We start from the raw sequence: 1,030,893 nt of genomic DNA, 5'->3' as shown, positions 1-1,030,893 counted from the left end.
ATAGTCATAGAATTGCGAAATTAAAATATAGATAAGAAAATATACCTCTCATTAAAATCTTATTTTTTGATTAATTTACTCCGGTGATATATACGCAGATTTTTTTTTTTTTTTTATAAAAAATATTATAGTAAGGCTGTTTTCAAGGCTGCAGACACCTTTATTTCTTAATCGGAAAAAAGTAGCAGAAAGTTTCATCATTGCGATACGAAACGGGATTTTACCATATATGTTAAGTGCCAGGTGGTGTCGCTGCCCGTTTTGTCTACAGAGAAACACGACAAATCGAGAAAATCCGAAGGGAGGCCTTACCCGATCCTGGTAAGTTTCTTTTCTAGCACTGGTTCCTGCAAAAGAACGTTGCGCAACGTTGTGAGGGAAGAGGATGCGAGAGGCAGCAGCCCTCCCTGGCCCGCACGCGGCTTGTGAAATTATTTCCTCCGCGAACCGAGAAACTTTTATCCAATATCCACGGCAGCATCTGGTATCAAACGGCTCTGTGCGCATGTCTCTATGGGGTTTCGGAAAATGTTCACTAGTACTAGGTGAAAGAGAGAGAGAGAGAGAGAGAGAGAGAGAGAGAGAGAGAGAAGGATCAAGAGAGAGCCAACGGTAAACTGCATAGCCCATTGGCTTCTAATTGAATCTTACGGCATCCACGCGGGTTCTGGCACTTTGGCACGCGGCGTAAAAGACCACTTCGCAGTTTGGGGCGAGTCTGTGAATTAACTTATCGACAATTATTGCAGGCACTTATGTCAACTGAAGTTTATTTACCAAAACATATCGAAAAAAAAAAAATAAATAAATAAGATTATTGAAGATTCGGGAGATTTGTGTAACAAATAGACATTGTACGAATAAAACATTTACATTCTTTAAACGCATATTTGATCTAATTTTTTCATATTTATTTAATATGTAATAAAACGTTAAATAAAAATTGTAAATTTTACATTTTTCTATCCGCAGGCAATTGTAAAGATGACAGGATATGAAAGTGCTATTAGATTTTTGCTCACGAAAGAAGTGCGACGTAGAAATCGTATTTTATTTGAAACGAGAGGAAAGTAATTATTTCTGGATTTGATATCTCTTGCGTCATCCGAAATATTGGAAACAAAAGTGAAGGTGATCTCCTTCCCGTTACCAGTGGAATATATATTTTCTGTCTGATAATAGATTTTTCCCTTTACATATAGCGATACATATATGCCCGAATATGCCGACCTAGTTCGGCTTGCGGAATTGCTGGTTCGCTCGCAGTGTAGGCAGTCGATTTATCGTTTGATTAAAAAAAAGTTAACCGAACTTTCTGATAGCTTTGATGCAACTGAATGGTCAATTTGTTTGATTTTCATTGTCGATACGTAGTAACTGCGCTATATTTATTGCTAAATATTGTAGTTTTGCATATTTAGCGATATTTAGTTATGATTACTTTTATGAACTTTCATTTGTAACAACTAAAAGGGCTATCATGCAGCTTCATAAACAAACCATTTTAGAAGGATTACAGAATTTCGGGAGAAATTTTATAGAATTTTTCTACGTCATCATAAAAAGTAAGAACTCATGTCAATCGGTCACTGTAGTACACGATGTAGTAATAATATTACAGCATAATATTACAGCATAATTTTACAGCACAATCGATTTGTCTTTTTACGACATCGAGAATTATCGTCAATTTTAACAATAATGCCATGCGAAAGTCCTTTACAATGTAGTTATATCGTGTATCGCGAAGAGTGATGCTATTTTAAATTTTTATTGTCATTTCGTACAAGCATGGAGGAATAATAGCAACATTACATTAAATTTCATGACTACTCTGTAGAAAATAGTGGGATCAAATGGAATGACGCTTTGTCGTACATCTTAATTGGCTTCTCCGTTCCTAACGAAGTAATAGGATTTAATTTATGTCGTAAGGAAACGGAGAGAACAATGCTTTAGATGCATAATGACATTCTGTTATAGTTGTACTTGTAGTTTCTTACTGCCAATAATAGACTTTTAGGAATAGAATGAAACCCAGAGAAAGATAGAGAAATAAGGGGGGAGGAAGAAAAAGAGAGAGAGAGAGAGAGAGAGAGAGAGAGAGAGAGAGAGAGAAGAACTTTCAAGTTAAAACATGATATAAAATTCAGTTAATCTCTTAGGTGGCATGCTTACAAATTTAATATACATTACATTAAGGCACACGCAACAGGACGGTGCTTTAAGCTCTTAAGTTTTTCTGCATACTAGCAGCCGCAATCTGCAGACGAAGGGATCTTTTTGCTGCGACGCCCTTAACAGCAAACGACAAAAAAGGTCTATTCGTATTGCGTAATAATATTGCACCCGCCTCACTTCTCGCCATTGGCCCTATCCCTTTTGTCCCTCGATGAAACTGCGGTAGCCCCAAGGCTACGAGCACACAATGAAGCTTTATTTCTTCTTCATATATATAAAGAGAAGCTGCGCGCGAGCTTTATTAGCTCGTCGTATATTTTGGTGCGTCGCCCTTCGTCAACTCACAATCAGTTTAGTGGTAAATCGGGAAAGGCGAGGGATCATTTTTTTTCTTCTTTTCTCATAAACAAAAATAACAACGTTGATTTTTATTTTACAATAATTGTTTGTATGCAAGATAGATAAAAAAAAAACAATATCATATTGTTACCAAAGTAAATATAGTCATTTCTGATAAATGCGTACTTATAAAATAAAATTTTCTTAGTTTCAAAAGAATAAATTATTAGAAATAATAGTTGCAACATTTGCTTATTATATAATAGAGAATTATATAATAGAGAATTTATATAATAGAGAATCATTAATTATAAGCACATATACCCTTTATTGGATAATAAAGGAAATATTTTCTTTTTGAGATTAATTAGTAATGATTCTATTGTCCTTTATAGATAACTAAGTTTTTTATTATTTTTTATATGGGTTAAGATGTTATTAATATCCCCATCGCATTTTTAAATAAATTATGTGATTTAAATGATATTTTAATTTAAATTCAAATTGTTATAATGTACTAATATTGTTTTAATTGTATTATTGTAGACATCTTTATTTAAAAGATCTATTCTATTATATGTAATTAATATTTGTCTTAGTATAACTGAAATTAGTTCATGGCCTGCTTATATATGATTCCAATACCCTCTGCGATTCACCCTATAGTCAAATCCTATCTATTTCACAAGCTTCTCATCTCGAATACACGTGGATAGGATTTGGGGTTGTCGTCCTATCACTTGGCCGAATCCTTCGAGCTAGTTACATAGAGAAACGGAATATATATATGCTGAATATGTCTCATGTGCGTGTGTATGTGTATCTGTATGCAATGCCTACCAATGCTGGAATTTGCCATCCGTTACTACATATCTATGTTGCTTCAATATGTGCAATGCATTGATTACATATCTGTCTCTAAGACGTACATTAAATAGGAAAACTCGTTAATTTAATCAGCAGATATAGAGAAGAGCTTCTTTGATAATTTGTTCTTTCACTTGTTGCATTCATTGAAATTGATTCGGAATCGCAAAGATTATTTCTAATGTATTTCCACTAGAGGAATCTGATTTACACACGCCGTGATACTTGTCGATTATTTCTCATATACTCGAGGATTCTTCGATAAAAAGCCGGATGAGTAAGGCAACGCAGAAACCGAGGATGCCGTTATAAGTTCCATCGTACGATAGAAGCCGTAAAGGTACAGAGAACGAGGAAACAAAGCTAGGAGAAAGGAGAAAGATGAAGACGAAGCGAAGGGCAGAGAAAGAGCCGAGATAAATGCGAAAGCGAGCTTGCCGTAAAACCGGTCGAGAAATAAAAAGATCATTCCTCGGCTCGTGGTCCAGATCGTTTCGCAATGGGGATTACCTACGGCACGTCATATAAAATGGCCGAAGTCATCCCTCACGCGTATTTCCAACGTATCATGAAATCGCTCCTTTCTCTCGAGGAACGAGAGAAAGATATGATTTTCTACGCCTATTTAACTTTCCAACGGCATTATCTCTAGTTTAAACGTTCTAACAAAGATATCATCGACGATGCTTCAATTTAATACACGACGAACGTTTACAAATTTACTCGATCGCATACACTTTATTAATTAATTGGGAGAAATGGATAATAATTGTCGACACTAATCACGAATACCTTCCATGGCTGTTATTCTCGTTAATTACGTAATTAGATTTTTATTGGAAAAAGGAAAGAGAGGTTGCCGGACGCATATGTATATTTTATTGAAATCGAAGCAATTTAGTAATCAATTGCGACAATGTAATCACTGGTATATTTACTAATAATGTTATGATAAAACAGTTATTAATACAATTGCTAATTAATATCTAGTAATAGTCGACAGTATTTTACATAGAGTCGAAAATATTAAAAAATCCACAGTTGTATTTCAATACTTCCTAATTAAGAAGTTAAGAAACAGAAATTAACAAATATTTTTTGATAAAATTTAAACACTTTTACATTTTATATGCGCAATGCGATTACAATTATTTCATTTATTTAATAAACATATAAAGAAGTTAAATTTGTATTTGTTAACATGTCGAAATATAATAATAATAATAATATGAAAATAAATTTCTGTATTTTAATGTATCTATGTATTAAAAGTCAAGTTTTCTTAAAGAATTTAGATCATTTATTAAAATTACAAACCACACATATATCATTATTTACATCTATATATTATCTTGTACTTAGTAATTCGTAGTTTACCTAATTCACACTAATTTGATAAACAAGCCTTCCTTGGATATCAAAAGCGGTAACACTATAAGGTAGGATACACTAGGACGTAAACGCGAACTATTGCTTTCCAGATTAGGCTTGGATGCACGTTCACCTCCTTAGTGTCAAACTACCTAATCTAATGCAGCGGCGGTTTCCTTGGAGGATTCATGAAACTGAAGTTCACCTTGCTGCTACGGTAATTATTGCCTGCGGCAATATAAAGCAAAGCACGTATTGTTACAGTTATAGACTGCGCCCGTGCATATTAGCCGTGACGTATCGCGGAAGTCGTGGTGATACGGTGCCTGCTAAGTTTGAAAGCATTTCGCTGTTTTGTGCAATTTAATGTCATTAATGTTCAGATGATATATGACTCATTCATGAATCAACAATCACCGAAGACACATACTCTCGAAACGTTTAAATCAATCGCATTCACATGTACCGAGACTGCATAACATCAATATCCGCGTAGAATGTATCCGTATAGAATCTACTCTTACTACTTTATATCACGACCAGATAATCTATGACTAACTTTCTAAATATTTATTTTTCTCAATTACAATTATTAATGTCAATAAATTATTTTTACATAGTTAATTGTATATATTTGATATTAATTATATTTTACAAATTGTTCCATTTTCTTTCCCGTTTCGATTTCAAACTTTTGCGTTCGATTCCATATCCATTCAATATCCATTAGAAGCATAAAATGGTAACTCGATATCCTCGGTTGCAATCTGTACGGTAAATACATCCTGCAATTTTTTTCTTAATCTTTGACGGACTATTTCGCTATCGTTATAAACCATAAAACGTTAGACGCAATGACATGTGACATTCTGTTCCATGGTGTGCTACGTTTAACAGACTGTAAACTACAATTTTATTCGAGTTTTTATAGTTGTGGCTGAAACACCATAAATAATTTTTTATTACTATTGTGTGTAACATATTGAGTGGTATTTCTTCGATTCGTCTGATTGTACTTGATATCTTTTTTTATAACAAAAAAGAATCCCATAATTGCTAATATATCATTATTTATAAGTCTTATGAAATGAAGATGACAATTCCAATTTGTAATTTTATAAAAGATAGATTTATTAAAGTTTTAATAATACAATTCCTATAGTTTGATAAATATTCAAATAATTGACAACAAGAAGGAGAAAATAATTTAAATAAGAAGAATCATTAAATAACAAATAATTAAGGAAATAATATAAAATTATTTTTGTTAATCTGTATAAATTATTATTGTTGAAAAAAATAAATTTTTCAAGTATCCTTACGTAACTACATTTTTTATCTAAATGTTACGTAATTCTAATTGCATTTAAAAGATGATATATGATAAACTACTACTATCTGTTTATCTTCTACTGAGTGATCAATATTGGTTTCGTACTTGTAATACTTCCTAATGCGCGTGTCAACGTTTACAAATGATGGTACGTTACTATTTGTGGCAAATTTATCGTGCAGTAATTTATAATTGTTTCGAGCAAAACGTCCGCATGCCGGAACGATTATAAATATCGCTTATGAATATGAATTATCCTCTTGAGTATAGTGCGTGGAAATTTAAAATTATAATAATAAATTTGCAATATTAGATTTAATGACATAGAAATTCATAGAAATATATAATTATATAGAAATTCCTAATGTGCAAAATATCTCTTTATACATGTATCTCTTTATTTTAAGTTAAAATTGCTATTTATATAACGTTTTAGTATAAATATACAGAAATAATCAATTTATTCTAAAGTATCCAAAACAGACTAAATACTTTTAATACTTTTAATAACAGATTGTTCAGCTAATTTAAAATCAATTTTTTTAACAAAAATGTGAAAAAAAATTATCATGTATTTAACTTTTCAATTTTTGCATGAAATTGAAATTCTGTTTAAATATCCCTATTTAAAATTAACTAAAAAGTATAAATTTGTTATCCACTTAATCCCCTAAAGCCATCAGTTCTTAAAAAGTTTTAAGTCGTTTGTAATTTGGAAATAATTACTTCGATATTTTTCTAAGAAAATGCTACTAAATTGGCCAAAAAAATTGTTATTAAAAAAATATCCAGTTTTTCTGGGAAATCTATATTTATTTATTACATCAAGAACTTTACGTAAAATCAATTATCTGAGCCTGAGTGCATCTCAATATATTGCAAATGTAAGACAAGTAATATAATTTTGCGGAATGTGATAAATGTGATAAATGTGATAAATGATATAATAAAAATATTATGTAGAAATATTATGTAGAATATTATGTAGAATAAAATCGCAATTTATAATTAGCATCCAAGAATGCTTCATTTTAAGGGCTATAGCGCTAATGCTTATCGTAAACATTTAATATTTTCCGCGAATACTGACGGTGGAACTAACGCGTTCTTCCATCGAGCGATACGATAAGCGTGGGGGTAAGTGGTGCTCTTCGTGGAAGCTTCGAAATTAATTCCAAGCAAGAACCCCTTCATCGTTGCTCGTCCTTATTCCACTTGCCCACAACCTTCCGCAAACTCACGGGGGCGGTCTGACAGATATAGCCCGGGGCTAAACTAACCTAGTCTAACCTAACCGAATGCAAAGCACCAAGGTCCTCTCACCACGTGCAAGGTGCAGCCTACTGTCTATCTGAAGCTGCCACGAACCATCAGGAACGAGATATCAGCCGGGGAACAATTCCAATCAATTTGAGGCGGATGTATTCGTCCGACCCCAACCCCTTCCCCTGCACTGGTTGCTCGTGAACCAGCCGATATGACGAGAGTACATCCAAGAGCTCCACAAGGTATACATACTGTATATATATATATATAATCGACCACGAATCGAGTTGCCATCGGAACAATCGGATTTGTTGTTGATCACGCGACCTCATGGAAGATCCCTCAAATAGTTAACTGTTTTGTTGACCGCAGAAGTATTAGTGATATAGCTATAGATATACATATGAACCGCGGTAAGTTGGGAAGCTGCCGAATTGGAAACTTTGGTAGGAAACTTTGAGGGCTTCTGTACTCGAAGACGACATTGATCCAGACGAGATTCTGATATTTCATATTTTTAATCTGAACTATTGATATCTAGATATAGTGCTAACTTACTGATATTTTGCACTTGCAATAATTATTTAAATTTTACTATTTTTTTCATTAATCAACAAGAAATAATGATATCTCTTTTGCGTTTCTTCTTTCATTTATTTAATTATTTAACGTAAATAAAGTTCTTCAATTAACTATTCTTGTATTATAGATACGAACATAAATTGTTAATTTGAGCTAATAAAACTTCCTCATTTACATTCTAATCGTAAACTGGAGTAACGATAAGAAAATAAAGTCCGTAGTGCCGCTATATCTGATGGGAAAGCTCTTGCTGAGTAATCAATGGCCAAGTATTATTTGAGTCATTTGTTCGCTTCAATGTCGACGAACGAGACGCCTGTCGGTGGCTAGTGTCATCGAGAGAGGATATTCGCGAGACAGACGATATGCGTATGCATGCTCGTAAATCACGATGTTTAACATCCATCTAGTTGGTGCCGTTAAAGTAGTCGCTATGTATAGCCGGGTGATAAAATATTTACGTCTTCCATCGCGGAGCCGCGGAGCTGTCGCGACGGGCTTCGAATTGGCTTCGAAATTGATGTTTGATCCATCGAGATCCGCGAAAAGTTAGTGCCGTTTGCGAGTTACCGCGAAGCTTCGTATCTTGATGTGTTCGCGCCAATCCATGCACACACATGTACACTGACGGAACGTTCGCGATAGTACGACGCTAGTGTTGAAGTTTTCATGTTCCAACGGCTTTTTCCGAGGACACGAAACCTTCGTGTATACGATCCGTATCGTACCACGATGTGGTACGATAGCCGCGTGCGGCGTACCGGTATCGGAAGACGGTCTTTAATTCAAGGAAGCACGTGCTCGGTGTGAAGCTTGGGACCATTACGTAGCTACGAGGCACATGGACGAGAAGAGGGTAAGAAGGGATTGTAGCGTAGCGTTTCGTATAGAGTAAAATTGTAGTGACCACAACGACAACGACGACGATGACGACGAGAAGGAACGTTGGGCAGCGAGTGTTTTCGGTGTCGATCCGATTGGACAACGGTATGACTTCGATTTTCGATACTCTAAAAGTATCTTCTTTGTGCGCCGCGACGAGATAGAAGCAGACTGTGAATTTACAAATATACGAGTAGTAGCGAGTAAGAAGAAAGGATTACGGGTCAACGGGGAACAGAAGTCTCAGGAGAGGTAACGGAGAGAATGTTAGGTATATAAGCCAAGAGAGAACTTAAATAATCAATCGCCTCCACGAAGGCTGTAGGTAAAAGCCTATAGCGCCGGCTCTTGGGCAAAGTGTTTGCGCACTCTTCGTTTCTGCCTTTCCTTCGCATCTTCTTCCTTCGAGATCGTCTTTCTTCTTGCTCTTTAATATAACTCCCTTTCTCTATCCCGGCCCAACACCTTCTCCCGGACGTTTTCTCACCGCGTTCACATTCTACTTCAGAAGAAGCTGGGCACACACAAAGAGACTTCGAAGTTGAGTTTTATGGCCGAAAAGGTCGACTTACTTGGTTTATGAGAGTGACCGTGCTAGTGTCTTTCGTAAATTCTACTCGATCGTCGTAGCCGACAAGATCCACGAAAGATGAAAAGCAATTTTTTAATGCTTTAACGATTTTATTACATTTTTTTCAAGATGCAAGTTTGATAATTTGGTTCTTGTTTATGCTTGCATCTAATTTTTCTTTTCATTAACTGTATAAAAATTTTTATGTATTAAAAAAAAGATTCGTTTTTTACATTAATAAATAGAATTCTTTCATTTTTGTGTTGCTATCGTAATTATTAATATTGTAACGTTGATATTATATCTTATTTTCTCAATACAAACGCATTTTTGTATATTTTTTATATAAACTTATATGTAAATTATTTTAATAAATCACAATTCTGTTGAATTTTGTGATAAAGCATAAAATTTGTACAAACATCCTTGTTTAAAGTACCAGCCAGATTTATATGAATTAAGAAATTTCATAAAAAAAGTTTAAGAATGGGTCTTCAAGATCTGGTTAATGTTCGACGAATACGACTGCTTTTACTCTCAATTAGGAATACCAGCAGTGGATGCTACGAGGCAGTAAGTGCAATTTGTGTTGTGCCAGTGTTGGACACGGTTTTAAAACGGTGATTAGAGATTTCAATTCGTGCTCTGCGTTCGCGCTATTCGTTAGGAGCGAAATTAACGCGCGACGTAATCGCGAGGAGGACGAGAGGCCCGTCCGGCGGGGGCAACGAAAGGGACAAAGACGCCGCGGGAGGATGGGTTAATTCTACATAGCGCGTGGGTTAATTTGGAAAACGTGCTTCCCGGATTGTTGCTATGGAAATGAGAGCGTTCGTCCTCACGTTCCCCTTATTCTCAAAGTACGACTTAATCTCGGAGAGGAAGAGAGAAAAGGAAGCAGGCCGCGGAGAGAAGAGGAAGATGACGGTCGCAGTAACCGTACAAAGCGTAATGCGACAGGGCAATAGCGAAGATCTGTGAGGAATGGAGGAAGTGAGAACGTAGGGAGAGGGATGGAAGGAGTGGAGGAGAGGAAAGCCGAATGGAAAAGCAAGGAATTTAGGAGAGGAAGCTATTCGCATCATCCGCACTAGATGATGCAGAAGAGGAAGACGAGAAATGAGAGAATAACGTCACGTACACAGCGCGCTAAGAGCACGTTTCTTCACCCGTTCCGGTTGCTCGAGTGTATTAATCCTACGTGAGAGAAAAAGGGGAAGGCCTCTTGTACTTTTCACGCTCAGGATTCGCAGCGCAAATCTAACGCAGACTTTTGATAATCTTCGACGCGGTGTTATTGCTGCCCCGGCAAAGAAAGTAATATTCCCGCTCGTAACGTCATGTACTCTTCAATTACGCTCGTGAAATTTTTATTAACGCGTTCCTGTCCACATTATGTAATGATGACTGCCGCTACTGATGCCATTTTCTCGCATTTTATGTTTACTTAAATTTCAATGTAATAATCGCGTATTCTGGATTATATTTTCTTTACTATAAAATATTAGAAGAGATATGGTATTGTTAAATATGTACATTATATACAACATTGGATTCTCTCTGAAACTATGTTTTCTATAATTACAGAACTTTTCTATAATTACAGTTACTTTTTAAAATCATGTCACGAAAAATATTATTCTTTTATTTAAATATTATTCTTTTATATTAGCAGAATTTTACAACGTACGATTAAATATTGTATATGAAAATATTAGGTAGACAGAAGATCAAATGACTATATTAACTTTTTAAAATAAATAATTGCCAATTATATTAATAAAGACATAATTAAATTTATACATAGTTAAATTTATTTAATCGATCTGCGAAAATAGTCTTATGTTGTCGTATCATTTTTACACTTGATTTATTTAATAATGTGCACTTCTTCCATTTAACTAATAATCAATAAATCAAATATTTCCTAAGTAAATATTTTGAAACTTTTACTTTTTTTGTACTGGGATTCTATGTTACGGTACACGAGAAAGTATTTTTCAATAACAGCATCGATAAGCGAAAACTAAGTCTCTTGGCGATTTATTGCGATTTATTTGCGTGAAAAAATATTCACATAAAAACTCTTGCAAAACTGATGCAGTCGAGATAACATTGTTTGTTCCACGTGCTGTATATACTGCATCAGTCGCTAAAAACTGTGATTCCTGATGTTTGCACGCGGATCGGACCGGATCTCACGATGGCCACGTTTATGCAAAGTCTTATTTACGCGCGTGTACAATATGTTGTCATCCCGTGCGTGAAATACCACGAAGACGAAGGGTGCGTTTTCTCGCATAACTCTTACCGCTTAGAGTGACAAATAGCCATGCGACGTCGTGCATGCTTGGACGACGATAAGAAGGGGCAAAATTTAAAGGCAAACTCACGGCACCATCTTAAAAATTCGTGTTGGCATTAAACACTAAAATGCATAGAAATGATGTTGTAAAATAAATTTATACGCGTAACTTTTAATGATCCTATTTTAACGGCTTACTCGTATAATTAAATCTCTCTAAGCATTGAAACATAATTCTAAACAAAATGAAAATGTACTATGAAAAGAAAAATGATTTCAACATTGCAGTGTATTGAACATCACTGATGTATGTGTGTGATTTTTTTTCACAAATTTCTCTAAATTATATAAAACCACATGAAACACAATGCATTTATGAATAAAAAAATCTCCCTCTATTTTTCGCGCTTTTCATTAATGTATTTGATGATATTCAAAAGTAAACTTTCGGAATCGAGAGTAACGTCAATGAAGCTTTTCTAAATCGTAGCGAACTTTATCGCCCAATATTATTGTCTTTTGAAATGTTACAACAAGACGGTAGAAAAAAACTTTTCAACCAGCAATAAAGTCAAACTCGTCGGATCGTAAATGCAGTAGAACCACAATGGCGTTTTAAGTTCGATCACGAGTTTATCGTGCACGCACACATGTATGTACTTTTGCACGTGGCGTGCGTGCGAGATGAATTTTGAGATTGCGTTTTGGCTATCTTCCCAACTATCTTCCCCTATCGTAATTGCGATTGGACAAGATAACCAAGATAAATGCTAATATGTGCACGATATAACGTTCTGATAATCATAAACGTTAATAAGTTGCGTTAAACAGCGGTGCATGTGTAGGATATTTAAGGAGTTAATTTCTTTTTTTCAGTGAATCGCTTTATGTAAATATTTCCGATTCATTTTTTGCCATCATTAATATTCTGCACGTTATTAGCATTTTTTTTTTCCTATATTAATTCCGAACATCGATATGGACATCACGCGACTGCGGATTGTGAAATGTATTATTCCACGCTGTCATATATAACGGTCGAATATTTAATCAAAATGTTAAAAAAAATAGACATATGATTGAATTCATCATTAATACAGCGAACCAGTGGCAAAGTTTGTACAGAGTTTGCAGCTCGACATTTGTAAACTGAACCGATGAGTTTATTAATAGGTAATCAGTTTCCTACATTTCAGAACAGAACACTCTATTAGCAGCCGCAGAGCTTAATGCAATCTCGACGTTTATATGCACTCTATGCTATTAGCGAAACTTATTTCGCGTTACGATGTATTGAATAATCCAGAAGATAAATTGTTTTCGCGTATCCGTATGTGTGAGTGCGCGTCTCCAATTCCGAGTGTAATTCTGCTTCTTGCGTTCAAATCACTTACGAGTTACGCACTTAACCGTGCGAGTAATCTGATTTGTTGTACTCCGGCTACAGCGAACTCTGCCAACAAGCACTCGTTACCCGATGCTGATGATCATAGATTACTGGCTGAGCACACTCGCGTCGATTTCAGTTTGCGCGCACGAGCCATCGAAAAGCACTTTATATATCGTCCCGTCCTTCTCTTCCGTACTACGTATCTGTACGGGCGCGAATACGTGTCTGTCGACTGAGTTTGGAATTTCAACGCTCTCGTAACCTACTCTACAAATACTACAGAGCGACCCGTTGGAGGAGAGATAAAGCGATTGTTACCCTGTGTACGCTAAATAATCGTGTTGCCTCGAACGCGCCGATCAAACATCCAATCGGCGTCAAAGGTGTCGCGCAAAAGTTAAATCCGATCCGTTTAGCGAATAAACAATCGTATCCCAATCGTAAAAAGCAGAATATGCGATTGGACGTGCGAAATCGTTTTATCCGGTCAGCGGTCATATTGATGCGAATTTATCGCGCGTTCTTCAGCGGAAACACACATGCGCGATATAATTTCCTTCGTCCACGCGAAAATATTGCCGCCCCGCGCCGTCGTTACGTGGCTGCCAGTGACTTCCGGCGTGACGATAAATAAATTATCGATCGCCGATCGCAAAATTATATGAGGTAATCATTAATGGGCTTGCAATAGCACGTTGCTCGCAATCACGTTCGAGTTTCATTGTTTACGGAGCACAATCGTCCCGCGACATTAATTAATGCGTCGACGGCATACACATACGATTAGCATTATTAATGCAGGATGGCTGTGCACGCAATAAACGATTGTCTAGGTCGTAATGCAGGATTCCCGATTTGCGCAATAACAAACTTTATCGTCGCGCGTTATAGCTGCGGTATATCGGGCGGGAGTCGCGACGCCAGCGAAAATTTAGGGATTTACATAGAGTATGCAAAAACTACCCGCGCTTCGCTCGAGCGGCGAAGTCAAAGCACAGTCAAAGAAGGTTAATTAATCGAGCCGCTTTTTGCATCGCCATACAGTTATATATTGCGGAAAATCCATTCGCGACACTGCGTTAGAGCGATTATTTACGGGGGACACGAGCCTGGCGCGAGTGAAATCTATTCCTGTAAATGACGATAAAAAGAATTTTACATGAGAGCATATTTCATGTTAATATCATATTATTATAATATTAGCGATAAGTATAAATATATAAACTATTAGCAATTTGGATGTCTCCAAAGTATTAAGAGAAATTTAATTATAAATTTTTTTAATTTATAGAACGTCAAATTTAATAAATTACGTTATATTACTGTGTCCCATATGAAGACGAAGAAATTGTGACCTACACACACACACACACACACACACATATATATATATATATATACATATATATATATATATATATATATATATAAAACATCTATTCTATTAATTATGCATTTATGCTTGAAGACTATGACTATCCGAAATAAATATGATAATTTAAAAATAATAAACTTTGTGACAATTTTTATATCTAATAACAATTTAAAATATCCAATATTTTTTTAATTGTTCAACTTTGTTTAAACACGTGTTTCTCTTAACATATTAAGATGATTTAGATTAGAAATGTATGAAGATATAGAGAGAGAGAGAGAGAGAGAGAGAGAGAGAGAGAGAGAGAGAGAGAGAGAGAGAGAGAGAGAGAATGTACACGCACGCACGCATCCGCAACCGCAACCACACCGCACACGCACCACACCCGCAACCGCAACTGCACCGCAATCGCAACCGCAACCGCATCGCAATTATATATATGTATATATATAGAGAGACACATGTACACCCATATCGATATCGGTAAAATTAACGTCCTTAATAAATCCCATCGATTAAGAGATCTCGAAAAAGAAAAGAAATTTCCGACAATTAATAGATCAACGAATATTAATAATATCTGCTGCATCTCACTCGCAACAGAACCGAAGATTCATGCTCTCTGACGGGAAAGCTGTCAATTTTCCTTTTTTTTTTACATCGAAGCTATTCCAATAATCTCATTAATTTCCATTACGGATATTGCAATACCTTTATGCTCGTGTCGCTGCAACTCTCCCCGTTCTCTCTGGCAGTCAACTCTTGTCGAATTAATCGTAAAAAAGGTATCTCTTCCGTATCTGTCCTCTGCCCTTCCCTCATCTCCTCCGACATTGTTCTTTCTCTTCTTCTATTACTATCTTCCTCGTTGCTGTCCTCTTTGTCTGCACTTTTTCACGGTCTCGTATCTCATCTCTCGCCGAATAAGCGAAGAGACATAATGTAGGTACAACAATGTTTTTTAATTCAATTAACGCGGCTCCGCTTCGTGTCATCCGCGAATCTGTTGCTCGCGTCATTGTACGTTGAACGATTATCGTGTCTCATAAAGAGATTAACGCCTGGAGTTTTTTTTTCTCGTTTTCTCCGATACACCGGCACCCTATCTCATACAAGGGGAAACATCAAATCGCAAAAGAAAGCGAACGTTGGGAAGATCACGATAAACCACGAGTTTATTCAAAATCTCAGTTTACAATTCACGGCTACAAAGCCATTTCTAATTATGAAAAGATATTTTATGTACATTTTATGAATGAAAAGATATTTTATGTCCTAATAATATATTTGATTGTAGAGTCTCTATAAATTTGTTTTATTATTATGCATTAAATCATTAACTTTAATGTATCAACTTCATTACCTTCTGTATTTGCAACGCGCTATTTGCAACGCGTGAATCATCATTGCCGTACGAAACAGTTAAATAAATTTTGACTTGATGCAATCGATTGGCATTACTAATTAGAGATGAATCGCAATAATTCATATGCCATTTAGCAACTCTTGATTCATATACATATGTAATATACGCGCCATATGATGCGATGGGGTTTAAAGCACGGCTAGTTGATAATTCTTCTGCGATATTCTCCGGCGTTTGTGGTGGCTCACTACCAGCAAAGAATGAAATTTTGTGCATCACTCTGGCCCACTTTATTACTCATTTACATGCACGAGAGCGAAGCTCGACGTGAGCGTTTGCGTGAGTGATCGTACGTGCACACATACACGTACTCACGGTGACACGGTGGTTACGTGCGGCAAAGGGGTCCCGGCAGAGGAGGGTCGGCTATCGGAGGTAACGGCAGTCATTTTTAACCCTTTATGCAGGAAGGGTCGAGATTAAAGGGCAGATTTGCCGCTCGATTTGCCGGGAGAGTCTCTATCGACTACAACGAGAACGAGAAGGACCACTTTCAGTTCATCGGCGAACAAATTTTGCGCTTCTCCCTCTTTACAATGAAACCAGAACCCAAAAAGGGAATACGATCGTTGCTTTGCTTGGAGTCAGAGTTAATGAGGACAGACAGCGCCATATTTAAAGTCTTAAATGTTTCTTTTAGAAAATTTGTTATAAACACAAGATGCAAAATATTCGCTGGCTTGATTATGAAATAAATAATCTATTCATAAAAAAGCCATGTAAGACTTTAATTATTGACGCTTTTTCACGATGTTGATTGATTTCTTTTGCTTTACTCATTTCATACTCAGTGAAGCATAACTGTCAAATATTAATATTAATATTTCTGTAAGGTTTTAGTGATGAGGTTATATAATATGTGATGTAAATATTTTATATAAATATATATAAAATATATAATGTAATATATAAACAATAAATAGCGCGCATGAAGCGTGCAGTTTGTAATGTTCTAGTACACATATAATAATAAATAAACAAATATGAATTGTGCCATTAAATAATTGCTATTAAATAATTATAAAATACATTAAAACATAATATAATATAAATATATGTTTGATATAAATATATGTTTGGAAAATAGAGTATTTATGTATGAGTATTTAAATCTGCAGCTTGATAATCTAGCAATATGATTGGATAGACAATGAGAAGGCTGTCAACGAGACAGATAAAAGTGGATAGAAGATTCTTAGCTTAAAGACCTTGACTCAAGAAAACGAGCTCTCCGCAATTCGATTGGCTCCGAGCGACATCGTGCATATTAAAACGGTGTTATTTGAATGTCAAAAGTACCTTAGGTGGTGATTTCGTTTCGGATGAATATACGAGTGATTCAAGAAGAGAATAAAGGACAGCGAATATTTTGAAATAACGCTTCAAAGATAAATGCAATTTCAGGGTAGATACAAGATTTATCAATTATCACAAATTAATTTAAAGGTTGTTACGTTTGTCTATATAATATCAATTTTTTCTAAGTTTTCATAATTTTACAAATACTATAAATTACAATTTTATTAAAAAATAAGACAAATATAGTAAATCTTAATTAAAAATACTTTTTGTTGAATTTTTACATTAAAATTTACCATATCGAAATTTTGTTGCATTAAATTATTTAAATTTGATTTAGATATATACATAAAATTCATGTTGTTTATTATTGTTGTTTTACAATCTGTTTAAATTTCAAAAATACCCAATAAGTAGGTCGAAAATGTCGCGAATGTTCTAGACATCTTCATATGATGAGGAATGTTCAATCTCGTACTACATGTCATTCCATGGTAGGGAATCAGCGAGCCACTTCGGAAATAGAAATCTCATCTATTGGAAACCAGCCGCGCACCGCAGGATACTATATCTCCCCACTCCAGGATTAATTAAGGCACTCTCCGCTGGTACCACAGGTACCACAGGCACTCCTGGTAGGCAAATCAATCGATCAGGTTTACCACCTTGCCACCTCATCCCAGAATCAATCAATTCACGCTCCGGAGCGGTTTTCTATTCTGAGCAATCCTTGATTAAAAATCATCTATTCGTCATTAATTGCGTTCTTCCCGGACATTGATGATGTTGTCTTTCCCAACGTGTAAATGAATCGATCGTAATCGACAGAAAGATTAAAATTTTTTAACAAACAATATGCCTAATATTAAAAAGATTTGTTTTTTAAATTGCATTCGAAATAATAGAAACTATTATATAAGATTCCTGTCATAACATTTCACTGGAAGCTTTTAGATTCTCTCTTGGTCGAATAAACTATGTACTGTGTACCTTAAAGTCGCTATTTGCGTTTGCATCTTGGAGCACGTCTCTTCACGCGTGCACATACGTAAACGTCGCACAATACGATGAAACATCGAGGAAGAGACAATCAGAGTTAAGGATGAGGAAGACAGAAGGCAACAACGTCACTAAAGCTTGACGGCGAAGCCACAAATTCCTTAGTCTCGGTACGGTTTAAGGCTTAAAGGTTTCCATGGTGAAAGGACGTCGAGTCACTGTTCTGAGATCGTGACCCATGATTATCATGCCAGGAGAACCATGGCTGCAGAAACGTTATTATGACACATCGCCGAGGCAAGCGGCGCTCTCCAGGTTTTTGCCTTTCGTCGGAGCAGAAATTGCAGAGGATTTAGTTTTTCGTACCCGCGCTAAATTTAGATTTATTACTGGTATACGTCCGCGAGCAAGCATGAACATAGTGTTTACGTCTGTTTACGATGTGCTTTATCCTTCTAGTTCTCTTTCTCTAACGAACTGCTTGGATTAAGCTGTCAAGCGCTTCTTACTTATCCCGCTCTAATTACAATGTTATGTTACTTATACTATCGATCTTTTTGTCGTAATATAAATAATGAGAATTTATTATAATCATGTATAATATTATGATTCTTATACGATATGGTTCTTATTTTTTACGTGTTAAAAACTGGAATATTAATTTATTATAAAGTTAAATTAATGAATTACTCAACGCAAAAATTACATTTATATTTAAATACAATTTTAGCCACTTTCTCTCGATGACAGTTATCTAATTACATTTTTAATGTTCTGAAAAGGAGCAATGTTCCCGATATTGCGTTCCGATTAATTCCGACTGTCCAAGTTACCCCATTTTTTCATCTCCTCTAACGAACTCAATATCAACTGATAGTTTCCGTTAACCCTCGTTCGACACACGCCTACGGAGAGCCAAAAAAAAAAGAACAAGAAAGGAACAGAGAAAAGATCGATAAATAATCCTTATCGCACGGACTTATGACTTACGAATGAATTACCCAGTCACCCTTCGGAGTTATCTGTCCCATATATCATCGGAGACATTCTTGGTTCGCCCGATAGATGCGGCTATGCGCAGTCCTGCAGCCGTTTCCCCATCATCCTCCGCTATTTATCAGGCAGGTTCCTTCGTCGCGACGCTTCGAGAAGTTCGTTAACTTTTTCCTTCGACGCGTCACGTGCCCACGGACGAGGGTGTGTGAGAAGGTATTAATAAAAACGTGTCGCGTCTCCATCCGCATCAATGTAACTCCCCCTCTCTCCTCCCCTTTGCACCCCGTCGGAGATGCCGGGAGCCGCTTTCCCCTACCCAACCCCTTCCCACCGTTCATCCCTTACCTGTACCTGTTCTTCAACCACTCGCCACTTTTTCCACGGAAGCGCGGTGCGATAGCAAAAAATTTCCGATACGCCGGCAGAGAGTACAAATTACTCGGACGCCGGTAATGAAATGTAAATAACTTATCGGCAATGCGAGCAATTTGTCACGTATATCTCCTAATTGCGTCGGGTTAGAGAGATACACGCGGCGCGCGGTAAACGTGTTATCGTAATTACGTTTCGATTAATTCGAGATGCATTTGCGTCTTCTTTCGGACGGATGTGACATGGAGAATTTTTATTTTAACACACGCTTAAGACAATTACGTTTGACAATTTAATACGGTGAAATATTTGCGATGAAAATAAAATTGTACTGCAAAATAAGAATCTTCCTTTCAAAACATTTTTGTATAAATTGTTTTCTTGTAAAAAATATGTGTTTTAATTTCCTGCCCATGTTTTATAACTTGTTTTGACTTATTATTCTAAAAAACAGTGCAAAGCTTGAAATATGATGCAGAAAATAGAATCGTATTTTGAAATGTTAAACTGATCGTTGCTAAATTGCTTAAAAGCAGGACATTTTTGGCACGTGAGCTCACTACTCAGCAAAATAAATGAAATGTAATGGATAGAATGTCGGTAATCATCTCCTCCAAACATGTTACGATGTAGCGCGCTTTAACAGTTCCGTAAGATAAATCATTTAGCTCCCATTTCGTTTGGTAAAATGCCGAGCGTCAAGGTAAAGAGAGCATTGTGTTTCAATAATTTGATAAAAGTTTGCGTCGACGCTTCACGATTGGCGACCAGACCGAGGAATGCTAACGTTAATTATAAATCCCGACGGTATAACGATAACGAGGAAAGAGAAACGAATAGACGTGGAATAGGCACATTGGAGGGAGTGCGAGAGAGGTAGCGAGAGGAAAAAAAAAAGGCGAAAGTCCGTGGGAATAGTTCCAAATGGGAGCCATTAATTTTACTCATCCGCCTCGCGGCAACTCGGCGCGTAATAACGAACGTGAAACGATATGAGAAAAGTTGAGATACCTGTCCGCCCATGCCAGCCTTTCCCGTCCGTGCCGTCCGACGTGCTGCGAATCCCATCCCTCGAGTGGTTAATGCAAAATCGCGTTTACGGAGTAAGGTTGGTTTTTTTTTTATCGCGGTCGTTGCACAACCGCGGCCGCGAATTTATGATATTCTAAGTGCTCCCCCGTTCTACCATGCCTTCCGTTTCGTCCGACGACAGCGGGCTTGCTGCCTTTATGCAGTTGCTTATGTTAATCATGGTATCTCACATTAATTTTTTGATGTCCCATCGAAAAGTGTAAAAGTACATTTATCTCGAAACTTTCGAATTCTGAATGTTTTAAAGGGAACTAATAATTTCTGTATACAAAAAGTTGTGACGATGTCGGGTCACGTGTCGATTATTACATCTTGCTTATTAAGATTTTAGTGGACAGCGCAATTAATGAAACGTCTCAACGAAGTCCGTAATCTACTCTCTCGAATGTAACGTATATCTTATTGAAGATCTTTAAGATCCAAAGTTGTATGAATGTTCGTAAGTCTCTTGTAAATGTGTAAGAGGCTTAGTAAGGGAGAGGAAGTCTCGTTCTGTGGTTCCTTTTAACAAGAGTAATGGAAACACTGCTATCAGAGTTCGTAATCGCTGGCGCACTAACATAAAAGAAAAAAGATTTACTAAGGATTTATAGCATGGTATCTAGAATCTCGTTCGGGTAACACATTAGACGAATTTCGTAGTCATGAGCGTGAGTGGTAGCCTTCGAGATGCTCATGTCACTTACTCGGCCAGTCAATTTGCGTAATGAAGCAGCGAGACCACACTCACCGAGGACCAATTACTGCGCGAAAAGGCCGCAGGGCTATACTTAGCCCTTACCCGAAACCACAGTGAACTAGCCAGCGTAGCGAGAAATCACGAGCGTAATTGCATCACTTGGAGACGCGAAAATCGAACGATGTTTCGTCAAGAGTGTCGTTATAACGGCGAACGTCGCTGTGGGTGCTACTGGACAAAGGTCGGGATATGAGATAGACCTTTTCTCGATTTGAAAAGAGGGACTTTCAAAGTCTCTCAGATGGAACATCAAGTACCTACCTAAACATGTTTGTATTTATTACAAATAATACAGGTATTAATCAGTCAAAAATTTAGTATATTTTATAGTTTAAATCTAAATATTTTATGTTTTATTATTTTAATTGCTGCTTGAATTTCATCGCATTGTGCGTTATAATTAAGGATTGTTGTGTATAATAGTAAAAGTTAAATAATTTTGTGAATTAATACCAGCTAATTATTTATATATAAACTTTTTATATAAATTTATATTTATATAAAAACTGCATTTCAAGAAATAATGTTGTTTACTGGCACTACCTGTTTGCTTGAATATCAATGTGGGAATGTTGGTCTTATACAATAGCGCGTCGTAACAATATATACCATGACCAGTCGCATTATTATCGTCTCGAATATTTAATGCATTGCTTTTAAATATGCTGCTTCTTTTATATTAATTTATATAATATATTAATTTTGATTTATTATTGTGCATTTTTGCTATAATAAAAATTCAATAATTGGGAGGAGAAACTAGAAACAATTATACTAAAACTAAATTTATTTTAAAAGATCTCGAAAAGAGTAAGAAAAAGAAAATTTTTGTTTTATCAATTGATTTTGCTTAAGTACCATTATCGTTTAAATTTATTCATTTATTTCTTAATTTTATTTTACGTTTTTCGATTTATTGTCGTGTTTTTTTGGCATATTTGATATTTGAATTTAAAAGCGGATTAAGATGTTGATGTGTTTATAAATTTTTATGAAGACAAATATAAAGTAAAAAAAAAAAAATAATTTTTAAATGTTCTGGCCATTTTACTTAAGTGATTATTAATTCATTATCGATTGTATGAAATTAATCAAGTTATTGTGATTGCGGTTTATTGTCTTTGAGAGTATAAATGTGCAGCGTTGCAATGTTAGCTCGTTTATGGTGAAATAGAAGCGATACGCAGCGATCTGAGGATGCAAGAGCATTTGCATATTGGAGGAGGGGAAGCTTTCGAATGCGAGTATTGTGCGTTTTATCAATGGATTCCGGGATATATTGTCCCCCTTGGATGAGTGACGTTGCATTGTGCAGCGTGCCAGCGGGGAAGTTGCTGATTGAAAATCGTATGCACGTAGCGCGCCTTGCCCACGGAGACCACGGCGAATGAACGCGGGAAATACCCTCCTATTGATTCTAACAAAATTGAGCTCCGTGAAAGCACACTTGGCGTTAAACCGTGCCGGCCGAGCAGCATTATGCAAACGGTTTGAGATAAGAGCGCGGAAAGTCGAGATAAACAGGAAAATTGGCACGTCCCTAATTAACTCAGAATTGAATGGGATTGCTCTCATCCCCTTCGTAGTTGATAGAGTTAACGGAATAGTGGGTCTTTGTGCGCGATGCCAGTGTAACGCTTCGAAAAACGATGCATTTTTCTGGGCGGGACATTTTCTGAAGCTTTAAGTCGCAAACACCCATTAACAACTATCCTTTGTTCGAGTCGAGTGCCCTTTGGCTACGACGAGAAGCGACGAGAAGTTGTCGACGACAGGCTGTTGCTTGCTATTGACAATATCGGATGAGTTATTTTAAACTTTGTCTCTTACAGTTAAAACACAAAATTAATTAGAAGTCCGTGAGTAACGTGGGCGGAATAAATTGCGTGTCACGAAAAATCCTTCAGAGTTCTTCGGCAAACTTGGTATGCGACAGAGATAATCAATTATTATATCTCGGTATCTCTCCAACTACTCGCGATAATCATTAATAATTTATATAACGGTTCTAACTTCCCTGCTTTTAAAACGAACGATCGCTTTCGTACATCTCAGGTCGAATCGTGAATTTCGCGGTGAAAATTCCGCGTTTCCTTTCTTTAACGTGGACCTGCATCTATTCTCTAATAATTTTTGGCTGATGACGCGGTTAATGAGAAGGCGAGATTAGAACCGTACTATCTTTATCGATCGCCGCATTGTCGTCGAGTGAATTTCGAATTCAGCTCAGAGATGCCAAACGGTTTCGTATTCACACCACGGCGTTTCGCGAGTATGAGAGGCAGAAGGACAGCCCGAGATGGAGAATGTTGAAAAAGAGTGGGATGGACGCGGTAAGAGGACAGATAGTTAGATGGAAATGTCGGAGCCTCTGACAAACACGATGTTTGCGACGCAAATACTTTCGCCATGTGGACTCTCTTTGAGTCGGCTGTTGTTAATGCACAACGATCGATGCCCAAAATTTCAATTCAAAATTGAGATATACTATTGGCATGGCTTCTATTTAATTTATATCGAAATACAAGCGAAATATCTCGTAATTTCTATATAACGTGCACTTTATGCATGTTTTGTCACTCATCCCAATATAATAAAAATTTAAAAGATTCAAGAAGATATTTGATATAAAATGTCCTATTCAATATTTTAAGTAAATTATGCAATTATGGTTCAATATATTTAATTTAAAAATTTCTGATGAAATTATTTGTATTTTTTGTCAGAATACATATTTTCACATGTTTAAAGTAAAGTTTTAATTTTTATTTATATATAAAATCTCATATTATTTAGCGTTAATTATTAACGTGGCTTTGGTACTAACGCTTTCAGGACGCGTAATCATGTGATTTTATTTAGTTTATATTCCATGACTAGTCCAAAAGAATTAATAACATTTACAATTACATAAATTTTAAAATAACTATTATTATCTTGAAAAACAAATAAAGTGAAATTGTTTAAAATTAATATTATATTTTAAAAGACTTCCACTTCTATATATGTATTAATTTATATATGTTAGTTAATTATAGTCTCGTTAAAATATTAAGTCCTTGAATAATATATTTTTCAAATTCAAGCAATTTCGCATACACATTTCATAGTTTCGAGATTCCCTGTCGCAATTTAGAAACAACTTTCGTCAATCCATCTTTCTCGTAATGTCGATATAGTAGGCCGAGCGATACGTACGAGATGGCTCAAAAAGAAAACTTGTAGGAGGCTATCGTACACGTGCGATGCAAATGGCCTGTAAAATAATATCATGCCGATTCTCGTATCGACTACGGTCCCTCATCTACGTTTTCTTCTCTTAGATGCTCGTGAAATAAAACGCGGCCGAGCCGCCACATAAACGCGCGAGAATGCCGAAACAGTCGAAAAGGGGTTGACGAGTGTTTCCCCAGTGAGCGAGAGTCGACGATGTCTGCTCAGCCCCGGCACCGCCGTTCCTACTTTCCATTCTTCCCTTGTTGTTCCATTCCCCGAAAGATCAGCGGCGGGCTTATTGCCTCATGAATATGTATAGGAGAGATCGGTCTCAGGGCTGTACCGCGCAGTGACGCCCGGTCGTTAGACGCGCCAACGGCGAGCTTGAGGTAGGCACGGAGGGGCTCGGGAGGGCTGAAATGACTGCGAACGAGACACCGAGAAATTAACGAGTCACTGGTCGGCTGAAATTATACATGGGGATAAACAGAGAAGGGATCTGGAAACAGGTGGAAGCGCCGGCAAAAGACCCGTGCATCAGAATGCAGATTGTGAAAACGGCCGGGGCGTTGAGTAAAACCAACTACGGGTCTGCGTGGTTCCTCTTTTATTCCTCTTTTTGTTTAACGGTGGAGTAATCAGCTAAAGAGGTATTTTGATGGTGACAGAAATACATGGGTACGAAGTCATTGAAGTATTTAGTATTAATCGCAGACACGCTTGGTTATACGAATCATTATAGTTCTGCGTCAGGTCCTAGTGCCTGGTGACGTTATTTTCATTTTTAAATTAAAAGGAAAAGTATTTCATTATTTTGATCATATGTTATTATACGATATTCATTACATTTTTGACATTTGCATGTATACTCTTTTTAACACTCTTTGCATGTATACTCTTTTTGTATATCTTATGAATTAAAGCATCAGATGCTTTTATACAAATATATATAATTTTTTATAACGTTTACTTTAGAACATGTGATGTAATTTTTTACTTTATTGAGAATAGAGAATATAAATATGATAAAATTTAAGGAAGTCGATGAAATTAATAATGAGTTTAATAATGGCGTAGCAAATTAAAGAAGACATTGAATTTTCAAATGAAACTTACAAATTACATTGAAGCATTATCGTTTTCTATATTTTTTTTACTTAGCTCTTCAATAGAGAGAAAAGCATTTCTTCTCTCGTAAAATACGTCCAGTATAGGATATACTCGATGTTGAAACGTCCATGGTGATCATTAAATGTCTGAAAGATGCTTTACAGGAAACTATTGAAATGAAATATTATTTATTGATAGTTTTAATAGACGGAAAAAATTTGATGACTTTAGCAATTACATTTCAAAATGTGTCGTTTTTGTTGTGTATAATTGAAACAAAAACATTAATTTTTTTTTTAAATAAGAATTTATGTTATATAAAGGATATTTTATAAAATTTGTTTAGTAATGTTAGTGAAATTTTTACTTTTATATTTTATAAATGTTTTATCTGTATATAAATATATATTTACATATATAAATATATCTATTTTTCAAATGTACATGTACAAATGTATATAGACAAGATTGATGAACAAAGATATGGAATTGACGTCATAAGAACGCGGAACCAGTTTATTTATTTCACGTTTATAGATTAGTTCGATAGCCTGAAAGAACGTCGATACCGTCCGTTATCGTTCGTTATTGCTTCGGAAACGAAGTTGAATACCTCCTCTCGCTCTATATTCTCAACTATTCTTCGATAGTTCCTTTAAACTTCCGAATAGGCTTCCAAATAACTTCCTCCAGACAACCTCCGTTAGAGATGAGCTCTTTGTAAAGTTGTCATAAGAATCTCCGTTCTCGTCAAGTGAAATCAGGGATACTCTCGAAAATCAAGAATCAATCGTCATTGCAGACATCTTTTTCACTGTCTGCACGTTTTAACTTATTGTATTTCTTTCGATGCTTCTTGCAAAATAATACACAGATTATTAAAGTTTGAAAAATATCTTGAATAAGTCTTCGGTTCAATTTATATAAATATATAAATTAAATCTTATAATAACAGCAGCAATTTTTAATAATATTACTCAGTAAACTGGAAATAGATTTATCTCAGCGAAAACATTAAAAATTGAATAATTTTATTAAAATAATTAAGAAAATTGATTTTAAAATGCAAAAATATGAAAAAAATATTTGTCTATTAGTCACGATATGAGATACAGCTTAGAATAAGTTTTCACATTACTCGTTTGTATTATGCACATTTTGTGGCTACAAGAAAAGGAAACACGCGATGTTGCGGCAATACAAAGTGATGCGTGTAATCACGGCGTCGTTGAGAAATGGCCGACTAGCGGGAACATCTGGCGCTTTGAAGCGGAAAACGGGCAAATCTTCCCTCATTTTTCTCATCTCTACTTGAGACGATGCGCTTTCTAGTTAGCGTTTTCTTGCCACGAACATCGTAGATTTTCGAGTTTATTTTCACACCGGATAAATATGAGAAATGGAGGAATAATTAAGCGTACAAAAGCGGACAAAAGAAATTCGTGACTTGCGCGATACAACTTTGCGACTTTCTTGAATTTCGTCTCCATTTGTGTCCATATTACGCAAATACTTTTCCGAGCAGGACCGGTAATGGAGAACTTCACGATGGACTCGCTCTTAAGTTCCTGAGTTTTTGTTGGGTAAAGTCGCCGCACTTCGTCTTATCGCCGCGGCAGCAACTACTCAAAGACTTAAAGTGGGTCAACGAGTCCGAATTTTCGAAATTTTCTTTCTCGCTCCTTTTCAACCTTATTTGTCACGCTAAGATTTTAAAAACCTTTAATCGAGCCGTTATAGTTTTCAAATTATCGAAAGCCGGATGCTCGTGTGAACCCGCGGGCGGCTGATTTCGCATTTTCCGCACGCGGAGCTACTTGGATGACTCGTTCGGAATTTTCAAAATGGTCTGGCAATCGGGTTGTTTGCATCTCGTTTGCACCTGGCGAATAAGAAAGTTTCGGAAATTCTCGGCGGGCGCCCGCTTCGCTTCAGATCTGAAGTTTTTTCGATAACTCGAAAATTATGGGTACCCAATGGTCGTTTCTCCACATCTGGCCGGCGGAAACGACGTGTAAAGCCAAACTTCTGTGGAATCGAAGATTCTGGATAGAAGTCGACCGGTTATATATTTTCACAGAAACTAGTGGAAACGTATAACGTATATGTATAAGAAACAAAAAAGTAAAAAAACAAAAATTTTGTTAGATTTATAAAATTATTGTGATTAAAAGTTTCTTTAATTGTTGAGAAAATAATTATTCATTAATCGTTTGTGAGAAAACTAGACGTGAACTTGTTTAAAAACGTTTTATTCTGTTAAAATTTATTTCGAAGCTTTTCTGCGCTAGTAACCAATTTTCAATTTGTCGAAATCCGTTTTCCTCCACGTTTAATACGTGCCATTCATGGTTACCTATATCATAAGAAAGGAAAGCTTAAAGCCTGCAGCAATACGGATTGGTATATATAATCACGACCCGTTGAAAAATAGCCAAGCGGCAGAAGCATATGGCGCTCCAGAATCGAAGAACACAGCTTTCCTCCACTTTTCTTTTTGATTTCCTCGTCAGCTGGCGCGGAGTATAATAATATTTTTGGTTCGAAGATCGTTACTTCTCTTAAGCCGTATGCTCGAACATTTCTGATATCTGAAGAAATACGCTCGCCCTTCATCGACTTTAAAGCACTCCGTGAAGTAAGTAAAATATTTACGAAAATCAGAATGCTTCTCAAATGTGCGCACATACAAATTATGTCTGGTACAAATTGTACTGAAAATATCTTTTTCTCTCTTTCTCTCGCGCACACTTGTTTCATTAACATAAAATTAATTATAAGATAAGCAAAATTTAGGTCCAAGAGAAATTTATCTGATTTCCAAATTGTTTAATTTTTTAATGTTATGTAATTCCGCATTTAACATATTACAAATTTTTACTAAAAAAATTTGAAAATAATCTTTTAATGAAAAATTTTATAAAAGGAAACATACAGTTTCTTTTTCGCGATATGTAAACATAGCATACTGTTTATCTCGCAAGAAACCGATCTTTTATATTATATCTTTTATGTGAGTTCAACGAGATCATATATCTGTACCTTATTACATAATTTGTCGCCTATGAAAAAAACATGAATCTATGGTAGTAAGTACAGAACGATGCGCGTAATCACGGCAACATTGAGAAATAGTCGAGTAGTAGTAGCATCTGGCAGACCGGACCGGGCCAGGAAGCAAGAGAGAAGCCTCTTCTGGTTTTCTTGTTGATTTCCTCGTCGTCCCGCGTGAACAAGAATAATGCTCTCGGCCCAGCACCGGACCCGATACCAGATGCCGGCTCACGAAGATCGATACACGCCGTTGTTATTGCGTCCGGAAACGAGTATCGTTTATCTGTTATCTGAAAAAGGAGCGAGGAGGAAGTGACGGCGACAGCAGCAGTAGCGATTCCTATTCCGAATCTCGAGATTCGAAATTACCAATGTAACCGAGATAGTAAAATTGTCAGCGTATATATATATATATATATATATATATATATATATATATATATAGAGAGAGAGAGAGAGAGAGAGAGAGAGAAAGAAAGAGGAGGAAATAAATTTATCACTTCAATAAAACAAAGTAATACAATTGTGGAAATACAATCGTCCAACCTTCATCTAAATATTCTTGTTTGTAATAAAAATCATATATAGTTCAGTATTAAAATAAGATTATTTCTATTGTGTCTCGTTCATGCCATATTAAGTATATTAAAAGCAATTGCAACATTTTTTGTAAAAATCTGTCTTTTCCTTTTAATAGATTCGCGAAAAATTAATTAATTGAACCAATCCAGTAATATTTGCTTTTGCTTATTACATAATTAATATATTATACACACACAAAGATATATTTAAACTCTAATTTTGTTTTCAGATTGTTTCTATTCTATATTTGAAATATAGATGGCAGACATCTTTCATTAATGTTTTAAAGCACAAATTTTTTGACGGTAAGATATTTGTATTGTATATTTTGACAATAAGATCCTTCTCTTACGGGATAGGTCTCTAGAAGTCGTCTAACGGAATCTCCGGGATTTCGAAATATCCTGATATTCTGCCCGATGTCTCCACGGAAGAGATTGGTTCAGAGGCGGTACGCAGAAGCCAATGTGATTGTACGTGGATACGAAGGGGATTGCGGCAGGTCACGTCGCGCTTCACTTAAAACAAGTAAAGGCCATGGCAAAACCATAGGACGGAACCAGTAGGTAAACGGATAAACCTAAGCCGAAGGATCTCTGTCCTCCTTCATGATGTGTCTGGCCTATACGTGCTCAACGTTCAGGACATGTCTCCAACGAAAAATGGTTCCCGTGTTTCACGGAATATTCTCTGTTAGAGTTGTAATACGAGTTGTAATACGAGTACACAAAAATTCTTAACATAATAATTCGTTAGCCATGGATTATAAATTAAAAAAATTAATAACAGGTTCGTGTCTTTTTAAAAATAAATCTTATCTTAAAAATATATTTTCTCTTTTTTTTAATAACAGCAAATTAATACATATTAATTATATATATATATATATATATATATATATATATATATATATATACATAATTAATATATTTGTGAATTGCAATTGAAAATTTTGAATTTTTAGTAAGATAAATAAATTAGTAAAATACAAAATAAAAATTTGTATGTATAAAATATGCGAATATGTGTTTATATTAATATTCACCTATTTCAAATTATTATGTATGCCTCTACTCACTTATGTAATCATGTGTAATCTTTGAGTTTAGTTATCCCCCTCTTCTCGAAAGAGTGATTCAGCTCAACTCAGTTAAATTGCTCCGATTATCTTTTTACGTTTTATATGTGCAGTCCACTTGAAATCATCGATAAGGCCGGTTTGGCCTGATGCGTTTGACTCAGATGCGCTTGTTTTAATATTCGTGATTATTTTTACAGTGTATCTCTCATGATAAACTAGTTACTGACGGTTGCGAATAAAGAGATACGGGTAAGTAGTGCGTTAGTATTATAGTGTTGTTAATCGAAATGTCATTTCCACAAATTCACGACTGAATTTAACGTCACTGCGATTGTAAATGCTCATGATTACACTTTTTACAAGCTTGAAATTATTTTCGGCTCGGTAGTTATTAGTGGCATGTCAACCACGAGCTACGTCGTACTTGCAGACAGGCAATTATGGATCGTTGGCTTGGTAAAACCGCAGTCGTTACCGGTGCTGCATCCGGCATCGGCGAAGCAATTACACGTGCTCTTCTGCAAAACGGAGTGAACGTGGCTGCTCTGGATGTCCAGAAAGAAAGATTAGCGAAACTCGATGCGGACTGCAAGCGAGAAGGTTTCCCGGGCACGTTACATACTATATGCTGCGATGTAAGTCTCGAGGATGAGATTGATGCAGCATTCTCACATATAGAGACAATAAGTGGTGTGGATATTATGGTCAACAATACTGGCATTTGCGAATATTCACGAGTAATAGGTATGTCAGATATGACATAAATATATATTTGTACAAATTATTAAACAATAATATAGATTTAGCTTTTAGATTTAAGTAATTAATGCATAAATGAGATTCTTTTTTTAATTAATTATGGAAATAAGTGTTATCACATTTTATCTCATCATTATGCCATTAACTAAATTAGCATTAATTAATTTGCAATTCTGAATTAATCATATATTTACAAAAATAGTATAGAACGTGTTGCAATTTTTATTTAAAAAAAGTCCAATAATGTATGATATCTGAAAAACATTGTTAACGCATTTAGTCTTGAGATATCTGGAGAATTTTTGAAAGATATTTAAATATCTCATTTAAAAATCGAGTTTTAATCGCAGAACGCTATTAAGATTGTTCAAAAAACACAACGATCTCTTATGTGAAGGATGTTATCTCGCTGAAAAAAGGGGACCTTTACTTTTATATTCTGTGTACGACTCGCGAATGGCGAATAAAAGCTTTCACTGATACTACTACAAAAGACTTCGATTTTCTTCGTCGTGCATTTAAAAAAAGTTTCATAAATTACACTTGCAGAGAGTGACAGGAAGACATTTGAAAGACTGTTAAATATTAATGTCCTCGCAGTCGCCGTATGTATTAATAAAGCGGTGCGTTCGATGCGTAATCGAAACGTTGAAGGACATGTTTTCAATATCAACAGGTATTGTTATTTATGATTTGTACGTTAATTGAATATAAGCATCACAAATCTTTGAAATAACATTTTGAATATTTTTTCGGTTCTTTTAAGAGATTGAGAGAAAATATTTCTAAAAAATTTATAATGACATGATATTTATTATCTATTAATATTTTTATATAGTGTTTTAGGCCACTATTTACCGACGAATTTGACTTCGGAATATGGTTTGTCTGACTTTAATTTATATCTTACTACTAAACATGGAACTGTCGCTTTGACTCATACAGTACGACGAGAACTAGCAACAGTTAAAGCTCCTATTCGAATTACCGTAAGCTGCAATAATTTTTAAAGTTTTTACTTTTGTAATTATGATTATTATGATTATTATGTCAATGTATTTAAATGATATTATTTATTTAACTTACAAGACTTACATTAATTGTTATATATGATATTCAAATTGATATATTGATGACATCCATTTAGCAATAAGAGAATAAGAGCCGTAGATAATAGTAAACATGTTTTTACTAGATAATGAATGTTTAGTGATAATGGAATATTCATATCATATATGCAATTAAATGTGAATACTGATTATTATTAATTATGCACATGGATATGATGTCAGACGTTGTAAAATTCCTAATATTATTTTCACGAGACGTATTATTAAGCATATTCTTTTTTCGGATAATTATTAAGATCTTTATTTATTAAATATTTCCAGAGCATTAGTCCTGGTCTCGTAAAAACGAGTATATGTGAGCATTCGGAGGCACTCAATAATTTTTTTGATAAAGTACCAGCTCTTCGACCGAAAGATGTAGCAGATGCACTCATTTATGCTCTTGGGACGCGACCAGAAGTTCAGGTTCAAACGATCGTTAACATAATTTCTTCCTAATAAACTTCCTAATACAGGAAAATTTTAAGTGTATTTAATTGCAGATTACGGAGCTTACCATCCAGCATACTGGGGAATTTCCGTAAGAATATTTTCAATAAAATGTTCTTGATACCTTTGCAACTCTACAAAAAACTCTCGTAAAGATTATGCTTTCATATTGCGTTGCATTCTTTTTTTCTATAAATGTAAAAGATATAAATTTTTTATATCTAAGTTGTTTTCTTTTTTTTTAATATAATATTGTCTATGTTTTACTGATAGTTTTTATGATGAGAATTATTTTTAATGTAATGTTCATATTTGTAACTAAATAACTAGAAGCTAAAAATAATAAATGCAATAAAATCTGAAATTTTATATATGTCTATTCTTAATGCATAAAGCAATATAGTAGTAAATAATAATATCCACAAAGATATGTATATTTTGTAAGAATGTGTACTTGATATATGTGACCAATATACTTTCAAGAGACAAATGCCAGCTATCTCGGATATCGCCGCGTTTATCTCTCGCACTTGCATTGTCGCTCTAAAAAGATATATCCGAAATTCAGATTTGTGACAAATTCCGCTTATCGCGACGCAACGTTATCAGCAATATGTTCACGTGTAATCGTTGTATTCAAATTTCGACGAAGTGGTTGCTACATGCACCCAACGGTTACATCTTGCTTGGCGCATGACAAATACAGAGGTGTCATTTGACATTTATACGTGAACGCTCGAAATACGCATTTCCTATATATAAACGTGCGTTTCCTATGTCTATGTTGCGCGTCCATGTGCTTCTAAACGTGAACTTCCGACAATAGCGGCTCACACTGTACCGAGCTCGACTGTCAACTAGGGAGGCATTCGAGTGCGAGCGATAGTTAAGGTGTCAAACAAGTTCCGTCGTGCTTCAAGCAGTTCGAGGGAATCGCATCGCGTTATCAGGAAAATCGATTTTCCCGGCATGCATCGGATGTCGGGTCCTGTCAAAATCTAAGTGTACGTCTCATATTCCAGCTCTGATTAGATCTCGTTTCTCGCATCTCATTATAGTGAGATACTGCATTCGATTCATCATGCATTTCGAAGACTACTATGATTCAATTTAATTAGGATTTTTTCCATAAATTTAAATAATTAAATTCAAATAGTAAAATGTAATATTATATATTTTTAGAATATGATAGGACAGGGTAGAGTTTTTTGCAGAGTATATTACATTTAGTATTGTTGTATATATAAAGATATTTTTTTCATAGTTTTATAATATTGTTCCACATTATTCCTTCTAAATCACTTGGCAGAAAATAAATAGCAGACAGCTTAAGTTATGATAGTCGCGCGCTATTACTTTACTTGCTACGGTACAATTAATAACGCAAAACCATGCAGAGAATCCGTCGCTTTTATTCCTCACTTTTAGGTGCTCTTAACTATTACATTAAGGAAAGACGGGGGTGTATAAGAAGCAAGAGATGTAAAGCGCGGAAGAGCGGCGGGGTGATGATCGATAAAGATGTACTCGGCGCTTCATAGGATGGTCTGTATGGACGGGGGCCGGCATTTAGGAATTTATATTAAAATATGTAAATCTATCGGCGCGGGCATATTTGAAAACAGATAAATTATGCTGGCCGTGTATTGCGTTCCCGCGGTAAAATATCGACAGCGCGTTGGTACGGGGAGGGATTGAGGCTAACGGGCGGAAGCGGAGTTCCTCGCATAACGGCACGTTCTGTCGACCAGTAGAAATGCGATTTATGACGATCATTGTGTAACGATCATAAATTATCTCTTTATTTACGTGGGACGGTAGCAGCGCCCGCGCCATTGTTTTTCCGTGCCTTCCGTGTGAGTACGTGCGTGTGCGTGTGCGATGTGTGCGCGCGCGCGCGCGCGCGTGTGTATGTGTGTGTGGTATGTGGGTGCATGTGTCTTTCTCAAATAATAACACCTGATGCTTCCAAATTCTGTCATTTCGTTCAGCCCGTTTGCATTTCACAAAGATGAGCTTATCTCATGAGCTAGTATTATCAAGCACTTGTCCGCGCAATGCAATGAGAAATTAAATATCTTAAGTTAAGCCGATTTGATTTAAAATAATAATCAAAAATTTTAAATGTTCTGCAGCGGTAAACAATCTGATAAGCTTGTAAATTGGAGTTAATAGTAATTTGATTCGTATACATTCATAACATTGTATATTGGTTGCTATATTTCCTTCAAAATTGAGACTAATCTTACAAATATCTGAATTTACCAGAGAGCATCAGATGTTGAGGAACAAACATCCCGATTTAACTTCCTTAAATGCATTCGTAACTGTTTCTGACAGGGAACAACTCACCTTCTCTTCCCTACTGACTCGTATGCTAACAGTAGTTTGACCGTGTTTCTCCAGTTTTCGCATTTGAATTAGTCTTAGAATACATTTAAAGTGCATCTTTGATAAATCTGAACACAACTGATGAATATATTTGATTCTTTCGTACTCTTGTAATTTTTTACCTTTTTATTTGCTGATTTGAGAAAAAATTTTTATAAAAAAAAGTATTTAAGTATAAATATATAAATATATAAGTAGCTAATTATACACATATATAGTTTTAAACAATGCACTTTATGTTCTTTTTTAAGCGCAGCAGAAGGAATATAGAAAAAGACAGAAGTAATTTTGTTGCAGATATTATAAAAGCAATAACTTTGATTTTTGCATATTTGCATATTTAAACGAAATAAATATACCTGCCTCGCTTGGAACGCAAAAATTTGGTCTCACGTTTGACGTATTGGGATTGAGAATTAAAAAGGTGATTTTGACGCGTCCAAAGTTTCGACTTATGTCATTAAAGCGAATATGTGAAGCGGAGGGCGAAACATGGCAGCTGAATACAACGACGACGAGAAGTCAACCGGGTCGCTAAGGGTTTGCGAGACGGGTTCGGGGTGGTTGGATAGGTTCGTTAGCAGAACACTGGCAATGCAAACATGCCCGCTTAAACCGGCTGCGTACGTGCACCGATGCGGTGTCAGATTTGAAGTGGTTCGCGGTGACGGCGTGCACGTGACGCGTTGGAACGAAACGCGAACTGCGCGCCTTCGCCGACGACGGAGAGGACGACCGTTCGATATTGGCCTATGCCGTGGTACCGCACGTTGGACTGAATATCGAACGAGCTCGTCTGTTGACTTATTAAAAGCCGACTGAAATTGGAACGAAGGCGGAAAATTCGATTTTCGAGATTTCGGCCAATTTCCGCGTTCATCGGGTGCGGTGGTGACCTCAATTATTCCGCCGCGAATGAAAGCCATTTTCCCAGAGCAACTATATTGCGCGGTTTCGAGCGCATCGGAACATATCCCTGATGGACGTAGTCAACGTGAAATGTTTGCGATGCCAGTTCTATAAGATTTTTAAGATTATCGTACCGCAGAAAATAAAGCGCCACACAGTTATATAACAGCAAACTAAATGTTCTATTTTTTCTTGACAAAAAAATTGAACATATATTACCTATGATAATATTTTATAATAATAATAATAAAATTAATAATCTAAAAAAAGTTCATAATTTTCTAACGAGCTTAATGAGTTATTACCCTTTGATTTGATTATTGCGAAACTTAAGCGAGAACTATTTTATTTATTTTTTCAATCAAATAAAATAAAATACCAAGATGACTTTAATATTTTCTCGATTATAGTTCATATTTGATAAGCTTGGTTTTCAAGCAACAACATATCTGAATATATCGAAAGATAAAATTAAGGACGCCGTGCCCATGCCTTCTCCTCCTAATCATCTTTTTCTGCCAAGGACATTTTCTTTTATGTACAAGCTAATGTAATACAATATGGCAGCATACATGCAGCAGCTAAAACGACCCAGCTGCAGCTAGAGCGTGTATTCTTGTTCGGCGACCGATTTAGTATATACAGTGCAGTCTAAACCGTGCACGTTATCTCGCGTTCCGACATCCCCCAGAGTCTACGCTTCTTCCTTACCGCCTGCCATCGTTACCGTTGTCCTACTCGTCCTCGTTTAATCCGTAGTTGCGAATCTGCGAAGCGGAGAAGTTGCAGAATAGTTTCCTCTCTCGCTTGGCGAGTATGAATTTAATCACGCCCGTGCGATACACGCGCAATTCGACGGGTTTTGCGCGCGTGTCGTCATCGATACCGAGGTAAGAATCCGGCAGGACGATTGGTATAATGCGGAATAACAAGTCGACGAGGGATAAGAGGGAGGGTTGCAACTCAGCTTTGATTTTCCGCCCTTGTATTGCGAGCGGCATATTATGCACGGTGGTCTTGTCGAGGCACGCGGGAATCTTTCGCCTCCATTATAAATCCACTCGTTCCATCCGTCCGCATCTCGGCGACATTCATGAGGGAAAAAGATGCGCATAATGTTATCAACGCATTCCCGACATGGTCGTGCATAGTTTAATCCACTGCGACGCTGATCCCCGCGGTACAGGATGAATTCTGTCCCCTCAGCGTGGCGGTTGCGAATAATATTGGACGAGGCTAAAACGAGAACTCTGAAGGATCATTTGAATAATGTAGATAAGTTTACTTCGCTTGGAAAATACAGAAACAAGAAAGATCGCAATTTCTCTCGACGAGAGAAAACATGCGCACACCATGGTTTTAGTCTGTTAAGGAAATACTGTCTATTGCAGAAACGCAATCTGGTGAAATATTAAATCGAGAGGATTTGCTTTGCGAAATGCATTGTTTTAAATTAAAATATCAAATATAAAACGAATATTTGTACTGTATTCAAAATATTTTATATTTCTACCGACTTGAGAAAACAATGTAAAATTTTTACATAAGATTACAGTTGTTACAATACTATTTAAAGAGTTCAAAGTAAATATGCGATAGCAGTGAAGGTAAAATTTCAAATGAATAATGTCATCTATTCATAAAACGGAAAAAGATCATTAATAACGACGATGAATTACGCCAATTATCCTACATTTATTTATCTCGAAACAGAACTTCTCTGCTTAAGCGGAGCGGCCGCGCTTTTGAAATCAATGAATAAACCGGCGACGTTAAACATTAGAGAGCGTCAAATCTATCGAGCGCAACGCATTTGCAACGTGCATTGTGGAAATTGGTATTATCCATTTCATTCGGAAATAACGTGGGCAGAAGAGAGAAATTCTATTATTGGCTTGCAAGCATCAGAGGTTTATGTACTCCGCTTTATGCGATAACGAAGATTATACGAATTAATGTGACTTTGCAAACGAATACACGACTGAAATAATTCATCCACGCGAATGCGTATGATTTAAATCTGGTAATAATCCCTAAAGATCATCCGAAAATTTTCTATCATGTAAATAAACGGGCGCGGTTTTCGAAATTATGAAAATATTAACAATTGCGTACGCGACTCGTCTGCTTAATAATAGTTTGGGATTAATGAAGGGATGGCTCGCTGATCATCGCGACATCGATGGTTACATGAATTGACAGAATTTACCAGCGTTATAAATAAATGGAAATTGATAAGTGTTGATAAATGGAAATTGGCAATACTCATACGGTTAGTTAAAAAATACATTTTCTTATATTTTATTTTTAATGTTTTTTATATTTTTTTTATTATATTCTTTATCTACGTAATGTATATATAATTTTGCAAATATATTTCCAGTGATTTAAATCATTGTAAGTTGATTAGAGAATCTGGTTTGTGTGTCTGGTTGTGTGTTTATTCTTTTTTTACCACGCGCTAAAAAGCATTTATATAAAAATTGATATACAAAATAAAATAAAAAGCTTACAATATTGTGCAGAGGAATGAATAAAATCACTAATTAAATTTTAAATCATAATGCTTGTATTATGATTGTATAATTCAATTTAACATCTATTTTTTTCAATTTTAGAACACACTTTAGTTTGTGTTTTTTTTTTCTAAGAAACTGATTCTTCTAAAAAATATTATATTCTATTATTTCTATTATCTTCAATTCTATTATCTAATTTAATTATATATCATTCATCTTATTATTATGCAGATTAATGAATTATTATTCATTATATGTTCGAAAACGAGAAGACTAGATTAGACTAGACTAGACTAGACAGTAATTATTACGGTATTGCCGTAAGAAGAGCTACGATTATTTGGCTTGGTTAGAATCTATGTATTTCGCTGTGTACGTAAGAAGCATAACTCTGAAATTTCCACCCGCAATTGAATAAGGAACAAAGAGAACCCTCGTAATTTCACGTGTGATACCTCGTTTAGAACTTCATCAATGTGTATAAACGAAAAGGTTATTACTGTCAGGCTATCGTTATTGCCTCAAATGAACTCCCGCTTACTTCATATTCAGCCGTTCGCGTAGGTGGACGACAAGAAGATGACACCGTTAACGACACTGCACGAGCATCTTCTCCATAGGGTGCGCTTAACTCCGGCACTCTCTGTCGTCAGAATCGTTGTTACGACGACGAGTATTCGTACGGCGTAACGACGCCAGTCGTGATTTAAACGATATATCAAGCCGCCGGTTCCGCTGCGCGTGTGTTGAGGCATTATCGTCGTCATTATAGCTATTATCGCGGTACGATAGTATCCATCCCGCTCCTTCCCACGTTTTCACGTGCTCATTCGCCATCAGGCCCGGTCGCGAAAATCAAATCATACCGCTCTTTATTACGAGCTCTTTATTATTACCAAATCTCTCCATGGTATTTGAAGAAATTCATACGACCTATTGTGGATCTCGCTCTTTTCTGATCGGTTTTTTTTATATTCCTGCCGCCAATTGTCGCTTTTCTAATTATTAAATGATAGAGATTTATTTTTCTGATAAAAAAAATTGAGGGAACATTTTATTTTATTAAATAATAATATAATAATAATTTATAATAATGTTAATTTATATCAAATGAATAATTCGTTCATGTAAGTTCAATGTAACAAAAACTTACTCGTTTTTTTGTTTCGTATATTTAGAAATCGTTAATCATGTCTGAAAGATATTTTTCACGTACGAACGATCCATGTGTGCATATTGCAGCATCGTTATTTTTCAGGTCCTCGTCCTTTTCTCTCACCGGCCGCGTTCCCTTATGCAAAGGACATCTTCGTGAGCCTTGTTCTGAGAAAAGATTCCAGGGTCCCCGGAGGTTGAATGGGGTTGACGTATTGAAAAGGGGCGATGCTCTTTCTCGTAGACCAAAGGAACAAACGCTCGATCTCTGTCGACTTAACGAGACAACGAGCGTCGCGTTGTCTTTTGCGAGCGATATAAACGCATTCTCCGATTTTGCCTTTGACTTGGCTTTTCTCGACATCTGCGAGGAACTTTTCCCTCAGGCGAAGCAGCGCGGGTGATTAATCTGTCATTCCGTTCGAATTTCCATAAATTTCAAAAAGTATATTTTTCTATTTGAGATATGCATTGTTTATTTATAATTTATTACTATTTTATTTTCTTACTTTTTATTATACATATTTATATTCTTACTTCAATCTTTTTCATAGAATGTTATTTATAATTTAAAAATAAAATAAATCTGAAATCGTGTTATATTTAATATTTGCGAAAAACTAGATAAGTTATTTTAAATAATATGCGATATTATTCAACGATATTATATCAAATTATCGATAATAGAGAACACACATGGCATCTCTCATAAAATAGCTATTATATATATGATAAGAATTAAATATAAATTAAATTCTTGAGAAAATGTTTTAGCAAATATTTATTTATTTTTTGATATTTATTAATTTTTTAAGACTTTTAATATAACCGAGCTGTTACAAAACGTTTATTTGACTGATTTAAAAGCAAACATCGACATTCGACTTCGAATTTCATCGATTATTTTCGCGACGGGACAAATATGTATAATGTCGGTTTAGTGCAGGCTCATGTCCGGCCGTCGTCACGATTCGCCGACGGCCGCTTAGACGCGGAGTGCGCGACCGGAAGTTTCGGTACCGAATACCACGTGAAGACGAGGACGACGATGACGAGGAGGAGGCTGAGGCTTGCCGAGGCTTTCGCGACTTGCCTGCTGACTCTGCCGCGCGTCTTATCCGTACGGCAATCCAAACTTTGCTAAGTCAATAGCGGCGACCCTCCACGGATGAGAGGCTTCTGCGTCATGCTCTTCGATTAGTTTCGTTCCAAAGTCTCGGTACTACCGGCTGCAGGAACTTACGAGTCGTCACGACCGAGTGGTTTGTCTTTCTTCGACTTCAACGATGGCTTCTCTCTTCCTTTACTTCGCTCTTTTATACTTCACCACATCGGCGCGCCCGTTCACGAAAGAAATAAAAAGGTCTTGCGTCCGTCTCGGTGGTTAAAAAACGTCGTAATGGTGGAAAGTACTCCGTTGCAACGTATCGACATTGTTATTGGATTTTGTAACGGATCGCGACATTTCATCTTCAGTCTTTGGAACTTGCATATACATACATATATATATGTAGTTTATAGAGACCACTCTCGCGATCACTGTGCAGCCTTTTAATGACGTATTCTGGAAATCAATTAGACTCATTACATCGTGTAATACGAAAAATATTCAGATATATAATATATACGACTATATATTAAAATGTATACATATATCAAATCATATGTATATATATATATCAAAATAGATATAAGTATGATATAAAATTGAAAATAGAACTTTATTCTGAAATCTGAAGCAAATCATAAATTGTAATAGATTTAATATAATATTATATTAAAGAGAGTATATTATAATAATCCAGTGGTATTGACAAATTAATTACTAACTATATAAAATTTTAGTTGTCACATACATGATTTAACTCTTTTTTTAATAAAAGTTCATAATTGTGCAAAATTAATTGTTTTACTAACAATGCACGAGTTTATGAAGCGAAGCGCAAAATGTGCAATAATTCATTCATTGAAATTAACTTGGAATATTTGTCATGGATTTATTTTGTAATGTATTATACGTTTTGTAGCGGCTTTGGATGCTCGTTTTCGCAGAATCGTATACATCATGTCTTTTGTACTTTTCACAGACTCCAATATATAATTTATCTATCGGTCTTTCAGATTACAAATATCGCGAAATAATGTGTGATTAAGTAATTTAAATAACAGAAGCAGTGATACATCGAGCGAGTGATACAATCACTCGTTTAAACACAAGGAATAGAATATTCGGCGTTATCAAGGCCAACTCTCTCTTATTTGATGTTTTGTTTATGTTATCAGAGAAAGAGGAAGAGAGGGGGAATGACTCTCGCTGCGTAAATAAGATCGCTGTGTTATCATTCACGCGATAGCAGCCGAGCGAGCAAGTCGCGGTGCGTGCCTTTCCATATAGCGTCACACTACTTTAAAAACGCGAAGTAACAAGGGAATGAACACATATTCTATTTTTGCCTACTAATATGTTTAACTGATATCTACAATTAACGATATATATATATATATATATATATATATATATAGAGTGATATATATATATATATAGTAGATATATATATATATAGTAAACATATTAAGACGACAAATATTTTTCGCTCGAGATAAATAATTTATACAATTTAATTATTGAAAATACAATCTGTATGTAGCAGAAAAGAGGGATTATTACTTTATCGCGATATTTACGATCAATAATCACTCCTTTAACGATATTTGCATTTGGTTGTCTCGTATCGCGCTTGTTGAGTTGAGTTTTTTGATGATCGTAAATGTAATTTGAGCATCGTTTTCGGAAAGCGCAGAATAATAAGCGAACCAACGGATCGAATGATTCAAGTATCGGAAAGCCACGATATTGACCGTTTATTAATAATACATTTATTTTGCGGGATTCATGCGTTCCAAATGTATTGCGTGTGCAATACTGAATTTCGATTGTACATTTTTGAACGGTCTATCGCGTTTTAATTAGCCATTAACTCGGCTTCATTAATTGTATCGTATCGTGCAGTATCAGTGTAAAATCATCACCATTTACCATTTCTGAATTTTTTGGTTATTTATTAACAAATCGCAAGCGGAAAACGTATTAGCTTTAAGTTCATTCGTGTCGTGGCGTTGATTTACTTTGATTAATTAATAAATACAATTAGTAAATATAATTGCGTAATTATTTTGCGTTTTAATATTTGTCAATTTCGGTATTATAGTTATAGTTTCGGTATTTATATATCGATAATTTGTTAAAATTATTCCTTATTATAGTGAAAAATTAAATTGCATTAATCTGCATGTATGTCGAGCAAACAATTTTCTTCGTGCGATCTTTTCCTCGGTCTTCCGACATAGTAATCAAATAAATTTCACGTGCGGTTATCTTCGGAAGTGCAAAGTAAAGTGCTGCGATTGTAGTATCCTGATAATTAGTGCCCGCGCGATTGTAATTAATTGTGTTTCCGCAGTGAGTAGAGACTGTTAGTATGAGTGGGACCAAGAAATCTGAGAGAGGGAAGAGGCCTGTGTGTGGGAAGCATGAAGTGAACCAACGGATCAACTATAAGGTAAGTTTATTACTTGTTTAAATAGTTTATTATTTTTAACTTTATAAATTATTTGTTATTTGTAAATTGACGGAATTAACTTGTTTGAAAATTGTACAAGTATTAAATATTTTTGTTTAAAGATATAAACGGAAATTTAGTATAATAATAATAATAATATAATATAACAATGTAATACAATAATATTTATTGTTAACGAGATTATTGATATAAACATGGTCCAGCTTTTATTTTTCATTTATTCATGTATAACGGGCTAAGGCATATACGTATCATCAGCAATCAAAAACGTGATCGTACAATAATCGTCTTTTAGACGATTCAGTACCATCTCTCGAAGGTTTTAACGGAAGAAAGTTTGTTCTCTTCGGCTGTTCGGTACATGCTCGATGATTAAAGACGTGACGTGACTGAAGCAACGAAATGCATGAAAGAACAAAAGAGAATACGTGGTCTGTATAGAAGAAGACGTAAGTTTCTTAAGCGCGGAATGCCGAATGTCTTTCGGGGATTTCTTGCGCGTGGGAGATAAAGAAGGAAAGTCTCGATGCAACGAAGTTAGTCGTGTAAGAGGTTTGTAGACCGAACTCCTTTACACCGTTGATTGCAGTCCGCGTCACAAAGACCCGCGACGAGAGATAAATGCTGTTGACTGTCTCTTTACAAGTCCCTACTCATTAACGGCGACGATAAGTTTAACGACCCCGCCTCGGTGTTTCTTCAGTCGAGTTTTCAAGAGCTGCACACGCAATTTCAAATGCCGTCCGGAGCTTTTACAACAGGGTTGTTGCAAAGGAGTCTTGTAAAAGAAGTTCCGTGCAACGAGACGTTTTATAATTGCTTGTGTTAGATATTCAGGTCAATCTCCCGAGATACTTATTTATTTCACGTAGTTTCATGTAGATGTTATCCATAAAAGTATTAAGAAATGATATTTCACCTCTAACGAATTTGTAGAAATATATTATTATATTTTGATAATAATGACGATGCAAAAGCGATAAATTATCAATATTACAGAGAGTGCCATTATAATTTGTTATATTGTATTTCTATTAAATTATTAGTTTTCCATTAATTTTTTATTACGAGCGGATAAGCGCAATGCAATCCCAATTATTCCTTCGTGATACTGATGGCTTTAAAGCTTCGTCATTTATTCTTGATGGCTGTATTGTCAATGTATTTGTCAATAACACTCTCGTTAGTAGTCGTTAGATCGTTTGTACCAAAAGAAAATTGGACTTTAATCCATTAGCGGATTAAATCGTTTTCATTGCGACTTTGTTATCTATTCGTGTCAGTTTTAATTGCATATAATTAAGCCGTGTTTTATCCCCTTTTGATCGCCGAACGTGTTATGCGCATGTAATGACGCTCAATCTCATTACGATGTCAAAAGTGGCGAGTATTTTTACACGTTCATTGTACGTTCGCTAAACGGTGGTCAGTCTGTACTCAACGGCAATTGGAAAATGCTCGATGATTTAACCAGTAATTCGTTAACGCTTCAAAAAAGCGCTATGATATCTGTTATTTTATCGTACCGTGAGAAACAGTTGTTCTACAGTTCATATGTGTGATCAATAACCTTTCGTTGGGATATAATTTATAAATTGATAAATTTATAAAATTGAAATATATTAATTTTTCGTAGATCATATTTTGTTTAAAGTAAATTTGAGTACCAACTGTCTTATAAAAAATTTAATAATTATAAATAATGTATATGCTGTTAAAAGCCATTATTTATATTTATTACATAAATATAAATTGTACGCGATTTCCAAAAAGAATACAACTTTGGTACGACAAATTAAATCAAATGGACTTATTCTATTTGTCTTGAGGATTTGCTGTGCGTCTCATCGAAATCGAGAGATTCTTTGAATTATACAAAAGGGAAAAGCAAAGCGATGAAGCGCTCATCTCTTTTGTTATACACCTTTGCTGTATTCGGATACAACAATAAGAAAACTTTTGCGAACGGGGTGGCGCGCATACGACGGGGGAACAAAAGCTATGCATAGATTTACATCGCGGACGCTGCGCTTCGATTCACCCCGTGGCAAGGAGCTTTATGGTCGTCCCGGTACTCCCGGAGGCTCAACCGCACCGATTTGTCGGAACTGTACGTCGGGAAACCGTTGAATCTTCAGGGACAAGCGAATTATTATTCGGGAATATCGATCATTGCGATAGTCATGTTACCTGCCTTAATCAATCTTTGAAAAGTAAAAGACTGTCATCAAATGTAAAAAGAAATGGCAGAAAAGATAATACAAATAAATTATTTATTATAAGCGTTATAATATATTCAGTACAATTTAAAATAAACAAAATTTTAATGAAATAATTTAACGTATAATAATATATATTTATATTTATATTTTTATTGTATATTATTTTTGAAATTTTTAACGTTTCTATGATATTACACAAAATTAATATTGAAAAGATTATATGAAATTAGTTTTATTATATACAATTGTTTTGATATAAAAAAATTAATCATTGTATTTGAAAATCTATTAATTTTTTATGTAGTCAGAAATTATTTAAGGAGATTTATTTTAAAAAATTTTATTACGGATGACTATATGGTATTGTGATACGCCAATGTATCATTGTGTATCGTATATTTCGTGATCAATGGCGAAACTGCAAAAGTTTTACGTGACACAGTTTCGTAGGGATTTGTTGGCAATCTGTGGCATTCAGTCACGCAGGCTTACTGTTTTCTGTTGTTTCGGATCATCGTGCCGATTTTTTCCGATTTCACGCCGTGACAGGTGTATTTTTTGATCCTTCGTACAAAACCACATCGCCTCGCTTCGTTCTATGCAACATGACTTCGTTAAAACGAAACGCCGTCCGATTGTGTCAAACCGAATTTTCGCTCGCTAGAACACCGTTAAATTTTTTGTGAAGCACTTTGATCCCCACCAATCGTATATAGACCATTTGTTTTTTAAAGATTACGAGCAGATTTGATAACGTTTCTATTGATCCTCTAATCATGGTTATTGTTATTTGCCGCCTCAGAGTATAAGTGACGTTAAATTTGTTTGTGTTAATGCTTTGTATATGTGTGTAGAAACAGGCACACGCATTACGATTTACGGTTACGGTTTACGTAAGTCTGAATGCGATTTTTGATTGTGTTTTTCGGTATCGTTTGATATAGAATGTATAATGATATATTTATGATGGAGAGAAAAAATTCTTATTCGGTGTTTCGGTATTGAACAATATTAACGTTTCATGACGATATGTCAAAAATTACTCCTTGAATAGATATCTTTTGTATTTATTTTTATCTCAGCGCGAGAACTGTTTGCAAAACGTATTGTAAAGAGAAGAAGCCATTCGCAAGTCGATGGCGAAAAGACGAGTACGGGAAATAATTTATTCCAAACGAGAGCAAGAGAGTTTCCGGTTTGGTTGTGGACGGTGTCGTGTACAATCTTAAATGAAAATGATTTCCCTGGAGAGGAAAAGCTGGGAAGGGCGGCGCGACGAAGGGACAGATCAGAGAAGGAAGAACGTCTTAGGTTAACCCCGAGGTCCCGAAAGAACTGCTTCCACTTTATCGTTCATCTCTCTTCGAAAATACGAGAGGAATATAAACTCTTACAAATTAATGCTATTCTACTTGCGGTTATCCGCGAAACGAACTCGTACCCTTCCATTTCTTGATAGAAGAATTTGATGGACCTTTACTTCGAGTCTCATTTTGAAGAAATTGCTTTTATATCTTCTTCGTGAATTTATAAGACGTTTCGAGACAATCCGACCAAAGCTAAGGCGGTACCATTTTATTATCATAGCATTTTAATAATTATTTTCTATAACACATATTAATTTCTTATTTAAATGAAATATATTTTAAGAATTACTTTGTAAAATATCTACACAAGTTAAAATATATGTATTATTCTACTTTAACTTTAATAATAAGATATTAATGCTAGAAAAATAATTAGAGCCCAAAATATATTATGATTACAATATATATATTATTTTGCAATATATATATATTATTTTAAAGTGTTCCATGAAGTGATGCGTAGATTATTAAAACTTTTGTTCGATGTTTGTCTGTGGCTAAGCTTGAGATAGGAAATATTTTTCGACGATATACCAAAAATTCAAGCTGATTCGTCTCTGCCACCAAAGGAAGGCAGAGTGGAAAATGGCGAGAGGAAGAAAGAGGGAGATCGCGGGGAGGGGATCGCGGGGTAGTTTGCAGAATAAGCGGGTGAGTGAACGGGAAAGGTGTCGGTGGGAGAGAAGGAAGAGAACGAACGGGGAGGATGGAGAAGCTGCCTCTCTCGGGGCCTATTTGTAAATCAGTTCCCGGTTGCTGGATCCTGATAAACGTCCTCGTTACGCGAAAACGTGCCGGGACGCGATTATTTAACATCGCGATGCTAGCAAGCAAGCGACGACCGGCCACCTTCCCCTCTCCCCGAAACATTTGTCTCTCGGTGCCCCTTCGCGCCTCGTCCACACCCGGAACACCGGAGGATGCACCGGATGCCGCGCCGTCCTCGTCGCTATATACGCGGTCCTATCTAAATTGCAAATATTCCCCCGCGAAATCACGATCGAGGGCGAAGACGGGCGAAGACGTTGCCACGATGGCGCAAAGTGTTTCGTTCGGGGAAGATGTGAAGTTTGATGGAGCGCGCTTGAATGAATATCAAATTAAGGTATCGTTAAATCGTTCGGCGAAATTGCTCGCTATCGAATTGCTTGTATCGACAGAGAAGCAGATGATAATAATAATAACAATGAAAGGTGGAGAAACGGCGGGGCCAGCAATGCGAATGCCAGATAATACGAACGTGCTTTAAATAAACGGTGAAATGGCAATGAGGAAATTGTCATATTAAACGTAAATTTGATGTCAATAATAAAAGTCAATCCGCGCATCGATTTAACATAAATTAATTAGACATTAGAAATATACTGTAATAATTATGAAATTTATATTTAATTAATCTACGATTTATATAATAATTATAAAAATTTTTTCTTTCATATGTTATGTAACATCTGACATATACATTTTATTATTTTATTTAAAAGAAATTAAAAGAAAATTTCTTTAGCAGTATTATTTTAAATCTAAAAATATTATAGTACAACAAAATATTAAATGTTAAGGCTGTTGGACTTTGCATACATCTTTATTCATTTTATCTTGATATTTTATTTGACATAACAGATATTGATTACTTTAACATAATTACTGAGCAGAAATTGCATTAATATTAAATATATGTCACATAAAAACTCTTGCTCTTCTTCAGGTAATCATATTCAAATTTCAACTTTTCTGCAGCATATTTAACCTACATTCTCCATACGCTGCAAGCGTTATTAGATATTCAAGGATCTTAACGTTTCTCTTACAAAAAAATCTCTCACTGACCTCAAAAGTTTTCAGAAATTCTAAAAGACAAAGCGACTCAATGTTAACGATGTGATATTGGAAATTATGGAACTTTGATTTTTGTGTATACGAATTTACATATTTGTGAAATATACAATTATTTTATTAAATATTTATTTAGTTAAAAAAACATCGTTTTTAGTATTGATTTTATAATTGACATATTAGAAATAAATGGCTAAATAAATTATTTATTAATTATATTAACAATGTGAATTATACACGATATTTGCGATTTAAAGAGATGAAAATGTTTATACATATATAAATATTTATATTAGAAAATAAATAATCGTAACAATATTAATTATTGAGCAAAATATCATACATATGTTTATCAAAATCTTATCGGACTACATCAGATCCCGAAAGAATTGGCGCGAGAAATATCGTTTCGCATTGATGCGGTTATAAAATTTAAGGTCCGTCTATACACTATCGAAAGTTATTCGCGTAAACATTGGCTCTCGTGTGTCGGCTGCAAACAGTTATATGATTTTGCGATCTCTCGCGTTCTCGAACATAAATTGCAACACGGTCATACTCGAAACTCTTAAACCTCGAACTCGCACCTATCCGCCGAAAATGCTCTTTGGTTTCCAATGTTTGTACGACTTTTATTCCTCTCCAAGCTCCCTGTACGTCGCATTTACAGATGCTTCGTCGAGAAAAGTTTATGCGTAAAGAATACTTTACGTGTAAAGTACAATGTTAGTCCGTAATGGCCACGAGATAGACTTTTCTCCACTCGAACTGCTACTGAGGGCCATAAAAAGTTCGCGGATCATCCGATTGTGTCGTGTCCGTCTTACGTTCGAGCAATTTCTCCGAATTTTTGACGATATCCATATTTGCCCGTCAGCTCGGCGCGACACTAAAAGTGCACCGTTTTAGGAAGAAGATCGATCGAGGGGAACACCAACATTGTCGCCGTCGCGGGCCTCGTAATGGAATGTTGTTGACGTGACATTGACGACGACGTTGAAGGATCGAGGGAGAAATTTTCCTCCTCTGGTCCAGCGACGTCGCTGTCGATCAAGCAATTAGCCTTCCTCCTCTCACATCCCTTCTACAAACTCATTTCGAATAGATCGTCGAATTCTCGTCAATATTGTGCAAGTAATATGGATATTCAGATGCTCTTAATATAAAAAACTACATATGCACTGTTACAGCATTTTGCTATATAAAATTGTATTACAGAACATTTTAAAATATCCTATAACATATTCTTCTACATCTATTTTTTTTTCTAATATTATACCGTAAAATTAATTATAAACAAAAATTGATTAATAAAATTCATGTTAATCTAATCTAATTTATTAAAGTTTGTTTCTACATTATTTAGATTGGATATTATGCAATTGCAAATCTATTTTATTTCATTTTATTCTTATGTAATTTAAATGTTTGACATAAATACATAAATAATTGCTAGTAAAATTATTGCTATGAACGATTGTTAGTTCATATAGAAATGTAAATTATATACTATGTATAACTGTATATTTATTTTATTGAAAAAATTATAAGTAACCCCAATTTATCATTGATAGATCTCTTAAAATTTGTTCATAATGTGATGACAGATGCATTAACGTAACCTCGTGTGACAATTTCACATTTATCAGATTTTTTAAAATTTAGCAAATGAATGATAGGATAACGACATTGAAGGATTTTGAAAATAAAGTAATTCAATTTTGTTCGGAAATATTGATTATTATATTGAGAAATTGTAAGAATCTTACAATTTTATCGATTCTTATTAGCTTTTTTGTTAAGAACTAATTGCTTCAGAACATTCTTTGAGAATTTTCTGTCAACCTCATGCGTAATTGTCAAGTGATAAATGAGAGAAGTTTTACTTTTTCTCGGATATTCAATATGATCGTTATACTCAACTATGATTAATATCTGCTCGATCTTTATGTCACGTCTATAGATAAATTCGAGTTTGCTCGTTGAAGATACAAAAATAGATATAACGAATATTAAACATTCACTGATTTAAAAAATTATCGAAGATCGTTGTCAGAATTGGTATATATAAAATTTGAATATATTGCAAGTTCTTGACGAATATATCAATATTATTGAAAGATGCTGACGCGTGCTTGTATTAGCTAAAAGCAAAAAGACAATATATGAAGCAAGCTCGTTGGTTGTTGATGTTTTCGTAAAAAGCGATGGAAATTGGTGTGTGTGTGTGTGTGTGTGTGTGTGTGTGTGTGTGTGTGTGTGTGTGTGTGTGTGTGTGTGTGTGTGTGTGTGTGTGTGTGTGTGTGTGTGTGTGTGTGTGTGTGTGTGTGTGTGTGTGTGTGTGTGTGTGTAAGTGTCAACTTTGAGGCAGTTTGTTCGTCGAATCAACAAAAAATTTTAACGCTTCACAGCATTGAATTCAATAGCGGAGATACAATACTTCATGTTTGAGTAAGCTTTAACAACTCGCGTTCCACCATTTCAGCAAATTTACGTATGGTATTTATAGCAAAAAATATTTAATATTATTTAGGAAAATATTTATCATCAAACTCCCTAATACATTTAATAACACGGATATTTTCATTACTTTATTATCAATTCCATTGCCGCAACCTGATTGCATTGATTCATTATTGATTCATTACGGTGAACATTCTTTCTCAGTCTTGGTCAGTAATTAAAAACACACGTATATTAATTTAGTATTTACTTTATTTTTACATTTAATAAAGAAGTAATTTTATCCTTGAATTTGGAGAATGAAGTGTTAATTGATTAAACACATTTACAAGACTTCAAGAAAGATTAATAAAATCTTCTATTCAAGAAAACGTTTGCGTCCTCGAGAATCGATATTCGGAGTAAGTCGGTCGTGCGAGATAAAATGGTTACTTTAGTAACTATGAAAGGGTGAAAAGGCGCGGAAGGCAGGCAAAGGAGATTCGGGGCACCATGAGCGTCGAGGTGCTCTATGGAATTATTCGGTTCATTTAATTCTCGGAACGCCGACTGAGTAATGCTCGCGTTGCAACGAGAACGAGTGACAACGTAAAGGTGGATGTGTGTATGTGTGTGTCTCCGGGTTCTCCTATAAGTAAATTTCTGCCGTATAGAGTAGGGGAAAGGGGGATGATCGAGAGTATTTCGGGTGCAGCAACTTCGGATAGCACTCGATACCATTTGAAGTACGTAGGTAAGCATTTATCTCAAAATATCCTATTTATCTTGGTGCGGAGGATGTGGTTTGTGTCCCTTATTTCGACAATTTAGTCACGTCTGACCAATCCAATGTTTCGACGAAAACCTGTAATTTCGATTTCTCCCCAAAGTTTTACCTTCGGTCAGCCTCTTCTTTTCTCCGCAATCTCTTCCTTTCCCCTTTTGATTCCTTTTGCCAGTCGGTGCGTTTACAGTTTTACTCACCGTTTTTCGCGCGCACTCTAGCTGTCCTTTGCGCGTTGTGTTCTGCATATAATGCACTGAATTTAAAAACTTGCGAAACATACAACGACAACGACGACGACGACGACGATGTGCATAGAACAACTTACGCCGGCAAATAAAAGTCGGCGACAAGATGGTAGGAGGATGGATGCATCGGTGGCTGCTACGTACAGGCAAATCGATTTAGCCCTTGACGAGCCCTGCTACTCTTTGCTCTTCCCCTCGACTTCAATCGCCCGCCCGCGTTTCTCTATGTACACTCGCGAAGATAAACGGGCCCGGAATTGCGCGATCTTCCGGTCGTGTTGGTCCGGGAAACTTCGAAAGGCGGATGATTTCGTTTGTATCGCAATCGAGGAATCGAGTTATGGAATTCGTATATTCTTCAGCCACGCTTGCCATGTAAATTGTTTAACGCGATTTGGTGCAGTCGGAAATATCGTTCGCACGCCTACGTTGATTGCTTAATATTTTTAAAATACAACTGTTTACACAAGAAGCATATATATTTTTTTCTCTTTCTTTCGCAAATAAGAATAGTAAATATTGATATGGAGTATTAAAAGATAGTTTTATAATATTACATGCACAATATACAAAAAATTAAAAACTTATACGTAGAAAATTACTAATCTAGTTTATATTACAATATTCTCGAATTTTGGACAAAAATTGCTTGTTGTCCAAGTAACACTGTTTACACTGTCACTTCCAATTGCGAGCCATGCGGCATAAATCAAACAATTTTTACTAGTTTTGAACGCAATTTCGCAATATTACAAAAGCATTCGATATAAAGCTTTGTGAAAAAAAAAATCAAATGCTGTGATCGGACTATTTGCGCGGATGACTTCGGAATTGTCACTGGCCTGTTATACTTGAGAGGGTCATCTGGATATCATCGATTACGCTGACACGTAACAGTTCAGCTCGCAGAGCGTCACATGTTATGCGCGTATCTATATCGTTCCGTACAGAAGAGTTCGACAATGGCCAAATCAATATTTTCGCGTTTGACGTGTTATACGCACCGTATGACGGCATCGTGCGTGTACGGATTTCAACAAAGTCATCCATTGTGTGAAAAGCAAGCTGGATAACTTCATCGCGATGGCACTCGCGCGTTCTACGTCGATCATATTTCATTACGTCAATTTCCCCTCGTTCCCTTCGTCTCGCCGATCGATTTTCAGCGTTATTGACCGTCTAGGTGCGTGTACCGAACATCTGCGAAAGTTATACCTCGCGGCATCGCGGAGTTTCGAGTAGTACGAGTCAATGTTTCAAACGTCTATCGCTCGCGATTGTTTGCAGCCATCTTACGATGCGGGACGACTTGCGCGAATACCTGATCAAGTTTGTTCACGAGAATGGACGCGCGAAAAAGATTAAAAGTGGACGAGTAAACATAATAAGTCTTTATCATGAAGTTTTTATTTTGTGTTTCAAAAATGTAATCGATCTTTGTTTCCACATGCAAATATTCGCGTATGGAACATTAATCTTTTGAAAAATATGCAGTTGAAACCTGTGATTTATAAAGTATTAGAGAACCTGTTTCAATTCTATTGAAATTTGAATGCTTTGCAAAATATATACTAAATTGTATGTGACTGTTTTTACGCTGCAACTTCCATTTATAAATTTATTTCATACTGCACGAAATAAAACGCTGCAAAACTCGTTGTTTGTATTCCTAACGTTCTATATGCGGTACGTAGATATATTTTAAATTTTGTATGTATGTACGTTAAATTTTTTATGTAGCTTCAGGTTAATTTTACATCGCGATAGGCAAAAATAATAATGCTATTTGTTGATATTTGAATCGTACTTTATTAAATCGGTGCATTCGCAAATATTATATACAATCCATGTATAATAATCCGCTTTAAGCTTCTCCTGCACTCTTTGCCATGACAGATTGAAAACAACTATAAACAATGGCAAACTAAGTACGGGGCGTTGGCGGCACTCGTTTCACGTCGATCATATATAACTACGTCGACCCTCGTCACTGTTGCAACAAATTCTGGTCTTGTTGACCGGTGGTCTGTCGGACCGAAGGATCGGCAGTGAATGTGCCCCGAGACACGTCAAGCCATTTGATATGGCTAATTGCTTATCATTTGCAAAATACCAGATGAGTCAAATATTTAAGTTTTTAGAATTTGATTCAAAAATGTAGATTTGCCTTAAATATGATGCTGTATTAATTAGCTTAAATATATAATAATTCTATAAACGATACGTAAACATCTCTTTTGTACAATAAATGGATAACGACAATTATGTTTTATAAAAGTTCGTAAGCTACAATAAAGCAAATATGATTTGAACGCTTATATGAAAGCCTTATATTGAAGCCACCCATATAAGCGTTCAAATCATATTTGCTTTATTGTAGCTTACGAACTTTTATAAAAAATAATTATAATGAATAAATAACTCCGCATCTAATTAATTAAAAGGATATATCTGTATACATACATATTATTACATATTTAATTAATATATTTGTAATATATTAATATCTTGTCTGAAAAGTGGACTTTATAAATTTGTTTTGACTTGTCTATTATCTGATAACGGTGATTTATTAATTTATTTTTCCTAAAATCTTATTATTATTGCACCGAGTTTTAACAGACTAATTATGGGTTTTTATAAAAAAAATTTATTTTGTAAAATATGCAACAAATAACAAGATGCATTTTAAGAAAGACTTTGTCCGTCTATCAAGTAGGAGATAAATTCTGATCAATACGGCAACGCCGCCAATCAACGATACTGTCGATCAATCATTGAGTTTGGGTAGTCATTAATTAAAAGCGGAATTCGCACGAATGAACCGGCAATGAACACTTGACCGGTCGAGCAGCCTCGCGGAACATCATCCCGATCGGTTTGAAGTGATTCTCTATTCCCCTCGAACCTTCCCCTTTCGTCTACGGACGGAGGGTCGTTCGAGGGCGGTTAGAAGGGTATCCGGAGGTAGGGGTTGAAATTCACGTAACATCACGGGGCACCCCCATGACGACCCCCTTTTGGGGTAGAGCGGTCCGAAAACGTGGCGTCCGTCAGTCCTGCAATTTCGATGGCGGCTCACGGCCCTGTAATTTGATCAATTAACGCCGGCCCTGCTGCACGGGGTAGCAATGGCTAGGCTGTGGAAGGGTGATTGCATTGGTTGGATGTGAAATACCTGGCCGTTGCGGAATGATGCGGTTTCTGCTAACTCGCGATTACGACCGGTGATCGCGATCTGACGATTGAACATCTTTGCCAAATGATTTTCTCGCGATCACCGAAAAATTGTTAAGAGATTTAAGCGGAGAATCTCATCGTGTATCTCGTTAGGCAGACACGAAGGTGACGGAGAATTGCGAAGGGACGTAAACGGGACGCGAAGTGGATGCGTCGAATCCGATTTGAGGGTTGCACGTTACGCGCGTAGTAATTACTTAAGCGCGTTGCAGTGTAGGAAATCGGCGCGCCATGTATACGCGGAAATTGCATTTCGCAGTACGTCACGCGAGAATTCTTTATGTCGAGATATGTCAGTTTTGGGAATGAGGCGAGCACAGTATTTGAAAGTGTACTCCGTATATACGTGATTGACTAATGGATCGACTGATTCATAAAATTTGAGTTTTGCGATTTAATCCATCCGTCGTCATATGACTGATAACAAAAGATCATAATATTTGCGCGTACATAATTTTTGTTTAATAAATTTTAACGATTAGTATCGATCATTAAAGTTCCATTTTTAATTAACGTTGATTTTTGCTAATGTCATAATATTGCTTTTATACGATTATGTATTTGTATCTCGATTAATTTATTAATAAAATTAAAACTCGTATACCTTCGTATTGTATCGTTTAATTAAAAAAAGAAATAACAACTTTGTTGATATGTTTAATTAAAAAGAAATTCATTGTTTTATAATAATTTTTTTTTATATTTTAATTGAATGGAGTTTGTATTTGACATTAAGTTTACAGATTTAAAATTGAAACTAATAAGATAATATTTACTTTGAAAATATAGTGTATTATATATTATATATTGGTGATTAATAAATAAAATACAGATCAATTAGAAATCTCATCCGCTTATTTGAAAGCAATTAGATTTGAGCTATGGGCGATAATCCAAGATTAGATTGAGCGTGATACAGGGTAATGCAAGTGATCTGTAACATTCTGTTTTGGTATTGTGCACAACGCGCATATTACTGTCCCGTCGTTAGCAGGACGTATATGACGTCATTAGGACGAAGTGCTGTTTACCAAGTAGTTAACACATAATTATAACGCGCAGGCGCACCGCAATGGTTTATTTATGGCGACGTCGCTTGTTACTCGTGTGTATAAACCCTACGTACGATTTCCGTTTGCATCAATTAGCGATTTGCGTAAATGGCTCTGCGCTTTGTAGATTCATAGTACGTGATTAAGAGAAGTACCATTTGCAAGGAACATCGAGAATACATCAAAGGAGTTAAAATACGAAATTATGTTACGATAGCAATAAATAAATGTCAAGCTTTTATTCGTTACGACTACACAAGAATGAAGGGGATTGTCTGCTCTTATCTATTCTCTTCTACTTATATTCCATCAATAGTTTATGTATGATATAAAATTTTAGATATTGATTATAGAATATTTTAAATTTGTTCTAATTAAGTGAAATGTTTTATTTCCATTGAGAAAATGGAGGATAAGTTAAAAATTAATGCATCTAAAATTATTGAGCACGCAAAAGACTGAACGTGTCACAAATGTTATCAAATATATTTTCTCGTTTGGGTTTTACTTCTCGTTATACAGAAATTTTTATTTTTCTTCCAGCTCATTTTCCTTTCCTCTTTTTTATTTTGTTTGTTCTTTTTGTGAAAACACACGGTGTAGGATCATAATTGCAATACCAGTCAATGCCAACGACGCATTTCGCGCCGTGTTTCAATGTCGAAAGAATAGGTCCGACCGCGTCGGTGTTGGATAGAACGCCGTTAAATTATCGTTTACGATATTAGCCGCCGCATTATCACTCGGCGTTTCTCGCGCTTGGTTGCACAGATCGAAAACCGATAACCGGTCTGGATATAGCGGCGAGGAGCTATTCAGCACCACGACGTCTACCGTCGCCAACGGATTAAAGGAACCATCCGCGCCCCTCCCCCCCCGTCCATCCCCTTCCAGCAGCTTACCGATCTCTTCTTGCGATTTTGCGCCATCTCTTGCTAAATGCATCCGATGTCGGTCCCCGCCACGGACACGTCTCAAGCGTCTCGATATTATAAAACCATTAACATCGCGCGGATAACGAGCTGCGGCAACGCTGAAGCGTCGAATATTACCGTTCTTGTCACGTCTGTTTACGCCCAGCCATACACGGATACTCCTGGAAATATTTATGTCGCGGACACCTGAAATTCGCTGCGAAGGGATCCGATCTTGTCGGATTATTCGCTGATATCGTATGCAGAGGCATAAGTTTTTGCCGCCGACGGTCGCTTCAATATTTTCAAGGATGTTGCATTAATTTCGTCGTCTTTATCTTGGGAAGCGGATATTTTTGTAGTGAGAATCGATTGATCGGAGTTACTTCTGCGCAGAAAATAGATTATCCTCCGAATATAGCTCGTCAGGAAGAGAGATCTATCGTTGAACGGAGTGTAAAATTATGAGAAATCATAAACGCGAGGAATTGCGAGGGCATCGAAGACAGTCAGATCGCAGAAGTCAAATTAACAGAAAGTACGTCCGTACTAAGTTATCTCTCTGCGATATAAGTGGTTCCTTACTCATTTTTTATGTCATAAACGACGGCGCGAGGAGAAAGCACTACCTAAATTAAAAATACATGAGATCCTGTCTCGTGCTTGCCGGTGACTTTTCTACTCTGTGGGAGCGTCTTAATTACCAACCGATCTCGCAAGGACGACGAAGATGTCAGAAAGTCCCAGTGAAGAAGGAGAGACTCGATAAGTGCTGCCAGAAAAGGATAAATGGACGAAGGGATCGTCGGGGACGAAGGAGAGGGCTTTGAGTAGGGCTTTTCTGGGGAAAGAAAGAGAGAGAGAGAGAGAGAGAGAGAGAGAGAGAGAGAGAGAGAGAGAGAGAGAGCGCTTTTCCGGGGGAAACTGGCAGTACACTCCAGAAGAGGAATACAGCCGGCAGTCTGCTGCGGCTGCCATCAACAAGGGAGCGGAGGTGTTAATTAACTACTCGTCCCGTCGCCGTCAGGGACATTCGAGAGAAGGACTCGACTTAAGTTGGCCACTCCGCAGTCATTTTGCCGCTCGTTGAAATGCTCGTAAGATAGCATGTTGATGATACACCAACGAGAAAGAGAGAGGCGCGAGAGGAGCAGAACGAAGTTTTTAAGGCTGAGCAGCGGAGCGTAACTTCCGCCGCCGGCCCTTCCCACGTTTTCCCTCCGCGGAAGTGCTCCCTCGAGCGCGATATAGCGTACGTCGGCTCGGTAAAACGCGATGCGGCTTTTCCCGTGAGTTGTCGGCGAGTTCAAGCGTGCTGCGTTAAATTAGAGTGCGAACTACTTGCTCGGCTCATTTCATCATCTTTCGTGTTGCACCTGACTGTCTGAGGAAAGATGCAATTGCGCAAAAGGAAAAGATATCTTCATATATTTTTTTTTTTCAGAAATAAGAGCATGCTATAACGTTTTGTTTTTTAGTTATATTTTAGTTTATATTTTAGAAGGACCATTTCTATTAACCTCTAATATATTATAAATATATCCCCAATTATTATTTAATTTGTTCACGTGGCTGATTTGAAAAGTGAAGATTAAATTATTCATTTATTTAGTTATAATTAGTTATCTTTTACTTTTTTTATGACAACACGCATAAATAGAGAATAATATTAATACATGTCATTTAAATTATGAGATTGAGTTGATTACGTAATCACAAGGGACGAAGTGTAGAGCCGGAATGGAGAAGGTCCGTTGAAACAATCAGGAGAGGATTGAGAGATAATCGTAGATTACCGTAGAACTACTGAACCGGCACAACGAATTGCGTCCCCCGTATTTCATCTCTCCTGGTTTAATCGATCGTACACCTACGAGCTCACCGAATAATTCCTGTCGCAAGCAGAATAGGTAAACCTGGAATTTATTACGCGTCCGTTGCACCCTACTCGCGAGAATCTCGGGAATCGGTCGTTCTCGAAATCGACACGATTACCCAACGATCGAATAACAAAACGAGAACTTTTAACTAGTGCATAGGTGAATTAAAAAGAATTCTTCACACGTATTGAAAAAGGAACACGATTTTCACTTTATGCCTGTGACGTTTTAACATGAAATATTCGTTTTTCTCTTCATAATTATAAATTTTACTCTTTTTTACATGCATCTCTTTTTTTTAAATTTTTCGTTTATAATACATTTTTTTTTAAATACATTTTTAAATATTATTAATCACACTTACATAATATTAAAACAAAAAGTATGATGGTAAACATAATAATAAAATCACAAAATATCATGCGAGCATGACATAATTAAAATTTACATCGAGCATAAATTTATTAATTAACGGCGACCGAAACGTTGATAGATGTGTGTGCATGTGGAGTTACGTATTAATTTATATTCCGAAGAGGTGCGTTTCAAAGGGTTGCGTTCCCGGGAAAGCTCGGCGCAAATTAATTATGTAATTGTAGAGAAATTATTTAATGAGTTAGCTGCACATAGCACACGATAAGTCAGTAGATTCTGATTTCATGGAACTCACGTAACAATCAATAATCCGCCGTGCACGAAAATTCACTAAGGATCGAGACTATTGCTTGGCACGTAATCGACGGTATTTGCACCAGAACTCATAGTTTCGTCTCCTTTTGCTAACGAACCGCTATGGCAGCAGGCTCGACTGCAATCCTGACAGTGAAACGGATTTCCGTGTAGCACCTTAATACAATGTAGCAATCCTTTTGTTTCTCTTACTGATTAGTGATCTGACGACGATTGTGCTTCGAATACGTCATTAAAGCAAGATCTGAATTTGAAATTACATGTAGTAAATTTCATATGATGAAATTTTTATCTGTCATCAGAAATCTTGTCAATGTTATTTGATTAATACGCAATTTTCATATTGCATTAAACATGTAAAAACTTTAGGAACATCATGTATTCCTAAAATGACATAAATAATATTTTAATTAATTTACATTGATGTTCTATACATTTTTGAATTTTGAGGACTTAAGCTTAAGATGCAATAAAAGATTAATTTAAGACTAATTTAAGATATTAATTTCCGCAACATTTTTTTTTTAATTTCGAATATAAAATATAAAATAAATATAAGATAACAATTGCACACAATTGCATAATCGCATAATCCGTTTTGTTATAAAGCTGTTATATATGTCGTGCAATACTATAAATTTTTTGAAACATGAGAAGTGTTCTTCTCCGTTATGCTAACGTTCTCTCGGTAAGACAAGGCAAGGCAAAGTAAGGCAATAAGAGAAGGCTAGGAGGCGGGGTGTCGTTAACGATCCAATACAAAGCCGTAACTAGAGTGGATGTCACCCTAGCTGGCGTAGTGCACCCTTCGGCCCTTTCGTGAAAGGGACGAGAGAAGATCAGTAGGGAGATGAAACCGAGAGAGAGGAAGAGAAAGAGAGAGAGAGAGAGAGAGAGAGAGAGAGAGAGAGAGAGAGAGAAAGAGAGGGAGAGGGAGAGGGAGAGGGAGGTACACACAACATACATGCGTATAAACACACGCACACTTACACACGCAGATTCGCCACCTACAATTCCGCTTGCGGGCACTGTAATTTGCTGTATGCATGCATCCAGAGATGGATAGACACGGCCGGGCAGCCGAGCAGGTCCGGGAGATCTATGGATTTATGCAAATGCAGGCAGTTAGAGTCCCGAGCAGCCTCCGCCGTTGAATAATGCGTTGATAAGATAGGAGACTAGCGCTCATATGCCGCTACCTACCCTACCATCCGCCATTGATTTGTCACCCTTCTGCTCCGAGATCCACCTTCGCAATCTCTCCCCGACTGCTCCTGGAACGTCCTTACCTTTCGCGAAGAAGCTCTCATGGGTCTGTCCGTGCGAATAGTACGAATGAGTTATTAGTAATTCTGCACGAAGAATAATCTTCATTTGTGCATACTGGTTTTCTTGAATCTTTGATTGCGATATTATCAACTAATAAATTTTCCAAAAATGAAAATTTTTTTTTATTTTAATGAAAAATTATTTTTCTGTCATTATTTTTATTATAGGGCCGAAAGATTTTGACAGTGACATGATTGAATAGAACAGTTATCGGAAATGGGAAATGTCGATTCAATTTTGATATTATTACTAAAAGCTTCAATTTACTATAAGCTGCAAAATTCATAAAATATATCTTCATTGCTGGAGAGAAATTAAATCAATAATTGCGTTGGTGAAAATTTGCTTTCAACTTATTATTAAGGTTTAATCTCTTTTTTATGATCTTTAATATTTTTTCTTTTATCACTTTTAAATATCTTTTTTTCTCTTCTTTTCTTTGCACATTTTCTTTCCGATTTCTTTTAGAATCTTATTAACAGTTGCCGTATTCGACGTTTATAAAAGTTTTCGATCTGATTAATTTAGTATACCAATGTTTGAATCTTTATAACAAATTTATTCATGTTTATGTTTGTTTATTTTGAGAGAGAAAGAGAGAGAGAGAGAGAGGGGGAGAGAAAGAGAGAGAGAGAGAGAGAGAGAGAGAGAGAGAGAGAGATGTAGATAAAAAATAATTATTAATGTATTTATTATAAAACAATTGCAAATATAAACATTTAACTAAATCTAGTTATAGACAGTTTTAAATGTTTAACTCTTTAATATTTATTAAATATAATTTCAACAAGTTACTAGATAAGATTTTTTATTTTGACTTTAATCTCAGTATTTTTCAGTTGTTTACGCGTGTTACAAAAAATTAAAAGAGAATCATATTTTGCAGTTTGCCCAACATATAATATTATATTTCGATCATAAATTGGATTTTTGGAAAATAGAAACCGAATAAGTCGAAAAACATAATAACAATGATAAATGGAAAAAAAAAACATTGTACTCAACTTTCTTTATATGCTTACTATCAAGTTAGCTTGTGATAGATATAAAATAAAAATTTTTAAATTATACAAATTGTTATCCTGAGTATTTATTTCTAAAAATTCTCGTAAAAAATTAACATGTAGAATATTTTTTACTATTACTTCATGATTGTTTATCACAATTATTGCAAACAACTAATTTATTATTTAAGCGTGATCAAGATTATCCTTGCAGAATTCATAGAATTTTTTTCTCGCGGAAGACTCCGGCTAATTGTAAATCACTTTTAATGACTGTCTTGTAATTTCGTGGACGGCGCGGATGGTGCATCGTGTACATCGTACTTCTATTACAGAATTCACTACTGCCGTAAGTTGAATCAAGATTCCCGAGCTAAGCATGCGCATCACCCTTAATGAATGCAATTCGTTGGAAAACGTAAAGTTGCATCCGCGTTAGCATACGTAGAATAAGTATACACATCTATATAGAACTTTCAATCAATTATTTAAAATACAATAATTTTGTACGAACATGTAAGCGTGTGTTTAGTTCTATTTGAATCATTTATTAGTCTACTAAAATATCCGAATTGAGACTTGACGGCTTAATATTTGTGCAAACAGATTGCCTGTGATTGCAAAGTCGGTGCACGCGATGTACGTTCACATATGCACATTGCTATTGTATGTGTGCACCGAAGGTCTAGTGTTTCAATGCGAACGTTCGTTGGGTGGGTAAAAGGGTTTAAGCTAAGTGGCAAATAAAGGGTAGAGACGACGTTCGAGTGGTGTCTCGTTTTTCTTGGTACCCTCCCGACTCGTCAAGGTGAAGAGGTCCCTCTATAGGTTTTCGGAAATGGAGGGTCGTTGCAAAAAGGATACTTCGCACGGTGGAAACGTTTTTACGGGGGAAAGATGACGGGGTAGAAACGGGTTGTGTATGTATATGTATATGTATATGTATACGTATTACGGAAGAAATAAAACGAGACCTTTACCCCCTCGACTAACTTAGAGTATACCGGAAATTTGGACTCCCGTTCGATTTCCGTGATTTTTACGAAGTATTGGCCTATCTGACTATTCGTGTAACTTGCTTATTACTAATGCTTATATTGCACTGTACTTCTCGTATACGATCATATTCTGAATTGTTGGATTTCGAGGATTAATCATTGTTTCAATGTGAAACGTTTGCGCAAAGAGATAAATTTGCATCTTAATTCAAAGGGAAAACTCTTTATTTCTCTCTACAATTCCGTTTTTTTGTATTTACATTCGTTATTTTAATAATCATAATTATTAAAATGTAACTTTATTATAAATTACTTTTTTATGTAATACATTTTTACAAGTTTGAAACAGTCAAGAAGTTAAAAGTAGAGACTTTATTATTTATCAAAATAAAGATGCAAAAGACAGTTTGAAAGTTATGTTAAATAAGAGAAATCATAAAAAATATATAAAAAAATAAGATTTACTTAAAAAATATTGCTTTGTAAAAAAATGTTCAATTTTTCTTTGTGAAGTGCATAAATAAAATAATTAAATATATTCATCAAATGCTAAACAAATATTAAACAGATAATTACCATTTATTTTTCTTGTAATTATTAACATGTTGTTAATTTATTTTCTCAGTAATCTGTTAAAAACATATTAACAATTAAAATTATATAATAAATCCTAATTTACTACTAATTTTATAAAATCTAACATTCACGAACATTTACTTATTTTTTACAAAACAAACCGGTTTAAATATATTTTGTGTTTGCGTAATTGTTTTACATAATAATTTTCGGCAGTGCATAAACATCGTCGACGTTTAATTTACTTCCATTGATATTACATCCGAGTCCAATTTCGAGCCGTTTCTATCTTGACTAGTTTCTGCATTCCGTGAAACGGACCAACTTAATCCTCCGTTAGGCTGCCCTCGAACTCTCCTTGTCTCGAATCGGAAGTTACTCGCGGTCGGCGCTTTAACTTTCGAGTGGTGCATCCGCAGCGGTGTGCGCCGCTGCTTGCAGGCGATCGGGAAATGCAGGTCGGATAATTCGGCGCGATTGGCCCTCGTAAAGCCGGGTTTGTGAGCTCGGATCCAATTAACGGCGGTGGTTTGTTGCCGGGTGTACAGTTGATTGAACTGGCGAGTCGGCCGAGGACATCCGCTCTTCCTCCGCGTTCTCCGTGCTCTCTTTACGATATATATTTTACGTGTGCCGGTGGCAAACGTCGACTGCCGGTACGTACTTAACCGGTAAGGGCCGTAAAGTACTCGAAAACTAGGAGAGCACACGGCCACGAGTTCTCTCGTGATTCTCTTTCTCTCTTCTTCTACACGTCTTCCTTCCGTTTCTTTCGGCCCTATCCTTCTTCAGGCTAAACTCAATCCACCTTCGGCGGGACGTTAATTCTGTCTCGTTGTCGGCAGGGTGGTTTCGATTCCGCGATGTTGCTGATTGCGTACTTTCCACGCCGATCTTGCTATAGCTCGTGATGGGTGGTTCTCCTTCTTTTTTTTTTTTCGACGTAATCCTGATAGAAATGATTGGATAAAATTGGTACAATTTAGTTGTTATGGCAGGATTTTTCATCGCAACATATAACATTTATAAAAAAATATTTTTGTTTAAAACGTATAAACATTTCAAACTTTTAAAACAACATAGTGGAGACGTTACGTATTAAACAAACAAATTGTTGATTAAGATATAATTAAAAATTAAAAATTTTTTTAGAAACTGATGGTTTATAAAAAATTATAATATATTTAAGAAAAAGTAATACAATTTTTTAATTAACTTTGTACAATATCTTTGTACAATATATTTTTTTATTATAGATACGCAAAGTTATTAAGAATTATTAAATTATTAAATGTTGTCGGACAAGTAACGATTAAAATTAAACACAATCGCGAGAGTTAACTTTAACATTTACTGGAAAAAAGAAATCAAGAGTCTTAGTTTTATCGGGCTGTTCGGAGCTTTGAAAGTTGCGACGAATATAGACAAGGTGGAGGAATAGCAAATAGCACGGACATGACAACGATATTGAAAATATCTGGCTGAATTGGAAATCGATACGCGGACGAGGGACAGGCGGACGGATGGAAGTGATAGCACTTTTACGTTCCAAGGTTTAAATCATATATTTCGTCAAAAGTGTCGGTCGATTCGCAGCAATGGAAACACGCGAGGTAGAACTATCGGAAACGAGCTATTTTCTTTACCATCTTTCGTTTAATAACCAACTGCTCCATAATGCATGAGACAAAAATGTTGAAGTTTCTCTAGTTGTCCGGAGGTCATTTCTCGTTTATGGTTAGCGTGTGTAGGTGAATATCAGTGATATTTGTTCGTTTGTGTGACCTCATCTTTGATTTGCTTTATTCTATTCGATATTACGTTCAAACGCAGCAATTTACATGGAAACATTTAGACCGATTTATCGAGTTAAGTACGATGCGATTTTCAACAAAGAAGCTTTAAACTTACAATCGAAAATGTAAAAGAAACTGAACGTGAAATTTTACTACTTACTTGGATTAAAATAACATGACCGAATAAAATAACATTCTACGACTAAACGATGAATAGAGATTTCAGCTTATTTAAACACTATCACGGCAAATGATTAGTCAATTCTTTTTCTGTCTCTTAGAAAATTTATAAATGGATTTATTTAAAAATAATTTTATTTAATGATTTTTCTTTCTTTTTTTTTTTTATTTGGATGTCTATTTCTTAAGACTTAATTTGATTCTGTATCTTTCGAGAGTGAATGTAAACAATACCTGAGAAATTGTTCGTTTTAACGTAGAACGTTCAAATTTGTACTGCTCTTTCTTTCTTTTTCTTTTTCGTCGGCATTGCCCGTAGTCTCACAACGTTTGTATCTTATTCTTATTCGTGCTCTTAAAACAGTGCCTTTTTAGATCTTAATGAAGATGTCATTTATTTTCTTTTCTTTATCTTTTCTTTATATTCTTTTCTGTTTTTAGCACCAAACGATAAGTTAAGTCATCGTGTCTCGTTAGAAATATTCTGCCTCTATTTTTTTCTTCTACATCTTTTAAAGTAACGTTTGGCGTTTGCTTTCTTTGATTTTACAGTCTTCGCTGGTCACAAGTTGTTAACTAGTGTTGGCGACTAATCGTGATGTATCTAATTACATTGGTCAGCAATCGGATAAGCGCCTTACGATAATGCGCTTATGGCGTGAGATTTCGACACGTCCTATGGCGCGACCACCATTATAGAAATTATAATGCCACGTTTGCCAAACAGGTGGTCACGTATGAAAGCGACCGCAACCATTGGAAGTGCAATGGCATACCAGTGAAAATCTCGTTGCGTGGATTAGAATTGAGGACAGTAACTTTCCTTTCAGGTGATTGCGCTTAGTAATTGTGAAATTCTTTGACGTTCTCATCTAATTCTATTTTGCAATAATCGAGGTATAATATTACCTGTTGATATTTGCATGGAATGTGTATATGTAAGATAGAAAGTATTTTGATGTAAATTCTTCAATTTTCTTATTATAATATCTATTTACGTATGCTGTTACGTGAAATAATGAAAAAAATATATAATAACTGTTTAATAAGTCTTACGTAATATAATTAAAATGATGGCTAACTTTCAATATTATTATTTATACAATATTATTTATACAAATTGTGAATTGTTGTGTGAATATTTTAATATTATATTTACGTTCTTAAAATTTTTGATAAAAATTTTTTGGAAAAAAATAATAACTACTATTGAATTCTATTATAACGTATTTGTATTATATTAAATTAAATAAATTAGGATTTTCCGAATAAACTTAAAAGTAGAAAAATAAGCTTTAAAAAAATAAGATTAAAATTTAAAATTATGATAAGATTAAAATTTTATTTTTTTTATAATAATTCGTAGAAAAGAAATAAATAAAATTTCATTTCAATTTCATTTCATTTATTATAAAATTAATACACACATACATTGAATGTAAATTATTATACTAGTTCATATCGCAGCATTCCTTTAACATACTTACGAAGCATCAAGTGCAAGTATGTACATAAAACGCTTTATAGCGGTCTGTTGAAACACAGACTGCACATATCTATAATTTGTGTTCTGTACGCATATAGATTACGAGAAGAATCGCTTTGCTCGTGCTCCATTACCAAACTGTTTTAATTGTATGTCCTCGTAACTATACATATTCTTCATGTCTCTGTCTCGGATGTTGGAGTACAGATTGCATGCAACGAGAGTTGTATGCAATCGCAGTTCGAAACAGAATCAAGATACTCATGAACCGGTTAGAATTACTGTTTCAAAGTACATCCCATCTAACAAAAGGCAGCGTTCAGACACAATGATTGTCTAGTAATTCGATTATATCAAGGAAAATATATTATCTTGGAATATAACACATCTAGAATGTAATGAAAATGTAATTACACTTGTATAATATAATTACTATAATGTTTGTGTAAAAATAATTTATTTTATGTTTATATGAAAAATGTTATTTTTAACTTGAAGATTTAATAAATCTATAAAAAAAGATATATTATACAGGCATATGAATGTAGTTATCTGTGATATCAGAAAACAAATACGCGCTAGATGCATAATTTTATCGCAAAGTCTAAGATAAATTAGTTTACAATAAAATAGCAATTTATTGATTGTCAATCATTTATGATTTTCTGTTTACGATTAGATTAAATTTTTGATAGAGAAATAATCTCACAATCAGCGAAGAAAATTTCAACAGTTGTAGAATATCATAAAATATTGCCTTTTGTCGAATATGATCAGTGTTCCTCAGTTTTTTAAATTTTCATTGCTAAAATAAAAATCCAATGCAATATATATCAACGAAACAAACATAATAGTTGGCGATTTGTATAATTTGCGTTATAACAATGTACCGCAGGATTCAGGTAACGCGAATATCAAAAGGCTAAATGAATGAGTTATGAGCCTGTATTACAATGCTCGCACTTAATTGGCGCGCAGATAATATGGCGGTTGAACGGTTCACCAGATGAATTATGGTTCCGAGTACTCTCTCGTACAATCGCGCATATGTAAATGCATCCGAACTCATCGTTGTTCGCAGGGGGGGAAGAGGCGAACGATTGTTATCGGGGAAGCGCGCGTATATTTTGTCGCTCTCTCGCACGCAATTTTTTGCATGTGCACGTATTTTTTCCCCCCTCTGTAGCGAATTACAATGAATGAAACATAATTTCGTAAAGTGTGTTTATCTCAAATCGAGAGATGGATATTCCATACACTTATCTCCAAACTTATATATTTGCTTGCGGCTTAACTACTCATAGGGAAGTTGGATGGGAGCATTTAGCTCCATTTCGTCATGATACTCGTGATTCGTCGTGCCACTTCTGCCTATAAAGCGCAACTCGCGAGAAACACTCTCGCCGATGGCATTGGAACTTTCCGACTGTGCGCTTCATTTACTCTACGTAGCTTATATTCTCATATTTGTAATGAATTTCGTGTGTAACTTGATTGTATGCTGTCCCTTTATGACGCGTTGCTGCCTGCGAATTGTATCGCAGATAGAAGTTTCAACTATATCCTGTACGCATATATATTGCGCGAGTAATAGTTTCTTCTCTGGAAAGAGAAAGAGAGAGAGAGAGAGAGAGAGAGAGAGATTGTGAAATATATACAATCAAATATTCAAACTCCAATTAGTGTAATTTAATGTTCATGAATAAGCCATCGGTCAAAATTACTTTTCGTTCTAATTATTATCGGTAGCATCAATATTTATCCGTATAATAATATTGTTTATTATAGAATAAATATTTATTTTAGTTACAATCTTTGGCATTTATGTTTGTTTATTGCAAATTTATTTATCTCGATTATATTTAGATTCGTTATCGCGATAACTTTTAGCTTCTTATTTTTACAGGATTTATATCAGCTTACTGGTTATCAGGGACCAATTGTTTTGTTATAGCCTGGACGTGTTTCTTTTGATGAAACTTTTCAGAAAATCGCAAAGCTATTTGTAGCGTAAACTTTAATATGCCGTTGCCAACGATTCCGCACTCGTGATTCCGGCAACTTTATCGATCATAAATTACATACAGTGAGTGCACACACGCTCACCTATGCGTATAAATGCGCGTGTATATTCGTTGCGCACTGGCGCACTGTGTGACAGAGTATACAACCTGCATGAGTTTCTTTCGTACGTTTATCTACGTACGTACTGCCGCGGTCCATTGCATACATGCAAATGCGTACGTGTAAGCCACGGTAAAGTGCATCGAGTTTTAAAGCAAGCGCATTGTCGACTTGTCGCTGCACGTGAAACATTTTTCTACGTTTTCTCCCTTGCTGCTTTCTTATCCGGCAGCTTCGTACTTTCTTTTTTCTTTTGTCTACTGTGATACGCCATACCATGTACGAGACGAGTGCAACGGCGAACGTTCATTTCTCCATGAAGAAGTATACGTGAGACGAATAAGTACTGATTCATATTCATTTGTCACATTCGTTCGATTTTATGTTCTTTACATTTGCATCGGTGGCTTATGCCAATTTTTCAATATTCGATCACCTTTTCGCGACGCTTGTATCGCACATGTAAATTGGCATACTGATGAAGTTATGCAAAGTGTTATACGTACGAGATTTAGGATCGTGCCGATTCGGAACAGTTTGTTAAGAGATGTCTAATTGAAACGTATGCAAATTGCTGAGGGCGCCGCGAGTCTAGCACTTCGTATAAGTACTTTCCTCCATTTGACCTCTCGAGCTTCTCGCTTTTACCGCAGACGGGAAGTTTTAACTAGATTTTTAATGCCTACACTTTCCGACTATTGTATCCATAATCTGTGAAATAATCGTCGAGTGCATAATTTAGTGAAATAATCGTTTTTGAAAAAGTGAGAAGTTTTTGATAAAAGAAAGCGGAACTTTGAATTCAAGAAAAAAACAAAGAACAAAATTTAAATATCTTAACTCATGAAAATTTTAATAATTTTTTTTTTTTCAAAAATAGGAATTAAATTAAGTATGCGAATTATTTGCTGAATGTACAATTCTAATACATAATAATTATTAAATCTAAAGAAGAACTATTTTTAATATACAGAACATACACAGAATATTTAGAAGAATTGTCAATTTTTTATGTAGAATATGTTTATTTTTATACTTTTAAATCTGATAGAATTTTACAAATTGAATATTTGCGTAATTTAGTAATTTGTCATTATTTTAATTAATTTAAAGATATTTTATTTAATAGATTATATAAATAATATTTTCAATTTATTCGACGTAGAATATGGATACAGGTTTCAGTTATCGAAAATATGACAAATTGATTTTGAATATCCGTCTTGATATCTATCTCTATATCTCGTGTACCTTCGAGGATTGACCTCTCCAAAATCGTATTCGAGAGAAAAGAATCTTGCGGAGAAGAAACACGCCCTGTCACATAGCCGATAGAAATGCGTTTCTTCGTCGGCCTCGTTCGATGCACGTCTTCTCGGATAAGCGCAAACCGCGAAGATTCACGACGGTTCCTCCGTACTCGGCCGTCCTCGATTTTAAGCCGTCCCTCCGCGTTATCGTTATCACTCTCAATTTGGAACGCCGCGTTGTACTACGGTTGCCGTCGTCGCCTGTTCCTTCTCACCATGAAATACGCTCTCCATTTTTTCCCTCGTGGTACGAGAGGCGAACCAAACAACACCAGGTATCGATCGGAAGCAGCTTCTTCAACTTCCGGTTGTCACGACGATGTGCTCTCGGTTAGGCAAGAGGAATGACAAGAGAGAAAAACGCGGCGGAAGGAAGACGGGGGGGTTGAAGCGAGAGTTGAAGGACTAAGGGAGCGTAAATGTGGCTGGGCATGAAGAAAAGAAACGATCGCGGCGACTTGGACGAGCGGGCACGTTTTGCCAAACCCAACCCAAACCTGATCTCTGCCGCCCTCCGACGACCGCATCCACCAACTTCTCACGTCCGTTCAACCCCTTTCAGCACTCGCGGCGACCACGCCACTTCCATTTCGAGGGGCCGCGCAAACGTGTTCTCGCCACGTCGTTACAGCGGTATATAAGTTTTGAAGTTTATATCGGTTTATGTTGGATTAAGGCTTTCCTGGTGCTGTGACGTGGTGGTCACTTTCGTTCGCCATTGTGTCGAGCGCCCGAACATATAATTTTCTGACGTGGTCCGTTCTGCCCGTTGCCGTAACTTCCAAGCGCCAGCGTTTGTAGTAAAACATGCATGTCGAATTAATTATTTTAACGCGAGCGAGTTTCAATAAATCCAACGAAATTATCCTACCAATATAAATTTTAGTAAAACGTTCGCAACGAAAAAAAAATACTGACTTTTCATTTGTATAATGGAATAGTATATATTCCATATAATGAATGCAAACGATTTAACATGTTGACCGAAATATTCTGCACTGTTTTCGAAAATATTTACACAGTTTCTCCAACATGCTACAAATTTCTTTATGTTTAAACTATATAATGACTAAAATACATTTTGAATAATTACTCGTTAGCTTTTTATTTCAAACTTGGTATTTAGCTTTTTTTATTTTTTTTAACGAATTATAAAATAATTAATTTACATTAAATAAACTATGGAAATGAGAAAATGCTTTGTAAAAGTGTTTGTTTTATAAAGAGATAATGTTGCAATTGATGTTAATAACAAAACATGTATTATTTTAAATAAAGTACTCGCTAAACAACGACTGATTTGTTTTGCAAGAATTATTGATTTACAGCAAATTTTTCAAAAATCCCAAAAATTGGGACTTTTTATGCAATAAAATTATTTTATGATGCATTTTTATGACAACAATATTCATTTCGAGAAATATTCTTGATATTTCAAATATTTCAAATAGAAGACAATTTCTCTCCTGTACTTACAAAATTGCTCGATATCTAATCACACGGAAAGAAAATTGGAACAAACATTGACTTGATCGTGACCTCTTGATTAAATTCGGTGTCAGATTCAACCAAATAAGACCTTTGGGATCCAAACTGACCTGTCACGTAATCTTTCTCTTCTTTGGTCATATAATCTCTTCTATGTCTACCCACGCTTTTTCATTTCCTTTATTTTTTTGAGGGGATTTCAAGGATAACGCGTTTCCTGGAATAATTGACTTATTTAATTATCAGTAGTATTGTTTATTTATTATCAAATTTTAATTTTATGAGATTAAGTATTTACCATACTTAATTTTATGTCTTATCTAAATCTGAGAGTAATAGAAATGGAAGGGAATAGTCCTTTAAATTCTGATTTTAAAATTATGTGATAATTATTTATTTTATTTTAATGTTTAATTCTAAAATAATTATTAATTGTAATATTAACAAACATTACATAAGTGAAGAATGGAATTTATATAGTAACTACACTATATATATAAAAAATACTGTACATCATAATTCGATCACGTAGATCCTTGCAAGGGCATTTTAACGCACTACATATTTTTCTCGCAAAAATAATTCGTGCTAAACGAAAACATCACTCCGTCCGACTTCTGTTCTGACTTTTTCCCTTTTTTCTCCCTCAGGGTTAGAATGACGCACGACACTCTTTGATTTCTCGTCCGACACGTTTCACGTCTTTTCCCATACTTTCTCCGTCCTGTTCTCCCTTCCGCTACCTCGCTCAGCGATAACCAGCGTCGCCTTTCACATAATGACGAGCGAGTAAAACAATCATTAATCTGATCTGCCTCTCTCTTTCACGTTTGTCCCTTTCGTTCGCTTTGCAGGCGCGTAGAGACGAACATTAATTATCGGAAAAAGGTACGGCAAAAACGTTAAGCTCACGTGAGCCCACATCTCGCCGCAACAAGCTCGGAAGTCCGGAGTGGAGTCGGGAAAAACCTACTTTTCCAACAGTCATTTGAAATCCTCTATATGTATACGCTCAGATATCGGCCCGATCGATCGTAACGATAATCTCGAGCTATGTAATGCGCGTACATGGGTAGCCCAGAGTAAATGCACACGCGAGCATGCAATCATTCCGTCCGGATAGGCGTTCTATTAATTTTAATTCGCGAACGAAATCCGCGTGGATATACGCGGCGCCGTCGTTACATTGGAATTCTCCGGGCCGCCCGTTGCGAGAAAATATTTAATTCGTTTTACGTTCACAACGGGATGCGGAGTGCAACGTATACAAGCGATATCGAATTCCAGCAACGCGGCGGCTCCATAGAAAGATCTATTTTTACACGCGAGGCGCGAGCGGAACCGCGCTCTCCTCGCATTCCCAACCATTCCCACCCCCCTTTCCCGCCCACTTCTGTGCTAACACGAAGATGCATCGTGATCGGCGCTCGTTTTTTAGAGATATCTTAGACTCGATAACGGAAAACCTTGTTACACTCTCAACGTTCGACCGTATATCTAGTCCCCATCTTCCTGCTCCACAACTCAGACGTGTCACCGAGGAAGCTAACGACAATTCTCGTATTCTTCGCCCGTTCGACAATACGTCCTTCGCATTTATTCAAGTTTTTCTGATCGATTTTCATCGGGATTGCACAAAAGCTGCCTCGTAAATTCCTCGTCGACGAGCGAAAAGCGCGATGAGTTCTCGACAAGCCTCATTCTGCAATTTGCGTCATCATATAACTTAATTACGCCGCACATAATTTCGTAAAAATGAATAGTTCGTAAAATTTAACTCCGCATTACCGTATTAAATGGCATGCTTTTATGAGAAATTTTATACGTTACATAAATGAATTATTAAATAATTTTGCTTACAAATTTATGCAGTTGTCATTAAAATTAAATATTTTATACATACATTTGTTTAAAATGTTTGCGTGTTGTTAAATTTATATAAATTTCTCTTGTACATTTTACGCGTAATAAATTTTTCTTATATTGAAACAGAAGAGCGTAACTCGCAACAAATTATACATCGGTTTATAGAACTTATTTTTGTTTTTATCTAATTGTTGTGGAATATCATCCAACGTAACAAATAATTATTTCTACGATTAATTATCGTTAGATTTAATTTCTTCTCTTTTGCTCTTTTTTTTTTCTATCAAATAAAAGGATGCAATAATTCCTCTATGATATATATTTGTTCAACATAATTTTAATTAGTGAAACATTTGATGTACTACAGATCGTACAGATAAATCCAGTAATGTTACGAATCGTGTAACTCAATATATTCGCGAATTTTGCCGGTTACACTTATTGGCGCGAATATCGTCGAGCGCGTTGGACGCGCCGTCGATCGCAGACTCTCATCTCGAAGCGGCGCGGCGCCGAAAGTGCTTGAGTTGAACGGCGTTCAACTTTTAAATTATTACTCAGTTACCGGGATTTTATTGCGCCAATAATAAAAGTGGCCCACCCGCCGGCCTTTCCACCTTCCTTTCTCGCGCCCCGGTTCTCCCACCCCCAATGTATGTGACGTTTCGTTATAGCTGCGAAATATGGTCGTTACTTATACTGCGAGGGCTTCGCCCACATTGACTGATGTCTTTAATGCGTTGGGACACGTACGAGGTTACCGTGCAACATGGGGTTTTGTTACACCGCGATCTTGTATTATAAAGGGCCGTTAACGTCTCAACCTTCGCGTTCCCCTTTCTTCTTTCCCTTTCTCATCACTACGTTATTTTACACGATGTAACATCGCCGTGAATAGGCGTTATGGGTCCTTTTATGTGAAACACTGAGGAAAATGAAGGAACTGTGACGCGTGGAAAGGCTATTCTTATCGTTCCGTTGGTTCATGGGTGCCAATGACTCATTTTATAGCAACTTCTTACATAACGACTGCAGCGATTGGTGACAAAAATGCCGCTTCCGCGACATGTAACTTATGATTAGCATGCATAAAATATTATTAAAAACTGCTAAGTTTTTTATGGGTTGTTTATAGTTTTTTGTTGTAAAAAGTTTCTTTCTCTCTCTCTCTCTCTCTCTCTCTCTCTCTCTCTCTCTCTCTCTTTCTCATTTTATACTATATCTCGTCAAGTATATAATTAATCTAACAGCAAGACGAAACAAATAAAGATGATAATACAGAACAAAAAAATTAAAAGTTTGTTCTTACATATTCCTTACATATTCCTGATATATTTATTTTATTTATTAATATTTTGATTTATTATTTTAATTAGTATAATGATAAATTTGCACTTTGTGCTTGTAAATGTACCTTAAATGTGCCATTTTAATATATTGTAAATTTATTGGTTATTAAATATTAAGCTTTTTAATTATTTCTGTATTTACGAGTTCGAAATATTAAAAATTACATGAAAATTTATGTAAAACTATAAATTTGTAAAAGCATCTTTGTACACAATATGCTTAATCAAACAATATAATACTTGTGGACAAGTTTCATTTGTCCATAAGTGAGGCTCCCACTATCATAGGACTTATAGCGCAAACATATCTTAGATTAGCATTCGAGATTATGGACGAAAAACGTGAATGAAAGCGATACAATATTGTGACAACGATACTGTCCATTTTTTATTTTATATTTAAACTACTACATATATATATAAATTATATGTGTGTGTGTGTGTGTGTGTGTGTGTGTGTGTGTGTGTGTGTGTGTGTGTGTGTGTGTGTGTCTATATATATATATATATATATATATATATATAGCAAATAATATATATATATAGCAAATTTCGAATACATATTAATCTCGAATACATATTTATATAATGATTATTACAAACAAATTAATTTGAATAATAGCAATAATAATTAATATCTCGATGAAGAAGCTCTAATTATTAATACAAGAATAGCTATTATAGTTACTAACGAACATCCTACCCACAGTATTCTCGAAAATACGATACACTTGGTCAAATCTGAAACAAATGAACAAATTTTTATTGTAATATTATTATTTTATTAAAATAATCAAAATTAATTTTATATAAATTATAAATTTCTAATTGCAATAATATTTATAAAATGTATTAATGGACTGTAATGATATTTTATGTACATTAAATACAATTGTTATAAATAGTAGCATTTTCTTCTAACTTTAGTAAACTTTTTTGTTAAAACATATATTATCTTTAATAATGTCTAGTATCTACAATATTTATTTTAACATACTTTTATCTTCTGCAGCTTCGACTATTAATGTTCCGCCATAATGTGCGTTTAATTGATTTTGTTGATTTTGTTCCAACTCATAGTCCGGGTAAGGAGTTTGAACAGGTATATTCGAATAAGGTGTGTACGAATGCGGCGCTGAATGATGTGATGGAGAAAAGTTCATGTGTGGATATCTTTGGTCGAATGTCGAGTTGTTTCCCCATGCAGATATTCCTGTTGCCTCCGTGTACGAAGGTGGTGCGATAGTGCTTATAGCAGGAATATGATCTGATCTATTTTGCATGATTACTATATTATTGCACTCGACGCTGTAATAATTATCTAAAAGAAAAAGGAAGATTGAATGAGGTGTGTCATACATTTAATGCAATAAAAATTTACTTCATGCGCAATATATATGCGATATATTTTAATAAGTTCGATATTTTTACATCTTGTATACAAGGATATATTATTGAATTTACGTCATATTATTATCTCTATAGATTCGCGACAGACAACTCTCTTCTAGCTAATATTTTTATCTCTTCCTGTTTATCATTGGCCGGAAGCAATTCTTATGTTGAGTCAAATGTGATCTGCGTGATATAAAAATAATATCACTAATATGAAAATGAATTTTCCGTACTTTATCTGACGTGACTGAATAACTGATATAAAAGTTATCGATATTGAGTTATATTATAGGCATATATAGATATATGCTTTTAATTGATAATTTTCTTTGTTTTCTAAGATATGTATCAAGAGTTGTATATATGTATCAAGAGTAATATATTCACTGTACAATAATCTACATATAAATTTCTTTTGTCAAGATAAAAGATTTTTAATAAAAAAAGTTTGTAAGTTAGAATATAAGTAATTTTTAGATATGTTAGATTAAAATTTTTTAAAATTTAATGAAAAATAATTACTAAGAACAAAAATATTAATTATCTTAGAATTTTCTTTAGTAATAGCATTCAATACGGGGTATTTGATGTATTTAGTTGACTTTATGTATCTTTTAATTATTTCTCTTATTTTATTTGGTTAATTTATTTACTTCAGCTTTTATCTTTTTCTTATCTTAATATTTATTTTTATATATCATACAAGATAATTGTCCAGTTCTGACATATGTGTTCTATGCTGTGATAAATAGTGAATGAGTAATTGTATAAATAAAAAAATGTTATGATTTTACCTGGAATATTATTGACTTCCTTGTAATAACAATGACGTCAATGATGTTTTCTAACATGCAAATTGCAGCCTGCAGCCAGACATATGCATCATATATTATCTATAAAATTGAGGTAATTACAAAAACGTTTTAACTGTTCAATTATAATCTTTCAACTGATATTTAACGTTTGAATAAAAGTCAAGTGCTTGGTTTCGGTGCCATAGCGAAGTGATTACATATCGTGGTTTAAAGATAACGTATCGAGAAATCATTATCAGGCAAAATTTTACTTTTTTTTTGGATTAAATATTATTGAACAAAGCTTGTATTTATTGTCTATAAAAGATTTGTAAATATTATTCTAATATCAATTTTAAACATATACAATTTATTATAACATATTACAATACTTGTAATTTACTGTAAATATTTCAATGCTTGATTAAGCATATATATATATATATATATATATATATATATGTGTGTGTGTGTGTGCGTGCGTGCGTGTGTGCGTGCGTGCGTGTGTGCGTGCGTGCGTGTGTGCGTGTGTGTGTGTGCGTGCGTGTGTGTGTGTGTGTGTGTGTGTGTGTGTGTGTGTGTGTGTGTGTGTGTGTGTGTGTGTGTGTGTGCACGCGCTAAAAATGATTATTCATAAAAATGTTATATTTATAATAAAACTTAGATATAAAATTTGTAAATATTGAATTTTTTTAATCCGATACATTATGAATATCAGAATATGAAAAGAAATTAAATTTAAATTGATATTAAGCAAATTGTATCACAGTTTCTTAAAATCTAGTTTTGAAATAGAGAAATACTCACTCTGAATTGTTTATAAAAAAAAAAAAAACACAATTTTATTAGATCATCTTTGATCACGATTACTACATACGGCCTCTTAAACGTGACTAGGAGGAAAAGAGAGATCGACATTAACGTTATCAATTTGTGGTATTGAAACTCCCACTCTTTAAAAAAAAGATAAAGAAGCGGGAAGTTTAAACGCAGAATGATAAGATGTAAATAACATTTTAAAAGTATTTTAAGAAAAATATGAAGAAATTATTTATTCATGAAATAAATAATAGTGTATGCATTTCCTTGAAAAAAAAATTTTCTTAGAATTTTTTGTTGGTATATTGCATTTTTTATATTTATTAATACGCATTTGCAATTATTAATAAAGTTATTTGTTTATCGTAGTAATATAAAGATAAAGTCTTTTATCCAAGCAAAACAAATCTTACATTCTGTTCTGTGTAGCGTGACTTGCCTTGTCGTTTCTGTAGAGGAAATATATTTTCATCAAATCGCTATCTGATCTAGTCATACTCTCGCGTGAAGCATCGCAATGTCAATATCAGAGGAAAAAAAGTCTCGCGAGTGATGTGTGTCGTGTTCGTATTTTATCGAGTGTCGACTTTCGGCTCCAAAGCTCTCGTACGCGATAGATGCTGCGACGCTGCGCGAGAGAACGGTGTTTATGGATTAGTCCGGAGAGCCAAGTGATCCCAGTGATTCTCAATCGATGCGGCAATAAAGCGAATGTATTCCGCTGCCAAAAAGTTTGCGCGTACAGGGTGCATGTGGCCTGAGAGGATCAGAAAAGGCTGGGTAAAGGAAAGAGAGCAGGTTGCGAGAGGGGAAAAATGGGTCGGCGCCAGGATTTAATCAATGGTTTTGGCGCCAACCGGGCGTATCTGTAAAAAAAATGCATGAGCCGTTTGTGTAATCACGGAAATTCGGATTGTTATTCGTTTCATAGTAGCGCCTTCATCGAATGTATCCTCTGTCCCACTCTCCACTTCTTGTCGGTGCACGAGGCCTGGTGCATTTCGTCTCCTGTCCGTCGTTCTGGATGTTCACCTAAGTCGTTTTATCGTGCACCTCTTTTCCACTTTTTCTTTCTTTCGAATGACGTTGCGGCACCACCATTCCGCAAGTCACCCTGGCGCCGAATGTGACACTCGTCGTTCACTCGTCAATGTTCAGAAGCACGACGAAAAAAAGTTACGTGTTGGTATCGTGTCATCGACCGAATCAAACTTCCATCGGTATGTACGAAGGAGGCATATATACGTCCAATTGTTTCTGGTGACGGACGAATTGATGCCAAGTATAAGAATTTTATTTTTTTTTAAATATTTTTTATTTATACATTAAATTTATCATTACGATTGATAACTATTTATATTCAGAAAGAAGATTTTTAAATAAAAATACTTTAATCAAGAGTATGTTTAAAGATACTTAATACTTGATACTTAATATTTATGAATTTATATGCATTAATACTTGAAAATTTTAGAAAAAATATTTTTGCTATAATAGATAAATCGAAATATGAGTATTCAGTTACATAATATAATTTCTCTTTTGATAGATAAATTAATATAAATTAATAATTAGATAAATGATAAATATAATTAATTATATTGATTAAAATTATTGAGAAACGTATGAAAAAACAAGTAATTTTAGTATGAAACATATGAAAAAGCAAGAAATATTATTTGAGTTGCAATTCTTTTGACGTTAAAGTCCTGCATTGTAGTTTATCACATTCAGCACACATATATATATATATATATATATATTGTACATTCTCAGAATAAAATTAGCCGTAGTAATTGAATACGAAGAACTGCTTAGTTGATTTATGGACTCAAAAATTTTAACTATCTATTTATGAGTCTTTTTCATCGAATAAATATGCGTATAATATGTATAATCAATAATCAGAACAAAATCTAGAACAGAAATCTCTTTCAAATATTTAATTGCACAAAAGACAAAGATAATATAGTATAAAAATGACATTTTCTAGAAAACATGTGATAAGACAGAAATGCAAATATATATAAAAATTTTATACTTAAGATATTAGATTGCAAAATATAAAATGCAAGGGAAATATTATATAAATTCTAGATAAGAATCATGTCGGGATATTAGATTTATGTAAAAGAACAGTTAATGCACTACAGACATAAATAACTTTTAAAAATTTGTATATTTTATACGATATTTTATATGTAACAGATAATTACTAATATTGAGATAAATGAATATTGATGAAGAAATAATTAATTTAGAGATAAATTAAAAATTATATAAATGACATAAAATAAATAAATTCTATTTTATTAATGTAAATTCATTAATATTAAGTGCAGAAAATTATTCGTTCGATATAAGACATTATAATATTAATGATTTTTCCTTTCGCATTAATATTATTAACTGCTTATGAAAGTCAAAGATATTCAAATATTTTCTATCTTTTTTGCAGTCACATTCTTATGTTCGTACTATATATAAAATTCCTTTGCACCAATTATACATTTTCAAATAATGCTAATTATATAACATCTCAAATAATGATATGATTTTACTTAATTTTATTATTTTGTGTGTGTGTGTGTGTGTGTGTGTGTGTGTGTGTGTGTGTGTGTGTGTTAGAGTTAATGTAAAATGATGGAATGCATTGATGGTAATGATTTACGTGATATGGAAAATGTCACGTGTAACTCCACTAACACGGTAATATACGATCTTAAAACGTCAGGGAGGTCGTGCTTTCAGAGACTTCGGCGACTAACGTGTAGCGCCGGAAAATGTACTCAGACAGGCTGTCGAACGCTAAGGCACTGAATTCACGCCACATAATTTCCGGGTGTGACGGTGGTTTCTGTCAGCAAGGAAGCAAAATGGCAATGTGACATCCGCGGGTAATTCGCTACAGTTGTACCGTTATGTATGAATGTAATATTGAACGTATAATCAATGAATATACTAATTTTTCTCAAAAGTAGAAAGAAGTTAGAACGGATGATAATTCATGATAACACGATTATTACTATTGATATAATCAGCTTCAAGTAGAATAAAGTGCTTCAAGTAGATTAAAAGTGAGTCATAGAGAAGTATAATTAAAATTCAATTTAAAGGTTAAGCATACAGTGACGCACATTAATTAACGCGTAATGTATATTCATTTTTGTCGATGATTTTTCTCTTATGTAGTTACTTTTCATATCCACAATGATTTTGTGTAAATTTATAAATTAATAGATAATGTATTTATTTTTCAAAGAAATATATTTTATATGTATATTTTTTTTTTTAAAGAAATATTTTTCAACTCCAAGTATAAATACTATTTATGAAATTACATTCTGGTTAAAATTTGTTTTAAAAAATTAATTAGAAAATCAATATTAATTAAATTGGTGCACTAATTTGCTTCATAAATATAGATGTATCTTTCCGTAATATTATGTCTTATGATATTAGTCATCTTTGTCTAGATATTTATCTCTGCTATTTACGTCACGTCATTAAATGGATAATTACGGTTTCATTGTAAGCGTGATTTGTTATATATAAAATTCCTGTGGAAAATTCCAGTTTGAAAGCAGTTCATATCGATTAATTATTTTTGTTGTTTAATTTCCATATATCTGTCAATAAAATAGTTCACGCGTCTTAAAATATTTCAAGAATAATTAAGATGTCAGGATGGTTTCAATAAATTATATTTACAAATTTATAATACTGTTTCGAGTATTTTTTGTCACGATAATAATGAGATTACATTTTACCAATCGTAGTTATTTATTTAACTTTCGTGATTTGTTATTTAAATTATAATTCCAAAACACGTCTTCCCATTCGTGTACTATGAAGCACATGCAAATCAGGATGTTCACAGATGCGCAAATTCCACTAAGCTCTTCCGCATTTACTGCCTCACACGATGTTTGCAAGCGGAAAGCCGTCAAGTCTTCCAACTCGGCGATTTCTATTCGCTATTACGCCATTGAGTTGGCTGATTCATAAAAAAACTCAAATACCATTAAGATTGGAATCGAAAATAAGCTTGAATAAATGACATAGCCAAATCATTTAACAGAAATGCATTTAATATTAATAATTAACTTTGTTTAATTTGAAAATTCTTTCATTGCTTTGAAATTATAAAATGCGATAGATTCATATTTTCATATAGATTCATATTTATATTTACAATTATAAGTTTTGCATATACCGGATATACAGTTATTTGTTTTAATTGTAATATATTTTAAATATTCTTTTCATGAGAGTTTAATTTAAGCTGGCGTGAATATGAGGTTCTACAGAATTGATTAGAAGCTAAATGATAATTTAGCTAATCGAAAGAAGCTAAATTTTTACTGTTATTAAATGGCATTATTGATTTAATTAAAATGATATATTAATTGCATATATTAAGATCGATTTATATATTTGTTTTTTTTCAATTCAACGTCATGTGCAAAAAATAACCACTGCAACTGGTGAAAGGTGTTACGCACAACACTTGCTGTCACTTCATGTGCAAATAAAACATATGCAGTTTCTTATGTGTGTCTCATCAAGGTCTCACAAATACCGCACGCGCACGCGTGAGTATCTTTTCACGACACGTATTTCTTTAGAGGTTTTACAGAATGATAAAAAGACTGATGCAATGGTCGCGAAATCTGCTAATGAATGCCAATAGGTTAACTTATGTTAATGAACGGTTATTAAAAACAAAACTTTCTCTTCTTCCTTCTCTCTTCCTCAGAAAAATTTTATCATTAATGTCGAGACTATTTTAATCTAAAAAAATTATATATATTATATAAAAATTGTTGTTTTATGCAAAAATAGTAATTAAAAATTTATGAACAGTTTATATATATATATATATATCCATTTGAATTTTTCAGAATTGCGATGGATTTTGCTAAGGTTAATTTATGGAATTGTAAAACTTTATACATGTATTTAATTTAATATTTGCTATCCTTGTTCCTTGAAACAATAAAAAAGAATAAATATTTTATATGTGATGAATATGTCTACTTATTGTCTAAAATGTGATAAAATATGAATAAAATATTAACAAAGAAGCTATTTCAGATACACACGTTTGACAAAAGAAATATAATATTGTTATATATATCTTTTATATAAATTGTAATTAACTATAATTAGTACTATAATTCCAGTAATCTGATTAAAATTTCACACGATTAATTATGATGTTTTTGTTTTCAAAAATTGACAATTAGTATAATTACATTCTTATATTAAAACTAATAAAGATAGATGATAAAAAAACATTTGTTTTTTTTTATTATTATTTGTTATAAGTCTAATGGCTGATATATCGGAAATTATATTATTGAGACGATAAAGCTGTCAAACGATGTTTCTTTATTCTTGCGTATTTAACTTCCTTCTCTTTTTACGACCTTCTCGCGTGCGCTGTGTACTCATGTCGCGTTTCTTTCTACATGTCGGCCTCGTATACTATTTTCAGTCCCAATATTTTTCGGATAAAATGCGCGTGCCGGTGGCGTCGGCGTTTCCTGACGTTATCCAGGAACAAATGGACTTTTAAATTGCAGCGGCAGGTCCCACCTGTAGTCGCAATGGCCACCGATAACGAATGCAGCGGTGCGCCTGTGCCGGCCCGCGACAAATTCGTGCCATTATATCTTCGTGTTTACTTCGACGCGCACACCGCGCGTGCCTCGCGCTTTGTTCTCGCAGTAATTACGACACCACGACGCTTAATTCACGTCAGAAGTTACCAGCGGAGCAACGAGCACGTACCCGCGAAATAATCGCCGCAATCGATCCTCTGATATCCGCGAATTTCTGAGATAATCAGCGAATAACTTTGTATACACGACTTTGGAAGATAAATTGAAAGAATTCTTCTTTATTACTTTATTATAATTGCCACTAGTACTCTTCACGTCTTATGTTATTTATTTTATGAATCATCAAAATATTAAAAAGAATAAACATATATTTAAATATTAAATAATTTTTTTATATAAGCGTAACTTTTTTTAGTACAGTACAGTAGTTTTTTTTAGTACGTATTCTACAGATCGAAAAATTAGATAAAATTGTTTGGAAAGAATAAAATAGAATAGTATAAATTAGTAATAAATAAATATTTTTTACTCTTTTATTACAAGATAACAGCAATAATTTTATTATATTTTTGACAAAAGAAATATAATATTGTTATATCTGAAATCATATAACTAGATAGGTTTTAAATTTATTTCTTCATTTCCTTATATTTAAAAAAGAATTTAAAAATCTTCAAAAAACATTTACAAATAATCTGATAAAAATATAATACTGTGAAATTTATGACTAAAAAACAATTTTTTATATACCTTTTTTATATACCTGCGTATATATTTAGAAATCAACATTATCAGTTGCTACGTTGATATGTCTATCGTTTAAATTTTATTAATTGTTCGGTCGGACTTGTTGTGAAGACACTCTTTTGTCAATTAGAAAACTTTAGACTCACACAAACGACGCGCAACGACCGACAATGGAGTTCCGAAGAAGTTTCGTCGCCTCGAAAGCGCCGCGACAAATTCGTCCCGCGGCCGCGTTTTCGTATTTACTTCGCGCACCACTTTGTCCTCGCGTAATTACGTTCCGCGGAAGCTTAACGCCCGACAATTACTCGGCGGTCGTCGTTAATTTCCCTTGAAATAAAAGGCGACGACCACTACGAGGGTGATGCCGCTGTGAAGCGCAATACCGAGTGGCAGCCGAGCGACGATACCAATCTTACGATTTCTACAGTGCACAAAGACCATCTCTTCTCGTTGGGCTGCCGTAGGTAACGGCTCTCTGGAACAAGGGGGTTTGTCTACGTGGTGGTCCATCGACTCAACTCCCATGGCTGATTATTTTCTGGGCATCCAAGTCGTGTCGAAGTTAGCGAGCGTCGCGGAATTACCCGCTTTTATCGCAGGACAGTTCATCCACTCTTAAGCCAAATCTAATCTACTCGTACAGCCCGGAACATCGAACTTGTGTACTTGGCCCGCAACTTCGCAAAATTGCTACAAAGTGTGAGAGCGCAAGCTTCCGTTCTCGCCCTTTGTGGTTAAACAGTCGTTCGTTCGTTTGTTTTGTGACAGTCGTTAGCATTCGCTTGTACCAGCAAAGTTGTTAGCCAAAGAATGGAAATCGATAAGGGAGTCTAATACAAAGCTGCAATTGCAATCTGCTTATAAGCTGCAACGTTTTTCAAAAAACTATTTGTTTTATTATTTTATCCAGTGTATTGGACGTGGTCATTAAATAACAAAATATTACTTTTTGATTTTTAATGAATTTGTTTCAAACTTATGATAAAAAAATTCAGAATTAATGGAAATAAGCTATTTATATATATATATATATTTAAATTAAAAAAGCAATTTATGATAATATATGTATATTTTTAATCTTAGCTCATAACTCGTTCCTTCAGATGCAACGTCATCTCTTCCGCTAGTTGTTTCCCAAATATAGCATCCATCGTGCGAGCATGCGGGCATGGCGTGCATTCACGACTTTAACAGGCATCTTCTGCACGCTTACAGAATACACAGCGGATACATGAGTAGTTATACATACGGCGCGTAGGAAAAGAAAAGAAGACACGAATGTGCTGTGAGAGCAGTTTCACGCAGGCGAAGCAGTCGTAGTTCGCGCATTCCGGTAGTAACCCACCTTTATGACCAACATTCGTGGAAAATGCGTTTTCCTCTTTCCCCGTTACGCCATATCATTTACGCAGTTGTAGTAAAGGCGAGAGAGATCGTCTTAAAAGACACCCCCTAGGAGATTAAAGGCTCCTTTTATAATTATAACTTTAATGATATTTCATATGAATTATGTTGGCGATATAGACCTGTATTTAATAAAAAGCTAGGTTCTAGGTTTTTCGATGGTATTACTTTAGTATTAACTTTCGAGCTTTCTCACTTAAAAAGAAAAATGTTATTATAGCTGTTATTAAATTAAAATTTCTTTATTATAACATTGTGTTTTATTTTCGACGGAATTATTTATAAAGCTGCTATGTTATATTATATTTACCAAAAATATAATGAATCGTGTTTTTCCAATTAGTTAATTTAATTTAATTAATAATAATGTCACGTTCAATTATCCGTGAAGAATCGAGCCGGGCATTTACTGTTGCGGCTCGCATAATCGTGTTGCGAAAAAGTGTGACGTCTCATTCCGTAGTCGGTTTACGATTGTCGGTCGTCTCCGGAAATAAAACATACGAGAATGACACCTGACTTGAGGAAATCGTCGTCGCTCGGCTGAGTCTTTCCGAATTCGCGAGAAATCACGACGGAGTTATTCTGACGACCGTAAAAGGACCGGCCAGGGAACGAGCGTCGTTCCGGAGGGATCGTCTCGTCGGTGGAAGACATGCGAGACACGTAATCGCGAATATAACGCGTATCCGTGTGAAGTGTACGTCATCCGCACTGTGTGAGTCGCATGAAAAGCAGGATTCGCGAAATAAGTTTTTATGAATACCACCGCTCTCACGTCACCGCGAGATCGAGTTTTACAAGTGCCATACCGAAAATTAAAATTACCGGACTGTTGTTCCGGTTTCGCCAAAGTTAATCGTAAATATGTCGTCCTTTGTAATTATAACTAGTCACGTGCGAAAGATACGATATTAATACGCGATATGAAGTCGCATCTCGCGCGTTTTATTATATAAATTTTTATATCATATAAATTTGATGGAATATTTCTCTAAAGAATGTATAATAAAAATACGCGAATACATTATGCAAATGATGCTTTTAATACAGACGCGCGTTATTATATTAGAAATAACTTTTAAAAAACTTTTAAAAAAATTATTTTAACATTGTTCTAAGAAATAGTTCGTTTTTAGAAAAATATGAAAATGTTTTTATCATACTTTCATTGATAATGATTATTGAATTATTTACGTCATTTCTAATTATCAGTAATTTTTTTCAATCTAATTACTTAATAATAGGTCTTTTAAACTTTTTGCAATCGTGTATTGCCATGATTTATTATAAGCCGTAATAAATAATAATATACATATCATTAATATTTATAAGAACAAAATTTTGCAAACGATTCATTTTTTATTCTCTTTTTAATGTATATGCGCGATACGTACAAAGTACAATTGCTTTCAAAGTACGATTGTACTTCAATAACTTGATCGATATATATAATTTTCTGCACGAAAGACTCTATAACGATACACAGTTCACAACATCGTTCATTTGAGCATATATAAGTCTATTCTAGGATAATTGGAGCTCTCATTTCGAGGCCATCCGTTAAACTCGACCTTAACCCGTTTCTTATATGATTATGCTAATTCAGCAGAGATCATATTCAACGTTGTTTACAATTCATTAATAATTGCCTCATCTCATTTCACAATATATAAAGTTTCATGGTTGTGAGTCGGATTTCGTATATTCGCTGAACAAGCTAAAATATTTATTATAAAAAAACAATAATAACAACATTCATGAAAGCCAAGTCAATTGCAATTTACATGAATTTTCCATGTGGAATTGATAACACGCGATTGAATCTGTTTTATCCAGTTTTGAACTTGTGCTTAATTATAATAACTTGTCCGAGCTGTTTGAAAAGCAGAATTTTTCTATTTTAACAACGTGCGTTTTTTCTCGTGTGATCAGATCTCGCAATCTTTTCACACAGAAACCAGTGTACCTGATAACTTTGGATGATTACGGTCATTGAGAATTTTCCACGATCTTGCGGGATCGCTACGACTGGTCACGTGTCCACCCCCTCATCTTGTTCAGCGAGTATCGCTCGCCGATTGGCCGCGTTAGTGATCGTAGTTTTGCCGAGCCGTGCGCGCCGTCCGTTCAGTTGTGTTTAAGCGTTATCCTCGCGACGCATCTCTTATCACCGCTCCGCAATCATGGCTACGCGTGCGTGCATGCCTGCGTGCGAACGTGCATGAGTGGATACCTGCACGCGTACTTGCGATATCTACGCGTCAAGTGGATCATCGTGATCGCCAATCGAATCACGAGTATCACAGACACGCGCGACATTCTTATCGCTCAGTCGTTGTTCGAGACGTTACATAGCATGGAAAAATGTCGAGAAACGCTGGAAAAGGTATGCGCGTTACGATAAATTCGTCGTGGAATTTTTACGAATTTTCGTTCCGTTGAAAGAGTTTGATACTGGCGCCACTTGCCCCGAGATGAGTTCCCGCCGGTTCCGCGATTTGTCGCGTCGCGTAAATTTTGTTCCCGTTTGTTGCCGTAATTTCCGTTTCTTATTGATTTTTGCTGAATTTAGTAACAAGTATTATATCTAGGATATTACGCGATACGATTTTCTCGTAACATATAGGATAATCAAATAATTTGCCAATGATTGCACAAGAGTGAAATGCACAATATAGTGGGTCTCGAAGTCTCGTAACTAAGTCATAGACAGTAATCAGTTTTGTTTCCACTTTTTCTTGTTAGTCGACGTACGATTTCCTTATTCGAGACGAGTTTGGCTAACTTGTAAATTTATTACATAAATACAATATTCAATATGTGTGTAATTGTGATACGGAATTTGAAAAGAAGAAAGAGCATAGAAAAAACAAAGTATTATTATTCGTCAGTTTTTAGGATTTATAAAATGCGTCCGAATGGAATTTATTACCGATCAAGTTATTGATTGCATTTTTAACAGATCTTATTTATAAAATCATTGAACGTTTTTACTATGAAGTTTTTTCTTTAAAGTTTAAGTCACTCATGAATGTCGTTAAATAAAATGAGTGAAATAGTGAGTGTTATATATTATATTTACATATTAATTGCAATTTCTTATTTTTAAAAAATAATTTCTGATAAAAAACAATTTTTTTTAATTTTCAAATGTGTGAATATTTTATTAAAATTATTTTTAACTATTTTAAATTTCTCTTCTCTTTAAATTTTTTTAAAATTATTTGTAAATTATCTCTTTTGTAAAAACTGTTATATAATTTTTCATTAGAGAATAGACGTGTAAAGATGATCTTATATAAACATTACATACACAAATATAAAGAGATTTACTTATAAAAAATAGCAACATTATTTAACTATAAATAGATTAGGCTATACGGAGTGGAAAGTGTCCAATGCCTCAGGTGAAACTCTTCTTTAAAATAAATGCATGTGCATAACGTAACGAAAGACGCGGAAATTCGATTCACGTTTCCACTTACAAATATACGATGATAGAAAGTGTTTCTTCAGCTATTGCGCTTTAACAGTGTGATGATAATCGACTGTGAGTTCTCAAGGACTTAGCGATGGAATAAATGTTATATGCATAAATGGATAATCAGTCAGTCAACACTACTACTATTTAAATGTCTGATAAGCATGACTTGAGAATACGTTCATGCGTATTTATTAGCCATTATAAAAAATTGCTTTAAATTTTTCTTTAAACGAGTCATCTTATTAGCATTACAATGACAAGCACGTGTAACGCTCATAAACTTTGTAAGATAACTGTCAAAAAGCTTTTTCTTGTGTCTTGCTTTGATTGATATAATAACAAAAAAATGTAATATATCAATTTTCTTAAACTTACATATTTAAGGACGTTTACACATTTTTTCAGTCTTCAGATGCAATGTTTGAATTTGGATTTTAAAAAAGTCGACGATATGACCCTTGCATATGTCAAATTGGTTAATTGTCCTTCATGGATGAAAGTAATCTCAAGGTTTGCTAATTGTGTATGCAATGTATGTACCCATACAGCGGATATACACAATTATACTCATATTGAATACTGTATTTACGTAATAAATTTACAAGTTAGCTATATCCGTCTGAAATAAGGAAATCGTGCGTCGACTAACAAGAAAAATTGGAAACAAAAAAAAATGGAAACGTAAAACTTATAATTGTCGACATATTGTTTGTATAATTTCGTGGAAAACATGTTTAAAATTTATCATGTGAAACGTGCATTAATGATATGAAATATTTTTGAATTTCACAATTCAAAATTCAAAGTTGATGCATTATTATGCTAATCGTGTATATCGTAAATTAAAGTTAATCTTGAAATTTACATGTAGCGTGCACATGGTTATCTTTAAACAACCTATGCTTTATATTTTGTCACGTGAGATTTACAACGGATAGCGTCGATAATATATAAAAAGTTTTAAAACGGTTCTCCAATCTAAGAAAATATACTATCAGATATTTTGTATCCTGTAACATTCGCGTTAGCTGATTAGTATGAATCAATCAAGATTTTTAGACGAATGGTAAAAGTAAACCTTGAAAATTGTAATTTAATTATTAACTTTAATTATTAACTTTTTAACTTTTTAATATTTAACTTTTTAATTATTAACTTTTATTGACATAATCATTTACATGTTTTTGCTTGCATACACAAACAAGATTTTAAGATTGGATTTCTCTACAATATTTTATAGGATATTTAATCATAACGTTAACTTTTTGTCAATAAAACAAATACATAATAAATTTTTGATCTAACATAACAGTAATTTATTAAATTATTATTTATAAACATGAAAGAATTAATTAAAATATAAATAAAATTGATAATATCATTAATTGAGCCAAAAGACATAAATATTTTGTTACATTTTATTTATAAGCAATATAGAAGCTATTAATTTGATATAAATAATATAGATTAGAATAATATTATAATTAATTAATTTGAAATTTTTTAGTTAATTCAAAAAGCCTTGTAAATTAACTCAACTATATTTATCTGATTTTTACATAATAATAAATAATAATTAAGAATTTAAAATAAACTTTCAGTGTTTTTATCATTGCAATATATTTTACAAAAACGTAGTTTGAATATATTTAGTTTTGTTTTAATAAGAATCTATATCGGTCAAGGATAATCGAAGAAGGAAAGTATCAGAGAAATGTACATTTTGACTTCGGTTACAGATTTCTCGGCAAGCCCGGAGATCGAGCAGCTGTTACCTGCTGACATACACCATGACATGCCAAACACATGTGTGAGATTACAATCAAATGGACTATTGTCCGTGAACGAGTCGCACCTTCAAAGTAGCGTTTCATCATTAAGACAGTCGCCTCAGGACAAATCCGTGGAATTAAATAGTAACGCACATATCGACGAGACTTCAAGCGGTCCGACGTCTGTGATAATCTCCTCTTCAATTATTGCAAACGGCAATGAGACTAATGACGATCCACCGCCTTACACCGTAATTCCGCCACCTTACAGCACATTTGCGTCATCAGATCACGGTTGGCCGTACGGACTTTTTTCATTCGGCAATCCGTATTCCACCGACGATACGACTTGTAGGATGGAAATACCATTGACACCTTTCCAAGCCTACTTAACACCGGCCACGGGTTTTCATCCCGAAGGGATTAACAATCAATACTTGTCGTATCAGATGCCTTTAATGCCTCACCGATTCTTCAAGTTTGGTAGTCATATGAATTCTTTGACAAGAGAAACGGTGGACAATGAAATCGCGGAGAAAGTCGACGATAGAAAATCACGAAGTGAGCATCAATGATTGAAATTTGTGATTTTTGTGTTCTGCATTTTTTATCGTAGAAATTGTAAAAATATTACTAGTTACATTTGAATCTTTCTATCGCATTTCTATAGAATTATGTAAAAATCGTTACGAAGCATAGAGGCATTTTGTTATCGCATTCAATTATTGGTATTTTATTTCATTTTATTTCTTTATTTATTCTTTTTAATTCTGACAGCTAATGAAGAAACATCGATTGACTTGGTAAACAAGTGATTGTGGCAACATTTCATTACATCATGAATAACAAACATAGTTAAGATCAGTCAACAAATTCTTATAATATCTATTATTATGCTAAAAATAATTATGAAATACAAAAAGTCTAAGATAAATAATTCTTCACAGGATACGGCGCTATCCTTGTGGCAGCGGCGGTCATCATCTTTCTCATGGCTTTGTCCTTGATGGTTCGTTTCGTCATGGAGAGGAGTTGGTGGCGAAGATAATTCATTAGTGGAAATAACAGTTATTTCAAAAATGTTCACTGATAAATTTGTATTTATGAGAGATTATTAATTAACGAAATGGTTAAACTGTATTAACATGACATAGTGACATGACATATACGGGATAGATATCGTATTAGTCATCTCGAAGAAATTTTTTGTCTCTTTTTTTTATTTTTTTATTAATCTTAAATTCATCATGAAATTAAGCAAAAAGATATATTTATTATGTCATTGATTAATAGTTTCTATGTTTCTATGTTAGTAGATATATGTTTATAGAGATATTTAAAATTCTTCTTTTTAAGATAATTTAATGACTGAAGTTCAATTACATGTAGATGATTTCATTAATTTATGTAACAACCTTTCTTGTCTACATATCGAGAAAATATGACAGTGTGTGTTTTTGTAAATATTTATGCATCGCATAATTGGTTACAAATATCTCTATATTGGTATTAGAGAAAGCACGTAGCAAAAGTTATCATAAATGTTACATTAGAATACAAAATAATGTAAAAATATTTACTCTTTTTTTTATAATGCGAAATACAATGCAATTTATTATAGATAGAATAGAATATGTGAATACATAATAATTCAATTCAAATGTTTTGTCATGAATATATATTGTGATCATTTCATGTTTAATTTAAATGATTAGACACTATAGTATGACACTAATAATTATGCACAATTTCTATATTAAAATATGAGTATGAATAGTACGTCTAGAATAACGATACCTACTAAGTAATGGTTGTTTTCGAGTTTTATAATATCAAATATCAAGTTGAATTAATAATATCAAGTATTTTTATGTGTTTATTGTGATTTGTATTATATTATTAAATATGTCGTATTCTTATTGAATATGTTTATTAATTTATTAATTTATTTATATAATTTATAAATCTCCAACTAATTGAAATAACATTAGCGACGTTACGAAGTTCATAATTATTTGTCAAGCCTGTTATCCACTTAACGTAGAAACTTTGACGCTTATTGGCCCGATGGGACGCCGATGACGAAGTAGTAGAAGACCAGGAAGGAGTAGACAACATCGTGATAGAAGGCAAGGTAACTGAACAATAAAGTTAAGAAAGGGATGGGTAAATGGAAGCGCTCATCGTATACTGATTAAAAATACAGACTTATATCTCTTGAGAATAGGTGATCAGAAAAGTCTGAATATCCTGGAGATGTGAAAGTTTGTAGCTGAAAGCTAAATTCTCAGGGTGAAAATGGGTAAAGCTACTAAGATCATAAGTAGACTTATAGCTAAGTTTTAAATAATAGGCGTTTTTGAGATACTCAGATATCTCGGTATATTTTTGCCATTTAAAAAATAAGATATGTAGAGAGAGAGAGAGAGAGAGAGAGAGAGAGAGTTGTTTTTGTACAAAAGTGTTGGACATATGTTTTGCTAAAACTTTTATTAATTTGAACATTTGCAATTCAAATTGTGGTTCTTCTCCTGGCCAGTATTTAAATATGCAAGGGACTCCACACTAATCTCTGTGTACGTTAAGATGAAAAATTACACGTGCATACAATTTTTATAACGCTTTGAGGTAAGGGTTCCTTGTTGAAAATATATGATAATAAAAGAGCCTCATAAAACAAAAGGGCTAGGTCGATTTTCCTCGGCCAGTGGTTTGTGCAAAGGCCGAAGAGGATCAAAGATGATAGAAGCTTAATGCAGGAAGAGAAGCCTCAAGAACGAAAAGGAACGCGGGCTATAAAGCCGGACCAGTTAGCGACCAAAGCAGCGAGGAAAACGAAAGGTCGGAGGGTTGAAAAATACAAAAATTTTCTCTCTTGAAAGGGTAAAAGGTATGGCGGTGGATTTGTGCTAGGAAAACGACGCCAGGACACTCGAGGCTAGGAGGCCCGCGAACAAGGGTAAGGTGTTTGTCAACAGTTGCCGGTAGTTAATTACTTTACATGAAAGGAACTTTCAGCCGTTTCGCCACTCGAGCCAACCTCGGTCCCCGCGTGCCATCAACCCCTCCGGCTCCTTTTCTTCGCATCTTCATGGACCTGAGTGCCACCCCTTCCTATTCCTTGCCCCGCGTCCCTCCTTTTCCTGTCACCTGTAAGAGTTTACGAGTATCTAATCCGGCAGAGGGGCCGTACTTACTCTGTAAACGAGGTTCCTCATCACTCTCGTAGCGACCTCGATAAAGCAAGGAAGATCTCCATCCAGAAATGTATAACGCTTCGTTTGATCTCGATTGGTATCGATTAGAAATAATTAAGATAGCAACCAACGCGCCTTAAGTTTTTAATTTGATTAAAAGACTTTTTAAGAGTGTATTCATTGAGGCATTTTTACTTGTTAAAACTTGTTTCAATTGATATCTGACATAGTCTATATTTATTGATAAAATATTTTTTATTAATATTATCAATTAATATTATCAATATTATCAATTTTATCAATATTAAAACCTATATATTCTATACTTTCTTATCTTTATTGAATATTAAGAAATATGTATGTATGTACGGTATCTCTACTTTTGTTTATAAATGCTCAATTTAAAATTAAATTTTTATTTATAAACTTAGATTAAAAATTGTCGCGTTTAATTAAAAAAATTAGAGCATATGTAATAAATAAATATATTTCATTCGAGTACTGTGTTTATCTATGTTTTCTTTAATAGCTAGAGTTGTCTCGCAAAAATCTTAACGAAAAGCACGATATGAAAAAATAATGCACATTTCTTTTTTGGGGACAAGTCGAAATATCTTTGATCCGAAAGAAAATGAAGGGACCACATAAAAGATAAAAGGACGAAAGAAGCAGATCCTTGTATAAGCATTACCGTGATTGCGCGCGCGAAGCAGCTCGTATGTCTCATAAACTATTACTATGCTTCCTTCGGCAACCATCTACCGCGTATCATCCTTAAGATTTTACCCTCTTGGATTCATATGAACTAGTAAGAGGGTAAAATTCACACATACGCTTGCGCTTGCATGTATAATATGTATGTATTGGTTAATTGAATCGTAAATGATAGATTTTAGATATCTTATAAAAATCTTCTCTTTTTTAAATTATTGTCATCTCAATATTAAATTATTGAAATCGTGAATCGTGCGAAACGCCTTGTTGCGTGCGCAGTAATTGAAATATAATTTATAATAAATTCTTCATTTCTATGGTAATCAGATCGTATATTCAGCAAGTTCGAGAATGCATATCGATGTATAACGCATTTGTACGCTTCGAATGAAGCATTTTTGCGATTTCTTATTCGCGTTCTCGCGCAACGACACGACAGAAATAGTAGCGCGGTGTGGAAGCGCGATACATCATTCATATACGGCCCGAATCTCATATTGGTTTCTGATCCTCCGGCTATGACGGCTTTTGAAGGGTCACTTCCCTCTCGCGCTTCATCCCCCGTGCCTTTAGCCGCTACCGCTTCTGTTTATTGTTACGTCGCATTTATGCATGAACCCTCGCGATTCTATTGTCATGTACACATGACGAACTACGTTGGGCGGAAGGGAACGCTTCGTGCTTTCTGAGCGGAAGTCGGCGTGAATGGAGGTGGGATTATTGGGCCAAAGCGGAAATCGATGGCACGGCTCTCTCTTGTCGGAAATGCGCCGTTCTTCCGTCTCTTGAAAGCCAAATTACCGTTTTTCTCTTGCTTTTAATTACACGCCCAAGCGTTTCAACGGATGTTTAATCCGTCCATTCTTACTTGTCATTCATGCTTTTAGTATTACAAGGCTAGTCTTTTATAATAAATTCTTATATGAAGAAAATAATCAAATACAAAAATAATACATATAAAAAATGATATCACTATTTACATAAACTATTTTTATTTATCATATTATAATAATTCCTTATTAGAATTAATGGTAGAGGAATTTATTATAAAATTTATTTAATTTATTATTAAAATTTTAGTACGAAGTTTATTTTATTAAGATTTAATATGGGATAAACGATTAGATATTATATCTAACCAATTAAATCACGGATCAGCAATTCTTGATTGACCGGAATAATTGAGGAAGTGGCATTGACCAAATATCTATATTACATCTCAAGGCCGTAATCTCCTATGGAGGACGAACCAAAAGGGTGCAAGGTCGGAAACACGAGTGTTCGTGGATATGGTTAAACGGGGGAGGAAGCTCTTCGACGTGGTCGTTTCCGGCCGAAATCTGATGCGTCTTGACTCGAATCCCGACGTTATCGCGACAATTGAATGGGTCGAGCCCTCCTTGCTTTGGCGTTCTCGCTGCATGACTACGATAAGCCTCAGAAACAGCCCTTAATGGTTTCCCTCGCGATTGCCGGTATCTATATCCTCGATTCAAACCTGTCGTGTCCTTGCCGCACCTCTTCCCGTTTTGCCGTTGATGCTACACTTTTGCAGAAACACGCATCTAGTAGCTCGACGAGGAACCATCGATGGTCCCCTCTGCAATGCGATTTCAGATCGTGGCGTGTTACGAGCATGTTTTTAGATGGTACGATAGCAATCGAGACACTATAGATGTGTCTTATTGCTCCTGATGAAATCTCATAAGTTTTATGAGTCTCTATGAATCTTTTTTTAATTTCATGGAGTCTATTATGGAGATCTATTAATTAATTATCCATTTAGAAATAATTTTTAAAGTTGTCTTATATCAAATTAAATCAATTTGTTCCGTTGAGATAAAATATTACAATATATATCAATTTTTGCAAAGATTGATTAGTTTCTTCTCTTTATGACATAAGTAATATAGAGAAACTTAATTGTCTTCAAAATTACTGCTTTAAAATATATCTCTTTTTAAATGTATAATATTTATCTTTATTCTTTGCCGTTTAGTCATATTTTCATTAAAAAGTCACGTTTACCGGATATAACTTTACTCAAACACGTTATATACGCGCCGTCCCATATTGCACGTGATCTGCACAATCGGATTAGAATTCGGTGCAGGAGACCTCGATCGGCAAACTAAACTGAGTTAAGCTCAGTATTAGAAGCCAAGCCTCGTTTATTAATTCAAACCGAAGTTAACCGCCTATGTTTCTCTCCTCGCGAACTCGAGGAAAACCGCTGGTGTGCAACGTTACACCAGGAAGGCTACTACATGGTTACACTGAAGTTAATCCTTGCAAACATGATGCTACCATCAATATCGATAATGTATACACGGTATACTCTCCGAAGATCTTAAGTTATTATCGCGACTTTGAGACCATCAGTAGGAATATCGGGAAAAGGAAAACAAGAAATTAATAAAGGTTCAATATAAAATTGTTTCAATTAAAAGACTGTATGTAATTATTAATTCTAATTTTTGTTTTTTTCGAGACATACTTAAAAAATTTATAATTCTCTGACTTTTTAAATATATATTTGATAATTTTTTAAAACACTATGCGAAGCATTGATGCTTTCCTCCCTCTCCCTCTCTCTCAGATTCAATACTTTTTAAAATAAATATGATAATTTCTGATTATGTAAATCTAATGGATTAGTTAATATTTTATCGGCAATTTGATATAAAAGTATACTCTCGAATTAAATAAATAATTTAAAAGAATATTTCAATGCAATGCTAAAGAAAAACATTTTTCTCGGGTTAAAAAGAATCTCCGTAGTAGTGTTATTCCAGATATACGATGTGTCGAGCAAACTTTGATACGTGCGTGATTCGCACAGAATTCGTGTCCATTCGACTATGTTTTCATCGCACGACATTTCTCTCCGTGGCATATGCCAGCGATGCTAGTGAAAGAGTTTCCATTCGATCGCACACTTTCTAAACAAGATTCCACGAGATCATACGTCCAGGGAATACCGGGTCACAGTCCGGAATCAACCTCGTTACCGGAACTTCCTCGTTCAACAGACGATGCACGGCGTCCAGTGGATGCAGGATGAAGGATTCGCAAGAGTGCAGCCTTAACTCCGGCGGCAGATCGAGGAGAAAAGGGAGCGGGGCCAAGCCTGCAGGGGGTTAGTTTTCACAGAGATAGTCCAAGGCGGAATGTGCACTAGGCGTAGCCCTTGCCGGCGGAAAGGGAGTTTGCATAGCGGAAGTGCCCTCGAATCGATTCATCGAAAACATCTAACTCTCTTGGGTGCCTCCTCGACATCCCTCGCGAGAGGATTTGTAGGGGCCCGAGAACTGTCTCCGCGAGATCGCGATGAAGGCGCCGGGGATAGAATGGGGTCGCGCAGAATGCCAGACGCATCGCCAATAGAAAATACTGTGCGATCATCCTCTCTCCCTTTCCCGACCGCTTCCCTCCCCCGTAGGCCGCACCTACAAACACTCTCTACGAATAAGATGCAGAGGAGAAAGAAATAACAGAAATGAAATTGCTCTCCATGCACCCGCAACCGTCCGTCTCACTCCGCGATCTCGCTCGCCGGGTTGGGGGAGGGAGACGAGTATTGAATATTCAAAACTTTCTTTGCGGAAGAAACTTTCGTATCCTCCACGGCAGTGTGTGCCGGCAGGCAGAAGGGTCTGGCTCGGTTTCTTCCACGATTTGTGGCTTGCCGCGGTAGTTTGGCGAAGCGATTTTCCTGCTGAGGATTCTCCGATTTTTCAAAGCATTCGCAATCTACGGCGAGATAACACAACCAACACTTGCGGAAGCGACATTATCCGCTTGAAAATAGGATATTAAAATTTTCATTGCGCTTTTTCCTAGAAATGTTTTATGTAATGTTTAAGCACAATACTTGTTACTATTGTTGTTACTTTTAATTAATATCACAGATATATTATCATGTTATTTATATTTTTCACAAATTATTATTCTACTTTATTGAGTTTTATTTCTTACATAGAAAATTCGATAAATACCTACGTTGTATTTTCTCGAAGGTGGTTGTCTGAAATCGTAAAAGCTTTTGTGCATCAACGTCGAACTTTGATCAATTAAACGACGTCGCCCGAAGTGACATTCAAGAGATTCTCTGTAATTAGAGCAACGTTAATTTCCAATCATAACTTTGTGCGCGTCTTTCATCGAAACTTTGCGTCACCATCGCCCAAGGAGAGCCGATGATATTTTTATAATACTTCGCAAATTATTTCCCGAGACCATTTACCCGCGCTGGGCCGTTATTAGTTAATGGAAAAGGTGGAACGCGAAAAAAGGAGAACTCCGCTGTGCTGAAATGTGATTAAGTCTTTTTCACGCGGCACAAGAGAGATAATTCTCCCTCTCCGGTTCTTTTGGCCCTTTCTCATTTCACTCCGGTCGCAATATTGACCTCTTCCATCTGCTCCAGGCGTAAGACTGATCTAATTATTCCGTGGCCGAGATCGCGTTAGGATATTGAAAGGAAATATAGCGCAAGAGTGAGCATTAAAGCACGATGATGGCTGACCAAAAGATTAATGACAAGCTACCAAATAACTGCAAGAATAGGGAAGGAAATACAGGATCAAATGAAATTAATTCGAGAAATTTTTCGCAAAGCACGTATTTATCGTTCTGATTTAACTTGTTCTATTCAAATAAAATTGTACACACAATTTTACATATATTCCATTAATTTTAAAAATTTATGCAAAATGTATATTTCACAGTACAGTTGAACTTATTTTCTTTATCAGTCAACAAATACATCCTCTGACGAATTTTTTTAATTTATAAACTTTTCAATGATGCAAGAAAAATTTAAATAAAAGTTCATGTAAAAACTTTATGTATTATTTGGAAAAATAGAAATATATTCTCTCGTGCGTTAAGTTCATCGCAAGACAACATTGCGACACATATCCGATATACACATCCCTCGATTGATTCGTCTTGCGAATTCGTGGCGAAATCGATTAGCAAATAGTCGACGAGCATCGAATGTCGGTAAGCATATATGCAGGGGAGTCCCGGTGATAATGTAATTTCAGTGCTGTAATAGCGCCGCGGAATATATTCGGCGCCGTATGTATACATCAGGAACGTCAAATGCGTCGTCCTTACATAGACAGCTGCTCGCAATACTGTGGCGTGCGCCATAATCAAATTGCACGCGTCTCGTAATAACGTGATGCAAATATCGCACAGACGGTTTCCGATTACGAATTTAAATATCGTCGACGCATAATACGTGTCTCTTTGCGTGTACGTAAATTATGGCGATGGAAATTATTTCGCAGGCCGAACGCAGTTTCGCGCGCGTCTTCTTGCGCACTTCCGCGCGATTACGTCAAACGTGTTAAATTTTCTTTTCCGAGAACGTCCGTGGGCACACTGTTACAGCGTGCTGTAAATTTACCACAATCGCGTTACACGTGATTCCAGGCGCTCGGCTGTAGTCATGCGTGACATCAAACGATTTTCGAGTATCGGGCAAGCGTTATTAGCCGCGGTTTCAGCGCCGGACGCCCGTTGGAGTGAATTGTGCGGGCTAGCGCGATGTCGCTCGCTCATTTCGTACCTTCGTTTCAGCCGGGGTATTAATGCCGGGAAAATGTACCTTGCGTCAAGCGGAAAACTGACCCGAGGCGTTGCGTAATTGCGCGTATACCAACTTTGCCGTTGCAAAGTCCTCTCTTCGATGCGCTCGCGATCCGCAAATTGCTTAATCAAATGTGTTCTAATCGCGTCGAAAGGCGCATGAGAGATGTCGCAATGCTAGGGATGTCGGGACAGCTTTGTACGATAAACGTTTTTATTATGTCCCCCACGAAATGCGGAAACGTCAAAGTATAACGCGATGACTGACTGCCCTTCGTAGTGCTTCCTCGTGAGAGAAAATGAATTTGCATTGAGCATTTAATGTATCTGATATTGCATCAAAATGCAATAAATAATAGTAAGCTGATTTTCAAATATAGGAATTCTTTGCTTTGTTCATAAAATATTTTTACGTAAGCACACGCAATAATAGCAAATTGTAACAATTCTACTTTTTTAATTATGATGTTTAAATATAATTCCTTAAAGATAACTTTTTTAATTTAATAGTTTAAATTCTCTTTAGAGCCATAAAGATATCGAAAATAATGCGATGTAAAATTATCGTCGTGTTTTTCTTATTAATTCAGGAACATGAACATGATGAACACACTTATCTCGCTCCAGATACTCGCGTTACGTGGCGCTCGCATTCCCCGGCAGAAACGTCGAGATTATTTAAACTTCGCCAGCATGCGGTGGTTATGCATATAAGCAGTCGACTCGCAAATTGAGTAGGTCGTGACTTTCGACGGCAAAATACGCTTGTCCGGATGAGCGTGCATCCTGGGCTACGCGAGCCAACCCGGTCCCGTCTCTCGCTTCTCGTGATGCCTCCATCCATCCGTCGTTCCTTTGCATCGGCAAGCTTCTTCTCAGGTTCTCACGAGGCAGCTGGGCGCGAAATACGATAAACTCTTTCGCGAATCCCCACGAGTGACGGCGTCGAAAAATATTTACTCCCCGAACGCGCCCGTCAGGCATCCCACACCTCCTACCGTAAGCCTTTGCCGTACCCCAACTGCGCCAACCCCTTTCGGTTGCCTTGCCCGGCTCTCTCCCGAAAAGGTTCCTATCCTTCCGCTTTCCTCTTCGGTTCGGCAAGAACTTGTTTATTCGCGGGCCAAAGGTATTTACATAAATCAGCCATGCAATCTCTTTTTATATTTCGCGAAAGTATGGCGCGACTATACACGACTGTATGTACGTAAATATTCGTGTATGCAGCTCCTCACTGCTTTTTTCTTCATACGCCCTGCTAGATACGAGGCTCTCCGCCTCGAGTGTCCTAAAATGTGCCGATGCGCTCGTGTGTGCGGATTTTGTCGTCATTCTTGGCAAATAAGCGAGTCACTGTGAAATTTCTTTGCTTTTTTATAACGATGAGAACTCGCCGCTTCGAGGGTGAATACAAAACATGGCTTGGTGTTTATCCCTACTTGAGTTTTATATATATATATATATATATATATATATATATATATATATACACGATACGCTTTTTCTAAAACTTCCCTCGCGTAATGATAAAATGATGATAAAACGACGCTGAAATGAATTCATTACACCGAAGAAAGAATGATTTTACTGAAAAATTTAAAATTTGACCGGATGCAAATAATTTTGTCAGACCATCAAAATAATTATATAATACACTTGAGAATAATAATAATATAGTGAAAACTTTTAGTATTTTAGCAATTACCTTGAGCGTTTTATATAATCATTTTGATGGTCTAACAAAATTATTTTCAGATCTGTTTCTGATTAAATTTTTATACGTTTTAGCAAAACCGTTGTCTTTTTTATAATTATCATTTGATACATTTATGGCAACGTTGTGTCGAGTAATTCATCGTTAATATTTTTGATATTATACACTTCCGTGTTAATATCTCATAAAGTTGCGGAAGGAACGAGATGCTTACGGTTAATGAAATTGAGTTCGAGTGTGATAAGGTAAATCCAGCTTTGATGTTGCTTCAGCTGGCCGCAGCATGTTACTGAATGAAGATCGGACTTGATGTTGGAAATATTAATTAATCGACGAAAGACAAACGTAGACGCGACTGTCATCCGATTATTTTCAATCTGGTTGGCCGATGGAAGAAGAGTAGGTCGCTGAGGTATAAAAGAGAATGATAGTAGTGCTGCATAGCAATTAATTAAATGAAATTCACAAGGTATATAAAAACACAAATTGTTTTTTTTGCGAATCTTTTTCGGCGCTTTAGGAAATCGAGCATATGCCTTAATTACTTGAAACTTTTTACATTAATTATTCATTTAATCTAAATTTTCTTTACTCAAATATTTATGTTGATGAATTCAGAATTATATAACGAGATATAACGAAATAATATAACAAATATAATCAGATAATATGCGTACAAAATTATATATAAAAAAAATTTAACTTTATCATTATAACTTTGTTATTTTCCTATTATATGTATATAATAAATATTTGGACAAACATAAAGAGCACAAAAAAATTAAAAACGTATTAATGACATTTATCATATTTTGTTCTTTAAAAAATATTAAATTTATGTCTATTTTCGTTTATCAAATAGAAAGAAAAAGACAAATAACGTTCTTTCTAAATTAATTTTATGACGGAAATTTTATGTCAAGTAGTTTTTAAGTAAAGATAAAAGACGAAAATCTGACTGATTGATGACTAAGATGTGCTTTTATAATAAAGTTTTAACATTTTCTGCAGTATAGGAACTCTTATTTTATTTTCACAACGGACTTATTTGTGCGCGCGCTTCGCTGCTTATATTTTTTATATTTTTTATATTTTCTGTCCGAAGTCAGCATTGCTTTAAAGTGTCTCTTTGTATCTATACTCTTTTTTACTCTTTATACTAGACATAAAAAGGCGATTTAAGAGAAAAGAAGAGATAAATTTTGAGATGACACACATACACAAATGCTATTTGTTTGGAGAGCTTCTGTTAAAAGAGTTAAAGTTGTCCGAATATGTTTAATTATCAGTAATATTGAGATCTTATCATAAATTGCTTGTATCTATTATATATCTCATTATCTTAATTCCTTTAATACTATCTGATAACAAATCTGAATAATAAATGAATTGCGAATATAATCTTATAGACAAACAATCTTCTTTCTCCAAACAGCAGTTTCAATAGAAGTCAATGGATAAGGCAAAATCGAACACTTACAGAGATAACATTGAGCCAAACTAAATTTGGGAGGATCTTCGATTCATGGTCCAGATCTTTGGTAAATGCAGGATTCCGAAATCGTCTTAGATGCTTGATAAGCAGCTAGTTATTATCCGGAATGCGGTTTTCACGTCCAGTATCCAAATCGTTTCAACTACGAACCGATCGCGCAAAGCCGGATTATCCGCCGTCTGGGTGGATCGTATTGAGGATGGGGTACTATGTTGACGTTTGGATAAAATTTATATAAACCGTGACGAGTCTCTGACTAGTTCCAAAAATAATCATTGAAGCTTGATTTAATTTTTAAATTACATCCTAGAATTAATAGCAGTAAAAGATACAGCATTCAACATCCTGAATTATATACATACACATATTTGCAATTAAGCTACTTTGTAGAGTATTTTAATATTTAATTACAAAAATAGGTGTTGATAATAGATTCCATTATTTTCTAAAAAATTATTTCTGAATCTTTTTTAAAGAATCTCTTTTAAGATTCTTCACATTTTAGAAACAATTTCTATAGCTGTCAATCATTCGTAAATTGATTAGAAAAACGATTACTGTGTAGAAGAAGATTAACGAATTTCGAATCTGGGAAAATCTGGTGAATAATCAGACAAAATTATATTTAATCGCCTTTCCAACTCAAATGAAGTTAAATTCTCAAGCAAATCGCAGATGCGTCCCTTCTACTTCCATGTCTTTAGCCGCGTTGTCTTCTTCAACGAGAATCTGTCCGATGAGAAGACGGAGAAACGAAACTGAATAATCGCGTTACAGCTTCGGCACGAGTTCAGAACGATCTGGATGTTCGTAAGATTTAATGAGGCGACGTACATCAGCTAGAATGACTGCTATATTTCATTTTTATAACATAATTTTAATATTATGAACAGAAATAATAAAAATAATATAATGTTTTATTTTTCTATAACAAATTATTAAATCAATATCTACGTATGAATGTTTATATTAAAATTTGTATTATATTCGGAAAAGGAGAAATAAAATTAATAATAATAAACTTTTATTAAATTTAATAATTACCCATTATAAATTAATAATAAATAATCTAATCGCTGATAAGAGAAAAGAAAACAATTCTAACATTTTTCTATCTTGATAAAAGCACTGCGATAAAACTTATAATTTGTAAAAGTCTGAATCTATCGTCGAGGTTTTTAAATTTGTTCGTCTTTATAAAGAGTCTTCTTTTATTGTTGCTTCCGTCCTAGCTGCTCATCCTACCTCAATTTCTAACCCTTCGTTCAAGACTCTCATCTGTCTCCGTTTTCACGGTTGCATTGTGGCAAAATGAAGACGCCGATTCGAGCGAGCCGACGCCACGCGAATGCCGCAGATTACCATGAAAAATGGCCGACCAAAATTGCCTCGTGTCTTCTTAATGCTTCTCACGCTAATTACCTCGGTGTGGGATCCTGCTCTTTCATTGTTCTCGCCGTTTTTACGTCGGCAGGGGTTCAGGAAGAACCCACGGTTCTTTTTATGATTTAATTTCGAGCGATACACCATTTCTCGCCAGAGAGAAATTTCTCGGCTGCCATGTATTGTTTCGCCCCTGTGCAATAAAGAAAAGCTGGAATATAAGAATCCGACAACAAGGGAGAAGTAGATTCTTAAGTGAAATTATATAGTATAACGCGAAGTTGAGTTAATCTCTCGTCCGTTATTCATCGTACGCGCGCCCTAGCAGAACATAAATTAAATATTCAACGTTTCTTATCTCTCCTTAAATACAATCATCAGTTTTGACTCTTACGCATTTGAAAGAAAAGAGCATGATATTAAAACCGTAAAAGACATAAAAGGATTGCATAAAGAACTTACGTTTCCAATAGCTATAATTTTCTTTTTTACATTTATATATATATATATATATATATATAATTTGTATCGTTTTTATTTCATTTTGTTGTCTTTATTACAAAATTTCAGAATTTTTCAATTCACTGGATTATCGTGAAATATTACGTCACTCCCGTCATGTTTCGGTACAATGATTACGCCACGGACGTTTGGTTCTTGAAACTCTCCGAGCAGCAGGATCCATTCCGCTTTCGCATGCACGCACAGCGGGTCTGTATTATTGCGGCTTATCCGGTATTACGCTTATGTGACGCCAGTAACATCGCAGCCTTAAGCGCGCATGATGTATCGAACACGGAATTACCCCATGAATTCGCCCCCATCTCCCTGTCCCATGGAAATTTTGTATACAATGCTCAAAAGCCTTCACCTACCACCTACATATTCTTGTCAGTGACTTCGAGTCGCAATCGAGAGATAGATAATATTCTTTTAATTTTTCATTTTATTATTTATTTGTCGTAATAATATTTTCTTAGATATTTTTGTAATACACTTTGATTGCAATTTATATCTTGTATCGTTTACAACATCGTTTACGTGACTTGCATTAAAATATAAATGTTCTTGTTGTAAAAAGATTGAGAAACTAAAGACAAAAATTTAATTATAATATCTTAATATAAAAATTGTAAAAAATTAATGTAATATAATAAAATATGAAAAATTTTATATAATATTAATTTAAGCATCAATATAAAATAACGTGTCATTTTTCTTTTCATACATATTATTTCATATAATGGCATTTGTTTTCCTATCTGACTTTTATTTCTCAGAGTTTCCTTCTTTAGAGAATTCTTTATTAAATCGTACTAATCACCTATAAGCCGGAGAAGCTTGAAAATGGTGTGAATGCGATATTCCATGGATCATTTTCATTGCTGCATTCCAGTACTTGTTCCAAGAGGCACGCATGAAATTCATTTATTCACTCATAATTGTTGGGATGGGTCACTCAGAGAAATGGTCGAATCGATGAGTTTATTAGAATCACCATCGCCATACGAAAGACGATCGAGGAGGGTCATTGAAATATTGAAGATGCTTTCTATCATCCTTTCTTATAGTCTATTCGAAATATTACATTCAATATATCTAAAAAGCTTAAAAAAGATTTAATTGATTTAACGATACTGCAATATTAAAATTATGTCATTAATATAGAGAGAGAAATTAAGATTTGGAACATTATATTGATATCACACGCTATTTATTTTGCTTTTTCATACTGTTATGTGAAATTTATTTATAACTTTTAATTTATTTAAACCAATGCGATAAATCGTATTTGTTCATTAATGTTAATAATGTTTAAAAAGAAGATACAAAAATAAAATATAAAATTTTATTAAAATCTTTACGAATAAATAATATATAATATGTGCAATAAATGTGAGAGAATTAATATATTTTTTATCATTTGATAAGTTATTTAATACATTAAAAGAGCTGAGGCTTCCTGATGTCCCTTAAAATATCTCTTTCATCTCATGCATAAATTAAATTCAGCATTATATCTTCTGTCGGTATATATAATATTTTATATATAGCTATAATATTTTTTTCTATTTTCTATAACATTGTTCATTATGTTTTTGCAAGATCCGTGATACAGTGACGAAGTTTTTAATTGGTAATTTTGTTTATCGAGCGTTACACATTTCGAGAATTCGGCGCATGTGACGATTATTAATCAGCAAAAACGAAGCTCTACTTTATGTCGTTATCGACAACAATCGTTGTCTGCATCTCCATGGTTAATGATATAATCTCGTTATATAACAACGTGATACGCCTGCGAATTCGACCGGACTGGCGCAGACAGCAGCTCTGCTGATTGCGAACGTACTTCTCGCATTCTAACAGCACTCGTACTTTCTGCGACGTTTGCTCAGTACTTTATTCTCTCTTTTTTTCTTATGTTTCTACTCTTTCTTGTTTTTTTTCTTATGTTTCTACTCTTTCTTGTTTCCTGTCTTGCACAACCTTGCGCTCATCAGTCGACATACATGTTGGATAGTTGAGTCTGCTTTCTCAACAGCTTTCTTCCTCTCACATTTAGTTGCATAAAAGAATAAGCTAATAATTTGATTTAAAAAATCAAAATTACATATTTTTTATAACACTGATTTTAATCAAGTTATCTAACTTAAAATCATTTTCATAAGCGGATTTATTAACAAATAGTTTGACAAACTTGATAACAATTTGTAAATAAAATATTTAGTCTCTTTTGCTTATTATATAATATTTATATATAATAAACGTAATATTAAATTTAATTCTAAAATTTTTATGCAATTTAAGCATAAAGAAAAGCTATTAATATTATTTCACTTAAAGAATTTCTTTTAATTTTTTATCATTTTCTATCTAATTAGTAAACTAATACATTAAACATCAAAATGAAATATCAAACGTGATTCAAATTTAAAAAAAAAAGAACGTGTATGTAATCTTACGACGAAACTAAAACTTTAAGCTTTGTTCTCGTCAGGTCGTATAATCGCTGATTTTATGAAGGAAGTAGAATACAGTACTTTTTTAAGACTTTGAGGAAGTGTTTTCTATTGTTTAAGTGCGCATCTTTTGTAAGTTTAACGACTCTCACAGTTGTCTTATTTCTCGGATGTGCATCCGCGTGGTTACTGTAAAAGAAGTTACTGTAAAAAATTGATCATCCGTTATCGAACTTTTACGATCCTTTAATTGCGATTTCGTGACGCGGGTTCGCAACAGTAGTTTATCATCGATCGCGTTATTAATCGCTACAACGTAACGTCGTAATCTAGGAAAGACCGGAAACAATTGTTTCGCGGTTGAACGTGTACGCGCAACAAGTCGCGTCCGATAAGTCACAGCTAGAACGGGGGTGTCTATGTCGTTCCCGGTAATAAACATATCTGTATCGAGATGGTGGTTGTATGTGTGAACGGCTACAACCACATCCGCTTGGAGCATGCAGTATAGAATTTCCAATATTGGATACACTCACGCCGTATGAAGGCAGATGATAGCTATCACGACATCTTCGCTGTGCGATCAATGATGCATCATAATTGGCATCTTTTATCTTTCAAAAGTCATGAATTGTATTTACATCCATTTATGTAGCTCATTATAATTCAATTTTAACAGAAAGAAAATTAACTGTCTTTTTCGTTTTATTGATTTCCTATTTTTTTTCTCACGTATCTTTAAAACAAAAATTTTCTCTCTCTCTCTCTCTCTCTCTCTCTCTCTCTCTCTCTCTCTCTCTCTCTCTCTCTCTTTCTCTCTCTTTCGTATCATAATTAGATATTTAATAAACATATAATGTTATTATTGATTTTGCAATTTATCTAAACATTACAATGCCTACAACTTTCTTAAAAAAAATTTCATAGTAGAAACTCGAAAATATTATCTGTTTACTTATTGAAAACTTTCAAACTTTTTTAAAATTAATTATTATTTATATGCATATGCGATTTTATTTTATGGATATATTATTCTATATAATTTTTATCATATCATTTTGTTTTCTTAAAGACATTGTTCTGGAGAATAAACGCCTCTTATTTTTTATATTAGTTTTTAAAATAGTTGAAAGCAATCGTAATAAGAAATATACATATTCTTACTTAAAGTTGTATCTTACAAGAATTTGCACTTTCCAAACAAAAGCTATTCTTTGTAACTGCTTGACGAGGGGTAGATAATGAGAATAGCAGGTGAGACAAGACCTTGTTGGATCACGAAAAGAGGCGGACGAAATATGAAGGCTCGGATATGAGCAAAAAGAATTTCAAGTGAGAAAAATGATACTTTTCTTGCTGGAAAATAAAATGAGTCATTCAATGAAGTGATCGTAGTGCCGGCGTAACGAGTTCGGGGTAAAAGGAGGAGTAGAGCTCGCGATTCTGAGTCTTCTTCTCCTGTTGTCTCTCATGCAACTGCCGTTCACTTCACGGCGTATCTTTTTCTCTCTCCCTCCGACGAATAGATGGGATAAATTGCGCTCTTGACTTTTAAATCCGCTAGGCGGATCTGTCTAACTATACTTACTTTTAAATGTCCTTCCTGACTGGGATTTCAACAGCGTCGACAACGATTGCCGACGACGTCGTACTGACGATGCGGGTAATGATGCGACGCCTCATGGATTAAACTGTTCGAGGCTTACGAGCCGGTGATTATATGACGCCTACGCGATCATTGGATGGGCAATTACGTCTCCGTAAACGATCGCCGTTGCCTGTAAACTGTCGATTTGCCGTGGTCATATGATGCGAAATGTTCTCTCGTATGGAAGATCAGGGATCAAAACAGAGATTAGACTTGATGGAGGCGAGATAATTACTTATATTCTGAAATAAAATGATAAAGTAATAATAAGGAATAAAATTTCTGCCGAAAGGATAAACAGATTTCTTCAAAACATCTTTTGAAAAATACTTGTACATCGTATATGATCATATTCTATAATGATTATAATTTATGTTTTTCTATTATATAATATCTCGAAAAAAAAGGATAATTGAAGGAACGAAATCTATAACAAATTAAATAATTGTAGAGCAATAGAGAAAAAACACGAAGTATATTGCATTACACAAGATTAATTAATTAAAGCAAGACTTATATATTTTAACTAATTAATTATTAATTATAATTATTTGAGAATTAATGAGGAACTATGTTGCACGCTAAGACGCTTATGTTACAAACTATATGCTAAACAAGAGGAAATTGATGCGCCACGAGATTTCATCCAACCGACCGATTATCAATTTGCGACGTTATCGTGACGTGACGGATGCTTAAAGAACGTCATTATCCTGCACGATTGGTCCACGAGCAAGCTAGGATTTAATAATGTTGAGAGGCGAGCTAGACGTTGTGCACACATCGGGATTGCTATACACAGCTTTCGGCCATCTTCAATATCTGAGCAGCTCAGAAGCAGTATTGTCTAGAGCGGCAAGGACGCAATCCTCTTCTTTACTTTATGACTGTCTCGAGCGATCGACAAGCATTATGCAACAGATAATGGCTTTTGTTAGCGGCTATGCTGTCAATATAATTGGAAAGAAAGTATATTTCGTAGACAGACACGTTCTATCATTCGCGTGGAACTTGAAAAAAATTTTACTTTTGACACACTTTCTTACGATATACTTTTAATCTATCGATATCAAGATTTTCTAAAATTTTTAGATTTTCTTATTTTAATTAAGAAGACAATTTTTCAGACGCTCTAAGTTAATATACTTTAAAATATTTGACAGAATACTTTGAAAAAACATAGGAAGAATACATAGGAAAACAATATCGTTCTCCAGTGCTTAATTTTCGTGAAGTATAATGAGTTTTCGGCTTTGCTGCACTATTACTAATTTAGGCGAATAGCATAACGGAAATTTGACGAAGAAAAATGAGGAAACGCGGCGGATGGACGAAGGAATGCCTCATGTCCTTGTCGTCCAAGGCATCTACGAAGCAAGAGTCGGCCGAGCGGGCGAGTACGAGTCCTATTCCAATTCCAACAAGTTAATTGGAATTGTTTGCTGCAGACACTGCGAGCCGCTTGCCCTCGCGCCCTTCTGAATCCTATACCTCTAGCAGCGCTTTCCTTTGTCCTGCCCCCCCCGTCTCTAGCTGCTACTATCGTAGCTTCAGCATGAAACTCACACCGACGGAGCATCGTCGCGTTCATACAGTTTCTGACATCCTGAGAGGAATTAATTTCTATCACGATCTAGTACTCGGTAAAAGTCTCCCCTTAAAATACTTGCCGTCGTTCTTTCGAGCTAACCGAACAATCTTACTATCAGAAGAACATGCAATATCTTTACTGTTTTTGCGATTAAAACCCGATTTAATTAATTATAGTAACGTGAGAAGTTAAAGAATGTTGAAATTATTACTATGAAATTTTTATAAAAGACATGAGTATAAAAATAGTACAAGTGATATTCATATTCATTTTATATATTTATTGTAAATTTATTTCGATAATCACTGAGAATTAATACCGTTAATCTAAATAGATTAGTAATTAGAAAATATTAATTATATGTAATATTTTTTATAATCAAGAAATCGCACAAATAAATAAATAAATAAATAAATAAATCATTTTCTAATAATGAAAGAATGTTTATTAAAAATCATGATTATAGTAGATTTAATTCTTCTTTTTTTTTAAAAAAAAGACATCGTATTGATTTGCTAAAATTTTGTGATAAATTATTAGTTTATATTAAGTAAATAATGTGAATCGTTCAGTAATCATAATTTTATATATGCAAAAGAAGATAGCAATAAATTTTACATATTTTCGTTTTTATACTTTCTATTTTAAAATTTTGTTTGCTATATTTTTAAATATAAAATTAGAATAAAAAACAATACTAAAGAAACAATCGCTTTCCTTAAATGTTATAAAATATAACGTTAATAAAATGCGTATTTTGTTGTTTATTAATAAAAACAAGGATTTTTTAAAAAATCGCAATTGAACATCTCATCTCACAATAAATAGTAATATTAATTTCAATTTTGTTGCAAAAAATACAGGTAATATCTCATACCATTTATACATAATTACCATTTATACATAATTTATACATTAGTTATAGGATAATATATATAATGGAGTTGAATGGAACATTCGTAGTTCTATTTACATAAATTCCGACAACAACCGTACTCATTTTCACTCATATCTCAGCAACGGTGTGTGTGTGTGTGTGTGTGTGTGTGTGTGTGTGTGTGTGTGTGTGTGTGTGTGTGTGTGTATGCGTGCATGCGTGCATGCGTGCGTGCGTGCGTGCGTGCGTGCGTGCGTGTGTGTGTATGTGTGTGTGTGGAGGGGGGGTGTGTATTATATCTCATAAACATCTATGATTATCTTGTAATGGCTTCAACATTTTTATCTAGAAATGAGATAAAAATTTTATGCCATTGAAAAAAAAATCACAAAAATAATATTTCTGATAATATTGTTTACATAAATATATTGCTTTCTATAAATAAATTTCAACTGTTTTTAATCTTTAATGCAATTATATTGCTGTTATGTAAAAGCTGTTATGTAAAAGTTAGATAATATTAGTTTCATGTTTTGATTTGATTATATTAAAAAGCGCAAGAACTAAATTAACAATAAAAATTATTTGCCATCTGCTTTTTTAAAAAGTTAAAACATTATTCATGTATAAACGTTTCTATACAAGTAATTTTGTGAAGTAATTTTGATTTAGAAAATCTATTTGTAAATATACATACATACATATAAGATATATAAATTTTTTGTCTTATTAAATAAATTAATAATTAACATGTACGATTTGTATAGATAATATAACATATCACATATACATATATATTAATTAAAAAATTATTAAAGACAAATATGATTAAAGATGTTAAGTTAACAAAATATAAAAAATTCTTGTTTCGTTATTTATTTCATTATTTAGAAGTATATATGGAAGGGAAAGAAATAAAAATACATTATTATAATTTATTTATAAAATAACTTATTATTAATTAAGAAAAAAATAATTATTTAATTAATAATTTTTTACTGTTACATCAGCATAATCTGTTTATGTCTAATAAAATTGCAAGTTAATAACATATTGAAAAAAATTACAAATATCGATTTTAGTATTTAGATTTAAGGCCAATCATTCTTACGCTAATAGCTCCAAGTTCTTCAAGATATAATCCTTTTGCTTTGCTTTTTGTGATGAATTCCTTGTAGGTTGTATGAGCAATTAGATCATTGAGAATTTTTATCATTTCTTTAGACGTGATCTTTGTGATAAAAGTAACAAAAGTTCTGGAAATTTTCATCTTCTCTTTATAAAGATCATCAATCTTGTCCAATGGTAATACATTATAAAGATCTTTGATCATTTCAATCATTCCATCACCAACTTTTTGAGTCTTAATATAAAGTCTAAGATCTATTTTAGGTGGCACATATCCTTCCATGCCGATGGCATGATGCCAATACTGGATATATTCAATAATAGGAATTCCAATCTTTTCCAAATATATTACTAATGCTTGATGTTCCTTAAGAGCTTCGAAGGAACGCAGCATTTTATGAAATTCGTCTGTGAACATAAATAACAGAGCATTCTGTACTTTTTCGTCTTCATTTATATACTTGATTACTATATCGAGATATTTCTCCACTGGAATAAGTAAGGCAAAATCTAGAAACTCTTCCATTAACGTTTTAGATGGAAGGCTTGGTATATTGATTCCAAATAAAAGATACATTACATCTGATGCAAATTTCAAATTCACGAATCTGGCGTCGAGACGCTTTAGGATATATTCAACAGATTTAACTTTGCAAATTTTGTTAATGAGCTGTTGGAAATTGTCGGACTTAAGCTGGTTGATGAACTTAGCGAAAGCTGTAGAGGTTTTTAGTTTATCCACATATACGCTGAGGAAGGCTTCGTAATCGATGTGTTTGTTGATGTCTTTGAAGAATCCAGCGAGTCCACCGGTCCTTTTGTTTGCAGGAGAATCATAAGAGCTAGATACTTGTTCCTTGATATTATGGATTCTATTTATCAAAATCTTTGGGGGATAAATATGAATGCCTTCCTTTTGTAAATAGTTCAAAAGTTTGATCAATTCGGGAATGGCTTGTACATCCACCAGTAGATCTTTGATTATATTTGGATTATCTTGCAGATCTTGGAAAAGTTCTAATAGCTCATCATCGTGCATTATATAATCCACAACGACATCGATAATTTTTTCTACAGGAACTAAATCTAGAAGATCTTGAAAATCCTCATGAAGAGGACCTTCGCCGAAGTCCGGAAACTGATGAGCTTGTCCCAAGCCAATAATGGCCAAAACGGCAAACAGTCCTAATAGGAACTTCATCTGTAAATTAAAATTGCATGTATTACAATATGCTCCTTAACATATATTAATGTGATGTAATCCAAAGAATATTATATTTGAGAAATGTATCAGTGTTTTTATTATAATTTATTTATATGTATAAAGGATTTACAATTGTATATTAGTATAAGATAAATAATGAAAATAATAGTTATTATTACGTTAAGATTGCTTAATGTTATATAAAAGATTATTTTATATATAGATAAGTAAAGTAAGAAAATTTCGATTCCGAGAAATTTTTTAAATAAAATATTTCTAAATAAAATTTTATAGTAAAAATATATAATATGAAAAAATATACACGTTTCTTCTTTTTCTTGTTTTAAATTAACTTTATTTAAAGTAGATTATTAATTTAAATGTTACAATATGTAAAAAAATATGTAAAAAGATATACAAGAGAAACATTAAACTAAAATTGAAAATATAAAAATATATAATTGTATGTTAATTATTTATATTAAAAAAAAAAGAATTTATGTACTTAAAAAATTTTAACAACAAAAAAATACTGATTTTATATTAAATTATAAATAATTAGCAAATATGTAAAATAAAAGAAGTAATAATTTTATAATACATTTTTTTAAAGATTTCAATAATATAAGCAAAAAAACTTTACTTACCGTGGCAAGTGTGGATACGTATTGATAATTGTGAATAACAATCGAATATTTATATACTAAATTAATCTGTAACAAGGATTAAAAAATTAGATAAGAGCCTGCGATTTCAGATTGAGATATTGATACATGCGAAAATCTAAGAATAATTTGATAAGCTTTTTACCCGTAATAAATATAAACTTATATAATCTATTTTATACCTTATTCTATATAAGAATATAACAGAATTCTTTATTTCTTATTACATATTATAATAAACATTTAAACAATTTATATTTGCCTTTATTTAATTTATTAAATTTAATAGTATATGATTTGCATATTTTTATATAAATAATTGATTTTGTTTAAAAGATAATTTAGTTATAACAGTTGTATTTATATCGTTTTATAATTTTTTCTTCATTATTCATAATTATCTATCTTTTATGATATTGCAATTTTTAATGAGTTGTGTTATCTCTTTAATTTGTATATTATCTTATTATATGATAGTTGACAAATTGTTATAAATTGAATTCGCTAATCTGTATTTAAATCACAGATTATGTCTTTTTTCTTTATAAAAGAGACATAATTTGTGGTTTAGATATAGATACGTTTATTTATTACAATATATTTTTCATTTTACTTATATATTTTTTATTTTCATCATATAATTTATTAAGAGGTATTCATAATCAAATCTTCTTTCCGGAACTGTTGATATTAATCAAGCTGTGATTCACATCAATTTATCGGAACATATACTTCAAACAATTCTATTAAAAGCCATTATTATTGATAAGAACTTTTTTATTTTTTGCTAAATAAGAATTGTTCAAAGTAATATATAAAAACAATTTATTTCTTGGAATTTTATTAATTTGTAAATTTATATATAGTAACATGGCAATCATTAAAAATAACGAGAACAAAGTATAATCCTATCAAAAATATTAGTTTGACTTATAATAAAAATATTAAAAACATAGCATACCTTGTTTATAATACTACAATTCTTTGTGTTAATAAAAGATATAGAATTCTATATTGGAAAAAATATTTAATATTACATATATAAAAACATTAATTGTAGAAAACATTAATTACTAAAATAATAAAATAGAGAAGTTTTGATAACGGATATTGACCTTATTTTTTTAAATAACAACGGTGTTTTTTTTTAAATAAAATTTATAATTTAGCAAAATCAAATAAAAAAATAATATTAAACTAAGTAATAAATTTTTTCATAAAAGTAGACGTATGTAAAGGTACATTAAAAAAATAAAATACATTCAATTTATACATGTGGAAATTATTAATAAAATTGCTTTAATATTTTCTGTAAATAAAACTTAATGAAATATCTTGTTTTTTTTAAATAGAAGACATGTAGGAAAATAAACAATATGATATTTCATTAGGCTTGTTCATTATTTATCAAGAAATCTACATTTTTCCAACATCAAATCTTATCTGGCTCTCTATTAACTGATTTGTCTAACAAGATAAACTTTGGATATATAAATCTATCACAATTTCATAAATCATCATTATTGTGCTCATCCACAACTGTCACGGTGAGTAAAAGAAGCCATTTTTTTTAAACAAATAAGATCCGTATATGTATATATCCGTATATGTATATATATATATATATATATATATATATATATATATATATATATACATAAAAAGTGCGTTAAATAAAATTGTAATTTCTAAAAAAAAGGAAAAAAAGTAAGCAATTTATATATATATATATATATATATAATTAAAAAATTTTACATAATAACTGTTACTTTTTGTCACATTCAATTTGCATTAATATCGTTATGAATATTTTGTATTAAATAATTATAATTAAGATTAATATAAAATCATTATCATTAATTGTTTAAAGAATAATTTTTTATTACATTTTACTTATATACATTTTACTTATATATATATATTACTTATATATATAAAACATATATATTTTGTAATTATTATTAATAAATTTGTACACATAATATTAATTTCTTATATGCAAATATATTATATTTATAGATGAAGTTTATGTCAGTGCTGTTTGCCATTGTGGCCATTATTGGTTTGGGACAAACTCGCCAGCTCCCAAATTTCGGCAGTGGTTCTGTTTACGATGAACAGACGTTGCTAGAAGACGAACTAATAGATTTTATGAAATTTATACCGGTAGAGAAATGGACTGAAGTGATGACGAAATACATAAACGAAGATGTAAAAGTACAAAGCGCTCTGCTATATTTGTTTGATGTTGAATTCCATGATTTGCTGCGTTCCATCGAAGCTCTTAAGGAATATGACGCTCTAGTAAAGTATCTGCAGAATACAGGGTTGGATGTTATCAATTATATTAAAATATTTCACAAAACAATTGGTATGGAAGATTATGTACCACCTCCTAAAGTAGAAAACATTTTTGAATCTCAAATTGGAATACAAAAGGTCGGTGATGGAATGGCAGGAATGATCAAAGATCTTTATGATCTGTTACCTATTGATAAAATTGATGCTCTTTACAAACAAAAGTTGGAAAATTCCAAGGTGTTTGCCGACTTTATTGCAGCGCTAAAGTCTCCAAAACTACAAGAAATAGTAACTAATTTGTATGGAAATCAAACTTTCAAGGATTTCGTCATGAAATGCAGAGAAAAAGGATTGGAATTCCAGGAATTGACAAAACTTGTGGCTAGAATATTTGGTATTCAATTCCCATACTAAAATTGACATGTGACATTTTAAACATATACTCTTAATATTTTTTTTTCTTTTATATTATTACATACATGCTGACCTATAATAACAAGAAAAATGGAATTTTTATGTTAAATAAATATTTCTTTCAAAAATTATAAATTATAATTTCATTGTCTTATAATGAGCAGTTATTTTATTTTGTGTAATTTGAATATCAAAGTAAAGGGCTAGATTTGTATTAAATATTAATATAAATAAATATTATTTGCATTTCAATCAATCTTATTAATTTATAGACTCTCCATAATTCTATTTCTAATCTAAGACAATTAGTTTTTTTAACTTTTTGAGGACGAGGGGTTGCTGAAAAAATAAATTATGAGAAAAGTAGTGTTTAAAGATAATTTTTCGCCGAATCCGAATTTGACTTTAGCATTCCGTAAGATGGCGGATTCAATATCCATCCAATCGTAAAAGTGGTCGAAAATACAAATATCATTCAATATCCATGAAACTTATATTATAGAAATATTCGATGCTCTTTTTAATTCTGAAGACAAAAATTTTAAATTCAAGATGGCGGATCCAATATATCCAACGTTGAAGAGGTTAAAAATTCAAATATTGCTTGAAACCATATTGAAATTCATATTGCAGAGGTTTTGATGCTTTTTTTGCACCTCAATACCACAAAAACTTTTGTTACTGACAGTTTGGAATAAAGAATATTCACATCTTATTGACATAGTATGCAATAAAAAATATCCACAATATATTTACAGTAAAACTGGAAATTCTTGAGTCATGCTTCTTGCTTCATCAACGCAACATTAATCAAACTTCAAATTTTTTAATTTAAATTCGAAAAGAGCACCATCAAAACTCTTATAATATAAATTTCATAGATTTTGAACAATATTTGCATTTTTTTGACCATTTGGACGACGGCCATATTAGATCCGCCATCTTAAATTTTGAATTTTTGACTTTATCAAAAAGAACATCATCAAAAATTCTTGTATACCAAGAATAAATAGAGCCATAAAAATAAAGTATATGTATGAGTTATACAATAGTTTATGAAATAAGAACGCAGAGCATGTATATGTATATATGTTTCGTTAAAAAGTTAATTATTTTGTTTTGCATATATTTTTATTAAAATTAATGTTACAATTTACTGATACAGCATATGAAAGCGTTTATATTTTTTGTACGTAAATCGATTATGTGCAATAATTATGTAATGTTTAAAGATATTTATTTCAATTCTTTTAAACACATTGTAGTAATATTTAATTAAAAAATTTAAATATAAAATAAATTGTTTGATAAAAAGAGAGAAAATAAATATATTTTAGTAGAATATGTTTCAACACGGGAAATAAATTCCTGTAATGACAAATGAAATATAATATTAAAATACTTTTTTATATATTCTTAAAATTAATAAAGTAAAAGCATAAATAATTAAATTTTAAAATTTCATCATATAACTTCAAATACTTGTAATATATGATATAAGATATCAATTCAATTAAATTTAAAGTAATATTTAAATATTCATTTTAATATAATATAGAAAAAGATTATTGGTAATAAGAGAAAAGTACAGCATCATATGCATAAGAACAAAGTTTCTTATTTATTATTTTGCACAAGTGAAGTATACAATAATGGCCAAATAATTCATAATATCTTTCGAAATTTTTAAATTCTATTGATATATTTAACAACAGAGAAATATCCTTTTTACCGCATCGACTTAGCTACTTTTGTTTGATAACGATGACATCTATTTAATATTCATAAATAGTATAAGAAGGAAAATCGAAGCCAAGGATAGTCTTCAGTATTTCTCTGACAAGATTAAGATCAATCTTTGCAGTAGTCTCTGCGTGTTTCAAGAGCTCCTGGAATTTGGGCTGGGCATGAACCTTTTCGACGAGGGTCTTGAAATTCTGGGATCTCAGTTGTGTCATGAAATTTTTGAACACTTCGGAACTTTGCATCTTTTGATTGTAGAGATTATCAAGTTGATTCTTGTATGGGCGTATGGCAGCTTTGAGATCATCAACGCATCCGCGGAGTCCACCAGTGATTTGTTTATTAACATCAAAAGTGGCTTGAGCGAGTCCAAGCCAATTGTGTACTATTTCTTGTAACTTATGAACATCAATACCAGCTTTATACATATATTCCGTCAATTCTATGAATTCAGGCATTTCTTCAACATTTTTCACCAACTGTTTGACGTCGTCGGCCTTAAAGTATTGGATCATAGCCTTAAATTCCGAATCCTGGGCCGCGTATTGGTCGATGATTGAAGCTATTTCTTGCTGAGGTAGAATGTTCAAGAAATCCTGAAGCTCCTTTGCAAGCTCACCATGGCCAATATTGGGGATTGTCCATGCGCTGGACATGGCCACGAAGGCCAGTAGTGCCAATGCAAATTTCATCTGCAACAACAAATTTTACTTTTAGATTCTTTTTTTACAACTAAGGAGAAACGTTTTATATATAATAAAATATAATTATATTTTATTAAAGAAAATTTAAAAGATTAAATAATACATGAAATTAATTTTAATATCTTTGATTTAGTATATTAATAAAAGTATTAATAAATATTAATAAAAATAAACTTTTAACATTATTTTATAGCATAATATTTTATAGCATAATACTTTTGAAAAATATTGATTAGTCATTCTTAACGTAATATTATATAAATCCTTATAAAAATTGCAGATATTTAATTTTATTCTATATTAGTAACTACACAAACATCATACTAGATTAATATATTTAAAATGTGAATAATTTATTACATATTTATTAATTAATCATATAAAAGTTATTTTAAAAATTCGTTTTATCTTTGATGATATCTGGATAAATAAATTTATTAATTATATGAAATAAAAAATCTTTTGCAAAAAAGTAAGAAAGTTTTATGTGCTACTATTAAAAAATTAAAAAATTAAAGATGAATTTTTTATTATATTTAATGCTTGATTATATATAATTTATATATAATTTTTAATTAAAATTTGAGAATCCTTTACAATTTTTTAAAAGGTTTAATTATTAATAATATTGTTTTTACTCACCTTAGAAGTATTGCTATTGTAATACTTTCACTTGTGATCCAGGAAAGTGTGCTTTGTGATTTCTGCCGCTGGTTTATATACGAATTTTACTCTTGTTCGTTTGATTCAATGATAAGATTATGCAGATAATATGAATACGCGATATGAAAAATTAAGATATTTTAAATTTACATCCTTTCAACTATAGAAAAAATATAAATTATGCATCTTTAGTATTTACGTAGTTAAGAATCGGTTATAATTACATGTGCAAGAATGTTGCAAAATAATTATTATATAAACAATAATAAAAATATTCAGTGATCTGGCACAATGTAACAGGAAATTGTAATTGATGTTCTGTTTTTAATCATTGGCACATTTAATCATTGGCAAATTATAGTTTAATATATTACATACTTTAATGTAATTATAATTTTATTAATTTGCAAAATATATTCTGTATTTCACATCTTTTAATTTTATATAATAAAATATGAGAAAAAATTAATATTTTAAAAAAACATAGGTAATAAGAATCAAATATTAATTTTAGACATATAAGATGCTTACTACGTACTACGTTATTATATTGTATAATGTTTAATAACAGGATAATTTATTTAGATTATGACAAATACAAATTATATAAGGAATACATATATAATTATATAAAATTATTTTTTGCTATTTGTTAGAAAAAGTTATTTAGAGAAAAAAATGTATTATGTCAACATCTTTTTATTAATAGAACAAAACATAAAATTTGAAATATTATATTTTACGTTTCTTTGTGACATTAAATTCAAACATCTTCAAATTCAACAATCTTTATTATATTAAAATATTATATTATAGAGATTATATTATATTATTCTTTATTATATATTAAGATTATCAAAAGAAATATAAATTAAATCAACTGTAATCTTACTTTTAAAATTCAATTGATAAGAGGTAAGTTATCGAAAATAATTGACATTTTCGTTGTTTATTATCCATTGCATATTATATAGTAAATCTTTTTTATCGCGTAAATGCATGATAAAAGTTTCCAATGCGTCATATCGTCATTAAAATAGAAATCCCCTATAATTAATATAAAATAAGTCTCTGATGAAATATCAAATTACATTTTATGAAATAATTTTTTCAAAAAATATTTCATAAAACATTATTTAATTTTATAGTGATGCCAAAATTAAAATACGTTTTCTGAAAAATATTTGTCAGATCCTTAAAACAAATTGTAAAAAAGATAAAAAGGACGTTTTATATAAAAAGTTACATAGAATCTGAAATATTTGGGAAATTGCTTTTAATTTGTTTAATTTTGTTTATATACACAAATAAGATTTATTCTTTAATGTCTAAATTTATTGAGAGTTGATTCAAATAATTCTGAATCATATTTATATATAATCCCAAAACGTTTTTTAATGTATTAAAATATAACTTTTCTTTTTCATAACAATCATTTTAAGAGATTGATTGACTCTGTCAATGATTTGTTCAATGCTGCAAAAGCTTGAGCATTATTGTTGCGTTTTTTGTATGTTCAAAATTGTTCAAGTTATAAGAGAAAACAAATTATGCGCCGTGTGCTACGAATGACTTTGGACGCTTGCACCTATTGATTATAGAAAAATGATATTAGCGCAGATGTGGCACTAACATAAAAAAAGATTAAAAAGTGCTACAATTAATATTCGACTTTTTATATTAGAAGTAAAAAGAATATCTTTATTTGTGAATTAGTTACGTTTAGACAAAGTCAAAACAGTAGAGACAACTTTAAAATGAAAAGGAAGAAGGTAGGGACCAATGGTGCTTATATAATTAAAATTGTTACAATTTAATAAGCCTCGGAACTCACTATTGACGCGTCGTAATGAGAAGGCGTGAGAAGAATAAGTGAGATAGAATGAAATAAAGGAGACAGAGTCTAGAGGAAGAATAAGGGGAAATCGGACGCTTAAACGACTGTCTTTGAGGGTTGCGGACAAAGAGGCCGTGCAGAGGTGAAAAAAGGAAAGGAAAGTGACAAAGGGGAAGAAACGCAAAAGCGTAGAGAAGAAATCGTCTTCGCGATCTCTTAACTTTTCCACTCAATATGAGGAGTTCGAACTATATCTCTTTTTTTGCAATATAGCTTATTTTATAATGTAGTTTTACAAAAGATTTAACACAATAGATAAATTCTTTCTGTTTTCTTTTTTTTTCTATTTCTTTCCTTCCTCATATATAAAGCAATACATAAGGCATACATAAAGCAAGTTTGTGTTAGTGATAAAATGGCAATAAACGAGAATGATATTTATTTAAAATAATTTTTTTACTAATACTTGAAATAATCTAATATAAAAACTTTATGAATATATTTTTATTTTTTTTTTATAGTCGAAGTATAATATAATCGTTGGTTTAAAAACAAATTATGTAAAACATTTTAATGGAATAATTTATAAGAGAATATATAAATTCTTTTTCTATTTTTCTATTTCTATTTTTATTCAATTCTAATATTTTTATATTAAAAATATTTAAATTTTTGTCGATGTTCTTTTAATTGCAAAAAATTAATAATAATTAATTACTTTATAATGTTTTATAATAAATCAGTTTTGCTCCGTAAAGATAACTTAATTAATTAAATAAATTTAATTTTCCTTAATTTCTGTTCTTTTTTTTAAAAACGGAATTTAGAAATCTTTTGTATCGCTATGTTTAATTGGCAATGGCGGTAACATCGGCTTCATAATTGTACTTTGGAGGATCTCCGTTTCCTTCGAAGTTCCACCTGCACAACGGCGAATCATATCAAATTATTTTCTCCTGCTGGCCAGAAAACTTTTGCCCGATATTATGGCGGCATGTGGCGGTAACAGCCTGCTGTGCCGGTTCTATCGTTACCGACGTAACGGCCTCGAGGATTTTCACAGTAAAACAAGAAGAACCAACTAAGAAAATGTGTTCGGAATTGCATTAAGGCAGCTTTTGCCGTCAGGCAGAATAATCCCTGCGAGTAATCCCTGCTTCGATCGTTGTTTTACCGGTACGCAATAATAGATGCGAAACGCGTGTATAAAGATGTATTTAGAATCTTGATGCAGAATTGCAAGATGGTACAAAAATGTTATATTAATTATAGTAGTTTATAGTATCGGCTATCTTCACCTTCACTTAATTAAGCATTCACGAATATCCATAATATTTGAAGTAAAAAGAAATTTTGCATAAAGTTTCACATATTATGTAATTTCTCAATAATTAATATTCATTTTTAAAATTTTGTTAATATTTATTATAAAAAATTTAATTGATATAATTCAACTGCATTAATTTTACTTAAGAATAATTTAATTAATTATGTACATATTGCGATATAATCTTTTATTAATAATTAAAGCTATACTTATCGCTGATGATAAAAATCATTGTTCCTAGGCACAAACCAACCATCTGTGCCATGTGCAATCACTGAGCATAAAAACAAATATGACAGGTGATAGTATCTCAAGTGTTGATTTGATTGATAAACATTATACATTATTTTTATGATTGAGTTACTATTGAGTTTTATTAATATTTTATTTGATTATATAATTATTTATATATAAATGCAATATTCATTTCTATAATATAAAAAATAATTTTTAAGACAACATTATTTATTCTTTGCAGTTATTATCATTTTTATATTTATTATTTCTATTTCTATTAATGCGGATTTCATTTATTTAAAATTATAATTAATAAAATTATATTTAATAGTTATATTTTTATCATATAAGTAACAAAATTAGCAACAATATTATCTTAAAAGCCAATGTTCAATACTTATTAATTATATTTATCAAATATTATCTCTTTGTAGTCAATCAGAGATTTATATCTTTGTGAATCATTAATTGATAACTTAAGACACTTAAGAAAACAGGGGCAAATTTCAATATTTCAAGATATCAGTTTTTCCTATATGCATCAATATGAAATCAGATAAAGCAAAGTCCAGTGAGTATCGTTCGTGTTCGTGTGTTCATTATCAAAGACATATCTTTTGGGTTTTCCATCGCAAAGAGCTTCTTTGATGTTGAGGCGCGAGCGATCGATTCCCAAAACGAATAGGAATGAGTGCCAATAAAGGCGTGGGGCGAGGGTGTCAAGCGAAAAAATTTGTGTTTTACGACACGTTATTCGACGGCGATGCCGGGTATTGGTGACCGACTAAACTCGGCCAATCGGAAGTCTCTCGTGTTTGATGACAGAAAAAAGCTCGGGTGGACCGAGCGCAGGGAGCAAAGCGTTCTTTTACTCCCTTTAGTGTTACGTTCGTGTTACGTTGCTTGCCTTTCAGGAAGGCTCGTGGACAAAGAAAGACTCCAGGACGATTCTATGGTGCCGGAGAAGCGGAGAGGTTGCCCGCTCTAGAAAGTGGCAGAAAAGGTGGCCGTAACAAATCCTCCGCAAGTAATCGAGGTCGTGCCTCGGCAAGGTTTTACTCTCGAACACTTAACTCTATTGCGATTGGATTCTCTGGCTGCTTGTAGCGTGAACTTCACTGCGTCCCGCCCGTTTCGTTTTCTCGCTACTCTGCCGCTTTCACCCCGTAGCCGCGCTCGCCGTCTCCTTTGTCTCTTTCTGTACCGCTCCTCGACCACCTATACCGCGGAACACCTCGGTGGTTTCTTACACGTGGAAACCTTATTACAGGCGACACGATAAAATACCCCTGAGACGAAGGAGACCGTTGCTCGAGTGCCGGCACCACTATGAACTCTGACAGGGCGCAATGGGTAGAGACGATACAACGAGGATTGTACCCCGAGTGGTAATGGGAACTTTTAAAGATTGCACGTGAGGAAGATATATTCGGGAATGCGGGAGAAAAAAGGAATTTGTGGGAAAGTATTGTATAAGGCAGTGAGATATTGCCACCAACTATCAGTATTTTTTGGAATATTTTTCGAATATATGACAATTTTAATATTAACATGTTTGTAAGATAAGGAGATGATATATTATCATAGAGATCATAATAAAATATAAATAACTTCATTTAAAATTTAAGATTTTTTAAATTTTATTTGTAACAATCATATAAAATTAAATTGTAAAAATCTTTAAACTGCTATAATATTATAAATGAAACAATTAGAACTTTTGATTATACAATATTTCAAATAGATATAGTTATTTTAAAATAAATATAATGGAAAATATTTATCTAGTTGTTAAATCTTTAGAAAATAACAATTATATTGATAATGATTTTATTACGGAAACGTAATAGAATATAACTTATTTCATTTACAAAATAGTATGGTAACGGAATTCTTAGTGGTCAGTTTAAGTGACTTTAGCACTGTAAAGACACAGAGTTCAAGGAGAAGAGCGATAAAGAATCGTAGGGGTTAGCAACCCCGGTGGACGCGCACGAATTCGCTTGTATTTCAATGTCGGAACATCCGGCCGGGACGACGAGTGATGTGGTCTGCTACCCTCGTATATCCGGCCGTCGCCAAACACTGTGTGCGTTCGCCCTACCGTATGTTTGCGCGGGTTCAACTTTCCTCAGCGCCACGGGCCTGACTGTCACGAGGTGACCGCCTAACGCACGACCCTTCAACCCCTGACGCGCAAACCGCGTCATTGCGGGTTACATAGTAATACACCTGCATGTGCACGAAAAATGCTGTGCGAGCGAGGAGAAAGCGAGGAGGAAACGTAAAGCCGCTAGGTAAAGTTTGTTGACAACGTCTTTGCCGTGTGGCTTTATGAGCTAGCCCTTTTACAAATAGATTTAAAGCTTCAGAATGGGAACACACATGACGGAAATAGATTACCCGGAGAACTGTATCATTGCACGTCCGTCATAAAAATTAAATGTGAAAATTAGATAATTTTATCAAATATGGCATTTACATAAATACTACATTAATTTTTTAAACAAAAAATGAATAAAATTGTATTTTAAATTTCAAGAAATGATAAATTTAGCTCTTTAAATTTAATATTTCGAAATCGGTTATTAAATTACGAGATCAAAATTATTTATTTTTTGTAATTAGATAAGAAAGTAACAATATGATATAAACTAGAACGCACCAACATTAATATTTAATTATTTACTTTGTTTTCATTATTATTTCGTCATATCAAACATAAAATATATAATAAAGTATATATATATATATATATATATACGTTAGTTATATATGTATACTTGAGCTAATATTATAATACTGTACATGACAGCGCTAAATCTCATGAAATATTATTTCAGGAAATTCAGTTTAATAACAACTTTGAGTGACAATTAATAATACGTGTTATTATTGAAAATTGTAACAGTGTACATGATTATGCAGGTAAATTGTTCAATCATTCGTTTACATTAATTGGATACTCGACATGTTAGAATATCTGTTAACATCTCTCCAAACAAATGTATTGCTAAAATTATATATTTTACATTTTTAAATAATTATATATGTATTTGGTTTATATTTTTACGTAAGTTATCTAACAGAACATCGTGGCGAATTTTTGTTCAATAGAATAGTGACATGAATTATATAATATAATTCGAGAGATTTTACATTACGTAGATTTTACATAATTACTTTGCTTTAAACCAGAACTTTACATTCTTTTACTTTATACATTCTTTTTGCTATTTTACATATTCTTTTTATTACACAAAACTTTTACATTACATCTATAAATTTAATGGAAATAAAAATTATATATTTTCTCTATTTCTCTTAATAAGAAAAGATGATTCAATTATATAGTATTATATATGGTAGTTTATTTTGGAAAAACAAGATCGCGTTTAGCAGGTAAAGACTAATTCTTTATACACAATCCGTTTGTGTCTAACTATTGTGCATAAGATGCAAGTAGAACATTAGGAAAGGTGATAATATCATAATATCCGGTGTTAAGGCTAGATTATCGATGTGCCTTTGCGTCATCTATGTGTAACTACGTGGAGCCTCGATAACGAGCAAACTTTTGGCTCCGGCTACTCGAGCAAAGTAATTATGCTCGTATTCCTCGTCGAGTTACATTAATTAACGTCGACTGCAGTGCGAGACTGTGACTCGCAAAGTAGAAGCATCCTTGAGAAGAACTTTGTAAAGTTACCATGTAACATGCATGTTTATACTTATCAATAAGATAGAACACACGTACTCATGATAACATTGATAGTAAATTGTTTGTAATAATAAGTTGTTATCAGTTATAATTATTATTTATAATAACAATTAATTTGTAATATCTTATATATAAAAAGTTTTATTAAATTAATTTTACTTTATTATATGATTTTCCAATTCTAAAGTAATATATGTTTGCGGAAGATAAAGGACTAGAAAAATTACCGCATGTGCACACATTAGATATTATATATATATTGACATATATGCCCGAGGAAAGAAGCCAAGGAAAAAAAATAGATAGATAGAGAAAATGAGATATCAATTTAATATACCATAATATAAATAAATAATATAATTAAAAATGTTGCTTTTATGTTTAAATACAGCCACAAAATAATTAGAAAAATTAAGTTTTTTCTTTATTCTATTTTATAAAAATCTTTTATAATTTTTGAATAAATAAAATTTTAATAAATAAATAAATTAGAAATATATATATATATATATATATATTTAAAATGTCTCTCTCTCTTTCAATTTTTATTTAATTATTATTTGCTACATTTTATCTGAATGATAACTCTGATAACTCCTGTTATTTTATCATGCTATATATATTTTTTTTTATTAAAACTTGCTGATTAATAAATATATATTACTGATATTATAATTTTGATATGTAATAAATACATAATAAATTTCAAAGATAATTTATTTCAAAGCGCTTGTTTTGTTACATAACATATACACATATATACATTTCCGAATCACAGTGATAAATATAATAAAGATATACAATCTATACAATCTTAAATTTTAAATACCTATAAATAAATAGGTACGAGTAACACGCTTGATATCAAAATAAAAATTGATATTGATATTGAAAATCTTGTGAGTCTATCTTTACAGTTTAATGCGATTCAGTTTACTATATATTTACTAATCTAAATGCCACTTCTTCGCAAAACGATCAACGTCCCTTAGGTCATCTATGAACTCACATTTCATCTGGATACATCCTGCTTTACAGGAGCAATTTTCTCGAGAGCAAACAAGCCGACCTTCTTGCATGCATTAAACTTTGAACGGTCGCGCAAGAAGGCAATATAGCTACAAGCTACTCTCTTTGCGTATAAGACTCTAGGTTCTCCGACGACTTTTGCGACGAAATAAATTTCAATCGATCCGCAAGTGCCGAATATCATATTATTTTTCGAAGTTTATGTACTCTTACGAATAAAGTTCTCTATACTTTTCGTAAAAAAAATTATTCATTTTCAATTTTTAAAAATGGTAACATAATGCGATTAATAAATTCATATCTTCAGATAAGACTATAAAAGATATCAGGCATTACTATTTATAATCTTTCGAAGTTTGAAGCTTTTAATACCTTAGCGCAATTTAAATTAAAATTTTATTAAAGTAAAATCTATATTAAATTAAATAGTAATAGGATTAAATAATATTTTATCATTTTATTGCGCTTTCAAAGCTTGAATCTTGTTTAAATCGTGAGAAACTTTTTATTTTTAATGGAGATTTTGTATCTTAAAACGTGAATGGCTAATTAACCGTTTCCTTAATGATAGATACTAAAAAATTACTTAAACATATTATGAATCTCATTACTGTTCACATATTCACGAACTTCTAGGCAGCTTAATCCCGTTAGCTCTGGTTCTGAAATTACCGGGGCGAGACCGTAATTCTTGTTCGGTCCAGTGGCGTATACCTTTAACGCCGACCCCACGAGGGTCAGATCGGCATTGTTTCCGCTGGCGCAGTTTATCTGCATGGAACCACATGTTATTGTTGTGTACTTTGCCCCACAGGCGCACACCGCTCGCCCGTATCTCGTGATATAATAACCGGCAACGGCAATGCTTTAATCCGAGGACTGGCGTGGGGTACAAAAGGTGTGAGCTACGGAAGTAAGCTGATTAGGAAGCCACCCTCGTCTTCTCGCCTCTTGAACCAACCCTTCCTCTCTTTCTTCATTCTTGTCCTGATCCTATCCTGTTCTTTCTCTCTCTCTCTCTCTCTCTCTCTCTCTCTCTCTCTCTCTCTCTCTCTCTCTCTCTCTCTCTCTCTCTCTCTCTCTCTCTCTCTCTCTCTCTCTCTCTCTCTCTCTCTCACCCCCTCTCTACTTCTTCCCCTCCCTTTCCCCTCTCTGTCTCTCTGTCTCCATCGTTTCTCTCTTTGTCTCCGTTCTTGCTCCTTCGCTTCTTCCCTTCTCTTGCAACAACTGAACTACGCATACAAACGGACACCAGCTTCGTCTCATCCCAATTCTCCTACCTTAGAGTTTCCCAGCGTTCACGCGAGAAGCTAGGGTGGTTGGCGACAACAATATATCATAGTATTATACCTGTCGGTTATGCTCGGGGTAGAGGGCGGGAATAAAGTAATTTATAAAGACGGTCTCGGAAACCACTTTCATGCTATCTAGCGTCGTCGTCGACGCCCGATGCTTTTCTGCGGATTCATCGCCAGGTACTGAGCACGCCGCCTGCATCGCTAACGAGGTACACGCGACGTGGAAAGATTACGTTAGTCTTTCAATGGAGTCGCGGTGAGATCCTTCTAATACGCATCAATTAAGCGCGAGTAATAGAACCTTCGGCGTTCCGACAGTTGCGGCGCATAATATAATGTAAGGCAATTTTTTTCAAGCTTTAGAAGATAAAGTTACATTAATCTACAAAATGATCCCTCTACTTTTCTTTGTCACGGTTTTTTTAAAGAATTTGGAATGCTTTTTTTAATAAAAACTTTATTAACGAAATATATTTTTATTAGCAATCGTTACTTATCAATAACAAAATAATTTAATTACTTCAAACTTTAATAACTTTAATAACTTAAAATTTCTTAAAATCTTCTATAAACAAAAGAAAACATAACAATAAGTAAATTAATTTTGTATAAAATATATTTTACTTTGTCCTATTCTTACAAAATTCTACACAGCACATATGTTTCGTTTGTGAATTTCCTTTGTATTAAAAAATGTGAAAGTGTATTATTAATGTTCTTATTTTCTGTAAAAAGCATAATTTTAAAAATACAACACAACAAAGAGATATATAACGAGCGGAGGCGAATATTCTGCTGTTTTGCGCATACGAAGAAAAAATGTCATTTCTCGTAAATAAACTATGCAGAGGTAAATGTACACGCATTTTAAAATCCTACATACTGGCTGGACGTACAACACTGGCTTGAAACAATATACGACGCGGAAACATGCACGAACGCAAATATTTGCTTTCCATTTCATACGTTTTACTCCCTGAATATGCTATTGTTATTTTAAATTCTTTAAAGACAAGTTCTTTTCACTCGTTACATGTTGCGACGATTAAACATAATTTCAGTAGTTTACAATTATATGCTGCACTTTTACAAGCTCCGTTAGAAAATACACGTCGTTCACAGTATTATTTAAAAATATTAAATCGCTCTTTAAGTTCGTTTCGATAAAAGAGAAACAGTAAGATGTCGAAAACTGTTTTCAAGATTAATTAAAGTTAACAAGCCTTCTGTTTCGCTAATCAAAGGCAGAGTTTCACCGAGAAGCGATGGTGGCCTTTACGAGCTCTTTTAGAACTTAATGCTTGAATACAAAATTTATCAAACTCGAAACTTCGAGGTCTGAATTCGCATGCAAACGCGTCGCGAATGCATCCGACGCTTCTTATTACAAACTAGGAAGACAATCCACTTAATCGTTGCATACAAACTGAATAATCCACTTGATCTACTGAATACAAACTGCAAATGCTTGCCGAAATAAACTTATTTCGCGAACACGAAAGGAAACTAGTACGTGCTTGCCTGCCATAATGTGACAAATCTTCTCTAGTCTTTACTTCTTACCTTCCAATTTAATTTTATTTATTCCCACCCTGAGCATGACTTTTGACTGGTCAAGTATTTACGATTCCCGATGGAGAGCAACGGCCTGTTTCGTACTTTTCGTACTTTTCGTACTTCTCGCGAAAATCAACGGAAATCCTCGAAGGAGGAAGCTTTTTCCGAACAATGATGGCTACATTTGTGAAGTAAAAAAAAAGTGTTCAAATGTATCAGACTAAGACAAAATTTCATTTTTGTGATAAGCAGAGAGAGTATTTAGAATCTTAGTGAATTTATACATAGAAATTCTACATATATTTGTTATTATATATTCATAAATATTATACAAATATAATACAACGAAAAGAAAGAGAAAAAATATTTGAAATATTTTAATATTTTAAAAACGTAACATTTATTATTTATTTATTAGTTGCTCGAGAATCATTAGTATTCGTTTTGCATTTGATTGAATTTATCGATAAAAAAATGTCTAGAGAAGCTTTAAATGTTTTTGAAACCTGTTAACAAATTACAAAGTTCTTTGCTAATAAAGTTTTATGGAGCCTGGAAATGTCCTGTACGTCCGTTATTAAGAATAGTTATCATTTTGCACGTAGAAGAGTGCACACGCGTCCAGGAAGACAATAAGATTTTAATCTCTCGTTTTACGTGCAAAGATCACGGAAGAGGAGTAATGGTAGGAGAATTAATCTCAGGAAAGAAATTTACGCGGCGTGCGCGAGTTGCTTTTTAAATTCGCCACGACGGCGGTCGCAGTAACTCCACGCTAGCACGTGATAAGGATAACGACGATTATAATCTCGTCGGCATCTTCGAATATAAATACGTATGTATGTATGTATGTGCCTTACGGAAGAGTCCGTTTGAGGAAGCGTTTCGCGCTGATTTCTGAACCGTTTGAGATAACAGTTTCTCGATACCTCGAAATCAGCGCGTGTCTCGCGACCAAAATGCGATTTCGATGTGCAAATGTGAGTGACGTAACGATGGCACATCGAATAAGTATGGTAATGTCGCAAACAAGTTTGCGAAGTGCGTCGCGATGCTGCCGCTCCGGCTCGTTTAGAGAAACTTAGCGAAATAATTATGTCGTTTCGTGTGCGTCAGCTTCCCGCCGTCGCGCGTGGCTGCATCGCGAATTTGCCGCCGCGTACAATATGATAATCCCACGAAATGCAGTTGGAAGTTGTCGAGAATTGGCGGTAGCACGCTCCGCCAAATTAAAATCATTGAGACTGACAATCACGCGGAATCCATTTCGCGCGTTGTAAATTGTAATGAGTTTATAACGGTGTACCTGATTCGATAATGGCAAATTGACGATTTCCAATCGCGAATCTATTTACACACATATTAGCTTCTTTGCTTATTTAGAATTTAGTCATTTCTGTATACGCATCCGTAAATTCTCGAGTACGTACTGCAAAGCACTGGCACGTAAACAGCTTTCAAAATTTTCTAGGGAAAACTCAATAAATGTCTGAATTCATGAAACTCTATGCCAAAACATAAAACTTTTTTACAAAAGATGTGTAAACAAAACTTTTTCTTCGAATTGAAATATCTCGTAGTATCGTTTATTTTAATAGATTCCAGACATTCGACGATTTCAACTACTGCTTACTTTTTTCTTAAAATGTACTTGAAGATAATCTTATCAATTTAATTATTTCAAATTTAATTATGTCAACTAAAGTAAGAAATTAATAAAAAAATTAAGACAATATCCAAAGTCAAGATAATGTCTCGAAAAGACAAAATAATGAAATAACCAAAATAAAGGAAAATAACGAAAATTTTCTGTTATGTAATAATATTGCTTTTCTAAGTAATCTTATATAAAAGTTAGGAAGAGCATTGACAAAAATATGATACAAGTAATGTTAACTATTTTTTTATCTCTTAGATGTACGTTCTACAAACAGATCGTTCCAAAGTACACGCTACAGTAAAAATTTGATAAGAAAATTCTGCGAATCTCTAGAAAAAATATTAGATACACGATGCAATAAAATTTCCTAGTAATAAAATTACACGTTAAATTAGCAATATCGTCATCTTGATATATATTATCAAATATCTAACATTTCATAAAATCACTTCTCTCCGAACAAATAAGATTTCTTTTCTTCAAACTTCTAAAGTGAAGTAAATAACGTCATGTTGCGAAAGCTTCTTGCTTTTAATACGTATTTCTCTCAGCAAAACTTGGATTCCTCTTTTCTAAAGCAGCGTATTATTTTTTTCCCTTTTCCTCACTCTTTCGCGGTATTTTCCATTCGATTTCGTTTCATGGAAATACAATAACAGCGAGAATGGCGATAAATCTGTAAATAGTTTGGCGTAGTTTACTGGGCGCGGGACTCTCATGGTGAATTCCGGTTCTCCTCCTAAATCCACTCGCGGTGTCTCATCGATCGGGTGACTGGAGAAATTTATCGTTTCGCTCATTTTCTCTATTCTTCGTATTTCTCATTCCCTTTCGGCCCTTTCGGTCCTTTTCCATCTTTTTTTGTACGGAAATATAATAACGCTCGGTATCTTACAACGAGATTTTATCGTTGGTAAAGCCGGTTGTAAACGGACGTATTAACCATTTATACCGGCAACATCGAGTGTCGGAAAGAAGTGTCATGCCATAAATGTCAGATCTAAACCTACTTTCAGTTTAGAGTAGCGATATCGCTTATTTTCCATGGGCGAAACTTTTACGGGTGTACGGTATCGATGGTCGCTGAAGATACCGGGCGTTTGGCTCTCACAAACGTAATTCATCAAACTATGCGTTGTCTCTACGTTGCTTTATCATACGCTCATACTCGACATCTGCGACATTTGGTCGTGTACTGAAGACTGACAGAATTATACATCATATTATCTAGTTCCTGTTGTGTGTCACGGTAGAAACGTCTGTCTGTGACATATCGCAAGATTTAGATAGCTAATGTTTCCGTTGCAATTGTTTTGATTGTCTCTTTACACGTGTATTTAAAATTTAAATGAGAAATTTCTTTTAATAACACAAAATACATTGCATTTCTCATCCTGAAGAACATAATAATTTCTTTCCTCAACTTTCTTTAATTCGCGATATAGTAAGGATGATCGGAAGACTATTATTATATATTACAAATGAAGAAAATTTTATTTTCATTTCAGAAGCTTTAAGTAAAACGATTGCAGACATATGAGGAATATCCAAAAGAATAAAGGAGACCAAAATGGATATTGATTAAAAATCATGTACGCGCGTAATGTGCCGAATACACGAGTGGGTTTTGACATTCAACATTAATACTAGTCAGAGCGTGACACCAGAACGATATAACATGACTAACAAATCGCGAACTAGTTAATCGGTTTAGTCGGCAACGTTTTCATTGCGCGGATTTGCATCAAGTCAGACTCGATAACAGAAACGGACTCGTGTACGTAGACGAATCTGTAAATACCGTCGTGTTATGCAAATCGAGGTAGCTGCACGTGCACTGGACTTCTACGTACATACGAAATACACATATGCATACATTTATACGTTCACACACGCATCCGCATGATGTAGCGGCAGACGTTATAAGCCGAGACTGAAATAAGCATGTAAAGTAGATGCTGCGAACAGGTGACACGTTCGCTTCGCTCCGGTGACATGCTCGAATGTTCCGAGTGGATGGTGGGACACGCGATACGCGGAAATGTAATGTGCTCGTTGATGGACTAAAATATGATCTATCATGCTCTAGCATGTTCTTTTTTCCACCCCTTTTCATCCTTCACCCTCCGCTCGTCGTCATTCTCGTGGTCAGTAAAACGAAGTTAACAGCATTACCAAGTGGATTACGTGGCAATTCGCAACAAAAGATTCCAAGCAATAATATATCCCTTGAAAAAGACATCTAGTGTAAGTGGAAAATTTTTATTTTGCATTTCTAAGTTATATATTTTACAATTTTGAATATTTGCACATACAAACAACGAAAAATAGAAAAATAAACTGAAGTATAAATCGAGTAACTTTGAGGTATATGCATTAATAAAGTTGCTCATCGACTGTAATATTTTCTTATTCTTCTGGAGCATTGCGGCAAGAGAAAGTAAACGGAACGTGACCGAGGTCTTTTCAAGTAATTGGCTTCCGTAACCATTCGCGAGACACGTAATTTGAAAGAAATATTCCTTCAACGATCTCAAGTTTTCTTTCGGTTCTTAAAGGGGTTTTCCATCTTTCTCTCCCCTCTCTTTCACCTCTCTAGCCTCATATCTCTCTCTCTCTCTCTCTCTCTCTCTCTCTCTCTCTCTCTCTCTCTCTCTCTCTCTCTCTCTCTCTCTCTCTCTCTCTCTCTCTGCTTTTAGCTTTGGGTGTTGTGGCTGAGTGGAGATTATCTTTCCCTTGATTGTCATTTCTCTATTTTTCCGTTGCATCATCGAATGCGAATATTTAAAGCAAATGCTCAAAGGGAATGATATTAATATTAAATGTTGATTAATCATTTCATAATTTGCGTAAGGAATTATTTAAAGGGTCAATTTTATCTCATTAAAGCAATTTAAGAGATTCATACCAAAAGTCGAAAGCCATTCAAAGGATTCCGCAAAAAATGCTAGGAAGTTAGGATTTTTTATATCTCAGTTTTATATAACCAAACTTTTGAACTTCTGAAATTATTCAATTATAACGTAAAAATTTGCAGATGTTTTTTTATCTCAAGTCAACCTTTCTTCTTGCTTGAAATTAATATGAAAAGAAATAAATCGTCTCGAATAATCGTTCTCTCTGTGAAATATGAAGATTTTCTTATAATATTCTGAAATTCCGCTTCTTCGGAATTTATTTGAAAAAAATACAAATATTTATTACGTAATTTTATGAAGCATTTTTATATTTAACATTTAGATGTAAAGCAGGGAAATTAAATCATCTTTTTCCCTTTATTTCATACATTTTAATACAGAGGTGATGATAACTACGTACTTTGTAATGAAAAAAAATATATTTCCACATCTTTGGTATCTTTTAAATAAACTCTTTTATAAATTTTACGGAATACCAATGTACAACGATATATAAGATATAAGCGATACGAAGACGAAGTGACAGATAATTTAAAGTGATATTGAAATAGAGATACGCGTGTAAAGTTAAATGTTCGAAATATGCGAACATTCGCCGGTATGGAACACTTGATGGAAACGAATTGTAAACGGGCCGTATCTAAACCCTGTTGTCGGGATTTGCAATTTTGTGTTGTGTTCCCTCACGCGGAAATGCGCCGTAATGAGACGCTGAAGAATTTATCACGAGAAACCGTGAAAAGAGCGTCGGTGCATGAAATGCTCTTTTCATTTTGCGCTACGTACTCACCGGAATTGCCACTCTGTTTTTCAATGAAACCTGTCCCGCGCGCGCCGTGTTTGCCTCCTCCTCCTCCTGACGTATACACTCGCCACGTATACACTCGCAGCGCTTCCTTGCAACTCCGCGGTGTGTAATGGACTAAGTAACCCCGTGAAGAAAGCAACTCGGAAGAAATCTAGGCTGTTTGTACGCATTATTGTTACTCCTCGACTTTGTCTCCGACGTTTCCCATCGTTTTATATCTCGAGACGATTGCGACAAGCATAATAGAAATTTCAGTTCGTCTACCATTTGTTTAATTACAGCATTATAAAATTAATATAACTAGATAACATGCGCTAAATGAGATACTTTTCTTCTGCAGAGATATCGTTCGCGCGCGCGCGCGCGCGCACGCGCGCCGTGTAGTCGAAGTGAAGAGAGTAATTGTATCGCAAAGCTTTGCCGAGAATATTGCGAGTTCCGACGCTTGTTACATATTAACCTTTTTGCGATGCGATTTCCCGTTTTTCAAGGCAGCGAAGCAATAAACGGGACTCGACTGAGCATAATTAATATACCGTTCGTTGGCCAAGGGTCAGGAAGGGAACTTTCGAAAGCAATGAAGGTAACTGGAAGGGGCGACTCTCTCGGTTGCATTATTAATCGGCGTGTCTCAACAAGAACGAGGCACCGGGAAATGAGTGGTGAGATGCGCCTGGGATTAAAGAGTTGCTAATATCGCGCTAATTGCTCGCTGAACAAGCAGCAAGCGCGAGTACCGTCGGCAAAGAAGCCTGTCGACGGTGTAGTAGTGAGAGATAAGAAATTCATAGAACTCGTATCAAAGGCGCTACAAGATTTCGTGCTTGGAGTCGAATATGCCGTATCAAATACTCGATCGTCGAGGAAAGTTCGTCAACACGACAGAAATGCAATCAAAAGAAGCAGAATGAGAAATGTTTCGCAAGTTAGAATGAACATCTGGACGATTTATATACTTTTCGAATTGTACGTCTTGCAAACTAAACAGATTGCATCTGATAGATGTATCAATTATCATAAAGCAGAATTAGCTTATATATTGCTTCTTAATCATTGCTAAATTGGAAATTTTGTTTAGTATTCATGAATTTTATTGATAATTAACTGATAGAAACTTTTATTGACAACATTTTTTAAATTAAAATTATAAAATATTATTAACAAATTTTTCTATATATCGTATCTTTTATGTAGTATCTTTTATTAAGAAAGATAAAAATATATTGAGCAATTTGACAAATAATAAATGTTAAATTATATAATAATACTTTTATTAAATTATTACAATTATTTAATATTTATTTTGTAAATGTACAATAATAATATTTTATATTTTATTTTATATTTCTTAAGAATTATTGATATGTTTAAGACGATATTATTCGTTGATATTTTTCTTCTATTTGGACATCTTATGATTGGACAATAAATGTCGACAATTTGATGGCTTCTTGACAGTTAGATCAACGATCAAATATTACCGGGATTTCGCTGAAGAGACAGCGTGAACTCCGATAAAGCCGGCTTACTAAAGTTTTTCACAACGGGGAGAAAATGTCGTCTACCCGACCGTATCGATTTCCATTCGACGCTCGTTTTGCAAAAAGCACGAATTCGCTACAGCGTATTTTTATTTGTTTTATGATGCTGAGGCTCGTAAACAGAGAACCATTATGCGACGAATTTTTCGCGAATGCATTTTTATCACAAGCGAAATTGAAAATTACACAAAATGAACAAAACAGAATATAATCTAACATTAATTTTGCAATACGATTCTACGACTGATTATCTACATTTCCAAATAAAGGAATATATTTATCATATTAATGATAGAATATTAAAATATATGCTATTTTATTATTGTTTTGTATTACTTGTTATTTGTATTTACTAATAAAAATTTGAAAAAATTATGTCTTATTTTACTAATAAAGTATGATAAATTTTTATAATCAAGTTTCAACTTTTTTTAATATAATTTATCAAAAGTATTGACTACATCATTAAATTGAATCAAATCTTCGTTGATTCTTATATATCTTCAAATAATGGGAAAAACAAAGAATTAATTAAATTTAAATTAAAATCAAATGATAACTTTTCCATCAAATTCATTGCTTTCATCGCAAATTATATTAAAATTCTCGTATAACTATATCAAACTGAGTTCCTTAAATTTAACAAGAAATTTTGTTTTACGTGGAATTTTCGTCGATATCTCAGACGAATCCTCGGAATCACTTCTTCCATGTCAATAAAATTTCACGATAAACGATTAGGAGGCAGTACTGTCGATCATTGCATCGAGGACTTATCTCGTTTGTTAGACGTAAATGGAATTTTAATATCATGTCTTCCTGGAGGGGCGTAAGGAAAGATTCGATTGTATCCGGGGGCAAAATAAAAAGCGAGTCTTGTTTGGTCTTGTCCTTCGCCCCGGCGCGTCCCCGGTCTCTCTTTAACGAACTTTCTTACGTCCTCTCTATTTGCGCGCTTTTATTTAATTTCTCAACGCTCGTCCAATCGCAGTGCTGCAGCCGCGTAGGAATTGAAACCAGTATGGCGGCGAGGAGAGGAAGTGCCCGAGCTCTCTCGATCTGACGGTAATTCAATTCCGTCGAACGTCGAGCAAAATACATTGTCTTCGGACGGTTACCTCGTCGACTATGGAAGTATTATATCTCGGGCCGGAGAGCTTACCTTGTTTCCGTATCTGTCTCTTCCCTCGCACCGTAATTCTCATCGGCTCCATCAACGGCTCCATGTATTTCTCGCTCGTAGACACCGACTTCTGTAATAAGAGGAACCACGATCCTTTCGAATCGCGTGTTGCACCGAATGGGAATTGCGTATACGAAATGCGATTTGTATAAGACGATCATAAAAAGCTGTATTTATTCCTCAAGAACAAGATAATTTTATTTAAAGTCTCTCAAAATATTATATTATTATTTATTATTTTTTTTTAAATTCGGAAAGAGAAATAACTATATAAATTATTAATAGTCGATAAGTTTCAAAACAGATTTGCAGTTTTTTCGTTTGCGGATTCTGGATTTTGCATTTGTGATTTCAATATTTCGCAATATTCCGTAAAGCTTGCTACAGAGAGTAAGCTTTAGATCTTTATACCTGCGGTGTGATTTATTCCGATTTGAGAATGATTCAGAATATATACGACAGACATGACACAAATATGAATAAATATAGGTGGTCCCGAGGATTTTCTTGATTCTTCTCCGTTTGGAGCGGATTACGCAAATATGATTTCGTAATAGAAATCGTCAGAAGAGGGAAGAAAGAAGTATCATAAGATACACTATATTTTGTATTCGATGAGAATACAATTCACACATCTACAAGAGCCGAGAATCACATAGCGATTGCATCAAATCAAATCTTTATCGTCACATACGATTAATCGTAAATTGTAATAAGGCGCATACGGAAACAGCTCAAAAACGCTGATTCGAAATTCAAATTAGTCGAAAATTAAAAATCCTCTTTCCCAAATCTTTACAATATAACGACCACAAATTACAAACTAATCTGTATATTTATATACTTTTTTTATTTATTAACGAAGAAAAAAATCTTAAATTTTCAAGAGTAATAATCTCTAAAAAAAAATCACAATATAATATATCGTACATATCAGTTCTTTAAATTTAAAACTTTACAAATATTATTGTAAGCGTCAGGAAATGTTATTAAAAATAAATGTTATACAGACTTATTACTCCCTTTCCTCCCCCGAGAGAATATGATGCAGAATGCAGGAAAAAACGCTGTTTCACCAAACTTTTAAAAGAATCACGAGAAGAAAATTTTTACTGGCGATTCTCTTGAGATATCGGCGCCTTGCGCAACAATCCCGCGTTTCCCTGATGGCATGCGGAATTCGGCGAAGAGGGGAGCCAAGGGGTTACTCCGGCCATTTGTCATCGTCAGCGTCGTGGTGCCCTGACACCCGACAGAGAACACTGCTAAACCAATTAAAACTATGTCGTCCTCGAGGAGTGGCAGATCTCTCGTCGAAGTACGAGAGTGGGAAAGACGAAGCGAATACTGGAGAGAGAAAGGCAGATGAGGGAGAACGAGAGAATGGCAGAAAGTTCAACTCACGAAACGAGGGTTGAGGAAAGAGGAAACGGAAGTATAAACCAGTTCGCTCATGAGCGTCGCGCATGAGAGTGGCACCCTTCGAACGTCCGACATCAGTCTCTAAATTATGCTCGACCCGATAATTTATATCACCGAAGATTGGGACGCCTCGTTGCATTACGTACATTTCGCGCAGTACCGCGTCCGCGAATATACGCGACTGGGATGTTTTCATTACGAATTAACGCAGTGAGAGAACTCAGTTTGACTGGCCGAACGATCAATTGACACACACGGTGCTTCCGTTAATTTCCGCCGCGTTTCAAATTCGCACCCCCATGAAAATGATGTCTATCATACCGAGCTTCTGCGCGCCCGGGATTTTTTTGACATTCGTCCCGCCAGCCCGTTCGTCCGTTCTTCCCCCGTGCAGCGCGACAGTCGCAAAAAGTAAATTCCAGAAATGTTTCGTCGTTCTAGCGGGAAAATAAATATTCGACTTTTTCGTTAAGTGCACTCTCGCAAAACGCGCGACCGAAACTTTTTCCGTGCCGTCCGTGTCTGCCGTTTGTTACCGCTAACTGCGCGGAACCGGCGCAAACACGCAAATGTTCCTTCCCCTCTCCCCCCCGTTTCCACCCCTCGCTCTCCGCCGCGCATATGCACTTTCTCTCCCTTTTCTCTTTCGTTCGTTACCATCGGTTGGACCTCGTTTCCGCCTCCGACTGCCGATGTAAACAACTGAAGTTCCGGCGTTTTTCGCGCGCGCCGTCCGCATAAACCACGCGGAACGCCACATAATTCGCCGAAGCTTCGGGTGTGCCCCTACCACCCGCGGGCTGGAAGCACGTTGCACGTTGCCGCGGGATCCACGTGTAAACGCCCGAAGTTCCCGGCATTGTTACGTGTACGAGTATAAACTCGAAGATTCACCGCATAATTCGCCGTGCGCCGTGTATGCGTGCCTTCCTTAGGCATGCATTTTCTCTACCGGCAACCCTTCACGGGCTGTCCCCCCCCTCTCTCTCTCTCTCTCTCTCTCTCTCTCTCTTTCTATCCCTCTTCATCCTTGTCTTTCCTTCACCCTTGGTTTCCTCGCGACGCCGGTTCGTCATCGCCACCTGCACTTGACGCTTAGTATCTAACGTTACCGTCGCACTCGCGGAAATACCGAAACTCGTAATTTTGTATTCTGTGTGTACGCGTCTATCTCGTGCATGCATTTCGAGTATCTTCTGTTTGTAACCACTAGTTGCATTCTGTGTAAGAGAGACCACGATGTAAACTATCAAAGTTCCAGGCTTCTTCCTGCACATTCGATAGAAACGTGCACTTAGGAATTCTTAATTCTTTGTACTTGTTAAGCCAATTTCTGAAAATTGGTAAAGTTAAATGAGATTACTGCGCTGTTAAAATGTTGATATAATAATTAATTTTTTCAGCTGTAAAAACGTAGCTTACAAATTATAACAATCAATTCTATTTTACACATTTAGACAATTTTGAATATAAAAAAATTGCAATAAATGTATAAATTGTATAAAATAGTATCAAAGAAATTCTTGATATTAAAGAATATCTGTGATTCGTAAGTCAATATGCTCCATTTTAGATTTACGTTTGAATTTACTGAAATTGAATTCAGTATCCCCTTCCGTTTTACATGATTTGCATAGAAGGAAAGCAAGGGTGAAATAATTATCTTGTATTTAACCCTTTGTCTACCGTTCATATTAGATTCGCACCTGTTTTCGAAAATAAGTTTACATAATTGAATGAAAGATTACACCATTTTCCACCATTTTACATGTCTGCCATCGAAGCGGAAAATATTATAAAATTACAGAAATCCACTTTATTATTATTCAAATAATTCAGAAACAAATATATTTTGATAGTGAATAAATAATATTAACGGTCCCTTCGTAATTATATTTATTATTGATGCGCTAATAAATAAACAAGTATTTTAGCAAATATTACAAATACATCGTTTCAATATATGATTTATTCACATTCAATAATATGAAACGTTCGCGAAATTCGTGAGTGCAGCCATATGATCGCTAATGTACCGTTAAGTAGATTTACAAACGTGCGCTATGTCATCATAGAAAGCATGCGGAGAATGCTTTACAGTGTCCCTAGCGTGCACGAGGTTGCAGAGTAAATTTAGATTTATTTACTGGCCACATAGAATCATCGTCCGAAATCTCGAAATACCCCGACTAAACGATGGCAGTCCGTAGGGTGGTCTGTAGTCTCGTATAAATTCAAATAGTCGCGGTGTAATATGATTTAGGTGCTCCTGTTCGTCGGAGTAGAGTTTCTCTGTTTCTCATATTTTCCATCATTATTATATAGGATCGCATAGTACACATTGTATATTAGCATGCCTGTAGTGCAAAGTTAATAATAATTAATTTAAAACGCACAAATATATAACCATATCTAACCTATGGATAAAATTTTAGCGATTAAAAGGATATCAAAATATATACATAATATAAAAATACTTGTCTATTTTATTATTAATATAACTCGATATGCAAATAGCAAATGTAAAACATATAATCATTGATAAATATAAAAATTTTGAGATATCATGTACGATTGATATCGTAGCATAGCAGTAAAATGATAAAAAAATAATATTTAATTTTGGACTATATATAATTTAAATCTTAATAAAATTATAGAGATGTAGTATGAGAATGTGCTTGTGTAAATGTTGATAGCAATACAGCAGTAAACGCCTTTAAGATAAGATTCAAGGCAACATGTGGCAGCCACAGGCTGTGTCTGTGCTTTTATCTATTGAACGGGCACCGATCAACCCTCGTTGTTGTGGTTTTAAATCTTAAGTCCCCGAGGGCAGTCACCACGCCTGAGTGACATCTGATGTCCGAATTCCACAGCAACCGCTTTCCCGCTGAAGTTTCGTCTGCGAAGCGATACAAACTCTCGTGAAGCGCTCGATACGACATTCGACACGCATGTAAAATCAAAGACAGCATATGTGCAATAGCGCTGACTCGATTTCGCAATTACGCCGACTTGTGTAACATTTGCGTATGACAGCTTTTACGGCGGTATAATTTCCAGAAGTTCTATTTCCGGGTCGTGAGTTTATTTATGTATCTGCTATTTCGTCGCACTTTGTTTGCCGACGGTGGTGCGCTCTTGCTTAATATTCATTTCTAATTTTGCAATTCTGGTTACTTATGTATCACCGTCTCGCAAGCAATTCCGCCGGGATGTAATAAATACGCCATCTCTGTCGACGGCTCCTCATCTCTCTGTCTCTCGCTCATACTCGAGCTTTTTTTTTCTTGTTTCTCTCTCCGCTGGCTTTCGCCACCAGTTGCGCTCTTGCGTACGGGAACTTACTGTAAACGAATAAAATTCCTAAAAGCGCAGGTTTATTTTGCATATTTATTAGATTGTAAATTAATTGGCAGGATCAATAATTAATGAACGAGATATTTAAATCACGACTTTTACATCTCATTATAAAACTCATTAATTATATAGCACAATATCCAAAATTTTCTTTTTAATAATCTTACTGTGTAAAATGAAAGCTAATTTATTATTTGATTCAAATAATATTATTTTAAAATATTCTTTCTTTTAACTTACGGTTTAAAGAAAGATTTTACAAATTAAATAATTATAATATAAGATGAAAACTCTGAAAATATGATAAAAATTATCAGATTGGCATCAAAGTAAAATAGATATTTGATATGATTATAAATTTTTATTGTCAAAATCAAAAAGAATGGAATCTATTATTTTACACATACTCCGTCGATCGATAGAGGTCATCGTTAATAAGAGCATAGTGAGGAAATTGCGTGCGCGACTCGAGGAGACAGCGATCTTTCGCGTATTTTCTAACTTCTTCGTCCGCTTTTTCCGTCGCATGGTTTCCGTTCGAGAGCAATGCGAGCGTCGCTACGCTATGGCGCCGAATGAAAGCAGGAGGCACGCGTCGTGTGGTGGTAGAAATTCAATTTCCCGTCTATGCCGGACGTCGATGCTTTTGGGAAAACAACTGTCAGCCAATGCGGTGGTGAACGAAACGAAAGGTCTGAGGCTATTTACCGGACTGTTTCACGGCGGCTTCGCCTGTGGAAAATGCCGATTGCATGAAAGACCGGCGTTTTGTGAAGCTGCCCTTCCATTTCTAAGAAAACCCTAGACATTCCTCTGAAAAAACGACGAACGCGCGTCGGACGTTATCGTAAAGACGTGTTATATACGACGATCGAAGAAACTAGACTAGAGGACAAATGTACATTAATGAACAAATGTGAACACAAATTGAAAAGCGCACGTATCAAGAGAAAAGAACTAATTTGGTACTTGTAATACATCAACTGTCGAATATATATCCGCAAATGTCGCTTTAAAAATAATAAATAATGAGAAAAGAAGAAAAATGATTTATAATAACTCAAATTATAATAACTCTTACAATTAATTAATTATTTTATTACGGTTAATTAATTATACAGTAATTTTTAATACAATTAATTATACATAAGAAGATACGTTGAAAGTATCGATTAAAAGATAAGCAATTATTGAAGAATAATCTTCTTTTTTTTTTACGAATATGAATTATGGTCATATAAGCCTTTCCGTTTCTGCGGATGATCGATCGGTTGTTCGAATCTTGCCAGATAAAATGACACGGACGAACGGGTGTCGTGCACGATCGGTGGGAGGGGAGGGGCGGGGGTTGATGGGAATTGTGGCATGCCGTTTATTCGGTGGCGAACGAGGCGAATCGAAGTGAGGGATAACGTCGACGCGTTTACGCGCTTCCGTGTTTCCGCCGCAATATCCTGGAGCCCAGTGGATCCCGATAATCCGTGAGTGCGAAATGGCCGATTTGCACGTTTCGTGCTGATTGAGCGGGTGTGTACTTTAACAGTATTACACGCGCGATTCGCGAGCACGACTAGTAATAAATTTGATCCTACTTCGGGGACATCGGCGTCGCCAGACGGAGGAGATTTTGCATCGTAGACGCCTGCAATTGTTGTACGCGACGTAATGAAAGGTAAACACGTGTACCTTTCGGCGATGACAAGTTGCTAGGACTCGCGAAGTCCACGGAGTCGTGTGTTTCTAGCGTAATCGCGTGTCACCCAGTAGTCATAAATCCGAATTAGTCCGTCCTTGGAAATTGCTCGAGATAGTTAAGCCTTGAAAGATATCGATAACTACAAACTTTTATGGCAATCTGTTTGAAAGACTAGAAGACCTTCCTCACGCGTCTGGTGTACGCTAGTTACAACCGTCGAAGCTGTAACTCATAAGCACTAACTTCGGTAAGTGTCAGATATAAATTACTACTTAGTTAGTAGTGATTTAGATGCTCAAGCAGAAGTTGCATATTGCGTACGTGCGGCAATGAACATTGCTCACGTACCAAATACGTTCTGGTACACAAAGTTTAATTTTCACACGTTTTGTTATTATTAAAATTATTCAAACTTGGATATTTTTTTTTAAAACTAGAAAAACAATTATATTTATATGCAACATTAAAAAGTCAATTATTACAAATATATTTTCTGTTTTATAGCAAAATATTACAAATAATTATTAAAAACGATATTAAGTTGACTCTATTTCTTCACAATTCAATTATACTCTTAATATTTTATTATATTTTATTACAAAGATACGTACGTATTATTATACGTACGGTAAGTCACTCTATGTAATGTGAGATCTAGAACATATCTCAGTCAATAGTTATACTAAATATAATTAATAATAAATACAAATGTTTCAATATGCGATAGCTATTCAGATTGCATCAAGATTCTACTCTTAAAATCCCAACGCGATATGATGGAGGATAATAATACAGGATTTATTACGCTCTGGTAGAAAACCGACAGCACGGTAAAGCGGGGCTGGGAATATGTGAATGTGCCACATTTCGACTTACGATTTATCATGATTTATTATCTATACAGTGCACGGCACATTCGAAGCGGACGTAAAATGCACGATTTTTCTTCCATGTTCGTGCAGAGCGATATAGCATCACGGGACAGCTTCGTTCGACACGATGCCAGCGACAGTTCGCAAACGAAACGGAATGATGCGGATTTCGCGCTTATCGGCTTCCTATATCGGCGTTGCTAGACTGGATGAGAAAAATCACGTGCTATGTATGTATAGAAACTGTGGAAAATTAATTACCGAATTAAGACCAAGTGAGTCTCCGAGTGCACCGAGCGATTGCGTTAATGGAATTCGTAACTTTCGCGTGTCAGAGTGCCGATGAGACTCCACGTGGCATATTAACTAACGATGATTTCCATACACTCATGAAATATATTAAAATCAATAATGCGTTTGATAGTCTGATCGCTCCATTACTTATGAATACCAATATTCACTAAAATGCAATAATGTTTTAATCATCGCAAATAGAAGGAATTTGAATTCTTTTGAAATTAATTACAATTATTATAAATTTTATATTACAGAAATACTACAGACATTTCACATATTTCGCGTATTACGAAATATTAGGTCATAATAATTAAATAAAATATAGTCAATATTTAATTATATAATACAACAGATTAAAATTACTGATAATTCTGAGAGTAATTTTAAAGGCTATTAATTATTTTCATTTTACGAGAGAGGTAATAATAATTTGGCTAAATATCCGTTTCGCAAATCAACAATTTTGGCAGTATCATTTACTTTTAAGACTAATAAAATCCTTATGTAATCTAAGATAAGCGGAATATTCGTTATATATACGTTATACATATGCATATAGATAAATTTGCACTATCTCGAGATTTTATGATTGCAGGCATCTCAAGGTCGATTACAATCTTTCCAAGTTTCAGCACGTAACCGAATACAACTCCCATTTGCATCTACATGTATTCATATTAGAGCCATCATCTCAAAGGACCTTGGAATCCACAAATCTATATCTCTAAAACAATTTTTCGAATTTGCATAAGTAATATCTATATATAAATAACATATCTATATCTATAATAATATGTTTTGCATATATAATTAATAATCGATATGTTTTTATGGATATTTTTTAATCGCTATTAAGTTTCGATATGCATTTTTTGTTAATTATTTAAATGAAAAATATTTATATACTATCTTCATGTAATTTTATAAAGTTGACATTATGATAAGATAATATTTGATGATGACATGAGGCAGTCTTCTTCTTTAAATAATCTTGACTCGAGGAGGCTTGCATTGACGACAGGAAACCACCGTCTTGTGGACAGTAATCCAGGCTTTGCAAGTCAAATCGCGAAAATGGATTTTCGGCAAGGATCAGGAACCAAGCAGAGTCGTCCAAGACCGGCGGCATTCACTACTTGCAAATTCCAAGATGCCGCGAAGTTAAACTACTTAAATGTTTAGTTTCGCAAAGTGGAATTGGTTTGGTTGGTAAAGTGCGATTTCGAAGGATTACAGAAATTTTCTAACAGTCAGCTGCAATACGAAGCACAGATTTTCAAATATCTACATTTTAATGGATGGAATAAATACATATCTTAATGCCTTAACTTTTGAGCGTGATTTAGAATGATAATTGAACTATTATATATCATTTCGTAAACTAGATTTTATTTGATAAGCAATCGTTATGTGATTCCGCTCTTCATCTCGTTATGGAGCTTGCAAGTGAAAATTATCCACTTAGTACAATATCTTGTCAAATTCTTTATCTTCTAATTAATGTAGTCGCAGGATATAATTACAGACGAGCGTCTGAGCTCATAACGTTGATGGTAGTTTATTAACTCTTTGTTAAAACCTCAATGGCGAAAGGAGTAATTTATATTCCGGGGTGAAGATAATTAATCGTAAGTGCGGCGTCGACAAAAAAGACTCCTTACTCTGACGTGCTTTGTTACGCGAACTTCTTAACCGGTGCCGGTAAGAAAAATTTGCAAAACTTAAGTCGATCGCTAAATAAGCAAGATTGTTGGCAAGATCTTGGCTCCTCCCTTAGTTTTCTCGTGGTTTTCCTTAATTAAGAATTCTGCTCATTACCATTGCGGCAAACCTCCTCGTCCTCTTTCCTCCGTAAGTGAACGAGATGGGGATAGCAAGAAAAAAGAAAAATTTTCATTCTCCAGATTATAGCCTTTTTTTCCAGCGACTCAGAGCCGGATGAAAACTTGTATCCACGTAGACGATGACGCACATGACGCTAACAGCCTTCTTTCCTTCATCTCGACGCGCTCCAACGCAACGGATTACCGTCACGTCAGAAGAAAGAAAATAAATAGTGGAAGAGTAATCACGTTGAAAAAATTAAGATAGATAAATGGAGATACAGAATGTAAGACTGGCGGATAAACAAAGGAATAACAATGTTATTTTCACTTCCTCTTTCCTTTAGTTTAATAGAATAAAGTTTGCGATAGTAAGTAGTTTTTATTGAAGAATTATAGGTCTACAAAACATTTTCAGCGTTAAAAATATAATTTAAACAATTTGATTTTTTATGCTTGTAATATCAATTTCTTAACAAAGTTAGTCTTTATTGTTAGATTGGAATAATATGATAATTAGAGAATAAAGACAAAAGCATACCTCTTAAAATAAAATTTTGTCAACAATAATTAGTCACAGTTTTTGAGACTTTGTCGACGTTACCTTAAGCTAAATTAAAACTATAATTCTGCTGCAATAAAAATATGAGCATATGGGCGAACATATCTTCTCACAAAACAGAGAAATAAAAATATACAAATGGGTGAAAATATCACTAAAAAGCGTATTTCTTCAAGATATGAAAGATCCTGGAAAGTACCGGAAAAGCATTCGCTTTCTTCTTTGCGCCTTTTCCTTTTTCTATACTTTCTCTCCTTTCAACGCAAGAGAAGTGATAATCAATACATGCGTCTACTCTTCCAGTACCTTTCCACTACCCTCTTCACCACTGTCTTCGCGCGCCATCGTCTTTGTCTTAAAGCACCTCTGAACCGACCACTGAACCATGCGTTTGAATTTGTATGTTATCAGTTATATCAATTATATCTTTAAAATCACTCTTTATCGAGCTGACACGTGTAAATTTCATAAAATTTGCACGTGTCAAAAAAATTGTCTTTAAGTTTCTACTTAAATAAAGCAGATAAAAAAAACCCGAATTGAATTTGTATATCATGAGAATTCGACTGATTGTGTGTTACGTCATTTGTGGACGAATTATTTTCTGTAGCATGATTACTTAGTAGATGATTTTTTATTTTCCAAATTCACTCACATGCACTTTCACGCTTTCCTCATCAAAGCAGAAAAATTTATGTATGAATGAATTTTTAGAACTTAATAATGAAGAACTTATATCGTTTACATTTACTGACTCGAATTGTAATTGATTGTAATTGATAATCTCGTGGTGTAACTGAAAATGCACCACGTCATCGCGGAGTTATTAATAATAAACTACTAAATTTATTATCGTCCAATATTGATACGCTTTGCAGGAATTTAATCGCGGAAGGGATCCGCGCAGTTTGGGAAAAAATTTTATCGATATTCGCTTCATAAGGAAGTCGCACCGCCCGTAATAATACCCGATGATAAACAGTGCCGCCTTGTACCCTGTAGCTGATAAAATTTTAATTACAGCACGTGCATGTATTCGGTAGATTATGAACCTTAATGCGATTAAAAGTTGCCCGGAATAAACGGAAAGCGGTATAATAATTATCTCTGTTAAGATGCGGTTATACAACGCTGATAATTATTATTAAGTAGCTGAAGTTATATTGCCGTCGATAAATCAATTTCAAGTTATGATGCGTCGAGACGTTGCATTATTTAGGCACATTAGTTTCGCATCTAATTAACTTGACGGAGCTTTAAGTAATATCGCATCCTTAAAGTCCGCGAGTGCGAATTTCTCTTCCGCCATCTTAAAACGGCTGTCTTTTTATCACGTTTCCTACAGTTTTTAAGTTGCGTCATTAGCGGAAGAGCTTTTATAGAATTTGATTAAATAGTAGACGTAATTGCTAAAAATCAGGGATATTTTTACTAATATAGATGCTCTTTGAAGACTAATGGGAACGATAACTTTTAAAAGTAAAGTTAACTTCACCAAAAAATTGATATGATGTATACACAAGAATATATACATATACTCTTTTTTACGTTCGCGTATCACGTTATAACTTTGATTAGAGAAATTATACACAATTTCATTTGTTTATTGCGAAAATACTCGTTTTCTTACATTGATATTCCTCCTCTCTTAACAATAAACAGAAGCAGATCTTTTGCAAGAGAAATAATGCTTCCAGCCTACAGAGCAAGAAATTCCACAATTTGAAGAACAGAAACGTATTTACTTTTCATAAATTATTATTGCTCTTTTTGAAAATGTAATAAAAACAAAATTAAAAATGAATATTTATAACTTTAATATTAATGCACAAGACAATAATATTTATATAATTATCTTATACAGCTAATATATTATAATCTTTTTTTTATTGGTAAAGATAAATAATAAATAACATTTTATAAAGCTATAAATTAAAAAAAATTAAATAAAAAATAAGAAAGACATGAGAGAAGCGCTTGATAATGTTCTAATGCGTAAAATGTTTGATGTAGTGTGTCATATTACAAAAAGTTGATTACTTGAAAAGAATTTGGTTAATCGGTATAAAATCACGTTTTTAAATTGAATAAAATAATTAAATATTAAATAAAATAATTAAAATTTTTTATTAAATAAGTCACATTTCTATCACTTCTTTATACCATCTAATTGAATATTAAATATGAATTCATTCTATTTATTTAACTCACGATTTATTTAGAATTTTTTGAACATGGGAGTAGATGTAGCAAAGTTCTGTCCATTTTCCTGTCCGTTGTAGACCACGTAAACTTTCGAAGCAGCACGCGGAAAACGTTCCTCTTCGTACCGGCTCAGCCACGCAGAAGAGTTATAATTTACGAGGGGCGAATCTGCCGGGGACGTACACAAATGCAAGACGGATGACACTGATGTTCAGGGGCATTAACTTCTGCCTACGCACGAAAAGGGGCGAAGGACACGCGCACGGCGATAACGCCCACGAATAACAAATTAGATATCGTCGTGGGTTAAGGAGGCCGGAAATCTTTCGCTAACGACTTCAGACCCTCCCGCGGATTTGCATTTACATCAGTGTAGTCGCTCATAAATATAATAATGTCGGAAGACTAGTGCATGTGTATGATGACGTTTCTCTTTTAAGAATACATTTGTATTATTTATCATTTAGAAAGTACTATTGCATAATAATAAAAAAGAAATAAAAATTAATGGAAGGTATTTAAATGACTATGTATCATTAGAATACTGGATTATGATTCTGATATTAGAAAATACATTATACGATGAGTAACGATAATATATATCAATTAAATCATATATCGTGTGTGTGTGTGTGTGTGTGTGTGTGTGTGTGTGTGTGTGTATGTGTGTGTGTGTGTATCTTTAAATCTTTTTATTCTAGCTTAAAAAATGTATCTTTAAATTTTTTTAAGAAGAAGAAACACGAATAAGAAGAAAGAGAGAATTAAATAATGAAAACTTTCTGTGTTATTGATAAATATTACATTCGTGCGTTTACATTGAAAGATTATAGGAACGGCTCATCCATCATGAGCGAATAACGTAGGAACGGAAGATCACATTAAGACGACACGAAGCTAATTCCGGGCGAGGAAGACGAAAATTTTGCCGGCAGAACGCGCCGGTACGATTACACCTTCGCAAGATCATCGTTCACGACGACACGCTCTTAGCCGTAGTGGGTAGTTAGGCTCGTATTACATTTACGCGACGTGCCGCATTAATTTATTATCCCGTAGTCGCGTTAGCCGTGGCTATGCCGGTGCTCCCGTTACAGGCACTAAGGTAATTATAACTCAACTCCCGACACGCGAAACTATGCAAAGCCAATCTAAGCCCTGTACCGATCCACGTCCTGCATCGTCCCTTCTCCGCTTCTCCTGTTCGTCCTATACCCCAGTGTCATCCCTCAGTCTTTCCGTAAGCTTCCCTTCCGTTGTAAACCGACGTCTTAGATAACGAAGATCGGTGTCGTGTGATGGATCGGCGCCACCTTTCCATTAAATTGTGTCTTGCTCCGACCGGGCGTGCAGACGAAGAATAGCTCGTGTTCCATCGAGTCGCGACATGACGCGCGGTATTTTTCGTAGGTCTACGCTTTCATTACACTGAGATTTAGATGCAGGAGTGATGGATATCACCTTGTGAAATCGTCGGATACAGATCAATGTACAACGGAACTTTACCTCTTAATGAAAAAATACGAAAAGAATCGATTATAGCAATAAAGTCTTCTATAACTTCCAGATAATAAGAAATCTAAAATTTTTGATACAGCAAACCTGAGATATTGTATATTTATTTATTTGAAACTTGAAATTCTTTATTCGTATCTTATTACTATCGATGCAATGATATAAATAAATATATATGATATAAATAATAAGTTAATGATACAATATATTTTAAATACAATATATTTTAAACTTAAAGTAATGAAAGTTTAATTTATTCTGTCATCAAGATGTATCTTATAAGAAATTAAAAAAAACTAATCTTTTTAACATAGTCATATATTTATTCAAATAACGATAAATTAGACTAAATCACGCGGGAGTAGCATATGAACAAATCGTTAACAAGTGTTGATCCTCGCGGACACGAAGAAGAATCGCGTGTGCGATTTTCTGCGAGAAAGAAGAGAACGGAGAGAGCCACAAATCGCCTCGACACCGGCGTTAACGCTCCGGGATGCGCGCTCCAGCAAGCAACGATGGTAACGACCCTCTTAAAGCGGCGCGAAAGTTCGTTTGTCTGATACTTCCGATACATTAAGCCGCGGATTTGTGACTCCGGCGCGGAATTCGGATTAGCAAAATTGCATTTTACGGCTCGCGGGCGCATTCCGGGGTACATAAATTTACCACGAGAGCACCATGACTGCGCGCGTCCTCGCGCCCGCCGATCGATTTCTCGCCGCACATCGCGCAAGGATCACATGCCTCGCTACCGTTGCCGTTTCGACGGTCCACCAACGCGGATGCATAAGTATCCCGATCGAATTTCTATCAGGTTGGGAACATTCACAACGGGGAACTCACATTGATGCCATGTAATGCGCCTACGGAGCGTTTCAAGTTAACGTTTTCTTGTCCGCGATGAAAAATTTCGGGTGCAAGTTTATGGAAGTAATAAATCTTTGAATCTAGGCGACGAAGTGGAGGACTCAAAGTAAAGCAGATACTAAGTTCGCGGTTTACTTGGAAATGCACTCGGTTCACGATATAATACGCTTTGAAATAATGATTAAAGAGGAGACGACGAAAGTTACACATATAAAATCGAGTTACAAAGTGCATTCATTATATTCAAATAGTTGTTGCAAAGGATAGATATGCGATACGCAGAAAGAAAGCTTGTTTCCCATTCACAAATTATTTATTAACATTACAAGAATACTTAATTTATTTATTTAACATTCCAAAATTACTTTAAAATTTAGATGTTACTACATTTGATATTACATTTGAAAAATCGAATTATTAAAAATAAAATTATTGTTTCTTTGTTTCTCTCTATTGAGATTTTGATAATTATTTAAGTCAAATATTTTTTAACTATGTTGCGGCATGAGACATAGATGTTTCAACATTGAACTAAACAACATGAAATCGATATTAACTCACTTATAAAATATCACTCAAAATTGTAAAATCGAATGTCGTCGAACTCGTGGAGCTGAACATGTGGAGCTGTTTGATGTTGCAAATGCAATGCAATAAAAGCACCGAGAAGCAAGGCTTGATGAAACTTAATTCCGTCTCTCATATATCCGATGATTTTATATTTGCGTGGACGTTGGCATGTTTTATTCAAGGACGATGATGTTACGTGCCATCTTCTGAGTCTTCGTCTTCCCTTCGCCAGTCGGGCGGTAATGCGGATTGCCCTTTCATTCGAAGCTAAAATTTATAGAGAGCCCCGCGGCGCGTTCCCTTAAGAGAAATTTTAAAAATTCAAAAATTCCTTCTCGCGCGCGCGGCCGTATTAAATTACACGCGGCCTCGCGCGCGCATTGTCGCTACCGCTATCTGGTCCATATCGTAGCGAGCGTCAGCAAGAAGTTGAATTATGATGCGTTAAATATGACGGAAATTAATTAGCTTACGATTTATATTCTTGTACATAAAAACGCTGAGTGACTCTAAATCATAAACGATTTATAAGTTCCTTGAACGGTTTCTATATTCCGCTGGACTGCGTTTGATATGCTCAAGGCACTTGACGCGTGGTAAAAACACAGTCTGAAAAGTGATAGCAATAACCACTTGGTGGATACGAAGGAAGTATTAACTCTTCGTTCACCGATTACTTCTTTCACGAGATTAATACGAGTCTCTTTAACTTAAGGAAATACCCATCCTACCTGTCTTTCTCGTAAATGCGAACAAATTAGAGCTACGGATAATTTCGACTCGTGTCACGTGTGCGCTCGTCTGCTTGGGAATTATTAATTAACTGTCCGTTAAGGAGGAAATTGCGCGTGAGGTAAGCTCAAAGACGCAGACTTATGAGCTCGATCTGTCTGCCGATAAATTTTACGTCCATGTGCGCGTCCATATCTCATTCGGTCCCATACGACGATGTAATATCGACAAGCGCGTGTTGTATATCGAGACAGGATTTTCCGTGTCGGGGACATTATCGACGTAAGGTGCGATATAACAGCGCCACGATATGGTCGTCGTACGTTTTGTCCTGCTCGCGTAAACGGCGAGTGTTCAGCGTACCGTGGGAGTACTTCGTTGGATTTTTTATATGGTCCGACCGCCGAGCCCTGCATTATAGAGACTCTGCGGGCACCTCTCTGGGAATTATATTAAAGGAAAGACAGAGAGATGCTACCCCGAGGGAAGCTTCACAGCGAGGCGAGACTTCCTGAAATGTGAACACGAAGTCTTCTGGTGCTCCCATCGTGGATCCGTCGAACTTGCTCGCGAAAATTACGCTTGTGCATATGCTAAGGAAGATATTAGTCTTCCTACGTGCTACGTTTCTCTCCGACGTCGTTATAATGATAATAGCATGCTTATGTTACTCAACTCATTCTTGTTTTAATATTAAATGATATGCAACTTCCTCTCATCTGCTGGATTTTCTCTTTATTTATAAATTCTTCGAATTTAAAGTTAAAGTTCTCCTTTCTATTTATTTTCTCATATTCTCTAGAACAAAATTAAATAGCAAGGGAAACGCAAAAAAAAGAGATTGTAATTGTAAGAAATGTTTCAAACAATCAGAAAGATATAGAATAAAACCTGCGAAAAGATAAAAAATGTATGCAATTTAAGTTTATCTTTTATTTTCTTTTAATTAATTTAAAGAGTATTTATTCTCTTATTTTTATATTCAGATAAAATTCTAAACAATTTTCAAAAATACATTTTAAAAATAATTTAATAAATAAGAGAGATTTATTTTTTACTAATCTTTAAATCAATTTTAACAAAATTTTAATTTAAAGATTGTTTACGATGTTTAAAATTTAAAGTTGAAAAAAGGTATTGAAAAATATAGAAGGTTCTACATTTCTGTTAAGTACAAATAAATGTCAATTTGTTTAAGGAATCCGTAGATACACGAAAGTGCAGAGGATTCGGAACATTCTTTATTGAAGGAAAAAGAATGAGAGGGCGATTCACCGCTTTACGAATGTCCGATTTCGCATCCCGAAACAGATGGCGACAATATTTTCCGGGGCGACGAAGTGCCAGGAGCGCGCGAGGGGCTGCATATACGTAACAGTATACAGTATGTGTACACACATCCGGAGACTCTACCAAGCAAAGGGGAAGGGGGAGAGACGGAAAAGAGGTAGATCACGTAGCACGTAGCACGTACACGAGCAGTATGGGAGAGAATAAGAGAGAGAAAGACAGAAACGCGTTGGAGCGGGGGTGCAAGCGGGGCGAATTGACGCTGCGAGGATATTCGAGGAGGTGTGAAGGGATAATCGGGGAAACGCGGTTTTTGAGATGGTGGGAGAAGGGACTAAGGGTAGCGAGGCAGGGTCACGTACCATGGAAGTAACTTGGCCGGCAAAGCCTTCGGGGCTATCAAACTTTCGGCTTGATACATCGAGCTCTAGCCACTTCGCCTACCTACCCCGCGTTACGTTCGCCCCTCTGACCGATCCTCTACCTTCTACCTATCCTTCCATCTCGTTTCCGCTCTTTTTTTCCAGATAGAAACTGATCAGACTCCATTGTAATTCGTAGGCAGCTTGGTACAGACTCTATTTGCAGTGGGCGTTAATATGGCAGATGGATGTAGCCGAAGGGCCAAGGCCGATCTGAACTATCTTCTCGCATCTCATCCCTCCAAATGATCCAAGGAATGTACGAACGAAGAGTTCCGTATCGTTTTATTGGCGGGCATTTATTGGACATCGACGAAAGAACACGAATCGTTGCGTCGAGATAACACATCGATGGAACGTGGACGTGCCTGTCGGCAGAGATGAAAGGTTCATCTGGGAGATTGATCGACGTGGATTTTGATACTTTGAGAAAATTTCGCGCAGGAAACGATGAAACGCAGCGCTGTGTGACGTGTGATGTTTGATGATTGTGAATATACAGAATGTAATCAAATCAAATAACATTAGTTCGCGATCGAAAATTCAATTCTTTATAAAAGATTTTAAATTTATATTTAGAAATAAGTCCTTAAAAAAATTTTTTAGCCGAAAAATTTTGTGTATCGTAAGTTATGATTCACGTTTATAAATTATTTAAATGTCATACATAATGTCTTATATGTACAATCAAGTCTACTAGGTAATTCCAATTGTGAATTTAAATATAAATTCTAATATAATATTACATGTTTGCACAGTAATTGAAGAACATTATGATTTAAAACGCCTAAAAACCTCATTACATAAAACTCACTCGTAGGACATATAGATGGTCGGTAGGCGCGGCTGATGTCTGACCGTCGCTCCGTATTTAATGTTTAGATTATTCATATATACAGAAAAAATACCTATTCCTAAATTTGTTAAAAAGTGATTGCTAAAATAATATCTAATTATGTAAAAAGTGAAATTTTTTACTCTAATACAAATGTATATATATATATATATATATATATATATATATATATATAGAATAATAAAAAATAATTAGTATAGTGTATTAAAAAAAGTCCTATATTAAGGTTAATAGTATTGTAAAAAATAGAAATTTGGAAATCTTTTTATATAATAAGATATATTTTTCACATTTTTAGATGAAGTGATTATTCAAGATGATTTGCTAAATCATCCTGAATTTTTGTTTTTTCGCATTTATAACATTACTCTGTCAAGTCTGTCATTTCCATCATATTTCAGAGATGAAGAAATTTAAAGAGAAGAGAAAAAATAATTAGTTTGCTTATGGATTATTTGTACAATGAAGATACGTACAACGAAAGAAATAATATATCTTTCAAGAAATCCGCGAAGTACAAAAGGAAAGACGAGATCAGTTGTTAGGAATAAGTGGACGCGACATTCAAGATAAAATATGAGCTTCGCAGTCAGCAATGAAGGTAGAGCTGTGAGGGTAGACTATTAGATTATGGGTGGTCGAACAACAAGATTGCGGACAAAGGGGAAGAGGTCCATTAGTTTCGCCAACCATATCTTGCGTCATGTAACTGAGTTAACAATTTGACGCTTCCGTTTATTGCAGTCAACCGCCTCACCAGAAGATATTGAACAGGAAAATTAGCATTGCAGAAATTTATAATGACAATTTAATAAATTATACAAAAACTCTTTTCATTACAAAAAAAAAGAAAATATTTATCTTTTTAAAAAAATTTTTTCTTAAAAAATATAAATATCAGTAAACATATTATCATTTATATTTTGTCTAATCTTAGTTATTTATTGCATTGTACATTAATGTAATTTTTATTAATTTATAATGACATATTAAAATATATAGTTTCATGATATCTTTTTCAATTATTATTTATAGCAATATAATATTGCTATACTAATGGTGCTATATGTATATATACGCGCATGTATGTTGGACATAGCCAAAGTATATAAATTTCACTGTTTATCAAGATAAAATTATCAAGATAAAATAGTATTTTCTTCATATTGCAGTTCACAAAACTTAGCATGAAATAACTTACAATAAATAATAAAGTTATCTTTGGCTAGATAAGTTATTTTATGCTAGATTTTGTGAACTGGAATATAAAGAAAATTCTGTTTTATAAAGTCATGCTTGAAATTATATTTGTATTTGTATTGCAAGATACCTACTATGCACGATTCGATTTTCATTCGCAAACAATTGATGTACGACACAAAATAAAGGATAACGACCCGGCTTGCGGCATCGCTGCGTGCTACCCGCTTCAGTTGGTTGTTTATCTTTCGGTTGTACATCAAGGTAGTATCGTTAGCTGTTTATGGAAGCGCAAAACGCGAACATTCGCAGCATTCTCTTTATGTTACAAAGCGAAAGTATTAACGGAAGCATATTCCACGTGTATGAGTATGCTTGGCGCGTTTTAAAGGGACGACGAAAAACCGATTGTATTCTGGTTTTCTGTATTTCTGGTTTTTGTCCATGTCAAATATCCTCGAGCGAATTCCCTCCTGATTTCGAACGCGCCGGCAACGTGAAGTCGCAGGCCGATTTCGCTTCAACGTAGGTGCGCGAGCGAGAAAAGAAAATATCAGATATCAAATAACTGCATACTAGATGCGCTCATGCCCGACAGAATTAAATTCCGGCGAGACACTTGAGAGCGCGTCGGCTTCCCAAGGAGGGTATCGCACGTAGGGATAAGGTCTGCGATTTTACCCCAGCGCAACGAATCGGGCAGCTGTTTCTTCGGCCGTCTGCGAGTTTGTGGCATCCGATACTCATCCCTCCCGTGATCTTTGGGATCCCAGCTTCCCTATCCATTCGCTTTGCGATCAATTCGACTATTAAAAAAAATGGAAAGGCCATTCCGAGGAATTCTTCGCGATCATAATTGCTTGTGAAAACTATGGAAATCAAAAGCTGGAATAATTTAATATTAGTAATAACATGCAACGATATTAATATAAATAAAAGAGTTTAAAATATTTTATTTTATACTATTTTATACTATAATCGATAATTACATTTTTAGAAATTTTAAAACAATAGTGTATCTAGATATTATTATTTCCTATTGATTCATCATTCAATTATATTATTTTACTATTATCAAAATTGCCGTATATTAATTATATAAATATAAAATGATAAATGTTTTAACATAGCAAAGCTTCGCAAAGTTGTGTCGCAAGCAACGATTGATTTCGCAGTTCCTTCAATCTAGTGATCAACGGATACCATTGTGTGACCCTTTTAGGTTCTTCCTCCACTATTCCCTATATCCTGTACGGGCGGCAGTTCTTTAGTTTCAGGGTATCCGGATCGGCTGAAGTGCTTCGGATTAAGCGGATCCGGCTCACAACGCGAAAGGTACTCTTTTCTCCCTTCTTCTCAGGAAGGAAGACGTTTAAGGGTTTTACCTCTTTGCCAGGCACTCGCAATAATTTTCTTACAGTCCGCTAGCCCGTCCGGTTCCTACGTTCTTGGAGGGGATATACTCCGAAAATTTTCCAGCAATTCCACTGACTACCGTTAGATACGCTCACAATTCCACCAAAACAGAGATAAATGTATCGTTGCACGCCCGCACATAGAATAGCTGCTTCCAATTTTAGTTATTTCTTTGCTCGTCCGTCGTTTAATTTGCTTTTCTTTCTTTTTCAAGTGTTTCACGCTTTATTAATTCTATTAGGTAACTTCAATTACGATTGACATATTTAAAGCAACAACAAAATAAATTGAATACTGAAATTCCGATGAATTATGTAACGCTTTTACTTAGTTCATAATAATAAATTATATTTAATTAAAAACGTATGCATTAAACTACTATTGTTTGCGTAAGTCAAATTTAATGCATTAATAATCTGACGCTTTATATGTTACTTTATTAGGTGAACAATGAGCCTTTGGAGTTCAACGTTACCTGAATGAAAACATATGAAACATCGATCATATGAAACAATGTGGTGCCGGCATGTATGTTAACCGCGTTAATACCGCGCAAACAAGTTGTTTCTCCACGTATACGCTGTTTGCGGAACAAAAGGGACTCCGCGATTCATGCAGAATATTCTGAACGGTATACAAGACCATATTATAGTACGGCGTGTACATCCGGATAGAATTGGCTCGCAACGCCAAGAACGTAGCTGGTGTACTTCGCCGTAGCGTGGAATGCATCGCTTCCGCAGCGAGTGCAGTTCGCTGTTTCGTTACAGTTCGCTTGCAACACCAGGTGAAGTATTCATCCTCCTCCGTGAGTTGCGTCACGTATCTTCCGCGTGGAAAGGGACCGTCGACCCTAATCCTCGAGAAGAAACGAAGCGAAAAAGGGGTTGGACTACGTATCCTCGGAAGAGCGGAGCGACAATGCTTCAGTGTTTTTATAATGCCTATCCCCGGCTCGAGAACGCTTCTCAAAATAAATGCCTTCCTTTTCAGATCCGCCCTCGGATAGCTTGTAACAAACAATGCCTGAGAGATTAATTGCAAATGTTGAGAGGCTCTTTACAGTTTGCGTGAAGTAGAACGATCCAATAGATTGGTTTTTTGTCGGGAGCTTTAGAAATAAGCATGCAGAGAACATGTTTCGTGTAACGTAATAATTAATTATAAACCAAATTCAAATCTAGAAAATACACAAATTATAATAACACTTCCATTTTCTGTGATACAAATATTCCTTTGAAAGAGAAAAGATATCTAATTAGTGATTGCTTCGATCACACAGGCTTCTTTTCAATTCTAGCAAATAATCAAATTTTGTTTTTATTATTAAATAATTTTAATTTTAAATTATAAAGATGTTGTATGATTGTAGCATCAATATCTTCCGTAAATCGAGTTATTTAGAGTATTTTCATTATTATTTACGCGATATCTAAATTAAATTCAAAAATGTTTAATGCATTAATATAGTTATGTTGTTCCTTGACCTGAATCGCGATGAAAAGATTAATATTAACATAACAAGTACAATAGATATATTAATGATTGCATTACAATGTGAAAGCATGCTTTCGTATCTTCCTGATGTTATAGCTCCATGCTGAAAGGACGGCGAGCTTCTGGCATGTCACCTCGAAACAAATAGCCTCTTTGATCGTGAAATTCGATATACCCCTCGTTGCTCCTGGATCGTACCGATGGACGAGGGCCAACGGAAACAAACGGGGGTGCAAAGAAAAAAAAAATAGGAATAAGGAAGTGTAAAGATAGTAAAACGTCGTTTATGGGCCGATTGGATGAAAAGCGCAGTGAATGCCCCCTTTATATTTCGCTCGGGATAGCCTCGTATCTGGACGTACGGTAAGATCCTACAGGGAAAGGGCACATTATAATTTCCCATAAAACGCTTTACGATGACAAAATGCCGTGAACGTCTTCCTGCAACGGCTATTGGAAGGAGTTATAGTTTTAGGGACGATCTCTCGCAGTAGAATCAGCCAACTCATACCACGCATATGTAACGCGCGCAATAGTCATCCTTTTCCCTTGTTCGCTGTGACATCGCGAGAATTATTTCACTTTATAAAAAGCTATTTTTACTGTTAGAAACAACTATCCAGTAAATCTGCTAGAATATATAAATTAATTTCATTAAATAATCGTTTATCAATTAAGATTTTACAATAAAATTTTTGCAATTTGCAATAAATGAAATTAGGTAACAGCAAATTCCTTTACAGTTATTCAATTTTGTAGAGTGCTCTTCGCCTCAAAGAAGCTTCGTGAAATTATTACAATGTTGAATACTTACCTGCGTTTTTTCTCAAAGCGCGTACACGGACCGACTCTTCGACAGAAAGCGCGCTCGCAATTCATTTGAGATGCCGGCGATTTCGAGGGAACTTGGACGCTGCTGATGACGAAGGTACGAAGGGAAAGAAGTAGACGAGACGAATGGTCGTTCTTTGTTTTTTTTTCTTTTTTTCATTTTTTTCAACAGGAACGTACGTTTATTTTGCACTGAGCAGAAATACAAGCTATTCATGAAAGATGAGGTTACAGCGGCCGCAAGCCCCCCCCCCCTCCGCTCCTTTCCTCTCCACCCTCGCCCTTCCAATCCTTTTGCGCGCATTCACAGAGTCTCTTTCGCTTGCCATCGCATCGTAACGCCTTCCACCTCGAATCTCACCCTCTCTCAATCCCCTACGTCCAACATCGCAAATCACCATCCCCTGATCCCGCACTTCTTCCCTCACCATCGTCCGAATGTAGAGCAAGATAATAATTATACATGTACATATAATTACATTTGTGCATTATCATAATTTAATATACATAGATGATATATATATTATATCTTAGAAAATAAATATATATATATATATATATTTATATATATATTTCAATATCGCGTTTACTCCTTCGTGTAATTCTCCTTAAAAAATAACGATATTTAGAGTACGCTACGGTGTAATATAAGAGCCACCAAGAGAGGAAAGAAAAGAATGAAGAGGAATAAAGTGCTGCGAGGCGGGCCCGAGCTGCTCATTTTCTTCTCTCTCATGCACGCGCTTTGTGTTATGCAGCCTCTCCCTTTCTCGCGCATACTTTCCCGCCTTTTAATTCATCCAATTTCTCATTCATTCGCGCTATTTCACTCGTACATTCTCTTCCTCGCGCACGTTTCTTCTCTCCTTCGTCAACGTTTCTTTCATCCTCTCTTTCACCTAACACACTCATTCGCGAACTGGCTCTCTTAATTTCTTTACCTTCTCTCGGATACAGCCAGTTTCGTGCGATTTCGAGGCGGGCAGACGTCTTCACTGACACTTTTCGCGCGTCGCGTTTTACAAGGCAAACGGATCAAAAGGTGGCGATATCTTTGAGTCAAAGGGCAGATAATGTATAATGGCATAAATGTTAATTAGCATACATTAATTAGCAGACCGTGTACACCATTATGATAGTCATGGATGGCCAATAAGAGGGAGAGAGATGACTCCCCTAACTGAGGTGACAGTACAGAAAGATAACAAAGGACTTTGTTGAAATTTAGCGATTTTATTTCCATGTTTCCTGCTCTGCAACATCCTCCTTGACGTTCAGTGCAAAACATCAAGTATTTCACGTTGGTAAATATCGCGAATATCTCATGCACGCATATATTTTCTGCGTTTTACTCACGCTTTAAGTTAAAAACAGATTAATCGCTCTATCAAGAATACGTTATTAGCGGATGGACCGGCCCTGGCGCTAATTCATGCCTAATAAATAGGAAAGCTTGGGCTCGACTCGGACAACTTCGTCCGTCTGTCGAATCGATTCTCACCTAAAGCAACCTGGGACGAGGCTGCACATCGCGTCGCGAATTAAACGGCTCGACCATTCGAATAGCGTAAAATTGAGTAATTCACAGTTTGCACGCTGAATCGAGCGCAATTCAACAACATTCATTTGGCGATCGCGTATGTCTCGGGTATGCCCTTTTATGCGCGGACGATGCGAGACATAAGCGCTCGTAAGAAGGACTCTTGAAAGCAAGCTCACTCAAGCACAAAAAATGAGAAATTTGTTTATTAATGAATTATTTACAAAGCGCGGCCGGCCCGGTCGCTCCGATAGCCGAAGAAGAAGCGTGCGCTTTTCGACAACGCAAAAATCTCTAGGCGGACAACAATTATAAATCGATGACGAAACGCGGCGCGTTCGCGCGAGCGAGGGATACCTCGGGTAACGTTCGCTGATCAATTTCTGAAATACTCGTGCGATCACTTCGGGGAGGAATTGTCGAGAATGCGCCGGGAATCTCGAGGCGCAAGTCTGCGCACGCGCGTAATAAAGGACGGTCTCTTTGAAAATAATAAAAATAAAATTTCCATCCCCGTCGCGCCGCGACTGGACGCTCGAGATCGTCCCTAGGCGTCGTATCTCATCGAGAAATCCTCATTAAATTCATAAAAGTGTTTGTTAAGGACGCAAGGATCAGTACTGATCGATATCGCTCACTCCGCGACGCGCTTCATCGACCGTTCGTGCACACATCGAATTAAAGATTCAATCGCAAAACAGAGAGAACGCTCCATCGACGACGTGGAATCGTTCCCGTGCTACGCTTAATCGTATAAAATATAATTAGTTAACCAATCAATCATAATATGTATATATAACACTACAAATGATCTACATGCTAAACATTTAAACTTAGACGGTACTCGCTGCTTTTGTACAATCGACAATAGAAAAAGAAAGAACAATACAGCGCTCATATAATAATAATTATATAATAATAATAACATTAATAATAATATTAACTATAGCGTCGTTAATATAAAGATAAAGATGTAATAAAGATTTTGTGTAGTAAATAATTTATATAAAAGTTCTGGCTAACACTAAGAAATCGCACAGAGTTTGAATCTCATTCACATTTCTAGCACATGTGGCATACACACACACACACACACACACACACACACACACACACACACACACACACACACACCACACACATCACACACACACGCGCGCGCGCGCGCGCGCACACACACACACACGCAAGCAGTTACACACAATTGGTTGTTCTTTTTCGTTTTGTACATCTTTTACATACACACTCCCATTCGTACATACGTACACACTCGCACAATTCGCATTCGCATCCTTTCTCGTCGCGTATAATTCTCACGCAAGACAGTTCAGCAAACCTCTTCGCTAGCGCTTGCTAATCTCTTTTTCGCGTCGCTTCCCTGTTCTCCATCGATAAATGCGAAAGCAACGTAACGAACCAAAGAAGAGGAAAGGAAAAAAAGAGGAAAGGAAGGCGATGTACGCAGGACGAGCTTGTTCGTATCCGAGAGACTTTCAACTTTGAACGCAGTGTATCTTTCAGCGGAGCAAGCGGAGCGGATAAGAATCGATAAAAGTCACCAATTTAACAACACACAATGCCGAGATTGAAGAAAAGCGAGAAATTCAAAAACGAGTAAAAATGCAAAGCAATTTAGCGCCGGCAAACGATTCGATTTTTACTCACGCTAGCATTCCTGCAATACGTGCCCGTCGGCGTGGAATTGTCGCAAAGCGACTCGTCCTGCAGGCAGGAAAGAAATAAAAAAGTCAAGTCACTATGCATCGCGAAACTACTCGCCTTTCGGGCTCAAGTGGCACTACTCTCGCAGTGCGCAAATGGCTGTTACATCCTGCGCGATATCTTCCCCTTTTTGCATTTCTTATACGTGACCGGGAATCGATCGGTCACCCTATGAAAAATTCGTTGGAGCAGTTATGCGTTCGCGTCTCCGTACGTCTTTTGCCCGTGAAAATTTTGATTGAACCGTCTCCATAAATAGCGGTTAAAGTTATTCGGGAATTTGGAAGTTACTAAGTCTCGGTTCCTATTCTCTCCCCAGAAAGAAACGCAGAATTAGTTAATTCCCACTCAATCCCAGAATCGGCTGGACTGTAATTACCTTTAACGAATATTTATGGCTGCAGCCCGTAGAAAATTCGGAAATTCGGACGAGCCACGCTCGCGCTGATTCCCTTTTAAGCTCGTGTCCGTACTCATGCCACCGTAGCACTTCTGTTTTTTTTACACTCATGCCGATTACTCATACCCTTTCCCGTCCGAATTGGCGAACCATTTCTTTTTTTCTTCGAAACCGGCAAGTAGGCCTGCGCATAGCGCAATTAGGCATGATTCAGGCGAGAGCAACGTTTTTTCCATGGAAAATTTATCGTTTCCGTCGCTTTCCTCACTCTTCCATCATGAGGAGTTCGTTCGCTTGTTCTACGTCGGAACATTCGATGGAATGCCCTACGCATTCGTCTTTCTTCTCTCTCTCTTTCTTTTCTCATCTCATCTCCTTTTTTCTAACTACCAGTTATAATCCTAACGGAATATTCTCTAATATATCATGTACATTTACATATATGTGTGTGTGTGTGTGTGTGTGTGTGTGTGTGTGTGTGTGTGTGTGTGTGTGTGTGTATTTATATATAATAGCCAATACAAATATCACATGTGATCACCTACTGCGCCCGTTACACGAGCTCGCTACACCTTGTACAAAACGTCGAGTCTTCGGAGTAAACCAGTGCGTCTCGACTTTCGGGGAGACTTTCGCGGTAAGTGGTTAGTCTCAACTTTCGATGAAGATGTCTTTCTCTCATGTCCTTTCTTTCCTTCCTTTCTTTTTTTTTTGATTTTAAATCTTTTTTTGTAAATCTGTTCTGTGTTTTGTCATCGAAGACAGTCAGGTTCCTAGAATCGTATACATTTCGTGATTTTGTTTTCGTTTTTCTCGGCGGTGTCGCGTGTGATTATCGATTTTCTCCGTCGCTGATACATCCAACACTCGCTTCGTAATACGAGGATCTTAAGTTACTAAATTTAAAAAACATATACAATCACATCTCGCGATGGATAGACACGATTCAAGTTTTCCCGCACGAGTTTTACCGAGGTGTGCACATGCTTTCACAGGTATTATGCATATCTTCGCGTTGCAAATCAATACGTACGGACGACTCGTGGCGCGAAACGCGACGCCGTGAATGCGGGATACGAGATATTTTCCGAGAAGGGAGTGTGGAAAGCGGCTGGAAAATTCCCGCATCGAGTTTCGATGGACAGCCCCAGGAAATGCAGTGCGGGACCGTGCTTGTTTTCAGTAAGATGATCGATAAGCTGCCAACCTTTTTCGAAATTGATGATGATCAGAGATCCACATAGAGCGAAGAATGCAACATCATGTAAAACGCGATCATTTGTTGAATATATATAAAATTTTAACAGCTTATTAGCGTAATTATTCATAATTCTTCTTTCGTTGTCATATTTATTTTATATTGATTGAGACGAATATGATAGAAAAAAAAAAAGAAAATACTGGAGCGTAATGTATTCAAGTCATTGTCCATCTTGACGAAAATATCGGAAACGTAACGATTAAAGTCGAGATTAAAGTGATAATCAAGAAGAGGTAAAAAAAGAAGATAAAAAAGAAGTAAGACGTAAAAGAAAAGGAAGAAGAAAAAATGACGCCCAGAGAAAGAAGCGACAGCTACGCAAGCGCGTTGTTTATTATAATTATATAGCCCAGCGGCAAAAAAGCTGCGATTATATTAACTATCGCTTCACAACTTGCACTCGTTCTCTCTCTCGCACTCCCTTTCTCTATTTCTCGCTTTCATCTCTTTTTTTTTTGTTCGTCTTATCTCCTAGTATAAAATACTTCCTTAAAGATTTTCTCACGTCTCACCACGTTCAGAATCACACATAATAAATCACATTGTCATAATATGTTAACACGCATAGTTATATAAATAGAAATGTATACGCAACGAGGTACAGAATTTGGGAAAAATGATTTTCGCTGACTTCTCCATTTGCCCCGCACTTTTCTCTTTCTCCCTCTTCCTTTTTTTCTCTTTCTCTCTATCATCTAGCACTCCCTCAAGAATCATCACATACTTTCCCGCTCACACTGTCTCTCATTACATGTGTTACGCGCGCACGCACTCGTCTTACGTACATACACGAAGAAACGTCAATAACTCTCGACAGTAAATTCGGGCTAAACATAGAAATGCCGTTGCATGCCTGTATAAAATCCCTAAAAATACTATCCCCTAGCATGGATTATGTTGTTGGATGACATTAGTGACTGTGCGGTGATTGTTTATTGGCTCGTCCCTTCCTTTTCTTCTGTTTTCCTCTTCGATGCTCGACACCCCGTCGCGAGAAAAGTTTCACCTCCGACAGAATGAGCTTGTCCGTTAACAGCCGCCAATTATTTTGACTGATTTTTCTCACCGCGCTTTTATTATGTCGCGTAAACATTAGGAATTCGATTCGAAATCGAGGAGACTCGATTCGCAACGAATCGGAGGAGATCGCTTGAGCGAGGCTCGAGAATTGAGCATTGATCAAAATTATTTCTGTCCTTTTAGGCCCCCGAGATAATCGTCTGCCTATAGATACACGTGCCTAGTAGTTAGCTGTGGTCTGTGAAAAGTATATTTCTTTCAGAGAAATGCGTTTAAATGCTTCTTTCACTTTTCCCGTCTGAATTATTTTTCAACTTTCTTCATCAGCTTATCTTCAATTTCTTATTGAAATTTAAACGCACGGATGTATGATTCGGCTGTCCGCGGACTCTTTTTAATTTCGGACTCGTATAGTCATACGCCTGGATATTCTTGCGACGCTTGACGGCTACAGATGTAGGTACGTACCGTAATTTAGAAAATGTCTCAGAATTGTAAATCGCACCTGTTATCAAGTATTTCAACGAGTGCGTTGTGTTTGTGTATTTTGTATGTATGTGTATCTGTCGGCATGTATAAGTAGATGTGTATGTATAAGTGCATCATGTACATGAAATAGAGACATGGAGAAGGACGGACGCCTCTTAATACTGCGCCCTTGATTTTGTTTGTTTATTTAACTCGTTGCACGTTTTTTACAAGTCTTTAAATATGCCAAAGGTCACTTTTTAAAAATATAAGTTATATCGTTTTGTTTTTTTTCTCATTACTCTTTCGTTCCCGCACATCTTGTCTTTCTTTCTTTCATTCCCTTTCTCTCTCATCTTTTTTTATGCACTTTCATTCGCACATTGTCACTTGTGCTTCTTTATTCATTTCGCATCGTTATTCTATTTTTCTCTTTTTTTAACATTTTTTTATTCAAACTTTTTCTGTGTTTTACTTTCACCCTCTCTTTCATTTTCTTTTTTCCCTGTATCACTGTTCTTTTTAAGTCTTTCGTCATAAAATCCTTGTATCATTAATAGTATTCATTTTCTTCATTATCTCTATTTAATTCTGTTCTAAGAAGAGGAAATTCCCTAAAAATAATATTAGTTCTATCAGTTCGGTTATCAGTGTAGCATTTTGAATGTGCATTTGACAATACATGACATCCGCAATGCATGTACGAACAAGAAAAAAATCAATAGTTTGAACTGGTCTCTTTCACCAATTTCGATATAAAATTGTTATAAAAAATATAATTCTTTAATAAAAGTAAAAATGTTTTTTGCGCAGAAAAGCTGCGACAATATTTATAAAAGAGAAAATAACAAAGCGTTAAAAAAGGAAAAAACTTCCAAATAATAAATTAATTCATAAAATTATCGCAGACGTCCTGAATTGTGGCAAATTGTTAATTAATACTTCTTCCTTGACTCTCCTTAATAGTAACATCAAGTTCCTTCCACTCGTATCAGAGATAAATACTTCAAAATTTACATGGTTACATCTAGCGTTCCGCTCGTCACCCAGTGCCCTGTTGCCGCGAGTATTTGTTATTTTTATTGTTAACATGATTATTAAAAAGAGGCTCTTTTTACATTCCCTTTAAACTCGCGTCCCGTTTACAATTTACCGCTTGTGCCGAAATCCTCGGGGAAAGGGGAGGAGAGTTTATTATACAAATTTCGCGACACTCGACCGATGTCATCCGTTCGTTTCGTCAATTTATCTTTAATCTATTTCTTTTTACGTAAAGATAATCTAATACAAGTCGCGCCGCACTTTTTACGTTTGCCCTTCCTGTCATCCTCTCTTCCTTTCTCTCTCATTTTCTCTCTTTTACATGCATACATTACACACACATACTTTCTTGCATTCTTTCCTTTAAAATCGTGTAATTTACAGTTACTATACAACATGACTGAAAATATCTTAGACCACGATAATACAATTGTAATCGTACTGTTTTTTAATTTTTTATTACCACTTAATTTTATGTATGCTTTTATTTTTTTATTCCTCGGTATTCATCTCGTTTTTCTTGTACACGAGTTTCATAAAACATTTATGTTCACGTATCGTACCTTGTACAACGATACTGCTTCTCCTAAGATTCTTTAGAGTTTTCTTAGATACTTACATTTCTATCTATGTATAATCTCTCTACCTACATATATATATTTATATTTATATATAATACTCTATCTGTCTCTCAAGCACTCTGTGGCGCACACGCTCTATTCCCATTCGATTTATAATATTCATCTGTCTATCTAAATGCCTATCTAACGATTTAGCTATCCATCTATCTATCTAAACGTCTATCTACTTTTTTATTCAAAGTATCCGAGCTTTTCTTTTGCCGTTACTTAATTGCTCGCGCAAATGCACGCATTCCGGTCTCGTTCGCTTAGCGATATATATATCTACAGAGTTCGTTGGTCACCTCGATTGGAAATGCCGGAAACGCTCGTCGTGACGACAAAGACCTTTTGCTTAGAAAAATCTTCCCGTTTGCGATGTCGGCTCGTCATCCCTTCTCCAACACTAAGTCTAAATACGAACCTAGTGTAAAGACACACGAGACTGAAGAGCAAATTATGCATGCATGGACTCTGGCTCTAAACAAAGACCATTACATTTTCTGTTACTTTCGTTCTAGCGGTCGGTATGGAATTTAACGAGAGGTCGTCGAGGTCAGAGACGAGACTTCGCATTCTTCGCGCGGCCATTTCTTTTCCCTTGTACTACGCGTACTTTTAATTACATCTCGCCCGTCAGAAAAAAGATCGGGGTTGGGGGGGGATGTCGCGAACACGACACGACCACAGTATCCGAATATGGCTATCAAAAAGACGTCTGGCTTCGTAGCCGTTATATCTTAAAATTGTAAATGCTACATATATATATATATATATATATATATAAATATATATATATATATTTATTTATTTATTTATTTATTTATAATTAATCGTGAACATGGTAACAAATAATAAAACATTGAAAAAATTGCACAATATACAAACTTAGTGTTCTGCTCGTCTCCTTCCTTGGATTCTTCACCTTTCAGGTTTGGAATACCCGTGGAAAAAATTACACACACGTACACACATACATACACGTACATACATACTCGTAGATACGTAACACGCGCGCATCGACGATCCACGCAGCATAGCACAGCCGCACTCGCATGCACATGCAATCGTACGAACCGTGCCGACACTCGTCAGTCGGTAGGTACGTTATCTTTAGATTCTACGTGCGTATCAATTAATTTATTTGGCCACTGAACATTTAAAATTTAGTTATTTCTTTATTTCTCAGCTCCTTGGCTATTTCATTTCTTACGGTCAGGTAAGATTAGTCTTCTTGAAGTTTTCTCCTTCTCTCATTTTTTATGAGTACGCGCTAACAACGACCTCGATTCATTTCGTACGGATTTCTTTTTTTCTTCTTTTCGAGAGATATCGTCGCTCGGATACTCGATTATTCTGTCGCGCGCGATTTCTTAAATCTCGGGATCGTTTAGAGATCGATGATGAGCGAGACGAGCAATCTCCCGCTGATAATCGCATGTTTTTAGATCAACGCGTTCGCAAAATACAAAACAATAAAATCGATCGTCTGCCGTGGATCATGCACGAGGCAGGGAATCATTCGCGAAATATTCGGCTGCGTGAAAAGTGTACGAAAGTCTTATGCGGATTATACAGCCCGTGATATATTTCCTTATCTACATTGTTTCAATGAGTATGACGAGAATATTAAAAAATATATATATATCATTTATATTCTGCTGAGTGTTTCGTGATGATCGTCTCGCCGAACGATCCCCTTACTCGCGCATGTTTTGAATAATGCTACGGAAAAGATAACGAGAGAAAAAGCCCTTTATGTTCTCCATAAGCATGCAAAGTTCGAGTAGATTTCCTTCTTTCCTGTAAAAATAAAAAAGCGCAGCGTCAACAATGACGATCGAGCGATTATGATTATCTGAAAGCTGGAGTGCGTCGGCATTAGTAAAAATCAGCTGTAAGTAGCAAAGCGAAACAGTCATATCTCGCATTCGTAAGCTTCTTTGCGAGCGGATTGTACGGTAACATGGCGGCGAGTCGTATTGTGTAATTCGCACTGTAAATTCAGGATTAGCACCTAGCGCAGCGAATCTTCGTTGCTGTCGAAATCACGTATTCAATTATGCATCCACCTCGACTCTCCGTTAAGAGCGCGATTTTGATACGTCGAGAGAGATCGCGAGCGATATCGTGAGTGCCACGCGCGTGATTTTAGCCGCAAAAATGTCTTCGCGGAGCTCCCGAAAGGAAAATTAAGAGAAAGGAAATAACGTTTGGCACCGACAGTCTGCATTATTGTCCTCACGAAATCTACGTCTTTTTTTTTTTTCTAGTTTTCAGTGCACGCGCGACGGCGCTCGCGATACTCGACGCATCTCGACGCGGTAAATGCAATGACCGTTGACTCGATCGATTTTGAAAAAGATAAACGGTTTGTTCTGTGCTACATACATATATAATAGGAGCGTATTTTTTTTATTTAATATTACAATTTTCTTCTTTTTTTTTTTATCATAAATGAGCATCCATCCGCTCGCCACTGAGGATCGGCGAAAACTTTAGGCTTTCTTCAGTCAGCTTCTCGTGTATCGAAGACCTCCGGTTGCTGAAGTCGCAGTTTGAAATCTTCGACGGTGATCTTAGAATGTAACGAATTGGCAGTGATTGACGTTTCTCGTGCAAGACTTCCCAGGCGACTTTTTGTTCGACAACTTCTCTGGAGGTCCCTCCCTGTATTACATCGGTTTCTGTCTCTTTTCCGGATCATTGCTGACCATCGACGTTTTCGTTTCCTCAAATTCGCGCGAGTTTGCGGGATCGAAGATTTGTTTCGTGCGATCCTTTTGGCTCTTACAGACAAGTGTCGTTGATCACTTACTTTTTTCCCCCCCTGATCTTATATGTCAGTGCACTTCGACGAAATGCATGTCGATGAAAATTTACGTTGCGCACGTGACTCTTTGGACATTGATGAAGTGCTATAGCACGTCATCTGATTGCTCGTCAAGCTTTTCTCCGAAGCGCCTTCGTGGATCGTTTCAGACACGAACTCGATCTTCGATTGTCTCCAAATGGCATCTCGCTGATCGTCGATCTTTCGAACAAGTGACCTTCGAAAATGAGTTTTTGTCAATGACGGAGTCTGACGAATCTCGAACACCTAATACCACCACAGCTACTTTCGTAGATCTCTGATGTTTGTTCATCAAGTTTAAGCGTTCGGTGATCGATCGCCTTCCATTTGCAGCATGCTACTAGAATGACCCCGGATAATTCTAGATCGTGTAAATCCGTCGCGCGGACGTCGAGGATCTTCGCGATCTTTACGAGGAAGAGGTCCCGACGGTCTCGACCGCGGAGCGTGACGCGCGGCCGGGATCGTTCGCGGAGACGATTGATTACACATGTCTCTTCATGTGGAGAGCTAGATGGTCGCTGCGGGAGAAGCATCGGTCGCAATGCCGGCACTTGAACGGCTTCGCGCCGGTGTGCTTGCGGTAATGACGCGTCAATTCGTCCGAACGCGCGAATCGCCATTCGCAGCCCTCCCAACTGCACTTGTACGGCTTCTCCCCTGAAACAAAAGAAAGAAAAGCCACGTTAGCAAATCCGAGAGGACGCTTAACCATCCTCCGGATGGTCGTAGAACTAAACCACGCTTTCAAGCCACTATAAAATTCTAATAATTGTAAGACGTGTTTTGACGTTTATGGATAAGATAAAAAAACACATGCACTTTTCAAAATTTTGTATAAATAATATAAAATTCAATAATAATTTTATAACGTCTTTAATAGAGTATGTAACTACAGACAGAAGAAAAAGTCAAATTTAAAATTATTTTATAGAGGATCTTTTATCAATATCTTTAAATTAATTACCAATTTATTAAGGAGAAGATATTTTGTTTTTGGCCCACTATATTATAAATTAAAATTGAAAATACTTCTGTTGTGCACTTTTATAGTTAAAATTTTTTTAAGATATAAACGAACATAATATTGATAAAATAGAATACATCTACAAATATCCTTTTGCTGAGTTTTTAATTTACATATTTATTATAAATCGTAAATCACAAAGAATAGATAATAAACAGATTTTCCATTTATAATATTGTGAATTTCAAGAGATTGGCATGTATCGTTCTAAATCGCGGAACGGTACTAAAAACAAATCACATTTGTCTAGTTTCGGCAAGCGGCCATTGTCAATCGGCAGTTTGCGCAGAACATAACGCTGAATAATGCCCGTTTGTATAGAGATAAGCGGAACCACAGAGTATCAGTCTCCTACTTGAGAAAGCTCGTTCGTTCAACGTTATGATCCAGACACCGGAGGGGTTTCCATGATCGTAAGATCGGACAGTAAACGTAATGCGATAGGCATAAGCTTAGAGCAAATGCGACTCAATAGATTTCCGCGAGATGGTACGAGGATTGGATGTTATTATCCTCCTAAACAGGTTATCAAAGACAATGAGTAGTATGTAATCATCGTTAACTGCGACGGAACGCCGGCGACGGCGATTCGTATCCGACTGTCGGGCACAATAAGCGACGACACGATACAAATCCCCATCGTAAATCCGAGGTAATCTCCTAGGATTCGTGCCGCAATTGAATCTGATTTAAAAATCCGTATAACCCCGAAAAATCCGCACGATGTCGTTCGTCCAAGCGTCCAAAGTTGATTCGCAACGTAGAAGAGAAACATCACAGAAAAACACGTGCGTCACTGCATGCTGAAGCGGGGGGGCCGACGTTATCGCTCGTGAAATGGAAGGAGAAACCGTGCGTTATTAAGCTCGTAAATAATCTATTCGGTAATATAGAAGACGGCTGACGTTGATGAGGTCACGGCAGAGAAGAGACAATACGAGGTCACCACCTGTGGCGCGATGTTAGCGAGATTAACAAGCTGAGGGAATTCACAGTACGGAAAGAGAAGCGGGTCGTGGTGGTGGGGGAATAGGGGGTTGAGTCAGAGGTTGGAGGAGCGACTGCGAACCCCATACCAGCTGGTAAATCGCGACCTGTCAGAGAAGGGATAACTGGCGCCATACCGTTCTCGTCAACGTATCGCGACTCATTGATCTCGCAACAACAAACAATTTTCACTCTTTTATATATACTCTAGCATAGATCATATACCGCGCACTATTCTCTTTCGTTTGATTCCTCATGTGTACTGAGTTATGAGATTTTTGGTTCGCTGCTGAATTTTTTCGCAGATCAAAAAATATACATACATGTACCTTAACTTTGCTATTTATTTCAAAGACAATATTCGAGAGAACGTTTAAATAATAAAATACTTAAATAATAAGCGGAATAGTGGATTACCTCTGTTCAATAAATCTCACAGAACAGCTAATGAAAAATTATAGCTCGCGTAAAAAGGCTACAAGCGAGGGCTTTGTCTTTCTGATTTAAACTTTCAGAGTGTCCGTGCAGACATGTCTCTTGTCGCGATCTAGATACGTCCGTTGTAAAGTACTTTGAGCTCGCACTGAAATACGATCTTCTATTATTTTTGTCAAGGCACGAAATTTGTCGGGCATATCCGACTGCATCTAGGAACTGATGCGCAAGTATATTTCACAACACCGCCGTCGAGATAAAAGTAATACAAATGTGTGTATAAAACCCCGAAGAGAAACGTTTAACACGTCGCCTGCCCTCCTGTGGTTCTCATAAATCCGAAAAAGAGGCAGAATCCTCGACTTCACAAAGTGCTATTTTTAGATTGCCGTGTCTGTTTGCAAGTTTGCGTAAAAGGCAGAATTATAATTTAAATGTAGCGTTTCCTCATCCGCGGGTAAACATGGGTACGACTGAAAAAGTAGATGTAACAGATTTAATTGTGATTTCAGTCAATTTTGAAGAGATTTTCTCGATCAGTATTTAAAAAAAGATAAATATATTAAACTTTATCCGAAAAATTACAATCATATCAACTAACATATATATTTGTACGTTATTTAACATTTTTTAAATTGTTAATTATGCAATATTGCATTTTAAAGAACTGTAAGATGTGAATATTATAAATACATATTTATACTTTTTCATTTATAAAGTTTTTTCTGTGCATTAAATATAAAATAGACTTATTTCAGTTTTACAAATATACGTAATTATAAGTTTCATTTTTCTACCGGAATGGCGACAGACACTAAAAAAATATATATAAAAGAGACTCAAATTCTCAAGAGTCTACGTCTACCCTCCACTATAGTCACAATGACTAGTGCAACTGACGTTTTCCCGAACGATGTTTCCTACGAGAGAAGAGAGGGGAACGAAGGGAAAAAAATTTACACCGCGTTTCGGTCTCTTCCAAAGTTGTTCCGGGGGGTACTCGCGAAAACCCCTCTTTTCTGAGTCTCTCATCCCCCCCCCCTCCCTCGATAGGAGGTGACGACGACAAATTCAGCCGAGTCGTGGCGACGCATAACCAAATCCGTCTGTCCTCCTCTCGCTCTTCCCTCCCTCTCCGCTTTCCGTTACTCCATCACCTGCACCCACCCTCGACTGGCTGTTTCCGGCGTCTCCGCCAACGACACCCGACATTTTAGGAGGCCGCGACTCTGCAGAAAATACGGCACACGTACTTGACGTACCTCACACCGTTCATCCGTCTCACCCTTTTGCCCCTCGCGTTTCGAGAAAACCAACCCTCGGATACCATCCGCTCCCCTTGCTGCCTCGCTGTCCTTCGCAACCAGCTAGAGAAATGGCGACACGAATGTGCCTGGGCCCCTTCGCGAGGGCGGAAATTGCGGACTCGCGTCGGAAGGAAATTCCGGGGACGATAAGGATAAACCGCGACGGAGTGGAAGGTGCCCGCGGCGCATGTATTACAAGTGGTCTGGCTGGCAGAGAGAAAAATTGTTGTTGACTCCACGGACTATTGGATTGCCGTGGCGACGAGAGAATACTCGTTTCTCAACGATAAAGTTTCACAAGGTATCGGACGTACCTTGATCGCAATTATCGATCTACATTGAATTCACGCCAATATATACAGAATATTTCTCGTTATTGTATATATTTAAATAAATAAATAAATAAAACCTGACATTTTGTTATTCACGATCTATTAACGTTACGGATTAAAAACTTAACGGAGTAACGTCCATTAAATTGTATACGTGTATACGCGATATCTTACAGCCGTATGAGAATTATTATCGCAACTCTCACTGCACGATAACGAGAAGTTGATCGAGAAGCCATTGAGAATCGAGAGAGAGAGCGAACAAATGCGGGCTACGTAGCGTTACCTCCGCGAGCACGAGCTCGCGGAGGTAACGCAATTTTTGCAAAAAATCTCGTGCGCGGCGCTACGCGCGCGCGTAATGTTCGATTTCACAGGTGAATTAAATTTTGCGTAGCCATGACGACCATGGCGTAACGCTTTACACGACCGCAGGCGTTTATCGCGAACGCGTGCCCCGTCCGGTCCGTTCGACGCGCATGGTCATATCACGGCGCGGGTTGGAATACACGCGAAACGACATGTACGTGCAACGGGCATTGCGCATTTTATCGCCGCATAATGGCCTCCCGGCGGTTCGTTACCACCTACGTAATAAAGCCATATTAAACAAGATGGCTTAACGCGTTAAACCCTCTCGTTCTACCCTTCTCGTCCCCTTCGCGCGCGCCGACAACGAATGTTGCTAAACGACGCAGTATGGAAAACCGCTCGCATCCTCGCCCACATCGCTTTAGACATTTTTAAGCATACATCAGGACGCAGTTAACTCTTCTCTTCCATCCCTCGTTACGGCGATAGTCGAGGAGATAAATTTGCGGGAATTCTTTTCTACGATGAAAAACAAAAAAATCCCGTATCTCGTTTACGCGCATGAACGTATCGATTCATGCGCGTAAACGTTCAATGCTTAATTTTATAAACGTTACTAATAAACGTTACTAACAAAACTCACACGTCTGATCCAGGAAATGGTTGGAACAAAGGCATATTAAACATTCTTCGAAAATAATTTATAAAATGGCAAATGACTTTCGAATAATTGCGTGCGAAAGAAGTGACAAATTAATTTGAAATTTAAACGCGAAGAGATATGAAGATTATCGCAAAACAATTTCGATATTGTTACAGCAGCCATTCTACCATAGTCGGCTTTCGTCGATGTACGTTCTCATGCAGCGTTAAACGTTAAGTCATTAATTTACGCTAGCATATAATAGATTTAGACGCGTTGGTGATTTCAGCCGTTTGCATGCTGCGTCATACATGAACGCCGCGAAACTAATGCGATTAGTTTATACTTCGCGCGAAACGCATAACATATTAGACATTGTTTGCCATGAATATCGCGTAAAATCATTAGCAGGTTCGATCAACGAAATATATCAGAAATTCACTGAAACGAGGTGTAATGCAATTATGAGCCCTTGAAGAGGTCGTTTTACCCCGTTTTGATAAGTGGATCCTGCATACGATATAAGCGAAATTATTATTGCGTGGAGAACAATGCACGCTCCAGTAATCCACGTTTTATTATCGCATAATGACCTGCCTGTTGTCGACGGTGCCTCGCCGTCGTTTCTGCGTAATAGAGCGATATTAAACAAGCCAACTTAACCCCGTTAAAACATCCCCGACGCATTCTTTTTTAATCCTCCGCACTTCTTCATCCGCCAGAGGGGCAATATAAATGACAATGCGTCGGTGCACCCTTGATCTTTAATAACTTTTTACAGCGACTTTTTATTCACGACCTTGACAATTAATTCAATGATCATCCTCAAAATATCAAAGATGTAATATGTCTCTCCATTTTTCATTTCATCACAAGAACGTAGTCGACGATTGTATTTTATTCATATAAAACACTTTAATATAAATCAAGGTACCAATGCAAATTTTATTTTATTAATTGTGATAAATTCACATTATGGTATATCAATCTGATTAAATCAAATTTTAACATTCCAGAATTTTATTTAAATTACTTTAATATCGCTTTTTATCATTAAGAATTAAAAAAAGTTCTTTCCACCGAAAGTAATCTTCATGCGTCTAAGAATTTTACAAACGCGACACTTAAATTGTTCCGCTGAGCACGTTAACCTCCTGCTCCTTGTCCCAATAAACATTATCTCGTAGAGAAAGAACCGTCAAGAAACACGCAAAAATATCGGCTTTTACCTTTGCATGTAAAACGAGTTGGAATACCGAATCGTCCTAAGGCTAAAAACGCGGCACGCTCGCGTGCTCGTGAATAACGAAGTTAGCGTCGTCGCGCCTTATACGGTATGCCGGAGCGTCCTTTCCGGCGGAAGGGCGATTTTTCTACGTCCTCCCTCTGCCAAGGACGACGACGTTACACCGGCGGGGATCCGGGCGGCGGGTCGGTATTGCGTCGATATGTTAGTCCGTCCTGGCAACGTGTGCTCGTCGTCTTTGCATTTTATTAAGTCCGCCGCCGGCAAGGATGTATAGGGTACCTTCCGTCATGTCGCCGAGGGATAGGACAACCGGAATTTATGGGCGAGGATTCCGCCCCTGAGTCCGCCTTTTACATCCGAGGACATTTTGCGCGAAAACGTTTCGGCGAATAGCGCGCGTCTAATACCGGAGGCCATCGCGAGCGCCCACGGTGACGGATCGCTCGAGGGACGGCTCGAGATTTTTCCTCGTGGTTTCTGGAAAACTCACCAAGTCGCGGCAAACGCTTACTTTTCCCCCGCGATACTTATCGCTGGTGACTTCACCGAGAGATGCATGCGAAACGTTTCGTTACTCGCAAGCGCGAACTTCGACGATCGATGGCTGCCGATCAAGCTACTTCCCACTTAAGTCCCACTTATGTCGTATTGAAAATTTTTTTACCCAAAGTAGCAACGTAGCAACGGAGTTGTAAAATTTGTGAAATGTTGTGAAATAACTTGGTTGCTGAATAATTCAGGAATATATAAACTCAATGATTGTGGAAAGTTGATTCTTTACGACATTGGCTCTTCATCGAACTAAAAACGAACTAAAAAGTTGCAATTACATGATACAGACTACAATTTCTTCTCAGAATTTAGTGGTAAATATGTACGTTTGTTCTGTAAATCTTAATATATTTCTTGCCAGGAGATGTCAATGTACTTTTATCGATTTTACAAACAAGCAACGACTTTGAGCGAATAAATTCTCCATTTTCTGTTCTCGAATTCTAGTTTTAGGGAGAAATACGTTGAAAACTTATCTTTTTAGAAAGAGACGATCGTCACCGCGAGCAAGAAAGGAAGAGGAACGCTTTCTTCGGAGAAATATCGTACGCTATAAAAGAGGAAATGCAAGGTATCTCTTTTACAAAAAGATTTTGCTTCATGCCCCCTGGGAAGAGAGATACGATTTTCTGGCACCGCCAGCATAGTACTCGTACTTTACATTAGTCGCTTTTATGCACCTCGCGTTTCGCGTGCAATCTGAAAAATTCCTCATAGTGACGCGTATCAAATTACGAGACGTATTGCTGCCGTTTCTTTTTCGCATACCGAATTTCGGCGGAGCGCGGTGTTTTCCTTTTTTTTTCCTCTCTTTTGCGAGACAAGACAAGGATAGAAACCAACCCCCCCTGTTGTCGGAATGAAAAACAGTGGGAGTAAGAAAGAGAGGGTTTTCCTTTTAAGAAATATTGTGCGCTATAAAGGAGAAGATACGCTTGTACTTTATTCACAAAAAGATTTTCATTGCCCCCGCCGGCGAAGGAGATGAGATTTTCTGATAGCACGGTGTTGCCGTGCATATTCAAAGGCGTTTCTCGTGCGAATCTTTCGATATCTAATGGCGCGCGTTCGATGCATTTGTGAAACTTCGATCGGATGTAATCGCGATAGTATCTGGCAAACAAAACAAATTCGGTCTCTAATGTCTAATTTTTTGTAAAAATATCATTTCATGAGGTGAAGACGTTCTATTTTAAACGTAAGAAATGCGCGATTAATTTTACCGATAAAAGAAAGAGAGAGATAGATAGATAAATCTATTATTAACATTCTAGTGCAAGTCCTCTGAGAATATGCGAAAGAAAAGTAAATTAGTAAATACAGAGAACAAAAAAAAAAATAAATTACAAAGAGAAAAAAGGAGAAAAAGAGATGCAGTAAACTTCTCTAGGGTACCAAATTCTGGTTTACATCTAAAAATACTTGGCAGAGGGAAATTTCTTGTTGTGAAAGCGTTTAATATATCAGAGACCATCCTGCAGGACCGCGCGCGTGATAGATCGTTCGAGGGACGACCGGCTAGACATTCCCGATGTAAGAAAGGGTCCGCGGAAACAGCGGAAAACCCCTTACCGAGGAGTGGCATTTTATTTTTTTCGACATACCACTGCGGGAAGGATGGTTCGGGATTCCTTCCGAGGTTCACATGGGGTTCACATGAGGAAATCGCGATATCGTTTCATTCTCAGTTTGGAACAGGCGGATTTTGCGAATGGCGTTCTCTCTTCTTGCCGGTGCGAGATAGCACGCTGTAGAAATGATAAATGAGAGATTTCTTTTGGATGTATCGCATCGTGAAAATGGGTGTACGATCGTACGCGAAACAAAACACAGTAAAGTGAAAAGAGAATAAAAACTCGTGCACTCGTCTATCGATCATGTGTTTTTTAGTGAATTTATTATTTTCTGTTATTTTAAATATACATTTTGAATATATAATCCAGATAATCATATAATTTACGCAATTTATATCGTTCGTTTATATTTTTTGTTTTGCTTCTTCTAAATTCATTCAATGCGAAAGTTTGTAAGTTTTATTGTCAATATCGCGTTTAAAGTCGCAGATGTAACGAGAAATAAAAGCTATCGAAAGTGTCGAGAGATGCATACTTTACATAAAAATTGCGAAGAGACTCTCTTTAGATTCTCTCTTTTCGAGCTTTGCATCTCTCTGACGCATGTATAAAAGATTTTCATCGCGTGTCGCGAAACTGCCGGATGCGATTCGCATTTCGCGTGTTGTGAAGTGCGGTTACGCTGTCAACCGAAGCGAGAACTTTGACGACGTTTCCAATTGTTTGCGGTACACAACCCCCGTCGTGGCAGACGGATCTAACTTTGGCGCGATCATGTGTTTCGAACAGTGCCCGAGGTGCGAATCGATGTATGTGTGTGTGTATATATATATATATATATATATATATATATATATATATATATATATCCGCGCGAAGCACACAGTCGCTCCGGGGCGAACGCGTTACAATACACGCCACGCAAACTTTTGCGTAAATAGTACGTAAGTAATCGGAGAAATAATTTGCGCAATGCACCGATGCGAGCACATCGGAATGCTACTAGAATCTAATTGAACGCTCTCTCTCTCCGCATTGTTGATATCGTTAAAAGCAACCTGCCAATTTCGTTGAAATATTCCGTAATTCGAAACGTAACTTGAAAGCACTATGCGCAGATACTACGCGTGTTTGCAATAAAACAATTCCTATTGGTATTCTTTTATTGATATAACATACGCGATCCAGATCCGCCAGCAAGTTTCTCCTATGAACAAATCTCTAGAAATAAATTCTGTGAAAAACGATTCGATTCTATCGATCTCGCGCATCGAAGCTTCCCACCAGCGAATGGCGAAGCCTTTTATCGCGACTGACGCTCGAATTACACGCAATAATCGATTAGCTTCCGGTACACCCATAATGTTCGCTCGGGATAAAACGCGTTCCGATATAAAATAAATGACTTCCCTAGCGTAATTAACTGAAAATTAATTATGTTGACCTGAATTTAACTGCAGCTAACTCTCTTGGGAATGCGATCGCGATCTGGTTGCGACTTTCCAACTGTGGAAATCGATAGCAGTTGTGTATCGCAGAGAAGCAGACGCCATGGCACGCTGGCAACATCTAAGATTTAACATCGACAAGATATAGGAGGGATAGGGGTAAGATAGGGGAGGATCGCTCACAACCACAGACGCCTGCGGTCTCTCGCAGGGGAGCGCCGGGGTGATGCAGCTGAGACTTTGAGCTTGCGGTTTAAACGTAAGAGGAGACGTGTTCAATCGCGCAGATGCACTTGGCTCGCGGGAGGATGACGACAACGACGGCAACGAAGAAGAAGGCGGACGGTGTGTCGCCGAGTTCAGTTTCTCGAGCCATTATTTACGAATCGCATTACCGCGATGCACCGCGACCAGAACTTTTAGTAATGGAGTACGGCCCGACGACGTGCCGCTTTACCAATCCCGCGAGCAACGCTCGTCTCTTCGAATCAATGTACCGACAAATTTCGGATCACCGTCGCGACGCAGTTGTTCTTGCATGTACGGGGGCACGATGTCTGCGGCGAAAAATAACAGGCTCGTTTATATGCGCGATATCGCCGACACGTAGATCACGCGCCGAGGGTATCGTCCAATGCACGTATCGTACATACATATAAGTACGTCGAAAAAAGAAGTGTGTACATCGATATATTAATAATCATCCCGACAATACCACAAACTATTTCTATCTTTACTAAAAATTTGCAATTTTATATAAATCTATATTAAAAAAAATTTCTTTTCATTGCCTTTATAAAATTGCCATATTTGTGTGATTAGTATAAATATAATATTAAATATAAAATGAGAAGAGTCACAACAGCGATATCATTGATGACTGTAGCAATATATTAAAGTAATATATTATTTGTGCAAGTGCTGGAAATTTAAGCAAGTCGTAGCACGGTTTTGCAAATTTATTTCTTGCTTCATTGTAATGTTTTAACCGGACGATTGCGCCGCTCGTTTCTTTCGCGCTTCGGACCATTCGCCAGGCATAAATCACGGATATCCGTTTGCGCGGAAATGCGCTGGATTTATGGTTAATTCGATTATACCACCCTCCCGACGCTAGATACCTTCGGGTCCTATTGTTCGCAGATACACCGGCGCGTCTAAGGAGAAATGTAGAAGTAATGTATATAAGCAGACTGTTTTCGACAGCGCGGATTCATCGTCGCGAGTTACGTTGATAAATAAGTTCTCGGAGCCGCGCCGCCGCTCGTTCCATTCTTCGTTTGATTTAAGATCGCGGAAAGCTGTGCGTTTCTAAAGCGCTCTCATGTTAAATTATTATACTTTGGCTGACCTACTTCGATCTCCGTATGTAATCTCGACTGGCTCTCTCTCTCTCTCTCTCTCTCTAACCTGCCTTCCGCATCCCTCGATCCGTTAAAGCAAAATTTTCAATCGCGTATAAATGTATATGCGTAGAATGTATTATCATCCTCGAGTCATTTATATTCCCATTCTCGTCTTTCCGTTCTCCGCAATCGAAAATATATATTATAGAGAAAAATAAATCTTTGATAATGCGATAAGGAAAGGTGCAGCCTCTGCATGACATTAAAAATGAATTTCATTAAGTTACATAGTTTCATTTCATTAATCGCAAAAGTTTTTAATAATTAAAAACTATTTATAGACTTATCAAGCGTTTGTACATTGCTAACTAAGGGTTTTCATTTGCAACAAACATTTTTCTATTTTCGTAAACCGAGAAACGCTAATGTTTCATTTTCTGTGCGGAATCATGCAATTGTCGAGTCAAAGAAAGGATAAAATCGTTCTTTCTCACATATGCTATCCACTTTCCGAAACGAAGTGAAGGACTGTTAAGTGTCTCGGACGAAGCGATCGGACTTTCGCATCGTCGAAGGATCAAAGTCGTGTCCGCGTCGCGCGACGCGAGAACAATGACGATCGGAATGGAATTCCAGAACGGAAAGTCCCTGTAATTGGAAATCTCTCTCTTCCTATCCTTCCGTCTCTCTTTTCTCTCGCCGTTATATAGAGTCGATGTGAAGCTGCGGGACGGCGATCGATAGTTCCTTGACACCCGTGGGAAAATCGGATACGAGAGCCCTGTGACGCTTTCACAGCGAGAAAGGACCCGCTCGGACAAGAATCTAATACGCGAGAAGGATAAGCACGATGAAAAAGAAGAATTAGTCCGGTTTTATTCTCGTGAAGATATTACGAAGACAGAACAAAGAGTTTATCCGCAGATTTTTCTTCCGGTATTATCATTCCCATAACCAAGGAGGTTCTCTTCTCTCAGGTTTTCCCTTTACGATTTATAATTAACGTAATTACGTGAGGCTTTCTTCTCATTGCGCATTACACAAATTCCACGTAAATCTGCCTGCGCTGTGAGTGACGGTGAAAAATCGCGACCGTTCCGGAAGCATTCACGAAACGTTGCGCTTCGCTCACATTAGCCTCTTTGCAGAAGGCCCAAATCCGTTAAACGTTTTAATTAACTCGCGGGTTTGAGCGATGTGATTTAAACGGTCGGTGAGAAACCGCATTTCGCATCACTGCGTAACACAGACAAAAAAATGTAAAATTATCACGAGGTGCTGAATTAGCGAGATTCAAGATATTTCAACGGTCTCGCAGCTGAGAGCATTCGTTTCAAAGGAGCTTGGCATGCAAAAATTAAGACTCGATAAACGTTTAATAGTTATGTACGATCAATTCGTTAAAAAAAAAAATAAGATAAATCAATTCGATCGGATCACATCACATACGATTTGAACTAAGCTAGTCTTTGAGAATAATGTGACTCAATAGACAAGCATATCGTCGTCGTCAAATGTATAATCATGCTAAGCAAAGGAACTAAGATCTCTAGCGATTCTTCGACGGCATATCTACATATCGAAAGGCCTTCCAAAGGGAAACTTCACCGATAGAATTCGTAACGAACCTTCACGTTGTCGTCTCGCGATCGAAGACTCGCTTCGTTTCGTGTCTCGCTACCGCGAAGTCCTGTCCGCAGGGTAATTAGATTCCGTCGAGTGAGATCAAAGTCTACCGCCATTTCCATCCCCGCGAAAAGCTTCGCTTCCTGAAGTTTCTCGGCGTGGTCGTTTTTCTTCTGGCGGCGAACTCTCGGAGAGCGTGTCGCCGAACTTTTTCGACGACGAGATCGCGACGGAATCTCATGCAGCGGATATAATCAATAAGAACGGAAGTACTCGTGCAATTGTTTCTACTGTAGTATTCCAAGAGGAATCATGAAACCTTTATAAGCACCTTCAATTTTATTCAAAATTCAATATACTTTAAAAAAAATTAACTCAACGATTATATACAACTTTTATACAAAAAAAATCTTTGCTGAAATGTTTTTTAATACGAAAAATATATATGCGTTGGAAATTATGCTCCTAAAAATCTAACAAAAATTAATTATTAATAATAGAGAATATGTTAATGATTATGATTTATTTTTTCTGTATCAATATAATTATGTCCTATCCTGTTTTTTTATAAAGACTACATTTCGGTCATTTAAATAAACAAATGTAAAGAAGACAAGATATAACTTCAAAAATGTTTTCTTCTTAAGAAAATTAATGCGCGATGGAGGAACGTTTCAATTCCGAAGCAGAGTTCGAGACATTGTGAAGTACGGATTAAGAAAAGGAAAGAAGACAGACGAACCAATATCCGAGGGCACAGAACGCTTTTACACCTTTTTCATCATAAATGTCTCGAGATAAACGTTCTACGGCGACTCGTCGTACATGTCGCGGCCGTCCGTCGTCTGGTGCAGCCGTTCCGCCGACAGGGGGATCCTTGTGTCAGGAATTCATAACAGAGTCATAATTGCGGGACGGGTCCCGCAGTATGCATAATCCCGTAGTTAACAGTTCTGCTTAACGATCCGCGAGAAGCAATCCTGACGTACCTGCCATGCCATAGGATGAAGGCGTCCCGGCCGACCCGTCTCTTATTACCGCCCTTGCATTCCATCTCGCTTTCTCTTTCTCTCTCTTTCTCGTCATCTTCGTAGCACAGGGACCGTGTCTAAGCTATACATACATAGAAAAGCGAGGGCACGTACTACAGAGTACCGCGTACGTACGACTGGCAAAACCGTAAAGTTTGAGTGGGACGTAACAAAAACCTATAAAGGATAAAGAGTAGGGGGTGCAAGATGAGGATGGTCGTATCTTCGCACTGAAAGAACGAAAGAAAGACGAAAAAGGAAGAGAGTTCGTTAATTACAATTCCTCTGCTTGCCACCGCTCACCGCAAGCGACCGCGAAGAGGATCGTAGAGAGGAAAACACGAGGACCCGTGGCAATATCGCGTTCGGACAACGGGCACCATCGTGGATCATGGAAATACCGAGGCAAATATTGTCACTCTTTACGATAGAAACAAAACTTCCCTTGTCTCATCAAAACACAAGTTTTAACCGATTGACGAAGAACGATTTCCTTTGTTATGTTAATTAATGAATCAATCAATTATTATCACATATAAGATCTGTTTTTTATCATTGCATTGAATTGCACTAAAATTTTTTTTCGCTTCCGCTTTACTTCACACATATGTCTATTTTTTTTAGTACACTGAAAATGCAATAATCAATTATAAAGAAGTCCTATAATATGCATAGTTTTGAATGCGATATGATTGATATAGTGCGATATGATTGATTAAATGTGTTTTTAACAAAACTATTTAAATATTATTATTTTTATAGATATTTCTGCGTGTTTGAATGATTATAAATTATAATAGACCTACAACAATTTTATTGATGTAATTTTTATGACAGAGATAGAATAAAAAACCAGATAAAAAGATAAAAATTAATAGAAACACAGAATAACAAAATTGATATACTTAAATAAAACATGTTAAACGAATTCAATTTACACGACGTACATTACGTGCCCCTTTCACTTTTGGAAGAGTTTATCTGTATAAACAGCAGAAAAATGCATTCGGAGGACAATGGCCAATTAGAGAAACGATGTTGGATGGATGTTTTGATTCTATCGGAGATAAATGCGTTAGAGTATGCGCGAATGAGTGAGCGCTACATTTGTCTGCTTTGTTTCGTCAGCGAGATGCCATCTCGCGAACGCGTCGACACGAATAACGAAGCACCCTTAATTTGACTCCGTAATTAATTATACACCGTTGTTTCCGTAGCGGGAGCATCGGGCAACGGTTTGAAAAATTTGTTATAACTCGTGTCGACGTGCTCGTGAACGTTACTCACGTTACGCACGTATTCATTGCGTGCGAGCGTAACTTGTCATAATCATAGTTCAGAGTTTCGCTACTCCTACAATTATTTCGATTCGCACGTGGCGTGTCGCGACTGTCTATCGAATTATCTCGCACCAGTGGCTGATCTGAACCGACTAATTTATCGACAGCCACGATACACACCGACCCGGGGTGAATTATTACGTATACACAGTTGCATCAACTCACTCACCCGTGTGCGTCCTTTGATGGGCCTTGAGATGCGAGCTCTTGGTATACACCTTCTTGCATCCGGGGAATTGGCATTTGTGTATCCTGCGTTTCGTGTCAGGCGGACTGTGCTCGTTGCTCCTCGCGTGATGCCTGTTGGCCACGGTGGTCGTGGCCGCGGTCGCACCCGCGTGCGCGTGTTGCGTGCCGGCTACCGCAGGAAAGCCGTTCGCCGTGACGGAGATCAGTCTGCAAAAACGCGATTTGTTTCCTCTCATTGGCTCTGTTTTAGCCTCGTTGTAATTAGTCCGTTGCGCGCTGCCGAAGCGCGACATCCGTGAAACGGTCCCGTGCGTGTTCACGGTTCGCCAGCCTCGATGAATTTACTGCGCGCGAAGTAGCAAGTAGCGTGATCGGTAGAATGTTAAGTAATCGGCGCACGTCTCGCGCTTCAAAAGAAATGCGAGCGAATCGAGAAGAGCGCAATTCCGCCGACGGGTTAATGATGGATCGCGAGAGCGAATTGTTTTAAGTTTCTTATCCAGCGTAGCGAGAATGTTCCGAAGCTACTTCCCGACAATGTCGACTTTTTTAACGAGCCTCCGCCTCTTTTTTTTTTTGTAAATTCCGTAGAAAATTGCCGGGAACGAATTGGATGGAATAAGATCGACCCGGAAAGTACGAGCACTTTATGTTGAGGAACGTCAGTTACAGTTAATCAAGATAATTTCCGAGCAAGACGTAACTATACAGCACACCCGTCTTTCATAGGGCAAGTATTGCATTAGCCGCTTGCCTCTTTCAATTCTAAAGGCAATTAAGTTTTCATTAAGTAAAAATAGCAACAATGAGATAAAAGAGTCAAAGAAGAAGCCGTTGATCCGGAAGTAAACGTTTCTTTTGCGATCTTCATCACGTAACGTGAGAGGAAAGATGTACCATCGTTCGAGAAGGCAAGTACATGAATTTTACGACATTTACCTTGCGACACCTTGCGCGTTCCCGGTAGTAACCCTGACGATAGCACTCCTTCCGCCTGTGCCATGAAGGTTGAGATTGTGCACGTCGAGCATCGAACTCCCACTCGACGAGTGACTGGAGTTGGAATGACCTTGACCCGACCCGGGACTCGACGGTGGCGTCAGGATTTGACCTTCGCTTTCGCACCCGCTATCCTCCTCCTCCTCGATCTCCTGTAGCGGGTAAAATTATGCGCGTTATGCAACAAAATTACGATTACTAACGTAATGGAATTAATGCATAATCCATGAATCCTAGGGATCGTATCGGCTTGAACGGGTTATGACAGACAAATAAACCAGCAAGAATGAAAAGATTGAATCGCGATCTTACAAACTCGTTACGTCCAGTCTCGTTGTGCCAGCAATATCATGCGCCGTATTAAATCACAAATTATATTCGCCCGAGGTAGTGACTTTACTCAGATCAGATTCGAAAAATGATTGCAAAAATATTTATCTTCACAAAAAATATATATTTATAATAAATAAGCCAAACACTATTATATTTGCAATTTTCGAACCTTTAGGCTCGGAATTAAAGTTTAAAATTTAAAAAATTCAATTTTAGAGAATATTTTCAGAAAATAAAAACCGATAAAAATTTTCCAACAAAAGTTTTGTAAAAATTTACGGAAAATATTTCATTAAATTATTATTTTAAAATATGAATGAAAAAACATATTTTTAATCTTATAATAAATTAAATTATAACTTTTTTCATCAAGTTTAAATTTCTACAGTTAATTGTTAATTCTAAATAAACGTCATTAATCGAAATCGCAAAGTATACATAAAATACCTCATGCTCCTCATCCTCTTCAAGATCCTCGCTTGGTTCTTTTTTAAGAATGAGTGCTGTGCAAGAAAGGGAGGGTGAACTGTCCCAGGACAATGCTGAACACGCCGAACTCGTTGAGGACATCGATAAGGAGTCGAGGTGACGATCAAGAAGATCCCTATCACGGCCATTGTCATTATGATCGCCAGGACTGAATTTGATGTCGTCCAGACAGAGGGGATCCCTTTCGTCTGACGTCGTCACCTGATTAATAAAAAAAAAACGCGTTTCAATTTTTTAAAATAAAATTAATCTTTTCTCTCAAAAGATCGAAAGAAGAGATAATAAAGTTATCGATATTATATTGAATATACGAAGGTATATAAGGAATAATAAATAAAAATAAAGATTGCTTATATAAAATATATATAAAAGTTTGAAGTATCGTATTTGACATAACTCGATAATAGGAAAATTAATGGAGGGGGTTTGTAAGTATCCTCTGATTACGCACCTCCATTTTGATTGGGGCGTCGAATTGTGCACTCGTTCCAGTGGACGTCGTCCACGAGATCGATGGTGCCCTGAAGAGGTTCCAGGGCGCTGTGTCCAGTTCTGTAGGGAGTTTTTTGTACGATTGTAGCTTCGGCTCGTCCTTCAGGTACCTCTCCATCTCGTAGCATGTCTGAAAGAGGAAACAAGAGAGCTTGTTAGGAGTCTGAAGCGACTTAAATATCTCGGCGAGCCACTCACGCTGAAATGATGGCAATGGATGGTACTGTGGCTTAAATTTAATGACCATAAAAGAGAAGGAAAAGGGAGAAAACTGATTATGATCAAATGATATATATTATTTTAACAGCAATTGGTCTTTCACAATTTTATGTAAAAAAGAATATTTGATGCAAGAAAATTTTTTGCAAAGAAAATATATATCTAACTAACAATAAATTGTTAGACTAACACAATTTAATTTAAACGTAATGTTTGTTGAATTAAATATAATTTAATCTAATTTTACAATTGAAGTTGGTAAATTATATTAAATTATATTAATCAAAAGAAAATTCAGAGAATGCGAAAATATTTCCATTAGACAAATTATAAATTGCATGTATGCATAATGCATAATGTAAAGTCGAAATATTTTCTTGTCGTAGTAATCGTAATCGTATTTAATCTGCTGATAACATAAGAGACATCTGCGGCGATCGCAAGTCCGCAAATGCTACAGAAATTATCTTTAGGAGTCAAGCATCCCATATGGGAAAGTACATTGCCGTCAACGCAACTACTCGCGAGTTTGCAAAGTTGATGCTCTCCCGTAGGCTGTGCCAGTTTTGGTACAGTTCCTTGGAGAGAGTACAAAGTTATGCTACTCACTGCGAGGAATTATGCACCAACTATACACAAATGAGATTATAGCACCCCATTCTGGCTAAGTCTCCTTCAGGTCCTTCGTCGTGTCGACTTCTCTTTAAACGAACGCTTCGCAGCACGGCGAATAATCATGAAATAATAACTGCACCAAGTTTCGATCTTAATATGTGTCATGCATATAAGCTTTATCCCCTTTCTTAGTTACTTTCACCTATTTAAATAATTACAATCTTAATGTTATTCTGCATTTCTGCATTTCATTATATTTGCATAGACGATATTTATATTTTCAATTCATATAATTGATAATTTCTTTTTTTCGTTGTATTATCATTATATCGTTATATCGACAATAGTTATCGCATCGAAATAATTTCTTTTAGTAAGTTTCAGTACTTATTAGCAATGGTAATTACTGAAAGCAGCACTACATCTTGCGAAAGTAAATTATGCCAGTATTGAACAGCCATATTATTCTTCTTTTCGTTTGAAAACTAAAAATAATAGCTGACGCAAGCATTCTTTGTGCACTTCGGTATCTTCCTTCGGGCATTGTCTGCCAATTTATTATTCGCTCTAACGGTTACCATCGGGAGCGACGGTTTTGTCTGACGTTATTACAAATGAAGCTATTCGCCTTCTATAAAGCTACTTTAAGAACATTTGTTACATACCGACGTTGGTAGCGGCATGATATGATCCATCGAAAAATATGTTCTTAACATCATGGCGACCACATGTCTTAATAAACAGCCCTTGTGCAGCAGATAATTAATTTACGACGTCCACGCGTGCCTTTTAAAAATAAAATTTAAAGAGGAAAGTTCCTACGATCTATCTTGTGTCAAGCCTTTAATAAAACTGTGCAGAATCTAAGTGAATTAGGAAATGTTTTGCACTAAATAAATCGACTTTTAAAACCGCAGCTGCAAAACTAAAAGGGGAAGTGCGCAGGGCTCTCTTGATTATCTTTAATATCATAATTTACGATAAGTACGGTAAGTCTAGAATCAAACAACGAGCACGAAGTCAAGTCTATTTTCCTGCCTGACAAAGATTCTTCGGAAACTGCAAAAAATGGCTTTGCGCCGAAGTTCGAGGGCTGTGTCTAATGCCGCCGGTCCCTTCTGCGAGAAAAATAATCGCCGCCAGGCTCCTTCATTATTCACGATTAAAGTTCGTCCGGGGGCACCGTGGGTACGACTAACGGCGTTAATATAACTTGGAAAGGAATTTTATCACTCGCTTAGGGACCGTTTCTCCTTCCCCAGGGCTTGCTCCGGCATCAACTGAACTTTACTAATCCTGACCTCCGAGGCACAGCTCTATATATAGACACGACCGATCTATTCCGACTTAATCTGTCAGAAAATCTTGGAGGAAAACAACGTTAATCGTCGTTGCAAATGGAACAATATTAATGCATTCGAAGTCACGTGAATATTGATCGATTCTATTTTATTTTATTTTAGAGATGTAAGTATGTCTAATATCTAAATAATGAAATGTTCTAGTTATACATCTTTTTTAATATAAAGCAGAGGTTAATAAAATAAATAAAAGAATAGAAAGAGAGAGAGAAAGAGAAAGAGAGAGAGAGAGAGAGAGAGAGAACAAAATTTACATTTAGGTCTATGAAATCTTGTGATTGGAAATGTATATCTTTAAACAGTATTTTCTCTCAGTTATTGAATTACATAAAGAAAGGAAATATTTGAGTCCAACAGAACAGTCAAATGTCGAAAATAGATCATGCTTGTATAACGAAAACTCTCTAGTTCTAGTTTATTCAATTTCAATGCAAATGAAGATCAATGTTTGATTATCATAATGAGCTTTCATTTGAAAATAAAGGCATTTATGAACTCAGGTGAACTCTGTTATGAACTCTTAAACTCTTTGGCGAATGCAAAATTTCGGCGTTTGTGTTACAGTGTAATGTACATTAATATTGATTCTGTGCGGCGTCGTAACTCACCGCAAAACAGGAAGCAAGTGCATTTACGAGGCTACGTACGACTCATGTTTGGAGAAACGGAATTCGACCTTTCGCAGTTTCTAGATTATTCCGAGAAAGTGCACGGTTTCGTAGAAGATATTTTGATTTTCTTTGTTTCCATAACGGTAAACCGGTCTCTCGTTGGCGCTTAGTAGTGCGTTGCGCGAAGGAATTGCCGAGAAAAATAACCGGGAGCTTTCCGGTTAAATGCACACTCGTAGCTTTATGACTTCGCGGAGACGAGCCGAAGCGCGTCCTTTCGCCATTGGCTCCGTTAAATCCAAAACTGCGTAATAAATTAGAAGCTCCACGGCGGGGCCCGCCCGAGTTCATGGTGGTTCATCACAATAGCCACACTAACGTTTCCCGTCGGAGTGCCCCATAAGCATCCAAATTGCGGAATTCTCTATTATGCTTTTCGCGATGAGCCCACAGGCCATTCGTTCGCGGATTTATGCGGCCCTTCGCCACCCTCTTCGTCATACCGAGAAATTTCACCGACAAAATTATACAACATGTGAACTTGGGTCATCTCACATACACACGACTGTCCCCAAATGTGCGATCATAGATCGCTCTATTACCTCCAATTTCGTTGGGAGTTTTCCATTACGTGTAACTTAATTAATCGACGTCATAAGAGCCATGACGTACGTGTGGCGTGTGATTGATAAACAAGTTCAGATGATCCTGAAGTTATGTCACCAATTTCTACGGGCGACACCAGATGATATTCTTCTCGTGGGATCTGAGCAAACACTTGGTGAGTGCGAATTTTTTTTACGATGTTTACTTTCTTTTAGCTGACGAAGGGATCGTACTGCGAGGGCAGAGACAGTGGCAATAAAAAAATTCCACGGATCGATAGGCCGAATGCTCGATGAAAAAGGATGAGGAAAAGAGACCATCTCGCTATTATGTTTTTATAGGTAAACCTGTAAGCCATTTTCAGCGGATTTATGAGGTTCTAGTAATTCTGCTGCATCATATCAGCGAAAATTATTATTTCATCATTAAAGCACAATTATTCAGATATTATTCGGAGGCATAATATTTTAAGCTCAGTCAGACGTACAATGGAATTTACAGCTATTTGTGTTATAATACTTACATTAAGTTTATTACATATATGTATCAAATATTATATTATACAGGTTTACAATACTCAAATTCTTTTCATTGAAAATTGTTAACAGAAGTATATATTAAAACTACTTATATTATTAACTTTTAGATTTAAATGTGTTAGCTATTATATTGTAAAATTTAATCCCAATAGATTATTTACATAATTATTCGCATAATTATAATTATTCACATAAATGCTCAATAATAACAATACAAATTTATATATAAAAATCGTACAAAACTCTCGTAGCTGGCTAGAAATATAATTTGATTTTCTGGCGATCCAGCTGCAATTACGTTTTATTCCGTTTATCGCGTAATGTTGTGATATCAAAGAACATTTGCGGATTTTTATTTCCCATGGAACCACCGGGACTTTCTACATCCGACCAACGAGGTCATATCTAAGAGGGAAAACGTCTTCGTCGAGCTCAACCGGCACAGAAACAGTTCGGAGATAATGGTCACTCCCTACGACCGATAAGACCTTCTTAATGATAACAGCGTCATTTCGGAGTTTGTGTAGGATAGAGCTCGATTCGTTGGTGGGCTATCACATCGGACAAACAATAAGAAAAAAAAAAGAGAGTAAAGAAAATCGACCGGATCGTGGAGCGGAGGACGAAATCTAAACGGACAAAGAGGACATCGAGAGCCCCATCTTGGATTCTCAAAATCTCTTATCGCAACCCGCTCGTAGATCCCTGAAAGCCGGACTCCTCTCTAGAGGTTACCCATCTTCTCGTTTTTTCCCCTTTCTCTTTCTCTCTTTCTCCCTCGACTATAGTTTACGTAAACTCAAATCTCACGTTACTCAACCTCGCGGAGACGCTTCGACAGTAACGAGGCCGGAATCCGCTGGATCTGGCGGTAACAATAAAATAAAGTATTTCCAAGGAGTCGTGCCTCTTTGAGGCGGCAGGCTCGAACATCGAGAATGCAGCTGGCAAAAGATTCAGTGGTGGTGGGAAATGCTAAGAAAGAGGAAGCGAGCAGTGAGAAGAGAGCGCGAACCACCCCCTCCCGAGAAGAGAGATAATCTTCGCCCGTGTCGGTGGAATTTCGCGCAGTGGATTCACCTTTTCTTTCCTCTCGCGCATTTTTCAGCCTTCACCTCCTGGCGCACCGTCCTGACGGATGTGAAGTTCCGCAGTAATTCCATGGGACTGTCATTAACAGAGCTCTCCGCGACTCGCTCGAGAGCGAATGAATGATAACCGGAGCTCACATTCGCGCACGATTCCGCGCGCGCACATTCGCGAACAAGCGACCGTCGATGCATTTCAGCCCTCCCGCTAGGAGGACCACCACGGTGGCGGTCTGCCAGGTCGTTAAAGAGATCCCCGCGACTTTAAGGGCGCCGTAAACCCGCGAATTTATCTCGTCCTTTCCTCCTACTTTTCCGCTCCCCACGCGTTTCTCTCTTTTCGTCTGATCCCACACTCACCCTCGTCCCCAAAGCGACGAAATTTGGAAAGCCCGCGCGCGGACGAGGTCGTCTCCTCCATCCTTGTCTCATTCTTCCTTTTAATCACGCTCCCCTCCGGTTCCTCTCATTCTTTTCAAGTGGCAGTAGAAAGAAGGGAGCGGCGATCAGGTGCTTTCCATGGATATCGGGGCTCTCCAGCCGCGGACTGATTAAATGGAGTGTACCGTATCTTAATCTCGTACCGTATGCGCGCTTTCGTTCTACATCGGAGATACGAAACCTCGGGAGCGACGGCGCGTCGGGGCCAGCGCAAGGATTTACGATTCTGGCCCTTCAGGCGTTTGAATCGTTATCTCGATTTTGCGAACTCGAGGGAAATATCGAATGGTAGGACACCGTGCCAGCTTTTACGTCGTGAATTGTTTCCTTGTTCCACCAGTACTCCTATTCGAGATACTAAACGTATATTGTTTCAAGTAACAGTTTCATTTGCTAGATATCTTGTTAAGAAAATTTAGGAAAACTCTCGGTAATATAATATTTTATTGCGTACACTTTTCCAAAAGAAACAAATTGTGCTCGTAAAATTGAATCATTATGAAATGTCGACGCGGAAATGATTTACTGACTATAAAATAAAAAAAAGTTAATTCTGTAATTGTATTATTGATTGTATTTAAAAAAACTATACACATTAATTTTTGTATTATTCAAATTAGTATTCAATATTAACTTAAGAAATTATTTTTTACGTGATAAACTGGAAATTTTTGTATTATTCAAATTAGTATTCAATATTAACTTAAGAAATTATTTTTTACGTGATAAACTGGAAATTTTTTTCATCAAATTTTATTAATCTTTTATAAATATCCGCACATTATTAATATTATAAACCTCAAATCTTAAAAATATACATGCTTCTTAAATATTGCTGGCGGAATCTTCTTCGAGAGTGATATCGATCGATGCGCGGCATCTAGTCCGGATCTATCGAGGAAATCCCGGTGAGGCGACATTCAAGGGAATGGCATCTAGAACGCGAGATCGTGGAGGGATACCATCCAGTCTGATCGTGTTTCGAGGCTTATGGTTTTCCTCCACCATGTCGGTCGTCCACTCGAAAACTCAACGGAACGTTATAGCAAAAACGATATCCCGGGGTCAGGGTTAACAACGCTAACAAGCCATGGCTGAGTGACTTACGACTAATTCAGCATCCGTCCCCTTTCTCTCTTCCTCTTCTTTATGTCTCATGATGATGATTCTCGGACATATGCCTAAGAAGAGAAAGAAACGGAGACTGGTACAAAGAGCGAGCGGTTCTCTTGTCCAACCAATAGAATGCAATGAGGGCTAGCTAGGCTCGTTAGGATGCAATCGTACAAACGGCGAGACGATGCAATTGTTTGTTATTGTTATGACGTCACCTCGTTAAGAGCGCCTTCGTGCTTCTAAGCTTGTTAAACCAGTAATTTGTTACCGCCACGATTCGCGGTAAGGAAATGAAGGAAAAGGAGCGGAAATACGCATATCAACCAGCAAACAATTTCCGGGTGTGCACAATCGCAGGCGAAACACCGCAAGCGATGCTTTTTAAAGCAGGAGGAATTCATGTGGTCTTATGCAAACTCAGTGTTGAAGTCAGCATTATTCAGTGCAGTTATGGAGATTATAGAGATTTAAAATCGTTCTTTCATTCGTGTACATATTTAAGATGTTTCAGTTAGCAGGTTTACTATAAATGTGTTAAAATATATAAAATTCATGCCTAACGAGGGAAGGCAAGACATCTATAGCAAGTGGAAAAATTGAAAATATAAAAATTCAAAATAAAAATCGAGAATTGCGAAACGCAAAATGAAATATAATTGGCCCGCGATGTGCGACAATGGTAAATCAGTTTGCGTAGGGAGTGCTCGTCTCGGTAAATTTATCTACGGTACGCGTTTCATCGCAATATCGGGTGTAATAGCAACTAAGCAAACAGCTGATTTTTATTAGCCCTCACAGTTCCTTTGTGAGAGGATAGGGGCTTATCGTCGAGGAGAAATCCTCTTGCGCTGTCTGCGCTCATCTCCTCATTGGCCCACCTCTCTCGTTCCTCAGCAGCGGCCTTCAAAGGCAGCCCCTGACGAAGATTCGGAACATGAGAGGGATCAGTGCCAAGGATCATAGGGTTCAAATTCCTGGAAGAACCGCAAACTAACTGGCGTACAGTCGATACCAGAAAGGTATTCGGCCTCGAGCCAGCGCAGGAACCATACGTCGCTCCGTAGAAACACACGCACGGACAGGCACATACTCAAACGCATCGATCGGGACGCATGTTGCGTAACCATTCTGGTCCCATACTACCACCGGGATGATTCTCCCGAAGACGTCGTTACCGCCGTAGGTCGCAATCTTCTCCGCTTTCGAGCAAATCGAGCAAAAACTCGCCCTCGACGTCGACGCCGATCGTTCCTCGGGATCGTTCACATTCCTCGAGATTCTTTCGCGGTAGCCCTTCTTCCTCCCTTCCGTCCCCCATGTGATGCCCGTCGGATCATTTTCCGCGCTTTTTTCCCCATCACGTGCTCCGACGTTTTCCCGTTTCTATCTAATCGTCATGATTTTCCTGTTTTCTCCATGAATACAAGCATTTAATGTTAATATCACATGGATACTGCTGTAATAATAATAATAATAAATTGCCAGAAAAAAATTGCACGTTAAAAATTAGATATATTTAATACTTAGTCTCTTCGTGTGCGCGAATCTCGTATAGGAAGACATAATCACTCACAAAATAAAATAGACTAAAATCCAGAATTATTTAAGGAAGTACAATTTCCTGTGGTAATATCATTATTTTCATCACTTGCTTTTAATAAAAAATGTAAATCGTAATTAATAAAGTATATAAGTTTGATATATATAACTTCGTTAAAAGAAGTGCAATTAAATATATATATATATATAAAATACAAAATAATATATCTTTGTAGAATAATAGCTATTGAAAGCTGAGTTATTTACGAAGAAGCGTTGCATTGGATTTTCTCGCATAAATCTCAACGATTTTAATTCGTCGAACGTTATTGACTGAAACGTCAAAGCCGGTAGATGCCAGTGATACGACGTAATGACAGGTGACATTGATGAGCGACCGAATGGCCGCTCGAAATTTACACGAAGCAATTATTCGTGAGAGAAATAAAATCTTCAATTGAGAAAAAAAGACGGAACTAAATAAACGGATATGTCGATAACACGTGTATTCTCAACGTTTCCTTCTGCTGGATTTAATCGTCGATGGACAAAGTTATCACGATACAAATCTTTGTGCTGATTTTCTATCAAGTCGGAGAGACAGTTAATTGATCACGCACTGGTACTATGTAATAGACGTTTCAGCGACCCATAAAGACCCATAAATCCTTGTTCGTTGTAATATAAACAAGCGTCTAATAAAAGTAAACAGATAGGAGGCCATCCAGATATCACTTGATCTTCAACGTGTGCCAATCACTATTTACACATGCTTGCGCAAGTGACATTCCTATCTACGATCCATAGCGAATTTTTGCGAAGGAATTTGTCCAGATGACGTAACTATAACATTTCAAATAAATGAAGTATATGAAATTTTTATATAATCCTATTGTATATTTAATATATTTTGCAAATAATTCTATAAAGTTCTGTTCGCGTATAAATAACGTTATGTAATAATAAAATATATAATATTTTGGTAAAAAATTGAAGATGTTTGAAAATATTTACTTTATTATCCATTTCCAGTTGAATATGTTTTGGAAAACAACCTATTATGTGACAAACGCGTTAGCGAACAACGAAGAAAAAGTGGTATAGCGGATGTTAGAGCGGGATGAAACGCATCGACCGGCTTTGCCCGCCGTGAAATATGTATCCGCCGTGTCCGCTCGGCGGAGTGGTGGAGTAGTTCGAGCCTTCTATTCGCGATAAATGGCGAGGATGAGTGGACGGAGATGTCAATACGTCATTCCATGCATCTACCGCATCACCGAGGCTGATGAGAACGTGCCAGCGAAGAGACACAAGCGGAATAGAGAAGAAATGCAGGCAATGGTGAAAGAAAGCTATATATAACAAAAAATAGGAGATTTAACGAGAAATTTAACAGAAAGTGGAAAGAATGAAATTTTTATATAAATCGCGATGTGTGATGGAAACATAGATAAACAAAAATAACTGTTTAAATTGCACAAATAAAACAGTTATCAAACTTTAATGAGAAATGTATAGATACAAAATGTATAGATTCAAAAACAACTGCCAATAATAGTACGATATAAAAAATTCTCACGTTAAACCTTTTTTAAATAATCCATAATTTACTTGCTAAATCAATAAAATTCTCAACATTAAGAATGCACATAATTTGCAAATTCAATTAAACGATGTATAAAAAAAAGCAATTGTGTCTAAAGGTATGCTTACTACTTAGCAAATTTATCAAGAGCAAAAATAGAAAATAGAAATAAAATCCTGCTTGAAAGCCTGTTTGTCAGCTTACAAAACAAGACATGACTCATAACTCAGCAGTTCCTCCACTTCTTCTTTCTTTCGATAATTCCGCATTCCCCATCTCAAAGTCGTCTCAGTGGAGATTACTATTGAGCGCACGATTTCTTCGCTGCCCTCCCCTGCTCTTTCCTCTCCGATGCTCTCTATTTCGACTGATTAGCTGCTGCCTCCTAGTCGGCAGTCACAGTATTCGCGTGCGGTTCTGCCTACCTCGGTCTTCGTAAATCTAGGTAATGAGGCGTGACGAAATGCAGAATGCTACCTGACGAACTGTAATGCTGGGGACTGACGATTGGTTCTGATCTCGTCTTGTTCATGGTAAATTCATTCGCTTAACTCGCCGTCGCATTTATCATTCACGATTCATTCAGTAAAATATCTAACTTCCCGTGTCCTCATCTTTATAATCAGTTAACTAAGCGATTCGAGAAATTTGACAGCCACAAATTAAAGTTCCAACAATCTATTACAAGTAATATTTTCCAGTGTTTTAAATGTTTCCCTTTAATAATACTTTTTGAGATTAATACTTTTTGAGGTTTTTAGTTAATTATGGTATTTAGGTAATTATCGTTTTTAAATAAATAAAATCGTTTTTCAAATTTATTCAGCTATGCATCTAAAGATTAAAATTTAAGATAATTTAAAAATTTCAAAATTGATACATATGTTACAGTTTCAATATGTTAGCATTCAATCGTACGACTATCGATTTTCGAAGTTCACTATTTCTCCATAAACTACGTCTACCACATTTACTTCTTAATAGCACATCCATTCTCTCGAAGTTCCCGAAAAACTTCAGCCGTTTAATTTTTTATGTCTTTTTACGCTTTTTTTTTTATCTTGCAGCCTTCAAGAGAAACATTCATTAGAAACAATAACGTGTCCGACGCAGAATGTGCGCGTCGCCGTGAAATTTAATTCCCCGTCTCTCACAAAGTCGACGTATTCCGCGTCTTCGTTTCTCAAGAAACGAAGAATATTAATCCGTCGTAAAACCCGCCGCGAGAAAGAGAGAGTTAACCGTCTCGACGGTTCCTTGTAAAAATCGTTATTCCGCGTCGTTGAGTCACGAGGATCCCGAGGAGGCCTGCGTCTCGGCGGCGCGCAGACATTATTAAATTACATTTAGAAGCGGCGTGGAGAAAAGGCAAGGAATGAGGTGGCGAAGGAAGACGATGGGGACAAGTGACGGAGAGAACGAAGCGCGACGATGGACGGCACGCGGCAGGGAAAGAGAGGAGGAGGGGAGGGGGGAGAGGGTGCGCGATCGCGGGATTGTATATATTAATTTGGCGCCGACAATACATATTCAAGTTGGAATTCATACGCTGTCAGAGGCAGCGCGCTTGGTCGAGTGAATAGACAGACATTATGGATGTCGTACGGAAACGAGAGAGCACCAGGAGGCGGAGGGGATGCGCGCGCGCGCGGCGTTACGGACCCACGGGTTTCACGTACGCTTCGCGCCCCCGTACGACCGCAGGGGAGCCGAGTGCGCGACACCGGCAGGTGAAGGGGAACCGGGAGAATACATGAAGCGGCGAGGGGACCCCTGATAGAGTAAACGGCAAGGGAGGAAGCGAGAGTTCGCATATTGCACGTTCCACGGCGACGTGACATCCTATTCGGGAACACGGGTTGCATGTAACGAGCGATTCTGAAACTTCTCTTCCGTCGTCCATCGGAGGAGAGCACCGTTCGATCACGGGAGATTCTATACGAGCTATCATACCTACACGGGCACCCGCCGTATGTCCATCATACGAGATTCAAACTCTGAGAACTCGTCGAACGGTCGTGTCGAAGATCGCCAATGGCGAGGGAGGGTAGCGTCCACGAGCGGTATGAGAAAACATTTTCGTAAGGCATGCCTTTCGAAAGATTTCTAAGCAAAGGATAGCGAAGCTTTCTTTCATTTACATATAATAAAGTGATTTAAGAAGCTCACAATTCAAGTTAGAAATCAAATAATCGAGCGCAACAAAGTGTTAGAATTCATCTATATATGCATGATGACGCATACAGGACGAGACGATAAGTGGATTCTAATTTATTTCAATTACGCTGCTAATGCGGGTCACCATTTTGTAATTCAATGTTGTTCTACTTTCGATGCGTTCGCGATCGACTGTAATGCAAATCTCATTACCGCTATGGAAGAAGGATAACGTTACGGGACCGTGCAGGCAGACGGTCATTAGCAATTGCCATAACGCAGCACGGCACGGCAGGGAAAGCTATATGGTGGTCGGACTTCTACACGAAGATATGAACGCGATATCTGATGTCGACGTGGGTGGCGAAAAGCCGTTTTCTTCTTCATAAAAGTTCAAAAGAGGATCGGCGCTTTTTGCTGCTGCCGACAAATATTTTGTTAAGATTTATCATTTATAAAAATATATATGAATTAATGACAATCTTTTTACAATAAATTCCAAAAACAGAGTATATCTTGATAAAAAAAGACATCAATAATATTCTCTTGTTATTGATGTTTTTTCATTATTTTATAATTATTTTTTAACATGCAAAACGTTATCTGTGTTTGAGATAAAAATAGCATTAAGGTTTGATGAGGCTCGCAGTGAACCAGAATATATAAAATTACATCATATTCTGCGTTATTAACGCAAGCATATTCTTCAATAATGATCGTTAAGTCCAGTTAATGATTCATTATAGAATACCGTTATAGACTCGCGTGTATGACTATGTTAAATGTCGATAAACTGTCATCCGCGTACAAGGAAAATTGCTTCATTCAAGCGGTAGGTTATTATCATAAAGTGGGTAATACAGACTAAGCGAGTTCAGATGCTAATATACGCTTTTGATCTATGATTACCATTTGTTCGTTACGAAATATCGGGGGGCAGGCATACTGGCGCCGTATTACGCAAACTTTACATTCATTTATCCCGCTCATAAATTTTATTTCGCCTCTCATATATCCTTGTCGCTCTTGCAAATTTTATCAACGGTCGCCAGTCGATGTTCGGAAAGGACAAATCGAATCGCGCGAATGACGGATTCATCCGCTGATCGGGATGAATTCGGTCTGAGCAAGGAAAACGGGGCTAAGCGGACTCGGCCGAGTGGAAGGAAAGAAGCCGCGCGATGGGCCCGTAGCCAACATATATAGGGCAAAGCCGTGGATGTACGAGCGCGTAAATCACCGATGCGGAGACCGGGGATGAAACTTCGGGTCCGCTTGTGTAGCAGGCGGGCGACGAAGCCGGAGGCCATAACTTTAAGCCGCTCGACTTGCTCGACAACGACGACGACGATGGCGGCGACGACGACAACGACGACGACGACGACAACGACGACGACGACGACGACGACGACGACGACGACGACGACGACGATGACAACGACGACGACGACGACGACGATGACGACGACGATGACGACGACGACGACGACGATGACGACGACGATAGCGACGGAGAGAACGCCGAGAACGGCGATGGCGAAGCAGCCACGCATCGAGTCGCGCATGGCCGTCTTTCCGGGATTCCAGTGTTCCATTTACGAGAAGGAGCGTGCGCGATACGAGCCCGTAATCTCATCTGTGCCAGAAGCGATTGTTTTATACGAGCCAGAACTGGGGAATACGTTACGACTCGCCTAAACTGAATAGGGAACCAGGAGGAAGAGAAAATGTTTTTCCCCGACGACATTGGGCAAGAAGGAAAATTGCCGCGGTCGCGCAATTTGTCGCGAGCGCATTGTCACAGTTCTACGTTATACCTGTGCATGAATGCAATATATATGTAATTTCTCGGTGTAATAAATTTATTTGCACATCCCTCGCATACTACTACGCGGTCGGAATGAAATATGACCGGGAAAGCTCTCCGTGAAAGTTATTTAAACAAAATCATAAAAGTATATCCTGTAAAAAAATTTGGGAAATTTATCACGAAAAATTAAATAATCGCTGCCAAGCATTATACATTATATGTTATAAATATTTCTTTTCTATTCCTTATGTTTAAAACACAACTTTAATATTATTTGTTTCAGTAAACATTTTTGGTATCATTCGCTTTTCTCAAGGCGTTTTAAAATATAATTTCGTTAATCGTAAGAAGCATTACGTAATAAAGGATTAAAATCTCCGCTTGGAATCTTAAAGAGGTGTATTGCGGTATGCGTGATTCACTTTCTGCGTGCGCGCCGTTTATGGGACGCGCACGCGTGAAAGTATGTCTCACCAGATGCCATCGTCCAGCAGATTATTTCACGACACTAACGTAATCGTGAACTTTCATTCTCGAGGCAATCTTTTATTATAGCGCGACGTGGTGCATAAACGTGCTTTTGTACAAGGCACCGCAGTTTGCAAAGACGTCTGGGTATATATATATATATATATGCTTATTATCGCCATTATTCTTATAGGTGATGGACTGCACCAAATATAACTTTATAAAATTTGTTGAAAGATATATTTAAAATTTTTCATGAAATATTTATAATATTATATTTTTGCGGAATGAAATTAAGGATTAAGTATTTTTTGTATCACCAATTTGGGTGAAAAAAATTTAACTTGGATAATTATGAGATATATTTCAACATAAAAATTAAATTCTCCAAATTCTTACTCACGTATCATTTAATGTTAAGTTTAAAATATAAATAAGTGCAAAACGTATATAAATTGATGTTTTATATATAAAACTTAAATATTACATTAATAATTTTTAAATTCTGTACATTTTCGATTTTTTAATACAAGTAATAAATATGTCATAATATTATTTTATTGTTTGTTAAGTTTATTTGACTCGATTAAAATTTATCAATATTCCTTCGATCTCGTAAATCGAGAGAAGTTATGCAATTAATCGGGAGCTTATTCGAAAGTGTGGGATCAAAGTAACCTTGGCCGGCCCTTCGAAAGGAAATCGATCTTTCGCAAAAGCGTTTCGAGAACACGTTTTCACTGTGTGGACGTCGCGACTATATGTCAGTGTGCAATGAAAACCGGAGAGGCAAGTACTAAAAGCAGCGCAATTAACGAGAGCGCATTTTAACGAATCGCCATGGCGCGCCGTACATACTTCACGCTGAAATTCAGCGGGATAATTTTAATTAAAGCATGGTCCGAGTTTTGCTCTGCAATTTACGGAAAAGTAGAATGCAATCAGATATGGCGCGAAATGATGAAATCATAGATCTTCATCTGATCTTTTATAAAATAAATAATACAGAATGCAATTTATATTTAAATAGAAATAGTAGAAATTCAATAATAAAGTAATTAATAATATAGTAAATACAGTTAAACTTTAGATTAATAATTCAATTTGATATCGTGCAAAATACAAAAAGATATTAATATCACATTAATGAAGTCCACAGAATATTACTCATATTACAATGACCTGCAATCAACATTTCATACGATGCTTTTAAATTGTGAAAGTATGAGAAATGCGAATTATCTCATTTATACATTGAAATATTTTTTTCAAAATTTCGTAGAATATAGAGTTTAATAGAGTAGTATTATATTCTATATAAAAGAACCATTAATAGTGTCATATGTAATTATGATTTAATCTGTAATTCTCATGTCTGACCTGCTATTAATTCCGAATGTCAAATATAAAAAAGTAACAATATTATATAAATTATATTTCTTAATAAATTTGCGTAAAACTGTTTTTGTATCTTAATTTCACTTAAAATATAATGCGACTGTTATACATTTTTGACAAATGTTAAAAATAATAAGAAAAAAGAGAATTTGCGATCCAAATGCAAAAATATTAATTATTTTATTATGTATCTATGACTGACTATAAATGATAAAGTATTTTATATCGATATCAAATTTTTTACGGAAATTGACGATATCGGACGGCTGATTAATAATATATAATCAAACAACCTAATCACAGTAATCTATTATGGGAGCTTTAATCGACAGCTTTCCTCTTCTCGGTTTTTCAGTTAGCTCGTCTATAGTTTTTACCTTCGGTAGTAGCGAAAAAATTTCAATCTTATCCCGGGCCAAATGTCTCCGATAAATTTTTTTTACAGTGCCTATACTCGACGCTTTCGAGGGTCCTCCGAGCGGGGCTCATCCTGGGCGGATCTGGTGTCCCTTAGACTCTGGTCTGAACTGGTTCGGAGAGCGCGGCAACAAGGGTAACGGAGACGAGGCACGATGAGAAAGAGCAAGGACTAAGAGGAGGCGGAAGAGGAAAGAGGGAGGGCTGACTTTGTTGTTCACAGGTAGGTTTACACGGCCAATCTCACTTTGATGTCCTTTCCCCCCTGATTCCCCGGGTCTCTTTCGACCTTCCGAACAACAACGCAACCCCCTTGACGAGGGGTACGTAACTGTGCACGATATGTGTCATGTATGATACGCACACGCTCGTACATCCTGTTCTATTCTCCAGTTTCGAATTTTAGAACACGTACCGTAGTTGATAAACTGCCTAATGATATTATTTGTATGGCGATAACACAAAGACAATACGACAGTTCTCTAAAAAATTTTAAAAATAATATATAAAAAAAGCTTATTTTTTTTAATTTTACATACTTTCTCTTTATTTATATAATATAACATTTCATAATTGTTTTGTATTTTAATTATTTACGAATAACAATTCATAATCATGATAAAAGACGTTTTATCGATGATTAATCATCAAAAAAAAGTGTCAATTACGACAAGCTAGTTAATTAATAACGTTTATTTTCTATAAAAAAAAATATATTGTATTTCATAAAGCAAAATATATATACGTTAGCGTGCTGTTAACATGCTAATTATTACATTTTTTCCTACTTGGCAGAAAAATAAATCGCCAACAATGAAATTCTCAATTAACTGACTGACTCCGTGCTGAAATCTGCCGTGTCGTCCAGTTCAGCACGCCCGTTATTTCGAATTTTAACATTTTCTGCTGTCTCGCGCATCGTGTACAACCAAATCGGTCGTCTCGATCGCAATCGCGAGCGCGGTCCATAAATTCAGTCGGCAGTTGGTCTGAAGCTGCTTGTGGCACGCAATCGAGGGGAACGCTCAAGAATTCAAGACGCTGAAGATGAAGGTAATTTCTCCCGACGGCTCTTTAGTTTGCATGCCTCGAACTGAACACCTGCGACCTCGTATCGGCCAATCTTGCCCGATGTCCCGATGTCGATATAAAGCCGACGATCACTTGCAGCTTGTCCATCGCTCGAGAACTTCTCTCTTCGGAGCAGGCGGTGTCTTTTTTTTTTCGCAAATGTCATATCATCACAAGTGATAATGAATCAAAATACTTGAAAGTCGCGAAAACAATTCTTTTTTTTATTATGCAATTCTCTATTGCTTTACAGATGCGTAAGAAAATTTTGAAAAACAATTAAATTAATTAAACATATTATTATTCTCAATTTTTTAGTCTTTTAAAGAAAATTCATTCGTAACATTTTCTATTTTTGTTAATTAACTGTATAATATTAAAATGTAAATTTAGAAAAATCTAAAAATATAGCAGAAAATTGAAACTTTTCTAAAAATGTATTCCGTAAATTTCACTCCTCTCGACTGCGAGCTCACGCATGCTCGTAACATTAACATCGCGAGGCATTAAAGATTTTAAGTTTGCGTCTATCACATCGTATATCAACTATCGCCGATATCGGCTGAGAGGCTACACATCTCCGCGAGACATTTAACTGAAGTTTTACGCGATCTGATGGGCGACGTGTTACAAAAGAGCGGCCATTCGCTAGCTCATCGCGTTTATGCGTTGCGATATATCGGCACGGCAATAAACTGCGTGCGCGTGACCGGAAAGCCGCAACGCCAAGTCGTAATCTTGCGAACGGTAAGTTGCGAAACGGGCAAATCGCGCGTTTCCCCGCGCACGGATCTCGCCCGCGCTTATTTATTCGCAATTCCGCGTTAATTCGGGAATTTATGCAGCCGGCGATATCAACACCGCACGCACAGTCCTGACTCTCCCAGGATATATACCTGAAGTTTATACCGACCGGTTTTCACCGCTCCCTTTTCAGTTTGTCGCTGATATATGCGCACGCCTTCGTCTTCAATAGAAAGAAACTCGATCCTCATCGTAAAGAGAGAGTTTGTATTATGTAACTGCGCGCAACGCAGATAACGAAGAAAGTATAGAAATTAAAAAAGGTGCAAAGTGTAAAGTCGGTATCTATTTGTGTTAGGGGACAATTTAATTTAACGAAAAGCATCTATACATGTTATTAATCTCAATTGGCTGAATTATTCATGTTACATGTACCGAAGAAGTTACATTAAATATATAAAAAATAAATTAATTTAAAATATCAGTCTTGAATATAAGACTCAGCCATTCTTATAAGATTCACTGTTTCCGCTCGGCGGATTACATTGGTATAGTTGATGTAGTTTGAATAGAAGGATTGAGTTAAATGCGCTATACGACGTAATTTCTTAGTGGCTAGGACTAAAACCTGACCGGAGCTAAAAACGGAGAGTCATTCTTCACGTATATATATATATATATATATATATATATATATATATATATATATGGTACATGCACACATATCCTGGGTACCGTGCAGTCTCCTCTTCACTTGTTGCGCTTTACGCGAACACAAGGAAGTCATTTCATTCGCCGCGACGTTTCGCGAGCGCGAATTAATTGTCGACGTTAAATTGTACCGTTCTTAATCCGCCCCAATCGCGAAAGTCCGAGACGTTTCATTACTCGTCGGCCCATAAAACATTATTCTAATTTTCCATGTCAAAGATTAGATAGCGTAGCTTCAGCGCTCGTTGACGCTAACTATTTCTCCGAGCGATATCTATCTGGAACACCGAGATTATAATACTCATAATTAGAAACGTGCTGATTTACTAACACACATTTAAGTAACATTCTCATACACACACACACACACACACACACACACATATATATATATATATATATATATATATATGATATACGATCGCACATTCTGTTATTACTGACTATTAAGTCGCTTTATAAACATAAAATATATTTGGCAATATATTTTAATAATATAAAATCGTTATTATCAAATCAAAAGAGATCTCAATTTTATCTAGAGTATTTTGTACTTCAGATTTAATTTATGAAATTTATTATTAAATTAAAATTAAAATAAGAAACTGACGTATGAACTATTTTTGCCGCAATACGATGTTCTAGATCTGCGGAAAAGCACAAGTCTATTCGTGATTAAGCGTCCGCTTATAGATTTCATCAAATTCTCGCTACGGATAAAAGGATCGTACGGCTAACGATTCCCATTCCGAGACACGATCTCATTACTTTCATTATCGCGCGACCCGCGTAAGGTTCGCCGCGATACGTCCATATACGTAATGCGCTCGCCGTGCGTCGTGAGCGAGAATCTCTACGGTCCATAAAGATTTTTACGGCGACGTCCTGCTAGCGATACGAGGCGGTCTCTCTTTCTTTCTCTCTCTCTCTCTCTCTTGGTTTCCTAGCCGGCCCTGACCGCAACTCCTCGTTTCGCGCGATAATACCAGCCGAAGATCGTCGACACTCATAAAATTACGATGAACACCGCGCAACGTTAAGAGAACGCGGAACGAGAAGATGATAACATCATCCGATATCTACCTCATTTATGCCGCAATTATGCAGCTCGATCGATTAACGGTACGCAAAATTATTGCGAGATCTGACAGAGCGATCGAGAAAAATCTGACGTACTTGGATATAAACGGATATGTCTTTGATTTGTTCGGCCTTTGCGATCATAATGCATATCGAAAACGCAATTATAGCAGAAATCAGATTATTATCATGGACGGATTAAGATATTTATTAAGAAATCTTCATAATGAAATGAAAGATGAAAAATGGATTTGAAGTAATAAAAGTTTATGCGATTGCTCAAGCGGAAATGAACTGGGGCATCAAAAAAGCTAAACATATTTAATATATATAAAAATTTTAAACAAAACTATTGAAAATCTTCTATGTGACTATGTGACCTTTATTGCGGAAACTTGACAAATAATTATAACGAAAATTTTAAAAATAATTTTATATAATATTTTATATAAATGTTAATCCTTGTTGCTATATCATAATTAATTAAGCGGAAAGCTTCGTAGAATGCTTGCTTTGATACACGAAGAGCAACAGTGTTAGTGTAAGTTACGCACGTCGGAAAAAGAAGGAATTCCCAGTATAGGAAATTTCGCGCCATGAACGACGGGGAAGTAATGAATTATACTGAAAGTTGTCTAATAAGTGTGCCCATTCGCGTGTATAATCGTGCAATTAGTTTGATTGCCCGGAGGCAAAGTTTTTTAATAATAGTCGCTTGCAAAGTTCCGTAAGGCAAATACGTTATGGAAACACGCCGCCGGGCCCGTGCGAGTTAGTTACGCAAGGAAATCTCCTCGCGCTATAAAGATTTTTACGGGTGCATCTTACGTGTCTCGCTCGGTACTCTGATGCTCGTTTGCCTACCAACCCTGACCGCAACGTACGCGGTAATACGATCAAACATCGCGAAAGATCGTAAACCTCGATGAACGTCGTAGAATGTAATATTGGGGCGGAAGAGGAAGACGACACGGGACAAATAATGCTGGGAATACACGATCGGTATCGTATGATGAGATAATTTATACGTTATCATTCGGTTTCATTAAGGAAACATAAGATGGTCACATAAATGATTTAATAAAAACGAATTTTCGCTAATGCGACTAATAACCGTAATCAAATTGAGAAATTAATTTTGGTATGATCAATGTTTCAATATGAATGCTCGCTAAATTAATTCAAACTTAACAAACTTGTGTTTCTAATAAATTTATCATTAAAAATGTATTGCAGTAATACTTCTTGCTAACCATTTCTAACCATTTCTAACTTCATTAAAAAGATTACGATATCAAACATTGATTTATGTTACTTAAATAATTATTCATACAATATTTATATATGTGACACACACACATATATATATATATATATATATATATATATATATATATATATAAAATATGGTATTACTTAGGAGTAATTTATTGATGTTTAAATTTGCAAATAAGTCATATGCAAAACTTAACAATGCCTTGATACAGCAGTTCTCCGTTTCTCCTGCGCAAAACTTTATTTCACTGGTCGTTAAGCCTCTCAGAACAATCCCTTGGTTTATAACTTTGTAATCATTCTATACCGAGAGGAGCAAAACAGTTCGCGTTACACCTGCTAGCGCTATAAGCCGGCGCGAGTGGAGTTGCGGCACGTGGAGTAACAATGCGGGATGCGGAAACTTTCGCGCGTAATCGTCGAATTTGCACATAAATCGGCGGAGGACGTCACGCTCGCGCTCGCTACGCGATTTATCCCGCCTACAGGCAATTATTCACGCGCTTACACGAGGCGACGCGATGCAAGCTTTCCGGACAGAAATTAATTTCGCGATAAAAATCTGCGCAACTCGTAAAAATTTTTACGGATTATTCCCGCGGCGGCCTCGAGCCGCAAACAGCGTATCTCTCGCGACAGCACGACCGCAAATTGCGGGTGATCGTAAAACTCAACGTATATCATTGGTGTTTAAACAGGGAGAAAAAACTTTAGAAAGGGGAAGACAAATCAATGAGAGGAAGAAAGAAAAGGAGAGGCAGAAAGGACGACTGTCAATGTTCAAAGACATTTATATCCAATTACTCAATTTAATTTACCATTAAACACCTCGGGCTTAATGAGTGGCAATGAGCATATAATGATGAAGAATGCTTCTCATACGATCAAAGATCAGCTCGCTTTTATAGCGAAACTTTGAATTTGGAACCACTAGCCATATAGCGCATTTATTTCTCATCCGCAAATAATTTATAGGATACTTTGATAAAGGATGCATAGAATCAAAAGGCTTTATTGTCTTTTGACAAATTTAAAACCAATTCTATTTGTATACACAAACTTAAATTGAGTATTGATAATAAGAATTTAAACTACATTATCAAAACCTTGAAAATATAAAATATAAAAAATGATATTCAATTAAATTTTGTATATAAAAAGAAAAAAAAATTGTTTTTAATAATACATTTAATTGGAGGTGCAATTAATAACTCTTTTAAATAATGTTAAAAAGACAACATGAGAAAGCTGTTTTATTACGTTTCATATCATACATTAAATATAATAATAGAGAGATATTAAGTTATTTCTCTCTCCGCATATAGAATTTATGTGCATACTAAAATAATGGTAACCTATTTTTTTCAGTGAGAATAATAAATAATGATATCATATCGGAATTATTATTATGTTATTAAAACAACATGTATCGAAGCGGAATGAAAATAAATAAAAATAAGAATAAACGTCTCATATTACGCATCATTGCGATAATTGACGTAATGCGATACAGGAGTGCTATTAATACGTTTCATATTAAACATCGGGTTGTGTCGTTAAAAATGCAAACATCACGGACTCGTTAACGCATAAAAAAGAAAAAGTGCATTCGTGTCGTTGCTCGCGATGTGATCGCTTTCGTGTTCCCTTTCGCCACGAGCAGTTCTGAAATTTTTACGCCGCGCGCGCGTAAATCCCGATGAATTTAATACTCGTCTTAACGTCCGCGAGCGGTATGCAGATTTACGACGGCAATTTATTACACATTTTAAAGCCGATGACGCGGAAAACGCGAGGAGGGAGGGAGGAAGGAGAGGGCGCGTCGAAGGCAGGCGGCGACTTCGCTCTTTCACCGCGAGCGAAATCGCGAGAGATCGGAGCGGATTATCGCGTTAGACCCCGCTATCCCGATCTACACCCGACGATATTCGATCGATTCCCGGAGAAATCGCATCTCCGATGATTGGTGTACGAAGAAGGCAAAGGAAAAGAACCATGACATAAAGCGGAAAGAAGAATTCACCGTCGTTCGAAAGTGAATGAACGAGAGAACGATATCGCGGTGAATCGACGATTCGAAATCCCGTAACCGGGCGATGAGGTAACTCCGGAGACGGTGTGAGGGGGAGGGAATAGGACGAAGTCGCGTATTAAAATCGGCATAAAACGTTATTATCCGACGGCGTAATTCCGCGGTACCCGATGGTAAGCTCCGACGAGAACCGCGGACTCGCAGTCGCCGGCATGGAAACTCCAAGTGAGAGGGTGAATTCCGTGCCGAAGTTCGAGATAATGCACTCCCCCATCCCCCTTTTCTCTCTTCCTCTCGACTGGCCTCGGCGATTTGCCCGCGCTTGCCTTCGTCGTCGTGTTCTCTACCACCTAGGACCCAGAGCGAAGAATTCAATATCAAATTCTTTTAAAAAGAACCTGTGCACACCAGGGAAGATATGGAGGACGCCGCGAGGAGAGCAAGAAGATATTGCTGCATTCCTACGGTACATAATGAGCTGTGAAATTTCGAGAAGGTCACCGTCAACGGTCCGCTATCGGCCGCAGGAATTATTATTCCTTGGATCCCAACGTTGGTGCTAGAAAGAGTTCAAACTTAGAAAGGAAAAAAAAAAAGAAATGACTAAAGAAACCTTCCTTTCTGCGTGCAATTGAAAATGGATGCAGTTTATTGCGCCTCGATGAAAAATCTTCATGTATCTCTTGTTTATAATTTATAGATCTTTCATTTTTCACGAGCTGAAGCCGGAAATATCTAGTGACGGCGAGAAATATTGGATTTTTATGTCGTTCGTAACGATGCCGTACAACGTCTTATGTTCGATATGTATAGAAAGACAATGAAAGATGGCACTTAACATCGTCCTTCAAAGAAAACAGATGAATCCCCGATTCCCGATGTGTGCAAATAGTCGAATAGCCGAGAGCGAACGGCATTTATGGATACAACATAAACAATTCGAAGTATCGGGACGACGAGATTGCGTTATAAAATCCCACGTCAATCTCGAGAAATAAAAATATGCGAATGTGAACAACGCGCGATGATTACGGCTACCAAGAGAGATTCAAAAATGTCGGCCAAAATAACAATGCCGCTCCGCGGCATTCATTTGCGAAACGGCCTTGAACTTTCGCTACCTCTTTTCCTTTCCGGCGAAATTAATCGAAGCCGCAGAACTCGATCATAAATCATACGCGTTTTAACTCTACCCACCCCGGCCGTATGATCTAACACCTGGCACGTAAAGAGCTCCCCCAGCTGGCGAGGTCGTAAACCGTCTTCCGGAACACAAACCGCTACCACCGGGATAGGCACTATCTTCCAGTGCTTACTGGAACGCCGTAAACTATTTCGCCGGTGAACGTCTTTAAGACTTTGTACGGCTTCCTCTCCCCATAATCCGGCGCGAAAAGATACGGCATCGGATCTTGATCACGGTTTAAAACTTCTCTTGCGTGATTAAGAGGAAACGAAGTTCCCTCCAATGGAAATGTTTATGCGCGAGAGATAAGTGATAATTATCACTCATTAATCTTAGAAAGCTGAAAAATACTAACGCTTTAGAAGTTCACTTCGCTCCTTCCTTTACTCTCTTTCTTTTTTTTTATGCGCACGTAAATAAAAACGACAAATGTTTTGAATTTTCATACTTAACGTTAATGAATTCCTCGTAAATTATCATCAACGACCGATTTACATGCATAGATATCAGACGCGACTCTAGAATATCCAATTTATTCTTGCTACGAACGTTGTCGTTCGTCCCATTCACATCCGAAGTCGACTGTCGGATGTACAGGAGGATGTACAGATAAGTTTCTTTCGTAAATATGCACGTAGATACCAGCGGCATGCATTATGCATACCGTACCGGTCGCCGTTGATTGCGATTCGTACCGAAGCTACCGATTTTACTTCCGCACAAAAAATTAGTATATTTTTAACGCATCACTAAGCAAACCCATCGCAGTTAGCTTGCACGCCTCGTTCCGTCCAAGAAATGAAAGTTTCGTTCCGCATTCCTGAGTTTCAATTTTTTTTTCACTTACTGCTAGACTTTTCGCGATATATTGCGATTATCGTCCAAAAGAGAATTTCAAGATTTTGCCATTACCTGCAACAAAAAAAGAATTCTTGGTTAATGCAAAATATTCGACAATAGATAATATGAAATAAAATGAATAGTTGACACTAAAAAATAAAATTATTCTTTGTAATATTATTAAAAGCATTACGTATTATAAAAAAAAACTTTTTTTTATATAAATTAAATTATTCTTTTAAGATAAAATATTTAAAGAGTAAAATAATTTTTATCAAAATTGATTTTTTATTTCTAATATTAACAGATTCTTTTGATGTCAAGCCTTCAAAACTCTTGGGAAACATGAAGTCTTAATATTAAAATGATCGAAGGGACTTAATATTTTAACTAGATTTAAAAATATAGGGAGAGACAAAAAAATACCAGACGCGAAAAATGATTGCATCAACGTCACTTAGTGTTAACTAATTTGATATTCTTTTTTTGCCCGTACGCAAGATAGTGTCATAAGCTGAAAAGAGATGGCAAATCGCTATTCCGAGTTAATTAAACCATACTGTTAGTGCAACTCAATCTCGGCATTAATATATATAATAGCTAACGGAAACGCGCTGCATTTCACGTGATCGCCCAATCTGCTCGAGCTCCATCACCATTGTTTAAACGCGAGCTTAATTCTAGCGAAACGACGGCTACGCGTACGGCGGGCATCTTTCATTATTTCAAGCAGATCAGGTAACCGCTTCAATGCAATCGACTATAATTCTTGCGCAATTATTTGCTCTATCTATTAACATCGCATATATATGCGCTAGTACCCACAGATAGTCAGCATACAAATCATGTAATTCATTTTCCATTTTTTATTCAAAATTAAATCAGCGATCTTGAATGTGAGACATGAATTGAAGATAGAGAAATTTTTGTTTCGTAATTATCGATTTCAAATGCATTTAATATGTGAATTTATACAAATTCAATTATGATTGTTCGTTGCAGTCAGTATTTCATTGTATTTATCTCTTTAGCTCTTTTTACATTCGCGTTTCTTTCAAGTTGCACTTTTGTTATGTCCGGAAACATCTCTCTCTCTCTCTCTCTCTCTCTCTCTCTCTCTCTCTCTCTCTCTCTCTCTCTCTTCCTCTCCTTCTCTCTCACACTTTTATCTCGACGTTTATACAATCTTTACGCGAGTTCCACCTATCTCTCTCTTCTATCTTTTCTATCTTTCTCTCCGCATGCCCTTCTCTCTCCATCCCTTTCGGTTTCTCACTTCGGCTTTTACGTTTATTTCATTCTGCGCTTCCTCTCTCGGCAATTCCGTAGCCACCCTTGCCGTCGACATCAACAAACATCTTGATTATACCGTGAAAGCCGCCTCGACTACGAGTCCTGACTAGAAGCAGGAAGACTCGCCCATCGGAGCCACCGAGAGGTTCCGTTCTTTCCCTACCCCACCGCGTTTCTCTTAACTTCGCCCTCGAGCTTTACTCTCTTTCCCGCTCCAGAGAGCCGCCTTTCCTTTTCGCTCGCTTCTGTCTCCCTCACCTTTGTAACGATGGAGAGCATACGAACACTGGAAGCCGCCCTGGCAGTCTGGTAGTATTTGCATGCGAAATTAATGCCTTTCTATTTCAGTCCGAATTAAATGCAAGTTTGCATAAAGAAACGGCGATTTATTCGTTTATTCTTTGAAAGGGGGGGAGGGCGGCGACCGAGGCGAGAAGGGGACGAACCGCCACCGCGGCCCTCTATCCATCCGAATCGAGTCCTCCAAACCCCGTCGCAATCAGAACGTATAGCACAGTCGTTCTTCTTGCCTTTCTTGCCTCCGACCGCGCACATCCCCTTCTCCTCCTTCGTCCTCCCGCTTTCTTTTCGAAGAGGAAAACGGCGAGAAAGGGAGAAAGTAAAGAGACTTGAGGGCGCGGACATACAGCACCTGCCCGCGTTTATATCATTTTATTCCAGGCATCTTCCACCAACGGACCGGCGACGATCAAACGACGACTTTGTAAATGACGTTAGATCTCCTTTTCGTCACGCTTCGACTAACTTCTTGTGCCGAGATGACCTTTATCATTCAAATAAGAGGTACAATCTCAATGTAAAAATAATGTAAGTGATTGTGGAAAGAAGGTGAAAAAAATCAATAGAGAAAGAAAGTAACAATTTTAATTGGCAAATAACAAGCATTCTGACAAAATTGTTAGTTTTATATAAAACAAAAATAATCTATATATAAAATCAAATTAGAAAATTATTACAAATCACGAAGATTTAATATGTAAAATTGACAGAAACGTCACAATAATATATATATATATATATATATATATATATATTTTATATCCTCTACAAAATAGGATTAGCTTTTAAACAGCTTTTTTTTTAGCTTTTTTTTAATTACAAGATTAACTGTTTTTCTCTTTCAAATTCTTTCATTTATGAAATGATGTTATGATCAAGACATTATTTTTTATTGAATTATGTGTATCGTGTATATGTAAAAATCGTGTTAAAATATCGTGTTAAAATGTCGCAGCTGTATGTTTTATAAGTTTAATAAAAATTAAAATAGTATCAACAGTAGGAAAAAAGGGAGCAATTTTGATGATGGATGGTAGCCATTGAGCGATGCATACGATCAGATAACGACCTGCACCTAAACGCAACTACTGGTAATGTATTACAAAGTTTCGTTACTTTTGTTTCATTTTCTATCATTAATGCACACCCACACTAACATGAAAATACCCATTTAGGATAATGGTGTGCGAAAGGACAAATTTTCTCCCTTGAATCGTTACGAAAAAGAACAACAACTTCGTAACAAAGTTTAGAATAACAATGCAAATTCTTATAATTGAAAAAAGATTTCGTGGTGATCTGTTCAATTTGATATCCGATGTAGAAAAATTCACAAAATCCATCAAAACAATTTAATATATAATTATATTGTTTGCAAAACACAAAACGATATAATTTTTAATATATAAACGTCTAATAATTAATGTATGTAATGTAAAAAACATCTTTATATGATGCGACAAACTCTTTATATCTTTTCATTAAAGTAACTTGACATTTAATTTTTGGAAAGTATTTCCATCATCAAGTACAATGATAAGCAACTTATTCGTTTTGTTAAATAAGCCAATAATATTTGATAATGCCACAAATTTTGGCCACGTGTCACGATTTTATCTGTGTATTCTCGATAATCGATAATATCGACAGACGAGAGAGTAGTTGAAGAGAAACGAGCGGAGGATACGAATTGCCTTATAAATCGTGCTATCCAACGCTTAGAAAGGTGAATATTTCGCAGAGCAAACACCGATAAGGGACTACCCTCGTCCCTTAAATTCGTCGAAAACACTTTCCGATGGGTGAGGAGAGAGAGTATACAATTACTTTGCTACATGGAGAGTTCGCTTTTCTTAGGGATCAACCATTCGCTATTCTCGACGTGACCTATCTCTGCCCGTAATATCGTTACGGTTACTCATCATCCTTAATGCACGCTTGGCACACACTGCCGTACGCGAGGTAACTATTCAGAGAAAGGATAGTCAAAGAACGCGTTCCTCAGCAGTTAATCGCCCCCGCGAATTACATTTCATAGGTTCAAAAGAATTTTATGGCTATTCTTGCCGAGAGGGTGCCGCGGGGAACGATAACGGCGAAACTTGGAGAGGATTCTTTAAGCTAACTGCATCTTATATACTTCATACAAAGGTAGCGCGTTAAGCAATTTATTTACATTAACTTCTGGATACCCGGAAATTTTATGGAAAATGTAGTCTTAAATTAATGTTCAAATTAATGTTTATCGCTTCTAAGTTTTACGACTTGACACATCGATTTTAAATAAATTAAGATAAAAGCTGAGAGAAATTTATTCTCCCAGAATTTCTTATCCGCAAAATCAACCATCACTCCTTTTACTTTTTATTTTTTGTATTTCCTTATCATATAAAAATAATACTAATTATTTTCAATTAACAATTATCCATTATTCTTTTTTTCGTCTCTTCTTATAATATCAATCTCCAATAAAAATTAAAATAATTCAAAATCGATTTCTTTTTACATTTTGTAAAATATTCCAAAATTTCTCACGATTTTACTATTTTACTATTTTACGATATAAATATCGTTCGTTGCTTGGATAATTTTTAGCAAATCTTCAGATCGATTGATAAACTGTATATATCATCGAATACAACGCGTTGAATTGTAAAAATACAAGACAAACATGTCCTCGGCGCGTCCAGCGGCGCTCGTAACACGCGGTCGTTATCGTCGCAGTTGCGCATATGATCTGCACGGCGTAACGACGGATTTTTATTGCCGTACGTGCATCACTATTATATAATAACGTGTCATCGCTCACAGAAATTGTCGCTGCAATGGGCATGTAAGTCAGGCTGCAACAAAGATTGAAGTGACTCCTGATATGGCCTTTTTTTTCAATCAATTTCTAATTAATTTACTACGATATTAATTACAAACTACACTCGCTGTTATTAAAAGCGTTCTGATTGGAATATTATGTTGTATATCACTTAAAAGGTAGTTTATATATTAATAAAAACCTGAAGAATGTGCATGTTACTTATAAGATTTCAGTTACACACGCACACATTAAAAAATATATTTAAAAGTGATGAATCGGGATTGTTTCAAAGCTATGATGATTATCATCAATTCGTAACAACAAAGCTGGTCGTGATCCTCAATTAAATCCAGAGATTATTATATGTATCGTGTGCTCTCTTTCCCGTCTCTTCGATCGTAAGGCACTCGTACATATCGGCTTATCTCGCTGCATCGAACTTATGCACGCACATGCACGTGCGTTGCTGCAACGTTAGCATAGAAACGCTTTGCGTGTGCCGCGTGATCGGCGCGCGTGGAAAACACAAAGTGAGGGGGTCTCGGCTTCCACGTATTCGCATTTGTAAGTTGAACAGCCGAGGACGCTAGAGAAAGATCTCTCTCACATGCAGGTGCATCGCGAACGCTATCCACGCATAGAAGCGCGACGGATCTATTTATGGAACTTACGGCCGGACTACTCTGGACTTAGTCTAGAAGTTGCGGTTTATTTAGCCAAGTTTATTTACAGACTAATCGTTCCTTGGAATTTTATCACCGCGACTTGTTCTTGAGCCAACTCTGCGGAAACGGGCTTTAAACATTTATGACGCAGGTGCACCTGATGAAGAGCGTATAGAAGCGAGGGTGGTATATACAGTCCCGCAACTCTTGTTTAGTTTGGAAATTCGACTATAATGCCGTGGCATAACGCTCGGGGCGGCAGCCACGAATAAGAATTTGTGGTTTCGACGTCGCTGGATGCTTCGCATCTCGAAGACAAGACGGGTTCCATCGCGAAAAACAACAAAATTTTCTTCTGTTAAGTTAAGAAAGCAACTTTGGCATTCGGTTAAATATTGGTTCGCGCACAAATCGATAACGGCCGTATTTGCCGACTTAATAGCGTTGACTTGCGATGGCGTACTGTCTCAGCGGAGTCATAGCCGGTCAGTATCTTATACCTCATTTGGCCGTGATATCCGCGTCGCCAGGATGTGTGCAGGTATGCATGACGCACAGACGTACACATCTGGCAAACCGATATATACCGCGTATGCAAACCATACCCTGTATCGATACCCATATTCTGTGTCAACCACATGTACGCCACCACACGCACAGCTGCAAATGCATATCTGGGAGCGATGATCCAATAGCGTTCGCTATTCATGAGAGCCTTATTAGCGGTAACGGACGTGCGTGTACGCATTAAGACATATTTGGCGAGTCATTAGCAACGTCTGCGCGAGATCCACGAATGGTATTGACACACGTGCCATATCAGATTCGATATCCCTCGATGGCGAAAGAATCGAAGTTTAATATTGTGTCCATATTGTGACGCTCACGCGAAATGTTACTTGAATATGTATCATGAGAAAAGCAGTCTTTATGGAAAAATGCTTTTTGACAGCAATATAAATTTAGTATAACATTAATTAATATAAATATATACATTTAAGCAATGTAAATATATAAATTTATATACAAGATCATTATATATATATATATATATATATATATATATATATATTTTTTTTTTATAGTGATTATATACATTCAATTCAAAACTTGATTGATCTACTTAATATAACAAAATCAATGGCACTTCTTTAAATAATCGGATAGAAAGATAAATATATAGTATAAATATATAGTATAGTAGATAAATGTATAGTAGTATTTTTGACGTCAAGTTTAATTTTGCATCGCACGTTTCATATAATTCAATTATTCAATCACGTATAGGAAACAAAAGATCCGTGTCGTACGTACCGTGGCGACCGTCCCGACATGTAGATACGTGTTCGCGTGCGTGTTTCTTCAAAAGGCAGATACAGAGATTTGTCGCCGTACGTAACGGACAACATGAACGTGCCATAAGTAGTCGGGCGTTGCTCCGGTGTGCATAGAATACAGTGTATCGATGCACGTATGTATGCACGTAGCGATGGCACGGCGTGCTCTCTCTCTCTCTCTCTCTCTCTCTCTCTCTCTCTCTCTCTCTCTCTGCGTGTGGCTGGAGACCGCTATCATGGTGGCCCATAAAGTTCGAATGGAATTGGAATACAGTGCCGAGCAATGTCACTCGTGTTACCGTGGCCCATTGCCGTGGTGCATGTACAGCTTCATTAAAGTGCCCTAACGCCGGGTCGGGCTCGCGTTTCGAGGCGATATAATGCTGCAACGCCTACGCGACGCGGAAATGCGATTTTGCACCGGCAGGAAATGCCGGCAGGACGGGTCGTGATTCATCGAGTTCTGTTACTTGTCCTCTGGCAATCTGGTGGATTCATCGTAAATAACTTTAACGAAGCCGATGAAATGGCAGTGACATGAAAATCAGGAGAATCGTGCCCCCTAACACGCGTGTTTATTGTTGCAAGAAATGTTACAAGAGAAAATGATAGAAAAGTTTGCGAAAACTTCTGAGATTTATATCACTTTTGAAACAAGGGCATTTTTGTACAAATTGAATATTTTCAGTTAGAAACATTAAAACAATATTTTGAGTAAGTAATATTGAGTTTCAACAAACCTCATATGTGTCTTATATGTCTGGATGTTATTTCGCAATTTATGTGTATTTAAAAATAAATATAATATATTTAACATTTATGCTCGATCACATCATATTGCACCAAATCTAATTTTCTGAGATTATAAGACAACGCAATATACCCAGCATATTTTATTCGTATCGACAAACAAACGAGCTGTACATTGGATGTTTTTTCCAATGTTTATTGTCTGTAATATACTCAGCGTCCTATCGCGCGCGTTGTCGTTGCCTTAATGCGCGGTGCTTTATCGCGAGTCGTTAAATAATCACTGGAATGTTGCGAGACGATTGGATCGTTATGCACTCGCATACCTATCGCAGGGAGAAGCATGTCGGCTACAATGCGCTGGCGAGCGTTGCAATTTGCAACGTGGCAGCGAATCGAGGGCTCGTCCTAAGAAGACGAATGCTCGCAATGCAGCCGGGTCATGGTAATCCTGATGCTACGATTGACCCACATTGATCATCTGCCGCATCCTTGGACGGGTCGGGGATAAACAGGCTCCGGAATTCCACCGCGACGCACATTAACAGTAGCGGCGTTCAGGAGTGTTCCGTCCAGAAGAGCGACACGTCGATATCGCGACGATTTATGATCCGGAATCGCGAAATGCGCTCGCTGAATGGGCATGTCGAATGTGTCGGGACGCGACGATCGAGACTCGACGCCGATTCAACGTTTTCGCATCGCGGTTTCATTTTACGTTCACGTGGCGTCACGTAGGAACGTGCGATATCTGTTCAGTAACTTTCCCGCGCGCGCATTACAATACTTTCGTGGTAACAACAAACGCGACAATCTCATTAATCTTCCTATTAGCAGTAAAAATATTACAATAGATCGCATTTTTAACGTGGAATACAACATTTTTATTATTATTCACATTAAAAATATTATCTGCGTGAAAATAATATATTACATGACAATCAAATTATTTAGTCCTTTATTCATCTTTCTCAAATTAAGATACGACCGTACAAACTATTTTAAAGTGTAATGTCATATTACAATAACGATAAACAAATTGCATTGCATTTAACAAACGTTGTTCTTACAAATGTGTCGTATTTTTAAATGTGACGTTAGAATGGTGTTCTCACGTCTCGTTTTCACATGCCATTTTCTATTTTTTCTCATTGTCGAATCATTACACGTAATGTTCACTTAATTTCAATCTAGAACGGACTTTAATTAAGAACAGTTACAGTGACAGTTATACGGAATTACAATCGGAGGAATGCAAGTAAAAAAAAAAAAGACTCGCACGTTTGTACCGGAATATGTAGGCGATCCAATGCCATGAGTTCTCACGAGTGGATCAGGGCTGTATACGAAGCATCACAATGAACTGATCAATGAAATAGGAACGTGCTGCTTGATATGCATGAGCCAAGTACTCGTTTACGCGATCTTGCGCGTTAACGATCGTACCAGGGAACTAGTGCCAAGATAGTGCGATCATCAATGAATATAAAAGTATTGTAACGCGCGAATAAGCGCAATGCCTGCTATATATAGCGTACATATATAGACTAAGAAACTATAGTCTTATATGCCTAGAACTAAATAATTTCGCTACATATAATAACGAATGAATTATTGATTGATGATACAATTCAAGACTAGTAGTAAATGTTGTCAAACTTGTCAAATCTCTAAAGAAACAGCATGTCAAATAAAATGTACTTTATATAAAAAAATTGATTTGAAATGCGATACGATGAGATTGAAGGCAAACCGCGAGCATTCTGTTCCACTTTTAAAGAGGTGTAAAAAAGTTTGGATAAAAATAACGCAACGATAACCACACAAGATTGAAAAAGTGGATGTCTGGTTGATCGTATGTGCGATTTAAAGCGACAACAAATCTCATTAGGAACTCGCCATAGAAATAGTCGGAGACCGTGGATCGCAAATCTGCTTTATCGCTTCACGGGCGGCAGATTAATCCTCGAGGGGTGGCATCGAATATATCCAGCTCCGCGAAGGGCTTGAATAAAAAGGATTTATTTTTGCCCGCCTGTATTCGAGCAGCGGCCGCGTTTCTCTTCCTGTACAACGATGTGCGCGCGCGCGTGCGCGTGTGCAGAACCAAATCCTTCTCCTCCTTCATATCCTTCTCTTTCACGAGCCACCCCTTCGCGCACATTTTTTTTTTTTTTTCATTCTCTACGCCTCCCCCGTCGTTCGAGAATGCGCGTTTCCGTTTCGAAACAAATCCGACCAATTCGGGCGAAACCGCTCCGCGTTCGAAGAAAGAACTCGTTATCGAATCAGTTATTGTAGTACGGGGATTCTTCTACTATCTACCTTTCCTCCAATACTCGCACGTATACGTACATTGATACATTGTATACCATTCGTGAAATTCGTTTGGCAATGTATACCATCTCGACCCGCATCGCCCTTCGATCGGGGGAACGAAATCCAAGTTTCGATCGAAAGCTCTTATCTGACCACGCGTGTCTTTCTCTTCTTCCCTATCGCTTCCGTTTTCGCGAACCTTCCAGCTCTCTGTGAGTAAATGATCATGTCCGAAATCCGACCCGATGTAATATTCTTCATGTGCAGGAGGGCGAAAATAGAGATTTTGAGTTATCTCGCTGGAATACGAATTACGCGCATTCGTAAAAATAATGTTATTTTTCTTAGATACAAATTGCAATTGTAATCATTTTCATCCTTTTATTCGTGACATTTTATTCTAAGTTAAATATGTCAATAAATAATGTACTGATAATATCTTTAATATGTATAAATATCAGGACATGAATAATGTTATTATTTCCCTTGTTACTTGTTACTTGTTAGATCACATCAATATTCCTTTATAGGTTTCACTATCTAGTGTACAAACTGGTAGAACAATGGTGCAGCTTTATGTCATCGGTGAACGATCGTTTAATCGGCTCCTCCGAACTGCGATTTCTGATCGAGACTGACACGACAATCAGACCCAACGTTAATTTAACGCCACGCATTTGGGAAATCCGTTTTTGTGAATCCCACACTTGAATTAATTACTAGATCGGAAAACATGGGGAGAGTTAGTAGGTGCGGGGTGGAACAGAAGTGGAGGGCTAATGAAATCGCTATCAGAAGGCGTAGGTAGGACGATATCCTTACGAATAATGCGCAATAGCATTATATATATCAGATATGTCGCGTGTCTTTCTTGTTCCCCTATGCATTCGGCTGACTGGGATTTAACTTCGAAGTTTGATAATAGTGTCCTATCATAATAAATTGCCACATCTATTTCATATGAGATTTTCACATTAGCAGGAACGTTTATCAAGTTATTTTGACGTGATTATAATTAACGATGATTAATCGTTACGGTTTTCACCTTGCCTCTTGCCTTTTGTCGCGAGATATTATTTACGGGCTCATTTCCTGTCGTTAAGGGCATAGATGATAGTAAATCTCCAAGGTTTGCGCATAGTAGTCAAAGGATTATAATTGCTTATAATATAGTTTGCTAGAAGAATCATAATACTGTTGCACAAGACTCATTTCTAAAATGTATAAAAAGAGTCCAAACCGTCTATCATTAAATTATCGTTCATTTATTTACTATTTTATACATTATTATAAAATAATTCGTAGTTAAAAAAAGTGAAAAAAAATGTTAGAAAAAGTTAAATCGAGATATAATTGCTAATACAATGTGTGCCTTATAAGACGGTGTTATATAAAAATTTCTCGGTCTTGAAAATTAAGATAACAATACACACATACATATATATATATATATATATATATATATATATATATATATACACACATACATATGTTGTGTTTTATGGTAAAATCATAAAAAATTGGTACGTTTGACTGTAATGCAAGCAATACGACTACATATTAATGCATCGCGATAACAATTTAGGGTGCATTTTGAATCAGTCCGGTCATATCGTGAGGGCGAGTCGGCGCGGAGCGTGTAGCCGTAATTACAGACGGCGTGAAGAAAGTGCGTTATCTACCGACGAGCCAAAGTATGTAAAGCGTGCACGCGCAGCTGGCGCGTGCAGATTAGGTCAGGTTGATAAAACGAGTCCATTGTCTCACGATCGCGGAAAAGATACGGATACGTCAGCGTCGAAAGGGACCCACCGTGCGCCGATCGAGTCTGCGTGTCCACACACGCCGGTTATTATCGTCCTTGCGATTAATGGTAATTACGCTGTCTTCGAAATGGCGCGATTCTAAAACCACGCGTAGAAATAATTTTGCAATGTCTCGTCAGGTGTTGTTTGCCATTATCTCGGTGCGATGCAATTTGTGGAAGAGGTAAATGTTTGCGAAAGTTGATACGCGTGATAATTGTGTTGCGAGTCAAATCTATATGAGGCGCTTACAATAGTAGATATTAGAGAAAAAAAGTTAGCAATTTTATTCTAAATTAAGCAGTTTTACCGATGTTAGATTAAAAAAGATTCGGATTTCAGATAAGTATCTTTCACTACTTTAATCGACATGTCGAGTCTCTAATCAATTTTACGTGAATAATTGTATTTTTAATAATGAAACCTCAATAGTTAAAATTAAAGGATAATTATTAAAGTATCCACATCTCAAAATATAATCCATCCATAATCGATTTTATATACTCGTAAAACGAGATTCAGATAACAATTATAAATATTAAGTAAATATATTATGATTATCTTCAACGATCAATCAATTTAGTAAATGTAATTGTGTTACGTTCGTAGAGAAGTTTTTATGTCAGAAAATTATGTGCCAATCGGGCCATTAACATTAACAATATACATTTGCGAGCAGAGTATACAGGATCAATCTATTATATGCCTTTGCTACAGAGATCGATGTGCATGATATGCTTGGCGGCTTTTAACGAACTGTCGTTAGACCTTATCGCATAATCTGAAGTGTCGGTCTGCAATCTCCTTTTATCGCGATGAAAATTCATTTAAATGACAGTCGTGATTACTCTGCAAATTCACACGCTATTGTAGAATCACTAACATGAATCAGTGCTCATCGATCTTGAACCTGATTTAGATACAACGTTGTTTCTAAATATACCTTCTTTTAACAATGTTTGATGATTCATTTAACAATGAGTAGGCAAGATACGATAAATGCAACATAAATTGCAACAAATCACATCGGGATATTATCGTTTAAACGCTCTCGGAATTTAGTGGTACAAAATGTACTATTAATAGATATAACATAAATGTACTATTTATAAATATAACAGCTACTTTAATACCAGCTAAAAATAATTGAATTTTCATTTCGACACGTTTTGCAGACGTGATATTTATACAAACTACGGTTTTATTGCTTGAGAAATTACAAGACTGTTGCGCCGTCGTTCAATAAATCGCGACGATAAAATTGTGAATGTCTATAGAGCATTTCGCGAAATCCTTCGAAGAATCCTTCGAAGAAAAGGATTTCTTTCAACGAAGATATTCAAGAAATTGGTGACATCATTTTATTGGAGCATCGTTGAAATACGATAGCGTAATAAATATCTTCATGATTACTATTGTTCATCGCAATGCGGCACGTTCGGTATTCTTTCAAGTAAAGGAAAATTCTCGTAGAGTATCGCAAACTCGATTTAAAAAAGAAAAATACGTATTGTTTGACGATAAATTTCGTTGTATTTAAAATAATAATTATCTGCTCAAGTTGTATAGTGCACAATTTTATTTCAATTTTTCTAATAAAATATCTTAAAAATTATAAATAATAGAAAATAAAAGAGTGAAAAAAAATTTATCTTCACTTAAAATTTAATTTCTTCTTTTGTTATACAGAATGCTGAATATGGTGTATCGAGATGTTTTACATTGTTGTTCTATTGACAGCTTCTAACAAACTCGCTTTCCTTTATAAATTTGCGAGCAAACAAAAACCTCATTATGGAAGGGTGCAACGTAAACGAGTCGTCCTTTTCAAGCCTCGTCTGGTTAAGCCTTTGGCTAACCATTCCGCGAATCCTTCCCACATATCTGTAGCCCTTAACCATTCTCCGCCTGTCCCTTCGTTGAATTCGAAGGCAGGAAAAACGCGCCGGACGGAATTTCCCGACGCGATTCGACGTCCCTTTTATCGAGGCGATAGAGTCAATCGGTCTCATTCAACGGATTCCCCTTTCTTGCCCGAGGGTGCAGGACGTGGAAGAAGGTGGGAGTACGGCCAGAAAAAGACCGGGAAGGGGGGTATAGAAGGACGGGGCGCAAGGCTCGATGTCAGCGGATACCGAATTCACCCCTTTGCGCCCTCGTTCTTGCACTCCCCCCTAGCAGATCGTGCCTCCGGCCAATCTGAAATCACATTAAGTCCGTCTCGATGCGTCCAGTCAAAACTCCAATTTAAAAGTTCCTGCCAGACTCTTTTCTCTCTCTGTCCCTCTTTCTCTCTCGCTCTCTCTTTTTCTCTCTTTTTACTCACCACCGCCGCCTTTCTCGCTCCCGCTCTCACTTCAGACAGCCGGAATTAGAAATACCGAAAATAGTTCTTCATCGACCGCCGACTAATTCCGCCGTGCCGCGCGTGTACGCACGTACAAGAGACCCGTGTGCGTGCGTTCTACCCTTTCTTTCATACGCGTGCCTATGTATGTGTATGTGTGTGCATGCGCGCATTGTAATCGCGCGAGCGAGAGAGCGAGCAAGCTTTTGCACAGCTGGATTGAGGGGCAGATCGAGGAACTCTGCGATTGACCGTTACGTCGCGGCCGCATTATTGGCGCATTCCGCTCTATGACAGGTTGCTTCGGGGCGAGAGCTTCGAGAGGATGAAAGCGACAGGCGTTCCCGCCCGCCTGGAAGCTCACCGGAACTTTTTCGACCAATTAATGAGATCGCCGCGCGGAACGTGGGTGGCGTTTGGACCACGCCGTATTTTCTCCTCCGGGCGAGATTATAGCAAATTCCGTGACTTAACCCGCGGAATTGCCAGTCGATATTTCTACTCAACAGGGAAATGGTCGGAGAGAGGCGGACGCGCGACAATTGGCCGCGCGCTTAACTGATAAAACTCGCGTACACTTCGCTCGCAAAAGTTATTTCTAGCTCCGATGATCTCTCCGACCAGATATCTCGCGGGGATGTAAAATTAAATCTTGTTTCAGGGAGAGACGCGCGGATCGATATTCGATTAGTCCTGGATCGGATAAGACTTTATAATTGGTTCGCGCACTCAACAGATGAAATTCACCTTCGTCCCCCAAAAGGCTTGGGTCGCAATTACCACGTTAAATTTTTATGCGTGATGTTACCACGCATACGTGTCTCTGCTTGTTTAATTTTATAAGTTTCACATAGTCCTTTTTAATAAGAAAAAAATTTATGGAGTAATTAAACTTTCTCAAATGAGAATAGCTAAACCTAATTAATAAATAATTACTGTAAATAAAATTGTGATGCAAATTAATATAACAAAAATAAAATAAAAATATATACTTTTGGAAATAGAATATGTTACATTAGAAAGTATTAGTAGTATTACTCCTCGCAATATTCGAATCGTTTACTACGCGAAAAACAGGGAACACATCAGCGAATACATCAGCGCATTCTAGCGCACATTAGTTCTTGCGTGAGTTTAACTGCCGCCTACAAGAAAGTAAAGGATCATTTCCCGACTCTCGGGAGGGTCCGGCAAGAAATGCGAGCATCTTGTATGCGAGAATAAGGAATAGCCGCTCAAAATAGACGCGACGAGAAGCGCGACAATAAATCAGAAAAGCATCGTCCGCGCCGCGAGCAGCACAAATGCCCGGTTAATCTCACGATGACGAGAACACGGTTTCTCAAGATATCGATGCGGAATATAAAATATGCAGAAGTTTTCCTCTAGTCAACGAAAAAAGTGGCGGGACAAGAAAAGTACGCAGTCAAGTCGAAGGATGTTGAAGAGTTCGGCGGGGCTCGGCCTCGAGGATATCGCCGGTAGAACGTGTCGTGGAAGAACAAAAAGAGAGAGAGACAGAAACAGAATGAGCAAGGAGAGAGAGAGAGAGAGAGAGAGAGAGAGAGAGAGAGAGAGAGAGAGAGAGAGAGAGAGAGACAGAGAGAAAGAGAGGAGGACCAGAAGTCCGTTGTTTTCTCGGCAAACAAAAATCCCACATCGAAATGAGTTTAAAATCGCCGCGTAATCCGTGGCCGACCCTTCTCTCTCCTCGTCGTCGGCAAGCCGTCTTAAACTTTTCCGGGATGCTCGAGGCGGGCAAAGCCGGATCGGCCGATGATATATATATATACGTCGTGTCGCGGAAATGTCGTTAGGAGTACTTTTCTATCGAGAAGAGGAAGGACCCCATTAAATTGGTAAATGGAATAAAAGACGTCAGAACTTTTCGCGACGACGAGACGCGGAGTGCCAATGTATTTGTTGTCACGATGATTATTCGCGTCGTTTGGAATTTCCAGGATCCAGCTGATTCTGTCAATACAAGTTTATCATGATGATTATAATTAGCTCCCGGAAATTTGCATAAAATTGAGATTGGGGACGCATTTCTCATTCTATATAAAGATGCTGAAGAGACATTCGTAGAATTGTATTCGCGTCGTGTCGATTTGTTTCAAAACTTCATTTTCGGCGATGGAATAACCAGATCGCCTCGGACAATTCTGCGTGGAATACGAGAACAATTTTAATCGCGAGGATCCGCGAAGAGAGTCTACGAATTCCGTAAACGTCCGGCAACAATTATTTTTTACAAAAATAAACTCGACGGACACGTAGCGTTTCAGAATTTTAATTGTAGAATGAGAGATGGAAGTTCTTGCAAGTCGTTTCCCGGAACTACAAAGTACGGGTATCGAGATTGTGCGGTAGCGATCAACCGTTGCCACGCCAGAGATCAATGATCTCGTGGAACGAATGAGGCGTGGTGGATAGATAATGAAGACGAAGGTGCAAAGGTCCATCACAACCAGAGGGGTATTAAATTATCAGATGTATTAGACGTAGATCGAGAAAGGATTGCTCTTTCGCTTCTATCCGCGGGGATTATGCAGCCTCCGGTAATCAGATTGTTCTCTATCGACCAGCATGCTACCAAAGGAATTTTCGAAGCGTAACGGAATGCGATTGTGTGGACGCAAATGACAAACCTCGGTCGATACCTTTTAGTGAATGATAATTGCTGAGATAGTAAAAATCGTGATCTAAATGCACTGAACGTTTAAATGCATAAATTCTCGCATATATTATGAGGTGTATAAAATTAATCTGGATACCAAGTTTGTTATTTGATATAGCACATATGTAAAAAAATTAAAAAAATACAAAGCAATTTCAAACACATTTTGAACTCATTTCTTTGTTTTGTTTTTTTTATCTATATCTATTTTTATCTATAAAAAATAAGTACAATAAATACAGTAAAGTATTAGATATAAAAAAATTTCGACCATGGAGATAAGAAATTATATATAAAATTGAATATTTGAATATGAATTCCGTGACTTCTCACGTTATTGGATATCAAGAGGAACGATACTATATTCTTATCTATTTCGTGGACGCTCACGACGTTGGCACGCGATCAACGTGTTTTTACGAAAAGCGCAGATATTTTCTACTCCAACGTTTTGGCTCCGGACTAACTCCTTCTCAGGGAATAAAATACTGGCGCCGAGATGTCTACATGTTGGAAAGTTTTATGTCCATATTAAAAATAGTTTTATGCCGTTTACGACACACATTCGATGGCGATACAAATCATATAATCGCGCCCGTCTTTTTTATAGCAAAAAACTTATTTTTTAAATGATAGTACGTTTATATTAAAAAATGTATTGATTAAATGTTTTGCTCAAAAAATGAAAAAATATAAAGCTACAAATTTTATTTCATAACATTATTATCGCATTATATGAATACAATATTCTTTATGTATCTTTTATGGATGCAGAATGCATTACGTATAATAACGAATAAATTTCAACTTAATATTTGAGTAAAAATGAAATTTTTTATGAGAAAATAAAATTGTCAAATTATTTTAAATATTCTTAAATCTTCACTATATCGAATTTAAATATTTACGTTTTTTTAAGTTAAAATCAACAAGCAATTATGATACGATCTAGATAAATATTGCGTCGTGAAATGGAAAAATTGTAAATCACACGACCACGTTCTTCACACGAGACAGATGTATTTGCGCAGATGTATACCAATGATTTGTCGAGCTCTCGCGCAAAAACAACTGGCACTTCAGCTGTGTCTACCACTGCGACGCCGCATCCCTTACTTATCTTCGCAGCATCTGTCCGTTGTAATTTGTCATTTCCCAGCTGCGTTCTAGGACGAACGAGCGAATTTACCGCAAGGTATCGTTCGCGTAGGTGCATGTTTGCATTCTCACTGTCTCATAGACAATTTATTATGTAAATCCGCTTGTATTACCAAATTTCTACGTAACATACACTTTTTAATCATTTGCGCTCTACGTTCTTCGTGATAGCAACGTATTTATCTTACCGTTAGTATTTTATCAATGCAACCGGTCTTTTAGTTTTCTTTGACATTTTCCACGTTAATTCTAAAAAATAAGAGCAATTTAGTGATTAACCGTTAAAGAGAAGTTATCTATTCTTAGATCATACGTATTACCCAACGTAAAATTAAAAGCATACGATTTTAATTGAAATCACTGGACCGAAGAAGATTAAGAAGCATTTTTGAAGCTCTTTGTGCAGCGCCGCGTGTAACATGTCCGTGATGGAAGGACGGCCATTCCACCCTGTATAGACGCAGGTTATTATTATCCACAAGAAATCCTCCCGACAGAAACGCTCGCTGGGTCAACCTATTAATCCCGGAGCAGCGACCGCGACGATTCGGCGGAACGCTGCTGGACCATTACGTCCAACCTCCTTCCCCTCCTCTTTCTTCTTCTCCTCTTCTGGTTGCATTACGCCTGTCCATCGTAAATGAGGTATAGCCACCGCGCAAGGATATTTCCCGGATCAAACGATTGACCTTGAAATAACGCAACAAGGCTACGGCGCCGTTTGCGGAATCGAACGAGGCGCACGGTCAGCGGAACCTCACGGAAGAGGAGGAAAAACCTGCGGCGCCGATCCGAGAACCTGTAGGCAGAGCCGCGGCGAGACGTTGAAGAGGGTCGAAGTCGTAGCCATATCTCCGAGGGAGATCGATCGTGGCCCCCAGGAATCTTAATGGAGCCCAGGATTATCGGCCTTGCAGACATGAAGGGAGAGGGGGGAAAGAGAGAGAGAGAGAGAGAGAGAGAGAGAGAGAGAGAGAGAGAGAGAGAGAGAGAGAAGAGAGGAGAGAGAGGTTTCGCTCCTACGGGCAAACAAACGTAATTGCACGCGAATCTGCTCTCACCCTCCGGCGCGCACGGCTTATACGGTGATCGTCTTGCCGTACCTCTCGTCTCGTCTTGCCTCGCCTCACTGAAAGCCATTACGGTGACTATGATTTAATCAACGCGACGGCGTAAAATTATTATCGGTAGCACAGGTGGCCAACGGTACCGTCAGGGTACCGGGCGCGAGGTTAGCGAAGCATGCGGTTCTTTGCTGTCGAGCCATAAGAAATGCGGAGAGACGTTTGGATGGTTGTTATATTAATCTTATCTAAAAAGAATAATATAAACGATTTTTTTTCGAAAAATATAATATAACACGTATTATATAAATTAAATTTAACTTTAATGCAACGTAAGTTATCTATTAAAATCTATCGTTATCGTTAAGAGCTTGAAAAATTGTTATATCCTTTTTGTATTATATACAAAAAGAAAAATGCGATATCTAAGAATACTTATCGTAAGTGCAGTTTGTCATATCTGTTACGCACTTAAAAGACACTGACGGTCTCGGTTGATGGCACGATACGTTATTTTGACCTCGCATTTATGATGCTTCCAAGTAACGTAGTCAGTGTCTGTCGCGAGAATTGTGGGCGCAAATGCAGCGGGAAGATTAATCACGCGATAACGCTTTAACGACTCCCGTATGACAGAACTGCCAACCCCTATTCTTCTTCCCTTCTGTCATATCCTTGACGTCAGCGATCACCGATAGGTGCTGCGGCACTTAAAACATCAACGATTTTGCGCCTTACGCAAATGTGATTTACGATATAACGTGTCTCCTGCTTATTTATACTTTATTTATATTTTATTTATACTAACTCGAGGTAAATAATTATTTTACGCAATTAAAAATATAAATATACGCACAAAAATTGTGTGCATTATTTTTTATCGGAATATATAAAAAAAATAATGTGTTTCTCTGATAGTTGTATAATGTTAACTTTACGTTTAATATTTATGGATATTTCTATTTTTTATAACAAAAACAGTACTCATGAGGTATTGCAAATGTATAATGGATGTATAATTATTTACGGAATCGTCAGTTTTCGTATAATGTGAGATTTTCATGAAATCGGGCGGTTTCAACGCGCGCGTGCAAACATAACCCGACGTGTTTGCCTTCGGGATTAAAGCAGAAAGCCTGTGCAACGCGGGGACAAGAAACGCAGCTGCATCCTAAGGGCCGTTAATGATATTCGCAGGTGACACATCTAATTCAGTGACTGTGCAGGCCGGAAGCTGGATGTGATGCCGGCGCGGCGCGTTGTCATCGTGCACAATGAGGATAAACGAGAACAAACGGTGAGCGAGGTGAGAGGGCATGTTTGCATTTTCATGTCGTTGCCAGCGGCAGGAAATACGCGAAATTACAACGCGCACTGGCTTGATAGTATAGCCCGCGCATTTACTTCCGCGAGCGCATGCTCAATGAGGACAGTTTTTAAAGCAAATTAGTTAATTACGATGGTAATGCATGGAAAGTACTTTTCGTTCTTGTTTCGCAAGCGCGGCGCAAACCAACGCGGATAATTAATTAAATCTGTGACGTTTACATCAAAGCGCAGAGAAACGATAAGCTACCGCGGATTCGTTTACGTTAATCAGCGAAGACAAAGGTAAACAGCAATTTGAGTATCGATAAACATGACGTAAAATAAATATTCAAAATCAAGGCGATATCAGATCGATATCGTCGCCATAAATATCGTAATTATAATTATAGAAAGTTATTATAATTATAGAAAATCATGGTTGACATTGCGTACAATTTCGGATTTCTGAAAGGTGATATTAATCTAACTTTGGTAAAAGCAATCGTGACACTCGAGTCTTTTACTTGGATTTACAAGGGAAGAATTGCAAACGGGGAAACGTGCTTCTGCAGAGAGAAAGCACAAGGTCGCGATGAATACAAAGTAGCTGGACCGTTTCGCGCGACCTACTTGTGATTCTCCGTAATCCGTAGACAGGCTATCTGATATCTTGTTTCTCGTCTCTTCTATATTGGGACATTCTGGCTCAAGAAGAACGGTCAAGATCGAGCTGGACAAGCATTTTACAGCTTTTATCGATCGCGAGGCTTTTGGCAACCTCGTTGATCCGGCAACAGATTCCATTTCTCCCATTTTTCCTCTCGTCAACCGGTACCGTTGACTTTTGTTTTCGGCGACGTTATGTGAAGTTCGAAAATAGCGAATTCCAAAACTTGACGCATTTCTAGGAAAGCCATCCCAGCATTCGAGTTGGAAAATGTACAGATGGACAAACGTGAAACTAAGATTAAACATCGATATATCCCGAGATACCCCTAGGGATACGAGAGGAGAAGTTTTCCTACGTGAAGATTGTCCGTGGATGATTGCGAAGTCGCGATCGAGGAACAGACATGGATCTCCTCCGTCGTCTTATTCCACGGAGAATATTTCTACGCGGGCCGTCGTCATCGTCGTCGTCGTCGTCGCATTCTGAATTTTCAGAAGGACGAGGGTGAACGAATAGTGCCTCGCAAAAGCGTCCAACGTGACACGGGTAAAATATCCACGCTCGACGAGTTTCCAAGCTTTTTCAATCCTTCTCTTTTGCCTGCCTGCCGAGAGAAGTGAAAAAGGATAAGAAGCATGAAAAGCATTACGGTGACTCGTGGGCACGTTGAATGCCCGCCGCGACGTGCGTACATTCTACGCGCGGGCTTATTTTAATTCGCCCGTTAGAGAAACGCGAGAAGGGAATCGGACACGGTGATGCGCGTGCATTCGCGCGTAGCGCATTCGTCCTGCTATGCGAGTTCTGCTCTAATGCCGCGAGACTCGTTCTCGATTGTGCTGGATGCCGCGAGTCGCCCTCGCACATATGTCTACGTCAACGTTGGTCTTTCGGTTTGTAGGACCGGATACCACATCCTTGCGTGAGGCTGATGATAAATGAGACACGAGAAGAAAAACGAAATATATATATATATATACATAATAGTAGTTATCATAATATTATAAGATTTTCTATTGTTAACTATCGCTATTGAAAAAACGAAACGATATATTACATATGATTTTATGTATCAAGAAGAAATAAAATACATCTGTCGTGATTTATTTAGGATCAACTGTGATTGTCATAGTTTTACGTTTGTGTCACTTCGATCATGAATCAAGATCACGCATCGTACATTTTCAAGTATTCTGTTCGCATGATAGATATCGTCGGAAAGTTGGCGGTTACCGCTGTGGCGAGGGATCGTTTTCTTGTGGTTTTCGGTTTATGATAAGCGATAAGCGAAGCCCAAAGCGAAATATTAACGCGGAACTTTCGCGGGGGGAACTCTACACGCAGGTGACGGTGCGTCGACATTACGATTATAACGGCGTGGCGACCATAATGTTTTATGACGACGATCGTTATCGCAGAGAATGTTACACTGTGTTGGAAATGACGTAAAAATGAAACTGTTAACAATGTAGATAGGCGCTGTGATCACAACACTTTTTCTTTATTATTACGAATATCGCTCATAGAAACTTTGGAAACGCGATTATGTCTCGACTAATGTCATAATTGCTATTATAAAATTTCACAGTAATATTTTCTGATTAGATTTTCAAATTTTACATTTTCAAATTTTACATCTGATGTATATGATTAACAATATATTATAACATATTTTATGAAAATGCATTTTTGGGAAATATTAGGCATGTACATATGTATTTATAACATTTTTTCAATTATAATCTAAAATAAATATTTCGCGCAGAATTTGAAACGTTCACGGATAATAAATCGTTTGTGGATATAATGTGAGATGTTTAATTCTGAATGTCATAAAAAATTCATTAAATATAACATAAAAATTAAGATAAACTTTCTGTTGCATATTTTTCTACTTTTTTTCATCTGTTTCATAGTTCTCATCTTTTGTCTTTGTCTCGCCGTATAACTATAAATAACTTTCTTCTACCATTCTTTCCCGTAGTCTTTCACGTCAGTAATATGCTTGTGGCTAATGTAAATTTAAAAGTCAACCTTCCGTCTCGTCTTCGCGATAGAAATCTATCGCGTGGTTAGTCCTTCACTTTCATTAAGGATGATTAAACTTTTGCTAGCGTCCTTCGGTAAAAATAGAACGCTCATTTAATGTGCCTGAGAATTTGCTAAAAGAGAACAGCATAAAGACCATATAAAAAATAAGCGACGTCAACTTCCGCTCGTCTTTTATCATTGTTCTCCTGAAACTGTTTCGCAGATTTGTCGAAAAAAAATTTTTCTCGCGAATGAGTTACAAGTCTCTCTCTTACGATCGTTCTTGACTACGTAAAGGGGCACATGCTTTTCATATGCAAAACTTTACAACCTCGCCGTAATATTCGATCGTTTTCTCCTACTTCTCTTCTTATAGCTTCTACTACTTTCACAAGCAATTCACTTCCATGATAGTTGAACAAAAAAAAAAAATAATAATAAGAAAAACTTTTTCCGTAACGATAACTCGTAAAAATAAAATTCATTAACTATAATTAACTAATAATTTTCTTAATCTATATAAAGTGTATATTATTAATTCACATATTATCACGTTTAATTAGAATATTATTCGAAATTTCCTGTGTAAAGCAGATGATTATCGCGCGTTTAAAACGTAATGAAAATACTTTTTATGTCGGTACGTTCCTCCTTTTCTTGTTGGTTCTTTTCATGAAGAAATAACGAGTGCCCTATGAAAAGGTTAAAGGGAAGCTTCGTACAGAGCCGTGTGTACGCACCTACCGCGATAGTAACTGGCGATCAAAGGCTTGAAAGCAGCCGCGTGTTTTCTCGAATTAGGCCGTGAATGCTCGACAACCTACTTTGATTAGGAAGTAACTGAAGAAAGAGCAGCTTGTTGAATCCGTCTACCATCCTCTCAGACATTTCACTCGACACGAACGATTCATTATAGTCTATGTTGTATGAATAAACAAATGCAAATATTTTTCTTTAAACTCTGTGTGTGTGTGTGTGTGTGTGTGTGTGTGTGTGTGTGTGTGTGTGTGTGTGTGTGTGTGTGTGCGTGCGCGCGTGTGCGTAATACAGTTAATCTATATACTTTCTATAAGGCACTTGATTTTATAAAGTTTGATATTTTAATAAGAAAGATCAATATGTTATATATTTATATCATGCTGTTGTATCATAATTATTATAATTAAAAATATTTGTAAAAAAAAACCATGTAAAAGAATTATTTTTAAAAAAACAAGAATAGATATGGAAACGATACAATAAATACTAAGCAATGTTGTTCTCTTTTCGTTTTTCTTCAACTATTGATAGTAGATAGAAGCATAGAAATAGACATTGATATATCCTTAAACGAGGATTCCACGAGAGAAAGAAAGAGAAAGAGGGGGGGGAGAGAGAGAGTAAGAAAAAAAGAAATAAAGGAGAAACGACGATGTTGATGAGGCCCACATTCCTCGAAAAGCCTGTAATCTGTCGCCATGGCGACCGGGCAAAGTCGCGCTCTGCGTCTTTCCTCCTGAATTATTTACGGACATCGTCTCCGGGCGGACGGTGTCACGACTCGAGGGAAAATTCCGGTTGACCCGAATCAGAATCGAAGACAACAAAAGTCGCTCTTCGCTGCCCTTCCATGATAATAAAATTGAGAGAAAAAACTGGGAAAATAATTATTAACATTTACTTTCCATTTACCGAACAGTTTACTTGATTTAAATAAACAAGATCAATAAATAGATAAACATCTTGCTTTCACTAGTAATTAATTTTGTTTAATAGAAACAAAAATATTTAAATCTAGAATTCCGAAAAAAATTTCTAATAAAATTATAATTGCATACCTATATGTACTGATTATGATAACACATATCTCACTTTTTTATCTGTAGCTAATATTAATGTTCTTCTTACAAATATTGAATTAAAGATTAAGGAATAGAAGTTTCAACGATAATCAATGATAATTATTGTCATAACAAATATGCTATTTAAATGGAGTTATGACACAAAGTCTCAAAAAAAAAATCGACCCAAAAAGTCTAGTTACCGAATTGCATTACTGCCCTAGTATCTTATTAAGATTTTCTTCGCGTTGCATATAGTTAAATAATCTTCTTTGAAAGGCAGAGCTTTCCATCATCACAGTATAAGCTGCGAACAGTCGATTCAGCTTTAGGGAGGCAGACGAGATCGTCCCAAACAAAATTTACTGTTGTGCCGTTGGATGTCGCCTTCGAGGCTGACACGGAGGATCGCATTATACCAAGTGACGTTCGCTCTATCGGAAGCAGCTCTGGCTGTATTATTGTAATTGATTCCTCCTGGTAGTCGTACGAAGAAGGTTGCTGGAGCCGCTGGGCGACAGGCAAGAGGGGAATAAGTCGATTATCGAGCCTCAGTTGATAAGGCACAGGAGCACGCTCGGCGCTCGGGCAGATTTACGTCGTCCTCGATAAACCTTCAAGATTAAGAGTGCCGAGCTTCGTTCTTTCTCCTACCTTCCTCCTTCTTCGTCGTGCTCGTCTTCCGTTATTCCCCTCGTCTTCCATACTTTCTCTTTCGTTTTTCGCTTTTTTCTTTCTCCACTGCTGATCCGTTCTCGGCGAGAGCTTTATTTCGAAGTCCACGAAGCGCGTTTCCTCGTGATGAAACCGTATATACGATAGATACGCATCAGCCGGCATTACGAAAACATTACGGGATGATCGACTTCGTATCCTTCGTTTCCTGTTATCCCGTGCGTCCGAAAGCCCGTAAGTCCGAAAAAATAGCGCTCGGTCATCCTGTCGATGCGCGAATTCCATGGACCGAACAGTCCGATGCCGAGCAATGGTGACAGATTCGCAATTGCGTCTTGTATAAAGGAGAAATCGATAGTTGAAGATTTGAAGATTATATATAAGTTATATATATAAGTTATATATAGAAGATTATATATAAAAAAGCCAATACTATATATATATTATAATAGAAATATACTATAGTATATTTATATATATAATTAAATATTAGGTACATATTACTTAATTTTAGAATCATAAAAAATATTTCCCAATACATGTTGAATTAATAAATTTATTAATTTTTCCCAGTTTTGAAGAAACAAATTTTTGTACGTCATATATTATACATTCATATACACATTCGTATGGTTATTAGAATTTACGAGCTTACAGTATATTCAAGAAATTTGATCTATAGAAAGTACAATAGATATATAAAAAATACAGTAAAAAGTAAAATAAAAAAATATATGTAATAAATCAATTTAAGGAGAAGATAAACGATGGATTAATTCCCGCAAAATTGAAAAATATGATAACGATGGAGGTGACGGTCGGTGTGTATCGGTCAGTCGACGCGTTTTGAAAAATAACACCGAAACGTTGCAATTTAATATCCACTTGAAAAACGACGCGCCCGAAGTTCCGCAGTAAACGAAAATGTTTTCAATATTTTCAGTGGCGATAAAAGCGATTGACAGAAATCAAGTACCCTTCAATATCCAGCGCCATATGATCGTGGAAAGTATTGCGCGGGATATAAAGGCCTGCAATTAGAGAAATTGCAGGGTACGCGTATGTGTGAGTTCATCGCGCTGTAATCCAAATAATGGTGTACCGATGCGATGCGTTTTTCAAGTATTTCGACATTCGTTTGCGACTCGGCATTTAAAAAATATATTTTTGAAGTTGTTCGATCGCTACTTCGACAAATGCAAACGTTTCAAGAAACGTCTGCGTAAAAAGTGAAAAACCTTTCAAACAATAAATGATATTTGTGTTTATTTTACAATTTATTAATTTAACATTATATCGCATGAGGTTAGGTCATCGTAAGCTTATAATTTATAACATAAATCTAGTAATATCCTATTGCATATGCGTAAAGACGTAACATTTTATGTAATATCATGCAAACAACAAGTCAAATATTTGTTCGTGATTCTCGATTCTTGAAAATATGTATTTTTATAATTATATGGCAATTAAAGCGATAGTTCTATAACGAGGCTTTGCAGACGGAAATCGAGGGAGGTGGTTTTGATCGATCGATATCAGACAACGACTCCCTAATTTCTTCGGTCGTTGGTCGTACGCTCGCGGTTAGGTCGTTGTTCTCGGTGTCTGGCTAATGAAGTCTCCTGGCTTTCACGCTGACTATCAGCATAGTGTCTCTCGGGGATGTTTGAGGTAATGTCTCTCGGATGGTATCTTTAAATAGAAACGTTCTTTCCCCCACTCCTCTCTCTCTCTCTCTCTCTCTCTCTCTCTCTCTCTCTCTCTCTCTCTTCGCGAATATACGGCGTCTGATGCAAAAAGCTACTCATAAAGAGGCACGAGGAAATTACTCGCTAACAAAAGTACAGTGATGGTCTCACAATTTTCTTTCGTCATGTGTAAATTATTGCAGGTTATTTCTCGAATAAATTTGAGTCTGAGATAAAAAGTTAAATTAATTTACGTATATGTTTTGCAATTAGAGTGCCGAGACGAACGAATTTTTTAATTTTTAAATAAAAATGTATCATTTAAAACAATACGTAATATTTTAACATTCGCATGTCTAATATTTGTAACGATTTTATCTATATTTGTTTCAACATTTAAATATGATTCGGAAAAACATCTGTAAAAAATATATACTTGATTTTAAAATAAATTTTCATCAATAACGCTCGATTGTTTAATCTCATTTGGTCACAATTTCCAGACGTTTCAATTTATAAAAAGACGACGAAGTTATAACGCAATTATATGACGCGACGCTCATTCAAAGATAATTCGTTATCGAGTTTCACACATCGATAAAGATGACACCGTTGAATTCTCGACGCATCACAGAGAGAAAGAGAGAGAAAGAGAGAGAGAGAGAGAGAGAGAGAGAGAGAGAGAGAGAGAGAGAGAGAGAGAGAGAAGTCGCTGTCGCGATGAATTTCAAGCGCATGGCGTCGCCTAAAAAAAGCTCTCTCGCCAGCACGTGTCCATCGGGAATGCACGTCGGCCGAGGTCGAGGTCGCCGAAGACGAGGATAGCCTTCTGCGCCGCGCCGCGGCGTTTCTGGTGCCTGTCGGTAACGAACGACGTCGTAACGACGTCGTTATGGAGATATATATACAAACGTCTTGGCCCCAGCTCGAGTTCGGCTTCTCCTCCGGCACGGGAGAACGCGGTTATATCGCATCGTCATGGGGGTGTAACGGGGGTTGCGGCTTCATAAGTCGACTCCTTGCATACCTAGCTCTCCACCTATTCTCCTTCGTCCGGACTCATCCAACGCTCGTGGGCGCGGTCGTCGTAGGTTGCCCTACACCGTGAACCGACCCTAAAGAGTCGCTCCATTAACGCGATTTATGATCGCCTGGAGTCCGAAATAAAATATCCTTTCGCTATACGGCGCACCCTCCTGCGTTAACTTCGTCATAGGTGCGAGGCCAACGTCGCGGGTCAACTCAACTCTCGCCCGAAAGAGTTAAAAAAATATGTTCACTTTTCATTATTACTTTTTCCAGGTCTTCTTGCTGCTAACATTTAATTATACGAACTTTAATTATGCAAAAAGCTTGGTGTGAAGATTCATTCGCGATTAGTTCTTCAAAGTACTATGAACTCAAGGATTTCGGATATATTTGCACAATGTTGAAACTTTAATTTGCATAATCTTGAAAATTTCGAGGAGAAATTAAACATTCAAGTTCCCAACGTCATCTGAATAGAGAGTAATTTTGACACTGCTATGCGAAACGATTACAGATGAAAGTAAGAACAGAGAAAAATGTCAAAAGGGAGGAAACGTGTACCGTTCGCAAAGTGCATTTGTTCTGAAATATGGTTCCCCAAGAATTCAACAAATAACTTGCCTTCCGCTATTTTGTTAATAATCGCTTTAGTCTCCCAGTAGTTTCTGCTGATAACAGACTTGCTCAAACTAGGGGAGGACCTTCAAACGGTGAGTCATAGCTTTACGCAGGTAACCATGGGGATTCTTTCTTGGAAAGGCAGTACGTACAGGAACCTTTTTGTTTTTTACCGGACTAAAGAGTTCACAGCTAGGTTCATCTTTCACGTAATGCACATATACTATTTACATTGACACTTGTTATGCGATTCTTAAGAAATGATAGGAAATTTTAAACTAAAGCTAAACAAATTTTGCGTCGTATCTTCAGATTGTTATTTAAAGTCTAAAGTTATTTAAAGTTGAAGTATTTTAAAATAAGTGATATAAAAAAATATCGAAATATTAAAAAATAGTAACAAGAATAGTAACCAGAATCCTCACAGGGAGTGTTAAATATTTTTTTATGCTCTTTCGTGATGATATTTAATTATAATTTTCATTGAGCTAGCGACATAAATAATTCTGATATCAGCACAACTGCTTTACAACTGTCGTTATTTCACACAATACGCATACCTCCAAAGACACGCTCTTTCTGCGAAGTGGCAGGTCACCGTCCGTGAAATTGAAATTCGGCTATTCATGTAAGATGTGTGATGGTAAGGTACGTCTTCCCTCTATCAGCGAATTCACCAGAACGTGACAGGGAGTTTCAGATGGCCATGCCATTCGCACAAAAGCGGAGAGAGTGATTCACCCCTCGGTACTATCCAAGCCCTTTTCGCGTTGCAGTCCCGCGATCCAAACCGCCAAACGCAATTCCATGGACCGCGTCGTCGGTCCGCGACGGGACCTTCCAACGAGTCGTTCGACAATGCCTTTAATCAACAATAATTCTGCACACATCGCGCAGGGGTTCGCGGATCAGGAGACAGCCGAGAGTGAGTTTCCTACTAGCAGACGCGGTCACCAACGATCGAGAGAGTTCCGCGTTACGTTTTCTCTCTGCTCCCCGTGGACCTGCAATCCGGGACCCTCCGTCGTTGAAAACCGTCCACTGGAAAATTAACACTGTCGGGATTTGGATACGTCGCTCTCGATACACTCGTGACGCTCGTTCTTTCGCGCCGTAATAGCTCCCGAGTATGCCATAACTGCTGGATGAATTAATCTCTTATTTTTTCTTGCAGTGATCTGATTATTTCCTGATAGGTTTTGATTAATTTCGCTGTAGACTGCAGACACGCTCAATCGAGCCTGTGTATATAGTACGAAAATAGTCGCATCGCGAACTGCAGCGATTACAAGAATAAATCGTTGATTTCAGTTTGATGCGAAAGATATGTGATCGATAAAATAGTTTGCCGGCTCTTTATAACATTATCAAACCAAGTGTAGACAATTAATGCATTAATAAGAATGAAATATATTAATTATTGAACCGTAGAGGATCTAACTGATAAAGCAATATTTGTTAAAAAATTTACAATCCAATATATCACAAAGAGGAAATTGCTATTATTTTTCATCTTCCATCGTATAATGCATTTTTAAAGCACCACAAAATTTCTCATGTATGGAACAGTTTGCCTCGAGCCATTCCGAAATCATGATGAATTATTTTTGTCATTTCAAGAATCGATTGGAAGAAATTTCATGAATTACTACCATAGGTCAACGATAAATTCCCAGCTGTGGACCCACTCATCTCGTTCCTGTTTACTTCTGGTCCTCGTATCTTCCCCTAGTGGGACTGCATTGTTTATTCAGCCTCCGGAAGAGACTGACGAATGCCGAATGGTATACAATGAATTACAACGAAAGACGATAAATGTAATGTACGTGTTATTGCTTGCTGAAAAGCAGAAACAGTGCTTTCCAGAAAAAGCAGTATTTTCACCACAATATTTCTAAGCTATTTTCGTTCTTTTTCTTTTCAGTTCGATTTGTGTTTAACACACTATAGATTTTTTTCTCGATAGCAAAGTATTGACTTTCAAAGTACTCAGAGTGTAAGAACATTAACTTTTCATCCTATAATAATCGTTAATAACACACGAGAAATTATTACAAGGATCAAAACGCCAACACAATATTATTTTTGTAATTTATAGTTTTATTAAACAAACAAAATAGACATTCTTAATTATTTCTTAATATAAATAATTATCATAGATTGTTAATTATTTTATATCGCTTGTTTTGAAAAAATTATTTTTAGGGATTATAAAGATTTTTCATAATAATTAATTTTTTATTTTATTAAATTACATAATATGTCGTCCAATACTTGTCGATTAGCAACATCCGTTTTTGAGATGATACATTCATACATCTATACACACAATTTATTTCACTCATATATTTTATTCACACGGATATAAATTCAGCAGGGAAGCTTGCGAAAGATATAAAATAGTGGTTTCCGCGTAAAAGTGCGCAGAAGTATTCGACAGCATTAATCAGAAAGAACAACAACTACTTTGAGACACGATATGTTTCGTGAAATCCAAAGACAACATGTAAACTCCCGCAAAGGCGAATTCGATGAATCAACTGAACTAATTAGTCGTGCTAAATAATTTCGCGCGCTTCGATAAGATGCACGGCAAGCCAGGAAACTCGTGTGCAAACTCATTGCGCAACGCGGGCGCGATAAGGCGAGAAAATCACGAAGCCACGTGGCCATTACGAGCTATAATTATGACGTTTCCTGCAGTCTAAATGCACCTCGACGCTGCGTTTGTATAACAAACTAATGAATACGTAAACGCTTACAGAATCTTTCAGAAGCACATTTGGCGAAACTTGCACACAATAGAGCTATAGTCACAATAAAATTGGCAAGAATTCTGAATAATGGAAGTTGATGTTGAAAGCCGGATAATGAGTGCATTCTATAGAAATCCAGTGAAGCAATATCAAGTAGATTTCAATGTAATGCTTTATTCTTTAAGATTTTACATTTACGTTATACGAATTTCACGTTAAAAAGTAACGAAATTGCATGCAAATATAGTTGCTTTTTCGTCGTTGGCTTTATTGCGAGGGAATTCGCTCGGAAGAAAGTTTTAAGCACACACGAAGTATTGCGGAGTAGTCACGGAGTCAATGAGAGAAATGTAGCGAAGAGAGAGTCGCGATGTCTTGCGGAGAGATTCGCTAGGTGAATCAGAATTTCGAAGGCTTCGCGTGAAAACGAGATTTCACGGGACTACGACGTTTCGAAATTAGTTCGCCCGGAAAGTCAACATAAGGTACCTCGTTCGCGGTGGTTCGTTACGGAATCTAATCGGGAACGAATCCGACCGTCACGTGGCTCTGATCACAAACCACAAATGTACCACCTGGTAATAGTAGTCTGTATTGCATTAACATTTATTTGTAATTTTTAATTATAAAAAAATATTACAATATGTTCCTCACATAAAATCATTTTATAAAATCATTCATTTTCTGCTAATATTTTTAATTATATAATTAAGATTTTAACAATTATCAACAATTAATAATAAATGCTCGCGTTAAAATAAAGAAAGAGACATTAATGTTTAACATGATTTTCAACTCAAATTCATGATGAAAATTCTCTGCAAGATTATAATTTCAAAATATCGGTATTTTGCTTCAAAGTTCATACTTCAAATTATTCGCAGATTTCTATTTCCACTTGATATTACGAATTATCATTAACGTCAAATTAAATCAATCAATATTTCAAATTAAAATGAACGAAGATAGACTAATGATAGTAGCATTACGATAGTAAGAATATAGAATATAGATTAATGATAGTAGTAGCATTACGCTAATAAAAATATATTTATAGAAATAACACCTATTATTTAATCTTAGCCATGTTTAACTAGAACTCCTCTTTGGATTTCACTCTTCCGACCGGAAGTACTTTACGTTCGTTCTAGTTGTGCTTATGATCACAAACAAAACGGCGGTTGGTACACCTCGTCTGACAGGTCAACGAAGATTGCGCGAGTGCAGAGACGAGAGCGAGGAGAAGGTGGCAGTGTATACACTGAGGGGTCAGAGGGCAGGGGGACCAGACGTCGTACACAAGGGAAATAACATGCTTCGTCAACAACGGTGCTGTAACTAATGGATATTCCGACGGCGCGCGGTAGAGAAACTGATGATCCACCCCCCGCGAGCGAATAAGCAAGCCGCCGATCCCGAAGCGGTCTGACGCGCGCTACATCAACGACGTTGTGCTCGGTGAATTTCGCGAGGAATGAACGGGAAAGAGAGGGAAAGGAGGGGAGAGGGAGGGAGGGAGAGAGAGAGAGAGAGAGAGAGAGAGAGAGAGAGAGAGAGACAGCCGATAGATATGATGTATATAGCGAAATTGCGTCGAAATATGCGCACAACGGCGCAACTAATGGAATATACCGTTGGCCGAGAAAGGCACATGAATATCCACTAGTAAATATCGGGGGTTGATATCGAGGCGTGAATTTGATTCGATTTTATTAGACCCTTCGCAAAAACTCGGGCGTGCGTGAAATACGTTAAAACTATCAACGCGATGAACGCGAACGCGTGGCGAGAATGATTTGACGGGACGCGCAGAATTTGCAGCTGAATTCGGTGAGAGAATTATAATAAAGCGATTTTCATCGAAGCACGCTAATTTTAATATAAACGATTTTATGGATTATCTATTATTCGTATCGGCCTGTTCGTGTTCTAGAATGCGGTGACGATGTGCGATGAAACTCTAACGCTTTCAAGATAGTAATATATAAAATTTCTTGCTCTTCCATTGATTGCAATATTCCATCAATATTTAATTGTCAAGTAAATATTGTTAAAATAATCAGTAAAGTGTTAGTATTCTATCAATTATATTATAGTTATATTATATTATAAGTTATATTGTATATTTCTTAAAATACTTTTCATTAAATTACTTCTTTAATTATAAATACAGTTATTGAAGCTATCTGTTATTGAAATTTTCGTCACTCTTGTCTAACTAAACGTGCACATTTTTCACTTTAAAATTTTTCACACCTGTAAACGAAGATTCAGGAAAAGTCTTCTTCTAAACTTGGTCTGAAGTTTTATTTGTTCTGTTCATGAATGCAAAAATTTTCGACACATTGGGGCGATCGCGTCTGTTCGCGTTGTCAAGATTCACGGAAGTGGATGACGAAGTAAAGTGAGCGAAAAACTTTCGAAGTGTTTGCTCGTACTAACAATCGGTTGAAGCCGACTGAGAAAAAGTCCATTTTTGCGATCTGAATACATTCATCTCTTCAATCTAACCTAACGCTCAAAGTTGGCTTGTAATGAGCCGACTATTATTTAACTTTCTCCGAAGAAAAACACGTATCTGATGGAGCACAAGTCCCTCGATTATCCTTGGTAAAAATGCTGTTCTTGCGCTTGAAAAAGCATTAATAATTCGCTAGATGAATGATATATGCTGCTTAATCGCCATCCAATTAATGCGATTCTACTGAAGGGAAAAAAGTTTACGATGAGATCTTTATCAGTTGAAGTGTAGCGGCTTTATCAGTTGAAGTAGAAAAGTATAGTGTGTACGTGTGTGTTTGTGTGTGTGTGTGTGTGTATATGTGCATTACAGAAGTTATAAAGGATTGAGTAAAATGTAAAGTTCTTGGCAAGTTCGAAGTAATCACTATTATCGTACTATCATACTTCATAGAAATCACAGAAATCCAACGTCCCAAGTTACTATTACAATCGAATAGCTGAAGGTCTCATGATTGTTAGGCCGTTAAAATTCAATCTTCACCAATCGCTTTAGGTCTCTTTACGTGAGGCAATTGCGACAGTAATATTTCTCCGTAAGAATACGGCGATAAGACGCGCGGATTTCGTGGGGCGATCGATCACCTGAATTACGAGAGCAAGGATGGCCGGTCTACTCGGCGCCAGATCTCCTGCGATCGGCAGGTAGATAATGCTGAGTACACACGCGATTCCATCGATTCTACATTCGCACAATGGCGGGGGCCAGCGACCGCGGTAGTGACGGGGGAAAAAGGGACGAGCCATTCACGTTTGCTGATGAGAACAAGCAGCCTCGTAAGGGCTGAAAGGTAAAAGTCTGCGGTCTCGCTCACAATGGGCTGCACTCCGAAATGAACGATTCTCAGCGATTCTTTTAATTCCCGAATAATGGCTTCGCGACGCAAACACCAGCACCACGCATATTACTATTTTCTAATAACTATCATATTAAAGTTTTTAAATAGAGCACTAATAATGCAAAAGATAAAATAATTCATTTGAAGGTTCATAATGAATAAAAAAATGAGAATAAAAATTCATCAGACTAAATATCATAAAGGCATAAATTATTCGTCTTAAAAATAATATAAATTTCAGCAAAAATCCATACCATATGAATTTATAATCGAATCTCTGAAATTTCTAACGCTTTAGAATTTTTGGCTTATAAAAGCTTTCAAGGAAAGTATTACATTTATGGAAATGCAATTATTAAAATTCTAGATACGTTGTCAGTGTTAATATAATAATGCAATACTATACGTTTAGATTGTTAAAAGAATATTCTTTTAAAATATAAATGTAAGAAACATTTGTATCTGTCTGAAGATCTATCTATCTTCAATGTCGTTCCTATGAAGGATCGCCTCGCCTTCACTGGACAGAGAAATTTTACGAAAAGATATACGGGTTTCCTATCGGACAAAAATGAATGGAACGGGATGCAATTTATAACAATGTAAGCATACACGTGACGATCGATTCTATAGTAGTAGCCTCCGATACATTTCAAAAGTATGAAGACATAAAACAAAAGGTGCAGCAGCTCCTCGCGAGCGGGTGTGCAACATAACAATATCGATACATTTACAAAAACAATTTATTGGACGCAGTTTTGTGAAAAGCTATTTTTTCCTATCGGCCTATATTGTGCAGATGCAATTTTCTTTTATACTGAATGATCACTGTTAGGTCTATATACAATCATGAAAAAAAGAAAAGAGAAAAAAGAGAAATATATATAATTGTGTTAGATAAAATTATTTAAAAATAATTTGTTTTCTTTATTAAATATTGAATAATAATAATAATCCCATAGGTTATATTATTTATCCAATTATTTTTATGCCAAAAGAATAATTAATCGTGATCACTTGACTTACACAAGCATGCTAACAAGTAATGTAACATAATCATAGAAGGGATAAACTGTCAAGCAAACTAAAATAAAAAATGATATTTTAGACAGTTGTGTCTTCCTATTTTATTGTTAGTAAAGAAGAGGCAAACAATTAATAGAACAGTCCAGTATAAATATATTGTGCTTATGTAAATATAGATTGCTGATGAGAAGCTTTATAAAAATAGCTGTATTCTTTTTATTTTACATTTTTCGCTTACGCTGCAGACAAGATATGAGCGGTCTATTTCTATAATCAGAACAATAAACAAGATAAGCGACTAAATACGATATATAAAATATATTTCTTTTCCACACTGATGTCACGAAAACTTATTTTGAGATTTGTAGCATAGTGAAGAATTAAATCATTATTCACACATAATGACGCACCGTAACGATGCATTATGTTCTCATAGCCAAACTAATATGGCCTACTATAATGTGATGTAGCTCTTTCATATTGCATAATATGTATTCCATAAGCGAACTTCGGTAAAGCTTAATGAGAGTCGCGACAGCTTCGTATAAACACGTTCCTCGTAAAACTTTTGCTCCGATGCAAACGCGTTGCTCAGAGCGATAAATCTTGAAAAATGTCGCCGATTTGTCCGACGGGTTAAGCGCGATCGTTCCCTGAAACGAGTTCGAGTCGTGACAGCGACTTAACGGCCACGCCGTGGCGGAAACGCGGCGATCGATCGTCCGCAGACTTATGACTTTCCATTTCTTACGCCCGATGCGATTGGAGAACCGAGCCCGAATGTTTATCGGCCGGTGGTGACGTTGAAGAATTGAAAGAAAGGGTGCGACGAGGGTGTATATGTGAGAGGAGTGAGCGCCCGAAGGGGCCGTCTCGTGAAACTCGATGGAAAGATCCCTTTCATCGCCGCGTTAGCTTTTTAATCCCGCATCCGTACATTCTGAGATAACGCCAGGAAAAGATGCGAACGCGAGACCCGGAATTATGCGTTATAAATCTTGGTCTGTGAATTATCTGTGGGTGTTCCTCGAAGACACTGGAGTAGCTGATGCATCGGATAAATGTGAAAAAAGATCGAGTATTTTAATTATCTCAGTTATATCAGTTATCTCAGTTATTAAATATCTGCAAAACGTTTTAAAATAAAGATTTTTTTATATTCCTCCTTAAATGATATATTTATACTATGTTTACATAAATCGCTTTGATATAATTCTTCGCTAGCAAAATTATTACAGAATTTCAGAAATAATCTCATTATGTAAAGGAAATAAATTGGGCATAGTAATAAGAAAAATTAATTCTATAGAATAGTTACTTAAACTCGAAGAGCCTAGCATAGTCTAGCATTATTAACTGAAACAGACGTGCTAGAGCAACTTCCTGATAGGATTTTGAAGCTTGGCTGGCGAAACAAGGAGATGGTTCTACACCTAGTTTCCGCATAAGGAGCAATCCATAAAATGTAGTGTAGGAGTGGTGGATGACATCATACTTGGATACACCAACATGTTAACTAGAAGGATTTAGCTATGTTCACGAAGGAAATTGTGTACCCAATCTTGCGCATTAATGGAATCAAAATTTTATACCTACATCGATCTAGTTAAATTTCCCAATATATAATCTTGAATTAATAATTAAATCAATTACTTGCAAATAAATATAATTTCATTATTAGTTATAATTTTTAAAATAAATCGTCCAATAAAAAGTATTAAAATGATTACAAAAACAATTTCTTCCTACAGATGCAGATGCATGAATAGTTTTTATCGATTATCATAATATTAGCTTAATTAATTAGAATCTTTAATTATTTAATTAATCTTTATGTAGTCTTTAGTAAATAATTTTCCGCATAGTTATGTAATATAAAATGATATATTTCACATCAAAGGATCAATATTAATTATGAATGTATTAAATTATTATTAGAATAACTTTTTCTAATTCATGTAAATCTAAATTATATATATACATATTATTATTCTAATAATAATTTAATACATTTATAATTAATATTGATCCTTTTATATATATATATATATATATATATGTGTGTGTGTGTGTGTGTGTGTGTGTAAAAGCTTTGCTATCTTATTAATATCGATATCAAGAAATATCAGAGAAAAAAATTTGGGTGCCGAAGAAAATTAGGGTTCATTAATCAGCTCTATTATAAATTTTATTAAGACGTGAGATCCCTCGTCGTAGGATATTCTTAGATACATTCTAAACTAGAGATTACAACATGGCTTCACGTGGATTTTATTAAATCTAATATAGAACCCATTAGCTCGTGAGATCATTTCATAGTTTTTTATCTCAATATATAAATGGGAATATAATTTGGAACAGAATTGTAAATATAATTATAATTATCTGCTAAAAAATGTTTTATCATGCAATTTATATTTTAAATAAAATTTTGATGCGCGTTTTGATTGATGCAAAAATACCAAACTAAATATCAAACTTCAACGACAAGATCCCCATGATCTCTATATCTCATATTAATGATCCTCAAATGTATTCACGTGAATTTTGATTATGATAATTCATCATTCTAAGCAAAGATTAGGCACGGCGGTGATTTCACGCATAATTTACAACTAATAACTCAAATACATCCCGAATTATGTAGTACGCCGGAAGCCCTTTGCCTTCAAAGTTTAAGCTAAAGCGGAAGATACGGATTCAGTGGGGTCCGTTGAACCTGTAATCCTTAGCCCTCTGTTCCTAAGACGATAGTGATTTCAGGTCTCCTGACCTGGAAATTCGCCGTCTCCCATCACGTGGGGAGACTTCCGAAACGGCGCCATCGGCGCGACCTTCTGGATCACCGAGATATCGAGCGGCGCAAGATCGGGAAACGAAAGGTAGAAGGAATTCGCGTGGCACTTGGTACTTCGTCTTCTATTCCGTCATGAAGAAAAGCGGAGTCGTCCGGGAACAAAAGCCAAGGGAACAAGGCCGGAAGATGTACTTTTGGCTAGTTCGATCGTTCATTGCCAGAGAGAAAGAGACAGAAACGTTCGACACGTCCCGTGAGTTTGCACGGAATCGCCTTCAAAGGCTCCTTCGGGCGCGCGCGCGTTCGGCCAAATTATCAGATCGGCGTGAAGTCGCTTGGAACTTTGCATCGATCGATAAGAAAACGTCGTAAGCGATTGCGTCTTTTGATTCAAGAAGGTTACAATGTTCCATACATTATTTCAAAATCATTATAAGTGTCAAAAAGAGAAGTGAGTATTAGTTTCAATTATAAAAGAAAATAAATAAAATTATTGAGTGTATTGAGTTTGTTATTCAATGACGTCTATATTTAGCGAACTGCTGATGTTAATAGAGTTTTGTCAATAAAAAAAATAATCTATGCAAATCAGTATGTGTTAAACGTAATTTAACATTATCGCGCTGCTTTTTGATCTTATAAATGAAAACTTGATCGTATAAATTTCTGTAATTTTGCTATATTTGTCATTTTTCCAGAATATTGTTGACTCGGTTTTTCTAAGAACGACATCACCAATTGAAAATATATGCGGAAAATGCTTTATAATGCAAAATAACATCGTGTTCTATGATCTATAATGCAGATGGTGTAGCTCTTCTGATGGAGAGAGAGAGAGAGAGAGAGGGAGAGAGAGAGAGAGAGAGAGAGAGAGAGAGAGAGAGAGAGAGAGACAGAGTGAGAGAAATTGAGCGAGAGAGAGATTTCGAAGCATATCGTGGCTATGTTTAACCCGATGTCAATTTCCAGACGTGGCACTGGATGTAGCTACCGCTTGAATGTAGCCAGATGTACATAATGGCAGCATTTCTGCGGAAATGGTGCAGTGCATAGCTCGTGAGCGGCGCGTCTAGACAAGCATTAGGGCTCCTGTTGCTGGCCAAAGATGGTTATGCGAAAGACTTATTGCGCGCCGAAGAAGGAACCTTGTTGCGATACAATTTTAATTAGAATGTCATTAGCAGATAGTGGCCAGTTACTGTGCCATTAGCTTATACAAAAAATACATTTATCAGCATGCTCATTTATGTAAAACATTTCAAAACACCGCAATTACATTTTCAATATGTACAACGAATAAAAAATATATAGAGAAAACAAAAAAAAATTTTTTTTTAATATTAATATAAATAGGAAGAAAAACATTGCAAAACAGAAGAAAAGTAAATAAGAAAAAGCAAAAAAAAAAAAAAATAAAGAAAAGAATATATTCTTTCGAACTTTCAACGAGTAGGATACTGCGATTTCTAATGTGTTGCGGTAAAGTGTCTCGGATTTGAAAGTTGAGAAAAATCAACCGTGCGGCAAAATCTGCGGCGTGTGTGACGATAAGCCGACGACGCGAAATTCCGGCGGATCCGCGAAAATGGGAATCTGGACCGTGTCAATTACCCGCGCGCTTATAAAATATTTGCTCGTCCGCGGAATCTCGACGCGCGGACACGGCGGACACCAATCAAGCCGGTTGGACGCCGGCGTCCATCCGTCAGCGGTGGATAATCCAGAGGCCGCAGAGCTCCATCGTTTCCCGACCCTTTCCCATGTCGCCGCCATGAAAAATGCATCGCGGGGCGAGTGCATACGACGCGCACCAACCGTGGTTGGCCCACCAACCGTGTCGGAAATATGCGACCCGACGCGTGTACGCAAACAGCTGATTGAAATTACATTCGGGCGGGTCCGGGCTGCCCGTTACACCTGCACTTCCCCCGTTTCCTTTTCGCTGACGAGGATGAAATCATACGAGTTTCGCAGAAAGGTGAAAATGGTGAAGGCGTTGAAGGCGTCTCCTAGGAAATAACCTGGCAGAGAAGGGATGCTTTGAGCGAGGGGAAAAGTGCAGTTTTGCGTGTACACGAAGCTTCGCGGCGAAATTGCACATGTAATGACAATCTTTCTATAATATGTACTCTTGTCCCAACAAGAAGAGCAAGCGAGCATTGTGAATTTTCTGGAACGCGAAATGATTTATTTCAAGTGTGCATGAGCGCACGATACTTGTTTCCTGATTAACAATAGTAATCAATTCAAGTCAATTGTCTGATACAAATATCTGATGTTTTAATATATAAATAAAAACTTGCGTTTTTCTTTCTTTTTTTCTTCGCATAGATTAATAAGCGTTTTTGAACGTGAATCATTTCGCTCCTATGATTAAAAAAATCAATACTTCCCTCATAAATCTGAAAATCTCTTTAACTAAGAGCTCGTTGTTGATCTTGATATTTCAACTTACCTTTGCGAGTCGCGGTCAACCAATCCCGCCAGGTAATATCACGACTGATAGACCGGCTATCGCATTACCGTAAATATCGGCGGGATTCACGCGCTCTCACTGTGGCTCGCGGCAAATTGTAACGTAGGACGAGAGTTCGCGGTTGTCTGGAACTTACGAGTGTCGGGGATTACGATGCGGTTCTAAGAGTATGTCGCCAGACTGTAGAAGCGAGAGAGGAAGAGAAAGAGAGAGAGAAACTGCACCCGAGGTTGCCAAGAGGAGAGAAAAAGGAGGAGAATCCACACGGTGGATGGAGAAGACGGAGGTTGCTCGAGTGTACGGGCGCGAAGGCCGTGCGCTGCGGTATTATTTACGGGGCAACTTGCAAAGTGAGAAAAATTACGCCGGCTAGCGCCGGTTTCGCGGAGACAACGCTGGTTTATGCCGTGGACCAGGGCGGCCGTACACCGTGCGGTTCCGCGGGCCAGAGGACGGACGATGTTTATGAGTTTTTCAGCCGGGTTACGTACTTCGCTCGTTCTCCACGACGAATAATCTCGACCGCGTGAAAAGACTATCTTCTTTATCGTTCTCAGTCAGAGATTTCAAGAGTATAAACAGGATGTTCACTCACCGTGAAAATGTACAATTTTACTTTATTACTTTAGCTTAAAATCTAGTCAACGAAATAATTTTCAAATTTATAATCGCTAATTAATAAATTGTGAAAATTTTTTGTCGTTTCAAATTTTGTTGTTTCAAAAAGTTTTTTGTTGTTTGCAAATTTTCAAATTTAATATCGCAAGATTTTTTACAAAAATATTTTTATAGCAGCATAAATCTGTATCATATTTAACTCTAAATTACAAACATTTATAAAGCAAAAGAGATAAATATAATTTTAAATAAAAAAATTTCGACAATTAAAACGGTAAATAAGTGAAATGCAATATTATTCAGTTTTTCACTTAAATTCTTGATTTTCATACATCTTTTAGTCTGTAATCATATAATAAATAAGATTATAAAATATTTCACAAAGCGAATATTGTTTTCTTCTGTAAAGTTCAGTCGAATAAACATCGAAGTTATATTTCTGTACATCGATTATTAATATCACGTATAACCGGTGGTAACGCCGACTACGTGAACGCAAAAAGGTTTTGTCCCCGTGAAAATGGCTGGAGACGGAAGCAGCTCGACGCCACTCGGTGATGCGGAATTGTTTAAACTCGTTACATCCGTTATTACTGTCATTAGCGCTGCTCGGCGTTCACGGTGTCGGTTGTACGCGCGAACAAAGTCGTACACTGCTGTCATATAATTATACGAGTTTAACGAGGAAGAGAAAAGGTGAAAGCCATTTGCGAGATGCAAACGCCCTTGCCTTTGAAAAGCCTCACGAAAATCGTGGCAATATCGAATTTTTCTTGAGAAAACGATCGCGTGTGATAGCGTGTGTATAAATATGATAATTCGCTTTCAATTGCGATAAGGCGTTAACATCAAATCTCTGTAAAAAGCAAGAAGAGTTCGAAACAAATGCACGTGATACGAGTGATCGAATAATTTTTGTATTACTTTCGCACCGCGCGAACGTCGTGTGATATATCGCCATCGCATCCGCGAGTTTTATACATGCATATTTATACGATAAATACAAACGAAGTCGCGAGCCAGCCGAATTATTGGAAATATTCCGCGAATATTTTCCTGGAAAAAAATAAACGGCGATGGCTGTGGCCCTCCGTCCCGGCCGATTCTGCTGGATTTCAGCCCCCGCGTGCGCTTTAATTAATCGTAGCCGGCGGAACAACCGAAGGGAACGAGAGCAGACGAGGAGGAAAGAGAGAGGAGAGGAAAAAAAGCTATACTTCCGCCCGGTTATTTGGAGCGGCGAACCGGATCGATGTATCCGGTAATTCGAGCTGGATCTCATTGCTCGTGCCAAAATTCTCGAACGCCGACTCGAGAGCGTAGTAAAACGCGAGCAGCGGCGGCGGTAGTACGATTAAAGCGTCGTTAGCATCGATTAGCTTTGTAAAGCTTCCACGCCGAGTAAGCCCCGTCGTGCTTTTTCATGGCGTAAACCCGACGAGTGTTTTTCCCGGCGCGCAGTCTCCTGAAAGGGATCCCTTAGCGTGTTTCCCCGGTTAGGCCGTGTCGCGCATACGTGCATACAACACTGCGACTGCAAGATAAACAAATTGAAAATCGATTCCCCGGGTCATTCGGTATTATTGCAGTTGCACCGCGGCATTCCGGTGATTTTATATGAAATTCGAGCGTCCTCGTTCAGGATTTCGACGAGATCGGCCAGGTATTTTGCAGTCCGCATCCCCTTTCCCGCGTATGAGCGGCAGCAAGATATAATATTGAAATTGATGCTATCGCAATTAGCGAAATAAATAGCAACCGATAAATTGGAAATTATCGTGAATGCATCGGATATAGCAACATGCTTCAGACTCGCCATGCTTCCTTATCCAAGGCAATTTCTGTTACTAAACACGCATGCCAAATAACACGCATCTGTAAACGAAGAAGAGAACGATAATTCGTCCGATGCGTTCATGACGTGTCATGCTGTGATCTTTAACATAATTAAGATCTGCGCGCGAGATTGTGGCTTTTAGCTAAATGGCCCGATGGAGAGGAAAACGATGTAGCAAGTATTATCTACATTTATACGAGTCAAGAGACCCGTATTTATACCCGTCTGTTCTAAGGTACCGAGAAGTGCTATTTTCTCACTTTACGATCCTTCCAACGAAGGGTGGTACCAAAGTCAAACGAAAGAGATTAACAAGTTTTCTATAATGGCACAAATAAATTGGATCTAATATTTTTCCTAGACGCGCTTTCTCGTGATATTTCAAGCACAATAACTTAGGAATTGGCATGAACGTAGTTACGTAGTTTACAAAGTGCATTCTACCTACTGATAAATTTAAACAATTTCCCTTTAATAAAGCGAGAAAGGAAAAAAAAGTGAATCTAATGCATGCATCAAAAGAGTATATCAAAAATAATAACGATAAACATGAAAGAAAAACTCTTTTAAAGGATATTTTTAATTCTCTCGGGGTATTTATCGCGAGAGCACAAACACGCGGACGTTCCGCCGTAGTAACGCTATGTAGGGCGTTCAATGCCCGGCAGAGGAGGTTTGCGATCTAACGGGGTCAGTTCTTCGTTTTTAATCTGAATAATCCCGGCGCCCTAAGAGCGAAGGGCGATCGGCATGAACGGAGCATCATCGCGCGCAGGACACCCTGGTGGTCTATTTTCCGACGCTATGGGCGGCATCAAAGGGCCACGCAACTAACTCTCGCACGAACGTGTGCGTTCATCCGCGCGCGCGGCATGCAGGCGTGCATCCGTGGCGGTTTAACGAGGCACGAAGTTTCTCGCCATTACGTCGAGATAAGGAGTTTTTGCTCGCCTCTTTTGCCGGGGTGACAGGGTTAACGAGAGTCAGGGAAACAAATTGCAGGACCGCCAAAAAGTAGCAACAAACCCCCGCGAACTTTGGCTTTCGCGCACTGAGAGTGGAAATTACACCGTCGCGCTTCTCCTTTTAGCCCCGGCGCTTTTGTGCAGGACCAGATTTCTACCGGGAATCTCGTAAGATCGATCGATACTTTAGCTACAGGCGGTGCCGCCATTGCTCTTGCGACGTTTTTTGCGAAAAAATTCTGTAGGTGCAATGATTTATGAACCCGCCGCGTCACGGTGGTACGAAAAGCTCCTGGTATCAAAAAGAGCGAACGACGTTGGTTTTTCTTTTTTTCCTCTATTTTTATAGCATGCCATTACGTGATATTTTCACACGTTTACACGTTATACGCTATATCAACGTGTCTCTATATCTCTCGAAGAGGTGAACACCTTTGAAACTATCAATACGGAATGTGATGAAAACCAAGACACGCAATGAAAAGAGTGCATGTTATAAAATAAATTATAACACGTAGATTATAACAAGCAGTAATTATACAGACACACGGCATCGATGTGACCCACAATCGTTAAATCACAGATCGTTATAGCGTGTTCGTTAATTATGAAGCTGGATTCCTACAAATTTCTCATCTTTCGTGTTCTCCCGTGATCCCGGAACAAGCAAGGAGCAGGTAGGTATTATTAGGCAGTCGTTCAATTAAAATGTTACGTGCCATTTTCGCCCATCCCATCGCGTGGAGACTAATAAAACACATCAAATTGAGTACCATTTTCGTGAGAATACATCGCATTCCTCAGCGGAAAGGACAAAGCATGCTATTAATTTTATCATTCACTAGCTGATTAACTTTACTAATAAAATAAATAAAAGGATTACGCATTACATTCCTAATAAAAATTATATTATCAATTTATCAATTTCGTAAAAGGAAATATTAAATTAACTAAAAGTAGTATAAGACATTTAGAAAAATCATAAAACAGAGATGTTGAAATTCTTTATTGAAATTTGCAATCATTTATAAAATTTAAAATAATTTCTTTTTTTTTTACTTCAATCAAAATTATAGAAATTAACTTTTAACATCATAAAGTTTTTTCGTTGAAAATGTAATACGTATATGAAATATACGACGAGAATATAACGATCAATTTCGTATTTCGTTGCACCAGACTTCACCTCAAAGTATTTACGCACGTTTCATTCCCAAACGTGAATCTGAGAATAGAAGTGCTCACATTAAAGTCCGTCACGCAATAATCCCTTAAAAAGGGTTTCGCGTCTACGTGTCTACGCAAAAAGTGCCCGACGGGAAAGCGATTTCGCGAGCAATGTTATATCGCATCGCATGGCATCGACACAAAGTACACGAGGAACGAGGAGCGCGTTTTCGCGTTAACGTAAAGAGGAACCGCTCCGGGGAACAACCGCTGCGAAGCGTATCGTGGCGGCGATGAATTTCTGTCCCTTTGAGAAGGATTGCACCCCCGAGAGAGAGAGAGAGAGAGAGAGAGAGAGAGAGAGAGCGCGCGCGCGCGCGCGCGCGCGCGCGCGCGCGCACACACACACACACACACACACACACACACACACACGAGTTGTGCAATCTCACTTGCGTGCTCACAATCATGTGCTCGCAACACGCACGCGACAGAAGTAGCGGCGGCTAGCTGCTGGTGGACGGTCGTCGCGGGACAGCTTCCCTCCCCGTGGAAAGGGGCGACTCGCGTGCTTAATTTCGGGGTGGAATCGCGTCCGAGATTGCACCAGCTCGCCGGCTGGCTAAACATGTTCCATTAAGTCGAGACGCAATTAGAAATAAAGGTGGCTGCCGAGATACCTGCTAGAATGTTCTGGCCGTCGCTGTGTGTCTCAGCGACGCTTCTCCCTTAGTCGTCACCGGTACAGAATCCGCAAACGTGTAACCACCCTACCTGAAATGCTCCAACCCGACGAACAACGTTGCGGGAAATAGCGCGGAGGGAAATATTCAGCTCGGTGCAAATCGTCCGCTCTTACCTGTAACATGCACAAGAGGGAATTCCATTAAGTTCCGCGTTACGTCCGTGCTTTACAAGCGGAAATTGAGGAGGACGGGAATCCAAATACAATAGGAATTCTTCCGCGCTTCTTGATCGTCGGAAATATGAGGCGGTAATAACGGGACGAGATAACGGGAATGTATAGACTGGTAGCTGCTTCAATACCTTCGACAACGAATGCCGGATACTTGGCGGCATAGAGAAATAATGAGATTTATTTTATCGCGAGATACGATCGTGCTATTTTATGATAATACGGCACAATGAACTAGTTGATTTAAAAAAACATTCCTGGAATATCGTACATTTATAAAGATAACTTAATATCCAGATGGATTTTATATATAATTTAAAATTTAATTTATATGTGCAACCTGTGCATATTTTCGTCATAAAAGTCATAATTTGCCAGTGTTTTTAATTTTAAGATAGATGGATTATTCAAACACAATAGATAATAAAATAACAATAGTGAACACAGTTTTAAGCTTCGTCTAATACTTTTATTCGATTTAAATATGTTTAAAAATATAATATTTAATATGTCTTCATATATTCACAATTTTATAAATCATCGCTGATACACAGATCGTAATCAATCTCTACGCTAACATGCACGAACGATCGTACGTTCTTCGAAAAAGTAACACTTGAATGCAAAACATGCTACTAATTAATGTTGACAGAGTGAAAAGGGACCGATGATCGCGCAATGTTAGCACTAGGTTGTTGCATCGTACGTCAGTTAATTGATGATCGAGACGCAAGTCCTCGTCCAACGTCGAAAGCAACAACACGTGAGATAATGATTATTTTGGTCAGCGATCCGTAACGATGTGTTAGCAGGAAGTTAAAGAAAGGAAGAGAGAACGGAAAACGGAGAATCTCATATCCGACAGAGTGTTCCACGGTGTTTGATAGGGGTGTCACATTTGCCTTCCAGCTCACGCACACAGGTTTACCATCCATGGAAGGATATATTCATGTTAATTTTCATTTCTGCCGTTACATTATATCCACGTTATGTTTTCCCGTATTATTTACACATTTTTACGATGGATTTTCCGTTCTAGTGAAAACGATTTTAATTCCGGAAATGCTAAGGTATTTTTTTCTCTCGCATATTAACGAGAAGAGACTCTGAAGCGCGAGTTAGAAACTTTTATATCATATATTGCATTTGCGCCAAGCATTTTTATCGTTCCTTTTTTTAAACAATGTTCCCGACAATGATTATATTTTTCACATTTTCAAATTGTGTTAAATGAAGGGGATATTTAATTATGGGCTTTTTCGCCCTCTCCGTTCTCATGATATTGTTAGGGTTAAGCGTAACTTCATTTCTAACTACATTATGGAACGTAGGGAAAAACGGGGTCAAAGCGCGCAGCTCGTGGTAAATAAAGGCCGGCAAACTTTTCCGATAAAGCGAGGGTTAAAAGCTCCCGCTGAACTTTTATCCTCGTGCATTTTCTGGATGACGCGCCGTGTCACTCTCGGGAGACAAATATTTTTGCATCGAGCATTTCCGTAATCAATGTGCAAAGCCGGCGCTGTGCAACTGTTTTAATTGGTATCGATTTCTCATGTTATAAATCCCTCGGTATATTGATGAGAGATGTAGGCGATCTTGATCATAATTTACATAACGACATTCTGAGTATGAAATAACCCTCTTTATATTCTATTATAACTCTTCAGAAGCATAATGGTATGCCATAATTATCATTGATATAATCATTATGACATCGTAAAAGACATGAATATATTAACTACAAAAATATATAACTAATATATTCGCATAGATTTATTTATATTATTATTTATATATATTTTGTAAAATCTATGTAAAAAAATATCATAATTTCATTATTTTATAACAAAGCTCAGGAGATCGACAGAAGGAAGAGGATTGCTCACACTCCTCCTATCAAGATCGTTTTCATAAGACAATACACGCATTGTATCAAACATAAATTACTTAAACTATTAAACATTATTAAACATAAATCACTTTGCATTGCTTTTCGAATATGAGTGGCTACCTACGATTTCCGTTCGACCGTACACCGGGAAACAAGGCATGTTATACGTGAGACCAGTCTGTTGTGGACGTTAGAAGGTTTATCTCTTCGCTGAGTAGACACAGCCAGACGAATACGTCTATGTTTCTCTAGTAGGGAATACGTCTATGTCTCTCGGGACATTCATATGCATATCCGTATGTGTACGCGTGTGAGTATCACGAGAGACCCATAATCGTCCTCCGAGCATTCTCCGGTTCATTCATGCGCCTCAAGTTGTAGTAGGCAAACTATTCCAGTAGACGAGACGCACTCAACGTCGATCATGTCAGGATACATAAAGAGAAGCATAGATGTTTCTATACGTGACAAGCATAAAATACAAATTCTAAATTATTGAATGGCTCATATACTTTTTATTATCTATCAATTACAGATTGTTTATACACTTGATTTTACAAAACCGTGAATCCGTCATCGCGATTTAGGACCCGATTAATTCGCGCTTGCCTGCTACGAGAGTGGACTGCAACTACTCAAAAGCGTCGTCGTAAATTGCATTTACCGTATTCATTACTACGATTAGGTTGCATCGACTAGTGATGCGAATGACCCTCCCCGTAGGACTAACGCCCTACGCTCGATGCTCCTAAATGAAGGGCGGACAAAATATGGCGTCACCGCACGACGGATTGTGCGACAGGCACACGCAGCACGAGATAGCAGAATTGGCAGGAAATTGCGAATTGCCGGCGAGAGGCAGGCAGGCAGCCGCGGCTCTCAGCAACCGCCGCGTTTGGGAGGCATGAAATAATCCGACCTGCAAATTGAAACCGGTCGCCGGCAGTTTGAGCGGCATCGGCCACCGATAACCGGTCGTGCGCCAGCTGACGACCGGTGAAAATCCACCTGGAAAAATAACTCGATGGTGCGAGCAGGGGAGACGGGAGTGGACGAGGAAAACCCGCTTTCCCAACACGGTAGCCAGGAATACAAATGGCTCTTTTTTTTTATTCGGCACAAAAATGCGCTTGCGTCGATGCAAAAAGTTTGCACGCGCAAACGCTCGCATGAAATCGCGCGCATCAAATCTCGATTTAAAATCTCATTTGACGATGATTTGCCTCTCTGATTATCTTTCATGTTTACGATAATGGCAGTATTGGCAAAAAATTGCAAGCAAATATTATTTATTTCGAAATCTTTTTTCGTCGCTGTTCTAATCGATAATTACCTAAATATAACAATAAGAGGGAACAAATCGTATCTGTTAGATGATGAGAATTTTCTATTAGAAATTTCCAAATTTCATAAATGTTACTGGTCTTTACAAAATATGATCGTAGGACATTCGCCTCAGGGAGAAATGTCAAATCGGAACAAAATAAAGAGAAACGCGATTCCCATCTCGCGCACGTGCATAAGTCTCGCGCGCGTGCGATTATTTACCTTTAATTAGAAGCTTCGACCTATTGCTCGACACGTTAGGCCGAGGGGCACTTACTTGCTATGCGAATACATATGTAACTTTGCCATATGCATCTGCAATCGTGATAAATTTCAGTATAGTGATATGAATCTTCACATTGAGCCCGTCTGTACTGTTTAAGCTTTGCGAATGTCAAACAGAACGAAATTCATCAAATTCAGCATCGTCATACAGATAATTCTCTTTCGATAGTTTCTTTGTTATAAATGTTTCTGAAATCTCCTTTTTGACAACATTTATATATAAAAATTATAATTCAGACTACTCAGAATAATTTTAATTTTAACAAGTATTTCGCTATTTAAAATATAAGTATATCTTTATATTTTCCATGAAATAATGAACGTTACCAAGCAATCATTTATTTTAATAGGAACTTTCACAATGATTTATAAAAATTGTTTTTAAATACTGGCATACTTCGATACACATTCTTTGCGAGAAGATATTTTCGAAGATTTCGTTTTTAAGATGCGCGCTTTAATTAATATAGAGGTGTCGTACTTCAGGCGTTTGCAGAGAGAGAGAGAGAGAGAGAGAGAGAGAGAGAGAGAGAGAGAGAGATTGCCGCATCGAGCCGTATCCGGAAGCGTGCCAGCTCTCAAGCGACGTTTAAGGAAACTTCCCAGTCCGGCGATTCCATTCGCAGCAAGATCGATATCGAGAAAGGTCGTTGGAGAGCCGTTTTACGGCTCGCTCGCTCGCTGCTTGGCGTTGAACGAGTACCAAAGATCCGCGAACGGTAAGGGCCTTTCGATGCCCGCAACAGAGTCCATATATACGCACATACATATATAAAAGCATCGAGAGAGTGCAAGCTGCAATGCAGTGCACAATGCACGAACCTATCACTTTAAGCTGCTGGAAAAATGTTTGATTTCGACGATCGATGTAGCACAAGTTTCGTTCTATTTTACGATCTTTTAAATCTGTGATAAATAAATGAATAATTGAAACTTTAAAAAAGCTTGTTTCATCTCTAATTTTCTTCCAATTATTATAGACGTAACTGATAAGATAATAGGCTTTTATATATACACACACACATATTATATTACATTTCACCAAAATATTCTAGTTTTCCATATTTCGTGCGGATATTTTAAAATACCATGTATACAGATTAAAGCTTACATGATATGTAAGAATTAAAAAATTTTAAATAAGAAATAAATATTTTTGATACATTAAAAAAAAAAAACAAAAACTTTTGTCCTAAATTCAAGTCTGATAGCATGATTGCTTATAAGAGAAACGAGGTTCTCCCTGCTCTCGTCGTCACATATAGATTAATTTCGATTTAGCGAAGCAAAAATGTGGAACCGATAAATCGAGCGGACGCGCCGGTGGTTTCTCGTGCTCTCACGGATATTAAACTAGAAAACAATTAGCAGAAAACATAAATCACTATCGTTTGTTGTCGTGAGCCGCACCGTTCTATCGTGGAGAAACCGCGAGCGCGTCAGTAGGCGAGAGCCGACATAAATCTTGACGTGCTCCCTTTTGAGAAATAAACCTCCCGTTCTTTTCTTCTCGCGTCGCGACAGCATGGCCGGCGAGGGCAACCCTGTTTCCGTGGCGGGTGGTAGATGAAAGTTTTCCTTTGTGCCCGTGGCATGTCACGTTGGTCATTTCGGAGCGCACGGGGTGGACGTGAAGGTGGACGGCGAGACGGGCGGTGGACGAAGGGTGAGCGATGAAGGAGGTGGCCGAAGGGTGGTTCTCCTGCACATATTCTGAATCCCGAAGGACTTCGTTGCGAACACACTTGTCAGGAGCTGAAGAAAATGAGAGACCACCGTCAAGGGTACGTGTCTGTCCATCTCTTCCTACGTTACTCGGTTGCTTCCTACCTTACGAGGTGAGGCTTTCTCACGCGCGAGAGAGGAAAGTTCAGTCCGAGAAACGTGTACGTCGCGGACAAAACGCGAAAAAAATTTATGAGTCTGATTCACCGCATGGACGATAACTCCGGTACGTCGCACGTAGGTACGTTTCAATGGAGCTGGATTTCCGTTAGATGTCACCGTCACAATTGCGAATTCCACGAAGGGTGTGATTCTTGTATTGTATTTCCCTTTTCATCTTCCAACGAGTTTTTATAATAATTTATAAATTTCCTAAAACAATTTTTTTATTGAATACTTATTAAGAAGACATAGATTATAAATAAAAGTTAAATTAAAAATACAAATAATATAAAAAGTTTCCAAAAAGTCAGACATTAAGTCGACATTTAATGTGACATAGTAATTAAATAGATTTTCATACGTAATCTAATTATACTATATTCTTTAAACATGTATATTATTTTTTATAAGAAAGAGAAGGGAAACTACATTTCTAGTGCTATACAAAGAATTCAAAATAAAATTAAAATAAAAAAATTAAATTTATTAATATATTTATTGTTTGCGTAGTTATTTCTAATATTGCTTTATTTGAGGGCTTTTGAAAACTCTATGAAGACGATAAACGAAAGAACGACGAAGTTGAAAAAAGAACGATCGAGCTATGCTGTGTTTAGCCAACTGGAATGGACCCTTTTATAAGTCTGTGTATCCTATCCGGAGTTTGCGTCTCTCAGCGAAGGAAAAAAAGGACGACCAAGGAAAAAACTGGAAAGAGACACTGCGAAGGGTAAAAGCTGGAGAGATAAGCCAACAGACGGATAAGCTGTGTAGCAAAGAATCTTCTCTTCTCTGATTAAACAAAACAACTGTTGGGCGCAGCTGGCTTCTACGGCCTCCGATTCGCAATGCAGTGTTGAATTACACAGTAATTATGCACAGTAAGAATCTTTCAAAGGTAGATCACGCAAGACATTCGAGCATAATTAACGAAAGATCTAAATATCAATCCATGTTAAGCAAATGGCATCGTTAAGTATATATCGCAGACAGTAATGGCAAACATGCTTACAAAATAATTAAAATAATTAAATAATTAAACAAAATAATTAATAAACCAATAATGACAGAACCAGTTTTTTATTCAGGTTCGCGAGACACATTAAAAATTAGATAACTTAAAAATAAATAGATTATTAAAAAAATAAACAAATAAAACATGAAAATAAGTACAAATTAATATCATTATACACGAGTAAACATTCATTTATATAGTAAGATAATGAACAATTCAAGAGTTACTCTTAAACAAAATTATATGCAAAAAGACGAATAATAAACAATTATGTGCGTGGGTTGTATGCATATGTGTTGAGATAATTGTGTATTCATAGTGTCCAAGTGTGCACGATAGCGATGCAACGAGAAAGTTGATAACAGATGTACGAGGTTTTAAGTGTTGCGTGATGCCGCGTGATTTTAATTAACGTTGTACCTTCGTAACAAGGTGCTTATTAACCATGCCATTACATTTGCGTCGTATTCGTGTCAACAATACAATTACAGCTCGTAATATACGCTCTAACTATATAATCATTCATAAATATAATCGGACACTCGCCAATAGTTTATAAAAATTTATAAAAAATATTTTTATAATCTATTAAACTTTTTTATAACCTATTAAACTCGCAACTTATTAAAACTTTTAAAATATATAATGCTTAATCATAGCAAACATAATAACAATTTCGATTTCCAATATATTATTTAAATGTGTATGTGATATTACTAAATGTGATATTACTACCCTCAGTATTTTGCTATGATTTTGCTATCATCAGTTTGTATTGCTTGATAAATAGGAAAAATTTGTTATAAAATTTACTTTTTTAACAAAAATGTGAAGACATTAATAATAGTTTTGTAAAGATTTTGTTAAATGCGTACGTGTAGAAAAGAATAATAATAATTTTAAAGTAATAATTTAATTACCATGATAAAGCTATTTTTAAAGTAATATAATAATCGCATAATGGAGTTCATACATTGCACGAGTATCTCGGATGACGATAGAGTTGTCATGTCATGTCCGCACTGTCAAACAGATTGATCGACACAATAGGCGGGATAACAGTTTTGTAATTTTTCTTCTCTTTTCCAACGGAAAAAATTGAACGGAATTGTGTTGGAATGCATTAATCCGTTTTGCAGTTATGTAGCACTGCCGCGGTTGTTATTTCACGGTGTTTCCCCGAGGCTCGCTGAGCGACGTTGTCGAACACGCAGGAAACATTTTATTGGAGAAACGTCGGGCGCGTTTAACGCGACGATCGTATTTTTAACAGTGCGAGCCGCAAATCTCGGCAGAGAAGTCTTCCTGAAATTGCCCACCAATTTCGCGAGACGAGATTTGTCGCTTGGCAAGACCATGTCGTGACTTCCCGGCAGGTATTTCTCTCTCGGAAAACTTGCAAACGAGTTTACAATGAGCTTATCGAAAGTCGCAATCAATCTTGTATCGCACCGTACACGCAAACAATACATACGGAGGATTTATCACAACTGTCAGATGCGAATTAACGATACCAAATACATTTATTCATTATTGTAACGATGTCAATCATCCACTCGCCCGTTGCTACACGAAAGAGTTGCTACAGGTGCGCAATTATTTTATTAGGAGAATATTTATACATGAACTTTTTGATCAACAGGTAGTTTAAATATAATAATGTTTATATAAATTCAATAAAATTCTAGCTCTTTGAAGAATTAAGATTTTTGCCATTTATTTTTGTTTTATTATTAATTCTTGCTGCGATAAAACATATAACGTATATGCAATTTTTATAATGACTTTGTGATATATTTGAAACATCTAAAAGGACCAAATATTTAATAATATTCTTCGTTAATAAAATATTATACATAATGAAGAGGACATTTCTATTGTACTATATTTTATTAATATGATCATGACTTCCCTTCTTGATAATCAAGATCTTTATGTTGCAATAATTTCTACAAATAACATCACAATATTTTTTTATCTCCTAATGAAATTTTCTATGTAAATTAGAGTCTTAAATTTCTAACAAATAATTCAAACATTTTTCGTTAATGAGATTCTACAGAGACGATATAAAATTACATTCTATACACGTACAGTATTTCGAAATAACAACCATGAATGTGCGACAATAACAATAGGATCCAGACGTATGTTGCAGTTCGACGATGTAATATCACAGAAACGCACTTACAGTAATCGCGACGCACGTGTCCTGCTGTTTTAACAGAGTGAACGCAGTGTGATCGGTCGGAGCTCGCCATGGGGGGGGGGGAGGGGCCGCTAGCCCGTTCCATCGTGGGGTTTGTGCCCCGACTATACGAGGTGCACCCCGCAAGATCGACGTGGGTTGCGCGGTACAGAGGAAAATCAAGAGGATCGAAGAAAAGACCAGACCAGGAAGAGTCTCGCAACGATATATATGAATCCGTGCGTATATGAAATATACGATAAGACCACCAAGAGCGAGTGGCTTTATTTGACCGATTCCCGGTTCAACGTTATGGTTATGCCGGATAATGTATCTGGACTTATGTCTCCCATGGATTTGCTTTCTCACTAAAGCGCCATTTTATAAAAATCGCCGCGCCATAAAAAGCAATTGCAATTTTATGGAAATTTTGCTTTAAGGAATGTAGATAATATAATTATTGATTACTTAATTTTATAAATTCTTTTTTTAAGTTTTAAATTCGATAAATTCACCGATAAAAGCTCTTTCGAATCCAATTTTTAGATTAACGACACTGTTAATAACAAGTGAAGCGAATGTGAGTCAAGATAGTCAATAATAGTAATTTATTTTCCTTGAAGCTTCTCCAACTTTCAATCAACTCTCTAGATGTTCTAGATTGTTTTATATTTTCCGATACACCGACCTTTCTGTAAATTTCCAAGCTATCTGACGACATTTTACATCGAAAGCGTCGTGATTTGCTATCAAATAAGTTAAATCAATTAACTCTGATGTCGTTTAAGTTTTCAATCAGTATTACTCCAATTTTTATCACAATTCAATTTACGTCGTAGCTTATCTCGCAGGTTATCGAACATACTCGAGAAATATTCTTGCGTCGTGAAAAATTACGACGATTGGAAAATACTCGAGGAAATATATTATCTACGAGATATAAAAGCCACATGTGCGCCGGAAGAGCGGAATAGGAATTGTCGCCGCTGCAATTTCTCAACGATTCAACGACTCGTCAACAGGGAATACGATCGACGCTACCATTAAAATGCAACAGCGTGTTCGAATCCGGTTGCGGACAGTGCGCCACGTCACCGGCGATAAAATGCTCGAAATTCCTGACTCATTAAACGAGCACGGCACGACAAACAAGCGGCACTCGATGCGCCGTTTCGGACTTGGATCCGAACCGGAACGCTTGTCGAAATCGGTTCGGATTGTTTGGCGATTGCAAACACCTCGCTAAAGTATGAACGATACCGGAACCATGAATTGTCGACGGTGACGGCATAGCAGCCGAGTTCCATCATCGATTCTGGAAGCGAGCCGCGGCGAGTACGATGGCGATGGCGATGGCGATGGCGATGGCGATGGCGATGGCAATGGCGATGGGGAGAGAGAAACGATCCGGATCGCCCGACAGATTGAACTGACGCAACCAACGAAGGCAAGGCGGAAGCTGGATGGAAATCCGCGAAAAACGCGCCTGCCGATCGGCGAGATTGAATTCGCGAACGTACGCAACCCGTACGTGCGCGCCACGAATACGTCGGATGAGATGAAAATTCAAGAGTTATATTCATTGCGTTCCTTCCTGATAACTGTTTCATTCTCCATCGCGAAAGCTAATTCGCAGAAATTCTAGTAGTTGTTACTAGAGATCGCGAATTTCGGATATTTTACGAGTGACATTCGCCCAAAAGAAATTTCATTTTTCGTAAGAGAAAAAGAATTTATAGAAATTTATCATAAAGAGTGTTTGACCGCGCCAGAAATAAAAAAGACAAACACGTCCGTTTGTAATATACGATGCTTCGATTCTTCTCAATATATCTCTATTCTACAGCACGAATAATATGAATGTTGAAATCTGACGTATAAATGTAAAATTTCAACGTCATCAGAATCTAAAATAGATTGGAATTTAAACAATTCCGGCAGTATAAAATTTTTACTTTGGTGTGGAATATCTATATTAAACGTCAAGCGTTATTTCTTCAATATTTTAAAATAATGTTAGAGAATTTTATATAAATAAATTTCCAACAAGTTTTATATGATTTTCAGTATCTTTCATTTTTATTTTAAAATTCATTTTCCATATGTATATGAAAGATACTAGTGTAATATTAGTCCACATACGTATTAATAAATTACATGTAATTAAATTATGATTCGTTCAATAATACGAGCAACATCGGACTTTTTTAACGCGAGATTTACAACGGTTAAAAGATCTGTTTATATATCTTTGCGAACACATCGCTCGGAATGAAAACTGTGGGATTATATACCGCCGCGCTCTTCTCTGATGACTATTTCATTCTCTTTCGCGGCGCGTCGCGCCCAAGTTTGCGAGCTCGGCGTTCCTTTGACCCGAAACTTCGAGAGAGGCAGGAATCCTCGAGACCGTGTTCTTCTCCGTGAAAATAGAGGATCCTTACCATACCGAAAGCGGCCGTTATTATTTAAGAGCCTGCTCTTCCCGCACAGCTCGGATTTGAATATTTCGTTAAGTCCTTCTTTCGACTCCTGCCAGCTTGCGCGCAATGAGGCTCCAAGTTGCTGAAACAGGCTCAGAGAATTGCGAGACAGAAGCGTGTAATATTTGTATATTACGCGTTTTCCTCTCATTCTCGATTTCTTGCAACGTTTTATCCGGTTTTGTTTTAATTTTTCTTCATTGTTTCAGTGATAGGACATGTATACTTTGGTAGCATTGAATTTCTTTTTTTATGGTTCCTTTTTTCTATCTGTATACGGTATTAGACATTCGGAGAGAAAAAAATTAACAAAATTAAAAATTTATATCTTAATACAGATAAACGGGATTATTTTGCTCCTGTAGATATAATTTTACGTTGCCGCAATAAAAGAGAAAAAATATTTTTGGACTCGTTTATCTAAAAGAGATTTAAAAATAAAGCAAAATATATTCTCCATATAAATAAATTATTATATTAACAATTTCAATATTAGTAAAATTAATTGGTTTCAGATAGATCACGAGAATATATTCCACCGACAATTCACGAGGGCATGAATGATACTTAATAGATAATATTATACAGGCACGTAATTAAACGTATAGACAATTAGTTGAACATTGTACCTGTAATTGCGACACGCTCCGAAGCAGAAAGATCGTTTTCGCGGCTGACTCGCTAAACCGTCCAATTTAGAAGCGATATCAGTTGCGGCCGTTCTTCGCCGTACGTACCTGCCATTAGGCGGGTAATAACGCCGGTTGGCCAGCACGGAAGCGAGCTATTGAGGCCGTCGTCGGCTTACTAGCTGACCGACTGGCTGGTCGGCCGGCCGCCTGCAGTCCGCTTGCAGTCCGCGATTACGCTTTAAGTGTACATTCGCTCCCTCGCTATATAGCCGTTCAACCACCTTCCCCGCCATCCGCAACCAGCATCACCACGTCGCTAAACGTCGGGACGTGGTGATCGTCGTGGCGTCAGGCACTGCCGTTGCATCCACTCTCCGTCCTCGATCGCAACAATCGCATCAGCGAACGTACGCGCGAATGCGGTTACGGCGTTTAGGCACGCCGGCGGAAACGCGACCGAAAAGAGAGGAAGATTGGTGAAAATTCCAACGAGAAAGAGAGAATGAATATAGAGAATGGTCAACGAGTGTTTCCGGCACGTATTTCGCTACGCTGGGAAAAGAGAAGGGGCGAGAGAGAGAGAGAGAGAGAGAGAGAGAGAGAGAGAGAGAGAAAGAGAGAGAGGTAACTCTCTATACACCCTCGTGCGGTCCTACCTCGACTCTTGTTGCCCTTTCAGCCACCATCCTCTTTCATTCACTGTCTCTTTTCTTCGTTCTCACCCGCGCCCGGCTGCGCAGTATAAATAGATGGGTTTGAACGAGACTGTGAAAGCTTGCGGTCTCGTTTCGAATAATTGGATTTGCCACGAACGGGACCGAGAGACGCCGGTAGTTCGCACGCGCGCAAGCACACGAAGTTTGTGTGTACGTATATCTCTGTCATTTTGCGTGCTTGCTTTGGTCGACATCTCTCTCTCTCTCTCTCTCTCTCTCTCTCTCTCTCTCTCTCTCTCTCTCTCTCTCTCTCTCTCTCTCTCTTCGTTTCTTTTTGCCTTTCATACTTTGCGTCACGCTCTTTTCCCTCAATCGGTAAAACGTGGCCGTGTCATGGACGAGCGAGTTATTCGCATTATTCGTGTGCGCTCGAATAATCGCGGAAAGAAAGGAATAATTACGATAAAGCGAAAGAAAGAGAGAATCGACGTGGGAATTAAAAAAGTGCGGTAAAACACGCTGTTGTATTTAGTTAGAAAAAGAATTGTTCCGGATTTACGTCGCGGCGAGTTAGTTAAGCCGTCAAATGTTAAACGAATTTCTGTCTGTTTTAATCGCGGTTCTCCCGATGGAAAAAGTGTAATAACTATACAACTTGTTTCTCCAGAAATCTCGGTTAAATAAATGAAAAACGATCATGGAGAAAACGGCACGTTTGCCTATATATATAATAATATTTCACGCGCTTCACGTAATCGATTGTTAATGTAGATTATCACTGCGCTTGCCTGCGCTTGCTCGATTATTGTACTTTCCGACTAATATTTCCATGGAAACGCGGCGAAAGCGGCGTCCCTGCGGTTATAAACTGTAACTACTGTGGATAATCGAAATCGTCACAGTGGACAAATTGTCCATGTTCGTTTGGATATCGGTTGTTTTAGCATTAAAGCCCCAGATTGTACCTAACAGCGTCCCCATGTTGGAAATGCCAACGAGCTTCTATTATCTATTCTATATAAACTCGGGAATTAATTCGCAGATCTCGTCAGATAATTCGTATGGTTGACGTACACGCGCGGCGAGAGAAAGCCAAGCGACTTTAACGAGTACTCACGGCATACCAGAGCAATTATACTTAGTGCCAGAATTGCGAGGTATTCGTGCGGCACGAAAATCCGTCTGAAATTGGAAGGTAAGGTTTCGATAGCCGACCCTTCGCGTTTATTTTCACGACTGGAACAATATCACACGCAATGAATTTATTTCTTATCTAAGTTAAGCAGGTTTGTTTTCTTTTTTTTTTTTTTGCGCTTTCGTATCTTCCTGCACCCGACGGAGCATTCTTTTTCATAGATTATTTGTACGAATTCTCCCCTTTCTTCCCTCTCTTTCTCTCTTTCCTTCTTTCCCTCTCCTGTAATTTCTCTTCTGTTCTCTTAACGATTTGGCGAACTCGGTGAGTCACAATGTTCGTTTGCATGCTCGCGTGTTGCGTATCCATCCTCGGGGACACGCGTTGTGTAGAAACATAGAAAGGAAAAAGGGCGTGCGTGTGCGTGCAGCTGACTAAGTTCACGAAGGCGTGAACGGTACCGTTATCGTTACGGAGAATCTTGGAGATTACTTCGCGCGGTGGTGCAAAAGTAGTGTCCCTAGGTGACGCACTCGTATTTTTCCCGAGCGCGAAAGTAGATAAATCAACAGACGGAATATAATCTCGAGACTCGATCACAGACGTAACAAAGTGCGAAAGTTGGAAAACGATTTGCTCGAGAACTCAATCGGAAATTCCGTAATGGAGGAAAAAGATTGTCTGAAATTGTTATTAAACTTTTCTGTCGCTAAAGTGGCTATATGAGGTTTATTTTCATTTTACTTCTTCATTTCTTGAGATAATCCAAGAAAGCCAGCTCATCAATCTATCCGTACTCTTATGATAATGAAAATGGGGTTTTCGATAAAAAGAACAATGTATTAATGTGACTTTTATATAAATTATAATATTATGCACATATATTTTAGTTAACTATAAATCTAATAAATATTTAAGATATTTAGATTTTAGCTATATTATTACATTATACAATATAATGATAGAATAAAATTTGCTTCTTTCAAACTTACTATAATATTTTATAATAATACACTCAAAAAAGCATTATTATTATTAGATTTCACCTATTTGTTGTATCTTCAGAATGAATATTGTGTATACGCGATATTGGATTCGATTAAGGACGAAAATGAGGGAGGCTATCAGTCGGCATCATTCGTTTGCATAATATTTATCGATGATTGCGACTGATAAGATTCGTTACTTTACGGCGCGAAGACGAAAAAGAACGCAAAAGGAAGAAGATGCAGCAGGAACACGAATCAAGATGAGCGATAAACGACGGGGAAGAGGGGTGAAAAAGTTTCGCGCAAGCTGAACACCCATTTATACGCTTGTCTGTATTTACACACACCACGCGTACAATTCCCGCAAATCACGGACGAGTGCTTTTATCGTCCGATGCGATACAGCGAGTGGAGAGAAGACACGTGCTCGCGACGCGAAACCCTACATATGTCACATAACGAAAACAAACGAGTGCGATGCGGGAGCATGCGACTAATTAAAAATCGCGGCTATCAGTTCGTGCGGGGGAATCGAAGCGAAAAGGAGGAAGGGTGCCAGTAGAACAGTTGATTTGATTACCCGATAATAATTAATTGCTCGTTACGTCGTGCGACATGGTACGATTAATCACCGTCGATGGACTTTCATTTTTCTCTGCCTACATACGTTTGTCCCTTTCCCTTTGTCCGTTTTCCCTATCTGTCATATGGTCCATCCTGTCTCTTTATTCTGTCTCCGCTTTCTTGATTTGCCTTCACTAACTTGCTTCCTCTTCTCGTATACATTTTTTTTCTTTCCTTTTTAGTCAGTTTGGTTAGCTAGCTGGCCCATGGTTGCACTCTATCATGCGAGGTTCATTAGGTTGGACGTGTTACGACCGCGTGGGTGACCATGTGCCATCAAATTGTGAACACGGTTTGCGTACTCTCCTATGCAAAGTACGTTTCAAGAGAGAAGAAAATCGAGAAAACAGAAGAAGAAATGAAAGAAGAAGTATGCAAAAGAGTGGAAAATAAAGGGCCAACGAGACATCAATAAAGTCGGATGAAATAAATAAATAAATTTTATGGACGGAAAACTAGACTGGGTAAAGTGTGCTTTTCCAGTTTGAACATTAATAATACAAATTGGATTACCGTTGATAACTTCTGAATCTAAAAATTCGTTCAATCTGATCAATTAACTTATAATAAATTCAGTAGATTCAACAATACGTCATTACTAAAATTTTATAAAGATATGTATTATGAATTCATGCAAAATTTGATAAATCAATATTTTAATAATGTTTTTAATTAAGATCCAAGTTATTTTTTGTCATAAAAATTTCAAATGGCTATTGCAAGTTTCTTTAAACCTCTCGTTGATAAAGATTTATTCACGAAAATTCGCGACATAGACGAAGGGAGACGACCGCAACGAGTGCACGAAATCAAAATGTTTGACGACGACGTTATTCCTATCAGAGAGGCGCGCATACGCATACAAGCGCGCGTGCTCACGTGCGTGTGCATTAGGTGATAGATCTACACGATCACGTCGGAGAATACGGAAGGGTGGAGATACGCACGGGGATCGAAATGCGAGGGATGAGTCGGCGGCCAATCATCGGCATATGCCACAGCATGGAGTTCATAAGTGACGTGCCAGCGCTGTCGATCCGAGATGGCATACTCGATATATCGGGTCCACGGGGTGGCAGTGAGGATCGCTTAATATGCAGAATAGAATTGGAGGATGTATATCGGTCTCGATATAGTTCCCGTTCTAGATTGCGAGACGCGCGCGAAGCATCTCAGACGATTAGATGTAATCTACGGAATGTTTTTTTTCATCAAAATATTTAAATCGCATCATCTATACATACATAAAGTTTAAATTTAACAACTCGATTTTTCAAAGTAAAATTAATTTTTCTCGTTGCTTAAAGTATTATTATGCTGTAACATTCATAAAAAAATGTTAATTAATATTTTATTTGAAATATTATTGATTGAAATAAAAAAAATATGTAATGTTTAATTTGTATTTTCGAAAATTCGATATATATATATATATATATATATATATATTTTAGTAGATCGTAATCATGGACTTTAAACTGCAATTATGTAGATGTTTTACAAGATGAGAATACTTTCATCTTGCAGTTTATGATGCAGGATAATTATATACGCTTCTATTGCGCGTTCGCGCGCGCATAATACAGAATAACAATATTAAGTTTCATTATTCAAATACAAAATTTTGATCTTTCTAGGTCAAGTGGCTTGATGCATTAAAAGTTGCACATAAAATTCTAAAATGAAAACCGGCGTGTTCTCGTAGTACCTCGTAGTCCGCATGAGAAATAAATATTTTTCGATTTGTCTCCTTTTGAGAGACAGCCATACAACTTATCTTTGCGCCTGTGTTTACCGTCGGGAGACCACGTCAGACCGCGAGAGCCAGAGGTAAAATGTTTTATATTTAGTCGGCGCCCTAGAGGCTGGGGGTGCCAAGGCTGCGCAATCGCACACGTACATGCACCCACACGCGAGGGAAAGAACAAGAAACAAAGAGATAGAGAGAGAACGGCTAGATGGAGACTAGCAGGCAGAAAACACCAGGAGGTACGGCCGACCACAGTGTTCTCGGAATACTAATGCTCACGCCGATCCCGTGGGTGCTGTTCCCGTGGCATATTGCCGATCGTGAGGAATCTACGAAGTGTGTAACCCCCTTTCCGCCGCAGGAGAAGGAACACCGTCATTTTGGATTCGCGAATGATAACGAGCTCGGCATTACAATTCACGTAACGTGTTCGCGAGGAAGATATTACGTTCCTTCGCGTACCATCGCCAGAGGTTGGTATGCGAAACGGGCCACGAAAAAATCACGTGGGTGTCTGAAGATCCCAAAGATGCCATAAAGGCGGCACCTAATATCGACAAAGTAAAGTCGGAACTCATTAGGAAGAAAATAAACGCCATTTGCGATGAGTTTATCGATCTGGTCGAACTAATTGTTTGCGGCAAATTAAGGGAGAGTAGAAATACAGAATATACAGAAAGAGGGAATATGCGTGCAACGGTATTAAACTGCCCGTGGATGAGAAAAGCGTAATTACTTAATAATTAACTTGTTGCGCAATTAATTATGCATTGCAATTTTCAGAGAAATTCGACTACGATAATTCGCCGCGTCTAGAAACGTTATCAATTATGCTCTGCATTTCGTCCGAGTAGATAAACGTAGTCATGCTGCATGCTACCTCCCTTCCGATAAGCGTTTTAAAGCTCCCACCAAAAGAAATCGGTGGAAGAAGGGCGATGCGCGCGTCACCGCACAGCATCACAGTTAAAAGCCTGTCACAAATCGAAATTGGGCAAAATGGAAAGATACGCAGTATTTTCTTCGGGTATGGGAGGATGAGTTCTACTCGGACGAAAGCATTCGCATATATAATTATGATCGAACTTCACTCTGGAGTTCGTTTGATCATACAATTATAATTGCCTGCTAATTTATTTCCGAGACGGTCATACGGCAATTATAAACTCGGCTTTCGAATCGAGTAAATCTTATAACGAATATATGTTGCAATAATCGAAATCGATGATGGTGCGATATCGATGGTACACATTTAATTCTTCCAGCTTATGCAAAGTGCAAATTTGCAGAACAAATGTCGTATCAATTATGTACGAGATGTAATTATACACAAACACATTTAAATGGCTTAACTTCGGAAGACATGCATTATACTGCGCTGTAAGTTAATACTGCTGGTTCGCGTGGTGGTTTCAGCACCACTTAGCCTATGTTGACAAAGGTCGCTTGTGTAAATTACTTACGTCTCACCGGATTCGCAAATGCATCAGTAACACATTTATGCTATGTAAAATCCGTGTAAAATGAATAAAGCCCCATATGCAAATAAACATCGTAAGACGCGTAAATCATTCTATGCATTCTCGATGAATCATAAGACTTTGACTCTTCTCAAAATTCGATTTTCATAGTCACAAAGCAAGAGTCTATCATTTCAATATATATTTCTGTAAACATAGAATAAAAATTTCTATTTTTGTAATTTATACATATTTATTATATAAAAGTATTGACTATCTTTTACAAAATGCACTATATGATATAAAATCATAAAACCTTATAATCTTTGAAACGAGTTAAAAGCCTTTTCGGGCAAAATAATCGACATAAAATGCGTATAATTTTATTTATTTCATAATTTAACCAAATAAGCATTTTTGCCGTTAATAAGGTCACGACACGCATTATTTTGAATAGAAACACTCGATCGTGATTACATTTACGATTTAACGCAGCGCGAAATTTTCCCATTTCTGCCGTTATACTACATTAAAATTTGTGTTCCCGTTCGAGGCTTATTAAGAGATTACTCTAAAGTATATTCGGTCATGAAAGTACGAGCAATGAGAGGCTTAGTTGGCAATACGGTTTTAATTATCGCTAAAACCGCAGTTATCGCCTCGTTGCTGGAATTATTCCACGGTGACTTAACATGTTCATTCGCTAATATTCGCTTTCAGTGATGTGGAATCGAGAATCTGACTTAATTTGCTGTGACTATGCTTTCTGTTTGGACATAGACATGTATTAATATTTTCAATTACAGTTTGTATATGTTGTCGTTTATAATACACAATATAATTTATATACAATATAAATAAAAAGGATAAAAGAAATAATTGTATATCAAAATATGATGTAATTTTTTAAATGAAATGAAGAAGTTGTTTGCTAAACTTCAATATAAAATTTATTTTCGTTCTTAGATTAAGTATTTTAAGTATTTTCTCATGAAATCGACTTAACTGGAAATCTTGGAACGTTTTACTGTAAAAGATCTCGGAAATTTATTTACATTGCTAAATTTTACAGCATCAGTCGCAACGTAAATATACGTTGAACGTCTGCCACGCACATGTTCAATGCGGTTCTATGATAGCATCTTCAAGAACCCGGAAGCTGTAAATGTAGTCTCAAGATGTATCTTCAGTTGCACTTCATAAACTGCGACGGCTTTATATATCTCGTAAAGATAAAATAAAATAAAACTTGTATTCAGAAATATTTATATATTTGTAATTCATGCTTTTTAATTGCAGAAGAAAATTAATAGTTATATATTAATACCACATAAATAGTTTTAAAAATATACAGGCTTTAAAGACAATAGTAATTGTAATAATTATATAGAAACTTAATCATAATTGCAAATTTTATATATCAAATATAATCGCATTCAAATGTATTGTTTTTCATTTCATTAAGCATTTCAATCAATGGGTCTGTTAAAAATGCAATGTAAAAGTTTAAAGGTTAAAAATTCAGTGTGAAGCATTTTATGAGTTCTTATAACTTTCTTTCTATCGAGAAAGTAATGTGTTCAGCAATGAACATATATCAGAGTTTCGTGGATAACGGTGCCTTCATCGGTGATTTCTCCACTAGTGTCCCAGTGCCGCCTGCAGATGAAATACCGGGGCGGGAGGAGCGGTACGGAAACGAGCAAGGCGATATCTTGATAAAATCAGTGAAGGGGGCGAGAAGAAGAATAAGGGTACTTCGTCTCTAGTGGAATAAGAGACCAAAGCAGGCGAGAAAGAATCAGAAACGCTGGACCAAAAGAGCTGGAGAATTGCCTAAGAGAGGATGGACGATAGAAGAGCAAGAGAGCTTACGAGGAACCCTGGCAGTTAGCCAAGTCGCTTGGGCCCGTGCCGGGTGAAAATTATTCGAGATATGAATTTACGGGCGGTGCAGGGTTGCAGGGCAAAAGAAGTACGATGGAAGAGAGGTGGAGTGGAAGGTACAGCGGATAGCGGTCGACTCTCCGGGTTGCCAGATAAGGCAAGAGTCGTGGTCGGACTTAATAAACTTAGAAACCCGAGCGGCGAGCTTGCCTAGCCCGTCCGAAATTCCACCCCCCGAGCCTGTCGTTAGGACCAGTCCTGCATTTCTGCACCCTCGCCTTATATAGCCTGCGGCCTGACAACCCTCTCACGACTCTCAAATTACTCTGGTGTCGTGTTTCGCAGGCCACAGTTTTTCCGACTCGCGAGACGGTCTCGATACTATTCTCTCTCTTTTTCCCCTTTTCCCCGAGTCGATCTTTCGCGGGAATCGACAAATGTGACATAACGAAAATCAGTGGTCGTTCGTAAAGATCGCGCGACCCGATGTCGACGTCTGAGTATGATCCTTTTACGGGGTTGAAAGAGAATCTCTCTCCGGAACGGGAAGAATTGCTACCGAAGCAATGCTACACAAGCTAATATTAATGTAGCTATATTTTCTCGAAATAAAGCCATTACGTAGAAATGTTTTAACAGTTTTATCCACGCGATCGAAACAAATGAGTAAAACAAAAAAATAATGGAAACTTCAAGATAAACGAGACTTGCGGAACAGTCGTAGATAAGACAGACCCGCTTAAAGCAAATTTTAGTTTTAAATCATCATAATGGAATCATCGTTTTTTTAAAGAAACTTTATTTTTTAAAGAAAGGATACAAGATGGAAAAAATACGCATAGAAAAATATATAATGAGAATAAGAAAATATATATTTTCAAAAATAAATAATTTTTATTATCCGGATTAACTTTTATACAAATGTGCTGGATTCTTGACTTGTTGAAATTTAATTAAAAATTATTTTGCAAAATGTTTATTTCTACTTTTATTATACACAACTTGAAATGATATATTAAAAATCATGTAGTTTAGAAAAAAGATAGTGTTGTCCAAAAAAATAGATTCTTCAAAAGAAATTAAATAATTCAGGAATGATGTATTATTCAGTAGTGATCGCTACATGATAAACTGCCCGACAATTTAAAAAATTGGACTTCGTCTTCCGTCTGCGAACTACCCACGGGCATTTATCCGAACGGGAACGCACGTCGCCTCCTAAAATCTTAATGAGGGCTTGTCTGCTGTCGAGTAGAACGTCAGCCGGAAGAGCCCGTATTCCCGGAAATTAAGGAAGTCCCCCAAACGTCGCGTATCACGAGTTAAGTAACTTCTTGAGCGTACCAAACCTGCACAGCGGCACTCATATAAACGCATGCCATAAACGGGAACGGACAGCAAACGGAGGTCCGGGTACTACTTACGTTTCTGAAAATTTAAACTCACATTTAAATTATATCTCCGTCGTCGTATTTGATCATAAGACTTGGTTCTACTTTAAATAAATTCTTAATATATGTCGTACCACTACAGCATATTTTTAGAAAATATCAAACGCTGTGGGATTAAAATAAAAAATTAAAAATCTACCGACAAATATAAGTTTTCGAAAGCACTCAGCGACATTGGACTATAAGATAAAGAAGAATAAACGTGACGAATGACATATGCATATTACAATTTCGTAATTAATTTCTATAAATAATGTTTGCTTTCATGCAGAGAGAGAGAGAGAGAGAGAGAGAGAGAGAAAGAGAGAGAGAGAGAGAGAGAGAGAGAGAGAGAGAGAGAGAGAGAGAGAGAGAGAAATTTGTTCTCCGGAAAGGAAATAATAATATTAAGATTAATTCTAAATATATTCATGTATTCATCATTATAGGACCGCACGACACAAAGAACTTGTCAACGAACTTGTCAACGAACAACGTCACCGTAGCATCGATGAAAGAAAGGACGGATTGAAATACCGGAGTTTGATTCAGACAGTTTGTACTTGGTTCCAGAGAGAGAAGCAGAACTTAGAAGAGACGAGTAATGAAGTATGCATGCCTCGTGCGATTGGAGCGGCGCGTTTGCATTCAAACAACGCATCGGAGTGTCGCGCGCACGACGCGCGCAACCAGGAGCTGATCAAAGTTTTCTCGATATGCCGAGATCCGAAATTAGTTATTTATACGGCGCGACGAAGAAACGAGGAATGTGACGAAAACAGGCTAGACTGCCTCCCGACTTTTGATGTAAAACAGGTCCCCCGAATGTTGAGTTCTGCTGAGGGGTAAATAGAAAACGAAGTACGGAGCGAGATACGGAATAGAAATTGTAAGTACGAAATAAACTGAATGAAGCTGCAATGCACCACAGACAGACAGTCAGTTAATTAATATATTTCTTAGTCTATCGCTATTATTTCTTTTTTAAATAAATGTAATATATATTAATATACATTTCTTAATTAGAGGAAAAAATTCCATTGATTGGAACAGTATAAATGTAATTTTTTCATAATTACAAAAATTGCAAAAATGATTCGTATTATCTCGGGATTGGAGAACGCTTGAAAAATTCCAATAGTTACAGTCTGAATAGGAACCACCGGTTCAGACTGCGTACGTTGTTATGAGAAAGAGGCCTATGAGGGATTCGCGATATTATTGCCACGTGCCGCTTTCACTCGCTCTAGCGGCAAAACGAGAGGGAAAACGGGAAATATCGCGGAATAGGCTACGAGGAGAATAAAGAGAGGGAGACGGAGAACGCGCGAGAATCGCGTGACATTGTTTCATGTTACTTTGTTATGCGGTCTCTGTTTGCCAATGTAAAGAAGAGTAGGTCCACCATGCTGGCAACCTACATCGGGCACAATAACGCCGTTCGGCTGACGCTCGTACGTGCAATTGGAAAACGGGCTGAACAATGGCCGATAAAAACATCTTTGCGCACAAGCGTCATCGCGAGGACATGCACCTGCGAGCCGGGAAAAGCGGAGGAGGAGAGAAAGGAGAATGAGTAGGAGGAGGAGGAGGAGGAGGAGGAGAAGGAGGAGGAGAAGGAGGAGGAGGGAGATGAAGTAGGAAGCGGTCGCGAAAGAAACACGATTTCCTGCCGCCATTACTTTTCGCACGCGGCGATGTTTCGAACATCGCAGATAAAACACGTATATTTTCACGGGAAAACATGCGCGTTTTAAAGTGTCAGCTGGGAATCGTAAATAGCCCGGAAGAAAACGTCGTTATATCCATTTATGCGTTGCACTGCGTAGCGTTACGTGATGTTGCATTACGTTGCGTTACGTTGCGTTGCGTTACCTTGCACGCGAGAAAGTTTCGGCCGCTCGTCGCGAATAAATATTTAGCTTTGACGGGGATGAGTGGCATTAAAAAATCAAGCGTGAATAACTCGGTTAAATGGAAGCGGTTCGCAAAAATATTACGCTCGGACATAAACTTGTTACGAATTACCTAGTAATGGAAGGATATGAATCAGAGAATGGTACTATGTTTCGCAAAAGTTAATTCTACGATATTTCGGCCAATATTGAAATATAACCTTTCTCGTTAAAAGCTCTATCAATAAAATGTTTAAATAAAAGGCAAAAAATTGCAATGTTTCTAATGCAATTAAAAAAATATAATCAAATACAAATCAAGATAAAAGCTCTTGTTGCTATCACAAATTAATAATTTTATATAGTACATATAAATAATCTCTAAATGTGTAAAAAATGATATTTTATATATCTTAATTTAAATTAATTAATTATTAAATGCAATAATGGAAAAACAGAAGTGATTACTTTCTAAAACATCCGTATCGATCGTAGAAAACAGGACATGTAAGCTTGCGCTTTCCGTGACAAGTGAATTCACGAGAAAGACCGACCAATTAGAGCAAAGATAGTATTAATTACCAATTAAAATTTGTAAGACAATAATTTTTGGAATAATTGCGACAGTTCAACTGTGCACAAAACATAAACAGGTCAATAAGCATCAAATGTATTTTGATTTGATCTAAAAATAACTAAAAATAAATTGATTAAATTCCAATTAATAATAAAATTTGACTAATATTTTTGTATTTTCTTTTAATACTCGTTACTTGTGTGGTTAGATATTTTATTTTATTTAATTCTTAAAGTTATTAGACAAAAAAAATTTGATATCCCATGAGAAGGAAAGTAAACGAAAAGTAAATGTGAGGAAGAGCTTAAATATGCCAAAAATAGTGTTCACAGAAAACTGTAATTGTGATATATTACAAATAATATTAAGTCGAATGCTAAATCGTTGATTAGGAAAAGATTAGAATCTAACAGTTTAGCTCGCTTTGAGATCAAAGTTGCATAAAATTTTAACAGGTAGACAGACAGTACGGGTACGTTTACTCGTTCCTTTCTTTCAAGAAGCACTCATCTGGATATCGAAAACAATTTCAATTTGAAAAGTTTAAATACCTTAAGAAGAGGAGGGAAGAGACAGTACTCTTGAGAAAAAGAGATCGTGAAGAGATGAAAGAGGAAAAGAAATAACCGCAGACGAAGAACGTAGAACTCGATTAAGAACGAAGATGGAGCAAGGGCGAGGAAAGGAGATGATGGAAAGCTCGTTGTTTTGAGCAAGTGGTCGGTATTTCGAATTTTCCTTTAATTTGAAGTATAAGGACCCTGTCTCTGCTGCCTCGTCGTGAAACTCACAACCCCTCTCAAAGCAACCTCTCTCTTTCAAAGCACCCGAGACTCTTGCGCTCTCGATTCATTCGACTGAACCTCCGACGCGATCACTCCCCTTGCCTCGCCGCTTATCGTCGACGTTGGTCGAATTTGCGAATTGGTCTTTCGGAGAGAAACAGTCTGCGTCGTAAACCTCCGGGGCTCTCTTGCGTCGCTCGAGATTGCCACCCCTCGCAGCTGTCTACACTCGCTGAGAATGCATTTTCGGGAAAAAGGGCGCGAGGCGCGGCATGTCGTAGAATATTGAAACGAGATATTTCTGAGAGAGAGAGACGACGCCGAGACGCCCACGTACGTATTTCCTTAAAGATGTCGTTCTGCACGCCGATGTGTTTCCCTACGAGGAATGACGTGTTTCTCCTCGCGCGATCAAATTTCTGATCCGTCCGCGATCGCGTTTACCATCGATAAGAAAGTACTAAAAGCGAGGCCACGACTGAAAAAGTATTATTGAAATTGCAATCGTAACGATCCACGCAATGCAAAATGTCACCGAAATTTGAAAAAATACGTCGATGTCAATCGGATTCAAAATATATAGAATCCATTTCAGAAAGTGCAGAGGTCAGAGAAATGAAATACCATTTTACACGGATCAAACGAAATGACAGTTTTACCTCGACACCATTTTTATCTGCAATATTTTCTATTTCGAATCAATGTTCCATTACTACATGTGATCGATACAAATCAAATTTTATTTGAAGAAAAATCTTGTTTCAAGAAATAACAATAATTATAAAAAAATCAACTTGATATCTATGTTTATAAAAAGAAATCTATTTATCTATCGTGCGAGTAATTCTCAATAATTTAATACAAGCATATTTACCGGAAAATCAATTTTAACAAATTTAAATATCAATAATATTATTTGTTGCAGACCACGATTATAATGATTAATGGTAATTGGTAACCAAACTGTGATAATCATAGCTTAATATTTCATTGGCTTGTATTAGTTAGCAAGTTAGTAAAAAAATTACTCCCGGGATAAGAATCATTCTCAATGAGCTTCGTGATACTTTTGCGGTACTCAATACCGAAGAAACCACGCCTGGAATCCCGTGGCGACAGCATCAGCAATTAAATGTAGCTACATTCTACACAAAGTTTAACATGGGCGACACGCCGCGCCGAGCGTCCTTGTGCTTGCGAGTCGCGATGCCAAAACTTCCGACAGAACTTTGGTTCGCCAGCGTCTCGCGAAAGTTAGACCACTGCATCTGACGAGAACTTATTGTCCGTAACCGCATCCGGTATCGCGACAGTGTCGGCAACGGCGACAACGACACCAAGTCGCGAGATGACGTATCATTGAAACTTCAATCGTATGCGAATTCACAAAAAAAAAAAAAAAAAAATCCGAAAAATATAAAAAAGATAAAAAATAGAAATCAGAATAGATTTTGAAAATAAAAGAAAAGTCTCAAATCTATCCAAGATTTAAATTGCTGACTAAGAAATCACTCAATTATTAGTAACTCACTTTTCATGTACTTTGAAATTCCTTACTCGTAATTTCTTGAATTTACACTTGTGAGTTTAAATTTTTCAAACTTAGAAGCTATTAGTGAAATATACGCGCACGAGACCGGAATACATAAAGCACAATTTCTGAAAATATACCAAGCATGCGAACGTTACACTTTTAATGAAGAACCAGGTGTTCAAGGATGCGTACGTGCACATTGTTTTATGTAACTTTTTATCATGTCACACACGCAAATCATTTCTTTATTGAGACTTTAGTATTATATAGTTTATCACAGAAATTTTATTTTTAAAAAGTATACTAAAGTGGTATAAAAAGATTATATAAAATTATAGCAATATTATTCTACATGTAGATAATTATGTTATTAAAGATCTAAGTACATTATTAAATCATGGATTCTGCTTATATTCCTCACTAAATCTGCTTTAACTAATAACTATGATTATAACTTTCTTTGACTTGGGTCATTTAATATTTAATTAACATTAATATCATATTTTAGAAACGCATTCTTCAAGAGGCAACAGAAGATATATAAAACGGATTGGAAGGAGATTGGAAAAGGTTTCGATAGCGGAAACTCAGTGAAATTGTCGCGCCATATTCCACGGATCACGTAGTCGCCGTCCGCGTTTAATTAACTTCTAGTAACTACGATTTCATTCTCGCCTTTTCCTCTGACCCCAGCTTCTCCGCTCGGTCCAGAGAAAATAATTGCTAGCCGTAATTACGGACTTTTCCTCCTCGCTTCCCATCGTTCTTGTCTCCGCTATCTATCCTCTCTCGCCATTCTTTCTCCCACGTCCCTTCTAATTCAGTCTGTTTAACGGGACTTTTCATCGCGATGTAACCGATTGTAATGAATTTCCGCCAAATGCATTTTTAAGTTCCTCCATTTTCCGGCACTTTTAAAACATTTCTGATAAACGAGAGGTATTCGTTGCGTTTTACATTTATACATCCGTTAAATCGCTCTCCAGCTATCCACATAAATTAATTTCTTATTCGAATATTACAGCATTTTTTCGCGTAAAATGCTTCAATTGCATATTTTCAAAAATATTAAATGTTAAATAGAAATTAATATATAATATGGCATAATATACAAGACTTTTACAAAATTAATTTCCATTTTTGAGTGTATACAGAATTAATCAAATTGCATCCTTCGTTTATATTTTATATTTTATCAATTTCTATGAAATGTTTCTATTCTATTTCCATTTTAAATCAAACATTCAAAATAAGTTATAATGTCTATCTACAACCAAGAATATAAATTTAATAACGTTATGTAATAACTATATTCCTCTTTTATTTCCATCAAGATTCTTGAATACAGATATGCGCTTCGTTATTCATTAAAAATGTCACGTTTCCGAGTGATCCGCTCGGATCAATGGCGCTACGATGGAAAAGATTTTCCATTATTCTGCGATTTGCGGTCTCAGTACCGTGTTACAAGTTGGATAATTTCTTTCGAAACGAAGAAAGTTAAATGAGTCTTTCACGGAACTTCTATGCGAGTCGAAAGTCAAGCGAACGACGACGACGAAAAGATTTTTCTGGGACACCGTGACACACCGACCTGTGGTCGATCGCGATTCGACGAGAGGATAATGAAATTTTTTTTCTCATCTGACTATCATCCCGCACGTTTTCGCTCTGTCTCCTCATCAGTGATTCCAGTATGCATTCCCATTTCATTTATCATTCTCTCATTTTTTCTCGACTGCTTTGTTTACACGAGCGCGTACTACATACGCGTGGAGTAACGAGAGTGAAAAGACAAAATACCGGAAGCGTGCGGGGGGGATAAAAGAGAGGAACATACATGAGGAGCTTGACAGAGCTCGTATCAAACCATAAAATAGAGATATACTTTAGCGCAATTTAAATTCACTTCGCCATAACCCGAAAAAAACAGCAGTGCGTGATAGTTACGAGCAGTGCGGAATTATTTTATAAGTTTAAAATTATGTATATGAATGTAAAGAAATATATTTTTTAAACTGAATAAATTAAAACACATTAATTGGGTAAAATTAATTAAACAAGAGTTTTGTAAACTCGATTCGATATATTTCTTTTATTATGGAAATTAAAAAATTCATAATACTATTACATTGAACTACATTGAACCTTCACATATTTGTGTCATATAATTTGTGTTATATTTATGTCGTCGATATAAAAAAGTTTCCGATAAAATCATCATTGTAAATTATTGTAATCTCTTAAAAATTTTTGTCACTTGATCTTAAAAATAACTTTATACAGTTCATGTATTTTGATATCTCTGACCACACTTTCACACGTTTCCGCCACACTGTTTCATATTTTGCAAGACTAAGTGAAGTTCAAATAGAAAAGTTGATTCGATTCACCACACTACGTAATAATATAACGATCAGTTATATGAACAGTATCAAACGGAGAACGAAAGGGAGAGGAGAAGCGATTCCCTCTGGCGTTTTTTTAACGCGGCGGTCACGTGTTTCCGCAATTAAACCGAGAACGGAGCCCTTCGACAATGGCCTACAAACACGATCATATGTGTACGTGTAGTCCGGTTGCATTCGCCAAAGTGCGTGTTTGCGAGTCGCATTGGAGAATGAGCGTGGTTAAGGGAATAATTAAACGTGAGATAATTCGGCTTTTGTCCCAGCGAAAAAGCTTATATAAAATGAGAAATCGAGGATAAAGAGTGAACACGATCGCAAAACGAGGAAGTATGTTCCTCGTTGTTCGATTAATTTTTCGATACATGTTTAACAATGCAGTCGTCTCGTCGTATTTTAATTAACTCGCTAAAGAAAATAGAGTTATAAATACTCATACTCATTCTTCTCAAAATATAATGGCAGCTTTTTGCTCGATTTTAAATGATTTCGATTGTACACCTTAATCATTTTCCGTCTCTTCTAACATAGACAAAAGATCCTTTCTGCAACTTGATCGATTTTTCACAAAAGAAAGTGTACACCGGTCCATACGATACGATTGGCAATTTTGCAGTCACCATCCCGGAGATCGCGATTTTAGTGGAATGGCCTTTAATTAACCCGGCTTTAGGGAGTGTAAGCCGGTTATCTCTCTCTCGATCTTGAAGGGTCTAAGTCCCCTGTACTTATTTACTAACCACTTCTCCCTTCGCATGGGGATGCAGGGCGTGATCATGTGCGTGCGTCCGTCTGATGTATTTTATCTCTATCAATGTGACGCATATATTCGTGAATCACGCGCCATGTAATCATATTTCAAAATCAGACATATTTATAAAACACTTTCCTAGACAAATATGTCTTGCAATAAGACACATGTATCCAAGTTAAAGTAACGTCATCTAATATTTCTTGCAAAATTCTTTCATACGGATTACGCGAAAAGAATATGCGACATTCGATTGCACACCGTCGTCTTAATTTTCTTGAAAGTGTACCGGGATTCATCCAATTAGCGACGCAAAGTAACCAGAATATAACGGTCGCGAGCATAATAGCATTACGACAAAATGTTAGCCATCCTGAGATGATAACCAGAACTCGTAGTTAGAGAAAAAAGAAATGACAAGGGTCGCGTTAAGATATCTGTGGAATATTCAATGTTTCTTACTACGATGATGGTACCTTGAGATCGTCCACTATACACATGCAAGAAGTTCCCGCTATGTATATGCAGAGAACATACAAGGAAAGAATACGCTGTCATATCGTTGAGAATAAGAAGAACGGAGAATAAGAAAGGCGGAACGACGGAAATGGAAGAAGAAGACGAAGAGCGGGAAAAAGAGACGGGGTCAGAGAGAAAGGCAGCGCGAGGGAGATCGAGTGGAGGAGTCAAGGGTGTTATTACTCCTGCGGGATGGGTGGCGGAGAAGCGAGTGAGAGTAGACGGATGGCGCCCAGGAGGGTGGTAAGGCTCGGCTACCAAATGGTACGAACATCGTCCAGATGCACTGTGCAGCTATGCTATCGTGCGCGCGGTGCCTCCCGCGAGTGCAACGGAGGGGTCCGTACCGTATCGTAATGCCGCCGTTGCCGCCCGGCTGCGCACCACTCTCGTTTCACCGAATTACCTCGTTCTGCTCGTTCGGCCTGGCGACCGGAAGTTGACCGCGCGAGCTGAGAATATCGATCGTGCTCGTGCTGGGTGAAGCGCTGGGTAACGAGACCCAGGCGAGGACGAGCGAAGAAGAGGAGAAGGAGGAAAGAATACAACCTCGTTGACATGATCGAACTCGTCGTACGGCGTAGGTACGGTCGAAAAAAGAGGGAATAGGTATATGCTTCGTTCGGTTCCAAAAATAGTGCCGAGTACCGAGTGAACGAATCCTCCGCGGATATGTTCGACGTCGTCGGCGCACTCACGACGTCCTCATCATCGTTGTCGTTCGGAAACGAGGGACGACGATGGTACGAGAAATCAGCAGGGCGCAAGAAACGCTGACTCCGAGCATCGTCCACCGAACGCGTGGACTACTACAAATCGAAGATAGGAGACAGAGAGAGAGAGAGAGAGAGAGAGAGAGAGAGAGAGAGAGAGAGAGAGAGAGAGAGAGAGAGAGAGAGAGAGAGAGACAGAGAGAGAGAGAGAGAGAGAGAGAGAGAGAGAGAGAGAGAGAGAGAGAGAGAGAGAGAGAGAGAGAGAGAGAGAGAGAGAGAGAGAGAGAGAGAGAGAGAGAGAGAGGGAATAAGTCGCAGGGACGAATGAACAAAGAAGAGAAGACGGGAATGGATAACACGCGCGAGTGTCTACATCATCATCGGTAGAGTTCGTTCGCAGAGAAGAAATTTCTCGACACTCCGAGCGCGAATGAGACGATTACTCAGGATGACCGAACAAAACGAGTATCGATCTGCGACGCTCGTTATGATTTTAAGATTACAAGCGTTTGGGACGCGTCCCAAACTGATGCTTGAACTAATCGAATCGTCGTGCCAAATAGAGAAAGCCAATTTATCTAAACCAGGAAAAAGTCTCTTCATCCAAAGCTCAGTTATAGCAGAAGAATAAACGTATGCAAATGATAATTCTATGCAAATGAGCCTCCATTAGATCCGGAAAACGAGGCGATCTCTCTAGACGGAGCAAAGCAATTAAGTGATCGTATGAAGGTAACTCGTCACATGATTCCGTTCGATGCAACACGACCAGGACGTAGATAACGCCTACGTCATGCTCGAGCTCTTCGCGATGCTTGGTTCTTTCAGAAACAGGAAATACGGTGAGTCAACCGTTGCTGCCTAACATCGTTCTCACGACAAACCAAAAGAACATGTTTTTTTAAATTCAACTACCACTCCAATGCTTTGAATACAAATCGCTGTATCGTAATGTAATCAATAAGTAAAATACACATCATTACGTTTTACAAGATACTCAACTTAAACAACAATAATCATAAAATATAATAAAACATAATATAGCCATTTGATAGATTATTCAATTATTTACATAGATTAATTTTTATTTGTCGATAATACTCATCTTGTTAGCGTGAGCGTTGAAAAAATGAGATTGATAATAAAATCGATAACGTATTATTCCATAAATAGTGCTTGGCCCGTATCTTATCAAAGAGAAGCTGCGGCCCACTTCGTAAGATACGAGAATTGCAAGACACGGATTTTAAGATGGGCTCGCGATGAGAATCCTTTGCGGATCTCGCGAAGCCGCGTAAAGCAGGGCTACGATGACGAAAGGGGAAAATGCGGGCTTTAAACGGCGTTGCCGTGGAAAATGAAGCTTCCTAGTGAGATTTCCTTCAGATCTTCGTCCTGTCGTATTGAGAAAGGAGACTCAAACAGTCGGACGGCAAGAGCAAGCAGAGGGATGTGATGGCAAAGCTACGAGAAAAGAGAGGTGCTCGGTACGTGAGAATGGGAATCAGGTCGACGATATTAGCCCGATTATACGCCCTCCGATCCACAATTTTCCGAATCACCAGCATCATGCGCGCCATTAGCTTTGCACTTTTTTGTCGCGTTGGTGAACGTTTTCCATCTCTGGGATAAGAATCCTTCATCCTTCTACCCTCACTTCTGCTCATCTTCGTTTCTTATGACCATGATGCATAATTATCCATTAATGTGTTTAAAAACAATCATATAATTTTTTGTGTATAAAGCTGTTGTAGATTGCAACATATTACTCGGTAAACATTTTGGTCAAAAGTCATGTAAAAGATATATAATATAGTAATATATTATTTTTATATTTATTATAATTTTTCTAAATATAATTTTTTTATATTTCTTTATGAAATTTTTAGCATCAAGTAAAAATTAAATAGAGTTAAAAATAGAATAAATTAAAATGAATAATATTAAATAATTTGCAATGAGCGCTCTGTATTAAACGTGTTTATACATTTCTACTTGTGTGCCTGTGCATTATCCTCTCTCATATTCCATGTGCATAATATATGTTTGCTATGATCAACTCGTGGAATACACCGCTCTTTCACCGTCGCGATTTTGCATTAGGATGTTTCGTGGTGCGTATCACAGCGGAGTCCCGCTCTCCGCGGAACGAGTAAGAGCCCTTTTTAATTTAATCGCTCGGCGAAGTTGTTACGCCGTGATTACGACGAGGCTGCGTTTGAAGCCCGCAAACGAAACAATCCTCCGATTTCATTGCGCAGTTCGCACGCTCCCCTCCGGACATATTTTAATTCTACGGAGTGCATTCAAGAGATTAAATTTCGCATGTTAGATCGGCGTACGTCGCGCGGGTTGGGCTTGGAAATTTCTAAACAGAACGGACGGCAAAGCGAACGCGGCACTCCGAGGCCTCTGAATTAATTTCGGGGATAAGCGTACGAATATGTATATATATATATATATATATATATATAAGCGAGTGATACGGAAAAAGACATTACTGTTGAGATTACCCCGGGGAGGGCGGGCGTCGTTGGAATTTTATGTCACGTCAGTGCGAGACCTCTCGTCAGCGAGTTTTGTTAGTACGTTCCTGCAATCGTCCGAAACCACAAAATGGATCCAATCGTACGAGTTGAGCGTAATTCTCCGAAATCTAACATACATTCATCTATCACATGCATTCGTAAAAATCAACCAAAAGATGCGATATATTATACATACAAATTTATTGTGTTATAAAGATATGTCAAAACAAAATTTATTATATATAATTAATTTAATATTTTAACTTATTTTCAATATGTTTTTTTTTTTTTTTTTAATTGAAATTGTGAAAAGAGTTATCCTCCCAAAGTTCATATAAAATATATCTACATGTATTGCAGCTATCCTTTTTGCTGATACAAACACATACATATAGCTAGAAGATACAACCTGGATATAATGATACTACGAGCTAGAAGATATAATGATACTCTCAACCTTTTTATAATCTTCATTTCTCATGTAAGGTCTCTAAATATATCGGAAATGCGATTTTTGTCAAATGTCATCTCAATCGATGTCTTGTCATAATACATAGAAGGAGATAAATCGTCTACATGTATTTGATCTCTTTCGAGACTTCAGTCCCCGCTTCGTCGCCATTTATCGATATCCGCAAATAGCTCTGATGCAACTAATGGCCCCAATATCGAGAAATAGTGAGGAATCGTTTTAGCGTAGCGGGGAGAGATATATTCAGCAACAACATCATTATCTTTTACTCAGCGTTTGATGATGGCGATGACCTTCGTCGAGGCTTATCGAGGCGGAATAGAAGATAGCGATTACTTTCCAATCATCGGCATATGCCGTCTTCACGCCGAATTAACTGTAGGTCCGATCGAAGACTTGATGACAATCGAGAGACGACTCGTCTAAACGAACAGGAAAACGTCCCATCGCGGATTATTTATACGACTTCCGCTTGGATTCCGATGATCGCCCAACGTCGAACGGGAATTGCTAATCGATAAAAAGGAATAGCACGTCCCCGTCGCGCGCGATTCGATTACCGTCCAATAACTTGCGCGACGGGTTTCCCGACTTTCCGTCGCAAAACGTCCAATATAATACTTGAACTTCATGAACGGAGAACAACTCGCGGCACTACTTAGACTTTCAGAACCGCGCACGTATTTACAGCATCTGATATTAACGTTATAATTTCGAAACTAATTACGATCAAGTGAAGAAACGCGAACGGACGGTTCTCTAGAAAATTAAACTACGTCGCGTCGCCTCACCTAATTAAGAAATCCGTCCACATCTTCGCCTTTCAAGATCGAGCGGCGCAGCCAAGGTACGATAAGGTGAGCGCCTAACGGTAGAAAGAGAAAAAGGCCGTAGAGGAAGGCCGAAACGGTAAGAACCGTAATTAAATCGGAGCGAAATCCCGCGGAATAATTAATTGGAGAGCTCCTAAAGTATACCGGGCGCGTCGGTGGACGCGTAACGTCGTTAGCCAAGGGCCTTTCGAGGGTCGTAAACCCCGCAGGCGGCCCTTTGGTGATCCAAGCATCCCCTTCTTCATTTTGAAGAGGGAACACGCTAAGAGCGAAATAGAACAAGAAAGGGTGCCAGTTTTGCTCTTCCAGTTCTCCGGAAAACAAAATTATTCCGAGCTTCTATCCGGAAACCGTTCAAATTGTTCACTCGATTCTATCACTCTGTTTTGCGTTCTTTGTTCAAAAATTTTATCATTCATTTCGTATACGTACTGTTTTCTCTATCGTTAAATAAAATACATGATGATCACAAGAGAGGAAAGTTACGTGAAAAACAATATTCTGCATTTATCTACAAATTTGATATATATCATATTATTTTCAGATTTTTAAAGTTTTTTTCGAGGACAATATATTACAGAATAAATTCAAAATTGGCAGAGCGGAATGTATCTCATTAATAATTTAATGATCTCGTTTGCAAATTCGTTAGATATAGCTTAACGTTTTATTTAAGCGCTTTAATTATGCGTAGGCACGTAACGATTGAATTCGATAAATGTATTTTCACATATGTAAAATAATTATAAGTTGGAGATATTTGATATTCAATTTAATTTAGCAATTTCGTAATGCGTGATATTTATAAAGAAAGAAATTCCATGCGTTTCGAGATATTATTATTATTATTATTATACCCGCCTCTTTCTCTTTGCAACAACTTTTCGTATCATTGAATTATAATAAAATACAAAATAATAATACGCCGGTGTCAATTCAAGGATAATTAATTAAAATTCCTTAAACGTCACTTCCACAGATATTTTCGCTTCCATCCACTTCAATTCCAATGTCCCTTCAATTAATGTCTATAATTAGCTGAGCGTCTGTCTGACCGCGAATCTCGGCTGCGAAACTGCAATCGAGTGCCCCGGACATATTAACCAAGCCGTGAAGCGACACGACGGGCCCAGACTGCGCCTCGAAACCGCGGGATTGTATTCCTCGGAGCATCCCTCGTCGAGAGGGCGACCGCGTCGTTGTCCGTACCCAACTGCTCTCAGGCAGAACGTCACACGCGTGTCGACGAGATTTGTGCGGCCGGCCGGAATGCGAAGCGTTTGCGGTCCGGACGTCGTTTCGCGGCCATGGCGCGAGCGCCCTACCGTCCTCGCGAAACGAGGTTCTTGGCACGGATCCAGCCGCCACTAATTAAGGGAAAGAAAAGGCAACCGGCGCTCGCGAAAAGTGATTCCTGCGAATGGTTAATGGCCAAAGAGTCAGCCCTTTCAACGACGCCTCGCGCTTCGTCGTTTAACTGTCTCGTTAAGGACTAACCGCGCGATCATTCTCGCCTTGCACAAGGGCTTCCCCTATTTTCTATTTTTCCCTTTGCTATTATATATTAATAAAATTATTAATGAATGTCGACTTTGGTAGTAATTAAATGTAATTAATTTACTAATTTGCAACTAAGGTAAATTTATATAAACGTAGCCTAGTAAACAAACAAGTTTATTACTACGTTACTCAAATGTATAATTTATGTATTCATGCGAGATATTTTGCCGAAATAATATTAATGTCTGCAGAAATATAGATTAAAATAGCTTGGCAATGATGATCGACTTATTATTTTTATGATCTTAAATTTTGAAAATGTGTTATCTGTGTACAGTAATTAAAATTCAGATTTATGTACTTATCGTTGAGGTTTCAAATATCTATCGTAAAATGCGGTGTCCAACTGGAACGTAATGTTACGTCGTAAATTCTTTTCGTTCTGGTTGGCAATCAGACGAACCACGCAAATCGCATTTCACGTGTTCGTCATTCGAGAAAGGGTGCGTACAGCAAAGGATAGCGTGTCGACCGATATTTATCCTGAACATAGATCGCAGTTTACGGAGTGATCGATAGTATGCGAAGAGAACAGACGGTCATCAGATCTTTACGTACGATGGAGCGAGACACTATTCAATTCTCTTGTCGATTCTCGCGGTATGCACGCATTCTCCGCACAGTGGACAAAGAGCTGAACATTATGTGAAAAATTGCAACTGTTTCAAAGACCACACGAGACTAAAACGAATTGGAGAAACACGAATGATAGCGGCGAAAGAGAAAACACACGTGGAGACGAGAGGCGCGTACGGCTGGACGAGCATCGCTATTTACGATCGTCGCATTGCGGACCAAGTTGCATTTAAAATCGACCCAGTTTTTCAAAGATTCGCTAATGCGAAACCGCTCCGGACTATGTGCGTCCCTCCTCCTCCTACTCCACCTCTTCCCTCCTCCCTCCTCTCGGCGCCTCGTAGAATCGCGGTTGTTTGCGCGTGCTTCGCAACGCTTCTAAGCTTCTCCGCTACTCTCGCTAAGAGATATATGTTGCGACAGGATGATATTTGCATTATTGGCTGATTTATGCGAACTACGCGCGTTACCGATCTCAGACATCTTTCAGGGTGCATATGAGTTACGACGATTTCTTATGACGTAGAGAGCCGTCGCGCGACGGATATTGATACATCAATGATCAGCATTGCAGATGTTTCCGACGACGCAATGCAGTGCCATGCATCCAAAATCGATCCGCTTTCATTTATCTCGTTACTGTGCATTCGATCTTAGTGCGTCTGCGAATCCGCGCGACGTCTTTCATCGATCGTCAATCATCTAATCCCACAAATTTACATACGCCCGATTACAATAATCGCCGTCTACGATTTGATCGACATTACTGTCGCGTCCTCTCGTTGGCGCGTATCCAATGAAAGCTTTCTTGTGGATCGGCGTGAAAAAGAAACACGTAAAAAAGACGCGGCATTTGCAGATTGAAGTCAACAGCTGGGACAAGTAACGCCACATGGATTTTTTTTAAATTCCGTCGAAAGAAGCGTCCGCGGCAATAATTTGTCTCGGAAGTGCGATTATCGCGGATGGAAAAAGCGCATAAAGAACATGCAGCTAAATGCGAGAGGACGCTTTTTACAGAATATGTTTGCGCAAATAACGTAAATACCTTCCTTCCCGCTTCAATGAGTATTGCTATGATTTACTTGATTGAAGAACATCATTTAAAAAGTAAGAATAGAAAATTTAAGTAAATAAAAAATGTTAATATAACAAGAGAAAGTACAGAAAAAAAATTCGTTAATCCTATTACGTTTAATAGTGTGATGTTTACTTGATACCTTTCAAAGAAAACTCAGATGTAAAAATCATTTATGCCGATAAATTCGCGAACACATAGAATATTGTTCAAACATTACATAAAAAAAAATCAAAATTCAATGCAAACCAAAAGTTTTCAAACGGGCAACATATTTTGCCGACGTGTGATGATAAAATGTAGACAAACTCGATAGAGCATACCAAATGTATTCAAAACCAATCCCGTGGAGTTTCTCATTGCTGGCCCGAACTTTGGCAAGATTTCGAGTCTACGTGAATATTGTCTGGGTGCATTACGTACGCGCCTCGCTTGCTCGCTTCAAGGTATATTGTCTATGCGAAAACATATTCAGAGTTATATACAGATACTCGTACGACCAACTATAACTTCAGCCATCTCCCATTTGCTACGGAAACCTATCGTCGATAACGTTCAGGTTCTCTTGATTACGAGGTACCTCGAGATTAAAAAGGAAACGAATCAATCACGGCAGCGAATATTTCAGCGCTGCATTCCAATTGACCTTTTCAATTATTTAACTTTTGTTGTGATTATATAGAGATGGATATGAATAATTTCTGGGACACGTATCCTCTAAATTAAGCGTATTCTCATTCGCCTAAATTTAATTTCCCACGTAAAATCTCTCTCATTTGAAACAGATGACCCAATTTCCTGCTCGCTGTACAATTCGCGACTCTTTCTCTTTGTCTTACGGTAACCAACGTCAATAATCATGTATGCATAAATATATTTACTCGCCAGATTTACACTTTCCCATTTTTCATCGTTGGAATATAATCGCTCGCATCAAATGTAGGCTGTCGTCGCGGAGAATCATTATGCGAACTTGTGTGAAGTTCAATCGCAAACGGACGTGCGTCGTGTACCGTTATAGGCCTTATATACGTGAGCTTCTATTTCGAGTAAGTGTGTTGTCGCCATAGTCCGTCGTCATCATTACCGGCGTCGCCCTTCACTGACGGTATACGCATTCACGATTACTCCGGTAGCGGTGGAGTAGACACTCTACTCATTCATGCCGGCAACGGATGCTTCATTGGCTCAGATTAGAACGTGAACAGAGCAGCGGACCGGTGGCAAAATCGCCACCGTGTTCATTTCCGCGAGCACATTCCCCCCCCCCTCACATTTCCTCCCTCCAATCGAATTACATAGCCGAACACGAAGAGTTAAATATACCGACACTTTTGTACCGACTCTTGTATTCATAGAATGGTGAACGTTTCATTAACGCTTGTATCATAAAATATCACGTATATTTTATTGCACGACATACAATTGTCATTATTATATAATAAGGAAGATTGTTTTGTTTATTATATTTAAATAAATTCACACTTATTTATGTATTAGAATAAATTATAAATCTATTAAATATGTATAAATCTATTAAATTGTTATATTTGTTATTAATTATCATTAATGTCCATTAATATCGCAACCTCTAAAGTAAAATCTAAACAATAAATTAAATATCTGAAAATGATTTATTGAAGAATAAACTATTGCAAATTTACATGGTAAATTTCGCTAAGATAAGATTCCTCTTTCTGTTGTAAAAATATAAGTATATAATAGTGGATTCAATCATTATTAATAGTAATACATTAATTAGATTGTAAAGACGAAGTTAAGATAATAAAAGATTTTGTAGAATATTTTATAAAATCTTACGTATACGTTGTCAAAGATGTATCAAAGATGTACCAAAATGTTTTTGGAAGTGTCACAGAAATCTCACCTGCAATAAAAAAAGCTAAAATTAATAAAAACATGATCAGCAAAATTTTAAATCAAAAAGTATAATTAAAGTTTAATCTGGATCCAAAAGCACAGATAAATCCAGATGAAGAAATCCAGATAAATCATTGCACATATAATTTATTTGCATATAAAGATTTATTTGCATAAAAAGAAAATATTAAAATTCAATCATAAAACATAATAAAAAAACATATGATAAGATATTTCACCAAAAAATAAAAAAATTCTACATATGAAGAAAGAAGATGAAATAAAAAAAGATCAAGAAAACACATTTATCTTAAATATCGAAACAATAAAGTAAATATCTATTGACACAGATGAAAAACAAATTTAAGATAATCAAATAAAGAAAACATAGAAAAAAGAGGAAGAGAGAAGAGAGAAGGGGGAGAGAGACAAGAGAGGTTACTGTGTCGCGAAGGGTATGTTCAAAGTTTTTCTCGTTTTTCTATCTCGAACTAGCGATGGAAGGCGATGGAGGAAGATTCAGCGCCAAGAATGGTCGGTCTGGATCCAAGATCTATGCTTTCTCCCTTTTTCCCCATTCCATCGTCGAACTGCAAGTCCTTTCAAGGTACTCTCTACCCTCCACTTATGCCTATGGCTGAAACTTCGGTAACAAAACTTTCTTACCAATCTCGACCCTCGAATTGTACCCGCAAGATTCACCTACAAGTACCATGGACCTTAATGTCTTTAGACAGAATCACATACACGCATGTAACGACTTGCACTGTACGAATCAATACACTCCTGGATTTTTTAAAATAAAGATTATGATATTTTTCTTTTTTTGAAATATCATAATCATCACCTTGCGTTATCAAGAAAATTGTAACAAAAAAATTATTTAACAATAATTTAAATAATTTAAAGTAATATAATAATAATATTATAAATTAAATAAATTTAAAGTTCTTTATAAAACAAAAAATATCATATAAAGAAATATCATATAAAGAAATAATCATAAAATAATCATAATTGTCTATATAAAGCTTTCCAATTTGTAATTAGAACGTAACAAGTACTATAAATATGCAAGTCATCTCACAAACAAATAAATTATAAGAATTTAAATATCTAAGGAAATGTCATATTTTGAAATATGTACGCGTGTTTCATCATGTATTCTAAATTAAATTATGTAGTAAGGAATTAAATTTCATTTCATATCGCTGTCAACCATTGTGAAAGCTACATAGCACAGTGCTCAATTCTCAAAATATCATATCGTGAAGCCAATCCGTCAAGTTGCCAGGAATGTGCCCGAAAACTCACTTAGGGCTGTAAAGCGAATGACTGATGAGGGGATATATAAGTGATGAAGTTATTTCATCCGGCGTGTAATTTATACACGCGCATCTGTTTTGAGTGCAATGTTTTATCATAATACGTGTTACCAATTGGCGGGCTCTTGTGCCAGAATGAATGTTCCTGGTATATTCCCGAAGCAAACTTAAAGGGAGAGTGTGCGTAAGTAAATCGCGAATTACATGTTCGCGATTTAATCGTACGAGATATAATCGTATCACGAGAGAATTATCAGCGTGCGATGTTGGATGACGATAACAATAATAATAAATTTCGTTCGTCATACTTGATAACAATTACGTGCCAGTGAATTCGTAGCCGATGCCGTTGAGGGTAATTTGGAGTGCGCGAACGCTTCGATTAACACATTGCTGTACGCTCGTGTAAACATAGTACGTATATCCATCCGTTACGGGCTACTATATTATACTGCAATAGCTCCATAAACCGTAAACAAGTACATAGTTTCTACGTGAGCAGTCGCCGTCATGCGAAATCGTAAATATGTCGTCCCACGTAAACCGGTAATACCTCGTTAATTCGTATGCCGCGTATATTTCATGGATATATTCGCAGAAATATTTCCATTTGAAAAGAAGTACCTGGGGATTAATTAATTAATGAGAATAAAATCAATCGGAATGATTTTTCCACGGTCAATAAATTACGATTGCTGTGTCTCAAAAAAAAATCTTTTTATTCGAACAAAATTCTCTGTTGGATAAAGTTGAAATGGAATAACTTGAAATAAAATAATTTGAAATAAATGGTTATAAGCTTATATTTACAAGAGAGTTTAACTACCGGTTATGCGCGAGCGTCCGGAAATAAAGTAGAGAAGCCGCTGAGCAAATAAAGATGTTGCCGTAGTCTTTCAGATCTTATCTCGTGGAATGATAACCACAAGCCAATCTCTGGATATACACAAGCGCCGAACAAAGGAACAGAAAGATGGCTCCAAGAAAAAAAATATATACAGGAGATAACGGATGGCCGCACGGAGAAGTGGTCCTTTTAGCCGCAGATGTGAAGATCGCAATCGCGGCTGGACTCGGAACAATGAAGAAGGGAAATCCAGAAGGAGAGAAATAGATGACGATAGATTCGAAGAATTCATGGATATTTTTTCGAAAGAGGATTTCGTCCGAAAAGCAGTTGGAAAAACAAAGGGGAAGCGACGCGATGGTACGCCGAAAGTAAAATCAAGGAGAAGAGGAGAGAATAGAACCCGAAGAAAATAGGAGGAGCAAGAAAGGGCACGTATATCGATTACCGAGTCCAATGTCTCGAGCCTCAAACAGAATGGAGAAAAGAAGAACGTTACCAAGAGTACCGACCGAATCTCATTCCTGTCGGGCAAATCCTTCTACCATCCAACCGAGCTTCCTCGAGCCTTCGTGGCGTCGTGGAATCCCTGATTTTCCGCCCGTTTCCGAAAAAGGGTGACGACGCCTTCGTCTGTGATTCAAGGATTTGCCGGAAGTCGAATATGGGCGGATGTCGCATCGCATTGGGATGACAGAATTGTCGAAACGATATAGATTCCTCCGCGGGACGCGACCAAATTTATTCAATAATTTAAATTTAATAAAAATCAGATATATAGCAGGATCATATATACTATTAAGATATTGTCTAGTGAATACGTTATCAATTTTCAACTTAATCATCGGAATTTTTATAATTTTGTATACTTCTAATTTAAAAACAATTTAAAAAACGATTGAATAAATCTTTATAACTATTCTGCTAGAATAACCTAATAAAAAATATTCCTTCTAAACAATATGCAATTTATTTATCTTAAATACATGATTTATCGAAGATACAAAATATTGCGAGATACAAAATATTATATGGCAATCATATCGTTAACAAACGTGAACTGGCCTTCGATTTTTTCTCGCTCCAATTCTTACACCCTCAAAATAGCGTGGTCCACTTTTTAGCAAGAAACGTTCGTTTTGCACGTCTTTTGGTTCTCTTTCTTTTTCTCTTATATCTTTTATCTCTTTTATTTCATAATATCTAATAGGTAATATGCCCTATATCCCTCTTTCCGTGTTCATTGCGAACAAACTTATTCATTTCCTTTTATTCGATAATGTAATACTATGATCGTTTAACATCTGTATCGTACCACCTCTAATATCAATCTGCTGAAGCATGTTAAACGGATTACCTAAGTATCACGATGAACAAACTGCTATTTTCAGATAGCAAGTGAATCAAGTCCAATCTATTTGAATCTCTAGATATAGAAGACTCTTAACTCGGCCATTCAACTTAACGCACAGTAAATAATATTTTGTTCTTTATCTGTAATAACATTTGTCTTTTATCTGTAATAACAGTAAGTAATATTTTGATCTTTTTCTAGTAATAACATTTACATCAGTAAGAATCTAGATATAGCTCGTGCAAACTTAAAAAATTTTCTATGATTTTACATTCTGTTTGCGTTAATTTTTCACATCAAATTATTTATCGTTCTTAAACTATTATAAATAGATTACAGAATTATATATTAATCGATCAAAACCGGTAAAATTCAAAGAAAATCAGCAAAAATGTTCAAATAATAGAGATATTTGAGCAAGCGCGCTTTCCTAATAATAAGTTATTCACAATAAAAAAACTCAATTATATATCAAACATCATATTAACTTTAAAAGCCAGACATTTAAGCAAGATTTATAAATACATAAATGTTATAATTTATATTATATTATTATTTATGTATTAATAATATTAATTCTTTGTTTATTTTCTTAATAACTTTTCTTTCATTTTGTGTTTTACCGTGATTATTATTGTATAACCAAGATTAGGATAGTCAATTAACAAAACCGATCTTACAAGGACAGAGAGTAATTTCAAGGAAAGAAGAAATAGCTGTGGTCAATAGGATTAAATGTTGGTCCTGTGTTAAAAAGCATCACTAATTTGTGAGGCTCTTATACCTTCGGCCTTTTTGCACGAGCCGGGCGCTAAAGCGATTATGGTCATGGTAATTCCACGAATTAATTCCTTCCTGACCCACAAGCAGCCCTTTCAATGTACGCTATACAATCTTCGTTATCTGAAGTCGTTAGACCGTCTTTGATTTTCCGGCAATTCGAGTATTGTATAGACGCTTCATTGGGTCATGCTAAATAATCTTATTTCGTCAACTAAGCGCCTTTGATCGGATTGCTATTTATTTGCGCAATAATTGCAACGTTGCATCACTTTCACTCGTAAGACATTACGTGTATTGTATGCGCAAAGTTGTATTTTATCAGCAGTGAATAATTCGTACATAGGCAGTCATCCGGGAATCCCATTGAGATTAAAAAGTTCCCCAGCTTATGCCACAGTTAACAATGTGTTAATTAATGATTAAAGTCACTCTAGTTGGACCAAGTTTTAATCACTTCCACGAAACTGTCATGCAAACTTTAAATGTCTTTAACTCAGCCCCGAGCTACTTCGCCGCAAGTAGTTCTCTTGCCTTACGAAAATAACTGAATCCACATGCAATACCACATAAATGTCAAAGATTTTAAATCTGCGTTGCTATTGAATTCACTCGCGAATGAGACGCAGATTATATATATTTATAAATAAACGTATCAGTATAAATAATCGTATCTGACCGAGAAAGTACATATACACCAATTTTTTTCGACCGTTGTAATCTGAACGTTATTTAGCATACCAAAACTATAAAACGCACTGATTGATAACACAATGCAAAATAAGGATTATGCAACGCAATATTTTCCCTTTATCTACAACAGTTCGGACATGTCGCCGACAACCGTTCCCGATGGAATTATTGCATAGCTGCGATTCACAATTCTCCCCCGATGCACACCAGGCGTATATGTTTATGCCGCCTTTAATGACACCGCCCACCCCTGGTGTGCTCACGGGCACTTAAGTACCTGGGTTAATGGAGTGGAATTAAGGCAAAGGAATAACTCATTCGTACGCATAACGTCGACAAGGGTGCGCAAGGGGCCCCCGACCGACCTTTAATAACTTTATTTCGACGCGGGGGCTTTTCCGCCCCTTCGGTCGCGCTCGATTCGGCCACGTGAAATCCCATGAACGCACCCCAAATTCCCGACGAACGGTTAAGTGGATCGATCTTAATTCATTCTCGTCGGCATACTCTTGTGCTTGCGGAGAAGAAAACTGTGTCCCCTTCCTTTCCCTTACTTTTTGGAATAATCAAACCTTTTTGGCAGCAAATAATAATTGCATATTGAGAAACGCAGTTACATGACGCTTTTATAATGGTACTTTAATCAAAACGTGATAATTCGAAGCACTCTAAAAATATATACATATATTCAGAAATTTGTTGGAATTTATATTATTTCAAGTAAAAATTATTTTATCCCGCATGCAAAATAACAATCTACATAATATTTGTATTTGATTGATAAACAACATCTATTTATTTTATTTAAAGGGCAATTTAAAAAGAATTTTTTTAGCTTCTGATGATATTCAATATTTCCCGATGATGTGAAATCAATCCATAAATTTTGTAAAAATATAAATAAATATACATGAAATAGTTAGATTTAATCATATTACTAATGCAGAAAAACATTTATGCAAACAATTAAAAAAATATCATATTTCATATCGATGTTTATCAGGCAAAGTGATATAATAAAAAAGTGTATCAATTATACACAGTTAAAGCTTCACTGAAATTTCATGATTATTTGAGATTGATTCAGAAATATATCACGAATAAAGCGGGACCAAAATATAAATCGCAGATATATTCAAATATTATTCGATTATCATTATTCGAGTGAAATGTGCTCGAATTTTATTGAATTCGTTGAAGCAGAAGTAGTCTTCAGTTATTAATTATATCGATGGAACCTGAAATTGTGTCGCCGAAGCAACTGTTGATTGGTAAATTTTTATTAATCTATAACCTTTACTTTGCATCCGTGTTTTACCATGCATCGACCATGCTGAACGAATTGTCCACTTACAATCCCGGCTTATTTACACGCGCATGCCAGATAGAAACTCGTGGAAGGGTAAGGTTCGCCTGGATTTCCAATTAAACTTTGGCAATTGTCGTGCTAATTATCCGCTCTCTGGACATTTTCCAGATTAAATAAACTTTGGAAGAGGGAGAGACATATAGATGAGCGTCATACTGTCATTCTAAATTTATTGTTACGATTGATATTAATTATTGAATAAAAGTCACGTCTGTAATAATTCATACGTTTCTTGAATGAAAAATAGTTTCAAATATTTATAACAAATATTTTTTTGTTATATAGTAAACGTTTGTTTTCTTCCTAAATAATAAAATTTCTTTCTAAATATTATAAAAAAATTTTCATATTTTGTAATAAAAAATATTAAGATCAAACATTGTTTCTTGTTACAAAAACATAATAATATAAAAATGTTACATTTTAATAAAATATTTTTTACGGGATTTACAAAAATATATATTGTTTCCTTTTGAATTCAATAACAAATTTAACGCTTCTTGCCGCTCAAAGAAAATTCCTCTAGCGTCGCAATATAGTAGATTTCTACAGAACAAAGTCGGTAAAATCCGAATCGCGACGTTGAATACGACGTGGGCTGAACAAGACCCTTCGAGAAAATCTCCCGTAGGACGAGTGTCAGGATCGCAAAGGCTACACCAACCTAGTTCTTTTTCGTGCTCCAACAGGTAGGTTAACCACAGTTGACAATACTCGACAATGCAGCGAGGAAATTCGCACTCTTTGCGTCGGAACTTCGTTCTTCTCCGACCTGCAACTGTTCTGGCACGTTTTTAGCTGTGGCGCTAAGCGCGTACCGCCTCATCCTCCATTCCATCAAGGATCTCTTTGTCTTCTTTGTATTCTCGCCTCCGAACAATTCTTTCAATTTCGCCGATGCGACCGTACTTTATCGCTTATCCGCCGCATTATCCAATTAGCTCGGTTTATCTATACCACTAAAATTTCGTTATTTCCGTTTTTCATTCCTATTTCTTTTTCATTTCCAGCTTTTATCACTATGGCGTTCTCGCTATTGCGAATGACTATCTCAAAGATATCTCCGTTGTCCCATTTTCTACGGAAAATTTATCTTCTTTTATTACATTATCAAATATTTCGATACTTATTAATACTCTACATTGCTAGATTTTGTGAATTATTTTTATATTATTTTTATATTATTTTTATATTATTTTCAATATATGTCTCTTGGTAACGCATAAGATTTTATCTTACAAATAGGATGAATAAATTTCATCCTACTGAAAGTTTTCCTCTCCTTTCGTTTTTCCTTTATTCTTATTGCCCTCGTTTCGATATAATGATTGATGTACATTATGATCCGTAATTGTAAAAGTGCTTCGACAAGAATCGAAAGTTTTGAAATAAATATAAAAGTAGTGTGACAGAGAGCCTTCTGTTAAAATACATTTCTATTCAACTTCTCTTTTGTACTTCATCTTACTGTTCGCGAGAGTTGGAAAGATCGCGAGTCTAGGTTTTATAGGTTTTAGTTTCTGCATTTTCTCAAGACGGCCGTTATTCACACACGTTAGACAGTTAAAGGAAATATTCATCGAGATAGATTCCGAGACTTTCCTCGACGTAATTCGATTACGCGAAAAGACAAGTTCTTAGAGGTATCAGAAATTACCTTATACCGGCATCGGAAAGTTGCACGCGTACTTTCCATCTACAACGCGAAGGGAAAAGAATACGCCGGGAAATGTTTAAGACATTTCTCAGGATAATGAGACGGCATAGAGAAAGTTTTTCAGCAAACATCAAGAATCTCTATGTAACAAAGCGAAAAGTTACACAAGAGGATTCAACCGGTATGCTACATAACGGAATTAATATTATTTCCCGAACTTTTATTATTCCAGTCGCGGTATCATAAAGAGCTTCTATATGCTGTGCAAAAAGAAAATTTATTGTCTCTCTTAATATCAAAATTGCTTATGATTTCTGAATTTCCAGCTTGAACACACATAATCTTATGTAACAATAAGAATATTACACATAATGTATTTCTAATTATGTATGCCTTTATAATTAAATTAAATGTTACTTTTGGAATATACTTGACATTTTATGTTTTTATTCTTTTATGATTAATGTGATGAATATAGAGCTTCTGAATAACTTACAATACAAATATAACATCATAGACATTAATAAAGGGCTATAAAAGTAGATTGTTGTGCGAGTATGTGCAGCAAGATGATAAAGATGCATGTAGGTCGTTTTATTTATAGCCTTCAGGCAATATCACAAATAACTTTACTTCGAAAGCACGTGGTACATAGAAACACAGCTCTATTGCTCGACTGTGTAAGAGAAGAGAGACAGTACTCTCTCGACGACTACCGCGTAGTCAAACAACTCCTCGCCAGGCTTTCTGTATGCCGAATATAAAGTAGCATTCCGCTCGTACTTACAGGGTGTTTCAAAATTTGCAGCATATCAGTGTATCTTGCTAGTTGAAAATCTCATGAGATATTTTCAAGATAAAAAAAAAAAAACAAATATGTGATACTCGATATCACTTTATTTTCATGATAATTTCTTTAAAATAATTTTCTTGCGAAATATAAATAAAAATATCTTATAAACTTTTATTATTTTATCAAAAGTATCAAGGATTTAAAAGATTATGAACACCCAATATATGCACGTGTGCTGTCTCGCTTACAGTTGCTTATAGATGTGCATCAGAATATTACCGCATCTATAAAATTTACGTAAACGTACATTTAGCTCGTGAACCAAAATTTGCGAAAATACAAGAAAAAGGAGCAGCTATGTTTGCTCGACTGCTTTCTCCATCCCCTACCGCATTTGGTATTTTAGCACCTCTTCTACTTATTCTCGCTGCTACAAACAACCACAGCACCGCGGCCCAGATGGCGAACGCGTATATTCTCGTTTCCTTTTGGAAAGATGAAAACTACTCGTGGAAAGCTATGGACAAAGACAAATAGAAAATCTTCTACGTGACGGCTATTCTTTGTGCTTCCCTGCATTTTTCTTCGCCTTACTTCTTTGATGTAAAAATTACATTCTTCTTGTCGTCTACGAAAATGGAGTTCAGAAAGCAGTGCTTGCCCGACAGCGTGAAATATTAGTAAATGTTCATGTCAAAGTGCTATTTCGAAGACACATTAAAGAAAATACATTAAGAGGAAAAGAAATCACGCGACAAATTAACCGGAAGCTATAAATCAACGTAGATAATATAAAAAGTAGTAGTATATATGATGATATGCAGGCACAGATAGTATATAATTATAAATTCATAAAACTGTTTAAATAATTATTCATCAAGAAACTATGTTGACTGCGAATATGTCGACTATTCTTAATATATGTTTATCGCGATTTCTCTCATGGCAATTAATATCTGTTGCGGCAAGAAATCGACGCGATAAAAGCAGTAAATGGTAGCGGACGAAATAAATGTAACAACCGACGGTACGCGAAGGACACGATATATTTCCCGACTCTCCCTGCTGTTGTGCTATTTATATCTCGTTAGTTGCTCCTCCAGATCGGTCCCGCTCGATATAGGGATCATTGCTGAGGCGGATGCGCGCGGTTCTTTCTCGCAAAAAAAAAAAGATCTACATGCAGCATCGCGACGAGAGGGAATGTGTGAGAGAGAGAGAGAGAGAGAGAGAGAGAGAGAGAGAGAGAGAGAGAGGGGGGGGAGAAGAGACGTGAACGTACGAGCGGAAAAGGGTTTTAATTCGGCCGAGCTATCCGGCCTTCTCGTCCGAAATTTCGCAATTACGGAACTCGTATTCCCTCTCTCCAACCCCTCCCTCGCTTACATCCTCTCCCTGCTCGTAAGAGCATCGGTATTCGTCGCTCGAATGGGTTTGCCGAAGGAATCAAAGACGAGGCAGGTACCGCATTACTGCGGTGTCCCAGGAAACGTCCTGCGCAGCAGAGGAATAGTAGGAAGGCATATCGCGAACGTTTCTGCGGCTAGGATGAGAACGGAGAAGATATATTTGATGTATACAGGAGAGAGAGAGAGAGAGAGAGAGAGAGGGGGGGAGGGGAGAAGTAGAAAGAGGGATCTCGGCAAACGTGGAGTTGGAGCATCGTTGGGATCCAGCTCTATACGAAGGCAGACAGCCTCTCACACAGAAAGCGGGACGGAGAGAGGCGGCCGGAGAACCGGTTTCATTCAACCGCCATTTAAAAATTCTGGAACCGCTGTTCTTGGAAAAATAATCAACGCGCGCGCGCACGCGGACGACCGACGCTGGGTTGCGTAACTCTTAGAAAGCGGCTCTCCATCCGCAGACAGACGGAGAGGAATGATCGGCGCTCGAGCGGCGGGCGAGCGAAGGGAGGACGGGAGGGTGGATAAGGAGACAGAGAGAGGGAGAGATCGGCGAGTACGCGCCGCGCGATACCGTAGATGGAACGTCGTAAGCCTGCCTCCGTCTGCAGGGAACAGGCATGAATTTCCTCTGCCTTTGAATGCGTGCGCGCGTATCTGCCTTCGCGACGGGCGTGCCGATGCCGGTTCCGGTTTCGCCTTTGATAAGCGATATCGATTCCCGATGGAAACGCATCTCCTCCACTACTATGGCTACGACTCCCCGGATGTAAGAGACGCTCCGTTTTCTTTTTTTTTTTTTTCTTATTTTCTCTTATTTTCTTTCTCTCGTCCCGAGATATGTACATTTGGATGTAACGAGATACCGTTCAGCGCGATCGTGTTGCGACATGAAAGTTCGTGATAATAGAAAATAGATATACCTTCGACGAGTGGCTTGTTAAGGAACGCCATAAGACTATTCGATTTCTTTGTTTAAATAGAGATATTATTTTCCATGTATTTGTTCACCAGATAGTGAAGTTTCCAAACGCTGTTAATTTTATGTAAAATATATGTGTATATATAAATATAAATAAATATATATAAGTAATATATATAAGTAAATAAATATATATAAGTAGTTAAAAAATAAAAGAAATGTTAAATTTACAAATTCAGAAAATAATAAATTAATTGTTAATTTCAATAAACAATTTTATTACTTTCATTTAGAATTGTGTAATGATAAAAAGAGAACTTGTGTACATTTATAAAATATATTGCTTTATAGCTGTATACATAATAAATGGCACACTATTAATTTTACATCAAGAAATACACTAATAATTAAATTTATATTCACGATAAAATTGAATTTCAATTCTTTAATTGTAAATAATTTCGTAATATTTAATTAAAAATTAATTTGCATGACACTAAAGACAGCAAATATATTAATACATCTTAATGCGTTTCTATTATATAAATTGCCATTACTTGGAATTTATTCGCAGAATAATCCTTGTGTTGGAGCTGAATCTTGTAGGATATAATATCCGTAATTCGAAAGACAAACATAATCATCGCATAATATAATAAAGTCGCCAAACGAGAAAAATTCTAACAAGTCACAATCGTTGCAGTCTCAGGTAAAAGTAAACGGTGACGAGCGCTGCGATATGTTCTCTTTGCTTCGAAAGGTCATCAGATATTTTTTTACACTGCGGTTCAATAATTCTCGATCCGTCGATGCATAAATAATGAATACCGATACGCCGGCGGGGGTGTAAATCAAATCGACGACAGACGTTTCATTTCGAGGTCGATTTGTCTCGCACCCGAGAACGGGTCGGCGAAACGCCACGAATTTCGGGCAATGCCGCCGGAAGCACGTGTTCGTGAAATATCGCGGCATGTTACTTTAAACGCCACGACATTTCGAAACGTGCAGCAAGTCGACAGTGAGAGAGAGAGAGAGAGAGAGAGAGAGAGAGAGAGAGAGAGAGAGAGAGAGAGAGAGAGAGAGCGGAGAAAGAAAGAGAGAAAGCACAACTGCTTTGCTGCGTTGCTGCGAAAGGTAAAAATCCATCATTTATATAGTAATAGTATTAATAAAAGTGATTTTATAATCAATGAAATGAATAGCTGTAGTCGAATATTCTGGTTAAAATAGAATTTGTTCATAAGTTAAGTCGATCGTTCTTCATCGTTTATCGTTCACATATCCATCATTTATATAGTAATAGTATTAATAAAAATGATTTTATAATCAATAAAATGAATAGCTGTAATCGAATATTCTAATTAAAATAGAATTTGTTCATAAGTTAAGTCGATCGTTAATTCTTCATCGTTTATCATTCACATATCATATATATCTGCTATAATAAATAAATTAATAAAAGACGATTAACTTAATATTAGAACGAATGTCTTATGTATGAAAATTTATTTTATATAAAAATAGTATTTCGTCGTAACATATTTATTTTACAGATATGTTTTGCTTTGTATTGATCTAATTAATTGAATGATAATCTATACATTTACGATTCCATTCAATTAAATATTAAATTGTTTTGAGTTTTAAATATTCTGACTGATTTGGATAGTTTAATACCAAAGCAGAATTGTATTTGTAATAATGCTGTCAAAATTCTGCAAATACTTTTCTAAAATATAAAACATGAATGTTTTTATAATTCTTTATCTTTATAGTATGTATTTATCTGTATAATATGTATCAATTCCTTGACTTCGCCACAATTAAATCATAACAAATATAAATTTGCTACTTTTTAATTCGCATTTCATCAGAAGTGCATGACTCGAGAGATTCAATATTTGTGTAAGGTCGAGCTTACAAAATAGCATTGGTCGAAAAGGCCATTCGTAACAAGCGAGTCAGACGATTACGCGGTTCGTTCGTTAATGATGTTAACGACCATCTTAAATGCCCCGCGGAAATGAGACTCGGAGAAATCCACCTACATAATATTCTCTACATGTCATACTGGTGTAAATTTGACGATGAACCTATAAATGGGAAGAATACAAGGCTGTAATATAGAATATAAAAATGAAAAAAATAATGGTAAATTTATTAAGATAATTTTAAAGTAAGTTTTTATAAGAAGAAAAGTTTCATTGTATTATTTAATTTATTTAATTATTAAAGGACTAACAAATATACAAGATTGTTAAAATGCGAGAAATGAGAACCACCAAATGTAAAGCCAACGAAAAATTATAAAAAATTAGCTATTATATATTATAAGTCTTTGACATTATGCTAATTCAACATTACAATCAATTTGAAATAAGCGAGCTTAGGAAAAATATTCATTCCTGTTATTTGCAATTGTTCGATAATTTACTTTTACATACGTTGGCTTCTTATATCTATTTTCCATTACGTTTTATCTTATTTCTGTAGTTCATTGTATATTATAATTTTAGTGCTAGATATAGTTCCGACTATAGGTAGAAATAAACTTATTAATAATTCCGTCAGAGACACGGCTAGTGTTATAAGGCAAAATAATATAGAAACTAACAACTGTTAAATATATTGTTAATAGTGATTGTGATATAAAAATGTACCGCACAAAACAAATAAGTTGAAGATTATTTTTTTATAAGAATATTTAATATTATTAAATATATTACATGACAAGAAAGGGACAGTAACAAGAGATCAAAGTATCAGGAGAGAATAAACGCAAACAAGAAAATGGTGAGAGAAAGAGAGAGAAAGAGAGAGAGAGAGAGAGAGAGAGAGAGAAACTAAGAGCGAGAAAGACAATCGACATCCCACGGGCTCGCGTTACCATCGACCCAACCATGGTTAAACCGACATGGCTATTTATAGGCCATGATTAGATACGTACAGTCTGATCGTCACAAGAGAATCCACGAGGGACTCATGTGTCTCCTTTCACGAAACTTTTGCGAGAGTCACCGAATAAGGATCCTACGATACAAGTTATTTCTCCCCTGTCTGACTTTATTACTTCGAAATAAACTCTTTTACTTTGCTAATACTGAATTTACTATTTCCTTTCAGTTATTGTAGGCTCCCTCGTGAATTTGGATTTGCTTCTTAGCGAAGCTTTCATTAGATACTATCTTCTCATGTGTTTTTAATTATCTTAACATGCAGGTCTTAATATTCAGTAGCGCCATACGTGCGTTGAAATAAGATATACAGTTCATATACAGTGCATCAATAGACATTCTGGAGAGAAGGGAGGTTCTTATAAACTCACTACCAAGAAGATAATACAAAACGAAGGCTGCACTATGCCACGATAAGGCGATAAATGCTTATTTATTACATACCACGGCATATGTTACCGCGTAATTACAGCCCGTCCACAAGTTCTCAGAGATAAGACCGTTAGTCTGTTATTTTCTTCTCGCACGCCCCGTGCCGGTTAATCTAACCCTCTGATGTACTATTCAATTTTCATCGCTTATGAAAATTATGCGAAGCGTCGTCCTTTGAACAACTTTCGTTATTACTCACTATTGTATAGAACGTATTCTAACACATAAAATGAAAGCTTTTAAATAAAAACTATTAGCTCTAAAATTTTATCAAAATAGCTACAAAATGACCATCTCAATCTATTTTCGCGATCAATGTAAAACGAAGAGTTTAAATAAACATAAATCAAGATATTTTACGAGCATAAGTGCATATTTGTTAGTTATTAGCATTATTTGTTTTTATATAGAATCTTATAGCACAATTAGATATTTATTTTGCGATAATATAATTTAAAAATTTTATGAGGAATTCGATAAAATTGCGTGGGAATAATATGTCTCTTATAAGAATGAAAGATTTAAACGGCGATAACAATCAACCTAGTCCGAATGTCGTACGATATATGGTCATTGTCCATTCATTATTCGGAGATGTAGGAAGTACTCGCGAGCATACTCACTTCTGAATAGATATAAGAGAAATGCAGATGAAACGGCGCCAATAGGAAGAATTGCGCGTGAAAAGAGAAACGTCACGATAGTAGCAATCATCGAGGAAAGATGAGGGGAAAGGGAAAGATGAGGGTGTTGTATATATAACGGGAATTTTTTACGACAGAACGATTTAATTGTCCATGGATTCTCGCGGCCGTATTCTACACTCACTTAAAGCTGTAGAGTTCTCCCGTGCCAAGGCACAATTTGCGTTTTCTCTCTCTCTCTCTCTCTCTCTCTCTCTCTCCCCCCCCCCCCTCGCTCTCTCTTTCCTCGTCCTGTACAGCGCGACGAAATGCGAAATCGTTTCATTATCAGGCATGGTCGGGCTTTCGCTTTTGTGGCCATCCGACTGCTGAGAGAGAACATGGTGGAATTCATGAGGGTGAGATAGACAGATAGGCGCTTTATGTTCCAGACAGAAAGCCGTAAGAACGATACGATCGAAATAAAATGGAATTCGAATTGGAGAAAGTTAAGTCAATAACTAACAATTATGTAAAAGATAAAAATGTAAGATTTACAGATTATATTGTATTTTATATTTTAATTACTAATCATGTAAATACCTGCAGCAAAAAAAGAGTATGATAGAAAGATAAATATTATAATACATACGTGAAGAGTACAGAAAACGTTAAGCAACAAGGACGTGGGAGATAGGAAGAAAAATGCAATAGATTCATAAGTCGAGATGAATCTATTATATGACGGAATGATAATGTAACTTTGCTCGCTACCGGGATGAACAATTATCGTTTAGTAATTGATAGATATGAGCGCAGAATGCAACTCTTTTACGACGCGTGCGACAGCACAGATCGAGCCAATAGGGCTGTAAGTATCGGCGAACAAATTACGCGGAACATCCGTTTTATTAGTGGCGGACATCGGGGGCGAAAATAATTGGACGCAGCTGTATAAGAAGTCAATTACCGATTTTGTGACGTTTTAATTTCCGTTAGCAAGAAATATACGATCAAACAGAAAATAGAAAATTTTTCGAATAATCGAACAATTCTCAAAATGAATTCTCGCATAATTATATCTTCTTAAATATATGTAAAAATTATGCATAGATTTAATTTTGTATAATAATATAAATTTCAATATCAAATTTCTCTCTCTCTCTCTTCCTCCCTGCTTTGTCACGCTTGTAAATATATATGTAAATAATTAAAATCAATGAGTATCATTGTAAATGTTCAAAATGAAATTTGAGACATGCAAATCTAAATGATCTTCAAATCTGAAATTTAAAATAGAAGCCAGAATAAAACATAATAACACTCATAATTCGATTTTACTAAAAAAAAAAGATAAATGGCCATTCTTAATTTCGAGTATTCTAACGTGTACGTTTACGCATTAATTTATGTGCGTGAAGTTGCAGTTAGAAATTATGATGCTCAGAATCAAATAGCATGCACGTCCTGGAATAGATAAAGCACGCTGGATTGCCTAATTAATCGCTCGCAGAGCGCGAGTTTTCAGTTCGCACAGCGACCAAGAGCGAGAAAAAAATATTTATGAGTACGTTTCAGAGGTTTATGGGAATAAGTTTTATCCCTCACGCGGAGGCCTAATGGAGCCGTATCGTCGCTCGGGCTTAGGCCCGTCTGCATACTGCATGCTGCGCGTTTTTAGCGCGGGTAATAACTGTCCGAGTTCACGTACTTTAGGACGAACCTCGAGGCACTAAGAACGCTAAAAGGCACGGTATATATGAATATGTATATATGCGAGCGTACCGACACTTTCTTCGTTCCTTCGCGAAGCGTTTAGGGATGCGTAAAACGCATGCCGTTGGCAGTAAATGTTTTATTGCGATATCTAGGTGCACCATCTAGTCGTACAAACGAAGAGGAAAATCGATATGCGGAAAATGCGAGAGGAATATAATATCAAATAAATTTGAGATAATATTTAGAAGAATGATGAAATGTTGAGAGACATTACGAGAGAGAAAATACGGTAAATTACTTTAAAAATATGTAGTTTTCAAAATGTAAGGAAATAATGACAACAAATTGCAGTTAGGATTCTTAATGATAATAAAATATTTCTGTGCAAAAAAATGATAACCATTTCATACGTATACACAACTGCCGGACAGAGTAATGTTTTCTTGAAAATGTTAATAAAATAAAAATTTTATCATCTTATTTCTTGGAAGAAAAATCTATTTTCGCAATTTCATTCGATGGCGGTGGTGGTGGTGGTGGTGGTGATGGTGGTGATGGTGGTGGTGGTATGTGGATGGAACGCGCGCGCTGAAGGCGCGGGATGAATTCGGATTCTTCTCAAATGCCCTCGATGCGACGGAGGAACGATGGCAAGGGAGGCGAAAGGGGGAGGAGAGACGGAGGGAGAATAGAATCACGTATCCGATTTCGAAGCGGTGGCCCGCGGTGCACTCTTAAAACCGGCCGGTGCAGTCCGCGACGCGGTATGCAGCAGCCGGAATTCGCGGGGTCGTAACCGCGACCTATCGGCGAATATTGGATGCCGTTGCATGCCGCTGCTCACCTCGGCATACCAGTCGGGCATACGAAGGAATGCGTGCCCTACTGCGCAATGGAAAGCTTCCCCGCGGTTCCAAGGTTAGATGTCGAGGAGTACATACGTACACGTCCGTACATCTACGGTCACGGTGAATGGGCAGGGAATGGGCTACGTTCTCCGCATTCTGTTTATGCTCGAAAATCGATATGCGCTCGATCAAAACACTGATATGTAAATGAATCGGGCCCGCGGCCGTGCCGGGACGGGGAGCGTTTTATCCCAGAGAAATGCGCGACATCGATCCAATTCGATAACAAGAGCGTCGTAAATGTGTAACCACGAGTAGCGTTCCATGAGAATGATTGCAACGTGTACCTTGTTACGTGGTTTCCAAATTATTATCGCGCGAGATTATCGTCATTATCATCGTTATCGCATGGTATTTTACATGTAAAATAATAATGATAATTCAAGAATGATCTTTCGGCTCGATTATACTTTCAGAACGTTTAAAAAATATTTTTTTAACAAAATTTATTTCTCACTTCGTAGATATTGATTTTTCGGTAAATAACATCTCGAGATGTTCACTTTCTGAGAAACTTTCTTGTGCAGTACGAAAATATTAAAATTTATCGCACATATATTATATTAACGTGAATCAATTTTTAAATGTATGCAAAAATACGGTCGCTTTCACGAGGATCAATAACTCTCGGACAAACAATCTTCTCCTCACACTTTCTACCCTCATCTGCATTTGAGAACGGCGAGTCGCGGAAATGTTAATTACGTAGGTTGATTACGCTTTTCAGCGAGAAACCTGAGACCAACCTTTCAGAACAGCGAACTGGCCGCTACGTGTTGCACCATTGAGAATTCTATTGTGCAACATAGTTGTAATCCACGAAAGCATACATTTAACAAGTCAATATATAGAAAATGTATACAAAGAATTCGTTTCGAGGAATTGCCGAAATTTGACTTCTTCAGTATTTGACTTCTTCATTTTTATTTTTTTTTTTTTTTATTAAATTATAAGCAATAATCGTAATGCTTAGATATCATTTATAACTTCACACAATTCCTTGCTAACATGCTCTTGGCGTATGATTCACGATTCGCAATTAGAACGCGTATCCTTTGTACATAAATCAAAATTCAAATATCAAATGCCCTATTTCGTTGCTTCTATTGCTGTTTGCATCTAAAATCATAAGATTGATCATAAGATTAGTAATTTCGAATAATTTCTCTAATTAATCTACGTATTTCTATTTACCTGGTCTGTTTAATTAATTAGAATAATTCTCATTCGCGCGTACATTTTGTTATAAAGAAATTTACGTGTTTCCGCAAAGTTGTATCGCTTTATTTCATTTTAAAATTACCTCGATTGTTTGAAAAATTATGGAATCATAATCAGGAACTATTTAACTATTTAATTATTTAATTTGCATAAAACAAAATATTTGCATTAAAACAAAATATTATTTTTACAATTAAGACAAGATCTCTCTTTCTCGTCGTTTTTCTTCCTACATCACGGTTTGTTAATCTTATCTATCTTATCAATTTGCTCGTGTCGTTTTTATCCGTAGGTCCCGTAGGTGAACCGCGCTAATTTGTTACCGGCGTGATAAATCGCATTAGTGCATTTCGGATCTTTCTGCCCTAGATACTCGCCTGCGGGATTACCTTGGACCGCAGTGCGCGAACTTTCGCCGGGTACGGGAAGTACCCATTGAAATGCGCAGGAATCCATCGAAGTGGAAGTCACTTTCGGGACTGCCGAAATAACAGCCCGGTGGACAACGTGCTGAGAATCCTCCGCTTGGCGGAACGACGTCCGGACGGGCGAGATGTGAATTCGTAATTGACGTAGAAGCGATTTCACTCGATATTCGAGGTCCGGGCCGCCGAGGTGCGGTGCTCGTAAAATAAACGCTCGGTATGACTTCCCGCTGCCAGCGGTAATTGCGCCCGTATCTGCGTGTGTTTACGAGCTCCGTAACTTAATCCCGCGAGCAGAAAGTACGTGTAGGAAGCAACAGAAAAGGGAGGGAACGAAGGTGTAGGAAGAGGAGATCTCGTGCGCAACACATCGTGCGGACCTCTGCAGGCGTTCCTTTCTTTCGCTTCGGTTACGCGATCGCGTCGCGTGCAAGGATAATAATCGTGACGCGAATTAAATAAAGCGCGTTGAACCGAAAAAGCCAGGTCGCGATATCGCGCAGAGTCTTCCGTAGGATTCGATGCTTGGTTCTGTTTCGTACAACTTGTTTATTCGCGGCCAGGAATGTATGTAAATCGCGCAGCCGGCTATCTGCCGCACGCGAAGAAATACACGGCACTCATACCTCGCGCCACAAAGTTGCTCTTAACGAGCGCGCAAAATCTCTCTTTTTCGCTTCGCGAGATCTTGACGGTATCACACGAGATGAGAGGTAATTAATGCCGCCACCAGTTGCGGCGTCGATGGAATGACGTTTTGCGCGCACGTTGCGTCGCGGCGAATATCAGACACGTAGCCCTATGAAAAGAGGTACATACGTCGTCGCGCGATGAATATGTATGAGCGTCAAAATGATAAAATCGTACGTATTTCAGCGCACCCGTCGTCTCTCTCTCTCTCTCTCTCTCTCTCTCTCTCTCTCTCTCTCTCTCTCTCTCTCTCTCTCTCTCTCTCTCTCTCCTTTTTCCCCGATGTATGTCCACACAGGTCGCGAAAGAGGATGCGGCAGTAAAGCGCACGTTCGGCGTCGAAACGAACGAGCCATTAGCGTCGATATGCGGTGTTTAAAAATCGCAACCGTCCGGAGACGTCAGCCCGAGATATTCAAGTTTTTTTCCCGTCCTTTTTCTCTGTTTTGTGACGCGATACCGCGGACAAAGGTACCCGCGGAAAAAGCGGTAATTACATCCCTACGCGGAATAATGCTATTGGATTTCTCGTCACCCGGTATACTTCGACAATACAACGTTTTAACGAACGGACGAAAATGCTGCATCGATACGCGCGACTGGATTTACGCTGCATAAAACGTTCGGACGGAAAAGTAGGAGCGAGACTTTATGCTCGATAGCAATTCGAGTCGTTTACTCGTGCGAAATTACGCGCATCGAGACTACGCTGTATTATCTGTAGTCGCAATTACCGTGAGAGTAATTATGCCGTTGCGGGAATATGCACGAGGTATCACATTACTTTTATATTTTCTCATCTAATTCTGAGATTAGTCCTTGTTAGTGCCATAAAAATGATTGGCTATTTCAAAATAATTCGAGTCCGAAATTTGCATTCAAAATCTGCAAAAAAAAAAAAAAAAAAACAAAAAACAAAATATCAGATCGTGAAATAAATGTAGAAAATAATGCCGCTTGTGTAATGTTGCAATTGTTTCAACGAAAGATTTAAACTTGAAAACACGGACAAATTTTCTCACCCATTTTCAAAAATCAACTATTTTGTTCGTACAGTACAGCATAAAATCTATAAATGTAAGAAGATGTATTTAGGAAGTACTTTAAAATAATAATTAGTATTTATCTTTTCATTATCAAACATAGTCATTAAAATGGAAATATTTCTAATAATGCATATAATGTGTGATAATTTAAATTATTAAATAATTTTACCTAATATAACCAAACACAATGGTACTGACCTACGAGCGCAACTGTTGCACGACATCGCGCAACCCATATGATTCAGAATTATAGTTCTACAGATTTTGTTGTTTCCTCCTCTTTTTCTCCTGTTTTTTTTTGTTTTTTCTTCGTTTTAAAATTTCGAGATCACAATTTCCCTCAGTTTTGGGTTCATCAGAAAAAAACTGTCAGTCTTATGTCTTGTTTGCGGAAGATGAAAATGAATGAGCAAGAAAAGAAAATGAAAATGAATGGATAGAAATCGAGCTTGTCATAAGAAAATGCGTTAAAGTTTCTCTTTCATCACTCTTCTGTGAGTCGTTTTTCTTTTTCCACTCCCTTTTTCACACCTCGCTATCTTCCCTTAAGTTAATATATATGTCGTCTTTCTTTATAATATTATACTCGTGAACGATCATTTATGTATATTTTTTTTATATTCAAATATTTTACTTTTATTACATTCAAAGTAAAATTCATTGTGGCATTTTAACAAATTGGTAGTTTACCCGACCTGGAATGTGCTATTCGTTTCTCTTTTATTCTATATTTACTTCCATATTTACTTCTTATTATTGATTCTACTTCCTTCGCTTCTAGCAGTCGGCTATTGTCGGAATTTGCAAAAAGTTGCTTATTAAAAAAAATTAAAAAAGGAAAAATAATTACGAGAGTCTACAAATCCATCCTTGATCACTAGTCAAAGCTCAGGTGACCTAGGGATTTCGCGACCCACCCTACTCCATTGATCCATTTTCACGATGCGTCTCGACACGATTTCGTGTTCACGGTGCGTAACGAAAGCCTACAAAGGAAACAAGAAGCAACAAGGTGGAGGAAGAAGGAAAAATATAGAATTGCGAGAAGGGACGAGGTGCACTGCTGTAGGATCGATACAGCACAACATGGAAGTTCCTTAGTTGCGCAGTATTCGTAGTATAGAGGCTTTCGAAAAATTAATTAATTTTTCGCATAAATTGATTATAAATACTTTTTTTTAAATTACTGCATCGATAAAATCCAATTATTAAATATTTATATTATTTTATTATGCATTTATACATATTTTCTAGAACCTAAATCTTTATTAACTTGTTAATTTAGTAGACTAGTATAAAAAAGTCTTTCAAAAAGACTATATAAATAATAAAATGTTACGTGTTTTATATTTCAGTATGATTAACGTAATTAATTTGCGACAAATGTCACGAAACTTGCCGAACCAAGCTGAATATCGATGACAATGTACACGTGTTTATCGCATCACCCGTTACATCTGCGCATCTGTCAACGTGGACTTGACGGGTTCTGCTGACGAGAACACAGTATAATTTAACAAAGCTCTCTAGACGACACAGCTGCTGCCGCTGTTGTCTCATTGACGCCGCGCTGCTCTCACCGTTCTATGAATAGATCGCGGTCGAAGTATCTTCGTTATAACTCCTCATCAGAGGCTTCATTAAGGCACCCGACGTACACTCGAGTGCGTGCATACGCGTGCGTGCACGTGCGCCGAAGATTCTCGTCGAAGAAGAAAACGGCATTCCACTTCGTTTGGATACGAGACTGTTTGCGCAATACTTGACACAATAATGCATTATGCCGATAAACGCGTATACGTCAAGATGAATTTAGGCCGCTCGCTTTTGTTTATCATCTCAAATTTAGAATATAAAAACGAAGATAAAATAGGTTACACAGATACATAATGTAGTCATCATTGTATTCAAAAGTAAAAAAACGATGAATCATTTTGCTAATTCAGTAAAGAAACATATATAAGAATTACATAGAATATTTTCTTTATAATAATAGAAAATAATGATTTATAAGCAAAAAATATATTCTTACATTTAAAAAAAAAAAATCATAACTATGTGTTTTGAATAAATCTCTTGGGTTAAATTTCAATGTTATATTCATATAAAATATTAATATTATAAAAAATTAATCAATATATTTATTCGTTTCAAAATCCATCTAATAAATTTGAGTAAAACGATCCAAGATTTAAGATAAATCTTTAAGAACTATCAATAAGTTAACATAAATTTGTCTTAAAATATTTTCGACGTAAAATAACAATTCGCGACGCTTTGAAATTTACAATTTCAACGCCTCTGGCATTCTTCAAAAAAGTATTCAGAAAGTTTCAAAAGATTATACAATTTTTCCGATTTTGCCCAAAGGCTACTTTGCAGAGAGATTGCTTATGAAATAACGTTCGTGAGTCTCGCACAAATATGCATGCTTTCCCCAAATATAATGTCATCGCTTTATTTGTATTGCATTAAATGAAAATGCCGAGCATATCGTTTTTATCTTTGTCTAAACATGTCGTTACGAAAACTGTGACGGATACAACTCACGTGTAGAATTATTCACCGACGAATTATTGTCGAGATTCTGTCATAACTGAGATGTCTGGATGCTTACAGAAATTTATGGCCACAAGGCTGTCCTTCAACAAACATGACAGAAAGTCAAAAACGATCTTCTATTACTTGAATAATGTATAAATCTCTCGGAAAATTTAAAACAGCTTTAAATGTATATTTTTATTTTTTGAGAAAAGAATTTAAGAAAATTTAAAAGTACAATCTACCATTCATTACTATTTCATAGTAAAAAAAATACTAATTTAAGAAATAAATCGCTGTTCTGAAATTATTCGGTCGATCATATTCGAACATTTCGGCTATTATAAATACATTATAAATGTAATTCAAATAACTTTTCCATAAAAGCTGTTCCCGTTTTTAAGTTAACCAGTTTTGTTCGTCATACAGCTACGCGTATAGAATACAAAAGTGTTAAATTAAAATTCGTGACCTGACACGTTAAGCGTGAACGCGCGATAACGTATCGCACGCTATCTCTGCGAGCGAATATATTAAAATACGTGCAAAACGAATTTCTCATTAACGTCGCAATTTTCGCTCAAATATCCGATGTACGATACTCTACTATACGACGTATATCCTATACTCGAATTTTCCGGCTTTTTGGAAACGTTCGTCCCGAGTCCCTTAAAGCTAGACGGAAGAGCGTGATGTGCTGTTTGTAAGCGCGATATTTTTGCTGAAACAGCACTCACGTCTCGTCCGTTCTTCGAAATAAAAAATTCAATTTTAAACGTAGCACGGTACACACGGGGGATTGTTTACCTCGTAACACAGGGCTACCCAGCCGGCGAATCTCGTTACAGTACGTCAACGTGTGGCGCGTTGCGAAATCATGATTTCCCAGGCTTTCCGGGTGCATCAACTCGACGGTTCCATTGTTGCATTATCTTCGGGCGCTGACCACGTCGAGATTAAAGTTTTAAAGTTCCATAGAGAAGCCCGAGAAGGAGTCTAGAAAACTGACGGCAACGCGACGCGCATATGTCCGCTTACACTTGTGATACTCAAAGGCGTCGACATTAAGGGACATAAATATAGGACGATAAATTTCTTATGATTTCCCTTTTATTACAATCACTAAATTTATATAGAGTTTGCAATTATTATTTAGATCGTTTTTTTCCATTCGAGAAAAATTTAACTCATTTATGTAAACTTTAATAATTTATTGGCATTAATTAGATGAGAGTTTCTCAATTTTGATTAGAATTGAGAATATTATAAAAAAATAAGATAATTGTATATTAAAAGTAATCAAATGCTATATCATATTTAATTTGGGCATATTTGCTTTGCACATGCTTGATAAATGTGATAGAATGCAACTTAACGATCCAATCTTCATAAATGTATGTGTAAAATAACAATATTTGGAATATTTTTATAAATATCCTTAACACATTTTTTATTAGTGTTAATTGGAGAAATTTAGATCTAATTTCTCTTCATTTATCATATAGATTTATTGACTGCAAGAACAGTCTATTAACAGTTTGTAGAATAAAGATTTTTATATTTGAAATCGATCACAGCACATTCTTAATGGAAAATGAACTATTTCAAAGAAACTGGAATATTTGCTTTTCCAAATTGCGCAACGAGAATTAGTGGATTAATAAATTTCCTTAAAACTTCACTGGTACGTCGATCGAAAATGGGAAAACGATTCTACGCCACTGGCTTAAGTTCTCGTTACATACCGCTCGCGGAGTTCATGAAAGTTCCATCGGAATGAAAGTCGAGGTCGGCTTTTCGCCGGTGCGGCATGCCGCGCCGCATTTCCGCTCTGCTCTTCTACAGCTCTTGTCATCGTCATGCTCACCGTACGTCTACCGCCATCCCCGGATTCGCGAACGCGCGCCGCAAATATGAAAACATCGCGCGGCTCACCAAAGGTTTCTGAAGGACTATGAATTGTATATGAAAATAATTGCCGCTTTGCATTCCGAGACCGATATTACATGATATTAAAAAAATTTTTCTGTGTCTGAATTATAAAATAACGCTTATTTCTTAATTTTTTTTTTAAACAATTAGCGTGATAATTATTTCATAATGCGCGTTTTAATTATGTTTCACAAACATGAATTTGTTTTTATTTCATAATATCAAATGTTAATAACATTTCCTGAAATATATTTCCATTATTTTCGATTCTGATATATTCGAAATTTATTTTCGAATATGTATTGTTTTAATTGTTTCAGAATGCCATGCAATATTTGTCTTGTTATTGTTATTAAACAACGATAATAATTTATAAAATAAATTTAAACATTCAGATGATTCACAAATACGATGTTAATCCGGTTCGAAGTCCTTAAAAAATCCGGGTACGAAGTCCTTCAAAAACAAAATGTGGATAATTTACACTGATTAAATTACGTTTGTCGAGCAATGCTTTCTTCTTGCTTATCAAACGAAAAATGTGCATGAGAATTGAAATCAAATATCATGCCAAAATATCTGATAACTGACTATCTTCGTCTTGACTTTGTGGTTTCACTTCTTGACACGTCAGCTCTGACATCAGCCAGAAGACAATAAATGTCATTCATAAAAAATGATAAATTAATATTTTTTCTAGAAGCTGCATTAAATAATAGGTTCCATGTTTTATAAATCATAACTTTTTTATAGCAATTGTTATTGAATATTATATAATGAAAGAGATCTCCAAAAAACTATACATACTAAGTTCAATAAAAAACATTGTTAATTTAAAAATAGAAAGTTATAACTATCTTACATATCATCAACATATTGTTTATATTAATTTATATTTTAATGTTATCATAACATGTATACATAAAATACAAATTTTTTTATTTTGTCACTTGTTTTACTGTTCTTACTTAATGTTTTTTTATATATTATCTTAAAATATATATAAAATATTTTTATATTTTTATTTCAATTTTATAATAAATATTTTTTTATTTCAATCACCTTTTATTCAAAAAAATTACGTGTATAAAAAAATTGTCAAATGCTATTATTTTAAAATTATGATAAAAAAATATCTATTCATTTCACCATACTAAAATTTAGTGTTTGTAATGATTTTATATTTTTTATAATTTACTAGTTAAAGATCTCATAAGATTTCTTTAATAATTTAGAAATTATGTTGTCACGTGTACATAATGTTATTATAAATATACAGTGCTTCTGAAATGTTTGAGAAAATAAAAATCTCATTGACAGAATTGTATATAAAACGTTTGGGTATCTGTTGTCTGTCCTTTCTGCTTCATGAGAGTGCGATACGCTACAAAGACCATGCACGAGTTCGACGACTAATTACGTCTAATATGGAAGGACGGTTCGCTAACGAAGATTCGTTCAGGATTCGCGAGTGATTCGCGTCCTGGATTTAATCAGACCGCTCCATCCATGCGAAGTCGATTGTGACCTCGTGTAAATGTCTTCGTAAATTACTTAACTGCTTCATCAAGGTGGATCGCAGAACCTCTTCAAATCATGAAGTACCATATATTATTAATTTGCGGTTACACAAATTTATTCGTTAATAATTAGACGATTATGTAAACTTTAAAATTACAACAAATATCTATAATTAAATTTATTGTTCAAATGTCTAATTATAATTATTAGCGATAATTTTAACATTACACAATTGTTTAATTATTGACATCAATCAACATTATTGTAATTGTTAAGTTTCAATTAAATCCAATTATGTTTCTAACTATACTTAGTGACGCATATATGTATTAATTAAGCCACAATTTCAATATAATTTACAAAATTTATCATACGAAGAAAGATCTTCAAAAAAATACTGGACAAAAATAATTACATTAAAAGACAAACAAGTAGTACAGTTGATTTATCATTTTTGTGATAGGTATCTTTATAACTTTCTTATTGTAGCTAATTCGATTAGATAGAGCCAAACTTTTTACCGTCTTCCATTATAGCATAATTCCAACTACTTATAATCGTATTGTACTTATATTGTATCATTTATGAACATAAACGTACTTTCCACGATTTGTCACAATTCATTTACGGTGGAACGAGGAGCATCGAAAGCGTAAACTCCGTCGTATGTCGGATTAACCGAAAAGCAAATTCGAGGAGACTAGGCGATTGAGGAAAGTCACGAAATTGAGTTGTCTGTGAGAATTCTCGTGAAATTTCGTGGTAAGCATCTCGAGAAAGGTAGAGATTCAGAAATGCCGAATGACCTTCGTGTTGAATCGCGAGAATGCGAATCTTGCTGTATGTGATGAAATCCAGTTTTGATTAAATCCAATTGTGGATTATATACTTATATATAAATATAGATACTGATGGACATACGGAATTCAGATACTGTCTCTTCGTACAAATAATATAATTCAATTTTCGTTGTTAAATATCTTACGTCTTAAATTATATATATTCAATTCATTCAATATATTCTAATTATATATATTCAAATTTTTTTAAACTTCTGCAGTTATCTCATACTACAGAAAAATATTATTTCGATGTTTCAATATGTTCCATTATCTTAATAAAATGTTTGGATCAATATATCAAACATTATTGGCAATTTAACTAGTCTTTAGTCTTAAATATTCTAAAATTGACTTTTAATATTTCGAAATATAATACATATATAATAATACATATATAATACATATATAATACATGTATATCATTTGATTAATTTATAAACAAAACTATTTAGGATTATATTATAAAGAAATAATTAAAGTATCAAAGATAAAAATAGTAAAAGAGAGCAACTTTTTGTTCCATAATAAAATTACAAGGAATTTTAAGCTTTTTAATTGTAAGCAAGCATATATATGTAAACAATAATGTATTAGTTTTATAATTACCAACGTTAAAGAAAAAGTATGATTACACGTGCGATTCATAGACAAGAGATTAATTCAAATGCAGTTCGCCAAGCTTTTGACGAAACATTTTATAATAGAGAAATTATTGAATCTAAAATAAAAGTTGCAAACATCTTCAAAATTTTATTTCCAATGATGCATTGTTGTTTTCCGACGACGATATAGTGTCGCACGAATTATTGTATAACGACGGAAAGAAAATAGTGCACGTAATAAACGCGACTTTATCGCGTCACATATACGCATCCTTCAACTTCCGCAGCTCCGTCATTTCAGCTCGTGAGAAAATCAGCGCGGCCTCGAACAATCAGCACAATATCTCGGCCTTATTCGTCAATTACCGGTTAACTGGCGAATCGGTCGTTCTTTGTCTCGCTCGGACGCGATTGCATGACTGTTGTTGCAACAACTGCGTTTTGCTGCCGGCGAATAAAGCTATCCATAGGCAAAGAAATCGGTCGTTAAACGAGATTCCGTTCGGCGAACCGGCTTCGCGAGCGGCAATTTTACAAAGAAAACCCATCGACCGACGCAAGCATGATACGTTACGTGTGCGTGGGTACGTGCGTGTGTGCATATCCGATATCGCATCGGTTTCGCCAATGATCGATACCAATATCGAAACTCTACCTCTATCGTTCGCTGTTCAATTTTTCATCGGCGATACTTGTCGATGCTAATGGATGGATAATCCATCCGCTCTTTTTTTCATTCGCGCCATTTCATCACGCACGTTTAATCGTCACTCGATAGCTACATCGCCGAATAAGAATAATATCGCGGCGTAATTACATGAAATTCGCCGGACATGAGAGTTGGCTCCGAAAATAACGTATGGCGCGCGAACAGAAAGGCAATAACATGAAAAAGGATATTATCATTTATTGATCATAATGGCTCGCATACTGCAACGTACATCTAAATGTGAGTCGTTTTACGTCACATAATGTACAACAATGTACAGCAATTGTACAATGAACTTTAATCATAATTCTTTATCATATACATATCCCTTTTTAATAGCGATGATAATCGCTTTGAAAATTAGCGCATTCTAAAATCGCTTTTCAAAGTAGAATTTTTTAAAAACCTTCTATTTTCTATGTCATTTATAATAATCGTAAATTTTGGTTAACATATTAGTACAACTTAATCATTAAAAATATTATCACATTTATTAAAAATATTAAGAAATTAATTGGAATTTAATTGCAATTATTTATAATATTAAAAAAAAAACAATAAGTTTTTCATATCAATAATAATATCAATAATAATATCTTTCTCTCATGTCCAAAGAAGATTCGCCTTAATAAACAGGAAATGTATGCGTTCATGAAAGTGAAATTTTACTATATGCACAAAGGCTCCAGATCACTGTTTTATACCCTAGAATCTGCATAGAATCCATTTTAGCTCTTCAACATATATGAACTACGCAGCTTCTTGATATTTCATACGACTTTCATACGACTCGTAATGTACGATGTAATATGTAACGTGAAAAGACAGTAATTTCATCCTAGGCTAAGCACTCGCGTACAGATGCGCGCGTGATTATGCGCTCGTTAGGCACCTGTTATTATTATTGTTATCATTACTATTACTCCACATCCCCTGCACTCTGCATTCCCGCGGTTGGATGTACCACACCTAGGAGAAATGGTCCCTACCGCGAAATTGCTTTCTGCCGTTTGATCATAATCCAATCGTTCCGCCACGGTCCAAACCGTCTAATGGGTCGCGGAAGCCCAGGCCTCTCGACTGTAAAATTTATGAACGCCCTGCATCTCGGCGCGCGTTAGATGCCGCGTTAGGAATGCCCGTCGAGGTCTGCGAGTGTTAAATTAATGCACCTTGAGCCCGTTAAATAATACGAAGTATGGCAGTAAGGAAAGAAGCACAAGAACCAAACGCTATTATACCTACAACGAATTTACCGATGCCTCTGCTCGGAACGGTCGAGCATAAATAGCTTCCTTGCACAAAGGTGACGTATTTTTTTTTTTCAATTATTTATGTGACACAAAAAATTACTTATAGATTTGAGAAACGCCGAGGAGTAGAATAAGTCATGAAATTCAACTACCCATTGTCAGAAATAATTAAAATAATTGCATAAAGCTTGAAATTTACATTAAAATAAATACAATAAAATAAATAAGAGATAAAGATTTATTTAATTGAGTACATTTATTTATATTTCAATGTTATGTAAGTAATTATTAAATGTCTTATTCATAAATATGAAAAAAACAAAACAATAAAAAATTATTAAAAGATGATTAAACAGTTTATCACTATTTGATGTAATTAGGACAATTAAAATCTTTAATATGAATATCAAATGATAAAGACTTATCTAATTGCCAATTTATCGATATTTCAATATTATATAAGTAATCAATATGTATCATATGTATCATACTGATGAAAAATATAATTTTGAAAAATTATATATAATTAGTTTCTTTTTATTAATCATTAATTTTCTACGTGCTTTTCAATCAAAATTAAAATTTTAGTTCCTAGATTCTTAAGTTTTCGCAAAACGAAAAGAACTCATTAAATTGAAAAATCCATAAAAAGTTCAATAATGCTTTGCTTTTTAGCATGCCAAATATTTCTAAAGTAATTCCATAATTATTGCGAGAATGAAACTGAGGGAAGAAGTGTTTTCGCTTCTTGAAACTTATGGCAGTTATCATCCCGTTTGACTATCTCACGTGCGGAACTCGTTATCTACGCGCAGGAGATCTCTCGCTCACGCGGCTTTTGATCCTAAAATAGCCCAAGAAGTTGGTACCAAGGTCTACGCGCAAAAATACCGGTTACATAACGGCCGTAAAATTCTGCGCGGATTAGAGACGCTTGAGTTAGCGATACGCTCTCGCTTCACTCGTCGTCGCGGCTGATTCAAATAACGAACACCGAATATAGCATCGAATCGAGCAAATTGGCAGTCGATGATCATCGATTAAACCAGTCTAAAAAGAGCTTATGGGAAAAATTTTTTCAAACATGAAAAGCAATAAAATAAATAAATATTTACAAAAGAAGAATAAAATTACGAAATGAAATAAATATCTTTCTGAAACATCGAAAGATATAACTTCGCAGACATAAAAAAAATCTTGAATATATGTAAATATCTATAATTTGTGATTATGCATATCGTTGGGATGCATAATTTAAAACAGAGAACACAAATGAACGATTATTATTCCAATGGAAATAAAAAAAAATTTTGAAAAAATAAAAGTTTCCAAGAAATTCAGTAATATAATTTATGACAGGAGTCCTTCGATATGAATACTGAAGTTCCAAAAGTCATCATTGATTGAGTATTATATTCTCTGAATAGTATTATGAGATAACCCGCTCTTATGTGCATACCATATCTGCTACATATATCTGCTCGTGTGTGTGTGTGTGTAGTAGTAGTAATAATATCACGATCGCGAAAGCCAGAATGAATATCGGACGCACGACAAGATTCCGCTAGACAGGTCTTAATATATGGCACGTCGCGTTTACGGCTGTTGAGGATTCTGCTTTACCAAACGAGAACCCGATTGCCTCGAAACACGATAACGGCCTATGAAAAGAAATAGCAGAAGAAAATAGGAGAGAAACTGGAATCTCCTATTTTCTGTGAAATAGAAAAAAAGGTTCTCATTTTTCATATGAGAACAATGAATGCCATCAATTGATTATAAAATTCGACACTAACAGCCAAATAATAAAAATTAATTAATTGTACGAGTGGCATAAGTAACATCAATTTACCAATTAATTATTTAATTACAATTTTTTACATTTGTACAAATAAAAAAATTATGATAAATATTTAAAGAGAACTATATGTCCAAACACTAGACATGCTTAATGATGAACATTGTTCAGTTTAATGATTTATATTCTAAGTAAATAAAAATTTTGACTCACCAGACGGTCGCATTTGCCTGTTTAGTTTCTAAGTTCTGCACAAAATGTAACGCATTCATTATAAACAAAGACTTAGAGAATCAGAGAGCCACGTTTAGCGCTAAATGTATGATGAGAATTTGCTTTTGTCTTAGGCGCGAGATGCGATAATGCACGCCGAGAACCCTCCATTCGGAAACTTTCCCCGTTGTTTAATGCGTCGCGCAGAAATACGCGAATGTCGCAACTTCTTATTGTAAAGTATTTTCCACTTTGTCATCGAGAGTCCATTTTCATCGTCTGGCGTATGGGAAGTTATAATTAATGTGGAATAGATAGAATTCTCGCTTCCGAGGATAATTTCTTTACGTATTATGCATAACGACAATTAACGATTAATTATTCCAATGTTACACAAGATGATAAAAAAACTTATTTACAAAATTCATCGTAAAAAAAGTTCTCCGAGATGGATACCAACCAAATTGATCAAAATCATTTTGACAGATTTTTGCAATAGTCACAAATATTGACTAAGAATAGTTTGTGGCCAAAAAAATTAACAATTCGTCACAATGATCCGTGGGATATACAAAATCGCGGGAATTTAATATCCTTCTCTCGAAAGTTGGCGTCGATATAAAGCTATTTTCTAGCACACGTGAGTGAAACATTTTTATTCGCCTCCGTGCATGTGCGTCGGATATCACAGATGGGAATCGCGTAGTCATATCGGCCATTTTCTCGTTTCTCCATGCCCAAACGGGAAAAGGCAAGGATATGGTATGCGAGAAGTCGCGATGATGTAATACGAGTTCCATGCATAACCACATAAATCTATTTCCTGTCCTCGCTCTGCTACGCTCGTCCCATCGTTCTTCCTCTTTTCGACTCTACACACCGACGAGTAAATACGTCGGTTAGACTGTCATGCTACCTAACTCGGCCCGAGGTGACGCCGAAGAATTTGCATTTTTATTGGAACCTTACATCCTGCGGGAAAGACGCAGAGATATTGCTCGTTGCTCGTGACATGCTCTATCAAAATCCACTCCGGCGCCGCGTGTACGTCGTCGCACCTGGCCGTAAAAATGGCAACGATTTGCGCGAGACTGCCTTCATTGGTATTAACTCGACTCCTAAAGCTTTTTGATACCGGATCAGAAAGACGAAAGTAATTTTATTCCGTTTTTAACATTGTTTGCAAAATTTATACGTACGATAAAAATGGTTATTGTCCGAAGCAATATTGAGTATTTTCCGTAATAAAAACACAAAGGAAAAAGGAAGATTAATTTAAAAAACTAAATTAATCGTTGATAAGGACGAAACCATTAATTCGCCTTTCATAAAAAAATTCATTTTTCAAATTTCGTATAAATGCAAAATAGCAATATCGGTCACAAATTAAACCGCGAGATTCTACCCCTCACCACCTGTCCCGGCCATAAAACTTCGCAATTAATGTTCTCGCGCGGTGCATCGATTTACCGTTTACAGTGCTATTCGACGGTACACATCGTTTGATTTACAGCGTTACGAATTTCCGCTGTGAACAGTACACGTGAAGGCGCTGATATATGTACACGCTATAGATTCACTTGTTAGACGCTGGACTTCACAGACGTCGGATTTGCGGTTGCTCTTGAGCGGTTCTCCATGATAATGACTTGTGCACGCATATAGGCTGCATTAATCTAATTAATGATATTGCCCTCGGCGCGACAATTAATCTTTATGAGATTGCATTAAATTTAAAATTAACTGGATTATTAAAATAAACTGGATATAAAGTACAATAAAAAATACAGAAAAATTAAGAATAAAAAATCAGATTGTTAATTTTGTTAATGCAATTTTTGTGACTATCAAAAGTTAAAGTGAGTCATGAGTTAGAATATAATTGCGAATAAAATTAAAAGATGTAATGTATATTATTCTCATGCATAAAAAATTAAAACTATAAGCGCGATAAAACTGAAATATTTTAATTTAAAAATTTTAATTTATTGTATGCATAAATATACGAATGAAAAATCTATTACTTGAATTTGATTAGATCTTAAATATTTCAAAGTTTCCATCCATCTCAAAGACGTAATATTACATAATAATTACGCACAAATAATGGCAAAAACAAATTTAGCTTGTGCACACTTATTCGACATACGTATATATCATTACAACTATATTAGTATTATCAACTAAATAAAAAATGATTCATAAAAATAATCGAAAAAAATAGTTAGCAGCGCGCGATAAGCACTATCGACACAGATTTGATTTAAATGCGATTCAATAACTTTCGTATATCGAATGAAGATATAGAGTCTCTACGTTGCTGCGTTCTAAAGTGCATCGTACGCATTAATATGCGCCAACATACGGCTGGTGCGCGCACAGCAGGGCCACGAAAATTTTCCACCGGCGAGCGTAACTCCCCCAGTCAAAATTGTACGTGTTTGTTGCTGCTCCATGGCCAAACTGGCAACAGTTGACCAACTTTCCTGGCCATTTTGCGCCAGGACAAGAGCTCGCCGCGTCAGCAGCAGAAACGCGCCGACTTTTCGAGCGTGGAAAACATTCGCGGGCTAATTCGCGGACGCGGTGCGTTCAGCAGTCCTGAAAATTATTCATGCTCCGGACTCGGCAAACACGATGTAAAACGGTTCTAGACGATAAGTTATTAACGCTGTCGCGATTCCAACGTGACGTGGAACGTAACGACCAACAGATATGAGACGTTTATTGTGAAAGCGACACAAGTGAAGTTTAGAAGAACTTGTTAAAATATATACACTATATATATATATATATACACTATATATATATATACACTATATATATATATACTGTAGCACACTAATTTGTACGCATCATGCCTACTCTTAGTGCTTTTTTTTAATACATCATCATGTATCATTTGCAGAGCAAACGAGCTCGAGTATACATATACGTATACTCGTTGAAATCTCGCGAATATCTAAAACGAAAATCTTCAGCGACTTATAATTAATAGCGATCTAAATTAATAATGATCTATCGAAATTACGAAAGAATATGACGTCGCAGTCCGTTAAGGTACGATCGAAGTGTCATTAAGCGTTCAATTAAAAGAGAGATAATTGCCGGCGAGATGCACTGGCAAAGAATTCCCAAGTCGAGGAAAGGAGATTCTCCCGAAATGGACTTTCTCTCCTCGCGTTCCATCGGATACCTATGTTGATCTCCTTTCAATGTGGTGCGCTTAATTGAATTTCGCTTGTCCAATCAGACATTCAAATTTGAAACCGCTCTTTTCTCCCCTCCCCTTCCTCCTCTCTCTTTCTCTCTCTTTCTCGCTCGATCGGAGCATCGGCCGGTACGCTACGGTCAGTAACTCTTTCCATCCCGTGACGGTTTGATTTTAATTGAATGCCGGCAGTCGCACAAAATATCGCTCGACGGGACGACGACACCGCGACGGCTATCGATTTTCCCCCGATTAATTCCTAAAAGTGGCACCTGCCTCCGCGTATGGCAACGGCGACGACGACGGCGACGGCGGCGTTTGTCGCCTTTTCCGCGATGAGGAGAAAATAGTTTAAGGCCACTATTGCTCATTCATTTCCAAATCAAAGGGACCAAGTTAAATGAGAATCGAATGTGTTCCCCCGGGAAAGTTTCAGACGAGTTAGCCACGCTTCGCTAAAAGGGCGTTTAATTGAAAGCCCGCGGAAGCCGTCGTGACGTCAAAAAGAAGTAATTCGCGCGCGTAACTTTCTCGGAAACTTCGCGAACTCGATGAAAAATTTTCTCGATTGAAAGCGATCGGTTGAAAACGATCGGACGCGGGCTATCGCGTTATAGCAGAAACCAAACGATACGAGATATCTGAAAAGATAAAAGAGTCGCATCTGCGCGAATTATAAAGTAATAACATCGCGAAAATCCGCGTAAGACACGTCGTAATGAAAGCGGGCTTTCAGAACGCGAAATTCGAGGGAAGTGAAACTTCGTAAAGCTTTCCCCATAATCCGTCGATCTCGCTTGACGCGAACCATGGGAATCTTCCGATGAGGCTAATTTCCCCGAGGAAATTCCCGGGGATTGGGAAAATCAGTGGCTCAATCGATTCGGCGCACTTCACTGGAGAGAAATTATTCATCCTCGATAAAGAGAGTAGTCACCTAGCCCGGCGTAGACGGCACCTGTGGAATGAGAATCCAGTAGATTCCACCTCGCGCGTTCGCTTCGCGAGGCAAAAGATCAGTCTATCCTTTAGGCGCAGCTCGTAAATCTTGGTTATATAACAGTGCGAGAAGTATACCCTGTTTCTTACAGAATTGCACCCGACATGGATAACGGATTATTGTATCCTGTTGAAAACTAAATGTCGAGATTCCTACACATATAGATATATTATAAAGTATTTTTAAAAAGATCATATTGAAATTAACATACAAAAGCTGACAACTTTATAAAACATACGAATAATATATCATAATATCAAATTGATTATATCTTTCAATAATTTAAGAAAACGAAGTATTACAAACATTGCAGTATAAAAGTTAAATAATTATAGAAATAATTTAATTTAATTTCTTTTTTAACCATTTTATCTCACATTATTATATAGATCCTGTTCCAATTTCTTCTTGATAGAAAAGAAATAAAAATTAGATATAATTTTATCAGTAAAAGTAAAAATAAAATTTAATTTTCTACAATATTTGTTACATTACGTATAATCTATAAAAATGTAAAATTCAATCATGTTTAATTTAATTTTACGATTTAATATTAACCTGACACAATTACGAAATGTCTTGGGAATATTTAAATGATAGATTCTAATGGGTTAATATACGCAGTCCGGCGATCTCATTTATGCAAAGTAGGATTCGCGGTCAGCTAGCAACGGGATAAGCGCACTCGTAAACCGCAACTTGTTTGCTCGACTACTTAGCAAAGAAAATTAAAAGGTGTTTTCGCGAGCAACCGAGCCGGAAATAAGAGCACTTTGGTCTTTGTCGAGCGCCTGATCCATATTTTGAGGAGGACCTTAAACTCGCTTTGTCTCCCACCTTTCCTCTTTTCCTTCCATCCCACGTAATAAAAAAAAGAAAAAATATCGTTGTTCCCGCACCGAAAAAGCAATTTTTCTCTTCGCCTTTGTTGAGACGCTCGTTAAACGAGAGGCTTACGTTTCCTCCGTGGAAGCCAACGGTGCGCTCGGCAAATTGTGATTTGCTTGTTCGTGGTGAAATCGATCGCGCGTTGGATTTGCAACAACAAAGCGATTCCGGCGACGGTCAGATCCTGCCGGCGTTTCGCGACCTTTTATCTGTAATTACGTTCATTAGCGCATTCCTCAACGGATAACGAGCTAGAGTAAACGCGACAAACCGTGGAAACACGGTCAGCATTAATTATCTACGGTTTACTCCGGACCGATAAGTTGCATCCTCATGCAATCAGTCAATCTTGATGACTGTATCGTTAAGCTAATCAGTTTATTGTCCGTTAGCTCCTTTTCAATTTATCTAAGTATTATCTTGTTATGCAAGATGAAAGAAAAATCTTCTTGACTGCAATCAGTTTCACATATCCTATTCCTATAAATCTAATCTTCTTTTTGTATGCATAAAAGTTACGTATTGTAGTTTTTTGTTACTATGCATCTCAGAAATTGCTATCAATAAATGTTCCATAAATCCATAAATCTCTAGATTTAAAGGCCTGGTTATAATAATAAAAAGACAGTGGAACCTCTGGTAATGGTAATGTCGCTGATTCCGATTTAAATTTTTATTGTGCCTTTCCCTTTCAATTGGCCTCTTATCGATTTCTCTACCTCTCTCAACTTGCTCGATCGATACCCTCATCGTGGCTTCTTTCTCTTTCTCCAAGTTCGCGCGACTGTAGCGTAGGCACAGTTGAGATTTATACAGACAATCTGGTTATAAGAGCAAATTTGCATGATAAAGTATCTTTCGCGGCGGGAAGTGGATCGGCCAACGAAATGCGGCCAACGAAACGTTAAAATCTCGTTCGAGGACTCTATTTACTATTTCTGCCGCAACGCGAGTCAATATTCTTGCGGTATGTAATTCCCACTCGTCCGATCGTGTTGAAATCATAAGCGTCAAGAAATAGTTTCATTTCAGTTTTAAAATTGTTGCGAAAAAGGATACGTTACACCGATCACTGAACAAATATTTATTTATCAAGATTAAAGAGACATAAAAGTGATATTTATATGATTATTAAAAATTCGTCTCCTATTTTTGGATATATATTCGTGTATATTATGCATCAAGTTAATATAAAAATAATATTTTACAAACCATATTAAATAAAATCTCATAAATGTCGCATAATTCCGTACTTTTTTTGTCCATGTACAAATCTTTATACGAACGAATGGCCGTGCGCGTGTCTTTTTAGGATATGATCGAGATTTAAATTGTAAGATTTAAATCCAAAGAACTGCAATATGTGTATCTTGAGAATGCAACAGGCTCTGAAAGTCTATAAGTGCATTTGCACGCCGATAAACTTCGACTCTTGTTTTCCTCACGAGTTGTGCTTACGCCACGTTCGAACGCAAAAACGCATACGACAGACTGAAAAAGTGATTTGCGATATCGTTTAATAAGAACAAACGATCTTACCTCGTTTACCTACTCAAGCAGATGATCGCCTAGTCTGAACATTTCATATATGTATATATATAAAGACGCATCTGACAAAGTAAATGTTGTTTCTTAATTTTCCTTTGTCCTCAATCAGTATTAAATAAAAAAAATTTTATTTTATAAAAATTTTACCTCGACAATCGCTCAATCCAATTATTATTAGCAAGTTTTCTTTCGTTTCTCATTTAATGAAGCATTTAAGTAAAGATCAATATGTCTCGACATGTTCATAAAAAATAATTAAATATTTCTTTAATTTGCCATCTATATATGCTTACCCAATCTCATGTCGTTGATATACGTATGTGCTATAATGTCTGTCGCTGAATCACGTCGTTGCGTAAAATTATTTGGTTTAAGAACGACATGCTTTACGAGGACTCGCTTTTCCCACTTTACCGTGAAACATCATTATCCTTTAAACTCACGTCTTTATATTACATTTCGTTGCGCCCGATTTCTGTTCCCGATTGAGTAACAGATCATTAACTTTCTCCGTCGTTTTTTTAGCAGTATTTGTAAGAGCTTCATCCGATCTTCTTTCGACACAGACACAATTTCGATAATCTTTATTTTACAGTACTATTATATGTGATAAATATTTACAAGAACTCTCCAGCCTTTCTTTTTTAATTTTAATATTGTTTCGTAGTATATTCATATAATTTAACAGTTATTGATTAAAAAAAATAAACTTTAGAATTCTATAAAAAAAAATTATAATTTATTATTAAAACGAAATTAATCAGAGACTGTTAGATAACTCGTTTATAGCGTACACAAACGTGTTCACACGAGAAGCATCGATTTTTATTTCGTCTCGCCGTCGAGATCTTCTGCTGAAGATCACCGTCAAACACTTGTCCGATATTTAAGAGCCCGTATACTCTCGGAATACTGTCTTAAGATCGGATAATATTAAAAATGGTACTACCAACGTAGCTTTGAAAACTGCGCAATGACAAAGGATTTTAATGCTCAATGTCGACACGACGTGAATGTCCGACGCGGTGTTACATGATTTCCCTGTATAATACGTAATAGTTACACTTTTGTCTCACAGAGTGTCGTAAACGTGTCATAAACGCGGTAATATTATTGTATCGGATTTCGATTAATGAGTTTTATTAGCGTACGTTTATTAGACGTTTCTCGCCAATCGCGCACTGCGAAAGAATGAATCATTCGTAGACGTTTTATGTTACTACTATATCATATTATCCCGAATTACATCCTGTATATCTGTTGCGACATAAGTTCTACGTAACAATAATAGTGCGATCGATAAAGCATAAAACACCCTTGATTCGATGAACCTGGCTCACCGCCACGGGCGTAATCCCTGATTATTCGCAATAAAACAATACAAAAGCCATATTGCTACGATTATAGCAGCAATTAACAGTTATTAACATAAACGCCCCGTTTGTAATGTATTCGAGGCTGCCGTTTGAAAACGGCGAATTTAATGAGAAGTCAATATTCGAATCGCATCATATAGCGACATTGAGTAACCCGAAATTTAATTTCGCTAATAGCAAGGGGTGTACAAGTTATTACAGAATGTATACAGAACGTCTCCATCAAACATTTTCCTCTTTGATAGCAAGTACCAAAGTACAATAAATTTTGTTTAAAAAATTGCCTCTGTTAATACTGTTAAAGAAAAGAAAATGATGAGAGTTTACACCAGGAAAAAAAGAAATATGCTTGGTTGGAGTTTAGTGGGTCTCCAACGTTCATATGTCGGATTTAAAAATTTCTTACGAGGCTTCTGTGAGTTTACTGTGTTTGTGGAGACACTAAGACTGCCCCCGACATAAAATCGACCGATATTTTCCAGAAGGAGAACTCTCGTGCGGGTTATCGCTAGCGAGAATAGAGCTTACGGAATAAGACCTTACAACGTCGCTTTGTTGCTGGCCTCTTGAGTACTCTACGAACGAAACAATACCAGTAGTGTATTCGATGCGAAAGTTCCACACGATTCCTGCTTCTGTTCGGCGTCCCGACCCTTCACTGAACCCTCTCTTTCACTCAAGCGACTTCGCTAATGAAGAACAGAAACTCGTGGAACTCTCGCGACGGGCACGCGCGTGTGAGCCGGACAAACGCAAACGTGTGTCGTGTATGAGAAATGAATGAAGTCATTCTAACGACGAGCGTGTCAGACGAAGGCAGTATCGAAAATAAAAGGAGAGTCCTGCGAGCTCGCCGTACTTCGAAGAACCGACGAGGAAACTCGAACGTGTTAGGCGGGCATGTTACGGCGATTGAAACTGTGGGTTATATCAGGAAAATAACACACGGTAAAAGCATGACTCTAATTCCGAAATAATAATGTAGCTCACAGCTCGCATAGCTGCCGCGATTCGACGATAAACCCGTCGAAATGAACAAATGCTCGATGATGCGAAGGGAATACCCGATGGGAGTGCTTAGCGTTACGAATAGTGCGTTAAATTTGCAAGCGCCGCACGACCACCATCGTCTGCAAAAGCGCATGCATATTGTATAAACGCGCGATGGTTTGATGCCTTTTGTAACTCGGTGCGGAATCGCGCGTGCGAGGGGGCCGATTATTAATCGCGCAGCGGTGAAACATTTTCGCGCGCGCGTGCGCAGTCGCCAGAACAATCGCGGCTTGTTAACGCAACCAACATAGTGATAATGAAGTATTATAATGACACTCTATGCACATCAACGCTAACAAAAAGCCTATCCCCCTGAAAGCATCCTCGCATTTGCGATGCACCAATGATTTCCGTACGTACCTGTAATGTACCCGTGTGTTGAAACAAGTATGACAACTTAATTATATCGTATGTAGCAATTAATATTTTCTAAATAATGGTCCATCATGGCATAGACAAAGGAAGATAATTTGCTTAACTAAAGTTAGCGTTAAGTGACCTTAAAGTACCCTAGCCCTTAAATGAGCAAATATGGGTGGATAACAAGTTATAAGTACCTATAGACTATCATATATATATGTTACGATGTACTATAACTAAATTATGCACTTTAGAAACCTGTTCTAAATTAATCGAGTAAATATGATATCACACCCTCTCATACTTAAATTTAATATTAATAAATTAAAAGTCAAAAATAATTTTTTAATTTTGTATATATACATTTTCGTTTCTTCAAAATGTTTCCTTTAAATAAATCATTTCCTTAAACACGGCGTTTCAGACCTGTCATTCCTTCTCGCATAAATAAGCATGACGTATCATTTGATTTTCTGCGTTTTCATCCAAAGTTCGCCGTCTACATAACAATCTTATGAGGACTGTTCTGGTAATTGACGGTCGTTCGACGGTATGAGGCAGTAACGAAGATGGGTGCATCGCGATGACGATAACGACGTCGGACAGAATGATCATGACGGCGATAACGATGACACGGGAATACGATGATCGTGAAGCATCATAATTATAAGGCGGGCTGTTAGAGAGATTTTGCAACGGGGAAAGAAGTAGCCGCGTGATTACGAACCGTAGGTACGGCGAATGATAAGGGAAATCGGGCGAATCGTATCATGGATCGCTTAAAAGCTCGTTTATGGAGAATTAATGGTAATGTCCGGGGAAAGTAGGCGACCGTATCTGATACCGGCATTTTTCGTTTAATCGCGCCGGCCTGACCTCATCGCGAGATTGCTACTCTCCACGATATGAGAGCTTAGCATACGGCAATCCTTCACCCTCTAAATGCTCGAAGATCGCTTCCCGATTCGTTATTGCACAAAAAAGTATCTCGGTCCTCTGACGTTTATATCGTCGTTTGTTAAAGGGAATGCTATAGACCCATGCATTTATATATAAATATTACATAAATTTCCCTTTAAAAACCTGGTGTATAAAATCTAATTACTAATAATAGATATAAATAGACTATAAAAGATTAAAATAAAATTATATACAACTATTATAATAATTACATATAATTATATTATTATTAATTATGTTATAATTGTAATAATTATAAAACGTTTTTTCTATTAAATAAATTAGTTGAAATATAAATACGTACGAGTTTTCTATATTCAAGATACAAAAATGTATCGTAAGTATAATTGATGTATTATTTATAGGCACATTTGTACTTATTTTTGTAAATATAATAAATTCACTTATATTAAAATTAATAATTTATTAAACATAATCACAGGCATCGATGCACTAGTTATGTTATGCTGAAAAAAGGTTTAAAAATCAGTTAACTACGAATATATTTAAAACAACACCATTCAACACGATCGATGTGTTTCTTATTCGAATTTCGTTAATAATCCAATTCAATTTCTTCACTACACTTCAATACAAGAAGACATAACACGATTAACAAATCGAGTTAATAGCTAATGCAAATACGATGGAATATCTGAGAATTGAGACTCAACATTGTATGAGCAATCCATTTTAACCGAATAAATCCGGCGAAACACACATGTGCAAGAAACAACTGGATATGTTATGGCTTTTCGTTGCTTAAATCTCCCGACTCGCATTCAAACTTTTATAAACAATGGACCGATTCTTATATATCGGAAGTTCACGTGTGTTTTAAAGCGCAACGAGAAACAAAATGCGCTTGAAGTATCGCAAAAGTAAGATCGCAAATGAGGAACGTCTTGTGCTATAACGTGCCGAGTCGATGATCACCGTACGAATGATTAGTACATTGACCTCGTAAACACGTTGAGCCGTTACACGACAAAAACAAGTGTCAAGGCCATACGCCAGCTTTATTGCTGTTCCTAGAATATTATGTTGTATTATACGTGGAACATTCACGTAAACTAATTTCAAAGAAAATGTAATTTGTATTCTTATTCACATGCTTTGTTTCAGCTTTATGACATTTAACGTAAAATACCATTAACTTCAATTCATTCAGATTCTGAAAGAATTTTGAAAAATCCCAATGTTAAATTCTTAAAATTTAATTTTTAACATTTATAATTCAATCAATACGTAATCCCTTTCTTTTTAATTTATTACACGCAAAATTACGTGATACTTTGTTGATCTCTCAAGATGTAAAAGAATTTAAGTGAGTTATAATAATATATTAATTCAGGTAAATACTTTTCCAATTAAACCGAGGATAATTATAATTCGTAAATAAACGATAAATTTAATACTGCTGACATATCCATGTCTGAAAAAGATTAATTTCAAACAATGGATTGCCACGTTAATCAATATACAAGAAAATAATTCGTTATTATTCAAAGTATGAAAACATTGTAATAAAGAGCAGTTTTTTTATAATCTCTAGTTTCAATGCTTTGAAAATCTATTTTTAAATACAAAGTCAAATTTTTCACATAAATATTTTCACATAATTATTTTCTTTTCAAATTACTTCTGAATCGTACGCAATTTTTCTCAATTCACTACTCCATTAATACAAGTTTTAAAAATAATTAATGTGTACATATACACGATCGTTTCTTAATAATGGATTTTTTAACAGTCATGAGCAAATCATCTGAATTTTTCAATTAATCATTCGCAATCGCTTCAATTTCCATTTTTTCACTCGAAATTACATATGACATAACGATTATTAAATTAACTTTCAAGGCTCACTTATTAAATTATCTCCAAACTAATTTCATCTAAATTTCTTTTTTAACATAAATACGATTATAAGCACCAATTATTATTAACAGGAGATTATAATATAATAGTGATTGATATCATTAATTACATCAATGTGACAATACCGTAATATTATAAACGTAGTATGTAGTATATAGAGTCATTGTTTGGTATTAATTTTATACGAATGAAATAGGGAGATAAACTATTATATTTAATTGTTAAAGAGATTACCGAATTAGAAATTAATTCGGGATAGAATTTCTGCATTAATCTCTCAACACGTACGATGGCTTTTTCGCGTGACGTCTACATACAGCATACAAACGGAGATGTGTTCGAGAGAAAGTTACGGACGCCGAAAAAACCATACAACGAGGATCGACGGTCCCGTTGTGCACGCCGCATAATGACTCGATTGTAAATCCATGCCCGCGTGTTGCATCATTCATGCCCGAGGGCGAGAGAACGCCATATTTGGCCCTGTCTCATCCGAACCTTTCTCCGCAGGGAGGGCTATTTGTTCATTAATCTTATAACGCAACTTCCCCTCTTCTCCTCTGGGTTGCGAGCGCATGAATTACCAATGCCGGCTATAGCGAGCGCTGCAAGTCCCTTATCCCGTGCACGTATGGTGCTAGATGAGTGGAGAAGAGTAAAAACAACGTTCATTTTTTTTACAAAAACCTGCCACTACGTAAAATGATGAAAAATCACGAAAAACATCAACATAGAAATAGTTATTTAAAGTGCCCTAAAACATCACGTATTATTGTATAATAATAGATATACATGTATTCTCTCACAAATATTATTTCTTCTTTGCAATTTTAAATATATTGCTAATTAAAGTCTACGACAGATTTTCTTTTAAAATTGAAATAGAACCCTTATTTGTAGTTGATAAATGAACAAATTTCTGTTGCGTTATATTTTCAAAATTAATATCTGATATTTTTTCGTAAATAAATTTATTTACGATTTAAATATATTAAATAAATTATATAAAAATTGTTTAAAAATACTAATTAGGTGTTTTTACAAAAAAAACTCTTATGTAAAATAATATTCGTAACTTTAGAATATCACATAAATTATGGAGAGCAACATAAATCCTGTTAATTAACAATATAGATAAGTAAAAATTATTGTTTGATATTTTCTGTTTACGAAGACAACGATAATCAATTAGAAAGTACTTTAAATAATGTAAAGTAAATATATACGTAATTCAGTAGCATGCGAGATTTGATTGTTTGATTAAAGCAAACTCGCTGTAAAAAACTGTTTAAATAAAAAAGTCTGTATTTTTAATACATAAATATTTAAAAATATCATCTCATTTTCATAACATATATAATTTAGCTTTCGATTTCTAAAGCAATAAATCCAAACGCAAATTTAGGACAAATACACGAAGGTAAAAAAAGACCGTCCTACGAAAGTAGGACGTGTGGTAACTCTACGTATTACATAATCGATATATTTTGATGGCGCAATGAATCATGTGAAAGATTACTCAACAAAATACGATATATATGAGCGTTCGTCGAAGATTAGGTATAATGACCAGATAATAGTTTCCCCATCTTCCTATTTGTAAAGTAAAGAAATTCGAAATAATCCATTGAATTTGAAAAAGAAATAATTTTCTAAAAAAATAGTTTGCAAAGCACAAAATATGAATAACATTAGTTAATTTGCAAAATAAAAGTAGATTATTTCATAACGGTATATAAACAAGTCGATAAAATGATTTTAAAGCAATGCATAATTTATTTAATTCTCACTTTTGAGTTCCAATTCTCTCAGCAAAAATTCTCTCAGCATACCCAATTAAATATAAAACTAATTTTAAATAAAAAATTGTAATATCTCTAAAAAATTTGACGTTTTGGATTATCATAAATATTATAAACATAAAAATAAAAATTATGCAAAAAAACATCAATTTGCAGTATACTCTAATTAATTTTAGAGATTACTCATACAATTGCTCTTGCAATTTCAATAAATGCAATGTCAGTTTTTATTAGAGCAATTGTTATATTTCTAACAATTCACGCAATATTTTCGTGTCACATAAATTTTGCTAAATAAGCAGTTTTATTTCACAACATTTATATTTTGAAGATTTATATTCTTTGTACACATACAAGTTATATGTACACGATTATAATGCCACAATTCGTTAGATTTTAGTTTCCAAAACAAATATTAATAATGAATGGCATGATTCAATAAGCATTCAATATGTTTTTTTACGTGAATAAATATTGTAAAAGAATTTTACATTGCCGATTGTCTGTTTAAAAACTATCATTCGACTCTAAACACTGTTGTCACACTTTGTGTATTGTCCCAGATATATGACGAGACGTCGCACACAGTGCGCTAAGAAGGCAATACAAATATTTAATTAGTCATGCCTGTACACACGCGGTAATTTACATATATAATTACAAAATATAATTACGATCTACTGAAGTCAATTAACTTGAAGTCAATTAACATTACACGGTATAAATCGATAAACTATTTCAAACAAACAACAAGTGGCAAGTGTAGCAAACTGACACGTCTTAGATTACGACACAAGTTGAGTACAAGCAGTATATGGAAAGCAAATAAAATATTTTATTATTAAAAATCTAAAAACACACTCGATACACGCAAGGGAATACCACACAAATACAATATGCGAACCACCGGTGCATGACGCAATTTTTCTTAACAAAAATGGAGTACCTTGCTTGTTTCAGAGAGCGGTTTAGGTTTATCGAAATATCGCAATCTTGTCTAAATACCGGACTGTGAAAAGCAATCTAATGTACCATCGATATATATATATGAGATAACATCAATTTAATGTGCTGCTTGCGCGCATTACAAAGTTTTTCAAAGTCCAGGTCGGAATTATCGTGATATCTCCTTTCACCTACCGTTAATTCTCGACATATCAGCCACGTGCGACAGTCGAAATTTATCTCGTGGAAACAGGAGCGGCGCTTTAAAAAGAGGTAGTCTGTACGCGTACAGACGCACGTGTGCGCCGGCTGCGGAGCGACTCCTCTCGTGCGGGCCGCGCGGCACAATTCGCCGACGAGACTTTCTTCGCCACAATGAGAAGTGTACCAGGGAGGAGGACAAGGACCCTCGACAATGGCGTAACGCGAAACGGTACGCGTCGGGCTGCTAAGTGCATTATACCTCGGCGCAGGCTGCACCGAGCGAGCGGAGCCGTGCACAACAACGGGGCAAAAGCGAGGGGTGGCACTGGCGCTCTATAGACCTCGCGTTCGTCTTTTTCCACCTTTTTTTTTTTCCTTTCCTCCTCTCGCGCTCCTTTCATCGCGCCACGCCGGTACACACAAGTGGAGTCAACGACTGCCGCGCGAGAGGCCCATTCATGAAATTTATCGGGGTAATCGTTTGGTTACGCTGCAACAAGAGCAGGCTGTGACAGTGACCGCGTATACGCGATACGTTATTGTACACCGCGTGTCACGCATAGCCCTCGAGTACGATGATTCTCTCCTGAAGAGACACTTTACAGCAATTCGTTGCTTAATTATTCTTTCAAAAAAAATACCTTCGATGTAAATGAGTCTCTTAATACGTAAAGTTTTATTATATTGCCGACTAATAGATTAACGTCATGATTAACGATGATTAATGTTCACGATTACTGAACTTCACGGTTTAATTACACAATATCGGGACGAGGTTTAAAATACAAATAATAATTTGGAAATTTGATAGCAAATAGTACCGATTAGAGAGATATATATTAGTATAATTTCACTAAATTCAATTCTCACTGTTAAATACATAAAAATATATTCTATACGATTTATCGCTTTTTTACTGTAAAAATTAAATGTTAAAATTTTATTTTTACATTTGTTACTACATGTTATATATCAAATAAAAAATGATACAATAATTTCATATTTTGAATTGAAGATTTACTTAAGTGTCATTATTTATTGAGAAACTTACAAATTTACTCTTTTCGACATCTATGTTTTATAATTACATTCAAATATCTTTCATATCTTGAATATATTTCATAATTTAAAGTAATGGTAATGATATGCAAACCGAAATCAGTGAATTTAATACGTTAAATTGATGAAAACCATATTGAATCTAACTCGATATATATCACGCACAGTTTCGCGCGAATGGTTCGATCAATCGTGCACATCGTCAAGCCAACTTCCGAAATCCAAAATGGTTCGGCCGGAATATAAAAAGGGAACAGCTAGCGACGAATACACACGCCCGAAAACAAAACGGCCACTGACAATCCGTCATGCCGCAACAATGATCCCGCGCGTGACAATCCCCGCATCCGGCAGCGGTCAAATTCGACGAAAAGCCAGGAGAGAACAAGGGAGAGGAAGATAGAGAGAGGAGAACCGGATTATCCCACGGACGATCTACTGGATTTCGCAAACACCGAGGGCCTTATCCGTTATCCGTGGCTGCTCGTCGATCACGCTCGGCGAACCGGTAAACCGCGCGAAACCGCCGAGCGACGCAGTTTCTCGGTACGGAATTATTTCGAGCACAAATAACAAAAAAATTGAAAGGCTGAAAAATCCATTAATATCTTTAAAAAAAATCGATCAATTTCCAAATTATAAATAACCAAATCTATATAATAATTCCAGATACCAATTCACTGCGATATCACAAAGTAATGAAGTTATATACTTGCATATAATCATTTAAATTAAACTTTATAATCCATGCTCATCGATTATAGGATCACAGGATCTAAATCAATAAATTACATGTAGATGTGTGACTTTATGTTTAACGCTAAATATGGTTTTGATTAATTTTTAATTCTACACAACGTTGCGTGCACAAATTACATGCAAAGCGAATAAAACTGATGATCAAGCTGGGATGCGACAAAATTCCAAATATGACAAAATGTAAAAATAATAAAAATATAAATGCATATAGTTCGATATCTCTGACAAAAGAGATCCATCCGATTATTGGATACCTTCTACAAGATTGACGCATCAAGGATTCATACGGAAATTCGAATCGATCCATCGCGATCGAGGTAGCGCGGATTGCGTCAGGGATGCGAATAAGCGACCGCCGTCGATTGCGTTCTCATGCGAAAAGCATACGCGTCGCGCACGCAGGTACGTACGCGGCGCGCGGCATGCGTTGCATTTGCAAAGGCCGCGTTGTGCCGCGGCGACAGTCGAGGGTTGGTGCGTCGACAACGCGCGCGCGATACCCGGCATTGTAGAGAGAGTTCAATGCGCTTCGGTGACTATGACGGAAGTGGAGAAGCGAGAGGCTAGGGGTTCGGGAATAGGGGAAACGCGCGAACAGTGGGAGGGAGAAATAGCGACCGGCGAATGCAACGATGCACCGCGTATGAATATGCACGATAAACGGGACAGAGTGTCGCTTCGAAAGAGGCTGAAACAATTCCGTGCCGCCGAAACTGCGTTCCTTTGTACGATACGGGAATCGTCAAAGGGACAGGAGAGATTGATAAAAAAAAAAAAGGAATAAAAAAATGGGAAAGGATGCGGCGCATAGTGATCGAGAGATCGTCCGTTAGTCGGTCGGCATAATCGATATCCATTTATGCAGATGCGACCGTTTCCGGCTGTCCGACAAATGTGCGCGCTTCAACATAGCGCGACCTAAATAATCGCGCACACATATCGATATTCTATTCTTCGCCCATTCTCGCCCGTGCAGTCTGTAATTACATACGTATTTTCTCAATGGCAGACTAAAAATTACTGACCGCCTTATCGTCCGGGTTATCGCCGTTTACACGCTCGTCGCGCGGCTGTCCGGTACGATTCTTTGTGTCGTGTTGCAAGTCGGTCGAGTCCCGCATGACTTAACGCGGCTATAAAGTTATACGATCGTATTCGTATTGTTATCGCATCGACTCTTAAATACCAATCCGATTGGCATAAGCAACTACAAGGATTCAACTTTCTCCGCTCGCACGATGGACCTTGGATGCCATACGAGCAAAGATTGGTCATTTCGCAACAGATAATCCCACATATTTATGTAGTTTAAAAAAAATAATCTATCATTTTGACAGTAAAATATTTTGAATTTTGTATCTTTATAATGTTAAATTCAATTATATCATAGGATGCGCTCGATTTCTAGTATCATATTGTAATTACGCGCATCTAACTTACTTCTTATATGTTTTGTATCTCACTTTGGATATAATTTATCTCTCTCTCTCTCTCTCTTTCTCTCTCTCTCTCTCTATATATATATATATATATGTATATATTTGTTTTATTTTTTTCATGTTTACCACGAGGACATCTTAGGACAACGGCGGACATACGAGTCTTGATTGAAAGTTCTCCATTCTCTGAATGCGCGGCCTTCGTCACCCGATACCGCGGCTGCATTTCCCGTCCCTTATTTCCGTCTACCAACGCCATACTTTGCACCACCCACCCGCTATCTACCGCTCCACCGGAGCTCCGATATTACTTCGGCGTTGCATCTGCAGGGAGCATGCACACGCGGAGGCGTCAGAGTTGCGTTATATACGATTACGCGCGAGAGCCTGACAAGCCCAGGCATGGAGGACAGAAAGTCGATACTACGAGAGAAGGATACGCGTCTCGGCGGCCCGTCCTCTCGTGGATCGACCGATATATCGATGCTCTCGCACCCGTCGCGCTGGGGAGCGTCGACCTAAGCTCGCTGATCGCGTTGCTGCCTCGGGGGAGTTAATGGGCCGACCGCGATCAGTGGTACGCGAGCGAGATTAATTATCGGAGGAAAAAACGAGAGAGAGAGAGAGAGAGAGAGAGAGAGAGAGAGAGAGAAGAAGAAGAAGAAGAAGAAGAAGAAGAAGAAGAAGAAGAAGAAGGAAAGAAAGGAGGGAGGAAAAAGTGTTTTGGAGTTTCGATGGTTCATAGAATTTTAGCTGTTATATATAGTAGGTCCTTCGATAATATTATATAGACAAGAGACGCAATACGTATTACATACTTGAAAATATTTTGTGTATATTTTCAAGAAAAATGTATTTTTTTTATTTGTTACATCATATAATTCAAAATGTCTCATGGATTTTAGAATTATGTCAATTTTAATATTTCTCTAAGAAAATAATTTATCTTTTTTTTTATTAAGATTTACGTAATGTTCCTGATTTATTTTACGTTGGTTCAATCGATAAAAAGAGAATTATGAATCAGATAATTTGTACTTCTAATTGATGTAGTATGACAATAATTATATAAACTATTATATTACAAACGCAAAGCGTTCTTATGTTAGAATTTTTATTTCGAAGCGGAAGTGCGAGTTAATGCATGATCTGACTTAATTATGAATAATATTTGCAGTGGAATACTGATTAATAACTCAATAGTGTTTTAAAATGCGGTGCATATATCTACATGCGCAAGTAGATTTATGCTAATCAAAATATTCCAAGCATTTATAAATTCACTTTCGCTATTACTATGATAATCGTGGTAATAATAGCGATGATAGCTACTGATGATTTCTTGTAATAATTTTATACAAAGTACTGTTGCGAAAACGCATGATGTATCAGCCAATTAATGAATAACCATTATCAAAAAAAAAAAAAAGATTAAAAAAGCCGAAGCGATTTCCTTCAATATTACCTCCATTTATTTATCACACATATTTTTATCACTGAAAATATTTACTCAGTATTTTTTTCCTGATATTCTCAGTGAGTCATTGAATATCGGAGCATGATAAATATCGTTTCTATCCTCTCCTGTTCTACTCTATTTATACAGATTGCTATTATACGCATGCCAGACAAATCTGAAAGAAAAAAATAAAATAAAGGAATATCCGAATCACAGGCATTTGATACCTATCATCGCCATAGTCGTATCAATACCGCATAGCGATATGATGTTGCGTATTTCGCGTGCGACGTAACGCCCAAACAAACGACGTATGAAAGATAGCTCACAATCGTCGCAGCTACGATAGTGTTTTCAATGCGACACCCGTGTCATCGATCAACCATGTCGACTCGATTGTAACCGAATCGTTATCGAAACACGACGGTCCTATTAGTGATCACCATCTTGCGGCATTAAATAACCGCTATTAACATTCCATTTGCATGCGTGGCGGGCGTGAGTAATGACAGATGGCAGCCTCATTAATATCATTGAAGAATGGCGAGTCATTTGAGCGGAGTATCGGGGTCTGAAGGATCCTCGGGGAAAAAAAATCAATGGCTCCACGGCCGTTCTATTTTTCTTGCGTATGCACGGCCGTCTGTAATCAATTCAGCCTTTAGCGGAATTGGCGACGGAAATAGCAACACCGAACCCAGACTGGAGAGCCGATCAATGAACGCTTTCTCCTCGCCTCGGCTGCTTATTGCCGAGCTATTTTTGCGAGAAGAGCATAACGACCGCGAGCATGCACGTCATTGAGTACAATTGGCCACATTGTCGTGGCGAGGCACGCGGGTCACACGCTGATGCATAACCGTGTCATCGATTAATCCGTGTCTCGACGAATCTTCAGAAATTCACGGGCGCACACGCAGAAATGTTCACTTCGATGACAGATCAATAAAAGGTACATCTTAATTAAACGTTAAATCGATTAAAATTTAAATTTATCAACATTTTACACTTGAATATTTTGTATATAATTGCAAATTCCACTTCTGGATCTGAAATGACAAACATGATAAAAATTCTCGATCAATTTTTTGTACTATTTAATAAATTAATAGAAACCGATAAAAAAAAATGCTGCACACGTGTGCAAGATTACATAATTGCGTCTAACGGATGACTGTGTAACAGAAAACATGCAGAGATCGCGATATTGCAAACAAAACCTCGATGAAAGAGAATAAAACGGGAAATATTAAAGTTGTTGAAAAAAAATGCATATTAAATTCAAACGATATTTCTTCCTCTTTTAAATAACAAAATGTATACAAATCGATTAATAATATCGAAAAATTTTAAGTTATGAAAAGAGCACTTTAAATGCTCCACGTCTGCAATTTCATAAAACTGAAAGTTTGAATACAATATCAAGTCGAGCACGTGGAAATCAATGTAATCGTTTAAATTTACAGTATGCTCTTTTTTTCCGCTTTTTGTTTCTTTTTTGTTTCATTTTTTGTTCTATTACGATAATATATCGATTTTCCAGCATAACGGAAATTCCTATATTTTGTCCGATAACGTAGCCGCTTGGCTGTGATTATGCAAGTTCACGGCAGGGTCTTACGGTAAAACATGCTTCACGTCGTTTTGCGTTCCCCGGATCGCGTGCATCAAATTAAATTCGTGGCGTGTAAGAAGCAGAACATTGGAGCGTCGTAACGCCGCGCGTTGCAAAGCAGAGCGTCGGGATACCACCGCAGGACTTTACGATTTCTCTGTATTACGAACTCGATTCGTTCCTTCGTGCCAGTATCACGCAAAGTCCTGAACTCTCGGCGAGCGCAATATAATCGGGAATAGCACAACGGCGATTCGTTTGCATCTCAAACGCGTCGAACAAGGCCGCTTCTCTCGTGGAACGGGTATCGATCCGGGTACGACGATCGAGCGCGTGCGATTGCAAATCGGGCCCCGAACTTATTCCCCGTAAGAACGGACACGGGAATATCGTGCAAAATCGAAATGGAATAATTCGACAGCGGGGGGAGGAGGCGAACGGCGCCGCCGCGATAAACGAAATTTATCGCGACCAGGTAACCCGCAGCGCGGCTTTACTATCTCGTTGGAAATGGATAATTTAGCCAGCCGATAGCGTCGAGGTAACGAGATTACGGCGCTGAGATCATGTCGGATCGAGGAACGCGCTCGCTTGCTGGAAACCGGCACCGGACTGCTTGCTGATGTTGGGTAGAGTGTAACGTGCGTGACGGGCGTGCGCGGGGAAATAAAAGACGCTAACAGCAAGCTGGCTTTTTGGTAACGGCAAATAACTGTGTTTACGAAGCTCCCTGAAATAGTGTTGTTGTGTGTACGTATTGCGTGACAGCCACAAACTGCAACCGTATAGCCAGATATCGGACGAACACAAGCGACCAGTGGAGTGCGAGGGGAGATTGGGAGGGAAGGGGGGCTAAAAGTCGGAAATTTCGCATACGAACGCTCCCGCGAAAATGTTCGATACGCGTGAAACACGCTTCGGGGAATAACGATTTACCCGGACCGAATTTCGTATATTATATAGCCACGAGGACTGACCCGTCGCATTTTCCGTGCTAATTAAAGTAGCACGTAATTGAAAAATTTCAGATAACGCACATGCCGGGTTAAACGTTCGGCCGTAATTCCATCGGTTTTACGTCAAACGCTGTACGAGATTAAATCGAATTATTTGCGGCGCATTGTTTTATTCGGGCGAAATGAAATGATAAATCGATCGTAAGACATCACTACGGAGCATTTGATAAATATAAATTAAATTATCGCTCAGGGGCGATATAATAATATTTACCGTAAACAGATTTTAATGCGTATGATATCCGGGTCATAAATTATTCCCATAGTGAGAATAATTTAAATCGATCCGACAGAATGGGAGATAAAATCACCAATAGGAGATTTGGACGATTTCAAAACCAAGTTGGAACTACATGGGAGATAACAAAAATAGACATATGCCATCTGCTGTAGTACTCGTCTACATATCTAGACCGACTGCGGAAACGCATCCACCATCTGTTTTTGCAAATGTTCCATCCACTCTGTCGTCAAATAAATATTTCTATCAGTCTACGAAGTCCTATCACGAAGCGGCCATCATTAACGCGAAATAACAAACAATGTATATCTAAATAAATCGCGTTCATGGACTCGGTTGCATTCCGTACGAATCGAATTCTTAGACAAAAATCCAGCTCTAGTATCTTTGATGTTTTTCACTATCTTGTTTTATTTATTCAGCCTTACTTTGCTGTTTTCTTATTTACGACTGTCCGGTTCGTGATGTCTGCCTTCACCTCTGTGGTAACCTTTGACCTCCCATTTAAGAGAAGCCCCGCGTTCTATGTAAAATATTCACATAGAGAGACTTTTGCACCTAGACACAGGTGTCCTAAAAAGTACATTCGTCGCAAGCGAGAAAGCGAAAAGAAAACTGGGTCACGGTGTGAAAACGGCAAATTAACCTTTCGCCATCATCAAGTCGACCTCGATGGACACATGATGCCGTGTGCCGCGGCTCTAAATTTAAGAACTGGACCGCGCGATTAATCTTCAGCAGCTAACAATAAGAACAAGAATGTCTCTGTCGAGAAAATAATATCGCTGCTGAGGCGAGACGACATGACATTTCAAGAATGGCGCGTCATCACCTGGAGGAATTATTTCCATACACGATGGAGACAATTTCTTTTCTTAACCCAGTTATATTTCTCTCAGCCTCGAATAAATGTATATTTCAATACAGATATAATTTATTTATGTCGATGCTGATATGCGATCGATGTTAACTTATAAATATCATGCAGCAAACATCACTTTAAATCTCTCTCTCTATTTTTTGTTCTTAAGTTTATATTAAGTCTATACAATGCTTAAATATAATTGTTTGATTTCAAAAAAATTCAAATTGTAATCATGTAAAAATGTTTTTAAAATTTTTTAGATAGAATAGATCCATCCTACGCTAATAATGAAAAAAGTGCACGTGTTTAAAAAATAAAGACAATAATATTAAATACAATTATATTATAAGGATTCATAAAATGATTATTCTACAAACTAACTAAAAAAAAAAGGATAGATCTTGCGAAAGATATTTAATATTTATTTTAATTTTATGTAAACTTTATGAAAAATACAAAATTATTTATCAGGGCATCAATCATTCCTCGCGCAATTATTGCATAAGAAGAATATATTATAATTTTCCATTGAAACTTATGATCATACTATACTAGCATATTAATTATAACAATGTGTTTTGCTGAGAGCCGGTATTATTGCACCAGGATACTTCAACAGTGAGCTGCTGACTGCGTTGTTGAAAACGCTGTAAACGTTGAAGCTTATGCTTGGGGCTACCGCGCGGTAAACAAAGCTGCACGTTGTAATTGGAATTACAACGATCGCCGGTCGGGGGTCGTTTTAATATGATTCGACATTCGATCGTCCGTAATTATTCCGCGTGCTGTGTAATTTGTATCACGTGCAGGTACTTGCAATAAAACATACTACTCAAACCAATTTTTAATAAAACAATACTCGTGTTGGTGAAAGAAACAATACATACAGCTTCTTTATAATAATCTTCAATTCGCTTTCTCATTTCTTTCCTTATAACATTCTCCAATCAGCTTCAAAAAATTGAGAGATAACATTTTTCTATTTTCACGCAAAAAGAATCTACGTAAAATATGTGTTTCCTATCTAAAATATCTATTTATCCGACTAACAGAGTGAAATAAAGTCGGCACACGCTCGCATCTTGAACGAAGAGAAAATATAGTAAGGAAACGTACATCCATATTTTTCTACTAGTCAGACGACTTACGACAACCGTCACGGTTTTCCTGCGCTCTACCGTTCGTCGGAATAAAATTTCTCGTCGCGCACTCGCGTTCTTCATCGCGGGATGTTTTCAGTCTAACTCGGTCGCTCTCTCACGAGACGGCGGACAATTTACTGCCGTTATGCGACCCCTCGCGTAATATCGCAGCGGTGGTAAAAACCTGGCGCTTTTCCGCAACGCGGAAGCGTACTGCGACAAAGCTCATCGAAGGTAAGAAACTTCAGCGGGACTTTGACTTCCTGACTGTTTCTCTCCTCGGACCGCCATCGAGATGGTTCCGCCAAATCGAAAGCGACGGTTGCAGCAGTAGCATTCCGGGATTCTAAAGGGTAAGTGGAAGGGTAGATGAAGTTTGCGCGCGCTTCTCGAGTACTCTCGCTATCGCGTACTTGTCGATATAGCAACGCGAGGCAAAATTTCAAGGCGCGTTAAGGAGGGCGTTAAGATATTAAATCCGAGAGCTATGTCGAGCTTCGGGTTTCCAACTAATTATGGAGTTGAGTACAACCTTAAACCCCAACCCTTCTTTCCTCTCCATCCCCTCCCCATGTCGTGCCAAGCCCGTTGCTTCAACGTGGACCCACCGCCAACCATCCTCCCGCAGCCCCCTTCCTGACCCGCAATTGATTTAAGACTTCACCGGCAGCTGTGCGGATGCGAAATTGGACGGGAAATTTGCCTCGCCTACCTTAGCTGCACTCGTGCAGCCCGTTTCTATCGGCGATGGTACCAAGTGGAAGCGAACATGGGAATCCATCATAGGGATGTTCGGACATTCTTGCGACACATAATAGGAACGTGTCTCTTTGCAATATCTCTACAATGACTCACCTGAAACAAAAAAAAATTAAAATTGTAGATATTAATAAAAAGATTTCAAATATATTATTCTGATTAATTTATTAATTGATAAAAATATACAATTAATCAAATATAATTAATTTAAGAAGAAAATAAGATTCTTAAAATTCTAAGGTTACTTTTTAATATTTAAAAAAATATTTAAAAGCAATTTGTCTGATAACATTAAAATGGAAAATGTGTGGAATGTTCACTTGAGCAACACCGTATTTATAAGATCAATTTAAACTATTTTATTTTAAAGTTGATGAAATATCAAGGATCGAGGAAATGATATATTTTAGCAAGTATTCCAGTCAAGAAAATAATATAGGCTTAATTATGTAGTCGACGTGGAGGCGTCCTTACGGTATGAATAATGTCTCGCATGTGAACAGCGCATATGCGTTAAACATAACCGCGAGTTTATCTTTCGTTGCAGTAGCAACGTCGATCGCGAGGACTAATTTATAGTAATATCGCGGGCGTAATGAGAGCGCGACAAGACAGGCGAGCTGCAGCTGCCTAGTGTCGGTCTACGGCGATTTATAAGGTATTACGACCTCTAACGACCGGTTTGGGTAAATGACCCGAATTCTTTAGTAAATCTCCAACGAAACGGACTTCGAGAGTGGAGCCCCTTGGGTTAACTTCCGCTCGGAAGTCGCCCCAATTATCCTGCCCGTTCTAATGATCTAAACGATTGCGCAACCACGACGGAACGTTCCACGTTAGCGTAGGTCAGCAAGGGCAGACGATTCTCTCCTCTCGACCATCCATCGACAAGTTCGCGTTGTTTGCTCCGGAAAAAGAGAAGAAACGGAAAACGGGCAATCGTAATTTCTAGAAAGCTTTTCCAGATAATGGAATTCTCAGGACCTAATAAAGCTTTCCACTCACTCCCTCCTCGATTCTCCCCTGTGTTTTACCGCCACTTGATATTCAGTTTCCTTCGCTAACGTCTTTTAAAAATACAGGTTTGTGAAATCGAATGGCAGACGTCATCCTTGATGTGCATCTTATAATTTTCAATGTTCATATATCATTTTTTAAATAATATATGAACATTGACCAACGAAGGTACATTTCAAATAATGATTAATTAAATCAAAGAGCACATTACATAACATTGATGTGTTTTCTTGATATCTTATCGTATTACATAATTTAAAAATGCCTGCTGTGGCGATAAAATGGAATGACATACTCTAATCTATTTTTTATCATAATATCTTTATTAATTAAGATAATAAGTTATTAAATTGTTCTTTCTATTGAGATATTTTTAAATATTACAAAATATGACAAATACGCTCACAAGTATTTAATTTAAATATAATGATAAATATAACATAAATACGATATACTCTAAATAATTTAAAAAATTTTTATATTTTAGAAAAATAGAAAGATAATTGTATATGATTACAAAGTTTATCCAGAATGTAATTTCTAGATCGGCATAAGCGGGATAGTGAATGTATAGCGTGCACAGGCTATAAATATTAATCCTATAATTGGCCTACAAAGTGATTTATGCAGCTCATAAAAGTACCAAGATGCTATTTATATACATAGTATGCGTGTCTCGCAGCATTCGCGTACGTGGACCACCCCTATTGAAGCGCTTCCTCGAAAAATCGTTTTTCTGGAAACGTAAAATCACGCATGTAGAAATACGGAGAAATCAAAAAGAATTAGATAATTGTGTACAGAAAGAAGATAGAAATTTATTGTATCATAATAACAAAAAGTGCAATAAGAAAAAATGCATTTAACAAAGATTTTAGAGAGAAAGACCCAATACAATTTGATGTTGTATAAAGGTATGATGATTTAAAAATTGTTAGTATTCTTTTGTTATTGTTAACTTTAACACACACACACACACACACACACACACACACACCACGCGCGCGCGCGCGCACACACACACACACACACACACACATCTGGAATATAAACCAAATAAATTTAAACTTAATACGGAAGAGCAAAACAAAGTATGCCAGTTTATTGCCACTGCCACGGCCATTACATACTGCGCCAGCATACGCTTTTAAGCCAAGTATGCCGGATTGTGACGGAATGCACTAAAATCCGCCAAATTACGACACAGTACGCCAAAGTAACTGTAGCACACCAATGGCAGCCGAAGTAAACGAGATTAAGGCTGCCGAAGTACGTTAGAGCACTTTATTAGAGTAGGTCAAACTACTCCGAATTGACCTCAACTTTGATTCCTAGAGCTTATTTAGTACTCTTTGATATTCCAAACACTAGTCGTCTGATTATTAAATAAAAAAAAAAATTCGGATGCTGGCAATCCTACTGGTACTTGATGACAGTTTTTATCCAAAACTATTTTTATAATAAAACTTGCTACTTGTATTAAAAGGTTTTAGCTAAAAAGAAAAAATACGTCGATATTAAGCGTGGTAAACGATCGATATTTTGTAAAACTTTCGCCCAGTGGGATCGTGATGTGGAAAGCGTCGATCGACAGGAAAGCTTATACAAATATTTAGATCGACGATCGACGGTCTTCGTCTATAAAAGGTGGCGCGCCATAACGTACTACCGCGTGGCTTCGAAGCCATTTGTAAAATGTCCCTCGCCGATTCCGCAATTTTAAGAGACGTATCGGTCTCGTTTACCGTGCGCGCTGTATTTTACGACTGCTCCCACTTCGGCGCAAAGTGCTCCACGCCGCAACCGATATATTTCATGCAGATGTTGCCCGAAAGTAATCGAGGTAACTCGATACAGACTCCACCCTTAAACGAAGGAACTTTTCGAGACCTTCGGCGGCGTAGTAACGATCTTTCTTAGAAATCGTTTCGTATCCCTCCATCGTAACACGGGCAAAACGTCGATCGTTTGCACCGATCCGTTCGGCCGTTAGGGTTTGTCGAGGAATACCAATGATCCAAGAAAATTACAAGGGAGAGCGAAACAAGGGACCCTAGCTTAACTGTATATCCGAGTTTTATGTATTTCTGGATGATATATCGAGCATCGACGAGAGCGAAAAATTGCTCGTTTCAGGAGAATTTTATAACAGAACACAAAATTCATAATAACGATTGTCACGCAACTCCCGTTTCAGGAATGCTAAAAATTTTTTAATTTTTAAATGATCTGCTTTCTTCTCAAATCGTCAAAAATCTATTTTCTATTTAAAATTGACACACAAAGGAAATAAATAGATCATAATCACTGATTGCCTTAAAATTTAGACTAGCAATTTGACTGCAAATATCATGTCAATTAGAAATAATAATTTTTCTATAACATGATTTGCATGTGCTGATCAGAATGTCATTGTAGTAATCGATATATAAAATTGGAATTTTGTCGTTCAATCATCCTGAAAATAGAAATTCTTTTCTGAAGAATTTTAACGTTTTCAACGTGTCTCAAAATAAAAATCGAAAAAATTGACATGAATAAATTGTTATAACGAGTGCCATATTTGAATGTTTTTTTACATCACTTGTGATTATTTTATAAGTTTTATATAAAGCGTGTTTTCGGTAAGCAGCATGTCGTTTTAATGATAAATTATTTTATGAGCACTTACAACAATCTAAAGTGACACTGTGCTTGATCTACATATCAAAGATAAAACAGAGGTAAAAATTTATTGCGGCGCATATTAAATTTTTTAATAAATCGCGCTGATGATGGGGAGCATAATACTAAATTTATCATTATTTTCACAATTTAATATCTCAGAAGTTGGTTCCTGTTCCGTCACTTACTCCACCAATTCTAATTCAGAGTTCTGTTCGCGTGCGCATAAATACCGACCTTTGCGTGCGCTCTTTCACGTTTTTTTTTGTGTTGTGCACGAATCACGTGTACGCGTGCACGCGTTCGTGTTTACTGCAATGAAATCAATACAAGTTCTTTCGACGAGTTGCTTCGAGACGGCACCCCAAGAAGTACGGTGTTCTCTGTGAAAAGGCAGTTTACATATCACCATAGAAATAATTCCTATTTGTGAACTATGTATTTATGTATGCCATTATGGCAATCGTCTGTAGATGCAAATGTGCACATGCGAGTTTCTATTAGTCACCAATTATAGAAAATTTATAGCTTAATTTAATAACCTGCTTTAAATATACATCCTAACTTTTTTAAATATATTTTTCATTAAATTCATTTAATTCATTTATTTCATTCATTTTTAAATTAATTTATCAAAAAATCTATTTTTAGACAAAGTAATTTTTCTGTTTTAATTTTTAAGCTAATATTATAAAAAAATTTACAATATAATTAATAAAGCAATTCTTTTAATGTATGTTAATATTATATACGTATACCTTGTAAAGATATATATGTTGGAAAAACTTTACCGCAACAAGTAAATTTTGATTTATCATTATTGATCATCCCTTTTTCTGTTTTTCTGTCTCACAGATAAATCTTCTTTATTTAATCTCAAGTTAATGAAAAAGAAAGATTATCACAAATTTTATGGTAAAAGACAATGATAATGGATTGCATAACTTTCCGTTTTACATCACAATGTTAGTCATCGATCTGAAACAATGCAGAAGAATTCGTGTGACTCTTGACTTAATTACCTTGCGTTCTTTTGCGAGGCAATCGTAATGTCGCATCGTGATTTACCGACATCGTTCTTACATTCAGGTTGCAAAAATTATAGGCTGATAGGAGTTGTACGAATACGCTCACGACGCGACATAAATCAATGATACGACACAAGAAATATTAATGACTTGGAATACAAAGTCCTCTTCATAGATATTGGATAATCTACACTCTTGTTTTCTTTTACGAAACATCACCGCGCCTCGTCAATGAATCATCTCATTTGCGTGGAATTAATGCGAATCTCAATCTCGAAATCGTCTGAATGGGTCTCGAAAGTTAGTAAACGTTAAGTAAACGTTCGATCGTTATTTCGCTCATAAACATACACACTTTCGAGAAACGCTCCGAGCATGAATGACGCGCGTGGAATTTACATAGAGGCCGATCCCTCGAGCGCATGCTTAAATCTGAAACTATTTCCAAGCAGAGTAAATGTAAATGTAAATTGCTTAGAAAATCAATATTTATTAAGCTCACGCTTATAAACATCCAGTGTTAAAAAATAACTATGCGAGGTATCCATAAAATAAGTACCGACAAGTATGCGAAATTATAATGAGAGTTGTTTCAATGTCTATGTTCATGCATATTGCAAATAAAGCAAAATAGATAAAGACACGCAGTGTAACAATGACATCAGCATGTTATTGCAATGTAATAAAATATTAAAAAAACGACATGTATTCGATACACATTCTTGCGTTACAATTACGAAAATAGACACTCTATCGAGATAATTTTCTCTCTTAAATATAATCTTACTGCGTACATAATTATACATTGATGATCGTTCTTTCCACTAAACACAGTGAGCGGTCGCAGTGTAAGAATAGAAAAAGACTCATATGCGCACTCATTGCAACACATTCGCAACGCATTGCGCTCGATTAAATTATCTCCTCGAAATGACTCGTGTCAGAAACGAGGCGATTACACGAACGCGTATAATTAGCCCTATCGACGAAGGAAGCGCATTCCTGCGAGATGACACACTTATCGCGAGCGGGGAAAACATAAACGCCTGCGGTTTTGTTCTGCGTGCGTGCTGCGCCACGCGCAAACATCTGTCGACGTGGCACACAATGAGAAGAGCCTTCGAAAGCGCGAGCGCGACGTGAAAACGTGGAAGACTGCTTTTATGCGAAGTTTTACATAACCCAAGCGCCATTCAATGCGCCAGTTAGATGTTTACATCGGACGATGCGTAACGACGAGGCATATGGCACGCGCACGCCTACGCGCGCTCATCTCTCTAATCGAAGCGTGCAAATACGGATGAGCAACGACGGCGTCGATTAACATGATGCGTCGTTTTCCCATGCTGCAATTCCATTAATCACGTCGCGGAATTTTCCCACCCGTATTTGCTAAGAGTCACACTTGCGTCTCTTAATGCGACTTGCATTACTGCAATTATTTCGTCAACCGTCTACTATAATACTCTCCAATTTAATGAGTGGGTGATGAATGAAATCTCTTCTCGGATTCTTATCGTTACTGCAAAGTCTTTGTGATTTGTTGACATTAAAAATTTTAGAAATCACTCGTTTTTTGTTAATTTATTATTAATTCTTTATAAAATATATAGATAGATACCATTTTTATACAAAATTGATAATTTTACAAAAACATTTTTTACAAAACGTAGAAATTTATCCTCTCTATCTGTTCTCTATCTATTGTTTATACTGTACTGTTTAATTTATTTCATATAGATTAATTTAAATTAAACAATGATTATGCTGTAAATTTAATCATGGTATGAGCGCATCCTCGAAGAGCGCGAGTTCGTTTTTCGCGCCTCAAGAAACTAATAATAAACTCCGAAAATATCTAACGTTTAATATTCCCTAAAATTCTTGTTTCTCCCGAACAAGAATTATGTCTCTTCTTGTTTTAGACAGTTTGTTTTCTCGAAAAATTTGGATGAAATGTTCGCAAATTGTCGAGATATTCGGGCCATGCTCCGAGATGCATTCGGGACGTACCACGAACAAGATCGGTTCCACGGCGGATAACAACGACGACAGCGTGCAACGCGAAGCCTGATCTCGAGGCCTGATTCGCGATTCTTACGCGCGCCGCACAAAACCACCTTTCCCATTACACTTACGTAACCGCGCATACACGACGCCGCCAATGCCAGCCGGGTATTTACACGGTACGCCGCGTACAGACTCGATGCATTCCGTCGTTGTTCACACACCCACGCACGTATGTGCAACGCGCCGTATCCTCCCTCTCCTTTGCCCCCGCTTCCCCATACTTTCCGCACATACACTCGACCCGTCCGTGGGACACGAAAGAGAGCGTCTCGCTTCGCTCCGCTCGCGCGCTATACGGGATGTTACAATGAGGGTGACGTCACTTCCGGAATATCCGGCGCAGACCGTGAGGAGGAAGCTAGGTCGGTAGGTTGGTAGGTAGCCAGATGGATCAACCGCACGAGTTAGCACGCCTCTCATATACAGAGTGCTCCATAACTACCGAATGTCTTGTCAGTCGTTCTGGTTCATATATAGCATCAAATTTTTTTTTTTTTTATAAGGACTCTTCAAGCTATAAATTTAACGTAAATCTTTAATATTCAACATCTCGGTAATAAAATCTTTAATTTTTATTAGAAACATCAATGTCCAGACTAAAATTAAAGAAAAATAAGACTCGTACCTTCCAATCTTAATTGCTGAAAATAGTTAATTTAATCTTCGAAATTGAATAATTTTTCGTATTAATAAATTAAAATTTCGCTATTAAAACATTTCTAAATATTTTATCAATACCAGTTTGTCAATTGGTATTTGTGATAACAAGGACATTCGGCGGGTTTAATATATTCTGCAATGTGTGTGAAGGATTATTGCATGATAATCATTTCGGTGCTCAATGTTGTTGTTAACGGTACATTACGGTATACTTTATTACGTAACGTTCCTACTGAATGTTTACGATTCCGCAAGGTTCTATTTGAGGTTGAGTAAGATGCATGTAAATTCGTCCGTGAGCATAGCGAAAGTACGATGTCCAACATACCGTAAGCAAGGTTACAGGAAGTGTATCGTGGGAAATATCTCGCAATTATTAATACAGTAACCGGACAGTTTCACGGCATTTCCGTGAGATAGATGGTTCTTATCTTTCTATTTTCAACATAGGAATAATATGCCTAAGATTTCGCATAAGAAATGCGACAAGTAGCAAAGTAAATTATAAAAAATACCTTTTTATCCTTGTTAAGATTTATACAGACGTATATGTAATTAACTAACTGTTTATGTAATTAATTAACTGCACAATATATCAAATCCTTTTTAAAAACTTGCGTCATTAAAGGTAAAGAAATTGTTCAGTTTTTCATGTAGAAAACGCGTTTAATTCACTATCAGTTACGTCCGAAAGGATGCGCAAATGGTCTCACTGTCCCTCGCTCACCGGAAATTTTGAAACGATGTTACTTTCCGCGCTTTCGTGGACGTAATGCAAATACGAATCTTGTCGACACTGTGCCCATTTCCGTGGATTAGGAAGAGACCGGCGTACGTGGCAAAGGATTCGAGGGAGAATCGAAAGAGGAATATCCGTCCGCTTAACCAAACGGCACTTCGTGCGGTGGAGGAACGGATCGAAACTCCTGGCGCTAGGATTAAAGTAAGCATCGATCGCAACGGAGGGAATTACCCGCTTCTAGGAGGAATTACGGAATCAAATGGAAGCGGTAGGAACAAGCCGAGGAATGATATCCATATAATTTTATCGTAATCGGAAGGAAATGTCGGAATATTTGAAAATTTCACATTAAATGTTGCCCTTCATTTATCCGTTCATTGAATCTAAATCTTTTATTGAAATCACGTAATATATATTTGTAATATTGTTATTTATGTCAAATAATATCAAGATTGAAAAATTTCGATATAAAATATAACGTTAAAGCCATACACAATATAACATTAAAGATAATTTTCCAGTTTATTATTCGGTTTCTCATCTATTTAGATTAATAATTAAGTCAGCATATATTAAACATTCATCAATTTTGATGAAACTTGACTCGATAAAAAAATATTGGGTATTTATAACCACAAAGTTATATCGATAATCTTTCGTAGTGCAAATAATCCAAAAAAGCTCCGGCAAAAAAGTTTTAACGATCTTACGACTGGGCAAAATTTCTGGCGGAATATGAGAAATCGCCAAAACTTTCCCGTCCAATCCAAATTGCTTGGCGTATTATAAATGATGAGAGCATTTTCGGGATTCTGCGAGATTTTGAAGGGTAAAGTCTGCGTATTCATCATTTGAATCGGTATCTATCCAAATAGATACGAAGTAATTTTTTCCGACGTTGCGGAAGCCTACAAAAAGAGACAACGCTCAATTTCTGAAAGTTGAGAAATATTCACGAGCAGCCTAAAATTTGCAAGATAATGAATTTTCGAGCTCGGATATCGCTGTGTCAGGCACTACGACTGTTCGAAATCTATTTTAGCACAGATCTACTTTCGTGAGAAACCAAAACAAAATGTAAAATTCTACGTTTCGCCACATAGTTCTTTCCCGGCGATCCAGAACAGAAGAAATTTTTCTCAAGTTTTCATGAAAATAACGCGCCGGTAAATCGATTTGTTGCTCGAGGTGGAATGTCAAAAGACTTTTACCGGTTCGCATTGCCTCAATTCATAGATTGATACTTGGATGTGCTTTCAATCTTACTTCTGATCCTATCCCTTCTTATTTCATTTATATTCTTCTTGATGTCAGAAGAGCAAAGATAATGATAATAAAAACGCCAGGATCGCATGCGCGATATACCTTCCGACAGCAATAAATTCAAATAACGCGCATATTTCATTCTATGTCGTCCATCAAGTGCCATCATAAAGATACGATCGCGATTACTATTCTTTCTACTGATAGCATCGTTCAGAGAAAAACTTATACTGAATTTCAACCCTTTGCATTCTCCACCCTGTTTCCCTTGCACGCAAGCTTCGAAGTTCAGTCCTTTTCTAACCTTCATTACGGAGCGTAAAGCAAAACATTAAAAATCATGACAATGCAAAGTTCTTTCTTCTTAACAAAGAAGTAATGATTTACGAGTGACTATTAAAATTTCATGATACATTACTGCATCGTGAAGCCAAGCTACTAATGATTAAAGCTCTTAATCTCCTGCATCGACGACCTCCCGGTTAAATCCCGAGTTAATAGTTTGTTACCCCTCTCAAACCTATAATCATATCGTAATATAATCAAAGAAAAAAATTTTAATTTATCTGGATTAGCCTTATTTCCCGCATTACAATGCAATCGGCCTTTAATTCATATAGGGCGTCGCTGGAACCGGTTGCCAGGAGACACCGTGCATCGCGTGATAGCAAAAGTGCAAAGCAACAATATCTCTCAGAAGGGGGGGATATATTCAAATCTAGCCCGATTTTCACGGCTTAAGGTCTGTTAATAACAACGTGGGATATCGTGCGATACTTGCACGCATACCGTAAGAAACGGTCGTCTCCGCGTAATGCGGGCTTCCTTCTCCTTGATTGTGAATAGAAGTACAGCCCGCGGGTCCCCGAGCTAATCATCTTAACGGCAACGGCGGTTAGTAAATAGCCAGGGATATTGACCGTCCTGAACGTACACGGAGCGGTCCGGTAAGCACATCGTAAAGCAGTTAACGAGGATCGCCGGAGGCTGACCGTCGATCCGTCGCTAATTATCAATGCGTCCCACGTCACGTTTGCGACGCGCGGATGGCACGAGATGATCCAGCGAGTTCTTATTGACGCCGGTAACTTCCGGTTAATAACATGTGCCTTCCAGACTCCACACGATGATTACCAACGTTGCACGAGATAAACTTGAGCCTAGAATAATATGATATTTATAATGAAATTATAAAATAATAAACTGTTAATATGGAATTTCTTTAATGACAAAATAAATTAATATCCTATTCTATAACTTTTGTAATTAAATATATTATGAAATAGCTATGATATACTCCAGACTGTTTCTATATATAATTTATAGATAACAATTAATTATTTTAACATCCTATATGCTTGAGATATTATAAATTTTAATTAATAAAATCAATTTCAAAGAAATTTCTAAAATTTCTAAAATCAATTTCTAAAATCAATTTCAAAGAAATTTCCAAAGCATAAGAATATATGTTTTATAAAATTGTCATGAAACTGGTATAGCTATTTATTATATTTAATATATAAATAATATATAATATATAAAGTTGATATAGTAACTTGCCAAATGATGTTTTCGTGCATTTTATCGAGCATTTAACATGAGCGCACATTACGCAATTGCACTTTAGTAAGAAAGACGACATCAGACACGCGTCATACGTGTACCATGCACGTAAAAAAGGATCAGTAGTCACGTTCGGTATTATTCATTCCAGCGCGTGCATGATTGATTCGTCGCGATAATCCGCGGATGGACACGTATGCGGAAGTGATATTAATTATTCGTCCTAAGCGGCAGAGCGACGGTGTTAGCGGCAGCCGTTAGAAGAATCCCTCGACCATTTGTCACTCCGCTATCGATTTCAATTTATCTTAATTGCTCGCGCGATTAGCTCTCGCGTCCGAAACACACAGGCGACTTACAAAACGGGCCCCGAAATACAATTGACGCTGCCAATGCGCTGCGCGATGGCGGTTACGTAAACACTTACTCGTCGTACGCTCGTCCATTAATGAGCTAATTGCAAATGCATGGAATTAGGGTAGGTCGATCTCAAGCTATATCATCCCCCTCTCTTCGACGCGGCTGATGCGTATCGATGCCAGTCCCCCCTCAGTTCGAGGATAAAAGGGGTTCGCTTTTCGTTTTTGCATCCTCTTCGCTCGCGCTCCCGCCGTCCCTTTCCGTCCGCCCCTTGTCGCGATGCCGTTCGCCGAGAGAGTCGGTTTTCCCTTTTATGGCGCATAACCGTGGCCATTTTGTGAGCCGGCTAGTGAGTAATTCAATTTATAATTGAGCGAAAACCACCGGCGCGTTGGTGCCATTGCGTCTAGCCAGCAGTCTGTCGGTGCGACTCCGTACGGGTCATTAGTACGTCAGCGTATCGACCGTCGTTTCCACGCTCTGCCAACGTGGTCCCACCGCGATCCCTCTCGTCGCCACGCTTCCGCTCTCGTCGAGCAGTCATTAGGAAATACTTCTAGAGTCCATCCGCTTATCCTGATCTCCCTTTCAAGTCTGTTATAGCCCACTCTCGCTTTTATCGCAAAGGCGCTTCGCTTGAGCGGTATCGAGCTGGCAAAATTGGCAGATCGACGATCGCCAATTAAATAAATCTGAGAAGAAACTATAAAGGTACATCTTGGTACATAGAGAAAATTCGAATAAGAAGATAGCTAACAGTATGTATAGTTAACAAATCAACCTAAGTATGAAAGAATTATTTTAAAAAAAGAAGATGTAACATTCATTTAACTGGTGCATCGCGCTAACGTATTACTTCTGCAATATATACAAAATTAATCTTTATATATGGAATCCTTTCCAGGATTTTCTATAAATCTGTTGTATCGATATCGACGCATTTATCTTGTTCCCTTTTCCCGTGTTGTTCGCGTGCTGAATACCATAAAATATGCGTACGCACGCGAACGCGCGTAATCCATACTTCCAAGTATTCGCAAAGTCCCCAAGTAGTTTTAGCGGAACGCTCATTTCACTTCTGCAAACGTAATCTACAAAGGCAAATGAAGAAAATGTAAGTTAGGAAACATAGCAAAAATTTTATACGGAATAAACGTACATGTTACAGAGAAGAACTTTCTAACAATGAGGAAAATTTAATAACTCATTGGAACAACACGCGCAATCTGTTGGTATGCAGTAATTAATTTTATGACGTAAATATTTATTCATTTAATAAATTTGATAAAAATAGTTTTCATTTAAATCGATTAATGAATATATATTTTATAGTATAATCAAGTTAAAATCAGACGTTATAAATGAGTAAAAATAAATGCGGTGGTTGAATATATATTCGGCAAAGAAAAAAATAACAATATTGAAGAAACAAAATGTCAAAAAATAATGTCGAAGAACGATATCGAAAAAAAGAACTGATGTCCTCGGGCTGTGAGTTGCAACACGCATGAAAAGACAAATCTCTAACCACAACTATTACTTCCTTCACGTCTCAGCCGTCGTACCTATCACCTCACTTCTCATCCCGCAGGCGGGCAATAAATCAAAGCCGAGCATTACCGTGACCGTATTGTCCGCGCAATAGAATTTAAACCAAGAGCTTTCTCTCTCTCTCTCTCTCCTTTCTTTGCTAAGGACAAACTTGGTGCACTCCGTTCCATTGGAAAGGGGATCTCTATCCCGCTCCATCATATTTCCATTCGTAGATCGCAACCCTTCGCCCTTCCAACCGCGCGGAGGAGTTCCTATCCTCCATCGTCCGCCTTTCTCCCGCCGTGGCGTTTCTATGGAAACGGCGCGAGAACCAAAAGCTCCGGTATATCAGGAGAAACGAAGTTGCTCGTAGATGAGGATGGGAGCAAGCGAGAGGGAGACAGACAGAAGGGCGAAAGGATAAACGAGGAGAACGCGGGAATCCAAGGGCGAATGGTGGATACGTAGATCAGAAAGAGAAGCGACAACGCAACTGCGAATGAAAGCGAGTGGGAGAGCGAGCGAGACGCCACGAGGAAGAACGGCGCCGAGAACGATGGTACCGTTGGAGGCCTCGGCGAGGGAAACTTTGTAGACGCGACATTTCCTGCCGGCGAACGGTGCAGCCTCACGGGCCATCGAACCGAGAGAGAGAGAGAGCGAGCCGTCCGTTGGACAGAAACGTTCTCCAAAGTTACCGGAAGCGGTAGTGACCACGCGCTACGACGTACGTGCTCGACGGAGGCTGCTAAGTAATGTAAACATCGTGTAAATCCATTACGGATGAGCTAGGATATTTCAATCCGAGCGAGTGCATTTTAGGTACACCAGTCGCGTCTCGAGAACATCGAATTTTCAGCAACTTCAGAAAACGAAACAATTTTTCAAGTGTAATATTAAATATGAATTATCTGCATCAAAATGTGCAATCTACAAACTAGGATTACCTTATGAAACAAATTTTATGTCAAAAATATCAATATATTGTTTGATGTCTGTGCACGTGTAATAAATAGAAAAATAAAGATATAACTTATATTTCTCTTTAATTATATTATTTCAGTAGTAGACAGTATAACCAACAGTAGGATAAGTATAAGCAACAGATAATCAATAAACATGAAATATCAAAAAACATGAATAAGCAACAAAGATAGTAAATATTTTTCAATATTTAAATGTCAAATATTTGATATTTTTTTTTTAAAACAGCTATCAACTCTAAACGTTTCTAAAATATTGATATTTCTCTTGCATGCTGCTCTAATCCAGATATCTCTTCATGTTAGCAATCAGGAACATGTGTGCATGCGCGTGTGTACATGTATGTACCGCGGATTTGACGGTATTTGCTTGCGTAGAATCGGATGGATTTACGGTAATAAACTCTCGAGGCATAGAGGACACGATTTAAAGCACATATCCGAGATGTCGGGCGACACGGGCCATTTTGTTGACATTACCGTTCTCGTATGATCCGACTAGTCAATATCCATGTATCAGGATATCAAGATTTAATAGCTCTCTCGATTGTAATCGACTAGTGATGACAACGATGACCATGGTCAGGATATTACGTTACCGTAATGAGAATGCATATTTATAAATCTGTTATATAACTTGCATCTGCGATAAATACATTACATATTATGTAATGGATATTTAATGGATTCATCAAATATGTGTGGTGTCATAGTTAATGACATGCATGCTTCCATTTTTTTATAACGTACTAACATACTAAGGTGTGTATGTGTGTGTGTGTGTGTGTGTGTGTGTGTGTGTGCGCGCGCGTGCGCGCGCGCGCGCGTGTGTGTATATATATCATACTAAATCAATTTAAATCCACCCAAAACTCATTATAAACGCTGATCTACGGTTTATTACCATACGATGTGTACTCATAAATGCATATTATGAAACGTTATTGTACTTCGTAGAAGAGACTTGTGCTCTTCGCGGGAATTTCCAGAGAACGTCAGATACATCATGCAATTTAAATTAAATTACAAATTTGAGTTAATTCATTACATCCTAGTTACGTTAAATTTATTACTTCCTACGTGTAAGATTCTGGACTTGTTATGCATATTCACATATCTGTATCGTGAGAGCAAAGCATTTAACGAAAATATTTCGCAAATTGTCGGACGTATCTGCAAATATCATTAAGCAAGAGAGCATCGAGATTATTGAAATGGAATGTATTTTAAACCAATCATTTATGTCACACCTCATTTATCTTGTCTGACACGGTGCGATTCGCGCTTCTCAAGTTATTTCGATGAAAAAAAAAAGTGCGATGCAGTTCAGTTAGACGCATGCGGAAACGACGACTCGCTCGGCAAAGTTATTCTCGATATTCATCGCACCTTTAACTTTATACGGGCAACTTTATACGAGCAAAACTGCAATATCGTCAGCTATCGGCTTCCGATCTATCGGCTCCCGATAAATTGTTTCGTGGCCGACAGTACGCTGTGGCGAATCCGTCCGTCTCATCGACGACAAATTCGTGCATTTTCCCGGTATCGACCCTAAATCATCGAAATCGGCGAGCATCAAAGATCATTTCGCTCGTAAATCATCCAAATCTCATCGCGCACGCAAGAAACCCTCGCCCACGATAAGCCAAAGATGTGTTGCGTATCGATGCTATGCGTATGATAGATATCGAGATTAATGTCTATTTGATCAACGTAATCGACTTTATCGATCTCGAGTTTGTACATGTACATTTAAGGAATGGCATAGCTTTATCAATTCCCAATGGTGGCTTTGCTGATAAAGAAACGACGCGATAAAGTAATTTAAACACTGAGCTATGTGAACGCGTCGAACGCGAGTATCGCGTTAATTTCGTGTTATTGCATAACTCGTTTAATCTCATGTCTAAATCCTGCGGCGGAAGACTTTGTCGTCTCGTACAAAAGAGATTTAAATGCGAAATTAGTCACGAGAAGTCACGAGAAGTGGTATTAAGCATTATAATCGTGCATAATTCATTATCGTCGTTCATCAATACACACACAGAATTCTGTTATTAAAAAAAACTACGTGTAACGCGATGAAGATTCTATTTCTTTTTATTTCGACTATACGTTTCATTTGCAACAGGAAATGAACGACATGTTGCCTGTTGCGTCGCCATTTAATTCCCGACGTTGACGTATCATTGCCACATTATATCCCAATAATTATACGCCGCTAATGAGAAAATATAGACGCGCCACGATATGCCAGACGAGACCCATAAAAATGAATCTTTCATCGTAATTCATGATTCATAGCGAATCAACCGAATCATGAGAATACCAAAATGACGCCCCCACCAAACGTAAATTGCGCGCTGTCATCGAATGACTTTACCTGTTTGTACAGTAGGGGACTTAATCAAATTATATCAAAGATCCATAATCCAGTTTTATGATCGATGACAGTGACATCACTGCGCAAATTTGTGCGCTTCATAAATGTCAATATAAATTTTTTAGAAAGATATATTTAGAGACGCATCCAAATAATTTTGGCTAGAGGCGTAAATTAAAATTTCTCCTTCTTACTTAATTTAAAAAACTATTAAGCCAACAAATTCATTATCTGTATCGTTAATTAAATTCGTTTCCTTCTGATAAATATTATTACTTTGAATATTTAACATTATGAGCGTATAATAGCCTCAATTTTATCTTTTTAATTATGCAACAGTACCGCAAATCCAACTTTGTATGTTTATCGATTATAAAATTAATATTTGATATTAATAATAAATTGTTTCATCAAAGTTTGTCATATGATATTTACCATATTCATTTGCCACTGTCGTACTTAGCAAATAAATGTGTCGTCGGGTTTCACGTTTTGTTTCATGGTTGACAAAGCATGTCAAAATTTCTACTAAACTTTCTAGCATATTTTAACAACTTTCGCACCCAGAGACTGTCTCAGTTGAGTCGTATATTTTGTGTGTGAACATTTGTATTGATATCTTGTTGTACCATGTACAAATGACAATGCATACTGCAATTCAAGTTTGACATTCAATAATTACATCTCAATGAGTAAAGAATTAACCTAACTCCATAAGCTTCTTTTCTAAATATGCACGTAGCATTGAAAATATTACGAGAACTGCTCTTCTACGCGCTTTCGAAAACCTAAATGATTGTAATACATCCTCTTGCGCTCTTCTGTCGGCGCTTTTCGCGCTGTCATTCGAGCGGCCACCCTTTTTACCTTCGCCGAACGATTCCGTGACGCCATCAGACCCTAATGCGATCCTGTCTATCCCCTATCAGTGCTCTCGCTCGCGTTTCACCACGCCACTCCGTAACGGCTATCCTGTGCGAAATCTGAACGATCGGCCAATTTGTTGAAAATAAATTTCCGACTGTCCACCGAGACTCCCCGATCACGAACCTTCGATTACGGAACCATCCCTCACGAGGTCCGAGAATTGCCTGAACACGGGAAGAAGAATAATCGTTTTTCAAGATATTGCTCAGGTTCGAATCTGAAGTAACGAAAATTTATGTGATATAATTTTCTACAAGTAAAAACGACATTTTACATTACTCTTAACGGAAATGAAATTATACCGCCAAAAAAATATCAAATTATCGCGCGTTCCTTAAATTTCAAGTTCGAAATTCGATAATTAACGTCACTGCTGGCCCATTTGCAGGAGTTTAGACATCACGTTAGCCGCGTGGTACGCGAGCGTCAAGACTAAAGATCGTGAAATTAATACGCAAACACCTGTAACGATATAGACCTCGGCCACCGATATAGATGTGTACTGCATTCTCCGCTTTATAGGGCCCGAACATAATTACACGTGCCAGCATAAGTTACGCTTAAGTGCGTAATATAATCCGCCAGCATTAACGGTACAATGTTATTACGCATGTTAAATTTGATCGCCCGTTAGAAGTTTCATGTAATCTGGACATGTCCTTAGTAATGTCAAATAGAGATAATATATTTCATGAATATATTAAATAAATTTGCCATAAATCCCGTTCTCACGACAAAGTTTCTTATGGAACATCTATTTATTGTCGCTATACATGTTTATACATAGTTTTATTAAATTATTAAATAATTAACGGATCACATCTGCAATTATTACAGTTACATCATTAAACTTTCTGAAAATGCGCAGGTCTCGTGCAATAATTATACCAGAATAAATACTGCCCGTATTACATGGAAAATCAGTTTACAATGAGCTCTCAATGGTTGTCGCGTGGGTAGATGCTGCGCTCGTGAATAATAAATAAATATATCGATCGCGCGCGTATGTCCCTTCGTCGAGAAAGGTTAACATCCGCCATTAACCTCGCTGGCTGGTTGCTTCCCAAAGTATCGCACAATTGATCACGCAATATACTGTATAATTTAATTAGGCAATAAAAATCGGATGGACACCATAAAAGACAATAAGTTATAATGACATAAGCAATGCACACACACACACACACACACACACACACACACACACACACACACACACACACACACACACACACACACACACACACACACACACACACACACACACACACACACACACACACACACACACACACACACACACACACACACACACACACACACATATGTATGTATGTTGACTTCATGTTTTATTTAAAAATTTATTATAAATTATTTCAGCCGTAAAAATTATTAAATTCCAAGCTTTTTCATAAAAAGTTGACAATTACTGCTTTTGATAATTTTCAATTAATATATATATAACGCAAATAGTTGTAATAGAAAAATAAAAGAAGCAAGATAGTATATTGAATCAAAAAATAAATATGCTGCAAAAATGTTATTAATATAGCGTCATATAAAAGCGCAGAAACAGTGTACTGTATACTTACAGCAAAGCGATTATCCGAGAACTAAATCCAGTTCACCCACATTAAAAAAGCATGCTCCAAATCATGCAGATCATATACCAAGCATATTATAAACCAAATAATAAATTAAAGCTTAATCATGAAGAAAAATCGGAAAAGATGTAGAATTTTTCGTATAAAAGAGAAACCTAAAAATCACGTCCTTTTCGTATAAAAGAAACGCCACTTTTTTATCTTGCTCTATTTTTTGTGTTATATAAAAAGCGCGAAAACTCGACAAGCCACACGAATCACACGCAGGAAGTGACCGTGCAGAAATTATCGGCGAACGTCGGTCGACCGACCGAAGTGGACAGCCGAAAAGCGGAAATTGGAGCAGAAAGTCGGTGGCCGTTTCTCGCGGCTTGTGTTTTCCATGGACCGGAATCAAACGAAATCCCCAACCAGTGGCGGTAGGATGCGCGGTGGGATGCGCGAGGATGGACCCTCCATGATTTATGTCCGCGGGGGTGCTGATACAATGGGAGAATAATGAAGTTGGGCTACCGTCGCTGTCGCTCTCTCCGACTGGTCCCGACGGCTTAGGTTGGCAAATTAGACAGAGAATATGGGGCGAGAGACTGTCCAACTGCCTGCGAGAGGGTTCGGAAGAACCGGGGGGACAGGGAGGGGGATTTGTTAGAGGGCTGGGAACGTTCACCGAAGGCTCGCAGAAACAAGGGGCTTCCGCGTTGCGATTACACCAAAGGGATCCATATTGTGAATGTCCGAGTGACTGACTGGATTGCCCTTCCCTCGTGCCCTCATCTACATTGCTTTTCTCACTCTGTTTTCTCTTGAAAATGGAGGACTACCGCGCGCGTCTCTCGCTCGTCCAATGGTGCGCCGACAGATATTCCTCGCCTGTGAAATCTGTGGAAGCCGTTGGTGAATATAAGCGTTAAAACATAATGGATAATGACGACAGCCGAGAAATATTACACTGAACACATGTTGAATATGAAGTATAAATGTTACAATTTTTCAAGATATAAAATTCATGGATATCGGCTTGACTTTCTAAACAATTTCATACGAAAAAAGAAAAGCAAAAAATTATATAATACTGCTCAAAGCCAGTCGATAAAACTAATAATTTAACCAGTCGGAAGATGTGTGAGTGTATAAAGGAATTCAAAATTTCTCAGAAATTCGACAAGTTTTCCAGGTACATCGATAATTGATATGCTACATCAATACATTATGAGATTTAAGCTCACCGAAAAGTTTCGCTAAAGTAGAGAAATGTAATTATGTATTACATCTATTGTGATCTCAAACGAAAATACTTTCAAAGATTTATTTTCAAAAGACATATTCTTGAACGTTTGAAAAACAATTACAATTAAATACAAAAAGCTTTAACGATTATTTTTGTACGTGATCAAATATGCATCGTAAAACACGAAATAGAAATTAAGCATAAGTAAGACCACAAAAAAATGATTAAAAGAATCGTAATTATATTATTTGTTACATTAATTATTTATTTATATTATTTATGTTTACATGATATTTCCGATATCCGCCTTTCGATTTTTCGCCCTTACTGCCGATCGAGATTGACTCTCGCTACTTCCTTTCTTTATGCTCGGCTAACAATGACGCACCTGTCAAACACAGTCGTGGCGCACCTGCCAGAACGGCGCCGAACCCTCCCGAGAGCGCGTGCCCGCGGCCGTTTAATCTCAGCGGTAGAATGCCGGCGTATTGGCGGTGGGTATATATCGATGTTGCGGCGCGATTCGCAAAGACGACCTCGCATTAATCGCGTCGTTTAACGTCGAACGGCAATTAAACCTTGCACATCGTGGCAACGCGCGTTTATTACGCCTTTCGCGGTAATTAGGAGCCACGAGCGTAACGGAAGCGCGCCATTACACCATCAATGCGATGAGAGCATAAACACTTATGAATTAATGATGAGATAATTGTATAATACGAACACGGGCGCGTTTTGCGGCGCGGGCGTTTAAAATTTCATTTCATTATAAATCATATTCGCCCGGAGTTTCTTGCAAAAATTCGTGCCGCATAATGAACTTCCTTTCTCTTTTTATCCAGCATCTTTGCAGATGCGACGACAATCCCGATCGTGGGCAAAGGTGTTACAGAGGTGTACAAAGAACTATTCGACGGACGGATAAGGTTGTCAAAGGAAAGAGAGAAGTACGTAACGTCAAGGTAGAAATTTACGGGGCAAATTCGACAAAAAAAAACCGTAAGATGAGATTAAAAAAAAAAAAGACAAAAGAGACGCCTTTAACGAACGGAGTGAAAACGCCCGGTGTCGTTGTATCGCGGCATGTTTGACATTGTTTATCGGAGGATAAGGACTTCTACAGTCGCTTATTTCGTCGTGAGGGTAAATTTTCTCGAAACAATGAAGACGGCGTGGGTAAAAGCCCTTGTAAAGTTGTTCCGTTGAAGCTGCCGATCAATCGTTAGATTGGAGCTTGTTCGTTTAGGCATTCAATAGAGTTGTGATGAGCGCGATGAAAATTTGACGAATATAACGATATTGACATCCACATCCGGTCGATCGACATGTATACATTTAATATAAATAAAATAACTGACACATTATAAGAAAAAATATACATTTAAATAAAATATAAAAAAACTTTTTCTTTTTCATGTCTATAAATTCTTTCATCAATTTCTTCTTTAGTTCTAACTTCATTAAATGATTTCCAATTTCATTTTAAGTTATTTTAATCTCAAAATAAATGTGATAAATTCATATTCCGTTCGAATATTTTACATTGTTAAATATATGTTAAAATATTAATCCTTATAAATGTTATACATAATTCTATATAGTAAAAATATTAAATGTATAATTTAAAGTACAGAATTGTAAAATGTACAAATCGTAGATTATTCAATTTGCTAATATTTCGTAAACAATATGAACATTTTTCACATGTCTTACCTCTCTCATGTATCTTACGAATATCCATGCATATATAAATATCATTAATACATTTTTTTACATATTTCACTAAACTCAAGCATGTAAATATCACTAATACATCGCTTATACAATTCTAATTTGTGTTCAGTTTCACATAAAATTTTAATAGAGAACAAAAATATAATTAAATTTATTTATAAGCACTATTTTGCACTATAAGCATTATTATGTGGAACACACGTTAACATTTAAAATTTACTTTTGAAGTAAACTTTTTTTATTACAACTTTTTTGACGTGCATTAATAGGCGATCTTGGTATCCATAGCTAGAAAAATCGAGGAAAGCAAGATCGTCGTTGTATCGTACGAAGCGATGTGTGACACAATGCAGCGGAACTCCGACCCCGAGGACATATCGATCATCACGATTGAAATAGAAAACTTTCCCCATCCGCGATTCCGCGAAACGTGTATACCTCATCAAGTATACATTTGGAAACTTCTCTGAAATCGTACAGCTGAAACCGCAGCTCCGTTTCAGATTTCGAATCTTTACCTCTGATTTCGCTCCGATTCGTGAACAACAGAGAGAGTGCGACAGAGCATAGAGCCTTTTTAGGCTTCGTCTTGTGAAAATTACGATTTTACGAATGTTTTCATTTCTCATTCTGCACTCGTGGCACTTGAACCTCATCCGATTAAGAGACTTTATGATCCGATTGCATCTCGAGGAGGAAGAGAATCAATTCGGACTCCGACGGATGAATTTTCCCTTATCTTGCACGCCAACGAACGTACTTCGTTGTAAAATCTAACCTTCTTCAACGAGAGTTAGAGCAGATATGGAGAGATAAAATGACCGTGACCTTGCAACTATGATAGAACGAGCACGCGGAAGCCGGAAGCTGTCGCGTGAACTATCTCATTTGCGATACGAAAATATCGATCCGTACGTTTCTCCCGACGACGGGATTCGCTTTATTCCGTGCTCCGTTCGATTACCGGCCTTTATGGATCCGAGGCTCGATGGTATCGCGAGGCTTTATGGGCAACCATGTAGTGGCAGCACGCAGCGCGACCGCCGCATCAAGCGGTGCACAGCCGACCACCCGGCGTTCCGTATTTTTTCGAATAAAACGGAAAATGTTTTTCCTCTCTTCTCTCTCTTTCTTCCTCTCTCTCTCTCTCTCTCTCTCTCTCTCTCTCTCTCTCTCTCTCTCTCTGCGCTCAACGAAGCAGACGTTGTATCGTGTACCTTTCGCGGCGCACGGATGAGCGTACGTATTAAAGATAAATATTCTTGGCTGCCGGCAGTACCAGGCGTGGCGTTCACCCAGTGGGAAGCAATTTAATAGAATACACGATCGAGGAAGTTCGACACGGAACGCGGCGAGCTGCTTTCGATAAGCCGGATAGAAACGCAAAGAATCTTTTAGTATGGACGAAGTACAGTTTTGCGAATTGCGGACTTAGAGTCGCCGTAAGAACGTTGCATCGATAAAACGCTTAACGTTTACATGCTAGAGAAAATTTTCTTGACTCTAAATAATTATTATGATTAATTAATTATATCATTAATTTTTACATATTTATAATAACGATATTGTAATGGATAAAAAGATGCTGCAGAGAACAAAGTAGTTTCATTATATTTTCAAAGCTTCTAAATATACAAACCACTGTTTTGTATTCTAAATTTAAAAATATAACTATACACACACGAAATTACTTTTGCGATGAATTATGAAAAAGTGTAAAATCTTATGAAAATTGCTTTCCATGTAACTTAAATATTAAAAATACAATATTCAAAACTATTTTTTCAAATAAGCTGATTTAGGTAACAGCTAATAAAATCTAATCTAATCACATCAAAAAAGAAATGTTTTCAAATTTATAATAGCGGGATCAGTTATCTCGTGAGCGACAATTTAAGTGTTAATCCACGTGCAAAAATCGTCCTGGTCGCGAATGAATCTACGAATCTCGTAATCATGCTGCGAACCCATTACGGGACCCATTAGAGATCCTCGAGGCTCTCTACCATCGAATCGTAGAAAAGTTTCGCGGTAACTCAGGTAATTAACGAGGCCGTAGAACTCGTTCATTCCCACAACCGATATCAGGCCAAGACGATGGTTGCAGATTCGCATCTAAATCGATTTCACCCTTTAACTGGCTCCGATGGTCATCGAGTTAATTAACTTAAGGTTGTTGTGACGTTTTTAAAATTACATGCTGAAATTGCACATGCATGATAATTGCGGTTTTCACTAAATACCTTCACTAGATATCTCCAATGTAATATTAAGAATTCCCGTTAATAGCGCACTAAGAATTACAACTTCCGCCCATGAAGACTTTCGATCCGTCGTTATCTTATATAGAATTGAATGGATAACTTCCCTCGATTTCTCTAAAACTCTTGTGTTTCTTTTCTATAATCGACATGTATATTTCAGAAATGATCATTATATTTTAATTTAATTTAAATCTATGAGTAATTTAAAATTAGACAAATTAGATAAATTTAAAGTAAATAGAAGAATAAACATCCGGTATTGCTGTAACTTCGACTTGGAAAATTCTGAAGCTATAATTAAATCCTCTTCAAAACCGAGAAGCAAGAAATAAATAAATATACTATAGCTATAATTGATAAATAATTGATAAAATGTTAATATATTAATATTTCTGTTAAAAATTAATTTTAAGTTAATCAAAAAATTTGAAATTAAGAGAAGATACGAAGAATACATCCCGTATATTAATACAACTTGGGAGTAATGGTGGTGAATTAAAAACAGAGGGAACGAAGAAAAGTGTGCTTCAGTGTAAAACAAGTTCGATTAGCTAGTAAACATTCGCATAACGAGTACGAACTTTATTACCTTATTAATATTACATGAAACCATCATACCCTCGGAGCGCGCGGCCGAGTGCTGCCGATTTATTGCAACTGCTACGTACACCGCCGGCATAATCAATAATTCAGTTCTCAAATAAACGTCTAGGCGAATTAGCTGCTATCGTTTCGCTTCTCTCGTACCGCAAGCCGACCGGTAAATCATTGCGGATTGCACGGAAGTAAAAAGGCTCCGATGTGTATCCATTTAATTCGGTCTACTCTTACTCATCGCATTCGAGGAACTCTTCCCAATGAGCGAATTCGATTAAATTGTCTCTCGAAATAAAGTCTCGATTCACCTCGAGCCACGTCTTTTAACGATTCATCGGGATTAAGTATTGATCCTTCTTAATCGGTCTCGTTTCGCAAAAACGCATAGAATATGCGTTCAATAAGATGGGAATTAATGCGACGATATTTCATGTTTCGTTAGAAAAGTAAGATGACATTTTTGCTGTGAGCAATACATTCGCCGGAGAAAGAATAAAACTAACTCCGACAAGATTACCTTTTGATATTTTACGACGAATATTGCGAATTATTGCCGCGCACTCGTCGTTACAACGAAGTGGAACCATATCAAAGACCGATTTTTCACTGAGGTTTTCGTACCGCATCGTGCAAACCCGCGAGAGTTCATTTTTCTTCGGCGATTTATCGATACTGTTACACCAACGAGCTTCTTCACCTTCTTCTGACCGACCTTCTCCTGTCCATCCTGCGATAGCCGACTCCATAATACGAGACGTTAGCTCATAATCTCCCGATAAATCGTCCTGAGGTATTGTGAATCGTGATCAAGTGTCATCTGATATCCGCACGAAAAGACGAAAATATAATATTGTAAAACGTGTACACATTTGCAAGCAAACCATATACTAAAATATTTTACAGTGACTTCCGTTTTGTCGACATCTGCACTCATTTGTATCTGTCCTTCATGTGCGCGCGCGCATTTGAATCTCTTCCTTTTCTGACATTATTCTAAAGATCAATAAATAATAAATACAATAAAAGATATTATAAATATATAAATTATTATAATATATTCAATATCGCGTTGCTGTATCGACAAAAATTTAATTATAAAAACTTACGTATCATATTGATATGAGATTAATCTTTCGTCCCTCGATAGTACCGTTGGTTCTAGCACGAGGTTCTGTGATAGCCACGAAAAACGTCCACAAGTAGAACCATTCGACAAATACACGTACGATCGCCGGATATTTGATCCTCCGTGACGGAGGGCAGCGTTTTCGTCGCGGTTTGCCGGACCACTTAAGTTCCTGCCAGACAGCGTTTACCGAGTTTTACTGCAGTACGAACGGCAGAGTGGCAGAGAAAACCAACTAAAAGTTCCGAGAGCCGTAGAATCGCGACACCGTAATCCCGCGGATAATGCGCGATAAGTCGCCACTGGAATAGTGTGGGACGGTTGATCGCATCTCAAAAGTCTCACCTTAGATCAGTTAGTGTACAAGTTCATGAGAGGAAACAACTTTTTCCTTTACTTTCTATGCGAGTAAAAGGAAAACGGTATCATTATGACAATCGCGTTGTCATAATGTCGTACTGTCATTTTAATCTTACATCTCCAAGAGTTTCGTTTGCCACGCTTCTCATAAATGGATCAAGTTGTGTAAAATTTACACAATACGCAGTTAAACCTCGAATTACAGTTTACGGTGTCATGTAATTTTAATTCTACTTATGACGCTGAAAAAATTTTATTAATCGATGCCAAAACAAATGTTAAAACGATTATTGAAGAAGACGAACAATTATTTAATTATATAATTCGTAGAAAAATAAAAAATTATTGATTTGATAAAAATAATTAAAATTAATAATTCTCTGTGCAAGTGTGAAAATTGCAAACGCATTCGTAGTTACCAATTAATATTGTATTATGATTTACGCCAAAATTGGGTCGATGAAGTGATGGGGTCGACTAATCACGATTATGCGATGACCGGAAAATTATGATCCTGAGCGGCCAACATCATCAGAGATTAAAAATACGTTAAACATTAAAACAAAGTAAGCTTTTCATCGAATGGGATCATTAAACTGTCCAGAAAAAGAGAAAAAAGATAAGATGAAAGCGAATGATAGAAACGGAAGTAACTAATCAGATTATTAATAGTTTAAGAGATACATCGAACGTGCTTCAACCTAACACCAATGGTAGCAATTAATTAATAGCATACGATCTTGAATATAATATTATCAGACTGCTATGCGCGTTATAATGTTTTATCAAATCCTGCTTAAACTTGCAGATCCGAATATAATAAATGATTCGTATTTAAGAACGTGATGCTCAATATCGACATAATAATTTAACCAACTTGTTAGAGTGGAAGAAAAGAAGAGAGGTGTTTCGTAATTTGTATCCCACAATGTCCTACATAGATATGAATTTCAATAAGTTTTCATTGCAAAATTTTAATAAATATTAATTATAAAAATAAAGAGATATTAATATCTTTATAATTACATCCTTTTTAAGTTTGTAATACTCTCTCCATCCTTCTCTCTTTCTCTCTTTTATTATGAATACAAGTTTTTGTTCAATTGCCTATATATTCAAATTAATATTGTTTTTATATTACCTTATTCTGTCGTATAAAATAATATTTTCAAATTTTTATTAGCCAAATTATAAACACATTTAAGCAAAATTATTATATCTATTATTTATATTATTAAAGATTTTATATTGTTTTCGCATTTAAATTTATGTTTTCATTGTTTTCTTTCCTGTATAGATACCATTAATTATTCTCTGCAGCTATGAGTAAATGATCACTTGGATTGATCAATTTACAAATAAAATTAACAAAATAATATTGATTACGATAATGCCTAAATTTGGTTAATGATTAAATTGATAAATAATCTTAAATTTTTCCATTTTCATACAAATAGCATCTACAGCTAAATAAATATCCAATTTACAATAAAATAATAAAAATAATAAAAAAATAAAATTGCTAATAAAATTAACCACAAATTCCATTAAATTCTTTTTCTTTGTAAATCTATTATAAACACAAATAAACAATATATCTCACGCCTATTCAAAAAAACAGTATAATTATAATGCTTTATGTGACAAATACAAAAATAATTTCAGTCATTCAGTGGTAGATATACACACAAAAGTGTACCTACCATCGCACGACGAAGAAGTTAACGGAGGGGATGTTCCGAGCCTTTATGAGATTTTCTCCGGTACTTGAAAATTCTCGAGATGACTCTCGACACATTTCCCGACACGGGCGGACGCTGGGCGTCGGGTCGACTATTAACGTCAGTTCCGGATCCCTTCCCTGCAGCTCGTGCTGGTGGCAAACCCCGAAAGGAAAACCTGCTTACGGTCAATAATAAATCAGGCAGGAGCTTTGTTCCGCCTAGCGCACTTTCGGAATATCCGACGGAATGATACGAGCGCCCGATGCGAAGGTACGGGGTATGCATCGATCGAGGATACCCGATCAATAATAAATCAGTGAGGTCCGCGAGACTGCCTTTCGGGCGTCCGGCTTTCTGACGCGGAAAGCGGAGAACAAACTGCTATTCTTCCTACGTTCGACAACGATGACGAATTTCAGATCCTCTCGTGCCAAAATACATATGTAACAGTCAACGAAATAAATTCGCATTTACTAGATGTAAATTATTATACAAAAACCTGACAAATACTTTAAAATACTTTAAAAATAATATAACTGGTAATTTTATTATTTAATTACTTCTCTTCGCCATCAAACATGCATAACTGCATACAACTGTGTGTAAGCGTAATAAAGCGAAATAGAGAAAAACGACTAACTTTCTATTTATATTTTATAGAAAGAATATATACTTAGTAAAAGTATAACATAGAATATAGGCTAGAAGTGTGAAATAGATTAATTTGTCTACAATGTCTGAACAATCATCTATCATCTAATTTGCCTCTGACTATCTTATGTAGATATCTCAGCATGACATTGACGCGCGAGTATTTAGTATCAGAGAAAAAGCTCACCGATCCGTTTGATTTCTCTTCATTGCACTTGCGTGTTGAGTTATCGATCGTTCAAGGCATCGATTATCGGCCAACTGCTGCTCGTTTACTTCACCTTTCTTTTCACTCGTCATTTTTAGCTTGTCAGCCCGATCGACACGCGCTCGCGAGACATTTTATGTATAGTTAATATATAACCACAGGCTAAAAACGAGTTTTTCTTAGTCAAATATATAGTTAATGTGTGTGTGTGTGTGTGTGTGTGTGTGTGTGTGTGTGTGTGTGTGTGTATCCTCACAGATATATTAATATCGTATATTAATGTATATTAATACGTTTCGTAAATATAACTAGATTAGTCGTAGAAATGTCAAATATACGGCATGTTTTATTGTAAAAAAAAATTGAATTTCATTCTTTCAGACTTTCATTATATAATCACTTCTTTGCTTATAATTATAATAAAGAATGTGCGATTCCGTTGATTGCAATTCAGTCAAACGTTTACATTCCGACTCTTTTATCATTATTGGAATAATACTAACGCACATGTATAATCTCATATTGCTCTTAACCGATAATGGTTTGAGAATCTCTATTCCTGTCGGTTTTGTATTCCATGTAATGCGCCTTTCGTAACAGGAGCGATAGTAACGGGCGCTCAAAAGCTAAACGCGAAAAAAATCGGATTAGCGGATGCGCGAAACAGCGTACCGTTAATAATGCCCGATTGTTTGCAGCACTTAGCAGAGAATTCGTGCTTTATTTATCGAGATCTTTTCGTAATCCCGTCAGTGGTACTCAAATATTCATGCACCGCGAGGTCACGAAATAGTCTCTCGATTCCGTGTTCTGGTCAATATAATGGTAATTCCGGGCAAACGAATATCGATTCAATTCCGATACCTGGCACGGATCAGCTAACAAATCATGTGCGCTTTCGTTAAGGCCAGGAAGGTCAATATTTATTGTCAATACTCCCATATTGACAATATTATTAGTCGTTTGAAGATAAATATTGAAAGATTGCAAAAGAAATGACGAGAGAAACGATTTCATTGAAACTTTCATATCGACAATATCTTAACGATTAAGAGCAAATCTCGTGTTCAGTGTAAACGTAAAATGTATTTGACTATTGTAAGTACAATATTGATCTTCACTCGTCTGTGATTCCAATTTATTATCGATCGTCCAATTCGCGTGTCAGTTTCATCTGAGAGATGCTGTTTTTCTGCTAAGACGCTACCGATAAGGCTGATTAACGTGACGTAGAAAAATTTCCGCAATTTTCACGTTTCCTTCGTTATCCGTTCCGATAACATTCAGGCTTCGAAGTTCCTCGCGCCTTCTCCGGAGGGCAAACGGATGCCGATCGATCAACCGTCGAGCGTGCTGTCAATTAGCTTGAGCTTACCTGCAACGAAAAGAAAAAAAAATGAAATTAGATATAATTACTAGTGCCAAGCGTCATGAGTTTAATAGCATCGCCGTGCAGCATTCTAAGCGTTATCGCTGTCGATCCGATTTATCGCTTCGCCGCCGATTGGTCGGCGTGACGTCGCTATTCAGTAGCGTGACACAATCGCTCTCTCGCAAACGTATCCGAAATTCGCGCGTATCGTCGCGCTGAAATTGAATAACTCGCAATTAAACGGTCGCCGGCTGAACGGAACGCGCAGCTTTGTTGCAATTAATACTATTAATTAAAATCACCGCGCGATTCGCGCGGGTCGTCGCAAGAGCGTGGCGTGAAGAGCGCGAGAGGCTTCTTCTGAATATGAAATAATTCCCATTAACGAGCACTCTTATGGGACAGACAATGCGCGCAGGCATGCGAACGATGACCATTAAGCCGCGCTTTTTTAATAAGTGCACCTTCCGTGTGAATTCCTTGCAACCAGTATCGAATTAATGGCCGCCAGCCACTTTACGGGCGTCGAGTGCAATTCGCTTTGCCGCGCCGAAGTGTGCTTTGCCAGGCTACACGAATGCCATGGAACAACTTACTCTGAATTTATTGGGGGTCGCGGCTACACTCGAGCGATGCGTACCCGCAGAGGAAAGCAAGCGAGAAAATCCCGGCGTCCCGCATTTGAGCAATTGTAATTGACGATCTTTCGTTTTCAATCGCGAATTATCGATACGCGAGTTAGTCTCGCGAGAAATGCAAATGAACGGTTGGCCTTGAAATTTCTCTTTTATTGCTCAAAGAAGTTCACCGGATGTTCGGATCGCGTGAAAATATTTTGCAATTTCAATCTTCATTTTTTTTCTTTCGACTCGTCGCAACATACGTATGCCAACCTCGGTGTACCAACCTCGATAACTCGAGCCTCGCAAACTGATATCAGTGTACTATTACCTGATTGCAGCAAGAGGTTTGTAGATAAGCAAACCGATAAGATCGCAAACGAGTTACGTCGCAAAGATGATGAAGAAATCCGTGGCTCGATGATGCCGGTAAATATACGGCGTCGCAAAGTTTTGTCGACAAGCTTTTGAAGCTTCTTGAAGATCATAAAAAGAACATTTCTCTACCAGTATATTTATCATCGCATTTAAAAGTTGTCTCGAAAGCGACCAAGTTTGTCAACAAGGATTTGCAATAATCTGTTCTAAAGCAGTTTCCCTTAAAATAAATCTAAAACTAGAATGTAATTTCGCACTTAAAAATATCAAGATTAATAATATTGTTCTTGCGTAACAATGATACTAAAAATAATAACTAACTAGGCAAATACAATAAACTAAATGAAAATGTTTCTCAGAACTTATATGAAGTCTCTATTATTAATATTATCGTATATATATATATATATATATATATATAGAATTTCGCAAACAATTCAAATATTAAATTATACGAGTAATTACATGTATAACATGTGTTGCATAAGCGAATGTGCATGAATTTATGGTAAAAGAGGCGTTGCGCGACGAGATTTTACCTGTGGAAGTTCTGCGACACGCTGTACAATCGTGTACGTCGTACATACGCTTATCTGCCGTCGCGCCTCAATTCGAGATACAAGAGGGTAAAGTTTGTCCGTCGTACACACGGTTATCTTTCTCCCCGTGCCGCCTGATTTCGTAATCGACATAACGATTCGCCGTGGGAGGAGAAGCGACTACGCTCACGTACATCGGAACGCGGCGCTGCGCGCAGAAGAACCGCGATCCTGCCCGGTTTTCATCGACGGTCTTATCTCGCGAAACTTTCACGATGAGGCGCCGATTGCGCGAGATTTATTTACGTTCGCGTCACGTCGCACGTTCGCCCGGCGCGCGGAAGCTCGGCTTATCGGATGAAGCGCGCGCCCAAATTGCAATTAAAACTTTCCGTTTCGCGTACGGAAGAGGAGGCATGGGTCTGCGCGAAAAAGCAGACGGATTATTCGTGGATATTCGGATGAATTGAGGAAAAGTAGGTGACAAGAGATCGCATTAGTCCTTTTAACTCGTATTATTTGCTGTCACTTAAACCACGGATATTACAGAACGTTTTACCTTGAATCTTGAAAATGAAGCTATAATACGAATAGTATAAATATTGAAAGAAAAAAATAAAAATCTTTGGGAAAGTCAAACCATTTGATCGTAAATCGTGAATAGTTTTAAACTTTATTTCAGTGAATGAAAGCTATAAATAAATAATAAAATCTTGCCCTTTGTACCGAAATTAAAATCTAATTAATTAAATCTAATTAATTAATTAAATCTAATTAAAATCTTTGTATGTTTAATCTAATATGTAAGGCACTCATCAAAGATAATAAAAATAAGTAACTAATAAGTAAATAATCAAGTAAATAATCAAATAGTACGATAAATATATATGTGCAAAGAAAAAAGCTTTTTCTATCTACGCGTTCTATCTATGCGAAATATTCGCGATTTAAGAGGACAGTCGACTCTTCTTGGAAAAGTTACATTACTGGAACGCGATAGCACGTTAACCATCTTTACTTCGAAAGTGATCGATATACCGAGTACGTTTCGCAATGAAGATAATGAATACGTGCCACGTACGCCAATCGATCTTGGCGGTCGATGTGACACATTCACGTCTTTAAAGGCTCGTTCGTCGATACATGACTGGAAAAAGAGAACGTACGAGTGATTCACGAACCGATATATAACCGCGGAGGATAATCCAAAAATAAAACAGACCTCGCAAAGCTACTAATACTAAGTTCTCGACCATCTTCTGATGGTGTTGCTATTTAGTAAACGATGCGTTGTAAATAAGCATTTTTTCTTCCGTACGTTTACCACGAAATTGATTGGCTTTTTCGCGGAAGCCTTCTTATGAGGTAAATTCATAGAAACTATGAGTATATTTCGCCGATAGAAATTTCGAAATCGCGGAGATCGGACTGAAGCAGCAAGGCGGCATGAAAATGGACGATAAGGAGGTCTTAACTTTTCATTTTCCGCTTTTAGACCGTTTCCAATTTTAACTGTGTCGAAGAGTCGTTTCAAGCTGCCCTCTCCACCGTCACATGGGCGTGTTCCCCCTTTTGCTCACTATCCTTGAGAAATAACCATCCCTATTTCACGATCGCGGACGACATTCAGTGCTCCGTAACCGATAAATACGACATCCAATTCCTCGCCATTTTTCGCACGTCCGGAAAGTCCCTTCAAGAATAGCGACCGTCATCGCGGTATAAAAACGGTGCTTCCGTTAAAAGACCCTGTGTCGTGACATTCGCACAAGATTTAAACTCTGGGGATTAATCCGGAGATTGAGCGACGAAGATGAGAAACGGCGAAAAAAGAAAGTGAGAGAGGCCTAGGTATGATGAACTACCGAGGCATGGAAAAGAGCGAGAAACGACGGCAAAAGAGATATAGTGGAATAAAAATCGATTCGCTTTCGCACACGAGAAGAAAAAATAATTAATAAATTTTAACACAAAGTATTAGTACAAAATTCTTTTAATCCGTGTCTAATAATTATATATAATATATAGATAATAATGTATTCAGATTAAGAAGCTAAATCTAAAAGTGGTTACATCGTACAAGATTTTTAAATATATAAATTCGTGTATACATGTCATGTTATAAAACATTAAATATACATTACTTAAATATCGCAAAGTGCAGCGAAGAATCTACGAGACAGCGGTATTTCTCGAAATTTTCGCGCGTCATTTTCGCAAATTGTCGCGCGTTTATCGCGCATTAATAGCACTTTGCCGCTCGGCGAGTCGTCAAAGTTCGCGAGCATTGAAAATTCGCGCTGTTACTTCGCGAGAATAACGGCAAGAGAAGGAGAGTCCTGCGACGCACTCAAGAGACATTTTCCAGCCGCACCGGAGTTCCAGACCTAAACGTTTTGGATTACCGTAAAACGGTAAGACGCAGGCGAGATGCGTAGAGCAACAAAGAGAGCATGAGGAAGAAGTCGAGAAGTCGAGCTTCCTCTCGCGCGTCTCAATTCGTCGTGGACGACGCGCGCGGAAGAGCAGAAATGAAGAAGAACAACAAGCGAAGCGATACACGGCTAGGGGAAAGATCAGAGAGAGAATCGCAGGGGGATGGGTGAAATGAGACGGGAGTAAAAACCGGTTTCTCTGTAAATGGAACGCGGGGTATAGCCGATATAAAAGCGAACGAAAAGTATCTTGTAGCCGCAGGATCGCGCCGTTGGAACTTTATACCGGTGAATGAAAGAGGTGCAAGGGACACACAGATAATTATTTATTCGTCTCGAAACAATTCTACCACCCTCCCCTTCTCGCTCTTTTCGCGAGCAAAGGGAACGCGGAAGATGATACGAAAATTAAATCGAGAAAAACGAACAAACAAAAATATATGGCTGACTATGAAGTAGCGGTCGTCAGGTTCCGTATTTTAAATGTCGTGTTTAACGCAGCCTGCGCTCTATCGAGCTGTAAAACGATGCGAGTGAAAATAATGAAGGAGATGAACTTGACGTCTACAGTAACAAGACTAAACGACATTATTATATGAGAATTAATTTGGTGTATCTGTTTATAATATGTAACACTTTTCTTAAAAATAAATGAAATTAAAATGATTCGTTTGTAATTTCTTTTCCCTTTCATTTTCAAGATATATTGGCTTACATTTTTTCGCACTAAATTACCAAACTTATTATTACATTAAATAGCGAAAGCACAAATATTGTTGAAAATATTTAAAATGATTTTTCGTGCAAATGTTAAGAAGCGAAGAGGGAGAGCAGTGGCGACAGGAGACCGTTCTCGTATAATGTTGTTAATGGCATCGCAGGCGCGACATCAAAAGGACCACCTCTTTCCGTCGATGCGTGCAGCAGTGCGGTGACGGCGATGCAACCACATGGCTCTTTCGCGATATTACGGGACGGCCGCGCGATTAATTATGGGTCGACCGGCGGGCCCCTACAAGCGACGTCGTTTCTAATCGAATGAATCGCAGCCGTGCATAATGCAGTCGCATGAATGTTCCTTGAAATTTACTCCGAAAGAAGAGATCGATGGATCACACAGCTACTAATATATCGCTAGCATCAGCTCGTCATCTAGCGCATCTCTTAGACTTACAGAGCTTATCAGCAATTTAATCGATCACCGTCCATCCGCTTACTTCAACGAATGAGAAAAATACTTATCAACGCTAGAAGTGGCTCGTAATGTACGAGTGTAAAAGCAATATATATATATAGACATATTTTTTCACACGAGGGCGAAGAGATCCTTTCGCGAAGTTTCACTTCAGCAACGACTCGCGATCAGATAGTCGATATCAAAGGGTCTCGTGCCTTTCCCGCATTATTGCACAAAGTGCAAGCGTACAACGAGGACGGTGAAGTGGCGTATAGTCGGAGACGCGACATCGAGCGTACCAGCAACCGGTGTGTCCTTATTTCCAAGACTCTCACATAGCGCTACCGCTGTGCTCTATTGGCTCAGTGCCTTCCGCGTGACGAGGGTCGTCGACACATGGAAGCTACTGCGAACGAATGTCGGTCATACACTCGCGCTCAAACGTACTTGAAGATCCACGCTCGGTATCAATAAAATGTATCAATAAAAAAAAAATAATTGATACGACGCTCTTGATCCCAATAGAAGTAGAAGTACGATTGATGAGTGAATTGCAGCACCACTTTGATGTAACGTTCCAAACATCAATCACAAATTGCACGCTTGAATGAGAAGCTTTCGTTATAAAAAAAAAAAAAAAAAAAAAACCGATAGAATCGTCTATTGTGCGCTCTCAAAATTCTTCTGACAATCGTAATTGCGACAACACCTCGGTTCTTGTAGTTTATACGCGACTCGACAGCGCATTTTTCGCATGAGAATTAATCCATCATGCGAATTATCATCGATATCGTACAGGTTCCTTACGACAACATTATTCCGTGATGCAACTACGTCGATCATGGAAAGCTTTTTCTAGAGCTAACAACGCGCGCACACATACACACCGAGCTATGGAATGGATTATAAATAAGCACGATCGTAAGGTAATTGAGCTCACAAGGGTCTTTTCCCTGCAGTAGCTTTCACGGTTTATTTTTGTAATTCCTCCTCGTGATTGTGAGAATATTGCTACCCTTGATAAATCCAAGTAAGTGGCACGTGTAACCTTCTGCTCCATAATTCCGCCAACCGCGATCTCGATAATGAAGAAATTGCGAGTTCCGCGCTTGAAGTCACGTGGCCGGCATGGTCGATATCAAAGGGCCTCGACGGCTTTCTTGCATTACTGCGCAAAGTGCAGGCGCATGGTAGTGCTTTCAGAACGTATTACAACACCACCTTGTTGCGCGATTAATTACGCGCTCGAAGGGAGCTGCAGCGAGGAAGCGGGGAAACGAGAAGGGAAAGCAAGATAGGTGAAGAGGCAAAAGGGCTCGAAAGTGGGTGAGTGAGAATTTCCACCGGTATCGGGAGGATATATACGGGAACGTGAATATGTAGGTGGATATCTGCTTTCGCCATATAGAGAGAAAGAAAACGAGTGGCAATACCTGTGCTATGATCAACTCGTTTCGCCATCGTTCTTATCGCTGCGTGAGTTCGTTTTATGTCTAATATTTGACGTTGTTATTTCAGTAAATCAAAATAAGTGTCATAATCATTCTTTTATAATAATGCAAGGAAAAGAAATTCCAATTAGAAATTAACCGTAAACTATAATTACGTGTAACAATTTTCCTATCATTTAAAGATTAGAGTAAAAAATCGATTTAATTGAATAATCTTGATTTTTATGATGTATTAGATTAAGTTCTATTTAATGAAACGGTAAACAATAATATATATTTTTATGTATATATATCAATGAAATATACGGAAATTATTACTAATTTTGAGATGTAATTTATATATAGTATTATATACTGTGTACTAATTTATTGCACGCAAGAACGATATGCATCATCTGTGAATCTTATAGAGAATCGTTATTTTAATTACAATACAGTGTATATAAAAAGCTTTTTACGACATCAAGTACTTCCTCTACTGCTGATTTTAACTCACGGGATGTAATTCAATGTTTATTCATTAAGGTTATATTCGGTAGTTTTTAGATGAAAGATAGAAATTAAAATACTATTGAAATTAAAATACTATTAAAATATTATACGTGCGTGATGCATCGCTGCAGCACTAAAGTGATGGTAACGCTTCGATAGCAATGGAACGATAGATCGAAATTAACGAAACAATCGCACCATAACAATCGCGAGAAAAGTATGCGGATGCAGACTGAAATAACAATGACATTCCAACGATCGCTTATAAACACGCGTAACGATAAACATTACACAGCTGTTCGTCAGTCGGTTCCTCCCGTCGCGGCGTTTCGTCCCTAGCTTGTATGCCATTTATATACCGTGTAAAGATTCTAGAAATTTAATTAATTCCGCAAACTTGCTTGGCATACCGTCAAGCTAATCTATTTCACAAAAATAAATACGACCTTTTTCCCCGATACGGAACTCGCTCTTAAATGTCAACTCCATCACTTTTTGCGAAACTAATAAAAAATATGTTACCTCAAAGATAAGTTGAATGTAAAAAGAAATGATAAAAATTTGTAAGTAAGAAAAATAACTTAAATACATTAATTACGAAAGTAATTCAAATATGATTGAACAAAATGATCATCTAATATATTACACTGCATAAAATGAAAATAAAGAAAATTATTCAGTTATGTTATAGAACCTTTTAAATCCCCTTTTTCCCTTTCGCAAACTTATAGTTTGCTTTGTATTCCACTTTCTTAGCGTTTAAAACACATCGCGAGATTACAGAGAATAAATCTGAACGTTACTCACCCTCGAGCGATCAATTTCAATATCACGCACGAACGTGATTTGCCGTCCACGCAATTCCGCGATAGGCAATTCAAAAGCGGGGGTAGGTATTATCTTCCTCAAAGATGATGCGGAAGTATCTCTCGTGTCTTTGGCACGTGTGTGCATAAAAATAACAGTCATCTCTAATAAAGCGTCGTACGTGCGAGCCGCACGGTTGGCGATAACGCTAATTAAATACGAGTCGCAGTGACACCGGACGAGCAGGTCCGCCTAACGAGGCCAGTAATTACGCGACGGCTTCATCTCGTCTCGAAGCCTCCGCAAAAACCACACTAGCACCGCCATCCTGGCACATTACTCTCGGAATAACTGCTGGGTCAAGAGATTCGCGAGCCAGTCGCCGCGATGCTAAGCGCATTCATACGTCGATTTTGACGAATCAGAAAATAGTGGCAATTAAATTAAATAGCCGTCAGAATATTATATATTAATTCCATGATATTTAGGCATCAAGTAATGTCGGCTTTCATCATTAATGGATAATATACAATTAAATTATTAATAAAGATAATAATTAGATAATAACGCAAGATATTTCGATTTGCATATAATTATAAATGTTAGAAAAGATAAAAAATGTAAATCACAATTCAATGTTAATTTTTTATGTCACGATAACCGCAAATTAAATACATGAAATTGATAATTGAATGCTGTCATAATGGAACACCTCACACATAATGTTTAGGTTATATATTTCATACGTGTATTAGGTCGTATATTATTAGCGCACATTAATATGTAACGTGATACTAAATAATACGAATTAATCGATATAATATTTGCGTAATTCGCTTTGTCATGTTTTATGTATATATTAATACTGTTTACGTCCACAGGAAAATGACTCGATCAACAACAATTAAAATTGTTTTTATGGCTTAAACAGGAGATTTAAAAATATATGCAAATTTGAAAATATATAGAAATTATATTAAAAGCAACATTTTAAATTATTTGATGTATTATTTAATATTAAAGACTACACATATATTTTCTATATTCTTTATAACTTAACACTAATTAATAAAACTGGAAAAAATGTATACCTTTTGCTTCATGGTATTCATTTGTTTCCGTGATAACATAAACTTAGCAAGACTTCAGTGTAAGTCGAACAGGAAATCCGTTAGGAAGTGAAAGGATTGGAAAGCAAACTGAAAATTTCACTAAAATGAAAATTGCCTCAATCGCATTTTAATTGATTAATGATATTTATAGACTTTAACGATAAGTGTTTAGTAGCAAACTAAACAGTATGTTTCAAAAGAAGATGTAAGTAATTGCACGTATTTATCGACAGTTATGCGGTTAATCCATTAGAAACACCGTGCAATGTACTGATAACGAATCGGTTCTTTTGCCGTGAATCTTTCCTTACAATTCTGATAATCCCAGCACGTCGAAACGACGCTGTTCGAATTCCCCCTCTCAATCAGCGAAACCGAAAATCCAACGCGCATATGGCAAATTCAGGAAAGCGTGTGGTCGATGCCATTAGCAGACCATACATTTTCATATGCAACCAGAATTACAGTTGGGATCAGATGGCGGAAACTCGATCAGTGTTAATTCGAAGTGGCTACTCTTCTGCCACGTTTCTGTGAAAGAAAACAGGTTTGAGCGACATGATGAAATTTTCGGAAAATAACTTTCACGAAGGAAAGCTCAGAGTTCCCTGAAAAAATTTCTCTAGAAATACAGACATAAATTATGTATATAATTTAACATTGAGCAATGACATAATTTATAGTTACAATGTCGTCTCGATGAACTCCTATGACTCCGACTTTTCCGATTTCATGAATGCCAATCGTCGGGAGACGTTCATTTTCCGGGGCGTAACGTCGGCTAAAAGCATCAATGCCTCGAAGAGTATTAGAGAGGTGTCTAGTTTCATTTAAGGCAGAAATCTGGTCGGGGGGGGGGGTCACATGGCGATAATTCGGTCGGTAATAGTCGCACGGCCCGTACAAGTAGTCAACAGCCGAGGTTACCGTTCCGTTAACGGACCAACAGTGGACGAGGGGGTGAGTGAGAGCGGGGGTGGCTTAGACGTGGGGGCGAGAGAGAAGGAGACGAGTTGGCGGGGCAATACCGTGTGCGAGGGCTCCGGCGCGACGTTGTTGGGGGCGATTCGCCGCCGGGGGAAATGAAAATAAATGATAGCGCCGTCCGTAATTAATTTAACGCGCGAGAACGGACTGCTCGAGCGAGCTGCTTTATACGCCCGTCGCGTATAAACACACGTACGCACACGTGCGTACGTATGTGTGTGCGTGTGTGCGCGCGCGAATGCGACGCGTCCAGGTTACGCGATTCTTCCGTATATGTGTGCACGCTGGTAATTTTATCGAGCCTTACAAGGCGTCCAAGAAGAAGAAGAAATAAATGTGCGAGATAAATAATGAAACATAAACGACGAAATGCTTATTAATTATAGAAATTGCAGGAAATCGTGTAAGGAATTTATTGTTTGCTAGATCACTTTTCAACAACTGTTCCTAATTTCATGATTTTCCACGTAAATATGCAATATGCATATATCATAATTTTGCAAAACAACACATTTTATATTTAATTGAATTGAAACATTTTCTTTGTACGTAAAATATCAGCATATATATTATATATATATATATATATATATATATATATAACACACACACACACACACACACACACACACACACACACACACACACACACACACACACACACACACACAGGTGTCTAATAATTTATGTAATTATAGAAGCACAGAAATAGACGCATGTTCAAAGGACATTCAGGTGGTAGAGTTAAAGAAGAAATGTAAATGTAAAACACCTCGAAAAGGTTCAGATTGTGATGCAACACGTGCTAGCATATACTTTTGATGCTCATTAAGGTAGAAACTAAAAGCGACTATGTACACTTCGCAAGACGATATACAACGGTTCTTCCGCAAAATGTCATCTGCATATCAAGAGTACTCGAGACGCTTACAGTCATCCTCGAGAGAGGATCATCAAAGAGAGAGAGAGAGAGAGAGAGAGAGAGAGAAAAAAGAAAAATTCTTGTCTCGTATTACAAACGCGCTTCGCGTATTCGAGTATTGCACAGTTTGAGGCGCACATATGAAAAACGATTGAAATATCGAAGCGTCGCTCATCGCTCGGAAAACCACGATAATCTTGTTTTGTTCAAGACACTGAATGCGCATATTCTCAGCTGATCAGCGATAAGACGCGTTGACTGCTGATTTTTCCACGCGAAGAAAAACGAAGCCAAGAGAATCTTAAGGGGAAAGAAGTAGGAAGCTGCAACCCGCGTGTGCAGTCGATTGCAAATTTATTGTGGCACGCTTGAATAAACGATGTATATATAAAAACAGTGTTGTGACAAACATGTAAAAAAATAAATGTGAATGAATACATTATAAGTAACAGATAAAATCGATTTTTTTTTCAACAGCAATCGATATCAACAGCATCGATATAGTATTAATATTGATAAAAATGCGATAGCAGATAAATGAAATTGAATAAACTGAAAGAATTTAAAATTAAAACATCAATGTTAGTGTATAATATGATAATAGGTGCATAAATGTTTTTTCTGGCAAAACAATGTAAAATGTGCAGAACCGATGAACCACTTGTTAATTTAAAACCAATTTTCTCTATAGTGATGATCCACTTTACTTTGTATAAATATGTACCGATAGATACGTATATATACTTTGTAACAATATCACATTGTAAACACAATTACGAGATAAAATTAAATGCAGCAATATAAAAAGATTAAATCTAGCAATATGAATACGCTGTGAATCTGAACGAATCACTATGGCATTTAAACTTTTCATGATTATTAGACATAAAAATAATTTTGTATATTTATTTGGATACATTCACTTTTAAATACAACCGTACTGGATACACCTTGCATCTACGCTACAGACGTCATGTTACGCATGTCGGTATATACTTGTACAAGACAGGTATTACTGCCATCGTGCACTTTATCGTGATGTTATTGGACCCCGTAATGGCGTCCGCCGTGTTTCCTCGACAAACAAGCTTAGACGAGACGCAAGTCGCGCATGTACGGCGCGTATTGCGCGTGTGTATTTGCATAGAAACGGAACGAGGAAGGGCCTTTATATCCTGTTGGATGTTAGCTCAGGGCGCGAAAGACGCGACGAAGATGGTTGCGAGCTAATCAAACAGAATTCGCGGACCGTTTCCCTTGGGAAACGGTCGCTTCTTCTACGAGCAGCTTGTTGTTTTAACGAGTGCGCTGATATCCTTTTGCTATCGTTAACGAAAGACTAAAACAAATGACAATATGAAGAAAAATAGAAAAATTGAATAAAGTATCAATTTATATTAAATGATGTACCTCTCATAAAATGTTTCGAAATCCTATAGTACTGAAATATATAATAATTAAATTAGATATTTCTATCTAATTAAAATCAATTTATTATTCGCTAGGATTTTTTAATATCCATAGTTGAATAATTGTATAATCTATCCATATTTGGTTTTTCGTTTAATTTACATTTTCTAATACTTTTTAATTGGAAAAATATACATTCAAAGTGTGGGATAATTATAATTGACTATATTATTATGTCTTTCTTAAACATTTAACGTTTAAATTTACCATCTATGTAATTGCATCTTAGCAAATTTTTTTAGATTGTTAGATTAATTTGTTCTGACGTCTGTGGACATCGATGATAGAGAGATAGACGAGAGGGTAAACTTTGTCAGTCCGACAAGCGGGATATTTACTTGGGAAATGAGATGACGAAAAGCGAGCAGCAAACATTCCGTATTACGCGCGTGTATTTGCATGGAAACGGGTCGACGAAGGGTCTTTATGCCGATGCGTGCTCCCTTGATCGTGAAAAACTCACAAGAGAAAGTCGAGGTAGTAAGGAGGTACGCGCGCTCTGGAATCAAGCTAGAGAGTCTCTCGACCCGTTGCTGACTCGATCTTTCAGACTCAATATTCGTTTTTTTTTTTTTCTCTATCCCACGGCAACCATTGTGCTGAGATTCCAGAATAGCAAGAAAAGTTTCGTATATCCGTGTCGTTATCGAGCCGGCTTTCTTCCTGCAGCACACAGCGATGAAGGACATTAAGGTATCGGGATCGATAAAAATTTCATCTGAGCGAATACAATTTTCTGTAAAGATAATGGAATAAACTTCCAGATCTTCACAAAATATTTACGAAATCTTGAAAAATATTTCATAGAATTGTCTGAGTTAGAAATTAAACATTAAAATTTTCATTTTTAATCAAAGTTTTATAGTGTATGATAATAAAAGAATTAAATTTATCATTTGTTTAAAATTAGACTGAAAAGTTAATTAAATATATTAAAAATGCATATGCAAAATATAAATATAATATAATATAATATAATAAAAATATAATATAATAAATATAATAAAAAGTTAATTAAAATAATCCTTTTGTATTTAATAATTTTGTATTTAATAATTGTTATCAAAATTAATTTGTCGAGCTTTTTTTAGATATTAAAATGTTTCAAATTGCTCATAATTTAAAATTTATACGTAATATTTAATACTTAAAAAAAAATCAATTATACAAATTATATTAACTCTTATAAATTAATTAATACAAGTATTATTTCAATAAAGTTAGAATTATCATAATTGTGTCTCTAAATTCTATTTAAAAATTGTTAACAAAAATACATTGCGATAATAAAATAATTAAAGTGCGTTCCTGTCAAAGATATTGAGAGAAAGCAGCTGCGATGCCTGTAACCATTTGCAGCTAATGAACGGCAATGGACTGGACCATGGACAGTCTCCTCGACTAATTCGATTTTGAAAATTGCTGCCAGACCAACTCCGGTATGCAAGACCCGCGGATTTCGTCGTTTCGCCATTCATGTCAGGCTACTCTTTCAAATCCTAATTTCTTGCGGAGTTTCGCGTGTCGATTCGAAGGCACCCTTTCGCAAATGCTCGGACCGCCTCGGATTCCCACGAAACTGTCCGCCGAGGCCAAAAGCAGACCCTTTGAAGACCCTGTAATTACCGTCCGACTTCCTGGCGAATCCTGGCGCAGAGAAGGGGACGCAATATAGATAAAGAACGTAGGGACGGGGGCGGCGACCGTAAGGGAGAGAGACTGAGAGAGCGAGAGACAGAAACTTAATGATTGCTACGTTTTGCGCGTGCATCGGTGCCGTGCGTGAGCTCCGAGAATGAATCGTGCAATTGCCGCGGCCACAAAATTGCCGCCCCTTTCTTTCCCTTTACCAACGAAGGGGAAACGCAACCCCCGTGGATCGCCCACGGGCACGAGGTATTCCCCGAGTAACTTCTGAGGATCCATATCACTAAGTATAGTGTGCGCTAAAAGTAACTTTCCTTATAGTGAGCTTGCTCCGCTAATTCTGCCGTTTTATTTGCAACTATGCGAAACTAACAATAATGGCCAAAATACATTTTATGTAAACAATAAATATTATATATTTGTGTACATTCGTACGGCGATGAATTTTGAAACGCGATGACGATTATAAAGAAATACTTCTTTCCCATTTTAATTATGTATACAATTAAAGTATTTTTATAGTTTTCCATTATATCAATTTCAAAATCACGCTGTTTCTGCGAAACTTTATTCAATTTCCTTCAATTGATTAGTATCATTATATTTCTTTGTAAGACGAAAAAGACGAATTGAAAAACGCAAGGGTCAAAACTCTTATTGTCTCGCAATGTATGAGACTTACTATCGCAACATTGACAGACCATTGCCATCGAAGTCTCTCTCTTTATCCGCCCGTCAATGTCAGCCTCGTCTCTCGCCTCGTGTATACGCTGTGCAAATGTATCATCGGACTTAACTGCGTGACACTGAGCGAAAGCGCGGGCAAATCATGATTACCGATCGGAAACGAACACCGATGGAACGCAGACAAGAAGCACCAGCGAGCACCGTGATTAATAGCGTCGCGTCAGATCGAAGTTTTCGTGATCGAAGTATGTTCGAGTGTAAGTAATGAGAGCGATTTCTCGTGAAAACAAAGTTATCCGATGGAAGCAGTGGTAAAATAATCCTCCCGAAGCGATCCTCCTATATTCGCCATTACACACAAGATCCTTAATTAACTTGAAGGGTAATTAAATAAAAAGGGTAACTCGTGCATTTACGAAGAATGTAATTGCTCAGTTCTTCTGGTAGTAACGAGCTTCTGTCCCGCGGTGCGTCGCGGAAGCGCGAGAGGAGAGAACAAGCGGTAATAACTCGCATGTAAAATAATTCGATGGCGCAACTCGCGAACAACGACTCCAGAACAAAGATCTTCACGCGGCACTGCGATGCCGGCAGCGGATACCCGTCGCATCGAGAGATTTATTCGTTTCACGCGAGCGTTCAATACAACGCGGCGGAATGAGAAATTTTTGCGTCCGCGTCGCAAACGCGGCGAACGCGGAAGCGCGTTCCGGCGTCACGCAAATCCCTGCACAGCCTCGATGCTGAATTTCCAGGGGGCTCACAGCCGGATCAACGCCAGTCGGATGGAATCTTCGATAAGGCAATTTTTTGGTTCGTCCACTCGGCGGCGGTGGCGGCGGCGAAGGGTGTCTGGAGTTCCGATTACACGATCGCCCGGGCTATTGTCGATCGGAAAATTAATAATCCTCTATCGTGGAAAGCCGGCCAATCGGAAACCGAGGAATTTTCGCGCCTGAACAGTGTGGTTAAAGGTATCTCTCCTATGTCGTGCAGATGTATCACACCCTGCTCTTTAATCCTTTCGTTATGGCGTAAGCGAGCACGGGGTTCGCAAACGCGACACGAGAGAGTTATGACTTTTGCGAGAATCGAAATCCTTATTCGCTATATGTAACGAGAGAGAACAAAACATCTTTCGCGATAATACTTAATAAATTTTTTCCCACAAGATATCAGAATTTCAAAAGAAGAATTTTTGTGCTTATACGTTTCTTCTTGCATTTTCATAAATATCCATCGTGATTACGAAATTGATATAGACTTCTGCAGTTATTTGCGTCTCACGTGCTTATGACTCGATTAAACGTATCTACTCACGGTGTATTTCAAGGCATATCTAATTTGTTTATCTGCAGAAAATGACTCAGTGAGCAATTCATTACATACTTTATAGACTGCTAATTCCATCGTACAGTCCTACGCATTTCCATATATCACTTTTACGACGCCAACATTTTGCACTTCTTTTAATCTATACGCGATATTCATTAAAAAATTAATTAATCTACACAGCGAATGCATTTAGTTCCCCCGTTGATTATTTCAAACGACAAAACGATTTTGTCACAAAATTATAAGTAAAAATAAACACAATTAATTTTTGAGGACTCTCTTTATAAGATATTTTAAGATATTATTCAAGCTGAAACATTTTTAGTAAATTTTTGTTTATTAACAGAGTGATAAACTGATTTTTTGACTTATTTCAATTATTTCAGGCGTAAACAAATTAAACATTTAAAATATAATAAATAACATCATCTGTCACTGTATTATTTAGTACACGAACGCTTGAAGAATGGTATGAAACTTAAAAATACACATCCCTGAGGCGGTAATCTCGGCTCAAATAGCATCCTTTCATCTCGGGGTGAATGAGGAAATTAAAAATTTGAGTATATTTCGCATCTCTCACGTGACTGATCGCGACGGCGCTCAGGCCCTCGCAAAATTCCTGTCCTGTACACACATAAGAGCCTGTACATGTACGCGCGCGCGCACACACACATACGCGAGCACACACATACCCGCGTATATACCTATGTACGTGCGTACACACACGTGCAGAAGGGTTCCTAAGAGAATAGAGTTAGCGAGAATGCAGTTGGCGGCCCTGTGCCACGGGCAAGCCGGAGGAACGAGCCGAGCAGCCCGCGATCAATAACACGTGTGTACGCAACGACACACACCCCCGCACGCACTTTTACATTCACGCCGCCGGCATCCCCCACGCTCCGATCCTACGCTTCCCTCCATTCCCTAAACCCGAACGATCCACAGGACCACCACCGCTAACGGCACCGACTACCACCAACGTGGCTGCTCCATCCCCTCTTCTCGGTGTGCTGCCACCAGACGCGAAGGCCACCCCTGTGCATTACACTTTACAGAGACATATACACGCATACGCACACGTGCCAGGAGCGAGCGCTCGCTCGCACACTTGCACGCACGCACACAGGCGCGCCGCGCAGTCCGCGACGAACATACAAACGCGGAAACGCGTCCGCAGGGAATGGGAACGTGTAATTGTGTAAATGGCACAATGGCCGACGGTCCCTCGTTAGAGAGCCCCGCCGTGGAAACAAGATTCTGATTAACGCCCGAATTTTATCATTCAGCAGCCGCACTGTTTACCCGCTGTGCCGCCGTCGTCCCCTTGCCCGCGCGGAAAATCGCCGCGACCGCGGCGGCTTCTCTTTCTCTCTACTCTGATCATTTATTCTTTTGTTTTTTTAAGTAGCTTCGTTTCTCGTCGGTTAGTCATCGATACCTGTTTTTTAGAGTAATGTAAAAAAAACCTTACGTTGTTGAAATGTTCAAGAGTATTCAATATGAGTTGTTCTTTGAAGTACATAGATTCTGTTAACAATCTAATTAAGTTGTAATATAAATTTTTATCTAATCAAATTACAATTAAAATTAATTAAAGATAAAAGCCTATTATCTATTTACAATTTCAAGTTTAATTTAAAATCTTTTAATTTTTGGTGTTAAATAACAACAGAAAAGAGTTGATAAAAATTCTTATCCTTTTCACTCTGATTTCTAAACTTCATACTATAATAATTTCCGATATATCTGTATGCCGTTTTTGTTCTCTTCACGCTACGTCCAACAATTTATGGGCGTCGGTTATTTTCCTGTCGATCCTTCGTAGTGCGTACCACGAAGTGGTCGTGTATATAATCTCGCAGTATCAGAGTATCATCCTTGCGGTTTCCGCACCTTGCTCGATGTAATTCCGACATTGTAATCACGGTCATGAACATTTTCTGTCGCAACACGTACGACGTATCAAAGACAACAATTTTTTAAGTATTTATTATTTATAGTTAAATCTGGTAAGATTCGGATTTCATCATCAATCATTCATCAATCATTATACAAATTTGTAAAAGCATATCAAAAAGCACATCAAATAAAGTATTCAGAGTAAGTTTTGCATCATGAGAGAGACATAGACAATTCAATAATTACATTTTAAAGATCTATGAAGATATATTTGTAATTTAAGTATAATAACGTTAATTGCAAAAAACGGTTACATTGCAAAACCTGATGACCATTGTCGAATACTCTACAATATTACAAACGCGACGAGATGATTATTAAAGATTATTAAAGCTCATGTAATTAAATGGAATTAAATTAGAACAAAAGATATCAAATGCAATATTCTTTGTTTCAAGTGATATAATATCGAATTTCCAATAAATAAAAATTCTATAAAAGCTATAAAAAATAATAAAACTGCTTTATTAAAAAAATAATTGATTAATATTCGCACATTACAAGATATATCAAATTTAATTTGTTAAACAAGTTATTATAACTAATAAACATCGTGATAAAACAATATTTTTATAATTCTCATTCTCTTCGATTCCGTAAATAAAATAAAAGTAAAACGCGCAAAATATTCGATCGATAAATAGCGAATGCATTTATGATCGTTAATCATGGATGCTCATTAATTGCGCGCGGTGATAGTAACTAATTGTTCACGGGAAGTGATCGCGTTTAGCATTTTCTGCTACTTAGATTGATTATCTTGTATACACATACCCATCCCAAGTAATCTTTAAATATTCCCGCAGTGCATGTTCGTTGTCTCGCAGAAAAGCAAATTCAAACATATTGAGTTATCTCGTTCCAGTGCCGAAATTAAAAATTGTTTGCGCAAACGCGCCGCGAATAAAAATCAGCGGTTGCGCGCGCGTGGCCGCATACGCTCCGCATCTGCAAAGGAAACGGAAAAAAGAGCGGAAACGTGGTTACGTGGCAGGGAATCCTTTTACGGCGGGAACGGCGCGGGAATACTTCTCGGAGAAAATCCATTGGTTAGATGAGTCTCTCGCGAGCAAACAAGCGCGAGAGGAACTTTCGATGCAATTTTCGCGCGGGTATTCGCGCGCGATACGTGAACGAAGGTGGAGGAGGCAGAGGAGGATGAGGAGAACGAGGAGGAAGCGAAGAAAAAATTGTTCGACACGGAATCGGAAACGTTTCGCCAACGTACAATCGACAAGGGGGTAGATTCGCGTTTACTCGATTTGAGGCAATCCAATTTCGCTAATGAAACGTACCCGGTGACGCAGTTAGCTTCCATCCAGCGCGCACACGCGCGCACGTACGCACGTATGCACGCAAACTACCTGTAATATCGTACTCCGTTGAGCGGAGGTAATCAAGCTGTAATTGATAAACATGTAATTCCAACATAGGCTACCGAGTAGGGAAATTACATTCATTGGTTGTAAACTGCCCATGATTTAAAACGCAACGACGCGCGCCGTGACTGTTTCGCTCCAGCCGAGCCCACAAACAATAGCGCGTCGATAAGCACTCAAGTGCCAAAATGTTTATCAGAAATTATCAGCTAAAATGAGTTATATCACGAAGATATTATGAGCCATCTTTTTACATAATTTCACGTACAAAATTGTCTTACTTTATCCAGCATCAAATTTCTTTTAGTCGGTAATTTGCATCAAAAAGTTGCCATTAATAATTCTGCACGTAATAAAATGCGAGATAATCTAATTTTACAAGATGTTAACAAAATAATTATACACTCGATTATTTTTTTCGTGCGACGACTATTCATCGCAGTCAAAAATATTGCGACCGGAACGTTACAATTATAATTTTCAGAATAATAAATGCGTCGCGCACGCTGAATATACGATAACGGTTGAGAGATGCCAACGGACGACAGGATGCACGAGAGGGTACGCTTGACGCGATAATAAATATCGTGAAATATCATGGATGAGCGCCAGTATACACGTAGTAGCAGCCAAATACTCTCGAGGCCCGAATATAGGGCAAAACGGAAGTGCAGTCGTAAACTACACACATAGTGCCTACAGAGAACTGGTTGTATCGTTGACATGATGGACTCGAAGAGAGTGCATCGAACTTGACATCGACGTGCCAAGCCAATAATTAATTATTGTACTTAAAGTACTGTAGTTTAAAAAAGAATATTTTTTTTATACGTATAATTTTTGGAAATAATCTTCAGAAATATAATCTTAAGAAACATTGGATTGTTAATTAAAATTTTAAAACGTACTTTAAAAATAAATAATAAATCTTTTATAAATTACAATAATCGATTGTTCATCAAAATAAATAAAATTCTGATAATATTTTTCAGTCATTAAGGATATTGTATTTTATTCAAAGAGATTAACTAAGAAATCAAAATATAAAATTATTTAAAATAAGCCTCAAATTCCAAATAAAAAATAGCAATGTATTTTCCACAAAATATGCGGCTAAAAGATCTATTAATATTAAGATATTTTGTAGTATATTTTAGTGCGCGTACTGTCAATCTCTCTATTTCCAAATCCCACTGCCTGTTTCCTCAGTAGCGTGATAAATGTTTGAGTTCCTCGGATCGTCAGTAACGCTTGTCGTGCATTTCCTCGCTTGATATCCAGAAAATAATCTTCCGCCACGCAGAGGATGGCCGTCGTTTGTAGCGTTATTTCGTGCGATACCTCGGTGGCGTTTATACTCGCGGCTCGTATCAGGCTCGTATCGTAAGGGGAAAGTGAGACTCGGGGGTTGCTCGGGTAGAGTACCCCGATAAGTTAGCATTGCTCAATTATTGAGCCGGCGGCGCGGCGTGCGGAAAGTGCCCGCGGAGAGAGAGAGGGCCGGGCACCGCCTGCGTCCGAAGTATAAAATATTTAGACGGCAGCAAAAAGTGCGCGCCGGTAGTTTACGAGCGTGCACACTCGAGGAGAGCCGTGCACGGCGGGCTAGCGAAACGTAGTTGGGAAATGGGGAGAGGAAGGAGAATGAGAGAGTAAAATAGGAGACGGCGCCCGCGTTCCAGCTGCTCACTTCCTTAACGTTTCATTTTCCGGCGGCGAGTAATCGCCTTATGCGAAATTACGACGGCTACAAGCCGCGACCCGCGACTAAACGAAGGCGTTAAAATCGGTACGTACGAATTTCTCTACGGAGGAAAATTCATGACGTGCACCGCATTACTCGGTTCATCTTAATGCAACACGGTCACACTCCATACTTATTTACTTATTTTTAAACGAAAAAAGGATAGCTCGTTTTCCTTTTTATTTTCTTTTTTTTTTGGGAAGAAAAAGATATAAAACATAGAACATTTGTGTAGATAAGAAAAAAATACTCAAAATAGTCGCACTTCGTTTAAATATAGATTGCGTAAATATAAATTTTTCAGAAGATCTCGAAACTGAATAGTATTGAGTGTAAAAGAATATGGAATATTCCAATACTATTCATTTCTTCATTTATTCAACTATTCATTTTCCAATTTCCAATTTCTAAATCAGTATCTTATAAACAGGAACATACATGGAACAAAAGTTGTAATGAATACGAAATCCGCTGACTATGAGCTATTTACATGAAGTCACACGTGTCATCCGGAAGATCTGAATGACGTTTAAAGTTCGTTGTACGTATGATATTTTTCGCAATTTTAAAATTAAAATTTTAAAAATTTAAAAATTATAAATAGAAGCGTTCTCAATGAATGCTTTTTCAATCACGGTGCCCTCATAACATAAATTATCATTTTAAAAATAATTATGTTGGATGATATCTTATATTTAAGCTAAGTAGATTCACCTGAGATAATCTCGGAACTATTCCCGTATCTAATTTCGTGGAGAATCACGGCGTGAACCATTTATCATCTCCGCGTTTACGCTTAAAGCGGGGTAGATATTCGGCGCGGCAAAGGGAACCGCATAAACACAGTGCGACAACGTGCGCATAAATCAAGGGTTGCGTAGAAGACGATATTTCTTAGAGTACGGACGGGTGCAATTTTCGCTGTTTGCAGTCTACTTACTATAAATTCGCAGTCCGGGAGCGTAGGATCGCGTTCAAACGATCCTCCACGAAATCGCCGGTGAACACGCAAGTAATCATCGCTATATACCTTGTGGCGGACTACGCAATGTAACCACCGTAATAAGGTAAACCGTAATAAGATACACCGCATAATACGCGATTAACGCACAATGAGCGATTTTCCAATTTAATTGAAATTTCTCGTCTTTTTACTTTTTCTTATCTTTAATCTGTATTAGAAAGAAATCAAACCCGCAAATATTTCTTTTTTTTACTGCTTCTTAATATAAAAAAAAAATTTAATATAAAAAAAAATTTTGAGGTAAATGAAATGAAATTTCTCTTATCGAAAGAAGTATCCTCTTAAATTATTTAATTATAGTTAAAATATAGCAAATTCCAAATTTTGTGCTGCTAAATTGAGCAAATTGCATACTACATATTAATGAAAACTCCTGACTGGAACGCGCGATAGTAAATGGCGATTGCGAAGATAGGACCAGAACTCTCTCCCGAACTCCGTGGCAAGCGATGTATTCAGGAGCATCGGGTGCAGATATTATGCTAATATAATACCCGGTGTCGCGCGGGAGCAGCCCTCTTCTCACCCCGGCGTACTGGTTTTCTGAGAAGATCGGCGGGCGGGAGGTGCGGAGGAAGGACGAAGTAATGCGCACGTGCACGTGCATACACGTTACACATGTGTGTTACGGAATTCGCGCACCTGCTCCCCACCAAGTTTTCGGTCTCGCCCTTCGGGACGTAATTTGTGAGGTTTACGGGCACGGAGGGGTCGAAGGACACGCCGTAAAAGGGATTTCAGTGGGGCCGAAGTACGAAGGCACCGCGGACCAACGGAATCCTGCGGCGCGTCTTCACCGAGGGATTTTCGTCTCGATCCTGATTCCCGATCCTTTGAACCGAATGGATTGGCTGACGACCCGTCGAATCGATAGTCCTTCAGAGCCTGAAGATCCTCCTCGCTCGGTCGCTACATTCGTATAGCCTCGTATACTCTTGATACTCCACTGATTCCCTATGGAAGTCGGAAAAGTCAAAGATCCTCTCGAGAACACGATGGACGAACGAAATGCCAGTGCAAGTGCTTGCGGCGCGTGCCGATAAAAATTTCTAATTAGCCACAAATTATTCGTCTCATTTATAGAATCATCCGGTATTATTTAAGTGTCAACCTTCCACGATCTATTAATTTCTATTTATAATTATATCAATTCAAGAATTCATACAGAAAAGGCAACTAATGTAACGTGTGTGTCAAAAATTTTTAATATTATTTACAATTTCTGCTTTCTTTCTATAAGTCTCAAAATTTCCATAACATTTTGCCCATAACGATATTTCCATAATAAAATTTATAAATCCATAATAAATTTATAAATAATTTTTTAATATGTCACAATTATAATATATTTAGTATTTAGTATGAAATATTTTACCCATCAGGATCTTTTCCTACATAGCATTTTCTACATGATTATTCTTATTTGAAAATCTTTTAATTTTTATGTCTATCTGTGATTTATAATAGTTTGAATTGTCGTTAGTAGCGAAAATAAACCTGTGGCCATCTGCGAAGCATTATTTTATCATCTGTTGACTTTGCTATCATTTTCGTATTGAGTTGCAATTTCCACCTGAAAATTACTATTAAGTGTTGACATGCAACATTGATTATCATCTTAATGGGAATCTGTTATACCGAAAGAATATACAGCTGCGGTTATCTCTTCCAAGGACTGGAGCAAATACTCGGAAACGTCAATCGTTTCTTGTAAAAGCAACATCGACTGTCGCTTTTGAAGATAGATCGTAGTAACTATTTTGTTATCTAGCGATAACATGTGATATTGTTATACCTTAACTATCATTTCTATCTATACCTTTTTCAAATATACATCTAAATATACATAAATATACATACATGCAAATATACATTTATGTATATTATGTATTTTAAAATTTCATGTTTTTTCAATAAAAATTTGTTAAACAATATTTTATCAAATTTTTATCCAGAAAGATATTTAAAAAAGTCTACTTTTTGGTAAAGAAATAATTATTCTTTCCTTGTAAAATGGAAAAATATAAAATAGCCTATTATTTACTAGCACATTAATTTTCTATTTCTTATATTTTAAAATAACGTAACAATATTTTTAATGATTTATATGACAAAACGCAACTTTATATCAGTAATAACCAAGCAGGAAGCTTGGAAGGTCGATAAGGCCGAAAATACGGGCGTTCGGATGGTCGGATGAATGAGCTGGCAAGCAAGTGAGTTGCTATTCGAGGGGGAGAATGGATCTGATTACTCGACTCCTGTTATCCGTTTGAGGCGGTTACCACCCCTCTCATATCCCTTCTTCAGTTAGGAACACATACCTTCGATAAAGAGAGGGGCGACATCGAAGACGAAACCTTCGCGAAATCATATTATCAGTTGGTTTCCCATTTCTATGCTTGTACTGTATTTCCCAATTATTTATAAACAAAGTACTTCAAATTCTTTCGCCGTGACCCTTTGGGATTAGGATGATCTTCCAGGAATAAGCCAATCAAGAAATTAGTCATTCAACAAAACTCATATACTTATATTATTGTTCAAACAATAATGTATCGATAAAGACATCAATCGACTAAGACATCAATAAATATTGTGTCAAGTGCAACTAAAAATTATATCATTTAAAAAATGAAACTTAACTTACTCTTAATGATAAAAAAAAGAAAAAAATTTTATTTCATTATTCTTAAATTTTTATAAATACTTTACTTTGAAAATTTAATAATTTTATGTTAACTTATTTTATGTTAAAAGAAGTCTTAAATAAAATTAAAATTAATTAAAAAAATTTATATAAATGCAAAATAGTCAGACATTGCATTTTTGATACAAGATATTTTTATTTAACATTAATTCATAACATCGCAATAAAATCGTAACATTAAAAATATAATCAAAATTTTAACAATTAAATCAGTATTAATGATCGCAGCAAACCCTCAAAAGCATTATAGCAACACGTGGAATCAATAGCAATCGATTTACACCAAATCAACAATGCACTAGAGATTCATGCAATGACGCTGCACGCAGTTTCCTGCGTGCATCCATGATTGTTTCGTCAAAAGCTATTACGTCAAAAGCATTTCAGAAATCTATTGCATAACTCGCACTAATGGTGAGATACGAAGGCATACTGCGACGATAAGAACAACGGTCCGATGTTTTTGCCACTATTCACGAGGCTCTTTATCGGGACTCGGTGCATGGGCTGCAAGACGGTTACGTGTCCGGAATCTTGGAAGAACACGAGGGAAGAGCTTGTAAGCATCGGTTCTCTCTCCACCCTTTCCTTGCCTGTCTTCTCCTATATTTCACCTAACGTGCGCTGAAAATTTACTACGTGCGCTCCGAGATTATTCCGTGTTCCGGAAATACGCATTTAACGCATGGTGAGAGAAAGAGAAAGAAAGAAAACCGAGTGCAGAATTCTTATGATTATGATACGCTAAAAGCAACAGACTTGTTACAGCATGAGTAATACAACACTACATTTTAAAGTTTAAAAGACGAATATTCTCCTCAAAAGTATTACTAAAAATCAAGGGGAATTTACTGGGAGTCAATCCGAAAAAAATCCCAAAATTTACATAAAGCTTGTAAAATTCATCTAAACTAGTTAAAAACTTAAAAAAACCTTAAATAAAGCTTGCTTGAGTTTGTTTTTTATAATTAAGTTATTTTAAGTTATTTTTGACTAAGCAATCATATACATTATATTTTTCAATTGAAGAGTGTTCATAAAATCAACAAGTAGAAATATATGAAATTAATTAAAGCATACAACATGTAATTATAATAACATATAATTCTCATTTTTATTATTAATTTGTACAGTTTAAAAAAATGTGTGAGCTTATAGATCGTAAAGCTTATAGAACGTAAATGCAACATACAAAATATGTTCGTACAAATTACCAGGCAAAAATAAAAAAAAGTATAAGATACGCGCGCTCTCGAGTCAAACATGTTTTTCCACGATCGTCGACATTATCGTACTGGCTCATCAACCATAATAAGAAACATCTATGGTATCATTCCGCAAGTGAGTTGCATAAAAATACTAACTGTCCTACGTGAAAATCAGCGGAGCGACAGTACTTTTGCGTTCACAAGAGACAAAACCGGCTCAAGTGTAAAAGCTCTTATCCCGATTTTTAAAGCACAGTTTCGGATTTCTTTTACCCCTTTTTTTTAACGAGTCACCTAGCATCGTAAAAAGACGCGTTTGTTACACGCGTGTGTTCAATAAGTATGCGAAAAATCTGCGAAATCGTCGAATTTCAAACTCGACTCAACGACGACTTGTCGAATAAGCTTTCTTACAGCACATATAGTCTCGTGAGTACGTATAAGCACATGTACGTATAAGCACTAAAGATTGTTTCAGACTTCCTGAGAAACTCCGTCATGTAACGCTATCGACGTGACTTTACTAGTATAATAAGATGACAGAAGATGATAGATCGAAGCTGATAAAACAAGGAAATTATTATAATAGTAGAAGAATTCATAAATGTCTACGCGTTCTTAATTTTCGCAATTTTATAATTATTTATTGTAACGTGTAAATAATGCAAGTAAACTTATTAATTATAGCAGAATATAAGCGTTTACGAAATTCAAAATATAGACAATGATTAAAATGTTCAAAGATAATTTCGCGAATCGAGTACTAATCACTTCTCACTCATTTTTTTCTCAGTGGTGTACGTACTACTTCACTTCTCACCCATTTTTCTCTCATAAGTTGTGTGCGTAAAATTACACACAAGTACGAGCTGAGTGTGAGGGCCTGTCACGTATGTCACGTGCGTGCACGGAATGCTCTTACGATGCACGCTCGCGCGCAAATATCCACGAGGGGGTTGTATAGTGCGGGTCGGACCCACACGCGTGCTGAAACTTAATGCTGAAGTATACATCGAGTACCTCCACGCGTGACAGTACGATAATAATATTCCACGTGCTTATCTTTTGTGTGTCGAACCACGAATTTTTAATAAAACTCTCCGCTCTATATGAATCTGTACAAAATAATAAAGAGAATATTCTTTACGAACATTACACGTATTGCGAAGCGCAAAATCATAAAGGACTAAACCATTTATATTAATACTTTAATACTTTTTATTTTACTACTTTAATGCTTTAATGCTTTATTTTAGTTATAAAAAAATACTAATTCTTTATTCAGTGCATCGTTTATTAAATTTATTGCAATAAAGCGTACGTAGTATCAGAAAATCAAAACGTAGAATAAAGTCGAAATCGACAAAATAGTTCAAATAAATATTGATTTTAAAAATCAATTTTTAAAACCCAATGTAATATTCACCCTCTTTTGATTCATAAAATAATTGACTTTAATGTACGGCTTTTAATGCTGATTCTGAATGAATCATTTCAAATATAAGAGGAAAGAACGAAATGTAAACAATATATACGCAGAAATAATTATTCATGTTAAAACGATGAAACAAATACTACTGTTATCCGTTATTTTCGCTTACTATGATTAATCGTACAGCGATGAATCATCCAATGTGCGTATATGATATTTCATTCTAAATGATTCGTACATTATAACGATAGATAAACGATTCAGTATAACTAAAATTCTCTAATGGACAAAACGATGCGTCTTTCATTTTAGACTTCCCAAAAAGCCATGAATATCTGTCGGATTGCGTTAGATTGCACAATGCAGTTTCCTCTTGAGAACGTATCTAACGAAAACTTGTTTATCCAACTTGCGGTGTATGTTTCATCCAGGATTAGTCACCGGGAGTGAATCATATAAATTCGCATCAAATAACGGCGCGTATCACAATTTTCGACATCGCTGTTTCGCCGATATGACACGGCCAAAAGAATTCATCCGGCCGCGTGGGAATAATGTAACTTGGATGTAACGCGAGCGAAGTATGAGGTTTCGCCGAGCAGGCGTTTATCATAATTCCCGTGCGGAATCGCCGCCAGGATATCTGCGTTGTCCAAGCTAAATGTGTAAAGCAGCCGAAACACACGTGAGTGCGCAAAAAACGTAATTTCCCCGTGAAATGATATCAGAAGAGCTGGACGCGCGCGGCTCATGTAAATGCATCGCGAATCCTTTTTTTCAACTCCAGATAGAGCTGTTAAGCTCGACCGTCGTTCCGTCGGTCGAGCGATGAGAACGCTCCTTCCTCTTTACAGAGGAGGGCGTATCAAATATCGCCCCTTCGCGCGGAGTACACGCGTTTTATCGCGACGATATAAACGCGGATAATAATCACGCGACTCGTTCCGCGGGCTCAATTGAAAAGTGGTTTATTATTGCCGGTGCTTCTACAGTTCGCTTAAAATTCAACGACTCCTATGCGACACCCATCCTTCCGACGCGACGTCGCGTCGGCATTGCCGACACGATTACACGCGCCCTTCGACGCTTTTTTTTTCTTCTTTTTTTTCTTTTTTTATCGCACAATATTAAATTCGTGATAAGCCGGCGTTACGTCAACGCCGTAGTTACGCATGGTAATTCGCGGATGATCCGGCAATCACGACCCCGTTGAATAAATGTGTCTGATCGGTCCGCGTGCGAGCGTTCGTGTATGCCATCGACACGGTCATTAACGTCTCTATATTGATAACGAAATCGCTGTAAACGCCGGCGCGCTGCCGGCGCAAAGGGAATGCTGAAACATCGACGGTCACGAGCGTAAATGAAGTTATCGGACTACCGTCGACGCGAGCACGATAAACGGTCGTCAGGAAAAAAAAAAATACATAAATAAACGACAGCAGGGGAGCCGACGCGCGCGGACGTGCGGCGTCGATTTTAATTCCCGTGGCCATCCCGTTTTTTTCGCGTGCCGCGTAACGCAGCGCGCTGTCGGCGGGATTGGACCGGTATTTGTGATATTCGCGAGAATTGCAGCCGCGGTCATCGCGCATTCATAAAACAAAATTTAAGAGCGAATCGTGCCCTCCGTGCCAAGCGCATTAATATCCATTTCAACCGGATACGAATGTGTCGGAGGAACCTATTAGAAGTTAGCCCCCCACTTTTAGAAATAACTTATTTTGAGAGTTGTGCTGAATTGTGCTAGGTTTGTGCTACATTGTGCCCGAATTTTAAAACCGTAATGTGAAAAATGTCATAAAAAATGAAAAAAACGACATTTTAGGCTAGCCCCCCACTTTGCGATTTTTTTAATTTTCTCGATTGTGCTAGGTTGTGCTAGGTTGTGCTAACATTGTGCCAAAATATTATCTTTAAAAAATAATAACAATAGAAGTTATGATAAAAAATAGATTTGGGAAAAAAAATATATAAATGACATTTATTCTTATATCAGTCATCTAAAGAGTATGCAAATGCATATCTAATATATATTCGCTTAGCACAAATCGGCACAATCGTCGGTTTCGTCAGCAGAACGATATGAAGGGCACTTTACTCTTGAGCGCGACCCTTCGCGCGCGCATTTTTTGTTAAAAATTCGGATTTGTAGTTATTGGATGTTCATAATACTGCATATCTGAGTTGTGCTAGCCTAGCACAAGTTGGCACGACTGTCGGTTTCGTCAGCATAACGATATAAAGGGCACTTTACTCTTGAACGCGGCCCTTCGCGCACGCATTTTTTGTTAAAAATTCGGATTTGTAATTATTGGATGTTCATAATACTACATATCTGAGTTGTGCTAGCCTAGCACAAGTTGGCACAACCGTCGGTTTCGTCAGCACAATGATATAAAGGGCACTTTACTCTTGAGCGGGGCCCTTCGCGCACACATTTTTTGTTAAAAATTCGGATTTGTAGTTATTGGATGTTCATAATATTGCATATCTGAGTTGTGCTAGCCTAGCACAAGTTGGCACAATCATAACTTTCGTCAGCACAACGATATAAAGGGCACTTTACTCTTGAACGCGGTCCTTCGCGCACGCATTTTTTGTTAAAAACTCGGATTTGTAATTATTGGATTCATAATACTACATATCTGAGTTGTGCTAGCCTAGCACAAGTTGGCACAACCGTCGATTTCGTCAGCACAACGATATGAAGGGTACTTTACTCTTGATCGCGGCCCTTCGCGCATTTTTTGTTAAAAACTCGAGTTTGTAATTATTGGATATTCATAATACTGCATATCTGAGTTGTGCTAGCCTAGCACAAGTTGGCACAACCGTCGATTTCGTCAGCACAACGATATGAAGGGTACTTTACTCTTGATCACGGCCCTTCGCGCACGCATTTTTTGTTAAAAACTCGGGTTTGTAATTATTGGATATTCATAATACTGCATATCTGACTTGTGCTAGGCTAGCACAACTCAGATATGCAGTATTATGAACATCCAATAACTACAAACCCGAGTTTTTAACAAAAAATGCGTGCGCGAAGGGCCGCGCTCAAGAGTAAAGTGCCCTTTATATCGTTGTGCTGACGAAAGTTATGGTTGTGCCAACTTGTGCTAGCCTAGCACAACTCAGATATGCAGTATTATGGACATCCAATAACTAAAAATCCGAATTTTTAACAAAAAATGCGTGCGCGAAGGGCCCCGCTCAAGAGTAAAGTGCCCTTTATATCATTGTGCTGACGAAACCGACGGTTGTGCCAACTTATGCTAGGCTAGCACAACTCAGATATGCAGTATTATGAACATCCAATAACTACAAATCCGAATTTTTAACAAAAAATGCATGCGCGAAGGGCCGCGCTCAAGAGTAAAGTGCCCTTTATATAGTTGTGCTGACGAAAGTTATGGTTGTGCCAACTTGTGCTAGCCTAGCACAACTCAGATATGCAGTATTATGGACATCCAATAACTACAAATCCGAATTTTTAACAAAAAATGCATGCGCGAAGGGCCGCGCTCAAGAGTAAAGTGCCCTTTATATAGTTGTGCTGACGAAAGTTATGGTTGTGCCAACTTGTGCTAGCCTAGCACAACTCAGATATGCAGTATTATGGACATCCAATAACTAAAAATCCGAATTTTTAACAAAAAATGCGTGCGCGAAGGGCCACGTTCAAGAGTAAAGTGCCCTTTATATCGTTGTGCTGACGAAACCGACGGTTGTGCCAACTTGTGCTAAGCGAATATATATTAGATATGCATTTGCATACTCTTTAGATGACTGATATAAGAATAAATGTCATTTATATATTTTTTTTCCCAAATCTATTTTTTATCATAACTTCTATTGTTATTATTTTTTAAAGATAATATTTTGGCACAATGTTAGCACAACCTAGCACAACCTAGCACAATCGAGAAAATTAAAAAAATCGCAAAGTGGGGGGCTAGCCTAAAATGTCGTTTTTTTTCATTTTTTATGACATTTTTCACATTACGGTTTTAAAATTCGGGCACAATGTAGCACAAACCTAGCACAATTCAGCACAACTCTCAAAATAAGTTATTTCTAAAAGTGGGGGGCTAACTTCTAATAGGTGTCGGAGGATCGGTTGCATGTGCACAAAGATACGCGAACACGCATCCAGATGCGTTCACGCACGTCGCTGGGATGATGGGGGCAGGACAAATGCAACGGCCGTGCATCGATAAAAGTGACGCCCTTCCATACAAAATCAAAATTTATGCCACTGCCACTGCACGAGCCGCCAATACTGTATAATATTTTGTAATAACCGCGACAAACACTCTTTTCACATTGTTCGCGTTTGCAGATGTTCGTGGCCGCGGACCCATTTAACCTCCGTTTAGCGGCGAGATTTAGTATTTAACACCAAGATTATGTAAAATAAGCGCTACGCTGCGAGCCCGAAATCACATTCGATTTCGGAAAAATTTAAAAGCATCATTCGCCGATCGTTTTGTAAATGTTTCAACACAGAGAATATAGATATTGCAGCGCACATTCGAACTGCGCAAAGAGAAATTAAATTATACTTTAAATTTTTATGTTAAAACTAAAAATTTTTTAGTGTATTTTTTACATTCGAATATGTCACTGCTCTGTACGACGGGTGCAACATATTCGAAAAGTGTAATTATTTTTCAAGAGTGCTTTATAAAAGTTTACACTCGTATTACAATTGCACGAAACGTTCTATCCTTTAATATAACGAACTAATCCATCTTCCTTGTTACTTAAGTGTGAGCGCGTGCGCGTGCGTTGTGTGGACATGGGTATTATTTTTATGGTGAGGGGATAACGAGAAGAGATTTTTCATGACGGCCAACCATCCGGTCGCGAAAATGATTGGCTTAATGAGCGCTGTGGGAGAAATGCTTCTAAGAGGACGAGAAAAAGCGACGAATGAATAACGACCGAGACGCCTGTGAAAACAGAACCGCGCGACGTTTTCTTCCTACCGCGCCGTCGCTAATGGACGGTTTCGGATTTAGTCATATCCGTATTACCGCGAGGGACATTAATCTGTATCACCATACGCGTGCAAACGTCTGAACTTTTGTGCTCAGCTCAAATCTTTCAAGCAGAAAAGCGCGCATTAGGAGACAGACGAGAACGTACTTTAGAAGTTACTTTTTGAGAAGCTAAAAGTGAAATGTTATTATCCTTCTAAGTTATGTTAAAATGTTATAAACAGAAAGCATTTTGCATGTATAAAAATCAATATCGTGTAATCGATACAAAAAAATAATTAACATAAAGCTGATTACCCAGTAATCCTTATTTATTTAATAGCATATCAATATTGCGTAAAAAGTGTAATTTTAGTGTTTAAATAATAATTATTCGGTTCACCATAATTGGTACTTGATCTTGCTTAAGATTAAAGCACGACCGCCGGTGAGAAGGATTGTTTCAATCTACCGATATTGCGATCTCAAGCATCACGCGAGTATTTCCAACAGAAGAAGCAATTGCACAAAGAAGTCGCGGATTCTCTCGCAGACGCGAGGAGAAAGAAAAGAGTGCAAGACGGATAGATAGAGACAGGAGCGTCTAGAAAGACAGTCAGAACCGGCGGAACGTAAGAAGATTCCGGAGTTGAAAGAGCAGACTCCTGTAGCTCTCCCTCGAAAGGTGAGGCTGCACAAGCCCTCATCCTCTCCTCTCCTCCCCTGCGCGCACCACCTCTTTCTCTCTCCGCTTTCGACGATCTATAGCCGGCTTAACTCTGGCATGCTCGTATTTTACGGGGCACAGCACATATACATATACAAAAAAACACACACACAAACCATATATATATGTATATGTATATATACGTGGTCGCACGTTGCAGGACCATTCCCCTTCTCTGTACCCATGGAAGCGTGTCTTGGCGCTCTAGGGTTCCTTTTCTCCCTCACAGGTTTGCGTCGTGCCTCGAGCCTGCGTTCTCTCTGAAACCCTGGCGCCCATCCCCCCAATCCCGTATAAGCTAAAAACGACTTGGTCGCTTAAGGTTTCGCTTAATCTTCCCTTATCCCTCAGCGTGGCAGGTACCCGTAGGATCGTGGGAGATCTGCCCCGCCTTCGTTCTTTTTTTTCGTTGTCAAGGACGGGTGGAGGAGGCGATGATCGTGTCGCCTCAATGACACATCTAGAACGATCCCTCTTTTGACTGGCCGGCGGGTCTCGGAATGTACGGAATTAATATTAATGAAGGGAAACTTAAAAAGAAAATGAAAATGGATCGAGACAGAATCATATTCATTGTGAATGTACATACGATGACCGGTAACCGAAATCTTAATCATAAAATATATTTGTCAAGATTGCATCGCACTTGAGAGAGATTTATTTAAAACAATTTGTAATACTATCTGAAATAAATAAACAAATTACCTAAGCAGTTGTTAAAAAATATTAGATCATTCGAAATATTAGATCAATTAGATAAATAAAAAAAAATAACAAATAAAATAGTTAAATTAAATTAGAAAACGTGGATGGACAGTGTTTATCTGTGCATGATAGAATTACGTGCTATATATGTATTTCGTTTTCTTCAGCAATTTCATTATCGCCTGTAAGATCCAAAGTCAGTCGATCACTCGCACGATGTCTTACGGATCTGCTCTGACGCTCGTACGAATAAATCTAAAACCCGAGGCTTGGGTGACACGACGCACGTCGTGTTCCGCTCTTTTATTCGGAAAAAGATAAAAGTCGGTCCCCGATCAGTCATTGCGACAGCACTCCCGCAATGACACGAGACAAATCGAAAAGAAGAGAAAACGATTCGTTTCTTGCTGCTCCGAGTTTACATGGAAATAGTGAGAAGCTATATCATGTTATCAAACTCTTTATCTATGTTTTTTAACTAAAAATTAAATAACATAAATAACAGAGGCTATTAAATAAATAAAATCATCTTGTAATAATAAAATCACCAGTCATCAATAACATTATTAAAAATAGCGAATATTCATTTAATAAAATATTGTAAAGTTACTGATTATATTATTAAGATATTATTGCGGTTCGGCAAATAAATGAATAAGTTTAAAAATACAAATCAAGTTTAAAATAAATTTTATATCGATAGAATGAAATGACAATGCCGATTGAGCAACTTCCGTTTAATTCAGTTAAGGTCGTTCCGCATAAATTATGACATGACAGTTAAAGGTATTAACTAGCACCAACTTCCCGGACGGTCATTCGTTCCAGTGGTAACCAACCCTCTAGTTATTCGACATTGGTTATCCGACATGGATTAACATGGTCTAATTAGCATGTCTACGACAACCAGAATTCCCAGGCACAGATCATTGATTGCTATTTCGGAAGGACATCGAGGAGAGAAATCGAAATCGATTGTATCAATTATAATTGAGATCTAGAATTACTTATTATGAAATTTTAATAGAACTCGAATACTCTTTTAGAATTTGAAATTCAAAATATGTGTAATTTCTGTATGCATCTGTATATCTTTCAATTTTCCTTGTTTCAATCAAACTCAAATTGCTCTGTAATATCTTTAAATTCATGAATAAATAACGAAATATTAATTTTTGAAAGCGTAAAAAAATAATCTAACCGATAAACGATACATAAATCTACACAATCACATACACAGCCGAGGCAAAAAAAATATAGATCCACTGCTGTTCGAGACATCGGTTGCTTCTCTCTTTCTTTTTCTCTCCTCACCGACACGTTTCCCGATGGCGGACCAACTCTTTCTTTTTCCCGCCTTTTCTCCCTTTATCCCTCAATTCCTTTCAGCAGTTTCCTTCGGATTCTGTTATGAACGCGTGCACAGAAACGGCGCCCGATATCCGCGTCGCGGAACCGTTGCGGGACTTTTTGATGCGGACTTTTGCCCCTTTCAGGATAACCGAAGCTATACCGGACGAAGGAACGCAGGAAGAACGGGGGCAGTAAGGGTGGACACTGTAGTTCTTCGTGCGACAAGCAAGGGGGGAGGGGACCATTGTATCGAGGGCATCGACCGTGAATCCGGTACCAGTATCTGTACACGCCGCTCTTCCTGCTCAACGCAAAAACATGGTCCATATCTTTGAAATTTCACGTGGATATCGCACATTACTTTATAACAAATCTGTCTTTAAATAAAAATAAAAATCCTATATCTTATTGAAAGTTAAAAACGGATAAATTGTGACAATATTTTCAATTCATAACAATTTATATTTATATTTATATAGAAAAATGTATAGACTGTTTTAAATAAAAAATTAGAAAGAATTTAACAATACTATTTTCAGCATTTGCTCTGTAAAATTTTGGCAACATTTGCGAGGTTTCCTTCAAATGTCATTTTAATCACATTATTTTTATTATGTGTACAAACGCGACAGTCGCGACGCCCATTGCGGCGGAGATGTGTACAAAATCAATTCGATTGTTCCGCCAGTCGAGTTCTTGCGCGTGGCAGGCGCCCCGGCAAAGTTTCGAGCCGAATCCTTCCTTTTTCCAGAAGCCACAAAGGCTTTTCTTGCATTATTTTCGTCGGGGGATTGCATCCTCCGCCGGTGGATCAGCCAAAGCGAGAATAAAAGGAGGAAAGCGCGGTCGGAGGGACGCGAAAAACGACGGAGGCAGCCGCGATGCAGAAGAACGGAACCACGCCAGCATGGTCAGCCGAAGGCAAAACAAGAGCCACGAGCTTTATTGACTGGAACCGATGAAAAACGAGGAGAGAGATCGACCATCGCCACCATTCCGCCACGCCGAGTCGAACCGAACCGAACTGAGCCGCGCGCTGGTCCACTCCGAAACTCGAGCTCCGAGGGAGACCGATGAGACCGGGGGGATAAAAGTTCTCCCGCGTCTCGCATCGATGCGATAGGTAAATACGCGGGGATAGATACGTGACGTTACCCATGCGAGTACATATGTGCCACGGCGTATACCCGCGGGCGCGTCGGAAGGGTGCATCGCCCTCGTGCAACTGCGAAAGTTTTGCCGCCCCCACCTCGCGCATCCTCGCGCGCGCACGATTCATCCGCTCGCAATTTTCACCTTAGCGATCGCGTCCGACGCAGTCCCTTGCAATCTCCACCGAATTATCAAACTCTGTACTGTGCGAAACGATTCGCATTCACTAATCCGTATCTGTAATCGACAAATCGTTCACGCTCAGTTACGGTATAATAAAACCAAACACACAGCTCCTCTTTCTTAAAATTTATGATAATTATTAATATCTATGTTTTACCTTTTCAAATATAATTTAATTTCTTTTATAAAATATCGAAAAAGATTGTTGATTTTATTAAAATTAGTGCTACGGGGAAATGCACGCAGACAATGTTGCGCATTTTCTTTTTAAAGTACGACTTTTTGAGTCATATTTTTGTACGCGAATAGATCCAGAGCTTTGAAACGCGTGATCCTTGGCCCACGGCAATTTGTTTACTCATGCCGTGCTCGTTACAATGCAGTTTTACGAAAACAGAAATGTGCTTTCGAAGAAAAAAATGATTCGGTAACCCAAGCCGCCTTTTCCCATTTTTGTGTCGACCGCACGCGAGAAAGCATTTCCAGATCCCCGAATATTTCTCTGCTCGCGCGGCTTGTACGGGCCAATGCACTCGCGTATTGCATTTCTAGCAGACAGCTACGGCTGTGGTACACAACCGGTACGTACGTACGTACGTACGTACATACATATATACGTATATGGAAGTTACGTGTCGAATCAACTACGATCAGAGAACAGCTGACGCGATGTCCCACGGACCAATCAGTTTTATCCGTCGTGGAACCGGCCCCCGTTCGCCGTGCAATTTCGAAGATTGCGCCGCGGCACACGATGACGACCGGCAGTGACATCGCCGGGGCCATCGACTTCCGGTTCCGTCTGGAAACCGCAGCGTCAAAGATTAACGATGTATCGTGACTCGTGTCACGGTCGGTGAGCAACGAATCGCGGAGAGTCCCCGACATGGTCCCCGGGGAACATGGCGAGCGAGACCGAAAAAAATGGAAAACCGTAGGAGGAGGAAGAGCAATCGTCCACGACGTTCCTCGGGGCGAAACGTTGGTCCTCTCTTGTGTATATAAATATACACATACACATACACAGACATTTACAAACGACTGCACACCAACGACACCGGTCGTAGCGCAAGTCGGAAGTTGCTTTGAGCCTTGACAAAAGTTTCCGCTTCGTTTAAGAGTAAACTTGGATCGATTCAATTTGATATTGTTGCCTTATGCCGGGCCCGGCATTACGCATTTAAATGTGTGCGAAACGTACACATACGCGACTTGCAGTTTGTGTATCGCGCGCAAGAGCCCTATCCAGATCGCGGATAAAAGTTTAAAGCTGTGACTCTCAGTAGTAAACCTCGGCAACTTTAGCGACGCGAATGGAGAAGGCTTTTCGCGCGTTCTCTTTTCCTTTGCCAAAAGAAGGGGCGACGAAGCGTACGAGAAGAAATGAAGGGGTCGGGGGAGGAGAGAGAGAGAGAGAGAAAAAGAGAGAGAGAGAGAGAGAGAGAGAGAGAGAGAAAGAGGGCGGACACGGCGAGAGTCGTTTAAAGTCGTAATTGCGCCAATTTCAACTCGCTCCTCTCTCTCTCTCTCTCTCTCTCTCTCTCTCTCTCTCTCTCTCTCGCTCGCTCGCTTTTCATCTCTTCAACGCCACTTCTAGTAATGAGAATGAAACAAACGTCAGCGTCTCGAACCGGTAATATCGCTTGCCAGAGCAAAACAAAAGATCTCGTGGCTGATGTCGAGCTCGAAACGAAGTCTTTATCAATCAATGATTGATAATTGAATTCGTAAGAAGAAACAAGTCGTTAATTTTAAATGGAAAGAAGCGAGAAATAAACGTCACATTAATTGTATGTGCTTTCATAAATTATATAAAGCAAATTATAATAATATTGTCATTAATGGAAGACAATAGAATTTAAACAGATTAAATTAGAAATACAATATTGATATAAATTTTCAAATGTTTAAATGTCGTTACACTCCTTTAATTATAAAAAATATTGTGGCAAATACATTCGTATCGAAAACAAATCTTTCTACAAAACTTACATTACAAAAGATAAAGAATAAATAGTACATTTTCCATGTCATATATACAAAATATGTACTAAATCACATATACAAAAATTAATTTATGAAATACAGTATTAGGACAGATGTGTTTATATAAAACATAAAAAGACTTTATTATTTTTACAACTTTTAGATTATTATTAACTTTGAAAAAGTTAAGACTTTCAAAAATTCTATATTGCCTTGAGTATATGCATACATGATCTCTTATCCGATTTACTCATCAAACCGACTTTATTTCCAGCCTCACAAAAATACGCACTCAAAACGGATGCGAGAAATAAGGGCGAAATTCGAGAGGGACTTTACGCGCATCCAGAGTCGTGGAGATGCTTTGAGAGCGAAATGTTTTCGTTTTGAGATCCTTTAGCGTTCTTCCAGAGCTTTCCCGCGGGAAGCCCCTCTTCTTTTCACGCGAGTGCAGCGACACAGTGGTGGCCGGGTTTTTAACCCATTCTTTCATGCATTTGCAGCTTTTTCACGACGCCTTTGATGTGACTAAGCGAAGTTGCGCGCAGGTTTTCTCGCATATAGGTATGTGTACACGTAGACATAACATACTCTCGTATATACTCCCACATATAGCGAGTTTATAGGTAGAAACTTAACTACGTTCTCCACTTTTTCCGCCTTTCTGGGATCTCCTTCTCTTCTCTTTGTTTATACAGTACCTCTTGGATGGTTGGATAACGTTCAGGGGCAACCTCTTCAACCCCGAACCACCCCCACCATTTCCTTCCATTTCCCTTCATCCGCCGCCGCCACTACTGTGCTGCTAATCACTCTCGTATTGTCGGTTTTGCTTTCTCCTTTTGCCACTGCTATGAGAGAGAGTTGCCGTGAAAGAGTGAAAAAGAAGAAGAAGCGGTCGACGGTGAAATGAATTGATCGATAACGGGAACAGAAAATGAAACACTCGAGGGATTCAATCGTTCAGTATTCTCCGTATGTAAATTAAAAATAAAACTAGTGCGATTCTTAGGTGTGAGTGTCTAACATAACAAATAAATATAAGACAACTTTAATTAATTAAAAGCAGTGACAAATAAGACAGCGCACAGTTATTACTAACAAAAAGTTAATAGCTTTCATACAATTATTAAAAAACACTGAGAATATTCATGATAATTATAAACTTATCAGAAAATAAAGATTATAATGTTTATTAATTATAACATCGTCTCATTTATTAAAGTGCTGTGCATCGTTTAATATTAAAATTTTATTCTTAAGTTTCTAAATATAAAACAGTCATATTAAGTAAGAAAAACTGAATAAAAATTACAAAAGAGCATAAAAGTAAAATAAGTGAAACGAGAAATTTTTAACAAAGGTGTGGGAATGTAATACTGTTTCGTATACTGAGGAAATAGCATTCACACGCACAATGAGTGTATTTACAATTTTGAAATGATGTATTGTTATGTATAGCTGGCCATGTATGTACATAACATGCGACATAGAAACGAAACTAAATTGAAATACGAAAAAGAGACAGAAAAAGTAAATGGATGACGAAAAGAAAATGACACTTGACGCAGAAGAGAAGAAGCAATTCCACTCTCAGTTTCTTTTTTTCCAGTTTTCCCGTCCCGTCGCCCCCATCTCCCGACCTCGTCCTCTTTCCCTTTTATTTTTTCGTGTGACACTCGCCGCCTATGCACCATTGCGATCCGACACGAGCGGAAATGGGGACGAGGAACGCGTCCTGTCCGTGGCCTCCACGGAGTCGTGACGATTGTAATTTACATAAGCTTTCTTTTCGTCCCGATAACGACGTCGTTACAAAGTAGTAAAGAGGTAAAAAGATAGTTATCGATAGTTATCGAAATGATCGAATTCTTTGCGCTTCGAACTAGGTTGTCATGATATATTTTCCGGTAGAAGAAAAACGAAGAGTTATCTTATATTCTTTATCACTATCTTGATCTTCACAATATATCGATTAAGATAAAAGAAAAATAGAAAAGGTATTAACAGTAAGGATGATATAACGCTGATTAATTGTAACAAGGACTAGAAAAAGAGAAAAAATGAAATAGTTTTGTAATTGTAAATAAACTTGCTAGCATATTTTTTGATAAAAACTGATAAGAAAAATATCATCTTATTTCTAATCCAAAAGAAATAAATCATGATTCTAAAGCCTTCGTACATAATATTACGTTTAGTTTAAATAGAAATTACATTTTATATATAAATATTCGCACAAATGTGTCGCGTAGCAAATGTTTAATTTCTTTAAAACGAATTTCTCGATAATGATATCATCCTATCATTATAGTTCGAACGTATCGCGACGATAATGCAATTATCACCGTACGACAAGCTATCTCTCGCCCGGCTTCTTGGGAATGGAAGTTCTCAGTCGCGTAATTGGTACGTGACTGGCTGTTCTCCGCTACTCGCGTATCTATATTTGTGCTGTAGCTCTTTAATGAAACGATATTATCTTTACGACTCGCTCTCTTGATAATAGGGTTAGAGGAACCGGGACTATGCGAGCAATGCGGCGCGTAATTGAGGGCCGCGCGGCCTCGTCTCTTCCGCGAGTGAAAATTTTTGCGCTCCCGCACAGTTACGCGAAATGACTCTCACGATCTTTCCGGCCTTGAGTACGAGACATAGACATATCCTCCTCGAGTCGATGTTGTCGGTCTAGCCGACGTGGAAAACTTCGTAATAACCAGAGCCTTTCGAATATCCTATCTTACGAATGCTTCCTAGTGAAAATTTTTGTAAACGATTTGTAAACGGCGACAGTTCTGTTTGTTGTAACTGCAATTGATCTAAAGTTACGAAAAAAAGTCATCGTCGACAAGTTAAAGTTTGAAACTTTTTGAAAAATATTCAACGTTCGTATATAATGCGGAAATTTATTTATATAATACAGATACACCAGCATAGTACATTTCTATTTAATCTAAAAATTGTACATAATAATAATTTTCATAAATTTATATATATTTTTATATTTTTCATTTTTTATCATGTATATTCTTATTATTGTTTATATTTATTATATTTTTTATTGCCGCGTTAAATAAAATTACACAATAAACTTATCAATATATAACTAATTATCTAAGTAATCCAATCAATGTATACGTATTTGTGTATCTTTTCTCGGCGTAAGCCGTATAATTTTTCTTATCAGTGATAAAGATTTAATTAATCGCAGAATCTACTGATATTTACCCCATCAAAAATACATTCCTCATACATTCCTGTCTAAACAATCTTAAATATTTCCTTTTTTCAAACTATATTTTGATATACGTGCAGGCACGTGCGATTATATGCGTATAATCAGTGTACAAATTATTGTTGTACAAATATGTCTGGAACGATCGTGTACTATCAGTATCCCTGTAGTCTAGACTTAAAGCGGATGTGTCTGCGTTTGGCACAAATGTGATAAGCGTATCTACTGTAGCATTGTTCGAAAGTGAACATCTTTGACATGTTCCGTCACGATCATTTCATATCTCAGAGTTGATTTTTAAACGCTTAAATAATTGTTAATAATAATATAATTGTCTTCTATTTATTCATTCAAGTATTTTTATATATTATTTTTATATTTTTTTCTGACAAAATACTTTGTCGTATTGTTTTCTCTACGAAAAACCTAGCATTAATAAAAATTGATTTGATTGAAAAATCAAAAATATTCAAAAATTTTTCTCAATATTTAAGTATTGTAACAATATTTATATATTATTTTTAATGCAGCTGCTAATTAGTTAATGTACAAATTATTATTCCAACATAAACAGCATATCTCTGAGAGATGAGCCACAGCATAACTAGCTGCACTTGTTCTCTCCTTTTTCTTCTTCTCCGGTTTGTAAACACGAGAAAGAATCTTCTTTCTCTATAAACAGAGTAAAGTCTCGGACGCCAAGCGTTTACATGGATCACACAAGGTATCTTCTTGCGTAAATACGAATTGCATCAGAACTGTCGCGTTCTTCTATCAATGTATTGAAAATCCTGCCATATATATATTTCGTATTTGCCGCGACAAATTGTTAGATGAAATAAAGGAAAAGAGAACGACGGAGTGTAAAGCACAATTTGGTCGATAAGTAACATTTGTGCGTGTTAAGTTATAGATATATGGCGGAAGTTCTCCGTGACTCACTCATTCGCTGAACCAACCCCTCGGACAAGCTGGTCCCAGTAAATGACCAGTCATCACCCCGGTTTTACCTGGAACTAATTCGGTAACAGGTCCGTGCCTGGAATATCCAACGTCGAGTTACGAGCGGATTAGTTTAAATCGCGAGGGTCCGAATGTGCGGCTCGTATTCGAGCCTAACACGTCGCCACCGGGGCTTTTAATTATAAGCGATACTCGGACGTCGGATTAGGTGGTATTTACTTTGGACGCTTGAAAACAGAGACGTTGTAATAATTTTGGAAATGTAACACAGTTACATGCAGCATACGAAGGTATAACAATCAATGTCGTTTCCGTAGATATTAACGTATGAAAAATCTCTCTTCACAAAATTTTCATGGTATTTGCAATATAAAAAACATTTTCACGAACTTTGTTCGAGAATTTCCGTTCAGACACGTTCGTTATTATATCTTGGTCATTTATATCTGTCTATTCTCGAGTCCAAGAATTATCGGCTAACGCAAGGGAAAGCGGATAAAAGACAAGAAGTAATCTCGTATAAACTCTAAGGTAATCGAAAACGTCGATTCTAGAAACGGGAGTGCACTCAGCCCTACGATAAGAGCAAAGAAACTGAAATAATCTAATCGGCCGGTATCTATCATGATTACTGTTCTCTCCTCGAAGCACCGTCTTTCTCACAACTCGCTTTTCGTTCTCCTTCATACGAACAAAATTAAATGTGTAAACGTTCCGATTATTGATTATTGATATCCATGAATTAAAATTCCAAGCAAATATTTTTCTTCTTTCTTATCGAACGTCACTTGATAATCAATTTTATTTATCTATATGCGATAAGTGATAAATATTGATAAAGCACCGATTCATAAACCCTATACGTTTACATAATATTGAATTTCTACGAAGCGATTAAAAATAGTTATAAATCATAAAAATAAAAAAAAGTACGTCTCCCATATTATTAAAAAATTGTCCTAATTCAATTAAATATCTTTCATTATCTTTTGCAAAGCGCAAGGGGGATATTTGAATTAAGCCAACAATCCCGATCGATACAGCTAATCATTCCATGACTAGGATACGGAATCGTCCTAGGATATCGTGTTGACTAGATATATCCCTGGAGAATAGCGGCGCGGATGCAATTCTCTTCACCATCGTGGCGTATATAGCGAGTCTTGAATTTCCGTCGTAATGCACCTACGGGCCGTACTTCCATGCTAAGCTGGTATAGCTTGGTGAAACAGCCACTTTCGTCGTGCTTTTCCGCGGCTCGCTGATGGCAGCGTGGGCACGTATAAACGGCGAGGGGGACTCGGCGCAGGTGGAGGGGAATGGGGGTGGACCACCATAATTCAGAACGAGTGCTAAAGGGAGCCTCGTACGTACCACTGTGAAACTCTCGCGTATACCTCGCTTCGCTATTACGAGCGGTACAGGCGAGCGAGTAAGCTCGCGCGGAGCAAAGAGGTTCGGAAGAGCAGGCACTCTACTCATAAAAATACCGACATGCGGCAAAGAGACCAGCGACCGAGGCTGGCGAAAATAACACTTCAAGAGATCTTACTTACGGACGATGTAGAGCGAGGAAAATTCGCTAAGAGAACGACCGCGGTATTAATAGCGGACAGGAAAAAAGAGTCGACTGTCGTAGCAGGATCTTTCCTTTCAACGAGAAAAAAGGACTGAAGTCAATCTTAAGTCGGAGCCAACTTATTTCTGTTCCCTTACAGAACTTACTCTGTATTAATTCTAAACATCGTTGTGACATATGAGTTATATTTAATCATTAGTATTATCAGTATTTAATCATTATGACGAAGTTTTATTAAGTTAATGTTGAAAGGTTACTTTTTTTTTAATATCTTGTCAATAACAAAACTAATACAAGACTTTTTAAGGTTTTCTAATTTTCTCATGAACTATAGTGACAAGAAATTTTCGCGAATTAATAGCTGAATTAAATCAGAAAAAGGAAACAAAATATGCTGCTATTCGTGCAAGTAGTCGTCAGAGCAAAGACTCAGCAAGTCGAGAATTCTTATTTCCCGCGAGAGAAAGCTAAGTTGTCGCTCTTGTCAAAGGGAGTCACGTACGCTACATTCAAGAAGAAAACTGTCATATCTTTCATAGACAGTACCCGATACATTTAGCTTGCGCACGCCCCGACCTCCGAAAAAGCAAAAGAGGAAAACTGCAAGATGGAGAGTAGAGACGCGATGAAGAGACGTAGTGGTGAAAGCTCTCTGTGCGATGATGCTTTTTATATAGCTTACTCCCTCTTTTTCTGTCTTTTACGTTTCTCGCACGATGCCACTTTTAATTCTCCCTGTATATCGCCAAAGCTGACGCCATAAGCGGCGCGCCACGCAGCTACCTCACGAATAATTCGTTTTGTTCCCTCGGAAGGTTAATATCGACGCCATCGCGTCACCTCCGTAGCCTCTCTGGCATTCTCTCTCTCTCTCTCTCTCTCTCTCTCTCTCTCTCTCTCTCTCTCTCTCTCTCTCCTCCCCCTCAACTCCATCAGCTCCTCGACAAGACCACTGCACTCGCTTGTTCGTGTTCCCCGGAGACGCGCCGCTCGAGGGAAAGGGCTGTTTGTCAGCCTTCCTTCATCGATTCGACCGTCGAGCAGTGTGTAAGCGAACTTACGGAGACAGAGAGAAGACGAGATACTCTGAATAAAAGAGAGAGAGAGATACAGGACCTCCTATTATCGACGCCGTCGCGGGCGTCCCACTAACACAAAATAAAATTAGCGCTCGTAACGTTTTATGCACCCCACCGTCTACGCAAGCGGCGCGAGCGAGAAAAGGACGCAGGCAGGAAGAAGAGGGTGGTTCACCCTTAGATCCCTACCACGTAGCTCACGGCCGCGTCCCTACGGCTACCGCTCTTTTCGTCTCCAGCCCCTCGCGAGTCTGTCTCACTCTTACACGCAAACTCCATTAGGGGGTCCTGGCACTCGCGAGGAATACCGTATTATGACACCGGAGGGCTTAAGGAAGAAACGAAGAACGCGCGGATAGAAGGACAGCGCGAAAGACGAAGGAAGCAAAGGTGTGCGCTACAAACGAGAAAAAAAGATAATAAAGAATAGGGATAAACGGCAGAGAGAGAGAGAGAGAGAGAGAGAGAGAGAGAGAGAGAGAGAGAGAGAGGGGGGGGATATGATGTTCTGCCTGGAAACGGAGGTTTTCTCTTCTGTGACAGCCTCACTTAAGCGAGGAATTATAAATATATCCTTTTTTGCAGATCGGATATGCAAGATACAAGTGCATTACGCGCACAGAAAGATATCGCATTAGATATTTAAAACATCCTCCTTCTATTCCCAGAGAGTATCACATTTTGCAACAATTTTCCTTTTTGCTCGCGGTCATTTTTTGTTATTTAACAATTTTACCGTCATGTAATAGTTTCATGTTTATATTTTACAAGCGACGTACTTCTTGCAGATTATCTTGGATGGACATATTATGTTAAATTAATTTTGTAAGCATTTTCTGATAATGTGTACATTTCAAAGAAAGTTATAAAGCTATTTGTTCCAATGATAAACTAAAAGTCTCATCGAGATAATGAATATCTCGTCGAGACATCATCTATATCTTTATGAATCTTCGTAAAAGTCATAATCGTGGTGTGTTGTACCACTGCGAGATGCTGATAATGTATATTATCGCACAATGAGCGATAATATATTTATTAATGTGAAATATTATGGAAGATATTGCTCGGAGCGATTCTATTTTATTCACAATATCTTTTCATCGCATTCGTAGAACTGTAAAAGACGAAACACATGCGAGAGTATTTTAAGCTTGCGTTATATTCCGAATCCCCCTCCCATCGCGCAGGAATATATCCTTCTGTCGTTTCGCGAAACCCCTGATGGTGTCGTAACTTTTCAATATTTTTCGCTTTTTTCTTTTATCCGTCTGAATATACCGACCAAACATGCGCGACCTCGGTGCCACCGGCGTCTGGAAACGCTTAGATAAAAGCCAACTCTTTCATCCGGTTATGAACTTTTATAGTGACTTTTATCAGCGTGTCCATCATCAAACGCATCATATCGCGGTCGAAGACAGATATTCAATATTATACAATAATGTCTTCTTATCAAACAAGATTTGCTTCTTTTAAAATTAAATCATCACTTAAATTAGATTCCTAATCAAATTAGATTAGGAATCTAATTTGATCTTATTTCATGCTATCTAAAACTATTAAAAGGAAATAACGTTAATGCGTTCGAAAGAAGTATTTCTTTATACAAAGATTATAAAGTCACAATACTGACGGAAGTGGATTGAAAATAGCAATTCTAATCCCCACGTCGGCACCTTCCTCGATCTGAGGACGGCGGAAGCGGTCGAGATGAGTGATGCCTGGCACCACAATTTCGTTTCGTATCTTCCGCTTGGTGCGCCGTCGTTCGCGTGGTTCGTGACTAGAACCGACAAGGAAAGGAAAATTTCATGAATTGAAGCACGACGAGTGCGCCGCCTCCGTCGAGCGCACCGCACCGCGACGGGGAAGAAGAGGAAAATCGATAACGCGCGTCTCAGCCTCTCCTCGAGAATTTCTTGCGATCGCTCGTCGAACTCTCACCTCCGACCGCCATCCCCGTCTACCCAGCATCGACGGCTCTCAACTTATCCCCCGCACTGCCTTCAGACTCGATCCATAACGGTTTTTGCCTGAAGCCTCCGTCGAGGCAAAATAGTTGGAAAGCCTCGGGTCATCCATCAAAGTAACGCGATTCTCGTCGACCTCGCTCGTAAGATTCGCCGACCTCCGCTTAGCCCTCGCGAACTCGAACGATGAAGGTCTCAGCCTAACTCTCGACACAATACAATCCCACGACGATAACACACACTGCCACATAACGACGTAATCATTGAAGACGTAATATTACAAGGATAAGTGAATAGTCAATTCGATGATCATTTCGTCTCGCTCTCCTCTCATTTTAATTTAGTGCACTTCCGTGCCTGTGTTACACATCGTCGATAGTTTGCAACGTCGAGGGCTCGCCCGCCCTTTCCTCTAATGGATCGAGAGGTGCGGATATATCTAGTCGGCGGGATATCCGAACGCATCGAGATCGGCTCGTGCACCGAAAATAGAACGAAAATGGGAAATATCTACCCTTGCCCGCGCGTTAGAGACGAACTACTCCGCCAAACGTTATCCCAACCTCGCAGGCGTAACTAACGCTTTCCGTTACCCACCCGATAACTGGTTCACCGTCGATTTACGAGGTTTTAGCCGTTCTTAGAAAAGCGATGGGAAAACAAGTTTGCGAGAGAAGGAAGAATCGTAGGAGTGAATGAGAGAGAAGAGAAACGTTTATCTCTTACGCTCCATCGTTTTCCGCTCGTTGCTTTCCTGGGCAGCGAAAAATCTCGGGCAACACGCGAATCTCGCAAAGAGAGATAGAGCCGCGAATTGCATCATTGCTCTTTAGCGCTTTTTAACGATCGATCCTTCCCGGACGGAAATGAGACCCTTGTCTCGTTTAGTTCTCTCCGACCGTGCTATTTCACGTATCGCCGAAGAACACGGGGGTCATGCGCAAAAATCGGCGCTCATTCTCGCGTAATTAAATGATAAGGATCAAAGGGAAGAGTTATCGGTTTAAACTTTCGACTTTCGTAGAAGCTTCTACGTGATCCAAGAACAACGCGACAATACGACGGAATAACAATGAGAAAAGGGAGAAAACTTGTCGTTCGTCGAATACTTATTAGAGCAAACGTTGTTATCGGAGTTACTTGACGCGGTATACCTTGGTCGGAGAATGACATTGCATCTACCGTGTGTGGTAGACGTCTATTTGTACAAGTCTCACGCAACGATTGGTAACGATCGACAACTGCGTCGATACGTTACGGTACTTTCCAGTTACGGCACACTTTCCTCTGCGCTTGACGTGCAGACATCCCTTAATAACTAGCTCCAAATAAATCACATTTATAATAATAATCCAAGATAAATTTTTTTTGTGCGATTAAAGTAAAATAGCAAAATATAGAAAAAGTATCAGTATTAAAAAGTCATATTGAAAACCAATGTATTCACCATTTAAATAAAAATCATCATCGTTGTTTATATAAAATGAAAAGTTATTATTATATCGTCAGTCAATAGATATAATAATCAACATGTGTCGTTATATATAAAATAACAGAAAGTAAAAAATATATTTCATTATTATTAATGTACTTGCTAATCAAACGAACAGGTTGTATAGTTCATTGATGTGAAATGGTAGATTCCGCGAAGAAAAGATTATATTTTCTTCCTTTTTGCGCATAAGAAAGTAGGACAAATGTAGCAAACCGAGCAGGTGCGCTCAGGAACCATGACATGAATGGAAAAATTGACTTCCTTTCCTGCGTACGAGACGCTTTGTCTTGATTATTCCAGTAACCCCTTTTCGCATTTGCCATTTTATAACGAAACAGGAAGCGTAAACCGAATTTTCGAGCGCGTTGAGCTAAGTTTCGCGGCAGCGAGAGATAACGAGTTTGGATTCCCACGCTCGCACTTCCCGATATTTGACTTTCCAATTAACGCGCCTGGTCAAGTCACTCGATTCGAAATAACAAGTAAGGGAAGACTCCACGACGCGTGCGAATGCACGCACACTGGCAGGGAATGGCGAGTACGCGCGGGGCGATTTATTACTCAATTTGTCCGTAGAGCGTCGTTCTTTCCAGCGCCAATATGGCCTGGGAAGTGATCGCTGTAATTATTTTTCAAGGACTCGGTACGGGAGAAAGCACGAAGGTCCGTTGCGAGAACCGCAACGGCGGTGATAATGAAACCAACGCGGGACGCCTCGTCGTCGGTGCCGTTAAATATCAGAGAACGAGAGAATTCTCGCGTGGAGTGAATTGCATGCTCAAACCTGTGCGGTGAGCAGAGGGGAGCTAATACATCGTGAGTACCTTCTCCTTATTCGTCGAGAATTGATTGCGCGCTGTAACGTCGCCGAGAAACTATGCGACGTGTTGTTTTTAGTGTCTATACGTTAATTGAATTTCTCTCAGGTAAAAGGAAAGACGGCGAAATCAATAAATTTATTTATCTCATTACAGACTGATTATCACTTATTAAATTTTTATAAATTTTTGAAATATATATAAATAGATTATATTGGTTATCTATGTGTTTTATCTATGTGTTTATTTCAAATTACATTTACATCATGTCTATTCGATAATAAAACATGGAATAAATGACTTATTTATTTTTAAATATTATAGAAAAAGACAGCAATAGCATAGATATAAGCACTTGTAATGTAATCAAATGCCAGTGCACTTTTATAAAGTCCCATTAATATATAATCCCATTAAGACATTACTGAATTTAACATCTGAGAATAATCATTTCGGGATATGAATGACTATGAATCGTCCATCATTGTATGAATTGTCCATTATTTACATTTAAAATCGATTGTAAAATATTAACAGATCAATAAATCAACTTTTCAATGAAAAAATAGAGAAAATCCAATATTATTTCACAGAATGTACTTTCAAATAAAGTATTAATACAAATAAAAAATATGTATAAAAAATAATAATCCTAATTACAGAATAATTGGTCAATCGCATATTTTTATTTTTGTTTCATGTTCATGTATTTTCTAAAATTTTGCTAAAATAGTTGCTTTTATGGCAATACGTAATAAATAACGGATAAAGAAAATGTCTTATTATCCAAAAGTATTGATTTCACACATCTGGCGATGATCAGAATATTGTACGAAGTGATGATGGAAAAGTAGAAGATATTTTAGCTGATATTTACAGACTCCGATGTACACCAACGACATGTGGTACATAGCATCGCGGTTAACCTGCATCGAAGATAGGCCTTAACGACCTGCATTTGCCTACGTAATGGCGGTTACGTCTCACTGATAATTTCCGATAAGTGCTCGACCGCGTTAACTAGAGCAATCACCAGAAGCCTCCTTGTTGTGGTACCTATCATCAGTATCGTGATAACAACGATATCTATATAACGATCTAATATGATATTTAACAATAAATAAGCAAATATTATAAATTATGATATAAAATTAAAACTAATAATAAATCCTTGCAGTTGACTGTCACATTCACTAATTCTAATTTTAATTTATTACACGTTTTCCTTTTCTTTATATAATAATTGCAAGATATAAATGAAAAAAAAATACATTTTAGTTACTAATGATTAATGACAAAATCTTGCTTTTGGTACTTAAAATTTAGATTAAAATTCTAATGTGATCCTTAAAAGATACTGAAATTAATTAGTATATTTTATACTGAAATTAATATATTTTGTATTACCTATTTTTTGATCTAAATTTACCATAAAAGCCATAAGTCGGACACTCGACAGTATTAACGCAATTGTTCCTTTTCAGGTGATCTCTCTTACCTGAAACAAAAAAATAGAATTGGTTATCTTCGAGATAGATGGTAAATTGTAATTATTATTTCCTCATAGCAATACAATTTTCAAGAAAAGTTTAACAATAACTAATATATTACTTTATAAAAGTTCCGTAAAAAGAGAAGTAATAAAACATTAATTACACAAAAGAATTGGATCGGCGATCGAGTAATGAAACACAAAAATGAAACATAATGTTTCGATGGAACGATGTAAAAAGTCGATGCCCTGCGGGTTAATCGATTTCACGGCCGATCGGAAAAGCAACGACGGAAGCGGTGGGTGCGCGCGCGCGCGCGCGCAGGTTTATAAATAATCGTGATGCCACCCCGTGTGCGTTTGCCGTGGCATAACGGACGGCCGCGCGTGTTCGCAGCGTTAATAACGGTAAGTAACGTGGAGCGTGGCAAGAAAGACAGGGACGAATACGCCGCGGAACTCGTGACTGATGGCGGTTCCCGCGATCCACTTTGTCAGCCGCACCGCCATTGCGAAATCGCTCGCTCCATTCTAAAGCAACAAAGTACGAAGCGCAACAAAGTGCGAAGCAACAACAAAGTATACACGTGCGACATATTACTCGCCGCGGCGTTCTCTTTCATCCGGAAGAATACAGAGATCTCAACGCAGCTCGATTTGTCAAACTCGCCCCGGTGGTCTGCGACGAACGTTCGAAATCTCGACGAAGCCGAAATGCAGATCTAGCCAATTACTGCCGGCGACACGGCCATAAATCGCATCTGGCTTTTAAGTAGACGTGGTGCAACTTAGTTTCCGAGTCTTCGTCGAGTTTTACATTTTATACCTATTACTACGATCCGCTTTGTTAACTCGTCCTATTTAAAATTTCTATTTGCATCAATAAGATCAGGTTTGGTAATCCGAATTTTTGTAAATTCTGATATCATCTATAGTAAAGCCACATGATTTGTTCAAACTCAAGCTTACACGTATTTTCTACATATTTTCTCTCTCAGATTCTGAGAGAATCTAAGTTTAGATATATATATATATATATATATATATATATATATATATATATAACGACTCGACGGATTAAATTCATAAAAAAAATTTTAAATGCGGCTTCAAGCAATTTTGCAGTGCTGGCGCAACAACAGAACACTCTAATTTTCAAATGGAAACTGTATAATTTTGTCCCCGAAATTCGTAAACTCGCAGTCACGTTTTCCGTTTTCTTGTCGGCAAGCATAATAAAGTTATTACGTTCTCCGTCTAATTAATCGCCGTAAAACCGTGCAATTACGTTTTTATATGCTTTTCACACGGGCTATTCAAGGGCATTACAAAGCATAGGCTGTCAGAGCAAATCCAGCCGAGGTGTTTAAATCTTTTTTCGGAGTAACGGAGAAAATAATTTTTCAACGTTTCAATTAAGCGAAAGGAGTCGTTGACTGACGGCGCTTAATTGAAATAAAATCGACAAGCGGCCAGAGTCGAAATTAAATTTTTGTCTCAAACAAAGATTGACGGCACTATGAATAAACGGCATTCGCGAGCGAAGTGCGTGTAAGCGGAGCTGTTTAATTGCCGAAATATCATTGTGCATCCCTCGCGAGGGAGAGTCACGGCGACACGATAGGAACGGAAAGTTAGGGGAAGGGTACAGTTGCAAAGTCGGGGAAAACTTTGTCGGGGCGATCCGGTTCGCTCCTCCGCCAGTAATTGTCCCGATCCATTTCCGGCAGTGGCGGAGGCGAATGCATCCGGGCCCGCGCTCGCACGTTCTACGGCAGCAGCATCGATTATTTCCAATTATAATAACAAATGCAAATCAGAAATAACGACTCGGGAGCCCGGCAATAAAGTTTCCCCAGACGCCCGTTCGTGCCACTCGCATTCGCGGCGTACAAGAGCAATTGGGATCCGCATTCTTCCCGTTTCCCTATTCCGGAAACGATCGTATCGATGAATCGACCATTACAATTACGGCAAACAAATTAAATCGAGCGCAAACAAATGCGAGATTCTTCACAATTTTTATAATATTTCCCGCATCACGTTCAATAAGAATGTACACGTCAATTTCGTTATGTGTAAAAACTAATCGTGCAATACAACAACAACACGATCATAGTAATCGGTAATACACAACGCGTCAATCACGGAGGGATCAATTAAGCAGCTCCAACTATGCCCGTGCCATCGACAATCTGCCCACACACGAATAATTAATCAGGTTTCGATCGTATCAGACGCGCAATCACTGCGCCGGCGGTCATAACCAGCGCGTTGCGATCCGTGCGACGTGAGTTTTATAATTAACGAAAGCAAGATTTTATTATGCAAAATGGGATCGTCCCAATTTTCGGAGTTTTACGGCCGGTGACGATTGATCGGGCTACCCGGTAATTACGCTTAATTACGAGACTCCGCCGACCGGCGGTCGCTCTGAAAATAATCTTCCCTAAAAAGTAATTGCCTTGCTCATGGAATTTTTACAACAACATTTTATTATGCGAAATGCAAATGCATCGGAGACTATCTGCTCGTTATCCTCGCAACGGAGAAGCCACAGATGTTCCATGAATGTGCGATCTGCACGAATTAATACAGAATAATGAACAATGAACTTTGAATAATACAATAAATAAGAGCATCACATAGATAAGAATTATCCGTAAAATACAAAATAACTGAATCAAAATTATATAAAATTAAATATGTCATCTAATTAGACTTGTCAAAGTTGCACATATAAAAATATTTACAAAAAATATTTACTATAACAAGATGTATGCGGTAACTAATAAAAAAAAATAAATAAATAATGCAAATAAAAAAATGTTAAATACAATAAAGTAAAATAAGAAGTTATCTTAATAAAGATTAAAAGACATAAAGGAAGACATACTTGTTATCATTTGCTTTGATTGATTCAGCTCGCTTCTGGGTAATATTCAAAGATAGAGCGACACTGGGGAAAATTATGTGGCGCGGGGACGGACGACGAGCGGTACGACGATTACTGCGAGTAATCGCGATAATCGTCACGGGACCTGCAGCCGGAGTCACGACATCGGTCGAGCCCGCCGATAGCCGAACCGAGCAGAACTGAATATTCATTAGCGATGATAATGCCACGATTCTCTCTCCTCCCCTCTACTCTGTTTCCCGCTGCAGCTCTCAGTCCAGCAACCCTTACCCTTTTCCCTCCCTCCTCACTCTCTCTTTCTCTCCTCTCTTTCTGTTCATCTCGTACCTTCCGCTTTCGCCCCATCTCCGCTGCTGCTGTTTCGCTGCAACGCGAATGCACATGTCCGTGTGCGCGTCCTATCCCGTTCCCTTCCAACAAAACAGTGCACCGGCTTTGAATACGGGACTGATTATTATTCAGAAAGTATAGCGCGCTCCGGCCGACGCGACGGTGGGCGGGGAAGGAATACCGGGCGAATCTAACTCGATTACGTCCTCGCATAATTCGGGATTGAAACACCCCCTGTCGCCTCGGGGGAAGTGCCTTGTGCAGCGCGCGGCGTCGGTTCTCGAAAGATTGTCCTCTACGTCGCGTTCCACTTACGCGCCGAGAAATCGCGATAAGTCGCTCTGCCACGATGAGAAGTTAAGTGATCGTGAACTGAAAACGTCTCGAGCAGCGTTATTTCAACGTTATACTATCGACTCAAAAGCAGATTCCGATAATTCCATCGAGCTCATTTTTGCGCTCAGGTTTCCCGAAATTGTTTTCATCGGAGAGATTTGAAATTTGAAATCGTGATATATATCAATTAATTTAAATTTTGCATGACGCGGCCGTGCAAAAATATAAACCCCATGTTTATTCGCGATAATAGAAACGTGAGAATTGACACTGATTTCATAAAATCAAAAACTGAACTCGATGAAATTATAGTGGTTTCAATTTGTATAAAACATTGACAAACAAAAAAGTAGAAAAAAGCAACAATAAAGAAATACAAAACATTTTTAGTCTAATATTTGATACATGTGAATCAATTTTAACTTTTTTTTACAAATTTGTTAATTTATATTTGTAAAATTTTTGGATCTATCATATTTATATAAAAAATTCAAAAATAATTCGTGTTATTAATACAGTAAGCTATTTCTGATGTAATGGAATAAAGAAACGAAAATTCTTGTGGACTACATATAGTACATTGACTATTATTTATTGATTAAATCAGAACAGTGATGCTTGAACGGGCTAAAACAAATATTCAAGTACTTAGTATCAATATACCGGATAAAGAAGAACAAGACTAAAAGAAATATAAGTCAAAATCAATGCGACTGGTTCAACGAAAATCACTATTCTAACCATCTACTTCTGACCGCCGCAAGATTGCCGGAAATGACTGTAGCAATCGACGATGAATCACAACTGTACTGAATCACGAGTGATAATTGCGATGAGAAAATATGAGAGAATGTACACAAGTACTGATAAAAAAATTATTCTTTGAAAGAAGTAAGTGGTTATTCACCGCATAAAAAGTCATTAACCTTATAGCATGTATAACTTTTAATAAATAATTAACGCCAGAAAAATAGTTTTTTTCATCTGTTGTTGATAAGATGACATAAAATCATATATAATAATAAAATTATTAAAAATATAAATAATCATACATTTTCTCTTCTTTTCAACTAAACAACGACGAAAAGAAGATGAAATAATTACATGACAATAAAATTGATTTTGCGATTGCTCAGTATTTCGCGATTTAAGCCAATGTGTGGCATAAATGTATGAACACGTATATTCAGCAAAGCGCAACATAAAATTCGTAGTCACATCGAAATAAAAAAAATGAGAAAATCGAAATCCTTTTTTTACTTTCCTCTGAAAATGACGCGATGACAAAAGTGGAAACAAATTCCAGCACAAATTCCATAGGCATAAGACACACGGAAATTTATGTATATCGTTGACAAAAAAACGAAAAACACGCGTGCGACAAGAGGGTTGAATGCGTGAGTGCGAAGGGAAACACGCGCGTGCACGTGCACGCAGTCGATTCAAGTAAAACACGCTACAAAGTAAAACACGACGAAACGGTTCAGAAATATGTTCGACCTAAAAACGTATACGTAACTGGTACTTTTCAGAAGTGTCCTCCGTGCGGAAAAACGTAAGCTCCAGAAAAAGCAGTTCCGCAATATAGCGACGCAAACGCGCCCATAAATCGCTCGTGTTCTCGCCGTGAAATTATCCGGATTTTTGGAGCTTCACGGTGACAAGGAAATTCCAAGATTTCCTCGCAACTTCGCTCGAGGTGCCTCACCTAACCATTTCCATTTTCATTCCCTTACAGTCAGTAAACCGATGAGAAAAGACAAGGATGGCTCTCTCGCTTTCTCGTATATGTCCTTTCTACGTGTAAACGCTCCGGCAAAAATTAAGCGAATTCTCGACGCGCCAATGAGATCTCCCGTGAAAAGAAACAGCGTGCGTGCGCGTGAATTTAGACCGGCTAAGTTTCATTTAACCGGTCGCGGCCTCTGCAAATTGACTCTTCCGCCAGCCGACACGAGAATAAGTAAAGTTGTCTAAAGTACAAGGCGAGAGATCTCAACAAGATACGATAAAAATTTGTTTAAGAATTTTTAATGAAATACCATAGCAAGCCGTTCGACGGCTGGAGCGCGTGAGTTATCTTGAATTTAATAATCGCATTGCTGTTCGTATCTTAGCAGTAAGAATGATATAAGCGCAACAAATATCTGGAGAACTCTCTAAACAATTTAAATTTCACGATGTAATCAACTGTGCAAAGATGCAACTGAATCTAAAATTTATATTTGTTGAAAGTTTGATTGCACAGATATGTAGTAATGGTGTATAAGAAATCCTAGTTTTCCCAGTTATTATCGTGTGTGTGTGTGTGTGTGTGTGTGTGTGTGTGTGTGTGTGTGTGTGTGTGTGTGGTGTGTGTGTGTGTGTGTGTGTGTGTATACTATTTGTAGTAATACATAATTTATATTTTTAATTACATACTTTATGAATAATTAGACAATCCCAGTAAAAAAGAATAATATAGTTGCCGTATTTAAAAGAAACAGCGCTATTGTTGATCAATCCATTAATTATCATTATATGAGCTAATGATAGATCGTTTATCCAGATTGTTGTGAAAAAATTCAACGCCGCGGGATATAGGCGCCGGCAAAACAAGCGATTACGTCAACCACGTGATAGCTATTATAGTAATTGGAACTTCATGTAAGATAACATCGATTGAAACAATAATAGATAGTACGTTTACTGACAAATCTCAATGCACGAATTAATCATCGAATAAAAATTTCTATTAACCTGGAACTTCTACCAATGCAAATCAAATTCGCACTCATCAAAAAATTTAGTGTTATTGCTAATGTTTATATGCTAATTAATTGTTAATTAACTCTATTTTCGATCCTTTCATTTCTATTTGTAAATTTAATTATACTCTGTATAATATTATTGAGTAAAAATGTTGAATTTCTGATATATTTATGCGTTGTGATGAGAGCAATAAATTAGCAACAAATTTTGACGTATTTGTTTCTTTAATATGATACGCCGATATATATATATATATATATATATATATATATATATATATATTTTTATCATGGCAAGCTGACCTTCCAATTTTGAACGCGACTTTCTACTAAACGGCTGAAGCAACAAAATTCAAACTAGAGCAACAAATTATCACATAAATAGCACTAATTTTTTTGATGGGTGCGAATTCGATTTGCGGTGTGCGTTCCAACTTAATAGCTGTCAAACAAAAACATGGCGAACAGATAATTAGAACAGATAATAGACGCTATGATAACAAAAACTATCTTAAGATATATAAGTCTTAAGATATACTTTATTTTTCACTTATACTGAACAAGTTCGAGAAAGTCTAAATAAAATGCGGAGAGAATAAAATGGTACGTCGGCAATATTTGCAATATCGTCCCTTGAGCCAGGCACGCGTATCCCTCTTTTCCATTTGCATAAAATTGCAGTTACATCTCGGCAGACACGTTTTCCTTTCGCGCCACGCAATACGAATGTCCCGCAAAATTTCTGATAGTAAAGTAGTTCGATCTCCTTTCGCGCTGCGTCAGCAAAGAGAAGAATGGAAACGAATAACGAGACACCTTTCGATTCTATTGTACGAGCACATCTCACGAAATATTACACGTGTGAACGGACAAAAATATCGCATTTATATTAAAGAGAAACCTTTCTAAGCGAGACGCTACATTTTGAAACGATTATTATAAGTGCTTTCCGAATTGTATCAATAATGTTCTTTAGTATTCAAAAAATAATCATTGCTAAATTATTAATAAATATATTTTAATGTTTTTTTTTGTTATATATATTTTATATTTTTATTTTGATCTATCTAAAGTTAAAAATTTGTTTAAAAACATACATCTTAAAAAAATTGAATCCAAAAGTGTTTTGTTTATATTAGTATATTGGTTATATTAGTTAATTTTACATATACTAACAGTCACCTACAACATCTAGCTTGGCTCATACAGTTTTTTGTATACTCAGACTTAATATCTTCCGAGCCTTATGATCTTTCAATTTATTTTAAATCCAAAAGCTTACTCGACACCTCATTCTAATTTTAATCAGAATCTATTCGAAATTTGAGCAAGGAACATGTGATCCTTTTCACTTACGTCATCGATGATTTCACCGGCAAGCAACACAAGAAAATATGTTACGCCGCGGAGTGACATTTAAACGTTACGTTACAACGAACAACTATTGAGTAACTGACTATTTTATACGAGACACGTGTTCAAGAAAAACCTGTTCCCGCATTCTCCGCTATTGTCCGACAATATCACGGCAAATGAAGCACGAATCCTAACTTTATTTTCAGACGAGACAAAAGCGGACTCTGCGCCCCTTTTCTTCTATGCTGTTGTGTTTCGTGAAATTAAAATGCCTCAATTACGCTACTCTCGCCGTTTACGCTCTGAGTACAATGATGCGGGATGGTACTTCACACAAAATAACAATTGCATAAAAGTACCCTCTAATTTCTTCCACTCTTCGCGTAAATATGGCAGACTAGCTTCAAGATTTCTATTTTTCTACTCAGCGGAAAACGCAACCGCTGTACAAAATATTGCGTAAGACATACTGATTTAAAACGTTATGTCAAATTAAACTGTTATATGCTACATTACATGAACTCGCTAATTTAATATAATAGTTAATAGTTTTATAAAATATGTAAACATTTAACTTTACTTATTATATATGTCAGACTTATCGTACAAAAATCTTTTCATAGATTTTTCAAATTTTTACCTCTGTCATCTAATAAGTAATCAATTTTGGCATTAATAGCATTCAGAATCTTAATTAATCCCAAAAATAAATGTACAGAAAGTTATCGTTATATATAAAATAAATAGATTAACAATATCGTTTTGCTGATTTATTAGTGTATCTACTTTATTCACGGCAGGCTAGTATCGTTTGGCAAATCGTTTTGTTCAGTAGAACATAACATTTCAGACTACACGATTACGTTACCGAAAGCTCGACGTAGATCAGGCGGGGAAGAGTAAGAAGACGAGATGGCAGCAGCACACGGACGTAAATCGTCGCCACGATCGAAGCAGTGTAGCGGATAGTATGGACTTCATGCAAATCTTATCGCCGGTACGAGACCAACGTGGAAGAGTAGGGTAGGCGAAGATGGCAAGAAGATTGGCTCGAATCCCTGGGAGAGCGCGGTGTCGTTCCTTATCTGCAGCCACGAGCGCATAAATGCATCCTAACGGACGCGTCCGAGAGTCGAGCGCGTCCACGAAAGCCTGTCACACATCGCATCGGCACGCGAACGCACCTACCTACCCTACATGGTGCACAAGTACGGACACTCGACAATGTCCGACACACACACACACACACACACAGCACGCGCGTACACACATAATAGACAAGAGCGCTGGGTGTACGAACGACGAGACGAGGAAAACGGAGGACGACGCCCGCTACATTGTTTCATGAACATAATTTGCACTATCGCGCCGTGCAGCCCGTAAATTCTGGCGTGAATCGCGGTACTCATTCCCCCCCCGTCCCCCTCTTTTTCCCGCTCCCTCTTGGCGGCGATGGCATTTGAATATTTTTAATATGCAGCGCACGAGGTCGGCTAACTAACCTCATATACTATCACATTGCATCCCCCTTTTCGGTCTCCCTTTATTCATCTACGCAGTCTCTTTCCCTCCTCTTCTCTCCTCCTACTTCCCGCTTCTTCCTCCCGTCCTTTGCGCGAGCACGCGCGTGCTCACGTTCCCTCCAGTTCACTGCACCGTTGGTCAGGTTGGCTCCTCGCGGACCAGAATTCTGGTTACCTCACCGGCAGCCTTCCACGCGCCTCCTCCTTACGACACGTCGGGCCGACCGGAAGCGGTGTAGAATCACAAATGCAACACCGTGAATCGCGCGCGCTTGCATCACGCAATGCACCGACCGCGACCAACGAATTCTCTGTGTCACTCCCATCCTTTCTGGCTTCCTTGTTCCGGACCGGTCACCGGAATTTTCCTAGCGGTGCGGTACGGGAGAATTACCGCAGCGTTGCACCGGCGCCGCAACGGTATGTTGGGACCGCACGAAAGAAGAGAAGACAGGACGCAAGGATGCGTGACTATCACGACAAACGGTCTGCAGAATCAGACCCTCGTTGGCTAAATAACGTTCACTTTGAACAAGCACTTTGATAAGTCGATTCTAAGCGCACATTGATCCAAGCATAGCATAAATTATCAAAATTCAAACGATTTAATAATTTCATTACTTTGTATCATTTTTCGATTGGCATAGATAAAAAAATTTGAAAAGATTTGTTAAATATTCCATACCTTGCGCGAAAATGTCACCAAAATATATGTTAATATACTAATATAGTATTTTACGAGTATACGCTCATGTATTATTTGTATGCAATTATACGAGGGTCTAATATCACGCCGAGAGAAACGAAAATTTGTATGAATGTGTAGAAAAAAAATAGAGTATTATTTTGAGTTATGTAATAAACGCGATATGATTACTGCATCATGAGATAAGCCGTTGTCGGATCTCATTTCAAAATATGAAAGTTGAAATAACGAGCGTATACTCGTCTCATTTGATGATATAATTAAAAAATAAAATCACGCATACTATCTTGCTGTGTTTCATTACATCTCTCTCCTGCATCGCACGAGTTATAAATACTTCTTGTGCGTGCAATAATATTTTTGTTCTTTTAAGTTATCATAGAGAAATAAATATTATATATATAATATATACTCTACTGAGTTAACCAACGTGTTCGTTACATTTCCCACTGTCTTACTGAAGTTTTCATAATAGTATTGCATGTTACGTTATTACTGCAACAAAAGACAAATCCGATACAGCGAGTAATGTTTCTCATCTAAAATCTTCAAGTCGTTTCAGAAAAAAATACGAAGATTAGAAACAGGACTTGCAATATTTATTTAGATTCCACTAATTCTTGCAAAAATATATGAAAATACTCGTGTATATTTCGTTAGAAGTAACTGTATTCCAAAAATATGATGATATGCGATATACATATAATACAAATTTTGTACAAGAGAAAGAAAGCAAAAAAATACTTTTAGTTCAACAATAGCAGACACAAACTAAAAATTAATTTTTTACAAGCAGATTTAGTTTTATTTAAAATGTAAGCTTTCAGATCTTATTTCTATTACAAAGTCACATTGCTATTTACTTTCCAAAAAAAAAATTATCAGATCCTAAAAAACTATCCGCATAAATATATTGTAAGCAGGATGAGGAAGAAGATACGAGCAATTAGCAAATCGATCAGTCGATAAAGGGAACAAGCAAGAAGGATATATTATCGCAAAAATAGTCTGTTGTCGATAAGAACGGCTGGACAGAAAATGCACAGTTGTCGTAACAAAACCAAGAGAGAAGGAAAGAGAAGGGGGAAAGGGGTAGGGGAAAAAGGGGTGGAAGGCAAGAGAGAATTCATTAAGGTATGAATAATGCGTCTGCGATGCCAAGGCTGCTGCCGAGAGCACCACCATGCATACCATGGCCTGCCCAAGGCATGGGCGGAGGAGCATGGCTAAAATTAAAGCGAATTCGCTTCCCTCCGCAACGTGGCTTCTGAGCGAAAACGTTCCACGGTACTCACGGACGCCACGTGCTCGTCTTCGAAAAGAAAGGAGGAAGATAGTAAAAAAGATCACACAGATGACGGAGAAGTGAAAAGGATTTCTCCTAGTAAAAATGTTCAAGAAAGAAATTCGAAGTTATTCCCCTAGTTATTCGCATTATAGGTTTTTTCATATGGAAAATCAATTTTCTATCGGATATCACGTCTTGAGAAATTCTCAATATTATGTTATTATCAAGAACGACTTTAAATAAATTATCATGATAATAAACATTACGGAGCAAATTTATATGCGCAGAAGTAAAATTCTCATCTTACAATTCTCGAAGGAAAGGTATGATAAAAAGGTAAATAAGGGTGAGTGTTACCCAAATCCGATTGTATTTCTTTCGATCATCGTTCAACAATCCAATTTGTGCGATACGTTCATCATCCCCTGCCAATATGTTCAATCGCATCGTCTGAACGCAAGATTTCATAAGTGCATACGCAATAAATTCAAACGGCGAGATGATATCTTATTGCGTCCCAGCCAATCCGAGGTGCACCGAAGACAGGTTCTAGCTTTGCAAATTGCGAAAAATTCCCGACGGCGCAATTGCATGGTCAGCGAAATGCGATACTTAGTGAACGACGTATTTCCGTCAGGCTTTATTCGTCGTCATAAAAATCGCTACAAAACCAATCAAAAGCTACCGAATGGAATATGTCGAGACTGCGACACAATATATGGACATAACATTATGGCTCTCTGTATGTCTCTCTTTAAAAAACATACGTGCGATTTAATTCGCACTAAACAAAGCGAATAATGTGCGCATCAGACGAATTTTATGACCACCGTGCCGCAAACACGGATGCGTCCCACGGTTGGATTTTTTTTATCGACAACGCACGCCTTTTCGGTGAAAAGTAATTTCCGGCGACTGCTTTTAAGGATTACGATGATAAAGATTAAATAATAAAGAATGTTATCAAATGTGCGATAATGTTTTATAGGAGGTAAACCTTTGCAGAATTTTTAGAAAGCCGAAATATATTTATAACAGTTAAATTTATCATTAAAATTAAAATATTTATAATAATTGCTATTATTAATAATGTAGTTCTTAATATGTATTAATTGTTGTAGTATTGTGCAAGAAATAAATATGTTTTTATTATTATTGAAAAATATTAAAAGTGTATAGTGATTTACCATTCAATTTTTGCATATTTGTATGTAAAATAGAAATCAGTTGTGATAAATCTTGAAAAGCGTTAAGAAATATGGATTCGTTTTAGTAAATATCAATATGCATCAGTTCATATTTCAGGACGTCATATCGATACCGCCGTGAAATGTCTACCGAAATATTTATTTATAACACAACGCTCTTCCAACTTGTCAAATATTGGAAGATACTTCTTCTCCACAGTCAAGACCAAGTGACAGTCGAAACTCCACCGTATAAGATCGATCTCGCCCGCCAAGCCGTACTTTCTCGCGCCAAGCAGACAAAATTTTATTCCTCGTCGGTTACGTAAAATCGCCGAAGAGAGATGTATTTTGCTAGAAGGATGCTTCGATAGACCCGTCGATAAATCGATGTAAAAAAAAGGCTCTGCGTCACGCATGTGCACGCGCTCGCACGAGAATCGCGCACGGCTCGCGAACGGCAGCAGCTCGAAATACCTAAACTCAGATCCGCGTCGTGCCGACAACGACTGTCTATAATGCCGGCTCGTGTATAGGTGGCATGTAGCAGGCATGCACAAGGGTTTTCGAGTATCCGCCGTGGATGTGTGCCAGATGTCTGCCAAAGCCGCAACTCGGGATATGTTGTACGTCGCGGTAGCCAAGAAGACCCAACAACTCTCCCGAAGAAGCCGATGACTGAGCGACAGTTGGTATTAACCACGCGCGACGAGCGAGATATATAGCTATCGAGGAGCCCGAGCGTGACGGTGTATTGGTATGTTGTACGGCCCGGAGGAGGAAAAAGTTTCGTAAATCTTCGATGATATTCTGGAAAACGCTGCGGCTGTGAAAAGATATGCGTCACCGTAGGCATTAAAGAAAAGATAAAGGGGATCGTGATGTCACCAGCTACGTGACACGAGAAGTAGAAATTCTTGAGACAACGCGACGCGTCTCGACGTCGCCGAAGAAACTTACGAAATTTTGAAGCGTTCGTATTCGCAAACATAAAGCTGGAAATGAGACTATATATTGGTGCCTAAATTCAAAATGATGGTTGTTGCCCTTTCTACTGGCGGAGATCTTATTAATCATCATTGATCCTCCTTGAAAAAAGAAGGTATTAATTAGCGCATAAATTTTTTCAGAGAAATAGAAAGATGGATAATAATCAATTTCAATAAATAAATAGTGTAAATTTTCAACATTAGAAAGTTGTAAAATATAATATAAAAATAAATGATATTCAAAATACATAAATAAAAATCAATGATTTTATAAACTCTCTTTTTTCTATATATTGTTACTTCTAAAAATTGTTAAACATGTAAAAATATCAAACGTTTCTGGAAACAAAATATTTTCAGCATATATATTCTTTAAAATATCGTTAAAAAACGAAATGATGATGTAATGTAATAACTATTTTCATTGTAAGCTCGTTGTTACATTCAAAATTATATTTATAAAATAAAATTTGATAAAAAAAAAGGTCAGTATATTAATATAATATTAATATATTAATATTAAATATAAATCAATTGTGTATTTATTTTTTAATTGACATTATTTTACGGCGATAAAATGATTTCATTCTATAGAATCAATTAGAATCTTAAATTTTCAACTAGCAAGAAGCTATTAACCCATTTATGTGAACGTATGCGTATCCTCGTTGTGACGCTTATGCTTCCTACCGGCATTAATTAGCTAATTGACCAAGTCACGCGGCTAATTAGGCATCGGGCGAGTACACCTACGAAAATAATAAAAGGTGCAGCCTTGCATAGAAGGCGTCGGCGATAAAAACATTGAAGGAAAACGTTCGAGGAAAACATTGAAAAAAATGAGGCGGCGAAGATGAGAGAGAAGAAGTGGAAAGATAGGAAGAAGAAAGAGGAAAAAAAGAGATGAGGCGCGAATTGCGCATTGTCCACAAGGGAAGAAACGGTTGTGTTAAAAAGAAGAAAACGGAAAGAGAGGCTGAATAAAGATGCGGCAAAGTCCAAGACGGTGGGCGATGCCAGCACGAGGAGAAAGAGAGGATCCCGCTTTCCAGAAGCAGTCGACGGACTTTACTCGAGATATTAATTTCTCGTTAAAACTCGCCCGCCAGGACTCGCCGAGAGAGGAGACCAAGACTGCCTCGCTTCAAAACGGCACGGAAGAAGAGTCGGAACGGTGGGGACTGTCGGGGAAGAAGCATGTCGGCAGAACGACGGACGACGGGAGGAGACGGAGTGAAAAAGAAGGCGGTAGCAACGAGGTGGTGGTGGTAGTGGCGACGATAACGACGACGACGGCGGAAGAAAAGTGCCGTGGAGAAATTCGTTGCGCGTCTCCATGGCAAGGTACCAGCGGCGAAGGCTCTTCGCCATAGTGACGCGAGCGACGATCTCCTTTCTCGCGTCGGGGAAGTAATTACGGCAGGCGAAGCGACAGTCACCTGAGAGCACTTTATCACCGGCCATCGTAATCTGGTGCGCCGGCCGGACAGTTCGGGGTCCCGCGTCACAACGATGGACAATTTGCAGCACGAAACAACCAGCGCAATGCGCTAGTTTAATGATTATCTGTACTTTTGTCAACACCTTGCAAACTCGCTGATCATTACCAATATCGCCAAATCGTTTTCAGATATTGCTGATTGAAAACGTTTTTTTTTTTTTTTCAAATCGTTGTCATTTATAATGTAGATCACGCAAAGCCTTGGGATCTCTTCAGCTTTTTAATGTATGGATAAATTTGCAAATTATTTTTGCAAAGACTATGAAAGCACATTCTATAATAGATGTGATCGCGACATATTTATAGTACTCTTTTTTAAAAAATTAGTTTAAAATAATTTCTTCCTCTTTGAAAAATCAGTTGAATGAAATTTATGTTTCTTAGAAATATGTATATTATTCTGCGGTCTATTTATTTCTTATAGGCATATCAGCATTGGCAGTCAATTCGAAAATAGGTTGCTGCTACAATCGCCTGTAACATTAATACTCGCGTGATTAGCAATGTCACGAAAGGACGTAAGGAATAATGACCGCAAGCGCTACCATAATCGCCACAGGATGTCACGGCGTATTTCAATTCGCCGCGTTCACGATGTCATTAAGGTCGAGTTGCATTCGTTCGCTGCAGGTTCGCCACGTTAAAACGGGATTCGTCGCGCTACGACTTCGTTACCATGACAAACGCAGCGCAATAACAATAACCGCTATCGCGGTACTTTCCGTGGCTGAAACGGCTGATTTTACTATCGCTCGTCGTCGTCGCGGCGGGCATTTTTACCACGCGCAGAACCCGCTCAGACACCGATACAACGGTCGTAATTTATCACTGATCAACGTGGTAGTCGTTGGACCATCGTGAAGGATAACCAGTTGATCTCATTTTTGTATTCTCACAAAAAAAAAATACAATTGCGAAATTTTATTCTTTGCCAATTTGTGTTCAACAATTCCTGATAAATAAAAGAATATACTTTTAATTAATATTATATCTTTTTGCTTTGTAGTTAAAGAAATCATTTTCAGATGTTTTCATTGTAGTAAACTCTGAAATTTGTTGAGATTATATTGATTCTAAAAGTCTCGTGTAAATAACTATATTGTATATTTGCTGTGACTAATCCTCCTATACCAATGATAAATTGTTAGATATTATTGTATGTCTCTTTCCGTCACAATTTTTATAAAATTTTTATTACTCTTTCCGCATGCAAAGTGCAACGCTAACTCCTTTCAAACGTACGAATTATTCAAAAATAAGCGAGCATGCCAACGTGAATTACGATAATACCATATGACCCATATTATTTTTCTTCGATGACAAATTTTCTGTGAAAGAAAAAAAGAAGGGTCAGATGAACAAGCACGAGATTATGAAAAGCATGGAGAAAGAGGAGAACATTGAGACACAAGAAGAAAACGGGATGAGCGAAGCGCCGGAGCGTATACGCCAGCCGGGCGGAAGTACGGAAAACGACGACCGGCCTCTTTTTCCTCCATCCGGTTTGAATTACTATCATCCCGCCGAGCATTGTCTATTGTGGCGGAGAATTATTTTATTATCGCTCGGTCGGCCGGACTCAAATGTTCTCGGAGGGGGTTAGTGAGAAGAAGGAGACAAGGACCGGAGGGAGGGAAACGGGTACGGAAAACGGGTACGCGAAGAACGACCATGCAGCGGTCTACGACTCCACAATTTATTATCTTGAAAAAAAAAGCCAGACTTATCTTGAAAAACCAACGATAATTTATCAAAAAAAATCGATATCACTATACATTCTTTAACAATTCGGTTGAGATAATTTTCGATAAATTTCAAGGTCAAGGCAGCATAAGATAAATACGCACGTTTAGATAACTGGTTTATTCAAAAATTTATCATTCTTGCATTTCATGCCGCATAAATAAAAGAAATAAAAAGAATATTTTCTTTGCTACAAATACAAAATATATTTTATTTTGAGCATGAAATTTCAGAAAATAATTCTTTATGTCTCATTGAAATCTTATATGCCAAGCGTTGTGTTTCTCGTAATTGTATACTTCGTTGAAATCTTATGTCAAACATTCGTTGAAATCTTATGTTTTAAAACCACCAGAAACTACGATAATTTACCGAAGAAAAAAGACGGACATTTACCTTCGAAGATAAATGGCCGGTATTTTTCGAATCATACGAAAAACGCGTCGGCGGAGAGAGCCAGCCGGAGAAAAATATCGGGCTCCGTGCCGCGTGTTTAATTACGCCCAGCGATTTTATGATTCCTGGGACGATTTGTAAGGACATTTCCGCGTAGCTTCGCGCGAGAGGCGGTAGATTATTAGCGAGGTGCTGCAAAAGCACGCCAACACCAGTTATGGTCTCGCATTTTTACGGTATCCACGAGGGAAGCGTGTGCGAGGAAAGGTATCTGACACTGCCTTCTACTGAATGTTTTTTGTGATTTACAGTTGTGTAAAGTTACCGCTGCGTATCAACTTTGCCCAGCGGTGCCCGTAGTAATAAAGCTGATAGTGCTGTCAGAGCTGCCAAGATATTCCTGCTAGCAAATTCGCTGCTCTGCTACTAACTTCTTCCTGAATTTATTAAATCACTCGTAAATGATAATTGTTAACAATACGAATGATTTTTGGGAAAGATAATGTTATCCGATTTATTATTACTATCTACATTGTTATCTATCCAATAACTGTGTCACGGTTATTAATTACAGAAGCAATAGTTCTATCAAAGCTAGCAACATGTTGCCTGCTAGCAATTAGATCGCTATCTCGACAAATACACTGTGTTCTGACTTCCTCTCTATATATTATATATGATACAATAAACAGATATCTCTCTCTCTCTCTCTCTCTCTCTCTCTCTCTCTCTCTCTCTCTCGCGGTTACATGATTCCATACATTTCAGTAATTCGTTCCGTAAGTGTAAGCGCGTCGATGTCACATCGATATCGCGACATGAGAATCCCGAAGTGCACCGGAAGCCAGTACGTCATGCGCTCATCCGGCGCGAATGCCAGCCGACCGATAATAGCTTTAACGAGCATTAAGAGCGCAATGCTTCGATATTAATTAATGTTGACGCATACGTGCGTCCGCATAAAAATATCCACCGCGCTATCGCCACTTGTTAAATCGATGGAACCGAAAATATCTGCACGCCAGTCTGGTGTGCATTTCCCGTGCGTGCGTCGTATCCGACGCCGCCTCGCGTGCACGCACGCACGCACGCAAGCTCGCATGCATACACGCATGCATGCACGCACGCACGTACGCACGTTTGCATACGGCGTGGCGTGCACGATCACGGGTGTGCAGAACACGCGGCAGAAGTGCAGAAACGTAACGAGCTCGGCGCACCGTAACGAAAACATTGTGCCGCGTCTACTACCGTATCGATATCACGCGTGTATCGTATTTCCCGGGGGACGATGATCCATGCACGTATGCACGTGTGCATGGACGCACGCGCGTACTCGCATGCGTATTGGCCTACGCTAAATTAAACCCCCCCGTAGCTTCCTATCGCGTTACAACTGTTGTGTCTTTGCCCGCTGCATTTTGGGCAGGCAACGTAGCAAGTCTGTGTGAATGAGTTCGACTGTCTAATCCTATTGGAGAAACAACGTCGGCCGTTATTTTTATTTTTTTATTTAACAAACAGTGGTATGATACAAAAAGGATGAGGAAACTCTTCCCAGAATAGTATTCTTCCCTCTCTCTTTCTTTCTATCTATTCTCTCATTCTCTCTCTTTCTGTTTCTCATTTTATTTCGTTGCACGCACACAAAATCCGTTTATGATTATATATATATATATATTATATATATATATATATATATATATATATATATATATATATATATAATATACAAGTCGTAAACCGAGTGTCGCTATTTATGCATAGAACAACTTCGATAGTAACGTGAAAATATTAATCTGATTGCACACGAGAGACATGATCTGTACTCCCTATGTCTTCTCTTCTGAATGACGCGCGATATACGTTGAGTATTGTGATAGAGGAGGCTTTATTACTCCAATTAAATCTCGATGATAGATTTTATGATAAGAGTCAAAGATGAAGACATTATAAAATATATATATATATATATATATATATATATATATATATATATAGCAATCCATTTAAAACAAGTTAAAAAATCGAAGCTCATAAATCAGCTAAATAATTGCATTCTCTATCTGCATAATAAAAAACCTATTGTTTTGTTAAAAGACGAAAAAGATTCTATTTCTGTAGACCTTTCTGATTGACTCAAGTTACTTTCAGTAAAGTTTCAAGTTTCCTAGAACTTTCGAAGAACTGTCGTTCTATATCAATCACCAAGAAACAGGACGGTAAATTGCAGCCAATATAAGGAGTGAATTGTGTTGTACTTCCGAGAAGTTAAGCCATGAATAAAATTTAATCTCGTTTAACGTAAGAGGAAGGCAGCTCGTGCAAGAGAGATATTTGCCAAATGTTATTTTAGATGTCAGTGGGTCAAATCAATCAGAGCTCAAGTGGCTCTATCATTCACGTTATGTGATATACCCCCGCAAGCAATCATTACGGTATCCACAAACGTTCACATTCGCGGGAGTATCCGCGGGAGAGCCAGTCGCGTACCGGCAAGCGATCAATATCTGTTTTCCAACTTCTCGTCTCGATTCTAGCCACTCCATCCGTACGCGTCGCCGCCGGTATTGCTGCCATGTAGGCGACCACGTATGCAGTTCCCCCCTGACAGACGAAGCTTCCGATGACGAGAAGTGTCCCACGACTCCAATTCAATTCGAATAATTAGTAAACGGTAGATAGTGACGTGGATAAAATAAAGATGCCAAGTGCCGCTCGTATAATTTAATATACGCGAATTGATTGCTTTAGTATTTATTACAACGCCTGAAACAAATGTGTAATCTTACAAATACAAATTTTATCGCTAACTAAATACTTATAACATAAATGATAAAACATTTTTCTTCGAAAACAATAGAGCGGTAGTTAACATTGAATTCATATTTAATATTAAGTCGCACCTAAAGTTTTATAGAACATGAAGTGATGCGTAAAAGAAAGCAAGAATTACGGAGAGAAGTTACAAAGATATCTAAGATAAAATGTTGGTTGGAAAAGTAAAAATCTATTTATTTATTTCTTAGTTCATTACGACGAAAAGCCTAATTATTTGATAAAATAGAATATGTTAGAATGCACTCGATGTGCAACAGCAAAATGAATATGTAAATATTAACAGACAACATATGAATGTAAGTGATTGAATGAGCGCATGAGTGAGAAAAGAGGGGAGAGAGGAAGAGGAGGGAGAGAGGGGGAGAGAGGGGGAGAGAGAGAGAGAGAGAGAGAGAGAGAGAGAGAGAGAAGTGAAACATAGTGATTACATTGCATAGATAACAGCAAATTGCACTTGGGAATACTTAAATGCACGTTTTCAATGATCAAGCAGGCGTTGAAACTAGCATCCCGGTAAAGGGAAAACCGATTACTCATTGAAATTTCACCTAATTCGATCTGTACTAATGAAATATTAATAGAATCGACGTGTTTAATCTGTTCCCTAGATAAACTGGGCGGCAGAAGACTGGACAAAGGGAAAATGGACAAGAGAGATTATAAACTGTCCAACGAGTATTTACGACACAATTAAGAGACGCAATCACATCTAATTAATTATTAATACATGTTACACTACTACAACCACCTTCATTCCTCCTAATCCTATATTCTTAACAACCCACATACAAGATTAACAAATTTTATCATTGATATTATAAAAAAAAATGTATGTTTCCGTATATTATGTTAAAATTCAGATATAAGTAATACTAATAGACAAGTGATACTAATGAGCTGATTTTCCGCGATAGTAAATGTTGCGATGGACAGTCAATATGAGGAAGTAAAACGCGACCTTGAAAAGATTTTGCATCGTCATCATCATGTCGTTGTCATCATCGTCGTCATCGTCATCATCGTTGTAATTATCCTTGTTTTTTAAAAGAATGCCAATCTCATTTCTTTGATGCATTGTTTATCGGCAAGATTTATCGCACTACACCTCGTAATAACACGGCATACTGATTTATTTAGATTTCATTCATGAAATTAAACGCGTCGGCCTCGTACATGCATCGTCGTACGATCAACGAACACGTACATACACCATCGGCATCGTCACTTTAAACGTCTCCTGATACCATACGAGAGAAACACCAATCGCGCGTTCTCGCCGTTCGATAACTTTCAAACGCGAGACAGCTTTCCAATCTAGCTCATTAACATCAATGATGCTCCGTTGCGACACAAGTGCAGCACTCGGGATATCCCAGTGATTTCATCAATTCAATATTGATGTTGGGTGTTAATATCTGAGAAAGCAATATTAAACAGGTGCCTTGACAATTATTTGCATTGACTTCCATCAAATTTTATGAAGAAAGCTTTTTCCACGATTATTATTAATAATACTTGTAAGACTAATGTTTTTTTTTTTTCAAGTAAGACTTTTTTTATTAAAAACTACTTATTTTAAAGATGGAAAACAAGCTTATGATATTTTACAACAGCTTATAATATTTTTTACAGCTTATGATATTTAACAAACAAATCATTATTAAAATATTCCATTATTTTATACATGCTTTTATGAAAGAATTGAGCAATATTTATTTGATTCAAGTTATATTCTTTGAGGCAATAAAATAATAAAAGTAATTGAAAACAGAATAAAACTATCTTCGAAATGGTGGGTATCATAAGATAAAAAATATAATCTCGTGATGTTCAAGTGTTACACACAACAATCATATCTATTTTGTAATGACTACTAAAGATTTCAAAACAATGACAATTAAAAAATACTTTTCTATTCTTTGTTATTTTCAAAATACGCAAAAATGTAATAAGAAAGAAAATATTCCACAATGTTTAAAAAAAAAGAATCAAAACATCCTACTGCAATGCATCTTACTATGCTTTTTCTTCCAAGATACTGATCATCTAAAAAAGCATCCTGACAGTTGCATTGCTTCCAGATGTTCTCACAAAATTCCATATTGCTAATGCAACGCCTTTCAATATTCACTCGCCTGCGACAAAAGCTTATTAAGCATATATCAGCAAAGATTTATAAAGATTTTTAATCATTTATTAAGCAACGAGTACATTTCAACTCATGTAACTCAACGCATGTAACTCAAATGAATCAAATATATGCTGATATGAATATATTTGGAATTTAAAAATTAAAAAGAATTATAATTGAGACATTCGTATAGTACGTTTTATAATATCGATTGGAATCGAGTATTTAATTAATATAATGCGAGATATAAATCTAACCTCGTGTAACCTCGATTGAAAATCATCGCAAAAAAATTTGCATAAGGCCTTCGGTTAGCGGTAGGAACAAAATATGTGAACCATGATGTTGCTTGCCATGTTGTTGTCGAAACGTAAGAAATTTTTTTCGCGGATGACGTGTATTTTAAGTGCATGTTTATCGCGTCCCGAAATTAATTGTCCCGCATATAATCACACGTATCGTTCACGTCTTGTTGATGATTAATACACGCGTCTAAGTCGCGCGGAATGCCCTTGCCACGTACGTTGTAACGGCGATTAACGGCGCGACGAGCAGCCTTAATGTATTTACAGAGCTGAAACCCATTAACGCGCGTCTGCCAGTTAACGGCATGGTTGGTGTTGATGCTGCCTCAACTAGGAACGACCTCATGTTTTACTTCCGTTGGTGAGAACAATCATTGTTGTTACTAGTAGTAAACAAAGTTGATCCAAATTGTCTTTTGCTTAAATCGGAGGAAAAAATTCCACATTAATTCATATCAATTTATACCAATTATTGATGAATCTTGTACACAAAAAGCCTAAGATCAAAATGATCAAATTATTTTAATGATGTTCTTTCTTATTTTCAAAGTTTCAAAAATAATTTATCTCTTAATCAAATAACAAATTCTTTAAAGATTTTTCTTTTTGGTCTCTTTTTAATAATTAGCACAGTATTATATATTATTTGTATTGTACTGTAGTAAATATTGTATTCTTTGTTCAAAAAGAATTTTATTTGACAATATAAAGCTCTTTATTTCTAACGTCTTTTCAGCACATATTTACGTATAATATACAACATTCTATTATTAAAAATTTTAGTCGTTTGTTCAATATTCCATAAAGATTATTTTGCAAGATTGATTCATTGGTAATAAATCAAATGAGTTATTAATCATAAAACACATTTAATAGCTTATCAGTGACTCATGAAAATTATCGTAATTATATCACAGTTCATATATATTTTGAAATACTTACACATCTTGATTGATTCGCAATGTGTTCAAATGGCATGTATATTACTATCGATCATTAAGTAATATTGAAACTCGTTTTTTCAAACTTAATAATTTAACGAATAAACGAGAGTGACTCACAGTCTAAGAATTACAGAGAATGGCCACAAATGTTTTTTAATTATGCTTCTAGCAAGTAAATTTTGGTGTCTTTGATACACGTAGAAATGAAAATACAAGTTACAAATAAGTAAGAACGTGGAGATTTTAATCCGCATATCTTTCAAGTACACTGGGCGAGCTTTTCCTTTGAGAAGTCCGCCGTGAGGATTACGACTTCATTCAAGATATATCGTCGTATACGAAACTAAAATTAACGGTCAAATCCAGACCCGAGGAGTCGCATTAAATTAAGAGCCGGTTTTCGGCGTCGCAAGATCAGCTCGGTGAAGAACACAGGTGCGCGTCGTCGGTGGGATCAAAATTAAAATGACCAGGCTGATCTGACATTTGCCAGGGGAGCCAGATATCCGATTAATGATGAAACAGCTCGCTAATACGTTGACTATTATCGAGGAGCAATTCCGCGGGCCTGCAATTCGGAACTCCGTATTCGAATCCGCAAAACAGTAATGCCAAATAATTGCGATTACGTTATCGAATTATAGTACTGGCATACATGGCTCGTTATTTCGCATAGTTTGTAGCCCGCGCGTGAGTTTCGGCGGCAGACCGATAAGTAAATCGGAGTGTGCGGTCGCGATTGCATTTCACCTGAATTTCGCTCTCGTACTCGGATTTTACAACGATGATATTTGGAAACGTGACTTAGAGGCGCCGCTCTAAACTTAGATGGCGTTTCTGCACTCTAAGCGCTAAGAATAACTTGAGCGTGTCGTCGTAAAAACAAACAGCGAGCGTCTGATAAACTTTGAGAATTCTGTGACATTTGTACATAAAATTTTGCAGTTGACTTTGTACCTATATTGCAATTGTACGCATCTTACGAGTTGCGCGAATCAATTTTTTTTTCCCGATTATTGTTCTGTCAAAATATTTGTATCGAGGATCGTTTCGTCTCATTTTCGACGAAAGTTGCGACCGACACGATACATTCATAAACTCGTCTTCTTTAGATGACGACCGAGCGCACAGTTGACCCTTATATAGTAACAAATATTTAAGGACAAAGTAAACATGTGTCTCTGCAGTTGCAGCATTACATTTCATCCCAGAGGTCTGCGAGCGAGTCGAGGTTTCGTAGCAATAACCCTCTGGAAAACGACATAAGCCACTTTTCCTTAAGTTAACAAGGGGGATGGATTGGCAAATAAGAAATTACAAAGCTGCGCTCAAATTGCGTGGGTCGAGCTTTCACGTGCTGTATAATAGAACGTCATAGAAATTGTTCAAATACTAGTCTAAAGTGTCTAACAAAGTTAGCTGTTACACATAACATAGTGTAGTAACATTTCCCACAAAAAGATATGTTAAACATATATGACACATAAATATATAAAATTTGTCATAAATTTTTGCATATAGTATAAAAATTTATTTTTAATATTCAATATATTTTTATAAATTCAATTATAAGATTTTTTTGAAATAATAAATATGTATGACCAATAATACTTTATCAATCACATCCGAAAACAACTAATAGAAACATATATATTTGAATAAACATGATTGGTTACGTTTACAACGAAATTGAAACGAATAAAATATCACACGTGAAATCACAGATTATGCAACCGTATGATTTGTGCAAGTCGCGAAAACAAAGATTTATTTAAACGATGGACACTACATTACAAATGTATGTGAAATCGGAACATATACGCTATACTGACGAGCACGCGAGGCGTTAATAAACTTTGTCGTATTTCAACACGTAATTTACAACAGACGGCTAACCAACTGACAACGCCATCCTAACAACGGCTGTCTCGTACTGGAAAACCTAAATCCCCTTTTTGTTTATTGCGAATATCCTTAATATTCTTTTATATGGCGAACAAAGCGCAGGATGCAAAATTCACGACACGGAGAATGCAAAAAATGCAAAGTGCGATGTACCCGCGCGCCGAGCGCCGAAAAGGCATGCAAATGTATTCGACGACGATATGGAGATTTGGAAGGAAAAGTCCTGAGTCGATTTTTTTATATATGCGCGAAATTGATCTCGCAATTAATGAAATTCGCCTGTATATATCTGGATCTTGCTTGTCACTACATCTGTACGATATATATGACACATGAACAATAAATACATGTCAGATAAACTGCGGTTAAGTCGTTCAAAAGCGTTCACAAGATATATTTAGCCGCGATTTGTTAGTGAAATACAATTACAATTCATTGGCGGAGATGAAGTTAGTGAGAAAGGTTACGAGTCAACAATAATGTAACCCAATTCGTAGTCTCGTAGTTTTCTCACTCGTTGCTATTCAATGCAAAGTACGCAAGTGCAGAACAATACAACGATCGGGCTCAGTGAAGCGATAATCGTAACCGCTATCCGCGGCTTTCAAGGCGGAAGAGAGGGTAATGTCTTTCTGTACTTTTCATCGCCAGCGGATTACACGTGATTCAGGTGGCATATAGTTACGACACTACTCTGATAAATAGTTTTTGCAACTTTTATTATACGGACAATTATCTTAAAACGACGGAGAATAACACATGAGAAACTCGTGGACTCGTGGAAATAATTAAATTAGAATAATATATCTCGTTTACAAATCAAAGGTAATCATCTTAGAAAATTATCGTGCAATTAAAACAATAAATCAAAAACTGAGTATGATTGTGTAAATCATCTGCAATATATATCTCAGTGAGTAGTCATTTAAATATTTTGTCAAAATTATAATCGAAATTATAATAAAGATTCCGTGAAACAGCGATATTGTGCAAAGATAAAAATTAGATAATTTCTTAATAAAACAATATAATAGGTGTATATATATATATATATATATATATATATCTACAAAATACACATTTCCGTACCACACGATCGATATAATTCACACTCGATCATTTATCAGCAGCCGCGTAGCGTAGCGAGGCATACGTCACGTTCGCACGCAACTCGGCAAACAACCGATATTACGCGCCATGCAGGCGTTCGTCGATAAATTTTAACAAGATTATATATCCTTATATATCGCCCAAGTATTCAAGCAAATGTGAATGTGTGTGCGAAAGGACTGCAAAATTTGTCGAACCGATCGAGTCCTACGGCGGACCGAACGATGGACAAACGGCCGCGGAGAGAAGAACCAATTTGTTTTTATCGGTCCTTTGTTTCTCTTTTCGGTTTTGCGCCGTTTTCTCCCCGCTCATCCTTCCGTTCTCGGCGTTTCGTTTACCGCGAAGCCGCTTCGCGCAAAGCTCGTTAATTCGAGCGTGACTATCCACCGGGCGAATCTTCCGTCGCCGATTGTACCACCGAAATGGTCAACTATTAACGAAGAGCGACCGTCTGTTTGCACTCGAGTTCTTCATCATTGAATGCCGTCTCTGTTTAAATTTCACCGACGACAAAATTGACTACCGTCCATCCGTTGCGCCTCCCAAGTATATTTAAGATAGAGAGTACAAATGGATAATATTCAATAGTTAATTCTGAATTGAATAGATATATTATTCAATAATAGTTCAATGAAGTCATATTTCGACTAAATGTTATTTAATACGACTTTTCAATTTTAATATGATTTATTTTAATATGATTCCATATACAGACAAGTTTAAATAAGTTGAGAGAAATTCAACTGTTCATTATTGATATCTGTCAATGATATCGCTGCCTGTGCATCGTAAGATTTATAATTTCTTATCAAAATGTTTTTATAAGATATTGCAATCTTTTTTAGTTAGGCATGTTTTCTTATGGTTATTATATATTTATTGCTATATGAATATTTTCATATAGCAATATAACAATATAATGTGAATTTACGAAATAGCTTCGACATGAATCCATGTGCGCGCAATCCAAAAATATTAAAAGACGTCTCAAATCGCGTAATGGCGATAGCGTGCGTGCAAGATAATTATCTTAATTGGAAATAGAAGGTACGGATTCTCGAGGCAACAGTCTACGTCTTTTCAGAGCACGTAATCTCTACCGCGGCTTTGGCGTACCGAGCGACCGGTTTGATCACCTGCGTCGTCTTTTTCTATCAACTTTCCCGATGTTTCTTTCATCTTTTTTTCCTGCCTCTCGCTCACTCTAATCTGCCTTTCTGTCCGCGAGAACGCGTACTTGTCCCGTGTACGCGATCGCCTTCCTGCATTTCCGGTTCTAACACCTTACCGGTCGACCTCCGCGACCCGGATCGCAAGATTAAACGTACACGCATACCTCCCTTTCTTCTCCCGGCAGAAGATCATCTTCCTATCCAACGAAATTATCGTTCGACAGATCTACTTTACACTTTAATTGGTCGTGTACGATAATAAATTCCTGCAATAGAGATTATCCGCGCGGTATAAACGCCACGATAAACTTTCCGATAATGATAAATATTTCGCGATTCAACCGAGAAAAGATGCGTCCGGTTACGCGCGTGCGGATTCGAAATTATCTCTTCTCATCGCCCTCCCGCTCGTAATGGCGGTAGGGTTAATAGATCCATCTCGCGGATGACCCAGCTATGATGAACGAGGGAACGTGTCGTACGTACAGCTCCCCAGACGAGCCGCGCGAACAAGCGACGACGATCTTGTTCTGGAACACGCGCGAAACATAAAACGCGAATGCCTCGGCAGTGAGCGCACTGGCAGAAACTCAGAAATAACCGCCGTCGCCACGTTCCAACCGGACTCCGCTGTCGACATTCGCGCATCGCGCGTCGTTGCGAAAAGGGGAAAGGGAGCAATGCACGAGCGTGATCAGCCACTACTCGTATTCGACACGGCAACATTCCTCATACATTCTCGTATGTACCGATAAAAGGAATATCGTTTCTCTGAATATTATACCTCCTGTCATTCAAACTCTCGTATATCACGCAAACAGAAATAAAATTGCATTAGCAGAAATAAAAACGTATTCATAGTAAATTTCCTTTAAATATAAAAAGTTAAGAGATAAAATGTTGTTCAAATTAAATTTGATCAGGTATATTGATGTCGATTAATTAATAAGCAACTTTTATAATTCTTTGAAGTAAAATAAGAATGCAATATCTGAAAGATATTTTACGGGATTTCAACAGCGCTATGTTTCGAGTTTGTAAGCATCGTTTGTAATACGAAAATATGTCAAAATGTTTTAAAGCTATTGAGTTTTCGTATTATTTGTTTCAGATCGACGACACGGTATTTACGAAGTACATCCGCTTCGTGATGGAATCGACATAGCGGTATCGACGAGTCAGTGACAACGAACGCTAGGTGTCAAGTCTGCAGATTCCACAAGTGCCACCGACGGAGAAGACACAATCCGAAAAGGAGGATTGTGCCATCGAAGGTTAACAATGCCACGTCCCGCAGCCACGATGGGCCACAATGTGGCATTCTTTCGCACCACTCACATTGCGGCCCATTGTACAGACGGACTATTGTTTCTCGCGTCATCGCATGCACTCGCCGCGCAAACGCGGGAGCGACATAAGATATGAAAAGGCACGTGAGGCACGAGAAGCCGAATACAAACAGGACCGTACGCGTACCAGTTTGAAACAAAAAGAGTTACGTCAGGCCCATTCACCAAAAACATCTTTGACAGCATTCACGTATTCGGAAGAAAAGACTGCATACAATGAAATCGAGAAATTGTATAAGAAAATACAGTCAGTAGGAAAAGTACGAACTCTCGTATAGAATCATAAAAAGTGGCAATATAGTTATATAATTACACGGGTACAAGGTAGAAAATCTCAAATGTTAAAGGCAATCAAAAAAGATTTATGAAACGCAGTTCCACGTATTATAATATACTGATCGTGTCTTAAGTTTTTAGAGATAACATTCTTATAATGATAAGAAGAAGTCGTTTAAATTGCGCAAAGTTATACAGCCGAGAAATAAATTCTTTCTTCGAGGGGTTTGAGCCGTTTCAATTTAATGTAAGGAGGTACGATCATCCCATCTTACATTAAAGATAAATCTAATAGAGAAGAGAGGAGAAAAAGGGCGGAAGAGTGAAAAAACTTCGAAACTTGATCGAGTCGCTTACTCGCTCGCTCGTCAGACGCTGTTTAAAAGCAGCCGCAGTCTTTTGCATTCTTCTCAAACGGTCGAAGCACCGACATTTCCCGCACTGAGCCGACTTCCTCAAGTACACCTTCTCGAGAATGCGTCAGAACGTGCCGTGTCTTAAAGATCAACTCTGTCAGCGAACCGTACAATATATTACGTTGAATTATTTTACCACCAAAGTTAAACATGGTTACATTTCCTATTAATTTACTCTTCCAAAAGTACCAAATGAGAGTTCCGCTATTGCAACTTGAATATAAATCAATTATATATATATTTTTTATATATATTTTCGTGAAAAATATTACTTGATAATCTAATGACAAACGCGAAAACAAATCCGACATGTTATTTTAATTTTTCAGAACACAAACAAAACTACACTTCGCTGGGAAAGCGTGGTATCGAAAATATTGGAAAAAATATTCAAATGTTTTATATCTTCTCGAATTAAATAAAACTGCACCGAATTCACTAATTCGTAGCGTTTTCGCACGAGTTTCATATTTGTAAAATCAGTAAGCACCAATGTCACGTGTTTGTATTTTGAATCTGTATTCATATTTTAAATCGGATAAAACTGACTTTGCCCCTCCGATGAACACTGGCCGCACCGAAATGATTAATCGATCTATTTATTTTTATTTCTCTGTAAACACAACAAAATCGCATACGATCCATTAAAGTACACAATATAATTACTAAATTTCGCGAGAAGATTTAAAGACAAGTAATTAGAACGTAAAATTATATCGAAATCATTAACTAATATATACGAGGGAAAATATTGTCATCACTGCACGACAAAATTGTGAAACATTCGTGTATCGATACGAAGTATAAAATGTCACGTGGACAAGGTGTGTTGTAATGCGATGCGTGAAGTGGAAATGTTAACTCGTTAGGTATGAGAGAGAAAGAGAGACGGGGGGAGGGAGAGAGAGAGAGAGAGAGAGAGAGAGAGAGAGAGAATAATAGAGGGAAATGAAAAAGCATACACAGAGACAGACGAACATGGAGAAAAAAAGAAGAAAAAAATATCACCAATGCCACAAGCGTCAGAGGCATATAATTCAGGCGCGTCGATGTTTGTACCGGTTTCTGTCTAGGATCATTGAGGCTTTTACGCGCATTTTACACATAGTCGTAAAATGCGGAGGTTGTACGACTAGGTCGTTATGAAGGCGATTATATCGTGCGCGCGCATCCCAGTAAACAGGCTCGCGCTAAATGTATTTATTTGGTAACGAAGGTGAAGCACTCGCGTTTAACCGACGTGCAGACACGTTTTTGGCTCGGTAAATCGCAAATCGTGGAAAACAATCAGCGCGACTTGCCGAGTGGCGCCGGAATCCAATCTGGGATATTGCAAATAGAGCCTCGAAAAGAAGGAAATTTTAATTCACGGCATATCTGTCTATGACAGAGTCGTATCGAGTACCGAGCACGAACGCTATATAAATATTGAATTTCGATGTATATCGACAACCTGCTTGGACGTGATCCTCGCAATACTGTCATCTGTACAAATGCTTCAATATAAGATTATAACATCACAGATTTCAAAGTCATACATATTTTCTAAGTAATAATTAATTTTCGCTCCACTAAAAGCTTTAGCTTTATTTTACAATTAAATTGTAAATTAATCAAATTATTTTACTTAAGAATACTCTTAATAAATTTTAATAAAATCAGAATTCTATCTTCTTAAAGATTTAGAAATTTTCATTTTAATAAAATATGAAAGATATGTAGGGATAAATGGCGAATTATTTTCTAATCAAAATTTCGTAAGAAATTTTGGTATTTTTGACTTTTATAATTTAAAGGAATAAAAAATTGAAAAGTTGTAAAAACCTAGACAATTATTACGAATAAATGTTCTCGTCGCACGCGAGGAATCCGCGATATCAGCGGCGACGAGGGAAACGCGCGTTGGCGTATCTTCCGCGGCTACAGAATTGTCTCTCAGGCTGAGTAATAACTTCCGCGATGTTAAATTCGATACCAACTGCATTGCTACATGTCCTTCGTATTTAAAACAATCGCATGCAATTACGGATCTTTTTACAATGACAAATCGATATCGAGAAAAAAATTTGCCACGAGAGACTGTCTCGTATCGCGACAAAGTATAGACCGATAAACTCAATCAAGAATTTATACGTTAGATTTAAATGACATTTATGGTGGTTTTACCGATAAAATAAACGCATACATATATATATATATATATATATATATATACAGACCAGCCAAAAATATTTCACCATTACACATCTGTCTATACATAGACGTAACCGTTAAAAACAAAACTAAGAGAAATGATGACCAATATTTAAACTTTTCATACAATACAACACGAAATTGTGAAGTCGAGAAATTGTGTGTCGGTGAATTTTCAGCGAAAAAAAAATCACTAAAAATCCCATCGGTCGATACAAAAAAAAAACGTAGCATACAGAATCTATATGGAAAATGTATAGAAAATAATATAAAAAATTGGAAAAGGAAGAGCACGTAGCATATAAAATTTTATTGAAAGTTATTGAAAGTTATTTCATCCTTAATTTTTAACTATACCCATAAATATAACAAATTCTAAAATACCGTGTACGATACTTGCAGAGCGAGAGACCTTTTAAAAAAGAAATAACAAAGCGAGTGCGTGTGTAGGTAGCAGCGTGAATACACGCGTCGGACCGCTTTGTCGCGTGTAGAGATATAACTGATGTCGAAACAGTGACGGACGAGATCGCGTAAAGTTTAAAATACAAAAAAAAACTCGGGACGAAGCACCTGTCAAATCGCATTATCGGACACAGTCGACACGTGCGTTGGCGCCATATGCCTCGCATGATCGCGCGGTTACGCGAAATATCGTCCCACTGATGCACGACGTCGCATATTGTTTATTCTTCCTTTCCCACCTATTAGAAGTTAGCCCCACTTTTAGAAATAACTTATTTTGAGAGTTGTGCTAAATTGTGTTAGATTTATGCTACATTGTGCTCGAATTTTAAAACCGTAATGTGAAAAATGTCATAAAAAATGAAAAAAAAACGACATTTTAAAAAATGAAAAAAAACGACATTTTTAGGCTAGCCCCTCACTTTTTTTAATTTTCTCGATTGTGCTAGGTTGTGCTAGGTTGTGCTAACATTGTGCCAAAACATTATCTTTAAAAAATAATAACAATAAAAGTTATGATAAAAAATAGATTTGGGAAAAAAATATATAAATGACATTTATTCTTATATCAGTCTAAAGAGCATACAAATGCATATCTAACATATAGTCGCTTGCACCGTCGATTTCGTCAGCACAACGATATGAAGGGCACTTTACTCTTGAACGCGGCCCTTCGCGCAAGCATTTTATGTTAAAAATTCGGGTTTTTTCATTTTTTATGACATTTTTTACATTACGGTTTTAAAATTCGAGCACAATGTAGCACAAATCTAGCACAAGTCAGCACAACTCTCAAAATAAGTTATTTCTAAAAGTGAAGGGCTAACTTCTAATAGGTCCCTTTTTTTCGTTTTTTACGCGCTTCTCCATCCGCGACCGGCGATGATAAGCGGCACTCGGTCAAACGATCGAGTAATTAATGACAAATGCCTCTCGCGCGCCAGCGGTTTTCCGTTGGAAAAGCTTCGAGACATTCAATTAGGCAATTCGCCAATCGCAAACCGAGCGGGAGCGAGTCGAACGTACGAGTGCCAAGCGATCGATCAAAATTTTCTTGCGATAAACGTCCCTTTACTTGTTCGTTAATCGGGAGAGCTCGCGACTCGCTGCAGTATGCAAATTGTATGAGGGCCACACGCAAGAACGGTCTATCTATCAATATTTTACTCTATCTTGCATTTCCATCGCGTATATATGTACACACTATAGACAAAAATTAATCATTCAAGTGTGTATGTAGCGTTTGTTATTTTAGTAATATTTGAAATCTATTAATCCAAATCTCCGTGAATTTATACAAAAATTTTTAAAAATAGAATGATGTCATTTCTGTATATCGCATGAAAATGATCGTTTAATTAAAAAAATGATAAAATTGTTTTCAAATCAATTATTTTTATCAATCGTTTTAATGACAATTTTATAGTCACGATAAGTGTTAAGTTAAAAACACATTGATTCTTCGATTTTAATTATACGATTAATTAATTCATCTTCATTAATATCACGAAGAAGATTGGAGGTTGATATAATTGACCAAAGAATTGGCGGACGAAAGAAATTTGATGCCGGCAAGTCACCCCAGCACCGTTTAAACGGTACAAATCGATGCCGCTCGAGGGCAACGTTACCAAATAAAGGGTTAAACGGATCACGACGTCGGTCGTATTTTCTCGTGGCGGCGGAACCTGAAAAAGCGTTCGCGATATACTGTTACCACACCGGCGCGGCTCGGTAGAAAGAGAAAAAAAAGGCACTCTACTGCCTCAGATATTGAATGGGGAACGAATGCCGTCTCTCTTACACTGGCCGGTCGCTCCGGAGTAAGGTCATTGCACACTTGTAAACAAACAGGACGCGCGGAGTGGCGTCTATAGTGAATACTCAGGCGTCACTGAACGTACACACACACACACACACACACACATCTAATGCGGCCTTGGCTTCTCGAACGAGCGATTTTGACGCTTGCCTTTTAAATTCCAGGAATACATCATGCGCGTGCTTCACGATCGATCATCCGACGAACTCCGCGAATTCCCGACGAGATGTTACGTACGATCACGTCGAACTTTACGGCAAATTCCACGGCCCTAATTTCAAGTACTCTCTGCTCCAATGAGAATATCAGAGGCATCAGCGCCGCCGATGTTAAAAGCGAACGTAAAGAATTCTTGGCTTGAAAAATAGAAAGAAATAACAAAGCTTTGTTCCTCGAGTAAGCTCAAACTCGATCAGATCAGATTTCAGTTTTGAAAGTTAATTATAAATCATCATCAAAAAGTGATAATCAATCGTGACTCGATATTTGATATTTTCGATTAAAGTTCATTTCGAAAAGAGTCTGTCGATTAATGACTGACATGTATAACAGGTTTATGACACGTGTCTCAAACACTTGAATTTTTCAAATATCGAAATGTGGACAAATTTACACTTAAATTAAGAAGAATAGACACATGTGTTTTTTAAGCGACAGTATTTTCAATAATACATTTCTAAAAACGGTGAATGATAACGTGCGATAAGATAATTCTAAATTATTATTCGCATTGACTGTAATTACATAGATAGAAACACTATCAGTTCTCATTTAATATCCGATTTCGAATTGGATATACTAATGACATATATAGTAAATCAGCAGGTGAATATGTCATAAATCTATAATACAACGTACACAATCGGATCTTTAAACTCGATTGATATACATTTAAAGCGCTTCTCAGTTCATAATACATTCCCTTTAACGATTACGTTGGTTTGAAAGATTAAACAGCACGATTTTAAAATCCGACATGCTTTGAGCATTTGTGAGAGTTAATGTTTTAAGAAATAACGCAATTTCAACGTTGAGAGCTTAAACGTGCAGATCACTTAATTTCTTATGCAAATAAAAAATAATTACACGATCCAATTATAATCTAGATAACTGTTTCCTCAAAAATTTGAAAAGGCCGAGAACAACCGCGACGTGTACGCGATCGATGTAACATTTATATTTATATGTTATGTAACACGAGCTATTTTATTATAACACTCCGACACGCTTGACATATGATTCATCGTTAAAGTCTTTGCAGTAAAGTCTTTGCAGCTCGAAGATCACTTTTGTGTGTTCTCATTCGCAAGTTTTGATAAATGTCACGTTCGATAAAGAATGCAAAGAATCGCGGATCATACTCGCGGATCGTACTCATTATCCACCGTTTCCATTGCGACGTAGCGAATCTTACGAGCTGAACGCGTACGACAATTTCTGTTTTTCGTGTACTCCGAAACGAGCGAACATTTGATACCAGCCGCGACAGGAAGGTCAAAGGTCACTAACCACGATCGTATCCCGTAAACGGAGCTAAACGGCGCCGCAGCGACCGACTTGCTCCAAACGCGGTCGGTAGTGACTGAATGAATGAACGGGGGAACACAGCGAACATATACCTGCGAACCCTCCTGTCTTTGTCCCTTAAAGAGGGTAATAAATAGAAACATTCGCCAAACTGTCAAACAACGAATGCCGGGTAGGGATGTCGGTATTCTGTGCCGCGCGGGTTAGTGACTTTTGCCGGCACGTGGCATCGTATTGTTGCGCGACACCCTAATTCGATGCACACTAGATTATCCTGTCATATCAACTTTCATTACACGTGTGAAAAAAGTTAGCCATAAATCAAGTCATAAATCATTTATTTGATATTTCTGAGAAAAAAATTAATCGAAAAGTTAGAATATGACATTTAAACGTCAATTAGAAGCGCTGCGATAATAATGAAAAAAAATATGTAGACGCTGTATTTAACGTCTATAAAATTACACATGGAGCATGCGTGCGTCTATACGAATGTCTATATTTACATGTTTTAATAGCCAAAGATTTTGACGAAAATCGAGAGAAACGGTACTAACGATTTCGCGGAATAATCGATCGATTCACGAAACCGAACGAGAAGAACGAATTGACCCTTACCTGTTGCCAATGATCCTCGAGCGATGGCTGGGCTGAGAAGTATCCGGTGTCGTGTATGTCCTGCAGCTCTCGAAATATATTGCCGCTCGGCAGGAGCGTATCCATGGCTACGCGCGGCTGCGAAGTCCTTCGCGGCGGCCCTTCGCGCTCCTTCGGCGTCCTTCTCCTACAGGTACCACACGGGGAGGGGCGACACGCGGCGGCGGCGACGGCAGCGGCGGCGGCGGCGGCGAGCGCGTAAAGCAAGCGAATTAACTGACCGAACCGGACGAACGAACTGATCAACGATACGCTAACCGACACGAGCACCGGCGCGTCACTCGTACGTCCGTACACTCGGCCCGCAACACGGCAAAATACGAACTCGATTCACTATTCAACGTGCCTAGGACGCACGCACGCACGCACGCAAACGTAGTAGCGGAGAGCGGCGAGCGCACGTGCGTATCATCGGGGAAGAGGCAGATCTCTCCCCCCTCCTCCTTCACTGCCTCCTCCTCTTTTCCGTAGGCGCGAGAGACACTAGCGATCAACGAGACCCGACGAGACACGGTCGTCGCGAGAACGTCAGAACGGAGCCGCGTGATTCTCCGCGCCGATAACAACCGATCCGGTATTCACGAAATGCGCGTACACAACGCGTCGAGAGAGGATTTATATATTTTCCTCTCCCTCCTTCTCTCCCTCTCTATCTCTCTGTACCTTTCGTGCAACGACCGAAAAACTGTGCCGCCGCGCCGCTGTTATTGTTGTTGTTGTTATTGCTGTTGCCGCGGTGGAACGCGCGAAAAAAAAATTCACTGCGAATACGGCGTCACTCGTGCGGCTCGACGCTCTGTCTGTTGGCGTCGCGTGCACGTCTCACTTGCGACAGTATTCATCACACGCGAGGAAGGAACGCGAAAGGGGGAAGACACACGCGGAGCAAACGTCAAAATGCCGGCTGGAATCGTCCGTGTATTTGACTGCGTTCTCCCGGCTTCTCCCTCTCTTTCGAACCTCGATTATTCGGTATCCACTTTAGACATCCATATCTCACTGTGTCTAATTATCGACGAAACTCGCGCATTCACTATTAACCGCAACACACACGCGGCCGTCTCTTTCCTTCTTTCTCCTTTCTTTCTCTCTCTCTCTCTCTCTCTCTCTCTCTCTCTCTCTTTCTCTCTCTTTTTCTCTTTTTTCTTTCGTCTGCTGTTCCGCGTACCGGTTATCGTACTCGTCGCGCGTACCGGCTTTTACCTCTCTCGCGCGCGCGTCGAGATCGACGCCGGTTTACGCCTCGTCGTCTTCTCACCGCACGTACGAGATCGCGATACCCCGCACGCACGATTTTGCCCTCGGACTGCGCGTCACGGGGGCGGAAGGAATCGCGGGGTGTGACACCTTGAACGAGATACCCGGCACTCCGTAATAGAGGGACCCGGCGAATATCCCCGACCGCTAAATACGCACAGACTCTTCCGCGCGAGTGTCGAAGAGTAACTGACGTTCTTCACCGTAACTGCGCGCGGGGAGGCCCGAACGTAACCGAACATAACCGAGCGCGCGCGATTCGCCGGCGACGCGTACCACTGTAAGCGGCCGCGCGACGCCGTGGCAGCACTGATCGGTGACGTCGCGACGCCGCGATCCTGCGGCACGTTGCGCGGAAATGAGGAACCGATACCGGCGCGAGTGAAAAAAAAAAAAACACAAATCTCTTTGGACACATCGCAATCTTTGTTGTGCGTCGACGGTCGTACGAGTCTCGTGCGCATTTGTCGGCTTCGATGACGTCAGCGAAGAAAGGAAAATGAATTTAACGTATGTATGAAAAAATGGCATATTAACATTATTTCAAAACATTGTCCCTCTCTTGACTCGATATAGAACGAATATGCGATTTATTAATGTTTATTTCAGATCATCGATTAGATCTCGAAATACGCATTTCCGAAAATAACTGAACGCTTACGGATAATTTAGTTTCATTATAAATGAAATAATCAGTGTCACGTAAATTTTCGAAGACTCTTCTTTTACGTATATTCGTACATGTACGTGAAAATATATATTAATTTCCAATATATTTTGAAATAATTTAATTTTTCATTCGGAAGGAGTAGAGATATATTTTTGTAGAGATATACTTTTCTACGCTGATAATATAATTCTGGAAATTTTATCGCGAAATTTTTTCGACTCGTCAAGTAATTTAAAAGTACTCACGTAATTAAAAAAATTCACAAAATAAATTTTATACTCTCCTTTCTTTATGATGCACTTTCCTCAGCAATGAAAAAATCTTTTATTGTAATACTTTCAAATCGAACTATATAACTGTTATCTTCACAAGCCAATATTATGTTCCATTCGAATTACGCATATAGGCAATGCGCTTCGGATTCCCATTCAAGCGACAATGCAATAAAGATCTATAACTTATGCGTTTGTCTTACTTTCACAACGTGGCCAAGATCGACCATTCAGGTTTCTAGTTGCAATTTCGCGCGCGACAGGTTTGCAATCGTTTCCTATTATACGCTTGAAATAAACGCGACTAGAAATTTCGCGAAGTTTGAATCAAAAATAGTATCAGAAAAGAGCAATATTTTGCATTTGAAAGATGTAATTCTATTTTTGAGTTGCATATTTTTATATTTATTATCCTTTTTAAAATCAATTCGATTAAATTATCACAAACGTGTGATTGAATTTGTTTTTATTACGTAACATTAAATGCGTTATTAAATTGATAGCGAAAACTCTCAATATAACTTCAAATTGAATTTTATAGAAAACAAATGAGGATAAACGAGAATATATTATTTATTTTATATAGCTGTATATATTTATATTTGCAACTCTTTTTTACTACAATACATAAAGATATCATTATTTTGATATAACATTTTGAAAAAGAAACTTGAAATTAATAGTAGAATAAATTAACTAAAAGACAAATTTAAATAAAACCAAATAAAAAGAACAATAAACAATGAGAGTCACGCGCTATCAACGAATCATTTGTTGAATGTATTTTATTAAAGAAGTATGTGATTTTTTTTTAACTTTGCGCATTATTAACAGCGCGTGACTCTTACTTTTTGTCCTTTTTTTATTTGATTTTATTTAAACTTGAGATTATCTTTTGCGGACAAAGTATCGAATTTTGTGAGCTTGTCGTCTAGGGCCGAAAATCGAAAGTTTACGTTTGCATAACGTTAAGATTTAACCGAGAGAAACGCGCTGCTCGTTCAGCGAATCGGCTACGAGAAATGCACAAACACGAAGCATACGAACGCAAATTATTTGCAAATGAATAATCGCTCGTGAGTCAACCGAAGGAACCGAGGAAGAGAAAAAGAGAGAGAGAGAGAGAGAGAGAGAGAGAGAGAGAGAAAGAGAGAGAGAGAGAGATGGACGCCTTGTGTCGTCGTAAATGATTCATGGATTCTGCGTGTTCGTTAGAGCCTTTCTGTAGACGCTCGTACAGCGTGCGGGAATGCCAGATTAGATACGTAAGCAGCGTTTATGGCGAATAGAATTAGAAGAGTGCTTATCGGACCTCGTTTTCTGTTCGAGCTATCGTCGTCGAGCTATCGCCGCATTGGAGACTGGACCGCGTGATTCGAAAAGTATTTTTTAATCGGTTATTGTGCACTAGAATTGCTCTGTTTGCGCGCCCGATGTTTCTCTCGCGCTGTACAAAGCCCTCGTTGTAAGCGCCGTTATATCGAGATGCAGTTGGAAGGGTTTCGGTCGTATTGAACAAAGACTTGGAATCGATAGTCTGATATTCTCGAAAATTGCATTTTTTTTCTGGGGCTTTAGACGATAATCTCGGACGCTAATCAATCAATGAAAGATACAAACGTCATCATTGCGTGTTATATTTTTATCATTTTCGTTTTATCATTTCTGTTTTATCATTTTCGTAATTAGTTATTTATTATTAGGACGCGGAGTTCTTTATCTTTACATATGTAGTCAAATAAGGTCTGAGGAGACAAAGTTTCTTCTCGGAACATTTACTTCGAAATTATTTCGCGTCCGCGAGTACTGCAGATATTATCTGCTTTACGAAATTGCGAACAGAACCTATAGCACTGCGTCGGAACCTGACCTCGCACAACCTCTCAACTTCGGCTTCGTTTTCCGGATATATTCCACCGCTCAGTAGGTTAAGATGCCCGGCACCATAAACATGACGCTCGCAGTTGGATCCAAGCCCAACCCAAAAGCTTTCTTGTTGCGGGATACGGTAGCATGTCGATTTTCGCCACCGAACGAGTCGACAGGATGTTTGTTAGATATAAAACGATCCTCTCTTTCTCTCTCTCTCTCTCTCTCTCTCTCTCTCTCTCTCTCTCTCTCTCTCTCTCTCTCTCTCTCTCTCTCTCTCTCTTCTTCGTGCGCGCGCTGCGCATGTCTCGATAAAATGACCGAGCGGGCATCCGGGGCCATTAACATATTAATTCAATTATTATTCAGTTTAGAACGCTATATTACGCTGATCGATGTTTGTAAACCGTATTGCATTTCTAGCATGAAACGCTGCGAGCATACGCAAATAATTTAGCAGGATGGAACGACGAATTTCATCCCTCCACTGATCCGAATTTTAGTCGGAAATAAAGCGATATAATAATATTCGATACATAATGTTACTGTAGAAAAATTATTTTTCTCTTTAATATAATTTAATTTTACTACAAACGTTATATAAATACATTTACAAAATCAACATAATATATTCCTTATAGCTAATATTGTTCTAATTTCAAACAATCAACGCCATTATTACAACTTAATCAAATAAATATTGTTTCATAAATTTTAATTAAAAATATGAAAATGATATGATCAAATTGAGAAGTTGTTTTTTTTTTTATCCAGTTTTATACAGTTCTTATAAAAATGTGCAAAAATTACAAAATATTATTAAAAAATTTCAAAAATATTGTTTCATAAATTGTACAATTATAAGATATGAAAATGATATTTATGAAATTATTAGGAACTTGCTTTTTCTTTTTATCGCATGGTTCTTATGAAAATCCGCAAAAATTACAAAATATTTCATTGAAATTTCTTAACTTGTGTGGCCTGTATGTTTTCCTGTGAGTTTCCTTGTACCTCATTATCTGTACACCGCAAACCAAGGTTAATAACAGCCACGTCGCCGATATTTGGTGCACGTTTCCTTCATGCACCGTGCCGGCAGTTTCGACGATCCGTGTCTTGCAGAGCGCAAGAAACGCGCTAAGAATGACGTAATCCCGGTTGCATAATGCCACGGCAAATGTTCGCAGCGTGCGCGCGTAGTACCAACTATTCGTGTCAACTATTATTCTTCGAACGACCCTCGGTGCAGCGTCGTTGGTTGCGCTGCACATTCGCGCATCCTTGGAACTGGAATTTATGGGACGAGGTCGCGCCTAGGTGCCTGTCTAGCGTTTAGAATTTCGTTCGTCGTTGCGTCTACAATTTTGCGAAACGGTAGGCGACATTTAGCGGAGAGCGGAGCGTATTGAAGGCGCTCTTTCGTCGTTGCCGGAAGTGACGGCAATTATTATTATTAACGGCTTTCAACGAGAAGATCCTTAATCTCGTAATCCTATCGTGTGCGCTCGATGACTCCGATAAGTCGCGCTGAAAATTTACGCTACGAATTCCGACAAACGCGAAGCGACAATCGACAACGACGACGTACCGTAAGCTCTCGAGAAATTCGACGATTTCTGAAACTTCCCGCTATCGGAAAACTCGACTGTTTTCGATAATCCGCGATTACGAAGAAAATATCGAAAATATATTATCGAATTGGGAGTTACATATTCGATCACTCCCAGTCATGTCGTTTCTATAGAAACACTACGTCGCATTTACTCACACCAAAATATAAACGAGATTGCATTTACGTCAGATAATATGAGATTACGTTCACGCTTCGATGCTTGAAATACGCCTCAGTTAATGTTGTCGATCCTAACATTTTAATAGCGTTCGCAAAATCATGCATTATTGCATGAAGGAGACCGAAGAATGTTCTTGGGAACTTCATATTATATCTTTCCGCACGTGAAACGTGACGGAAAATGCCAACACGCATAAAGAAGATATTACAAGAGCGATTTCGTTCACGAATTTGGATGCTATAACTTTGACAAAGCCGCCGATTTAAGGAACCCTCTTCTTCGATATGAGGACGGAACGATCGGACGGAACGAGCTTGAAAGCTTTTGCGCTGAACATGCGTGTAAATATTCTCACAGCAGGGATCATGGCAAAATTAAGGAAGGCTACGATACACATTCTTCAAGATGATGCATGAGACGGATTATAACCGATAAATCCTAACATGACAATTTCTATGCGTTGCTGACAGAAAATTTTTCGCTGTACCAGCAGTTCATATCGATCTTCTATATGATTATTACTTTATTTTAATTGTCTTTAATTTTATTGCTGCTAATCTTACACAAAGTTAACTTTATAAAATAATGATTAAATTTTACGCTGTTTTATATATATTATTTCATAAGTGAATATTTTTAATAAAAATTTAATTATTATCTATTAAATTTTATTATTAATATGTACTGAAATAATTTGTGATTATATTACAAAACATTATAAATAATTTATTATATAATGTTTTATATATTTTAATAAAATAAATAAATATTTAATTAAATTTTATGAAACGTCAAAAACAACATTGAATAAGTTGAAGCGAATTTTTACTCTCAATAATTATCACATATATAAAATTCAATGATTAACTGCGTTTTTATGTCTCTCTGCAAAGGTGTATTTCCCAAGATTTTTTCCAATGCTCCATTAAAGCTCGAAGAAGCGAATTGTGAAACGCAAAACTGCGCTATCTGCTGTAGTGTACTACTGTCTTCAATTGTATTGCATAGTCAGACAAGCTTATCTTAACAATTAAAAAAGTAAAGGTAAAGGATCAGACTAAAAATAGATTGAACGAATGATTAATTAAGAAAAAAATCTGAAGGGAACTATTTATACGAGATAAATTAAAATATGTGCTACTTATCGAAAGAATTCTAAAAATTTATTCAGAAAAGATACAAAATGTGAATTTTTGTATATATATTTATTTATATATAAAACAGTTAGTTATATTTCCTTTAAATTTTTTATTGATATTAAAAAAGCTTTCACATTGTGTTATGAAATTTTTCTTATTATATTTTGATTATTTCCATTATTATTTTTATTTCAATATATATTATTATTTAATAAATATTTAGCATCATTATACTTTAAGGTATAAATAAATTTAATAATTATTTTTATAAGTATTAAAAAGAGACTTGCAAATAAAATGATCCGTCAAAAATATTAATAATTATAAAAATTTTATATATTTAACGTAATTATAATTATGTAATTCTCGTGTTATATTTGAAAAAATCTATAAGTTAATATTATAAAATCATAAAATATCTATAATAAATAAAGATATTTAACTATTTTATTCATCTTAATAAGTGTTGAATGTAAAACATGCTTCATGTATTAATGAACTTTCTTCAATTCTATCTTGATTATAACTTAATCTTTTTCGTCTTCGATATAAATCTGTTCTCTTCTGATAAAAATTACATTTTGATAAAAAGTTTATTTCTGCAAAAGACCTATGATATATATAATTATGCAATAATCAAATTTAAATTAAAATAAATTAAAACTGATGCAAATTATTGATGTAATATTTGTGACAGGATATGTTTTCTCATTTGTTTTCCTCAGATCATTATTTTATTAATTTTCATAGAAAGAATGCCTATCTAAAACTATATTTTTATACTTATATATTTATAATATTAATACTTAGAAATAATGATTTACGATAAAGCAAGTATTCATGCGATTTGCCATATTCCAGTTTGGTTAAAAAAAACAGACTATGGAAATGATATACGACGTTATACTTAAAGAAACATAAACCTATCTTTTCTATTCGCGTTAATACTGAAATATTGGAGTTGAGGTAATATATTAACGATATTTCTGAACTCGAATCTTATCCCTCTTATTCGAGTCGTGGCACGCGTTATATATATATATATATATATATATATATATATATATATATATATATACCACCGAACCTTCGTCACGCGAAACGTGCCCAGTTTCTCGACCAACAACATGCCCACGCCTACTCTACGATCCTTCATCTTTGTAAGCGAGGGTTAAGTTTAAGGGTAAAGCAAACAACCCTTGAAAGAAGTCGCCTAAGGTTTGATCGATTCACGATCCTTATAATACTGGCCATTTGCTTTCTGAAAAAATACAACTAGGTTCGTGCGGCAATGTAAACAAAAATAAAAGAGAAGTTGGTAGTAAATATCATGAAATGATGTAACAATAAAAAAAACATTTACGAAATGCGATTTATTTTAGAAGTAATTTTGGAAATTTCGATTTTTACACGAGGTATTTTAATTTCTGTTTATTTCTTTTTAGACGAGGTATTTTAATTTCTGTTTGTTTTTCAGAAATAAACTTGCGGCATTTTTAAAAATCATATCGCACAGTTTGAATATAAAATTGATATTGAAAGATAAATATTAAACATTCTCCATGTTGGGTCTGTCATCGCCAAAGTTCTCATGTCGTTCGCTGTTTCGTGATCATTGCCACACAGATTAGCAAAGGTAAAAGATGATAATTCATAATAGGAATCAGTCAAAGAAAGAAAAACGCGCGCGATCGATAACATCGATTTTATTATCCTCGTTCGTTCTGTTTACATATCCAATTTCGAAGAGTTGAAACTTCTTCTGAATCCTTTTTTCCAACGTCACTTTCGTTTACTGGCGGATGAAATATTCGGATGTTTTATCAGTTATTTCCGCGCTCTCTGGTATTTCGGCGTTTTGCCTCGCTGACCCAGTCCGACGTTTTTGCTTCGCGAGCGCCGAAACCATTCTTATGTTCTCCCTCGCTATTTCCCGTCATGCCCCGATATAGTGTATTCGCCGCAATACAGTCACCCCGGGGATAAGCAAATCCTGTCGCTCCCTTACGACCATATACTACGATACGCGCCACTGCCACGAAAGTGAATTAACTTTATATTAGGCTATGGCGGAAGATCGTCGTTACTTTAACCCCAACACGAGCGGTTAGAACTCGTGCCAAACTTTTTTTCGTTCACGAGAAGAAGTGGAAGGGTACGGAAATTTCTCGGCGGTATAAGATATCTCAGGAGATATCGTGCAATGGGAGGAAACGGGGGTCGGATCCTTTATCTCGACTCGCCGCAAAGACGACCGGTGAGTGGAGACTGAAAGGCTGGGATGTAGGAAGAGAAAAAGGAGCGCGCGCCCGGCACGAAATTTCACTTAGGCTCTTGTCGGGGGTGAATTGCGAGGATGAGTCGCTGTGAGTATTTCGAGGTCGACATCGCGTCGACATACGTACCACGCCGCGTGTTTTCCTCGTGTGTATCTCAATGCCACGAGCGGCACAGAGCCACGGAGCGAGAACGGCGAGAATGGCGAAAAACAAGCCGGCAAGAAAGCGCGCTTTAATGGACGAAACGAGTTTCCAGCCACATGGAGCGCTATTGCTTCCGCTTTATTTTCCGCCCCTTTCGTCAACACCCCTCAGCCACGTCGTTCGCTCGTCGGTTTACGCTGGAACAACACTGATCACGTCGACCTATCACTTCGAGCCACATCCAACCATCGGGCTTCTGAAGTTTATGCGCTTGTAACACCATCGATGCAATCGGGACAGAGACAGGTCGGAGGAAAAACAGAAGAAACAAGAGAGTAACTTCATTTGGTTGCGAAATGGGTATTCTGCGAACGGTAATCGAACCGCGTCGAGAGTGCAACGGGCCACCGGCTAATAGTATTCCGCAGAAATCGAGAGAGAAACCGCACGGCTGCCGATCGAAAACATATTGGACGGGAGATCCATATGCACCCGCGTGAATATTGATAACGCTGATATCGACTGTAATATATTATTCGGCGAGGGTGCGCGATAATATTTTACACGCGGCGACTTCATATTTTATGCAAAAGGCTGTAAAACACAAGCGACCGCGAATAGTTTTTGATGATTCTCCTGCGGGCTGTGTTTTATAGGAGGCTACTCGCGCGTTAGGATTTTCCGCGCACCTCAGACATTCTTTTAAAACGAGGAACCGCCACTTCTTACGGAACATTAAACCGAGAATCCGCCCGCAATGAGGGTTGCGGTCGTCACGCAACGAAATGTATTTCCACGTTGTACAGTAGATTTTTGCATAAGGAACTTTTGCAGAAATTTTCAGTCTGTTTCCGCATACTGTTCGCGGTAAACGCTGCAGGGCCATACTTTCCACTTTGTCTTTGTGCGGGCGGCTTGACTCGTTAATATTCTCTTATTAAAACTCTTATTAAAATGTTGAGCGAGATTTTCGGCATAATTCTTACTACTGCTTTGTTTATTATTGATAAATATGGACCTCGTTAACTAACCACGTTTTAAACATGAAAGGTATATTTATATTTTAGAATGTATTGTAATCGATTGGCACATAGTTAGGATCGAACAACGAGCATATTTGTATGATATTCAGATTGCATGACTGTTCAATTATCAACGCATAGCGAAAGAAAGATCAGCTTAATGATCAAGTAGTTCCACGATGAATCATCCTCTCTATTTGAAGAAGTAGAGAAGATCCAACAACTAAAATCAAAACTAAGAGATTGCGATTTTCTTACGCGACATTTAATTTTAAGTATATTTATGAAATTGCAACAATAATTAAAAATTATTATATTTAGACGTTTTTATTCTATATGTCAGTTGTTTATCTATTCTTCAGATGAATAATATATTCGAAAATAAAAACTAACCGGAACAATTAATTTAATATTTAATTGTAATAATAATGTTTAGCTTACACATGCTATTATTAAATTTGAGCTATAGATTTTATCGGCTGGATCGTGTATAATTAATGGAGAATTATTGACATACATATAATAATCCATATATGTAATTCTCCGTCTTGAGGAATTAATTAGACAGTTAATTGGCTAATTACAGTAGATCTAATTATAGTAACTAACTAATATTCCCTTTCTTGAACATGCTTATAATTATATTGGAAAGAAAGGAACATAAGTCAGGTCAGTGAATGAATGTTAAAAGTTACTCTATTTAAAATATTTTTCTCAAAACATAACAAATAGTTAACCTAATAATATCAAAAATTTATAATGGCGGCACAAAATTTTGCAAACATTTAAAAACATAAAAAAATGTATGTTTCTACAATTTCTTCTGTAATTAAGGATAAACTAGTTGTAACTCGTCAAGCATAGTTTCGCAAGTGTAGTACAAAGTACAGCAACACGCTGGGCAAAATGAACGGACGGAAAGGGGGATAAAAAAATGGCGAACTAGATAAAGAGAATTTTTCTTCGTGCTCCGGAAGGAGTACACCGCTAACAGAGTTCGAAAGAGTTAAACTTTATCGCTACCGGAGAGGAAGTGAGGGAATGAAAGACGGAGGGGACGAGGGTGCCCTGAGGACGAGGATTCCTCCTGACTCTCGGAGCCAACTCTCTTTGTTCCAATTATCGCGGCTCTATCCCGGCCAAGCGAGCTTACCCACCGACGCGATTTGACCTTTTCCGCTTCCGGTTAACCGCACGCTATAGCTGGTTATTCTTCTCTCCAGCGACACAATTTCCACTGGTACTCAGGTGCCCTTGCTTCCATCCGTGGTTTCATAAAACGTTAACGTACATTTGCAGTGTGTGAAAGCTACAATTCCCGACAAATTACCTTTTATATCATGCCGCTGCATTTCTTTGTTCGTTAAACTTGCAATGATTGTAATAAATATCTCTTCATTAATTCATAATTATAAACATGAGTGATACATAATGAGATACACGTGAATGTAAGATATAAAATATGTGAATGTAACAAACTTTTTGAAGATATGAAAAATGCAAGTAATCGCATTTTTATAGTTTCTCTTTTATATATTATATTTACATTAATTTGTTATATAATAAAACTTTTAACGAAATGAACATTTTAGCTTTACTTAAAAATTTAAATAGTCGTGCAAACTGACTTATACAATAAACGAATGATTTTAACGATTCTTTTTTTCACAAGGCTTTAATAGATGAATTGCGTCTACACTTGCTCTGTTATTAGCGAATTTATAATTATATGTTATTGTGATGGTATGTATATTCTTCGGTGCGATATATTCATCATCAATGCAGAGAATTGTTTAAGCGATGCGAAATTCGTTGCCTATATTCGTGGATCGATTTGCTCGTCGGGCCTTCAAAAACACTTTTTATTGGATGGTTTCGGGTAAGCATTCCGCAGGACGGAAAAGAAATCGGTGGTTTGAACCGCCAGGGAATAGACAGCCGGTGGATTCGTTGGGGCGACGATGGGCGGACGGGAGGGCGACGAACGAAAGGCTCGACGTAGTCGCGTTGAGCCAGATGGATCGACGATCGTTTGTCGTTCTTAACGCCGTGGGAGGGCTCAACGGCAGCGTTGATATTCACCGACTGATGCTGGAAAAATTACCCGATTAGTTAGCTTCCATCCCACCGTGCCTTTGTTCCTCTTCTCGAAGGTGCAGCGACCGCCGTGCTCCAGTCGCTTTCTCGTTCATCCCTCGTTCGACCGCTTTTCGACCCTTCGCGCGAGCTCCCGGAGGCGCCCAGAACAAACTCGGGGCCGCGTAATTTGCCCTCATTAATTAGGATTTTCGCGGCAAGAGAAATTAGCCGAAAGCGGCTAAAACCACGGCGGCGGAGCGGTGATTTGTTTCGCAACCTTCGCCATTGTCGTTCGCGAACGAGTCGAACTTGCGCAAGTTAAATTTCCTCGTCATTCGAATAAAGTTACAATTTAACGCGAGAAAGGAAAAAAATTGTTTTCTTTCGTTATTACGCGCGTCATTTTTATCTCAGGACAGAGTTTCCTCGACATTTTTCTTTGATATTTTCCCGATGATTGGTAAGAAGACACTTGCGATTTGTAATCCAAACATTCTCGCGACGACATGTAATTGCACCGCGAAGTCAGCCCGGCATAACCAGATGTTCGAGACTGCGGTTAGATATCCGCGATGCATTGTTATCGAAGCAATGACAGAGAGTGACGGCCGACAATGTATGAGCAGCGAACACCCGCAAGCGCGTCTCATAGTAGCGCTCGTTCTTGATAATGTAACAGACAGTTCTCGGAAGCCGGTTGGATATAGAGGACGGTAAGTGTGGCTTAGCAGCTCTTAATAATTCGGGTGTACCGGAGTGCCTTGCAGTAGGCCTTTCCAACATACGCTTACATATATCTATGCATATAGACACAACTACATGCGTATCTACTCATTTATAACGGTCGCGCGAGTTTCGCATCGGTGGCGGACGCGCGAGGTCGGAAGTAGGATGGCAGTCGCTCGAAAAGGCACGTAAATTCGCACGATGGCTGCCGCGCCACTACAAGACTTTTATCGCGTAGAAACATTTACCGCGCGGCGCTTGGCATTTGCATGCAAACGCGATCGTGTCCCATCTTTCCGCCTCCCGCATTTTCCCCGCAACGCGGAGGTCATCGTCGTCCTCGATGCCTGTCTTTCTTCCTTGATGCTGTTCTTAAGGTTTTAGCTACTCGGCTACCTCGTCTTCTCGCTTTTATCTTGTAGTTTTCATCCGCGTGCACAATCTTACTTCTTTTCTCTGATGCTGATATCGCATGCGTTAAAAAAAAAAGGTGTGCGATAAAAATCTATTGTTAAATTCTTAGATTTTTAGAAAAACCAATTGAGAAAATGTGTTTTCTTCATTTATATTACGCAATTTATATAATTTTGTAAATGATTAAATATTAAATAACTCGATTCTCTTACGTCTCTGACATATTCAGAATTACGTGTTATGCATTTAGCAATATTTACAAAATTTTAATACATTAAATAAAATTAATATAAATAAAATTAATATAAAATTAATATAAATATAAAGCAAACAAATAATATGAGATGATTTTAAAACTATGCATTTACATAAAAAAGGTTTTTTAAAGAATAATAAAAAAGTTATATATATTGTTGCAGTATTTTATGTTTTTAAATGGAATCATGAATGGCAAGGACTTTTGTCGATTTGTGACAAGAAAATAAATTAATTTTTTTCGTTCCTTATGTTTCTGATTGTATATTTCATCATTTCAAACTTATTTCATACCTTAAATACATATAAAAAATAATATATATTCTGGGAAATAGAAAATATATTAAAATTAACTTCCTGAGATATTTCATTTATAAAAACAACGCCATAACTATGTAGTCTATATGACTAGTTCAATTCAATTTGAAAAATTTTATATTACGTCAAGAAGAAGCGCAGATCTTTTTCACAATATATAATTCAATATTGAAAAGGGTTAGAGCAAAGCGATGAGAGTATACACGCATCAGCTCTCGCCCCGAACTCTTTTTAATGAAATATTGATCCGGGATGATTGCGCGCTCTGTTCTCGTGCCGTAAGTACCCGCGGAATGCCCATGCGTCACCTCCGCCGGCGATGAGGGAGAGCGCTAAGAATAATGGAAGCATGCGCCATTACTATTGCGGAAACGAGGACTCCTCGATCCGCTGAATCTCTAAGAATGAAGTTATAGATAGCTTTTATTTATTCGCAACTCGCGCGAGCATCCACAATAAAAGCATTCACAATTTTTCTTCCGTCAACTCGGATGAACGAGTAGCACTGTGAATAGAGAAAAAAATAAATCTAGCAAACAAAAAATACGTAATTGACACGAGGAAGAGAGTTCGAGACATGATTCCCAGATCGAGTGTGAAAACAGAGAACCGTATAGAATTTTAAAATATTCTCTTCCATAAACTTACTGATTTACATAAATTACATAAATTACATAAATTACATAAATAAATTCGTATTTTTGTTATAATATAGACGAAAATATACTTGCATATTTGTATACTACAACGTATAGTATACAATTTATTATCGAATCGAACAAAGAAAGTATTCTTAAATATTAAGAAATAAACTTTATATGACGATGCTTCTAAAACATTCACACATAACACATTCCTTCTCTCTTTTTTTTATTGTTTACTGTTCATAAGCGTTTCTTGTTGTACACTAAGTATGAGTAAACATAAGTGTGATCTTTTTAACTTATATCAGTATTTCATATAACTAGATAAACTATAACTATAATCATAATTTTTTTATCTTATTACTTTGTGTAAATACATTATATATGTGCATAGAGATTTATATTCATACGCAATTAAATTGCATCGTTCATATCATACCGCGTTTATCGTCAATCACTTTTTATTCGTATACGCGTAGCTGTTATGAGATCTAATCCGCGAGTACTTAATAAATATTTTTCTTTCTTTTTTTTACTTTACACATTCGCGTGTCTTTGGTCTGTTTGGGTATGCATAGCACCGCGGTCATTTGTAACGCTGAGCCCTTCTGGCGTAACATCTAAGCGGTGTTCTCACAGTGGCGAATCTACTCCGTATCTCTCTTTCTCTCCCGTTCGTGCCATAACCGTCGCTGCCAGCCCCTTTTCTTTCGCGATAGAACTGACGTCATACGAGAAAGCGACGTATCATCCGCCGGCAGTCATCCGCCGACTCGCAAAACCCTTCTGACACGACGTGACTCGCGACATTAACCGGAGACAACCGGACGGCAACGAGGAAGAAACTAAGGAAGGAAGCAAGGAGGAGAAAGAAAACCAAACGGACTACAGGGGGTGGGATGGAAGACGGGAAAGGGGAGGAAACCCGAGTTTGGATCCGGACTCCTTCGTCCCCTTGATCCACGACGGAGGAAGAAGCCGACCTCCGCTTGCTCATCCACCGCGTTTCGCTCCTCCGTCCTGCACATCCGGCAATCTCGTTGCATCAGGGGAGAACGTGTTCCGCGAAGATAATGAAGCTAGTGAGGGCGGAACTATACCTGACTTATCCGGCGGATAACTAGATAAATAGTTACTTCGCGTATGGCGCCGTGAAATTTATGACTTTGGTACTCGATTTTGCTCAATCGATAAGTGGTTTAAGTGCTTATCTAACACGTTTTTTTATTTGTATTATAAATAATATACAATAGGAAGAAAATAAAAATTTCATTTATTTACTGTTAAAAGCTGTTTCGCTAACCCTAGCAATAATACATATAATATATATAAAAATTACTTTGAGAACCTAATATCTCTAGAAAGAGAAGCTCTCTCAAATATTATTCCTCTTTAAGAGTTTGTCGAGTTTTAAAATGATTATAGAATTTTATCTGAATTTTCGTGTTACATGGCATTCATATTCTAATCAAATAACATTATCTTCGTATTGGTAAGATTCGTAGAGTCCTCTAGAGTGTATTTTGAGAACAAACTATCGCGCAGGTGCGGAAAGCTACCAAAGATCGAAAGTCACAGCGAGTCTTGGCGAACCATTACTATAATCCTGTTGGACCTCTGGCGCCAGGGATTTGACTTCAGGATAAGATAATGATGGGAAGAGCTAAACAGGTTTATAGAAACTAAACTGAGTATGAATAAATATATATATTTTTATAAAATACAGAACGTATTTTTCACATTCTGTATTTTGAATTTTGAATTTAGAAAATATCATTTATTATACATAAGTATAATTAGAAAATAACATAATTAGATATCAAAATTTCAAATAGTTTATTTTTTTGCATTATATTATACACTAATCCCTTTGCATTTTACAAAATTATTACATAATTATATATATATATATATATATATAGAGAGAGAGAGAGAGAGAGAGAGAGAGAGAGAGAAAGAGAGAGAGATACATAGCAATTAGTTCAGAGAGAAAAATTCATCGGAAAGATATTACAGCAAAAAATAAAAATACATAATCAACTACTCTCTTTAGAAAATAATCAGAATATATTTATTTTTCTACTTCCTGTTGATCTATGATATGGAGAGAAGTGCCTCACGAGAGAAGGCATTCACAAAGCCGAATCGATATCATGCGAAGGATTGCTCTGTAATAGTCGGGCCCTTTTGATAGTCCTTTTTCTAGCAATGTGTCACATCGGCTGGAATGACTACATGTGTTTCAAGAAAAGACATGATTGGCCCTATCGAGAAGCCTAAAAAGAGAAGAGGCATCGAACATCGCTCGAGTTTGTGCAAGAATCATTCAGAAAAAATAAATTCACGATTGTATATCAATTCATCGTGGCTTTTATCCAACGAGTGCAAGAAATTGCAACTTTCTGCGAGCTATCGTTTCGCAAATCACACTACAATTCCTAACTTCGCTATTACAGAGAAGAACGGTTTTATTTCAGTGAAAAAGCATTCATCCAAATTCTGTGCGCCGTCATAAAAGCTTCCATACCCTCTTTCCTGAAATATTTTTCTTGATAATGCGCCAAGACATATCTCTTTTACTCTTCGTAAAGTTTGAGAAATATATCTAAGTACGCGGTATTACATTACGGCACGCGGCGCTAGTTGACGATCGGACGATGTATCTCATAATTGCTAAACTGGTCATTCTCTAATTCGATAACGTCGCGAAGCAAGACAAAGATGAGACTTGTCGATCCTTAGCACGATTGTTACAGTCAGAGGATACTCCTGAATACAAAATTATTATAGCTGCTCGAAGCTATCGTATAGGGTACGTTTTCGGGGGCGATATCGATTTTCCGTTATAACAATGGAGAACCGCGTTCTCCGAGGCATTCAATTGATCCTGGTAGCACACATTTGTAGTTAGGAAAGCGCGCCGAGGGTCTCCACTTCGAGAAGCTGTCACTTGCCGCGGTCGATATCTCGCTCCTACACTCCGGTACCTCTCCTCCTGCCACCATGTTTGAGATTCCCGCTCGCTCTTATGAGCTCCTGAAAAATGTTCCGCCGTTTCGTGTAAATCCATTTCATCCGTCCATTCATCTAACCCGCTGTGCTCCTCGTGCACGTATAAGCTCATAGAACCAACGGGAATCGATGAACCGTGCGCGTGTTCATTCCTCCGGCTCCCTGAGTACTCAATTAATCCCGTTCCAGCACACGTACACCGACCGTGTCACAAACACGCGACTCTCTACTTTCGAGAGGCCGTTGTCGCCTCTGCGACTCCGTCTCGTCTTTAAGAACGCTGACTCACGTATTATTACGAAAACTGCTCGTTAATTTCTTACCAATAGGGTCGACGTGATTCAAATTAAGAACGCGTTATCCGTGCTTTACAACGAGAAACGTGCGCGTTCGTTTGAGTACACGTAGGGTACTTAGACACTTGATCGATACTTGCTAAACTATCGACTCACTCTCGCAGTTTTCAGCATCGATAAAGGCTAAAGAAAAGTGCAGATAATGGAAAGATATCCTTTATGAATTTTCACGATCATACGTTACGAAAATGACGTTAGCAGATGATTAATAATTGAAAATTACCATGTTACTATTATACTACGGACCTTCGATATGTGAAAGTTCTCGTTAAATATTAAGATTCACTTAGCGTGGATTTTAAAATATATTATCCGATTGCGAGCGAAGTAGAAACGTAAGCCGTTCTACTTGCGGAGAATTGAATATAAAATTCAAGTAATTGCGCGTACGCCAAGAGTATACACGGAGAAAATTATGCTCGATCTCTATTCATATCGACCTCTGTAAAATCCGTTGCTCTTCCATTCCTCTCTTCTTATTTTTCTGCAGCATGCACCGATAATCAAGCGCATTTCGCTCGGAAAGAGAACGCTCGTAACTCCGTCGAAGTTTGTCGAGACAACGTTGAAAGTGTGCCAAGTGTTGTAAGCGAATCATCTCAACGCTTATCCCCGCGAGCTTTTAAAAGTGTACTTCGCCGCACTCCTCGAGCCCACATCGAGCGCTTCCGCTGCTCTGTGTAAGCTCATAAAGCCCGCCGAAGATCGATGAAGGACGAATCCCACGTCCGAAAGGTCTCGACATGAGTGAAGTCTGCCGCGAGCAAGAATCTAACTCGCGTTGAAATCTGCTCGGGGATTTACATCCGAGGCATGAAACGTTTTTCAGCCCCGACGTCACCGGAACGTCGGGGAAACGCGAACTGACGGATGGCGGAGGCTCTTTATCTCGACGGAGGATGCGGTCTTTATCGGGTCGGGAAAGTACGTTAGCCGCTGGTATCCTGGTGAGATTAGAATGTCGGAATCGGTAAGTTGGGCTAGACGGCCGTTTGGTCGGCGCAGATAAAGCGAAACGCGGCCGCACAAAGGCGCGCGTCGAGTCGATTCGGTGAGAGAGCTCGGATTGCCAAGTTCGCGAAATTCGTTTGACTTTAAACCGATAATAGCGGAACGGCCGGGCATACTCTCGGACATTGTTGGTCAGATTGCAGGTCGAGTGTCGTTGTTAAACCAAATTGTGACGCTTTCTATCCGGCCCAGCACTAAAGATAATGAAATTTGTTTCCAACTAACCTTTACACCGCATATTTTAGAAACTTAACATCATAGGCAAATTACCTCGGAGCAAGATGAATTTTCATCTATGAATTACATCTCAGAATCTTACGTGACATGTTTGTTAAAACAAATAATGTAGTAAAGAAAGAAAAATATGATTCTTGATTTTATTATTTTTATTATTTTATTATTTTTTATTATTTTATTATTACTTGATTTTATTACTTTTTTATATGTGAATTTCATTGACGCGAATAAAAAACAAACGTAAAATCTAAAATCTAAAATGCAATTATGATTTTTTTTTTATTAATAATATTAAAATGAATAAAATATAAATTATATTTGTCTTTTGGATATATATATCTTCGTAAAAATATCTCTTTGATTGCATTTCACTGTTTATAAATCGGTATTTATGTGACTTTTGATTTCGCGCTTTCACAAGCTTTTAGATTTTGCGACCGTCTCCGCTGCGGAATCTCGTGAATTAAACACAAAGTTGATAAACCCGAAAGAATGTTTGGATTTTCTGGGTAGACGCTGTTACAGGAGCGGCGGAGGGAAGTCATGAAGGAAGGGGGCGGCAAAGCATTCCTTGAGTGCGCCTCCCTCGAGGATGCCGCTCCGCACTTATATGTAGTTGCTGGATATACAATATACCTATATACGAATACACACACACACACACACACACACACACACACACACACACACACACACACACACACACACACATGTATACACTCACACACACACACATACACGATCTCGCAAATTCTTCCTCGCAAACACGCGAGTGCGCAAATGCACGTTTATTCGCCACGTATATCAGATATACGTGCACGAGTGGCTCGAAACTGTTCTTACCTTGATCTCAAAACATTTCGAAGCAATTAAAAGGTGCAGTCAGATATTTAGCTAAGGATATATTGTAAATCAGAAGAGGGTTTTTTACCAGACAGTATATCAAATCATGTTAGCTTCTTAAAGAATGAAAAAAATCTAGTATTAGAAATTTATCGTAATAATGAAATAATTTTAGAAATAATTCTTTAATATTAATTTATTAAACTGAAGATATATTTTTATCATTCGATTAATTGTGTACTATTTCAACCGAAACAAATCTCTGCGTGTAAGATTTCTGACTCTGTGTAAAAGTGTTGTCGTAGAAAATTATGTTGGTACTCTTGCGAGATTAATCTGCTGATAATAAACTTGAGGAACAAAAAGAGATCTTCCGACGATATAATTGCGTCATTCTCAAAGTTGAGAATCTTCGCACTCGACAAAAACTAGCGAAATGGGAATTAGGAGGCCGGAGGGACGAGAGAGGACAGGTACGATAGCGCTTGTAAGAAGCTGTAACTGCGTGGCGGCAAAGTGACGGTGGATAGATGAAATGCCAGTCCGCCTTACGGTAGTGACGCGAACCACGCTGCCGCAAAATGGATGTCGTACAGGTGACAGCTGAAAAAAGTATGATATATTAGCGACCATTAGGTAAGGAGGACCGCGGTTGCGCAACCCGGCCATAGAACGCGGCTAATGGCGCTCGGCGTTAGTGCTGCTTCTTTTGGGAGGTCCCAAAGTGCCTACTAAGAATGATTCGAGGAGTAACTCACGAGAATTCGCAGGACTCGCAAAGAGCTGGATAGCATAATCGCGATTCAAAAAGAAATACCGAGACGAACGTCTCTTATGAGAGATCTACAAGCCTTATATAGGCAATCCTTTTCCCATTTGACATGTGATGATTTATTATATTATAATACTGCGTACCTCGCATTGTTCAAAAAATTCTTGATATTTATTTTATATACAAATAGGAATAAAAAAAGATGAAATTTTCTCTGCGAATTTTCTAAAATGTATAATTACTTTTTTATTATTTAATATTTGATCTTATTGATTTTTATTCATGCATATAAACATAATATTAAAAATCTAAATTAGAGCGAAAAGAATGTAACTAAATAATAACATATATTTAAAAAATTTGCATTGTAAAAGCTTTTACTTATAGTGACAGATATTTTATACTGCAAAAAGTATTGGATGTCGAATATAGTGATACTGAAAAAAATTTGCAGAATATAAAAATAACGTATCAGATATATCAAAATATTAATTACTTATTAATTACTAAAATTTTTTAAGCAGCTGATAAAGATGTTCTTGCTAAATCTAGCCTGAAGATAAAAATCTATGTTTATGTTTTCTGCTGAGATCTCGAACGAAGAAAGGTGTACAATGTATCCGAGCGAGCGATTTTATCGCTCCGCTTCAATTTTCCCGGAAAATAGAATTAACGTCAGTCAAAGGACGAATATGCTCTCGTAATTTTGATTCACGCGAAGCCCGTTATCTTTTACATTGCAGCTTTTGGTGCTGGCACAGCTGACACTTTGATCGTAATTATAATTTTACGGACTAGCCATGGAAAAGTGAGATATTAATATTAAAACATCCTGATAATAACGGAAAAAATTTACAATAACGAAAGAAAGAATTCCTACATTATTTTCGTAGCGTAGATAAACATCTGCTCTTAATAAATTCATCCGCATATGTTATACGTCTCTAAAAAATTTTTTTTTATATTTAATCCATATGATATATATTTTTCGTCTAATAAAAATAGTAAAAATAAAAAAAAACGAGGTTATTTATTTACATGAAATTCAGAATTTTTAAATATCGAGAATTTTAGTTAATTATGCGCTGCGACTTGCTGTGTGAATTTTTTATCTACACAAAATCTACATAAAAGTTCACATTTCATTAAACTTTTGTCGGCTTTATTTTTAGATACTCGAATGACTCCAAGAGATGATGAGAATTATGTGCCAAATCATACACCGAACGTGCGCCCAAGCAGCCATTACCATTCGTAGTTCGTGTGTCACGGTATAACGAATCATCGGACTCTGAAGCCTGCCAATGACGGAATGAATTATGCAGTCGACAGATTATGGTGAGTGGAGGATGTATGGTGACGCGCGACTGGCACCGACTTACTTATTGGTCGTAGAGCGTATCGAGCTGGTATGCATGTAAAATTAAGCGTTGCTCGTTGCCACGTACAACAGTGTAGATACGCTCGTGCTTGCATATATGTATTCACAATTTTGCTCAGAAACCAGTATCTTCTCTAATGAAACATTTAATGACAAAGTTTTAAATTATTTTACATCCGACTTGCTTGTTGCATAAATTAAACGCAGCATGAACAGCCATTTCTTAGTTTAGAAAAACCTGCCCGAGTAATGTTTCCTTTTTATAATTCACATTTTGATCGCTTTATTGCATTTTAATCAATATCAATAATTGAAAATCTAATTGTATGTGCTTTTTCCTCTTTTCGTTTTCTCTGTTACCTCAAACAAACAAGTTCCCGTTATTTATAAATTATCTCTCAAAGCTTGAAGATTTTTGTGCTATTATCACGATGCATTTTCACATAACAATCTCGCACTTTCGAGTAGTCGCGAGCTGAGCGCGGATCGCGTAAATCGCCAACACTAAATTTCTAAGGTCGTTCTTGGACGATAGTCTAGCTCCTGCTGTCGTCGTTCTTCTTTTTCGAGGCTTGAAACGTCTGCGGCACGACTTCCAAGTACCGTTGTCGGGATAGTAGTATCGTCTCTATTGTCTACAAAGACGAGGGAACGCGCTTACTATCTCTCGGACCGCCGTTAATGCGCGTAAGGGTGGCAATCCGATGCCATCTTGCCCCGTAAACACTCGCGCGTAAATTTAGGCTGAGTGCACGCCTCTCTTTCCGTATACCAAAATGAGATTCAGTTAGGTCGGGTGGCGGTCTCACCATACGATACGACAGTGACTCTCAGCAGTCTTTAAACAGCTAAGACACATCCCTTTTTTTACCTGAATAATCTTGTAGGACCGTTGTTACGTCCTGGCCACGATTACGCTAATTCTAACAAAAGATTCTATCTTTGCTACACAATGATAATTACGGGGACCGAGAATGGTAGCCATGAGACTCGGAGTTCTAATTTTATAAATCAGAGTTACGCCTTAAAATTGCCGGTATCTTTCGGTACAATTTTGTTGAAGAGAAATAATTTTTTCTCAGACGTAGCGGTACCGTCATTTGTAACAGTTTTTGTCGAGCTTGTCATTAAATTTGTTTTATAAAAAAATAAAAAACTGTTGTCTAATTGACATTGACTGTGTGCAATAACTATTCTGATAAAAAGCAAAGATTTCCTATCTTGTAAGAATGTAGAGTCTCATGAAAAAAAGCTATAATTTCGTGCATTAGAGAAATAGAAATGTACGGAAAAACATTCGTCCGACAGGACTGTCTCCGACGTTTATCTTTTCAATCGTTGGTAGAGAGGAAATGGAAGCAAAAAATTGGACATGTGGATTTCTGTTGATGAGAAGTCAGGCAATTATGATGAAATATTTTTCAAAATTTCGCTTTTAATTTTCGATTGCCATTTCTCGGGAATTTACTTTTCAGTTTGCAGTTCTTGTCGCCTTCACTTCCGTTTACGCGCGTATGCACCTGCAAGATGAGCGTGAGTTAGGCGCACGATACTTATAACCAAAGCACGCATGCTCCCCCTTCTCAAAGATTCCATCGTATCTTCCGCTTCTTTATGTTACGGTCAATTTTGTATTCTCTCGACGTTATCCACTCTTTTTCTCACTCCTTCCTATTCGCGATCGCTACCTCGTTCTTCTTCACACCGCTCTCTGGTCAAGCCGCTTACTTTTCCTTTCTTCGCGAGCCGGAAGGAAGGAGGGACGCAGAGGCGAAATGTCACGACGGCATGGCCGTTCGAAATATTTTACGGTTTTGTGCTCCGGCGTTTGAGAGTTCTCTCCCTTCGAATCTCTTTTCCGCGCAGAACAGATAACAAAAAATATACACGCGAAACTCATTTGATACTTATCTTCACCCTCTACTTCATCATCGAACGCTTTTCGCTTCCGTAACATCAGCGTCACGCGATCGTTCAGAACCCGTTGATTTCACCAGGCGGAATTGGAATAGGGGTAAAGGTTGCGATTGATACAATCTCTGGCATCCTTTTACCAAAGATGAAGATTTGTTGGGTTATATTGTGTTGCTCATAAATCCATAAAGAGATATCTAAGAATATAAAGCTTTCGCATTACTGACAGATTTTTGCTTGCGCTAGTGCGATAAGATACTTCCGAGTTTCCAAGAGCAGCCATCGTTATTTTAGTTAACAAGATACGCGCGAAAAGAGAGTAACGAATTTCTATGTCTACCGCTTTCTCGGATTGGATTTATTTTACTTGACTGATATCGCGCCGTTGCGTTGTACGTGCGAGTTTGTTGTATGCTACCTTTCCTCGAGAAGAGTTTCTTCAAAATCTTCTTTTACACTTTCTCTTCACGGATGAGATAACAGTGATGGACTACTGGCGCGGCGACGCGTGATCGTGATAAATTAGTATACACATTTTTACCATGCCCGAATTGAAATTTATTGCACGATGGTTGCAGATTTATAAGTATCCGATATTGCGTCATAGTATCACTTGGATCGCCAAAAAGTAAATACGTGTGTATATATATATATATATATATATATATATATATATATATATATATATGTTAAGTATATCTATCTAGAACATGTATGTTCTACATACAGTGAGAAATTATAACGATAAACGTACACTGCTCGTGAAATCAGATGCATAAACGCAAAATACAAACATAGTTGCATACCGTGTGTAATGGTGGAACTAAGTGAAGTCAAACCGTGTGTAGGATGCAATGACCTGAATTAAAGCAATTAAGAGCGAATTATGGTTGAGAGTTTAAAAATACAAATGCCTGTACGTACGCTTATTGTGTAACATTTTTAAATTTGCAGCATACTCATGCGAGATAAAATTGGCCTAGAGGGATAGAGAAACTGACGTAATTGTTTCTGAGTTATCAGATGTGCGATGCCAATTATTAATATGTAGATTGTTATTTCTAATTACAAATTATTTTTTCACTCTGCTACAGTAACGTAACAAATTATATATTATTTAAAATTAAATGTTAAATATTCATATTGTTTTTCTTTTGGTTTATATAGATATTTTCAAATAAATTTGATCTTAATCATATAAAATATATAAAATAAAAAAATTTAAATAAAATATAGTGATCAAATTAAATATTGAAAAATAAAATTCAAATTGCAAAAATCGACAAATTTATTGTATTGTGATTTTCATTTTTAATATTTAGCTTATAGGAAAGCCTTTTAATTCTTCTTATTAATGAACAATTATAACAGATATAATTATTGAAATTTAATTACCGTGCCAAAATGGCTTCTATAACTGAACGACTATAACACTACGCGATTGTCCGAGAAAACACACAACGAGAAGATTAAAGCGGCGTTCTAAAGAGGTCAGTCGTGAATTATGAATAAATCTTTCGTGGCATTCGAATTGCAGCATCACACACAATCGCGCGCCAGGTATGCGCGTCATTGTCTTTTTGGAAATATCTCGGTTGGCGAATGCGACGGGGTCGTTCGCTCGATTCCGCTTTGTCGTGCTAATTCCTTTGCCATGTTCCTGCATAAGCGAGAGTGTGTGTACGGGGGGAGATTTGGATACTTGCTAACGAGGTCAGTCCCGCGACTCGTGCATTATTACAACGCACCTGCGCGTCGTGTGACATACCTGATACATACCGGACCTTGAGGACGAGTGAGAACAAGTATGAATCTTCCTCGTCCAAAAAAAAAAACAGGACCGCGGGACTGCGTGTTCCGAGCGAGATCAGAAAGCAGCTGTTAACCTACATTTTCAAGTACCGTCATGCCAAACTACCGATTTATTGCTGGCTTTTATATAAATGGATGACCGGGGTGACATGTCAATAATATCGACGATAACAAGCCTTGACTGGTGCAATTCTCGTAACGTGCATTTCCGAAATTCAACTCTCAATGTCGAGCGATGCAAAACCAACGTTTCTCTTCTTGACCTAATAATATAAAGAACTTTAAATAAGCAAAATCCATGAAATTAAAGATATATAATTTCATTCTGTTAATATAAATACTGACTTGATTTTATTATCATATTTATTTCATCACACACAGATTATTAAACATTACATTGAAAAATTAGATCTCTTAAATATTTGCTTTTTTCATATTTTTATCTAATTTACTATATTTATTGTAACTTTTACTTTTTAACGTAACTTTTTACAATTAATAATATAATCACAGCACGAGATCTATATATTACGCGACGCAATCGTGCTTCTAATACGATTAAGCTCAAAGCCGCAAGGTCATTGAACTCTGAAATAATAGTCGCAGTAAACATCGAAGTTTCATTGGTGATCAAACTTATCGCGACCAACCGTTAAACTCTATAGACAATGCCGCCGTTCAATCTGTTTGTCTTGAATCACCTCGGACAACAAGTGTCCGAGGATTAGGAGGTCAGCTTTGCGCGAAGAGACTTTTGTCTCTTAAAAATACACGCTCGCCGAGGTCCTGCCGGTACTCCTGCCATTCCTTTATGGCAGACATAACGTTATCACGGCCGGACATACCGCGGGGGCTTAATTAGCGGTTAAAAAGTCAATTAGCTTTGACCGTATTTGTTAACCTTCCGCGGGTGCCGCGTGACACGCATACCGACGGTGTGTGCACGCTTTACGAGCGAAGGAGTGGAACGAAACATGGAGCGAGTACGGCAGGGCAAATGTCGCACGTGATGCTCTTATCCCTTTCTCAGCCCTTCTCTGCCCAAGGCCTTAAATACATCTTCCCTTCTCGCTCTTTCGGTCTCATTTTCTTGTCTCTCCGCACCCAGATCAGATGCACCCACACTCGGAGCGGTCAGAGTGGAAGGTCTGGTAAAAAAGCACATGTCCAATTAAACGCTGAATCACCCATACCTCTTTCATTCTTCCATTCCTCACCTCTTCCTCCTCGCCATGCGCCATTCGGCCGTTGCGCACTTCTCCCTTTATCCACCGTTCCCGACAATGAGTGCAATTGCTTCGGTTTCAAAAAGGTTAACGCACCGGGTTAAACGCCGGGGAATTCGGTGTCACTTTCGACCGCCGCGCCACGAAATTGTGGGACCCTTCGTCATCGTGCTACAGCAAGCATTAAAGGTTCGTTAAGGGCGGAGTAAGAGACCGTCGCAATCACACCCGCAGACCCCTATGAGAGACTGATTCTCGACAATTCTCTTCATTCTCTTCGTGTTCTATTCTTGTCCCATTGGGCACACAGTCAACTTATCTCAACCTGTTTGGAGTGACTTTTATTCCGAGCTTTGCAACTCCAATTCATGTAATTACGTTCATGTTTCTGTTTTCCTATTATTTCTTTATGATGAACCGCGATGTACCGGTCATTGTTACGGCTTGCTTAAAGAATTATTAATCCTTCTTCTGCAACAATTTTTAGAGAGAATATTATGATTTTTGCATACTTGGAAAGTTATATTTACAGCTTGAAAGTGACGTTTCAATTCATGTTTAATATTTGAAACGGAAATGACATTTCTAAATGGAAATGTCTTTATCCAGTCTAATAGGTCTATAGTTCTCGCATGAGAAAGAAAATAAACACTACGTTGGATATTATTTTCGTTCCCCTTGTCTATTAATTCAACTCTAGTATTCTCTCGAATGAGCGCACTGTCCGAACATAGCATCGTCGACTCGTGCTGCGAACATGCCACGTGTACGTGCACACACACCATCACACTTCGCCAGATTCGCAATAACAAAAACTTCCTAAGTCGTTGGAATGTAATCATCGAGCACCGAGGTAATGTGCTCAATGAGCTACGGTCGCAGTTACGATAGTGTAGCATATCCGAGATGACTCATGCCAGAATCACAATCTCTGTTTTGCCGCGACGCGGAAATTGCTCGCGATCGCGTGGAATTCGCATTCATCAAACTGCGATTTCTACAAGCAACGAGTAGCGCGCGCGCGTTGTATGTATATAGCTACAATTACCAGAAATAGATTGGTTGCGTTCCTTAGCCCCGATAGATCGAATGCTTCGAAAGTAATTAGATTTGCGTCCTGCGGAGCGAATTTATCGCGTATCGGCTGTTTCTTTGCAGCAGCATTGCTGATTACTCTGTAAAACTTTACAGACGTTTGAAAAACAGAATTGTAATTTCACTTTATTCCTGTCGAGAAAGTATTGCGTCTTAGTACTTATAATAATAACATTATTAATTTAAAGTTTTAACAACATTTATCTATGTGGTAATAGGTAAAAAAGATAGTTTGCGTGCACGAAATATATTTATAAAATAGCAAAGAACGTTTCTAAGAGCAATGAATAGTATTTTACTATGAAAATTAACTAGGAAATTCTACAAACTATAATAAGAAAATGCTGCTGAAAAAAAAAACAAATAACAAATAATACTTTCAATCGCGCTATATATTTTTGAAACAGTCATGAATATGTAATGTTATTTAAATTTATTGAATTTTAATTGGCATACTTATGCAAATGATTTTTTTTGTGTATTTAAATAACAAATATATAATGTTATCTTTTATGTAATTATACAAACTAACTTGCGCAAATTCTCGTATCTAAATAACGTATATAAATAATTGCAACGTTAGTTACATTTTATCTAATAAACTAAGTTATATGAATTCTCAAAGCTTTGCTTCCTTTATCATATTTCTACGTTACTCATAATGTTAATGCATAAATCTGCACGGCATATCAAAAAATCGAATCAGCCATGCTCACGGATAACCGTGGCAAATCTGACATATCCTCTTTAAGCACGGTCTCGATCTTTAAAGCGATTAAGTCCGATCCGCGCCGAGCTCGCTCTTGAGCGGTCGTTGCAACGGCTGCAGATTGCACAAGAGACCTCCACGGTGCATCTCTCCGGCGATACACACGACGTATCGGGCGGGAGAGCCGAATGAATTGCAGTTTGCACGGCGAAATGCGGCAAGGTCATTGCTCCGGCATTAGAGACGAGACCAAACGAATGATCTCCGGAACGAGCTGGATGAAAGCACGGTCCCTTGATCGGAGGAAATGGCATCGTGCGTACTCGCATTCCTAACACGATTGCACGCGCCGTCCCGGGGAGCGATAAACCTCGTCATTCGCCGACATTCAATGAAGCTCGCTCCCTATTGTCGTCATACCATTGTCAATACGCGAAATCGAAGCGTGCGCGAAGCAAACAGCTGTTAACGGCGCACGTGCGAAAATTGAAAATGATATAATAAAACGTAGCGCGCGATTAAAAGATACGCGCTATTCATATTTTGTACTTTGTCAGACCAGCGCCATATTGCGTTTCCCGTTATTCATAGTTGCTAAAATTTCTTAGATTTTTATAGCAAAATATCATAATTTCATAAATGTTACAGATATGATGTCTTCAATTTTTAATAAAACGATTATATACTTTTAACTAATATGATTATTTATAATTAATAATCAATTTGTAAAACTTTAATTTAAAATAAAGCGCTGCTGATATTATTATGAATTGTCGCTTTATCGTGTAATCCAAATGTTATCCAAATTCGTATAAAAAATATTTTTAAAAAATTCTATGCTACAGCCAAAACAATAGCATAATAATATCAAATATTGCAAAAAGCAAATTTATGTTGTAACTGTACATCGCAGGACTGTATGCGCAGAAGTGTATTTAGGTTTAGTTATTGCTATTACATGTTATTTGCAAGTTGCAAACTTGCGTACAATGTTGTTATTTTAATTACGTGATATGTTGTTTAAATTTTATTGAAATCGATTTTGTGGTTTGTTCGGAATTTAGAATTCACATCCGCATATGCATTATTTCATGTATATGATATTCCAGTCGCGTTTACGGTACAATCCGTATTCAAGTTTTAATGAATTCTGTTAAATATATCTAATACATATATTAAATATTTTCACAAACGATAATAACTTTTTAACACAATAATTAAATGGATATTAATTCTTGGAACTGAAAATGAAAAGAAGCGTGATAATAATGCTTATAAGAAGGAAATATAAAAATAAATTGAACTCGGTTTTTCATTGAAACGAAAGACGACAAAATTATTAATCAACAGATAAGTCGAGAGATAAGGTCTGTGGACAACACAAATAGGGTTGGCAGGTTACGAGTTTTCACGTAATTTCGCTGAAAGCATTAATTTAGATTAAAAGATCGTCTTCTCCGCGGGAAGACGAGATTCCTTCAGGAAACGGTGAGTCCCGCACGATTGAAGCTAATGGCTCGTACACGGCACGTGCCAGCGCGAGAACGAAGGAATTAAACGCCTCATTTCTTGACGGCGCCCGCTCGTGTTTTTCCTTACATCCTTACATCGTTATAAGCGATGACGGAATTAGTGAGGGCTATATTTCGTCCGGCATTTCTCGGATGCATTAACGAAGACAGCAAATAACATTTTATTACTTATGTCGCATTGAAGTTGCTGACAAATGCAATTAACAATTTTTCAAGGATAAGACGTTGTAAGTAATATATTGATTTGTATCTTCATAGTTTTGTCTGAATATTTTCAAAGAAAGTTGAAAAGAACTAAAGAGGACTAAAAATAAGATTCATCGTTGATCAGTCTTCATTACGACGAAACGAGGAGGAAAGTTCTCACGCCAGCGCGAGAAGTCTCATTAGATTCTACGGCTGAAGTTTCGTAGAAGTTTACTTTCGAAATATCGGTAAACGATGAACGCAGCATCACAACGAGTAAACGATAGAGAGAGACAGAGACAAAGGCAGGGAGAGAGCGGCGAGAAGTTCTTGTTGCAATCGAACGTACGCAGGAGAAATCGTGAGTAGTCGAAATTACTGCGTCATAATGCACTCACGGCTCTTTGCTCTCCATGGTCATAAATCTTCTATCTAATCTGTGCTAATCGTGATTTGGAGGATTACTCAACGTTGATGATTTAATTTTTAAGATGTCTTCTTCACGTAATTGATCTATCACGTTTTCCACGTCAAAATAATATAATAAAAATGAAATTATCTAAAATGGCGAATAAATTGAACGAAAGATAAATTATTTTAAATTACACACCTTATATATTATATTAATACACATTGTAAAAATATAATTTATTTATTGATAACTGAATTTATTTATTTTCTTGATTTAAAAATTTTGTCAAAAATATTTATTACAAAAAGCGACAAGCTTTTAGTTTTCCTATTGGCTGTACTTTATATTTCACTTTAAAGAGAAAAATCATCTGTTATATATTACTTTTTAAATGTGCCTAATATATTGCAAAAAAATAATTGTCTAAATTTATTATATGAAAAAACAAACAAAAACAAACAAAATGTTTTAAAGTAATTTTCTTATGGAAACGTACGTGTTACATTTAACATAACTATGATGACGAAAATATGCGCCTTTCTATTTTTCACGTGAGTTCTTTTATTTGATCACGTGAAATTCTCGAGCGAAATGGAATAACTCAGGACAAAAGTGTCGAATCAAATCGAACGATTTGCTAAAAGTGTTCACGTTCAACGTGAGCTATGGAATAGCAAAGGGAGAGGAACTACTTCGACATCGTCGAGAAAAGCTTATGCAAGAGCGCAACGCGAATCGTAAGAACGGAAGCGAGATGCGAGAGGATGAAGAGGCGGAGGGCAAAGGGGAAGATGGAGAGGCAATAAGTGTAGGACTCCGCAGATGCGGTTTCCGATAGTCATCGGTACATCGTATAAATCTACTTAACAATGGACAGAGTGCACTCTGCGCGAACGGGACCGCGGAGCAAATGTGCGAGCGAGAGAGCGCCAATAAAAATCAACATGCTGCCATTCATGCTCCGAGGAGACCCATTCGCCACACTTTGCCCGGGTATACGGTGAATATACGCTATACATACACATAGATATACTCGGCGTTCAGACATGACAGAATAGATCGTGACGTGGTCTCCTCCGTGGTGGTTCAATCACTTTGAAGTGGCCCGTAAAGACAAGGCGATGCCGACGAGACGACACCGACTCCGTTCTTGCCACCTGCTGGAGGATTACCGCCTGTGTCACTACATATCGTCTCGATATTAGCGATTGTCGTGCTATCGATATGTAAGATGCTACTTTGGACTATATGATATCTGTGCGTCAGATTCACATACGCGCTAAGCGCAAGCCTTTGTGTCACGCGATCACGAAAGCTCGCGTAGTAATAGAAACGGGAGTCTGTCGAGATATGAAGAACCTCATCGACCGGGGTCGTCTGCCGAGCATCAGTAATATCGGAGTGCGATCGACGATAAAGGCTCGACAGCGTTCTCGAGTAGATGCTCAAATTGCTAAGTCGCCACGTCGCGATGGGAACAACGGAAGGAATCGACAGCTTTTCGCGCGTCGAGGAACACCTTGCATGTTAAATGAAAAAAAAAAAAAAAAAGACGTTCTCCAATCGAGCGTGAAGCGAAGCGATTGTTGGCTGGGCTTCTTCGTCTTCTCCCGTAACATCGGATCCGGATGGCTGTGTGCGGCAATGTACACAAGCACGAGAACCTGACACGGCAGCTTGACGGAAATGCGCCACTATTAAAGCGCATCTCTTGCGCGTTTTCCGCTCTGCACTGCGCCGTTCGTTGATATGCAGACGATGACACGCTTTCCGGTTCCGACAGATTCCGCACTCCCGTCTCGTATATCGCCGCGCGAAGAGAGCCGGCTGGAGCTCCCACCCTCGCAAATCCTCCAGAGACCGCTTCGAGACGCACCAGCCTGCACTCTCGTCCATTTTTCATCGCGGCCGGAATATACGAGCGATCGTTATCGCCTCCGTAAGGAGGAGAGAAGAGTACTTCCAACGGTTTTATTAATGGACGCGTTTCGGCCCTCTCGCTGCCACGACTGACCCGCCGAAAAAATATTGTGCACACACGAATCTTATCGATGATATTTGTGTGTGTGTGTGTGTATGTGTGTGTGTGTGTGTGTGTGTGTGTGTGTGTGTGTAACGGTGTAGAAAAATACACGAATAATTACAGCCGCGCGAATCAGCGAAGAACGAAGCACACGCAGCACATTCGCGAATCAAATCCAATCGTAACTGTTTACATCTGTATAAACCGTTTAAATTTTGCATGAAAATCGTGGCTGGTTGGATACGACAGCAATATAGATTTAAAAATCACCTCGAGTGTATGCGATGTCCATGTTAACGGCGTTAATTAAGCATTGGTGCGGATAGGTGCTTCATACATGGCACATTGAGTGCACTTGAATTGTCGGGCTCTTGCGATTTTTCATAAAGTCAATTCCATGCTGGTTTTAATTCGAAAGAGAGAGAGAGAGAGAGAGAGAGAGAGAGAGAGAGAGAGAGAGAGAGAGGGAGGGAGAGAGAGAGAGAGAGAGAGAGAGAGAGAGAGAGAGAGAGAGAGAGAGAGAGAGAGAGAGGAAAAAAGAGAAAGATTGAAAAAAGGCTTTTTAAATTTAAAAAATTCTTAAAAAAGAGATTAAGAAATGGGATTTCCAAAAATTAAAATTTTATCATATATTTAATAATGAATAGCAAAATCTTTTGCGCGCGTTTAATTATGAAATGTATTAAATTTCTTTTAGAATAAGATAAGAAATCTTTTTAGTGAAGTTTTTAGTGAATTTAGTAAAGGTTGTATTTAAGAGTTTATACAACATCTATTTATGTACAAGTAAAACCTTTACGATAAAAAATGAAAATGTATATTTTCATCACTCGAAAATATAAATTTTAAGCATTTTATAAAAAGAACTTAGACATAAAGTATGCAATTTTAAATTAGAATTAATTAGAAGAAAATTTATAAAAAATTAATCGTTACGTTATGTATATTGTATTTATGACAAGGATTCGAGTCAAAAATCGCAAATGTCAAGCTACATACTATTTTGACAAGAACAAGGAAGGATTGTTTTTCACGTATCTTTTTATTTATATTTTCTCGTATTTCTTCTCGAGCCCTTTAGCCGCCTCACTGGGTGAAACTTCCCTAATCCGCGACTCTCAAGATAGCGATGAAGGAGAGACCCGGGGAATCTCGGGACGTTTCCGCATCCCGATGAAAAACACGAGATTCCGTTGCGTACTTACATGCCACGTCTCGTCGAGTGTTTTCGGTGGAGGACCGCCACACACCGAGCTGCAGGGCTGTGAAAAGTTTCCTCGTCGCGCTGGGAACACGATCAGGCGATACATCGCTGGTACGTGCCGTGTATATCGAAACGGTCGTCGGTTAACGTCGAGTCTCGTGCATACGCGAACTGAAACACATACATGCGTACACGTATTAACACATACAACAGAGACGTACTGCTCGCACGTGCGCGCACGGTTTTGTACTGCACTCGCGGTCTGCATCTACGTAAAAGAGCTCTATACTAGAAATATCTACTTTGAATACTATCCAAGTATACGGATACTGAAAATGAAGTATCAATAAGTTATTTTTTTGCATCGATAGAATAATCTATTTTTGATATTGGTTATATATCGATATTCGAAAAGTAATGGTATGTGATTTGGAACGCGGAATAAGGAACGTGCCTAAACTTTTCATCAAACAAAAATTTTCAAATATTTTCTATGTAAATTATTAGATATATTTCATTTTTGTACTTTATGTTTTTGTATTTTTAGTTACTTTTCATTATGGGTGCGCACAACCGTGCACCATCGTGAAAGACTGTGTCTTCCATCTTTTCTTCGTCGTTTCCCATGTGGCTGCGTCTTTACTGGAAACAATAGAACATCTTTGTCGGAGTAGTCGCGTGGAAAATTCGGGCGTTGCGTTAAGAGGCCACCTACGCGCGGGATTTTTTTTCACTGCGACGTTTCTCCTCGACTTTTAAACGGGACGACACAATGGCGCGAACGCGCTGTCTCGTTTCTCCGTCTTGCTACCCGATTCCCTCGGTCCCTCTGTCTCTCTGTCCTCCTTTCACTTCTCCGCGTACCTACCGCGTTCCGCAGATCACATTAGCGTCAGACACATAACGTGTTTTCCTGTTTTGCAATTGCCGACGCTACACAACGCTTTGCAACAAATATACCAACTCGTACATATAACTTCGCGGCTTCTCTATCGCTCACGATTTTGGCTGTATTGACCGAACGCAACGTTCTTCTTGCGCGCATGGGCATCGCTCGATCTCGATCGCCCTTTCAATCCCCTTTATGCTTTGGTGACCCCGGCAAATTCGGAACGTCACGTGCTAAATTGTATCTGCTTGCGCAATCGAGATATCGCATCGCCATCGCGTCGCTTGACTCCGTGATTATTCCATGCGTGAAAGTCACGGTGTCGCATGTTAGTCACATAACAACATTGAATATGAAACGAGCACAATAAACCCAACGGGGACAAGAGGAGTCTTTTTTTTTTATTTACAATCTGTGTGATTCACGAAAGCAACTTCAAGAGTTGAAACATGCATACGTACGGTTAGTCAGTTGAAGGTCTTGGGACAAGCAATCTTAGGCCAAGTGTTGCAATCAGTATAATTTTGATGAGCTCATGTGACATACACGTGTGTCTTATGTTTATTCAAATGCGAATGAAAATATAGCCAATTAGTGTGTCAAGTAGATTTTCCGTGTTTAAAATCCTGAACTTTATCGAAATAATATATTATCACTTTCAAACTAACAAAATCTTTTGAATATCCAGAGTAATAAAAAGCAAGCATATTTTACAAACATATTTATTTATGTTTACGGCTTATTTATTTATCAGTTGTTTAACATAAGAATTACGTATAGCGTTATTAAAATTATTTTTAACTTAAAGTGGCTGATATTTTTTTTTAATTATTTCTCTATTTACACTGAATTAAATAAAAATTCAAATAAATATAAACTATAATTGAAATAAAATATATGTAAAATATATGTAATTAATCTACGAAATCATGCTTCTTAAGATTTATATTTATACATATCCGTTTTTAATTTGCATTCAAGAAATATATTCGCGTACAATTACAAAAGCGTAGTAAAATCCCATCATTATTGTGCGCACGAATAGCCGGATATCGATGAAAGGTAATGATCTCTAATTAGCTAAATTCGAAGATAATAAGCAAGACATGCACGTTAATCGGTGCTCGTTGTAATTTCCGATATTTTCAACGTGCAAGCGTTCGCCTACGCTTTAGCTGTAACGGAATAATCACGAGACTGACTAGCGTGTTTCGAAATTCACATCTGTGACCTTTACCAAAGCCTACTTCGTGTATGTCGGAATTTTTTTATACAGATTCACTTTTATCCACTTCCTATACATCTCTCTATGTTGAGAGAAATATTCAGCTCATGCCGTGTATCTTTAAACATGGAATTTCGCACGAGATTATTCATTCATGCTAGAAATATTTTATATAATAACTATTCTGTACTGTCTAAATTACATATTCACAACCTATGCATGTAAAGCATATTATGAAGCGTTATTAAAAAAAAAAATCAGAAATCAAGTTTATTTTGACTAGTTTAATTGAAAATATTTTTGAATTTTTGAAAATATGATACTGTTAAAAACATTCCTTGTTTTGATTGTTTCAGTTTTAGAATTTTTTTCAATACTATACATAACAGTGTTAGACAGTAATATTATATACAGAGATATATATATATACAGAGAAGATTACATGGCTTGTAATAATTTTGATGACTTATAATAAAATTATTATTATTTTTGTTAAGAAATTGTTATTTATATGTATAATGTCTCTAATAACAGTAAAGTACTGTAATTATTTTAACCTTCTGCATAATTGTGTTTTTGCTTTACTATATTAATTTTTATATGTCTTTAAATTGAGATACAAATATTTTTCATTTTAATCAAATCAAATTAATAGTTTGGAAACGTCAACATTAGTTTTCAAATAAACAGCTAATATTCGTTCCTGTGTCGTAGATAGAAGAGCAAATGTCTAATATTTGGACAAACATTTCTTTTTTTACTTTAAAGTCGCAGTAATATATCAATATTAATTTGAAATATTACTTTTATAATCTGATATAAATTAAATAATTAAATCTTAAACCTTATTTAATTTTCGTATATTGCATATAATTAAAATGCTATAGATATTACAGAAGGTTAAAGACATCTTTAAAGTTGCGTATGATAAAAAATTTCTACGTAGTATCGTTTCGACTCGCAAAATATCACCAGAGCGTTCATAAATTACGTATGAAAAGTGCTGCAATTACGCGTGCACCTTTTGCGGCCAGCACCCATGTTGTTATACGTTATCTCTCTTAATTTCTCAAGATGTCTGACAAACGATTGTATATTAATACTCTTGAAGGAGACCTTGTCGGTCTCCATTCACCGAGTACTGGATTCGATTCGCACGGCTGTGTGGCACCACCGGAAACTTCTTTTTCTCATGCAAACGACCAATTAGCTGTACGTGCCTTCGCGATTGAGTCACGATTGCTCGCCAGGACTCGTGGCGATGGCGACGACAGCGACGAAGACGACAACGAAGATACAGCGACGACGATGACAACGACGACGACGACGACGACGACGATGACTACTCGTCGAGAGAGCGTAGTACTTCGCCGCATACATAACGTATGCGTTCTATGTGCTGAACGATGCAATTGCGCAATCGGCGGTGTCGAGCGGCGCACGTAGCATCCGGTGAGTAATCTTAGACAGTACGCACAGTCACGCGGCGCAACCGCAATGGGCTCTTGATGGGGGAACGGGAATACAGAGAAAAGGATTACAATATTTTCCTCTCGCAACAAGCCGGCCGCCCGGTTCATGTAATCCGATTCGCATTTCTTCGTTGTATATCGAATTTGTCTCTTTGAACGCACAAAAGAATGACGCGCGATTTTCCACGTCTCGCACCATTTCTCAATTCTTTGTTCCAGAGTCCTTTGACCCTTTGCGTCTTGCTGGACCGTCGGACGGTGTCCGTGTGACGCGTTCCCAAGCGGTAGGTTCGGTGCACCAGGGACGACATTGGGAATGGAATACATCATCATTATCAGCATCTATATACCGGCAATTTGCTGGGTAAATTATTATTTCGGCGTGAATGCTAATGCCGTATTGATGGAGGGAGGCATCACGTTGTATCGCGTGAGATTCTTGTAGAGCGCAAAAATTTGTGCAGCGCGAGGTCGCGACGCACGCACGTGTAGCCGCTGATAATTTGTGGTTCGCCTGCAGGAACGCAGCGGCAGTCTTACTATGGCCTCTCTTGGGTTCTTTCGAAGACGATACCGCGTGTACTAACGCGTTTCTCGCGCAGCTCATTACTTGCCCTCGTTCGTTGGTTTGGTAACGGAAAAAAGTGCGCTGTTAAAGAGAACAAGAGAACGCCATCGTAAAGCAATCCCACGAACGAGCATAGCATTGATATTTTCACTGCGCGATGAACAGTGAAACGAGAATTCCCACATGTTTGGATTTAATTTAAAGACATTTTTAAAGGGGGGGGGGAGGGGGGAACTTCGCTCTTCTCGAGTTTCCTCGTGCTGGTTCAGCGCAACGACGGACGTGAAAAGAAACTGCTTTATGCATCGCGCGAATACGTATGCAATAGTTCCGAGTGACCGGTTACGCTGGTGGTCACGTACTTCGATTATAGGAAATCACGACGGGTATAATATTCACCTGGACTACGGTTACGTTTATGAACGTGAGTTAACCGCTTCGTATTTTTACAGCGAGAAACGATATCATCCCGTTATGAGCGCGATTTAATGTATTTCAAGCGCATTACTTACTTGCGTGTTAATATCTCGCCGTAGGCTGCACGTGCATTACATCGAGATGAATTACAACTCGTAATTGCCGCATAGATATATACACGCGCACACCTGCGGTAGGATAGCTTATAATTGCAAGTGTTACAGGCGAATGAAATCCTTGATAAAGAAAATTCCTTTCCCGAAGATACGTTCCTCGATGTTTTCTACGGAATATTTTCTCCGTGACAAACCTGTTCCCCTGTACACCGGTTATTAAAATTTAAATCTTCTTAGCCGGCTATCACAATCAGCAACGCTGATTGCATACTCTTAAATGAGTCACATTATAACAGCGCAGGTGAAATATGTATATAATACATACGTATAGGTGTGTTGCTCACGGTGTTTGAACTGAAAGACAATTGCAGCGACGTAACATTGAAATTCCTAATACGCATAGCTGACTCGCGTACACGGCATGCCTAGCGTCGGCAAATAGCAACAAAAGTATTGAATAAAACGAGATTGCACGCGGGCATACTGACGCGAATATTTTAAGCGTTCGTGACACGGCATGCCGATATATCCGAATCGAGAATGTAAATCTGTAAATGTTTAGGCACATTTTTTAAACACTTTCCTATCGATTATGCATGTGTATATCGCATGCACATAGTCTATCTATTAATTCGACAAATTATAGAATAAGATTATCGTAATATTATCAAGCGCGCGTGAATATTGTTAATGCCTTCCGCGCAAATCTCTACTCGCGGAACATCATTCATTGGCGCACACGTAATGGCCACTCGGGAGAATCGCGTGGAGAGATAACAACACGAGTATGGGTATTTCTGCGTGGAAGAAACTTTTAGTGGTGCGAGCTTAATCTCAGTTTGTACGTGTCAACCGTTGCACGATAAGACACGAAAGCTTATGATAGGCGGCCATACAATTGTTTAGAGATTGGTACGTGCGCACGAGATGCAGCTGCATGCAGCATGCACGCGAGACTACACATGTCACGAGTTATATGCAAACTGACACACTTTTTTTCTCAACCAACAGTCGGCACTACCGTGTTTACGAACCTTGCCGAAGTAAAGATTACAGATATTCCTCGCGTGTTTGTCGAAAGAAACTTATGCGTTTAATGGGTTAAATGCGTCGAGGAGATATGTTCAATGCGCTCATTTTTATCTAAACCTATCCGTTGATTCATGTTCATAGGTATTTATTTATCATAATTTTAAGATATTTACACATTTATATTTACATACTTCTATTTATATTGAATTATATTTATATTGAAAGATTTTTTTTATAGTTGTATTATGCTTAGTTTTAATTTTTGTTCGAGGGAAAAGTAAATGCAATTTTAATGCATCAGCAAAAGGATCTCTTTATTTAATAACTTCCTTGTGCAATTGCGACGCAACACGCATCTTAGAAGGAGCGATATGCAAAAGGTAAAAATGGAAAAAGAGATTGAAGCTGTTACGAAGCGATTGTGTATATGCACACAATCGCCGTAACGATAACGACGCTCTCATGGCGATATGCAGGCGGTTATCATCAAGACCACCGGTGTAAAGAACAGAAAATGTTTTCTTACTGTGCGAGTGATGTTGTGTGTGCAATTACGATCGTGCGTTTTTTCGTTGGGTCGAAAACGATTCTCGCTTATGTAATCGCCGATGAAAAAATGTCGGGGTCGTGCTTCGCGCGAATTATCGCGTGTGCGATCCAGGGACAGACATTGATTATACTGTTATTGAGGAATGCAGAATCGTGGGATATACGCGCAGCCTACGATAAGATTTTGAACGGTCGAAAGATTATATGGGTCAATTACCCAAATGGAAATTATCGCTTTAATTGCTAACATATTTATTTGCGAGTTATTGAGAAATTGGGGATTTTTTTATACGAAAACGTGTGAATATAAAAGTAATGATCTTCGAAAACTACTCAGATCTTACTTTCGCGCGTGCGCACGTGCACGAGATGATAATTTCGTAATTGTGTTGAAAAATCGACACACGTGGTTACCCATGCTTTATTTTAAATATAATAATGTTATTTTGAGCTGTGAGATATTCGTTATGTAACAAACACGTGCTGTATATGCCGTAGTAAAGCTGATTCATACTTCATTGGTACGCATTTTCTGAATGACCTACTGGTAGTGTGCGTTAAAAATAACCTGGCGTGTATCTTGTATCGTGCGACGTAGAGGCGAGTGATGACGAATTTTACTAGCTTTTTTCTTTTTCGGATTATACAGTGATGTCACCGATTGTGCGTTTTACTTGTCGTTTTATCATAATTTTAAATAGTCTTCTAAAAGACACCTCTTCTAAGTTGCGCAATTTCAGCAATCCATATAATTGCGTGAATCTTTGACACGATATATGCTCAATGTAAACACTGATAGTATAATCAAATGTTACTAGAAGTTTTCGAAAGATTTCAATTATGTAGCGTGATACAGGATATATAATTTTCGGTAATCTCGTTTTATTGGCGGTGTTTTATATAATTTTTCTTGATGATACCTCACACGTTCTCATATTCTCAGAAATAATACGGATGAATGGATATTAGTTCCGATGAAATGAGTGTCTTTATGTAATGCCCCGAGTAATTCTGTTCATAAAAATACTCTCGCAATGGCCATTACTGCGATGATTCATATCTTGTACAATATCGTATGATCGACATTGATATTTCCTGTATGAGTAAGATGAGTCGCAACTCAATCTGTTCATCATTTCAAAGGAGATTAGTGAAATGTTGACATTTTTATCAACAATTAAATGTCACGTTTATGATACGTGATTGCTGCATGATTCAACAATTCTATTGCGTACAGTATGATTCTATGCACATAATTGCATATTCCAAAATGATTCCCATTTTGGAGTTATAAATGTTATAATTGGAATTAGCATGGTAAATGAATAGCATTTAATTGTTTACACAGATGCATATTAACTACTAGCTATGTAATCAACAAAGCTTTGAAATCATCATTCTGAGGCGTAATTGCTAAAATTACATATTCATCATCATAATGATTTAACATCGCATAAGAATGAACTGTTCGGTAAATTATTATTTTTTTTATTATTCTTGTGAATTTTTGTGAATTTATATAAAGTATATTTGCATCGCATTACATTGCGCTATGTTGAAAAAAGTAAAGATTTATTTTATATATTTTAATACTGTCATGCAGAATATAAAGGTTTTATAATCACGCAATCACGTGAAGCGAATTAAATTATTTCATGACAGGCTAGCTATGATTTTTAAACAAAACATGTCCGGTGACTACATAAAAAAAAACTTAATCGCCTTTTCTCACGTTCTCGTTTTGATCAAGGATAGATCTACTTAGCGGAAACAAGCGTGCGATGGACATCGAGCATTCTTACGCGATAGACCGTAAAGATACGTAAAACTAGTTTATAAGTTATATAACGATCTGCACGATTGCAACTATTTAAACCGGAACATATTCGAATGAATAAGAAAAGTTTGTATAGATAGAACAAGACCGAGAACAGCTTTGCCAGTGGGTAACTTTCATATACGTAAGAGTTCTCTTCGTCATCCTCAACAGCAATATCCGCATTGAAAATGTCAATTTTGCAAATTGTCTCGTGTCGTGCCTGACATACATAAACGTTCGTACACTCGGCATCAAATACGTTTCCATCTGATCTCTCATTGGATTTGTCGCGCGTCGATGCGTCCCTTGCTGCGCTCCGCTTATTATACCGTTCTTCTCAGGTGGAGTCTCTTTTATGGTCTTCAGAAAGGTATCGATAATCGGCCGGCGGAACAAAATTAAGATGAAGCAACGACTCGGAAACGTGACTTCGGCGCGTTTCGACAGCGTCGAACGCTCATCGGCTACGTGTCGAATGATAGTGATGCCGACGCCGCCGCGACCGTCGTCGCCGCCGTCGTCGCCATCATCGTGGGGAAATAAATTCGCGGGACGGACATCGTCGTCTTCCTCCATCATCAATTCCATTCCGTGAGCGCGTCCGACGCTCGCAGTTTCCAATCAGGCAAACGCATGTCGTTCATCCGTCGCGCGCATCCGCGTTTATCGCCGGGGCAACTCGGCCACATCGAGGGAAAACCAATTTGCAAATAGGTCCGTTAGGATGTGCGTAGGGTTAACTGGCGTCGGATCGAATTCGCGTCCATCGTGACACGTGGAATCCTATCGCGCAATATAACGGATCTGGATGAGAATCCACCCGTCGTTTACGTCGAAGTCCTAATTAGCCGTCCGTACGTCGCATCCTTTTCGGGCCCGCTATTGCGATGACGCATGAGTTATCGATCTGCGAGTTGCGATTCTTCACCGAAATGTTGAAGGATTAAAAAACAATATCAATAACCTTTAAGAATCAGTATAATTTCAAGTTAGTTTTAATTTTCTTCACATAACACTTATATGACACATAATTACATATATAAAACTATTTGTTATTATATGAAAAGAATATATATCTGATATATTACATATTTGTTTTAATGAATTTCAACAATTTTTGTCTAAAAGGATATTTTTAAAAAATTAAATATTAAGTGCGCATTAAATTTTTTTATATTTATAAAATATTTCGAAGAAGAAACATTATAATTTTTTTAATGCAAAGAGATGAATCAAATGGAATTACATTACCACTAGAAACGTACAAATAAGTGTGTTATTATCATTCATGATAACATTGTGGGAAGATTAGATAACAACGACGCCACATCCTTCAATGATTTACCAACAATAACATTTTGATCCATTAAATGATTGTTTTGAAAATTATTTGTAATTGCTAATTGCGCGAATACACAATTGTAACATTAGATAAGCAAATATACCTTCATTTACGTGATCGTTAATAATGCAATAGAAAATAGTGGCTCTTATAATTTTTTAAGAGCCATTTTTGGTACGCAAAATTTATTTAGTTGACTCAACATCTCAATAATATCACATATTCTATATATATTTTTACATACATATTTTTTACACAATTTAAATGCCGATAGCAAACTCTTTTAACCATATCGTTGTCGATAAGCATTAAAGCCGAAAACGATAAAACCTTGAAGAAGTATTTGCAATGCGCGTGCAAAAAAGATGTGTCAGAATATTAATGAGTTTGCAAAAGACATATATCTGTCAGAAAGAAATCAATACGTTTTTTTCCATCGGTACGGTTTTATTCGTAGATACCGATGGTTTCTCTCACCATCTTCTGCTTTTCGTCTCTCCCTGTCGTTAACCGACACCTCTTAATTGCACGACTCGACATACTTTTTTACGAATTACGCAACACGCACGATGCCACAGGCGCAACTTGCATTTACGTAACTGTAATTTTATTCATGCCTTTTGACCCGGGTATGAATATAGAAAGAAATTCGTAAATCGACATAACCGCGGCAGCTATGTGCTATGTGAAGAATTCTCTTAAGATGGAATCACACTTCCGTAGATATAGACGAACGGATGAACGAACGAATGAACGAACGAACGAACGAACGAACGAACGAACGAAGGAATGAATGAACGAACGAAGAGAATTCGGTTAGTATGTACCGAAGAGTGAATGAGCAAATGGATTCAATTTGGTGCACACATTAGCCGAATTTCCTTCGTTCGGCCGTTTGTTCGTCCGAATAGTATGGGGATCTGCCTTCGCGTTTCGATCGTTTGGATGGTTTTTATTACTTTCGAGCGATATCGCTTTTCGTTTTCGGTTCCCTTATCCGCACGAACAAAATCACTCGAATCATATTTCCACACAAATGCGGAAGCGCGGTTTCCTCCTCTGGTCAAAATGATATCGCGATGCGTGTTGACATCTGCATCCGTCCTTACATTCCGCGTTTACATATATAGTATGACGTAAACATCCATCAGAACTAAATATGAATCGGATAGCCTTTCTCTCTTTTTGTATCTGATATCTTTCAACATTATATGCTAGATTAAAAAATTATTTAAATATTATAAATATAATATAAATCTATTGTGATTAATGTGTCTTTAGTGACTACATTTTACAATATACTATACAGATATCTATATTTGTAACTTTTATCAACATTTATTTAATTTTAGATCACATTAATATTTCATTCAATTTCACTTTTATACTATTGTTTACACCTTTGCACTTTTGTATATTTAAACAATATTAATTCTAACATTTATTACTCTTACCTTTCTTTTCCGCTTTTCTTGTTGTTTAAATTTTTGTACTTTTGGACTTAAATATTTCATATGAAAAATAATCTCTTCTGTTCTATACTATCTTCTCAATAATGCACTGAAACATCGCGAATATATCGAGTTGCAAACAACAAATGGATCAATGTTTTTATACATACATTTCTTGTGCACGTATAATCTTATGCACAAAAGAAAAAGATAGCGGATTGATCGATTCATGCAGCGACGTTCATACGTTCAACTCGGTTTGCTCCGGTTTCCAGAATGACATAACCGTTGCGAATCAATTACGGTAGGAGCTCGGTGAAATCGCTCCTGGCGTAATACGGTTCAAATCGACTGTGGACATTCGCTGTTCTGACATGAAGGCGCCAAAAGCCGATCGCATAATGCGTATACAAGCGAAACGATCCAACGCACACAGGCACATTGCGCATATACGCACTATGCACCCGCGTGATATCCTTGAGCTAAGCGGGCTCGAGCATAGTCGAGCAAATATTTACCAGCATATTTTCGGAGATCGTTAATATTGGCTCTTGCATGCCCTTCCGTATCGATCTCGCGCGAATTATGTAACCTAAAGGCCATATTACTCGATGGGATTATCGGCAGTCAGAACGAGCCGACTTTATCTCTGAAATTGGATTGAAAAGGAATAAAATGATTGACCGAATCAAATATTACATTAGATCGCACGAGACCTACCAGTGGAATGTATGATTTAGATGCGCAAATGTTTACCGCAATAATACGTTTTACATTTTCGCACATTATCTATGAATGTGTAATTTACAATCGACAACATTTCCTTAATTGCCGACGTGGTAATGACGCGACGTAATTAGATCTATAATAACATAGATCTAATATTGAAGATAGTAAATATTTAGAGAGGAGAGGCACGTGTATGTAGTAGAACGGTAGAAGTTCAGCGCGCGATAACGATCGAGAGCGCGAGAAACGCATTTTTAGACGGGATTGCAGATCCCGTCTGAATATTTAAGTGGAGTTAATTAAATACGTTGAAATTGCTTCATTAAACGGGAGTAATCTACGATATAATAATCCGTTCCTCTTAAGGGGTAGGAGAGCGCGAAACTTTCTGTCACTGCCAAGTCGCTCGTCGGGATTCATCTTGAGAATATCTCCCCGACGTCGGTCCTCTCAGAATTTAATAACGTTCCCTCGGAAAGTTCTTTAATCGCGCACGCGCGGCATTGAAACGTCACGATTAGCAATTACGAAGAGATTTTTTTTTTCCTCTGTCACATTCCCGGCTCCCATGTACTCATTTTTAGCTCCATCTGAGTAAATTCGTTTCGTTGCGCGAATCCTTTGTTTCAAGTCTTCTTTTCGCCGCTGCTATTCAGAATGATACCGTAATGAAAGTTCATTTCCTCCCCTTTACGTTTGCTGCTTCGAGGTTCGCTATTCGTAATTTAGCGTATCAGAAAATATAAATACACCAGCGTTAGAGCATTTAAATGCAATTTCTGCACAAGAATGAAAAAGTTAGGAATCCGTGTTTGCACCTGCAAAGAGCTATTCTCGTCGAGCTACGGATGCACATGCACGGGTCCGACCATCCAGTTAAGCCGCGGAGTGTTTTTAATTAGGAGCACTATGCTAATTGTCCGGAGAACATTAACGGGACCATGCAGACGGTTAACGTGCTACTACGCGCTCGTATCGATCCCGCTACAGTCTTGTAACCGACGCGAAAATGAGAAAGAGCGGGACGTGCAGGGTAGGAAAAGGGATGGAACAAGAAGAGGAAACGAGAAACTCTGCGTGGCTGACGCAGGAAAACGAACCCGAGCTTGACGTTGCTTTATCACCGTTAAACCAACATTTATTATTACATGCATTCGAAAGTTCAGACGGAAATATGCATACGGAAATATGAAAATAAGCCGTAAAAACAATGTGAAAGACATCGACGCAAACAATTTTGAACAACGTAACAATTTTTTTTAATTTTTTTTATTAGCGGTACGTAAATATTTGTTCTAATTTAAAACGAACTGGTCGTGATTATAATTAATCACGTGAATTCGGAAATCTCTTTTTGAGTTGAAAGAATTTTTCTGGACCTTATCATTTTGTTTGGACAATACTTTTTAGAGTCTTTTGTTGTGGTCGGCCGATGATAATTTATTAATGAGTAATTGCGTTAGTGCGAGTGTGCTGTTAGGAAAGCATGCTTGATATATGCGGCTGATTGCAAATTTATGTAAATGTAATTAAACAAATGTCGCAATCACGGGGTATAAAGGTCGACATAAAGCGTCGGCATAAATTACGCGGTGGAGGCGCAAAAGTAAAGAAAAAGATGAATTAATGCGGTATGTTAAGTTTGCGCCGTGCCGAACAACGAGTACGTGAGTGTGTATATGTACAAATGTATGTGGTACACTTCACGGGGCAGTAACTAACTCGTGACATTTATTTCAGTGGCTGTACAGTAACTTTATCCGTCTTTTTACCATTTTCATTCCGCCCCGCTCTTTTCGTATTCCCCAGGAGCGAGCTTTCATTTTTCGTAGCGCGCGTGGCGCGGCATAAATATTGACAAAAATATGTTCTGTCTCCCCCGAGCATATTTAATTGCGTGACAAACACTCGCCGGTGGTCACTTTCTTTGCAGAACATTTGCGCTGTTGACTCGTCCGGTATATGAAAATATTAAGCTTTAATATAATTGCTGCAAACGCGGCATACACACGGCTTCTTCTCTCAACGTAATCTGTCCTCGCTATTTAATTTGGAGGATTAAATACTTGTGACAATATAATAAAGGTAAATTTTATACACAAGTAGTATGTAAACTCGAAAAAATTTTCAAGATATTAATATTTCATATTAATATTTCATAATATTATATTGCGTACATAATATGAAATATACACATTTCAGATTCACTGCTATATATAGGAATTAAAAATATTTGAAATTACATGAAAGAATGAAAAGAAAAGAACTTGGAAATATATCATAAACATCACTGTTATATTCAAAATCTGCATGTTAAATTTTTATTTTATAATCTATTATTAAATTTCTTACAAAATATCATTTTATTTATCAGTATGAGTTTATATTATATTTCTAATATGTATATTAGATTTAATCACAGAATTTGTTGCAGTGCTAACTAATAAAAAGTAATCAGAACGTGTTATGAATTCGGCAGTAAAATCATGCGAATTGCAGAGAAATAAGGTTTGAACTATTCTCATCATAGTTTACCTCGACAATTAATGGACATAATTATTTTTGAAAATTAGTGTTATATAAATTGATATAAAAAGGATGCTATATTTCTACCTGCTCGTTATTTTTGCCAAGTTCGTTAGTAATCGCTCGCATTCTCTCTCATTCGTCTGATTCGCGTTTCGAAAGCCTGCATACCCTGCATTCCGACATTTTTTTATAATTACGGATACGCGGGTTTCATAACTCGATTAATACCATTCGTTAAGGATCGCGTCGTGCGGAAAGCGGCGGAAACTGCGTAATGCGGGTAATCGAGTCGGCCCGATGAACGACGGCCACCGAAGTAACTCGTACTCATCGACGTTCACTAATGACACTCAATCAGCGCGCATAAGTATGCGTCGTCACGAAGCGCGCCTTGATTATTTCCCGCCGATTTGCACGCACCTACCTACGGATATAGTTGGATATAGGTAGATATATACGTATCCTGCACTTTGTTGCGGAGACAGTGCACGCGCGTGTTAATTAATTGCGAACGAGTGCACGCGCGAGGACGAGGACGCGCGTTCGCCAAGTTGTCGCGTGCAGCGGCGGCACATTGTGCCAGTGGATCTGGTTTCCCCGTAATGAGATGAATCATGGGAACTACGCGTACTCTCGCATGCGTATTTCTACGTAGGTACTACACGTAGGTACGTAGGAAATGTACGTACGTAACTTCGTAATACCCGAAACTGGACAGAATCGCGCGAGTTGGCGGCGGCGGCAGCTTCTGGTGCGGTGCGAATTGTTTCCACGGAACGATTCGACGCGGAAACTCTCCTTTCGCTCTGTAACTTCGTCTCGTTAATTAACGTAATCCGAATCGCTCAAGGCAAGCAGCCGCGCTTTAGCTATTTCACGATACGTGAAGATTGGTATCGTGCTACGACGACGCGAAGAACATGGTACTCCGAGTCTACAGCCTTTAATTACACGACATGACGGTACGTCAACGCGCATTTGTCAAATGACGTGAAATGATACAAAGTAAAAGTTGATATTGATTGATATTTTATTATATCCTTTTGATTAATTGCTAATTAATCGTACTGCAATCGTTGATTATTGCATTTGTCAAAATCAAGATTTATCTTCTTTTGATCTGTTTTGGGTTATGTACATAGCGATATTAAATGACTCAAGACAAAGATAAAGATCCTCTTTACTTATAAGCAGCACTTTATTTTGCTTCGCAAATAGACAGCATTCCTACGTGATCGATTGTGCATAACTATAGAATCGCATTCTAATCATGTAATCGCACCGTCTATCGCAACCTATCATTTGCATAGTAGTCATGCTTGATTCCTGCGCATTTCGTCAGTACAAATAGTCAATTACATTTCCCTCTGTGATCTCAGATTGACAGTCACATCGAGCAAAAATAAAAGATGATGTCGTTGCCTTCTACGACGGTACGAAGAAAACTGCCGTGGTTTCTGGATACGACCGAGTTTCGATCATTCGTCGGAACACTCGCCATGATCGCGAGCTCGAAAGTTTATAAATCTCGATTATTTTCACGGATAGAAACGCGGTTCAACCTTGCTGGCGCGGAGGAAAGGAGAGAAGTAATGCTACTCTATTGCCAGCATTAAAGTTATAAATCCGATGTCCCGTGCAGACGACAGGGCGATCCTGGCGAGATAATCCCGTAATCAGGCGATGCGAATGAACTTAAGAGTGTTTCTAAGCAGGCTACTAACAACAGTCACCGATGAAGCTCAAGAAATAATATAATATAAATCTTACGAATAGCTTGCACGTTCTATGTAAAACTTTCTTGATTTATTTGATATTTTTAGAACAAAGTAAAACATATTTCATCATAATACGTTTAAAGTAAAATGTTTAATCTCTTAAATGTTTAATCTCTACCTAGAAAAAAAACATTTAATCTTGTTATTACTTTATTTATAATTTATTCCTGACTTTATTTCATTTTATCAATAAACAAACTGGAAATATAAGTTTTGAAGTAATTATTTTTCATCAAAATGTGTTATTACTTTATTATATGAAATAAAATTAGTAATATGTTAAAGAGTTAAAAGTAAAAACGAGTATTTCGAGGGAATATCTTTCGAGCACGACGATATTTCCGCAGAGTCCTCAAAGGAACATCGAGGTCTTCTCGTTCAATCGAATTAAGTTAATTAAGGAAAGAGTAAGACGAGTGTAACGCGGTTAATACGAGGAGCCTCTTTGCTTTGCATTCATCTCCGGCAACCGTGAGCAAGTAACACGTTCCAAGTTAGGTAACACGTTCCTCCACTTTTCGAGCGTCTCGCTCATCGGTGCCGTTCTCTTTATCGCGGCGGTGCTTTTGCGAAGCGACTGCGCGCGCTTCGTTATATCGACGTAGAATGATAGCGGAATAATAACGTAAAGAACGAAATGCGGATTTCCGAGCGACGAAGTCTCACATAGCAGCCCCAGGGGGAAACGCCGAGACCGATAATTACTTTGATTCACGCAAATATGCGAACCGTGCACGATCGTCGTTGTCAGCTGACTGTAGCGACTGCCACGCGAATGGGCGCATCTGTACAGGCAATATTAATCGCATTCTTTTGTGGTTATAATGATTTTTTTCAATTGACGCAATTTCACATTACAAATTTAAAGCCGATGCTAACATTCTGTTACTAATCTCGTACTTGTTTCGATTTCGACTACCACAATCAGTTTGACGATGCAGCTGTATGATTTTAATTTTTAACTTTTTCCGTTTGGGTTTTTGTTAAAAAAGCATGATTGTATACGATGGGATTCTATATTTATGTATGTATAGCGAATTATTGCTGATAAACAAATTTTATTTAACTTTTACAAATTGTTAGATATTATTTCTTCTATGGTTTTATGGATATACATTTATTTTTTTATATTGATATCAAATTTTTAACAATCAGGTTCTTGTACATCGCACAGTTAGTTTCATTTTAAATTTAGAAATTGCAGAAATTATTTTTATATAAAATACACACTTGTACATAAGTACAAATATTGTTTCTAATAATATAAATATTGACAGTAAATTTTATTACGCAAATACATAAAAAAATAATATTTTAATCATTTCTTCTATTTTATGTATATTCTTTTTATATACCTTTATATATCTATCTACCTTTAGTCGAACATACATTATCAGATACATTATCTTGATATCTCAAGTTTTCAATACGTCAATGTAAGAACCCGTCTTTTCCATTGATCTTCTATGAATGCAGGGAGAGACGGCGAGGCAGACCGCTGTGGCACTTGTGATGCTTATTTCCCAGCCACTTTCGCGAACCGTCTCCCGAAGATTCAATCCAAATGCGCAGCACCGAGATTCTCCTTGGTTGCTCGTAAGGAATGCTCGCGTTTCTACGTCTGCGCGGGCTCGTTCCGGCATGTGCGACCGCAGCCTTCCGGCAGTCGAAGTAGCGCGGTACTCTGCATTTTTATGGGCGCATTACATTATCCGCGCTGCCCACGACGGTAGAACGAAGTAAGCACCGAAACTGTCCCCCGAAAGATACGTACGTGACGCGCGCGCATGTCGAGCTCAGCATCTTAGGAATCCACGAGGTTCGAAGGCGAATGGAAGGAGCGCCTCGAATCTCTCTCTTATTGGAAATTTCACCGATAACCGATGCTCCATTAAGGTACCACCGCGAAGAACGTGCTCGCTCGCGCGAGTATCTGCACTCTATGCATAAATTAATGCTACCCTCATGCTTCCTCACGTCTCGCGGATTCGGTCGTCGGATCGCAAGAACGCTGTTGAAGTAGCCGACGACGAGGGAGAAGTTCATTCGGGCGCATCGTTAACATGCCTCCTCCGTCTCGAACTGCTGACACGTTTCTTCAGACACGTTACGGCCGAGTGATTAAAGTTTCTTTGACCGAGGAGAGACGACGGTCCATCGTACGATAATCTCAGCGTATCTCTGGGAGCGTTCTCATTTATCGCGAGATGATTGCTGAAGCATGGGCTAATAAGGGAGCTGCGCGGTCTTTGCCGTCGCCAGACCCTTGATGAGCTTTAATTTACTCTCGTAGCTTACGGAATATAATAAATATCGCTTCCCTTCTGGAAGCAGTTAACTATGCCTGGATCACATACCGAGGGATAAATGCGCATTCTGCAAATGACAGCCATTATATTTTCGTTCTACGTGTCTAATGAGACTGATTCATTTGCAACTATGAGAGTACAAAGCAATTTATTTTACAATCAGGATTACGCTATCACAACTTAATCGGGATCACAATTCCTCGGATTTTAATTAAGGACAACAGTTGACTTTTTTCCACGTGATACATTTTGGGAAATTTTACTTTTGCACCTACATACGAGTTTATTCAACATTTTTATCCGTTGTTTTTGCATTGAATATTATTGTAATACGACAAACAACAATTTTTACATTTAATTGATAAATCTGTACAAATGGACGCATTATACTTTTCTGTATCACATGCGAGCGTGTGATAGGAAAGAATGGTCACAGAGACTCTTTGAATGGAACGTGATACTTATCGATCGGTCACGACACTTGTGAAATAACTGAGATAACATACGTTGTAATGTATACGCACCTCTGTCGAGTCCTTCGTTTATACCGTCGATTCATCTTTTAAAATACGCTGCCGGCTTGGAATTTTTGTCGTTCCTTGAGACAAGAAAAGTGCAGGCATTGAGATGTATATGAATTCATGAGCTTGTAATACGCCAGATATGCGTAGACGCCAAGATTTATTTATTGATCATTTTATTTATTAAAAAAAAAACCTCCAATCGTTAGCGTCCCATATTTCTTTGAAATAGGGGTGTAAAAAGTTAGTGGTCATGAATACTAGATGAGAAGTTTTTAAGTGGTGTAAGTACGCATTGACACGCCTTTATTGTAGCGTGGCAATAATTTCGTCGTGAAAGTGTAATTTACAGCGTTGTAATGTCCAACTAAATCTGAAATTCTTTGTAAGTCGCAAAATAGAAAAAAGAATAATGAAAAGAAATATGCGATGGAAGAAAACGAGATTCGTAAACCAGCCTCTCGCACACGCTTATAGCTTTTGATCATATTTCAAAACATGAGCCATCTCATTGAGGGTCACATAGGATTTCATGAATATCGTATTAGGCGTGACGTCCTATACGTCGTTTTACGTAAAGGCCGACACTTGATTCGAACGCGTGATATAGCAAGGCGTTACGTCAGCACAGCTTATTTTGGGGACCGGAGTTACATTTCCACAGAGAATACCGCGCTGAAAGTGGGATAGATCCAGTAAATATATTCGCGGTTTTGTGTCAGGGAAATCATGCCGTATTCACTTTATCTTGCCGCGGCATTCAGTCGATTTTCTTTACGTAGAGCAGCGGGGCGGTAACGACCGTGACTATCGAGCAACGCGCCACACCGTCGCGCCTAAAACCCGTTACAAAAGCCATGGACCGATTTCATTTTATCGCAACGTTGTCATCGGCGAATTACCGCGTAAACCGCCTGGACAGTGTTCGAGTGGATATTACGTTGGATCTGCAATAACTGTAAGCGTTTCAGGATTTATATCGCTTTGATCTCGGCCACCATATTGGACACAGTATGTACGCGCGATTTGCTAAGCCCCTTTCCGCGCTGAGTAACGCTGGACCAATCCGCTTTTGAAAATGTTGAGACGTTGCCCTTTCCGTTTTTATTTTAGTTTGATATTGAAAGTTAATAGTAAAGTTATAGTATCTATGATGTGTGTGTGTGTGTGTGTGTGTGTGTGTGTGTGTGTGTGTGTGCGTGTGTGTGCGTTTTTCGAATTTTTTATGTAACAGGCAATTAATATTCATTATCACTTTTGATGAATATATCTTTATCAATGTCTAATTTCTTCAATTAATTGGCTGTAAATCTTTTTACACAAATCAAAGAATATGAGAAACAATATGAATAATGTCTTTTACTTGTTTTATTGTGCATATAATAATTTAACCCAAAAAATCAATATTTTTTAATATTTTTATTTTTACAACTGTTTTATACTTTATAAAATTGTTTAACAGTTTTTTTTAACTGTTTTATATTGGTTTACTTTAATTTATTATATTTAGCTATTTCATTTTCAACCATTCATTATGTAAAACGCTTTTAGCTACTCGAGTCGAATCGATGCATTGAATAGTCTCTAATCATGCATGTTACGCGTATTTGTATCGGAAATCGTTCAATGATTGTTAACTCGATTCGAAAGCATCTACAGTTGCGATCGCATTCAGAAACGAGCATTGCAGACCGCAAAATTGGTAACCGATCTCATATTCCGGTTGAATCGCAGCCAGGAATTGAAGAGACATTCGAGACTACTGCTTTGGATCGTCCAGAGTTTTCCTCTGTATTTCTCCTCTTTCTCGCCTCTACCCGGAGATCCTCTCTATCCCTCCATGTTCACTTATGCTTCCTTTCACCAACGCATGCACCCCCATGTCATCCCTTTCGTCGCTTCCGTCCGCCTCCTTGCGGAACGATAAATTTTCTAGACTTAAATCCCGATTTTGTGCGCGATCACAACTATGATCACAACCACAATCACGATCACGATTACAGCCACGATCGCCTCCATTTCTGTTTCCATGTACGTGTATGTACGTACGTGGAAACAGTACGTGCACGCTGAGCGCGAAAGTACGGCTTGTAGCAGTTTCATGTGCCCTTGTTTACCGGTCTGACGACATATTTACGAGAGCTCGGGCCCCTCGATCCAATCTAGATATTCGGTTCGACTTTCCTCGTCACCCTCGACGTATACCCCCCCCTCCCCCACGCATCTATTTCGCGTCGCCTCCACGAGGCGAAACTTATCAGACACTTTCACCGCTTCCTCCTCTCATGTTCTTCCTTCCCTCTTCTTATTTCCTTATCTCTCGTGTCGGTTCATCCGCGTCCCGTACGCTGACGTCGCGTTGGAGTAAGCGAATTATTAAGAGCGCACGACACTCCGTGAAGCCATTCATTGTTTTCCACGTAGGTGGATTTATCGTCCTGGCGGGCGTCTCGTTTAAACCCCCTCCGTGCCGGCGGCGGACCAGTTTAGGGCGGATCTCTTGGCGTACGCGTCCGTGTACCCGTATTCTGAACGTAAGCACGATACACGTTCCCGAATTAACTCGGTTAAGCGATAATCGATCGGCTCTCCGGCTTGGCGTTTAAGGTAAGAAGGCTGAAATAACGAAGACGCAAAGCCACGTCGATCCTACCGTTCTGAACGCGAATATACTACTTACGTTCCGCAAACTTTTAATACTTTTATAGAAAAGAGATTATATCTACTCGGAGTTGCTAAATTGTAATGTTTTTGTAGAGTGACTTTTTGATTTTGTCAAAATAAATTGTACTATTTAATATAACCAGAATTCAAAACACTCTCTTTTTCTCTCTTTCTTATTTTTGTTTAAAGATACAATAAAAATATAATTATTTAAAATTGATAAGTTAACATTTACTAATTAAAATGATGAAAATCATAAAGCTTTATTGTTTCTATCAAAAATTCAATTCAATTTGAAATTTATGATTATGATGAGATTTCCTTATTAACATTAAAGAATTAAATTTGCTAATTGCATATCATATATTCGTAATAAAAATTAGTACATATCAATCTTAATATGGTTTCATACTTATTTTAACAAAAAAAAAGTTATAGCAATCAATAACGAAAAGAAAAGGAGAAAAAAAGATGAGAAAAGAAAGAGACTATAAGTTATCACTGAGAGTGGAAAAAAAAGTTAGGCAATTTCGGAACTTTATTATGACGTCATAAAAGAGGTTGAACCATAAGTAATTTTTTTTTATTCGTCGCGTGTACGATTTATATTGAAAGAAAAATGCTATATTGCCGTTATATTTTAATAATTAGTGTACGTGTATGCATGGTCATAATTAATTCTGCTTTAAAAAAGTAATTTCCTAAGTGCAGGTAAAGAGTCGCAGGAAAGAGAAAAAAAGAAATTTAAGAAATATCAAGTCAGCTTAGTTGCCACTTCTTGATAACGCATCATAACTTTTACATTATCTTTTATTCAATAAGCATGGCTTAACCATAATCTCTTTTTCATACGATCTTGGACATGGTGGAGAAGCTCAATATTTTGAAAGGCTCAGAGAAAATACACGTTTATTTTCTCTAACTCGGTTTAATGATGTGGAGAAGTCAGATTATTATACTATTATGCGTCGGATAATTTGTTGCGTGATATTTTTAGTATTTCTCTGTAATTATTGATAATTTTTAAAATGTAATTAACTTTAATTTCGGGGATACCATATCATCATGCGATTGTAACAATTAATATTATTTATTATATGTTATATTAATATCTTAAATAGTATTACTTGTTCCCATTTCCCATGCCGATTTTATCCTAAATTTTTGTAACTTATTCATATAATTAGACTTTATTTATATCAATTAAAATAATGTGACTAATTTTTTTATATCTTCAAGAAAAATTTTTTATGAAAGTATATATCAAAGTATATATCAAAAGTATATATCAAAAATAGACATATAATTATAATTGTATTTAGCTAAATTTATTAAAATTCAGAAGTGAGAAAATAGGACTTGTAAATAACTCGTTTTCATAGTCATATTTTATATCTTCTTTATTTTTTTAACTGCATTTAAAAATACTTTCCATTATTTTATCATTAATAAGTTTAAACTTTTAATCTAAACTTTTAATCTAAAATTTTGCTGAATAATGATGAAAATGTTCCTCAAACAAGAATTTCTTGATTCATATCGTATATCCTCACTCGTAAAGACACACGTACAGAAAAAAATAAAAACAATTTTAGTGTATGATTCAAGTCCAAAATATCAATTAAGACTATTTCGATCAAACCAGCCATTTAAAAAAATTCGATAATTTTAGATACTCGCAACTAGATGCTTCGTGTATAAATATACAGGCTGATTTTGCCGCTCGTGCATTGCTGGCGTGTATTACTTGGCAATAAGCCACTACCGTGTCTTTTGATGATCGTCGCCCTTCGTTCGTCACTCGGTTCACGACGCTGGTCACGAACATATTCGACCCTCTTCACATTATATGATAGCAAGGGAGTCAACGTGTCACGTGTCGAATTTACATATGATTCATATCGAATCTTCTAGCCGTTTTCAAAATTGTTATGCAGGACAGAATTTTAAGCTGTGCAGATTGTTGAAATTACATTTATCTTGCGTTCGTGTTTTTCCATCGCGCCTCACTTTCTGCCACAAAGCACCGTGTAATTGATCACCGGCATCGCAATCAACATTTTAATCAACCCTCTGTGTCTGTCATATTAATTTTTAATCGAATATATAATAATTAAAATATTGTTAGCAATCAACGTGCTGCGGAACGCAATAATATGAGCAATCCGGTAAGATTAATACATCGAAAGTTCGATATCTCGGGCGACAATACTAAAGCAAATAATTAGAAGACACATTACTCTCAATAAATAACAAGCAAAGATTTTCATCTATAATGTTATTATAGACCGAAAATTGAATTAATAAGTGTTAATGTTGGCGCAAGGGTGCAATCGGTCCTCAATTCCTACATAATTCATCGCTCTAATTATGACGCTCGGAACGACGAAGACCCGAAATTGACAGGACAATAGACAACGCCGGAGACGTTACGGAACTGCGATTCAACGATCAAGTCCACATCGCTGCTTCCCAAAATTTCTGGATCACAATGATAGCACCGACGGTCGGCATTGATCTGGGCACGATCTATTCCTGCGTTGGAATATTTCGTCACGGCAAGGTGGAAGTTATCGCTAATGATCAAGAGAATCGTACTATGCCGAGCTACGTCGCGTTCACAGAAGCCGAACGATTGATCGGCGACGCAGAATCAAGTAGACTGCCATTAATGCGATTTTTAGTGAGGCTATTCCTTGCACAGATCTGCGTTCGCTAGATTTGTCCTCAGCCTTTTATAAGTCGAATATATTATTTCGATAAAATTCATGCGATTAGGTCTCACGGTTTACAATTTTGCTGCGGGTAAAATTTTAACAATAGCGCCGAGATCAAGCGATTTGGCAAGGTTGCCGGTGAGCGCGTAGTTTACCCAATATATCCGTTGTTTTTGCTCCTGTTTCTGCTCGCAGCTGCGGTATTTCTCCATTGTTAGAACAAGGGAAGAAGGGAATCGCCGGAACTACCGGCGAAGTCAGTAATGCGCTCGTTTCGGTGCCGCCAAATCGACTCGCCGCTTCGAAATCTACTATCACTCGTATACGGACCTTGGATACGGCTAGCCCACCGTAACAGACTGTTTATGATGCTGATAATAGCCACAACCGCTTCCTTTTGGAGTGGTTGTCTTAGCTAGACTCACGTTCGCCTCCAATTAGGACTACATCTCGACACAATTTAGTCGACCAACGTTACGATAGAACTGTACGTTTAATCCTGAAAGCACAGCAGACAGGGATGAGAGAGATGAGACTATCTCTAGAATTTATAAATTATCACGTTACTCTCAGTGCCTTTTATTAATTTTTTCTTGGAGTTTATAAAGATTTATAAGTTAAAGTTTTATAAATGACAAATAAATTAATCAAATTTCTTCATTTAGCAAACTATTTCTAAAAAAATCGCGTAAATTCTTTATTATCATTCATTTTATATATAGAAAATTTTTTTGTATCATTGTATATATTAAAATTTACTTAAAATTAACAGCGATTTAAATACAACAAAAAAAAAACAAATTGCTTTATAGATGCGAAAAGATTAAATAGTACACTAAGAAAAAAATGCTGTTGAATCAACAGCATAGTCTAATTGGAAATAATTTTGTTAATTCAATGACATTATTAATGAAACATTACATGCTCTTGTTTTAATAATCAAGATCTTCGTTTCATTAATGTCATTGAATTAACAAAATTATTTCCAATTAGATTAATTTTTGAGATAATTCGAAGATTATCCATTAATACAATCTGATGTGAAGCATTGATCTTTTATTGTAATCAATGATGGCAAGCCTAAAATCCAGTTGCATAAAGTGAGCGCATTAATTAAGTATATAAATAACGGAAGAAAGCTCGTTCTGATATACCTGAATGAAAGAGGAAAGAAAATACCTGTGCTACGTGAAGAACTAGGTCGATCGTACTGACTAAGCACGTTTTCTTCTTTCATAAGTTTTATCCGGGTGAATGTTTTTCATTCTCGTACCGCTCCATTAATTACTCGTTGCGTATTATTACAAGGGCAAAGCGAAATCTTTCTTCCCTGAAGAGATCTCCTCGATGGTTTTGACTAAGATGGAGGAAACTACGAAAGCTTACTTGGACACGACCATCACGAACGCCCCGTGATCACGGTGCCGGCATACTTCAACGACTCTCAACGTCAGGCTACGAAGGACGCAGGCACCATCGCCGCTCTGAACATCTTGAGGATCATTAATGAGCCGACCGCAGCCGCCATCGCTTACGGACTCGACAAAAAGGGTCGCGGTGAAAGGAACGTTTTGATCTTCGATCTCGGCGGCGGTACTTTCGACGTATCGATACTGACTATCGACGATGGCATATTTGAAGTAAGACTGCGTATCTAGTCTAAAGATAGGAGAATAGTCTACATACTATGGATATATTTTTAAAGTTGATTTTAAACCTATCGAATAATTGTGTAAAGGATAGAATACTTAAAGCAAGCGATTACATGAACATTAGAATTCTTTAATATTTAATTTCAAATCTGAATTATAAATGTTTTTTGTTTAACAAGTACAAGTAATTTAAAAAGTTTGTTAACTTTGATGATGAAATCATCATTTATTTTATCTCAAAAATAATCCGAAAATTAAATATGATTTAAAAAATATTTTTTAAAAGACATTTTAACGCGAGATGTATGATAACGTTTACATCTTACGCATATTTATTAAAAATTAAGACAACAATTCGTAACATTTATGCGAAAATGATTTTAATAATTATCTGGTCACATTTCGCGTAAGAATTTGTGAGAAAATACAAGAAAGATCTGATGAAGAATAAATGAGCTGTCCGTCGGTTGAGAATTGCTCGTGAACGTGCCAAAAGAATTCTGTCCTTCCCAAGTCAATTGCAAAATCGACACTTTGTTAGATGGTATTGACTTTAACGTTTCGATTACATGCGCTCGTTTCGAGGAACTAAATCAAGATCTCTTTAAAAATATTCTATCCCGTAGAGACATTTCATGACATGGATAAAGCGAAGATCCCTGCTATAGTTCTTGTCATGAACCAATGAGGATACCATGCATTCAAAAACTTCTGCTAGTTATAGCTAATCTCGTGTCATTATTTTACCAACCGAGGTATTTCAAAGATGAGGTAAAACCCTGCGGTTAAAACAATTCGTCATTTAATCAAGCAAATTAACATTAGTTGACTCAATTTCCTGTGATAAAAGCCAAGATCCAAGATAATGGTTTAAGTGTTTACATTTGGTGACAAAATACATTAAAATGCAATTCAATTTTCACGCGCCGTCATCCCCTTCTTCATTCCGACATGGAGAAAAGTTGTAGGGGTGGCACGTGTAGAGAAAACACGAGGGTCCCCAGGTATTCGTTACAGCATTAGTGAGCTAGATGATAAAATTAACAAACACTCCTGTTGTTATTCTCACTGTAACTGTCGAGAATCGACTGTCGAATATATTTTCTGTCGATATTATTCTCTAAGAATTAATGATAGAATTAATGATGAATTGATTAATGATCAATCAATGGTCTTAGGATTTGTTTAACGACAAGAAATTAAATAAATCCGGACGACGTTATTGCCTACAGCGGTCCAAGCTGCCATTTTACACGGCGACAAGTCCGAGACTGTGCAGGGTCTGCTGTTGCTCGACGTAACTCCTCTCTCTCACTTGGCATCGAGACAGCCGGCGGCGTAATGACTGTTCTCATCAGACGCAATACGACGATCTCGACAAAATAAACGCAGACGTTCACCACATATTCTGACAATCAGTTGAGCGTGCTGATACAAGTTTACGAGGGAGAAAGGATGACCAAAGACAACAACCTTTTAGGAAAGTTTGAGCTTTCCACCATCCCACCGGCACCACGAGGGACACCTCAGATTGAAGTAGATTTCGCGGAGTACAGACAAAATCAGATAAAACAGAGTTTCACAGAGGCAATTGAGATACCAGGAAATATAAGAAGCGTAGAAAGAGTTTGTTATGTACTAACTTGAGTTTTTTATAGGAAGGTAAACCATTATTCCTGATTTAGTTTTTAATCTAGAATTTTTATAATAAATATAATAATCTAATATTTAATAAATTAAAAGATAAGTGAAAACATCTACCAGATATATATTAGAAATATATACTATTAGAATTACGTAAAAATTATATTATATAAAATTATATATTATATAAAAAAGCAAATTCTTTGTAATATTTATTTATATATAAAGTTTTAGTATTGAATCAATTTATGTTTAAATAGAATTAATGGCTAATGTATGATAAAAAAGAGATAAATTATTAATGAAAATAGTTTTATATATAAATATATATATATATATTTTTATTGGCATCATTTTTTGTTATCCTCGAACTTGTCTTACTTTCTTCGCAAGACTCATTGCAGCATCTCCTTTACCGAGGTTGACCGCTTTAACGATCACCGATCAGTAATTAAAAGAGAGAGCCCCCAGGGCTCAAACGGCTAATAAATGTTTCCAACGATCGACGTTGGAGATAAGAAAACAATCCTACGAGGTAATAGGCCCCGGAATGGACTGTACCAAGATGCGAGTATTGCAATAAAAAAAAAGAAGGAAGAATCCTCGAGCGAGGACGTGTAGGTCTCAAAGGATAAGAACGAAAGCAGAGGGTGATTCTCATGTCCCGAGATTCCTTTTCTGCCCGTTGCCATCGGCGTACGAATCGGAAGAGACTCTATTGGAATTGTCAGACGTTCGGATAAGCATCCGGATGCTGGTCAGTGCACGGAACGAAATCGCAGAAGAGAACGAAAGAAATCGAAAGCAGACAATCGACCCAGTTGAAGGGAAAAGCGGGGAAGGAACGCAAAGAGGATGCTGCGATTTTTCCCACGAAATTTATTTTTGTCTTCAGGTTACAATTGACATCGACATCAACGATATCCTGAATGTTTTCGTGGTAGAGAAATCGACAAATAAAAAGAACAAAATAACAATCACCAATGACAAGGGACGCATCAGTAGAGAAGACATCGAGCGAATGGTGAACGAAGCGGAAAGATATCACGTCGAGGACAAGAAAACAAAGGGAAAAAGTTGCGGCTAAGAACAATCTCGAATCATTGCTTTAATATGAAGGGTATGATCGAAAAAGAGAAGGTCAAGGAGAAAATCGCAGATTGACCGACAGCATATCATTCAGAAATGTAACGAGATCAAATATATGAATATTAATATTTTAATGAAAAATTTCGAGATTCTGAGATCAAACATTCTGAGAAGGTACTCTTGCAGTTTATTTGGTTTCATATATTTACGATAATGGTATATCCGAATGAAGCACAGTGTTAATGTGTGTGTTAATGTGTGTGTGTGTGTGTGTGTGTGTGTGTGTGTGTGTGTGTGTGTGTGTGTGTGTGTGTGTGTGTGTGTGTGCGTGCGTGTGTGCGTGTGTGCGTGCGTGTGTGCGTGTGTGCGTGTGTGTGTGTGTGTGTGTGTTTTGAAACGATGCTGTCTTTTATTAGAAAATCATTTAAATCATGGGAAAAAACATTTTATCGAAACAATGTATATTAAAAAAAATTTCAGACTATAAATTCTAAATTTTATTTAATGCTAATGATCATTAAAATGATTTAAAAATATAGAAATGTATACTGAAAGAGTTATTCTATAAATAATGATTAGTATATGTGGAATTAGTATATGTTGGATTTAAAAAATATTATATATTATAAATACATGGAGAAAGATAGAAAAATATATAATAAATTTCTATAATTATTCAGAGAAAGAGAAAAAGGAAAATTGTAAATATTAGTTACGCAAAAAAAATTGTTGAATATTTTATACATCTTATAATTACATTATTTCTTGAAAAATTTGAAAATGTGTAAATTTTAAAAAATAATTGATATTTTTTTACAAGATTGATTTATTTTTTTCTATTTAAAGATGATAATATCTTATCGGGATAAAAGAGAAATCGAGAGACTTTTGAATATATTTTGAAAAACTTGATATTTTCCATTTGATGATATTTTTCTTGTTATCTATTATCACCAAAATGTTTCAGAGTTTCTACATTTTCTGTTATAGGTAAAAACGAAATATTGTATTCATATTTATAATTATTATTATTATTCTATTAATGTTTAATATATATTACATTGAAATTAATAATATTTAGTATATAATTCGGTATAATAATAATTAAGTTCATATATAGAAAAATTCTTTGTTCCAGTATTATACCAGAATCTTCAAAATGCAACAAGCAACTAGAATAAGGTTTGATTATCGAAGAAATAAAACTATATTTAGTTTGTAATTATTTATAAAGATCGCGGAAGAATCCAGACAATATTTATGCCTAAAAGACATCATAAAGACATCTTAAAAGAGACATTTTTAAGATTTTATTAAAAGATATCTAAAATATTGTCTTTTATATAATAAGACATTCTTTAGGAATTTGTATAACTATTTATTATATAGTAACTATTATATTATATAACTATTATAATTATTATCGACTGTAACATTTATCGAGAAGCGGCTATATTTATTGATTGAAATAAATGACACGACCAATTTCAATATAATGTAATCTATGAAAATATTAACAGTTAATTTTTAATACTTTAATACTTACGTTAATCCTTTAATATTTTGTATTATTATAATATTACAATAACGTTTAAGATGAAGCTATTCGGAAATGTATTGACATGAAGAACACGAGACAAAATTTGGAATTATCTAATAAATCGATATATCGTTGACATAATACTTAAGCAATTTTAATAACAATCTATCTGTTACAATCAGTTTTATTAGGAAAATATTAAATCATTGATGTACCGATCAGATAATTCCAGCTTTTACCTCTTCTGTCTAATGTGTTTCCGTATCATAAATGTTTATTCTATAATCTATCTAAAAATTGTCCAAAATAATATTCATCTTAAAGATGTCTTTAAAAAGATATCTTAATTTAAGACATAAGATATCATATAAAGCGTCTTAAAGATGCTATTCTGAAGTTTCCAAAAACATCTAAAAAATTTTAAGACGTCTTTTAGACGTCTTAATGAGGGTAAAATCATTCTGAGTAAAATCAATGTATGATTGAATGATAATATAATATAATCTTCAATTTTTTAAAATAAATTTATTTATTAAATTTATTTATTTATTAAATATTTTAATTATGGCTTTATTTATGGCTACAATTTAATATTCAAAAGAAATGATTTAATTTGTTGTACTAAGTAAAAATTTTGCTGCAAATTTTAACATGTAATATGCAAATAAAAAATGTATAATATAAAAAAAATATCATAAAATGAACTTTTGTGATATTAATTTAATAATTTTAGCTTATTGTTATTTACTCAAATAAAAGATTTATTAAAAGATTTATTAAAAAGAATATTATTTCACAACAAATTTTTCAAATAGGACAATTTCTTATAGAACTAATAATCTTTAATAACACAAGATAATTAGAATATAATAGGTTACTATAAAAAAATAGTCATTTTGTATTTGAATTTCAACATGTTATTTATTGTAAGCGAGCTTAAGAAATGTAATTATCGTAATGATTTCGTAGTACATTTGAATGGGATATATAATATTGTCAGACTAACAACAACCTAACGTTGTTGCTTACAGGTGACACGCAAATGTGTATGTGTAATTATTATGTTGTCTTCGCATCACGTAAAATTATATGTGGTAATATGTACACAGCGAGAATGTTAAATATTTATGTCTTCAGCTGTAATGATAGCTTACGAATTAATGGAACGTTTCTTCTCGTAAAAATAGATATCCAGAGCACCATGTTTCGATTAATTTGTTATGTACAACAGCTGCGCTTTATCCATAGCGAGGAAGTACAGATGACAGTCGCATTCGATATGTCGCCGTCGCGTGATGTTTTGCTGCTCGCAAACACATTATAACGGTGGCTGCTACTTTCAATTAACGGCAAGATTGCAGTACCCGCCGCAGCCGGTTCGCGAACGTCGAGAAACAAACGAGGAACAGAAACTGACTATTACGCCGCAAAATTTTATGCCCTGTACTCAGTCTTTCTCATGTATAATCATTATCATCGCGGCCGTCTGAGTCCCGGCTTGTGACACGCTATCTCCGGAGCCGCACTGTCTACGATTCAAAGCTAAATATCGTCTGAGATCAAACGCATTTGCCTTGCAAACTGGCATCGTGAAGAAGTTTACATTTATAACATACGAGTCTGAATAAAATCGAACGTCTTTTTATTTAGACGTGATCTTTCTGATAGAAATATAGTTCAAATGGATTCCATCTCGAGATCTATGGGTTCTCGGTAAGTGTTTCATTACCGAGCTCAAAGATTCTCGGAGGTCCGTCTTTCAATGTAATTTTGCTTGTAGTCTCTTCTCCGCTCTCGGTAAAATAGCGATGAGCGGGGAGGGAGTAGAAAGAATCGGTACAAGAAAAACACGTGATTGTGAAAAACGCGCAACAAACAGGGACATAAAACGGAATAGAGAAAAAACGAAATGAGAATTTGTCGAAGTGACCGTGGCATAAAATTTCTCGCTGGACCACCACGGAGGCTCGAATATGACACACAATCTTGCGGTACTTTCGAGAGTCCTTGGTGAATTCGTACAGAGTAAATAAAATCACAAGCGTCTTAGAAGTCCACGAGGACCTCCGGGGGTTAGAATAATACGTAAAAATAGTACTTGTTTTTATGTGTATATATGTATGTATGTATGTATGTATATATGTATGCATCTGTATGGATGTGTATCAATGTGTGAATATATATATATAATATATATATATGGACTTATAATCTATTTATTATTATATATACATAAAATGTCGCTTCGGTTGCCTGCATCGCTTAGTTATTTAGACGCCGTACAGTTGTTTAGACAGAACATGAACTCCTCTTATTCTTATATCACACGTCGTATATAAGAAGGCACCACGAGTAATCCTTAGATCAAGAATCTATCGATTTGCGTCGCGACCAACAAATTGGTATAACTAGGTAACATGCATTCTTAAATATTCAGCAATATCACTCTAAATCGTTTCTTTGATAAAGAGCCCTCTAAGCATGTAAGAAATCATTTTAGGATTTTCGAGCGTCCATTATTTACGCGCATATTAGCGAATGTCGCACCGGAGTTATACTGCACGGCGTTACTGACGCATTTTCTAAATACAGCTTGCGCATAAAAATATACACATACACATATATATCTATAGGATATAGATATATTTAGAAAATATATTAAAATTTTGATTTCAATAATTTTCAAGTACATTCCACGCAAAATAATTATTAGCGTTGATCGGACGCGAAAATAATACATATATATATGTATATGATTTACATATATATGTATCACTAGCCGTATTATTCCTTATGCAATGTATTACTCCTTATGCAACGTATCTTAATCAATCATTCTCATTTTTCTCTTACGCACAATCTGTTAGTCAGAACTTCATATTGTTCTTGGTATTTATATTTACAAATGTATTTTGTAACTGTTGTGATCATTCTTACGCAAAATTTTAATTTCTCTTAGAAAGAAAAGAAATCTGAAACAATAACTTTTACAATCTTTATTTGTATTGTACCATAGCGCCTCGTAATTTTTTCTTTAATATGTCACACAATGTATAAGTGATACATTATTTTCTTTTTGTGGATCACCGGGGAAACACGACAAAATCGATGCAAGCTTAACAAAGACTAGGCATTTAAGGCTTCGGGATCACACTTGGATCGTAAGGATATCAGGTTTAACCTGTTTTTATTTCATATGCAAGGAAAATTTTATGCATTTAACTTTCACATTACTTTAATATGTATTAAGTTACACAGCATTTTTGTAACGTTATATCAAACGTTATATTTTATTTGTCGTTACGGGATATGATTCTATAGATTTAATTTCAATGTGTTTCTTATTTAAATTTTCAAAAATGTTTAATTAACCACTGTTAATTCTTAAAGTAAACAACACAAATTATTTACAAAAATACAAATATTACAAAAATAATTTTTGTATTATTTTTTTAGACAATGATTGAAAGTTGACCCATTTAAAAGATGTACATATTTCTTTCCGTATCGTTTCTTTTTTGTGCGTCCCCGTAACTTTTCACCCTTATTAACTTATACTTTCGAATCAACTTGACTCATTATGCGGAACATCATTGTTCACGCTTGGAAATGCACAGCTATTTACGAATCAATTTCATAATAACTTAGCATGTAAGTCCTTCGTTACGACTAGTCAATTGCCTCTTTCAACGCAGCTAATTGCTCCTCGCCAAGCTTCACCTTGTCCTGTATCTCGCGACCGTCCACTATCAGCTTCGCCTTCATGTTAATGAAATGCTGGTAGTCAGCAAATTCCTCTTCGTTCAGGTACTTAGCTAGGATCGCTGACATGTTTACGCTACGTTTATCAATATTATTCTTCAGAATCTTCGCTTCTTCTAATTGATCCATTAATTTGTCTCGTTTGCTCTCTAAAATTTTCTGCACACAATAATATAAGATTAAGAAGATAATATAAGATAAAAAAATATTTGTGCATGTGTGTAATTGCAAAAGATTTAACGCTTAAAAATTTACAAAATACTACCACTAAAGTTAAAATAGGTATTTGTAAAATATTCTTTTTTTTTTACAGAATAACCAACTATGTATTACACAATTTTTTATCATCAAATCATATATTGAACTGCTATACATCTTATTTCACTATAACTTTTAATTGAAGCCGGAAGAGCGTTTGCAAGTATGTAAGAAAATGAGAAATTTTATACTTACTCTCTCCGCGTGATCGGCCGGCATTCCATAAAGGGCGTTCTCAGCGCGAGCCAACCTGCCGCTAAGGCCGAGAAGAAGACTCGTAATCTTGCCGACTTCCTCTACGTGATTCCGATACTTGGATGCTTCCGGCGGACGAGCCACAACGGAAACGCGAGCGGCGACTCGCGCACCTAGAGCCTCGTTCACTTCACCCTCCTCTCTTACGGCGTCCTGCTCGGCCCTGAGAACCACCAATTTCCTGTCGAGGCGCATCATCAATTCCTCCTGAAAAATCATCCATACATCTGGAATATATGCATAAACTGATAGAGAAGATACTGTGAGAACGCCTATAGTTTTTATTATGAGTTTCGACAGTCCAAGGATATCTAATCGACGTGAATAAAAAATCGGAATGATTTACTATGTGAACAACTAGTTAAGTAACAGTCCAGCCTTAAAGATATATGATAAGTAGAAATTCCAAAGCACGGTAATTACATTTTACATAAGACTGGATTGTACTCGGAGGCAAGATGAAACGATACTTATTATCGTCTTATCTCCGTAATCATTATTATTCCACCGCCTATAAGCGCATACCGATCAAATTTAGTCGCAGGCAACCGTGGAGTTAATTATAGCACATCGTATAATGGTTTAATTACGCTCCGGTTTGTGGAGTACAGTCGTACCTTTTTTTGCCTAAGGTCAAGGCTGTTCGTTGGTACAATCGTCGGCGCATCCTCTTGATGTGTTAATCCCTCCGTCGTGACATCCCGGGAGTATCTCGTCAGGAACCTCGCCTTTCCCTCGGATGTCGTGAAATAAGCTGAAGTGGGGGACAGGGGGCTGGTAGAATCGGCCGACAGTGGCGTGACGGGAGCTGAGGGTATCGTTTCGTGCCTGAAAAGAATTTATTGCGATGATTACACCTCCGGTTGGTTAATGCGGACTAAACCGGATCGTCTTTCCTTCTCTCTCTCTCTCTCTCTCTCTCTCTCTCTCTTTCTCGCGGCGTTTATGCAGAGATATTCCTATAATTGTCATCGTTGCGAGAGGGCAAGAAATTGCGTCAATGAACGTGAGTCACGATTGAATTAATCTCCACGTTTTTGAGACAAGGCAGGAGAGACAGAATGATTTGTAAGCGGATGCAAAGGAATATTCTGCGGCGTAGAATTCACGGTTTATTTTCGTAATCTCAACGTCCGCGATGAGTAATGGAGTCATACGCGTGATACTAGATAAATGTTCAAGTTCATGGATAGGAAACGTTCAATAAAATAAAATGTTGATTCACCGTAGTCCATAATCCAGTTATGATTGTTATCAGTTAGACGACAGCATGCGCGATCTTGTATTTCTAGGCGAGTCTATAAAAGAGGTGAAAGTGATAAAGAAAGGAAAGCGAGCTGTATTGAATCGCGCGTTATTTAAGAAAAAGTCGTTCGATTGTGTGATTTGTTTATGTCCGAGACCAGTTAAAAATAAAATACCACAGCTAAGAAGCGGAAGCGGATTCCAACGTAATTATCCTTTCAATCCTTTGCATGTTTACGCCGTATCTCCATACGAAATTGTCGCGATTTTTACTGCTATTTAAAATTGCTTTCGAAAGTGCCAATTCTTCTTTCTTGTAAAATATGGTAGAAAGTACACGCATACGGCTAAAACTAATTTAACGTAACGTGTTACGTCCCTCTCTCGTGATTTTCGGTCAATGTGTAAGCAAAGATTTTATTGCGTTCCCTTGAACACAATTTGTTCGCACGTGAAATTTTAATTTACAAGTCGTTATGTGGCACACGAGAATTTTTCGATATCACCGCTTAAGACTGAATGAAATAAAATCTGAGATTGTATCTACTCTTCCGAAGGCCCCATTTCCATTTCCCGTTCGACTTGTTACAAGTACGCCGAGCACTCTTCTAAGACGACGCGTCACTTTCAGCCATATGTTGGAGACTGGCAAATAATATGATGCGTAGAGAACAAGCACTGAGTAGTTGGGCTTGACAATATCATTTATGGCGGATTACGTAACAGTCTCGATGCTTTGGCACTTTCTCTTCGAGCACGGAGGAAGTATTGTCCGTGAGCGCGCAAGAAAGACCGGATCGACGAAAAAGGGAAAAATCGCAACGTCAGAAAAAATAAATAACAATAGACAGTAATCGTGAAGTGCATTGCGATAATATGAACATATCGACAATAAATACTTGAATATATAAAAAGATGTTTTTGCGATATGATAATTCGTGCGTAAGACATATCTGGAATCAACAAAGAATAAAAAGCGGAAGCAAGAATGAAAGGGATAAGATTACACAAAGAAAAGAAAAGAACCATCTGCACTTGTATGTTTGTACAAGACATTCCCATCTGCTGCTGCTGTCGGTTTGTTAAACTCCGACGTTTATCATCGTTGAAAAACAACAATTAAAACCAGACAGCAATGAAAGTTCATTAACGACTGTCAGGAATTTTGCCGTCTACGCCCACGCGAACGTCATCGGATAATAAAGAATCCCTACATGCGTCTGGTTAAACGAGATATCTTTAGACGCGTGCCGTCTTCTTTTCGCACGAAATATTATGCGAAGAACAGATACATCTGGCGTTTCTTCTAAAAAGATCCGCAGATTTATTTTACTTGCAGTGGCGGCCCACACAGAGTGCGAATGCGGGATTAAAGAAACTCAAATGACAGTTGCAAAAATGAGCAAATGAAGCTTCTACTCTTGTTTATTAAGATTATATGGTGCCTCCTAGACGTCGACCAATTAAGTCGAGTAAAGAGAATCGCGAATTTGCACTTGTAATGAACGCCTTCGTATGCCATGGCATTCGAGTTGATTAATAGCACGTAATCCAATGCTCGCGAGCACGTGAAAACTATCAATTATCGCGTTTGGTCTATATTTACTCTGTCCTATCTGCCTCGTCCGTAACAACAATCTTGCTGACCCTTACGGACGCACGGCTGGATGAAGACAACGTGCGTGATATCGGAGCGGCGTGAGCTGCCTGATAAATACGCCTTAATTAAGTAAACCTCAACCGAAAAGAAAAGGAGCAGGAAGAAATGAGAATAAGAAAAACTCACTTTTTATCGTCCATGTCCGCATCTTCGCTGCAGGAGGCCGTTGACTCTTCCAGGGAGAGCCGTTGCCTTGTTCGTGGCTGCAAGGTCGCCTCCACCCTGAACAGACCGGAAACGTAGTCGGTGGGTTTCTTGTGCTCCGGCGCTGGAACTGATAAGAAGCAAAAAAAAAAAGGGACATCATCAGGCATTCTCGGTAGGCGCGTTTCCCTCCTCGCACACTTCGTTTCACGCTCCAGGGATCTCCGCGTCCTTACGGAAGCCATAATGTGACAGGGGATTGCATCGAATATCGCGGCGGCAGCGGCGGCGACGGCATATAATTGAATAAGGCAGTGTCGTGTCGTTGATTAAGTTAGAGCTTATTAAAACAGAGGGTTTATTGCCCTCGAATGCTTGACTCTACCGTGTCCCAGATGATAATTGCGCGCGCGCGAGTGTCAGAGTGAAGCTACATACACGTGTGCATAAAAAACCGCATGCGACAGTATAAGTGTAACGAGGACTAGGTATATCATATATATGTTAGCGAGATCTGCATTAGCGAATGCCATTCAAAAATTGAACATCGTATCTAACTGAATCAATTCCATTGGCGTGTATTAATGGCGACGTGGAGCAAATAATAAAATCGCCAGATGAACGACGCTCTTCAGAAGTCATTACTCATGCGATTGAGACAGAACGATAAAAGGTAACGATAAAGAATATACTCACCGAGTATGGGCACCAGTTTGTCGTTGGGATTGAGTTGACTGGCTAAATCCTTGCTGAGCTCCTCGCACTCGATCTCCTCCGGTAATTTCTTCCTAGATTCCGGAAGCGGCCGCTGAATCTTGCTGACGCAATCTTGCTCCGTATCTTCCAAGATGTCCGTTTGCGAGGCGGCATCGCTGGTAGCCGCGTTCACCCGGAGCACGATCTCGGTACGTTGTACTAACGTCAATCCTTCTATGCCCGGTTGAGGTGACACGCAAAGCGACGACCTCGGCGACAACTTGTCCTCCTCAACCGGCGAATTCCTCGGGGAGGAAGAAGAGGATGCTTTGGAAACGCTTGAGATCGAAGACGTGGATGATCTGCCGCCAGATCTGAATTTCGAAGACGCGGAAAGTCTTTCGACACGCGAATCCGTATCACTCGTTTGACTCAGCTGGCTCGGCGAGTTGGATCTGTTCCAGGAACATGTGTTATCCGTTTGAGTCGGACTGGAAACTTTTCTGTTAGAGGCGTATTCTATTCGGGCTTCGTTCCGCGTGAGAGAATCGAAAGAACTCTTGGGAGGCGATCTGGATAGCAAAGCTCGAGGCGAGACACGAACATCTATCGACTTTCCTGAGGAAGAAGTACTCGAACAACTTCCAGATCGTCTCGGAACAGCTCCTCGTGGACTTGCAGTCTCGATAATATTCGGTGATCTCGGTGGTGAACTTGTCGGTGGTGGTGGCCTATCGGAAAAGATAGTAGCTTCTATCGAGCTCTGCGTTTCGTGTTTTCTAGACCAGCCGTTGTCATAATTCGAGGCCACTGACGATGTTGTGGTACTGATAGAGTACGTGGATAATGTGTTATTTGACGTTGATACACCACTCATTTTTTTTTCATTACGGCGATTTAGTAATTCAATATTCTGCGAAGTCATCTCGATCGTGGCGCTTCTCTCGCGGAAAAAGTCATCGCTGGTGATTGGGAGCGGGCCATTAATTTCTCGTAGCTGCTTCTGAAAGGAATTGTTCAAATCTCATAAATTGCAAATTTTGCAAAAAAAAAAAATCAAAAATAACAACACAATAAGTAATACGTCACAATAAATACGATAAAATGATAGAAAATTTTAAACTTTAAAAAGACGTAATCGTATGAAGCACATAAATTGAAGAGATCGAATAATATTAAATTATTCGAATGACAATAACGAAATAAATGCCGGAGTGTCGAACATATCTTATGCAAGCTCGGCAAGAAACTGAATGTTAGAAAAGCATAAACTGAATTCGCGCGTCCTTGACACTGCTATATTTACAGGTGCAAAAATAGATAGACCATTGAGATGCGAAAAATATACACGTAAATATCATTATTAGAAGATAAATATCCGGAGATCTCACCTCTCTATTTTGAGATAGGGGCTCGCAGCTCGCTGCCAACTTCCGACGTTCCCGCTCTAGCTGCCTGTTCCTGTCATTAAGGACCTCCACGCTCTGCGGCGATAGTCTTTCTCTGCGTTGCTCGTAGTCGTGTCTTTTTTCCGGATGCCTCTTTTCTTGATAATGATGATGATGATGTTGATGTCGGTCCTCGGTGTCGTTGTTGTTGTTTTCATTAGTGCGAGATCTCGCGTCGCTGGCCTGAAGCTTTTTGCTGAGATCGTGCGAGAGTTTACTGACCACCTCTGCCGAATGTTGCTGCTGTTGAGAACACCTGTCCTCCAATCGATGATGAAGAGCGTCCACGCTGTGCGATTTGGAGAAATCAGAATGTTGTTGATGATGATTGTTGTGATGATGGTGATGTTGTTGTAATTGATGATTCGGTGTAACACGTAAAAGTACAGGATCGTCGTGATCCCTAGGAGGTGGCCAGTCGTCCATCCGTGAGGTTGGTGACATAGTTCTCTTGTAGCTGCCTTCGCTATCAGGAGCACCACGCTCTCGTCTGTAAGCCAAGTAGGAAGCTTTAGACTGGCTTCTGAAACAAAAAAAATATTTTCAAGTGATGCACAAGAGGAACCAATTCATGGTACTATCGATAATTAAAAAAAAAAAATAGAAATATCTTATCTGTTTTGATAAGATATTCGCACTAATAAAAAAGATGTCTTAAATTACACGTTTATCAAATTCTTAAATTTTTTAATATAGAAATATATCTAATGAATTATTTCATTTTTGAATAGTTTTTTTTATTATATTATAATATCAACAAATTTTATAATGATGTTTTTCTTATTTTATAATTAATTTTTATACATGCATCAAAAGTGGGAATGTTTCCAAACAAAATAAGCATGCGCATATATATCATGTGAATATTAGATGATGTCACATATATTTAAATCTCTAAAATGTTTAACATGATAAGTTGAATCAAGTAAAGTTCTTTATATTTTTAGAATAATTTTAAGTTGAATAAATAATTTTAGATAAAATATTAAAAGTATCTATTAAATAAGAAGTATTTTAAGAATGTGATTATATAAAACACAGTGTTCAAAATATAATTACACAGATAATACAGTAGATAAATTCTATGATTGTCACTTATCTAACATTTACCATTATAACATAATTAGCTTAATACAAATTTTTTTTTTACATATCTTACAATTCAATTTACATAAACGAAGATAAACGAATGAGAGACTTAGCAAACCATGTACAAAAAATTTCTGAGAGATATCTATTACAAAATTGCTCTATTGTCCATTTACATAGTTATAGCATGCATACATCTTCTCAATGATTAATTGCGGTAATGTTAATTAATCAAATCATAGATATGACTTTGCAACTCATAGAATTCAGCGGTAATGAAAACCGTTTAATCGAGACCGGATACGGCTACTATTGTATTACATGAATTTTAATTCCTCAACGTACCTTTACGGTTCTATTAGTTTCTCACGGATTCCTGTATCTTTCATAAGCAAACCAAGAATTCCTATCGGAATACCTTGAAATGTTGCAATGTTGCGTGAAAACATAACTATTCAACACAAACCACCAACAACGCATCCTCGCGTTAATTATACGATATAATCCTAATGATGTTCTTTATGTATATAAATATTTAAATATTTTATTATTTATATATTTTTATGTAAAATAAGAACTCGGTCTTAAATAATTTTCTTCAAAACGCAACAATGTAGCTATAAAATAATGTAATAGTAAAAATCTTCTCTCTCTGTCTCTCTCCCTCCCTCCCTCCCTCCCTCCCTCCCTCCCCCTCTCTCTCTCTCTCTCTCTCTCTCTCTCTCTCTTTTTTTCTAAATCTATTTTCCTGTTCTGTCTTGTGTAAGTAGAAATTACGAGCACGTAAACACGATCTATCCTATGAATGTTTCATTCCTGTTATAGAGGATAGAGATCATCGAAACGAATCTAACATTCACGACATTCACATCGCACCGGCGTTTATCATTTTTGAGCACATGATCGAAAGTCCCTTTGATTTAATCCAAAGCATACGCAGTTGTGTGGCACTGATTTTCCTTCTTTAATCGGATCACAACATTGAAATGCCGTCACTGTCGTTCTTACGTTCACATTGTACTCGATTTAAACCCGTCCATATTTATGACAACGTATGTAACACATAATGTCAGATCCTGTCCATGAACTTACGAAGTCACGTCACTAAAACGTCGAAATTATTATTCTTAACGGACAGCCCCAGATGTTCTCGATTTGTGGTTGCTATTGCGATCGAAAAGAAAACTAAATGGTGGAATAATCTCCTATAATGATCGCGTTGCGCGCGTGCATTAATCTTTTCTCGGTCAAGTAAATGGAAGGGCGATACTTTAAGATTTGCGACACGGAGGAACTCATTTCGACTCGGTCGCCCAATTTCAAAAGCGCCCTGCTTTCATCCTTGGAGATTGACGTGATGGGTTTTGGGCAAATTGCTTCTCGGCTTACATCGAACGAAAGTTTTTTTACCGTAACGAAACGGTTAGGAAAGAAAGGTCGAAAGTAAAATTCGTGTCCCGAAACCTAATCGGGGTGCCTATGCGGGCTCTACCGTAAAATCATATTCTGGCACATGTTCCTGACGCAAGAAAGAAATCGTTTCACATATACGATAAAACTTATCTGACATATGACATAGCAATTCTAAATCGTATAATTGATGAAATGACATATGTGTAATCTATCATCGCATTATCAATATATCCATATAATCGAACAGTATAACGAGAATGAACGACGTGAGTGAAATAAGATTTTATCAATCTTAACTGCGCATTGCAATTTTTATAACGTGCCATGTGAATACATTATATAATCAGATATATTTGTATATCGTAAGTGTAAGCAATTATGTAAAATAATAGTAATGATTATTATAATTTTTTTATTTTACGATCATTTGATGTCATAATTTACGACGATATGTGCAAATAAATACGAATACGCGCTGCTATTTTATGCACGCGATTTTTACAAAATTGATCGAATATGTATCTCATAAATGCCTGTTTCTACTGGCTCGTATATACCCTGTAATTTTAAGCCGCCGACGGTAATGAGATTCATTTTTAATACAAATAACGAATTTCTGCCCGATGAAGAGTAATGCGTAACGCACGCGAATATGAGGCCTTAAAAATTACATTCAATAACAATCATACGTAACCGCATATATCGAACAGCTTTCGTAATCCATGTTTCTCTTTTCTCGAGGCGGATTGAACACGGAGAGAGATAGTTATCGGTTAAAAATACAACGCGTGTAAACAATAAAAGGAAGAAAATAAATATCGTATGTATTGCAAATATTATACTTCACGATTTTCTTAATAATAAAAATGCACAAGTCTCTCCGCTACTCCCTTGGAAGTAGAAATCATCGCGTCCTTCACGTTTTTTATTTAGTGGCTGTATGATGTTAAGAGATGATTAGATAAATACGACGAGCGATCGCATCAGCAGCAAATTTTGCGCGCAGATAATAGCATTCGATCGGAGTACTATGACGCAAATGATTAAAATACGCTTACACGCCTACCGATGCTACTGCCGCGGGACAAGGCGTGAGTAATTTATTATACTGGGATGAGAGAATATCGGTTAACTGGTAGCCAATTTACGTACTAGTATATCACGATAATTGACGGCCGGTGTTGTATATTCGCCCTAGCACACCGCGCCGTCTCGTATCACGCACCAATGACTTTGTGTACCAGATAAATAGTCAAGTGCTTATCAATACAGTCACCGGTATTCCGAGAGGACTCGATAAGAAGCACCCTGCAAACGCTTTTAAAAACAATCTTGTATCCTCAAGTGCCGCATCGTCTGCTAAAAATAACGACGTATTTATGTGCCAAGATATTACCGAGATGCGATAAGAAAATTTTTTTCCTCAATCGTTTGCCGTGATTCACGAAGAAGTTTGACTATTCGCTCACTATTACTATTTACATGTACGTTTCACGGACGTCGCGGTTAAGCGAGATTCCGTAACGTCGTTCTTCGCTTAGTAATCTCTATAGAAGTTTTATATACGATATATTTATACTTCTCTCCATTTGCGGAAAATCAATTACACCGCGTGTTGATACTCCCGCGGAAATATGCGTCAATATTTTATGAAGTTCGATAGGAGTGTTTTCTGTCGACGATATTGATATGATTCACGCAAGCGCTCGGTACGTGCAGTACTATAACATTTATAGATACGTGCGACGACGTGCGTACACCGCCACCATAAATAAAATGCCATACACTTTGTTCGGTACCTTAATTATGCGAATGAGTCATTTTTTTAATTAAGTCCGAGAGACAAGATACGATCTCTCTTTTGGGCTCGCGTACATAAAGTTCCATAATATTTATAGATTTCCATGTACGCACACGAGACGTTCATGCATCATGATTGCGAGCAGAGCACCGTGTTCTCTCCTTTGTCCGACAACTTAATTATGCGACGACCAGTGTCGTAGCTTTCGTTCGTTCGATATTAAGGAACAAGGCACTGATTTCTCGATCTTGTGAGCAAGTAGCACGATCATCGTACTACATGTATCGCCTATAGATACGCGTCTTCCCTCAAAGAGATGGAATACCCGGCGAACATCGATATGTCGTCGCATGCTCGGTGTCTCGTACTCATTAGGGCAGATCTACGATCGGTAGACACCGATCGATTGGGAAAGGCGATCGGTCATTACGACACCCCGATAATTACCTCGAGGCCGAGTTCGATTACGTGCACGTATACCCGTGCCTGCCAGTGTACGTGCATACGAATTAACCTCAAGGGAGAAGGAAAAAGAAGGAAATGCTACAAGCTCATGGCAATCGTACGATTTACATATTCGGCCGTATTTATACGGCGGCGATAGTTTATTCGTTCGAGCGAATCGTCTTGTTCAGCGGAACGAAAACCAACCTACCGGCCGCAAGCGGTCGTTTGCCAGTTCGAGCTAATTTTATAGAACGCGCATTTATACGTCGAAAGATATTTATCGGCAATGGTAAATTATAAATTCAAGCATCTGTTCCGATCGTTCAACTTAAACATAGAAATTAGTAACGCACCAATCGGAGTTATCTGCGTAATTAAACAGATAAACTTCGATTCCAACAAATCTCTTTGCAGTTTAAAGGTTTGGCAAGGATAATGTCAATTGCGTATCTTAAATCATCGGGCGAAAGAAAGCCACGACCTATAAAAGCGAGGTGCTAGAAGTACGCGTGATATTTTCCTTTGTTGAATAATTCGCTTTCCATAACAGAAAATCGCAGTGTGAGGAATAGTACCATTAGACAGCGCGGTGTAATCGGTCTCACGTGGTCTATTGTTTTCACATGGAACGGCATTGCATACGACGCGGCAGATGTTATGCAAACACGTATCGATATCTGTTAGACTGAATCTCAGGCCTCCTCAGCACACCTACGCGTGCAGCCCGTATATCCGTACGAGTGCGTAGCATTAAGCTTGCGCGCTCCTCAATCTTATCCCAGGCTTCTGAAAGGCGTGAGACAGTGATCTGGGTGTACGGTAAAGAGCCGCGAGACACGAAAAGCTAATTAGTCGGCGTGGACGATATTGTTCCATGCGGATGTGTTCGACGCGGCGGTCGCAGACGCGAGAAGTGAAAGCCGTGTCGTTTGCCATTTACATTTATTTGCACCGTTTCGCGATGAAACATCTCTGCGAATCGGTAACATTGTTTCTTTTCCTTCACGTCCGTATTCTAAATGCGTAATCTTCTTTTTTTCTGAATTTCCGCGGCGGACGTGACGAAACGATGACTGTGGAAGACGCAACGTTGAACGATGTTCCTTCTGAGGACGAATGAAAAGATGACAACGACGTGATCACTTCTTGTCGTTGTCGGCTGTGGCAGAATCTATTATAAGTCCATTAAGCAACGTTTGCAGTAGTAACGGACGCGGCCTAACGTTGACGTCTGACAACGCGCGTCTTTGCCTACTGCAAGAAGCGCAATTTGTGTAAATGCGATGAGCGAAACCTCGTGTCATTCAGTATGTCCGAGTAACCTTGTCTCACTTGCGATTTCGAAAATCACTTTGTGATCTTTTGAATAGCATACAAAAGCGGCTGAAACATGTATACATTATCGTATGTATATGCACATTGTCGTATACATCGCAATGCAATTATAATTCTTTTTAAATCGAGATGCGCGGTTCAGACGTTCGGTAAAGAAACAGCCAGTTGCGTATGTTAAATAATCGTCGAACGATAAAAATAAAATGAAAGAGATGTTGGAAGAGATCCAACATATATTTTTCTTGGTTAGATTAAATTTATTTTTCGTCTCTGAAATTCTCACATAGTACCACTGAATGATGGAATACTTCTTCGGAATATAAAATCTGACCCCGACTTCATCAGATTATTTTAAGTATTCAGATCTTAGCCTTGCATAGCGAGATACGATTTTCAACCTCATCTTCGAGGAAACCACTTTGCGGCCAATGTACCTCCGCCTACCTACTCAACACCGAAGAATGAAGAGTCCTGTTATGACCAGTAGCTGGCCAACGGATTGCTATAAGCAGGAGGGTCAAGTATCTCACTATTTTCCCATGGCACTTAGCATGCAGTTACTGTAAATTAACGTGACATAGTTCACGAATTTTAATGCAGTCAAATCTTTCACGAAAACAAAGTTACGTGACTGCCTTTCTCAAATAAATCAATTCTTGGCATCTATACGCGAAATAAAATATTTCTAATATAGATAAAAATATAGATATGTTTGCAACGTTTTAAAATTAGGAATTTGAAATTAAATGGAAGAGCTACAAATATTTGCACATATAAAAACTTGTTTATATTCAGAAAAGATATTTTTCATTCATGTTGTAATTTCAAGACATAATGACATCTGCTCATGTATTTCCTGTTGATACAAGATTCTCATAACCTACTGCACGCGTACAGTCTAAATGACAGTCTCCCCCATCGCAAATGTCACTTACGAAATCAGAATGCGTAGTATGAGTAACGTGTGAGAGCGTAAACACCACTTTCATGAGTAGACAGGTGCCTGCCCTCGCGATGGATGAAATTCGGGTCGAGTACTCGATTCCTCAGCCATCCGCATTTCCTGCCAAGGGAAAACTGGCACTTCTCGGGCAGACAAAACTTTCCTCGTGGTCTAGCGAGGCAAAAAACGTGTTGTCGCGCGAGCTAACGATAATCTCAATGCAAATGAAAGCGTCGAAGAGAAGACGAAGTGTCGAAAGAGAGATGTGTTACGTTGCCTCTAGCAACGTCTTTAATCTAATTTTAATTACAAATGAACATGACTGTGTAATATCACTAAGAATGGTATATGTTCACAGACGTATGCATAACATGATTTATGAATGATTATATAAAATCATTAGGCAAACAGATATTACTTAAAATGGACGCTAAATGGACAGCGGAAATTCCGTTTCTGACATAATGAATAGTCAGAAATGACATACTTTAACAGGGTGTTTTATAAAAGAGCGGATGACGATCTATATCAAATGATTATAAGCAGGAACGGACTGTCAGAATGTTATAAGAAATGACACTCGAGTATTCCTCATCAATATTTGTTAACTGTCATACCTACAAGGATATGTCACATTTCCAATACATTACAAATGAAAGCCACACTTTGCCTTGGAAATTTATCTCATCGTTTTCAAGCTTTTACTTTAAAACGATATATCCAGAATATTTGCGATAGAAAAATATTTAAATAAAATATCTCAAAGACAAATTATCTCAAAAAATTATATTTTTATAAAAAGAATGTTAACAATTATTTTTATAGAAGCAGAGAATTTTTAAAAATTAAAAATAGAAATTCTCATCAGACTTAAAAAAATTCATTTTTACTTGGATAGGTGACGAATAATTATGAAGTGTAATTTTAGGTATGAAGATTTCACTACAAGATCTTTTTGATATCTGGGCCATACGATGATAATCGCGCGCGATGCGAAGCGAGTAATCGGACCGAGATAGCCGAGATATCTGCGACCGAAATAAAAGTCGAAAGCGAAACGTGGTGTTTCGCGCTGCGATAAATTTCCATTGCGATAAATTTCAGAGTTAACCGTCCGAATTTTTTATCATTATTTCATATAAATACATCGTCACTTTGACTTTTTCTATGAATAAATATATTTAGATTGGACAATAATGAGAATTGATTGTTCCGAAATTAAAATCATATTATATTATTGTTATTGAATAAAATAGATATAAATATATCTTATATAACAACGAAAATGCAACGAAAACATTATACAATAATAATAATCCGTTCGTTTACATAATAAATTATGACGCTGCAAGAATATGATGCATTTGTTATGTACTTCCTCGTTTCGTTTCATATACAATTCTTGTATGGTGAAAGTAATTTGTAGTGGTAGCATCTAAACGCTACGTAAGAGTAGGCAGCGCGAGATCAATCCGATTTCTATTAAGATCACACTATCTGCCACGTGTCATCGTTGATTGTCAATATTTGAAAAAGTCATTGTAATATTTTCCTTAAATGCGAGGTTTTAGCCGAACCATATGTCGATAAGCACATGACGATAAACACATTTTGCTCAACTTAAACCGCTTTTGTTCCTGCGGAAAATCGCACGATGATACAAAATGTCGGTGGCGTGGGAAGAGAGGGTCGCTTATCGGTTTATCATACCCGCATGGCAGCGCTAACGCAACGTTATCGCGCATACGTATGTTCACATGGATAATATATTCCTGATGTGCTCGACTATTCACCATCATCAAGCTCCGTTCACCTGCTTGCTGATTCATTAAAAATTTAATGAAAGCTGCTGATTTTGATTAATGTCTGCGCAAAATCAGGTTTCGACACTTTTTTCAAATGTTTTCTAGTTGTGGATCACCCCGACATTAAATGAGCTGCACAATTACGTAAAGAATTTAATTTTCTCTCTTTCTTTCAAGATCATCTTATGAAAAAATAAAATTTTCTACTTTTATTTATTAGACATGTTTATTTATTATAAACAATTTTTGAATATTGAATATATAAACAATTTTTAAATATTAATTATATAAAAAAAATTATCGAATTATTATTAGAAAAAGTACATAAATATTACTAAATGATAATTGTACAACATACATATACATATATATATATATATATATATATATATATATATATATATATATATATTAAGATTTTTATGTTATTAATAAGATAATAATAAAAATAATGTTTTGATATGTTTGTCATTACAAAATATCTTCAAAATTAATTAATTCGTTCTTCTAGCAAAAAAGTAATTAATTAGCCGTCATAATAAAAGCCGTCGTAATAAAAGCAGTCTGATTAACGAGACAGTGCATGTAACATAGACATAAAATGCGCAATTGCCTGAAATTATTGCCATTATAGAGTCAAATGCGGCGTGACAAACGGCATAGACAAATAAATTTGTTAGCCATTTTACATAATTTTACGTCCTTAGAAAATAACCCGTGACGTGCTTATGCGACGTGAAAAAAGATTTTACGAGCCAGGAATCTTCTTCTGTACAATATAGAAGTAGGAGCAACCTACTTTCACACTTGGCAACGGAGCTGCACTCGGAATGGCAATTTAAAAGCGCTCGACTACGAGTGTAGTGAAGCTCGACTCGGCTGCTCGTGCGTTACTTGAACTCCTTGTGCTAATCGCAGTAGGTTAATCTTACAACGAACGGAAAAAGCGTTTAAAATAACATGCGATTAGAATAATATGTGGTAAAATTACGAAAAAAGTGAACATTACGTTTACACTATAAAGAATTATAAAAGATAATTTTTAAGCTCATTATATCAAAATAAAAAAAAAATAAAGAGAAACAAATATGTAAAATAAATAGCGATGACAGAAAAGATTGCCGTATTATACGGAATATATATGTAAATTATATGCAATATATATGTAAATCATATTCATCTAAAAGTAGACGTTATCAGTGAATGTCTCTTATTTTGATGTACCTTTTGATGTATGCAGGTAAAATATTTCTGAAAGAAATTTTGCGATATCTTTTTTGACATATTTTGTTTCGTTGATGTGACTCTATGCGCATCAGTCGATAATTCTATGTAATTTATAATAAGCAATCAAACGTGACGATACCATCAAAGAAGATATTATGTGCGAAGAAGATATAATGATGACCCTCTCGAAATTAATAGCATAACTGTATATTCAAACTATGATTTGTATCCATGTATGAGTTGCTTACTCTCAAAGCCGGTAAACACAGGGATGACGCTCGATATTCTTGCTGAACAAGGTGCGAACGACCGTGAAGAGGTAGCTTGCGTTACGTTTGCGCTGTTTAAATAATGCCATTTGATGACTCATGCTCTTCGGTTTTCTCACCAACCGGTTCGTCAAACGTCAATAACGATCTTAAAAATTCGAAGTCGATTAATATGTAATCGATTTCTTAAAAGGTAAACGCATCGCCTTACAAATCGCACACGAAAGATTTTCTCACGGAAGTTCTCTTCTTTTAGGCGTCTTATTTTAATCGTGTCACAAATGACAATGTATTGTAAGCACGTGAATGACGTAAAGAATTATGATTGCATTTATCGTCATCGTGTCTTTGCGATTGTTGTCAACACAAATTGCAATTAAAAAATTTTACAACACAATGAGTCATCATGTGCCATGCCAAGGTCGCGAGTTGGAACTAAACATTTTATTTTCAGAATTAATTTAAAAAGATAACTCGAAATTGCTTGCACTTAAAAGCTCAGTTGGATATAAAAGATATGCATTCAGTCTGTTGCTGTATAATTTGTTTTAACTTAATGAAATTGGCTAGTCATAAATTAAATTACAGAAGATATATACACTATGAATTGTATGATGAAATTAACTTTGCAGTTATACCTCCATCAAGGAAAATGCTTGCAAGTATATACAGTCAACTTTTATATATATTATTCCCGTTAATTACTACATTCTCGGTCTTAGCTGATCGAAAGAAACCAAATCGATCTCTTGTATGAATTTTACGCCGTCGTAAAGTGATTTTTTTTTTAAGAAGGCGGAAATCGTTTAACGCTTTTTAAGTGTCAGCGGGGGAGTAACAAACTCGCCCGACACGTATTCACCTCGCGAATCGCCTGACGGAATCACCCACGCGTATCTGCCTCCGGAGGTGAAACAGCAGGAAAACCATTGCGGTGGAATAACCATCGAAATGAGACGTTGCTCGACATGCACATTGCGTCGGCACCTACCATCGCGCCATGCTTTACGCCATGCGCGGCAGAAGTGCGAGCGCATTCACGCGTCGCGTAAATGTGACAAGATTTTTTTCGACCGAGATCCTTAGCGCGACGTTTTCGATGCTTTCTATTTTTCGCACGTGAGTAATCGGGTCAACACACCCGGTGAATTCTCGGTTGCGATGATGACCCAGGCGCGACCTGTCTTGGTATGGCACTTTGCGCTTCACGCCGAAAGCCGAAGCGTCGGCAGAGGAAATCTAACGTTGCCTAGAAAAACGAAGCGTAGAGAATGCGTAGAAAGTATCTGTCACGGGGCAGGGCGTAGATATAAACCGCCAGGAGGGCTCCGGCAAGAAGTACTCTCATTTTCCACGCTCCGGTGAACGGCGACAAGGTCTCGCGATGGGGTCCAGTCGAGAGATGGAAATGGGCGCGCGCGCGGGAAGGAAAGGAGAGTACGGCCGAGGCGCCAGGACAAAGGATAAGGATAAGGACGCGAGTTAGCCGGGCCGAGGAATGTGATAATAGCGCAGGTAACTAATTGCCACACGACAACATACGGAGCCACGAGACACACGTTAGCGAGGCACTCAGCGAAACGGCGTTCGCCGGAAGAACACAGCCGCACGCTTCGTCTCGGCTATGGTTGCACGTCTGACTTTGGTATGTTTCTGAGAAAGCTGCATCTCCTTCCTTTGTTCACATTCCTCATCTTCTGATAATACTGATAAACTTGTCGCGATAAAATAGCTACTCTTTGAAATATTATAAACATCGCTATAATTTTAATTAAAGTATCAACTGAAAAATTAAAGTTTTCATTTTTAAAAACTTGATGTTATTTTAATAACAAAAAATTGCATTTGTCTTTGTTATTTCACTATGCTTTATAAATAATTGGTGAAAAAAATTGTATTAAATTGTATTAACATATTTATTGATTTTGCAAAATGACGTCTTCTTAAAATACTATCTTCGTTTAAAAATAATAATGTAATGTTAGAAATTTAAAAGCAAAGAAAAGAGATGTATTCAAAAGACTGCATTAGGAAAAGATAAAACAAACTAATAAAACAAGATTACAGATTGAGAAGAAAAGGACAAAAGCCTTGGTCAGCTTTATTGCAGGGAAATCGACATTTAAACGAAGATAGTCGGCAATTTAGTGGCCTCGCATACCAGACATTCCCGCGCTTAAAGCAGCACGTTCCAGTTTTAGTTTTCTCGCAATTCGTTCTATATCTCGCGACTTCTGCTTCCAATTCCATTCACATGACTTCGTGCATCATGATGCGCTGCATGTGCACGGCATATGGAATGTTATTTAAAGTAGAGTAGAAATCTTATAGGAAGTGAAATATTAATCGAGAAGGAAGAAGGTACACAGCTGCGGTAGCAGATGTTTAATCGTCGTCTGACGACAAGATCGGCTACCGAGTCAACATTGCGGCGAACTACGACAATTTATTCAGTAATTTCATTCTGAATGGACAATTGCGGTACACGTATCTCGCCAAAACAAAATTCCAACAGGTCTAGCGATCCTAAAAATCGGCGTGTTACGTAATTTACATATTAACAAATGCTGTAACAAATGCTGTAACCAATACTGTGCGTAACAACGATGCAAGATGAGCGTATTATAGCGCATAATCACGAGCTTACATGAGTGAAATAATGACGGGTTTTGGAGATATTATATTACCTTTTAATTAACCGCAAATTACATCCCTTTTTATCATCTTTGATATTATGTTAATATCGAAAACAGTTTTTATTATTTCAGTCACGGGAGAATCTTGTTGTGTTCGTCCGAGGTTTATACGCGAAGCGTAAACGTGTAGAACCGGAGCGCACAGCACGCGATATCACGACGGGTTTATATAATGATCTGTTAACGACGTCTGGAAAATTGAAGGAAAGAGGACTGTTACATTTCCCTCCTCCGGCGTCGCGTCACGAGATTGCGATGTCACTCCAAAGTAGGGAGTATGAAAACCACAGCGAGCCTTTCCTGCACGGAATACTGTGCCGCGCGCTAGTTTTCGAAATTAATGTTGAACTGGATGATGGGGACTAATTGTAAGTGATTCTGCCAATCGTGGGAATCCGCGCTGATTACATCGCAGACACGTCGTCCAAGCTGTTTAGAAGAGGTAACTGATTAACTCGTAGCCAACTCGTTACATTAATCATTTCCTCGGAACAAAATTCTTTCGACGAATCAACAAGCGGCGATCATCCGAAGAAAAGCAAAGAACTTTATATTCGTTTATAGACGTTCATCACAATTGCCTCGTTACGTGCTTCAGAATGATTCCGTTCAGCGTAGTAATTTGAGCTTGAAATTAAAGCGACCAACGTACACTAAACGTATACTAAACGACGATATGGTCATCAGTAACTGTCATCAAGCCGTTGAGAATTAGAGATTGCACGAGAGGAAAGAAGAGTTGGCGAAATATAACGTATAAAAGATACGATGATAACGCGACACGCTCAGTTAAAGACAGATGACGATGAATAGATGAAACAGAAAAGAGAAGTGGAAAGGAGGGAGAAAGGAACGACGGATAAAGTCCGTCACGGATAGAAAAGTAATGAAGCAAAATGTAAAAACGCTAAATGGTGGGAACTAAACAGTCATTTCGGAGCGTCGGAAGACAAAGGATAACGGAAAAGACGATTTGTAAGGTAGCTAATGGAGGCGGTGGAGCGAATATAAAGGAGTCGAAGAGAGTAGTGCCGGACTAGAAAGAGGAGAATCAGTCGCAGTTAACGGTTGTAATACGAAAGGGCACACTACCGGGGCTACCTTAAGAGATCGTTTTGCTTATTGCCTTAAGAGATGCTGCCTCACAACGCGGCGACATTACTCGAGGTGTACTCGGAAGCGATCGTTCGCGAAGCGGTATTAGATATCGATCGTGCGTGCACCGGTTGTTCGCGGAGCGAGTAACCGATCCGACCGCGGAATAAAATGCAAGATAGCTTCATTCAATACTCAGAAGATGGAAAATGAACCGCTGCAATAGTGATGCAATTCACGAGTTCCGGAGTTGTGCGTTCCGGATGCGTGCGTCACTTTAATATGAGAAGAGCGGGATCAATCGTTGAACGGACGGGCAATTTTTAGCGAATGGATCGCGAAACCGTTCAGTGAGAAGGATAACACAGAAGGCATCAGTCGAGTACACCTTATCGCGTTATTACCTTGACTCCAGATACGAGGCTAAAATATCAATTGATTATGACAGATAGACTCTTTACAACCGATAAAAAAAGTTAGCGGTCATATCGTTCGGTTCATATCGTCGAGGATGGCAACGAGAAGGAAATAAAAGAGCCAATAAGAATCTGTAAATATATAAGTGTAATCATTGTAAAACTGTCGTCGCGTTGACTTGACTTCGACTAATTCCATCTTGTCTAAGAACTCAATTTCGCCGGAGCAATTACCGCGTGGCAAATGATTCCTGTCCCCTTCCCTCCTTGTAACATTCCACTGTAATGACGAGGGTACAGAGAGAAGGTGGTGCAGAGAGAAGAACATTGGCATCGGTTCAGCACACACAAGAGAGATCAAATTCCCAGAAGACGATGGAGGAGCGTCTCCAAACAAAGAGGGTCTTGTTCTATCGCCTACGCATATGTTACATACACGCGAGGAAAATTTCATGGCGAGCACCTTTGACTTTCGATAAGGTTCATGGTAACGTGGTGCCTTCTTTGATAGTCCACACAAGTTATTAATTTTATACTGAAAAATACACATAGCAATACAGAAATCTATTAAATGAAATTTTTTATGTTCGTTTTGAAATATTTAGGTAATGAATAATTGCATTTGTTATTACTTTATTTTTTTATCGTATTATTTTAAATCTATTTAAAAAAATTAAAAATTTTAAATAAACTTAACCACTTTGAGAACATATCTTAATTTGTTAATATTACAATGATATTTAACTTTTCTTACATTAAGTTACTTAATGTAATATATTACACTTGAAAAAAAAGAGACTGAAAAGAGAATGATTTGTTGATGAGTTACATTTATACGTATTTCTTTATTTTTTTACGGAGAAAATTAGAGTAGCTTGTATTTTGTTGTATCCTTTGAGGAACATGCGATGTTCACGGAAAAAAATCGCCTCGCGTGAAATCGACCATTAAAAATAAAAATGCACGCCCGCGTTAATAGGAAGTGGCCCCCAAACCTAAATCCAGTAGCAGTTTTTTAAGGTCGGCCGCTCACGCGTATTCAACGAGATTAATAAGTCCCTATTAATTAATATCAAATACTCGACCAAAAATCTTAAAATAACGGGAACCCGCGGCCATAAACACGCGGCTACCCGTGTGTGCCGTTATGAAGGGCTAATGAATTTCATAAATGTCATTACAATTAATCACGGATCCTCGTGAGGCTCGTCGTTTGTCGGCGGTGATGCCTCCTCTCGTCGCAAGAAGGGATTTGACGCGGTGGGGCTTTTCCGGCAAGATCGCTCTTGAGCGCTGAATCGATTACCTTCTCTCCGGCCGGATCGTTCATCGCGTACGCGTCTGCTCGGCTATAAATCAAGCGAGTTGTAGGACTTCATTGGAACGGGGCCCCGGGCCGTAAATCGCGAGACGTCTCCATCGCTCTCGTCGCGGCCGCCGCGTGGTAATCGGCGCGAGCGCAATATCGCGCGGATCCGCCCGTCGTGGTTTTATTTCGCGCTTGCGGAGAGCTTGCGGAAGAACTGCCCACCCGGCGCGATTCTCCGCGCTGCGCCGCGCCGCGCCGTGTTCTTCCTTTCGTAGCGAAACGCGCCCACGCGTTCCGAGACGGATCGACGGACGAAACTCTTGAAATCGATATCGGCTCTGTCTATCCGATCGTCTGTTTCGCTTCGCGCACTGGACGTCCCGCGGTGGATCCAGATAACGCGATCAGCCAGTTTCGCAACTGTTCCCCCGCGTGTCGTCGATGAACCATTCTTGTTGTTGCCTTCACTCACGCGATTGATCGCCCCGATCCGAATCGGATCGCATATCGAAGATCGCGATCATATCCGTAAACCAGATTTCATGGGCTAATACATCGTTGATGAGCATATTGCCTGCGTTGTTGAGAACACGGGAAATCAAATTGACAAGCTGCCTGACTGGCATACAGAGAGGTGCTGTAACAGCGATCGGCGTTAGTGAACGTAAACGCGTTGAAATATTTATTGGCTGCGTTTTATGTGCACCCAGTGTAACTTACCTGGCTAGAATGTACGAAGTGGACGTTATCTTGGAAATAGTCGAATGTACTGGTCTGCATAAGTACTCGAATAATAAGGACATATGCGAAAGTTACGTCAAGGTTGTATGCGAATACGCTTTAACATTCTATGGGATGAAGTGGAATAATATTTCATACGAAATAATTCAGTGAGACTAATAGCACGTCAAATTACAGTCTTTAAATATTTATTAAATCAAATAACGCGCATAAAATCTGCAGAACTTACAAGTAAAGTTAAAGTTTGTACGGCAAAATTTGCATTTTGAAATTATGTTCTCAAGCGTAGGAGAATATAATATAATATAATATAATAGGAGATAATATAATATAATATACGAGACAAAGCATTTTCTCTTCAGTTGTTCTCTTCGGTAACGAAAATTGTCGGGTCAAAGGTGGACATGTGAGAACTTAGCTTTGACAGAGAAAACTGCATTGAAGGTCTCAAACATCGTTAACAATAATATTGTAAGAACAAGCATCTATCGGAGGCGTTATGTTAAAGCTGCATAATGAGCCGTCACTCATTTTCTGTGTAGATTATTGTACTGGCTCATTACCCTTCGTCCCCTTTCATTACCTCGGGACCAATCTGAAAGTGTTTGAGTATCTCGAATATATTTCACAGCTGAGAACTTGATGGCGCTACAACTAGATAAGATGCACAGACTTCCAGATCGATTTGCGTATCTGATGCCATTAACGAAGTGTGTCGTAACAGCGACCGGAAATCATTGCGGAGAAACGTCCAGGTGATTCTCCAGAAAGACTACGATCACCCGCTGTAGTCTAATTGTTATTAATTAGTACGATCGTTGCGGCGCCGTTCGTCTCGATTGAGTGAAATTACATCGATAAGCAACCTATTAACCTGCTACAAGATAAGCGCAATTAGAAACCATGAATCTTTAATTGAGCTTCTATAGCCTAGATACCTGTTTGAGCAACAAAATAAGCGATCATGATTAATATCATTGTTAATATTGCAATGCAAGTAGAGGAAACGGATCGAGCGACGCATTGGAATGTGAGAGATCTTAAATGGCCGTTTTACACGTTTCTTCGCGAAAGGAAAAACACTGGACCGCTGATGGAATCTGGACCGCGTGTGTCGCAATTTAAGCGAGTAAGGAATCGGGCTCTCGATGCAAACCTCGCCTTCATACATCATTGTACCGCGTGCGTGATAAGACGAAACGAGAGAGGCTGCATAAATTTCTCTTAATTGGCGGTCGTAATCCGATGAGCCGATTAAAAGGAACCGATGCGAATCCGCTTAATTCACGGGACGTAAACATGCAAACGCGGACGGTGACGCACATGCGGAAATACGCTATATTTTTGTAGTACGTAACGCGCGGGCCTTAAATTAACCGGTTAAACGTCCAGCTGCTCCGAAAATTAAGTAATGACCTGGCGCGGCACTAAAGATGCTTCGAGCCGCGCCGACGCCGAGTTGAAATGCTGACGTTGCATCGGCGAGCAGAGAATGCTGGTGCACGTCAGGATGTGCGTCCGCGAATCGTCGACTTGACTTGACAATGAATTCAAACGTGGCACGATAAGTAGCGAGGTGCCCTTGCGGCCCGGAGGGGAATCTGAGTTCTGACGTGTGCGAGAAAGGGAGAAGGATGAACGAGCATATTCGAAGCCTGGAAGGAGACACCAGACGGAGAGAAAGACACGATCGCTTCGTTTAGTTGTTCTTTCTGCTTCTTGTAGCCGTATCGAGCGAATAGTTCCCAAGCTTCGCTCGGTTACTTCTAAGATCAGCCAATCCGACTTCGATCGAAATGGTAGCCGATTTATATGAATAAATTCATAAAATATATGTTATCGCGACGGATTATTAATTAAGATGAAGAAAAAGGCGAAAACAAATCTAAAGATTAGTAGTGCACGCTACTGCGTTCGAATCGCATTAGTTCCAAGATTGAATTTAATGATTGATTTGAAATGTTAATTTCATAGTGGCATAGTTTTGAAATACTCTCAGATTAATATCAGATATCGATATTAAATATATATATATATATATATATATATATATATATATAAAATGCGCGTACAAAAATAGTAAAGTTATAAAAATAATAAAATGATGTAAAGACATTATTTATTTACATCATTTTACAGATATAATTCTGGCACGACTATAATAGAAACAAACTTGTTGAATTACATTACTTGTGTAATCGCTATATATATTATTCAATTATGATAATAACAGGAATTAATTTTACTTTCACTATATCTCAAGTATGAAAGTCGATAAGAATATTCGTGGATATTATTGCGACTGTGTATTGATATAATGTAATGATCTCTTGTTAAACAGATCTTTAAATTTGCGCGATTCCAGTTTTCAAGATCGTCTGTTCGATTGTGGTTCATTTTCCAATGAACCGGAACCCACTTCCTATGGAGACGCGCTTCATTCTACGTCTAAATTCAAAATTGCTTTGAGAAAATTTAATTTCGTTGAGCTACATCGCGACAATGTCTCATAAATCCGACTGTAGACCGATTCAATCGGTAACAAAGACGCGAATCGATTGTTCGCGCGTATATAAGGACAAATCGCGAGACATCGCAAATGGAGTGTAAAATTTTGGGTTGCCTGTGACGGAATGATTGGTCGCCGAGGGGGAGTTCGGTATTATTGATTAGCCATGACGTCGGAGCCACTGGAGTGCGTGAAACTCGAAGCGGATCCGCTGGTTCCGACATATCAACCGGTATAAAGTAGGAATATTGCAGTTAGATATTTCGTTATCAGTTGATTAAAATCTGATAAACCGATTGCTTCATCTGCATAGCAAGGATTTCTCTCTTTTTATGTACGAACAAGCTTAGATTATCTTAAAATTGATTAATGTATAAATCTCTCTCTTTCTCTTTCCCTCTCTCTTTTTGTTTTGTCATCATCATCAATCATAACATTAATGTTTACTAAAATATAAAATAAAATAAAATACTTGAAAATATAAGAAATCGAGAAAATTCCAGCGAGCGTCAAAAATATATTTTTGTAAATCTGTTTTGATTACAACATTATTATTCTATAACATATATAATCTTAATATTTGTAAACATATATTAAATTAATTCGAAAATATTTAACGTAAATCTAACTGTTTAAATTTCACAGTGATATTTACAATTGTCTCATTTTTGACAATTCGCCGTTTTAGATTACTGTGCTTCGCAAATATCATATGAAATCGCGCCTAATGATGCCGCTTTAAATTTAAATATCCGCCGTCGTACCTTCGTATCCGAAATTTATTGCTCCCGAAGACCATTGTGCTGATACTGTCCACTAGATTATAAACACTCAGATTCAACATCTGCCCGACGAGCGAGCTGCGATTTGTCGCCGTAGGAAGCTCAGGTCATTGTACACTGGTCCTGGCAACGCACCTCGTTCGCCCCCACACTGTCTGACACTGGGCGATCGATGCCGAAACCAGTCACGCATCTGTTGTCATTTCTCATTCGCATTTACAACGTCGACGATCACTGAATCGGGAATAATAAGCGAAAACGACGGAGAACGCGCGAGATGGCGAGGCACTTTTTCCACGTCGGACTTTCGATCGCGAGCTCTCTGACAGCTGTCAACGAACGCTGCGAGAGAACGCGAACGACACGGTACGTACACCGCGAGCGCTGTCAACCGAATGACTCGGAGCACTGCTCGTGTAGCGTTGGTGGAGGGGTATCAGTAGGGGGAAATCCTCCGAGAGTGGGAGCTCGAAGGAGAGAAAGAGAAAAGAGCATTTACTGCTTGTTCTAGGGCGAATCCCTCTAAGGGGGATGTACAAGTACACGACGATTAGAATTTGTTCAACAACAATTGGAAGAGCTGAAAACTGAAGGGCTGTATGTTTCGCGGGATCGATATGAATCTAAAAAAGTATTGAGTAAGAAGGAGAAACATGGCGTCTCATGGCTGGTGTACACGAGCGATACGAGCATCAAAAGCGACTCGTACAATTGGAATAACTGCAGGTCAACGGGTTGCATTATTGTCCGTGAGTTGAAGGCTGCTGTAGGCATGTAAAAATATCTCCTACGTATCTTTTCTGAATTAAATTAGTATCGTTGATAGTTTTATTAGTTATAACTACTATGTTACGTTTGATGGAATTGATAGCGAAAAACTTTCCGCGGTTTGACACCGATGTTTAGGACACCGCTGATAGATCTCGAACGCAATTCAGCCGCGTTGATGATGATTCCCGGAATAACTCGTTTTATTGTCTCGGTCGGATGTGGAGACGTGGCCACGTGGGATTGGCTTTTAAGCCATCGAACGTGCCATTTCAGCGATAATACGAGGCCAAAGATAAACCGCATACGTCGCGAAATCATCGTCCACCCACCGCGACGCACGCTCGATTTCGTTACTCTTGCCGATCCGCATACTTATGTCGCGCGAAAGAGAAAAATTAATATTCGCGACGGACGGTTCTTTAAGTTAATACACGTTCTTTGGTAGCGGCAACCGCGCTAGCTGGTGCCATGATTCCGCGGCAACTCGCAACATCTGCAGTCGTAACTCGCTCTTCTAGGAGGACAACGCTCGTAAGTTACGATCGCGGCGGGTGAGCCGCGTGAACGCTGTAATTTATATGTTACAACTGCCGAAGTTACGAAGCGAGACTTTATGGCCACGGAAACTCTTTCGGTGCGCTACGGAGATCGCGAAGACGCGGTAAAACGCGTCACTCCGCGCCGATCCGCCGCAGCTCTGTGATTATCGGCCGCGCGGCTCGAAGAAAGAATGCACGAAAGGAGAAAACGCACCGGCTTGTCAATATAAGCTGTAAATTAGCGCGCGAGACAACGACCTCGACAGGATATCCCGCGGGAAAACGCATTTCCCGTGTCGTTCGCGTAGGATTGCGCCGTTAATTCGATTCCCATCGATGTCGCGCGCCGCGAATAATCGATGTTCTCCGAGGCGTGTAGCCTCAACATGCGTAGAAGGCCAGGCACGTATCCGTGCCGTCGTCTCTTCTTCTCCTCGCTACGCTGGGTAAACGTTTATTAGAAGCGAAGGGCGGCCTCGGGTTCGCGGCTCGTTGAGAAGCAGCTCGACATTTTTAATAGTTTTCTCCGATCCGCGAGGAGCTCCGGTCCTCCTTTTTCGCATTCCCGTGTAATAACAGGTCTCTGATCTCGCTGGGGATCGACCGGACTCGGCTCGCTCGTTCGTCCCGAGACAGAAAACCGGCACAGCCGCCGGCGATTGTCGTAGGTAAGTGAGTTTGACGTACACCGACATCGTGCGCACCGCACCATATGCGTCTCCTCGATTCCAAATACCTCTCTACCCATACTTTCCTCGCACTCTCACTTCCACACACCAAATCTATACGCGTCTTTCCCTTTCCTGACTCTACGTCTTCATCCATTTTCGGTGATCCGTCACTTTGGGAGAGATTTTCAAATATCATTAGGAACAGGAGATTAAGATATTCGAGGAAGGAGAAAGAGGAAGGGAGATCATTATCGTGAGATTGATCGAAACGTGACTGTTTTAGGAAACATCTGGTCCGAGATCGTGCGCGATCGTTCATTTATACAATCGATCACTAAAAGATACAAAGTTTTTTCGTGGCGCATAAGACACACTTTTTGCATTCGCTCCTTGTATATTTTACATTGACAGCTGTCATAATGTCTTACTGTATGTATAATTCTTATGCCAAAATTTTTGCAAATTTCAAAATCCATCGAAAGAAGTTGCAATTTTTTTAGTGATCAATTGTATATACATGAAGTTCGATCATGCCGAATTTCTGACAAACAGTCAGAATTTATTGAGACGCTTATTCATTGATAATACTAATCAAAGTTTGCTGAGATATTTCCGATCTTTACAACCGTTCAGATAAATATGATTACATATAATGCAATAAATAATACTCTCAGAAATCAGTTTATTTCTGTGCGTTTGCCTCTGTTAAAAAGCATTCAAAATACATTTCCATTAGTAGTTAGAAATGACACATCATTTGCAGAACGAAAGCGATTACCGCGAGACATTACTGTCGTGTCGCGCGTCTATTCTTACTTCTCAGACTGATCCTTCGAGGAAGAAAATACGGAAGAGAAGTAATGTCCCAAGTTTAGACGGGCAACTTTCCAAAATCTTACTTGGAGATGGTCGGAAAACGACAGTTTTAGAATTCATCATAGAAGAAACATGATAACGACATTGATATTTATTTTTAATAATAAATAAAGGTTCTAAGATAATTATACCATCACAAAATTATTTTATTCTATATTTAAATCTTTGTGAAAATAAATAAATATTTACAGAAAAGATATGAATATATTTAAGAAAACGATAGTTATATTAATTATTTATTTTACTTTTTAATATTGATATTGTTATCGATATATCAAAATATATCGATAAATATGGTATGAAAAATAAATATTAAATCTTAAGCAAGCATTGTTCGTACAATATGCGATAGATATTTAATTAATTATTGATAATAAAAGGCAGAATATTTGCGCAACTTATAAAGACCGTTGTCTGGCATCGCCAGTTGAGCCCTGTTACATTTTATCAATGTGGTTATCAATGTACTTCCGCACCGTGAAAAATGAGACAATGTGCGTCATAGAAAGTGCATTTACACTTCGCGAACAGAATGACAGATTACTCAAACGAGGGCAAGACTCTTCATAGATAGTTTTCTTATCGTAATAAGGCCGAAGCAACGCTGCGGGAAAAGCCCGTGTCTCGAATTGACCATTAATAGATACCTGCGTCATGTTTTGCGGAAAAGATACGATTTTTTTAATACCTAGGGGCCAGGCGATTTGCTAAAGATATATGTAATATTTAAATTAAGTGAGCGGATTTATTGTGAAATATATACAAACGTGTTTATTACTTATTTCACATTTCATATTGATTTCATTTTAATTTCATTCCAATTCATTTCAATTTAATTTTAATAAACCGGATTAATTAACCAATACATTACAAATTATTGTTATTAAATATTATTATTATTTTTATTATTATTTGTAATAAATATTTCAAACAAAAATTTGTGTTATAACATTGTAAAAGTAATATTTTAAAATAAATATATGATATATGTGCTGTTTGTTAAAAATGCTTAGCCTACTCATCGTCAATACATTATGGCAAGATTATATATTTAAACATGTTTTAACAAGATTTATACTATTCTTTATTTCTAAGCATATTATAATTCATTTTATTACAAGGTTATTAAAATGACGTTAATGATGCCTGTGAAATAGCGAATAAAGAATTATAAAAATAACTCTGTACGCTCGCGTAATCTTGTGAAACTTTGCTTCAAAGAAAATCCATACATTCTGAACGTTTATTCAAAGAAGACTTTTACTCTTCACAAATAAAAAAAAAATAATGAGTTAATAAAAAAAAAAACTCCATGCTAGAAACAAAAATTTCAGAAAATGCTACTTAATAATAGTAATGTATATATTCTTTTAAAAAGACTAGCCGTAAAAAAGTATTTCTTGCACTCATCGATATATAATAGAATGTATTCTTCTTATATTAATATCTTCATCGAGAATAAGCATAGAGATGAATCGGCATGCCTATATTAGGATCCCTGAAATATAGCGATTATAGTCTCTCTTTTTTAGGTCAAGTCTTTACGATCACTGGTCCGATATAATGATCAAGTCTGCTACGGAACACGCACATACATTCGTTATATGTTCACACGAGCCCATGTCGATGCTGATGTCATTCGCTATTCCGGTGATCGGTGATGTTTCCGATATACAACGTACACGTGATCTGCACGTCGTCCGCTATTCCGGTCGCTGCTTGACCCTGGATCATTTCGCGAGGATGATTATTCATCTTATACCAAACGTTCGTAAACTAAAAATTTTCCTCTTTCGCCACGGTGAAACGCGTGGATATACAATCGTAAAAGAAAAAATAACGGAGCAACTGACGACCTTGATCTTCTCTACATAAATATTCCCTTTCGTTGCTCGATAATGTTCAATAAATTTGACGTTCCGCTAGCTTTCAGCGCGCAGCTTGTAATTTCAGTATTATCTCTACCTTGCACGATCGTTCAACAGTATCAATGAGATTGAGATCTACGATTTATGACTTTAGTTCGAAATTTTATTAGAGAATACGTAATTTTCTAAATTCTCTCTCACCCGCGCGCATACCGCTTCTTACGATTTTATTGCCATTTTTATTACCTTTAACAGTTATGTTCTTGTTTGGTCATAAAAGGGATTCGTGTTTAAGGTACTGCCTTATCGAGTCTTTTAAGCGGGTTCAATCCTGAATAGGTCGGTCGCTGACCGATTATTCTCCTTGTCTTGTGACAAGCCACTATAATTTCTCGACGATTCTTATCTCGAAATATTTACTCTGTATCTTCCAGAGCATTTTGAATAAATATCGAGGGTTGGAATGCTCAGAGTAAACCGAGCGCCGATATGTCATCTATTTATAACTTCACTGACGGTGATTACTGTATCTGCACGCGCCGCGTATGCCTAATGAAAAAAAAATCCGCTGCGGACTCGCTAGCTGCGGTTTGTTGCGTCTACATTGGGTCTTTCCGCAGGTGCGAGAGCAGTCGCCGCGGTTATTCCAGCAAATGTCAGCGACCTCGTCGGCGATCCAGGCGTCAACGGGCGATCGGTGTTTCGTTCTTGGTCAAGTTGCGTGTAGCCACTGACTCAACTCAAGGAAGTACAGGAAGTACGCAGCACGCTCGGCACGGTCGTTCACGTCGGGCGGTTCATCGTCGGATCGGCTGTGCCGTTCTTACGAGCGGTTCGGCCGTTCGGTTTGTGGTAGGAACCGCGAACACGCCGTGCCACGGAGGCTTTACGAGCACACGGGGCTCTCGTTGCAGATCATGACATTGCGCGGGGCCGCGTCAACCGCACGTGACGGCCCGCGATCGTCCGCATGTTAAAAGCACGTGCGAGTAGAACGCGTAGATCTTCCGTCCGGCATCCTGTGCCTGCTGCTGATGCTGCTGCTATTTCTGAGACCACCCGTCGTAATAATAAAATCGCCTGAGATTTGCCTCACATGTGGCTGACGTCTGACATTACACGTGCATCCGCTCCGCAATAGAAATTCCACCTGCAAAATCGCGATCGAAACGCGAGAATCAAGCGCGATGTGTCGACGCCGTAATTTAAAATTCCTCTAATATAAAAGCGAAAATAAAAAATAAAAAGTAAAATAAAAATTTTAACGAGGTTTCTAATAAAGCGATATTTTATTAGCTTTCTAAAAATTGAAGTCAGCGTTTTATATTTGTTCATCATTATTTTGGACACTTATTTCTATTTTATTTTTGAAATTAAATAAAGACAACTGCTTTTTTAATGTGTATATTTTATCTTATCTTATTTTTTATTGTCAACTAGCAATGGAGAAAAAAATATGAAACATTTTTACTTCCGAGACTTCCTTACTTCCTTTACTAAAACATGTCATTGCGCAATCTTGATTCGTTAATTTGTTGACTGTTGTGTGAATAAAGCTTTCCTAAAATTAAGGAAATGGTGAAATGCGCATATTATCAGATAATGATCAGGTTGTACTAATATCAATGAAAATGAATTAGAAAACTGACAGCATCCATCTTATCGATTCGTTTGGCACACTAATTGATCAGAGAAAGAGCCAATTTGAAATAAAATAACTTAAATAAAAAATTTTTAAGGTGAAAAAGTTGCGCATCAGTTACATGTACGTTTACCTTAGGTATAAATTAACTAAATTGTTTTCTAATCAAATTAATAATATTCGAGAATATATAAAAGAACATTTGAATAAATTTTGATGAATTTGACAAAATTCGAACTGTTCATTTTGGCATGCTGCGCTCTGACACATATCCTAACGGTATCACTTGATTGTTACCTAATGCCGGACAATTTAACACAAATTGGACTTTCTCACTCTTGAAATTTTTTACGTTGTGCAATTTTGTCTTATAATCGACTTATTCATAGAAAATTTCCGTTATTTCACTCCTTTGAAACGTCAGATTTTTAAATGGTTATATTGAAAATTATAATATATTTTTTATTAATATATATGATTTTTATATAAGATTTGTAAAAATTATTGTATTTCTATTACTAATATAAATATTTAAATAAATTGTTATGTATATTCGTACAGCATCATAATTTAAACTAATTCTCAAATATAAATTATTATATTATTTCGAGAAATGGAAAAGTAATTTTTATGTACAATTAAATTTTTCTTTTTCAGATCAAATTTTTTTTTATTCGTGTGCATATATAAATAAAATGTAATTTTTAACACAAAAGCTATCCGCGGACTTCCGAATAATTTGTGTTAATCATTTAATCGTAAGACAGGTTGTCGTTCTGAAGATACCGTTCTTCAGAGACGGTCCCGTGACTTCGTGTCCGGTGTCGTCCGGTCTCGAGTCGCTGGCTATTGTCTTCGTGACTGTTTCGTTTGTCGCTCGTCTCTGTCACGTTGTTGCACTTCCATTTCCTTGGTGCAACTATTTCCCCGGAGAATCGTAAGTCACAAGCAGGACGACGTGCTTGGTAGCTCACCGAAGTCGAGCGTAATAAGGTTCGTCCGAATGAATGCAATAATAGAGAAGTTCCAGAAATTAAATATATACTGTTATAATTATAATAATTATTACAATTTAATTTGCATGTTAATCGGTTAATTGCTTTATAGTTTCTTTCTTTGCATTTTCAATGTGAATTAAATAAAACTTTTAGGATACACGTAAAAATAGTTTTAAAATAAGACAAAAAAGAACTATTATGATCAAATTCCGTCGGTTAATTGTAATTTAATGGTTACAATCACTTAATAAAATTTTTTTACATATTACAAATTTTATTACATAAAATCTATCTGCCTAGCTTTAATATTATTGAATTATTAGATATGTTTTAATCAATCTATATTGAAAACATGTAACTGTTATATATAATTAATAACTTTTATCTAAATTGTGACAAGATGATTTGTATGTACTCTATTACATTTTTTTGTGACGTAAACATTTTTTATGAAAAATAATAAATTTATATTTGCATTAAAATGAAATGACAAAACTCTAAAGATAGGTATAAATACGCGATAACCATTATGTACACGTGACTTTTATATACGTTTACCGTGGCCATTCATTTCGAATATAGAAAAAAAGTTTATTTTGACTAGTAAGTTTGCGAAAACTCTATTTTGAGATACAGGAGTAAATGCTACATCTATGAGCTTATTATTTAATAGTCACAAAACTAGAAGATATCTCGGAAGATATTTAAAAGTCATAAGAATTTTTTGATAACTTTAGTATTGCATATAAGTTTATCCATAAACAATTCAAAAAAAGTAAACACTTTACAACAGTAAACGCTATTTGGAAGCTCTACGAAACCATATTTTCGAATCCTAATGATTTCATTAATGATTGCGTACTACTAGCATTATCACTATCACTACTACACGTGCTTGGAATTAGCTACGATTGCATATAATTAACCTAGTTTCTAAACTAGTCATCAAATAAGTCTCGCCGTACGAAGGAGGATGTCACAAAGCGTGAAAAGTTTTCGATCTTAATGCACTTGCGCTTTTTTATGTTAACACAGGATGGAAACATCATAATTACACCGTTTGTTTATGTTTAATGATATGTCATTACGTTTATGGTAATTAAGCTCTCAGTGGTAATAAACGGATAAACGCAAGAATGACGCAAGTACGATAACGCGATACTACGCATATTTAATCCACTCTAATTTCGTAATATTATAATCCAGTAATATTTTCAGCTGCGTTAGCGAAATACTGTAATGGCCGATCCGCATTTTATCGCTTTTACGTACCGAACTGGTGAAACGCAAAAGGATTTATCGCATCCCCATCGTAATTATTCCAATAAATGCACAAACTGTATCATTTTTTACTCTTTTATTTCCTCTTTACATCCGAGAAACGCTATATTATATAACGTCAAGAGTATATCTTTTACGACCACGCCTATAAAAATATCTATTGACTGCAGAGATAAGAGTAATCGATAAAAACCTACAACGCGTATCATTTCATCGATGCTTGTCCTAACATTCTTGAAATTTTTTCTTTTCACAACGATAGAACTGGATTCCCAATCCTTGAGATCAATAACAATTTGTTTTGAATTAAGTAAAAGATATATTTAAGTATGGCGACAGAGACTACATTAGCAACTCGGCTTGAGCCAACATGATACGTGATATGCTTTTCTTAACGAGTGCCAGTTTTACTCGGTATCATCAGACATAGGATAGCAGAAGATGTCAAGATGACAAGAACAACCGGTGTAAGCGATACTCGACGTCGTTGTGATTGTCAGGTGTCGACTACTCCGTTGTCAAGATTGCGGTGTTGCTCTGTGTATATAATTGCAAGAGTTGATACGATAAAAATGTGATTCACAGTACGGTGGGTTTATAAAACAATTAGCAATTCTAATCGAAATAATATCTGAAACCATTTCTCTACAAACAATAAAATTTTAGAAACAATATATTCTATGTTATTATTTATAACGAACAAAATAAATATTTTCTTATATAACATCGCCTTTATTTTCATCCGAATCATTGTCCTCTTTCACACGATTAACTTAACAGCGGTCAAAGAATCGTTGGAATGAAAAATACCGCTTGATTTACGACTTGCGATATATTAGCCGATTCGCAAATCAGCGTTTCTCCCTCGTTGCCATTATTTTACGCATAACTTTACGCGTATCGATCTGGCAAAAGAAAAATACCACGTCGCAAGGTACCATAATACTTGAAGAGGAATTCAGGAGCCAATTATTGCGCCACAGATACCGGTCGCATGCGACGAAAAGTGAAAACGACTCGACGATCCGTGTTTCGCGTAACGTGAATTAGCGATAACGCTGCGAGTCGCCACGTAACGCCCGGCCATCGGCTGGAGAACAGAGAGAAAGAAAGGACGTTCGCCTTTTTTCATAAATCTGAATCGCAATTAAAGGAGCGCGACAGCGTTTTTACATTGCGATCGACACATTCCTGTGACTTTTGCGGACAAAAGAAAAAGGCATTTATCGTCAATTTTGCACCAGACTAATGAATCGCCATCGCGACACGACGCTCTGCAACGCTATGCGATTTCGAAATGCTCGATTATGCAAAGTATACAAAATTTTGCGCAATTAACGAAAATGTCGCGCGAAATACATCGTTTTAATGTCGACAATAAATATGAGATCATTGTCAGGATTTATTATTTAGAATTTATCGTGTGGTATATTCGATGGCGCCGCACCTCGTCATCTCTACCGCCGGCGCTGTGGGGAACATGATCGAGCACCGACAAACAGGCCAACACGCCCGTGGTGGCACACGATAACCTTTTTTCTGACATTTCTACCTCATAGGTTGGTTTATTCGAAAGGTTAAACCGTTGCGCTCTCGAATATCTAGCGCGGTCGCGGGAAAGAGAAAGAAAGCACAGAAGAAAGAGAGAAACGTCTGCAACGGTTCTGGCACTCTTCATGCCGAGTAATCTCCTCTTCCTGTCGAAGGTCGGGCGCAAGTCAAATGCCCGTTCGCCGAACCGTGTCGTGGGTTCGAAGGAACGTCTTCGCCGGAGTGCGTATCGGGTAGTTGGTCGACCGCTCGTGCGTTGCAGGAGGCAGGTAGTCACCCAATCAGAGCGAGAAGGAAACAAAAGAAAGGTGAAAAGAGTTATCGCCCCGTGAGATCGAGCCTACATCCTGTATTCCGACTGGAAAACTGGCCAGAACTTTGGCCCGGCGTGCAATTATTATCAGTCGATTGTTCGGACTTCGTTCTCTCTTCACCTCCAGGTCTTCTGACCGGCGCTCGTGTTCCTCCGTTCTCGCGCGAATCGTTTCAGATTCTCGATCTCTCAGTCCCCCGTGTGCTTCGTGGCCCGAAAAATCATGGATCGATGAATAAAGAGGCGCCGGGTCACAGAAACGCGCTTCGCCACCATCATCATTCCTCGAAAGAAACGTCCTGTTCTGCTTTTCATACAATTACTTCGCGCCGCGCGAAATCGTCCTTGCCCGACTTCTCGCCTTTCAAGAATGCGTTCGAGAACCGTCGCGCCCATCGCAATTTAATAACGTATCCTCGCATGCATCAACGAGCGTGACTTTTCTACGCGTTCTCGCGAAAGCGAGATATATGGCTTTGCGACCTTACCTTGCACGTAGCACAGTTCCCTCGCGAGACGCCGGTCTCTCGCTGCGGATCAACTCTCGATGCCGATCCCGCGCGAACTAATGGTTATATAGTTATACAATGCGACGAATAAATCTTACATGTTCGCGTATGCCTCGATGTCGGGAGGTCTGGAGAGGATTGCTCGTAATGCGTCTCCATGTCATTTAAGAGCCACGCTGCACGTAATTTAGGGAAAGTCACACGCTCGTAAATCAGTCTGGGTACGGGTACCGTTAGATTTGCAATGCTAATCTTGTAGTAATGTATGCGATTCGCTTGAGCGAACGAACGAGAAAATAATTAACAACCCCGGGTAATCCGAGTTCGCCGAATTATCAGTGGTGGATACCGCAATCCTTGGGGGGTTTATGAGTTCGCGACATTAGCGGAGACCTTAACAAAAACGGTGTCTCTTTCGTTCGGTATCTCGTTAGTCCTCTTCCTTTGATTTCCATATCGATGATAGACAGCGTTTTACAACTCTACTTTATGGGTACGTGAATGCGGTTATTAAATTTTCTAATGACATAATTCACGTTGCGATGCTTACGGTTATAAGTGTTACATGTGTCTACATCGAGAGATTTTATATGGCTTGGATAATACGAAGCGCAAATGGATTGTAAACTAGCCGTATAGCCAGAAATTATAATAAATACCAGAAGTATAAATATAATTTGAATAAAATAAAATATTTTATGCATTAAATATACAGGGCGATTAATACGTCTGCATCGTTCTCTTTGATATCGTACTTCGATGTACCGTTCTACCAATTATTTTTGTTGTTCTCATTTGAAAGAAATGATAATTACGGAAAATTATATGGAAGCTATCTATGTCAAGGGAGCGAGGCAACAAGTCACAAATTATGTTGGCGGTACGAACGATTTCAGATTGTGCGTGGTTGTCGTTGATTGATATGCGTAAGAGACGCTCCACGGGTTTTCAAGATCAATTGCGCGGAGCTTCGGATTTCCGGACGATCTATCGATTCTCACAAATTGTACCGATCACGCAAAATAAGGCGTACTCACAGTTACTTCTAATTCATTAATCGATCGTGGGATAAGCGTGATGCATAGGCATATGGGTTATAATGATGATACTGTATCGGAGGCGGCTATTTACTATTCAATTACTTTGCAATTATGGGATCGCGTGTGCCCGTATCTCTAAATTACGCGATGCCATTTCAGCAACAAAAGCTTTAACCCACTCAAGACCTTTAATAATCGATAATCACAAAATGATCAGCATGGAAAAAAATCACGGACTCATGTCTCCAAAGATTAATAAATTTTGCCAAAAAAAAAAATAAATATGATGGTAATATTAATGACGATCGTTACTATTAATGACCTGGAGAAATTAAAATAAGAAGTTTGATTTATGCTCAACCACTGGTTAATTGATTGGTTAATTGACTATGACAGTAATCAATAACAGTCAGTCAATAAATGATAAATGTGACACGTAATTGAGGGCAAATGACGTTGAGTACATATGGAAATATCGTGATGTAATTAAACTTACCCTTGATGAGAGTGTGGAGGTGCGGGTCTCGGTGGAGGCGGCAAGGACTTTCTACCGGACGTATTCTGCCGCGGTGCTAAAGGCGGTGGAGGAGAACTAGGAGAATCCGTGCTGTATCTCTCCGTCAGACATTGCGGTTTTTGTTTAGGTACATCAACGTACTTCGGTGATAGCGCGTAGTAAGCGTGAGTGGTCCTTTGCGTCACGTCGCTAGAACGTTGATGGTGATTAGGAACGTATTTCGGGGGCTCGTGATACTTCTGCGGGCTTGATTCCGATGGGAATAGCTTCGAGCTGGCTTCGTATCCCGTTTTCACCGGGCTACCGATGGAGAAGCTGTGATTTCCGCTCTTCAGATATTTGGAAGGACTCTTCGCAATGTCCGTCACCGGCAGATAATTCGGTCTTGCGGATCGATTTGTAGCATTTTTATCTGTGTTTTTAGGCACTTGAGGTTGCGGTCTCTGACCTGAAGAAGATTCCAATCTCTGGCCGGAATCATTTCTCAACAAACCGGACGCGTCGACGCGCGTGCCGTCGACTCGCATCGATTCCTGTCGAATAATCCTCGGCTCCACCGGAACTTGCGGGGCGGGTCTCTGATTCCCGGAATCACTGTATCTTTGCGATATGAGATCAGGCAGTTGCGCCGGAGGTCTGATTGAAAAAGATCTCTCCTCGGATATTCTCCTCGTCGGCGCTATCCTTCCGTTCACCATAAGCTTCTGTGTAGAAGGATATCTCAAACTGGAACGTCCCGTGGCGACCATCCTGTGCGTCGCGAAACCGGCCGACACACCGTTCTCCAGCACCATTTCGGAATCCACATGTTTCAACGCTGTGGCGGATCTCACAAATTGGTGCTGTTCCTGTTCCTGGGCGTCTATTTTTGTTGAATTTGGCGAGGATTTGCCGGTCGACTTATCGTGATCTCTCTTACCGCTGTGTTTCGATCTTTTCATGGAATGCCTTTCCGACTTATGTCGTTCGCATGACCTTTCACGACTGATCTTTGCCGTTTCCTCCATCTGGTGGTGAACGTTGTTAGATTTACGTTGAGTCTCCGTGAAACAGTCGTCGCTGAGTTCAGGTGGGGGCGGTAATGGATCGTCGCAATCGTGGACCTCGCTCTCCGTGACCGTCGGTGGTGACGGCGGTGGCAAGTCAGGACTGGGCATGCGTTCGTTGTAAACGTTTCTCAGGTGTGGCTTTTTAGGTGGTCTCTCGGGTACCCAATCGTCTATCGATATGGCTGATCCAACGATCACGGGTCCCAATAAATCCGTGGAGAGACTACTACAACTATTGCTGTGCTGATGCTTAGGACTTGGTAAATCGCCGTTTCCTTGATTCTGACTTCTGTTAATATTTTCCCTCCATGTACCACTAGCATAATCTGATGCTGAACTAGCTCTTCGAGATGAAGATGGTCTCGGTCGTGGAGGAGGCTGCGGCGGTGGACTCTGAGGACTCTCAGGGCTCTGAGGGCTTTGAGAAGCTGGCACAGAACCTTGCGCTAGTTGAGGTTCCGATCGCCAAGATGCTTGATGATGTCTTTCGTAATAAGACAATAACGCTTTCTTTTGGATAGCTTTCAGAGTAGGGTCAGACACTCTATGACGTTTCTCGGGATCCAAATAAGTGTAACGCATTTGTTGCTGCTGTTGCTGTTTTTCCAATTCATTTATACGTTCAGCTACCGAAAGTTGTGGTTGCGACGGTGAACTTAAAGTCATTCTGGAAAAAGAAATGTTACATATAATATAGTTTATGATTAAATTTGATATAAAAATGTATAATAATTGTAGAAAAATGTATCAATTCTTACCTTGAAGATTGCGTGGATTCTTGCAGTTGTGTTGTACTGACAGGATAAAGTTTTCGTTTACTGCGTTCACGATCCAAATACAACACGCTTTCCGAATGATGCCGTTGAGGAGTCTGCACTCTCGCGCTGTGAGCGATCAGTTGCTTGCTGCATTGAATTCCATTACTTTGACTTACGTCGGACATCGACCCATGTATAGGATTCCAATTTTCAGTACTTTGCGGACTAGCCGCTCCAACTTGCTGACGCGTAGGACTTTGTGGCATAGGTTGAGTATATTTGTCGTTCTCAAGTCTACTTGAATTGTCCCACTGATTCGTTTGTTGTCTGTCATTTAGCGAATCCTCATCGATGTTGGATTCTTGCCATTTGCTTTCTCGAATCGCCGATGTTTGGCAAATGTCACTAATCGAGGCAGACGACGTACAATGGCTGATTACCGCTGGCAAACTAGGTCTACCTTGTCCTTGCTTGTTTCGATCATTCATCGAAGACTGCCATTTGTCAAGACTGTGCCTTCCTTTCGCCGGCGGGCCTATCCCACTTGTACTGACGTCGCTCATGGAACTCTGCCACTTCTCGTGACAACCGTTGTTAGATTTTAAAATTCCTCCGTTTACGCTACTAACATCCGACATGGATCCATGCCATCGATCTGATGTCCCTTGGCGAGGAGGCATACCGCTTGATACGCTGACGTCCGACATGGAGCCATGCCACTTTAAAGTCTCGCTACTAGAGGCGCTACCACTAGATGTAGTTACTACGCTGTCTCTGCCCTCTCGGGATGTATCTTCCCAAGACGCCGCGGGTCTTTGTGCTACCGCCTCGCTATCTCTTCTCAATCTGATAAGAGAAGCAATCTCTCATTACAAAGACATAGCATGGTATTGGATGTTAACAAGACAATACATGAAAGTATTCTCACCTATCGAGAAACGGCGTATTTGTCGTAGAATCTACGCTAGATACGTAACTGTGGTATCCCTCGGATTGCGCGTAGCTGGCTTGTTGAGAATGTTGCACCCTCGTATATTCTTCAAGACCCGCTTGCGTTAAGGTAGTTTCGCGATAGAGGTCCACCTAATGAATCACGAAACATGATAAAATCGAAATCACAATAAGAAAAAAAACAATATTCACACCTATGCGGTATATATTTTTTCACATTGCATAGGGGGAATTCTAGGAATATGTGTATATTTATATATGTATATTTATATATGTGGCTATATTTTCTTACCTGAGACACCTGAGGGTCCTGGTAGCCTCTTACATAAGCCTCCAAATCAACGTGATTCAGTGTCTGAGATTGCTGTTCCCGTTCCGGTGGCGATGGAACTACGTATTCCGCATCTCCCAAAGCTTTACCTTCGCGATCCACGCGCGGCCACAACCTCGGCTCTTCTTCAACGTTACTTCTGTTGCGTGACTCGTAAGTCTCGGCTGGGATCTTTTCGCAACGCTCCATTACCGTCTTCAACTGCAATATTCAATTTTTGCAGTGTAATAGAAAATCACAAACATACTTAGAAAGTGGCGCTTGTCAAATTTTTTAAATTTTTATTTCTAAGTTTTACTCACATCCATAACATCGGTAAACTTGAAGAACGACACGCGATTAATGAAATATATATATCTTATATAAATTCTTTAAGAGTCGATAAATATTTGCATACTCAACAACGATGCATTTATCTGCATCTGCGTTATGCGTATAATGATTAGCTTTCAACTAAGGTATTCTGTGACTCACGGTCTTATACGTAATTCGCTCTCGCATTTCCGCGATGAAAAAAAGAGTAAAAAGGTCTCGATCTTAAAATACATCAGCAGAGAACTAATTGCGTGCGTTCTAAAATAGAAATTGCGCCAGTCTAATAAAACTTCATGGCCAGCAAAAAAAGGGAACGTAGGCTAAGTTTAGCATCCTTCTCGGTTTTTTTTAACTCGTCGTCTTCTCCGCGCTTGAAACCGGAGGGCTGCTGGTACGTACCGGAATTTACGACTCGATGTGGGTCGGACCATCGAAATATCACGGCCTACTTCTGAGAAAGCCAGTAGCACGATGGCGATTATGTCACCGAGAGAAAGGAGGGTGCGGGTGTGGGAGATTAATTGCGTACTCTTGTTTTAGGGCGCAGCACGATATATACATCAAGGTCTTGCCCCGCGGTGATCCCGATTCTTAACATGGCACGCTCGCCCGGATAAGCCCCTTTAATTGCTAAACATTGTGGATAGTGTCGACGTGAAACTTTGTAATTCGTTTGAAAGCATGAGGAAAGTATCCCGATAAGCTCCGTTACCTCGTGACTTGTTTATTCCGCCGGGATACTTTGGTGTAAACGAGATTCGATTTTGCAACCGGCAAGACAATCGAGAACGACTGACACGGCGAATTCTAAGCTATAGGAGCAAAAATTTCTATAAAGAAATCGGCTTTGATGCAAATCGCGTGCATGACACGAAGGTAAAAATTTTATAAATGTAATTTGATCCATTAAAAGCTATAATAAGAACTTCTTACTTGTCATTATATTATATTACACGCGTTATCCAATCCTACTAATCGTCGTGATTATTCTTGCAAAACTTATTCTCTTGGCGCGCAGCGAAAGGGCATTAATGTTTAACAGTAAAACCTAAAGGTAATAGAAATTGAAATCGCGCGTGCTTGTGTGCGATATCTTTTACGTATCTAATTAATAGTAAATCACGACATTACGCCGCTATATAAACGCTCGGCCTACGTTCGGATTGTATAAGCCGTGCGGCGTAACGACCGTTTTGCGGGAAACGAAGAGGGCTTTATAAGTTACCTGCTGCGTGAACGCGGGATTGGGCCTCTTCGTGTGTGGTCTGGTGTACTGGGCCGGCTTCTCCTTCGGATAGTTGGTGTGATCGGTCCAGGACTTGGAGCGGTGAGAACCGCTGTGTCCCGAGCTGTGGATCTCCTCGTCGGAGTGTCGTTCGGGCGCGCTCGGCCACGAAGGATACTTCTCGTGTCCCGGGCCGTAACACACGCCCTTGAGGCTGGAGGCATCCCTAACTGGCGGCGTCGGTGGTGGCGAAGCTTCGTCTCTCTCATTAAGAGGGAGCGTGAAGCTGTTGAATCCGAGGTTCTCGCTGTATCTAATGGGACAGACGGGCATGGAAACGTCGCGGTTAAAGTGGCTTGTACACATTGCGCTCCGCGATAGAACGCGCGGGAAGAACAGAAATAGCACGCGTGACGCAACGTCCTCCCTACGTGGAAACAATTACGCGCGGACACGAAATCATCTGTGTTTATTAGCGCCTCGCCCAATGAATCACTCGTAATACGGCACCGCGGTGCTGCTTCTGCGCGCGGTGTCATTGAACCATTTTATTACCAGGATGCGTGCGGACTGCATAATTTATGATACTGTCAACGCTGTTAACTTGCGTGATAATCGGAATGTTTCCGGTGATGTTACCTTCCATGATTATTATTTTTGCAACAATTAAAAAGAAAACTCAGATACATATCTTTTCACTCAAATTCACGTTGACAAGTTTGCAACAGATATTATGTGACGAAAGTCTATTATCCTATGGATTATCTTGTGATTACAGTATTCGATTAAGAATCATTTTATATCGATAGTTTATTTTATCAGATTGCCGGATAATCCTCGCTCGCGGTAATTCGCATCGAAAAGAGCAGACGAGACAGAAAGGGAGAACGAAAGCAGAAAAAGACCAGAAAAAGAACGTTCGCGTGAGCAAACGTCGAGAAAAAAAAGTGCGCTTATAATCGCGAGCACGTACCCGCAGTCGTTCTTATAGCCCGGAGTATTCTTCTTGTGACCGTCGTTGTAACTGGCAATCGCGGTGGTCTTCTTGCCGCCGTTGCCACCCTCGTGATCGTTTTCCGTGCTGGATCTCCGTCCGTCGTTTCTGCGACGGTAATATTCGTTAGGAGCCACCGTTCGAGGTGGACTCTGCTTAAGGCCATAGCTTTCCTGAGAATACGACGTGGCACTCTTGAAATTGGTAGCCTCGCTCCCGTGGCTATGGCTCGCGTATTTGTAGGACCCCGGGGGACAGGAAGGTGGGCCTGGGGCCTCATCCTGAACGCGATATCCTGGCGGCGACGGTTGCAACTCCGTCATCGTGTAACCGACGTCCCCGCCATCCGGGATACACCTAAGTGAGCAGAAAATTAAAAGCATGAGCTTCGACGTTCCCCCGAGATAAAATCTCACGATTAGGCCGTCGCATAGAGTAGATTAAGCGATTGCGCGTAAATATAACAGAATCGGGCGCAGGGTTTTCACATATTTATGAGATAGCACGCGTTACATGCAAATTAAATCTTACGTGAATATTTTATCAATCGAACGATTTAATCACCCATATTTCCAATAAATCATAACGCCTCGTGCAATAACTTCTCTCTTTTGATTCTAAAATTTACCCGCGTACAACGTTGACGCACTTACATTTCGAAACAAGACCATAGAAAAAGCATGCCTATATTCTAGACAAAATGTAAATGTAATGTGATTAGCGTGCGGCGAATATATTTCTTTGCGGCTAATTGAGCTGATGGAAATTATACCGGTTTTAGCCCTTGCTTTAAACGCTGGGAACTCAATGTGAATTTTTCGACATCGTGTGATACATCGTCGTGGATGTTTGTTAGCAATGTAAACGATCACGATTAACATAGATGTATGAGCGGCCTCATACCAATCTTACTTTGTTCGCGGGGAAAATTACATTATCTAGTAGTGAATACGAGCTTGTAAAGCTGGATGCTGGATGTGTCGGTTACGAGATAAAATCCGAGGAAAACGTCTTACGACTGGTTATTTAACCTTTGGGCGAGTTTAAAGACACGTGTACGTGCAGTTAACTCTCGGGCGACAGAGGAGTAATGAGTCGCGTTAATAGAGGCACACTCAGCGGTGTGATTGATGAAACTGATAGATAACGCTATTTCCGAGTCAGGGGTCTCCGGAGCGCGTGAATGATGACAGCTTTTAACGAGGAACACGGATGCTAAAAAATAAAATAGAAATGATTGCATATCTCCAACGGAAGATATTGCCACGTACGTTCGTTTAACTTTTCACCGAGCAGGTTTTTATTTGTTTCACGATTAATTTAAATCGTCATGGATTAATCATAAATTACGCGCAGAGAGCACTTTGACTCATTTAAATTGTAAAACGGCTATGAATATCTCTCCCCGAGACGATCGCGACAACGTTTTACAAAAACAACAAATTTAACAGCGTACTTTTAAATTAACATTAAAAACATGGGTGGTCAGTATTAATTAGCAATAAACATAAAATTTTTATTTGATAAGCAACTAACGAAATTATCATTGATGAAATTTCATTTATCAACTCAAAATAAAAAAATTATTCAAAAATAAATCGATCAAGAACTTTTAGAACTTTTTGGGATCTAAAGACTATGATTTTGTGATATATTCTTTATAACGTAATTAATTCAATTTCAAGACAATGATCGACAACATTACTTATCACTGTCTGTAAAGTTGACTGTTATTGCATCTTATCATCGGAACATTTTTGCAAACGTTATTTTTACATAGTATTTTACGTCACGAGAAGCATGAGAAAAAAGATACGAGCGGCGAGCAAGAAAACGGTCTTGCGAAGCCATGAGCGCCGTTTCGCGAACGGTAAAATTTTATAATCTGACGGCGAAACGTCTTGGAATCGACTGCCCCTGAGGCAGCCAGCATTGCCGATTCTTACCCATGCGACCTACGAAGTTTCCGACTTGTGATGACTCCTAATTGCAAGAAACTTCAACGGCACGCAACGCGGAGCACGCACCGGACCCTAGGACGTCCGCGCATCGCCGGCACGTAGGTGATCGTAAAATACTTGAGCGATTTCGTAATAGGCGAAAGTACACCATGATCTATATACGAATAATATCGATATTTCTTTAAATACCCGGCACGTATTTGCTAATAAGCAGCCGGGAAGTACGGAATTACGATCGCTCCGAATACAATGGCGCGCAAGTAGCGGATTTATTACGTTGCACCGACTATACTCGCAAATCAGGCGCATAACAAACCTGACGGTTGTAATTCCCGTTCCTAATTCCGTAACTTGTACACGACCGAAATAGCTCGCAAAGTATCAGATCCGTTGTTGCAACGCGTACGTCATACAATAGGCTGATTAGAGAAATCGATTTTTCGCCAATCAATTGGACGTGAAGCTACTAGCAACCACGTATTTGGAACTCACAATCAGCTAGCGAGCGTTAAATTGGATTTGTTACGGTGGGCGTGTCAGCGCCGCGGTTTTGCATAACGAGAAACGAGACGGGACAGAGACGCATAAGACGAGAGAACCGCGATTTCTAAAGCACGCCCTGAGCGCAATCGGCACGTAATGACGTACGATAAATACGTACCACTATTCCGATATTTTCTCGAACCGGAGAGTTTCGCGTTAGCACGTTCCTCGAATTGTAGGCTAGTGTGCCACGCTCGATCTACTGGATTTCATTATGAATAAATCGCGATAGAGACTTCCGCAATAAGAAGCCGCGCGATTCAATTACCGCTCCGTCGGAGCAGTGGAGAGGGGGGAGGAGGGTGCTGTTTCTATAATAACCCTATGCACGTCCACGTCGGCTATCTCTCCTTTTTCTTGATGTCTCATACGAGTTATCGGTTGCTGTCGATGCGCGACTCCCCCATTATTCTTTTCGTGCACGCAACACCAGCGCAGCGTATAATTTCCGACATCGACTGCCAACGGGAATATACCGCGTGAGTGATCATTACCGCAAATTGCAATAATGTGGCGAAGGAACAACACGGCAGATTTCGGTGATTCCCCGCAAATGCTTGCGGACCGAATGGGAGAGGAAGGCAGGAACGTAGACAAAAATGACGGCGCGAATTTGCATGGGTCATCACGGACCGGAGGAGGTCCCGCGCGCCTTCAATCCCGAATTCTTCCCGATCCAAGCACACGCTCGGCGCTCCTTCACGTGCATTCATTGACTGACGCGCTTACACGTTATACGCGCCTGTTTTCCGCGATCGTGAGGTGCATTTGCACGCGCGTCGCGCGCTTCGTAGGAGCGAACGGAATGGAGGAGGAACAGAAGAGCAGACGATGGCGCAAGGCGCATGCCAAGACGCGCCGCGCTCTCACGTTATGCGCGTAGAAGTTGAATAGAGGCGGGCGCAATTCTCGCGCGTATTAAAGCGTTACGGACCGCGTGCTCCTAAATCACGCCTCTTAAATTGCAGACCGTCCGACGGTATCATCGCGGCGTCGCCGTGTTTCGCCGTGATAAATTTGCTGGAATTCATTTTCCCGCGCGAGCGCACCGCATCTCGGCGATAAAGACTGCCGTTTATGGGGGGAGGGGGGAGGGAAAGGAAGATTGTCACCTCGATGTTCCTACTAATTTCCCGCCGACATGCGAGAGAGCAAAAGTCTCACGCGCGACAATTACCGGCGAAGAGAGCGTGAAACGTGCTCTTTAAGATTAGCGATGCTCTACGTTCGCATAGTGGCGAAATGTATGTGATGTAATTTAATTTGCAACTACCTCGCGGTTTACAGGAGAAATAATTTTCTTCTATTGTACGTGGAATAACATATGTTAACTTATGGTCCAATTAATTAAGTAATGAAATAATTTTGTCCCAGATATTAGTAAATGCGAAACAGATCACTTCTTATCCTAAACGTGCTCGATTTTTGCACAACAAGGATCGTGCTCTATCAGCCAGTTATCATGTTACTGGTGAGTAGATACGTGTACGGTGTATCTTGTTACCTAACTCATAATACGTACTTTTATGCTCAGTAAAACCTAATGGCATATACTGTAACCCACAAAGAGTATTATTTGTTGTTTCCGGGTTGATGAATGTGCGCATATACGAAAATATGTTACGTTGCACTGAGCGACAATGTTCCGCTTTGTTGACGTTCGTTATTGTATGATTTGGATGAGAAAAAAAAACGCAAAGAGCCAAAAACAAACGAAGAAGGTAAGACAGAATAGATATACGAGTACAAGAGAATTCGCAACGTGGGGCGAAAGCGTCACGTAATTAATGCACGTCGAGTTCGTTGACTGGGTATCCGAATACGTAATTCCGGAGAACGATCTGCCGTACGAAGAAGGCTCTTAGAAATCGAGTTGGATTTTATCCAACGTGACTCACCGATGCAAATTCATCACGTGGTCGAAATGTATTCGTGATGACGCGTTACCATGCAATTTCGATGCGGATCATTAATTAATAAAAGGTGCGAAGATATCGCTTCTTATTTAAAATGTTGGAATGTATATACATTTTGTTTTTCTCAAAGCAATTTTTAAACTCTTACACTAATCAATATTATCAATATTGATTGGCGTTAATAATGAAGTGTTAATAAATATAGTCTTATTTTTCTATTAAGAAGTTTGAAAAATCTAGTTTATAAGACTTTAGGTACCATGTTCAAAGTGTAAAGAATTTTTATAAGAAATTGGCACACATACAACAACATTCGCATATGTACACAAAGGAAGAAATATCGCGAGATGTCAGTAACGGAAGCTGGCCGCCCAAGAGACAATGAAGGTCAGCGAAACCTGCATAGGTCGCGTTTCTAAAAGGTAAAAGAGAAAGAAATTGACGAAGAGTGCAGAAGAATCTCAATCGATTGTAGAATGTGGAAGAGACGTACGACGCTGCGCGTGGTTTATCATTCGTCTGGTTCACCGATTCGTCTGGTTTTCTCGAGGAGGCTCAAAGCGGTAAATTCAATACTGGCGATACTGGTGATTTGTGCACACGCAAACGAGTCGCAAACGCGAGGCCAACGAATGGAAGGTAGAAGGATATATAAAAGAAGGTAGACGAGAGAGCAAGGGGACAAAGTAGAGAAGGTAGAGATTGCGTGGAAGGTGTGAACCATGGTGGGATGACAAGCGACTCGCCGGCATCTCGTGGGTCGCTCATGGTTCGGAGTCGGCTCGATTCTTTTCTCAGCTCAGGTCAGAATTATGATCCAGCTCTTACGGAGCGCAGACGCCCGCGTTGGCGGTGTATTCGCATCTTTCACGTACGTACGCGTGGGCCCCTCGTCACACGTCGCGCCTCTCGCCACGCCGTGTCGTCTCGAACGGTAGCCGTCGCCAGTACCGGTATGTCGCGCTGAGAATACAAGTCATACGAGTCATCTCTCGGCGGTATTCTCTCGCGAAGCACGCCTTCAGAAGTGGTGCAGCCCCATTGGCGTAAAATGAAGCGCGGATGAGAAATCCGCTTCTCATCCCATGATTGCACGCGCGAGCGCTTTCCACGTCTTGGTTTCAGCACACAAGACCTCTTCTCTTCTCATATACTCTCCCCCCCCTTCCCTCGGTCTCATGATAGATGCTCCAATACTTTATGTGCTGCTTAATTACCGGTCTATGTCCATACAATTTATTTTTGCTAGCTTGGAAGTACGTCGAATATAGATACCTCTTGAGGAGCTGATTTGCAGCCGTGAGTAAGTGGAGGAAGTACGAAATTGATCGTCGCAGCCTCATTTAGCGCCGCGGTGTAAATCGTTATTCGTACAACGTTCGCGCGTGTCGTATATCTTCTATTCGATGCCGCGGCATCCAAGTACGGTGTGCTGCATCGCGTGTCATGTATCAGACTGCTCGCGCCAGCGAATACCTGGACGATGTCCTGGCTCGTGTTCTCGGGTAGATGAGTAGATAGTCGATTGGCCGTAGATGAGGCCACGGCGAAAGAATCCTCGCTACTAATTCACAATCTATATGGCAGCGGAGGACAGATCCAGCTGCGTGAGATATGGCTTATCCGCGCTCTGAGGAGTGCCACGGGACTCCTCAGGTAACGGCGGATTTACGAGAAAATTATCCTGCGAATCTTGATATATCACTTTTACGATATATCACTTTTATATGACTTTCACGCCAAACGTTACTAATCTCCCGATGTTGCCGCCGATACAGATATCAAATCAAAATCTATATTCGCTTAAACGTTCGCATGTACAAAAATATAACATTCTTTCACCTTCATGGATATCGATATTTATAACATCGACGACTGACATTGATGTATTAGGATTCGTACGCGAGATGATGTTAGACACTGCGATTGATATAGATGCTGATATTAATTGCGTGAACTTATTGACGCACATGATGGTGTACGATATAATCATGTACTTGATTATGCTGCTTTTTTTACGCCCCTTTATCTAATTATCTAAAAATCTAACGCAATGTTGCTACGGAATATTGTCAGTCATAACATTGCTAGCAAAACTAACATAATAATCGGAGAAACATTACTCATTCGAAGAGGAAGAAAACAAGGCGTTATGGCGGTAAGCTAGGCACGCGCTTCGACATGTCTATGCCAATCAATTTTCTCATCCGTCACATCGTCATTTTATGATAATGAGGCGAATCCAATTCCCTCTTTCGCTGCAATCATCTCGGCAGTCGATTTGAATTAGCATAACCGAATGCGTTAGCCTATCACACATTCATGGACAGGAGTTATAGTCAACGATAGTCGATCTACATGCAACGTTTGATGGGCCGAAAGTCTGTAAGGGAAACAGCTTTCGCTTGTTTTACGCGACGCGATACAGACGGGAGATAGAATTATTCCAAACGAGGTTATCAACCGTGTTGGAAAAACTTATGGAAAAGTCGTGAAATTCCGTGTTCCGGCCACAATAATGAGAGCCTGCGTCCGTGAGATTCTCTATTTACAACTTTCACAGTCTCTCTTTATTTTATTTTTGCTAGTAAATCTCCTGTTTATTTATACAAAAACATTACGATATTATTGTTTAGTATTAATATTAATTGGCATATCCATAATATTTAAAAGTTTCTCATTACAAGCATTGATGATCGGTAATTGCAAAATTGAATAACTCTTAGTTGAGACTTGTATGACGTAATCGCTAAAAATATCCTTTTCTCACCCGCGTGCAAAAGGCATTCACCCGAAAAGGGAGAAGGCGTAAAGCACGGAGTAGAAAGGCGAGGCAACGAGAAAAAGATAAATTGGTGAAATACGGCGGATCACGCACTCGTATCCGAGCGAAGGGGCTCGTAATTTCCGTCGCTTTAGCCCACGACGCGGCCGAGAGTTCATGTTCCTTTTTGAAAGTGCGGGCCATAACTCGACAGCACGATATGGACGTTACGCGTGAAACATTAAGCCTGTATTACGCCGCCTGATTAACGTGTACTTTCACGTAACGTTCCTTACAACTTCGATCGAAGTAATTAATATCAAACATTGATGGCGACGATCAATTAATTCCCTGCATGTAATTATGCAAACCCGTTAAAGTATGCGACCGTTAGGATATCAGAAGCTATCCTTATAGACAATATAAAATATCTTGCACCATGATCGTAAATATCGTTGAAGATCGTGACACCAGAGACGATTCTCGGAGTTCGACAGAATCCTCGATCTTATCAATCGATATCACGAATCTGTGTAAAACGCCGTGCCCGGATTCACCATGTGAAATGCGATCGGTGTCGATCGTGATTCAATCCCAGCGATTTTTATGCCCGTTTGAATTCCACCGCCAGTCGCGTCATTACTTCGGGGGAGATCAAAAGGTGTGCGCGATCGGTAAAGACGAAAAAGCAAAGGCCGAGTAAAAGAACGACGTGTCGTAATGCGCAATTTATTCTTACCGATTACGGTAGTAATTATCATGAGTAATCGACGAATAATACACAACGCCGACTCGGCGCAGGTGTGCTATCATGGCTCTTGACTCGCACTTCCATTTGTTGGACTAGAGATTATCTATATCTACATATTTCTCCGCTCTTTCTCTCCTCCGCCTCCCTCTTGAGAGATCCCGCAGATATTTCAGGGGACCGGCGGGATTGAACATCTCTCCTGCGCCCGAAAGAAGAAAAAGGAACACGGATGCGTTTGCTCGTTCGATCGATCGATACCGAGATAATCCATTGTATTTCTCTAATTCGTTTCTCGAATCACGCCACCGGTAATTGCGATCTCGTCGACTCGAATGGCGAGATCGTTGACCCTGCTCGTGTGGAATCAATAACTTCAGATGACTTGATTCGGTGTGATCGTAACCGTGGAACCGGGGTTTTCTCCGGCGCGCATCACGTAGGCTTTCGTCAGACGCAAATGGCGCAACTCCTATGCTAATGGAGCGGAATCGCACCGTAATTATATCAAACGAATGACGCGAAAGGGAGTACCGGAGAACATTAGATTCGATACGTCGAGTATCCGTAAATTTCATTACGACATAGAATAAGTTGCGGCACTTCTTCTGGCCTCCGTTACAGTTATACGGAGAGCAGCTCATAGAGATGACACTGATCTACGCCTTCCGCCCACTGTATGTTAAAAGCGGGGTGAAATACGCGCTCGTGCTCGTGCAAACGCGAAGCGCATTATCGTAAAGCAGAAAATAATGCTATTTAAATACTGGTGCATTACGCGGTCCCATGCACTTCTTTGCCTTATCGTTCACGTTCCATTCCACGTGAGTCACTTTCGCATTCGTCGTTCTTTATGCGGCTCCACGCATTAACCCTTTCGATGCGCAGGCGTTGCGTACTTATACTCATTGCATGAGAATTTCATGCGATAACATAAATACACGTAAATGATAATTTAACACTGGAATATAATATCTATATAAAGAAAGATAAAATAATAAATCAAATATCCACATAGTTCATGTAAATTCTATTATTTAGTCTATTATTTAGTTTGACGTATGTGTTAACATTTGTATAACATTATCCGAACTTTTATCCCGAATAATTCTTCCTTATTGAGACAATTAACGTTGTAAAGTACGGTACGTCTGAGGCATAACGTCTGAGGTACGTGGGACACATTTGCATCTTTTACATGGTTAAAGGATTAAGTAATCCCTGGCTATCTCCACGACTGCCGAGCGGCGACGCATCCGGAAGAGGACGGGCCGCATTGCGGCTCGGTCGAAAACGAGCGGCTTGGTCGCTTGCGGGATAGGTCGCTTGTGGAAATGTGGAAAGGCTCTCAAGCGGGAAGAATCTCGGCCCGTTCGTTCCTCCCACGGTTGCATCGCGCTCGCCTTATCTGCCCCCTGCGCGCTCGCGAGGCACGCCGGAAAGAATCGGCGCAACACGCTACGAGGGACTCGCGCGCCGTACTACGCAGTACGTAACGTTCGCGCGTTGCAAATGCGTAGTACCGCATGCGATTTCCTGGAGTAACGGCCCCAGAAGCCGAGACTCGCATTCGCACAATCACGCGCGCGAGTTCTTCCTGCTCTTGTACCGATAAACGCGAAAAGAATCGAACGATTATCGAGGCGGCGAATCGGTTCCGCGCGCGGCGGCGCGTAGGATTCTAGCGGGCAAAGGGAAATATTGAAACAAAGGCAATTGAACAGGAAAGTCTAAGCATGACTTGACAGTTTTGTTCAACTACCGTAAAAAGATTGCTAAGCCGTGACGATACTCTCATCATCATTTACCTTGTCGCATCAAGCTTAATCAAGCTAATTTCATCAATCTCAAATTAAGATTAACATTAAGCACTGTCTTAATTATTACGTTTTATCCTTCTCCCCTTTTTCTTCTATGATTTAGTAATAGTGTTTAATTTTATATTGCATGACATTGGGATATTTGGGACGAAAGGAAAGAAGAAATTAAATTTGCTTCTACTTATTTTGAGATTTCGAAAGCTGAAGCGATTTTATCCATCTGCACATATTCTCTTACCCAAAATAACGCGCGTAATATTACAGTAGGGATTTTTTGATAAATCGTGTGAAGAGACAGAACGCTTATTAACGAGCGGGCAAATCGATTTAGCTCTTCTTGAGGAGGTACGCGCGTAATACCTGTTCTTGGTCGTCAGTTATCTGCATCGGGCGGTAAATCGTGGCAGGAATAATATCATTATGCCGCGGGCATGCATCGGGCGTAAGCCGTGTTACGCCATTGGCAACGCTCCCGGCATATAATCGAGAAACGAGGGGAATTGATTAATTAACACGGAAAGAAGTCTTCCTGGGAGCACAGGCAAGCTCGACCTTGTCGGCATCCGCTTTCCGGCCAAGCGCTTAATAGCCATACCTAAAGTATCGCCACGAGAGTGTACTACTTGGCGACTTGGCCGCTGCGATGCATACGATAATCGAGAAGAGACATCAGCCGCTTTGTCGACGGACTTTGCGCTGGTGTCCGCGAGCCAATATTTCGGTCGGACTTATTAATCGATACGCAACGACGCAGCATGCGCTCGAGAAATCGATCGGCTCCGCTGCCGTGGGACTTCCGGGCCGACTGAAGAAAACGCAAAGTCACGCAACCATACGCGCGTGTCTAGAGTAAGGTCGCTATTACGCCGCGTCGCCCCGCTGTGCGTCGCGGCTTAAATTACGCCGCGTCCGGTACGAAGAGGAGACACACGCGGAGACGCGTGCGGGAGGGGGCGGCTATGCAGACGCGAGGTGAATTTATTAATTGGAAGGATGGCCTCGCCTCTCTCTGCCTTCGGGGATCATCACTTCCTTATCGAGAAGAAGAGAGCGAGAGAGGAAGAAAGAAGGGGTTATCGAGAATGACGTATCGACCGATCGGTATCGTCCCGCTGCGTAACTATGGTTGAGAGTTATCGAACCACTTGCGTGCTCCATCGCGTCAAGTCGAACGGCTTGGAGAAAAAGGCACGGAAGGGTACCTCCTACGGAGAGCGGGCGCGCTTCTACATGGCGAACGGGGGCAATCAAAGAAAGCCGATTCTCCTTGATGCGAGCGGAGTCGCCGCGAGTACGTTCTATCTGGAGGAGTGAATTACACGATGTGTCGACGATCGCGACGAATCATTTATAAACTATCTCGCGAGAGACGATTGGCGCGGGAGAGCTTTATTGCGCGGAATAATCTTTTATCGCAACGCATTGCTATCTCAGTGTTCGATGGAATCTTTTTTTACCTGATATTTAACGGGGTGTCACTTTCCAATGCAATTGCGTAAATAAGCAATGTGTAATGAGGTACAGAATTAATGACTCAACTTTGTCAACTATACTCACAAATGAGTGACGTTCACATAAGATATAATTATTTCATTTTTTTTCTTCTGTAAACATTAATTGTGCAAGAAATGTAAAATAATGTAAAATAAATATCTTTTCTAAATTCTTATATAGAATGAAATCATTAAATTTCAAATTTTGTATCGCTATCGAAGGTGATATAAGTTTTTAATTCTCTGAAGTTGTAAAGAGATGATCAGTCTTTCTATTGCTACTGTAGAGTCATTTGTACATTCCATTTTTCTCAAGAAATATGTTTCTTACTTAGTGCCAACATGAGTTCTATATTACAGTTTCAAGGACAGGGATGTTTTTCGCACGACCAATTTAGCGAGCATCTCACGAGTTCCGCGGTAATGAGCAACTCGTGGTGCCCATTCGGCGCAAACCTCTCGAGATCCCGAAGTTAGTTTGCTTGCCCGAGAGGATCAAGCAAACGAGTCGATGCAGCGTGGGGCCCAGGGGGCCACATAAGGCCCCGCGGATCGGAACCCGACGGGTAGTAGAAGGGATCTCGCACGACCGGAGAGAGAACCGGTCCTTTCTCGGCCCTCGTTCGACTTGACCGCCATTGGCGTAGACACTCCAAGTGTGGGTGCTAAATTAGAAACGTTCGCGAAAATTCCTGCATTGTCTCCTTTAACAAAAAGCTTCATGTAATATGAAGCAAAAAAAAGATTACACTAGATATATCGCACTAATAAACAAATGTAGTTAATATAAAGCTGATCTTCTTTCATCACTAAAATGCGGCTGGCTCAAATAAGGTGACAAAAGTTTTAGAACTGTTGGCTCGTACTATAGATTTTGCAAAAAAAGAAATTTTAATGTCATTCATGAGCTTGAAACTTATATGTATCGAGTATGTTAACTAAAAACTATATGGGAAGTATACGGGAAAAACTATGTGGGAAGTATACGGCAAAAACTATGTACGAAGTATATGGGAAAAACTATGTGGAAAGTATATGAGAAAAACTATGTGAGAAATATAAGGGAAAAATTATGCTGGATATATATGGAAAAAACTATGTGGGAAGAATACGGGAAAAATTATGTGGGAAGTATATGGGAAAAACTATGTGGGAAGTATATGGGAAAAACTATGTGGGAAGTATATGGGAAAAACTATGTGGGAAGTATATGGGAAAAATTATGTGGGAATTGTATGGGAAAAACTGTGTGGGAAGTGTATGGGAAAAACTATGTGGGAAGTATATGGGAAAAAAAATGTGGGAAGTGTATGGGAAAAATTATGTGGAAAGTATATGGGAAAAACTATATGGGAAATATATGGGCGTCACATTATAAAGTATCTCACTAAACTTTGCTCTCCTCGACGAGAAACAAAAAGGATAATATAAGACACGTGTCTGTCATTCAATATTCGTAGCATTGCGAGTCCACATTCGTACAGAGGTGAAGCGATCCATCTTTGCTTGATTGCAATCTGGAGCCGGGCGTACTCGGAATACGCCTAATGCATGCATAATCGCGCGCAACAAGTACAGGTTCGTATGCGGAATCGAGACACTTTTTCGCCGGTGGCCTTCCTTCCTGTCTCCTCCTTCCCCTTATCTTACCTCCATCCAGGTCGTTAACCTCGGGCTGTTTCGCGGAAATATACTCCTTATATGTGCGGCGAAAATAAGAAACTAAAGAGGCACACGGCCCTCGCCACTTACCCTGTAAATATCATTACATCTCCGTGCATAGCGAACGCGCAATCAATTACGACGCGCGACGCATTTCTTTCACTTTGGGCTATCAGCGTGAACCGTCCGCGTTCCAAGCGATTTGCGACCACGTCACAAAAATATGCGACGTGGAAAAAAGCTGTCGCGGACAAATGACAAGAGCGCGCGCACACAAATGACAATCCATCCCGTTGCATAGGTCTCTCGGGCGTCTGGCACAATGTGGCGAATAAATAAGGCGGTCGCATTTGCATCCGCGCGCGAAAACGGTGGAGCGTCGCGACCGTGTGCCGGTCTCGCGTGTTAACTCGAGTTATCGTGAGTCCGCGATCGAAGCCGGGAGAAGCCTAGGGTTCAAACGGGTGACCACGGTAATTGAACCCGCCTACACACGCCACAGAGAAGATCGCGTCCAAAGTGTTTCTTGAATAAGATGAACGTCCACGGACTTAAGTGCCGTTAGGCCGTCACCCCGTCGTCGTTGTCAACGGCTGTCAAGCTACGAACCGTTCTCGCGCGTATACACGCACACACGTGTGCACAGTATTACCTACGCACGTGAATATACGCGCGCGATCGGCAAGTGAATGCTCGCGCGAGAAGAAGAGTCGCTCGCTCCATGTACACCCACCTGCGCGTCGCGGAGGTGAATCGCGCTGCTCGCCCTGCTCGTATAAAATTCACACGAGGTGGGGGCCGGATACTGTTAACCGTTTACATCTGCTGTCAGCCGTTCTCGGGGAAGACACGGGAAAGGCGCGAGAATTTGCTCTCTTTTCGTGTTTTTAACACCTAGATTTCAGGTCACGCCTGAGCTAATCCTAGGTCAACGAATGTGTAATTCTTGGCGGAAAAAATTTTAGAACAGTAATACCGTACCATATATCTCATCAGCAATATTTTCCGATGTCTACGGATGACATCTCGACTGCTTATAGTAGGTCAGCGATAATCTTTATCAAGTATGTACGTTTTCCAGAGTTCTTAGCTCACGGTTGAATATCTTCGAGACACGATTGAATATCTTCGTAACCGACACGATGCTCGGCTGTATGTACGTGTCATACGTCTCGTGCTACATACTGTCTACAGTAAAAGAGATAAACCGCAGCGTTTTTCACGTCTACTTACAGTACACGCGGAAAAATTAAAATCTACGAAGGAAGTGCACGTTCCGAATTGCGAAGACGGTCGCGCTGCGCTGCGCTTTGTTGGACGCGCTTGAAGAAACGTCCGTGAGACGTAAGGATGGCAACCCTTTGTCCATTCGTGGATAAGAAAGGGGACAGCCTTTGTCTCCGCGTGTCGGTGCGAGGGACAAGAAGCTTACCCACGATACGCCGTGAAGCGTTAACGGGCTATTTAGCCGCGAGCAATTAATAACTCGAGAAAACGACAATAAATATCACTTACGCCTGTGACAAATTAACGTGCATCCCGAGTCGCTCGATCTCCCATGGTGTTCTGGCTTAAACGGCCAATTACTAATTACAGATATCCAGTGATCCGCGTAACGGTAATACGGGACTCGCGTTGCCCCGCTATACACGTTGTAATTTAATTAACGGCGATTAAATCGCTTAACGTGCTGATTTATACGGCCCGGTAGAATCACGCTCCGCGAAATGAGACGCGCCGCGCCGCGGCTCGTTCGTATCGCGACGACTTCTTCCTCGCACATCCACAAGCCACTTTCTCCGCGGGCGTAACGCACGGAGTAAGACATGCTCAAATCTTTACGAGCGAGCCGCTAATTAGCGTTATCCGCGCAAGCACGAAACGAGAAACGTGGATCGACTCGCGAAACGATCTCGCCATAGATGGCATCCCTCGGTGACAACGGCGACGACGAAAAAGCAACGCGAGATAAATGACGACAGTCACTATGGAGTTACCTCTCCGTATGGTGCACGGCACGATACGCACTCTGCACCGCCAATCAAGGTGTCAACGCTATCTAACCACCGCTTCGAAGAGCATCGCCCTCTGTATGTCCGTCTTCTCTCCTCTTTGTCTCTCTCTTTCTCGACAATCCAAGCAACCGTCATAAAGTGCGGCATACCGTGATTCGCGAACGACCACCGCGCGCCCTGAGGTTCGGACGTTAATTGAATAATTTGCATCCCACCTGTCTGCTTCCGGGAGGAACGCAGGTGTGACGACAGGAGGTCAGGGAGAGTCCCGCTCTTTATGCTCCAAGGAAAACTCTAATCTTTTGACCTGAAAGCGAAGAACACGAACAACGTTGAGCCTTGAAGAGACAAGGCGGATGTAAAATGACTGCGCGACTTCAGGGACGTAGGAGGAAAGACAAATTATACGTTTTACTATGCAAAATACTATGCGAAATTCCGCGAAATAAACGATCTTGATTGCTAGAACGGGGCAATAGTTACGTACGTATACGCGCGTCTTATCAGTCGCGAACGATCGCGAATTCCGATTCGCCCGCGTACTTGTCGTGCTTGCAGAAAAGTCATGGCCGTTCCTAGGAACGAAATAATCATAAATACGATTTCTAGAGAGTGTCAAAAATGAAATCCACGCGAGCTCGACGCGGGTCGCGCGCTCGTTGTTCAGGAATGTTACTTAGGTAGAAATAAGGCTCGCAAGTATCAAGACGGACCGGTTATTGCTCGGCATTCCTGATCGTTGACCAGATGTCATCGGCTGAAGCAGCCTTATGGAAAAAGGCAATCGGAGTACATCGACTTTAATAGGATTGTGTCGTTTTCAACCGCCAAATACCTCATTGGCGGACTATCTGCCTATCGGATCTTTTGAATATTTACGAGATCTGTCTTCAAACGAGTAACAGTACAAAGTTAAAATATGGAATACGTGATGAAATATGTAAATAAAAGTATTTTAAAAACAAAAATGATAAAAATAAGAAAAAAATAAAAAGATATGGTAAAAGAAGGAAAAATTCTTGAATAGATTATTATATTATAAATTTTATTAACGTTGCTTCAAAACGAAAGATTTAAAATGCAATAAAAATTTGTAATGCAAAAAGTATTTTAAATACTAAATCTGTAGAGATATATTCGCATTAAATTAAATATCTAAAACGTTTTATACTTAAAATTCGTGATTCATCAATTAGAGGTCAATTGGATTAAAAGGTAATCTGTGAGTCCAAAAAGTTGCTGGCTGGTCCAAAAGTGCAAGGCCAAAAATATGCTTGCTTTTGTGTGTGTGTGTGTGTGTGTGTGTGTGTGTGTGTGTATCTCTTTCTAGATTTAACTTTCGGACCTTATACGACCAGAATCATCAGAAGAAACAGTCCATCAAACCGTATGAGGCAGTGACACTTCTCTCGTCGTTTCAACAAGACAACACGTGCTGCTCCAGAATTTCAATTCGATCATTACTATTCTCAACATGTATCGTAAAAGTGACACTTTCAATTTAACTGCAATGGTAATATAATGTAATGATAATGCTGGATTAATAATGGATTCTACTTCTTTTCAATGTAGATAATAATCACAAACTGTATAATTAATTATTATTATCTCAAGATGTACTTATTTTACCATATTTATCGTTAAAATTATTTTTTATAAATATATTTAAAATGGTTAAGTAATAAATGTTAAATTATTATAAAGTAAATAAAGTGTAACAATTACATGCTCCAATCTCCAATTATCAACTACGTGGAATTGATCCAACAGGTCTTTCGCGAAGGAATGCGAGCGAATACTTCTACTTTCGTTCGACATCTAGTTCATCGATCGTAGTTGGACGCATAGACGATCGGCGGGCTTTATTAACCGTTACCCGTTTCGTTCATCACGAAAACGAAAAAGACTTGCGGAGAAATCACCGCGATCTCTCATCCCCAGGGATAAAACGCGCGTAAAAGAAAGGAATTTATCCATGAGTGATTCGGTTTCTGTCGCGGATATAAGAGAAACAAGCAGACCAACGGAATACCTGGACTGCGCACCTGCATGACATAGGCTTGGCATAATCGATGCGCGAGAAGCCAGGCCGGTTTAGTAGCCACCGGTATAATGCCGGTTCGATTAATCGAGCGTTTCCATCGTCCTTCCTGCGACAATGAACTTGTACTTTTACCGGATGCGATCGAGAGTGTGTTCGCGGTATATAATCGGTACGGCAAATTCACACGAATATGAGAACATCGCAAATAGGAAGGCGTGAGGGTGTGCAAAAAGTGCTGCTTGCGTAGTTTATTTGTTGCCAGAGCAAAAACTTGATCTCGACGAATCAAGATAATCGAAACTTAAACCATGCTCCATCATAATTTATTTCCAAAGGATCGTCCCGATCAGACGATCGATAAGCACGAAATAATTTGTAACGTATACAGGGGGGAGGGAGAGCATGAAAATTCGCAATTAGAAGATTACCACCGCGGAAGAGGTGGAGAAGAAGGTTTAGCAGGTCCTCGACGATGTTAAAATAACGATTAGCGTTGAAAAGAATGCTATCGAGCCGCGTCCGGGAGCTTTCCATTAAAATCGCCGCAAAGAGTCTCTCATCGTAATTTCACGTCGTTTCTTGCAGCTATCGTTGGATCTATCCGAGTGGTGTGTACGCCACTACTTCAAGATCCGCGGCGTAAAGGCGGGTTTTGCGCTCCTTTACGACGGTATGCGCCATACACTAATAACTCACGGTCGAACTATCAGATACGTATATATATTCGCGATGCTTTTCTCTCTTTGTTCCCCTTTCCCCCCTTTCCGTCTCCCTTTTCCTATCTTCCCGGGGAAGTTACCGGGCTCATTGTTGCTCGACGATTCGCTCGCGCGCGAGAATGAACGGGCGATTTATCGCGGCGATGGAAGCGAGCTTGCAGCCCGCAGGATCCTCTTTCGCGCGGCAGGACGCCGACCTAAAGGAGAAATGGGAAGAAAAGAGGGATGGGGATGCTTTAGCACGAAGATAAATACTTATTCCTGCGACTTTATCACCGACGGATATGTACGATCGATGCGTGGCCGTACGTTCGTGGTCGCGCAACGTGCACGACAGCGCGGACATAACTTGTGTTACATCGGCCGAGAGAGGAACAGGCCGTGCGAGAGGGCACCAGGGTGATCCAGCAGAAATATTTGGCAGAAGTTTGACCCGAGGCGAGATCCGTCCAATAAGCCCTCGTCGCACGATGAATTGGGGTTTGATTACGTGTAAAGTTACTTTAAACGAAGCGTACAGAATTTTAGCACGACCGGACACGAACAGCCGTTTAGGTTACTGACGAAGCGGGTCATTGGCACGATGCATGTGCCAGTTAATGCTCCGAGTGTTATTGCACTTTGTACTTCGAATGCATAAAGGAACTGCCAACATGCACTGTTAATTATAACGATTGATTTACCCTGACGAATGGGAAAGGAATGTAAAAAAATGACACTTACTAAAATTTGCGAATTTCCTTATCCTACTTACAATTCTATGATATATTATTATTGTAAAATATTTTTATTTTATAGTCTGCTTATTTCATCGTGTCTTTTAAGAGTTATCGCATCAATCGTCTGATCACCGATGAAACTTTATCAAATGTATCCATTCGCGTAGTGCATCGTTAATCATTTCATTAAAGATTCATTCACTCATCAGCTTATTTAAAGAGACCGTACCGTACTTTCTCTCTGATAGCATTTCGATATATATCATGTTGCAAAGTCTTTACAAGATTCATCAAAAGTTACGATCAACCACAAAGTTGCAAGACGTCGCATACTAATTATATTATACGCATAAATCTGATTAATATAACAGATATGAGTACAAGCACTTGGTTATTATCGTTATTGATATGCGAGTTTCTTTCATAAAAGAAAAAGTCACGGATCGTTCTCAGGACTTTCAACTGTTCGCTTCGATTATTATCAGAGATTTATAAGACGAGGATGTATGATTTATGTGGGTATCTACGTGCAGACGAGATAACTTGTAGAGTAGAAGAAAATAAAATTCATTGATGTTCTGTCAAAATACCATATAAAAATATAGTTATGTAATCGAGATATATCGTCGAAATAAAATATATGAAAAAATGTCAAATGAAGTTAACGAGAATTAATATAACAAAATAGATAAGGGTAAAATAGAAAAGAACTGAGCGTGCGTGATATTCTTTAGAACAAGCGGCTGACATTCCTTGAAACGACATCTGTTCTTGGCTGTGTTCCGCGTTCTCTTCGCAAGAGAACCGCGAGTCGTTTTATCTGCTCTTACTCGCCGGTAATTGCGATCGATACCATCTTGTCCTCGGCTTCGTCTTCGTTGTCGTCTTCGAAATTAAACGGCCAAGCATTTCTTTTGGATCGAGGACGAGGCAGACCAGTGTGGAGTGTAACTGTAAGGACGTCTGAAAAACTTGGTCCCGGTATGCACGCAGTTTGTGGCATGCAGCGGACAAGCCAAATAACTAAAGATTAACTGCACGCGCAATAAAAACATGCAGATATTATTTCAAGAAGCATTATTAGACATTAGTAGTAAAAATGTTTTGTTTTTTGTCAGCGTCAACAAATTTCTTTCACAATTAAAATAATACATCAATTTTTATGAATTTAATCGTGAAACGAAATAAATTAATTATCTTTTATTTTGTTTGATTTAATATACTTAGTTTTCAAAATATCTGCGATGAAATGAAATGCAAAAATAAATTATCATAATATAATTTGTTACGATAGAATTTTCTCTTCATTGTATTGTTTTCAAATGAAGTATTTAATATGTAATTTATAAAAACATAGTTGCAACACACAAAATGTTTTTACGTGATTATAAATATTCTTATATTTTTTTGTTCTTTTAATATCGTTCGATTCTTTGAGCACGGAAATGCATACTTCTATAACGCGATATAGTGTACTGAAATTCTTGGCATTTCTCTCGTCTGCCTTGGAGGCAGTCGTGCGACGAAACTTACAATCACGTAAGCGAACATGGGAACGAACTCGGATATAAACGTGCAGGTGTGGCCAAACACTCGCAACGAGCAATCATGTGCTATTAAATGAGTAGAAGAGGGAATACGAGAATACGGTGTTATACAAAGAAATCCCGCAGACTCATATATACTTCCGTAATTCATTCAGATTTCTACATTCACATAAAAGATTATCTTCGTCTCATTTCAAAATTGCATTGGCATATTTCGGTTAAAATTAAATTAAAATTTATCGATAGTAATCGTGCGTTTATTCGGAATATTATGGGGAATCAATTATAAAGTTTTTACATTTACGAAGGCATCCTGTCTCGGAAACACAACTTCGTGGCAAAATATTCGCAGTTAAGCGAATTAGATGGGCGTGAAAGCACGTTATGCAGAACGATCAGCGCGGAATATTAATAATTCTATCTGTCCCGTTAGTTGATCACTAATTAGTACGCTGTAAATAAACGCACGGGGAATGCGCCGCCTGTGACGGCCGATCACCGACAAAAATCGCATTCTTCCCATCGAAGTTAGGGGCTTGCCTTCGTCGACGGCGATTGGCATTGACCTTTACCATCACGCTTCGCGTTGCTTCCCCTGCGCGCGGGAAAGGAACGATGAATGAAATGATCCCGGCCATTAATCGCCGTGTCGTCGTTTCGCACGAAGGAACGCGCGCCTCAACGCCGAGTTATGCTGATTTCAATTAATTCCGAGACGTTCCGCGTTTTTCCCTTCTTCGTTGAAGGAATACAGCGTACGCGGGAAGAGCGTGGAGTTCGCGGAATCTTCCGCGCGGTAAACCTATCGTCTTTATGCAGCGAACGAAGAGGCTAGCGAATTAAAGTCCTTACACGACTGACGACAGCCTCGAGGCATCAAATCGAGGTTATTCTCGTATAGTAGCCTCAGGACAATTCGTGATAGAATGAGAGTAGATAGCGCTATATATAAAACACTTTATAATTAAAGACTTCTACGTAGGAATAATGATAATCGACGTAATAGCCCGAAGAAATATGATACTCAGATGTGTGCCACGGATTTCTTCGGGCTCTGCGCAACATATTAATGCGCCAAGCTGCGTTCCGCTTAATGAGCGATAATTACGCAAACAAGAGAATAAACGATTATGCTGATAAGAAGGTTGAGATTGAGTTAGCGCGGGCGCCGTGACTTATTAACATTCATCGAGCGAGCTCTTATAATTGTTACAGCGATCCAAGAAGTGTAATATATGCGAATAAGCGTGCGCTTTTTTCGATTCAGTACGTAATATCGGAAGATGAAAACTGTTAAACGAAAAAAACCGTTACTCCTCGAGTCATAAACTCGAGGCAGCGGCGATCTCTTTCAATTGGAATTATTGATATCATGTGAAATATTATTATGCTACGTCTCAGTACGTTTCTATGAAAAAAACATTCGGCATATCTCGTAAGAAATCATTTTCGAAATTAAATGGAGCGCGTTTGAAATCTTTGATATGTCTACTTTGCGGAATCGACATCATAATTCTTAACTCATCTCATAAGTGCAATTCCTTATTTAGATTCCAGCAATAGCCGCGCTTTGTCGACCGTATCATAGCTTCGTGAATCGTCACGCGACCGAGTGAGAATAATCTCGCATGACTAGAACAAATTATGATCACACTAACAAAGCTTTCCGCTAGTTCACAAAATGTCTCGTAAAAATATCAACTGAATTAAACAATCCGATAAAAAGTATGACTTAAAAATACAGATGCAAATTGTGTCATCAATATCAATACATTCATTTTTAAACATGTACGACAATGAACGAAAATAGCTTCCGAGATCTTAAAATATCCACCATTGTTTGCTCGGTCGAATAAAAACCAAATGGCTTTCGATTGTGGGCGCAATCCACCAATCACGTCAATGTATGTTACATAGCCTCATATTTATGTAGCTTCAATTTTATTATTTTGCTCGAGCTATGATACCTTGATTCTCTATTCAAGATTTCACGAACGTAGCGTGTATCGTAAACCGCGAATACTTCGCGAGAAGTATAACGAGAGAGTATAGCGAGAGATATTTATATTGCGAGCTCTTTGTCAAGGCGCTACGACAGAATCACGCGCGGCAATAACGGCCAGAATGACTCCCGGTTTTTCCTGTAAGTTCGCGATATCGCGAAGGACCTCGAATCCAATATCTCTGTCTCTCTCTCTCTCTCTCTCTCTTTCTCTTCCATGCAATTGAAGAATAGAAAAACATCGGCAATAAACTTCTCAGTAGTTGATACAGCCGAGATATCTTCTGTCGTTACAAGTACGCGCACGGTCTTTCTAAGTTGTGGACAACCTCGTAATTAAGATGGCAAGAAAATATACTGGCTGGTAAAATGTAGAAGAAGGAGGGTAAAGATAGAGGGAGGTGTCGTATGCGAAGAGTCGTACAAACAACAACGCGGCGATACTCTAGAGCGGCATGAAAATTTAGAAACCAACGCAATTCGGTGACCTTATAAAAAATCGTCAAAGAAACTCATTGAGATCTTAAAACGATTTTTTCAAAAGTGATGAAATAATAATGAAAAAATTAGGAATATATATTTATAATTATATAATTATAACTATATACATTTATTTATAATTATTTATTTATAATAATTATAGAATTATTAAGAAATGTGATACTATCAATTTATATTTCATTAATTATCTCTATCATAAAATTAAACATTATGGCATATTAAATTAGATTTTATGTGAGAACACTACAGTCCGCTCATTGAAGTCTTTCAGATTTCCTGGATACTTTAACACATGGAATGTACTATCTTCCCGGAACGCTTCGTGAAATCACAAGAGAGTTCAATGAGTGCAATGTATTATTTAATACATTATGTATGTTCGAAATCTATGTAATATGATGTTCAATTTTGTAATAAAATATATAACGATGTGATTGAGAAGTCATCGCTAATGACGATATGAGTTTATATAATGAAATCAAATATATTACGACATTTTATAAAAGATAGAAATAAGTTTTTAACGATATAATGCAATACCAAATATTAATATTACAATATTATAGACAATTTTTACAAAGAAATTTTTATTATTCTTAAAAAAAGATAGAAAAAAATCTGTATGAATAAAATGAGAATAAATTTAGAAAATTTAGAAAATTTAATAAATTTAATAAATTTAAAAAAGTTTTATTATTGATTAAAAATGTTATTACAAAAGTGGAAAAATAGCTAGTGTTATCAACTAAAAGAGAATGAAAATGAAATTCGCCACTTCGCCAGACGGACCACTCGCTTTCTTTCATTCCGCTTTCTTCTGCATGGCTTATGCTTTGTATGCGATTGAAGAATAGGAAGATGTTTACGTTTTGCCTTCGTCGTCAAAAGAGAAATGTGGATTATAGGGTCGCGCAGGCGGTAAATGAGCCTCAAGGCCGGTTTCATGAACGTATTCAAATGTTAAGTACATACCGCTCTTTCTTCCTTTGTGGCACAAAAGAAACTGCACGCGACGATGATGTTGAAATATTAAAACAAACCGGATCAGGCCTTGTCGGCGATTCATTATACTAGTTTATCTCACCTTAAGCTGTAACTTTAAGGGAAGAGCTTATGAGAATTAGCTACCTAGTGACACCAATTTTACGGTCAGTGTTTGTTTAGGTTAGATATTTGCGTTTGCGACATTGCGATAATCTGAGAATTTCAATCGAAGAAATGGACTATGCACCGTATGCTTGCATTAAATGGATAACAGATGACGATACCGTACGTCGTGCTAAATCCCACGCCAAAGAAACGAAGAGAAACTATAGCTAGAGAGCTAATCTCGCTCACTAATCTTGATTTTATAATCAAGTCTAGACTTAACGGAGCTTACTTCATCAATAGAAAAAATTCGTAGTAGACAAGTAATATTCCAAATTAGTAATATAATACATGTAGTAATATAATAGTAATATAATATATACATGTTCAATAATACGCAATATAAATATGTAAATATATTCAATTCCACATTATGTAAAATTGAATTAAAAACTTATGTAATATATAATTATAAATAATTAATCCCAAAAATATATAGATAAAATTGGTTATGGATATTTAGAAAATATTGTTCTATTTTAATACTTTTTAACTCACACATTTTAATTTATAATAATAATGCAGACATTTGATTTAAAAAAGACTCAATTTTGGTTATAAAAAGACATGCCACGATTATATATGTCGTATCATCTTGGACATTGAGTGATAAAACGATATTGTTTTCATATTCTTTTCACTTTTCCATTCATCGATATTGTCAAGAAACCACAAAGAGCGCGTGCAGTTAGCAAATTCTTCGGAACCCGCAAGTGACATTACCATTGGTCTCACACGCGGAAGCAGAGCATGTGGAACGTCACGGTTGTTTATCGATGTGAAGCACCAGGGCCTCGTACATGTGAGATCTCCTCTTTCCGGGACGTCAGCGAAACCGTAAAGAAGCCGGAAATGCGGGTTTCTTGCGCGGAACATGGACATGTACTTATACCCGTTGCGGCGACGATGGCGACGGCGGTGGTGGTAGCGGTGGTGGTGGCGATGATGGTGGCGGTGGCGATGGCGGTGGCGGTGGCGATGGTGGCACGGGGATCAGGGTCGCATCGACCACCTTCGAGATCGGCGATCAATCGAGCGCGATCGTAACGTTCGATCGATTAAGGCATGCCTCACGTGCTTGAATGCTCACTGCACGCGACGTTCATTGCTCTTCTGGCTCATTCGAAGCGACGTTCGAAGGCTGAACGTCTCGCCGAGTCCCGGAGAAAAGACACGAAGACATCCGGCACATTCCGATCTTTGAGTAGCTGTCCCGATCGCGACTTTTAATGTATCGGTATTACGCTACGACTGTAGTACAATTTTCGAAGAATGTTCGTATAAGAAATAGTTTAGTAGTAATATTGAGAGGCTGTGACAGAAGAAGAAGACCTGCTTATAAAATTTTTTTAAATTTTACTTAAATAATTTTAATAGCGATTATAAAGGGTTTATAATAATTGAAAAAATTTCTCTAAAGCTTGATATCTATTTTACAATTTATGTAGTTTTTCTCACAACTTTGTAATCCTTAATGTGCCACATAGTTAGGTTTTGTTATATAATATCTTTTCCTTTGTTTACTGTAAGATCAGTTAAAACAAATTGCTACATTATCGAAATTATTATTGCAACCGTATAATTATTTTCATTCGTCTAGTAATATTATCATGTTAGTAATCCATTCGGTGCGAGTAATTTGTTCTGTACTCATGTAAATTGTGGTATATTCTCAATTATTCTTACCATTTTGCTACCAAAACTTCGTATTCTAATGAAGATCATTGCGTGTAAATTGCGAAGAATCTACGAGTACATCTCTTAACGGGGTTTAGAATCTGTAGCTAGATGAGTTGTCTCGTAATTGCCATAAACAACCACGTCCAGACAGACGTTTTCCACGTTTCTGGAATGCTGAGTTGTGTAGCGCGGAAGATAAGTGAATAGTGGAGGCGAGTAAATTAGCTCTCTCATAATGGATTCTGTGTGTGTGTGTGTGTGTGTGTGTGTGTGTGTGTGTGTGTGTGTGTGTGTGTGTGTGTGTATTTGTGCGCCGGTTAATAATGTATTCGCGTCGCCTTGTGCTGTTCTAACGCTCCGCTTTTCATAGCATAGCCACCGGGAAGAAAACCTTTCCCGTTAATTAGTCCGCCGTTAATTTCACGGAGATTCCGCCCAGCCGATAGAGCGGGCGGATCGCTCTAACGAAGGAATGCCGCGCCGATTTCATAGAGCGGCACTTTGCTATGGCGTACGGCACTTCGAAACATTAAATTTTATAAGCTTCAGGAACTCTACATCTATCTTCGTGTTCTTCACAACTTTTATATCGAACACTATTCTGTTACACAATTGCAACATAATATCTACATAAATGTGTGAACATAACGAGAGTATAGAGGACATGAGATCATTGCTGACCGTATTTTCATAAAGAATAGAAAAGAAAGAATCTGAGATATCTTCAGTGTGTTTTCAACTCACCACATTGTGTTTATAAATTAATTATTATTTATTGTTATTTATATCTTAAATTTTATTATTTTAATTATATTCAATTTTTTATATCTACTGCATTACATTGTAATTATATATCATAAAAAATTTCAAATTTATAGATCTATAAATTTAGCGAATAATAAAAATAAATATGATGAATAATTAAAATAATGATTAATAAATAATTTGTTATCAATTTATAAAAACAATATTTTTAAATAGCGTTAATTTTCAATGTTACGACACATGCAACAATAGAACGTAACGATGATATTGCCACATATATGTGATAATATTTATGCAACGTTTATTTCGAAATAATATTGAGTTAACCGTGCATTAATTAGGCAGACAAAGGAAGACGTATGAATACTCTATCCTGGCAATACCACGAAGAGCATGTAACGGCTATGAAATCCTGGAAATCATTGCTACATTCTGTCACGGTAAAGTCCGCCACACAAAGAAACATTAGATGCATCCAAGAATGAGCGTGGCTCGCGTCGCTTTGCCTAAGCGTTCCCACGTGTTACTAGGTCACTATACTTTTTAAAAGCGAGTACCGTATATTCACCTCAACGGGTAATCTGAAATCTTCTTCGGTACCGCGGTATACGATAGAGTCGCCAACGTGTTAGCGCCTAGGCCTAGGCCCTCTTCCAAAGTGAGTTGGAAATTAGTAGCGTAACCGGTTGTACGCGGCGAAACGTAACCGGCGGAAAAAGAAAGACGAAAGAAAGAAATGCCGTGAAGTTCGAACGCACACTTCGACGAACGCGCTAATCGGCAACGGTGAGAGTAATACCCATTAGTAGTTCCCTACAATTCAAAGGCTACCGACAGCCTCTCGACGCTTTTATTCTCGCGAAAAAATTCACGCCTTTACACACCGTGCAATTATCTACTTACGGGCATTACACTTGCAACCGGCAACACTTGCATCTACTTGCCAGCTGTAATTACACGGCTGAAAGGCAATTCGCCGCTAAGAGGCGACGCGCAGCAACGTTTTACGGGTAATTAACATTCGTCTCTCAATCGGGGCAGATTGTCGGTCGTCGCTCGATGCGAGCTAAACGGGAGACCGGCCTCTCCTCGAGCAACGTCGGGTGGACGAAGTCGGTGGACGCGGCATCCCGCGGTGGTTTGCACTCGCGTGATTTCCAGGAAAGCCATCGCCGCGCTGTTATCGAGGCGAATTGGTGCTCGTAAATCCTGGCACTTACTATTACCGTTACCGCGCTCGAGGAAGGCGCAGAAACGCGGCCCCACAGTCTCTGCCCTTGAAGCGCAGAAATAATCGGCGGTGTAACCCGTGCGAACCTGGCGCCCGGGATGGCCTAGAAGAGTCGGAGTTTGAGTAATAATACTCGCGGAGGTGGGGAAGAAGAAAGAGGCGGCCGACCGACCCTATTATGGATTCGTTATACCGCGGGAGTTCACCGGGACTCTCGGCTACGAAGACATTCGGCGAGACGTTTCAGCAAGAAGGTGTGCTTCTTGTATCGGAGCTGACCTCATCACTGCCCCCGACCTGCGTCGCCATTGCGGCGCCTGACAGAAAACCTTGAGATATCGGCGAACAAAGGCCGGCATCACGACTGAGCGAATTAAACCCTTTCCTAATCAAAATATCTACCTTCCCAGGCCTAGATACCATTATTACCGTAATTTTTCTGGTGCGATTTTATTCACAAGCGGCTAAAAGCCTTTCGGGTGAATTTTTAAATAGAAATTAGATTTGTGTATTTCTTTCACGTATTTGATAATTTAATAAACCGATTGCAAGACTTTGTGATCTATATCATTGAGTTTTATAATAAATATTAAATTTACTGTTACAGGACTTTACAATATTGCTAAAGTTGATAATTTTTTCACGACGTCTATTGGCCTACTCGTGTCAATAATATCGATAATAGCAGAAATAACGTTATAGAGCAAAATGCCTTCTGCATCAAGAAAACTATTACTTCCATAGTTGACCTGAACAAACCTGATATAGCTGAAAAACAGACATTCGATCGATCGACAATTTGCGAGCCACCCGTTGCAACATACAAGAGAATCGATCCGTAGACATAATCGAGCAATCATTTTCAAGATGATTTACGAGATCGTGGCTGCGCCAGGTTGCGGTTGGTTTGCTCACCGAGCGTATACTATCATAGCTCGCTTAACCAAAGTTAAGCAAAGTGTCTTGCCGGTGTCTCTTATGTCTTACGTCACAACAAATAATTTACAAGATGTAATCGTCTTTTGTATTATATATAATTCAACTTTCGTATAAATATAATTCTCTCCTTTGAAACGTATTACTTTCAATTATTTTTATTTTTTAAAAAGTTGTTAAAGTGCTGAAAAACTATGTTACAATATTAATTTGTTTGTGATACTACAAAATTTTCAAAATTTAAATAAATTTACAAGCTAAAAAGAAAACGATTATAGTAAAATGATGAAGGAAATGTAGCTCACATCAAAACTATATCGCCGTTACGTAACGAATGATCTAAGACTGTTTTACGCAACTTATTGTTACTTTAAATGATGGAATATAATATTGGCTCTATACATAATGACTATCTAAATATACATATAGCATTATACAACGTATTTCTGATGTATTAAGATTGTATCTCCGTGATACGATTAAGGCTATTACGTATTACCGTTCTCTTTTTGGATCCAGACTACATTCTAAAGGCTACATTCGATTCCGGCTGGCAAAAATATTACTGTCATTATGCAGTCCACAGGATACATATCATAAAATATAACGGTGACGGCAGACTGCGATGTTGCATGTAATTTTAGCTCGCGCTGGGTTATAAATGGTGAGATTCAGTATTACGGCTATGTAAAATGCAAAGTATTTGAAACGTACTTTTACATAAATACATAAAAATATTTGACTTTCACGAAATATCTGCCGTGTAGCTTTGGTTTGCATCATATTGCGAAGCAGATAAATAATCCTGGCGTTGCCGACGCGAGAATCACTTAAATTTACATCATGACTTGCATTCATATTTGCTTTACGATTTATAAGTTCTTATTATACATCGTGTGTGTGTGTATATATTAATTTCAGAGGAGCACGCTACGATAGTGCCATCGATATCGCAATTTTAATTTTTGCAATCGCAATGATAGCAACGTCACAGCTATAAAATTACGATGTCGCGGCGGCTTTTCTAACGACGATGGAACGCGAACTTTACGAGGAAACGATTTGCCACCGCAGCGATGATGACCGCGACGACGGCTGGCGTTAAGGTACCCGGCAGTTGCATTCTACCTACTTGAACCCCGTGCGAAAGGTTCAAGGCGACGAGCATCGGAACCTGCTGAACGCACTAGCTATGCCGCTTACTCGTTTCACCGCGGGCGGACGATCCTTGAGCCGTGTGGAGTTCAACGCGTACCGATCGCAGGGAAGACGCGTGTGCTGCATAGGCGCGTCCCGGTGCTGGAGGTTAGATAACGGTGTAGCAGCCAGGTAGCAGACACGAAGACGACCTAACCCGCAGGGCCGAAGAGAGCGGGAGGATGACGACTGAACGGAGACGGAGAGAAGAGACGGAAGACTCGCGCGTTATTTCAGAAAGAGAGAGAGAGAGATGCGCCGACGTTGTGCGTCAAACGTGCGCGTATGGGATAGCCTGAGAACGAAGACGACACGAAAGAGCAGATAAGGAAGGCAGACCGCTTCGACCTTCTATATCTCATCTCTCTGCCTAGCCTAGATTTCGAATATTTTTTTCAGAATGGCTGAGGCCCAATGACGTCGGTCGTGACTGGTCTCGCTTGAACCCGAACTATCCGAGCTCTCGTATCTGCGTGTGATCGTCAATGCCTCGCGAGAGGCATTGCGAGGAGATGAAGAGGGAAGGATGAGAGGCAATCGCGTTCTCGAGGCACTTCTCCCTAACACTTCTCTCGCGAGAAACTCACCGTGATTTCTCGTTGTTGATATCTGGCGGAGAAATGCGGGACATCGATCTTCCTCCAGATTCCCTTGATCGCGAGAGAAGGAGAAAGAGAGAAAGCGAAAGCGGCAGTCGTCGGAAGTTTCTCGCCAGGGGAGAATTCCGGAGTGGCAGATGAAATCGAGACCCGCGTTAACCCGACGTGACGAAAAGTATCGAGGCGTGCGCTCTGTCGTAATCGAGCGTCGGACGGGGCAGGCGCCCAATTAAGTAGAGAAAGACGAACGGCGGCACGGCGGGAGATTTCCGCGGAGTCCACCGGATCTCGTGCAGCCACATAGCTCTCTAATGCTTTTCTAACGACCGTCCGTGTCGTTATGACGATCGGGACTGTGTGCCGGTTGATCTTCTCGTTCCTAGCGGGCCCGAGAGATAACTCGGCACAAATCCGATTCACGAAGTAACGGAGCTCATCTCCCGGCCGTCTCTCGCTGCACGACTTTGATGAAACTCGACGCCACGTAGTCGCTTCGACTTCGACTTCGGGATCGGGGCTCGCGCGTAAACTTCTTTATTTAATGAAACACGAAGTTCCACGTCATACATCGAGATATTCGAGCGGCGAGAATGTACGATGTAAGCTGAGAAGCCGGGTGCGGAGAGAAGGATCGAATCTTCGGAACCTTCAAATATGGATTCTTCGTGACTACGGACCACCTGGCAGCCAGAAGTTACATACATTCCACGAGATTCCTGCGTCTTGAAGCAGAAAGATTTCGCACAGCTGTCTTTGAGAAAAAGGCGTACACGAGGAGAAGCAGCTGTCGAACATGCGATTGCGTACGATTAATCTTTACTTGATAATTTCGTAATGAAACGAATGTTGTAATCCTGCATATCATCGATACTAATCTTTAAAATTTATCGCCAATATCCGCCGGTTTAAAGGTAACACCCGCACGTTGTAATACATAGGTTGCGATTCGGTATCCAGGATAATTCTCGCCTGGTACTTCGCGCAAGACATTACACGTGATAATTGTAAAGGCAATCCGAGGAACGTCCTCGTCACTCGCGGTATGATTTATTTCACGTTTACGCTTTAGCATCGGCGAGGCAACCGACATTTATCGGCCGTAATGGCGAATGCCGGTCGAGGAATGAAATCATCGCTCGAAATTGGACTAGTCCTTTGTTGCCCAACCGAAAAGGGCTGCATTCCCGTCGGTCGGCTTACCGGAACGTCATTGCCACATCGCGCTGCGCGGATCGGCAATAAATTATGAAGATTGATGTTTCGCAAATCAAAGCCGGTCTCTCTCGCGAAAGCAACGCTTCAGAAACGATCGCCGCGCCGTCGCGCCAAGAGAGGGAAAGAGAGTTAAATGGTGACAAACGTTTGGATGATCTCTTAAAGAAATCATCTCGCCACCTACAACGACTTCGTGGTTCTCTGAGGATTAGGATTTACATGTCATGCTCTCGAGATCGACCGGAGTAGAAACGGAGAATCCGTTTGCCTGCAGATCGGCTCGACTCGACTCCGCTCCTCGTGTGCGAGTTTTACGATGTCGTGTCGATTTGCAGATCTCTCGGCGTGGCTGACCCGTTTCTTCGTCAGTCGTACAGCGCGGCTAAGCGACTTTTAAAGTCTTCGGAAAGGCCGCTTCGCCTTTACGCTCGTATCAAGAGTTTATGGTTCACACGACCCCGACGTCGTCGATCTTAGAGGCCATCACGACAATTTGCATGGTTCTGATTTTGCTTGCCAGGCGTGTCGTTTCGGGACCGACAGGTACGCGTTTTCCTACCGTTCGTCAACAATCGACGAGAAGCCGAGTAATTGACTCGAGAGTAACGTCGGCTTGACGTTAACATCGCGAAAAACGGCACACCTCGAAGTCCGTCGCTGTTGTGATTGAAAACCGAGAAGTGGCTGCGAATATCTTCCAACGTAGCTCGAGCCAAGCCATCGAGATGGATGACATTAAGTACATTTGTGGTACATGTACCTTCCCCGTTGAGATATCACGTCAAGAGACGAACTCTGACATTCTGACATCACGAGAATTTTGTTTGAGAACGTGCGAGTAATGTAAGATTGTTTATTTATGATTAACAGATCAAGCAAGCGCTAATTGCTATAACATGTAGAGAAAAGGTTATTGGTTATTTAAAAAATTATTCACAATTAAATGTTAGTTTGATTGTCAGCTAAAAAACCAGAAGTGGTCGTCATTAACGCTTAATTTATGTGGAGATGTTTTTATAAATCTTAATTAAAGTCAGTTGAAATGATTTAACTATCATATTAACTGACACTGATTTGACTTTCTTTAGAAATAATATTTAAAAATGTTTGAAAATCGATTGAACTTTAATTAATTTATTTAATATCTACTGGAATGGAACAAATGTTATATTAGCAAGAAATTAAAAATCCCTTTCTCTATTTCCAATATTAATAATATTAATAATTAATTCTTGAATAATAGAATATATATTCAAGTTTTCCAAGCAAAATGTAGAAAGTAATACATACGTTAATGATACTATACGAATTGCAAGTAAGATTCTGCGACTGTGGCCGCAAAACAGACAAATTCATAAAAATAACGGGCACAAATATTAAGAATACCTGAAGGGAGAGAAAGGTAAAGATGAAATGGCATAAGGCGAGTCGATCATGAGGTCGATTATCATGGTAACGGCACTTCTTACGATAATTGACGGATCGTGCAACGTTTCGGCCGAGAGCAAAATTGCCAGGTATAACAGCCTGCGACTACAATATGCGTGCCTTATGCACAGATACGTCCATCATCTTAATTACGAAAGATACACATCTTAATTCGGATCAAGGACAGTCGCGTCACGGGCTCGCGCCCCGAGCAACTGATACGACAATTTATTGTTTATAGCTGGCCGAGATCGGCCGGGACTTGTCGCGGCCATGCGCGTGAACAATGAACACTTGGAAAGTCTACGACAACTTAACATATCCCATTGACCTACGTATAAATGTTAAATGTATCCGCGACGAGTCATTCGAATAATCGTTTAACTCTGACGTCTATCACCGTAATATCTATCCGAAATAAATTATTTATACGTCGTAACTCATGTGGACTGACAGAACCATAAGCGATCGCTCGCTGGTTGTAAGTAGCACCTGCGCTTAAATTATGCTTTGTGTGTATTCGTAGGAGTCGATCTACGCGAGTGGAGCTACCGGTGACGTAAGTAAGAATAAACGAGGCAATGACGCGACGCACGGTCATCCTCCGCGTACGATCTCGAGATCAAGCGCGTCTTATTTTTCCCACAAAAATCACCGGTTAACTGTAAAACGGCGGGTAGGTAAACGAACGTACGCGGACGCGAGCATGCTCGCGGGAGTGCGCCGATGCTCGAGGGCACCGCCGCAGCACACACCCACTCCTCTCGTCCGCTAATGGAATTACCTGTTCGAGTTTACAGAAACCCATAAGCGGGGTTTGTGTGTCCTAAGAACACAGGGCGTGCGAACGTATGTATAGGCGCGCGTGCAGGCGCGATGGCCGCGTGTGTGCGTACGCGCTCACGTTGGATGCAAGCCCGCGCCTGCATATGGGTTCACACGCGTGTAGCGTGCACGCGATGGAGCAGACGCAACTGGAAATTATCAGCGCCTTCGCCTTCCATTGCCCGAGGCGAGCGACGACCTCCACGCGATCCTCCCACCTTCCGTGCGCGCGAGCATTTTCCACTCGAACTTAGCCGCATTATATCGAGGCACCAATTCCATTTAGAGGAGTTACACGCGACCGATTTCATATCGCGCGTGTGATGTTACATCATCAGAACAAGACGTGTCGAATCGATGCTCGCGTGCCTGTACGATTAGAATATTGTTCTTTCATTGATAGCTACGCCAGAAAGGCGTTCAACCGCGGAAGATTGCGTAACTTTTCATAATAGCTAATTATCGTCGCATGTGGAGAAGGTATGTCTAGACGGGCTTACGTTCCTCCCGAAGTGTTGCGGCGTGTATATTATTAATGATGCCGCACGATACATCCGAGCGGCATTCCTACGCCGCTGCTGCGGGTATCCGTTCATAACGTCGCGATCGTCGCATAAAACGGAGAAAAAGTCCGCCGGCTCGTAATTACGCGGACAATTACGGCAGTTGGTGCTGCACCTTTTCGCTAATCGTCCTTTTAAATACAAATTTATCGAGTTTTATTTATCCGGTCTAGCAGTTTAGCGGCACATCCCGGAGAGGAAGTGGCCTCTCCGTGCGTTGCATGACTGCACAACTTCGAGCATTCGCGATTTCTCGCGAATTCCTCTCTTCCTAGGTAGTAATTCTCACATCTCCAATCCATTCAATCATGTCCAATCTATTCGACGCGATCTATTCGATCTACGCAGAATCGAATCACGTTGCACGACTTGTGTCCAAGATTGACGACTGCGCGTACTTTTTTAGCTTTCTTTTCGTTGCGCGCGCATCTAATCCCTCAGACCACAACGGATCAGTAAGTGGTAAAGATACATTTGCATCTATGCTACTTGTGCTTCGCACACGATCATTTGTCAGAACGTGCGGTTGACCGGAAATCGCCACGTTCACGCTGGACGGAGAGTTCGTTTCCACGGGCCGATGTCCTTCCACACCCACGTGATTCTCTCAAACATTCAGACTGCATCCGACGCGGAAGAGTCAAGACTAACGTCAAACAATGGCTGTCATTCGGTCTGTGTATGTATTTGCTTTCATCATTTAATGGCGGCTTCGACTGGGAGCAGAAAAGATGAGAATCTAGCAAGGGAGATGTAACACCGTGGGAGCCAACGGCATCGTTTCACGGTTTCTGCCCCGTGAAAGTGATCCGATATTATAACGAAAACACGCCACTAGACCGCCGTCGCTATTCGAGATCCGCTCGAGATCGTGAACTGATGGATCGCGGTCATTTGTTCGGCACGACCGCGTTGTCCCGCGTTTGTCGCTCGTTCGTTCAGAACGTTACGCAATCATGATTCACGTCAAAGGTCAATACTTAAGATATTTCATCTCGAGGCTCTAACAAAGGCGCGATCGAAATATCGCGGAGAAACTTGACGAGGAAAGGAAGAAACGCGCGATTCTTTAATGAGATACGATTAATATGATTTTAATGTGCTTATTAAGCACATTTTTGATACAAGATAGAATACAACACAGAATACAACACAGAATACAACACAGATACAAGAAAAAAGTATTTTACAAAATTCTTTCTTTTATATTTATTTATATTTATTTCTTTTATATTTTTTCGTTCCTTCCTTTATATTTTGGAAAATTTTTGTAAATCAAAATGAAACTATACTTTAATAGAAAATGTACTTTGCGTTATAAATATTAATAAAATTATTATTAATAATTTTTTATTTTTAATTATATATTTTAAAGATATGCATAACCAAACAATACAAACATCAAAATGTATTTAATCAAAAACATATTTATTATAAAATTTACCATATAACACCGTATAACACCATATAACACGGATCAATACTGAACATTCCACAAATAATTAAGTCTCTTCTTGAAATCAATGCGTTTGACAGACCGCATCTCGCCTGCAGCCTCGCCATTGAAGAAAGAAATAATCAATGATGCCGATCCATTGTCATTCAAGACGCTTCGTGTCTTTATCGTCTTTAAATCGCCAGAGCGGTTTCCACAATTTCTCGGCAATAATCCGATCTGTGCGTGTAGACTGTAGAATGCAAAGTTACATAGAGCACGGCCCTCGAGGTGATATTCGCGCCAATAGAGCAATGAATCATCCAGTAACGCAGCCTGTCTCGTTACTTTCCTCACTGATCAGTTCGTTGTTCGAGTATCAGTTCGTTCGTAAGATCAAAAGCGTTCAAAACTCGGTATTGGAAGAGTTCCCAGGAATAATACTCTTTATTCGAGGAAATTCGATCGAGAATTCTCGACTTGGCAACAGACATCCTCAGTGATCACTAGTGGTCAACCGGCATCCTCGGTGATCTAGCCGAGGGAGAATCGCATATTTCTATCGCGACATTCCTCGTTGCGGCTCGTTTCGACGCAGTCGACTTGACATCGTTCTTGACCGGGGGTTACGGCGGATGACGAAGATCTTATGTGAACAATGTTGCGAGAGCAGCTGCCCGGTCTGTCCAGTCGCGACCACACACGTACTCTCCCTTTCCACTGTGAAATCAAAGCCAGAGAACGTGCTCATTCCGGTGAGATTCCAGCGGGGCACTCTCGCGCGATCACGTAACCCCGCGATTGCTATCGATAGATTCCTCAGGAATCTCGCGGTCGTAACTTCGCGAGCGGCGAAGCCGCGGCGGACGGTGATGATACACGCGTGCGTAAGGAATTCGTTTCTCGATGTACGAATCTTAGGTTTCTAAGAATTAGAAGAGACGAGATTTGCGATTTGCTCGATATACCGGATGTGCGACGATGAACGATGAAATCGAAATAGTCTATCATGCGATGCGAATAGGCGCATTCTAAGTAGCGTACTCTCCTACGACGTACAATCATATATGCCAATAAGCACGGAATTATAAATTACAATAATAATCTGGGCTTAATTGTCGAAGGATCATTAATCTGTGAACGGCGTGACAGGTTGTTGCATACGGTTGTGTGAAGAAAATATGAATGCGTCTAAACTACGGATGATCGTGATGCTGAAATAAATTATTAGAGGTACACAGCGCGCGCTGGCTATTTCTATAGTACAAAGGCAAGCTTAATAATCTTGATGATCTAACGAGCAGCGGTAAATTTAAATGCCTAAATCAATTTTGCGTCTTTGAATAGATACACACGTGTATCTGTGATATATCGTAGATACGCGAAATCAGTTATCGCACGATTCTACCGTATTTCCCTTTCGTCGCGTGCGAAATTTCACGCCTCGTTTATCACGCATGGCGGCATAAGGAATACGACCGATTAATCTTAACGAGATTTTATGACAGCTAAACGTTCGCTTGCGAATGTCTAAAAGCCCGACTAACAAAGTGAATTTTGTTTCGCGTCTTATTGATATGTAGATCGTTTGTTGCACGCAGTTGTTTCGAATCCGGAACAAATGTCGCTCGTTGAAAACGAGTTGCTTCGGTCCGAATATTCCAGGATAAAATTCTCAAGCGGAGCAGAAAGGAGAGAAAGGGAGAAAAAAGCTGGAGGGCAAGACTCGCAGCCAAGGGCAGCCAAGTGGGTCCGCTAGACACGCCTCTCCGTTTCTCTCGGCTCTTTTCTCTCTTCTCCGACAATATCCGACGCGCTGACAAATAAAGCAGAAATTTCGAAGCGGAGGTAAAGCGGGCGTGTCCGTCGTTTTACCCGATTCGTAATCGATCGCGCGGGAACACCGCCGTAAACCAGGCCGCGGTGACGTAGGGCCCCGTGAAGGGCACCACGTAGGGCACGCGACTTGCACGAGTACGGACAGGCCCTTTCAAGGTCGACCGTTGTCCAGGATTATCCCGTGGAATTCTCGATCACGCGCCTGTTGCTACTTAAAGTGTGTCGGAGCAAAACATCTTCCAGCGACTCTTGCCGTGACTGCATCGAGGTCGACCGGATGGGAGAGCGAACGACTTCAGAAGAATTTACATCGGTCGGCTCGAAATTAGTCTCGTCTACCATTTTCAAATAGATATTATGTATCATCGATAATATATCTCTCGTCGGCAATAGATCGTCGAAACGGCCTACCTTCGAACTTCTTCAGATTGGCTCTTTAAAGGTACGCAGTATCAGAAGTAATAGAGAATATCTATTAGTTGTAATGTATAATTATGTCTCGAGTGTTTACGTCGAGACATGTAATTTTGTGATCCATCTAACGACGAAATCATTAAGGATCGCCCTCGATGTTCCCACTCTCGTATCTCTGATAAATTTGGATAAATGTTATTAAACGTACATGACTGTCTAACTATACGTTGAGCACATAAAATTCGCACGCTATTTTATTTAACGATCCATCCGGATATATCAGGATTTCAAGGTAATCATTAAATCGACGAGGCTCGTCAGGTCTAGAAGACGTCGTATGCGGCTTCGTATGGAAGCGTATGTACATAATATCGTCGCCGCAGAATGACACGTTGCATCGCTATGTTCCTGTCAAATGGCGACCGCAAGGAGATGTCGTAAATTCGACAATGTGAAAATCTTTCGTCCCAGGCGATTTTTTTCCAAGTTCCCGCGGCCGCAAGCGCAAGTGAAACATCGTGCATAACAGGCACGAGCTCGTTGCTTTTGACAAGCCGCATTCAGCCGCGATGTGCAACTCGATGAGTACTTTGTTATTAATCCCGCAGCCTCGCGGCGAGGCACGACTCTGCTTTCAAAACTCAAACTTATCCCATAATTAACGATCGGCGGTCGCCGTATTACTTTCGACTGCCCGTCAACCGTATCACGCTTAGCCTCTTTCACGGAGCTATCTGCATGGTTTCTCGGAGGGGGAGACACGTTGCCAGGGTTAACGAGATCTCCGGGGCCCTCCGACTCTCTCACCGCGATGATTCAGAATCCGCGATTGCTCAGTCGGAAGTCGCGAGCGTGTACAAAGCATAACAAGCAGCTATTGTACGTCCAGCGCACGGCGATGCATCAGGTGTAATACAGGAGTAAAACGTGTTTCTCGAGCGGACGAGAGGAGAACGAAAGATTGCAACGTTGTTGTCGTCAACCGTACTCTCGCATGCCGATTGTTAACAGTAACCTCACGTACGAAACCTCTGCACAGTATCCGCGTATTTCACTCGATACCCATTTTCTGGCTCGCTCTTTTCCTCGGTTGTCGCAATTTTATGACGTCAATCACGATTTCGCCACGATCGTACGAAAAGACGAGGCAATCCGTTGGATAAACATACTGTCATTTTGCAAATGTCCCACTGCAGGCCATAATAAAATCTGGACCCATAATAAATCTCTTCATTTTAAGAAAGTCATATTTGTGCAATTTTAATTGACGTACAACGAATTGTGAAAAGCAAGATCTTACTTCAAGATCCTTTTATTGCAGACTATTTCTTCAATTTCGAGGAAGTTAAATAAATAACGAGAAGATAACAGAGAGAAAGGAGGAGATCTATCATTATGTCGTTTGTCTAATCATCCTTTTGAAACAGCGTGCTTTGATGACAGCATTTAGAGACGCTAATCGATAGTTTGGGCAACTTACTGAATATTGTGTCGAAACAGCTATAAAAATGTTAATAAAAACAGGCAATAAAGAATTCGATGAAAAAATGATCAGATAAACCTGCTTTTGTGAAAAGCCATGATGAGCGATTTACCAGAATCATTGGAGAATCATCGAGTCGCTGGATAACAAAAAATAATAAATCAGACGAGTAAGAGCAGCGTGATGCGAGAGGTATCGTGACGAAATCTTTACACACGAAATAAAAAACGCCTGCTCTCGCAATCAGTTGTAAACGAACGATCATCATCTTTATTAACGAACAGCTCGCGATTTATGAAATAAATCATCGAGGAAGTGATTAATCCGCTTTTATCGAGACAATAGAGCCGTTCTAAATTCCTACCTACTAAATCCCAGCTGTTGACCAGGTCCCAGCTCATGTAGTTCATGTAGCTTGGCTTCTATTCGCCGCTGCTGCATCGGGCACGCGCGAGCAGGAGAGAGAATCTCGTTGCCTACACAAGTTGAAAACTGTTGCCGAGCCAGACACGTCACCAGACACAACGTCGCTTGTGAAATGTAACCTACATACTCTAGGAGCACGTTGCACCTAACGCGCCACAGCCGCATGAGCATATGCGATACCGAATCGATATATAATGCGCCAATACGGTCTACGGCAAGAAATCGATTTGCCAATCTTCGAACGCCGCATATTTCGAACAAATACGCAGCGTTATGAAGGTGCTGAAATTTTCATAACTATCAATTGAAACGTAACTATCGGGAAACATAGACCTCATTCCAGCAAAAATATGTGACATAAGTCGTCATCTAATTCTGAGTTATTTAGTTTTTTTTTTTTTTTCATTAAAATATTTTTCGATGTGTTTGTAATAATTATGATCGTCGACACGCTCTTCCATTGATTTTACATTACGTTGAAATAATTTCAGTGCCAAGCGCTTGCTCGTTATTATCTAGCAAGAAAAACGAAATATCGCGGAGGATAAAAAAATTTCCTCGAAGAAACTTGTTCTCGCTCTCAAAGCCACGATGGCGACCTTTCTATAGGCTCCCTGACATCGAGGATATTTACGCGCACGTACGAACCTTCGTTCCGCGGCACGCAACGAATAATTAAAGTCCAACGCGTATCTGTCGCGCGCCTTAATCACGCGGCGCCGCGCCGCGCATGATAGACGCGCCGTGCCGCGCCGCGCCGCGCGTTTCCGATACGTAAGTGCATACTTTCACTAGTCAATTCGCGGCACGTGTTCTCTTAATGCAACCGGCGCGTTTCTATCGGTCGCGATTATTACAAACACGGAGGTAATTCCAATCGCGGGCCCGAGCTCCGCGAAATCAGGGCCACGACGGGTGCACCGCGTGCCGCAATATGCCTCGGCCATTAATCCGTCCGTTTATCTTCCCGCGGTATTTATCCGCTCGTTTGATCCCGCGTCGCAGGTTCGATATATCCACGTGTGCTCGCGCTGTGCCACTTTCGCGGGTCGAGCGGGTATTACGAAATTTTCTATTATATCGCGGTTACCCGATCCTCACGTAATCGCGAGTGGCATCGTCGATTAAGCACTTACGTGCGGAAAACCTGCCTTCTGTATGGGTTCGAATGGGCATTTTGCAAGGCCGATTAGTGGCATGCTTCCGCGTATTCTAACGAGTTCCGATCCGAATCGATCCACGAATCACGACGATATAAAGTAAAGAGGAACACGAACGTGCGTTATCAACGTCCGCTCATCTCGCACACCGAGAGACCAGCGAATCAGAAATGTCGTTTGACTATCTGAACAGCCTCTTTTTACATAGTCACAAAGGTGGCTGGGAGAGAGAGGATTTGAAATAGTCTGTTAACTAGCGGTGGATTCCAAGCTTCGATCGGCCGCTGCAAACGGCGCGCTCGCACGCGATTCCTTTACATCCTCCTGCAGTGCGCGCTGCAAGAGCATGATAAACGAACATATCCGACGGCATCGAAGACGAATAATCGTTTTCGTTAAACGATCCAATATATAGATATGCGTTAAAACTTAACAACGGCGTGCGTTAATCTCAGACACGTGTAACGACAAGCGTGATTTAGAAAGTGAGGAGGAGCGACTTCTTGAAATTGAAATGTGAGAATAGTTACTTTTATAGATTAAATAATGTTGGACGTAGAAGGCAGTGCCGGTCTGAAGATTCCTTTACGTTTAAATGCACTGTTGCACCGCGCTTCCGCTTAGGGAGTTTTCCTCGAGAAAACTGATCGGTCGATAGGATACCATAGTATAGCAATTATGAATGCTATTAAGCGCGGATAAAAATTCCGAGCTAATTGATTCCGCCCATGAACGTAAACTTTGCCTACGATGCGTGCAATCGTCGGAATCTATCGTATTCACCGTGTATTAGCGCAATTCTTTGAAATGGAAATTTATAATTGCAGCCTCGGGCAAAAAGAAAGTACATTCGCAATGAGTTCAGGTAACATAATGCATTCACCTATGGAATATTTCAATTTTTAATGTGCCTTCTTAAGCTACGTTAAATATTACAAAGTTTGCTTTTAAATATTCTGAAAGGAAAAGTGCAAACAAGAAAATTGCACCGTATAAGTTACGCCACTCTGCCTCTCTTTATTTTATATTTTATAATCTAAAATCTATGAAGAAGTTTTATTTTATGTCAAAATCTATTTGAAACCCAAAATTTTTTTCTAACTCTCACAGTAATCACGTATCGATATACCATAATCTTTTAATACTTATTATGTAATATGTCATTCAAGATATATTGTATTGGTTTATATCTCTAGAAATACCAAAGTTATGATGGAGAATCATATTACGTCGTATATTATGTCAGTTTTTATCGTCATCCGATAATGTATTTATCCGAGCATTAAATTCCGATAATTCATTCATTAATCGCAGTATCCATAAGTGCAGCTCGCGAAAGAACGTGAAAAAAACGAATGAAAAGACCTGCGAAGATAAAGTTACGAGTCAGTCGTCGTGACATAAGCGTCAGCACGCAACGACGAGCAGAAATGACGTTTGCGTACACGCACGCTCATACATCGGTAGACTCGAGAAAGGGGAAAAACATAGCGCACACAAAGTCAGAAAGAAACGGAGAACAGGCTCGCGCAGAGCGAGATGAAGACACGCCTGCAGACGTGCGTACACGGACTGCCGCTCGCGTGTCTACTGGCTTCACGTGAGGAGGTGACAGTGAAAGTTCTGAATCACATTCCGATTCCGACAGAGTACTATTAATAGTCTTGTATACATGTGTACGTGTGCGGAGTATAGCAGACTGTAGGAAACTCGATAAGGCCTGATAGCTCGCGATGGATGACGCATGTTATTCCGAAAATAATTCCCAAAATAATTTGCGCTTCCGGTGCTTTCATCATTCTGCATAAATGCAGTTAATATATTGAAATGTTTTGTGTACACTATTGTATTTGCTATTACATTTTATAGATATTTGTTCAATAATTTTATTATCTATATTATAACATAGACTATATTCTATAGTTCTCCATTGTTATATTCCGTATGAAACAAAGCGTGTCTGTGATTCTAGTTATTATAAAATTTCTATTGATTATTAATTATTTAAAAACTGACAAGTGTGTTAGATACATGCATATTACAAGCGAATATTTTTCACAAGAAGGAATAACTCACGATACTTTGTGATATCCGCGCGCTTGTTTTCTCGCTATTACAAGTGCGTACCTGTAAAAGATAAAATTTAAATTGTTAATCACTTATATAATACCTCATAGATATTTTGAATCGTAAGTTTCATTAATTGAGAACACGGTTCCGAGTTAAATATATGCATATGTAAATGTATACGTAAATGAAAGTAATTTATCATATCCGTTACTAACACGTTCCATAATTTTAGTAGATAAATGCAACTTGTATTAGCAAAAGCTAAACGCTGCGAAAAACGATAGTCCGTTAACTATCTCGTATGGACACACAATCTCCCACATTACTGCGATTTCTTACGTGTGAAAGAAGTGTATAGACACAACGGTAAATGGCAAAAGCGCAACGACTTACATGTCCTCGGAAACGCGAAATCTGTCAGTTATATTCAAGAATTAAGTAGCGTTACGTCTTTTTCTTTGATGTTCGACCGGTTCTTTCATAAACGTGGACAATGAACTTCCCGTGAGCCAACAGGACTAAGTTGGATTTTGACGACTAACGTAGGATCAAGGAACGACCTTCGTTGTTACCTCATGCAACTCATAGAGAGAATGTCTATGAGATGAACTCGTTTTTCCTACGACATTCTTGACTACGGTGATTCCGGTCGTGAGAGTCTGATGGTTATCGAGAACGGTAAAGTTAAATGTACATAAGTGCCGTAACACTATACCTAATTAAATTTTAGTATGCTTTCAATTCAATTTATTTTACATTTATAGATTATATTTCTTATATCTCTTTTAAAAATTTAATTTTCTTTTTAAAAAAACGTGTTTTTACAGTTCTAACGTAGCAAATGTATTTTATAACATATCTTGCTATTATATCTTTCTCAATTTTCACATCATTTATTGTACCAGAAAAAGACCGTGACCATGAGACGCGTGTTTCTTTGACGCGCACGACAAGTTAACGCAATAAAATATCTTCTCTTTTGCTCCTCGGATTAACCACTGACAGAGATGAGTGCTGCTTCCCTTGATCGTGCATGATAAACGCAAAGCGGTTTGCGTGCGAGCAAACTACATGATGCGACTTAAATTACTGTCGACATTAAGCGACGACATCAGTAGAGACGATAAGACGGTTAACGACAAAGGTGCATCGCGAACAATGACGCGACGACGCCGCAGTAGATGCAGCGAACGCGCGACGCACCAGCGACAATGAGACTAGCTGCAAGGTCGCGCGAATCCGATGCGCCGTATGGACTGCATGACTAAACCCTTCTCAAGACGTTGCCGTGACCAATGATTCAGTAGAGAAGCATCCGAGCGAACCGGAAGTCGCACCCGGCCAAGTGTCAGACTCCCTTTTTGACCTCGTTTTACTATTGTGAGCTACGTGACTCAGAACGTTGGCGCTCAATCGGATCATGAACTTTGCAAATCGATCAGATCACAATGGAACGTCGATGAAAATTTTTAATTCAGCGCTCCGAGTGTTTTCTTTTTTTTTAATCTAGCCATGTGTGTAATAATCGTGTCTTGTATTTCTTGAAAGTTCATTTGCATCAGACTCGCGGGATAATCAAAGTAAAAGATAATAATAAAGGTAAAAAGATAATAGTTTTATAATAAAATAATAAGTTACGATTAATATAATGAGATAGTAGAATAAAATTTTATATATCGTTACGATGATAGCAAAAAACAATTACCATTATAGAAATGAAGACATTTCGACTGTCTGAATTCAAAGAAAATCAACTATTCGATGATCAGAAATCATTATTAATAGCGACTTATGACATCATAAGAAATATATAATTATTTATAATAATTATATATAATAATAGCAATTATATATAAAAATTATATATAATAGCAATTATTTAAAAAGGTCACTATTAATAACCTCTGAGAATTTCTATCTAGCATTTTTAATGAGTACACAAATTTTTCTTGAGTAATAGGCACTGTCAGTACATCAACTTTTTTAAAACGTGACAAACGAGGGGAAGCAATCAAACAGTTAAGGACAGCGCAGGGATCGGGGCTTATCTAATGATCAGGTTGTCAAACGGCGCTCTCCCGAAATAGTCCCAAAAACGCAACACTTGCACAATCTCCCTCATACGCGTCCTGACTCGAGTTTGACTCGAAAGCGAGTCGATTGCGTGGGTCGTCGAGTGAGTTCAGTGTCAGATCCGAGACGAGTACTCTCATCTGGCATGCATAAAATACTTTGGTGGCGCCAACGTGTCGGACAGCTCTTGGTTGGTACCTATAAGCCTGCACACACGCTCCCCGACCATCCTTTCGTCCCCCGTCTTTTCGTCTCCTTTCCTCCTTCATTCTCGATCGTGGCCTCTGCGGGGCCTAACTCTCTTTCTCTCTGCGACTTTCTCTCTCTTTCTAGCCGCTGCCGATCCGGAGGCAGGCAAACGAGCTGGCAGGTATGTGCATTTTTATGCGCTCATTTATGCCCACGCGTACACTAAAAATAATCCGGTATCGAAGCTGAAGGATAATAAACGCTGGCGATGTTGTAGGAACCCTTCTTCCTCAGCCGATCTCTTTCCATATCCCGATCTCCTTCGCGTGCAATCTTCTTTCCCCACAGATCTCATTATTTATATACAGCGTAAGTTTGACTGTTCTCAAAAGAGAATATTCATTTTTCCAGGCAGTAACCTAGAGAATAAATAATTAATGGTCGGAATGTGAGATTATAATGCAATTTTCCCGTCGGGCTTTCGCGATGTTGTAACGTGCGAGGGCGAAAAATGAAAGAGATCCTGGTTCTTTGATAAGGGGTTGCCTGCGTTAAGTTGCCAGCATGTACACTCGTAATTGAAGATTAGATATTAATTGCATCGCCTGCGGCGATTCCGCGGTTCCTCGTCCTTCGGATACAACGTGAGAACAATGTATTCTGAGAATAACGATGGAGAACACGATGATTATGCCCGAGTGTATCATGACTACATTGGACTTGTGTATATCTTCGAGTATAACGAGTCGATCGGAATATCGTTTAGCTCTTATCCGCCAGTCTAACGCGGTTTCGATGATCTGGCTATGACAAGCTCCTCATTGTACCGTGTGCCGCGTCGCACTTTGCACGCGCAATTGGCAGGACTTGCGTGCTCGCCGATAATCTGAGAACGAGTCAAGTTGCAATTGTGCGGTCGTACCGAGATCGTATCTAGTTCGTATTATAATTTTCGATGTCGTAAGGTAAAGTTCGATAAAGGTGCTCGCGATAATTCTCTCCTGCCGCAGACGGTTATCCATTCATGTTGCGCGTACACGCCAACATGCTCAGCAAAACGTTGACGAAGAAAGAGGAAGAAGGAGATTTTAATTGGCATTAATTATTCTTTGATTTAATTGACAGCGGTAAATAATTTCGTGCATAAAACGTTGCCTTTACCTTAGCTCGCATTCGTGGGCCGGGGAGGTACATACGCTCACGCCCGTACGCGCTAATGATCGTTGCACGATAGCGCGTGAGACATACGTACATAGACAGCCGTAAATAAATGGCGCATCGTGCCCTCCGACTCTCGTATCCATATATGCAGAGGGGTCTTGTCGATGCTTTCGCCCACGCAACGATCGTGCGCGCATCGCGGCGAATTCTTCATGGTGATCGCCTCGGCCACCCCAGCGGCCTTCGACGTGAGGACGATGGATTTTATTGGATGTGGAAAGAAAGGAGTTCAAGGGTCGTGGTATGCGGCCGCGTAAAAGGTACGTTATGTATTACGTAATGGCGGTGTGGAGCAAACGATGGAGCTCATCGTCGATCGATGATGAGCGAACTCGGGGGAAACTCGCTTGTGATTGTTCGACGCGGTTGTACGCGCGATTTATCTCATCGTGGATCATTCGAAATCCCATTGTAAATTCATCCACGGCAAGCTCATTCAGCCGATGTGTGAAGAGAGAATCGGGTGTCGCGCTGAATAGCCTGTCTGACGCGTGCGATGTTCCTACGCAAAGATACACGCGTGTGTGTCCACTTCTTCGAGTCAATCAGCATGCACTGGAGAACAACGCGTGTACACCCGACAGTCTGATCGCGGCGAGCACTTTGCACACACGCGCATTATTCGTCTTGTCGCGCATTGTCTTGAGAAGACGACGCAATTCATCGTAATCGCTCGCGACGTGACTGTTCGGTGGGACGTATGTCGATGAATGAACGCATTCCCACTCCGTGCGTCTCGCCGTGAAATTGCCGGAGATGTTGCTCTTCGCAACATTGTTTCGAGCCGGTTATCCATTGAATCAGAATTAAGAAAGCGCTAGAGAGAGTGCCTCGCATTAAGAGACGAATCGTCTCGTCTAGCGAGGAGGAGAGATGAGAATACGCGTCAACGACCAGGAAGAGGCGAGAGAAAGGAAAGAGGAAAAGGGAATGGGGGAAAAGAAACGAAGCCAAGAACAGGATACTCAAGCGAATAAATAAGAGACTCCTATCGGCGCGGGCGAGGGACGACATTCCAATCCTTGGATACCGAGCAGCACCTTCACCTCCTATTTTCCACATTCTCCTGCCCTCGCGTCTCCTCCTCTCCGTGAACTTAGTACCTCAAATTGCATTGGCAGTTTCGACGCCGTTCGCAGCATGCGAACTACGAAAATTAGTGCGCTCGCATACGCGAGCGAATTCATAAGAACGGAAATTCCACATCTCGTCTATTCCGCTAATAATTATAAAGGAACTAGAAATTCCTGGATAAGATCTGCGGGGAATTAGAGGATATCTTACGTGGACGGGAGCTCTCGCATTAGTCCACTCAATAAAGCGAGATGCCGATGATGCTTGATTTTACGCGTGGTCACGGTACGCGATGTTTAATACGTTACAATAAAACAGTAAACTAGTTTGTTTAACCGTTCGCAAAAATAACCCTGCTGCGTAAAGAACTAAGCGATATGCTTTCCACATAATTCGAAAGCAATGACGACGAGGAATGCCGTCAAGGTCCACGGATATGTAATCAACTCTCGCGTGTATAACGCAGTATAAAGAAAGGGGGGAGACGTAAACTTCCGAAGGAAGGAAAGATCGTCTCTTTCTAGCGCGTGGTAAGCTGTGGGAACTTTCCTTTTCTCTCTCTCTCTCTCTCTCTCTCTCTCTCTCTCTCTCTCTCTCTCGCACGCGCGCACATTCGTTTTCAACTAGTCGGATTATATCGCTAGAGAGATAACGAATATGACAAGCTTGCGTTCGGCCTCTGCAACAGTAACAACGCTCGTTGCGTATTAAGATACGGCAAGTCCGTTTAATTCCAGGCAAGTAACAAAAATATGCTTGGACTGTAAGTCCTCGTCGCACGACTCCCCGGAGTCACAGACGTGACGTTCTTTTTCCCTTTTAGGAAGGATTCTTGTAACCAAAGACTGGCGACATACGAGATTGCGTGCGCGTTTCGCGAAATTCTTAACAAGGAACCGAAAGAGGAAAGCCGAGATCGCTGCAAGAGTGGCGGTCGGACAACCAAAAGTGCTGCGTCGCCGTCAGCGATGAGATAACCAGCCGGCAGATTAGAGGTCCTCTTACCAAGGTGAATTTATCACCGAGATGCGCGTGCAAAAATGCGCTTTGTCGGCAGTCAGATGCGACAAAATGCCGCACTGCGCTGTATCGACTAAGATGTGGGCAGGTGCTTGCTAGATTCATGAAAATAAAAACGAGTTTTATTGAGCTTCGGTCGATGAGTAATCGAATCTGTGAGATGGTAGGCTAACTAATGGACAGTGAATTTGCAAATAGTTAAGATTTCTTTATGTTCATTGCTCACCAAATTTTATCATATTTACATAATCTATATGTTAAGAAATTAGCGCTTTTATATTTATTCATAAAAAAATAACGTAGGATATATTTCAATTTCAATATTAATTTTAATGCAAATATCTTGTTTTATTCTGTAAAAAAAACACGAAAACAGTTTTCATCAAGTGTAACTTGAGGTAAGATAATAAATGAAATGAAACGAAAGAAAATTTTACAGCAAATAACGAGATATTACAATCAAAGTAAAATGTCATATGAATAAAAGACATCATTTAGCACAGGAAACTTAGACTTAGCGTTTCTTAGTTTTCAACCTTGGAAACCGTTCCGCTTGTATTCGCGGCACTTACGTAATCGCCGAATAACGATCGAGAATACATTGTAAAAAATCTTCGCGCCAGCCATCGTCCTCGCTGAAATTCTTACCAGTATAAAAAAGAAAGAGAAAAACCATGGCACTTCGCAAAATGTCACTAACCTGGACACGGTCAATCGGTCATTGCTGTCAAAAACAAAATAAAAAAAGCGTTTCAGATATAATACACGAAAAATCCAGTCAAATAACAAAAATTCTTGCGTATTTCATAAAATTCAAGTCCGCGAAATAATCTGGCGGCTGATATGAAAAGTTGAAACAATAGGATGTCTAAGAACCATGTCAATATTTATATAGCAAGTATATATCACAACATAGATATTGTATGGAGTATGTTTATCTCCGATAAATTCCAGCACTCCACGAACCCATCTGCGCGCGCTGGCGGCGTTCTCTCCACGAGTCAGTGAGTAGGAATGTCTAGCGACTAGATATTTGAGCGGCGATGCCACACTGAACATCAGAAACCATGCTGGGAGCTGGTAAGTACCAGTTGTTCACTAACTATCGGATGTCGGTTTTGTCAAGTGAGCACGTCTGCCAAGTCTGATGTCATGTAGAGACACGAAGCCTTACACCTTGGTGTGAGCACCTTGATGTCGAAAGTATCGAGAGACACGTGGTTGTAAAAATATATGCATAGCGCTATGAAATGTTCTGACTATTTTATGATAATGAAATATAAATACGGATTTATTCAACCCTACTCGGCTGCAGTTGGTGGTCATGGAAGTTGCAACAATGTATCATTACGCGCACTAAATACATGCAAAGACTGAAATGCAAAAGAGTCGACGAAGAAAGTGTTAGATGATGCAGAGTTTTCTTATAACACTGAATAATGTTAAATAAACATATGTTTTGTTTATTTATTCTTCGCTTTTTCTGTTATTATTCATATAGGATTCTAATGTTAATATCAGCAGTTTCTTCGGATATTTGGCGTATTGTGCGAGCATTTTTTTCTATAATAACTAAAATATTATAATTTAATGCACATGCTTTTGTAATACATCTAGGAAATATTTGACTATCTTTATAATATATTTTTAACAAAAAAAAAAACAAATTAAATTTAATTCGCATACTCATTGTGTGGATTACTTCAATATTAAAATATTAAAGTAACTTTGATTTAAACTATGATCAGAGAAATGTTTTTTCGATTATTACGAGATTTGAATACATAAAATAGTTTTAGTAAACCTTATGGAATCGTACTTTAAGATATCCTACAAATCTGCATTGCAGCGAGCCGATTTCTCAATGGACGATCCACCGTGAAAGGCAAATAGAGAGCCGCACGAGAACATTTCGCTCGTCGATCGGGCCTGACCTAAAGAGTCATCGCGACATGACATTGTTACTTTGCAAAGGTTATCGACGCGAATTATCCGCGCGAGAGCGGGAGAGCGCGCGAAATCCTCGTCTGGAGTCTGTCAAGCCGGAACTCCGTGCTCGATAGTCGGGAGGCACGTTTCCGAGCGTGCACCCGTCTTTACGGCGCTCTGTCGCGCAAGTCGTTAACTGCCACGGCAGCCTGGGGGCCGCAATGCCCAGGAAACTGCCTCCACGAGATCTCTACCTCGTGACCTGTGTCATGGAGCGATATTTACGTTGCCGGTAAGTGCCAGCGAGCTGAGAATCGTCCCTCGTCACGCTCCGGATGTGTAAAGAGCAAAATGGAGCAAGCATCGACACGACAACGGCGTGTCTTACACGAGAGATGAATATGAACGATATGCACGTATTCCTGATATAGCTGTGAACCGATGCGCTGAAAACTTCCAGACAAATGCGCGTTTGTACTCAATTACGAATATACACACACACACACACGCGCGCGCGCGTACACATACATATATAAGCGCACGTGCGTTATATAAAATAAAATACTGAAGTACTAAGAAAAAAATTACAGAGATAACTTTACACGTACAGATGAACAGTTAGTATAAATTTTGCGATTCGTCTTCTGAGACAGTATCTTTTTTATAGCTTTTTAAAGTTGCAAATGATGCAAATAAAATTTGCCATTTCGTTTTATTATGTTTTATTTATGAATCTCGTGAGGCACGGAAAGTCATGTACATGACATACTTTTAAACGTCAGTAAGTTTAATAGTCACATGTAAGCCAATATATTTATAAATTTAAAACAGAATTTTTAACAATTATATGATAATATCTGTCAGAGAATTATTTTTATGAGTATGAATTGAAGCTAAAGCAATATGTTTGTTTCAAATAATTTTTTTTAATCATATATGTAGAATATATGTAGAAGAATATTACGTTTAGATATAATGTTAATCTTTTAATATGTTTATAAATACACTTATTGGACCAATTATTTTATCTTTGTTGGATTCTACGACGAGTATTATCGTAAAATTTTCTAAATCGCAGCCATAACGATCGAGAATTATAGTCGAAATCGAAAAAAAATTCTGATACCTGTTCGATTTGCATACGTTTATATTCATTCGCCGTTCCTCGTAAACGGGCGAAAATAACAACTGTGTTTGAAGTGACGGAATCGCATCGGCAGTCGTACTTTAAGGACACTTTGAATCGATTCGGGAACGATATCAATGCGCGATCGACATTTCTCGGCTGAAATTTATGAACGTGGGGCCGTTGACACCACCAACCCAAGCCAACCCCGGAGGTAACTTGTACCGCGAGAAATTCGCATAATTGCTAACGGATGCTAATGCGCTCCGCCGCACTACGCAGGAAGAAAAAACCAGATTCGCAAGTTTCGCGTGGCCGCGTCGACGTTCCGAGATTATTGGAGTGGACCCTGATGATATCCACGAAAAGTAGGTGGTATTCCGGACCGAATGACTTCTGGAAACCACTCGACTTTTTTGCCCGCCGCCAACTGTGAACGGATCGTCAACACGTATACCTCCGATTATTTATGATTCTATCTGATGGTCTGATGGAATTCTCAATCTGTGAAATCAGGTATCTACGAGATGACGAAATCATCCAAGTGATAGATATTAATCGTATCATATATATCGTTGTCGAAACGATTAGATATATCTCTTTAAATGACATCAGCGTGTGGTTACTCAAGTAAATAAATAATTTATTAAATAAGCAATATAATAAGACGATATGAGTCACACGATAGAAGCTGAATGAAAAAAAGAAATATTTATAAAGAATATTTCTGGGTCATTTTAATGCGTACTTCATCTTACAATATGACACAAATTTATGCGACTTATAACTCGAGGTTTATTTCTTACATTTAATAATAATGTGTAAAATTGCACGTAATTTATTGCTATTTGTCTATATATATAATTGCACGTAATTTATTGCTATTTGACTATATAATTTGCATAATAGAACATGTATTTTGCTCATGTAAAAGTTACTACTTACGGTGGTCACAATGACATAAACGAAGTTTATTATATTCCTAATCTTATTCCTAATCTAAGAATAGAGGCTATTAAAACCTGGAATAAAGATGTCAGATTATTGAGTATATTTCCCGTTTAAAATTTTATTATGTAATCACATACTATATAAAATTTTTTAATTACAAAGCCTCGACCATTCATGTAATCTATATATCGCAAGAATTTAAAAGAAAGAATATACAATATTGAAAGATAAATTTTCGGATTGAAATCTTTCATGATTTTGCGATTCATACATTTAGTTATATTAATATTAAAATCATACAGAAAGATATCGTATGATTTTCGTCCCCGCGACCCTGACCACGTGATAACAAATGTCAAACTTTCAATATCGTTGATACGTCGTGATGTATGTAATGAGTCATTACGTGACATCAAGTTGACCGTGATGACACTCAAAGAGTTTTATATCTCGACGAGATTCTGGATTTCTCTGGGGAATAAGCAATCCATATGGCTTATCCGCACATCTTGTCTACATATTAATACCTCTGTTAACATATGCACGTACATATTACATGACATATATATTTGCCGCACGTCGAGATGTAACTTCTTCGAACACAAAACTCAGGAGCACACGCTTGCGCATCGTGCACGAATAAAGTGTTTAAACGCATTTTACGGAGCAGAGAATATCGTATTTAACAACGACGTGTGCCTCGGTTTGCACATAGTTGCAGCGCAGAAAAGTCCGGCGGTTTAGTCGGCTATGTGTGGATAGAATATATTTATCCGCATCCGTGCAGACGTGGAATTACACGCGAACTCTTGCAATTCGTCGTAAATGTGCCAGCATTCCCCTCCTTTCTCGTTACACATCGAGATAAATTGCGACTGAGCACCTTCTTCTTAGAGAGATGTATCCTTTCGTCGAACATTCGTAGAAACGAGAACATTGGTCAGAATATATATAGCGTTATAGTGAGAAATTCTTTACGGAAATATGCGCGTGAATCACGGTTTCGCAACTATCGATCACATTTTGTGCCAATTTCCCTTAAAATTTATGAATTATACGATTTGCATTTCGGAAAAAAGGGATACATATTTTTTTTATTTTCGTTTCAAAAAATGTACGCTCTTCAATTACGATATTTTAACTATATCGTTCATTCAAAGGGTCTACAATCGATTGACAGGCATAAATCTTTCATAATGATGGACATAATTTTCATGATAATATTAAACACGACGGAAACAGAGTCTTGTTGGTAGAAGACAGCAACCTCGAGCGATACCTTTATATGCGCATAATACAGTGTGTGCGCATGCAATTTCGATGGACTAAATAATGCTTGGGTTGGGCATGATAAACGTACATCAACATTATTATCACTGTTGTTGCTGTATTTCGTAGCATGCTGCCATTAACGGGTTCTTTGAAAGCCCACCAAGGGACAAGTAAGGCCAGTCGACACGACAAGAGCCATCAAGACCGAAGTGAGAAAATCAAGAGAGAACCTACCGGTTAGGTATATTATTATAGCGTTTCCTCAGATCGTCATGGTCACCGAGTCGGTTGGTGGATCGGCCAATCAACCGTCGTAGTCGCGGTACAAAAGGAGTTTTCCGTTTCCGAGCTCAAAGTTGGGAACCATTCAATTGCCGTCGGAAAGAGACAAAATCAGCTGTAAAAATCGTATCCGGAGATACGGACTTTGTTAGCATGCGCTCTCTTCTGCAAGAAAACAAATCTTCTTTGGAAACCGAATGATCCGTAATAACTGTCTGTAGCCAGCTGCATTTCCTCGGCTTTACGATATTTTGAGAATGTTTACCTCCAACTTTTCCTCCATATGTATGTATGTGTTAGTTTTAGCATATTCCTTGTATAAAAATATTCGAATTAACATTTACCGATGCGTAACATGTGAGAATATATTGCAGATATATCTTCTAAAATCAATAATATTACGAAACCACAGTTGACGATAGATGAAACGTGACGCATAAAAAGGCGAAAGAATGCCAAATCGGGAAACATATTATTTTGCAATTAACGTTGCACTTTAGAACAGCTATCATCTTCATGAAGTATGAGGCGCATTGTGTCTTGCTTTCACTTCCGTTGCGATTTCTAATAAAATTACCTACTATAGTATTGTTACACGCCGAAAATCATTTGCTGTTCGTGTAGTCGCAAGTGATTGCGGTTACAAAAGCGAAGCGGAATTGAAAATTCGCTTCACTGCAGGATATTACTGACCATTCAATATCTAAGCCCTCAGGTGAAGGTATCGGTTGTGCCTACGTCTTCCGGTTACAAATTAATTCCAAAGCTCGCTCAGCGTCAAGGCCCTGAACTGTTATGACACCTGAAGGCGGCACAATGTCCATTAGGACACGTGGTGCGTAGGTGCTGCGCAATATTAATATCCTTTCACGAGATCTTTAGTAGTGCGTGCATGCGCATAAAGCTGCGCTTGTCCTGCGTAAGTCACGTTTTCAACCTGCTCCGAAACGCCAATTACAATGTGATTCACATCTCGTTACCCATCTCTTTTTCTCTCTTATATTCCGAGCGGGCTAATTAAATGAATAAGCGGACACTCGTGGAACCCAGCAATTACATGCTCCATACGAATTTATTACACGTAGGGGGTGAAAACGGGGCTCGCGCTCGTGTCGCTCGACTACGAGCGATCTTTAGTACACAAAATTCCCCGTAATTCGAAGTTCTCCGACCATATTTTCTTCACGCTGTACGCTTGAGAAGACCTTGTAATGAGCGGAATAAACCCCCACGTCGTCGCGCATAATGCCCGGATCGCAGAAAGCAGCGACGTGTTTCAAGGCAGTATTATTTGCAAATAGCAACGCGGGAAGCGAGACTTACTGCTGGCGCGGGGCCCTTTCCACGATTCTCTTCCTTTCTCTTTTTATATTATATACGCCTCCAGTCAAGATACGCAAGTGCCTCACGGTCTCCACGCGCGCCACGCACCGCGATAATATCGATATTCCGCTAATCGACATTAGCATTCCAAATGTCAATACCGATACGCCGAGTGCGTGCGCGGCGTATACGCACGCCGGTGGTGTCGGTGCCGTATCGAGGGTGAGTACGTATCGAGAGAAAGTTTACGAGCGTGTGGAGGCGTAGATATAATGCACGCGAATTGTGTCTATAGAACTATGACAGTGCTAAATGGTTTTAAGAACGTTAACAACATGTCGGCTCGATTTTGCCGTTCACCGATCGTACCTTTCCGCACAAAAGACAGTTCTGACAGTCTTAACTGTCTGCTTACAGTCGTATTACATCAATTACGTTGAAAATTATAAAAGTATATATCATGATGCGTATCAATAGCGTTGTGGTCAGATGAATACGATGTTGAATTAAATGATAAATCAAATAATTTTCATCATATTATAAAAAAAAAAAAAAACAAAACAAAACGCTACTTTCAAATTATATTATAAAAAATTGCATGTATAAATTTATAAATAAATTGCATAAATTATATGTATAAATTTATATATATATATATATATATATATATATATATATGTCATGCATTTTATTTAATCCGACAATGATACAGAACCAAGTTATTTCGTTTTTTTTTTTTTAAATAAGATGTGACTCAGAGACGATGATTCAGTTGACTTGAATAAAATAGTGTCTTTACATGAAAATGCAGAAGTACGCTTGTTGATAGGCGTCGAGATGATTCATACGTGCTTAGCGGACAATGACAAACTCGCTAAAGGATGCTAATTAAATTACAGCGCAATTGAACAAGCTCGTACATTGCACCGTCACGATAACACGAAGTATGTGAGCATCAAAACAAGTTTGTGCGAGATAACTGAACTCTACTACAGTGATTCTCGACACGTAACACAGAACAAATTCTAAATCCTTAGCTCTGCTTAATAAAAACACTCTGCACTAATTATACGACATTACATAACGTAAAATATATTGTTGTATTATATATGTTTTTATAAATTTTAATTATCTTTTTATTTAAATTTATAAATAAATAAAATAAATAAAATTTTTTCATGATAAAAGATAAATGTCTGATAAAGATCTTTTTTATAGTATTGATAATTATATTTTAAATACATTTTTTGTCGAGATATGTGCCCAAATTTCTGCGTTGAATCGTTTTAGATATTTTCAATCGCTCGGTAAACCTTCCGTAAAATTAAAAGTCGTGAAACGCTTTCGTTTCCTTAGAAATCGAGACCGCCGGAGTGTTCCATCGCGCTGGGAATACCGGTTACCAGTGAGTCTGCAAGTCTGCAAAAAGTTATCGAAGAACGCAAAGTGTACGCAAAGGCGCGATATGAAAAAAACGAAGTGTCGTATACTTCGAGACGATCTTTGACATTCTTGCTCGTCGTATTCCCGGCGTCGATATGATTTTCCCGTTTACGACGGCGTAAAATAAAACCACGCATCCGCGTCTCCGTTCGTCCGTCTGTCCGCGTCTCTCACGTCGCGCCGCACATATGCAATGGAATGCAGTTATATCGCGTCTCGGCCGACTCGAAAGCGCGACGATCGAGCGGCGCGACGTCGGATAAAGCGTTCCACGTCGGATATCGGCGAGAGACGTATATCCGCGGCGCATAACTCGAGCGCATAACCCGGGCCTCGCCGTGGTTTCGCATTCAGATATGAAAAAACGAGAGCGTGAGTAGGAACGTCGATGGAATCGTGTTAGATGCAACACCGTGAAATCAGCTCTCGATTATAGAAGCGCTCGGCTTAAGTCTCTCTCTCTCTCTCTGTCTTTCTCTCTCTCTACACTTAAAGCGTTTTTTATGGAACGCCTCGACCCGGTTACGTCAGGTAAGGACGAGCACACTTGACGGATGCTACCGCGTATATTATCCTGCGAGGAGGTACCGTTGTATTCCGCTGATATTAGCGGACTAGTACGATGTAGACACGTGGCGTTAACAATGTTGATGCTTTTTCTTAGACTAGCGAACGTATTAGCGGATTCATTAAGAAACCTGGATTCTCTAAACTTTCATCAGCACTATAAATTTCTACAAAAAACTTAAAGAATCGAAATGTTTATATATTAAAATGCGTTATAATAAATTTTATTTTGTTTTTAATTGCGCATAAGACTTGTGCATAAGACAAAATTCATGGCCAAAGCACAAAATTAATAGCGATTAAAAAAGAAAAAGTTAAATATCTATACATATATATATATATATATATATATATATATATATACATATATATATATATATACATATAATCTTGATTTTATTGATACCGATTTGCACGATGCAGAATCATTTCTCCTTTACGAGCGACATTGGTTTCATCCGGTTGTAACATTCGCCTTTTTACGATCTTACCAACATATTGTCCACGAAATGCGAAGGTAGTTAACGCGAACCGTAATAGTTTTCGAACGTCATAAACGTCGCGAATTATCGTAATCGTAAATCGCATTATGCGAGAGCACGTATGTCCAAGCGCGTATATTCCGACGGTAACAACCGGCCAACAATATTTGACATCGAGATCGAAATCACGTCGAGATCGGAACGCACGTCATCCCAGCCGCTTTCCGTACCGCGGCCGACATTTATTTATGCTACTCTCGATCCTAAGTCAACATTCGTCGAATACTCGCAGAGATGCAACAATACCATGCTTCATGCGGGCGTTAGACTGCAGCCGCGGCACGTAGAAATATTTCTCATGGGTGTTTCGTCACTTCTGCCGGGCGTGAATTGGAGAACGCGGCCGAAGCTCCGAGAGAGTGCTTTCTTTCGTGAGAATCACAACACGAACGAGATCCAGCGCGAGAAACGGGATCCCAAAAATTGAATCCGTTTATATAACGAATTCTAATAGATTATTGTGGCGGCGGCATTGTAATGATGCAGCTTAATGCCTTTACGGTACACTGTGACATAATGAGACCCGGTAATAAAGCAGCTGAATATAGTGCGTCGCTCCTCAAGTAATTTTCCCAGTCTATTGTACTGGCGTATCAAGCTCCGGTCGCGCGACGTTTAACCTGACATTCGAGAAACCGTTTGCGACGCAGTTTTGCGAAGCTTTGCGCAATTTCTCACTTGGGAAAACATTTGGGAAACTTTACCATTCGGGTATAGGTTTTATTAGTGCTATCACTCATGACGATAAGATCGGCAAACGCGAGTAACGTAGATAAATGCCATATCACACGATAATGCATCCACAATCACAAGTATGCAAACAAAAACTTGGCATTCTGCGAAATCGAATGCCTTTCTTGTCGGTCCCCGTAATTAACATCCGACATCAGGAACATCGCTAACGATTAAAACGGAGAGCAAAATGCGGAACATATCGGTCGTAAGTATCCGAATGAATCGATGCGAAAACAGCTGTTCAACTATTATCATTCCTCGTAGCTTCAATGAAAGCCTAGCTCTTAAAGAGTCTAACAACAGTATGGTCGAGCGCATCTGCTCCGTCAATTACTAATTAGGATAATAATGAGAAGATGAGAAGAATCGAATACAGAAATTGGTGTAGCGGTCTCTACGCATCATCGATCAATGATGAAACAATCGAGATCTTGTAATGAGAGAGAAATAAGGCAAAAGGATTACACGCTGAATAATCTAAGGAGTGATAGTTTCAAGATACACTGACGAGAAATTTATGGAAGGCTAAAACGCTAATATCTGACCGTTGCTTTGTTACGTTTGTCGAAGATGTATAGCTCTGCGTTCTCAATTAATTAGTACATCCAGAGTTATTGTGTTGATTAAAAGCGCGCTTGTCTTAACTGTCAAAATGACATGACTTTGCTATGAATAAATAGCGCTTTATCATCCCGTGAAACCGTTATCTCGAGAAGAGAATACGGAACTTCATTACGCAATGGGCAATAAGGCGGGATTAATTAATAGAAGGCTCTACGTTTACATTCTTTAGGAGATACGTGGTTAATCCGGTCTTCTGAGAGAACTACGAAAAAATTCAAATAGTCAAGAAAACAAAGGTAAAAGCAAGCGCGATATCGTCGATAAGAGATGATAGTAAATAATTATGTGGGAGCGCAATTTATGTCCGCTGACAGGATTGTTGAATTATCTTATCTCGAGATAACATACAACATTTTATCTATGTAGATTTATTTGAATCGAGACTATTGACGAAAAGGATATAATGCAGGTCGGATAATATAATGATTGGCAAGAGTCTGTAACTGCTAATGCATAGTCTTATTTCAGTCAAGGACTACTTGCCTTTTTTTAAGATCGCCGCAACCGATAGTTTAAATTTCTGCAATGACACCCGTCGGGTTTGCTGGATCGAGAAACGAAAGAAAGGAACTTGATTTTACGCTGAATACAGTGCACGTTATCAAACATTATCATTAATCTATCATATGGAAATTATATCAATAAGATAGCACAAATGGACGATGCTTGACGTATAAAAATAGTGCTGACTATAAAAAAACTCAACATCCGCTTCATCGTATTAAACATAATACAAACTATATACTATAATAAAGGTTGACTGGTTTTTGAGGTCATCTGTTTCTCAGCGAGAGTATTATGAGTAACATGATATTTAAAATCTCAACGTAAAATCTTACTAACCGGAATGTTTAACGCTTTGAATATATGTTTGTTTTTACTGAAAACAGTATTCCAATCTATGCATTCACGCGATTTATGTTGCAAAATTTTGTGCTTGTATCATATTATAATTAATCTAAAGAAATACCTTGAATTTAGAAAAATAGAATAATAAACTCGATCTTATAATTAAATCAACGTTTCTTTAGCAAACATTTTTATTGATCAAATTTTAAGGAAATAAATAATTTATCATAATGTAAGCCATATACTTTTGTGTTACACGATATTGTGTAATATTGTACAAGTATTTTCCTTTGCATTTCTTGAAAAATATGTCTTTATTATTGTTCAAGAATATTCAAATTACCCATAATGAGTTAGTCCACGTTTTCTTACATTTTCCTTAATCATCGTTGCCCCTTAAATAGATAGAATGTCAAATGTCATCCTGTACTGCACGAACTCTCGTTTGAAAACTGGAACTTATGTTGCAATCGGAAACGTTGCACGACAAGAGCGTGGCCGCTCGCGCCCGGAACGATAATTTTCCAGCGATCGTTCACGGTTTGCGAGTGTACCGACCATAATGACCGCTCTGTTCTCTGTGGCGTGTCATCGACATTTGCAGAATCGCTCATTGTCACAAATGACTTGAGTACTATGGCACGCATCGTGGTCGTTCGCGATGCGAAAGGCCACACGCGCGGGATCATAAAATCTCGTGTCGAGCGTTGCTTATTATTAGCGTATCGCAAATCGTGCAGTTTAAACTGGTCCTGCGCTGCGGACCGTCGATATGACAATCGTTCACTTTCACATGACAAATATGGTCCTGTTCGTATATTATGTAATATCCATTTCGATGAATAGTAATAAGAGCAAAGTAGTTCTTTACAATTCAGATTGATGAATGTGTGCTTTTTATCTTACGAGATATAAATTTCATATATCATAAAAACGTTATACTCTGTTTCAAATAATTGTAAATAGGTTTATGTGAGAATTAGAATCTTAAGAAATTCAAGAATTCTGCGGTAAAAAGAAAGTTGCAACCAGAACACTAGAATTAACACGAAAAATTGTTGGTATCAATTTCAATGAAAAATGCTTCAAGACAATGAAAAAATGCTTGCTTCCAGTGGTCTTTTATAGAAAATTATATGGATGGATCCAGCGAACGCGAAAGTTTCGTTCCACGCAACTCTCTCTCTCTCATCCCTGGTTATTGCTGTATGGTAAAATAGATTAGATATAGATTAGATATAGATTAATATAGATTAGAGCGGTACAGATCGCGTGTTCACATTCCGAAACAGATAAATGATCGGATTAGCGAGACATCAAATAGCTCGTCGGTCAAAAGGCGTTATTCAGTGCTATTCATCTATCTGGAATTACTCCAAGATGTGTTCTGGAATTACATTGTACAGCTTATATTACGTAACGAAAGAAAGCAGCGAAATTAAAAGATGTTCCTTTCATGTATATGGAATAAATACACCGTGCATCTCGAGCCTGTCCGATCATCATACAAAAGAATACCTTTACTCTTGAAATAGCAATTGCGATCTGGTAATAACGCCTTTCCAACATTTATCCCGATCGCTTATTACCGCCGCGAGATTTCTCCGGGAATGTACATACGTCCGCTTTTCACGATTTACAATGTTTAGAGGCGGTCGCGCGCGGCCGATATCCCGCGGCAATGCACTCTTCCATCGTTCTTTCCTCGGTGATCTCCCGCTTCTTGAACTCCATGCTTGTTCCCCGTTTAACCCCCCTTCGTGTTGATTCCCAAGATTACGGGCCAATCGTCGATTATGTCCGCTCTGGAAGCTCGCAATTTCAATGGCTATTGCCTGCCAACAGGAATATTAATGCGAAATGGATTACTCCCCGACTCTCGCTCCCCCATCCCCCGACGCTACCTATTATTTCTTCTCTCTATTCTTTCTCTTTCTTGATACGAAGGACATCCGGTTGTAATGTCCACCGCCATATAGCTATGGTATGCACAAAACAGTAGGCCGGTCAAATAGAGATGCGACAGGAAAAATATTCAAGATGCGTCGGGATAAATGGCCTAGACAGTCATTTGGTCGTAGTCGTTCGCTATTCTCGAATGCATAATGCCGACCAAATCGATTTAATGTGCTGCTTTTTGCTCTTACCCTTCGGAATAATACGAATGAATGATGTCGAATACCTAATTAATGTATCATCTAGGGTGGTCGAGAGATACTTGGCATACCAGATTTCCATATGTACTTTCTCAATTTAAAATTTTATAACAATTGTTGAGATATGTCGTCTCATTGTTAAGTCGAGTGAATATCGTGTGTATAAACCATTAGTAGAAACTCTGCTCTGTTCGCAATCACTAATAGTAATTTTTCAAAGTAATGACCTTCTCAGCTGGAACAGAGTCCATACAATCATCGGGATAGATAATGTAATTCCGCATAGACGACCTGGAAAGCGACCACTGATCTTCGCGAGGAAATTGGAACGTATTCCAGTCCAAGTGGATCTTCTGTTTAATAATCAAAGAGATGCAACTAGGAGCGCTAGAAGCCTACATAACACGAATGATTATAGCAGGTTCACATAATTCAAGGAGTCTTCCGCGGAACGTTCTTCAGCAATACGCGTGATCTCAAGGCAATAACGTTTCATCTATATTGGTTTCTCCTTTCCCTCTGTTCCTTCTTTATTTTTCCACTTTTCACACGACGGAACTTTAAACTTCATAAAAATATCTTATCGTATTAGAAACTGTCGATTACAAAACGGTGCGGTTGTTTAACAATCTTGTAAAAATAGAAATAGATCATCGAAAAGAAAATAAATATCATAGATTCTTTTAAAACTGACGTTTCACAAGAAATATTTAGACGGGAAATCCTTTTTTCTTTTGAAAGTTCTTTTTTCTTTGAACTATACTAGATTTAGCTAGGCTGGTTAAGCAGGTATAAAGTACATAAGAGATAAAACGCGCCGGGTATCGTAAATTTTAAATCTCCAATTTCCTCTATTTCAAAGTCTGAAAGTTATATCTATATTATGTTCATAAAATCACATTAAGTATTTGTATAAATTTATTAAGTATTATTTGTATAAATTTAAGAAAAATTTTATATTAAAAAATTGTAGAATTATTTAAATTATTAAAAGTGCATATATTAAAAGAAACAAATAAATACTAATTCTATTATAAAAAAAAATTATTATTCTGAAAAAAATGTTATTCTTTCTTGTCTATAATGTAATTATTAATAAATTTATAACGTAGTGGTAATAAATAGATAGGTATTTTTATTGACGTTTTTTAAAAATAAGTAATTAAAGTTCATATTAAATATGATGAGTCATGTCATTTCTTTTTTTATAAATCTGATATAAATCTAATCAATATTATTACATACTAGTTAACACATTATTTCATGCTCGATTTCAATCATTACGTAATAATAATGTCCATGGTCAAAGGGCACGAAGCAACTTTCACTGTAGCCCCTTCACGAAGGCTCAGGACCGCGATCGAAGCGTTTAATGATGGTATTTTAATAAGCGTTACGTTTGGAGGTCTCTTGTGGAGTTGGTGTTTAGTATGCGATGGAATGGCTGACCCAGCCATAATTATTACAAGTAGCTACATCAGTTTTCTGTACTTAAGATTCTACAGAGCAGAAATTCCTGGTTTTTCAAAGAAGTTATGCTTCATTCATAAGAGGATTGTGTTCACGAATACCTGAAAAAGATAGTCATGGCAAACTTTTGTTATATTCTCATAGCTACTGTAAAGATTTTTTATGCGTCACACTGACAAATATGTTTATCGAAGCCAAACTGGGTTGCCTGGCATGTCTGTTACCAGACGTACAAACACTTTCATTGATAATTGCGCAATCATTTCTATAATTATCAGCTGTCGCTTGAACATGATTAACTGATTAATAATATCGGAAACGACACTTTCATCCTAAAATTTTTTCCAAATAATTTACATTTTACAAGGTGCTTAATCGATATATTAATAAGTTAGCATTTGAAAAAAGCTTATTATTGATTTGTTTATTCTTTTTAAAATAATATAATATTTTTTTATTCTAAAATATAAATAAGAGGAATTTTATATTTTTAATATAATTTATTAACGGTATTTATAATACCGTATTTAATATTTGACAATTAATGCATATATTTCTTTCTTAATTGTATATTTACTACATGAATCACGTAATTTAACATTCGTAATCTGATCCCGTTATCAGCCGACTCAAAGATTAATTTAATTAATTTTTCTTCGCTCCAATTCACAATAGTGGGCTCATAAAGTTGTATGGATAACGAAATTATTGTATCTTAAATTTTAGAGTAGGTTAAAAATTATTAATATAAAATAATAAAAATCTGCTGTAATTGTAATATTTTATCAACAAGAATTATATTCTCATAATCTTAATGTGTTTTTCAACATTTTCAATCCAATCTTACTGTTAGTGATACAAAAGTTTTTTATTTAAAGTAAAGTCTTTTTTAGATAAAATAATTAATCTTTCTTTTTTTCCTAAAACGCATAAAAGAAACACGCATAAAACAAGAGACTATAGTTTAAAACTTATTTTAAGAGTTAAAGGTACATATATATCTAAAAAATTATCATATAATGGATACAACTCTATTCTGAGCGCACATTCTCTATCAGATCAGCTATCTATCCATGAAATTATTTACATTCACATAATTATATTCACATGTTCGTTAATTGTATTAACATTCGCACTTTAATTTTGTTACAGTATAGAACTATTCCTCTCTCGCTCCGATTCACGTGGCTGCGCGGCTCGTCGATATCACGCTTATCCATATCGTTCGCCGCGCCGAAGAAGCAACTTACGGACGCGTCACGAAAAGGTCAAGGCACCAGCCTTGGTATCGATCTGGTGTCAAGGCCACCGCCTCGCCGCAGCGCGCACGCGCGCACAAACAACACAGACGTATTTGTTATTAAAAAAAATCGACTTGGGAGAGACTTGGGAACCAACAACCTACTCGACGAAATGGTGATTGTATCTATGAGTGCGACTGCCTTCTTTGGCTCAAGCGTGCGATCATGAGTCCTTCTAGAAGAAAGTTACGACAAGACTTTGTGGACGAAACAATGGATCCTACCGGAAAATCGGTTCAACGCACTGGTCGGCGTCGACCGGTGTCGAGGAACACTCCTTGGGAATGTCGAGGTTTGCCATTAATGGCGATCCGCGTCCGATACACCTTATATATCTTACATACGAGAATGTGAGCGCTATACGGTGTTATTTTCCCGTACGAAATTGGTTTGAAATACTGTTATATCGATGATTTTTGAGTATGTCTCTAAAGGAGAACACACGAACCGGAAATCCGGTAGGGATCGCTATCTAGAATTTGGTTAGGTAAAGAAACGATTCACGATTCCATAAGATTTACATTGCCGTTTCTTTCATGTCAAAAGCGAGTATAAAAACTGGAACCTAAACGTACAGGAAATTTTAAGCCATTTTAGAGCATTGAAAGTGCATCGAATTTCGAGCACGGCATTGAACTCACCAACGCGTGCATAATAATATTAAATCACTTGCGGACGGTCGCGATAATATTTGTGCAAACAGCTCGAGTGTTTCTTTAAGACAAAATTAAATTAAATGTGTGTACAATGACCAACACCAATTAGAGATTTGTACACGAGGAATAGAGAGTAATTAGCTTAACGAATTGAAGCGTGAAACATGACACAGACGGAACCAAGTCGCGCGAAAATATTGTGTAACGATCGTTAAACACGTGGTACATGAGCTTATCTCGCTTGCGAGAAGAACATGAAGAGCCCATAGCAATGGGCAGGTGCGAGTGCGCTTTCGCACAGCGGGCTTCCTTCAAGCATTGCCTAGAAACTCCTATGACTAAAGACGGCTGAGTCTTCGTTGCCACCTGGCGCGAGACGCGCAGGTGTTGGCGAGAGACACGGAGAAGCATAGAAGCTGATATTGCTTGCTGGTCCCCACCTGTTGATGCACGAAGACGGCTGCAGCTCCGCTTCGTTCGATCGTCGTTGCTATGCCGCTACCGTCGCGGGGAAAGGCCGGTGTTCCAGGTCGATCGCGAAGTCCTTAAAATCCGAGGGAACGTTGCACACCCACTGTACATTAAACACCACGTCACACGTCGGAAATGCTCTCTTCCGAGATCACGCGTGAGAAAGGATCGCTTTTTTTTTTCGATGTTACGACTCTTGGACTCTTCTCTTTTCTCTCTCCACGCGGTGTTGGATTTTGGAGCAATGATTCACCACGCAATGCCGGCGATCGGCACGTAATCAGTCCACGTACGAACGTCCTGAACGTCTCCCGGCGACGTCGACGGAGGCACCGTCATTCTATCGGCGGATTCGTAATAAAAGACGCGGCCCGCGATCTACTCCGCGCGAGCGCCGTTGCACGACTGTTGCCGATGTTAGCCGACCGCGATGCCGAGCGGGATAACCGAGGCTGGCCGATGGTGAACGAAGATCTGCGAGCAGAACCGAGCGTCGCCGATTCGACTGGATGGAATGCGCGGCGGAAACCAGCCGGGATCAAATCGGGATCGGGCGCTCTCCGCCGGTGCTCCGCCGGTTCGAAGGCAATCCAAGGCAAACGACCGCGCTGCCCGCTCTTCGTTCCTCCGCCGCCGTAGAGGCCCCTAAGACTGCTATAATCTATGTCTATTATCCCTCTTCTCCGCTCGCTTCTTTCTTGGCTGCGTTATCCCGCCCGTACTTTGCGATACGCGGCGCACTAAATTTGCGCCGATTCGAATCGAAGCTTAATCGAGCATTGATCTTAGATTTCTTCCTTCGGTTTACGAATCAGCGATTAGGAATTCAATTAAATGAATGGAGACACGGTGTATTGAACTCTTGCGTCAGAATTTAATTACGGAGAATCTTTCCTCGACGTTAAGAATGATAAGTAGACGTGAATTAATTTGTATAAATCAAGATTTGTTATGCTGTTATAGACGTGGCGTAAGAGAGAATTTTTGCACTCGTAGAAGTTTACCAAAAAAAAAAAAAATAATAACATACAAACTTCGGCTTGTCGCAAAAGGAACTTCTTAATAGATAGGCGATATTTCTTCACGACATTATAAATTAGCATCAGTCATAAGGAAATTTACAAAAAGTGATAAAGCGATATCATGAATGATTCACGTGAGAATGATTCGTCCTAAATGATTCGTACTAAATATCAGGAAATATTTAATAGTCGAAGGATATCTGCAACTATTAAATAATGATCAATTAAATTATGTGTTGTATATTCACCAATACTAAAACCATATGATCACACACATCTTCTTCGATTAAAATCGTGAATAATAACGTCAAGCTATTTTTCAAAGTAAACATATAAATAATATATAAATAATATATAAATAAATATATAAATATATAAATAATATATAAATAATGTCTCAAAATTGGTATATGAAACTTATGATTAATGCGACGAAGTCGCAAGAACTTTTATGCTTTTTGGATCCTAAAAGAAACGAAATAATTATTTAGTAATATCTCGTCGTCGTGATTCACCGTGGTTCACCTAAACTGATTGCCGAGAAAATTGTTATTTAATTACGTGGACATATTCCCTAAATTTCTTAAGTTTATTCGTTTGGAAAACAAATTATATTACGCTTAACAATAATAAATTATCGTTTCGGGAGAAAATTATGGATGCTTATCTACCGCCACGCAGTGCCGAACAGCGCGTATCTCTTCATGAAAATTATTCCGCGTTTATACAACGCGCGCGACGCCCACGCAGGTATCGCCTCGTAAAGTCTTACTAAAATATCGTATTGGTTTACATATTATACGCTTACGTAGTACTTACATAATTTTACATTTATGCGTAACGCTGAAATGCATCGGGATAAGCGTTCGTATACTGCGCATACGCAGCGTGCTTGCGCAACGCGATCCACGGGAGCGTGATCACAATGGCATTATTTACAGTCGCGTATCGGGAATAATTTTTGCGGGGCATATAAAGTAGTAGTTAATGCGCGCCGCAACCTTTCTGGGCGGACGTAATATCGAAAATGAAAACGCTGAAAAGAAGGTAAGAAAAAAGAAAGAAAAGAGCAACGAGACGGGCAGGCGAAGCGTCCGGTGCGAACGTTCCGGCGCGAGAAGTCGCGACAATATCCCCGAGGAAATTCTCGGTCGTCGAGGCACTCAAGGCACCCGGTATCTTCTTGCTCTTGTTCGCGGCCAGTTCGAAAGAAACGAGATGTTGCCTCGTAAGTTAGATCGTACGGGCACGAATGCACATACCAGCATTGGTGTGCATCGCGAGCCGGATTGCGCGCACCAACAACGTCTTGCCAACCATCTGCCGGTTGTGGCCAAGGACGTCGAGTCCTTCGATGCTGTTGACCCGGAGAGGTGAGGTCGATTATCAGCACAATTAAAGCATTCCCGAATGTCTGATAACACTGCAATACTACTCGCAATAGGGAGCAAGTTTGAACGAAAATGTGTCGTCAAAACGTCATTGTCTCGCTGTCTCGTAAAAGAGATGGCTGTAATAGCTGCTCTTATATACTTATTAAGTATTGAAAGTATATATATATAAATATATATATATATATATATATATATATATATATATATACATATTCATATATACAACATATTCATATATACATTTGTGTATAAACACGTAGACATTTATGTGATCGACCTAAATGTGTTATTTTGTTGCACGTTCTCCCATACGCGGTGATCGCAGTCTCTTGAACGCCGATGTGTTCCAATTAGAGGCTCTGAGACGAAAGAGAACGACGAGGACGACATGGTTTCCTCGTTAATCACGATGATTACGCCATTTTCATGCCCGCAATCAGCCCCGAAAGAAACCGTTGTGTCGCGATAACTGGTTTAAGGAAGGGCAGATCTTCCCGACCTTCTTCGTAAGCGGTGCCAATGGAATTTTTTGAAAAATTAGTTCTGTACATTTGGTGAGATGGTAAAATCACTTTAGCTATGATGAAGACATCTGACTATATTTTAATAAATTTTCGTTCTATTCGTCAGAAGGAAAATCAAAAGTTAATCTCTCCAAAATAAGAAACTACGACTAAAATAATCACAATTCAGTCGCGTTTTTTTTTTTAATACTATCGAAACAAAGGAATTTTTCAAAAATACAGACAAGATAGGAAAGAGACTAGAGAACAAATGCGTCCGATATAGAGCATGTGTAGACCAAGAGCCACTGATTGCGAGAGACACGCAACAATCGCTGCAATTGACCGCGTAATAGAAACGCGTTATGCAGGCCGCGGCAGGAGCCGGTAGGATACCGGTCGACCTTGAGAATGAACACGATTCCTTAACGTGCGTTTTCCCTTTTACGGAAGGGTTCCGCGTTCGCGTAATTGCCGCATTACGCTCGATCTTTTACAAAATTCGTGGGCGATAGAGAAGGATGTCTCGTACCGGCCAGCAAGAATTACCTGTCGATTCTTGCGAAGTCTATAGAATGAATCGTGCTTTATAAAGATGGTTATTCGAATTACAACTTATTGCATAGTTTAATAAAATATTAATTAAGAAATTATTATATATGATTTTATATATGATAGATCATATCTTATGATAATCTTTAAATTTTTTATTATTTTAGATCTTGCACAGTTTAAATTGAAGACATCGATCACACATACACATAACATAAATGTCATTCGTTAGCAAGTTTCGAATTGTGTCATGCGAATGCATTGCATTATCGAGAAATCGGCATTAAGAATTTAATGTTCATTTAATCCAATCCGGGGGTAAAGCATTGTGAAATCGATCGACAGATCGACTTTGGGAAAGGGCGATGCCGCGTGAGAGACCGATCGCGGGAATCATTGGGCTTAGATACCTCTAATTTTTTATGGTAACCAGATGAGAAAGTCCATACTCGTAGTAGGGCCGTGTAACAACCAGAGTGTATGCTAAGCAAATGCAAATGCACCCGATCTGCATAATTCGCCGGGAGATTTCTCTTTGTTTTGCATGGTTTCGCCCTAGACCAGCCACTTGGTTTACGCGATATCAATCGAGGCGTCGTTGTTTGTTACCGGAATTGTTGAACTCTGACATATATATATTTTATTTAAAAGTAAATGAAATCAAGAAAAAAACAAGAGAATTTAAGGCAAAGTATTGCTACATATGCAAGTTAAAAGAAACGAAAATCTTGATAAGAATTCATATGTTCAACATTGCAAGAAAATTATAGAACAATAATGAAAAATCATGTAATAAGAAAAGCATTTATTAATAATTTAAAAAACACTCTTTAGCTATACAAAAAATACAAATTAAATAATTGCAATCAGTATAAAATAACAGCAATAAGCGCGCGCGCGCGCGTACACACACCATACACACACACACACACACACACACACACACACACACACACACACACACACACACACACACACACACACACACACAAATAAAAAATATTAAAATAAAATCACAATAAATCAAAAATAAAAAGGAAAAAAAAAAGAAAAAAAGGAGAATTATAGAATTTTAAAAATTTAAATTATAGGGAATAGAAAGAAGAATTAGAGGAAATTCACACAAAGAAAAGAAATAAATTCAAAAAGAGAATAAAGAATAGCGTTTTCTAAAAACGCAGGTAGAAACTCGTATGCCCGCAATACAAATTTTCTACCTGATAGTTAAAAAGGTTAAAGGATATGGCCGGAAAGTAAACTTGTTCCAACAAGATTTTTACTAGAAATCATCCAAAAAAATAAATTTCTTTAGAAACTTTTGTTCTTTTACTAACTCTGATGACATTGCAAACATGATGTACAAATAAAATATGCATAAAATCGCAGAGACTTAATGTTTTGCCGAGCAACTATGAAGCATTCGACAACGAGTATGAGCAACGCAATTGAACGACTATCGAGCAATCCATGGCCGAGCAACACCACGTTATCGACATAAATAATCATCAAATCAAAAATCATTTGAGAAACTGGTCGTGATTTATCGTACATATACCATGTGTATATGGTGGCCTCTGTACATAATTTTCCGGTGAATTGTAGGGTAGTTTAATTGACACGTCACCTCTTCTCGTAGTCTACACAGAACCATTCGTCTTACCTTCGATCCACGTGTTGGCCTTAAATCAATTCCGGGTACGGACAAATTACCAAAAGGAATTAATGGCTTCAACGCCGGCCCTAATTGGCCTCAAATCATGCGAGGGAGCCTCATCCGATCGTTGCCTCGCCCTTCCGACGCAAACAGCAGGAGATACCCTCGCTCGATTTTATCTTGTCGCTGAAGTCAATTCTACGCCTACATAAAATTAATGAACATCCTTTTTCGATCGATTATTCGTGATTCTAGGATCGCGCACGCCCGCATGCGAATGCACATATAATATGGATAACCTTTAGAATCTTTTAAATTACGCCGTACCTCGGTGGGTGGATGAATGAATGGAACTACCCACACGCTGACAATGAAACGCGTTTGCTAATCTAACGCTATTCCACTAACTCATCCGAGCCTGTAATAAGAATTACGAAACCTCAACTCGTTTATGCGATTAGACTTGCCTCGAAACCGGTGTGAGAAGTCATGGGATTCGAGGGAAATGAATAGATTGCCTTAATGTAATAATCATTAAGAATCGCTGGACACATCGATGAGCTCAATGAAAAAAAACTTGACATTGATTCGTTACCGACGTTTAAAAAGAAAGATCTCTGAAAGACTCAGGCTATTAATCAGTAGCACAATGATAATCGTTATTTGCTTGTTAGAAATATTTACTTTGTGTTTTGTTCATTTTAAGAGCAATTTAACGGAGAATTAGAAAAATAACTGTACTGTAATAGATGGAAATAAATAATAACAGAAAGGCAGAATTAAATGTAGAACGTGGAAAAATTCTATCTTTAAAAAGTCAAGGAAATCTTTTGTTAATGATAGATTTTACAATGGATCCAACGTCGCTATTCATCTTGGTAAATAAATACGCAGATAAAAAATTTCTACAAGATGTCATGTGGGATGATATTCGAGTGAATGAGATAATGTATATACAGCAAACATCTTTACAAATATCTATATTGTTAGATGCAAGATATTTAGATGAGAAATTCACAAAAAATAACAAATGTTTCTTCATCATTTCGAAACACAGAAAACGCGGAAAAAATTTAAAAAGTGCATCTATATTAAACTTTTAACGCATTAATTCTTAAAATAAAGTTATTTCGTACTCTTATTGTATTTTTTTAGTCTAATATTTAAAATAATTAAAAAAATCCTATGCAACTCGAGCAAGACTTTCGCGTATAATTAGTAAATAAAATAGAAGCACAAAGAATTTGTCGAGAGAATTAATGTTCGCACGCGTCAATTTATTCCGCCTTGCCCAGATTCATTCCATATTCATGAAAAGTTAAGTTAAGAGTAAGTTGAACTTTACATGCGTTCGTTCTAATGCAGTTAATCGAGTTAAGAACGCACTAATGTCATACATGTGACGCCAGACAAACTCAGTGAAAACCTGTACGAAGATTTGTTTTTTTTTTTTTATGATGAATTAATTTTAGGATGAATTAATATGTTTCTAACCAACACACTTCACAGTGAGAAAACGTCTGAGATGTATGAATAAATCGTCCAACAACCAATACGCAATGATCGTATGATCAATGTATTGATATAAAAACACCCGTAGGCGGATTGACACGATTGGATGAATTAATTTGATATCGAAATCGATCGTATCCTGCGCCATTTAATATAAATCATTTAACCGAGTCTGACAGTTACACGCGTGTGTTGCACGTGGAACTTATTTTCTCAATTACACTTTTTTGCTATCCCTTAATTTCCGTAAGCAAATCTGCCCTTTTAATTAGTATACCGTTGTATCCCGTAACGTTACAATTACAAAGCTCCATGAATAATGCAAAATCACCATCGCGAAATGACTTAAATCCAGCGAATTCGTCTTAAATCCAGATAACGTAATTATAATATAGAGTAAATAGCAACTTGCATCGTAAGAAATTTGCAATTGTTTGATCGATAACTCATGCAATCGCCCATATTCGCTGCTACGATATTAGGCTGTCACACAGAAGGCGATAATGTGAACGACTTATCGCATTCACGAATGCAACGCCGAATGCTCCAAGATGGCGTACGTAGGCGTGTTGTGATTTACGCCAGTGTGGTTTGTTTCTCATATAATGTGCCCGTGTGCGAAATCAATCATTTGGTGATTAATCCAATGGGATTCGCTAATTATCATGCGCTCGTCTTTGCTGGTTGTAAATCTTCATTCGAAGGAATACGAACGCACGGCTTAAAGGTAAAAAGATGTGAGATTTATTTACGGTTTGACTACAAGTCCCGTACATATTTTTGCAGAACATACTGTCAGTAAATAAATCCTCGTGGAGAGGAGACGTTAGAGGATTTCGTTTATTAGGCACGACCTGGTTTGTCCTGCGTCATCGTCGACATCGTCAATGCCTTGCTGCTCCTCTTCTTCCTCTCGTTCGCAGAGCCGTACCGGTGAATCTCGCGCTTGATTATCTCAATGTCGTTCCTCACGGCGTCCAGCAACTTCATCATCCTCTCCGTCTCACGCAGCACCGGTCTGGGTCGATGAACCGTGAATGACATTGACCGAAATCGCTACACACAAAATTAACAGATCTTACGGAGCCATCAGCAGCCCGCCTTCAAGTCTCTTCTCGTTGTGAGCCCGTCGTAAATCTCTCAGAATTAAATGGAGCTTATTGACGTCCTCTCGAACTCTGACTGTCCGCTCGCAATATTCGTTCAATTCGCGTTCTTCAAACTCGATATCCTCCATGAGGCATATCTCCTTCTCCTTATAGTGAGCGACTCCGTTAACCATTTCAGCGATTCTAATTTTGATTTGCCAACAAGCGGTTAATAAAGCCCTCGTTCAGATAGATGGTTCGACAGATACATCAATAATAATTCATTCGTTGCCTTAAGTCAAAGATCTTTCGTTTTAAAGCCGCGACACTGTAGATATCTCGCCAGATAGTTCAACATAAATCAGTAATGCGATACATGAAATATCCGCCAGCACAGAATTTAACGCGACTAGACGCAATCTTTATCGATAGTTTCAAAGTGCGAAGTGAGAAGAACATTCGAAAAAGAACACGTCTCTTAAATAACTATTTAATGGACCGCCGCGGAAACAATACCGTACTTGTTGCGCAATTTTTCTAATTCTCTGTCGCGTTCATCCAATTTATCCTTGTAATTCATACGAGCTATATGTAAAGTCTCGTAATCCATAGTGGTCATTCCTTCCCCGAGCGTTTCTAGATTTCGCAATTGAATCTGTATCTCCTTGAGACGGTGCTGCAGGACAATACACTCGTAACGAATGCGAACGAGATTCTCACGTCGTGACACCTGGCAATGAAGAAGCCCTCACGTGAGTCCCGCGACTAACGTGTACGCACGTCGGACGAGTTTAATTGGTACGTCGCATAATTGCTGTAATAGACAAGTGATGATTCACGGTCATTAAATTACACCTGCCGACGGGTTATCTCGTTGACAATCTTCTCCGTGATCTTTCGTCCGGTCTTCGCGTAAATGAGTCCCGTCGCCACTTCCCTCTCGCGATCCAGGAGTTCGTCAAACACTCGCGCGTTTTCATCGCGCGTCTTTTGCATTTGGTCTTCATAACTTTGCATGTCGGTTATTATCCGCGCCTTCCGCTCTGTTATCTCATCGAGCTGCTGTTTGTACGTATGCAATGTTTCTTTGTAGATCTGCTCCATTTGTTCAGATTCCTTCGTTGTGTCCATGAATATTACTTTCTCTTGCGTCTGCATGTATAAATGCCGTCATGAAAACTATTTCTCTTAAAGATAGCAGTGATCTCTATATTGCACTTTCGTATTATCTTAATTGTAACTAACTAAAATAATAAAAATGATAAAATTGATAATTGATTATAAAATAATATTAAATATATAATAATAAAATAATAAAATTAAATATATAATATATAAATGTATATGTACTATTTCTATTAATTCACACATTTAATATACAATTATATTACAAAAATAGTAGTAAATAATAATTGTATAAACTTCTAACCTTTCGCATATATTTTATAATCCACATTTCAAGAAGTCTGTTTTTCTGTCGTAATTCTGTTTGCTCAGCTAAAAGTTCTTTCAAATTTTTGAGCATAACCTCACGACTGGTAAAAATCTGCACTGGCAATTACATTAAATCTCAGTGCAATAATAATGATATTTAACTTATTGGATTCTTTTTAATATCGCAGTACGCATTATAAATAAGATCATCATAATTTCATGAAAACACGTCAGGATGCTTGGAGAAGCCTTTTATTATTACCAATTCAATCGATCACAACAGCGACGGAACACGTATACAATGCGGAAACACGTTTCTGCGGGGGCGCGTAATGAGAAGGGAGACTTAAGTCCTTAGAATATTACGAAGGTCGTGAGGCACAGTAATTCCACGGGCAGAATGACGCAGAATGACAAGTTTATGCGAACCTCGACTGGTATCTCAGCGAGCACATGATCGGGCCCCACCACATCTTGCTGCACTTCCTCTTCGGGTTTCTCTACCACTGAGATTGTCGCAGTATCATCAGACGGAGCAACTCTTTCTTCTTCTACTTCCTCATCTTCAAGGAGGTTCTGTTCTCCGTATCTTTCTTCCTCATATTCGTGTTCCTTCGGTTCCTCGTCCCAAATAAAAAGCTCATTCGTTTTGCCTCCCTCTCCTTCTGATTCCTCCTCTTTCTCCCTTTCTTCGTATCCTTCATCCTTCAGTACCAAATTTCCTTGATCGTTGTTCACCTTAGCATCCAGATATAACCTTTCTTCGTTCTCCTACAAGAAGCAATCGCGCGATTTTTGAATTCTCGAACATCCATCCATAAGTTACCGGAGGCGGTACCTCGTCGACGACGTCGTCCGCGTTGTTCTCCGTCATTTGCTCCATCATATCGAGACTTGGTTTAAATCGATAAATGTAAGCAGTCGCGCCCCGGGACGCGGAGGAGCGAATGCTACAGGGAAACGGGGCTGGATAACAGCTGCCAGACGATGAAAACAGTCGAACGAATTCACCGCGGTTGGATCGACGTCTTTGCGAGAAGGCCTCGAGCCGCATGCGGTCGACCTTGAAGATCGAAGATGATCTTTTCTCTCGGTGCATGCTGTCGCTGCCGCTGCCGCGTTGGTTTAACCGCGCTCACGCAGACACCGGGAGGAAAAGTTCCTCGCAGGACGTCGATTAAACTGCTGCGAGCTACCGGACACCGTTGGTGCGGATGCACTGTGCATCCTGCGGCGCGCAGGGTATGATTTCATCTTCGTGTGCTTTATTCTGCGCTGGCCACTCTCCCCGCTGATGTATGAAAAGTTTATTTATGGAGGACGTGCCTCGTTCGATCACGCGAGAACCGCATGACGGCAGTAACATAGTGAGTTGAAACTCGAGTATCTTTCGTTTGCCGGACGTTAAAGTGAGGGGAATTAACAACGACACGGTACGTATATAATTATTCGTCAGAAGTAGGAATGAAACGATGCGATGTAATTTGCTGTTACATTCTCTTTCATTTGCTGAAGAATTTTTATTTTTTAATTGACGTAAAATATGAATGTAATATTTTGTGTAAATGTAAATAATTTAATTTAAATTATTCTTATATATGCAAGTTCATGTCGAGTTTATATTTCGTGAAAAAATTAAGCTGAACCAGTTAAAAAATATTTTTAATTAAATATATATTTGGAAAAAAAATATAATACATGAAATAGTTTTTTTTTATTTAATATACAAAAGCATCTTGCAGAGCGCTTAAAAATATCTGTTATATATCTGTTTTTTATTTAATATTTCAACTCACCTATCATTAATATCTAAATATCGTTTTATTAATATTTTATTCGTCCACTGTTAACTTTATACGCAAGAAAGTTAGTAGCTTCCTATTCAAGCATGTCGCGTTTATTTTTAGGCATCATGTATGAACGCAAGAGGAATACAATATGTGCCAACAAAGGTGATGCTACAAAATGACGGAGACATATGTGCTGCCGATAGTACTTCACACTTTACGTCTGGTCCTACCGGGATTAGATGCCATAAAAACAAAGAAAGAAGTAAGGACAATGTGAGAGCCGGGAAAAGAAACGAAGAGAGGTACTTGAGGCAGCGTGGGCAGTCGCTAGCGTTGCATTCCTGTAGGATCAAGGATCTCTACTTGCTTCGTGTGTGCATTTACATATGCGGACACACGTGTGAGGAGCTTTGACTTGCTACATGGACGCATATTCACGCACATGCACCAGGGCCACTACAGACGTAAACGTGTCACTCATACATGTGCGGTGACATAAAGCTGTTCGCTTCTTGCACCACGGATGTCAGTATCACATACGTATTTTTTTTCGTCGCGCGAGAGTTCCATGCGCACAGGGAACAAAGGGCATAGCCTCACTGCACGTGAACATCGAAATAATGATTTTGCAAAAGTCAATGTGCAAAAAGAATAAATATCGCGCGACGTCTTTTTTTTTCTCTTCCTTCTTCCCTTTTTCCGAATAAATAACTTGGCATGCGTATAACTCGTCCCGCAGCGAAAATACAAGCATTTTGCATCAAACTTATATTTCTCGATCCAAAGAAAACGGAAAGAACGGATGTGATTTATTCCGTGGAGATACGCTGTAACGTAAAGCGTATCAGCATTTCTAGACTGTGCGGGGAAAGACATTCGTTCATCACGGTCGCGCCAAGTAAGGCATCGAGATAGTGTAAGAAAGCGGTTTATGCAGCGTGACGAGTGACAAACCGAAGATAGACGTGCCACGCGGAAGAGCCGATGGGACGCGTCGTTCGCGCGAACGTTCGAGGAATTCATCGCAAGGGCCGTGATATGTTTTTCCATTTGGTTTTACGTATGTACGTAGGCACCAGTATTATGTATATACTGGGCGTGTCCAGGCCGTTCGTTGGCCTTTCCTCGGATTTGATTTCCTTTCGAATCGCCGCGTATATTCCCGACTCGTCCGTGCAGGCTGCAGCGATGGAAACTGGACTGACTGGCTTTAACGGCGCGTCTCGAGCTCGTGTTCGTGATGGCCTTACGTGCGACCCACGTGAACGTATATAAGGCCCCTACGTCTGCGACCACTGTCGCGGGCTGCGTGCGTGAACGGTGCATAGTGGAAACGCACGTGTGTGAGTGCGCGAGCGCGTTCGTGAGAGGGAGAGAATCCCTCGAGAATGCAAGCGCGTCGAATCGTCGTGCGTCAAATAGAACGCGACGAGAAGCGCGGCAGCCTGCAGATACCATTGTGACCGGTTGCATAAACCCGCCATCTTGGTATCCTCAAGGACGCGCATCGAATCCTAAGGTCAACGCACTCGACACACTCACATCGGCCGCCCTTCGCCTCCTCCTCCACCTCGTCGTTGACTTCTTTTTCTGGACCTTCCCCCCTCCCTCCCCTCCCCTCCCTCTGCTTGCCACATACTTCTTTCTTTCTTCCTCGCTCCCATCGTTGCTCACTGGTATCGCGTTCCACTCGCTCTCGCTCGCGGGTGAGATGGAGAATCTCATCTGGCCACGAGCGGGATGTCACTGCCATTAATCCCGCCGATACGGCCCTGGCCAGAGTCGGTCGAGCCTCGGGCCGTCTTCCTCATTTTCTTCTTCTCCATCTCTCTCCCTCTCTCTTCTGCTTCTTCTCCATCTCTTGCTTCTTCTTCTTCTTCTTCTTTTTCTTCTTCTACTCTTTCGATCTTACGACCTCCGTTTCTCGTACAGAATGATAAACGCAGGATATTTCGCGGGCACCATCGACCACATCCCCGTATAAAGTACTGGGTCGTTAGAGACGGCATTTAATCTCGCGCAAAAAGCACAACTGTGAACTGGACTGATTAGAGACGCTTCGATGAGCAGTCTTTCAATCGGCCATACCCGTGTAATTTTCTGAGAGTGTCAAGATCCGATAAGAATCACAGATCGATGTCGGTAGCACGCAATAGCGTAATAAATGTAAACGTCTGTAAGCTATACTCGAGAATGCGGCCTGCCGACTACTGTTTCACGTTACGATTACTGTTTCACGTTTAATTACAAACGGAAGGCGCTCGGGAAATAACCGGGACTTTCCGCGAGACCGTATATATATATATATATATTAAAACATTAAAATACGCGAATGTTAGCTGAAACACGTTTCAGCATTAAATAGTTTCGCAAAGATACAAACGTGGAAGAATCGAGTCGGTGAACTCTTATCGATCTCTCACATAAGGTCGACTACAAGAATCAATCAAAGAAGGCAAAGGTGTTAAAGTCTTTGGTGTAATCGTACGGTGAAGCAAGAGACAGGTAAATCGCGGTGACCAGAGAGCCAACACAGAGCGAAAAGAAAAAGAAGAAGGATCGGGAGCCGAGGAAGAAGCAAAGGAAGCAAAGGGGGAAGAAGAGGAAGAAAAAGAAGAAAAAGAAGAAGGCAAGGTCTGACCCGGCCATCTTGATCCGCAGGGTTATTCTATTTATATCACGAACTTAGCTATATTTAGCTTACGGGGCCCTGCAGGACAGCGAGCGACGAAGAAGAGAATCTAAGGGCCTGGTGAAAAAGGGCGTGGAGAAGGACCGCAGGTTCGTGGTGACGCGAAGGAAGCAGAACGGAACAAGGGGACTCCGAACGGTTGCTCGACAACAGAAGGAGACAAGCCGAGGTGAGTCGCCAAATACGATTGATAATCCGCCTGACGAATACATTAGTACTCGCTACCTCGCCATGGCGATTTCCGCCATGCCTGGGCTCACACTCGTATATTTCGTATTCATATTTTAATTTCTGTGTTCTGTACATACGTATAATGTATCGACTAACATTTCAAGTTCAGATCACCGCAGCTTCAATCATTTGTTGAATAAACATGTAAGACTTTAATGCTGTTCAGAAATTCACGAAGAACGAAATCCTAGTTGTATTTTTTTCAGATACAATTTGTAACAGAGAAGATTATAAATTAATTAGCGATGAAGTAAAAATAGGATAAGGTCGATGATAAGAGGAAAGTGAAGAAACAATTCAAATCAATATTATTTTTCATCCATTTTTTATCTAACTAATTTTTTTCAATCTCGTAATTATACCATAAGAACGTTTAAATTGATATAAAATAAGATGATGATACGATATTCAATGGAATTGGAAAACGCTATTTATCAAGTTATGGTATATCTTCGCGAAACAGTTGAAATTATCTTTCTTGTAAGCTTAATAGCAGCCTTCTGAAATTGCTGCTTCGCTTTGTTCAAGTCTTCATTACGTTCCCCGGAGAACAATTGCGATATCTCAGAAGGTGTAAAATTCATGGCGCGAAAAGAGGGAGTCACGATAGACGCTTCACTGACTTCGGGGCGGCTGTATACCCGTGTCGGCCTATCGAGGTTATCGCGGTCTGCGCCGTAAATTCAGGCTTCAACAACCCCGATTATTCTCGCTCTTCCTCTTTCTTACACCTCTCCTTCTTCCTCTCCCCCGCCGTTTCTCCACCTTACTCTCGCTCTTCTGCTTCTGCGAAACCCGACGAACTCGCGTTGCTATTTCGCGTCCGCGAAAAGATCTCTGCACCAAGTATGTGTTATAAAGGACGCTATATACGAGAGACGAGCACGAAGCCAGTCATATATCCCAGTTACACACACTGGCCGCATACCAGACGTGAACACTTACAACTAACGTAAGGCCCAAACGTCCGTGCCACGGGTATGACCGAGCATTCGCGGTTGCTGTCGCGAACTGCCGTGCTAAATCATCCTAGTCGAAGAGTGTTCCACACCGAGGAAGTGCCATGTATATTTATGCGAAGGAAGAGGTCTCTTCCGCTAGACATTCTCAAAGAGATCGAACGTCAAAGAATAGAGAAACAAAAGTTGGAAAGCGTAGGAATTATGTATATAAAATGCGCTCTATTAGTTTTCACAATCAATTAGCGGCATTAAAGAGTAATGTTCTTATTGGAGAATCGTTGAATATTTTATTAAGATAAATGCCACTGCATTCTAATAAAAGTATACGTCTAGACGTTGATAAAATAGAAGGGGTACAGGAAGTTATAATTTGTTCACATCACGGATTTACTTCATTATTTGCGAAAGATGGGAAATAAATTGCCGCGCGAAGTGCTAAAGTGCTGAAGGGCATTACTTCTTTTTAATTTAGTGCATCCTTCGCGTATGTCGAGGCTCTCTCAATCCAGTACAAGCACAGTCGAGTGTACGTGGGTCACGCGTTGCAGTGATAAATCATCCTAGATAATGGGATACCACCATTCCATTTCCAACGTGCTGTCAGCGGATAAGAACCGATACGTACGCCAAGTATTTTCCGCCGAGAATTCGTAACTCTTACGCGTCCTGCGTCGATGTACTGAATCATTTTAGACAGGTTTACAATTTATTATTCGGAGAGAATGGACACACACACAAACGATACGGAGGAAAGGAAGGCGCGTCGTCGGCGCGTGTACGCTCAATAAAAAATACGATCCCGATTGAGGAAGACGAATAAACATGGATAGAACAACGGCTCTTCCCGTTTTCCAACCCGGATCGCCGGTTCTGCATTTATGGATTTCCCGTGTGCATTCTTTCCGCGCCTCACACAATAAGGACATATTTATGAATGCGCGTTGTCCGGATATCGCCTCGTTGTGTACGGCTATACTTGTAGATCATACGTTGCGACGCTAAATCATGTCCGAGCGCGAATAAGTTATCGAAGAAAAATGCAACGAAGCGCGCGTACGCGAGGCAAAGGGTACGAAGGGTCTTCCTCTGCGGGAATATCCACGGTGAAAATTGCGCAACGCCAAAGTCGCGCGTCCCACGCTGTCGTTTATACTGCAACATCGACGTTTGCGCGGTCCCAAGGGTAAAAAGATGTAATCGAGAGAGAGAGGGAGGAAGAGAGAGAGAGAGAGAGAGAGAGAGAGAGAGAGAGAGAGAGAGAGAGAGCATGTATCGTGCATTTTATAATTTCGCCGGATGAATCGGCATTAACCACCATCGCGTTGCTTATGCGCGCCGGTATTCGCGCGCAGAATGACTTCACGATAAATCAAGCGAACGTGAATCAAGAGACAAGTTAACAGCATCGCGAAACAAAGGCGCGGCCTTCCGTGATTTGGCATTTTCCTTTATTCCAAACAGAGACGTGCACGGCGTATATATCACGTTTCGCAGCAAATAATCGACGCTAATGGAGATAGCGCGATCTGATTTTCTATTATTACGGAAGTCGTCTACTCAGATACGTGATTCTCTCTCTCTCTCTCTATCTCTCTCTCTCTCTCTCTCTCTCTCTCTCTCTCTCTCTCTCTTTTTCTCTCAAAAAACCATAATAGGCCTCCTACATGCTTTCAACACAGCTTTATGCAACATATTCGTAGAAAATAATCTAACGTATGTAGTTAAGAGAGATTCTCGATGTAAATGGAATGGAAACGAAACTTATGACATACATCGTACCGCTTCCTCGTATATCTCATATTCAAATACGATTAACCTTTCGAATTATATTAGTAACACTATATGCATCTACCCCAATGCACCGAGTTATTCGCCACGTAATATATTATTATGGATGCTATATCATTACAGAAAGACTTTGTAAGAGTAATCTTTCAATTTAAGTTTTCCGTTTACCCATTAATATATGCGATATAGAATAAATTTAATATTCGCACAAAACTTATGTCCGTTGTTTGAACATATTTAGTATCTTGTGTTTTATTCTCAAAAATATCAAATATTAAGAAGAAAAATTTGAGAATTATTATATTAAAATAATTGTGAAAGAATACACATTGATAAATAACAAATGTTTCTTTTATATTAGCTTGTAAAATAATATCTAATTTTATTAATACAATAATGCTTTAATATTCTATATATTTTCAAACATTTGACTTTACAACAAATGGTTACAATAAATAAATAAACTCTTCAATCATTTCATATAATTGAAAATATTTAATGTTTTATATATGCAGCATTTTAGTGTTGTTTCTTTGTTGTTTCTTTCTTGAATGTGCATTTGCTACGCAAGGAAATGGTATCCTGTATCGATTTTCTACGAACTTCTGCCGACAACTAAAGAGCGCGCGAACAAAAACGGTTCGTCACCCAACTACACTTCGAAAAGCAGTGCGAGTCCTCGCGGCACGTTGAAACCGCTATTAAGGTGGTATCGTCGGAAAAAAACTGTATACCTGTGCCGTCAGTACACCTAACGTTGTTCTCTTTACCAGAACATTTACTGGCAAAGGAGTTACCAGAGTTGGGCAGAGGTATTTTGGTGCCTCAGGCAGAATGGTAATTCTGCGTTCCTCGGCTAACGAGTGATAAAAATATTGACTGAGGGAATTATCTTGACATTTCTTGCATATATATGATGGACAGTTTGTTATTTAAATAAACGAAAACAAATGTAAACGCGAAAGAAAATTACTTTTCGTTTATGATTACTTCTGCACAATTCATCATATCTATTATTAAACAAAATTCAATTAATAAATATCATGTACCGAAGAATCATCAATTTACTCAAGCATTCGATAATGCTTATTGCATGATTTCTCTACTAACGATTCTAAATTTAAATCTGCTAAGTAAACATGCGATCATATTCCACAAAACAATTCTTACCTTCTTCGACGATTGCGGCCTTGATCGTGCGTCTCGTGAAGAGAATACCGACGATGATCGCGATTTCGTTTCTTCAGACTTCTACCTTCGCTGCCGTAGATCGGCCCACCTCGCGTCAAAGTCCCAAGGTCGCTCGACATGGACTTCTCATGATGGTTCATGCTGTTCGATCGCGGCCGATCATAACCGTGAGACTTCGCGGAATTACTGTTGATAATCTTTCGGACGCCGTTATGCATGTAGCGACCATGTTCCCTGGGCAGACTGCAGTAGAGATTTTGCGACGTGTAAATCGTCTTGCCCAAAGATTTATTGTCCCGGCCGTTATCGCCAATATTTGCATTTCCTTTCGAGGAAAACGTAGAGTTAACGTCGTGACTTCCTTTCGAACCGCCACCCAGATGTTCTCGCAGCCACTTTCCTATGCCACCTCCGCCGCTTCCAGTATGACTGTCTTGAACCCCGTAGGAGTCACCAGACTTGTTTCTGTAATAGAAAAGACAAAACATTGCTTACGACTGTGCTATACGGGTTTAAATTACGTTTGATTACTTTCTTCAGGAAACACGCCCTTTCTTCCCACGTCTGTCTATAAAGTACGTAAGGAAAACTGCAGCCTGGTCGTCACGTGGCAGCAATGAAAGAAACCGCAGCGCGTGTACAATATTTCAATAGAGAGAAGAAGAAATGAAGCGATTGCGTTCACGGTCTTCGAGAGAAGCGCGGCATAATAGTCGCGCCATGACGGCCTCGGTTCAGCGGTTTCGATTTCAGTACTCAGACAAATCGATAAAGAAAGGCCATGCATGTAACGAGGCAAAAACTAAAAAAGGTACGTGACTAGAAGAAGGGCGAGAAGAGGAAGAGGAGGAACGAAGATGAACGAGCGAATGAATGGCACACGCCCGCGAGGGAATCAGGGCGAATGCTTTATTGTAATAAGGGCCATGTGGAACGAAACGGAGAGACGGTTAGTGGACAGGGGAAGGGCCGGCAGTAGTTAGGATGCAGTGACCTTGGCAAGGTTATCGATACTTCTGGCCATCGCCAGTAGAAGTCGCCACCGCGTGGCATCTCTTCGCTTCATACGTGTGACTCCAAGGGTTCTTCTTTATCGATAATCCTGTATTTCTTAGTAACTGGCACTTTCTCAATGTCAATTAATTCTTACTTCGCAAGCTCACCCATTCGTTATGAACTGCGATAGGTCGTTTATATCGACGCGTTAAATCAACAAACTTTAACTCATAATACTATCCCAGTGTGCATCACAATGGGCATTCAAACTACACATCGAATAAAGGATCAGAATTGTAATTTAAATCAATATCAAACGCGATTTAATCAGAGAACCGAAGAAGATACCTAAAGATTCGATATAAGCCTTATACTTTATGATTCGCCGAGAAGCACCTAATTAATTACAACGAAATTAATTAGTCGCGTAATGCTGATTATTTAATTTCACCGACAAGAAACAAGTTTTAAACTTCCTGATAAGGGGACAGTCTACCTCGTCAAAAGTCTAATCAATAACAAGATCTTAAACTTAATATTAAGGACTTAATGTTAAGATGGAGGGAAGGAAGCCGAGAGAGGAAGCCGAGTAGCAATCTCGATGCTGTTTCGTGATTCTGGGTATTATCCGGCGTGTTACGCCACTGTACGAAATTCCAGTTTTGCCGCCCCCTCCGGCCGTTCGGGTACCCGCTCACTCCCCTATGCTGTTATCTTTCGGGCTTTTTTCCGATGCTCGTTTTTGCCTACTGCCTCGTAAACCGCGCCCGAGCCCGAAAGCAAACGCATTATCACGGAGCAATCGTCTTCTTCTCGGCCAATCAACGACCTCTTTAGGGATCGCACTTTTGGTGGTAACCGGTTGCATTCCCCAATCAAATAAAAACACCTTGCATTTTCTCGCTTAAACAGGAAATAATGTTACAAGGAATATTATACAGCACATTTCAAAGTAAACTTACAAATTATCAATCAATATAAATGTTTACAAAAATTTATTTTATAAATATCATGAAACATTCTATTTTTTATGATAATAAGATAAAAGATGTATGAATTTTTGAATATATGTTTCAGTATATTTGTTATTTAACGATCAGTTTTAACAAAACAAGCAAGACAAAAAGTTAACAATCTAATATTAATTACTATTAATCATCATGACTATTAACTGAACCTACATTTATATAATAAATTTCAAATCATATTTTCTGCAAGTGTGATACTTTTATTTTAAATGCTATTAAATATTATTTTCTTCTCTTCTTTCTCCACTGTGTTCGCTTATCGTATTTAATTATAGCTTCATCTTCAAGATTTGCGGCACCGGCGTCATGCTCGTATCCTCTGAATCTAATGTACTAAGCAATGCATTTGTATGCATTTTGCTCGCTCCAGCAGTTCCAGTTCTCTTTTTGTCGCGTTTGTTCCATTAGCCTTGTGCCATTTTCTTCGATGACGCTGTCGGCTATGACGCAAACGTGAATCGCGGATGCAGCATGATTCGATAGAGACTATTGTTTCAAGACAATTGCGCAGCCATAACGAAACGTCTGCCGAATTATTTTTCAGTCTTACATTTTATAATTTCGTCTCTCAGTAGCAAATATAAAAGCATTACCTAATTAAACAGATGCAAAATAATAAAATGATGTCACTATGTCTATTTACTTTCTTTTAGTAAAGTGTGATAAAGTTATTTTAATGTAATTAAAATAATTATGTCTAAATTCGTTAGAAACGATTTAAAATAATCTGAGAAGCACAATTTTACAATAAAAAAATTTCTTCAAACTGCAAATAAATTAAATAAAGATACAAGATTTATTCATGAGCCATTAAATACGCGTTTATTTGAGAAAAATATTTCACAAAAAAAAATGACATTACACATTTCACAAAAAAAAAAGAAATTAAGAATGATGATACGTGTCAAGCAAAAACATGCTCGATTTCATGGAACATCCTGCCAACATTCACCCTACACCTTTTCGTGCTTGAATGACCTGAACTGAGGCTGATTCTCTTCCCTCTTACTCTTCGTCTCGCTTACCAGCTCTTCGGGTTTTGCGCGGCTTGTTTCGCGAGTTCTTCGTTTTCTTCTTATTTTTCCCGCCTGCCATGCTCGCCCTTTCCCTCCGTCTCGTTGCTGCTTCGTTTCTTTCTTTTCTGTACCTTTTTTCATCCACTGACTTTTCTTTTTTTCTCTTTCTTTGCCAAGAGATACAAACACTTACTTTTCCTCGATTGTATTTCTATTTTATCACTCTGTCTTTTCTTGCGAAGAGATTCGCGTTCTATTCTTGAACAGTCGATGACGTTTATGTCTCTTTTAAGATAGCGAATGAATAATTTATCGTATAGTAATTAGTATCCTATGTGCACACAGGACGTGTATTCTGCGCCATTAGTATTTTCTTGTGATTAGAATATGCACTTGTAAAATTTATAATGTAAGAGATACAGTGTCTATGTGTTTAATGTAATAATACGAAATATGTATTTACCTATATATTGAAATTAATTTTCTTAAAAATATTTTAATCGCATTGTAAAATATTGATATCTTAAATTATGTTTGTGTTATCTTTGAGATTTGCTGATGCATACAGTACATTAAATTTCTGGCTACACACGAGGGGGCTGCATAATAGAAAAACATCATATTTACTAAGATTATTCATTAAAATATCTATAAGCTGCTTCTATCTTAAGAGAAGCTATATATTGATTACTGCTAGATGATGCTGCAGTACTCGCAATGGGTATGTACGTTGCAGTACATGGGATTAACATTTAGATGAGCGGAATGCTTGCGCCGACTTACGTTGTGCTGCTGCTCCCTGAAGTACAAAGGATTAACATCCTTACAAGCGCCCGTACATGTTTTTATGCCGCATCCAACTGAATCATCCTTATGCTCATAAACGTCACCGGTTTCATCCAGCGCGAGCCTCTCGACGGAAGTCGGCTCCTCTTTTAGCGAGTTCCGAAACGCGTTGCCCGACTGGTTTCGGCGAAACGATAGCGAAAATCCCCGTCAATATTGATCGTCGTTCTTGTCTCGGAGTCAAAGGTCCTTCGAGGCAACGAGCCCCGGAGCAAACGCCGCGCGGCCGCTCTTCTTGCCGATCTTCGGCGCGAACGGTCGGACGAGCTCGAGCGCGAGCTCGTCATGAAAAAGTAAACGCGCCGCATCGCGCGAGGGTGCTCAAATACGAGCCGCTCAAGAATATGCGCTCGGAGCATAATACGCGTATTATATGCCGGCATACCTGTTCGACTAAATTCACCTATGGTCCGAGAATCGGCGTCGGCGTCTTTGTGCCTCCTGCCGTACGGTATCGGCGGAAGGGCAGGTACCTGCGGGAGATGCTTATGCCAGGACAACGATCCCGAGTGTGGAGAGCGAAACCCCTTTCCACGTACGGGATACTCCCAATCGTTTCGGGCAGTTATTGATCGTGATCGACGATCGCATATATACCTTCATGACTTGGCTTTCACGCGACGCGCACAACATCGCGCCGTCGTGGAATCGTGCGTGTGCATGGCGCCGTTCGTGCAGCTATTAAAGATGAGAGAGAGAGAGAGAGAGAGAGAGAGAGAGAGAGGGGGGGAGAAAGAGCGAGGAGAGGCACAGGGAGAATAGAAGATCCCTTATCTAAAGGTGGAGCTGTGGCCGTATCGGCGTTACTAATGTCATGCCTGTTGTGACAGCCACCGTACGGTGAAACGGCGATTTTAAACGCGCCGGAATGCCTGACGGTAATAAAGTACTCGCCCGATTCGTAATTACGACGGGACGGGTCACGAACTGTCGCTAACTGGGAACGATTCCAATGTCTCTCCGCTGATTATCTACGTAGCTCCGGTCGAGCCGTCTTGCGCAATAATCATAGTTTATTGTCGTATACAGGAGCGTTTATTCAGTGTCGCCGAATGGTATACTATAATGCCCCGGCGTCACGTTTCGATGGTCGCGCGTATGGTCACTTGTCGGGATTACCGAGAATCGTGGTTATTAACCCATTACCACCCGTTGCACCGAACACCGCGTGATTGCGGTAGATAATTTACTAACCAGGGAAACAGTAATGGAATTATGTACATTAATAGCTTTGTATCTTTACCCAGTGGAATCTTAGGCGCGACGGTCTGTTATTGCGTCTGACGATTAATCAAACCTGATTCTACGTATCTCTCCTTCACTCATCCCCTAGGATTTTTTATACTCGTAAACAGTGTATGTACTTGATTAGTACGTAATATATAAGATACATCAACGCAACGTGCAAGACACGAGGATATTTATAGATAAATAAAAATAAAAATTTTTTTAAAAAGATCTTTAAGTTTTTCTATATTTAAAATTGTAATTTGATGTTTAGAAGGTGTAAATTGTTAGTCATAAAATCTGTCATAAAAATAGAAGGCATATAAACAGAATACGATAGAAAAAATTACAGTAATATAGATATAGTTCTTAATATTCGAATATATTTTTATTTAAAAAAATATAAAGAATTTAAGAAAAACAATATTGAGACACAGAATATGTTTTATATAATTTATAATTATAAAAATTGTAAAATATATTCAATTGTAATTGTATTATATTATATAATTTTATGTGTAAAAAAATATACTCTTTAGAAGTTGATAAGAACATCCAAAGATGTTTCTATAACGAAAATATATCCTTGGAAACGACTAGTCATTCTATCATCGTAATAAAGCTATGTCTCAACCAGCAACATCTATTCCTTCATCATAGATCTTTCTCTGTAGGATAAAACGCGGGATTACGATGATTGCGTTCAGTTCGCTGCCATACCTACGTTTCTTACGCTCGTCAAGTCAAAGGTCACCGGGCTGATTCCATAGCGATCCGTTGTTCTCCAGTCCATGTCTGCCTTAGCCTAGACAGAAGAACGTACCGCGAGTGCGGTCGCAAAAAACACGTACGATCCGGATGGAAGACGGTTGTGCGACTCGACAAGATCGTCCTCGTCATCGACCGAGTCCTCTGTAATTTTTTTCGGGCAAAGGTCACGAGGCAAGGTTTTATTTAACGGTATCGATCATCCCCGTCCATGATGCTAATACCTCTCGCTACACGATCATTACTCCGACGGTCGAGACACTGATTGGCTCGTTACGTCACACGATCTCACACTAATGATCCCAACAAGGCATCGGATATCTCCAATCGACCGCGTCGTTTCGGTGGAATGTGAACGGGCTGTGCCAGCCGATCGACCGTGGATCATACGAGAAAACCGATCTGATTCTGGCCATGAATGGATATATTTGGCACGAAAAACAAGGCCGTGTCTGTGTCACGTAAAGCTACGGCGATGTCTTAAGGTTATTTATTTGGATTAGAAGGTAGATGATCAGCAGAGATATAATTTCGCCTCGAGTGGATCTAATATAAATCTTGAAATTGATTATAAGGCAGGTTTGCGCAGTGAGTAACTAGTGGCGTCGGTATATCGACCGTCTAGTCTTTCGCTTTGCGCGCTCGCGCAGGATTTGCGAGCATCCTAAGAACGTTAAATAAGTTGCTCCCATTTGTCGATCGTAATACACTTACGAAGGGTCGCTTATTTCCCTTCGGAAAAAATCAGGTGGCATGGGTCTACATTACGAGGGCAGTTCGCTTTGAGCGAAATGCCACATGCATCGCTCGCGAAGCGAACGAGCCGAGGAATCTCGCAGACCGGTTTGATAAAACGAAGAGTTTCAAGGAAGATAAACTCTTATTGCTTGTATAATTACAACAAAGTCCGGCATACGTTCTGCAATCAAGAGGAGTGACGATTTAAAGAGACTAATAATTATTTCTCGGCGACATCCCATTAGTCGTGATTAATCATCCATTTTTTTTGAATCATTAGTCATAAAGTCTAAAGATAACGTACTAAAGATTCCTGAATCTGATGGATGGAATGATGAATGGGCGCGGATCGTTAGAAGACATTTTCACGCTGGTGATAAAGTATATGAGGTATGTCTTTAAAATGCCGTAACATTCAAAATAATCTTCCAGTCTGTCGTTGCGGTTTTGTACCCGCAATATAAGCGCGCTCCGCGAATCTCATTTAAGGATCGAGCGAGGAGTCCGTCACGAGAATTTGCCGCGTGTCACTGTGCTACTATATTTTATAACAATGAGTAATAAACTTCGGTGATATACGGCTGTAGAGCGACCCTTTTTACTCGAGAAAGTCGGTTCACGAGGAGGATGATGTTCAAGGAGGCAGTGGTGGCGGCGGCGGCGGCGGCAACGAAACGAGAACGAAAGAGGCGGCAGTGCAAGAAGGAGGAGGGTTAATGCAGAAAGGGATACTTGCGCGCCTGCGAAGGTAAAAAAAATGACGGTTGTCCTGCAGCCATGGTAGTCTGCAAAAATGTTTCGCCGCGCAGGCAGCGGCAGCAGCGACGATCGCATTTGAATACCGCCTGTCCTTGGCAAGTATTGTCTGCCTTCCTTCTTCTTCTACTTCTTCTACCGTCTTCTTGGCTTCTTTTCTCCGCCCTCCGCACTCTTCCCTTCTCTTCACTCTCCTTTCTCTTACCTCATTATACATATTCACCGCGTAATATGTATTCCTATATAGCACACCGCGTCGGACTCACCACGTGCTCGCTAAATTGCAGGCTAAGACCTTCGTTTTGCACATTAGCGAGAAACGGTCGTCTAGCCGTGGCGTTTGGTGCCGAGAAATCCCGGGTCCTACCGAAATAAAAGAATGAAAGGAAGAAAGGACTAAACTATTTCGGTCGCATATATCACAAAACGAAAAATCAAACAATAGGATCGGAACAGAAAGAGTCCAGTTTCTCAGGAAATTAAACTAAATTTGCTAGTTTGGTCGCTCGTTTGCTTTGGATTCCTTCAGAGATTAAAGAGATCTATTATGATATGAGAAAAGATACTAAAATACATATATTCCTTTTTTCTGGATATAACCTTTTCAGTCTTATAAAATTATGTTGTCTATTATAAATAAAAAAAATAGTTAGAGACAAATCTTTCTAAACTGGCTAGAATCGGAGATAAATATCTTTGAAATTATTCTTACGCACGCGCTTATATTCTTCTTGATCCACAAATATAAGAAACAATATAAAGAAAATTTTTTTAATATTTAGACATAATAGTGACATTTTTTTAGAATAAATTTTGCATGGGAGAAATTTGTTGAACAAAACGCTTTATTTTCATACATCTTATATAAAGCAGGAGAATAATATCCATTTATAAGTTCATATTTCTCGCACGCTCTCGACCCTTCATCGTGATAGAGGTCAGTCGTGAGGTCTGCCATGAGACCGCATGATAATTTATGGACGCGCCCGCGAGGACAAAAGTCACAGCGAGAGAGCGTCACCACGAGATGGCAACGTGCAATTAGCGCAAATGTAAATAAGAGAACCACAATTTAACACGACCCGCGCGGATCATCGCTAGGGCGCTCTTGGTCTCTCTGGGGCTCCTCCTCCTCCTCCTTAACAACTTGGCGCTCGCGAACTTTATGCGGCATTGCGGCACGAGTTTTTACATAGCTCGGTTGTAGGAGGGGCACGCGAGAGATGGGGCAAGATGGGCGTGCATACATTTACTGTCAAACTATGAATCCGAGGGCCCCTCTTATCGCCGCGTCCTGTAATTACATAGTCGAGGTCGCACTAGTATAAAGCACGAACTTAACGCTTCCGATCTTTCGCGCGTGAGCGCCGCGCACATTTGAACGATACGACGGGCGTACAAAGCCGGCGAGATTATAGGTATGTGACGTTTCGAAAACCGGCTTGCGAGCCTTCCCAAGATTATGGCCCCCTTATGTGCCAGAGGTTGCGACAATCTCGCGCATAGGAAAGGGTTCATCCTCGCAAGGAGTGAACAAAGTTCGCTCGCGGCGGTATGAGATTACGCCGACAGGCAAAAATCACATATTAAATAAATTGTCGTAACAGTATCCGTAACTTTCTTACGTTTACGATTCGCGTAATTTTGCAATCAAATATCGCAAATATCGAATTGTCTCGGTAATTTTACGCGGGACGCATGAACTGTATTATTTACTGAATATCGGGAAAATTTAGTTCTTCTGTTTTTCTTGTAACACAAAAAGGTAATTCTACAAATCAATCGATAACATCAAGCGTGCGATATCGTCGGTATAGATTTTCAGATTTTACTTTGATAACAATAATTAAATTTCGCGACTCTTACATGTCTGAAACAGGCTCATTAAAACACACAAATTTCAAAAATCTCCCTTAGAAAATGTCAGTTCTCGCAGTATGATTATCTGTACTTCTCATAATACCTCCTAGTTGCCTTAAAGCACCGCCATCGTTTCATAAAAGCACCGCCATCGGAGTCGCCGCCAACGATAATGATAACGACATGCGGCATGGTAGAAACGTAATCGTAAATACAATGCTCGCGTACATGCTAGTGTAATGAATGAAACAACAACAAACGAGGTCATTCTATTTGGAAGCAGCAGCAACAAGAAAATTTATCTATGAGAGAAAGAGAGAACAAAAAAGAATAAATAATAACTTTTCCTATTTTTCTATAAAATAACAATTATTTGCTGTCGTTTCGAGGAATGGATATATTCCTTAGAAATATATGCAATGTCCACAGATGAGGCAAGTAGATATTTATAACACAATTTGAACCACTACGTTCACGTATGCCAAGGTACTCCTCTTAAGGAGACCTAGCAACACAATGCCGGACTACGATATGAACGTATGTGTCTTATGGCACTGTAGTTTACTGATACTGCATAAGTATATAAGTGCAGGCACATTCAGATATGTATATAAATATTTTTATATACACGACGTACGTACGAATATACTTATACACATATCTATATACACATGTACACACAATTGCGCGCGAATCCCCGCGTGCGCAACTTGCCATTGCTGATTGCTAGCCACGTTGCTTCGGGATAACCGTAGGCAACTCTACGTGGGCTCGTTATGGTTTCTCCGGCTCGATAATGTTCGATTGAAATGATCCCGCCGTAAACCGTGAAATACGTACCAATCATACTCGTCGGGCACATACGGTGGTATATACATCGCGAGGGGGACCTAGGAACGCGTGTACAAGCACGTCGACGGGGCCTTACGACGAGGAATTGAGACTTCAGGCGGTCTACGACGAGGTGGAGATATCTCCACAATGATCGCTCCACCGGGCATACAATTTGACGTTTAAGCCTCGCTTACTGGATATAACGCAGCCCTTCCGATTGAGCCTCGCGGAAAGATAAGCCCTTCGTACAGCTGCTATGGGGGAGTAGACTCTTCTCCTCTCGGAGAACGGAACATCTTCGTGACTCGGGTATACGATGCTTATCTTGCCCTTTCGCGATATGCGCGAGGGTAATGTTTAATAACGTACGTTTGCGTTTGTAGAAATGTGCTTCCTCTATAAGCGCAAATAGAGCTTGCTATTTTACCTTATCAGCAATTGCACAACAGCGGATAACAGAGTAAAATTTACTGTTAATCACTAAGTTGCCAATTGATTGCTGTAGTATATAAAAATTCGAAAGTAGCATCACCTGAACAATAGAAATCAATATTACCTAAGCTATGGAAATCAGTGACAAATGACTGGTATATTATTATAAGATATAAGCTCTATTAATTTTCATTATTTATATATATATATATATATATATATATATATATATTTAAATTGATTGAAAATGTTAAATTATTACAACATCGACATATTTTCAAATTTAATTAATTTTCCGAATGCACTTTAAATATTATAAAATGTTATAGAACATATATCTTATGTATAGAACATATTTAAAATTTTATTTTAGTTGTGAAAAGACACAGAAAAGATCTACAATATTGATATCAAATGTTCGTATGTTTCTCTTCTCTCTAATATGTATTTAGAGAATTTATGAATAGGTTTCAGATGTGAATTATTCAAGTGAAAAGAGAGAAACGTGTGTTATTTTCTATCCATCTCAACGGAGTAAGCAAATTGAAATCGCAAATAAAGGGACTTCGTGCCAAGTCAAGCTGCTCCCGTCTGAGAGGGACTAGTTCTCGTACCTTATAAAATATTCATCACGTACTCATTCGAGCTCGCTTCCAGGTCACTAGCGCTTACAGCTCAAGATGTGAATTACATCGCGTTTTGCGGCTCTCTCGCGGATTTAGACCTGGCAGTGGCAGGTTGATTAAGTATATGACAAGCGAAACGTAAGAGAACACACGCCCGACCACTATCTTGCCGGAATAACTCGGGCCTGGTCGTGATTTCGCATAGATGCGGCAAACACGATTCAGGAAGCGCTGGATTCGATGTCGGCAAAAACGTTCGAAGGCGCGACACGACTGTAAAGGTGAAATTGCATATACAATGCAGACGCGCAAAATGTTGCGCCTGAAAAGTCAATCTTCCATACGATTCTTCGCGTTGATTCTCTTGGAAACTGTCTTGCATCTTACGTGATAAAAAAAAATACGTGAAAGTGAAGCATCGGAATGTGATCGCGCGACTATGAGATTTCAGTGATTCGAAGTGCATCGTGAACGCGCATCTGCTTAAAAGTGACAGGAAGCGACGATGTTACGACAGTGGGAAAAATATTAAAGAGAACCATGACTAGGAAGTGAAACTCAATTGCGATCAAGTAAATACTACTTGGAATAATTCATATGTTTTGTTGGCGTATTTAAATAGCATTTATATGCTGCATATGCATTTTGAGATCTAAGATAAAAAGAACAGACAAAAAAAGGAAGAGAGAAGTAATCTTTAATTATGAAACGATTATCTGTTTAGACTGATTTAAATCGCCACTGTAATTCCCAAGGAACACGAGGAAAGATCGAATTGGAAACATAATGGCCTATGTTATCTATCTTCAAATGAGGAATTTCAGTATTAAAACTATATACACGCTCTTTCTCATCTTTTTCCCGAACAATTTTTTTTTTACTTCTTATAAGGCGTATTTGCAACGGTAAGACTTCAATAACAATATAATGGATTAATTAAGTCAATGTATTCCACTTCGACGTGTGGTGCGTGGAACACTTTGAGAATCATCGCCATAAGGGGCACGCGTCTCGCAAGTCCGCTTTGTATCGTGAATCATGTCATAATTGGCTATGATATAAGACGCTATGATTTAAACGCCACTGCTTTTCTTTGATAAATAACTCAGTAAAATGTATTTGTATCAGATATAGACATTGTTCATTCGGAGTTTGATTAGCTTTGCTAGCATGCACATCTTTGATATTAAACGAGCCATGAAAGGTATCTGTATGATGCCATATCAGTTGAAGCGAGTTCACCTGGGTTCAGCATCGATGGAACATAATCGAACACTGCTCCATTTCCCGCAAGATCGCGGCAATGAAGGGAAAGGAGGCGCGCGCGATGGTGGCAATAAGAAGAACTAGAGAAGTAAGAGAAAGAGATGCGAAGGTGGGATCCTTTTACACGAGTCGACTTGCACGAGTTGCACCGGGTGGTATGGGTGGAGCAAAGTTCACGGGGTCGGGTCAAATGGACAAGTCTAATGCAACGATTATCGTTTGTTGAGTTATTAGGCTTAGCTGAAAAGGGAGTCGGAGAATGAAGTAGAAAACGATTCGTCAAGACCTGTCGCGCTGTAAAACTGCGTGAACGATTACAGTGATACGCGATAAGCCGTTCCTCCTGTGATTAGGGGGAGGTCGAGCGCACCTAAGCGCGACGTGTCTCAAATCGCAAATCTCCGGCGGTTGAAGCTCTTTGTTAGCTAATCCCATATACAATTTCACTTTCGCATTCTGAGCGCTGCCACATGGAACACGGTATACGGTAGCATGTGATGGCTGGTTTTTGTAACGTCCGGTATCTCGCTGGAAGAAAGGATAAGGAGAAATGTACGCGACTTTATAGGCCATGTTGAACTTGATGTTGAACTTATGCCGCGGTCTACGTAAATTGAACATATCCGCGACTCGGACGGGACATCTCAAAGACGAGGTTTAGGTAGACGGGCGTTAGAAAGTTTCCGAGCATGTCTGCAATTTGTTCTCCGCGTAACACTCGAGTTCGAGCGCGTCCCATCTTATTTGCGTCAGACGATTTACCGACGGGCCTTATGTAAGTATAGGCAGTAACACCTGCAGGTTTGACTAAAAAAATACACCTACTGCGATCAATTATACCGTACGATCTATAATAGTCGACGTTTCCTTCTCACTTTACTTTCGAGTGTATTTTCGAACGGACATAGTTCAATCGAACGTGAAAAGTAACGTTTCTCTCGGTATCATTAAACATGATTTAAAGCAGTTCTGAAAAGCATTTATTAGCAGTTACGTTAAAAGAGAAATTAGAAAATGTTTCTTGCTCTTCAGAGTTTGAACTCTAACTTTTAGAGATTTTTTTTTTATATTGACTTTAACTAGATTTGTAAAAAAAAAAACGCACAGCATTTAAGTTGACGTATGTATGTGAAAGAGCCGAGCATTGAGCCGAGCATTGAGTAATCAGCCAGAATAGATTGAGGGAGGAGAAACACACGGAAGAATTAAAAAAAAATCCATGAAAGAAGATTATTCAGACAAGGGAATACGTTAAGCATACTTAAGATCCAACTCATTTACCTCCCACGCAGGTAGACGAGGATTAAATCTGACTTATTTCATCTCCGACTAATTTGAACGTTTTCAAGCAGCGAAGAAAATAAAAATCTCTTTATGTAATCCTCGTGAGGCTGACCAATCAATCCCACGCAATAAAATCGAGGACGTTGGGAACTGTCCTGTCGAGGAGTCCCGAGACTGTAACAACCGCGATATACCGCGGGATTCGCCACATCAGTCCAGGGATTGGTGTTACGTCAGCGACTTGCACGCTCGTTTGTGCAATTTATAACTCCCACTTGTGCTTTCCAAGAGTACGAGATCAAGACGAATCGCGCCTCATCCTCTCCTCCGCTTAACCTCCAGCCGTGGCGCCGCGGTTGACCGTGCTTAATAGTTTCTACTTTGCAAGAGAAAGAAGGAACGGAGAAGAGAAGGGTAGAGAAGAGAGGAGAAAGAGTTTCTGTCCTGAGGCTAGGCTATAAATCGCATCGCGGAGCTTATCAGAGTGGGATATTCGTCCGGAGTACCGAGCCCCTTCCCTCTCCCCTGGGAATAAAAGAAGAAGTACGGCGGAGACGAAAAAAGGAACAGGAGGAAGAAGAAGAAAACGATCGAGAATTCAGACCCGGAGTTTGCCGACCGGAGCGCTCACTGACCCCTGACGGCTCCAACCGAAGCGGACGTCACGAGAAACCTTTACCTTCGTTACCTTGGTAGTATTTAAGGATCTTCCTCAGCGCGCCGTATATATACAGCTATGCAGGTACTTAGATCTTTATCCGACATTGCCCGTCATGAGGGGATACTCCACTGAACCTGAAACCTCCTCGAGAGCCATTATCGGTTTGCGAGATATCTCCTCCGTGGCGAATCGCCTGTGAAATTGTACCTTGCGCCCTAAGTATGGCGTAATAGGAGACGAGCCGATATTAGAATATTCGATCCGCCGATGTGTCCTGTACGCATCATTGAAAATTCGATTGTCACGCGGTTGCTAATCGCCGGCGCGGCGCGGCGCGGCGCGGAGGTGCGATCAAATCCTTGAATTTCACGCTCGCTTATTCCCAATTCGACTGCGATTGTTAAATGCTATTTTGCGTAATAAATACGTGTAAGTAGATCCGAAGAAACCGAAGCGGCCGACCGCATTAAATCGATGTCTCGTAACGCTCGAGTGACATTCAAAGGTTCCGAATGCGGCCACGCCGTCGGCAACGCTGGTTTTAATCGAGATTTCAGTACAGAGAGCTCGTTTACTCGCCACTTCGGTCTCGTCACTTTCCTTTAAAGACCACCGAAACCGTAGTCGAGAGCGGGGTGGGGATCCTTTCGCGATACTATTTATTATATGGTGCTTTCCTCCTTGACGTTTCTCGTGATCCGATCGGTACTGATAACGGTACACTACGACAGAGCACACGCGTAAAAATATCCGCGCACATTATTTAAACGCGCGTCAACGGCGCACTCGCGGCGAACGCTATGCTGCATTTACCAGCGGGGCACTTTAGCATACGTGAACCAATTAATTTCTAGAACTGGCAGGAAGTTAATTACGTTATCGGTCATTACTAGACATTGTTACGAAACGCGTTCGAAACGAGGCACTCTCGCCTCGGGATAAGAGCCGTTTACAAACGGCCAGCCAATGGCGGACGGAGATGATAATTCTAATTGTACAATATAGCATGCAAGTCACGAACATTGTTGCACGATGCCTATTCGTGTTACATGAGCTTACGAAGCGTTTCCTCGATATTCTCGCTGATGGGAAAGACATAGCGACGAAATGCTGTTTGAGGTTTGATTTTTTTTTCTTATATCATATTCCTTGATACCATCAACCGTTCCATTGTGTGTATCTCATACAGTGATATAGAATATTTCGTTGCTAGAGAGAACTTTTAATAAGAGAAGTATCTCTCGATATGTAAAGTTTTGTGAGAATACACAAAAGAGACATTACGTCATGTTACAGACTCTTGCTGATTGTGTGTACAATAATGGCTGAATTATTGAAACTTTTTAAGAATTTTTTCTTTCCTCTTGAATTAGACAATAATAACATAGCTTATTTCAAAATCACGGAGTAGATCGTACATATGGTCAAGTTACGTATGGAAAATATTTTTAATTATACAAATTGCAAAATTATTTCTATTTTAAGAGAAATAAGATTTCACAAAATAAATCTAAATTACCTTTTATATAATAAAATAACAATTTTTTTCTAATTTTTTAATCTGATTTCGAGATAAAGTAAAGATTTCTTTTATGTTATTTATATAATATTTATTATAAATTTTGTACTTTAATTAATAATATACGTTTTATTAACATATTTTATAAAATGTTAATTACATTGCAAAAATCTTCTTTCTCTTTATGTAAACTATAAATAATATTAATCAAGAAAGAAAAATAAGGAAAAATGATATATATATGTATATATATATATATATATATATATCATAAATTTCCGCAATACGCGATGCATAAAAAAATGAAGACTATGGATAATTTAACTACAAAAGTATAGAAACTTGCAATAAAAGAATGCAACAATACTGCATACCGATGCTTTCTAGAGTACACTCACATATATAGAAATTACTTTGATTAGAGTATCAATAACATTTTTCGTAATATTAGATCATAAATCAGTGAACAAAATTGCTGGTTTACACGATGTAACATATAGTTGTATAATCATAGTGAAGCGATTTTTCTCATAACATTGTTATTGTTGTCTATAACTTGATATATAGTCAGGTCACGAAAATGGCTAGTCGTGCAGACTTATGTAGACTTCTCGTGAGGATTTATAACTTGATTACATAACAGCTCGCGATAGACAATATCACATCGTTTATGAATTTTTCGTGCCTTTCGAGATCTCGAAGATGGATAACGAGGTGCCAAGTTTCATAAGCACATCCTTGCTTATCGACTGCCTGTCATCATTGACACAATGTGTGTTGGTGTGTACATGCGAATACGTATACAAGATAGTACGAAGAGCTCGCGAGAAACCGTCTAAACGTCTTATCAACCTTCATCGGATAATATCGGTACCTGAACCTGAAACGTAATGTTTATGAGTAATGGTTCGAGATCGTGGCAGTGAGGTCGACTTCGGTGAACCGTGTACGGAATTTGAGATTTAGATATAAGAATCGAACTTGGCCCGAACAATCCGCATTGTCGCTACGCATTATAGATCTGCCTCATTTGGTCCAGTCCATTACTGTTCCATTTGATATCTGCTATTCAATTGTTATGTTATGCAAATCCTGTTTCTCGAATACAGTATTCTCAATCTAAATTCCACTTATATTTTTTTAAACAAATTCATAACTATGTTAACATTATTGTTATAAGAGTTTATAATGATACTGTTTTTGTATTATATGTAAAACATTTAGTACTTGCATTTTTATATACAAAAAATGATACATTATTTTTAAATAATACAACATAGATATTGTTTAATATTTTGCAAAGTACTAATCGCAATTAAATATAAAAAATATTCACGACGTATATAGAGAAAAATGCGGAGTCAACCTGCAATTAATGAATGTGCAAATAAATACGTCATTCTCTAATTAAACATTATGTTATAAACTCATACGTTAAATTATCAAGATTATTGTTCTGAGTGCAAACGTAACGGTTTACGCACCTCTTCATCCTTAATTAATGACATTGCAAGCGTTAATTAACTGTATGTGTATTATACGTTGCAGTTGCAAAATTGGTCGTGTGAACGGCTTTGATAAAAGTACAATAATATGACTGTCTTTTACAGCGCAAATACATTTATCTTGTATGATACAGGATATCATAACGATGCATGACATATTGCACAATGAATATCACGGATAAGAAAGGAAGAAGTCGTATCAACAATAAAATTTATCGATACGCATTCAAAAAATGTGAAAATGTTGCCCGTTTAAATCAGACAAGCGTGATGCTAGTGAAATCTGTCCACTCGCAGAACGAATAAAAATGTAAAATTCTTTCGCATACCCGTCGCTATCCTACGTGTTTCTGTACGCAGAATCTGCATCTCGCGCAGGCACGGAGCCCTGCAAATAACGTCAGCGGACTTTTTATCGAAAGAACAAATAATCTTAATAATCGCGCGCGAAGGTGAGTTCACCGATCGGGTTGGCGTTGTCGAAAGCCAGTCGGAAGATGTCGATAAAGTCAGACCTTATCGCGAATTCCAATACGCCCGATAAACGTTCGAGCGCAAAGAGCCTGATTGCAAGAGGAAACCTGCATCGAAAGGCACGTACGTGTAGGGATGAGAGGCGGTGGGCCGGAGTCGGGTCGGGGAGGGTGGAAGGGCTCAGCCAGCGAAGGTGATTCATTAGTCGTACAACACGGAAGTGTTTGGTCCATGCGGATTCTCGACATGTTCTCGTTCGTATGTGTACGCGCGCGCGCGCGCGTGCGTGCGTGTGTGTGTGTGTGTGTGTGTGTGTGTGTGTGTGTGTGTGTGTGTGTGTGTGTGTGTGTGTGTGTGTGTGTGTGTGTGTGTGTGTGCCGGGACCTCCGAGGCCAAAGCGGGCTCTTCGTGGGCCTCCGCGTCTTATTATGCGCGACGGGGGCCTCTCGAACGAGCCGGACATTTCGGCCCGCGATCCACCGTTCTCGGTTTTAAAAGACAAAATATATTGCGATAATTCTTTCCGTTCGATCGCGTAGAGTGGCCTGCCTTAAACGTGGCAGTGGTTACTCCTCTTTCCACCGACCGGAGTTATCCACCTCGCCGCGAGGAATATCCTGCAGGTGAAACGGATGTGAGGGGAGTCGTGTACGAGGAATAGAATGGTGGAGGCTTCTCTCAATACTGTTCCGCGACCCGTTACTCCCTGTAGCTAATCTAGAATTTATGTCGCCCGTAACTTACCGAGGCGCACTTTATTACGTCCGGAATACGAGAATTTCATCTGCCGCGTGACCCAGCGACGACATCGAATGGATAACTTGATATGCCTCGTGACGTGAATTCACGATCATGTTAGAATCCCATTCGGTTCCATTAGATTCCCGCGATATCGAGTTTTACTTTGCACTTGGCACTGAATAGCTCGTTAAACTGACGTAAATTTCGTGAAAGATTATAATATATTACAAACTCCTTTTGATAGCAGGTGTCGGGGAAAAAGAATCGTACAAAACCTACAAACATACACAGTGTATAGAAATGAAAAATTGCAATTAGCGATATTATGCGAGTTTCTTGTATTATTAGACACACTCATCCTCGTTGAAGTCAAACTAGACAGACAATATCATCATCATTTATAATTTTTGAAAACTTGTATTTAATAAAAAGTATCTACAACTATCACTCTTCTCGACACTAATATCATGAGGCCTTCAAATTGTAAATAATAATTACTTTGTCCGAGTGTAAGTCATCATCGTGTTGTTGCAGAATAGAGTGAATATGTCCGCCTATAAGACCACCGGTGTCTCAGATTCCGTCGGAGCGCCTATTACTATTCGCGCCGAGTCTTCTCACGCACCGCAAGGACCGCGAATTCTGCGAAGATTGCCTACGCTTCCTGGTTCATCTCGTCTCATTCTCTACTTGCCGATCAAACGGTATCCCGTATAATCCAGAGAATCCGCCGAGCTTCCGCTAGCAGATTACGCGATGACGCTGGGTGTAATAAGTCCCCAGGATTATCTCTGTGAGTGAAACATCTTCCAACCGAAGGCATTCACTAGATTTCAAGCGACCAGTCGTTCGGCGCGACTTATCGGATAATAATCGGTCGATTAGTCTTATCGCATGTGGAAATTCAATCCCGATTTGTAAATAATCTAATTGCTTATATCGTTAATTAAGCTCGAATAAGCTGTGTCGCGAGTGTAATATGCGATTATGTATGTATATAACGCGATTTTGTGTGTGTGTGTGTGTGTGTGTGTGTGTGTACATATATATATATATATATATATATATATATATATATATATATATATACGTATATATTATATATACGTATGTACAAATTGATATGCTTTGGCAGCGTTATCATTCCACCAACGTAAAGACGTTTGTAGCGCGTTATCTTTTATTATACTTTACGATACCATCGATCGTCAATCATTGCTGTCGAGAATGCTACGCCGCCAATTACGTTCGGAGGACGCTCCCGGTTAGAAGTTTCCTGCATGTCGATTAATTATAACGATACCCGACGTAGACGAGTGAAATATCGGCGGTATTAGCGCATTCGTATGCGACGTATGAAGTCGGATAAAGTCGCGGAGATTATATACGTGGACCTTCGCGCGCCAGCGAACTTGCTGGCAGCGTGACGAGTCGCAAGTCATTCAGCATTCCTGTTACGGCGGACTCGAAGCTGTGTGCTCGGTTCTCCGCGGTCCTTTTAGCCGGCAGCCAACGTTGGTCCCAAAAGGACCGAAACGCGAAGCCGGTCCCAGCCAGCCCGCTCGCACAAATAACGCTCACGTACGCCCCGAGAGCTCAACCACGGAGAGTAAACGCGATACGAAATACAGAGAGCACGTTCATTCGCGTCACGGGTGGGGCAATATCGCGATAGTTATTATTACAGCTTGGAACAATGCGCGTAGAAAAACGATGATATGAAATGTTTTCTGTTAAGCACGTACGGGAGAGAATAGAATAATAAAAATAAGCTTGACGAGCTTCTCTAACTGTTTAACGACTTAAGTATTCGAGTTCCGTTAAACATTGAATGAGACATATATCAGCATTGTCATAATAATTTAAAACTAATTAGTTTTTTATATTACAATACAGATAATTATTCTCTTTACAATCTTAATAATTTATTTATCATTTAAATATAAGTTTTAAGACATTTTTATTATTAATTAATCTTATTCTAATCCCTTACCGATGGCACTGTCGCTTGAGTTCTCGTCGAATGCTGCTACGCGTGCGAATGAAGCGCAACGCACCGCTGCCGAGGGAGCTTGCGCGCTTCTCCCCTTTCTCGACGGTTGACAACCACTGGTCCGGCTGCAGGCCGTTCTGCACACCGTCATCCATATCTGTCGCACCCTGGATCCGACCGCGTCGGAAGCCTACGCCGGGATTGTTCTGCCACGGTCTGCGATCCTCACGGTCTCTCGGAATTCGCTGCGCCGCATGTGGTATCGCGCGTACCACCGAGCGCGAAGAAGCATTCGCGTTAACACCACAACGTAGCTGGTCGTAGATCGCCGTAGTCACACGACGGTGTGTAGCAGCCTTTAACCTCTAACGGATCGGTCAAGCTTCCCGCGACGTCGCCGATCGTCTCTTCCGATTAAACGCTGGTCGCACCGAGAAAAATAAAACGCCGATCGTTGCCGCTCGATAATGTCCTCTTCCCGTTTTCACCGAGCGCTAATCGATTTATCGTCCCTTTCGAAAAAATGCCGTATCGGAGCGCGCTTTTCATCGACAATTATACGCATTTAATGATCCTTCTCACCGAAGAGCACGCAGTGCTACGTCTCGATCGAGACGCGGGGCCGCCGCTAGCCCTTTCAATGGCGTTCTATCGTCGGGAACGCCGCGTCCGACGGAAAAACGCTACGCGCACGCTCAAGGCATTATCGTAAATACGGAAAATGAGTATCCGTTAAACAACCGGTCTTTATATTGTTTATGAGTGCGATCAACGCCGCCGTCGATTACATAACGGCCGTACGCGCGCACGCACGCTCGAAGCTCCTCGCGAACGTGTGAGTCGAACTGGTCTTCGCTGGTCCCACCGGTTGGCTTCGGCCAAATGATGATCGGCCAAGGCTACCTTGCCTCCAACGCGTCTTCCGACACTTCTGACGTTGATGAACTTGATAAATCGAGATTAAGTTTTGATAATTTGAAATTCGATTTTGATTCGAGATTCAACTTCTTCAAACTATATTCACGTTACAGAAAAGTCTTTGCTTTTTTTGTTCAAAACATCTCCGAATTAAATTGTGAATTGGGTTCAAAAACTATAATTTTTATAGATTGTATTTTTAAATAATTATTTTTATCTCTTGTCTTCACTCAGTGATTATTGCATATATAGTAGCATGCAGTCACTACTTTCAATCACGATAAATTGTTTAACGCCGCCATTAACAAATAGATCATCGATGATGAGCGAATTTCTCTTAGCGTTCTTCACAATTTCCTGTCGCGTTTCGCAATGTTTTCAATAAACATGGGTCTTGAGGAGGATCTCACACGCGCTTTCCTGAAACCGGTGCCTCCAATCAATCGAGCAACCGGTCCATCACTTGTCGCTCAAGAGCGGGAACTCTGCGCCGATTCTTCATAGTCTTTGTAGTCGTCCCTCTCATGTGAAATTCATACGCGGCACTGTAATATACCGTCGATTACCACCGTATAATCAAACTGAGATCCCGCTCAAGGATGTTCGAAGTGACGCAACTGGCCGGCCGAAGTCGAGTACCGGCGTCGAAGCCGGCGCCGGTTTACCGTTCGCGTACGCGGTACCAGGAGCAAATGTGGCCTCCAGTAGTAGCGCTCTGAAGCGACACCTGTGAAGAGACGCTACCCTCTTCTTCTTCCTCTCGAGCCTTCGTTCGTGGGCGCCCCCCGAAGCCAAGTCGTTTTCTTCCTCCTCTTTTTCTTCCTCTTCTTCTTCTCTTCTTCCTCCTCCGTTTCGATCCCACTTCTCGTGATAACAATGAGGTTACGAGTACCCTGTCGATATAATGGCGGCAATAGAGGAACACACTGCGCGAATAATATCCGTAAAGGATCGAGTCGCGCGCTGTTAGAGCGCGACGTCGAAGGAGGACGGAAAATTAATAGCACGACTTGTCTTCCCGCAAGTCTTAATTCGCATCGTGTCCATTTGCCGCGAGTACATTCACGTCGCGCATAAGCGTGTTAATAATAACGACATAACAAACGCACTGACAATCAGCACCGCCATGTCTCGGCCGCACCGAAATGTACATTTCGTTAGTAATTGCATCTTACGTATTTGAGAGACGTCGTTAAGCCGAGAAGTATTATGAAAAAAAGCAAGAGGGAAAAAGAAACGTAATGGCTGTGAGTTCGTTCGAGACATCGAGTCACGGCCATGTAATAAAAGCACATAGGGTCCGCGCTGAGAGAAACTGCTCGGTATTCCCTCTCCTCCAGAGTTGCCAGGTTCTAGAAGTGTCAATGCGCCAATTCTGAATAGCTAAGGCGTCATTAAGCACAAATTTGAAAAAAACATTTTTAAAGCCCTGCGCACAATTTAAGAAATATTAGGAACAGGAATAAATATTAAACATTAGAAAAATTAAAGAATTAAGAATAGAGATTAAACGTAATGTATCTAAATAAGATATAAGATATATAAATATGTCATATTTTATTTGTATATCTTGTGCGTCACACCTGGCAACCTCTCCTCTCCGGCTCTTCTAACCGATCTCGGATTCGCGTCGCTTCGGGTTGGCTTTCTTCTTCTTCGGTCCTCTACCCGTCGCCGTAGAGTCGCCAGATACCACCGCGGTTTCCTATATTCTCTTTACGTACCCGAGCATCACGTTGGCTCAACAATAACAACAACGTAGGTAATGAGTCTCAACTACACCCCGATACATCCTAGACTATTTCGATTCGAAACTACAGTCTTCTGAGACTATCCGAAAGAGTATCTGAAAGGCATATCTCTTACAAAGGCATAAAGACAACATTCTATTATTTTTAATCTAGTTCGAATTTTGTATAACTTCGATAACATTAGGATTTTTAAACGCTATTTTTATTCATATATATTGAAGAAACTTGTTCGTAATTATTGAAAAATGATTCGCACTCCTTAGACAGCCACATAGAAAACCACAAGAACCATAGGAAACCGTAGCAAGTATAGTTCTTTATTAATTACCTCGATTATTCATCGATTTCGAAAAGATCGAGTTTATTTATTATTGTTATTTATTGTAATCAATCGTTCCGGAAGGAACGGGAGTGCGCAACATCGATCATTGTACGTTTTATCTGATTTTTGTGCTTTTGTGTTATGACATGGAAGACTTATGGCTGGTTTATATACAATTTGCATCACGATAATATCAACCGAGGGGCCGGAAACGATAATTCGTTGGGCGGATGAGCTACGCCGGCTCGTATCTCTTCGCTCTCGCGCTCGCCCGCGTTTTCCTTTTCGACGTGATCCAGCAAGATGCACCTGCGTAATTACTAGCCCTGTGGTAATAACATAATGGCAACAATGCGATGGCAGGGAAACAGTACCAAATCGCGAGTTATATCAGTAGATAAAACGTTTCCCTTATGTTACGACACTTTCATACAACGTAAAACACAGAATCTAAATGTCATTTAGAATTAATAGAGGCTTACACTTTCTGCGATTATTGCTGCCAGTAAATAATATAGATGGAGCAAACCGTAATCGTTTTTATCTGACGGAATAATTATCGATTTTTAGTAATTAATTTTGATCTGACAACTTCTGCAGCAGTTTATGATATTTTCATTTTCATCTGTGTTCGTTGCTATTATCTCAGCACGCGCACTGTTGCGCATTGAAAATGATTGAAATTGTCTGAACGCGGGAGTAATCTTAGAAAGATAATCATCTAGTCTGGTTAATCATCCGTAAAGCTGAAATTGCATTTCCGCATAGAACAGAATAAATTAGAACACAAAGAAAGTTAAGTTACTCTATGTATATTCTTAAGAATGTAAGTAGATTAAGAGAAATTTAAAGATACTCCTTTGTTAGCATTCCTTTTTTAAATTAATGTTTCGTGTTAACTATACAGCTATTCTTATTACAGTTACCTTTTTTAATAAATTTTTTAATAGATTATTTATAGATGGGCAATCAAAAGTTAAATTGCATTATTTATTGTGTTTGTAAAAATTTACTTTGATAAATTTATTTTCAAATATTAATCAATCTGCAGATAAAATAGTCAGATGTAAACGGATAATGCATATTAAAATTTCTGCAGATAAAATAATCAGATGTAAACGGATAATGCATATTAAAATTTCTTTACTTCTATTTCTGTTTCTTCTACATAGAAAAAAATAATTAAATCAAGATCTGTATTTTCATATATAAGCAAGAATATTATAATTTTCAATTTTATATTATAATTTTCAAAAGATTTTTAATCTTAGGTTGAGCAAAAATAATATTTTAATCAATACAAATTGAATCAAATCAAGAAATTATTAAGAAGATTATAATATTAAAATTATTAAGAAGATTATAATATTCTTGCCTATACATAAGAATATTTATCTTGATTTAAGATTAATTTTTTTTCTGTGTATGAATTCTCGGTGAATAAAGATGCTCTCTAAAAACGTGTGCCGTGTCCTCCATTGTACGTTCACCAATCTTGAAGCGCGCGAGTAGTAAAAAGTGGTGATCAAAGGGAGAGCGGACGCGTTTGATGGTGAAAACGGATGAGTAACGGCCGACAGCCCCCGAGACTGCAAGCACACTGCAAGTCGATCTCAGGGCCAGCGAGTGTGGCGAACTGCACACGGATGGATCCCCGCGTACGGGGAAAGGGTCATGGTCGCGAGCAAGGTCGTGCTCGCGATTGTGCGCACGATACTTAATGCGTAGTGCTCGTGAACGAGGATAATAGGGCCTACGAATTTCTCTGATGCTGCCTTACCGGGCCTCGCTTCGTTCTCTCCAAAGTGTACACTCCCGGGGATGCAATTACGCCACGAACTCCACCGACCGGCCGGTCAGTTGCCTATCGGACGCGAACAAATTGAAAGAAAACATCGTTATACGGTTATTTTCATCGGGCAGCGCGAGGCTACCCCGATACACACGGAGCGATATCGGATACCGCCGCGAAAAATCATCATCGTGATTGCATATGTATATAGAAGCGCCGATCGGAGCAGTATCCAGCTTCGGCTATATAAGGTTCGCCAGGTGAAATTACCTATTTGATGATAATATCAACTAAATAGCAATCAGGGCCTTAGCGGGATCCGATGTGGGATGGCCAGACTTAGTGGACCTCTTTTCGCACAAAGTAGCATCGCCGTAGAAAGAAACGATCATTTGTTAAACGGCATCGTACTGTACTATTAAGTAAGAGCGCGCTGTTATTACCGAACCCGGTATCTCAAAACTCCAACTTATCTCTCTTGGAATAACTATATACTAATAATATAATGGCGAAAGTAATAATGCATTGTGAGCGTAACAGTGTGTTACCTAGTCACATGTGGATCCATAATCTCGCAGCGCAATCAACATTAAATGTATAAAATTATAAATTTTTATGACAATATGTTTATAATTTATGTGTATAATTTTGTTTATATGAAGAAGACATATATTATATATATTACACCAAGTTTGCGAAATTCTGCTAATTACTTGAAAATTAATATAAAAAAATACTATTATCAACTGATATAAATATTTATTATCAATTGCTTAGAAAAGCGAAATTGCTTAAAATAATTCTATTTGAGTAAATACAAAATTCGTATCAAACATACATGAAATGTGTTTGAGAATACACAATTTTAATATCTTCAATATCGTCAAAGTTATAGAGCTCGTTTATAATATTACCAGTGCCTTTACAATATTTTGTTATCTATTCGCTTCAACGTCACACAATGATTATGTCGTCACTTCGCACGTCATTATTTCCGCGAGCATTATAACACCGTTTACTTTTTGTTACAAAACGACGCGAGGAGTTAAGGCCAAGTGCATCGCACGCTTTCTTAAAAGAAGACCCGGGTTAAAAAGGGTCGCGCGGTGCTTTTGTCCGAGAGTGAATCGTCCGTATACGAACGTGGCCAGCTCTAGCTCTGCTCCATTGAATCACCAGGCATAATTATGCGGAGTCGTGGAGAGCGCGTATCGATCACTTCGTGGTGCACGGTCTGACAATGGACGAGCTAGCGGCGGTTCATTAACCGTTCGATTAAAGCAGCATGTGCATCCGCTGTATCCATTTAGATATTCATCGGATGAGAACGGCTGTCATCGAGAATCACTCCCGGTGTACACACGACGGGGCACTTAAATCGATGATCATCGCCAACCCCGCTGAAATTTTTACGTTTGCATTACTCGCCACGAGAAAATATATATCAGTCAATAGCGAGCATCATGACGATGCAAGAGCTTCCTCCCACTGACACCTTGATCCCAGAACAGTTACGATTCATTACGTCCGTCCCTCTCACTCGTATCAAAAGATCGATTCGAGCGTATTCGAAAGTCTCGCGATGGCCTTCGTCTTTTTATTTTTTTTACTTCTTTTTTTTTTAATAAGAAGAGAGGCATTAAAGAGACACGTCATCCACGATTAGCCGCAATTGGCACGCGTAATGTCAGGTATAACGGACATTGTGACTACAGATATTATGAGTGCATCATCTCGCCGCGAGGAACGCAGGTGTGGAAACTCGTAACCCAATTATGATTTAGATATGTAAGTGTAAACCTGAAGAGAGAGGGAGGGGGGAAACGGGGAGGGCAGTATGATTGACTGACCAATTGGCCCTACAAATGCTTACTTTCCGACTGCCGGGAAGTTTAATCTACGCGGAACGCATTAGTCAAGTGATTGCGTGCGCTTAACTTTCCAAGCCGACTTCCACTGGACGAATCATCGGCGTGAAAGTGTCGATGAGCAGAAAAAGACAGATAGGACGAATGGAAGAGATGAGGGAGCTACCGCGTTTACGCTACTGGTATACCGTGACTGAACGCTCACGTTCGCCATCTCTCAAGTCACACATTCGCGAGAGAGGCCTTCTCTCCTATCGTTCATATTCGCAGCCTCGTCTCACGGCTTCCCTCGACACGAGGATACGCACTCGAGTAAGGAGTATGTAGGTCAGGAGGTCTAATTCGAGTGGATGTATAAGCGGATAATTTGTATCCTTTTTCGACATTGTGTCGTGGGTGTGACATAATTTTCTCCAATCCGTTGCATACGGTGCCTCCTCAAAGAAAAGCGATAGCCACGATCGCCTCTCTCTTTCTCTCTGCGATCCGAGAAATAAATCGCGGTGATATATAACGCGTATAAAACGCGCGAGGGATAAAACGAGAATATAGGGACGTGTAGTAAATTAGAGGTGCGTTTACCGCGTTAAGCGCCAGCAGATCGCTCCCGCGAGATCTCATTCGCAAACCTGTTTATTTTCACCATGTTTATCGATAAGGCCGACGGTATATGAGGTGTGGCGCCTCGGGAAAAAATCGCGAGTTTTCATATCTCGTCTCGTGCTGGCGTCTCTTCCCGTATAGTCCTTATTTTATTATCATATAATAAATTCCTTGATGAGGACAGCCAGGCAGTGCGAGATAACGCGTATACTTTACTATGCATCGACGAGTTCATTGAAACAAATTCAGACTTCATTACGTACGCAGGGACAAATTACACGACACGCGTAGCCATTTACCACTACTACTAGTCGTCTGTGATATATGATACTTTGAAGAAAACAGGAGTCGCTGATAATATATTGACAATTGACGTAGTCAGTCGTATTTCCGGCATTCGGTCAGATATGAAATGAAATTATTCAATAAGGCGATCCATTTCTTTTTGATTTAGATGCCTGAGCCTCTCCTCGATCTTTTCGTTATCGCAACGGTTTTATCGTGTGACTGCCATTCGCGTATTGCGTCAATCTCCGCATGTAATTAACAATTAATAGCGCATGACAAATTACTTTGCCATATTAATTGCAGCGAAAATCGTTATGTAGCTTATTAATTCCGCTATAAAATTTTAGCACGCTTTCGCTTTATTTGATAAAGATACGAGCGATTGTTTTTTTATACGAGTTTTCTTTTTACGACAATCCAAAAACTGATTGTTACATTTAGATATAATAATTATTACTATAACTTTTAATTTATGTAATTTATGTAATATTCAGTATTTATCTTTAGACGATTGAATTTACAATGAAATAGATAATAATAAATTAAATATTTGTTTCATAATTAGACACATGAATCGATGAAGATATAGATGTAATAATAGATGTAATAATTTTATCTTTATCTTAAATTAACATAGGTTTATATATGCAAGATTGGCAACCCTGAGATACTCAAACTACGTAAAGTTTTCTAGTCTTTTGACGACGTACGTAAGAAACCATGCATTAATAATTATAATAAACATGTACACACTAAAATATTAAAAATTAAGCTCAAACAAATTATAATGTTAATAAACATAAAATTCCTGTTATTTATTAATTCCTTTCCGTATATAAAATAATCAAAATTCTAAATTCTTGTCTAATCTTAATATAATAATGACTATTTTCGTATGAAAGAATGATGATTTCAAAATCTTTCGAGGCAGCTATAGCATCGTGTCAAATCGTCGTTGCTTAACACTGCGTTCATTCTAGCAGCTCTATAAAAATAATGAACACGTGAATGTATAGAATTATTCGAGCAACTTTCAATACATTGATAAATAAAACACTTGAGTAGTTTTTAATTTGGATCAACCATCTGCAACGCTATACAAAACACATCAAATGACACATGAGTGTTTAAGTGGAGGTAAATAACTTCGAAGAGCCATTAGATAGCACAACGAAAAGAGGCCTCTTCGCGCGTCATTCCAGGAGAATGTGATTTCGAAATAAATGTCCGTCAGCGCGGTCTTCGCCATTGATGCTGCAATAATCCGAGAATGACGACGTCGACGTCTGGTCGCACGTGCCTGCATTTGTGTGATCGACTCTTTCACTATTTAGATGATGTTTTCATTTTCTTTTATCGCTCTCTTCCGAGCGATTATACCCATATGATGGATGATGCGATAGCACGCACAACTGTTGGGCGTTATGCTAATTGGACATATAATCAATACTTTTGTTTATTCATATTTCTCAATTTGACTTCAATTTGCTGAATTATTCATGGGAAACATGATTGTTTATTTCAGTAGTGAAAAAAAACTAAGAAAAATGTTGTATGCAAAAGATTGGGTTGTACAAATAACAATAATTAAATAAAAAATATTTTTAAAATTTGAAAGAAAATTTTAGAAGAACTTTAGAAAAAATTATATTTTATTCAGAATTTTGTTTTCTAAATTTTTTTTATTACATATACCTAACTAACTATTTAAAATAAACAAAATTATTAGTTTAATTTTAGTCTATGTAAAGTGAAAGAGAGAGAAATAGTCGCGCCGACGAAACCAATTAATGATTAAGATGTCAAACTCAAGAATGTTATTTTAAAAGATGATATGCAAAATTGATTAAATTATGACCGATTATATCTGGAGAAAGTATAAATAAAATATAATTACGACGATAGCAGACTGTGCACGCAACATTATATTTAATGATCTTTGCAATCCAACAAGTCGAGAATGTTACGCAGAAGGTGTAGTGCAGTTGATTAGTTGTGTGTAAATGTGAACATTTTTATTTCATTAATTTTTTTTTTCGTGCAGAAGCAAATGATCAGATGATAACATCAGTCATTTATATCGACGATTATAATTTATAAGCAGAGACACGTGATATAATATGTGAACGTGCATTAAAAAGATGGATGCAAGTGTATGTTGCAACAGGTCTTTGCTTTGTTCGCATCTGCAAAAGCTGTCGTTTACGACGCGCGGTATTGGTATAGGTAATCGCAAAAGATTCCATGCGGTTTCTCCCTTTCATGTACATACGAGTACTTAGGTATGCATATGTGCGTTGGGCGTTGTATGTGTGCGTGTAACATAAGGTAAGGTTGGTTTAATAAACGTAATGCACAACGCGCCAGCAAACCGGCCGTTGCCGGTGCAACCACCCCCGACATTGCTTCGAGCTGAAATAGCGGGGGCGGCAGGGTGGGGGAGCAATGTACACGGTGTCTCGCGAAAGTTTCAATTATGGTTACATTATCATGACGTAACGTATACATTTGTAAATGTGCGTTAAATGATTCTCTCCTTTTCTCTCTTGATTCTCTAAAGTTTTAATGTATCTCAAAAACAAATATTAGTTTGATTTTATTATTGTATCGTCTTATTAATATATCGTGTGTTATCGATATTTTGCAAATCGTATATATTTTAGTATATATTTTACATGTTCGAAGAAAAATGCTCTACACAGAATAGGACTCCATAGACTCCATAGAGAACCGGCATCGGTTATTTAAGTTCCGCGGCAATAGCGACATAGCGGCATCTCGGATCTTCGAATGTTCCTAAAGTCATTTATCAGATTGCATCGGGCCTAATGTGGAAAATATAGATGTAACCGGTAAAAAGCTTAAAAGGATCTGTAAAACCTGTTTCTCTTACGGCGATACTAGGTGCCACGAAAGGATACATTCCACGCGAGGACACCCCGTAGAAGCACAGTCTCTTATTCCGGTATGCTTACACGTTCCCGATGGTCGTGGCAATTTCGTGTAAGCGAATTGGCAAAGCCATTAAACTAAAACGCTAGGCAAAAGGAGACAAAAAGAAATGTCATTCAAAATAATAATTTAAAAATTATTTTTATATTTTAAAGTTTATTGAAGATTCCATAAAGTAAGGAAGTAAGAAAGGAAGATTCCTTCCGTAAACTAATCTGTATCAATAATTCTATTATAAATATATTCTTTTAATAATGGCAAATTATAAATTAAAAGAAAGTTTTATATATTTTGCAAAGGCAAATATATAAAAAGGAAATATTAGATATTATGATATCAGTAAATATTTTTTTTATTAATATGCATTCAAGAATAAATAACAAAATAAATTATATGTAAAAAAACTTTTTTCGAAAAATAAAAAAAATAGAACAATAATATAACTAAAGAAATTTACTTATTCAATTTTAATTTATTTATTTAACAAAAATGATAAATTATTAAAACTATAAAATAAATAGATTATACATCTATATATACACATAGCATTGCAAATGCATGGTCTTGTCAAGATGTTAAATGTTCCGAAATGCGAATTCTGAGAGCTGAGAATTCCATAACAGAAATCCAATAATATCTTTACCGATTTTAACATCCCCGCATTGCCGCATCTTTGTACGATTTAACCTTGGGCGACCCAGTCCTTGGAAGGAACGACGAACCGTTCCGTAAGCTCACCGTGAGATACATTGCACCCTCCTGCATCCAATTCCATTCGTACGCCACGATGCGTGTCGATTGGCTGATTATACGCCGCTGCAGGATCGCTCGAAATCAGCATACGGATATTCCTACGCACGTGCTCACAATAAGGAGCCTTAATCGGTGCATCGCGCTAGGACAATTAATTCAGTAGACAAGCTGGCTGAAACATGAGAGAAAGATTGCACGCATAAATCGCGAAGAGATCGCTGCGCTGTCACTCCGTCGCGGTGGTTGCCTCTGAATGATAACATCCGCGATATCTTTTGCGTGCGTATCTGCAAGCAATGTTAAAATAAGAAAGGATCGATCTTTCCTTCGATACTTTCCGCGTGATCGCTTAGATTGCTTTTGGCAAACTTTACAAGAGAATACTTGATGCTTTTAAGTCGTCTAAGGAAAATCCGGAACTTCAGCTACTTTGTTGGATATTGTTGGAAATACGCATATAATACGTTTCTGTTTATTTTTTTCGTTATACGTAAAAAAACTTTGCTCGAAAAATGAAAAAAATAGAACAATAATATAATAATTAAAGAAATTTATTTGTTCAATTTTAAATATTTATCGTCATCATGGTCGTGATAAATATTCACATATCCGAATCGCATCATGATGACATATACTCAAAGTGATTAATTGAAGTTTCGGCTGGTTATTTGCATATTTCTTTTTCTTCTTGATCTACGTGTCACTCGGTATTCTTTTTAAAAATCAAATACAAAGCATCTCCCAACTCGACATGTGATTGGCGAGATAAGCTATTATCTTGATTATCTGATATATATGTATATGAATTAAAGAAAAAAAAATTAAAAAGAAATTATTAGGTGTCTAAGATGCTTGCCTGCTTGCCACTTATTATATTCTGTTCCTTATGCTGCAGTTCTTGAATGAATGAAATAACACCTTATTCTTATAACATGCGAAACGAGATGGGCTCTTCTTGTATGCCGGTCAAACGGCATACGAGTTACGAGAGATTCGCTCCCAACATCTTTGGCTCGTGTATTATTGTGCGTGAATGTTCGCTGTCAGAACCATGGCTGTATATTCTGCAGACGGAAATAGCGCGGGGGGATGTAGTTCAATCACTGATTTGTGATTTAAAAGTAGCATGACATAACGCGTCTCTCGCAACAATGTTGCGTGGCTCCGTGGTAAAATAAGATTTGCGCCGCACGTGGTCGCGACAACGGTCGCCGACTCGGATACGTCGTGCTCTATCAGGTTTCTCGAAGGACAGGATCGAACGTGGTGAATTGCGTTCTCGTAATGCATGCGGTGGAATTGAATGGGAAAACAGAATAACGAAAGGGAGTGGACGTGTCACTAATAAAGGAATGAGATGCGACGGTCTTCGTAACCCTCGAACGCGCCTCGTACAAAGATCGCGGGGGAAGAATATAATACTCAAATACGGGTGAACAATCGCTTTGTTGGCAGTGATTTATGGATCTTTATACGGGCTACGGCAACGACGACTGTCTAGTGTCACGACGTTTCGTATCTTAGTCATTCAACTTCCGGGATATCGTGAATCAAATGAGCACGTCGCGACAGTGAGATTATACAAGCGAACACACCGGAGCTATACAATTGTAGGTATTCCTCGCAAACTTTATTCAGTAAATGTACATAAAGAATGTATACAAGCAATCTATATATGTTGACATTGATAATTGTTATATTACTCGCGCTTCTATTGTTCTAAAAATATCATCTTATTATCATAATTATAGTATTTATAAAAATTTTATATCAGAAATTTTATATTTATATTGAAAAAAATTTGCTATATATATATATATATATATATATATATATAAATTACATATAATATACATATAATAATAATTTTTGTCGCATCATCTTTTATAAATTTATTTAACATATATTTAATTTTAAAAATAGTTTCAATATTAATTGTGTGATACATATAAAAAAAGTTGGTTCTTTTTCATAAAAATAATGTACAATATGTTTTACAAATAAAATTGACAATATGTAAAAAACGTAAATTATTTAATTTATAAAATAATTTGTCTTTGTAAAATCTTTTTACGAATTTAATTATCTTCTTCTTTTTTATTTTTATATAATTACGTTTGATTAAATAAGGCACTTATTAGAAAGTTACATTTGTTTACATTGTACGAAAATATATAAAATAATTTCGTGATAATATAGACAATTTTGAAGAATACAGTTTTTATCAATTAATATTTAAATAACATAGGTTAATATTTAAATAACATAAGTTAATTAAAAATATCAATTTTTTTCTTTTTTAATTAAAGACAGTTGACTAATCAATAAATAGTGAGAAATTTGATTAAATAACCGATTATAAAGCTGATTACAAGTTAAAAACCGGTTTAAAAATTTTCGATCAGCAAACTCGCTTTAGTCATAGACGACGGTGTCGTGCGAATGTACTTTTTGTCTTGTCACGTTTCGTACGAGTATATAGTCGAAATATAGGGCGGATTGGGCACCAGGATAGTTTATAGCCCATCATAATGCGGCTTAAACGTCCAAACGCGTTTATTGTTAGCTGTTACGATACGGATATTTATTCGAGCTACCTGCCCTCCAGACGGCGACCGATTACTTCCACCGTCATTTCGTCACACGAGAATAGTCCCCGGAATCTTAGCCCCGACCCTTTCACGTCTGCCTCAAAGACTATAAAACTTCAATGGCACCGCCGTCGATCAGTATATTCGCATTATATTCGCGTAGTGACCGCGCGGAAACAAATAAAAACAATGGTTCGCACACTGCCGATCGGGCAGTGCACGTGGGAGGTCGGAGCTGGGCTCAAAAATCGAATAGCCGGAAACCCCATGGTCTTGTTAGCCGTTGATCTAAGCGATCTAAGTGTGGGCGCTAGATCATAGGCCAGTCAATCCTTCAAAGCAAGTAAATATAGCGAAAGAGAGTATCCGTGATTGGGAGCAATAAGCGAGATCGATAGATCTCTATCGAAACACTTTTCGCCCCGTCCATTTTCTCATATCGTGATGTGCCATTTCTCCGATTTTTCGCGCCGGCGCATTCACGTATGGCACGCGAGACATTCCGGATATATCGCGATGGGCGCAGGAAATTAAAGCCGCATACATCGTGGGCGTCGATCGTGCCACGAGCGATCGCACGGCGATCTTCTGGATCACGCTTCAGTCCGACCTGGAATGGATCAACTCCGCTCTCCGGATAGATGGATACAGGGTGGGGTACGTGGAAGCGTGCGCTCGCAGTTTCTACTATTCCCACGCCCACCATCATCGGCCACGAGACCGCAGAATAGTCCCCTAACCGTAGTCGTCGCTAACCACTGACATTATGCCTGAAAAAGCCGGCCATGAGCCGATTCCATCGTCTTTACCGCGGCCTCGAGAATCGCCGGAATCACTCCGGTGGCACTAAAGTCCTTCGTTATACGGTGACCTCCGCCAATACGATGATCTTTGCGCCATCACCATCGAATTCGGAGAGCCGGCCTGTCTCGGTAACGAGTCGTTTCTGCGCGCAAGTCCCCGCGAAAGCGAGTCCCCGACATTGTAATTGAAACCGCGTACCGGTAATCTCGATAGGAAACGTCAGATTATCGGCCGCTTATGTCGAAGGGAAATGATTTATTCGACGACGAGCGCACGAGCTTACGTAAAACCCGCGATAGCTGTAGGGAGTATCCGCGTGAGAACCCGCCGGCTCCTAATTCCTGCCATCGAGATTAAGTCACGCGTGTGTCGTGGCGCGCGCGCTGTAAAACTTCCAGCTGTATCTCACCGGAGTACATAAATGTCTACGTCATAATGATAAGATTGTCTTCATTGCCTAATAGCGTGTCGTTGTTTTGTTTACTTTGACGCGCCATTGATGGAAAACTGTTATCGACATTAGTTGACATTGTACGTTTGCTTGCGAAAGAGAGCAACTTGCGAGTTTTAAACTCAGATTATTTTACTTTTTACATTACACCCCCTCAATTGTGAAGCTGATTCTTGATATTCGTAAAATTCTGAGCTTGCCGAAGCCATGGACTCACAGATGTGTGGACTCACAGATTCGCTATTGATAATCGTTAAGTTGCGGAACCAACGATCGTAACTGTCGTCCCACGCAGAGAAAACGCCTCGACACGAATTTGGCATATCGAAATCATCGCCTCGAAACTGGCGAATCTCTCGACGATTGTCTCATCGGAATATTCTTCACATCGACCTCGATTGGAATGTGATTAATGATTAGCTCACAATTTAAGAACTCTTCTCTTTGCACATTCTGTTTTTAGACAAAATTATTAATTATTTATGATTGTATTATTATTAATTGTTTTTATTATTAATTACTATTATTTTAACGGATATTAAAATGATGTATTATAGTTTATAAATAATATCGGAACAATTTAATCGTCATATTTCACAAAGCAAAAATATTTTTTATTAAATCGTAATTTAATTTATTTTAATTGTCAATTAAAATGCAGATTGTTTCTACGTTCCATGTATCCATCTCCGTCATTCCGCGTATGTACGGTACCTTGACTTCTTGCCATCGTAAGCATTATTGCTCCTAGCTAAATGTTCGATCTTTCGGTTGTGGGATTTCATTACGAGCATTCAATCGTTATGACACGGTATGACCGCGTCCGTTACGTTTGCACGCGATACCGATCCGTATCGATGCATCTCCGGCGCCGCACCTGTATACCGACGTTGTTATTACCTGCATCATTATCTTTATCAAAACAGTCAATCTTCATTAAAATCCTGCACAATGTTGCTCGAAGCACTGACAAGGGCCAACCGGATCTCGAATCCAGTCCGTCGACTATATCTCAGTGTGAAGCTGCTCTTGTGCTTCTCATGACAACAGACGCAATTCGACGTGTATTCGCATATGGCACATAGTGGCACATAGTCGCGTATGGTGACAGTTAGATCATTTAAGAGGCAATGGAAAGTGGACGTAGTACTCGCCTACGAGAGGAAGAATCAGAAAAGAATGGAGTACACGACAACGCCAGAGAAGTGGATCCATAAAGGCGGAGACTGCTCGCTATTGCTGAGTGCAAACGCATGCTGTTGCTGATAAGACGCCATCTCGCACTCATCACATAAGCAACTGCGGTCTGCCTGATAATCCGCAAAATACATAATGATTTATTATTACACCGTTCGACGACGGGAGGCATGTAGATACAACATCTACATCCGTGACTCTGAAAGTAAATTAGCGCGATAATGGCCATTGGTACTTGTTTTGTCATAGAAATAAATGAATCGCATATATCTATATGTGAAAGTAAGCATGTGACAGCCTTGGGAAAACGTAAACTCCATCGACGTTTATAATTCTCCATAAGCAATAAACAATTATTACTGCCTGAGAAGTAATGATATTCATTTAAAAAATGATTAGTAAATTTAATAATATTTGTTGAGAACAAATAATTGTTATATAAAAGAATATTATTTCAAGCATTATTTTGTGTAAGCGATACATAAAGATATATATATTTTCTAATAAAAATTCTTAAATCGAGTACATGTATAAAGGACGAGTTACTAAAAATTTTATACCGTAAATTCAATTAAGCTTAATGCTCTAAAAATTAAATGTCTATATAGATAACGTTAATGATACAATTTTCTATTTTAGTGAAATTTTTATAAATTTCCTTAAAGAATTATTTTTATCTTCTTTAACTGTCCCTAATGCTTCTTTAATTGCTAGATTTATTAATTATATGATTGCTTCAAATATTATTAACTTATATGCAAAATTGCTATTAAATAGACCACTTTCAAATAGACGCTTTCAAATAGAACATAAAAATGTTATAACAAATTATCTCAAGCAAATATTGTCGTTTAATCTAATTAAATAATTTTTTTTATTGGCCGTAAAATTTAATAAATTTTAATTTTAAGTAAATATATTTAATATATAGAAGACAAAGAGAGAAATCACTGCGACTTATTTAGAATAACAGAAAGATAATCAATCTCATTATTGATGTAAAATTGAAAATAATATATTTAATATTGAATATTAATATCAAATATTTATTTCAACATACGGAAAGAATCTATTGTCTCTTTTGAATTATTCAAATTATTTTAAATGTATCTATAAAATACATTCTATGTATCTATTTAAATTTAATAATAAATAAGAATTTACGAACAATGCAAACTTAACAAAGATACGAATAGTATTTAAGGAATATAGTATTTAAGGAATAAATAATGTGTTATGTATGATATTTCTTCCAAAGAGTATTACATTTATTCCAACATAGATTATAGATAATAAGAGACATAATATGAAACATAGCTAGTATAATTAATTATATGTGACTGGACACCGCAAAAAACTTAGAAACGTTGCTTATGTAGTTCAAATTGTTCATGTAATAATAATCAGACATTTACGATAGATAACAAAGAAAAGAAGAAAGAGAAAGTATATATTTATATGTACAAATACTTTAAATTAAATATCTACAGAATGGAATTTTTTTTCCTTACATTACGTCGTTGAATGTAGGGAGATAAACGCAAACAGTCATTGCAATTTAAAAATTGTTCTAACTGTTTAATTATAATTACTAAATAAGATATATTTAACAATGTTATAAATAAGTATTAATATTGGGTACGCAATATTTTTCCTATTCTTTTCTGTTCATCACAGACCGATATTTGCACAAATCAGCTATATAATACATAGTTACTATATAACTATTATATAACAAATTACAATTATATGCATGCATATTTTTTGCTTTAATAACGTCATATTTATGATGGAAATCTCTAAATGCACAAAATGGAAGCACAAAATACGATTCAAAATCATTTGATCCTTTATGTATCTATTCAATCAATTAAATCTCTTAAAGCCAATCTATTATTAGATCTTATCTATTATATATTACACATGATTTGCAACAAAAAAGATGAAATAAAATAAAATTGAAATATTATTTTCGATTATAACCAAAGACCAAATGTTATAGAAATACTTATATAAATGTATACTAATATATATTTAATGTTAAATATATAACAAAGATATGGTCTGCTGATTATAATTCTGATATTTTTGGTAGATGTGCCAATTCTTAACATTTTCATTTATATAAATAATTTCCTAAAATTAAAACTACACATTGGAAATATTAATGTTTTCATCATAAAATTGAAAAATAATGCCTATACGTATTGTACGATAAAATAATGATATTAAATAATCTATAATTGTATGTAATACATATAGCACTTTGTCGTCTACAAATTAGATTTATGCACACATTGAAATTGAGCATGTTCATTATAATTTGATAGAAATATTAACTTAATAGTTCTTAATTATGTACATAAGCTTGTCATTCGATGAGGCACCACGTTTTTATTCTTGATGCAATTGCACTGATACACTTGTAACAATAATAAGTAATAATTTACGTTATTATTACAAATACTTTGAGCTATGATGAATTTGCACATCAATAATCGAGATGCACAAATAAAAAGCGTTTTGTCTTAAACCATTTCTCACCGATCAAGTATGATAATAATGTTAAAATATTTTACAATTTCTTAAAAGAATATTTCTATACGAATTCCATTTTGCATTAATTAATCAGCTTAAAAAATATATGTGTGTGTGTGTGTGTGTGTGTGTGTGTGTGTGTGTGTGTGTGTGTGTGTGTGTGTGTGTGTGTGTGTGTGTGTGTGTGTGCGTGTGAAACATCACACACATACATGCAAACGGCACTGTTATCTTAGATATATTCAGTATGATGAACGAACAATAATTTTCATCAGTAGAATATATGGCAATAATATATGAGAAAGCTTTAATAAAATGATATGAGAAAGATGGTACGTTAAAAAATTAGCTATATACAAAAGCATATGGTATTACAATATTACTAAAAATTTGATTTCTTTCGGCAATATTAACGATATCCACGATTGTCGCAGTCAGTTATACAAATATTCTACAAAATATTAGATATCTATCAAAATGGTATCACAATATCATGACGTATGCAAACGAACGAATTCGTAACGAAATTATATTATATGGATAAGAATTATACATATTAACTAGCAACACTATGTGTATATATTTTAATATTAATTGACACTTTCTTACGATATTAAATTATTGCACGATGATACAAAAATATTTCCCATTAAATTGTAAGACCATTTTGCTTTAAAATATTATACTTATAATTTTTCTTTGTTGCGAGTGTAAAAAATCAATAATTGATTGATAATAAGCTAGTTGATTCTTTCCACATGATTATTTTATCAATTATTTTACATTCAAGAGAGAATTTAATCGAGAATTGAATAATATGTATTTGTATAATGTTATTAAATCCACTGGTATATTATATAAATAAATGTATTTATATAATATACATTTTAAATATACGTTTTTCTATAAAATTGATTGTCATGTAGAATCTTCAATGCATAAATTATTATTTACAATATAACGGTGAAACTTTCCAATTATTTTTCTTTGTTGATCGCTAAAGATTCTAAATGCGACCGATGCAATTTGTAGTAAATCATTTGTAACATCTTGTTACATCTTTCTGCCTTAAACAGAATATATCAAAATACGTAAAAATAAAAAAATATAAATAGCAAGACTATGAAAGATAGAAAAGAGCGTGAGAGCTATCCCCTGTGTTTGTCAAAAAAAAAATCACGCTTATTCCTAGAGACAATCAAGATGTTATGATTAATCTGGAATTCTAAAGAAGAATTCTAATCAAGAAATCGTAGAATTAAACAGAATATTTTATGCCTCATGCATATTATATAAATAAATATATAATATAAATAAAATAAATTTTATTTTATAAATGAAAACCTAAGACATTTTTAAGAGAGTTCAAATAATAATTTCGCCAATAAATAATTTAGATAATCAAGCAATGAATGGATTTGTCTTATGCAATGCATATATAAGACATCACAATTAGAAACGAAGATTAATCTGAAATGTCAACAAGACTATTGTTTAATTAACTGAATAAATAAAATCCATGTTGCCAATTTTCTTCATCAAACATAGACTTCACCTCTCTTGCTGCCAGTAACAGTCGTCGTGGCGGGTACATTTGTGGACGATGTCGAGGACGTCGTGCCCAAGCCGCTCGTAAGCGACGCGTTTGTGCACGAAACACTACTAATCTTCCTCGACGTATCCTGAACTCTCTGATTAGATCTGGAAGGATCTTGAGTGAAGCTACTGGTCCTCGGTCGAATGCCTTGATTGGATACAGAAGACAGCCTGTCTATAATAAAACCGTCCTGCCTGCTTGACACAGAAGCCATACGAATTTCTCTCGGTTGCAGTCCTGGAGATTGCGGCAATGACATGCTCCTGTCGTTCTGACCTGACTGTACCGATGGTACTGGCGGACCAGGCAATGAAGCCGATCGTCTACCCCGCGCGTCTATTGCCGCTGCGTTACTGGCTTGAATTCCAGGCACCGCGGCGGTAACTACGTAACCCAGTTTTTCGGGTCTCATCAGGATCGGCGAGCGATCATTGTAGCCATCAAAAATAGGCGAGCTGCCATTGCTACCCATCGGACTATTGTTGTTGTCTATCAACGGAGTTGAGCGATCCTCCTGCCCGGTGATACTTCCACTTCTGCTACTACCGCTTCCGCTACCTTCCTCTTCGCTGCTCGTAACTTCTGTCAACGTCGCCTGGACGCTGTGGCCCTGATTGTTGGCGTGTGGCGTCGTCGTGGTCGCCGTCGTCATCAGACCCAGTTGCGTCAGATGACCCATAGTGACCGGTGTCAGGGTCACCGGTGTCATTAGACCGGCGCTGGTCAACGTCGGCGAGAGCACAGCCTGTGCCAAGGCTGCCGCGCCGGATTTCCCTGAAGCGGGTGTACTTTCAGTTTCCTGTATCGGTGACAACACCACCACCGACAAATCGGTTGGATAGTGACCGTTCGCTGGTATCACGCCCACCACACCTGCGCCGATGTTCGCCGCATTGGTAGCGGATAGAGCCAGCCTCTGTTCACGGTCGATCACCTCCTTCGTCACATCCGGAGTCGGTATGCGCGGCCTGTTCTTCAATGATACCGGCACCGAGTTCAGCTTCGTCATAGTGCCTACAATTAGAAAAGAGAGTGTTAAGACGACACTAGTCTGGTTGACTGATTCCGGAATCTTCCCGAGGACGCACGTAGAAAATAGATAATGATGTTGAAAATAAAAAATAATGCCGATTAAATTAATAACTGTAATATTTCTCGTCTGGAGACTTCGCGGACGAGCGTGAAAATGAGTTTAAAACTATTGCTTTGGCGCCAGGTGAAAAGGCGAAAGAGTTACACGATGAGAATATAATTATACGGATATGATACTTTTGCGACACTATCTTTCTCCTTATGAGACGCGCCAAGGGAAGATAGTAAAAAATAAAAAAAAAATACAAGGACTTAGAGAGAGTTCTCAAGAGAATTTTCTCGCTGAACGCAAGAAATAACCGCGGAAATTGCAGAGGTCACGTAAGATCAAGTATTACGTAATCTTGCGCATACGTGGAAACAATAAAGGAAAAGCTTACGATTCTTCGAGACTTTCTTTCAAGACAAGTCATGACTCAGAGGAAAAAATCTTTAACTGGAAAAGCCCAGATATTCTTCGAAAGCATATTAATAAGACGAAGAACATTCCACATAAAAATAGAAATAGATAAAAAAATACAAATAAAAAATCTAGCTAAAAATTTCAAAGTTTTGTTTCAAAATACTTTTAAGAAAGAATTTAAGGAAAAATATTTCACGAAGTGCTTCATCTAGAAATTAATTTCATTAGAAACATTTAATGTGTTTTAAATACAAAATAAATAAAACTAATAAAACATAATTAATATAAGTTTATAAATGTCAGACAAATTGACACTAATATATTATCGTTAATATATAAGCTTCTACGTACCTTGACGACCCATACGTTGGCTACGGACACTTTTACGCCCAACGAGACGATCATAAAGAGACATTTTAAGATTGGGATTGTTTGTTTGCGGAAGACCGCCGGTCTCAGGACTACTATATACGCTATTATGACGGTTTCGTGAGAAGAAACCACCACCGCTGCTATACGTAGTCGAGGAACTGCGTACCGAACCTACTCGGGTGATTTGGCGTTGGAACCAGCCATTCTTCTTCCGTTCCACTAACGGAGTGTCCACACTCTCCTAATAAATATGAAAGATTTAGTCTTGAAAGTGTTGCAAAATAAAAACTAATAAAAGACAAAGTCATATAAATCGACAAAAAAAGATTGAATATTCTACATAATTATTTAGACCTTTTATTGATACATTTATATTTAAATGAAAGAGCATAAGCAAAAATTTATATAAAATTGTATTATTGCGTCTATGCAAGCAATTCACTTACATAATCGGCATACATATCATCCTGATGAGTTTTGCGATGCTGACCGTGACTGTGAATCTGTGTTCCCAGCATAACGTTTGCATAAAGAGCATCGCTATCTTTTACTTTGTAATGCTCCGCAGAACCTTTTGGTTCTTCTTTTCGATATTGCTCACTAGCAACTGTATATGGCAAGTCCTTGGGCACAACTTCGTCCCAGTATTGATCTTTCAAAAGTTCTGGATGTTCCTCGTGCATCTCATCAACGATCATGTAACCTGCCTATCATACGATAACGCGATGACGAGAAACAATGCATTAACATATGATTGAATAAAAGGTCCAAAGTACATAGTGAAAAATAAATTTTCCTACGTAAATATTTAAGTCTAATATTAATTTGTCTATATTATTGTATAAAAAAATTACAAATAATAATGATTTATAGATTGTTAAAGTCATTATTTTTTTATAATTATTTCTTTCTTATTGTTATGTACCTTGATATGTCTATCTATCAACCAGTTTAGCTCGATGTCATCGTCATCTTCACCGAAAGGATTAATCAGCACCTCTGCGACTTTCAGCCATCCGATGTAAAAACAAAACTGCAAGAATATACGGCTTTATTAAAAGTCTTGAACATTATGCAGGAAAACTCCTACGCAACATTCCACAGTCATAGTTTGAAGATAATATCGTTCATTTTAATCACCTGTAGCGTTGTGAAAAACGGAAAATACATATCCGGCTCCTCATATTTTCCGGTACCATTTGAATGTTCGACGAATTGTCTGCCAAGTAAGGCCGAAAAAAAGTAGGCGTACAGCGATAATGTTACCACCTGAAAATGTATTGAGAGCTTTATGTGACACAAGATTCTTATTACATCATCAAAGTAAAAAAAAATGTGGTGTAAATTTAGTAATAGTAAATTTTGAGGAAGAACGCGCTAATGACATTTGTCATAATAGGAAAGATTAGCATATGTTATAATTTATTTCGCTTAAATATCAATTACTTTGAACGTAAAGTTGAAACAGAAAATTATTCCCGGAAGTTTCGAATTTCGTTAGAGATTATCGCCTTGTCGCTTCTTTTTCTGTGTCATGTAAGTCCAAGCAAACAGGTTTAATGAATGAATATCAAGGTCGTCGCGAACGCCGCCTTTCTCATTGAAGGTTATCAAGAAACGGTAGTTTATGCAAAAGTGTAGTATGACTTGTGCATAAAAGGACGATAAATAGTCTTGCATGTGTACTTGAGAATTTTGGGACCGGTTGATCGAAAAGATTCTCGAATGTAACGCGAAATCATTCTCGAAGACGTGACGTATTGCAGCAAAATTACTGTTCAACTCTCTTGTCGACCTTGACCATGCAACATGTATCGACTTCGTGTTTTATGCACGATTCATTATCCGCGCTGCATCCGTTGGTTACCAGCTTTAAAATGTTCAATGGAATATTCCTTTTAATTAAATATTGCAATACAAATAGACACATATATGTTGTAGTATTTTATTTCAAACTGAATTGTTGAGCACAGGAGTCAGCGAGCGAATGAAATGCGCGTTCCGAAAGAGGCTCGTTATATAGGGACAATATTTCGGACAATAATTTGGGATTGATTGTGGATTAGCGGTATCGCGTCGCTGCAAGATCTAAAAGATGTTATTCTGCACCGAAAGCAGCCGCCGCTGCCTCTGATGGCACGCCGCTATTGAGCACAAAAATAACTCGCGGTAGAATCTGAGACACCGATTTTCCAAAGGATTCAAAGGATCCAAAGGATCTAATGTACGTTAATGTATGCTAATAATAATTACGTTTAAATGTGAGTATAAACATTGATAAGTATATTAAAATGACACGTGTTATAATTATATATTTTTTAAAAATCAGATTTTAATTAAATTAAATCAATCAAATACACATTTTAAGATATATCTTTTATAATACAATATATCCTTTTTACTCATTTTTATTTACTTATTTTCAAATATAAAAAAATATATACGGTATTAAGAAGTGAGAAATATTATATGTTATATATGGAAAATGGATATATGTATGTCAGAGGTCACAATTATACATTTATTTATTTTCATTATGATACATGGCATATCGTGATACGGCAATGTCTTAAAATCGTTTGTTACAAGAATGAGCAAAAACGTTTACAGTATAAACGCAATAACAGCGAGCATCCAAAACGGGTATTAATCTTTGACGGATGTATCATTACGCGGTGAATACTCTGCGGTCATTACGCGTAATCTTCTTGCGATTTCACGGAGTATGTCGAATCGCACTATCTTGAAAGAGATTTATATTATGATTTATACATAAGAGAAGACTATACGCATGACGTATCGCTGTTTTGCTAATTTCTCCCAAATTAATAACAACTGATGAATGATTTTATTTATTACTTTTATTTATCTCGCTACGTAATCAAGTATACTTTTAGACACAATTTAAATGTATTTAAATATTTAGAGCAGATAAGTAAGAATAATTATTCATAATGATTGAGAAAATAAACGTGAGATTGATGAAATAAAGACATTTAGAAATCCAAGAGTAATATGAAACATTCTATATATATTATACAGAGTAGTGCTTTTTGCTGCATTACGTTTGCCTAGACTTGCGAAATGATGCGGTCTTTAACTCCTTGAAAATAGCTTTTGTGCCAGATAATTAGGGAAATTAAGTAAAGTTTGAGCAATTACACAATGCATAAACGTTCGCTAATTGCAAATACAAAATATACCTTTCCAGGAATAAAGCTTTACTTCTCAACTTGATTATTTCTGATTTGTTCAAATGCATTGTCTTAAATTTTCCTAATGGATATGATAAAGGATTTAGAAAGTATGAAACTAATAAAGGTATAGATAATGAAAGAAAAGATTAATAATATTTATATAGATGTATTGATAATTGACATGTATTGTTATCCATAAATGGATAACATTAATTATGGAAAAATTATGTGTTAAAAAGTATATTTTCTACATGATTTTAATTGATTATCAAATTATGTTAATAGAATCCATACACACAATTAAAATAATAAAATATAATTTTAATATAATTATTGCTCAGTAATTCGTTATATGATAAATACTTTTAATAATTAAACTTCTATACTTATCTATTAAAAATTGCTTAAAAGAATGATGTGTTTCAAATAATGTTATAAAAATATTTGTGATTATTATTTAGCTGAAGATGACAATAAACTTTTTTGTTTATCTATGTTCAGTTTGATGTCACACATTGCAAGTAAAATGCATTGAATACAGTTGTCGTAGAATTACATAATAATGCGTCACGATCTTGGCGCTTAAAGCATGATAATGACACGACTACTGGAGAATGATGAAGACATTCACGTAACATATTCGACATCTGCCAATAACGGATGGCACTATCGATAATTGCTCTTTCCATGGCGCCAGTGTAAGAAAGAATAGATAGAAAAGATAATGTTATTTCTTGCATACGAAAAAAGTAAAATAAATAAAATAGATTACTGTATTTCATTATTTTCGAATAAATATATGCAACATTTATGAATTATTTATGATATATTCCTTCGAATTCATTTATTATTTCAACGCATTTTCGGAATTACTCGGATACGTGATACTTCATTAAATTTATCAACGTCTTACAAATTGAAATTATTATAAATATTTATTCATAGAAAGACTTATAAAAATAGAAACTTATAAAAATAGTGCGAATTTTCAAAAGATGTATAACTGATGTATGTATCTGATTATAACGTTTTTCAATTTCACAAAAAAATACTCACCTGAGTGTAGACTAGAGGAACACAAACAGTATCGTAACCAATTAATGCGCCAAGCTTTTTCCGGATGTCGCTGAGCTCGACGAGGAGAGTTTGCACTACTTGATCGCTAGTGATCAAGGCCTCTTTCCTTGCCCTATTGATGATATTCGTCGCCCAGACCAATGGCATCCAATATTTAGACATAGCTGCCTTTTTGTTCATCATCTCGAAAATTTTCTTCTCCGATTCCATCATCAAACCTAAGAAAATCGTCGAGATTAAGCGTGAGTTATTTCATTATTCGCCCGACTTAAGCGAAAAACATTTCCGGACGTCCTAGCTAACTGTATAATTACACGAACTTTCCCCGCGTGAGACGTTTGAAAAATTTCCTCAACGAGATACGGATGCTTGTGTATCGTAAATCGCGATCGATATCACAGGGCAGTAAGTCAGCCAGCCCGCGCCTCGTAATGCATCGCGATCCTGCGTTAATTAACAAATCCATCAGCACGGTTCGTTAATCGGCAGCAGATTATCAAACAATCAGCATTTTTCATCGACTTTCGCGTGCGCTCTCTACAGAATTAGCTATACGTTTATTTGAACTAACTTGTAGACTCGTAGATAAATGTATGAAACTGTATAAACTATTAATGCAAAACATGTCCGCATAAATTTCTTCGACATCAAAGTGAAATCGCCGATCAAAGAAAAATTCTGCTTTATTTTCTGATCGGCAAAACATCATGTACAAATGATATTCTAAAATTTTGAACTGAACATATGTACATCTTGCCATATTTAAATAAATAATCTTCCTTAGTGTTCAAAAATATATTTCACATTTCAGATATATATATTTTTATAAACTTTTGTATAAATCAATTTTATTTTATATTAACTATATATTTTAAATTAATTTCTTTAATTAATTTTCTAATTCTACATAATTTTAAGCGTTAAAAAATATAAATTATACATCTATTAAATATAAATGTATAAATGAATGTTGAATAAACTTTTGGCAACTAGTTGAAAAAAGTGTATCTTCATGAAAGAAGACATAGAAGATGTTCTTAATAGAAATCATTATTGAATGATTAACAAAGATGTGATTAAAAAAGATCTAATACTTATTCTCTGATAAAATAACAATTACGTAATTGCTTATTCCTAACGACACGAGTCGTAAATATTGAACGCGCGCGATAGCGTAATGAAGACGAGAAAGATCGTAAAAAAATATGAACGTTTGGTTAACCAATGAATCGCTTTCGATGCTAAGTCGATGATAAGTAAGAAGCTCATAACGTAACGACTTTCATGTGTAAATGTACATTTGAAAGAAAATCGAGAGATCGTGATGAAGTTACCTAAAGCGAGATTACACGACATTATATCTAGTTTCTTCCGTCCAAATCTTAACGAAGAATCTTTTACGAATTGCTAGTTGACATCTTCCTAGTGAAAGTCAGTGAAATAGATTATTTATATAAGGTTTGTAATTATTAGACATTAATAGTCAGATATATACGTGTGAACTTAAGTTAACTAAGATAATCTGTAAATGCAGCAATGGAATATTCTGCTTTTGTAATCTGCTACTTTTGCTAGTAAATTAATATTTTTATATTTCAAGAGATTTATACATTTTTTTTTATGTATACTGATCGTGAGGATTCGAAAATATACACATACATGTATGTGAAGATTCGAAAATATACATGCATATGTATATTTTCGAATCCCCACGTGTGTGTGGAATTTTAGATTTAATGTCAAAATTCTTATTTCCTCCATCGTTCTCATTGATGGAAGATCATTCATATAAAAGCATCATTCACACCAACACGTACAATTTATAAAGAAGAAGAATTTATTTTGCCAGAATAAGTGAATAATCCTTTATGTAAGTGCGCATAGAATGCTTAACAGATTAACGCACATGGTAAAGTTATTCTCAATAGTTTGCCATTGCTTTCCGAGAGGAGACGAACGTAAATATTTTTGGCTTTGTCAGGAATCGCATTCGGGATTCCTCTAGCATAGTAGACGCTGTCTAGAATACGTCTTAGAATATTAGTTTCATCATAGTAATCTAATTTAAGCATGTAATGACAAAATATTACATAATTTGATAATTAATAAATGAAATTTATAACATTTATTGTACTAATCTTTAAAAAAATTATCATATAAAATTATACGTAAAGGCAACATATATAACAAGAATCAAATGAGCGTTTTATAATTTTTATATAATTATAAAATTTTATTATATATTTTATATAATATAATTATAATATCATTATATTATAATTTTTATATAATTTAAGTATGTAAATTTTATATAATTTAATTCATTCAGTCTAATGGCACTACAGCCCAAGTCGAGCCTAGTCCTACCTCTTTCCCGCTTACGTATATCTGTAGTGTGCACGCAGATTATATACAGGGATATGGGGACCTACAATTTTATGCCGAATCCGAACGGATTTAATTGGGAGAGATTTTCGTGGCAAAGATATTCTTCGCAGTTTGCCGAAGAGGAGACGAGCATATGAAAAACATTCTTGGTTCTGCCGGGAATCGAATTCGGGACCTCTAGCATACTAAGGCCAGTGCGCTGCCTATTATGCCTCGCTCTCGATTTGATAATTAGTAAATGAAATTATTAAGTTACTCTCGGTGGTTTCCACATTGCCTTCTGAGAGGAGATGAACGTAAATATTTTTGGCTCTACCGGGAGTCAAACCCGGGATCTCTAATATAGAATAGATCAGTGTGCTACGCTCGCTCATAAAAGAGGAATAACTATTAAAGATTATCTTCTATCTCAAAATGCATATTACCTCATCAAAACATATACGAAAGAAAAGAACATTTATTAAAAAAAGGGTTATTCTAAAAAAATACGTATCTTTACTGAAAAAAAAAAAAAAAGAAATTATTCGAGCAATTCTCATATCTTTTTCGAGAAAAATGTACTTGCATGACTTGCGAAGAAAATTTAATGCGGAAACTGGCTTATCATTTTTCTGTAGAAGAAGGTGTTACTCCAGAAAACTGGAAGCAAGAGCAGCTTGCTTCAATAGATTAGTTACGCATTTTCGAAGAAAACATAAAGAAACCTTCGTCTTAACGAATTTTTGTATTTATTCCTAAAATTTACCTATGATATTTATTGAAGTACTATTTTCTACTAATATAAAACAATTACCATTTCTAAGAATTATTGAAACTATAAAATAACTTTTTGTTAATTAAAATTTAAAACTTATTCATAAAATATTATTTTAAAAAACATTTGCATTATTACAAAATTTATATTCAAAAATTCGGAATTGGAAGATATACCTACGCAAATTTTCCCATTATAACGAATGCAATAGATCTGTGATCGAACAAGTAAATTGAATTCTGTCTGAGAGCAATCGTAATCGAAACAAAAACTATCTTAAAAGTCACGGCAAGACCACAGAGTTAACTACTGGTTCAATACTCGATACTCGATCGAGTAACGGGAAGCCGTAATTTTTTTCTCGGAGGTATCTTTTTATTGTTAGAACAGAAAGGATTCGCGTTCGCAACGAATGTATATCCGTTACTAAGCTAGGACGATGTGCAAAAAAATGAGGCAGCCTTGCTGCCGACACAGCTATCGAAATAACTCGCGGCGTCGCTCTGACAAGTCGTTGATCGAAGAAACCGTCTGCCGAGATGAAAGACACTCCGGTGGAAATGTGTAGATTACTAATGACGGTACACGCTCTTTTATGCGGCAGACGTACGATAGTTGGATCAGGTACACACCTTAATGGCAAAAACTGACAGAGATAACTAGGCATTTAATTTAGCGTTTTACATGATTTATACGACTTAAACATACGGCATGAAAATCTTTTTTCTTTACAATAGATTTTACCCTTCCATTCATTTTTTCTGTAATATATGCTCTTATGCATAGCACATTTGTATGCATTCTTAACATGCATGTTCGAGCATTGTCTCTTTGATACACCGTTTTGCGGATTGCATGTTATCCCATTTTTTTTAACATGATGTATTCTTTAATACATCATTTTAAGAGCTACGATTCTCCTTATTACTTTCTTTTTTTATGCATGTAATCGAATACAAATGAATCTACAGAAATAATATTATTTTAATTTTTATATAAATAATAAATAATATAAATATTAACAAATAATTATCTCTGAATAAAATTAGAGTCTTATAACCGTAACGTCTAATATTAACGGATAAACGTAAAACGGAAATAATTAATTAAATGTTTCATTATTGTATTTGGATTTTTAATCGAAAAATATATCTTGTGCGTACGATATTCTTAACATGCTGGCAAACATGCTAGCAGAATGTTTGAAATCATTTCTGAGTGATCGATCGATTTGATATGCGATCAGTTCGCCCCATTCATTACGCGACCTCGATACCGTACAGATGCCGTATAGTCACACGGTATTGTGCACAAAGAGCTCGAGAATTTGCAGGCAGCTACAGAAAGTAATTCATCGAATGACTCATTCGGATACCGCGATTATATTATTGAAGATCAAATATATCGAAATGGATAATAGCAGGTTCTCGCACAACATGTTATATTAAGCAAGACTAAAAATACGTTGAAATAATGAAAATAAATTTAAAAATATTTGCTGCTCAATTAAAAAATATTTCACACTTAAATATTTGATTCCTCTTTGAATGTGTGCTTTCATGCTTTACACTTCATCAATTCCCATGTGAAAAATGCGTGGCGCCATGCACCTTAAAAATTTCGAAAGCGCTCGCAGCTATGAAGGTAATTTATATTCACTTTCACAGGTTTTAACGGGACGTACAAATTCGTGAGATGACGTCCGCTTAATTCACACGTCGGTATAAAATTTACCGGTCGAAGCGGAACGTCGTCTGTATTTGGCAACACAGTGCCACTACTACGACCATCTTTAGGAGAAGAGGCAAAGGATTACTTAATGCCGTTAGCATCTGCTAATAGAAACAAATCAACACTTATTAAGAAAACACCTGATTGCACGTAGTTCCTCGATCCTATAGTTGTTTACATTAAACTGTAGCTCGTAAATCATAATCATTGCATCGTGGAAAACGATAGAGTGTTCGTGTTCGATATAAAACTTGATGCGCGTGTAATGAGTTTGAATTCGCGATCATTAAATCTGGATTAGCAACCAGCTTTCTTTGCAGCATTTATTCAGCCGATATAAATAGATAGATGTGCTTGACGAACATAAAATTAAAGTATATACATATCCCGATGCATAAAAAGATATCAAGTACACACGAGATCTAAATATAAATAAACATCTATATAATTTCCTAAGACGTAAAAAGAATAAAAGTAAATTATAAATAGAAAGATATAAGAGTAAAATGCATATGGTAATAATTTTTACTTAAATATCAAAAAATTGAGGATGTTTAATAGATTATATATAATAAATAATATAATCTATAATCTATAATGATATATATTATCTATATGATATATATTATCCATTTTTCTTAAATGGTCCCCGAAGTATCCAATTTTCTTTATTTTAAAAATCAGTTTCTATCAACCTATAAATATAGCAATCGATAAGCGATGTTGACGCAAAAATTACAACATAAAATTATGCCTTATGCGGAAAGCAAGACAAATAATTTATTTTTCAAAGGCGATTATGTGGCGATACAGACGAGATTCCAGAAAATTGCACCCCAAGCGCAGTCAAGTTTTGCAAGTCTCACTAAATAAAACGACTACGGCGGTAAAGAAGTGGTTCCATCCGTTCTTAGCAGGATGTTTACCTCTCGGGACCATTGGCTACAGACATGGATGAGCAAGATGAGATACGAGCACAACGGGCCCGGGGAGAAGGATGCACGGTAGGGGTCAATAATCGCGGAGATCCTTGCTCGGCTGGCAAGGTCGCGATAGAAATAAAAAATAAACCGAGGTCTCTCGGTCCTATCCGTTCTTCGTACTTTTCGTACTCAGCGCGCCGTGACGACGCTGAAAAGCATCTCCTTCGGAGAAAACCAGTCTGCCGTCCGGTCCGTAACTCCTTAAGCATAGTCTACAATACAGGAGCCCGCGAATGCGGATGTATCGCGTAAAAGTGTCATGGGATCTCGACATTGGGACATTCGAGTTGATATAATCATATTCGTGGGTTGTATTAGACGTTCTTTCCCAAGATATTGCTAATAAAAGAATCTACGCGTCAGAACGAGAAGTCATTCCTGTTATATTATTAATATAAAAAGTCATCTCAGATGTATTCTTTAATATGTTTATTAAAGTTAATATATCTTATCCTATATTACTCTTAATGTGCTACTTGAAAAAGATAATTCTCTTGAATAACGGGAAAAGGAATTATGTGTCTTAAAAAAAATATTAAGAAAAATCAAGAATATATGACGAAAGCAATAAAGTCAAATAAATATAAATAAAGCAATAAATTAACAAAAATAAAATATTGGATGTTTTTTGTGAGTTTTAATTAAAATAAATTTAAAATAAATTTATCCAGGTTTTATTTTATATTAATGCTTCAACACAATTAAAATATTATACATATATTTACCATTAATAATTTACCATTAACGATAAATATATATTAAAAAATTAATTTATTTAGGCCTTTAACTTTTCGATCGATTCAATTCATTTATTGAATTACTATAACTTTTATTATAAGAAATATTGAAATAAAGTAAAAAGATTGAATAATTATTAAATTTTTGCCAAGATATATATTGTCTCTTGCGCATAATGATAAAATTCTTGCACAAGAATAACAGTACTTTCTGTTGCATCAAGAATAGTGTGCATGCATATGTGGAAGGTGTTATTTAAAGTCGCAGACTTGGCGCCAGTGAAAATGCACTGATTAGGAAATATTTTCGCGTAATTAGAGGCGAGTAAGAATGGCTTTGAAGCCATTCGGCGCGTGCGTTGCGACGAATGCGTGTTGGATGTCAATAGACCGCGTCTACTAAGGAGAAAATCGATCGTGTCTATGCTCGAGTCAAGACGCGCGTGCATTATACGTTCACGTGCATCGCTGATTCTCGCAAATCGCACAACACATGACGCGACCATTAACGATTTCACTATCATCTGAGCGACCAAGCGCTTCCGTCGCCAAGTGCAAATCGTCTATGCCCATAGATGAAATTGATGAGATTTTCCCCATGCATCGTAAAACTTGATCTGACATTGCTTACACTTTCTGAGATAGAATTGTGAGTTATGATGTGAATCATGTTAAGCAAAATAGTATCAATCAATGACAAACATATGTTTGGAATACTACATCATTTTACTTATAATTATCTCAATATAACATGAAAATTTATGTAGATTTTATAAAGCATTACAGCAAAGACATTAATTTCTCTTTCATCTTTTTAAGAAATTATACATTTTATTCTTCCAAATTAAAATTGTCTAAAATAATCTTTTTCTTTGAGTGTATTTAATGCAATAGTTATATTAAACAATGCAATAGTTATTTTAAACATATTATGTATATATACAAATAAATATTACAATAGTGAACAATAATTTTCAATTCAATATTTCGACATTATTTTTATAAAAAATTAAAGCTCTAAAATCTCCATAAATTTTAACGATTTCATAAAATTGTTTTCGTAACAGATTATTTAATAGAAAAATATAATTATTTCTAACAGATAATGCATGCAAATGTTTCAGTCTCACTTTCAGACTGGAAAGAGTCTATTCAAATCAGTTTAAATTCTATAGATCAGTGACCGAGGTGACTTGCATGCCTAATATTTTTTATACCGTGGAAAACGGAACTTTTGTGCAAAGCACGTTAATCAAATGTACCAATGCCTATGAATTAAGGATGCGAACGAACTGATTCGCATCCTTAATTGTTTAGGTAAATGCAATGACATTGCATGGAAATGTCTATCTAACTGTAAAACATATACAAAAATTAACACAAGAATTTACACAAGAATTAATTTTATATTCTGTAAAATATATATATTTAGCAAGAAATAAGCATTAATGAAATAATTATAAATTTATAATTATAAATCAAATTAAAAATAATTAAAAATGAAAAACACTTTGTTTAAGTGTTTAATTAAAAATTCAATTTAGATTCAATTTAATTAAAATTTCAATTTTATACTTGTTCGTTTTACATTGCTAATAAATTAAGAATGCATTGTAAAAAAGCCCAAATATTGTGGTTTACACGTCAAACGTGCACGCGTGTGTGTATATATACACAAACACACATACACGCGCACACATATCCAACAACCGTCAAACGATTAAGAAATCTTATATTCCGGGAGATCAGAGCGTTTCTCCTCGTTCTCTTGTTTCCTTGCTTTAAGCGATGGTCAAAGTCCGACCTTCCCCAAGGCCGATATCTATGTAACACTGAGTCCAGATAAAGTTCACGGATTTTACGTTCTTTTGAGGATAGTGACACGTTCACGTGACCCAGACGCGTTCTATAACTGTTTCTTGAGAGAACTCGAGAATGCCGGAGAGTTCCACGAATAAACCGCGAAGGAATCCGTTATCTACGTTAATTATAGGAGTTCGATTGTTTCCTTTCTGAAAGCCAAATCGCGATATCCGCCAGCGAGAAAATGCCAATTGTGACGTACGTATAATCGCGCATAAAGTCGGCCTTATCGCGAAATTAATTAATATCGTAGATTTCCTTCTTCTCGCCTTGATTACCGTGAAATTCCTCTAAAATTTACAGCTACCGGACAATCTTATCTATCTATCTACGACTCGATGGAGCGTGTGCTCTCGAAGCTGCTATATCCGGACGTAATTATTTTCTTGCGGATCGCGGCCCGCGCCGTCGATCGCCGATTGGCATAATCGCGGAGAAATTCTGCCTGGGACAATAATTCGTGCTAAATATAGGTAGCGCGTGCTGCGCGTACATTGGCGTACTATGAGCTTATAGGAGAATGGAAAAAGAGAAGGAAGAGGAAAAAAAGGGAAGAAACGGATTCTTGAGTTTCTTGCTCTGCTCTCGCCGATGAAGCCCCAACTTGAGGACGCCGATGATGATGATGATGATGATGATGATGATGATGATGATGATGATGATGATGATGATGATGATGATGTCGACTAGCGGTGTGATTTCTGAATTCTTCAGTGGAGCTGCTGAAGAAGGTGAAACGGCTGCGCACGTATCGCCAGCGTGATACTGAGGAGTCTAGCCGATTACCACCTGCAGCCGCGGCTAGATTATGATCCTCATTACGCTGACTATATTTAAGTCTACATCTAGTCTCGTGGTCTAACTGCAACGATCTTTACAGATTCCCAGATAACTTCCTCGCCCTCATCTCGTGTCTGACAGAGCAACAGGACGATCGCTCTGAACGAAGCTAATAGGTTGCTCGCCACGTGTAAATTGATAGACGGGCGTGTATCGTCAGAAAAAGAGATTATAATTCTATCTGCGAGCCATTAACCTGATAGCAAATGCATTTAGAGCACTCACCTATGCGTAGCGTGCCATTAATAAACCGATCAATCATGATCTTGAAACAGAAACAGATTCGCCTGCATTCGAAACTAAGTGATATCTATGACGGAGCCAGAGGGAAAAGCGTATCGCGTATTAACGGTGAAAATCAATGGATGATTGCAAGAAGGTCTGCGGAAAAGAGAGTAGCAAAGGCCGTAGGAAAGACGAAGGAACACCTCTCGAGGAAATCGCAAAGACGTGACCGATGATTATCTTATCGTGCGGCGCACGGCATTGGCGCATCGGATCGGCCGCAATCACGGCCGGGTTATTTCTGTATGCACCAGGAGGAAGGAGTTGGCATGCAAGAACGAGAACAGGACGAGAGGAGCATGAGGCAAAACCAGAAGAAGCCCGCAACGTCTCAGGGAATAGAAGCGAGATGCTGCTGCGGGCCTGCGACTGCAACGGCCACGCGGCTGCAAAACGAGGAGTTCTTCACCGTGAAGAAAGAAAAGGAAAAGGACGAGGAACTGGCGCCGGCGCTCCGCGTTTCTAAGCAGTCTCTCGGCATGCCCGTTGAAAATTACCCGGACGCACGTGAAAATTGCCTGCCGGCGCGCGAGAGGCAGTCGCGGCTGACAGCGTAGACGAGCGCGACGCCGTCGCGGCGTCCGACGATTTCCAGATCGTAATTCGCCGGGGGAATTGGGTACATGTGGATAATTTCGACTACTTTCAAGACTCGAGTTTCGAGATTTCTTCTTATCGCGCTATAATCTCGCGTTCGCGGTCGTGCCGCGATCACAGGCACGCGACTTTCTGCTCTTGCGAGGATCTTTGGCGCCGAGGTTCGCCTCATTATTCAGCGCACTTGCAAATCGCTCGTTTAAGATATTTTATAAATATTTCATTGAGGTTATCTCGAGTTCAAAAGTTTAAAATAAATAGAGAAATTTATTCTACTTAAAGTTATTTTGTTTTGATCAATATTAATCGTTTTGAAAGATATACGAGATAAAAATATAAATTCGCATTTCCTGTTTCTTACTGGGAATAAATTTCGCTTATGTGATTCCTTGGCAAATATATACTAATAGAAGTCATAGAGGCAAATTTATTCCATGTCTTTCGTAATACTTCATCGATGTCAATGACCACTCGTCGGAAACGCGCATGTATGAAATCGTTTTGAATAACGTCGGTTTCAATTCTACATTGGCATGTCTTCTCGAAAAAAAATATCTGTTGAGTGCGGTCAGTTCTATGAAACTGATTTCATGATTTCATCATGCCGGACATAATATTCGTACAACTCTAGGTATACATCTTAATTGAAAGCATAATAAGATAAAAACAAAAAGCGGTAATTAAAAGAAATTTTTCATATTGTATGTTTTTTCATATTGTATTGTTTCATATTATATGTACACGACATTATTTTTTAATCTTAAATGCGACATAAAGTTTCTCTTACTAAAAATATCTTGTTTACTTGGAATTTGACATGCATACGTAACTGCAGACATGATGTTCATATCTACGTCAGCACTTTTCTCTTACTCATAATTTTGTCATGTACAAACACATTATCGTGAAACTGAATTTTGAAGAGAAAATATGATATAATGATGATATTTTTTTTCAATGTACATCTGTTTCTAAATTATTCGTATTATGTATTAAACATTATATCTTAAAGAGTTTGATCTTATTTGAAAAGGTTATAATAATAAACTTATAATGATAAATAATTTGGATATATATGAACAATTTATTATGTCCAAATTATTTTTATTAACTCAAATTATTAGATCAATACACGTGATTGTGTTAAATAATTTATTTAAATAAATTCAGTATGAGTAAAGAATGTCTTCTCTTTGTGCTTTATCGATATTGTAAAATTACAATGTACAAACACGTTTCGCGTGTTTGCACGTCTTCCTCATTCTTTTCACAAAAGAAGCAACGATTGTCACATCGCTTGCACAATGTGAGAATTGTTATATTTCCTCCTTGCACATGTTATAAAAATTATATTGGCATTTTTATTTGTCATTTCTACATCATTTAACGATTATTTTTTATAAAAACTACTCTCCAATAAGATCAGAAGAAACTAGCAGCATTTTATTTAGAAAAATGCAATGTATTATTAATGAAATAGTCGTTACAGAGTATACTATCGTTGAATAGATTTTGTTTCCATGATAATAAGTAGATTCTATTTAGATCCTGTTTGTCTTTCTTTTGAGATCAAACTTCTTCGTTGCGCCAGTTCGTTTCTTTCGCGACGCTGCTCGAAGTCAATCATTTCAACGGAAGAGCAGGTTCTTACCGTAGATTCCACCACTTATTCCCCGATCTAGGGATGGATGGTATCTTCATGTTCATGGAACATTCGCGGACCCTTGGAAAAATGCAAGCTATTCCTGGCGTATCCGCTCTGACAGTCGGATAGTAAAAAGTTGAAGATGGATATGCAAGCTTCTTTATAGATGATAGAATTGCAGGAAGCAACAAAAATAATCTAACAATCCAGAAAATAAATCTTCCTTTCAGATAATAAAAATTGATAACATGAAAGAGCATCTTTTGAATAATGTATCTTCAATCTATATTATTTGTTTTACTTGCCATATTTATGTTTGATCAGATTATTTATCACAACGAATTTAATAACAAATTCCTGTTTATTTTTATAAAAATTTAATATTATATATTCGTCAAAGACGGATTGTTTATTTGAACAAAATATTGAGAAATAAATTCAAATTAAAAAGAAATATAGCTCGCGATGTCAAATTAGTCTCCATCAAAAATATCTCATACTTGTCTTATTAATTATATTCGTGTCTGCACTAAAAACATCAAACTTGAGAATTTGACATATACATAGCTAAAAATTATTACCTATGTAACGGATAATAGATGTACGTGTATTGTTCAACATTAAGCCGTTGAGTACCGTTTAATGCGCTAACTGCTGAAACACGCGACTTTGTTCCGCCGTCATGCATTATTTCGCGCGAGGTCTATAAGGCGTGACAGAAGCGTCATAGTCGTCGGGCGTTCAATGGTCACGATATCGCTTGCGATTGCCGACGCAATCGCATTCGAAGAACGACGAAAAAGACAGAACTACCGAGCTGTCCTTGCGCCGTCATGGCACACGCGGCGAAGCTACATTATATTATATGTTTATGGATGACGTGATGAACGGTTTTGTCCGTCGGTACATGTCGACTAATGAAACGGTGACATGTAATGCGATAAGAGAGCCGTGAGCTCCAGCACAAAGAGCGATCTCTGTTTAACGCAGGTAGGGCGTTATCTTCATTCGTTGCATTCGTCGGTTGCAAGAGTGGCTGGATATCCGGCGAGTTGACAAAAAAATTTGAACAACGGTACATATGTCGTTATTGCGATTATTGTCGGTATTGTTGATGATGTATGGTGATTATTACAATCTAGCAATCATAAGCAGGAAGAAACATCAACAGTACTTCTGATTATACTCACAGCAATACTGTATGGTATTATTAGAATAATCAAAAATAATATTATAAAATTATTTAATAATTTTAAAAACAATTTTTTTACATATAAATATTTATATAAACTGAAGATATGATGAATCATATGGAAAGTTTACATCAACAGAGTCGATTGACTTCGGGAGACTAATAAATTCTGTGGGAAAAAATATTAGATAAAAAAATTTGAAAGTAACATTGGAGTCGTGGGTATTATTAGAAATCATAAAAAGTAGCACTTGATCGCAACGATCCGTGGAAGTCAAGGCCAAGTATAATCTGTCCCTCATCGGAAGAGTAATATTTTATGATAATAACATATGTGCTTTCCAATTACGATTAGTATTAGTTTTGATGAGATATTTCGAAAATGTGTTATTATAATCCTATTTAGGAAGGACAAATGTTTTGTTAACATAAATTTCGTTAAGAATTGGAGAAATTATCGAAATGTATTATTTCAAATTAAATATATTAATTCAATTTGTGTTTTGCCTTCATACATTAAGTACGATGGTAAACTAATAAATATTTTCGAGAGCATTTTGCGAAATAAAATTCAATATTCGTGTGCTACGGTTACTGATATCACACTACGATTAGAAAGTGAGCGGTTTAAAATATCATCCGTATCGGATTTTGCAGGCTATCATTATTTAAATGTATATTTCGAAAATGTAACTTACTGACCTACATCCACCATATGTTGAAGAGTTGGAAAACGCCTCTTAACACGGAGCGAAATCCTTTGCAGTGTAATGACGTACGCGAGTACGGCATACCTCACAATGTTGCGTCTCATCAACCGCCCCCGTTCATCCTGAAACAAATGAACAAAGATTCATCGATTATACTTCATGATACATTTTTTATTAAACACGTTTACTGCATTTATTTTTTTTTTTTTTACTAACCGATCTCGTGTAATAAACGTTCACGCTAATAATCTTAGATCTGTTCGGTCTATCAAGTTTTAAAAATTTATCATTTTAATAAAAGAGCGAATTCGCAATGAATCGGTATTGGTAGCGAAAATGGCGCTGACTTTAAAATTCGTTTCAATAAATGCCAGACACGTTTTCATGTCTCGTACATACTTTCCCCTTGTTCTCTTGGCTCAACGATACGAGCTTCTCCCCGTTCACGTTGCAAGAAGCACTATTTTAAACTGTTCTAGTATTAATCGGAGGAAAACCGGGTGACGACCTGCCATTTTCCTTTCTTTCTTGGACATTGGCACGCACTTTTGTAACCGATCACGCGTTTTGCAATCCGCTGACGGTCGCAATCGCTCGAAAGAATATCAATTTAATCGGAAATGATCGACAATGTCGACAGTCACATGATTTTCTGTGTGCTCAAATTGTCACAACGTTGAAAAGAAATTAAGGATCAGTATTTAAGATTTTAATTTACACCGAAATATGGATTAATAAGTAAGAGTGATGAAAGTTATCCTATAGTTAGAAAATCTCTTCTTTATGACGACAAGACTCTGTGCCACACCGATGCCTTATACATTACACATTAATTAATTCGCGTCCAAGAAGGTTCCATGCATTCCTCACTCGCGAGGATAATGAGTTATAAACCTTCTCAAACACGTATAGCTTTAAGAGATTACAGCAAGTTTTATTGATTACGGTTATAAAGTCATGTTGGAAACTATTTTAGAGAAAAACCGCAATAATATTTCATTCTTAAAATGACTCCTTTCTCTTTCCGCATTTCTGGTCTTTCTGAATTGGATTGTCATTCAATATTCGGTAACCGTTATCTTTGCGATCGCTTTTTCGTCATCTTTCACTTGCACGTACGAAAAACGAGACAACTCTTTCCTCGGAATTCAGCAGTTTACTCGTCGCGCATGTAAAAATGCCCGGCTTGGCAGCTTGCAAACGACCCTCCTCGCGGGGAAAGGTAGCAGCCGAACACCGATCGTCTCGTCTTGCGGAGCTCTTGCATTCCAATTAGATTTCAATGAAAGGTGCAGCTCAGAAGCCCATGTTGACTACCGCAGTACCGCTCATTCACAAATCGGACACTTTGTATTACGCGATTACATGACCATGGGCGTATGTATATAACCGTGGGCTCGTTCCGTAGCTGAGGACCTTGTCCCCTACCTACGTGCAAAAATTCCATCAGAACTCGTCGTTCTTAGAGATCCGCTGCATCGTTTACGAGCAATACATGCACCTTGCGCTGTGCTTCGGATCGAAAATTTGCGAAAGAACGTATCAACCGGTCACAATAATTTTAAGTATCATCAAACACTCTTAGTCAATCTTTATCCCATAAAAACTGTTAATAGAAACTTAATTGTTTTTGATCTGTTCATTTTAAATTTATTTAAATTATGTTTAATACATCTTCCTATGTAGAAGTAAATATATTAAATTTTATTTATAACACAAATTTGTAATTCTGTAAGTAAATTTATCGATAATGTCGAGATAGCGTAAATATTAAGAGACCATGATGAATTCATGAATCATCAGCTGAAGAAATCCGTTATTGTATATAAATGCGATAGTACTTCTCGCATAAAAATGATGAAATGACAGTTAGAAGATAGACAAACGGAATGCAGCGAAATTTATGTGGTAAAATAAGTGCTTGTATCTTTCTCCAACATTGCAACGTAAATAATAATAAATATCAGAAAACTATGAAATTAATCCAGCGTTTTTTCATGTTCTGCGGCGTAATGCTAGGTGTAATGAGACACCTAGCTTCGATTTAAAGATCTATAACGATATTTTCAACAGAAATAACCGTACGCATGGCGAGACATCGTGCAATCAAACCACTTTTTCTCGAAACTTTCTCGAAAATTGTTGCATTTTGGACGCACGTTCCATACGATTTAATAGATAAAATTAGTACTGAGCTAAGTGAGTAAGACGAAGAGGATGGTTGCATAAGAAAATGATTAAATTGTTTAGTAGCGATCAATCGACTCTCGTTCTATTAATATAACGCTGGCGCCGGTAGCAATTGAGGATTGCAAATCGTCCGCACTTAGCACGAATTTAATGCCTGACCAATAGATATGTAATAATTATATCTATTTTATTAGAAATCCATTAAAATAATGGATTAATATGAAAGAAGAATATGGAATAAGTGAATATGAGGAGCGTTTGTGTGCATGACGTGGGCGCGTAGGTTCGTCCTTCTTTTTTGTCACGGTACGTTGCACTTTCACTCCGACACTGAGTCATTGACCAGAACTAGAAGCTTGCACCAAATCCATTCCGTTGTCCAAATTAAAGTTCTCCAACTCATAAAACTATTGTCATTAAATAATTTAAGAAAATAATTAAGAAACATTCTGTTAAAAAATGTATTATACATAAATGATCAAATTGTGGAATTACAATTGCTTAAAATATTAGAAGTATTGAAAATATAACATGTTTTTAACATATTATATAGATAATCATATCTAAATTGTACAAATAGTTACGTTTTGATTTAAGAGGAATAAATTATCGCTAAATAAATTTACTCACAATTAGACTAATTAAAAATATAAACGGAATAATATTTATGCCAAGGCAAATAATACATCATGCTTCGATTTTCGGTTATGCTACCTATGTAAGAAAATAAGAAAATAAATTTATCACCAACTGCCAATTATAGAACCATCGTTCTAAACATTTTTTTTGGGTGTGGCATGATTGGATTGGCACTTACTTAGGTTAACGACACCGAAACGTGTCACGGCGTATTCATTAGCGTAATGAGACCGAGTGTAACACGAGCGACTACCCAAAGCAAGGTTACATTTATTAACACTATCATCTTTTCTCCCAAGAAAAAGTTAAAAACTGCTGAAAGTTTTTCTTTTCTATCTTTAAAATATTTTCGTTTCATTTTTATAAATAAGAATAGTATTTTTAAGCCTTTTAAGAAAAGTGCTTTGTTACCACTGTAATTTTAATCATCGTTGGAACGGACAAAGGAAACCTCTTCTAGATGGGCAGCTTCTACTTACATTTCCAGGAATGGCGGCGCTGATGAAGAGGGCCAGATTATCCGGCCAGGGTAAAAGCTTGTACTGTTCCCACCACCTTTTGACAACAAGGCTTACGTAGAATCCCAGGACGAATGACATGGGTATAGATTCGCTGGAGTTGCCGAAGTAGTAGCGAATTTTTTCAAAAATTCTGCAAACAAGATAAGTATATTTTAATTATCTACGCAAATTTTTATTTGATATCTCGCTTTATATTAAAATAAAATTTTATACATCATTCTATCTTAATTTTTATATTATTATCGTAATTAACACGTATAAAAAAAGTAATAATATATGAATAAAAAATGTTTAATAAAGGAGTACAGAAGATTGATTTATTAATATTAACAATGTCTTTGATTGTTGTTAAAATCAAATTCTATTATAAATTAATGGTGTTTTCTATATGAATTGTATATAAGTAGGGCAAGGTTGAGGTGATACCGTCACTCGCGTGCGCCATGGGCTATCGGTCTTACATGCTAATCAGTATTGGTAAATGGGAATTTATTTTCACGACTTGACTGCAAGCGAAAGCACGAATCTTCTTTATCGAAAGCGTATGCGAGACGAATCTGCTTCCTTCCTCGCTCCACTCAACAATATCGGTTATGCCTCGCAACGAATTATTTTAAGAAAAGCGTAATCACCACGCATAAAAATAACCATCTTCACTTTTACGACTTCACACATCAATTCTGAGCGATTAACGCTGCGATTCCAAGATCTTTCAGTAAGTAGGTTTATGTTGGAATTTCCGCGAGTAACTGGCACCGCATTCGCACTCTTGAGGTAATATTGACTTACCGTTACCTGAACGTACAATATTATGGCCACAAGGAACTGATATTGATATCACACGTAATTCGAACAACGACACAGCAATATCGAATACTTTCTCGAAGAGACAAGACACGTTCACTGAAGCAATTCAATAATTTGGGAAAAAGATATTGTGTATGATATTCTCTATAACGACACGAAAAGAATTTTTCATTCTTCTAAAAAAAGATAAATTTAAATTTAAATTTGAGTGTTATAAGACTCTTGGAGTTTTAACGAAGAATAATTAATCTTACAAACCATGCGCAGTTTACTTGGCCCTATTCAGTAATGCTGAATCGTTTATTTCATTCTTTACTTCGGACCCTAAACCTGCTTTAAACCATCTCTACGATTCTAAATTTAGAACGGACGAATCAAAGCAATTTAAAGGAGAAATCTTTTTACATCCTTGCGCTTTCTTCTGGCACTTCTTTATCCCCCTTTTTTAGCTCCACATAAATAACAGGTTACGTTTTTATGCCCTTTTTTAATGCCGGACACGAATCCCAACGCTTCCCCAACACATTCCATGATGTACCGTGATGTAAACTCTTCTACAGGACGCGTCAAAAGAACTTTTAAAAATCGTTGTTATATTAATATGAATAATCAATAAATTCATATTAACATATTTTATCTAAATTTTAAGAGAACTGTCATTTCCCTGCATTTAAAGATACGTAGAAACAGATAATAATTTTTTGAATACAAATTTCTCACATAATAATCACTTTTATGAAAATATGGCGTCATTTAAAAGTAAGTTTATTAATATTTGAATATGTTCCATAATTATACTTGCAGTTACAGAGTCATTTGCATTCTCTATAGGGGGCCACTGATTGTTCTTGAGTGTGAATCATCCGTAGCGATTGTAGTGATTTCACGACAGAGACATAAAAATGCATTTTACATTGCCAAGGATAGAATGCCTCGATTAATTTCACACACAAAATCGTAAAATTGTTTGTAAAATTAGTATGTAACTTGTAATAATAAATGCTATAGAACTTGAGAAACATTGTTGATCTTAAACATTGTTTATCAACATTTAAAATTAAACAAAATTTCTTTATATTGTAAATTATTATTAATTAAAATATGAAATAGACCTTCGCATCTTTTAGTTCCTCAATTCTATGTTGAACATAACAATGAAAAGAAGAAAAGATATTAAGCCTGCGTCCTGCCTGATGAAAATGCAATGAATACTAATAAAAAAGGAATATTGTAAATTCTTTGACGTTAGCCAATGACCGTGATCAAACCATTGGAACCTTCGGATTTGCCAACGGGCCAAGGTTGATATTATACAGGTTTATCTACACCCATAAAATACAGTTATGACAGACGCACACTTAAGCACTAGCTAGCTGACCGTCGAATTCGGCATTATTTGTGATAAGAACACAACAAATTTATTGATAATCGGCAAAAAAATGAGATTAAATTCTGCTATTTCCTTTGTGCGATAAATAGACAAACGTTCTCTGCAAAAGTATGTAATTTGTACATACAATGAACATATTTCCTACCTCGCATCTCCTTAAGTTCAATCCGTTAAACCTAGTATTATGCTAATTGCGTCTCCTCCGAGGTGATTGTATACATATAGAATTAAAATTATGACTGGGAATAATCGCCACCAAATACGAGAAAAAATTTAATTCAAAAACGTGCACCGCATTTTTCGAATGCCAACATACGAGGATATATTTTATTCCAAAACATTTCTTTTCCATTTCTCTTTCTTTTTGTTCCTTTATAAAGAGTGGACTTTATCAGACTTGTACTTTAATTACGGGAGTACTCACAGCCGTTGGTGATCATTGAGCACATATCGATATGTAAAATTGATGAGGTAGTAGAAGAACAGGTACGCCAGTAGTTCTCGCCAGATTAACTTGTAAACGGAGCCACGCCATCTGTAAAAAAAAAATTAGAAAGTTTATACTAATTGCATAAATAAATATTAGAATTTCTACATCACCGCAAAAATTTATCTTTTAATTGGACCATAAAATCTTTAATTTTTTTAAAAATCAAATCACATAAAATATTTGTGACAATATAAGTTTCTTTCGAGAGTGAGATCACATATTAGGATTATTATTTCTAATTGGATGAAAAAACAGAAGAGATCTTTAATAAATCACCTTAACACTATTTGTCAATAATATAAAACTATATAGGCCTATTCTTTCTAATTGAACTTCTTATTTTCTCCGTTGGAGAAAAAAAGAAAAAATATTAGTAATGCAAATTCAGCTGGAAAAAACAAGTTTTATTTGATATATAACAACCTTATTACTTCTCTAATAATATGAACAAAAACACAGTTGAAACCAAAACACAGTTGAACCAAATGTACCGATATTCTCTCGATCGTGTTCTCCTAATGACTTTTTACGATTTTACTTTCTGGCGCGTTCGTTTCCCATGCATCTCTATCTACGTATCATTATCATTGACACATTTGTGAATCATCCGATTAATAGTCGATAGATAAATTTTCTAGAGTACAACTATATTTTTTACATTCGATTGTGTATAAATCCTTGATAAAGGATTGATATCAACAATTATGAGAAGGAAGAGAGAGAGAGAGAGAGAGAGAGAGAGAGAGAGAGAGAGAGAGAGAGAGAGAAAATTTCCCATATTGCGTAAATGTGAAAAAAGAGATATAAAGTAATATGCTTTATATCTCTTACGCTGTTTGAGAATTATAGATGCTTTGTACTCTAGTTCAGAAATTATTAGCAGTAAATACCCGTGACACGTGGTTATAAATTATAATAATGATAAGAAGAGCTTCTCCATTCTTGAACAGAAAAACAAGCAAAATCAATCTTCATTTCCGAGTACCATCCGGACTTCCTCATCGCGTGAATAAACTTCAAAGTATCAGCCATCATGTGTGCTCTTTTCTCTTTTTCAGTGTATACTTACTTTTACTTAAATGTTTCAGAAATATCATGCGCATCGGCACTTCCTAATGCACTCTAATGCTTTCAACGTTTTCGCACTATTGCACGCACGATTGCACGCGTGAAAAGTACTGTCATGATTTATTGATTAATTTCAAAGTATCATGGATATTAATAAAACGATGATGCATCGTCCCGCATCAGACAGACGCATAGGAAACAAGTTTTGTTGAAAGGGAAAGAAAGGGGATACAGATAGACAAATTATCTCATTATTTCACTTTCAACGAGCCATCAATACGATCGGTATGAACATACAATCGATAACAGCTAGATCATTCTGCAAAATCGTAAACGGCATATGCGCTTCGAAACTAACTAGAGAATTAGTTAAAAGTGTGTCACGGCTAAATCGATTTTACGAGTTTCGAAGATACGCCATTCGTATGTAATGTTTCCCGAACATGAATTCGCCATGAATATTTTATGATAAAATCTGATAATGGTCATTCGTTAATAGTGACGTAATGGAAAATGTTAAAAATGATGTTTATTCAATAATTTTATCTCTTGCATTTCCTTCCAAATGTCTCTTACCCATAAATTAAAAGTTCTTTTACAACATTCAAGAATAATTTAGTTACTGAAAGAAGGACCTCAAGTACGAAATCTTATAGGTGCAAATGAGGTCAGAATGAAAAGCAATTCACAAGTGTTGTAAAGTAGATATGTCAATCATTATTTGATAATAGAGCTATGAACTGTGTCATTTGTTTTCATTCATATGGAAGATGAATGACTTATTTATTGAGATTTATTGACGCCTTGACTCACAATAACATTTTATCTCTATACAATTTCATTATTTGCAATTTACTCTCTTTTATATATAAATACACTCTATGTCTTTTATGTATAAATACGCTGATGCGTATATCAAAATAAGTATAATATTTAAAAATATAATATTTATTTGAAATAAAAGCATTAATCAATAATCATAAAATATCACGCTTCTCCGAAGGGAGAAAGATATGAAACCGGACATCCGCCGTATTCAGAACAGCTTGAGCGTGTGCTCAGAAAACCGTAACGGTATCGAGTGATTATTGTGCACTATAAATTCACTCGCAACTGACAAGGATTAAGAGCGACGAGCGAAAATCTTGAGAGAGTAATTGAGGCGATGTGTAAAGTGAAATAATAAATTGCGTTAACCGTTTAGATCAAAAGAATTCCGCCGTTATGGTCTTAGTGATTGTATTCCAATCACTGGGATGGCGTAAACAAAATTATTTCCTTTTGATAGCGAATCTCATCAGTCAACCTGTAATTACGGGAAGCTGCGGCGCCGTTGTTAACCATATTTTTTTAACGCGCAATTCACACTAATCAACATTAGTGATCATCGCGCGATCACAAATTGCAATTTTGCAAAAATAACGATGAAATTGGCATACACATACTTACATGGGACACAATTGCGCGTCTTTAGTCACCGATTAAGCTATTTGCTTAGCGTATAGCAAATACTCGTTACTCTTGATGTTCATTGAACAACTTAAGCGAACTGTTACGTGGAAATAAACGCGAATACGTTTCTTATTAAATGCTAACAATAAACGTATTAAAATGCTTTCGTAGAATAAACTTATATAAAATGCATTTAAATTATCGATTAAGCTGCAAGTCATGATTATAAATGCTATTTTATTCTTATGGATCACCTTTTACGAACAATCGTTATCTTCTTACAATACTAAATTGTACTAGCAAGTACTAATATCTCAAGATTTTCTTTCCATAGTGTTACGCAATTAATAAAGGATATTCTTTTAGAGAGATACACGTTGCAAATTTAGTTAATAATTACTTCTAAGGATAATAATCTATCAATAAATTTAGAATTTTATTAGTCAAGCATTTAAATGTTTAAATAAACTCATTTACATTACAATTAAACTGTTAGGAATTTTCTTTAAAAATAAAATGCGTACAAAATATATTAAAATTAAGCTATTTAGTCTTATAAAAGGATATACAAAAAATATTAAATAAAAAAATATATTTATAAATGTATTTTTTTATATATAAGTTACATAAATTATTTTTACATAATAATAAAATGTTGAGAAAACTTATTATTACAAATTATGTTTTCAAATATTATTATAAAAAATTTTCAATAAAAATAAGACACTACTTTACTTTTTAACTTAATTTTGAGGAATTACGACATTTTTGAAACATCTTTTGAAATGTTATATATACAATATTAATATAAATATTTGTAACTGAGTTTGGATTTTGATTCTGCATTTCTTCAACGAGATTTATTAATTATACAACATCAACAGCATTACGCGAGATTCCACTTGCCATCAGGGAAAATAAAAAAATCGCTTTTAGGCTAAACGCTGAATGATGAGACACCTGTTGCGATATATTGAATAACAACGGAAGGGCATTTGATTATTTCGCTATTTGTATGTCACTGGGTCATGGTAGGAAGCAATGTCCCGTGCTTTTCATATACGTTATATATATATATATATATATATATATATATACGACGGCACGCCCGCAAATCTTTCCACGTGTTGCATACATGCGTGTACGCATATGTACATTCATGGATAACATAAGTCATTACATCGCGACTGTAATCGGGAAAAGCCTTTGTCGCTATCGTTAATCGAGCCACGAAACTTGTTCGCCGACCTTCGTCTGGTTTATAATTTCTTTCCAAAGGTGAAGACTAGCACGGCATTAAAGAATTGATAACAAATTTTCTATGCAAAATTTCACATACAAAGTCATTAAATTGTTAATTACCGGTATATATTTATTATAATCATAGATACATATATTTAAATATACTTTATTAGTGTTGTATACAATGTTGTTTTAATTTTTTACATTTTAATTATTTAAAAAAATAAATGTACATTTATTTCATGTATATTTATCAATCTTCAGTATATTTAACTATATCAAATATAATCAATTTTAAATACATTTTTACATATTTTATAACAATTTTCATTTTTTTAGATTTCATCTTCTATATTGTTATAATTACTAACTACTTTATTATCATGAAAAAGAGATCGAAACATTTTAATATTATTATGTATGAAAACTGATATATATTAAATTTATAATTTTATAATAGTATTTTACTAGATAAGAATATTATATTTTTATCTGATTTTGTTCAGTAATATATTGATTCATAATTGTGTAAATTAAATTATTCGTGGAATAATAAATTCAAATCGATATATTCTTAGATACATGCGATATACAAGATAATAATTTATCCATATTTTTTTATTTACATGAATCAAGTATAATTACATAAATACATATTGATCCCTCTTAAATATCTTAATCAGTTAGTTGATTTATAATATTACATGTAATGAAAGATAAACGTAATTACATGGTTGATATACTGATGCTGCATAGTAAATTGTAAACGATAATGCATCATTAATTGCATCATAATACACATAATACACTGTATGATAGATGTTAATAACAATCTAATACTTCAAAAATATTAAAAGCAAAAATCAATAAAAATATAATTTAATATTTCTAAGAAAGTGATATTTGACCAATCTGACAACAGATTGATGTATTCAAAGCCCAAACCCATTAAATTTAGGATCTACATCTAAAGTGTTAAATTTGATGAGCCATGCCAGACATTTGCATATAAAATATTCTATCCTTATTCAGTTTAGAACTTAGCGAATCATCTTCGTGACATGACATGACATTCTCACTTTTATTTCCTTAGTTAAAACTAGTCCCCAAGTCTGATTTCAGATAAAAACTATTCAACGTTACTCTATACAATTTTCTAGCTACTCACTGCATACAATCGTGAAGAATGTGATTTATTTTTAATAAAAAAATAATGATTATTTTGCCAGTATTGATAGAACATACACAACTAACATACTCTCGCAATAATTAGTAAAAGATGCATAGTGCGAACGAGGAAATCGCACTTATTAATCGAATATTTCTGAATGTATTTGATAAGACACATTTTTATTCCGCGCACTGGCGATCCTTTACTTCATCGCGTTGTAAAAGAGCATTGTAAAAGAAGTGCATACCAGAGCATTCTAGCGCGACGGATAACGCGGCTGGCCACTCGTAAAATATCGTGTTTCAGGAATAATAAATTAGCGCATTCTCGATAAGACATGGCACATTTTTTACGATCGATCAGCGTCTCTTCCCGATGGAGGCTCGAGGAAGATGTTGACGCGGGTCGTAAAGGTTGATGTGCGGAGTGAACGTCAATGACGGGCACACTCGCGGTCCCCAGAGTGAATGGGCGAGCGTTGTGCGATGGCCGCGCGTAGCCAGCCAGATGTCGAGCGTTTATGCAAGATCGTTATAACATAACGCGGCAATTTAACCCGGTGCAGAAGCGTTTCCTTTTTAGTCCTTTCTCCGCGTGTTTCATAGTTTCAGCGCGAAACCAAGCACGCGGATTTGCGTGGCCTGCTCGGGACCAATTTTAGATCGTCACAAGAGCGTCATCGAGCTACACCGAGATGAATACAATATGCATAGACATGTCAAGTGCTCTCCGAGTGCTCAAAGACGTACCGATGCTGAAAGGAGCATTTTGTAATCGTTAAGCGATAGCATCGCGGTAACGCATAAAGTCATCATAAAGACGTCTGTGAAACACTTTGATCTTTCAAACGTGTTTTAAATGCCTTTCAGACGTCTTTTCAGAGAAAATATTCCAATGATTAGAATTCTGTAAACTTTAGTTGTACAAGATGCAAAAATATTTATAGAATTATATTTTATAGAAATGTGGAAAAATCATTCAACAATGCAGAGAGAAGTTTTCTCGAACGTTTCGAACGTGAATAGGCTCCCACTGACCAATTAAAGAGTTATATAGGAAGTGACTGGTTCGCCATAATCGTTTTGGTATCACAAACGGAATGCTAAATATTACTGAAACGTGAGTCACGTGGCGCGACGTCTTACAAACTAGGCAACGATAATCTACGCCTGTACAATTCATTACGTAGGATTCGAGACTCTGCTGTTCTTGCCTGGATGCAACTCGCTTTACAAAGGTACCTTATGAGGAAGAAAATTCTTCAAAGGATATTACATCAATTGAAAATGAATGAATATGAATGAAGAATTATCGTACGTACGTTTTCCCGACGTTTCACTAATGTTCGCTATTGATATTTCCTAGTATGATACAATATTTGCACAAAATATCCATAGGAGGATGCAATAGAAGAATGCATTATTCATCTATTCGTAAGAAGAATTTAATATTCGTAATTAATGCCTAAATCTTTATTTAAAAATTGAAATATTTTAACATAAAATTTATATGTTGATAAAAATAATATAAAAAAGTTGTAGGAGAGTATAATTATTGGAGACATGTAATATCAAGTTTTTTGATTACGTTCCTAGTCTTCAATTGCGGTTACAAGTAATAGTAAGGCATTGTAGATTTGTATGAATGAAAACTATTACACAATGTGGTTTATAATCATAATTTACATCAGCGTATCTCGTATTTCAGTCTGCGGAAATATAGTGTCTTCATCTATCTTATCAATTAATTTAAAAAAATCTTCAAAGGCTCTTCTTCTTCTTTCATGACATGTAACATGATCGTTGCGGTTAGCATTTTATTCTGGCACAAAGTGATTACGTTATCTTCTATAAATAATTAATGAATTATTAAGAAAAAATGAAAGATGGAGATGACGAGTTTATTGAAAAGCTAGAAGAGGAGATCTTACAACGATCTGTACGGGTAAAAGCAAAATAGGGAACCTAAGTCGCTATGGATGGCGTAAAGTAACGGTCCACCGGTCAAGGCTCGCCAAGGCCTTTTATCGCTCTTGCAGGCCAGACAACCGCACAATGTTGCTCAATTTTGTTTCTTCAATTCCTATTATGCCTGTCCTTCTCCATTTCTCCACGCAGTTTAGATTTATAGTCACGCTCGACAACCGCACAGATCTTTTCGACGCTGAAGAAACGTTAAATGTACAAATTATCAAGACGAAAGCGGAAGCATAATCTAACATGGAAAACATTTTTTTTCTTACTCCCTTTCTTGTCTATTCTAAAATAATACATTGAAACTTCATATTAAATATTTTAGTGCAATAAACGCATGCTATTCTGAGGCATACTTTCTTTATGCTGCAAGATAAGTCGTGTTCGTTACGTGCATGCTTTGAAAGATGAGATGAGTTCGAGTACAAGGTTTTGGGTGGGCTGATATATGAGAACAATGAGACGGATCGGGTGAAAGCGATTGCAAAAAACACTTTCGAAAATTTCTCGTTATAATGCATGGGCGGTGGAGTCACGTATTGTGACATGAAGAATAAAATAATATCGCGTGCCAATAAACGTAAAATGCTAAGTGAGATTTTTATTTAATATTACATTTCGATTTTAATCTTCTCTGATATATACATATAATATTATCCTTCAGTAAGTATATTTGGTTTTCTTCATTATTTGAATGTAGAGATTTAAAGATTTCCTATTATGCTGTACTCGAAATAATAACATCAACAATCAATTATTTTTGTTATCTGGAAAACCAGACATTCGCTAATTGTATTAGATATCTCTGAATGAAGATTTTCTTCCATTAACATGCATGGTATCATCGGCATTGAGAGCTTGGTTAACGATGAGTAACAGTAATTAAGACATCTGCACAACAAGTATCCTTGCTGCAACTCGTAACGCGATGGATACGCTTGTTAACTTGGAAAGAATGATCATATTGATCATTTCTATTTTTTATTTTTTAGAAATTAAAGCATTTTCTTCATTTATGAACAAATGGAGAAAGGTAAAATACTATCTTAATGGAAAATACTAAATTTATTTTATATTGTAACAAAAATTATATAATTTATATCATAAAATGATGAGATTATATATATAATTAATAAAAATTTAATTATAAAAGTAATATAGTCATATTTGATAAAATTACGCAAATTTCATTTTTACAATCCGATATTAATATTTTATACTCTTATCTTTTTTGTGATTATAAGTAACATAAAGAAGTAAGCTATCCGAGAGAAATAAATCACATAATTTATTTTTTTTATATTTAAAGGGACAACAATCTTAATTAAACTTAACTCATTTTATCTTAGCACCAAATACTTACCATTAACTCATATTAGTTCTATAATTAAATAGTATACCCATAATATCCACATAATATTTTATACATTCAATTATTTTTTAAATTATTGACATTCTGTGCCCTACAGATCTGTGTTTATATGCAATCGACTGAACGAGGAAGACGTTAACGGAGACAGTCATCCGTAGACAGAATAACTGATGTGGCATGTCTGCTTACGTCGGCTCCATCCTAAGCTCCTAGTCGTGCTATCTTCAGCGTGCCGAACAGTTTCTGCATCCTTGTCTCTGTTCATCGAACTCGACTTATTTATTATCGACCAATTTAGTCAATCGGATCATATTTGGAAATCGACGTAACGACTGGTCAAGTCATTGCCAAGGTATATGTGCTTCCTAACAGTAGCTACCCGTGGTCATGGTCATTGAGCTCAGATGCATTCGGTACAGCTTCCGCGACTTGAATACGTAAGTATCAGAAGTAAAATAAAAGAAGCTCGTCGATAATGAAGTTTATAGTTTTATAGTGTTTCTCACTTAGAGTAAATTTGATTGAGAAAACATTCCTTGCTAAATTAAGAACAAATAATGTAATTTAAAGGTATGAAAATTGTTTCATTTTACTATAATATAAATGTAAGGATTTTATAGATAATACTTATATCGATACAAATAATATTTTCATATTTTCAATAATAAAATATTATTTGTATCGATATAAGTATCGAGTATAATGCAATTGTTAAAAGTGATAAGTAACATTTTTATTATCATATCTTTTGCAATAAGTTTTAAAAAGGTATTTAATTTTATGATTATTGAACACAAAAAGTATCAAGAGTTAGTTTATCGGAAGTTCTGCGATAAAGTCTCCAACTAGAAATCAAGATTGAAATTTCCGTAACGATGTTTTACATTATTTATGATATTTTTGCGATCTTTTATATATCGCCTTATGACTTGACATTGAAACATTGTTTCCGGATGAATTATGTTAGCCGTACTTGCATTAGAATCAAACTTACATTGATTTTACTTCTCGTTTTCTTTTCCTCCGTTTCGTATTGAGCAATGGTAGCATAGGTACGCTTCTGCAATTCCTTTACAAGAGCACGAAGCTTCGATGAAAAAGAAATGTAGAAAAATAAGACAATCCTCTCAGGATGAATAAGATTATCCGCATATGGCTTGCACCGAGAAGAAATGCGATAACTTATGCCTCGGCAATACATTCTCTTTTTCCTCTGTCTCTCGTATCGCGACTAAAACAATACAGCATAGACTTCGTACGAAACGCAACACGATAGAGATTTTTTTAACTGAAGTTATATATAAAATAAAGGCGAAAGCGCCGATCCACACATAAGATCGATATCTTATTTATGGTAAGTTTGTTTGATGCGGTAATCGGAATTAAATTCCAAAAAATAGAGTCACGTGCGACTGCAAAGAAAGGTCTTTTTCTTCACAGTTTGTCATCTCGCATCATTTCCGTAGTATATTACGCGTACATGTCAAAAAGATTCGCTAATTGACGTTACACGATTACATCAATATTGATTCACGATAAGCAAATAATTACCAATATTCGGCTAAGTTATCTGCGATCAACCGGTTGATTTGCAGATTTCATTTTAACTTGTTATCGTTATTATTGTGTTTATATCTTATTTTATAATTGTCAAATACTGTATGAGATGCTTTGTTTCTAATTGCTGTAAAATATTTCAACTTCTAACTTTCCAAAATTTCACAATATGTAAATTGTATTGTACGAAAAAAGCAACTTGTATTCTTTTCCGTAATAGGAGGAGAACCAGGAAGAGAATCACTGATCATTCACCCACGCGTATCGAGTTACATGGAACTGTGAAGGTATATAACAAGAATTCATAAATTGCGATAAGCATTTGATAGGGCAAAATGGAAATAAGTTCGAGAAGATAAAGCCAATATGAAAATACGAGATTTTTTTTTTACGTAGGTGTTGGATTCGCATTTTTTCGAGTATTGCCGTCGAATTTTTATATTCAAGTTCTGTTTAAAACATACAAATATAATTTTACAGAAATAAAGCTTATATAGAATTCTTAAATTTCTTTTTTATAGTTTTAAAAAATCAAAACTGTTAATATATTTATTAATTTTAGTTTTTTCAATTAATTTTTTAATTTACATAACAAAATTTTGCAATGCATTAAATTTATTAAATTCATAGTTGAATTGCTAAGTTACTTGATTTTTTCAACACAAAATTACAAAAAACAGTATGTCATCAGGCCCTATACAGTTAATCATAAAATGATACTTGAAATAAAAAGAGTCTTGCATTAAGTGTGACGTAAATTTCAATGGAAGTCAATAGAACAATGTACATTATTTTTGCGATTTTTCCAAGAACATGGTAATTAGTACGGACGAACGTTAGAAAAATAGCTGCTGATTTCGATCGCCGATTTTACTGCTTCCGTACTACTTCTAAGAACGATGACTCGCATCTTGCTATTACGAAGGGATAACATCAATTGAGTCATTCAATAATTTTCATGTTTGTGGGCACCAGATTATACAATAAATGAATGTGTTGGAAATTCATTGATTCACGAGAACTGCGACTTATGAGTCGCCTGCAGCAAATGATATATTTTCTTTTTAACCTTTTTAACACCGTTAGATGCAAGTATGCTATGTGCGCACAATCTTAAAATACATTAAATACATTAAATAGATCACATCATATATAATAACTTACATACTTCACACGTATTATATCATGTAGCATAAATTCTTAAGTATAAAAACGTAAACATTTGTAGCATTTAATTGCTGTATAGCATAGAATTTACGAGACCAATGCATCTAAGATCACTTGTATTCTACTTCCAAACTTATAATAAGAACACTTGAACAAAATGTAGTGGTCCGTTATTTAACACACTCAGACTTTTTGCTCCGCATATAATCCGTCGGGTGTACGCTGGAGCATGCTGCTCGCGCGGAAATTATAGCGACTGTTAATAGAATACTAGGCAAAGAAAAAAATAAGTGCATTTTTCGAAACGCAGTTGGAAGGTGCGCCGATTAATGGCACGAAAAGTCTTGACACGACTCGCGCACATTACGGAAGTACACGAAACGCCCGAGTGCTACGAGCGAGAGTCAGCTTCCTCCGCGTTTACATAATGCCAGTGGATGATTAACATCAATCGCTAACGAATTAATTACGCTGTGTGATAGTCAAGCACTCATCTCGGCGCTGAAAATTATACTCGAGCGTGTGGCAAGGCCGCGCCTCATCCGCAGCTGCGGAAACCGACAAACGTTCGACTATTTGGATTGCTAATGCGTCAATGCTGCGTAATGATTTTATACCGATAATTAACGAAAAATTATACGAGGTTATAAAAATACTTAGCTTATAATCGTGCGTAAATATCACAAGACTATGAAAAATTTGGTCGAAATCAAACAGTGAACGCATGAGTTAAAACTATTGTTATTAAAATATTATTAAAAAAAAATAATTAAAAAAAAATAATCATTATTTATAAATTTTCAAATCTAAATTTTCTCAAAATGAGTATTCGATTATATATTTACACAACGTTAAATAAATACATTTTAATATAAGAAATATTTCAACGTGACAAACAATTCTTCACAAATAGATGGAACGATCTTGAAGCTAATCACAAAGCAAGTATTTCTCATTGCCTAAAAATACATCTAGCCGGGAAGTAATGATCTTCGTTGCTAAAAGGTACATATTAGATGTAGTTAAAACCTATTTTCGTGACATCATTGATATATAAACATTTCATCTACCGACGGCTAAATGATAGATTAATTGGCAATTGAATCCAGAAACGATGCAGTAAGGTCTTTTTCTGACCACGGACCATGAAGATAATTAAATATCCTGGCACAACTGCGTTTGGAGAGCGTTATACATACCGATGAGTCTGATTGACAGTGACATAGTTACGAGCAGCCTTGTATTTTAAGTCGCAGCGAAAGAGAAGTGCGACAATGCGATTTTGCGTGGACAATAAACGCTGTTGCGTATTTCTTACATTGCGTTATCAACTCGTCAAACATTTGCCCCCATTTTTTATTCGATGGTCAAATACGCAACGCAGATTTAAAAAACATGAAATTTGATCGTGTGATCGAATATTGATTTTTGCGTAAAAACAAATTTTTGTTGTAATTTATAAATAGCGAATAAACACACTCTTATTTACTCGAGAATTAAAACAAGGGCGAATTTTCTTTGAGCAAGAGCGATACAAGTATAATTTCAAAATTTTTTTCAAATATTTTCCAAATACTTTACCAGAAATCAGCGAAATACTGAATCGTTTTTGTTCATCAATTTACCATTTATTATAATAATTATTGAATTATTGCCAGCAAGAAGAGTAAGATACATTCCAATTAAGAAATTTGTTAATGCAGACCGAAATGTAATTTAATTTTTAATTTCTATGCATTTTTTATCTATATGGCTTTTTAGATAATTCGAAAAATTTAATACAAGAAAAAAAATTCATGATAGAGATTTATTAAGGAAATTATTCACTTTTTTTAATCTTTCAAAAAATCCAGTAATATCGCAGTTATATTACAATTATAAATATAATTGAATATATTACAGTTATGATAATAATAGAATTCTTGCGAACGTTTATAGAGTGCTAAAAGTAGTTGTCGACTGATTTATGGTAGCACGACGTGTTACATAACACTTGAATTACAGTTTTAATAGCTGTTGCAGAATATCTCTGAAAATCTCTTAAAAATGATAGACATCTGCTGTGGATTGCGGTTAAATGCCAATGAGTAAATCAAACATAATTTTTCACGACCTCGTCTCGTCTCTACCGATCGAATTTCTCGCGGTTCTTTCCGAAAACCATGATGGCATACTGATTGACCGGGATTGTCAAAGGTCTCTCTCTCTCTCTCTCTCTCTCTCTCTCTCTCTCTCTCTCCCCCCCTTTCTTTCACCTTTTGGAAAGATACCATCAAGGCAACAAATTGTAATTGATTCCTCGCTCTAAGTAAGATAATACCAATGCGGGCAACAAGGACGCAAGACAACAAAACGTTGCATAACTAACGCCGGTCACGCTTCACGGCACGATGCTCCACGTTCGCCCTCTCTTCGCCAGATCTCCGAGACTCTTCCTCGAGAACTATTCTTCCATGGTTATCAGGTTGATGCGCTAAATCGAAGGATCAGAATGATATCGAAATTCGGAATATTTATAGAGCAAGAATTAGCATGCCTGAGAGGATATTATTATTTCTCAATGACAACTGGAAAAACATTGGAAAGTCATGTGCACACACACACACACACACACACACACACAAAACACACGAGTGGTTTCACATTTTAATTAGAAATTGAGTAAAATCGAATGCATGACACGTCAATCAGATGATTAAACAAAACGCCCGCTTCATCGTCGCCTCTTATGAGATAAGCATCCCTGTGGCATGCAGTTTAACTCACGTACGGATATTCGCCAGCCTAATCAAGGATTAATGGAAATTTTCGACGAGACTTTACGGAAGAAAGAACAAATTCCTCTGCCCTCGAGTGCAATCGGATGAAGGTACTTTGCAAAATGCGGAAACAATTTTCACCAATGGCAAATTTTGAAGTATACATATTGAACATACATTGAAATATCACAAAAATTTCAAATACTGAATAAAATGATTTAATTTATTGATTTCATAAGAATTAAATATTTCAAAAAAAAATATAAATTATTATGTAAATAAATGGTACATAATTTATATTTTATATAATTATTTTATATAAATCGTAGATCACGATTTTAAAAAGCAAAAACAATGATTATTGCCAAACAATGTTTAAAATATAGAAACTCATATTTTTCAATTTTTTATTATGTAGAAATTACTATTACGATGATAACAACAACTCTCTCACTATCCATACAGTAGCAAGCGACGTTTCAAATCCTTCCAAGTAGATAAAGACAAGCGCATTTCAATGCATCTAAACGAGTCTTGCCCTGCAGCGTTTTTTATTACGCATTTATCTAATAAATCATTTAAACATATATCAATTCCGAGACTTCTGTTTTATACATCTCTATTAAAAATATATACAAATAAATTTACATTATTTTTATTTTTAACGTGAATTATAAAATTCTTAAATGATAAATTAATTGTTCTATTATCTTATAATACAGTTGAGTAAATATTCCTGCAATACAATTGTTTTTTCTTCAAATTATAGTGATCAGACAAAAAGAAAAAAAAGTCTTTGCAATTAATAATCCGATAAATCCGCAAGAGCGCCGGGCAGAACCCGCGCGTGTCGAAGATGATGTCGATGGCAGAAACACTGGGTCAACCGGGGTTTTCAAACGATTCGACACGCAGAGTGATGTGTGGCATCGTGAAAAGCGTGCTTCGGTGCGCGAGAGGTCGACGAAAGACAAGTGAGGTGAGCGAAATGTGTGTCACGCGATCGAACTGCAACGCGCAGCGAAGTGCGAATCGCTGCCAATGCTCGCTCGTCCTCTTATTGTCATTCGACGTGGTGCAAAACGGCCGGCGACGAGTGCGAGAAGACGCCACGATAGAAAACGATAGAACTCGTTCATCGCGACGCACGAGCTCGAACGTGAGCAATCAGTGTGTTCGTCTCGACGCGAACAAACCGCAGAAAGCGCTTCGCGGTCTCGATAAGGCGAGCGCCGCGCGAGATAAACTTCGGCCTAGTTCTTCGTGGAATTAGAAGAGCGGCGTGTAAAAATGACGACGAGAAGACATACCAGTGCCAGCATGTCAAGAAAATAACTCAGAGATATGAACAAAGAAATGGAAGACTACTACTAAAAAAGTTTATAAAGAAATACTGAAAAACATAGGATACTATGTAAAGAGGAAAAGAACAATTATTAGAAAAATGGAACTGATGCAATCAAAAGAAATAACTTATAAAGTCTGAACATAACTAAATAAAATATACAAGTATATTTATACGTAGAATGAACATAATCGCTGTCGAGTTTAAAGAAAAATAATAAGATAATAAAAGTAACAACTTTACTATATAATATAGAATATAGGAATATGCGTTTTTATGTGTGAACTTAGATGAAATTATTTTAATATAAATAATTCAAAATGTTGTGAGCATAAGTGTAACTTCACATGATTAAAATATATGAGTCATGGTTCAGACTCCTGAAAAATTTCATTGATCGTTTTCACCAAGAATCATATATCAAAAAGATATAACCGGCCATTCCGATGTTCCTTTCACTAAGAATTTCTGTCTCTATAATCGTGTAGAACAGGATCCCAGCGATAATTATTCATACCAATTCAAATTAACTATCCATTTTCAAATAAGAAATTTTACAAAATATGGCTTATGCCTAATTTTATCATTAGTTATTAATTAAAACAAAATTAGTTATTTTCTCTTTTATTTACTTTTATTTTTATTTATTTATAAATAATTATAAAGCTAATATTCTTTTTATACAAAAAATTAATTTCCATTTTATTACCGAAAAAATGTTTCGATAAATTTCTTACTTAGTATAAAAAGTAACTCAAAATTATATACAATTAAATATATAATCAGAGAAAAATATTGACAGTTTTTCCTTATTTTGTAATTAATTTTTTTTGGACATAATAATAAAAAATATTATATGTTTTTTTTAGCTTCTTGCATGATTCATCTTTTTTCTTTCCCCTTCGATGTTGAAGAAAAAAAAAGAAAAAAATGAACAATACAAGAAGTTCAAAGAACAAGCTTATTATGTGTATAACTGTCTTAAAAATTTCTGAAAAAGCTCTATTTAATTTAAATTGTCAGAGTATCTAGGCTCTGATTCTAGAACATGCCCGCACGAATATGTCAATAACTTTAAATAATTATACATCTCTTTAATGATCATGTCAATAACCTCGTAATTCCGTGCACTTGCGTTTTCCTCGTTGCAGAACATTTTCGACACGTGTCTCATTTCGCGTCCTACATAAAGTACGTGACAATTCTTCATGATTGGCCTATCATTCAGTGACATGCCACGCGACACACGTTTTTTTTTTATTTCACAACGAGCTGTTTGTAATTCTGCAAACATCTGCACAAATTTTGTTCGCGCCTGTCGACCTTGCGCATCGTCTGCGTGCCCGTTTGAAGGCGATGTGTGTTGTACCGATCAAGTCGATTTATCGTGCCTTCTTGATAAATCTAGGAAGGCTAACGTTCGTACAAACGGCAGTTCCAGGGCGGCGTGAAACCGTTCTTGCTTTCACGCGTGCGATTCGCCGCCATGGTTCTTCCGTTCATGCGCTGCGAGTATTTCGCGCGCGTGATCGGGACAGCTGTAATAACGTGTATGCAGGCACTTGTTGCAACAAACGTCATGCCTGGGGCGATAACCGTGAAGCATGAAAATATTTATGCTCTCGTTTCACTTTTGTGCATTGTTAAAATGTACACGTCACGAAATATTCCTATGTTCCGCGTAGTCATTATCAAATCCTAAGCAGAACCATCAGCAAAGATATTTCTTTTGTTCTATAGCAAAAATCTCAAATATAACTAAAAAAGCTGCAGAAGCGTATTAAAACAGCAAGAAATAAATAGCAGAGGAGTTTTGAGATTAAAAAATGACGATAAAATTCGTGTCGATTTAATCTTCGGAAGAAATCGGGAAAATTGGCCCTTAGCCATGCACGATGTACGTGCACAAGCATCTCTTCATAGAGAACGCGGCTGAAATCGTTCTAATCGCATCATTAACCTCGTAACAGATTATTGCTCTACGTGTGAGAATTTACCAGCGCGATCGTTATCAACGCACTGGAAAAGCAGGTAAGAGGATTTTCTATTCCTGGATATCAGGTATGTATTTATAGCATGTTCCGGGGGCTCTCCCGGGTATTTATAGATCGGCGATCGTGCTGCTTCCTTTTGCCAGCAGCACCGGTAGGCGGATAAGAAAGCTGGTATGGGTCATCGCGGAAGACTGTAACGAGAAAAAGGAGTTAGGACGCTACGCGTTTCGCTTCATCTAAAGGAGCAAAACGCAATGAAATACTCCAGGATTGTTCACTCTGTATTAAAAATAGCATAGGTACGAATTATTTTCTCATTTAGATATGTAACCATCCACCGGATACGAATAAATCATCACTTCGTTCATAATGGAAGAAATGTGATAAATGCGAAGAAGTGATCGAAAAACCATCGAAATAAGGAACTATATGCGATTTTAAGACTCACAGAGAAACATGTAATAGCTAGACATTCCTTTCTCCGCTGATCATAATTTCTGTCAAGAGTCTTACAGATTACACGCATAGGCCGCTCTCGTTTGTACGCTACAGCGAAAGATTTTCTATTCCTGGACATTCTTGCGTATTTATAGACCAGCTGCTGTCGTCTTTCCTTTAAGTACTGCAATGTTGTGGTATAATGCACATAGGAAAGCGAGATCTTACGTGAAAGCCGTTAAGGCCGTTTCCACTGAGAGGTGCACGGAGAGAAACCGAGACTAGGGAGCATCCACTAATACCACAGTGTCTAAAGGTCGTAGAAATGTCAACAAACGGGCTTTGACAAGGCCGCGAATGGCAATAGGATAGTGCTATTGGATTTTTGTGAGTATTACAAAACCCACCAAGTCGCATTCGATCTTGAAACTTTATTATATCATTTAAATTGAGAAATTTTTTTAAGCATAGATATATTTATTAATTTTGTCTACAAGATACGTAGCATAGCTGAAAAAAATTGTCTTTCATCCATAAAATTCAAATAAATAATCATTTTTTGTTGACTTTTGTTAGTTATGATATGAAATTCTGTAGTAAATTTTCAAGAATATTTTTGTAATATCTGTATATTCGGTTTCTTCAGGAATAAAAACTTTATATAAATTTTATATAAAAAATTTTAATCTTACATTCAATATAAATAGAGAAATAATTTAATTCGCCAGCTCATTGATATACATTTCTTCGCCAGTCATTCATATCGTCGGCAGTAGTTAATGTCATGCGAATGACTTAGAACACAATTAACACATCTGTTTTATGGTTTCTTTGGCTATTATCCAGACAAACAAAAAAAGAATTATGTGCGTGCACAAAAGTGTGATATTTCTTAATTTAAAAACAATGCAATTTTTATTTTCACTTTTTTTCTATTTTCCTTCCATTTGTTATTTTTATAAGCGAGTCATAAGTTTTGTGTTTATTTTACGACTTGATTATGTTTGAAAAATGATTGTATATACATAATGAGCAATTATTGGCATATCAATATGATTGAACAAATACTATTTAATCAAGTGATTCTGCTTGTTACTCTTTCAGAAATTTTTGCTAAAAAATTTAGCAAATCAGTTTTTGCAATCAATTTTAGCAATCAGTTTTTGCACCTAAATATTTCGGATCATTTCCACCGAAATCATACGTCATCTCCCATTACTTTCATATCTGCATCAGCGTTCCAAAAAATTTCCAGGTTGCATAACATTTAATTTCATACGTAAACCTCGACACTGAATCGCGCAGACGCTCTTGACAAGCATTGATGTCACCGATTACACCGATTTACGAGAATGATTATATAATGACTTAATCACGAATAAAAAATTTTGAAGAAATAATTATATGCGATAATTAATAATGTTTATATTGCAGTTAGAATAAATAAAGAAATTTGATTTTAAGGTTAAATTCTATTTCAATACAATCAAATTTCTGAAATTTTGCTGGGATTAACATAAAGTATTCTGTCACTCTTAGCAAATAAAATACTTTTTTAAACGTTCAATATTATAAAGTAATAAAATGCCATAAAAAAATATTTCAAAATATTATATATTTGTAAAATGATAATATTTAAACTTATCTGATTAATAATTATGTTTAACAATTAAAAATAATATGTGTTGTCTTTTATATTAAAAAAAATTTTGTTACTAAAATCGAGATGACGGGAATCTAATGTCACTACTCGATTTTTCTCTCATCACACGTTCTTTTTAAATTAAATAAAAACACCTGTGGGAAAGATGTCACATAATTTATATTATGTTTCATTCATTCGAAAGATACGACCTCGATGACATCGCGATGTTTCTGTTCTCTGAACATATGATAGATTCATATGTGCGTAAGAGTGATTCGATTAAACATGTGTCCGACAACGTTGTCATGTCAATCCCTCTAGTATAAACATTACCATTGTTATCCATTGCGTGGCAGATAAGCCATACGCAGGCCCGCACGGCGTGTAGCAGTGCAATAATTTTCAGTGGCGATATATTCCGGACACAGTGGCCGTGCGCGCCGTTACGTTTTAAAATCGATGTATCGGCGACCTTATTTCCTTAAAACGCGCGAGCCAAGCATTGACCGAACGCCATTTCTGTGCTAGCAGGTTTTACGTGCTTCGCTACTATGATTCGAATCAGTCGCGTTTTCTGTGCGGCTAAAAAATTTGGGACGCTTCCGATCTCAGTTTTATTTAAATTGGCGCTGCTAATTCTTTGACAGATTCTAAAACACGATTAGGTGATTGGTGAATCAGCGAACATTCTTTTGGTAGCCGTTTATTAGTAGCCGAATGCTAGTGTACTTAACGGATGTCTTCCTATTTTCGTTATGATTATTTGCCTTGCTGCAGGATATTTGTTCTTTCTTCTTTCTATGAAACTAAGCTATAAATCGAGAGCGCGGCACATTGAGTCGAAAGTTAAACATTGCACAACGATCAGCCGGTCGTTATAGCGCAATGTCTTCGTCTTATATGGCATACCGATAATGTTCAGACGTCTAGAAGCGCGATCCAATTTTGTGGACCATTTTGTATCAAAAATACATGATGAAACTTTGGTCCTTCGATACATTTCAATGTATCCTTTGATAAATTCATATCACAAAACCGCTACATTTTGCAATAATCGCGTAATCGCGATGTCAATAATTAATCGCATGTTCAGTTTCAATTTAAAATACTATCACCATAATTTATGCAACTTGGCGAAAGTAAAAGTAGATCCTGCAATCTTTGGTAACGATTATAAGTGATAAAAAATTTAGGAAAGCAAATTACTTGTAAATAGAACATCAAGAAAATTCGAGCTAAATCAACTGCGAGTGAATTAGCACAAAAACGAAACAACAAACTTATTTGCTTTCGATAAACGATTAGTATCGAGAAGTTCGCGGAAAGCAATTCTTGCCAAGGCTCCATGCGGCTATTACCGGTCCCACCTGTCAGCTGCCAGCGAGTTGACAGCTCCGATGCCTGCGTCAAGCGTAGACCGCAAAAAAACTGCATACATTCATTCAACATATTGAAACGAGTTGGCGTTAAGTCGGTGGCAAGACTCACTTGATTAGAATCCTCCAGAAGCAGCCAAAGCTGGAGCCGTTCGGCACTTCGCTCGCGTACGATATGGTCATTTCCCGTCTGACTGCGCGCGCGCAATCTCCTTCCTGAGTCGCTACCCTCTTCTTCCTTCGCCGATGCTGTTTCTTCTTCTTCTGTAGATGATCTGGTCTCTCGCACCGTGTCGTTGGTGTTTCCGGTGGAGACGCTGCACACTCGCGCACATGCGGCGCGCGGGCCGCCGATACTCAGAGTCCGATCTTTGGCCGATATGACGGAAGTGATTCGAAGAAAATTGGCACCGAAAGCTACCTGGTCTGTCGCAGTGGATTTACCATCAGGAAGATCTATAATGCGCGAATGGTTGAAACCAGCTGACCAGGCGGATCGACTGTCTACTGACTGAGCTCCACTAAGGACGGCGGGACCAACGGAGAACGGGGCCCGGCTGTGCCTCCACCTCCACCTGAGAGCCAGGGATGTGAACATCACTTGTAGAACCCATCTTGCAGGTGAATTTGCTTACCAAGTGTTTCGAGTTGGACTAAATTTAAACCAGACGGAGAAAGAAGCAAGTAACGAAATGTATAAATGTCTTCTGTGTTTTTGCGAGATGTCATTTTGAAAACGTTTTTATGCAGATGATGTTTTATGCACGTTTGCAAGGATAATTCCAAAATTGCGAAGACTTTAAATTTGCATTAAACGCAAGAATGTTAGATACCAAATATAAAATAATTATTGGTATATAAAATAATTATTTCAATTGTCCAATTAAATTTTCTGTTAATCTTCTAAATATTTATTTTGCTATTTTTTTTATCTTAAAAATAGATACGTATGCATAATGTATGTCCAATGTAAACTTGATAATGATATAAACGTCGAACAAAAATAAAGAGATATTTAAAATATAATATAAATTAAAATATCAATTACAGGAAAATTAGAAAAAACGTCAGATATGTCAAATCAACAGATTTATTACCATGAATTTTATGATTGAGAAATAAGGATTAGAATAAAAATTTTGTGTCAGACAAACTATTGATTTAGAATTAACATGTGTCATGTATAATATTAATCATAACTTAGTTGGCAAGCAGTAAATGTTGAGTGGCGATTTCATTTCTATGCTTGTCATATTCATTGAATGACACGTCACTCCATCTAATTAGATGCTGGTTCAGATCAATCCTAGGTCACATCTGTTATTCGGAATCAACTAGGAATTTGTGTATCTCGTCGCAAGCACTTATGACATATGATTTACAGAGAATTCCTCTTTCAAAATCAATGACACTCCTGGCCTTTCAAGTGGATTTGCAGCGAGTAAAAGGGAAACGGTTCAAAGTGCCGCTCGCCTCCTCAATGATATTAATATTGCTAGGATTTTTCACATTTTATTACTCCTTGTTGAATTAATTTGTATCCTCCTTTCATCATTAACCGTATCATTATTATTAGCATATGTAATTAAGTGTATCCGACAGTAAATCAGAATGCGCAATCGATTACGATACTTTCTTCAAGAATAGATCGGACTGTCTTACGGCCCTGTATGATTTAAACCTGCGTTTAAACGCAGGTGGATGCAGGTATACTCGCGAGTATCGAACACTTCAAAACGCCATCTTGCGCACGGCTTTCGCATCCTTCTCTCACCTTGCCGTGGCCTAGCCTGCGGCGTATTCATGGCCTTCTGGTACCATCCACCGGTCACCTTTCGCTCGTTCACGTGTTAGGAGAATATGACATGCGTATTCTTACCCGATTTCTCGAAGTGCCAATGGATATGTGCAACAGGAAAACCCCGAAAAAACACCAACTGTTTACCGAAAGACTCTACTCGGAAGAGTTACAAGAGATTCGAGTTACGCAAACAAAACCCCCCATGAACTAAATATTTCCAGATGTTACAAAATAGATCATTGACGTCATTAACTTCTTGGGTCCGAGTTAGAACCTGAAAGATCGTTTGCGAGAGGATATCATCATTCCCCAAGATTATTCTGACGGTCCAAATTATCATGAAATTCGAGGGGACGTTATTCGGAGAATCTGCAGGTAACATCCGCTCTAATTTGCATAAATTAGCAATCGGAATAATCGCGATTGCCGTGTCTTTCTGTACGAGTCAGAAAAGGATTCGATTAAGTGATAAACGATTTTGCAGTAGCAATCGTAACAAGACGAAGCATTAGGACAAGCTACGTATAATTTATTACACTCGCACTTTTTACAAGAAATTAAAAACGTTTGCACGATCTCTTTTCATACACTGCTACTCAAGATTTAATACTGATGTCCTTCTGCACATTATATACGCTATTCGCCGAACTTTGGAACTGCTTTTTCTCGTATTCAGTCATGTGCATTCGTATTATCTGCGTGATACCATTTTCGCCAATCGCACAAGGTAAAGATAGGAACATTTCGTGACCTACATCATGATGACCCTAACAAAATAATATTGATTAATATAACATATTACAAACTTATATGCCAATTTAGGAGTAACTTTTTTTAATACTTATAAAGAATTACTTATATTTTATTTAAATATATTTTGTACGTTTCCAATTTTTCAAAGTACATAAAGATTTGTGAGATTAAATATCAACTATCAATATCAACTAAATGAAGTCATTATCGTGAATAAAATATTTTTGGAATAAAAGTCAAAAGCGTGTGTGTGATAACATATTTATTAATTTATACCTGCACTAAAGTTGAAACTGGTATAATCGTTTGTGTATTGCGTAATATTGCTATTATGATGTCGGCTACAGAAAGTCCAATGGCTGTATTCGAATATCCTTTTAAACACCGCACCATGGCACCTCTGAAAAAAAGATATTAAACTGTAATATATTAAAAAACTGTTACACAAAAATATTTTTTTGATAATGCTATTTAATTATAAGAACTATGTAAATGTTTATTAGATATCATATAGCATTATATAATATAAGTAAATATTATTTATGGTGTACAAATTTCTAAGACGCTTAAATCTTCATGGAAAAGAAATTGAACTTTTTATAAATATGCTATTAATTATATAATTAATTGATATTATTGATATATATGTATAAGAATTAACAATTTCTAAAATTATTAAACTTACAGTTTTATTACATCGTTTGATATTTCAATCCATCTTTCATCGTCTGTCTCCAGACCAATATTTGGAATAATATCGCGAAACTGCACTCCCGCAACATTTACTCCAGACCAGAGCGGAACTAGGAAACGTGAATGATAGATCGGTCTTAATGCATAATATCACCTTTCTCTCTGTGTCAAATGTCAAAGATCGATCGATTGAGCTCACCCATACTCTCTCCATGTTCACCAATAATATACGCTTGAACCGATCTCGGTGCTATTCCTAATCGATCAGCAATTAAATAGCGAAATCTTGCGCTATCCAGATGGGTTCCGCTGCCCAACACTTGATGAACCGGAAGATCACTTAATTTCCAAGTGGCCCAAGTCAAGATATCAACTATACAAAAATATCAGATTTGTATATATATATATATATATTACATTAAATTTTAATAAGATATATATTAGATTTTAATAAGGTATATATTCAACAAAAAATATCTTGATGTAGCATAAAATGTGTGTATATGTATATGCATATATATCTATGTGTGTGTGTGTGTGTGTGTGTGTGTGTGTGTGTGTGTGTGTGTGTGTATGTGTGTGTGTGATTTTGTGTGATTTTATAAAATTATATATATATGATTTTATACACAAAAATATGCTTTTTATATTTATAGATATATAATATCAAGATATTTTTTTTTATATCATTAGTATCTAGTTTATAATTCAGAATTTTTAAATATACATAATATGGCTTTTATATCATATATAATTAATAGCATTATTTATTAGATTAAGTAATATTGACCTGGATTACTAACGACAAGAAACACCGCATTTGGACTGTAGTTTACTAAAGGTGGTATTATGCTCTTTAATATTTCTATATTTCTTTGTACTAAGTCAAGTCGAGTTTCACCCTTTATTTGTCGTACACCCGCACAAATAGCTACAACTTTTGAATTGCTTGTCACGCAAAAGTCTACAAAAAAAAGTGTTTTTGCATTTTAAGTTTGAGGAAAAGAAATAATTGCTAATAAATGAAGAAACTAATTGATTTATACATATTCTTGTAAAATATAAAATTATAATTGCAGTCATCATTTAATATATGCGCAATTAATCCCATTTATATGAGCAAAATCTACAAAACATAACTAATACATATTCATCATACATATACAGTGAATCACTTACCTGTGTCGTACTCGATCTTTGGATCTCCTATAAATACGGAACTATGACTAAAGTCCATTCCTTCACCTTCCAATTTTTTAGGGAAAACATCTACCATTGCGATATGTGAAGTAACTCGCTAATATTTAATAAAGTAATAAAAAAAGCTGAACAAATACTAACTATGAAATTAAATATTTTTATTCTCTATTTAAAATATATATAAAATATACAAAAATATTATATACGTATAATAAACACATACATATTATATATATAATAAAAATAAAAACATTAAAATAACTTTATATTTATAATTTAATTTAAATTAAAACTAAATTTAAATTAAATTAAAATTAAAACTTTATATTTATATTTTATAATTTTATATTTATATTATATAAAACTAAAGTTTTATATTTACTTTTTTGACTCTACATAATATATAAACTTTTATTTTAATTTGAAACAAGAATTCAATAAATAATTATAATTTAAATTTAGAATTAAAATTACAAAAGAAAGGATTTATTGGAACTCATTACTTGGAAAAGAAGCGAATTAGCAAGAGCAACGCCGACCATACCAGCCCCGACAACAGTGACTTTATGACAACAATCTCTTACTGGCTCTGATGTTTTGCATAAGAGTTCTTCTCGTAAGCATGGTGAACTACAATTACAGTAATTTGTTTTTTTTCTTCAATATTCTAACAAAATGTAACATTATAATTTTTTATATTTCTAAACTACATTTAAAATCATTAATAATTTCGAAAAAAACTGATTATATCAATTTGTTCGAAAAAAGATTCTCTTAATAATAATTTTAGAAATATGAATTTTATACGAATAATTTTATCTCTAAAATTTTAACTAATTTATAAAATACTTCACACACATTGTAAACGTATAATATAAAAACTTAATCTTATAAATAATATTATAAAATATAAATATATAAATTAAATTTAAACTTTAAATATATAAATATATAAAGTATAATGAGTTTTGTTGCCACATGTAAATATTGAGAATTAAAATTATTTAAATTTGTCATTCTCTAACTAGTCGTGACTAAGGATATCTAAGAAACTTCAGTAAATAAATTAAATATTAAAGAAAAAAATAAAGTAAAGATTAGATATAATTAAAAAAATTAATTGTTATAATAAATGCAAATTAAATTAGTTTCTATCTATGATTCTTGATTTAAAAGATTGCTATGTACATATAAAACATCAATAAAAATATTCTTACACAAAATTAAGTGTTCTTTGTAAATTTGAACCAGGAGTCGTATCCTTTCCGAAAGTCTTTCCTTTAGTACTTCCAAAGACTTTTGACAAAATTGTCGGTGGTAAGGCATAAGTATATCGGTTTCTTATAAAGTCTCTCGTTAATGTCACACATGAAAAATTCCTTAGACATATCGGTAGCGACGAGTTTGACAGCAGAGATAATAAAATCATTGCTTTTATCACTCATTGATTTTATAAACGTCGCACGATCGTTTTCACCTACTCCCATCACATTGCATGGAACAGTTTTTTTTCTTGAAAAGAGAGAGTGTGCACTGATAATCGACCGACATAACATTCTTGGCATACCGCCATCATGTCGATTTGCCAATTGTTAAACACATCCATGGTTACTAAAACTTATTATAGTAGGCGTTCAAAAAATAATATATAGAGAAATATAAGATTCATTGACAATTTAAAAATAGTATTATATATAATAGTATTTAGTATTTGCATACATATTAAAAATGCGGTGTAATAGTTACAATTTAAATTAATTACATAATTTGTTAAAATTATATATTTGTACACATACATATACACATATACAAACTTTCACAATAGAATCATCCATTATCTTGTCATAGAATAAATAATACTATTATCTATTAAAGCACAAAAATTTTATACCACATAAAATTTTTATATAGTCATAAACATACCACTCACATAAATTTTCATCATTTTCTGCATGCATTGACAGTATACTTTATAAAAAGATGATTTGTAAAACCAGAGAGAGTGCTAGACGCAAGAGTGATAAAATGGACAATCGTATCTATATTATCCGTCTTTATCACTCTTGCGTCTCTTGCGGAAGAGAACTACAAAATCGTACACATTATCTATGCGAATAAGGTTATAGCTAAAACGTGGCCAGGACCACCCTCAGGCTTCTCTCTGATAATACATATTTTTTTCTGTATGTATATAATTTGATAATTGGGATATACTTCTCATATTAATTCTCGGAGGTTGTGGTCGGATCGCTCCTCGTGAACATTTACTCTCAGGAAATATATCCGAAATTTTCTTGTCTCTTTTCAAAATGAATTATCCATCTTGTGTCCGTCATCTCCGATTTTACCCATCTATGTGGAATTTGCTTTTTATTTTGTAACATTTCATAAGTCATAATTCGTAGACACTTTGTTGCGCAAGAGAAAAGTGTATCCCAATTACCAAATTATATACATATAAAAATGTGTATTATAAGACTTCTCTCTAGCAAAACTGAATTGACAAATAACAATTTATTAAATATTTAATAGTATAAATAGTTACAATATCATAGAATAAATATTGAAATGAATAATGCAAAATATATTTGTCGGAGACAAAAATAAAAATTATAGTAATAAAAAATATAATATTAGAGATACTTTACATTAGGTATGTATATATCGTACGTAAACATTTAAAGAATCATCCCAAATTTAGATATAGTACTGTATTCATATAATATATATAAACACATACAAATATATGTATACATGTAGATTATATATGAAATGACACTGATCGTGCACAAATGTCATAAAATAAAAAATAAAATAAGTAAAGACAATGTATGTCTAAAATTTGAGGCTATTTTGCACTTCATGCATCATTGCTGAAGATTTATGCAATAATGCAAGCTCATCATTTGTTAACTTTTGTTGAACAATGTGCGTAACGCCATCTTCACCCAGCGTGCAAGGTAAGGATAAAAACACTTCCTCGTTAATTCCATGATGTCCCTAAAAATTATTAAATGTTATTTTTACATAACTAAATATTTTGTTACATAGAAATAATTAGTATTAATATATTTAAATAAAAGATGTATATAATAACTATGACATATTAATATTTTTAGATGTATAATAAAATTTTATATATATAATTAATATAAAAATAATTTATTTTCTATTGCTAAAACTTTTGAAAATGAAAATAACTAAAAAATTATATTAAAAGATATATAAAAGTTAATAAGTTTAAAAAAAGAAACAAAAAATAAAATATTAATCAACAAACTTTTCATCAAAACTTTCCTTCAGCATAATATATAAAAATATAAATTACAATAAACATATAATTATTTTATCAAATTTTTATATAAGACTCTTAATTAATGTTGTAGCAATCTACGTTGTCGACTTACAGTAACCAGTGTAGATACAGCATGGACTTGATTAGAATTTCTTAATATAGCTGATGCAAGTTGTGACACACTGAGACCTATTGCCCATGAAGTATAACCCTTTAACTTGATCACTTCGTATGCGCTTTGTATAACTTGCTTATGCAATTCATTCCAATGTTCCTTGTCTTTGTCGGTGCCCACGTGCTCATTCAAATCACGCAAACGTACTCCGGCGACATTAACTCCAGACCATACAGGCACTAATAAATAAAAAATATTTCATATAATTGCAATACGCAAAAATATTTTTTATGTTTCATGTTTTACATATATATATTTGTTTTTCTATAATAATAACTATAAATTACTGTGGGCTAAAGAGCTATTATATATATATATATATTTCTTGAAATTTCTTTGACTTATCTGTCGAAAATATGATTATCCATTACATCTTCAATTTATTTAATTCATTAGTAAAATTTCCTATTATAAAAAAAGTTTACGTACCACTGGTATCACCATGTTCTCCGATGATCCATCCATGACAGGATGTAGGTGCTACATTAAGTTTTTGTGATAACAGGAAACGAAACCGAGCAGAATCCAGATTTGTACCGCTGCCAATAACTTTATTTTTCGGCAAGCCAGAAAGTTTCCATGCCACATATGTTAAAATATCCACCGGATTAGAAACGATGAGAAGAATCGTGTTTGGACTATATTTGACTAACTGAGGTATAATGCCTTTGAAAATATCGGTATTACGTTGAACCAGATCCAATCTAGTTTCGCCTTCGCGTTGACGAGCACCCGCTGTCACGATACAGAGACTTGAGTTTGCAGTCACAGAATAATCTGTGCTAGCATTCACTTTTGCATTTTTCATAAATGCACTGCCATGTTGTAAGTCTAACATTTCTCCTTTTAGTTTGTCTGCCATCACATCGATTAATACGACATCACTTGAAACATGCTGCAATATTAATAATAAATATAACTTTGCACAAGTACATAAATATAATATGATACATATGTTCAATTACGCAGAAATATATATGTATATTCTTATGTTATTTATTATTTATAAACAAAATAATTCCAGTAATAAAAATTAGCTAATATGTAATATCGTTTTAGATAAAAATAACCGATTAGTTAACTTACATTTGTCAAAATACTGAAAGCACAGGCCATTCCAACTTGACCGACACCAACTATTGTAATTTTATTTCTACCGATTGATACCGGTTCCGTTACGGTAGTTAAAAGTTGATTCTTTAATGTGGCCATTTTCTAAAAATAAAATAATGCATGGAATTGTTATCAATAAAATTATATTTATGTTATCTTTCAAGTTTTCATTTTTAGTTATAAATCAAAAAACTTAAATTAATATAATAGTAAACATCCTATAAAGCATTAAATATCCTATAAAGCATTAAAGATCATCAACTTTGGACCATCAACCTTGGAGATCAATTTTCGTGACTATCAAGTGAGATTCCACAAGTCAGAAGGTAATTGAAAGACAGACGGTTTGATTAGAACAAATTTTATATTTCCTGCTTTATATTTAATGTCCATTTAAAAATAATATCCATTTAAAAATCTGTCAATCAATATCTCATTTGAAAGCAAATAACATACGCGAAATAACATACGCATCGTCAAAACGAGTACACGAATCATATAATAAAGAGCACGTGATATTCCATTAAAAATGTATATTAAATGTTAAATTATTACATAGTTTAAAATATTTCAAATATAAAGTTCTATAAAGTTAGAAAACATTAAATAAAATGCTTAATTCCTAAGAAAATATAATATATTCAATAATATCGCAAAAAAATTACTGCATAAAACTTCAATATCTGGATAATTAAATTATAATACAATGTTAAATTTTGATTAATAAACTCTCATTAATAACTTCTGATAATTTCTTTATTATTATAAAAAATGCTTTAAAAATAAGTAAGTATATTTATGATGTTATATATTGCTCCAAAATTAAATTTTTTTCATAATTATCTCTCATAGATAATCAATATAAATAACAATAATTAAAAAATGCAATTTGATATAAGAGTCAATAGTAAATAATGATAATGCATATATCTAAAGAACACTAAAAATTAATAATTAGAAATTATAAAATTAATATCATATTAAGACATGCATGTTTATAAAGTTTGATCTTTCTATGCCTACTAATTAAAAAATTTGTTTCTAATAACAATTATATTTCCTTTAAGATCCTTAACGAGTTCGTGATTTTCGTTATATTAATATCAATTGTAATATACATTCGTATCTTTTTTAAAAAAAAATAGTAAACGTCGGCAAATGCCGTTTTGAATCTAGCGGTTATATGTATCTTGCAGTTTCTACTTGTTGCACCTGCAACGAATACAGCGAATAGAGTTTACAGTTCTCAGATGGCAGTATCAATATAATCAGCGCGAACACGTGACACTCTCCTTGAAATATACCGACGTTTTCCTTTAAATTAAATGCAAACGTGTAAATTATAAAAGTAAGAAAACACATGAAGAACACGGAATTTAATTATGCATTCGCAGAAATTCTGATCTGAGTTACACATTAATCATAGATCACCAATAATGCTTGGCGAGCAAGATATAATTATCGAACGACTACAAGAACACAATTATTCGATTAGTATAAGATTATTATTTCAACATACTTTGTATATTAGAAACAGTGATAAATTGCAATACACCGGTAACGGTACAGTACAACGTGCGCGTATTCCATTAATGTACGTTTTATCACAGATAACGAGTACCAACTGATAGCAAGTAGCTAATCAAGTTGAGGAAATACAGCAAGAAACTTTGATTATAACATTAAAAATATTTTTCTAAATATTAACAAATTAATTAACAATCTTAGATTATTAAATTTGACAAATTTATTAAATTCAATTTTTCATGATGTAATTTGAAATTTATTTCAGAGATCACATATAATAAAACTAACAAAATTATTTTTAAATATATTTTTATTTAAACATTATTACTTCTTTTATCAACACACGGTAATATATTAAATAAAAATGATTCCAACAATCTAATTGAAAAAAGTTTTCACTAACTTCAAATATTCTAACAAGTATTCTCCTATAGCACTATTCTTCACCACTGTCGAACACAGACTGAACGCGTGCAACTGGCACACTGCTATTCTACTGGACTAACAGTTCAGGGATGTGAAGTCGCCAAGGTGACCTTGTCCCCACTTTCTATAGCCTCTACGAGTAACGAGACAAAGACGAAATATGTGAAATTTTTATAATTATTTATATAATTATGTAACGTTCCAAAAATGTCAAAATTAAAAACTAATAAGTTTACGAAATTTTTTAAAAGAGTTTTTGGAAAGTTACGTGGAAATTCTGATTTAAATATCTTTTAAATACGAATGCTTCGAGGCACGTAGCGCTTTGCGATTTCGGAGAAAGAAACGTGATGTTGCGCACGCGTAAAATGACGCAACTCGCACGTGATGTTCACCATCGATCCAACTCGAAAAGATTTTCTTCTCGCAAAACTTCAGTCCGCCAATCATGAAGAGAACGAAAGTGGGGCAGAATTATTTCTGGGAGCGATACTCTAGTCGTAACTCTCATATTTTTACGAGAAATTTTTATGGCGATCACAACAAAGTTAAATTTATGATCCTTGAATATAAAAAACATTAACTTCTGTAATATTTTAACAAAGAATGGCTCTAACAAACAAAGCTTGATAAAAGCTATTAATTTTAATAATTAAAAAAAATATTTTACAATTACAATTTAATTTCTGAATTTTAATACTAATATATTGATATATATCATTTTTAGATAATATTAATTTTTATTGAATTTTAATAAATAAGACGTTTGCCATAAAAAACGATATTATTCTAAATATTTAATATTAGAAATTAAAATAATCGTATTTCATATATTTTATTCTATTTTTATTAAAATCAATTAAAAAATATTGTGAACACTGTTATGTCAAAAAGAAATTAAAATGTTACACAAAGTAATCATATTTTGTATATTTTAGTTATTTTTATGAAATCAAGTCAAAAAACACTGTGAACACTTTAAAAAAATAACGTAAATTTTATAAGAATTTGTACACAATGTTATCGATATCTACAGATGATTAACGAAGTGAGATTAATGACGAGTAATAACGACATTTGGAATGGATAAAATAAGATTACATTTTGAAGATGTAGATTATATTGCCGATAAATAATGACTGATACATTTGTCAGAATAAATGATAATTTCGTGAGTATTGCGAGTGAAGATGAGTCACCAGTTGCATGTGCTCTGATGCAACCTTTTTCGTATGGCAGCAATGCTGCACAGTGTTACGTGAGACTAATCATCGATTCTTTTCGAAATTCCATATTCAATATACCATATTCAAATGAGACATTCAAATATAGCGCGCTCTTTCATTCTCTCCTCTTGTACTCTATACATTTTTCCTTTTTCTCTATTCACGGATATATTCGTTCCCCTTGAAACGATTACAGCTATACTTAGCATACTAAGGCATTTGTTTATCCAATTTTATTACGTAAACATCAGTACAGCACCGTGTGACTTACTGCCAAATACAGAACGCGTTTAAATAAAATTGTATAAATAAGTTCTCATTATTTGACAAAATTATCGCAACCGATATAAAGAAAATAGTAAAAATTTATAGAAACATTGGAGAATCAAATTGTCAGTAGATCAATTGAAAATATTATATTATAATTTTATTTGACAACTAAAGCTTTTTAAATGTTAGACCTTAGAAATCACGTCTTAAATCAAGGTTAATATTTCACCTTCAATTCGCGTCCAGTTACTATATATAATGCAAAGGATAATGCAAAGGAAACATATTAATACAAAATACGAGTCAGGTACACAAAAACTTGACGAATTGCGTGTTTCATTCCTTTGCGACTGCTGAAGGTTAAAACAGCGAGTCGTACATTCGTGGCAGTGTCGTTGAGTGATATGACTGCGGCACCTATAAGATGGCACACATAATTACAAAGAGCCTGAGAGCCTGAGGAGTCGACGTCGCTAGATTAACATAACTGTATAAATGCATATAACAGAGGCAACCGACGGTGTACCGCGACCTTTTTTGCCTTACCTGGACATGTACCTTACGTTTATCACTTCGGCGAAGCAAATAACCTGCTCGTCGCTTCTCTGGGATCTTGTCTCTGCTAAAGAGAAAGAGGCAGTAACACTTCAGAACTTTAGATATTAGTTTTGAATGGCGTAAACGGCATTGTCGTCAATAATACAGCTCTTACATCATTTTAATGAACGTGCAGACATCTGCCGTTGCGAGTATGACGAATTTAACACCGATAGCATCTCGTAGTTGCTGTTTACGTGCGTCTAATCGTAAATCACGAATTGATGCAAAAAGTTATTTTGCAATAGTAATAATAATATACATTTTATTAATATTTTATTATTATTAATTATTTATTATTTTTTATTTATTATTTTAATAGTTTATTATTTTTAATTTAACTCTTTAAAAATTTTTTTATATAATTATTCCCACAAACTGAGCATATTTATGATAAAATATAAAAAATGGAAATTACTTATTGAGTATAATATATTTTGTTATAATTGTATGATTATTTATACATCTAATATACATGTATATTATCACACGCTGAAATCTTCATCGAAATGAAGTCATCGTTTCGTGAAAGTCGATGCCCGTATTTTTTAGCTATTATCATTTCCTGTTAGCGCAGCATCTTCACACGCACGCACGCACACACGCATCCTCTCGTTTCATGCCTCTTGATAATGCAATATTAATCTGCAACATCGAAGAGCATCGCGTCCTCCAAAATATGACCACTCAACTAACGAGCGCCATATATAAAACGGTGCGATCACACACGCATACATCCGTATAGTAATTATCCTTTAAAATATGCGGAATGAGACGCATTGCAACGTCTTGCTGCGATTTCCATAAACAATATGAACCAAAGTGCCCGCACAATTTGCCTCTCAGACGATGAAATCGTGCCGAGAGGAGGGGGTGTGAATCTTCAGAGAGTGAGGTGAATGAAGGCGAAAGGGTGGGAAGGACAAGCCTTATAATAGAGCAATTTAATAAATTGTCGAGCATGGCAATTAGGACGGTGTTAGGAATCAGCAACGAGATCTTGATATGGTAATTATAGCGGGATATGCATGGGGTATTCGTTAGCGATCGCCGCATGGTAATATACATGTACTGTGCATTCGGCTACATTTGTATGTCAGATCCACGAATATTTCGGTTCTTTTTCCGCGACGTAATTGTAAATTACAGCTCGTAAGAAAATGCGCTCGCCTTCGCGAGAAACCACTCGTGGACATGAATATACGTTAAGCTACGTTGAAAAGAATTCGTTAAATTGTCCGAATATCTCGCGCAAATCATTTCGCTTTTGGAGCAAATTAACAAATGCGCTTTATGTTATGACGATATCTGCAATCGTAATGAAAATGCGAGAAATCTGATATTTTTGGAAATAATATTGTCAACTTTTGTGGCACGAGTGTTATTTAACTTGCATCATGCGATTGAAAGCTTAGGATTCGAAAGTACTTTGTTTAAACTTTAGAGAATTATTTCAGTTGGAATAAACTTATTTTTCCTTAGTTTTTCTACACTAAAATAATGACCTAATATACAAATACAACTTTCGTCTCATAAAGTGAAATATTTTAACTTTAATACATTTCTACTTTGAATTATTTAACGATGTAACAATCTTTCTCTAATCTTGACGTAAATCTATCTTATCTTATGTACTTCTAAATGAAAATTCTGAATGCAAGCAATACAAATAAAAATTAATTTTTTTAGTAAGTTTTATAGTTACATATATGTTTATTTAATAAAATATACGGTATCAAATTAGTGCGTTCGGTGATACTCGAGAAAAATGAATAATAAATATGTAGTAATTTTCTATTATTAATAAATCATGTGTGATTAAAAATTCATATTCTTCTTTTATTCTTAATAAATTAATAATACAGAAAATTGCAATCGTTAACTACAGGCGACAATGACGATGATGACGATAATACATTTATAACATTTCTTAAAAACTTTGTACCCAAATTCAGACTTTGCGTCATAATATCTCCGTTCATAGAACATGTAGACGAAAACTAAAAATACTATTATTATATAATTTAAATTCATGCTGTCCATTCAACTTGTTCAGATCTTGATCCGTTACTATTGAAAATCCAATAATCTCGTTCGCAAGCTTGTCGGCTCGCGTAAAAACGCACGGGCCGATCTCGCATTCATGAGACGCTGGCGCGCACACTTAGCCACGATCATGTCTTTTGATATAATTTGGAGATTTTTTTTTATTAAACTACATATCTGTCAATGCACGAAGTTGCACTTGGTGGAGTATTTGTCCGCAATTGCAAACCGGACATCGCGGGTGGTCGTTTTCGATATCGGGAGTTAAAAGTGCACTTACGTGTGCGGTCGATGAGGAGGTAGGCCAGAGAGGAAAGGCCAGGAAGAGAAAGAAAGAAAGAAGAAAATAAGCGAGCGGTTGCAATAAGTGATTCATAACTATAAATAAACGGCGATGCGTCCTGAACGGCTTCGCTCGTCCGTAAATCTCGAATCGGAGCATAATCGCTAAAGCAATCTGGAATCTGCCGCGGATCAAGGCGTATCTTCCCTCGTATCCGGATCTTCCTGATGAGGCTCACCAATGCGTTATGGTTGATGGTAAGGTAGAATCTAATTCTTCTCATCGGATAACGCAGGTTGCTGTTATAAATCAGACTTTAATATTAATGCAGGCTTATTTCGTAATGGCGAAATTATCCTAATTGCTTCACAATATGTTATATGCTAAAATTATTACCTCTAATTTTGGTATATTCTTGATATTATAACTCGAAACTAAAACGAAACTTATTGAGAAAAATTTCTTTTTCTCGTAAGTTTATAATGCAGAAAATACTGTCATGATATGTGAAAACATATAATTTGCGCTGACGCTTGTTTTGTGGAAATAGAGCAATGTTACGATATTTATTTCCGCTTCATTAATTATAGTGCTGCATTGTAATATGCGTACAATTAAAAATTATTTATTATTGTCCAAGGCACACATTAAAAATGTTAGACTACAGTCTTTCATTGATTGTCAGATGAGCAAAATTGAGATGAGACAGAGTATCATTCCGTAATCGCTTGTTAGATTAAAAGATTGCAATCACATTCAAATCATATAAGTATGATCTATCGTAGCTTAGCTAAATTATATCTACGTGCGTGTGTCTTGAGTCGATTAATTTACATATCTTTTACGAACGATAAAAAATGCATTTGCGGAAATGCTATATAGGATTATTGATCACATTGCTTACAAAACTTAAGATATGATCAGATATAATCAAGCTTTATATAATTTTATTCCAAATAAAAACATTTGAAATATTTACTATGTCTTATTGCATCTTACAGGTAAATATATCGTTTCCTTGCTAAAAATTCTATTAAATAAAAGTTTAAGAAGATGCGCACTGATATAAGAATTGGTTTCGAACAATTTACTGGCAGTGGCGTGATTTCACGCCATTAATCTTTCTCCGACAATTAACCGACCGTAACGCAGCCGGAGGCTATTAATTGCAATCAAATCGTTATATCACACAGCGGGCTGATACGAATTTTAATCTCGTACGCATTCGGAAAAAGAATTTATCTCTAAATAACAAAACTATGATATAACTAATAATAAATATACACATATGTACGTTATTATTAAAAAATGTTATTACCATATATAAAATTCTGCTTTTAATGCAATTTTGCAATTGCTTTCTTTGAACTGAACTATGCATGTTAAACAGGTTTTTAAAAAGGTAGCTAAACAAATGTGTGCTCATTTATCAGACATGTCTTTGATCGTATGTTCTGTCTTTTTCCGGCAGATGCCAGGAACATTCAGTATTTTTCTCATTAAGACAAGTGAAATCAAGCGTTACAAACACGATCCTGTAGAAAATAATAATATATAAGAAATTTGGATATAAACAGAACATAACACGTAGATAATTTTTCTGTTCAATCAGAAAAAAATATCTAATCAAAATAATTTAATAGATCTTTTATTTAATTAAATAATTCAAATTTTTATGTACAAGAATTGTTCAAGTGTAATAATAAATCGTAACTAGAAAGAATGAAATAGAAGAATACAAAAAAACACACAGGCAACATTCAAAGAAAAGAGAGAGAGAGAGAGAGAGAGAGAGAGAGAGAGAGAGAGAAAGAAAGAGCAAAAATTTACAATGGCAAATCTGCGAAGAAGAAAGAGAGAACCCGAAGAAGGGTCGCGCCTGTTGATTAGCGGATATCTTAATTACTGATTGGCTGCGCGGACTAATTAAATCGTAACTCAATCAGAAGTCCGACCTGCCTCCTGCGCCATGGCGATTTTACGAGCGTGTATGCGCAATTTGGGTGCCCCCCACATACATAGGTCGCTGATGGCGTACAGATGACTTTAAAGCTTTGAATAACGCACTCAAACTACTCCCTACCCTATCCCTTTTACATATTCCCTTCACCGATCTTTCTCGCGCCGCAGTGTCTCTTTTTTACTCCACCTCCTCTCTTTGCACGCCTTTCTTTTTTCCATCGACAACTTCCTCGCTCCGAGACTGCTTCGACGGCATTATATCCGTATGGAATAAAAAGTATAAGTAATTAGTAGTACCTACCGCCGCGTCTCCTGCCCGTTGAGCAATGTTCTCCGGATCCTCCCACTTTTCATCCGTATAAAACCATTCGGGATATGAATTTTCAATAGCAGATCGCGCAGATGCGTTTTTGAACTGATATACGAGGATATACTCGTTTATTTACATATACGTGATGCGGGCCCGTGAATTTTGTAACGCAAGGCTCAAGATGCCCGTATACTTGTCTCGCGCTTAACAGTAAATTTAATAAAAATGAATTCTCATGTTATATTTGCATTTGAATTGGAATATCTTTATTAGAGAAATAAGTTTCGTTATCAGATGGCCGTGATCAATACTGGATATGCGGGTGAGGAATTTTAAATATGAACAACTCGTGTTTCATCTTTCCGTGATGCTCGAATAAGATAGCAATTAACTTGTAAGTGGTAGCTATAATTATGGTAGATTCCAAGAGTTACATTGGATCTGACGATACACCTGCGGTGTATTATATTTTATACTTATTTTATACTAAAAAAAATACGATTGAATATAACTTACAAATATCAAAATTTTTCTATAAATTACACTGGAAGTAATACAATGGATAAATTCTGTAAGAAAAATATGTTTTACATAAAATGCTTGAAACCTCCAATAATTTATCACCATTTTATACTTTATTTCCTCCGTTTATGCAATATAAGAAAGCTAAATAAATTTTGAGATCTATAACATACGCAACTAAAAAATAAAATTGTATAATTATACAATATAACAAGATGTCTCTTTGTGATCAAGAATATTTCTATATTATTATTTTTCTGCTAAATTTATTTTTTAAAATACTTTCTTCATAATCTTCATATTCATCTTCGTATTCATCTTCATAGTCATCTTTATATTCAAAAATTCTAAAAGTTTATAAATGTCATTAAATTATAAATGTAATAGAAGAATTATTTTGGATTTCATGACAAATTTCATGACAAATTATTGACGACAATGCGATGACTACCAAGTCGACAAAGTCATAAATATTGTGAATATTTTCATTTTTAAAACGAGGAAATTTTTTTCAGATCAGCAACAAAATTGATGAGTAACCTTCAGTAATAAAAATTATAGGAATCACTAACTAAACATTCAACGATTTTTTCAAAATTAATATACGCATTCTGCCAGATACTTTTTATGCATCAATCATTTATAATCATGTCTAAACGATTGCGTAAACCGATTAACCCAATTCAATATTTTTACTACCGATCAAGGCTAAAAAAGCGAATAATTGATCAATTCCTAAAACTATAGAAAGTTACATCACACAGCGGGTTTAATTTAAAGATATTATCAGTATAAGATATCAGTATAAGATATTATCAGACATATAACATCTAGAAACAATATTATGCGAAAGAACGATTGCTATTAAAATAAATATTTTATTCTTTTGTCTCATGCGCTTATCATTAACATTTAACTACATATATAAACTAAATTTAATCCATATATAATGTTAAACTAAATTTAATAAAGTATATTTTGTACGCACAAATAATATATGTACATATACGATGAAAGATATTTCAATTTTATCTTAATATTTTAAGTAAACTTTAATTAAATATTTGGACAAAGCTTATATAAAAAACTTACACTATAACTAAAAAATGTGAAAAGAAATTGTCAATAATTTATAAACAAATTTATTGTGAAACTAACAATGAGTGTGATTTACATATGATTAATATAATAATCAATCTATTAAATAAATTTTTTATCATAATATATGGTTTAGCATAAAACAAGATAATTTCACAGAAAAAATATTATATAAAATGAAAAAAAATAAAAGAAATGAAGGAACAAAAGAATCAATGGTAAAGTATAATAAACGCGAAAACAAATTTTTTATTAAAAATTGTAAATACAAATCTAGATCTTATGTATATCGGAGATATACTTTGTTTCTGATCTTAGCACAACAGTAACACTGGACAAACGAACGTTTTAACTAATGTAAAGAATAACAGATACAAAAAGCATGATATCAGCATACGTAAATTTTGTAATAAATTGGTAGGTATCGTTGACCACTAAAGCCGCGCGAAACCGCCTCTCTTTATATTTATAATAGCGATCGTTTCATCATCCCAATCGCCTTTAGCGAGCCGGTTGACTGCTCCATACATGGAGCAATTAATTACGAGTAGTCCGCATTAATCTTTGCAAATTGGAGCCAAAATCCTCGGAATACGCTCTGTAATTTATAGTATCCCAGTATCTGATAATATAATAAAACAAAAGCGTTTTATAAAACAAACATAAATTTCTCTTTTCAACTTTCTAATTTGGTTGGCTAAATAAAACAAAGATAAAGTCTTTTGTTATGAATTATTATGCTATCAACATATACTATATCAATGAAATTCTTTAGTTGATATATAAATTAGCAAGATTTGCAATAAAATTTGTAATTTCTTTTTATTTACATAACATGTAATCAGTAAAATAAATAAAAAATTGTGTGTGTGTGTGTGTGTGTGTGTGTGTGTGTGTGTGTGTGTGTGTGTGTGTGTGTGTGTGTGTGTGTGTGTGTGTGTGTGTGTGTGTGTCAATTTCTATTTTCTTCAAATATAAAACTAAAACATAATGACTCTTGCATTATTGAGAATATTTCATATTGTAAATTACAATCGAATATAATTATAAAATTGTAAGACAAATACTTTAATTATATTTCTTATTTATTCAATTTTGTCGAGAACCAATTTTTGGGCTTCATAAATTCTTCGACAAGATATCGTGAGTAATTCTTGCTCTTTAGGTGTGTACAACAAACGAATAAAGGACTGTACACCGTTTCTTCCTACTATACATGGTAATGACATAAAAATATCCTTTTCCAGTCCGTGTCGGCAGCCCTAAAATATATTTTTGGTCAAGAAAAGACAGTTGTTATATATGGAAATATATTTATAATTTAAGTTTACAAATAAAAACGTTAAGTATTTTGAAATATTAATCTATTTCTATTTAACTTTTATTGTACAGTAAAGAATTAATACTGCAATTATATATGATATGAGGTAAAATGTAATAAAAAAAGTATATAGTATAGTTTATAAGATTCGATAAATGGTATTGCTTAACAAAAGTTTAATAGTCCCACAATTAAACTTATCGCTAGACCTTCACGAACGTAGAGACAGTAAAACAGGCACAAGTATTGCGCACGATAGCATCAACAATTTCGCTCGCACAGATTCCGACTCCCCAGCTATGGTAACCTTTCTTGGTGATCAACTCGTTATCGCTATTAATGACCTTCGTATGTAAATCCCTCCAGGATTCTGGATCCGTTTTTGTGCCGATCTCTTTATTTATGTCTTTTAAAGGCATGCCCATTACCGCAACAGCTGACCAGATCGGCACTAACATATTAAGATAAAAATATAATATATTAAACAGATATGTTAAAATAATAAAGAAATAGATTACATAAAAAAGGAAGGAAGTGTTTATTATGATTTACAATATTTTAATGTTAAATTACCAGAAGTCGGTCCACTTTCACCGATAATTAATGCTTGAATCGCGCTTGCTGAAATTCCGAGTTTTTGAGCGATGAAGTACTGAAATCTGCAGCTATCTAGAAATGTTCCTAGTCCTAGAACACGATTCGGTGGAAATCCAGACAGTTTCATAGCAACGTACGATAGAATGTCAACTAAATAAGAAAATTGAAATAATAATTCAAGTATCGTAATATCGTTACACAAGTTATAATATATCTAAAGATAAGAAAATATTTTGATACAGACGTAATTGATACATTTATTCTCATCTGTCAAGTATATAAATTTTTTATTAGAAAAATTAAATGACATATGTGCCATTTCTGATGGCATAAAGACGTTAAATGTAGTAACAAGAAGCATACCTGGCTTCGAAAGAATGAGAAGAACGCTGTTCGGCGCGTACTTGGAAACGTTCGGGATGACGTCCTTGAAAATTTTCAGATTATGCTCTAGATAATCGGCCGGTTGCTGATCTTCACGAGACTGGCTTCCAACTGTGATCACGCATACCGCTGCGTCTCTGGCATAAGCGTAATCTATCGAAGCGTAATACACGCTGGATGATTTATCGTTTGGCGCAGACTTTTATTTGTTTCCACGTGCCTTTTGAGGAAAAAATTCTGAAGAAGATAGAAAACTCATTCTATCTACTCTCAAAAGCCGCGGAAAAAATTCAAGAACTTTCCGAGTTTCCACTTTATCCACGTTATTATCATTTATTATCAATTGCTACTTAATTTCTAGATATAACATCACTCGTACGTCGCTTATCGCGCCACGTTGAGTGAAATCACCACGCGATTTATCTCAATTTTATTAGCGTCTTAAGATGTCTCAATGCACAGACAATAATGCGTACGTACGTCACCTCTTGCGACCTTATCGCTAATCGCTAACCGCATGATTTACTTATCCAAACATTAAAGCACAGTTGTTCCGAGATAATTGCTCGTTACTCGCGGACAGTGTAATGACGGTAATGGCTATTTTTCCGCAGTCCCCACCCATCAGACTTCACCTTTGGTACCGACAATCTTGGGATTGCCGAGGTACGCCGCTGCATGGCTGATGTCTTCTGCTTCCGCCTTAGCGAGATCCTCGTTCACGTCTATAAGGACGAGCTCGGAGGCGAGGCGCTGCGAAAAATCAAAGAGGGATGAACGGTAGAGCAGGGCAGCAAGCAGAGAAGCTAAAGAGTAATTAACGGTAACCGGTCGCTGCCCGGCGGGCAGCGTTATTACGCGCTTCGAATCATTACGCAATGAGAGCATCAGGGACTTCCCTCCTCCTCCCCCCCGGGGAATCGCATTAAGATACAAGCGAGTGCGCGATTAATCGCGCCGTTTGCGAAGTCTCCTAATGCGAGGAATCGTTAAGATCCGATCAAGGAACAGCGTCGAGAAGCGCGCCATTTTCGGGAGGATCCGCTATATCTGTTTCGCCTCGTACGGTCACCGTTGACTGCCGTACCTGGTGACACAAACAACATCTTACGCGGAGCGATAACTCATTCATGAATAATTATGGGGGACCGGTACGGCTTCTTCTCGCTCGGCTCTTTTTTTTTTCTCGGGACTATCTTCCGTTCTACCTCTGGCAGCCGCCGCAAGATTTTCGGCCGTAGCATGTTGCGATCGTATTCCTCATGGAATGTCAAACGAGCATGAAGAATGCTTCTGTGACCCTCTGTCCACACGCGCTTCATTTTTCTTCCACAATTATGATTTTCTCGTGAACTTTTTAATTTCATTAACGTAACGCACACACATACAGAAGTAAAGGTAACATTATACCGTAGAGTGTGGCAAATGGCGCGGCAAACGAGCGCTATAAAGGACCGCTGGTAATCTATATTCGTTTTTGAACGATGGATCATTAAGCTTCGAAGGTTCGGTTCTGAAGACTAGTTCTAATTTGTGCAGACTAATTTGTAGTATAATGAGATATTCGGACAATCATGTAAATCACCTCGTAAAAGTTAATGGGCATTATTCTTCTAGGGCTATACCGCATACAAACGTTTTTGTGGTAACAGCAACTGATCGATGCCATATTAAATATCGAGACGCTCGCACTCGAAGAAACGGACATATTGTTCCCTGACAGATGGTGCTTTTATATTTCACGTTAAGACAAACGCCGAGTTAACTACAAGGCGGCTTCTTAATATGTTACGTTGCACTCCCGTGCTTCCGATCTATTATTGTACACCACTTAATTATCGTACTTCATCAAGCGTGACTTCCGAAAGGTATAAAATATCGCGAGCTGTTGAATTTCTGACTAAATCCATCACTTTCATTGTTTTCACAATAAGATTCGTTTAATTTGTGCTTATATTTTTATGTAAAAGAATTATCAAACATTACAACATTCGGCATAATTTTAAGTAATGTTTGTATAAGTGTATATTACAATATAATTATTTTAAAGTAATCAGATTTTTTTCATATTAATTTTGATTCTATATGAATCTTTGACAAATTAAGTCTCTCATATCTTATATCTCCTTTCTTCCTTTTCTATATAATTTTTTATACATATCATAAAACTTAATAATTTCTTTTAATCAAAATACATCTCTTTTTAAAAAAATATAAATATTTCTAAATTTTCTTTTGCAATATATTTTGTACAGAAGAAAATCATCAAGAATATTTCATGCAAAAAAAAAATAATAAAACATGCGTGCAACAATTTAGCGATCTTCTTATAAGAAGATATATCTTTCATATTAAATGCCGACGTCTAGATTAGATGTCGCAGGATATACAAGCGACGTATCTTTCTATATTTTTATCTGGAATAATTCGTGCAGCTTGATATCCAATATGGTAAATTGCAATGGAACGAAAACAGAGAGAGAGAGCAAGAAGAAAAGAGATGACTCGCACACATACTTGTAAAGAATTTACAATAATTTACAAAAAGAGTAAGTCAAGTAAGTCTACAAGGTGGACAGTTAACCGTGATGTCGTTGATGCAATCTGCCAAACTACAACAAGAAATACAACAGCAAGCTTAGTAATATCTTTCGCTTCTTGTTCTTCTTATCTTTCTTATCTATCTTTCTTCTTCTATCTTTTTCTACAACACCGAACAATCCAGTAATCAGATTTTTATAATCATGTTGAATAAGCGAAATTTCGAGTCCCGCAATTAGCATAAGTGATCAATATTGGTTAGAAATACACATTTCTAATTTTCACATTTCTAATTTAAAAACTGAGAAAGAGAAGATCATTTGTCAAGGAAGTCGACAACAAAGCACCTTTGAAGAAATCCATGGCATTAATTTGAAATAAAATGCGAGTAATTTTCCTTAAAAACTGTTATCGTGTGCAATAACGAGGTCCTTAATATTCTAATTATTCTGACTTCCTCGACAATATATAAATTTCATTATTATTTAGTCTTTCGATATACACCATAAGACCGTTTCAACGAGAAGTCTATTATCCGTCAGTTACGCCCTCCGCGTCGCATCACATGCACATACCATTGTTTGCCCTCGTAAATTTGCGGAAACCGAAACCTAGAATTAGTCGCCCACGTTTATTACTCTACCGGAATGTACTCGGCATATGGATATAACAGTGTTGTACACTTGCAACGTCGCAATCCACAATGTATTCCATCTAACTGTTAATTTTCCTCCTTGATGGGATGAATAATAGGCACAAAATTATACAAAACAATACAATGGCTTAAACAACACAATGGCAATATACGGTTTCATTTAGAATGTTACAAACAATTTGACATTTCTCGCATTTTCCATTATTACATTCAGAGCATCAGTTAAGACCGAGAAAAAAAAAAATACATTTGCATCTATATGCAACTGTCAAATTTCTAGAAAGTTTCTAAATGCATATTTCGTAGAAGCATGGATCGATTACTATTACATAATAATACTATTTGTATGCGCATTTCGCAGGGATCTCGGGTGAACGGTGTTATAAATTGCAGTCTTTCTTCGTGGTTACTAACATAAATCAATCGGTTAGAGTCGTCCTGCGGGGGCGCATTGGCCGACGTGTAAATGCTCGCGTTACGATCCGATAACGAGCGAAAGGTTCGGCCCACTTCTCTACATCTTCTGTCATCTTCTTCCTGCCATCTTCCTCCCGCTTTCACGTTCCTCTCTGCTCCCTCCTATAGCCGAATTCCCTCTTCTGGTCTTCCGTGGATCATTTGCATAATAGCCTTTTTGAGCCGGCACACTAACGAGCCTACATTCAGAACTCATCCTTCCTGTATACTTACATATGAACCTACACATGTCGGTCAGGACATTCTTTGGCCCCATCGTCCTTTGTTGGGTGCAACTCGAGGGTATCTCTCGAGATCTGCCAACGTGGGGCATTATATCTTTGATCCCTCACGAACAAATACGAATTACGTGCTTGAGTCACGTGGATATCGGCGCTATGTCTCATTTACATGAAACTATTATGGATGTATTTAGATTGACGTATCGACATTATCCTATTACCTCATGGAATAAGATACGGATCGATTACGCATACGTGCGTTGATCAATGTGATACGTTTCTCGCAATATATAAATGTATATTAATAAAATATAATATGACGTTGACTTATATGAATTTTTTTACAAAGTAATTTATGAAATTATTCCTAATATTATTTCCACAATTAACAAGAAATATAAAAAGTGTGTTTTTACATTAAAATTATTACTGAATATAAATTAATTTATAAATAAATTTATATTTGCATTTTAATATCGCAAAATTTTTTTTATCTATGTATATGCAAGTATATTAATAAATAATATTGTATAGTATTGTTATATCATACGTAGAAATAAAATAATTCAATCGCTATTAAAAATATTGCATTAAAAATTAACCTCAATATCAAAGTGATACGAAAGGTTAGAAATAAAAGAGAAATAGAAAATTTAAATAAAATAACTTAAAATAGAACTAACTTTAAATAGAATCGCTATGGCGACCGCAACACCTTTGGGCGTACTGCCGACAACGACGACCTTGACATGATGACTATCCACAAAATGTTCTGCCTGTTTGGTCAGTAAAACAGTAACTGTGGTGTCGGCGAGCTCATGTGATTTTTTTCTCGTTTCTGTCATATCCGATATACCAATGCTCCTCAGCTTTGAGATGTAACACTAAATAATTTAGACAAACCAAAAATCACTTGGCATTGTGACTATTTCTCTAATTGAAACTATTAAATTTGACTCTTTGTATTAAAATTTATACAAGACAGGATGCAGAAGATCTGAAGAAGCAGATAGTCGAAAAAGATATTTTTGACAGGAGGGCAATGAAGTTGACGACGGATGTGTAACGAGTAAATTTACTGTCGACTCGAAATCACTGAAATAAAATATGCAATGAGATGGTTATATTGGTTTTGTATTATCAAACGAAAGAGAACTCCCTTCGTCTTTCCTGTCCGATCTCGTACGCTCATAATGTACTATATGTACAAGATGTGAACCTCAAGTTATCTTGTAGCAGGAGATATACAATCCGATTAACACGTTCGATCACGAACGAAAAGATGCTATCAATAAATCCAATCGTGCCGTACAGAATCAATTATAGTCGGGAAAAATGCTCGTTATAAAAAGATAAATGCTTGGGGCAGATGTAGAGACGAATCGCCAATTCGCCAATTGGACGCATCGTTTTTGCTATAGTTTTCATTTTTCAGGGAATAGAAGATCGACAGCTGTTCGAATCGCACAGGTGGCATGCGCTACGTTCCTAAAGAGATACTGCCAATTTCTGTTTTACAAGATATTTGAGAAGGGGTCGAGAAGGATTCCTAGAAATTATTGTCTCTTATTTCTTTTTTATAAACCTCACTATCCGGTTCGTTATTTTTTTATTAAGACAAACACTTATTTGTTTATTAAGACAAACATTTCATTTAGATAATAAAATCAATTTTAGATTATTCCAAACAACTGGACTATCTAGATAAATTGTATACATTTGAAGCACGTATGTATATATGTGTAAATATATATATATATATATATATATATATATATATATACACATACATGTAATACAATGACTTCACTATATAACGAAGGCCAAAGCTAATGTAGAAAAAGGTTGTAGTTTAAATTATCCAATCTCCTTTAGCCGCAACTCTCAACCATGCGTTCGCTTCGCATGCAATGGAGAGTGCATTTTCATCCGCCCTTTCACCTTTCCGCTGTACATCGTTTGGTTGCGTAAATCAAAATTCGATCGAACAAAAAAGAAACGTAATCAGCTCCGTACGCGTGGAACATTGCGGCGCGAGTTGCATGTATCGTTCGTAAGCAATCTTAGGAGAACGCGGCTGGTTTAATTTTCCAGGAAGTCGAGTTTCACTCATATATCGTTTATTACGACGATCGAATGTACGCACGCGAAAACCGGTTGCCAGGTGCAGCATTTCGTCTTTATTGATGAAGATACATTCTAGGATGTCGTCTCCTTCCCGTCCCTCTCCTCTTCCACATTATTTCCGCGTCGCGTCCACATTATATCCGTTCGCGTTCGTTTGCAGATCCTCCACGTTTCTCGCTCTTCTCTTTTTCACGGTCAGTCGTCACTCTTCAACGTCGCTCGACTCGCGAAGAATGCCGCACTCACGCAGCACACCGCGGATGCTGTCGGCGCACCGTTGTATCGCCGTCTTTTCCCGGTCGTTTAGCTTCTGTCGTACCATGGCGCACACACCCTCTCGACCGAGAACACAAGGTACCGACATGTACACGTCTTTGTCGGTCCCGTGAGTGCAACTCTGCAAACAGAAATCCCTTGATCTTGTTTCGTCTGTAGTACCAATCGACATGCGAATAAGTACGTCTCAGAATATTTTTATCTAATGCGCGAAAATACATTTGCTTGTCAATAAAAGGTCAATAAAATTAATAAACCAATATAAAATATAAAAAATCATATTTTAACCATTTTTTGTTATCTTATATGCAAATTTCAACTTTTTTTATTTTATTTCTAATTAATTATATTGTAATCTATGAAATAATTGGTATCAGAAAAGTTAATATTGAATTTTTATGTAATTTGCATTTATTTTTTAAATTAAATCAACTTGTTTCTTTGTAAGTTTCGGAGTAACGTCAACGAAAAGCTATCAAAATCCAACTAAATTTACTCAATAATTTTACAAAAATTATTGAATGTTAATTTGATTATATTTCTCACGTGTATATACGTTGATACTGGTAATACGGCTTTAGTATTTCTAACAATGGCGTCGACGATCTCAGCGGTGCAGAAGCCGAGAGCCCAGCAGCTCGGCCCTTTTTCCCCTTTCCTTCGATTAAGCTCCGCGTCGCTGTAAAGACAATATGAACATTTTATTACTTTCCTAAATTCTCTCGTGAATGTCCCGTGATCTTAACTACTGACGTTTTATTTACAGCTTCGGAGATGTCACGCCACTTCTCGGGATCATCTGCCTCACCCATTTGCGGGTTTATATCGCGTATCTTCGTACCCGCTACGTGAACGCTCGACCATATGGGAACTGTGTAAAACAGCAGATGTTGGAAGGAAAGAATCACTATCAACAGTTAAATTATTTATAGTATAACAAAAGTAACGCATGATATTTTTTGTTTACAAATATTATTTGTAAAAATAACATCTCTATATATTTATAATATTTGTGAAAGTATATTTCAATTAATATTAGATTAAAAATTCAGAAAAATCTTATCGCTCAAAGTATGCATCGCATTGATAACAGAAGAAACTTCTAATTATTATATATTTATGTAAAATTAATTAGAAAGTTATCAATTACCAGACGTGTCGCCTTGCGCACCGATACTTATACAACTGATCGACGTACGAGCCAGCCCCAACTTCCGACTCAGTAAATCCTGAAATCTGCAGCTATCGAGTAGAGTCCCCGTGCCAAGTACTCTGTTTGAAGGAAACTTGGACAATTTCCAGGTGATGTACGACATTACGTCGATCGGTTGAGTTACAACTAATAACACCGCCTTGCAAGCCAGCTTTGCAATTGTAGGGATAATCTTCTTGAACACCTCGATATTGCGTTTCACAATTAACTCCTCGCCGGATTTCCTTTCGCAAGCCGCTATTATTATTACTGTTGAATCTTTTATCTTGTAGATATCTGAAACCGATTGTAGAGCTCAGATTATCGTAGAATAATGATTTTTAAATACAAATGTGTTTTAATGCTTTAAGAATTTTCCTGAGAGAGTTAAAGCATAAATCGCATCGGATCTTTGGAGAAGACACTTGGATATTCACGCAAAAGAAGTCGTAACGGGAAATAGCTCCGTTAAGAATCAGATATATCTTTCCGGAGAACCCTCTCTCCGGAGAACGTCTTCTTCAATCGCGCAATCATCAGCTCCTCGGAAGCGCGTGGAATACAAAACGACGAGAGCGGATAAGAAGTTTTCTCCCCTTTCGAGAAAGAATCATCATCGGAAGAGATGCGCCGATAACTACGGCGGGGAAGACAATCCGGCGTGGTCGGAAAAATAAAGAGTACAGATCCGAGGCAACACTTTCACAAAGCGCTTGTAGTAACACGCAGCGGTATATGCGACTATACGGAAGATACATTTACGACGGAGAGAGATGTTGTTACAGATAACTTGGCAAGCCCGTAAAAAAGTCGTCCCACTTGTTCCAGTAATTGCTACCTCGCACGAGACAAGATCAGAAAAGAATCATTTCGCTATCCTATATAGGCTACAAATACCAACGCAACGTCGAGAAAATTCGAACAAACCAAAATCATTCCTGAGATCACACGTGCGGCAACTCGATGAAACTATCCATGAGATCAAACTTGGTCGTGCCACACTTTTCACTTATTCTCTGTCCTTCTGGATTCCCACGAAGAATACAGCGCTTTTACAACCGGCCGTTCGTTGGACGGGGTAACCGTGCGCAGTACGCATGCTGAAAACAGAAACAGAAAACCGCGTCGTGGAGTTGATCACAGCCGAGATAAATAAGAGTGGACGAGATTTACAGTGTAGTCCATGGAAAGCTCAAGGGAAACGCTCGCCCAGTTCGCCGGCGTGTAAGCCCGGCGATGTAGATGAGAATCGAGATTAAAGGACAGGTCCGAGGGGATCCTGGCCCCGAAACTCGCCGCTAATCCGAAACCCACCTATGCGAGAATGCTGCGACCGTTGTTTCTGAACACGTTGACAGGGGTCCCTTGACGAGCAGCTTGACAGGTCGTCGTTTAAAATGGGTGTTGATCAGAGCCGATGATCGTGACCATAGACATAGTATACATAAACCGAGCGTGCTATATACCAAGCAATGGGCGAGATGTGCAAGTGAGAAAACACCTGATTTTTTTCTCTTTCTCTACTAAAAGAAAGTGGAGGAAACATTAAGTGGGGACTATGTCTATCATAAATTTTCTTCTATTAGAGAGAGAGAGAGAGAGAGAGAGAGAGAGAGAGAGAGAGAGAGAATCAGGTGTTGTTTCTTTTCACTCGCACATATCGCCCTTACCTGATATATAGCATGCTCGATCTATTTATATTATGTCTATGATCGTGACACACCAGTAACGCCCGGCAAGCTCATCAGTTTGGACATATCAATCTGAAATTTCTAGAATTCTGTCTAGAATGCTGTCACGAACGAAGCTGCCTCGCATCTAACGCGCGGATGACCCATATCATTATACGTTCACAATTCGTTGATTCCGTGATTGTGGATAAAGCATGACGACGGATCATCTAAAGTGTGAGTCATTATGACAATCCTAACACTGGCTTTATCTAACACGGATAATGCGACTGACAACATGTTCCTTTTAAGAAAGATGTACGATTAGAAAGCAATAAGGAAAGATATGATTGGATAAATTTATTTTGTAATTGTTTTCATTTATTGTGCAATGTATGTAATATCTAAATGTATATTTTTAACATTAAAAATACCTGACGTGCCAATTACCAGCGGGCATCCTAAAAAAATACCGGCGTGTTGAATATCCTCGGCTTCGGCAGAAGCCTTGTCCAAATTCTGATCGATCAGACATACCTCACTTGCTATGCGCTAAATATTATGCAAAATTAAGCTGCTAGTCATATGCTGTGAATTATAAATTATTTCTATGTATATATGCTAACTTTCATCAAAATTGCAATCGCGCAAGCCATTCCAACTTTTCTTGTACCAATAATCGAAATTTTAATACAATGCGGGTAGGCTTCGCATTCTCCCAGCTGTCTTGTTATTAAAGCATTCTTTGTGGTAGTTGTCGTGATCGGAATTTTATCGACCTATTAAATTAAAAACGTTGTCTTATACATTAACAAAGCCCATTTACCAGAAATTTATATTTTATACCGATAAAAATATTTTTTATGCCACACGATTACACGTTATTTCTCTCTCTCTTTCTCTAGATTTAAATCTTTCATTCAATAAATATAAAAGAACATTATCCCCGACTTACGTCGTCATATTTAGCATCATCTGGCACTTTGGCGTCGACTTTGTTGTTGCAATCCTTTAGAATATCATCCCTCTTAGATGTGTCTGATCGTTCGTCAGCCATGCTCCAGTCGTTGACTCACCGAGTATAAGCTGTATAAGCGGAACGTTTAATGAGAACACGACTCGTCCTGTGTACTTTAATAATTACGCGTGTACTTGCACCCTTTTCATTCGAGACATATTAACGCTTTACTTTTATCAGCCGCGGCGTTTTATCATTCTCATTACCTGAATCGCGTGGTACGCTTCCTTCTTCTACTTATTAACTCCAGACACTCGTCGCGGTGGTCGCTACTTCTCAGGAAGGGGCCTATAAACGAACGGCGTTTGAATCGACTACTTACTCTTACGTAGAGCCGGATCGACCTACGCAGAAACAAGGCATCAGTTTTTGAAGTTAATCAGGTATATCGCCGTTATGAGGGAGAGAGAACGTCCACGAAGAAGAGGTAACCGCACAGAAGAGAAACTCCGGCTGGTAGAATAACGGCGGAACTTATTCGCGCGCCTTGCTGTAAATTAGCCGCAGGTAGTCGTAGAAACGCAAGTGCCCCCCCCCTTTCCCCCCTGTGTCTCCCATCGCTCCGGCTGTTCCAGTGTTCCAAGCTCGCTCCCGCGGCCTGCGGCATACTCCCGCGGATATATCCACGCACGCGTTGCGTATGCGTGCACGCGCATAAAACATTCGGCTCCGCCGAGACCTATTAGTCGATCGTAGCAAATGAATATGATTTTAATGACTATTTCGAGTGAAATAATTAACCTCGTAGCCATATGTTAAATGATACGCGACCTTCTCCATCGGTTTTTGCACGAAGGATTTCTCCGTCCATTAAAATTCCGAGAATAGTTTATTCCGAGTTTTTTTCTGTGAAATAAAATATGACGAAAACAAATCCTCGATAGCTGATATTAATGATAAAGCTCCGTAGTAAATTTTCATGCCTAATACGTTATACATTCCCATGTAATTTCGTGCGTGAAAATAACAGAATAATTTTATTTATCTTTTCATCTTCAATTTGTAATGTTTAATAATTTTGTAACCATGCTTTGATGGAAATTTATGTAAAGAAAAAATTTAAATGTATCGTGGAAGTTCTGTCTAAGATTTTTAAAAAAGAAGTCGAATATATCATATATATTCAAATGAATGGACGGGAGATTATTAACGTCAACTTGTTATATTATCTTCAGGACAGGCCTAAAGACTCCAGGCAAACCGTAGCAAAAAAAAAAGAAGAAAAAAGAAAAACGTGCGATGCCATATATTCTTCCCAATGTACGCGTTGAAAGTAACTCCTTGCGTCTGCGATATAATGCTCGAGCGACAATCTGGACCATCTGAAAAGGGGCCGGTTAAAAAAGTAAAACTTTTCCATTTACTTTGGTGCTCGCAGATAAATCATGTCCGCTGCATTTAGGAGTAGCGAGCGAGGCGTTCCCGGTAGTTTGGGCATCGCGCGGTTTTAACACACATTCGAAGATGGATCTGCCTCCCGAGAGAGAGAGAGAGAGAGAGAGAGAGAGAGAGAGAGAGAGAGAGAGAGAGAGAGAGAGAGAGAGAGAGAGAGAGAGAAAGAGAGGTCTCGTTTTTCGCGCGTGGTCCATTCGGCCGCCCGATCCGCGCCCGCTCACGGACACATTCAATTTTAGTGTTAATAATCGCCGGGAAAAATGACGACTTTAAAGCGCAGCCATTCATCAAGGCCGATCGATATTGCGAATGCAACCTTAACGACGGAGAGATACCATCGACCGTCCCGCTACAGAGTTATTGAATCGCGTCAAATAATATACGAGCCAATAATGTATGAATAGTCCTGCAATTATGGCCCGCCGATCGTATCTAAGGGCGCGTTATAATTTAGTAATCGTTCATTCTCACCACGCCGGACGGAAAATCGGCGAATATCGATGGATATCGATCGATTACAATAGTGTCGGACTTTAACGGACTTCCGATATTTGAAGTTTAGGGAGTCGCTATAATTCGCACGACTCCGAGTCGATAAAGCATGGCCTCGTTCTTCGCGATTACTCGCCCTCATCCGATTCTTTCGCGGCAGTTATCTCGCTGCGATTGCCGCAGGTTTGTAATAGGATAATATGTTTTCTATCTTTTTAATAACCCCGTGACGCTTGTAACCATTCATAATGCCAGTTAAAATCGATATCTAGCAATTAAACGATTTCCTAATAACATCCACGCCGGATCGGGAAGACGATGGTGGGATCGGAGGTGAGGAAGTAATTTCGAATCTGACATTTATACTTAAGCGCAGTGAGTGGGAACGAGGCGCTCTGCTTCCAGATAATTAATTCTCCGTCTTAATTAATCATGCGAATTTTATCGAACGTCGAGGCAGCGAAACGCAACGGAAATCGATACGGCACCGTTGCAAGAATTTCCCGTCTACGACAAAATCTGCCGATTATTAACGCCGGTATATCTCGTGTAACTTAAATCGCTACTGCAATGCGGTGCCCAAATATACGGATGCGAAAGAAGCTCTCGCATGAGACCACGAATCGACCGCGATAAAGGCGTGATTCGACGATAACGATGTTTCGTGAGGTAAGATTTAGTCGAGTGGACGGTGCAAACGAGTTTACCGCGGAGATAATCCTCGAAGGTTGGTCGTAAGCAACCGATCTTCTGGTACCCAGACCCAGTCAACCGATACAGACACCGGCTTGCGCATGCCTTCGGTGCACAATGGTAGTATTGCAGCTGATACAAGTATGTTCGCCGTGCAACCGGAATTTTAATTGGCTATTTGTTTGTCCGCTACACTTCGCGGAGTTGCTATTGTCCGTCCTGCCGCAGGAGAATGACCATCACCTCGCCTCTCTCTTTTCTTGCCCCGTCCCTCCTTCCACATCCTTCCCATTGCTCGCGGTCGCTTCATCGCTCGGTATTAATCTACTTTTAAGAAAGGAAGCGTTCCGCACGCACACACATAAACATATATACGTACACACACAAATATATGTACACACTTTAACAAGTAGCTTCCTTAATGCGTTAGAATTGTTTGATTTAATCCCTGAAATTGAAAATTCTTTCTCAAATTCGATATTAAAAAAGAATTGGAGATTAATTAAATTTTCCAAATCAAGCGTATTATCTTTTTTAATTATATTTACGAAACAATATAGCAATTTAACAAATATTTTATAATACACATTATATTAATATACGTATTGTATAAATACAAATACAGCATATTTTATCATCATATATATATATATATATATATATATATATATATATATATATATACCTACTAAATCAGTTACACTATTAAATAAAAAACGTATTTAAATCTTATTATTTTTTACTGAAATATAATCCTTGCGTATAAATAAAAATTTACATCAAATATATAACTATCTGCATTAATTTTGAAATTTTTAGCTCATATAACAAATCTCATATTTATATTCATGCTATATAAGATATATATTTTAAAATTACTTGATTTTATATTTATGCCAACTATATTGATTATTTCGATTGTGTTACTTTCATTTTTAGCGCGCACACACAAGTTTAACTTGCAAATCTTTATCTTATATTATATGATTTATTCTAATAAATTAGGAAACTAGATTTGTCATTTGATTTAATTAATATAAAACCTATATAGTTTAATTATTTGAAAGCATACATTGTTTGAAACCAAGCAGGAAATATCGATGAGATTAGTTCGAAACATAGCACTTTTTACGTGTAATACTTTGTAATACTTATTTTAATTAAAATACTACTTCTATTTTAGGCCAAGCCTATTATTTGAGATTTCTTTTTCTAAAAGAATGAAAAATTGAACGAATGCGTGATCCAAATTGAAGAAAAATGCGTGCAAGAAAGAATGCCGTCGTGTCGATCTCGAAAGCAAAGGTCACGAATGCAAAATCGGCAGCCCGACAAATATTATATTGATTTTTTCCGTAAATCGATTGCGTTGATTAATCGCAACGTTATTTACAAGGGCTTCGAGATTCATTTTCACAACGATAATTATGTACCATTTGAATGAGCCGCGCAAGGGGGTTTTCCTTTTTGGAGGTGTGCGTGCACTCCAGCGTAATCTCAGCAATGATCACGTACGATATTAAAAATTTGCCAGCTCTCGGCTTTCAATCGAACACCGGAGATCTCGGAGCACGGTCGTAGGAGGTCGGGGCTTGCGTTACGTACCTGGCCACGTACGTACGACCCCCGTGGCTCGCTAAAATATCGCGTGGACGCCGGTTCATTTCGATATTCTTGGCCCTGGGGCCCCGATGAGGAGAACTCCTCTCGGGATCGGGGCGGCAGAGGAAGACCGGCAAGAGACCTCTCGTTTTATTACATCGCATCGGGAAGGGGCGAGGCCGACGCGCAATTGTTTATGCCTGTGTCCCGCCCTATCGAACGCATCGGACACATTCGAACATATCTACCACGTATACGCCGAGCGTGGCTGCATGATGGTGGTGGTGAACGGACGTGATGCGCGCGAACTGCGCGCGTACCCCGTACCCGTACCCTCTCGTTCACAACTTCGCCGCACTCTTCTCCGTGCTCCTCCTCTTTGTTTCTTCGTTCGGGCTAAGATTATTAATGGCCAGACCGAGGTCCGATATCCCGAAGTGTCAGCCTCGTGACAATGACGAAGCTCGCACCTCGAGAGAGTCCACCCTCCCTGTCTTCCTCCTTCTACCTTTCTCTTCGTCTCAGGACGAAGATACTGTATGTTATCGCGTGTGATTTCGATTGATGCCGTGGTTATTGCAATGGAAATGGCATAACCACGCGATTTGCAACACAAGATTGCACAATTGATTTTTCATGAATTATAGTTCTTGCCACTTTGTGATTCATCTTTCTATCTTAATGATAATGATAATTCTCTTGGATAGTAAATATTTTCAAAAAATCGAATTCGCATTAAAATGATTATCTCTTATAAAATAAAACTGTGTAAAGTTAAATGCAAGAAAATTATATACATAAAGATACACAGTATACACAAGCAAATATGAAGCAAAATATGCGTATTTTAAAATTAGAATTTTAACAAATACTAATGGCAGAGAATGCAGAAAAGGAACTGATGTAATGTTCAGCTGGCAGATGTTCCCAAATGATATCTATATGAGTCAGTAGTATTTAGAATGACATCAATGGTAGCAGGTGCTGCCTATCAGATCGTCGGACGGCCTGATTTAAAACGGATATATAGATCACGAGAACATAAAATTGCTTTATTTTCTTTTTAGATAGCGAACTTAATCTTGCATCAAGCCACATTCTTAGGACCTCCCAGGATACACATTCACAGATGAGAGCGAACACATCGTTGCAATCGCAGTTAAGTTTAACATATTATATTTAACGTATAATGTTGTTTAGTTAACGCAAAATGATAGAGAGAAAGCTTAAAAAGGCAAAATCATTTTTTTCATCAATTTAACTTTTACAAGAAAAAGACGTCAAACGTGCAGCCAATGTTCAGTAATAATTAATACCGAAATACGTCAGTGTATTACTTCCATACGAGTGGAAGCCCGAAAGAGAAGATGAGGAGAAAAGGTAAAAATGTAGTTGGAAGCGATGTCGAGAGACAAACGAGTCGGGCGGACGACAAAATGGCGCGGACGAAACCGAGAGGGGGCTCACTCGGGAAGCGATAAAATCGCACAAGTGGAGAATGCGCTGCGCTATCTCGGCATTCGCACCGCGCTGCGCAACGCGACTGCAATCTGTCTCCTTTTCTCTGGGCGGGAGATATCATTCGCTTTCTCTGCTGATCTCTGCCTGGGGCGAGTCCATTTCTCGAGGTTTCGTTTTCCATCTCCGTTGCGGTTGCTAAGGGCGAGATTTGAGAGAAAAGGAGAGAGAGGGAGAGAAAATTAATACTCGGCAAGTGTGCGCGCGGTCATAAAGCTTCCCCGCGACGCGGTAATTATGTGGGGCCGCGTGCATTATGCACCCTCGTCTGCACACCGTGCCACGTTTCGTTGTGGCGGAGCCGCCGTCTGCTTTACGAGCTCCTGCTTGTAATAACAAAGCACCGCTGTATGATGACACGTTAAAAGCCGCGTCCGCACCCTCGTAAGTCAAGGCCATACTGGCTCCGAACAAACCGCTCCTCTTTGCGCGCGGTAGTGTGGGCTTGGCTGACCCACTTCGATCTCGTATCGTGTCTTTCTGATCTGACGTTCCTAAGATGCTTCGACGCGTCGTCGAAGCGACTTCGAAAAAAAGATCGTATTGAGAGAGTAAAGATCGACAGTAATATCTCGTACACGTAACACGCACGATACGTATATCTGATTTAATTAAACTTTTAATATTTAGATAATAGCAAAATCAAATTTTGTATTAGAGTTTTATAAGAAATAATTAAAGTCTTGTAAATAGCTACATTATGCAGACATAAATCTATATCTCACTTCTATCAAGAAATATTTAATAATCATCTACAAAAGATTGTCTATAGTATGATGTATTGGATAAAAAATTTGAAATTAGGATTGGACATCGTAGCAACGGGTGTTAATATTCTCTGGTGATCTATCGCCTCGTTGTGGCGTGTCCGAAGAGTTTAAATCGTGATTAGGATATGGATGTGGTGAGGGTTGTAACGGTGTGTGACTTCCTGATCACTGTTAGCAGCCACATTACATCATAGTGGAAATGTTTCTTTGTGGACATAGACGAATTGCCTCGGCTCTCCGGTAACGAGGCAACGGCACGCCAACCATTTTGTAATGTTCGTATGTTAATGACTAAGTATGAATCTCGTTACCGGAGTGTGCCTGTGCTGATATAAACCATAATGCATCAGAGAACCGATACTTCACGGAGCGCATTTCGCCTAGGGATACTTCATGAAGACGTTAACGCGGCTGGAATTTCATGTATATACCCTTGTATAATAAACTTACATCACTGAAGTACTTTTAAAGTGAAGAATTTAAAATAGTTATTTTCACTATTGTAAGTTCATAGATGTTTTAGCACAAAGAAAAAAAAATAAAGTCTTCTGTTATGAATAAAATTATTAAAAATTACTAAAATAAAATGTACAGCATAAATGGCTTTACATATTTTATTCACAATTTTCTGATATTCTTCAGAAAATTGAAAGCGATATAATATCTTGTTACATAAGATTCCTTTTTTTCTCTATGAGCAAATAAAATATCTCGTTCGTCTTCGCTTCAGCTGGTCGCGTAGACAATTAGCTCATCCGTACGAGCAACTTTGCAGACATTTTTATTCCCGTCCATAAGAAGCGCAACGTTTCGTTTTGCAATTTGCTTACGTCGCGCTCAACTATTTCCTAAGCCACTTTGCATTTATATGAGCACACCCTGTTCTCTTTCAACGCGAATGCGTTTCGTATGACGAGACACACATGGAGGACCGCGCGCATATTTACTTGAGCAGACGGGAAGAGAGGAAGAAAGGGAAGGAGCAAACGGAAGAGGACACGGCGGAAGGAAAGAACGCGCCGGGTGTAATGCAACGACGAGTTGGGTGCAACGAGGTCGTAGAAAGTCCTAAGTCCGCGCTGCATCCGCAAGGGAAAAAGAAGGAGAAGAAGAGTGGATGGAAGAGTCGAGGAAACCGAGGTAGAAGAATGACGGTGCGCCGACAAGAAAGCGAGACCGCGAGAGAACCCGGAGTAGATGAATTATGTTAAACGCCTGTTTAAATACATGTACGCCTAGGGATACACACAGTGCGCGCGAGTCAAGAAGGCACCGCGCGCCATTCGTCTTCTCGATTTATATTAAATCGCCTCTCGAATGACCCGACAACGGCTCCGGCCAAACCGCGCCAGTTCAGTGTTCATTCTTTGTCTTCGGTTTCAGCGAGCGCAACAAATATTTAAGGCACAGATATTTAAGACTACTTTTTTCAATTTAAGAAATATCTTCTTATGCACGCAGCAATCTTTAAAACAGTTTTAATAATTCGCAATGATCATATAAGTAAAACCTAGATTTACTTATAGGGTACATTTAAAGGTACGTGACATTTAAAGAATTTTTTATTTATAAATTTGATGAAAAAAATTCTGTACTTCTATCTAATGATATATGTTTATTCATAAATGATATATTAAATATAATAGATATATTTGCAAGAATTAATTATAAAAATATAATTATACTCTACAACAATAATATTAAATACTTATAATAACAATAAAGCACACAAAAATTTATAAAAATGTTTGTGTATTTTATATCTGATATATATCTTGCTGAAATGTTCTCTTATGTGTGGGAGTCTACAAGCATTTTAAAGGTTACATTTCTAGTGGACAGCTTAGTCTTCAAGAAAATTGTAGAATGGTTATATATGGCCTTGGGCTGTTGTCGTGAACTATGAACCATTCTTGCAACTCTGATGAACGCTCTGACACGACCTTCGTTTCGTAGTTTAAGGTCACTATGCACAATGCGTGTATTCTAATGAAGTTCTTTGAAGTAACGTTAAGTATCATTACCGTCGCATGACAAAGACAAAATTAATATTGCGCGAAGCTGAATCTTGATTAAATAAAGCTGGTCGCAGGTCGATCCCTGAAGCTGAGCGCGTTTCTATTTACTCCAATTGGACGGTCGTCTATCATTTATCGATAGATCGTAATTCTTACCCGATACGGTATCCTCCTAGCATTCCAATGCATCTCTCGATGCACCTCCAAACGTACTTTATATCGAATCATTCGCTTAGAACTAGCTTGCTCAGGCAGCAGCTATAGCTGTATCGTACCTGGCCGATCGCCGTGGCTGATTTACTTTACGACTCGTGCTGAATAGCAACGGTATATAAGTTTCATTCTCATAAGTGATCACCGCCAGTACAGCGATATACAACCAAGTGTAAAACGCGCTTTCGCACTCTCTCCGGGCAACCCTCGCGGAAGAGGAAACCTGAAATGCGATCTTCGCAGAACGGGTTCGCCTGTATCCGTCACTTTCGTGTACAGGTGCATAGCTGTGATAATACATATTAATACCCGGCTCTTTCGTGCCGCAAATTGTTGCTTAGCACGGAAATCTTTAATCTAGTTTCATTATAAAAACACTGTACCCTTGACTCTCTTGAACCGGCAGAGAGTTTGCGTTAAGCAATAGTACTGACACCTTGTACCGTACGTATACGCACGAAACGCGAGAAGATTACCAAATCGGAATTTGCTTCTTGAAACACGCACAATAAATCAAGATTAAAATCGTGAGTTCGTCTTATATTTCGCGGTCAAATCCGAAGCGATATGTTAAACGTGATATCGGACCGCCATTACCTGTTCTATTAAGCGGGGTATCTCTCTCCCGGCTTTATCTAGATATATGTACGGACATACCTTCTAGGAGATACTAATCAACAGCACTCGGCGATGCCGATTCACGCAATCCGTCTCCGACAAATCAAACGCGGGTGCGGTGAGAGGAGCGAGTATCCACGTCGAACCGAAGCGAGAGGAGGATAATAAATAGACTTTGGTGTTCGCATGGTAAGATTCGTCAGGAGCGCGTATGTAATGGGGTGGCCCACTATCTTCCAGATATCGTTGGTCAGGCAAATAGACGATAAATATTAATTGGAATCGGCGAGATAAAACAAATGAAGCTCTTTGCCACTGGTACGAGTGCCGGTCACGCGCCTCGAAAGAGCGACGGAGAGCGCGAGAAGCGCGAACGCGCCGAGGATCGTGGGTCGAATCGCGAAGATGAGAACGGAGAGGGAAGACAGCGCGAAGAGATATACGCGGAGATCCAATGAAGAGAAAAGAAAGAAGGAGGAAGAGAAGAAAGGATGGGGACGGGAAGGAAAGAGAAGAAGCAAGGGAGACAGAAAAGTGGTCAGGCAGAACGGCGCGGCGACGGCTCTGGCTGGTGATTTATATAGAATCATATCTCCATCTGAATGTCTTCATTTTTAACGCACGGCCGCGCAATGGTCTCCCTCCGCTCTCGGCGACTTCGTTTCGGCTCCTCATCTTTTGCGTCCCCTCACCAACCTTTCATGTGCTTCTGTCTCGCTCCGTTTCGTCTCTTCTTCAAAATCGCTTCGTTCGCTCGCTCTTAAGGAACGTCCGTATGAACGAAATGTTCGCGAATGTACCTTTGAGCCTGACGCATCTCTTCGACGCTTCTCCGGTGGTCCGTATGATTTAATTTCTTCATGCGCGCCGCCCTTCTTCCCATTCTTTGACCCAAAAGATACGCGTTGGATTCCCAGGTCATGTTATATGTAGGTGCAACCACATTCGAGACGCTCAACACGGACGAGGAAACGCCTGCGAGGGCTGAATTTAACCACGATGATCTGGTAATTTTGTATGGAGCGCCGCGCCGACGACCGGTCGATACGCTTGCATCATTCGATTTCGTTCCATTCGCGCGGATTTCGTTCCATTCGCGCGTGCATAATCGAAGAAGCCCGGTTTTCGGCGCGCCGCTGCGTTCATAGTCTGTTGTAAAGAGAAGTCGAGCACTTCCCCAATTGTCACGATTGATCGAATTTGAAAATTGAAGAAGAGATGATATGTTAAAAATTATAGACTATGCAAAATATTAAAAGAAAAACAAAAAATACAAAGTAAGTGTAACATATTATATCCTAAAATATAATCTAGAAAAATAAATAACGACAAAAAATGAATTTGAAAATTATTGCGTGATGTAAAATGGTGATAAAATGCAAGAAAGTTTAATTCTCCTTTACATAGATATTTGTGAATTATATGTATAAGTAATATATACTTATATATAGGAAGCGATTTATAAAAATTGAAATTTTAATCTAACTCGTCAAATTAATTTAGACATGTATCTTCTCAATAATAAAAGAAAAATTCAAGAATCCAGAAAATCCAAAAAATCAATTGCGCGAAAACGTAATTATTCATAGATATCTGCGTGTATTAAGCATAAAGTAAGATTACGGAAGCGTGATTACAGAAAAACATATACAGGACATTTCCAGGGGAAATCGCGCTATTAGACGCACGATAACGCAATAGCGCGCACACAAAGAAGACGGAGAAGGGCGCACTTAGGAAGCGATTTGTACGCGCCTTGTAAGCGATGATCATTACGAATGGTAATCGTTACGAGAATTCATGACCGACTCGATAGCCGCGCCGGTATGAATAATCCAATGCCGCCTATACGCCACATTATTCCGCTACCAAACGTCAACTATCCTCTCGACTCGTTGTTAAAGGAGAAAAAGAAAAGTAGCCAGAGCTAAACAATCCATTAGACGGTCGCGAGGTGGTCCGCCTCCGAGTCTTCGAATACGACGATGATGAAGATGACGAAGTATCCGACGCCTTAAGGTGACACGGACTACCAGAGAGAAAGAGTTCACGACACCCGCGCGCCTTTTCATGCCCGTATTATATCCTTAAGGATGCTTGTAACGGTCTCTGAAACGTCGACGCGCCACGCAAGACTCCGTGACGACTTCTTTCATGCGATGACCGGCGATTCACCGAACGCCCATACGCTGACGATCCCTCACCTTGGATCCCCATTTCCGACACTCGCTCGCAATCGATACGCTACTCGACGATACTTTTCTGGATCGAGGAGAAAACGTTACACCCCGAGGCTGCCGACGATTGAACGGAGCAACGGTGCATCGATGCGTTAGAAATATCGAAAAAAATGCTGAATAATTCGATTGCGTGACGATTAATTCATACAGAATTTACATGGAGTCAACAAATTGTTTTATCACAATTATTACAATATAATCAAAATCGAACAAATAAACAAGGAGGTCAATCATTATCTTTGCATAGATGTATTATTGAAGAAATAAATAAAAATTGTATTAAATAATTCATTTTGTGATAAAAGTAATCTCATCTTTTTTATATATAAAGAATGAATAAATATTAAAAAATATGTATCTTCATCAAGTAAAAAAAATTATTATAACTTGATTACAAATATATTTATTTTGATAGAATATATTGTGTCAAATAGATTCACGTAAAATCACGTTCATATTAATCAAAAGCACGGAAGTATATTTTTCTACAATTTTATTAGTCGTTGAAGACTTCTACGAATTTTTATTGATGTCACACATCAAACGAACGATAAATTTGCCTAGTCAGAGTCACCAAGAATTCGCGATATATCATATCTTTAACTTCGACTGACAACGAGAGAATAAGAAGAAGCGTCGTTCAATATGGGCGCGCAAGTCGCGGCAGCGTTCAATAATCGATTCGCGTTTTTCATTGGGGCAAGAACAGGTGCAATTAAACTTTGCACCCGAGAAAGGCGAAGGGAATTTGCTCTCGACCCGCATGCGAAGGACTCCCGTTCCTCGTCTTCTCCGTTGCCCTCGCGTCGTCCTTCTCTAGCCCTTAACTCGCTCGCGTCGTCGCGATATCACGTGGCCGGCAATAATGCATCTCGGAACAGGCGACGGTAAGGTGCAGAACTCGGGACCGTTGACTGGACGAGCTGCAGTTTTGCTTTACGACGCGGTTGAGTGACATTTAATGCTGAACGGCGCCCTTTAGCACCCTTTACCGCCCATGAGTGCTTCGCTCCAGGTCGTACCAAGGAGACCATTGAGTAATCCTCCGTGAATTTCATCATAAGTCTTCGACGTATGCATTTCGATATTTCGTCGTTTCGCTCGTCGCGATTGTCTCGGAATCATAACTTCATGAACTGACGAAATCACACGGGAAAAGCGTGAAATGTTACTTTAAATGATTCGCTCGCTTTCTAATATCGAATTAGACTTTTATGACCGCAAAAGATACACGTTCTCGTTACATCGAAGCGTATTTTTATAATATATTTCATATTTTTTTTTTTTATATTAAAATATTAACAATATTAGAAGATGCGTTGTAAGATTATTTATGTAATGGAATTTTTTCAAGCGTAAATCACTGGTGATGCAATGAGCGCGAAATTCCGTATAGAAGTGCGCTAAATTACATTACATCCAACAGGTCGCGTCTGAGAAGGTTTTAACTCGGCGATAGAATGATTTCACCCGTGACATGAAATATAACCACGCCTCTACGTTATTGCGCGTACGATCATCGTGCGCGATTTCTCGCGCCTTAAGGCTCGCTATTACCGGGTGGTGGATTTTTGCGCGAAAGGGGCAGCAAATATCGGCGCGATATCTAAACGCGCAATGGAGCAGCCCCGCAGTGCGATTAATAAGCGGGAGATTGAACGTGGAGAAACAATAAACGATTTTGCGAGCAAAACGCTGTCTTTCTATGTGCCTGTCCACCGGAAGAGATACTACGTCCGTTTGACTGGACGTTTACGACGCTATGAACGCAGTGAACATCGACGGGAGTGGCTAACACGATCGGCTGACTGCGAGCTGCCACATACTTTCGCGGAAATAGTTTCGATTTGCGTTTTTATCATATATTTCGTTGGGATGAAACGGTTAATTGCCACGCCAGGAAAAATATTTTTTACATCTGACGCTTTCCCGTAAAGATTCCTGAACGCGTCCTCGACGCTGGAATTTTCCTAAAGACGATTAAGAATTATTTATTCGACAATTAAGAGCGCAAGACCGCGCTTGTGTGCTTTGCCGTACTTTGTGGAGAACGTATTAAAACTCTGCTTTAAAAGTCGTCAATTTAGAAAAGTTACCATCACGCTCCAGGAATATACGCAAGAACGCGTGCGCGAGTATCCATATAAACGTATACGGAAGCACTCTCTAGGTGTTAATTCCTTTCGTAATTTAAGATTAACAGAAACTTAATTGCAAAAAGGAGCAGTCTTAGACGCATTCCGAAGAATCGCTCGCAGCGTCAGATCGTGGGATTATCAAAAGCGATTTACGTAGGATTGTGGCGCGGTGATGTCTTGCCTGTTACAAGTTAAACGTCCATCTCGCGCACGGGAGGTTTGTCAGGAGGAGAGCCGACCGACTACAACGCGCTGCCACATCGGTCCGTCCACTTCCGGACAATTTATACCTAGTCAACTCGATTTCACGGTGCGCGCCGCGCGCAACCGCCGCAACTTTTTCCACTCTCCTTCTCTCTCTCGCGCGCGCACAGCCTAAGTGCACACCAATATACGCAAGAACTTGCACCGTGCGAGGTGCACAAGGCGAATGCGTCATGGGGGTCTCCTTCAGCCAATGAATATATTGACCTACGCGAGAGTCGATCTCCCTCCAACGGTCCTCCGGCTTTCTTTCGTCATTTAAATGGCCTCTCACGACGCGCTCATTCGCATTTTCGCACTCGCCTGAAGCGAATGCCATACCTGTTCTTCTTCCTCGATCTGCTTTAAAAGTGTAATTGACGAACGTGGTATTCTCTCACACGGTATTCTCTCTCAACGTTTCCGCGCCTTGGCCAGACCAAGAATGAACGGACAAATCCGCGCGATGTAGGCAGTCATCGATCGTCTCCGAAACTTTTAATCTTCCTCTCGTGACGTTGCACTTTGTACGTTTTATCGAAACCATGATCACGCGGCGTAAAATATTCGTAATCGACTTTAATCATGACGACGTCTATGGCGCTTTAACCGCGTGTTTTCGCGATACCACACGCTGAATTATCGGACGTTTATGGATGTATCCGTTATTCGATTTCATGCTAGCGACGGGTGGTAATCGCGAACGCAATGCTGAAATTTGTTGCCTCGCGTCGCTATCAGCCGTCCCATAACGTCTCCGTCATGGATAATATTTAAATGTTTTCCGATGCAAAGACATATATACATAGTTGCATCCGCGGCATGCTATCCACGCATCCAAAAAAAATGATTCTCTATCTTAACGAATTCTCACAGTGAGACAAAGTTTAAAATTTACAAAACATGTAAACGTAATAATATGCACAAATACAAGTAAAAATACACATTTTTTTATATTTTTCGAATCCTCACATCGAATCCTCCTTTTTTTAATTTTTATTTTTTATTAATTATATAAAAATATGTGACGAAAGGTAAAGGATTTTTTCGTGTATTATATTATTTTCTTTACATTATCTCTCGCCGCAGAGACTTAGACTTTCTTACGTTTAGCGCTCATTAAATCGAAACGTCTCTCGCCGGCTAAGCAAATCCACGTTTCAAGTGACAACAAAATCGTTCCAACGTAAAACATTTAAATATTATCCACGAACACGCGATTAAACGCCAGATGTAACGGCTTGTCCATGCAAACCAACGAACGGTATCGCTCTCGCAGCGATAGGCTAAAAGTTAAGTAATACAGTCGGAATGAGCCACTCGAATCGCGATTCCGCATCTTTCTCTGACTTTCCGATTATCGTCTATTTCCATTCCGCGGCACGTCCGCGTCAGCGTTTCTCGCGGCATATAAGCCTCACTCCGCGGACAACTCGTAAAGCAGACTTGTTTATTTTATTGAGGTCCTTTTGTCGAGCCGCCTCCTTGCATGGATCGCCGCCTTCGCCTAAGCTCCGTTTGCGTTCACGTTGAGTAACGACATTTTCGAAATATCGTTACGTCCTCGTCGTTTTTCTGGGGACGACAAAGCACCACCCGGCTCCGAAGCACGCCGGCGAACTCTTCGAGAACGGAACGGCGACAGCGGATCGCGAGGAACCTCCGTATAGGAGTAGAGCGTGCACCTGCAGTCTGACAAGGGAATCCGTGGAATTCCTCCATCGAACGACCGATGCGTGTACATCGAAACGATGGATGCAAAGCGAGACTCTTTTATGCGGCGTAACGACACCGCCGAGGATCGCCGTTTGCTCGATTCGTTTACAGCGCTGACATCCCGACATAAACGTTTAAAGCACACGTTTAAGTTGCGCTTCACAAATTAATCAAAACCATAAGAGCTTTTTATTGGAGGGAAAATAAAAAACTGAGTATGTATGTGACAGACAGATAAAAATATTTATGTTGACAAGAAAGGAATAATAATGATTTTTATATCATAAAAAGTTACCTTTCAATTCAATTATTCTTTGTATTTCAATAATTGTGAGTAGATATTTTAAATGATATATTCCACTATACAATTCATCTTATCTATTTATTAAATAAATACTTAAGATCTCTTTTCAAATAAATATTGTGATATTTCGATATAAAAATTCTCAAAACAATTTATGTATTGTTAAATAAAAATATCAATTTTTACTTTCAACTTGTGCATTATTAATTTAAATGTTGAAAATATGTCCATAAAAATTACAAATGCATTAATAACACATAGTTTCATTAGAAATTTAAAAATTCAAGCTATATATTTTTGAAATGGAATTAGTCGATATACAGTCGATAAAACATGATTTAAGTTTTGTTCGAAATGAAAGTTAAGAGAAATTTCTCGAGAGAATTAAGAAAGTAGCATTCTAATAGCAATAAAATAGATAAATTAAGAGCGGTTCTATCATGCTTGTTCATTCATCCTCTATGCAATAACGAGAAATCTGTAAGTCTAAATAACCGATGCTGGTGTGATTTTGTTTAATACAGATGATCGGATGTCGCTGTTCAAAGGGTCGACCACCTTGCAGAACAAGCAACCGTTCTGTATAGCTGTGAGAAAATAGTGTCTCCCAGGCGGACAAGTTGAATCTTTAAGATAAGATAAAATACAGATCCGGATAATCTAACATGGGCCTTCTCAGATTCCGATGGTTTAATTTCAATCGTGTGCCGTAATGGCTAGTTTATAGCTAAAGTAACACTCAAAGCTTATCAATGGGAAATAGTATCCTATAACCGTACGCTTGAGTAGATTGGTTAATCATTAATTAAGTAATATTAGAAACATTAAACTTTCGAGTTAAGAAATAATTTTAGTCAGGCTTTTACCAGAATTTACATTTAGGTAAAAATATATCTTCTTTTGATTCTTTGATATTTCTTTCTTTGGTATTATATTTTTTTTTTAAATACTGAAATACGTTCTATGTATTTAAAAAAGTAGTTTAATATAATCAAGTATAAAATTGCTGAACGCACAATGTGACTGTTCAAACTAAAATTACTTTTTTTAGCTGCTATGTATATAATATTCATAAATGAATAAAAAATACAAATATAAGTCATAAATTTTTATTAAAATAACTTGCAAAATAATGTACACTTATCATGCAATAATAGAAAATAGTATAATAATTTATCTTAAAAAATATTAAAATCTAAACAGAGATTCTAAATCACATTTCTTATAGAGATTGAGTGATTATGAATGTGATTATAAGAGAGTTTGTGGTAGTTAAGCCATTCACACATTGCAAACAAGATAACTACTGCTCTCCAGATTTATGAGATTACACGTAGGTGGTGTGTCATGAATATCACCGATAACATGCAATCATAGTGGCATGGCTCGCTATACCGTGGCCGTCCATAATAGCCCTAATATAAGGAATGAATAGACCTCATCGCTTGCGTAACCACATCGGGCCTTTTCTTCTTCGTACAGATATGCTCCCATAATTCGTTGCTTCACTATCGTCTCGAGTTTTGGTCTTCCTCTCATCATACATACTCAATCCTCGAATTGGTCGAGCCATCCAGCACTTCATCTCGATCTTCTCTTCTCCCTTGTTCTCCTTGCACCCCCCTCTCTCTCTCTCTCTCTCTCTCTCTCTCTCTCTCTCTCTCTCTCTCTCTCTCTCATATATTTCGTTTCCTTCGTACACTTTCCCGTCGCACTCTAGCAACATACATCCTGCGTCACTCGCCGCAGGGTAGAGAGCGAGAAAGAGAGAGCAACGGGGAACATATATATATAGTTAGGACGATTGTTCGATGCGGCTATGGATCGCGCCATTGTCGGGCTGTGCATTTTTGTTTCTCGTAATGAACTATTGATCGCGAACTGGCGATCCTTTCACGCCGCGGCGCGGTGGTTACCACGACGAGGGGGGGAGTTTGCAGCGAGAGTCCCGCCGATGGTTAAGGCCATCGACAACCTTCCGTGGGGCCCTTCAATGGCAGGAAGGGCAGAAAGAAAGTGTATAAGAGTGGGCGCGCATTCACGGATCATTACGCGACAGTGACGAATTATAACGACGTGGTCAGTAATGCGTCTCCGTGTACCAGCGGCCAGTCGTTTTTGCTGCCGAAGGGTAGCGGGGATCGATAGGAAATCGAGAGGAGAAAGAACAACAAGGGCAAGGACGACGGCAAGATGGCGAGAGTGAAAGATAGATGAAGAACGAGAAAGAGAGAGAGAGAGAGAGAGAGAGGGGAGGGAGAGAGGAGAATAAGAGAAGGCCACTACAGTAGTTCATCCTGTCTCGTAAACCTGTTCCTCTTTTCGCCGCCCGGGAACCATTCTTATTTACGACGGCTTCGCGTGCCGCCGAATTTTGGATTCACCCGCGGCGTCGCGAAGCGAAAAATCAGATGACCGCATTATTTACGATCGCGATTCCATCTGATCGACCTAATGTATATCCCTTATGCTCTCGTTTAAAGCACCCCTGGAAAGTTTCCGTATTACGAGTCGATCGCAGTAATTTGCTGCTGGAGAACACGATGAGGCGATAAATATCGGCGGCGGTGCGATACGAAGCACATTTTGTGCGATATAATGTTCAGAGTCGATCGAATCAATCGATATACACATGCATAGACATACAATGGAGAAGATAAGAGGATTGATAATGTAGGGCAGTATTATAATATCCTTGTAATTTAGAATACAATATACTATTATATTGTACGCAAGATCTGTTCGAGAAATTTGTTATTATTTTCAATCTCTACGAATTATATGGTTCATACAAATTGCGATATTTGCTGTACTTTTAGAGCTCGATTTGTCCTCTTCTTGTCCTCTTCCTAATTCCCGTGAACGCGTAATTTCCTAGTTTTATATCCGATTCTCTCTATTACTCTCTTCTAGTTCATCCTTCTTTCTCTTTTTTTTTTTCCCCCTTTTCGACATAAAATAACCGCGGCATTATGTGATCGATCGCACTCAGGGTCGTAGACGGTCATAAATTATCATTGCTTACCCGTTGTGTTCGGCTTTAAGGTTCCCACATCGTAATGAGACCTTCCACCCTTCAAGTAAGCCCCTTTGCCCATTCGCCCTCGTTCTCCCCACCATCTACTTCACTTTTTCTCTTAAGTCCGCGTTGCAAGTACGATGATTCCATCCTAGACTCAGACATCGGTTGTGCTGAAACGAGTAGTAATATATTACCCCCTGATCTGATCGTTCCTGTCATTTGCGCTAGACGGCTCTGGGATTAATTAGTTTGACCGATACTCCGAGATCTCGTTCGGAGCGACCATCGCTCGATACTTTCTTCTTCTTGCACGGTCCGCCCCGCTGTCATTCCCATCTCTCGTCTCTCTTTCTTCTTCTTCATTTTCTCTTCTGCTTCTGCTTCTGTGTTTCCTCCTTCTTCTTCTCCTCACTTTCTCGATCATCGTTTTTTCCACATACAACGAGCTGCTCCGATCTCATCCGAACATATCGAAACATGTCGGCATGGTGGAACGTGCGTGCCTGATCGTCGCATCGTTTAGATCCTCTTTCCGCCATTTCTGTGTGTCGATGACAAAGGGACAAGGAAATGTGTGAAACTCGATTCATTTGCAGTTGTAACAGCGTGATCGAAGGAAAATGTATATCAGAAAACTACGTCAAAAATGATACGCTGTCAATTGTTCGTGATACAGCAAAGTGCTGGAAGACCAACATCCTCTCGACAAACAGCAATGAATTTTCTGTGATTGTTAATGCATTATTTAAATAATATTTATATATATATATATATATATATTCAATAAGTCCTGTGAGATATTTTTATATACTTCATTTTTTATATTTCAAATTTCTGTTCGTTGATAGCTAACAATTTACTTCTTGCTTTCGCATTTGCCAACGTGTGGTGTCGACACTACACAATCCAATCGCGATGTCGGTTCTCACGCCATTGTTGAATAATCGCGATCGCGCCTGTCGCTCGTATCTTCGAGAGAGCCGCAATTGGTAGAGCTCTGGTATAACGACGGCCTACTCATCCCTTTCGGTTGCCAGGATTCGAGGGGGTCTCGGCGACAAACGCACCGGCTTAAGTTACCGGCTCCCGAGCCGTTAATTCGTCTCGATCGAGTGCCTAGATAAATCGACACGTCCTCTCCAGAACGCGCTCGAGCGTGGCGTTGGATGAGAGGACTGGCCTCTTCTTCTTGCGCTTCTTGGACATTCCACATCCTCTTCGCACCTATCCGCACGCCTGTCCGACGAGTTGGCGACCGGCGAATGAGGCGAGCCATACCGATGGCGGATAAGCCATCCGATATCCGACTAATGTCGAAGATAAATAACAATTATTTTATAATTAAGCGACCGAACGTAGGTAGTAAATACACGTCCGCCGTCGCCGGAATAGAAACACTCCTCGATGAAGGTACAGCTACCCGCAATCTGACACCACCTTATGCCGCTCATTCATAAGACACGAGGCCAACATCGATCAACCTCGCGTTGACCGAATCAGAAATGAGATGCGCATTGGTGGGATCAACTCGAATGAAACATCACCGATATTTCTGCACGTGATGAATCTAAATGTGCGAATGTCTAAATTGTATGGTAGAGTGAGACAGTGTCTCGGATACATAAATTTTACGTTTTGTCATATTTTCATCGGCCAGACGACTGAAAAAACTCTTTACGCAACGATATTTAATATAACGGCTATAACAATAAATAAGTTAATTTTTCTCAAATTTCAAAATCATACAGAGAATTCTATAAATTTATACAGTATCTCCACGATCACTCACGATTACACCTTACACGTTTTTAGGACCGTAATAAAAAACTAAAACTAAGAAAGTACACATTAATCGACTGCACATTAAGAGGCTACAATCATGGATTGAAATCCTCCGAGATACTCAAAGAACGTAATGAGACTCGGCAACTACCTCGTGTACTTTATAAACATATTTTCGGTATAAATATATTTACGTGATAAACTTAGCAAATAGATGCGGCCACGAATCGATTTGATATGACACACTCTTGGATTCCTCACCGCTTTCTCCTATAAGCCCTTCCCTCCCTCTCTCTCTCTCTCTCTCTCTCTCTCTCTCTCTCTCTCTCTCTCTCTCTCTTCCTTCGAGAACGTCCGCGATCCGCGTAAAATAAGACTCGGGAAGGTCGTAAAGCGGCTCTACCGCTGTAAGTTACGTCCGGTACATACGCATAAAGCCATTATGTACCTTATACCGTCCTGTAATATGCCATAAAATCCCGCGTTATATATCTAGACGCGATATCATCTGGGTTAGGAGCACCCGTAGAGATCAGTCAGTCTCCTTGTGCCTTCACCTCGGCGGTCAGCATCGCTGTACGGTAGTGGAATGACCTTTTTCTCGCACAGAGTACATCGTGAAACTACGTTCTTACCACTGCTGTCTCTTTTAACTCGATCAGACCGGCCATTATTTTCACCATACGCGGTAATACGCTCTCGTGGGGGACGAGTTTTTTTCAAATGGTCCGTCTAACTACGATTGCTGAGAGAATATTGTCGTTCTTCTCTCTCGTAGTTTAATATTAATGTCGAACCAACGGTACGCTGGCACATTTTTCGCATTTAATTACTAAAGAAATTTAAAAATTTATTAGAAACAATTTAAGAATTTATTTAGAAACAACTGAAGGAATATATGTGAAACATGTAAATCGTAAAATTCATAATAAGATTTGTTGACAATACCAATATTAATTTCTGTTTAATCTCATAAAAGCATAAAAAAAACAAGAAACCTTTTTGAAAATAAAATAAAAAATTTTCTAATTTAATATTCGTCATTTCTTTATATAGCCTATTTTATTATATATCATTTATGAAAATTTGACTGTGACGATATAAAGTGATTTATACAAATTTATATACTCGGAATAAATTAGACATGAAGAATGATCGTTGAAATCGACCGGATCCGAAGTAACGGACTATATTTTTTATTCATCAACGCATTCCTCTCGTGCATTTTATTACCTCTTGAACATTTGCGTGCACATATACAATACCGATGGTACTCCGAATGACATGGCATATGTATCAGCGTTTCTCTGCTACCATGAGGTATAGAGATAGTATAGAGATAGTAGAAAAGGTGTAACATTACAAAACTCCTGTGTGTCGTTGACTTTATGGGATACGAAAGCCACGTAGCGATTGACTACTGACACCTCTCTATGTCTTTTCTCCATCGCGGATTACGATGTACGATGCAATAATATGCCCTTCTTCCACCATTCAAAATCGTTGACACGAATTAAAATATTCAGTAAAAATCTAACATATTTTTCTGCCAACAAATTAAAAAAATAATGCAATAAAATTTATGTAAATTAAAATATCATGTGTTACTTGGAATCTATTATAAATAAATGAATTAAGAATAAAAAAATAATAATAAATCAACTAATATTTTCATATAACTTTATACGTATTACAATTTCCAGTTTTATCAATAACAATTAATTAGTCTTCACGATTACTTATAAAATTTTTAACGTATGGTTACCTTTTTGATAATCAACTTTGAGCGACGCGAATGTATCGTATAGATGCGTGTACGCTTGTGTGGAGAGAAGTGTACGATTACATACGACAACACGACTCGATGAGCCTCTCTCAGCACGTTCAGGGTATCACCACGACGTGCAAGTCGAAGCGTCGCGCCTTGGCTGTGTTTACACGCGCATTGCCGCGAATCGCGGACTTTGAATAGGGGTGGATGGTTGATCGCCAACGAGTCGGAGAATACATACATTCTGGTATACGTGTGTGTTCCTGGGAGACGTGCAGTAATCACTCGTCGGCGGCGTAGACCACCGTGACTCGCGATGTACACGGTATATTCTAGAGAAGCCTAGAGGCGATCCAAAACCTTATCAGAGAGAAGTATGTATGCTGTACGTAACTGTCCGGCTATGAGCGTATGGCGTATTAATTTATCGGATTAATGCAGTTCAAATCTATGATTCCTAAGATACGTTATTCCATTAGTAAAATTTATGATTACCGCGTATACACGTTATTACACGTCTAGCATCCTCTCGCATTATATTTCATATTTGGTTGCAGAGAATTGCATTCCTAGCATTTTTACCATTAATAAATTATGATATAATTCCATAAAAAACTGATTTTCTGTCTGTTTAGCGGTTATTTCAATTGAGGTTAATTATATTCGGAATGTAACATTTCCTCGAGCAAAAGTTCCCATCACGACCATTAAAAATGAATTCCTTTGTATATCTTTGTATGTCTTGTAGTGATTTTTTTTTTAAATGTCCAGTTTCACATGCAATTACTATGTTTGCAAGAGAGCACCGTTGCATCGTTTAATTTGTAATAATGTTGCCATACGTTAAACCCTCAAGCGCGCAGATGTATCGAAGATGTAAATCCGCGTATAAAGATCCGAGTAATTACGGATGACAGTTGTTCATTAACTACTCATTAACAGGCTGCGAAGTGCACGCACTTTGAAAATATGTAATTACTGCCTTTTCCACGGTTATTACGATCCCGTACGAACTTCTAAGGTGCGCAATGCTGCATGCAGTGATGTATGTTTTCAAAGATATTACTGTAGGTGCTAATGTACGACGGTGACCCGTTAGTACGACTTATAATAACTCGTTAGGGTAAGCTTTACACCGCACCGCTCGTGCACATTCAAAAGTGATGTGGCCACAAATAGAGTCGATAATTTTCTAATGTGATTCAGCATGCACGTTACTTCCCACAACAAAATACACCGTGAGTGTTAATAGCGGGATAACATCTTGCAATTTGTAGTTATATAGCTAATACCCAGGACTACGACAATAAAAGAAGCGACAAGAGAACTTTCCATTATGAGATTAGCATCGAACGTATCATTTTTTATCTTCACGATTATATTAGATCTTCATACGCCCATACACACATACGCTTTAATCCACCGATAGGATCAAACGACAATTATCAGATGTACACGTGAATACATATGAAAATTGCATTTAGAAGTGTGATATGAAAGGCAAAATTTTATATATATGTGCAGGTCTCTCACAATACTGCTGATGCGCGATACCGATCGTATGTAAGTAAATACATATAAATCCGATAGTAATAGTTCGGTCCGTACGTATGCACTAATGTTCCTATACTTAACAAGACCCGCGTGGCCGCGTCGCGACATCGACGTAGCGTTTTATTTTCCGCTACTCCTTCGCTCGCGCTGAGCGGTAACAATGCGCGTAACGTTCCATCCGTGCCGCCGGATTTACATTCGCGCCCCGGCAAATGGAGGGTTAGGGATAGATGCGGAATGGTTGATTGCCAACAACCGGAGAACGTATAGTTACACCGCGAATAGTACACGTTGCTGCGGCATGTAGCGATCGCTCATGGTGGCCGTGGGGACCACCGCGCGTATGACGAGCGCGCGCGCCCGCGGCCACGACCGTCCGGAATTTCTCCGCCGTCGATGCCGTCGCGACGTTTCGCGCGCGGACAAATTGCCCGATCTATCATGCGCCCGGGCTACAAGGCTAATCCAATTTGTATGCGGCGCGATAGCTCAGCGGGGCACCGTCCATTGACGTGACACTCGTATTACCAGAACGCGACGTCTCCGTTGACGAATGAAGAAGCGTGACTGAAAGAAGCGTATAGAATAGAATAGGGCGAGGTACGTTATGGAATTATCGTCTCTTCGATACATTATGACCTATATTCTATCTCTCTTTTCTCAAAAGTGCCTCTGGCAAAAATGGTTTAATCTTCTTGATTAGAAGAAGTCTTCTTGATTAAAAGAAGTTTTCTAAGAAAGCACTTTTAAAATTGATAAAAGAGGATTCAATATTTTGTTTAAAAAATGTAATATCATATATTATAAACAACAATGCGTAAAATGAATTTCTATATCCAAGCTTTTCTTGAAAGACACTTCACAAAAATAAGAAAAAAGAATTTAATGTATTTAGATATTATAAATGTGTGTAATTTTTTTTATTTTGAATGGAGTATCAGGCTTCATGGAATCATGTAAGTCATTATGCACGATGACAATACGTAAAAAAAATTTCGCGCTTGCTATTGTGAGAGCTATCGTCATATGTACCGTAAATAATCGAGTAATGCACGCAATATTCATTCTCCTTTCGATTTCTCTTCCTGTCAGACATATGTACGTTCGGATAATGTTACGATAAGTCTCAGCAGATATCCCAAGTCTAGCGGTAGCGTATCGGTAGAAGAATCGATTTACTTATGTTTACCTACCCGGCGCGCCGATACGTTCATTAGGAACTTTCAGTGAGTCAGAATCATTAATATTCATTTAAGGGTCCTTCCTAGGTCAACGATTTAACCGATGAAGGAATTCGACAATCTTCGAACCGTTATTCTGGAATAATCAAAGCCTTAGCTTTTAACGTTAAATCTATTCTTTATTAACTATCTAATGAGGCTAAACTTATAGTTGTAGATGACTATTCATTAAGATAATCGTAACGTAAATTTGTTAAGCAAATCGATAGTTTATCGTTAATTTATAAACGGATATTGGATACTTCAATCGTATGACAAAGAATTCAAAATTGTATATATATATATATACACACACACACACACACACACACACACACGTACACCCCCCCCACACACACACACATGTACGTATGTATAACTCGACGATGTAGTACAATGAAGCCACCGTGTGTTGTAGCCATCTCGAAACAGAGAAGCCATGTATGGTAAACGATGGTGTGGCAGCCAGGTACTTTGCCTCGGCAAACCCCCCATAGAGAAAGAGGATGGAGGAGCCGTGCACCAAAGACGCAGACAGAAGAGAAAAAGAGAAATGGAGGGAAAGAAACTTGCGGTGCTGCAACGTCCAAAGTAACAATCGAACCTGCCTGACGTAAAACACCTGAGTCATCCTCGGTTTAATAACTAATTATCAATTAATTAAGAAAGCCGACGCTCCGATTCCGGCGCAACACTTGGCCGCGCCGCAACGGCCCGCGGATTCCTTTTACAGAAAATTTGCATCTCATGAACATTATCGAGTCGTTATAAGGCGGGACGTACGCAACAATATATTACATCAGCGAACGGCCGCCCGTGTACCGTAATGAGTTTTTCGATGCATCCTACGCAATAAAGGAAGATGGATGATACGATCTTCGATCACGAGACCTTGACATAGGGACTTAATCGTTGCGCAAATGGAATTGTTAAATTGATTCTTCGAATGTGTTAAAGCGAAGATCGTAGATCTTGGCGCAGAACGAAGTGAAGCGGATATTACAAGACTCTTTACACAATCACATGCGATTGCTCCAGATTACAACATGATGTTCGTACGTATGGCATGGCCCATATTCGAGCTATACATTCATGGATCTGGTGTGTTATTTATATATGCTATATAGGATCGCATGTACATATCGCCAGATTAATGTTCATATTTCTTTCAAGCGCTCAAAGAGCGTCAAGAATCTATTATTGAATCTATTATTGAATCTATTAAGATTGTAATGTATATATGATAATTTATAAGCATATGTTACAAGTACGAACACGTCAAAAAACTTACAAAATTCTCAAATATAAAAAAAAGACTTCATACCTTTTTCCTAAAATATTTTTAATCATTAACAATAACTTTTAGCTTTAAAATTTTTATAATCATACACTTTTAATATTATGATATTATATATAAAGAAACTTTTTTAATGTCCATTATTGTTACATTCAATATTTCAAGGCAAAAATTAATTATGATAATTCGATGGAGACGTACATACTTAACGATAATGATAATGCTTTCTTCTTATATTAGATCGCAGATCGTGTACCTCATCATCTTTTTTAAGATGCCGCGAAAATAAATGGATTTACTTCAGCGGATTAAGCGGATGTAGCGCGCGCTAACAATGTTACAAGAAGAAAGCACCGCGGTGATCATTAACGATGTCGATAATTTCGCTCGCGGCGCAGAATCCATTCTGTCTCGAGCGGAGTACGTGACCAACACCAGAGCAACCATTTGTACAAAGCTGCGGAACGAGGGGCACGCCTTTAATGCATAGGGATACCCCCTCTAAAATCCGAGGCGCGATGTACCGCGCGCTGACTATAATATCGAATATATTGGATAATGATAAAGCCGCGAGCACCTATACTCGCCGCCCGGGTGATTGGTTATTAGTTTTGGCCGTACGATACGATCTTAATGGGAATACTTAGGTGGGAGGCTCCAAGACATTGAGGATGATCTATACTGCGGACCGTGTACGCGCATCAGGCCCGACTGGTAGATCGACCGAGCCCTATTCGTGGGACCTACCGTATGCCATAGGCTTCCCTCCGCAACCTCTCGGTCTTCCCCCCCCCCCCCCCCGCGCATACCTTTACCATTACCAATACATACTCACAAGTAATCCATACTCGCTCCGTGTATGCGTATGTATGTGCGTATGCGTGTGAACACATATCATCGTAAGATACTCCAACATACAAGCACTGTGGCAAACAGCACCCCGGCGACAACACAATGCAACTAACACGAGAGTTCCGATAAGATCGGAACCCAAACTGCTATGTCGAGAACGCCTGCTGGGACCCACGCCTTTTTTGCACGCAGCCATCTAACCCTCAATGTATATATGGATCTGCTTCTTCTTCCACCACTCATTGTTATTATTAGGATGAACAAGGGCCTTCCCTTTACCCTTTATCTCCGGAAGAGCGATTCGTGATACCGAGCTCTGGCCGGAGTCACTTCCTACCGGACAGCTGCTCTGCCCTCAATATTTCCTGATGCTTCCCCCGGGGATTCGGTAACCCCTTTTTCGCACGCCTCAAAGCACACGGTACAGTCCCGGCTATGAAAATTGGCCGAATGTAACGTCAAACAAAATCAAAAGTGTCGATATTGCATATTGCGAGATAATCTCAAGAGCATTCATCATATCTAATCGACTAAAGTAATGCGAGTATTCTTCAACTATCTCTTTTTACATTAATGTTTATGTGTGTTAAATTTTATACGTTAATAAATACTAACTGTGATAAAAATAATTATGTGTAATTTTATTATGACTATTATAATTTTTAATAAAAAATTATTTGAAAAAAATCAGTCATTTGATACTTTTTTTAAATCAATGTCAATTTTTATAATCGGAATGTGCATGAAAATTAGATTGCGTTACACACGACAGCAAACGCACCGAATCGCATTCCGTGAGCGCACTTCATATCGTTCTCCGTATCGTAGCTTCGGGATACATCGCTCTCCCATAAACGGTGGCCGACAAACCAGTTACTACTTTTGCTTCGCAGTGGTATATTAACGCGCACAAGTGACGTGGTCATATTTCCGACAATCAAACGGCGAACAAAATGCAATAAAATATCGATCTGCTCTGTGCAATACCTATCAAATTTAACGTCCGTGCACTCGAACGAATCTTATATAATCGTCTCTTTTCCAAAAATACAAATAAGAAATAAGTTTAGCTTTTGCTATCAAATTTATATCAAATTTATGTATAAATCTTATTCTTATACTCTTCATTCTCACTTTTATTTTTCTTAAGTTATTTTATTTTTTTTATTTTTATTATCTTTATTTTTCTTAAATGATATCTATAGCCGCCATTTTTTTCTCAGATATTTGTACAATCATCAATAACGAAAAGCCTGTGATATGAATAACATGTATGATATGTAAGTATATGAATGTTTACAATACATTGAGTTCGAGTACGTGAGTTTGCTCGAATGACTGTGCGAATCAGTCACCTTTGCGGGAAATCTTAACCATCTCTCGCGAACAGAATGAGGCGTCATTATACATTCACGCGACGCGTGCATGATGATGATATATCTGCGTGCGCGTGTGCGGGGGTTGGTATCGCCGCAACGTCGGGCTATGCAGATTGACGATTATCATATTTTTCACGGCTGACGTTTATAGTTCGTGAGCGCTTCAATGTATCATACGTTTGTGCGGATTATCTCCGCCGCCCCACGGGAATTTCTCCGCCGTCGGCTCGAAAATAAAGCACGAACACGATCCACGCGTACGAATGGCTCACCCACGAAGTGGCTTCGCTAAAGGCATTAAATGCGCGTTATGTCTCTCTCTTTACGATTCGCGGAAGCCTCCCCTTGAATCGTCAAATCATTCGGCCAAATGGCTTCATAACTATACGATAAAAGCGAGATATATGAAATCCTGCAAACTTTTGCAAAATAGTTTTTATTCCGTTGTAAAAAAAATGTGTTTACGCGAAGAGAATTAAAGATCTTTTGATCATTCGACGAATAAAGAGCTGCTTTAAAAAAGAATGTTAGATTTATACTGCAGATTTATATCGTGACAATTTGGGATTTGGTTGAATTTGAAACATAGGATCTCAACTCATCAAAAAGGTAGAGAAGCAGACAGGTATCGAACCCGCGGGTAGATTTGCAGAAATGAAACAGATGGGCGAGAAGAGGAAGACGACGAGAAACGAACGGAAGGGAAGAAGGTGATGAATCCTCACGATTAACACGTCACCGTAGAAGAGCGTATTTAATCAGTGTGCGGAGAAGACGCTGCGGGGCGTCCGCATTCGGACTGTCGGCTCTGTCGTTGCACCCCTTTTTAAAACCGGAACACCCCGTCATAAATAACAGGGCGTTCTGGAGGCTCCAAGTCACGGGGGGATGACCACGATGGTAATTGTGAGTTACGCCGGGCCCTGGGACCCGGTATAAGAACACAGACCCGCGAGACATGTTCCGAAATTAACGATGATAACGATGATCAAAGAAGTAGCCTCTGCTAAAAGAATTTCTTATCGCTACCTCAGAATTTTAAAACTCGCGTAAATTTTTCACCTTTTATATCACAATAATCACACATCATCGATCGTGAATATCTGAAACACGGCACGCGCAGGATGCAATTTTAAAAAAGAAATTATATGCCAGATATGAAGAAGCTGTTCCTTTATTTGAACTACTAATAAGATTACTGTAAAGCATCAAAAATATGAAAGTTTATATTTCGTACAAGATAAATGGCTAAAAACATAAAATAAATGACCAATAAATTATACACATATCTTTATTTGAATAGTAATTAACGCAATGTCTAATTTTCTTATATCATGAAAATTCAGTGAATATTATTGCCGCGGATCAGATCAAAAATGGGGAAACAACTACCTGGAACGAAAGGAAAGAAGCGCGAAAGGTGGAACGACGAGCGGCGAATCAATCCATGTAATGCGGCTCTTTCAAAAAAACACGCCGAAAGAAAGACAGAGAGCGTTATAGACCAGACTGGTGTTTGTGAAAAAAGTTCAGATGTCGGAGCGGCTGCTGAATCACGGAATAACACCATGAATGAGTTTCCAATCAGCGTGACGTTACACATTATGAGATAATAACTCTGTAACTTTCATCATCTTATTGAATTGTTTTTGTCTTGTATTATCTGTCCAACTACACTTTAAAATCCTTTTCTTCCCGAAAAACGTGTTATTTTACGTTTCTACATTTTTTGCAATCTAATTGTTTGTAGAACACAATAATATATGTAAATGCAGATTTAAAAATAATTTTATAACGATAATAAAACTTCCTGAAAAAAATTAAAATATAAAGCCACTATTATAAATACATTTTTTTCTTCGCCTCCTTTCAAATTGAGAATCGTTAAGGATGTCACACAATGTTTTACTGTATCACATAAACAGACATTTAAATTCAGGCGGCTATGTGAATATTATTACGTACCTTCATACACACGATACTAATTTGGAATTATTTAACGACGCAATATTTCGATGCGCAATTAAGAAGTTTTCCCATTAAGGGCGTCGCCAATCTCGGTGCTACATGCTTCAAACTCATTAATTAATCTCGCGGAATTTCCAATCGCGTAAGAAACGGGATCTACGGGCGAAGGGAGGGCCAGCTAACGGAACGGATATCTCGGTTCCAATCTCGCGCTGCTCCACCGCTACCGTTGGGAGGACGAGCCCTCTTCTTGCCAAATGAAAATGGCACCGACGTTATTAATTAATCGCGCGTCGCCCGCTCTCTTCTCATCTCCCAATCCTCCCGCGCCACGCCGCTTCGACCACCGCGCCGATCGACCGGACAATATCTCTTCGATTAAACGCGGTGGCCCTTCAGGACCACCGATCATCTCAGGTCCTGCATCTCTCCCCAGCTCTCACCGGGGCAAAAACCGGACGCTGCGCAACGCCGGGCCCATAAACAGCTTTTTAACCAATGCGTGCACTTGAATATTCAACGAGCGCGAACCATGCGGGCGAACGTGCATCGAAACTTCTCTCCTCGGACTCGCCATGAACGCGGCAATTAATATTGATTTTATTAAATTTGATTTTTTGCGTACCATCTCGCCAACTGTCACGTCGCGTCGCGCATAGTTCTAACCATGATTCACCGTGCCGGCATCCGGCATACATACCAGCATATACAATTTTTTTCAGTATACCAAATACGATTCATATTTGTTCTAATGAGATTTACACTATAATATTTCAAAAGAATAGCTCGGTATTAGCGATTAATTTAACGTTTAATTTCTTATATAAAATATTCTTTTAAAATTAAATGTATTTTTACTTTGAAATATTCTTATCAGTCTTAAATATTTAGAAGATTGATAATTGTGATTCGACTCGAACAAGACGTTATTAACCACACTTTTATTACGTGGTTGTTAAAGCGCCTACGTGGCTATGATAAAGAACACAACATAGTGTTTAGAGCGTTATAAATCAACCTCGTTAGTCTGACAGTAGGTGAGGCGCGGACTATCTTACAGAGTGACCTAATTATGTTAAAAAAGAGGAAAACTGGACAAGCAAGAATGATCAAAACGTCTAAATGGCGTAATAAATCCTCTGTGTCACGTTTATAAACATCGTCTACGTTTTGTAATGCAAATCTCTCTCTCTCTCTCTCTCTCTCTCTCTCTCTCTCTCTCTCTCTCTCTCTCATCTTTTCCTTTGTAGTTTCAAAATAAATATTAATTCGCATATTTTCAGCTTTTGCCCTTTTTTTATCTTACACTAGACAGTAAACATAATTAATTATGTTATTAATAAAAATCAAGAATTAAAAGTTGACAATTAAATAAGTTAAATAAGCAAGATAATGAACTTCTCTAAAATGTCATTTAGACCAGCAGTGAACAAATGTCTGAATGAATATATCCCGGTGCGAGACGCATTAAAGGCGCAGTAGAGTCATCTCATCGTCGTCGCCGGTCGCGCGACGCAATTTATTCCGCGTTTCAGCCCGATCTCCTTGACGCAAAGTGGAGGAGAAACCGGGAGGGGTTGGATTAGCGAGGGGAGAAGGTGGATCGGTGCCAGATGCCGTGCTCCCAGTGGGACGCCAGGCGCCCCGGGAGTGAAGACGTTCGAGTAATTGGCCCTCTACTTCGATTCCGACTGCTGCGGCCGCGGGGCACCCGATTCGGCGGCCTAACCGAACCAGTCCTCTCGTTACAGTGGAAGCGCCCGTCTTGGTGTCGGCGGGGAGCTACTGATTACAGACTCGCCTGCAGGAGCCCCTCTTCGCGTCCCGCCCCGCACGGATCGTCCGCGCCTTCTCTTCCATCGGGTTCCTCGCGGTCCAGCGACTCGCCATCACCTTGTACGCGGTACACGTGTTGCCTGCCGTGCATAATAAGGCCATCCTCCTGTCCGAGGACGCCCCCAGATCCGTCGCCGTCATCGCCGTCGAGGGCGATACATCGAACTTCTCGGAAGCTACCATACTGCCGACTATCCCGTCTCCGGACTTGACAAGTCGTTATTGTGAAACGACAGTGGAAGAAAGTGGTCGTAATATACGCGCGACGGCCAGAAGGTGGTCTTCGTATGATCGATGCGATTGCCTTGAAACGCGAGCAGAACGGATCGACAACGAGTACACAATACGGCATTTTCCGCTGTCGACATTTCCGTCTGGATTTTATTAGCTTCTTCCTGTATTATTATTATTGTGCCGCTAACAATAAGCGTGCGGGCGTGAGCAAGAAGCGTTTCCCCCTTTCTTTTCCTTTTTTATTCCCGGTACTTGACAATTGACTACCATGTAGAACACGCGAGACCTGATGATCATTATGCTAGGACGCGAAGCAGATAATAACGAAAAGACCGGAAGATTCGGATCTTATCGGCGGCGGCTTTTTTTGGTGAAAGGCACATTGGGGGAACACGTTAAAATACGAAAGTCCACGTCGCTGCAGTTCCACTGCCGTCGTTCTGCTTAGCACGCGACGCATGTCACGAACGAGATATCTCTGTTTCGTTCGCTACGACGTTCCTCTAATGTATATATTTTTTTTAAAAAAGAAATTCGCTCTGATGAAGAGATTCTGACGTTATCTCGAAGCGTACATACTTACACAACAAGAAACTAAATCAAGTGCAATCATTTCTGAGAAGACGAAGAGAAGCGTTAATGATTGGCGTTAGCATCATCAAGCGTGTTGTGTCACGCGCACTCTCATCTTACGTATATACGCTTACATACGTTTGCCTTTCGCGTGGTTCACGTCACGCGAATCGAATCGAACGTCGAGAGCCGAAGGATGCGTCGCGTAGGCGGATAGCACTAGACACCTTTGTGCCGCTCGTTAGCGTACAATGCAAGGAGATTAGGTGCGTAGGCGGAATGACATACTTAAATGTTTTTAGAATAAGCATTTAGTTAATTATCCAGTTACGTTTGTCCCCGTTTCACTGAACTGTAGACCTGCCTGTCTCGAGGGATGTATAGAGTCCGTGATTATTCAATAACACGCTGACTTGAACTTTGATCGCCGATGAGACGGCACGGAGGAAATTTCATCTGCGCGCGACGTTTGACGTATCCTCCCGAAATGATGACGCGTCAAACAATATTCGATTTGACTCTATCGTGCGTAGGAATATAAAATCTCATACAATAAAATGTTTCGTATGATTCTATTGTAACCTATCGTTTATTATATTCATTTAATACTATATTATACCTTGATACACGTACGTCTTTACAATCTTTCACTTGAATTTATTCAGCTTTATTTTTTTATATTTTCCCTATATTCATTCCAATGTTATAGCTTTTATTCGCTATTCATTATTGATAAAATTGACGGCAATACGCAAATGTCAGAAACAATAAGCAATAATAGAATCCTTGCATTACCACATCATCTATTGTTTTCGTAAGAATGAATCACATTACTTTCTTCCAATCGCATCAGAATATTATCATAAAATAGCAAATAGGAAAAACCTCTTTTCAATATTAAATATAGGAAGATTTACAATTATGTACTTCAATATTTTCCTCTCTCATAATAGCAAATAATTAACAAGTGTATCTTTGTTAAACATTTTCTCATGATATATATATATATATATATATATATATATATATATATATATATATATATTACTACAGAATATAGCTCGTTATTGCATTTACGCTTATTGTTTGACAAAGTCGTTGTCAAATCTTATCAATATTGCATTGCATTCCTGCAACGTACGAGTAATTTTATTTCTTTCACGCGCGCTTTTGATCGTTTTCCCAGGAATCAACGAACGACTTGATTTGGGCATGCTTCGTTTGGTCTTAGTGCAAAAAGAGCCTGCCCTTACCGAGATGCTAATTGCCCCGCATGATTAGCCGGGCAGCGTCGCATCACGGCCGCTCATCTCGTCGGCTGCCGAGGTCGATCATGCGAGAGGCGGCAGAAGAAGATAACGTAAATCACTCAACGAGTCTACGACCGTTTCGACGACGAGCTCGGGAGATAATTGGAGCAGCGACAAGTTGATCAGCGGAGCTGGCGCGGCTTCTTTCACGGCGCGGCGTGGAATGGAGCGGAATGGAGCGGACCCCCGACTTCCACTCGTCTACTCGACTATCCAGCGGGCCCCGGTGGAGCCCTTAGTCATCGAGGGCCGCGCATCGCAGGCATGCCTCATGCAGGACGCGACAAGAAGAGAGAGTGACGAAGTCCTGCAACCGTAAGGACGTCATTGCTTATTCAGGCGCAATGACCTGATTGTCAGCAGCGTTAATAATCGTGCGTCACTCGATTCTAGAGAATCTACGGTACGCATCACGCGCGTCCTCGATCTCGTTTGAATCCTTCCAGCGTCGGAAGAATGTCATATGTGCATGACTGAATTCTCCAAGCGCGCTACGAAGCAGGCCCGACCGAGCCTATTGAGTATGTGCAATAAATTGTAAGAATAGATTGCGCACGTCATGCGACAGGTATATCTATAGATTTTGTTTAAGATATTACTGTATTTTTAATCTTTGATTATAATTATTTTATCACGTCATCTTACATTCTTATTATATTAGAAGATATAAATCTAATGTAACATATAAAGACGAGGAATTCTTGTGAAATTTTTCTTCGATTGTTACAATAATAACTGACAGTACATCAAGAAAAATCTATCATTAGTATGCATTCATTAGTATTTTACGGCTTTTACGATACTTCACTGACGTTGGTCTTTAGCAAAAAGAAAATGTATAAGAATTATGCAAAATTAATCACGCCTAATGTGTCACATTACCAACTTGGGAACTCAAAAAGAGTGTCGTAAGAAGAGGCTTAAGCAAAGACAAGGTGGAAAGGATTCCTCTCGGTACATCGACGCTATGAAGGTAATGTTGATTGCGAGGAATCCTGTATCGACCTCCCTCTCCCCCCCCCTTTCTTCGGATTCTCCAGTCATGCGTTTCTTATTGTCACGCGACATCCCTATGACTCGAGTCCTTCCGCAAGAATGCGCACTCCGCTCTTTGTATGTTTACCGAGCGAATTTAATTAAATCTATCATCGTTCTATATACCCCAACCCCAATTTTACTTTCGTCCTGAATAAAATCCCGAATATACGTTCGCACGAATGTTCATTTTTATAAATAAATATGAATAAAAAATATTCTTGTGACTTCTACAATTATTTAAAATTATTGTGAGTGACTATTTTCGAAATCATCTCAATGGCTTTCTGTCCATTCGACGCCTCTAGTGATGAGCCAACAACGCATACCCTTGCCGTTCACCGTATGGTAGCTGGAGAACCGTGCGCTATCTTGATGCAGATAACTTTTTCTCCGTTCTCCGTTGTCTCACTCTTCTTCCTCTGTTACATCTTACGTGCACTCCCTGTTACTTCCCTTGTCTCCTGCTTTTTCGCGTATTTCTTCTTTTTTCTTCCTCCATAGAGCGGCGACCGTTTCGCACACAGCATTGTCGCCTGCACAATTTCGGCACGATGCACGCGCGTGTGCGCCTGTATTTTATTACTGTGAACCACCAACATTCTTTCTTTCCGTCTTTTTTTTCTTTCCTGTCGCAATCCACGGCTGACCACACTCGGCCGACACGTGCATGATTTTCGTCTTCCTTTAGCCGTGGCCGCTTCCTTCCATCCTTCCTTTATTTTTACAGTTCTGTTTCCATTTTATAACTAATATAATCCAAAGTATTATGATAAACAATTTAATAGTTTATAGTTAAAAGTAACAAATCTCTTTTAGCAATTTTTCGGGAAAGTTGAATAAATATATTCAATATTTGTAAGATATTCAGCTCTTAGATTTCATTACATATTGTGATCAAGAAAATATGTCTGCAATTTGCAAGTCATAAATTCTGAATTTTTTGGATTATACTAGTATGATAACGATATAATTTTAAAAATTATTGCCACAATCGTGAGAAAGTCACTTCTTTAATAGCCAGTAGTATTCGACGCATTCAGATCTCTCACGTAGATACTTTAAATCTTCTGTGATACATCCTAGTTAACGGTGCCGGCGCGAATCGCCGGAAAGCATCGGTGTTCAATGTAGATCACTATCGATCGTGACGGATAATGCGGTGATTGGCCGGAGGTGCGATATCGGAGATAATTTAAGAGACGAGAAGAATCACAGGCAAACTCGCGGAGATGCGCGGTGTGTCACGTCGAAGCAGCGCTTCGTTGTGAAACGCGGTGTTTCAAACAGGAAGAGGCGTGCGAGGTAACAGAACGAAGGGGCAGACAGAGCGTTTGACGGTTCTCGTTACTCGAACTGATTGCCGACTCTCGAGCAACGAGTCGAGATATCCACGGGGATTCGTATATCTCGAATTACGGATCTTACCGAAGACGGCTGTTGCTCTCGCCGGGAAAGCCCTCTCCGGTGGTATCCGTGGAGAAACGACGGAATAAACGTCTCTAAGAAGAGAAGAGGTGTATCTCGCAACTGTTGAGCGAACGGCCCGAGATGACAAGAAAAGGAGCGTAGCTCTCTTCCGCGCTTCGCGAGATGCAACGCGCGCTCGCACGAGCGTGAACACGAATCTCACAACGTATTATACTTGGACGTGAACGCGCGCGCGCACGCGCGCGGGCGTGTGCGCGTGCATGTATACGGTGGAGATACGGTGGTATGAAGCTAAGAGATTCGATGGACCAACATCTTTGGAGTTCCCCTTGATTCTTCAGCGCCTGGTGAGCCCTGTGAGCAACGGCAGGGCAGCCAGTCAAGATAGTCTTAACTCCTTTTTCTTCCTATTCTTTCTCTCTGCCTCTCTTATGCAAACCGGCTCCTCACCTTCGTGAAAACAAAACGACGAGAGAAGAGAGAGCAAAGAAGAACAGGGAGAAAGAAAGGAAGATAAGACAAGCCTCTGAGCCGCCAGGAAACAATCATCCTCTTTTCTCTTTCTTCTTCGTTGCCAGTTGTCCTCAACTTCTTCTTCTTCTTCTTCTTCTTCTTCTTCTTTTTCTTCTTCTGCATCTCCTCTTTCTTCTTGTTGTTTCTCCTCCTTTTTATTTCTATATATTCGCGATTCTATTCAACTTTGACGAAACTGTCAATATAGCGATGACGACAAATCAAAATCTCAAATCTATCTATGTAAAAAATTCAAGATATCCATTACGAGGAAATAAAAATATTCAATCTTGATAAAATGATTACAATATTTATACATTTTAATTATAAATAATCTAAATCAGTTTTGTTAATAAATAATAAAATGACCACATTCTCACTATTCATTTTATGCAAATAAACCCCGTGAATCATCACTTGTATCGCCTACTTTAAAATTAAGAATTAAAAATTTATCTTCAAAAAATCTGACAAACATATAATTGCGGTCAACTTTAATAATACAGGGATAACGAAGCTATTTTCCGTATCGGCATAGAATAAGCGGCCTATTGTGCATTGTATCGAGTCATTAGCCACGCGTGGTTTCAACATGATTATCCGCTTTCCGTCGTTTACATTTTTGAGTGTTCCGTTAAGCGAAGGAGAAAAAAAATCGACAGGCTAATCTACGGGCATCGCGTAATGACTCTCCGCGAGGCTGACAATTTAATTCCTCCAGTCTCGTGCTCGATATCCGGTACCGTGGGCCAAGGTAGTTTATTTAATTAGTCTCGTCGATTAACTTTTACAGATACGACACGCATACGTGCACGCGCGCACACTAACATGCGGCTCCTACCGTGTTGCCCGTAATATCGTCGCCAGCCACACGCTTAATCTCGACTGACAGTAATGATTAACGACGCGCGAGCAATTCTGTCCGGCTCACCTGCCTTCCACATTCGTAAGGTTAAGTGGAAAAGCCGCGGCAAGAATGTGGCATTCCGGCAGAGCCCGGAGAGACGCCGAAGATAAATAGACCTAAGACAATGGGGTCCCCGACGAGTGTTTCTCGAGTGCGGCGTAGGCCTGGGCGGAACAGCGAGTTCACGTGGCTTGAAATTTGCATTCGTCCCACCCATCCCCCTCCCCTCGTCCCGATCCGTTTATAAATCACTCGACGGGCTCTCACGGGGCCTCTCCGCTGTCCACGAACCGCGACGCTATGCTCCGAGAGGGCCAGATATTGTCACGGGTGCAAGATATATGTGCACTACCGTAGGTGCGCTATTATTCCGCGGCATTCTCCGATCCACTTCCGAGAGAAGAAACAACGTCGGATACTCCAATCCATAAGACGCAACTAATGTCTCCTCCAAATTTGCATTAACCGAAACCCCATTACGCGCGAACTGTGAACTATGAACGCTTCGTGTATTCCGACTTGACCGACTTTTATTGTTTTGCTCGACGTTGCAGTAATTTCTGTACACACGTAATTCCATAATGTCTAATATCTACGTAATCAGTGCAGAATTGTTCATTATTTTTTACAGCGCAATTTTTTTTATGTTTGAACGGGAATAGATATACGTCCATTCAGATGGATTTATTATTCAAGATTCCTACGGATATCTATTTGTTGCACGTGTTGACTTTCACTTTGGAGCCAACTTCCTCACCTTTTCACTGCGACATTCCACGACGACAGTTACATCAAGGAAAACCACATGAATTCTGATGTCACGTGCAATCGGCTTTCATCTCATATCGTTAAAAATATCGCTTAGAATCTTAAGTGTATTCCTATGCGGATGATCGCGTCGAACAAATATCGTTTATACGAAGCAACATCGGGGAAGCTTTACGGTTGTAATTTTGATACAGCAGTTATCGTTACATCATATAGCCTACGTCGTGAGCGCGTCGATATTACTCAGGAAATAGGCGAAATTAAACCGTTTACGATCGACCGCGCGCATTAATAAAAGCATCCTCTTTCGCGTCTCCCCTTCCTCCTTCCTCCCCCCCCCCTGATATCTTCCTTTCCTACTTCCTCATCTCGAGACGGCGTTTTAGAAATATTAAAGTGAGACACGCCTCGATGCGTTCGCATCATTAAGGTAAAATGTTAACGTGAAACCGCGTGCTTGCGGCGCGAGAGCGACCGCATTAAAACATCGGACGGATACTTCGCGCGGAAATGCAGCGAGAGAGATGCATGTAGAGAGATGCAGGAGACACACCAGCTCCATCGAACTGTTCTATAACTTTATAACTTTTTCACTTTTATCCGGCCCCTAATTAATAGCCCATAAATTACGAGCAACGAGACGTTAATGGCGAGAACGCGTGCGTGCCGCGACGTATGTATGCGCCGCGATGCGGTGTCTTTCCGCACAATCGTATGCAACTCGGCTGCAGCGAGCCCCGGCTTATCGCGCGTTCGTTTGTATTCTGCCCGTGGTAACAGGCGCGCGCGTGTTACAGGTGTTTAACGCTCGTAAACAATGCGTCTTTACCGATTTGGTCGCCGGCTATCATTAAAAAGCTCACGGGGGGACGCCATCCGATTTTTCAGCGATACGAGAGAGTCGCGCAGATGGTACTGATATCTAGCCGTACAATAGGTGATTATTTTCAGGGAGCGACGATGCATAGAGAAACGCTCGTTTGCGGTGTGTATCGCCGTTGCGATGGCGATATCGCCGTTGCATATATCGTTATATCGTTAGAAAGAATATTTCAGGGGGAAATACTTAGCACGTATTAAATATAAATTTTGTAAATATATCGTGAGACTAAATTGACTTTTAAGATCTCAGATATTAATTTTGATTTTTTTATCTTATTTTATATTTTCTTAAACGGCTGAAAGAACGATTGAAGAGGCAGAAATTAAAAAAATATTTAAAGTAGCAGAAATCTGTTTATTATTAATTAAATAAACGTCGTATATCTTCTGATACATATATACTTATCTCGCTAAAAATATCAACGTGTTTTTACAACTCGCAAATTACGATTTTAATTTAATTCCTGTGTAGTTACGTATGTATAACGGTTTCTGAGAACTTCTTATAATACATTAATGTCGCACGCGAAGCAATCGTCATGCAAATCTTCCGTAAACGGTTTGAAATTCAGCGTAATGGCCGATAACGTCGCAACCAAAAAATTCTGAAGTAATTTCGAAGATGGACGCGATCCAGATGGACGAAGAACGAATACAGGCTTACGTAAACATGTACGCGACCCGATGCGTACGTAGAGTACTCTCTTACAAAGAGAGAGGCTCATTGCCGAAGCATACAGTCTTGTCTTGTACAATTTGCTCGAACATGTCCGTCGTGGTCAGAGTGCTCGTTTGAACCGATCGCAGTGTTTCCTCTCTTCGCCAAGGAGATGAGAAGAGGATACACGATGCTGTTCCTCAGTCCCGTGGGATCGAGAGAGGAGCGACGAAATTCACGATGTGAATTCCCCGAGTCACTCTCCTTTCCTTTCCTCTTACTCTTGTCTCCTTCTCTCCCCTCCTCTCCCTTCCTTTCTCTCTCTCACCCCTTGTTCTCGTACCCTTTCATCGCTTTTTCGCTCTTCTTCGCGAGTTGCCACCTCTTTCTACCTTAAAGAATCGTTGTTGAACGTATATATATATATGTGTGTGTGTGTGTGTGTGTGTGTGTGTGTGTGTGTGTGTGTGTGTGTGTGTGTGTGTGTGTATGCATGCATGTATATGTATGCGCAACGGGCTTACCGCGATAAATCTATCCTTCCGCCACAGAGACCCGAGAACCCGATCGAGACAAGTCCACCAAGCGTAATCCGGTGTCGACGACGAGGATCAGTGCCAGGTCCCGTCGTCGAGCTTTTCGATACCACAGATTAAACCCCCGTTTCTTCCTTTAAACCCTTAAGGCACCCCGTACGTTCGCCACGCGCGTGTTCATATCTTTACATTTATATCCTTCTTTTATTCTCATGATAATGCATACAAAAGATATATGCAAAAATGTTTTGCGTAATTTGACGCCTATCTCTTACGTAAAATACGAAATGGCGTTTTTTCACTTCTACTCTCTTTTACACTCACAACCAGGAAGATATACAGAAAATAAAAGATTGATTTGATCATAAACGAATTAAACGCGAATGAGACTGCACTAGAAAAAAAAAGCCTCCTTTCTTGATTTTGACTATATTTCTTTTTTCTTAGGCGTCTTATCGACGCGTTTTCGTGTTACTATTCACTGTACTATGACGTGCGCGTGAAGACGGATGCCCACGGCAAGGTTCACGGGATTGATTACCGCAGTCAATAACACGAGTGTGTATATTGATGAGAGCGCGGAATGAGAGAACGTTAACAGGTCAATGAAATTATACTGTTACAAAGATTGATGCTGTTGTGATTGATGATTGATGATATGCTCGGCACAGAGGTGGCAGAAAGTGGTTTTCACCTGATCACTGACCACTCCGTCGAATTTGTTCGGCTATCGTTACAATTTGTATTTTATGTTACATAAATGCCAGCGTATTTTTGCGCACTCCATATCCCGCAGTTAACCTCACTAAGCGATATAAGATTTCACGTACAATCAAATTTCAGAATGTACAGAAATTTCAGCTTCGCTATATATGTGTACGAAAAATCTATCGAGAACTGCGGTAGCATCTCACGCCATAATTTAATAAACGCTTTAATTTATCCTTTAGATAGATACATTTATCTAAAATTTTTTTATTTCTTCGTATGAACAACAAAAAATTCGCATTATTTAATTATTTAGAAATATTTATTATCTTTATTTAGAAATATTAATTATCTTCTGTTACTCAAAATCTTTCATTTTTTTATATTAATATGTTATCAGAAATTAATGGGACTTACGTAGAGCTACGTGCTCGATAAAAAAATATAACATTACTAAGAAAATTGGAATCTTAATTATTGTTAAAACAGCTTTAATGTTCTTAATGAGTAATCTGAAAACAATCTTAAAATTAAAATTTTGTTTCTGTTTCTTCACTAAAGCTAAAGAGACATAAATCAATACATAGAAAAATTACTGACACGACTAGTAGACTGTTAACGGCTCGATAAATTGTTACCTTCGAAGTCTTGTGAAGATTGCATCGATCCCCCATTACAGACTCCCGTCGTTTTCCTAAAGATGTTCAACACTTATCTCGCTAAACATTTAATTACAGTATGCAAATTAACTCCGTAATTCATTGTGGTAAGATAAAATGGCTTAGGGACAGCAGAAATTCCATTATATAGAAGCCATTTAATAATTGAACGTAATTGAAAATCTTGAAATAAGAACGGACTCGATACTTTAAGAGGCGACAGAATCTTCGCGGTTGTAAAGCGATCTTATCTCATTCCAATTATGTCATCGATAGGCAAATTTCATTGAAAATTGCGTAATATTGTAATTGAATAATACGTGATATACACAAATTCTTTTCGTGAAAAATTTTCACGTTAATATTCGCGAATTAAAATAAAGCACAAAAAGAGAAAACCAATGTCCCGAGTTTCCGTCGGTATCACTCGCTTTGCTTACACGCCTGAAAAACGGCTCGCGCGATAATAATAAAAATAATTATGGTATCCGTCGATGCTGGTCGGCGCCCAAGTCGAAATCTGATAAGACCCCTAATAAATGCCGCGGACCGATCACCTTAACGGTGGAGACAAGCTGTTTCAAGGGCCAGATGATCCGAGAGACGACCGTGTTCTCGACGTATGCTGCTGCGGAATGCGTCGTCTTCGAGCCCTAATGATTCCCGAAGCCGGGCCCACCGGGGACCCTGATGATATCTAAGCCGGACAAACGTCGTCCGGACTTGCAGCCACTGTCTGGTCCTCGCTACCGTCTCTGGTAAGGTTGTACCTCCTCCGCGACGTATGCACCAGAGGCTGCATTGCATTCTTCGACAGTTAAGTATTGGTAATTTACTAATTGCCTTGCGATAGGATTGACATGATCGGGCTGTTCGGCATTGCAACGTTGTTATCGTGGAGATTAGAATAAAATAGAACGATAGTGTACACAACGAAACGAGATTGATAGTATTTTTGGGACACGAGGAATGTCGAGATAGATAATGGAAGCTCGTTGGCTTCACGGCGATTGCTTCATAACTCAACATCACAAAGTTGACTTATAAGTATAAATAAGTTAAGTTATAAGTTATCAGTTTACCCGCTCGAATAAAGATTTGATAAATGTTGTCGAATCCAAAGGTATTTGAAAATGTTTTAGATATTGTGTAGATCATTTTTGAGATAATTTTTGACATTTTTTACTAATACAGATTAAATCCCCCCTCTTCTTTGCTCAAAATTCATTAAAATTTACCAATAAAATATACTTTTTTATATCTTATAAGTATTTGATACTTTGCTTTCTATATTCAAATTAAATTCTAATAATTCTATCCTTCTTCTTCTTTAAATTTCTTATTTGAATTTGAATTTGAATTAGGCGTGAGTATTAATCGAATAAATTAAATAAAAATAATAATGGCGAACGGGGGAGCGATCGTGTGGCAACGAGAAATAGCATTTCCTCCGTTTTAACGCTTCAAGGAGGATAGTTGTTGGCATCTCGTCGTGAGTCCGACCTCAATCTTGTGTTCTTCCGTAACGTTGCGCACGCCACTTCCTTTTCACGAGCGCATGTGAATGCGCTCTAAGAGCAAGCGCGATTCGAGCTTGCCGGCTTTGTCGCGGACGATAGTCTCTGGTCGACGACATCGGCCGTTCTGCTTCTGTCGAGCGAGAAACGAATGTTCGAATCTGCTCGCCGCATGAATAGAGAAGTGATGTTTATTTTGAGTGCAGATTCCAGCCTTTTGTCTCAGCGGGAGCCGCAGTTGCTTTCAATCGATGCTCTCTCTCGCCTACCGACCAGTGGGTTTTTCACACATTCCCCCCTTCCTTTCTCTTTCTCTTATTGTTTCTTCAACCGCGAAGATTTAAACAATTAAACCAAAAGTGGATTTAGAAATAGATTTAACGTAAAATATAATGAAATTTGTAAAATAATAAAAGAATGAGAATAAAAAATAGATTATCGTATGAATAGAAAAGGAGAGAAAAAGGTTATTAATAACACAAAAAAAGGAATAAATGACAAAAGTAAAAACTGAACACCGTATCTAACGTTACGTCGAATTTTCGTCTCCTTCGACTTCCTTCCCTTAGAAGTCGAACAATTTTGACGCATGAACTTGACAGATTCTGAGCTCGATAAAGACATTAGATGCGCTTCTTGTTTTTGTATACAGCGGCTTTTGTATTTTTCTCAGTCGAAAAAGAACCATTGAGATGGGGGAGGCGAAAGAGTGGCGCGAAGGTGGAATAAAAATCTCAGGCATGACGACGATTTTGTCACGGTGCAGAGTTTCGAGTATGAGTTAAAAAGAAGATAACACAATATCAGCAAAGAGAGAGAACAGAGAAGGTACAATAAAATTTTTAACTTTTACATCATCAATCGATCAGTCATCAATCATTATCAACAAAATTTGATATATTATTATATGTTAGAACTTCTATTACTATCTAAACGATAGTGTGTGCAAAACGTATCAGGAGAAGTGCTTGTTTTCTAAACGCACGTCTTTCACACGTGGCATTAGTTTGTAATTTAATTCACAAGATAAATACACACACACGACTTGATGTGCATTTCTATCCACAAATTGCATTGTAAATTTTCGGGATCTCTGTATGCCCATCCATTCACACGTTTATCGCATGTTCCGTTCATTCACACGATGTCTCTAATTCGCTCCCGTAAGCGACATGCCGCCTTTCATCTACTTCCTGTACATGGCTCCAGCTTTCAAAGGTGTGGCAATTGTTTATCTTTCATTATATCTTTTACTCCTCTAAAAATAATTTCGTTATTTTCTTGCACTTGCGATTATCAAATATGTTACCAACAATTTTTTGTTGTAACAATTTTTTAACTTTATTAATATGTCCTTAATCAAAAATTAGAATTCAAAAATTAGAAATCTTTTTACTAGAAGAAAAAACAAAAATCTAAGATTCATTAGAAATTCTTAAAATGTAAAGAAAATTTTTATTTTTTCTTCATTTTTATTTCTTAACTGACAAGTATCGAACTATTTTATCGAACCATTTATTCTATTTATAACTAATATAATAGCTCCTGTAAATGTCCTGTATATTAAACGACCTCTAATCGAGCATGCAGCTGGTCTTTTATCTCAGCAGGTGTTTAGGAAACGAGAACAGCTTGCTAAAAAATTTGCACATTGAAAAGATTGAATCGTCATAATGTTACGATCACATTTCGAGATAGGATATTTAATAAAATCTACTCTGATAGTTTAATTCTTAGCTTCACGCATAGATAATACCTTCGTTTCATATGTTGCTTCGTGATTTATCATCCTCGAATATAGCGTTGTATCACATATCCGAAGAATCTTTCAAAGGATCAGAAGATTCAGACTAATACTTGTAATGGTGTTGATACATTTCTATGCAAAGCACTTTAAGCAGTTCGGGTTTGTCCGAACGATTAAGATTCCCGCCTGTCTTTAAGGATTATGTCCGGAGCGAGTATCCGTCGCGCTTAACTGTTTTACGGCGAGCCGTAAAGGAGTCTGGCTGTGCAGGTGCAAGGACTCCGCATTTTTTGCTTATCTCGCTGAAATTCTTACGACTGTGGTAGCGATAGCACAGAGATTAAATTAGGTGCTTCCAAGAGCAGTAGCAAGCGTTCAAAATGTACAGAGCATTTCAAAAGTAACGCACACTTCATATGTGTGAAAACAGTGCTTGTATTTCTAAATCCGTTTTAAATGACTATCGAAATCTTAAAGTTTTATCACAAATTAATTCTCTAAAATGTAAATAAATAACATTCTCTTTTTAATTACAAATAGAGTTTTTAAAAATAATTGCATAAATTATATAGTTTCACATTTATTATTTCAGTATTAATTAACTAATAAACAATGGAAAATAAAACAAAAATTATTTTATTAAAAAATACATTTATTAAAAAAATTAAATTTATAAATAATTTATAATTAAGGAAAACCACATGCTACTTTTGTGATAGTCTATACATTCTAGAATGACCAAAAATACCATTCTAGAGTATCCAAATTATCTGATTCTTTATATGCTACCATAATAATCTCGTGGCAGTTCGTCCAGTTGTATTAGTACTCGGAAATTCGCATTTATCACAACAATTTAAGACAAGTTATTTAAGCATCGATAATTAAGAAACAGATATACACGATATAAAATGAATGAAAAAAAAGTTTTTAAAAGTTTTATCACTGTAACGTCTGCAATTAGAATGCATATGTAAATGTATCTTTATGTATGTTCGAAAATTCAAGCTTGACGAAGAAGGCAATTTTATCTGAAGCAATTTTCTTTTTCCTTGATAAATCGTTCCTTTCGTATATATATTCGACTAAATAATTCCAGAGTAGTATTGGAATGTGTTGGCAAAAACTCACTCCGTTGAGAACTAATGATATATCCATCGCTACAAAGACAGTAATTTACCTCACAATTTCGCTAACAGCATCGCCATAATACATGTGAGTTTACGAGACACCTGTCAATTTCACGCATTCGACAAAAAAAATTTCGTCACGGCATATCCACCTGTTCCCAAACTCGATCTAAACGTTAATTTCTAGTAATTAGCGGAATTTAGTGTAAAAAGAGATAAGGACAGCTGCAAAGTAGGAATAAAAAGCAAAACAAAAAGAGAAAAATTGTTTTACATTAAATAATCATAAGAGTTATTCTTCATATATATATATATATATATATATATATATATATATTTTAAATAAAAAATGTTCAACTGTGCTAAAGTAGAATATAATAAATAAAAAATATTAAACATAATATACATTTAATATCGTGTAGATTAGAAATATAATTATTTAAATACTCCAATAATTAATAAAAAATATTTATTTATTAATTATACATGAAATTAATATTGAGCTTTAATAACATTTAAAAAAATAGCATAACAAAAATTTAAAGCAATAAAAAAAATTTGTTATCATTGTATAAAATTGCTTGTAGTAAACTGGACACGGAAAGAAATAGAAAACAGAGAAACGATAAAATAAATTGCGCGAAGGGATGGTACAAGCTACAAAGAACAAAAATTAAAGCTGTACAGATGGACATGCGGGAGCACGCGAATAAAGTTAATCGAAGAAAGTATGATGACATGATCGGCCAATATCCAATTTGGCGTTAATGATTTTTTTTTTTAATATTTGACAAGTATAGTACTTGCGCGGAAAATAACATAATTTTTCTAATTGTAATGACACAAAGGGTCCTTTTTCAGATAACCATCATACTTTTCACAGATCAAATCAGCGAATTAAATCGATGTAAAATCAAATTTAAAACAAAAGATTAAAGATTATAAAAATAATTCAAGTGATAATGAAAATATAATACCTAATGACAATAATAAAAACAAACGGACACAAAAATATTCAATAACAATGATGAATTAATATTATATCATTTAATTAAAAATGAAGTTGTATCTAAATCAATTTGTACGTGTAGAAGATTAAATATGTAGAAGAACATTTGAGAAAAATATAGTAGTTAAAAAATATTTGAGAAAAGTTCAGTTTGCTGAAGAAAAAAATATTCTATGTTCAAAATCTTGGAAAAGAGAAAAAGATGCCTCCTTTACAGTGACTAAGAACATTTGAGAAGAAAAAGAACATAAAAATTTCAGCTTTAATGCCATTTAAATGTTCATCCAGCATCGATGGAATAGAATAAAAGCGACGGAATTCCAAAGTAGTGCGCACGCAAATTCTACACAGGCATACGAGACCTACAATTTTATGTCGAATCCGAACGGCTTAATTGAGAGAGGTTTCCGTGATACCTCCTCTTCGCAGTTTTGCTAGACTGCTTTTGAAGATTTTAATGTTTTGACTATAAGAATATTTTTTTTTATTTCAGGTTAATCTTTTCTCTGTCTATGTATGTGTGTTTGCGAATATAGAAATACATGCACGCACACACACACATATATATGCACAAGTCAAAAACTTCCTAACGTTTTCAGTCTCATCTCTGATAGCGACAGTTGTAATACAAAAAACAGTTACAAAAAGGGAAGAGCAAACGTAAATATTCACTTATATTAATTTTAAATCTAAAATTAGAGAAATTCTAGATTAAAATATAAATTATTCTGCAAAAAAATTTCAACAAAACCATTGCTCGTCGCAAAAGTTATATTTTGAGCTTATTTTTATTATTACAATAAAAGTCAAAATAATATATCTCGTAAAGTACTGACTCGCCGAATTTGCATTAATATTTCTATAAACGCATCTGAATAAAAAATAACTTGTAATGTAACGGGATGGCGTGTTCGTTCGTCGACGACGAAGGGGAATGAAATTAACGCGGCCATCGGGAAATAGGGTGGAAGAGCGAAGGGGAAGAAAATAAACGTGATAAAGGAATGAGAGAAGAAACGGAAGGCGAGGAGGACGAAAGCTCGTCGACGGCGTGACATGACGCCAAGCTGCACGGTAAATTACTGACGTACGCTGAAGAATCCGAGCGCGCCAAGGGTAATTCCTTGGGCGGGCGAGGCGGTATCGGTGGGTCGCATCTCCATGACAAATACTGGCAGGACCTCGCGCGGACGCGGTAGATCCTATCTAGATTTTATCCCCGCAGATAAATGGACTCGCGCATAATGCCGCCTCATGGTGGTTGCGTACACGTGTACGCGCGCGGATGTGATGCCACCGCGCCCCGATATCGGTATCTTTCACGCGTGAACGCGATGGAAATGCTTTCCGCGTGCTTGCCAATGCGGAAAGAGACCGCCCCCGATATTATTCTTCGACTTCGTCGCGCTCCTAGCACGCGCGGGCAAGAAAACGTTTAGAGAGCGATCAAGAGCTGAGAGCGAATCAACACGCCTTACTCCGTATCGTCCTGAATATTCACATTTAAAACAAATGAAAATAATATTTCTTTGTTTCTTTATTATTTTTATTCGCGATGATTTTTTTCTGAAGATATTTTCTTAATAATAATGTGCAACAATATTTATACAAATGTTACTCATAAACTTTCAAGAAAATAATAGAAATATTAAATTAATTATTTTAAAACGTACTAGAAATATCTTATAATTATTATTTAGAATATATTTCTATTACTCGTTTTATGATATCAAAATAAACGTTATCGCATACCTTAAATGAGAAAGAATTGTAAAAATTCTTTGCGCGCCCGCGAGCTGTATGCAAGCATATGTAAAATACAAAGTTGCCTCATTATCGCACTCTACAAATGTCAACATCGTCAGTCTCCATAATCGTACCTCGAATACCGTCGCGTAATTAAGACATTTGTATCGTGGTTCCGTGTATAGTAACTTCTTTCCCTCGGCAATTTAAACTCACTCCCCGTGAACCAGGTCGCGACAGTTAAAACGAGATACGATCAAGACGGCACCGATCTCCCTCCAATTGGAACGGCGACCAATCCGTTGCCGAGGGGCCTAATTAATTCCGCCTCTTACCGGAGTCACGGTGGGTCCTTATCGGTGGGCCCGATTAATACGAAACGCGGTCCTTATCGTAAAGAATTAGCTTGTTTGGCGAGAATCGAATGGCCGGATCGTCGTGTGTGCTCGCACATATGCATGTGGCTTATCTCACATGCGCGTGCTGAGGCACGTCGTGAAAAAGTTCGGATCATGTTCGCCAGGAATTTCATGTTATCGTCGAAGATGAGCTACGTGCGTCGATTACTCGGTAGTACTTAAGATTTTCCCGTGCATCCTCGGCGCCCCTTTCTTTTCCCTGGCGCCTTTCACGCGAAATTACAAGACGCCGATTCCATCGCGAGATCTCCGCGATTGGATTACGCGCGGCGGCATTATCGCGAAGGAACGACGAGGAGGATCGGGGAGAAAAAAATCTGAAGGAAATCGAAGGGAGAATTATGGCGGCGCGCAAGGTTGGTCGGAGTTTTAATGATTGCAAGACATAAAATGTAATTGCAAAGTGGCCCGCAGAGTAGAATCGAGGCAGTAAAGTGGTCTCGTCCGTGGTTTAGCGGGATCTTCGAATACTAAATACTGGCGCGATTCGAAATCCGGTTTATAATGTACTCATGAGCGCATTAGGACGCTCTCTCGCGCGCGCTACTTCGCGCCTACATAAAGTCCATAGAATAACGCAATTAGCCGTCTGAATCGAACGCCTGATCATCGTTATTCGCGCCATGGTCCTCTCGGAATCTCGCGCGGTCCCTTTTACACGTTTAACGCCTTTTACGCCTCGATCATCTTTTTTTGCATGCCGCCGTTAACGCCACGACCTTCTTCCATTAGGAACGATTACATCGTTACGCCGATATCCATGCCTCCCAGCATGATATTACAAAGTCGGAATACAGAACGTTTCCGTCGACGTTCGCGCTGCCGCAAAGAGGATTATATCCATAAAAGTCACAGCGCTATTTTTAACGCTGTTATATGACATTGGTCAATCATTAATATTTGCGGTATATCTAAGCTATTAATTATCTTTTTCAGACCATCATTCATACGAATTATTATGCAGAAAGTCTCGGATTTCTCTTCAATAAATTCACAGATTTATTACCGACATCTTCACTGTGAAATATTAAAAAAAAAAAGTGTTTGCGAAATTTTTACATCGTTGTCGCACGAGCAATTTTGCCTTGATCTAATCCCCTCTTTCGACAAACATAGTCCTAGCGGGCATAGTCGATCGACGAGCCTCGTGATCGTAAATTCGGCACTTCTAACGAGCAACCTTGATCTTTGACGCGTCAAAAAGACAAATCATGATCGCCGTAATTTTAGAGAGTCAAAGCCGCGTGCAGCCGTAAAATACGACCGGGGGATCGGCGATCTTACCGGGAATCGATTTGAATTAAACACCCGGCTTCACTGTATCTTAGAGGCAGCTGGTCCGCGAGGGCCCAATTAGGTCTTATAAGCGGTATAGTGTAGTCAAGATTTTCAGGCACAGGAACGTCGTCCCACCGCGGAGAAATAGACTAGACCCGAAGGAAGCCGAACACGGAAACAAGAGCGGCCCTTAGTTCCGATCTACTCACCGACTTCACACGTTATTTATCTGCATCTCTCCCGCGGTACATCCGCGTTGCATCTACCAAGCGTATATGGTATATCACCGTAGAAGTTAAACTGCGGCGAGCTCCAAACACATTCCTCCATTTGTTAAAAGATTTAGTACACGGAAATCGGCGGAATTTTATCAGCCGGTAAAGGACATTGAAAGAAACGAATTACGCTATAAATCGAGATTGAGAATTACACAAATTAACGGATGGCGGATAATTAATGAATGTCGTGACATGATGGACAAGAGAAAAATTTGAAAAAAATCTCAATGGAGATTTATGTTTTTAAAGAAGCGATAAAGTCTAACGTGCAATAACAATTATTACGATGTTACGAAAGCGCATTCAGAGAATTGGAGATACATCGATCGCCATATTAATTATAGCTAGCTCGACTGGTGCGGCAAACCAATTGAGAAACATATGATACCATTGCGAAACACGGTGGACTTTGATTCAATATCTAAGTAACCGCAATGGAAGTCGCTTTATATCGACCATCAGCAATTCCAACATGCGGTTGAGAAAGCAAACATTCCAAGATGGCAACCTACTCTACATTGAATAAAGGTTCGGCACATTTCGAAAAGAGAATCCTCAATTGATTTGACTCACAGACCTTCACAGATCTTGAAGAAGTAAGAATTTTAGAACGTGAAATTCTACTTAATCGATATATTATTTGTCCTTTAATTGTTTATATTTTTCCATAAATAACTGTTTGTCCTTAAAAAAAGAAAAAATAAAAGTTGAAAAAATTTTATCATAAATACTTCTATTTATGATAAGTAAAGTATGTTTCTTTAAATTATATATAAAATTCAATTGTCTACAATTTGTCGACATTTGTCTCCCTTTCTCTTTCTCTTACTCGCCGACACAAGAAATTCGAATCGTTTGGTGTGCGGTAACAAATGTACAATGTATCTTAGCACAGCTACTAAATAAATCTGCGTTCTTTAAGATCGCCGACAGAAAAAAGAGAAATGAAGCAAAATAGCGTGAAAACTGAAAAAATACACGCATCGCGACGAACATTTAACGCGGGTGTGACATAAATCTACATGCAACCAATGCATCCATACTCATTTCCACTCTCTTCCTGCTTCTTTTATTACAAATGTATTTGAGTGTGCATACGCATATATCACACGCAACCCCGTAGGATATGGTGAACGCGGTCGGAACCGTTTTAGAAAGCCTTCGGCTTCTCAAAGAGCGTAAGCTCAGTTTAGAAGCTAGTTTAGAAGAGCTAGCTGTGCGTGCACTCCAAACGAGAGATCTAACATTGAAGTATACGCGTATGTAATTTAGCGCGTATTGTACAATTGCACGTGCGCATATGGTCGCAATCGTAAATATTACTTACAGCCAACGGTATATCGAATAATCATGGGAAATGTAAAGAGGAAAAGATAGAAATATGAGATAAAATAGTAATTTCGCGCACCAAAACGTAATTCCCACTTTAATCGGAAAGAAATAAATGGTATGCAGGAGAACTGTATAATTTGTCATTATGTCATTAGAATGCACATAAAAGTCAAATTATAGACATAATAGATTTAACCATCATAAAATGTCTAACTTTATGAGAAAACACACTACCTCATAACTTTATCTTTTTTAGTGAATTTAATAGCCGAGATATCTATCATTATTCGAAAAAGTTTTTGCTATGCTTGTAGAATTGGATTTTCATATTATTGAAAGTTCGATCTTTAATGAAAATTGTAGAAAATATAATTTAAAAAATATTGTAATATATTTTAAGACAGTTATTTTGATATAATTATTATTTCGACGTTTGCGAATAATCGCGTGGTTATAATAAATTTTAAGATTTTCCAAAATTAAATTTATTTTTATCGCTATTAAATTAAATCATTACTAGATTGTCATCATATCCGCGGATGTTATCTCGTGACTGTCGTCATGCATTTCTCGACGCAATTCGCGGCGCGAGAGTCTTCAAAGCGCCGTGGGAATGCCATGGGAGGAGACGTTCCGGTGGCGATCAAATTTATGAAACGCACCTAAAACCCCGAAAGATGTTTATCAAACTTCCCGTTTCTTCGCAATAAGACGAGAACAAGGAGCGTGTAAGTTCTCGACAGCCGTATGTATCTTGAAAGTACTCGACTCGGCAGAACTACGCCGGTGAAACGTCAGGGACGAGATTTAGAGGCCGCGACGGCAGACAATGCACGACACCTGTGGCACCTCGAGAGGAACGAAGAGAGAAAACGAGAAGATGAGAGGAAAATAGAACGAGAGAAAGAGGGACAAGACGAAATAAAGAGAAAAGGAAGCGGAGGTGGAGAAGTGGATTCATCTCGCCGTGTATGCCGTCGTAAGGAATAACGCGGTTCACCTAAGTACATTACACTATAAGGAACGAAAAGTGGTGTCAGTAGCATAATGGAATATATATTGTTGCCAGAATAAAACATAATCTCAAAACAATTTTTCATATCATTAATATAGAAAAAGAAGATTATTAGTTAAGAAATTCTCTTTTAAATTTTTGAGCTCAATTTTTACGTCATTAAACATCCTATGTTCTACATGTGTAATTTTTTCGAAACATTATCACGACGAAACGGAGTTAGTTATAATTGAAAATTATGATGAATCCATGAGCTATTTTGATACTTCGATGATCATAAGACGTGAAACTCACTTGAACTATCAATTTTTCTATCTAATTGACCTCTCGAAATTTTTTTTATTTTCGGGATTCTACGGGGTTGAAAGAATTTTCAGTAGTTCGGGACCCCCGCTGACGGCGCACGCGGCGAAGCAAGCGAAAGCGAAGAGGAACGGAAAAGAGGCGAGAGCAGTCGAGGCTTTTTTATCGGGATATTAATTGAACAACCAATTATATCTTAAGCGGCGAAGCATAAATTCATAACCTTTAAGCTCGCAGTTAAAACGAACCAATTATCGAAGCGGGGGCCGCTGCGTGCCTTTTCTGGCCGCAACCGAAAAGCCGTAGCCGAGAGAATATCGGTTCGAATATTCTTCCGAGGGTTGAAACTGCTCACAAGAACCCGATGGAACTGAGCAATACGATTCCATCGTCGTTAACCATCGACATCGCCCACTCGCCGCCGCGAGAATGTTCCTTAGTCGGCAAATTCATTTCGTTTCTTCGACATGGACGAGATACTCGCTCATTTAGGTACCTACTACCGAGGCTTAATAGACGTTGAAAAGAAAAGGTCATCGGGAATATCATTTTCAGAGAAAAACGAGATTAAAAACATTTTGAGCTCGATACGAATTAAATCCTTCGATATGGTAAAAGTCATTATTATCACGCTATATTCACTGTAAATTTTTCATTTATTATTTACAATATTACATATTATTTGAAAGAAACTTTTAATTTATATTACGCAATGTAATGTACTTCCTTATGCCACAACGTTTGTAACGTGTTTCAAAATTACAATTTTAATAAGCAACATTCATATAAATTACTACATGTTCGGTGAAGTATTGGCGATAATATACTGTATATGAACACAGTAGTATAATATACAATTTTATGTATTATAAATTATCTTGCAATATAGCATCGCGTGTTTCACAGTTATTAGCACAATATTAATATTGGACACTGGTGTGATAATTTTAAGACGGCACATTATCGCGCACGCAGTATTGTAACAGAGATATATTATCGGCATGGAGTATTGCGTGTCCCGTGAATATTAACTGCTAACTGTTATCATAGATATTCGAAACGCTAAAATGCAAATCGTGCGGAACATAGTTGTAACGCGCTCACTCGCGGAATTAGACATTATACGATTTCGCACTTAATTCATATTATTGCTGACGATTACTCCGAGAACGAGCTGCAGCTGCTGCCGTTGTGGAATCTGGGCTCCGTGATTCTTTGGCCGATCGCGGTGGTCTTGGAGGACGCGAGTACATAAGTGGAGTGCGGAGTCCTTTTAATCCTACCTAGAGCAATCCCGGCCTTAAGAATCTCGATGACCAAGTACCGCGCGCGCACATCCGTGAGCCTCGTATGCCTCAGCACGTACTTGACGATGTCCTCCAGACGGGCACCTTCCACGAGACGATCCATTCGTCTTCGCGACGACATCGCGACAACCTATGCGGTACACGATTGTTCCATATTTTCACATAACACTCCTACTTAAATAATAAATTTATTTACTAAGTCTCTTTCTCTCCCGATACATTTCGCAAAACTCGTCGACTAGCTCCTATAAATAAACCATAAGCGATTGGAAAAATGCATATTTCTTGATTATGCGAAAACACATTCGTTATCGCGTATTATACGTCAAATCGAAAGCAACGTTCGCAGTCGTTTTGATCAAAATACGATCTATTGGCAGGAACGAATCGCGGTAGTACACCGAGCAATTGGATTATACACTTCAGTCAACGGAATGCATGCAATGGGAAGAAATTACGAGCGCAAGAGGAAGCGATGAGAGAACGGGTGCGAGAAAGGAGATACAGGCGATATCGCTTTTATGAGTCGTATATTAATCTCATAATTGAGATATGGTTCCCGTCGTGCAGCCAAACACGCAACATTTTCCCCGTGCAAGAAGTCAATCATTATCTACGATGGACTTCGTAACAACGCGATGAAAAAGCCGTTGTCGAAATGCCGAAATAATTCTAGGAAAGAGGAAAGAATAACGAAAAATAAACATCAGACGCAGATCTCCAAGAAGAAATATTGTATCACATTTTAAAAAAAAATTGTAATTAAAAAAATTATTTTCTATCTGAAATAGAATTCAAATAGACAATTGACAATACTTTTAATATATTTCGAAGCCGTATAAAAGCTGTTTTATCTAATAAACTTTAAAACATTTTTCGAAAGATTATATTTGACGAATAATTCACGTTAAAGTTATGTTAATCTAATAATATCCAAATAAGATCGAAACGATTTAATCCGCGATATGACATCTTAAGCACGAAATGTCTGGCCAGACTAACTAATACTAAGCTCCTTTCTTCGATTATCACGCCTACTAACGTCACGATATGGTTGACAAGGGAGACAGGACTAATACAGATACAAAAGCGGCTCAAAGGCAGTAAGTCTGGTCGCATGGGAAATAGGCGCATGGGAAATAGTCTTGGATGAGGAATTGAACGTCGATTCAATGGCCGAGCAACATCTCCGGATGTATACCAGTTGATGCGCGAGGAAGAGTTTTTCATCGCTGTAGAAGCAGGTGATTCCGCGGTCTAATGGAAGGGCTTCGGTGTGCTTCGGTAACGTATAATTATCGGATAGAACGAGCTCGAGAATGTGGCAGTTTGAACGAGAATAGAGACATTATTCCACTAGCGTCTCTTTTCTTTTCTCTTCCTGCCTCTTCGAAGTGTGGCTAGAAAGCGGAGGAGACACGGAATGGCTCGAAGCACTTTAGCAGCACTACATGCTTGAAACTTGAATCAGACCTCGCATCTTCCCGAACACGAGACGAGCGTACACGTCGATGCATCGGTGACGTCCACTTGGAAACTGGTAAGTGTCTCCAACGTGATTGAGAAACAACGCTGGATGAAAATGAATCGTGCGAAGAAGAGAAACGCGATTAATTGCCAACCTCACGATAAAATCGTTATTAATTAGAATACGTGTCTGTTGGAGTCTTCATCGCGCCGATTAAATGGTAATGGTATCGGAATATTAATTAATCATAAATGATTGGAATAAGGCCTGGAGGGTGAACGTGCTCGTTTTATACAGTTGCATAAAAGTTTCTGCAGGCTTGTGTAATTGATTCATAGACTTGGAATTCCTTTTTAGCCGTACCTCTCTACTTCTCACAATCGTCGTCATTCAAGGAGCGCTCTGAAAGAGATTCTTTCCGGTCTATTCTTGGCAAACTACATGTCCACGATCATCTTCTCTCCGCGAGACATTCAAGGACGTTCTTCGCAAACTGCGGTGACTGCTACAATTCGTCCGGTTTTCACGTCTTTTTTTCTTCTATACCTCGTTAATATCAATCAATCTAATGTCTGCTAGTAGCAGCAAATCGTAATAAAAATTTTTTATATTACTATATATAGGATAGAGCGAGAAAGAGAAATACGATCACGAGATGAGAAAATCAACGAGAATTTTGCACTACAAAAATATCACTATCCTTTTTATATAACATTTAAATTTGCATTGATAATTATTAAGTATAGATCGATGTATCTTTCGTTATGAAATCGATCGTTTAAGGATTTTCAATAAAATTATTATACGCTGTTATATGCAAAAGTGAGACTTTGCATGACACCATTAATGTTGGTCAACGTTACAATACGATTAAAAGCAATTGGCGATTTGCGGAGGCGCGAGCACATCGAGATAGGGCCGGAGATAAGATCGTCGATCGTGGGCGAGTGCAGTCACTCGATGAAAGACGAAGAAAAGGCGCCAGACGCGCATCTCTTTTCTTTTATGCGCCCTTTTTTCGGCTTTGTATCAAGCGAGAAACGCGCCGTGTCTCTTTTCTCGAGAGGAGAGGAAGAACTCGTCGTATCGATCGTGCATTTTATTGGCGGGCGGGCCTTGTACTTTGGAAGCGGCATAATTTTCTTCATCCTACATCGGGCACCGTCGCATACACGCGTACGTTTTTTTTATACGCAGAAAAGAACGAAGGACGTGTACGACCAAAGTTAACCATGCAATCTGACTTTACTTTGTACAAACATCCCATCGGTTTCTCCCTTGCGAATCACGTTATGACATTCCCTACACATTGCGTTCCATTTCTTTAATAATCCCGCATACGCCTTAGAGCTGTACCCTGGCATCATCAAGTGCGCAACGAACTTAAAGAGGCCTTAAATACTTGCGCCTTTGATGTTCTTTTTCTCCACGGGCTGCCTATTCCACAGGAATCTCTCCATCTTCGAGACTCGTCGCGACGAAAACGAGTCCAATTAACTCGTCACCGCTGCTAATTGCCGCAATGCGGAGGAAGTCTGTATTATGGATAACTAGATTATCATGATTATGATGCGCCTCCATTATTCATCTTCATATGCATGTCCGCAATTTCACAAATAAATATTATTTATTAAAATTAAATTCAAATTTTCCTTATTGTTAATGAACATCTTCAATAAATATTTAACAGATATTTAATGGATATTATAGAAATCGGAAGACAGTACAACGTTTCCCTAAGCTGAGTACTAAATAACATTGCGAAAATAAAGAAGTAAGAACGGATGCTAAGAAATAATTACTTCTGGAAAATCACAAGGCATATAGCAATTCACTCAAAGCCGCAACATGAATGAAAGAGCACTAGCCATATATCGTCTTAACGTTTGGCCGTACGTGCGAAATAATCCTTGGCGTAGAAGGGTCGGGTCTCTTGATCCCTCCCGAGTACATGATAGTCGCGCGGTCAACCATATAGTCATGGGCTATTACCGTAACCACCACCGGTTCTTTGTGGCAAGATCGTCAAGAGAAACGTTCAAGCTCGAGATAGAGTCATTACACTCGATAGATAAGTTTCCACCTGTCCAAGTAAATGTCGTGTGAGCTATTTCAAATATATGTGTCATTGTCTCACGCGTTATATAAAAATCAGATTAAAGAACAAAAATAATAAAGAAAAAAATTTTCTTGGATAAAATGAAAAAAACATGATAATTAAACACTTATTTCCAAACAAAAAAGATAGAAAAACATAAAAGATAAAGAATTAGTTGATTTCGGTTATATTTAATAAAAATAGCAACATAATAACAATAGAAAAGACAATTCTATTTTATCAAATAAAATTATCAAACTTTTATTGAAGTTTCTTTAACTTTTATTTTTAATATTTGTAAGATTTATAAGAAACATATATACGATCAACATAAATTATATATTTTGTATCCTCAAGAGAAATTTTTCGCTCCTTCAATAGGCATGGAAAAAAAGTGGCATTTATGCTCTTGACAATTTACGAGATTCGAAGGCTCTTCGCATTGCACAGCATAATTTTGCTGTCGTGTTAAGTTTTAAGACTCGTAATTACAACCATAAAATACGCGCGAAAGTCATGGGATTTGAGTCTGGCAATAGGTCCAGACAGTTTTGTGTGAGACAGCAGATAACCGTTACATTGTATTCAGCTAATAAATGTCATCTCTCATGCAGGTGCACAGCTAAAATAACATCGTTTCAACATTCTCGAATTCTTAAACCTCTGAGACATTGAGCTTTACGATCAAAAAGATAGCAGTGACTTCTCACTCCGCGTTCCTTCATTCTACATTTTTTCCGCTGTGTTGCAACCCAACTAACTTGCATTAACAGTTTTAGAACAAATTTATCGATTTTCTCAATTCTGCATATATTTATACGTCAGATGATAATCTGCTATAAATAGATCGTTACTGTGTTATCTTCTCGACTCGATGTTTGATAATTACCGTGCAAATTACAGCGTGATACTTTATAATCATATCTTCTTCTCGCATCATGATGCATCAATTTCTACATCGCTAATCATATTCCATAATCAAACACATGAGGTTTATAATAATCCTATATAACAGTATTCATAATAAGTATTTTCGAAGCGGTTGTAATTTGCTGCAATAATTACCATAGTTAAAGTCAGAATAAAATAATAATATATTTAATAATATTTGTAGTTAATTATTAAAAAAGAATATATCTAATTTGTACTATATCAAATGTATAATTAAAGTATAAAAGTTTTTTCTTTTGAAATAAAATCTGTGAATACAAAAACATATTGAAATTAGGAAATTTATTTGTTTGACTCATGATTCAATTATTTGCATTAGTTAGTATGAATAATAGTCTTACTATAATCATCCTGTATTCGTTATGCTAATAATCGGCATCATTATACGGCGATGATTGTTTGTGAAGTAATTTTTACAATATTCATATTGCTCCTCGTGTATTCATATAGTTAATACATTGCAGCTATAATTATATTGCAAATTCCTGTAGTTGACGAGATTGCCTTTATACACGGCAACCTGATGCAAGGTAGTGTAATGATCTCACGTTAATGTAACAAGTCACGAGCCGTCTCGTCGCAACGAAAAGGTCACACTACGGCGACAGGCGAGAGTAATTGGAATAGAGTCATTATGAGAGACGCTCGTAGTCACCGCAGGCGAGGCACTCGTTTCAAGCTTATAGCGACACGTATGAAAAACAATAAGATGCTGATGAGCGGAAAACTGTCTGCATCTTTTTCAAAGTAATTTTAGCCTTTTTATCATGACAAAACTAATATGCCATGCATTAAAATAAAAGGATAATTTAACATATGTAAAAATAGATTTAATTATCATATTTATAGAAGTTTATTAAAGTTGTCCACACACACACACACACACACACACACACACACACACACACACACACACACACACACACACACACACACACACACACACACACACACACACACACACACACACACACACACACACACACACACACACACACACACACACACACACACACACACACACACACACACACACACACACACACACACACACACACACACACACACACACACACACACACACACACACACACACACACACACACACACACACACACACACACACACACACACACACACACACAGATATAAAAAAAGTTTACTTGAAAATTTCATTGAGCTATATAAATCATTTCTTATGAAAATGAAAATAATTGAGAATTAATTCTATATATCTTCGAAATTAAATATTATAAGTTTATATATTTTCTATATTATAAAATTAAAAATTTCTAATTTTACAACTGTAATTATCATAAAATTATGTCACTGTCAGTTGACTAAGTTGAGTATGTCAGCTATAAGTATGAACAAGTACGCCGTGGCGTATCAAAGCTTTCTATTTCTCCTGAGATCAACTTGCGCATACCTGTCTTGCCAAGTCGGATAAAGCAAAAATTCAATGTGCGTACACATCTTTATGGGGATTAACGAGGAGCCGAGTAATCTTTTCGCCTGTGTAAAATTTCTAAGGACGATGATAGTGGTGCCGATCGCGATGAGTTTGTTCACGGTGGCCTGAGATTGCCGGATGTCGACGATCGCACGCTCACGTAAAAATTCTCACATTCTCCGGACGTATAAACATACGATTAATTGCATCGATTCTCCTGTAATACCTCGCATACGCAACTTGCAAATGAATCCGGCGGCGTTACGCATTCGCCGCCTCGCACAAAGGCGGCTTTCAAAATTATCTTATTCCTGTATTAAAATGCATAAAATCAGAAGATTTTTTTATGTAGAAAATTTCAGAATCTTAACATACGTGCTTATATTATTTATAACGTGATTTATATATAATGTGGCTTAATTCGGAAGAAATTTACGTTTTTTAAGATAAATTTAAACATAAATAAATAACACAGTGCGTTAATTAACAATTCTATTCATATATCGTCTTTTTAAATTAATTTATTCGCAAACAGTTGATGTTATGTTTTTGAAAATACTTAAAAGCCTTAAAAAACATCATGACTCTTGCTTTCAGAAAGACCCTTGATTAACGTGATTTATCGTTATTTTTATATTATTTATATATCATTTATATTACGCACTTCTTGTTATATCTCTCTGCACATTCTGCTACGTATGATATCGAGTAAACAAAACCGAACAAATCAGGAAAATGGTCAAGACAGCTCTCTAAGGAAGAGTCCACATAGTCTCGGTGCGCCGTTAGAGAGTGTTTTATTAGAGCGTGTAATGACGTTAACTGAATTGGGCTGTTGCAGCGCGATACGGCATGCTGGTCTCATTACACGGCGCTGCCGGCCGCTCTTCTTTTCCATCCAGCGCGACCACGCCAGGCCGCCCTGGTAATAATTATGCTAGAAGCCGGAACTTTTTGCACGTGTAGAACCGGTCCGCGCTACGCTACACATTAGCCAGCCGTGCGTGCAAAACATAAGGGAAGATACGCGATCGATAACGCATATCGAGAGCCACGAATAACGCCGTCGGTATTTTATGCGCCACGCGGTTACGAGAGGAAGGACAGACACGAGTCACTCCGTCGAAGGCTGGACGACACGCGCATTCGATATGCCCGCAATTATTCCGCAAGGCCGTATCCAACCATCACAATTACGCGCTGCAATACTTGCATCCGATAATTAGCGCGCTTTTACTCGCGAAGATACGACAGGAGTTATTATTAACGACACGATCAAATTGCAAGGAGTTTGCTACCGTGTAAGACGAGCGCGCGATAAAGCCTTTTTTTGTTATCAGGGAAAATCAATGTCTTCTTCTGCGTATGATTATGTCGTATTATACAGAATGGGGGACAGTGTAGCGAACACTGTGATGTTATGCATACAGGAATATAACAGCGGGGAAATAAAACAAATCGCGTAATCTGTATGTATTAATTACGGCTGTGATGATTACCGATCATTATACTTCGATTTAATTAAATAAACAAGAGTACTCTTCAGTTTCCGGTTAATTTCTTGAAGATGACTCGTAAAAAGTATTCCGATCGACCGACGAATCGTTTTTAACACACTCCACGTGTTATGCAAGAAAGTTACTCCATCCTTTTGAGATTAACTTCCAAATGTAGAAAGAGAATAACCGAGATGTTAATCCCATGCTATACTCCGCTATTACCGTAATGAAAATCGCACTTGAAACTGGAGTCAGCGTCTCCCACGTCGCGCGTCTCGGCATTCTCCCCGATCTCGTCTCTGATAAAGGGATCATTTGAAACCACCGGGGGACGCCTTGTGACGTCGTAACGGCTGCCGGCGTGCCGCGCTATCGCCGATATCGCAAAAGTGCAGAAAGGGAGAATATGAGAACGTCGTGGCGAAGAACGTGGAAAGAAGAAGGAGGGACGGGCACCGTACGGGAAGCGTAAAAAGACGATGTAGCCCCGTAACCGAGAACAGTAAGAAATAGAATAAGAAAGGAAGGGAGGCCACCCTGCTCGCGAGGATTACCATAAACACTCCGCGGCTCGGCCGCGTCGTGCATGCACGTTAGTGCGCCACTAGCAAATACACGTGTAAATCTCATGTTTCGAGTCTTATTCCGCCCTTCGCCTTTTTCTCGTGGCCTCCTCTTACCACCTGACTCTTCACCCTATGTACGGTACAATCGGGTAAACGTCTTCGTGGTGTTCATGTACCCGTCGTCGCCGGAATCGGCAAAAAGAAGCCTCGGCGCCACAGTCGCGTGACTTTCATACTTGTCGGAAGTTTTCTTCTCCTTTCCTCTTTATCATTCCAAAGTTTTTCGATGTATTCCGTCCAGTACCGTACATCAGGAAGCTTTTGTAAGCCAATTCAGAATAACAAACATATTTTATTTAAGCTAAATTTTGGATATACCTTCAATTTCAGCCATTAAATGCAACAATAAAATAAAACTGTTTTCTAATAAAAAACAGATACTCCATCAATTGTAAATGTAATGATAGCAATTCCTACAAATTTTAATAGCCAGATTTACTTTATTTAAACTTATTTTGATAAATTGTTTGATCTCAAAATTCATAATTAATATTATAAACACAATTTTCAGTTTCACAAAGAAAAATTAAAGATAAAAAAAATCAAAACATAAATTCCTATCCGTATTTTATAATTTTTTAATTATAATTTATAATTTATAAGCTTTAATACATTAAAGCTAATACATGTTAAACCTAACATTATTAGATTTAATAGTAACTATAATGCAATGTAAATCCATCTCGTTTAAGAGTATTCTAAAATATCTGTTCTCAAAATTTTATTACAGTATATACGGCACTGTCTTACAGTACGTTTCTTCGCGGTAGGTTTCCTAGATCTGGAGTAAACCATCAGTGGAAATAACGCGTTCCGCCGCTTTGACGTTCTTACAGATATGGCGTCTACTTCGTGAGGAACTTCTCAGAGTTATCGACGGCGAAAGTGAGATGAAATACGGCGGGGACCGCGATTAATAAGGATCGATTAACGTAACGGATCGTCCCGGGCAATTTATCGCATTTGGTCGCTAATCGTTGTCTCATTAACACCTCCATTATCGCGAAGTAACATCATATTGCTGATATTAGAGCGAGTCGTTTGTTTGGTCTGTAAATCAATACGCTTAATCTTACCAGACGTGCTGGTACGCGCCACAAAATCTACGACGTTATCAAACTATAATCAGAGAAAAGAAACGTGCGTGTGTTATTGCCCGTGACTCTCGTTCTTCTCCGAACAGTGCGTGCAGCAAACGTATCATCTTACAATTGGAATGCGCGATGCCTCCGTCGTTACATTACCAGCACATAATTCCGCTGCGATTACTCGCAACTATGAAATAATAATTAGAAACTAGGTAGCATGTTGCAATCAACTGTAAGGTCAGCATACGCCCGTACTTGGTATCATTACACTATTCTATTTATAAATAAATATATCACCCGACTGCTCGAGAAGATCATAAACATAACGTTAAGCCTCCTACATCATGCTTTAAAATGATACATGTTAATTTGTTTGAAAGTAGATAGCTCAACGCAATAATAAAATCGATATTATTTTCTCGAGCAAAATATTTGAGCCAAAACTTTGATGAAAAATCAAATCGCATAGACGCGGTTTAAATTATCTTCAGCGGCAGGTGCTCGCAAATTTAATCGGCCGTAGCAAGAAACAAAATTCAAGGAAGCATACTAAAAACTAACCCAGTAACCTAATACACATCTAAGGGAACTAACTAAAGTCGCTCGACACGCTTCTTCTTGCCCGCTTCTCTGTCCTATTTTCCCCCTTTCTTCGTCGTTCTCATCCGTGCCTTTCCTCGATCGTATAAAAACTTCAATCTGCTCATAGGCGATAGTGATTTAATGACAACGTCGTGATTCCTCGTTGATTATTCTCGCATTCGTAGTCGCGATATATCGCGATAATTAAACACTTCGTAGACATAAATGTCCCCCGGATAAATATGCGCGATGTTAACATAACCAGAGAACCGGCATACTAACGCGTGTGCTTTTTCTTGGATGCGCAAATAAAATCCTCTCAGGTCGAGAGACGGGTTGCTCTCGGGATGCCTCTCCGAATGGGCCCCCTTCTTCTCTTCCTCGTTTCTCTCTTCTTCTTTTACGTTCGCGCAATCACGACAGACTAATTAAAGCCAGTGGCCGCGGTATCGAACCCGAAGTCAGGACCTTCGACCACACGTCTTCTCCGGGGAGGGAATAGCGTCGACGATAAAGTATTGCGACCATTACCGAGCAGCAATGACTTATTGCGGGATAAGAAGTAACGTATGGTTACTTAAGGTAGTAATCATTCGCACATATGTTATAATTATCGTCGCGAGCGCGATTAATCATCGCGGGAGGATCAACTCGCTCGCTGGCACTTTGTTGCGGCGTCGCCCGGCCGCGCGTACATTTCTTCATGAATTTACATGACTCGAGCGAGCATTCGGATTTCCACGGATTGATTTGTAAGATCCGACCGACCCATCGATTACGATTGTCCGTTGCTTTTCTCGTTTATAATTTAAGCGCGACGGTCTCAATTGCCGGATACGACGCTAATTGAGACTCTAATCTTGACTCTAATTCTGCATTCGCGAGTACAAGATCAAGCCGAGAAAAGTCTGAGGAACGGCCGATAGCGAGAGTCGTGCCAATGTCGGCATAAATAAACGTTGCGATAGGCATCGCGATATCGGCCAGACCACGCGTTAATATCCAGCTTCGTTCGCCGCCCGTCGATACGCACGATAATAATTACATTCATATTTCGCTCACTCGGCCGATCGACACCTCCGACATTCCGATCCGCATAATGGCACGCGTATCGCGAAGTCAACTGACCGTTCGATAAGAGCTTAGAGCCCGCTTATAATTATCGTGACAAATATGTCACAGTCCGTTTCATCTTGCGATGTAAAAAGGAAGAATGCGGCTCTCGCCGCTGGTTGCGCGACCATTAAAATTATCATCACGTATAAGAAGAGTATATCGCGCTTAAATGTATCTACAAATGTATCTACTGCCGGCGCTTATTTGGTCCTTGACCCTCCGATGCCGGATGCGATAGAATGGCACCCAGCCTCCCGAGCTACCATGAAAGCGCGGAATGGATGGAGTAGCACGAGGCGCAAGGATATCGTCGTCACTAACACACACCTTGCGACGCGTGCGTGTACAACAAAAAATGTCGATAAAGATTATCGCTTCGTATCGATACCCGTTCGTATCTTCGGATTCTACAATTTGAATTTACGTGCGCATTATCGAATTTGACGAGGGACATCGACAAGTGACGTATATATGACGAACACGTAATTAGATCCGTATCTTCGAGCCACCTTCTTTGTTTTACTCTCCGTTTTACTCCACGCAGCCGGAGATCAATTTCGTGTCTTGAAAACGCAAGACGATGCGACATCCGGAAGTAGACCTCATCATCAGCGACTACCACGGGTATTGTTTCGTAGGCGTTTAATGACGGTGCCGCGTTAGGCGTCACTTGACGCATGACGTTTGGTTTTCGTGGCGCGTACTAACGATTCGTTGTGACAACAAAGATATAATGTTTTTCACGGTTATTAAACACGTCCGGCGGTTTCGCACCGCAGGCACGCCCATTACGTGGCAACGAGATGGTGCGAGCAATGCCTTAGGATATATATTTTATAGAACCGGTGTTAGAGGAACACCGATACAGCCAACTAGAGACCATTCCCTTCCGCATCCTGTTTTTTCTTTTTCTTTTTTTTTTATATTTAACCGCTGAAATTACGTGAGAAAAGTGCTAGTAAAAGTTTCGCTCGCCTACCTAGGAAGCGATTCGATAATTTAGATTTACTCATGAAAGGATGCGCTCACTCGCGGTATACACTATAATTCTTCCGAGCTATATTCAAAAGTATCGCGTTTAATCATTGATCCCATAAAAGATAACTTGATAAAATCAGAATTACTTCCTTATTATTATTAAATGCTAATAAATTACCGGAACGCAACTCAGAATATAATATCGAATAAAAAATATTTTACTTAAATAAAATTTAATTTTTAATTACATGAAAAACTGAATCTTTAAATCTTGGAATACTTTTAATTTTTTAATTTTATTATCTCACATAAATTCATCTAAAACTATTTTTAATACCTAGCTAAATAATGATAAATTGAGCTGATAATTTGCAAAAATATTTAAAATAAAATTAGCCAACAATTGATATCTGCCATCGTGTATCTTCCTTTCATCGAATCTAAGCAGATGTCTCACAGATTCACACAGATTCACACAAAATGTTGCAACTCGCCTTTCGCAATAAGAGAGAATCACGTTGCTCTAAATACTTTACATCCAAGGAGAAACATTATTTCTACAGCAGCAAAAGAAAAAAAATATTACACAGAAATGAGAGCATTGGGAAATGTCGAACAATAAGCATGTTTCACGATTGTAATCGCATAATCAATTGCAGTCTGTCGCATTAGTATCAGGCTATCGTGACTTAAACGCCGATCAGCTAATCGAATGCGAATGCAATGAAACGCAACATGTGGGATTCGTATATTAATTAATGACAATCCTAATTGATAATTTCAATGTTAGTTTATACGCTCAGTGAGTTAATGCGTGCAAGAACATGAATCATGCAATCGAATCTCGCATTCGCTTTTATACATTGAGAAATTCATAATGTAATGTAAAGGATAATTTTAAATAAAATAGTGAACTAATTCAGTTAACATTAGAATAAAAAAAATAAAATTCTAAGCAACTATTAAAGATAACAATTATGTAAAAGTCGTTTCATTATAATCTATTTATTAATTAAAGCAATCTGATTATTATACTATATTAAATTCAAATAAAAGTTTAAAAGAGATGCAAATTTAATCAATAATTAAGCTAAATTTACATTTTCAAATACGTGAAATATTCATTAATGACACATGAACGGTACACTATCGATCTTGTATGACGATAGTATAAATCGTAAATTCACATTCCGTGAGCTATAATTGCAATATAAATTACAACTTTTAGTTAATATTTGCAAGTGTAAAATTTAAGTGCATGTTCGTGTTAAATAAATTTTCTTGGTCAATCAATTTCTATCATAATAATACCGCAGTCTTGTTCACAGAACAACATAACGCATTAGTCTCATGTTGCTTGCGGGACCGTTGCACCTGCACGCGGTAATATCTGCGGGGAAGATACGAACACCGAGCGCAAGCGATGGTTGGTTTTTCTCATGAGTCATCGCGAAACCCCCCCCCATCATATTTTCGAACAGCGAGACGGCGGTGTAAGCGTACACGCGTTGTAAGCACACCCTCCTCTCTCTTTCTTTCTCTCTTTTTCTCTCTCCACGTCGATCTTATTTTTTTCTCGCGCCCATCGCGCGCCGCGTAACGCACAGCGATTGCATCGTGCGTACACGGCATATGCAACAATAAACGTAACACGACGTAGATGGAACGCCACCCTCGTGCCACGCCGACGCAACCTACGTGGAACTCGAACATTACCGAGCAATGCGGTCGTGATGCGCCGCATGTGCGCCGCATTGCGCCGCGTTTGCGTGTGCGTGTGCAACGCGTCGCGTTCCATACATCGTTGTATATACCGTTTCGCGCGCACATACCGGAGAACGCACCGCACGCACACGCGCACGCACACGCACGATGCGTTCCGGACACCGCCGCATGCAACCTCCGCGCAACATTCTCTCGCGATGCACGTGTTGCAGTCGCGTCCGCTCGGACGCTTTCTCCGTCGCGCTTACCACCGTCCCTCCCCCCAGTCCCCCCCTTCCCTCGCGGTCGCCCAGGATCTCGTACGTGCGTACATAAGCAAACCTGTTGTTACTGCTCCTCCCCGGCGTTATCTCTCTCGCGCATCGGGCGCCGATTTTTATAGGCGAGGTGATTCACGAGGCAAGTTCATCAAGTCTTCTCCCTCCCTCACCCCTCATCCACCCGGCCTTCCATATCATGCGCTTTCGCGGGGATTAGGAGGACACGAGTATCGCCCTCTTACTTCTGTCTGCACTTCCTACGTCTATCGCTTAAGCGAAGGGTGCACGATTTCGAGTCTCTCTCTTAGCGCGACGACCGTAAATTGCGCCTCGCAAAACTAAGCGAAAGAGATGCTGCAACTCCGTTACAAGGAGGACATACTTTAAGTGCATTATACTCCATTCATGCGCGCACTGAACGTTATAACTGTATGTTTGAGTTCAACTCAAGAGATCCAACGGCTTTACGTTATTCTGATACTCTTCCTCTCAGAGGAGAATTGCTCCAAGGCTTACATAATGTATTAAACAAATGGAAATGCATATATGAAGAAGAATATAAAAAAATTTATATAATAAATTGCCCTTTATTTAAATATCACAAACTTATTCGAATTTGAATAAATATGGACAGTACTTAGCGAGAGTATTTCTTTTGGAAAAAATAGTTTTTAAAATGCATTATTATAATACAATTTTTCAATGCTATGGAACGCATTTCTTTTGGAAAAACCATGTTGATAAATATAAAGATAAATTACGTATGATTAACAACAGCTACTTTCACTCTCACGCGGTAAAAGCGAAATTTATGGGCCGTGTCCTTTTAAAACATGTCCCGAGATCTTCGCAGAAAAGCCTGTTCTCTGATTACGCTGTTCCTTGATGTATATTCTTGTGTTTAGTTCTCTATCAGCAGTCTCACGTGCTATATCAGTAGCATTGCCGCATGCGTGTGCATGCGTTTAACAGCTTGAATACACTTAGAACTTTGCAGCATAAATGTACGTTGAGGCAAAAGAATGATAGGAGAAAAAGAGAGAAAGAGAGAAAAAGAGATAAGATGTGCGTCGTTATCTCCGTGCCTAAATCGAACACGGATGAAATTCCGAGAGCCGTACAAATGGACGACATCAGGGACGTCCACGGCTTCCTGCACCGTCGTTGCTGGCGTTCCGATCAGCGAGGACGATCAGCTGTTACGCGATCCACCCACTCACACATCTATGCGCGCGACAAGATTCTGTCTCTAAAGTGATCCAACCGCAGCCACGCAAATGGGCGTGTAAGCGGTAATCAGGACAGTTCTGCTTTGAAAGGTAGCGCCGACGACCGTTACGCTTCTTACGATCTTGATACGCTATTCCAGCTGCGGCGGTAATACTGATGATATCATTTGTCCTTGTTGTCACCGAGGCACAAAATGTAATTTTACAAGTGACTTGGAAGAAGACTAATGCGTGAAGATTACATTAGGATCATAAACCGACGAGTTAAGGCAGAAATGATCGCGTGTACCTTCGTAATGTATCTTCTTCCCTCTTGGTACTTTTATTCATGTCATTTTATATTAAATTATATTTTTATATTAAATTATGACACGTGAATGCAATAACTTTTATTTTTAAGATGTCTTAATATAATATTAAGAAAATTCATATCGAAAACTGACTATTTTAAATAACAAAGTTAAATGCAAAAGAATATTTTGTAATGCTTCACAAGAAAAAGTTGCATGTGAAAATTGCGCGATTGTATGCACAACAGAATACGTAATGTGATAAATATCTGAGAAACGATCTTTTATGGTTATCGTAAAAATAAGATGTAACACCTTTCGGTTGTAACAGTACGAAAACATGAACAGCACTGTTTCGTAATGTTTACGATGACACGAAGCAGTTGGTGCGAATTGAAAAATATGGGTTCTTCTATTCTTGTTTTTAATGAGATAATTTATATGCGCGAGACTGTATGATGTCGGGATAGAATTCGAGACATAAGATTATCATAAAAATATTAAGTCTTGTAACGACAGTAGAAATAAAATTATAGATACCAATATCCGCGACCTATTTCTTGCGCGAACATAACATTTTTTAAAATATAAAATATAACATCTATATTTAACTTTCAGAGTCATTAAAGTATAATAGGCTCTAAAGGAAGATTGTATCTTTAGATAAGAAAATATCGATCAGTCAAATTTCAATCATATTAAATGTTAATGACAAATTCTTTAAACAAAAGGATTTGTTTTTTATTAATAATCGTATTAAAAAATCAATAGCATGCCTTGTAATAGTAATAAAAATAGAATTTTTTTAAATATCTTCATTATAAAAGAAATGTTTTAAATTTATAAAAGCATATGTAATTTGTTACTACAGATGCGCGAAATAAACTGTGTAAAATTTGAAAAAATAATAAATTACTTTTTCTCTCTCTCTCTCTCTCTCTCTCTCTCTCGATTCTTATCCCTTTTTCATTCCTTTTGCAACCTTGCACGCGAACTAACTATAAATGACAATCATAATGAAATTAATGTATTACCCTTGCCCGTCCCTAAACCGGCCCAATCCCGATCGAGATCACTAGTCGAATTTATGAAGCACCCCACCCACCTTAATTCCTCCAGCAGCGGAATAACAGAAGCAACAGCAGCAATGGAGGGCTCACGGTCACCGCGTAATTCACGCGGGGGAAAACGTGCGGCGATTCGATCGCATTCGGCAAGCATTAAAGGCGAAAGGCGAGCGAAATAAAAAGTCTCGGAGTCGAGAGCGCACGAGTGAAAAGAATAAGGGCGCCGTGAGCCCTCCGGTAGCGAACATAGAAGGGTCCGTGGCTGGGCGTTCTTTGAGATGGTCGATCGCTCCGCGGCGCGGAATCAATATTGTTGGATTGCTTCGATAACGCCTCGTAAATATAATAAAGCCCTCCAACCTCTCCCCGTGCTCTTGCTCCACGTAGCCTCTCGCACAAGGCAGAGAAGCTGTCCAAGAAGAGATAATGGTCGGAGCCCTGGGCACCCAGAGGGCTCAGTTGGAGGGGGTATACATTGGTTAGGGCCCCACAACCCTTCTTCGCCCTCGCTTCTCGCTCTACCACATCGTTCTCGCTTTATCTCTTTCTCTTTCTCTCCCTTCTCTATTTTCCTCCCTCTCCGTCTGCCACACGATCCCCCACCACGACGCGTCGCCGGGTACCAGACCTGCCGAGTACCAGAAGGGTCGACTCAGTGAGTTTCAGCCCGAGTTGGCGAGCGCTCGGCTCTCTCTCTCTCACAGTGCGCTCGCCCGTATCGCTTATTCCCCAAGAACGTCCGTAGCGATCTCGGAACACTTCTTGGTGGCTGTGTGTGGTCCCGGCCTTTTTTTCTTAGTCAGTGGCTTTCGTGCGGCTCGATAATCAGAATGACGCCAGTCATCTACGGCTGTTGCTCGGGCGACAATCTGTGAAACGACTTATTTGTAAAATCGCTCCGAGCGAAGTGACTCTAGTTTCACGGTTCGCAGACGGTAACTACGAAGTCGAGTGGTTGAAGCTGATTTTTTAAAACGCAATTCGACTTTCGAGAACGAGTTACACTCGTGATTCCGACCCCCGATACAGTGGCCGTATTGTCATTTACCTGCGGCTGCCGCCGAAGACGTGTGTGGAGACTTCGACGACCGATACGGAGGATGTCACGCTCCGTGGACCACCCCGGCTGCCGCGGCCGTCGCCGTGTCGCGGTGGCGACGACCCTGCCGGCGATTTTGCGGTGAGCGTCGCGTGTGCGTGTTCCCTTGTTGTGCTGTATACCAACGTAGAGCAACGTAGCGAAGCGACGTGGTGTGACGCTGGGCGAGTGTCATTGGTGAGTCAATGAGGCTCCAGAGACGTAGAACGACGTGGTCACAACGAAGCGCAGTCGACGTGGTCTTCGCGGCGAAATTGGCCGGTTTCTTCGAGTGATGATCGCGGAAGAGGGAAATCTCGGTGTTGTCGAATCGATCGGCGTGTGATTTACCCGAGAAAAAATATCGCGTAAATCTTGCGAGCGCGCAGCGCGTTTCCTACGAGTGACAGTACGCGTTTAGTGTGCATTACCCTCTCGTCTACGTTTGCGCATGACGTCCATGGAAATTTGTGCCACTCACGGATTAATGCATGCCGGAAATTGCAGCATGGAGGACATAAGCGTGAGTATTACACCTTGCATCCGTCCGTTTGTAAAAGCGGAAACGGGATTTCCAGGTTTCTCCCGCCACTCCCATCCGTCGCGAAAATTAATTGCACAATTCCTTTGGGTATGATTCATGATCACCATAATGTTCTGTGATACATGATGAGCGCAAGTGTAGTATCTTACCCGGAATTCAACGTATTAAATTTGCGCAATTCACAGAAATGAGTAACTCATCGAGCATCCGCTCCACTTCCGCTCAAAAATATAATTCAAATATTTTTAAATAGCGTGAATATTTTACTTTATTTTTTGTTATCGTGTTGTCTTTTTGAGTCATTAGAGTTTCTAAAAAATTCTTCTTTATTTCCATATAAATTTTAATTAACGTGAATTAAATTTTATTTAATTTTACCTGATCTCCATATGTGAGAGCAACTTAGGAAAGAAATTATGCACGATATTTAATCGAATTTTAATGTCGAGCTATCGATTGTCTCTCCCGTGCCGAAGACGCCGTTGTAAAAATAGCAAAATAACGAATTGAAGCATGAGAAACGAGTTCGTCTACTTCGCCAAAAGTATCCTGAGATGGATCGCCGCCGACGCGGCTGACAGCCGGTGTATTAAAGCAGCGACAGACAAATTTCCGCCGGCAAAGCGCAAAAAACGGCCTTCTTGCGGAGACGAGGATGGATTTGGTCGCTCGTTGCACTCCAGTCGATTAGTCTCGGCAGACGCGGTAGCCGGTGTTGAATCGCCATCGTCAGAAAGACCCGCGTGCATACACGCGTGGCTCCGCGTGCACGCGAAAGGAGAAACGACGCCGAGCGTGCGCGCGTGAGCGTTCTCCTCGCGCGTTGGACGGCGAGCTTATTAGTTCGCATTGGCTGACTCTCGCACGTCTACCACGCGGGACAATGCGCCCGGGGATTGCACATTGTTGTTTATATTTACGCGTCGCGGCATAAATCTTCGTTTAAGTCGCATTCAGCCGGCGCGTATGCTGAGAGCATGGGCGCGCGCACATTCGCACACCGGCTGCGAACGCGAACGCGCACGGTTCGTCACGGATAACGCGCGGTCTTCATTAAACTTAACTTCTTTGCGTGCCGGCCGGCCATTAAGGCCGGAGGACCGGTCTACGACTAATTTGTACCGTAAATGAGATCTCGAGGATCGTTACCCGCGTGAAACAACGTCATTCTAACGGTCGGAGCCCGGTCGGAGCTACGCTGATTATCGCTTTTGGCTGGACGAATGACTGAATTGCTAAGCACTACTTGACATTTATTTCTATCGTTGGTTCTTTTGCAACTTGCCTCCGTGACGTATGTGCAAGTTTGAAACACATGATGATGAATTTTGATCAACTTGCATACAATTTTTTTATCTACAAACGAGATTTTATTTTATTACCTGTTTAAAATTTGATGATATAAAACATACAGAAATATAATGGCGTGCATTATACAATATAAAGTAAATTTTTTTGAAGTTTAGATTTATAATACTTTTTCCCATTAAGAACTTCATCATTTTTACATTGCTAAACAAATTATATTCTAATAGTTCTAATAGATTTAAAAAGTAATGCATAATGCATAATTATCAATTTAATCTATCTAATCTACATAAATTTCAACACGTTGAATATAATTGAATATCAAATAAGCAAGAATTTCATTAATGATTTACTTTATAAAAAATAGATAAACCCTAGCCAAATTAGATAGTATTTAATAGCTTTAATAGTTTAATATTAGCAAACGTCCATATTCATTCTGCACGCTATATCATGGTATAATGTGTTATATCCGGCGTAATGTTCATATTAATGAAGCACAACCACGTTTCCAATCAAGACAATAGCCCTCCCTATCTCTCCATATCTCTTCGCGGCGAATAATGCTCCCGAGATTAAGACATTATTTGCGAGATACACTTATATCGCGTGGCATTCTGTGTATGGTAATGGCGGCATACCGCTTTCGGAATTGTCTATGCGTGCGCAAAAGAGAGACGGGCTGTGATAACTACCTTCGGTTCGCGTTGAAGCAATTTTCACCGACTAACTGACCTACCTGCTTATACGTGCCGCGATCGAGACCGCCCATTCGCAGAGCATTTATATCGCTACAGCGGCCAAGAAGTACGAGCGTACGTAATATTTTGCCTAGGCACGAGCACCGCTCGGGATATACGGCTATCGGTATAAATTACGGCCATTAAATTATGAATATAGCGGCGTGCGCGTTTTACGAGAATTATTTTGCCATGTAAAGGGGAATTTATTCCCCGTGCGAACATTAATTCTTCGTGCGGATAATAGCACGGTGAAGCGTCGATGCGATCTCCGCGATTCGATCGCGGATCGAAATCACGTCGACGTGCAAACAAAGGCCCGATATCTTTCAATATGATTGAAAGGCGCGATTTTAATACGTTTAATTTATATCATTAGTTTGGTTCGATTCGAGAAAAGGAGAGAGAGAGGAGAAGCTTGCAGCTTTATTAGAAAATACGTCCCATTCTAAGGAACGAATATGTGATCGTAATTCCCTCATTAAAGTTTACGATTACGCAAGTTTGTAGCACGTTCAATTAAGAATGTGACATAAACGGCAAATAATACACGCCGATTATAAATTATTTTAATGTCAAAAACTCTGACGCGATATAAATAGCAATAACGTGAACATAATTATACATTCTTTAGTGAAAAATAATAATATAAAAGATCAGTGCTACAACTTTTTCTTGAAAATCGCATAATTTACGACAAATATTTTCTAATAAATTTTTACTGATATTAAATTTCTAATTGAACGAATGTGGCTATTAATACATCGTTAAATGGCAGATGAATTCTCAGAAACATTTGACCAGATCTATCAACGCGATGTTTTAAACAGTTAGACGATTCTGCCACAACCGGTTACTCAACTCTATACACTACGTAATCTTCTCGTTTTTTCCAAAGAAAATTGTGGCGTATCGTATGGCTTCGATTACCTGCTGCCTGTACAAACACCTGGAATGTACATACATGAACCCTTAGGACGATGCCCGAAGAAGAACAGTCTATGCACGATCTGATGCAAATATATAAATTCTCAGCATCGTTGTGCAGATAATGTAAATTCGATAATTCCGGAAACTTTTTTGTTCGGGAAACTTCCCGGCTTCTAAATCTTTTTCCTGAGTTGACGAATAAATTAATATTAAGAATCGCAATAAAAAAAATGGAAAATCTAAAAAACGATACGGATCTTTACACCCTTATGAAAGAATTTAATTCTTTTGAAATTAATATTTTGTGCCTTTATGTAATTGTTTTTTATTAATTTCGACAGAGCTCTGATTAAACAGAAATTTGATAGTTTCAATCGGAATTTCATTTTGAAATAGAATTTTGATACAACCAACCAAATTATTTTTTTCCATATGTACTAGTACAATGTTATCCAGATTCTAATTCGAACATTTTTGGTACCCGTCATTCTTTCTCCTCCATGATCATGCTGCAACTTTTTTGTCTCTTCTTTCTCTTCATCTCCGTGTCTCGCCACATTCGGAATTCAGACAGTGAGTGAGTGAGTGAGTGAGAGAGTGAGAGAGAGAGAGAGAGAGAGAGAGAGAGAGAGAAAGAAAGAGAGAGAAAGAGGGGTCCTCTCAGGATTATCAAAGGGGAGGAGCCGGTGGCGCGAGGGAACAGCGTCAGCGGTCTTCGCGCCAGATAAATCTACGTCGCGATCTGCGTTCAAGAACATCGTTATCTGCGTGTGTGTACGCGCGCGCGCACCTGCGGGCCTCGCATGTGCGTGTCCGGTTGTACAGGAGCGGGCTATCGTCCATCGCGATGGAGATTTCCGAGGGTACGTCGACTTAACGATCGGGATAGGCATCGTATGGACCAGCTGTTACTGATATCACCTTAACCGGAGCTTTGTTTTTAACGGCGGAATGGATGTTGATGATTCATGTTGACGTTTATAATTTGAGCTCATTTCGTTGATTATTGGGGAAAGAGATAATATTTCACAAAGATAAATCCAGTGATCAATATTTACTGGATATCGTATTTCGATTTGTAAAAATATATTTCGACATTGCATCAAATACAAGCTTTACTCGTTACGTATATGAAAGAGGCCAAGATAATATTGCGCGTATTAGAAAAAACGCTCGATATTGTAACTCAATCGTCAGATATTATCATCGTATACGAAAAATAATTATTCCATTGACACATACAGGTTGCAGCAGCGAAAGTAGAAACACGAGTAATATAGAACACATGTCACATAACTCGTTTTCATTGGGAGTAACTTTCATAAATAATTTATTTCCAGAGACGCACACGCGTAATCGATGCACCTGCATGTGCAAAACTCGTTGCGCGATTTACCTACTCCTGTCATCCGATTCGATTACCGTAAGAACCGGATTTCTGCATGATCGTCGAGAAATATATATGCCGACAGGATGATTTTTGCGTCGAGTTGACACATGAGAATCAACGAGTCGGAAACCCAAGCGCGTACTTCCCGTAACCTATCGCGGGACGAGTACACGAATCACCTGCTTATCTAATTGCCATCAAGGCGAATACATGTTCGTTCTCGAACACGCGTATCGCATCTCATTAGGCGCGTCGCGGCCTCGTAAATTGCAAAATTGTTTCTGCGCGTTAGATCAAGGTGATCCTTCTATGAATTCGGCGGTTCGGAAAAAGAGATATCGCCAATTCGGCGATTTAAAAAACAAAAATCGTGCTCTGTGAATTTTTAAATAAATAATAGGGCAGGTGCATATTATATATTATATTTTTTTCTATTTGACCTTCTTGAAACCGTACGAAGCCATTCTCATTCGACACTTTTCACACATCTGCTGTTTTCCTGCGAATATCGAACACCACGCGTGTCTATCTCGAACGGAAGCCTGCGAACCACATAGACATATTTCATTCGCGCGTCAGACTGGCAAGACGCTTTTACTTTGTCAGCTGTTATGTTTTCCTGTTAGCAAGGCGGAGCAGAGTCTAGTTTGGGAACTATCGATTTCGCGTGGGAGGGAAAAGGCTGATGAAAAGTGAGTCATCGGTAAAATGTGCGAGGGATACTCGGCCGAGGGATACTCGGCCGAGGGATACTCAAGTTTCCTCTCTCGGGGACTCCAGCTAATTGGCAGTTACTTTCTATCCGATGTCTACTGGCGTTGGCGTTATACGCAGTAGGCGCGCATGCATATGTATGCATCGCGACGTAGCTTCCCTGGAAATTCTTGGTGCGCGGATTTACGCGATAGGATGCCCCCGCGACCCTGGGTTAGTAACGACGAGAAAGGCGAAGCACGGCGCGAGAGACCTTGTTCTGGGTTCTTAACAGCGGGACTCTGTTCGACGGGGAGTAAGAACGGCGGAGTATTTACAGTTTACACCCCATTCGTTGCGTAAATGATCGCGCACGCTTTAGGTCTTGCCTCGAGGATGAAAATTATCCTTCGTTTGAGGCCGTAACACCGTGCAACGTAGACGGAAACGCACGTAGACGACATAACGAAGGCATGCCGCTCCTGAAATTACTTCCAACAGCCAGCTTATAATGGTAACAGAAATATATTACTTCGTTTTGGAGTAAAAAGAAGTCAAATTTATCCAGATTACCCTTTGCAAAGAATAGACGAAAGTATCGCCCATGCCATCGTCATTTCGTTCATTTCAACGTTAATATCGTTAATCGAATTGCCCATAACCAATCACTTATCAGGATTCGCAAAACTGACAGGATCGTAAACATTAGACGCGAGCAATAAATTTTGCAAACGCGCTGCATATTCATATCCATCACTATCGTTCAGAATTCTTTGCCGTATGCGGTTGATGGCGCTACACGACTGCTGATCATCGCAAGAAGAATATCCCTATAAAACGAATCCGGAGGCAAGAAGTCTCATTACCTTCTTCTCGAAATTTATCTTCCTCGTACGAGACAGCGCGGTCGACGCGGATGTCCGGGCCGTCCGGCGTATTACGCGAATGCTTACTCGCGTCATTATCGGTACTTAATCATCGACGGAAAAACAGCCGCGCCGCACCGCACCTTCTGGCAACGGCAATCGCGGCTGAGTTTACTGTATTTCGCCGACTGGAAACGTGCCATTTATCGCAGTCCTCTCGGGAATTCGACATTAGATACCTCTCGTACCTTAATTAGCGGGATCCACCGCGGTTTCCGTGCGTTGCCAGGGAAAGGAAGAGTCGGCAGAAGGATGGGATCCAGCAGAACGGGATCCCCCTTCCTCCCCCCCTCCTCTCCCGTTCTCTCTCCTCTCGGAAGGCGAAGATGCGAGGCGACTCATGCATTATGTATAGTACGGACGTACACCGAATACCTAGGTACATTTCCTCGACGCAGGTAACGCGCCGCGTGCAGCGCCGGTACCTGTATTTATAGAGCTACGCAAATTGGCTGCAATCGCTGCGTCGAAGCAGGAAACGCGAATGCCTCGCCGACGCGGAATATACAAGCCGTCGTCGTGAAATCGTCGGCCGGCTCGCCGCGCTCGTCGCGTTTCGCGCCATATCCCAGCCGAATAATTATAATTGTTAATCGTCTCGATCGTTGAGAGCGCGCGAACAAGGGAATCGCAGAAGCGCTAAACTCGACGTTACATTTATAACTCTCGCTGTGATATTATGCATGTAAGGAGTGTTACATTTGGTATTAGCTTTCTAATTGGAATAACATCGTTGCTCTGTTTCACGGGAAACGATTCAAAACGATTCGAAAATGTTATATACATTTTTAGAAGTAATCGATATAGTTGTCTATATTATATTGGAGAAAGTTATCTTAGAATAATTTTAGTTTAATAAACTGACTTATAATTATTTATTAGTAGAATTTATTAATTAAAACTTATATAATTTCTAGATAAAATTAATAGTAAAAAAGATAACGTACATAATACTTATAATGAAATATTCAATGATACTGAATATGACTTATTGAACAAAAAACTCAAATATTTTCTGTATAACTAAAACTGATCTAACAAGATTGTTCATGTTAATATGTTCAAATTAGGTCAGCAATTTCGAGTATATGTTATTATTGTGAATAAATAAGCTATTATATTAATTACAGTATAATATGCAAGATATATACGTCATGTACCGCATGTATTTTAAAAAGTAGTGTTTACATTAATTTGTATGTACCGTCACGCAAGGTAAGATCATAATATATCATGGCGCCAAAGAAATATTAACTCCAAATTGGACAAATAAAAGAAGGTTGAATAATTTCGCAATATGTATTGCGTGTTACCAGTCTAAAAAAAATAGAGAAAGTATGTTCGCTCGTTTCTTTTTCGTCAGAAAAGTATAGCCATTCACTGTATCCGCACGAAAAGTTCTCGTAATCAATACGTCATTTATACTTCAATCTTCAGTAACGATCCATTTATGGAAATTTGCTCATTCGACGGCTACGTATGCAATAAAAATAAAGAAATGCATGCCATGGAATTCAGTCGTTTAACTGTTCGTGTTTTTCAATGGCGATTCTTCTTACAGCATTCTTTATTATAAATGGACGTATTGAATTCTGTTGTAGCGCATATTGTCATCCCACGAAATAGCTTTGACGTATCATTGATAGTTACTGCTTATGGTGAGCGCGAATTATTATCGTGAACACAAATGGCGATAAATTCACGGAAGATTCGGGAAAAATTGCGAAATAGGACTCCATTGTTATTGTTTCACTGCGGGCGAAGCCTACTTCAACCTATTCAGCTTACAGATCATAATTTCTCACGCATTGGGTAACATCCGTGAATACTCACTGCGCACCTGAGGTTTCTCACATGGTGATGTTTCATTGTATCTCCGACAAGAATACACATATGGAAACGCACATGTATAAATGCATTTGCGGATGCACTACGTATCTAGAAAGTGCGACGGCACGAAAACACGAAACGAGATGAACTACTTAATATAACATATTATTTTCACGGAGCGTTTTTGCAACGCAATCATGTATCTTCACGCTATATATATTTATAGATATAACATTTATAAACCTATAAATAACAAACGTAAAAATAAATAAAATAATAAGTGAAAAACAAAAATATATAATATTTTTATAAAAATAATATTTTTCATTGTCTCATGTTATAAAAATGATAGATCCTTAGAAAATTATAAGTTACAAGCATAAGCTTAAGAATTGATTACTTATATTTTTAATTTGATAAATTTTTTAATTTATAAGAATAATATAATTATTCTGATGAATATTTCTGATGTTGATAAAAGTGTTGATAAAGTTCAGATTAAAATGACGATTAATTAGCAATCTGTTGCGAATCATAGCTTTATCGCGTATCCAATTTTCTATCGACAATCCCGCATCACTCAATCAAGTCTATAGCGTGTCTGGAGGTGCACGCACTAGATTGAGTGCACATGCAAGGCGATACTCGTCAAGGTTAAACGTTAATTGACCGTTGCAAGCGATATGCGATCGGCATGAAAACAACGCGAAATTATTAGCTTTATCGAGTATGAAATTAAGACGTAGACTGAGCCCATTCTCTTTCTTTTCCTTTCTCTCGCTCTTTCTCTTTGCCATAATTCTCGATACATACATAACTCTATATTAGAGTCGTTATATACATGAACTCTCTTTCTCTCTTCTCTCTTCTTACAGTTGATATGTGCTTACCGAAGTCGATAAATCCTGAGGTCACAGTAAGCACCCATTATAAATAAGAAGTAACTTCTCGCCCCTCCATCTCGATCTGCTTACCACCCTTCCCACTCAGACATAGTAAACCGAGCGTTTGCCTTTATTCGAGGAGTGGGGGTAGATGTGTACGTAGAAAAGGATATACTCTGTTTTGTGCCTTCTCTCTCTCTCTTTCATTCACGTATGTGTACAAAATATACGCCTCTATCCCCACTTACGATTTATACGCATATGCGAACGAGAGAGAACGCGAAGGCACAAAACAGAGTTTATCTTTTTCTACGTAGACGTCAACCTCCACTCTTCAACATTCGGTCTAGATCATGTCTATGCCCTTCCCTTCCATACATGCTTGTTGATACGTGAACTTCGTGATTCAACCCTTGACTCACCATCGTGACGATAAATGCTCTGGCGAAGACCCTGCCCTTTACTTCGTTAACCTCTGGCATAAGTATTGGCTGAGGCGATCAAGTAAGACGCAACATGAAACGGCAACGATAATAATATCGTCAACGAGAAAAATATTTCAATGAGTTAATACTTCAATGAGTTAATACCGTCGAAATCACAACGAAAAATTAATTACAAATACTTTTACAATCAATTTCGACTTATTGCTAACTGCTTAAAAAAATCATTGATCATACGCGTGAGAAATTATCACCGATTAAAATATTTCAAACACGCAAATATAACAGACACTGTCGGAAGATTATCGATAGTGTACAAAAACGCATCCTTCACGCGTCTGAAATCGTCGACATACCGGTGCCTGCGCATTTTACGATCGCGTTGATACAGGGATATCCTAACCGGTATACCGAGAGCGCTTTCGAGCCGTTGCCCACGGAGTCGCGTTTTCCTCCGCCGTAACTACGTCGTATACGGGAGAGCTACCTAGCTCGCGGCATCAATCAGGAAAGAAAGAGGAAAACGGCCCGGCATTCCATACGGCCGTATCGCGAAGCCGCAGCGCCGGGCTGCAGGGCGGCTGCAGGGCGGCCGCAGGGTGGCCGGTGTTTCCCTCGCTCGGGGTAGCCGTTGGCCCAGCTTAACTAACGCCTAACTCGATTTAAGTACGAGCCGGCTCGCATAAGTGCAGGCAGGCGCGTTTGGTTGCGCCTCGCCCCTGACATAAGGAAGTCTCTCGACGGTGCCGAGCGGCCGTCGGTGCGGCGTGTTGGCTGCTACGCTAATCGCTTACACGAAGAAATGAAGCGGCCGGTGCAAGCCGCGCCGCCGCCGCCATCACCGTGCCGTTTCTTCAGTGTGCCGGGGCGCTGCCGCTAATTTTCCCCTCATTACAGTTCGATGCGTTTCTACCTCGGCCCTCGTTGCCGTGTTGCGAAACTCGTTAGTGCAATTGCCGGCTGAATCGCGGCTCGCGCGAGCGCTCCGGGCGGGACGCCCACGTGCGTAATGGCCAGCGAAGTCAAGGCTGTGTCAAGTGCGACTTTAAAAAAGAAAGATTGGACCGAGCCGGCAAGAGTCGGATTTATTATTGAAGATCGATATACGTCGAGTATATAAAAGATCGAGTATATAAAACGCGGACGCGAGGCAACGATCGATTTTACGGCGCGTCGTTACGTCGTTACAGCGGATGTAAACGGTTCAAGCGGAAAACTTTTAATAAATTCTAAGCGAAATGTTTACGCACTGTAGAAACAATTTCAATTTACACATGTGCGTACACAGTTGAAATATAATTTAGTTTGTACATGATGAACATGAATGAATTTATATCGAGCCTGAACAGTGTGCAGAAATTGTTTATTAATTAAGAAACATGATCAAACTCATTTATCTCATAGATATCTCCGATAAGTAATTTGGTTCATCAAAATGATAATTCAGGCATCAGGCGAATATTATATATCGAGGGATTGTTTTCACAGACATTATGCACGATGCGCTGATACGGATGGCGTGGATCGATTCTCGCGATATATTATCAAGCAACGCTAACGATTATTCAGTAATTACGGCGGATGATTACAGAGTTTTTGGCGGCGGCGGCGGCGGCGGCGTAAATCGCGCAAGAACGGGATGAGTTTATCGTCGAGCTGGCAGCTTGATAAGTAGGGCATTATCTTCGCGCGGAAGACTCACAAAGATTGATGATCGGCCGCTTTTTTAGCGTGCACTTCGGTAATGAGCCTCGAACCGCGTTTTAGCGTAGATGACACGCGCGCTCTAATTACATCCATTCTCTATTGCACGCGTTGTGCGCGCATAACGCGCACGTCCGGGTATGATTTATGCCACGGGGACTCTCTCACTCTTTCTCCTCTTCTTTCTTTCATCCTTCACGCCGGAGGATAACTTAAGATGTAATCTGACTTAAGCCTGGTAACGCGCGTAGTCGCACGACCATGCTCGTACAGGTGATGGACGACGTTAATATCATTATTTGTTGTAAATTACTAGAGCACGTTGTTCCGGGGATCGACCGGTCTGTGGGATTAACGGGCGCGGAATATTTATCAAATTGTACGGAAGAAACGGCGAAACGCGCGGGACGAAAGCGAGAGAGCGCGCGCCACGATACGCGAGCTGTGATTACCGATTTTCACGCGCGTTTACCTGCGAATATCGCCGAGGAAAGATGAAATCATATATTCGCCGACCGGCGATACGCGCTCTATAGCTTGAAACAAATATTGTACTCGCGAGAATATTGTGAAATTCGATGTAATGTCTGATAAATGCATATCTTTTCGTATTTGCCGGAAGATACAGCGAAAAAAGTTTTACTTTCAGAAAAGCCGCATAGGTCACACTAAAAATTGATAATAATAAAGAAAAACACAGCATTTTGAAATTTGCCTATGATCCAATCGATTGAAACCAGAATTCAATACATAATAGTATCATTAGAAACTTATAGAAATTATTGTTACCTCACTTCACACATTATCGATAGGTTACTTGTTAACTTTTGCGTTTTTTTTTCGTGCATTGTCAAGCATAGTATTTTGCTCATAAATGAAAGATATAAATAATTCTTCTCAGAGAATATTTTGAAGATTATTATTATATCTCACAATCATAACGAAAGCATGACACAGAAACTGTCAAAATAATTAATATAAATATAATCATAAAATATAAATGCATCATATGAAACACTTATGAAGATTCACAAAACACTTATGAATGTCAGCAAAATGAAGAAATATGAAAATACATAGAAATATGAAATAACATGTATGTTTTACTATAGATTTTATAACAAACAAAAATTTAAAAAAGTAAATAAGAAAATATTAATGATCAATAATATGATGAATTTGTAGAATATACTGTGGAAAGTTGCATAACGGTTTATCGTGTCCCAACCAAAAGTTAGGATGTGCAACGAGAGGGGGATGCGAGCGAAATAAAATACCGTTCCGCGACGTGCAAGTCGTGAGAATCGGAATGATTAAGGGGAAGGAAAGCCCGGCGATCGGCAGGCGCGTTATTAAGACGTCGCGGTATCCATTGGCTCCCGATGAAGATGTTCGACGACTAACGAGAATGAATACCAGGTTCACCTCGGGCGAGAAGATTGCGGTCGGTGAAGATGGTGGAAGGTGTGCAAGGGCGAGGATGGATGGGGAGGAGAGGGAGGAAGGGACCAGGAGGACCACGAAAGCAGAGGGAGGGACGGCCAACAAAGCGCCTGCAATCCACGAGTACCAAAGGCTGAAAATAAATTGCTTGGTGCTTCGTGTCTCGCATGCTCGATCTTCGAGGCAGGAACCATGATACCTGGAGCGAAATCGTGCAGATCGGTAGGCAAATTAGGAGACCGCGCAGACCCCGAAGGCGCGACGAAGACTTCTAATGGAGACGTTCCAGAGGCAAAGGGGATCGAAGAGAGGTAAAGAGGGGAAGCAGGTGGACAGGGGGCAAAGAGGACACAAGAAAGGGGAGGGAAAAGAAGAGGGAATACAAGGTAGTCCCTTCAGGCGAGAAGACCATGATCGTTTTCCCAAGCGAAGTGGAAGAAGAGGATAAAAGGGGCCGCTCGCAGAAGAGCGATAGGGAGAAGGGACTGATTCGTAGGTAATTCGTTTCTCCTTTTCGAACCTGTATTTAGGCTCTCTACCGACGTCTCTCTCACTCTCAAGCGAATTCCCGCTCGCGTGAACAAACACACTCTTTCTCTCTCTTTATTTCTCTTCTCTTGAGAGAAGACTACTTGAGTCCGGCCCGATAATCGATCCAGAAAAGGTGCAGAGAGATCTTTTTACGATTTATCGAACATCATTAAAGCAGACCAACAGCTCATTCTACACGGCAAAAGGGTCGGAATAAACGAACACGAAAAATATCGTTGGATATTCCTTGAAACGCGTTCTATCTCGTTAATAGAGTATCGTGCCTTTATATTACCGCTTCCAACTTTCTTAACGATCTGTTGACAGACGAAATATTTTACACGAATCTTGAATCTTCTTCGCTCTCTCACTTTGCGGATTCTTTGTTCAATCCACACGCACTTTCTACTTGCATGCTGCTGTATGTGGTATATGTTCGCTTTTATCGATCAAAATCCTACAATCAAAGACGCTACTTCCGCCTTTCTCTTCGAGAAACAATGAATATGTTCCTTATACATAATGTTCTTGGCTATAAATGAGGTCAAGAGCTATTGCTAAAAAGTATCGAAAAATTTTCAATTCGATTCAATATAAAATGTTAATATCATTCACTTAATTTTTTTATATGTTATTTCAGTGATTGACAAAATTCATCAATCGCTGACTGAATCAAATCTCATACCTAGTTGATTTCTTATAAAATTAAAAAAATTAAATCTATAACATTAAACCGATATTATAAAATTATTCGCATGTATTATATTAAAGCTGATATTTATTAATAAGAATTTTTTATTTTTATATTATTTTTATATTTGTATTTAATGTAATATCATGAAGAAATGATTTAATGTTTATTTAAAATTCCTCCTCATAAAATTACATTTGAATTTAAATATTTCTACGTTTATTTCAAAATATTTTGTAATAATAAAATAAATTATTTATAGAATATAATGTGAAAATGTCTAAAATAATAACATTCATACGACGACATATGTATTGTATGTAGGATGCCTTCAAATTTTTATCGTGATAAAATCATTTCGATCATCATTTCGATGTTTACATTTACACCAACACGAATCCTTTTTTAGCCAGTACACGTCACCTAAAAACATGTGCGAAGAAGGCCAGTTAAAATATCGAAGACAGCTGCCGTAACATAAGCAATGTCCATCACGTCCACCGACCGCTCATAAAAAGATCTAACTTATTACTGTGTCAATTTTATATTTTCTACAGATATTCTGTAATTATTGAATCTCTCAAATAAATATAAAAATATTTTCAATCATCAAGATATGCACCTAATAGGAATATACGATATCGGTTCCTTAAAATAATATGCATCATGCTACCGTAAAAATAATTTTTAATCTGGAAGTGCATTCGTAAATTTAATCAGCCCGAAAGGCACGCAGGATATCTCCTAGTGTCTAGTTAGCATTATCAACGATGGAGAGAGCTTCCTTTCCACTTAAAAAACCAGACATCGAGGGCAACGTGGCTCCCTCGAGTGTCCCAAACGTTCCTCTAAGTGGAACACAGAACATGCAATCAACTCTTCCTTTCTGCACCGCTCTTCTTCTCCTCCTCCTCCTCTCGTGATCCTTGATTCTAACGAGATTCCTTTCCTTTCGCCGTGTAACACGCTCGTTTTCGTTTCTAGTTTCGGGAATCCGCCGTGCGCGATAATGGTCGCCATAAAACGGCAGTAAAAATACCGACGTTCGCGATCACCGCCTTCTTATAGACACCGAGGGCATCATAAACACGAGAAATTATTATTATTCTTGCAAACGGTATCGGAGGAACTTACGAACTTTCCTCGCGGCATCAGCCGGAAGCGATCAGTTGCGGGACTACGCGGTCATTTAGTTACGAGGATAACGGTGAGCTCGTGCCAGAATGCAACGGCAGGCGCGCTCCGCAACGCGACGCACAGATGCATCTTCCTCCCCTCTCTTATCCCAGCCGCGCCATGGGATGCGTGTACGTACGAAGGTGGAGGATAAAAATCGACGATGATCACGGTGAGAAGAGAGTTCCGAAGGAGCGGGCAAAGCGGGGGATCTGTTCGCACGATCTGCGAGAAGTCTCGCGCAGCAGCCAGCCCGCAATAAATATCCCATTAGAAACGCTGCGTTATAAGTAATATTATGTTAATTGCCCGTGTATGGTTCCGACCGCTGTTGGATGAGTATATACGTTTGTGTACGTGTGTATGTATGTGTGCGTGTGTGTTTCTTCACCGCGTGTGCGAGCTATAACATCTGCCACTCGGCAGAATTGGAAATTCTAACGATATCGGAAGCTTAATTAGAATCTTCGACTTCTTGTTTTCGAATGCCTCTGATTGCGAATAATTTTGACACAATAATAAGATAATAGCAATCTGCTAATTTCCATACTTGTGACTCGTTTGGCGCGTTAGTGGAAGAATCTTTCTTTAGATCGATCTATACAATATAAGCTATACAAGCTTTCTCCTATAACAAGCTTCAACGTAAAAACCACTGCGTGGAATCTGCACTATTAATAATATTGCGATTCTGTACGGCGCTATTTAATACCAGTTAACTGATCGCCGCAATCTTTAAACGCTCTTTAAAGATTGTAGCTATACAGAGCCTGTACTGTACATTGAAGTTGACTCAACACTTAACGCACCTTCTCCATCGTATTTCATCGGATTATCCTGCCGCGAATTTCTCGCGGGCGAAAATTGACGTAAACAACATTCGGCAATTTGCCGACGCCGTGGGATAATAAAGATATTTTCATAATCGCGTCTGGATCCCCCGCGTAACGAAAAGGAGATTTCGTGGTCGGATAAGAAGACTCTAATTTAAACAGTGACCTTAAAGTTTCGTAAGTACATAAGATACCGATCGTGCTCGCAGAGTCTGCCGCTGCGACGCGCAACAGTACCCCGAAAAAAAAAAAAAAAAAAAAGAAATCGCGGCGAAGAGAAAAGGATAGCAGGGTTGCATCAGGTTTACGAAGAATCCCGTTATCGGCGACATTCGACGACGGCCGGGCGACGTACATGGGACCCCACTGAGGCCCACGGAGGATTCCTAATTCCCATGCAAATAAGCCAATTTATTTTGGTGGGCCAAACTTCAAACGATTAGGCTAATATCGCCTCGCTGCGCGGTCGACTCGCGTTCCAGGGAACGTTCGACGCTCGTAAAGTCGTATCCCCGACTGCGACTTTAATTCGCGGCTCCCCTTCCGATCGAGCTTGGCACTGGTGGTCTGATTAACAATCGTTTCAATTGTAAATCGCAGGAAATCTTGGCGATTGCCGCTTGATCACAGGCCACAAATGTTTTTCGCCTCGGGAGAACTACGTGCAATTACTCAGGAAGCAAAGAGCGTTCTTAAGAACTCGATTTTCTCGCGTCTTAGATCGTATGAAGCCATTTCAACGAGCGTAAATTATCGATGCCGTGATATCGTGAATTCAACATTATTTAAAAGAGAAAATTATTTAATTGAGTAATTAAATTATCCCGGATTTCTTGAGATTACGTGGGCAAGAAAAAAACAATATGTTTAACTACTATATTTACAAGCTGTATACATTTACATTCCCAATTATCCGCTAATGATTCGGACTTATCTCTTGTTAATTGCTAATTATAAAATAAAAACGGGCAACCAAAATGTCGCTCAATTAATGTTATTTCACTCGATAAAAGATCGTATTGTTATTAAGTTATACAACGGATATATAGACGTGTAATCTCGGGGCGTTGAATATTTATAATCGCGTCCTAATCTAGTTTCACGAACGCTCGTCGTCGTGCCACCGGCCGACAAAGTCCAAATCATTATGTCCAGCCCACGCATTCTTTCCGCGGCGGTCCAGGCCCCGGTCTCAGCTTCTCTTTTTGATCGTGGTGTCGGTCCGAGGCGGGAGATTCAGTATGAGGAAAAGAGAATGCTCAGCGAGAAGAAGAGGCTAAGAAAGAGAGAAGGAGAAAGAGAGAAAACGGTTATACCTCGACTGCACCGGCGGTCGAGGTGGTCCAAGCTCTGCTGGTGGCCTGCTCTCGCACTTACACACTCGATCGCATATTCGATCTCGAATCGCGAGGCTCTGCAAAAGACTTTGGACCTCTCGTCGCCAGTGCGTGAAAAGGTTTGGAAATACTAGAAATAGAGTGGAGAGGCTCCTTAAAGTCTATTATGGAATAAAAGCGTACCTTAAAATTAATTTAGGAGTTGCTGCAAGGATGATTTATTTCAATAATACACCTATAAAGATATAAATAATTTTAATCTTAAATCTAACAGTTAATTTATATCTGTATAGATGTAATATTATAAATTTTTTCACGTACGCGTGTATATGACGGAAACTAAATCTTTTTTTGTAACTTGATTTATTTTTATGTATTCCAAAGTACTCCTAAGAAAAATAAATACTGATGCCAGATTTAAAATAAAAAAAAAATCACTCTCGAATCTTCCTGATAAATTCAAGTAGAGATTCAGTGGTCAATTCGTTCTACACTGTAATGAGAAGCGTAGTAAATTACCCGAAGACCTATCTGATCTGCACAGAAATAGATACCGGAGCCGCAGTAAAAAAAGTAAAGAAGTAATCTCGAGGCAACTCAGAATCATCTAGGATAACCAGATGATTCCTATATATATGCTTATCTCCCGGTGATATCGAGACAAGGGAGAATGATTAAAACGGTGATATATCACCACGATCTAGCGGGTATCTCGTTACGTAAGAGCCGAAGCGTTCCCGAGCAGACTATAATTACTAAAGCCTAATGAGACCGAAGCTCTATCGATGATCCGCTCGATGATTCGGCATCGAAGTTTGATCGCGATGGACATGACGAGGAGGAAGATCGTAATCTCTGTGAAATCGGGAAAAGCGAAAACGCACGTGTCCTACGAAAGATCTCGGTGCTCACGCACCGCCGCGAATAGCGATGAGCGTAATTTATCCGATGATTTTGCCTACCGTGGCCGCACTGCTCCCTCGCAATGCGGACTTAATAGAGAAACGTTTCCATGCATGGAAACGAGATTGAGATAACGATGATTGCTATACGATCGTGAATACGTGGGGAATCACCGGGGTAAGTCAGGGAGATGGACTCTGGAAAAAAAGAAGAAGGAACTCGATCGTGATAGCACCTGTGGTTGGCGCTACAAGCTACTGACTTTCAACTCCACGTTTCGGCCCGCGTGACTCGTACGTACCGAAGAATTAAGATGCCTCCCATTGATACTCGGTCGGTTAATTAAATAGCAGAATCGCGAGGGTTACTCGCGGAGAAGAGCGCGTTTCGATGCCACCACCGCCGTCAGTTCCGTCCCGTTGCAATGCACAATGTGGAACTTCTCGAAAGTGTCGCGATAAGACGAAGGACCGTCCGCGAGATTCCGCGCGCGCGCGCGCACGATGATTTACATACGCTCGAATCCGCTCGGGGTGCGAGCGAGCACCGGATGCGTCGCCACGGACCACTGGCTTCGACTGCTTTGCGGTCTGCGCGTCTGTAATTAAATCTCGGCTGCCGTACTTCGAACGACTAATTAGTCCTTCCTTTCTTTCGTCCGACGTACCGACGTTTTCGAGTGGCGCGAAGTGTAAGAACTCGCACGCAACTGATATACGAGTCGTTGACAAGCAAAGCGGAATATATTAATTAACGGTGATTACACGAAACATGAAGTTTTGCATGCGGATAAAAACTATGAGATAACATATGTTACATGAAAATTATAATCTAAAAATTTGAATACACTATACGTTCAATCATAAATCTCGGTGAATTGATATTTAAGCAAACAATGAGAAATCTAAATATAAATCGAAAAAAATTATATTACAATGCGATTTTCATGTAATCGCTATTAATTAATATTGTAATATTAATTAATACATAGACGCATAGATATATACAATACTTGAATTTTATCCATAATTTGATCTAGAGTGGACTATATATCGTCGACTTTCTACATCGTCGAAAATTGTCTCCGCATGGAATCACAGGACATGGAAGCGCCTACGTGGTCCATGGTCGCCTCGGGTATTAGCGACAGATGCATACTCCAAAGAGCCAATTTAACGGTTGCCACAAAAGCGGATCGGAGCGAGAGAGAGAGAGAGAGAGAGAGAGAGCAGCACGATACGTGTAGCGAGCACGGAGAGATGCGCAAAGCGAGCAAAAGGAGAGGACAGCGATAGGGGGAGAATATGTGTTACAAGCAGGGGAAAGAAGAACGGCATTAAATCTCACCCTCTTCCGACACCACCGTCTCTCTCGACGGGCCGCTCGTCGTGTGACGTATATCAGGCTCACAAAGGACTCCGACCTGATCTGCGACCTACGGAATGGAGAGAGAGGAGAAAAAAAAAGAGTCTGTCCTGCGCACGGCTTGCGCTACGTGCGTCGTGTGTGCGCGTGTGCGCACGCGGGGTGAAAGACGAGAATCCGCTCTCGCGGTTGACCCACCCCGGTCCAATCTTTTGTAACGTCAATGAGCCGTCGCGATCCACGCTCGTCGCCGATGCCTTGGTGCGTGAGCAACATAATGGCACACAGGACGACAATACGCACGCATTTCGAAGATGTTAAACACGTCTGTCTGTTTTCTGATCGCCCGATTCTCCACAAATAATATAAGAGAAAAAATAAAATATTGCCTTTTGACATTTTATGTAATGCACGTTTAAAAGCACATATAAAAGATGTCATCAAGTTATTATATTAGTTTGATATAAAATGCTTTTTATCGAAGTTTCTTCTTCTTTAAAACCTAGAAATTCAAGTGCATTCTCTTCTGACGTCCATGCTTACGAAGCAAATTACTTTTTTATGATTGTAATAAGTCGCGCACGGTTTATAATTACTAGTACCGAGATTGTTTTGCGCGAAAACGACTATTGGAATCGATCGTTTTTAAGGGACATTCCACATTCTCGCTGGAAGAAGGTGCACGCCTCTTCTGGGATTGGCGACGATCGCATCGAGCGTCGCACATGTACTTGGTGACAAACAGGAAGAAAACGATCCGGTATTATAGCGATGACAAACAGGAGGCAGAGGGTCGCTGGTGTGACGAATGTAGAGGCATCGGGAAAAGTCAACAACGGAAGAGAAGCGAAAAACTGCATCAAGAATGTGGCGAAATCGTGACGACGCATAATAGCGACCGTCATCGCTTAATTTTGGGTGCGTAGCCCGTGTCGGATGTAAAAATGTGAGTTTCCACGCCGGAATGATTGTACAAATTTTTTTCACGAAAGTCATGAATTTTATCACTTCATAATCAATACTAATAATATTGCGATAATTTTTCTTACGTGTAAAAAATTTACATTTTAAATTTAACTTAATACGGAAAGATTTCAAAATTTATATGTAATTTTATCTATATGAAAAGTTCTTGCTAAAGGTCTTCTGAGAGTTTTATATATTCTCTACAAATAGCAGCAATTACCGCAAGTTTGTATTTTTAAAAAATCTTGATCGAAACATTTTAACATATCTAATACTAGTTTCTTGTTAATAAACTGTGCGTGTCATAGATTATTAGAAAATTACATGCAAGTAATCAGTATCATGAAAAACTACATCGCCGAGAGTGCAATAGTGCCGATTGACTAATAACTGATGAAAATGTATGTAAAACGTAAAACGATAGAACAAATGAACGGTCATTTAAAGATTCACATTATTAAAATTAACATTAAATAACTTGATTTTTCTATTCAATAGACTATTTAATGTATAAATATTTGTTAACATAAACACGTTGATAAAATCAGCAATGAGCGATAATCATGCCCGTACCATAAAAAGAGAATTACACTACCGCAACACTTTTTAAAATAGAGTACACATTTTGCATAATTTTTTTTATTTTCATAATATAACAAAATAATTTGAATTTTTAATTACAAAGTAACAAAAATATTTATCATGCTGCTCGGAGAACTGCAATTTTATTTTACTTTAAAGCTCTCCGGAGTCTGATAAACGGCAGTATATTCGTATATTCGTTGAAAATATTTCTCAGAAGAGAATGTTCGCGGTTGGGATTTACGTGAGAACCTCGAGATCGTGCGAGCATGGTGGAGGGAGTTCGATTTCTCGAATTTCTTGGCGATGCCGCCGGCAACCGGCGAGCCTGCCGCCAATCGAAGCCGGCGTCCTTCGAGCACGGCGGCCCGCGTTACGTACGAATTTAAAGGATTTCGCGAAAGCCCCGGCCGCCGTGCGCGCGTGTGCACGCGGTCGAGGTGAACAGCGTACCGCAGACTTCTCTCTTCGAGCACAGCTTGAGGCAGGATGAAGACGTCCAGAGCTTCGTGGCAGCTCAAGGTCTGCCACTTCTCCCTTCTCTTGAGAACCTTTACGTTCCCCCTGCTGCCTCCCTCGCGCGGTATCTTCCTCGCACTCCCCGCACTTTGTTCTTCTTCTTCCGTCCTCTTCGTGCGACCTCCTCTACTTTCTTCTCGTCTTCTTTCCTCGTGCCGCCGGCGGTCCGATTTTGGCGAGAGAGAGAGACCGGCAACGTGGCCGGTCGGGAGGAAGGACAAGGACCAGGCGAGGGTTCGGTGTCAGGAGGGGGTAACGGGAGGGATTGCCAGAGCGCGAGCGAGAGAGACGTAGAAACCCGACGGGCTGAAATAATAGGTTGCGCCTGCGCGCTCATTAACCTTTATACCCTGCCAGGCTGCGTGTACCACCAATCTTCTTCCTTTCTTCCTGCGATGCATCGGTACACCTTGGTAGACGATACGTGTGTTTGCTTTACCATGATCAGGCACACACGAGCCGACCCGCTGATAGAATCGACGGTGGGTGTGCGCGAGTCGTTTTCTTTTATGCGGATTTTATCTGAAATCGGACTTAACAGAACGGAAGAGGGTGCGCGCTTTTATTTGTTCTACGTAAAGGGTAACTAGCGCGGTGAACGTGGATAATTCCACGTGGATAATTTCGGATAATTATTCACGCACGATCTTTCGCCGAATACGTAGATTTATACAGCGGTGCTGTTCCAAACGAATCGCGTAAATTTCTCGTTATCGCAGGAGTCTCTTAACGCTCGTATAAACTGGTCGTATTATCTCGATACAAGATCAGACGAAAAGACTTGAAAGGTAGACGGATGTCAGTGCAGTCAACCGCATGCTGTATGTGAGTACCAATTAAATATCTAGATGCCGTCTCGCGCAAACGGATAAGGATCGTGAATCGTATTATGCAACACTTTTCCCAACACTTTTGCACATCGCTTTTTGACGAGGAAGAGATCGTCTGGTAATTGCTGTTCGGACACCTGCCGACACCATTTAGATTTTTTTTTTAATCCACTTCGATCTTACCGAATATCGAATATTACTGAATCTCGACGAAATATGATACAGACGGAGAAACGCGTGTTATGAAGCAACCGATCGGTCGTGCGTTCACTTTGCCGCAGCTATTGCTGGGCTCGCGCAGGAACGCGTTCGAATAATTGTTCACGCTTTATCCGACGATAATTGTTACCGGGTTTAATTTGCGATTAATTAAAACGAATTTATCACGGCAAACACGTGGGAATCGCTTTTTTTCGCCGAGTATGGATACTATCGCGCAAGCCGCGCCTCTTAATCCTTCCATTAATTTCGGGAGCCCGTCCAACACCCGTTCTCCCTCTCTCTTTCTCTTTCTCTCTCGGATCCGGTGAATCCAGGTTAAATCTCCGTTTCGGAATTTCGATGGCGGCCGCGACGAATGAGATCACCCTGCCGCGTTACGGAATATGCGTAGCATTCACGGGGTTGCTACTGGCCAGCGTGTGCGTGAGGACGAAGGCGGGGGATTACTGTTAGTTAAAATGCCGACGAGGCTCGACCGTCGTCGTTGTCGTCGTTCTCGTTGTCGTCGGCCAAACGACGTGTTTACGGATTAAAACATCGCGTCTCTCCTGGCGCAGCGCCGGCCTTCTCTTTGGGGGATTATGAGAATTCTGATGTTATAGCCGGGGCTTCTTATATTGTCCCGTTCCCTTCCCGACAAACGTCCAATCCCTTTGGATCAGACGTCGAAGACACTTCCCGGCTTTCGCCGTATAGGATACCGCCACAAAAAGAGAAGAAACGAAAAGAGAACATCCCCTAAGCTTGTCAACGAGAAAGCGAGCTCAAAAGCAAATGATCGCAAAGCGTTTTCGAAACACAAAGTGACAAATAGCCGGGAGGGAAGAAAGGTACCGACGGAAAGACGAAGCCTGCTAAAAAATGGAATAATATGAACGTAACAAGAAGCAGAGAAGGTATATTTGAAGAAAGTATTTGAAGTATGCAATGCAATTGCAAAAATATATTTTTTTATAAAATTTTAAATCGCTTTTCTTTTTAAGTTATCTAATATTCTATAGGGCACAAATCTTATCGTTGCTTTCTTTTGCAAAATAAGTGTAACATCTTAATCGGCATAAAATCTATGTTTGAAAATGTAAAAATTACACTGTCGTAACGCTCGCATCTAGCGCGTATCTATACGGACTGATCGGCATGCCATCGATCGATTATCGATCGATCAATCTGTCGATTACTATCGGGGAACGTTCCGGGACGACCGCCTCGCGTGAAGACGCACGTCCGCGACGCGTTTTCACGGTGGCGAAATTCGTAACGGTTTGATCGATTCCCTTTATCTCCGGCAACGACGAGACAAAAGTGGTCGCGCACGGCTGGAAGCTCCGAGACGGCCTCGAGTTCGGCATATTCGGACTCCTGCGCCTCCACCTGACAGAGGGCCCACAAATTTATCACCGTAGGCCTCTACCCGCACCAGATATCATCTCGCCGCCGCCGATCTCATGTCCCGTCATACGTAATCCCGGCGTTCCGACAGCTCATCTATTTATGAGCTGGCATTTCTTCCCTCCGGTCTCGCTCTTTCTCTCTCCCCTTTTCTGCTCGCCCACACTTCTCTCGAACTCCGTGCCCCCCCGCCAGGAACAACCAGATTTTACAATCGAGAGACGCAAGACATATCCGTCTGAATTTTTTTTTTCCTTGCGACGTTTAGAAAAAATTGTGCTGATGCAAACATATGCACAGAACGATTACGCTTAACATTGCATTCTCTTAAACTCTCGTGTCGTAAAGTCAAACTTGACATAAAATGTCTCTTGAATGAATAGCATTCGTAAAAAAAATATACGTACATAAAAAACGCACGTAAAAAAAAATATACTTCTCCTAATTATTACAGCAATCGAGAATTTTATTTATACTTGAAATTTAATATTATTTAAATGACTCATAAAGACATAGAATTTAAAAGATTTTAATAGCACACAAGTGACTGTTTATAAAACCAGATTCGACGACAGTGTATTCAGGAAGTGAAATTTGGAAAACGAGCTGTGTCTTTGTTAATGTGATCATTTTTCAGACAGGTTTATAGAGGTTTATAGAAAGACGGCCTTATTAAGCGAAGGAAAAAATATTCCATGGAGTGCGGGGGCTTGATGACCGTTCTAATCTTGATCAAACACGATAGTGCCTATACGGAGAAGAAAATAATACATATGAGACATTTGAAACCAGATAAGTTTGGTTTGTCTATTCAGTCGTATCTATTCATCTGGTCGTATGAAATACCGCAGTAGCCGCCAATACGTTCATGAAAATAATGATCATTGTAATATTCCGGACAGACGACAATGACACAATCTTCATGATATCGTAACGTGTAAAATGATATTCCATTATTTAAAGCGGAAAAATATGACGGAAGAGCATTAAATCATTGAAGAATAATCATATAATTAAAAAGTACCGTTCAAAGAAACTGAAGATTTTCGTAGGGACACAATGGATAATTACGATTTCCATAATAACAATGCAAGTATTGTAGCGTTACGCAAATCGACATTTAACACTTCTCTTCTCTTTTTATTCATTGGATTTTCCAACCATATACCGATTATGAATAACCCAAGTCGTTATTACTGATCATAAGATTTGAAGTAAGTGAATGACGGAATGTTGTAGCTGTATCCTCAATAAAGCGAAACAGGAAAGGTGCGATTTTACTTCGGCAAAAGAAAGAAAGTATGAAAAAGAAAGGAAAATATGCATTTTATCTGACATATTCGTACACATATTATACGTAATATTTTTTCGCAACTTTACTAACTTTCCATTTACTGTAATTCCATCATTTAATAAATATGAAAACTTCTCACGATCATTTCTCTTTAATGGATTTTTAACTATCTTGCGTTTATAATATTTAATGAATCACTATTCTACTTCGAAAATGTTATATAAAAAGTACCCCCAAGTTTTATCGATAGAATTAATATTCTCAATTATTTTATATAATATTTTATATAATTATTTTATATAAATGTAGATATATTTATAAATATATGAAAATGTTTTTATATAAATACTAATTATTTTTATATAATTTCCGCATAGAAAAGTCTTTATGATTTCACATGATTTTCACTTCGTGTTAATCGATCAACGGATCTATCGACGGTCATCTAAGTCGCGAACTCTCCTTGCTGTCTTCCGCGTTCGATTCTTTGGATACTGCCTGTCTATCAGGTTTCAGGATATGAATTGCCAGCCAGCAAAGATACGCTCATATGATGCGCGATCATCGGATGCCAACCAGCCGGCGATGATAATCACGCGGATTAAACGTAGCGGATAAGGCGCCAGGTGTTCGCGTTTGAATCTTTCTCAAGACGCATCGAAGAAGATAATAATGCGAAACAATTATCTCCCGTCTGACGTGATTAATAGTTATATAATTAAATTAATAAGACATGGCGATCAGATTTTTAAACTGCCGGTTATGTATAATTAATGAAATCTCAAGACCAGAAAACTAGTATTTGCTTAGCAACTTTATGTGTCAATTAAATAACAATTATCTGAGAGAAGACGATCTTCACAAAATATCAAATAGACGTTAAATATGCAGTATAATAAATAAGTAAATAAATAAAATCTTTCATAACACAAGCTTTTAAACTAATTCTTTAATAAATTAACAGATATAGGAAAAGTAGATGCATTTTGTTTTCTCATCGCACACAAAGAACGTATTCTGACCAGACAATCTCTCTCTCTCTCTCATTCCAACAAGACTAAATAATTTAAAACATTGTAAAAAATCTGAACTACCTCGTAATCTGTTGAAACCTGTGGCATTCAGTCAGTGCGAAATATCACTCGTCAACTTTCGACGCGGAAGTTCAGACAATTTAACCATCGGCAACAAGCCGAGCGCGAGGAGCACGGAAACACAAATCAACGGACAATGATAATCGCGCGAATAAGACGTCTGGATGTTCGGCTACGCAGGCGAGTTCACGCGTTCCTTAAACGAGGGGGAGCCCCTCGAGGCCGGAGGAGAGAAAGCCCAGGCCGGAGCCGCGGTCGAAGAGGATCCGCGGGTCCGAAAAGAGCCGCGCGACGAACGGTGTGTGACAGCGTGTAATCTCGCCTCGGCTTCGTGCCCGCCGAAATAACAGGTTCCTCTTTCCCTCGTTCGCGGTCCGAGATCTTCCCTGCTCCTTCCCCGCTCCTTCCCCGCTCCTCGCCCGGCGCGCCCGCGTACACCGTGGATCCTCGATGCCTCGGCTCTTATCCGGTGTCCGTCGTACAAAGTTACGGTTTCGCGTCGGGGACATTATTAAGCCGGCACCGACGTTGTCGCACGAAACAGGCTGCGGCAAGAAGACGGTTCGAGCCGGAGCAAGCGCCGGGGAACCGGATCTCGCATGCACATGTAAGCGCGCGCGGCGCTCGAGGGGACTCTAACGACGATCGCGTGGAGATATGGCCAGTGCGAGTGAGTTTATAAAAGTTCGCTTGGAAGTTCATAACGAATGGCGTCTGCTGGGCAGCCCTCGTGATGAAATGGAACGGCTTTCCGAACGGCTTAGATTCAGCTTGATGAACTCTTAATTACAATCCTTAACCTTTGGATTAACTTATAAAAGTCAGTCTATCCAATTTTCCTATTCTGTTTTTAAATGATTGCCTTTTCCATAACGTGAGATAAACATTATCTGTCATGAAATAGTTTCTATATTATCGATATAAAATATTGTGTTCTTGATAAAAAAAACTTTTCCCATATGCGAAGTATCTATGGAAATTTATGAAATTATCCTTGTCGCTTAACGGAATTACGACATGAATTAAAAATCTGTCATATTTCCTGACGAGAGGCTTTAAAAGAATATGCGTTAAAAATCAATTGGAGATGGCGAAAGTAATGGCAGTCACGACCAACGTTATTATTTATCGTTCGGAAACCTGCAAGAGTTGCGCAACTCTTGATTAAGACCGCAAACACGGTGCTAAATGTTCCACGCGCATTGATCTCATATTTCATGAATCAATTTCTCTGTTTAACTGGCACGATGCGAACAGAACCGACCGGCCGCTACCACGCCGGCGATCCTCAAGAGAAACCCGGCCGCTTGAAAAATGACGTTTCGCTCGGCTAACTTTGCCGTCGAGGGGCAGACTCAAAACTATCCGGCCAACTGTGATCGGTAGTACATCGGTACAGTCGGTAGCTTTGAACCGGTTGTGGCCGCCGATTGCAGCTCACCGGAAACTGAAATGACTGAACGTCGCGACGCCGTACATATGGACAAGAACACATACCTCAAATATGTACGTGTGTCATTATTCTTTCTTTCTCTTCCTGTGTCTCTCTTACTAGAATGACGGTTTCACGATGACGACGATGATATCGCGCGCCACGTCGATCCGCATGAATACCGAAGAATCAATCACCGTGCCGATCGGTGGTGCCGATAGGCTGGAGAGCGACTTGCACGATCTCGATTTGCATCGGCGGTCCGCGCGGCATTGAAATCATAATAATAGGCCGGACCATTCTTATCGCGCACCGAATGGGATAAAGATGTCTTTAAGCATTCTTCTGTGCCGGTTCGTTCTGCAGCCGGCACTACTCGGAAACGCGAATCGTTATATCGTTCCACGTGCGTGCACGTGGCTATGAAGCGACGCAGAACGAATGGGCGAGAATAAAAAATATTTGGATTTGTTTTGAGATACATGTGGTTGAACTTCAAGATATTGGAATAAAATTTAGAATTACCATCTAAATTTCTCATTACATGCAATACTGATTATAAATAAACTACATAATAACGAATAATTCGAATTCCCCGTATATATAGCAGACTAATTGTTGTATTTGTTGGGGAAAATAAAAATGATAGATGACATTACGTAACAAATCTGAATAAAAAACAAAGAATAATTCTATTATTAAATTCCAATAGAACACCTGGTGCGGAATATCGCTGTTCTCGCAACCCTAAAGCCTGGCGCTTGACTCGGTTCTGGACCGCATTCTTTGATGCAAGAGTGCAGAGTCATCCGGAACGGTTCACTGTCAACGTCGAAACACCACAATTTCTGACGATGATAGAGAACCAACCACCTGCACGAGATGGTGTTTGTCCGCGGTACTTCAATATCCTACGGTCAATTAAGCGGCCATTGTGCCATTTGAATGCATTCTTATGCGACAAATATTAAATTATCTGAAGAGTAAGAGGCTTCTAAAAGATTGGACATACACACATACACGCGTTCATGCGCACGCACGCACGCGCACGCGCGCGCGCGCGCGCACACACACACACACACACACACACACACACACACACACACACACACACACACCACATACACGCGCGCGCTGTATACATACACGTACATTTTCAAAAAAAAATACAATGTGCTCGATCATGTATATCAATGGTAATTCTAAACATCCTTGTACCGGCATCGATTACATACATAAAAATGACGTATATCAATGCATCTCTCAGCTTTCCATTCGAAGCAAATCGCTTCTCGCCACTTCGATACTATGAGCATTTCATCAATTTTTCTACCATCTCGATGATAATAAATCTCACGTGTGAATGTTACCGAATTATCGCTGTTGCAAATATCCTGCGACTTCTATTCCGAGCTGCAATTATTCGCAACTCGGTAGCGATCTCGCGTGCATCTCGGGTACAATTGCGACCCTATGGTAATCGTTACTCAAATGCCTCAACGCAGATCGTTGGATCGCCGCTCCTCTCTCTAGCTAAGGATATATTGCTGACCTTAACCTCCGCATGATATACACCGCGTCTCTCAGTACGCATGCACGTGTATATTGTATCCTATCTCTCCCCAATCGAGTGGATACCGTAAAGGAAATTAAAATTACGCGGCTCCAGTGAATACGATATATCCTTACATTCCGTAAAAGCGTCTGTACGTAAATCAATTTGTCACGGGACACCGCGGAATTCTATCGTTTTCAGCGAAATCGTAGAATAGCTTAGAGTACATTTATTCATGCCTGATGCATAATTCTTCGATGGGCTCTCCGACCGGTGCGTTCTTCAATCCGGTAATACCTCGACGAGGCAAGTGCTAATAATTGCGAGATATTCCGCCGCTAAACGTGTTTCAGTTTCACGTCTTAATTCAAGCAACTGGTAATTTTTAACGTTCCACTTTGCCTGTCGCAGATAATATAGCCGACGGCCAATCAGCCACCGATCTTACGCGTTTATTTCACTCGGCCCTAGTTATTCGAGGATGTCCGCGCCCCGTCGTCCTAGCTCGTCGTCATAGCGGACTTCAGGATCGCAAGGTATAATCATAAGAGGGATCGTCCAACATTATAAACAGCACAGCGTCACGCGAGCGCACGAGTTAACGCCGTTGAAGTCGACTTCACGAGAGTCGATCACAAAGAAGACAAGGAAGAAGAAGAATAAGAGGACAGGAGATAAAGAGTAGTTGGAAAGGAGAGTTTAAAGAATACAGCGGCAAAGGAAACTGTGCAAAGCAGGCGGTCACGAGAAAAACCACAGATCTCTTGTCTTCGGGGTCGCCAGAGACGAACGGACGTATAATCTTCTCGAGATAAAGAGAGAAAAGAAGGCACGGTAGGAGAAGAAGTCGGGAGAGAGAGAGAGAGAGAGAGAGAGAGAGAGAGAGAGAAAGAGAGGAGAGAGAAAGATCCCCTCGTGGTCAGCAGGAGGGTGGGGGCAAGGTGGATCGTGGATTGAGTCATTATGCTTGCTCGAGGAGACCACAGGCCTTGATGCGGGAACGGCTGCCATCGACTCGTGAAAGGAAACCGACCGGATGATTCAACGCGTACAGACGGATAAAGTAGTCGCGGTGTCTACTATGCCGCATCGGTATCCTCTCTTCGTCCTGCTCTCGTTCAGTTCAGCGTTTGCCGTTTCCTCTCCTCTCGCTATTTCTCTTCCTACGATCGACCTCGTCAGATGGACAAGGATAAGTCATAGAACGTTCATCATGTTCGATCGCGGGTGCACGCGAGAGAGTTTGAAGTGAAAGACGAAGATAAACGAGATCCCCGATCCCACGTCAACTCATTATCGGCAAATCCTGTGTTCGCTCTCCCAGAAAATTAATTATGGGACAATGCTCTTCCGGATTCGCATGCGCATGCATCGTTTCTCTCTCCCCTTTGCATACGGAGCAATTGTTCCTATATCAATATCTGTTACCGATTTCTGCTCTTCCCATGAAATAACGATGAAATAATGGTCATCTTGTCAATAGAAACAATATTTTATATGTGAAGAAACAAATAACTCTTCTTCAATAACTTCTATTTTTGAAAATTATCTCTTTCTATCTCAGGTAACGGTGATTCGACATCGCTGATTCGCTACCGTTACGTTGGTTTCCAACTATACTAACATTGTTCACTCGATGAAAGGGAAGTGTTCGCGTCACACGATGCCACTAACATCAGCACGTACCATAATATTATGACATCGGGCCGGTCCACTGACTGGTTTTGTATCGATACCATTACCAGGGCTAATCCGCCACCGGATTTTATCTCGTTCACCAATACAAACCAAATGAGAACAAGATTTTAACGCGAGCCGCTGCGACAGGAAAAGGAAGGGTGAGAAACACAAATGAGAAGAAACAGGTTCGGAAAACCGCAGGTACGTCCCTGCAAGAAGTTAACAGAACCTGTAGATCCTGTTCGCCGTTTTAGATCGATCACCCGATTCTTCGGGAGGACTAAAGTATCTTTTGACAAGTCATTTTTATCCGTTCATTTCAACCTTCGAAGAGAAGAAGCGAACGAAATAGATTTCGACGTTGATCTTGTGATAAAATCAGAAATTTACTTCGAAAATCAATAATCAAAATCTAATCGAGCTAATAAAATTGTAATAAAAGATACTGTCACAAAAAGTCTGTTTGAGTGAGTTGAGAATATATTGATGTATCGAAATCAAAAAAAGCATAATGTATTAATATAAAGATTTTTACAAAATTATGAAAGAACAACTCATCGTAACAATCATGTAAGAGATATAAAATAAAATAATTATTTTTAGTTGATATAAACATGCGACATTATAATTATTATATCATATACCATTTATAAATGCTTAACTATTTACGAAATTAATAATAAAAAAAAAATCTCTATTCTATTTTCAGCAATTAGATAATTTCAATTGCAAGTATAAGATATTTAAATAATTTATCACGCACCGAGTAATACATTAAATTCCCGAGTAATAACACATGTCTCCTATTAGTCTGAACGTTAAAGATGGTGACACGAACAATATAATAAAGTCGTTTGATTAAAGAGCCTTCGCAAATCGCGAGAGTAGGACAAGCATTAAAGATCCGTCGTCTCGCGGCGTGATCACGAGCGTTAATATTCCTACGCACGTGCGCGCGTATATGCGTGCAAGTACTCCTACATGTCGACCCGCGATTCGGTAAAAAGTCACTCGTGTGTGAAAATCATCATCCCCGTTGTCCTCGTAACGACGCGGAACGCATCGAGAAAAAATGTACAGCCGGCTGAAATATACTCTGAGAAGTTCATTAGCTCTCTTAATGCGCGAGGGTGTTGCGTGCTATTGCGTGGCACGTGTGGGATGGCGGCGCACAGGTAATTTGCGCCGTAATTTAAAGGAGACTTCATATACTTTCACGGATATTACGAACGCTCCACTTGTGATTCGTAGCGTAGCTGCGTGCTCTCGCATTGCGACTCTCGCACAGACAAAACTGCACATACGCAACGGATCTTTATAATCTCGTCGCATTTGTCAATCCGGTTAAATTGTTCTCTCAATTATCGGGTCTTTCATAGGCATGTTCGCTAAATCATAGATAATAACAATGCGCGCGAATGGAAGCATATTACTCTTCGTAAAATTGTATATTGCGAACGATGGCAAGACGTCGCTTTCGCAAGTGTCCATTAATTACTCCGTATCTTTATCAGTTACGCACACGACTTAGAAAGAACTTGATTAAACCAGTAACTTTATGTCTCCGTTAGCTGTTATCATTACTAAAGCTTTAACCATTTACTGAAATGATACGCAAATGCTACATGACATTTGAGATAGATATCACGATTACATAATTGAATCATATGTAGTCACTATAATTATTTAATTAATATGTTTCGTACACTCTACAGCTGCAATTGCTTTGCTATTTGTAACGGAAAAGATTAAAAAGTGAAAGAAACATATTTTTAATTATGTCAATTACTGTTCGCGTTGCGCAAATTTAAAATTTCTATATTTCTTGAGAAAAGACCTCATTTTTTACAGTTTTATATTCGCACATTTTAAATTTCATATCTTTATCTCTTTTTCGATAAAAAGTAGATACGCATAGATACATATCACTGCATCGGATTGCAATTAAGTCAAAATGGGATTGACCCTCGCACGGTAGATAGTAGCGTGATCGTGTTTGTGCCACTCTGAACGTTGAAATTGAAGAATTTACGAGTCTGTCGAATGAGAGCGAGCATTTACTCTTCACTTCCTTTTGGAACGTCACGTCTCATGCTCTCTCGCGATTCCATTCGGCCAGTCGGTCGAATTTCTTAGCCTCACGTCGCGCCGCCTCTCGTCTTCTTTCGGCTGTACATCCATCCGTACGAATTCAATGTCCATGCAAAGCAAACGGCGGGTCCGGCACGACTGTCAATTATCCGTTATATACGGCTATGGCCCTCGAACCCATCCTTAACGACCCCTCAAACTTAGCGGGAGAGGAAAGAAAGAAAGTAGAAGGAGAATAATGGGACATACCCCCCCTCTTTCCCTCTCCGTCTTGCGCCAAGAAGCGCCAAAAATTCACGGGGACCACGAAGATTGCGAGATGTCAGCGACGACGAAGAGGATGGAAGATCGAAGAAGATCGAAAAGACGATGTGAGATGGACCAGAGAGATCTTTCCGGGAATTATTTGATATTCCAACGTTCCCGCCACGTAGCTTCTGGGGAGCTCTCATCCCTTTGTCTCTCTTTCTCTCTCCCTCTCTCTCTCTCTCTCTCTCTCTCTCTCTCTCTCCCCCCCTCTCTCTCTCTCTCTCTGTCTCGAGAAGAGAAGATCCGTTCGCGAATAGTGAGCACAGTTATACCTCACCGCCAAATGTGTCAGAATTGCAAATGCGTGCGGTCCGACGAAACACGTCGAGAGGCGACACGGCGGCTCGATAGAAACGGGGCGCGAATTCCGCGATGCGACCTCTAAGATATATTTGAAGACGGTCGATGGAGAGACAGACGAAGAAACGATGTTAAACCGCAGGGACAATAGTGTGAATCGCAAGCAAACTGTCGAAAGAATTTCAGACCCACTTTAACATGGAAATTTGAGAGAACTCCCTATAATTTTATTCGCATACCGGATGTCGGCTCTTTGAACCCAAAGTTTCTTATATTCCTATTGCGCGAAAAAGTTATGTTTCAATCTATCATGAGCAATATTATATATTTATCATTTTTTTCACGCAAATACCTAGAATTACATAATATCTATTATATAGATTATATCTTTAATGATATAATTATTTTTTACCAAAATTTTCAAATAATTCATTTTGAAAGTTTCTCTCTTTCTGTGTATGTGTGTAATATTTTAGATGAAAAAGAATAATTTTATCATAAGAGGATAATTAATCAATAAAAGAAGTTTAAAATCTCTCTAAATTATAACGCACATATATATGATTAAAATACGAAGCTTGTGTTAACGAATCTTTTAACGATTGAGTCGAGCTTGTCCAGAAACGACAGAGCAGTTGAACAGGATGTTAGAGTTAACAAGTATAAGACTTCATCCCTTTCGCTCGTAAACGCCAACGCCTCGTAATTATAACGAGATGTTTCCTTCGAATATAACGAGCATAGCTGATGAAATCAGAAAATAATGGTTCAAGGTACTAGCATTTGAATTGGTTCTTGTTAAGTTGATATTGACGTACCACAAATCAATCAAATGATTTTGATATGTTTTTATATGTTTACTTATATAACGCGGACATGAATAATATTTATTATAAAATCGCACAATCATATCATATAGAATATTACGATAAGAGAATAATCAGTTGAAAGAATAAATATTGTTGTATCTCGCGAATAAAAACGTAAATTATTTTTTCTCTCACTAACCTGAGATTTTAAACAGTCACTCACACTCCAAAATTATCTTTTTGATTATGAGATGTTTCTTCTTACAGTCTATCTTGAAAAAGTAACACACAATACACTGATTTTGACCTCAAATCCAAACAATGCGAATACACCGATGATGCGGTATGACACAAAAAATTTATACCATCACGATAGCGTTAAAAATCGGAAGAATTAACCGTGTGTGACAGTTTGTTGATTTTCGATTGTCTTGAAATATTATTATTTAACATATAGGATGTTCATAAAGAATATGAGATCATATTTAGTAATAGTCTTCAGTAATTAAAGTTTAATTAGAAGTTTAATTAGAAGTTCTTTTGCCATAAGAAAGAAATGAAAGCAATATATACATATCATAATTTAAAAATTATTTACAAATATTTTATAAGAAAAGGGATAACATGATAAGATATGGTTTTAAAATTGAATAATAATTATAATTAATAATTATTAAGAGAGAAATTAAAAAGAAAGAAACAAGCGAAGCAAGCAAAAGGAAAACACGAAGCGAAGTTTTTTCCAATATCGTTCGTCATTACGTGGGTATAATCCACCGTCCCTTTTCTCGGTATCAAATCGCAATATAGCGGATGTGCTCACTTGAAAAATTGACTCCACCTGGATGGACCCGCACACGCCGGATGAGATTGCCTTCGTAATTTCTTCATGGCTGGACTCGGCGAGCCGTGCTTCTTTAAAAACTCCGCGCGATTGAACGCGCGCCTCGCCGATCCGCCGAAGGTGCGTCGCCGGCCAGATAATGGCTTATTAACAAAGCGTTGCCGTGGAACGCGGGGGAAGTGACAGAGGGGACCTTGACGAGAATCGTACGGTGGAATCGAGAGGAGAGACGGAGAGAATGCGAGAATCCTGACGCCGGGAGTCGAGTCACGGGTTACTTCGACGCCTTCGTAGAAAGGACCCCAACACAACGGGGCTTTAATTACGCCGATATCACGGTAATTAAGCCGATCAATGCATGCCATTGTACGCCAAGCGGCGGGACCCAGCGTCTCTCCCGGGTCCTATCCACAATCCCGACCACGAGCCTCCTCCGCAACGCCACAAAAGCACCCCACCCTCTGTAAGAATACAAGGACGCCATCGTGCCTGTAGTCGAATCTTCACCGCAACCACCTTGCCGCCGTGGAAAAGTCACGACAAAGAACGGGGAGGAGAATAAACACAGTGACTCTCCCGATCCCGCCGATGATACGCAAACCGTCAAGCCTTCTACCGAAGACGCGAACCTTCAAACGCGAAGAACCACCGCGGGCGCTCGAGAATGGATCCCTTACGGGGAGATTATTTCGTTCGATCGTTCGACCAGATCCGAAGCTGATGGAATTCAATGGAGAGGAACGCTTCGCGCGCCATTGTTTCTATGCCCCTCAATCTTTTAAATCTTTTAAAATGCGATGGCCAAACACGAATATCATTCGGCACTTTCGACGCATCCTACTTAACAGCAGCTGTTACATTTATAGATGAGATTCGATATTGTCTTGTATATTGAATATAACATTCAATAAATTCATTTAATGATATTACGTGTAGCTTGCTTCGTATCTGTTGTCGATTGAAATATTAGCTTCAATTTTAATATTACATGTGAGAAGTTTTGTACGATTTATTAAGAAAATTGGTTATCTGCAGTAATTTGTAAAAGCATATTATTAGACGCCGTGATATTTTCGTTTTACCATTCCGAACTACATTTATCTCTAATATTAAAATCATCAATGTATCATTTCGCTTGAATATCTGATTGCGCATCTGAGATTGATATGCAGTTCACATGAAACACGTCGGAATGCCTCATGGCAACGGATGAATAAAATCATTAGTTACATGTTGCATGCAATCTATGTTCGAAGAAACCTATATTTTCACACAACCAAAACCACTGCAATTATCGTATCAATCAATCAATAGGAAAAAAAAAACAATACACTCTCTCTCTCATATCTCTGTAATATTTTTATGTTTTAACAATTAATTAGCTACTACACAACCGAAACTATAAACGCTGAAAGAATCCGTTTACGACTAATAATCCGTTTATCCGACTCGCGAATTCATCACTAAATCCCCTTACACCTCGAAATTTCACTTTTCAGAATCGTCTATCAAAGTAATGACTATTTGACGAGGTGCACGAACCTGAAGATTATACATATCTCTTCAAACTATTCACTCGGAATATCCAATGTTTCTTGATTTTCTTGCTTAATTCATGCTAATCATGCGTGATCTTGGGTGCTTGTTTGTTTACTACATGAAATATTTACACATTCATTGCACATTTTTAAATCAAATATAAAATATACATAAATAAATTAAACGGTATAAATTATTGTACAAAATTGGACATTATTGGAATAAATTCTTATCAAGTATTAATAACATATGTATTAATTTATTTATTGAAATAAAAAATTTTATTTCCTATATAACGAATATTTCTAAACACTTAAGTTTAAGAGATTTAGATGATTCACTTCGTTAATCAACGTATAGATTCAGTTACTGTTCATCGAATCTCTTGTTCATTAAATTTGTGCACAATATGCAGGAAGCAATCTATCAGAGCAAGAAAGAAAGAAGATGCGTTTGTTTGCTACCGCCCATACAGTTTTCAATGTTTGTCTTAAGAGTTAAGACACTGAACGTATCTTTGCGAAGTCCCGCTGTATCCGGTGTTCGTCGTTGTTTTAAGCAAGAAAAATGCTCAGAGATGCACCGACTTTGTTCCTCACTCTTTTGATTTTAACGTCTGTTTGCTCCATCATTTCCTGAAACATGTACCAATGGTGACAGGCTGGATGCATTCGATTTTTTTCTACAACCTCATGCTGGAGGAATACGATGTGAGTTCCATTAGTTGTGTTTACTCAGGACTGTCAGAGCATTGGAAGCAAACAGACTAGCAAAATGTAAACTACAGTATATCTAACAGCAGATTACGCTCAGCGATTCAAATTTTTATGAACTTAATTAGATATAAATATAAAACATTAACTTAATAAAATTGAAAAATTAAAATTATAATATGTAAAAATAATTTCTCAATCTAGTGACTAAAAGTATTGTTTAATAAATGTAACAAATGTTATCCATAGTATATATGAAAATATATGTAAAAATGTAATATTATGAAAATATTGTATGTTTAATAAGATTTTTGTGATTAAAGATAATTCTTGATAAAAATTCTTAAGAAATTTTTATTTTTTCTTCAAAAATTTTTCGATTTCATTTTTATTTCACGCTTCTTTAAATGTACTATATAAATTAACATTAACCAAGTGTTTCGTTTTTAGGTCACGGTGACCGGTTCAACTACAACGAGTACAAATACAGTCCATCCTAGTGTGAACGATATGGATTGGTTCGCCGGTGTTGCCGAGGAAGAATTATTGTATTACACCGGCGTCGGTAACGACGTCGACTCTCTGTGGGCTGTTATTGGGAGTTTTGTACCGCCGCCACCTAGACCACCTTATCTACCCGAAGAGAGCATCGCCACCGATGGACTCACCACCTGCGATTTATGTTCCTGGGCATGGAGAAACGATAGGCATTCTTTTTCTCTGGACGGCACCCTTGGTAAGTCTTATATTGCTCGTAGAATTTATCTATTATCAGTTATCGCTTTTGCACGTTCAGAGAAAATACACCAGTTTTCTTTTTAATTTAACCATATAGCATGCAAGCATAATTAAAAACAAAGAATCTAATGTTTCATTATAAAAATTGTGATATAAATATACAAAAGGATATAAAATAAAATATCTTCGGAAATAACTGTAGTGCATTATTATCTAATCGAGATTTAAAAATCTATAAAAACTATAAAGAAGCTAAACTCTTTCATAGACAAAATAAAATTTAAACACAAACTAATATTTAAATAAGTTCTCAATGTTAGAAGAAAAAGTAAATATGTTTAATTTTGCTGTCGGCATGTTTCGTTAGCTCTCGAGCATCCTGATTTTATTAAAACGTCTTAATTGATCCATATCAAGTCTCTCGAAACGCAATTCAAGGAATTTCGGGCACGAGTAAAAGTGCTATCGAAATATGTTTGCTTCATCAAGTAATGTGACTTTCGTCATTTGCTACGCTCTGTCAGTTTTTCTTGTCATCACTTCAGCTAGTAGTATCTCGAAAGATGACGAGTGGTCTTTCGAGCCATGCATCTGTCCACATCAGGACCGAGGGTTATTCCTCGTATATACACTCGACCATGTTTGCAACGTGTTTATTCGTCAAACAGCTTTTCCAGTCTAGTACGTGCTTCAGGATTTAGGCAGATACCTCTCGAATAAACGTCAACGAAGGTTCATTGTAACGATGCTGTGAAATTCCTACTCCGTTGTAGAAATCTTTACGAACACATTAAACGCATCTAGATCTCCTCTTTTAATTATTGTCGTTATGCTAATGTATACAATAAACTATTATTTTATATAGTCTAATATAATTTTATCAATAAAAGAATAAAAAATTGAATAATAAAAGTTTTCTTCATTAAAATGTTGTGATTAGCTTGTCGATAGCTTGTGATAAAATGAATAAAAATATCTATACCTGCTATCACTTGGCATGTAATTATTTCAAAGATCTTTATTTCACACTCTGCTTGTCGCGCACAGGAAATGCTACGCGAGGGTTTTCATTATTCCGAATTGCTCCAAATCAACGGTTGGACACGGGACGTCGATGCGATTACGAGAGAGATCGTTATTAAGAACGTACGAGATGATCGTCTTAAGCACGTTCATTAAACGTAATGACAAGTAATGCAAACGTGTTGTGCTCGATGGCTTTTTTGCCATCTCTGTCATTTGTGATTTTTGCCACGTCTTGTGAGAGCATTTGTGAGAGCACAAAATGTATTTATGCAAAGTTTTATATATGGTAATATTACTTTCTCACTCGTAATTTAATGTTTTTGAATGGAAATTGATAATGATGTTACATAAAAACAAAGATAAATTGAAGAATAGTATAATAATTGAAGCCGCATACAATTAAGCTCGCCACGCAATAATCATTAAAAGTTTTATGTTTTCTCGTCTCTCTCGTTTCTTCTTATTCATCTTTCATCATTTATCTATGTTGATCTATGATGAATCAATTAGGCAAATAATACGAGGATTGACTAAACAAATTCTCGCACTTTGTAAACATGCTTTGCTACAATTTTCTTCCTATTTCTTGACAGAGACATAAAAGGTGCACACGTTCTACTTCTATACAATTAGACTATAAATTAAATATTTTTTATTAAATATTCTATTTCGCAATAAAGCAAATTATTGTCAAATATATTAATTCTGCAAGGAACAATTACATACTCTTTTATTAAATTTGATTTCGCGAAATAGAACAAATTAGTCATCGGTAATCAGACATATTAATTCGACAGACCTCCCCGTGTTTCCTAACGTAACATGTAAACTGCAAGGGATAATTCTCGAGTGCTTTCCCCCAACGTAGGCCGACCTCCACATCCGGTTGATGTGCCCCGACCAATCAGAAACACGCCGTTCCCGCTCCCATGGTTCTCCCCTTCGGGATCGATGTTCGCACGTACGCACGAAATGTACGCAAGTTTCTGCATCATGACACGCGGTGCTTCCCCACTCCCCGTTGGGCCTCTTCACGAGCCTCGCCCCTATATCCTCTTCCGCCCCGCGGACCCTGTAGTCCGGGCACGCATTATCGCCATTACCATGAATTCCCGCAGTTATTACGCCTCTGTTGCACCGCCACCAAAATGGCGGCTGGGTGCATCCTATCGTGCGAGGAGGACGCACTCCTTGTCTGCTCCTCTTTTTATTGTGGCGCCTGTGCTGCCGGCATGTCGTGCTACGTTATACCGCTCGACAATTAACGTCGAGAATGGCGGCGATCGACTGGTGGGGATAATTGACCCTGTCAGAACTATGACAGCACTTTTACACCACTGCGTGATTCGCCGAGTCGATCTCTCCTCGTATTTTACATTATGTATCGGATAGAGCTAGTTGTAGCGTATTTCCGGTCGCGGTGAAAGCGAAAGTTTTATATTTCGAATGTAATCTCCCTTTCTTGATTATTCAAGCTTTTGTTTCCGACGGTGATAAAATTATCTCTTGCAGATTCAATCAGAATACCACAGATGTTCTCCATGCGTAAAAAAGACAAGACACAACCGTTTATAAATTTCGAATGAAAATGAATAGTCATCACGTCATCGTCCAAGTAATTAAACCTTAATTACTATCGTCGATTTGAACTTATTTTACATTTGAGAAAACATTCCTTCATTTTATTTTCCTTATAAATAAACGCGTCACATATTACACGATTTACAACAAACACGGCTCTGTGCGCTTCGATGTGCAACGCATCGCCCTTGTCGCCAAATCGCGAAGTATGGCGCACGAGTGGAACTCGGCGATAAATAAAGAAAATAGAACCGGAGCGAGAGAACGGTGCATCAGGGGTTTCAAGGAGGCTGGCAACGGCGGTAATCATCGCGTCACTTCCCATCCTTCACGACGTAATAATTACGAGATCGCGCCTCTTACTCTCGACGTGATGCAGGCCCGTGCTTGTCGACGAGGAGAGACAACGAGGAAGGCGGGGAGACCAAAGAAAAACAGAGGAGAGAGCGAACTTAATGCAAGCTTGCGAGTATCTTTCGGTCTTTTGCCTCGTGTCGACGTAGACCGCACGATTCGGCGTGACTTCAACAGCGAGCAATAACTCGTACATTTCGCACTCGGAGATTTGCGCGAGGGTTCGTTAACGTTCGACGAGGGTGGCATTTATTACGAACGACGAGTAAAAATGTTTTACACGTGAGAGCCAATAAGAAGATTCCCAAACGCAAGAACAAAGGGCGATTAATTATGTTCTTAAGAGTGTGCCCTTAAAGAATATTTCAGGAAAGCGTGTCAAATTAACAGCGGAAAGTAGTTCGAGTATTTATTAAATTTTCAAGTACACAAGAGTGAAGTTAAAATTCAAGGTTTATGAAAAGATAAAAGTATACGGACTTAAATATTTTCAAATATCTTTACGTATTTCAACGAAGAAATGTACTATTTTTGTCATTAAATTCATAACATAATTTAAATATTATATATAGATATCTTAAATTTTATTAATTTTTAATAAATTTATAATAAAATCAATAGGTTAATTAAGGAATAAATAGATTTGCTCGAGTTTTTAATTATATTTATGCATTCATAAATATAATTTTAATTTGCATGCAATATAATGCATTTGTAATATAATTTAATTTGTATCTATGTAAATAATCATACAGAATAAATAAACTTCTATTATGAGAATTGGCGAATACTTTTATCTGACTTTAACATCTGCCTTTCATTGCGCTAGAAATCTCGTGCTCCACGACGGTTAATTTCAACGCTTTGCGTCGGAATATGAATCGATTTAATAATGCGCGATGCATAACGGCGCGCATATAAATCGCCGGACATTAATTGCACCGTGACATTAAGCAAAGTGAAGTACGCTGTACAAAGGGACCAAGCCTTATTCTCAAGGAAATAAGAAATAAAGCGCACAAAATTGCGACACGCAAATCTCTCGACTTTATCGAGTTCAAATGCTTGCGGTCTGTACGTTAAAGCGTTAATAATTACATTAATTGCAACAAGGAATAGTCGTGCTATTTAATAAATAGATAGAAATAAATAGATTATTTCATTGCTCTGTGCTCCGACGCAAGGAGTCAGAATTAAACTTATGCGATATAATGCGAAGTAAAATCTTCCTATAAATAATACGCACATCTAACTCACGCTATATTCACCTGCAAACGCGTTTTCTACTATTTCCACGGTACGCTAACCAGCAGGTAGCCATATCGCGAATATCCGTAGTGAATCGATGTTATCTCGTTGCGTATACGTCTGGACCAAGAGAACGTAACGAGGCCTCTCTTAGTCCAACGGTAACCACCTCCTCCGTCTCCTTCGTCTCCTCCTCTTCCTCTTCTTCTTTTTCGTCTTCGGTGTTCACGTTGTCGTTCCCCGTCGCTTCTCTCGACGCTTTCCTTTTTCGACGAGTCGGGCATGGTGTCGGGCATTTCGTTGCGACGAAAGTAAGTACCTTCGCGCCTGTATATCGCGCGCGATGCCGACGAATGCAAACGAGAACGAGTAGCGAGGGAGTCCCGTGCGCGCGAGCGAAAATTTCATGGGTAACGCTCGAGAGAGTCCCACCTTCCCGCCTCTTTATGTGCCTCCGAGCCGCGCACTTTTAATCTAAAAGCCGATCTCGCCCACGTAGATTTATTGGCAGGGCCGACGAAGCGACGTATTCGAATGGTGCGTGGGCTACCACTCGAACTGCACGATTTCCTTCGATTGCGAATGCGTGATTGCATGCGTACGAATTTAACATTTGTTGCTTCGCGAACAATACAATATTTTTTGATATAAAAAAAAACCCGAAATGTAGCTCGATAGAAACATCATATCATCGTGAACAGACTGATCGATATAAAGATTTGTGTTTTAGGCGTCATCATTTTTAAAATATTATTATTCGTAACAGAACGTGAATGAATAGTATTTTCAGAGTTTATATGCGTAATTAATATAATGATAATTATATATATATTATTAATATTATATAAATTAACATATTATATAAAGTATAAAAAATAATAACTTTTTTAAAAAGTTATATGTATCATATGTATGATCCCTTTTTCAAAATTTATATATATTGTTTTGTTTAATTAATTCATGAATATTAATTTTATACGATTTTTTTATAAGCAAGGATGAAGACTCATATATTTATTTACAAAGATTAATAGAAGGAAGATATATAAGAAAACGAGAGATTTACGAAAAGAGCGAAATGATATAATATCTAATTCCTTTGAGAGGATGAGCTAACGATGTTTTCATAACTAATATAAGCAGATTTAAAACGTCCATAATGTTCTTCGATTGTGTCGCCGGTGAATATGAATGTACAAGTAGACTTCATTCGGCCGATGACGGATATGAAAAATGATTCGCGATCTCGCGAAGAGAGGTACGTATGAATTATCGCGGGCTCGCTAATGCCATCAGATAGCTGTCATGAACGCGGAGAAATTACACAGGAAGAGAGCCTAAGACTGGTGAGCGTATTAATCGTGCATTTTAGTGGATAATTAATTCAACTTCAAAGAGCCACGAGTTAATTATATGTAAATAAAGATCGCCGACGCAGATAGGCAAATCATCAATCTTGCGAGAAGCGGACGGCATATTGCTATGCTCGTCGGCGCACACGTGAATTATAGAAAACGGTAAATTGGATAATGGTACGTTTATTACGGAGATAGTGCAAGTGCATTGCACATCGATGTCTACGTGCGCGCGCTCGTGGCGTGTATCGCACGATTTCGCCGCAACGGACAGCAATCGAGCCGCTAACGATGATTGGTACGGAGTTAATTATCGTGTCCCCTGCGTGTTATCTCTCTTTGGCAGCCTCCCCGTACAAATTGCCCCGTGGATTACGCGCCGAAGTTTACTTTATAATAGCGCGTATTAATCACAACTAGGAAGCCGTCATAATATACGTAACGCCGCGGCTTAATCCCGGCGATCGCCAGAACGCAGTAATTAGTAAGTCTCACGGTACATGGCGCGCCAACGTTTTCATTAAAGTCACGAGCAAAGTTTATGACATTTCATTTAGCTTGTGATATCTCACGGGCCGCTTGATTACGCCTCGTGATTACACGATTCGCGTTACCAAGTCTGTTGTCGCAACCTCTTTTCGACGCCTCGCGGATAGCTGATAAAATCTATGTCATGGTGAGAATAAAATAAAATCGATTGTTGCAGCAGATTGAAACACTCACACGCCCCATATCTGTCGTTCCATTTAACAATTTGTAGCGCTGTATTCAGTAAACGTCGTTTACTTACGTTGGAAAGTAATTGATTATAACATAAAAAGATAACATGCGTTTATTAATCTTCAATATGAATCGCAAAGAGAATTGGAATCAGTCTAAAGTTTTGAAATTTAAGATAAGAGAGGAGAAACGTAGAAAAATACTTGTAATCTCACTCTCCGAGAGTTGCCAAGCAACCCTCTTTCGTTCTAATGCTTCTATGCGATATAAGCGCATATCTTATGTCTAAATTTCTCTCGAAGATCTTTCTCCAGACTAAGTCGCGAGCTCGACTATTGATGCGTTCAAGCTAGTTTCTAACGGCGTTTCGGCGTGATTACAAGCTGAGATGATTACGTGAAAACGGTGTGACGCACCGAAGCCATTCCGGCGAGACTTCCTTATCTGCGGCACTTACCGAGCTATGCCGAGCACAGTCGCTTTATCTCGACGACATGAGATGCGACCGGAAACATCCGCGTTCCACCTGCCGATGACACCGTACTCGTTTAGGAATGCTTGTAAAGGCACGCTCGAGGTCCGGCAGAAGCGGGTTGTTATTTATCGTCCTTTTCCTCATCTCCCCTTGCCTCACGTAGGAGTGCGGTTGGAAGGAGAACGCGAAAGAAGATGTTAACTGCCGTCACGTATCTCTACACTAGACGCCATAGAAATATCTCTGCGTATCCACGGCGATCGTCGTGAGTCGGGAGATTCGACAAATCCGGCGGCAACTCGCAGAGATCAACTTTTCCCACCCCGATCGCGGCGAAAGCTGTCGACCTCCTGCGCGATGCGGTTGTTCTTCAAAGAATTTTATACGAGCCACCCAGAAGTACGGACGTCGAAGTCTCAGGCAACTCTCCAGGCTTCTCATCCGTGATAATTAAGCCCTTATATTCCAATTTTACTCAAACTCTATTCGACGAGCGTTGCTATAATTTCTTTTCGGACATATCATTAAGATATCTTGTTAACGATGAAAGATTCATGAAAACGGATACAATTACGCTACATTTTGCAGATATTACAAAACGTATTTTATATCTCAATTTATATTGACGAAATCTTCCATCGTATCAAATATACGTGTTTATAAGAGCAACCACATAGACAAAAAGAATCTTTCGGATGACGCTTACGGCTCGGACTATTGAGAAATAGAATCATCATCAAATTACGACTCATCGATTATACCGCGGACCGACTTTAACGTCAAGTTCCGTAAACGCGACAATGCTGCCTTTGTTTTCTTCATGAGCCTCTTCTTCGTACACTATTAACGATAACGCGCGTGCCTCTTGAAAGTTTTTAAAGACACACGCCGACCATAAGACTCGTGAAGAAGTACTCTTCCGTCTTTCTTGCTCTCTCTCCCTTTCTATTTCACTTCTTCTTGGCCCGACGTGCGCAGAACCGAGCCACAGAAGAACCTATCCACTCGATTGTATTCTTACACTTTTACCCGACGTAGGTACGAACTTGACGTTGACGTGTACCAAGTGCCTTCGAGCGGGTTTCTCGAGTTCAGGGTTGATGTGGAGTGTACGAGCGAACGATTCCGTTAACTAAGCTCCGTTTGTATAAGCATAGAGTATTTCTCACGAACAGCCACTGGGAATAGCCGACTGGTTCTCCAAAGGAAATTTCTTGCTTATTAATGCACGCGGATGCCATTAATATGCCAAAAGTTCCGTTCAAGAAATTACGTTACATCATACATCATAACAGGCTATCAGTTATATAATTTATACATTTACATATTAATATATCAATATTGAATAAACATTGAACAAATGTGTGGCGTTTCCGACGATTAAAGGTCTTCTGATTTTTACAATATACATATGCCTTATATATTAAATATACTTCTATTACCCAAACTTCTGTTGATCATATTTTTATCTAAATAAAAGATTATTATCAAAATAAAAAATACTGCATTATAAAAGTTAAAAAAAGCATCAAAGATATTTGTTTTCATGAAAACTTCTAAAATTAATGAAATTATTTTTTGTGACCATTTTTGTATGAAATCTTATCAAAACAATCTATAAATAGAAAAAATACATATATTTACATGTAACTACATGAACAACATAACAAATGAAATGTACTTCGCATTTGCAAAAGTAAGATATTCCATTTTGATTCTATTGAGATATCTTACGTAATTATGTAATCATTGACGGTATTTCTGCTATCGCGATTACCATCGTTGTTTCTAATGTTATATAATCATCGTGACCATTGTTGGTATGGATTGCATCGTGCGGTATATTGATACCGTTTTACGCCTCTGGGGAACTCGCCTCGTCCATTGCGGCGCGGCGCTGACGTCTTCGGAAAGCTGCCAATCAAGGTGCGATCGCGTTGCTCTCCTCGAAGGGCAGATTTTAGATCTGAGATCAATCGACGCAATCTGAATGCGGCATTCGATAACCCCGCGGCTAAACGCGACGTTCACTAAGTACGAAGGACAATATCCAGTCGGCGAGATTGTTCGGATAAGCGCATCATTACTGAGCTTTGCAAAACCTGGTGTAGTTGAATACATCCCTTCCGCATATCTATCCATTTATCTATCTATCCATCGATCTATCTATCTATTTGTATCATTACTTTCTCCCTTCCCAAGCATTCCTATCGCAATTAACAAATTATCTTTTGAATGTACACAGATAATTTTGCGTATCAAAACGTTTTAAATTTTAAATATTTAAAATATATATATATAGGTTAAATAACATTTATTTTTCTCCTACAGATATAATTTTTCAATAAAATAAAAGATTCTGAAGTGAACGGATATTTAAAATAAAAATTTATAAACTTGTATCTTAATATGGAAAACTTGTATTTAATATTTCTTCTGAAATTAAATTTATAATTATTATTTAGTATAGCGCATATATATTTACCCACCGCGAAATGAAAAAAGTTGCACAATTAATAATTCTGAGATGAGAGAATGATTCGATCAATCAGATCGATGAGTTCGGTCGTTTCGCTTAAACAAGAACGATTTATTCCACGCAGCCCGATGACGAGGATGAACTTAAGAACGCTCTGTAAAGTGTTGATAATTGATATTTGATCGCGTGCCAGGCCGGCAATTAAATGCTTTCAGGAAGCCGCTGCGGCGGCCGCGCGATCTTTTTATCGTACACGTCAAGCGAGAGAGAAAGAGAGGATTCGAGATGAAGCGCGCGGATATACATGGAAAGACAACCGACTGTCTGACTGTCAGTCCGTCTGTCTCGCCGGCCACACCTTCGCGGACAGAGGAGAGAACGGACGAGAGGAGAGACGGACGTGGAGGAGTATCGTCGGCTGGTGAACCTAGAGATGGGATGACGGATAACTCCTTTCGGTCGATCGTTCACCTGGTGATGGATCTGTTCTCGACTATTCTTTATTCCCGGCATTCGCCCTCGCTCCCGTACCCTCCCCTCGCCGACCATCGGAACACCGATCCGGGACATGCTACGTACACCTTACACGCATTTTCAATCTACGATCCGAACTTGTATCAGCTTTATCTTGATTTTAGGTCGCAGATAATGAGAGGCCAAGCAGCGTGAAAGACTCGGCAATATCAAATTCTATCGAACTCTACCGTTCATCGTATTCGGTCAGACATATAGGCGATGTAATAATAGTATACTTCTCTCTCTCTCTTTCTCTCTCTCTCTCTCTCTCTCTCTCTCCCCCCTCCCCTTCTCTCTCCTCTCTTTCATCGACCTGATAAACATTGACCATGGATTAGAGTGACGTAACGCAGACTCGCAACCGGGATCGTATTTCGCACATCGTCAGACCACGACTGGATGAATAATTCAGCAGTCTCTTAATTCGAAATGTCATCACACGACCACGCGCGAATCTTCTTGACCGCATGGCGCAGATTTGGACAGCATTTTTGAAACGTTCGACATCCCGCTGGCATTTTATATGTAGGTTCAGCCGAACATCGATTAGTTAGCACGGCGTAGAACATCAGAATACGTGATTCTCTTCCGTGAGGTCATTCGTCACGATGTTCCTTTTTTTCACTACGAATTAACTCGTTACTGCCATTAATTGAATTAATAAAAATATCCGAATCGAGTACACCTGTAACTCGCGCGTTCCGAGAACGATCGACATGATTTACGTGCCATTATTCGTAACTCAGCAAGCGGCGTGTATCTTTTATATATGAGAGTTCGAAAGTCGACGAACGATTAGCGGTGAAAGTCTTGCGGCGTGAATTACGATGTGTCCGAAAGACGTATATACCTAACACACAGGGCGTTTACTCAAAGCTGTAATCGATTTTTCATCACTACTATGGGAGGTTCCAACCTATGATGATGATAAAATTATCGAGCGGTTTAAAAAATGGCTTTAAAAAATGAAAAAAAGTAGAAAATTCTTGTTGAAGATCAATTACACAAGCTATATAATTTTAAACAAAATTGATTGTAAATAAAACAAGATTAATGTAGAGAGAAAGAAATAAAAAATATAGAAATAAATAATTTGGCAGTTTTAGTATCGATGTATTATGAAAAAATAAGAATAAAGAAGATAAAGATTAAATCGACAAGTAAAATAGTTGATGTATATTAGTTTCATGAAAGATATTGTTAAGTATTACTATTAGTTCTATAAAATTGCTATTAATTCTATAAAATTTCTTCTATATCTTAATTCTACTATATAAAACGCGCGAATATACAATTTTTACAAGAAAACACATGGAAGTCTTTTCCGATTTTGCTGAATTGATATGTTATATTCTAAATAATGTAGGAGACAGAAAAATTAACAAAACTGGCCGGTCTTGAAATTTGGGATCTTTCGTTTATTACTCGTAATATTTATTGTTAGTTCCCATGATCGTGACAGCTCTTCGCCAATGACTATTTACATTCCTCCCATCTAAAGATCATTTACTTACTATTTATTACCTACAATAAAAAAGATAAAGACTACATATTTTTTTATATGTTTTTATATGTTATACTCATATATCACTTTTAGGAGGTGAAATGTTCTTTCGAAAAAAGAAATCAGTTATTTTTTTTCCAAGCAAATATCGTCGAAACTATAAGAAATGGAAAATTGTTTAAATGAAAATTAAATGGTTTTCAAAATACTTTATAATAATGTTACAATTAGATTTTTCATGATTCAACATTAACAGATTAATAATATATATATATATATATAAAATATATAATTTATAATAAGGATATAAAATGAAGGAAGTTTGATCATAGACAAAAAATATTTATAAAATTTGATGAGACGTTTGTTAGTTTTAAATACGATCTGTTTACAGACGTGCTTAAGAACTAAGCATTAGGATCAAATATCTCCAACGTCTGTACAACTTACATTAGCTTACACGATGAAGCATCTCTCTTAAACCTTTGAAGATCTTCATACTTGGACGCGGCCTCTCAGAAAATCATAAAAATCAAATAAAAATAATTTGCGGTTGGATTAAGTTCATCGCGTTTGAAACCTCAATCATTACTGATTTTGTTCTCTTATATGGTTATTACTAAATTTCATGGCGTGCGTTGCCTAATGAAATCAAATTATGAAATTTTTCATCACTTTTATCATATATAGAATATCTTGTCTTTTTTTCTATTATCTGTGAAATGCACGCCTCGTCGATTATCGATGGAAATAGTAATGAAAATAGTAATGACTGTTAAATTGCCACTATAATGGCTAAAAGCCTGCTATATTTACGCACGTTTATGAAGAGATATCTTATCAGGTTTACCTTATACATTTCAGTCGGTAGCATGTAAATGTAGAAAGAAACGTGAATATATAATGAATCCTATCCTATAAAACTGCAGGTATATTGAGCCATCAGGTAGGCGAAACAACCTTTTACAAACCAGATGTTTTTAAAATCTCTAATCATTTAAGTTTTATTTACGGATATCTAAACAATTAATTTCCCATATAATTACATGAAATTTACTATTACTGTATTTGGTAAGCTGAATGCTATAACGATGAAGAAATATTTACATTGATGTATAGTAAATGATTGTGGCAGACACTGTTGTTGACTAAACTTTATTCTTTATCCAAATATTTTCTATCATTCTAAATTTATTGTATGTTTAAAACTAATATGTCATTTTATGAAAACTCATTAACTATTAAAAATTTAGATTTCATTTTTTATAGATCTATCTATATTAGATTAGATTAATAGTTCTCGCTATTAAAGCACAAAAATTTCCCCAGGACAAACTGAGACAAGTTTATGAAGCATTTTTCTTTGTTCTACGTAATTTTTTTAAATATTTATTGCCAAAATTCAACAAATTTTTAATTCTACATAAACTAAAAAATTTTAAAACATTACTTTCTCATCCTGTTAAATAATATTTATTAATTACCAAAAAGAAAGATTTCCTTTGAATATACATGTATAGAAAATTTAAAAATTTTTTAAATTTTATTTAAAAATTTGATTTGCCAGATACAAATATGAAAATAATTTTATTGGACCTGATTATACAGGACATTTAAACCTAACGATTATGCAAACATTTTTGATATTCCAGTAACCAACTTGATGCCATATCCTATGTAATTACTTTAATGATCTAATAAAAATTATTTTCAGATTTATATCTAACCAAATTTTTAGATATTTCAGTAAAATCTTTCTTTCATTTCTTCATTTATTTTAGACATTATAGATTAGAAATAGAAGTTTTTTTATCGCCATCTAGCTTAATAGGAATTGAAAGAGATGAAAAGAAATAAAATAGAGTAAAATTGGATAAAATTAATTTATCGTTAAAAGAATTCAGTATACTCTAATCAGAATATTCGAGTGACCCCCGACGGTGCTGGACGTGGCGAATAAATTATTAATGACATATTTATTGATAATATCGCATCGCGAATACCAGGAAAAAGAAATTGAGCTGTTCTGTCTCGTGGTAAACCGACTTCTTATTCAACCTGTCCAGACCATTTTGATTTCTGTTTTCGCTTTTGCGAAAGATGATAAATATGCGATGACTGTATTGTCAACTGAGATTCTTTCACTTATATATCTCTTTGATGAAAAAATCGCAGCTAAAAATATATTAATAATAATACAAACCCATATATATATATATATATATATATATATATATATATATTAAATATAGCATATATAATAAGTATATTATAATGCATTATAATAAAACGTCCAAAAAATTAATTTAAATATTATATAACGTTACTATTTAATATTATTATTTAAATAATTTTTTTTTAATTTAGCTATTAGAGATCTTATTAAGAAGAAATATTGAAATTTAAAAATTATGATATTTTTATGTTAAAATGATTCACATCTAAAAAATTTTTTTTAATCTATTATAGATACACATAAATAATACTTTGCAATTTTGCTTATTCGATGTCATCGAATTGGTTAATGATTATATCTCATTATTTATGTAATTTTTATACGACAAGAAGAACTGTCAAAACAACCTCATTAAATATATTAATAAAATGAAAAATATTATTGAAATTCATCGAATACATATATATAAATACATTTATATTTATTTGTACACCGTTTCAGATTTCTTATATAAAAATGATTCGATATCGAGTCTTTCGTTAATGGGAAGATCAAATTTAATGGTCATTAACAACTTAACATCGATACATTCTCGAATATGGTAATTAGTAGAGATTAAAATGCCATAATAAATGGCTCTTTTTTTTAATCAAAACTGAAAAAATTCAATGAAGATTGCAAAAGTTTTTGACGAGCTTCTTCCTCGTATAATATAAGAAAGAAGACACACACACACACACACACACACACACACACACACACACACACACACACACACACACACAAAATCTATCAGGACATCACTTTCGCACGTGTGTCCGTTTTTCAACTCACAAAATCTCGTACGAGTCTTTTGGCAACACCGAATCGTTCTTTAATGATGATTAATGAACCTGAATTTCGTTTTACGTTTACATACATTCCGCCTCCGGTAATTAGCTAAACCGAAATCCGGATCGTGGGCGCGGAACGTTTGCTACAATATCCAACGTCATGCAGTTGTATGAACGCTTAATTATTTCGCCAATTTCACAATGACAATTGTTGAACCTGTTCTTGCAACAAAAAATATGTATGACTTGTAGCAATACATCACAGGCGGCATGAATTATATATGTATGCGTCAAAAGATGACAGTAATAATATTTTTTCGCTCGGACAATGGCCTTAGTCACGATATAAATAATTGTTTAAATTTATTTTTTCTTAATTTTTTAAGTATCTTTTTGCTATCTAACTGAGATATGTGAATTGCAATATTAATTTCTATCTCGTTTGTGAGATAACTATTTCCCAAAAGTTGAAACAAGAAGCTACCAGGAAATGGACATGAATTATTACTACAAACTTTTGTGAACGCGAATACCTTTCGTGCTCGTTAATATCCCTTATAGAATAAATCGAAAGCAGCATATATATTGTAATAATTAAAAATGACGGAACATCGCCGGAAGATGAAAAAAGCGTTTCAAACAAATATTGGTGCATTATATACTGCCGGTTTAAATTTTCAAGACGGCCGAGAACGGTATTTATTACGGAAAGAAGGTAATTAAGATAAATCTCTAATTACCCTGACATGGTCGAAGGGCTTAGGGCCGCAAGATACATAAGAGGAGAGGAAGTCCTCAGGCAAGGATAATGACAACTTGCTGTAATTACGCTTATTGAACCGCGGCATAATTTCACAACGGAGAAGGAGCGAAAGCACACCTTCACTTAGCATTCAAATTGGCCGTCAAATATTCGTTGTCTGTCCACTGGCTTTTATTCCCAGTTCGCACGCCCGTAAATAATGCAAATTGCGGCGATACTGTTTCAAAAAGAGAATTTGTGACAGAAACCATCATTTATGTTTCAAAAAAAATAATAATAAAAACGTGAATTACATTTTGAATTATACATATTTGAGTTTCATATAGCTATCGTTTTTATATTTTTATCTTGTATACTTATCTTGTATACTTAACAATTAGCATTGTATTAACAAGTATGATCACTCGTACTTCATAATAGATGCTCAATTAATAGTTTTTGTAAAAAATAATCTTATAATATTATAAGACTATAATTATAAAATATTTAAAGATGAATTCAACGTATATTGATTTTTCAAATCTTGTTAAGAGTTCATTTTGATATTAAAAAAAAACCGAATTTTCTTGATCAATTTTATATATCACATCAATTGATTGAAATTCGTACGAAATACAACAACTCAGGAAATATAAAATATAATTAAAGTAAGATATACTTGTATCTTATATTTCGTATGTCATTGAATATGCTCGATTTATCGATCGAGATCTTTTAAACGAGCTACGCCACCGGTAATTTTCGTGCATACACCTACGAGCAAATAATTGCTAATTTGCATAATGACCACATAAAGTGCCATCTTACTTGATGGACCGCATCCTTTATCGAGACCCAAACTGGAACTCGCTTTGAGTTATATACTCATCTGCAAATCTTATGTTGATAAACCGTAACTCCGGAAATTGCGCAAAATGTGTATGTAACAACGAACGTTGAATAAACCAATACACGAAACAGAATGTCTAGAAAGCAATCAGAATAAATTGTGCGATCTAATTAACAGCGACGATCATATAAAAATGTATGTTCACACGTAATTATGCAAACGGCTCTCGGTAACTGCGATACGAGCGTTATTCCAATTTCGCCGAATCGATATACATATACTCTGTATAAAAAATCGCGCTGTAATTTACACCAAGTCGACATGGCCGATGGTCATGGTCGCGTGATCGGTAGTAGCGAACATATGTAAAAACGATGTACATGGGGTACGACACATGCTCATACCCCTTACGTGCTACGAGTTCACATATCGACCCCCCACGGATCCGTACGAATCGGAAATTAGATACCGGACCGAGTCGCGGGAGGGTTCTCGGGAGAGGAAGAGAGAGAGAGAGAGAGAGAGAGAGAGAGAGAGAGAGAGAGAGAGAGGGAAAGAGAGTGCGCCCGGTTATTCGCAGGACCCGTAATTGGAGTCCGGAATCCTGAAATACGAGGCGGACTCTGGGCCACCTGTCGAAATGGATCGCGGAACGATCTCGATGGAACGAGGCGGTTGCGAGGCCAATAAAAAAGAGAATTCGCGTGAAATATATACGATATATATATATATATATATATATATATATATATACAACGTGATCGAGAATGCCGGGGCCGATTTAAAGAATGTAAGCATATCGACTATCGACGAAATCTAGAGAAATATTGAGTACGCTACGGAGGAGGCGGTTATCGATGAAATCTCGACGAGAAGCTTTAACGGTATGCGGAGACTGGTCGAGGGGCCCATAATGGCAGAGCAGCGTTGAATTTACTGATCTTCGAAGTTTGTTCGATTCCATATACAAGCAGTTGGTGTACATTGTTGTTCGAAAAGTATCGTGACGCGAATCCATTTGACTGTTTCGTTATTAACTCGTTTGAATAAATATACGCCTTTGTGTAGCAAACGAAGCACGGCTCCATGTAAAAATATGCTCGCATTGTTGCAGATATCATTTATTTATTTTTATGCAAAAATAACAGTATTATTTACGTATGGCGAAGTTCTCGAAAATACAACTTTATACGAAACGTTGGCATAAAATTATGAATCCGTTTGCATAAATAATAATAACGTAAAACTAAATTTACTAACATTTATAGTTCTTTTTTTCCACAAACGTAGTAATACTTTATGATTAACAAAAAAGCGATATGTTCATTGTCGCTTCGAATTTACTGTCTATTACACAATGCGAAATTTTTTAAATTTGTCAACAATAAATAATATATACTTTTCAACTGTGTTACTATGTAATAAAATCACAGTATTTAATGAGAAAGAAAGAAAGGAATATTTAGTGTGATGATTTTTTTTAATATTATTGAATTATATTTATATGTCATTGGAAATTGGAAATTTTCAAATTGCAAAAATAATAACTTTGTTCTCAATAATCCTAATATTACTATTTTATTATTAATTTATATATTTGTTACATTTATTATTTTATTTTTGAATTTCATGTAATTTAAGTCGTATGAAGCATGCGAACTTCTTTAACCCTCCATTCGCAACGGTTCGCAAGAGCACATAGAATCAAACGAGATTAAATGATCGTATAGTATCGTCTATGCGAGAAGTTACGACTCCAAGCGAGTTACTTCGTTCTTATTTTCGTTTACGTCTAACAGCCGATCACCTTTGAAACGCGGTAAAGCGATGAAGCCAGCGTGCACTAAGCCGTCATTATACATTAAACCGCGATCGTGGATAGTATGCGGCGAGAGGTGAAGCAGATGTTGCGGTCAACTAAAATGATGATAGGCTCGATCGCGAAAACAGTGGCGGATGATCGGGCTTTCTTCAAAGGAAAGGAAATGATTCGTGTTCAAAATGATTGTAATACTGAAAAAAATGCCATTATATCAATATAGCAATTTGATCGGACATGCGAAATCACGATTTTTTTATCTTAATAAAGCGATAATCGTCTTAATGTGAGTAACAGTGTAGTTTGATTTAAATAAAATTATGATCATGAGACATAGACAATCATTCGAGATTTCAGGTTTTATTAATCATCAACGTTCTTTAATGATTTTTAAAAATAGTCTTTTAAGAAAGGACTTTTAAGAAAGGAATATACGAAACGTTCTAACGCAGAATATTTGCATTAGGCAGAATATTTTGCAACATGATTGCGAGTAATCCGCCTAGATCACAAGGTGAAAACGTGACATATACAATTAAACGTTTCCATAGTTTTTTACATCATTAAAATCTTAGCTTAGATGAGATAGAGAAAGTTCATAAGAGGTTATTAATTTTGATATACAGATTGAAGAGACTACCTAACTAGCTCAGCTTGTTCATAGCTCAAAACAATTTACTAAGATAACTGTAATAGGGAACTTGCATACGCTGGCCGACATTAACACGCATTAGTCTAGGTGGTCAATCTCGGCGTAAGATGATTGATAACTTTCTTGTAAGCGTTATCAGCCGCAGCGTGCACTGTTATGTTCACGTCAAGAACGTGACGCTGATAGACGGGCTTTGCCTATTCTTCGCTCTTTCTCTCTTTTTCTTCGGCTTTCCGATCGCAACACGATTTGTTGCCTTTAATTCAAAGATACGTGACAACGTGTTAAACGCATCTTTCTTTTTGTATTCTGTCTCGATCAATCTTCGATATCCATTCGTTTATTATAAAGGCAAAATAGTTTTATTCAAAAATATCTATAAATTTTATAAATTACATAAAAATAGAAGAATCCTTATTAAGGGGCTAGGACAGATCAATCTAAATGCATATCCATTTTTCAAAGTTACGCATAGAAAAATATTTAAGTTTTTAGATCAAAACGTCTCTCTTACTTCGTCACAACTTGGTAAAGCAATTTTTTTATGCTGAGAAATGTTCGTTTCTCCTTTTGGATTATAAATTGCGCATAACGAAGAATCTTTTTCCTGAAAGTACTTCTTGCTTAGTCATGCTTAATTACGGAGGCTATCCAAAAATTATTAGCTTCAAAAAGTCGCCGGCCAGTCGCCTGCATCTCTCTATCGCTACCTGAGCTACAATCGTGAAGAAGCAACATTAATGGCGCATTCGTATGCAGAGTCGAGTGCCAGCTCTCGATCACGAGCGGCTCCTTCTCCCTTGGACAACTTCCTCTCCGTTGGAAGCCCCTTTTCCAAACTCGCCAGGCTCTGAGCGATTGCAGTGTCGACAACTTGAAGTACATATAAACCCACGTTTGCGTAGGTAGACCAGCGGGACGGAAGGCCACGTGACAAGAGCGTAATGAATCTACCTCTCCGAACGAGCATACTTAGGACGGTCTTAAGATAGAAGCGCTACTCGGCGGAATTCGAAAACTGCGCGCGATTAATGTCACTGCAAAACGAACGAAGATGCGAACGAAGTCGACGGCTGGGACGGTCGAAGCGCGCATTACGCCGTCCCTTTCGCGGATAATCCTGTGATCAGCGGGACCTAATTATCCCGTTCCTTCGTTCGTAATTCCGCGAGCGCTCGCCGCTAATCTCCATTTCGATGTTTAAACTCGCGTCGGTCCGAGAGAATCGTTGCGATTAAGACCTTGAATGAAGACCGATCGAAAACTAATTATACAGGTTTAAGATATTTCACGATAACGCGACAAACCATAAGACTCGACTAATGAGCGCGGAGGAGCTGAAGGAAAGGAATCGCTCGATGGCGCGCAGTTATCTTACTCGAAGCTCGCGTTTCAGCGAGGAATACGGCTATGCAAACAACCGAGAAACTGGTCGGGAATCGTTCGGCAAGTGTGTAAGTACTCTTCAGGTAGAGGAGCTGCGGGAAATCATGCGGTGGTCGACCGCGAATCGTTCGGCCGTGCCGCGCCGTCGGTCGCGCCCGAAGAGAGAACGATTCCCCGACTAATCGGCCGATCCGCACCGAGAGGAATCTACCTCCATCGTCTCCATCATACGCTCGCTCGCGGCCGCCGTTTCCTCCGCAATAAACCCGCGGTGCGATTCTCTTAATTACGTTCGCACGGACGATAATCTCAGGCCTCGTTAAAGTGCCGCGGTGCGCGAGATCGCTGCCGGTGCGCGTTCAAGATGAAACGATTTCAGCGGGATAAGTAGGATAGGTAAGGGACGCAGAGTGCTTTCGGTAGGTGTGCGGCAGGAATAATAGCGAAGGACGCCTAATAAAACTGCGGGTGTCCCCCGCTGCGCGGAAACGGGACGCGCCGGATGAGGCTGTGAGCCAATTACGGGGCGCCCGCACGTACCGCGCGAAGATCTCGAGAGTCCATTTATATATGACGCTCCGTGTTGTCCGTATATATACTCGGCGAAGGCCCGGGCTTACCTGAAGGAATTACGATAATGCGACGGGACTAAAACTGAAACAAGGCGAAAAGCCGACGCTTTCTTTGAACGCCAAATTTTTTGCCGAGAACAGATTTATACATTTACATTTCGCGCTTATTATCGTCAAAGTATAGAAACCTCAGAAGTTCTGACTGATCTTTTTCGTTCTTAATTTTTTTTCATATTTCTTGTTGCTAGATTTTTGTCTATCTAATTTAAAAAGAAAAACTTTGATTTATTTGTAGCTGCAACTTCTCACTTTTTTTACAGAAGCTCCTGGAGAACTTGGATGGGTGCTGACTCTTGTAATAGTGTCCTTAGTATCAGCTGGTATCGGAGCGGTAGTAATGATGACTCTTCTTCATTGTCGAAGGTTAGTATCATTGCTTTTTTTTTATACGCATGTTTTTTTTTTGTTAACATAAGTGGAAAAAGAGAAATAATTCGAAAATTCATCGGCGACACGAAATTAGCTGTCTCTTTCTTGTCAAATTTTCTTTTTGCCAGATAAAATCAATCAGAGTTAATGGTTGTTCAAATTGAAATCTTATTGCGCGCTACCCAGTGCAATCTTGACGGAGATGCTCCTCTCGAACACTTGGCGAAGAACAGTGAAACGTTATGATACGGATCATTGCGCCGACAGATCCGCGAACCGATCACAGTTTCATCTTACAACCACAACGCTCGGTTCTCTTAAATTACCACCTACTGGCGATACGTAATCGAACAAGCCGATCGACGCTAAGAACGAGGATGAAGCGGTCGCTAACTAGATCGATTCCGTACGAATCCGGCAAGTGACAGACTAACGGGGCGTCGAAAGGCAGGAAGAGAGGAAGGGAACGAGCACCATTACGAAAGAATCATGACTGTGGTCAGATCTCGATTAGAATTCTTAAGTAGCCAGGAAACGAGGATTTTCGTGATCGCAATCTTCTCATCTTTCTCTACCGTTCTCCCCATAAAAGATGATTTATTAAACTTGATTGCCAACTTGCATGTTTTATCACTTATAATTTTCGTGAAAAAAATAATCATATAGAACAGTTTAGCCCATTCATTTTTAATAACTTGATTATCCGATATAAATCATCATTACAGATTTGTGTGAAATGCCTAAAAATAATTGCACACTTTTTATTATTTAAAAATAATTAATTTTTAAAAAAGGAAGCAAATATATTATTATCACAATTGTTATTTTTATATAATAAATGACAACAGATATTTCTCAAAATTCACCGACATTTCTGTTTCGTCTGTTACAGGATAAAGAGTGCCGGTGGCAGAGGTAAGCAAAGCTTCATCAAAATATACATATTTCTCGCAAAATTTTGCCACGAAATGTTTTATTTGATACATTTTTACTTATTTTTTTCAACGAACGTAATGGATCGTAAACTTGTATATGCATGGATTGTCATGCAAACGTGAATCGGTCTATAAAAATCATTCGTAAAGAAACTAGCGTAGGGTTACGATTAGGTTGGTCAGAATAAAGGAAGGTTTGAATTTATTGCCGAGACGCGGGCTAGCCCCCCAATTATGTCGAATTAACATACCATGTTTGGCGCGGCGGATTCGCAGCGGCGCTGACAGGTCAGATTCGAAATGATTCCCAATTATCCGAGTCCCTCCTACTGAGTTACCAGCTCGCGGGGCCCTTCTATTCGCTCGTTTCTTCATCATACGTTAATATACGACATTCACATTCACAATAATACCGTCTCGGATATGCTTTATGAGAGAGCCCACAAAAGGTACCTTCAAGAATGCTTCTCGCTTTGTCATGTCATAAACCTCAAGTCGTAGAAAAATACGACGAGACATGTGGATGAGGACCGTTCTTAAGAAAATAATACGATCCGAAGAGATATGCGATATGAAAAATTATATCAGTGTTCAAAAGTCTGCGATACAACATGCTATTCGCCACATCGTATTAACATCGCATTACAGTATTGAATGTATGCGGATATTATTGATGCTGTAAAAAAACAGACTAAATTATTTATTTGTATTTATCATAACGCAATCTCTAAAATACATATCGACTAGTAGTACCCGACTCTGCACGATACAGTTTCGAAAAAAAAAAAAAAAGAAAAATAGAGCAACAATCAATCGAATCGACAAACGTGACGCTTGGAGAACGTGAGACACGCTCCTAAGGCGCCATGTCTCTTATCAGAGCTAAAAGGGATACCTTCTCGAAGACATGTCCGGAGAGAGGCATAATCACTACATCGCCATCTCCGTCGCAACCAGTGAAGGGACTCGAAAAGAGCGGACCACCATACAAACCCAATACATAGGAACGCGCGTGGGCATCGGCGCGATGGGGAAAGAGAGCCACGCCGTCGTGACGTCGGGTGCCAGCATCGATTGGAGTTTAATTAGTTCGCATAATGCAAGCCGCTCATGGCGATGTAAATCGCGCGTCCGTGTGCAGCACGTTCTCCAGTGTCGTGCTGCATAAAGAATATAACTGGGCGATGTAACGCGATGCGACGCGACGCGACGGATAACCGCGACCGGGCGATATAAAGGACAGCGAAATGCGTCTAATTAATTTTCTGATTTAAAATCAACCGCGGCGCGATACGATCGACGAGCATACGACCGACGGCGGCGAATTGGTGGACGTAAAAAGACGAGCGAGCGGAAAGACAGGAGAGAAAAAGAGGGTGATCAGGGTGCTACCACCTGGGATGAAGGTCACTCGAATTAATTATCCAACACTCGTTTCACTGAACCTCTTGAATCATCATCGGTTCTTTGCAGCGTGCTTTATGTTTAAACCCGATAGAAGCCTAATTCCGAAACTGGCTCGATTACAATCCACGAAAAACGTACTTATTTTGAAATTGATGTAAAATATATTCAAAGAATGTATATTTCAGATTAATATTTTAGAACATCTAAAAAAACGTTTAAATTTTATCAAGGATTATTGATATTATTCATTTATTATATTATCAATGATATCATATTCTTTCGTATTAAAAAAATGAAAAAACATTTTGGCAATTTTACAAATTAATCATAAATAAATCAAAATATGATCTTTTTGTAATAATAATGTTATTATTTGTGACAAAATAATCGCCCAAGGTGGTCTATACAGAACAATTTATATTTGCGACCCGCAAGAACGCGTAATTTCGTCATTCTCGCCTCAGGGACGAGCTCTCTTAGTCCGATCTTAGAACGGATAACTGCTAAGAGAAGCACGAACAACCAAGACACAATTACACGTTAAAACATGATGATTTATTGCCTCTTGAAACAACGGTGCCTGTTAATCGCGTAATAATATATAGAAGGGAAAATTTCGATAAAATGAAATCCTGGTATTAAAGAAATATTATTGCGATTTTGATATAAACTTATTACTCTCTTATGGAAAGAATAAAATATTTCAAAAGCAGGTAAACATATTTCTGGCCGCTTTCGTCCCAATTATCCTATCGTGCTAAGTAAATTCTGCCTCGTGTTCAGCGTGAAAAAATCTTCAAGAAATGTACTATATAAAGAAAATTTTGAACTGTGTTATTCAAGTTATTTTCTAAAAAAATATTTGAATAAAATTAATTGTTAAATATCAAAAAATAATTAAAAATAATGTCAAATTTAAACTTGAAAAATAAAATTGGTATGTCTTTAAAAAAAATAGAATTAATTACTATTACTATTACTATTACTAATTACTATTAATCATCATTTGTTTCTTTAAAATTTTTTTACTTTAAAAGAAGCAAAATTTACTCTCTCTCTTTTGATTGAAATACTGAAATTTTTGCGTTATAAAAAAATCTGTAAACTAAATCAATAGCGAATCTGTGTTTTGTGAGAACTCGTAAAATATAACTTTATCACGCTGACATTTTATAAGATTACGGATAATTGAATATTCCACCGGGCAAAAAATAAATTAGTGAAAGTTCGTTAATAGTACATCTTTCCATGCATAAGAATTGCTTTAAGTGCCACCGGGCAAGCAGCACGTTAATGGACGGTTGAAAGAGGCTGCTCTCGCGCAAAAAAGAACAGAGGTCTCCATACTATACACGTTAGATTGCCGTACGATCCTTCGGATACAATGACGATCGAGGAGTCGAGTAGAAAAGGTGAATCGAATCCGTTAATCGGCTTATTGCACGTCGACTGGAACGATATTTTGGATCAGTCGATATATAATACGTCAAGAAACTACGATACTTACAATATGCTCAACACGTATAATCTTACACATATTGATACGATTGATGTACACTTGATACGATTAGATGGAAAATCTTTTTTCGTATAAATCGAAATTTTATAACAGTTTGATTACAACAAATTTGTTGAATTATATATCTAATATATTTTATAATTTTTATTTCTATTCCTTATTCTCATAATTTCAAATAGATTTTGTTTTATCAGAATCTAATTGTATTGAAAAATTTCCAATATTTAATAACAAAAAAATAATAGAAAACTGCAAAATATATGTTTATTGAGAGAAATTTTAAATAAAATATTTGTGAAGTTATATATTTAATTTATAATGTTTAGTTCATTTTAATGATGAAGAATTGTAAACTATGATTGAGCTCCGGATAAATTTTAATTAATTAAATTTATTTAACAATAATAAATTATATTAAATTCTTATCGTACAACATCTCATATATGACACAACAGTAATATAAAACAGGAAGTGCACGTCTTTAAGCTTAATCTGATCGTGACGAAAGAGTATAACATTTATCTAACTTCTCCCTTTGTGTCGTCACATGTTCTTTAACGTCACACTTTTCACATGTTGCTTAATTAATATGCTATCTATCTGTCCTGATAATTGATATGCCACAGGTGGCATGGCGCGACGGACTGGAAGAACGAATGGATTTGATTATCTAAACTCGTTCGAAAGGTGGGAACTGTGTCGTAATCACGCAAAGGAGATGAACGACTCGAAGCCGCCGTATACCTTATCCGCGCGAGTATATTTTAAAAAAAAAAGATAATTTTATTATATAAGAAAGTTCTCACATATTTTGTAAAAATAAGATATCTATTGGAATCTTGCGTGCAAAAAAATAGCACGGGACATATTATTTTATGTGTAAAATATATTAAATATCTCTAAACAAAATTAAGAGAACGGAGGAAAAAAAATGATTAGAGAAACTTGCTTGGAGCAATAAAAAAAATATGTCATGGTACAATTGCGTTGGAATTTTCTCGCACTAGTTAAATAAACGAGAACTGATTCAATACCGTTGCGAAATGACGGGAGGATAAATCGTCGTGTGCCTGATCCGCTTCCGCAATAAGCAGATTAGCAGCGGAATGTTAAGTCGCAATCGGACAAGTTGTAATCGCGCTTGATATACTGTGCTTGATATACTGTTAACAAATAAATGTGATTACACTTTTCATTTCGGCATAATCGATGACACCGGGCAATCTGACGGCATTAAGCAGAGTAGTCACGCATAATTGTAGAGATATAACGGATTTTCGCCTTTATGATTTTAATCGCGTCAGATCAAGACGAATAATCAAAGGGTATAAAATATGCGTATACCAGATCGAGCTAATAACTTTTTAACGAAGCTAGATACTAAGAAAATAGAATAACTGAAGCTATGATTATATATTTCACAATCGACTGAATATCGTTAACCAATTATATGGCTATAAAATCGCTAGTTAAGTGGAAACTAAGCAGTAAATTTATCATCTTTTATTTTTTATACATGAGAAATTAAATATTTTCGTTTCTCAAGGATTACCGAATGCCTTCAGCTAGTTAATAAATAGGGAGAGAAGTTTGATTAATTGGTGAAAACAGGCTTGAAAATGTCCAATTTCTAAAAATCTTATAAGCGAAAGTAATAATCTGTAAGTTATAGGGCAAATAGACCGAAAGAATGAGCGAGTCGAAATTAAAGTTATCAATTATTACATCAGGTTTCTATAAAAACGTAAAGCAGCGAAAGCACGCTCGAATCGAATAGCCAACGATTCCTAACGCATCCATTTCATTAAAGTATTCGTTATCAGTCGTTCGTTATAATCATTCGTTATCACAGTCTCGCAAACAGAGCATCTTTTCTGTAAAGAAATATAGATATAATCTCTCTCTTCCACTACGGATTACATTAAACGCTTGAAAGAATATCACTAGTGCGAGAATAAACGAGAACCAGTTCTCTCTATTTTTCGGTGAGTGACACTTTTCAGAACTGAACCTTTCGAACTTCATCATTTCAGAACGTAAAAATGCGTATATAGAATATAAGAGCGTTTTCGTAATAAGAGTGACAGAGAAAATGAAAAAAGACTTTCATAAAATTCCTATAATTTCGTTTTTTATTTTTTTATCTTCTTAGCATTCTCATGAATCTAGTTATCATTGCGGCGGCACTTCTGATCCACAAATTTCGAGATCGTTTCCCTTTTACTCCCTGCCTCTCGCCCTCACTTTTCTCTTCCCTCCCCTATCCCGATTCAAACACTCGCCTCACCCGCTGGTACGCTTCAACCCTCAGCGCGATTCTATGAAGGCTCATGATGGTGCGATGACAGGCTTACAATAAGGCCATACAAAAAAAGAGCCGTTTTTTTTTCTCCATACGCGGACGCATGTCATAATGCGGTGATTCGGGTCGCCATTCTATATGTATATACAGGGACGGTATTTATATTTGCGCACAGGGTGTGTATATATACACGCGGGACCATAAACGTATCGAAATTCGGAACCAAATCTCACCTGGCATCTCACGTGCTTCGACGCAAGAAAACGCGTCCCGTGAATTCAAGCGAATCCCGTCCGAAAGTCCGTGGTGAGAAAACCTACCCTGAGAAACGCGAGCTAAGGCGAAATTCGAGCTAAGCGACTTTCGCGTCGACAAATTTTTCCAGAGCAGCGAACCACAGTGCGCTTTTCTGTTTCAGCGAGCTGCTGCGGCGTCGGTGTAGAGGACTCGAGCGTGCCCGATGCCGGCGGGCCCGCGGGGGCGGGTGGTACCGGCGGTGGGGTGGCCGTCATACCCGATCGGCCGCCTCTCGAATTAGACAAATTACCACCTTATCACGACGTAGCGCCTAGCCCCGGTGAGTGTTATTACGAGACGCCTGCTGTCCGACGCTTCTCATACACATGTGTACGCGCCATTGAGAGAGATCGTTGAGAAATGGCCGCTCGTTACTCGCGTGTTCCCGTCACGTTGCGAGTGCTGTGATCGCGAACGCGGTAGCACCGTCTCGTACTGGTTGTACGTCTCATTTCGTTCGCCAAGGAAAGTCGGGAATTATAGAACCGGATCTCGCGACTTGTTCTCAACGGCGTTTTCAACTAATCGACAGCTTTATAAGATCTTTCACGATGTTATGAAATAAGCCTGTATCTTACGATAAGATATTGCTAAACGAGATATCGTACATATGAAGAACATCGAGCAACTCGTTAAAAAGAAATAAAAGAAATAAAAATAAGCCTATTTTAGTTAAGCGTGTTTAATAGTCATACTTAACTAGGAATTTTCAAAAAGGAGATATATAAATTAAGATTTAACGATTAGAAAATATCATTCGAGTGACAATACAAAATAATTTGCCAATAATTCACCAAAATTATTTCATTTTCCTATTTTTTGTAAGATAACGTTTGTAAGATAACATTTGATATTTGAAATCGCAACCTTTGCTTTTTTACCGTTAATATTCTGCCAAGATACGTTAAGAAAATATACTAATCAACATGGGTCTCAAGTTGTGGATGAAATCGAACTTTAGGGCACAACGTATGGTCGTGGTTGGGCTCTCGGCGAGGCGGTGGCACACCGGGAGTCGTCACGACGCCGTTATCCCTTCCTCAACACCGACGGGCGATGAATCTCCCGGTCGAGAATCACTACACCCACATGCAAACCGACGAGGCTCTGTACGCGGAACTGGACTCGCAGGCCGCGAGCTACGCGAGCGATCTACAGTTACAAATGAGAGGAAGCTCGACATACGGTACGACTTCCGGTGGTCAAGACGACGAATATCATGAACTGGACGCGGCCAGATTACATCGTCATTACGGTGGTAGCGACGGATCGCTACAAACGGATACACTTCGCACTCGACATAGTAAAAGGTGAGTTAAACGTTTTCAATTTTACGAAATATCTATTAAACAGAAGAAGAGAGTATATTTATCTTAAATTAAATTGTCATGTTAAAAATAATGTACTTAGAATATTGAAGACTGTGATGGAATGTGATGGCTGTAAAATTTATGATCGTAAAATTGGTAAAAGAAATATTAGAATGTTTCATTGCTTATATTGATTCTGCCGAAATCGATTATTCACCTTCGTAACGATCGCGAAATCCAGATTATGACAGCCGATAATCACACGCAACGGTCTATCGTTTCTCGACTTCCTCGACTTCATCGGGAACGAGCTGGCTTTGTTCTGGCAAGGTCTTCTAAGTGCGCCTAATTGCTCGTTATAACAACGCGCTCATCCGACACGCGTCGCCGCGTAATCGGCAGTTATCGATACGGTCGATACGCCTTGCGTATGTTAATAGCACATTCCGCTCGAATGCTCGTCTAGTGATTAGATCGAGAACCTCGTTATCAACTGCTTCCAGGATACAAGAGCCAGACTATGAGATGTACGAGAACGGGCCGTCGACTCCGGTATCGCCGGGTCAGCATCAGCATCATCATCGTCATCATCATCACCACAATCATCATCATCATCATCAGGAACTGAGGATCGGTAGCAGGAACAGCGAGCATCCCTCGTATCAGAACACGGCATACACCGGAAGCGACGCCGAGCCGGATGGGCCGACGCTGAGCAGTGCTCCCAGCAGCGCGTACTACAGTGATCTCAGCTCGAACTCGACAAATCAACAGATGTCGGCCTCGACGATACCGTCCGCGACAGTGACAACGACAACGACGACGACGAGCCTGCATCTGAATCCGCAGAATCTGGAGACGCCGCAGTACAGGCTGGCGGCGATTAACGAGAACACAGTGCCTTCGGATTATATTTAAGAGATAATTCCCTATGAGAAATCAGTGACGAGAGAAGTTTGAAATAGAATACAATTGTGTATGTCGATCCGCAATCGCTTTGCTTGCTACGTGAACGAAGAGAGTGTTTGTGTAGTATTTATAATTTAATTTGTTTCACGCGAGGACGTTAGGAAATTTGTCCTTGTAATAAAAAGTAGAAATAAAGTCGGAGTCGAGATCGGAGGAGACGAAAGACTGTGAAATTTTTCGTCACTGTCGTCGTGACTCGAAAGTTTCTTCAAGACGCTGTTTCACGGTGCTCAGTTTTAAGTTTTGCCCAAGTACAAGAGGAATTGAAAAGATCACGTTTGGTAAGAGCATTGTTTAACCGGCGGATGTATCAGAGACCGGTTCCGGATAAAATCGATTTCTTGCTCGGCAACGCTCTACTTGCGCCTTTGTCGCCACACTTTGTGGTCCTGTTAAGACAATCGACTTTCGAGACACGCGAATCGACGGATCAAGCGACGCGAATCGATCGGCATCGCGGCGCGTTCTTCATTACTTTTACGCACTAATAAAATACTAGCTATTCAATGTCTCGATACTTTTTTTTCAATGAAAGACAAGCGGAAGATAAACCGGTCGGCAGGTAAGTGACCAGAGAAAATCGTGCCGGCGGAATTAATACACGTCGATTAAGCGTTATTCTCGCCAAATCGACAAAACCTGCGATCTCGACAAAAATGTCCCGCTAGCCGTCATAGTCGCGAACACATGGCTTCGCTCGTTAGAATATTGATGAATTTATCGTTCGTTTGCATCCAAGATGCATCGTGGCACGCGGATTCGAGTAACTGTGATACCGGCTCAGGCGTGACGCTCGATCTCCACTCGGTAAACGTAAAGCAAAAACGTAATGATACCGCGCACGAAGAATCACGCGTTGCGGTTTCCAATCAGTAATAACACGGCGAGATATAAATTGATGCCTCCCCAACGTTCCCGCGAAAGTCAACCGGTATACTAGGCGAAAAAATGAACCCCCCCCCCCATTATTTCATATCATTCAAAGGGGGGAAGCGAAATTTCAGACCTATATTACGTGCGCGGTCGACGGCAATGCATAAAATAATGTTTCGTTCAAACGACTGTAGCTACACACTAATGGGACAAAATTGCATATGGAATTGCAAAAGAAACTTTGCATTAAACTTAACAGCCTACATATAAAAAAATAAAAATGACACGAGTTATAATGAATTGAAAGTGAGGATGAAAATTGGAAAATTGCGACGAACAATTTGCTCTCGCTAAGAAGAAACCGATTTCAAATTAGCCAAAGAGTTTTTGATTAGTAAGTATAATGCGGCAGAAAAGAGAGGTGTCCTTGTACATATATCTTATCTTAATCTTAGCCCACTACATCAAGTAGACTTGAACGCGTCCCACGAGTTTCTGACGCATTATAATTATATTATATATAATTCGAAATCTAATCGGATATTCTCGAGCATGATTGCAGATGTTACCGAGACGAGAAGCCGCATGGCCGCGGATTCGAAATACCTACACGATACGAATGAAATGAAGTCGTTTTGAAGAGCAGGTGCCCCGTAATTTGACGTTCGGGGCTGCCAAGTCAGCGCCCTCGGCTACATCCGTCCGCGTTCTCTAAGCGTCTACCGCCACGCGGCATTTTCTCGGCCAGCATCCCTCCGCATGCCTACCGCGCGCAAATGAGGTCTCGTTTTCACGTGCGTGCCTCGATGGAAAATTGCAGAATTCCGTGCCGCGCGAAGTCAGCGGTTCACGATACTCAACAAAGTATGGATACGATATATTCGCACGAAACATCTTGTCGGGCATTTTATTATATTATTTTCTCTCATTTATTCTACACGGGATAAACTGCTCGGCGCACAATGCAGCGACGAAATCAGCGGTTGATATTATTAATGGCTGAATCGCAGATTTCATGTTAAATCTGCGTAACAACGTTTCGTCGACTTCGCTGTCGGATTCGTCGAATTTTGTAATATAAAGCGTTCAGGATAGCAAAATTAGCGTCTCTCTTTCAACAAAAAACGGAAGAGACGTATTATGGCAAACGAAGTTTAATGCTCAGAGCAAAATTGTCTTCGTGTCCCCTCGTCGTGTAATACGGCAACAAATTGTGAGAAATATTTCTGAGAATATTTCAGCATTGGATGCGGTATAGAGTACTTTGTTCGAGGAATCGTATCGATACCTCGCATGTCACGCGAGGTATTATCGTTCGAGCGCTAAATAAGTTTCGGTCTTGGCGGCGTATCACTTTCAATCGTTTATCCTCGATTCCCGATCGACGGCGGAATTAATTCGTCTCGTTCGGTTCGGCGGGGAATCGTTTAATCATCGCCGTCGTGTTCTCTTAATTACTTTCTCAGGCAAAGCCGATTGTTCCCCTCGGTCGTAGAGTCCGAGAAGACGCGTTTCTCTCGCTCCGCCTCGGGATTCTCTTGTGCGCGTTTCACGTCGTTCACCTTTAACTCACCTGTGCTAACGCACGCATACCTACATCCGACCGACACGCTCTTCGGAACACACGAGAGTGCCCACATTCAACGCATCTCGCTATATATGTATGAAAATAGCTTTAGAGCCACTGTGGAATCTTCGAGGTTCTACTTGCCGCACTAAACTGAGGAAAATATGAGCGAAGCAACGTTCTTGAAAATTGTTTTGCGAGATGCATTATAGAGAAAAAAAAATTCCAGCTATTAAGAAGCATCCAGTTGGCACTATGTGGAATTTATCGTTAAGAAAAGATGATCGTTTCGTCGTTTTTTATAATTTCTAACGTGAGTGATATACTTTTTTTCAATTTCTCTGCTTCGGAGAGAAAGTTTTCCTCCGATATACCACAAATATCCATTAAACGCGCTAGTAACTCGCGTTATCGCTAATGAATTAACGCGTCGGATATCATTTTCTCGTGGACGAAAACGATTTTAAAGACAACTTTCGAAATGATCGAAGCGCATAGCCGGGAGGCGTATGCATAGGCGGAGGCATGATGCATACGCTCGAATAACACAGACGCAACAATGCACTCTCTGTGCGAATATGCTATAATTAATTGCGCCCTCGCAGTCACAATGGCGGCAGGAAGAGCCTGCATTGTACTGCCAAAAAAAAAGAAGATCCCACGATTGCGCGCGAACGGGCAGTCCTTATCACAATCGTGTTACGTATATTATGGAATTCGTTTAATTAAAGCTCGTTTTGTTTCCCTTCGCGCGCCTTCCACATTCGCATCGTGCGCCAAAAATCGTAGCGAAATATCGCATGTCCGCGGATAATTTGAAATCGCAATCTAAAAGATCGTTACTTGCTCGGATTTCTCGTAATCCGCATTTAAAGGTAGATTAGCTCGATCGCGTCGCTTATCGCGGAAAATCTCGTAACCACCTTCGTTGCAGTAAGACAGATGCGGACTATCGCGCGCATTAATCCATCTCGCATGATGCGAGCACATCAAATCTCTATTACACTTATGATCTACACATCGGAATCACGTCAAAACATCTTATAATATTTAAATTATCTTACATTACTATTTCGATCTCGCTGCTTTATAAATATCAAAATCGTATTAAAATTTAGCTTAATTGTGTAATGCAGTTTAAATTTTACAAGTTTAAAACGATAGAAGCGACTACTATTTTTGTAGGAGACAACGAAAGAACTTCTTTGTCATTATTAATATAATCGATAATAGCGAAGTGACTTAATATATGAAAATAATGATTAGAAGAAAAAATGTTGAACAAATGATTGTATTACATAATTCTTGCATTTCACATGTTTAATAGACACATGTTTAATCTAATGATCAAATCTCCGTTAAAAAACGCTTGTAAGTGAAAATTATGTTATTCACTGCATCTAAGAAGTGAAAGCACAAAAATAATAATTTGTCCTGTATGACCGGTTTAATTTCGCTTGTCACGTGTAATTCTCGAGGGGAACGCATAGAAAACGTCCGAAAAGCGTACATGCAAAATTTCCGATTATCGATCGACGTTGCCTAACGATCGTGGGAATTTGCGCGATTGGATTCCCATTTTTATTTCTCTCGAATCGGGCTTCCTTTTGTAATGTCTTCTTGTGCTACGACGGCTCACGCGGGATTCGACGGACGTCCCAGAACGATCATAAGGACGGGCCTGGGCCCGCCTTGGCCGGACGCACCGCGTGTTCGGTCGAACCACGGGATATATAAATTATACATGTAAATATACGAGCGACCGGCTTGAGAGATCGAACTGTGAGATATCGAGATATGTGTTGGCGATTCCCGCGCCTTTCCCTCTCTTCAATAGGCCCTTCTTGTCTCTCGAACCCTCGAGTCTGCACACACATGCCCATGCAAGCAAGAATTCACGCATTACACGGGGAATGGCTCTATCGCTCTTTGCATATCATCAATTATTGCATTTATCCTACGCACGTTCCATTGACGACGTTAATTCCGATTACAGAATAATTGGAAGGATCTCGAGAATTCTGCGAGCTAGAATACATTCCACCTTGTCTCATAGAATCATCATATAAACTGTTAGATGAATCAATGATATAAAAGTTTTTCTCCATGTTAAAAAAGTCTAAGTGCAATTTAACTGAAGAAAATGTAGTTCCTTCTCCGAAGGAAGTATCCTTCTCCGATTTTGATGAATTTTTAATGTATTGTATTTTAAACAAAAAATACAAATTATTTTTTTATATGTGCTCATATACATTTCTAGAAATTAAAACATTTCTTTGAAAAAAATTGGTTTTTATCGTCGAAATTATGAAAGATGAAAAAAAATTTTAATAAAAGTTGAATGAAAAGTTAAAAAAAAATTATCATTATTATAGTACTCTTGAAATCATTTTATTAAAAGTTTTTTTTATAATTACAATATTTATTTCGAAAAGAAATAACCGAATTTTTTCAAAGGTGTTTTATCTTCTAAAACTGCATATGAAAAATATGCAAATTCATGTAAAGAAATGATGACTTATCCTTTATTTTTTTATCTATATAGAATATAACATAAAACTTATCAAATTGGAACATTTCTGTGCATTTTCCTGCGAGTTTCTACCTTCTCAGATTAAAATCTTAATTATAATAGAAAAGAAAATTTAATCAATTTTACTCTTCTTTTAGCATTTATTTTGATCAATCTGTTAATATACAATGATTTAATATTTTTCACTGTCTCCTTTTTAGAGATTTTATAATCTAAAAATAAAATTAAGTTATTATTAAATTAACTAATTAAATAAATTAATTAATTAAATTAAAAGTATTATAGTCACGATTTTGAATTTAATATTAAAACATAATCTTATTTTCATGAGAACATATGATTTTTAATGCAAATAATGAAAATATTTCACATCGCGTATAATTAATTATTAATTCTACATCTATGTGATGATTAACTATGTGGAGACGATTAATTCTACATTCTATGTGGAGATATTGAATTGTTATATCTTATTATTTATTTATGATTACATGTATGTTTTGAACATTTATTTCTTAATTTATTTATAACATATTTAATATGTTTTTATAAATACAAATGAATATCATAAAACGCATTCTTCTTCCTTTGATGATCTTCGGTTGACAGCAGTCAACGAAAAAATAATGACATATCCTTTTCCCTTTAATATCAGAGTTCGACAAATATGTATGAAAATCGTTAATATCAATGAAGGAAATTAAAACTTATTTAATGTTGTTAATTAATATAATATGCATTCTCAAACTTCTGAATATCATTAAAAATAAAAAAATTGTTAAGCTTTTCTTTTGTTTACAAATTAATATATTAAAAATTAACTAAGTTCGTAAAATTTATTATAGAGCAAATATTTGCATAAAAAAATAAACAAAATTTTAATCATCGAAATTTTCATCATAGAGATCATATATCTATTGCGAGCGTCTTTATATTGACGTCAGCCTATGATTTAATCATTCTAGTTTTATAATTACTTCTTGATGAGATATTTTAAAAATTGCGACGGAGCATTGCACTCGTAATGGAGCATTGCATTACCGATCTTGACCGCGATTCATTGATCCGTGCTAATAATTATTAGTTACCGCTAGCAATTCATTCCACGCGTATTGCGAGTGCCTTAAGTCACAGAAAAGCCTGATTACGCACAATCTAGTTGTACTTTGAATACAGTCAATGTCAACATATCGAGCGAGTCACTGCGTGTTTTATATCATAATTGCGAGACTTCAGGTGTGAGTGAGGCGTGAAGGAAATCGTTGATCACTTTAATTATTCAGTCAGCAATCGAGGAGTTGCAACGATTTCTCGCGCAACGAGTGCATGTATCTAATATTAAATATTTCTAACTCTTGTAAATTTTATTAAATTTACATATTGTACATACATTTATTGTAAATTAGACGCGTAAACGCGTAAATTAGGTATCCCACCGGACATGACGGTATTCCTAATCGATCGTATTAATAAAGCGCAACAGGTATCGGCTGCATTGAGATTTGGTGCATAAAAACGATTAATCATTGAAGAATCAAGAATCTATTGCGAAAACGACATATTATTTCATTTTCGCATAATTTATTCATCGACAATAACACAAAAACAATATGAATTTTTATCTTGAGACGAATATACTACGAAAGGATTTATATCAATCGGCCGATACATTTATCATGTGCGCTATGTAAACGTTCCTGCGATTATCGTACAAATTGCCGACCGCGTATTACAATGTAACGTTTTAACACGTCATAAGTATCTAAGAAATGTTATATCTTATCTTATAATTTCAAGATCCGAAAAGACGTGTTAAAGCGAAAGCAAAACATTTTGTAACTAGCATAAATTAACAGCTGATGCATACAGTTGATGCGTCACGAAATAGAATTTATTATAGCATTATTTATAATCACTGCTCACTGCACACTGAAGATACGTATGAAATTTACATAATAATTAATATAAAATTTATATAAATAATTCAATTTTGTAATAAGTCAATTTTTATATAATTTTATACATTACTATTTCATAATATTTTCTTTCCAACTTAAACGCTATAAAATTTTTCGTATTATTCGTATTTTTCGTATTATTATTATGATATAGTAATTAAATTAACTCTTCAGAATAAATTCAATTATAATTTTTTTTCAGTATTTTATTTAAAAGTAATAATGCGAAAACATATTGTATTGACATTCATTATTTCACATGCATAATGATAAATCGTAAACGATAAATCATATAACATTTCTTGCCTCAATAAGTCACAATGAAAGTTATAGAAGATGTAATGTTATGAAATTTTGTATATTGTGATAAAACTTGCCGATAGATAGATATTATATACGTGATCGAATTAGTTCGTGTATCGGATAGTTTCGAACAGTTGTCAACGAAATATTAAATTTTGAAACAAAATAACAAAATAAATATCAATGAAATATTAAATATTAAATGAAGTGATTTTATGTCATATCATGAAAAGAAGACACATAACGGAGACTAAATTAATTTCTTCCTTCTTCATGACACTATATTAGCCGAGTTTTAATTTCGTGAGAACAGGAGCTATATCTATTTCATAATCTTCGAATGAATGGTAAATGCTGTTCCGATTGCTTATGCGCTGTGGAAGGCACATGCCGACAATCGCCTAGGAATAGAAATTTCGAACCGGTGTCTCATATACATATATACTTATAACTTTTTTACGCCTCCACCAAAATGCCATTTGCCATACAATGTAAATCGTTAGGATTTGTTGAAAGAGATGCGAGCATATCAATCAATTTCCTCCTCGCGATTAAATCATAAATGATGTTAATGTCTCATCGAGGGATCCGTCCCGATGTAAATTATATATTTAGCACGAATTGTATATAAAAAAAATCACAAGTTGTAAAGAAACGCACTATTTTATTATTGTATATATTATAATTTGAAATTGTAATCGAAATTTTTGAAATTGTACAGCAGAAATAAAAAAATATTCCATGATAATGAATATCTTTCTTCGATGTTTAATGAGAAACTAAAACAGAATGACCTTTATGTTAATTTGTGGAAAATTTTTCTTAACAGTATTAATCTTTAATCCTCATATTTAGATACACATACAGTGTGTTTATAGAAAAAGAAATTTTTTCCTCTAACAAAATAATGATACTGAAATAAAATATTACAACGGGGTTCAAACCTGCGATCATTAAATAAAGAAATATATTCGGGAAAGGAATTCAACATTTAGAAATCTATGTTTAAAGACATGGACGGCATTTTATCATTCCTTCCCCCCCATAATTACATGCAATTGCACGTATGTATAAAAATTTTTATCAATTACTTAATATTTTTATTCTTTTTGATTAATATACTATTTAGTTAAATTTTAACGATTCTTTAGGTCAGATTGAACCTACCTTTTGTTGTTCCATTGTTGAGTTTATTTTTAAAAGAAAGAACAATAATTTCAATTCCGTATTTTCCATAATTCTCCCTATTATTATTTCTTCAATTTTTTTCAATGTTAATCACTTATCACTTTATCACTTATTCTTTTAAACATTAACAAAAATACAATTTTTTTAAAGAATTTTAATAAAAAAAAATCACTTGTTAAGTTAATCCTTTGTACATTTTCAATTTATTGAAAATAATTCATTAAAAGTAATAGATCTTTTACAAATTAAATTATAAATAATTATAAGCAAAAATAAATTTTATAATACACACATATATATATATATATATATATATATATATATTTACATTTAAAATCTGCTAGATATAGTAAATTATGTTTACAAGCATTTGTTTTAATTTTACAGCATGGAATAGAACCATAGACATAATAGAACTAAAGGCCGTGTATTTAACATATTATCCGTCGGAAGTATATGGACATGGCTACGTAGTTCAATATGTCCATAGAGGCGCTGATGGTAAATCGCAATTAAAATGTGGACGCGAGCGACACGCGAGTGAAACAGCTCTCCGACTTTTCTTTGCTACTTAATTTTGCTATAGTTACCGATTTTTAAAGATTTTTTTATTAGTTACTTTTCAATTATTGGAAAGGAAGTTGATTTAAGGAAGAAAAACATAATAAAATAAAACAAGATTATAATAAAAGATGAAATTTTTCACTGATTCCGTAGCACGTTGTGCTGCACGAATCGGTACATTAAGTGGATTTGAAAGATTACCTAATGTCTCTTTTGAAACACCCTTACTCCTTATTTATACAAAGGTACAAAATAAATAATTATTTCTTTCCCATTACGTATCGTTTTATATTAATATAATTTTTAGAGTGGCAGTGTACCACATTTAACGAAGGATATATTCAAAACTGTAACAATGGAGCAACAAATGCTATCTGTTTCACTTTCCTCAACTATATTAATGACAGATGTTATTAAAGAATTAGATACTTCTTTTGCTGATTTTGTTAGCATGAAGGTATTGTAAAAGTAAAATTATTAATCTGATTATCTATATGTATTAACATTTCATTTTCTGTGTTAAATTGTTAAATAATTGTTTTTAGGAATATATAAATTTTTTATCAATACATGATCCTGCTAAAACCACCAACTCTGGATTTCAACAATTAGATTCGATTTCCATTTGGTCTAGAACAGGAAGAATCATCCTCTCTGCTAATAAGTATATGGAGCTTGTTCAAGCTTATAAACCAGATCTTTATGTTGCACTATGCGATGGAGATACAAATATTAATAGTGGTACAAAACGAATATCGAAAGCAGTACTTCGAAGTAAAACTTTACTAGAACAATGTTTGGATATACATTTGCACTCAGATGTTTTAAAATCAAAGGGAATACTAGGATCAGTAGAGGGTGGTTATAATTTGCAAGCTAGAGAAGAATCTATAGGTTATCTGAAAGATAAGCCTTTGGCAGGATTCGTAATAGATGGATTGCATAATAACGGTCCAGATGTACAAAATATTTCATCAAAACAAATTAAGCAAGTAGTACAACATACTATCGTAAATATCAGTTTCTAAGTTTAAAAATTCATATAATTTATACAATTTAAAATACTTTAATGATTATGCTATATTTTATAGAACTTACTGCCTACTGATAAAATAAGAGTTTCATTGGGTTGTTGGAACCCAGTTACTATATTGGATCTCATCGAATTAGGAGTGGATATATTTGATTCATCTTATCCTTGTGTAATTACTGAACAGTCACAAGCTTTGATTTTCATGTGCGACCACGATGCCTGTGAGAATAATCAACACATAATGTCAATAGCAGAAAAAAGGTAATGGGAAATAAAACATTCATGTTTCTAATAAGTATATAATATAAAAATGTATAAATGTATAAATGCTGTTTGTTTTCACATGGATTTACTTTTTCCAGGTATAAAGATGATTTTTCTCCTATATGTAAAAATTGCAAATGTCTTACATGCGAAAATCATACAAGAGCATATATCCATCATTTGCATCATACAAAGGAAATGCTTTGCTTAGTACTTTTAATGATGTACGTATTTATAAATTATGATTTAAATGACTTGTATACATGTTTAGATGTTGATTAATAATTAATTGTGATTCCAGACATAATACTCATCATTATCTTCAATTCTTCAGTACTATCCGTGATAATATAAAAAATGGAACATTCAATCAACTTCAGACAAAAATTCGCTTAAAATATGCAACTGTTAATTCAGAGACTATCACTATATGAACATTATTTTTAATAAATTATTTTTTATTTATATTTCGTGTATTTGTACGTTTGTATCTTGAAAGAAATTTATTTATTTGAACTATTCGGGTAAAAAGTTTGGATCAAGGTAATTGTAGGAAGAATTACTAAAATTTTGTGGGAAATAATCTAAGTCATACTTTCTGGCACATGGCGGTGGTTTGATGGGAATTAATTTGTGAGATGGATCATGTGTGGGATTTTCTGTTTCCAATTGCGCTACTGCACAATCACCACATAGATCAACTCCTCTGTGGCATTCTGTACAATGCCATCTGGTACCTTTTAAAGGTTCTTCATCACACACTGTACACTATAGAAAAAATATCATTAATTAGCAATAGTTTCGTACGTACAAAATAGTTATAAAAAAAGTGATACATACTTTATATCCCACATGTTTGTATGCAGAAGAAGGGTCTTGTTCCTTTTCAGCCTTTACTTGACGCAATAAATTTATCTGCCTTAATTCGGAATTATCGTTACCTCCTCCGTTTATATCATCCTCCTGAAAAATAATGTTAACAAAAAAAGTTTTAATAAATATTTATTTAACATTTTATATAATGTAATGTATAATGCTTACAGACTCCTCTGCTACAGGCTGTTCTTTACTTTCATCAGAATTAAAAGGAATATCTTGATGTGGGAAAAAGGTCGAACGTTTGAATAACAAATGATTGTGACGTTGCTTATGAGTTAAATTTCTCCTGACATCCAATTTTACCTTAGGTCCTCTGCCTGGAATAGGCAAACCTGCTTTTAAAAGTTTGATAAAGTACTTCTGAACTCTACTGCATACTTGTTTAGGCGTTCGATTTCCTGCAAAAACAAGCAATTATGATATCTTGTTTACAAGACAACATATGTTATTAACATACCTAATGCATTTGCTATCTTTGTCCAACGTCTCATTTCTACTTCTTCAGGTGGATATTCAATAAGAAGTTCTTCAAGTCGCCTTTGCTCCTCTACTGTCCATAATTGATTGAAGGTCTCAGGCTTAGTTTCATCGAAAGCACGACCTCTGACTAAAATCTAAACATGAAACATGACACTATTAAATACAGAATCTTTTTCCTAATAGAAGTTACATACCTTTCCATTATCTGATTCATTTTTTAATTGCACTTGAGGCAATATGTGCCCATGTCGAGTTTGTGGTCTCATGCGTGCATCTGGCAAAGCTATATTATATTTTGACCAATCAACGTATGGAATTTCTGGGATCTTTTGTGGACCAGGTAGCTCTGGAAGGTCACCGTTCTGCAACTGTGCCACGAACGATATCGGATCTTTCAATGCCTTGTCTTGCACGGACATAAGCTTATCCAGATCTTTTATGGCTTGAATCCTTTGAGCCTCGAGAATAACTATTGTTTTGAGGAAAGCACTGTAATCTTTATTACCCTTTAATGCCAAATGATCGGATTCGAAGTAGAATTCGTTCTCTTCTTCATTCGAACATCCTCCTTCTTCGTTATTCATTTTTTTAATTTATTCGACAAATTTATAATAAATAAAGATAGACACGTTGTTGCATAAATCTACAAGTCTTTGGCATATTCAAACACACGTTGCATGCGCCGATGATAACTTAACCTAACTTAAGTTGCCCAATCGAACTGGAGTTCAGAAATATCCGAGTACACTCACTATCATTTTATTTTTATTTAATACTTGCTAAACAACAAGGATAAAATGATACATCTAATGTTTCTGAATTCAATTATATTCTGAAATTGAGAGAAACATCACGATAATATACCAGATAATATAAAGAACAAAAATCGTACAATGATCATATATCTATTTTTTATAGCTGAACTGGTTTACACTACATTTAAAATAGAACAGATGTTTGAGCTTAAGTGGAATCGAGAAAAAAATTTTAATGTAGTCCAATGGAACAATATAGAACAGAACGCAATGCATTTCTTGGATCAGCCAATGAGAAACTTTTGATTTCGTTCTACTTAGACATTGGCTATTAGAAATTGTTATTAGTCAAAATACAAATTTAAATACAAACATTTTGCAATTTTATAATTATCTACAAACTTCCAAAATCACATTTTAATAAAATTGCAACAAAAAAATGATTATTAATTAAATTAATACGTTTTTATTATATTAATTAATCTCAATCTAATTGGCATTAAAATCTTATAAATAATTATTTTTCGCTTTAATTTATTCGGTTTATGATCAGCACTGTGTAAAACGAATAATACAAAGAACAATATAATTAAATTAATATAAGGAATTTTTTTTCTCTTGTAAAATCCAAAATGCAAAAATTATCAAGATTAAATGATTATTATCAAATATAATGTGGCACAAATGAATTAGCTCGTCAATATCATCAATATTAATATCTCCTATATCAAAATTCACTTGATTATATTTAAATTATTATATTGAATCTAAAATATTTTATTAATTAAAATTATTTCGTTAAGAAAAAGAATTTCGTTAAGAAAGAAAATAACGTTTTCAAATTCAATTGAAAACATAAAATTCATCACATTAATATCTCTACTATATTGCGTAATATGAGTAATAAATATGTTATAAGATAAGATATAGCTCTACACTATAAGACGTAACAGTCCTAACGTCATGAGATAAAACGATTATTCACTTAAAATGTAATAGTAGCTTAAATTAATAATATAAAGTAATCTCTATTATCTCAGATTATCCTCATTTTTTCTGTATAATTCGGTTCTATACAGTGGTTACCAACAATTTCCAATTAAATTATTGTTTTATATAAAAATGTACTTTTTTTTCAAATATACATAATAATTTTAAATCAATCATTTTTATGAACGTTATGAACATGGTTCCTTTCAAGTTCATAATACTGAATACTTACACGTACAGTAACACTATGTTTTTAATATAAAATTGCTTGAATTGTTTAAATGTCTTTAATCATAATAATCTGATCAATAATATTCGACCACTTAATGATTTGTCATTTTGCTTGAATCAACAGAAAGATATGTTATTTGAAATGCTGCGTTAGGCAGATATTTAGGTGCACAGAGTACTGTCCGCATGTTTGCACGTCCGTAAGTCGACAAACAGAGTTCTTTCACGTAAATAGGAAAGATAAGGAACCAATTTATTTTCTTAAAAACTTAATCAATTCTTTAGCAGATACATCCGTTAACAGATACCCTCTCTACAGAACTCTTTCTTACAACATTATATATTTGTATATTTGATCGCGACTTTTGATTGTTATATTATATAAAAAATTGTATATTGCATATTTGCTTTATCTATTGTACTTTCAAACTGCTTGAGTCATTGCCTGTGTAACCTTCACAATCAATTGCGTCAAGACCAATTGCCAAAAGAGGCAATTACCACGTCATGGAGTGGCACAATTACAGAGATTCTATTTTGCGATACCAAAATACCAGAAAGACAAAATTGCTATCTTATCTATTTATCGCACGGTTGCAATGGTACACCGATAGACGCTTGATTGAACGACCTGACGACTTAGTTGATTAGACGTTTGTCGATTTATCCAAGCGTAACAAAGCCGTCGAAAGAATTCGAACAAATAAACCGGTTAACGTAGCCTATTTATTCATATGAGCGATAATTCCGTCGGTGCCAGATAGTCCTCATAATTCAATATTGAAATTGCCGTAATGTCGATTTCTTCATTTATCTTCTCTATTGACCGATAATCAAGAAAGATGGAGAATCTGTGTGTCTGTGACGAGACCGAATGTCTCCTTATCTGCACGAGTGCGCTCGTCAGAAAAGGAGTAAACGAGCTGGTACATTAGTAGTTCTGATTTGAAGCTCTGTCCGCGATAAACCCTTCCAATAGCTTCAGTCACATGGTCGAGCCCGCTACAATCGAGCGTGGAGCGTCGACGGCAAGTTTGCGGTTGCCGTCCAGAGGAGAAGATAAAGACCACCACCGCCGCCTCCGCCACCACCGCCAAACAGAGAGTGGCAGTCCAAGCATGTGTCATTGAATTTTGAATCACTGTTGACAGTGTCGGCGAATCGGTACAACGTGTTCCGCGCTCTCGTTCCTCGTCCCCGTTCTCGGCATAAAGAAAAAAATGGCACAAGAAAAGGAAAAACAGCCGGCCGGAAAAATCGAGCTGAAGAGAGAGCTGGGACTCTTCAGCGCCGTCAGCATCATCCTGGCGGTGATGATCGGTGAGACGTTATTGTTGACCTAAAATCTTAGAAACTTTTTGTGAATACACGAATCGTAAATACAATTGTCGTTGCGTGAGTCCGCGTGACTCCGTTCTCCATCGGAATTCAGTTTGCATTTCTGTTATACGTTTGGATTTAATTTATAAATTATTTAAATTATAAATTATACATCGCGCGTACGCGCGTACTCATTTTATTCCCTCGTGTGTAACGCTCCATGCAAAAAGGACGTGATATTTCGTGAGTCCGTTTGATCGTAGATTGTAGAAACTGTAACACGAGTTGCAACACGTATAGATGGATAAAGACGGAAGACTCATTCTTGTTATTTTTATTTGTGGATTCCCGATCTCTGACACTCACATTCGTAATCATGCACGAGCGATAAATCGTAATGCAGCACAAAGAAGACGATCTCGTTTAAATCCATGCATGATTATTTACCACTGCAGCGTGCTAAAAAAAGATTCGGCACGATGCGCGCTCTTGTTGCAAGTCACGAAAATTATTTTCATTTGGCATTATTTAACGATATAATAAACAATCTAATTTCAAAATCAAATTCCAAAATATGTTAACATATGTATACGCATTCGTTCAACAATAAGGAAAAGGAATGAAACAATAAGGAAAAGAAATGTAAAAAAGAATTAATATAAAGGTTTACCATTGAACTGAGAAACATCTGTGTAAAGAGCAAATTAAGAGATAAAAATAATCCCATAAATATGCATTATTATAAAATTCTTTGTACAGATGTTCCTCGGTATAAAGAAATCGCGCCATAAACGAGAAATTTCGAAAATATTCTATTTAATCATTCTGTTTAATTATTTTGTTTTCTTTCTTAACTTATTGTTTTAACAAAATTAGTTCATTCTATAGGAGAAAGATTGAGAGGAGATTGTTTACCTAATCACTCTATGAAAAAAATTCTCTGCTCTATTTTATCATTTAATATTAAGAATATTAAATAATAAAATAGAGCAGAGAAAACAAATGATAGAGCGAGATCTACAATAATTTTCCAATTTTGAAGATAAAGAAAGAATTCAATATTCCGCAGATTTTAAATATCAATTCGATTTAATTCTTTTTTGTATCGCGGTTATAAGTTCCAAATTTAAATCACGCACAGCGGAATATTTTAAAAAACAAAGAGAGTCATTGGCCGACTTTTTCTCAACCTCCGGTCAATAAAATGTTTTTGTTATGTTTTTATTTTGACCATCATTTGCAGTCATAAAACAACGAAATGTACCGCGTGTATGTATATCATAAACGTTACATATACTTATAGATAATGAATAATCGCAAAACCATTTATCAATGTGTCGTTAAAACGCGGCATAATAAATAACGATCATAAATTATGACATTCTCGGAACAGTGGTGGTAGCTTCTAGTGCAAGACTATTTAAGAGTAGTTAACAGTAATTATATAATTGTATAGCCCCAAATAAGATACCGCTTTATACATTGAAGCGCTTGTATTTTAACAGTTGATTGACGGTGTCCGGGATGCTTTTTCACACAGTCTTAATACCGGGTGTTAAGAAAATCAAAAATATGAAATAACATTCTTTTAAAAAATAATAACTTAATAATATTAACAATAATATTAATAATATTAATAATATTAACAAATAATAATAATAAAATAATAAATCATAATAAAAAAATTACTAACTATTGATAAATAATAATATTCTTTTAAACCATTATAAGTTATATTATAAAATAAAGAATTATTTAGGCATATATAAATCAACAATTATGCATAAAAAACTCACAAGCAATAAATACAAATCAATTAAATATTTTTTAGATTAAAATATTCATTTTCACGTGATATAATTTCTCGAAAGCTTAATAAAACCTTCAAATTTTTTAAGCGTATTATCTCTTATATTTCTAAACCTTATCATTTATCAACTCGTAAATCATCGCAGAATTCATAGTTCAAGAGACAAGAATTAATTACTGATATTGTATCTACAAAATCAAATTATATTATCCTACATAACGGCGTTGCAACTAAAGCGCAATTAAATAATATCGTGTTTATCGAATCACTTAGCCCAATTGTTCCAATGTCAAACTTGCGATAAAAATTTTTAGCGCTTTATTAATATGCAATAAAAAACTTCGTCACGCAGCTTGCAAATAATTTAAATACTCTGTCAATGATCAACGGATCAATGATCCGACAATAATGGCCAACAAATATTTTGTCTATCAACATAATATTTATATACGACTAAAACACATCGGAAAGGTTAATCGAGATTAATCGGTCATCCACGTCATAGAGAATTAGTGAACTACCGTTCTGACTCCGCCGAATACTACTAAATTAACTATAATCTTGTTATGTCTTATTGTCCAGGTTCCGGCATTTTTGTTTCACCAACCAGCGCCCTTGAGCGATCAGGATCTGTGGGATTTTGCTTGATCGTTTGGATTAGCTGTGGAGTGCTGTCCTTGTTAGGCGCGTTAGCCTTCGCCGAGTTGAGTACCGTGGTACCACGTTCCGGCGCCGAATACGCATACTTCATGGAGGCCTTCGGGCCATTACATCCTTACGCCGGTCAGATACCGGCGTTCATCTGTTCCTGGGTCTACGTGATGTTGCTGCGACCGGCGGAGGTGGCGGTGATCATGTTGACTTTCGCGGAATATAGCGTGCAGCCGTTTTCCGGATTCTTCTGTAACATATCCGTCGATTCCATGGCAATACTGAAGAAGCTCATAGCGGTCATGGCATTGGGTGTGATAACATATATCAATCTCATCAGCGTCAAACTCTATGTAAAAGTGCAGAACGTGTTCACCATGTGCAAAGTGATCGCTTGTATGGTAGTGATCGGCGGTGGAATATGGTGGCTGGGTTCAGGCCACGTGGAACTCCTCCGTGATCCTTTTCGCGGCACTACCACGTCAGCTGGTAACATCGCCCTGGCCTTCTACAGTGGTCTCTGGGCATACGACGGATGGACCTCGGCCGCGATCGTCACCGAAGAAATCAAGAAACCTGAAGTCAATATTTTTCGGAGCACCCTCATTGCTGTACCCACCATCACCGTTCTGTACGTATCCATGAATCTGATGTATATGGCAGCGCTAACAATACCAGAAATGAAGAGCGCACCGGCAGTGGCGGTTCTTTGGGCGGACCGAGTCTTGCCGCCTTGGATGGGTTTCGCGATACCGCTCGGTGTAGCGTTGTCAACCTTCGGATGTGCTCTTAGCATACAATTCAGCGTGTCTAGGCTATGCTTCGTCGCCGGCAGAGAGGGCCACGTACCGCGAGTCTTCAGCTATGTGCATATCGAGAAGATGACACCGGCCGCAGCAGTAGTTTTTCAGGGTATACTCTCACTAGCGTGCCTATTGCTAGGTGACATAACTGCACTGATCGAGTTCGCTAGTTTCCTTATGTGGGTATTCTATGGATTGGCGATGGTGTCACTCATAATTATGCGACGGACTAAAGCTGACGCTCCGAGACCGTATACCGTACCTATCGTGATACCTTGGATAGTATTGGCTGTCTCCATCTTTCTTGCGGTGCTTCCGATAGTTTACGAACCATCGTTAAAATATCTTTTTGCACTCGCATTTATTCTGTTCGGTATTGTCGTATATCACATATTTGTGTATAAGAAGATAAGAAACAGTTTATCAGGTGAGTATAACTAGGTGCAAAAATATATTGAAACTTTTTACATACGTGTCAATGATATTATAAAACGTAATTTACTTTATCTGTACATAACAAGATTCAATCAATTCAATTTATGTATTCTTTTTTCAGCTAAACTGACGTACTTCATACAGGCGTTTTGTTTAATTGTCGCTCCAGATAAAGAAGACTGACCAAAAATTTTTTTAATCCATTATTATTGTGTATATATATATATATATATATATATATATATATGTGAACACATAATATTTGCTCATATAATGCATTCATTCTTCACGTTACGTGCATTTCGTAATTCATGGAAGAACATTATTTTATATTACATTTTTTTTATTGCTAAGATGAATGAAAAATTGTATTAAGCATGAAGAGAATTGACAATGTGCCTTATACATATAACGCAAAGAATTTCTGTATAGATTTTTATAGTTTAACAGTATGATTAAAATATTTTATATAGAAAATATTGGTGTGTAAGAATAATGCAATATGCAAAATGTAAATGATTAAAAAAAATAACACATTTGTATATTTGTGCGATATTGAAATATTTTATCATTAAATTATTTTACTGACATTTTAGAAATGATAAATATCGAGACAACAAAATAATATATCAATATTGTAATATATATACTCCGTTTTGTATGTACAATGTAAAATATTTGTTATATATATAATCTAACAATATTTTCCTATCTGAAATAGTATTCTGAAAATATAAAATCTGAATCGATCCTACTTATGTCTTTTCTACAATATTTTTTCAAGAAAAATAATAATAATGTACAATAAAATTATTATTAAAACTTTTCATATAGTAATAATAATTTTATAAAATACAATAAGATTTATATATATAAATTTTACAAAATATATAATTTCATGTAAAATATTAAAGATATTATATATCAAAAATTTCTTTGTATTCTCTTCAGTTTTTTTATGCAATCAACTGAACGTTGGTTGCATAATCAAGTGAACCAAAAGTTTTGACTTCCAATGGAAAATTGCAAAATTGCAAATTGCAAAAAATCATTATGATATTCTGATATTCAGTCTGTTAAATACTTCATTTAATCATATAAATTTTACAAAAAATAAATTAAAAAATATATCTGAGATTCATAAATCTTTTCTTTGGAAACTGAGAATGATACACTCATTTAACCAATCTTATATCTTCGATATAAAAAAAAACATTTAATAAATAAATTGTAAATATAAATTTATACATATATACTATATCAGATAATATAAGACTTCTAGGTAAAATATTATTTGCAATTCATTTAAATAAATAACATTTTAAATACAGTCAAATCTAAAAATTTACAAATTTTATATGTATATATAACTTGATAATAAGTTTTACTGATGTAATTAATATCTTGTATATAAAATATTATTTCCAAAAATATTCCATTTGTATAATAAGCTTTCTTTCTATACTATTTACCATATTTTTACATTGACTTAATCTTTATACAAATTAAGATCTAATAATATCATGACTCAGTTTATAAAAACAGATCTAACAACATTTATATCACATCTAATATTATGACCCAGTTTATAAAATTACTATTGGGTTGCACCACATTTTGAACAGGTTTGTCTTTCACTGAAACATTTAAAATATATTTAAAAAAAAAATATTTAGAAATTATATTTTACTGTTTACCTTAATATCTGATGAAGCTTCTTCCGGAATTCATTGCATCGACTCTTTTCAGATGCAAGTGCTGTATCACGCTCTCTTAATTGTTGTCTCAAATTATAAATTGTATCTTCCAATGCTTCAAATATTGCCTAAAAAGGATTAAATATTTCATTAACCAAAATAACACGTGGCAATTGCATTATAATTTATAAACATTTATATTATATTTACTCTAGATTCTTCTGCCGTGTCAGATAAAACAGGAGGTTCGTCCAAGCAAAAGAATTCTCTTACACATGAAACACCTATGAGAACTGGATTGGTTAAAATGCCATTAACAAATGTTTGAAGTCCACATATTCTTTCTTCTAAAAAACTTGGGGCAAAATTATCACCGAGCCATTTTTTCCTTGGTAAAGTCAAATGGGCGATAGGAACTTTTTGCCTTTTTAATTGTGCTAGTAGTCGAACAAAGTCTGTGTATCTTCGAAACACAAACCAGCAATCACCATTTTTCAGTTCAACGCGAAGTTTGTAGACCTGTGTACCACAGACAAAGAAAAAAATCTATCTTTAAAATACTTCGAAATATAGTATATAAAAGAGACAGATCTTTCATTTGTATTTTAAGTTTACATAATACTGCATATATTAATTATTCATCATTGTAAAACTATTATTAAAAATTAATAGAGCATTGTTGCATGTACAATATTAACATTTATATTATAATAATGAGAAATTGAACCAATAAAATTTAATATGATATAGAAAATTGTTGATACATAATTAACTAACTGTAAATCTAGCTCTTTCCTCCATAATCTCATAACCGACAATGGGTATTCTTAAGTCATCGCTAGTGAGAGGTGACTGAAGAATATCTGAATTAGTATTGTTATCATTAGTGTAATTAAATCGTTGTACAGTAAATGAGTTTGAGTGACCAGATCCATCTGAGTCAGGACTATCAAGGACTCTCACAGTGTTTGTCTGAGAACTTCTTGCTTTACTAATTGCAAGTGTTACTTCACTAATGCATCCCACGCCAGCCTCTGAATTGGACATGTTAACTCTGACAAAACTAAACAAAACCATGCATACTTAAAATAAAAAAAAGAATTAGAAGTTTAACTATTATCAAATCAATAAACTAAAGCAATCAAATATATAAATCCTATATAAACTATATATATTTATACTTAAATTTATACTTAAATAAAATAGATACTAGATTGAAAGAAAAAACTATATAGTTTGACAAAATAAAAGCGATAAACTGATAGAAAGAACATTTTTAAAACAAAATTTAATATAAGCTAAAAATTCATCATGCGTTATATATAAGATAATATATTTAAATAAAATTTTACATATTAAAAAGCAATATACTTATAATAAAAAAATCACACAAATCATTTATACTAAAAATATACTAAAAAGTTCCAGTACCATTAACTTAGCTAATTAAATAAACTTTAGAAAAGTTTATTTGAATACACTAACCTTAATTATTAACACATAAGAATATAATATGGAGCACTCAATTATGTTTACTGCATTTTTATTATCTCAACGCAATCATACATGTCACAATTATTTATTTAGATATATTATATAAATATTAATCATCTAAGCAATAAATCCACTGACAGCTTTTCCCACGTTTACTTGACATATTGAAAAGCTTACAAACAATTCACGGATTTAGAATTCATGAGAAAACAAGATTAGTAGAGAAGACAATTCAGAAGATAATTTTGAGATATGATTTTTTTTCTTAAATATATCAAAACTTAAATATATTAAAACTACACTAAAATCAAGATCTTAAAATAAACGAGACAATTACAGATCAGATGCTAAAAAATATATCATTGGGGCCTTCGTTGGCCATCGTGACTTGTGCTGCCATCTAAAACTTTTGCATTGCGAGAGAATATAGAGAGATAATATACATATATCATATTATTTTTAATTAAAATCTAATGAATATTAATGTAGAAAATACAGAATTGTAAGAAATCAATTAAATATTAAAAAATCAAGAATAGTGATTGAAAATATTGTTGAATACCCAATGAACATCAACTAACAATACAATATTAAATAACAATATCAAATAATATCAAATAACAATACAATGTTAATGTTATAATTTTCCACTCAATAATAAAAATGCAACATAACACAGTGTGTTATGTAACAGTTACATTGTTGAGTGGAAAATTCTAACATTGATATTATATTACTGTTAATTAATGTTTACTGAATAAAGTGTCGAATAAAAGGTTCGAATCCCGATCGACTACTTTTGATTAGTTTCTTTATCTCTTACATTAGTAATATAAAGTAATTATTTGCTTTTAAAGTTTAAATAATGATCGATATCAGATATAAGTCAAACATCATTTTCAATGTTTATGGACTAATCTCACTGATCGTTACATAAAAAAAGTATAGCTGAAAATATAGTGAAGATTAAGAAATTAGACGTGAATATCTGCACGTCAATTTTAAGCTCAAAACTATTAATTTTGACACTGCTTTAGGAGCTTTCAATCTCTTTATTCTTAGCATTTTCGATTGCAATGTTTCGATCCGGATTAATACTATTATATTGCATTCGCTTTGCATTTGCTTTTTTTGTTTTTTTTTCGCTCGCATCTCATATTCATCTCGTTTTAGATATAAGAAATACATTATGACGACATAATCTGAATCAAAACCCACTGCAATCGAAAATACTATTAGTATAAGTTTAAATTTGAAAAGACTAATATGCGAACCGATCTCATTTGATCAACTCGACCTTTTAGCGTTGCAGCAAATAAAGCCGAGCGTAGCAAGTTCTAGAAGCCGATAAACATATTTTCTTATCGCATCACGTCGCGGTTTATTAAAGACATAAGGTTAAGTTCGAGGGTCTCCACCGACCCGACTGAGGCTCTTTTGCGATAATCAGTCAGGTGCACACTCGGCGACTTCCGTATGACAGAACAAGCGGACCTTGTCGGCAATGCCGAAGCGTATGATTCTTTGTACGTTTAAGTTATTTTCGAACTTTATTATAGTTCTGCCATTTCCCCGTAAAAAAAAATCGGCTTTCGACCTCGTGACATTAGACATTGACGCTCGTATCGAATGTTCTTTGCGGTGACAGCCGCAACGAGTGACGCAACGTTGCATCACGCGGCAAAAAGGATCGTAACCGCTACACACAACAAAAATGGAGCACGTATCAAGTGTAATTAACGCACAATATGGACGGCTTGATTAACAGCGCGCACGGCAGGATATACGCGCATAATCCATTTACCGATATCGTGGGCAGTAACATATCGACTGTAAATATTTCAATAAAAAGACAAGACGAGGGAGCACTCAATCGTTCTAAAAATAAGGTAATTCAGGGGCGCGAGAACGAGAACACTTTGTTTAAAAAGAAATTAAGACGGTGTTAAGGTTAATTTTGATTAGATTTTGCGATTAGCTTGATCGCCGATTAATTCAATAAGAACCGCTCACAGTGAAATTTATTTTTAATCTATCGGTCAAAATCTCTTATTTTTTTTCCATATTTCAAATAAAAAATTAATTTTTATTTATTAATAATAATAATTATTTATTTATAATAATATTAATTAAAATGCCGTAAATAATACTTGATAAATTAATTGTTAATTAAATAAATCGATCAAAATTATCTTAAACCTAATAGACCATAAGTCGATGACATAAGATATTATCAACCATGTATTGTTGCATCATTTTACATTTTTACATTTTACATTTTTATAATATAATAACATTCAGAAATTTATTGCGTGTAAAAAATTTCAGAAATATTTCTTGCAACATTTTTACAATAAATGGTGCTGTATGAAGGTAGTTTTTAAATAGAATTCTATATTTTTAGAAAAAACTATATCTCGCAATCTTCTTAATTCTCAAGAAGTTTCTCGTATATTTAATATTAATTTATAATATACATAAGATAAGACAGAGAATATAAAATTTCACTTCTCATAAAGCCTAATTCTATTTTTAAAATTCGTTCGAGTCGCCGACTCGATATCATTCGCAGATTGATTGAGATTTAAATCGGGAATACGGGATATGAACCGTCGTCGTTTAGTTTCCGGCACAGTTTTGTCGCCACGAACGAATGTTATCGATCGTTTTCACGATCATGCAAATGCTAGAGATTTCTCCGGCGAGAACTATATGTTTGTCGATCGCTATCGGCACTCCGTTGTCCACATTGCCGAACAATAATCGGCAATCGTGCAGGATCGCACGCGTGTTAATTAACACGTGTTCGCATGCAAGCGCGCGCACACGCAGTTATTGATCTCACGTGGTTACGCGCATGCGCACTGCGCGGCCGGTCGAGCGATACACGTGTTTTGCGGGAGGGGGGGGGGGGGGAAGGGAAGGAGAAAATGCAGTTTTTCTCCGAATATCAAATGCATCAGAGCGTGTATGTGCGTTTCTTACTTTCATGCCGTTCTACATAACATTGCCACAGATGACGAGCTATGCATGCCGCATTTTATATGGCGTGAGAGGTCAGTCCCCGATATCAACGAGCACTCTACGCGATATAATAATGCGCAGTTTTGCAGCTGATATTGTTCTCTTTGAGTACGTGTCTCCATATAGACACGTACAGATATTATCGTCTATTGCGTTCTATATTCCGAACACTGTCGGATCTGTTTTTTCCTATTCCATCTCAAAGGCACGAGAAATTATTTTCGTATCGCGGATAAAAATAAATTTATCGTAAAAAGTATCGTTGGAGAGACGAATGACGAGATGACTGGAAACACCGACTGTCAAGAATCGCATTCTATTTTCGCTTCTTGAGTCAGTTGTTTTATCGTTACGTAGAATCGAAAAAATTTTCTTTCTCACTTTCATCAACTTTCGCAAACTTCGAATAATAAATCTATTTCATTTTAAGTACAAATAAATGTACAACTGTATACAGTACAAATATATACAGTACTGTACAAATATATAATTGTATAATAAATATACATTAGTTATAAAAAAAAAGACCTCTAGTGTCACATTATAGCAAAACGAGCAATCTATACGTTTAAATTTCGCGGCACAAACAACGACTGCGATATTGATTTCATTCATTCATTATCATGTTGTCCCAGATACTCAGTGCAATCACGATTGCCAAAATATGTCACGTATTTTTCTTATCTTTACGAGTTAAATTAGTTGTGCGAGCGTCTCTCGGTCCAATTCGTCAAAATATGTGACGATAAGATAGTTTACGTATGCAGCTGTTTGCCGCCACTTTTTTTGGCGGTAAACCGGTAGATGAACGCGGGTAAGCGTGGCATTGAGGTTCTCGCCTACGTGAACGTTAATCTACGATCAATTCGTGAAAATAACTTAATATCATGTCAGGAACTGTGCTGAAGTTTGCCAAGCTCTCGGACAAGGCGTTTGCGCCGGTAAAGGGCTCGGAATATGCGGCAGGATATGATCTACGAAGGTACATCATTCCCAATACTAATTTTTCCTATTCTGATTCCTCTAGCGGTTGACATGTGATAGGTAACGTTTTGTAAATTGTTGATTAGTTAGAGATATTTGAAATATTACATATAAATAACATAAGATAATATATTTAAAATTAAGAATCTTTGCTAAAGATACCTGTGACATTTCTAAAGTATCTAAGATGTCTTGTATCTCGATTATGTTGTCTGAAACTTTAATATGTAGCATATAACCTGATAATTCTGAAAAAAGTAAAGCTACGATTCAATCTTTGTTGTGACAATAATTGACATGTTTGATATATAGCAATGTATATCAATCTAATATCTTTTTATTGATATAAAACTTAACTTTTAGACAAAGAGTGAATTAAATCAAAGTAAGGAATAGATTAAATCAAGATTAAAATTATTGTGCATTGATAGAAATATCTAAGAGTTTATAATTATTAAAGCTTGATGAAGAAGATCGTGTAGATTTTTAAGTATTTCTCTTGTATGATACAGTGCATACAAATATATCATACCAGCTCATGGCAAGGAGTTAATTAAGACTGATCTACAAATAGAAGTTCCTTTTGGTACATATGGCAGAATTGCACCACGATCTGGTTTAGCATGGAAAAGTCATCTAGATGTAGGTGCAGGTGTAATAGATGCAGATTATCGGTATGTATGGTTTCCATAAATATTTTAGATATCAGAATACCAATATATATTATATACTATACTATTTTCATTTTTTGTCTTGCAACAGTGGTAATGTTGGTGTAGTACTGTTCAATCATAGCAATGAGGATTTTGAAATCGCACCTGGTGATCGTATAGCTCAATTAATATGTGAAAAGATTATATATCCTAAGATAGAAGAGGTAGAATCTTTAAATGATACAACTAGAGGTGCAGAAGGATTTGGTTCAACGGGTATGAAATAAAATGAAGATTTCAAGATAAAAACATTGAATCATATTGTACTTATTAAGTATTATTAAGCTTTTGATATTTTAAAGAAATAAAACTGATATTTTCATAGAATATAATCTTTTCCTTTTATAAAACTGCTTATAAATGTATATTGGAAACTATTGGTATATATGAGTGTATTGGTAAATAGAAATCATACATAATAAAAATATATATATATATATATATAACTTTTTAGGAATGTTTATATATTTGAATGAGGGACTAATCCCGTGTATACGGTTGGTGTCTTGATGAGAGCCAATAAATTTTTAAATTGCTCGTCATTTGCATCTCGTATAAGCTTGAATATAACGTTTTCAGAAGTAGTTATGTGACATCCAATGTCTCGCATTCTCTGTGAAGAAGATACGAGCAATATATAGATATGAGAGAGATATGAGAGAGATAATTCTGTATATGTGCTTATTAATTACACAATTACCTCCAAAGCTAATAATCTGTCTTCTAGAGTACGTGAAGAACAACAGTCTGCCACTGTATGAACTTCATAGCCATATCGTCTTAAATCAATAGCTGTATTTTCTACACAAACATGTGTTTCAATACCTATGAGTATAATAGATTCTGGTTTCTGTCCATTACAAAGCGTTGCAAGCTCCTTATTAATCTAAAAAAATATTCATATTTATGTAATAATCATCTAATATTATAACTACATTTTATAGAATATAAGATAAATAGATACTTACTTCAGGAGTACACATACTAAATTGAGTTTTTGCGAAAGGTCCTTTGGCTCCAGAGATATCGAATTCAGGAATGGTTTTCCCTAAAGATTTTGGATTCTGTTCAGAAACCAGCATAGGTACATTTAAAATTTTCAGAGCATTTATCTGTGAAAAATAAAATAAATTAATATTTTATTTTACAATAAAGTATGGTGCAACAATATTTAACATCAATTTAAAAATAGATGATGTTATGTAATTATGAAAAATAACATAACCTCGATATGTATCAATTCTCTCCCGATGTAATGTAATGTGAATCATAATGTAAAGCATATGATCTAAGAGATTTACCAATTTTGTTGAGTTTTGAACCATCTTATCGAATTGGAATATCGCCTTTGTGAACTTTTCCTGAACATCGCATATAAATAACGCGGTATATCCTCGCCTGAGTATAGCCTTTGCAGGATTAATAGCCATCTTTATGTTATTGTTTATATTGTATAAAAAGTACTCTTTAATTTTAATGAACACGAGAGGATGTCCAAATGTATAAAAAGTTGTGTCTTACAAAATTCGTGGAAATTATTGAAAAGCATATGTGACGTATTCGGCTTGCTTTTATATGCATGATATGGTCATGTGACATCCGGAGTCCAAGGTTTGTTTCATTATCACACTATCAACAAATGATTAGTGTTTCAAATAGATTGAAGGCTAGAGATACTTTATACAAAGTCATATTAGTTGGCAAGCGCGATTAAATATTATATGATTATAACTTTATTATTGAAAAGAAGCTATTTTTTTCTATCTCTGAGGGATGTTTTGTTTGATGCTTAGTTCTTTAAATAATAAATAATATAAATGAGGCTAGATGAAATTTTTATTTTTTTATCTTATCGTTTCATCATTCCAGTCGAATTTATCATCCGTAACAACAATCCTAGTAGATACGATATTCCGAGTAGAAACAATAACGCACTTAGACGCACTGCATCTCTTGTTTATTTTTGCGTTGCATAAATACGCGCCATGCATCGGCGCAATGTTATCAAATCGAGAAAAAGGTTCACTCATGCGCGATAACCGAAAGTTATTTCGCAGTCACGTGCGTATTTTATCGCAAAAGTGGTACTGCTGTAAAAAAAAAACAAAAAATTAAGGTTCATCCTCTTTTTATCTCTAAAAATGACTTTCTGATTGGCTATGAGCTACTTTTAGAGGTACTTATATTGATAAAAGGGATTTAGAACATAGGCCTAAATCGTTTCCTTTCTCATTTCGCTCTCTAATTATCTGAAATATATTTCATCGAACGAATTTACATGATTCTCATGTAAGAGCTCTTCGTTGCCTCTCTATATTGCAATGTATGTTGCAATGGATTTGAATTGATTAAACTGGATATGCATTATGAACTCCGGTTTGAACTAAAAGTGGAAAATATTACAACAAACTTGTAGAATTACTTTTACATATTATTATCTTATCTTTTTTGAATATTAAATATCTAAGATTCAGTTGTACCAATTGTTATTATTTATAATTGCATTTATTATCTATAATTGCGTTATAATTGCATTTATTTTAAGATTAATACAAATTAAGGCATTCTATGTCTTACTTTTGCTCTGGTGCAATAAATCTAAAGTTTTAAGTCTTTCCTAAAAAGTCAAAATATTATTGATGTAATCGGGCATTACGATAAATATCTATAAATTAACTCTTATTTATATCCCAAAGTAGAAATCGAAACCCATTGCAATCGAAAATGCTATTAAGCATCGAAATTGTGTGAAAATCGCCCCGAGTACGGGGCGATCTGTCAATGCGCGGTCGCGCTGCGCAGATTTCTAGAGGTTGCGCGAGCGCTGCGTGGTGGGGGTTTTCTCACTCGATCTGGGGACACTCGACCGAGCCGCGCCGTAGTGCAGTAGTTAAACAATGTCCCGAATGAACGGGAGTGTGCGTTGCGACTAGGAAGGAAAACGGAAGCTCGAGAGACGCGATCTTTTGACGTTTCGTTATGAAGTTCGCGGAGTACGCGCGATTCGCTTAACGCGCGCGTTCGATCGGTGCGTCCAGTGCTCTCCGTTCGTCTTTTTATCTCGCGTCGTGTCCCGCGCATCCAGCAGGAACGTCCGCAAAACGCAGGATGGCTGTGGAACCTCGCGTGACCGGGAACGCGAAGCCCCTGGTGCCGCTCTTCACGAAGGCATCTGACTGTGTCAACACCAGCTGCTATTGGTAAGTGTTTCCGCGCGCGCGACCCGGCATTACCGCGGTCGGCCTGCCGATCGATCCTCTAACAAACAAACGCACCGTATTGCGGCATGCACCCGTGCCTCCGATCGATACGTTGCGGCGACGGTGCGGAGCCATCTTTCACCGTAGCGAGCGCGCGGCGCGTGATTCAAAATTACGGATGAGCGGATCATTTTTGGGGAGCTATGGTTCATTTAACGTTTCAAATGCGACGTTTGATTGAACAAAGACCTTTATGAATTGACCACTCGAAAAAAATGCCTCGAAGCATTTGTAATATCATCAAGTAGACTGTACTTTCGATGACACAAACTTATTTTTTTATTAGATCTATTCTTTTTAGCTGAACTTGTACGGTTCGTCTCTCCATATTAGAGAGAAAAAGAGAAAAAAATGAACGAGAAAAAAAATGAAAGTTCAACTAGGCTAAAAAAAACAGATTTGTTGTTACACTGATTGTTACACTGTTACCGCAAAGTTTTCCGCTAAAGTTTTCTTTCTCATTTTTACTTCATTTGGGACATGTCTGTTTCATTTTAAGTACAAGTGTATGCTAGTACTGCTATAAAAAATAAATTTAAGGTACCATTAAAGACCGACTGTCTCATGAAAGTTTGCTGTTAAAAATTTAGGCTTCATAGTGTAATATTTCTCCAGAGCATAATATTTTTTTATTATTCATTATTATCCTGATGTTTCTTAGATATATATATATATATATATATATATATATATATATATATATATATATACTCAGATGTATTATCTAATACAAAGTCCAAAATCGGGTCAGTCGTCTTAAAAACATCTTTGCGAAAGACATCTAAAAGATTTTTAAACTTTGTATTGTTTGGATGTGTTTACGATATGGTGCAATATAGTGCAATATTTAATTTTATTTAAAACTGTATTTTGATTGTATAAACATGTATGATTATGTAAACATTTGCGAAAACAATTTATAATTTTGTGACATCAGCATTATTATGCATTATTTATGAAGTATCTATATAATAACAAATCATGAATTTAATAAGGCTTAATTGTTTAAATATTTGTCGAGCAACGAGAAATTGATATTAATAATCAATGATATCGATACTTTCCAATCATCTCCGAACTACCAGACTTTTTGTTAATCACGAAAATTTCTTAGGATTAATGAGCTTTAATAGCTTTAATAAATCTTATCTAATCGATAATCAACAGCAAAAACAAAAGTCCAGTCGTACGCTAGTTAGAAAATTCCAAGCTGAATTTATGATAAATAATAGCTTATATATTTGTTTCTTATGGATTGAATTCACTTACGAACGGTTTTGATCCACAGTCCTCGAAGATTCGTAAATGTAATTTAATGGATAGATTCCCTATCGATAAATGTGTATATTTCGACGCAAAGTAACCTGTTTTAAAGAAATCAATAAATATATAGGTCGGAGACTTGACGGGAGCTTTGAGCGACTGCTTATTCGCATTTTCTACTCCGACTGCTTCCTGCGAATTTTTCTTTCGACGTACCCAATCCAGCCATGCTGGAGTACCATGCTGTTTATTGCCGGCTCTCTCACGTACCGTTCAAACGGCGCGAATACACGAGATCGCTTTTATTGCAATTAATAATGCATGCGATTGATAATGTACACGAAACGAGGCAGCACACGCGAAGCCATTGTCGCGTTAAACCGCTTGCATGAACATGATTATGGATCGATTTTATTTTTCTTGTAATTGCGCAGAACACGCAGAAAACGGTTTGGGGGGAAGTAATTCTTATTTTTTTTTTATTAATACGTCGTGATTATCCCATCCAACAGCTATGCACTGTATAAACATTCCCTCGCGATTTTTCAGAAATCGAACTTCTCTTATTTGCAATTTTATATCAGTATTATGATACGATGTATCTTTTCTATTTTTTTATACTATCATGTAATATTGCAATTAATTTTTAATTTTTCATATATGTTCAATATAATCCAACATCCATAATTTAACGATGTATTCTATAAAACACAATAACTATATAATGTGATATTTTATTATTTATTAACTTTTATATTAATTATTTTGTTTCAATAATTCATATCTTTTATTGATATTAATCTTGCATATAAATACTAAATAATTTTATGTAAAAATCTTTCTGACTTTTTTCTAAAAATAATTTATGAATTAAGAATTAATATGTATTAATTTAAATGTATTAATAATCATTTTTTGTTTATTATCTATGATATACATAATAAATTAAATATTCGTATACATTATATATTATATTTAACTATATTAAACTATATTAAACTATATATTTTTTTCATAAAAACGAATTGGTATATCGTTCGAAGGTTTCTGATCGAGAGTAAAGAGTGATATGTACTCAATTTCAGCGAGGAAAACGTATGGAAGCTTTGCCAAGATGTAGCGACTAGGCATCCTTCTGAACTCCAGCATTGTCATGTCGTTTTCGTAAGCAACCCACGACGAAGTGTTCCCCTTTGGCGTCAACGATCGGGGAAAGACGAGGACAAATTAGTCGTGTGGGTTAGTACAGTAATAAAATAATAATTATAATAATTAAAATAATAATTAAAAGAATGTCTTAGTGCTCCTGTCTTCCGTAATATTTCACAACATCGTTCTGTCTTTGTAGGACTACCATGCCATTCTCATCTACGCACCCGACGAAAGGGCGGTGGTGTACGATTTAGAAAGCTGCCTGCCGTTTCCCACGCATTTCTGGAAGTATGCGACTGAAACTTTCCGATCTGACGAAGCGTTGCGACCGGAGTATCACAGAAGATTCCGTCTGGTACCCGCCAGCGTGTACTTACAACAGTTCGCATCAAATCGGCATCATATGAAGCGCAAGGACGGCACTTGGATCAAGACACCGCCAGATTATCCTCCGATTTCTACACCAAGTATGTCGGACGCTAACAAATTTCTATGAAATCTGCAAATGATATCCTGCATAATTCTCGAAGCTTTGAAAATCATATTCCTTCGAATATAGTCGGAACTGTCATCCTTAAAATGAGCACATTCTTCCTCTTGTTTTCTAATATTTATTTACTTTAATTTATCTCTTTTTTTCTTTTAATTGTAATCGTTTTCCATATATCTTGCACGTATGTATGTAATATAATGATCTGTTTGATACTTTTTATTTATCGGTTGCATTTCTCATACATTTCAGCCTGCAAGGATAATCTCGATTCGTTCATCAACATGGAACCAGGAACCGGACTAGGCGTTGTAATGAGTTTGAAACAATTAGTTAATCGATTTTATAGGCCAAATGTAAACACACAGGCGCCGACGCCGCCTCAGCCGCAAGCTACAGCAACTTAAGTCGCAAGTTGCAACGCGTGCAATGATTGTACGCTTTGATTAAACATCTTGAAAATCAATTGTATGGCCTAAGGGAATTGGTTTGGTGCATGCACCTTCGTGGGCTAAAATATTTGATCGAAATTTGATAATAATGTTAGTTAATTGCTGTTAATTACGGCAGAATTTCAAATATAAAGTCGTTGTGTATTGCTGTTTGAGCGGAATTTGCTCGGAGAGCTCGAACCGCGGTAATTTTAGCCAAATTGAATTTATTATCGCATTGTGATATTTTTTGTCAACGTTTTGTCACATTGTATGTGGATATAGAATTTAAATAACTTTATTGATTTATTTATTATTTTTCTTGTCTTTTTTATCTCTGTGAATATTTCGTACATAAATCTATGTCGTGAAATCAATAAGTACATGAAATTATTAATACAAGTATTAATTATTTATCTTTTATTATGAAATCAATAAGTACATGAAATTATTAATACAAGTATTATTATTTATCTTTATTATTAATCGAGATATCCCGATTCTAGATAGAAAAGTTTAAAATCTCATGTTTTACTCACAATCAAAATCTACGTATATTGATAACAAAAACATGCACTTTTTTGCAACATAATATGAGATTGATGTCTTATTCTTCAATCGAGTGATTTGGCTTGTCGCGCATGAAGAACGATTCTGCTGAGCTGCTTTTTGAATACTCTCGATAAGTGCTTATGCATCGTATTAATGAACTCCATCGAAATCCATTTTCTCTCTCCCCCCCCCTTCTCTCTCTCTCTCTCTCTCTTTTATTAAAGTTTCCTTCGCAGAATTTATCCGGAGGGATGTTCTCCTCTTCCGGCAAATGCAACACATTGTATTCGATCACGTTCTGAACTCGAGTCGTATTTTATATAAGTACTTTCGTCTTCATGCCATAAAGCAATTTCTCACGGCTTTACTCTGTCAGTGGTGTTATTATAATTATTGTGTCAAAGACTGATGTATTTACAAAGAATTATCCGACTTGATAGAGATCCCTTTGTCTATCGGCGCGTGCTCGAAGCGCGGGACTCGATTAAAAGCGCTTATAATTATTGTGCGATCGATGTAGTAAGGTCAAGAACTTAATCTTTGCGATGTAACGTAATTATTACGATTATTGTAATTCTTGTGATACTTTACACTTTCTACTTTGAATACCTATGCTATACTTACCATTTATACTAACAGCCGATTCTTAAAAGATATATATTCGCTTGTTGAGCGACTTCCCTAATTGGCGTATTAAATTGAATGAATACGCGACATTGTCACGCGACCAATTGTTAACATCGAAGAACCTGTTGACTCAACAAACGCACGTTGTTTATAGTGATGATAGGAACAAGTTTTACGACGAATGCTTTAAATTTCCTATCTGTTCTATAAATAAGAAAAATGTGCTCTTATCTTAAGATATATTTTATTATTATTTTTTTACTTTACATGAAATATTGAATATTTTATTATATACCTATTCAATTTATTAATGTCTTGTTTTTGTGCGGATATGCGATTAACTCTTTGCGATTCATGAATCGAGTGTGAATGAATAATATACATTTAAATGTTTGCAATTATAGAGTGGCCTTCATACACCAGAATAGCCAATCTTGGATATGAGTGTAAAATAAGTGTAAAATGCTTGCCACCTTCGATCAGTATGATGTAATCTTGGAACGCAAAGGGTTAAATCGCGTGTTATATTATGCACATTTTATCAGATGTGGCAGTTCAGCTTTGAAAGTTCAGCCTTTGTGCAGGCTTTCTTCTTACGATCTCTACGTATTTTATTATTTAATAATGATATGAATGTGAAAAGGATTCTATAATTTATATAAGAATATTGAAATATCTTTTTCAATTTAATCATTAGTTACCTCATTTTCGGACGAGTACAACGGGGAAGTTTATCAACAAGCAGTTACTATCGAACTATCGACTCGACGAGTTGGTGCCGCAAATGATGCACCAATCATTTTGTGAAAGGACTCGCCGGTCGGATCGATAGTTTTAAGAGTTCGTCCACTCTTTGCCTTCCAAAGTCTCTCACTAGTTCACTCTTTCTCATTGACACATGTTTACCTCCAGTTCGCATGTATCATGTTACTACGAGCGTACGTACTTGTAAGCGGAGGAGTTACGGTTTCGAAATATCTAGTCACAAAATTGCTTTAATGTAAATTATGAGACAGCAGTCTCTATGACAGGATTTTCTTTTAATGGACGCGCAACGCGTGGTAAATTCGGGACCGATCTTCTTAGCGAGTAATCACGAGAAACTTTATCAAAAGACAAAAATACCGAAAAAAAGATCCTCTTTATCGTTCAGACAAGATATTGCTAAATATATCAGAGCAAAACTATTACGATTATGATATATATATATATATATATATTGTACACATATACATATATATCGATATTTCATATTTATTATACAGATATATTGTAATTATATTGTATCGATTTCGATACACCGATAAAAGTTTAGTCGGAAATGTTAACTTATACAATGTTTTATATATATACATATGTATTATATATATTATATATATTTGTCAGCGTTCGGTGACATATTCTCTTACCATTGTCATTTACAACCTATAAACGCGCCCGGACTTAAAGATCATAAGTCTATTGCCATGTTTTCGCATATTTGCAGAAAATCATGAAACTTCTTTACGACCTTCTTCTTTCGAGTATATGATGGGTTATTACAATAAATGGATGCACTCCGTTCGTCTAAGCTTCAAATTTTACAAAATATTCTTAAGTTTTCTAATTATTACCTAAAACCTAGTCCTTATCTCCTTAATTATTTAATAACTTTTTCGTCTGTGAGGAAAAAATATTAAAGATGTTGCTAAAGATAAAATATTGTTAAAATATGTAAAAAATTTATCATATATATATATATATATATATATATATATATATATATACCATTGTGAGAAAGAAACAATTCCAATATGACAAGATGATATATTTAATATCAACAGAATTAAAATTATGTATTTTTGTGAATAAAATACATAATTTATATTTATTAATATAGAAACCTATAAAATATTGGAGATTAATATAACATATATAAAACAAAGTAATAATAAAATATAAAATACTTTTCTATGTATAAAATTATATTTATCTGAAATATTTAAATTAAAATTATATAAATTTAAATTATTCAATTTTAATCAATCTAATAATTAATTAAATGTATTTATAAATGTACATGAGATTTACTGAGAACAAAGATATTCATAGATAAAATATATAACTACACTTCTAAAAATTTTCTAATATTGGAATTTATGACATTATTTTATTTTGAAAATGTTTATTTGAAATAATTGAAGTTTAGGATGAAAAGTGAATATTTTCTTCGAAGATATATATATTTTTAAATTTGAGATATGACAAAGAGACAAAGATATTAAAAATAACTTAATGTATAGATTTTAAATTGTAATATATATAATTATTTTTGATCAGAGCCGTACTAAGAAATGTAATTAATTTATTTTTGAGGAAAGAAACGGATTGTTACAGAAATCGAATTGTATCTGAAAGTGATCAAGATAAAAATATATTGATACAATAGATATAAAATAATTTTACATTCTGCATTCGTTACATGTTATACAATAACGATATTTTTTTATTTTTTACAAGAATCATTTTTTTAAAAATATATTTTTAACATTGCATATACAATAACAAAAATGTTTTAGTAAACGCAATATGTATGGATGCATAATATATTTGCATTAGAATATATTTGTGTTTATGGCACAATTATGTACATATTTATTTTATACACCTTTGACATATATATGTCTACTATAGTCTGCGTGTCAAGATAAAATTATATTGTAAGATTATGCCATATAAATAATTTTCATAATTATTTGATAAAAATATTCTGCTGATTTCTTTTTACTTAAAAGATGTAATATTTGATCTTGATCTTGAAAAAAGCTTTTCATAAATATTCTAGTTTTTGTTCCTTGAATTATTTTTTCTACGCACTTGCTAAATCGTTTGTGAAGGCTTAGCTCGATATTGTAATTAAATTATCAGGGTAATCGCTTATATATACACGCTACAATTAATATAGGATCAAGCTGAAGAAAGTGCTTGATTTTTTTCATCTTTTTGTACATTTCTCATTATGAATAAATAAAACAAATTACGGTATAAGCGTTTTATACAAAACACATATTTAAATATTAATATTAATGCATTGAAAGTAAATTTTGTAAAAAAGCTCAATACTTTCTAAACGCATCGATTTTAAGTTAACTATAATTTGTTTTAAATTTACATTACTTGTAATACGATTAAAATATTAAAAAAGCTATATATTTGTTATGCTATCAAATATATTACTCGTAAGAGTACATTTATAAATTGTTTTAATATAAAAATTTCGAAAAATGTCTTACATTGAATAATTTTTGCATTAGTATTATTATCGAATCCTTTAAATTCTTAAATGAATGTATATTTGATATTAATTGATATCTCCTAGGCAGCTTCGATTTTATCACATTGATCACATTGGCTAATTGCATTATATATAACATCATATAATTTATATATATATATATATATATATATATATATATATATACAGAATGTTCAAAAGACTTTGATTAATATTCCAAAATGAAATTGAATATTTTAAGAAAAATGAAAACCACTTTGGAAAAATTATTAATTGAGCATATAATTTCATTCTTTTTTTTAAATGGAGTCTAATGTATAGATGGATAGTTATAGAATTCTTTATAAGATGTGATTTTATATATATATATATATACAATCTAAAAAAGAAATAGAATATATATAGTAATAATTAATAATAATTATTATTAAAATAATTATATATAATAATTATTAATAAACTAATAATAAACTTTTTAAAATTATTAAAAACAGTTTATTATTGTGTGATAAAAATCTATGGGTAATAAATTTTTGGTCACTCAAACATATAAAAATTGATAATTATGAAAGATGATCACATAGAATGTTAAAATTATATCAAATGGAAAGTTCAATTTCAATTTGACAAGGATTATTAAAGATCTTGTTTTCCACATTATTAAAGGTAAAGAGTAATAAATATTTGATATTGTTTTTTACGCGGTTTGATTTCCAGAGACGATCTATCTTATCGGCATAAAAGTCTATTCGAATGTTAAAACGAGATCATCTCCTTCTAATCTCATACCCAGATTGATTTCAAGACTCTTGATTTTTCCTGCTCTAGGCGCCTGTACAACCATCTCCATCTTCATAGCGGATAGTACGACCAAAGGCGCACCTTTTTCTACGGTGTCACCCACTTTTACCCTAATGTCGATGACTTCGCCGGGCATTGGTGCTCCCAATTGATTGCTGTCACCTTTTGTTGCCTTTGGATGCACATGCAACTCCTGCATAGAAAATAAAAAATTTTGTATTGAATTTTCAATTAATTTTAATTTAATTACAAACTTATTTTAATTAATTCTAATTTTCTGCCAATTTTATTTTTAATGATAATTTTTAATGGTAATATTAATCTAATTATTATTTAACTTCAGTTTTATTTGAATTATTACTTAATTAAATCATCAATCTGATGGTATAATACTGAAAAGCCGCAAGTATTTACCTTGACAGCTTCTTTATCCTTGATGAACACTGATCTTAGCTGACCATTCATCTCAAAGAATACCTCGCGTTCACCATTTTTCGTGAGATCCTCGGCAACTGCCAGAGTTTTGATACCGAGTGTTTTGCCCTTTTCGATGGTAACATCAAACACTTCACCTACTTTAGGTCCGGTGAGGAAGATTCTAGTCTCCAATTTATCTACAGGGCCAAACTGTTCCTTGAAACTCAAATAGTCTTTCGTCACTTTAGGGTAAAGCGCGGCTGACATGACATCCTTTTCGGTGACATGCGGGTGAGATTCTTGTAACTCCTTCTTCAGAGCAGCCAAATCCAGAGGCGACAAACTCGCACCTGGCCTGCCTTGTACGCGTGGCATGTCCTTAAGAACCTTTGATCTGAGGAAATTACGAATGCAAATTAGCTTTAACAAAAGAATTATTAAAAAATTATATATTGAAATCTTACCTAAGAGGCTCAGGGAATCCTCCATAGGGTTCACCAATAGCACCCTGAAGAAATTCGACCACCGACTTAGGGAATGACAATTCCTCGGCTCTCTCCACAACATCATCGGCACTTAGTTTGTTTTGAACCATAAATTGCGCCAAGTCACCAACAACTTTGGAACTCGGTGTGACTTTGATGATATCGCCAAGCAAGAGATTTGCCTGTCGGTAGGCCTTCTTCACATCCTCGAAAAACTCGCCCAAACCGAGCGAGTAAGCTTGGAATTGCAGATTCGTATATTGGCCACCGGGAATTTCATTGAGATAGACATCTGCGTTTCCGGATTTCATTGTTGTTGTACATTCGAAAGGTGCATAAAGCGTTCTCGTTTGTTCCCAATACGCGGAATACTCGGAGATATCAGAGAGATCCAAACATGTGTCAAGGTCCGTTCCTGTTTTGTAACATTAATTAATCCAAATTTAATATAATTCTACTACTAATAAAATTCTACTAACTGTTAATAAATTTAATTTAAATAAACTGAAAATATCGCAATGCCAAAATAGCGAGTGTAATTGCTATTCAAATTGAAATTGTAAAAAAAAAATTGTTTAAGAATAACGTGGAGATACAAAAAAATAATAAAAAATTATATGAAAAATCAATTATCTATGATTACTGAAAATTAAAAAATATATTGAACTGATACCCTGAAGAGAAGCAACAACAGCACCCATAGAGGGTTGGCTAGTCATGCCGGACATGCTGTCAACGGCAACGTCCACGACATCGGCACCGCTCTTCGCGCAGGCCAACATGGAAGCTACTCCGGCTCCAGCAGTATCATGCGTATGTATGTGAAGAGGCACATCCGGGTGTTTCTGTCTGATTGCGTCGATCAACATCTCCGCTGCTCTCGGTTTAAGCAATCCAGCCATATCTTTGATCGCTAAGACATGAGTGCCCACTTTGACCAATTCGTCCGCCAAATCGGTGTAATACTTCAAGTTGTACTTGGTACGACACGGGTCGCTTACGTCACCCGTGTAGGAAATCGCCGCTTCAACGATACCTCCGGCATTTCCAGCGGCCTCCATACCTGAAGAAAAGTTTACATTCAGTGGAGAAATTCTTATGCCAGTTTTTGTATTCAAAGTATATAAGATAGCTTTGCAAATGCGTTTAAATTAAAATAAGTCAAAAATGCTTGTAAATGTTATTTTATTAATTGTTTTATTATAACTATATTGTTGACATTTTCATAAGATATTTCTTTCAAACATTGTATTGTAGTTTGCGTGAATTGGTATTAAGTAGTTCATGACACAATAATAATTCGCAAATCACAATACAATAACTGATTTATAATTAATTTATATTTATATTATAGTTAGATTGTTTCAAACTTACCAACAATAAGATTAGGCAGGTAATTAAGCGAGTCGAATACCCTGAAAATATCCATGCCGGTCTTCACAGCCAATTCGCAGAATTTGAAAACGACGTTGTCAGGATAATTCGTGTACCCGACAGCGTTGGCGCCTCTCAGCAGCATTTGGAATGGAATATTAGGAATGGCTTTGCGCATATCTTCCAATCGTTCCCAAGGGCACTCATGAAGGAATCTTAGGGCCACGTCGAAAGTTGCACCTCCCCAGTTCTCTAGCGAGTAAAGATTGCTGAATTTGTGAGCAACAAATGGAGAGATCATCAGTAAATCGTGCGATCGTACGCGAGTTGCCAGAAGGGATTGATGGGCATCACGAAACGTAGTGTCCATCAAAAGGAGACCTTTGTGCTGTCTAATAGCCTTGGCGAAGGCTTCCGGACCTTGCTCCTTGTAAATGTGACGGAATCCTCTTGGAGGATCCATAATTTCTGAAAAGGAGCACAGAAGAAAATCAGATTCGATACTTGTCTAAATAAAACAAATTGTTATTTGATAACGTGCTCTTGTTAATAGGTGTGAGAAATGTATATGAGAAGCGATGAATTAAATTTATCGTAGATAATAAGTGAGAATAAAAAATAAATAATTTTTATAAAGCAATGTATGCACGTAATTACTAATTTAATATTGAGTTATATCAATATTAAAATAGTTATAAACATTTAATAAAATTTTATTTTATAGCATTTTATTAAATGTTTTATTATTTTATAATTTTATTTTATAAAAGTTTATAAAATTAAAATTTAATAAAATTTTAATCTTTCTAAATCTTTGTTATTTATGTCGATTGATTTTTATTATAAGAATTTTGTATTATTAAAAATATAAAAATCTTTGTGGTTAAACATTATTATTTTATATATTATAAGCATATTTTTTTCATTTAATAAATGCTTCAAAATTTAAATTAAAAAATATTTTATGAAACATGCACAGCATTTTTAAATTATTTGCTACAAACTGAATAATGAAGTAATAATATTTTAATGTAGTGATACATATAGGATATATATTTGTATTACTATTAATAGGATTATTATATAATAGTTTACTTAATATGATATATTAAATATAATCTCTAAATTATGATGTGATTAAATTTAGAAATAAATGAATAAAATTTCAATAAACAAATGTCTGCCAATCTGAAAGAAAAATAGCAAATTAAAAAATACGCCAAATTTTGTTTATGTTATACATAAAATTTTGTTATACTATACCAGTTCAATTTTTAGCTTCACAATCTGCATAATAAAAAAAAAAAGAAAAAAACAAGAGGCATGTATGTATAACATACATTGTAACCATACCTGGTGCATCAGGATCATTGGTCTCTTCTGCAGCTGCAAGCTTAGCAAAGTCTAAAAAAATTGTCAAACAAAAAAATAAAAGCATGCGATAAAGGACGAAATGTATAGAGAACGAAATTAATATTTATAGATGTAAGTCACTCTATATAGATATAACAGTGAATCTTCAAGAGACGAAGATTTTTGGGATTTATCTAGATTTACTGGATTCATCCCACTTATTATAAATGTATAGCGTCCGTGATGCTTTCAATATAAAATAAGTTTCTTTTTGACTGTGTGTAGAATGAAATTTTTAATTATTTACGAGTAATACCAATTGGTAACAAAAAACAACATGCTTCATTATTTGTTATTAATGACTAATAGAGACATATGAAGATGCTTCGTGAGCCCAGTTACGGATTCGTCTAGTGTGCAATGTGCTTAATGCAGCGCAGTGCAATAATTACATTTGAATTTAGACACAAGAACACACAAGAAAAAGAAATAGATTTTTTTTAAACGGTTAACCCAAGTGTTCCTATAGACCCAGCAGAAAAGCAAAAACTGTTTATTACCTTATAAGCAAAAAGGATGTTTACTATTTTTCCTTTAGATATTATAATTTTAATATTATTACTTGTGTTTATTAAAAAATGTTAAAAATTAATAAAAAAATAAATTTTAGTACGGGTAAATTTGTAGAGAGAAAAGTTCGATTATATCTATTAGAAAAAAATAATTAAAATTAATAAACATTTTTTAATTATTTTTTTAGTTCGTTAATAATTTTCAAAAATTAAAAAGGATCCTCAAAATTATCATGTCAATAAATATTCGCAGGATTTGTAATTAGCCTTTAGGTTAACGTTAATTAATTTGGTCAGAGAATTAGTAGACATCCTACTGACATAAAAAAAAAAAAAATAAAAAAAATACAATTCCTGTTCTGCTGATCCATCGCATGAAAGCATGTCCTCCGTACGCCTCTGTTCAAATGGCTATAATAATTTTGTCACCTAATGTGAATGTTATTTAATTTAATATTTAATGTCGAAATTTAATAGGATTGGGATTCGGCTATCGAAATTTTCTAAATTTTCTATTATAAAAGGTGCATTGCCTCTAATTGTCACTATATTTGTTGGTAACCGATCATGTACCTAGAGCAATCTGCGGAATATGTGGTTTGATGTCTGCTGGTTTCAGCTGAGTAGCTAGTGGTGTACTCGGACCATTTACAAGGACGGAACCGATGTAGTTGAGCAATTTCTGTGCTCGATTCTGGCTCGGCTGTAACTGGAAGAGCTGGGGATTCTCGTCGATAAAGTATGTATCGACGATGCCGTTAAGGAACTTTTGATTTTCCAGGACATTTAATAGGAAGGGTATATTTGTTTTTACTCCGCGCACACGAAACTCGCGGAGGGCTCGATTCATCTTAGCGCAGGATGATTGAAGATCGCCAGCATGGGCAATTACCTGAAAAAGCAAAAAATATTATTTTATATAAGAACTAGAAATATACTTCTAAAAATAGAAATATACTAGGAATATACTTCTTCTTCTTTCTATATACTTCTTGATACACAATTGTCAAAACGATCCTCGCTGTGAGATCAATATAACGACAGCTATTCACGAAGTTAGCGCAACGAGAGAATTAATCAGCATCGCGGAAAAGCGTCGATAATAAATTTCAAGAATTTCAAGAGATGCGAGTACCGATTTAACATGCCTTTTTTTAGAAAGGAAAAGAAATGTGCAATCATAGAATGACTTCAGCTTTCTTTAAAATAATGAAAATTGATTTATATTAAATTTATATTAGAAAACATTATTGGAATGAAAAATAAATATTACTCTACTTGTGATTTCTTGTGTTTTTTCTGCGTTAAGTGTAATAATATTTTATTTTTCTCTTTTAATATGATTTCATATTTGATACTTTACCTTAACAAGAAGGGAGTCGTAATACGGCGAAATTATAGCACCGGCGAAAGCGGAGGCTCCGTCCAATCGGATGCCCATACCTTCACCTGAACGGAAAACTTCTATTCTTCCGGTGTCTGGTTGGAAGTTCTTAGCTGGATCTTCCGTTGTTACTCGGCATTGAATGGCAAATCCTTGAGGTATAATTTTTTCCTGTGTCATACCAAGCTCTGGTAATGTCATGCCTTCAGCGATTCGGATTTGAGATTGCACGAGATCGATTCTGAAAGAACGAAAATGAAGAAAATAGTAATTAATACTTGCGTAAAACAAATACATATTAATGTTATAATTACATTTTAATTATCAAACAAGTGGAAGAGAGAAATGAAATCGAAGGAGTGTAAAAAGATAGATTGATTTTTTGATGTCTATTTACCCGGTTATTTCCTCGGTCACCGTGTGTTCAACTTGTAATCTGGCATTAACTTCGATAAAGTAAAAATTTCCAGATTCGTCGACCAAGAATTCCACAGTACCGGCATTCGAATAACCAACGTGTTTTGCCAATTTGACGGCGTATGCGGTCATTTTCTCGCGAACCTTGGGTGATAACGCTGGAGCTGGCGCAATCTCGACAACCTGCGTATTTAACGGAAGTTTTGAAAAACTGCTTAGATTGATACTACAATTTTTGATTGGATTTTTTATTGAATTTCTCCAATTTAATGTCACATTTTGACATTAAATGATTGACACGTCTGTATGAAACGTAAAAACATAAAAACGTAAGTAAAAAAACATAAAAAATCCGTTTGGCGTCGCATTTTATAATTAAGTTTTTAATTTGAAAATTATATAAATTTGTGAACTATAATCATCAATTTCGTGTGATTGCGTCATTATCTTTGTTGCGAACAAGACGAACGAATGTAACCGTAGTGAATGTACTTGCCTTTCGCATTCAAGTATCCTTGAGAAAGCCTTGAGGAAAAAACTTGTCATACCCTAATTTGTTTACAGAATTGAAAAAACTTACTAATTCGAGGCTTTCATGTTACGAAAGTTTATAGTAATACTTTTGCAATATCATAGCAATACACAAGAGTATTTTAGCATATATGTTGCACATATATTTTACACAATATCTATATATTTTCATTATTATTTCTGACTTTTGTGTCCAGATATCATAAAATATGAGTTAATAAAATAACTTGTATAAGCTATTAATCTTATATGTCAATAATGGAATCTATTTTAAAATTATTATTTGTGTCATTAAATAAATTAATTATAATTTTTGAAAATTAATTATGAAGTCACAGGTACATAACACTGTTTTTTTAAATTAAGAAATGTTAAGCATATTTAATAGATTTATATAATAAATAAAAATTGCTGAGAATATATTTAATTATCAATATTTGAACCGCTTGATGTCTTTAACTTTTACAATTTTATAAATTAAATGAAAATTAATAAAAGAACTGACCTTCTGATGACGACGCTGTACAGAACAATCACGTTCATATAAATGCACGACATTGCCAGCATGGTCCCCAAGTAATTGAACTTCAATATGACGTGGTCTTTCAATGAATTTCTCAATGAACATCGCACCATTTCCAAAAGCAGCCGCTGCTTCAGAAGACGCACGATCAAACATCTCACGAACTTCCTCCATTTGTCTCACGACTCTCATTCCTATACATTGATAAAATTGTTTAACAAGAGTATGTAGAAATAAGTGTATAAGTATTCAAAAAAACACTCACGAAATATTCTATTCTATAACTTAAATATATTTCTTAAATTTTAATAAAATTAAAACTTTTATTATCTTTATTATATTTATTTTACAAATTTATATGTTAAATGTAATCATAATATTGTGCTATATGCTAAAGAAATTAGTAAATTTTTAATATGCAAAGTATTTTTCTTTTATTAAAAAATGCGATAATAAATATATGAATAATTAATTAATCTATTGTACTAATTTGATGGATATTGTAAAGAAAATATTTTTTCTGTATAAATAAATAAAATAAAGAAAACACATTTATTGTTCAACGAAATAATCAATAGATTATATTTGAACATTTTACATTAATATTATGAAACGTATTATTTTAATAATAATCTTTAGTTATTAGAAAGAGAGTATTTTCAAATTATTATTTGTAATGTATAATTAATGTATAATTTCTAAAAAAAATCTTTTCACTTAGCATGTTTAAATACCTATTATTAGCTCATGCATTATTCATTTGTTTTACAGTGAACTACGTCAGTCTTTTCGCGATATATTGCCGTAAGTGTATCTCACGTTCAGGTAATTTTCGCATTGTTCGATAACGAATGAACGCGTTTTCTATGTGTATAAAATGTTATCTAGCAGGAAAAACATTCTTTGTTCATGTGACTTATATTTATGATCCCTATTAGCTATTTCACGATAAATTTACTTTTATTTTTCACGTGATTTTTTTGTTTACGTATTACATATAAACAATATAAATGCAAGAATATAAAATTTTTTTAAATAGAATATAATAATGCTAAAATATTAAATTATTTTTATCACAAAGAAACAATTCTTAAATTATTTATAAGAAAGAAATTGTAGATCTATTTCTATTTTTTATGATTCAAAATTTAACACTCAACCTTTGTAAGTAATGATACAAAATTGTTATGCACATTTTTTTTAGTTTAAATAAACTAAAATAAAATAATTGTTCTTATTCCCAAACTTACCTCGTCCACCACCTCCATATGCGGCTTTGAAGATAACCGGAAGCCCATGTTTCATACAGAATTCCATTGCTTCATCTGAACTTGTTACCGGTCCATCTGTTCCCGGAACGATGGGCACTCCAGCTTCAATTGCGGCTTGTCTGGCAGCCACCTGTTTATTCATTTATTAAATTATACTGTATATTTTTTATATAAATTCAAAAATTTTTGAAGAATTATTATATAATTAAAATTAATCAAAAGACAATGAGGAACAGTTTAATCGAAAGATTTTTAGCAAAATGGCAAGCAATTCTAAATGTTTTATATAATTACAAATACTTGCAATATAACAAAAAAATTTTAAATTCGAGGCAAAGTAACTTTGATCAATGGAATAAATAATTTATTAACGTTTAATATTAGAAAATTTTATATTCGAATAACATATGTTAAATATTCAATCATGTAATAATATGTAATAATATGTGTATGATATATATGATATTTAACAGTTTACCTTGTCCCCCATTTGTTGGACAACTTTAGGACTAGGCCCGATGAATCTGATGCCAGCATCGGTGACCGCTTGAGCAAAATCCGATCTTTCGGAAAGAAATCCATAACCAGGATGTATGGCATCGACATTGTTTTCCTTAGCTACTTGAATAATCTCGGGAATATTCAGGTAAGCCTGAACGGGTGGCAATCCTTTGCCAACTAAATATCCTTCATCTGCCTTCTGACGGTGCATCTGCATCTTATCCTGCTCCGAATAAATCGCCACGGAGCGGATGCCGAGTTCCGTACAAGCACGAAACACACGAATGGCAATCTCTCCTGAAATGTTATACATGTATATTAAGATTTTATACATCAATAGTAAGAAGTCGGCGCAATTTGAAGTCGAAATTATTTAATTTTATTTTAGTTTTATAATAATTGATTAAAATATTATAATAATATTTTAAATCAAAACTATCTGATATATTTAATATTTAAAATTGAGAATGAAGAAGATGCTCTTTAAATAAATTTTCGTTGGAAAATTGATTTTAATTAAGTTATTATAATGTTTATAGGTATTTAACATTTTCAATAATTTTGAACCGCATGCCATTTTTAATTTTATTATATTTTTAGAATAATGCTGTGGATAGAAAATATGTGTTGAAATTCGTTAAGAGACGTATTACAAGATGCGAGTAAATTATAGTATACAGTTTAATTAAACGGAGTGCTCAGTATACGATCCTCGGTTCTATATCAGGAATAACGTTCTTTTACATGTTGATTAATCACGCAACCTTGTCCTACAAAAATCAATAAGCCACTGATAACATTCATTAACTCATCAATTGTATTTGAGAATCGTTAATATCCAGTGAAACTAATGATGATTGCTTTTAAGTGAAAGCAGCAATTTTGCAGTGAAAGTAGCAATTTTGAAATGTATGAAATGTATTTTGTAATTCTCTACTATCTACACAATATGTTTTGTTACGAAATTTATACTGATTACAAATTATATAAATAAAATAATGCCGTATACTATCGAAATATAACAGAGCGAAAAAAAATTTCAGCATGTACGATTACATATATTTGAAATAATAAGTAATGATAATATATTAATGAGTTTATGACATTATCAAAAGTGAATTTGCAATAATGCATGCAATGTATCGTTGTCTTATCTTGTTTCTGTACGCAAGATTCTTTGTGCAATCGGTGGTCTGTCGAAATCCGTTTACAGAAGTTATTATCCAAATAATGTTAATTGTGATGCAACAAAATCTAATTTAGAGAGGTCAAGATATATTTTGCAACAGGAGTTAAGAAATTATTTTGTCGTTAACATTTTTTAGATGTACAGAATATTCGGCTATACAAAATAGCATGTAATAAATATATGTACATTGAAATATTTTTATGTTTCTTCTGTGGATTTAACATATTCTTTATTAAATTTATATTTAATATATGATTTGATAATAATTTTAATATACAGTTTTGAATATTATATATTAAAGGATAATACGACAAATAAATTATACAATAGATTATAATAGATTAAATATAATAGATTCTAATAAAAATTACTTTTTTTTATCTTCTTAAAATTTTTTAAAGAGAATCTACAGCTTATTCTAATTAACAATTTACTTACCTCGATTGGCGACAAGCACACTTCTGATTGGTCTGTACTCCACATCCGTGCCGAAGCATCTCATTGCGATTTTCCATATTTGTAATGCAGTTTTGTGCTTGTTCAACGCTCGATGTGCACGCATGGAATGCATTTTGTTAATTGTATTTTTGTTAAGTTTTTTCGCAATATTATCACTTTCGCACTATCTTAATTTAAATTGTATGTAAAAAAATTAAAAGACAAACTTCTATATACTTTATCTTTGTAAAACAGATTACTATCGAAAATATTTAGGCCGTTTAAAATATTTTATGACTAGAGCTTGTGTTTTAAAGCTATTTTTCTTTTCCGCGTCTCGTTTATCGTTTGGGTTCGAACTTCAAGTGATTTTTATAGTCGCGATAACGATATATCTCCGAGAGTTATCACTAGACACAGCTTCCACTTTCTCGGAACATTTCTTGACATTCGTCCCACGACACGATGGTTTTTATTATCAGCTGAAGCGTTTCTTTTCTTTTTTATTATTCTTAAAATAACATTTCCATCAATATTTTGATAATTATTTCTGAAACATATAAATTACAGTCTTATTTAATATATTTGTGATTATAATGTTTTAATTAATTACGCATTTTTATTCGTATATTAAAAGATTGTACTCTTGTCCCTCTCTATCATTTTTTTTTATATTATATTTAAAATAAATATACTTCTACATATTCAAAATCAATAATCTGTGGATTTCGCGAAAGATCAATTTTATCTTGTAATTATTCAAAATTTAATAACTTTTTCTTGCGCATTATTATATTTACATAAGAAATAAGAAACTATTACATTTAAAGCAAAATTGTTTTAATGTTTTACTTTAAATGATAATTAATGTAGACGACGCCAGATTTACAAATCATAAATTAAAGAAAAAAATTGAGTTTCTTTATGATAAAGAGAAGTTATTTTTTTATTATTTTAAATTAAGATTAACTTTTTGTTATCATAAAAGCGATATAAAATTAACGAACGATCAAGTTTAAGAAAGAATTGTATCGTAATACTTGCTGAAGTTTATATGTAAATTGGCTCATTGACGCATCGTGACTGACATTGAGCGTAATACTGCATCGGCTGCAAGCTACAAGTGCATCTGAATTAGAGTGAGTAGTATTCAACTTACTACGCATGATACATCACACGATATAACATTGTTATTTCTTATTTTCGATATGCCAGCCAACTGTCGGAATCACGTGATATCCGTATTATTATTGAACCAGTTGAAAATACGCAGCACAGAGATATTCTAGACTTTGGAATAAACGAATAATATATTTATCGAATACAGACATAACGCGAATAAATTGCCGTTATGCGTATCAAGAAGAAATATAAATAATGATTAATAATATTTTTATAAATATCTCCATAAATAATTTATACTCCAAAGAAAATCAGAATAAATTTCTCAGAACAAATTTTGCGTAAAAAAAAATTATTTATAGAAATTATTTGAGCAAGACTGTATAATGTATAACGTATAATTTTTTATATATATATATATATATATATATATATATATCATAGTGGCGACGATTACATGCAATTCTGTAGCAATATAATCAATGGTCGTTGACCATTCAATTAACTCATCAATTTAATATTATTATTCGCATCAATAATGTTATATGATTTTATGATATGACTTTGACGTAAAAACATCTGTCTTTTTTTTGTAAATAAAAAAATACCTGTATAAATCAGTCATCGGATATATTTTATATTCAGTGATGTATTAATGTATGTATCAATGTCAATCAAAGATTGATCATGCGGTAAATTGAACAAACAGACCATGAAAATATGATGAAAATGAGTTTGCAATTTTTTCATTAATTCTATATTTTTCTATATTTTCTACGTTATCATTTATGTATCTATGGAAGATATAAGTTATCATATATCTGCAAAGAATTGATATCAGGTAACTCTAATGTATCAAGAGGTTGTTCACATGCAATGCGACGTAAAATAAACTGTGACGTACGTCAGCAAGGTAAAATCGTTTCTTGAATAAATTCGTTTGCTAAACATCACGACAGCGGTAAAAAGAAAAAGACGAAGTAATTTAACATCAATTTTAATATTAATTTAGCATCGCAAATCAATGATTATAGCATTAAATATATATTAGCTGACAGTTTTATTAGATAGTTATTAGTTTATTTAATATTTTATTTAGTTGATTATTCTTTTTTATTTAAAATAATAGTTTATATAGATTTATTAAATTATGTTATTTTATCTGAATGTTCAATCTTTCTGAAATATTATATTGAAGACAATAAATCTTTTTTTATATGTTTAATAACATATATACATATATCAAAATAATCTGTTTTGAAACCGTAAACAATGAGAATTTATTTTTATCTCTATTCATTAATGATTCACATAATACATCTCAAGTCTGTTTGTTATACGTGTATGTATGACATATGCGATAACAAGAGAAAATGGCACATCTTGTAGCTGCGAATTATTGGGAAATCGCTTGTCATGCTGATAAGATGTCTTTGTATCTCAGTCAATAAAACGCGCATTCATAATTGTTATTTATAATTACAAATCGCATATTTGCCATAAGAGCGGATGTCGATTGCATCTGCACGTTAATGGAAATTACGTTATCATTCGTCATCGTGAACGGAAGAGACTCCTCAGTTGATTACAAATATAAATTTGTCATCGAGATAGCTAGAGAATATACCGGGGAATTCCTAATATAAATTATATAATGATAATAACAAATAATGTGATGTATATGTATATGAATTTTTTAGCAATACGTTAAAAGAGATTGTAATTTATAAATCATAAGATAACAAAATGAATTAATTAAATTACAATTAATTAAATGTTATTATTATTATTATTCAATAATAACGTGACAAAATGTTATTTTTATAATATCATGAAGTTATGCATCGTAATTTATTTTATTAAATAATTTAATTAAATATTTTTCTTTTTTCATATTTTCATTTTACGTTTTTATACAAAATATATTTGTTGTAGAAAATAATAATTTAAGTTAATAAGTTAGCTATAAATGACGTTGCAAAAATTGATCTATACCCATTACATTAGAATGTGTAAAACAAATGAATTTCTGCCTGGATCGGATCTCATATTTATGTGCTTTTGCAAAATTGCCAGCTGTTATAATTAGCGATCAAACTTTCGACATTTCATCGAATGAGTGGGACTTTCCAACCGAAGAACCATATATGCGGATTTTCGCAAGACCTTTGTTCCGAATACAGATCGACTTTGAAATCTTTGATTGCTTCGTCTGGCATCGGTTACGAAATCAAAACATTCATAGCTTAATCGCATGAACTATTCACCTTTCGTACAACGCGCGTCATTATGTTTTACTTATTTTTTTTAACACGCAATGAAAACTTGAGGCGATTTTTTTCGAAAGCACAACTGATATCCGCGTGCATATTTGAATATGTTACATATATTGTACTGATAAGAAGTTATAACTTTAGTTATTGATCTGACGATAAATAAGATAGGGTAAAGTCAGATAAAGTGATTAGCATACCTGATAAGACAATTGAAATACTTAATGCACGGTATTATACATCATTCTGTATTGATTAATATAGAATAATAATAATAATAATTTGATAGAAAGATGTTTGAAAGCGTTATAAAAGTTTAAATTAAGATAATTAAAATATTAACTTAAAATATTTTTAAGATTTATGTCAAATATCTCTAAGAAAGACATAGCAAAATAATTTTTTAATATTAAGTATTCTCGCACGTTGATGTTTTTATAATCACATATTATAATATTCTTAAAATTAAATATTCTTAAAATTGTAAGATTGTATATCGAGAACTGTATATCGTTTTGCTTTGTCACCGTCATTATGCTTGATTCAAATGGAATCTTCTTGTAGTCTACAATTGACACAAATCACATTTCGCAATTACATTGTGGTATAATGATTGTTGTGGTCATAATTTGCGTGAAGACAATCTTGCGACTTAATCGACATTTTTATTTTAAATATAAAAAAAGTATATATTCTATACTATTGCTTATTATTACTTATTATTTATCTATATTATATATATTTAAATTATTGCTTATTATTTATATTTATTATCAATATTTAAATAAATCATGAAATTAGTTATAGTATGCCATAAATTCTGATAACATCTAAAGACTGAGAATTAGATTGACATGTGTCTCCGTTATACCTGCAATTACTTTTATGGTTCAATCAAAGGATAACGACTTATGGCTGGCTTCATTTTTATCAATCAATCTTTTAAGGTTTAAGTGCGAGGCTATATAATTGAGTAGGGCTCCTATGTGTCAACTTGTCTCGTGCGCCTATCTCATGTCTCATTGCTTCATACATATAAAAAGCAGATGTGAAAAAATTTCACGCTTTCACTTGATTTTATCGTGATTTTATCAGATTGCAAGTTTACATCATAATCCTCAGATAATTAAATGATAAGATGATAAATCAATAATTGTTGATTTATTTGAACAAAACGAATAATCAAGCTTATTAATAAATTCGACTTAGCAATGCATCATCCGTTATTGCATTATTTAAAAATATTAATTTGTTAATGTTGCAGATGTATAAATGTATATGCACTATGAAATATTTTTGATCTGCATCGATCCATATAGTATCGTTTTGCTATTAGAAACAATTGATCTATTATCTATATAAAGTAATTGTCTCAATTATAAGTCATATCCCAATAAGTCAGTTTTGTTTTTCAATTTATTTTATTAAACAATTAATTATTAAACATATTTGAAAAGGAACGTAATATTATTATACATTATATTATTTAATAAGATATCACATAAGATATCTTTTACTCAAGTATAATATTGCAAAAAGATTTAAAAGAAAGAATGTTAACTGCAATGTTTTTATTGTTTAATTTTGAGTGTAAATATCAATAATAAGAAAGAGAAATATATTTATTAAATAGATAAATTTATATTTCTTTATAAAACAAGAGGCATAATGCTTTATGTTACATTAATACGTAATGTTAAGACAAAAGTTATAAGCGCTTACTAGGTCATCAATAAACGTTTGTTGTAATTTAAATAATTATTTTTTTATACAATTAAAAGTCATTTTTTATTAAAATGAGACAGCTAAAAATTTAGAGTATATACAAAAATGTATATTTAAATTTTTATAATATTTTTTAACACGTAAAAAGATTGTAATCAATAACTTTAAGTGACTTACAATTGGGATAATTACTTTATATAAACTTTATATAACATTTTTACATAGTATATTATTTATTATAATATAATAATATTATACACAATATACAAATTATATGCAATTAATTTATAATGAAATTAATAGAATCATAACAAAGTTTGCATAATTAAGTAATAATAACTGTGACAATTATTTTTTATTTAAGTTTAAGCTAATTTTTTATTAGCAATGTAATTTAATAAAATAAAAACTAATTAAATTATAATTGTCTTTACAAAAAATATATAAAAATACTGAAAAAGTAATAAGTTTAATTAAGAAAAAATATAATTATGAATTATGTGCATATAGTAATACCAACAACGATGAGAAATCTCTATCTTTATCTGCGAAACAAATCGAAACTGCATGGGAGAGAAACATTACGATCAATATAATTGTGGTGAACGAGACGAGAACAAATAAAAATAGATGCGTTGCAGAAAGGACTGGAGTTCATTGGCATCATTTCTTGGCAACTCTTAGAAGAACGATTATAACAAGACTAGGTCGATATATGTGCTAAAGCTGTATTGATCCTTGTGACGGGGACCTCGCCCAAAATCTGCCGAAAAAGCTGATCTATTACTTTCATTTAAGAGCCGTAAGAGATTAACTTGGAAGATATCATTGATAAACATGTCAATCATAAGATTTGCCATTGCTTTGTTCAAGAAGCAAAAGATATATTAGTAAATATGATATGATATATTAGTAAATAAAAGAAAATTAATAAAAAATAGAAAGTAACGGAAAATAGCGAAAAGAAGAGAAAGTTGCAAGAAAACGAGATAGAAGAACCTATGAAATCTAAAACCTATTACGGTTTACGTACACGCGACGTAACGCGCACGTGCTGTCTGCGATTTGTACGATGCGTCAGTCGTATGAATAACCCTCGAAATGCATTGTAATGAAGGTTATCTCGTTAGAGAACTTGATAGTCTACTATGATTACCTGATTCATTCATCACATTCATTAAAAAAAATGAGAATATTGATTTATACTACATCTTGACTAGTCTGTTATAAATGTTCTAATGTTTCTAAATGTTTCATTATTTATGCATAATTTATGTAAAAAAGTTTTTTAATTATTTATTTTAAATTAAATCAGTTAAAAAAAAATTAAAAAATCATGAAATTATGATTAATGTAGTAATAGAAGAAGTTGACAATGAAATATTGGGTTTAAAACATTAATTGTTTTGCAAATACAATTTTTTTTGAAGATAACATTTCTGTTTAGTATATATTTGCTATATACACAGCAATGTGTCTGGTAAGCTAATCAAGCACATTTATCTAAAGACGCGAGTTATAAATGTGTATAATTTTCAAAGAAAATCCAACAAAGAAATTTTAGCGACTCTTTTTTATAAAAAAATTGATTTTTTACACTTGTTCTGATTTTCTAATATATGTTTTATTTAATGTATATCTCACACAGATTGTTACACTTAGTTTCCTTTTTGCTTATTTAAGCATTGTCAACATGTGAACGACTTTTTTAATTTTTAAAAATATATATAAGGATGTGAAAACAGGTTATGCAAATTATCGGTTTGACTATATTACGTATTATCAAGCAACGAGTGTTTTTTTCTCGATGTTGAATCCTTCAATCATGATATATCTCAATCGGAAAATATTCAAATCCTATCTTTCCCGATATTAATATCTGTATCCTCGAATGATAAGAACATTCCTTTCGTTATTTCATTAATATATCTTTGATATCGAGGAGCGCGACCTTTGATCCTGTACGGCGAGTTCCTGTGGATTTACTGTTATTCACTAATATGCTTCTACGACTTTGTTCAAATCGTTAACGCTTGCGCAAATACATACTGGGAATGACATAACTCTTAGTAACGTGATACTCAAGAGTTTCTCTATCATGAAGAATTGTTTACCATTATATTCAATATTATCCTCAAGTTAAGTTTTTTAAATCTATTTATGCACTTTCTTTGTATTCAGATTCCATTTTAATTTCGAATATATGGCCTTCAAAATCAGAGTAAATATATTATTCTCAAACAAGAATATATACAAGAGAAATCAATAAATTATGAAACATCAAAACATCCATATAAATAGAAAGAAGATAAAATTATTTTACGATTTGATAAATAATCGATAATAAATTTGAAATTTTCTTTTTTACGTTGAAAACTTTTAGAATAATTTTTGTGTAGAATTTTATAAATAATTTTCATCCAATTTTCATCCAATATCAAATAAAATATTATTTTCTTTCTACAATAATTTAATTTCGTTTATCCTGAATCGTAATATCATCAATTAAAAGTACTATAATAGAAATTATATAAGCTAATCCAAAATGAAAAAGGTTTTAGCATCTTCATTATGTATTCTGTATTAATGTTATGTCAGTGTCAATTAAAATTTTTGTTCTTATTCGCAAAATGAGAATTTCTCGCGTGTAATTGATCGGAAAATGAGTTTTCTCTTTGCGAAATGATTACAATGAGTACACTTTTCCACATATTGCGACACACCGTTCACTGCTCGGCGTACTCGGAGCTGAGGGAGATTATACTCCAATTTTGCGAGACCACCAACGAACACGTTCACACGTATGGTATCTAGGTATCAACGACGTGCCAGGTCAAGGTGAATGTTCAATCGGTTCTGTTGACTTCAGTCAACAATTCATACTTACTGTGTTGCTCGCCGGGAACGATAGGTATAGCCCAGACTCTGTCCGGCTGAAGTCTAAGCCACACTGAACAGTCTCTCTGGCACACGCGCTCGGTGTCTACAGAAATAGAGGCAATTGAACCTGCGCCTTGCGCTGTGTAGGAATACAGTTTAACAGAACGATTGAGTGTGCTGCTGCCATCTCCTGGTGCCTGTCAAAGCTTTTCTATTTATTTTTAATTGTTATTATTAATTAACGTATTTCTCTTTCACTTGGATTTCTTTCTGCCTGCTGGAAATGAAATAAACATATATTCGCACTCTGGAAAATGAAAGGAAAATAATTAGAAAGTGTAGCTAAAAGACGGACCGCTGTGTTGATTGATTGGAGGGTGAATTGATTGATGACATAGAAACAGAGAAGAACATGGCAATTATCCCGTTTCATTTTATATCAATGTTGAGTTATTGAGGTTTCTAGATTATTTGTCTAAATTTAGAAATATTGAATATCTATAAAAGATTGCAATACAGTTAGGGAATTTTTTATAAAAATTGTACTCTCTTAATAGTTAATTACTGCTAAAATTACACCTTAATGTGGAAATTGTAAAATGTAAAATTGTTTCTTAATGTTTTATTTGTTTGTATACACTTATAGGCCCTAATTAGGCATGAGCTAGTCCATTCCCAACTTTAATTAACATTTCAATTCTCAATAATAACGGACCACGATCGGTAAGCCGCATCGTGATTGTCGAGACATACGTATAGGATCGAGGCGTTTGACAGGATTATAGCGGAGAATTAGAACATATGCGCAGCTTGAGTGGATAGATGGTTATCCATATTGCGTAAAATCACATTTTGTTTGATAACTATTAATAAAAATATAATTAAATGTGCAAAAGCACAAGTATGTATTACAATTTTCTATTTCTTTTAAATAAAAAATACTTTGTTACTATTGTCACGTATCTTAAAATAATAAATATACTTAAATTCATGATAAGATTGATTGATCGACTGTATCATCCGCCATATCCTTAGTAAACACTTCAAGCCTATGCACATACAATGTTTATATATACGTGTGTATATGTATATATATATATATATATATATATATATATATATTTTTTTTATTTATTTATATATATTTATATACACACGGAATTGTATTTAGCCTATCTAAGCTAGCTAATGCGAACGAACCGTGCAGCGCGGATCCAATATGGATCGTTAATAATTTAACACAACCTTTTGTAAGTTACAAACAAGTACATATAATTACTTAATAAACAAGAACATATTCTAGAAAGCGCATTGTATTAATTTCTGAATCAGACTTTATTAAACGTTAAATAGTCTTTCAGAAATTTAAAATTTTATAAAAATAAAATTTTGTTCTATTGAATATGTCAAATATTTGTGCTAATGAAAATTTGTGCTAATGAAAATTTATTTTCCTTTTCAAATTATAATTGATTATATGGTGAATAACTATTTATACATTCTTATACATTTATCTAAAAAGTATTATTTAAATATTTCGCTTTTATAATTTATAGATTACTTAATACCTTGCGACTGTAAATCTTTTAACTGGTATTACCAAAGCATCTTCCGTGATTTTGTGCGCTACACGGCTTTGTTTAAAATATACGTGTATATATATATATACAATAGTCCATTACAATTTCATATTTATATATATAATTTATATATATATTTTTTTGTATTTATTTATACATATATATATATACGTGGAAGTCAAAAATTAATAAAGTTAAAAAAATATAATCTTCAAAATAGAAACTATAACCGTCTTTCTCTTCAGCTACAGCGCTATTGTGTCACTTATGAAATTCTTATTTCTTTCGAAAACGCATCGAACATTATTATTTTTTTTTTTTGTATATATGCTCTACCAGTGCATACTGCTGTTTATCGACACGGAGTCCTCGGGACATCCGTCTCTTGAAAATCGCGCGGTCGATTCTGGAACGACTTTTCCTTTCTTTTTCCACTTTCATTTGTTTCGCGCAATTTTCACGAAACGGCGAAGATCTCAGAAAATTATTGATTTGAATGTATTTCTCATAAATTCTCAAACTTTCCTAAAAACCGACCTATCACATTCAAATAAATACAACATGACGAAAAAGTGGTATAAGGAAAAGTGTTCTTGTCTCTATTCTTTCGTGAGCTTATCGTATTTTTTTCTCTCTTTAATTATTCATTAGGTACCTTATAAATAATTTCGCAAACTATGAGCCTCCCAATGTGCTTCCAACAAATTTTGCAGTCGCATTTGAGTAAATATTATAAGAGTACAATATATACGAAAAGTGATTATATATATAATTAGTATACGATTCAAATTTTTTATCTTTAGTTATCTTTTAAATATTGCATACAAATGATCATCTCGGATTTTTCTTGTTTCTTTATCCACTTGCAATATAATTATAATTTTGTTTATGATTTTTACTGCAAGGTTGTTTAACATATCAAATATATAATTCTTCGACATTTGATGCTAATAAAAGCTTTACAAACAATTAAATTTATTCACAATTATTTACAAAAAGTTAAGTTAATGTTTTATTATAATACAAATTATAATATTTTTAAATCATGAAATAAAAAAATCAGAACAAATTTTTTATTTTGAGATATTTTAGAGCAAAAAGAATTATGCATATACATAATCTGATCATAAATAATAATAATATTATATTAATTTTATTAATTAATTTCATTCCACTAAAATGATGATTTATATTTAAAGAAATGTAGCAAAAAAAATAAACTACAAAATTAAAAACTGGTAAGTACAACTGTATAATAGATTCCAATACATTAAACTATAAATTAATATAATTTTTAAATATACATAAATAATTATCATTTACAAACATTAATATAATATTTGTTATGAGTAAGTAATATTTACACGAATAAATAAAATCTAGCAAATATCGAGAGATTATTATAAATATTAGATAGGTTTGCGAGCAAGAGATCGATAAAAGATTGAAATTGCTCTAAATCGTTCATTACAAGTAATAAATAAAAATTTTATCAAGAGTTTTATATCATGTTAAACTAAATGCAAGAATACGTATTGTAGCAAAATTTTCTTTCGCTAATTTAGTGTAACTCATCATAAATATATGCAACCTAAGTAATCGTGACATTTGCGATAATGTACTTTATTGTACTTCCATTTCTGATGAGCGTCCCTAAGTGGATTCGTGACAACAATATTATGAATAATATATATTTCTCTTTAACTGTGCGAGCTGCATATATATGTGAAATTAAGTGGATATCTGCATCCAAGATCATTTAATTAAGGTTTTATAGTTATAATTCTTCAATTCCATTAAGTAAAACTTGTACTTGTAACAATATAATTATAATAAAGAAAATTGTTTACAAACCGCTTTCTAGCATCCATTATCCGTTAAATTATATTTTTTAATTCATCAATGACAAATTTAATTCATCAATAACAATACAAATTTTTCAGCTTTGAAAAGTGATTATATCAATTTTTTATACGTTTTATACGTTGCATTGCTGTTCATGACATTTATATAAATAATTTTTAAATATAATGTAATAATTTTAGGATCTAATCGTTTTTTTAAATTTGTAGAATGTAGATATGTAAAAATTTGTAGATATTTATCTAAATATACAATAATAAAATATAAAATGCTTTTTTATATGTCACTTGCAAATAAATTGTATATTGTATATACAATTGTATATACTACAAATTGAATCTTTCTCGGGATAATAAAATTACAAAATAAATGTTGCAAAGTATGGAATTTAAGATCTGGAAAGGGTGGGGCTCGTATTGTACATAGTAAAAATTATCTAGTGTTGAAACGGATCTTACAAACAGCAGTAAACAACTTGCAAAGTTAGGTCAACTCGTTATCGCTATTATGTAATAAATATATACTAGATTTTTTTCGCTTGCACAAGCCTTTTTCTTTATCAAATAATGTCATGATTTTATATTGTGCGTTTTGCCTCAAATAAAATAAAATAACAATATTTTTGGAAAGTATACTTATACAATAAGTATACGTATACAATTGTAAAGTATACTTGGTTGAAGCTTAGTAATAATTGATTTTTGTTTTGCGTATCATAAAACGCTTGAAAATAACGGATTACATTTAATAATTTTACGCAGTATAACATAGCAATAAATTAATATATATTTATTTGTTTTTAGATAAAAAATAATTTAATAAGAATTTAAAATTTTTTTATGGCTTAAAATTGTATAAAAAAAAAGCGATCATTAAATATTAATCACGTAAAGAAAAGAAAATTCTTGAAATTTTACTTTATAAACACCAACATGTCCATTCAGATTATTACTGTATTTCTAAGTACATAAAATATTCTGATAATTATGTATCTCTCTTTTTCTGTCTCTCTCTCTCTCTCTCTCTCTCTCTCTCTCTCTCTCTCTCTCTTCTCTCATAAAGAATCTAATGATCATAATGCATATCTACGTCAATTTCAGTTTTGACACAATATATCTGTTTAATTAAAGGTATTATCTATGCGAATATCAGTTTCATATCAATTTCATGAATTAATTCTGTATCCCAATTCTGTATAAATATATGTAAATAATAGTATATTATTTTAGCGAAACAATACATTGATGAAGCTTTACCGCGCATAGTTCGGATTTATTCGATATTTCTATCACACAAATATTTCTGACATACTTCCAATGCAATATCGTCAATCCGTTCGTCATATTTTGCAAAATATGATATTACGTTTCCCCGTGTGACAGATATCGCCGAGTAAACGGCTCGTGGATATCGATCGTACGATATACTTGATAGCACGTTCGTTCAAACATCACTTTTAATTAAACGGGATTCCAAAGCTGGCCCTTTATTGTAGCTGGCAGTACGGCTACTTTTGTACGCAGATAGAATACGACTGGCGTCAGAAAGTTAAAAAGCACTTTTTCCTTTTCGAGATCCGCTGGAAAAATCGATGACACACATATACATAATACCTTACAATCATATATATATATATACGTATATCGTGTATATTATAGAAAGTTTAGCAAATATAGATGGCCGAATTAAGGAGACCTTTTTATCGGACCCTAAAATTGTTTATTGGTAATGTCTTAACTCTAAGACCCTTCAAGGCTTTGCGGTACGTTTACTTTTTAACATTTACTTTCTCACGCTATTGCGCGTACTTTTAATTGAAAGTTGTTTCTCCTAAATTTTCAGATTAATTATAACCTTACCTTCCGGCAGTATACGAATTCATTATCATTTAAAATTATTTTTAATTTCTGCGCTTTTTTTGTACAAAGGAATGTACCTCCGAGACTTCATTTGCTAATTAGAATTTTTAAGATAACGCTTATTATTTTTGAGGTATTTTTTTTTAGCATTCATCGAATTCTTAATTTTTGTAGGAACTTTTTTTTATTTTAAAGGAATTTATAAAGAGAGTAAAAGAGTTCTGTGTAGTTTACTGTTTTCTGAAATAGTTTATAAATATTGGTCTCCTTAACTTGCCAGTGAGATACGTATTCTTTCTCTCTGTATACACATAGCTTGTCATCATGCACAATTGTGCGCCCGTCATGGCGGATTTGTAAAACCTGCCGTGTCTTATCGCGAACTTATGCAATAAACAACAAAACTTATTTTTACTCAACACTTTACGATCAGCTTGATTATCCCAAGATTAACATCGTTAATAATAGTATCGTTATATAATCAAGTCGCTAGTCGAACTATACCACAGTTGCAATAAACGTATAACTGGTCCATCGCTAATTCACTGTCGAGCGTGTAAATTGGACACTCTAATAAAAGCGTAACGTTAAGAATGATTGTACAACGTGATCGTTTCTGCTTTTGCGAAGAAACCCTCGTTCAAAAATCTGCCGTGGCGTAAAGATAAACTTACGGGTGTGACAGTAACGCAGTGAGCAATGGATCTCGCAGGAAACGAATCTCGTACAGATCTTCACCTCAGGCCGGGCAATCACGTTGTTCATGCGTTCGTACCACGTTTCTCTAGTTAGCTGGCTACATCGTAAAAAAATCTTTCTCACACTTCGGCCGCGTTTATTGATCTTCTATCCTTCGGCGTGGAAGACCCTAAATCTAACCGACGTGTCTTTGTAAAAATAGGCAAGTCTTACGCGCGCTATGTACGGGTGTGTCATGCTCATATCGACGTCGGGATTACTCCTTTTCCTTGGTCTCTTGGCTCTCGGCGCCCAACAGGGTTGACTCCTCGATCTCCGAATCCTCGACCTCCGGTTCCTCGACCTCCGGCTCCTCGATGTTCTGTCCTGGACGTTTGAACTGTTTACGCGCAATACGCTGCACGTAAATTATCAGGGCGATTAGACCACACGCCGTTGCACACATTACCCCAAAGATCGCATAAAATGTTATCATTGGTGGATGGTCCAGAGACTGGAAATTCAATGAAACCATGTTATTTATAAATAAATGTATTAATTATTTTATATAAATTTATGTTTAAATATTTCTATTATTGATAAACTCAAAAATATTATATCAGACACTTTTCTTCCTTATACTTTCGCATTTTCTTATTAATTTTAATTATTTTCATTTTTCTATTAATCGTTACATTAAATGGTTCTATTGCGTTGAAATGAACTGTCATACATTGAATATTTCTTTTCTTTATATATCAACTTTTTTTCATGCTAAAAAAGGTCAGTTAATTAATATTAAAAATAAAATATTAATTTAATAAGTAATATTAATATTAATATTAATTTAATCAATATACGTCTCAATATGTAAAATATGTTTACATAAAAAAATAATTAAAATATGAACTAGAATTAAATTTATAAAATGTTGAAAAAAATTACATATGTTTACAAAATATAAATTAAGTCAGTATGAAGAAATGTTTTATTTGAATTAAATTGCAATTTCTAAACGTTCTAGTTGTTTTAGTGCTCACGAACATTGTTAAATAGATAAGCCGTCTCTGAATCGATTGTTCACCGACTGCTTTAATTCGCCATTAGGTCAAACGTTGGCCTATGGCTTTGCGTGCACAATAATAATGTTTTCGCTGGCTCTCGTTGGCTACTGGCGCAATAACCTGCTTGAAATTCTGATTTGTGCATCCTGTAATGCACGGAATTCACTTAGAACTGTCTATAGAATAAATTCAAAGTTTATGAAGAAAATATATAAAATAATAATCTCCGTATTTTTACAACATATATTTGCAATGCGTTCTACTTTATAACGTTCTACTTTACCTCCATCAAATAAAATAAATTTTATTTTTTTGGGGGTAAAAATTTTCTATCTCCCAAAGGTATTACAAACTTCATGAGTATTCATTGCTTTTTTGCGTCCGTCATTCGCGGAATTTGATTTAATATTTCGATCAAGATACGTAGTAATCATCCATTATGCATTATGTAACTAACATGTGACTGCGATCGATTTAATAAATTCAAAGTTTATGAAGAAAATATATAAAATAATAATCTCCATATTTTTACAACATATATTTGCAATGCGTTCTACTTTATGACGTTTTACTTTACCTCCATCAAATAAAACAAATTTTATTTTTTTGAGGGTAAAAATTTTCTATCTCCCAAAGGTATTGCAAACTTCATGAGTATTCATTGCTTTTTTGCTACGTTCTTCAAATCAAGAAGCTCATAAATGATTTTGCGATCTTCATCAACGCTGCTCGCGTAACATCACGATATGATCTAGACTATTTCTCATTCACTGAGAACTGAATATTCATCGGAAAATGTTGTTGCTACTCTCTGTTACCCCAGTTACCGCTTAATATGCAAAATACAAACTGGCAGACGCCGCTGTGTGATATAACTACCATGGCGAGGTACAAGTAAATATATGAATTAGCAGGTACTCGAGATCCTATTAATTCTCTGTGCATCCTGACGCTGGTATTTTCAATTCCACGCTAAATTAAGCACTCCGTTCATAAAAGGTGTTCTGCGCAGAACGCGCTGTAAAGTAAAACGCGTTACAACGCTACGTAAAATTTATGAAAATTGGATGAAGCAAGATGATTGTTCGATAAGCTCGCTTAAATATATAATAACATAAAAAAGAAAAAATAAAAATACGGTATATATAAAAGTTATTGGATACACGAAAATACTTGGAAATATTTCGGCAAAAATATTGAACGAATTGTTTCAGATATTTGTAAATTTTTAACAGAAAAAAATTTTTCAAACGGATAAATTTGTGTCAATTGTAAAAGGTGCTTTCTTAGATAAATTTTATCTCTTTTTCTTTTGCAGTATTATTATAAATTTTGAATAAAATTGCGAGATCAACTCTTTTTCACAAATATGTAATGTGCTTTGCGCGATTGGCTTTTTTTAACGACGTGTAGTCTGCGTAAAATCTTGAGATGCAACGCAAGCATTCTGAGGCAACGAATAAGCATTATCTGCTCAAGAGAGAACGCGGCTTTTATATTGATTGGCCGACGAGGTCGATGTTTTAAGAAAACCTTTTTCTCCTCCGTAACTTCTTTTGCAAAAAAAATCTTGTCGCGGGAGATAAAGAAAATGAGAGAAATAATAGGGGAATATATATCTGCATATATATGAAAAAATATAATAGGGTAACAAAATGTCATAGGGTACGTCATGAAATGTATCGCGGAAATCGTTATGTATAACGTCACATCCTGCAATTCTCTAAGAAGGAGGTAAAAGTACGACTGCTGTCCCAGTGGGAAACGTGCGGGAAAAATAAAGGCTCCGAGCGATTCCTCGTCCGCTTTTAGATTCACGAACATGCTCTGCCTATCGATCGGACAGAGTGCTTCAGTTTTAGATGTCTTTGGTGCAACGCGATCAATATTTATGCAGGACGCAAAATTTGGTTGATCTGGCCAGGCTAGATCGTTAAATTTAAAAAATGAGAAAAACGTGCATGCGAAGTGATATATCTTGCGGATGAAGTTGAGAATTTATCTTATAAATTATCTTAATAAAATTTACAAGGTATAATAACGGTGATAACAAAATGAATTTCTGAAGCGACTGATAAATTTAAAACCATTTTTAAAATGAAAAATGAAGAAACTGCTACTAATGGAGGTTGAAAAAACTTGAGATGCTTGCTTAAAGAATAACTGATAATTTTTCTCTCCCTCTTTCTTTTCTCTCTCTCTCTCTCTCTCTCTCTCTTTCTCCCTTCTTTTCTTCTTCCTTTTAGTACTTCTATTCTAAATAGAAGATAAATGACACTGAAAACTTTATAAATAAAATAAAAACGTAAAAGTTAATAAAAAAAAGTAAAACTATAGAAACAACAATACGCGACAAGAAGAGCTTGTTTAAGAGAATTTAAAAGGCAGTTCCTATTTTAAAAGGCAGTTCCAGAATAAGGAAAAAGCAAGACGCGCGAGAAAGCGACGAGTTAGCAATTTTTGCATGAATGATTCGCATGATCGATGCATTCTATCAAAATGCAAGACACTTCAGATCCCCTTGAACGCAATTCCCCGAAAACATATGAGCGCTCGATTGAGAAATACGAGCACTTACGAACACTCCCCACTTGATGGTGGGATTGGAGGGGTCGCTGAAGATCCACTTCTGAGGCCAGGGTTTTATCGTGCCTTTCGGCGTTTTGAATATCAGACCCTCGAGACTCAGACGTGGCGCAAGGACGCTGGTGGTGATGTTGCCCTTCTTGTAGGAGGCTATGCCCGCCTTGACGTACATCTGCGGTATGGTCTCGTTCTCCCGCAACTTTAAGGTCACCCTCGGCATCTTCGGCTTCCTGGGCGTGCTCAGTGTACTCTTCGTCTCCTCCGTCGTACCGCTCGAAGACGCCTTCGATGTCGTCGACAGTGCTGAGAAAGTTGTCGACGATAGAGCGGAAGTCATTGTCGTTTGATGATCTCTCGTTGACGTTTCCATGCTCGGAATCACTTGCGTACTAATTTCCGGCATGTCTGAAAAGAGAGAACCTGAAAAGAGTAAACCTACACAGTTGTCAATAATGTCAGCTTAGTCGGAAAACTAATAACATCCTTAATTATATTACGAGCCCGAATATTTATGTAAAGCCGGAATCTCACTTTAGTCTGCAGTTATTTGCATGTTATGCGCGGTATTCTGAGATACTCCACAAGAGAAGATTAAATTTTATGATAATCCTATTTTAAGTAAACAAAAAAACAGAGAGAATTTTAGCAGAAAAAATATTATTTTATAATATTAATCTGGAATGACGATAAAATATATATTTTAAAAATAGGTCAAATTTTTTAATAAACAATATATGTAGATAAACAACATATAGATATACGACTATCAAACATATATAGCAATACAGGTTTATCGGCCGAAATAGAGAATTGGAAGTTTCCTCTGGCTTTTGTAATATATTATAGTAATTATTTGCATCACCTTCCTCGAGAGTTTAAGCAAAACAATACCTGCTAATGTGGCGTCATCAACCACGGCCTCCTCCTCCTCTTCGTCCTGGAGGATTACGCTAAAGGAGGTCATGCCGTCCTCTTTTCTTCTGGTAACCTCAGTCGTCGATACCACTGTGGTTGGGATCTTGTCTTTGTTTGTACTGTCACCAGTGTCTTCAATTTGATGCCTTGACGTGTTCCTTACCGGTTCGACTCGGCTAATCGCTCGCATCGTGCTGGCGAAAAGATTGTGATCGTTCTGATTCATCAGGAACGGCGTGGCCACGCAGGATAGTATGATCAGCACCATTATAGTAGCCATTGTGTACTTGATGATCCTTGGCCGGGGTTTGCCGGAAGCCTGCGGGAATCCGCCGGACGAGAACTGATCCGTCTGAGGCAGTATCGTGTACTGCAGACTGGCATCACCTTTCCGCACCGTTTTGTACATAATTATTCAACCTGTCGAGATAGAGATCTCGTTAGAGATACGTGGCTGCGATCTCTCAACCATCCGGAAATATATGATTCTGTCAGCCGAACGGCGTTCCGTATTTATTTTCGCGAGCGCGGCTATTCAACGCGGGATTCTGCGCCGTAATCAGAATGTTCAATTTTATTGAGGAACAATAGGGAGAGAAATGAATTGACAATTGACTTTGTATCCTGGAAACAAAACGGAAATTAAACGAAATGTAAACTTTATACGGAATCTTTTGTTACAAAATTAAAATATATTTGTACATCGCAGTTTTTTCTTTTTCAGGAAATTTATTATTTATTCAACAAGCTCTTAGATAACAGTTATCAAATAAATCATAGATATTTATATGAAATCAATATTGCATGAAACAATTTGTAATGATCCTGTTCGTATGTGTTGCTTACGGGTATATATAAATTATTTGCGTGCTATCATGGACCACAATTTATCAATTTGCTTTTATAAAATATAAAGCTCAATAACATGCAATAACATTCGGTGGACATGTAATAAAGTTACCATGCCTATATTTATTGTTTTCGATGGCGTTTGATTTGTTTGCACAAATATTATTTGATTATCTCGCGTTCATTCAGATTTAAGAAGCTCTATTTTGGGAGCGATATAATTTTGGCATTTATCCCACAAAAAAATTAACCATGAAATATATCACGATAGAAATAGGAATAAAAGTGATTACGCGTGACACGAAGTAATTCGTCTCTCGTCAAATCATCGCAGAATAGTTTAGCGTCATGTTTCCGTTTTATACGTAATTATTCAAACTGTCGAAATTATACGAAATTATTCAAACAAAAAGAATCTTGTTGTAAAGCGAAGGAAAGACGATGAGGTGGTTGACGTGTTCGCGTGAGCTAGCGAAGTCACTAGTGATTAAATGAGCTTCTTTACAAGAAAACTGTTGCAAAATAATAATGCTTAACCAATATCAAGTTTACAACTACAAACAGTAAAGAGTTAATGAATATATTAAAAAGTTTAATTAACGTTGGCTTTACATCAAAGCGATATCTTTCTATGTGATTATTTTCTCGCATAGCAAACTATTGCATTAAATATGTATTTTATAAGAAGAAAATATCATGAGGAAAAAGGAATAATAAATTACGTACTGCTTTTTTTTTGTTAAATTTACAAGATTCGGCATAAATCTCTCTTGAATTATTTTTAAGAACCTAATTGATTTTTGGTATACGAAAAGTTAAATAGCATAAATTAAATAAATTTAATTATATCAAAAATAGCTTAGAAACAGTTTTAAAATTTTATTATAAAATCAATATTTCTCCATTTCTACAATAGGGCACTTATAATTAAGGGTTTTATTCATAGATCTTTGCGGTTCGCTTATGAAATATTGTTTAATTAAAGTATAAAACATAGTAGAAATGATAAGCATTTAAATTAGCTTCCACAAAGAGCATTTGATGTTTAAAAGCATGTTCAAAGCATGTCGATAAGTTTGAAGACACGAGAAGGCAAAGTTAGAATATTCGCGATTAATTCCTCGATTAATAGCTTTTAACAAATATTTAAAATAAATTCATAAATAAACAAATATTCCTCTATTCGATTAGATATTTCTTAAAGAGGGATTCTTTTATAAAAGATTTTGTAAACATTAAAGAAATAATACATTCATACAAAAAATAATAATATTATGTACAGTATAAATAAAGTTACAAATAATAATATCAATATCAAATTTATTAAAAGATAAATTTAAATATAAAATAAAATATTATTGTTAATTAAAGATCTTTAACACTACACATTTCGCACATTTAATTTATACTTTTTAATACAATCACCGGAACAAGCACATATATTTGTAGTCACGATTTCAACGCTATTGACGCTACGATGAAGTATATATCTGATGAATCAACAAGACACGCCGGAAATTAGAGCGAAAACGGATGAATTATATCTCGCTTAACCGGTGTCGACGCTGACGGTGGCTTATTTAAAATATTACCAAAGGGTTATCGAACGCTAGCGTATCGAGGAAGACCGGCGATCGACACTCAACATTTCGGACCGATTAGTAATTTCTAACATCGGTGCACGTTAAACATTTAACCGTGGAGTATCTTGATAAAGATTTAGCTTTAGCCTCGGTAAATAGATAAATTATTCTCGGCACTGCTGTCCATTGAATGAAGCCGATCACCCTGAAGGAAACGAAGAAACGGGAAATGAGGGAAACCACATCGGGATCGCGGGCGCGGATATGTATCGGCGTACTCACGATATGTGAACGATAGTCGAGTCTTGATTTTCCTGCCGGCCTGGTGTGTTTGGCGCATACACGACAATCCGGGACAGGCAGAACCTCGCCTGTGAGGGAAACTCAGCTGGAAAATGCGCAGATGCGTCCCGACGACGACGACGGGATGCGCGCGTCGGCGCGTACGCTGCTCCCGAGTGCCGGAAGTTGGTTCGAATATCGCCGAGAGACGGATGTCCGCGCGCGGGTTCATGAGGCCAAGGGTTCAAGGACGAATCAGAAGGTGTCGGCCGTGAACTTCTGGACGCTTATGCCATCGAATTTTAGGCGTATTTTTGCCCGGTCACCCACGCGCGGTTGTTATTGAGTGAGGGCTGATCGATAGGGGAAAAAAGCTGTTCGCGCATTTGCTGTTATTCGAATTGTGAAATTAAAAATGCATTGCTCGCTAAAAAGATGTCAAATGGAAACTTAAAATTCATTATCATTGACTATAGATTTCTATTTATTAGTTTTTAGAATTATTTTAACGGCAATATCAATGTATCGTAAAAGATTAATATTATTTGTTGGATATTTTTCTTAAATAATAATTAAAATATATAATGGAATCTAGATGTAGATGTAATGTGGATTTTTTTATTTAGTTTTATGTTATGTTTATAACTTCTTTTAATTAATACAATTAAATTATTATTTAAGGCATAAATAAATAGTCGATACTATTGACGGACTATACTTTATTGCGTTATAAAAAAATATACGTAGTCTATCTATCGCTATAGACATATTTTCAGCATTTATAGGAACAGATTTGTACGCAACGATGGAAGACATTGGTTATAATTATGTGATAAATCGCATAATTAAGTTTTATACATTCTTACTTGTGAAATTTGGGAAGATTTGGTATAAAAAGATTTGGTATATTGTACAATTACACGCAGTCTCATTGCATAGTAGGCATTGCCGTTGATGATGCTATATTAGTAGCATCACCAGATCTCCATAGCTGTGTTATAGTCTTCGTTTGCGTATGAAAGTTTATTCCCTAAAATAAATTAATAATAGCATACATTACATTGATATATTATATATTCATTTCTCTCAGTTGTTGAAAAGAGTTATTTATCTATATTATATGTTATTATATTAAAAATAGAGTATACAAAAATAATGTAAAAATTATTAATCAAACGGAATATTTTAAATTATAAAATATATCTTTATCTATATATATTCCTCTCGTTATTTTTAATACTTTCAATAAGTTTGAATTAGAGTAAACTAATTGTAAAAATTATTGTTAAAAATTATTGTAAAATTTTACAATGTGACACATTTTGATAAATAGACTCAATGATTTATCAAAATAAAAAAGCGTAAAGAGCGTATGAACTCACGTGTTTCCCATAAAAATTGGTATCACCAAGGAAGGAACCCTTGTTACCAGTGAAACTGAACATCGGTAGGGGAACGGGTATGGGAACATTGATACCAACTTGGCCAGCTTCGATTCTGTTCACAAATGCCCTGGCTGTCGCTCCATTTGTCGTAAAAACTGCCGTGCCATTGCCATACGGGTTTTTATTGATGATGCCGATGGCCTCGTCGATGGTGTCGACGAACATGCATGATAAAACAGGCCCGAATATTTCTTCCGTGTAACATTTCATCGTAGGCTGTAACGTATATTGAACAATTTGTGATATAAAATGAATGGTGGAATAACGAGACATGTTAAGTTAAAATACAATCTTAATTGAGATACAACGCGGTTCTAAATCTCTTGGGCACAAAAATTATTATCAACAAATAAAACTTTTATATGATATCTATAAAGATAAATTTAATTTTCGGCTTTTATCTTGGAGGACATGTGCTCTCAATAAGATCCTAATTTCTCGACCGAGACTTACAGCTTAAGCTTTATTAATTTCTGAATTAGCATAGTTATTTTACCTTGACGTCGGCTAACACCGTGGGTCCGACGAAATTCCCGTTTTCATAATCGGGTACAACGATACCCCTTCCATCAAGAGCCAATCTCGCACCCTCTTTAACACCAGATTCCACCAGCTCACAGATCTTCTGTTTTGCTTGCGGCGATATAACAGGTCCGAGATCCGTACCGGGTATGTGACCAGCGTTTACCTTCAATCTCTTCGCTGCTTCTACTAATTCGAGTATCCATTCCTTGGATTTGCCTACAAAGATCGCTACCGAAAGTGCCATGCACCGCTGCCCGGCGGCACCGAAAGCAGCCCCGGTGATTTGAGATAACGTTTTATTCTTATTCGCGTCCGGCAGAACGATGCAGTGATTTTTGGCGCCCATGTTGCATTGTACCCTTTTACCGTGCGCGCTGCTTTGCTTGTAAATATATTTACCCTGAAATTAAAGAATTCATCTTATTATTACTATTATATTATCACATTGCCTTGTTAACGCTTATTCTATTTAAAAATATTTTTATTAAAAATTTTAGAGATATTTTAACAAATATAGATAGATTCAATAAAAATGACAATTTAGAGAAGCAAACGAAAGCAAAAAAAATTTAATCTGCAATAGTACAGGGCACAATTTTGATTTCCAATCTCGATCTCGATCGCTTACCGCTTGATCAGAACCCACGAATGAGACAGCTTTGATATCTGGATGCTCGCAGATAAAATCCACCGCTGCATGTTGACCGTGTATTACGTTTAAAAGGCCAGCTGGTGCACCGGCTTTCGTGAAGAGATCAGCGAGAATCATGGACGCACCTGGTACTCGCTCCGATGGTTTCAGGATAGCAGCGTTTCCACATGCGACCGATATCGGAAACGACCAAAGCGGTATCATGGCGGGGAAGTTGAAGGGACAAATGGATGCGGTAGTACCGAGAGGAACTTTGTACGAAATGATGTCCATGTCCGTGGCGATATTGGTCGTGGATTCGCCCATTTGAAGCATCGGGATCGACGTGCACATATCGACAACCTCTGTCGCCATAGTTAAGAGTCAATCGATATCCGCTTCAATATATTATTTATTAAAAAAAATACTAATTTTTAATTCCAAATATTACGATATTATATTTTGCAATTTTGATCGAGTTTTTGAAATTAAAGTAAAATATTTTTATGCATATTAAATTTATTTCTTTTTTTTGCATTTTTTTCAATACTTTTTTGTTCTGCAATTTCAATCGATTTGCAAACGATTGTTGAATAATGAACGTATTAAATAACTAATTATCAATATTAGAGTGTTATCCAACATAATTCATATAAGAATCTGGTTCACTTACGAAGACCTCGAAGTACATCTCCCTCCGCGTCAGCCATAGTTTTTCCATTTTCCTTCACCAGATTTTTCGCAATTTCTTTCTATGGACAGAAATGAATATACATGTAAAAAGATAAAATAAGATAAAATAAATAAAAAGTGAAGATAACGAAAATTAAAGTAACAGCTTAAAATATCTGCCGCGATGTCCAGAACACTAGTAGCGAAAGTTCAAATGGCCGATGTCTGTTCACTACCGGTCATTACTATTGTCGCCGCTTTATCAAATTTTTTCACTTCACCGCGCTCGTTATCATCCTTAATCCAAATATATAATACGCTTCCCTCTTCGACTTTCCCAATATAATATCGGTTTATTTAAATAGATTAGTTAATTAGAACTTAGAATGCGTTAATAAACTGACAGAGTGTTCACGGATGAGAGCTTGGTATTTCAGCATCAAATTTTGTCTCGTTAGCACGCTGGTGTGTCGCCACTTCTCATATGCCTTTTGAGCGCTCTGTACCGCACTCTCCATTTCGTCCCTCGTGCTTTTTGGAGTGCGGCATAGCAATTGATTTGTTGCTGGATCGTGAACATCCGTAAACTCAGTGGCCTTCGAGTCTGCAAAAGGAATTTTAATTTATAAATTGAAATAATTTAAACGTAAACTATCGTCGAAACAATTTAAAATACTAATGCATTTATTATTAATTCAATAAAAATAATGTTATTTAAATTAAAAAAGAAGGAAGATATAATTAATCTAAAATTGTTTATAGCGATATACAATCAATATCTATGTTTTATAAGTAACTATGCAATTTATAAATGGATATGTCACAAATCATTACAAACAAAATGATATTTGTATTATAATACAAAACATTTTTTTAAAAGTATATGTAAACATTTTTAATCTTTTCTTGCTTTTTTTTTTAAATAAATGTTCTTTGCAATATAATTTCTTAATAATGTTTATATTGTATTTTATTCTGGATATTAAAAAAAAATAAGTTGACGTCATTGATGATTAAAATTCATGGAAAAAAGATTTTACAATATTTTGTAATAAAAAGCATGTGAAGAAAATGGTTTGCTGTAATTTTTCTAATAACACAGAATAAGGAACGCTTTTTACGCGGAAAAATTTCTTTCGTATATATGACATAAATTAAAAAAATATAAAAAAATAAACAAATTTATAAAATGAATAAAGAATAAAGTGTTTATAATAATAATATATATTACAATAATTACCTACGAATTGTCCATCGATGAACATTTTGACCATTGGGGCAGCATTATTGTAAGATCTGGTAGCAAACCGTGTCTGGAATATTTTAATATTAACTACTAACTGGCATAAAAATATTATACTGAATATTTTTATTAAATAATCTTTTAATGATATTTAGAAATTAATATAAGAATATTAATATTGAATCAAACTATTTCAATCAAAAACTTGTTTATTAATTTCTATGCACAATTGTAATTAATATTATTATATCTTTATTAAATATATAGTGTATTATACATAAAAGCTCTAATAAAGTATTATTTTTTAAAATAATTATTTTATTTAAATATTAATTTTTATTTTTCTGACTTACACACACACACACACACACACACACACACACACACACACACACACACACACACACACACACACACACACACACACACATAATTTAATTAAGTAAATATTTATTTTATTTTAATATCATTCATTTAATTTATAAATATGAAACATTTTTTTTCTAGAATTTTATGTTTAGATTGCATGGTCATAGAATCCATATGCATCAATAAGTATACATCAATAAAACTGTGTCATTCAAGATATTTGAATATTTTTAAATATTAAGAGAATTTACATAAAGTTTTAAGAGACAAAAGGCATGACAATTCGCTTTAACCGAGCGATGGGGAGGGGGAACTATTTTATCGTTCATATTACTTGAAGTTAAGCTCTTATCGCGACAGAAGATAGTAACATTATTTTCCTCTTGCGGACGTCATAGTCATCTAAAGATCAATTGATGTCAGACGATAGTTACTTCGTAACTTTTAACGCGTGCATTGATACATCTCAGATGTTTATAAGGTAATATAATAAATCAAAATAATTAAATTTTTAAACTAATTCTAACAATATATCTAATTTTAATTGGAAAATTTGTTTTGTTCAAATTATACACGTGTCAAATGTAACAAATTTAAGATAAACAACAGAATATTTATTCTCTTGGAAACAAAAAGAAATTATAATCGTTAAAAAATTAAATTAAAATATTTAAAGTTATTTGTTTATACTAATTATTAGGATTATTACTTTTTAGAACAATACGTTTTATATATATATAATATTAATGTTTTATATAATATATTATTATTAATATTATACATAATATTATATAATATTATATATGTATATTTTATAGTAATATTCTGTAACAAATTTGAACATGTTTTTCTGAGTTATCGAATTACATATCTTACATATCTTAGTTATTATGGTCATAAATCTTAATAGAAAATAATAATTTTCTATTAAAATTGATTTTCAAAAATTGATTTTCAAAAGTTGTAACACGAGCATGCATAAACGCGTTACGACATCGCTTATGATGTATCATTAATAAATTAGCATTTGAAATAAAGAACAAATTCATTTCTTATTCTAAAATCGCAAGCATAATATAAACCAAGGTATTTTCTTAATAATAAATTCTTAGTAAGTAAACCAACAATCTGCATTTCTCCGAATTTTATTAATTAATAATTAAACACGTCACATAAAATATAAAGATGTAACCTAAGTGAGTAAAAAAATGTAACAATTATTAGTACAACGGAACAAAGTAGAGAACAGTAAATAAAGACAAATATCACTCCACAATTCTTTTGAATATTTATGACAGTCTAATGAAAGCACATGACATTTGTAGTTGCAAATACAGAAAGCAGTCGTTTAGATTTACAGGCACACTAAAAAAAATTGTCGGAGCATGATATGCATGAAACAGTTTTCACATTGATTTTCGCGCTAACGTGCAGTTTTCGCAATTCGTCGGATATCCACTAGATGGTTCAGGTTCCTGCACTAATAGGTTCAAATGCAGTCTGCAGCTGCAACTGCAGTGCAATGAGTTTTCGAAAAATTGCGATATGCAAAATGACAAGCGGCATACTGGGCGCGACGGTGACGTATATCTTCATACCTCACACTTGGCAATTCTCGCGAGCAGCACCATGACTTCAGTTAACACGTTCGACAGAGCAGCTTGTGTGGAACTGAATGACTCGTGTCGAAAAAAATGACATTGCATTTAACACAGTACACGATGCTTTTTGCTAAGATAGTACATGTTTGTTTAGAATGCCTTCTGCAATCGATGTGTCTGCAGCGAGGAGTCGAACCTAACGACTCGAATCGTATAAAGAAGAAAAGATGGTCGAGAGCTATCGACAAACATCTCGATTGATAAATAGTTTATAATACAAAGACTTACTCTGGTCGAGTTTTATTTAATAAGAGAACGGCGATGAAGAGTTCACAAGTTGGTTTTTTTTATTCTATAAATCTTAATTATATAAATATAATAAATATTAAATTGCCATTATGTTTCTGTTTTAAAATATATTTGAAAATGTGTAATTTAATATATAAAATTTAATGTGTAAATTTTATATACTAATTTTAACTTTATTAATTAATTAAAATATTAATTAAAATTTTATGTATGTAAAACAGTAGATATTTAGAAAGGAACTCAATTATTAAGATATAGATACGAATATCTTTAATAAATTATCATTTAATAAATTTATTAAATATATATTTTTTAAGATTATTTTACATATATATAGATTATATATATAGATTATTACATTAAAGCATTTATAAAATTTATTCTATATTATTATGATATATTATATTTAATAAAATTATTATATTTATTATATTTAATAAAAAAAAATACGTAGCTCGGTTTTCTTCTACATATTAATTTTAATTAATTTTGATTTAAAAATGTTGAAAATAGCGCAAATTTAAATATGATTTATTTTATTATTGTTATTGAATAAAGTTTTTTTTTAATATTCTTAATAAGAAATTTAATAAAAAATATTTTAATCACTGAAATATAATATTGAAACGTGCGCTATTATATAACGCTTATAATAAACGATAATTCGAGAAAGAATATGTTTAGTGATATCTGTATCTTTATTTGATCTTGTTGCGTTTCAACATTTATTGCTAAAATTTATAATAAATGTGACATAAATTATAATTTCAATATTGCTAATTAATATTGATAGTTGTGATAGGCAGCACGCAGTTAAGAACATTATATTTGTGATGTTATGTTATGATGACGTTATGTTATGATTTGAGCGTATATTAATTGTACTAAAAATAGACAAAAATTAAAAATTTTTTTTGTCATTCACTATTCTATCGCTAACCACATTTTAAACTTATTATATTGCAATGATGAAGTCCAACTGTTGGAAACTTAATCAGTAGACTTTGTCGAACTTTTGTTCGATATCTCAGATGCCGCCACAATGTTGAGTTGGATGGCTAAAGGGATATATAAATTTTTAATAATAAATAATTCAATTTTGCTATATGTTTTATACAATTTATTTTATTTGTAATTTTAAACACAAATTTAAAAATGCAATTAAATTAAAGCCGCGATTAATTTAGTTTTAATATTTCATATGTAAGAATAAATTATAAGGCTTTAAAAGAATATAACAAATATTGACAAAATATTTCAATATAGTATATTTCAATAGTAGTTTTTAAAATATGAACAACATCTTACACTTATAATAATTAAATAAATTGTACAATATATATATATATATATATATATATATATATAATAAATTATATTAGCATTTTTTTTGTGTGTGACCAACAAAATAATTTATTAGAATAGCTTTAAAAATATTATCAACAATATAAGATAATTTACAAACTTTGCAATAAACTGCTTAAATTATTCTCGTGAGATTTTGCATTTTTCTATACTTAAAATATTTTTTCACGAAATTGTTTGATACGCTCGTATACAGGATGATCGGTTAAGCTGAAAGTAAAAATTTTGTAAAACAATACTTTTTGTCCATACTCAATTCCGCGATCGATAGTGCGTGCGAAGAATATCGAAAGCAAAAGCTGAACTAACGATCACGCCGGTTGTGCACGTCATATGATTATATGGAACTTAATTGACGGACAATCATCGGAATCAATGAAATCCTACCCGTTATGTTAAGTCCGCTTGACTGTCTAGTTGTACACATTTACACGCAATTTCTAGATCACGTTGGCATACGGTGCAAGGAAAGTGAAATGCGCTAGAAATCCAGTTAGGAAATACAAACAAATCATCAACAATCATGTTTCTCATTAGCAATAAGGACAATTTAACGGTAAAATTTATTACTAAAAGTTATAAATTATATAAGTTATAAATTATATGAAAATATATTGAATTAGCAACACACATCAGCTTTCTTCAGAGTTTCTTTCTAGATCATTTCTTTAATTCTATTTATTGCAAGAATATTTTATTATATTTCTATATTTTACATACAATGTTAAAAGTTGTACTTTATTTAATTCGATTAGAACTCGATAATATATTAATAATAACAAATTTTAAAATTTACGCTGCGTAATTTAATTTAATTTACTTGGAATATTAATCTGCGAAAAATTCGTTTTAATTATAAATTTACATAAATATATACGAATAAATTAAAATATTATTAACAATTATATGCACAAAATAGTTCTAAAGTATTCTAAAGAGATTATATAAAAACATGTTATTATCTTTTCATTGAAATCTTGAATAGCGAACGGAAAATATATGTGGAACATTAACTACATGTAAACTACATGTAAAACTACTTAATAAACTCTGCTACCATGTAGTAGGCTAATTGTATTTTCAATGAAATCTATAATTTTTCTCAGATAGTCGAATACTTTGTTTTATGCACGAATAACCATTCGCAATGAATTATACATTTAATCGCCACTAAATGCTTGATCGCCGTAACTTGATCGCAAATACGAGATAATTGCATATAAAGTTGGAACTGCTATGCTTCCTGCTCCAAAACGGCGATTTCGAATGCACACTCCGTTCGTCTCGTAGTTGCAGCTGTAGCGGTAGAATAATAAAAAGTGAAAAGCAGACGAAATATAATGTTTCTCGTAAACGGGAGTCAGTCTGTCAGGTCGCGTGTGACATAACGGCGACGATAATCTCTTCGACGCCAATCCGCCGCGAGCGAAATAGCATACACGGTTGTTTTCCACGCGTCATTATTGCGTTTCGCTTTATCGAGAATGATGCCGAAGCCATTAGAGTTTCTCTAATCAAGCTACTTCATCAAATTGGATGTTATCGGAATAACAATTTGTTTAACGTATCACGTTAATCTTCTTAGCGGTGTTCCCACGATTAGTTCTATACCATTTGGATTTTGACCAATGCATCGCATAACGTTTATATTTATAATTTTAAAATATTTCTACTTCGTAAATTTTAATTCTTCTTCAGCAAAAATGTTTTGGAAAATATATGTATATAGAAATATTTAATTCTCTACATGATAGATATCGCTGACTGTTTTGGAAAAAAATATCTTAAGAGGTTTGTCATTATCGCTGAGACGATAATGATTGATAACTCTGAGATAAATAAATTTACGGTTCTAATTACATTAATGTGTATAATAATGATATTTTTCATACGTTATATATATTTATATGAGACAATAATGAAACAAATTAAAATTATTATTATTGTTTTTAATCGGCTATTGCAATAAGACTTAATTTTATTTTGTATGTGTCATACGAATAAGAAATATAAGATAATGAATACGAAGGTTGGATCTTTTAATCACAGTAAGAGGCACAATCGTATTATAATGAATATTCGTATTCATACTGAAAGTGTACGACGGTTGTTAACGCATCGACTTCTGGCTGTTCGCAATGAGAGTTTTCTGAGCTGAGTTGTGTGTAAAGATTATGTTATCGGCTTGGCAAGGGATATCGTAACGCTGTTTTGTAATGCTCTGTTCGATAGTGAATATTAAGCCAACTGTACAACACAGACCACTTTGCAAATTAAACAGCTTTCGAATTACTGATTTACGAATTAAAAAAATATCGATCGAGAAACAAAGTCAAAGTTTATCCGAATAAAAGCAGAAGTTACAATAAGGGTCCTTCATTTAAATATATAGCATTCAATAGTTAATAATAATTTCGGTATAACGTATTTGCATTCAATGGAAAATATTAGAATGGAATATTTATTTCTCTTCAACTTACAAATGCCAAGAAGAGGACTGAGTTTACAATTTTGCACTTATCTATATCAATGACAAATATTAATTTTTATCTATTATTTAATTTCTGTACAAAAGAATTCCGTGTTATAGGTCAAATTAAAAATAATAGTGGATGAAAAGTAATTATTTTGTGTTTTTGCAAAAAAATATGCTGTTTATGTAAATAAACTGTCACAATAATTCAATCATAATAACATAAAATAGGACATTCAGCCATTCGAGTAGTACATTGTAGTACATGAGTAGGTGACAAACAAGATTAATATAATCGCCTACGTTAATATAGAATTAATATTCTCATACTTATTACATATTCTCAGCTGCATAAAAATATGCATTATCTACGTTTGCAGAGATTGTATTAATTAGTAACGGAAAATGAGGAGAAATACAAATTAGTGCAATGCAAGGTTGGCGCTGTTGCCGTCTAAATAACATTTCCTCCTCGACTCATGTTATTTTACATACGCCTACGTCTACTTGTAGAACAGAGTCATGTGTCCGATTTGAGCGAAATCATGTATCGAGATCGTCGGACGAAATAAACTTTCGAGATTAATGTTCGTGCCTCATAACTCTTATTCTCGAAATTGATAAAAGTTATTTATATGCGTTTTCTTACAGTAAACGTCTCATTACTTTTTCTCTCAAGCAGATACATATCATAATTAACGGCGGAATACAAATTAAGCTATTTCGCTTGCAAATATATTTCGCTTGCAAATATATATGTAATATATAAGATAAAATTATAGCGCACAGAATTACGCACAATAGTATAATTAGAAAATAAATGAAAACACTTTGTAGGTAAATCGCAATTATTTATGACAGTTTTATATGTCAGATTAAGGAAAGCGTTCGAACAAATTTAGAAAAACAAAATTACATTTTCTGGAAAATTTTAAATGTAGTAAAATATTCATCAGGTGTCGCAATATGCAATCTTATTTTATGTATTTTTGTTCCATTGTACATGTATCGTTATTCCAATCGACTACCTGAAAAACGGACGAAGATTATATTCTCGATTTCGATTAAGGTGTTGATCACACAGACATCTCACGAACGAAATAAAGGTTTTGATTCTAGGACGATCCTATAAGGAGATAGACGTGAAAGTTTGTCATCATCAACCTAGACAGAGTAGAAAGTCTTTGCTTCCCTTTTTCAAAACGATAGGAACACTAGTCACGTAGATGTGAGTTCATGACTTGTATATGCATTATATTTACGGATTACTTACGTCTATGTCAAGTGTCTGTAATTCACATTGACGTATTCTTCGCCACTTCATTAGAAATCACGTCGCACGTGTGTTATCGGGTAACGCACTTAGGTCGTTGACACGCCATGTGCGATCCGATTGTCAACGGGAAAATAAGTTGAATAATGCTGATTACACAGAAAAATATTTGAAAAAAATAGCGATTACGGGATATTATAGCGTTATGTTTGGACGATATTTTTTATTTTTGTGATTGCTTATTGTATTTTAAATTACATTTTTTTTTGTGAAAATTGATATTTTATTAAAGATATAAATCTTCTGTTTTTCATTTTCTCACTAACAATTTTTACATTGCAAAAAAATATTAAATAGTCATATTTATACATCTGAATATTTGTATAATCGATTTATCAAAATAAGCAGAAAATATCGGGCTTTTGCTCGAAGAATAATATAAAATAAAACAATAAAATATATTGTTTTACATAAATTACAAAATGCCTAGAGAATTTAGCTTTGCGTTCTGGAAATCTTAGTCAGTGCGATGTGAGAAGCATAATTATATTTCACTCGTAATAGCTGTCACAATAAAACAAGAAGGAAAAGAAGCAATCCATTTTATAAAGATTTTATGCGTAATCCTGCGTTATTTCGACATTCATTATGGCCTCGGCGGTTTTTAGACATTCTCAGAATATAGCTTTTCCCGCGATGACGAAATAACTTAATATGTGAGAACATTATGAAGCTTTATGCGATCGCGCACGTGTATTAATTACACAAATGGACGCGTGCACATGCACGTAGGAGGACTCCTGCGTCGCGTGTTCGCGGATAAGACACGAAAACGGTTCGCGCGTCTCGCATAACACCGGCTTTAATATTCAGCGCGACGAAACGGCCCGATTACGAAACCGTGCGTTGCAAGACACCTGGTAATTCGATAATAATGCACGTGAGCAAGACGCGCGACATGCCATAAGACCGGCCGAGGACGGCGAGCAGTTTCGAAATTTCGGAGCGAGAAGCGAGAAGCTGCGACACGCACGCCTGCCGCACGATGCGCCGCAGGTGCGTTTCCGAGATACGGCCGTCTCGTGCCATGTCGTGCCGATCGTTCGTCCGTTTTCCCCGATCGAGAAAGCGTTTGATGTCGCAATGCCTCCGTTCAGCTTTGTGTCAGCCGTCCAAAACGCGAGCCTGCGAGGGTTTCGCAGGCTGGTCGCCGGCGAGACGTAATCTCCCTGGTGCGTTCCAACTTTGCGTCGCTATGCAAATGCTCCAGGGAAGAGAGAAACCGTATTCTGTTAAAAAAAAAAAAAAAAAAAGAAAAAAAATGTCTCGCGCAAATGCAAGGATACGACGTTGGAATATAAAATGCAAATATATGCGTTCAATTCGAATTAGTTTTGATATGCAGCTCGAGGCAATTTAATGATCTTGTAAAGCTAGTGACGTAGAAAAACAAGCGAGCCTGTGACGTATGAAACGTGTCCGCGACGTTTACACAGTCCGTGAAAGATTCTCGAGATTCTTGGCAATCGTCCAAATACAATGAGAGTTAAAAGTCGCTCTTTCCCTCGCGAGCATGCTGCTGGCAGCGAGAAATTTGCAAGTTCAATTCACTACCGTCGTTGACCCGAGCCCCCGGTTATCTCAGGTCATTACGAAAGTAATTATTAACTGTTGAATTTGTCGTATAGATTCCGCGAATATGAATGTATATATGTCATAATTATATAATGGAATTATTTTATTATATGGAAGAAAAAAATATACAGAGAGAAAATTATGTATGTCTCAACTTCATCATGGCGTAATAATGATTGCGTCACAAGACTATTAGATTCCTCGCTTTCATGTCCTTTTCTAAATTTCTTTTATTTGACATAAATTATTACCATCAAACTCCAATAAATTATTGATGTAAATTATTGATGTTTTTTAGTTTCACACTATTATTCACACAGATTTATCTGTTAATGTAATATAAATGATCTCTAGTATTAAGATTAATTATAGAAAATAACAAATTTAATTATTTAGAAAAAATAGGTCTTGAATATAAACTTTTTAATTCCCGTGTTTGTCATTCAGCTATTACAGCTATTATAGAGTTCTTGAATTATCCGTGTTTGTCATTCAGCTATTACAACTACTACAGAATCCTTGAATTAAATGAGAAATTTAGTATACAAAATAATAATAATAATAATCTTTATGTGTATTAGACGATTAGATTTGGTTAGTGTAGAGCTCAACCGTCCAAACCAACCAACGTTGCTTTTAATTTCAATTTTAAGCTGACGAGATTACCTTGCAGATATGTAATTACGCAAATTAGAATGTAATTATTTCTCTAATTTGTGATCCTGAAACACGCGGCAGTCGGCTTATCCTGGTGAGTTATCCGCGTTGCTAAATATTTTTAGAATGCGGAACAGGGAAATTGGCCTCAAGGTCATCACGACGACTGGCAAACCCGACGCGAGGAACGCAACCTCCGTGACGCGCGACTGGCACCTTTTGGAGAACGATCAAGGAACGTCCCCAGTTGGTATCCCCCGGTGAACGCCGTCGCTGACTTTTATTATGTTTCCTACGTTCGCTTACACACAACGCCGCGGCCTCGCCTTAATCCCCACTCGACGAGGCTCCGTCTTCCGGGGTCCGGTTGACCCCGCGTGCAAAGCCGATTTATCGCAGTCGCAATCAAGTTAATCTAGCGGCTCGCGTTGATATTTTTGCATTTTCGGACATTTTTCCCTTTCGAACGGGATGCGGTCTCAGATCGAATGCCTCGTATGCAATGCAGACAAATTCGCAATCTTATCTCCGCATGTATCTTATCTCCCATTTAATTACAAAAACACCTACCGCCTACCTCGCCGGCATCTCTTAAAGTTTCTTTTAATTACGACATTATTGTTGATAAATAGTTAAAATATCTAGATATCTATTCTAGAATATCTTCCGAATTTTTCAGTTCAAGAAAGAGGGCAAATTTTAATTTAAAAAATTTGAATAATTTTTAAATTAAATTGTGGTTTCGAATTTACGCGCATAGAACGCAACGTGAGTTGAAGTAACTTTTGAATAGAATAACAAAAAAATAAAAGTATAAAGAAAGTAAAACTTGTATTGTATATATTATCGCAACGCATTATTCTAGCTAGTGCAATAAATATCGATAGCGAATGCTTGTTAGCTATAAATCACGAGGTAACAATAAGCGTATAGATAGTCTTCCGGTACCAAGTGTATCGCACAAAGCCGATTTACAGTGCCAATTATTGTGCGTTTCAAATTAATTGAAGCGTGCAGATTGATACAATATATTGCATTCATTGCGGAATTAATACAGTGCAATATTCAAAACGAAAATGTCGCCTATTGATATTGACGATGACCGATCTCTCTCTCTCTTTCTCTCTCTCTCTCTCTCTCTCTCTCTCTCTCTCTCTCAATAATGCTGTATTTACACACGCGGTTAACAAGCAAATGTGGAGCATATAAATAGATACTGTAATTGCACGTTGAGAATAGGATCATCAACGTCAGTACGCGTGTCAAGAAAATCGAGGTTATTTACAATTATAAGAGCCATTCGATCGGCCGCTATGTTTTGACGCGTTCGAACGGATCAGAGTCATGCTCATTAATTTTACAAAGCGCAGTTAAGCGCGTGAAAAATACATTGAATGGCCGGCCTTCTGTAAGAGATTAAACCACTCTGTGCACACCCCATATATGGACGCGGAAGAGATTACACTTCAATCGAGAACATACGGGCGAGGCTGAAGTTTCGCGCGTGGATCGATGGCAACGTTTAGCTGGCAACCTCATTGTATTTTTAGCTTTCTACGAGTGCGTACGCGGATCTATTTTTCCAACTATCGTATACCGCCTACACGCGTTTCTCGCCTTAGAAATACCGTGTTCGACTTCACGCGTTTCGTTTCACGAGTAAAGAAATCCGTTTTAGGAAAAAAATTATTTCGCAATGGAAATATTACGAAAGACACGAGATAATAATTCTGATATCCGTTATAGTTATAAGCGCAAAAATGATTGAATTTTCAATGCTCTTGTAATTTACATTATGAATAAAATTGAATTAATCGCTGGTTTATAGATGGAGAAAATTAAAATATTTCTTGACACAAGAAATAATTTGCACGGACGAATATATCTTAAAATAAAATGAAAAAATTTTTAGAATCAAGTGCCAATTTATCAGAATAAATTATTCAATACATCTAAAACAAAAAATAAATTTTGTCACGCATTTACATTTTCTTTCTATTAAAATAAAAAGTCATCTAACTTTCATCAAATGCTCGATACGTAACTTATATTATTAATGCAATAAATATCTTAAGGTCATATGTAGGAAAAAATAACGAATTATAATAAGAGCAACCTAATAACGAAGTCGCTTCAACTTCTGCAAACTAAATGACTCATTCCTTATTCTTCATTTACACGCGATTCGCATTATACGCGGTAGGAAGCGTAATTATAGTCTTCCTGGGAGCCTACAAATTCGCACACGCTCGCGTACCGTTTCTGAACGTTGTAATGTTCCTATTCCGATCAGGTAAGAAATGCCGGCACGCACCAGGCCTCCGCCGAGATACTTCGCGTTTTATCTCCAACGTAAATACGTACTGTAAATAAAGTTTTATCTCTCGGCAGATGCTTCATGCGCGAATGATATATTTTTTATCTGGCGTCCAAGGCCGAATGCCCACCCTCCGAAAAGGTGCCTTTCGAAAGAAGTGCCGAAGCCGATCGATTTGTATCTCGCTGAAAAACGCGTTCCACGAACGAGCGATTTCTCAATATTTAATTAGCACAATCGTCGATCCTTTTGTTCTAACATCGCGGATTCGCGGAATCGCTTCAAACGCGATTCGTCGCGATTGCAGACCGCAAGGATTTTTCAATGGTATAAGAGTGAGTTACACCAACGAGGCGGCCGCTACCGCAAAGTGTTAACCGTTTTTGCGAGTTTTGCGGCTAAACGCGAGGCTGGTAAGTTCTCCTCCCGTTCCTGTCGCGCGAAACACGATCCCACGTGCTCTCGTGTCCCGTATCTCGGCGGAGATTTCGCGCCCCGTGAAATTCCCCCATTGCGCATAGGTAATCCCGCACGCATGCACGCACATAAGCGGCCATGCTCTGCCGCCGTTGTTTGCCCACGCACGCACGTGTGCTGGCGACTTTTTCCTCGTCGTGCACGCGTGGTGCACGATATAACTCTCGTCCTGCGGTGCGCACACCAAGGAGGCACACCACGGGCGAACCTACACTCTCGGCCGAGCTCGAGGTTTTGCCATCGCGCGGTTTCCTTTTCAGACGCGACTACGAGGTGTACACACACACACACACACACACACACACACACACTCGCTCCTCGATATTTCAGCCCCGTCATTTTCCACCGGCATTGTTGCCGGTCTCAGAAGTTTGCCAATCTTTTTAGCCTTTCACGCTCGTATTATACGCACACTTTGGTGGCCACTTTGGAAACACTTGTGTTTTCACATCTTGATTCGCGATACGCAAATTAAGAACGATATATATATTGCGCAATTTTTAAAGAGATATTTTCACGAAAAGATCTTTAGCTCGAACGTAATATGATTTATCGTTGTTAGAAAGAAAGCTATATATCATCTAAGAATGTTTCCTGCAATTTATCGCGAAAGTAGCGAAAGTAGCCACCAAATTTTTATGACTTTTCCGGCTCGCAGCAGTTTCTGAAGTCGGTGCAGTAAGTCGCCTGCATCGGTAGAGCCGACTGTCCAGAAGAAGCGGAGTGCCTCTACCACGATAATTGCTTAATTACCTCCTCGTTACTGTACGCTTCTATTCTAGCTCCGACCATCCAATTAAACTCCACCAACTCGAACTTTAATCGTCTCGATTCCCGCCATCGTGTGCGGGAGCGTGTAAACGCGAGGCCTAAAAAACGTCGGCGCGCCGGCAAGCTCGTAAATGTCAGTGACAATAGCGTTTAGCGTATAAAACGTTGAATCGAGAGCGGCCCTTGACACCCAATTCTCATTCTCCGTGCGATCAAGATACACATTGCTCCATCGAGCTGTATTGCTCGCGTTTCCACGCCAAGTATACCTACAATAAATCCGTGACAAATAAGCGAAAGTCTTATTGTCATTCTGCAAAAGTGCAGATTGTAATGTTGAAATTTACACTACCGCTGTCATCTAGTAATTAAGATACACGCGGCATAATAGAAGTGCAATCGAAGCAAAGTAGATAACATGTTTCACCGACTAACGATTCAAACTATTCTTTCCGCAAAGTCGCAAAGATCTCGGCGTTTAAAATAAGTGATTTTCATGTTTTTTCTGTTTGAACATTGAGATTAAAATTATTTCCTCGACATTAAAATGTACCAAGAATTCCTCCTCTCAACACAGGACAACGTTATCAGTTTTATTACAAGAATCGAGAAATTAATAAAGAGATTAATAATCAGAAATATCCGGCGGAGGCGGAGGATTTCCCGTTTTGCTCTCTTGACTTTCCGAAGAAAGAATTCGCAAGAGCAAAAAGGAACGCGAACGCGTTCTTCCTCGCTGGACGCGTCGCTCCGCGGGGCACGACGGCGGCGATGGGCACATTTGAAAATAGAATCTCTCGTGGAGCCGCGAAACTCGTCAAGGCCGGCAGGCCGAGAGAACGGGGGAGAAGAGCTCGGCGGATTTTCGTGGCCAGGGCTACGGAGCATCCGGTTGCCCAATGTTTTTGTCGCGTGAACGTGCGCGCGAGAAAGCGCACGGCGAAGACTTTCGCTTTCGAAAGCTGCGCGCCACTTATCGGCGAACTTTCTTCTCTTCTTCATCTTCTTCAGCGAGGACCTCGGACTCGTCGTGCTCGATTTCCGAAACGGTGGCCCCCGGCAGAAATCTCACCGCTGGTGACGTAAAGACAGACGTAAAAAAGGCATCTCTTCTTTATCGGAGTACAATACAAGTTTGTATCCGCTCGAGGCGGTTTATTTCTATCTTCGTATGTGACGTAGGCACCAAAATAAATTCCTACAGCAGAGAATTCGTACAGCTCTCTCAATCCTGTCGTGGAATATCGCGTTACATTCGTAAACCAAACGAGCGCGCGACTCTTCCGGGTGGCGAGAAGAGAAAGCCTTTTGCAGAAATTGCAATTACATTCCCCGCATGTTGTGGAACAGCTTTTTTTTCAATATTACCAAGCAGAACTGCATTTTCGCGTTCATTGTATTCAGGTCGTTACGGATATCTCTCATTTCTCTGCTAGATGAAAAATAAAGATATTCGACGCGTATTGCAATTTTAAGTTTAAATGGTCGAAAGCCATTTAAATGATAATTATTTATTAAACTTTTACTATAAAGTAAAATAAATTAAGAATATAAGTTATACATGAAGACGATACAATCGAGCAAACAGACGCATCCTGAGTTTCAAGCTGTAATTCATCGCGAATGAGAAAATTGCACAAGCAAAGCAAGATCTATGACAATTATACATGTCACATTAACTTTTGCTTTCGAATACGTACATTTCATTGCTAATCGCCGCTGAACGATCCTCCTTCTAGAAACAGGCGTCGATGCGGTGCCATAAATGCCAACTACGACGAGTGTCATGCAAACATCAAGGGGAAAATCCACCGGAAACATCAGATATACACAGTGGCTGCACATAACCGAAGACGAAGAAAATAACGCTTATATAGCGCGTTGTTCCCTCTATTTTATTTTTAAACAGAGGAGTAAATGCCCTAACTAGTCACTAATGAGTATTACCATTATTACTTCTCTGGTCATTTAACATAGTACAAATTATATCTTTCTTAAAAGGAGACGCCAGAAAAATAACAAATTTTTATTTTTATACAAACTACAACAATTAACATTGCTAAATATTGTTAACGAAACAAAAATGTTTTCTCAAGACAAATATCTTTAATATAAAAATGTATTTTTATAGCCAAACGCATTTAAATAATTTTAACTATTTCTTTCTTTGTTTTTATCCAAATTATTTTGAGATATTTAATAATAAAAAATAAAATTATTATTTCAATTGTCATTTATTAATTATTTTTTTTTATTATTTTTTTATTTATATATAAACTTTAAATAATATATATTGTACGTATTATAATTTTCTAATATTAAAAATTTTAAATTTTAGTCGATATGATTATTAATTTACTTAAAAAAAATAAATAATCCGACAAAACTTCTTTTTATATTTTTGTTATGATTCAACGGGATGTATTATATATGAATAAAAAATATGTATATGTATGAGGGTAAGTCTATATTATATTCAGTCATTGAGTAGAAATCCAAAAAGATCGAAAGAGGAAATTCAAATGCTGATAAAAGTATCCCTTGGAAACTGAACAATATGTCACGATAAAACGCAATCTCTCAAATAAAATAGACTCCTGATAGGTCGTACATTTACGCGCAGATAGACGTACGTAGTACAGATATGGGATATCGAGAGAGAGAAAAGCGATTTTCCGGCCAGCAAGATATCCGTCTGCGCATTCTGTTTTTTTTTTTATCTGGGAACGGAGCCGCCTCGTTTATTGATACCGATGTTATTGCTAAGCTAACGTTGGGTGCGTCTCATATCGCGAGCTATCCGATGGAAAAACACTCGTGGCAATCGAAAGTGCATTAGCCGCGCTTCCTTTCCACGCAATCAAAGCGGAGCAATTAGACTTGTCGACGTGATTAAAAGGCACGTCGCGTGCGGTCTGGTAAAATGCAGGTACTAGACATTTTCATTCACCCCGTGCCACCGTACTTAACACTGTCTCTGTTACATTGTTACGTAATGAATAATAATTGTCTAACGGATTTTTAAAATTTATTAGCAAAAAAATTACGACGTGTATCAATTTTATATCCATCAAACCATCGCGATCAATTTTCTTTCGAGAAAAAGCAGATGTACAAAGCAATAAAAAAAGATTTACGGTTTAAAAAAAAATTTTAAATTTTAAATTTTGATTAATTAAATAAATTGTATGCACAGATGTGCGTACATACAAACCATATAAGTATATCTGCAGTTTGTTGATATTCATCTTGAGATGCACATGTATATTATTTTGGTCTCACTTGATTTTACGCGATGCACCTGCAAACGTGCTCGATCCTGAAAAATCTTTTACTATCGCTTTTAAGCTAACGTATCGTTCACCCATGATGCACGTTCGCCGAGGCATCAAAACATTCATAAAAAATCCAAGATGTCGTAACATCGAGATTGCCATTTTTAACTGCAAAAGAACTGTAATATATGCGCGTCTTATTTGACGCTGACTTTGCCGAGGATGTAGTTTCTCTCGATACTGCGACGATGTGGAAATGCATCCGCACGGCGTTTTACACGAGTATCTTTATTTATTTTTCTTCCTTTCTCTATAGTTAATCGTAAAATAGTCGAGAGGTTGTAATTTGAATCGTAATATTTCTTTAAGATTTCGCTGAGCCGAAGAAGATTCTGCTTTATGTACATTGCTGGAAATAATTGCTTTGTAATGCTCTGTAATTTTTATAAAATGTATGTATTCACAGCTGTATGTGAATATCATTGACAGACTTTAAAAAAATTTTTTTTCAGTTTTATATAAATCGAAAAGATAATCAAATAAAAGAATAATGACTCGGAAATTTTTATCGACGATACAATAGAATAATTCATTATCACGTACATGAATCATCTTAAAATTTACATTATTTAATTAATTAAAATATAATATATAATGTAAATACAAATAATAACTTACTTTCAAGAATAATTCAACTTTAGTGTGAATTTAACTTACTTTATTCAATATCATTTTTCTCTTAATCCTTTGCATAAAATTCTTCTTTCTTTACTAATAATAAATTAAAAAAGTATGAATAAATATTAAAGATATGTGACATTTGACGAACTGCGAAACTAATTGCCTTCGTATGTTGATCATGAATTTAAGAAAATTAAAATTGCCTTTAATCCTGTACGAAGCAATAGACACGCGACACGAGGTCACTCGCGATAAACGCATTATGCTAATGCTATTCCAAGTCTCATCTGACAAAATACCACGTGTAATAATCATATGACTGGCAATGGCAAATATATGATATTTAATACACGGATTTAAAAGTATAATTAGGCTTATATACAACATTTATTTTAGAGCGTCTTACATCTATAATTTGTTCTCTTAAAAACATGAATATATTGGAGCTATTCATGGTGTGTTAATAAAACGTGACGATTTGAAGGCATTATCATAGAAATGTAACAGGTAATATTATCAGTTTAATCACAATTAAATGTTAGTTATTTTATTTATTTTCCCGCGTTATATGCACTTTGCATAAGAGGAAACTTTATTATTACAGGTATATGTTAGGTACATGTTATAAGTATTTATAAACTGTACGATAAAATCTCCGGTGATTACAATTTATGTTTCTTTCTACGATGCTCACATCGTTAAATAGAATTAGGTACGCGAAAATTTATAATCGTCGTATCATAGCTTTATTACCTCGTGATAATATCTGCAAGAGTCATCTTGAAATAAACGGTTTATCCTTTTATCATCGTGTTTTTCAATTTCTGCATCATGTTTTTCAATATTCTTCCTCTCGTATAATTTTTATGGGTGTGTCGCTGATTGTTTACGTCAAAATCAATATAACACGTACCAAGGTAAAGTCAATCTTGTAATTTTGCAGGAATATTGACTCGGCGTGCTGTACGGGACATTTCTTGGGAAGATTCGTTCCTCCTTTAAAACAGACTCTTTCGACATTACGTTCGCCGTTTATCTCTCTATGCTTATGACAACGTTCGTTGCGTTTCGGCGGTTACATAAAAATTAAGTCATTCATCCATAATCCGGCCCCCGGAGCGATTATGAAACCGTGACGCGAAAGTTTATCGTGATAACATAGCGTGGATAATGGATTACCGGAGCGCGTCCGTGAACGCTCGTGCATTATCGATTAGTGGAAAAATTGCGCTGTGACGCAGCACTATCAAATATCTGCAAACACGATAAAAAAAAAAAAAAGAAAGCGAATGCTTGCATTACTCGAACAACGAACGAAATTCAGAACGTAATGGATCTTGTTTGTTCGACTCGATTTAAGTTCCTTTTATTTTTCTTCAATTCGCGTATACGCGTGAATTCACGCGGATCAAACGGGTAATACAAGCGGGTTACATTTCGTTCCGAGGCGATAATTTATTACGATAAAATCACCATTTGGAAATAGAATGAAAGATAAATATAAGAAGAAAAAGGAAATAGATAACCAATGACTGGAACAAACTGATACTCGTAACTTTTTTTATTTTTATGACTTTATTACAAAGACGCTATTATTCGCGATGCAATTCTTCAATGCAAACAACGTCTGATTCAAGATGCAACCATTCGGCTTGCAACGCTGCTCGCATCGGTACACTGAAGCCTCCTGCCAGTACCTTGCTCTCTTTGGTTGTATGTAAATTAACGGCCAACAACCGCGAATATGATATCGCAGCACAAAGGCGCTTTACCACTCCTCGAGCGCGTTTTGCACTCTAAGCGCGGAATTTCTCTCGACATTAACCCTATGCAAATTTATTCTGTAAACACGCGATTGTAAAAATATACCTCGACGCTGAAAATTTTGCCGACGAAACCGGACACGTCACGGTTTGCGAGCTCGACTAGAAATTGCACTTTGATCATGCCTGAGCAGCGTGTACTCTACACAATCGCGAAAAGTTCAATTTTTAATTGCCGCTAAGAAAATATATAATTGTATTTGTTTAAAGAAACGTTCAAAATCATTTCCAAAATAGAGAATTTCTTAATAGAAAGTTTTTTACGCTTAGTATTATGCATGTAGTATTATTACACATACACACACACACACACACACACACACACACACACACACACACACACACACACACACACAGTATCTTCACATCATAAAGTTAAATAAAATTCCCTTGAAACTTAAGAATTAAATGCAGCTTCACGAATGTTTGCAATATTTTATCTCAACTGTGTTTCACACAGTTTTTATGCATTGTCTCCTCTTCTTGTTCGGTCAATTAGGATTAATTAGTATCTTGAATGCTTGGACATGATAGCTCGTTCTCCAATCATCACTTGAAATTCGCGTTCTACACAATAAAAAAGTGCCGATTATTATATAATCAGATCGTTTATTTATCAAAATGGATTATAAAGCGCGTCGTTATTTTTTTGAAGCAAATTCAATATTGTAAATTTAATATACGTGCAACATTGTAAATTTATATATGTGCGGTATTGTAAATTTTATGTACATGCAACACTTTTATGAAATTGACTTTCTTTATTTTAAAATTTAGCAAAAAGAAGCAGAATTGTAGTTAAAAGTTTTAGAATTCCCGATCAATTTTAGAAAAAGTTCCGATCGATATCGATTAAAATAATTATAGTGACGTAAATAAAAATACGGAAAGGGGGGGGGCAATTTCATAATTTTGTAATTTTAAAGAACTGTAATTTCTTTGTTTTCAAATTTAGCATTATAATTGTTAAAAATAATTGAAAAACTCTGCAAGGAGAGAGCGTACTAGAACTTTAAAAATGGCGAATTTCCAAAAAAAGATTTTATACCTATGAACTTAAAAAATTTTGAATGAAAAATATTCAA

General features: G+C 37.2%; 27 protein-coding genes, 5 long non-coding RNA genes and 1 pseudogene across 61 annotated transcripts; 13 read left to right on the top strand and 20 right to left on the bottom strand.

Annotated features, from left to right (window-relative positions):
• Positions 1–30,526: 30,526 nt before the first annotated feature.
• On the top strand, positions 30,527–33,115 carry LOC105422266 (farnesol dehydrogenase). Of its 2 annotated transcripts, none has more exons than XM_011631575.3 (6): positions 30,527–30,677; positions 30,859–31,172; positions 31,737–31,863; positions 32,026–32,176; positions 32,579–32,722; positions 32,800–33,115. In XM_011631575.3, exons 2-6 carry the CDS (start codon positions 30,869–30,871, stop codon positions 32,839–32,841), a joined length of 768 nt encoding a protein of 255 aa, XP_011629877.2. In that variant the 5' UTR covers positions 30,527–30,677; positions 30,859–30,868; the 3' UTR covers positions 32,842–33,115. The 2 variants fall into 2 exon arrangements, with proteins under 2 accessions (XP_011629877.2, XP_011629878.2); XM_011631576.2 differs by having other exon boundaries at positions 30,543–30,677; positions 30,817–31,172.
• Positions 33,116–36,780: 3,665 nt separating this feature from the next.
• On the bottom strand, positions 36,781–37,401 carry LOC148936743 (uncharacterized). The gene is given in 3 exon segments (XM_089076131.1): positions 36,781–36,855; positions 36,858–37,296; positions 37,397–37,401. Coding segments are annotated over 3 exon segments (519 nt in total).
• A 5,860-nt stretch (positions 37,402–43,261) lies between these two features.
• On the top strand, positions 43,262–93,454 carry LOC105422265 (uncharacterized). Of its 4 annotated transcripts, none has more exons than XM_011631573.2 (4): positions 88,153–88,660; positions 91,498–92,091; positions 92,308–92,333; positions 92,478–93,454. In XM_011631573.2, the coding sequence occupies exons 1-4, from the start codon at positions 88,639–88,641 to the stop codon at positions 92,535–92,537; spliced, it is 702 nt and encodes a 233-aa protein (XP_011629875.2). In that variant the 5' UTR covers positions 88,153–88,638; the 3' UTR covers positions 92,538–93,454. The 4 variants fall into 4 exon arrangements, with proteins under 4 accessions (XP_088932622.1, XP_011629875.2, XP_011629876.2 ...); XM_011631574.2 differs by having other exon boundaries at positions 88,156–88,660; positions 92,308–92,384; XM_089076496.1 differs by lacking the exons at positions 88,153–88,660; positions 92,308–92,333 and adding an exon at positions 43,262–43,280.
• Positions 76,043–78,568, bottom strand: LOC105424820 (uncharacterized). 3 transcript variants are annotated; one of them, XM_089076669.1, is made up of 4 exons: positions 78,479–78,568; positions 77,672–77,770; positions 76,480–76,803; positions 76,049–76,223 (listed from the first exon to the last, which is right to left on the bottom strand). In XM_089076669.1, the coding sequence occupies exons 3-4, from the start codon at positions 76,763–76,765 to the stop codon at positions 76,114–76,116; spliced, it is 396 nt and encodes a 131-aa protein (XP_088932795.1). In that variant the 5' UTR covers positions 76,766–76,803; positions 77,672–77,770; positions 78,479–78,568; the 3' UTR covers positions 76,049–76,113. The 3 variants fall into 3 exon arrangements, with proteins under 3 accessions (XP_011633578.2, XP_088932795.1, XP_088932796.1); XM_089076670.1 differs by having other exon boundaries at positions 77,672–77,740; XM_011635276.3 differs by lacking the exons at positions 77,672–77,770; positions 78,479–78,568 and having other exon boundaries at positions 76,043–76,223; positions 76,480–76,799.
• A 20,193-nt stretch (positions 93,455–113,647) lies between the features above and the next one.
• On the bottom strand, positions 113,648–115,712 carry LOC148936742 (uncharacterized). Its single transcript, XM_089076506.1, has 2 exons — positions 115,693–115,712; positions 113,648–115,042 (listed from the first exon to the last, which is right to left on the bottom strand). The coding sequence occupies exon 2, from the start codon at positions 115,040–115,042 to the stop codon at positions 113,792–113,794; it is 1,251 nt and encodes a 416-aa protein (XP_088932632.1). The 5' UTR covers positions 115,693–115,712; the 3' UTR covers positions 113,648–113,791.
• A 1,466-nt stretch (positions 115,713–117,178) lies between these two features.
• Positions 117,179–118,678, top strand: LOC105422264 (protein G12-like). Its single transcript, XM_011631571.2, has 2 exons — positions 117,179–117,257; positions 117,731–118,678. The coding sequence occupies exon 2, from the start codon at positions 117,731–117,733 to the stop codon at positions 118,424–118,426; it is 696 nt and encodes a 231-aa protein (XP_011629873.2). The 5' UTR covers positions 117,179–117,257; the 3' UTR covers positions 118,427–118,678.
• Positions 118,679–120,024: 1,346 nt separating this feature from the next.
• Positions 120,025–121,613, bottom strand: LOC105422274 (protein G12-like). Its single transcript, XM_011631583.2, has 2 exons — positions 121,516–121,613; positions 120,025–120,861 (listed from the first exon to the last, which is right to left on the bottom strand). The coding sequence occupies exon 2, from the start codon at positions 120,859–120,861 to the stop codon at positions 120,202–120,204; it is 660 nt and encodes a 219-aa protein (XP_011629885.2). The 5' UTR covers positions 121,516–121,613; the 3' UTR covers positions 120,025–120,201.
• A 43,691-nt stretch (positions 121,614–165,304) lies between these two features.
• On the bottom strand, positions 165,305–480,729 carry LOC105422263 (Krueppel-like factor 6). The gene is made up of 6 exons (XM_011631568.3): positions 479,244–480,729; positions 192,688–192,858; positions 192,195–192,437; positions 191,355–191,566; positions 190,396–190,622; positions 165,305–175,677 (listed from the first exon to the last, which is right to left on the bottom strand). The coding sequence occupies exons 1-6, from the start codon at positions 479,346–479,348 to the stop codon at positions 175,502–175,504; spliced, it is 1,134 nt and encodes a 377-aa protein (XP_011629870.1). The 5' UTR covers positions 479,349–480,729; the 3' UTR covers positions 165,305–175,501.
• Positions 360,335–372,397, bottom strand: LOC148936741 (uncharacterized). The gene is made up of 2 exons (XR_016139220.1): positions 368,682–372,397; positions 360,335–361,930 (listed from the first exon to the last, which is right to left on the bottom strand). It is a non-coding gene; the product is annotated as an uncharacterized LOC148936741 (long non-coding RNA).
• Positions 480,730–480,908: 179 nt separating the features above from the next.
• LOC148936739 (uncharacterized) lies at positions 480,909–530,206 on the top strand. Its single transcript, XR_016139219.1, has 3 exons — positions 480,909–481,049; positions 501,570–501,735; positions 529,409–530,206. It is a non-coding gene; the product is annotated as an uncharacterized LOC148936739 (long non-coding RNA).
• Positions 499,142–516,236, bottom strand: LOC148936740 (uncharacterized). Its single transcript, XM_089076706.1, has 5 exons — positions 514,607–516,236; positions 514,443–514,533; positions 513,893–514,062; positions 511,686–511,824; positions 499,142–500,228 (listed from the first exon to the last, which is right to left on the bottom strand). Exons 2-4 carry the CDS (start codon positions 514,516–514,518, stop codon positions 511,705–511,707), a joined length of 366 nt encoding a protein of 121 aa, XP_088932832.1. The 5' UTR covers positions 514,519–514,533; positions 514,607–516,236; the 3' UTR covers positions 499,142–500,228; positions 511,686–511,704.
• Positions 530,207–537,792: 7,586 nt separating the features above from the next.
• LOC105422272 (heat shock 70 kDa protein cognate 4-like) lies at positions 537,793–541,397 on the top strand. Its single transcript, XM_089076130.1, is given in 5 exon segments — positions 537,793–537,958; positions 538,080–538,149; positions 538,214–538,274; positions 539,327–539,428; positions 539,431–541,397. Coding segments are annotated over 5 exon segments (645 nt in total). The 3' UTR covers positions 539,677–541,397.
• Positions 541,398–541,763: 366 nt separating this feature from the next.
• On the top strand, positions 541,764–542,646 carry LOC148936738 (heat shock 70 kDa protein cognate 4-like; annotated as a pseudogene).
• A 2,191-nt stretch (positions 542,647–544,837) lies between these two features.
• Positions 544,838–675,577, bottom strand: Shrm (shroom). Of its 4 annotated transcripts, none has more exons than XM_089077308.1 (13): positions 675,423–675,577; positions 591,467–591,844; positions 590,494–590,806; positions 588,915–589,154; positions 588,600–588,754; positions 587,672–588,517; positions 585,844–587,580; positions 553,355–553,934; positions 551,964–552,966; positions 551,250–551,397; positions 548,836–549,046; positions 548,159–548,425; positions 544,838–547,864 (listed from the first exon to the last, which is right to left on the bottom strand). In XM_089077308.1, exons 1-13 carry the CDS (start codon positions 675,560–675,562, stop codon positions 547,613–547,615), a joined length of 6,270 nt encoding a protein of 2,089 aa, XP_088933434.1. In that variant the 5' UTR covers positions 675,563–675,577; the 3' UTR covers positions 544,838–547,612. The 4 variants fall into 4 exon arrangements, with proteins under 4 accessions (XP_088933434.1, XP_088933436.1, XP_088933435.1 ...); XM_089077310.1 differs by having other exon boundaries at positions 551,964–552,963; XM_089077309.1 differs by having other exon boundaries at positions 553,355–553,931.
• Positions 636,696–657,603, top strand: LOC148936737 (uncharacterized). 4 transcript variants are annotated; one of them, XR_016139372.1, is made up of 4 exons: positions 636,696–638,099; positions 639,737–639,922; positions 640,888–641,013; positions 641,783–643,965. It is a non-coding gene; the product is annotated as an uncharacterized LOC148936737 (long non-coding RNA). The 4 variants fall into 4 exon arrangements; XR_016139369.1 differs by lacking the exon at positions 636,696–638,099 and adding an exon at positions 638,121–639,650; XR_016139370.1 differs by lacking the exons at positions 636,696–638,099; positions 641,783–643,965 and adding exons at positions 638,121–639,650; positions 641,249–641,350.
• A 37,972-nt stretch (positions 675,578–713,549) lies between the features above and the next one.
• Positions 713,550–763,420, bottom strand: Best2 (bestrophin family protein). 4 transcript variants are annotated; one of them, XM_011631566.3, is made up of 10 exons: positions 763,013–763,420; positions 742,276–742,386; positions 739,613–739,784; positions 736,297–736,426; positions 722,559–722,797; positions 719,446–719,574; positions 719,231–719,338; positions 718,752–719,012; positions 718,285–718,546; positions 713,550–717,452 (listed from the first exon to the last, which is right to left on the bottom strand). In XM_011631566.3, exons 1-10 carry the CDS (start codon positions 763,081–763,083, stop codon positions 716,380–716,382), a joined length of 2,556 nt encoding a protein of 851 aa, XP_011629868.2. In that variant the 5' UTR covers positions 763,084–763,420; the 3' UTR covers positions 713,550–716,379. The 4 variants fall into 4 exon arrangements, with proteins under 4 accessions (XP_011629868.2, XP_088933438.1, XP_088933439.1 ...); XM_089077312.1 differs by lacking the exons at positions 742,276–742,386; positions 763,013–763,420 and adding an exon at positions 740,287–740,561; XM_089077313.1 differs by lacking the exons at positions 742,276–742,386; positions 763,013–763,420 and adding an exon at positions 740,081–740,252.
• Positions 763,421–765,058: 1,638 nt separating this feature from the next.
• LOC105422271 (L-lactate dehydrogenase B chain) lies at positions 765,059–769,689 on the bottom strand. The gene is made up of 8 exons (XM_089077315.1): positions 768,565–769,689; positions 767,851–767,977; positions 767,327–767,444; positions 766,938–767,111; positions 766,347–766,520; positions 766,140–766,257; positions 765,731–765,854; positions 765,059–765,468 (listed from the first exon to the last, which is right to left on the bottom strand). The coding sequence occupies exons 1-8, from the start codon at positions 768,774–768,776 to the stop codon at positions 765,298–765,300; spliced, it is 1,218 nt and encodes a 405-aa protein (XP_088933441.1). The 5' UTR covers positions 768,777–769,689; the 3' UTR covers positions 765,059–765,297.
• Positions 769,690–769,842: 153 nt separating this feature from the next.
• LOC105422259 (L-lactate dehydrogenase) lies at positions 769,843–774,019 on the bottom strand. Its single transcript, XM_011631565.3, has 5 exons — positions 773,861–774,019; positions 771,904–772,032; positions 771,247–771,712; positions 770,755–770,996; positions 769,843–770,347 (listed from the first exon to the last, which is right to left on the bottom strand). Exons 2-5 carry the CDS (start codon positions 772,027–772,029, stop codon positions 770,183–770,185), a joined length of 999 nt encoding a protein of 332 aa, XP_011629867.1. The 5' UTR covers positions 772,030–772,032; positions 773,861–774,019; the 3' UTR covers positions 769,843–770,182.
• Positions 774,020–783,000: 8,981 nt separating this feature from the next.
• On the bottom strand, positions 783,001–789,238 carry LOC105422258 (L-lactate dehydrogenase A-like 6A). The gene is made up of 6 exons (XM_089076129.1): positions 789,077–789,238; positions 785,130–785,252; positions 784,479–784,698; positions 784,092–784,265; positions 783,728–783,969; positions 783,001–783,459 (listed from the first exon to the last, which is right to left on the bottom strand). Exons 1-6 carry the CDS (start codon positions 789,236–789,238, stop codon positions 783,283–783,285), a joined length of 1,098 nt encoding a protein of 365 aa, XP_088932255.1. The 3' UTR covers positions 783,001–783,282.
• A 965-nt stretch (positions 789,239–790,203) lies between these two features.
• On the bottom strand, positions 790,204–795,216 carry LOC105422270 (L-lactate dehydrogenase A chain). The gene is made up of 8 exons (XM_089076615.1): positions 794,883–795,216; positions 794,614–794,744; positions 794,285–794,437; positions 794,093–794,210; positions 791,947–792,285; positions 791,550–791,667; positions 791,343–791,475; positions 790,204–790,917 (listed from the first exon to the last, which is right to left on the bottom strand). Exons 2-8 carry the CDS (start codon positions 794,713–794,715, stop codon positions 790,723–790,725), a joined length of 1,158 nt encoding a protein of 385 aa, XP_088932741.1. The 5' UTR covers positions 794,716–794,744; positions 794,883–795,216; the 3' UTR covers positions 790,204–790,722.
• A 72,444-nt stretch (positions 795,217–867,660) lies between these two features.
• On the top strand, positions 867,661–936,306 carry LOC105422256 (uncharacterized). The gene is made up of 7 exons (XM_011631562.3): positions 867,661–868,643; positions 906,410–906,695; positions 927,306–927,408; positions 928,307–928,329; positions 933,996–934,154; positions 934,836–935,184; positions 935,688–936,306. The coding sequence occupies exons 1-7, from the start codon at positions 868,572–868,574 to the stop codon at positions 936,100–936,102; spliced, it is 1,407 nt and encodes a 468-aa protein (XP_011629864.2). The 5' UTR covers positions 867,661–868,571; the 3' UTR covers positions 936,103–936,306.
• Positions 936,307–945,006: 8,700 nt separating this feature from the next.
• On the top strand, positions 945,007–946,901 carry LOC105422254 (queuine tRNA-ribosyltransferase accessory subunit 2). Its single transcript, XM_011631559.3, has 6 exons — positions 945,007–945,384; positions 945,447–945,596; positions 945,685–946,149; positions 946,231–946,433; positions 946,535–946,660; positions 946,738–946,901. Exons 1-6 carry the CDS (start codon positions 945,268–945,270, stop codon positions 946,868–946,870), a joined length of 1,194 nt encoding a protein of 397 aa, XP_011629861.2. The 5' UTR covers positions 945,007–945,267; the 3' UTR covers positions 946,871–946,901.
• LOC105422255 (Ada2a-containing complex component 1) lies at positions 946,250–949,859 on the bottom strand. 4 transcript variants are annotated; one of them, XM_011631561.3, is made up of 6 exons: positions 947,990–948,844; positions 947,773–947,929; positions 947,478–947,713; positions 947,277–947,399; positions 947,032–947,204; positions 946,250–946,391 (listed from the first exon to the last, which is right to left on the bottom strand). In XM_011631561.3, exons 1-6 carry the CDS (start codon positions 948,377–948,379, stop codon positions 946,373–946,375), a joined length of 1,098 nt encoding a protein of 365 aa, XP_011629863.2. In that variant the 5' UTR covers positions 948,380–948,844; the 3' UTR covers positions 946,250–946,372. The 4 variants fall into 4 exon arrangements, with proteins under 4 accessions (XP_011629863.2, XP_088933080.1, XP_088933079.1 ...); XM_089076954.1 differs by lacking the exon at positions 946,250–946,391 and adding an exon at positions 949,769–949,859 and having other exon boundaries at positions 946,458–947,204; positions 947,990–948,264; XM_089076953.1 differs by lacking the exon at positions 946,250–946,391 and having other exon boundaries at positions 946,458–947,204; positions 947,990–948,264; positions 948,660–948,853.
• A 347-nt stretch (positions 949,860–950,206) lies between these two features.
• LOC105422253 (b(0,+)-type amino acid transporter 1) lies at positions 950,207–955,544 on the top strand. Its single transcript, XM_011631558.3, has 3 exons — positions 950,207–951,091; positions 953,484–954,782; positions 954,912–955,544. Exons 1-3 carry the CDS (start codon positions 950,992–950,994, stop codon positions 954,971–954,973), a joined length of 1,461 nt encoding a protein of 486 aa, XP_011629860.2. The 5' UTR covers positions 950,207–950,991; the 3' UTR covers positions 954,974–955,544.
• On the bottom strand, positions 955,327–958,386 carry Snx16 (sorting nexin 16). The gene is made up of 5 exons (XM_011631557.3): positions 957,973–958,386; positions 957,265–957,550; positions 956,698–957,006; positions 956,488–956,615; positions 955,327–956,427 (listed from the first exon to the last, which is right to left on the bottom strand). Exons 2-5 carry the CDS (start codon positions 957,532–957,534, stop codon positions 956,388–956,390), a joined length of 747 nt encoding a protein of 248 aa, XP_011629859.2. The 5' UTR covers positions 957,535–957,550; positions 957,973–958,386; the 3' UTR covers positions 955,327–956,387.
• A 2,524-nt stretch (positions 958,387–960,910) lies between these two features.
• Positions 960,911–963,127, top strand: LOC148936736 (deoxyuridine 5'-triphosphate nucleotidohydrolase, mitochondrial-like). Of its 2 annotated transcripts, none has more exons than XM_089076958.1 (4): positions 960,911–961,037; positions 961,900–961,987; positions 962,502–962,663; positions 962,752–963,127. In XM_089076958.1, the coding sequence occupies exons 1-4, from the start codon at positions 960,971–960,973 to the stop codon at positions 962,927–962,929; spliced, it is 495 nt and encodes a 164-aa protein (XP_088933084.1). In that variant the 5' UTR covers positions 960,911–960,970; the 3' UTR covers positions 962,930–963,127. The 2 variants fall into 2 exon arrangements, with proteins under 2 accessions (XP_088933084.1, XP_088933085.1); XM_089076959.1 differs by lacking the exon at positions 960,911–961,037 and adding an exon at positions 961,061–961,819 and having other exon boundaries at positions 962,752–963,034.
• LOC105422251 (protein N-terminal glutamine amidohydrolase) lies at positions 960,997–972,065 on the top strand. Of its 2 annotated transcripts, none has more exons than XM_089076957.1 (4): positions 960,997–961,037; positions 968,311–968,464; positions 968,574–968,844; positions 969,120–972,065. In XM_089076957.1, exons 1-4 carry the CDS (start codon positions 961,012–961,014, stop codon positions 969,272–969,274), a joined length of 606 nt encoding a protein of 201 aa, XP_088933083.1. In that variant the 5' UTR covers positions 960,997–961,011; the 3' UTR covers positions 969,275–972,065. The 2 variants fall into 2 exon arrangements, with proteins under 2 accessions (XP_088933083.1, XP_088933082.1); XM_089076956.1 differs by lacking the exon at positions 960,997–961,037 and adding an exon at positions 965,554–965,902.
• LOC105422250 (isochorismatase domain-containing protein 2) lies at positions 962,938–965,015 on the bottom strand. The gene is made up of 4 exons (XM_025217130.2): positions 964,004–965,015; positions 963,671–963,814; positions 963,403–963,588; positions 962,938–963,315 (listed from the first exon to the last, which is right to left on the bottom strand). The coding sequence occupies exons 1-4, from the start codon at positions 964,130–964,132 to the stop codon at positions 963,163–963,165; spliced, it is 612 nt and encodes a 203-aa protein (XP_025072915.2). The 5' UTR covers positions 964,133–965,015; the 3' UTR covers positions 962,938–963,162.
• LOC148936735 (uncharacterized) lies at positions 966,476–967,586 on the bottom strand. Its single transcript, XR_016139291.1, has 3 exons — positions 967,442–967,586; positions 967,232–967,326; positions 966,476–966,743 (listed from the first exon to the last, which is right to left on the bottom strand). It is a non-coding gene; the product is annotated as an uncharacterized LOC148936735 (long non-coding RNA).
• A 736-nt stretch (positions 972,066–972,801) lies between the features above and the next one.
• PCB (Pyruvate carboxylase) lies at positions 972,802–993,135 on the bottom strand. 4 transcript variants are annotated; one of them, XM_025217129.2, is made up of 15 exons: positions 993,015–993,115; positions 986,048–986,124; positions 985,008–985,557; positions 983,358–983,677; positions 982,859–983,009; positions 981,591–981,802; positions 980,535–980,737; positions 980,117–980,378; positions 979,327–979,645; positions 978,182–978,232; positions 976,829–977,296; positions 976,128–976,517; positions 975,434–975,869; positions 974,967–975,363; positions 972,802–974,745 (listed from the first exon to the last, which is right to left on the bottom strand). In XM_025217129.2, exons 3-15 carry the CDS (start codon positions 985,138–985,140, stop codon positions 974,497–974,499), a joined length of 3,591 nt encoding a protein of 1,196 aa, XP_025072914.2. In that variant the 5' UTR covers positions 985,141–985,557; positions 986,048–986,124; positions 993,015–993,115; the 3' UTR covers positions 972,802–974,496. The 4 variants fall into 4 exon arrangements, with proteins under 4 accessions (XP_025072914.2, XP_088933078.1, XP_011629849.2 ...); XM_089076952.1 differs by having other exon boundaries at positions 986,052–986,124; XM_011631547.3 differs by lacking the exon at positions 986,048–986,124 and having other exon boundaries at positions 993,015–993,135.
• Positions 993,136–993,614: 479 nt separating this feature from the next.
• LOC105422248 (uncharacterized) lies at positions 993,615–1,006,475 on the bottom strand. Of its 6 annotated transcripts, none has more exons than XR_967235.3 (5): positions 1,006,267–1,006,451; positions 1,003,529–1,003,972; positions 1,002,630–1,003,072; positions 998,984–999,501; positions 993,615–998,029 (listed from the first exon to the last, which is right to left on the bottom strand). XR_967235.3 is itself a non-coding variant. In XM_089076955.1 (5 exons), exons 3-5 carry the CDS (start codon positions 1,003,959–1,003,961, stop codon positions 999,265–999,267), a joined length of 1,113 nt encoding a protein of 370 aa, XP_088933081.1. In that variant the 5' UTR covers positions 1,003,962–1,003,972; positions 1,005,994–1,006,189; positions 1,006,267–1,006,475; the 3' UTR covers positions 993,615–999,264. The 6 variants fall into 6 exon arrangements, 5 of the variants coding, with proteins under 5 accessions (XP_088933081.1, XP_011629852.1, XP_011629851.1 ...); XM_089076955.1 differs by adding an exon at positions 1,005,994–1,006,189 and having other exon boundaries at positions 993,615–999,501; positions 1,006,267–1,006,475; XM_011631550.3 differs by having other exon boundaries at positions 999,222–999,501; positions 1,006,267–1,006,469.
• Positions 1,006,476–1,006,968: 493 nt separating this feature from the next.
• On the bottom strand, positions 1,006,969–1,012,855 carry LOC105422244 (putative methylmalonate-semialdehyde/malonate-semialdehyde dehydrogenase [acylating], mitochondrial). Of its 2 annotated transcripts, none has more exons than XM_011631546.3 (8): positions 1,012,720–1,012,855; positions 1,010,780–1,010,852; positions 1,009,944–1,010,143; positions 1,009,541–1,009,619; positions 1,008,865–1,009,232; positions 1,008,208–1,008,636; positions 1,007,649–1,007,927; positions 1,006,969–1,007,296 (listed from the first exon to the last, which is right to left on the bottom strand). In XM_011631546.3, exons 2-8 carry the CDS (start codon positions 1,010,811–1,010,813, stop codon positions 1,007,195–1,007,197), a joined length of 1,491 nt encoding a protein of 496 aa, XP_011629848.2. In that variant the 5' UTR covers positions 1,010,814–1,010,852; positions 1,012,720–1,012,855; the 3' UTR covers positions 1,006,969–1,007,194. The 2 variants fall into 2 exon arrangements, with proteins under 2 accessions (XP_011629848.2, XP_011629847.2); XM_011631545.3 differs by having other exon boundaries at positions 1,012,750–1,012,838.
• On the top strand, positions 1,011,507–1,013,167 carry LOC105422245 (uncharacterized). The gene is made up of 2 exons (XR_016139292.1): positions 1,011,507–1,011,632; positions 1,012,907–1,013,167. It is a non-coding gene; the product is annotated as an uncharacterized LOC105422245 (long non-coding RNA).
• The last annotated feature ends 17,726 nt before the right edge of the window (positions 1,013,168–1,030,893 follow it).

Source organism: Pogonomyrmex barbatus, unplaced genomic scaffold (assembly GCF_055798465.1).
Source record: "Pogonomyrmex barbatus isolate J1 unplaced genomic scaffold, ASM5579846v1 scaffold2, whole genome shotgun sequence".
In the NCBI taxonomy this organism is placed as follows: Eukaryota; Metazoa; Arthropoda; class Insecta; order Hymenoptera; family Formicidae; genus Pogonomyrmex; species Pogonomyrmex barbatus.
The sequence above is the reverse complement of the archived record's forward strand: the minus strand, read 5'-3'. Positions and strand labels throughout refer to the sequence as shown.

What these genes read in the sequence shown, in the direction of transcription:
- LOC105422266 (XM_011631575.3), top strand. Translation starts at nt 30,869, where the DNA reads ATGGATCGTTGGCTTGGTAAAACCGCAGTCGTTACCGGTGCTGCATCC. An exon ending in CGAATATTCACGAGTAATAG is followed by an intron (nt 31,173 to 31,736) that starts GTATGTCAGATA and finishes TTACACTTGCAG; the next exon opens with AGAGTGACAGGAAGACATTT. An exon ending in CATGTTTTCAATATCAACAG is followed by an intron (nt 31,864 to 32,025) that starts GTATTGTTATTT and finishes ATTTTTATATAG; the next exon opens with TGTTTTAGGCCACTATTTAC.
- LOC105424820 (XM_089076669.1), bottom strand. Translation starts at nt 76,765, where the DNA reads ATGCAAAATAGATCAGATCATATTCCTGCTATAAGCACTATCGCACCA. An exon ending in CGAAGCTGCAGAAGATAAAA is followed by an intron (nt 76,224 to 76,479) that starts GTATGTTAAAAT and finishes CATTTGTTTCAG; the next exon opens with ATTTGACCAAGTGTATCGTA.
- LOC105422265 (XM_011631572.2), top strand. Translation starts at nt 88,639, where the DNA reads ATGTCGAGAAACGCTGGAAAAG. An exon ending in GTCGAGAAACGCTGGAAAAG is followed by an intron (nt 88,661 to 91,497) that starts GTATGCGCGTTA and finishes CTTCGGTTACAG; the next exon opens with ATTTCTCGGCAAGCCCGGAG. An exon ending in CGACGATAGAAAATCACGAA is followed by an intron (nt 92,092 to 92,477) that starts GTGAGCATCAAT and finishes AATTCTTCACAG; the next exon opens with GATACGGCGCTATCCTTGTG.
- LOC148936742 (XM_089076506.1), bottom strand. Translation starts at nt 115,042, where the DNA reads ATGAAGTTCCTATTAGGACTGTTTGCCGTTTTGGCCATTATTGGCTTG.
- LOC105422264 (XM_011631571.2), top strand. Translation starts at nt 117,731, where the DNA reads ATGAAGTTTATGTCAGTGCTGTTTGCCATTGTGGCCATTATTGGTTTG.
- LOC105422274 (XM_011631583.2), bottom strand. Translation starts at nt 120,861, where the DNA reads ATGAAATTTGCATTGGCACTACTGGCCTTCGTGGCCATGTCCAGCGCA.
- LOC105422263 (XM_011631568.3), bottom strand. Translation starts at nt 479,348, where the DNA reads ATGGATACGCTCCTGCCGAGCGGCAATATATTTCGAGAGCTGCAGGAC. An exon ending in AACGCGCAAGGTGTCGCAAG is followed by an intron (nt 190,623 to 191,354) that starts GTAAATGTCGTA and finishes GCGTTTTTGCAG; the next exon opens with ACTGATCTCCGTCACGGCGA. An exon ending in CCATCAAAGGACGCACACGG is followed by an intron (nt 175,678 to 190,395) that starts GTGAGTGAGTTG and finishes CTTTTGTTTCAG; the next exon opens with GGGAGAAGCCGTACAAGTGC.
- LOC148936740 (XM_089076706.1), bottom strand. Translation starts at nt 514,518, where the DNA reads ATGGGAAACGACGAAGAAAAGATGGAAGACACAGTCTTTCACGATGGT. An exon ending in GTGCGCACCCATAATGAAAA is followed by an intron (nt 514,063 to 514,442) that starts GTAACTAAAAAT and finishes TATGTGTTTCAG; the next exon opens with TTCGCGTATGCACGAGACTC. An exon ending in CACTCGACGAGACGTGGCAT is followed by an intron (nt 511,825 to 513,892) that starts GTAAGTACGCAA and finishes GTAATCCTCCAG; the next exon opens with CAGGTGGCAAGAACGGAGTC.
- Shrm (XM_089077308.1), bottom strand. Translation starts at nt 675,562, where the DNA reads ATGTCGAGCGACCTTGGGACTTTGACGCGAGGTGGGCCGATCTACGGC. An exon ending in GGCTATAAGAACGACTGCGG is followed by an intron (nt 590,807 to 591,466) that starts GTACGTGCTCGC and finishes CTGTCCCATTAG; the next exon opens with ATACAGCGAGAACCTCGGAT. An exon ending in CCTCCACACTCTCATCAAGG is followed by an intron (nt 553,935 to 585,843) that starts GTAAGTTTAATT and finishes TTTTTGTTTCAG; the next exon opens with AAGCCAGTCTAAAGCTTCCT.
- Best2 (XM_011631566.3), bottom strand. Translation starts at nt 763,083, where the DNA reads ATGACCATATCGTACGCGAGCGAAGTGCCGAACGGCTCCAGCTTTGGC. An exon ending in CGTTTTTCACAACGCTACAG is followed by an intron (nt 719,339 to 719,445) that starts GTGATTAAAATG and finishes ATATTCTTGCAG; the next exon opens with TTTTGTTTTTACATCGGATG. An exon ending in TGATAGATAGACATATCAAG is followed by an intron (nt 719,013 to 719,230) that starts GTACATAACAAT and finishes ATCGTATGATAG; the next exon opens with GCAGGTTACATGATCGTTGA.
- LOC105422271 (XM_089077315.1), bottom strand. Translation starts at nt 768,776, where the DNA reads ATGATTTTATTATCTCTGCTGTCAAACTCGTCGCTACCGATATGTCTA. An exon ending in AAAGATCGAGTACGACACAG is followed by an intron (nt 767,112 to 767,326) that starts GTAAGTGATTCA and finishes TTTTTTTTGTAG; the next exon opens with ACTTTTGCGTGACAAGCAAT. An exon ending in TCAAACGATGTAATAAAACT is followed by an intron (nt 765,855 to 766,139) that starts GTAAGTTTAATA and finishes TCTTTTTTTCAG; the next exon opens with AGGTGCCATGGTGCGGTGTT.
- LOC105422259 (XM_011631565.3), bottom strand. Translation starts at nt 772,029, where the DNA reads ATGGCCACATTAAAGAATCAACTTTTAACTACCGTAACGGAACCGGTA. An exon ending in CTTTCAGTATTTTGACAAAT is followed by an intron (nt 771,713 to 771,903) that starts GTAAGTTAACTA and finishes TTAATATTGCAG; the next exon opens with CATGTTTCAAGTGATGTCGT. An exon ending in AGAACATGGTGATACCAGTG is followed by an intron (nt 770,997 to 771,246) that starts GTACGTAAACTT and finishes TTTATTTATTAG; the next exon opens with TGCCTGTATGGTCTGGAGTT.
- LOC105422258 (XM_089076129.1), bottom strand. Translation starts at nt 789,238, where the DNA reads ATGACAGAAACGAGAAAAAAATCACATGAGCTCGCCGACACCACAGTT. An exon ending in CCATAGCGATTCTATTTAAA is followed by an intron (nt 785,253 to 789,076) that starts GTTAGTTCTATT and finishes GATTTTTCGCAG; the next exon opens with CGCCTCGCCTCCGAGCTCGT. An exon ending in CTGTCTCTACGTTCGTGAAG is followed by an intron (nt 783,460 to 783,727) that starts GTCTAGCGATAA and finishes AATATATTTTAG; the next exon opens with GGCTGCCGACACGGACTGGA.
- LOC105422270 (XM_089076615.1), bottom strand. Translation starts at nt 794,715, where the DNA reads ATGGCTGACGAACGATCAGACACATCTAAGAGGGATGATATTCTAAAG. An exon ending in TCCGAAGCTGTAAATAAAAC is followed by an intron (nt 791,476 to 791,549) that starts GTCAGTAGTTAA and finishes TTGTCTTTACAG; the next exon opens with CGACGCGGAGCTTAATCGAA. An exon ending in CAGTATCAACGTATATACAC is followed by an intron (nt 790,918 to 791,342) that starts GTGAGAAATATA and finishes TTCTGTTTGCAG; the next exon opens with AGTTGCACTCACGGGACCGA.
- LOC105422256 (XM_011631562.3), top strand. Translation starts at nt 868,572, where the DNA reads ATGACGTCCATGGAAATTTGTGCCACTCACGGATTAATGCATGCCGGA. An exon ending in GCAGCATGGAGGACATAAGC is followed by an intron (nt 868,644 to 906,409) that starts GTGAGTATTACA and finishes TTTCGTTTTTAG; the next exon opens with GTCACGGTGACCGGTTCAAC. An exon ending in AAAGAGTGCCGGTGGCAGAG is followed by an intron (nt 928,330 to 933,995) that starts GTAAGCAAAGCT and finishes TTTCTGTTTCAG; the next exon opens with CGAGCTGCTGCGGCGTCGGT.
- LOC105422254 (XM_011631559.3), top strand. Translation starts at nt 945,268, where the DNA reads ATGAAATTTTTCACTGATTCCGTAGCACGTTGTGCTGCACGAATCGGT. An exon ending in TACTCCTTATTTATACAAAG is followed by an intron (nt 945,385 to 945,446) that starts GTACAAAATAAA and finishes TATAATTTTTAG; the next exon opens with AGTGGCAGTGTACCACATTT. An exon ending in ATGTCAATAGCAGAAAAAAG is followed by an intron (nt 946,434 to 946,534) that starts GTAATGGGAAAT and finishes TACTTTTTCCAG; the next exon opens with GTATAAAGATGATTTTTCTC.
- LOC105422255 (XM_011631560.3), bottom strand. Translation starts at nt 948,379, where the DNA reads ATGAATAACGAAGAAGGAGGATGTTCGAATGAAGAAGAGAACGAATTC. An exon ending in AGCCTGTAGCAGAGGAGTCT is followed by an intron (nt 947,400 to 947,477) that starts GTAAGCATTATA and finishes ATTATTTTTCAG; the next exon opens with GAGGATGATATAAACGGAGG. An exon ending in ACAAACATGTGGGATATAAA is followed by an intron (nt 947,205 to 947,276) that starts GTATGTATCACT and finishes TTTTTTCTATAG; the next exon opens with TGTACAGTGTGTGATGAAGA.
- LOC105422253 (XM_011631558.3), top strand. Translation starts at nt 950,992, where the DNA reads ATGGCACAAGAAAAGGAAAAACAGCCGGCCGGAAAAATCGAGCTGAAG. An exon ending in CATCCTGGCGGTGATGATCG is followed by an intron (nt 951,092 to 953,483) that starts GTGAGACGTTAT and finishes CTTATTGTCCAG; the next exon opens with GTTCCGGCATTTTTGTTTCA. An exon ending in GATAAGAAACAGTTTATCAG is followed by an intron (nt 954,783 to 954,911) that starts GTGAGTATAACT and finishes TTCTTTTTTCAG; the next exon opens with CTAAACTGACGTACTTCATA.
- Snx16 (XM_011631557.3), bottom strand. Translation starts at nt 957,534, where the DNA reads ATGTCCAATTCAGAGGCTGGCGTGGGATGCATTAGTGAAGTAACACTT. An exon ending in AGGAAAGAGCTAGATTTACA is followed by an intron (nt 957,007 to 957,264) that starts GTTAGTTAATTA and finishes TGTGGTACACAG; the next exon opens with GTCTACAAACTTCGCGTTGA. An exon ending in ACACGGCAGAAGAATCTAGA is followed by an intron (nt 956,616 to 956,697) that starts GTAAATATAATA and finishes AATCCTTTTTAG; the next exon opens with GCAATATTTGAAGCATTGGA.
- LOC148936736 (XM_089076958.1), top strand. Translation starts at nt 960,971, where the DNA reads ATGCCGTTCTACATAACATTGCCACAGATGACGAGCTATGCATGCCGC. An exon ending in CATTTTATATGGCGTGAGAG is followed by an intron (nt 961,038 to 961,899) that starts GTCAGTCCCCGA and finishes ATATCATGTCAG; the next exon opens with GAACTGTGCTGAAGTTTGCC. An exon ending in GTAATAGATGCAGATTATCG is followed by an intron (nt 962,664 to 962,751) that starts GTATGTATGGTT and finishes GTCTTGCAACAG; the next exon opens with TGGTAATGTTGGTGTAGTAC.
- LOC105422250 (XM_025217130.2), bottom strand. Translation starts at nt 964,132, where the DNA reads ATGGCTATTAATCCTGCAAAGGCTATACTCAGGCGAGGATATACCGCG. An exon ending in TTAGTATGTGTACTCCTGAA is followed by an intron (nt 963,589 to 963,670) that starts GTAAGTATCTAT and finishes ATATTTTTTTAG; the next exon opens with ATTAATAAGGAGCTTGCAAC. An exon ending in ACAGATTATTAGCTTTGGAG is followed by an intron (nt 963,316 to 963,402) that starts GTAATTGTGTAA and finishes TCTTCTTCACAG; the next exon opens with AGAATGCGAGACATTGGATG.
- LOC105422251 (XM_089076956.1), top strand. Translation starts at nt 965,811, where the DNA reads ATGGCTGTGGAACCTCGCGTGACCGGGAACGCGAAGCCCCTGGTGCCG. An exon ending in GTCAACACCAGCTGCTATTG is followed by an intron (nt 965,903 to 968,310) that starts GTAAGTGTTTCC and finishes ACTCAATTTCAG; the next exon opens with CGAGGAAAACGTATGGAAGC. An exon ending in TCCTCCGATTTCTACACCAA is followed by an intron (nt 968,845 to 969,119) that starts GTATGTCGGACG and finishes CATACATTTCAG; the next exon opens with CCTGCAAGGATAATCTCGAT.
- PCB (XM_011631547.3), bottom strand. Translation starts at nt 985,140, where the DNA reads ATGCATTCCATGCGTGCACATCGAGCGTTGAACAAGCACAAAACTGCA. An exon ending in TGTGCTTGTCGCCAATCGAG is followed by an intron (nt 983,678 to 985,007) that starts GTAAGTAAATTG and finishes ATAACATTTCAG; the next exon opens with GAGAGATTGCCATTCGTGTG. An exon ending in GGATTCCCTGAGCCTCTTAG is followed by an intron (nt 975,364 to 975,433) that starts GTAAGATTTCAA and finishes TAATTTCCTCAG; the next exon opens with ATCAAAGGTTCTTAAGGACA.
- LOC105422248 (XM_089076955.1), bottom strand. Translation starts at nt 1,003,961, where the DNA reads ATGTACAAAACGGTGCGGAAAGGTGATGCCAGTCTGCAGTACACGATA. An exon ending in TGATGACGCCACATTAGCAG is followed by an intron (nt 1,003,073 to 1,003,528) that starts GTATTGTTTTGC and finishes ACAACTGTGTAG; the next exon opens with GTTTACTCTTTTCAGGTTCT. An exon ending in CCATCAAGTGGGGAGTGTTC is followed by an intron (nt 999,502 to 1,002,629) that starts GTAAGTGCTCGT and finishes TTGAATTTCCAG; the next exon opens with TCTCTGGACCATCCACCAAT.
- LOC105422244 (XM_011631545.3), bottom strand. Translation starts at nt 1,012,782, where the DNA reads ATGGTGCTGCTCGCGAGAATTGCCAAGTGTGAG. An exon ending in TCGTGGGTTCTGATCAAGCG is followed by an intron (nt 1,008,637 to 1,008,864) that starts GTAAGCGATCGA and finishes CTTTAATTTCAG; the next exon opens with GGTAAATATATTTACAAGCA. An exon ending in CGGTGTTAGCCGACGTCAAG is followed by an intron (nt 1,007,928 to 1,008,207) that starts GTAAAATAACTA and finishes TATACGTTACAG; the next exon opens with CCTACGATGAAATGTTACAC.